Source organism: Aythya ferina, assembly GCF_964211825.1.
Source record: "Aythya ferina genome assembly, chromosome: 2".
In the NCBI taxonomy this organism is placed as follows: domain Eukaryota; kingdom Metazoa; phylum Chordata; class Aves; order Anseriformes; family Anatidae; genus Aythya; species Aythya ferina.
In genome coordinates this window covers 73,779,587-74,933,019 of record NC_140297.1, presented here as the reverse complement: position 1 = coordinate 74,933,019, position 1,153,433 = coordinate 73,779,587, and the positions used below count along the sequence as shown (strand labels likewise).

General features: G+C 37.8%; 1 protein-coding gene and 6 long non-coding RNA genes across 22 annotated transcripts; 2 read left to right on the top strand and 5 right to left on the bottom strand.

Annotated features, from left to right (window-relative positions):
- Positions 1–122,711: 122,711 nt before the first annotated feature.
- On the top strand, positions 122,712–124,497 carry LOC311432508. Its single transcript, XR_014690098.1, has 3 exons — positions 122,712–122,750; positions 123,735–123,892; positions 124,379–124,497. It is a non-coding gene; the product is annotated as an uncharacterized lncRNA (long non-coding RNA).
- A 37,102-nt stretch (positions 124,498–161,599) lies between these two features.
- LOC311431345 lies at positions 161,600–167,449 on the bottom strand. Its single transcript, XR_014689366.1, has 2 exons — positions 166,635–167,449; positions 161,600–163,430 (listed from the first exon to the last, which is right to left on the bottom strand). It is a non-coding gene; the product is annotated as an uncharacterized lncRNA (long non-coding RNA).
- Positions 167,450–321,179: 153,730 nt separating this feature from the next.
- On the top strand, positions 321,180–946,746 carry CDH18 (cadherin 18). Of its 15 annotated transcripts, none has more exons than XM_084508743.1 (16): positions 321,180–321,291; positions 321,393–321,577; positions 449,671–449,767; positions 576,632–576,717; positions 704,986–705,062; positions 731,425–731,905; positions 781,326–781,620; positions 792,265–792,384; positions 863,463–863,630; positions 874,842–874,999; positions 882,418–882,671; positions 901,281–901,417; positions 918,141–918,262; positions 925,725–925,842; positions 939,477–939,728; positions 941,316–946,746. In XM_084508743.1, the coding sequence occupies exons 6-16, from the start codon at positions 731,678–731,680 to the stop codon at positions 941,816–941,818; spliced, it is 2,355 nt and encodes a 784-aa protein (XP_084364869.1). In that variant the 5' UTR covers positions 321,180–321,291; positions 321,393–321,577; positions 449,671–449,767; positions 576,632–576,717; positions 704,986–705,062; positions 731,425–731,677; the 3' UTR covers positions 941,819–946,746. The 15 variants fall into 15 exon arrangements, with proteins under 15 accessions (XP_084364869.1, XP_084364868.1, XP_084364863.1 ...); XM_084508742.1 differs by having other exon boundaries at positions 874,812–874,999; positions 941,328–946,746; XM_084508737.1 differs by having other exon boundaries at positions 874,812–874,999.
- Positions 810,493–812,191, bottom strand: LOC311431348. Its single transcript, XR_014689369.1, has 2 exons — positions 811,973–812,191; positions 810,493–810,724 (listed from the first exon to the last, which is right to left on the bottom strand). It is a non-coding gene; the product is annotated as an uncharacterized lncRNA (long non-coding RNA).
- A 14,734-nt stretch (positions 946,747–961,480) lies between the features above and the next one.
- Positions 961,481–964,831, bottom strand: LOC311433066. The gene is made up of 3 exons (XR_014690540.1): positions 964,727–964,831; positions 964,455–964,539; positions 961,481–962,621 (listed from the first exon to the last, which is right to left on the bottom strand). It is a non-coding gene; the product is annotated as an uncharacterized lncRNA (long non-coding RNA).
- A 15,600-nt stretch (positions 964,832–980,431) lies between these two features.
- On the bottom strand, positions 980,432–983,400 carry LOC311432780. Of its 2 annotated transcripts, none has more exons than XR_014690325.1 (3): positions 983,084–983,260; positions 981,821–981,864; positions 980,432–980,574 (listed from the first exon to the last, which is right to left on the bottom strand). It is a non-coding gene; the product is annotated as an uncharacterized lncRNA (long non-coding RNA). The 2 variants fall into 2 exon arrangements; XR_014690324.1 differs by lacking the exons at positions 980,432–980,574; positions 983,084–983,260 and adding exons at positions 980,788–980,854; positions 983,343–983,400.
- A 135,557-nt stretch (positions 983,401–1,118,957) lies between these two features.
- LOC311433098 lies at positions 1,118,958–1,137,295 on the bottom strand. Its single transcript, XR_014690564.1, has 4 exons — positions 1,137,196–1,137,295; positions 1,122,660–1,122,704; positions 1,120,553–1,120,620; positions 1,118,958–1,119,923 (listed from the first exon to the last, which is right to left on the bottom strand). It is a non-coding gene; the product is annotated as an uncharacterized lncRNA (long non-coding RNA).
- Between the last annotated feature and the right edge of the window lie 16,138 nt (positions 1,137,296–1,153,433).

The window sequence follows — 1,153,433 nt, the reverse complement described above, 5'->3', positions numbered from 1 at the left end:
GCACGTTCATGATGGATGCAGTGATTTAGATGTGGGACGTAGGGAATTGTGATTGCATGAGTATCCATAAGCATTTGCTTTGTAGTGACCATTTGTCAAGGTCAATACAAGTAGACAGATTCAGTACTTTGGTGACAGAAATAAAGAGCAGAAAATTAACCAAAACAATTCAAATAAGCAGGTCTTAAAAGTATGACACATCCCCTGTAGCATTGTCAGGAGGGAACAAGGGCAGGTTGACTTGCAAGGGAAGCCAAGCCAGGAGCCAAGTGTCACAAAGCAGGCAGGGGCAGCAGCCTCCCTGACCAGGTGCCTGGAAACCAAAGCAGTGAAGTCAGGGCCAGGACCAGGTCTGGTGATGGGAAATAGAGACAGACAAGAGCCCAGCAAGCACACAGTAAGTCCATAGTGATGAGGCAGGAGCAAGGTCAAACCAGAAAGTCAAGTTGGCAGGTTGGGATGCAGATCAGGGTAAGGGAAGTATGAGATGGGACCCAGACACAGCAGCAATGCCCAGTAAGGCAGGGGCCAAGCACAGAAACCCCAAGTGTTACTTGGTGCCCCAAGCAAAGGCAGAGGGAGCTGCTGCTGAGGCTTGGTCCTGCTTTTCATTCATGACAGCAGTTCTCAGCGAGATGGCCTCCAAAAACCAGTTAAATGTTTAGAAGGAAGAGCATGAGCACTCTTCTGAGAAGCACTCCCAGATTTACAGAACTGTATGAAATACAGAACTTTTCAGGTTCAATAGAATATACCTCAATTTAAAAACAATGAAAACGACGACAAGAAATTAGAATATAATAGCATAGAGTAGAGTAGAGTAGAGTAGAGTAGAGTAGAGTAGAGTAGAGTAGAGTAGAGTAGAGTAGAGTAGAGTAGAGTAGTTCAGTTGGAAGGGATCTACAAAGATCAGGGCTAACCAGAAGTTAAAGCATTGAGGGCATTGTCCAAATGCCTCTTGAACACTGACAGGCACAGGGCATCAACCTAGGAAGACAACAACTCTAGGAAGTCTGTTCTAGGATTTGACCACCCTCATGGTGAAGACATTTTTCCTACATCCAGCCTGACCCTCCCCTGGTGCATCTTTGTGCCGATCCCACCCGACAGAGACCAGTGCCTCCCTCTGCGCTTCCCCTCCTAAGGAGGTTGCAGAGAGCCACAGGGTCACCTCTCAGCGTCCTCTTCAACAACCCAAGCGTACTCAGCCTCTCCTCACAGGACATGCCTTTCAGCCCTTTTGCCAGCTGTGTTGCCCTCTTCTAGACACTTTAAAGGACCTTAACATCCTTTTTTTATATTGTGGAGCCCAGAACTGCATGCAATATTCAAGGTGGGGCCACACCAACAATAAATATAGCAGGAGAATCACCTCTTTTGACCAGCTGGCTGTGCTGTGCTTAACACACCTCAAAGTTCAGTTTGCCCCATAGCTGCCAGGGCATGCTGCTGGTTCACATTGAGCTGGATGTCAGCCAACACCCCCAGGGTTCTTTCTGCTGAGCTGCTCCCCAGCCACTCATCTGTACCTGTGTCTGTCAGTACCCCATCCCAAGTGCAGAACCAGCATTTTCCTTTGTTGAACTTCATGCTAATGATGATTGCCCAGTATTCCATTCTGCAAGGCTTCTCTTCTTTCCCAGGAGCCAACAGCACCTCCCAGTTTAGTGTCATCAGCAAACTCACTGAGGATGCACTCAACTCCTTCATCCATATCACTGATAAAAATGTTAAAGAGGACTACCCTAGAATTGAGCCCTGGGGAACACCACTGGTGACCAGCCACCAGCCAGAGGGAGCTCCATTCACGACAACACTTTGAGCTCCACCATTGAGCCAGCTCATCACTCAGCGTAGCATAAACCTATTTATCTCACAGTTGGACAACTTGTCTAAAAGAACGCTGTGAAGGATGGTAACCAAAGCCTTACTAAAATACAGAAAGATTATGTCCACTGCCTTCCCCTCATCCACCAAGCAAGTGACCTTATCACAAAAGGAGATAAAATTACCAAGGCAAGACTTCCCCTTCATAACCCATGTTGACTATACCAGCTAATAGCTTTGTTCTTTAAGTGCCTTTCAGTACCCCCTGGGACAGTCCTCTCCATAACTTTCCAGGGACTGAGGCAAAACTAACAGGTCTGTAGTTTCCTTGGTCTTCTATCATACCCTTCTTTTAGACAGGTTTAATACTGGCTGGTTTTCATTCAGCTAAACCCTCTAAAGCCTATTCCCGGGGGACACTGCTGACTAGCACCATTTCTTGGCATAACATCAGTGCTTGTAATGGAACCCCCATCCTCAATCATTCCTAGTTTACAGCCCTCTCCAGCAGTCTCAAGGGTTATGGGCCAAGAAACATTCATCCCATTGAGACAGTGTATCCCATCAGGCCCCAGCAGACCTCTCATCTCAAAGACTCTTGATGATTATAAAACCCAAAATTCTGGTGGAGGCACCACACCAGTCTTGGAGCCAGGCAATGATGACCTGGGCTTGCCTGTAGCTACACTGTTGGCACCCACTTGAAAGTGGAGGACTAGTACTAATCCAAAAACTGTATTATGCTCAAAAACTTCCTGGTAAGTAACATCCCTGATCTGAGCCCTGGGGACGCAGCAAATTTCTCTGTGAAGAGGGTCATGCCTGCAAGAGGGAGTCTTCATTCCCTTACGGATGGAGTCACCTCTGACTACAACCTGCCACTGTTTCTTCATGGCACTGATCTTGATGTTTGCCACAAGGCCTTCGTAGATGTGACTTTGGAGGAAGAACCTGCACAGATGCCTGTTCTCTTTTTCACAGGTTTTTCCACAAATGGAGCTTTACTGTAGCAATCAACAATTTTTGTGCAATGTACTGCACTTAAAAACATGGAGCAGTAGGGCAGTATCTCCTATTTAACTGTTCTGAATAAGGCAGCAGCATTTGTCTGATGCTGTAAAGCTTTTAGACTTAAATTTGTACACACACAAAATTAACAATGAAAATAAATCAATAAACATTCTTCTCAAAGTAAGACAGTACTTGTAACTGAGACCAGTTACCTATCACAAGAAAGTTTATAATTAATATTTAAAGAAAAACCTCTACTGCAAGAAGTAACTGTTGTCATAGTGAATGTATAACCAACCAACCAACCAACCAACCAAAAAGGTTACAATTTTTGAATCAGATGCTTTAATAGGAACCTTTAAACAAAGGGACTAAAATACATAAAAGGAAGATATGCCCCCAAACGATTCAGAGCCAAAGTATTCAGAATGTCATTAACAACCTACTTCACCATATAAAGCCTTGTAACTTGTTTTTAGGGAAACACTGCAGGTAGGAAAATTTTGCAAACAAAGGAAATTGGTGTTCTTGTGCAAGGAGAAAACACTTAAAACTACATCTCAAAAATTAAAAAAATGAAACCTACAATCCTACTTATTTTTACAAAAACAGTCATGTATGGAAGAGCTGTTTTTGCAGTTCTCCTAGACAGCTGCAGACAGTGGAGAACTGTTCATCAAAATATTGAGACCAAAACTACATGATGTTTCTAGTCTGCTGCCCTGACCATGGCAATGGAGAAAGTATCAGGTACATGCACATCTTCTAAATGTGCAGATAAGCTAAATTTCACCCTTCACTAGGTTTCAGGCAACAGGATAAGTTTTAATTCTATTGGCAAGCTGAGGCAATTTAAAAATACATATATCTTATTCATTTTGACATTTTTGACATTTCAAATTCAGTAACCATGTATTTGAAATAATTTTTTCCTTCATAACATGGAGCTATAAAAATTTACTTCTATTTATCTATGCACTATCAGGAAGACAAAGGTCTATAGCAGAGAGTGAATGATAACAGCAACTTCTTGCTAAGGTGGTACACGGATTTTTAACAGGTATAACTATGAAAATCTAAATCTTAAATAAGAAAATTTTGGTTTTCGAACAATTTTATTTTTTTTTACTGTTTTGAGACAAAAGACAGCAACCATATCTCAACTAGGAATGTAACTAAGTAAAAATCAAACAAACAACAACAACAAAAATCAACCAAACAAAACCAAAACACACAGGATCTGTTTTCTCCCACTGCAGCAGTTTTATTACTACAAAGGAAAGTGCATTTTTCCTTTATAAAGTAAGGATCTAGTATGTGTCCTCTTTGATCTATGTACATTTACATGACAACCTTTGTCTTTTAATCTAAAACTTCCTCACTGAGAGTACTAACCATTTCAAAGTTCTTTATCTTTGGTCATATCTTAGTCTTGCCTTAGTACTGGTGCTCAACTATTTGTGGCAGATATATTGCAGAATCTTTATTAAGCCCATCTGTTCAAATGCCCATTTTCTCTCTCTCTTTATGAGAAGTTGTTCTTTTCATAAAGTCACTGTAGTGATGAAGATGAACAGAAAGGAATTAAGTTTTTATAAATGCATTACTTTTTTCACAATACTGCATTTTCTGGTATCTTTTATATAGAATAAGTACTTTAAAAAATAATTGAGATGTGTACAAATTAGATATGTAATCCAATAATATTTAACAAAAGACTGGAAGAGTACATTATTTATTTGTCTATTTTTTTTTAGTTAATTTCTACTACAATTATCCTATTTCACATCTTAGGAACAATTTAGATATAAGGAGTTATGAAAATGAGCTAGCTTTACTGAACTAAGAATTCCATATGCTCTATCTATACAAATGAACATTTGTGACTTCCTAAGTTTAGATTAATGAGAAAATGCTCCCACTGCTCCCATGTGATCAGGTAGAGTGTTGCAGCTATGACCAAGTTGTGTTTTTTTTGTTTTGTTTTGTTTTGTTTTGTTTTGTTTTGTTTTTTCATTCAGGGTTTTCACGTCAACAAGCAAAGAAAAATAGTGTGGGTCTTACATGAATGAGGTGCAGGAGTGATTAGCACAAATTTTGTGATTCAGGCTATGTAGCCCACCTTTATTCTATGTACAAACAATGACTCAAGTCTGGAAAACAATGTGTGAATACTTAACCTTCTTTATTTATATATATATAAAATGTTCATGGCAAAATTGAATAATTCATTAAAATTCTAAATTCACAGGCTCATCTAAATTCTCATAAACAAGTAAATTGAAAAATACAAAACCTCTAAAGAAAGGGTAATAAAAGTACAAATATCATAGAAAGGTACACAAAAGCTAACAAAAAGATCAATCAGTGAACAGAAAGCAGCATAAGACATGTCACATGTTTGCCCAACTCTAAAAATGTATGGTAGGGAAAAAATACCTGAAAATATCAAAACTCTGAATGGATAATGCAAGCTCTCAGAAATTTGAAAAACAGGGCTGTAGGAAAAAAGTGTTTTAGCTGAGAAGCCTTCCACAGTCTTCCTCTGTGAAGCCTGGAGAATAATGAAAAGCAGTGGTCATGAGAGAACATCAAAACATGATGCTGAAAGAGACTGAGATGGGCACGGTGAGTTAATAAGAGAATATTACCAACAAAGATAGAGAACATTTACATAAAGTCTTGCCAGCAACAGCAAAGGACGGTAGAAAAACACCACATAAATCTGCACATTGAAGACTGCAGATGTTTCATATGTAAGATTTTCTTTTTAATTGAAGGTTTTGATAGCACTTGATGGCATTTACTGTGTGGTTCTGCGGCTAACACAGCAGTGGTTAAAGGTACAGCAAATCCAAGACACTTTGAAAGCTGACCCAAATTACCTAGTGGATTGGAAGAGAAGTCACTTGTGAATGCAGAAATGCAACAGGACGCTGCCCAATCAAGCGTACTATCTTTGCAGTCTTCTGTCCCTTGAAGGAACATAGAATAGCAGTAAAAATGTGTACAGAGAGAAGTTGTTAACAGAAGCACACAGGAAATTTGGGGTGAATGCCCCAAATACTTTGTGAAATTCAAGACAGCAGGCTGCCCTGCCAAGATGGAGGAGTGTCCTGAGAACTGAAAGAGGCATATTTTCCCACAGGAAAAAAAACTATTTCCTTGCATTAAAGAAAAAAATTAATTCAAGAAATACCTTTAAGGAAATCTAAGATTGCTGAAAACCAGAAATGTGTCTGAGCAGTATGAGACGTGCAAAAAAATTCTCAGTACTCTGAATTTAAGGACTGCTGTAACGGTGCAAACAACTGCTGTTTTGTGGAAGTGCTTGATTTTTATCTGTTTTGCATTAAATGAATAATCAAGTAAATAAAGGTAGTTTATAAAGGTAGTAGATTTCATATTTTATACTTTTATTTATAAAGATAGTAGAAACAATATATAATAATAGTAAGTAGTATTCAGTGTTATAGTCTAAAATGGTGTGACAGACAGACTCTGAAAATTACAATTTTATCTACCCTTTGCAATGACTTCTCAGACGTTCCACAGTATGGGATTTAATCTCAGTCCATTGCTAATATTGAAATTGTTGACTCAAACTTCATATGAAAAAACAAATTCTTCTCCCTTCCTGTTCTTAGAGTCAGCTTTTATAGAAGTGCCTGGAGGCAAACATATTCCCAGCATTCATAATTTTTAAGGTGGGGTGCAGTGCCAAGCAAATGCTGTGTGATCTGGCCTCCACTCAGATCAGACCCTGCTCTGAAGTCTACTAACAGCATTGACGATTAAAAATTGACATTTTCATCAGTTGCCACAAAATCAATTGATTTGTTATCTCTGCAGGTCTAGTTGATAGTGAACTAAACATCCTTCAGTATTTGAGTGATCTCAGTGTGGGATTAGGTAAAGAGCAAGCTGATGCTGAAAAGACATGCCCTAAGAGCACAGTAGGATGACTAGCAGGAGCAAGCTCGTCACGAGGCAGAGGCATGCTTACTGAGGCTGTGGAAGAGCCAAGGTCAGGACAAAAAGAGTGAAATCCAGAGATTAGTTCCTGGGGCTGTTCCTTTCTTTTCAGACTGCAGAAATACTTTATAGGTGTAGCTCTGGGGATTTAAATACAGAAGACTTTTCAATTTCTTTCTTTTTTTTTTTTTTTTCTTCTGCCAGAATCTTTGTGAGCTCCACACTCAAATAAAAACCTTAGCAGTACAGAATGGATTAATAGAGGATTACAAGAAGAAGATTATATTTCCGGATCCTCTCATCTCCTTTTTAAAATGTCTATCCTAATATTACATTGCATGTATCCAACATGATTCCTTTTTGCAAAGCCATATGTTAATAAGGCTGTCAAAAGAAAGGCATTTTTTAAAAGCAGCTGAGATTTGTTCAGAATTCTGAGAGGATTTGTTTAGCTTATAAAGAAGGTTAGCAGGACTATTCACTAAAATTCTAGAATCATTCAAGATTTAAATGTGCCCTTATTTTGTGAACACTGTATTTGGTTTTGTATTTCGCCTTTTAGATACAGTATTATGTGACATTATATTTCTTCCCTTTCCTCCCTCCAATACTTGATGCCCTCTGACACTCCTGTGTAACACAAACTCCAGCACAAAATATCATGGACTCTCACCGCTCCTTTCATCCTGAGAACAATATTTCTCAGAGCTTTTCCAGTCACCAGCATTTGGCGATCTGAAAGATCTGATCCTACTCCTATGAAGTCAGTTGAAAAACTTCAAAAAAGAGTCAAACAGGCTCCCCAGCTCTTTGTACAGCCTTTAATCTGGAATATTTAAAATAAAAACTGAGTGTTCTTCAAAAAGTAAAGTAGCAGAAACTTCTTTAGAATTAAGGCTCCCAGACAACATTACAAAATGAAAAATAATTTTGATGTTTCTCCATGTTTTATCTCATTAGAACAGAAATTGTGGATTACGTCACTTAATTCTGGTTCTCACCTAAGATATGCAACAAGCTACAGAGCAAAGTGGCCAGTGTTGCAGTTTAGCTGGATGAATTCATGTCTTACAAGGAATGAGGATGAGACCACTGGCCATATTTCCCTATGATGAAATGCCTGTCAGAGCGCCAGTATCCAAAAGTGAAAGGCTCCTGCCTCAAAACAATGCCTTCCAGTGTGCAACTCCTTATCTTGCCTGATGAATTATAGAATTTAAAAATCATGCATACTATTTCTCATTCGATCCTCCAGAAACAGTTATATCTAACAACTCAAAAGATCACCAAATGTCAAATTCTAACAGACAACTTAATGAGATCAAATTGCCTTTTCTACTTTTATAAGTACATGTAAATAACATAAGCATGGTAAGACCCTGGCATGGGTTGGACCTAATTTCTCATTCTCATTTCTAGGCAGAAGAGCTGTTAATGTAGGTATGTTCTATGGGAACAGGATCAGCCATTTATAAGGAAAAGAATGAATAACCAGTCACAGAAATGAAGGTTTTATGGTAAGTTCCTGCAGTTCATTTTGTTGATCTGTACTATTTCTATCAGGTGTAGAAAACTGAAAATCAATAATTAAAAATAAAAATAAAACTTGAGAAATACAAGGGCTCACGTATTCCACACCACACAGGTCTCTGTATCATACAACCTGGTTCATCTCTTTTTCAAAAATCATTATTAGGATAAAAGGCATTTCTCTTTGTGATATACATTCAGGGAAAACTGAAAAAAATCTATTGCTTTTCTCAGAAATTGCCTCTTGCAAAGTTCCTTTTGGCTCTTGTACAATTAAAAACCCTAATTCTCTCTGTTTGCACTCAGAGATTCTCAGTCATCGGTCAGATCATCAGTCAGGGATGCTGCTAAAGCTGTTGAATGAGAGAAGAAAACACTTTTTCTCATCCACATACAAAACTGTAGAAAAAAATCTTCAAAGATTATCCCAAAATTAGGGACGAAGATTGGTGATTACAAGAACGCCTTCTAACTGTACGTAACATATTTTCCTGTAACTCCAGCTTGTCGCACCAGTGCAGAGCAGGATTGGAGGAACCGTGACTGGCTCACCTCAGTATTTAATTATTTAAGAGAATAAAATTAGTGGAAATAAGCAAGCCTTTCAAGGGTACATTTGATTCTATTTTTCTGAAATGAAACACATTTTAAAAGCCTCTTAGAAGGAGAAATAGGCTAAAAGAGTAAGTTAGCATAAAGCAACCAGCATTACCTTGTCAATAATTTGACTGCTCAGCTGTTATAGTTAAGATACTGGTAAATTATGCAGATACTGAAACATGCAAGGTCAGCAGTAGTGATATGAGACCTCTACCTTTAGAAAGATTAGAACCCTAGTTATCTGTCACTTCTTTGTGACTCTGTATTACTTTAAGCATAAATGAAATGATATACAAGAGTCACATGCATGATTCAAAATGTAAGACAGCCCCTGCACACAGGTATCTCCATTCATTGCCAGATTCCTCCCTTCCCCTAGCACTGAGAAAGTTGCTTGTTATACAGCTGAACTTTCAATAAATGTGGGTATCTGCATTATCTGAGATCTTAAATCTAGGCAGTAGAGTGAAAAATAGAGTTGTAAATCTTCTCCTCCTACTGGGTCAGCTCTTTCTACCAGCAGGCTTTTAGTTTTTGAGGTTCCTAAGCAGGTGGAACCAAACTCTTTACAATTTGCATAAATGTAAACATTTATTGACCTCCCTGTCACCTGTGTTTGCATAGATTAGACTTGGGCTTGTTTTATTTTAGGCTCTGGAAATTCAAACAGAAGCAGATGTTTCACATCACCTGCAAAAACAAACGGCACTAAATTTTCTCTTTAGAAAACAATCCCTCAGTATGGAGTCCACTCCATCAACTCGGAATAACTGTCCCTCTAAAAGTTAGCACAGTTAGTAAGGAACAGCATGTAAAATTACGAATACTCACATACAATGACATTTTCATGTAGCACTCTTTTTAGTGTGGATTATTCTACTAGATAGATAGAAAAAGACTCATGCATGACAGATGTGAGGAAAGAAATTGCTGGGTTTTAAAGTTAAAATTTCCACATTTTTCATCAAGACTATTGAATGAATCTGAGCTGTGGCTCAAAGGCATGAGTAACATAAAAGCACAGGTTCTAGCTGCAGCAGCTTTATTTATCCTGCAAAGAGCAGGCTTGGAAATAGGTCAAACCATTTTATTTTCTTCTGTTGCACCATTCCTTAGTTCTGAGGCAGGGGAGATTCTTCTAGGAATAAGAGTAATCCTATCTTTTACCTTTCAATCCATGATGTCCATAAGGAGATTTAATAATGGATAACAGTGACTGATCATTATAATGATGGACAGCTGAGTCTGTGAGGAGCTGAACTAAGAGCATCAACTTATTTTGAAGACACTGCTTAAAGAAACTTAACACTTGCACTCTAAAATATACTTCTCTTATTAAGCTCAAAAAGAACAGCAAAATAAAGTAAAAACAGATTAGTGACGACTCACATTCTATAACTGATTACACCAAAAAAGGCTACTGTGACATCATGCTTAATAGAGGCTGACAGTAGAAACAAGTCAACGTGTAAGCCTATAGTGTGGTCAGCACCTGGGTATTTAAAGCAGGGAAATGAAAATGTTTATATACTTTGACTAAACTCATGGCCAAAGTCAGGTGGGCAGGTGTTTCTAGCTTTTAAAAATCTGACTCCATAGAGTTAATTGAGAGCTTTTTACTGCTTCAGCTTCAGGGAGCAGTGGACTCAATAAACTGACTATATAGCTTAATGCATTCATTTTCATGGTAATTATCACTCCTTTCAGTAATGATCTCTTGTCCTCTGGTTACCATTATTGTATCATATTTGAAGTTTATGTGCTTGTGCAGGAATAAACTTAGAAGCTATTTTAATATATTTAACAAACACTCCAGGTAGAGTATTTTAAATAAAAATTAATTGCAGGTATTTTTGAGAACATACTTTTAAAAATCTTAGGATCACTATGTCAGACGTGTATAGTACCTTACTCCACACATACTTGTACCAAAACCAGTGAGACTACACATAAGCAAGAAACTGAGCAAGGCTGGCAGAATTAGGTCCTTGGGTATGCCATAACACACTGCTGAAATAGTAGTTTTACTGAATTAGAAAGACAACTTTCTCCACGTTGTTTGGTCAGCCTTATATTTTACTGAAGGCTGTCTGGATTCTTCCAGCTTCTGTCTTCTTTGCTTTCCAGTGTTTCCCATCTACATTTTCATTGCTTTCTTTTGGTTCTGAATGTTGTAAAAACATTTTGTCTGTATCTTAACAACCTGACTCTTTCAAGATGTCATTTCACACTTCCCCCCCCCCCCCCCCCCCCCTTCCATAAGGCTGATTTCTCCTTTCAAATCTCCCAGTAGATCCCTGTTACCTGTTCTTTATCTCTTGCCTGCAGTATTTTTTCCACTTTTGGCAATAACAATTCTCCATTGCTTTTATTATTTTTTTTTCTTCTTCATGGTAGATCCTCCAATTATTCAGAGACCACTCCTTTCCTTCCATTCTCTATCATTAAGCCACTGCAATCACTGTGAACAATTTCTTTGTCAAATAGTGAGTATTCCCAGAGGAAAGTGCCAGTCCCCAAAGACCAAACTGAGCATAGCCCAAGTAATGGTTAGAATACAGATGTACCACAACTACTCTAAAGCAATGGGAGCAAGGTTTGTACTCTGTAACCAAAGGACTGAAAACAAAATAAATATATATATACCCAAACAAAAGGAAAGACTGTTTATGTATGGTAAATCTATCCACTTTAGTGCAAGATAAGTATCCTGTAGTTAGGTTGATGGCCCATTTTACAGAAATCTCTTCAGTTCACCTGTCTACAATGATGGCAATACTTTCAAAGACCTAATCTTAGACCTCAGCTGGTCTCACCTCTTTGTAGGAACCAAGCAGGCATGACTGTGATGATCCCTTACTCCCATACCTAGTTCAATCCAGGACAGACAACTGTATTTGTTCAGTGACTGGGGGAGGCAGGCAAATTGTTATGGAACTACCTCTTCTTGCTAAAACTTCCCACTGCTCTACAGTTTGCATCTAAACGATTTAACTATTTAATTGGAAATATAAGAAGCATTTTCATGTTTAAAATTATGCACTGAAGAGTGGGATTCATTCTTTCAGCTCAGGCTCTGAGCCTTAGTAAGAAATCTGTAGAAATACATGATGGATTATTTCCATTCCTCCACCCTGCTTAAGAGCTGAATCCTTCTAAGACAAGTGTTGGCTTCAGAAGGTAGCCAAGGAAGCAAAAATCAGAAATCATTCTAAGTTTTAGAAACAGATCACAAAAGACTTGTAGTATGCTCCTTGCTTAAATGAGCTCCTTGTAGACTGTTACAAAACTCTGTTTATCTAAATTATATGGCAGATATTGGAAGCACAGCTTGTCAGATACGTGTAATTATAGATCTACCTTCTCCATCACTACTTATATACCAAAGCCCTTATATAAGCACAGATTAATAGATTATGCAAGAGAAATTAAGAGATGTTTCTAGCTTAGTGATATGCTTAGAGGATCCATGGCAGTGAAGCTGACCAGGTTCATGTGCTGGTTAGGTGCTGGGAGTGAATGTCCCAGTGCATTCCTATGCACTCAGTTTGCCACCTGGTACAAGCAATTCTGCTCAAATCTCACATACTCACTCAAACAAATTGAAAAGAAGGATTTTATCCTACCTTCTTTTCTAATGTGGCTGGCTGAGAGTCAAAATATAATTAGCTCTATTTTTCATTCACTGTGGCACTTAATGAGATCTTTTATGCTGCTGAAGTAGTTAAAGAACAAGCTGAGGAGGGAATAGCGAGTTAAAACGGATCATTCAAAAATACACTTCTGGTCATGATCTTCCCAAAACACTCGTGAGGAGTTTGGATTTTTATATGATATGTCCTATTCAACAGAAGAGCAAGCTAATGATTGGGTACTAAAAATGACATGCTGTTTCTCTTCTCTCACGGCAAAGATACAAATATTTGGGAAAGTAATAAGGGCACATTTGCAGCAGACATATTTATTAGTCTTCTTACTCTCTGGTTTCAGATATTGCTGCTTTACCCAGACAGTTTTATATTTATTGGAGTTTAGATCTTGCAGCAAAAATTGAATGGATAAATAAGTCTGCAGGATGAACAATTTCATGCTTACTTTCCAAAATATTCACTATAGTCTACTCTGGGTTAAGAAATTGTTTGGAAAACAACATTTTACCATTACTTAGGTTGATTGCTTTGTTCTATCCAAAACAAATAGTGGAAGTATTATGAAGGTAACTATTTTAAAGTTCCCCTAAGAAAGAAACACACACACAAAAAAAAAACTTTTTAGAAACACCTCTTCATTGCCATAGAGATGGAGCAGCATCTGTGAAAATTCCATGTATTAGTCTATTAATGTACTGTATTTGTTCAGAAAACACAAAAGCAAACATTCAAGGTAGAGTTACTTCTAAACAACTAATCACATTAATAATCTCCAGATCATATTTGAATAATTTTCCTTATATATGTTGTGCCACTCAAGACCTTATCTTGCCACCTTATATGCCACTGACAATGTACCCGTGTTTTAGCAATTGCTAACAGTAAGGCAAGGGAAGCTGTGAAAACAGAGAGGAAAGTTACCTCTGCACTGAAGGCAAATCATGCATTATAAGGCATGACTGTCCATAGCACAAGCTCTTACTTAATGTGAACAGAAATTAAAAAGCAAACACAAACAAACAACCCTTCTTTCCTCCTTCACTCTTCCCCTTTCCCCTAGAAAAAGAAATCAAAACCACCACAATTTAGTAAAGATTGTTGCCTGTTTCAAAACCATGGTAAGAGGCAAAACCCAAACCCAATACTGTCGGAGCACAAACTCAGAATTCAGTAGAGATTGTCAACTGTACAGTCTTGATTTGGGCTGTGGAAAAGATCCAGTCTCTATATAGGATATTATGAAACAATTGTCCCTTGTTTAATTAGAAACATCTCTTTTCATTTCTTTCCATACTAAGCAGGACCAAATGCTGCTCAACATGGTTTACCGTGAATGGGGAACAAGTACTCAAGTACTTTTGTAGTCTTCTATTTTTCTATTTTTTTTTGTTTGTTTGTTTCTCTTTTTTTTTTTTTTTTTTTTTTCATTTATTGGTATAAAATAACAATGGAGCTATTTCCTTCTTATATCTTGCTGCCCTGCTATGAAACACATACCATGACATCACAAGTGAAGGAGCAGTAAGCAACCCCTTATATACAAGAACTCTGATTGTCCAGGTATGTTAGGGGGACAGGGTGAAACAAAAAGGAAGCTAAAATCTTCTTTACCTCTGATTTCTCCTTTAGCTCAAAGCCATTTGAAGATAAAATACATTTCCTGTCATCCTAAAGACAGCATTCTTTCCAAAGCCCTGTAGTATTTATTTCATATTCTTCTTGACAGAACCCAAATACTATCTGTGGCAGTTCTGACTCCTAATCCCAGTTCTTTTTGTACTAGTGTGGTTAGAGTGACAACAGAAATTTAATGAAAGGATAGGTGAGATGAAGACATATATAGCTCTAAATTATCAAATCAGTGAACTGTAGAGCAAAAGGAAATTTCTAAGAACCAAACAGCCTTGGTTACAGGAGGCTAAAAATCACATCCTCTGAGAATATACATCCTCTGAGAAGTATGTTAAATTCAACTTTTAATATCTCAGTGAGGGAACATGACAGGAAATATCAAACAGAATCAAAACAGACATTTTGGACACCTGCAAGCATCCTGTAAGACAATGTAGCTACAAGAGCAAAAGAATTCATGGCATTTTCCCAAGACTGAATTCCTCTTCATGAATAGCAGGTAATATAAATAGGTATAAACATACCCAACGTTCAAGTAGGTGACAGAAAAGTATTATGAAATTTACAGCATCTATTCAGGCAAGAGAGTAACTGAGAAGTACAATGTGAGCTCAGGCTTTTCTCTTAAAAGGGATGCTTCACTATATCAGAGCCACATGTAGTTAGTGGCACAACCTTTTGGCAGCCCTGATTTTAGCCTGACAGGCTACCACAAACAGAAGAGAATGGAGCTCTTATAAAATCATTTACTCAAAATACTTGCTCTGAATTACAGATGACTTTATTTTACTGAATTTCACAAAAGACTACAAGTAATCTATATCCCTAGTTCAAAGCAGGAGAACAATTCATTTCATAGAAACGTGAATAAGATTTTAAAACAAAATTTCCATTTGGAATAATTACTTTTATATTAAGTCACTTACCTAGATCGTTAGACGCAAACACCAATAGGAATCTAGACTCCTCCACTCAGCATGCGGCTTGCAATGGCCCTGATCCAGTCTGCAAAACACAGTTAAAATAATGTTACTCTACACACTGGCTTAAGTTCAGGTTAGCCCAAACACAACACTCCCTGCTCAGGAGTTGTAGCTGATAAGTTATCTCAGACACCTCTTAGAGGCTTCATTACTCTGAAGAATAATTTATTTAGCCAGTGTCATCCCATTTCTGCATATATACTAGTATCTTCAACAAAGACAGTGTTGATGTTCACTGCTCTGTCTCCCCAAACCTGTAAGTTTAACATGCAAGCAGTCAAGAAAGTCATCCTCAATGCAGGCTTGTCTCTCTCCTCATCTTTGACCTATATTCCAGATAGACAGCATAAGCCCAGGATGCAAAGAAGAAAAATGTGTTTGCTTTTTGAAACATGGAGAGAATCTAGGTCTCTGATGTTATAATCAGGGTAACCTGAGACAGAAAGGACTGAATGAAAATGTTCATTTAAAATAAAAGGTTTCACTGCTAGCACTAAATAATGAAGTGGAACCAAAGCACTGAAGGTTACTGAGTAATTCAGGTACAACTTCCCTTCTCCATTTTAAAGTTTTTCAATTTAAATCATTGAAATACTATGAACTTTTGAGTTAATATTTTTTATTTTGCTAAAATTCATAAGCAATCAGTTTCTTAGTATACCTTTGCTACTTCATCTGCTTTGACTTGCAATGGAGAACATCTGAAAATGTCTGGTAATATTTCAATGCAATTCGATATTGTTTAATACCTCCAAATAATATTATGCATATTTTTAATATTGTATATTAATATTTAAAACAGTATTTTTTATTGTTAATAAAGTAGAATATTTCCTTAAATATTAAGTAAAATTGCAGATACTAAGATTTCAACAGAAATGAAATTATATCACTGTTTGATTTATTAAACGTAAAATTACTTATTAGATTGAGTCAGGTATCAGGGCATATTAAAAAGATCTTTTGGTAGAGAAAACAGTGCTAAAACTTTCTCCTTAACTAATGAAGGGTCATTAATGCTTAATTATAATCATCAGTAGGACACAGCCTGTTCTTCATTGCACAGCCTGTTCTTCATTGCACAATCAGTTATTTTCATTTGTCTAGTCTTCTCAAATACACAACTGCATGTCATGTTCAATCCTTCACTGCACAGTTACACACAATTGGTTATTATAGAACACTCTGAGTTGCAGACTACGTCAAAGTTCAAGGTCAAGATTCCCAGACATCCTGGATACATGAACTGCAATGGCAGAGACTGGTACCTTGACCCCATAAGCATCCTACAGTAAGTAGTACCTGAAGCAATTTCACAGGACAATTGAATTGATGAATCTTGCTCAAATTTAAATTCAGAGATCATAGAGCTTGTCCTTGCCACCTTCTAGCTCTGACTTTAACAACTCTGACTACATTCATTAGCAAGTAGATGAGAAGTTGAATTTGATCTCAGCCTGTAATTCTATCCACCTCCCTTCCTAAATAAGTACATAATAACAACAAAACACAACACTGCAAAGCTCTTAACTCACCGATTAGAACATTTGCATTTCAAAATTGAATTATTAAGCATTAGTTGAGTAAATTCAAAAACCACTTATTTCCAGGGATCTAATGGGAGAATCCACTTTCTCTTGATTTTTGAATTAGGACCCTATCCTATCCTGGGGTTTTCTAATCAATTGTTTAAGAGGGGCTAACAGATACGGGATGAACCCAAAGTCTCGTTTCAAACATTATAAGCTGAAGAGAGTTGAAGCACAACCCATATTTTTACATCATAATTTGTGATCCATTGTCCTCAGCCCCTAACAAAGATTAGGCATTTATTAAAATCTGTGTGTTCAAATAGGCTGAGTTCTGAGTGCATGTGACTATTCATACACACAGAAGTCATCAGATACACCTAGTATATGCAGGAGTGGAGCCTCAATCACTAATCTGAGCTTTACTTGAGACCTGGTAACTGTACAAGTAGACTTCAGTGGCAGGCAGGCCAAGACAGCTTAATGTCAGCTCTCAGAGGGGCAAGCAGTGTAGACTTTGCCACAGGTTAAAGAACAGATAATATGAATATTTTATTGACTACTATCTAATAAAAATCTTGGAATAAGAACAGGGTGAACAGCCTGCTTATAGAGATAACCACTCTCTTCCTATATACTTGTGCAGTGATACCTTCAATACAGTTCCAGTAACAGTTTCAGTAATAAAACGTGAAGAAATAACAAAGATACGAGTGTATCTTCAGTCTATATAGCCAAATTGAAGGTTAGATGACAAAGACTAGAGAAGGATATAACTGCATTAGCACATTATATATGGTATACATAAACAAAACCATTAACAGTGCAACACCTAATAAAGTCTTTGTTTCTTGATACGTCTTTGTTGAGAAACAAAACCGTTAATTTGTAATTACACAAAATATTAAAGACAAACAGTAACAATAACTATGCAAACCTTGAAACTTGCATATCTATAAACAAATATACAAAAAATTATAATTCTTCAAGGTTCAAGTAGGACAAAAAGGCTGTTTTATTTAGGGTTACAGTTTTTTCTTCCTAGTAGAAAATCTTTTCTATATAACCCCCAGTTGAAAGATACAATGCAGAGTGTTGGTATACTAGTTGTACACTATAGGGACAGATCTTAGTTTGTACCTACTGATACAATGAAAAAGCTACAGCTATAATAATTAATTTGAAAATCAATTCCTTATTACAGGCTTTTTACAATTGTTCTGAAGTGTCTTGAAAAGATCTCCTACTCTTTCTGCCAGTGTAAAAATTACTAGTAAACTATTTGTGTATCTTAGCAATGATAACTAATAAATCACTTATTGCAGTATCAATAATATTCTCTACTGTACTGAAGTATGATAGTAGTGCTTATATAGTAAGGTAGAATAACCATGATGTCTGTAGGAAAATTGGTATTTTAGTAATTTTTTAAAAAGACTTTCAAATCATTAAAAAAAAAAAAAAAAAAAAAAAGTTGTTTTGAAGCCAAGTAAGAAATTTGAGAAAGCTATATGGCAGAAGTTGTATATTACCAACTTTTTTTTTTTTTTTAAACTGTATATTATAAATACACATACTGTTTTGTGTATAAGTTTGGTATACCTTCAGAAAAAGCTTCGGTAGTTCCATTTCATAATACTTCAAGTATTTCATAATTATCCATTTTATACAACATACTACAGAACAATATTTCATCTTAACAAGAAGTTCAAAGTTTTGATATGAATTACTTTTTCCCTTGCTTGGTTCCATCCATCTTAAAAGGGATGGACAGAAGCATTTGTATTTACAAACACCAAAAAAAGACCGGAGACATCTTTATTTTTTTTTTTTTTTAAAGACATGTTGAATAATATTCAGCATTTTATCACAACTCCTTCCAAAAACAGGCCAAGAAACACTGTTTCAAGATTTCAACCAAAAAATAGGCCTTACTCTAGCTGATGTCTCAAAGTCCTCCAAGATTTTTGAAGTTGCTTGGTAAAGTCAAGGTGAACCACTCTTTAAGAATACTCTTAAACTTCTACCTAAACCAAACCCAAATGCTGTACCCTACTGAAATTTCCTAATCAACGAGGTTCTAGATTATGTTATTATGCAAATTGTCCAAATGATTTATTTCATATACAATTCAACAAAGATTAAGAAAAAACAAAAACCACCAACAACAAAAAACACCACCACCACCAAAAAAAAACAAACAAACAAACAAAAAAAACACAAACAAACAAAAACAAACACACAAAGTGATTAAATAAAAATAAGAGTGACCTTAGTAAAAATACACACAATGGGAAGACTTCACGGGGCTGTACTAATACTTCTCTTACATCAGAGCTGGAGAATGGAGACTTCTACGGAAGGTTATGTGTGATATATAAAGCACTGTTACTTTTCCACAGAATTCCTATTGACTTCTTAACATTTATCTTCTTATCTGTATCAATCTACAATGGTAACTTTCAGAGATGCTTGGCTATGAATATGCAGGAAACTTATAAATGAATTAGTCACTTTTGTAGTTCTGGTAAACACTTAAGATGTTGTGAAAAATAGGTACAATATTTGACCTAGGAATCCTGAGCAGAGGAATTTCATTTCAAATTGGCAGCCCAAACAGAAACATCAAAATGCAGATTTAGATTTTAGTATGGCAGACAGAAAAACTAGGAAAATAATTAATAAACTTTATAGAAAAATCCAACGATCTAAATAAAAGTGCAATATTTTGAGCCTTTTCAAAGAAAAGAGGAAACTGGAAAGCTGTCAGTCTGCTTGGATAAGTAAGCAGAAAAGACAGTATTTTACGAGTAAGTAAAAAATATCTATAAAGATAGGAATAAAGGATCAATGAGTTACATAAATCAAAGTCAGAAATTCAAATGATCATAAGCATATGTGAACGGTTCTTTGTTAGGAATTTTAGAATTGCAGAAAAATAGCTATCTAAAGATAGGGTAATAGGAATGACTACAGAATGTGTAAAAGTGAGTTTACTTGGATAAAACTGAAGGACAAGATAATGCATTAACTGAGGTATTTATAATTTATATAATTCTGGTAGGAAATTTTCAATTAATCATTCAACCTCAGAATAATGAATAGCAAGCCTAGTACTACTCAGTCAGAAGTATGTTTGGGGAAAGAAAAAAGAAAAGAAAAATGTCTAAGCTACTACAAGCCCAGTAGTTTGACTGATATTCAGAAACAACTAAGAAACAAAATGAGAAAGACAAAATATTCATACATGATAAAAAGTAGCGTAAAATCAACATGGTTTACCAAATGTTAAACCATGTCACTCTTCTCAGACAAATGTAATGCCTCCGTTATAATCACCTAAATTTAAGCAGACCCTCTAATATAAAGTCCTCATGGGAAATTATCATTTAATGCAGAGAAAATCGGGGTTTATACATTAATTGTTAAAATGAATAAAGAATTGACTAGCAGAAAAAAAAAAAAAAATCACACAGAAATAGAAAAAAAAAGTTACATTGAAAGTTACGTTATCAGAAAAGAGATCTGGTCTTGGGACTGTTCCCATTTATTATCTTCACCAGTGCCTTTAGTACACAGAATGAGAAATTTCAGTGGCCGTATCACTTACTGAAGAATATATTCCTGTCCTTCAGGAATAATTAAATGACTTTGTAGATAAAATAACAATAATAATAATAATAGCAAATGTGCAAGCTGTAATTTAATTCACTTGGAGACTAACAACAAGACTGTTTTTATTCTAAGATGGGAGGGGTTGTCTTGGTTGATCCAATGATTACAAGTGATCATTATGATTTGACTGAAAAAAAAAAAAAAAGAAAATCTAGGACACAGAAACTGGTAGGCTTGAAGAGACAGCTAACCTTGTGTATTTATCTATGAAGCACCATAAATGCTTCACAGAGAATTGTTTACAGATGTGTCAAAAATACAGGATTTATATAAACCAGGTTAGTATGGAGACAGGCTTCTAGCCTGATAAGAGGAAAAACTGACAGTGAAAAAATCTTTTTCATGCTAGTAAAATGAAAGCTGGAATGATATATATTTACTCACCATGACATGAGATCAATTCACGTTCTTTAAGAATATAAGCTTTTTTTGTATTCAGTAAGCCCCAGCTTCCAGTGCTCACTATAGCTACAATTAGGATTCAATGAGTTGCACTGAGAATCTTAGTGGATAATGTAGCATACCATGGTTCATACTGGGGTATTAGCAGTTTTCTAACCACATGAGGTAGAAAGTTCTTGAAAAGCTCATTAATGCAGAGGCAAAACATTCTGAGGATTTTTCCAAGTTCATGAACAGCCATGGAATAGTAAGGAAGAATATGAGGCTAGATAATCAATCCTCTGACAGGACATGTTGAGAAAATTAACTGTTGGCATATTTAAGAGAGGGTAGTGAATTCCTGTGCATTGTTTTTGTGTTTAGCAGGTTATAAGCTTCTGGGGTCACTGAATAGCAAGGGCAAATTCTCCAAGTGACAAATGAGTGCACAGACAAGAATCTGTGTAGAGATAAGAGCTGGGAAAGATACCAAGCCCCTACCTCCTCTTTCAGATCAACAGCATCATTGCAAGAAGGGAAGAAAGGTGTGGGTGTATGGAGCCATAAAAAAAAATTTCTTGAGAGCTGACTTTCATCTGGATGATTCATAGGGCAGAGGGAGGTGGGTATGTCTGTCTACAGCTGTTTAGGTATGCACAGAAAAGAAAAATATCCCAGTAAAATTAATGATGTATGGGTGTCTAGAAGACATGGAAGAAGTCTGTAAATCCTGTATCAATGTGATAAGATCACTCATTTAATACAAAAAGAAAAATCTGTATCAAACTCAGGACAGCTGACTGATACCTTCCAAAAACATTATCCATCAAAAGTAACTAATAAAATATAATCCTTATCTACCAGTGTCTTCAGTATTTCCTCTCATGCATTTCCTTTTTTCACATAAAACAAACTTACATATATAATACATTTCATGACAGTGCCAAAGAAATAGGTAAAGAATTCTAAATTCATTACTTGCTACAAGGTTCAGAATCCAATTCACACTAGCACAATACTGTCGACTCTATAATTTTAGGATGAATCCTCAGTCTTCCCAGAAACTCAGACCTTGGAGTCATGAAAAAAAGATATGTTTATGTGACGGATCATTAACTTTTAATCATAAATCTATCAGTTACCACTTGTGCAGGTTGCTTGCTTTATCACCAGCACAGACACACAGTTTCCATCTAGTTTGACCTAAACTAGATGGAAAAAAAACAGATGAGAAAGATAACAAAATAATGAAAATATACTCAGTTAATCCTTAACACAGTTCCAAACTCTCACTCAATAGTTCTAATTGACAACAACAACAACAAAAGAGAGAAAAACATTATTTTTTGGTCATCTTAAAAACAACAGTGATATGCAGTTAACCTTAATTCTGCCCCAGCTGTTTGCCTCCAATCACTACTGAACAGCAAACCAAACTGATATTTGTATGGGAAAAGTGTATTATACAGCCAATTTTCAAACAAATGCATTCTAAAGTATGCACATAATTCACGTCTTCGAAATTCAGATTACAGCCTATATGTCATGAGTTGCTCGCATAGTTAGTTTTACCCCTTCTCCATTCTTTTTGCTCCAAATGTAAAAAACAGCTAAATAATAGTTAATAAAAATGGAAAGTTCATATCCCAACATGTTATTCATATAGTCAACACAAAAGCAGAATAAATATAAACTCAGGATAAATTCTGGGGTGCCTTTTTGACAGTCCAATTTATAGAAAAAAGGGGTAATAACAATAAGTACTACCAGAATTCCCTGTGGATCATGTCTGTTGCTGACAGTCTGCAGGATGAGCAACCCACTTGAGGAAAAAGATGATCATCAGAACCATTACTAGGTCTGGTGACCATTCCTTTCAGAAAGGATAGCTGTAAGTGACACCCAAAATAATAAAACCATTTTTGCTGTGCACCTGAAGGATACCTGTCTACATGAATTCCTCCCTTTCACAACATACTGTGCAACTTAATTACAATGGGCTTTCACAAAAGCACAGTCCTTAAACCAGCTAGCCTTTAGAAACTGGCTAGCATCACCTCTCAGGTAGCATTGTGCTCTGAAACCATGTATGTGCATCACAAACCCATCATTTCACCAGCCAGTACTTCAGAGGAAGTGCAATTCAGCATCTCTCTGCACCTAATAATAGTTTATGATTTATGCTTTATGGCCTACACCTTCTCCCATAATCAGAGATGACAAAATGATGATAACAGACATTTTCAAATGCTTCCCTACCTAGAAATCCTCCTTTCTGTCTTAACACTTCCTCTTTCTTCCTTAGCCATTTTTAAATCAGAGTATGTCAAAGTGCAGGTCTTATTCTCCTTTAGGATCCACACATAATATTATCTCAAATTCCCATTTGAACTGAGGACCACAAAAAGGAGGAAAGTTCAAGAGGAACCATACCATGAAATCATTTCTTGCTTGTATTTTTTTAATCTCTTAGCCTCTTACTTTCACTTACCTGTAATTTTTTGAATCATGACATAATTCATATTAAGAAAAGAAACAAAGCCGTGGCCAAAGCTTGTCAACAGAATGACTGAAAACTGGCTAAGTTACTAGTGCCCTATGTTATTCTAATTATACAATAGAGTATGTGATGTCAATAAATATCAAGCTGTTTGCCCAATTTAAACTGACGTTTTGTGATTTGCTTTCTCAATTACCATTAGAAATAACTAAGATTAAATTTCACAAGGTATTATTACTTGAAGAGAACAATGTCCGTGTTTCCTGACTTTAATATCCCAAGTCACTTAAAGGTCACAGTGACTGGAATCAGTTTGCCAGCCTATCTGCTCATTTTTCTCCCCTGAGTACAATGTTGAATGTATAGCCACTGATATTTTGGAGAAGTCTATTGAGATGCTGATGGGAGCAGCCCTAAAGGTGACCCAGCTATAATGGGAAAAATTACTGACAGCAAATGTCTGCTAAAACACTGACAGAATAAAATGCCTGCCAGCCTGAGAACTAACTGCCAGCCTGGGAACCTGGCCTGTGAGCCAGAAGCATCCTTGACAAGGCACAGCTGACCTCTTTGAAGTGCTGCTGAGTGCCTAAGAAGTAGAAACATCGTGAAGATAACATCCAGGAAGGCTAAAATAAGTAATTTTTGCAGCAACTTTTTTCTCTGAAAGGGTGAAAATGGTCTGGAAAAATGAACAAACAAACAAACAAACAAACAAAAACAACAACAAAAAAGAGAAAGTGGGAAATAGCGGATGCTATTGGCTGCTTTAGCTGAAAGAGAAGAAAATAGTTTGGAAAAGTAAAATTTTGTCTGAGAGAACAGCAAAAATCATCATTGGTTGTCTCACGCAGAAAACAAAAACTAGCAGCATCTACTGCCTGCTCCAAGAGGTGCCATCCTACAGCCTCTTACATCTCTGTGATATAAAAATGATTCATTTCCCATCCAAAATGGAGTTTCTCTCTGAGAGCTTCCCGAGCTGCACAAACATCATCTTTTCCTACAGGATTTCCTAAATTGAACTTTTGCTGGGGACACCTGGCTGCCTCTGAACTCCATGTCAAGGATCATCTTTGAAATGCGATATCATTTGTTATGTATTTGGTTCCACTGCTAGGCTCACTTCTGGAGGTTGGCCTCTTCTGAGGTTGTTTTTCTTTACTGACCCATTTCTGAGGTCAGATTGAACCCTCATTTCTCTGAACGGTTTGGCAGTGCTTCATACACTTTACATTTAGAAAATATGTAATCACAGGCGTACATGTATATAGTCATCATTCATATTTGCTACTTTACTAGTGATTTTTTTAGCCTGTAGTATTAATAACATACATGTACCCTATACTATTGATTGGTGCAACAATTTATATATATTTATGTACACATACATGTTTTATTAATGACAGATGTACTTGCTCGTGCTGATTTGTAGTAATTTGTAATGAAGTAGATTTTGAAATGTAGAAATGAAGAATTTAGGAAATAAAGCCTCCATGTCCCTGTGTATTATGGAATACTGTGAACTGCTGCCATCTCCACACCCCCTTAGGCTGGGTAATCCTTTGGATTGTGACAAGTGCCTTTTTTTTTTTTTTTTTTTTATTGATGCTGAAAGGCAATGTTAGCTTCTTACTCCTCAACATTTCTAGAATTCTTGTTATTTGTTCAGTTGCTTGTTAATTTATTAGATGCTTATGAGAATTTACAACACCATTCTATCACTCGTGGTTCTTTGATGTAGCAAGCATTGGTTTTACATTGTTTGTAACATTCACCCAAAACCAAAGGGATGCTTTTTTGTGGTTTAGTTAATTATTAATATTTAAAAAAAAAAAAAAAAAAAAAAACATAACCATTTTGAATCATTTGCTACAATGTTGTGGTTAGTATCAATTCGTGAAAAATCCTGAAGTTGTCTTCTAACTACTTTTGCAGAAAACCACAAATTCTTACTTTTCTGTTCTTTATTTAGTGTGAGTTTCTGGTATTTGTTCCGATATAATTCTATGTTTCCCAAATCTCCTCTAAATTCATGCTCTAACATCCTCTAAAATCACATAACTTGTCAACTGGGTAAACCGTAAAAAGTCTTCTAAAATAAAGCTTTCCTCATGTTATAGCAATAAAAGAATAGTGCATTTCTTGCTGTAACTAACTGTCTGCCTTTCTGGAAATGAATCAAAAATTAGCTTTGCCATTTATGTGACTGTAGTTCAGGATTTTACTAGGCAATGGCACTCAATCCTAAAATCTATTCTCATATGTTAGTTTTCTGTACACATGCATATAAAGATGCTCCCCTCCACAAGGTCAGATTGCCCATTTAATTTCAGAGGCCAACCTCCCCTCACATTACAGAATAGCAATGTGCTTTGTTAAATATTACCCTGGTTGATGGTTCAGTACAGCATTTCCATAGCATAAGCCTCTATGTAGCACACAAAGGTCCATCAGACTGTTACGACATTCAGGCACATCTCTAGATCAATGATCAGAGTAAAACCTCAACTGGAAAGACAGGCTGCTCAAATTTCTGTGACACAATCCAGCCACAAAAATATTAGTGAGCCTTCAGCATACAATTTCAGTTCTTCCCCTTTGGGAGTGTATCTGTGACCAGGAGAAACCAAATGAATAAATATTCTTCCAGTCTTCATTTGCGCCCTGTCAGACTTGACAGCTGGGAAGAATTTTGAAGATAATTGTGTTTGTGTGTGGGTTGGGTGTTGTTTGTTTGTTTTTTATTTTTGTTATGAAATATATGAATATGCTGTTTTACCAAAATTGTGCCTTTGCATGTTTCCTTTACCTGAGGCAGTATGAATTAGAAAGCTGCTTTTAAAAAATCATGAGAGAAAAGCATTTTTTATTTTCCATCAAGAGTCTCTTGCACACAGTCAAATCTTTCACCTACAAGATTAGTATTTTCTTTTAAGGGAAGTAGACTTGCATCATCTTGGGAATCAAATCTAGTAACACTTTCTTCTCAGTTCACAAATCATAGGGACGTAAAATAACACCAAAAGTTTAAACAAAAATAATAATGAGAAACAAAACATGATATAAATCATTCACAGCCTAAATGATACAAAGAATAAATTTTCTAACAGCATTGGTAGGAAATCACACTTCTCATTTCAAGGGATATACTTTCACTTAAAAAAATAATCAGTATAACATCACTATACTGGCACTATATATTTTGAAATACCGTAAGATAATACATGTATAAAATGTATCCTAAAATTAAATAGATTAATTTGAAATATTTTTAGTTTACCAGTATTAAAAATTAAACACTGAAAATTACATTTTATATTTGTCACCTACAGATATGCAATTTTTTATTATTATTATTTGTAAAGTATGTCAAGGGAGCACAAATATGAAATTTAAAACATATTGTGTCACAGTTCCTCTAGTTGAGGAATAATCTTGTGGCATTCAGATGGCATAATCTGGTTCTTACTGTGTGTGAAAAGTAAATGGAAAGAAAAAAAAAGATAAAAGAAGGGCTCTTGGTGTGAAAGAAAGGAATAGGTGTAACAAAATAATTCTAAGATGCTTCCTTTCACCATTGAAAACAACCTTTGTGGAACTTTCCAGCAAAAGTAGAGGTCAACAAAGAAAGCTCTGGAAGACATCAAAACATCACAATTCCTGAGTCTTCTCTGCCATGTATGAACTTGATTTAAAGTAATTAAGACAATGCAAATAACTAAAACAAAACAAATGACCAAAAAAAAAAAAAAAAAAAAAAAAAAGCTCAAAGCAAGCATTGTGCTTGCCTGTTTGCTTTTAAAGTTAACTAAGAAAATCCAGCATTATTTTTCTGGATGGAAGAGGGTTTCACATGAGGTTAACTCTTAGAAACACACACGCACATGCACAGCAAGGATAATTCAAAGCAGATAACTTCGTTACACCTCTAATGTCCCCAAAGAACACAGTAACACAACTATCGTGTAACTTCCTAAACTCTTTTCATGTTCAGCAGAGAACTAAAAGGCTTTAATTGGCTGTAAACTGAAGAACACTCAAAATCTACTCTGGATTATTTGTAACTATTTACTTGAGGTAGATTATGCAATCCTGAAGGCTAGTTGAAGTTAGTATAAATCATTTGAAAAGCATGAACTGCTAAATGAGACATGCCTATGTATTCTTAAGAAATGAAATCCACAGAATGCGTAGCTCTAATAACACCAATGTCATGTATAAACTGTAGTCAGCACAAAACAAACTGAAAGATAAAGAAGAAGGGGAGTACACTGTATCCTGCACTCCTCTGACCTGTTTGAGCAACTCAGTACTTAGATAATACTCATGAGTAATTTTGGAAGAACACAAACTGGAAGGATAACTAAGTTAATAAAACATTTCAACTATATGGACAATTGGAAGCTATTTGATGTATCTAATAACAGTTTATCTTGCAGGATAGATGAAAGCAATTTTTTCTCACTCAGATTTTGAATAACATCAATGAAGACAGAGAAGATGCTTTCAGCACTGATGTAATTTCACAGTAAATCTGAAACATGGACACTGCCTACAGTTGTATCCTGAGACTGGTCAGGTTCTCATTATTTCAAAATATCCTGAATTTACTGTCCGAAAATGTCTGAGGCGAAACTTACTTGCTCTGAGAAGATTCAAGGCTCATGGTTTTTGCATTCTCTGAAGTAAGGCATAAAGAATTATAAACACACACACAAGCTAAGCAATCACCACAGGGAATTTAGGTCTAATCTTGCTCCCTCTGTGTTGTTCCACCTCTGCTTTCCCCCCATATCATCTACAGGGAAGTTTGAAATGGATTAGGAATAGAGTATAGAAATCTTCTCAAAATGAATAAAAACCACATATATATTATATAATTTCTGCTAGGTTATCTATGCACCTTAAATTTTTAGTGGAAAGTAGAAAGAATGTAAGGAAAGTTACAAACAGTAATGAATGCATTTAAGCACATACATGTTTAAAAGGAAAAAGTTGGCAGGAATCACTGTAAAACAGAAGTGTTGTCTGAAGTATCTCTTGCTAATATAAATATACAAAAGTGCTTCTGATATCTCAGTAATGCACAGGAAACATTTCTGATTTTGTTTCATCCATGTTTTGTCTAATCAGGTTTTTACATTTTTCACATTACTCAGAAAATCATCTACAGGAACCCTTCTGAAGGTGATATGGGGAAGAGTTATGAGTTTAAGTGAAACATTCTTGAAAAAAATGTACTGATTCTTATGGGAAAATATATCCTGATTTGTGTGTGTGTGTGCTTATGATAAGAATTAGAGTAATTCTTTTAGTTCTGTTAACTTGGTTTAGGCACTGAGCTGGTAAACACACTAAATAGAATATATTTCATGAAAGAGACTAACTTCAGTCAAATAACAGTAATAGCTAAGAGATTTCTCAAGTGGAGAATGGAAAGCAATACAAAATCAAACATACTATGATCCTAAAGCAAAGCAAAAAAAACCTGGAATTTACATTCACAGGAATATTTTACAACAGATCTTGGAGAGCAGTTTAGGTATTTACAAATGTCAGTATATGTTAGACAGTTACACGCCTATACACATCAGAGCTGACATTCCTAAAAGAGTTATTGATGAACCAAGCAAAAATAAACAGAATATATGGTTTTAGGAAAGCATGCTATCCCAAGAATTTACATCACTGAAAGTTTCAAACCTTCTGCCCTGCCTGAAGCATAGTCATAACTGCAACAGTTTAAAGCAGCCAAACATCCCACACATAAGCCCCACATTTGAGATGTTAATCACATTCAGCAAATATTGTCAGTGAAAATTGCAGATGACAGCATGTTACAAAGCACCTCTTTCCTTTGATGAAACACATTTTTGGTCATCATTGTCACAAATCACAGCATTTCTAAACAAGATGGGGGGAAAAAAAAAAAAAAAAAAAAAAAGAAAGAAATCAAGAGAGTGGTATTTTGAGGAAAAAGAATTTCAATTCCAATAAGAGGCCAGATTCATTCAAGCTGTAGATCACTTAGCAGCTAATATGCTTTTTCTCCCTCTATTGACTACAAGAGTTGCCCAGGACACAAAGGCCATTATCCAAGTTAAAGTGATGAATATGGCATCTGATATGAGAATGATTTGTGACCATGAAATTTTATCCAGAATCAAACTAGTTCAGCTTTTATTACAACTCACAAATGCTGTAGGTCAAATCAGAAATACTGGAAACAAAGACTAGCAATGTTTTATTAGGTATTGTCATGGTTCCGCTCGAGTGGGCAGCCGAGCTCCACCACAGCCGCTCTCTCACTCCCCCTCCTCAAAGAGGAATGGGGAGAAAATATGTGAAAAGGGCTCAAGGATTGAGATAAGGACGAGAAAATCACGCAATAATTATTGTAATGGGCAAAACAGACTCGGCATAAGGAGATAGTAAGATTTATTGCCTACAACTAACAAGCGAGAGAAAACAAAGGAAAAAAAAACAAAAGCACCTTCCCCCCCATCCACCCTCTCCCACCTCCTCCCCCCGAGTGGCGCAGGGGAACGGGGGAATGGGGGTTATGGTCAGTCTACAGCACTTCTTCTCTGCCGCTCCTTCTCGGTCACTCTCGTCCCCTGTGCTGTGGGGTCCCACCCACGGGATGCAGTCCCTGATGAACTGATCCAGCGTGGGCTTCCCACAGGCAGCAGCTCTTCCAGAACTGCTCCAGATATGGGTCCGTACCACGGGGTCCATCCCTCAGGAGAAAACTGCTCCAACCTGGCTCCCCTACGGGCAGCAGCTCCTGCCGGGTCACCTGCTCCTGTGTGGTCTCCTCTCCACGGGCTACAGGTCTGGCCCGGAATCTGCTCCGGCAGGGGTCTTCCACAGGCGGCAGCCTCCGTTGGTGCAGGGCCACCTGCTCCACCGTGGTCTCCTCCACGGGCTGCAGCGTGGAACCCTGCTCCACCGTGGTACTCCATGGGCTGCAGGAGGACATCCTGCTTCACCATGGTCCTCACCACAGGCCGCAGGGGACTTCTGCTCCGGCGCCTGGAGCACCTCTCCCCCTCCCTCTACACTGACCTTGGCACCTGCAAGGCTGTTTTCTCACTCCCTTGACTCTCCCGGCTGCTGTGTGGCGCAGCGTTTTTTTCCCTGTCTTAAATATGCTCTCACAGAGGCGCAAAACAACATCGCTTATTGGCTCAGCTCTGGAAAACAATGGGGCCCTTCCCAAACATGGGGCAGCTTCTAGATCTTTCTCACAGAAACCACCCCTATGGCTCCCTGCTACCAAAACCTTGCCACATAAACCCACTACAGGTATGGCATGGGATTATTCTTCAAGTGAAAGCCAAGTAACGATGGTCTCAGCAAGCACAAAAATACTTGGCAGAGATTACAGTGTTTTTTTTCTAATTAGTTTAACATTTCTTAGTCATTTGTGCTCTTAATGCATCTCAGGCCGTAAACAACTCAGCAGTAGTAGAGAATGTTAAGCAACTGCTAATTATACTGAATTATGGTACACATCTTTGAGATGCTTTCCCCCAACATTTCTAAGCCCCAAATTTGCATTAACAACTGTGTTACAAAATTCCTGACATGGATGCTGTCAAACATTGTCTTCATTAAAAACTCAGAAATACAGATCTAGCTTCAGTACTTCAAACGGATTATTAGGAGCCCTCAATGACTGGAGACCTTTGGATTCATGTTCAACTGAATGTAAAATATATTATGAAAACTATCTTGACCTCCTTATGGGTAAATCTCAGCTTTCCCACCAACTGCATGTTTCTTTTTTATTATTATTTTTTTTTTTTTCCAAGATTACGGTTGACTTTTATACCATCATTTTCTTGTTAAAGAATGACTTATTGTGGTCTTCAGAAACAATTCAAGAAGCAGAGAAATTTAGTCCAAGTGGGAATCCCAAAGCAGAATAGAAATATTTTATATTTTCAGAATAGAAATTTTGCTGTTCCAAGAGACTTCTGAAGAACAACTAGTAAGAGAGGACTTAGTTATGTAGGTGAAGAAAATATCTAGTTTAATTTGAGAAGTCCCGGAACATCTCACCTTACCTACTCTTGCTGTTCCCCCAGGGGTTCTGCCTTCAGGATTTCTTACATGCCAGTACCATGTAAGTGTCTGAGATATTTAGAGAGAGACTAATTGAAATAATGTTTCAAATCAAATCCTCTGTGGGTCATAATATTAACACATTATCTATAACTTAGAGAGGAAGATATATATGTATATATTAATGGAATTTGAATCTGAAATAGGCATATCTGTAACTAAGTTCTTCAGACAAGATTTCCAATAATTTGTCACTGTTTCAAACTGAAAACATGGATATGCATTGATAAGAAAAGATAAGAGGTGCACACGCACACGCGTATATATTAATGATTTCCCCTTCTCAGAATTTACAGAACTTGCTCAATGAGAAAATTCTTTCATCAATGAGAAAATCAAAATAAAAAACCTTCATAGAAAATATGGGTTCAGAAAGGAGTTGCTCAGACAAACAGAGAAGTAGAGCTACTGCACAGGACTTGTGACTGTTTCAATAGTAAGCTTTTCTATGCCTGGACACTAAGTCTCTGAGTATAACATTTTACAAAGTGTTTTCTTTACCTGCCAAAACTTTGGGGCCATCTTTTGGTGGGTCAGTGGGGAACAGCAGAGAGATGGTATTACCCTTCCTTGGCTGAATTATCCATTATGAACTCTGAAACAGGAGGCACCATATACTATTTGATTTATAGATATATATATATATACACATATAATATATGGTATATATATAATATATATATACATGTATATATACACACACACATATATTTTCTATATACACATACACACTTTTTAAAATTATGGTTCTTCCTCTTACTGTGGATTTTTTCAAGTTGTTCTGTAGCCTGGCATTTAAAATTATATAACTGTGTATGAGGTAGCTAACAGTTGTCATGTTTTAGATATGCATCAGCTAATAGATTTTTAATCACACCGTCATTCTAACTCCACTGAGTTGAATATTCAGTGTTTTCAACAGTAAACTACCCTCTTAGTTACTTTTGCATTGCAAAGTGGAACACAGATTAAGCTCTATGCTAAAACCAATTCAAGCTGGTTAAGTCTACATGGTACAATGAACTGGCAAAATTATTGCCTCTGATTCCTAAAGCAACATAAAATACATTTGCATGGCAGCAGTCTTGAGCTAATTATACCTGCCACTCATAGTTAATTAACTAAGGTACAACATAATGCTGCTGTTAACTTCCAATTAGAGATGCAGTTCATGTCAAGAGACCACAGGTCTTTCTATTGCACTGTATGGTAACGCATGGATGTGTTCCAATACAGCAGCAGAAGCCCACAGTAATATAACAATAAAGAGCTGCTCTTTAAATATATATGAAGAGTATATACCATATATGAAGAGTATTTTGCACTACCCTGAGAAATACTCAAGTGAAATAAAACTAATTCTTTATTAAACTCAGATCTATCACAAATTGACTCCTTACAAACTGAATGAAAATTAAAGTGACTTTTCCAAATCCTTATACTTAAACATGTTGGAACTGAGGGAAAAACGTACGTGGAAAAACAATGATTTTCAGAAGCTAAAATGTTTTAATGACCAGGCCCTTATTAAATTTTTAGAAACACCTATTTTTTATTGAAACAACTCTCGCTCCACTAAGAGATTTCAATTCAAAACAAATATATTTCATGTTTAACCAATTTTAATGTTTTGTTTTTCTGTCTGTTCCCTTTAAGTAAACTGCACACTGCCGTAAGAAAATAAAGACAACTTTTTGAATATTAATTATAGTTCCCTTAAAGTCTCCTAGGTCATTAAAATATGATTAGCCAAAGGCTTTTCTTAGTTAGAATGAATAATACACACCAAATATAGAGAAAATATAGAGAACCATTTAAAAGTCTATAATGATTACCTTACTGAAATTCAGTTAATGAGAAAAATCCATCTCTGTTGGTTCTGTGACATGAGTGAACAGTTCAATTCCCAAAGAAGTACAGCATGACAAACACAATTCACAGCACCTGGACTATCAAGTTAGCCACCACATACTGCAGGGTCTGCAGGCTGGTAAGAAGCACATGGGTATTCCTGCTCAGTACGTTACCTAAAGTCTCCTCTTTCTAACTCGTTTTTATTAGATTACTTTAAATTAGTTTTGTGCCTTGGTTTATTAAAAAATGAATCTTGTTTCCATAGCAATAAATTTGTTTTACCAACTTGTAATAAATGGACATATTAAAACATTTGCAAAAATGGATTTCCATTTCAGCTCGGACGTAAGCAAGCATTAGGTATATCTGTCCACAAAGAAATGGTATATGCAAATTTACATCACATATTTAGTATTGCCAAACTCTCCTTTTGGGTGTTAGCAATAGTTCCAGTTAGAAATAAATGTAACCACAATGACCAGTTTGTAGTTTTAAGGGATTTATTTTTGTTATTCTTCCATCCCTAAATGCTCTGAAACTATCTCACTTTAATGGAAGTCAGACTGCAGCAACCTCTCAAACAGCGTAATTTATGTGATGACATATAACCAATTCATTAAATTCTAGTGCTGTCTTTTTATACAATGATAAAACCCACACCCTCACACCTCACAGGCAAAAAGGGGGAAAGGAGAGGAGGGGATGGGAGAGGAAGGGAGTGGAGAAGGGAGGTTCTTCTCTCTCAAGAAAATAAAGGACAAATAAGGAGCTACAGCCCAAGCTCAAACATAGAATCAAAGCATGTAAAGAGATGCAAGCAGTGTAGGCTAAACCAGCAGAAATACTGCCTCATCCCTGCCTGAGCATGCAGGGATGGGGTTAGAAGAGCCAAAGCCCACATGCAGCTGAACTGGACTAGAGACATGAAGGAAAGGCTTCTGTAGGTACATATCAGCAGCAAATGGAAAATTAGAGAAAATACAGAGCCACTGCTGAATCAAGTGGGGGACCATGTCACAAACAACATGTAAAAGCTGAAGGTCTCTTCTTCACTTCAGCCTGTACCAGTAAGATCAGCCTTCAGGAATCCTGGGCTAATGAGACCTGCAGGACATTCTGGAACCAGGAAGAACTACACTCAGGGAATAGGATCTGGCTAGAGAACAGTTAAACAAACTGGACGTATATGGGGACATACCAATTGTATGCACCCACGAGCACCCAGAGAGCTGACTGATGTCACTGCAAGGCCACTCAGTTGTCATGAAAAGGTCATAACAATTAGGGAAGATTCCTGAAAATTAGGAGAAAGCACTACAAGGATGTCAGTGACATCTCCAGGAAGGGCAAAAAAGTGAATCCAGGGAACCACAGACCAGTCAGCCTCACCTGCATCCCTGTAAATGTGATGGAGCACGTAGCATGGAAATGGCTTCCAGTATTACAGACAGGAAAGTGATTGTGAGTAGCCAGCATGGATTTATGAAGGGAGAATCACTTTTAACCAAACCAGTAATCTTCTGTGATAAGAGAATGGGATCAGTGGAACCAGGGACAGCAGTAATGGTTTTTATCTTGAGTTTAGCAAAGCTTTCAGCTGTCTCTCATTACACCTTCACAGATCAACTGATAAAGTAAAAATCAGACAAATGTATGGTAAATGAGGACTGAAAACTGGTTGACCTGCTGGACTCAGATGGTTGTGAACAAGGGCACACAGTCCAGCTGGAAGCCAGTCACTAGTGGTGCATGCTAGGCATTATGTCCCCTACAGTTTAACCTCTTTGTAATACACTGATCATCATTACAGATGACCAGATACAAAACTGGGAGGAGTAGTTAATGCACCAGGCAGTTTTGCTACAATTCAGAAGGACATCAACAAGCAGGATAAATGGGCTGACAGGAATGTTGTGAAGTTCAACAAAGAAAAGTGCAAAGTCCTGGAAAGGGAATAACCTGCACATGAGGAGGAACAACCCCACACACCACTGCAGGCTAGGACTGACGGGCCAGAAAGCTGCTTTGCAAAAAAGGTCCTGAGGGTCCTGGTGGACAGACAGCTGAATATGAGCCAGCAATATCCCCCCCAGCAAAGACAGCATCCTTTGTTGCATCAGCAGGAGTGCTGTCAGCAGGTTGGAGGAGATGATCTTTCCGCCTCTGCTCAGTCCAGGGGAGATTTGTCTCTGGTGCTGGGTCCAGATCTCATCTCCTCAGTACAAAAGAGACAAGGACATGTTAGAGTGGGTGCAGCAAAGGGACAATGAAGATTTATGATCATACGAGAAGAGGCAGAGATAACTTGGACTGTGTCTCAAGAGAAATTTAGCAAAGTGCATAAGTACCTAATGGAAGGAATAAAGTTGATAGAGCCAGACTGTTCTCCATGGTGCCCACTAGGAGAAGAGGTAAATGGGTACAAAGTGAAAAACAGGAAATTCCACTTAGGTGTGTTTTGATTCCAGGATAAAATAATAATAATAATAATAATAACAACAACAACAACAACAATAACAACAACAACAATAATAATAATAAACGAAAGAACAAGACACCTTTTTCTTCATCTTATTTTTGCTACCACTGTAAGGTGGTCAAGGCACAGGAAGGCAGGTGTGAATATCCCCAAAGATATTCAAACTCTGACAGCAGCCTAAAGTAACTGTGTTGGACTAGATGATCTCTAGATGTTCCTTCCAATCTCAGTGATTGATAGAATTCATCTAATCATTTTGTAAGCATAGAGAGACAACTCTTTCACTGCAAGCCAATAGATGCTTAATTCTTTTTTTTTTCTCTATCCCAAAGTGGCACAATTCTGTCACAATATTTGGATTTTATCATAAAGAAGGTATTACAATAGGCACTCATTTGAATATCTATTATTAAGGAGTTCTATCATATCTCTTTTCTCTGGAAAATCAGACAATACCTTATGTTAGATAAAAATGGAAAAAAAAATAAACATTTTAATGGATGTAGCAGAATAATAGATGATTGTGTATAAAGCAGATATTATCAGGCAGACTAAATTATAACTCACCTCACACTTCTGCCATAGCTATTTTGAACATCTACCGAGTTCAATAAAGATCATACCCAGTTGCTAATCACTGTGTCACCACTTCGTGTTGAATCCTCCTGAATGCACACGCACACACACAAACACTGCAATGTGATTCAAGTTTCAACTAATTATAGCTTGGAACAGTTTGAGAAACAGCAACTACATACAGGTAATTGCATCTTCAACAGAGAAGCATTATAAGTTACTAGATGCCTGCAAAGGACAGGTGGTTAGTACAGGTGTCCAGGACTAAAGAAAGCAACATTCAAACAAAACAGGCAGATCAACAGAGAAACAGACGTGTAACACACATTCACGAAATGTATATATTCACAAAATGTATATATTCACTAACTCTTCAGGCTAAAAACGTGAGGACTTATATGAGGACCTATAGGCAGAATAACTCACAAAATGAGTAGCTACAATTCACGAAAGTACACCTTCTTTGTAACAATACTTGAACTCATTCTAACTACAAGGAACACATAATTAAGGTCAGTGATGTAACTTACCCTTGTCAATTCTAAAACAGAAGACTGGTAAATGATTGAAATAAACAAACACTGAAGTTCTGGTGTTGTTATGATGCACAGAAAGGCTGAGAGCAAAATCTTTTTTTCTTCATGCTTTGTAGTACTTGAGGAAGTTAGGAGAAAACAACATGGAAAGAAAAACCTGGCCAAAATCACAAACGAAACCCGAGGAAATGTATTTCCAAACTGATACATCATGACAGGAAATACATCTACAAAACACCACAGGATATTGAAAATATGCATTTTTTTTTTCCCCCAAAACTGCGAATTGGCCAGCTTGTTTTTCTTCATTATAAACAGTAATTATGAGTCAGACTCTGCTGCTCTCGTTTCAATTCTTGTTTATGCTGAGTAGCATTTGTTGCAAAAACTAGGCCTCACAAGTAGCCTCTCTATGAAAAAAAATATTCTCAAACTAAGGATGCCAAATAGTAATCAAGAATATTTTGATCCTTTTCTAAAGAAGCTCAATGCCCTGCATCTTACTTATCTTATTTTGAGCATCTACTCAAATACGTCTGCCCAGAACAAAAAGAAACTTCAGTTCCTTCAAACTGCTTAACAATATGACACATCTCTCAGGAGCTTACAGAGCACAGAAACAGAAAAGGATGTAATACTTTTTATTGATCAAATGTGATTTTGTGTATGTGTGTGTGTTTTGACCATGTTCAGATACCAGCTTTATCTTTTTCAGTAGCTGTCTAAAACACCAAGAACAAGAACAGATGGCAATGTACTTACAATAGAGTCTTGACATGATAGTAAGACAAAAACAATTAGCAAGTGAACTTTGCTTTGCTAGCTGGGTTCTAGAAGTATTTGTGCTGATGACTCCTAGTGACATAAAAACCTTGGTTAACATAAAAATTAGTCACCTGCACTGGCTTCACTTTATGGAAGGGACTGTAAGTTGCTTTGATGTCAGTCATACAATCAAATTTGATCCAACTTCTATGTAAGATTTCATAAAATCAGGTAGCAAATAGCAGAAAACAGATGTTCCACTCTGAATTCCTAACACAAGGGCACTGTGTGTCAAACCACGGGACCAAAGGATAGAGAACTGGTGGGAAGAAATTCTGCACTTACTGAAGTTGATGTACTTTGCCACTGATTTCCCTGGGGTCAGGATTTCATTCTCAAACAGGGAACTGCAAAATGGAATGGCACAGTGATTTACAGACAGTGCTAGAAGTGGTACGTGTTCTTCCACCAAGAGTATGAAAAGAATACTCAGGACTAACAGAGAAATCTGAAATATAAACAATGGCAGATAATGAACAAATTGGAAAAGAGGCTAGTGCTTGTGATTTTTAGACATGTAATCAGAGCCCTATCGCAAAAGGCTTAAGACAGCAGCAGAGAACAAATACAGATGATACGTTATTAGCATTACTTTGAATTTAGTTTATTTTCTGTAAATGCTGTGTTGGAGTTTAAGCCATTAAGGAAGAACAGGAAAAAAAAATCAGTATTTTTCTGGCAAATTTATAAAATGAGTTTATTTAAAGAAATGCATGACACTGATAGCAACCTCTAACAATGTCTATGGAAACAGCAGTTAGGACAATAGTAAGTTCACATAAAAATATATCTTATGTAGGTTTTTTGTGTGTTTATAAAAACACATACATACTACTTGCATTATATAAATTAACTAGTATACAAAAGCTTACAAAATACACATTTAAAATAGATATAAAGAAAAAAAACAATATAGAAACTGGTAAAACAACAACAACAACACATAAGGCTGTTCTTTCAACACTGTGCTACTTAACAAGGAAGGGCTCTTTCAACAGAAATAGAGGGAGATGAAGAGCCATCCAATACATAGAATCTCCTCAAATGAAAATTGGCTATGTCCACATAAACAGGACTACACCTAAGTGATAGCATAGACAAAGAAAAAAAAAAAAAAAAAAAAAAGTGTAAACAGACTCTGACAGATTAGATGTAAGCCAAAAACACACACAAAAAAATGTTTCATATGAAACACAGCTCAAAATCACTGACAAAACTGAAGAGCCTGAGCTATGTACTAGAAACAGTGAGTTATTACTGGTAATGACAGTGGTGCTTGCAGCAGACAATCAGTGTAAGATCTGACTGCCAGTGCACCTGCAAATGTTAAGTACTGCTTTCTGTGAGACTGCTAAAATGTCTTCCTTAAATAATCTTTACACGTCCTCACAGCACGTCCTTTTCACTTAGTTTACCATCTTTGCTGCATTCTAAATTTGTTATTGCTTCCTGTATGTGCTTCCAGCTACTTATATCCGCCTTTTCATGAAAGTAGACGCAAAAAATACAGTGAATTTTTTCTAACAACAAAATCTAAACAGAAAATTACTTCTTATCAGCTTGCTTTTGTGATAACAAACCAAACTACCCCATGAGCTGGTTGGAAGCCAATGGTCCCAGAACCAGGGACTTGATTTACAAGATGGAACCCTGAGTTTTGAAAGTGACAACTCAGTTACTGGGCTGCTCCCCGAGATCTCACTACCTAGACTGGAAGGAAAGTCTCAGCTAGTTTTCTGGATGTTTGACTGCAGAGAAGGTGAAGGGACAGGAGAAGGTGAAGAGACAGGAGATGCTTCCCCGATTTCCCAAATTAGCTAGTTAGTGGGCTGAGAAGTGCTTTGTTAGTTGGAGAATATTACACCTGTCAATAAATATCAAACTGTTTAACACATGAAATATATTAAACTTGTCAACAAATCTGGTTAGTCTGACATTGTGATTACACAAGATGCAGTCTGATACAAACAAAAATTCTGGCTAATTCTGAGAGCAGCTGTGTGACTTCTCTGTTTACAGCTCTACTGCAGCATGCCAGGTTAATCCAGACCTCCATTTCTGTAACTGTAATTTTGCAAGAAAACTCCTGGGCAGACAGGTATTTATGTGCCCGATTTGCGGGCTCCTGCAATGCACATATAAGCCCTTCTATCTACAGGGGTTTCAGCAAGATTTATGTAGGTAGCAACCAAACAGATTTAGCAGTCTGTCTGAACACATTACACAGTATAATCAATGCCCAACGTATATTTAGGCACCATATTGGTCCTACAGATAAGCAGTAAAAAATGTCTATTTCAGAAAGTTTGATCCTGAATGTCAACATTTAAAGCAGCAATACCATAGAATGATTGCACGTGTATAATTTTGTATTATTAAAAAAAATACTTATCTATGCCTATTATTATAAAACATTTATACAACCCATCAACTTTGCATGATCTTTGAAAGACTATAAAAGGAATAAGTCCCTTCCTGGAAGATTTTCTAGTCTAAGTTAGGCAAAGAAGAGTTAGAATATGCTTAAAACAGACAAAAGAGAGGAATTTAGAAAACATTAATCAAAAGTGTGACTGTATTAGGGACAAAAAAATATTTTTGTTTTTCATTGCACAGAGCAATTTAAGGTAGGATATGAGAGATGAGATGGAAAACCATGAATGGAACCAAAAATGAAGAAGCAGTTGATAAACAAAAACAGGATTCTCAGAGAACATTATTTTGAAAGGGAATACCACAAATACCTACAGTAGAAGATATTCTGAAGAAACAAATACAGACAGACCAACAGAAAAGGCAACACAGCCTGAAAAAGTTCAAACAGAGATTAAAAGGAGTTAAAGCCCTCAAAACTTATGATGCCTTTTCTCCTGCTACAGGAAGCTGTAGTTGAAAAGCTGATATTTTTCATAGATATTACTGTAAATTTGCTCTTCTGAAAATAAATAAATAAATAAATAAAAATTAAAAAACAACCCTACAGCATCATGTACTATCATACCAGTGATAGTACAGAAACAATTCCTTGCCTCAAAAAGAGGTCTCTTTTTTTGTGCCAGTGAGGCAAGTGGGATGGTGACAGGCCCAGGCAGCAAAGGGCAAAATAGGATAAGGAGAGCATTCCTATTTTCTCAGGCAAGGCTGAAGCGAAATGCTTCAACATATGTCCTTTCTGATATAATGATTTCACCTACCACCCTAAGAGCCTTACCATGGCAAACATTTTTACAATAACCACCTGAGCCTGTCAAGCCATCAAGCCTGTCATTTTGATGTTTATTTTAATCCAGTTCTAATATTTATCAGAGCCACTGGTGTTTGAGATTGTGGTAGGGTCAAAGGCTACCCCTATAGAGACAAAGCACCCCAACTGATCAGTTGTGCCTCTTAGCCATCTCAGTTCCTATGCCTAACGTATTTTGTATGTCGTCAGCAAGGAACCATTCCCATATCAATGCTTTTGTGAGCACTGAGAATTAGGAAGATGGGCAAAGAGAAGAGAACTATGGCCTACAAATGCTAAAACATCATTCTGGATGCAGCTTAGGGCACCAGTGACAGGAGCAAAAGACAAAAACTATTAAAAGTATTGTGTCTAATGCACTGACCAAGAAAGGAAATGATTGAAATTACTGTGTTTTTTTTTTTTGTTTGTTTGTTTTGTTTTGTTTTTTGTTTGTTTGTTTATTTTTCCTTTTTTTTCTTTTTTTTTTTTTTTCTGGTACATTGCAAAAGCACTTGGTAAGTTGGTTCATGTTCACTTGCATGGAAAAAGCATAACTGATTGAGTTAAGAAACCAAGTAAATAAATAAATAAACAAATAAAAATAAATCTTCATCAGTTCTCATTGCAGAAGATGGGCTGCATTTTCAAAAAAGATAATCGGTATTTTTAGTAGTAATGGGCCTTGATTTTTCCTAAATTCCCAGAATATATCGTTCCCAAATTTGGGCTTCAAGCAAATCTGCCTTGTATGCAGTCTCATAAATTACAGTGTTTCATGTTTACTAAACTTTATTCATACAAATATACACAAAACTAGGAAGAGTTTTAAACACAGAAGAGACCTAAACTTCAAAATTTGCCATTGACTTAGCACAGAGTTCGCATATCAAGTTCATCCACCATAAATGAATGACTTCTAGATGGATTTTTTTGACAGTGGACTTATCCCCATACCTTGTTAAAATGAAATAAACCCTGTAACACAGACCTTCTGAAACATGCCGCTTGTTTCACTGGACTGCGCACACACAGGCTGATAAATCAGGACACAGGACAACTGCATTTGCACTTAATTGCCCTGCAGAAAAATAGAGAATTAGAGTAACTATTCCTCGGTCGCCGACTGGATTAAGCCCATGAAGGAGTGGTTTATTTATTATATTTTAAGGTATGTATATTAGATCTTGACATGCAGCTAAAAGGTCAGGTTTTAATTTTACAAATTAAAATAATTAATATGTAAACCATCTACTTCTAACAATGCAAGACAAAACATAGATTACTGTAAAACATATTTTTCTCCTACCAATGACTCATAAATCACAGTGCATTTGTTCCTCTCTCTGAATATATATTTATTAGCACCACATGTAGGTGGAACATTATGCCAAGGCTACAGTTGCAGAGAAGCATACTAAGATGTACAATGACTTCCTAGAAGTGAACATACTTTCAGTATATTTTTAGCAATGTTACATATTCTTAATCACATAGAAGAAATATTACATAGGTAGTCCAGATCTCTGTGCTGCGAAGTCCCATAACTAGGTAGAAAGTAGGAGAGAGGGAAGGTAGAATATTAATAAAGAATTCAATACAGTAGTTTAGACATGACATCATTTCAATTGGTTACATTAATAGTATAAGAGATATTTTTGCAATGGGGGTTTGAATGTACTTTAAAGAAGTTGTTTGTAATAAAAAGAATAAGCAAGTGGCAGATATGCATAAAATGGGGGGGAGGGAGGCAACTTAATTAACATATAATGGACAACTCTCTGAGTCCAAAACACTGTAGTCATGTAACAAAGTCCTATAATATTAACCACGGGAATTATAGCTCCTAATACCGAAAAGGACTTTTAAATTTAAGCTTTCTGCAAAGGATCAAACAATCTCATCCCAAAGTGTTTGCATTTACCACCTAACCTCTATCTACTACTTCCGTGAGAGCTTTCAAACACTGGATTTACCCCTTTTATCCATCTGTAAGTTTTTATGTACTCAGATAAGTTTTGCTCAGTTCTAAATCGAGCTTTTCACTTATCTAAGCTGCATTTGGTCAGAGATTTGGAAGAGGAAAAAAAAAAAAAAAAGAACTTTTCATTTTTGAACAGTAATGCCTTACCAGCAAGCTAACTAGTTGTAGCAGTCATTACCATAAGAATCAATTATTCAGTAAATTTATTTCAAAGTATGCATATTGTCTAAAAAGACAAATGAAAAATAATCCTGAATATTTATATCGTACTAGAGGAGACATCTCTGGTGGATCTTCACCTGGAATATGTATTCCACAGTACTTATCAGTACTTCCTGCTGTAAAATCTGCATGCCTCAAAGTTCTAGAAACATGTATCTTAAACACCCTAGTCACACAGAGAAAAATCTGCTTCTTACATCCAACAATGCCATCTATATACTCCTTCATGCTGTCTACAACCAATGGGGTTTCAAAATGTCTCTCAGAGTCTTGCTGAATGCCAGAAAGCCCTGAGCTGCCAGCAGCTCAGAACAACTACTGATGCCTCTGGCCCCAAGCTGGCCCCTGCAGCACAAGACGGGGCGGGCAGCAGGAGCACGGCTTACGATCTTTCAGGCAGTACCTGCGGAAATTCAACACATCTCTGAAGTGGGGAATACCTTGCTTTTACTCAGTTACCTCAATCATCTATAGCTTAAAATGAGTAATATGGAATGTAACACATATTCAATTACAAGATTTCCATCAGGTAACACTACTAAGTGTTTATAAAGGATACAGGTGAAGAAATGAAAGCAGAACTATACTTAAACCACTTTTACTAGGAGTTACCTCAAAAAATTTTCTGTTCCTCATACAGTTATGTTTCCCCACACTTCTCACCTTTTTTCTGGGAAAGCAGTAACATGTTTCAAGTTTTGTGCTACCTTTAACTACTACAAATCCTGCCAGAAAGCTCATCCACTGAAAAATTCATCTTCCAGAGCACTCCCATTAGATGACACCATTGGTAATGCTCCTCTCATCCAACTGCCTTTGGGTGAAGAATGAGTTCCTGTGGTAGATTTTTTCTTTGAGAGGATCACAGATTTCATCTTTCATTCTGAAGTTTTTCTCAGCCTCATACTTACTAAAGAGTCTGGCTAATCCTAAAATTAAAACTAAGAGATTATTTCCCTTCCTTTGGAAAGGCTGGTGCCTGAGGACTGAAATGCAAGGGAAGAAGGAGGCTCAGGGGCGACCTTATTGCTCTTTACAGATACCTTAAAGGAGGCTATAGCGAGGTGGGGGTTTGTCTATTCTCCCACATGCCTGGTGACAGGACGAGGGGGAATGGGCTTAAGTTGAGCCAGGGGAGTTTTAGGTTGGATGTTAGGAAGAACTTCTTTACCAAAAGGGTTGTTAGACATTGGAACAGGCTGCCCAGGGAAGTGGTGGAGTCACCATCCCTGGAAGTCTTTAAAAGACGTTTAGATGTAGAGCTTAGGGATATGGTTTAGTGGAGAACTGTTAGTGTTAGATCAGAGGTTGGACTTGATGATCTTGAGGTCTCTTCCAACCTAGAAATTCTGTGATTCTGTGGAATTCCACCACATCTCATCTCCAAGAACTCTGGGGTGAGGGATACTGAGAAATGGAGGAGCCTATTTATGACAATCAGGTAAGCAAAGGGGAAGGAAATTGAAAGAACCAATAAGCAAGTCTAAAGCACAGTGGTTTTTATTGTGTTGCAATGTGTTTGAAAGGCATTTCTATTAGAGAGATGAAGAGTTTTGTGTTGAAGGTAATATGAAGTTCAGGTACCTGTCTGGGATAAATGGTCACACTGATCTTTGTCAATAGTTTCCAGTGTTGCAGTAAAAAGGGTAGATAAAAGAACAAGACATTTTGGAAACAGAGAAGCTCTGTCTTTAGCATAAGAATTTATTGAAAAGTAGGAGATGGAGTAGTAGTTATGCATGATGAGACCCCATGGATATTTTTTAGTGCTATGTTTTCTCCTCTAAAGCATAAGATAAAACTTACTGGCTGCACTGGGTCTGGCTGGGATGGCAGCTGGGGTGGACAAAAGGGTGGGAGGCAACATAGCCAGCACAGCTGACCACAGCTGAGCAAAGGGCAAATTCGTTCCATAAAACACCATCTTCAGCGTAATTGTTGACTGGGGTCAACTCACCACACTAGCGAAAATGCTGAAGTTGGCTAGAACAGCTAGCACAGAGAAGAAAGAGATGAGGTGAAAAAATAGGGACAAAAACAGTAGGAAGCACAGCTAGCAGGAGAGATAAAGGCACAGGGAGTGAGGGGAAAAGGTGTGTGAAGCATGGACAGAGGGATGAAAGGCAGGGCAATGAGTAGCACAGAACAGAGGGGCTGGCAGTGTGAAAGGCAGCAAAATCAGTACCAGGTGAGATCAATACACCAACTCAGCTTAAATGCAGCCTTACCACCCACCAAGACTTCAAAAATCTTGAACAATGAGTGCCAATTATTACAGGAGAGAAAAAGCAACTAGTTGACCTGACCATTGCTTCCTCTGAAGAAAACAGTAAATTATTATTGGTATAGTTATGCTTTAAAAAAATAAGTACCTGTATTGTGTTTACTTAGAGTTCTCATGTTTCCATTTAATATAAATGTGTTATTAGACATTTGATTTCAATTTCATAGCTGTTTGATATTCTTCAATGCATAATGCATTTTTCACTACAATTACATCTTGATCTTCTATATTAAAAAAAAATAAAAAATGACTCAAACACCTAAAAAGATAATTGTGTAGTTCTTTAATGGTGAACACCTGACACTAATTACTAATTTAGTTATATATATATATATATAAAATTTCATGCATGTGCCTCATCTCCAATCTCTTCCTTTTTGGTATACCACAAAAGCAACCTTTCTATAAAACTTACCTTTCTATTAATATTACAACCTATTAATTAACCTGTCATGTTCTTAGGTTGCAGTTATCAGTTACTTAATACAAGTGTATCTCACATCATGACTTTAATTAAATGTGGTGTTATTTTACACCAATGTCATTTCCTCCTAATATAAGTTTACTTAAAAGTGATAAAGTCAAGGAATTTCACAGTACACTGAAGGAATCATTTCCATCCATAGATTAAGGAAAAGCAGTGCTTTACAGCAAAGCAGCTAAAATTGGAAAACAAAACGTAAAGACATCTGGCAATTTCTTTGCAGATTTGTTGCATAACACCCAGACTTCGAAGGTTTGGTCTAGTAACACTCAAATAGCTCATGCAATATATCTATTTATGTAGGTGACTACAGAAAGTCATGCTATCTAAAATAACTGTCACACCAAACGTAAGGAAACAAGTATTCTCTTATTATCCAAGGTTAAAAAGTACCCTAATAGAAAAGACCAAATTACCAAGCAGAAAGAATGGCATAATTTTGTGGCCTGGAGTAACACGCAAGTCAGAATTTCACAACATCCATAGGAGCTAACAAGGATCTTTCTACCTAAACTCCTCAAAACAAATAAAGTTCTGTGCATATTAGTTGACCACAAAATAATTCAGCTCAAGATCTGTTCACAACAACGGCAAAAGAGGGGCAATGTTAGTAGAACACCATTTCTATATAATAGGTCTCAGCAGCCTGGTACCCAAGGCAATTTCCTGCTTTGTTTCTATCATTGGTCAGTTCCAGAAACTGATACAGCTATGCAAAAGGCAAAAAAATCCTTGGATATATCTAGCAAAGCTTTTCTATCAGCAGACCTATGTCCACCAGAGGCATATGACTGCTAGATGGAAAATTCCATTTGGAATGCTACACATACTTTTGTCACAGGTTAAGCTTTCTAGAATTTATGCTGATGGAGGTGCAGATGAGAGCAAGTAGACCAATATAAAAGTAAAGGAACTGGTCTCAATTAACCACACCAAAGGCCAAGGAGAGAATAAGAACCATTCCCTGCAAATTAATCTGGATGCAAATACCAGGGAGAAAGAGATAACTCAACTAAACAAAGAGGCTGGCAGAATAAGCTCTGAATAAATCAAGTTGGTGACTTGAAGAAAGCTCCCAGTCATTGATGATGTGAGGATCTGAAACGGCTTCTCAGTAGGTGCGCTGGGACACAGGCCAACTGCTGACAAACCTGGTCATTTATTCAATCACAGGACACAGCTCCTTGTGAAGTGTGTCTGCAGACTCAACAAGTCGGGCCTGCTGTGGTCTCCTGGTCATACAAGAAGGGTTACATCTTTCCTCTGATATCATCTAGCTTTTTCTTGTTTCATCATGACAAAAATAAATATATATATAACATGTATACATTTTTAATATATTTATTTATACATATATAAAGATAATTGCTATGTATGTCTCTCACTAACCTTTCCACAATGCTTTAGTTTCCACTACCATCATACAGCCATTTCTGAGATCTAACATTACAAGTCTCTCACTGCCTTGGCACTGCAGCGGTTCCCACACCACTCGATTAGAACTCCTGCTATTTGCTGTGCAGAACAACACCCCTCACTACTTACTCCATCACAGAAACTAACAGGAAGCTATAGGGAATCCAGCAGCAGGGTGTGGCTGATCAAGAGGAACTTCCAAAGAGCATCAAATATCTTAATAAATAGCAGCATCTACCATCTCCCATTTTGGAGACCCCCACAGGGAAAGTGCCCAGGAAAGGCTGGGGTGTTCTTCCCTACCACAGCTATTTTAGCTGTATGGATTTACCTTTTGCAATAATTGACTGGAAAAAAAAAAAAAAAAGACCACCTCTGTAGAGCCTCAGGTAAAACCCATATACCCATTCTCCTTCTATCCTGCAGCAGCTACTTCAGCTGGGCTATCAGTACAATACAGTAATGCAGACAGTTAACTCAGGAGACTTCAAGAAAGAACACAACTTTTCATTGATGCTACAAATCCCAGACAAAGTAATATCCTAAACTACCTACTCGCAGTGCTTTAGTCCATACTTCTGAGTACAACTTGAAAAATGGTTCTGTTTATTTTATCTTATCACATTAGCCTGGTATTACTTTTTGCTCATAACCATTCAGACATGTTTGGCATTTAACATATGCTATTTTGGAAAAGATTCTAATCTGTTAAATAAGTTTTAGACTTATCTGACAAGGCATTTTTCTTGCATATTGCTATCTGCAGATGGTGTGATGAAAGATTAAAAAAAAAAAAGGCAGCATCTCTCCCTTCCCTACAAGCAGCTCCCACTCCACAAATCTTAGCAGTTACAAGGTAGCATGTCAGATCTTGCATAACGGCTTTTGGACTCTAAATTGCAAATTTTCTGTTAAATCTCCGAGGTAATTTTATCTTAAAGTTGTAAGTATACAGAGGTATACAGAACTGAAATTTATATTACAGTTCCAATTAGTTATTTAGGAGAGGGATGCTCTTCTTTAAAATGGAAGAGGAGAAAAAAAAAAAGAAAAAAGCCTCGGGATATTGTGACCGTCTTAGGCAGCAGGCAGCCCCAACACATATAGCAATTAGGGTTGTCAAAATCCCCTATCAGAAGCCCCTGCTGCTCTAGCAACAGCAAGTGCCAGCAGGCAGCTGTGTTCCCAGAGACTGTGAACATAAACCCAGGAGAAGACAACTAGGTAGTTCATTGTGGATGATGAAGGAAGCCAGACAGATGTACTCCCTAATAAACTACTACTGTGAACTGAAAGCTGCAAGGAGCTTAAGCTTTTATGTTTTTATTTGAATAATGGCCACTGTAAGTTCTCATTTCACGAAAGGAAATGAACTTCCTTGCCTGGAGCCACCATAGTCTGAATCAATCACCCCATCAGGCATGTGGCATAGTCCACTTTATATTATCACCCTTTCAAAAAAAAAAAAAAAAAAAAAAAAAAAAAAAAGTATCCTGTCAGGAGCTCAGGAGAACTCAGCAGTAGAGCAGATGGACTTGCTATAGTTAGCTAAAGACTTGCTGAGGTGTGAACAAAATTGGTCAGGTTCTTTGGAAATTGGGACATTAACAGCACACCTGAGTTCTGCCTATTTATCCAGCATCTTACTTAACTGTACCAAAGCACAACTGGCTTAGGCAGCATTTTTGCTTAGGCATCTGCTGTTTCCAGAAACTGCTTGTACTCTTAACTCAGAGTAAATACAAGATAGTGGATTTTATTTATTTTTTAATTGAATGAAGATTCTCTGCGTTCAACAAGAAACAAGAACACACATGTTATTCAGCCCTACATGGAGGTGCACTGAGACAATCTAGCCTCACTCAGTGCAGAGCTTGAAGCAAGTTTTAAGCATGGGTCACAGTAGCTGCAAAAACAGTTATTTTCACTTCTTTTTTTTTTTTTTTTTTTTTTTTTTCATTAGTAGGCCCTTGAGGCCTTGGCATTCTTCATTCTTGTCAATTTCTCATGGAAATTCTTTGTCAATTTTTGATTAACTATCAGAAATAAAATGTCAAATTCACTGCTTTGGTACAGTCCTTTCTTTACTGAGCTTCATAGTTAAGCATGGTAGATTATTCATTTTTCTGTTTCTCAAGTTAATGTCATTGGCACTCATTACTTCACAGCAATAATTATGTGAAACACCACACGATTCCAAAAAGCTGATGGAAAATAGGGTGGTATTCTAGGAAAACAGACAACACTATTTAACACATGGTAAATGATGCATGCAATGCATTGATAAGGAAAACAATTTTCAAATATTCATTTCCAGACTTCAAAAAAACTATGTTTGTGATTCAATTATACTCATAAATTCTTAAAGTTACCTGGGGGCCGGGGAGGGGAAGTCTTCATTGATTTGTGCTGTGAAAATACCATGCCTGAAGAAGATCTGCTAACAATGGGAGAAGTTGTACTGCAAGTATACCTGTATATTGCAAGGGCATGCTCTTGAAATTAGATATTAAGCTGCATTTGAGGCTTATCCTCCTAATAGCTGTAAGACACTTCTAGTATCCAGAAGTCCTCTGCTAGGAACAGATCTGTTTTAATTTGCTGCATCAGCACCTAGGTGATTCAGGCCTGGATGTCATTTTCCCCTTTCTTTCTGAAGGGGCAGGAAATGCAAATCAAAAGAGAAAAATCAATCCACTAACAAAAGTAACACCCCTCCTAAGAAAGTATCCCTACATTTATGCTCAGGTCAGAATATTTACCCCTTGATATTAGTGGATGATGAAACTGCTAACCAGGCCTTAGAATTTGTTTGAAGGCTCTGTGGTGTCTCCTAAGAGATGCAGCAATAAAGGACAAAGAGGACTCAAGCCCCAGTAGATACAAGCTTGCAGCATGAAACAATCAACAAATTTTATAAGTTTCAGGCAAGATAAAAGAATTGTTAGAGCCTGATCTGACTCAAAGTTTATCACAGCTGTGGTTTATGAACAATGAGTAACAGGTGACCCCACCAGCTTTGCATGTGCTTCCATTTGGTACCCAAAAGGGTCATTGTAATGCAATTTGCAGGTAAAGGCTGTCACTGTTCAACTACAGACAGAAATTCTCCTGGTTGAGACAACAGTCTTAGCACATAAGCTTGTCATGTTCTAGGCATCTGGTGGAAGAGAAGGAAACAAGCCTGAAGTTTCCAGTTTTTTCTGCCTGCTGTATTCTCTATCCCATGTACACTGATAATAAAATATACTGCTTCTCCCAGCTATTCCTCAGGCTCCTTTAATTCTGCTTTCTGCAACCACTATTAAACAGAATTAAAACAGACGCAGTATAGTGAACTCTCAAAACAGGCATCATGTGTCCCTACCTCATAATTATCAACCTTCTTGATACAGTAGCATCTCACATAATGTCTTATACAGATATCAGTTAAGTCTTTTTGCCATTTGAACAGTACAATTTTCAACATACTAAGTGTGACTGAAATTACTAGCTTTTTGGGAGGAACATAGGGGGGGATAGTTTTATTTTGCTTTAAATCTATCATGCTTAATTGATACTGTTCTATTAATTTTTGGAATTTGGGGTTATTCCCCTCTTCCCCCCCGAAATTGGGATCAACTGTTGCTAAACTGTTTATTCATCAAGAAGGCAAAGCAAATTTCAGTTTATCTCCAATGAATTATGCTAATGAATGCTAGTGACTGATACGTTACACATCTTTAAATAGATATGTAAGAAAGAGTAGAAGAACAGTACTTGACAGCACAGAGTCTACAGAATGCATCAGACCTAAGGTATGGCATAGATACAGGAAACAGCAATGAAACACACTGCAAGCTACACGACTGGAGGGAGGGTGTAAAGACTGTGGACAAACAAAGCAACTTTCTTATCTATAGTAAAGACTAAGCATTCCTTTAAGGATGAGAAAGGAATTTACAGTCACTCCAAGATGCCAACCCTGTTGTTCAACTAGCAAACGCAAATCAGAAATTCTAAGCCATCAGAAAAGACCAGGTATATACAATGATGTAGGAGCCTTGACAAAGCCTCCTGTACTCAAGTTGAAAGGAAATGAACGCTTTTTCTTCTGGAAACTGCAGGAAATTAACCGGTCATTCCACCTTGCTTGCACTATTAATGGAACTTAGATAAAAGATTAGAAGATCAAAATCTTAACTAAAGTGAATTTAAACTTCTGAAGAATCTTTTCAGATATTCAAAAGCAAGTTCTATGCTTCCCCTTTGATTTCAGAAGGTATTTTTTCAGATTGATGCCACAAAATGAAGTTTGGAGGTACACCTCTCCAGAATTTAGTGAGAAAGAACATTATTTTCTGTTTATAAGCTGAAAGTCATTCCTTTAAAAGAAAAAGAAAATTTACTTAAAGTGAGTCTGGCATTTCAATCGAGAGTAAATGTATTAGCTCTTAGGAAAAAAAACAATCAACATCATGCTCCACTGCAGTATCTAAACATGACAAAGGATAATAATACTGTAGGTCCTAGGATCATACTGTAGAACCACTACAATCACAGTTTTCAAGTACAACACATTCCCCCACCTGGAAGCATCCATCAAAACAGCTTTAATTATCTAAAAGTCATCATCCAGTAAAGAAACTCTAGGAATGTTCTTGTACTATGCCTGGAACAGTCACATCAATACCTGCAATATTTAGAAAAGAATGTGAAGAGGGGGTAGGTTCAGCCAAACAGAAAGCAGCAGTGCCGTATAATGAAATTGAGTATTATTTGCTCTGCAGGTTCCCTTGCTTGTTTTTTAGGCAGATGTACTTGTTGACAAACAAATAACAAATATGCAGACTAAACCCTGAATGTTGATTAACTGCCTTTCCCTCTTTGCAAGTTTATATAAGCAACAGATGCCATCATCTTTTACAAACACCACATGGTTTGTATCAGATGGTTTTACCACAACTTAGATTCCAGTATGTATTAATATAAATGGAGGTATCAAGTGAACTGTTTACCATGGAATTCTTTTTGGAAGTTAGCAGAAGCATGAGCAATATAACAAAGTTTGTTATCAGAAATAAACTCTAAGCAGAAATTAACAAAAGGGCAGTTTTGTGAGTTAATTATCCAATAGTGTACAGGAATACATATGTTACTATATTCTGTATATATATTAACACATGATGTCTATGGCAATAAATAATCTATTAATAATAAACTATTTTATGAACTTATGTTTTTTCTTTTTGCTACCTTGTTGAGACCAAGTGGATCATGGTATCATTGCCCTTTAACTGATGCACAGATCATGCCATGCATTCCTAATGGTATTGTTTTTCACATCACTACCCCAGAGGTCTCAACTGGTATCAGTGCAGTGATATTTGCACTACAAATGAGTCACCCCTCCAATCTCCTTTCATCACTAGCTTAGAAACGCAATTTACTTTGTTTACTTTATACCTAGGCATCAGTATGGACAAAGTAGGATACGGCTCTTATTTTTTTAAAATACTATAAACTGCAGACATACATATACAAGAGATGAATCTCTTTTACCTGTGCAAGTTTTTACATAATCTTTTCTGATCTTGGAGGAAACCATGAACGACATTCCAAAGTCAACCATCAAAAGAACAATAAAGCTAAGAAATTGAAAGCAGTTAAAAAGAAACTATGATTTTCAACATCAAGCATAGACCAAAATTTTGAGTTCACTTCAAAATTGTGTTAATTCAAATGTATTTACCTGAATACTCTTAAAATTAATTTGGTTGAAAAATACATGAATATAGCATCCAACTGTGAAAACACTGGACCTGTCTCTGAAATATATGTTTTGAGCATCTATCTTGTGCAGCTATTCAGTACAAGCCTTTAGACTGCCAAAAATCCAAGATGCCACATACGCTGTTTTGAATCTTTTGTTGTTGTTGTTGTTGTTTGTTTGTTTTTGTTTGTTTTTTGTTTGTTTGTTTGTTTTTTCTGGTCAAGAATGCTTCTACAATAAAAACTAAAAAAATAAACATTTTTTCATAATTTTAAAGGGATTAAAATGTAATTTGTCTCAATGACTGTAATTCTGATACCCTGCAGGGCATTTTGCCATCAGTAGCTTAAATTTAGATAGTTTCTAGTTTTTAATACACGTATGACAAAGTTACTGAAGAAATTAGGATGATCACTGTTTATATTTTACTAAAAAGGCTACATTTATTAACTTAAAGACTGTGTATACCTTTGAAAACCATTATCCTGTCTGGGCGACTCTCTACTACACTTTTTTTCTCTTCCAGAAAAAAAAAAGAAAAAAACACAAAACACAAACAGATAATTCAGAGATGGTTAAAATGAGATGTATTTTCCTACATTTCTTCTCAGTAGTTTTTAAAAAATAGGCACCAGGGAATTAAATCAATCTCAGTCTCTTAAATCAGTATAAGTGAATTATATTGATTTAGCTTAATTTACTAACAAGCTAAATTAAGGCACTCTAATTCAGGAGAATCAGGGTTGTACCAATTTAACAAAGTCAATTTAGAAACAGATTTAGTGAAAAATCAATGCAATTTGCATATATGTAGAAAAAAGTATGTTGGGAAGTATATGCTAAATAGCATTAGGAAATGGTGTCAAATATTTTGTTTCCAGCACTGACAGCAGGGCTCATTCCAGGAATTTAGAAGTTCACATAGGAAGTTACGTTCAATAATTAGTATGAAGTTTTCTTTTTCCATATTTTTACAGTCAGTAAAATGCAAGTGTGTGGGGGATCATTTGGTACATTGTGAAAAGAAATAAGTACTACTGGCTGTGAAATACAGATTATGAACGTATCACATTTAGCATCAGCAAATATAGAAAAGATCAATTCCCATCCACGTAACAAAGCACCAAAATGACAAATCAGAAGCATTAAAAGCAATAGAAATTGGGTTTTGAAGATACATATATTTTAACTTACTCAGAAGAAACATCGATTTTTTTTTCTTATTCCAGTAAAATTAAACAATAACCACATGCAGTTCCTGTTACAGAAATGAACTTTTTCCCCACAATACTAAAAAGTAAGAAAGAGTTTCTGCTAAATAAAATAAAATAAAAAGAAACCATTTTAAAGAGTTTTTGATGACATTAAGGAAAAAGATAACACTATCTTAAGAGCATCTTTTAATAGAAGCAGAGGAGCCTGTGAACTGAAACCAAAAGGGTTGTAAGAGCCTGAATAGTTGAGGAAGAGAAAATAGTGTATCTATGGTACTGTATGTCCTACTTGTCAACTGCAAGCACTGGTGAACATTTACCTGAAGTACCATTAAAAACTTAAGTATGTTTGAGCACATACTCAACACCCTAATGCTTGCTAAAAAGTCTGTCACCAAATTTTTATCTATGAAGATACTCATCTTAGCATCTAAAGTAAAGTGTTTAAAATCACTTAATGGTTGCTTGACATATCTTTCCATTGTTTTCCATAGAATATACCTGCAGAGTGAGATGCCTATTTCTAAGGGCAGCATGATCTGCCCTGATTTGGCTGAGGAGAAAATTTAAATGTGTTTTTCCACTGTTCTCATTAAGCTTGTCAACAGCACTTCTTCGAATATTTATGCAGAGTAACAACAACCAACCAACCAAGCAAACAAACACCAAGTCTAATTGTTTTAAACTAAAAGAGAGAGGACTTAGATTAGATGCTACGAGGAAATTATTTACTCAGAAGGTGGTGAGGCACAGGCTGCCCAGAGAAGCTGTGGATGCTCCATCCCTGAAGGTGTTCAATGCCAGGCTGGATGGAGCTTCAGGCAACCTGGTCTGATGGGAGGTGTCCCTGCCCATGGCGGGGGGGCTGGATTTTTAATGTCCTTTGCAACCCAAACCATTCTGTGATTCTATAATATGGTGTACTGGGTCTGGCTGGGATGTTAACTTTCCCGGCAGCAGCCCATACAGTGCTGTGCTCTGCACTTGTAGCTAGAACAGCAGTGGTATCACACCAGTGTTGTGTCTACTGCTGAGCAGTGCTGGCACAGCATCAGGACTCCCTCTAACCCTCCTAGGAGGTGGGCAAAACAGTGAGAAGAGAAACATCACCAGGGCAGCTGACCTAAACCAACCAAAGGGATGTTCCATACCAAAAGTTGTCACACTCAGCAAGAAAAAGGTGGAAAAAGGAAGATGGGTGGGCTCTCGTTGTGAAAACATTGGTCCTTCTCCCAAACACTGGCTACGTGGGTTGAGGCTCTGCTTCAAGGATATGGTCAAGCATCGTTTATTTGTGGGAAGTAGAGAGTAATTTCTTTCCTCTGTACTTCCACATAGCCTTTATTTGTTTTGTTTGTTTGTTTTTCTTTTTTTCCTTTTCCCACTCCCTTTTCCCCTTTCTGTTTTTTCCCCTTTAGCTGAATTGTTTAGTTAATAATAATCTTTCCTTATTATATAATAATTATTATTATTTTCCCTTTAATTAAATTATCCTTATCTCAACCCAGGAGCTGTTCTTTACTTTACTTCTTCCCCACCTCTTCTAAGGAGGGGGAGTGAGAGAGTGGTTGTGGTATTTAGCTGCCTAGCATAGTAAAACCACCACATATAGTAAGTCTAGTCTCTCCCCCATATAAAAATCTGAATGTACCTCCTTACAAAGTGAATGAGCTGCTATTTCCCAGCTCAGCTGAACACTAACAAAATACTTAGTAATGTCCATGTGATTCAACTTTAACTAATGCAGAAACACTTTCTTTAATCTCTTTGCTTTGGCAACACAATAAATTGTCCAATCTCGATCAGTGGATAAACATGTTTCAGTAAGCACTTACTAGACTACAATTTGTCCATCCTTTAAAATTTACAAGTTTAAAGGAAAGATCTGATTGTTTTATAGTTCTAGTAGGTTTGTCTATGAAATACTTTTCCAGCTAATTTTTCTAGGAAATGCACTTGACCAATCATCTCCTCACTGAAGAAGATACTGTTTTTTCTAAAAAATTTTTATAAACAATTTAAGCCCTGATCTTCAGTGTCAAACTACATTTATTGATCTACTGTAAAGACTAAGAAAAGAGAGCTAGCACAAGATTGCACAACATTCCAGAACAACTTGGCTGATACTGTATCATAGAAGAACTCACTATGCTTCCATATACTTCCGCAGTAATGCAACATTTCATGTACATGAACAAACTATGGATTTTGATTTTCAAAATATTTCTGTAGTTTCAAAACCTTTAAAAACTTTACTGAAGTATTCAGCAACAAGTATGTATCTGCACATTTCCAGCATCTTCTGTGAAAATTTCCATTGCATGAATCATACTGATCAAGACCAGAGATAGACAAATCAAGAAAAGTGAGAACATGGCTTTTTAAAACCCTACACATTATTAGCATTTCTGGAATCTTTGGAAATGATTAAAGCAAAATTTGGCTGTAAAAATCATTTAACATACCTACACACAAAAATGTGCTTATCAGGATGCTTACCAGCAAATCTTTTAAATTTAATGATGCTGTTCAAATTCTAAGTGTAAATATATATATACACTTATATATATATATATATATATATATATATATATAAGTTATATATATATAATCTCCGTGGCCCCATATTCATGTCCATCCCTGCCATATCCAAAGGACAACACTTTTCATTAGAGTCCCAAGTAGTAGTGGGATTTCTTTGAAATCACTGACTTGCTGAATACTCAGAATATGATTAAGCATTTTGTTGGAGAAGGATATGCAACCAATTGCATTAATCATATTAAACTCACATAAAGACTCTAAAAATACACTATTTTCATGGCATTTCCATGATTAACAGTCTTAAATAGAAAGTAGTAGTAACTCAGACGTGTCTTGCACACTGCCAAAATATTTTAAAAAGTATTCCCCGACAAAAACAGTTTATGAAATGATTTCATTGCTTTTGGGTTATGACAGGGTTGAATGATTTACTTTCTTGGTTTATTTGGGTGGAGAGACAGGAGAACTTTGTTACAAGCAATCCTCTTCTTATGGGAATACATTTTCTTTCTTTGATTTCTGTGTACAGAAGGGAAGCCTTCTACAGACCCTCTTAAAGAAAGCAGAAAGTAGATTAATACAAATTCAGAATGGATTGAATATGGCTGGACACCCAATCCTCCAAATGCTTGTTAGCGAAAATAGTCCAATCACCTTTAAAATATTGAAAGGTAAGGCCTAGAGTACTGCATGCAGTCAACAATTATTTATCAAATATTTCCACATTGTAAGCAGGAGGAGAAATCCCAAAAACAGTTCAGAACGTTATTCCCTGAAGTGTTTCATTCAGTTTTGTAACTTTATTTTGGCTCTTAAGTAATTAAGAGCAATAAAAGTAAAACCAAATAAAACACACACACACCACCAGAACAAACAAAAGCCCACAAACAAAAGCCACCACAAATATTAGTAATGGTTTGTGTGGGTAAAAGACATTTGCCATTAATTTTTCCACTCTAAGATTTACCTCATTTACTCCACAATAAGCAACTGAAACTTTCAGAGAAAAAGCTATTATTTATTATTATTTATTATTATTTATTATTATTTATTATTATTTATTATTATTTATTATTATTTATTATTATTTATTATTATTTATTATTATTTATTATTATTTATTATTATTTATTATTATTTATTATAGCTTTCTGTGACAAGGTACTGCTGTTATCATGAAATGAATTTTCATTATAGCAGTACACACTGTATTTACTAGTATTATTACTCCATATATTACAGAAAAGAAACCACATAGGGTCAGATTTTAAAAACATTTAAACGCTTAACGATGCAATGAAGAGTTTGAGAAGAGCCTCCAAGTTTAGCCTACCATTGACTTCAACAACAACCAACCTCTGCGGTATTTTTGAAAAACTTAAGGAGTATTTAGCGGAATCATTACAGGTTTGCTGATCCTTTAAAATCTCTCCTTCATTAATTTTTATTTTCCTTTCCCTAACAAGACTTAGCATTGTTGGAAATTTCGAAAGTTAACAGACTAAGTCAGAAATGTATACATCGCTTCCTTACTTCAAGCGCTTGAATTTAACTATTCATATGGACATTTCCCAATGCCCGTATCTCTCCTATTCCATGTCTTGCATGTTTCCCTTTGGTGGGTGGGTGGATAATTTGGAACATGAGTTCATTTATCTTTTATTATATCTCTCTCTCTCTCTTCAGTGAACCCGTAGCTTTAAAATTCCCTATTCTAAAAAAGGAAGTCAGCCATTTTAGAAGCACAAAAAGAACATTCAGTAGAAAATACCTCTTCACCTAATAGATTTGCTACAGTAATTTCATCTGTGCCTCGCACTGCCACCTGTGATTCTTCTCTAAAGCATTATTTCTTTTCTCTATATGCTAACCGAACAAATGGGCATCAGTATTATACACATGTATCAGCAAGATTCAAAACACTTCAAAAAAAAAATGAGATTTGTATATTGGTACTCTTCTGTTCATGGTTTCCTGGTTGCTGAAAAGACAGCTAGCTAGTATCATCTATCAGAGAACAAAGGTAATGCTGCCATTATTCACTCTGATTTCGCAAAACAAAACAAACAACAACCTACAACAATATCCTAAAACAAATGAACAAACAAAAAACACACACAAAAAGTACTAAACCAATAACAATAACAGAAGTTTAAATCTCAAGTGTATTATCCAACTCACCCACTTTTAAATCTTTGCAATTCATTTTATGTATCAGAAATCAGTAGATGAAAGGACATCAAATAAAGTTCAAATGCCTTTTTTTTTTAATGCTTTCTTCCACCTAAAGTGAAGCTCAGCATGAACTGTTTAAAAGTCTTTGAAAAGACTATCTTTTTTCCCCTGTTTTCTCTCTTTCTCTCTTTTAATGGAAAGGACATTTCTCCTTAAGAAGTGATCATGCTTTGTGAGAAGTACTTTGTACATAATGTGTTTTGTTCAGCTCCAGCAGTGTGGAGAGCACTGTAACAGGTACATTGGCAGCATCTTCCAGGTCACCCTGACTCTCTGCTATAATGTCTACATCTAGAAATGGTATGCACATCCACTATGTATACCAGAATCCAAAAACATCCATGAAAATTTGGCAACCATTTATACAAAATGTTAATTATGTGCACAATTACTTGATTTCTTTGCACACATACAGGGCTTTGCATGTGTAAACATATTTTTTTTCCGTAACACTAATTTTATCACTGTCTGAAACAATGTTGCTTCCCTTATCATGTTCTCTCCATTCAGCAAGCAGCAGACAGAGCATGCAGCTGAAGACACAGGTGGCAAATAAAGGAAAACAGTTGTCATAAAAACAGTATATACACTTTTCCATACAGCATTTATTCTACATTTTATTTTGAAACAAGATGCAAGAGAACAGCTTAGGAGACTGCTAAAATTCTTTACAGACTTATTTCCCTCCCCATCTACAAAAACTCTGCAATGAAAAATATTTTTGTGGTTGGAATCAAAATCAAAATCAAAACATTGTGTTAGGCTATCTCGGTACTTCCTTTGTGACCTTAAAAATGGTTGCAGAAAGTATGCCTTTATTTACAAAAACAGTAACTACATCTGTTAACCCTTCCAGGACAATACTTTGCAACATTATCTAAATAGAACCTCACATTGTCTTGTTTTCTCGCAGTCTACAAATAGATACCTTAAACCTAGAGAAGATACAATTTTCCTTCATGTTAGCAGGTCACCAACTAAGATCCACTGCTTCCTAGAGTGTGATTTAGGAAAACATCAGATTTCACTTTCTTAGAACACTTGACTTTGACCAATCTGGTCTAGTTGAAGGTGTCCCTCCCTGCCCATGGCAGGGGGGTTGGAACTCAGTAGTCTCTAAGGTCTCTTCAAACCCAAACCATTCTAGGATTCTGTGATTCTACCCTTCCCTCTTATTCATAAACCACTCATACTACAAATGTAACCTTATTATTATTAATGGGAGGAAGCGCATCAAGACTACAAATGAAACCATAGTGACAGGAGTGACTGGTCCCACTCTATACAGTCTTTAGGAGACGCAAGGCCAAGAAAACCTTGTTTCTATAACAGATTATGCCAGTAGGCAGTCTGTAAATACAGAGGAGCTTTTTGTGTGTGTTTGTTTTTGTTGTGGTTGTTTGGGGAGGGCGTGTGTGTGTTGAAGAGTTTTGTTTGTTTGTTTTTAGCACCTTCTGCCTTGAATCACAGCACCATACAGAAAACATAAAAAATAGCCAAATCTGTTATTTAGAAAGCAATTATATAACACTACTTGCCTTACAAAGCATCTAAAGGCTGGATATATGTCCTTACCTTAAATGTTAAGTATCAAACTCAAACAAGAGATTATCACCCTTTGTATGACAGAGGAAACCTTCTAAAAGAAGTTTGACAATATACTAGAGCAAGATCATAGTCAAAAGAATAAACAAATGATTGAAGAACATGCTTTACAGTATTTCAGAAATCTAATCTGTGTCATATGTAAGAAAGATTAAAAGAATAGTTTGTTTACAAGTAGGAAACACCTCCAAGGGAAAAGAAGTGTGATAGCAGAGTTAGTACAGAAGAGTTATGTGAAGACCTAACAATTAGAAATTGAAGCTAGGCAAGCCCATTTAATCAAAAATGCAAAGCAGAGAGTTTTGAAGATCAGTGGTACTTGAACATCAGCTAATAATTTTTCTTGCACAGAGAACCTCAGATCGTTTTTAGTGATGATTATATTTCTGAGGCTTCTCTCAAGTGCAAGAAGAACAGACCACGTTAAAAGTACATCTATTACTGTGATCTGTAGCTACACTGTTCTCTTGCTTTATAGTTCATAGTAATGACACTTAGAGAACCCTCTCACTGCACATTTGGGAAGAACACAACTGTTAGACATCATAATGCATTTAGTTAATAACAGGTTACGTAGCACTATATAAACAACACAGCTTAGTCAATTACAGGACATCCACTCTAGCCAGAAATGTTATTTCTGTAGAAAGTAAAAATGACTGGAATTCTCATGCTCCACAGTAGCGTATTTCTCAGTATGGCTAAAATAAAAAATTAAAATAAATAAATAATAAAATGTTGATTAGAAAAATGAGCCACAAAGTTGAATTGAAAAGTTAATAGAATATGTCAGTGCATATGTAAGTATATACACATATATATAGATATACAGATGCACCTACAGTCATGTGTATGATGATATGCAAAATTAAACTCTGTTTCTTTCACTTGTGTCTACATCAGCATATATAAGCTCACAATGAACCAGGCCATGAGACCCAGAGAAAGGATGGTATCCAAAAGCAGCTGTACAAAGGAGGATGAATATTCCCTCCTACTCAGAAGTGTCCTGTGATGGTGGGAGAAATACAAATTCCACACACTGAACTAAGTGTTTCTGAGATGTTATTTTCTGTTATTAATTAACATATTAATATTAATTATCTTTTTCTGTTATTAATTATTAGAATTACCAACTCCACTAACAGAATACCATAAACCAAGCTTAACATAACAAAAGCAAACAATTTATTTGGCTCAAAATTAACATTTTACCTCTATAGGTCAGGATACAAAAAGGATAAAACAAAAGCCTTGTTGGCAGCCATAACCACATTTTAACTAACTCTAAATAGTCCCCTCCTACTCACTGAAATTGCCCAGATACCACATCTTAGTGTCCTCCCACTGAAATGGACTTTCCTTTGGTAGCAGTAACACAAAGAAAAAATGCCTCTTACTCCTCTAATCACAATTAGTGATAGCCTGCCATATGGAAGATACTACTACCCTTCTCTCTGTTGCACAGAGGATATAGAGTGACTCTGATTCTGAAGTAAAACTACACATTTGTACCAGGTTTTCCTGACAAGGTTGTGCCCCTGAGGGCCTGCAGTGTGCTGCATGTGGCGATGCTGGGGTTGCCCGGTGCTGGCCCCAATGACCCCACCACAGGGCATGGATGGGCCCAGCAGCCATGGGTGGGTACCTTAGGAACAGTATCTTAGGGGTAACTTAAATTAAGTAACCCTAAATTAAGGATTCTTCAGCACTTGTGGCTTGTTTGCTTTTAAATTGTGATTCTGGTTAACAGAATGGATGTAAGCACTTTACCGTTTTACCAACCAAGAGTGAGATTAAGCTAAATCCTGGTTGCATTCGGGGTCTTCTACAGAGCCCCTGCAGTAGGGTTACCTTCCCAAACTGAAGGAAAGGACAATTTAGATGCACATCTCAGCTTCCCTGTCCAATGCAGCTAGTAGTTTCTGCTCATAGGCCACACGTGGAGTGACACTGGAGACCCGTAACCGACCACGAGGCCCCAGAGGCTGTGAACCTGGAGGAGCCAGGCATACTACTATACTCCGACTGGCACAGCCTGAAAGGAACTCAGTTAAAACATAGACATGTTTGTTACTGAGCTGGAATTACTGAAAAGGAATTGTAAAAACAGACTCTAGAGAAAGTATTGGAAAGCACTGTATTATTACAATCTTTTGTTATATACCAGTGGGTCCAAAATTTAAGCAACTGACAGATTTGGGAGCTCCATGTAAGCAGATAATGCAAACCTAAGTCTTACCCACTTGCTGTCACAGATTGCTAGTGAAGGGGAAGAACGTGAGCTGCCAGGAAAGGTAGTGCTTCTGAAGGCAAGCTCAGCTGCTTCTACTAAAGGCAGGCTCAGCTCAGCTCCAGCTGGCACCACCAAACTATGGTGGTATGGATTCCATAATCCATGGTAATAAATACAGATTTCTATTTCACAATTATTTTATGTGTGTATTTTAAAATAGAAAGATGCAAACCCTGGATGGGATTCCAGAGGAACAAGATTGACTGAATTTCCACCAAATGTGTAGCTACCTGTGTACAGTCTCCCTTTATAATGTCTTTAATCACTTCCCAGGCTATTTAAATGAAGCATTTAAGAGACTAAATTAAAACATTCTCTTCTCAGATAACGCTTCTCAGATAACATCACATATTATTAGAACAGTAACCCACAGAAGAACTTATCACCTACTCCTCGAAATGTCATTGTTAAGAAAAAGAAATTTAATCCATTTCTAATTATTTTATTTGGATCAGTTGAATTTAGGGAGTATATTCTTTCTTTGTCTTGTTTATGAAGCTATATGCCATGGTGTTTCTTCACACTAACATTTTAAATAGAAACAGTAATTATATCTGCTCTTCTTCAGATAATCTAGATCAAACAGAGAATGCCTGTTACTAATTTAGTCCCTGCATCTGGTGGTAGTAGCGGGATTAACAGTGATTTCAAACTTCACACATAGCTTGTTTCAGGAAAACATTGCAAACGTGCACATTAGCGATTTGCTTCTCTATTTTTAATTTTATTTTTTGCAGTACTGTCACTATCTGAGTCCCACTGGCATCACTAGGACTTCACTGGGAGTACTGGGACAGTAGAATTGTAGGCATATCCATTTTTGCGCAATGGAAGCAGTAACACATGGGCAAAACTGTGTATAACTGTGTAAAGTGGCTCGGGGGCTGGTGCCAGCACAGAAATCTTGGGTTTTTCGACCATGCACTTTACTCAGCACCTGGCGTGATGGCCACAGACGGGTCCCTATCTTTTAGGGGAAAAAGGATCCTGGGCCATGAGCTGGCGGGGCTCATTGAGAGGGCTTTAAACTAGGTAAGAAGGGGATGGGGCTGAAGCTAGGATTGTTGGGGCTGTGCCAGGCGGAACAATGGCAAGGCCGGGGGATAAGGTAATGGCCCAGCTGAAGTGCATCTACACCAATGCACGCAGCATGGGTAACAAACAGGAGGAGCTGGAAGCCATCGTGCAGCAGGCAGGCTACGACTTGGTTGTCATCACAGAGACGTGGTGGGACCACTCTCATGACTGGAGTGCTGCAATGCCTGGCTATAAGCTCTTTAGAAGGGACAGGCAGCACAGAAGGGGTGGTGGGGTGGCTCTCTATATTAGAGAGTCTTTCGATGTTGTAGAACTTGAGGCTGGGAATAACAATGTTGAGTCCCTGTGGGTTAGGATCGGCAGGGACAACAAGGCTAGTGTCCTGGTCGGGGTCTGCTATAGACCGCCGAACCAGGATGAGGAGACGGATGAGGAGCTCTACAGGCAGCTGACAGAAGTTGCGAAATCTTCAGCGCTTGTACTCGTGGGGGACTTCAACTTCCCTGACATATCCTGGAAGCACAACACAGCCCAGAGAAAGCAGTCTAGGAGGTTTCTGGAGAGCGTGGAAGATAGCTTCCTGACGCAGCTGGTTAGTGAACCTACCAGGGGTGGCGCCCCGCTAGACCTTCTCTTCACAAACAGAGAAGGACTGGTGGAGGATGTGATTGTCGGGAACTGTCTTGGGCAGTGATCATGAAATGGTGGAGTTCTCTATTCTTGGCGAGGCCAGGAAGGGGACCAGCAAAACAACTGTATTGGACTTCCAGAGGGCTGACTTTGAGCTGCTCAGGACACTGGTTGGTAGAGTCCCTTGGGAGGCGGTTCTGAAGGGCAGAGGAGTCCAGGAAGGCTGGGCGCTCTTCAAGAGGGAAATCTTAATGGCGCAGGAGCGGTCTGTCCCCACGTGCCCAAAGACGAGCTGGCGGGGAAGACCGGCCTGGCTCAACAGAGAATTGTGGCTTGATCTTAGGATAAAAAAGAGGGTTTATAATCTTTGGAAAAGTGGGCAGGACACTAGGGAGGACTATAAGGAAGTTGTGAAGCTGTGCAGGGACAAAATTAGGAAGGCCAAAGCTCAAGTGGAGCTCAATCTGGCTACTGCCATTAAAGATAACAAAAAACGTTTTTATAAATACATCAACACAAAAAGGAGGACTAAGGAGAATCTCCGTCCTTTACTGGATGCGGGGGGAAACTTAGTTACAAGAGATGAGGAAACGGCGGAGGTGCTTAATGCCTTCTTTGCCTCAGTCTTTAGCGGCAATACCGGTTGTTCTCTGGATACCCAGTACCCTGAGCTGGTGGAAGGGGATGGGGAGCAGAATGTGGCCCTCACTATCCATGAAGAACTGGTTGGTGACCTGCTACGGCACTTGGATGTGCACAAGTTGATGGGGCCGGATGGGATCCACCCGAGGGTACTGAGAGAACTGGCAGAGGAGCTGGCCAAGCCACTATCCATCATTTATCAGCAGTCCTGGCTATCGGGGGAGGTCCCAGTTGACTGGCGGCTAGCAAATGTGACGCCCATCTACAAGAAGGGCCGGAGGGCAGACCCGGGAAACTACAGGCCTGTCAGTTTGACCTCGGTACCAGGGAAGCTCATGGAGCAGATCCTCTTGAGAGTCATCACGCAGCGCTTGCAGGGCAAGCAGGTTATCAGGCCGAGTCAGCATGGGTTTATGAAAGGCAGATCCTGCTTGACGAACCTGATCTCCTTCTATGACAAAGTGACGCACTTGGTGGATGAGGGAAAGGCTGTGGATGTGGTCTACCTTGACTTCAGCAAGGCTTTTGACACCATCTCCCACAGCATTCTCCTCAAGAAACTGGCTGCTCTTGACTTGGACTGGCGCACGCTTCGTTGGGTTAGAAACTGGCTGGATAGCCGGGCCCAAAGAGTCGTGGTAAATGGAGTCAAGTCCAGTTGGAGGCCAGTCACTAGTGGCGTTCCCCAGGGCTCGGCGCTGGGGCCAGTCCACTTTAATATCTTTATCGATGATCTGGATGAGGGCATTGAGTGCACTCTCAGTAAGTTTGCAGATGACACCAAGTTAGGTGCATGTGTCGATCTGCTTGAGGGCAGGAAGGCTGTGCAGGAGGATCTGGATAGGCTGCACCGATGGGCTGAGGTCAACTGCATGAAGCTTAAGAAGGCCAAGTGCCGGGTCCTCCACCTGGGGTGCAATAACCCCAAGCAGAGCTACAGGCTGGGAGATGAGTGGTTGGAGAGCTGCCAGGCGGAGAAGGACCTGGGAGTGATGGTTGATAGTCGGCTGAATATGAGCCAGCAGTGTGCTCAGGTGGCCAAGAAGGCCAACGGCATCCTGGCTTGTATCAGAAACAGTGTGACCAGCAGGGCTAGGGAGGTGATCGTCCCCCTGTACTCGGCTCTAGTGAGGCTGCACCTCGAGTACTGTGTTCAGTTTTGGGCCCCTCACTACAAGAAGGACATGGAGGTGCTTGAGCGGGTGCAGAGAAGGGCGACGAAGCTGGTGAGGGGTCTGGAGAACAAGTCCTACGAGGAGCGGCTGAGGGAGCTGGGCTTGTTCAGCCTGGAGAAAAGGAGGCTCAGGGGTGACCTTATTGCACTCTATAGGTACCTTAAAGGAGGCTATAGCGAGGTGGGGGTTGGTCTATTCTCCCACATGCCTGGTGACAGGACGAGGGGGAATGGGCTTAAGTTGAGCCAGGGGAGTTTTAGGTTGGATGTTAGGAAGAACTTCTTTACCAAAAGGGTTGTTAGACATTGGAACAGGCTGCCCAGGGAAGTGGTGGAGTCACCATCCCTGGAGGTCTTTAAAAGGCGTTTAGATGTAGAGCTTAGGGGTATGGTTTAGTGGGGACTCTTAGCGTTAGGTCAGAGGTTGGACTCAATGATCTTGAGGTCTCTTCCAACCTAGAAATTCTGTGATTCTTTAACTCAACAGGACACTACTGAGGAGACAGCTGTGTTGCCATTGTGTAGTATACAACCCCAAAAATTCTTCTAGCAGGCTTTGAAGCATTACATATCTCAAATTAGGAGAACTAAATCATCTCAATAAACATCTCTTATATTTTTAAAGTATGAAATTCATCACCATAAGATAAAAGTTTCACACACTCACTTAGAATAAAAATATCTAATTTGCATAGACATGCAGAGTTACAGTTGGTTAAGAACAGGTCTCAGGCCTGAGAAAAGGATAAAACAAAGACAGTAGTTGATGTCTGGGAATAGCAGATTAAAGGATGAACAGATGAGACCCAAGTGTTAAACACAGTAATTAAAAAAAAAAAAAATCAAAAAATAATCCAGAAAACCCAGTAACAGAATAATCAACAGGGAACAAAACAGTTTCTGAAGTGAAATATTCTGTCCATAAATCATGACAGCTCCCCCTGAAGCTGATTTACAACACAAACATGACAAAGAAAAAAAAAAAAAAAAAAGGAAATCTGGAAAGCAAAACCATACAACAAAATAAACTGCAGGTTTAGTAGAAACACAAGAGACTTCCGACAGCCTTTTAAATAACTCTGAGGAGAGCTTCAGTCTTCTGAAATTGAATACTTATGAGTGAAATAAAAACAGCCAACCCTGAAATTTTAGCAAATAGTTTTGAAAAAAAAAATCAGCTTCTAAATCTAGTACAATTTCTTTCCTGCTTCATTTTATGTCAGAAGATTGCTTTTTAACTAAAAAATGAATTAACACTTAGCTATGCTTTGGAGACGATTTAAGTCAATAAATGGGATAAAGATTCCATATATATCCATATAATAAAGGACTAAGTCAGTCAAGAGTAAATTTCACTCTAAATATATTGGTTATATTGAATTCTACTTTTAGTCATTTCACAAAGATATTTCATACGTGCTATGCCTTAAGAAGAAGAAACAAAATAAGAGATCCTAAATTTTAATAGAAAATGTTTAAGCATTTGATTAGTTGCTGAGGGAAAAAGAGATATGCTCAGTGAGATTTTAAGACGTTCCTGATAGGAAAAATAATATTAATTGACTTTTCACAGAACTACAATTTTTCAGTACAACTTCCTGATGCATCTAAAGTGTGCTTCTACAGTAATTAATTTTTCAATCTTAAAACATATGCCATGGTCCTCATTAGAGCATTTGAGAGGCACAAAATCTCCACTATGCTGAGAATAACTACATCTAGTGCTGGTAAGTCTTCTGGGATTTCAAGCAGCCAGCTTCTGTCTTATTTCCTTTAAAAGAGAACTACTTCACAGAACAAGTGAATGCAAAGAATCTATTTTTATGCGTCTGAAGGATATATTCCATTTACATGTACACTACCAAATAGCTTTTACCTTCACTAATTTCTCACATCTTAGTTCCATTATCAGACATACTGCATATGTATTAGTACACTCTCAGACTCTGAGAGAACTAATTCTGGGGGTGGGGTTGTGGTTGTTTTTTGTTTTATTTTGTTTTAACATGTCCTCCCCTCACCCAAGACAAAATCAAGGTGAGGTACAGAGCATAATTCAATTCAGAGACCCAACCACCAGCAGGATAACACTAAGATAAGTGTTCCTCCAACATGTACACAGCTCTACACTTCTGCTCCAGCAGGTTTTGCACACCCGAACTATCTATATAAGGTGTCATGTGCCATATTATGCCATACAAACAGGAAAGGTGCAGTAGAGCATCTGACTTCATGTACTTTGAACTGAAGAAACACTCCCAGAAATCTTTTCTGGCCAGAAAAATGTCATGGAGTCCTAGAGAGACATAGGTAAACACAGCAAGTTGCTCTGGAGGGTGGCTTTGACAGGAAGGGGCCAGGTTACTACGCAGTACGATTATGGTAACTTCAGCAGTGCCTCTGGGAAAGAAACACATACACTGAAGCATCTCAAAAAGAATAGAACAGAGCTACAGTCCACTCGACAAACAGCTCCACAGCCACAGATGACTGAAGTAGTAGGATCCTGGCTGGGAGGTAGCACCGTACTTCTCCAAGGGCCACAGACACTGGAAGACTGGGGACCACTGACACTCAGCCATTTTGTCCAAAAGTCTGTGGGGGACTTCCCATACCAGTGTGATGGAGAAAAAAAGAGAGGCAAGGGGTTTTCAAAGAGAGAGTGGTTAACAAAAAAAAAAACCTTCCAACCAACCAAGAAATCTAAAACACCACACCGAAAATCTGGTGCAATGTAACAAAATGAAGAAAAGCTTGGTTCTTAAGCAGCTAAAATAATATATAAATATAATAAATAAATATGATATATACAATATAAATATAATAATTATATCAATAAATTGAAAATAAAACCCAACAGGATAATTTGCCCTAACAATCTTCTGTTGAAAAGAAAAAAAAAAGTTTATATGGAATGCAAAGACCAATAAACAAGATTGATCATTTGTAACGGTTTTTAATCACAAAACCTTTCTCATAAAGTAAGCTAGAAATTTCATCTGAAGGTCTACCTAGCTCTTTTGCTATTAAAATTTTATATTCTTCTCTTAATAAGCATACTAGTAGACATAATGCGAGATAAAACAATATCCAAGTCACTATTACTCATTCCACATATCACTTAACACTTTTATGTATTTCAAAAAGCCAAATCATATTACATCTGAAATAAGAACAAGCGTAGGAGGAATAAGTCAAATTATTTATCAAGCAGAGAAGTAGATTTACAGTATTGATGTGGAATAAAGGACCTGAAAGGGCTACCTTCTTCCTGAACCTTGAAATGACTAACATTATTTTGCCTTCTTTATGACCTCAGAAACAGATCTTTTTAATGCTGCACTTAAAAGTGCTACTTTTCTTAGTATAAATTCAGTTAAAACTGAATTGCCTACTACTATACACCAGACAAAAATTAATTAAGAACTGAATTTCCTGGAAGAATGATTTGGCACAGTCTGTACCCATATTTCCCTTGGGCTCGTAACATCAAAAATACAGTACTTTTCTGTGGTTTCAAGGATGAGCTCTGTTCAGCTTGAGGGTAGCCTCTACTTTACACTTTTCTTTTACACAAGAAGAGAAAGATTTATCCCATTACTGTTCCATCATGCTCTCCACTGAAAAAACAAAGAGAGAGTAGATTATCCCTCAGTATCATTTTCCTCTTTGAAACTGAAAAAGAACACAATAAAAAGGAGATATATTAATCAAAGAAAGGGGGGAAATGGTATTTATGGAGAAGAAAACAACTAAGCGTAAAACTAACACAGCCATACCAAGCTAGATATTTGTGGTGGTTTTACCCAGCTGGGCAGCTGAGCTTCACCACAACCACCCTCTCACTCCCCCTCCTCGAAGGGAAAGGGGAGGAAATACAATGGAAAGGGCTCAAGGGTTGCGATAAGAACAGGGAGACCACTCACCAATTATCATCAGGGGCAACACAAACTCAGCACAGGGAGATAAATGTAATTTTTTACTTATTACTAACAAGCTAGAGCAGCGAGCAAATAAAAACAAATTAAGACACCTTCTCCCCATCCACCCTCTTATATATCCTCCCCCAGAGTGGTGCAGGGGAATGAGGAATGGGGGCTGTGGTCAGTCCCTAATACTTCGTCTCCGCCGCTACTTCTCAGTCACTCTCTGCCCCTGCTCCACATGGGGTCCCTCCTACAGGGAGGGACCTTCCCGAACTGAGCCTGCAGGGGCTGCCTACAGGCAGCAGCTCTTCAAGAACTGCTCCCACACGGCTCTGTCCCATGGGGTCCATCCCCCAGGAGCAAACTGCTCCAGCACGGGCCCCCCACGGCTGGGCGGCAGCTCCCCCCAGACCCCCTGCTCCTGCAGGGGCTCCTCTCCACAGGCTGCAGCTCTGGCCCAGGGCCTGCTCCTGCGGGGGGGTCTCCATGGGCCGCAGCCTCCTCCAGGCCACATCCACCTGCTCCACCGGGGGCTCCTCCATGGGCTGCAGCACGGACATCTGCTCCATGTGGGACCCATGGCCTGCAGGGGAACTGCTGCTCCGTGCCTGGAGCACCTCCTGCCCTGACCTTGGGGTCTTCAAGGCTGGTTATCTCCCATTTTCTGGATCCTCATTCCCAGCTTTATTTGTTTGTTTGTTTGTTTGTTTATTTATTTATTTTCCTCCTTCCTTAAATCTACTCTCCAGAGGCCCAGCCAGTGTCACTGGCTCAGCTCTGGCCAGCAGCAGGTCCCTTTTGGAAACATCTGGAGCTGGCTCTGATCTGACAAGGGTCAGCTGCTGGGTTCTGTTTACAGAGACCACCCTTGCAGCCCCCCTGCTACCAAACCCTTGCTATGTAAGCCCAGTACAACATTAAAAAAGCAACTGAAAGATCAAAAGACATTAACATGACATACACATTTTTTACAGCGCACTCTCACAGTCTGACAACCCAGCTCTAGTGACAGCAAGAATATTTTTTTCCCTCTGCTAGTGTAGATATGAAGTGTTAAGTAATAGCAATAATCAGTAGGAGTAGAAAAGTTGGTTTCACGTATTTTGGAGTGACCTAGGGAAACTGTATTGAAAAACCTTAAGACCAGACAGGGCAAACCCATGTGGACATCAAATGCCATGTTTCTTTCTCTCAATCCCAGCCAAACTAGTTTTTTTTTTTTTTTTTTTTTTTTTTTAATATGACCACAAGTATCTGTTAATCATTGTTTATTTGGTTCCAATATTTTTAACCCAAAACGTTGCATTCATGTGTGAAAGGAATAAAAGTAATTTCCCACAAGTGAGATAGTGCCTTTTTTTTTTTTTTTTTTTTGTATGAAATTAAATATTTCCATCTGGAAATGAGAGCAAGGCACTCAGTGCAAGTAGCAGTTTGCAAGTATTATACTCTATAACCAAATCTTTTCAGCTACTTTCAGTTCCAATGATGCAAAAAAGGCTTAAGTAGGGCAAAGGATTCATACAGGTACTTACACGGAAGAATGCCAAGACAGACATGATAAACCACAAATGTATTTTCTTCCTTTACAGAGCAAGTTTTTATGCTGGATATAGAACGGTAACCGCATATCTCTTCAGGAAATTACTGCTCATAGCTTCTTTTGAAAATGCTGAAAGAGTAGCTCAGATTTCTTCCTACTGATATTCCTGGGCATCATGAACTCCAAGTGGCACAGTACTGGATCATTAGTAGTTTGAAATAATTTTCAAAGTATGTATTTATAAAAGCAGATATCATTGTACCCTGACTGATTACTTGACAGACCTATCTAGGACTTCTGAGGAACAAACAACTGTACCATGACATGTGTGAAATGTCCCCAGTCATTCTATTTCTAGTAATAATAAATGAGTTTTTCTGGCTTTGTATCTGGCGATTGCAAGTTTTTCCTGCACAAGAGCGTTTCAGAAACCTATTTATCTATGCCCCCTAGAGAAAACAAGCTAGTCACAAAGGCTGGCTTAAGATATTACATAATGGCATTAACTACAGACTACTTAATAGCTACAAAACCTACAAGAAAATTTACTGACTTGCCAGTTGCCTTTATTTAAAAATAGGAGATTTTTGTCCCTTCTGAAATCTCTTAGTTGTTCAGCAATTTGAGACACAGAACCCCTACAAGCACTGGGTGGCTTTGTTCTGTTTCTCTAAGACCATGTGGCTTTCTGAATTAATGGTGAAGAAACATCACCAGAAGCAATTTAAAAAAAAAAAAAAAAAAAAAAAAAAAAAAAACATGGTTTTGCCTTTTAATTACATATAAACATATACCCAAGATTCACGGAGAGAAATCTCATTAAGAGGTTTCTGCATAAGTACCAATTAGGGCCCCACTGCATGGATTTTATAAAAAATAAGCTTCTGAGAGGTTTTGTCTATTGGAGCCTGAAACAGTCATGTTAGCATCACTCTAGATTTGGTTCTCAGAAATACATATTTTTGACCCTCTCTTTACACACCAGTGTTATGTGGAAGTCAGTATCAAATTAAAAATGACAAATCCTGTTTCCTACTTAGGCAAAGATCATATATATAGGTATTTCAAACATTAACAAGTTCCACAGACTGACCCTTAAATACTGATGTGTTTTTGTTTTTATATCCCAAAATACAGGTCTATTCTTCTCTACATTTACAGACCAACTATATTAACGGCCTTGGCATTCTAAAAGTTTATCATCATTCTCAGCTAATTCTACAAAAAATACAGGTTGGTGAACTCAGAAATGATGAGATTAAAAACAAAAACACAGTATCTTAAAAAAGATTCAGCCACAACTGCGGGAGAGAAATTTCACGGGTTGGGACTTACCTAAATTTGAGAATGAGTATGAAAAAAAAAAAAAAAAAAAAGAAAAAGAAAATTAATGTAAAGAAAAAATCTTACATTATTATATAATGTGGGAGATGGTGTCAAAAGCTTCACTGAAATCAAGATAAACAATGACCACTGCTGTCACTCTCCTCTTTTCCAAGCTAAGGAGACCCAGCTCCCTCAGCCTTTCCTCATAAGGGAGATGCTCCGAGTGGACCTTAATCTTTCTCATGGCTCTGCACTCCCAAGCAGTTCCGTGTCCTTCTTGAACTGAGCGGCCCAACATAGGATCACAGAATCACAGAATTTCTAGGTTGGAAGAGACCTCAAGATCATTGAGTCCAACCTCTGACCTAACGCTAAGAGTCCCCACTAAACCATACCCCTAAGCTCTACATCTAAACGCCTTTTAAAGACCTCCAGGGATGGTGACTCCACCACTTCCCTGGGCAGCCTGTTCCAATGTCTAACAACCCTTTTGGTAAAGAAGTTCTTCCTAACATCCAACCTAAAACTCCCCTGGCTCAACTTAAGCCCATTCCCCCTCGTCCTGTCACCAGGCATGTGGGAGAATAGACCAACCCCCACCTCGCTATAGCCTCCTTTAAGGTACCTATAGAGTGCAATAAGGTCACCCCTGAGCCTCCTTTTCTCCAGGCTGAACAAGCCCAGCTCCCTCAGCCGCTCCTCGTAGGACTTGTTCTCCAGACCCCTCACCAGCTTCGTCGCCCTTCTCTGCACCCGCTCAAGCACCTCCATGTCCTTCTTGTAGTGAGGGGCCCAAAACTGAACACAGTACTCGAGGTGCAGCCTCACTAGAGCCGAGTACAGGGGGACGATCACCTCCCTAGCCCTGCTGGTCACACTGTTTCTGATACAAGCCAGGATGCCGTTGGCCTTCTTGGCCACCTGAGCACACTGCTGGCTCATATTCAGCCGACTATCAACCATCACTCCCAGGTCCTTCTCCGCCTGGCAGCTCTCCAACCACTCATCTCCCAGCCTGTAGCTCTGCTTGGGGTTATTGCACCCCAGGTGGAGGACCCGGCACTTGGCCTTCTTAAGCTTCATGCAGTTGACCTCAGCCCATCGGTGCAGCCTATCCAGATCCTCCTGCACAGCCTTCCTGCCCTCAAGCAGATCGACACATGCACCTAACTTGGTGTCATCTGCAAACTTACTGAGAGTGCACTCAATGCCCTCATCCAGATCATCGATAAAGATATTAAAGTGGACTGGCCCCAGCGCCGAGCCCTGGGGAACGCCACTAGTGACTGGCCTCCAACTGGACTTGACTCCATTTACCACGACTCTTTGGGCCCGGCTATCCAGCCAGTTTCTAACCCAACGAAGCGTGCGCCAGTCCAAGTCAAGAGCAGCCAGTTTCTTGAGGAGAATGCTGTGGGAGATGGTGTCAAAAGCCTTGCTGAAGTCAAGGTAGACCACATCCACAGCCTTTCCCTCATCCACCAAGTGCGTCACTTTGTCATAGAAGGAGATCAGGTTCGTCAAGCAGGATCTGCCTTTCATAAACCCATGCTGACTCGGCCTGATAACCTGCTTGCCCTGCAAGCGCTGCGTGATGACTCTCAAGAGGATCTGCTCCATGAGCTTCCCTGGTACCGAGGTCAAACTGACAGGCCTGTAGTTTCCCGGGTCTGCCCTCCGGCCCTTCTTGTAGATGGGCGTCACATTTGCTAGCCGCCAGTCAACTGGGACCTCCCCCGATAGCCAGGACTGCTGATAAATGATGGATAGTGGCTTGGCCAGCTCCTCTGCCAGTTCTCTCAGTACCCTCGGGTGGATCCCATCCGGCCCCATCAACTTGTGCACATCCAAGTGCCGTAGCAGGTCACCAACCAGTTCTTCATGGATAGTGAGGGCCACATTCTGCTCCCCATCCCCTTCCACCAGCTCAGGGTACTGGGTATCCAGAGAACAACCGGTATTGCCGCTAAAGACTGAGGCAAAGAAGGCATTAAGCACCTCCGCCGTTTCCTCATCTCTTGTAACTAAGTTTCCCCCCGCATCCAGTAAAGGACGGAGATTCTCCTTAGTCCTCCTTTTTGTGTTGATGTATTTATAAAAACGTTTTTTGTTATCTTTAATGGCAGTAGCCAGATTGAGCTCCACTTGAGCTTTGGCCTTCCTAATTTTGTCCCTGCACAGCCTCGCACTGTCCCTGCACAGCCTTGCAAAATTAGGATGCAATATTCTAGATGCGGTCTCACCAGGGCAGAGTAGAGGGGGAGGAGAACTTCTCTCGACCTACTAAGCACACCCCTCTTCATAAACCCCACGATGCCATTGGCCTTCTTGGCCACAAGGGCACAGTCCTGGTTCATGGACATCTGGCTGTTCGCCATGACCCCCAGGTCTCTTTCCCCTTCAATGCTCTCCAGCAGGGAAATGCCCGGCTTATACTGGTGTCTGGGGTTGTTCTTGCCCAGATGCTGGACTCTACACTTGCCCTCGTTTTATTTCGTTAAGTTTCTCCCCACTCAATTCTCCAACCTGTCAAGGTCCCACTGGATGGCAGCACAGCCTTCAGGCATGTCAGCCACTCCTCCCAGTTTAGTGTCATCAGCAAACTTGCTGATGGTGCACTCCATTCCCTCATCCAAGTCATCCATGAGTATATTGAACAACACTGGACCCAGTACCAACCCTTGAGAGACTCCACTAGATACAGGACTCCAGCTCGACTCCATCCCATTAACCACAACCCTCTGGCTTCTTCCCTTCAGCCAGCTGACAGTTTACCTCACCACCCGTGAGGTTTGTCGTCTACAAATTTACTGAGGTTGCACTCAATCCCCTCATCAGTATTTCTGATGAAGAGATTAAATAAAACTGGCCCCAATACTGATCCCTGGGAAACACTACTTGTGACTTAAACCAGACTTAAATCCATTCACAACAACCCTTTGGATCCAGCAATGTATCCAGTTTTTCACCCAGTGAACTATGTGCCAGTCCAAGCCACAAACAGTTTCTCCAGAAGAAGGCTGTGGGAAATAGTGTCAAATAGTGCTAAAGTCCAAGTAAACAACATCCACAGCCCTTTCCTTATCCACTAAGTGGTTCATCTTGTAATAGAAGGAAATCAGTTTAGTCAGGCAGGACATGCCTTTTATAAACCCAGGCTGACTAGGTCTGATCACCTGTTTGTCCTGTACGTGCTGTGTGATAGCACTTGTGGTGATCTGCTCCATAACATTCCCTGGCACCAAGGTCAGATTGACAGGCCTGTAGTTCCCCAAATCCTTCTTCCTGCTTTTACTGCAGATGGGCTTCACATTTGCTAAATTCCAGTCAGCCGGGACCTCACCAGTTAGCCAGGTCTGCTGAAAACTATTCTAAGTGGCTTGGCAAGCACTTCTGCCAGCTTCTTCATCACCCTCTAGTGGATCCCACCCAGCCCCATATATTTGTGGGTGTTCAAGTCTTATAGTAGGTTGCTAATTAATTTCCCCTTGGACTGTAAGGCCTTAATTCTGCTGTGTTCCAGCTCAGCGGGCTGGATAACCTGGAAAGTATTGGTCTTCCTGATGAAGACTGAGGCTAAGAAGGCACTAAGTACCTCAGCCTTTTCCTCATCTCGTCACCATTTTCCCTCACATCCAGTAAAGGATGGTAATTTTCCTTAGTCCTTCTTTTCTCATTTATGTACTTACAAGAACATTTTTACTCTTTTATTGTAGTAGCCCAGTTAAGCTCCATTTGGTCTTTTGCACTTCTAATTTCCTCCCTGGATAACCTCACAACATCTTTATAGTCTTCCTGAGTTGCCAGTCCCTCTGCTCAGACAGGCTGGTCTTCTTCCTTGTTGGTTTGTCTTTTCGCACATAGCGACAGTCAGTTCCTATACCTTCGAGATTTCATTCCTGAACGAGGTCCATCCTTCCTAGATTCCTTTGCCCTTTAAAACTGCCTCCCTAGGGACTCTTGTCAAGCAGGTCCCTATATTGGCCAACATCAGCCCTATGAAAATCCAAACTAGCAGTTCCACTGACCATCTTCCTTGCTTCCCCAAGAATGGAGAACTCTATCATGTCGTGATTGTTCTGCTCAAGATGGTCTCCAACCAAATGTCACCCACAAGACCCTCCTTCTTAACAAACAACAGGTCAAGTGGCACACCTTCCCTAGCCACAGTTCCTTCACCGCCTGCATCAGGAAGTTATCTTCCACACATCCCAGCAATCTCCTAGTTTGCTGCTTCTCTGTTATACTGCATTGCCAGCAGATGTCTGGGAAGTTCAAGTCTCCCATGAGAACAAGCACTAGCAATCATGCTTCTTCTAGACGTTTATGGAATACGTAGTCTGCTTTTTCATCCTGGTTGGGTGGACCGTAACATACTCCTACCACAATATCTCCTTTTGGCTTTCTCCTCGACTTACCCAGAGACACTTGACCCTTTCAACATCATAACTAAGTCAGAACACCACCACACAGGCCAGAATTTCCGTAATGTAGAAGGCTACCTCACCTCTTCTTTTAGCCTGTCTCCTGCTATGATGGGTCCTTCCTCTTCAGTCTGCAGAGCAGTTCTGCAAGGGCTCCTCAAGCTCTGGGGGACGTTCTTTCCTCTTACTGGTCCTTGACATTGCAAGCTTCCATTCTTCTGCATTATTGGTCTCCTTCTCTTCTGCATGTGCTGGTCGGGAAATTTTTGGCTGTCTGAAGTAACTAGTAGTAGAGTGTTTTCATTATATAGCTGTAACAACCATCATAAAATGTAGTCTTTCTGCTTCTGTAAATATATGTAAATTACGTAAACTTTCATGTAAGCTTTTAACATTTTGGTTGCATTACTTCCTAACCGGATAGTTTATTATATGTAATAATGCACATAATTAATGTAATATACATGCAATGTATAATGCAGTTTTTAATTTAACACTTTGTGAATTCTGCAGACCAACGGAAAACTTAAAATTAAAGATTGACATGCTCTGTTTCCTTACCAGGCTACATTTTCTTCTACTATCTCTGTTCGTTTTCATTCATCTCAATCTCAGCATGTCAAGTTCTCAGACGGAACAGGGCAACTGGCAAGACCAATTGTTCTCTTTTTCACTTGAACACAGAAAGTAAATGAATACTTGTTTTTCTTTCAGCCTTGCTTTGGTCCAAAAATCAAAAATATGAAATTTTATACACCTGTTACTGACTAGTGACTCCAAAGACATTCAACATAGATCATTCTGAGAACAGGTATTTCTATAGTACCTTGCTTTAAATTGTATTTTTCTTAAATACAATTTTGATTATTGAAAACTTATTTCTGTTTAAGTCACTTCATTTTAGTGTTGTTTTGATTTATACTGTTTATATTGTACCCAACATGCAGAAGAAGGAATGAAACTGTAAGTACTGCATATAGTACAGTCATAAGTTAGTAGAAAAAAATCAACATTTTTATTTTAGACTTTAATCACATTGTCTTCAAATAGCAAGCTGAATGCTTAACTAGCTGGAAATTTGGTTGTAATATTATGAGGAATTTTCACATTGTAAATTTATTTAAAATATCTTCAGGACATAATCTTTACAATTGAGTATTCTAGCTGAACATCACTGCTGTTTAAAAAGATGAGAGTCATACCCACATTGCAAGCCTCCATGCCCAACTGTGTAAGGGCTTGGCAATGTGAGCCTCTTCAGTTCAATATCAGAAGCAAGTTCGTGTTTCAAGTATAGAAGCCTCTAAGCAATCTCTCTGTTAACAAATTTGCCAATTTCAAATTGGATCGTAAGTAATCTGTAGATTTCTGAGAATGCTTCATGTCTACATTACTAACTGCAAAAGTTATCTGTATTATTATTTTGAACAGCATTTTGCAAGGATCATAGCAGTTTGTTTGTCCTTTTTTTTTTTTTTTTTTTTTTTTTTTTTTAATGGCAAGGAGTTAGAACTAGAAGTTGTCGCCTGAGGCATTAAAAAGCAATGCACTGCCAAAATTTCCATGACCTCACCAGCTTTTGTTTTCAGTGGTATTTTCTCACAGGATAATAAGTAGCAGCCCTTATCTGGTATTTCCTTTCATGATAGCAAATCTCATTTTCCCTTTATTATCAGGAAGCCTTTCAGACAACTTTTACCAATGTCATTTTTCCATTCCATGTATTATTTCTTTATTTCTTCTCACATTTCTTCAGACAGATAACTGCTTTTTCTAAAACAAAAACAAAAAAACTGTCTGATATAGGCTACAATTAAACAGGAAATTTCTTATTGGCTATAACATCCTAAAAGTGAAAACATTTAATTATATGACTACCAACTTCATTCTTCATTATTAGAAAAGAGCCCTTATATCTTATCCTTCTTAGCCAGCATATCCCCAGTGACTTACTAAGATTTACATCATTCTCTTCAGTTAGTAAGTATCATCTCATTAATTGTATTCATGCTGACGGCACAACTTGGAGGAATGGCTGACAGACCAGAGGATCATGCTGCTACCCAGAGGGACCTGGAGAGGCTGGAAAAAAGGGTTGGCAAGAACCTTGTGAAGTTCAACAGGAAGCACAAAGTTCTGCATCTGGGGAAGAACAACCCCTTGCACCAGTACATGCTGGGTCTACAAATGTTTTTCACCCAACCTTTATTTTTACATATTAGTAACTTCCATAATACACTTATTTGACCCCAGGCACATTGGCTTTTGGCTATTTTGGATGTTTTTCAGCCTAGCCCAGAACCTGCCTTCAAATAGAAAAGAGCTGAGATGAATCCTGCTACAGAGCCAGCACTGTCCTGACAACCTTTTCCAAAGGCAAAACATTTTCTCACAGTTGACTCAGCTGCACAGGAACAAATCCCAGAGCACTGCAGCACAAAGCAGCTTTGCTCCCCCAGGCATACAATAATATTGGCTCAGGCATAGTAACACACAAAAGGCCTTGCTATGGGAATACTTCTACTTAGGTTAGGTTAACTGAACATTCTGATCCCAGCATTAATTAGCTCAGAGAAGTTCGCAATAGAAATATTCCTTATGTAAATGTTCACACCATCAATGCCTTCCTACGCACTTTTTACATTGCCTCTCTGGGACTAACAGGATTGAATGGCTGATGGTCACAAAGCTAATTCTGACTGCTGAGAATGAAATATTACAGAACACAAATATATGAATAGAATTGCATTAGGGAATAGAGTTTGAGTGGAAAATAATGATCAAATAGTAGCTTTTAACCTTTGGCTATCAAGGAGGATAGAATACGTGAGCACAGCTACACAAAAACTCACATCAAGGAATGGAGGGGCCAGGAAGCACCTGCTCAGTGCGCTCGTAACAGTCCAGTACATATAAGTTGTCTTTCTGTCATATGACAAAAATATCCTAATGCAGCTGCATCTAGTAAAATATCTGACACATATAACCTTTTGGGGTTGAAATCCTGTTTTTTTTCTTTAAGCCATGTACAATGATTTACAGTGTCAAACAAAAAAAAAAAAACTGAATTCACCAGTTGTCTTGTATCAAAGGTTGTCTCTCCCTTTTATATCAAACTAGAAAACAAAACTGGCTTAGAAGTACAACCCATTGGACATGATAGAGACACTGTTAATCTTCATCAGGAATCCTACGTCGCTCAGTAGGTCGTCTTCTTCATCAACCAAATGGAGAGGCATGGCTCCTGGCACTTAACCCACAGAACTTTGTGTCTTACACGTCAGTCAGCTGTGAGCACAGTCTCCTCTTGTCATTTCTGAACAGGCCCAAACCTGTATGGGCTCACTGCTCAAGAGGGAATGTGTTCAGGCATGAGGCTTGGACCTTTCACATAGAAGACTGTGTGCTAAACAAGAAAGATCTCCACTAAATCTCACTCTGAAGAAAAGCATTCCTTGTGGAAAATGATCTTGCTTATGCTTGTCAAATATATATAGTTTGCATTATATAAACAGCAATCTGTCTGTGGCGCCAATTTTTTGTTATTGGTAGCTTACACTTTGCTTTACCTTATCTTACAATTCTTCCTTTGGATAAAAACATGCAGTTCTCCACCTTCCATTTCAAACTAGCATGATGCTGTGATTTCCATCCATATTTTGCTTTTAGTTCCCTTGTCAAAAAATATCTTTCAAGCACATCATATTCAGTATGTTTTCTGCTTGCTTATTCATCTACTATGTACTCTGTCCCTGCAGGCATCGCAGTACTGGAGGTACTAAAGTGGTATGCTTTGCAATTACAGAGTGAGATTTGCAACATCTTTTCTAGGTTTCTGTTTCTATGAAACTCACGCTGACACTCCAGGACTCCTCAGTCTCATGCTTCAGTTTTCCTTACTATTACATTTCCCTCCCTACCGTTTCCTTAAATGAATCTGGTTCAATACTAATATATAACACAGTTCTGTGCCAGCATCTCCCTATTTTTATATCGACGATTTCAACTAAGTCACGTAACAGTGGATTTTATTTTGAAAAGATAGGAACAGAAGACAGTGGTTCAGTCTTGTTAAAAAACACGAACATTTTCTGTTTGAAGATATTGCCTTAATTCCTCCCATTCATTTGTGCTTGCAATTAATTTCTTCAAATGAGCACTTTTTCTCGTTACTTTGTTTACTTCCTTTTTGGAAGATATTATTCCATGTAACACAGCATAACTATTAGAATGCACATATTTAAAATAATGCTGATTTTGCTCAGATTGGCATCCTTTGGCAAACTAGATACTAATTTTAGTTGACTGTATTCACATGAATATCTGCTATGGAATTCCTGATAACAATTATTCTCAACAACATACATCATACTTATAAAAAGTTTAGTGATTTGTTAGTGTAAACGTAATTTGAGGCAGCAAGTACAACTACCTACTGTACATCTGTTTTTGTGTTGTTTTTTTTTCTTCCCCCCGTACTAATCCTCTACAGAGTACAAAGGAAGAGCCACAAGGCAACTGGGACTTTATCAGATACAAATAATGCATTTCTTTTCATTTGTTCTATGCACAACTACACCGAACTTTTGACTTTGAATGGGACTAACTCACTGCAAATCTACAATAATCTGTCAGCATATATAATGTTAGTTTGCCTATTAAGGGTGTTTTGAGAAAGGGAACAAAATTGCAGGCAAGATTCCACTGCAACCTGAGAAGTGTATTTTGATTTCACACATTAAGACTCAAAAACAATGAAAGAGATTACTTGGTCAAAGCTATAAAAGCACTTCAGGATGACTCGGCAGATGGCATTACTCCCACGGAAAATAAACTGTATCACCATTAGGGAGTCAGGAAACTCCAAGTTCCTGGTGTGAATGTTCTTGGTGGTGTGACCCTTCCCATCCTGTAAACACCCAACAATGTGTCCAAGGAAAGGTTTGCTGACTTCAGTTGTCTCACTGGTCCAAACAGCACTGCAAATAAGTTATTTGGAAGCACTATCAAGTTCAGTAGAAGGCTCACATTTCCAGTATTCTGTAACCATGACAGAACTACCATTTTGTCTAATGCAAATGTGTTAACCATGAAGCAACAAACACATTGAACAAGAAATACAAGCTTTTTATATGCATTTAAGCCTTATGTCACAGTGCTCTTACCATTTAAGATGTATACTCTATTGCATTTACAGGTCCATCTAAAAGCAAGAGTAATACTAAAGGGTAATATGAAAGTAATGCCATCGGATATGTACATCATTCTGACCAAAACTGAGAAGTCTATTTTTTCCTCATACAGATCAACATCCAAAGTTTACAGTCTGTAAAAGCAGTTAGTACTTTAAAGATGTCATATCAAAGGTTTGGTTACTATAAGATATATTTGAAGTTTGCAGGTTTTGAAGAATAAAAAATATTAAAATAATAAAAATGAAAATAGAAATGTAAACAAAGTAAACATAAAAACACTAATCCAAAACACAAATAATGGCTTAGATTCCATCTGTGCTAACTGAATACTTCAAGTTAGTTATTGTATCTCTTTTGTACTCCTCTATTATAGCACCAATACTGAAAGAAAAATAACAACAGTTGTTTATTTCAAAGGCCTGGACACGCTGCTTAAAAAAATTAGTCTCACTCACCTAGAACAGCATTGCCTTCAATTAGTGCATATATTCAACAGTTAGTCATCTTAAGAGTTACTAGCAGCACTTCACTAGTTAATAAAGAAATACGGCTAACCCTGTTTTGAAGGAGAGATTTTACTTCCATAGCACCCAGATGAAGAAACAGATTGTTTTTCAATGAACAAATTTAAACTAGTTAGGAATGAGAACACTCACCAGATTTAGGAAAACCACTGGCATGATTTCACACCCTACCACCAAGTCTTTGTAAAAGATGATGTGGTTATTCTGAGCCTACTGAAAGATAGAGTACCATGCCGTCACTGAAGAATGAGACCACTGTACTGAAAACATACATCATTCTAATATAATGGAGATATAAATTGAATAAAAACCCTGATAAGCCTTAAATTAATGTAAAGTAATAAATTAATGTAACGTATCACTATATAGTAACATAAAATCCTTTGGCAAAGTTCTGTATCACTGAAGTTAATGGAAGCTTTGTCACTCAATTCAAGTGGCCCAGGATTTTACTCAGTCAAAATTAAAGCCAAAATAAAAAGTCTTACTCCAGGAACAATGATTGCAATGAGTAGTCTTGTAACTTACTTTCTATCAGAGCACCAGTGATGTCATTCTTCAAATTTCCAATTTTCAATGACTTGATTTCACTTTCAATGACTTTGAGAGATTTTCTTAAAAATACTTTAGGGATTCAGAGATTTTTCTTTTAAATGGCCTCTGATATTTTCTCATGAAGAAAAACATAAACACGCATCACTGTTTTTTCCCTGCCTTCAACTCTCAACTGTGTGGATCTAGCTGGGAGATGTACTTAGGAAGGTGTGCAAGTGATGCAGGGATAACAAGTATGTTGAACAGTGATTCATTACAGAATTCCACTATACCTTTTGAGTAATCAGTTGAAGGAACAGAAGTGACAGAGAAAGTGCAGGTACAGTCTTAATTGTCCTACTTATCTGAGGATAGATATTGTTCAGATTTACAGTACAAATAAACACAAGAGGAAAATGTAGCTAGCCCTAAAGAGGCAGTACCCGGGAACCTGACTTATTTTCCTTGTTTTATCAGTAGTATACAAATTTCACAGCTAAAGCTTTCAAAGCCTCCAGTCTCACACTCAAGTCTACAGGAAACTGAATGCTGGTAGACAGTAAGTTCATCTGACCACTTTTCCACAAAAGCTGTATTTGTACATATTTCCTGATCACTTTGCAGTAAGTAATAAGCAAATAGTGGGATTTGTCTTCTACACTTCAACCAACCAACCAACCTAAATGTGACATACATGTACAGTGGGAGAGGATGTACTAACTCTACTAATTACTGTGTGGAATTTCAAAAAAATTTACATTTTATTGCCATATGAATTACTGCGATAGAAATCAACCCCGTTTCTTATGCACGTCACAAAAGGCAACTTCAGACTAACATACACATATAGATTATTTCTCTAGCATGTTATATACTGTAGCTGTATGTACTAAGCCTTCTGTATGTATATACTAAGCTGTATGTACTAAGAGATTCTGGCACTTTAACTGATTAGCGATTCAATTTGCTGTCGCTATGGCCATTAGCAGCCAACACACTCAGGGCACTGCCAGGCTGTTCCAGCCCTAGTGCTGTGAGGCTGCCCCAAGATGGCTCAGGGTCAGAGGAGAGCAAAAGCACTTCAGCTCAGCCCCTCAGCACAGCTCCCTGCAGAGCTGCACTGATGTCTGCCTGCCTGCCTGCACCCAATTATGTGGCTCTTAATTCTCTGTTGACCATAGCAAAGGGTCTCAAAAAAAAGAGTGTGGGGAGAATGTTTTGATAAACCTGTAGATACTGTTAGGCATTGTACTGGGTCTGGCTGGAATGTTAACTTTCCCGGCAGCAGCCCATTCAGTGCCGTACTCTGTACTTGTAGCTGGAACAGCAGTGTTATCACACCAGTGTTGTGTCTACTGCTGAGCAGCAGTGGCACAGCATCGGGCCTTTCTCTAACCCTCCTAGGGGGTGGGCAAAAAGTGAGGAGAGAAACATCACTAGGGCAGCTGACCTAAACCAATCAAAGGGATATTCCATACCATGTGGTGTCACACTCAGCAATAAAAGGTGGAAACAGGAAGAAGAGGGGAGGGGTGGGCTCTCGTTGAGAAGACGTCGGTCCTCCTCTCGAACACCGGCTGCGTGCGTTGAGGCCTTGCTTCAAGGACGTGGTCAATCATCGCTCATTTGTGGGAAGTAGAGAGTAATTTCTTTCCTCTGCACTTCCATATAGCTTTCATTTATTTTGTTTGTTTGTTTTCCTCCCTTTTTCCCCTTTCCCTTTTATTTCCCCTTAGCTAAATTGTTTAGTTCATGGTAGTCTTTATTTAATTATTATAATTATTTCCCTTTAATTAAATTATCCTTATCTCAACCCGTGAGTTGTTCTTTGCTTTACTTCTCCCCCTCCTTATCTAAAGGAGGGGGAGTGAGAGAGCGGTTGTGGGGTTTAGCTGCCCAGCACGGTAAAACCACCACAGGCATTCACGTCCCAGGGCTACAAATACAGCAGATATGAAAGGAAGCAAATGGGAAGGGGCTGTTTTCACCTGTTGCCTTATCAATCAATTTTTAGCTCATTCTTTCTTTGTACAGCTTTTTTGCCCTTCAAATGCAACAACAACAAAAAAATATATTAATAAAAAAAATCCCTGGCTATGCACTTAAGAGAACAAGAGCACACTACTAGGATGATTTTCTTTAGAGAAATATTTCTTTTGCTTGATGCAGTACAGTAGGGAGACAGCAATTTGTTTACAAGATGAAATGCATATAATGCCATGCAATTTCTGCTCTCTAGACTTTATGGACAAGTTCAACAATAAAAATTTAGAAATAAAACTCAAACTCAAATAATGGCAATAATGGCAGTTGCCATAGTTTTGTCTCTATCAGAATGAACTTGTGTGAGCTTTGGCTCTATACAATTTTGTAGTGCAACATCTACAAACACAATACTTTGAGAGTGTGTACCTACATATATATATACACATAAAATATGTCTATATTTACACAGTATGTATATGGTGTGCATTCATGCACACATACACAATCTTTTTATTTATACTCAACACACATATGTATACACACATATGCAACACTATTGATTATTATGCATACTTAAGTAGTGATCAACAGCAGTAACAAGTTCTGTGTAGAATAAATTAAACATGACCTGAGAACAAAAATGAAACATAAAAGTTGGGATTGCAATGAGCTTTGAAAATACAGGCACATAGACCTGAGGCTGAGAACAACCCACCACTGACTGGTGATTAACGAAGATCTCAGTGGTACTGCGATTCAACTGTGCATTGCAATTGCTATGCTTTGCTAAGTCTAAGTTACATTTGTGTTATGTTTTCAGTATAATTTGTATCACTCTGCTAAACCAAAAATTCACATGTAATCCTTAAGATTTCCTAATGTAAGTAACACAAGGTAAGGAGCTGCCATTGGCTCAATTTACTGAAAGGAGCAGACTGGTACTAAACAAGTATCACTGTGTCCTGAGAGACGTAGCACTGGTCATAATCAGCTGAAAAGAAAAAAGATTTCTTAAACACTGTGGCCTGTGCCAAGGATTACTTACTGAATAAATAGAAGGCAAAGAAGAAACACCACCAGAGAAAACTCATTGACTGTACTGTGAATAAGTTCATTTAAGTATGATTTAGTAAAACACCCGTCAGCTCCCATCCTACTACATGCCCATGGTGAAAGACTTAGTGGGAGGGGGGAACAGGGATTTCATCATCTTGAATTGCTTGTCCAGAGCCTTAAATCTCAAGGTAGCCAATTTCCTGGATTTTCAAACTCCTAAACACTTGTTCTTGCTCCTCCTCTCATGTGTATATAAACTGCCAATGTTTTCAGCAAGAACTCTGTATGAACAGACTTGTACAGAAGAACTGCTTTCAGCATCTGTAAAGCTCACATCCCAGAAGTAATGTCATTTGGATGTAGACAGCTAGTTTTCAAACTCCCTCTTGACTTTTACTTCTATATAGTTTGTACAAACATGTTTAAAAAACGGGTGATTTTTCTTATTGCAGTCTTCCACCTGACCCCATTTTTTTCTTTTAATTTGCTTGGAATGAAACAAAGCTTTTAACAGAGCCTCTTTCATAAAGAATACCTGAACTTAATTTGGAATAGAACTATGCATCAAATTTTAATACAGAACATGAAAGAATTTAAATTAAAAGATAAATATTTAAAATATCAGGTTTTGAGGAAATATAGATGATTGAATGAAGACAGAAGTCACAGAACTGCCTGAACAACAGAAGCTCAGATTCCTGCAGACTTTAATTTTAGGAAGGAGCCTAATAAGCTAATACAGAAATGTGTGATATCTATAGAAACATCCCCAGTGTGTTCTTCAAGCATTGATAAAGCACTCTAATAGACAGGCAAGAAATACTGAAGTCCTTAAATGTGGTGTGTTTTTTTTTTGTTTGTTTGTTTGCACTTATTTCCACCTTGTTTTCAAAAGACAGCAGGAGCAATTTGAGAAAAATGAATAATAAAAAGTATAAAAACCACAGCCTTTGTGACTAGATTTACTCCAACTTGTACTTCACCCCTTCTTTATCTCATTTTATTATCAGTACTTTATGAAAATTCTCTAGTTGGATTTCCAGCCTTCTTTCTTAAAACTGCTCATTAAAATGTCTTCTTCTGTCTGGTTCTTCACAGCCACGTTTCCTTTGACTCCAACCCTATCAGCTACCTCTGAAGTGAGACCCCATACATTCTCTCCTGCTCACAGCTTGCTTAGTTTCTCCTGCAAAGTGTAACCTCAGTTGTTGATGAGTGGGTTACTTACCTCCCATCTCTGCTTTCTAAACAGTCTCCTATCCAAATGAACAAATTCCTAAGGCTCGCAACATCATGGATAAATATTAGCATTAGACAATCAAAACTAGGAAACGTCTTACCAGACAGGGATGAACATGCTTGCTCAAATACAGCTCTAAAACTCAAAGCGTGTAAAAAATTCAGCATATGAGTTTTCAGGTCTCATCTGGTCATAAAACATTAATTTAATAAAACAAATTTTAAGTTAAAAACAGCAAGGTAGCAATGAATAGTTGTTGGACTTAGCATTGTCACCACTAGGCACTTTGGCTGTTTGTTTGTACTATTTTAATGTGCAATGCAAAGATTTATACCACACTGTATGCCACAACAAGTTGCGGCCAGCATATCCTTCAAAAATTATTCCCAGTTGCACCTTGTTCCAATTGACACAAAGAAAAATTGAGCTAGAAATCAGTAATACATTTATCTTCCAGATTATCTAGAACAAAAATGTAGCACTGAAATCAGCTAAACAGATTTCAAATTCAAATATACTCTGTGATTTTGTAGGTCTTAGTGCAATAGCTTTTGCTCCAAAATATGTAATTGATACTGAGGATTTAGGATATGACTTTTTTTTTTTTTTTTTTTTGGGCAGGGGGGAGGGGATGGGGGGTAAAGGGTGGGGGAGTGGTGTCTTTCAAGTGAAGTCACTGTGGCCCTGCCAGGCTTTTCAGATCTTTACCATTAAGGCTCTGTTTAAAAGTCACACAGCAGTAGCATGAATAGAGTAATTACCACAGCTACACATCCCCTGCAAATAACCATTACAAAACAGGATTCCTTTTTCCCTTCCAAGAAGTCACTGTCTATCATCTCCCTTTGCTACAGACAATTCTGAAAATCATGCTGGGTACAGTTCTGCCATTTCCCCATTCAAGCACACCAATCTATATTTCAAATTTATTCCTCTGTAGAAACACAGTTATACTTGGGGGTATCTCCAAACTACCTAGTAAGCTGCAACTTAATTTTCATATTTCTGCAGCTGTGATAACAGGATAAACATCTAGCACAAGTGAGAAAACTACCTTCTAAAACATAGTATCTTGTCCACTGTTTTTCAGTTTGCTATACAGCTTTATGTATTGATAGAAAAATGAATGTTTTTAAACTAAAAGAGGATAGATTTAGATTAGATATAGTGAAAATTTCTTCGCTCTGAGGGTGGTGAGTGCTGGAGAAGGCTGCCCAGAGAAGCTGTGGATACCACATACCTGGAGGCATTCAGGCTGCAGGCTGGATGGGGCTTTGGGCAACCTGGTCTGGTAGGAGGTGTCCCTGCCCATGGCAGGGGGTTGCAATTAGACGGTCTTTAAAGTCCCTGTAAATCCAAACCATTCTGTGATGTGATTCTATGATATAGTTGTGTGTTTGTTTTTTGTTTTTTGTTTTTTTTTGGCTGTTGCAAGAACAAGGACGGAATACCAGAAAGTCAGACAAAAATTTCAGGATGACAACAAGCATCCATTTCTAAATTTTGTTTTTGAAGTCTCCCTTATTCAAATGAAAGTAAACAAATAAACACAAACACCCACACAGATAGGACTTATTTTGAGAGTTATTTTGTTAATAATTTACTGCTTTCTAATTTAGAGAGACTATTTCCAGAAACCAATTTTAAGTGATCAAGCTACTACAGCATATTTTCTATACAAAACAAAGCACACTAATTTGTCTATAAACAAGTATTCATTAGCAGAAATTATTACTATGAACTACAGCCCTGAATTGGACAATCTATAAGCAAGTACATGATTAGTTATCACACTTCGCTGACTTTTGAAACTATGGTGTTTCGCTTGCAATCATTTAACAGACTGTCTGAAGTGGGGATACTGTCATACAAATAAACTACCATTATAACAGCTGCAACAATAACACATTTTTAAAAGAAGGAATTCTTTGGTGTCTTACTGAAAACATTAAATCTTTTTTTTTCTTTCCCCTTTTTTTTTTTTTTTTTTTTGGGGGGGGGGGAAGAGAGAGGGGGAGGAACAGTCTATGAGTAACTATGTCATGCCTTGGAATTTATCTGTAAAATCTTCTTTCAAGAAGGATAAACTCTCCCTGCTGAAGATAGCCATATCAGTCTTTACTGGAGTTGATATTAATTTACTAGACATTTCTAATGGATTCAATATGGATTTCTAAGGACTCAATAAGCTGCAGACTTAAAAATAAATAAATAAATAAATAAACACCACAGGAGAAGTATACACCTCAGTGATCATGTAATATGGACACCTCACCAGCAACCTACTGGTCATTATTCTGCATATTTTAGGAATTAAATCAGAATTACCTCATGGGTGTTGACAAGTAACTTAGTCAATAGTAGCTTTCAAGAGAAAATAGCAGTTAATGGCAAACTGCAACATTTGCACATAGAAAAGAATCTCAAGTAAAAGTTCATGTCTGCCTTTATCAATCAGTACATACAATTTCTGGGATCTGTGTTTAGAAGATGGCTAAAAAGAAATATAAACCCACACCACACTGGATTGGTAAACAAACAAACAAAAAAACAAACAAACAAAAAAAAAAACCATGCAAATAACAAGAATTACCAATGACTTGAAATAGCTAGTCTTCGGTAAGACAGCAGATAAAAAGTCTGTTTTGCTTTAGTGAAAGCTTCATCCCAGTCCAAATCCACACCGGAACACTTAACAAGGGACCATGTAATGTGACAGATGAAGACATAATGAGACAGAACTGTTGAAAGCTGGGGGAAAGACCATTATATAACCTTTTCTTTCTGTCTTTAAAGGTTGTAATTAATCCTTGGAGCTACTTACCTGGAGTTCTGTGGATTCTCTGACACCACAAGGCTAAATAAAAATGAGAGCATCATTAAGAAATACTTGTTCAACGTGCATGTTGTCATAGATCAGACAATCCAGTGAATCCCCTGTGCTCTACCAGTTAGCAGACTCCTCGGACAATTTCTAAATTTTACAAGGAAAGTCATTTAAATGGACTCACAATTTTTTATTTGCAAGTTTCTCAGTGCTTTATGAAAATGGTATAGGATCATACAATTCCTATAAATTCACACACCTAAAGAGATGCTGTATGTAATTATTTTTAAAATATATTTAATAACCCAGTTTAAAATTAATCTTTCTTCCCAAGAAGGACAATGAAATCCTGGACAGTTTATTGTCCAGAATCTGAGATTTTTTTTTCTGTTTTTTTTTTTTTTTTTTTTTTTTTTTTTTTTTTGCCCCCTTCCCTCTCTCTTGAGAGACCAATTCAAAGATTATTCAGTTAAGACAACCAGCTTCTCTTACACCTTGTTCTTTAACATACTGCTACAAAGTTATGGAAAAAACACCTGAAGGATAATGTGGTCATTGTTCACAGTCAACATAGGTTCACAATGGGAGGATCCTGCTTAACAAACTAAATTCATTTTATGATAAGGTTGCCCATCTAATTGAGCAAGGGAAGCCAGCTGATGAATTTCAAGTCAGCTTTGAATTTCAGCAAAAACTTTCAATAGCAACAGGGGAGAGTCAGGCTGGGTGTTAGGAAAAAGTTCTTCAACAGGAACGTGGTTGGGCACTGGGACAGGCTCCCCAGGGCAGTGGTCAGGGCACCAAGTTTGACAGAATTCAAGAAGCATTTGGACAACACTCTCAGGCATTTAGTCTGATTTTGGAGTGGTCCTGTGTGGAGCCAGGAGTTGGACTCCATGACCCTTGTGGGTTCCTTGCAACTCAGGATATTCTAAGATTCTATGAAAGTCAATTTGTTTGTTTGTTTTTCTCCTGTCTGGATGACCAAATATTGTTTATTAACATTTATTATAAGGATCTCTTGCTCCACCCTCTACTCCCCCAAAAGGAAAGGTGTTCAAAGCAGCTAAACTCTAGTACTCATGTCAAAGCTTTTCTGACCCCTTAAAATTGAAAATATTAGTACAATATCAGAATCTCTAAAAATTAGTTCATTTATGCAATGACTTGTTTTATTTGTTACTAAATATTCTTAAGATCTGCTTAAATATAATTTAGGAGTTTCACTTTTTAGTAAATTCAAGGTTGTACAGAGAAGTTCAGTAACTCAAACACTGTGATCTTTGAGAGAACCAGATCTAATTGCATGAATCAAATTATTTTATCTATATTTTGGAAATCGGTATCTCTTGAAAAACAATCACCGCATGCTCCTTCCAGTTGCTCAGCCACAGGACATAAAATCATTTTTGAATCTTCATGCGCACACACACTAGAAATATGGGGCTATTCTCATGGAAGACAGCATTCCCAGAGCAGGAGGTTATTTTCCTGTAAACAAATTTCTCTGCTATTGACTACTTGTGGTACTGGTTGGTGACCAAAGGCATTTTTGTCACACCATAAAAGGCACTCTTGTCACCCATCCACAGCAGTAGATCACCTTATTAACCTGCTTAAAGAACTCTCTGTAATGACTCAGTAAGCACAGTGGTAGTGTGGACTTTTTTTGTTTGTTGTTTTAAACCATAATTGGCATCTTTATAACATGCGTTAGTTCTAGGGGGTGATTTCCCTTCCCCCCCAACCTGAAAGGGCATTATTGGGGAGTGGCAGGTGAAGTGGATGCTCCACCACCCCACCAGGATTTCAGGCCTGATCTGCCATGATCACATTCTCATGCCATGGGGACTAGTCCTCAGCTCCCAGCACAGCAAACTTGTGCTAATTTAAGAGTTCTCAGCAAGGCTAATCAGCAGATAACAGGCTCCCACACAAGTTTTACTGCTTCTGCTACACTAAGTAAACATGAGAAGCACTGAAGTATTAAACCGCAGTAACCTACATCTCTCTTCAGGGGTCCAAGCTATTTGCAAATTTGAAAAAAAAAAAAAAAAAAAAAAAAAAAAAAAAAAAAAAAGTGGATCATTATGAGCACAGAATTTCTTTAATGGGAGAAGAAACTGCAGGACACAAACTTTCTTCTGTGCTGAACCTACTCCAGTCATACAGCTCAGCAACACTACTTAAACCTCTGTTTTCTTTTGCTTTCTGAGACATTTTTGTATTCTTTTTAATCCTGAATACAACCAAGGCAAAATTATTATTATATGAGCTGGATGCCGTATTGCACTGACACAGAGCCAAGTATTCCGTTCACCAGAATTCCTTTGTCCATAACCACAGGGTATCTTATTCTCACACCTTAAGGCAGTATTTTTATTAACAGCTTTCTAAAGTTAGCACCTGAAGACAGATAAACAAGAAGATAATTCACAAAACTAAATAGGGCTGGAAAGGAAACTAAAGAGATTCTTGTATCTTTGTTCTTATGAGTGTCTGAAACACCAGGATACAAGGATGTCTTTAGTATCCTTTCCTTAGCATGTTCCCAGGTCTACTGAGCTTTCTGCCATTTCTGTAAAACTATACATGATGTTTCTAGAAAATATCTGCAATGTATTTACATTGCTACCTGAGGGGTCGAAGAGGCTAAACATTTGTTCAAAGACAAACCAAAAGTTTCAACAATTGCTTTTGGGGAAAAAAATAATCAATGCAGTCCATGTAACTGCAACATGAAAATTATTTTCCTACCTAGTGATGGAAGGTTATGGTTTCAAAGAATATAAAAGTCCTTGAGAAAAAATCCCTCTCCCTAAACTGCCAACAGCAGCAGGTTGGAAGGCTGTTACTCTGCTTTAGAACCCTACACAAGACAATTCTTTTCCTTGTATTTAATCACATAAATACTACTTTTCACAGCAGTTTCTTTAGACCACCTAAGACTCTAAACACACGTACACCGACATGCATACAGACACACATGTATATTATTGGAAGGTATCACAAAATTACAATACTATATGCAGCCATTGGTCCCAGCCAACATGGGTTCATGAGGGGTAGGTCCTGTTTGACAAAATTGATTTCCTTTTATGATAAGATCACCCATCTAGTCAATCAAGGGAAACCAGCTGATGTGATCTTTTTGGACTTCAGTAAAGTTTTTGACACAGGTTCCCGTAGGATCCTACTGGACAAAATGTCCAGCATACAACTTAACATAAACATCATACGATGGGCAAGCAATTGGCTGATGGGCAGGGCTCAAAAGGTTGTGGTAAATGGGGCCACATCTGGCTGGTGGTCACCAGTGGGGTCCCCCAGAGCTCCATTTTAGGGCCAATCCTCTTCAATACTTGTATAAATGATTTGGATGTAGGACTAGAAGGTGTTTTGAGCAGATTTGCTGATGATACTATACTTGGAGGAGCTGTTGACTCTGTTGACGATGGAAAGGCTTTACAGAGAGGTCTGGACAGATTGGAGAGCTGGGCGATCACCAACCACATGAAGTTTAACAAGAGCAAGTGCCGGGTCCTGCACCTGGGACGGGGCAACCCTGGCTATACGTACAGACTGGGCGATGAGATGCTGGAGAGCAGCCCCGCAGAGAGGGATCTGGGGGTTGTGGTTGACAGCAAGTTGAATATGAGCCAGCAGTGTGCCCTGGCAGCCAGGAGGGCAAACTGTATCCTGGGGTGCATCAAGCACGGCATTGCTAGTCGGTCAAGGGAGGTGATTGTGCCGCTCTGCTCTGCGCTGGTCCGGCCTCAGTTCAAGTACTGTGTGCAGTTCTGGGCACCACAGTACAAAAAGGATCTTACTCGGTTGGAGAGTGTCCAGAGGAAGGCTACAAAGGTGGTGAAGGGCCTAGAGGGGAACACATATGAGGAGCGGCTGAAGTCACTGGGCCTGTTCAGCCTGGAGAAGAGGAGATTGAGGGGAGAACTCATCGCAGTCTACAGCTTCCTCATGAGGGGGAGTGGAGGGGCAGGCGCCTACCTATTCTCCTTAATCACCAGTGATAGGACCCGCAGGAACAGTGTCAAGCTGCGGCAGGGGAGGTTTAGCCTGGACATCAGGGAGAGGTTCTTCACCGAGAGGGTTGTTGCACCCTGGAACAGGCTCCCCAGGGACATAGTCAAAACACCAAGCCTGTTGGAGTTTAAGAAGCATTTGGGCTGTACTCTTAGTCATGTGGTCTGAATTTTTGGGTAGACCTGTGTGGTGCCAGGAGTTGGACTCAATGATCCTTGTGGGACCCTTCCAACTCAGGATATTCTATGATTCTATTTCCCATGGCTGTGCTATGCAGAACTGTAACCTTTACCAGCACATTGCTTTTAAAAATACTTTCCTGTAAGCCTCACCTCAAAGGGTCATACTCCCAACTACAGCTGGAACAAAGTATCACAAATGATTTGATGAACTACTTTTAATTTATGACCCCACACTATTAAAAAATAGTATGGGGTCCTCAAACCTGGTTTAACAGTCCTACAATACAAAGAAGCATTGCTATGGAAAACTGAATTTCCGGAAGCAGAAGATACACAACCTCCCAACACATCGTCACTTAATTTGGGCTTAGTTTGAGTCACTGTTTACAGTCCTTCCTGAAGGTCTCTATCAATGAATGTAAACCATTCATCTCCCAGTCTTGGAGCATGAATAAGCAGTCATGAGAAAGACAATTTTAAATTTAATCAGTCCATGACAAAACCCGAAGTCTGAAAATCAACTCTGAATAGTATTTACACGCAGGAATATCAATCAAGCCATCCCTACAATGTAAATTAAAACAATGACCACCTAGCTGATCTGTCAGCACAGTATCCCTGGCAACAGACAAACCCTGGTATTTCAGGAATTATTGATTTTTCTCTGTTTGTAACACAACATTATTTGGTAGAACTTTGGGGGTGTCAGAAGCTGATGCTTCATTCCCTAAAGCAATGCAGGTAGTGCTCATTGTCTTCTGATATCAGAAGTAATAAACTTCTCACTAGGGAAATGTAGTAAGTTACTGCTTCACCCTGAGAAGTAAGGGAGTTTTAAAATCACTGCTGTTGTCACCCACCCTCTGTACCAGAAGAAAAACAAAAAACAGACAAACAACCAAAACCAACCAAAAATAAATAAAAAATATAAAAATAAATAATAATAATAATAAATAAAAAAAAAAAAAAAAACACCAGAAACCACACTAACCAAATGCTAGTGGCAAACCTGCGAAATAGAAAAAAAAAAAAAAGTATTTTATGAGAGATACAGACTTAATAAACTTTCCTGAGGTTTAAGACTTTTCCTTAGTTTAAGACTTTATAAGACTTTATAATTAATTACAAAGCCCAGAAAAATAAGTATGTGCCAATGAAGTTAGAGGTGCCACAAGTACTAAAAGGGTTAGACTGTTACACTGTTACAGAAGAGCTAGATAACCGAGAACTTGTGCAGTGTAAATCACAATTGTTATGTTCTTACAGGCTAACTCCAAACACCTTCTATACTATAATCTTAGAATACATTGGGTGTGCTATTTTAAGCAAAGATTATGAAGTCACGATGCCAAGAAACCACTAAGTACAAAAATTGTACGTGGTCCCAAACACATAACCCATTATTCAGGAATGATAAACTCGTGGCAAAAAAATATTCTGAGAAGAGCAAGTAAGATGTTCAGGGACAGAGAAGGGTTTATTCATATGTTGAAAGCTAAATAATACTCTTGATTAATTTAGCAAATATCCTGTGCACAATAGCTTATATACAGAAAAGCACGAAGGAAAGAGAACTGTACACATTTATAAAAAGACATGCAAACTTGCCACTGAGATTTTTAATCAGAAATTTCAAGGAAAACTGATTTTCATCAGCAACCACTTGGTGATTCTGAGTTATTCTGCAAATAGAATTGAAAGGAAAAAGAAATTAATTTTGAAATGCAGCTTGTTGTTGTATATGCTTTCAGGTGCTGATCTAGCACCCTGTATTTAATCAAATAAAACAGCTAAAAAAAAGCCTAGTGGCCCTGCATTTAAAAGTTTTATCCCAAGCCACATTCCTACTAGGGTGCCTTTTCATAAGAGCTACAAATAAAATCCATTTTCCCTACTTTAGAGTGGAGTGCAAAAAGCTATTCCCACTAAGGTAATTTTAATTAGTCCACAGCTTACTTCAGTATTTCATCTCCCACTAACATGAAAAGTCATGAGTAGCGTCTCTAACTGTTTGACACCTAATTAAACAGGGAAAAGTTTGTTAGAACCTACGATCTATCATAATTTATTAGAAAATGAATAGAAGCAGCTCCAGAGCTGTGGCCAAATCCATCATTGGTTTATTGGACCAAAGAAAGCCTAGATTAAGTGCCTTTTTCATTGGAACTAAACACACATATTTCAGTTAAGAAAGAAACAGGAGACAAATAGAAAAGGATAAACTGAAAAACATGCCAAATACTTAGAAAATGCAACATGTAATGACCAAAAGCTAACAAAAATAAGCAAGTTACAACACATTCCTAATCTCACCTTTATAAATTCTGATCTGTTCTTTGTTTGTTTCTTTACTTTAAAACAATATACAGCCTTGCACAAATTCAGACATGAAAGTACTCAATTAAGTATCTATTTCTCTTTTTCCTGTCTAAGTCCTTCCCCATCACAACTGGTAAGTTTTAATTCCTCACCTTAGTATGCCTTACTTGTGCCCTGCCTTGTACTCCTTGGACTTCCTTCTGTGGAGCCCACTTACACTTATTGAACAACAGAGTTTGTCTCCATACTCATACTCAGAAATCCCCTACAAAGTGTTTCAGAGCACTGTAGCATTTAATTTAAAGGGAGGAGGGTAAAAAGAACAGAAAGAAACTTGTCATCAAGTGCTCAATTTCTAGCCTGGTTGATGCATCCTTGTGGCACACACGACAGAAGAATAACATCTGATATTTTATGGTTTCCCTTTGCTCACCCAGAAAGCCACGAGGACCAAACTGTTTTTTCCTCTTTGTGTGTCCCTTACTGAGCAGAACACCAACACGTTGTCACACATTGACACAACTCCCTGCTGTGGCCTTGGATTCTCTTCCTTACAAAAACCTACCACAACTGTTTCCCCGCTGGAGCTGTCTGTAATATTCAATGTGCGTTCACGTGTGTTCCAAATATAAAAGCAAGCATGGCTTTTATCTGGAAGTAAAGATTATCTGAAGTACTTCAAGTCCTTGTACTGCATTATGAGATAAGGTGGCCCTGTTTCTCCTGTTCAGCAGAGGGAAGCCAAGCCCCACCATCATCTTTGCTTTGATACTTTAAAAGAAAATCTTACTCTGTTAGTAACCAGATAGCTGCTGTATAATGCCCAGGATGGAAAGCACCAAAACAGAAAAAACACAGCATAAAAAAAAATAAACCTAAAGACACATTTATTAACTTTAAACGGAAGAATTAATAGTTGCAAACAACTGGATTTCCTTTGAAAACCATCTATCCTACTTCTATGGTTCCCTATTAACCTCCCAATCCCAGAGTTGCTACGACCAGTACTTGCCCTTCAGCTATGATACCTGCTGTAGTTATGAATCTATCAGTGGAGCTTTTATTTAGACCATGGCAAGGTTTCAGAAGCACACTTCTGCCTGCTGTTCTTTTTATACCACCGTGTTGACTGATCATTGCCCAGACTGCATGGGAAGGTCTTGAGCTCATACACATATATTCAGATGAGCTTCCAAGAGGCTTTGCCAGAACTACGTCTCCTTACAATTTATTGTCTTGTTACTGTGGAGTTAACTCAAGCAAAGCTGAAATGAAAAGTTTTACAGATGACTGGTAAAATACCACTGCAAGGACTTTCACAGATCCTTCATGCATTTACTAAGAGGTAAACAAATAGACTGAAAGTAGCAAAGTCAATTTTCATGGCATGACTAGGTTCAGAAAAGATGTAAATTTCTGAACTATTTCAGCAAAAGAATATACGAACATCAAATTTGGATCACCACAATGATATGAAGAATTCTGCTTGCCAACTGAAATATTATGAAGTTCTGTGAAATGTAAAGTTTCAGTATTTGTATTACTTCTTGCACCCCTCATGAAGTGCTAGGAGTAACGTTAGATGTATAAGGGTAACATATCTACTTACTATTCTTTCAAAGATCACTAAATATTATCATAAGGAGCAATAATTTATGAGCCAACCCATTATAAGTTCAGGGAAAAATAATCGGATGCAATGGAACTACCTTTTCATTTAGTTCTTTACTCATTGATAAAAACAGAATATTATATGAAATTCCAGTTTCCTTCATATCATTTATTTTTATTTTAAGAATAAAATCCTTTTTCCTTTTAAGCTGCTTTCTGCACTTAAGTGGAAGCCTTGCCTGTGTCAGTGACTGCAGCAGCAAAACTAGGTAACAAGAAAGACGCAGATTTTTTTTTTAATTCTGCTTTTAAAAGAATAAAGATTTATCATCCTTTGAGGAAGAAAATAATCTAATGTTATCATATTTTGGCATTTAGGTCTTAATTTGGTAAATCTTAATCTTCAAAATCACTATTGGCTCATTAAAGAGATTCCACAATTCTGAATGCTCTTTGCTCTGTTCCTGCATTTCCCTCCATGAAACACCCATTGCCCTTGACACAGAGGCTTTCTGAGCCTATGCATCCATTCAATACTATTGCATGTATGTCTAATACAATGTGTGCAGATTTAAGCAGTTCTCATGTGTACTGCAATTTACTGAATTTTTCTGTTTGGAGGGAGTAGTAACTTTTCAACAGGCAAGTTGTAGTTTCTAAGTAGTGAAAACATATGTACCTAATGCATTAACAGCAAAGAGTTTTAAAACTGTTAAAAGAAATCTGAAATAATGAAACTGATAATCACACAACAATTTTTACTACATTGGTGATTATTCTCTAAGGTATTTACAATACTTTGTTACAAAAGTGAATCATCTCAGATCCTGCATCAGTGTTTTGTATTCACTGTTAAAACCTGCAGACTGTGAATATCACTGATAATTTGACTATGTTTTGACCCTGCTGATTAAAACAATTATAACTGAATTCACTAGGTTCTATTTGCTGACGTATCCCCTCTGCACCCAAAGGGAATGCTGGTAGCACTACAGACATAATGCTTTAACCCTTATTCAAGCACATGATGGGAAAAACATGAATTATGATTATTAATACACAGTTGATTACGTATATGCAGTAAGAGCTGAATCCACAATGTTTTTCTCAAGTATTCCATCCATACAATGCAGATAAGAATAAGAATAACATGAAGAGATTCAATCGAACTTGAATTTCTTGGGCTCTTTAAAATGAGAGTAAAGTAGGATGTTAAAAAAAATAAAAATAAAAAAGTAAGGAACCACCACAAATTCTGTAAAGAGAGGAAGAGTGATATCCTGCCTATTAATTAAGAGAAGGATCATCATTAAGGAAAAAATGATAGATTTCCCAAATTGTTTAAAACAGCAATTCTAACTGCCCCAGACAAAGATGGGATAATAAAAGGTAATCAGTAAGAGGCAATTGATCTATAAATTAACTGAATTCATATTTTAGGATTCATTTCCTTCACTTACGCTGCCACAGTTGAATTTGGTGTTCTTAAGTAATTTAATTAGACAGTAGTAACTACAAGTTCAATCATTGCTAATTACTTTATTTGCTAGCAATAAAACAAAATGTTAGTTCTAACATGCATCTCAATCTAGTGTTTATAACTTAGCATTTTATCTGTCCTTTCCACTGGATCCATAGCTCTGCCCTACCTTTCCCCATGCTTACATTAACAGAAGCCAAAGAGACAGTACAGGCTGTAAGGATCTTGTACTGACACACTGCTCCTGGCTATGTTGGCTGAAGAAAATAAGAATGGAAGAAGAAATAATACCTTCCTCTTCTTTTGAGATTGAAACTAATCTTTAAGCATGACTGCAATGTGTATAAACACCAGCCACCAGGCCTCCTTGAGTGCATCGTACAGCAACAGAAGCTGCTGAAAGGAAAAGCTGTGAATTTCATTGCTCCCCTTCTTCCACAGCACTGCAGTCAGAGGGATCCAGAGGAGGGCAACAGTCTCTCAAATACTCTCCCTTTGGAGAGTAACACTTCTTGCTGAGATCCAAGGAGAGAGATACAAACAAGCCTGTCATTGCCTTGCTCAGCTGGGAACACCTCAGAAGCACAGGCAAGATGGCTCACTGAGATCAAGTGAAGTCTGTCTTCCCAGGTGCCTGCTGCATCCAATTCCCACCTCCCTGCTTCAACTTCTCTGCTTATTAGACATACCATTTGGAATGCCACTCTTTGGATAAAGCTTTTCACCTTTTTTTGTCCTCATCCTTTTCCTGTGTGCCAAGGCAATGCAAAATCTCTTCATCACTGGGTGGTAGCTTGAATGCCATCTCCTCTGTAACAGCACTGTTCCTAACAGCCACCTGCATGGGAGTCACACGTTTGTTTTAAAGGAAAAGTACAATAAATGAACAAGATAGACCAGATGATACTTTCAAACTTTCCATTTTGTTTTTCTTGCTTTAAACAACAGAAGTGACAAAATCTTGTAGCTGCTGTTTGAACATAAATGAGATCTGTGAGACATATTGCCCTCTATGATAGCTGTTTTTTTTTGTTTGTTTGTTTGTTTGTTTTCTCCAATCTGTGCTGCAAACACAGCTTTCTTTTCTGTGGCATGATTTAAGGCCTTGAAAATGACTGATTGGAGCACTTGTCATACAAGGAGAGGCCAAGAGAACCGGGACTGCTGAGCATCAGAAAGAAAATTCAAGGGGGATCTCAAGATGATGAAGAGAGAGCCTGACCCTTCCCAGTGGCACACACTGAGAAGACAAACCAACTGAAATACATAAAACCCTACTTACATGTTTTAAGGAGAAAAAGTGAAACAGAACAAGAAACCCCAAACCTTTTGCTGTCACAGTGTTTGAATACTAGTACAGGTTGCCCAGAGAAGTTGTGGAGTCTCTGTCCTTGGAGACATTAAAAATCCAACTAGACACAGTTGTGAAAAATCTGCTCTAGCTGACCCTGCTTTGAGCAGGGGCAGGACTTATATTAGGTCATCTCCCACAGTCCCTGCCAACCTCAGTAAGTTATTATGTTTGCAAAAAGAGTTTCAAAATGCTTTTGGAGTAGCTACTTTTTAAATGAAAAGCAAACTAAATAAGTTTAGTTACAGAAAAACTGTGTAATATTTTACCTATGTTATTCAGTCAAAAATAAAGTACGTAGGGCTATACAGAACATATTTCATAATAGCATAAATTACTACTTCAATCATCATCACACCACAGTTGGGAGAAAAAAGCAGCTGGCAAGAAGTGACTTTTCTGTGTGAATTATTAAATTGTACATCTAGCACTGCCTATGTAAAAGTACAGAAACACTATCACAATGAAGAAAATAAGTTTGCTTTCTTTTGATAATCTGGAAAAGTATTTGAAAAGGTCTAGGCAGTTCAACAGGAAAAGTAAGGCACAATGAAATTACATTTCTACTTTTGTTTGTACATGGAAAAAGTAAAAATGTCACTTTGGCTAAGTTAAAAATGGTCTCTCATATTGCAAAAATGTTATCAAACCAGCAGAATAAAAAAAAGGTCAAGTTCATGACTGGATGCTTCACTGCATCTGTTTCCACATGGACTTGCCATTTTATTGAAAATACCAAGCACATAGATCAAGGTTCCAAAGAAGTGAATTACTAGACCTGATAAGAAAAACCTATCTTAAAAAGTTTGAGAGTTGTCGCAACACAGGTTAATTGTTTCATTACTGAACAAAAAGGGCAAAAAAAAAAAAAAAAAAAGTAACATTTTCTTCTCACAAAGCATTATTGACACACTGATCAAAACAGTGAACTGAAAGCCACATATGGATGCAGAGAAATTCTTAGAAAAACAGTAATAAAGTAGAGCAGCATCAAATATAACAGTTGTTTGTATATATCCACCCTTTGGGTTGGGAAGTTTAATTAGTGTATTCAGATCTCATTACATTTTTGCTTCTTTGGCTTTTTTTCTGGCAGCATGGCCTGAAGTCAGTGCAAATTAAGTACTCTGAGAGCCCTGTGAGATTGGTCTCATAATTATTTCTTACCTTAATGTCATCTAGTTCAGCTTAAAACAGCCAAAACATGTGCAAGGGAAGAACATGTTTTAAACAGTCTCATTTGAATGCATTAGAAGTTGTTTATGGGCATGCCTAAAGTGTCAGGCATCTGGCTCAGAAGTTACAGATAACAGATTTGCTACAAGTTTCATCAGAAATACAATTTGAGATAAGGCAGAAAAACAATAATGCTGCTTTGTTTAGGGCTGAGGTGTACACTATGACTCAAACTATGCAAATGTTTAAAAATAAAAAAAAATTAAGAGTTGCTCTTTACTTCTTCATTGCTATTACTGATTTCTTTGGGGAGGGCAGGTTTGTTTGTTTGTTTGTTTTTTGTTCAGAACTGCAACAAGCAATGATATAGCACAAACTTTGGTAATTAGATAAATGCATAGAACAATAAAGGGAAATTGAAATTATATATTTTTGTTTCCTAGACTCAACAGAACTCACAAGTGGTGCTTTGTGTGTACCTTGCCTGCTTGGTATATGAATGAAGCCACAATACTCCCACTAATTTTAGTTGTGTATGTTCTGCTACAGTTACTGTAAATCTAAATACACTTTCAAATTATTTATTTCCTTTGAAAAGTAGGTATCTAATAAAACAATGTTTGGTATACTATCAAGATGAAACAGGAATAGAAGACATGAACTTTTACTGTACTCGGTAAAAAAAAGTCTCAAAAGACTATTACAACTCCAAGTTATTCTAAATGAGAATGGCATGGAATTTTTCTCTTGGGAACAAAGTCTAAAACAGCAAAGGTCTGGTTTATCCCTTCAGACATCAAGCATTAGAAAACAGCAGAATACAAGAGTGAAGTTCAATTCATGTGCTAAGACATCTCTAAAACAGACACAACTAAGTCAGATACACTGCTAGGAAAAGGGGGAGAAAAGCTGTGTATTAGATGTTGATATTTAGCCACCAGATGTTGATATTTAGTTGGATTTAGTGCATCATTGCTGAAAATGTTTTTTACTGCTTTTTCAGGGTACTACGGATAGTTATACTACGTTATTATACGTGGGCTCAGAATTGTGTTTGTGGTTTAGAGAAAGGCATCTAAAGATTAATGGCAAGACTTCTCAAACCAAGAGTTTGTCCCAGCAACTGAAGGAGCATACCCTGATTCGCTAGGTCTTAAGTTGATGATATGAACAAAAACATGGCAGCTGTAATTGTTGTATATGAAGAATGCATTTGTTAATACCAACTAATCTGGGTTTGTCATAGTGAGTACAAAAACACTGAATCAAGACTAAAACTGTTTCTCCAAGAACAGAATACACCTTAGTTTACAGAAAACTGGTAAACAGAGTTACAGAGTGATGCATCTCATGTCTGCAATGGTCACAGAGACAGGCACCTTGATGACACAAGCCTGCACTGTTTAATCATTTAAGGTAAGATAAAAGATGGGAAGGCATAATATTGAGACAGTGGAAGTCCCACTAAATTTCTCGTGAATATAAGACTTCAGGATTAGCCTTCAGGATCAACTCCTACACTTTATAAGTAGATCTGAAGAAAAGCATGTTCAAACCACAATAAAGGAATCAGGAGACCAATCGATTAGGTAGCAATGGTATTTTACCTGTTCAGACCAAGCAGTTTCACCACATTTTACATGGATTGAAGTGTCAATGACAATATATTTTGTCATCTTTGCATCTTCTCCATCTGAGACTTGCCACCACAGGGGAAGGACATACTACTACATGAGTCGGCACGGCAACTGGATACCTATTGTTTTTGTCCCATGAGATTTTATCAGTATTGTACAAAGAGTCAACAAATCACACAGACGGACTGACGCTACTGAGTTGGAAAGCTGCCAACCTGTAAAGTTGCCTACAAGCAATTAACAGAATTTAAGTTATTTAATTAAATCTATAAAAATTGAAAGAAAAAAATACACCTTTGCAGCATAAGGCTGTAAGCAAACTTGGGCCATGCAATCCAAAAGCTTATTCTGGAGAATTAACAACATACAATGTCAGAGCACTAACTGGAATTTCTCTTCTGCATGCACTCAGGCACATACACACACAACACCACAAACTGAAGATAAGTGCTTCCCTGGGACCTGCTCTCACTGGCTTGTAGTGGAAGAAAAATAAGGTAAATTGCTAGAGCAGTTTTGGAGATACAAATATTCTTGTCCGCTGCTAGCAAATTTCCACGGCATTCAAGAATGCAGAAATATTGCCTCCTTCTTGCAGGAAACATACACAAGTGAAGGAGGAGTAAAAGAGTAATTCATTGCTATTTCTTTTCCTAAAGAAACAATGAACAGAAACTCAAAAGTCTTATTCACCAAGTAAGCCAAAAGAATAGTAACACATTTTTTATGGTGTAAAATAAATAACTCAACATGCACTTTCTCCCAACTTTACTAGTTTGTCCAAAACTGATACATTTCTGTCATTGCTGAGATTTGGGCACATACACAAAGCACTCAGACTTCATTTCTACCTCAGTCAACATTAATCTCTGTACTCTGCATAAATCAGTGAGATTTTTACTAGCATCACAACTTCTCAGGTTGCTATAACGCAAAGGTCTGGTAGAAATAAGACAACTTTTCAAATGGAAGAAGTTGCGTGACAACACAGGAACACGTGGGCAGGTAGCTCAAGACTGACGCAAATTAAAACACAGTTCCTAAAGTCTATTATTACTGACAGCAGTGATAATAATTCTTCTGTTTCGGATATCAATCTAGGGTAAATGCTCTAACATTTCCACAAACATCAAAAATTGAAGTGGTATAATTGGTCCTGAAGTCAAAGAATCACATGGTTGGACCTTACCACAATTTATAACCTGAAACTGAGATCACCAATACAACATACAAGTCTCAACTGAAAAGAACATCAGTGGAATTTTTCTTGTTTCATACCTAAAACTCTGACCTCATCTTTGAGATTCACATTTTTCTGTAAGCTTCATGCTATGCAGAACAAATTCTATGTCTTCAGACTGATTACTAAATGCTATCTTCCTCATGGAAGGAAATAAACTACTTGGCTAATTACAAAAGTATTAAAGAAAGAAAAAAATCCCAAATGAAAAAGTCAGAATAAACTATAATTCTTCATTTACACTGCTGTGATGGAATTGCCTCTGTCCCAGGCTGAAGGCCAAGCTTACCATTTGGTAATGGGTTTCTCCCATTTGGAGAAGCCTCCCACCTGGCTATGAGGAAAGGCAGATATGAAATGAACATAGTTATGTTGGAGCACAGATGTCAATGCAATTCCTGTGGCTGTACACCTCACACATGGACAGTTCAGATCCCCTGCATTTGACCCAGTACAGCCATCCATCCCACCTGCCTCTTTGAACCATTCCACATGGCATAAGACAGGACAGTACAGGTTTTTATACGGACTAGGCCCTTCACAGTTTGTTACAAGATGAGGTGGGGTTTCTAAGCGGGTGGGACTCCATCTGTGTTTATGTTGCCCTACACAAGGAAAGGAAAGAACATGAGGTCTACGTGTTGTTCTTGCCCCAAAGGCACAAAGTTCCAGGGGAAAAAAGTCAGGCCTCACTGCCACTTCTGACAAGTGACCAGCCCTGGGAAGAGGGCAGATGTTTTTTGTCCAAAATGCACAGCCTTATGACAGAATAGCAAAAATTTTTGTGGATTACTAATCCATAATAACCATACCAACTGTTTATTTATTTTGTATTCATTTTATTTCTTTTTTAAAGACTGACTACAATAGCATGTACGTGACTGAGACCAAAGTCAGGTTCTCAGCAGAATCAAACAGAAAAGAAACAGCAATGTTTTATTTATAAAGTATCAATATATAAATTACTATTAATTATTTATCCATCTGAATTGTCTGAATTTTAACAAATATCTTAGTAATAATTACCAGTTTTCTATATTTATAGACAAACAGCATTTCATAAATATTTAATTTTACTATCTAATTAGCATGTGTATCCCTACTTTATATATAATACATGCATATGTAATTATCACTAGACTATTTTTTCGGTCAAAAATATTCAGAGAAATACTTTTTTGCTGATTAAAATGCAAATAACTAAATCCATTTACATTTCATGCCTGACATGCTTCTAACATCAGAGTAGAAGTATAGAAAACATAGGTTAATTCCAGTGTTAACTGAAGAATCAGCTTTAATGTAATTTTTTTGTAAACAAAAAAATATTTTTTGTTTACATTTCTAGATCACAGGGGTAAGAGACAATTAACCCAGTAAGAGGTTAGTTTACTAGTTTCAATATTCCAGATAAAAATGTGGAGTTGCGGCATGGTAAACTACATAGCAGTTCAGTTGTCTCAAACAGTGCTGCAAAGCTCAGCTACTCACCCCTTCTGCAGTCTACTCCACACTTCCTTAACTACTGGCAACTTTCAGAGGCTTTTCCTCAGTCTTAAGGTTCTTGGTTCTGCAATTTGACAGGTCATGGTAATTTCATACAGCTGTAACATAAAGACTGCCATTTAATTACACTTCTCTATCGAATTCATGCTATTAAATAATGTAATTTCCATTACTGAACATAGAAGCCTATTTAAAAGGACCACTCCCCATGGACTGTTAGCATTTAAAAACAGCCCAGACATCCCGATTTCATTTTACCATGCTTTATATCAAATACCTACCTACAGAACTCAATGTCAGTGCACATAAACCTCTTTGAGCTAGATCAGACTCCTTTTGGACAATAACATACTTCCCCATGAACTGCACTGTTCATATAGTTTTCAGGCACAGAGCCCACCCTGGGAAAGGGGTAAAGTCTGTATGGTTTAACATTCATATATTTCTTTCTTTATTGCTCAAGACAGTGAGTCAAAACCATTCAAAGAATGCACATTAACTGCTCTGAGCACCCTAAGTGTCCAAGCTGGAGAGCTGGATTCCCTCCCTCCATGAGTTCCCATGGAGGGAAGCAAGGTCAGATCTGCTACAGGGCTATTCAGACCCTGAAGTCAGAAAACTGCCTGCCTCTGCATTGACAGCACAGGAAGCTTAGCTCCCTGCTTTAGTTCCCTGAACTGAATGCAGAGTAATAATACTCCTCTTTTGCAGCTCAGAGGTAAAATTGTTCAAGTCCCACCAGTACTTAATGCACAGATATATCGTCTGTGAATGTGTGAAAATTGAGCTGTATTCATGCTCTTTGAAGAAAGCTAATATACATAATCATAAATAATAGTATAATTAATATTTATTATAAATAGTTCTTTTAATTCATGAAAATGCATATTATTCTCCTACTGATCAAAAAAAATATATGTATATGTGCACATGTATTCTTTTCCCACTCAGTATTTCAGCACCTACCCCCGAAGCATTGCTGGGCCACCTCTCATGATACACTGTTAGACACAGCACACAGAACCCAAGAGTACATTGGACAGTTTTCAAAGCATTCAGTCCTCTGAGAAAAGGAGGGCAGGAGTAAAAGGGGAAGAAAAAAAAAAAAAAAAGCATTTGTGCAGTGACATAGTCAAGAATTCCACCTGTGCTGAAACTTAATGGAAACACACAAGACAGAAGCATTTAAACATCATCCAGTTACATGTCTGCAAAAACTAGATGCTCCCAAAGAAGAACAAAGGAACAAGATGGAAAGGAGGCCTTGGAGCGTACTTGGGTTATACCTGGAAAACCTGGAAAAGTCCTGCAGCTTTGGAAAAGCTTGGCCATTTTCAGGTAGTACTCCCTTCCCACTCACTCCCTGTGAGAGAGATCAAGATTTTCTCAAGGGCTGACTCTGCCCTCAGGGAACAACCTCCCAGCTGGCACTGATCACATTCACACACAAATACTTCTCTGCACCTAAAAAAATAAAAGTTCCCAGAGAGACTACCGAAGAACAAACCCACATCTGGTCCTTACCCTAAATCTGCAAACACATGGCTTGCATTCCCAAACCATAGCATGCAATCTGACAAAGCTCAGAATGTTCTTCTGAATTTCAATTAAAATAGTATATTTCCTTGAAGTAGTTCTAAAAAAATTGTTTGTTAAGAAGAAATACAGACTACTTCAGTGGAGTTTGTAAGAGTGATCTATCTATACAACAAATTAGTTGGATCAGTGCAGAGAGGTGTGACATTTCACTGATGAAATATGAAAATACAATAGCCACACAAAGGCTTAGGTATTATTATGCTTTTAAGTATCTGTAGTATTGCTTATTTGCACATTTGCAGATATATGTTAGTATAACCAACGTGTTCTTTGACAAACATTATATGAGACTACAGTGCAACATCATTTAGAAATTAAATCATTAATTTCAGTCTTAACAAAACAATGTTTCACTTAGAAAATTACAGCAGATTTCTCCCCACACCTTTTTTTTTTTTCTTTGTTGAATTTAGCAAATATATTTAAGCTTCAATGACAACCGGAAAAATCTATAACAACACAGATGAAAAGAAGAATAAACTACATTTTGAACCAGGAATATTTCTACATTTGGAAACAGCAAAGAACAACTGTTCCTCCCAGGAATAAAGGATAAAACATGGCTGTTTTTCTTACGAAGAAGTTTGAAATGACGCCTGTTACAAGACAAGAAAATAAGTGCAACTTAAAATATCCACTAATTATTACATTCCTCTTGTCAATCTGTAGCCTCAAATCAAATATTGTTCTTCTAGAAAACAACCACTTTGCAGTGAAAATAAAATATGTGCAATAAATGTTTGAGCTTATAGCACTGGATTATAGGTTACTGTGTTTCCCGGTGAGCTAAAAAAATAATGGGAAGAGTTGTTTTTTCTATTTTACAGTACAATAACTGAGATTGAGCAATAACTTATTAAACATCTAAAATTAAGCTTCCACAATGAATAGCTTTCACCAGCACAAACACCAACCTAGTTGCTTAATTGCTGCCCCAATTAGTTATATATTATTACATTTGTTTATAATGTATAAATAATATTCTACTGAGCTTCCTTTTTTTCCATCTTACTTGAAAATAAACCCTAATTTTTACTTATTCAGCCTGTGGCTGAAACAAGAACATACAGGAAAGAGATGTTGAAACTAATTCCTCAAGGTGACAAATATTCAGACAAATGGTTTAGGATCCACATTGCTTGTATGTTTTTATTTTATGGAAATGCACACATTTAGCCTGAAGAACAGTAAACACAGGCCTCATCAGTTCACTTTTCCCTGCCTCTGAGACTTTAGCTTAACGTTTGAACTATACTTAATACAAATGAACAAAAGCTTAACACAAAGCACATTTTTTGAACTAAAATTAATATTCTCAACTTGTTGTAAAGGAAACTTCCCTCCATCATGATATCAACTATCTTTAATCTTTTCAGTGTGTCAGGTCCTTAGAGGGCCAACAGCAGTACCAAGGAGATAAAAAAAGCCACCTGTATTTCCGCCCAGAAGTAAAATGATCATGTATTATATCCCAGGTGTTCCACAGAGATGTTGCTGTAGCAGATACGATCTCAGAAGATATGAAGGAGGGTATGGCCTTCACAGTATACTTAAGTTCCCTTCTACTCCAGGAGAGACTTGCTTCATGGAATTGACTATTAGTAGAAAGATTAAGATGAATCTATGACTTGCTTTCAGTCAGTCCCATACTTACAAAAACTTTCATGGCTATTCTTTTTCATCTCTTTCAACAGCTTCTTCTCTTGCAACTTGCCAACCACACAGTCTTTAGATGATGATGGAGATGTATGAGATACTATGGGAAACTTGACTTGATGCACTGAAAAAGAGTCCCTAAGAGACCTCCTGGCGCTGTATGTGTCATAAAAATCCAATCATTACCAGCGACCTCCAAGAGCACTTTCATGACTCCTATACTATGTTGAAGTTTCCAACATATCTATTCACACTTGACTTTCTCTTATTGGATACTGTTTTTTGTTTTGTTTTGTTTTTTGCTACTTATAAACACTTACTTTTGGAAAGTATCTTAAGTGTTTGAGATGCAGACCTGATGAATGACAAATGCATAATAATACCCTAGAAAAGCTCACTAAAAACAGCTGAAGTTTCTAGTATCAGCACTCTCAGTATGTGCTCAACCACAGAAAATTAAGCCACTGTAATGTAGATTATGAGATTATCTCGTTTAAAGTTGCACGGCAAGAACAACTTCCAAACCTAACAGTATTTTAAGCCATGTTTCTTTACAGAAATATGTAATAGGAAGCTTAAAGAAAATTCAGACAATGCAGCATTATTAACATTGAACAGCTGATACAAAATGATTTCTAAAAAACAAGGAACCATATCATTTGCTGTAGAGATCTAGCAAGATTCTTTAGTCTCACACACCTAGACCTAATGGAAATAATTTTTAAAACAATCCAAAAATCTTAATAGCATTGAAATGCAAATGACAGCTGTTTTTCATGTAAAAGCAGCTGGAAGCAAACATCTCTTGTTTTTCAGCTCTCCAGTGTGCAGTCATTGTACAGGTATGATGTTCAATTTCTTCTTTTCTCAGTTCCTTATTAGTCATGGAAATTTTCTGTCCTGCTCCCCTTCCCATGCTAACACCTCATTATTTATTACACTTTTTTTGTCATCCTGAATGAATACTATCAAGTAAATACTTGTATTCTTACCCTTTTTGCCGCCAAAAGAGTTTTCAGTGTGGACTACAGACCAGATGTCATGCTTTAGTTTACAGCCGATGTCACAAACACAATGAGAAACCTGCCAATTTATAACTTTACTGGAATTAAAATAATAAAAAAAAAAAAAAAAAATCAAATCACATGAAGAACTGTATCTTCCTGATTTTTTTTTCTTTGATAAAGGAAGAAGCAAAATTATTCCTTGCTCCTAACATCATAGTACTATCACATTACATGGAGAAACAAAACATTTCAAGAAGGCCACTTCCATTTTGGAAAAGCTTGTTTTGGGTATCATATTTGAGCTTCAAAAAGGAACCATGGCTTACGATGACTGTCATATTACATTATTGGTTCCACAACCTTCTCTAATTTTCGTAGCTTGTTTTATATTGCCATACAGTAAGAAAATATTTGTAATGATAAACTGTCCTTGCATAAAGTGGCTTTTAAACTTCATTTTTATTAGCGATAAAAAATGCTGATTTATTGCTTCCAGTATTCTGCGGGTGAAGCAGTTCATGAAAGAACCCCTAATGTCACTTCCCAGTGTTTTAATTTAATCAGCTCTGAAATGGGGATACTAAATTATGCTGTCTCAGGTTTGAAGAGTACGTATGTCCAGTGAAGCTTGAAAAATCTTAACAATGTGTTTGTTATTACTTTTTATAAAACTTATACCTAACTTATATTGCTAAATATGAATCCAGAAGAATAAGGCTGTTTTACTGTGCAAAAGTTGCAACTATAAAAACTGAACAGCTATAATTAGGGCAAATGCAATCTGAATATTAAACAATTTTCCTTATTTGAAAAAGGACCAGAAGTGTTTGGGTCCCCTTTGTGGTACCCAGTTTCCTAAGGACTGTGATCTTGCTATATCTATCTAGACACAGTATCCTGCTTTGGTCTGTTTTCTAGGTTTTTCAACATTCCCAGAACAATTACCTGGCAGAAAGATTAGAAATGTCAGATGTTGGTGGAATGCTTGCAAACCAATGCATGTCTAACGCTGAAAACCTACTGACATTAACAGACTTTGTCTTATAACTGCTTGGCCATCAGCCCCAGAGTAGTCACTAGTGAATATTTACTAAGTCAGCTACCTTGCTAATACTATTGTTTATAGTTATAAGCAATAAATAAATAGAAGATTTTTACTACAGAAATGAAGTCTGGGCAAATTCTGTAGTGTATTAGTAAAAATATGTAGAGCCTCATACTACTTTTAATTCATAGATGTTTGGAGGCATACAAGCCATAGTCCAACAGCAGCACCATCGACTTGGGGTATCATTTTACTTTTCCCCTCATCTTATTTTTGGATAGTATCTATATTCCCATCCCAAGCTGTCCCAGATGGGTCTCTCCTATTCATCCCTTTTAAACCTTTTTTTCCACCAGGCTATTTTTTTTCCTGAAAGTTTCCGATGTAGTAATGTTATTCAAAACAAAGACAACACTGTTAGAAAAAGTCTTTTGCATACTCTGGGATTACCTCATCAGCCCACTGGACTGATGATACACTCTGACATGATTTAGGTCCTTGCCTCAGATCAGGATTTACTAGCTAAACAGAAAGTTCATCTAGATGAACATTACAAACATTGAAACAGTATACAGTTTTTCTAACTTTAGATAACAGACTTCACAGATTTTATTATCTTTTTTCCTCTTAGACTTTGACAAGGCACAGATGTTTCAGTCACATAGCCATAACTATGCAAGAGACTTATAGGCCCTGACCTCCTGGAGCAGATCTTTTAACTTCCTTCTTAATCACTACTGGCTTCTTAGGTACAGAGGTATTTCCAAATTCTTCTAAGAAGACAAGGAAAACTGAGACCACTTTCCCCTCCAAGTGTCCAATACAAGACTAATTATGGCTCAGCAAAATAAATAAATAAATGGAACTGCAGCCAAAAAGACATGTCGTTTTGCACCATTCTTTATAAATAGGCAGAGCCCCTTGGAAATTTCATATACAAAGGCAAATCTATACATGCACTCTCTGGTGGTCCTTCTTGTCTACTGTTTTTCACTACCTTGGGAACATGCTATGAACTACAGGAGGACCACTTATCTAAAATTCCCAGTACTCGGACATAACTTGCCCTGAATAGGCTGCACTGTTATCTGGGACTCAGTTCCTGAATTTTGAGCTTATGTTTTGCAGATTTTTAGAATATGGAATGAGATGACACACTTTGAATTTTATTAATAAACTATGTTTGCTAAGTAGCTTAATAAGCATATGCAGAGTATAGTTGCATTCCCATCAGGAAATGTAAAACACTATTTAAAACAGTGAAATTACCATAATTGAAAGAACACAGATGCTCTTTAATAATCTAGTAGATTGCACCCTCAATGGAAATGCTCATTAATTCTATTTTAAGACAGTGTGATTCACCTATATGTCTGATAATTATCATTGAAAGCTAGGTAAGCAGAAAGGTTACAGATTCAGGTTTGATGACTCCATCACAGAATATCCACCATCTTCCATTCAGCAGCAGTAAGCTTATTCACATACTTACCCAAATTATATCATTTATAAACAACAAAAGAAGTCAGTGAGAAAATTAAACTCCTCTTTCACACACAAAAAAAAAAAAATAGAAAAGACGATCAGTTTCAGAAGTTGATCTGACTCTAAAAACTTGCACGAATTAGCACAATAAAACATCTACAATCCAGAGCAGAAGGCTGTGGACCCCATTCACCTTATCTCCAAAACCTGAAAGTGACCTACATCAGTAACACCTGCCTGTGCAAACGTTACTAAACTGCTGCAAGCTTGAGAGTAGTGCAATAGCTAGCAGCTTTTATGGATAGAACACGCAGTGGGATCATTACCAAGATCCATGATATTTGTACAAGTTTACTACATTGCTTTTCAGTATTCAAGATCCTGAAGAGATCTTAATGCAACATGGTATAAGCCCCTATTCCAACATTATTTAAACAATTAATAAAATGCTGAAAGAGGCATCGTTTGTGTTCCTTTTACCTTCCATGGGACTTGCTTGAACATTTTGGTAACATGGGTGCTACTCTTCAGTTGTTGGTTTATAACATATGGTAAAAGCTCAACAGTTAAATAAGTCACTGAGAGGTAGCTCAAACCTTTCTCACTGAAATGAGCAAACATTTTTTAATACAGAATGTACTAAACCTGGATTTCCTCCTTCCTGAAAGAAAAAATTTAAGCTGGAACACAATATGTAAATACATATGAAAAAAATTAAACAAAAAACAAGCATTCAACAACACATGCTATTTTTTGTAGTCTGTTAATGCAAGTTAATTGCAAGCACAGAAGAAACAGAATTTTCCTAAATTTGTTTTCATAAATTATTTTTTTACATGCAGATACAAAAGAATCTGTGCTTTAATGGGTTAAGAATTTACTTTCTGCCACTAGATAACATGTTTTGACAAAATACCCAAGATAAAAGTGATATCCACTTACCAAGGACAGTCTAACTCACTCACCTACACCTTCCCAGCCTCCTAATGAAACCAAGGTAATGCAGAGATTATTCAGGAACGAAGAGCTTGTCTCACTGAGCTCTCACTGTTCCTTATGCTTCCCTGCAGATCATACTGGCCTATAGCAACATACCAGAGGAAACAAGCACACGCTGAATGGGAAATAACCTTTCCACACAGCTAAGTCCGATATAGAACTGGGGATACAACCATGGAAATATTTGATATAAGCTCACTGATATTTTACAGTTGGTAAGCATTCCCTTTAGTTTTCACATAAAAGGTACTTTTCATCAGGTACTTCATTGTATCATATGGTTAACTCTAAGCTTAGGAGATGTAAGTTATACAAATTCAATGGAAGTGAAAAGGCAAAGAAATACCGCAGTTTCATCACACTAACCTTCTTTTAGATAAAGTAAAATTCCATAAGAAATCTAACATTAACATTTGCTAACATAACTCTTAGTAATATAAAGATATTTGCTGAGAACCACTGAAGAGCAGAACTGTATGAAAACATTAAAAAAAATGTTTTCAGAGAAAACCTGCTTCAGAGAAGGGGGGATGCCACAAAACCAACATACTCAGAATCCTCCTGTAGAGCAATGAAGCCTAGAGATACCACTCTTTCTGTAGCAGGAGGAAGGAGGGGAAAAAGAAAATAAAATCCACAAGAATCCATAAATAAGTTTAGGAGTTTTTTGTTTTTTTTCTTGAGGCCTACAGAGAAAATGTACCTTTTCGATCATCTAGACAACAATGTGAGAGGGCACAAGGACAGATCAGTTCTTTCGTTTCTACTATGAACTCCATATCACGTTTCTATGATCTAGAAAGGATCAGACTATTTTAATTAAAATAAGTTGTTTTCTGAATGCAATATTTTTGTATTATGACTATAAAACATTGTAGTTAATATCCTAAATACCCTAAAATAAACACATTCTTGAAAAACAGGTAGTCCAAAAAGAGATTTTATTTTAAAAATAAACAAACACGAACTTTTTTTTTTTTTTTTTTTTTTCTAAATTGAAGATAGGATTCAGATCTTGCAGTTTTCTGCCTAAACTACTGTGTGGTCTCTAGTTCTAACAAAATCATCATAAACAGTAACTACTCTTTCAGCTCCAGTCCTGCCTTGGTAAAATAAATTGAAAATTCACAAGCTAGTATCAGGAAGATGGAATAATTTTTGTTCTGCTTTTTACACATATTTGGGTATACTTGTTTAATTTTGAATTTCCTGGTTTATTACCTATTTTAACATTTTATATGGATGACTAAATTGCAGGGTAGCCACAAATGTGAAGCTGCTGTTTGGAACTCGGAAAAGAAATACATATCCAAGAAGATGCTCTCTAAAACATACTTCTTATGAAAAGGAATTTTGCAATAATATCATGACCTTGCAGAGTCATTCAAATAATACTTTTATTTTTTAATTGACAGAAGTATGAACTTCACAGGAAACAGTAAAAGACTCAGCAGAAACAGACCCACAGGCTTAGTATCTCAGAGAGATACTTAACTGCGGCATCACTGAGTTAAGATTCTTAATAATGTCTGTAAATCAAAATGAGATGTCGACAACCCTAGTTACAAGTTTTCCTTCATAAATGCATTACCCTCCTCTTCCAGCAACTTTCATCAACACCCAGCAAGACTTTACCTTTTCAAATCTCTTGCCTCCACTTGGCCAAGTTTTATTTAGTTGTTATTGCTGGAGTGCTGCATCAAGACAACCATTACTGCGCCTCAGCATATCAGGTCATGTTTAGATAGGAACACTACTTTTCCCAATTTGAGCTTAAAATGTGAATTTAGTCCATTTTTATATGTATGTCAAAATAACCTCATGTGTAGGAGGGTAACTAAGGTTACTAATATGGAGGTGCTGCTATAACCGCAACTCGTGGCATAGCTGTATACCAAAAAATGGAAAAAAACAGTTGAAATCAATCCCTTAAGCTCAAGTACTGCAGTAGGAAAAGGTACCTGCAATGTTGTTCAATGTGAGTCTAAGAAGTGTGAAAGCATGAGAGGAGAGCACCAGCTCAGTGCAACACAGAACACTGGCACTACTAGTAGAACTTTAGAAAGACATTTAAAAGGCTAAATTAAAAAAAAAAAAAAAAAAAAAAAAGATCGCTGTCTATAACCTCACCTGACCATCAATCCCTTTATACCATAAAAAGTTTTCATCATTTTTCATAAAATTCTCTTACACCACACACAATAACTCAATTGCACACAAAATGCATTTTGAGAGTAAATGTTTGTTAAATTGAACATCAAGGAAATAGTTTAGTGTATCTGTCCATGTATTTGCTGGTATTACACTTCTGTTAAGACCACTACAAATAGCTCCATTTCAAACCCGTGTTTTGGGTTGTTCTTGACACATAACAGTTTCAGGCTGTTTGTTTCAAGAAAGTAGTTAATATACCTCTTCTCTTCAGCCATGGAATGACTAAATCACAAAACAATTGAGCAATCAAGATATTTATTAAAATAGAAAGATCACTTCTTTCAGAAACTAAGACCTTATAAAATTCATGGGTTTTTAAGGGAAAAAAAACTCTACGCCACCAGATTTCTAGCACCCCAGGGTATATACCGTAACACAGTGCAGTCCTCTCAAATAAATGGTAGCTAATAGAATAAATGTGTTTAAAACGAGATTACTCATTTAACAATTTTCTACTATGTGTTCATTTTTCACATAGTAATTATTCACAACTATAAAAAGGAGAATTACAGAAAAGTGGTTTTAAATTGCACTGCATGAAACAAAATGCTAATTCACTGCTATAAACAAACCTAAGAACTTTAAATAAATTAGCTTTTTTTTTTTTCCGTTCTGTAAAGTAACACTACTGCTACTTCTGATCCTACTCCATGCACAGAAGACTGGAAAGACAAAGTTGAAAACCCACTCCATAAAGAAGTGAACTCATGAACTTTGGAAAGATTGACAAGAAAAGATAACCTAAAATATGCAGTACAACCAAGTATGGCTGCTTAAGCTGCAAGTACTGATAAATTCAAATAGAAATAACAAGACATGGTGAGTGCTATTTTACGCAAATTAAGTGATTTAACTATGTTGAGAACTAAGGTTGGGTAAAATCTTACATAAAGTAAAAGCAGCAATTTGAAAACAGTCTTGCTATCAATAAACTTCAGACGTAGCAACATGCAAAACCCATCCAATCAGTTGGCTTTTGACAGCGCTATCTTAGTATTATGAGTTCCATAAACTTAGTCACGTTACTACATGTTCATGAGTCACTTTATTACCCGACTACCGAAACCATCAGTTCTTACTGCAATCTTTTTTTTTCTTTGCTGTTGTCTCTCTTTCTAGGAATTTTAAGAGGAATCTCAGAAAAGGAATGCAAAAAGGGGAAGGAAGTAAATAACAAAAAAATAAAAATAAAAAAAAAAATCTATGTCAAATGTAGTATTTAAACTTGCATTTGATTTTAGCCCAATGCTTAGACCTGGATTTCCAGTATTTCCCCCAAAAACAAGTTAGGCACAGGCTATATGGCTATCACAGTTTTACATGGTAAGTGGATACAATCAAGCTATATCACATAATCACAGAATTTCTAGGTTGGAAGAGACCTCAAGATCATCGAGTCCAACCTCTGGCCTAACACTAACAGTCCTCCACTAAACCATATCCCTAAGCTCTACATCTAAACGTCTTTTAAAGACCTCCAGGGATGGTGACTCCACCACTTCCCTGGGCAGCCTGTTCCAGTGCCTCACAACCCTTTCAGTGAAGAAGTTCCTCCTAACATCTAACCTAAAACTCCCCTGGCTCAACTTAAGCCCATTCCCCCTCGTCCTGTCACCAGGCACGTGGGAGAACAGGCCAACCCCCACCTCGCTACTGAGGGTGCACTCAATGCCCTTGTCCAGATCATCGATGAAGATATTAAAGAGGACCGGCCCCAGCACCAAGCCCTGGGGAACGCCACTAGTGACTGGCCTCCAACTGGATTTGACTCCATTCACCATGACTCTTTGGGCCCAGCTTCCAGCCAGTTTCTAACCCAACGAAGCGTGCGCCAGTCCAAGTCAAGAGCAGCCAGTTTCTTGAGGAGAATGCTGTGGGAGACGGTGTCAAAAGCCTTGCTGAAGTCAAGGTAGACCACATCCACAGCCTTTCCCTCATCCACCAAGTGCATCACTTTGTCATAGAAGGAGATCAGGTTCGTCAAGCAGGATCTGCCTTTCATAAACCCATGCTGACTCGGCCTGATAACCTGCTTGCCCTGTAGGTGCCGCGTGATAACTCTCAAGATAATCTGCTCCATGAGCTCCCCGGTACTGAGGTCAAACTGACAGGCCCATAGTTCCCCAGGTCTGCCCTCCGGCCCTTCTTGTAGGTGGGCGTCACGTTTGCTAGCCGCCAGTCAACTGGGACCTCCCCCAATAGCCAGGACTGCTGATAAATGATGGATAGTGGCTTGGCCAGCTCCTCTGCCAGTTCTCTCAGTACCCTCGGGTGGATCCCATTGACTTGCGCACATCCAAGTGCCATAGCAGGTCACCAACCATTTCCTCGTGGATAGTGAGGGCCAAATTCTGCTCCCCATTCCCTTCCACCAGCTCAGGGTACTGAGTATCCAGAGAACATCCGGTATTGCCGCTAAAGATTGAGGCAAAGAAGGCATTAAGCACCTCCGCCTTTTCCTCATCTCTTGTAACTAAGTTTCCCCCCGCATCCCGTAAAGGATGGAGATTCTCCTTAGTCCTCTGTTTTGCGTTGATATATTTGTGAAAAGATTTTTTGTTATCTTTAACAGCAGTAGCCACACTGAGCTCCAGATGAGCTTTGGCCTTTCTAATTTGGTCCCTGCACAGCCTCGCAACATCCTTATAGCCCTCCTCAGTGGCCCGCCCTTTTTTCCAAAGATTATAAACCCTCTTTTTTATCCTAAGATCAAGCCACAATTCTCTGTTGAGCCAGGCCGGTCTTCTTCCACGCCAGCTCGTCTTTGGGGACATGGGGACAGACCGCTCCTGCGCCATTAAGATTTCCCTCTTGAAGAGCGCCCAGCCTTCCTGGACTCCTCTGCCCTTCAGAACCGCCTCCCAAGGGACTCTACCAACCAGTGTCCTGAGCAGCTCAAAGTCAGCCCTCTGGAAGTCCAATACAGTTGTTTTGCTGGTCCCCTTCCTGGCCTCGCCAAGAATAGAGAACTCCACCATTTCGTGGTCACTGCCCAAGACAGCTCCCAACCACCACATCCTCCACCAGTCCTTCTCTGTTTGTGAAGAGAAGGTCTAGCGGGGCACCACTCCTGGTAGGCTCACTAACCAGCTGCGTCAGGAAGCTATCTTCCACGCTCTCCAGAAACCTCCTAGACTGCTTTCTCTGGGCTGTGTTGTGCTTCCAGGATATGTCAGGGAAGTTGAAGTCACCCACGAGAACAAGCACCAATTATTTTGCAACTTCTGTCAGCTGCCTGTAGAACTCCTCATCCGTCTCCTCATCCTGGTTCAGCAGTCTGTAACAGACCCCCACCAGGACGCTAGCTTTGTTGGCCTTCCCGCCGATCCTAACCCACAGGGACTCAACCTTGTTATTCCCAGCCTCAAGTTCTACAACATCGAAAGACTCTCTAATATAGAGAGCCACACCACCACCCCTTCTGTGCTGCCTGTCCCTTCTGAAGAGCTTATAGCCAGGCATTGCAGCACTCCAGTCATGAGAGTGGTCCCACCACGTCTCTGTGACGGCAACCAAGTCGTAGCGGGCCTGCTGCACGATGGCTTCCAGCTCCTCCTGTTTGTTACCCATGCTGTGTACATTAGTGTAGATGCACTTAAGCTTGGCCATCACCTTATACCCCGGCCTTGCCATTGTTCCCCCTGGCACAGCCCCAACAAGCCTTGTTTCAGCCCCATCCCCCATCTCACCTAGTTTAAAGCCCTCTCAATGAGCCCCGCCAGCTCACGGCCCAGGATCCTTTTTCCCCTAAAAGATCGGGATCCGTCTGTGGCCATCAGGCTGGGTGTCGAGTAAAGCACCCCACAGTCAAAAAAAACAAGATTTCTGTGCTGGCATCAGCCCCTGAGCCATGTGTTTATCAGGTGGGCTTTTCGTGTCCTGTCAGTACCCCTCCCTGCCACCGTAGGGATGGACAAAAATGCCACCTGTACTCCTGCTCCCTCCACTAATCGCCCCAGGCCCCTAAAGTCCTGTTTGATAGCCTTGAGGCTTCTCTCTTCAATGTCATCACTGCCCGCCTGGACTATCAAAAGAGGATAATAGTCAGAGGGGCGAACCAGGTTGGGAAGCTTCCTGGCAATGTCCCTGACCCTAGCCCCAGGGAGGCAGCAGACTTCCCTACGGGTAGGGTCAGGCCGACAAATAGGGCCCTCTGTTCCCCTAAGAATCGAGTCACCAACAACAATAACCCTTCTTTCTGTCTTCATGGAGGCAGTCCTGAGGCGTGGAGTCGACTTCCTCACCCTAGGCAGCCTCCTGGGTAGACTTTCTACCTCTTCCTCACCCACCAAGCTCCAGGGCCTCAAACCTGTTGCGTAAGGGCACCTGGGAAAGTGAGGCCAGTAGGGGGGCATCACCTGCGATGTCGAGCAGGGACCTGTCTCCATTCCTCCTCAACTCCCAGGTCCCCTCCCTCTGCCCGACGGTGACAGGGCAGGGGGTCCACCCCCATTTGGGGTGTCTCACCCCGGTACCTCTCCTTGAGGCCCTGCAGGGAGTTGCTCCACCAGTCTATCTCCCGCTCACACTCGCTGATATCCCTCAACCTCTCCACCTCCCCCTTGAGCTCTGCCACCATGCGGACCAGGTCATCCACCTGCTCACACCTCACACACGCAGTTTCTCTGCCTCCCGACAATGGCAGCAACAGGCTCAGGCACTCCCTGCATCCGGTGACCTGGACTGCTGCATTTTTTAACGGGTAGTCGGTCTGGGTGTGTACCATCTTCCTGGAGAGCGCACCATTCCTGGTGGAGACCATTGCAGCCTAGCTAACGGGAGGCTGTCGTTACAGGTGGTGTTCATATGGGCGGGGGGAGAGCGCTCTGCCCTGCCTGCTCACCCTGCCACGCCACGCCCTTCTGACACACCACGCCCTGTTTGCCCGCCCTGGTCACAACGCTCCCTAGGGGCAGCTTTTGAACGGCTGGGGAGGGGCGCTGCTGGCTCCACCTACGCCTCGTCAGCCTCCCTCACGAGGGCTGCCGGGTCCTGGCGGCTCCCTCAAGCAGACTCGATGCTGGAAAATTTAGCCTTGCCTGGCCTGATCCCCCGCTCCGCTGCAGAATGCGTCTGCCCCGGAGCCAATCGCCTCAGCAAGTTAATTTATAATGTTAATTTATAATTTTGTTTTGGATCAGATTTCTAGTAACACATACTGTAAAGTAGTCACAAAAATGTAAGAATTGTTAATGTATATGGTTTGTCTTTAAAAACAGACTCTCAGACAATACAAATGACAATTAATTAATCTACTGATAATTAGTTTTTCAAAGACTCTCCCCATCCTTCTGAATGCAGATCAAAGGAGATGTCAGTGCAAGGAGATGTGTTGCAGACTACCAATTAGGTTAAGAAAGCATGAAGTCTGTAAACAACTAAAGAAGGTCTCTGGATCATAGACTGTTGCCTTTAGGAGGGTTTTTTTCCTGCAATATACCATAATGGCAACAGAGTTAAATCCAGGCAATTCAGCAGTTTCCTGGGGACATGGTAGGGATAACTCCTTGATGTAAGTACTGGATTAGGCAACTGTAGGTGATACACAGGCAAATCCACTCATCGCTAAGGAGGAGGATCTGGCTGTGGAGATGTTAATCAATAGCAGCTTTGGCTGCACTGATCATGAAACAGAAGAGTTCAGGATCCCAAGTGAGGGGAAGACAAGTAGCAGACTGCAGACCCTGGGTTTCCTATGAAAGAAGGATTCAGCTTATTCAAGGAACTAGAGTAGTCCAGTCAAAAGCAGCTCTGAAAGGCAAAGAAACTTGTAAAAGCTAACAAGTCTTTTAGAATAATATCATTTTAGCTCAAAAATGGTCCAGGCCAATAGTCAGGAAAAGGAACAGATTACCAGATCAGTTTAACTAAACAGGGAGCTCGCGACTGAGTTTCAGTGTAAAAAGGCGGTACAATGGAACAAGCTACAAAGGAGTATTGTCCAGATGCTTAGGGACAATGTAAGGAAAGCCACAGCTCACATAAAGTTGACACTTGCAAGGGCTATCATAATCAACAAAAAGAGCTTCTAACACTGTATTAATAGAAAAAAGCTGACAAGAGAAAATGGTCCTAATTGTTCAACAGGGCAGAAGTTTGTGTCTGTTGTTGCTCTAGCCAAAGCTGAGATATCCGATGTCTTTCTTGCATCCTCACCAACAAGATCTCCCAGTCCTTTGTGCATACTGAAGGAGAGGAACAGTCAGCGGTGGGTTATGTGTGAGAACCAAACCCAGAGAAGTCCTTGCATCCAAGAGTGCTGAGAGACCTGGCCAATTTCACAGAGGACATTATCACCTTGGAAAAATAGCAAAGATCAGGGTAAGTTAGCAGTGACTGAAAAATGTAAATGTCACACACATCGTTAAAAAACATTAAGAAGTCAAGTCAAGGAACTACAAGCCAGACAGCCTCACTTTGGGAAAATGATGGAACAAGTTCTCCATGAATACAGTTCTGGGCACATGAAGGAGAAGAAGGAATGGACAGCATGGAATTACCAAAGATAAATCATGCCTGAGCAGCCCAACAGCCATGCTGAAATGGCAAAATTAGGGGATGAAAAGAGTAGTAAATGTTATTTACATCAACTTCAGTAAGACTTCCAATGCTGTCTCACAATATTCTTGTATCCACATAATGATAATCATATTCTGGGTGGGCAGGTATAAAATCTGACATACTCTATAGGGATACTGGTACCACATGGAATAGTGCAGCACCACAGAAGGCTGTGATGGAAACTTTCCTGTTTAATATCTCTGTCAGTGACACTGATAGGCTACACTCTCGTTGGTTTGCTGATAGCACCAAACAGGGGGAAGCAACCAACACTCAGAGGGATCTACAAAGGCTGAAGGAATGGAGCAGCAGGGAACTCCTGAAATCCAGCAAGGACAAACACTAAGTGCTGCCCCTGATGGGAGAAATTATCCTCTACTTGGCAATCCCAAGAGCACACCTACTAACACCATTCACTTTTGGAGTGCCCAATACAGAAAGGATGTCATTTAACTGAGGCAAGCTCACTGGAAAACCCCTAGGGTGCTCAAGGGCTGAACGCTTAACTGTGAGGAGAGGCTGAGGCTTGTCCAGCCGGGAGAAGAGAGAGCTTCAGGGCGACAGGCCTGCCCATACCTGCAAGAGGTGGAGGCAGGTGCCTGGTGGAAAGACAAGACAAGACTGATAAGGTGTGGATGCAAGAGACAATGATCACCCTGAGGACATTACAACAATGGAGTAGGCTGCCCTGAGAGGCTGCCTTGGGGGTTTCCAAAACTTGACCAGATAAAGCCCTGAGCAATCTCATCTGACCCTGTAAGCTGACCAGCTTTGCACGGAAAGTTGGACTAGAGACCTATGCCTGTGGTCCCCTCCAGTCATACTCTTTAATTTTATAAATTTGTACATAGAAACCATAAAGAAATCAATCTGACAAAGATACTCTATAAAAACCTTACAATGTAACAGAATTTTACAACTCCATAGCTGTGAAGAGAAATGAAATCTGAGGATTCAGAGCTCTAAAGGAATAATTTTAATAGCAATTTCTAAAGTACAATGTGAGAAAACAAATAATTACATTTATATTTAAAGTTGTGGAACACATTGTTAAAAGTTCAGTAGATGTAATAAATAGCTTGTTAACACTTAATATGAGATGAGACACAACTGCTGTAAAGATGTGTTTTTTGAATCAGAGATACTTATGAGATACCTATGCAGTAACTTCCTTGAACAGATGGCAACTTTTATAACACCCAAACTAAAAATCAAAGACTGTAAGACCTGACCTTGATAAATCATTCCTTCCTCCTCCCTGAAGATATTGTACAACACATGCACTATTGTGACTGTTGAGAAATCTACTAGTATGGTAAATGCCACTATGATCTTCTCGTGCCTTCAAGGAAAGTTGTATTTATCTGTTCAAAAGCCTATTTCCATAAAAAATATATTTTTTTTTTTTGTAAAAAGATTTCCTAGAGTGATTGTGATAAAACCCATTGCAATTGGCCAGAATTCCTTACACATTAATAGCAGCAAAATATTCCAGGACAAAAGAATATGAAAAAAAATGAAAAAGGAACAAGATAACATATCAGAAAATAAATGATTAAATCTTGCCATAAGACATTATCACTAGATATAAATATAGCCACTATAATAAAATGGGAAAAAAAAATCTATAGTTGAAAGACAATTAATAAGGTGCAGTCATTGTGTGTACATATATAGAGCTTATCTGTAGCCTATACAACACCCAGAGCCACACTCTAGCTTTCTGTTGTGCAAGACATTGCTCTGTAATTTTGCCAAGGGCACGAAAGGAGTGATGGAAAAAAACATTAGCCCATGTGTCAAAAAGCCTGTGTTTCTGGATCCAACAGGCCAAGTTTCAGTGTCAGTTCCTTTTATAGATAGATAGATAGATACACATTTTTTTTCATACTAACTTCGTACATACTTTGTATGAGCATCTTAGGAATGCCAACTGTCTTTTTTTTTTTTTTTTTTTTAAATAGAATTCAAGCTATCCATATTCCTCATTTCTGTGCTCTGTTCTGTTCACAACAAGTAAACAGTGTGCATTTATCTGGAGCAGAGACAGCAGCAGAACTGCATATGCCCAGGTATAGAGGAAGTGAAGCAGCAGGGAAATGTGCATATGTAAGTGATATGCAAATGAAATGACAGGCTCTCAGCTGATTAAGTGCAGACTATGAGATTATGATAGCTCTGTAAAACTGCCACTTTGGTACTCACTAGCAGCCAGAAAAAGCAAACGAAGCATTCAGAATTATTAGGAAAGGCACAGCGAATGAAACAAGTATCTTTACATTGCTGTGCAAGTTAACTGAAGTACGAAGTAATGAAAGTGGAAAAGAGCCAGAGTATGTTGGTAAGAACATTCAGTGGCATAGGACACATCCTGTATGAACAAGAGCCTAAGTTTGGGGAGGAAGAGGAAAGTAAGTTAAACTATAAAATACAATCTGATGCAGAGAGATGGTAAATGAGGAGAAATTGCACACCACCTCTTCCAGTATGGGAACTAGTGTAAGACAGATTCATAACAAAGGTGCCTCCTTTGTTCAAGGGGTCTTATGTTCAAGGTTGATCAAACAATGCAGCTGTCAGACAATGCAACAGTGCCGCAAGATGCTCTGAATGCTAGGAGATTACATTGTCTTCAGGAAAAACAAAAATTACATGGAAGCAAAATACACTGTAAACAGATTTGCTTAAAAAAATAAAATCTTGTGAGTGAAAACTAGTTCAAAATAGAGAATAATTCAAAAGAAAGCCATAATATTCCATCTTTATTATTAGATATTTGCTTTACAAGCTCTGATCCAAACAGGTTAGTAGGCTAGATGCACCTTTGACCCACAAACTCTTCTCTTATATTAATACCATTTTCTGAACCTCAACTAACCCATCACCTCTGTGCTCTTACATTTTAGTTGATCAAAATCAATCTCGACTATTCAGAGATCACATTACATGTGTCATGTGAAAATTTCCTCTGTACTATTACATTAATGAAACAAAATCCTTAACACACCCACAGCTCAGAAATTACTATTTTACCAGGTAAAACATGCATAAGGTTGCCTTTGCATTCTTTTTTAACCTTTAGTTTTCTCTTGTGCAAAGACAATGAAATCTTACTGTATTATTGAAGGTGCATATATATACTAAAGGATAGTTCCTCACCTCAAAAAATTTGCCATCTAAAAAAGTCATATAACAGATTTCAGCATTTGTAAAAAAGAACCTCTACCTGCACAGAGATAGAAAGCCAACTGGTAACAAATCATAGAGTGGATAACAATGCAGATAAAACCAAACTGAACCTAGTTGTACATGCAGCTGTTAGCCAGAAATGTACCAGTATGCACAACTAACCTCTTGTGAACAATTGACTCATGGGTACAGTAACTACTTAGTTTTGTTTTCAAAGGAGGAGTGGAAGTTAAGGAGAAACTTCTACTAAATTGGAGCTAATCAGTGCCATTGTAACATTAATTATTATTATTATTTTTAATCTCCCTGAGTAATCCACAAGGTTTTCTTCTCTGTTCAGCAGTACTCTAGCTCAATCTGATGCTAGGTCTCATATGCTGGGCATTTTATATAAATTTTTATATACGTTTATTCCTCTCATGAAGATCACAGCAGGGACTCATTTAAATATGAAGCAAATAAATTTCCTTACTCTAACACTTTCCTGAGCCCATTTGATCCACACTAAAGATAGTCAAAACCTAAATCACCAGTTCTTTTCTACGTGGGGTACACATACCACATAATTAACAACTGAATTATAATGGATTAATATACATTATGTTTCTCCCTATCCACGTCTCCTCCACAAAGGATGAAGATTACAGTTTGATGATGCAGACAAAGTCAAGACTTTTCCACCTGAATATGAGAGGTGACCTGAAAATAATAAATTTAGAGACTGACCATGAGTATTTTGTTCATACGGTTTTGTTTAGCATTTGCTTCATGCAGAGTGCTCCAACAGGCATTGTGGGCCTGAGACAAATGAGCTGTGAAATACAATACGCATACTGTTTCAGAGATCTCTTTGTGACTGCGGTAAAGAAGAATACTCTTGTCCTTGGAAAACAAATTTACAGGTACATGGTTAATTTGACCTGAGTTATTGATCTGCCAGGTACGTGAAATCTCACCTTAAACAAAGTCCATTACCCATGCACACAGTGGAAGGAAAAGTTTACAACTAAGAATGTAAACTAAATTGCACCGACCATGGTTGACTGAGTTCAAACTGAAGATCCATTCAGGCATTCTAGTTAAAGGAATATCAACTTTTGCATGAGCATGGGTAATCACAGTACCAACAGAAAAGAAAGCAAAGATATCTGTTAAAAACATTTTTAAACTGATTATGAATAAGGTTCGACCTGCAAACGTTTTTATGTTGTTTTCCCACAGAAAAAAATGTAGTATTTGCCAAAAGCAAAGAACTCAAAAAGCATTAGGTTCCTAGCACTGTATGTAAACAGGAAGCCTGTTAGAGAATATTAGAGAACAAAAAAAAAAAAAAAAAAAAAAAAAGAAAAAAAGTAAATGCTTATGATCAGATTTTAGCTGAACTCACATAACAGTTCCCATGCAGATATCAAATACACGTACAGGAAAGAGTTAGCAGATTTCCTCAAATATATGTTTAATACAATACCGTGCCTTATCAGGCATTAAGGGATCTAATCACACATTATCTTTAAAGGATAGTGGGCTTAGTAACCCCAACCACTAATCACAGAGTTTCTTATAGATGGAGCTAATTTATTTTCAGGTTCTAAAGTTTTTGTAACAAAGTCATAAAATCCTGGTAACTCACGGTTCTGTCACCACAGTCTTAGCGTGGGGGTTGTGGAGAATATCTTTAACTTTGAATTAAAAGAAGGATAAACAATGAAATATTTCTTTCCTGATCTTTCATCAACTTCAGTGTTGAAGACAAAAAAGATGTAAAGATACTGCAGGGTCAGTATGGACTTTCCAAGAAGCACATCGCTACGGTTCCCTTTTTCATTGCTACACTGTACAATGGGGTGCTATGAAGAACAACCTGAGCTATGTTGAAATGACCTTACTCCAGTACCAGAAGTAATGCAGCTGTGTTTGTGTGGGTATCTGCACAGAGTAATTAACCATGTTTCTCGGTGGCACAGACTTATGCAGTTGGTAGCCGCATCTGAACATTTATGAATGCCTGCAAGCAACACTGACTTCAGTAGTTCACTGACCCCACTAACCACTACACAGTACTTTCCAACTGTTTGGGAGGAGAGGACGCTTAAATAGATGTCCAAGGACTTTGGCAGTTTCATGAGATGTAGGAATTATCTTATTTCATTAATCCACTGGTTTGAACTTATTTTCAAAGACACATGGAATGATTTGGAAACAGGTGAAAAAAAAAAAAAAAACACAATAAACTCACCCCCCCAGAAACATGAAGACGTTAACATACCAGCAGAATTCCTTTTCAAACCTCAAGTAAACAATGTGCTTGCACTTCACAGCATTGGAGTTTACAGACCCTCGAGAAGTAATTCCAACCATACCACCTGGAACTTATGAATGTCTATATATGTGTGTGTATGTGTGTACATGTATATACCTGTCTCTTACTCCAGCTGAGGTCTTACCCTTCAGTTAGCTTCAACAAGCAGTACCAAGTTTTATTCATGTTCTATGGGAATGTTTTTTGATTTATCAAGTTTGAACTGGTCACATCTAAGTTGCATTATACCTGTCCTGAACAGGTGGTGTAAGAAGAAAGGCACTGTAAGGTTTGTTTTCTTTATTTGTGTAGGCGTGTTCCAGTCATTTCTTGGTCCAGTGACACAGTGTTTACTATTTTCTTGCCATTACATTCTTTTTCTAATATCTGCACTCTAAAATAAAGTCTTCTCTAACAGCATCTGCATTGATAAGAAATGCCATGGAATTATCATACACAGTTGATAGGTTACTGACTGTAAATCCACCATGTAACCTGTGATGCGGGTGACCAAAACAGAAAACATTTTTTTCTAAATATAAAAAAAAGCTTAATAACATGCAGACCTTTACAGAAACTGAGACCAGATACAAATGCAAACCTCTTCTATAGTGAATGCTCAGTTTCAAGTGGAAAGGAATAACTATGAATTTTTTATTAAAATTTCAAGAACAACAGAAAGCAAAATTAACACTGAAAAACGTTTTTAGTCTGCCTCCAGAAACATCTGGTAATATCTGAGGAATTAAACCCTATATAAGCAAAAGAGCAGAGAAGAAATATGCATGTCTAATCTTAATCGCAGTATAGAGCAGTGGACCTTGAGAGGACATGCAGTTCATTCACTTTCTCAAGTGATGATCAGACAAAAAATACAAGAAAAATCACTCAGTTTCTCAAAACTATCGATAGACTTGCATGAACAAGTATGTTTTCTGAAAAATTGATCTATCGAGGTTAGCAGTGCTGAGAGAACAAACAGGTAATGAAAGAAAAATACACAGAAGATTTCTGTAAACAGTATTTTCCTATGTATCTGGAACTAGTATCTTATTTCTGGCAGTGTCTAACTAGATACCAAGTATTGCTGAAAAAGCATGTCAGAAGAGGGATGAGAAAGCTATTTTTTTCTTTGCACTTTGCACTCTGCAAGTAGGAATATTTTATTTCATACATCATTTACGAATTGCCGTGGGGATTCCAGAAGCTAATTTTGCTTCACAGAATTGATGAATGAGGAAAATAATACTGCTGTTTTTCCTGTGTGCTGTTTTTGAAAGCTGTGCACCTGGGACTTTGGCACACTGGATATTGCAAATGATTCATTGTCACAGTGCTACAGTGAAAATGCTGTAGTTTCTTCTAAACCTCAGGGAACTTGTTCATCAAAATGTGTAAATGATTTGCATTTTACTGTTCTTTTACTGGCCACCGTTAGCAACAGCCAAAAAAAAATAAACACTACAAAAATAACCCATTAAATCTAGTAAAGCTTCTAAATGAGTATGTTCAAGCAGTAAAAACTAAGAGAGGAGACAATCCAGACTGAACAGAAATAGGAAACAGGACTGCACAAGGGTGTGATGTGTGACTGCTCCTGCATCTGGCACAGAGTGCTGGTTTGCACATCACTGTACATGCTGCTGATGGGAAAGGAGACTGCTCCAGACACATTAGCCAATTTCAGTTTTTAACAATTTTAACAGAACTACACTAGATCCAAGTTCAGGAGGAAGATAAAAGAGCATCTGATCTGTTACAACCTCAATACTTGGAACCCAATCCAGTTACATTTTCTTTGAACTGTATCTATCATCTTTATCACACTGAATGAAACCAACTTTCATAAAATAGTCAACTACAAAGCAATCCTTTACAATTCCAGAGTAAAAAGGATTGTAATTCTAAACCAAATATTGTTACACAGAGGTTTCTATGTACTAAAGATAATGAGAATATTCTACAAATTAAAGAAGACGTTATTTTACATAGAAGGGTATGTAGTGTTTATCCTGTCACTGTATAGCCACAAAAACAAATTCTACAGACAATAATCTGCAGTAATTAATGAAAATAAACAAATACAAACTAAGTGTCTGATAGACATCAGTTCCTTCAATAGTAAGTTATTAAACTTAGGTTTAATAACTTTAATAACTCAGGTTATTAAAGTCATAGAGAGAGCATGCAGCTGCAATCATATTACCAAGTTATTACCTATACTGTTTCCAGTTCAGGGTAAACTGGTAAGTGTTGCTTAACCAAACGAGGCAGCTACCGATGTTATGAGACAGATGCTCTTGAGGTTGTTATTTTTTACTCACATCAAGATGAAAAAGTCGCTACCCTATTACACATCCTTTTGGGAATGTGGTTTCAGGGTCTCCAATTCCTGACACAATTAAGCGGATTAGCTAACATCAAGAAACGATTCCCATGAATAGGGCAACCAGGCTGGTGCTAGGATTTCTGCTTGCCCCATTTCCTCAACAGAACAAAGCCAGATAACTTGAGGTTTATCATCACAAAAGCGTCACACCTCAGAAACGCTGTGCTGGTGTCACTCAGGACTTACTTCAGAGGTAAAACAGATGGAAAGAAGACAACAGTGATCTCCTTTATGAGCAACCAGGGCTGAGCCTTCACTGAATAACCAGTCTCACTGCACAACAGAGAGACAGAACAGACAGTTCCCAGATAAAATCCCAAGTTTGACTGGGAAATTATTTGGGAATTAAAAAAAAAAAAAAAAAACACCTTCACATTTGCTGGTTAAAGTGTCTTCCTACTTCTTTAACACATCTGAAATTGAAGTCTGTTTCACTACATTTTGTGCCCTTTACCTGCACTTCTGAATCAGCAGACATAACTCAGTCTGACTACTAATGAGAGTAAAACGGCTGCAGAGCATTGCAAAGCCCATGCACTGAAATCCAAAGTATAATCTTGACAATGAACTAAGTGTGAATACAGGTATTAAAACCCACCAAAATGCACAAATTGTTAACCCTTTAAGAGGTGAACAAAGCCTTCCAAAAAAAAAAAAACAAACAAACAAACAAAAAAAAAAAAAAACAAAAAAAAACTAACACTGGAGTTCATGTGACCTTGACAGTACATCAAAGATAATGCCGAAAGGAAATGTGACATTACGCCTCCTAACTTCTGTAATTTTTATTTCAAATTTGGGAAATATCTTGGTATAAAACGTAGAAAATACATTCAAAACTACTACACTCTAAGAACAAATCCATCAAGAGATACAGCTGCATTAGCAGTAACATCTCCATCCTGTGTATCCACAAAACTAACAAAAAACTAAGAGTGAAAGAGTGACACATCAGGTCCCACATATCCATGCTGCACAAACACTTAAACAAGTATGTTGGAAAAAATGAAATAAATATCTCCCAGGCCTTGAATTTCAGAAAGCAAAAAGGCCTCTTCATTCCATCTTGATTTATCCAAGGCTACCTCAAGGTGCTACAATGTGAAACTGATGGGAAAACACATCTCTTCATTTAAATATTACACAAGACTTCTGTTAATTTATAGGGCAACAGAAAACCAAACAGAACCCACAAAAAATGAAGAAGGGCAGTGTTCTCATTAATTTAGCTTCCCCTCTCATTATTCATTTCTCAAAAAATAAATAAGTAAATAAAAAACAGACTTTTGCTTATTGAAAGATTTTTGGTATGTGATGTGACTGAAAACTAAGACTCACTTTTAACAACAGGTAAACATGACACAAACAAATCCCTCAAAAAAATCCTAAGTTTGCAGCTCCAGAAACAACTAGTCTCCAGGGTCTGGAAAAAGGGAAATATCACTCCTGTTTTTAAAAACAGCAGAAAGGAGGACACAGGGAACTACAGACTGGTGAACTTCACCTCCCAGGTGAGCCTGAGAAAATCAAGGAACAGATCCTCCTAGAAGCAATTTCAAGGCACATGCAGGACAAGGAGGTGATCCAAGGCAGCCAGCGTGGCTTCTCCAAGAGCAAATCGTGCCTGACCAATCTGGTGGCCTTCTATGATGAAGTAACTGCATTAGCTGACAGGGCAAGGCTGATGTTATCTATGTGGATTTCTGTAAAGCCCATGATCCCACATGACAACCTGATCCCCAAATTGGAGTGAGATAGATTTGATGGGTGGACCATTCAGTGGATAAGGAATTGGCTTGAAGGCTGCACCCAGAGAGTGGTGGTCAATGGCTCTATATCCAGGTGGAGGCCAGTGACAAACAGCGTCCCTCAGGAGTCTGTCCTGGAACCAGTGCTGTTTAGTATCTTTGTCACTGATAAAGACAGTGGGATCAAGTTCACCCTCAGCAAGTTTGCAGATGTCACCAAGCTGAGTGGTGCTACTGATACAATAGAAGGAAGGGATGTCATCCAGAAGGACCTGGACAAGCTTGAGAAGTGAACCCACATACCTAATATTAGGTTCCTAATAGGAACCTAATAACCTAATGAGGTTCAACAAGTCCAAGTCCAAGGTGCTGGACCTGGGCCAGGGCAATCCCAGACATGAGGACAGACTGGGAAAAGAACTTACTGAGAGCAGCCCTGCAGAGAAGGACTTGGGGGTACTGGTGGACAAAAAGCTTGACACAAGCCAGCAGTACACACTCATAGCCCAGAAGGCCAACTATGTCCAGAGCTGCATCACCAGAGGTAAGGCCAGCAGGTCAAGGGAGGTGACTGTCCCCCTCTGCTCTGCCCTTTTGAGGCCCCACTTGGAGTGCTGGAATACTGCGTCCAGCACAAGAAGGATGTGGACCTGTTAGATGAAGTCCAGAGGAGGACCGTGAAGTTGATCAGAGGGCTGGAGCACACCTTTCATACAAAGATAGCCTGAGAGAACTGGGGCTGTTCAGCCTGGAGAAGAGAAGGCTCTGGAGAGCCCTCACTGCAGCTTTTCAGTACTCAGAGGACTTATAAAAAGATGGAGAGCAACTTTTTACATGGACAGATAGTGATCAGACAAGGGGGAGCTGTTCAAAATTAAAAAGGGGGAGATTTAAATTAGATGTTAGGAGGAAATTCTTCACTCAGAGGGTGGTGAGGCACTGGAGCAGGTTGCTGTGGATGCCCCATCCGTGGAGGTGTTCAAGGCCAGGCTAGATGGGGCCTTGGGCAACCTGGGCTGGTGGGAGGTGTCCCTGCCCATAGTGGGGGGTTGGACTAGGTGAACTTTATGATCCCTTCCAACCCAAACCGTTCTATGATTCTATGACACGTGTAAGGATAGAAGCAACAAATGTTACAGACTAGTTACCAGACCAATTTCCAATGCTAAGCAACTGAGAAAAAATGATATTCAGCTTCATGAGCCACCTTAACCAGGCAGCAAACATGCTTTCACTTTGAAGCATGACAGAACCAAAAAATAAAGCATGATCTACTCACACACCCATTCACAATGCTATTCCACAAGCTTAACAACAGCAGCAACAGCTCACACCCCTAACTAGGGAAGCATATATATATGTATATGTGTGTGTGTATACATAAACACCTTAATGCTCAGTAGACATGGTTAGTACCTGAAACATTAACATAAATGTTGCTGCAAATTGCAAATCAAAATAGTAAAAATGCTACAGATTCCCACCACACGATTAACAGAGAAACTATGAGCACAACCAAACATGTAAAATTAAGTCAAATGCAGATTGACTAACCTTAAAATAGGCAAGGATAAAAACAGGCAGCAAATACTGGCTAGCACTCCGTGCACATTCCTCTAGCACTGCCTTGTGCCAATTTTTAAAGTTTAGTAAATGTTCATGTCTTAATGTCCCATTAAGAATACAGAATACACTGAGTTGGAAGGAACCCATAAGGACCACAGAGTCCAACTCCTGGCTCCACATGGGACCACCCAAAAACCAAACCCTGTATCTGAGAGCATTATTCAGATGCTTTTTGAACTCTGTCAGGCTCAGTGCTTTGACCACTGCACTGGGGAGCCTGTTAACCACAAGGGAGGTCAGGCACTGGAAGAGCCTTTTCCTAACAGCCAGCCTGACCCTCCCCTGACACAACTCCATGTCAGTATTATTACAATATAGCAGTAAAAACAACAAACAAGCAAAAGATTTTTAATATTTTTCATTTGCATATTCTGGTATCATTTACTTGTGGCAGGCAAGAAAGGTAAAGTACATAGAAATCTTTATTTTAAAAAATAAATTCTAATAACCTGAAAGATTACAGCAATTTCCACATTACAAAAAAAGCACAGAACAATATTAATGGTCCTGGTTTAGTGATGGGACTCCATCAGTCAGATTGACTGTTAGACTTTGTGATATTGAAGGGCTCTTCCAACACAGATGATTCTATGATTTTAAAATGCATATTAAAATTGACCACCTCCAAACTAACCTCATACATTTTACATCTCATAATCATATTTCATAGCAGATATATATATATATATGCATGCACATCCTTTAATTTTGCATTCTAGGAAGAATAGTTATTACTAAGTTACATCTTATTTGGCACTGGTATTACTTTTATACTTTGGAAATAAGTAATCTTGACTGATCAAGAAATTACCGCTGGCACACACAACTCTGAACATGGCTTTAGTTAAGTAATATTTGACAGTTTTAAGCCATAGCTATGTGTTTAAAGAACAAAGCATGAGTCATCAGTCAGAGTGGCAATGGCTACTTCTGCCATTCCATCATCTTAACATTAATAAGCTTGTCTTTTAGAGTCTTAAAACTCTCTACACATTTTACTTTACCTTAAATACAGTTTTCAGTTTTACAAGGATTTTTTTTGATCAGATTAAATCATTATTCAACTCAAAGAACATACAGAGGGGCTGATGAAGGGGAAAGCAAACTAACTTTGTAGATTACCATCAGCAGAGCTGGTTATACAGAACAGTATTTTGAAAAAGTTATTTGATTTAAACATACAAATGATTAATATCTTGCAAGTAGCAACACTGCTCTGAATCACCAGTGTTTCATAATGACTTTACAATCCATTGTGTAATCTATAGGAGTGGTCAGTGGTTTCTTGTTATGTTTTTTTTTTTAATTAAAAAGTATTGTTACGGCTTATATCATATGTTAATCAACAACCACAATTTTTCACGTCAAAGGTTCTGTAGTTACTACTGCTGCATTTTGGAATGAATTGAGGACAAAAAGCATCTGGATTGAACAAACTAGCTAACCTTCTCTGTCAGCTCCATGTTTCCCAGCCCTCTTCTTTGACTTGGTTCCATTTTGGCTTTATTTCCACCCCCATCCCACCTTGTAAATTGTGAACACTTCAACCCTTACAAGTAAGGTCACTTTGATTTCTTGCAATGTGAAAGAAACTGACAAAAAGCCAAGAAAAGGTTTCCAATCTCATTGTATTTGACAACAATTACCAAGAAAGACCTTAATACACAGAACAAAATGCATGCCTCAGGTGCATGCTTCTTACTAGTAATATGTAATATTACTAGTCAGGTAACTGAAATAAGTAATAATAATGGGCTTTGTGCTATACTTAGATCTAGTTTACTAGAACTGTTAAAAATTGTTAATGAAAACAGAACTGCACGGGCTTTTTTGTACGGACATTTTCTTCAAAGATAAAGCTTGTAGAAACAAGAAAATATGCGCTTTTGTATGGCTACCTCAGAAGAAAGTTCCAATAGTTTTTAAAAAGTTTAATAATAAGTAATAACAACAGTAAGTAAAAAATATCTAAAATCCAACAAATTGTAAAGGGTTGTTTCTCAACATCAGCTTCAAATTCCTTAAACAACAAAAAAAAATCAGAAACATTTGAAACCATAATTCAATTCTCACATCAGTCTGAACAGTGAGTTACAAACACAAATGCTTACCCTGTTTTAAAATCAAACAAATCTGAATGCTAGCAATCCAAAACCACTTTAGAAAATGTGTTTAGCAATTGCTTTGCTCTTGGCTAAAATCTTTGCTTATTTTTAATAGTCAGAGTCCTGTGGCTACTAGTTCCACAGGAAGACAAACCAGATATGAAGAACTACTTCCTTTTGTTTACTGTTAATGTGACTCCTACTGGTGTACGTTGATAGCCCAAGTTCTTATTTTGGAAAAGACAGGGCATAATCATGCCTCTGCTTCTCCCATTAAATCCATATGAAGTTTCAACAAGCCCCAGTTATATTCTTTCTGCAACTTCTCAAGACTGAAAAGTCCTAGCCTACCTATTTCTTAGATGGAAGCTTTTTCCCTATCTTTGATCACCATTACTGTGCTTCCCCATATTCCAACTTTGTACATGTATCATCCTTTTTTTTCTAATGCTAGAGAACTGTACACATTCTTTAGATAAAACATGGAATCATACAGAAGCTTAATGATTTTCTCTGCTCTGATCTCTACTGTCTTCCTAATAATTCCTAACTGTTCTTCCATGACAGCCAGCTGTTAGAGAGTTTACATTTTTGAGAAATATTCCTTCCTAACTCTGAGAACTTGGACTCCTTCCAAGTCCAGTGACTGGGAATCTGTACTTAAAAGGGCAAGTTAGGTTTGTCTGCTCCCTTTGTCATCAGCATTAATTTACATTTATCTATATTGAATTTAATCTCATTATCTAGTTACTGAGTCTTACAAGGTTCTTCTACAATTCTTCACAATTTGCCCATGTCTTACAACCAAAGTTTGATTTTGGACAGTCATGGAAGTCTCAAAGCATAAGTTGCAACACACTTTACATAATTTATAGGATGCAATGTTATTCCCACAGCCCGTCAGTGTCAAAAACATCCAGGCAACCTGTATAATCCATAAGCACCCAGAAGAATGCTTTATAGTGAGAGCAAAGTGGAGAGAGTAACAAAAGGCTCCAATGTATTTGCATCCAGGAAGGACATGAGGAACTCAATAATTAACATAGTAATTTTCAGTACCCTACATGATGCTTAAGATGGGATCAGATCTCACCTCACTATACTGTTATTTGTAACAGATGTTATTTTAACATACTTAACATATTTTGTAACTACTGACAATAAATTGGTTGTTAGGTGCCTAGCGACATCATTAATCACTCTATTTGTGCTTGGGATTCTCATGGGAAGCTGAAACAGCTATTCACTGTCATGCTGTGGATTCTTTTGCTCATCTTGTTTTCATGCAGGTTGCCATTTTGAAACTGTGCACAGACACAGTGATTTTGGATTGAATCTTCAGGGACACTGAATATAAACTTATCATGGTTTTATTGTTATAGGGAGGCCCAGTAACTGGAGATTTCAAATCTGTTGCATCTCTGCTCAAGGATATAGAGTTTCTGTGCCTTCATTAACAACAGACACTCAATTTTTTTTTTTTTTTTTTGCTGATTTTTTCATTCACTTTTGCTAATTTTTTCATGCTTTTAAGTTGACATATATGAAAGTGAGTTTTCAGTTTCAAAAACCCTAGTTCCTCATTCCAGTTAAGTCTGTCTCCTCCATATAGGCTCATTATTACAGAAGTATCCCCAGCCTCTGATTAACCTAAACTCTTGCTTACATCTGCTTTTACAGCCAGGCACTAAAATTATGTCTTTCATCCAGTTTCCAAAGCAATACAGAGCTTTACATAAGAGTTTGAGAGAATGCTCCACTGCCTTCCTAAAGGCTCAAATTTTGCCTCTAGAATAAAATGACCAGATTGAAGACAAAGAGAAAGCAGTGGATACCAACTACCTTGAATGTAACAAGGCTTTCCACACTCTCCCACAACATTATGTTCTGGATGGATAGACTGGTAGATGGGGGGAAAAAAAAAAAAAAAAAGAAAGAAAAAAGGTGGATGACTGGGATCATAGGATCAGGCTTAGGGAGTTGTTCACAGGGGCACTGCCAGGACACTGAGGGGAGGGACTGTCCCCCTCTAGTGATGAGGCTACACCTGGATAATGTGTTCAGTTTTGAGCTAGCCAACACAGTAAGGATGTCGCTAAATGGGCAGGTTCAGCAGAAGGTCCCCATGCTAGTAGGGGGCAGCACCACTTGCGCTGTGAGTGCAGGCTAAGGGAATGGGGCCTTTTCAAGCCTGGAGAAAACGTGAGTACAAGGAGACCTAAAGGCAGCCTGCTCACACATACAAGGGGATTCTTAAGAACACAGAGCTGGGCTATTTATGGAGGTGCACACTGAGACAGTGAGATGCAGCAAACATTAAAAAAAATAAATAATGAGATTCAGACTGGGTACATGGAAAAGCATTTCCATCTTGAGACTGACTGTTCAAGCAGTGGAACAGAATGCCTAAGGAGTCTACACTCACCATCCCTGAAGATTTTCAAGTCTTCTTAAGGATAAAGCCCTGAGCAACCTTGTTTCAGCACACAAGTGATCTTTGCTTGAGCAGTGGGCAACACCAGAGACTTCCAAACTTAATTAGACTACAATCCTCTTCTGTCCTTCACCATATGGCCTGTTACAGAAGGGAAATCTTCTTGCTTGTCATTAGAATTTATAAGTACGATTACGGTAACTGTTACAGAACGCACTCACATACCTTGTACAACAGAAAAGCATTTGACCAAAATAAAACATAATTCATTGTAATCAGTCAAGCCTAGAAACCTGCTCTCTTAATGAATGCCCTAAAGGAGAAAAAAATGAATTAAAATGAAGAACCTTACTTGGCAATTTATGTACGTGTTCCCACACTTGCTTTCCTTGTATCTTTTTCTTCATCATTTAATTATTTCAATTGCCTGTACTTTTCCGTGCTTGTAGACTTTCCTCTGTGTTATCTATTGTTTCCAGTTTCTTGCTGAAGTCCATTCTAAGTCTATTGCTTACTAAAAAAAAAAAAAAAAGTATAATTTGAATCCTTCCTTAAAGCTGAGAAAAAAAAAAAAATCAAGAAAGTAATTAGAAAAAGAAACTTCTAGCATAACAGTCAATATATGAGATTTCAAGTAATACTGCGCAGCACAATCATGCTTCTTTTTATTATAAACCATGCTCCTCATGTAGTTTGATTTTCTTTTTATGGCAAGATCCTCAGATTTATCTATCATGTAATTATCTTGATTCTGATATATAATTATATTGATAGAACTTGAATCATAGCAATCTTCTACTTCAGAAAATCTCCCCATGATCGCAGCATCTCTGGACCGAATAGGAGAAAGTTCTTTCCATGCAAGGAGTAAACATCTAGTTTTCTAATGTGGTGAGAGTACAGATCACATATCAGAACACCACAATCTATTCTCATGAGATAACAATTCTTCTAGTCATTTCAGTAGATTCCTACCAGCCACAGTCACATTTAAAACTGTAAATAAACATTATGAGAACAAATACATTTTCAAGGATTTTGCAAAGTGGAATGCAACAGAATGCTTTACTAAAGCCCTCTATTCTGCCGGGTAGTTTTACATAGCATATTGTGAAAATGCCTTAGTTGTTACTCTATTTTTGTGAGAAAGCACGCGGCTGTACTTACACATCAGTTCTGGGTTGTCTACTTGTTTCCATACCACCAACTATTTTATACATAATTGAATTCTACTGGTTATCTATGTTCTAATAAAAAAATATTTGCAATAAATTATCTACAAGGTTTTCACCTAAGTCTTTTCAGTAAGTAGACCCCCAAGGCTAGTAAAGCAGACTTTTTGGAATTATTTTACATATTTCTGTATTTGTTTTTTAAGAAATAAGTAACAATTCACACAGTTAAGTACAGATATTTTACAGTTCGCTACATTAACAATACATCATGAACACTTTTAGCTGCTACAGAGAAGCAATGCATAGCTACTGTACTAGCTCCCCATGTAATTTTTAAGCTGATGTAAAGCATGTAATTCAGCAGCACTTACTATTTTACCTTAAGCCTACCCAGTAGAACAGAGATTATTTATCATTTTTTATATGATATGAAGTATTTCCTACAGTTTTAGAACCAGAACTTGGTACTTTCTAACCCTTAGATGAACTGGTTTATACATTTCAGAAAAATTATATATATATATATATATTTTTTTTTTTTTTTTTTTTTTTTTACAAGGAACATAAAGGACTAAAAGACTAAATTAGATTATATACCTAGCTATAATAACAGATGATAATAGTCAACTACAAGAACACAAACTAGTTCTTTTACCAAAACTTGGTGCCACAAAAGGGAAGAAAAAGTAAGAATTTCTCACCTTACACACTGAAACCATGTACTCCCCAACAAGAACCACCTGGCTACCATTGCCAGCCCTCTCATACTGAATGGGTATTTTGAATCTTCTGGGCTTGGCTCCTGAAGTACCCATACATCAGTGGCCAGCTGCAAACAATTTTGCTGCAACCATTCTCACAAGTATGCTTAATAAAGATATCCTGAAGGTCCACCTTAATTCCTATCATTATTTTTTCTACAGTCTGTAGCACCGTTGGAAGGTTAAGCAATTACAGAAAATCTAGATCACAACTGGCAGCAAATCCCAAATTCCTGCAAATTGCCATTCCCTTACTTTTAAGTTTTCTGAGGGCACAATGGAGAAAAATGAGCACATCTCAGGTTACTTACAGCTGTTCTTTGGTTTAGAGCCAGATTTTCTGGTGATGTTTCTTTTAAGGAAAAACATTTTCCAGCTATGAAGGGTGCAGTCCCACCACATTCCAAAGAGCTGAGCAGGGCCAGGTCAAAGGCAGGATTAGGGAACTCAGGGTCAGCTGTGTGTTGGCCATTTGAGGCTATGGTGACAAGGCCACAAGGAATGAGGTGGGTCTTGGGCAACCAAGGTGGGCAAGGGAAAAATCAAAGCCAGAAACATTCTGGCCATTCAAACCTATGGCAGAGATCTTTAGGATAAGTTTACAAAGTGTACTTCTGGCAACAGTTGCAGAACAAGTGTTTGCAGCTGGCTACTGGTGTATTAGTACTTTAGGATTCAAGCCCGAAAGATTCAAAATACACACTCCCATCGAGAAGGAAGCCAAGGGTCTGGCCACTGCAGGGGGCATCCACGAGGCCCCCAGCCTCTCTGGGGCTGTGTTTGGTCACTGCTGCCCAAAGCCTCTGAAGGATGGGGTCAGAGAGGGGGGTACAGGTAAGCACCTCTCGGTGCACTCAGGGCCTGGCAGTCAGTTTCCAGTTAGATGCTTAAATAAGGTGAGCTATAGTAACCAGCTGACCAATTGTCTCTTGAAAAAGGCTTCAGCATGGAGGAGACATCTCTTGCCCATAAGCTGCACCCTAGACCTGAACATGGGGCCTGATCTCATCTAAAACCTTATGCTTTCTGCTGCCTTTTGTATCACCCCAAATTCTACTTGATCTGCCTTGAATGAAACACTTTTGGTAAAGTGTTCCACTTTGAAAAGCTGAGAGAGCTCTTCCTGCAGATTCTAGCTGAAATAGAATGGCTCTGCAATCTGCAATAAAACATTTTTCCCCTACTCAGTAAAGACATGCATTTGGAGAGAACATTTTTTTTTTTTATAAGGTTTGGCAAATATGTTATTAGCTAAATGTACAGTTTCATAACCATATGAAAAGCTAACTGAATCGTATTTGATTCCTTTTTAAATGAAAAACTGAAAACATTTCTGATGTGATATTTTGAATTTTTTTCTTTTCTCCCAAAGAAGTTTCAATTTGTATTCTGAAATTGTTTTAGTTCAGTATCACAAAACTTTTTAAAAGTGAAGAATAAAATATAGATTTGGAGCAAGTTCAGTGTGTTATTTCAAGTCAAAATTGACCCTTTTTATCCAAGATTTGCTCATGCATTATTAAAAGCTTTCATTTCTCATAAAGCAAATTTGGTTCTTTCCCTTCAGTTATATCCAAATTCATCTTTTAAAGGAATATTACTGCATGTCTTTACCTATGTACACTGTATAACAGTCTAAAGAAAATCCCAATTTCAAGAAATACATGTCACATGCAAGTCAAAACCTCTTGCTATTCTTTCACATCCTCAACACCCAAGCCATAAAACCATCAGTGTTTCAGCTACAATAGCTACATCTCAGAAAAATTACAGTTTACCAGCAAGGCACATTGGATTTATTTAAACAGGAACTGAAATGATTAATGTTTAAGGCAAACGTTCATAAATTATTATGATAAATTATTATAAAGATGGTAAATAGTGATCATTATGTAAGCAAATGATTGTGGGAATATGATCCACTGTGAGGTGTATACCTCCTTTGGAAACTGAGTTGTTCTTATGAAACGAGTACACTACATGCCTTTTTTTTCTTATACCTTCCTAGCAGATCAGAAATCCAAATCCAATTCTAACTTCAGGAAGTTTTGTTCTGCAATAACCTCTCTCTGCATAAATAAATATTATAGTATCAGTGGCAAACTTGCACAAAGTCTTCATGAATAAATGTATTTCACAGTAGTTCACACTTGAAATGCAACTTAGCTTTGTTAATTAAATGGTGCAAAAAAATGCAACGTTCCAATGCTGTATTACACAAACTCAGTAACTATGTTTTTACCTGGATTTTTTTTTTTTTTTTTTAAGCATTAATAGGATAAAAAGAAGAAATCTAATATATGTCTAGCTTAGTGATGGAGTTTCTTCTGAAATAACTTTGATAAAAAACTTGCAACGTTTGTGGATTTTTTATTTTTATTTTTTTGCAATGCCTTCTAACTCCCAAAGTAATTTTCTTGTGCAGACATTATGGAACTCTAGATTAATCTTATTGGTTTTAGGCTTCAGTGATTGAAGTAGCACTTTCTGCCTAGTTACTTAACAGCTCAACTTCTTATATGAATTCATTTATATCTCTGCACCTGAGTAAGGATTTCTAACTTGAAATATGTTTTTGTGCATCACTACAAAGCCAGAGACAGCTCAATGGAAGAGATTACCACTTCCAAACCGTCATATATAAACTACAGTAATCTTCAAAATAATTCCAGGTCTATCTCCTGTTTCAAAGATAAGGAGGTAAGAAACAAGGAGATAAACAGATTTGGTCAAGATCCCCCCCCCAAAATAAATAAATAAATAAATAAATAAATAAATAAATAAATAAATAAATAAATAAAATCATTATGTTAGAGTACAGAATGATTTCTGTCTTCTTGTACCTGTATCTCACATCCCGACCTTAGAACCAAAGTTCCCATTGCTGTTGCAAGTAGGGCTGTTGGATTTCGCGTGCAAAGTCTTTGCTGGACTCACACAGGTTGGAAACAAGCACTTTTTAGAAACAAGTACTCATTTACAAAACAAAGTAGGCGAGCCAACAGTAGAAGAAAGAAAAAGCAAACGGGATTATTTTCCTGCTGACCCACAGCTCCTTACAGCCAACAGCTACCTCCTCTGCCAAGCCAGCTTTTACGGAAGAGAGAATCCTATGGTCGGTCATGCACAAGCAAAAACACCACTCAGGTGTCCAGAAACTGTTGAACACTCAAGTCTAAAACAGCCTTGGAAATCTTGACAATTGTGCACATGCACCAAGCAGAGAACAGGCGGCAGTGAGTCACACCAGGCTACCTGCGGATGGCCACGCGGACGCCCCTCTCATGGGCCGGCCGCACACAGGGCTCTCACTGCCCCGCAGGGCACTGCCATGGAGGGCAAGCAGACAGGTGCTTCCCTCAGAGCCACCGCTCCAGAACCAGCCCAGGTGCCTCACCACAACCCCACGGGCCCAGCTCCACAGACACTGAGGCCCCATGCAGCAGCAGGGGGCAAGGCCTGGATCAGGGCTGGCTGCTCTACCCCCTCGGCCTCTCCCATGCACCAGCCTGGCCACCACTGGGAAGGATCCCTAGAAAATGCTTCCCCCCCCCCCCCCCCCCCCCAGTTTAACTATAGATAGCACTGAGGTAGGGGAGGCTTCACCTCCTTTTCCTGCTCTGCCTGAAGGCTCCTGCCTTGCCAGGGTGTCAGCAGTCTCCTCAGGGGCTTGTGTGGGTTCAGGACACTCCATGCTGCCAGGAGTAATTAGCACAGAGGAGAGCTTGGTTTTCAAGACTGTCTACAGCCTGGCTTTCCATGACTGATACTGAGTCTTACTTCTTCTAAAGGCAGTACTGGATAACAAGCTTTCCCCACACAAACATCAAAAACTGGATACTTAAAAGTGAGGAAGAAAAAATAAGTAAAAGTAGCAAATATAATTACATATGCTCATCTCTGTATCAGTAATAGCTATTAAACCTTATAGACTGTTAACTTACTGAAATAAAGTATTGGAAACCAACAAAACAAGATTAACATCAAGATTCCTAGATGCCTTTTTTTTCATCATGTTATTGAAAAACATGCACATCCCAGCTGTATTTGTATTTTCATGATTTATAAGTTGTTGTTTGTTTTGTTTTGTGGTTTTTGTTTTTTTTTTTTTAATCAAGCTTTCTCTAGCATGCTGCTTTATGCCCAGCACTGCAATATATGAATAAGTAAATAAGGGTGCACTCAAAAAACAATTTGAGCATAATGACTATGCAAAATTAGGATGACAAGCAGAAACTCCTCTTATATTAAAACAAAACCTGTGGACTCTGTTCCACTAAGGACTCGCATTGTACCATATATATATATATATACACACACACAAAGGCATCAGCAAGGAAACAGAAGAGGTTCCTACTCGATTCCTGCAGGATACCTCATTACCACTAACAAGCAAAACTTTGATGACACTTATAATAACTTAGCCTAATAGGATAAATGTTAATGACTACCAACCATCTGAAAACACAATATAATTCTATAGTTGCTAAGTGTATACCATTTTAAAATACTTTAAACACAGATGATCTATATGACTTTCAGATTAAGTGGATAAAAAAATTCACTGAAAATATTCACAAGGCTTCATGTTCTACATAAAGTTTTAAGGTTTTCTGTTTAGATAATTTTCCCCAGAAGATGGAAATAGACAGGGATTAAACTGTAATCCCCATTTTAAGCATTACTTTTGAATGTAACATACAGTAATACAATAAATAACTAGCAACTAGTGCATGAAGGGATGCTTCTGAAGAATCAAACTGAGATTTAGAAGAGGGGAAGAAAAAGCATTCATTTCCCTGATCTGATGGAAGGAAATCAGAAAGTAAGTTGAGTAAAAATTTTGGGCAGATCCTAAAGGTTACTATGCTGTTACAGAAAACATTCTGAAGTTAATCAACAGGGACTTGTAATGTTCCAGAACAATTTTTCCATAAATAACTACAGAAATGCAGTATTCAGACAAAAGAATGGCAGCAAAGAAGTGGCTATAAATGCATGGAACGATTTCTAGGTGCTGCTAAGGAATAAGGTCACAGAGCGAAGGGTGAACTCATCAGATTTAAAAAACAAAGAAACGAAAAACACAACACACAACTGTAAATGAGGAAATGGAAAGCTGTTCTGCAACCCTGCATTGAAAAGTAAGAGTCGAAATACTACATACTGAACCCACTTAAAGGCTCAATTTCTTCCCCCTCCCCCACAACACCTTTTTTTTTTTTTTTTTTTTTTTTTTTTTTAAAGAGGTGAGGAATAGCTTGGTTCTCACAGAGAGAACAGTCTGCAACAAATGTATTCTGCTTGCTTTGCATAGTCAACCCAACAAACTCAATTTTTCTGTTAAAAAGTGTTTCTTACTAAGGAAGAAGAGCCACTGTTGCATCCCAGCACTTAGATAATTATCACTAAAATTCATGTGAAATATTTTGCTGCTGTCACAAATAAACATATTGTTAAAAAAAGTATCTGTTAGGGAGTTAAGAGAAAAAAAAAAGGTCAGTACACCTTCATACTTCCAAACACTTACTGGATTGACACTCAGTTACAGTACATGATGCCAGTAGTTAGTTCTTATTCACTATCAATCGTTGTCTTTACATATACAAAGCAACCAGCCAAAGCAACCCATTCCAAATTGATCTCAGAGCCAGAAAGCATAACACTTTTTGATCCCAGTGATATGCTATTCTCAAGTTATCAGTATCAGGACATTTGGCTGTGTATCATTTGAATTATCAACAGCTGAGGATATCTGCTGGGCTGTTAGAAAGCCAGGAGGTAGATTTGGATCATAAATGCCACTCTAAAGAGTAGCTATTCACTTGCTACTCTTTAGAGTGGCATTTATGATCCAAATCTACTTCTTGGTAGATTAAATAAGGGGAGGTTAATGCCAGAGTAACAGACAATAGGAAGAGCTATGATAGAAGAAATGAAGAAGAAACGTGGGATAGACATACCCCACACATCTGACTTTCTGAACACTTACTAACATGACCGACAAGCCATCACAATATGGAGACTTCATGCTATGCACTCTTTTGACTATGCTTCCGAGCCAACTATGGATGAATGAAAAACTACCTTGTGGTTAAAGAAGATTCCATGAAAGATGTGCTTTCCCTACATTGCTCAGGTCTTTTCTTCCAGCACAGATGGATTTATGCATGGATTTCTGTGGAGCATGCATTTGATGCTTTACCTAGATCAAGTTTGAAGAGTCACCTTCCTGCACTAAGGGGTCATGAAACTACATTCTGCTGTATAAACCAGGAAACAGGAGAGTCTTCTGCTACTATGAGATGGCTAGCATATAAAGACAAGATGAGAGTGATCAGGTCCTAGCTGCTGTAAGCTTCAGTAACATTCCTGGGAGTTCTTCTTGTTCAGTGTGCTAGACTTGATTTTTGAACATTCATTATGAGGTCAGATGTAGTCATGTAATGCTGATTCAAGAAAAAAAAATAAATCATTTTTTGGGGAAAAAAAAAGTATCAGCCAGTTGTCAGGATAAGGATATAGCTTCAACTTCCAACATTTAGGAATCATAAGTCAGTCTCTGACAGCGAGGAAAAGGTTGGCTTCCAATGCTTCTTAAATTGGGCCAATCCACATTCTTGCTAAATTGCTATCTTTGGATTTTTTTTTTCCTTCATGTTTCGTATCTTCTTAGGCTTTTCTCTTTCATCTTTGAGGTGCCAGCTATTACTTTCTCAACAATTTCACTGCTGTTTATTTTCTACCTTTTATTGCCTTACACTGTTTTAGCTCACGTCCCTTTTCCCTTCTCATGCCTTAGGAACATAATAAAACTGAGTCAAGACCGCACAGCTGTGCCCAAAATGAGACCTGAAGTGGCAGGCTGAAGGTTACAGCATGCTACCACTGGAACTAGCAATGTCAGTAAACATTTACTCATTAAATACATTCAGTTCCATGTGAAGACCAAAGGCCAGGACCATGAATAGATAATGATCCCAGCCTATTGCGAATCTAAGGCAGTTTCACTGCAAAGAACTTATAAAGAGCTAGAAACAAGCTTCATATCGAAAAAAATGGGAATCAGGAGGGTGGTTTTTGTTTGTTTGTTTGTTTGTTTTGTTTGTTTGTTTGTGTTTGTTTGTTTTTGTGATTTTTTTTTTCTTTTTTTTTCCTTTAACAAGAGGATTTATGCCCACAAAGTCATTATCCTGAGACTGATTTTTTCTATGTACGTTTTCAGGTTTATCAAATCTAAAATGATTTTTTTTAGTAATTGGAAGGTAGCTAACTAAAAAGAATTAAGACAGCATATGCAAAAAAGGTACACATCTGATGTAAAGCCAAGATTTTAGTTCATGTTAACTGCCTGAGCAAATAATAAAAGTACAGATCTAATTACAGAACATTAAAGTCCTACTACTATAGAAGAAGCTTCAATAATACAGTTACAACTGTCAGACAGTTCCCAGTAGCTACCCCTTTTCCAGCACTGTGGCCACCCATTTGCTCTTCTGCTAGGCCCTAAGGTTAACATCTTCACTCCTGGGCTGTGAGGAGAGCAGGAAATCACTCGTGTATGTTCCTAGACCTTTACTGGGTGTTTGATGTTTTTTATGATATTGATGGCTTCCTCCTCCTCACTCTAGGATCTATTTGTGGTCATTTCTACATGGTTCCTTGCAATGTTCATTTTGTTTTCTTCACTTTCTGCTAAAGCATGTAATATACATGCTTTATACATGCTTTTTATACATGCGCATCTGCCTATCAGATGCACAATGTGTGTGTTAAATACTTGCTCTTCTTACCCCCATAACTAGTTCGCTCCAGCTTCCCCATGTGACTTTGATCTTTTCTGAACTTGTTACAGCCCTGGATTCTCCAATGTAAGGGTGCAATGGATCCCTTTTCTTACCCCACATCTGCAGGATTCCACAGCATTCCCCCAGCTTTCAGGCCTCTGCTGTCATATCAAACTGATATTCCTCTACATCACTACATTGTGAATATTTAATTTCACACAGATAAACTCCTCACTGATCTATATAAACACTATGGCTATAACATGCATAGCTAAGCAAAAAAAAATAAAATAAATAATGTACAGATAGACACCTAGTCACTGGAAAAAAAATAACTTGTTTGTTTTTGCTGTGAGGGCATGTTGTTAGCTCATGGACAGTTTGGTATACAGAAGAATCACAAGGTCCTTCTTTGCACAATTGTTTTTCAGTCAGTCCCCAGCAGGTAGTGGTGGCTGGTTTTTTTTGGTTGGTTGGTTGGTTTGGTTTTTGTCCCCAGATGCAAGACTTGGCTGCTCTCTTCATTGAATTTTCTGAGACTACTGTTGGCTACTTTCTCCAGCCTTTGTCATCCTGCCCATTCAGCAGCAAGCCTGTGTTTTCTGTAGTCTTTTTGATGGACTTGCAGAAGACTTTTTTCTTCCCCCCTTTGCATCCCTTGATAGATGCAACTGCATTCAGGCTTTACCTTTCCTAAGATGATGGCAGCATGGTGGAGGTGAAGTGACAGTGATCTCCTTGAATGCAAAGTTTACAGATGAAGCTCCTTCTTCTGTTCCCTACAGAACTGGTAGGGAGAAAATTCTAGGGAAACTGGTTTTCCAGTCTGACCCAGTAGGACCATCCCCATGTTTTCAGTATGTTACAGTGGATGTTGTGTATGAACTCCAGGAGGCACAGTGCCTCAGAGATGCTTTTAATAATTCTGTGGATGTTTCTCTGTGAGGTGTTTCTAGAAGCCCCTCTTTACAGCGAGTTGTTTTTAAAAGATGCAGTTTAGCCCAAAGTAGTGCTTGGATGGGAAGAACAAGAGACAGAAAAAACATCTCTGAATTGAGGAGCTACATTAGCTATCTGTTGCGCAAAATGATCAGAAAGACAGACTTTGCCCAAACTGGGAGGATAGATCAAACTGACAGAAAAAAAAAAAGTATGATAGCAATAATTGTTATAAGTCTCCAGGGCTCAATAAGGAAACGGGTCAGAGATTTGGGACTGACTTATGAAGAAAGAAGATAAAACATTTATCATAAATTTCATTTAGCTTGACAGTTGGGAACAAAATAAGAGATGTGGAAATGTTAAGAGACAGAACATAATTTATTGTCTTCACTGACCAGGAGAGTATGCAAAACAAAGAATTCAGTCTTCGCTGGTTTTAATAGGGACATACAGGGATATTGTTATATAATATATCGAAGTTGATGGCATAATATACCTAAGTTTATGTATCTTCGCTCTTTAAGAAAAATTGAACCTTTAGTTACTTGATATGCTAGCTGAAATTACATTCAGGCCTTTAGAAAGAAAAAAATGATTTACAGGACCAGAAATATTGTCCCCATGAAAACAAGTTTCTTATAAGACCATACAGTCATTTAGATTGGAATAGGCCCTTAGGATCAAGTCCAACCATAAATGATGCCCTACATCAAAATCTGGAAAAAAAATACATAATGCACATACAGAAACTGATAATTATAGAAGAGGGCTAACACAGGAGTTATAAAATCTGCTTCACAGGCAAAAAGGTTTCAATTTCATTCATTACATCATTACTAAAGCAACTGCATTTCTGAATAAAATGCCTGTATATACTACACCAACAACCTATTTCTTTCAAAAACTTAGTTAAAAAACCCATATGGGTGAAAAAAAAAAAAAAAAAAAAAAAAAAGAAGGAGGCATGCAACTCATATAACCCTTCTGAAAATCACTGTCAGTCAGCAAAAGTAGTGACTTCTCCCAATTAGTTCCCATGCTCCTACTCAAAAAAGGACTCTTTAAATAGGGCTTTTCAAGTCTGCAGCTACAGTCCTTGGGAGGGCAGCCTCCTTTGGGACCAACATCTCTATGTATTTTAAAGCCTTTAATTTTAACTTCTACTCATACTAACTGATACTGAACGTACTGAGGTACTGAAAAACTACTGAGCATAGTGCACAAAGTCAGATATGAAACGCTGATGAAGGAACAAAGAAAGAAGGCATACATTAGATCTCTTGGGTTGAAAAGAGACAGGACACAAAGAGTTGAAGAATTAGGAGAAAGTGAAATTCATATGACATGGCAGTTGAAGAGATAATCTACAACCAAGGCAAAACACAAAAGCAGACAATAGTAAGGAAGCATGTAGATTCAATAAATTAAATATGAGGTGAAAAAAGTAAGCACTGGGAAAAATAAACACTGAGAACATACACTATCAACTGTTTAAGAAAAGATTGCTGGGGAAATAGAAATGGAAATACAGACATAATGGAGATCCAGTAGATATTGATTTTGGAAGCAGCTTCTTCAGATGAAAACTAATATCTCAAGGTGTTACAAAATTGAGTTCAATAAACTTATAAAATAGGAAAAAAAAGAACAGGTGGTGAGGTCAAAGTGGGGTAAAAACTGAAATTTAGGAGAATAATGCAGAGAGCTAGCTCTCTGCAATGTGCAAAAAGATGAATGTTAACATGATTGATGTTCAGCAGGAAGATCCTAGAAACAAAAAGTCCTAACTAAGCTGCTGTGCAGAGATATTACATGGACCAGTGACAACACTGCTGTTGTTACACAGGTGAAGGCTGTTGGAGTGAGTCTTCCCTGGTGTTGGGTTCCACCTCAATGTAACTGTATGATTCTTTATTGTAAGTAAATGGATGCAATCAGACCACCTACTGAGGGAGAATGGTGAAGACAGACAAGGGGCAATTGAAAATTGGGGAAAAAATATTTCTAAAATGCAAAATAGACACAAACTATATGTATTTCTGACAATGTGGTCATCTCTGGTATTTCCCACCAACATTCACTGATAAATAAAGTTGTTGAAAGTTTTTCCACACTATGAAACCTATGAAACGCTCACTAAAAAAATAAATAAATAAATTATTAATGCATTCTACTGTGATAGAAATGGCTACATGGATTTTGTAAAAGAAAAAAAATATTTTATTGGCAGTGACTGCAGTTTTGGTTCTACAAGAAATTAAGTAATTTTTTTTTCTAGTTCATACAGAAGAGGCAATATAAGACAATGTAATAAGACTGACTGTCTTTTACGGTTTAATGTACAATTTATGGTATGAATGTTAGCATGATTACTCAGCCAAACATTCTAATCTCTTGCAAAATCTGTTTGCAGAAGCTAATGTCCTACTTAAAAGCTATTCTCTGTAATGTGATTTCTATTAATGGATAATAATTATTTAATAAGAACATTCCTCTTTAGGGAAGAAATATTAATCATATCAGATAGGTGAAATGCAAGCAATTAACCGTACACTTCAGTGATCTTATAAGTCCTATCTACCAAATACTCTAGGGTGATATGTGATACACTTCCAGGGATGGGGCATCCACAGCTACTTTGGGCAACCTGAGCCAGTGCCTCACCACCCTCTGAATGAAGAATTTCTTCCTTACATCTAATCCAGATCAGTTTAATCCAGATTAAACTCTTTCAGTTTAAAAACATTCCCCCTTGTCCTGTCATTATCTGCCCATGTAAAAAGTCACTCTCCATCTTTTTTTAAGGACTTGCCATAATCCCACAAACCCAGTTCCTAAAGACCTGAAGCCATTGACATCAGGAACACAGATATAGTGGAGGGGTGAGAACAGTACCAGTAAAAGAGGCATACACTAGAAATTATGTAATTCGCAATGGAAACAATGACCTAAAAGATAAGCTCAAAAACTCCAGAAATTCCAAAAGTGACCTGAAACTACATTTCACTATTTCCTACCTAGATAAAAAAATGCACTGCATTAGAAGGCAAACAAACCCACATCTCTTCCCTTTAATGCTCCTGTATTTCTTAATTAAATCTTTAATGCTATCTGTGGCCTTCTTGTTTTTAAGTTTTAATATTGGAAAATCTCTTTGCTTAGCAGTCTTCAACATTGTAAATTTTACTGAAATGCCATCATTCCTGAAGTCCTATTCACACTTAAGTAAACAAAATAAAATCTACTTACATTTCTTGGCATGTTAATTTATTACCCTAAACAATAATGTACACTGGTTAACATTTTAAAATGTCAAGGAGACTTTATTTAATTGCACTAGTATCTTTGAAGATAGGAATATACAGTTTTGACGTTCAGAATGGTCATATTAACATTTAAAATGTATCCGCATATATAGAGCTATGTAAAATATTTGTTGTTAAATTCAAAAGATTTTGAATCTATTCATGTATGACTAGATAACAATATGCAAAGGAAAGAAGAAAAATGTAGAACTGCAGATTCAGCTAACTGCTGATTACTAGAAGTAAAGGGATTTCAATCTGAATCAGAGTGGAATTCTACAAAAGCATTTATCCCATGTCATATATTTGCACCCAAACTGAAAACCAAACCAAGAAACAAAATCAACATCACTACAGTGAATTGCTACATTACTATACCTATTTAAGAACAAAATAAAACAAAAGAAATCATTTCACCATTAAGTAATGAAATTGAAATTAACTGAAAATGATAAGCATTCTAAGACTTGTCTTAACTCACTTCAGAATGTAGTATGTGAGAATACACTGAGTACATATGCAAGTATATGCATACCTGAACAAAAATGTAATTCATTGTGACAAATGCAGCCCACCACTTCTATATATACCATGTAAGCTTCATCTTTTTTTTTTATTATTTTTTTAGCTTGTAGAATGGTAGCCTCAAAATGCTTTAAGATTTATACTAGGATTGTACACACTGAGAGAAAGTCCTTACCTTAAAGATATCATTATGTAAGTAAAGCCAGCAAAATAAAGCAGAAGAGTAGAGGTGTGAAATGATTTGCCCACTCACAAATCTCCAAGTTAGAAATAAGTGGCAAATTTGTGCCGCAGTAAGTTTCTCTTCATGTACTGTGACATATGCCCATACACCCAGCAAAAAATCCATTCTGGGGCTTACCTGTTCTAATACCTGTTATTATAAAAATAAGTTTTCCTCAAAAATGCAACATTGCTTATCTTGTTTGTATTTATGGTTTCTGAAGGTTCTCTTTCCACCACGGCACCTTTATTCCCTGTATCAGACTGAAAGCCAATGCAGATCAGTGACTGGGTCTATACCTACAACCACCTACACTGTCTGTAAGATGCAGTTAAAGTCAGGAGGATTCTTCACTTCATGCCATTCTGTTTAATTTCTTATAATCATAGAATGGTTTGGGTTGGAAGGGACCTTAAAATCATTTAATTCCAACACTCCTACACTGACATGGACAGGGACACCCTTCCACTACACCAGGTTGCTCAAAGCCCCATCCTGGCCTTGAGGTATCAAGTGGTATGATCTTCAAGGCTCTGGTAAAATGTATAAAACAAGTGTTTCATCTCTTCACATAACATAACAGCAAGCCCAGACTGGCCAGTCCAAAGAAGACACCTATTCCATGTTTGCAGTACTGTATATGTACATACATTCTGGAGTATTTCAAGAAGCAGGGTTTCTGTTCACATCAGGGCATAATGCAGGGAACAAAGGAAACAGCTTTGCTAGACTGATTAGCATGTTGAAATCCAGGAGCCCTTAACCAGACTTGAGTATCACACTAAAAAGGAGTTAAACTGCTTTTACCATCAAAGTCCTGAATCCAGCTCCAAGCAAGCTATTTTTGAAACAGCTCTCTACTGGGCAATGTAACCATATGCTTTATTTGCTGAATTAAATCAATGTTTGTTTACACTAGGTAAAATCCATACCTTTTGAACAGTTAGGTTATGATACTAAAAGGCAAATTAAACAGGAATGCAACTGTCTAGACTAATGTGACCAGAGCACTCCCTAGTATGATTCTGGCCCATATCAACCAGCATTCTGCAAAACAGCTCCTGGATACCTCTTTGGAGTGAGACTGTTCCAGAAAAGGCAGCCAAGATAGTTTCTATGCAGTCTCTCTGTTTTGAATGTTAAAAGAGCACAACTAATGTAACTTTGGAGTATTCTGTCTTGCTCGGCTTGTGGACCTAGAAACATTCGTGGCTTGCAATTCTTCAGTAGCATATGCCTTCTGTCTTTGTACCACCCCATGTTTGGAAGATAACAAAGGCTCATCAGAAGATATAGAGTCCGTAATAAGTGAACAGAATTCCAGTATTTGGTAAAAATACCTGTAGCAACTTTAATTTTGCTTCAAGTGTTGGTCCCCCAGAAGGCGTTTGATACCTGTAAACTCAAATCAAAATGCGTTGAAAGCACCAACATTTGTTAATTTGACAGCCTCACTGAAGGAGTGTTGAGACTGGATGGCTGCCTACCCACATTATTTTTCTTAAATTTGCATGATTCTTTTATCACTTGTTAGTTTATAAACAGAATTCATCTTGCTTAGTTCTGGTGTGTACATAAGTCAGTTTTTGATTTTTCTTTTAGTCTTTAACCACCCATACTACCTATTAGCAGTAGCATCTTCATTTGAATTTCCAGAAATACCTGTTACATAGGAAAACTTCTGTGCTCACAGTATGTTTAAAAGTATCTACCTAAGAATTCAGATTTTAAAAGTGTTATATTAGGTAGGCTGTTATGCAAGTATACCATACTGTCTTTCAAGAAGTACGTTCCCATTTCTTATCCTCTATTTGATTTCATCTACAAGCTAAATACTGCTTAAGTAGTAAGACAGGACTTCAGTATTATTTTGTATTTGCATTATCAATATGGACAACTAGTCCTTGCTATTTCTAATACAAACCAATAATAGAATTAGTAATTTCCTGTTGGGCTTTTCTTATATATGCAACTATATATGCTTATTGTTGCATATAGTCAGTCACTTAAAGAGTTTAAGATTCAAAACACACCCATGAAGGAAGGGGTTACTGCTCCCACTTCAGATGGGGACTTTCTGCCGTTAACTGAAAATGTTATTTGAATGCTCTAAGGACCAAACTCCAAATTCAAGAGGTACGTATTTTTTTCAGAAGTATTGGTCTCATAGCTCTCATTCTCAGTGGAAGCTGTGACTACGCCATACCTTTGCTCTTTAGGTCCCATGTAGCCTACATCAGGAACATTTTCATTATATGAATATTATCATTATATTGATTAGATATTAAACTAATTCTGTTTTTCCAATTCAGGTGAGCATTGCTGGTCTTCAGCAAACACCAAAGTAGCCTTTATTTACTTATGAAAAGCTACTCATAAAGGAAGCCATTAGGTCTAGCAAGAAGTAGTCCTTCTGCTAGTTTCAGTAGCTACAGAATACACTGTACATGCAATACAACTTCTACTGGAAGAATGATTCTTGTAAGGTGCTATTTGCCTTCAAACAAATACAGAAGGCATGGAACAGAGCACTGAGCTACATTTAGAATACTCAGATTTTTCATCACATCTTCTCTTCCATAAACAGATTTTTAAAACCCTGGGAATTCATTAAAAAAGAACACTGTTGATACTAGGATCTTTAAAAAAAGGGAGCAGCAATATTTCTAGAACAGTCAGTGTTTCCTCAGATTAGACAAACATCCTATAAAATGATCATGCCACAACTTATTTTAAGCTTTTCAATTAAAGTTCTCCCTCAAATTATTCCCATGTTTAACCACTTAGGCATTATGAATACTGCATTTCTTGAGATTTATAATCTAATTTGTCTCGTGAGGGTTCTGATCATAATTCAAGCAACAGCAGCATATACAGAACATGAAAAGGCAAGCTTAATTTACAAGAAATCCTGAGTAGATGCTAATTCTTCATTTTCTAAATAGTGTACATTAATGATTCAAACAACTGAATGATATAACATAATGTAACATGTTACATTATTATACTTCTTAAAGTCTATAGTTTCATTCTACATGTTTGTATGATTTACTAGCCTTTCTAATAGAATCCTGTTCTGTGAATTCTCATCACATCTTTAAAAGCAGTTTTTATCACCACCATTTCAACAGAAATCTAGCATCTCTGAATTTCGTTATTTATTCGTACCCATGGAATCACTAATATATTAAATGACACTATTTGATAGCAACATTTTTTAGCCCCCAACTGAACAAATTTCCAAATAATCTGGTGATTTAAAACTTTCTTTGTTGAATTCAGAATCTTTTAGCCTGCCTGTAAGCCAGAGGTAATTTATTCTTCAAAAAGCGTGGTAGTGGCTAACTTAGTTACTGTTCTTAGTGTATAACACAAAAACAGAGAACATAATGTCAATAAAAATTATAATCGAACCCATATAGTTATCACTCATTGTACTAAAGAGTTATTGCAGAAGCCAAATGACAAATCCATCTCTTCGAATTATGAAAATCTACTATCATTCTTTCATGCAATTCATGTGATTGCAAGAGAGATGATATTACAAACAATGCAGTAAGTATTAATCTAGCTCCTGGGCTGTAATATTTCTGTGTACGTAATCCTAACCTATATATGTGAAGCCTTTACTCTATTTCTTTACTTTGGCCTATTGGACTTATGCTAGTAACCTTTTTTTTTTTCCATCATCTTTTATATTTCTCCAGTCTTGCTATACTTCTTTTTTTCAGTGCAAGGTTCCAAAAGTAATTTTCCAGAGTTTATCTTGTTCAAATCATGCTGACATTAAAATCAGTGATCTAAACACTTTACCTCACAACTGACATCAGTACAGTTTTTTCCTTATTTCCCTTAATACTCCTTGTATCACTGAAACTAAACTTTTACATTCTCAGCATCTTCAAATATTCCCTATTTTTCTTTTCATAGCTATTAGAAAATTTTATTACATTCTAATTATTCTTTATTATTATTATTATTATTATTATTATTATTATTATTATTATTATTAAAGATAGGTAACTGAATTCATGGTTTTAGGTTTGGTTTTGTGCATTTCTTTTTTTTTAAGATTAGTTTTATTCCCCATTTATGTCAGGCCACTTTATCTTGCTGTATTTCTCCTGATTGGCTTGTGAAAGACTTTTCCTTTAACTCCCCTATGCCTCTGAGTTGTCATTCTGCTCTTCCATTTTCCCTCCAACATCTGTGAATGTCACATTGGAGACTTACTCTCATCTGTCTGCTATTTTTCCATGTTTTGCTTAAAGCTGTAAAGCAACTTAAGAACTAAAAAACTAAGGAGACTTTTTTTTTTTTTTTTTTTTTTGAAGGGACTGTGACACTATCCTATACTTAACCTTTAAAATCTGCTGATGTAAGAGAAAACCAGATCCTACATAGAGCTCATTACAGAATCCCTGCAGAAGGCCCTAGTCTTCTCGTGATTTCTAGGTTGCATGACCAGTTTTATGGTGGTAAGTCAGCTCTGATAATATACCTCTTTCTGAAACAATCTTCTTGCATTGCCATATTATGTGAGCTCAGAGCTTCTTGTGCCTGCATTATTCAGGTGTTTATCAAGTTCAGATGTTTTGTAATTACCATTAACTTCCTTTGTCCTACTTCAGACTATCTATCCATTCAAGATAATTTATTTCCTTCTTTTGATCATAAAGGCACTGTTCCACTAAAAAAAAAAAAAAAAAAAGTATCAAGCAGGGAACAGCAAGGGCAGACTGCTCTGTAAGGGACAGGGAGCCAGGAGCCAAGCACAAGGCAGGCAGAGGCCTCATGGCAAGAAGTACAGTCCTGCAGTACCAGATCAGGATGATCACAGCAGGACCAGTGAAAGTAATGAAGCTGGGGGAAATGCACAGATCAGCAGACAAGTCCAGTGATGAGTCAAGTAAAGCAAGGAAGTCATATCTGCAAGCCAAGGTCTGTATCAATACAGTGCATGGCCTAGCACGACAGTGGGTAGATCAGGTGAAGACCAAGGGAAAGAACCACACCTTATACACCAGCTGCCAAGAGAGGAGGGGAAAGCTTTTACCGGAGCTTCTAGTGCAGCTTTCTGAAGGGCTCTCTCCTCAAGGCTACCACCTGCACTACCCTCTGCATGGGCCCAGGCAGCATAACCCAAGGAATGCGCTGAAAGGTATGACTATTTTGTGAACAAACTTTTAGAATACACAGAAAACATTAATTATTTAGGAAGCTATTACAAGGTAGGAATCCAAAACAAAGTGAGTATTTGTCATGAGAAAAGATGTGAAAATTGAAGCATTGGATCTTGGAAGTATTGGCCTTGTGGAAACAGGAACACTTCTATTCCTTCATCCCCACCAACCACCTGAGAACATGTCAAATTTTATTTTTCTAGCCATCTGGGCTTGAAGTGGTTTAAATGGAGTTGTGTTCCTCTTTCTGTCCTCCTTCCACGGTATGTGTAAAAAAATCGTATCTACAGAAACCTCCCTCCTACCTTCTGGACATAACATTAGCAAGAACTACAAAAACCATCTGCCATCTTTTTTATCTCTCAGTTTTTAAGGAGATGAATCTTCACTCTGTTCATGTAATCTTTCCATTATAGCCTTCCAGTAACTGATTATACAAAATTTGTACTGTTCAAGGTAGAAAGTATTTTTAGTTAGAATATCTACATTTTCTGCAGGAAACTGATTTGGGATATTATTGATCTTCAAGTTCCTGAAAAAGGAAGGACTTGAAGAAGTAACTACCTCAAATTCCTTCCTCTGTCAAAAATTGCATTTCCATGTAACTTTACAATATTATGATATCATCAAGTGAAGGCAGCAGAGAATTTGTTCACAGAAACAAAGTTACTTGAAATCCGTATGATTTATGCAGAAGTGGGTTTAAGCTTTCCCTTCACCAAAAACAAGACAATTTTGTCTTTAGCATAATCCATTGAAAATTACTGTAACAATTCTCTGAATCTGGAACTTCGGCTATTTAAAAAGTGTAGAAGTTGTTATAAGTTGCCCCCTTAATTAATTTTCAGAGAGCATTGCATTAATAATAGAAAGGAATTTATTGAGTAAGCAACAGCAAGCAAAACAGCGCTGGGCGGCCGGGGAGTCTCGGCTCCACCAACGGCGCACCTCTCACCCCCGCCAGGGTCCCTTTTTATATCTTGGTAATTCTGGGATTACGCAGCACATCCTGGTATATTCTGCGACTGCGCGCACTGTTGCTAGGGGGTCGTCTCTGTCCCTCTGGTGGTTGTGAAGATGAAGGCCGTAGTCTTCCTCCGCGTTGTGGTTCAACTTCTTTTTTTTTATTTGGTCATGTTGGCCCAGCGTGAGACAGGAATGCAGGATGTTGATACACTAGTTTAGCAACTTATCAGGAGATGGTTACATGAACTTTGCAGCAGTGTCTTTGAACAAAAGAGGCAACTGAGATGCAGAAGGAGAGAAGGGGAGGGGGTTCTCTTTTTTGTTACATTAAGCAAAAGAATTTTCATAGTGTCTAGCCAAGTATTATACATCTTACTTCAGCAGGGAGCTTTTGCAACTCCTGCTCCTCAAACGGAACTCCTTGTTTTATAATACAAAAGACAATGAACAAACATTTATTGTGTATTACAATCCCTCCTTTTTCTTTTAGTTACTCATTTTGTTCATTGAAGCTCTGCAATGCCTGGCTATTAAGAACTAATGTTTCCTCGATTCCTTCGTTGGTACTTATTGGCTCGTATTTGGCATGTATGAGCATTAGATGTGCCGCTTCTAAACATCCCTTTACAATCGCAATCAATTTATTAAAAATACATGGTCCAAAAGTTAGTGCTATTATTAATAACAACAAAGGTCCTGCTATTGTTGATAATAAAGTAGTAAGCCAAGGTGAATAATTAAACCAAGATTCGTACCAGCTCTGTTGGGCTTCATTCTCCTGTTTCCTTTTTTCCAACCCTTCCCTGGGTCTTGCCATTGTATCTCTTACCACTCCAGTGTGATCAGCATACACAGCATTCCTCTTTCAGGGCTGCAAACAGCCCATCCTGTTGAAAAATACCAAATCTAATCCCCTACGATTTTGTAACACTACCTCTGAAGTGACCTGATAGATTTTCCAGGGCCGAGATGGATTGTTCAGTTTGGGTCAGGTCCTCGTCCACAGCAATGCGTAAGGAAGTAAATTCTTGATTTTGTTTAACCAATGAGGCTACCCTGGTCCCCACTCTAGCTCCTCCCAGGATTATTAGGGTGGCCAAAGTTAGAGCCGTGAATGGTTCCCGTCTTTCCAGATGATAACTTGCCACTGTGTGCTGGGTATACATACAATCCTCAGGGTGGTATAGAATCCTTGGTATAATTATCACCTGTATACAAAAATCACGAGACGCATTAAAGAGTTTTAGTGATAGACAAAGAGTTACGCCCACTCATGAACAAACCCACCTAGCGTTGTTGGCTGGGATTAGCCACTCGGTTGATTGTTTTCCATTCTCCATGGTATTACATAGATGACACTTCCCACTAGGAACCGTGCCCACACACCTACCACCTCCAGTGACTTGTGTTAGTGTTACCCTTATGTCTTTTCCCCAACTGCAATGTAGAGGGCTGTTCTCGTTTGTGCGGGTGGGCTCCCCAGGATCCCCAATAGCATCATAATATGAAGGCCTTATACTAAAGCATAATCAACAGTGTTTTGTTACATTTGGGCTTGTTTTGTTTAATAATTGGTAGCTGGCATTCATGACCCCCCCCCATATGTTATTCTCAACTATGTTATCATTCTCAGCTTTACCTGAGCTTGTAGGGCTGCCGAGGGTTGGCACTGTAGTATTTTCCACAGGCTGGATTCCCTGGACATTTTCTGACAATACCTCATTTGTTCCTACTGCCTGGGGCCTATCAGCATCCTCCTTTTTATTAGTATGAGTCCTCCCCTATCTGTTCTGTGTTCGTAAAATCTGACATTTTCCTAGTACCCAGCTAGTATCGTCCAAGTTTGTTATATTTATATATAGAACCTTGCAAATTTCTTTATTTCCATGGAAGGTTCCTGTATACCCTATACCATGCCCTTGCCACCTGTAACGGGGATCCACTTGTCAGTTACAACCTTGCGGCCCATATCCCACTTGTTAGAATTTATTCCGACCAGCCCCGAGTGTCCAGTCCGTAGCAATGGTTTCACACCCCCAGTATGCACAATAATATGCGTTTGGATAATTACAGTACCCCTTTCCTGGGTTAGAACTTGGGCAGAAATAAAATCCTGATAGGTTAAAGCATGGCTGCACTGACACCAGGTCACATAATGTGATGCGGAAACTGGGAGCACCCGCTGTCGTTGTTTGCTGGATGATGAATTGATCCTCCCATCTGATTAAGCTCCATTTAAAAGGCTGGTGGGGATGCGCAGACCCATAGCTGACCAAAACGATGATACTGACTCCCATGTATCGTAGGAGGTGGTCGGAGCCCATCTAAATTGTCGGCCCCTCAGTCCCCCACCGTTTTCACTTCTCTGCCTCGCTTGTCAGTTCGGTTGTAGCGAACTACAAGGTATCGGTTCTTCTTGGCAGCAGCAGTGTTCTTCAGGGGAACCTACTAGGGAGCCTTCGAAACAGGGCCTCCTCCCCTTCCCACGATACACAGATAATACACAATACTTATCGAGTCCGTCTTAGCGTCAGCTTCAAGTCATCAGGGCCTGGAGCTGCCTCCCATTTACGTTCCCGGATTGGTCCTTTCACTCGGCCGGCATGCGTCCATCCTTTCTCCGCAGTTCGAATAGCCGTTTCTGTGGTAAGCAAAACAACATAGGGGCCTTCCCCATCGTGGTGTTAAAGAAGTCTCTTTCCAAGTCTTAATTAGAATTGAGGGTGATCAAGTGGCAATTCCGAGTCATAGGGCATACCATATAGCATTTCAAAAGGAGAAATTCCTATACCAGTTCTGGGCTGTGTCCATATGTTTAACAGTGCAAGAGGTAAGCATTTTACCCAAGAAGCCTTAGTTTCCAGCACAAGTTTTGTTAGTTGTTTCTTAATTTCACCATTCATTTGCTCTACCTTTCCAGAAGAGGAGGGGTGCCAGGGGCTGTGAAAATCCCACTCAATCTCTAAGGCCTGCTTTAATCCTTGCAGTAAAGCTTTACACCCATTCAGTCACGTGGTCGATTAGGACAAACAAGTAACTCAGTAAAATCTACCTGTATACTTTGGAAAGGTCAAAGCCCTGGCTCCCGTCCCCCTCTAGATAGGTTACAGAAGACCTTTTTATTTACCCTTTGACATATAGTACATCCTCTGCATGTGTGCTTCCCTAAAGTATATATTCCTACACAGACATGCTTTCTTAGAACAACATCACACATTGCTTGCACCTCCCAATGATTCTTCTGATGTAAAACAGTTATTTGCCTCATTATCACTTTATTCAGCATTTCTCTCCCATCAGGGAGTATCGATTTTCCTTAAAATGATCCACATATTTATAACATTAATACCTCCTTGGGAGGTTGTAATTGCTCCAAAATCTTTTTTAGAATTTATCCAAATAGATAGGTGTCCCTGTAAACCCCTAAAGTAAAATTGTCCACCTATATTGTTGCTTCCGCCCCCATTTCAGGGTCTTTCCAGTCAGAGGTGAATATACGTTTGCTCTCAGGGCCTGAGAGCACTCCATTAATAACACTGTTATTCCAGTCTAACAATTTACTAGTTGAATGCCCAATTTAATCATCAAATCCCTTCCCAACAAGTTAGTTTCCGCCTTGGATACATACAATAATTGCCCAGTGATCATTTTATCCCCTGGTCTCAGCTTGGTATCCCCCAAAAGTGGCACTGTTATCCCAGTCCCTTCTACCCCCATCACATTTAGGGTTTCATTAGTTAATTTAATCCCTGATACTTTACAAGTCAGTAATGACTTAGCTGCTCCAGTGTATTGGGTTTGATGGCAAGGTTTGAGGGTGTGTGAGGGGTGTGGGGGTGGGAAACTGCAGTGGCAGCCCCCGTGAAAAACAAAACAAAACAAAAACAGAAACCTCCCCGTGGTAGATAAGGGACAATTTCATCTGGCCCTAAGGGGCCCACTGCTGCCCAGAGCCAAGCCATAGCAACATAGTCCGTGCCCCTGTGAGAGCACATCCACGAAAACAAACAAACAAACAAACAAATAAACAAAAACCTGCTGCTCAACAGCAGCTGGGAGAGCGAGAAACCCCCCCGAAGACACCAAAGTCAGTGCAGAAGGAGGGGGAGGAGGCGCTCCAGGCGCTGGAGCCGAAGCCCCCCTGCGGCCGCTGGAGAGGCCCCTGGTGGAGCAGGCTGTTCCCCCCTCCCTGATGCTTGGGAAACTGAACAGACACCACAACAAATATGCAAATATACCAAAACTTCTAGACTGTTACTTAGATAATACCTACATCACCTTTCCCTGCTCATTCAACTTCGAATACCTTTAACACTTTCCACAAACCTTTTAACACTTCCTTTATCTTTCTCTAGCCTTTACTTTTCTATTGCCGACATCAAAGGCTCAGTCAGGGGCCAACTTAATTCCATACCTTTTCCCTCCAAGATGCTGAAACAACATCAATATACAACATTTCATCCTGTTTTCCTTCTCTCCACAAAAACATTGACTGTAATATGGTGTTATAATTAGTAGTTCCATTTAGGGGCCACTCCGCTCCATCCTCTAGTTTATAAAGTGGCCACCACTGATTACAATATTTGATAAGAGTTCTTTTACTTTCTGTACCCTCTCACCCCACTATATCCCTCCAATGTGTTAGTATACATCCTAGGAGGCTTTTCCTCGGGATTTCTTTGCTTTGAACTTTTCCTATTGTAATCTACAGTGGTTAATATTCCACCGTTTTCCTAGAAGCTCTTTACTAGTCAATCCCAATCCCTCCAAAATCCGCAATATACAGATACACAAGTAAAAACAGACCACTGTAAATTAACTGCCTGTAGACAATTACACTGGGGACATTTAAACCTGATGAGCCGATAATATGCCTGGGCAAATTTTGTTCCCTTAGACATACACCTCAATGGCAGTTCTTATATTTACATATTAACATATTAACATATGTATAAAAGAACACTTTAACAAAAATGCCCGGGCTTTTATATATACAATATACAATGTACAGTTATTATTCCAGTTAGAATTATTCCTCAGCAGCTGCAAACATTATGCCAGTTGCCATTAAAGATCACTTACCCTCCTCCTGTCTCTTTCTTAAAATCTCAGACGTCCCCGGAGTTAATGGGGACTGCCACATATTCCTAGTCACTGGTCCCTGAGTGCTAGAATCAGAGTTGCTATCAGAGTCTCCCCGGGGTTGCAGATTAGGAAGCCTGGGAGTTGGAGGGGCTGCAGGTGGGGATGGTGGAATATAGGGAGGCAGTGGGGCTGGAATCTCTAATTCTCGGTTTATCTTGTGCCTCCCATCCCCTCCTTTTTCTTTTAGAGGATATAAATTGGCTCGAGTTTCCGAGCTGATCCACAAATGTGCATATTCACTTTCTTCCAAACTAAAAGGTTCTTTTGAGTTTACATAAATATTTAGGGCCTGGCAAACCCAATCTTCAAAGGACCCAAATACAGGCCAGTAAAGGTGGTCTCCTCAAATCTGTTTACCACCCCAAACTTCAACACAATAATGTATCATTTTTACTTTATTCCTTCCCCGCCTAAAAGGGGAATCCTCCCAATTTTTAATCATTAATCCCGGGGTAACCTAACATCAGACGTTACCCCGCCCATGGGACCAGAAGGCTTACTCTTCTTCTGTCCCATCTTCTGGAGCGCCTTCACACACACACACAAATCGCTTCCCCCTTTTCGTGGCCCAGTCTCTCGCGGGATGTGGGAACTGCACTACCGAGGGGTCCGCACTCGCTTCGTCCGCAATTGGACGTCTCACAGCGACACGCTCCAGGATACCCAACCCCAACCGAACGGATCACCGGCCTATACTTACTCACTCCTGAGTCTTCGTTCGGTCTTCGTGCACAAAGATTACTAGGGGTTGCCGGCTTTATTTGCTTGCTGCCGAATTTAGGGTTCGTCGGTGAAGGATTTGAATGAAAGCAGTCCTAGCGAAGGCCGCTGAAATCAGCGGGGCACCCCCTCCGAAGGTCTTTCAATCAGATTGCCTTCATCCGAGTCACGGCACCAAATTTGTTATAAGTTGCCCCCTTAATTAATTTTCAGAGAGCATTGCATTAATAATAGAAAGGAATTTATTGAGTAAGCAACAGCAAGCAAAACAGCGCTGGGCGGCCGGGGAGTCTCGGCTCCACCAACGGCGCACCTCTCACCCCCGCCAGGGTCCCTTTTTATATCTTGGTAATTCTGGGATTACGCAGCACATCCTGGTATATTCTGCGACTGCGCGCACTGTTGCTAGGGGGTCGTCTCTGTCCCTCTGGTGGTCGTGAAGATGAAGGCCGTAGTCTTCCTCCGCTTTGTGGTTCAACTTCTTTTTTTTTATTTGGTCATGTTGGCCCAGCGTGAGACAGGAATGCAGGATGTTGATACACTAGTTTAGCAACTTATCAGGAGATGGTTACATGAACTTTGCAGCAGTGTCTTTGAACAAAAGAGGCAACTGAGATGCAGAAGGAGAGAAGGGGAGGGGGTTCTCTTTTTTGTTACATTAAGCAAAAGAATTTTCATAGTGTCTAGCCAAGTATTATACATCTTACTTCAGCAGGGAGCTTTTGCAACTCCTGCTCCTCAAACGGAACTCCTTGTTTTATAATACAAAAGACAATGAACAAACATTTATTGTGTATTACAGAAGTGAGATTCATATGGTGAATAAACCTGTCATTTAATACAAAAACAACAGTTCATGCTATACTGGATACAATCACTCTTGTTTATATGGAAGTGAACAACTATTATTTTTATGATCTGATTCCATTTTCTGGCACAATTCACATTTCCATATATCCCCTTTTCCTCACCTAGAAATCAAGTGATTTCCAATTGCTTTTCAGAAAGTTTCTATTCCAACACAATCCGTCTCGGAGTTATTTTAAACATCTTCTTGCTTTTCTTTGTCCAGACAAATTAAGAAAATTTTCAAACACCCCCTGCTCCTCAGTTCTGTCCACAAAGTGATTAGATAGCTGTGTAAGCAAGACTTTTTCTAATTTAAAACTCCATTTAAATTCTGCCTGCTCTTCTCTAGACAAATGCACATGTATTAACACCATGGCAAAAGAAAACATCATGGATCATCTCCATCCATCACTATCAAAGGCATTTATTGTGCATTTCCTCTTATATGCATACTGTGTTTGGATATCTCCCCCAACACTGCTAGCAAAAAAAAAAAAGTCTGGTCAAAAACTTTGTGTGAAGTTAATTGATTACTTTTTTGACTTCTCTATAACACTCATAGCCAGTTCTACATACCCATGCACCTTTTTTTGTTTTGTTTCAGTACCACTCTTTTCCTTTGAATAGCTTTTTCACTCTGGTATTGCACTCCCCTTACCTTTCACCACCAATATAACAGAAGTTTCCTTATAGCCAATGTTACCAGTATGACGTTAAGACATTTTCAGTCTCATTCTGCTGAAAGAAGCCAGAATGCTGGCAACAAGATCACTAGCTTTATCTGGTGGAATTTTTATACATAAATATAGATATATACACCTATGTCCTATGAACGCATTTAGAGTGACAGATTCAATCACAATGAAATGATACTCCATACAGAACTTCTGCAGTGTCTTCTTCAATGTGTTAATACTTCCTTGTATATCCTGAAGTCTTTTATACAAACTAAAACTGCATTCTCATTCTTTCCACGGCAGCATCACATCAGTGACCTAGATTTAGGTGGTATACAAGAGTCCTAATTTTTCTTCATTAATAAGCACCTCACAGTCTCAGTCCATAGTCAATACTCTTGTTATTCCTCTGTAGGTACTATAGTACCTACAAACCTAGGTGTGTTATGGAACTTGCAGTAGCAGAGTTCTTCAGGCCATCCAGTTTTTACTAGCTGTTATTACTAGGCTCTGTTTTGGCAGAACTTCTAGCCTTTGTCTGCAGGTATCTTCAGCCCATTTCTTCTTTTCTTTCTGTCAAGATTGACTAAAGATATACTTCCCAAAGAGTTATTTGTTTAATGATAACTATTAGGAATCTTACCCCCTGTAGCTTCCTCCTGGGTACAACCCCTTGGCTCATAGGGCCAATTTTTCCAAACTGAGATAGACACAAAACTGCCTAAGTGCTGATTTTTTTGCTTTAAGTCATCACTTCCCATTTGACACTACTCCAGACGATTTATGGATGAATAGACTACATCTGCTAAACTTGGCATGGTCAAAAACAAAAGAAACAAGTAGAGAAGGGAGATCTGGTATCATTTCTCTGGGATATTTGCTCAGTACCCATTTATTTCCTTTTTTTTTTTTTAAGATTTAGAGTTGAGCTTTAATGTTCAAGCTAACCTAGTAAGACCAAAACCGTGAAGAAATGTGCTCTGAAACACATTCATGTCGTGACCTACTTCAATGCGAACCTAGCTTTGATCCTATGTTTAATACTGGCTTAAAAAAATAACCTTAGAGTATTAATCTTCTCCCTTTCCAATTAAAAAATCCATTTTACTTGGTTTAACCTTTTAAAATAGCCCACTGAATGAGTTTGGTTACCCTTTGCCAGCTTCTTCATTTTAATGTCTTGTTACTGTTGTGTAATTGACCTAAGCATGCAAAGTCATTTCACTGACTGAACTTCTAAGATAACATAATACAATTTCTTTCCTATGCTATTATCAGTAGTAATACAGGCCAACAAAACACGTATGATTTATTTACTTACTTCAGTAGGCACAGCAGAATACCGAAGATACAGACTAACTTTCCATGTATGATGTTGCAGCTTAGTCCAGCAAGGAAGTACATACACATACACTTAATCATTGTCAATGCTGTTTTTCCAAGGATGTAAAACTATTCTATTAATTCAACTTGGTGAAAACTTCTGTTGATTCTTCAAGTTCACTATTTCCATCAGTAGGAATTCTACAATCATAAACAAATACAGGAGTTACCCATACAAAAATCTTGTTGTATGTTTGAGATGCGGGCAAACAGTGTGATCTAAATAGAAAGAGTCTGAGTATCAGTAAACTCTTCATTTACCTTAGTGAGAGGTTAAATATAGCACTACATGCTAAGTACTTCAGTTTTCTCTGGAAAAAAAGTCTCCATCACTCACCTCCTCGCATTTGCATAGAACTGTTATCACTGTGAACAGCACACAGATGAAACAGTCTGCAGTCTCCTTCTCACCTCAACTCATTCCCTTCTATAATCCTGGTTAAAGCATAAGGTAGCTCATAGTCTACTATCCTTGAAGCTCAGCACAAACTAAATTTTTGGAGCACCATTTTATAGGCCTGATAAAGGACAGGCAATTACTGTTAATTACTGAGGTTTTTTCCCTCCAGATTAAGTTACTGTAGCTCTAGCTCCTCTAAACCCGCACTTGTGCCACTTCCTTTGCCTTTTATCCTATAGACCAGATACCTAGTTGAGCAGGAGAATCCATAAACAGCAGTCTTAAACACTAAAACTGACTCAAGCTCAGTGCAGTTGTACTTCCTGCAGTTGACAAAAAAAAAGCAACAAGCTTTTCATGAAGCACAAAATAGACTATAGAACTAATTTCCCAGAAAGGTTTTTTTTTCCTTCCTTCTGTTCTACCCATTTCACTTGTTCTTGGTGGTGCCAACACAAGTGGCTTTATATTTTGAAGTAGTTTCATTCTTTGAATCCTTTACAGAACATTCATGTATGCTCTTCTGTAGCCTGTACATGCTTGTACTTTTTTTTTTTTTTGTAGGTGTGACAGCTTGCACCAGGTTCAAAAATCTTTCTCTGAATCAAAGTATGAAATAGAATGAATAGAACCACATCCAGTACCAAGCTTTGCAAAACCCAAACCAATATGGCTAATTATAATACTCTCTAGATTATTCCTCTCTAGTCATCTTTTGACCAGTCTCGTCCCAGAATTAATACATACACTTTTGGTCTTTTAGGTTAGGCTGAATGACACTTTAACAAGTCTTTAGTAAAATCTGGACTACATTGCTGTCTGAGATTAATTTTAGAAAACTTTTCAAAAAACCCATCAGATACTTTGACGATACCCATTCTTAATAAACCCTTGATAGCAATTGATTCTCATTCTCAATTCATTTTCTAACAGTTGGTGTTTATATCCCTTACTAAGCACCTCATATTGAAGTTTCCAGCCCATAATTGAAATGAACAAAATCCTTACTTTAACATTTTTTTCATCTTTTTTCTAAAGATACATCTCCTCATTCATTAAAAAACAAACAAACAACTAATTGGTGTATGGTAAATGGTATTTTTTTTTTTATTAAGAAAGCCATATACTCAAAATGTCAAACATTTATTAGAGCTCAAAATGATATTTTTCAGTAGCCCTTTTCAATGTGGGAGGACAAGGTGGGACCCATGGGTGACCCCATCTCAGCCAACACCCTCACAAGTCAGATACACAAAAGCACAATATGGGAACATCGCAGGCACAACGAGGTACGGGAAATAAGCTGCACTGACAGTTCCAGACAAAGAAATGAATAAGTCCCAGAATCTCTCCCAGAAGTCCAGACAGGGACAGTACCAGTAAGGCTACAACATGGGTCTGTCCAGGAGATGGGGCTGGAAACAGAAGTTGAGACAGACACCTCCAGTACAGAGCAGTTAAGGTCTCCTGGTGCACCCAGGGCCCTGACATTTAACTAAGCCTTTTCAAGTTTGCGTTTTCCTTCATAGTGTAGCCTAAACATTTTCACTATTCAGAGTCTATGTTTGTATTGGATTTGCATTAAGAAAAAATTTAATTAAATCTTGGACTTCTGAGGTAAGTTTTAAGAATACAAGCATAGAAAGAAATGAAAAAAGTATACAACTATATGAAGTATATGATTTTTGATCTCATTCACCAATCGTTTCATGCATAGTTAGCTTCTGCATCACTTCTAAAGCATTCCCTGATATAAATAATCCCAGCCAACAAACTTTAAAAGTTAGCATTTTAAAAGTATCTACAAGAGGTATTTATCACCTAATTTCACTATAATTTTACTTATAGGTGTCGTGGTTCCGCTCGAGTGGGCAGCCGAGCTCCACCACAGCCGCTCTCTCACTCCCCCTCCTCAAAGAGGAATGGGGAGAAAATATGTGAAAAGGGCTCAAGGATTGAGATAAGGACGAGAAAATCACGCAATAATTATTGTAACGGGCAAAACAGACTCGGCATAAGGAGATAGTAAGATTTATTGCCTACAACTAACAAGCGAGAGAAGTGAGAAAACAAAGGAAAAAAAAACCAAAAGCACCTTCCCCCCCATCCACCCTCTTCCACCTCCTCCCCCCGAGCGGCGCAGGGGAACGGGGAATGGGGGTTATGGTCAGTCTACAGCACTTCTTCTCTGCCGCTCCTTCTCGGTCACTCTCGTCCCCTGTGCTGTGGGGTCCCACCCACGGGATGCAGTCCTTGATGAACTGATCCGGCGTGGGCTTCCCACAGGCAGCAGCTCTTCCAGAACTGCTCCAGATATGGGTCCGTACCACGGGGTCCATCCCTCAGGAGAAAACTGCTCCAACCTGGCTCCCCTACGGGCAGCAGCTCCTGCCAGATCACCTGCTCCTGCGTGGGCTCCTCTCCACGGGCTACAGGTCCGGCCCGGAATCTGCTCCGGCAGGGGTCTTCCACAGGCGGCAGCCTCCATCAGTGCAGGGCCACCTGCTCCACCGTGGTCTCCTCCACGGGCTGCAGCGTGGAACCCTGCTCCACCGTGGTACTCCATGGGCTGCAGGGGGACATCCTGCTTCACCATGGTCCTCACCACAGGCCGCAGGGGACTTCTGCTCCGGCGCCTGGAGCACCTCTCCCCCTCCTTCTACACTGACCTTGGTGCAAGGCTGTTCTCCCACTCCCTTGACTCTCCCGGCTGCTGTGTGGCGCAGCGTTTTTTCCCTGTCTTAAATATGCTCTCACAGAGGCGCAAAACAACATCGCTTATTGGCTCGGATCTGGAAAACAATGGGGCCCTTCCCAAACATGGGGCAGCTTCTAGATCTTTCTCACAGAAACCACCCCTATGGCTCCATGCTACCAAAACCTTGCCACGTAAACCCACTACAATAGGTCTGTTCATCTATAACTTTTATCCAGTATTTATCTGAATAATAACTTGAATTGAAGCAGTGTAAACATGTATTTTGATTACCAACCCTCCAAATTATTCTAGATATCAAGTGACAGGGATCAGACCACCAAGCAGGTATTTGTGTCTCCACAGCTTCCCTGCCATGTATAGTCATAATTTCTAGATATGTGTTGAAATGGATAATGCACCTTATCAATGCTTTTTCCAAAGAGATCATCTAATATTTGGAAGTATATAGCCTTTGCCTACTGCACTGTCTAAACAAAGACCAAATTTTTCAAGACCATTTCCTTCCCTCAGCTGCACAATTTAATGTAAATACTAGAGAAACTAGACAGACTTTTCTATTCTTGTGTACACAAAGGCATACTTTGTCTCTATTTTGGAAATTGGAAGTTTGAAAGCATAATACTTCAAAAGTGAGGCAAAGACTGATTTAGAGACAGTAATAATTGTACTGCTTTCAATTAGCATTGCATTCCTTAAAGCATCATGGAACTGACCCCATCTGTCATGCATTCAGGAAAGGAAGAATAAGACAACACAGCTGACAGCCACACCACCACCACCCTTCTGTGACTGACTAGTACTCAGTCTCTTGCTACCTAATACTTCCTCCCAACCTCCTCTTCTGTGGTGGTTCCACTTGAGTGGACAGCCAAGATCCACCACAACTGCAGGGGGACATCCTGCTTCACCATGGTCCTCACCACAGGCCACAGGGGACTTCTGCTCCAGCGCCTGGAGCACCTCTCCCCTTCCTTCTTCACTGACCTTGGCACCTGCAAGGCTGTTCCTCACTCCTCTCACTCTCCCAGCTGCTGTGTATCACAGCTTTTTTTTTCCCCTGTCTTAAATATGCTCTCACAGAGGCACAGAATATTGCTTATTGGCTCAGCTCTGGTCAGCAGTGGGGCCCTTACCAAACATGGAGCAGCTTCTAGATCCTTCTCACAGAAGCCACCCCTGTGGCCCCGTGCTACCAAAACCTTGCCACGTAAACCCACTACATCTTCCAAGAAGACCTTGCTTCCCTTGCCTCACTAACTTAAATAACCACTTTTTGCTCTTGTTTTTCAGACCAGTGGCTCAAATATGCAGTCTTGTGTAGGTATCAGTTCAACAACGAGAATTGTTGAACTGGTGAACATGCTCACCAAGCAGAAAGGAAGATGGAAGGACAAAGGAAATAAAGGAAAACATGGTATTACATAGTAACTGATGAATCACTGTGAGTCAGTTATAACTCAATTATTTCAAATATTCAGTACAAACAGGTCAAGTTCTGCCATTTTTAATGTAGCTTTGTTATTGTCTTCCTTAGGAAAATGCCATTTGTAACATGAGAACAGCTTATAAAATAACATGCTTCTCCATGACCATTAGTAACAAGTTTGATCCAAACTACAAAGAAATATTTTCTTCCACACCTAATACACACTCTCAACTCTCCACCTGCTCGTTAACTTATTAACATAAATACACAGTTAACAGAAACGAGTACTTAAAATTAGTGATCAGATCAGCATGGCAAGGCCTTGTGATTTAAACAGAAATGAACCTTTAAAAAAGATTTACCTTTAAAAAGATTTGCTAAGGAAGCTGTAGATAGAGGGGAAAAAAAAGAAGGAAAAAACAGGATACGTATGCAAAGGATGCAAGAAAATTTTAAAGTACAAAGCTTCAAAACACAGTTAAGTCTTCAGGTTCTCTCAAATATATGTTCTCTCCTGTGTTCTTTATGGCTGTCTTGCTCAGGAATGATACACCAGTGAGAGCATTTGACCTGGTAGTGACAACAAGCATTCAGAAGTAGAAGGCCTTCATTAGTCACAAGCATGCTCCTAATTTAGGACTGCTTGCAATCAAGTGATTCTTCTGGAACACATGGTAACACTCTGACTTCCTTACCTACCACCTGGTAAGCAAGCATACAGAGAAGTCTAGCAGACAGATGCAGATACATGTAAAAACCCAGTGCCTGCATGAGGCTTAAGTATCATGTGTGGAGTCCATAGCCAAACATAAAAGCCAAATATAACAAAAGCAGAACTGTTGTAAACTACCCCACTGACAATGTAGTATTATTAGAAATAAAACTTAGTTTAATCTCTGATGTTTGAAAATTTAGAACAATAGTCATTTAGCACTGCCTAGAAAAGTTATTTAATATGTTTACACCATCATCCAGTTCAAACGAGCCTACAAACATGGAGATCTGACTTAACAGGAAAATGAAATGCAGACAGAGCTTATTTTTTGTGGCTAAACGCAATTTTACATACACAGAAATACTCAAATGCTAGCAAAGAAGTACCTGTGAAGTGTAAGATCATACATGTACAGGAAAGGAAGAAGACTTTATTTCAAAGCAAAACCAGGTTCCTTCACTCATATTCATAGACTCGTACATACCAGCAACCCCACCACCATGTTTCCAAGCAGTCTGGCTCCAAGATTGATGCACACAAGCACTCTGACCAGTACTGAAGCACCAAGGCATGTATCCAGTGGTAGAGTCGGGCTTGACAATGACACTAAGGACAAGTGACAAGAGCTATTCTGGCCTCCTGAAGTCTACTAGGTTCTTCCCAGGTTGGTGATTATGTCCTGCCTTCACATGTGCCTTTGTTAACCCTTAGGACCTGACAGTGATTAATAATCTTTTACCTTTCCACCCTCTCTCATCTGTGTATCTTCAGGATTTTGACAGTCCATCTCTTCATCTGGGTGTCTATAACCTCCAATCCTAGTTTTTATTTTTCAGCCACTATCTAATTTCTTGTTTTAATCTGACTGAAGCCTTTTATTTCAGGCTGTACCTTGCTTTCCTGATCTGGGTAATCCTGGAAAGAAGCTACAAGGAGGTATGCTGCTATTCTGATGAACTGACATTAAAATCCAAATGTTGTCAAACCTTCTGCATTCTAGTAATTCTGCTATTTCTGAACTACTTGCAACTTTTAAATATATATTTGTTTGTTTTCTAATGGCTTTAAATCAGTTTTAAGTACAAAAAGCTCATATAACTATTACAGACAGTTCTAGACACTGAATAAAAGATTAAATTCAAGACAATGATGTAGATTCTTAATAGGATCATAAAAATATACAATCAAAAAAGGTCAGCCAGATTATATAGACTGATGTAAGTTAAATGAAACTGTGCTATTATTCAAGCTAGAAATTGAATTACTTTATTACACAGAATTTATGAAAATAAGTGACTGAATTGACATTTAAAAAAAAAAAAAACAAAAACAGGTAAACTAAGCATGGTTTGCATAAATTCCAAACCCTTATTTGATGCATCCCACTATATTTGCAACATTGAATATCATAAAAAAAACTTCTCAAAACAGAAACATGAATTTCATTTCCATGGGCTACTGGGCTAATGATATTACTGATAAACTACATCAGGGCTGTCCCTTGCATCTTCCAAAGAACTGGGGGAAATGCGTACAAACATTTTCTATGGGTTTGATGAGGCCAGCACAAGGATCTGTTCAGCTACTGTGTTGTTAAATGACCTGGGGAAGCAAGACATCAAATTTTGGTCAGGGCAGATCCATGTACTTGGCACCTACAGTCTTAAATACTCTATCACTCATTCTACAGCATTAGCTCTGTAAAACACAGAAGCTGCAAGTACAAGTATGCTGTGCATATTCGCTTTGAATGATTCATCAGAACACCAATAAAAAAATATTACAATGTATTGAACTGTTAGATTTCATTGCCATTTGTTAACAGCATGAACACTTATCTCCAAAAGGCTAAGGGGTTCCACTGCTCAAATGGCTTCTGCTACTACACAAATCAGGAAGTTACCAGTCTCTTGCTGTAACATCTGCTATTGTGTGTATTTCAAGATTCTTGACCCCTCCCCTAAAGACTGCAGGTTGAATGATGAAACACCTACAATTTAGGTAGGCAGCACATCACAGAAAACACTGAAGCAAAATAATGAACAGCGCCATTAAATACTGTATTGCTGGAATGCAGGTTGGCTGGGACTCATTTTGTATTCTGTATTGAACTGCACAAGTATAACTATTACTGTGTACAAATTGCTATGAATAACCCTTCTGTGCCAAGCACAGTCTATTAGCACTGCCTGTAACAGTGTTTATTATAAGCAATTTCTTTGAAAATACAGATTTCAAAGCATCTAATAGACTCTTGTTATGCTTTGACTGTATTACTGTTCATACCCTTCCTCAGTAACTAACTGCATAGGTTATTTCCTTCATTTTCCTTCTTTTGTAATTTCATTCAAAGCATATTTACAAAGGATACAAGAAAAGCAGCACAGCTTAGTTCTTGAACTTTCCTAAATATTTACGAGAACTTGAGAGCCAGAGGAAAAAATTAAGTTTTGCAACTACAAAAAAAATGGACAAAATAAGATTTCTGCCCAGAAGTATAAACAACAACAACAAAAAAATCTATTTGTATTTTGATAGTTAAGAGAAGCTTTTTAATCTGTTATTTACAGCCACTGAGAAGATGAGAGAATTTTATCTATATTTCCATTTTTCACATCTTTTCTCCTCCTCCCCCAGCCTCCAGATAAAAGATGACTGGTAGCTCACACCACCAAAAAAAAAAGCAAAAAAAAGCAGCAAAAAACAGGTGTTCTTCAAACCCAGTAACAATAAGAACACAAACATGCTGCAGCTTCACAAATAATCAAACTGTTACCTACTAAATATTGCCATTAAAGATTGAATATGTTCTTAGTCTGTCTGGTGTTTTATTTTACTTTTTCCTCGGAGTTGGTATTTATTTTGACAGTTCCCCCACCTGGCTTTTTTCCTGATTTCCTCACAGGTTTGTATTCTAGAAAGGTAACAAAAAAAGTTTTCATTGGTGTTCTGTAGATTTGAAGTAACACATCAAAAGCACTGTGTTACAAAGCACTGTTCTTGCCATTGTTCCTGCTTTTTACCACGTGAATGTTATGGATGAGGAGTATCATGAAACAAATCATCCACACCTAACTTCAAAAAAGGTGCATTTGGTATTTTCAGAGCTTTTGTAGAAACAGTTAGCGACTTGCAACTGTCACAAAAAGCTTTTGAAGAAGCCTGTAACACCCTTTTCATCTGTGTTTACTCAGACCGGGTGAGTCGCCCAGTGAGGAAGGCAGGCTAGAGCAGAAGACACAGGGATAGACCTCTTTTTAAAACTGCCATCTGCTTGACTCAAGCATGAGAAAACTGTCCTTCATACTTCGTCAGTTTTCAAGTTGTACACTTGAGCTGCAAGTAAGATGACTGCATTTTGTGACCAGAGTTCTTGCCTTAATGGGCTTTAATCATGTACAAGAGACATTAACTTAACAGCACGTCTCACCATCTGCGACTGTTTTCAAAGGACTTTCATGATGGAGCACTTCAGAACTTAATTCAAAAAAAAAATAAAATCAGCAGCTTTAAAAAAAGCTTCTTAATAAGTATCTTGCATGTTTTAAATATGTGCAAGAAACTATACTGAAAGTTGCTTATTCTATTAATACTAAGTCAAATTTCAACATGTATAAGAAAAATTACAATGTAAAAAATTGACAATCAGAATTTAAGTCTCCAGTTTAAATGCTGTAATTATAGGTCACACTAGCATTTATTTTCTGTTAGATATTCCTAGACTGACTCCAAGTTCAAAAGAACCTACATACTACAGACACTGAACTACAAGGTTTTGTAGAAAAGCTACAAAGTCTGTGCTAGCTCAGGATTCTACCAAGCTCATACAGAGAGTTTTAACAAAACCTTGACCTTATTTCATAGAATGACTTGGGTTGGAAGGGACCTTAAAGATCACCCAGTTCCAACCCCCCGCCATAGGCAGGGACACCTACTAGATCAGGTTGCCCAGGGCCTCATCCAACCCACCCTTGAACTCCCTCAGCAATGGGACATCCACAGCTTCTCCAGGCAAAACCTAAGATTTCATTTAAGTTGTGGATCATGTTGCCTTCCATTCTACAAATTTTCTCTCTTCATCCCCACCTTCCAATAACTAAGGTAACAGTCAGTTGGGTATTAAAAGAGATAAGTTTCCCTACAGTTTTGTTTTACCACACAATTGCAGTAGATCTTATTCTAACAGAGCTGTTTTGTCATGAACTCACTTAAACCCAGAAGATGGAGACAACTTTTTTTTTCAGGTTTATTACAGATTGTAGAACACTGAGGAAGTCACTCATAGCTGAGTAAGCTCAGCAGTTTAGGATCACAACATACAAGAGAGTCTACAAAAGAAATAATTCAGAAAACAAAACCTCTAGATACCTGTTTTTTAATACATGGTTCAGCCCATAGATAGCCTAAGAAATAATATAGTGTATCTCAATGCGAAGATACATTCTTCTCCAAAATTGCCAGAGATTCAAGGAAAAAAATAATCCCAATGTGGACAGCTTGAATCTATAAGCACAAAAACACAAATTGGGAAAGAATACAACAAACTATTTGCCCCTTCAACACTGTGCAAAACAGAGTGTAGTCACTGAAGTTAATTTTCCAAAGCTGATCAGAAAATGGCACTGTATGAATGAAAATCCTCACTACACCAATCATAAAAGGAGTTTCTATCAAAGTAACTTGAACAGATGTACAGAAGTATGACACCTGCAACCTTACAAGTTTTCATAGTCCCCATTCTTGTTCCTCCAGTTGTCATTTTCAATGCCAAATCATAACAAGGAATATGTAAGATCTTAGTACTCATGAATGAAGTCTGCTTTCTAGTAGCTGAATAAACTCACTTTACAACTGTCACTAAGTCAACACATTTCTGTCTGCTGAAGAAAATCCTCCTGTGAATATGTTTTTGTCAAAGTACACACTCCTCATAGAATACACAGTAAACATTTTAGATACATGACAGCAATAAATTAAGAAACTCAGTTACATTTCATATTAGTTTAATTTCAACCACCTTACAGTGTTACTAGATGTAGAAAAGTAGTTATTTTGTACCAATAGCATAGCATCACCTCCTGTAAAAAAAACACTGCTGAAACCTCACCTGGAAAATACAGGAAGTTCAAGTGCATTAAATCTGTTTTTATTTTGAAGCACACATTTTTAGCTCCTCTATCACATAAACATCTGCTTTAGTATGCATGTGTATGTAACATGGATATATACACATGTGCACACAGATAAAGACACACTCCATACAGCAATACAGGTAACTTGTAAAATGGACCAGACCCTGTCTGATCTGCATCTACTGGCCTCAGAAACATTTCAGTAACCACCTAATTTTTCCAGTGTTCTGACTTGTAATTTTAATGCTGCTACCTTGTAACTCATGTTACATTTTAAAATATACTGTTTTGCATTCATTTGTGCAAACTACTACCTGAAATCTGCTGTTTGCCAGCGGCAGCCAAGGCAACATCATAAACTGAAACTAATCCCACACAGTTTAGAGAAAGCACAGCTCTTTCATCTAAAGTGGTATGGTTCTCATGGTAACAGAAATCAATACTGTTAGTCATGTCCCATTGCTACGTATCAAGTTAGGCCTTTGAGGTATATAATGAAACACACTCACACTGAAAATTAATATCCTGCGAGGTATCATCTTAATGGAATGAATAACTAAATTCACAAACTTAATAAGAAAGCCCTATTCCTATTCACCTCATCCTGCTTCTCTCCTAAATCTCAAAACTTTTTTTTTTTTTTTGCAATTTCAAGACTATCCTGAAAATGGAGCAACTACAAAAAAGGAGCTTTAAAAATCTCTGATCAGTCTTCTTCGCACATCTTGCTATATGTAATAGGGAAAAGTTATCTGCTTTTCAGATGGAATACTTCAGAAACTCTACTCTTCAAAATACTTTAAGAACAAAATACATCAGTAAGATAACATCCAGAAAAGGGACTGAGACTAAAATCCAGTAGTATGTAAGACAATGATTCAGCTCTCCTTTTGAAACCTAAGCTAGGTAGTACAGAACAAACTATTGCTGAGAAGCTACTTCACCAGGATTTAACCTTTTAAAAGTATAATTTAGTTTGCGTATTGCACACCTTGCCTTTACTCAACTCTTTGACCCTGCCTGCATGCCTCAATCCATTTTTACTTGGGTCATCTATTTCATATAGTTTTTGATTCCTCTTATCTCTTGCTTTTATCCCAACACAGCAAAGAATCACTTTTTATATTGGATTCTTTATTCAAACACACTTCCCTGTTTGCTCCAGGTCTTTCACTTACTCCCTGTATTCACCTTGTCTTAGAACTCCGCTATTTGAAGTCCCATTTGAAATTTCATCCTTCTGTTCTTAACACTCATTTTCCACAGCATATAGGTCACCTCAGCATATCAGAATTTAAGGTGAAGTCAATCACTTTGCATCTGCGAACAGAAAAGGCATGGAAAAGCAAAAGCAAAACAACCCATCAACTGTATTAATGTTGGATACAGAAAAGCTTACTGCAAATCCAGTGTACACTCAAACTTCTGTATCAGTCACATCCTACGTAATCCATTTCCTTTCCCTGTATTTCCATGTGACCAGGCCACCTTATAATTATTATAAACTTCTAAAAATAGTTTTCTTCAGAAGGTTTACTTTCTGCTCAGACTGCTCAGAGCTCCAAAGCAACTCTCAGCATGAGGTTACTTTGCAAATAGAGAACAAGGTAGATTTATGAACAAAGAAAACCCTTTCTGCTCACAGATAGCTTGAGGTACATAGCAGAAAGGCTCATGAGAGGTTTGGCTCTATGTGAACGCTTCAAGGGCCTGACATTTTTTAAGGGGCTTTCAAGAAGCACACCAAAATGATAAAGCTTACTAGCAATTTGGCATGTATGTTGTTTCTATAATATAATGGTGAAAGCTGTTAGTATGCTGAAAGCTGTTACAGTATGATGCTGAAAGCAAAGCAGTCTCAATTAGTGGTGGAAGGCTGCAGTAGGCAGAAAGAATGAGATCTGGTATAGTCCTACCTATGAAAAAAACTCCTAGACCAACTGAATCACCTTATGTTTGGGGGAAGAATGAGTGTGCAGAGAACAGACCCTGCTACTAGACTCCAGAAAGAATCCCAGGAGAAAAAAAACTCATACTCCATGATCACCAAAATAAAGCATGATCCCAATACAAAATGAAGATACATTAGAAGAGTCAAAGAAAGACAAAGGGAGAAAAACAAGGGGAGAAAACACTTTCCAGGTCTTTATAACCACCCATTTTGCAGGCAGAAGACTAGTCTTTTCAGTAGGCACAACAAACATTACTTCTGTTTTAAAAATGTTCATGATATATTATTGCTATGGCTGAGGTGTTGAGCTCCAGGAAGTGTTGATTGCTATGTGGACCAGTACTAAAAAATACTTTGTGTTCACAGAAAGTACAGTTTATGGCTTTGAAATTTAAAAACAGTTAATGTATTAATCAGTAAATCAAGAAAACTCCAAGTAGCACCTTGTAGCCTACATTCCCACACCCTGCTAGCACAGGATTGGGCAAAGAGGCAACTTCTATGCATGACAGAACCCCCCACTTGTATAGTTAGGCAATCAGAAATGTAAGGCATATCACAGAGACCACCTGTTTTGAAATGCAGATGTAGCCCTTATGACAGGAGGAGCCCCATGTTATCATTTGTTTGACAGTTCCCACATCTGACAGATCTCTCCTGTCTTTTCCTGGAAGAACTCCTTTAAAATAGCAGATTGACACTGCAACTGTATAAACCCCTGGATAAATGTTTAAGAGTTCTAACAACTTATGTATAAAAATTTGTTCTGTGCTCTGTAACATGCATTTTATTTATTTTTTTAAAGCATGAAATGCAATAGTGTTGTGGTTTAACCCTCTCTCAGACGATGGGATGAGGGAGTCAATCAGAAAAAAAAATGAAGCCTGGGGACTGAGGTAAAGGCAGTTTATTAGGACGAGAAAGAAAGAAAAACAGTAATAATGATAATTGTACTACTTCTACGAATGTGTATGAAACAAGTGATGCACAATTGCAATTGCTCACCACCCACTGACCAATGCCCTGCCAATCCCCAAGCATCCAGCCCCCTCCTCTCCGGCCAGCCACCCCTATATATTGTTCAGCATAATGTCAGATGGTATGGAATACCCCTTTGGCTAGTTTGGGTCAGCTGTCCTGGGTCTGTCCTCTCCCAGCTCCTGCTGCACCCCCAGCCTGCCTGCTGGCAGGACAGAGTGAGAAGCTGAAACATCCTTGGCTTGGTGTAAGCACTGCTCTGCAACAATTAAAACATCAGGGTGTTATCAGCACTCTTCTCATCCTAATCCAAAACATAGCACCCTACCAGCTACTAGAAGGAAAATTAACTCTGTCCTAACTGAAACCAGGACAGCAATCAACCTATTGTATCTCAGGTGACCAAAAGCCCAACTTTGCATTTCAGAGGAATTTTCAAAGTATTTTTTGCTGGTACCATTTTTCATAAATATCCTTCACATTTTAATATTTCCTGTAACTTCCTAGTCAGTTAAAAATACTTGTTTTGCATTTTTCATTATTATAGACATGCAATATCCAAAGACCCAATTGCTGTGAAGCACTGGTAACTAAATCCATCCCTGGCTTCCCCCTCAACACAACAGTTCTGGTTCCAGGGCATCCAAATTAATCTGCTATGGATTTGATGATTAGAAAATGGGGTTCAGTGAGCATTCAAAGCTCACTAAGAGGTTATCACAACAAAAACACTAACAACCAGGAAAAGCAGACTTCCCCCTGCCCAGTCTTTACACATTTCCTTCTTGAAAGAAGGAAACTTGGGAAAAAAAGCAGTCTGCAAAGTGCTAATAATAGCCCTCCTTTTAGAAATAAAGGATACAATGCTATTCATTCAGGATGTTTTGAAAGACTTTGGTTCAATGCCTCGCTTTCTATAATGGACAGCCTATTCAGCACTATCACTTAATTCCAATGTCTCTTCAAATCTTTCTTCCTCAAAACAAGCTGGTTTCTAGGTCACAATCATCCTGTAAACCAGTAGGAGATTGCAATGTTCCACCTGAAGTGCAGTTTTCTCTTCCAAAAAAAAAAGTACACTCCTCATCTCCTATTTTGTAGGCCAAAACTCACTTTTCTTACATGTCCATTATGGAATAATTATATGAGCAGCTTAAAGGATAAGCCTGAGACTTCTAAAGTTTGCTAGTTTATACTAAGTCCTATCAAATTTTGGAAAAGTTTGTAGGTACATGTTTGGCTACAGAACCCACACACCACAGAAAACATGCTGTTCCCAGGAAATGGAGATGAAAACATGTACAGATTGAAGTTCCAGGTTAGTGCAGAACACCTGAGAAACAACAGGTACAGGAGATGCAAGTGTTAAACTTGTTCTAGAATGTCTCTTGCATCTATTTCTTTTTGTAAGCACACTTATAAACAACAGTTTCTCTATACAACTAGGTATGTCTTCAGCCACCCTAAGGTGAAAACAAACCAGAGCTTTTTTTTTTTTTCAGCCTAAGATATAAACAGCTTTAAGATGTCATAGGTAGAAAACAAAACCAGCGTCAATTAAGTCACACTTAACAGGCGCTTGTAGAAGTGGCAAGTTTTCAGACTACAGTGTATTTCAAAGGAAGACAGTACAAGCAATAACTTTAGACCACTCAAACATTTAGCCTACACTAAAGGAACATAGGCAATTCCTCTAGTTCCTCCTGTTTTCAACTTTAAGTTAAATTCAGCATGGAATAAAAGATCAAAGATGACAGCCCAGAAGTCATGTTCCTATTCAGTCTGTTTTCTGCTGCAGAAAACACTCATGCTGTATTTTACAGATATAAACATGCTACGACTCAAAACTAGATTTTATTTATTTATTTTTATTTTTTAAGTGTTTAAAGGGATTTAGCTCAAGTAGTAAATATCTAGTTACCCTTTTAACCCTCAAAAGATTCAACTCCAGACTGCCTTGGCTCTCTTAAACTCCATCCATGCATGCTAACCGTGCCTCTACTACTGGACACTCAAATCCCTGCTTCCGCCTTTTTAGAATAAAGTTCTATCAGGAGTTCCTCATTTACACATGCAAACCTCCAGCTTTCTCCAGCTTTAGTCTGTTTTCCTGCACACAGGCACAGAATATTCTTGGGTCTGAAGCAGATTATCCTTGAAAATCCACCATTTTTCTTCGACCACTCCTCTCCAGGCTTGTATTCCATGGCATTCTTCCAAGCAAATTCCTTAACCCAAAGTCTGCTCTGTTGCAAGCCAGGGTTGCAATCCTGCTATTTGCCTTGTTTCCTTCTCTCAGAATCCTGATATCTACCACCATCAATCAGGGCAGGCAGCCAAGGCTACTCCTCTCAACATTCCTGACCAGTTCTTCAAGATTTTCAAGTTTTAGGTCCATCAGAGCATCCTCCCCTGTGTCAGCTAGTCCCCTTAGTAGATCAAGACCTCCAAACACAAGGTGTCTTTCAATTGTTGGAAAGAGATCTTATATAGCACTACCCAATTCCTAACTTCACAATTCACTCTGAACTGCAGTTCTGACCTGTCAGCTCTCTCCTGGCTCAGCACGTCTCCCCAGACAATGCTCCATGCATTCCACTGGCTCACACAAACCACAAAGGCACTTCACTCACTAAAAAGCTATGCACACACACGACACATCTGTATTATTCTGAAAAAACAATAATAAATTCACTAATTTCAATAGGTAAACAAAGTTCATTGCACATCCTATGAAGTGGTATTTTTGTATTCAACATGCTTTCATCATGGATAGATATTTCATGATATTTCAAGATATTTCATCTTCATTCCTGAAGTGAAATATCCAAGCCTTTCAACTGAATGTTTGTAACAACTACTCAATATAATCAGCAAGCCAAAATCCCACTATTCTAGCTAACACTGAATACCATTTATTTCAAAAATAGATCCACTGATTGCTATAGTGCTGTACGAATGACTCAATATTGAGAACTTTTATATCTAAAACAAGTAGAAAGTTACCTTCCTGTACCCCAGGAACACTAGTCAAAGCGAGTTTTACTGCTTTGCCAGTTTTGACAAGTAGATTCAAACAGATTTACAAGGTAACACATAAAATAAGAGAACTGTAAAGTTACTTCAGTATCCCTAATTACAATGCAGAACTGGAAAATGTAAGGACTACAGACACTATTTTTCAGATCTCAACTATCTATCAGCTGGAAGAAGCCTTGTTATAGCTAAAGTCAACTGGATAATTACAAGTACCTGCAACATCACACAGTAATATCTCATGCATATTTCATATGAAAATCTACTTAATTATACTATTATTCCTAGTAAACCTATATGAGAAAATAAGATTTAAATTTTCAGTGAGGACTGACTGATCAAAAGAATTAAAATGTTGAAAATGATTTAGTATGTGGGAACTTTGTGAGGTCCAATGAGGAGACTATAGACTGAAAAGCAGTTTGTCATGCAATTCTCAGATGAAATAGGAAAAGACTGTTCAATTAATTGTACTGTCTTAACAGTCAAACACATCTTCCCATTGTACCTGCTCATAACAGCATCACCATGAGCTTCCAAGTTTAGCTATTGCTTTAGGTAGCGCAATGGACATCCTGAGAGATGGTACATTCTGCATGGCTACTTTGAGTAGATTGTTATAAAATTTGCAGCTGTCAGAGCTTTATCAGTCCAAGTCTACCAAGCATTTAAAGTCTCGTTGCTGACTACTCCTTTACCATAAATTTGGGAGTCAGGCAGAGCACAGCAGCAGAAACTTAAAATCAAAGTGGTTGAACAGAAAAAGTGAAAATGCTACAGTGCAGTGTAAGGCATACAGCAAAATAAACTATGGCTGCCTCAAAGAGTGAAGGCCCTCAGCTAGGGCCAGTAACCAAATCACAGTTCTACAAAAATAAATAAATAAATAAATAAATAAATAAATAAATAAATAAATAAATATTGTGAAGGCAATGCTCTTATTTCGCAGTATCTGAAAACTGAAGGGCTTCACTCAGTCTTCAAGTTGTTCTCTAACGACTCAAAATGCTACACTTGAAGTCATCTTTCAAGGGTACATCAATCACAGCTTTTTTTTATTTTTTAATATTGTGGAAACTGCATCAGAACTGATAACAATTTCTTCACACCCTGTCATCAATTTCTGAGAATCTTGTGGTCAAACCTGTGAATTTGGCCCAGGCTCTGATTTGCATGTTTTGTTGCCCATGAGGGATGTTTTCTGTTGATGATCAGGCTAGTAAGAATTATCATGAAAGAGGTTTAATTCTGAACACCTTAATTTACATCTGAAATATTTAGTTTACATTGATCAGGTGATACTTGTTAATCCTACAAAATGCAGTAATTTAGCATGTACTTAACTTGTTTAGTCTTAAAGGGCTCAAGTCTTTCTTTGCTTTCCTTTTCCAGGAAAGGCTGGAGACATGGAAGTGTTAGAGGCCATCTCCACTCTTGTTTGAAGTCACTTAAATAATACATTTGTTTGGAGCAATAATATTAAAAATTAAAGTGCTAGCTTTGAAGAGGTCACAAAACTCACAGAAAAAGTTCAGCTACCCTTTTTGAAAATTAAGATAAATATCTGAAATGGCTATCTCCTTTCCTTTTTGTTCGTTCAAATCTGGTTTGAAGAAGCTCTGTTTAATAATCTCAGTTTAAGTGTGCACCATGCTACGATCACTGCTGTCAGTTTATGCACACTATAGCAACAACTCTGCTTCACTCTAGTGCAGTATTCATGACATGACTGCATCAGCTGCTAAGACAGTGAGAATGAATGGCGTCTAAGCAGGATTTAGTTCTTCTACACCAGTAAACTGAAGAAAGGAAGAACTGTTCCTTGCTTTAGAAAATTGACATGGCACACAGGCTGGGCTAACATTCTCTTTATTGGTCTACATATCAAAAGTATATTCCTCCTTCTGAGTTTTTGCTTCTAGAGAAAAGGGAGAACACCCCTCTATTAATAAACTCATCCTTTGTGCCACTGTTTTGGTGCTATTTCTTATGACAGTCAGTCATAACTCTGAAGAGGTTTGGTTTTCTTTTGGTTCAACTGCAATTGTTAGTTAAAAGACATTTCTTTAAATCATCCCAGAGGCTCAATAAACACTCACACCTAATTCAGTCCAGCCTGTTTGGTTTACCTTAAGTCAATTAGGAATCATTTTCAGCTGAATCAAAAAGACTCAATTGAATGGATTCAAAAGCTACTTGTACTACTCAAGGTCTAAGTTTAAACCTAAAATTTTAAATATATATAAATCATGACTTTAAAGATAGCAATCACTAAGACCACAGTTTTAGACTTTTAACAATCTCACATAATGGACTTAGCGCTCAAAATCCAAGAGAGAAATACAGAATATTTACATTACTCCTAAGAACGGCTACAAGAATACAACTGCTTATAGATGCCTATTTCAAAATCATCATGTGTGACTATGGATTCACCCCCTGAAATAGCTGAAAATAACTAAACTCTGGATAGAACTGAAACAGTCTTTTCTCTCCTCCTTCATCCTTACATTATTTTCATTGTAATTATCTGAATTTCAACTAAAACTACAATGTAAGTGTACAAACAAGGGAACTTACAAGGTGAATTACAGAATATACCAATTAACAATGGCATTTGAAATTACTTATTTTTTCTCCTGAAATAGTATGCACCATTGATAGCTAATGCACAAGTCTTCAGATTATTTCTATCTTCTCTTCCCAAAGAAGATTAAAGATATAGATATGTCCAGAAGTCTGTTAACAGCCTAAGACTTTTCTCCCTTTTTCTCCATGGTTCGTACTGTAACCAGAAGCATTAACTACAACCAAAAAAATGAAAATGCTGTGAAAACAGACCCTGTAACATAGCACAGAATAAAAGAAGTAACTGCTTAATATGAAGCATCTCTTCAGGCAGTTTGTTGAGAAAAGCACCAGAATATTTGTTAGCCTCAGTAAATTTCATTTATGACCCTAAAATAAGCATTCAGATTAAAACACACTTTACTTAAACAAGACAGTGCCAGTTACTCAGTGTAATCTATTATGCTGATATTCCCATTAGTTGCAGTCTGCTTTTGTATCTTTTGGTACAACTGTCAATTTTAACATACTTGGAAACATGTAATATGGAAACAATGAATAGAACTGTTAGAAATGCACTCAAGCCATGGCTCAGGGGACAGACTTCATAAGTCTTAAAGCGTGAACTTTATTACCTTAAAGTGTATTAGTAGGCATACTTTCAAAAACTCCATAAAAAAAAAAAAAAAAAGTAGTGTTAGAATACCAAACTCAAACTTCTAGCCAGTGTAAACATCAGCAGCCTTTATACCACAGTAACTATCTGTTCTTTCCAACTGTATCTACAAGCTACAGCAAGAGAGACAAAAGAACTTGTTTTTTGAAACATCAACAGTGGAAAGTCATCTCTTGACCTTTCCTACTGATTTAGTGTGATGCAAACAGATCTTCCAGCTTTTTCATCCTCACATACTTCTCCTGTTGTCTAGGTGTTCATTTATTTATGAAACCTCTAAACTTTGTGCAGCACAACACAGCAGACCAAGAGAGTCACTGTCATAGTATCAAGGAATATTAACAGCTATTAGTACTATTTTCTTCTGTACTCACATACTCTTTAGAGAATTTAACTCCCAACTTCCATCTGTCTGAAATACTGCAATTACATCTCAACATTTTTCAAGCAGCTCTAAGAACACAGTATTTAAGTTTTCAAAATAAACCATCCATTTTGCATCTCTAGAGTACTGATCTAGCAAGTCAGTTCAAAATATATATATACACACAATTCAAATGCTATGGTAAAGGAACTAAAAATGGTTTAGATAAAAATCTTCATTCTTGGAAAACACGCATATTCATTAGTCTAGAACACATTCAAGTCAAAATATATTGTTTCTCAGGGGTTTTCTATAAAGATTTTAATTATAGGATGACAATAATTTTAAGTGACAGTAGAAATTTGACAGAGGACTTGATTATCGCTGCCATTTTTGATCCATCTCTCAGAAGGAGCAAATCCCCATGAGCCTTCTTAAAGAATCATTTTCTCTAGTTGCAAAGAAGTATTTGAACATCAATAATACAGCTCAAGTCTGTCACTCCAGCTGAGAACAAAGCTTTTCAAGCTTCAGAACTGCCACAGGGACACACTTCTTTTGAGGAGCAAATCCGAAGTGGCGCACAGGATTTTATGGCTCCTGTGGAACAGTGGTGATTGCTAGGTCTATTTTTCCCCCTCTTCTCCCATCAGGGATGCTGCACTTTATAAAAGTTTACTTTTTGTTAAAGTCTCATTGGAAACAGAAAATTATGGCCATGCGTCTCCTCCTACCTGCCCCCTCCCTATTTTCCCCCAATTTCCAGCTAACCTACACAGGGTTTTGTGTGCCCACATTTGAAGAGGTTTTTACTGTAACTCAAAAAAGCAGAGCTAGTGTGTCTGATGCCTGGAGGGACACATTTTTTTTTTTCTTAAGACAAACAAGTTTGTCTGTTTAAGGGACCAGTATTGTATAAAGAGTTAGAATAACAAATGCAGAAAAGTAAACATGAAGGCTGCACTTTCACTCTGAAAGAAAGCCTAGAAAAAGCCAAATACCGAGTTTAGAAATTATCTGTTCTTTCGCCAGACAGCAAAACACAACAAGCAATAAAAGCAACATAGCAACACTGGGCAAAGTTAGCCTCTTACTCAGTTCAGTTGGCTTGAGCCAAGTTACATCAGGTAAGGTTATCTGCCTACCTGGGAATTGCTAAGGACAATTCACCTTGATTTTTTTCTTTAAGTACTAGTTAGGATATAAAGTCAGACAGGTCTTGTTGCATACAAGATACATAATACATTAATACTTAACCTGCTCAGAAAGCATTACTGTAAGTCAGACGTTTTGTCAATTTCAAGTCCCAGATGTTCACCAGCAGGTGGTTTGTTTTTTTTTTTTTTAAAACGAATAAAAAGTTAGGAAAATACTACACAGTAAAGACACTTCCCAGGTTGATTATTTAGATCTAACACTGCTCTGCTTGCCCCTCACAGGCCCTAGTTCTCAACCTTGACAGACATTTCCAATTCAGCCTAAGCCTCCTGGTTTACGTTAGCCAGAACTCCTCTGTTCAATTGCTTCTCTTTATTTCATGAGGATATACACTCTTCTACCCTCAACTGAAAGCAGTTGACAAAGCATTATTTTGCCATTGAAGAATTTCTAGAGCAAGAAATAATTTCAGCTGCAATTGATCAGTCAGAATCAGTGCAAATTTTTATATACATATAAATATAACAGGAAATGTGAATGGATCTTGTTTTACCGTTATTACATACATTTCTCCACTGAGATTTGACATTACTAAAAGTTATGTAAGAAGTCCTTTTGCCAGTTCCTCCTACACATTCTCTCAGGCACACTGTGGGAAGACATTACTTCTCCATCTAAATAAAAGCTACATAGTTGCATTCTTCACTGCTCAAGCACCCAACAGCCAAAAGTGAAATAAAATAGTTTTAGATATGTTTCATCTGATTTGAGCCTATTAAAATTTTCTTGAAACAAACACTTAATTATTCTTTCTGAAGCCTATAATTCCTCAACCTTAATATCCTAATTCAACGTATGTTCTCCAACACTGTAGTGGCAGTTCTTTGCTCTATTTCTCTCCTTCACTTGTGGAACACACACACCCACCCCACAGAGGAACTCACTGAAAGTGACATAAGCACACTTAATGTTCACTAAGTGTCACAATTCTCTCAGCTTTGATTTCTTACAAGGACTAGGCCCCTGGGCATAGATCAATTACATTTCGTATTCTCAGCACGCTATAATCAATTTTCATCATCTTTCTTCCCACTAACTTTACACTCCTCTTGCCACTAGACTCTTTTCCTCTTTGCAAGTTGGTATTGGCCTCGCAAGGTTTCACTACAGGCTGTTTAGACCTTACAGTTTTTCTCCTTTCTTGTCTACAGGAGTAGCTCCAGTAAGAGAATAGTACTCCACACTAGCCACTTTTTGGATGCACTCATTTGCACACTTCAGCACTACTGTAAGTAAAAAGTACTAAAAGTACCATGAGTTTTATCTCATGGAGTTTAGAAGAAGCTCACCTTAACAAGGAAGCTTCTTACGGGTAGTCTCTGGTCAAAGACAAAAAAAGCAAAAAAGGCAACATTTAGGCTTTCCATTTTGAAATAGCATAACAGAATATCCATGCAATTTCTGTTGTGCAATCAGAGGAAGATACACCCCACACTCTAGTACTGCAGCTGGAAGGAAGCGGGGGGAAGGGAGAATGGTGTTTTAATTTGTTTTCCCACTATCCAACTACTTCAACTGGCAATAAATGAAATCAGCTTTCCCTAAAGGCACTTGCTTTGTCTGTGACAGTAATGTGATCTCCCTGTGTTTATCTCAACCTAAATTTTTCCATCTTACTTTCTGTTCTGTACTGTTGAAAAGGGCGAGGAAAAAAGCAGCAGCCCATGGCCAGCCCACCACATCTAACACCAAAGTCATTTCATCTCTAGCTTAAGATTTTCATATGTGCAATCTCTCTCACCAAGGTTTACTTCCACTAGCCTTTCAGAACAGGATCTCTCATGAAGACTAACACAACCAGACACCTTTCATGTCTACATTACAAGACAAAGTTCAAGTTGTGGAAACACAGCTACTTTCTTATTCAGCTTGTTGATTTTAATTCAGACGTATGCACAGCCCCTATATTCAGCTACTTGTGTTTTCTGTAGCTGCAGACCTCTCTTTCATGGAAGAGATAATTTCCCATCTTATCCTGCAACTTGTGACTACAACCAACTGTGGTTTGATTGCACTTGGCATGCTGGAATAAAGCTGCTTTCTGCTTAAAGTTTACTCACAGAAAAACCTGTACCTAATCTGTCCTTACACTTTACAATTACAAATCCTCCTTGTTGCATGCATAAAATGACTCTTCAGCTATTCTGTGCTCTCACATTTGTTTCTTGACAAATTCTGTGGGCAGCTACTCTTTTTCTGATCCAAGTTCATGAGCCCTCTTAATCTGAACATTTAATATGAACTTTGATACTTCTTACGTCCTTGGAGTTATTAGTCATTGAAGTATGGAGCTAATTGAGTGGATCCTCTCTAGCACACGTGACAGGAAGGACTGCAATTGGAGAAACTGAATACATTGTTTCTGGTGATGCTTCAGTTACTTTACTCTTCCTAATGATTGTGAACAGTCATTATGTATATTCTAATGTGGTTTCTACAGTTCAAAAAACCACTGTAATTCACTGTTTAAGAAACTCACCTTTCACACAACATATCCTCCTGTTACTAAGGTATTCAGAAGTACCTTAAGCCACTAGTATTAGTTTGCAGAAGAATGACATCTGTAAGAACGCATTTCACAACACTGACATCAGAGACTTATAATACCACACACATACAAATTCAGCTGAATTAGAAAGAAACATTCATGCTGTTTAGAAATTACTCAGAAGCACGTGTTTTTTAGAAGCCATTCTCCAATACATGCTTTCTTCCTGTCTCATATTTTTGCAATGAGTTTCTGTGATAAAGCTTGCAGCTGGTAGCAATTACACACTATAGAACTACTTCCCAACAGAAACTGTGGCTTTAAATGCAATATAAGTGAAAATAAGTGCAGTATTAAAAACACTAAATTATTGTAACATACAAGGACTCTTTGTCATTAAGCTTATCCTTCTTTGCAATTAACTGCCTTTTCTCAGTTAGGATGCAAGCAACAGACTTGCTATGCTTTCAACCAAAGGGCATTATGATGAAAATTAGCCTAACAACACCTCTTGTATATTCCTCCCGAAGTTATTTCTACCAAACATCAAAACTTCATTGCTCAAAATAGAAATATCAATGAGAAATGCTTGACGAGGCTGTTGGAAATCAAAGCTTGAAACACAGGAATCAGAGTTGGAAAAGGTCAGTTGCCCTGTCTATTTTAAAACGTCTCAAACAACAGATCCCTTTGAGGAAAACATTTCAGACATATCATTCTTCTTTTTTTCCTGATATCAGCTGAGTTGAATCTCAATTTATAATCCTAAAACTATACAACTTAGTTTGAGACAACAAGGTAATGCCCATACATGTGTAACATCCTTCTAAGAAGGATGTTATGAGTATTTCTTAATCCACCATCACCCCAGAATGATTAATTATAACCACATCTGTGTTCTGTCAAAATCTAGTAATAAGGTACATGTATTTAACCCATTTAAAACCTAAGTAAACTTACCAGAGACTGATCAAGACAAAGTCCTCATGCAAGTTTAAGACATTTCCCACTGAGGGATGTTGTCCCAATAGCAAATGAAATCTTTTCCAACACAGAAGCTGACTCCTAGTTTAACAAAGATGCACCTGCACATGTAAGAAAATTTAAGAATAACCAGGCTGCCTCTTGAAATATGGCAGAAAAGAATAAGTGTCCAAAGGAAATGTTCTAAACTTCTGACAGACTTCACAGGGAGAAGGTAGTATGAACTAACAGGTAGTATGAACTAATACATTTCATTGAGTAAGAACAATTTGAGTCAGTCATGGAAGTCACAGGTGCCAATGGATGGTAAATTCTAAGGATTGTGACCGAAAGTGTCTCATACAAATACTTTTTTTCAGAAAACCTATGAGGCTCCCAAGCAAGCTGCCTGCAAGAAATGCAAACTAAGGCTTAAGGTACACATACAAACTGAACTTAATTTATTTTAAGTAACTGTTCAAGAAAAGTAGAGACAGTTCTCATTTCCACAGTATTACAGTCACCAAGGGACTGCACTCCAAAAGACATTAAAATGAGTGATCTGCTACAGTTAAGTGAGATCCAAAGACTGGTTTTCTGTACAATGTCATTTTGACAATAAATAGCAGATGGTAAATCCATGCTAATGTATCACTTTACAGATGCTGTAGATTACCCCCAGTAGGCAGCTAAGTACCACACAGTTGCTCACTCAATCCCCTGTAGAGGTACGAGGGAGAAAACATGAAAGGTAACAGTGAAAAAACTTGTTGGTTGAGATAAAGTTTAATAGGTAAAGCAAATCTGTATACACAAGCAAAGCAGGGAATTTATTCATTACTTTCCATCAGTAGCAGACATTTAACCACTTCTAGGAAAGTGGTTAAGCTCATAATGCTTAACTACTCTGGAAGATGCGTGCCATCACTCCAAACACTATTGCCCATCCCCACCTTTCCCCCCAGCTTCTATTGCTGGGTACGATTTCATAGGGACGGTGTAGCCCTTCAGTTAATTCAGGTCAGCTGTCCTGGCTGTGTCCATTTCCCAGCTTATGTACCCCCAGCACCCTGGTTGGCAAACAGCTTGAGAAACAGAAAAATATCCTTACTCTGTAAGCACTGCTCAGCAACAACAGCAGCGTGCCACTGTATCATGGTCCCTTCAGGAGCTGGCTCTGATCTGATATGCAGCAGCTGCTGTGCCCTGCTCAGAGGCTATCCCTGCAGCCCACCAGTACCAAACCCTTGCCATGTAAACCCAGTACACATTTATATACTGTTTCTACTATTTCCGGCTTTATAGGACATGTCCAAACAACAACATCATGTACATCGATTGATATCACTTCTAGTTAGGCTATAAAGGATCTGAAGAGGAAGAACTATCTTTGATTATTAGATATTGCAGCTGTGCAAACATTACCACACAGTTCCTTCACAGGCACTGCATCCAAACAATTCCCCAGCTGAAACAAAACTAAGCATTTAAACTAAAATGGTCAAAAAAAAAAAAGATAAAAACACAACAATTCTATTTGAAAGCTTAGTTTTTTTTCAGAACAACTCAACATTATCTTCAGATTCACATTTCCGCAAGCATTTCAAAAGTCTCCCTTTTAGGAGGTAAAGGCAATATTTAAGTAAGTTTTCCTCCTAACTTGATCTCACTGAGAAATAATCTGGAGCTTATGCACTACTGATTGTATTAAAAGTGTTACCATTTTCACCATGTTAGAAGCTACTGTGCTCTCCCATTTCCTGAATCAAGAGACTGAGTTGTCAGTGTTCCTTCACTTTTCTCCTCATACCTGCTCAAGCTGTTAGATACCATACCAAATGAGAGCATGGCTTGATGCTATATGGCCATTTGTAAAAAGATGATCTAAAAGGAATTTAAATAGGAGACTGAGACATTAAATTACTAACAAAAATAGGTCAAAGATTAATTTTAATAATGCCAACATTAAGACATCACAAGATTGTTCAACCAGAAACACACATATGCAACTGAGCTGTAGAGAACTTCATTTTTTTTCTCATCAAGACAAATTTGAAATGAAGAAAACTTAAGGTTTACATTCACTCTGATAAGACCGACCATTTAAACTTCACCTTCCCATGTTTTAAGGGCATCTAAAGGCCTACAACAAACTGAAGGACAGGATCTCTGATAATTCATTGCCCTACTGAACTAAAGAGGATATACCAGCTTATATACCAGAGGATATGTCAGCTGAAGATGTAACATTTTAGCATTATATTTTGCAGGATTACATCAAAGTTTTGTTTCATCAGATAAGAGCACTTTAGGGAGCAAGTTCGACGTCTTGCTAAGACATATGGTGATGAAAACAGGAGGTATTAGCAAGGAGATGGACCCACCACAAAACAGCTTCCAAGCACTTTAGGACATGGAGAAGCCCATAGCTAGTTCCTCCTGTGTTTCAAACAGAAATACAGAACATCTGACTAAGGAATCTGGATTCCATACAGGGTCCTGAAGAATTCAGCCAGGATAAGAACAAGTGCTGCCAGGCCAAACTCTTCTTCTTTTTGTCTTGGGATTCTAAAAGTACAGACTGAACACTTAAGATCTGTACATGAATAGAGTGATGTAAACAACATGTTTAAAACAATACTCTTAACTGTTCTGTTAATTCAAAGGGAAATAATTATAAGATTAGTGACATGGTTTAATAGTGGACTTGGCAGCACTAGGGTGGACTAGATTACTTTAGAGAATTATTTGGGTTGGAAAATACCTATGATGCTATATGATAACTTGAATGACAGCATATCTTACATAATACATGCTATAGAAGGCATAAAATACAACTCAGATGATACAGTGGTTTACTGGATGAGACCACTGGAAACAGATTTTCTTCTTAGTTTGAAGCACTCATGGATTTCTGCAAGTCATCTCTTCAAGATTCAGGGTATCCTGTGAAATAGGCTTCATTATATTGACTCCTGACATTAAAAAAAAACACCTCTTAAGTATGTCAGATGTTGGAAATCTCCATGTTGCCTTCCAAAGCCTTAGATGCTTTTTGCTTCCATGATTTTGGCCATATTCTTAATATTCTGGTTACTGAAAGTGAGGTCAGGAAGTCTGCAGAAAGGAGCTGCACAGTATAATTAAGCTTACTGTATATAAAGAAATGCTCTCTGATTTCCTATGCATGTGTCTCCTTATTTCACTCATGGTCCCTAATTCTTGTATTCAAACAGACAATGGGGTTGATTGTGTTTTTAACAGGGTATATACAAGGAAACATTGTCTCTAAGTGTAGAGCAGATGTTCAATGGAAAAATGGACTCTTCTGAATCACAATGCAAGCAGATTTCAGGAAGCACAGGCAAGTTTGCTACCACTGAAGCTTGTCTCACAGTTTGCAGCTGGGCTCTGTTGTGCATCAGGGACCAGAACTCCAGCTGTAGTAATAATAAACATGTTATTAATGCATTAGACTCCAAAGTGAGCCTTATCTTCTAGCACAGGTAGGCTTTAGACAGAAGTAACTACCTAAGCCAAGACCACAAACAGTGGTCCAGAGATACAATTTCATTGTGGAATATGAACACTATATTAATTTGACAAAACTCCCTAACAAATCAAGGATAGATTTAGACCCAAATGTACCACAGAATCTACCCTGCCACTCCTACTCCACATTTCTTTAGGAGATCCTCAATGCTTCAAACTACAGTGAAGTTAGGAAAAGCCTTTAAAAATAGAGACAAGGGCACAGGTCACTGCCACCAGCTGTTCTTCTTAGAAGGAAAACCAACACAGCAATAGTAACTTCTAAGATATATACCAAACACAGCTCTTGCATCAGGACTCATGGTATTGCAGGGTTAACTTACATCTTGGCTAGCAAGGTCAACTCCAAACACACAAGGTTCTACAAGCCTAGAAAAAGGACATACTACAGATCAGCAATCCCAGAAACAGCCCTAGCGAGAAGCTTATCAGTTCCTCAGAGACGAATACAATCAACAATGCCAAAATGAGAAAAACAGTGCAAAGGAAATGGAGGTAGAGAGGGTAGGCTCTGCATATTTGAAGGTACCCCAGGCAATGAAGTAATCCAGAGATGAAGTACACAATACAATGCAGATTAGTGAATGGTACCTTCAGTTAAAGGCAACAGAATTTCCTAAGTGCGATGACTATTTTTGTACTTCTGTAGTGGGTTTACAGGCAAGGTTTTAGCAGTAGGAAACCATAAGTGTGGCTTCTGAGAGAAGAACCCAGAAGCTGCCCCGTTTAAGATATGGGAGCTACTGCCGCCCAAAGCCGGGCCAATAGGTGATGTTGTTTTTACCTCTGTGAGAACAGATTTAAGAAAGGAGAAAAAAAAATAACAACAACAAAAAAAAAAAAGCTGCTTCACAGGGAGAAAGAGAGGAGAAGCAGCACTGCAGCCCCCCAGGTGAGTGCAGCAGGAGGGCAGGAGGTGCACCAAGCAGGCAGCAGCAGTTCCCCTGCGGGCTGTGCAGGGAGAGGCCCCCGGTGGAGCAGGCTGTCCCCCTGCAGCCCATGGGTCCCACACGGAGCAGATCTCCATGCTGCAGCCCCCCCGTGGGTGGAGGAGCCCCCGGTGGAGCAGGTGGATGTGGCCTGGAGGAGGCTGCGGCCCATGGAGAGCCCCCGCAGGAGCAGGCCCCGGGCCGGAGCTGCAGCCCGTGGAGAGGAGCCCCTGCAGGAGCAGGGGGTCTGGGGGGAGCTGCTGCCCAGCCGTGGGGGGCCCATGCTGGAGCAGTTTGCTCCTGGGGGATGGATGGATGGACCCCGTGGGACGGAGCCGTGTGGGAGCAGTGCTTGAGGAGCTGCTGCCTGTGGGCAGCCCTGTGTGGGATCAGCTGGGGAAGGACGGCATCCCGTGGGAGGGACCCCACGGGGAGCAGGGGCAGGGAGGGACTGAGAAGGAGCGGCGGGGACAAAGCTTCAGGGACTGACCGCAGCCTCCATTCCACCATTTATTTTGGCAATAAGTCTTACTATCTCCCTACTCAGTCTATTTTGCCTATCACAATAATTGTTGAGTGAATTCCAAATATAAGTTTAACCCTCAAACTTCACAAAAGAATGAAAGTGATCAAGAATCTTAAAGAGTAATGAAGCATTACATCTAGAAATTACATTAACGCTATATAACTTAAAAAGCATTTACTGTATAATCCATAGAAGACACATTTTAATTGTTTCTCATTAGGTCTTTTCAACTGCTCAGCTCCCCATACTTAGAAGTGTTTCTGACTTGTGTGCATGTAGTCTTCACAGAGAAAAAAATTTATCTTGTTCAGTAAAATTCTTAAGTTTCCTAATCTGATTTTCCATGCTTCAAAGCTTTATCAGAGAAGAATGAAAACCGCACTTCCTTAAAATTGTACCTTTTGACTTGAGTACAAAACCTCCTCCATATGGAGCCTAAGCATTAAAATTTCACTTCCACCATCCTTCACCTACATACATTTAATATTATATTTTCCTTATTAGATGTTAAAATTGATACCAGGCTGTATCAAATTAATCTTGGGTAGTAATACAGTCATTCTTAATTAAATAAAAATTTGGTCTTGAAGTTCCAATATACATGTATAACTACTACATCAGAATCATGCAGTCACAGGTAAAAGCTATCCAACATGAAGACAACCCTTTCCTCCTCCTGCCCTACTGCACCCGACATACTTGTCATTTGACAGCTTATACTCATATCACAGGGCTTTCCACCCACAACTTGTTACAGTCTTTCCTTTCATATGCCTTCAAAGGAATATATTCAATGGTCTGCAATGCCAAAGAACTTCAAACTGGGCTCCACCCGGAAAATGAGCTTTGTCTGGCTCAGAACTGGACTAAAGCAAATCCAGAAGTTTGTATCACATTTCTCTTACTGTCATTTCAACAATTTGCACAGCATTGAATGAAGCTGCAGTGCTACAGTTAGACTGGATTTCTGTGCAGTTTTTAGGGACATGTCATTATCTATTTATTTCAGCAGTACAATAAGCCTTAATAAGTTCCTTCCTTTAAAAATAGATCAAGTATTACTCGAATTTTCAATCATACCAATTTTCAAGAAATCGTCTTATAGAACAACCTGGCTGTTTTCATCCCAAGCTGTCTTTTAAATGAATGATGAGATGTCATTAATAGCAAGAATAGATATCTGATTAAAATTGAATTGCTACAATTTACACAAGACTATAAATGAAATACAGAAGTTATAACCTATCAATAATAAAGAGAGCAGGAAGTCCTGGATGCGTGCTGTCTGGCTTTTAAAAGCCACAGAAAAGTTTGCAGTGCTTTCAAGCAGAAAGCCAGTATTTCCCATCCACAGTGAAAAGATATACCCCCAGACTTTAAGATTTCAAGTTTCCACTTCTAATACCACAAATGGTCTAAAATGATCATACAACCTGAGAGATTATATCCCTGTTAAACACAATAACCCCAGGTAACATGCAAGACAAGAGGAGTTGGTCTAATGTTCTCATGTCAATGGTGCAGATGTCTGTATTGCAGACAGCTGCCCAGACTGCCTGACAGGCGATGGAGAGAAACAAGCACATACGTTCTGTGAACAAGACTCATCAAACAAGTGTTCCTTCCCCACACCCCGATAAACCACCCTAGATTTTTCTGTAAATGCATATCCAACAAAAGGAATCTAGACACTTGAAATGCAAGTGTCTATGTTACAAGTAATTGAAGTTTAGCCATCTACCTGGATAGGAAGCACTGCAATGCCAACCTTCTAATAAATCTCATGTCCACAAGAAAACTTAATATTTGAAATAAGCTTGATTGAGGAGAACAGGATGCCAGAAATATTGTTTCCCTCTCTTGCTGGCAAAGAACTGCAACAGACTGACATTACAATCACTTATGGTTGTAAATACTGGTCAAGTTATCCTTTATTATTCCTGAACTTCCAGAAGTATAGAGCTCTGGTGTGGGGAAAACATACCTCACCCATTCTCTGGCACTAAGAGCATACTTCTAGTGCAATTGATGCATTCAGTCTAGTAGCCTAGCCTTTAATACAGGAAACCATTGCTAACTACTAAGCTATCCAACCTTCTGACTTGCAGAGTTAACACTGTACCACCTCAGTTAGAAGTGATTATACATTTAAAGTACATAGCTAATCCTGTTTCAAACACTTCAAACTTTTTTGATAGTCTTGTTACCATGTCACAGACCTCTCATTCTCAGCATCATTTTTTTTTCCACCCAGAGGGAGTTCTGGAGATCAACACTGAAGGAACCCCTGTGCCAGAAGCCAAGCCCCAACACTTTGGTTCCCACTGTATAAACCTTTTACTCAGCTCTGCCATCAGAGTTCAGGTACTAATAAAGAAGGCATCTAGTGTGAGGTCAAGAGGCTGGGGGCATTTCTAGACTTGCAGGAGAGCGTTGTTCTTCACACCTTCTAGCAGCAGCATTGCCCAGGCTCCTTTTGCAGGGCAGGCTGTACACAAGGAAGTCGGCTGCTGTGCTTTCTGAAGACTAAGAATGTAGTAACACAATTAGACTGCTGGAACTATTTCACAGAGCAATCAGATAGAACAAGGTCATAAATCCATCTAGTTCCATTTTGATAGAGGCCATCATACTACGGTTGAAAACTAGTTTCTTCACACAAATAACTGCCTACCCTGCTCCAGAATGACATCCAGCTATATATAAATATGGAATTTAAAGATCAGGTATGACACTGCCATCTATACTCTTGCCTCCATGTCTTCTTTTGTCTAAAAGATAAATGGTTTAAAACCATCCATTGAAATCAAGCCTTACATTGTTATCCTTCTGGCCTGTGCAGAATGTATAAATGCTATTAATACATCTTTCCTCAAGTTAAAAACAAAACAAAACAAAATTTTTCAGTTATTTACATACTATGCCAAGGCTAAATCTGTTTTCATGCATTTGTGTATGAAGACCTTTGAAATTAATCAGACTGTTTCTTACTATTGTGTGGCAAACTGAGTAACAGACAGTTTCATTCACATGGTAAATATGGGACTGGTGAAGTACCACAGAATCTAAAATAAAGGAGTTGTTTTCAGGAGGAAAGTATTTGAAGTCCATGGGGTTTATTTCCTTTAATTGCCTTTTTTTTTTTTTTTTTTTTTTGATATGTATTGATGCTATAATAAATCCTGTTTCTTTACAGAATTATTTTTATGGAGCTGTGTGTATTCCTTACGTTTCTCAACTGCACTGGAACATTAACCAAAGTATGTCAGAATGCAGCAGAAAAATCCCAGTAAAGTGATATGAATTATTTCTTGTAATTTACAATTTGTATGCAGTCAATACAGAAAATTAATACTTATTTATCAGATTTGATTAGATGCCTCATATCAGTAATTAAAGCAAAGTGTTTTGGATTTTAAATTTGTACTCTTGTTAATTTTAAGAACCATCCATCAAGAAGGATATAACCTGGCCTGCGAATTTTGAATATTCTCCAGGGTCTCAATAGAGATAGGGAATTTTTGCCTGGGATTATTTATCAGATGACTTCTCCCATCCACCTGCTTTATGGTGCACGGGCATTCATGCTTAATTCAAAATGCAAAACCATAGGCATATAGTGATGTGGCTCATATTTTACAGGACCTGTTCCTCTACTGGAATACTCCCAAGCAGCCTGGCAGGATACCCTTGGCATCTCATATCACATCAAACATCCATTATCAGGCGACAGATTTGCTGCAGGCTCTTAATCCTTGCAGTTCACAGAACAACTTTATCCTGTCCAGAAGCTGATTCTTAAGAACCACAGAACACACACCTGGGATAAGCAGTTGGCAATACCAAGGCAAGCCTCATTCTACAACTGGGACAGCCCTTGGCCAGACTGGAAGCTTAAATGGAACGCTTTGTGAAAAAGTAACTGCATATATTTTACTCCTTGTTTAAAACAGTATTAACTTTGGACTGGTATTTTTTTGCAAGGGGCTTTACTTTTGAAAGCATTTGTATAAACAGTGACATTAGAAATGTTACATAAAGTAACTCATCCAGCTTGATGCAGGAGTTTTAAATATCTCATAATAGCCATTAACTTTGATTTTTAATTGTGCAGAAAGCTTCTGTTGTGCAGAGATAATTATACAGTTATTTTGACAAGTACTGATATGATAGAAAGCCAACTCACAGATCTGTAACCAGATTTTTGCAGTGCTCTGATGTAAATCACATCATTGTGGAACTCCTTGCAGGATTAGCAGCTTTATTTTCTTATGCTTAGCTCATCATATCTATACAATGGCAAACTGATTCTGTAAGCACAACAGTAACTGACTACACTAACTTGGGAAGGGAACGCAATGCAGCCACTTTAGCACAATAAAAAAACACAACAAAACAAAACAAAAAAAACCCTAATGATCAGGAATATTCACCTATGTCAGCATATTTGTATTTTTCATGGAATTTAACATCTACACTGCTACACTGTACTATGCAAACATACCAACACACCAAATGCTACTTCAAAGAGCTTTACATCATACTATAATCATTAGATAACAAGCCCATATTATCTAACTACCACTGACTAACACATCCTGGTTAACTAGAAACATTGACTGATACACCTGACAGACACACAGGGAACATTTCCTTAGAAATTAAAAATGCTTCAAATGAGTTTTAAGAGCAGGGCAAGTGTTCCACCATGCCTTATTTAAGCAGGAAAGACATAAATGATTATCATGACAATGAGAACCGAGTGGCCCTATCAGGTCAAAAAAGACAACTAACCACACAATGTGTTTACTGAACCAGTAGCATGTGGTAACATATTTTTACGCACGCGTGCAGAGTGCAAAAATACAGATTGACGCAGAAGAAGTTGTTATCAGCAATGCAAGACTCATGATCATAAAGGCTTGCCATCTGAAGTGATCTTAAAAATCATTTCAGAATTCCTGCTAAAGGGTTTGTTACCTCTGCGAAATTCATCTCAACAAGTTCTAGAGTAGAACAAAGCATGGTTTTGGTCCCCATGCCAAGCCAATCAGATGTCACCTTTAATATGAGCACCACGCATTCACATGGAAATACCATTCAGAGCTCTGCCTGTGAGCATATTGACAATAAACCTGAGCCTGGTATCACCTATAAACTTGGTAAAGGCACCTTCTGTCACCAGGTTGGCCAAAACATGCAACAGAACAGGCCTCTGGATAAAACCCCGAGGAACACCACTTGCTACTGACCTCCAGGTAGTAGTGCAGCAAGCTATTCATGCCCTCCTTCTGGCTCAACAACCCAGGCACCAGCCTACCAAGCCATTAGCCCACTCATCCACACCATAACATCCTACCCCGAGTACAGCAATGCTCTGGTCAGCAAGGCCAAAAGCTTTCTTAGTCATGTCAGACAGCAGGCACTGCTCTCCCTGCACCCCCAAACACAGCAGCAAGCGATAGGCTTGTCGCAGCAGACAGGTTAGTCAAGCTTGATTTACTCCTGGGATACCTATGCTGGTCATTTCCCATTGCTACCTCATGCCCCACTTGCTCCTCGCACTCCTTGGTGCTGCCAGGAACAAGGTGAGGGTGTCCAGCCTCAGCTCTACAGATCTTAACACTCACCTCTTAAGAGGGGCGCAACATCTGCCTTTCTCCCATCATCAAAAACCTCTGACAGCCTCTGACACCTTCACATAGGCTGTCCTGTCAGGCAGCCTTGGCCCATGTGGGGCATCACCACAGAGCACTGCCGGCGGGCTGGAGCAGCCTCAGTGCCAACACCACAGTGACTGGGTGGCACTGCCACTGAGCGCTCCTTTTATAGCACAGCCGCCAATCAGGGCGCCGCTAACAATGGAAGACCCGTCAGCCAGGTGGGAGCTAACAGTGACTGCGCCTTGCGGAAGCTTCTGGAAGGGTGCAGCAGAGACCAGGCAATTAGTAACGTCAGTGGCCGAGGCTGCAAGTTGGTTGGTGTTACTGGGCCAAGCTGCCTACCCTGAGGCACCTGCGCGGACGGGGGCCGAATAAGCGGAAAATAAAATAAAATAATCATACTCAATCACTTTAAAGTCTGCTCAAATAAACTAAATGTACATACACAAAACCAACTCCCCCTCCCCTCCCCCAAGCTGGAAAAATAAATAAATGAAAAAATAAAACATGAATGGCCAAACAATGGGGGGGTGAAAAAAATGTGAAGAAAGCCTTAAAAACAAATAATTAACACACACACACACACACACACACACACCCCCCGCAGCACCCCCAAGCCTGATCTCAACCCAGCCCAGGAGAGCTCATTACCTGCGGCTGGCAGAGCTCAGCCAGGCCGGGCCCAGGCTCAGCTTGGCCCCAGATCCCCGACTTCTGAAGAGATCCTGAGCACACCCAGCGTAGCTGCTGGTTTTGAACTTAGCCCTGCGGCGATCTGGCACTCACTTAATGAGTTTTAGTTGACTCCAGTTAGAGTAGCCTCTTCAGATAATAACAGTACTGATCTAATTGGGTTAAAGTGCTCATTGACATAGTGTCATTTAGCTTGTGTTTGTCTTTACTTCTCATGGTTTGGTGCCTTTCCTGTAATTTTAATGGTTTCTATGGTGATAAGAAGATTTTGGTAGAAATTAGTCACATTTTCTGAGTGCATGGGTTGGTACTTAATGCAACTAATTTTTTATTTTCTCTGTAATTTTCCTTAAGCTGACTTGAAGCAACATTATTACTAACTGTTCTTCAAACAGATTTTTTAAAAGGCAAAAATCATGGTATTTAATGATCTGCTGTGAACAAGCTAAGCATGTGCCACATTTTTTCAACAGACCAGATTAAACAATAGTCCATTTTTTACATTCACACTTGAACCTGCACTGACTTTAGTCTCATATTTTCAATTTAGGCAATTATTCAAGGTTGAAAATTCTTGCTGCATTTTACCATGAAATTTATCTGGATCAAAGTCTGCAGTAGTCTGTGAAGACATATGTACTCTTTCAATTTCCTCTCAGTTAAAAATATTCAAGACAAATTCTCACATTGAAATAATTTGTAATGAAATACTGCCTTCTGTCTAGACAGCATTGCAGAGTAATTGCCAATCACAGCAAAATTGTACCATTTTATAGTTGTCTATAATATTAAGACAACTGCATAATTGAAAAGCTAATTCTAACATAATTTGAATCGTTTATCTGAGCTACAGCAGGGAAAAACTTGGTAGTTGCAGTAAGCAGAGAATATGATGGATTTTTAACTTCTGTTTTGCTTTCTCAAAGTTGGACCTTTCTCTGAGGTCCATGAGAAAAAAAAAATAAAAAATGAAATAAAGCAACCCAAATTGTCTGGCTTATTTTGACACAGAGACAATTGTTAAAATACAAAAACTTTTCCTTTGGTGCAGATATTCATTTGCATTGTAAGTAACATTTTTATTTCAATTTTTCTATTTTTGTCATTTCGTTTTTAAGATTAGGTGTTATATGGAACTGGTTGGTTGTAATATTTTTATACATGAACCTGTGGTAACTTGCAGAGACCTTAAAAACCTTTTTTTTTTTTTTTTTAAATCACATTTCTGTCTATACTTATGAATGCTCAAAAATTCAACAATGTTTTTTTTTCCTCCTCCAAAGTAGAACTGGTCGCCATGAGTTGGAATTTGACTTAGTCACTCATTTCAGATATTTAACCAGGATAGGTTAAATTTAATCACTCATTTGCAGAAAGTTAAGCAGGATAGGACTAATATCAAGCAAACTGATAAATTCAGTTTTGAAATTATGATTCAGTCTAACACTAAAAAATACAGAAATACAGAAAGTTGGCGCCTGTTGACATGACATAGTTATCTTTGTTTGGTAATAGGTTCTTACAAAAGTTGCTGTTAATGCTGTTTTCTTACTGCTGCTATTACAGAGTCAGTATCTACTGCAACAGAATCTGTTTGGCTTCTTGATAGCAGTTTACTGGTCACCCAAATCAGCAGTCTCTAGAGCCACACAGCCCTTCATCATTGTCTAAGTAGCACAGAGAAAAATCATTTATTTCATTTTACTGGGAATCTAGCTGACATCGTCAGTTGCTGAGATTGAATACAGCCACCAGCAGCACTCTTTTACATGTGCAGGATGGGGTGACGTGCTTACACGTGCCATTAACTGAAAACAAAACTTCAGCCTTCCAGATAACCTCCCTTCCTTTTCTGAGTTTATCCCTCCAATTTCCATTTCCAAAACAATTGCCAGCCTTTCTTTGGCTCTGTACTTGGACTGAGTTATAATCCAATGGAGTTTTCAAGCACCTTTAGCTATTTCCTGTTTGACCTACTTTGTCCAGAAGAGTTTGGGAAGATACCCTGCATTCACAGAAATGTCTTCTGTCCACTAATGCCAAGATATCTAACAGTTGAGCTCTGACCTTCTTAATTGTTCATCCAAATCTGTCTATTTGGCAAAGGTCTATTACAGCAGATCCACAGTAAATCCTAATCTCATTTTGTTTGAAAGAACTTTATGGAAGCTGTCACAGGGAAATATAATAATAAATGATGCTTATGTGCCTTTCGCAACTGAAATATAATCCATTTTACAGAATAACTTTGTATCTGTAAATATCTTAAAATGAAGTGTCCTTTTTACCTTGTGTTTCCTCTGCAGTCTAGGAGACTCTTAGTCTCTTTAAAGCTGTAAACTCAGGGCAAGGTATGTTTCTGAGTATGATTAGGTACAAAATGAAACTGAATATTCCTAATTAGTTCAGGCCTTCAGTCATTGCCTTAAGTAATTATGCACGCATACCCACAGAAATGAAGAATCAATACTTTATTGGCATGAATTAGGATGGACACAAACTTCAGCCATTTCAGTATAAAGTGTTACCTACCCCCAAAAATATTTTATTCAAAATTTTAATCCAATTTCCTTCTTACAATATAAATGTACTAAAGCACATCGCTTTCAGTTTGTTAACATTACAGTGTCTTTGAAAGTAATTCTTACTCAGCTAACACCATCTGTTTACACCCAAATATTTTTCTTCCATTCAGCCAAGTTGAAAGTATCAGTAAAAACAGTCTGTGTAGGGAAAAGAAATGTGCTGATATACATACATATTAACACAAGAGCCATTTTTAATACTGCTTTACTGTGAAGCCAAAAACTGAGCTGTTGCTTTTGAAATGCACTAGAGTACAAATTGAAAAAATCCTGTAAACATCTGGAACTCGGATCAAAGCCACAGGCAGAACTTCCATTTACTTCCATATATAAACATCAAGGCTCTGACATTATTCACTTAAAAATAAATGTTTGAGATAGTGAAGAATAATTACCACATTATGCATATACATGTACATTTTCTCTCTATAGTAGCAACACTGTATTTCAGAGCTCACTTTCTGCAGATTGGAAAAGAGGAGCTGGTTGGGTCCTTTCTTCTCCCATTTACCCCAATGCAGTCCTATCTTCATGGAGGGAAACAAACAAATGAACAAACTAACAAAGCTTTTTCTTTTGCACAACTTTGTATTCTCTTCTATTTAAAAAATAACATATGAAGTCAACCCCATTTATGGTTCAGCTTCTGCCACTCACCACAGCTATCCACTGTTTTGACTGGTCATGATTCTCATGAAGAGAAAAACAACAACCAAAAGGATGTCTCCAAGAAGAAACAAACTAAGTATACTGGCATTTCAATCTTACATTTTTTCTTTGGCAGGGGGAGAATTTATAAAAGCTTCTTTAAAACTATTTACACCAGGGGCCTTAATATATCACTGAGGGAAAGACCAAAGGCTCCCTCTGGAACTATATAGACTCCACTAAAATCTTTTCACAAAGCTTTGTTGTCTGTATTGATTTCTGGTCTCAGTTGCATTCAGTCCGGAAGACAAATAACCTAAGTAATCAGCAGCTCTTCAGATCAGTTGCCCTTTTACAACGTCTCTTTCCCAGCTGAAACTCTAAAATTCTATCACCTGCAGCTCACACAGAGCAACCTATGCAGGGGTGGCTAATGGGAACAAACAGAAGTTTACACTCTCCTTGACAAAAAAAAAAAAAACGTGCATTGAGACTAGGCAATTGTTAGACAAATAGTTCAGGAGTTATGTGCTAGTTACTCTTGGAGTGTTCTTAAACATCTTTCTCTTACTCATGTACTGCTGAGTTGGCCACAATAAGAGAAGGTAAAGTGAAATAAATTTTCCACTGTTGGAAAACTAATCATCAGTTCAAGTATTGACCAGTTACATTCATTGAAATCAGTGTCCTTATATTTTTCCTCCTGTAAATTGACTTTCCTATGAGTTTTAGGTTCAGTGCTTTCTTCTGAACTCAGTGGGGTTACATCCATTCAATTTAAGGAACACTGGATTGTTTTGCTCATATGTGTACTAAATTTGTATTTCAGTGTTGAAAATGCTGACACTGAGGAAAGAGAGAACTTTCAGTTCTAAAACATCATTTGAATATGCCATCACTAGTTAAAAAAAAAAAAAAAAAAAAAAAAAAAAAAAAAAAAAAAGATTCTCCAGTGTTTAATGTGGTTTTCTAGTGTCTGTGAAACAGAAGGGTGTTTTCAGTGATACTGCTTTTTCAGAAAGTGATACCATGTTAGTGAGTCAGAGTAACTAGCTACTTAGGCTAATACCTTAATTCAGGTGTAAATTATCATGATATTTCCATATAATATGGTCTGAAAAATTGTAAAGATTTCTATTTTCATATAAAAATACCTTGCATTCTCTCTCCAATTCTCTTTACTAATAGAAAAAAATGGTAGTTCTATGTATCTAAGGATGGCATGAATCAACACTAAAAGTTTTGGAGGAAAACAAAACAGATACTAAGCACTTTGGGAAGAATTTATCTCCTAAGGAAAACAACACAAACACATATATACATATATGCATGTCTATACATCTACATATATAAATGCACATCACAACTGTAGACCTAACAGGAACATGGAAAATAATAACGTTTGTGATGCTCATTTTCTAGTTTTCATACTCTTGCCTAGAATAAGCAGGTGGAATTGTTTCTATTGGGAGATTAAGATGCTCATAGTAAAGCCTATGAAAAGATATATGGCAGTTTCCCAGTTTCCAGCTGATAACCAGATGACTGTTTTTTCAGATGCATACAATGAGCTTCAAGAGACAAAGGCAGAAAATAAAAAAATAAGCTGCAGAGTGACATGACATAGAAAATGTGACTGTTCTCAACAATGCATTGATATTTATTGACTGTCTCACCAAATGTGCAGCAACAATTTATCAAATGGTTTGGAGACCAGAATGACTTCTATGCAGTGATTTGGTTTAAAATCTAATTTTCTTCTCAGAAAGGTTATTTTTGAAGTGTCACTCTGAATTCTCATATCACTGCTTGAAGATATTTTAAAACAGATTTCTGTGTTGCCAGAAACTAAAGAGGCAATATAGCCAAAAATGAAACATGACATCTGCCATTTATAAACAGAGACATTAAGATAGAGATCTTTGCCCATATCATGATTAAAACCCAAAACAAGGAAATAAACTAACCTAGCTTTGGCCTATGGCATTATTTTAATAAGTATTCTATTTAAAGCATGCTTTTTAGAAGAATCTATACATGTGTGTGGTTTTTGTTTTCTAATTTCAAATCTCTTCAGTCAGCTTATGTTTATGAATGACTTAAAATACATTAAGAGAAAAACTGCATAACTAGAATTTGTGGAAATATCTCTGAAGTTACTAGCAAGAAAAAAATGTCTGTTCATTAAAAACTTTTCCCAGGGAAGTACAGAGGACTTGGACAGATATTTTACTAAAAAACTTACACATTTTCTTTGCATTACTAGTGGTCTAGTAAATTTATTTTTCAAAGACAATACCATTGTTTAAAGGCACCCTGTAATGAAATACTTCATTGTCACAAGGATTCATTTTTAGTCAGAAATGTAATTTCTGACTAATGAATTAATGACTAATAACTACTTTCTGGTTAATGAATATATGAAATGTTCACAGTATGTCCAACTGAGAAACGGGAGTTTCTGCAACCTATTAATTTCAGAGTAGAAGTCATATGTTTGAGGTCTTGGATCCTTCCCCCTGTAAATCAAAAAGAACAGAGTTGTCCCATGGGACATACAAATCTGCTGAGAAAGAAATTTTTAGACTGGGAAAGACATTTTTAGAGCTACAGAGTCTATGTCCTGCGTATCTCCTTGTTCTCTTAGACCTAGTAAGCTCATACGTTGTACATCTCTATGAACTGTTAAACAATTCAGTGTATTCAGTCTTCTTGAACAGCATAATGAGGAGCAAATTAATCTTTTTCTACTTGAAGAATAATTGGTGATTTAACTCTTCTGAGTAATCCAACTGGCCAATGAGTACAAGGCTACACAAGGGAAAACTCTTTCTTGCCCTATAAAGTGATCATCTTGTGATTTGAAGCATGAACTTTCATTAGCCCTTATTTAATCTGCACAACTGTGATGTTAGACACATTTCAAGTCTACGATCCTCTTGAACTCAACAATCTCTTGAAGAATGAATTAGTCATTCATAGACTGATTTTTACACTACAGGAGGTAAATATCTTTTTTTTTTTTCCTTATTTACCCTGAAACTACTGCCCGTTCATTTAAGCATCATTTGTTCTTTTATGCTGCAGTAGAACATAAAAGATGTACCAAAAATAATCAATATAAATATAGTAATTCTGCCCATCTAAGTTATCTCAGCTTGATTTTTTATTTTTATGCTACTGAGTGATCCTAAATTCTGTCCAACTTTAGACAAAAAATTACTTCCATTTTCCTGCTCTGAGCCACGTCACATTTTCCAACTAATCCTTCTTAAAAGTACTAATTAGGTACATTACTGAATAGCTAAGTATCTTCTGTATTTTGACGATTACTGTGCACTACACATACTTATTAAATTATTCACTATGGCTCCTGTGTTTTTTTCTTCAAAGCTTCCCATGCATATAAAACACAGAATATGTGAAAAGTTTAGAACACAGTTGTAAAGATACACTGGCTTCACACTGACACAACTGGAACTTCGTCTGCCACTACAGAATATATATTGCTGTTTCTACATCCACCTTAATGTTTTAATAATACAAATAAAAATCAAAATAGAGTTAATGTGCTTATAGAGATCTCTTCTACTTTTCAATCTAATAATCATGCAAGTACAAACATAATGTCAGCCATTTATGTTCCTAAAAACACCAGGTAAAGGCACTATTACACAGGCATCTACTATGGTTGATTGCACATTATTGTCTACATTAAATCAGCATTAAAACCTATGTGTCTTTCAAACTATTAGCTTGAAGTACCTAATCTAAGCTAGGAATCAAGACCTCCTAAACATATTATGAAAATGAAGAGCAGTGTGCCCCTGAATCACTCTTCCAAAGAGACCACTTCACTGACGATAGAGACAGCAGAGGTTCCGATATTAGTTTCCTAGCATAAACTATGCCAATAAAATCATTAAAATAATTGTCAAAGAATTACACTGGGAACCAGGAAAATTCTTAGAACTCCCAGGTTGCCTTTCGACCCTGGATAAGTCTGTTCTCTATGCCAAAGTAGTATAAATGAATATATATTAAAAGGCAAAAATGTCTGTCAGTTAAAAGTCCTTTTTTAAAGGATTTAGAGAAGTATTTGCAGTAACAAAAATTTAACCAGATATGCAAAACAACTTCACTAAAGCATTTAACACTAAGCTAGTTCTGTTTCCACTGACAATAGGAGTAAGCTTATGCCATAACTGAATGCTCCTCCAACAACAACCAACAACAACAAAAAACAGGCCTACAAGTAACAATCATCCTCTTTTTCAGGAGCTGAAGAGTATTAAAAAGGAAGAGATTTTCTTTAGCACAGTACATTATACAGGGATGGAATCTCAGCAGACCTTGAAGTAAAAAGGTCTGTATTTCTTTACAGCAGCTGATGACCTAAAGCTTTCTTTTCAATGTTTATCCACATCAGTAGTACTTCTTCCTTACTCCAGAATCTTACCAAGGATAAAGAAAAAAATCTGAGTCTTATAGGAGCAGATCTCCAAAGTATGAGATAATTTACAGCTTTTTGTTCATTTATTCCAAACCATCCTCCTGAAATATTCCAGTCATCATATTATTTACACACTAAATAAGTCACGAAGCATACTTGTAATTAAGAATTTGTCTTAAATCCTCTATGCTTTGCCCAAAATTCAACGGCAAGATGGAAATATGCAAATATTATGGAAGTCTGTGAGGATAAAGTAATCTTGGTAAGATTTACTTCATATTGGTGTGATCCTTCTAAATTACTGAAGCTATCACTGAAAGCAACTGACAACCGAAAAGAGATATACGTATAAAAGAACCAGGCATTTAGCCTTTTCTGTCTTAAGATTAGTGTCAGAATGGGAAAAATTACAATAGCTATCACATTTATTAATAATCATCATTTCATAGCATCCAAGACAGAATGGCATTGTTTTCTTTTGCATAGAGAGAAAACACAGTATTTACATGGGATAGTTTTTGAAAGGCTATTTCTTCCCCTCAGATGAGATAACCCTTAATGTATGAAAGAAGGAGATAGAAGCTCCCTCTTAAGTGCAAACGCTGAGCCTGAATCTCTTGCAGAATCAGAAGATGAAGACTTCAAGAGGAGACAAGTGCTTAGCATCTGTTTACATATAAGTATGTGCTTGCAGCTCTGGGGAGTCGTAAGCCAGGCTTCTTCACTGCAGAAAAGCCGGACCATCCTCAGCATGCTGGAAAAGGCCTTCCTGAAGGCAGAAATTAATGGACAAAAGTGAACCAAACACACACCAAACAGAATGCATACCAAAAGTTATCTGGGCCTCTGTACTTTACAGGCCCTCAGAGCTAAAATGCATCATGGCTCCATCCAGCCAGGTGGAAGGAGAAACAAAACTCCCACGGATCTCAGAGCTTCATTTCCTATGAGATTCTTCATTTTTGGCAAACACATTTCAAACAACAGTTCACTAATAACTGATGAGGCTAAGGCCTATAATAGAACACGTGTATGTTACTTAATTCAGATCAGCACAAAATCACCTTTGAGGATGTGGACTGAAGCACTCCCTGCACCCAAACTCTGTAAGAAATCAATAACAGAGCAGGCAGTTTAACCTAGCTTTGATTGCAGCACCTTACAAACAAGACCATATCCTTTTTGTTCAGCAAGCAAAATTATGCACCTTAATTTATAAGCTGCAATTCAGCTTTTGTGAGTGAAATATCATCAGCAAGAGTAAAGAGTAAAGTGGCAGATGAGGGCAATTTTTTATGTAAAAGTATTTTAATATAAGTGTTTTTAAGCAACCAGCATTTTTTGACTCATTGTTTCTTTTGTTTCTTTTTTCCTCTCCATTCCCTTTCCCTTTAATTAAACCTTTCTCATCTCAAACCTCGAGTTCTCTGTGTTGTATTTTCTCCCCCCTCCTCTTTCAGGAAGGAGAGGGGGAGTGAGAGAGCGGTTGTGGTGGAGCTCGGCTGCCCACCTGAGTAAAACAGTCCTTTTTGGTGCCCAATGTGGGGCTCGAGGGTTGAGATAACAATAGCTTTGGTTGAAGCATTTACAACTAACATACAGGTAGTCATAATGTTCAGTTTTCTGGCAATATTTTTCTGTGTGGCTATGTTGTATGTAGTCCTTTCTCTGTTCTCTTTTTTTCCTTTACATCCGATCAGAGAAAGTGTTGAAGTCTGTGCTTGTTTTTTTTTGTTTGTTTGTTTGGTTTTGTTTTGTTTTGTTTTGTTTTGTTTTTCTTTATCATGTTGTGCTGTAACATACTGGCCTTCAGTTTTTTTGGTATTCAGGCCCAGCATTGTTACCTTTTGTTACTTTGTTACCATAACTTTTTGTTACATTGTTACCATTGTTACCATTGTTAACTGGTCTCATGGAGATTATCTTTTTGAAAATATTAAGAATTACAGCACCTTCTTTTTTGCCCCTAGCAGTCAATCAGTGATTAATATCAGGGGTGGTGCCTTCTACTTTTCTCCCTGTGGACTAAGTACAGCAGCCTTTCAGTATCTTGGATACCCTTGGTCAGATATTATCCTCCTATTACTAGGTCTAGTGTTTTTCTTCTTCCCCAAGGTAAAGCAATTTATTAAGAATATTATCCAAGGACCTGTCCCCAGACAAAGTAGTTGTGGGTGGCAAGGTGGCAAGGGGGATTTGGGCAGGTACCTATCACGGTTTTCTCCTCCAATGGTTCTTGATTCCACCCCTGAACTAGTACAAAATCCAAGAAAACTGGTAGAATGTTTGAAAGATATATGCCCTGTCCCTGGCAATACTAGAGAACTCCACCAGCTTGCTGCACTCTGCTGGGGTCTGGCTTACGCCTATCAAATGTCAATTAACATTGCCCAGCACCCTCAAGGGGATAGGGAAGTTCCTGACTTTGATGATGAGATAGCACACACTGTGACCACCCCAGAGGACCGACCATCTGTGTTATCAGTCGCCCCTATAGTAAAGACAAAACAGTGGAAACGGAGATCAGGTCGTTTAGTAAGGGAAGAAGCTCCTCCTAAGGAGAAGGGAGAAGAGGAAAAGGCAGGCAGCTCTAAAGCAGCATTATCACGGCAATATAAGGGAGAAGAGATCGAAATCATAAATGAATCAGAAACTACTCGATCTCTATCCTTGAGTGAGTTGCAAGAAATATGAAAGGCTTTCAGTCGTCATCCAGGTGAGCACATCCTTACCTGGCTGCTTCGATGCTGGGATAGTGGGGCCAATACCCAACAGCTAGAAGGCAATGAAGCCAAAGATCTGGGATCCCTCTCTAGAGAAAGGCTCATTGATAGAGTGATTGGAAGAGAAGCACAAGTTCTCAGCCTCTGGAGGCGACTCCTAGCAGCTGTGAAAGAAAGGTATCCCCATAAAGAATATATTGTATAACAAGTAAGCAAATGGACCACTATGGATAAGGGCCTCCAGCAGCTGCGGGAATTAGCTGTGCTGGAGATTCTTTATAGTGATTTAAACAATGTCCAGACACCTAAAGACCCTGATGAAGTCCAGTGCACAGCATCCAATTGGTGTAAGTTTCTACAGGCTGCACCCTCATCACATGCCAGCACATTGGCAGCAATGGATTGGGAGGAGGGGATGGGGCCAGCTGTGGACAACATGTCCAATCACCTTCATAAATATGAAGAAAATCTCTCTGCCCCAGTACAGGACTGCATTTCAGCTGTGGAGAGACTATCCCAACGGTTAGATGAACACATAGCTTCCTCCTCACCTAGATGGAAGAATCTTTCGGCCATCAAGCGCCAGCAGTCTCCGGCTCAAACAAGGGAGAATCCGGGACGCACACTGCGAGGTACCTTGTGGTTTTATTTACGTGATCACGGGGAAGATAAGAGGAAGTGGGACGGTGAACCGACCTCGGCCCTAGCTGCTCGGGTAAGTGAGCTATGGAAAGATATAGCAGCAACAAAGAGGGCACCTAGGAGGATTGCTGCCCCAGTTTCTGTTGGGCAGTCCCCCAGAGGCAGTAGAAGGGATAGTATTACTCCTGACCCTGACAAAGAGACTTCTGCTTCACACTTGGAAGAATTAATTGATAGATGCTCCAACCAGGACTAGAGGGGCCCTGCCTCTGGCCAGGTAGAGGAGAGGGACAACCATATTTACTGGACTGTGTGGATTCAATGGCCTGTGTACTGGGTCTGGCTGGAATGTTAACTTTCCCGGCAGCAGCCCATACAGTGCCATACTCTGTATTGTAGCTGGAACAGCAGTGTTATCACACCAGTGTTGTGTCTACTGCTGAGCAGCAGTGGCACAGCATTGGGCCTTTCTCTAACCCTCCTAGGGGGTGGGCAAAAAGTGAGGAGAGAAACATCACTAGGGCAGCTGACCTAAACCAATCAAAGGGATATTCCATACCATGTGATATCACACTCAGCAATAAAAGGTGGAAACAGGAAGAAGAGGGGAGGGGTGGGCTCTTGTGAAAACGTCGGTTCTCCTCCCGAACACCGGCTGCGTGTGTTGAGGCCTTGCTTCAAGGACGTGGTCAATCATCGCTCATTTGTGGGAAGCAGAGAGTAATTTCTTTCCTCTGCACTTCCATATAGCCTTCATTTATTTTGTTTGTTTGTTTTCCTCCCTTCTTTTTATTTTTCCTTTTCCCCTCCCTTTTCCCCTTTCCCTTTTTATTTCCCCTTAGTTAAATTGTTTACTTCATGGTAGTCTTTATTTAATTATTATTTTCCTTTAATTAAATTATCCTTTTCTCAACCCGTGAGTTGTTCTTTGCTTTACTTCTCCCCCTCCTCATCTAAAGGAGGGGGAGTGAGAGAGCGGTTGTGGGGTTTAGCTGCCCAGTACGGTAAAACCACCACAGCCTGGCACACCGGAACTGCAGAAATATAAAGCTTTAGTGGACACAGGCGCACAGTGTACCCTAATGCCATCGGGCCACCAAGGGGCAGAACCCATCTCTATCTCTGGAGTGACGGAGTGATCTCAAGAGCTAACTGTATTGGAAGCTGAAGTGAGTCTAACTGGGAATGAGTGGCAAAAGCACCCCATCATGACTGGCCCAGTGGCTCCGTGCATCCTTGGCATAGACTACCTCAAGAGAGGGTACTTCAAGAATCCAAAAGGGTACAGGTGGGCTTTTGGCATAGCTGCCTTGAGCACAGAGAAGATTAAGCATCTGTCTACCCTGCCTGGTCTCTCACAAGACCCTTCTACTGTAGGATTGCTGAGGATTGAAGAACAGCAAGTGCCAATTGCGACTACAACTGTGCACCGGCGGCAATATCGCACCAACCGAGCACTCCCTGAGTGCTGCAGTGCCAGACATGCTAGAACTCCAGTACAAACTAGAGTCAAAGGCAGCCAAGTGGTATACTAGAATCGATACTGCTAATGCATTTTTCTCTACCCCTCTGACAGCAGCATGCAGGCCACAGTTTGTTTTCACTTAGAGGGGCATTCAGTATACTTGGAGTCAATTGCCCCAGGGGTGGAAACACAGCCCTACCATTTGCCATGGATTGATCCAGATGACACTGGAACAGGGGAACACTCCTGAACACCTGCAGTACATCGATGATATCATCGTATGGGGTAACACAGCAGAAGAAGTTTTTGAGAAAGGGAAGAAAATAATTCAAATTCTCCTGAAAGCTGGCTTTGCCATTAAACAGAATAAGGTCAAGGGACCTGCACAGGAAATCCAGTTCTTGGGGGTAAAATGGCAGGATGGACGTCACCACATTCCGACGGATGTGATCAACAAAATAACAGCAATGTCTCCACCAACTAGCAAAAAAGAAACACAAGCAGGTTACCCCTGCCGTGGGAAAAGGCAAACCCACTTGTGGGATTGTCTTTGCCCAAGGACCAGGGTATACCTGGTGGGTAATGCAGATGAGGATATCAAGTGTGTGCCTCAAAGATATTTGACCTTGAGATAAAACTAATCTGTAATCTAAGTTATAAGTTGTAGTAAGATGCTGCAGGATCAACAACAGGTCAACTATGCAAGGAACCGCACAAGTGCAACAGTGATGTGAGCTAATCTGGTGCTGGCGTCAAGAAAACCAACTTCGCCTGCCCTGAGTGACAACTTTGACGGATGAAGCTGAAACCATCAACAGTTTTTATGAACATTTTGGGAAAAGACCTATGGAATAAAGGGAAGTACGGACATATAAATGCTTCAAAGCACAGAAAAAAATGGTGATAGAACATCTATGTATTAAACTGTACCTGATTGTGACACAAATGTTACGGAATAAGGGGTGGAAGTTGTGTTGGGTCTGTCTGATCTGGAGTCACCTTTTCCCTGCAGCAGCCCACACAGTGCTGTGCTCTGTACTCGTAGCTGGAACAGCACTGATATCACTCCAGTGTTGTGTCTATTGCTGCGTAGTGCTGGCAGAGCATCAGGACTCCTTCCAAGCCCCCAAGAGCCAGCAGGCTGGGGGTGGGCAAATGATGAGGAGGGGATATCGCCAGGGCAGCTGACCTAAACCAATCAAAGGGATGTTCCATAACACCTGATGTCACACTCAGCAATAAAAAGGGGGGCTTTCATGGGGGAGGTGGCTGTTCCTCCTGAAAAACCGCTACGCATTTTGAGGCCCTGCTTCCCAGGACGTGGCAGAACATCACTTGTTGATGGGAAGTAGAGAATATTTATTTTTTTCCCTCTCTCTGTTCTTCCACGCGTAGTCATTGTTTCTTTTATTTCTTTTTTCCTCCCCATTCCCTTTCCCTTTAATTAAACCTTTCTCATCTCAAACCTTGAGTTCTCTGTGTTGTATTTTCTCCCCCTAAGTGATAAAAACAATAATAGAATTTTCATATTCTCATACTCTGCTTATTCTAGTAGCCTGCACTTGGCCAGGTCCCAGTGCTAAGGGCTGGCATTGATCACTCACTACTAACTTGTTTTTCCAAGACTATCCAGATCAGAACCCATTTCTGTTATTTTGTATCTGTGGTTTGTGGCAATGACTGAAGCCACAGAAAAGTACAGACCACCCTATAAAGCCCAAATAAATGTCTGATGGACCAGCTTAGTTCTCTAACATAGGTTAACAGAACATACAGGTGAGCCAAGTCAGCTTCACTGCACCATAAAAGCTAAGATGCTCTACCAAGCAAAGTCACCCAAAAAGGCTGAACCTTTGAACTTCCAACTTCTCTGAAAGAAAACAGCAAATGATCTGAAAAAGTGGAAAAACAAAAACAACCCCCTTGTGATGTATCCTTACAGTATGCAAAGTTAGCATGAATTTCCATTTGCTCTTCAGCAGTACTCCCAAACCCCTCAAAGACAGAAGAGCACATGATTCTCTACAGGAACATAGCCAGGTTGCTACAAAGCCACGATGCCCCAGCTGCAGTGAGCAAAGAGCCTGAGGGGACATGCTGTAAGCAGTTTATGTCTTATGTGAGCAGTTTCAGTTTTATTTTATTTCCCTTTCTGATTGCCTCCTCCAGTGTAAGGGTGAGGCAATGCACTGAGACTGTATTATATTTCATGTCAGTTGTAAAATGCTGTACAGTATTAATTTAGAAAAAGTTGCAGAACTATACTGACAGTAATGACAATACTCTCAGAAAAAAATAAAAAATAGAAAATAAAAGTAACTACTGTGTTCTTCCACTGTGATCACATTACCTATTTTTATTGTCCAACTTGAATAAAAGTTTATTTTAGCCCACTCCTTAGTAACTACTTTTTCTGTTACTACTTCCTTGAAGGTTCCAGATAATATACCGCTGGGACTTAAAAAACACCTAGTATTATTACACTTTTTTTTTTTTTTCTCAATTATATGAGATAACTGCTTTCCCAGAACTCCAAACATGATTTCTGCAGCTAAGAACAGTATCACACTGTTTCTTTTATAATTTGGAGCCATAGGGTTGTTTAATAGTAGTCTTCATTGTCTGAAGTATATAAATGATATATGATTTCTGTATACTGCAGCTCAACCATCAGCATCTATTTTTAAAATCTGTGTGGTGTGTCTTATTGTTGTAATCATTTCTTCTCCAGCTATATTTAGTCTGCAGTTTAAGTCAACATAGATGTCTCATCTCTAGCACACCTAGAAAACCACCCCATTGATTTACGCATTGTCTTAGACTTAGTTCAAAATAAAAGCAAGTTTGAACTCAAAATTTATTTCTCCAGATGTTCAAAATTACCAGTAAACCAAAGTTAATCAAAAACTAAAATCTCTTCAAAGTAATGGCTGCATTTGGAAGCTGACACATGATTTTCAAGCTTCTGAAACAATACTTTAATAGACACAGGATTACGTCCTGCTGCAGTATGCGAAAATTACTGACTTTGTTTTTAAGTGCGCTCCTATGCTAATAAAAATTAATAGCTCAAAGACGAATTATTCAGAAATTATTCAACCTATCACAGCATAAACTTGTTACAAAGCATCACATTCAAGAATGATAAAAAATCTTTCTACTTTAATTGGAACTTGAATCACCTTGACCTTTCCTAGCATAGAGCGGAGTGTCCCTCTGAACCAACAGCAGCATGTGCATCCTCATTCCGTTTTAATCAGAGCTCAATTTGGTTTTCTGTGTCTTGGCAATCAGTGCACTGCAGAGCAAGGAAACTGCAGAAATAAATGAGATGTTGCCTTGTTCCAGCTGATTAAAACATGATTCAAGGTGACTTATAGGTGACACTACAAGTTGTCAGAACAGCAGTGTACTTTATGAAGGAAAAAAAATGTGTGAGGGATGTTTATTTCCCCTATCTAAGATAAGTGACAGAGTTGAAATGAGAGCACTGGTGTGTCCATGAAAATATATCAGTGTTTAAAGAATCCTATTATTAGACACAGTGGAAACTACATCTTGGATAAGCCTTCCATACTGTGGGTAATTATCACAAGCCAGAATGCTAATTGCTTTTCGATCTGCTCAGTGCCTCCAATGAGTCCTGTTGAGGGCTACTGGGGCTGTACCAGACACTAACACTTAATGAAAGAAAGTTTATCAGAGTACATCATCAGCTATTACTATGAGCAGAACAGGAACAACACACTATAAAATGAAATGGAAAAAAATACAAAAGATGAAGAATGAAACAAAAACCGTTTTAATTACACTTTCTTTTCAGATGCTAAGTAACTGTGTCTTCATCACACAAGCAACTGAATTCAAAAATGGTAAAAATTTGCATATTATTGCTTACTTACCTGAAATGATTCAATGTTCAAATATTTCTGACATATTCTATTTACAGGGAAAAAAAAGTCCAGAAATCTATCCATCAGCTAAGATTTTCACAGAATGACAGTACTGAAGGGGTTGGAAGGGACCTCGAAAGATCATCAGGTCCAACTCCCCCGCCAAAGCAGGATCCTTAGAGCAGGCTGCCCAGGTAGGCATCCAGACAGGCCTTAAATATCTCCAGAGAAGGACACTTCACAACCTCCCTGAGCAGCCTGTTCCAGTGCTCCATCATCCTCATCGTGAAGAAGTTCTTCCTCATGTTGGTGCGGAACTTCCTGTGTCCACATAGATGTGGACATTAACCCTTGTCCTGTCCCTGCAAACCACTGAAAAGAGGTTGGCCAAGTCCCTCTGTCTCCCACATCTCAGGTGTTTGTACACATTGATGAGATCCCCTCTCAGTCTTCTTTTCTCCAGGCTGAACAGACCCAGGTCTCTCAGCCTTTCTTCATAGGGAAGATGCTTCAGGCCCCGTATCATCTTTGTGGTCCTCCACTGGACTCTTTCCAGGAGATCCTTGTCTTTCTTGTACCGGGGAGCCCAGAACGGGACACAGTACTCCAGGTGAGGCCTGACCAGGGCAGAGTAGAGGGGGAGGATCACCTCCCTTGACCTGCTGGCCACGCTCCTTTTAATGCATACCAGGATCCCATTAGCCCTCTCGGCCACAAGGGCACAGTGCTGGCTCATGGTCAATCTGTCATCCACCAGGACCCCCAGGTCCTTCTCCTCAGAGCTCCTCTCCAGCAGGTCATCCCCCAGCCTGTACTGATACATCCAGTTGTTCCTTCTCAGGTGCAGGACTCTACACTTGCTCTTATTAAACCTCATTTGGTTTCTTCCTGCCTATCTCCAGCTGGTCCAGGTCTTGCTGAATGGCAGCACAGCCTTCTGGCATGTCAGCCACTCCTCCCAGCTTTGTGTCATCGGCGTACTTGCTGAGGGCAGACACGATTCCCTCATCAAGGTCATCGATGAAATGTTGAACAAGACCAGACCCAACACCAACCCCTGGGAAACACCGCTAGTCACAGGCCTCCAGCCAGACTCTGCTCCGCTGATCACTACCCTCTGAGCTCGGCCAGTCAGCCAGCTCTCAACCCACCTTGCTGTCCAGGTAGATGACATCCACTGCTCTCCCCCTATCTACCCAGCTCGTGATGCCATCAGAGAAGGCAACGAGGTTGGTCAAGCACAACTTCCCCTTCGTGAATCCATGCTGACTACTCCTCATAACATTCTTCTCTCCCAATTGCTTGGAGATGGCATCCAGAACAAACTGCTCCAATACCTATCCAGGGACAGAGGTGAGACTGACTGGCCTGCAGTTTCCCAGATCCTCCTTCCTGCCCTTCTTGAAGACTGGAGTGACATTGGCTATCCTCCAGTCTTCAGGCACCTCTCCTGTTCTCCAGGACTTTTCAAAGATGATAGAGAGCGGTTTGGTGATCACATCTGCCAGCTCCCTTACCACATGAGGATGCATCCCATTGGGCCTACTCAGATGCTCCCAAACCACTCTCACGTCCACCAGTGGGGAGCCCTCCATTTCCCAGACCCTTTGTCCTATTGCCAGGAGCGAGGAGTCCTGGGGAAGTGTCACAGAATCACAGAATCACAGAATTTCTACGTTGGAAGAGACCTCAAGATCATCAAGTCCAACCTCTGACCTAACACTAACAGTCCTCCACTAAACTATATCCCTAAGCTCTACATCTAAATGTCTCTTAAAGACCTCCAGGGATGGTGACTCCACCACTTCCCTGGGCAGCCTGTTCCAATGTCTAACAACCCTTTCGGTAAAGAAGTTCTTCCTAAGATCCAACCTAAAACTCCCCTGGTGCAACTTAAGCCCATTCCTCCTCGTCCTGTCACCAGGCACGTGGGAGAACAGACCAATCCCCACCTCTCTACAGCCTCCTTTAAATTAACAGAATCACAGAATCACAGAATTTTCTAGGTTGGAAGAGACCTCAAGGTCATCGAGTCCAACCTCCAACCTAACGCTAACAGCCCTCCACTAAACCATATCCCTAAGCTCTACATCTAAACGTCTTTTGAAGACTTCCAGGGATGGTGACTCCACCACTTCCCTGGGCAGCCTGTTCCAGTGCCTCACAACCCTTTCAGTGAAGAAGTTCTTCCTAACATCTAACCTAAAACTCCCCTGGCTCAACTTAAACCCATTCCCCCTCGTCCTGTCACCAGGCACGTGGGAGAACAGGCCAACCCCCACCTCGCTACAGCCTCCCTTGAGGTACCTAAAAAGAGCGATAAGGTCACCCCTGAGCCTCCTCTTCTCCAGGCTGAACAAGCCCAGCTCCCTCAGCCGCTCCTCATAGGACTTGTTCTCCAGGCCCCTCACCAGCTTGTCGCCCTTCTCTGGACTTGCTTGAGCACCTCTTGTAGTAAGGGGCCCAAAACTGAACACAGTACTCAAGGTGCGGCCTCACCAGAGCTGAGTACAGGGGGACGATCACCTCCCTAGCCCTGCTGGCCACACTGTTTCTTATGCAAGCCAGAATGCCGTTGGCCTTCTTGGCCACCTGAGCACACTACTGGCTCATATTCAGCCAACTATCAACCAATACTCCCAGGTCCTTCTTTGCCTGGCAGCTCTCCAACCATTCCTCTCCCAGCCTGTAGCTCTGCTTGGGGTTATTGCACCCCAGGTGCAGGACCCGGCACTTGGCCTTGTTGAACTTCATGCAGTTGACCTCAGCCCATCGGTGCAGCCTATCCAGATCCTCCTGCAGAGCCTTCCTACCCTCGAGCAGATCGACACATGCACCTAACTTGGTGTCATCTGCAAACTTACTGAGGTGTCCTTGAAGCAAAGACTGAAGCAAAGAAAGCATTCAGTATCTCTGCCTTCTCAGTGTCTCCCGTGACCAGGACACCCCCCTCATTCAGCAAGGGACCCACATAATGCCTAGTCTTCCTCTTGCTGTGTACATACTTGAAAAAACCCTTCTTATTATCCTTTATCTCTTTTGCAAGCCTCATCTCTAGGTCAGCTTTAGCCTTCCTTGTCACATCCCTGCAGGCCCTGACAACACATCTATACTCCTCCCAAGAGGACAGGCCCTTTTTCCACATTTCATAGACCTTCCTCTTCCTTTTGATCTTATCAATGAGCTCCTTGCTCATCCATGCAGGTTTCCTGCCCCCTTCCCTGATTTCCTATTCCTCGGGATGCACTGATCCTGAGCATGGAAGAAGTGCTGCTTAAATGTAGCCCAGCTCTCACAAGCACCCTTGCCTTCTAGCAACCTATCCCATGAGATATCCCCAAGCAGGTCCCAGAAGAGGTTGAAGTTGGCTCTCCAAAAGTTCATGGTTGCAATCCTGCTTTTAGCCTTACTTCCTTTGCCTAGTTCCATCTGGAACTCCACCATCTCATGGTCGCTGCATCCCAAGCTGCCCCCAACCTTCACATTCCTAACAAGCCCATCCCTGTTGGTAAGGACAAGGTCCAGAAGCAACCCCTGCCTCATCGGCTTCTCCACCACCTGCATCAGAAAATTATCTTCAACTCATTCTAGGAACCGTTTGGACTGCGCGTGCCTGGCCAAGTTGCTTACCCAACAGATGTCTGGGTAATTGAAGTCCCCCATGAGAACCAGTGCCCGGGATCATGAGGCTACTACCAGCTGCTTGTAGAAGGCCTTATCAACTTCCTCCTCCTGATCTGGTGATCTGCAGTATACCCCCACAACGGTGTCCCCCATACCAGCCCACCCCTTAATTCTCACCTACAAGCTCTCCACTTGTCCTTCACCCTCCCCCAGGTGGAACTGGGTACACTCTAATTGCTCCTTCACATAAAGGGCAACCCCACCCCCTCACCTCCCCAGCCTGTCTTTCCTAAAGAGGACATAGCCCTCCATGAGAGCATTCCAGTCATGTGAGCTGTCCCACTACGTCTCTGTGATTGCAATGAGATTGTGGCCCTGCGAACAAACACAGATCTCGAGCTCATGCTGTTTATTTCCCATGCTCTGCACATTGGTATACAGGCACAATAGGGAAGCAGCAGACACAGCTACCCCTGGAGGGATGCAAGAAGAAGATTCTGGATGGATATCGGGATCATTACCTTCTCTGAGGAGCATACGGACAATTCTGTGGGACAACTCAGAGGTTTTTCCCTACTATCTTCAACAGTTACAGCAGTGACAACTTCACCCAGCCCTTCTCTGTCACTTTTAGCTCCCCTCCCTTCCCCCATCAAACCTAGTTTAAAGCCCTGGTAATTAGCCCAGAGAGCTTGCTCCCCAACACACTTGTGCCCCACTTGCTGAGTTGTAGTCAGTCAGCAGACCACATACCCGGCATCTCAAAGAGCTCCCCAAGATCAAAATACCCAAATCCTTGGTCCAGACACCACCCCCTCAACCAGTTGTTCACCTGTCCCATTCTCCTTTTTTTGGGTACCGGTCACCCAGAGGGAGGACAGAGGAGAACAGAACCTGCACCCCTGATCCCTTCAACAACCTCCCCCAGGGATGCAAAGTCCTTTTTAATATTCCTCATTTTTGTAGTTGCAGCTTCCCAGGATACAACCTGAATGACAACAAGAGGATAGTAATCCTCCAGTTTAATGAGCTGTGGCAGAGCCTTCCTAACATCTCTGACACATGCCCCAGGAAGACAGCACACCTCTCTGGGTAGGTTATCTGGGTGACAAATGGTAGCCTCAGTGCTCCTCAGCAAGGAATCTCTGATCACTAAGACTCTCCATTCTTTTTTTTTTTTTTTTTTGGCACTGGTTGTGATTCAGTGCTCCGCTTGGCCCTGATCCATATGCTCAGTACTTCCCGCAATCTTGACATGCTTTGCAGGTTTGCTTCCCAGGTTCAGACTACTGTCCAGACCCTCAACTTCATCCTTTTCCCACCTGAGAAGGGAGTCGCCTACAATGATTACCCTTCTGTCTTCCTTGGTGGAGGCAGTCTTGAGGCATGGAGTTGACTTCCTCACCCTAGGCATTCTCATGGGTACACATTCTACCTCAGGCTCACTCACCAGTCTCTCAAACCTGTTGTGTAAGGGCACCTGGGAAGGTGGGGCCGGTAGCAGGGGTCATTGCCAATGGAGACAGGCAGGGACCTGTCTCCATTCCTCCTCAACTCCCAGGTCCCCTCCCTCTGCCTGACTGTGACAGGGCAGGGGGTCCACCCCCATTTGGGGCATCTCAGCCCAGTACCTCGCCTTCAGGCTTGGCAGGGAGTTGCTCCACCAGTCTGTCTCCTGCTCACACTCCCTGATGACCGTCAACCTTTCCACCTCCTCCTTGAGTTCTGCCACCAGGCGGATCAAGTCATCCACCTGCTCACATGTCACACACACGGTGTCTCTGCCGCCCTCTGAGGGCACCAACAGGCTTAGGCACTCCTTGCACCCAGAGACCTGAACTGCCCCATTTTTGAGCAGGCAGTCAGTTTGGGTCACCACAGACTTTCTAGAAAGAGCTTTCTGCCTAGTGCAGACCATGGCGGTTTAGCTAAAGGCAGACAGCTGATAGATGAACTGTTCTGATCAGGGATGGACGCTCTGCCCCACCTGAGCGTGCCCTGCCTGCACTAACTGCCATGTGAACTGCTGCACCCCACCCTGTTTGCCTGTCCTGGTCGCTTTTGCTCCCCAGGGGCAGCTTTTGAACGTCAGGGTAGAGGGGGCGCTGCTGGTTCTTCCATCCATGCCTCATCAGCCTCCTTTTTTTTTCACTTTCTTGTGGAAAACAAATAAATAAATAAATACAGAGAAATTATTTTCCAGAACGACTCGTCTTCCATAGCCTGCCTGAGACTTCAGAAGATATGTGGAATAGAAGATAGGTATTTTTTATGCAGAATGACTAGTCCACTAAAAATGATCTTTCCAAAGAACAGTGGGGACATTCCCAGATTTTTCCATTATAAAATATTTGCTTACTTATAGTTAGATCTTTTCTTTATAAGAACATCAGTCATGAACTCAAGTAACAATGTAGACAATTTTCATAGAAAGCATTGCATTCTGAGTATTGTTAAAACATGGTAAGATATTATGACTGTTTTCAAGACAAAACAACAAGTGACTCAAGTTGTACTGAGTCTGCAGAAGAGGAAGAAACACAACTCAAGGGTCAGTGCAAATTCAGATTAAAATACAGAAGCTTTCTCCCCCATAAAAATATTAAAATAAAATAAAATAAAATAAAATAAAATAAAATAAAATAAAATAAAATAAAATAAAATAAAATAAAATAAAATAAGCTGCAGGGAAGCAGTTTGCAGTGCTGCAGGAAGGCAGCAGCAACAAAATTATAGCGGCACCATAAGCTATGTATTGCACTGATGCATACTTTGTTTTGCCTATTTTTCTGATCTTTGATTTAAGTGAAAAATAAGTAACTGTAGTGATCAAGGAAACAGAGAAAAATGTTTTCAACTGGTTCTCCAAAAGTGTATCAGTTCTCTATGCCGGCAGTTTTGAGTGTGAAGGTCGAAAGAGCAACAACAGAGAACACAAGTAAGACCAGTAAGTTAAGGACCTCAACAGTAGTAAAAAAAAAGAGTAAAATAGTAGTAAAAAAAAAGTAAAAGTTGAAATAGCTTTGAAAATGAAAACAAACCTGAGTAAAACAAGTGAAGAGATTGTATCACAAAACTTGAACAGATATTAGTATTTGTGCATGGGTGTTTTCTTTCACCTTTAAAAGAAAGCACCTTGCCATTCTTCAGCTGCCATTTCAAACAGTAAGACACCATATCCAAAACAATGATTTTAAACCTATTTCTCATGAAGTCTTTAAGTCCTTGTGTTTCACTAGATCTGATGAAGAAAACAAACCTATTGTCAGTAGGCTTCTTTGATCTTAAAAAAGACTGGACTTCAAATGAAAAGCTTTTACGGTTCTAAAACCAGAAAAACAGACAGGTAAATCACAAATCTCACAAATCCTAATAAATATATTATACGTATTTATCTATCTATATATGCAAATAAACATTAAGAAAATAAAGCAGAAAATAAACATTAAGATCTTCATGTCATTGGAATTTTCTGTTTCTTCTTGTAGAGAGACTATAGATACTGACATTATACATCCTAACCTCTACTTCTCATAGAATAAGCACAAACTTTATTTCTAATGAATATTTTTAACACCTGAATCGTTACATTAACCTTACATTGTTCCATCTCCAGGGCAATCTCATCCTTCCTCAGAAAAGGTGACCTACTTCTGAGATGCGGTCTAACAATTCGGTTGTACAGTGAAAATACTTCTTTTCTTTTCCTTTTTCTTTTCCTTAAAATAGTCTATTTGCTTTAAAAATCTCCTGCCCTCGTTCTCTCTTTTGATCCAAGTAAACTTCTGACAGCTTGTCTTAATATCAAATATTATGGCAAATAAGATAAATATGCCTCAGCAGCGACAATAACATTATTCTTTGAATTCTTGGTACAATCAGTCAACACAAATGTTTCATTTCATACATCATTTACCACTTCTATAGGAATTGCAGAAGATTCTATGAATGAATTCCAAAATGAAAATTTCATAGTAGCAGGGAATGCAGGATACATGTGTAATATTACCTTTCACCAGTTCTTTCTACTTCTCATCATTGTGATCCATAGAATACCTCCCCTTAGGGATTATACCTTGGAATGAAAGCTACAGAAATCCCACATAAAGGAAAAAGAAAACATTCAGCGAGAAAAGATGCATCCTCTCCTTGGTACAAACACTGAAATAAAGGTATGACTTCAGCCAAAACTTAGTGCCCTTAAAGCACTGTTATCTACCTATGTTCAGTCATATTCTTCCCCCATTTTGCTCTTTTAAGAAATAGAAGTTAACAGCACTATGGCTGAAAGGCTATAGAGAGACCTTTAAAGACACGTGCCACATTGCAACACGAAACCGTAAAACTTAGAAAATCTCTTACAAGGAATTCATCTCAATCTGATCTGAGCTAGTTTCAATGGCACAATATCTAGTTGTGCTGACCACATCACCCAGGCAGAAGGATGATGAATCTGCTTAAAATGGAAACAACAAGTCAGAAGATAAGGACAATTTTCTCTACCCATCCTCTGTTCCTCCCATATTTTCCACCAAAATATTAAACAGAAGTGATAGTTTTGGATATCAGAAAAAATAAAAATTCTTCTGAAGTCTGAATGCTTTTTTTTTTTTTTCAGTCCCTCATACGTATTTTTCTTGGCGATATTTGGAGATTAGTATGTAAGAATTAAGCAGATCAATATGGCGAATTCATATTTAGATAGATAGATAGATAGATTAATACTGTGACCACACTAGTCTTTCAGTGGGTTTGATAGCAACTCTGGCTTGTATAGTTGACTAATGTCCAAACTAGAGTCATTCCAAAAGTATTTTGAAAGCCTCTGCACATAAGGAAGTATGTGCATGTTGGTTTTTTTCATTCATTTCTGAGCTGCATGATAGCCAGTTCAATCAATTTAATCAAAGGTGGAAGCCAGATAGATAGCGAAATATATGCTTATTTCATGCAGGCACATTCTTCCTGTCTGTTATCTCATTGCATTAGTTTTCCTAACCATGTTGTATCATGATGGTTTTTGGAAGTGGTTTGGATGCTGTACCATATTGTCAGCCTGTCAATGCTGCAATGCGCTTACTACAAAGTTAAATTTACAGTAATAACCTGTTGCTGATGTGAGCAGTGAGCTATAAGGCTCTCTAGGGCAGGTAGTTTATCATCTCTGCTCTCACACTGGTATGCCTGGGTCATACTCTTCTCCACTGAAAACTCCCCTGGAGGCAAGGAGTGTGTATGGTTTAAAGTCACCACCAAGTCAAAAACCACCATAAAAGTAGTCCACTCCACTTCTGCCCTGTAGAAGAAGGTGATTCAGAACCTATTAAAGAGAGTCTTACTCTTACCCCATGCCACCCCAGTGACTTCTATCCAAATTCTCTAAGGCGTTACTAGAAAAACTGAGCAGAATTCACACATATTTTACTGCAAAATCTCCAAGAATACAACAAAAGTTTTTTTTAATATTATTTATTTATTTACTTTTATTTTATGTCCCTTTGCTCAAGGAAGCCAGGGCTTTGAAGAACCACCGAGGTTAACTGTGACCAGATCCAGCAGGTTCAAGCTACACAATGTAGTCCACAGTAGTATGTTAGAGTAGCTCAGAGTATTTCAGAAGAAACCCTCTTCTGCAGGAACTCATAACTCAAGCCAGCACCCCGCACTTTATATCTCTAAACAACATTATGGAATTCTCTATCCATGAAGGCATAACCTATGAAATTACCATATAAACATTTATTCAGTGTTTTTTAAACCATATGAAGTGTAACAAATTAACGGCTGATTTGAACAGGCATAAGCAATTACCAAGGTTAAAAGATAAGGAAAGTGAAGAGAAAAATAAACTAACAGAACTTTGAACTTTATATGTCATGAAATTGTTGCTGCTTTCAGAAACGGTAGCATTTTCAAATAGAAGATTGTATCTCTTTTTTATCTCCTTTTACACTTTTTTTTTTAATTTTCTCCAGTGTCCAGGTTTACAAAGGTCAGGTGCCAGTATGATCTAGAATAAGACCATTTGTTACTGACTTTGAAAGGTTACTGAGGGGGGAACGTTAGGCATAAGAAGCCTCCGGGAATGCATCTGACTCCTTTGTTTCCTAATAGATCTGATAACTCAGTGAAAGACAAAACTGTTGAATTCTTTCCAGACAACATATCAGGATATCAAATGAGTCAAATTACAAACACATTTTTGCCCAATTTCATGACTAACTTTCTTCATACTCTAATGCTTATTAGGGATGCTGTGCACAGTACCTGGATATCATACATAAACAACAATTCAACCTTCACAAGCCCTCCTTAATAAAATAGAAAGGATATTACAGTAGAGAAGCAACTGAAATTGACATTCATCACAGTACTGCTGCAATTTTCTACCCTTCTATCATCAGGCCACAGTGATAATCAGGGTTAACATGAGGAAGAGAAAATATTATCCAGGTGTCTGAAATAGCAGAGTCTAGTCGTATTCAAAGGGCTTTGAATATTAAAACAAAAATCCTCACTGGGGTTCCAGTGGGAAACCAAAGCAGAGTACAAAGAGTTTTGGCTGCGTGTTCACAGTAACCTGACTTGCTAAACAATGGGGCTGCTGTGCTTTGTACCCAGCAGAGTTTCTCAGGGAATGTATATCATTGGAAAGGTACGAACTAAAGAAATCAAGCTTAGTATGTTTGGACTTCAGGAGTCTAATATTGTGCAGTGCTAATCAGGATTGGGACAAAATTTTGAGATGAATAATTTATTTGCCCAAAGTGCAAGTGAAAGTCATCTGAACTCTTTCTGAATAGTTTACTCACACAAAAAATAAATATATCTGCCAATTTACACATTTTCCTTGGGTCAAATAAGACATTTTCTGGGAATTGGAAAAAAAAAAAGTTTTGTTTTGTTTTATTTTTTTCCTCTAAATTTCAACCACCAAACCAATCAACCATTCACACAAGAAAAATCAATATCTGGCTGTTTGCCATAAAACACATATACTTCAACCCTAATAACAGATATCCAAAACACCACGGTGTAGTCCTGACTAGTAGCTGATAACTATCATTTGAAAAACAGAAGGGACTTGATGTAGAGATGTTGTGTTCAATTTCTTCTTGAAACAGAATATTGTCCCAAGTGAAGTAGACTGCTGCTTTTGCAAACTCATGCGGAGAAATCAGGTGTAATTCTGAAACTCATACTTCTTAAAGTTTTAAGAATGCTTTTTCTACACCACATTTTTTCTACTACCATAAGGAAAAATATTTTTAGCAAAATTTTAAAATAGAGAAACATTTAATTATAATTATTGAAATTGATATACCAACGAAAAGAAGTGTTACTTTTCAATTTCAAGGAGCAATTTGGACAGAAAAGAAAAGAAAAGAAAAGAAAAGAAAAGAAAAGAAAAGAAAAGAAAAGAAAAGAAAAGAAAAGAAAAGAAAAGAAAAGAAAAGAAAAGAAAAGAAAAGAAAAGAAAAAAGAAAAGAAAAGAAAAGAAAAGAAAAGAAAAGAAAAGAAAAGAAAAGAAAAGAAAAGAAAAGAAAAGAAAAGAAAAGAAAAGAAAAGAAAAGAAAAGAAAAGAAAAGAAAAGAAAAGAAAAGAAAAGAAAAGAAAAAAGTAAAAAAAAAAAAGTAAGGATACTTCAAGATTCTAGAGACTTGTTAAGTTCTTGATTTACATATTATTTCACATGTTACATACATTTTCATAACTAACTTAAGTGTCTACATACTTACTACATAAGTGTCTATTTCAGCCATCTGGGAGTCTACAGTGGCAAATTCACAAGGTTATGTCAAATTCCTCTTATCCCTGGAACATTTTTTCTTGCATTATGCCTGTCAGACATGCTACATTCTCAGAGAATGAATTCCTCAGACTTTTCATCCCTAATCATTAAAAGTAAACTCTCTCTGATTGTTTAAAATTGAGACAATACACGATTTTGATAAAGGCTGGAGGTTTTTTTTTTATTATTATATAAAAACAGATATATCCCAAAACAGGTAGTAAGAAAGCAGAGAATCAAATCTCTAGTTTCTCTGACTCTTCCAAACATTTCTTCAGTGGCTGTGCTGATTCTGCTAAGAAATGCATAGACTGTGAGTCTGTCAGCAAGCCAGGTCACTTGGTGAGATTAAACACAACCTACAGTAGACTAATCGCTTCCAAGGCAGGCTTGAATCAGCTAGTCAGGCATTTTGTTAAAATGACTAATCACACAGACAGGCTGTAGCAAGGATCTTAAATGTAGTGCACAAAGAATTATTACAAGTTCTTTTAAATATAACAGATAAAAAAGAATTTTTAACTTGCTTTTTACAGTAAGATAAAAACAGAGTATCTTGTTTTTAGTAATGTGTATGGTGTATAGGTCATTAACAGGTTTCCAGATGACACAATGGCTACATTTTAGCATCTTAGATAGCGTACGGAAAGGTTTTTTTGGGGTGCTGGTTTGGACTCCAGGTCTTGCTTGGACCTCTGACACCTGATGCAGAGACAGAACAAAATATAGCAGTGCTATACAGTCAGATCACTATGCCTCAGCACAGTGTGCTTTAAGTTGTATTGTACAGAATTCCAGAACATGCTGCAAGAAAAAAAGTCTAGACCAGGGTACAACCAAGCTGGAAGCAAACCGGAATGTTAAAGAAAATTCCAATTATAGAAAACAAGCAAATGCTTTCCATTCAAAGGACCTGTGAGTCTGTGTTCCAGAAACAAAGAACTGTAAAAACAGATTTATATATATATATGTGTGTGTAGGTATATATATATGTTGATTTGCTGGAATTACAGGCAGAAAAGAAGGAGTAACAACTAAGTCCATCTAGACTTGAAGGAAAACAGGTCAAAAGCACAAGCTCACCAACTACATCTTCATGGAGATACAAAAAGTTTCTTGCAACAATTCAGTGACTTGACAGAAGCTCGTCACAGCCAAAAGATGCAGTGGTCACGTATATATTTTTTGAGACTACTTAACATCATCTTAGTTCTAACACAGTTATTACTACTAGCAAAATATTAGTTGTTCTAGTTTTGCCCACCAATAATCAGCAGAGGGCAGTGGCAATGCTGTTTAGCACACTGAAGGGAAGGATTTTTACCTGATGCCCACACATTTGCTTCATGCAGTTGGCAACACTGATCTAGATATTATTTACTGATAAACTAGTTTTCTTTGTAATAAATTTCAATTGAATGAATTCCATGGTGGTGCAAACAGATGTACTGAATCTGTACATATATCTGTAATTTTTACTTTTCAAGGGATCTGAAAGTCAGTATGTGGTCATCACATGTGCTTGAACTGTATGTTATGGAGACAAAAGAAGGACTGAATAAAAGGGAAAACCTTTGTCAGGCTTACTCTGCTTCCTTTGGAAAGTGGTTATGCAGACCTTTAAATGCAGGTTCCTCTTTTAATTTCTCAAGTAATTCAAAAGTCTCCTGGAAAGAGTCCAGCGGAGGACCACAAAGATGATACGGGCCCTGGAGCATCTTCCCTATGAAGAAAGGCTGAGAGACCTGGGTCTGTTCAGCCTGGAGAAAAGAAGACTGAGAGGGGATCTCATCAATGTGTACAAATACCTGAGATGTGGGAGACAGAGGGACTTGGCCAACCTCTTTTCAGTGGTTTGCAGGGACAGGACAACTTCCTGTGCTCCACAAAAGGGAGCACAGAAAGTTCCACACCAACATGAGGAAGAACTTCACGATGAGGATGATGGAGCACTGGAACAGGCTGCTCAGGGAGGTTGTGAAGTGTCCTTCTCTGGAGATATTTAAGGCCCGTCTGGATGCCTACCTGGGCAGCCTGCTCTAAGGATCCTGCTTTGGCAGGGGAGTTGGACCTGATGATCTTTCGAGGTCCCTTCCAACCCCTTCAGTGCTGTGATCCTGTGATTCTGTGAAAGTTGCCATGATCTGAAACAAACATTACCTAGTATTTACCTTCTGGCAGCTTAAAAAGAACAGCTTAATGTAATGCAGCTATGTGAAAACCAGGCTACAGAATGAATTTTTTGTTTGTTTGCAAATCTACTGATGTTTGTTTTATTCCCATGAAACTGGCGTGAACAACTGTTTGCTGGTGTGTTATGAAGTAAATGAAATCTGCATAATTCAGTGACAGTAATTTCCTAAATAGATCCAAGGACATTTAGGCATAGTTTGTGAAATTAATGACTTCCACTGACATTTAAAGAGAGGACATCAGTACTCCTTCATTTGATGACACTTCATTTAAAGTTGTAGGGATTGGATTCCTTCTAAAGCTCTTGAGCCATAATTGATAGAGGTAGGAAAAAACCTATAGTTGTTCTCATATCGTACCATCTATATTTGTAAGATATAAGAAAAGCATCCTATTGAAAAATTGCTAGTTTATTTAAAATGTATTTGATACATTTGTTTCTAGAGTAAAATCCATGAATTGATACTATCTAGATATATAAACAGACATAGTAGACACAAGAATAAGTTATTTCATCCAACTTTTTTCAGTAACTATTCGTGCTACATAAAATTAGAAAGACTAACAATTTGCTAGCCAACATAACTTAAAACAGAATATCGAATTTGTTCTTAACCTTATCTACTTTCTTCTTGAATAAAGTCAAAATCCGAAATGTTCAGCTCTTATTTAGAAATTCACTATAAATAAGACTTTGATTCACATCTAGATATCAAAATGTGACTCACTAATTTCATAAAAATATAGTTGCACACCTGCTCTAAGCCATTTTAAATGTCCTAATTTAATTTTTTAAGGCAAACCTAGCAAATAATAAATGATTTAGCTTATGCATAGCTCTAAAAACAATACATCAGTACAACATTTTTAGATCTTTCCAGCTATGCTGCATTGATAATAATAAAAATTTTAAAATGCCAGTAATTTGAGTATGAGAGAAGATAAAAACTTCTGTTTTGAAAAGAGTTACAAATAATGCAGAAAGGAAAAAAAAACAACTATATAGATGGCCAACTCTAATATGAACATCTGACCACACTGACAAATTCATGATGTTCCCCAAGTGCTGAATATTTCTTAACACATTACATTAAGCTGAAGTACTAAATTAGAACTAATAAAAAGTAGGGTTCATAAGTCCACATTAAGTAAGGGGTACAGTAGGTGGGGAGGATACACTGAAATATGGTAAAAAAGAGTTCTACGGAGTCTAACTAATTCATGTGCACTCTTTTTAATGTTACAATAAGGCCATTGTCAAACGTTATATATTTTTAATCTTCAACAAGGTCAGCAGTTTGCCTTCTACTTATTGTGACTATTCCTTTATAGTGCTTAACAATTTGTACCCAAAGAATTCAGCATTGGTGTAGAGTTTTTATTATAGGACTTATGAATACATTACACCTCTCACTGCCGTAATTAATCTTTTAATTGCCTGATACTACTTCAGCAGAAAAAGTTAGTTAATTAATGCAGACACACATGTCTTTGCCTACTAATGGATTTCCTTTTGAAATTGCATGGAAATAGTTTTAGTGATTACTGTTTAGGATTTACAATGCCTACAATCAAACACTGATATCTTTGTTTTGATAATTTTTATATTTTTTTTTCCACTCTTAAAAGAAGTTAGTTTCTGCTTCTGATTTCTTTCCTAGCTCCCCATGGCAAACATACATTCACCATGGACATTTCTGATTGCCTGAACCATTAAAATCAAGGAGTGCTGTGCTCATTTCTTGTGACCTGTGACACAGACAAGTTAGTTTCTCAGGACTGCTCTGTATCTTGACTAAGAAAAATTATCTCAGTCTTCACTAAATGCCTACTGGCTGCATGGATTCAAAAATAAGTCTGGAAGTAACACCATTGGAAAAAAAAATAACAGCAGCAGAACATATGGCAAAAGGGTAAGGTCTCCACTGAAATGCACAGCTAGGTTTTGTAGTAACAAGAAGTCTGAAAAAAAAAAAAAATCAGATTTGAAATCAGTTACTATTAGTGTAAACATCTACACAAAGTGCTTGAAAGCAAAGAGAAAATACTTATAAACCCAAATTCCCAATCCCAGGTGCCAAAAGAAAAAAAAAAAGTGTTTCAATCCAAACATGAGGCATCCCATCAACTTTGTTGTATTTTTTAAATTTACATATCAATTATGGGATGAAAATATGAATTTTCAATTATCACTTTGAAATGTGCATATGGATTTTATTTAAGGTCAAACTGGCAAAGGAATTCACACTGAATAAAATAGCTAATAGTGTTTTCAAAATTGAAGCAATGTAGAAAAAGAGGAGGTAAAAATAGTTCACTAAAAAATCCACTGTGCTGCCTGAAAACTCTTCTTATCACTGGAAGTAAAGAAAACAAGGATACCCAGCAATGCAAGGTTTCAGTATGGGAAGAATAAAGAGATGAGTTTGCTAACCGCTTCTTCAAAATGTTGAATAAAAGTAATAAAAGTTAAAATAAAGTTTGAATAAAAGAAATGGAAGGAATTCATATTCTAAGTTATAAATACCATCTGTTAGGAATAGCATGGATCTATTTTTACCTACTGGACAGTTACGTGGAAAATAACAGATTTTTAGAAAATAGAAATTCTTGACCTTCAATTACATAATTTCACCAACTCTTACAGTGCTCCCTTTTTACTAAAAAGCTGTTAATAATGAAAACTAAAAAAAATAAAAAAATAAAATTAAAAAAAAAAAAATAAAAAGAGAGAGAGAAAAAAAAGAGCTTTTAGGTCAACACAGCCAGGTGGGTTACAGTCAAAATGTAAGCAAGTCAGAATTGGAGTGGCTCTTAGGAAAAGACCTTTCTAGTAGCTGAGTTCAAACTAAAGAATCTCTTCTAATTGCTATAAATGATGATAAAATACTGGATGTGAGATAGAGTACCAAAAGAGGACAGCACGAGAATCTAGATGCACTATTAATTTTCTCCCATTTTTGTTTATAACCCTCATTTATTTATTTATTAAAGTCACATCTCAGTTAAAGCTTTCCTGGAGCATGTGGACAGGGACTTGAAATTCAGGAGGTGACATGGCATAAAGGAGCATTCCATCTGTTGATATGTCCTGAAGAGGTTCAACAGAATACCATCAATAGAAAACAAAACAAAACAAAACAAAACATTGGAAGAACCTGCACATAAAATCATTAGCAGAATAAAAAAATAAAAAAAAAAAAAAAAAAAAAAAAAACATGACCTTGGATAATTCAAACTTACCTTCCTTAAAAAAAAAAAAAAAAAAGTAATATCTTAATTTTTGTCCAGTTTTAGCCGGCATGTCAATATCAGAAGACTTTCAGAAATGAATACTGGTCAAATTACAGACAGATAGCCTTTTTACCCCCCAAAAGCATAAAAGACAGTTAGGTGTTCTATTTTAAAGGAAAAAAAAAAAAATTTCATTGACTTTATAAATTGATCTCAGTTAAATTCTGTTGAAGACAACAACATTAACTTTTGAAAAGAAAGAGAAAAAGAAAAAGAAAAAGAAAAAAGAAAAAGAAAAAGAAAAAGAAAAAGAAAAAGAAAAAGAAAAAGAAAAAGAAAAAGAAAAAGAAAAAGAAAAAGAAAAAGAAAAAGAAAAAGAAAAAGAAAAAGAAAAAGAAAAAGAAAAAAAAGAAAAAGAAAAAAAGAAAAAGAAAAAGAAGAAAAGGGAGATGGCAGTACCACAACCATCAGGATAATTTTGTTTTTAATTTCTCTTAGTATTTCATTCATGAAGGAATTCTGTAATCTCAAGGAGTTAAAAGTAATTGGGGAAAAGTTTTCTCAGGTGATTTTGATTTTCAGGCAGAGTTTCAAACAATCTAATTGGAATACTGAAATAACCTCATTTCACATTGTAAGGATTGTGTATCATTCACTCAGAAAGGGAGTTATTTTATTCAGCATGAACTATGTGAATGATATTTTAAAGCGATAACCTCAGAATCAGGAATACAACACATAGGAAAATGTCAGAACTCTGAGAGAAAAAAAGGCACAGGACTTGGGTTACATGGGCTGTGAGAGGAAGATACATGGATACTCACACAGACAATCATTTGTCTACCAGCAAGTTGTTAAGGTGTCCAGTGGCTGAAATAGACAAGCTTAGGAAATTAAGTAGGAACAAATGAAGATGCAAAGATGCACTTTGTATCTTCTGTTATGCTTCAAAGTGACAGATTAAGCATCTTCTTTTAAAGTTCCTATTTGCAATGCACAATTTTCAACTTGAGCAGAACTGAGTGAAACTCAGAACTGCTGAACTGGAGAAAGGTGTGACTATGGCAAATATTTTTACTTTCCTGTTTCACCTCCCAACAGCAGTGTGGAAGAACAGGTTTCAAAGGGCTCCTTTGGAAGAGATGGCAGCTCAAAGGCCTGCAGTTCATGAGAGGAAGACTGGCGGCCTGAGCCCTCTTGAAATATGTACACTACATGTACACAAACATGTACACTACATGTTATATATGTATGTATATAAGTATGTATATAACTATATATTGTACACTACATGTACATAACCTTGCAGTCTCTGGAACCACATCAAATAAAGTGGATGCTCTGAGAACTCCTTTTCACCATGGCCTGTATGTAGGAACTATTACAGGACTCCTGTCCTTTGAAACTCAGGTCTAACAATTTAATTCAAACACATGGAAACAAACTGAATTCTAACACCTATCACTTTTCAGACTACCTGTGCTGAAATTTAAATAGTAATCTTGGAAAGAATAAGTAATAAAAAGAAAATACCTTTGGTAGATGTGATCTGAATAGTGATGCATGTTCTTTGTTGTCTTACTGAATTTCAAACACTAAAACACTGTGATCATCTCTGGCCTCAGGCTTGGATCCTAAAGCTTAAGTAGCCACAGAACTTTATGAACTTTTACAGTCTCATCAGAATAGGCCTATTTATGAAGTAAAAGTTATTTGCATGCTAAGGTCTTTCAAAGTCTATGCCTTTATTATGTGGATTCAGGCTCAGAGTTTTCAGTGACCAACCATGTCAGTAGTGCACTCAAAGAATATCAGAAAATTTTTGCTTATCATGCTGTGTTACAAGATAAAATAGTTTCTGCTCTCTCCTCCATGTCCTTTATTGTGTGTTTTGAATATATAAGCAACCTGATGCACCAAATCAGCATGACAGTGGTTTGTGAGAATTGATAGAGTATGCTTAAACCAACATTCAGCATGTAGGGATTTTTTATTATTATTATTGTAACATTGCTTTCCTACTGTTAAAGTTTGAAAATGTCACAGAATCACAGAATCATCTAGGCTGGAAAAGACCTCCAAGATCACTGAGTCCAACCTCTGACCTAACACTAACCAGTCCTCCACTAAACCATATCACTAAGCTCTACATCTAAACATCTTTTAAAGACATCCAGGGATGGTGACTCAACCACTTTCCTGGGCAGCCTATTCCAATACCTAAAAATCCTTTCAGTAAAGAAGCTTTACTGAGCTATTTACTTTACTGAGCTATTTACTTTACTATTAATTTAATATTAATTTAATATTAATTTAATTTACTATTTAATATTAATTTAATTTAATATTAATTTAATATTAATAGCTTTACTGAGCTATTTATTTTACTATTCACTCAGCTATTACTTGTGTCCATAAGTAATCCTCACATCAAATATGCTGAGAAATATTCTCAAACACTTGCTAAATTTCACTGCAAGTTGTATATGCACTTCAACAATACATGTGGTAAATTAGTTGCAATAAATAAATAAATAAATAAATAAAATAAAAAACTCCCTTTGTCCAAAATGATTGGGGTTAATTTTGGATTCTCTTTGTTCAGAGAACATTTAAATCTAACACAACACTATGCAAATGCTGTATCAAATTCTGGTCCTGAGAGAGAAGGAGTTTTGCATGGGTCCATCAATGGCTGATGAAAACAACTCCATTCCAATAAGTGATCCTTCATTTCCCATTATTCTCCTTTTTTATTTTTTTTTTCTTCCCCCCAAAACATGGTGTGGTTCCAGCACACCACCATGATTTCTAGACACAAAAACCACATGCTGCGTCTCGCTGGCCTTTGAAAGCCAGAGCCAGCCGAGCAACTTCTGTTCTTCTATTAGAGGTCAGTAAAATGACACACAAGCCTAAAAAAAAATAATAAATAAATAAAATAAAATAATTAAAAAAAATTAACATTTAACTAGTTTACCTCACATGTATTTTCTTGCTACATAATGAGTAGAATATCTCCAGAGGCTGTTTATTATATTTAGGGCATCTGCAATGAATTTTATTGTCTTCCAGTAAAAGCAATACCTTTATTTTCATAGCAAAAGGAAAAACAAATTACTTAAAGACAGGTCAGCCTTTCAGTAAAGCTGAAATACTTTTTTTGTCCCAGACATCAAGTACTCACTGAAGGTCATTTGAAGTACTTGTTGTTCAAGGCAATATTTATTCTGACCGCTGTCAGGAATGTATTACTGAATTACCCCTCCATAAACTATTAAAACCAGAAATTTGCTCAGTTGAAAACAAACCTCAAGGTATTTCTCCACAAATGGAGCAAGGGATAAGATACCAAGTGACACAGCTACATGACCAACATTCTGACATTACTTGGCAAGCTTGCCACAGCAATCTGGTTACAAAAGCTGAAGCTCCAGATGTGCAACCCACAGTTTGGACCGAGACCAACTGCTCTCCTCTGAACCAGGCAGAGTAAACAAGAGTGAAATGTGAGAGTAAAATCCATTTCATCTACTTCATCATGCACTTTGATCCAGCGCATGCTATTATGCCTCCCTCTCGTGGCTGGTTGAAGCAGCTCTAGTGACCTACTATTGACTGCAGGGAGATGACCTGTAGGTAAAATGGTAGAAAGCTATGCTTTTTATTTTGAAAACTTCCTTTTTGATGCTTCCCTTTGTTTTTCTTCAAGAGTGACACATCAACTTCTGTTTGGTTCAGAAAGGAAAAACTCAGAAAGTACATGAAATTCCCAGTTTGGTTCACATTACTCCTTCAGAGACTCAGAGACCAAACGCTTTTGAATCTTCTGAATGTTATGAATGTTGAAAGTTTAGCAAGGAAAAAAAAATACTACGCGACTTTCCTGAAAAATTACAGCTAACCAGGCCTGAAATAACCACAGTTCAATATTCTCTCTGCAATACATACGGTCAGTTCCAAGATTGAGAGACTTGACAAAGCCTTACATGAATAAAGCTGAGCAATAAATAAAGCAATAGGCTCAGCAAAGCTGACAGTACCATGAGATATATAGGTAGATAGTTGCTGATAGTTTTAGGAAGAAAATAATTCACTGCAGAAAGAGAAGAAACATGAAATGAACAGTTTTGAGAGAACTGTATAATAACCATAGCTGAGGAGAGGATATAGCAGATAGAGAGCAGATTTGTAGATACACTTAACTACACTTGGGTGCTTGTATTTTATTTGGAATGCCTCAAGTCTCACTGAAATGACTTGGCTTTAGGAATATAATTACAATATATCCAGTAATTAGCAGATGGTTATTAGAGAAATATAAGTGCATGTGTATATGTCTTTCTAAAAGTCTGCTCAGGAAGGAGCATGAAGTTTGGGAAGGATATTGAATAACATTACTATTAAAAAATATGTTATTTTAGTAGTTTGTATAACAGTAAGCCTTTTTTAATGAAGTGCTACAGCCTCTGGCTATCTACAGTACACGCAGAACATAAATTAGTTTAAGCCATGAAACAAAAAGCAATATCCTTTTTTGAGCATAAACACTGTGTAACTGGAAGAAATTGTGGTACAACCAAACAACGGAAAATTTCTCATATAGCAAAGACTTGGTTGGCAAGTGCAATTTAGCAGATATGTGGCCAGAAAGCACCTTATTTGTCTGTATGAGAAACTGACAGCTACTTGGCTGGGATGAGGAAAAAATTATCACATTAGATCTCTGGAAACTACTGTTGTGTGTAAGCAGAGTCTTCCTGTGCATCTACCTAAAAGCCTAAAATGGAAAAATAAATAAATAAATAAATAAAAATAAATTAGTATGATCTTTGAGAAATTCCCTGATGACTGAGAAATTGTATTTACAGAAAAGAGGCACAAAAATGACACACACACAAAAAAAAAAAAAAAACAAACAAACAAACAAAAAAAAAAACAGTAATCACCTTCATGTAACATGGTATTCCTAATGTCATTCTGAAAACAAAGAGAACGATTTCAGGTGTATAGGGTTTTCAGATGTAAAGCAGGTAACCTCATTGTTATGCAAAGCTTCTGAAATTGTGATATGAAGAGGCACTACCAAGAGAACACAACTTGCTGCAAAATACTAAAGACATGTCAAACTAGGATCGCACTAAGGAAGAGAAAAAAAAAATGCCACCACCAAAACCAACTTTGTTCAGTCCACATATGACAAAAAAAAAAAATCAGCCTTGGATTTCTATGCAGATTTCTGAGGAGAAAAAGAAATTGCATGGAAATCATCAGGACCAACAGCAAAATACTAAATTCAAGCAGAAATCATAATTTGCATAATTATAGGATAAGAAACAATACCCTAGCCTGCAACTGTTCAGGAAAAAGAAGCTGTGAATGATAGCAAGGCATATTATCAGCTGAAGTCAACTTTGCTGTAGAGTTCTAAACAATACAGATATACACTTGGAAAATAAACAGGACTATAGCTCATTAAATACTCATGTATAAAACTGTGTAAGATTATAAAAACAGTTCTGAACAGTAAACTTAGAGTAAGATCATTCTATTGATGGTTCTCAAACAGGTTTTTGTTTCACAGAACTGTAACTAAAGAAAAGACTGAATGAGGTGATATGGCTGAAGACACTAGTGTATGTACAACAGATTTGTGATCATAATATTCAAAAGAGTGAAAGGCTGCTGAAGAGAGGAGAGGGAAAAAAAAACAGATACGAAGTACACTAAGAAGATAAAGACTTGATAAGCTTTTTAGCAGAATACTTTTAGTAGTTGACAATATGTTGTTAAATGTTATTTTCACAGCATGTGACAACACAACAATGCAGAATAGTCTTAAAAAAATGCATTTAGCTAGCCCACAGAATGTCATAGCCCATCTGAATCATTTATCTGTAATTATGCTGAAAAAAGCTATACCTGTAATGTATAGTATACCCAAAATCATTTAGCTGCTAAGTTGTTAGGATTCTTGCTCACTTACCTAACTTTTCAATAGGTCAGAGTATCTGCTCATCTTCTGCAAGATCTTAAGGCACTAAAAAATGTATGGAATTAAGATGTCAAAATTAAGTACTGTTCCTTTCCCATTGTTGTTATTTAGATAGCACTTCTAAGGAAAATTATATAGCAGAAAGCAGCATAAAAGAGAATCAACTCCCTGAAGCCAACACGTTTCCCTGGATCTATGACTTTTAGAATTAATCCTTCAAAAAATAAAAGATATGACAGAATACATCAGAAACTGTAGGGAAAAGATTTCTCATTAACTATATCAATAGTAACATAATTAAATCTGTTTAATTGATGGGTGTGGACATAATGTGTAATTGTAAATGAAAGAAGAAAAAAGTAGGTATTAGAAAAAAAAATAAAAAAAAATTAAAAAATGAATACAACCAAAGGATTGTGGAAGGAGAAACCTTTAACATCACATTTATCCCAGTAAAGAACTCTGGATACTGATGGCTCACTCTAACCCCATCACCAGACTGCAGCCACTGACCTTAATGTCCACAGGAACAGTGGACATGGAAGCAGAACACCATAGAAAGGGTGTTCTGTTTTAATGGTATACGATTTGAATGATAAATGTTTGCATCACTGAAACTAGAGTAACAGTAATTCTTTTATTAAACCTTTAAAACACTATGCTAACACTAAATTCTTGGCTATATTGTAGGTAGGGTGTGTCACTTTGGCCTACAGACTGCAAAAATTGTAGTGCTGTAAACTGAATGAGCATTCAAGCAACCTAGCCTCTAAATTGGATCACAGAGTGGTAACAGCAGTATTAAGCCCTTGCCAACACTGTTTCTGGATCATATTTAGACTTGGTAAGCAGGATTTATATCTTTGTTTTCTACTCCATCTTTAGCCTCCATACATGAAAACAACTGTTTAAATGGGTTGCATCCTAATCATGCCCAGTCCTTCATATAGTCTATTTAAAAGATAATATTTATTTATTTTATCACCTTCTTTTGTTCAAACATCCAGGATAATCTTGTGAAGGAGCATAACTCAGTGGTTCTCAAATAATCATATTGTCTATCTGTATTTGTAGCCACAGAAAACCCATGATAGCTGGCAATTGACTAAAAAATAATTTGTGGTTTTCAGAAAAAAAGCCATAGCAAAAACTAATGCTTATTTAAGTTCCTGAGGTTTTAATCAAGTATGGTTAAAAACACCTGAGTTTTCAATGTTAAATAATTAGATTACTCTCATACAGATTGAGGTACTCTTCTAATCTATACTAGCGTAGAGAGCTCAGCTCATGCTTGCATGAGTATCTGTACATAGTTATTCTTGTAATGATAGGGAATTAGAGGACTGTGCTAATGTTTGTCACAAGGTTCATATCATTATATGTAGTGTTCTTCCTGATAAATATTTGGCACTTCAGACTGTACAACTTGTAGCTATATTGCTTAAGTAGAGTAGAGCCCTACAGGTAGACTGACAAAGCAGTTTAATTTCAACTGAATATTGTTCCCATTTAAGCCACATTTTAATTCACGAGGAATTTTCCCTCTCTAGTACCTATAATAATTAATTCTGAGAGAAATACAACAAGGAGATTGTTAAAAATAAATAAATAAAATAAATTGATGAAAACATGACAATACTTCAACAGATCTATTCTTCAGAAATATTTGGACACAATGCCTTCAGAGCTAGATTGAAGGCTGAAATTAGATTTTTAAAGTCTCTGCCTGTCTATGATGGCATCCAGTAACTGAGAAGTAACAACATTTCATTTAGTATATTCTGTCATACCTCACAGTCTTGGTAGGTGAGATTCTGAGGCAAGGCATTGGAAGCCTGAAGTACAGAAGTCATGATTTCAAATGAGATACAACAGTGCTTGTACTCGTGGGGGACTTCAACTTCCCTGACATATCCTGGAAGCACAACACAGCCCTGAGAAAGCAGACTAGGAGGTTTCTGGAGAACATGGAAGATAGCTTCCTGATGCAGCTGGTTAAGTGAACCTACCAGGGGTGGTGCCCCACTAGACCTTCTCTTCACAAACAGAGAAGGACTGGTGGAGGATGTGATTGTCGGGAGCTGTCTTGGGCAGAGTGACCACGAAATGGTGGAGTTCACTATGCTTGGCGAGGCCAGGAAGGGGAACAGTAAAACCGCTGTATTGGACTTTCGGAGGGCTGACTTTGAGCTGCTCAGGACACTAGATGGTAGAGTCCCTTGGGAGGCGGTTCTGAAGGGCAGAGGAGTCCAGGAAGGCTGGACGCTCTTCAAGAGGGAAATCTTAATGGCGCAGGAAAGGTCTGTCCCCAAGTGCCCAAAGACGAGCTGGCGGGGAAGAACACCAGCCTGGCTCAACGGAGAATTGTGGCTTGATCTTAAGAGAAAAAAGAGGGTTTATAATCTTTGGAAAAGTGGGCAGGCCACTAGGGAGGACTATAAGGATGTAGCGAGGCTGTGCAGGGACAAAATTAGGAAGGCCAAAGCTCATCTGGAGCTCAATCTGGCTACTGCCGTTAAAGATAACAAAAAAAGTTTCTGTAAATACATCAACACAAAAAGGAGGACTAAGGAGAATCTCCATCCTTTACTGGATGCGGGGGGAAACTTAGTTACAAGAGATGAGGAAAAGGCGGAGGTGCTCAATGCCTTCTTTGCCTCAGTCTTTAGCGGCAATACCGGTTGTTCTCTGGATACCCAGTACCCTGAGCTGCTGGAAGGGGATGGGGAGCAGGATGTGGCCCTCACTATCCATGAAGAACTGGTTGGTGACCTGCTACGGCACTTAGATCTGCACAAGTCGATGGGGCCGGATGGGATCCACCCTAGGGTACTGAGAGAACTGGCGGAGGAGCTGGCCAAGCCACTATCCATCATTTATCAGCAGTCCTGGCTATCAGGGGAGGTCCCAGTTGACTGGCAGCTAGCAAATGTGATGCCCATCTACAAGAAGGGCCGGAGGGCAGACCCGGGAAACTACAGGCCTGTCAGTTTGACCTCAGTACCAGGGAAGCTCATGGAGCAGATTCTCCTGAGAGTCATCATGCAGCACTTGCAGGGCAAGCAGGCGATCAGGCCCAGTCAGCATGGGTTTATGAAAGGCAGATCCTGCTTGACGAATCTGATCTCCTTCTATGACAAAGTGACGCGCTGGGTGGACGAGAGAAAGGCTGTGGATGTGGTCTACCTTGACTTCAGCAAGGCTTTTGACACCATCTCCCACAGCATTCTCCTCAAGAAACTGGCTGCTCTTGACTTGGACTGGCGCACGCTTCGTTGGGTTAGAAACTGGCTGGATAGCCGGGCCCAAAGAGTCGTGGTGAATGGAGTCAAGTCCAGTTGGAGGCCAGTCACTAGAGGCTTCCCGCAGGGCTCGGTGCTGGGGCGGGTCCTCTTTAATATCTTCATCGATGATCTGGATGAGGGCATTGAGTGCAACCTCAGTAAGTTCGCAGATGACACCAAGTTAGCTGCGTGTGTTGATCTGCTCGAGGGTAGGAAGGCTCTGCAGGAGGATCTGGACAAACTGGACCAATGGGCTGAGGTCAACTGCATGAAGTTTAACAAGGCCAAGTGCCGGGTCCTGCACCTGGGGCGCAATAACCCCAAGCAGAGCTACAGGCTGGGACATGAATGGTTGGAGAGCTGCCAGGCGGAGAAGGACCTGGGAGTGATGGTGGATAGTCGGCTGAATATGAGCCAGTAGTGTGCTCAGGTGGCCAAGAAGGCCAACGGCATCCTGGCTTGTATCAGAAACAGTGTGGCCAGCAGGGCTAGGGAGGTGATCGTCCCCCTGTACTCAGCTCTGGTGAGGCCGCACCTCGAGTACTGTGTTCAGTTTTGGGCCCCTCGCTACAAGAAGGACATGGAGGTGCTTGAGCGGGTCCAGAGAAGGGCGACGAAGCTGGTGAGGGGCCTGGATAACAAGTCCTACGAGGAGCAGCTGAGGGAGCTGGGCTTGTTCAGCCTAGAGAAAAGAAGGCTCAGGGGCGACCTTATCGCTCTCTACAGATACCTTAAAGGAGGCTGTAGCGAGGTGGGGGTTGGCCTGTTCTCCCACGTGCCTTGTGACAGGACGAAGGGGAGTGGGTTTAAGTTGCGCCAGGGGAGTTTTAGGTTGGATGTTAGGAAGAACTTCTTTACCAAAAGGGTTGTTAGACATTGGAACAGGCTGCCCAGGGAAGTGGTGGAGTCACCATCCCTGGAAGTCTTCAAAAGACGTTTAGATGTAGAGCTTAGGGATATGGTTTAGTGGGGATTGTTAGCGTTAGGTCAGAGGTTGGACTCGATGATCTTGAGGTCTCTTCCAACCTAGAAATTCTGTGATTCTGTGATTCTATGTAACTGTACAAATAGCAACTGTATTGAAACTCTGTTTTGAATATCTACCTGAACAATTTGTCCTTATGCAGCTTTCAAAACTAAAAAATGTAAAAACTTTATGAAAGGTGTCTGAATCTTTCTTCAGGAAAAAATGCAGACTCATAAACTGAACATTCTATTCCCTCTCTCTCTCACACACACAAAACAAAACAAAAACAAAACAAAACAAACAAACAAACAAACAAAAAAACATACCAAAAAGTCTTACATCACTTAAAGTACTCCTTCTTATTCAAACATGAAAAACTTGATAGTAGAACATCTCTCAACTGTTACAATAAAGAAGTTAATCAGAACTTAATAAGTTGTCATTAGCAAAGAGATAGAAAAATACTGTAAATATTTGTTTAGCAAATCACTGCACTTGACATGATGAAACAATCTAGAGATTACAGCAGAGATAATTGCGTAAAAGCTGGTATATATTTAATGTTTTGTCTACTCTCCACTTTACCTCCCAAGCAAGTGACTGCTCCTTTAATTCCTAGTGTTGTTATGAAAATCAACCTAGAAAACCTAGAGACAAAATTCTTAAGATCTCTCATTTACGAATTTGTTCATTGAAATGTTGTATCTGTGCTTTGGTTCCTATAGAAATTACAAATGCTTGTGACAGCAAAACACAGTATTTCCTGGTAACCATATTTGATATAATGCAAATTAGAAATAGAGTACATTATGTGATCAAAAGAGTATTTATATTTGTAGCAAATTATTTAATTTATATAGCTGTCTTTATCCATGTAGCTGATACTAAATTGTTTCCTTTCATCATCATGCTTGGATTATAAGGCTGTAAGAAAGACCTATCTATCAGCACAATTTCCTTATGGAGAAATTAAAATAATTTTATGCAAAACCAAAACTTCTTATACCATAAGAACTGAAGAATAAATTTAGTTATTGCAAAATTATAAGGATGCAGCAGAAATGATAAGATGCAGCAGAAATAAAATACAAAACATTACATTTAATATCAAACAATGAAGTGGAGATTTGTAATTGATCTGCCCGGATCTTCTCCTCAAAGCCAACACACCACAAAATCATGGGAGGGTTCAGGGAACGAGGCTCAGCTCTTACAAGAAATTGGACGAAGACCCACTTTAAAATGTCTTCAAACTTATCAGCAAGACAGAAAACATAAATGGGTTTGGAAATGACCCTGCTGTAACCTCATGAGGTACATCCTATCTGTCAGCCCTGCAGACCACTGGATTTCCAGAATAACCTCCCTTCTTTCCTTAGTTTCCATAGCCAGGCCCCTGCTTTTCAGAGCAATCTCTCTCTCCCCCCACCCCCCAGCTGGTTACATTGAGGGCTCTTGATCACATCTGAGATTTTAAATACATGTTTATATATCCATGTAGATATAGATATAAGTTCTACGCTCAATATACTAATAAATTAGGTATAGTGTATCTTGGCTGAGTTGTTAACAGTTGTGTATCCACATTAACCTCAAACTCAGTTTTCAGCTATACTAATCATGAAGACTTGGCTGCACTGAGATGTACTGCACACAGCTGAAAGGCTGTAGAAATTTGGAACTTAGACTTCATGTTCCTATTATTCATTCAAGTCTTTATTGTTTCTCTTTTGAAAAAAAAAAAAATAAATCATGCCTTTTGGACTGCTCTTAATTAGCAGTAAATCATAATTTGAAGGCCATATCCACAATATTATTTGGTATTGATTGATATCTGTGGCAGGTGAATGCTAATTGAATTACAAGAGCTTGATTGCCTCTCACAATAAATAAACATATAATATTTGAAAAATAGCTAGGTGTATGGGTTTCTACTTTCAGGAGCTCAACCAAAGCATCGTACCAAAGACCCATGAGGCAGAGCACCTCTCAAAGTCTTATCTCTAGCTGTGGGAGGATTCCCTTGGTTCAAACACTGAGAAAAACAGCCACAAGGCAGTCTACTAAAGAGCATCGTAAAATCTGGTTAGAGGCAGAGATGGTGAGCTCCTATGATGGCTGGGGGTGAAATAAGGGTACTGAAGGACTTCAGAGCATTTACACAGCATATTGGTAAATAAGGGAAGTGTTGCAGAACAAGTTTCCAGGATTTGCTGTTATGTCACAGGCAGCAGAGTATCTCTGGATTAGAGAAATCTACAAGTTGACTTAGAGCTGCCTTAACTATTTGTCTTCATCTTCAAGTATGTCTTTCTACATTAAAGCAACAGCAAGTCATTTATCAATCATGCAGAGCAGTATCAGATAAAAAACAGCCCTTGTATTTTCTAGAAAGCCTTCTTCTGGCATTCACTAACATGGCTGAACTAAGCTGCTGTTGTCAGTGGGTGAAAAAAAAAAAAGAAAAAAATATATTTTTATTTTATTGCATGAAAATCAGGTTTCTTAGAATGTTTTATAATTAAATTCAATACATTTGAGTTTGTGACAATCGAAATAAGCAAAAAAAAAAAAAAAGTTAAAAAAACTTAAACAGTGATGTTCAAGAGCAATAGATACTGTTTGCCAACAGTTTCTCTTGCAAAATAGGTCACTATTTGATTAGGAACTGGTTGAATACATTGGTTTTATTTAAAGTGTTGTTACTGTCTGTCTCAGGGCTCCTCCATTTTCCTAAAAATATATATATATATAAACTTTTTCTCATAATAGCATTCCCCCCAAAAAATATGCCCTCCCCCTGATCCTCTCCCCCTTTCCCCCCAGTCTGCGTTGTGCTCTCAGAACTAACTCAGAAAAGAAAACCTGGAATGGAAGCACAATATTAGAGACAGATGACTCATGGCAAAATAAGCAAACTTCATGTCTTCTTGGACTCCCCTGGAGTCAGTTTTATCACACTCTCACATGTGGTACCCAGCTGGAGTGGGTCTCTTCTCTGATCTGCATAACTGACTCTAAGGGATTATTTGTGATTATTTGTGCCCCTTGTTACTCTGCCTCTGGCATACATCAGCCATTTTTAAGGTAGCCATCTTTGGTAATCATTTCTAGTGCTCATTATTTCTAATCCTTAATATAATAAAGACCTTTTTTTTTTTTTTCCCATGAAATTAAACATAATATATAAAATACAAAAAAGGTATTATGTTACAATGTATGCTATGCGCTTAGCTGAAAAGAATGTCATGAGGGTTTTTCTCAACTCTTACTTCTTACAAGTTGGCAGCATATGTTACTATTTATCTAAAAAAACAAACAAACAAACAAACAAAAAAACCCTGGCTATTATAGATTATAATATTAAAATTCAAAAGGAATGGAGAACAGAAAAAGCAAGCTTCAAGGAACATGAAACTCAGAAAGTGCTACAGAATGTAGTCACCGTAAAAAGACTTTACCACAGAATAATTTCATTGTTATAAATATATTTGAAACAAATAACTGAAAAAATGACAGCATTAGGATTCTAGACTTAGTCTAGTACTTTTAAAATGAAAGTTATTATACTTAAAACTACAAATTAAAAATTCACCTTTACCAATATCATGATTTTCTCCTCTGGTAAAGATACAGGGAAAGAAAAGCCAGCCACCTTAGCTGTCAGGTTCTTAGACTAAATCATTCAGTCCCTTCCTTACTACTTCTCTTTCAAGGTACATGTATTTGGCCCAGCCATTTCCCAACTTTGTTTCTGACTTACTGTTGCAAATAGTGTGGAGGTAGTGTCTGGGTTCATCTGTGCTGCTTTTCTCTTTCTACAGCTCCTGGCAGCTGTCAATACTGTCATTAAACTTAATGTTTAATCATCTGTTTACTACTTTTACATGATTTTACATTCACTGTTTTCACCCAGCAAGGTGACAAACATGGCATAAGTGCAGATGAAGTACAAACTGCTGATAGAGACAGCTCCCTTCCTGAATGCCCTAACATAGGGTTAAACATTACTCAATTGCTACTGAAGTGTTGGGAATTGGCACAAAGGGCATGGACATGAGTCCGCGGAACAGTTGTTCGATCTGAGTTTGTTTTAAGCAACCAGGAGTAGGCCTCAGCAAATCCCATGGCTTGCTGTAGCTGAGCAAACCAAGCTACCAGGGCAACTATGAGAAGTTCCCATGACAGTGTTCCCACATCGCCCAATTGAGGAATTCAGAAAAATATTGTTACCAGTAGCTGGCTTCAAGGACAAGATCTATGTGACTGCTAATCACAAGGGGGTTATTTTCTTGCAGGTGGGGTTGTTTTCTTGTAGTTGTTTGTCTGAGTGCTTTTGACCAATAATCTTGTGTGAAACACTATCCGCCCCTGTTAAGTTCACTATAAAAGTTAGGCTATCCGGACAATAAAGTTGAACTATGCTTTATCACTCATATTGAGTTGGCTGCATTTGTTCCTTCAGCCGCGAAGTGACACTGAAGTGGCCAGAGGCAAAAATAAAGACTAAGATTTATTTAGCCTGTATTTAAATTGTTCCAATAGAGAATGAACAGAAGCCATATAATCGATTTATTTATTTATTTTGTAACAATAACAAGTTCCAGACCCTTAAAGAGCCAAAGCAACTACTATGACAATTTAACAGCCTATTTCACCTAAGAAAGTTTTCATCTGGTAATACTTTAAGTATCTTTAAATTGCATTAGAATATATTGTTTTCAACAAAAACAATGATATTTTAAAGAAGATAAGTATGTCAACCTATTAATGCCCCCTTTCAGTTTTGAATCAGGATATATGGCTGTGTGCTTAGCGTGGACTAGAACTTCCAATATTTGGTGTGAAAAATAAAAATTTAAAAAATTAAAAATAATTAAAAAAAGATGAATAGGACCACACAGAGGCTATCTGTATTTTAAAAAAAGATCTTTACAACTGGAACAGTGGGCTTCCTCCAGAAAAAACACTGCCTTTTAGCAATGTTTAATCCTAGGAATCTGTTAGGGGGTAAGTAGGTGAGATATTATGCTTGGGATATACTGTGAAAGCAGGTTAATGATCTAATGATTTCTCCCAAGTTTAAGAAATGCTTCTTTTGTTTTATTAAAATTAAAACAATATTATTAAAATGAATGTCATTAAAATATGAACATATATCATTAGAATTGTTCTAACTAGAAATGTTCCCCTCTCATTACCTGTTCTTTCTTCTGTGTTATATTGAGTATGAAGTCTGCAAATTTCTGTATCCTCCTCATATTTCAGCCATATGCCAGTGTATACAGTAATTGACCCTCTCTTAGCACAAGGGCTCAGGAAATAATCATTTCCATTGAACAGGAAAGGGCTATTGCACATACAGGACTGAAGCAGGACAGAGAACAAACCGACCTTGGGAGCACAGCAGGAGCACCATTCCTCAGGAACTCATTTATTTCTAGTATGAAGTTTTGGCTCAGATTCTGGTGTGTTGACCCCATAACTCCGCTTTCAGGCCTTCCACAAGACATTGGTATCAGAGGGAAAAAAAAGTAAAAAAAAAAAAAAGCAAATGAACATACAAACACCTGTCATGGAAGACAGGTTCTTTTTTTTTTTTTTTTTTTTTTTTTTTGTTAAGATATTTATGCTAATCGTGGCATCTTGAAAATATTCCTGTTTTGCAAATTCTAACTTATTTTATCAGAAAAGAAAAATTTTAAGGATGTTTGATTGCTGTTATTAAGCTTACAGGGCTGCAAATGTCACAGATGCACTTTCCAGACCCAAAGCGTCTATTTCTCAAGTCATCAGCCAATGAAAACACTTTCAAGAATATGAAAGAACAGTCAGGTGATAGGCTTGAGTATATTCAGCAACTGTACTTCCAGTATTAATTTCTATATAAAACCTAGAATCCTGATTCAGCCCACACATCACATTTCAGTGACTCCTGCTGAGATGACTAACTACTGTGTGCCTAATGATAATTTAAACAGAGGAACATTACGTGGATCAGCATAACTTTGTACAGAGAAACAAGAAATACAAGACAATCAAGTGATCACAATTCTCATTTCTGAGAAGATGGGGGAAAATCTCAAAGGTGGTTGCCAACCACACTGGAAAAAAAAAAGCAATTTAGCAGATAAGATACTAGGAGTGAAATGAAACAAAATGAATGAATGGAAAAGGAATGAATGAAATGAAAGCCAAGGGTTTCCCAGATGAACTATTAAAAATATGTCCATTACTTTTATATATTTATAAAAGATACTTGACTAATAAGGTTACCCAAAAGTAATTCAAGGAAAAAGTCACAGGTTTCAGGAAGACAGCATTTCCAATTCACTCTTTTTTCTATTTTTTACTTTTTTTTTTTTTTTTTACTATTTTGATTTTTTTTTTACTATTTTCTCAAAGATTCTGCAGATGGTAATAAGCTCTTAGGTGCTATATGACTAGCCATGTAAAAGAAATACAATATGGCTAAGAAAGCAGAGTTAAAAGGGGCACGTTACAAAGAGACTGTTAAATTCAACTGTCAACATTAAGGTGCTTAGCACTAGATACAAGTCTCTAGCAAATTAAAATTGAATGAAGGACTCTGAATTCATCCTATGTTTCCCTTTCCTTCCACCTTCATCCTCAAAAGAATTTAATTCACACACTTCGTTGGATAAAAGAAATACAGAAGAACCTCTACAAAGCTTTATTGACTCAGAAAGTCTATGAAAGGGAAAGACACCTCCAAAAGTGACTTTCAGGACTTTTTTTAAAGCAAAGAGATAATATGTACTGGAGAAACAGTAAAATAAATAAATAAATAAATAAATAAATAAATAAAGTGAGCAATAACAAAATAACCTTCTTTTCATTTCTCCTTCCCTAGTCCTACAACATCTGTTAGATTTTCACTTCACAATTTCTTCCACTTTTTTCCTCTATTTATATATATATGTATATATATATATATTTCTGCTTAGCTTTCCTGTCTTTTACTGTTAAATTGGTGTGTCAAATCTGTGAAATCTCAGTGATTTCAGATTACAGGAAAGTAGGTCATATCTCTCTGATTCTCACAGGGAAATTATTTGCAATTTTCCTAGTTCTATGGAAGAAATGTCCATATATTCTAGATCAGCTGATAAAATGTTTGCTAAAATGTACTTGAAATTTTATTTAGATGAGTAAATTCAAATTAGAAAACCTTTTTTCTAACAGAGAATAAATTAAGAAATTTTCTGAATCTGTGTCATTAGTGAGTTACAAAATAAAAGTGTTAAAACTTTTCATTTTTAGTATCCATTTCTTTCATATTAAGGTGTTAAGAATTATTGATGTCTCACTAATGGAGTTTTAGCAGTAGTCACAACTACCTTGAAAGTACTCCTGTTGTGCAAATTCTAATTTACCGTATCAGAAAAAATAAAATAAATAAAATAAAAATAAATAAAATAAAATAAAATAAAATAAAATAAAATAAAATAAAATAAAATAAAATAAAATAAAATAAAATAAAATAAAATAAATCTCGAGGATATTTAACGGTAGTTATTAAGCTTACTGGGCAGCTAAATGTCATGAATGGTTTAATTTCAGCTGCTAGCACATCTATCTGAATTTGCACCTCTGAAGTGCAGTTCCACTTGCTTGACATTTGAACTGCTTTGTCAGTCAATGGAAAACAAATTCACACTTACTAAATAATAATAAAAAAAGTCAACTCATGCTATTATGTGTCTCTAAAGGGCAAAGCATAGAACTGTTACAATAATAGAATTGTATTTCATTTATCATACTTAACCACAGCTCAAACCATCAACCATCTGACTAGACTGCATATAAAGTATTATAGTCCTCTTACTATATATATAATATGTATACAATCTATCTATATTATAATAGATAATATATATCTATATATCTATAGATATATAATATATCTATATTATAATAGATATTATATAGATATATAATAAAAATCTAATATAATTGAATATATTAGAATACAACATATTAAAATTAGATAGTTATTGCTATCAGGAAATACTACATTACTACATTACTTTCTAAGAAAAAATAAATGTGACAGTCTGTCTCTTGATGTACGTGATAGGTAAATATTGGCAGTTTTGTTTCATTAAATTTGTAGATATTCAAAGATTTTGCTAGTTATATTACCCTATCCTGTAAAAGGTTATATTACCCTACCATGACTTCTCTGTTAGATGCAGCTCTTGTTTTTATTTATTCTCCTTTCTCCCACCTGAACAGATTTTCAGACTGTTAAATTGTATTGATCATCCTCATCTTTCAAAAAGAGTATTATAACAGCCTCTGATCTCTTAGGAAAATAGTTTGATTCTTGTATTTTCAGAGGCTTGACTATTGTACCTTGATGGTAAGACAAAATATATGAGGAAACTGTGACTACAAAGTTTTAAAGTCCCTGGTTAAACTTTTTTTTTTTTTTTTTTTTAAATTCATTTGCCAGGATTCCATGTTTCTTGGGTTGACCTAATCCCACAGGTTTTTTTAATATTTTATTGTGACTACTATTTTCAACTATAGCTTTAGAAAGTTATTTTTTTCCTCTTTAAACAACATCAGCATTAGGACCCTTTGTAAAGACACAACATGTACAAAAAATAAAAAATAAAATTAATGTTGTTGCTGTCCAGTTTCTTATGTCTGCTACATGTTAAAATAAAGACATTCCTCTGAAGTTATTTGTTTAGACAAATAGAAAAGAGATCAAATTCTGATCCAAAATACTATTGCAAAATTAATAAAGCAAAACAAAAGAAACTAAAGAACAATAACAACAACAACAACAACAAAAGAGATGATATATTTCTATGAAGTCTTGGCAAATAGAAACCTGAAAAAGTGGAGATGGTTATCATCCACTTAATATCAGTTAAATATATTAAATGATCACTTTTAAAATATGTAACAAATAACAAGAGATCAAACCATGTGGCAAATATTAAGCATTAGCATTTAACATACAGTTTAAAGCTACTTGAAGATTAAGGCAATGAAAATAAGAAGATGTCTGGAACAAAGTAAGAACCCAAAATATCTCTCTATTTTGTTTGAAATCTTGAAACTCGATGGTAGCTGGTCTTCACACCAGCTACAGAGAAGAGACAGAGAAGCAATTTTATCTATTGTGTAACTTTTTAGATCATACCCATGGAAAATGGAGAAGTGATTTAGCTATAAATGGTTTCAATGACCAGGAAAATGGATTCCTATGCAATTGTATGGTTGCTTGAGACATCAGTTCTTTTCTTGTATAATAAATTAATATTCTTATTTTCAGAGGTAGATTGCTTTGCAGAACCATTTTTTTATTATTATTATTATTTTTTTACAAATACTTATCTTCTGAAAGGATTTTGAAATGGGTGGGGGGAGCATGACTTGACATGGTAATGTCTTCGCTCCCAGATAAACCAGATTCTTCCCTATATACTATCTAGTATGAGTTCTGCCCAGTTGCACTCCAAGAAGGTTTTTAACGTTGCTTACTTGGACTTTTCATGTTTGCATTAAACAAGTCACATTAATAAAGAAAACTGTAATAAGTTGAAAAGTTGGACTAATCTGCATATTTATGGCTCAAGTTGTTACTTTTTTTTTTTTTTTTTTCTCCCATATACTCTTCAGAAGAGTACATACAAGGCAGACTAGGAAGAAATACTTTCTTTGTGTTTTCCTTCCAAAACACTGTTCGCTCTTCTGGGATTTTTTTTTTTCTTTAAAATTTCTCTCTGATCAGGTGCCCTCTACATCAACAGTATGTTCTAACATGTCCTCTAGAGGACCATGTCTAGCATCCTTTGCCAATTTCATGAAACACATCTATGCTTTGTGCTTGTCTGACATTGGTTTAGAATAAATGATTTACTTTAATTCAGTATTTAAAACATAAAATAAAATAAAATAAAATAAAATAAAATAAAATAAAATAAAATAAAATAAAATAAAATAAAATAATTAAATAATAAAATAAAATAAAATAAAATAAAATAAAATAAAATAATAAAATAAAATAAAATAAAATAATAAAATAAAATAAAATAAAATAAAATAAAATTAAATTAAATTAAATTAAATTAAATTAAATTAAATTAAATTAAATTAAAAAGTAAGCAAATGTAAAAACAAAACAACTAACTGATGAAGACAGAAAGCACTTTTTCCCCTTGTTCCCACTAGCTCATATAAAAATAAATAAATAAATAAATAAAACTTAGAAAACACAAAACAAAGTAAGAGTAAAGATATTCCACAGAGAAAGGAAGCATCTGTTATGTGCAGAAAGGAATTCCCTCTGAGTTACCAGAGCATGCCATTACTTCCCACAAGATTTGGATGCCCTAATCACTTGCTTCCTCCCTGCAGCTACAAGACAATAAAAAAATCTATGCCTTGCAAAGATCTTATGAAAATGCAGAATCAAAAATTAAACAAACAAATAAGGAGAAACATCATTTCCCAATGTAGATAAGAGAGGTGTTTTTTTGTGTTTGTTTTTCTTCCATTAATATATGGTTAGAATGTTATGTAATACTGGATAATATCCATATACAAACATACATACGTGCAAACACAATTATTCTTCCCATAAGCACAAAGCTCAAGTGCATTACTAGCTCCAACAGCAGCAATAAACATTCTGCTGCTGAAGAAACATTTGAAGATCCCTTTTTTTGTTGTTTTAAAAAGTTACTGCTTCTAAAATATCCCTTCAAGTTTCCTCTATTGAAGCTTCACTCTGTCTAAAATGTTTATAGCCACTAAGGAATATACTGATATCTCAGAATGTGAAGGAAACAGAGGAGGTTCCTCGACTTTCTGATACTCTTGGGTTTTATGCTACAATAAAGTAATTTCAGTGCAGAATTGTGGATCACAGATATGATTCTACTTCTAGATCTAATATCACCAGGTAATAAAAGCATGTACTATATAGCTTCTCTCAGAGATTCTTAACTAAAAGGTATCAAAACTCCTCATACAGCAAAATGATCCCTGGAATTTAGTTTATTGTTTTCATATGCCTACATTTGTTCCAACAAATTTGTTCCAAAAAGCTAGTAATATTGATGATAATTTCAGTTGTTTTCAAAGACCAGTCTAGTTCACTGAAATGATCAAGGTTGCCCTAATGGAGGCTTTTACATGAATATGAAAATTTTAATACAACCCATAAATTTAAAAGTAAGGTTATTGAGGATAACAGCTCTGACAAAAGCACCTTGCTGTGGTCTCACTAGGTAATTATTAGCACCAACCTGACTTTAAATTCCTCCTGAGGTTTAGTACTAGTATTAGAAGTTGTGGTATTAACCAAAATAGATCCAACTACCTCATGTTCCTAAAGGATAAGGAAGTCTGGTAAAGGAAGTAAAGTTCCTAAAGGATAAGGAAGTACCAGTAAAATAATAATAAATTGCTCTATAAATGAATGTATTGAGTTTTATGCTTTTTTTTTTTTTTTTTTTTATTACTCAAAGTGATGATCTGGAACAGGACCTTGTCATATGTCTCTTCCTTCCATGTCTCTTCTTATTTTCTGCATTCATGGATTGGTAAATTAGATGGTGAAGATGAACTTCCTCTGCATGCAGGTACGTACTGACCTTTTCCACTCCTTCCCCTTTACTCCTGCCTGCCCTATGCCTTACTGTTCAACAACTAAATAAGTATTATTTTTCTCTGTTTACAATTACTTCTTGATACATTAAGATATATTGCTCTTAGTGTAGCCAGGATGAGTACTTCATTAGGAAGAGGTAATACTCTGCAGTACAGTAAAATTTCACTGTTCAGAAAAGTACTTTATGATTGAGGAAAATAAAGGAAGGGAGAGTGTCTGGCCAAATCTAAAGGTGTCTGTTTGTTCTACAGCAACTGTCAATATGCAGTGAAAGGGGGACCACGTTAGAACACATGATGTCTTCACAGGTTACTCTAGGAAAAAGCCTTTAGGCTGCATGTACAAGAGCATACTAAAAAGCTGGAGAGAAGTCATTAAAGAACTGCTGGCTTTTGTGCCTGATTACTTTAGTTCTGAGTTTTTGTACTGGGAAGTAGCATAGTTTTCTTAATAAATAACACATATAATGCAGATCTTTGTAGTTTTTTACATATTCGTACTGCGGAATGACCGTTACAATTTTTCTCAGGAGTCACAAAAGGTTGATTGCTAAACTGAGAAGCAATAACCTATTGATCTCAAAAGAGGGAAAGAATTCACAGACTGTCAAGAAACACATCAAAAGGAAGCTAAATCCATAAGCTAATTAAATAAGTCTCTACAGATGAGCTGAGATGAACTAAAGTATGTTTCAGAAGACTCTGTGTAGTGCACTCATTACTTGGATGTATTTGTTACCTGAATAAATATAACATTCTTCAGACTTCACTCTTCAGTTCCATTTATCTTCTCTCTGACTAATGAAAGTGCAGCCAACAAACCGAGTTAATTATCCTTGCTCTGTACTAACATTGTGAGTATCCTTGGGAAAGAATATGAGATTTTCATTCAGTGCCTGAGTACCACAAAAATGGCATTGTTAGAACAAATGTTTCCTGATGGCTGTCAGAAATACCTTGAGAAATCAAAGCTTTAATCCTGCTCATTGCTTTTCATTATGAGGCACTACATTTCACCTCTGGACCAAAAGATGATCCATAGCCTTTTAAATATCCATTAATTCAAATCTACCTGGCTTAGTATTGTAGTGGGTTTACGTGGCAAGGTTTTGGTAGCAGGGAGCCATAGGGGTGGTTTCTGTGAGAAAGATCTAGAAGCTGCCCCATGTTTGGGAAGGGCCCCATTGTTTTCCAGATCCGAGCCAATAAGCGATGTTGTTTTGCGCCTCTGTGAGAGCATATTTAAGACAGGGAAAAAACGCTGCGACACACAGCAGCCGGGAGAGTCAAGGGAGTGGGAGAACAGCCTTGCACCAAGGTCAGTGTAGAAGGAGGGGGAGAGGTGCTCCAGGCGCCGGAGCAGAAGTCCCCTGCGGCCTGTGGTGAGGACCATGGTGAAGCAGGATGTCCCCCTGCAGCCCATGGAGTACCACGGTGGAGCAGGGTTCCACGCTGCAGCCCGTGGAGGAGACCACGGTGGAGCAGGTGGCCCTGCACCGACGGAGGCTGCCGCCTGTGGAAGACCCCTGCCGGAGCAGATTCCGGGCCGGACCTGTAGCCCGTGGAGAGGAGACCACGCAGGAGCAGGTGATCTGGCAGGAGCTGCTGCCCGTAGGGGAGCCAGGTTGGAGCAGTTTTCTCCTGAGGGATGGACCCCGTGGTACGGACCCATATCTGGAGCAGTTCTGGAAGAGCTGCTGCCTGTGGGAAGCCCACGCCGGATCAGTTCATCAAGGACTGCATCCCGTGGGTGGGACCCCACAGCACAGGGGACGAGAGTGACCGAGAAGGAGCGGCAGAGAAGAAGTGCTGTAGACTGACCATAACCCCCATTCCCCGTTCCCCTGCGCCGCTCGGGGGGAGGAGGTGGAAAAGGGTGGATGGGGGGAAGGTGCTTTTGTTTTTTTTTCCTTTGTTTTCTCACTTCTCTCGCTTGTTAGTTGTAGACAATAAATCTTACTATCTCCTTATGCCGAGTCTGTTTTGCCCGTTACAATAATTATTGCGTGATTTTCTCGTCCTTATCTCAATCCTTGAGCCCTTTTCACATATTTTCTCCCCATTCCTCTTTGAGGAGGGGGAGTGAGAGAGCGGCTGTGGTGGAGCTCGGCTGCCCACTCGAGCGGAACCACGACAGTCTTTTTTGGCGCCCAACGTGGGGCTCGAGGAATTTGAGATAAGGATGATAGTTAGTAGAAGTAACGGGCAAAAATATGTGCAGGATGATTGTTAGGAATGTACAAGTTGTGAAGAATTTAAGAAAGCAGTAACTGTGAGATGTTAGTGTGGTGAAGGGACGAGGGGTGGTGTGTGTGTAAAATGTCCACCTTGTCGGTGCTGTGATGATGTTATGTTTATTTTGGTGTGGTGAATTCTTTTTCTTTTTGATGTAAGTGAAGTTTGTGAAGGTTGTTGTGATAATTGTAAAGTGATGGTATGTTGTGAGTAGTCTTAAATATGCTTTTAACAGAGGCGAGGGGTGGAATGTAGTGGGTTTACGTGGCAAGGTTTTGGTAGCAGGGAGCCATAGGGGTGGTTTCTGTGAGAAAGATCTAGAAGCTGCCCCATGTTTGGGAAGGGCCCCATTGTTTTCCAGATCCGAGCCAATAAGCGATGTTGTTTTGCGCCTCTGTGAGAGCATATTTAAGACAGGGAAAAAACGCTGCGACACACAGCAGCCGGGAGAGTCAAGGGAGTGGGAGAACAGCCTTGCACCAAGGTCAGTGTAGAAGGAGGGGGAGAGGTGCTCCAGGCGCCGGAGCAGAAGTCCCCTGCGGCCTGTGGTGAGGACCATGGTGAAGCAGGATGTCCCCCTGCAGCCCATGGAGTACCACGGTGGAGCAGGGTTCCACGCTGCAGCCCGTGGAGGAGACCACGGTGGAGCAGGTGGCCCTGCACCGACGGAGGCTGCCGCCTGTGGAAGACCCCTGCCGGAGCAGATTCCGGGCCGGACCTGTAGCCCGTGGAGAGGAGACCACGCAGGAGCAGGTGATCTGGCAGGAGCTGCTGCCCGTAGGGGAGCCAGGTTGGAGCAGTTTTCTCCTGAGGGATGGACCCCGTGGTACGGACCCATATCTGGAGCAGTTCTGGAAGAGCTGCTGCCTGTGGGAAGCCCACGCCGGATCAGTTCATCAAGGACTGCATCCCGTGGGTGGGACCCCACAGCACAGGGGACGAGAGTGACCGAGAAGGAGCGGCAGAGAAGAAGTGCTGTAGACTGACCATAACCCCCATTCCCCGTTCCCCTGCGCCGCTCGGGGGGAGGAGGTGGAAAAGGGTGGATGGGGGGAAGGTGCTTTTGTTTTTTTTTCCTTTGTTTTCTCACTTCTCTCGCTTGTTAGTTGTAGACAATAAATCTTACTATCTCCTTATGCCGAGTCTGTTTTGCCCGTTACAATAATTATTGCGTGATTTTCTCGTCCTTATCTCAATCCTTGAGCCCTTTTCACATATTTTCTCCCCATTCCTCTTTGAGGAGGGGGAGTGAGAGAGCGGCTGTGGTGGAGCTCGGCTGCCCACTCGAGCGGAACCACGACATGAAGGTTTCCTGTCTAATCATTTATTCTTTTAGTAGAAGCTTTCTCTCTTGGAGAATTTTGGAACATAAGGTTGCCTTTGGGTCATATTTGGGAGGCTTTTGTCTGCTAGCCAATAATAATAAAATAAATAAACAAACAAACAAATAAATAAATAACAATTGCATTTTTCTTCAACAAAGGCTAATATTCATAAGTCCTTAGAAGAGTCCAAAAGCTAGACCTTCAAAGAAAATACAAAGCATTATTGGAGTGGTGATAATGTTACAAAACTCTTCAGACTTAATGCTCTAATTCTTCAAGAAGAAAGAGTTATTGTGTTTTTCAGCACAGTTTATATATATATAGTCAGAGAATAGGCACTGCAGAAGAAGAAGAAAACTATTTCTCATCACTCATTGACTGTATCCTTAAGATGACATATCCTTATCCCCATCTCTGAAAACTCAAACAGCACTTCAGTCATTCAGCGAAAAAATCCAAATTTCCATTCTTCATTTCCATTCTTCCTTTCCATGGCATAAATTTGTAAGCCTGAAATGTATTAGGAATACAAATACTCTCTGTTATATTGAATAAAGCTTCAGCACACAGTAGTGAATGTAAATAGAAGACATGCAATGATTAAAAATGCAGCATGTATTGAGAGATAAACGATAGTAATAAAATATTTCTACACATTCCAAACTTGCTTTCAATATAGACATGTATCCTGTTTGCATAACCTGGAAAAAGATCAAATAACTTAAGAAAAAAAACTTTGAAACAGAAAGTATAAAAATGTTCATAAGTGTGTATACAGATACAACTCTATTTGATGCTACCAGATTTTTAAAACTGAGAGCAGTAGGATGGAGAAGTAATCCAATATCAAACAGGGACTGAAAGCAAATTCAGGTGTTGCAATGACTGCAACCCATAGGGATTCCAGCAGAACCTCAAGAGATTTAGATAAGCATCTACTGGTGAGGAGCAACAGCAGAACTGCAGAAACTGTAGCCATGGTGTGCAGAAATTAGATAGAATCTCTTCTACAAAGAAGCCATCTTTGACATTATTCTGCATGAAATATAACTCTTTATGCCATAGATACTGTAGGTTAGATCCATCTTCATCTTAAATAAATGGAAAAGGAAAAGTTTTTTGTTTTGTTTTGTTTGTTTTGTTTTGTTTTGTTTTGGGGGGGGGGAGGGGAGATGCATTTGTTGACAATTTAGCCAACAGGCACTTTGAAAGATTTGTCACTGATTGCTTTGTACATGCTGCAGTAGAAAACAAAGACCTGGTAACATTTTTCCTTTCAACCCACTTGCTGCAGTTTTGTCCCTAGTTCTGCTAACATACTGATGTGCAGTTTTGTGTGTAAACTTTATTAAGCACCAATACAGCTTTTAAAAGGTCAAATACTCAACTGCTATATACCTACATGAATGGTGTTATCCAAATTTACTCCAGCTGTGGTTCTGGATGATAGTAAGTACAGTATTATTTCACTATTTTTCACTACTTTATAGTATTTAAAAGTCTCTGTTGTGTTTCCAAACTCAGAATGGGTCACACATCTGTATACAGGAAACTGGAGAGGCAGAAGACATCCATGTATCTATATCCATGACTCACTGATAACACAGAAAAGCCATGCCAGGAGACTGATTTCATTCATCAAATTATCAGACATGAACTTAAAAAGCATATAGTAACATATTTTAGTCAAGTAAATAAAGAAAGCATCCATACTGCACATGAAAATACTCACTAGTTGAATGAAATGAAGGAATTTTCCTCACTGCAAGACCATGAAAACAATTATAATTTGTACATACAATACAGGAAATACAGGAGTATTTTTTCAGTACATCTTACAATTACATAATCAAACAACAGTGAAGAATAAAATTCAAAGTTTATGTTTAATGTATTGGCAAGTTCAGAATGTTTAGTATGTCACATCAAAGACTGGTAAAGGGAAATTAAAAAATAATAATAAAATAACCACAAATAGTTAAAATGTATTGCCTTGAATTAAGTCAAATTACTGGAAAATGACTCTACAATGGTGTCAAAATGTCAGATTGTAAACTGTAGTGACTACAAATTTAATCCTTTCAATCCTTCACAACAACTACAAAATTCTTCCTATCAATAAAACTAGAGAAAATTTCTACTACTGTAGCACAGGAAGGACAGAAAAAGAAACTAATACAATTTTGTTGAAATTCATGAGAAATTCTTCTGTATTGACTTTGATAAGGCCATGCTTAAGAACAATATTCTGTGAGACCCAAAGGGAAACAAAATCTATAATACTGCTGTGGTAAAGTATATGGCCAATGTTTCCCCTTTGAATATGCTGCAAAGATTATCCTTCCTCTGTGTTATGAATTTGAAAATTAACTTTTATGTCAGTGTTACTAAATCAGTTTAGATTTGTAACAAGCATAGAACGTCCAAAAACTCAATTAGTTCACTTACTATTAATTGACATATATCAAAGGGAATGGTTTTCCAGGGACAGAAACCTTTCTTCATTGATTTTACAGAAAATCCAAATGATTAAATTTGCAAAATGTCTTGCAATAAGTTCTGCTGTACTGTCAAGTTCTGCAGAGTTCTACTGTGTCCACAATCCAAAATAATTTCATATAGAGGTCTTTTTTCAACATAAAACATTTACTACGGCAAACGTCTGCTGTTTAAGCATGGGACCATCATTAAGAACAATAAGTACCATCAGCAAAGAGCAGCAACCTGTTTAAAACAAGCAAAAAACCAAACAAAAAACAACAACAACAAAAACCACTATTCACAGAAAGTTGAAAATATGTTTGGTTTTTGTATTTAAGAAAGTAAAAAATGGGAAATTACTGTACTAATTTGCAGTTCAACAATTCTTTATTGTCATGCTTATCCTCTGAAGGAACTAGCAGTTTTCATTAAGCATAAGCAATTTAATGTTATGCAACAACACAATAGCTTCTACAAAAGAACAACAATATTAGCATGATATAATAAAGCACTGTGTGTGATTAAAAAAATAAAAATAAAAAAGTTGAATGCACTTAAACATTTTTGGTACCATAATTAGCCCATAAAAAGATACCTTGTATTTTTTAATTTCAGCCTTCCTATACTATAAATACAAACTGATGGAAGCAATGCAACAAAGTTGTTAGAGGTAGATATCACTACATAATCAGAAAAAAAGTAGACTTTCCAGTGCTGTTTCAGGAGTATGCCCTCCCACCCCTCCAGCAATGAAGGGCTCCTCAGCATCCTGTAAATTTTAAGCTTTTTAGAGTCCTTTAGTTCTTGCAAAATAATTTGGATAGGTAACAATTTTTTTCTGTCTTCTAACACGGTAAGTGTAAACTTTTATTACATATCTTGACACTAATTCGTGATTTCATACAAACACGTACTTGTTATTTATCTTCTAGTCACTGTTTAAATCACTCTGAACATCAAGAGATACAAACTGTCCTTAGATAAAAGTCTTTAACAATACAATCATAGCTGAAATACAAGTGATGTTCTGAATTAGGTTCTGGGTAAAGAAGCAGAGATGTCACATTTCACTTCAAGAATTTTGACAATTAAAAAGTCAATTTGCCTATGTATGTTTATGTGAGTTATTTTTAATTCCCAATACTCCATAAGGTTGGTGCATTTGTTTGCATTTACTCAAAACATATATATAAATCTATGGTTCTGTATATAACTATTATAATTCATTCACTGATAGCTTAATATAATTAATTCATATATAGCAATGAATACACTGATGTCAATTAATTCATTGACTAGTAGCTGATATAATTTCCCAGGTTCAAATTGTTATAAACGGCTCAGTCTTCAAAATAGCATTAAATAAAAAAAAATAGGATTTATTAAATGAATAGAGGTAAGCAAACAGTGCTGGGTGCACCGGGAGTCTCCGCTCCACCAGGACACACACCAGTTACATCAAGTAGCTCAAGAAATTTGATTTCATTTTTATGCTCCTAGACTAATACATATTCATTACTACTTCTAAAAAAAATGGGTTATTTTTACAAAAATGGGATCCAGTCCCTCCTACTGGAGCATGCGCATCAGTCTCCGGTGGTCCCTCGGGGGGTCTCTAGGGGTCTTTCATGCTGAAGGCTCGTAGTCTTCCTCTCCACGTTTTTTTCTTGTCCTTCCCCTTTGTACTCCTTGACAGCATGTCAAGCTTACACAGCGCCCCCTGCAAATTTTGTCTCCTGGCCGTCCCTTCAGCTTCTTTATTTTTTTTTTTCTCCTTAATCTCCTGGCCACCTGGCCAGATATCAGGGGCTTGCATGGCGTCCCATTCAGAAGCCATAACAGTCACTAGTTGTTAGCAGTTGTTCTGAAACCCCCAGACAACAAAGACTTCAAAGAAAAAAACATACAAACACAAATAGCTCTCTTATTGGCACTTCACGAGTAGTTAAAACATTCCTCACAGGCCATTCACAGGGACACTCCAGTCACATCTATAGCAGTGCTAAATCAACCACAAAGAAGGCAAAAAGGCTGTAACTGTTAGGAATAAGAGTTCGGAATAACAAAAGCAAATAGGCTTGTGGATTTGAGGAATATTTCTGAAGATTTGATAATTTGACTATAATGAGGGGGAGACTGGGACACTGGGAGTAAAGGGAAGAAACCAAAGACAAGGTACAAGAACTATATACATTAACTATTCTGTTTTTCTTAGACTTGTGGTTATACAAGGGTTTGTAAAACAGAAGGTCACATTCATCATACCATGCGGCCCTAGCACTGTTCCATACTGACACGAATCAGATGAACATATATAACAAAATGCACTATTACATATCTGGGGATGTTTTGAGAATATTGTTGCATCCCTTCAGAATAGAAAAAAAATAAAAACCAAAAAAAAAATTCTTACTACATAGAAGTAACATGTATTTATTTTGAAACAAAATCTTCAAAAGAATGCAGTTACTCATTGTCAGTTATTAAAAACTGCGACGTGTGTTTTTTTATTTTGATGCCATGAATATGATCCAAGAATGAAATTACTTTGAAATGTTTATAATACCATTTATTCTACTTTATCATTTTAGCAATGACTACACTTTTCAATATGAAGTGCATTGTTTATTCTGTGTAAATCTTAGGGTCTCAAGTCAGCAGTCCTCTAAGAACTCAGGCACCAATTCAAGAGCAACAACAGAAACCCTCATTTGGGAATATGTAGGGATAGACAAAGCTTGCTTAAACTATGAATAATGAGTAACAATTAAAAAAAAAAAAAAAAAAAAAAAAAGCTTAAAAAAAAAATTCCTTAATAAGAAAGAGATTAGATTATTTTTTACAGATAACATTTAGGCAAATATGTATAGAATCATAGAATATCCTGAGTTGGAAGAGACCCATAAGGATCATTGAGTCCAACTCCTGGCACCACATAGGTCTACACAAAATTTTAGACCATGTGACTAAGTACACAGTCCAAACATTTCTTAAAATGAGATTTTTAATTCCAGTAAGTCAGAAAGAATTTCAATATTTCACATTAGTTTATTTCACAGGGCTGAACTGTAACTCTAGGAAATGCTTAGCCCATAGATGTGATGTCCGGAGGACAGCTCAGGCGACCTAGGATTACATTATGATTCTGAATCTCTAACTGAGAGCCAGAAAAAAAAAAAAAATGTACTGTCCTTTAAAGCCTAGTAGAAATTAGAAAAGTATTTTATCAACTGTTTTACTCATGCACTCCATTCATCTGCAGTATTTTCAATGCCTGGGGAATTTGCTCTTGCAATTTGAAAATTCTACTAACTATAGTAAAAATGGTAAGCCTCCTTGCACTGATTGTATACATTAATATAGTTTTCAGTAGTATTAATTGGTTTACAGGTTTTGTAGGGCTAACTGCTTTGCAGGGTTTCCCACCTGATTTGTACTTCACGTGGAAGCACACACAGGTTTTCAGCTTCTATGTTCGATATTATACAATTTGAATGAAAATGTGAAAGGTGCAGTTGGTGCCAGGAAGAACAGCCAAGTAGTTCCAATTCAGGTAAATTACTCAAGAGGAAACAGCCCTGTGGTGATGTTGCTTTTAATCCTTTATGGAGCTCCCAAAGGTGACAGATGCCTCCAGGCCTCCAAATTAGAAAACCTAGATCTGCTGCTAGGAAAAGCACAATCTGTGGTTTTTTTTTGCATTCTGGTTTTAAGAAAAGATAATGCATATGAACCACAGTTACTCAGGTGCAAAGTTGTAGGCTGTTCATTAAAAGACTAAATCATGGGCTGCAGCTACTACTATGTTGTTTAAAGCTTCTCTGCTCTGCAATTATTCTTCAAGCTTGCTGTTCTATTTTTCTTGTCATTCTGCATACTGAATTAAGTGGACCAGGTAACTCTCTGCATTTGATTTCATTGAATTTGAACTATGCTTAATGTGACTCATATATATATCTTACATGTTTTTGCCTCATGGGAAATATAGAGCACACAGGAATTTATTTATATATATGCAGAAAAGGCAGAACCGAACATTTCTAATTTTCAGTTGTTAGTTAAAATAAATATTCTTTCTGGAAGCAATTTGCTACAAATGTCTTTGAAATACCCAGCATTTTAAAAGCTATTTGATTTCTAGTACAGCTTCTTCCACCAAGGGAAGCGCGAGGTCTTAGTGGTATAGTAAATTATTTGCCAGTTGAGAGGAAGCCAGATGTTCGGAAAGCTTCTTTGCTGTTGAAGTTTTCAGGGATATTTTAGTTATGTACCAGAATTAGCAATTAGTATTCAGTAAGCTGCTCTTCAAACACCAGTAGTACAAGCATATTTGCTCTGGAAATTATTCATATACAAGAGAGAAAGGTGGAAAGAACATAAACTAATCTCCAGCACTGTGGAAAAGAAACTTACTTACTTAGACTTTAATTAGCACTTAGCAGCCATTTAATGAATGTGGCCTCAAAACCTAATCCATCACCTGTTTAAAAGGTATGTACTAACAAAGAGGTTTGGGAACAAGTTACAGAACAGCACCAGGGACCTGCAGAGCCATGAGTTCCAGGTCTGAGAGTCTGTCAGGTCTGTTTACCTTGGAAATCAAGTTCTGTGACAACAACCATGGTCCAATTTACTGCAAGTCAGCTGGGGGCTGCTCTAATGCTTTGGGTTCTGGGAACTGACTGCCAGGTTTATCACAGATAAGCTCACAATACTTCAATTAGCTGCCAGTTGATGTTCATATACTGGAATAATTTCAAAGATTACCTCTTAATTGTTTAATATATTTCAGTAATTTGTAATTAACCTTCACAAATCAAATCTAGCTCACGGCTTGGAGCAGTTCAGAGAAATACTAAGTATTGAAGTCCCGCTGATACTTTTAAAAGTAACTGAAATTACAGTGTAAAATTATTCATCACAGGAAAAAAAGCTGGATAATGCAGAGGAAAATCATGCTTTTCCAGTCTAGAATCATTGGAAAAATCTTTCCTGCTGTAAAACTGCTAATAGCATAACCAGCAAGAAGCACTTTCTAACACTGCTAAGGAGAATAATAGCTAACCATGAAGAAATGAACTGGGACTTAAGGCACACTTGCCTAGACAGAGTATAGGAAAACAGTACAAATAATGAAATATGGAAGATAAGGATGAAGGATGAAAAAAAAAAAAAAAAAAAAAAAAAGCAGGAGAGAAGCCTGGAAGAATGAGGAAAAACAAACAAACAAACAAACAAAAAAAACAGCAAAACAATCAAGAAAGATGTCCATCATCATACATGTACTGGGGTGGTCGTATAAAAACACGGTTAACAGAACTGGATCAAAACAATGGATCAGGGGCTCATTTATATCGTGTTCAAATATGCTTCAAGATGATTCTAAAAGAAAATGCTAAGGGAGTTTGATATAATGTACAGTTAAGAAATGGAATAAAGTAAACACTGGCAAAATATGAAAATTATAAAAAAATAATTACGTTAGTCAAGATTAAGAACAATATGAAACCTGGTTTCATGAACAACATGAAACCTAATTTCTGAATCCTAGCAATGGATCAATACAGACATCTAATTCTTATTTTGTAACATTGAACTGGAAAGTGCAGTAGAATAAATAGTGTCAACTACTCATACATCAGAGAGGCCTGTGCATTTGTCAGCTGGTGTTTTTAATAATGCAATAGGAAAAATATGACAGGGAATCAGTGTGTATAGCACAAAAATACCCAGTTAAACATGAACTTGCTCAAAGGAGACTTTCATAGCAACGAAAGTTATAAAGATAGTTGAAAAGAAAATTGAATGTTATGCAGGTCCATCTTATGTCCTGACACAAACACTGTACCTCTAAAGTTTTTAAGAACAGAAAAATAAAGAACAAAACAGTCCATTGGAAGTCAGGGGAGCATTAACATGATAGGCGCTAGGAAAACATTTAGAATGTGTGGCTAAATAAATTGCAGAAGCAACGAGAAGCAAGACTGAGACAGATAAAATAGTGAGTAGTAGACAGAATGACATTTGATACTTAACTCAATTAAAACTGACATAACAAAGTATTTATATTAAATAACAAATAATTAAAATTGAAATCTCATCAGTACTTCAGTTATCTCAACCAGAAGTTTTAGTAGGCAGCTTACATGTTTAAAATTTATATCAATGGTCGTGACATGAATAGGCAAATACAGGAAAAATCTATATCAAATGCTTATTGCATTGCATGAGGGTATTAATCAATTGCTAAATGATTAGGCATTAAGAAGTAACTACAGAAATACACATGGCAATGGGTGGCAGAAAACCTGTATTACTATGCCTGCAGCAGCATATGGGAAAATGTAACAGGAAGAGATTAAAAAGCTCAGGGCTGCAAAATACCCCATACCTTAAAGACGCAAAAAGAAGATGTGAAAATTGAATATTAGTTTTCTAAAGCATAGTCTGATGATTTATCTACAAATCTACGGATCTTTGAAATAGATCACATGGCAAACATGGTTTTCTTGTGTGCTCAGCTTATTTCTTCACCAACGCTTTTTCTAGTTTTGTTTTAAGAGGTAGTTTTAAGTGGAAGCAATTTTTATTTTTAGTGACTATAGTCTCAAAATGGAAATACATAAAGGTGGAGAAAACAAGTAAAGAAGTAAAGAAGAACCCACATTGGAATTTCATATTTGGAAAAATCTGACAATGTTACCAGTTGATTATAACATAAGCAATGAGATATTTATCCTAAAAGCTACCTAGGCACCAGCATAATATATCAATTTTTATTATTATTATTATTATTATTTTCTCTCTCTTACCTTGAAACTAGTTACTAAAATGAAACTTGTTACTAAAATGAGAGCCTGTGCTATAACAGAAACTGGACTGGCAGAGGGAGGAAGTGTTTTACTATTCATGTAAGAGATCTGGGCCATTCACAAGGATGAAGATATGTTATAGGATATGTTAGGTTAAGATATGTTCTTTCTCAGGAAAGAATTTTTTGAAGACTATTCTGAGGATAATGCAAGGGAAGTCTTGAGTCTTTGTGCCAAAGAAAATGAATGGTTCAGTTCTATTTTTCTGTACTACCATGTTAAACTACTACTTCTATCAGTCTTTCTTGACAGTTTTCTTCTCTTTATTAACAATTACAGTATAACGTTCATAAGGTGCTGCTCTACTTTTAGCCTGCAAAACACTCCTCACACATTTAAGTAGAGTAATACTTTTTCACTGAGATTACAATGACTCTGCAACCCCAGGAACTTTGCAGTATCAAGGTCATTAAAAATGTATTTGTTCAATCATGTTTGCAGTATAAAATGCCTACAGGTATTTACTTAGATTAATTTCAAGTGCATTCATCTTTCTAGAACAAGATGCCACCTCTGTCTACAGCCCTGAGAAATATAAAGATGTGGCTACAATACATGTACAGTATGTATGTACACTAGTATTTCCAGTATTGATATATTTTTAACTTAGCAAAAATAGCACACTGAGAAAAAGTACATATTGCTTTTTAATGAATTTTCATAGGCTTGATGATAAAACAAGAAGATACAAGGTCAAACTTTCTAGTTTTGCTACATTACAATACTGGCATTCTTATAAAAATATGCTAATATTGGCAATGTTTTGAATATACAGACAGCTTTGCATTTAACCTGAATGTTTTCACTTCTAAGATGGCTATGACATTATTACTGTATATATCATTTTAACATAACATCCTCTTAAAGAAAAAGAAAAACAAAAAAACCCTGCTCTTAGCAGGAAAGACAGGAATAAAACATTGACACCCAAAATGTAGGTTTGGCTTGTGACAGTGTGAGAACCAGATGACTCAAATATGTTATTTAGAAAGAAAGCCTTAGAGGAAAAAATTGTTCAGGAAACATTTCACAGAATCACAGAATCACAGAATTTCTAGGTTGGAAGAGACCTCAAGATCATCGAGTCCAACCTCTGACCTAACGCTAGCAGTCCCCACTAAACCATATCCCTAAGCTCTACATCTAAACGTCTTTTGAAGACTTCCAGGGATGGTGACTCCACCACTTCCCTGGGCAGCCTGTTCCAATGCCTCACAACCCTTTCAGTAAAGAAGTTCTTCCTAACATCTAACCTAAAACTCCCCTGGCTCAACTTAAGCCCATTCCCCCTCGTCCTGTCACCAGGCACGTGGGAGAACAGGCCAACCCCCACCTCACTACAGCCTCCCTTGAGGTACCTATAGAGAGCGATAAGGTTGCCCCTGAGCCTCCTTTTCTCCAGGCTGAACAAGCCCAGCTCCCTCAGCTGCTCCTCGTAGGACTTGTTCTCCAGGCCCCTCACCAGCTTTGTCACCCTTCTCTGGACCCGCTCAAGCACCTCGATGTCCTTCTTGTAGCGAGGGGCCCAAAACTGAACACAGTACTCGAGGTGCGGCCTCACCAGAGCTGAGTACAGGGGGACGATCACCTCCCTAGCCCTGCTGGTCACACTGTTCCTGATACAAGCCAGGATGCCGTTGGCCTTCTTGGCCAACTGAGCACACTGCTGGCTCATATTCAGCTGACTATCCACCATCACTCCCAGGTCCTTCTCTGCCTGGCAGCTCTCCAATCATTCCTCTCCCAGCCTGTAGCTCTGCTTGGGGTTATTGCGCCCCAGCTGCAGGACCCGGCACTTGGCCTTGTTGAACTTCATGCAGTTGACCTCAGCCCATCGGTCCAGCCTATCCAGATCCTCCTGCAGAGCTTTCCTACCCTCAAGCAGATTGACACACACACCTAACTTGGTGTCATCTGCAAACTTACTGAGGGTGCACTCAATGCCCTCGTCCAGATCATCGATGAAGATATTAAAGAGGGCCGGCCCCAGCACCGAGCCCTGCGGGAAGCCACTAGTGACTGGCCTCCAACTGGACTTGACTCCATTCACCACAACTCTTTGGGCCCGGCTATCCAGCCAGTTTCTAACCCAACGAAGCGTGCGCCAGTCCAAGCCAAGAGCAGCCAGTTTCTTGAGGAGAATGCTGTGGGAGATGGTGTCAAAAGCCTTGCTGAAGTCAAGGTAGACCACATCCACAGCCTTTCCCTAATCCACCCAGCGCGTCACTTTGTCATAGAAGGAGATCAGGTTCGTCAAGCAGGATCTGCCTTTCATAAACCCATGCTGACTGGGCCTGATCGCCTGCTTGCCCTGCAAGTGCTGCGTGATGACTCTCAGGAGAATCTGCTCCATGAGCTTCCCTGGTACTGAGGTCAAACTGACAGGCCTGTAGTTTCCCGGGTCTGCCCTCCGGCCCTTCTTGTAGATGGGCATCACATTTGCTAGCTGCCAGTCAACTGGGACCCCCCCCGATAGCCAGGACTGCTGATAAATGATGGACAGTGGCTTGGTCAGCTCCTCTGCCAGTTCTCTCAGTACCCTAGGGTGGATCCCATCCGGCCCCATCGACTTGTGCAGATCTAAGTGCCGTAGCAGGTCACCAACCAGTTCTTCATGGATAGTGAGGGCCACATCCTGCTCCCCATCCCCTTCCACCAGCTCAGGGTACTGAGTATCCAGAGAACAACCGGTATTGCCGCTAAAGACTGAGGCAAAGAAGGCATTGAGCACCTCCGCCTTTTCCTCATCTCTTGTAACTAAGTTTCCCCCCGCATCCAGTAAAGGATGGAGATTCTCCTTAGTCCTCCTTTTTGTGTTGATGTATTTATAGAAACGTTTTTTGTTATCTTTAACGGCAGTAGCCAGATTGAGCTCCAGATGAGCTTTGGCCTTCCTAATTTTGTCCCTGCACAGCCTCGCTACATCCTTAAAGTCCTCCCTAGTGACCTGCCCACATTTGTTCAAAATGTTCACTGATTTCAGTATTTGCTTAATAACAAGGAAAAATCTAATATAGCAAGCTGGCTTTAACCATCTTGAGTATACCTTAAAGGGGCTGACAGAGGTAAGAGTGTAAAGTATTCAGTGAAGCCCTGAATACTACTAGTGTCTTGTGGCCCCTGAACTTTGATTCACTGACTAGGATCCCTGCTAAAATCTCCTCTTCAAGACTGCTTCTGCATCTCCAGATAAGAAATTTAGGACAGTCAGACTATCAACAAAACAGAACTGGAAATATCACTAATCTTTTCCTTCCACATCCATCCAAATGCATACTTTGAAGTTTAAATTTGAAGTATATAATAGTGCAGACATCAGACTAATCCTTAAGTCTGCCATTTGTCCCTCTCTATGTCACACTGAGGATGTGCTTACAGCTAGGGTGGCGGTTTTGCTACCTGTTTTTGCTGCCAGCTTTGCTACCTCAAGCTGCTGTACTCCATATCAGGTGGTGCTAATGTCCACAGCGTTCTGATGAGCTCATCCATCTGAAAACTACTGTGTACACATGCTGTGCACAGTCCAGAGAGTTTGACCTACATACTCTCCCTTTCAGAGGCTTCATCTAACTCTTATGATATCTAAAAATAGGCTTTTATACTCTGTTTGGGCAGAATCTCTCTACAGTTTATTTTTTAGATATTTTGGATTCTTTCAGCCACACAGCTCAATGGAGCTGAACAACATACTGAAGAACTTATTTGAAAATAATACTTTGAATATTACTGGTACTTGGCTTAAGCACTTCAAAAGATTAGCTGTGTAGCCAGAGGAGTTTATATTTAGTCAAAATCAGAATTTTTTTTTTTCTTTGAAAGTACACCTTCATTGTCTGCATGCCTTTTAAAGTCTGAAAACCTACTCTTCTCCCTCTTCTCTAAATTCACGTCAATGGTGCCAGAATGGTGTGAGACCGAAGATTTCCCTGCAATTGTTGAAGTGATATGTCATGTCTCAGGAAACCACAAGAAGCAATTCCACACATTGCAGGATGGAAATAAAAGCAAAAAGTCTTTCTGTTAGTCTGATATTTATGGCAGTGAGGTTGGCAATACAAATTTCCTTATCTTTAAAGAGGAAGAAGAAGAAGAAAGAATATTTTACAGAGGACATGCTTCCTGATGTGCTTGTGCAGAAAACCACAAGTCAAGGTGGCACCACAAGTACCATCACATCAGTACAAATACTGTATTATCAGAGGCCAGTGAACAATCAGCAAATGTTAGAACTGGTTTCTAGGTTCAAGATCAAGAACAGACAGATTTTCTTACATAATCATAGCCTGGACATAATTTGAAGAGTAAACATTGTGAAATAGTTAAATAATTCCCCAAGTTGTTTTTCATAATTTTCAACATTATTCCAGCTTTTATAAGTTCTGTTGCAGGAATAAGCTTGATAACATCCTGCTGACTTGAGCAGAATGAGTGTTTTTCATAGTTGTAAAACAGTAGCTTTAGCCATAGGTGAATCCTCACCTTCATACCAAACAGCCTGTAAAGAGGTTATTTTTCAACTTTCATTTCATTCATTATTTTGTACACGTTGGTCACAGAATATGTTTTTCTATTTCTTTTTGCCTCCCTAATGACTTATAATTCCAAAGTATTTTTCTACCAAAAAAAAAAAAACAAAAAAAAAAAAAAAAAAAGTTCTCCCTATTTCAAATTTCTAGGATACTGGATTAGAACTGCTGCATAAGCAGGTAACAACTCATGTGAAATGTGCTGTCCACCAGCTCTGCTCTGCAAGCTGATCCTGAGATTTAGAAATAAGAAAGAAAAAGTCATAAAGCTCTGATTAGCACTTTAATCTCTTTCAGGACCACAACCCAGCTAAAAATGCATCACTGAATTGAATGCTCACTGCAATCTCATGGTGCATATTTGTTTTTATTTATTAGCTTGGTGGTGGAGTCTTGAAAAACAAAAAGCAAGCCCTACCTAAGAGCTTCAGAGTGATGGCTGCTAAGGAGAGAAGTGCTTTCTTCTTACCTGGCTGAAAAAATAGGGGAATATGTGAAAGGGAGAAGTGGGCAGGTCTTAAACATATTCATTATGCACTGAACATCCCTATTTATTTATTACAAACTCATGTTTAATATGTAGGTCTGCCACAAAGTACAGGAAGATATCTAGTTCAGACAACATGTAAAAGTCTGAGAAAATAACTATATCTAAGCAAACCTGAGGTGAAAAGCACTCAAATCTGATGCCTCAGTATGAAAAGGAAGCTAAAATCATAGACTGAAAGAGAACAGGCAAGTCCTTGTCCTGCTTTTTGGCTTGGATGGAAGTAATTTTCTTCCTAGCAGCTGGGATGGTGATGTCTTTTGGGTTTAGGCTGAGAATAAGGCTGATAACACACTGATGTTTTAGTTGTTGCAAAGCACGGCTCACACAGAGCCGAGGCCTTTTCAGCTCCTCGTGCTGCCCTGCCAAGAGGAGGCTGGAGGAGCTGGGAGGGGACACAGCCAGGACAGCTGGCCCAGAATGGCCAACAGATACCTCACACTGTGTGGCATCATGCTGAACAATAAAAGCTGGGGGAGTTGGCTGGGGGGCTACCATGACTGGCTGAGCATCAGTTGGTAGGTGGTGAGCAACTACATTGTACATAATTTGTTTTGTGTATATTATTATTATTATTATTATTATTATTATTATTATTATTATTATTATTATCCTTCCCTTTCTGTCCTATTGAACTGTCTTTATTTCAACCCAGGTGTTTTACTTTTTTTTCCCAATTCTCTCCCCCATGACACTGTTGCTGGAGAGGGAGTGAGCAAACAGATGTGTGGTGCTGAGCTGCTGGCTGGGTTAAAACAGAACAGTCCTTTTGGCACCCAACATGGGATGTGAAGGGTTGAGATAGCAATAGATCTGACCAGAACATGTTAAACCAAATTTGCTATAATCATTATATTAATTTAATAATTGTTGGTCACAGTGTTGACCTTTTTGCTCTTGGAGTTGTGCTTGTTCTCAGTGTTGTGTTGTGTATCACCTTACTCACTGTCTGTGCTCTCTGTTGTGCTGTTTGTCACCTCTGGGGTCTGGATTACAATTATAGGTTTTCTGTACTGTGTAACATTGGTTTATGATGTAAGTAATATATGATATTACTAGTCATAAGACTAATCTGATATTTGTACTCAGCATTGCCGCCATCTCCATATGTCAGGAACCATCTCTCAGAAACTATTAATAATTACACTCTTTACCTTTTCTCCTCAGAGAGCCAATCTATGAGGGATACAAGGGAGGGACACTTTCCCCTGCTTCTTCACCTTCTCTTTCTCCTTTACCCCTCCCCCCCCTTTTCTCCTCCAGGCAAGTTGCAATAGCTTGTGAGAACTTTGAATATTCTTGGTGTTCTCAAACCAGCATGTTCCTATTGCTGTGTCTCCTAAATGTGTTTCAGGTTTTGTTTAAGGCTAAACAACTATTCAAGAATACCACCCAGAGGCCTGCACCAAGGCAGGATAGCTATGAGTGTTTGGGAGGATATGGGCGGGCACCTAGGACAGTGGACACCTCCCGTGTGTTGGAACTTCACCACTGAACAAGTGCAGAATCCTGAAAAACTAGTGAAATACTTCGAAAAAGTATGCTGTCACCCTGACAAATCCAGAGAGACAGGAATCACTGCAATGTGCTGGGGCCTGGCCCATACCTGCTGAGCCCTGTTCAATGCTATTCAGTACCCTCAAGGGGAAGAGAAGGTCTCTGGATCTGATGACAAGCACTGCAGTCACTCCAACACCTGTGACAGGCCCTGCGACTGAGCCATGGAACCCACTTGCGCCAGTATCAGTCACCCCTACACAAGGCACAAGCCCTCACTCTCTGAAGGTAATTCCTGTCAGGCATGAAGTAAAGGTATACCTTCAAAAAAGAACAGTCATTCAAAATAAATAAATAAATAAATAAAAATGGCAGGGGACTGTGTTTTCTGTCTTCAGTGTTGCTAAGAAGCAAAACTCCCTCACAAGAGCACCTGGTGACTGGGGGAGACCAGGCACATCAGCTAGTGGCATAGGAGGGGCAGCTCTTGTGGCAGCATGGCAAGGTTTTGTGTCTGGGTGGGATCCAGGACAGAGCAGGGGAGCTATCACAAACAGTGAGATTCCACCACAGGAGTTGGATGGTGCAAGCTGCCATAGCAGGTGCCGCAATGAAAACACCAAGTGAGTACCGAAATAGTTTTTAATGAGATTTAAATACTTTTTGCTGTTGTATGTTGGAGAATGACTAACTGTATATTGGTCTGTTCATCTCCCTTGTTATTTTTTTCTTTAATACTTTCACTAAAGTTGTTTTGTTGAGCTGTTTGATTCAGTATGTGTGAGATAGGAGTACAGTACCTAGTTACAATTTGCAGATTTGTGAATGAGAGGCTTAGCCAGTATTTATTACTGACCAGTAAAAAATGAAGATGGCAACTGCTGCTGCCAAGTTAGCCTTGAAAAAAAAAGGTTCACAAACTTGTATATTTTTCATGTAGCCAATTTGTGAGGATTATTTTTTGAAGATATTGCATAGCTGAATTTGTTATGCCTCAGCTTCCTAAAATGGCAGCATCCCCTGGAGCAGTACAGAAGCATTTGGAATATGTTTCCCTAAAGAACAAAGACCTGGTAAATGGGTTTTCTCCATGCTTTGCTCAGAAGATTGTAGGTGTACCAGATCTGCTCTCTATGATACAGGCTGTGAGCACCACTGTCGTTTGATAGCCCAGTGCCAAAATGAGATCATTTTTCCTGGCCTGCTGAAAACACTCTCTGCCTGCAAAGATCAGGAAACTGTCTTCATGATGTATGAGTCGAATTAGTAATGTGTTAAGCAGTATCACTGTATGTAACCATGTATAATGTAGTTTCTGTGACCAGTATGCCCTGCCTTATTTGTTAGAGAGCTATGAACAACCCTGACCAGCATCGCTCCCTCCAACATAAAGCCTACAGGCAGCACAAATATGTCACGGGGCCTCTCTGAAATTTGCCCACAATCATTGACTTTTCACAGCAAGTGGCACCTAATATTCATCTGCATTTTTTTGATTTTGCCTAGGCACAGAGAAAGAATGCATCTACAGCAATTTTAACTGTTTTTGTCAACAGATTTTCTCCCCTGGCTATATATCTCTTTTCGGCTTATAATCCAGGGAGGAGCAAGTTCTTTCAAATAATCATCTTTCATGTCAGCAGCAAGAAAGGGAGAAAGCTGCTGCACATGTGCAACAAATAGGTACAGTTTCAATTAGCTTTGATCAAAAGCTCTGATATGTACTTTTTTGAGATCCTAAGTGTAAAGTTTCCATCTGCTTAATAACAATTTGGTGTAAATGGCAGGCATAGAATGCGAAGCCACCATCCACTAAGTATCATCATCATCTCAGTTATTCACTGTACAATAAATTCCTATTTAACTCTATCAAAGTTGCAATCAGCATTTCTTTGTGTTCAGTGTTAGACAAGTCTGTGTCTGAATGCAGACAGTTGAAAGTTAAAGAAGGGTTTCCAAGAGAATAATTCTTTGGCTTCATCATGATTTCTTCAACAGTCTGCCAACAAATGTTACATCAGATTTGTTATTTACTTACAGCCAAGTTTAATTTAAGTTGGCATCTGAAGTATTTTGCCCTGCCCTGCCCTGTCCTGCCCTTCTTTGTCCTGCCCTGCCCTTCATTGTCCTGCCCTAGCCTCCTCATCACCTATAACTCCAAAGAATGGAATTTTAACAGAATTACAGTATTATGTGTGAGGGTTGGAACTCGCAACTGAGGCCATGGCATTAGAGAAGTACAATATAATAGTATGTTCCATAAATCACCCCCAAAGACTATTAAAACCAACCTTGTTTATAATATTGTAATATTCACTGGTATTGTAACAAATGTTTTTCTCCTGAATGAGTTTTTTAATTTATAAAAAGGAAAGGCTCTCAAAAATTCCAAACATACAGATGTCTCCAATCTCTTATGCCTTTTCCTCCTTATCTTATTTATTTTATTAGATAAACAACTCATGCTTCTAAGAACAGCACTAATACCTCATTTGGAATAGTACAGCATATCAATAAAGAATAACTAAAAGATTGAATCAAGTAATTCAGAATACAGTTTAGTCACTGAGCGTCATCTCTGTCTTCTTGGAATATGGCTGCCAATGAATTCTGATTTTCTTGAATTTGTTTTTCAAAAACACCAAATATTTTGTATAATTATTTGACAGGTGCTTGTTAATGAGCAGTTTGTTTTGACTGCTTAATATCCGAAATTCAGTCTATTGTGACTGAACGTTTGAAATCTGATTTAGAAAGATACTTGTATTTAAAAAGGCTGATTAATCCAAGGTATGTGCTTACATTCTAGTTAGAAAAAATGCACGCATGTTTAATAGAGTGAAGGTTTTTCACTCAACATGTAGGAATATTTCCATGTGATTTCTTCTTTTAAAAAATACTTGAACTGATAAATATTTCTCCTGAAGCAATGTTAGGCAGCATTTCCTGGGGAATTTGCCATATGACAGAAAAGTAGCTCCTAATAGGTTTGCTGAACTATGGGGACAGAAGTACCAAAATAGCCACTGGCTTTCAAAACAGGGACCATGCATGATGGGCAATGGGTTATCAGAGACAACACAGTATATCTCAAGTATATCTCAACAGAAACTGGCAACATGAATACACAATATTGCAAAATTTTTTTCTAACAAATTTAAAAATACATTATAGATTCCCAGTGACCTGACACAGACAAATAGCTGTACAGGCATCCTTTGTATTCTTGCTATAGGCTGTTATATCCTGTGTTTATGTTTGAGGATGATTGGCATAACAACTAATGCACAATGAGGTATATATAAATTTGACAGCTATTCTACATGTCAGTACAATATCACCACTTTTCATTCACACACCACACTTGCATGTTGCTCTTCATGGATTTTTATGTCATATGTCTATACAAAACAAAGTCTGCCGTTATATGGAAAGAGAAATATGAAATATTAACTGATACAGTGAATCATTGAAATAGCTTAAACTTACATATTGCTATCAGCGATAGTGGAGCTTTAACAGTGTACACCATTTGAATATGTGGCTCACACAGCTATGGACAGTGTACGTTGACACTTTACTATTATGACTGATATTGTGAATTGGGCAGTAAATACAAGAAAATGCATAGGAAAAAACATACCACACAGACATAGACAGAGGGAAGTAGTAAAAGAACAGCAATAGGAGCAAGCACTGTATCAGCATTTATCAATAAGATCTACACTGGAGGCTTATTTCTTGAAATGGTTGTATGATGAATCACTTTCTTGAAAATGGTTACTTACATGGCCTCAAATCTTCAATACCATGCCACAGCTTATTGGTAGCATAACAACTGCACCCACAACATCATACAAAGCTTTCTCAATTCACAATGTTCTGCTGCGCAGTGAAGCTTAAACATCACAGACAGAAAGTGTGAGAAGAAGTGAATAATTTATGTAGTGTGGCAAGCAGATGTCCTAGACAAAAAAGGTTCCAAATATTAGCATTACAGAATCTTTCCAAGGACCTTGTCTTTATTATCCACCAAATAAATCTACTGAAAGCCAACCATTGCTGTAGACTAATACCATTTTAGTCATAAATAAAAGGCATATTTTCTTCTACATTCCCTTTACTAATCTCCAGGTAATCATCTCACTGGTTTGATTAACTGCTTAGGGACTGCAGTGTCCTTGCTGTGTCATAGCGTTAGCAGTGCTGTGCTGTCCTCTGTCTCGTTCTGAGACCCCCTCCCATGCTTATATTAGTGGAATATTTTGATAGCCTGTATTTTTGAACGATGAAATCTGTTCTTACTTTTTCCTATCTGTTCATAATTTTTAAAATTAATAGGGCAGACATTTCAAACACCTTTTATCCAATATTCCAAAAACATGGCTAGTGACAAGTGTAAAACCAGAGTGTAATTATTACAAAAAATAAATAAATAAAAATTAAAACACCAAGCAGCAACTATTCACAAGTCATGTGTCTGGAGACTGTTTGCTGAATAATTATCTTGTCTAATAACTTTAAGCAAATACTTAAAGGTTGCTTTGGGTTATCCATAAACATGACCTAGTCAGACTAATCCTTATGTGTTATAATCTGAATGTAAGAACTAGCTAAGAAGTAATGCAAGCACAGGCAAATTCTTCACTGGCCTAAAAATGTTTAATTGTGGATATCAGATGTAGGGGTTAAAGGTGTATTCACAAAGTCCAACAGTAAGAGGCTGGCTTTACCTGTGGATTACCACAACATTATGTGTTAAACCGGCATCAATTTTTCATTAGGCAGCTCCACTGCAGCTCCTTCTGTCTCAAAAGCTTTCCTTGACAAGAAAGTTCTTACAGAATGTATTTTCAAGCTAGTACGTAGCTTTGCAGTCTTTGGGGCTTTCATTAACTTTTATAACAGACACATTGATTCTACTATATATGCCCATGACTAGTGCCCTTCAAAAATACAGTAGATCTCTGTGTAAATTTAATTTGACATGGAAATGTCCTAACAGAAGTAAACATCTCATATCATTGGTGGATATGTACTGCAAAACTACTTTGCCATAAACGTTATGTATAAAAAACAAAACAACAACAAACAAACAAACAAACAAACAAAAACTTATTAAAAGGCTAATTTCACTAAATGGCACTGATTCATTTGGAAAAAAAAAGATTAAAAACAAACAAACAAACAAACTGAATACCCTAGTAAAGGTGATTTATTGAATAAATTACTGAATTCTGAGTCAGGATCTGATATTCTCTTCCCAGTTCTACTAGAGACATGACCTTAGGGGAGGCAGTTATCTGAAGGACAGTTAGGTCCCTCACCAGATTAGATGCCTTGAAAAAAATACAATAAAGATTCATCTGTTTCTTTATGCTGGAAAGATTTTTAGAAGTCTTATTTTTATTTTTATTTTTTTTTGTATCTTGGGTCCTTTTCACTATCTAGCAATGTAAATATTTCCTGACTTTCTGGACATTGTGAAGATTATTTCATAAGTACTACAAAATATTGCAGTACAATGAAATGAAAGCAGTATAAATACCTAACAGGATTAGAGACTGGTACAACCTCATTAATGAATCATGGTCAAGTTATTTCTGCACTTAAACCAGTGATGCCTTGGTTGCTAGCCTGTTACTGTCACTGCTTTAAGTAATAAAATAATAGCATATGTCTTAAAAATCAATGCTGGGTTACAAGAAAAAAAAATATTAGTGCCTTGAAATAGTGTAGTACAATCCTATTATATACATGATTGGTTTTGACAGTTCTGTGGGTTCAGGAGAAAAGCTTGAAACTGTCTTCCTCTGCTAAATGTCTTTGGTGTTAGGCACTATATGCAGTGAGTGAGCAAGACTGAATTATGTGTCATATATTTTTTTCTCCTTAAAATTCCAGCAGAGAAAGTTGACTTACATATCTGGTGAGTAGCTGCCTTTACAAAGCATCTTAAAATTTTCTTTATGAAGCTTGAGAAAGCCCACTAATTCACTGGAAATCAACAGTGGGCTTTGAGAAGTCCTGAATGAAATAGGAAAGAGAAGTCTCTGTAGTAGCAGACATCAACTTTTTGTTGTTGTTCAAGTAATTTGAATGCTTAAACAACCAAGGGGACATCTCCAAGCAAAATGCAAGATAAAAACAGAAGATAATGTACTATGTAGAGCCAGCCTTAGGCTTTATTCCTTGTATCTGTAATAAGCCATATTGGTATAACCTTGAACTCTGGTGAAATTCAAATGTGGATCTGAGCAGCGCAGTTCAAGCTTATGTCTGATTTCAAATATGGAGCACATTCCTTTGTGCATACACTTTCAACCAGCTTTGTTGCCATGTCTGTTTTTCTGTGCATTTTTTTTTTGAACATGAACAAAACCCCATTATCTGTTTTTACCCATAGCTGTTGTAACACTTTCTCAAGAATGCAGAATTTTACAAAAATGAATTGCCTGAATAAGCCAAGAAAACAGAAAGCAGTGAACTGTTGGAAGCACAGAACTTCCAACAGAAGGCAATTCTCATGCTAAAGTTGAAATGTATTTTGGTAATGCCAAAAAGGAATAGCATATATAAATATTTGAGATTTTTTTGTATTAAATTAAAACATGCTACAGTTTAACCATATACACATTACCATAAACACATTAACCATATGTTTTTTAAAAAATACTAGGAGTGTTTTGCTTTTATCATAAGCTGACTGAGGATGAAGACAGAAAGACCAAAAAAAAAAATCAGATCAGGGATATATTGCCTCATTACAGAGGAATAAATAATACCTAATTTCTAACAAACATGAAATACCTTTTCATCAGGAAAAAAAAAAAAAATCTATTCTAAAGATTCATACAATTTTCAGGTATGCCAGTAAGTATACATTTGCCTTCTGAAATGTTGCAAGGTCCTCCAGACAAAAGACGTAAGGTGAAAACTGAGTAGGAAACAAAGATTGTGAGAAAGTGTTGAGAAATTCTGTAAATGACAGTTCTGTTTATAAAAACTAGATTGCAGTATGTGAGTGTACACTCATCATTAATAGAAACGGAAACATCTAGTAAAGGAAAACCGATCTGAGCTATGTATAGTTAGTTACAGGCACTAAAATGACTTTTTAAAGTAACATAATATGTTAAGCATCTTACAGACTACAAAATGAACAGTATGCCAAAAACAGTGAGAAAGTCAATTAGAGAGCACTAGATGTTGGCAGCTGAACACAAATACAGACAAGATTTATGTATATGCAGACCTTATTCTGGAATGTTATATCAGATTTTAGGTCAGAGGTTGGACTCGATGATCTTGAGGTCTCTTCCAACCTAGAAATTCTGTGATTCTGTGATTCTGTGAGATGTCAGTAGGCCAAAAATGACAAAGCACAGGCCTAAATTTGCCAAGGGCAGAACATTTCATTTTAAGGAGTAAGACTGTAGAGTATGGCATTCCAACCCTGAAGATCTGTAAGGATTAATCTTAAGCAATCCTTTTGCACAAGTTTTCCTTCAGTGAGGCTATTAGCAGAATACTGGAACTAAACTGCAGATTCCATTTACTTTATAGTGAAGCATAAAGCTTTGATGAACAGACATTTATTTTTACAGCTCATCTGTAATGTACTGGGCATTTTAAGTAAGCACCGAAAAGTGAACAGGAAAAAAAACCTCCAGGCTGGAATTAAACCTTGGATGGGTTTAATAGGGTTACGGATGTCATAATTAATGATGAAAAAGAAAAGAATTGGAGTGAATTTCAGAATCTGTACCATCCACTAAATGTAATTTAATTGTAACATAATACAGGTATAATATATGTATTCATTTGGTCTTTTGTCGTGGTTTAACCCGGCTGGCAGCTAAACACCACGCAGCCGTTCGCTCACCCTCCCCCCTCCCTCTCTGGGACGGGGGAGAGAAATGGAAAGTGAAGCCCGTGAGTTGAGATAAAGACAGTTTAATAAGACAGGAAAATAATAATAATAATAATAATAATACAATGATGATAATAGTACTACTAATAATAATATGTACAAACAAGTGATGCACAATGCAATTGCTCACCACCCGCTGACCGATGCCCAGCTTAACCCCGAGCAGTCCGGCCCCCTCCCCCCGGCTAGCCACCCCTATATATTGTTTAGCATGACGTCAGATGGTATGGAATACCCCTTTGGCTAGTTCGGGTCACCTGTCCTGGGTCTGTCCCCTCCCAGCTCTTACTGCACCCCCAGCCTGCCTGTTGGCAGGACAGAGCAAAAGTCTGAGGTGTCCTTGGCTTGGTATAAGCACTGCTCTGCAACAATTAAAGCATCGGGGTGTTATCAGCACTCTTCTCATCCTAAGCCAAAACACAGCATTCCACCAGCTACTAGGAAGAAAATTAATTCTGTTCTAACTGAAACCAGGACATCTATCCACCCCTTATTCCATACCATTTATGTCATGCTCAGGTTACACTCTTTTCCATACATTCTAATTAGTCACCTATAGTAGTCATGGTAGTGGTAACATACAGTATTATATAGCAATTAACATGGTACAATTCAGTTCATGGGCTATTCTCACCCAGTATTAAATCTCCTTGAGGTACACACCGGACCTCTCCGTTCTTTTGCATCACCCACCAAGTGTATCCAGGTCCCTGAGCGAAAACAATTCCACGAATGGGTTTGCCTTTTCCTGAGGCAGGAGTAGCCCAGACTGTTTTACCCAGCATATTTTTTACATGCACTACAGGAACTTTATCCCCATCTACAGTACGTAACAGGTTTGATTGGGCAGGTCCAGCTCGGTTGGCAGATCCCCTAGTATTGACTAGCCAGGTGGCCTTTGCCAAATGCGTATCCCAGTTTTTGAATGTCCCAGCGCCCATTGCTTTCAATGTAGTCTTTAACAGTCCATTGTATCGTTCAACTTTCCCGGAGGCTGGTGCATGATAGGGGATGTGATACACCCACTCAATACCATGTTCTTTGGCCCAAGTGTCTATAAGGTTGTTTCGGAAATGAGTTCCATTGTCTGACTCTATTCTTTCTGGGGTACCATGTCACCATAGGACTTGCTTTTCAAGGCCCAGGATAGTGTTCCGGGCGGTGGCATGAGGCACAGGGTATGTTTCCAGCCATCCGGTGGTTGCTTCCACCATTGTAAGTACGTGGTGCTTGCCATTGCGAGTTTGAGGGAGTGTGATGTAATCAATCTGCCAGGCCTCTCCATATTTATATTTCAGCCATCGTCCTCCATACCAAAGAGGCTTTGACCGTTTGGCTTGCTTGATTGCAGCACATGTTTCACAGTCATGAATAACCTGTGCTATAGCGTCCATGGTCAGGTCCACCCCTCGATCACGAGCCCATCTGTATGTTGCATCTCTACCTTGATGGCCTGAGGTGTCATGGGCCCATCGGGCTATAAATAATTCACCTTTATGCTGCCAATCCAGATCCACCTGAGCTACTTCAATCTTAGCAGCCTGATCCACCTGCTGGTTGTTCTGATGTTCTTCAGTAGCCTGATTCTTGGGCACATGAGCATCTACGTGACGTACTTTCACAGCCAGGTTCTCTACCCGAGCAGCAATATCTTGCCACAATGCAGCAGCCCAGATGGGTTTGCCCCTACGCTGCCAGTTGTTTTGCTTCCATTGCTGTAACCATCCCCACAGGGCATTTGCTACCATCCATGAATCGGTGTAGAGATAGAGAACTGGCCATTTTTCTCGTTCAGCAATGTCTAAAGCCAGCTGAATGGCCTTCACTTCTGCAAACTGACTCGATTCACCTTCTCCCTCAGCAGCTTCTGCAACTCGTCGTGTAGGACTCCATACAGCAGCCTTCCATCTTCGATGCTTCCCCACTATACGACAGGACCCATCAGTGAACAGGGCATATTTCTTTTCATTCTCTGGTAACTGGTTGTACAGTGGGGCTTCTTCAGCACGACCCACCTCCTCCTCTGATGATATCCCAAAGTATTTACCTTCTGGCCAGTCCATAATCACTTCCAATATTCCTGGGCGACTGGGGTTTCCTATTCGAGCCCGCTGAGTAATTAGTGCAATCCACTTGCTCCATGTAGCATCAGTTGCATGATGCGTAGAAGAGACCCTTCCCTTGAACATCCAGCCTAGTACCGGCAATCGGGGTGCTAGGAGGAGCTGCGCTTCAGTACCGACCACCTCTGAAGCAGATCGAACTCCTTCATATGCTGCCAGTATCTCCTTTTCAGTTGGAGTATAGCGGGCCTCAGACCCTCTGTATCCCCGGCTCCAAAACCCCAGGGGCCGACCTCGAGTTTCCCCAGGTTCTTTCTGCCAGAGGCTCCAGGTGGGGCCGTTCTCCCCAGCTGCAGTGTAGAGCACATTCTTTACATCTGGTCCTGTTCGAACTGGCCCAAGGGCTACTGCATGGACTATTTCCTGCTTAATTTGTTCAAAGGCTTGTCGTTGTTCAGGGCCCCATTCAAATTCATTCTTCTTACGGGTTACTTGGTAGAGCGGGTTTACAATCAGACTGTAATTTGGGATGTGCATTCTCCAAAACCCCACAACACCTAGGAAAGTCTGTGTTTCTTTTTTGTTAGTTGGTGGAGACATAGCTGTTATTTTGTTGATCACATCCATTGGGATTTGACGACGTCCATCTTGCCATTTTATTCCTAAAAACTGGATCTCTCGTGCAGGTCCTTTGACTTTATTTTGTTTTATGGCAAAACCGGCTTTCAGAAGGATTTGGACTATTTTCTTCCCTTTCTCGAAAACTTCCTCTGCTGTGTCACCCCACACAATAATGTCATCGATGTACTGCAGGTGTTCAGGAGCTTCCCCCTGCTCCAGTGCAGACTGGATCAGCCCATGGCAAATGGTAGGGCTGTGTTTCCACCCCTGGGGCAGTCGATTCCAAGTATATTGGACTCCCCTCCAAGTGAAAGCAAACTGTGGCCTGCACTCTGCTGCTAGAGGGATGGAGAAAAATGCATTAGCGATATCAATTGTGGCGTACCACTTGGCTGCCTTCGATTCAAGTTCGTACTGAAGTTCCAGCATGTCCGGCACTGCAGCACTCAGTGGTGGCGTCACTTCGTTCAGGCCACGATAGTCCACTGTTAGTCTCCACTCGCCATTAGACTTTCGCACTGGCCATATGGGACTATTGAAAGGTGAATGAGTCTTGCTGATCACTCCTTGGCTCTCCAATTGACGAATTAGCTTATGGATGGGAATCAGGGAGTCCCGGTTAGTGCGATATTGCCGCCGGTGCACAGTTGTGGTAGCGATTGGCACTTGCTGTTCTTCAACCCTCAGCAACCCCACAACAGAGGGGTCCTCTGAGAGACCAGGCAAGGTAGATAATTGTTTAATGCCCTCTGTCTCTAAGGCAGCTATACCAAAAGCCCACCGGAACCCTTTTGGGTCCTTGCAATATCCTCTTCTGAGATAGTCTATGCCAAGGATACATGGAGCATCCAGGCCACTCACAATACGGTGCTTTTCCCACTCATTCCCAGTCAGACTCACTTCAGCCTCCAATACAGTCAACTGCTGAGATCCCCCTGTCACTCCACAAATACAGATGGGCTCTGGTCCTTTATAGCTCGATGGCATTATAGTGCATTGTGCACCGGTGTCTACTAAAGCCTTATACTTCTGTGCGTCTGATGTGCCAGGCCATCGAATCCACACAGTCCAATAAACTCGATTATCCCTTTCCTCCCCCTGGCTGGAGGCAGGGCCTCCCTAATCCTGGTCGGAATCTTCTTCGTTTCTGTGTTTGAAGGACTGTCTGCTGGAAGTTGGAGCAGCAAACTTTTCAGAGAATCCCTTCTTCCTGATTGTTTTCTTTTGCAACTCACGTACCCATGCCTCTAGGGTCACGGTAGATTTTCCATCCCATTTTCTCATGTCCTCTCCATGGTCTCGTAAGTAAAACCACAGGGTAGCACGGGGTGAGTACCCACCATATCGTCTTCCTTGTGTGGATGAACGACTACCCCTGATAGCTGAGACACTGCTCTGTACAGGTACGGAGGAGAATAATCTCTCTTCAAGTTGGTGAACCTTTTCAGAAAGTTTCTCCACAGTGTTCTCTTTTGGTCGGTGGACACTGGTTGGTTCAGGTGGGGATGAAGATAGATTCTCTTTAAGTTGGTGGAACTCTTCAGAAAGTTTCTCCACAGCTGAGACGCAGGCCTGTAAGGAAGAGGAGAGACTTTCTTCGTACTGCCGGAGTTGTTTAGCCACTTCATCCACTGTGGGTTCCTCATCCTCTTTCCAGGCCATTATTGCCAGTGAGCTGGCATATGATGATGGTGCACTCCGTACAAACTTCCGCCACATGGGTCGCGTACACCTGACTTCATCTGGATCTTTGGATGTTTGTCTGAGGTCTGGATCCTCATAAATCACTTCCCGTACGGCTAATTCCCTCAGATACTGGATTCCCTTCTCCATAGTGGTCCACTTGCCTGGTAGACATAAAAGTTCTTCCTTGAAGGGATACCTTTCCCTCACAGCTGAGAGGAGACGCCTCCAGAGGCTGTGAGATTGTGCTCCATCTGCAATTGCTTTGTCAATGCCTGCATCTCTAGCAAGGGATCCCAGTCGCTTGGCTTCCCTGCCATCTAATTCCACACAATTGGCTCCAGTGTCCCAGCATCGGAGCAGCCAGGTGACAAGCTGCTCACCTATACAGCGACCAAAATCTTTTCGCACATCTCGTAACTCACGCTCGTTTAGGCTTCGGGTAGTTACTGTTGATTTTTCGGCATCCTCATCTTCCTCCTCCTGAACCCTTGATGGCCCAGCGTCGTCGTCGTCTCCGTCGTCTCTATACCTAGATTTGGCAGAAGATTCTCTGCGTTCTAAACGACCTGAATCTCTATACCATTTTTTCACCTTCTCTACAGGGGCAGCTTGCACTGCTACTGCTCGTTTCTCTGACCTTGTTACAGGGTCTGCCACAGAGGTTGGAATACCCTCCGCAGGGTCAACTTGCACTGCTACAGCTTGTTTCTCTGACCTTGTTATAGGGTCTGCCACAGAGGTTGGAATACCCTCTGCAGGGTCAACTTGCACTGCTACAGCTCATTTCTCTGACCCAGCTACAGGAGCTGGAGCGGCTGCAGGAGCTGAAGCAGCTGCAGGAACCGGAGCTGGAGCAGCTGCAGGAGCTGGAACTGGTGCGGCTGCAGGAACTGGAGCTGGAGCAGCTGCAGGAACCGGAGCTGGAGCAGCTGCAGGAGCTGGAACTGGTGCGGCTGCAGGAACTGGAGCTGGAGCAGCTGCAGGAACCGGAGCTGGAGCGGCTGCAGGAGCTGGAACTGGTGCGGCTGCAGGAGCTTGAACTGGAGCAGCTGCAGGAACCGGAGCTGGAGCGGCTGCAGGAGCTGGAACTGGAGCAGCTGCAGGAGCTGGAACTGGAGCGGCTGCAGGAACTGGAGCTGGAGCGGCTGCAGGAACTGGGACTGGGGCGGCTTCAGGAGCTGGGACTGGGGCGGCTTCAGGAGCTGGGACTGGGGCGGCTTCAGGAGCTGGGACTGGAGCGTCTGCAGAAGCTGGGAGTGGAGCGGCTGCAGAGTCCACCATAGGGGTCACAGTGGCCGTTGGATCTGTCACAGGACTTGGAGTGGTCGCAGGGTCTGTCACTAAGTTGATAGCAGTATCCATGGCAGCTCGATAGGCATGAGCCAGGCCCCAGCATGTTACAATGATTTGTGTTACTTTGGAACTTCCCGAATCGCGACACCTTTTATTCAAGCATTCTGCCAGTTTTTGAGGATTTTGCACTTGTTCAGGGGTGAATTTCCAAAACACTGGGGGTGCCCGCTGCTCTAGATGCCTGCCCATATCCTCCCATACTCCCTGCCACCCACAACTATACTGCCTCCGGGCAGATCTCCGGATGAGCTTCCTAAGTAGTTGTTTAACTTTAAGCAGAACCTGAAGCGCATTCAGGAGGCAGAACAACAGGACTATGCTGGTCTGAGTATCCCAAGGATATTCAATATCTTGGAGAGCTATTGTAATAAACTCGGAGGATAAGAGGGTGGTGAAGGAGGAAGGGAGAGTGATCAAGGAGGGTACAGGGGTGGTGAAGGAGAAAGGGAGAGTGATCAAGTAAGAAAAATTATCTTCCCCTTTCCCCTCCACAGATTGACTCCCTAATGAAAAAAGGCAACAGATATAATTGCTAATAGTTTCCAAAATACAGTTTCCAAAGTATAGAATCGAAGATGTTACTGAGTACAAATACCAGGTTAGAGTCATGGCCAGATATTTCATCATCTCATAAGCCACTGATACAACACACAGTACCATAATGGTCTGAAACCAGGGCCCGGAGAGGATAAACAACATGACAGAGAGCACATATGTAAAATAACGTGCTATAATACTCAATTTGGAAAACAGGCGCAGCACAGTTGAGATTAAAGCAATCAGCATTATGACAAGTGACTATTAAGCAGGTCTAATACTTATACCAATTTTAGTTTAACACACTCTGGTCAGATCTGCCGTTATCTCAACCTTTCGAGCCCCACGTTGGGCGCCAAAAAGACTGTCGTGGTTTAACCCGGCTGGCAGCTAAACATCACGCAGCCGTTCGCTCACCCTCCCCCCTCCCTCTCTGGGACGGGGGAGAGAAATGGAAAGTGAAGCCCGTGAGTTGAGATAAAGACAGTTTAATAAGACAGGAAAATAATAATAATAATAATAATAATACAATGATGATAATAGTACTACTACTAATAATATGTACAAACAAGTGATGCACAATGCAATTGCTCACCACCCGCTGACCGATGCCCAGCCTAACCCCGAGCAGTCCGGCCCCCTCCCCCCGGCTAGCCACCCCTATATATTTTTTAGCATGACGTCAGATGGTATGGAATACCCCTTTGGCTAGTTCGGGTCACCTGTCCTGGGTCTGTCCCCTCCCAGCTCTTACTGCACCCCCAGCCTGCCTGTTGGCAGGACAGAGCAAAAGTCTGAGGTGTCCTTGGCTTGGTATAAGCACTGCTCTGCAACAATTAAAACATCGGGGTGTTATCAGCACTCTTCTCATCCTAAGCCAAAACACAGCATTCCACCAGCTACTAGGAAGAAAATTAATTCTGTTCTAACTGAAATCAGGACATCTTTGCTGACCAATCCATTTAAGAAATTCTGGTTCACAGGCTTTTGTTTTTTCTTTGTATCAGGCTAAAAATATCATTTAGCAATTTAATGAAAAAAGTTGTGCCAAATCAATATGAAATGCACGCAGACACGTTTCCTCTCTTCATTGCAGAGAGAACTTTATTGATGACTTTTTGTTTAGTGGAAAGAAGTGTGTTATTCTAGGAACCTTATTTATTACAAAGAAAATAAATACAAATTGAAAAAAAAAAAAAAAAAAAGGAAAAAAAAAAAAGGTACTATTTTAGATTATTTTGAACAACCTTGAAAATCAAAAAGGGGCAACATGTGTCAGTAGTTACAGATAAAAAATTCTCTTCTTCATGCCTAGTTATGACCTTAGTGTACTACCAATATACTGAAACAAAAGTCTTAGATGAAAAATGCATTAAAAAAGCCATAGATAAGAAATTAAATACTGTGGCATTTCAGGAAAATGGGATTTGATTCCAAGAGAAGCATATTGTTTAAAAAAATCTATTTGTTTATGTCTGTGCTGACTTCAGCAGAACTTAATGTGAAAGGGAAATTAGCATTCTGAGTAGAAAGGAGATAAGCAGGAGGTGGATGAAAATGAAAGAAATTATCCAGATCAGGAAATGAATTAGAAAATAAGCTGTTAATGATTTCCTATCTGGTACAAAACCAGTAGTGATAGTGTCACCTGCAAGAATAATGTATGAGGACAACCAGATCTAGCAAAAATGTGTTCCAGATATTTCTATTTCAAATTGGGCTTGTGAGACATATTCTGTCTTTGATGTGTATGTGTAACTCCCATTAGTTCTAACAGAAAACACACATCCGCAGTCAGGAAGAATGTGACCATGAGCGTATGAAGCATCTTGAATTTCAAAAGATACCAAGCAGGAAACACACACCAACTGTAAATCATGAGTGGCTTCAACACTTGATCATGACTGAAAATAAGATTATTAAATATCATGATTATGTATTTAAAAAAAACTATAACATTCTTCATTTCTTACTGAAGCAATCCTACTTGGGAAAATAACTCAAGAGAATGCAGTACAGCTAAGGAACAGATGAAACCTTGAGTAATACCCAGAATATTATACTAGGATAAAGCAGTGGCATTTGACAATGTACTTCTACAGCATATGAATAAAACCCTGCCCCATTGAACAGTGTAGAGAGATGTACCACAGTTTTTAATGGAGAGAGTCTTTCACTCAGTGATATGAAGAATGAAAGATGACTGAGTGCTCTTGAACAGAGCAAGGCTTCCTTGGTGCTGTGAAGATGTAGGGCTATATTCAGCTGTCAGCAATTGAAAAGTAAACTAGCAGTAGAGACAGAGATGGTAAGAAAACAGTTCTTGTCTTGCCAATATTTATTGTACATCAATTGGCTTTTACCCAAGAGAAACTCAGTAGCAGGCAGAAAGAAAGAGACCTGTAGAGATTAGAAGGAAGTAAATTTAATGAGGTGTGCAACTAAAGAAATGGCATCATAGGTCATGAATGAAAACTTGCCTTCCAATATAATAAGCATAGAAAGAAAAGTGTAAGGGGGCTGAAAGCAGGACACATCCTCCAAAAGAAACTGAAAAAGTATGATAATCTGTGAGAAGGTATGATCAACATTTATTAAATCCTTTAGCATTTTTTTCCCATGGAAATCCCCATACTTTATAGTCATATATATGGTCAAAGTACTTATTGTGCACAGTTATTTTTCTGAAAACTAGTTTTTATTAATCAGTCTGGGGACTACAATGATATTCTACTGATTATTAAAATTCACAAAATGTTTCTCAAATTACCAGAAACTGAGATAAAACTCAGGTTAAATTTAGGTTGTCATTCAAACAAATGCTCAGTGTTGAGCAGAAAAGGTTCACATTGAGAATGATGTTAACAGCACTGAAACACATTGAGAATGATGTTAACAGCACTGAAAGATTTTGCTCTGAGCTGGAAACCAGGTAGAGGTAGATGATCTGGCTAGATTTGCATTACTACAGAAGACAGGAAACCCAACATTTTTGAGAAAGTCATGATGATTCAAGTTTTGAGCCCAAAGAAACACCCTTGTTTGATCTGGCCTGATCCCACCTCTAAACAGACTGAGCTGTGTCATGTGAATTTTATTTATTCCAGAATACATTAAAAGAATTATTTGAATTAGACATCCTTTTGTTTTGATCCATATTTTGTAAGAAACCCCTTGTCAGTTCCTCACAATAAATATAAACAACTACTTTTTTCTCCTCTTTTTCCTCTCGAGCCATGTCTTTCTCAGTAACATCATGTTCGACGTGTATATTATCACCAATATTTCAGCCTTGTTCCTCAAGAAGACAGAAGGACTTTTCAGGAATTCTACCTATACAACTAAATGCCTTTGTTCCTATTCCTGAAAGACTTTAATGATTAAGTGATCTGAAAGATTATATTCATGCTATGCAGTTTCCAAACACCCGCAACTTTTTTCAGATTTAAATGAAAAATTATGCTTAATTTAAAAAATATTTCACAGTAAAAACAAAAACAAAACAATAACCTCCCCTCTTCCCAATATACTAGTATGTGCAAAATAATGTGCAAATTAGTATTTTAAAATGCATACTGATGTGCAAATTAACTGCTGGCTTGAAGGCATCTGATTTAAAATATACACTGTGTTTTTAATGCTTCACATACTTAATATATTTGTCTGATGTGTATCTTATACTAAGTTGAAATCCAGATAACTAGAAAGGTAAGTACTGATCAGCTTTATAAATTATATTGATATGATTTTAGTAATGATCAAGAAGAGAAAATAATAGTGAAGTACTGGTGATATATATATATAAAATATATAATTTTCTACTTTGATATACTGCTCTTCTAGAACAACCTGATAAGTAATGAACTAAATCTGCATGGATTCCACAGGTTACCAAAATATAATAATAAAAATAAAAAATAATATTGAATAAAAAAAAAAAAAAAGAGAGATCTTCTAAGTGGTATCTTCTTTTAAATGTCTTTCTACCATTCTGTCAGAAATTTCTGTCATATAGTAGATCAAAGGAGCACACCCAACCTCCTGCCAGAGCTCAACAGTTTTGCCAGAACATAGTGATTCCAAAGCCGTTCTATCATTCCAGTGCCTGGGAGTCCAGACAAAAGAAGGTATGAAAAAACCCTCAGCAGATAGTGCTAATGTCTTGATGCACAAATATTATAAAAGCAGTTGTAAATATTACAATAGCAGTTGTAAACAAAGTCACTGCTTTTGGTTTGAGGGAAGAGAGTTTTCAGAACTTTGAATGGCTTCTGATCACATTTTGTCTCAGCAAGATTATTCTTACTAATTACTAGGATTATTTATAGTAATTATTCTTTTCACTACCATCCATTAGGTGAGAATTTAGCTAAATAGCTACTTATACTTCCAACTCCAATTTTCTCAACTTGCTTGCAAAGACCTGTGATTCTGCTAGATATTCCTCTTCTGAACAGATGCAAGGCGAAGGTTATATCTGCCACATCAAACTTGCTGTCACCTCTGGAGCACTCAGCAGTTTAGGTTTTTCATGTATTTATTTTTCAGACTCTAATATTGCTGCACTCCATGTCTCTCTGTGTCTGCAGTGCAGCCACTGTACCCTGGGGTTCAGCCAGCTTTATATTGCTGAACCTCTGCCTGTTTCCTTTCCTAGGGTATTATGAATGCTTAAAACTTGTCTTGCCTCCAGTTTCTAATTCATATTCCTTTTCTGAAACTCTCAAGCAAAGAATGTGAGCAACTATTTCAGTATCTGTTTGGGAAAATAGTCTACTTCTTCTGGTTTCAGCTCCACTGTATTTATCAATCAATGTATTTGTCAATCAATTCCGGTGCCAGTATTGTCCCACCAAAGAGACATACTGTGAAAAGTCTGATGCAAATCAACTGAAACAAGACAAGGAAACAGTATTTTAGAGTATATTCAGAAATAATGTAACATATTCACAAGGTTTTGAAAATTTCTTTAGTTTACTGAAAATGATGCATGCATACAAACAACTAAAAGCACATTTTCAAATAATGACAACTGCTGTTAGCTTGCTTTGGATGTTCCCCTATTTTGCTAAGCTCCTGAAGTAACCATTCAGTTCTGTGGGAGAGTATTAAGTATAATAATCAAATATAATGTTAAGTAAGTGGACAAATGTGACTGTGTGTTACTCTCAAATTCCTGATTGACAGTGTAGATTGCTTTTCTATGTACACCTAAGACCGTTTTTCCCTTTCTTTCTCATTTCATTCCTGAGTTGAGGTTACTGAGAATGAAGGAAGCATCTCCACACTCAGATGTATCAGACATGAAAATTTATGAACACAAAACAGATTTCATTTGCTAAGGCAAATGAAAGACATGAAATGATAGAGCAATGTGATGTTTTTATCTTTGTAACAAGGGCTTCTACAAACTTTATTGATTGGTTGAAGAATCAAGAGCAAATTTAAAAAGTTCAAAGGGTCATCCCCAGGAATGTACAAAGCCTTAAATACTCAGTGGAGAAACTCACATTGATAATGAAATCTACCAGGTGAAAGGAAAAGAAAATGATACTTTGTGCTACATGAGTCCTTCATATTTCATATTTGGAATTAGCAGAGGTGAAAAAATAATTGCAGAGATAGAAAGCTAAATAGATTTAATAAAAAGAACTTTCAGAATGGAGAAATTTAACTTAGATAATTTTGGTAAAGAAATGTTTGTTTGGGAAACGAGTGTATGTGTTTTCTCAAGGTCATTGTGCTCTTGTGTTTCCTGATGTAATGGCTAATGGAATTAGCCCATGACTTCCACCATTCGACAACCTGAAGAGGTTCTATCAGAAGTGTAACTGGGACTTTTCTGGTGTCTAATCTGGTGTCCAAGAAAAGCTGGACAAAGAAACCTCATTATAGTAGTCCAAGAAATGTTCCAGAGAAGATAAATAAAAAGACATTCCATTTGCTGACTTAGATTCAGCATTCTGAACCTATGCATCTCACAGTTTTCAGGCAGCTGTTACTGCTGATTCTTTATGTGTTCCTGAGGGAGAAGTTGAATTTAGTCCAGAATCACCAGACATACAGAATGAGAGTTTACATCAATGTCTTAAATAAGTCTATCCAGAAATTCTTATAAACAATAACTTTGTTCTGAGAATCTGTTATTTTTCCTTTTTTTGTCTTGGAAGAGTGAAGGGGAATTTCTGCATTGTTCTTGATACAAGCTTCTTTCACAGATCAAGTGTCCTTCCCTTTTCCGGCCAGAATAACCCACTGTCTTTAGTGTTTTTCATTCTCTCAGAGAAGCCTGTAGGAAAACTTTCACACTAGCATTATTTTTTTCTTAAGAACACACAAACAAAAACACAAAACAAACAAACAAAATAACAACAACAACAAAAATACTTTTTTCTTAAAAAAAAATATCTTCTCAAATTCTGGATCCTAAAGATATTGTTACCTTAGAGGATATTTACAAGTTCTATCTCACCTGGTCCTTTAACACTTTAACTCTAGTGAGGAACACCAGCAGCACTCTACCTTCTTCCTCTGTTATTGTAAGAGAGAATCATTTATAACCTCAAGGTCTTTTCATTAGAGAGACTCTCCTCTATATGCTCTGCCTGCAGAAGATGGTGCAAAAGTTACTTGACAAAAAGAAGAGAACAATGCTTATCTGATACCCTTTTTAAAGAAACTTTTAAGAAAACGTACTAAGTCTAACTAACCTAACCACACTATTCAAAGTGAGGACCTGAATGGTTTGCAAAACTATTCTTATTTTGGTAAGGGCTTTGATGTTCTTTCTTTCCACATACCACTCATGTAGATGCCTATTTTTCAATAGTTCTTATCAGTATTTTCAGTGTTACACGCATCATGTCTTCTTCAGAAACCTTATGGATTCCTCCCAATACTTTTGGGACATTTGTCACTGAAACATATTTAAATGCATTCACCTTTCTTTTATAAGAATACAATGCTGCAGTGTGAGTTTGTGCATTGATATTGTCTAATCTCTGCTTCAGTTTTCTCTGAAAAAACAGCATAATGTTATCGTCTTATACATAAGGCACTGGGTAAACATTTCACATGGCTCAATTCTAAAGCTGCTATTCTACCCCAATTTTAAGACGAACTTTCTATAGACAGAACCACATTTCCTGAGAATGTAGGAGATACTAAAAAAAAAAAAATCTGCAATACACAACCACAAACATAGTTCTGATATTCTTGCAAATACATTGTTATTCCTGTGCTTCCTATTCTGAACATCTTGTGGTTCTCTAATATCACGTTTGATGCAGAGTCTAACCAGTCAAATGATTCTGAATTGCTACTACTGATATACTGTACGTGATTCTCATCATCTCAATCGCAAGCAAGTCTTCACTTCCTTTCATTATTCTGGAATGCACTTCTTTCTCTTTCTCACTCAGCCTCCTACCACAGTAAAGAACTCGTATCTTCCTAATGTCTGAAAGTTGTTATGGAATAACAGTATTTTTCTTATCTGTATTTCTAACATGTTTCAATATTTTCAATAACCTTTGAAAGACAGAGTTCAAAAGAGAAAATCTTATGCTTTTTGAAAGAGATGAAGAAATAACATGTTTTCTCTTCTTTTCTATTAAATTTAGACACTTTAAAATTCTGTGGCTTCCTTTGATTTCATAAATCATATTTTCTTAACTGTAGAATGAAGAATATGAATCCTTTCTTATGAAGTCTTTTTCATGAACTGCTGATCTGAATAAAAAGTTCGTGCCTCAAAAAGTTCTTTTAAAGAGCATGAATTTATCCAGATTAAATACCACAGATGCAAAACTACATTCAAAATCTTATTTTAGAATGTGCCTCCCAGTAAATCCCTGAAGTTACTCCCAGAATAGAACTACTGTACAAGCATCGCACTTTTTCTACGCCATTACGACAAGAAAAAAAAAAGATGTCCCTATAGTGTAGATTCTTCTCACCAGTGTAATATTAATCTAAAGCAAAAATAATTTATAGGGAATAGAAATCTCAGAACAAGACACTGGGAAGATGGGAACTTGGAGTCCTCTGAAGTATTATACAAAACATAACAGTGTATTAGTCAAAGTACATGCCATTTCATCTTAAGAAGTGAGCATTTTTCTGAGGTACATTAAACAATTTAGTGTCTAAGATGTGTGTAAAATTCAAACTGCAGTGGCAGTGCATGGAGAGAAACTGGGCGAAAGCCTGCTGCTTATGTTATACAAGATACTCTACAGTAAGTATAACATGACAGTAAGGCAGAAGAATATATAAGGAAATAATATTAAAACCAACCAACAAACAAACAAAAAAACAACATCCCATTTTGAATTTTGTAGTATTTGTGTGCTTTATATCATTAGGGATATCATGTGTCTAAATCACCAAAGGAAAGAAATAATTATTTCAGTGAAGGACAAGGAAGAGCATCTTTGATTAACCTACACTGAACAGAGAAAAAAACAATCAAGAGACACTAGCATAAAAGTGATTGTATGAATCTGGACCATGAAAGCCAGTGCAACAATTTCAATGGTTCTGAGATGCTATTTTTTTCCAAATCCATAAAGATTTAATACCATGAATTGTGATTAGTACAAGTGTATCTCCTACTTTGGTACTCGTGATAAACATCGACAGACTCCTTTCCCTGCTGAGCTTCCTTAAAGCAGTTAAGACAGTGAAAATGCTTTGAGAAATTATCTTGAAAGAAGCAGCTCTTTTTCTATTTTTCTATTTTTACACCATCATATCATACCTCAGTGATATGATGGTGTAAAAATGAATGTTACATAGACAAAAACATAATTGAAAATGATGTTTTTTTGTTTGTCTTTGTCATGAAAATAAACCAAACAGAAAATAATAGGTGCATAATGCTGCTGATGGTAGTTTAAAGAAAGACCTTTGCTTGGGGAGTGTAACAGAAAGCTCTTCCTTGTACTCCAATGTTAATTTCCTCTTTTTCTGTATGGGTGTGTATGAAAATCCTGTAATCACATTTCTGAGAAGGAAATTTCATCTGGATTCTTTCAAGTTTGTAACAGTATATAATGTAATATATGTATATAGTATATTATTCAACCCTTGCCTAGGCAGGATCTCAAGAAAATATACATTTTCACAGAGATCAAGAAGTTCCCATTTTACTTCTGTAATTCTCAAGATTCTGGAGGGAATTCTGAAAATTAGAAAAAAGGCACATCATCCCCGGTACTCACACTGTAAGAAACTGCAAGTAGAATTCCTTTACCTAAAGCACATCCACAATAAAACACACACCAATTATTTTTTTTTAAATACAAAAAGAGGAAAAATTATTAAGTCTTTTTCCCAAAAATATAATAGATATACTCCACAACAAATTAACTTCAAAATAAAATGAGAGAGGAACAATTTATCCTCATTATCACATATTTTGCTTCATTATTTGGGGTTTCTCACTGGATGTCAGAACCTTTGGCTTCACATTGTAAAATAATACCTTGTGCATCTACAGACCTAGCAAACATTTCAGTAAATAGCTACAATATTGATAAAAGTTAATTTATATATTACAACAATGGGTATGAAATGCTCACTAATCCTACTCAGTTGATTTTACTTTGCTTCTACCTGCACTGAAATTGAAGACCGTAGAGCCCAATAAAAGTCAGAATTTCATTTCTCTTTTTTGCAATACTTTTGTTTTCCAATGAAAACATAGGCATTCTATTTTCCAATTAAAGGAAATACAGAAGGATTTAAAATAAGTATGTTAAAAATAAAGACATAAACTTTCATCTCAAATTTCTATGTATGTGGAAGGAGCCTAAAAGCTGGAGAGTCAGAAGTCCTGGAAGTTTCAAACGGATTCCCTCCTGTGACGGACTTGAGTCATCAAAGCTAGGCTTGTCTGTAATATCTAAATGCCATTTTTCTATAATGACAATATAGAACAGAATTTCTATTATGACAGAAATGTGGCAAATCAGGCATTCAATTTTTGTAATCAGTTTTGTTAATTAAAAGCTCAACAAAATCAGTATGATTGTGCAAAACATCACAGTTTCAACAAAGGAACTGATCTCTGATAAATACATGTATCTACCAGTGAAAAGTGAATGTTCATTTTCATTGTTTAGTTTTGGTGTCCCTGTATGCAATGATGGTAATACTGCAGCTTGTACAACCTATAAAAATATCACAAATGAGTACAGTAAAAGTCAATAATTATTAATAGTTTCTATAAAGTTAGCATAAACCTATTTTATTTTACAATGAGAAGACACAAGGCAAGGCAGATACAACTATTTGTAAAATATGATAAATGACTTATCACACCCAAATGGTTACTATAATCCCAATGAGTAGGGTTGAATCTTTGCCAACATTAGCTGTGCCACAGTATAGGTTAATAGCTTCTACTGTAATAATTGTTTTAATGTGTGTCATATTACTATACACCAGATAACAATACATGGTACAATATCATGTATTTATGATGTATAGTATCATGTATTTATGATGATCATTTATCATAATGATCATACATAATGTACATAATGTATCATAATTATTATATATAACATACATAGCAATCATACATAATATACATAATGATTTTTATGATAATAATCATACATGTTTCATGCATTTATGATGGTATATATATGATGTATAGTACATCATATAAAAGGTACTAAGTATTTTTCAATCCTACACCAGTATGTGAATTGCAACAGGACTGTCAGGAAAAGAAAAAAAAATAAATTAAAAAATCTGTATTTCTGTGCAGTTCTTGCATGAATATAACTTCATCCCCCAGAAGCCAATGCATAAGCCAGTGACTGCTCTAACAAGAACAGGTGTAGATGTAAGACTCTGGATGACCAAACTACCGACCATAGTCTCTGTAAGTCACTCAGCTGGACTTCTGAAGAAGGTACTTTGTCTTCTGCTCTTATTCTAATGAACTATTGTTTTCGTCGTGACAATTTAATGTAAGTTGACACACTTTGGAAACCTGCCACTTTTACTATGGTATGATGGATTCCGTCAACCATTAGGTACATACTGTTGTGTAACAAAAACCTGTCTTCCCAGTAATCAAATACCTGTGTAACACCAGCAGTCTGACTGTTAATTTTGGAGATTATTTAGCATTGACAGACTTGTAAGTCACTAGTGTAAGAAGGTATTGAAGAATACAGCCCCCAACCACAGCCAGACAACTTTGTAAACTTAAGGTAAAGGCTGAGCTATTTATATGCCTTAATTGTCTTTCTTCATACATACTATTTCATTTTCAGCACCGAAAGTTTATGTAAAATCTTTCCAATTCTGTTCTAGGATTTTCAGTTCAACAGTCAAAAGCCACTGACATCTGCAGATGCGTGGGTATTACTAGCATCATGCAAAATGAGATGGGCTGATCTGAATAAAAATGCATTCTGGTATAAACTAAATGACTTTTAATGTGAAAGAGTAGATTGACTTACAGGCACAACATGTTACTGAAGGTTGATATTTTTATTTTATAGTGCTTTTCTCACTACTCTGGGAATTAATTACAGCAGCTACATATAGTTATACATATTTCTGGAAAACTATTACTTCAGTTATGTGCATACTGTGCATACAAATGTCATCATTCTGCATGAATGACACAAGTGCCAACTTTATTTACTATGTGAAAGATTGCCAATTACAGTAAGTCCACCCAAGAGTGCATGAGCACATAATCAGTACATTCTTACATCTTTGTAGAAAATAATGTAGAGACAAAGTTTGCTGAAGTGTTTTATGTAAGGGAATAGTTCCTGTCTCTCAGGCATATGGCGCAGAATGCCTTACCACATGGCTTATGGCTAGCTCCCTCTATAGCATACTGGCTGCATGGCCACTGTATGATATTGAGATCAGTATCTCTAAGATATAACCGTCATCTTTTTTGACCCATTCCCTTGTGAGTCAGCCCAAACTTTCAAAAACAAGGGAAGAAAGAGTCCATCAAAGCCCATAAGGCTAGCATTTTCATGGTAAGACATTGAGGTTCTGTATTATATAACATGGAGAGTTTTTGAGATAAATAACCTAAGGAACTCCAAGAAAGAATTAGAGAAGCATATAGTGCATAAAAAGGCAAAGTAGAGCATCTGGAGCAGTTCAGTAGGGAATCCTTCCCAGAACTTCACCCAGACTTCATGTCTGAAGGAGTTGGTTTCTCTGCCATGGAGATGGGTAGTAAGTGTAGAGCGTAGCAATAAGGAGATGAGAATTCTTTCACAGTGCAGAAACACTGATTATTCCAGCTCCACAATGTATCTGCATTAAAGCTGGACTAGCCAATGCAAATTATCACTACTTTAGCTAAAATCAAAACTGAATTCTTTTTGAACTTTTTTTTTTTTTTTTTTTTTTTTTTTTTTTTTAGCAATTTATATTTTACTGTAAGACTGTCAAGAAAAATGCCCCTTTTGATACAAAAAGATACCCTCAGGAAGGTCACACAGGATACATTTAACCCTGCTTCTGTGTATCAGTTTGAAATCAATGTAGAGGGCTGGTAGAAAAGCAAGAGATTTGTTGTTTGCTTTTTTACAGTGAGAGAAGAAAAAGGGGAAACATTAAGTACCCATTGGCAGTAAGAAAAAAAGACTACCCTAAGAGACTGAGAGTATATCAGACAAAGACTGTCCCTTTCCCTCCCTAATGAACCAGGATATCAGTCAGAGGGGTTTAATAGCCCATTTTATAGGATCCTGCAAACTCAAAATATAGCAGAAGCAGATGCTTTTGCAATAGAATCCCAAGCTCTCTTTTCCTCCCTGAAGCATGCTAAGCCCGTTTTACTCTCAGGATACTAACTGGCTTTTTATCTCCAACCTTCAGGCAAAACAGTAAATTCAGGTTTTCACAGTATCCTCCTCAATGAATTCAGAGACTATACTGCCTCTTACACGGGGATCAGCTGCCTCACCATGTTAAACACTGCATTTCAGCACTGTCAAATGCCCCTTTCTTAGCAATAGCATTACCATCAGAAAAGATGCAGGGGGGGGTGGGGGTGGGGGGGTGGGCGGGGAGGAGGAGTAAATACAAAACACAATTGGCAGGCCATGGTTTCACCTGAGCAATATCTGTAGTACATCTTAGTTTGGCAGTATTTTTATTTTTGTACTTAACCCCCCCTTTGCAAGAACCAAAGTTATTTTGACTCATGTATAGATAGGTTGCAACATGAGATTTTCCAAAACAGAATAACAAGTAACGTTCCTATCTTTCACTCACAGATGTGATATGTGGACACCCTGAAATGGCTTCTTGTATTGTGACTGAAAGCCACCTAAGAAAAACTGATGCAAGACCTAAGAAAAAACTCTACAGAGTCCCACTGATCTTAGGGATGGTCCACACCAAAAAAAAATAAATTGATTCAGTTAAGAGTTACTGATTAGTACATCAAAACATCTCACACAACCTTGAAGGATAGGAAAAATTATGGAGTAGGTGTGCTGTACTGCTTCTGCTATAATGAAAACATACACCAATATATGCCAATTTCTCTTTACTCTCTGGCTGTATTCAGGTCACTTCTCCCTCATCTGTTATGTAAATATTTTTTCTACTTCTGGAGTTGTGAGATTTTGAATTCAGCTGGAGATGTCTGTTCTGTGGTTCTGTCTCCATAATTACTATACAAGAAAGGAACAGCTCAAGGATGACTATCAGACATACCTGTGGGACACTAGAGGTGAATGAAACTGTTTTTCAGTAGTTGCTAGGGAAGACTTACATAAAATTTTGCTCTTTTAATTACTGTAAAGGAAAAAATATATATATATTAAAAAGAAAGAAAAAAAGCTGTCCCCAAGATTTCAGCATGGTCCATAATATTCAGTGTATGGTGACTCCTGGGAAATGACAAAGTCCCATGGATATGTGAACTTGCTTCCTCTTCTTTCACTACAAATTTCCCCCTGCTACAGAGAGCATGAAAACACTTCTGGTTCTAGTGTGTGCAATTTCCATGTTGCAGACACAATGTTCTTGTGCAATGAGGCAAACCTGAAACACAGTACACATCACATACCCAACCCTGTTATCTACCCAGGCAAAACTTTGATTAGTTTAAGTGGAAGTATTACTCAAATGAAACCAGAGGACCATTATTTAAGATTATTTGTGAAAGTTTTCTCATTATATATTACAGTTTAAAACTGCAACAATTTCTGTCACATAATAAATGGTTTAACATGTCACATACATGACTTGTAAAATACAAAAGCAAGGACAGTACAGTAATTCTATGAATAAAAGGCAACATTTTATTGGTAGGTATTTATCATTCAGTTATTGTTTTTGTTTTGTTTTGTTTTGTTTAAATGATATTTCTTTAAAGCAAATCTTAATTTTACATCAGTTACATATGTAGCACTGTCATTTAGCACTGGAGAAGATTTGCAGAGTTTTTTTCTTTCCTTGAACTGCTTTCTTCCCCTTCCCCTCAAATTGGTATCTGGAGCCTTGAGTCCATCCCACTGGCCAAGGCACAGCGGATGCTCTGAATGTGATTGTGATCTTGGAAGATAAATGCAATAAGATACAAATCACAGATCTGTCATCCTCACAAGGGTTTGGAATTTCTTCCATATCATCTGAGATGGCTGCTGTTAGGGTTATGGAAATGCTCTGTAGAAAATCAGTTGAGGTATGCAGCTACAGCTCTACAGGCAGCAAAGAGGGAGTGACACAAAAAGCAGAACAAGCTTGGACTTCAGGACAGCAGACCTTTTGGGATTTTTAGGCACCTGCATGGAAGAACATCATGGGATACAGTCCTGGGGAAAAGAGTGATCCAGAAGGGCTGGCAGATTTTCAAAGAACCCCTCCAAGCTCAGAAACTGGTCCATCCCTATGAGAAAAAAACAAACAAACAAACAAACAAACAAAAAAAAAAAAAAAACCATGGGCCTGCTGCTCTGCTGCTGAATGGAACAGGGAACCTAGGATGTGGAGAAGGTGAAGGCACTCACTGCTTTCTGTGCCCTGGTCTTTACCAATAGTATCCTCCTGCAGGAATCCCAGGCCCCTGAGACCTGGAGCAAAGTCTGGAGCAAGGAAAACTTACACTTGGTAGAAGTAGGTCAGTTTAGGGAAGTCAAAAACAGCTCAAACACATGCAGGACCATGGGACCTGATGGGATGCACTCACAAGTGCTGAAGGAATTGATTGATATCCCTGCAAAGCCACAGTTGGTTATCTTCAAATGGTTACAAAAACGGGGGGAAGTTTGTGAGGGCTGGAAGAAAGCAAATGTCACTTCTGCCTTTAAGAATGGCAGACAGGAGGACACAGGGTACCACAGGCTAGTCAGCCTTGCCTCAGTTCCTGTGAAGATGATGGAGGTTATAGTTCTGGAAACACCTGAAGATCAAGAAGGTGACTGGGAGTAGTCACCATAGATTTATGAGAAGGAGATCATGCTTAACTAGTATGATAGCTTGCTGTGAGATGACCTGCTTTAATGGATGAGGGTAGAGCACTGTATATTGTTGACCTGAACATTAGGACAGACTTTGAAACTGTCTCCTAGAACGTCTTTGTAGACAAACAAACCAAGTACAAACTAGGTAAGTGGACAGTGAAGTGGACTGAAGCTTGGTGGAACTGCTGTGCTTAAAGGATTGTGGTCAGCAGTGTTAAGTGGCTGGAAGCCAATCACTACCTCAGGAGCTGATGCAGGGACAATGCAGTTCAACATCTTCATTAATGATCTGGATGAGGGGTCAGAGTGCAATTTCATCAAGTTTGCAGATGATACAAACATGACGGGAGTTGTTCATACACCAGATGGTTGTGCTGCCATTTAGAGGGACCATTTGCACTCACTGGGGGGCAGTAGCCTTGAAGTAAAAGGAAAGCAGCCTTGAAGAAAAGGACTTCAGGGTCCTCAAAGACAACAAATTGAACGTGATCCAGTTCTACGTCCTCATAGCATAGAAGACCAACAACTGCATGAGAAAGAGCATTCTCAACAGATCAAGGGATGTGATCCTTTCTCTCTGCTCCATAACTGGAGGTCATAACTGGAGTGTTGGGTCCACTTCTGGGCTTTACAGTACAAAAAAGTCATAGATATACTGGAGTACATTCAGCAAAGGACTATAAAATATAATTAAGGATCTGCAGCACCTGCCACATGACAAGAAGCTGAGAGAAATGAAACTGTTCAGCCTGAGGCTGAATCACAGGGAAGAGGGAAGGAAAGAAGTAAGGAGCAGGGGGTCAGACTTTTTCAGTAGAATTTCTGTGACAGGACAAGAGACAAAGGGGACAAATTAACATACAAGAAATTTCACCTAAACATAAGAAAAATATTTTTTACTGTAAGGATGATTCAATAGTGGAATAGATTTCCTAGAGAGACTGTGGAGTCTCCATCCTTGGAAATAGTCCAAACCCAACTGGGCATGGCTCTGAACAACCTGCTGTAGTTGGCCCTGCTATGAACAGAAGGCTGGACTGAACAGTCACCATAAGTCTCTTTCAGCCTCAACCATTTTGGCAATCTCTGATTCTATGACTATAGTCAAATGGGACCACCATTCCTGAGACAGCCGGAGGGGAACATAGACAAGAATTAAAATTTGCATGAATGCAGGTGCTGAGTTTGCCATGATGCAAGATCCTGGCATTGGCACAAGATCTGAATCTGCACCTAATCACTAACACCTATAGTAGCAGTGTGAAACTTCAGCAAATTAGCTTTAGTCCTAAGACCTGCTGATTCCTTGATATTTTTTGAAGTCTTCAGTCTCCTTTATGTGGGGCAAACTTTGGAATGTGGTTTTGACACTCCCCTTTCCTTACGACAAAACAGCAAATAAACTTCTGCCCCCTCCAGCCTTTGTTGTTGTAACCCAAAGTGTCTCTGACAGCTTGCATCAGGTCTAAGACCTCTTCTACTTCATCTGTCAATTCTGTTCTTCAATCTGGAGGAAGCCTTGAAAAATTTGTTATGACAGATCATGAGTAACCTGGTGAAATTCAGTTTCAGCCTTTGTGGTGCTCCTGCAGAATGTTTCACCAAAGTCAGCTTAATCCATGTTAAACCTGTCTGCTTTGTGCACCCCAGCTGGCTCTTGTATGACAAATCTATCCCATTGCTGACAAGTCATTCCTCTGTTTTATGCTAGGAGGCGATAATGTGGGTGAGCAGAGAGCTGAGGTTGCTGGTGGTCCTTGCTGGTGTACACTGATGATGTGGTCTTCGTTACCCAGGACCTGGAAGATCTGGTACATGTGGAGGCTTGTTAAGACTCAGTAGTCTTCTCTATCCAAGTCAAGTGCATCTAGATCTTCGGCAATCTAGTTGGGAAAGAGCACTGTTTGTATCTTTTCTACCACTCTCCACCATTCAGTGGGGCCACTCTCAATAGTCCCTGCCACTGAACTCTTTCTAGAAGCTGACTGAGATAAAGTGGACGTCAGAAAATCTTTGTACTAAATTTAGGAATTTAGGAGCTGATAAAACTGTTGCAGTGATTTTTTTTTTTTTTTTTTCTCCTCACTTTACTGAAACCAACAACATCAAAAAACAAACAAACAAACAAACAAAATCTCTACTGTAATACCTTCAAGGTGATCTTATGGTGAACTTATCTGGGAGAACAGAAGAAATCTTTCATTAATCTCTTTGAAGAAAATAAACTCCAAAAGACATTTTGGACCTTTTGAAATTGTAAAGCTGACTGGAAGAAGAAATCAAACTGTAAATAAATTTTAGCAAATGTATATTTTTGCTACTGTCACCAGCTCTGGGGAAATATAGATGAGACCTGTATTGTCAGGGACAGAAGTACATTTTCCTCTTTTTCAAGGCTATCTTTCTCTACTTAAGGTCAGCTTTCTGTTAAGAACTATTTTGAAGAACTGGAAAAAAACTCAATGGAGGCTCACTCCTCCATTGCTTAGGAGCTGCCTTTAAGCTCAAGGTCTTGTACTTGGCTCTCACCTGATCTACCTGTCAAACAGCCTTAAGAAAGGGGCTGGTATGCAAAGGAAGGTGAGCCAGGGGCAGGCCACTGACCTTACTGACAAAGGTGGAATGCCACAGTGCCCAAGCAAGGAGAATGTTTTTTTGACAGCATCCAGGGTCAGCTATCACCTGGTAAGTCTGCAGTGATAAGACAGGGCCAAGATCGAACTGGGAAGTCAAGCCTACAAGTCAGGTCCTGACACATATCATAAGAATTTCCATTAAGATAAATGCTTCTTCAGAGGAGGACAGAACTCTCCTAGAAAATGTATCACAACCTGCTGGAGGTGGAGACATAACCAGCCAGATCGCATTCATTTGGACAAACCCCAGTTCACAAAGACATCACATGAAAGTGACTTATTTTCTCTGTCTCCAAAGAAAAAACAGAAAGGCTTCTATATTAAGCATTGCACTTACTTTTCTGCCTTATCCCTACTACTATTCTGAGCTAGTCATTACTCTTCTACCTTCCACTGCAGAAGAGATATTTCTGTTTCTGATTACTTCAGATATATATATATATGTATATATATATTTCTAGGCAGCTTACAAATACTACTAAAATTCCATCACTTTTCCTGATGGACAAGTGTCAGTCTTCTGCTACATGTTCCTGATTATGTAAAAATAGATTTTTTTGACAATAGGCATACATGACAATTAATTAAAAAATGTAGTCTATTTGGCAGGAATCTGTGAACGTTATTTTCAGTGCTATTAAATATATTTTACATACAGTGATGGAATTCACAAGATGTGTGGTTCAGAAATATTTGCAATGTTTTATTTATGTTTCTCAGTATTAAATAAATTTTAAATAAGTAGTTACTTCTATATTGAAATATACTATAACCTCATGTATTTGGCAAGTAAAGTCTATTCCATTTGGTGGGTGGTTCTATTTAAAACAAGTTTTGGTTTGTTTTTAATTAAACTTCCAAGGAAAATATCAGCTAACAGCTTAAATCAGAATGATAATATTGAAAATGAGCCCAAGAAATGAAAGTCAGTGAATACTTGCATTGATGAATAGTTGTCAGTTTCTCCTGTGACATTTGGCTACAGCCTTCTCTGCTGTACAACACACATCACTTCCTGCAGTAGGAGATGCACTGTGCCACTACGTGTGTTACTTCCACTTCTTTATAAAGGTGGCCTTCACATACGTTAAACCCTATTTGCAATAGTTATGTAAATCTACCACTTCTCAGCGATTCAGGTTAATGTCTACCTGGGCTTTCTATGTGCAAGCTAGAGAAATAAAATATATTTTAAAGTACTACATTGGTTTACAAATTGTATTTAGTTTTTGTTTGTGTTTTTTTTTTTTTTTTTCTTCTCATGCATGCACCAGGAAAACCATATATCATATTCACATTGATGACAATGCATAGCTCCTTTCTGAATAATAGCTATGTTTTATCAGCTGCTCTGACTTTTGTGACTGGAGCATTCCAGCATTTTCTATTGTCAGTATAAAAATATTTGAACATTGTGAAACCATATATTGAACAGCAGGATGCTCACAGGCTACAGCTAATTCTTGCTGATGGGCCTGTTAGCCAGAATTTGAAATGCCATCAAAAAACTCATAGGAGATCTGTTTTTAAATACGTATGGGCCAAATTCTGCTGTCCTAATTCAATCACAAATTATAATATGTATTTCACAGAAGCATAGGAAGAGATATTTGTGCTATAACTTTAATTACTTTTTGCTCCTCCTTGTACAGTAAGCACATTTTCAGGTAAAAAATATATTTACATTTTAAGTTCTTGTGTTGTAACTAAGCACGATATTGTGCATAGTGTCTAGACTTCTGAAGGTTACTGCAGTACCACTAGTAATAACAACATCAAAAAAGAAAATTAGAGCAACACTTGTCTTTTCATACATTTTCTTCTGAAATGTATCCTTTACACACACCCCAGAAAAAAAACAATGACAGCAATTTAAACAATAGAACAATCTGTAAACTGGCAGTGACATAATCTACAAATAGACTGTTATTGAAACTTTTTCTTTTTTTTTTTTTTCTTTTTTTTTTGTGGAAAGGATGGAAAAGAATAAAATACACTACTCACAACAAACTCATAATTCTTACTGAGCACAAAATAATGCAATTTAAATCACAACACATAAGCCTTCTTGGACAACGTAATCCCATCATGACAAGCAAGGGTTAAGAGTCTGCAGGTGAACAGCACCAACCCCATGACATGACATACGACACAGCCTACTAGTAACTACTACTGCAGGAAAACTAACTGTTTTCCCTGCAAAATGTTTTTACCACTTTGGAACTCCTAAGCCTTGCAAGGCAGTGGTGCCTAGTATCACCCTACCAGTGGACTCTCCATCTTTTGATCCTTAACGAGAACAGATTTTTCACTTGATCAGAAGTAGAGTTTTCTGAGGCAGCTGCCTTCCATTTTGTCTCAGAAAACAATCTTTCGGTATGCACTTCTCACACTTTGGAGCTGCAGTAACACAGTGACAGTACAATTCATTTACCTTTATTTTGCATGACTTCAGTATCAAGAACGATGAAACTGCAGAAGTATGAGCTGTGAGAAAATAAAAATCTATGAACTGCAGCCCTGTTATACAGCATTGTCATTGCTAATAACAGGTCTCAGACTTTTCATCAAATTTGCAGAACTGAGGTTTGTCAGGGTTGCCCTGTCTGAACCTGTGATTTGTTTTAGCTTGTTTAACTACAGAAGCAATTTTTCTTTTTACCAGGTGGCTATGGCTAAATTGTTTTGCTTATCTTTGTATCATGCAACTTTAGTTTTATAAAGACAATAGCAACAAATAGTCTGTTTAGAATTAGATATTTATGAGCATATCATAAAGATGTAGGATAAAGAAATGCAAGGCTGCTGTGACAGCAGAGCCTTGAGAAGTAAAGACCTACAAGGCTGCAGAGTAAAGGCATGGGATGACAAGGGCTGGAGCAAAGATTGGCATGGAGGAAAGAGTATTTCCTTTCTGCCTGTAACAAGATTCTGAGCTTAAAAACAAAAACAAAACAAAGGAGCTACAATGCTGGGATGTGCAGTCGGGGGCTGAAGGTCATACTGTTATCTATATCTATAAACATAGCTATTTCAGCTCTGTCCATATGTTACTGAAGTCACTTTCAAATTTTGCTGCTGCCAGGCTTTCAAGGAACATAAACTACTTTCAGAAAGAATTGGCTGCCTATGCAAATATTTACGTTGTGAAGCTAGAGTCCCTACAGCGACTGGGAATTTTCATGAAGATCCCATTCTGTTTGAATACAGTCATTACTTTTACTGAAAACAACCAGAGAAGTTTAACTCTTTTGTACCAGGATTCATGAATGGATTCAATAATTGCCTGTATTTTTACGTGTCCAAAAGAGTTTTGGCGTAGGCCAACTCCTCTGAACAAGGCTTAGACAAAACTTATAAATTATCATGGACAAAGACATTTCCAAGAGGTAGCCTGGATGTGGCCATGGTATTTTGGGGAGCAGAATGATTTAGCTATATGGACATCAGCTTTTCTACTCAGCTGGCCTTGAGGCTAGTACAGCCTATTTCATTTGCTAGCAGCTTTTCTGTGTTCTAAAGCCTGTGAAAAAGACCAGTTGCTGATCTATTAAATGTGCTATGGGAAGACATAAATTTAAAGGAGATCTAATAAATTCCAGAAGAAACAGGTTTTCTAAATTTGGAATGGACAATCCTAATCTTTTCATGAAGCAGGAAATAAACATAGTCCTAGAAATATGCCTGTGATTACTGTATTGTACTGTAAATGCATTAATAACTTAAAATTTATTCTGTAACCTTATCTGACCACACCAACAGAGTATCATATCCTTCCTTTTCTAGAGTAATTGTGACCTAGGAATATCTTATCATGGTACAGTAAATATTAACAGTGAAGATGATAAATAATTTCAATTATATTAGTGTGCATTTTTATAGCATGTTCATACTGAAGTTCACTAAAGCATTCAGATAGAAAATAAGGTATATTATGTTTTATGGACACACATTGTATTCTATCAGGTTCATATACACAACTTTGATGACTGAACTCAAAGCCTTTAATAAATAGATATTTACCTTCTCTTATTCTCTAGAATGTTTACAGAAAATGAAACAACAACAAAATAAAAACAAAAACAAAAAACACTACTGTTCTATAGGTTGAAATAGAAAAGTAGCTATTTATTGCTCTCTTATTTGTAGCTTATAGACAGTATATCGACTTCTTTCCTAAGCATGCCTTTCAGGATCTACATGGAGATTTCTTATAGGATAGGAAGAATGAAATAAAACTGATGAAATCTACATTCGGTATCCTTGTATTTATATAGAAGCAGTAAAAAAAAAAAAAAAAAAAAAAAAAAAAAAAGGCCTTTTTCTGTATTTCAGTTCAAATATGAATAATATTTTAAGTTTCTGTGTTGAAGATCTGTGTATGCACTACTCATTTTTAAGCCTGTGAATAGCCTGAACATTTTAGGAATGTGTTAAGACTTGACAGGACTTGAAACTTGATTAATATCTATATTGCTAAAATACCACCCAGCAACAGTACAAAACAAACAAACAAACAAACAAAAAACAAACACCATATTTAGGTTCGATATAGAAACATTTAATTCATTCTTTCCAGAGAAAGATGTGTGAAATGTACATCCCTGACTTTTATTTTCATTTTTGTCATGAGGGAATCCATCAAAGGCACTTCTATGAATAGGCAACATCTGCTATTTTCATCATTAGATGCTCACAAGATTTAGTCTTACAGAGCTGCATATTCTGACTTTCCTTTGATTACTCACTTACAGAAGAACTATAACTAGATTATTGTTAGAATCATGAGGAAGGAAACAAATGTATATTCACTTTCTTAATCCAATCTGAAACAGTGAAAAAGATTTTCTCATGGAGAAGCACTCAATACATTCTAAACACAACACTCACAAGCAGAAGTGCTCTGTGATATCACTGCACCTTGTTTCCTTGTTTTTCCCCAAACTGAGCAAAATAAAACTTAAAAAAAAAAAGGTATTCTTACATTTCATAAGCAGAATCTAAAACTGTTCTTTAAATTTGAAATGTTCTTTTTTTTTTTTTTTCTTCCAAACAAGTTGTTAAAGTACTGAGTCTTTACATTTGAGAGAAATACCTCTTCCCTTAAAAATACATTTTTTTTTAAAGAAGGTTCTGTTATATCTTCCTATTCAGCTGTTAAGAGTCTGATTGGACTTTAAATATTAAAATAATCCCATATATTATATACTTATATGTACTGAGTATATGCAGCATGTGTTCATTCCAAAACTTTTCTCATGTTGTAAGCATGTGAAATACAAGAAAACCTTCTTAACTTTCTATTGTTCATGGTCCAAGCTTTTGGACAGGAAAGACCAAGTCGTTGATTAGCAGTTTTCTAATAAAAACTATGGACAGAATGATAAGAAAGGAAGATGACTCTTCTGTATACAGTAGATACAATGGTTTAAATGTCTGACTGAGATTCTAATTCACAGCCACAAGCACACATACAGTATATGCAAGTAGATGCTTGGTTCCATCCTGGAACAGATCAGGTGGTTCCAAGCTTTCTTATTGGAATATATACATTATGCCCTATATTCTAAACCACATTGATATTGCTTAGGTCAATGTTTCAAGCCTGAATACCCATCTCAGTATTTAATATTGTAATATTAAACATCAATTTGTCTTGATAGGAACTGTTTATATTATCCACTAAGTAGATATGTGCAGTCCCAAAGCATCTTGCTGTGATACATTGCATCTATTTATTCTTAAGATAGTATTGTATTACACTGCAGACATATTGGACACAGAGGTATTTTCACCGTATATTCAATATGTGTTCATGCATGTCAGCATCTGTATTTCCAAAGGAAATCTAAAATTTCAGAAAGCATTACCTGAAGAACAGTGTGTACATAAAAGGTCAGTTCTTGAAATTTACACACTCATCCTGACTTTTAAAAAATGTGACCCTGACAGTTTTGCTAAAAAGCCAGAAAGCAGAAATAAAAATCTAAAGTATCAAAATGCAAAACATCTGATTTCGTAATAGCATTTCACATGTATATACTATCTGGTTTGCACCCTCAAATGAGCTAGATTATATAGGATGCAGAACAAAGTTACGTCTTTGCACTTCACTGCTCTGGCCCAATGCAGAACACAATCCATTCTAAGTGCCCTTCTTCCAATATATAGGATTATATAGGCCTTATACTGCTACACTGATAGATCTTCACTTGTACAATTGTGCAACTGCAATTCTATCCATGTTCATTTTTATTTATGCATTTTTATCTTCTGTATCCATGAACAGAAATAATTTATTTTCACTTAGCTGATGCAGACCACTCAAAGCACTCATGATGTCTGTTACGCATGCTTTGTAGCCTGCAATTAAAGAGGTATTCCATCTGCAACTGAGGAATCAAAGGTTGTTAGCCGATACTGTGATATTTCAGATTATGAATGGATGAGGTAAACTTGCTGTGGATACTGTGACTTCAACAGTTGTTTCCCAATTGTATTTTTATGCACTTTGAAGGCCTAAACGTCCTGTTATTTTCTGCTTTTTTTATGACCTTATGCATACTCTTGTGTAAACACTGAGACTAAACAAAATGTTTTCCTGATAGCTCTACTTCTGACTAGGCTTAGAGGTATTCCATATTGTTTATGAACATCATGTATTTCTTTCCCATGTTGCAAACAATATGAAAAAAAATGTCTTTTTTTTTTTTTTTTCTTCCTGCTGTCTTTCTCTTTCAGTCTTGGACTAGAATTTTCAAGAGACTAATAACATAAAATCAATCACTTCATAGCACTAGCTATGGTAGCTAGCTTGTGTTTGTCCAGGAAGACCATGTTGCCACATAGTTACATAGACTATAAACCATATGATAGGGCTCTGTAAATACATTTAATGAGGGATTTTAAGATAAAGGGCCTGGAAAGGAACAACCTTTTTGTCCACTCTCCAGAATTACACAGGAAATCCTCCAAGCCAACCAGAAATCCCTACTAGCTAGGTTGTCATAAAATAATAATAATAATTTAGTTTAATTATCAATAAATCTACTTGCTTATGTACTTCTGTCATATTTGTACATCAGATTAGAGTGATTACACTTCAGTAAGAGGTTTCAGCTATGCCAACACACTAGGGAAACAATAATAGCCATGGAGTAAGCAGTTTGACTGCAAGTTCCAGTTCTCAGGACAGGATCCCAGGCACAAGGTCTTAATGTGATGGGTATGCTGAGACATCCTCAGACTGATGGAGAGTACAGGCACTGAAGAAACAGAAAACTGATGCTTCCTTTTTGGTTCTGGATTCTTTGGCAGCAATTTAATGAATTTCTGCAAGAATCATACATGAGGGCACCACCAAGAATGGGACACTACATTCTCTAGAGAACCAGTGAATACCACTGTATTCACCACATTCTTTAGTTACAGCTATTGGCAACTGTAATATTTTTTTTTTAAAGTGATTGAGCAGCAATTCACTAGCATTAATATGCTGTGATGTAGAAGCACCCAAGATTGAGGAAACCTGCCCACTGGAGTCAGGACTATGGTAGGTACTGTTCACAATTTGCTTCAGCATGGAAGTTAGTTCATAATTTTGAGCTGTAGTGAGAATGACCAAGACGATCAGGCTGAAAATATGTTCTTACAATTTACTCCCCCTAAACCAAAAAAGAAACCAAACAACCATCACTACCACCAGCAAAAGCCAGGCTGTCTCAATAACAATACTCTCCTTGCACAACGTCCGTCGTGAAGTTTTGTTTTTAGCTACTCTAGGACAGTCTTTATCACTTGCATACATGGGGAACACAGTGCAGTACAAGATATGGCATGCTGTTAAATTACAGCAGTTATTTGCTGCTAACTTTGTGTTTGAGTTAGTTCTGATCACTGTTTTAGGAGAAAATGTTCTCCCATGTAAATCTGATGCTGAGTAAATATTGTGCCTCTGATTCCTTGAATATTTTAATCTAAACTGTTGCAATACAAGTTTAAAAAAATACAATACAAGTTTGAAAAAATCATACAAGACGAAACATAACAATATAGGAAAAAAGGCAGTCCAAGAGAGAGGCAGTATAAGAAGTCTGTGAAGCACGTTTCTTCTGCTTCTTGGTTTATCCTCAATTTCCACACTTGCTATAAAGAAGGTCTAAGTTGCAAAACTTGCCTCTTGATTTTTTAGAACCTGAAGTCTGAGTCTTGTTTGCTGTGCAAATTCATTTCTAGTTTGGGGGGACACAACCTCTTTCTTTCTTTGTCTTTTTCTTTCTTTCTCTCTTTCTCTCTTTCTCTCTTTCTCTCTTTCTCTCTTTCTCTCTTTCTCTCTTTCTCTCTTTCTCTCTTCTTTCTCTTTTTCTCTCTCCCTTTCTTCCTTTCTTTCTTCCTTTCTCTCCAAATTGCATAGAAATGATAAAAATTTAAAAGTGTTCAGAATGCTACTGCAGCATGATGTGCATGTTTATATCACTGTCATTCGTAAAAAAAAGAGAGAGAAAGAGCTTTGAACCTGAGCCCTCCTAATCAATTTTTCTTTCAGGGAGATAAAATAATGAAAAATACTTAGTTAAACTGCTGGCCAAACTCCTATTGTTTGTACCATTCCTGGAAAAGACCCTGGGAAGCAGCAGTGGAATCTGTGCTATTGATTGGCTGGTTAAATAGAGGCCTATTAGATTCAGACAGGCTAGATTGATTATACAGCAGCAGAAGGAGCTCGGATTCAGAGCTGAGTGAACGTCAGGGTGAGAGAGAGAGAGGAGAGAGCGTGCACAAGAGAGAGAGACTGTATGTACTATAGCATCAGTATGTGACTGCTGGTGCCTGATAACACTGATACCTAGCTCCTTCAGTGGACAACTCACTGAGCTACCTTTTTGCATTTGCAGGAGGATTCCAGCTCTAAGCCAGTACAACTGATAACACACTGGATCTTGGAATAGTTCATTTTACTTATAATTGCATCTCTTAATGCTCTGCATGTCTGAAGAAGAGGCTTATTACGGAAGACAAAAATTCATCCTGTCCCCTTAGCTCACATAGTACTGATGATATACAGAGTTTGCTCTTCCAGGTAAGGAAATTATCCTTTGCTTTTCTGAACAGCAAAAAGAAGGAATTGTTCTTTTTGTATTTTGCATGTTAAATACAGGCTTTAGCATTTGTGTGTAGAATGCACTTAGATTTCTATAATTCACAGATGGAATATATCAAATACTATGTATACTCAAAGAGAATTAAGAGCAAGACATCATTTGTGCATTTAATTGATTATACTTAACCCTTTGAGCAAATGGGAATGAAGCAGCCAGCAAAGACGGTTTCTAACTACTTGTGTGATGTTTTAATCTAACCTGTCCCACACATGCTAAGCAGTCTGGAGTTGTAATAGCACACAAGCTCCCTCATATTATTAATTCCTTATTGTTCCTGTTGTTAAACCAGGCAGGGAGAACATTTAACTAGAGGATTTTTCAATGCATGTCAGTAGTTTGAAACAGAATGTCTTTTGACTGCAAGCTTACCTCTGCTGCACAAACATGATCTTCCTTAAATAATACGGCATTAGACTGCCATCTTTTTATAGATACTGTAGCTATTGCTAACATTCTGCCTGAAAAGCAAAGATCAAGGCTTATGACCTGAAATATGTATCCTAGGATGTTCATATATGCTGTGCTGCATGTTCAAAGCAGACATCCCATGGGCTCAGTGCTTGTTTTCATGTGACATTGACACTGCTGTCTGCTAACAGCCAATGCTCTACATAAACTTTCTAAACATCTTTTCCTCTGTCTGTGATGGAAATGCTTTTGCTGCCTCTGTGGAAGCTGTTAGGTTAAAACAAAAATAATCCAGCTTTTGGCTACACAGCAAACCAGGAAGTTGATTAACTTGGGGTTGACAGGCTATGGGAGCATAAAATTAAGAAGCCAGCACCATGACTTCATTAATAACACATTCCTTCCAACTGGTGATAATCTGTACCACCTTCCCCATCAGTTTGCACCCTCTGCTCCTTGATCCAAACAGCAGGGAATTTTTGGTGTAGCAGTTACTGTGATAACTCCATCTGAGTGAAGTAGAGTCATCAGTCTATTAACCCAATGTTTAAACAGACTGTCACACAGCCAAATACAACTTTCCAATGGGTTGTCCAAATAAGGAACTGTCTATAGAATGTTATTGTTGCTAGACTAAACACCTAAATGTAATCCATTTTATCTGATGGCAAACATATCACAAACACAGGAAAATCACTTTCTTTTCTTCCTCTACCTTTATTTTATACTTTAATACTTTATACTTTTTTTAATTTATACTTTTCTATAAATTTCTATAGAGCACCATACTCAAATACTTAAAGATATCACAAAATCCCAGATGTGAAGTGAAATTCCTACAGTTACCAAAATCATTATTTGTAATTTGCAAAAAGCATGACAAATGCTGGGAACCACAGGCATATATAGAATTTTTGAGGCTAACAATAATTTTAAATTGCCTAAGTGACCACATGAACAAAGAATACAAGGCTTCAGAGCCAGCTTCAGTATCTGTGATGAATAAATATTAGCAAAAGCAAAAAGTAAACTGATTAACCAAAACCAAAGGCTTACTTAAAATAAAGAATCTGTACTGTATTATTTCTTTATATTTTCTCTGTGAATAATGTCTACATTGTTTTTTATATACAAGATGCAATTTCAATGTTTCCTTTGAAATTCTTTCAAGTTAGCAAGAAACTCTTTTGGAGGAAAATTTTGCCTCCTTAGCAAAACTGGTATTTTACTCCTTAAGCAGGGCCCTCAAAATTAGTGAAAGTACTATCAAGAGGTGAGGACTGCATATGTTGAATAGAAGTGTCATAATCTGTCCACAAATAATGGTGAGAACCTCCCTTTATGTTTTAATTAACTGACCGAAAGTTTTAACAGGAAGACAGAGACTTTGATATCAAAAGAGTTAGATCTACCAAATATGGACAGAATTTTGTAAGGAGATAAGTTAATTGGATGCCAAATTCACCTTGCCTCCTTGCAAAATTTAAGGCCTGTTTCAAAATATTTCATATGCATTTTAACTTGCAAAGATAATCCTTTACACACATTTAAAAGCTTTCCTATAGCCCTTATTCATCACTCTTAAAAAGCTGTTTACTAGACTTGTGCTCTTTAAATATACCTTAAGAACCCACAAAATTTTGCAATTGAAATAACAGAATTAGCATGATTTTATTTCCAAAGGTGGTGATACAATTGTCTCCAGATTAGTATGTCTGTATTCACTACATTCTAACATGAAATTCATATTAAAAGGTATTTATTTTGTAAAGAGATAATTCCATTTGAATTTTTCTTTTAATGACAAAGCAAATCAGAAGCCCAAACTAGTTAAGCTTACGCTCATGAAATATATTATTGGTTTCCACATTAAAGATTTATTGTGTAAGCATCTTCTGTCAGTTGTCAGTTTCAGGTAAAAATAACTGAAAAAAAAATAAAATTGAAAAGATTAAGAGATTATATACTACTAATTGTGCATTTTCCTTTGAGTCCAGAATTTTCTTAATCCAGATCTTTTGCAACACTTCAAACTGATTAATTTGTATCAAGAAAACTAATTTGGTCTTTCTGAAACTCATTTTTCTCTGCTTTCCAGCTTGAACTCGCAGAAAGTGAAATTTCTTTTTATTTTCCTAGATAACTTGAAGCCATTAGGGGGCTCTTTCCTCCTATGGTATCACACAGTAAGCAGCTTTAAACAGATACAGCTGGTTACTAGTCTCATTACCAAAAAAAAACCTGCTTGAATGAATTTATTCTGGGTGTAGATCATTTTAATGTTATAGAGCAACTAGAAATCTTTACTGATTTTTTATATGCAGATAATTAAAAGAGGATAATTCTTCCACTGCCAATTAGATGGTTATGTTTTGAAGTTACCTTGTCTCTTGCATAGGAGAAGCAGGGAGTATCTTCAGCAAGAATACAGTACTTTGAGGGGATCTCTGGGGTTAATAAGTCAAAATAACAGTCTGATCAGACTGAATATGAAGCACCACTAGCTCCAAAGAGTTTACATTTACTTAGTCAAGTAACTGCAAACAACAGTGCAGCTATCACTGAAAAATATTGCCCTGCTGCGTACTGATTTATTGTACTGACAGGAACCTTAAGTATGCAGAACAGACATACTCGTCACTTACATAGCTTTATTTCAGAAGAGCAGAATGTATGACTGGGAGTTTTGGATGACTGTTAGTTGCATGAAGTGCGACAGAATGATTATGCAAACATACGTGCCTGGGAATAGCTGCACTGAAGTTACTGTGGACCAGATTCTAGTAGCCCTTCTGCCCGTTATTTCTTTAGGATTTTCTCTAATTTCACGTGCCACTGTTTTACGTCAAGAGATTAAAGTAGTGTACCTAGAATTTGTTGAAAAATTAGCCCTTTATTATTAGCCCTGTATTATTTGTTGTTGGAGACAAATAACTAATGAATGGTCAAATGCAGATTAAATAAAAATTAGTAGATCTGTTGCAAAACAACAAGTTGGCTGCAAATACTGCCCTATCTCAGTTCAACTCCTGCAGAGAGCTGCAAATAATTTGACAATATTGGACTTCAAATTCTGTCATCCCATATAGGTGATTTTCCTTACCCTTTGAAACACTTGCCCCAGTGCAGTATCAGAGCTACAGTTCTGAGAGCTGAATAATCCCAAGGATTTCAAAAAATACTTTCATAAATCTGATTACCAAAAAAGTCTTTGTATTTGGCTCACAAGAAAACATATTTCTATTTAAAAATAGTAAGCAATACATATAAATTATTTTCTAAACTTTATAGCTGTTGCAATAAAATCCATTTAAAACTCACTATTAATCTATCTTCTGTTGAAATTTAGACTTAAGATGACATTGCATGTTCAAGGAATGATAAAATGACAACATGAGGGGAGGCCAGAAGACATATAGGTGTCAAAATACATGTGAAATACTTGATCACCTGTTCTAGTAGTTTTGAAGAATTTTCTTATTTGTGCCAACCCTGAAGGAGAAAATCTCATGTTGTTGAATGACTCCCCATCCCAACCAGTTTGTTACACTGTCTCAACCTGCCTCCCGTAAAAATCATCCAAATCACCCACAACAAACCAGAACACCAAACCCAAAAAAGTTATTTCTTCGATCTGCTACAGGTATCAATAGTCTCAGTGTATACATACACGTATACCAACGAAGAACTTTATTCTGTTAAACAGCACTTAGAAATTCCAACCAGGATCTAAAGATGTAGTGCTTACTGCTGCAGAGACAGGGAAACATTCCAGTTCAAAGTTCATGTGGTATAATTAAAATTGTCAATAACTGGAACACATTAAGTATTATTCTGAGAAATATAACTGACAGTTCAGACTCATGGCAGATATCTCCAGTAACTACCATACCAGCACGTGGCAGATACAGTACCACACAAGTTAGCTTACCATCACTGGAAAAGAGTTTCTCCATTGCTAAAGCAGGGGTGTAACTAACAGTGACTAGCTTGCATTTAAAGTAATTAACAGTATGTACACGATCAGTCTCCAAAGCTGAACGGGTACAATTTATCCTCACTTTATTTACCCAAATCAGATTAAATGAATTTGGCTGAAGATGAGCAGAGGTCTGTGGCAGAACCAAGTAACAGAGAATGACTTCTTGGTTGGAGCTGGATGCCCTAGCCAGAAGACCATTGTCTTCTCTATACAGTGAAGATTAACCTAATCGCATGTTCTGCTTTCTTGAAATCAGTGAAATTTTGTTAAAAAAATACTGAACTCATACAAGATGCTTGCCACAGAACTTCCATGGAGTTTCACTCCAGAGGTGACTCTAATTTACTGGTTGGTTAATTTATCCTTTATATGCACACACAGTATACAAAGCACTTTGAAATACTTTTGAATGAAAATTGTTGTATGCATGTAAAGTATTATAATGGTAAACAGAAATCACTCAAATTTCATCTAATGAAACCTGCAACAGTTTGGGATGCTCTATTAAGCATGAATAAATCATTTTTCTCTAATGAATATTTAAAGATTGATTAAAAAATCTATTCTTCAGTCATTTATTCAAATAAAAAACAAGATTTTTTTTCTTGTTTCAAGCTTTCTTCAAATATACATGGGGAATCATTCATATTTCTCAATGTTAGAAATAGGCAAGAATTTTATAAAAACAATGTATGTATTATCAAAACATTCAAATGACAAATAACAACTGTACAGGCTAAAACATAAATTGTGGAATAAAAAGCAAGAGTTCTTGCTTTTAATAGTTTTACTGGGAAAAAATAACATAACACAGAAAATGGGTGTCGTTCCCAACTCCTATCTAACCATGAAACTTGCATTGAAAGGGCATGCTGCAACTTCCTCCTATTTGCATACAACTCCTGAGTGTATATACACATAATATCTGTATCCCTACCTATATTTAACCATGTTTGTTATTGTCTGTATTCTATATAGATATACTTGTACAACCTTTATATTGAATTTGAAATTTTTAACAATACCGCCATATAGAACCCATGTTTTCTGTGTTCTTTAGAAGAAAATCATCAAATCATAGAATATCCTGAGCTGGAAGGGACCCATAAGGATCATTGAGTCCAATGCCTGGCACCACACAGGTCTACCCATGAATTTTAGAACATGTGCACAGTCCAAATGCTTCTTAGATTCAGACAGGCTTGGTGCAGTGACTACGTCCCTGGGGAGCCTGTTACAGTGTGCGACCACCCTATTGGTGAACAACTTCTTCCTGATGTCTGTCAAAAGGATGATTTGAAGCCATTTGAGGGTAAAAGTTATGAGAAAGCTGCCACCAAGACAGGCATATCAGCAGATCATGAGATTGCAGGATCCTACAAAAAAGTATTATTTTCCCTTGACAGATAAAGAATTTGCATAATGACATCTGCTTTAGTGAGACAGTGGAAAGGCTTTGCTGTGCATCATGGAACAAAGTACCATTAAAGCATGCAGTAGAGTTTGGAGACAAGCTCTTAAAATTTGGGGGTTTACTTGAATTTCAGAGTATTTAGAACTGAGGCAGAAGTGTTGCCGTCTTGCAAAACATTGATTATGTTTGTCTCTGAAACAAAGCATGGGCAAGTATTTCACTGAAAGAGAAACACAGGTCCATGCAGTACATGGAATCTGTCTATGACAGAAAGGAAAAAGAAATACAATATCTTGCATTTGGTAGTTTCATAAATCATTTTTTCATTGGGGTACATAGACTTTTCTGAATTCCAAGATCTTCTGAAAATATATTGCAGTGCTTTGTTCTCCATGCTTTTTAGGAGCCATCAGTAGTTCTTAGTTCTAAGTAACACAACAGTACTGATAGTTATGTAGGGACATTTCTGAAACCAGTGTTGTAATTTTTAACTGGAAATAAAAACAAACTCTTTGGCTTGTACACAAACATAGAAAAACATGTAACTGAAGTGAAAATGAAATGAATGAATGAATGGACTTTTTTTTTTTTTTTTTTTTGGCATCAGGCACAATTCCTGTATCTTGTGCATTTTCTTGAGTTTAAGTAACATTATCATATCTTATTTTGTCTTTTCACTTATAACATACAATACTTTCTCAATACTGAGATCAAAAGTAAACATTTTGCAGAGAAACCTTCTCTTTTAAGACAGCAAATTTGAAACAGCTTCAGGTAAGCTTGTAGGCACCCAGTCTTGGACGTTTGCCTATTATCAGTATGCACTGTTGTATATCAAGAACTTCCTTGACGATTTTCAAAAAACATCTTGTAGTGAAGTATAGAATTTAATTAGTAAAATTGCTGCTATGAGATTAGTGTGTACTCTCTATTACCTTATGCCAGTAAAACAAGTATCAGTGCCCAACGTTGTTGTTGTTATGATGCTACTTATCACTAGCAAAGCTGGAGCAAAGCCTGAAAGCTCTACTGTGCCCATTAAAAAAGGAAAACCACTCTTGGATTGCACTGCCAGAAGCCTTTCCAGGCAGGTTGTGCTGTGCAGACAGTACTTTGGGGGACAGAGAGAATACTCTTGGGGATGGGCATGTTTCTTTTCCATCATACATTCTTTGACTGTCACAACATACCTAAGACAGTTTGGACAACTGCTTAGTAGCTAATCCAACTTGACTAACTTACAGATCCATGGGACCAGGCAGATGGCATCAGAGATGAAGTGGTGGAAGGATACAATTAGTAGCTTACTGCGAGATATTTTACATACCACTGGGGAAATTGTCCAAACCAAAGTTCTATTTTATTCTAAGATGATGTAGTAAAGAATCTTCACTTTTCGGGGAAGCAACTGGACAATTATTCCCCCACCCTATTTTATTTTTTTTCCAACATAAGGTGCAACCTTCTTCTGAAATCTAGCTCATCTTTTCTTTTCTGTATCTTTTACTTCTGACAATCAAATAGAGAAGAGTTGCACACTTCTTTTCTGCTTATAATGTTTCGTAGCCTTAGCAGGGTTAAAAGTATTGTAAGTTTGGATACACTTAGGTATGCAGTCTTATCCTGCCAGGAAATATCCTGCGTATCAAAAAAGCGTGTAAGCTTGGGACAGGCTGGGGGCCTTCAGAAACTTCTAACAAGATCTCTGTGCATGTGTTGACTTTGTTGGGCATTTGTTGCACAAACGTTCAGCCCAAGTGCAGCAAATGCAACACAAGAAAAATATTTATTAAGCCCTTAGTTTGATGGTTATATAATTCTCCAAGGTATTTAGATTTCTATCAATTCACTTTGTTTATTAAAATACGAGTATATATGAAATGGATGAACATCTTCAAGGAAACATCCACCAATTTTCATAAGCAAGTGTTTCTGGCAAAACACTGGAGAATCCCAGCTGCAAGAATTGCTGTCAGCTTGTGTGTTTTCATCATATGGTATGAAAAGACATGTTTTATTAAGAAAATAAGGTCTGCCAATCCATTATATAGTAATATGTAATCCTTCCTTTATCTTTTTCCCTTTTAATAAAAATTGTGGAAGGCTTGTTTTGAGTTTTTTATATTGTTGTCTTTTGAATTCTTATTTTTTAAGATGTCATAAGCCACTACAGTGGTAAATACTCTATATATCAATTAGGTAAATATTTCATGTAGACAGAAAATGCTCTGATCTGTTTATCTTCCTGATTCTTGTGCCTTTTGTAATAACAGTTTATTTTTAAGTATAAATTTGTTCAATTGCAGCATCCTTCCATAAATCCTGAATTTAGGTATTAAATTATACTTACATCACTCTTCTGAAGGCTTTCATTGTAGATGGTGCTTTCATCTTTCCGGATCTAGAGGCAGTTCTGTGCCTTCTCAATATAAAAATGCACCAGCTAAAAAAATTCACAATTAACACAAGATGCCTTACTCTCAGTAAGAATATATATATGGAAAGACAACACATCTTACTTTAAAACAGAAATTTCAGGGGAAAAAAAAAAAAAAAAAGAAAGAAAAAAAAAAGCTTTGTTCAAAACTACAACTAGTGGCTCAACTAGAAGACTTTAGAATATTCTACTTTAAAAAAAATAGCTTATTTTTATATTTCTTTCAGGAAATAACTTGTGTGTGTGTGTTAGTGTACTAATGTAAAAGAGATGTAAGAGTCTAGCAATCTAGCAGGACTTTGTTTCGCTCATCAGTCAGCTCTTACCTTGGGGACAGTGGAGCAGATCCCTGCCATCACTTTGTAAAGCTATCTTAAATATTAGTTTTTCATCCTGTCTTAATATGGACATGTAGTCATGCCATGTTATGGACGTTTGAGAGAATAGCAGTGTACAAAACAAGAACATACATAACAAATGGTCTTGTTTTGGTAGTATTATCTTGATAACAAATAAGCTGCACAATTGTTGATCTGTATGATGTTCTCCTTGATCTCTGTTCTGCTACGGTTGCATGTGTATGCACAAATAAATCTACTGTTGACTTTTATTTTGAGATCTTAATCAGCCAAAAATGTTACACCCATAACTGTTACTTTTATTTGAGATAAAATGCAGTATGTCCTGGAAATTTCACCCTCTTCCCTCCTCCCATTATGAACACTCACACAGCTTATGTCACTGGTTCTAATCCACAGCCTACTTCTTTTGAAATCAGATCCTAAACTTCATTTACCTCCAATGTTCCCATTTTACTCTGGTAAGAACTAGGATAATTTCATCTGAGCCAGAAAAGCTGTTCTGGCATAAAGCAGCATATAAATTTTAAGAGAAATTTGTCCACTTGGACCAATAAATAAATAAATAAATAAAATAAAGAAATAAAGAAAAAAGTGAGGATTCAGAGATTTCTTGAATGTAGTCCAGAGTGAGATTGATGTGCAAGTATTAGTATGCCTCCTAGTCACTGACACAGAGGGAGATGCAAATTCTCTGTAAACAAGCAGTATCCAGCTAGACAGTTGAAGCATTATCACATTGCCTCCAAATGTGTGCTTATAAATGTCCCAATATTTCTCATGGGCTAGTACAGATTTAAATGATTCTTTTCCACGTTCATATATAAATATATATATATACATGTATATATATATATATATATATTTTTTTTTTTTTTCCCACACACACCATTTTCCATAGTAATAGAGCACCCTAGATGAGCAAAGAAATGCAGTAACTCGAGTACATAATAGGAGGTCCAGACACAAGTATTTTATCGCAAAGCATTTTAAATTGCTGGGTTTCCCATATACAAAAGAATGCCCTAACCACCACTTTACTGCCTAATTTAGGCAAGTTACTGCTTTTCTTCTGTGTAAAAAAAATAAGTATCCTTGCTTACTTCAATTTTTATCCAATATGAAAAATAAACATTAATAGACTTTTCTGTAAAGGGCAAGGCATTCATTCTTTTTCCTGGCAGCTTGAGTATTGTGGCTGTACATGCAAAGCAACATGAAATAAGATCCATATATTAGTACCGTGAACTCCAAATAGGTGAAAGACTGAGAAGAATCTCAAAAGCACGTGAGTTTCCTTAGAAAACAGCATTTATTAAATTCATGTGTCAGGGCCCTGAAGGCACCAAATAGCCTTTGATGGCCTTGATCAGCTCACCTTGGACCTTCTCTCTCACCCTTTACCCATATATTCAGGAGTGGTGTTTCAGGTCAACCCTGAGCCTTGAGCCCCTGGCCTGAGCTGTCACAGGAGTGATTGTCAACAGTTAACATACAGCCATGCCTGTGACTGCTCAAAGAACATGCTGACCTAGTCTGAGACCTTCAAGTAGAGTTCTTAGCTTGACCTCACACCTGCCTTGTCACTGTGGGCTTGCCCAGCAGTTACAGGACCTGATCTTGGTCTGTGGATTGACTTTGAACTTGCGTCATAATCTCAGCCTTAGCTGATGATCTGGACTCTTGACTGAACCTGGCCACAGTCTCGAGGTCCATCTTGCTTCGTTTGTCTAGGCCCTTGCTCATGGCTCCAGCCCTGCCTGAAAACGTCACCATGCTCAGCTCCCCGTCCTTCAGGGAACAGGCAGCCCACACTGTTCCCTGTCATGAGGATTCTTGCTTAGACTCTCATAAAGTTTTTAGAGTACATTTGAATTATGGCTTCAAGCTATTTTATTGAGAGTGGTGCAGGCTGTCTTCCATGTAATGACTTTTTATAAGAAACTGTGGAATTAAGTAAAATATCAAGTATTTGAGAGATTCATGGCAATACTGCAAGAACTGACAATCACCACCGTGCAAAAATTGCAATGAGAAAGAGAAAGCTCCAAAATCCAGACATGCCTGATGATAGCTTCATGATTAAATGCAATTTTAGAGGCATTGATCTAATTAAAACAAAGAAACAAAATATGAGTTTTAAAAATGCCAAATGCTTTATTTGCTTATGTTATTTCTATCACTTGTTGATCTGAGTATATTTCTGTCCAAACTGAAAATAGTTTTAGCCGATTCATTATTTCTTCAACAGGAATAAATACATCAAGATTTCCCAAATGAGGTTACAGATTTCTAGTGTGTTTCATACATCTCTCCTCTTTCTCCCCTTCTGTTCTTACAAAGAGATATTTCTAGGGGCATTATGCTTCTGGAGAATGACTGTGAACCTCTTTCTTGTTGATATAATTCATAAAACTTAGAAAGTTGATGATCACAGTTCAAAACATTCTTTACAGTAGCTTAAAATTTTCATGATGTGAAATGGCTTTTAATGTACATATGTCATCCAGGATCCTGGATTTATTTCATACAAGTTCAGATTAAAGCAACCTTCTAATATTGCCCACAAATCACATTTGACATAGCCGAATATAACTTCCATGGAAATTACAGCTACAATTTGCTTATGTGTAAATACATACAAATAAATGTATCTAGATACCTACGACTACACAACCAGTGTCCATATAAGCACAATTGAGAAGCTTCTGTTTAAAAACTGCAAAGTCCCTATGGTCAAGGACTTTCAAAAATAAAATGTATTCACCAAAGAAATCAAAATGGAAACAAACTGTGCACAGTGAAGAAACAGCATGCTTGTTCAGCAGTAATATTTCGCTATGAATGTCCCCCTTACCTGCATTTAGCATGTGTTGATTGCTCAGTTCACTGAAGCGCAGGATGCTGAGCAGAGCCATGGGTCAATAAAGTAATTTATAATGATCAACCTTCTGGGCAGACTGTGTCATGAACCAGTCTTTACTGTTCTCTTCTAGCAGAGAAAATCTGTTCTCCTCCTGATTAATATTTGCTAAAAAAAAAAAAAAAAAAAAAAAAGCACAGAAAATTTACTAAATTCTCTAACAAACTTTCAAACCTTTACACTTACTTTTACACTTAACAGAGAAATTGGATGATGTGTCCAAAACTTGTATGTTGCTCTTGAATCCAGTATAATATCAACAAGTATTCATTTTTAATCCACATGAATCTGACAGGTATATTCATCAATATGTGACATATTTAATGACATCAGAAGTTAATTTTAGGGTGACTTCAAGTCAGGGAAAATGATTTCCCTTAGATGTGGCAAAACCCGACATGCAAACTGGTGATTATGATTACACAAGCAGTAAAATCATCTGTGATGCAACATCAGGCCTGGTGCCATGTCACACCTGCAGCAGGCCCACACGGACAAAGCAGCACACTGCTGCGCAGAAGCCCCACTGGTTGTGGATGCCCTTGACTTTTGCCTTCCAGGCAGCTGCTTGAGGAAGGTGGTAAGGCCTCCTGCCCTCCCGGAACCTTCTGGAACTTTCAAGAGAAGGAGCAGGGGCCTGTACCTGTGCCCTGCTGGGGGGCTGCAGCATAATGGCAGGTGTTAGAGCCTCGGAGGGCCGGGTCCGCCATGCTGGGGCGGCTGCAGGGCTCATTGGGGACACAGGAGAAGCACTGGGGACCTGAACTGCAAGGAGCTGGGGTAAGTCCTGTGGTGTGTAGAGCTGTAATTGGCACTAGGGCTGCATTATATTGTGGATGTTTCTGAGTGAAGATAAGGAAGTAAAAGATGTATTCGTCTCTGACTAGGATTGCATTCAGTTTTCTTTTCCTCCTCTTACCTTCTTACACTCCTAAGTATTACCTGTAGGAGTACTGCCATGGGGGTTGACAAGCCCTGTGGATGATACCATCAGACTGGTGATGATGAAGCCATGAGAAATGTAAGCAAGTTAGAAGGAACAAAGAAGGGTGATTCAGGAGACACCTTGCTGTCTCAAACTGCTTGTTCTCCAGCTTTAAAACATGGATGTTGCTGGGTGTTTGCTTTTGCCAGGCAAAGTTTTTAACCAATTAATAGCTAGTGGGAAAGTACTGCCTGGTATAAGATGGTTTAAGAAGGGAGCCTGTCCTCAATAAAGGGAGTAGTTAAAGTTATTGATCCTAAAAGAAACCCTGGCATCCGTGTGGTCATGTCACAACAATTACTGAATGCCTATTTCTGCCGTGGCTGTTGAACTTGTTTAATCAGAGCCTGGTGATTCAAACTTTGGGTGCTTTATCTCTGTTCAGGGTACAAATCCAAGTGAAGCAACATAGAGAGACATGCAAGTGATGCACAATGCAGGGATTTGTATGTGGGAATTAATTCTGTAAGGCTTCGAAGAGCTATGGTGAGGGACTGTACTGCCAGGTTTTAGGAACAGCTTCCCAGTCAGGCATAGAGGCATTTTGTGAAGCGGTATCTCAGGGGCATGGTCATGCCCGAAGTATGGTATGTGTAATATTCCTTGAGGTTTGTAAGCTGTCTGCTCTAAGTGGTGAGGTCCATAGGGGAAAGACATAGATTGCTGTATACAGAAGAAATAGCAAATTCGTATACTTTGTTGTTAAGGCTGCAGGCAAATGACTAAGCAGGTGAGTACCCCTTGGCCTGAGGTTAAAAAGAACAGAACATGAGAAACTACTGGACAGGACATAAATAAAGTCTCAGTGAGACAAAACAGTGTGACCATACTACAGCCATAAAGCCTGGATTTTGTTTTTGGTATAAAATTGAGTATAGGTATGGTGTTGTGTGCATTTTCTTGGCCTAGCAGGGGCATGTGTGAGATGGACAGATTAAGCACCCTGGTGTCAACATTTTGGTGCCTGTTCCAGGCCCAATAGCATTGTCATCCTCCTAATCATTTTCCAGGAGTGGCAATTTGTGTAAAATGTGTGCTTTTCTTTTTGTGCTTATTCAGGCACTAGGGTTTAAGATTTACATATCACTTGGGCTGTTTCACCTTGATATGTGGCTCATTTTCTTGCCATTGCATTCAGTTAACATGCATCTGTGGTTTAGGAATCAAACTAGCAGATGGAGGGAGTCTCTGGCCTTTTGCCTTAATCTTGCCATCCCAATGACAGTGGCCAGAGTAGCCCTTGAACAAGCTGTTGTTACTCATTCCTGCCAGACCTGTTACAAGTCCCATGATACTCCATTAGCTGTCTGTGACCTCCTTGTTGCAAAAGTCTTTGTTTTCTTTGACTTTTTTATTTTATTATTTAATGCAAGCTGTCAATCTGTTGAAAGAAAAAAAAAAAAAAAGAGGAGAAAAATGATAGCCAGGTTATGACAGTAGTCTCTCAATGGTGTAGGTTCCATTTCAGAGGTTAATTTTGCCCCCTCTCTCAAATGCAGTATACATCATACTGATCTCAAAGTAAGTGTTTTCTTCAAGTCACAAGTTTACCAGCAAAGGTACTTCTGAAATAATGGACTCATAACTGATTCCATTTGGACTGCTGTTGTGAAAGTATTGTTTGCATAAATGTATCCTGGGAGTGAAAACAACCTTCTTTCTGTCCTCCCTCCCTCGGTGTAGTGCCCCAAACTCAAACTTAATTCATGAGTTAACTTCAAGGGTTTGTTGAAATGTGTTTGCTTAATTTTACTGAGGGAAATCAGCTTAGTTCTAGTGCTTTTTTATGTGTGTGATGAGTGGAAAAAAAACCTATATGAGACATAAAGAATAGCACAGAATTCGGTGCTATGAATGAAAGCTTATCAATTGTTAAACTGGAAAAAAAGATTAGCTGGGGGTGGTTCTCAGTGGAGTTTGGGATTACGATGAATATTTTGTCAGGAAAAATAAAATCCTGATGTTCTGTAAAAAAAAAGTTTACCTTTTCTTGAAGGCTTGAAGACTTTTGATAAAGTCACTTCAAACATTAAAATGCATCATTATTCTCCTCACTCCTCTTTACTGAGTCACCCACAAAGGCATAGAAGATTTAACCACTGTTAGCTTGCAAAGTATTCCTTCTGGTGTTCTCTATGATTTTCAGAAAGTCTGTAGAAGATGATCTGTGAAAAATGTGTATTTGATTTTTTTGATGGGACTGTAAGAGAGGAGACAGGTGATTTCTGGAGGTCTTTTGGTGGATATTAAAATGGCTCTACAGTTTAGAAAATGAAACTATATTTCTTGGGCCATTGGTGAAAATAAAAAGCTCAATCTGTTCACACAGGCTGCTGTTGACAAATGCAGTTTGTGAGTGTTTCTCTCAAGTACACTTCAAGATGTATAACTTTTTGGGATTGTTTCTGCAGACAGAATTAGTAGAAAGAAGCATCATTTATGTGAAAACAAAGAAGATAAATTACTTATTTTGTTCTGAGGTCAAAATAATTATTGAAGTTTCAGAGCTTTTTTCATCTCTTATCCTGGGTCAAATGAAAAGTCTGCAATCTGAAGACCCTTTTTCAGTTCAACTGTTATAAAGGGTCTATAACATTAAAAAAAAAATGTGACTTTTACATAGTTATTTGAGAAGGAAGAGTTGGGATTCTACTGTATTGTGGTGTTCTTTGCATGTTTTCGAAATACCCAAATGGGTCAGGTATTTTTCCACTAACAGATGCTATTATATATATCCATTCACTGAATCCAAATTGTGCATAGCCTAGGAGGTTTCTGGAAGGCAACTGATAAATGACCTTATTCTTAAGAGCATTTCGATTCCCTGTTGAATTTTAATATAATAGCCAGGCACTCAAATTATAATTTTCAAAATCACCTTGCAAATTATTACCAAAGGCTGAGGAAATACCCAGAGCTCTGTGCCATCTGTTCTTTTAAAATTACCAGTGGAACATGGTCAGTGTGGGACTGTATTACTTATTTTATACAGCTACCTGGTGTTTTAATGTTCTTCTGCCCATAATAAATAACATCTTGCCCATATTTTTGACTTCTGATAAAATGCTTTCTTTCCTGTTCTGGCTGTGGTATATTTTGGTGACATTGCACACTAGTTGTTGCTCTCCTGTCAGGAATACATCTGGCAATTGACAAGAGAGAATCCTGCATTGTATTCATAGAAAAATCTGTGGGGAAGATGAGTAAAGGCTTTCTTTGCAAATCAGTAGGAAAAATGAATGAGTATAAGAAAGAGCAGTGCATTTACGGTTATTTATAAGTAATTTTCTCAGCATTTCTAGTTCTATGACTTTTAAGTGCTCTCAAAATAAAGTGTTTCATCTCTATGTGTGTAGAATATTCTCTTCTACTACACATCCACTAGATAACAACCTACAATTTCCTATAGCTAATAGAGTTACTCTGATATAGTAAACTCAAACTTGGTGCAGACCATGTATTTAAATTCTAATCTAATCTGTATGAAAGTATGCTATAATCCATGAGGTATGCTATTTGGATTAGGTGAACTCAATTCACCTAATCACTCAATTTTAATTAAAATTGCTACTGTGAACTTTTATCATTTGCTACTTTACAAATCAGAGAGGGTTGTAAATTTTTCAAATTGACATTGATTCTTAGGGAGGAAAGAGAAATCACAAACTGTTGGGGTGGTAGTATCAGTCTTAGCAATAGAGCCACATTATTCCTTGGACAGAAATCTTGTTTGAGTTATGTATGGAATACAAAGATGGAAACACAGATTGATACTGAAACTATAACATTAATTACTATTAATTATAATTAAGCTACTTCCTAAGGGAAGTGATGGGTTATTCATCACTTGACAATTTTAAAGACTGAATATCTTTCAAGGGTTATATTACAGTTTAAGTTAATATTGGGATTTTTCATGTGGAACAGCATAAAGTCCTCTGACTTGCTATGGAAGAGCATCAGTGCAGATAATAATTATCTCCTCCATCTTCCTCTCACCTAACGTACTTTTCAATAAAATGTTCATTTCTTTGTAGATCTGATTCTTTTATACTTGGGTGGAGATTCCAGACTGATAAGTAGTTCTGGCTATTTGTTAAACATTGATTTTTTAAAATTTATTTATTGTTTTTATTTTTAATCGTGTCTGTTTTCCTAGTGAGGAGAATGTAAGTGTCTATACTGTATGTTGAACAATTCAAAATTTGGGGGGAAAAGGAGGTGAAGATCAGTGCCCTAGTTAATAAGTTCAGTAGAACCCTAAAACACTTTTCTAGAATGTACAAGGTCATGCACATCTTTGTATGCACACTTGCCGAGGCGATCAGCTCCGGGGCAGACACGTTCTGCAGTGGAGCGGGGGATCGATCCAGGCAGGGCTAAATTTTCCGGCATCGAGCCTACTTGAGGGAGCTGCCACCACCCGGCAGCCCTCCTGAGGGAGGCTGACGAGGCGTAGGCGGAGCCAGCAGCGCCCCCTCCCCAGCCGTTCAAAAGCCGCCCCTAGGGAGCGCGGCGACCAGGGTGGGCGAGCAGGGCGGGCAAACAGGGCGTGGCGCAGCAGGGCGAGCAGGCAGGGCAGAGTGCTCTCCCCCACCCATACGAACACCTCCTTAACGACAGCCTCCCATTAGCTAGGCTGCAATGGTCTCCACCAGGCACGGTGCGCTCTCCAGGAAGATGGTACACACCCAGACCAACTACCTGTTCAAAAATGCAGCAGTTCAGGTCACCAGATGCGGTGAGTAGCTGAGCCTGTTGCTGCCATTGGCGGGAGGCAGAGACACCGTGTGTGTGGGGTGTGAGCAGGTGGATGACCTGGTCCACATGGTGGCAGAGCTCAAGGAGGAGGTGGAGAGGTTGAGGGATGTCAGGGAGTGCAAGTGGGAGATAGACTGGTGGAGCAACTCCCTGCAGGGCCTCAAGGAGAGGTACCGGGGTGAGACACCCCGAATGGGGGTGGACCCCCTGCCCTGCTGCCATCGGGCAGAGGGAGGGGACCTGGGAGTTGAGGAGGAATGGAGACAGGTCCCTGCTCGACATCGCAGACGATGCCCTCCCCTTCCAGCCCCACCTTCCCAGGTGCCCTTACACAACAGGTTTGAGGCCCTGGAGCTTGGTGGGTGAGGAAGAGGTAGCAAGTGTACCCAGGAGGATGCCTAGGGCAAGGAAGTCGACTCCACGCCTCAGGACTGCCTCCACCAAGAAAGTCAGAAGGGTTATTGTTGTGGGCGACTCTCTTCTCAGGGGAACAGAGGGCCCTATTTGTCAGCCTGACCCTACCCGTAGGGAAGTCTGCTGCTTCCCTGGGGCCAGGGTCAGGGATGTTGCCAGGAAGCTTCCCAACCTGGTTCGCCCCTCTGACTATTATCCTCTTTTGACAGTGATGACATTGAAGAGAGAAGCCTCAAGGCTATCAAACAGGACTTTAGGTGGCTGGGGCGATTAGTGGAGGGAGCGGGAGTACAGGTGGTGTTTTCTTCCATCCCTACGGTGGCAGGGAGGGGTTCAGAGAGGACACGGAAAGCCCACCTGATAAACACATGGCTCAGAGGCTGGTGCCAGCACAGAAATCTTGTTTTTTTTTGACCATGGGGCGCTTTACTCAGCACCTGGCCTGATGGCCGCAGACAGCTCCCTATCTCTAAGGGGAAAACGGATCCTGGGCCTGGAGCTGGCAGGCCTCATTGAGAGGGCTTTAAACTAGGTAAGATGGGGGATGGGGCTGAAACAAGGCTTGTTGGATCTGAGCCAGGGGGAACAATGGCAAGTCCGAAGGATAAGGCAATGGCCCAGCTGAAGTGCATCTACACCAATGCACACAACATGGGTAACAAACAGGAGGAGCTGGAAGCCATCGTGCGGCAGGAAGGCTACGACTTGGTTGCCATCACAGAGACGTGGTGGGACCAGTCTCATGACTGGAGTGCTGCAATGCCTGGCTATAAGCTCTTCAGAAGGGACAGGCAGCACAGAAGGGGTGGTGGTGTGGCTCTCTATATTAGAGAATCTTTCGATGGTATGGAACTTGAGGCAGGGAATGACAAGGTTGAGTCCCTGTGGATTAGGATCGGCGGGAAGGCCAACAAGGCTAGCGTCCTGGTCTTGGTCTGCTATAGACCGCCGAACCAGGATGAGGAGACGGATGAGGAGCTCTACAGGCAGCTGACAGAAGTTGCGAAATCATTGGCGCTCGTTCTCGTGGGCGACTTCAACATCCCTGACATATCCTGGAAGCACAACACAGCCCAGAGAAAGCAGTCTAGGAGGTTTCTGGAGAGCATGCAAGATAGCTTCCTGATGCAGCTGGTTAGTGAGCCTACCAGGGGTGGTGCCCCGCTAGACCTTCTCTTCACAAACAGAGGACTGGTGGAGGATGTGGTGGTTGGGAGCTGTCTTGGGCAGAGTGACCACAAAATGGTGGAGTTCTCTATTCTTGGCGAGGCCAGGAAGGGGACCAGTAAAACTGCTGTATTGGACGTCCAGAGGGCTGACTTTGAGCTGCTCAGGACACTGGTTGGTAGAGTCCCTTGGGAGGCGGTTCTGAAGGGCAGAGGAGTCCAGGAAGGCTGGGCGCTCTTCAAGAGGGAAATCTTAATGGCGCAGGAGCAGTCTGTCCCCATATCCCCAAAGACAAGCTGGCGTGGAAGAAGACCATCCTGGCTCAACAGAGAGTTGCAGCTTGAGCTTAGGAGAAAAAAGAGGGTTTATAATCTTTGGAAAAAAGGGCGGGCCACTGAGGAGGACTATAAGGATGTTGTGAGGCTGTGCAGGGACAAAATTAGAAAGGCCAAAGCTCATCTGGAGCTCAATCTGGCTACTGCCGTTAAAGACAACAAAAAATCTTTTTACAAATACATCAACACAAAACGGAGGACTAAGGAGAATCTCCATCCTTTACTGGATGCGGGGGGAAACTTAGTTACTAGAGATGAGGAAAAGGCGGAGGTGCTCAATGCCTTCTTTGCCTCAGTCTTTAGCGGCAATACCGGTTGTTCTCTGGATACCCAGTACCCTGAGCTGGTGAAAGGGGATGGGGAGCAGGATGTGGCCCTCACTATCCACGAAGAAATGTTTGGCGACCTGCTATGGCACTTGGATGTGCACAAGTTGATGGGGCTGGATAGGATCCACCCTAGGGTACTGAGAGAACTGGCGGAGAAGCTGGCCAAGCCACTATCCATCATTTATCAGCAGTCCTGGCTATCGGGGGAAATCCCAGTTGACTGGCGGCTAGCAAATGTGATGCCCATCTACAAGAAGGGCCGGAGGGCAGACCTGGGAAACTACAGGCCTGTCAGTTTGACCTCAGTACCAGGGAAGCTCATGGAGCAGATCCTCTTGAGAGTCATCACGCGGCACTTGCAGGGCAAGCAGGCGATCAGGCCCAGTCAGCGTGGGTTTATGAAAGGCAGGTCCTGCTTGACGAACCTGATCTCCTTCTATGACAAAGTGACGCACTGGGTGGATGAGGGAAAGGCTGTGGATGTGGTCTACCTTGACTTCAGCAAGGCTTTTGACACCGTCTCCCACAGCATTCTCCTCAAGAAACTGGCTGCTCTTGACTTGGACTGGCGCACGCTTCGTTGGGTTAGAAACTGGCTGGATAGCCAGGCCCAAAGAGTCATGGTGAATGGAGTCAAGTCCAGTTGGAGGCCAGTCACTAGTGGCGTCCCGCAGGGCTCGGTGCTGGGGCTGGTCCTCTTTAATATCTTCATCGATGATCTGGACGAGGGCATTGAGTGCACCCTCAGTAAGTTCGCAGATGACACCAAGTTAGGTGCGTGTGTCGATCTGCTTGAGGGTAGGAAAGCTCTGCAGGAGGATCTGGATAGGCTGCACCGATGGGCTGAGGTCAACGGCATGAAGCTTAAGAAGGCCAAGTGCCGGGTCCTGCACCTGGGACGCAATAACCCCAAGCAGAGCTACAGGCTGGGAGATGAGTGGTTGGAAAGCTGCCAGGCAGAGAAGGACCTGGGAGTGATGGTTGATAGTCGGCTGAATATGAGCCAGCAGTGTGCTCAGGTGGCCAAGAAGGCCAACAGCATCCTGGCTTGCATAAGAAACAGTGTGGCCAGCAGGGCTAGGGAGGTGATCGTCCCCCTGTACTCAGCTCTGGTGAGGTCGCACCTCGAGTACTGTGTTCAGTTTTGGGCCCCTCGCTACAAGAAGGACATGGAGGTGCTTGAGCGGGTACAGAGAAGGGCGACGAAGCTGGTGAGGGGCCTGGAGAACAAGTCCTACGAGGAGCGGCTGAGGGAGCTGGGCTTGTTCAGCCTGGAGAAGAGGAGGCTCAGGGGCGACCTTATTGCTCTCTACAGGTACTTTAAAGGAGGCTGTAGTGAGGTGGGGGTTGGTCTGTTCTCCCACGTGCCTGGTGACAGGATGAGGGGGAATGGGCTAAAGTTTTAGGTTGGATGTTAGGAAAACTTCTTTACCGAAAGGGTTGTTAGACATTGGAACGGGCTGCCCAGGGAAGTGGTGGAGTCACCATCCCTGGAAGTCTTCAAAAGACGTTTAGATGTAGAGCTTAGGGATATGGTTTAGTGGGGGACTGTTAGTGTTAGGTCAGAGGTTGGACTCGATGATCTTGAGGTCTTTTCCAACCTAGAAATTCTGTGATTCTGTAAGGCAGGAGGAGCACAATTGTTACTCCGTTGGTGCCTTAGAGTTATATTTTCTTAGAAGGTAGGCAATGCAGTTTACTTACAGTATCTCATACCATGATCTTTCAGGAAGATAGACTACAATTAAAGACCTATACAAAGCTAACATATACCTCCCCAAAAATACTCTTTTACTTGTCATTGCCTTACAATAATTATTTAGTGTGGTCTGCAATATTGTCTTCTGGCTGTTGAAGGACTTCTTCTAGAAAATATAGTTTTTATAGTTATTTCTGTACTGTTTAGTATTAGCAGACATCATGTGTTTGCCAGGAAAAAATACATTTTGACCTGATTTCTTTCAGATCTGAAGTTCTTAAAATCTATAAAACTTATAAGAATTCATGGTAAAATTATTTTTCGTGTTCATAACACATGGATCATTGTACTTGCTGTTTATAAGAGACTTCAGTAAGAAAAATATGTTTTTTTCTATTGCTCGGCTGTATGTGAACGCTAGCTGAAATTTGTGGTAGGCTTAAAGGTGCTCATTGGGAGGTAAGCAGGAAAATGTAGTTATGTGGAGGGAACAGAGTGTGATGCCTTTTATTCAGGCATTTATTATTATTAAGGAAGATAAACACTGGTATGCCAGGTGTGTTCTGGGCTTAGTGAGTTTGCAGTGTAGTCCTGCAACACTTGGCCCTTCCAGGTGCAGAGGTACTACCGTACAAGGCAACACATGGGAAGAGCACTTTGGAGGTACATCGGCTTGTTCGTGTTAATTTGATGTTTCGTGTTTCATACTTAGCTTTTGCTGTGGAAACTTGCACAATCAGGAGTAATTAAGAAGAAGCTAAAGAGCCACACAGTGAAACACAAGCTTAAAAGTTAGTTGTGACTGTCTAGCTGGGTATCTGCATATTTTAGGAATATAACAAGTATGCTACAGCAACTGTTACAAGGAGCAAGGTTTCTTTTCTGATGATGCTTCCAGAGCTCTTGAAAGTGACTCAGCAATATTGCGTAAGTATAATGGTCTCTGCTTTTAGGATCCTTTGACTCATTCTACAAGTTTTGTTTGTTTTCTTACATTTCAAAGATATTTTACTTCTATTCTACAGCAAATAGTATCTGCAATGTCAAGAGCAATTCCAGGATTTACAAGTCTGGGGTTAGATATTCCCAAATCAGCTTGCTTTTTGTAGGGACAAATCTTGACATACTGAAATTTTGGAAACAGAAAGTTATTAAAGAGGAGGTAGCTCCAGGTGACAAAAGGAAATTGGAAAACATGACAAGAAAAAGTAGATTGTTATTCCTGCCGAGGAGTATCAGTGAGTTGTCTCCCCCATCCTTTCTTCCCTTTTTTTGTTGTTGTTGTTGCTTTTGTTTTTAATCTTGGACTTTCTTATTTAAGATTTTTTTTTTTTTTTTTTTTTTTTTTTTTTGTCTAGGAAGAGCTTGATAAATGCTTCCTGTGCATGTAGAAAAAATGTCTCTTGTGATATCACAGGGATAGTGTGGTCAGGAGATGAGAATTAATGAGAGGAAGTGCAGACTTAGACCTTTGTCTTGCAACCTACTTTTTTCTGCTTTCGCTTGCAGACCTTGTATTTCCTCTTATTTTGCATCTTAAGGGAAACAGAAGGTAAAAATGTGTCTTCCTGCTATTGAGTAAAATTACCTGCTTATATTTTAGTAGTGATTTTGCTGACACTAATTCTTCTGCTGCAAAATTGGCATGATGCGGTGCTGTTTCTCAAGGTAAGCATGGTGAACCTTCTTGGTAGTGACTGAAGGGTAAAAAGTGGCTGTTGTGAATCAAATGCAGCATTACTAGAGAGTATAAAGTTAGTAGTACTCTAGATGTGACCAATTCTGTGGAAATTTCTTGCCTGGTCACACTTCTGCCTTAACTATGGTAGAAACGTGATTAATTACAAGGTGCTGTTTTAGTATCTCTCACCCACTATATTATTTAGAGCTAGTCATACTTTACATAGATCTGACAGAAATAGGGTGCAGAGAGCAAAGGATGGGAGACCCTCAGATGGGTTATTTCAGCTGACATCAAGTAGCACTCTTGAGCTTGTAATCACATTGTTTTTGCTGTCATGTGGGTCTGGCCATTTCATTTTGTCCTCTGATACCACAAGAAGTAATGCAGTAGGTGCTCAGCCTAGAAGGGTTAAGGAAAGACCAATGAATGGACCATGTTTCTGAACACCATGTAGCAAAGTAATAATAAAAATAGACTGTGAAGGACAGCTCTAGCACTCTAACAGAGATCAAACATAATTTCTCCCAATCTTAAATAAAACTACTGGTAATCACAGGAATCTTATGGTACACGTAAAAAGTAAAAATGCTTAAAAAAAACAGGGCTGAGTAAAATACTCTCCCTAACTCCTACCAATTATCAAAGCAGAGTAGTAAATGTTGGTGGTAATGAAGAGATGTTAAATCTTCTTTCTTTTTTTTTTTTTTTTTTTAATGAAAAGATGAAAAAAAGATGAAAAAATGTAGGAATTAACATAATGGATTAATTTGAGGAAACTTACAAGTCATCTGACTTCTAAATAGTTAAGGAGAAATTAGATGTAGACATAGTAGGTTTTATAAGGTTGCCATTTCTTTTTAGACCTGACCTAAATATTGCAAAAAAATGAATAATTAATAAAAAAATGAATAGTAACATGTCATAACTAAGGCATGCCTTTGGATACTTAGTGGGGTAAAACTTTGTTGATATATAATGGCTTAAATTCCATAACAAGTGTAGATCCAAGAAGTGTTTTATATTTTCTTCTTCTGTCTGAAATCTTCCCCGTGAAAGGTCAACCAGCTAAACCTTTTTTGTTGTTTGTTTTTTTAATTTTGTCAAAAGAAGTGATGGGTCCCTGAAGCCAGGAGTTAGAAAAACTCTTCTAGTGAATGTAACAAACAAACAAACAAAAACATTTTACCTTTGGCTGCTATTTTAAGGGCTCTGCATATTAAGAAAATAGTCCTACCAATGTGATCCATTAAAAACTGTGCTGTTACTGCGGGAACGTTACAATGGAAGTGCCTGTTAAGGTAAGTGAAATTTTGGAGAATGAAACGCTTATGATGTTCTGAGAGGAAAAAACTGTTAATTGGGATTTGAACAGCTTGTTTTTCACTTAAACAAGAGTGTTACTGATTCTTAGGCCTGAGGTTCATCAGTTTGCCTGGACTGTGGGCACACCTGTGAAGACATGCTTCTAGACAAATACAGTATTCAAAATTCTTCTTCTGTCTTATGAAATAAGTTTTACTAGTTGTTTTGCAGTATGCATTGGTTAAAAAAAAAAAACTCCAAATCTTTTCTAAAACTATACACAGCTGCGAATTACATCTGAAGCCTGTGATTGTCATATTTGTGGGTGCAATGTGTTTAATTGTCACCTTCAATCTTTCAAACAAAAACATTTATTTTTCCTCCCCCATATCCTCTTTTTTACTTTCCATGCCACACTGTATAAAATAAAACCTTTAAGTATTCAAAAGAAAATGCCTTCTTAAAACTGGCAGTATTAGTATATTACCAAATCTGTTTTCATTAATGCAAAGTTAAATTTTCCTAAACTTTAGGATGACTTTTTAATTTAAATTGTGTGTTCTTGGCCTTGCATAAGTTGCAGAAAGGAGAGTTATTAACAGGGTTGATGAATTGCATTTTTTTATATATTAGAAAATAACATGTAGCTTTTTTTTTTTTTTCCACAAAAAGGGGTAGCAAGAGTAATGACAGTTTAGACTTCCCTGTACAAACAATTCATCCCTGTCAATAAGAATGTGGTGTACTCCATCTTTCTTCTTCCTTTTCTTCTGCTCCTTGTTGTCAAAATATCTAGGAAGGTATAGTCAATGTTTGTTGAGTAGGACATCTGTTATGACCTGGACATTCATCATCAGTCTTACTTCAGAAGTACTATTTGGTTTTTGGCTTGTCTAATCTGGTTGTGAACCAGTAACCTTGAGCTGAGGCCTTGTGAAATGTCTGGGTTCTTGAGACAATCAGTCTTTAGACCAAGCCATCTCCTTAACTTTTCTTTCCAGCTCACCAGCAAGGTGTAATGCTGATTTGAACTTAATTTGTACAGTAAAAAAAATGAAGTCTATTTTTGTCAGCACTCCAACCCTTGAAAGAACAACAACAGCAACAACAAAAAGAATGTGATGCAGTGATTAATGATTGTGATTAACTCCCTGTAGATTGTGGCTTCATGCCCCAGTGATTCTGCTGTCCCTATTCTGGATAAGATGCTACATTAAGCACATATGCCTTTATCCATGTAGCTTGATAGAAACCTGAAGGTTAAGCTTTAGGTTTCTATTTTTCATTAGTGCACTTCTAATGCTGAACCTATAACCTGTGGTTTATTTTTCTGGATTACCCAAGATGGTAATGTATAAGAGCTGAATTAGCATTATTTAAAAATACTAATTCAAAATGAAAGGACGAAATTAGATGATAGTAAAAAAGAAATAACCTTGCAATTAAATGCTCCAGACTACATTTGTGGGTACTATCTTGTTGTTTCAGAGTAATTTTAATGTAGTGTTTGTTTAGCATCAGTTGCACAAAGAAATCCTGCGATTGAATGATTTAATACCAGTTGAAACCGGTAAGATGTTTGCCTTACTTTAGTACCAAAAATACAGTAACTTAATTTCACTACCTTTATAAATTACACATTTGCTACATGCTCCATCAGATGCATAGGATGTCCTTGATACTGTGTCACCGACTGTGGATATTGCTGAGGTGATTCAGACTTCTTCCTATTACTTTATGAGGAAGCAGCTGATACAGAAATGCCTTACTTTCTGTAACCAAAATAACTAAGGTTGGGCAACTCCACAGAAAGATGATTTATATCTTACTGTTTAACAGTAACAGGACTGTATCACAGTACAAGTTCTATTTTGAGAACTTAGGTGATATGTAAATTGCCATTAATTATGTGTGGGAAGGACCCACTGTGGAGCAGCGGAAAGTGTGAGGAGGCAGGTACAGCATGCTGACTGCAATTCTCCTTCCCCATTATGCCCAGCTGAAAAAGAGGTTACAGAAAAGGACCTGGAGGTTCTGGTGGACACCAAGTTGAATGTGAGCTAGAGATGTGTCCTTGCAGCAAAGCAGGCTGACAGAAAATTGGGATGCACCAGGAGTAGTGTTGCTAGCAGGTCAAGGGAGATGATCTTTCCCCTCAGCACTGGTGAGGCTACACTTGGAGCACTGGGTCCAGTTCTGGGCTCCCTAGTATGAGAGAGACATGGACATACTAGGGGGGGTCCAGCCAAAGACCACAAAGTTGATGGAGGGACTGGGGCTTCTCTTCTATGAGGAGACGCTGAGAGAGCTAGAGCTCTTCATCTGGGAAAGGGGAAGGTTCAGGGATAATCTAATCAACGTGTATAAATACCTGAGGGGAGGCTGTAAAGAGGATAGAGCCAGGCTTTTTAAAAGTAGTACTCAAAAGAAGAAGAGGTGATGGGCACAAACTGGAACAGAAGAGGTTTCTTCTGAACATCAGGAAGCACTTCTTCACTGTGAGTGAACAAACACTGGCACTGGTTGCCCAGAGAGGCGGTGGATTCTCCTTCCTTGGAAATATTCAGAAGACACCTGGGCATGTTCCTGGGCAACTGGCTCTAGGTGTCCCTGCCTGAGCAGGAGGGTTGGACAGGATGGTTGGCCAGAGGGCCCTTCCAGCCTCCACCATTCTGGAGATCCTCCTGCACTACCTGTAAGGGACAAGGTAGAGGAGTCAGAAATGAAGAAATTAAGTTGAGCCTTGGAAAAATGGGTGTTGGTAGAGGAAAAGTGTTTTAGCTTTTGTCTTTGTTTCTCACCATCCTGTTCTATTTTTATTTGTCAATAGACTAAACTAATTTTCCCTATGTTGCATTTGTTTTGACCATGATGGTAAATGGTCTTCTATGAGTCTGAGTTGCAAAAGTTTCGAGTGTCAAAGTTCGAGACTTTTACAAATTTTGATTTTTTTTTTCCAGTTCCGTATATATTAACTTTCCTGGTTGCTTTCTTTATATGGCTTTCTGTTAAAAGTTGCTATGTTTAATAAAGCTTATTTTTAATATTCTTTGAGAGCCATTATGACCAACCAAGTTAACCTCATCTTTACTGTAAGAAATGCACGTTTGTTTGCTGTAGAGTTGTTCTACAAATTTTTCTCATTCTTTGTTTGTTTTCCAAAACAAACACACTTTTGTATACTAATTTAAGTTACTGACACCATGAAAATGTGCAGAAAATATATCCTTGCCAGTCTTGCAATGTTACTGCAATTATTATGTTATTTTTCTTGCATCAGCACCTATTGTTTTCTATAGCTTTTATTGCAAAAACAAGAAAAAAAAACCATCCCTACAGGTAAATTTAGATCCCTAGATTTAAGATTTAAGAAACAAACAATTTACAGTTCCATAGCAAAGGAATTTTCTATTTCATCTGGTTCTCCACAAAAATTTTGGTTTACAATGAAGCATTTTTCCTGGAAAAGTAAATTGTTCTCTGAATGCTCTCTAAATGCACAGCGGAAAGATGGTTTCATATGCTGTTAATTGGGTTATCAAACTCTGCCAGGATATGGTACATTCGCTTTATATTCAACATACTTTAACCGGCATTTGTCAGAAGATAAAGGTGTTTGGTTTTTGGTTATAGCCATCTCTCTGAAACTAAAGGCAGCAACCCATTTGAAATGATAGTGCTCTTGATATAGTATTGATTTTTTTTTTTCATTTTTAACAATTGTATTTGCCAGCTGTAGAGTTACTATGATAATCCTGACTTTTATTTTGTTTAATATGCTCACAGAATTTTATAAGACCTTTTATAATATATATTGTAACGGTGAATCCAGTTTTAATTCTCTAGTGGAAATTTGTTATTGAAAAATGTCCTGTCATAGCTCCATAGCTTTAGTTAATCAGCATTATTGTATATAAGATGCTCCAGAGGAACATAAATAGATTTTTGTAAGAAAGTGAAATCTTTTTTTTTTTTTTTTTTTTAACTGTATTGACCTATATCATTGATTTGTCTTTCTCTTTAGTATAATTTAAACCCTTTTTTCCTTTTCTTTCTGTCCCTTCCCCCTGCCTAGAATGGTCTGCCAGCCAGTGTTGGTATGTTGTACCATGAGGTAAGCTAAGATATAAGGAAAATAAAAGTATTGTGTAAACAAATGTTCTGTATAAGAATAAATGTGGAACAGATGAATTTAGCAGTCCAGAAGACCAGGAGAGTTCAGAATCTCTCCTACAAGATCTTGAAAATACATGTTGAGAACTTTTGGCTCCCCTTTTATTTGCGTGGCAGCTGGGAAGACCATTCACTCTTACATGGCCTGTACCTTTTTGTCTTTTGTTATACATCTGTTAGATTTTACGAACTCATTTCTAATGCTGGTGTTGTGAAAAACAGATCCAAGAGTACTGTTAAACTTTGAAATATATAATGGCAGTAGTCTATTTCTAAATTCCCTTTCTTCTCACTGTAGCCAATGAGCTACGTGGGTTTTAGGGAGCCCACCAAACTGCCGCAGATATAACAAGATGTTCCAAAGTGACACTCCAAAAGTCAGTATTCAGGCCCAAGTTTAACTGCATGAAGAAGCAGTCTCATTGCAGAACTTGCAGGCACTTGCAGGCACTCTCAGTGAAAATTAGACCACTTAGTTGCCTAATACAGGAGACTGTAAATATATATCTATCCAAGTGAATTTGGTTAAGTAGTGCCACTTATGAGGAAAATCACCTAATCACCTAATTTGCTGTATGAGATTGACCTTTTTAAAGATAATTTGTTAACATAAATTTGACAGAGTTTTACAGTGCTAAGTGATTAGACAATCAATAAAACTTGTGCCACATACCATAATTAATGTGTGTTTCACATTGCTGTGAGGATGAGAATATAGTACAAGCTGTGCTGAACTCGTCTTGGTTCTGCTTAATACACTGGTAGGTCATAGTGTCATATGAAGTGCTCCTGGAGTTCGTTTGTACTATTTGAGTTAAAGAATTATGGAGCAACTTAGAGTAAATGTTCTGCCCTGGAAATAGAAAATAATAAAATTGAGTTGAATGATTTTGTAAGAGAATTGCTCAGATAAGGTACAGCTTGTAAACTTGGTCAGTAGTTCAGAGTAGTCTTACCATCTGTAGTACATGAAGAGATTGATCAGATAATAGACACTAGGCTATTGAAAAGATGGGCAGGTTCTTTGTGATTGATGCTGATGAAGGATGAAATGTTAGCGAGAATAAACAGTCTATAGTCTTTCTATTAGTGCAGCTGTCCACTCTTAAAACATTCCTTTACATCTTCCATACTGTAAAAAAAAGAAAAAAAAAAAAACAAAACTTGGAAAAAAAGTGAATTTTAGGCAATATGGTGTTCTTGATATCTGCAGGATGTGACATTAACAGAATAATTTTAGTTCTACCCAATGTTTGAGTTACCAGTTAATAGATGTTCTTGACCTGTAGGTAGGGTGCTATTTGCTCAGTGTTTGACTCTTATTTAATTTTAGCATTTTCATGTGACTGTTGTTTTGTTTTACCTAAGTAAAACAAACAAACAACAACAACAAAAAAAAACAGTTGCATTGTAATATATTCCTTACAATTCACCTAAAGATGCCTTGTGAAAAGGTAGTTTAGACATAGGAGTGTCTGGAAAAACAAGTTGTTTTAAAGTGGGTCTGAAAAAGTAAGCTCAAATTAGGTTGTTCTTTTACTTGATAGTACTTTTATGTAAGGAAAATATACATATATGAACATTTTGTTATTGGTAGATTTGTACATTTTGTCAGGTGAACACACTCAAATCAAAGAGACTTAGGAAAAACATCTGAAGATAATCATGTAATGACAAATAAGCTGAAACATTCACAAATGTAATGAGTAGACCTTTCAGGAAGTAATAATAAGCCTTCTTTATGGATTACAGTGCCTTTCCCTTACTATCTTTTCCTCTCAAACTCAAAATTAACATCTTGGGTGAGAGCTCAGACACTTCTGGGCAGTTACTTGATGGATGAACCTTAGTGTTCATGTCCTGTGAAGGAGATGGTTATAGAGGATCTTACCCCTGAGCCAGAGGATCTTACCCCTGAGACAGAAGTCTGAGATCTCAATAGGCAGCTTAGATTTTATGCTAAAAATGTTGGAAGGAAAGTCCTTTCTCCAGCTTAATAAGATTGGTATGAAGAAGTGGATATATTCAGGGTTTTTAACATTTCTGGAGATCCTCTTCTTTGAAAGGAGAGGTATATACAGTGCTTTGTTTGACACCTCAGTTTAGTTAAACAGTGATATTCTTGAGTGTCATCCTGAGGTGAACTCCCAACATTTCCTCCTGCTTCTTGAAACAGACAGCTGTTCTCTCTGAAGGAGCACAAGTCTGGTCTAACATGCCTCCATCAAAACGCTGAGAAGTAGGAGGTGCCACCCACTCTCCATCAGTTTATTTCTCTTGGCACTGGGCAGGAAGGAACTGAATAAAAATGATACAAAGTATTGCCAAGCTGATAAAGATAGATGTCAGATGATGTGGTCAGATGATGCAATTAATAACTCCTGATATGTCAGTGTGAATTGGTCTTACTTAACCTTTGGAGTTTAGCCTAACTCGAATCTTAACAAAGGTCACCATCACAGCAATTCCTCAAAAATAATGTAGTGTGTGCTTCTTTGTGTTAGTAGTTGTATGATCTAGGACTGCTTCTTGTGCTGCTCTATCAGTAGAATTTCACATCCTTCTTTAATTCCACTGAGTGTGGTGACTAGCACAGATCCGTATCATTGTTTCATTCTCCTCTTTGTTTTCCTTCTTTTTCTTTCGTTTTCCTCCTTGTAGGAGGAAAAACTGCAGTCAGTGCAGTTAATGGCTTTAAGGAATTCTACCAAAAGTCTTGGATATTCCCAGTCTATGGTCACTTCTGTTACTTGGAAGGATAAAAAAAAAAAAGACTGCAGGAATTTTATGGACAGACAGATAAGCTGGTATTAGTCAACAATCAGTATTAAGTGTACATGAAAATTTGAAAGGCTTTGGAGAAAAAACATTTGCTGTGAGACATGTGAACACAGTTCTTAGATAAAAGTTCAGTGTTAAAGCTTTTGCAAGGGCAATTTTAGTATCATTCTGCCACAGGCTCTTTTGCATACATGATTTGTCTGCAGCTAGTTGCTTTCCTGCGGTGTTTTATGGTGCAATAATTTGTATGTTAACAGAAATCCTGTGGTATTGTCCTCTTGAATATATGTGGATTTAAAAGTTACGTAAAACAAAATAAAATCCCCTTTTATTCTTTTCATTAGCACAGGTGACAAGTATGTGTTTTTTCAGTAACTTTGTACTGATCTGCTCTGAAAAAGTCTGTAGTTTGGTTGAACGTAACTTTTAAAAAAGTGAGCCAAGATACTAATGTTCGCACTGGTGAAAGCTGCTGAGGTTCTTCGTGCTTGGTCAGGCTTTGCTAAGAATAATCAGGAAACAACACTTTCAGATCTGGGACTCATTTTTATCTTGAAACATTGGGATTGTATTTAGCTATTGATTTTGGTTTAACTAACTTTATCTTTGGATTTAGCTTTATGAAGATATGATGTAGTTTAAATTGAAATGGATATGGAACAACCTGGTTTACTTTCTTCGAGTTTCATCTGAAGTGTAATGCTACCAGAACACAGCACAGACCAAAGTGTCTCACAGTATTATGTTGTGGTATTACTGTCATTATCAACTGCAGAACAGGGTTATCAAAAAGCCTGGCTTTGTTCAAAATGGATTGGCTTTTCTGTGGCAGAAAGCAAACTGGTCCCATTCTATAAAGATAGACATTTCTTCTCTGTATGTGATGGCTGCATTTAGAAGAGAAGTTTCAAAATGACTAGGCACTGATTTGGAGGTTCAAATTACAGATAGACTTCAGGAACCTTCCTCCTTCAGTAGTTCCCAGAATGTACAATGAGGTAAGATTTTTCATAATTGAAAAAAAACACTGAATGTGTCTTAGAGAGTAGAGCCCATTTTGAAATGTACTGTCCTTGTCGTAGTTGCTGGATCAAGATAGTAAACTGAAATAGCTGATTCCAAAACTTGCTTGTCAAAATCTATCCAAATAACTGATTTGTTGTCCTGGTGAACTGCCAAATCATTAAAATACAATTAAGTTCTGAGCATATGGAAGGAGGAATTGAATTGTGTGCCCAGATCCTTTGCTGAAATGCTTAGACTACCTTTGTGTTTAGAATTAACCACGGACTTGAAATTATTCACAGAACAGGGGATTCTTTGTGGCTTTTCACTAATAATTATTTCTAAAAAGCATAGGTACTTCAACTTGCTAAACCACCTGGCAGCCAGCTAGATTAATAGCTTCTTGGCAGCAGATTACAACCACTGGTATGTAGTGGCTACCAGATGAGCATTAATTTAATTTTATATTAAGCATGCAAAGCAAGTAGAGAAAATATAATCATTTATTATTATAGTAGTTCTAAGTTATAACCAGCTGCATGATTTATGCTTCAATTAAACTATGCAGCTTGTACAAAGTCGTCTTCCTGTATTAATCATGCAACTGGCTCATTATTTATGACTAAAAAAGCAGAGAGGCCAGGGTTTCTAGTGATGACTGGGAAAGGTTTCATATTTGGAACACCCTACATATTAAGTATGGCAGGGAAGATGAAGTGTTTTGTATGGAGAAAAAAAAAAAAAGATACTGTAGAATATTCCAGGATTGTATTACAATGCTCTCAGTCTGCTGTTACTCTGGAAAATAAAATTAAATGCTGCTATCATTTACACTACTCTAAGCTCCTAGCTAGAAATCAATGGCTATCAATTAAGGTGATATTTGGTTCACAACTGCTTTTTTGTTTGTTTTGTTTTGTTTTTGTTTTTTTGTTCTTTCTTTGTTTTTCTTTTTCAGATTTGTTTGTGATTGGTAACTCTCTAGGAAAGATGTAGTGAATATCAGTTGACACGACAGCAAAGGGAGGTGGTCATTAAGCCAGGGCTTTACTTTCTAAGTTCCATTTTCATCTCTTAGGCATACTTCACTCTGAGGTGTTCTTGATCAACAGGAATGTATCAAGATGGAAAACGTTTCTTCCATCTTAAAAACTTTGTGGATTTTGAGATATTTTGCAAATAACCAGAATGATTCAACTCGTCATGTTTCCAGGGAGGAAACATAAAAGTGTGAGATGACTGAGACTGCAGGCTTACAATTACCTATTGGGATCAGATAGCCTTTCCTCTTCTAATTTTAACTAGAGACATAAAGCACTGCTTCTGTCAGCTATGTGAATATACTGGCTATGTGATGAGTGGCTGCTGTGTTATACCTCCTGCTTTTTTTTTTTTAATTTCATTAGTCATAGTGAAAATTTCACTCAAACCAGTATATTGTGCCAAAAAACTCCACCACCAGCAAAACCAAAGAAAATAAAATAAAGCCTCACATCAGATTATTTTATTTACTACCATGCTGGAAGAAGTAAATCCATCCATCCTACCAATCCCTTTTTCATAAAATATATGTCTGCAAGGTAGCATAACCTTATTTCACCATCCTTCCCCTCGTTCTTTCCACTTATTTTTCTAACTCCCTCACCCCCTTTCATTCCACAAACTCATCTTTGTCTGGAGTGAAGTGTCTGAAACCCAATCCTGTAATTTCTGAGATAGAGAGAATAATCTGCGCAGGTGACTACAAAGAATGCACTTCATTCATGATCAAGGGGCAGGTATTAGTGTGGGTGAAAATTGGTTGACTTAGTCCATGTGAATGGAAATGTAAATTCATACTAAAGTATGTTTTTTCAGGTTGTTTCTCTGGTAGCTATTGTACCAAAAGATGCTCAGCCAAAAGTAAGGAAGTAGACAGCCATCCTTGATTTTGACATCTGATAATTATTGCAGTAGGCTTCTATTCTTTTGGCATTCTTCTATGCCAATGTTTTTGAAGCACATTTTGCTCCATTCCAAAGATTTTCTGATAGATTTTGCAACTGTTTCTTCCATGGCTTTAGTTGAGTGGTTTGTCAAAGTAAATTGGTGTCTTGTCTGTGGTAGGTATTTGCCTGAGAATTGTGATCATTGCATACTCTGATCACATGCAGCTTAAATGCAATAAGCGTTTCAGTGAGGTCAAAAGGAATATGGTATCAAAGCCCATTTCTTCTGTGATGTACATTCTTATTCACATTTTTTCTATGAAATGTTTTGTGCTCATTCTATTACTTGAGCTCTCTAATGATTTCCCAGCTGACTGGTTTTCTGTTTCCTCCTTGATTACACACAGACTGTACAACTTGTTCTTCAGCTTCATGAAAATACACTCTTTGTGGCTCACTGAATTATTTCTGTTCTGAGTTAATTCATAAAATCATTGGTTTAGATTTGTTTCTGTTTTCTCATGATCAGCTCTATCATACAGTATTTCCTCCCATACTCCCAAATGTTAGTATTGGTTTGGTTTTTTTTTGTTTTTTTTTTTTTTTTCTTATTTTTCTAATGGACTCACTACCACCCTGAATATAAAATTAACTTCATATTTTTTTGACACATTCTGCTTTACACTTTTATCTCCAGATGATCTGCCATTTTTGAATTTACTTTTATGGCCCTCCTAGTCTGTTAACTGCCAGAAATCAGTGAACGTTTCTGAACAATGAGTTCACTTTGAAAGGAAGGAAAGAAAACAAAAACCACATGATCTAATAATGTCATCTTATTAAGTCTTTGAGCTATGCTGTGTGCATTCACGCTCCTTTGTCATTGTGAGGTTTCCTACACAGCATGGCCATGTTCTACTCTTGGCCTGATAGCTAAATGACTAAATTGACGGCATGCCCCACTTTTATTTATATTTTTTTTGTTAAATGATTCACAGCAACCTATGCCCCCCATTTTCTATTTGGGCAGATTGAAAATGCGCAGATTGAAAATGCACACATTGAAAACACACTGCCTTATATATGTAAAAAGCAGGTAGATCCAAATATCTTACAGCTGTTATACACTTGCTAGTGAATGTTCAGTTTGTGTTTGCCCAAACTGCAACATCCTAGTTGGGAATAGGAATATTGTTAGTAACAGTGGTGAAATCCTTGGTAAAGTGGAGGTGAATTACATACACTGCCTTCCTCTCATCCTTCCTGTGCAGAAATATGCTTTATTTACTAATTTTTACCTGGAACGGGGAAAGTGCATTGAAGTATCCTTAGAGGATAAAGCTGTTAAATTGTGGTCTGAATCAACACAAAACAACAGCAACAACCGACCAAACAAAACAAAACAAAAAATCAAACAAAAAAAAACACACAAGCAAAGCTGACTTTGTGTTTGGTTTTCCAAGTTTTGAAAATGTTGTTTATTTTGAATTTTTCTTTCTTGTTCATTGTTGTTAATGTTTCTAATGTATTTCATTAAACAATCATTATTCAACTAATGAAGTTAGTTAAGTGTGTTTGGAGTTGCTAATGACTTTTTCCAGGCACTTACTTTCTGATGCTGAAGTCTATCAAAATGATCAAAGAGCTAGAGGAAATAGCACGCTGGTGCTTTTTGATGCACTTTCTTTGCAAAATATGTAGTTTCTGTTAGCCTGTGATCAAAGACTACACAGTGACTAACATAGTTATGTGGTTACTCCATGAGGGGAAAAATACAGTAAAAGTGATTATAAATATTGGTTTCCATGGCAGCTCTGGGCTACTGAGATTTGGGGTACTTGGACAGAGTGGAATTTTCCTGAGTATGTCCTGAATTGCAAAGGGGTCTGCTTGGGAATGGAGGCCTGTATAGGAAGAGCGTATAGCTTTTTTTTTAAGCAGAGAACTGCAGGAACATAAGTGTCTATTAGAAGCATGGCAAATAAATTATGTAATTACATACTACATATGATTGTTTTTCCATTTCAAATGGAAAAGCAAAAGGGATGAAACGTGAAAGTAATAAATTTAGAGAATGCTTTTTGAAGCATTAAGAGAACCTTTTTGTCTACTGCAGGGCTGGAAGCTTTTGGTTTAACATTACAACATGACATAATCTTTTCTCAAGGTTAATGGCTACAATAAGACTATCCACAAATACATCAACTCAACCTCACTCTATACATCTGGAATACTGTGTTGTTGTTTTTTGTTCCCTAATCCAAGTAAGTTAACTAAGGATATATAGAATAAACAAAAAACACAGGCTCCCTTGTGCCATCCCCCAATTTTCCTGTGAAAGAAATATCTTTTTAAAATTGTATAAGCATTATATGCACATGCTGAGCATTAGATAAATTGGAATCAGATTTGTAAAATAATTACAAAGGTCAATGAAACAAATAGAATCATTCTAATCCAAAATATTAAGCTAACATGAAAACATATTTTCTGCATATCAAAGCACCATTTCTCATACAGAAAATATAAATTTAATGGAATTTCAGAAAATTATGAAGATAACACGAAGAGCATAAAAAACTCCCTTGAGATGATGTCAGAAGTCCTATTTCAGGTGTCAGGAAGAAGATCAACTAGTGTGTGTCAAAGCAGAGCATAAAATCTTTCTTTCATTTCTGATTTGATATTTTTTTAATGGTTTATTTGCTAGTATAAAAACAGGGAACTATGCATAGAAGCTTGTTTGAAGAATGTGAATATTTAAAACTGAAAGTTCTAAAAAATGTTTTTGCTTAAGGCTGTGAGACTTCATATCAAACTTGTTTCCTTGTCCATACTGATGTGTGCATGCTAAGAACTGAGAGAGATTGCTAACCCAGTGGGTCGGCTTGGGCTCTGAATGAACTTGGTCATGTTTCTAGTGTCCTTGTTTGACTTATTTGGTGCCTAGAGTAAGAAAAGTGTGATCCTCACATCGAGGTGCTTGAGCAAGTCCAGAGAAGGGCAATGAAGCTGGTGAGGGGTCTGGAGAACAAGTCTTATGAAGAGCAGCTGAGGGAGCTGGGATTGTTCAGCTGGGAGAAGAGGAAGCTCAGGGGCAACCTTATTGCACTCTACAAGTCCCTTAAAGGAGGCTGTAGCGAGGTGGGGGTTGGTCTGTTCTCCCACGTGCCTGGTGACAGGATGAGGGGGAATGGGCTAAAGTTGCACCAGGGGAGGTTTTGGTTGGATATTAGGAAGAACTTCTTTACTGAAAGGATTATTGGAATAGGCTGACTAGGGAAGTGGTGGAGTCACCATCCCTGGAGGTCTTTAAAAGACATTTAGATGTAGAGCTTAGGGGTATGGTTTAGTGGGGACTGTTAGTGTTAGGTCAGAGGTTGGACTCAATGATCTTGAGGTCTTTTCCAACCTAGATGATTCTGTGATTGAATATGGAACTTGATAGTTTTGCTTTATGTTGTAGTAGTTGCTAAATAATAATAATTAAAAGAAAAAGATGTAATCCATGGAAGGTAATCCATGACTTCATCGTTAAGTTTCAAAGCTTGCTATGTGCTAAGAGGCCCATAGTAATACATAGCAATATAAGAGGCCTACAGAAGCTATAAAGGGAAGAAGCTTCTGGTGTGGGGTTGGGAAACGCTTGGATATTTCTGTGTCTTGCTTCCTCTTCAAGAGATTCCTCAACCAAATGTCAAAGACAAACAATTTGACCAGGCAAAAAAGGAAAGGTGCCTTTCCCTGTGAAATGAAAATAATTAGAAATATGCCTTTGTAAAATATAAACATCTATTTAAATGGCATGCATTTAACTAAAATCTGTAAAGTTTACATGAATGAGTGAGAATTGGGCCTGCAGCATGCACTGCAGGTAAAGCTTTTGCATTGAGTATAACCAAAGCAGTGAATTATAACTTTCAGGAAGCTGGAAAAAAAAACTCTTGAGATCTAGTATGAATTACTCAAATATGTTCCAGTAAGATTCATCTCTCTAATCTGCTAGTTTTGAGGTTCTCATTATACTATGCGAAGAAAGGCCCTGCTCAGACCAAAGGGACAAGCTGGGCTTATGCAGTCAGCTAACGTAACCTGCATCATGGGACTGGGAACCGAGGGTGATGCTTGGCAGCCTTACCTCTTCCAGGAGAAGGGAAGGTGGGATGGAAGGGGAGAGAGGGACTGTTTTCCTCACATAATAGTTGACACTGCTTCTTAGGATATTAAAAACTCATTAAACCAAGAAACACTGTGTTGTCTACCTCTTTATGCCTTCTTGTAGGAGAGGGAGAGAGTCACAAGTATGCAAAATGACAAAAATAAGACACAGAGTGAGAGGAGGCTACTTTTAATCTTGTAAACCCTCTTTTGATGTGGCAGGTGGTCTAAAACTAAACAAAAACATAATGATTATACATGGAAAATATTTTAGTAAACTGTTTTGTTTAGAAGGAGATACTATTCTTAAAACATATTTACAGCTGCTTCAAAACAACACGTTTGAAATGTCTATTGTGGTAATGCTAAATCAGAAATATTTCAGGTAGTAGCCATTCTAGGTGGATGCCAGAAGCAGAGCAAGTGAGAGGATGGTGCTTGCTATGTGTTGTGGCACTTACCCAGCAGAATATTGTTCACCTTTGTTTTTCGTAGTGTAGTTTTAGTTTTGGTTTTCCCTAAAAATACCTAATCGTCAGGTGATTTTTGCAATTCTCCGTGTGATGTTTCTAGAAGCAGGAAATAAATTATTAAAAGATTAGAAGTTTAATTGTTGAAATAGTTTCATGTTTTATCACTGTTGAGCCTTGAAAATAAAGGTAAATTGTTTAGTAAGTATGAGTCGTAGTAGTGCTAAGTTATCATTATTTTTATACTCTATACTGCGTGGAGTACTAAAATTTGGCTTTTATTTTTATTTTTTTTTGGTAACAGCGCACTAAGGGAATTTTATCTGAAATTCATCAGGATTATTCTCACTTAATGAAGGTGCCTGTAGGTTGTCCAGATCAGCTTTTTTGTCCTCTTATTTTATTAGAATTGTTTATCTGCTTATTCACTAAAGTAACTTTTTTATTGGAAGTAGAAGAAAGTTTGCAGACCTTCTGTACACATTTTACTTTTTAAGTGGATAAATGGCCTGGTGAAACTGGCCGCATTATAAAGGCGAAATTCATTGTGTCAGCTGATACTACGAAAAATTCGTGAATTAGAGAGAGTCCAGTTTTTCCAAGTTTTCCCTGGAAATAGGATTAAGCTGGTTTGTTTTCAACATTAGACTATATTTGGAAAAAAAAAAGTCCTATCAGCTTGTACTAAAGTACTCAAGTACTAAAGCTTGACATTGATTGCTGCCACTAAAAATGAAGGATCGTTTAACCTTTTCCCAAAATTACACTAGAAATTTCAAACTGTGCTTTTTAGCTCTCAACTACACAACTAATTTTTACAAATAACACATCTTTTAAATCTCAGTAATATGGCAGTTCAGTAATGTTGCTAGAACAGCTTTTGATTTACAGATGGATTATGTGAGGACCATTCAATAATATGGTAAACTTTATCTTTCAGGCGATTGAGATGAAACAGGCTCACTCTACTAGTGTTTGGGCTCACTAGTGTCAATTTATATCATAAAACAGCAGAAGATTCTTCTGATGCTTTTTATAGTTGCTTCCAGCATCACAACTAATTGCTTTCAGTGAAAAAGTTTAATAGAAAATATTTATTATCTGGAAGACAGTTACAAATTACAGTTAAAAAATTGTTTTCAACTTCAGGAGAAAGCTGTGTTGAGTGGAGCTGTTTTGTTTTGGTTTTATGGGTTGATTCTGTTTTAGCTGACAAAATCATGAATTTTTTTAACATTTTTTCTTTAAAGTCTGTTTTTTTTCAAATGCAGAACAACAGGCTAAGTTCTTCAAGCAGCATAGTAGTTACATTTTGATTTCTGATTCTTTCTGTATTAAAGAAAACCACTTTTTGTATGTTTTTCTTTGGTACTGTGTTTTGTTGGGTTTTGCTCTTGCAAATGCCTTGTTTCTCTGAAAAAAAAACCATATTTTTTGAAAAATTCATAAAATTATTATTTATCCTCAAATCCTTTGATGGTAAATGATAAGAAGAAAAAATGTTCTGTACTATAAAGTGGTGGTATTCTGAAAGCATTTTACCATTAAGATTGCATTTTACCATCTTAATAGTTTTGTTGTAAGGTTGCATTTTACCATCTTAATAGTTTTGTTGTAGGTGTTGAATCCAAGAATAATTGCAGCTGTTAACAAGTGCAGGGATAGATACTGTTGTGTTCTAGCTGTTAAATTGCTCATAGCAATCTCCCCACAGCTCATACCATTGTATCAGTTTGCAAGATGGGCTAAAAAACAAACAAAAAAGATCAAATCCCTATTTATTCATTAAACCTTACTTAATTCATATGCTTAACTGCCTTTAATTCATTTGCTTGAGTCATGGTAGAGAGTGGATTAAAGGTCACTAATAGTAGTAGCCATATGGTGAAAGATCATAAATATTCAGAATGCCAGTGTGTGCCGCAGGTTTCTTACAGATTTAAAATTTTAAATAATACATTTTTCTAAAGAAGACTAGTGGTCTGTTAGTCCAGAGAAAATACTAGAGGGAAGAACTAACAAAAAATATATTCAGTGTCTTGGGGCCAAGTTAAATCGAATTTGGATGGGGGATGCAAAATTTACATATTTATTTGGCAGAATGCAGTGCTGCTTCTTGTGCTTTGTCATGTCTCTTCTGCCTTGAGTGTTTATAAATTTAGTGCCATGGTCTGGAGGAGGCACATGTGTGGACTGTAGTGCCCCTACGCACTTGTCGTGCCTAGAGGAAGGGGTGTGCTGGTGCCATACCAGTGGTATACCCAGGCTTCAGGTATGTTAGGGAGAAGCAGGGAATTTAGCCAAGAGTTATTGCATTTAGAGTTATTCCAAACCCTGCTTAAGGTGAACAAATGGTTAGGTAGGGGATGGATGCTAAAAGGAAAATGATGTATGTTTGTGTGATCTTTTGGTAATCTGTATTTTAGGACTAGGTCCACTAGACCCATTAAAATTAATACAGCAGATTGTCCAGCCCTGTAAGATATTAGAGTACATGAGACTCCTGATGATGAGCTCACTGATAACTGAGAAGCAGGCACTATTTTTAATTAATCACATCTTTACAAAATTGATTTCCATGTCCCCTTGGTTGTTTTTTTTTTTTTTTTGGTTGTTTTTCCAACAAAAAAGCAATTATTTCAGAGGTAAGTGTCATTTTACAGTATAGTATAGAATCAGCAACATATTCCCCTTAAGACTATAATTTTAGAAGAGAGAGTCTGAAAAGTGGAGAACTTAAAAAGTGAATAATGTGATTCACTGTGATGTTGGTGTGTGTGTGTATACCTCTCGTAAGAGTTAATATTTGGCTACCCGTGGACTGAGTTGCTTAAGATAAACCTAATGATAGAGCCAATTAGATCCAGAATTTATTTATTTTTTGGCTACTTTACAATTGGGGAGGGTGTTAAAATATTTAGATTAAAAAATACATTGGACATTTCAAGTTACTGTATGTGACTATTAAGTATGAAATACAAATTGACATTTCTTTGTTGTTTTTCTCTTTACAACAACACAAAAACACCCTTTTGAATTGCAACATTGCTCTTAATCTCAGAATAATTCTGCTCATTTAGTACAGAATATTTGATTATGATTGCTTATAAGGAAAAAAACATTTGTGTTGATAATGTTCTAACCATAATTTATACTAAATTTAATTATTGCTAACACTATGCAAATAATGTCTGTTTATGACGTTGCACTGGTTTTGGCAACATTCTGTTTTTGGTATGCACAGATTTACCTTCATTTGAAACATCAGTTTAAATTTACATAAAAGCAGTTCTTACATGAATTTCATGTTTTTATTTATTTTCAGCTGTTAAGTGATAATGAATTTGCATGATTCTGGTGTAAAGTTTATAGCTGGGATTATATTTTTGCATAAGTGTCAAATATTTATCTTAAAAAACATTGGAGTTTGATGTTAAATCTAAAAAGGGCACAAGCTGCTGGCATGTATTCAAACAATTCTGTATTGATCTATTGGCTCAAAAAAGACTGAGAGATTTCCAAACGTGGAAGGTGTAGCTGTTTTACTTCCTAATGCCTCTCAAGTGTTGTTGGTATCCAGATACAATGAAACCCAAACTATGGCTATTTACCAGAAATTGGGCCAGTTGCCCATTGTTCTCAACATTGATGGGAGAAGGCATTAAGGTGATTTGCAACAGCTTACCATACAAAGGCAGTTAGATTTCTAGAATATAGCACCCCTCCTAGGTGTGCTTAATGTTTACTTTCTTGCTATTTTTAACAGTACCTAGAGCATTCACTCCTTGCAAAGTTTATCTTTCTTTTCCCTGTAGTTCCCAACATGTTCTGCTTTCAGGCACTCCATAAACTGGATGCTGGAGATGATGATAATATTACTACTAAAGGGAGATAAGGCCCAGCATGGAGAAGACTGTTTTAAGTAAATAACCCAATGCAACAGAAGTTATTGTTCAGATCAGGACTTTGATACTGCTCTGAGGCTGGAGATGGGACAGAGAGCTTACTCTGAGCATAGGTTAGTGTAGAGCTAGAGTTGCAGCAGGATTATTTATTATATATATATATTTTACCTCCCTTAAATCTGCTCTCCCAGAGGCCCAACCAGCATCGCTCAGTGGCTCACAGAAGCCACCCCTGCAGCCACCCTGCTACCAAACCCTTGCCATGAAAGCCTATTACAAAACCTTCTTAATGCATGAACTGAAGTGTAAAGAGTAAACCCAGAAAAGAAACATCAGTGATAACAGTGGAAGGATGTGAACAGTTGGGAGCAGGAAAAATGTTATTTCATAAATAAAACGTGGATAGTGTATCATATATTCTGTTGTAAGTGTTGTTTTGCAGGCAGTAACCCCTATGAAGTGATGCTGGGGTAACTGCTATCCTAAGGAGGAGGTTTGAGTATGATATGAATTCTGTAAATGAGGTGAAACTACTCCATGCAGGAGAGTAGGTTCTCATTTATTATTCCCTTAAAGAATTGAATTTTTCATCAATAATTCAGTTTTACAAATCATTATTATGCTGTAAATTATTAAGTTACTTAAATTATTCTTTGTATGTAATATGCAATTTTGAAGGTATAATAGAATTTTTTATTTTTCACCACATGACAGAAGCCGTTCAGCTCTTGTTATCCATTCATTTGGAAAGACTATGGCTCTTAATTTTTTATTTTGTTTTATATAACTGATTCAAGTTTTGACCGAGGGGTTATTTTGCTATTTGGGACTTGGATAAATGAATAGCAGAAGACTTTTATAAGAAACAATTTCTTGTATATTTGAGGGGAAAATTATAGGCCATTAAATATGCATATGTCTTTAAAAACATTGATAAAGAATAAAATTCTCTTGTGCTGCATTTAATCAGAAAAGAATGAAAGAGCAACAACCCCAAGCTCACCAAACAACAACACAACCCCACACCCTGGAAAGAGCTAAGTCCTGTGCACTGGTAAATCACAGGTTGTATTGTTAATCCAGTGGAGATGGACAGTATACATATATAGTTGGCATTTTCAGGAGAACCTTTTTCACTGAAACTTATCAGCTAACATCTCAAGGATAGTTTGACAGTTAGAGTATTGTCTAGTATTATCTCTACTCATATTACTCCAGCTGATTTAAGGCTTAACAGTACAACTGTCGTGTACCTAAGGTGTTTTCATACACTAGCCAATGCCATCTAGCAGAATCATAGAACCACAGAGTGGTTTGGATTGGAAGGGACCTTAAAGACCATCTCGATCCAACCCCCTGCAGGGACACCTCCCAACAGTCCAGGTTACCCAAAGCCCCATCCAACCTGGTCTTGAACACCTCCAGGGATGGGGCATCCACAGCTTCTCTGGGCATATACAGTAACTCTGCACTTAAATAATAATAATAGTTTCATGCACAATTGTTCTGCTTACAGATGCTTTTCTATTTCTTTAAAAATATTTTAAATATTTTATATAAATTTTATACAAATATTTTATATAAAATATTTTAATATTTTATATTTCTTTAAAAAGTGGTCATACTCACAATTTCAAATAATACAAAAGTAACATTCTTCTAAGGCAAAGAACAGCTGCTGTAATCATTGTGAGTTATCAATAACTAATTTATTGAATTAATTCATCTTTTGTTTTTATTCTATTCTTTCACATCTTTTTCTTCCATTTCCCCTATGGTATTTGCTTTAAAAACTATAATAACAATATTAACTTGGACAAAGCAAAGTAGTAAGAACCTTGACTTCACCTAATTGCCATTGCCAATGCATCATTCAGTTTCCAGGCAGCTTCTCATTACAGAATCACAGAATCATTACAGTTGTTTTCACTGTAAACTGCAGCTAGTATTAATAGATGAGAAGTAAATATAGTCCATATCTTGATGAAAGTGTCCATTATTTTATTTTCTTGTACAGAGGAAAAAAAAAGTGTCAAAACCATATTTCTCCCTGCCAGTTCTTGGTAATTTGGATTCAGTATGAATGATTTCCTAGGACTTGAATAGTTACAAACTGAGCAATTAGCTTACTGTATGAACTGGGGCAAAGCCCCAGTCCTAGGATGCCCTTTTTGTGATTCAGATCCTGTTTTTATTTTGTCTGGTACAGAGAGCAAACTGGTGGGAATAGTCCAGCAGAATTGTTCTCCCTTTTCCTACATTTTAGTCTTTGTAAGAAGGAAAGATTGTTATGGCTATGTTGCATGAAGTAGAGATAGGCAGCAAACCTGAACTTTGTTCTTGTTTTGTAGGTGTTCCTCTGAGTGATTTTTCCCTCTCTCTGAACACTGTCTTTTTCCCCCTCAGTTACTTCCCTGTCGGGGAAATGAAAAACTGCTGTAAATTTTTGTTCACTAGTGATCTCCTGCTAGTGAAAAATAGTACTTATTACATGTGCTGTCTTCAAGTAATATTCAGTATATAATTTTTATGTACTTCTAGTTAAGATTTCTCACCGAATTAAAGAAATGCCGAGGATAATGTACTTATATTTGGTGTTCATTGTGCTCTGTAACATCTCCTTATTCTTGAGGTTCTTACAATTATTCTGGAAAGGTATCTGACTGCAGCCTAAGAATGAAGCATGAGAGTGGAAAGTTTTATGTAACTTCAGTTTAATAAACGTGATACTGGGAAAGAAAATAATTCCTGTGTGGTGTCAGGGAAAGAGGTATTATCTGTTGTTGAAAAGATAGAAAATTTGTGAGAGACATTAGTCAGACTGTAGTATAACTCCTGAAATGATGTTAGTCTTTGGGAGTCTCTAAAGTAATTCTTCAGTTGAACTTGTCTTTTAGTAAAGAGTACTGTTTGAATGCCTTGCATGTCAGTTAAGGCACAGTTATGTATGAAGGTCTATGTAGGAAGATAAGAGTGAAAAACATATACACAGATGCTTAAAGCAGTATGTGTAGTGGAAGCCTATTTCTCTCAAATATTACTCAGAACCCTCTGTTCTTCTCACACTTGACTGTTCTCCTTATCAGAACTTGGAATAAAGAACAGAAGTGTTTGACTCGCACAGCTTTTTAATCATGCAAGCTGTATAATCCCCAAGTTCTTCCCAGCTGCTATGCACACTTCCATACTTTTTAATGTTATAAAATGGTTTTAGATTAATATTTCAAACCACAAAAAGTTTAATTATGTAAATAGCAGAAGGTAAATTTCTTAGGTGTTTGTTATTGGACATATATACACATTTTTAGTATTAATTGAAATCCACAGTTGTGGTTGCTTACTGATGTGGCCAAATCACAATAGGTGTGCACAAATACCAATAAGTTAAGTGGCTCCAACTGCTTCCAGTCTGTGTGGGATTTGAACCTTATTTCTTTCTGTCCTTCCCTGTTTTGTCGTTAGGTGGAACACACTAGCACTAACAGCCTTGGTGCACTTCTAGGGCTCTTTAAAGTAGATATTCATAGTGACATGCCAAATGGAAAAAACAAACAAACAAACAAAAAAGCCCTACTGTTCTATACAATTTGATGTGCATTCTAAATTTGCTCATAATAAACAGGTTTTCTCCACTTCATCAGGTGCTTCCTAAGCCATTAAAACCAGAGTATGAAAAAAGTGTGATTGCTTGCATATATAGACGTGTGCATTAAGAATGTGTGCATTTTAATGAGCAGGAAGGATAAAAGCCCAAGTCTACTATAAAAGAATTTTAACATTAAGCTGTTCTAATAATGCAACAGGAAAAGGCACTCTGTAAAACTCAATAGAATAAAAACAAAAGTAGGGTATGACAGGACACCAGAGGTCAAGTGCAATATTGTACAGTGAAACAAATTCGGGGGTGACTTATTTTAATGTTGTGAGGAACAAAATATAATGTTTTCTAAAGGGTTTGGAAGCTGTTGGCAGCCAAAGATTCAGCACAAAAGTTTCACTACTGCTGTCAAGTTTGAATTCCCTGGGCAGAAAACAAGGTTTAGATGCAATGATTCATCATTGACTTTTTTTCCCTAAATATTTTCAAGGAAAGAATCCACCTAACTAGGAAGAAATGGATTATGTAAATCAATTCTAAAGCTGGAAGATTCAGCTGAAGGGCAAAAGGTCTATAAAGGATTGGTTTTACTTGTATGCACTGTAGAAGCAAAGTTGAACATTTATGTGCATAGATACATCGTTAATCGCTGAAATGATGTTTTTAAAACTATAGAAGTGACCCGTATTAAACCAAACCTTTATGCAATAATGGCATAAAACTGTGAAGCTTGTGTGCCAACACATGTTTATTACCATAAATCTTTTATCTCTGAAATACACAATTCTGTTTTGTTTATTTTTTCATATAAAAATAACTACTAGAAAGTTATAAAAAAAAAAAAAAGACATTTTTTAGCTGTGTTATAGCTGGAGGCAACTCCAGATAAGACTTGAGGTTTGTATAGGGCCTGTCCAACAGATTGAAACCCTGAAATGAAGGACAAATAGGGGATATCTTAAAATTCAGAAGCTTTCCTGTTGACAAAACCATTTTTCAGAAGAAAACTATGTGATTGTATCTGACTTCCTTAAGAAATACTATGCTGTGCAGATTTTGTGTATTCAGGAATAAAATGTATTTTACTTGGATCTTGCATTAACCTGAGTGAGAATGAGCTGGACTGTGCTGACCAGCAGCCTCAGAGAGACATCCATTCTTCTGAGGAGGTTGCACAGTTTGACAAATCAGTGCTCTCAGTAGTTACGTGAAGGTGACTGCAGTCTTTTTTTATGAATTAGTTTTGGAAGTGTTTATAGATAAGTCATGTGCTTTCATTTTTCAGTTGTTCTATTACATTATTGAAGTAGCTGTTTAGATAAAACACCAGGCCACCACCATTCATGTTGCAAAAGAACCATTTTGGCAGTTCAGAATGCTATAATAGAACTCTAATTTCTAGTAAATCATATCTGCAATGCTTGGCAGACTTAGGATGGAGGCAGTCTTTTCTTCTTTCTTCCTCTTGTATTGTCTCTGACCAGGATTTCACAACTAAGATAAAGAATTTCAAGAGAATAAGAATTCATCTTGGCTGTTGCAAATGAGTGACTCTGAAGCAGTAGAATCCTAGTCTTCAGACACCGTGATGTGACATTGAGCCAGTCAGTATGTTGTTAAATGTTTATTAGTTTAATGGGTACTGAGGTTGTTTTTGGTTTTTTCCTAATCAACAATAAAGTTTATTTTCCTTTCTTTATTATTACTATTTCTTCTGGATATCTGTGGTGTAATTACATTCAAATTGTTATTTTTCTTAAAGAAAAAAGAAAAAGAAAAGAAAAAGGAAAATAGCTTGAAATATGAATTTATGCGTCAAAAATAAAACAAAACAAACAAAGAAAAACCCAGTTCTTTTTTTCCACTTACCTTTTTCACAGAATCACAGAATCACAGAATTTCTAGGTTGGAAGAGACCTCAAGATCATCGAGTCCAACCTCTGACCTAACGCTAGCAGTCCCCACTAAACCATATCCCTAAGCTCTACATCTAAACGTCTTTTGAAGACTTCCAGGGATGGTGACTCCACCACTTCCCTGGGCAGCCTGTTCCAATGCCTCACAACCCTTTCAGTGAAGAAGTTCTTCCTAACATCTAACCTAAAACTCCCCTGGCTCAACTTAAGCCCATTCCCCCTCGTCCTGTCACCAGGCATGTGGGAGAACAGGCCAACCCCCACCTCGTTACAGCCTCCCTTGAGGTACTTGTAGAGAGCGATAAGGTCGCCCCTGAGCCTCCTTTTCTCCAGGCTGAACAAGCCCAGCTCCCTCAGCCGCTCCTCGTAGGACTTGTTCTCCAGGCCCCTAACCAGCTTCGTCGCCCTTCTCTGTACCCGCTCAAGCACCTCCATGTCCTTCTTGTAGTGAGGGGCCCAAAACTGAACACAGTACTCGAGGTGCGGCCTCACCAGAGCTGAGTACAGGGGGACGATCACCTCCCTAGCCCTGCTGGTCACGCTGTTCCTGATACAAGCCAGGATGACATTGGCCTTCTTGGCCACCTGAGCACACTGCTGGCTCATATTCAGCCGACTATCCACCATCACTCCCAGGTCCTTCTCTGCCTGGCAGCTCTCCAACCATTCCTCTCCCAGCCTGTAGCTCTGCTTGGGGTTATTGCGCCCCAGGTGCAGGACCCGGCACTTGGCCTTGTTAAACTTCATGCAGTTGACCTCAGCCCATCGGTGCAGCCTATCCAGATCCTCCTGCAGAGCTTTCCTACCCTCAAGCAGATCGACACATGCGCATAGCTTGGTGTCATCTGCAAACTTACTGAGGGTGCACTCGATGCCCTCGTCCAGATCATCAATGAAGATATTAAAGAGGACCGGCCCCAGCACCGAGCCCTGGGGGACTCCACTAGTGACTGGCCTCCAACTGGACTTGGCTCCATTCACCACGACTCTTTGGGCCCGGCTATCCAGCCAGTTTCTAACCCAACGAAGCGTGCGCCAGTCTAAGCCATGAGCAGCCAGTTTCTTGAGGAGAATGCTGTGGGAGACGGTGTCAAAAGCCTTGCTGAAGTCAAGGTAGACCACATCCACAGCCTTTCCCTCATCCACCCAGCGCGTCACTTTGTCATAGAAGGAGATCAGGTCCGTCAGGCAGGACCTGCCTTTCATAAACCCATGCTGACTGGGCCTGATCGCCTGCTTGCCCTGCAAGTGCTGCGTGATGACTCTCAAGAGGATCTGCTCCATGAGCTTCCCTGGCACTGAGGTCAAACTGACAGGCCTATAGTTCCCTGGGTCTACTCTCCAGCCCTTCTTGTAGATGGGCGTCACGTTTGCTAGCCGCCAGTCAACTGGGACCTTCCTTGATAGCCAGGACTGCCGATAAATGATGGTAAGCGGCTTGGCCAGCTCCTCCGCCAGTTCTCTCGGTACCCTTGGGTGGATCCCATCTGGTCCCATCAACTTGTGCACATCTAAGTGCCGTAGCAGGTCACCAACCAGTTCTTCATGGATAGTGAGGGCCACATCCTGCTCCCCATCCCCTTCCACCAGCTCAGGGTACTGAGTATCCAGAGAACAACCGGTATTGCCGCTAAAGACTGAGGCAAAGAAGGTATTGAGCACCTCCGCCTTTTCCTCATCTCTAGTAACTAAGTTTCCCCCCGCATCCAGTAAAGGATGGAGATTCTCCTTAGTCCTCCGTTTTGTGTTGATGTATTTATAGAAACGTTTTTTGTTATCTTTAACGGCAGTAGCCAGATTGAGCTCCAGATGAGCTTTGGCCTTCCTAATTTTGTCCCTGCACAGCCTCGCTACATCCTTAAAGTCCTCCCTAGTGGCCTGCCCACTTTTCCAAAGCTTATAAACCCTCTTTTTTCTCCTAAGATCAAGCCACAATTCTCTGTTGAGCCAGGCTGGTGTTCTTCCCCGCCAGCTCGTCTTTGGGCACTTGGGGACAGACCGTTCCTGCGCCATTAAGATTTCCCTCTTGAAGAGCGCCCAGCCTTCCTGGACCCCTCTGCCCTTCAGAACTGTTTCCCAAGGGACTCCACCAACCAGTGTCCTGAGCAGCTCAAAGTCAGCCCTCTGGAAGTCCAATACAGTCATTTTGCTGGTCCCCTTCCTGGCCTCGCCAAGAATAGAGAACTCCACCATTTTGTGGTCACTCTGCCCAAGACAGCTCCCAACCACCACATCCTCCACCAGTCCTTCTCTGTTTGTGAAGAGAAGGTCTAGCGGGGCACCACCCCTGGTAGGTTCACTAACCAGCTGCGTCAGGAAGCTATCTTCCACGCTCTCCAGAAACCTCCTAGACTGCTTTCTCAGGGCTGTGTTGTGCTTCCAGGATATGTCAGGGAAATTGAAGTCCCCCACGAGTACAAGAGCTGACGATTTTGCAACTTCTGTCAGCTGCCTGTAGAGTTCCTCATCCGTCTCCTCATCCTGGTTCGGCGGTCTATAGCAGACCAAGACCAGGACACTAGCCTTGTTGTCTCTGCCGATCCTAACCCAAAGGGACTCGACCTTGTCGTTCCCAGTCTCGAGTTCTACAACCTCGAAAGACTCTCTAATATAGAGAGCCACCCCACCACCCCTTCTGTGCTGCCTGTCCCTTCTGAAGAGCTTATAGCCAGGCATTGCAGCACTCCAGTCATGAGACTGGTCCCACCACGTCTCCGTGATGGCAACCAAGTCGTAGCCTGCCTGCCGCACGATGGCTTCCAGCTCCTCCTGTTTGTTACCCATGCTGCGTGCATTGGTGTAGATGCACTTCAGCTGGGCCATTGCCTTATCCTTCGGCCTTGCCATCGTTCCCCCTGGCACAGCCCCAACAATCCTAGCTTCAGCCCCATCCCCTTTCCTACCTAGTTTAAAGCCCTCTCAATAAGCCCTGCCAGCTCCTGGCCCAGGATCCTTTTTCCCCTAAAAGATAGGGACCCGTCTGCGGCCATCAGGCCAGGTGCTGAGTAAAGTGCCCCATGATCAAAAAACCCAAGATTTCTGCGTTGGCACCAGCCCCGGAGCCACGTGTTTAACAGGTGGGCTTTCCGTGTCCTCTCTGAACCTCTCCCTGCCACCGTAGGGATGGATGAAAACACCACCTGCACTCCCGCTCCATCCACTAACCGACCCAGTCCCCTAAAGTCTCTTTTGATAGCCTTCAGGCTTCTCTCTTCGATGTTGTCACTGCCCGCCTGGACTATCAAAAGAGGATGATAGTCAGAGGGGCGTACCACGTTGGGAAGCTTCCTGGCAATGTCCCTGACCCTGGCCCCAGGGAGGCAGCAGACTTCCCTACGGGTAGGGTCAGGCCGACAAATAGGGCCCTCTATTCCCCTAAGAATCGAGTCTCCAACAACAATAACCCTCCTGTCTTTCCTGGTGGAGTCAGTCCTGAGGCGTGGAGTCGACCTCCTCGCCCTAGGCATCCTCCTGGGAACACTTGCTACCTCTTCCTCACGCACCGCTCTGCATTGGATCTGCATTTATCCATCTATGAATTGGAAAAAATTCTAAACTGATACGTTAAGAATGTGAGAAACCACCTGAAGTGTAGTTGGCTTTGATAATAGAATGTAGTTTGATCAGCTCCCAGAACTGGTGGTCAGAACGTTTTGGGTTGTCTTCCATCAGTCAGCTGCTCTGTGAGCTGAGAACCTCAGATGGAAGATACTGTATGACTGTCATGTACTAATTTATTTTGGGTACGTTCAGAGATGCTTGCTTTTGAACAGGGGAATGTTTCTGTAGCCCAAATCAATTCCAGAGGATCTTTATTAAGATAAAGAATGAACTACATTATGATATACACCACTGTTTTACTTCAATAAGCCTGTCCCTTTTGTATTGTTTGATTGTGAATGGTTCCCAAAAGGATCAACCACTTTTCCCCATGTTATTATAAAAAATGATGCAGTTTATCAATATGTCATTGTCTGTTACAAAAGGCTGATAAATCATATGAACTAGCATCCTTTTTTAAAAAGGGAAAAAAATGTACTTAGAGCTCTGCAGAGCTAGTAAAAATGAGCATCAGAAGTCCTGTATTTGTGTAGGGCTACAAAGGTAAGGCTACAAATTAGATAGCTACAAAAGCGTAGGGTCATTGTTTATTAAATTCAGTAGATTTACATTTCTTAATTTTATATTTGGTATGTATTAAATGTTTTATGTGACTTTCAGGGTAAAAGCAACTCTGCAGAGTATGCAAAAGCAGTGATATTGTCAGTCTGGTAAAGAGGAGAAGACTGCTTAATCCTGCAGAAGTACCTCAGCCTATATCAGCAATCACAGATGATGCATGGGAATGGTGATGCAGAATGAGCCATCATTCTCATTTCATTCCCTTTCTTCTGTGAGTTAGGTAGTTGTACTGCCAGTCTCATTATTGTTCATAAACTCTGGAAGATGAAAAAAAGGACACAGAATAATGGGACGGCATTCAAGAGGCCGTTGGTTAAAAAGGCGTATTGGTTAAAAAGGGAAAAACTAAAATTAAAATGGAAACTGCAAATTATTTTGTGCAGTTCAAGGGGCATTCAGTTGTACGTAATTGTACCAAGCAGAATTTTAAATGCTTTTTTCCTATCCCTATTATATAGTGCTAATGTAATGCTAGTTCATCATTTTATCCAGGAATACAGGTTCATATAACTTTTGCTTAATTAGCTTTAGGAGACTCACAGCAGATTTCAGGCTTTACAGCAATTTTTTTTATTTTTTTTTTTTCACATCAGATGATGCTTGAAATGTCTTGAAAATTTCACGCTTAGGATTTCCTTCTAAATACAAGGATGGCTAACATCCTTGACATCCTTGCTGCTTTAACAGTGCTGGATCAGGGGCAGGGACCAAAGAGCAAACTCATGCTAAATATTTTGCTGAGATCAGCTGAGAGCTTTAGTAGGTAATGAGGTGCTTGAGGATTGGGTCAAGACTTGTACTTAGCTTGCTTTTCTGGACTAATGTAATAAATAACTTTTTCTTCCTTCTTTATGAAGCACTCCTTTTACAGCACATCTGGGTGTGCCTAAAATGACAAGAAAGTCTTGAGTGAAACTAAAATATTGTGTTGCAGCATTGAAAGCCCTTTAGCAACCATGTTGATTTGCTTCCAGCATGTTGATTGCTTTACTGCCCTCTGAGACAAAGTGATGGCAGGAGCTGGCCCTGGGCTGGATGAGAATGACTTCCAGATTTTGGGCTTCCACCAGTGCTGGATGTGTTCATTCATTACTGATTTTAGAAGTCGTATCTCTAGTGATTTTGAAGTCCGTGTAGACCTGAAATGAAGTGCAAAAGGCTGCTTGAGGACAGTTAGAACTTAAGATACACTCCAAATAGGCAATGTGGTCTGTTGACAAGAAGCTTTTTACATTCTTGAAGCATTGTGTTGTGAGTTATTTTGGCTTTTATCACAGCTAAATAATTAAAACAAGAAAATCCAAATTCTTGTTAAACTGTTTCAGAGAGCTTTTTTGTAGTAACTGAATATTGTACAAGGAGAGCTGTCGGTAGTGATAAAAGATGAGTAGGATGCTCCAGTGGCATAGCTGGAAATAAGTAGGGTGGGGGGAAAGGAGGAACAGTTGGAAAGGAGATGGAAAGAATGAGAGGAGACAGCAACAGGAGGGGGGGGAGGATAAATTGTAACAAGAACTGAACTACCTTTCTTGCCACCATATAAAAAATTTAATACCTTAGAATTGAGGAGTATTTTCAAAGAGCAACAGGATCCTTATGCTGGGTTGTTAGCTCTGAACTCTTGCCAGTGTGTTTTTATATACAATGTCTGTCTTTGTGTTATGCAGAGCTTTCTATTTTCCTTTAACAACAATACACTAATAGGGGATTTTATATTACTGTTTGTGTAAACATAGATATTTGGAAAAACAGTTTTTAATACGGGTAATTCACCCTTCTTGAACAGCTGCTGTTTCATGTTCAAGAACAACCTGCCATGTACGCTTTATTGTGGAAACGCCACTTTCATTTTGCTTCTTTTAATGGCTTAAATGTTCAGATGAAAGGATTTATAGAAGTTTCCTAATGGAGAATCACGACTAATCCAGCTCTCATGGCACTGCTGTAAATAACATTTAAAAGGAAGAAATGGACTGGTTTTGCCTTCACCTAATTATGAGTTCCTTGCAAACTGTACTTTGCAAGGGCAAAAGCTGGCACTGTGTGGGTGGTGATCCCCTTGAAGTTGTGAGTAGGGCTCCATGAGTAGCTTGCCCTGAGGCGTAGTGACAGGAACTCATGCCCGTGTCTTGAAAGTCTCCTGGTTCTTTTAAAATAATGGCTGCAGCTAAAACCTTTGGAAGTTGTAAAGTGCAGTTAAGAATCTGTCTTTATACATACATTTGTTTACTAATGCTTTTGCAGTAGACTGAATCCTAACCATCAAAGTTCAAGTCACATGTAAAAACCATTTTTCCTAGCACATAGTCATTAACTCTGACCCTGAAATGCAAAATTGCAAGCAACCACCAAGCATAAACTAAGCTTATTCACTAGTTCTACTTGTGAATGCTTCTGTCAGCTTAATGTGCTCTGTTTTTACAGGAGCTTTAATACACAGAACAAGGCTAAGAAGGAAATCTGCAAATTACTGAAGCAGACCTGTGATACTGAGAGTACCTGAATGTCAGAAAAATAGTAATCTTATAAAAGAAGATATAATCTTATAGAAAGAAGATAAAACCTCATGCATTCACAATTGGCCAAATAAATATTTATTTAAGCATGTTTGGAAATGTTTATATGAAAAATGAATAATTGGTGTTATCAGTAGGCCCATCTTTACAGTTGTGACTTCAAAAATACTTTTTTGTGTACTTAATTGAATGCCCACAATGTAATGATTGTTTTAAATATTAATGTTTTTAATGATGCTTACAGACTTCGTAGTGAGAAAAAAAAAAGAACATAATTATTGAATTTAAATACTTGTAGTAAATACAGGTTGTCTTGCAACTTCTGGTATCATTAAGCAGAGACTGATTTTCCAGTCACACACAAGTGCACTGGTGTTGTGCTTAGATATTATTTAGGTAAAAAGACAAAAGATGGACAACTGAGAAATCTTTCTTGCGCTGACTTATGTGAGGTACAGGACAGTATCTGAATTGAAAAGCTTTTTATTATAATATATGGAAGTCCATATATTTTTGGAAGATGAACTGCCAAATGTCTGAGATGGCTGTTTGAAAATTTCTTTGGTCCATCTAGATCAGACCATGAATTTAGCTGTGTTTTATGCAAAGAAACAATGCTGTAACACTACATAACATGTTTGGGAAGCAGGTACTGAAATGGTATAATTCAATTCTGGTATTAAATTTCCAGTAAGTTTGTAAGATTGCAAATACGAGTATAGATATCTAATTCTAAATGAAGGGCTGCATTTAAACAGTGTTGATTTAATGATGCTAAATTAAATTTTAAGTACAGTGGTGATTTCTGATTACATATATTTTCTCTGAATGAAATGGTTGTAGTGCATGCTTTATAGTGTCAGAGGAAAAGCAGCTGAGCATCTCTATTAGTGTGGCTGCCATAAATACAGACCTGCAACATTTGGTGTGTTTAGAACCATTCCAATGGGATGATATGTTTAGAACCATCCCAATGGATGCTATTATCATTTCTTTCCTAAAGTTTTGGTCAAAATGGTTCCTATATGAAATTGCAAGACAGGCCTTCTCTTTGATTTTATTGAGTTGGTATGCAACAGGATAGGACTAGGGTCATAAAAACATCAAGTGTTCAAGTTTATTCTTAAGCATCTGTAGTTTAAAATATTCTGACAACAGCTATATAAGAATGAATGAATACCATATTGCTTTACAGAACAACACACCTTTTGATGCTGAGAAATGTTGAATTCTGTCACTTCTTGTTTTTTCTTGGTGCTAGTATTCAGATTTTCTTTGGTCAGGAAAAGGACTTGAAGCTCTCTCTGCATCACTCCATTCTCACCTGCAGCTCAGCCCATTGCTATGCAGCATACAATACAGCATGGAAGGAATTTTCTGACAGAAATGTAGTTTGTTGAGAATACCCAAATCTAGTCTCTTACACAGTCTGCAGTTTTCAGTTATAGACCCCACTATATATTTTTGAAGCTTTTTACTCCCAATGACTTTGAAGCCTTAATTTAAAAAAAAAAAAAAAAAAAAAAAAAGCTTGTTGCAGTTTCAAGGCAGATCTTAAGCTATATTATTAAAACATATCATACTATATACTATATTATACTATATACTAGTGTAAGGTTATAATACATTGTTTTTGCTTGAAAGTCATCTGTAATGCCTTTGGTATTTATGGTCTTTAGTGATCATTCTTCCTATGAATAATGGAATTTTTGCTGTTATCCAAATTAACCTACCTGATTGTTTTGTGCGATTATTCCATCATTGTACATATATAATAGAAAAAAAATTGCCTACTTATCACATATAATTCAGTAAATAGGCTTACCTTAAAATATGTTTTATTTAAAGGATTTAAGTTGTTAAAGTCTTTCAGACAATGTTTTACTTTACAGCAATTTTTAGTAAAGAATGTGAGACACATAAGTGTGTAGTTACCAAATGGTATTTGTGTGTAAATCTTGTTATGCTTAACTCAATAACTACTGTTGCATGAAGAAAAAGATCAGAGATGGATTATTTTATTTTATTTTTTGTCAAACTTATTCTTGAGTAATACAGATTGACACTAGCCACAATCTGAAAAAGATCTTCCACTTGTGGTGGCAGATGATATAAGAGCTGACGTAGGAAGATGAAGGTATTGACTCCTTCTATAGGGTATGATATACCATTGATTCCATTCACCAATGTTCAGTGTAATCTGTTTAAATATCTATCTAGGGCATGTTAATGCTGATTAATGTACCTTATATGTAGGTCATCTTTAAGTCTCATTTGAAAATTGATTACTTAATTTTGTTCTGCTGGATAAATAAATGTAGTTCAAGCGCGAGGTAGTTTTGCTGTGCTGTTGAGACCTTATGGCACGATATGGCATATGTTGTCAATGATGAGGAGACAGTTATTTGAAGGAAGAAATCTTTTGTCTAGATTACAAGAGATACTAAACAATCTCTGCTTTACTTGTAAGAGGAAAACTTGGGGAGAATTTGTGCACTGCTCCTATGAAGCAGTAGTAGTTTTGTGCAGAGTTCCATGTAACCAGACTTAACTCTTTGCTGTCACAGTCATCACAGCTTATAGCTCACATCTAGATTTCTATGTTGTGCTGTCCTTCTGTGAGGTGAAGGCCTTCTAGGATTTGGTGTGGAGACTGTTAGAATTTCTCTGTTTTTCTGGATGGAAGAGTGTAGGTGAAGAAGGCAGAAGTGGTATAAGGGTGTTGCAGCTCACAAGTTGTGAAGCTGAAGGGTGTGCATAGGTTCCAGAGGCAGAAGAGAGATCCGAGACTGACCTGCCGTGGGCTAGCTTTGTGCCCTGGGTTCTGATGGGTCGTGTCGGGCTCTGCTGAGTGGCCAGGTGAGTCTGAATAGAGAATCTGGGATATAGGTAGGGTCTATAAGTGTAGTTCCGATCAACTCTTTCTGTGTCAACATACCTGCCAAGTAAGTATGATAACTAAAGTCCAAGTCAGCCAGGATAAGTAAAATCACTCTTTAGTCCATTCTGCTTGACTTTTTCCACAGTGACCCATGTTCGTAGTGGGGTTGTTGCTGTACAACATTTGTGCTGCAGAGCTAGCACTCTTACAGAAACATGCTTTTCTTTTGAGATAAGCTGGGGGTAACATAAACAGCTGTTCAGTTTTCCTACTTCCGTCTGTCTTTCACAGAAGAATGTTCTGAGAAGGCACATTTGATGTTACCTGGAGGAATGATTTGAGGGAGCAGACAACAGTTGTTCTCCGTTATGTGGTGATGGTGGTGATGATGATGTCTGCTCTGGAAAATGTGCTGTGAGGATGAGGATTTCAGAAAGGAAAAAAGCCTTCAAACTCTTGATATACCTACCGTCCTATGCAAAATTTATAAATATATATCCTACTGTTCCTCAAATTTTGATATAACTGTGCTGTTTCTCATGTAGCCTGAAACACATTCATAACAGTTCTTATTTATATTATTCTTGTCTTTAAGTTCAGACACCATAGAACAAGCTTCTGAGCCAGTGAATACCTGATTAGGTAAGCTGTCTCTAATTCTTGGTACCTTATATACATTTGAAGAGCAGTTGGATGTTTTCACTTGCACATAGATGCCCTTTTTTGTCTTCTGCATTACTATTTGGTTATTAAAAATAACGGCCAAATTAATTAGTGATTCAGAATGTTCTCTAATTTCAACTTGCTTCTGTTTTCATCTTGCACATGCAAACGTAGAAAAAGTCAATGTGTAGTTTGGATTGAAATAGGTTATTTACAATTGAAATCTCACAATAAAAATTATGATCCATTAAATCAGATGTCAGATTTGCACCACTGAATGTTTTACATAAAATGCCAAAGAGTGTTCAGGAAGTTTTGACTCTTTAAACTTGGAATAAGCACGGACATCTACTTGTTTAGTGGACAGACAGTACTTAATGCATGTAATTAATGTATGCCAGTACTTAATGTATGTATCATCATAACTTTTTTCTCCTTTTTTTTTCTTATTTAAAGTTGTCAATACCTCTTTCCTGTGCAGTGTTTTTTTGTGTTTGTTTGTTTGTTTGTTTTTTGTTTGTTTGTTTGTTTTTATAGTAAGTTTATTTACTATAATTATTTACTGTAATTAACCAAAACATCTATATTTACAGTCATAGAACAGCATCGTCTTTTAGCATTTACCTTACAGAAATTATCCCATGAGCAGAATCAGAATCACAGAATTTTCTAGGTTGGAAGAGACCTCAAGGTCATCGAGTCCAACCTCCAACCTAACGCTAACAGCCCTCCACTAAACCATATCCCTAAGCTCTACATCTAAACGTCTTTTGAAGACTTCCAAGGATGGTGACTCCACCACTTCCCTGGGCAGCCTGTTCCAGTGCCTCACAACCCTTTCAATGGGTGACAAGCAGTGACAATGAAGCCACTGTTACTGGTTGCTCTCTAGAGCATGACTGGGAAAATACTATTTTGGAATGGTATCAGATTACAACTGTAATTGGTAAAAGTATAAACAAACAAACAAACAAACAAAACAAAAAAAAACCACTTTCAGGTTCCAGCACATTTCTTAATGTGTAAGTACTGTAGTAGACTAAAAACATTACCATTCATCTAAGCGAGGATGCTGCAGAGAGTTAGAAGGCTAATACCTGCTGTTTCGTTTTTGAATTTGCTACTTCTAACTATAAATTTTCCTTGTTTTCCTATATTCAGTCTCATGATGCTAGGAATGGAGTATTTTTTAACACGATTTTTGTTGTCTTCTACACTGGAGGAAAAAAAAAAAAAGTGGGGCTTTTCTGTGCTGAAAAAACACCTTTTCCTAACACTTGAGTGACAAATGACAAATGGCCAGAGTGCTTTGGAGCAGGGGAGTTTGTTAAGAAGAGGATGGCAAAGAGAAATGGGGCTGTTCATCAGGAAGACCCTTCTGTGACAGGAGAATCTTTATACATAACCTTTTGCTGATTGCAAATAGGTTTTCAGAGTCTTGCATCTGGTGAGTCATTATCTGATGGAAAAGCAAAGTTTCAATGACATTTCAAATTGTGTTTGATTTATCTTGACCAGCCCTTGTTGATTGTGAAGAATAACAGCAAGTCCAGTATTTGGTCTTAAGGAGGCTGTGCCATACCAGCCATCTCCTCAGGACATGGGAGACTTTTTTCCCACTATTTTTTTTTAATTTCTGCAGTAATTTCACGTTTGCGTTTTCAGAAGCTGGATGGGGAAAGCCTAACTCTTTGTATAACTCTTGATTTCCTGGTGGTTTATAGGTGGTTATCTTTGTATTATTCCATGATTTTCAGCTAGTGTTGAGCAAATGAACAGTAATAATACTAGAAAAGCAAAAGCTTCTTTTAAGTGAGTACAGTTCAGAATTATCTCTCACAGAGAGCCATTGGCATTTGTGAAGAATGTATTTATGGGAAAATATGGGAACGGATAGGGAAATATTGGCACAGGACTTAGACCATTTCTGCCATCTCTAGAGGTATGGGATGAAAGTAGAAAGTGCAGCCAAGGAGCACTCCACTGAATCAGTACTGGAAAGGCTTTGTAGCTGTACCACATGCCTGCTACTATAATAAGACTTCATTTAAACCAATTTACTAAAATGATCAGTAAAGGTTTTAGGCAACGTAGCTCCTGCGCAACCTGTTCTAGGTGGCTATGCTCGAGCAGTGGGTTTGGACCAGGTGGACTCCAGAGGTCCCTTCCAACCACATCCATTCTGGGATTCTGTGATTAATTAAGAAATTCTAATTTCTGTTTTAGATTGATGCAAATCTCACCACAGTTGAAAAGCTGTGATCGAATCCTTTTCAGCCAAATACCATGTATTTCAGTAGGGTGTCTCATTATTCGACTTCATTTTTTTCCATGTACTGGGAATTATTTTTCTCTAAGTATGGCCTTGTCTGAGCACGTTGACATAGCACTTTCTGAGCACGTTGACGTAGCACTTTCCTGTAGAGAGAAGGATCAAAACATTTGCCCTTAAGAAATTCCTTTAGGAAAGTAGGTAAAATACAAAGCACTTTTATAAAGTGACAAAAAAAAATGGGGATGGATGGCGGAAGGACCTTCACATTGACTTTTTGATTGGGAAATGTGACCAGGAAGTAGAAACTATTGGTTCAATTCATGTTCTGTACTCTATCTAGTTTACTTCTCGCTTATCATTTCCCATCTCCCAGCTGAATATAATCATCATTGGGCAGTAGATTTATCAGGAAGAAACACTTAAAACTGTTTTGGTGATGTGCAGTCGGGCGAAAAAATAGTGATTGAAAAACAAGAACAAGAAACAAAAAAACAGCATGAATGGTGGAAAGGATTCCTCACTATAACAAATTTCATATTCAAGTTAAAGCTCTTCCTTCAGATGTGAGGGAGAGTATGTGCCTCTGCTTAAAGGGTGAATTTTTGAATCCAGAATTTTTACCATCTGAGTAATCATGTGAACCTCTGTATAACAGCTTCTGGCTATATTTTAAAACATTCTTTTTTTTTTTTTTTTTTTTTTTAGAGTAGCAGAATTATTCCAAATGGAGGATTTAGCAGTATGTTTTGAGACCAAAAATGGGTGCTATTTTAGAATGCACATCTTTTTTGCTGTGTACTTTAATAGAAAGCTGAAGGTGGAAGGCATCGTATGTATTTAACTATTTATTTTTAAATCTGTTGGACTGCCATTCTGAGAAATATTTCTCTTCATGCCCCATGAAGGGAAACAAAGTTAGATAATTTATTTCATTTTCTTTATTTTGCTGTTACGCTGTAACACTGAGAAAAAAATCAGACAATGGTTTTTCAGTGAATCGGTTTGAGCAGACAATATCTAGGGATTTTGTCCAAAGCTCTGAGGCATGTCATAAAACACTTCTAATACATAATGGCTTCTAACTTTGGACATTACTACAATTCAAGAGGAGGCAAACACAGAAAGTATTCAGGAGCCCACAGGGATTGTATAATATACAATTGTACAATTTGTAATGTTGATGAGCCTATATGGCCTGAAGTTCTGCACACAATTATATGTTTTTGTGGCTTAAAGTCCAGCTAGGATTAGAGGAACACGCTGAAAAAGAGTTAGTAAATAAGCAGTATGCATGTATAGGATGTGCATGGAAATGCTAAGTTTGTTACAGTGGTGAAAGAGAGGAAGACTTAAAATAGCTGCAGTGCTTTTAGTATCCAAGCTTGTATTCATGCCACTTTTTTCAGTTTACTCATTCGAGCAATTAAAGCCCTGTACCATCTATAGTAACTTCTTCACACGTACATATAATTTAGTGGAAAATTCCAAGGGAATTTTTAACCTTTAATAGCAAAGCTGGATTTTGCAGTTATGTAAGAATATAAATAGCAATGGACAGCATATTAGACATGCTTCTAGAGAAGGGCATCTTTGTTTCATTTAAAAGCATTAGTGCAATTAGATGTGACCTGAACTTTTCTGTAACAAATCATGCAAAATCCGAGATGGCTTATGAATGCATAGCAGGAAAGTGCATGCAGGCTGTGCAGTCTGTAGCTCTTCTCTTTACTGTGGCATGGTTGTGCTTGCTGCTCAAACATCCAGCTGCTTAAAAGCACAATAGTTCATGGCCCCACAGAATACAGGAGAGCCTGGTTCTGCCTAGGCTTCCTGGGTCACTTATGGGAAGCCTATGTTTTGGTTTTTTGTTTGGTTGTTTGGTGGGTTTTGTGTGTGTGTGTGTGTGATACCATTTTTAATAGCTTATCACAATGTTTTCTGTGCTCCAGCATGTTTTCTAAGCATACAAGAATAACACAGCACAGGCAATCTCAAACATTGGGATTCATAAATCCTCATATAGTGAACGGCTGAGAATCATTCTCCCCTCCCTATGGTAAAAGACAGCAGGTGTGATGTGTGTTTTTTCTGGGTAGAGCTTTGGTGACATTTTCAATTCATAGGACTCTATTTCTAGTGTTGATATTGGTGCAGCAGATGCTTTAAAACTGAACAGAATTTTTGCATTGTCAATTTCTTTATTTTTGTGACCTTGCAAATGCGACACAGTCGCAGAGTTCTTCAGAAATGAGCACACTGCGTTGTGCACTGTAGGTGATGCTTCAGCACTGCAGTGGAATTGGAAATCAGAGCGGAGCGTGATGTGGGGCTGTCCTCCAGTTTCCGTGGCAACCGGGGTGCCAAACTGTTTGCACGGAGAAGGCGGTGGGGTGGCGGCACTTCCACAAACGCCAGCGTATATTAAGACTGTTAGGATGGCAATTTGTGGAAAGGAGCGGGTCTACTGCATTGCAATTTATGCCCAATTTAAAGTTCCAGTCTCTTTCAGTGGCAGCTGCTTTCAACTCCCTTTCCCTCTGGTGGAAATGGAGATAATTGGCAGTGGTTAACAATGTGTCCTGACAGCAACAGCTCTGAGTGCAACCATTACTCTATGAGAATGCACGAGGCATGCAGGGAAGGCAAAGACACTCAGCTGTTCTGCTGAGGCTGCGGTGCCTTTCTGGTTTCCTGGTTTGTGTTTGGTTTATGTTTGGGTTTTGCTATTTTTTTTTTTTTTTTTTTTTTTTTTTTTTTTTGGTGAAACAATAAAGGTGTTTCACAAATTACTTTGGAGCCATCAGGAAAATCCACAGTTAAAGTCTCTGCAGATAGCCAGCATACCCAGCACTTGTTCTCTGTAGGAGTTTCAATTCAATGAGCTTCAGAAACAGTGTAAGACTTTCTCATGTGATCAAAAGTTTGGCAGAACTTGTGTTTAGTTATTAGTAGAGCATGAAGTTTCTTTTTTTGAGAGTTGTCCTTGTATTCTTTGTTGAGGGATTTTTGCTTCATAATCAATAGTGTTTTCGAAATCCCATTCAGTCTGTCATAGAATTTTACATTGCTAAATATAAATAAATAGAGAGCTTTAGGGAAGGACTCCCTACTGTGATACCAGTCAGGTCACAACCTCCGTTCATATCAACTTTGCATCTGTGCCCAGTGATCAGTGTTATCACTGGCTTAACGGAAGCAGGTACCATGCTTGGTTTACATTATCTGGTCTGAAAGATGACTCGGTGCTATGCCACTGAGTTTAGAAATGCAACTGTGTTTTCTGGACCATGATATCTCAGTAGTTTTGCGTACAAGTTCTTTAGAGTAGGGTTGGCTGGCTTCTTTCATGCTAGCTGAAAAAGTGGACAGAGCAAAACAAATAAATCTTCCTGAAAGTGTCTGAGAAGACAGCCCTGAAAGGTCTAGAAGGGATGCTGGACTTGGGGTTCCTTCTTTGTGATTACCTGACTCAGTGGTCACTCAAACTTTCTCTTGCTACAATGGGGCAAGTCAAGAGCCCCTTTTGGCTCTGTGTACCATTCTTCTGTATCTAAAATTCCATTCTTCAGCCGGTAATACCAATAACTTTAAAACCATATAGATAAAAAAAGTTAACAAGGTGATTTTTTTTTTTCTGTTCATTACAATGTTTCTTTTTAATTTTGCTAAGCGATTTATAATAAGAGGTATCCAGTCAGATAATATGAAACGTCTGTATTTGGATATTTAGAGAGAAAAAAAGCAAGATGTTATCTTGGCTTTGGAGTAATCAGGCTTGAATCTGGCCCCTAATGTCTGTCATATTACACTGACTCTAGAGTAACCTTATTTTGGTTAAGGATTATACTGTTCTTGAGTGACTTCATTAATATTTGTTCATCCTTTTAAATTCCTGTCTTGTAAATAGTCATTACAGACTGCTGAAGTGCTGAATATGAAAAGTCAGCAAATGAAGCAAGTAGGTGGCAGTAGGCCAAAGCTGATTTTCAGAAGGCTGATTTATTCTGGAAATGTACTAGAATAAAAGTACTTAGAGTGGATTTCTTATGGGATTAATAACATTTCCCATAATAAAAATATCTCTGTTTTTATGTATTTTGAACCAGTCCCGCACTTCTGATAACTGTTGTGTGTACATATATGCTTGTCCCCTTCACTGGTTCCTTGTATTTCAGTATCAGTACATTAATCGGTTAGAGTTGTTGTCTTAGCTACATTTCAGGCAACATTTTTCTGATAGACTACTTGTCTGTATTTTTGGTAGTCTTTGAGTATCATGCATTAAAACTATTAAATAAAATGCATTTGTATGAATTGTTTTAAAACGGGAAAAAAACTCACAGGTTTAAACCAGATCTCTGTACTCCAAATGTCTTAATTCTGCATGTACACAGTCATGTGGAAACCTTCTACTTTACCTACTTTTCCAGATTCCTACAAACTAGATGCGCAAATTTTTAATGTAGGTCAAGATTCTACCCCAGTACATCATGTAAATATCATTATATGCTTCTTCTCACTGAAGTATTTCATTCTGGCAGTTCCAATGCTGAGTCAACAAAGATAAAGCATTCAAATTTTATAATTCATCATAATATCATTATCTATTAAAATATTCAGTTTTCTTATAATCTTTTTCTAGATAGAAGCGAAGAATTGACTTTGAAGTATGAATACATCAAGTAAAAAATGTTATCATAAACCACCCTCTAGAACAAAGGTGTCCTTATGATAAAATTCAAAATGAGATTCTCTGTAGTTGGCACCTAGTAGGCATTTTCAGGCAAGAGGATAATCCTAAAATGGAACAGGCACTGACGTTTTTGTTGTACTGTTTTTGCTGATGTTGATTTTCAGCATCAGTGTAAGAAGAATTTGGTTGGACGGAGCACGTAGGATTATTTGGCCTAAACTGTCATTCCTGTGCCATTCACAGTTATATTTTTAAAATCACTTTTCAGTAAAACTGTCTCAAAGAGGAAAAAGAAATGAACTCATGGTGTCAAAATGCAAAAGAATCGTTTTAGCTTGTTCTAGGACTGTAACAGTAGCATAATATCCAGGGTTTGTTATTCTGGAAGGTGTATTTGTGTTTTGTCTTTAAGTCCATTGATGGAAATAAAATAAGATGGTAAGTTGTTGGTGGTAAGGAGCTGTACTTGCACTCTTACAACTGTGTATTCTGCAAGGTCTAGGTTGAATTCAAACCTTTAGCTGTCAGGACAATGCCTACCACATCTTCCCTTCTCCTTTTATTGAACAATTTGCTCTATTTTGTACTAACTGTCCTCTCAGGAATAGCTGTTCCTTCTGCTTTTAATTTGGACAAGCTAGGAGACTTTTCTGTCTGCTTTCTTATGCCATACAACTCCATTTATATGTGCCCAGTGTTTATATATAGCACAATAATCAGAATTGGTAGGTTGTTGTTGCTAGCTTTTGAATGCCAGTTATAGCAGTTCACATGGCAGTCAGAGGAAAGTATGTGAAAATCAAGGCTTATGGTTGTACTCCATCTTTTGCTGCCCAAAAAAACACATTGCCTGTGTTTGCAGTAAGAAATAATCACAAAGAAATAGAATCTGGTTTTGTTTGTTTGGTTGGTTGGTTAATAAGTGTTTTTAATAAAGATTTTATTTTTATTTTTATTTTTCTGTTGGAATTTTAGGAGTTCATGACTAGATTTTCTACTACAGAGCAAGCTAGGCCATTGTGAAACACAGCTGGTTCCTCATTCATTATATCTCCTCGTACTCTAATGCTATTTTTTTTGGAGTTAAACACTTCTGTGCTACTTAAGAGGTTACAGCTTATGCATTCAGAAGAAGCATTAAGAATAACTGGTATTTTGGAAACTGTGTAAAAAGAGAGCTTATATTTCAGAACTGTATCATCACTCGTATTCAGCCTGTGTAGCACTGGAAGTGCTCCATTAATACTTTGGATGACCTGCTCATGTGGTAAGAATGAGACTTGGCTTTCATTTCACTTTATTTTTATGTGGGGAGTCTATTACATAATAAACATTTTGGCTCTTCCAAATGATCTTAAATTACTTGTGTTTATCATATGAACCTGTAAATACCAAGTAATCATTTTATGAATAGGTTAATGTCTGGTAAGCAGGAATTTAGTATGAATTTTGCCAGTGGATATGGAGACCTCAGAGACCTATTAGCATTTTCAGAGATAACAATGCAACTAGTAGCTTTGGTAGTGATTTAGGGGGATTGTTTTCTAATCAGAATTTTTCACCTGGAGAGACTTCAGTGCACCTTCACTTTTTTCTAGATATGTTGAAAAGTTCAGAAATAGCGCATTTGTCTCAGGGTGTACGTGTATCTGTATGCATGCTCATGAGAGAGATTGCATGTTCATGCTAATCCATCTAATACAGTATTTATTATGGCATCTGGCTACAGAGCTTGTTGCTTAGCTGAAAATTAACCATTTTTATTGATTTAGAAATTCTTGCATTATGGCCAAGCATACCTTTTGGTAAAGAAATACCACATTATGTATTTATTATGCTTGTATGGTGTGGAATAAATAGTTTTCTGTTTGTCAAAGCTTATTGAAAACTCCCCAGATTCTGGATTTGTTAGATTTCTTTTGCCAAACTTTCACTTTTCAACAATGTAATATTTTTCCAGTATAAACTTTTCATAAGTTTAGTTCTCTGTCAATTGATTTTTTTTGGTGAGCTAAATAATATGGACATTTTTAAAATGTGCAAGAAAGGAGAGATTCTAGCAAAGCTGTCCTTGATTTGGCAAACTGTGGGCAGGAAGCTCTTGGTCTGTCAGGCAGCCCAGGAGCCCATCCCATCGATTCCCCAGGAGGGGTGTCATGCTGGGACAGTGAGCCCATTGACCCTTCTCCTCTGGCAGCCCTGGGCCTGTGTTCTGCTCTGACACTGGGTTACTGGCATTCCTCTGCCAGGCTCTGTTCTGCTTTGCTTCTGTGTGTTTGTGGAAATCAGCCTTTAATCACTACCCTACAGAGCCTTCTGCAGCAAATGCAATAGACATGTTCAATCTGCAGCCATGTAACTGCTTGCAGAGTAGATGTGGAGAGACTGGTATACACTGTAAACCTTGTATCTCCTTCTGACATTTATTACATATGGATATAGTGCATGTAAGTGTAAAATGATGGCTTTTTGGTCTAGAAATGTGCATATGCATACTTGAAACCAAAATATTTCAGGCTTTGGGTTTTAGACGGTTTCGTTGGGAAGCAGCATCAGTTTGATGACAAATGTACTAAACTAAAGTTAGTTTCATTATTTGTTTCCTGCAAGTATCCCAGATGTGCATTTGTGATAAGCTGTTTGCCATCAAGTCTTCTAATGTGAAGCTCACTTTAGATGTACTTGCATCATTGTTTAGATTTGAGCCACTTTCTAAAATATTAGAGTGTAGGGAGTGGCAAATACACTTAAGAAGAAACAACAAAACAATAAAAATGGCCTTTTCATCATAGAATCATACAACCACAGAACAGTTTGTGTTGGAAAGGAAGAACCTTAAAGACCATCTTGTTCCAACCCCCCTGCCATGGGCAGGGACACCTGTTCCAGTGTCTCACCAACCTCTGAGTGAAGAATTTCTTCCTAATACTTAAACTAAATCTCCCTGCTTTTAGTTTAAAACCATTATTCCTTGCCCTATTACAATACTGCCTGACAAAGAGTCCCTTTCTTGCTCTCCTGTAGGCCCCTGACTGGACGGCTACAATGAGTTCTTCCCAGAGTCTTTTCTTCTTCTGGCTGAACAGCCACAGCTCTCTCAGCCTTTCTTCATAGGAGAGGTGCTCCAGCCTTCTGATCAGCCTTGTGCCCCTTTTCTGGACTGGCTCCAAGAGGTTGCTGTTCTTCTTGCGCTGGGGGCCCCAGAGCTGAACGCAGAGCTCCAGGTGGGGTCTCATGAGAGCAGAGTAGAGGGGGGAGAATCACCTCCCTCACCCTGCTGGCCATGCTTCTCTTGATGCAGCCCAGGATACGGTTGGCTTTCTGGTCTGCAGGCACACATTGCCAGGTCACGTTGAGCTTCTCTTCAACTACTACCCTGAGGTCCTTCTCTTCAGGGCTGCTCTCAATCCATTCTCTGCCCAGCCTGTATGTGTGCTTGGGATTGCCCCGGACCAGGTGCAGGACCTTGCACCTGGCCTTGTTGAACCTCATCAGGTTCCCATGGGCCCACCTCTCAATCTTGTCCAGGTCCCTCTGGATGGCATCCCTTCCCTCCAGTGTGTTGACCACACCACACAGCTTGGTGTCCTCAGCACACTTGCTGAGGGTGCACTCTATCCCACTGTCCATGTCACCAACAAAGATGTTATACAGCGCTGGTCCCAATACTGACCCCTGAGGACACTGGCCTCCACTTGGACATTGAGCCCTTTGACTTCAACTGTTTGAGTGTGACCATCCAGCCAATTTCTTAACCACTGAGTGGTCCACCCATCAAATGCACGTCTCTCCAATTTAGAGACAAGGATATCGTGGGGGACAGTGTCAAATGCTTTGCACAAATCCAGGTAGATGATGTCAGTTACTCTTCCCCATCCACCAGAACTCTAAGTCCATTGTAGAAGGCCAGCAAACTTTAAGATTTAAAAGCATTAATGTTTGACCTTTTAAAATAAGTGTAAAGAACCAAGTGCAATGGCAGCTGCAGCCATTAGACACAAATCAAGCGCTACAGTCCAGCACGTTATTTTAACAAATCTGAATCTATCATCTATTTATTAAATGTTGTGTAAAAGTGCTACTAAACTGAAGACAGTATTATATGTAATTGCATGAATGCTAATATGTATTTTATCTTATATCAAGTACCCAAATTTGCTTGTCTTGGTAGATTGAAAACTCCTATTGATTCTGTGATAAAATAACTACAAGCGTTGAATAACAATGGCAATCATGTACCAAGCATTTTACTCAGTCTTTTATAAATCACAGACTAATAATCCAGTTTACTTTCCAGTAATTACCTATGGACTTTTAAATTATTCCCTAGCTTTTGATGTTCATTAGTCACTGGACATGAAAATGGCAAGAAAAGCAATAGTACATAATTTGGAGCATTTTTTAATGTTTATGGATTTCTTAATATGATTAGAAAAAAAAAAATGGTACTGTTTTGGATCAATGTGGGCACACATTAAGAACCATAATAACTGCTTTCTCAAGGACAGTGATTTAACACTTGGAAGGGATACTGAGCCTACTTATTTCTTACACCTTCATTAGTGGACAATGAAAACATCAGGTTAAAAAAAAATCTTAATTGGGTGTTTTTTATTAAGCTCCTTTTTGCACAGTTAATTATCATTTTAATACAGTTAGCTACTAATATTAAATAATACTGCTTTAAGGTTTCACCCATCCCTGAAATTCTGTTACAGTCATGGTACTGGTAGAGAAAATATCAACCAGAAGAAATATTTAAAATTGCTTTGATAGTGCTTTCTCCCTTACAATTTCATAAATAAATGTTAGTTCTCCCTTCCAAAGTAAACACATTACAATGTCCTTGGCTTGATATATCAATCTGCAAAAATGTATTAAAATGCAAATTCAAGTATTTCAGCTATTGAGCTGTTTCATTCCATTCTTCAAAATAATCTTATTAACAAGGTATTAAAAACTAATAATTGTGTATCTAAGTATACTCCACTCAGATTGAGCTTATTATATTTTCAAATTAAGAATGCTTAAAACCTAGTTTATTTAATGCAGAACCTATGTAAAATTAATGGAAAAACTACAAGTAAATTGTTAGTTTAAATTTGTTTTTCAATAGGAAAGGTCTTTTTATTTTCCACCAGAGTAATGTGTACACTTTAAAAATATGTGTACTGTCCTGTAAATTAACTCTTAAAGAAAATACCTTAGAAGAGGGTATAGTGTTATGATGTTTATGTTGCATTCTGCATTAGAAGAAAAGCTGAAATGCAATAGACACTGTGAGTTCTAGAGCAATCCTTCAGAATTAAATCTTTTATATTTCAATTCTCACCAACTTGATGTGGCATTTTCCATGATGATACCAAACAAACAAAAAATGAGAAGATCCTAAGATAGAAAGTAGTAGCTCTCACAAAATCATTAGTTTGGTCAAGTCTGGAAAACACTAGGGGGAAGGATGATCTGGGAAAGTGAAGAGGGTGGTGATTGTCTGTGGTGTTGACAAATGGAGTGCAGTTTGCTTCAGAAAAGATAATTTTGGGTGATTATATATATTTCTGAATTGTAAGTTAAATTTAATTGTAATCATTATGTAAAATATCTATACATCAAAATGGACAGTTTAATGAAAGAGCAGAAAACCATTAGGATGCATACAGAATAGTTTTGAAAGAAGCTGTGAAAATAAATGAACGTTATGGAACTGATGACCAGACTGCATCTTGAATTCCATGTTTATGTTAAAATCACAGAATTGATTTTTTAAGAGTTGTACATTATGAGATATGGAAAAGAACATATATGTATATGTGAAATATGTAAAAGAACAGGACCAGGTGATGGAACTGAGACTGTTTACTCTGGAGAAGTGGAGGCTGAGGGGAGACCTTATTGCTCTCTACCACTACCTGAAAGGAGGCTGCAGCAAGAAGGGTGCTCATCACTTTCCTCACATGACAAGTAGTAGGATGCAAGGCAATGGCCTCAAGTTGCACCAGGGGAGTTTTAGGTTTGGATATAATGAAGAATTTCTACACAGAAAGGGTGGTTAAACATTGGAGGATGGTGGATATGGTGCTTAGGGACGTGGGTTTAGTGGTAGGTGAGGTTCATGTTTGGCTCTGAATATCTTGAAGGTCTTTTCCAATGTAGATGATTCTGTGAATACCACAGAGCACATAAAAATACTGTTTAGTTTGGGAAAGAAAAGCAAAATATTCTTCCAGCTTTGAATAATTCTTCATGGAGTTCTTTGGTATTAATCTTATTGAGCTAAAGGTTAGGAATGAAATATGTGAAGACATTGAACATCTGCATGTGTACTCTACATGCTGGCCACATTGGTTTGATTTCATCTGATCTTGGAAATTAAGCAGTTTGGATCTGTCTAGCAAAGTAATGGGAGACCATCTGGAAATCCCAGGAAACTGGCAAATAAGCCAAGGTATGGTAATACAGAATAGAATACAGAAAGCAAAAGCGATGAAAGGCTCCATCTGGCTCTTCTGTCACTGCTGAGCTGACAGAAAAGTAGGAGGGAGCACATTGCTCAATATAAAAGAGTGCTTGGCTTGACAAGGTGCCCAGTGAGCAGAAACCTATGGTATTAACTGAGGACCCCACAAAGATTGGGACTTTCCCAAGTGGTTAAAACTGGGTGCAATAGTACTTCTATGCCATTATCCAGCTTTACACTGGGAGGTAAAAAATGGGGGAAAAAGGAAGAAACGTTGGCAAAATCCTTTCCTGGGATATCCAGTGCCAGTGTGATTAACCATAAAGCTCTCTTTAAGTTAGCCCCTGGAGCTGTGATCTGTAAGGAAAAAGAGTAAATATTTTGCATTATGATCTTGGACTGTGTATGTACTATAGTATGCTTTGCAGGTATAAACCCCAGAATAATGCTGTGATCTGTTTAAATGGCAATTAAGTAATAAAGAATTGAATATAAAATAGCATTCGGATCTCCATAATACATCTAAAGAAAGCTGTGAAATTTGACGTTAGATGAAAATCCAGAAATAAGATTCAGCCAGAGGGAAGTTAGCCATCTCTTTTTAACTTAACTTGATCTATTTTGACTATGTGATCAATTTATGCACTTCACATGTAAACCAAGATGAATAAAAGACCTTTAGTACTGCTATAAATATATATAAATTATATTTTATATATATTTATATTTTATATATATATATTTTACATATATAAAATATAAATTCAGGTGATTGAGCTAGTCTCTTGCCTCCCTGAGCTCTTGTTCTACTGCATTCTCCCTCGCTTTCTCTCATTCAAATGTTACTCCAATTTCTTTTTAAGGAGTAAATCATCTTTTTATTTTATTTATTTTTTTCATAGGATACAAAAAAAAAAAGATTAAGTTCTTGATGCATTATCACAAACTTCTAACTGTATTCTAAGTTTAATGACAAACCCTTCAAACATTTGAACATGAATTTGTTGTCAGTGACCAGCTTTTAATGCTTAGATAGCACTCATTTTAGGATTTTGTTTTCAGAAAAGTCAGTATACCTCCCCTTTAAAAAAAAAAAAAAAATCAACTTTGCCTGTTTCTGCTAGAACAGTTGTTTGCATTGTAAAGTAAGTGTGTTCTATGGGAAGCTTTTAAGCAAAACCACTGTAATTTAGTTTGCTTAATGTCAGACACGAGTCCAAATTATAACAGTAGTGCTCTAAATGTCAAAAGAAATTAATTTTGCAAATGTCAGACTGACGTGAATGAAAGCTCTGTTCATCCTCAACTAAGGACACTCTCCTAATTCGTAATAAATATTAGTGTCTTATACTATTACAGTTTAGAAGAGATAAAGTGCTCTTGCAGTCTTTATTATGGACTTAGTTTCAAAGTTCAGGTATATCCTTTAGAAGCCTCTGCACTATAATGACAGAAGTTTAGAATCACAGAACGGTCTAGCTTGGAAGAGACCTCAAGCTCAGGTAGTCTACTCAAAGGGGGCCAACAGCAAAGTTTGGTCCGGTTGCTCAGGGCCATCTAAATCAAAGCTTCACAGTTGCCAGTGATGGAGATTCCCCAGACTTCCTGGGCAAGCTGTTTCAGTACATAGTAAACATGCAACAACAACAAAGGAGGAACACCTATGAGAAGAGTTTGGCTAAGTCATGTTCTTAAACCACCTTTAGGAAGAGGAAGACTGTAGTTAGATCCCTAAATTGCCTTCTATTCTTGAGGCAAAACAGAGTTCCCTCAGCCTCTCCTTTTGTGCCATGTGCTCCAGCTCTCTCAGCATCTTAGCCCTCTATGAAATTTTATCCAGTTCAATCTCTCTCTTGCACTGGAGGACTCAAAACTGAAGATAATACTCCACATGTGCTCTCGTCTGTTTCTGATAGAGAGGTATCACTGTCCTTGCCAGCTGACTGTGCTTTTGTTAATTCAGCCCAGCAAGTGGGTAGTCTTCACTGATGCAAGGTTCACTGGTAACCCATGTTGAATTCATGGTCCGCTGGAACTCCAAATTGTTTTCTGCAGGGGTGCTAGTTGTCCTTTTGCCTACACTACTTCATGTTTTATTTGTCTTTTTTTTTTTTTTTTTTTTTTTTTCCGGTTTGTTTTTGTTCAGGGTACAGAATTCTGTCTTTCTTTATTTTAATTGGCACAAGGCCTTTGTCTGCCATGTCTGCCAGCTTGCTGAGGTCCCTATAAACCCTGAAATATACTGACTGCTTCCCCATGTCTGTAGCAAACTTGTTAAGAGTGCACTCTGTCCGATTGCCTAGGTTTTAATAAAGATGTTACAGAATTTTGGTTTGGTATCAGCATCTGAGGAATGCCACTAGGAACTGGCTGCCGGTTGAAATTCCAGCCACTGTTCACTATTCTTTGAGCTAAGCAGTCTAGACAGTTTTCTGTCCAAACTTGTATATGGTCCATTTTCCCCAAATTGAATAGGAATTAATGTTGAAGACATTCTTAGACTTAAGTTACACTTAAGTGCTCTCCCTTTGCTCACAGTGATTTCAAAAAGAAGGCAGTCGGGTCAGTCAAGTAAGACTTGCTGGGATAAATTTGTGTGGCTGTGTTCCCAGTCACCTTCAAATTCAAGTGCTTGTAAATGGCTTCCCATAATGTTCAAAGGCACCGAGAGTTCCCTGGATTCACCTTCACTCTTTTTTTTTTTTTTTACTTCTGACAATGGGCTGATGCGTGCCTTTTTTTCCAGTAACCCAAGGATCCCCCTGATTGTTATTGAAGCTGGTAGAGAATGGCCTCCCATTGACAGCAGCAAGCTCCCTCAGCACCGGTGGATGCATCGCATCTGGCCTCATGGATTTTACAGACTGGTTCCTAAATTGCTCTTCCCGTAATGCCAAAGCATTTCTTCCCCTGTAGCTCAGCCTCCTGGTGTGGGAATCTGGGAGAACTTGGGAAAACTCTGGCATTGATAACTGAGGCAAAGCCATTGAATACATAAGCCTTTTCCATGCTGTCTGTTACTGGTCTCTTTCAGTAGCAGGGCCACAGTTTTTGGAATCTTCTTTTCATACACATTAGTATGATACTTATATAAAAAAGCACACTTAAGTATGAAGTCTTACTCTATGTTACAGGGAAAGTGTGAGATTTGGCAGTTAATGACATGAGTCCTGTAACTGAAGTGAAAACTCTGTGAAGTTCCCTGATGAATTTAGGACAGAGAGCTACTGCCATGTGACTCGGTGGGCCAAGTGTAAAAAATTGTCATGGCTGCTGTTTTAAATATTTGGCTTGTCTGTCAAAAATTTTATGTCTGAAATATTTTGAGATAGTGAAGAAATATAAGACAACCAAGAAAATGGGGAGCAGGATGTGGCCCTCACTATCCATGAAGAACTGGTTGGTGACCTGCTACGGCACTTAGATGTGCACAAGTCGATGGGGCCGGATGGGATCCACCCAAGGGTACTGAGGGAACTGGCAGAGGAGCTGGCCAAGCCACTTTCCATCATTTATCAACAGTCCTGGCTATCGGGGGAGGTCCCAATCGACTGGCGGCTAGCAAACGTGATTCCCATCTACAAGAAGGGCCGGAGGGCAGGCCCAGGAAAATACAGGCCTGTCAGTTTGACCTCAGTGCCAGGAAAGCTCATGGAGCTGATCCTCCTGAGAGTCATCATGCAGCACTTGCAGGGGAAGCAGGGGATCAGGCCCAGTCAGCATGGCTTTATGAAAGGCAGGTCATGCCTGACGGACCTGATCTCCTTCTATGACAGAGTGACGCGCTGGGTGGATGAGGGAAAGGCTGTGGATGTGGTCTACCTTGACTTCAGCAAGGCTTTTGACACCGTCTCCCACAGCATTCTCCTCAAGAAACTGGCTGCTCTTGGCTTGGACTGGCGCACGCTTCGTTGGGTTAGAAACTGGCTGGATAGCCGGGCCCAAAGAGTCGTGGTGAATGGAGCCAAGTCCAGTTGGAGGCCAGTCACTAGTGGCGTCCCCCAGGGCTCGGTGCTGGGGCCAGTCCTCTTTAATATCTTGATCGATGATCTGGACGAGGGCATTGAGTGCACCCTCAGTAAGTTCGCAGATGACACCAAGTTAGGTGCGTGTGTCGATCTGCTCGAGGGTAGGAAAGCTCTGCAGGAGGATCTGGATAGGCTGCACCGATGGGCTGAGGTCAACGGCATGAAGCTTAAGAAGGCCAAGTGCCGGGTCCTGCACCTGGGGCGCAATAACCCCAAGCAGAGCTACAGGCTGGGAGAGGAATGGTTGGAAAGCTGCCAGGCGGAGAAGGACCTGGGAGTGATGGTGGATAGTCGGCTGAATATGAGCCAGCAGTGTGCTCAGGTGGCCAAGAAGGCCAACGGCATCCTGGCTTGTATCAGGAACAGCGTGACCAGCAGGGCTAGGGAGGTGATCGTCCCCCTGTACTCAGCTCTGGTGAGGCCGCACCTCGAGTACTGTGTTCAGTTTTGGGCCCCTCGCTACAAGAAGGACATGGAGGTGCTTGAGCGGGTGCAGAGAAGGGCGACAAAGCTGGTGAGGGGCCTGGAGAACAAGTCCTACGAGGAGCGGCTGAGGGAGCTGGGCTTGTTCAGCCTGGAGAAGAGGAGGCTCAGGGGTGACCTTATCGCTCTTTTTAGGTACCTCAAGGGAGGCTGTAGCGAGGTGGGGGTTGGCCTGTTCTCCCACGTGCCTGGTGACAGGACGAGGGGGAATGGGCTTAAGTTGAGCCAGGGGAGTTTTAGGTTAGATGTTAGGAAGAACTTCTTCACTGAAAGGGTTGTGAGGCATTGGAACAGGCTGCCCAGGGAAGTGGTGGAGTCACCATCCCTGGAAGTCTTCAAAAGACGTTTAGATGTAGAGCTTAGGGATATGGTTTAGTGGAGGGCTGTTAGCGTTAGGTTGGAGGTTGGACTCGATGACCTTGAGGTCTCTTCCAACCTAGAAAATTCTGTGATTCTGTGATTCTGTGATAGGCATTCTGTGGCAGTGGAAGAAAATAAAATAATGATTGTTGCTGCTCCCCCTATTACAGCTGAGTTTTGGAAGCATACAAAACAAATGAATGCTACATGACTAGGGAGGGGATATTTGAGCTACTTGTAAATACTTCTCACAAGTGCAATAGACCTTGCACACATTGGCACTGTCTGCATGAATTTGCCCTTGGCTTATTGTCCAGTGAAAGATACTTAGAAAAAGTGACCTGTGAATACAGATAATAGTTATAGCATTTGGAAACTTCAGTAAAATTATCAGGAATGTATTTCTTTGACCTATATACTTACTAAATCTCCATCAAAACAACAGCAACATCTTCACAGCTTTAGGTATGCTGTCAGTCTTTTAGATATTTTTGATCTTGTTATGTCTTTTCTCTGTGTTTACTTATTATTAGTAGTAGTAGTAGTCTTATTTAATAATATTCTTCTTGAATGGCTTGCCAATCTTAAAGTAGTCAGATAACAAGTGACACTTAGTTTTCAGAAAAGTTTGTTGAAAAAGGTCATGTGATAGTTTTCTAGAAAGCATGGGAACTGTAGGTGCTGTATTCCCAGATGGTGTGGCTATATCCACACTCTGAGACTGAGGATTGCTTTCCAGTTGCTGAGTTGGTGAGCAAGTTGGTAGAAGAGCTGACCAGCACCACCAACCTTCCTCCCCTGCTTCTCATCACCTTTCCTGGGAAAAATTCTGAATGTGAAAACTAGAGGGGCATCATGGAAAAGCAGGGATCAAAACTGGGTCTTTAGGATGTGGTCTTTAGCACTTGGGGGCACTTAATTGTTATGTAGCTGGTCAATGCAGTGTCTTCTTTGCTACGTCATATTTCATGAACAGTTTTCACTGGCATTGAAGGTAATAAAATACAAAGGCTCAATAAATGAAAATAAGCCTTCTTTGGGAATCACCATGTCTGTGTTTCATGCCTATCTGAAAACTAGAGATGAAGCCACAAAGTGTAAGGCTCTTTCATTTTTTATTAAAATTGGTTTGTTTGTAATTTTGGCTGAAATTATATTGTAAACCTTTATATGCTTAGTTGGCTGCAATTATTTCCCAGCCATGGTGATGAATAAATGTTCAGTAGGATTTAACAGGATAACAACAGCTGAAAAGAACAAGAATAGGACCCTGTTTGTTCTTTAAAAGTTACAAAATCTGTAATGATAGATATACTGATCTGGTAAACAAAATCCAATACATCTTTATTTCTGGTTCAGCTAAGTGCCAAGTATTTAAAAACATGGGTAGGCTTTTGACCTGGCAAAATTAAGGGTCCTTGCAGTGTATGTTTTTATTAAGACAGAAAAAGATAAATGTTAAAGTTTTCAGAACAAAGGTGATGAGGAAAGAAAGCTGTTTTACTATCATCTACATGAAGAGAAACTTTCACATATGTTAAGTTCAGAGCTGCAATTTTAGTGGGATCCAGATGTCCACTGACTAGACATTTGAGCTGGAATAGTCAGCGTAGTTGTAAATTATACACATCAAAATGGAAATTACTAGCATCAATTACTAGCATTCCTTCTTCAATCAAGGACAGTTCTAAGCTCTTAGCCTTTGAAACTAATGATTTGAGGTGAAAATCAATTCAGCAATGTTTTGTCTTTGAAGTAGTTATGGTACCTAAGGAAACAAAATAAAATTATCACCTGTACTTTATTTATTTATTTATTAAATCAGCCTACTTTGACATAAAATATTTCATGCCACAACATTCTGTAATATCCTGCAACATTAACCTAACAGAGTAAAATATTACTGTAAGAATAAAAGTAGATAGATTTCCCAGAATTAAACAAGAATGAATCTCAAAATAAGGACACTCCTACAGCAGATATTAATAATCAACAATACCTGACACCTATAATTCATTGTCATGGATAATCTTTTCATAAGAGCCCATACCATTTTCCTGGTCTCTTTCAAGTCAAATGTGTCCTAAAGACAGAAGGAATATTTCAATAGTGAAAGAAAACCAGTCAACTTTTATCCCAAGAGTGGCACTTTCGCTTTTCAGGAAGTACTTGTTACTCATCCTGATGCCTTGTTTTATCTAATGATTGTCATCACAAAGAGCTATTCATTATCATGTTTGTTAGGCAGATCAGATCAGCTCTTTATTTTGTAATGACTGTACTTTCCTTAACATAGTTTGCTCTTCATGTGCTTAAACGTACTATGTTGGAAAAAAAATAAATTGTTCCCATTCTGTCTACTTCATTTTTCTCTCCATGTTTGGTTATCTGTAAAATTATGAAATGCCTTTGATTGTGCAGACTGTGCTTTGTTGATAAGACATGACTTGGGAGGAATTTTCCAACACAGAATCAGGAAAAGCATGTTTGATCAAAAGAAAACTCGGAATACAATGTAGCATTGTCAAAACCTTTTTTGCACTCATCTGGAATAAATAATAATAGATTATTTGTATCAAGTTAATTGTTTACTTCAGGGTTGAAACCCATGGATCTGTACTTTGATTACATTCCAGGTATTTAAATAGTGTTCAGCAAAATCAATAAAGGGCAGAGTTGTGTTTTCAGGATTCTTCCTTTCATTGATTCCGGAATTTGAAACATTCAGCTTTACAAGTCTGACTTCATTTTTAATTGATTATACCGTGTGATTTCTTTAAGCCACATCTTTTGATGTAGGGGTTTGAGGCAGAGAAAAGTATTGGACTTCCTTAACACATTAAGTTTGGAAAAGTACTTGTTTGGCTATAATCATCTTCCCTGAAAACAGTTTAGCCTTTTGTGAACACCTCAGCAGTTACCAGTTGGCTCCCAGGAGCGATTGATAGAAGCCTCTAGTTGAGTGAGCAAGAAGTTCTGTCAGATAAGAGTTGAAAAAGAGTCTTGTTGAGCAGGTGGGGACTATTCAGTATGCTTATTTAAAGGCAGTGCGAAATCTAAAAGGACTTCACCTTACTCATCTGTTTGATTTTGTGCCCCCCTGCCTCCCGCTTCTGACTTTCTAGTGCATGCTTTTTAAGATGTCTGTGAACAGGGAAAAAAGTATTTCACAACATTTATTTTTTTAATTATTATTATTATTCTGATATAGACATAGTAGGAGAACTCTTTTGAAAATTAGCCATAATTTCTGGAGGACTCACATTTCATGGAGTGTTCAGCAGAATGAATAGCTGTCACATCTAAGTAATAATAGAGGAAAAATTGTACCTCCCAAAACAGAGCACTTTTCTCTGCTCAAATCTCATCCAACTGGTAAAGAATTCCAAGCTGTTATGTTTTAACCTAATTTTATCTTGATGTATTTCAAACTTGATACATCTCTCAACTTCAGACACTGCATACCATCTTGTTGTTTAGTCCTGGGCATTTTCAGCTTACCACTGAAAGTTTTTAAATCCTTATTGGGTTTATCATTTCAAAATTTCAGACTCTTGTGTCTGTCACCTGACTTTGCCTTAATTTTAACTGAAATAATTTATTCCTATCACTTAATTCTACCACTTTCAACCAAAACTTATATGAGTAAGCACAAACTACTTAAAATACTATTCCTTACACTTCTGAACTAATGTGTTTATTTCCCAATTTATCCTGTATCATATTACTAAATGACAATAGAAAATATTTCTCCTTGACCTACCAGTAATGCTTTTGTTCCTGTATCTTTAACAATGGCAGGAGAGCAGTTTAAAAATGTACTGTAGTTATTTATAATGGTTCCAACCAAGAAGGAAATTACTCAGATGAGCAGCAGGGCCAAAGTGAAAATTGTCAGTGTAGTTTTAGAACCACGTGCTTTTCCTTTTGCAACTTATTGTATTGGAACTTCGGTATACTGAGCACAGAGCAAGCATATCACTTACAATGCTCGTACCACTTCTGATAAGGTGTACATTTCATAGATCAATACCATGCATATGCTACTTGACTGGTGTTACTTTCAGGAATGTTTGGTAACCCATCCAATCCCACTGCTTCAGCAGTCTTAAAATATTATAGGAGTAACTTGGTAATGAAACACTAAAAGTGTAAAATGTGTATGTTATTCATACCTTTTCAATAGTATGTACATCAGTAGTTCTAACTAAAAAATATGGAAAATCCTTGAAACTTTACTGGTGATAGCCTAAAAAATTGAGTATGACATGCAGTATGACATAGCCTTTCCTGAGTTAAAAATAAATATAACTATGCAATCCTAACTCTAGGATATGGTAGCACTGTGAAGCAAATTTTTGGAGTTCTAATAGCTCTTTGCATCCTTTTGATCTTTTCAGGAGCTAAGGAATCTGTTTTATTCGTATGGTAATGCATGTTTAAATGAACTTATTGGCTTTTTTTTTTTTTTTTTAATTGCTGTGATAAAAGAAAATAAAAGCAGAAAATATTAGATTACATCCTACAGATAGTGTATAGGACCAGAAAGGAAGCACTGGGGGGTCTTTTTGTATTTTTATTTTGAACACATTAGTTCTATCTGTTTTATAAATACAGAATTACTGGCACATCTATTTAAAAATATTTGCAGTACTTTGAAACACAGATTGCAGATGGCTGGATTTGTGAGTTCTGAGTATTTGGGGCAAAAATTACAGTACATATTATTATGGAAGAGAATTTCAAAACACTAAGATTTGCAGAAGAAAACTGAGTGAAATGCAGTGCATAGAATGCAATGTATGTCCCTTAATGCCAGATAGCGATATGGAGGGACAAAAAGCACACAATATTACATAAAGACAGTGGCACTTGGGGAGTACAGCAGAATGCTTTAGATACAATAGACTCTTAATAGCAAGAGGATTTTACCCATGGTTTTGTATGTTGTAAATATTTGGGATTTATTCCAAACATCCTCAGATCTCCAGACATATTTCTTAGTGTTCAGATTGATCAACTGGAACATTTCTGTTTGCACATTTGTGTAATCCTATTATTTTTCAACAGTCAAATACGAAATAAATAGCCATCAAGAAGGTAACCTTCTTAGTGGTAACAGGGGGCTGATGAGAGAGAGAATTATAAAAAACCCCATTGATTTCCCCAGTGAGAATATGCCATTTTTATCCTTTCCAGCTAAGTGTGAAACAGCAAGAGATGCCATGTCTGCACATTGAGCTGGGCTCTCTTAGAAGAGCCGTAGGGATAGCAGGGCTGATCCCATTAGTGAGCAGAGCCTGCTGCTTCCCGGGCTCTCTTGAGCATGGTGTGCCACCTGGCAGGTGCCCTGCTTGCATGTCCCTGTGTGGCACAGCATACGACTCTTCCTTTTGCCAAGCCTAGGTGTGCACTACTGAAACTTCTTCTCTTGGACATTTGCCACACTGCTTTGTTTTAGAGGTTTTCATGCTCTGCTGTGTGATCTTAAAGTTATGGTGGGTTACAAAGAGGCTGTGAGGGACTGAGGTCTTCATCAGAAAGCAAGTTTAAACTGAACCTCTGTTAAAGTTAAATAAAGAAGGCTTATTTGCAAGACCTGATGGGAACTACCCCAACTTAAGTAATTCAGTTCTACTTCTCAAACACATTCTACCAGATGTCTTTTTATGTTTTATTGATTATGTATTGCCAGAAGCTGCTCACTTGATAAGATGAAAGATTGAATGATGATAAGACGAACTTACAAATTGCCAGCTGTGTGCAGCCAATTTGTGCCATTTTTTCTCAGGCTTATAACACAAAACTTTTATTTAAACTTTTCTGAACTGCCTGGTTAGCTTTCCTTTTTAATACTACAAACTGTTAAGCAATTTTCATCAACTGTCTTTCTCCTGTTGTGCACCTTCATTTCAACTTCATGCAGAGGTGGCAGCCTTGAGTTAGGAAAGACCTTAACAGAGTTAAGTTTGCGTCAAGAAAAACAGGACATCTACCACTGACTTGTGATGGAGTCATATCTGGCATCCATATTTCGAGGGAGCGGGATATAGTGTATCTTTGCTTTTGGCACTGATGTGGTAACAGAAGGGATTTGAGAGTTGTGGTCTTACCTCAAGGAGTAGTGGAGGAGAGCTAAGAAGAATACAGGCTATATGGTGTTTATTCCACACCAGCCTAAAGCAGTACTTCTCAACCTCTTGTAGCTGAAGGGACTCAAAACCTTTTAGAAAAAAAAAAAAAAAAAAAAGTGCTTTTTAAAGTCTTTATCACCATATTGCATTTAATAATAAATTAAAATTATTTGGTATATGCTGTCAGATTTTCATAACAATCTCTTGTGTGACTTATTATTCACGTTTTCCATGTGCATCCATGTAGTAAAACAAGTAATCTGCACCTTAAATGTATATTTGTGTTGCGTTTTCTCCCTTTTTGGTTACCCATTCTGTAATGGTTGTCCACTGTGGGAAGCAATGGGCAAAACACGGGTTGGACATTGCCAGAGAGTGTAACAGTTGGGAATTTCTGTTGTAATGTTGTGAAGGGATGAGGGGTGGAGTGTGTGTATATTGTCCACCTTTGTCACTGTTGTGTTAATGTTCTATGTTCTAATGGCTATGATGTAAGTGGAGTTTGTGAAGGTTGTGTCTGTATTTTATTGCTATCCCATTCTGTGGGATATCAATATTTGACACCCACTCTGTGTGGGAGTGTTTCTGTGTGTAGTTGTTTCCCTGCAGGATGCACAATGTTTTGCAGAGTTGACCTTTCACCAGTCAGCAGAAGCCTCTGAAGCACAGGTTGCAGATTGTTGGTCTAGCATGTATAAATTCTGTCAAGCAGTCTTCTTGGTGGAAGCCCCCTATATGCAGTCACAGATTAACACAATATATGCCAGTAATTTGATCCTTTAAAGCCAGCTATTTACCTCTTTTACTAAGAAAATGTAGTATTTTAAACCTGCATGTATCTACAAATCATCTGATCCCAACCTTCTGAACAAGGTCTTGCTCTGTAGTTAGACTATATGTAAAAAACTATTGTTATCAATATGTAAAGAAATTTTGTTATTTTAAGAGGGTTTTATTCTGTGTTATGAAACTGTTTTAAAAAATAGGAAACTACTCAGCAAAACCCATCATTTCGGAGTCAGCAGTTGTATTCAACAACTTTTTATTGTTGACTGACTCTGAAAAGCAGAGAACGACACTATGTGACAACAGGTTTTTCCTTGGTTTTGTGAGCTGTAGTTCCACAGAGAAGAGCTCAGACACTGCAGCTTCTAGAGTTATATTAGGGGGAAATACAACCACAAGTTGAATTCTCAATAATTGCTACTGGAAGAGTTATGCATGATATGCAATTATTCTAATATATATTTAAAGTTATTGAAGTAGAAGCTCATCTGAGAATATACACCCACACTTTGCCTTTTCCTTTGTAGTGGAATTTCTTGGTTTTGTCCAAAAGTAGTGTGCAAGTGATGAACCAAAGGAGGCTGATCAGTAAGGTTTGTGCAGAAATTGGAGAGGGAAATCTATAGGAATGGTTCTCTCTGATAGTTTAAATGGCCTGTCTAGAAGAGGCCAGCTAGGCCATCCACAGTGGGGGTGATGTCTCGGTCAACTCAAAGCAGAGTAAGCATGGTGAGAGAAATGCTACAGAACTATATACAACCTGGGTTGTTATTAACTGCCAGACTGTGGTATAAGTCAGCACAGGGCAGAAGAACAGAGATTATCTGGAGTTCGTTTTGGGCTGCTGGGCTCTGTACAAGAACAGCTACAACCACTTAATCACTATTTTCAGCAAATGTTTAGTATTTTTATTTCTCTACAGAAGTAAATGAAGTATGTTGTTGTGATTTAACACTGGTAGACTACTAAGCACCTCGCAGCTACTCACTTATTCCTTCCCCTCACACCTGCACCCAGTGAGACAGAAGGGAAAAGGAAGAATAAAAGCGAAAAAATTGGTGGGTCAAGAATTAAAAAAATAAAAATAAATAGTGAGTGAAAGAGAAGTGGAAAGAGATAGAAAGAAAACAAAACAAGTGATGCAAAGGCAATCATTCCACACCTCCCGTGGGTAGGGCCCAGACAGTTCCTGAGCAAAAGATGGGAAAGCTCCCTATGTGAGCCCTGCTCTCCAACATTATACAATATAGGACATCTCTTTGGCCACTTCAGCTCATCTGCCCAGCTGTGTCCCCTTCTAACCTCTTCCAAGCTGTTCACAGTGGTGGCCTAGATGCTGAACAAGCACTGGTCAACCATAGTTAAAACATTGGTGTGTTATCAGCGTTTTTTTGGTCACAAGTCTAAAACACAGCACTGTATGAGTTGCTACAAAGCAAATTAGCATCAGCCCAGCCAGACCCACTGTATATGCGTATATTTGATGCAATGCAAATGAATGTTTTTAAGTCCTAAGCCCAAAGTATTGGAGCACTACCAAAGAATCGTCATTAGCTACAGGAAGGTGCATTATCAGGTACCTCATAAATCATATTTTATAAGAGTTCTCTTGGCATCCCCGTAAGTGTTGCCATAAGCAAGCACATTTAAAAACACAACTTAGTCTCCTACAGCTTCAGGACATGTGACTGAAGAAATATAATAAATTGTGTTATCTCAACTGTCTTTGTTTTATTGACAATTTCAGTGTGTAGCCAGATTTTCCCCTTGAGTATCTCCAGTGGGTATACTTACAGGAATTATGCTGCTTTGTCTCTTCACAGAAAACTTTTCTTACTTTGCCTTTTGTGGTCAAGCCCTCTACATTTCATTATAGCCCTGCAGTTTATACAGAAAAAGGAAGCTGCTTCTCTGCTGAAGAGATCTGTATCCCATTTCATCATTCACCTTGTAAGCCAGGAGAGACAGGACATGTACCTAAACAAATATTATATATTATAGTCCTGATTTTCCTGAATAGACCAAGAGCTATTGCTGTGAAATGTGTTTTTGTTTTGTTTTGTTTTTAAACCTATATCATATCAGACAATGAATTTTATACTTTATGACAGTGGGCTCTTGTTCTTGTTCCAAGTGATGAAAGGAAAATTAAAGTTTGATTCTTTTAGTGTTTAGAGATTCCAGATAAATCATTCTTTATTGTGCCAGCTATGTAATATGTGAATTTCTTTGTCACCTGTTCCATATCTCAGTACAAGTACAGGGGAAAAACAAGTGTTTTTGTCATGGTGAGAAAGCATTGTTGTATTATTCTTTCTGCTTTTTTTTTTTTTAATGAACTCTAAAGAGGCAATGATGCCACCATAGAAAAAATGCCTGTGTAGGCATACAGATGTTGCGAGTTGTGTGATAGATTTTGTGTAGGGGAATGCTGGACACAGGGTGATAATGAAATGGACAAAAATTGAGGTTACTTTGTTTTTTATTAATTCATAGTTGATATGCTTTTCAATAACTTTCACTGCGGTGATATTATCATGTTTACAAACAAAACCACACAAACCAAACAAACATTCTCCATTCATCTGTACAGGACAAAAAGTCCTTTGGCTTACTCTTTTGTTTTATTTTTAATATTACCTTGGACATTATTTTAGTATGGCTGTTGTGAAGATAAATTCTGTGATCTTTAAAACTAATGAAACTTTACTTTTTATTTGCTATTATTATTATTATTGTACAGATTGGTTCAATTTCATCTCTATTTCTCCCATCCTATGCTGCAATAACTCAAATTTAACCCATGTGTCTTGTGATGTTCTTACTGGGCAAAAGATACAAAACTCATGCCTTTTTGGAGCCAAGCATGTACTTCAATAGTCTGAGTTCTAGCTGTAGTCTAATTCCTCAGCCAGATACTACTAAGGCAACAAAACAATTATGTTTTTCCTACCTTTCCTTGGTAAGGACATTTATTTGTAACTCTCTCCAATATATGGCTACTAGTTGTTTTTGTTTGTTTGTTTTTTTCTTTCTTTCTTTCTTTTTTTTTTTTTTTCTTTTCAAACAAATCATGGGATCTTAATTATCTGTACACCTTTAATGTTGATCAATAATCACCTAGAGGATCAGAAGTTATTGAATAATTTAACATTGATAACACAATCCTATATATTTCCTTTACTTGGGAATCTAGGCTAACAGCAAGAGAACACACTGCCTTCTTACACCATTGTGCAAAAATATTAATGATCAGATCTATTTTTTTTTCTCTTTATACCAGTCCTGACACAATAATTTATCATATCCAGAAAGTTTAGTCCAGCAATGGACTGCACCTTTTGTTTGCATGCTTATGCCTGAAGCAAAAGGACTATATTATATCCCCCAATTGAAACATAATAGATTCTCACATGTTTGTACTTTACTAATATATATGCAATTATTTTTATTTTATTTTATTTTATTTTATTTTATTTTATTTTATTTTATTTTATTTTATTTTATTTTATTTTATTTTATTAAAGAAATCTGATAATACACTTAATTTTATAGTGGTATTCATAGTGCAAGTGTGACTTCTTGAAGCTTACTAACTCAGTCATTAAAGCTAGACTTCTACTGGTATGTGGATACCTGGAATGTAAGGATGTGGAGTTTGACAGGGTGTATTAGTTGATGGCTTTTCAACTTAGGAAGCAACAACAAGAGACAAAATAAGTAATAAATTGCATACCTAGATACCTCTCTGGTCGTTGATCAATGGAAGGAACCACTTGAAGTGCAACCAGAATTTTGTAGTTAGGGGGGAATGAGATTATTACTGGGCCTCATGGGAAAGAAAGAACTTCTTATAGGACATTTTGAATGGGCTTTTGGGATTGTGTAAAAACTTCAAGGCATGTCCTGAGGGGATTGTGTAAAAGCACAAAGCTTACTAAGGGATATTTAGGAGGAAGGCTACGTGCACGGAAGGGTAGAAATCAAGGTGGGTTGGAGAGGAGCAAGCATACAAGAATGGAAATGAGATAAAAAGTGCAGGTTGCATGTAAGTGTTGCAGATGAAATTACATAACTACTTCATAAGAGAAAAGCAGCAATATCTTTATTTATATGAGGTAGTGATCTATCAAAGCTTAATTATAAATAAGACAGTAACTGAACAAGATTTGAGATAGCAAGGTACAGTTGATCATTTCCTGCACAGAGGACAAGGTAAGTCAGATGCATCAGGGAGACCCCCCTGTTGAGTGACAAGGTTCAGAGCAGACCCCATTTGCTTTCTCAACTCCAAGAACCAAAGAGGTAAGGAGCCTGCTTGCGTCTGAAATCCACTCCTAGTCCCAGACTTGGTCAGCAATTTAAGTCTAAGGATTATATGTGCATAGTCAATCAAAGATATAATGTGAGTGAAGCTTACAGAATTTAGCAGGCTATTAATCACTTACTGAGGATCTGTTGCAGCAAGGAATCTCTTGCCAATGAGTAAGGGATCTCTGCAACAGATCTGTGTCATTTTGGCAATGTGATTCACTAATAAAACTGAAGCTGGACTATCTGGCAAGTAGGAGGGGGGCAACACCTTCAAACACCCAAGATCTAAACTGGTTACTGTGTAAGGAGTGCAGGATGCAGGCAGGGATATTTGATGAACTTGAAATCCGTGATAGTACATAAGGGATCTATGAATATCAATGTGCTTGTGAAGTGAAAGTGTGTGTACTGCTAAACAGGCCTCAGTGCAAGCATTCGCAGTCGTCTTACACTTAAACATCTTTGGAATAGCCATTTAGTTACTTAAATTTTTGAATACAAATAATTTTGTTGGAGAATTTGCTTGCAAATATTTTATTTGAAAGTGTTTGTTGGGTTTTCTAAAAAACTAAAAGATGTGTATGTAGTTGATCAAAACTGCTGGTAAAATGTTATCCACTTCAAATGGCAGAGAAAAAGCATGAATAATTTGTTTTGTATTTCTAAATACAAAACATGAATATTTTTTATTATTTTTAAATACATACAAATTCTGAACATGAGCACAATATTTTTTGTTCTGTCTTACAGGCCTAGATTTAGCTCTTCTGGTTCTTTACAGGATAATTAACAAGGAAATTCCTTGAGAAGTTTCTCTGCAAATTATCTGGGTGTTTTCTAGGCAATATAATAGGCAGAAAATCCCTGTGAACACTAATGTTGAAAATACACACCACAGGCCTGTCAGGAACACTTTTTTATTAGGTGTTCACATTTGCTTATTGTTTTTGTTTTGTGTTTTAACCCAAATTTCACATTATGTATATGCACTACATTGTTGAGATTCATCATTAACTCCAACAACTCTAATATGATGTTAATTGTCAAAAGTCAATTCTTAACAACTTGGTTTACACAGTGAAAGCTTGGGGGCAAGGGCCAGCACTCCTAAGGCCTGACTGCAACAGCATGATGTCCTGACATGTTGCTGAGAAAGGAGCAGCATTGGTCCAAACCCCAGAGAGTTTTCTGCTTGAGAAATGGTAATGAGAAGACTTAGACTGAGAGGAAATAGGATACTGTGTACCTAGGGGGAAAAAGTGAGTTTGTGTGATAAGAACAGTAATGGGAATTTTGCTGACAAGATGGATCTTCTGTTTCAAAGGTTTTTTTCTACTGCTGCTATTATTAAAGAGCCTGACACTGCTATCACATTTGGCTTCACCGTCCCATTCTGAGTAATCAGTAATTTGATGGCAACACCTGACTTCTTTCTTTTGTTTTTATGCCACATTATATTGTTGGTATGAGTGAATTTTTTACAGGTCACACCTGAAAATTGCCTACTCTTCTCATGTGATAGCTTGTTGCAGATGCCTCCTAAAATAGGAAGGAACTGGCCCATGCTTGAAGCTATTACACGTAGAGTTTTCTTGCAAAAGTGGTTGGGAAGGAATTAAAAAGGGCCTCTTTTCCCCTCCTGTATACCACCATCTGATCCCATTTGTACACAGTCATATGATGCAGTAAATAATAGAGCTGCTGTTTGTGCTTGATCCCGTGTATCATGCTGGATATGTGCTATGTCTATAATGGACTTTGTGAATAAATACAGTGCTAGGTTGATGCTGTCTTGAATATTATGCTGAATTAATTTGCTATTTTGGTGCTGTTTAAATATGGGTAGGGGAATATAAATCAGCAATGAAATAGACTTTGAGATAATAGCTGTTGATTTTATATCACATCTTCAGAAGATATTTGTGCTTGCTGGGGGAAGAAAGTATTATTAGTGCTTGGAATTCGTTGTTACCATTAAGATGGTACTCCAAGGTCAGTCTGATAGTTATCTGTTTTTTTTTTTTTCCCTTATTCCTTAACTTCTCTGGAGACCTAGCAGCAATCTGTGCTGTGAGCTAGAAGGTCACAGCTTGTTAATTATTGTGATTACAATGTGATTGTTAATTATTGTGATTACAGACTTCTGCTGACTCAGTGCAAGAAATCCAAGATAAAGATATGAATTCAGCATGATTCAAAAGTTGAACTTTAATTGAATTAGTACTAGACTGACCTTGTCCAGATAACTTATAGGCAACACTAATTTATGAGCAACATGTGAAGGGGATTCTCAAAGTTAGCATTTTTTTTGAATAGGAAGAAAATGTTATATATGAATGAAAGGAAATTTTTAGGCTTAGATACAACCATTATTGGCAAGATATGAATCATAGAGTTAAGCATTAAGCAGTTATTTTTGTAAAGAAGCTTCTGTTCATTTTGACTGATTTTTATTTCTTTGTTGTTGTTGTTACTTAATGAAGAGGAAGAAATGAAAATAATTAGAATTTTATTTTTCCAAACCACATTTTAAAACCAGCAGTACTACTTTCTAGTGCAAATCCTGACTCTGACCATTAAAAAAGATCTGCAAAAAGTCAGAAAATAAAAATGGAGCTTTTAATTCTAGAACTCAGCTTGTTCGTGTGGGCTATTTAGGAATAACAGAAAGCACATTATAAAGTTATGTAAAATTTTGCAGTGTAGTCCATTTTTAACTTTTTTTAAGCATCATTCATGCTAACAGCTCACAAACAACTCTTGGTAATGGTTCATCAGTTAAAAGGTTGGAAATTTCAAAAAGGCAGCACATCTGTCTGTGGTATATCCATAAGACAAAAAACATGTACAGTGTTGCTGGAATTGAAGCCAAATGGCATTTTTACCTTGAACATAGAAAGTCTGCAGAAAATTTTCATGGATCATCTCTTCCTTTGATAAAAGAAAAGAATCTTTCATAGGAAATAAATCCTTTAAGATCTAGTGCTGTTGGATTGTAGTAAATGCAAGCTTTATATCACTACAATGCATTAGAGAGGAGTGAAAAACATAGATGGAGAGCTAACTACCAGTCTCACAGCATATTTTAAACCTAAAGTCTAGGAACACCTGTGATTTTGAGAAAAAATGAAGATGATTTCTCTTTGGCAATTAATATTAATGTATGCTGCCTCAGTATACCAATATAACAGTATTTTTAACTGGTATTATTTTATGGGCAGGACAGGAGAGAATCTTCACACCAAAGACAAAAAATTGTTATTCTTCTCCCCTTCTATTCAAGTATATATCGGGTCTTGAATTTAGTACTTGACAGGAACCACAGAAATCCAAGTAGGCTCTGAAAAGCGGGCTGTATTTCTACTTTTGCAGTTAAAAGCTAGTGGATGATTCTACTGTTAGCTGTACCTGGAGAATTCTCTTCTTCCCTCTGTATTCCCTCTTTTTTTTTTTTTTTTTAAAACTGTTTTCTTTTACTATATTTTCATATTTAACACTGCATTTCATGTTGAAGATAGATTGTGGCTGTTCTCATCAACTCCAAAAGTAAATTGCCTACTGTTAGTGTTTTGCCAGATTTTATACACCGTTTTAATACGGACCTGGACTTTTTTAGGCAAGCAAGCATATTCTTGTTTGGGAGAGGGAAGGGCAAGTGTACAAGAAGCAAAATGTTTTTACCTGTAGCTTCAAATACATTCTATACTCCTTATCTAGGATTTGAAGAATTGACAAGAAATAGGACTCTGGAGATGCACACAAGACCTATACTCAGAGAAGACCGCAGTATGCCAGGGAAAGGCTATGCATATTCCCAGTGTTAAAAATTCACATAATTCAGTATAGGGTTTTGTCTTCCTTTTCTGAGGAATGGCTTTTAAAAATCTGTAATATGTGTATCTAGATGTATGCCTACGCATTGTATGATGCTGAGAGAAAAGCAGAAAACTGTTTTGAAGTTCACATTAAAAATCCCTGTTAGACTTAAAATAAATGTAATAGAAGTCTGTTGAGGGAGCAATTGAGCAAAACAGAAGCACTATTGCTTCTCCTTTCATGAGGTTGTTGATGATCTTACAGAATGTCAAAGTGTCATGACATAAAAACTCTTAGGAAGCCTTCAGGTGAGACAGGGGAGCTGATCTAAAGGCATTCAGTCCCTATGCCTTCATAGTTTAATAGAAAAAATATTTTCTCAGTACATATTTATTTTGCTCCATTTCTTGATAGTGAGTGTAAGAAAATACTAATTCTTTGTCTGCATGTGCTCCATTACATGTAAAATGGATGTGCTTGGTGGCTTCTTTTAAGCTGTCAATAATATTGATTATTTTTAGGTCGATGGAACCTTTCAGTGAAACTGAAAGGAGAAGACAAAACAAACAAACAAAAACCTTTGTTTTGCTTTCCACAAAAAGGGAAAACAGGCTATTTTCTCCTCAGATTTTTTAATCAGGAAATGATATGTAGTACAAAACCAATAAAATAGTGCTGTGAATCAAAGGCCATTGAGATCAGTAGGAATCTCTGCTGACCTCAGCTGGTTTTTAGTGTTACTGGGCTAATAAATATTTGTAAAAGCAGCCTTTAGGAAGAGTAGTGTTAACTTCTCTGTTTATTAAACTTCTGTTAAAAGCTCTAATTTAGTTTGGAGTTATTTAGGGAGGTTTCACAATAAGGATGGTTGTTTTCTGAACTAACATACATAGCTGTAGCTTATAAATGTGTTCTATTGCAATAAACCGATTGCTTTGAGCAGCAATATCAAGACAACATAAGCATTAAAAGAAAGGCAAAATTATCAGAAAGGAATCTGTGTGACATAAAAAGCCATATACTACCTTTATTCTTCATCTTATTACTCATGTGAAAAAACAGCATTGGTCCCATTTTGAGAGAACAAAGAGTGCTAGCTAATTCCATCTTTCCCAATCTGTGTGAGCCCTTTTTTCCATTGGACTGAGGGTGTGAGGCAGCTTTTTCTCATGAGTGCTGGAAGAAGATTGAATCATTGTTGTGCTATAGTATTAAGTTGAGAGTGTGGGGCCTGAAATTGAGAAGCTGTAGTAGAAAGACAGGGCCAAAAAAAAAAAAAAAAAAAAAAAGACAACACACTGAAAAAATAAACAAACAGGAGGCATTTTTCCCCAGCCTTTTTCATGTTTCTGAGTACCTGAAGATGATTTCAGATGAAACAAAGCTTCATTAACCTTAGAAACCACAGGATGAATTAGTTAAATGTTTTTGGTCAGCATCAAAATTTATTGATATACAATTTTTATATTAAGTAGTTCCAAAAAAATGAAGCTGAGGTGAAAGATTTACATGTTTATGAGGAGACCAAGAATGTTTAAGAAAAATGTTACAGAATCAGGATTTTACAGAGCAGGTGTAATAAGGGCTCTTTAGCACACGATACTTTAACAGTGGCTTTCATTAGAACTGTTTGAATTCCTGCTACAAATGTATTTGTCCTTCAGGTGTGGAGTTGAGTATCAAAACAGCTAAGCTGTAGATGTTTCTATTTTTTAAACTGTTATAAACCTGTGGGGTAGTACACTTCAGGGTGGCATAACACAAGTGTGCAGTGTGATAACGTGGTGCTAAAACCATGGCAGCAGATAGCTGGCTGATCCCAGCCTCATAGTGAGCACTGATCCTCATCTTGAGAACCTCTTGTACCAAGACGTCCTGCTAGAAGCACCCTCAAGTAAGGTACCTGAGTGTGAATATCGGAGCCTGTTGGCTTGTGAACAGAACATTGCACCCCCTTCTCAGCGGTGCTTGAGATGTTTCCTTCCTCTTGATTATGTGACAGCCTCTGGTTATGTGGGGCTGTGTCTTGCACAAATATATTGGTACTGCAGAGTGCTTTGTTTCAGTCTAGCTTTTCTTTCTTTGATGTCAGTGAGAAATTGTTACTAACTTTAGACAGAATAAACCTTTCACCTTTAGCTCTCCTGAGCAAAAGCATCATAGCTGAAACCTAGGCTACTGCATACTGTGTGTAACTAACTGTGCTATTCAACTAGTAGCTCTGGATTATTTTAAATTTGGTTTCTCAGCGTGGTGTTGGATTGCTGCCAAGCATAATTTGTCAGAGTGACACCCTTGGCACAATGGGTAGTTCTAGGGAAAATACGTGCATATTGGCTGAAGAGAGTGCAATTACCTGCAAGTCATTTTACACAAAAGATAAAAGGAAAGCATCTTTGACGTGCTTGATGGAGGTTAGCAACCTTTCAAATCTAATCAAGTTTTGTAGATAGTTTCATTCTTGACACAATTTGCTTCTAATCTGAGAGAAAACAGATGTTTAAAGGCAGGTAATATGATTAAATTGGCTGCAGGTAAAATGCACATCCTATTGTTCCACATTTGGAGGCTTACACTGCCTATGTCCAGTAAAAGTCTATATCTGTTTTTAACCTCTGCCAGATGCAATACATTCACTAAAGATTTGGAGTTCCTCAAGGGGATTGGGCTGAGTTAAGACCTTTTCAGTTTGGAGAGAAGAGTATAATCAGATTAATAGTGGATACAGTTCAGTGATACTTTAGGCTAGTCTTTAAATATTTATCCATTTGGAGATGTGTCTATTTAATATGACAATATACAGAGGAAGGATGGCCTACTAATTAGTTTGTTATCTGGCTTTTTGAACTATTCGGTTCTCTGTTCTGCCTGCATGCAGTCTGTAGGAATTTGTACAAACACCATTTCCAGACTATAAAATGTTGTTAATAGTACTGCAGCATTTTGGATCACTTTTTCAGGGATATATTTGTACTCTGAGATCTCACGTACTGAAGCAGATGAGATCATGTAAATGGCTAAAAGACCAGATTGTCCTCATCAAAGGTCAGAAATGATCTAGAGAATAAATGGATTTTATCCCAATCCACCTCTACTCTGTGCCTTGATATAGGGAAGGGAGATATCCCTTCAGCTTTTTTTGTGGAACATAGTGTTCCTCAGCACTTTATTTAAATCTGTGTCTACAGCTGGAAAATGTACCAAAGCTATTCTTTTCTTCTTTCCCTGCATCCTTTTCTCCCTGCCCAGAGAAGCTGTGGATGCCCCATCCCTGGAGGTGTTCAAGACCAGGTAGGATGAGGCCCTGGGCAATCTGATCTAGTGGAAGGTGTCCCTGCCTATGGCAGGGGGGTTGAAACTGGGTGATCTTTAAGACCCCTTCTAGCCCAACCATGCTGTGACTATATGATTTCTTCCCACCTCCTTGCCTTGCTTGTTCCCATCAGCAAGTCAGCTTCCTTTCCATGATATAACCTAGTCTGAAGATTAATTTTATTTTTCCACTTTTGCATGATAAAAAAAAAAAGAAAAAAAAAAAAGAAAAAAAAGGTTTGAAGTAGACAAGTTGCAGTTTGTATTTGGAACTGTGTTAGGATATTATTAAAATTAAAAGGTAATTCAAATGTAATAGAAATGTAAAGAGAAGGATAGTACCTGAAACTATGAGTACAAATAATGACATTATCAACTTAGTGTTCCAGAGATTAATTTAGACTCTATTCCCTAAACCACAGTCAATGAATAATTCCTGCTCAAATAGGTAGGAGTTGTTAATTCTTGTGGCAGACAGTTCAGTCCCTGGGTGGAGTTAAACACAACATCTCTTGTTCCGTAGAACTACTTAATGATGTTAATAGCAGCCACAGGGAGCAAAGCTGTTCCAAACGTGAGCTTTCATAGCAGGAATAGTGTGTGTTCTGGACTACATGCATGCAATGAGTGTGGTTGAAATCAGCCATGAGGTGGGATACATGTATGTAGTTCGTTGAAGAATTTAAACCTAGATATATAAATATATACATATGTATGCATATATTATATATGTATTTCTTTTTCTATTTTCCTTAATAAGGGTAGGGAGTAGGTGTTTTGGGGAGTCAAGATTACAGATTATGTTTCTTTGAACACCTTTTATTCTTAAAGCTGTTATCAATGGAATCAAACTGTTATTCATAACACAGCTAGTCACAAAACAGTCATTCAAAATGTTTACTCACACTTTAACTAATGGGGCAACAGTGGGGGGAACAATGCCAACTGCAACTTCTGAAGCAAAGAGTTGGATGTGGGCAGGCTAGGTTGCACCTAGAAGCTACCAGTGGCTTCTGGGTAGGTTCTCATGAAATCCCTAAAAACAGTCCATTTCATCAAATGTGTGTATAACCCTGTAGTCTTTATATATATACAATAAGCCACCACCCTCTTGAACATCTTTGCAGTCTGAGCTACACAATCTGCTGTTAGTATGGAGTATGTTGTAGCCCTCTGTGGTTTCAGCAGGTTCTTGTTGTCTTCAAGTTATCAGTAAGTGCAGAATTCATCACCCTTTGACAAACTTCCATACAGTAACTTACCAGAATGTATTTCTCTTCTCTTTAGTCTGTTGTTTCCTAGAAGTTTTTCCATCCAAATGTATGGGAACCCATTCACATGAAAACTCACACCAAAGATGCTTTTTGGTATTACCAATCTGTGCATCTTTGTCAAAGTTCACTTTACGGTATTGTCAATTTACATGATCACTAGCATTTTATTAGCTCTAAAATCATTACATTTTACTTGTAAGCATAAGCGTCTTCGCTACATTATGACTGTGATTATCATGATTAATGAAGTAATACATACAAATGCAATTTAAAATGCCACAAGGTGGTATAAGAGATGCAGAATAAAATTTCCCTTAGGGTTACCTTCCTTAAAAATGTATCCCAAGTGTGTCCTCATGAAACATTAATAGTGGTGAGATGTTTCTGTCTCTTCACGTAATTGTTCTATTAGCCAATATGTTTTTTTCCTATACTAACATATATATATAGATTATATATATATATATAGATTATATATAAAATAGACCTCTAGTTCTTTTACACAAGCATATCTTCATTTATTGTTAGATATCATGATATCACTGTCATCTCATCTAATTTAGCCCAGGTGCATGTAGTGCTGTTCCTGGTTATTACTGGCAAAGGAAAAATATGATGATGATTATCAAAGGATTCACCTGCAGCTCTCAGTGTTACATGTTAATGACTTGTGTCTTAAAAGTTTCAACTAAGCAATGCTGCTTGCAAAGGTGCTATATTTTTTAAACAAACATTCCCAGATTTTTTTCTAAGATACCAAAATCAACACTATTTGTTGTTGTTTTCTTTTTGTAACAGAAAGTACACCATCCTAGATTTTAGATAACATTGCAAAACTGCATTTAAACATAAAATGGCATTTTACAAGAATTATTTTACTAAATTCAATGACTGTAGCTGCTTTGTATGTTATAGAATGACCTGGAAATAACATTTTATTTCAGAATAAACAGATCTGTGCAGTATCAAAACAAGCCCATATTCATCTCCTCTGTCTTAAAGCCAGCAATGGCTAATCGTTTTGGTCACTGTTGCCAAACTTACTTAAGGAGCACTGTAATGTAGTGCTTTTCGTGCCAGCCCAAATCCGTGTCACTGCCAAAGTTAGTATTAGTGTGCAGGGATCATCATCAATGCTTTATTCATTTATGAGCTCTTTAATCCAGGAGCTTGAATAGCCTTTCTTCATTATAGTAATGTATCTATTTGTACATTAATTACTTTCAGGAGATGCCTGTGTCTTACCTTTGCCTGCATAAAGATCTTGGTGCATTTAGTAGATCTAGTAGATCAGCATATATTATATACATTTCCTTAATTTGTTCAAGCATGTCTTCTTAGAAATTGAGATTTTTTTAATTTTTTTTTTCCAGAGTGCACAATTACTCCTTTGTTAGTAAGAGCATTTACAGCAGCATGTTGTACAGCATAAACAAGTTTCAAATCTGATTATGAAAAAAAGTTTAGCTAACGTTATCACTGGCCATGTTGTCTTTTAATTTTTCATGAGCAGTGCCCTGAGGTAAAGTATCTGATGCTATGAATTTGGTCAGTAATTACTGAAGCTGGGATTAATGCATGGATAGGACAGTCACACCATCACCTGCCGATCATAGCAAAGTGGAGTAAAAAAAAGTTCTGCAATACAAGAGCAATCAAAAGGATTATGTTTGATTATTTTTCTTGACAAAGGAAAGGCATGCAAGATGAGAATTAAATAATCTTATAATTTTATGCTCAGGCATTTAGATTTTATTTTTTTTTTCAGCATTTTGGAGAACTAAGACCCAGTGATCTAAGAAGGAAGTGTACACATAGTTCTTCATTTGATTCAGCACAAATCCATTGTGTTTACGTTTTCTACCTTGTAGTAAAATAAAGGTTTGCATATGTAGCACCTTCTACATATGTAGAAGAATTATAATTTTCTCAGTGTTTTTTGCTTTGTGTTTTGGATAAAGATCTCTTAGAAAGAGATCTCTTTGGATAAAGATCTCTTATCATAACTGCAGTGATGATAACACAGCTGAGCATAGTCAGTAATCCCCCTCTTAATACTGAGTTTAGTTTAGGAAAATCGGTGGAATCTGTCTCAGCCACTGTTTCTCCAGACAACAGCCCCAATTCCCTCAGCTGCTCCTCATACATCTTGTTTTCTGGTCCTTTAACCATTGCTCTTCTTTGCACACACTTGAGATATATTAAAAAAAAAAAAAAAAAAAAAAAGCACCTTCTTGTAGCAAGGGGCCCAAAACTGAACACAGTACTTGAGGTGCGGCCTCACCACAGCCAAGTACAGGGGCACAGTCCCTTCCCTGGTCCTGCTGGCCACACTATTCCTGATACAAGCCATGATTCCGTTGGTCTTCTTGGCTACCTGGCTACATGAGCACACTGCTGGCTCACATTCAGCCAGCTGTTGACCAGCAACCCCAGCTCCTTTTCTGCAGGCAGCTTTCCAGCCACTCTTCCCCCCAGCCTGTAGGACTGTATAGGGTGGTTGTGCCGCAAGTGCAGGACCCAGCACCAGCCTTGTTGAAAGCCATGAGAGTGGCCTCGGCTCATCCATCCAGCCTATCCAGATCTATCTGCACAGCCATCCTACCCTCAGGCAGATCAACGATCCTGCCCAACTTGGTATTATCTGCAAATGAATACTGAATAACCTTTCCTTGCCCTGAATGGTATGCTATGTGTATTTAAATGCTCTTTAAAAAATGGCAGAGAAAAATGATTCAGACTTTTCTTATGAATGAATTTCTCATTTTTAAATTGGAGTAGTCACACTGGGATTGTGATTCTCAGAGTTACTGTCATTCATTCAAAGAACAGACTTCCCATGTGGCTGTTATATCCAGACCAAAAAAAAAAAAAATCCTCAGTAAAAACTCAGTACTCAGAAATAAGTATTAGTAAAGGAATCCTTTGCAGAGAGAAGACAATAACAAAAATCATGTCTGTAGCCAAGTTGCAAGCAGATAAAAAGAAAAAAATATTTCATAAAATGAATTAATTCATAAATGAATTCATTTTCACTCTCCTATGTTAGCATGAGCTTAATTATACTTTACTCAATAGGAGTAATAACTTGGTCTATTTTAAGAACTAAATCCTTACAAAGTTTCAGCTGAGGGTAAGCCAGTTGCTCTTCATGTTTGTCTTGTTCACTAAATTGAAACTAAAGCAAACTGAAGTAAAAATTTCCATTTCCAGGTTTTATTGAAAGGAAATAGAACAAAGAGTTATGTTTGTACACTACTTGTAGAACTGGAAATTAAGGTATTTTGCTTTTACTTTTTATTTAATTTTAGGATTTAGTATCTCAGTAAACTGTAGAAGCTGTAATTCATTCCCTCTCCTGAATGGACTCCCCTGTTTAGATGCTGTAACTGATTGTTTTGTCTTGCAGCTTTAGAACCAAGATGAGGGATTGGAATCACACATCTGCACCAAACCACCACCTGCCAGTAGTTAAGCCAACATTCAGTCATTATATGTACTACATATACATTTTTGTATTTACACACACATCTATGCTCTTTCCTTATGGCATATATAGTTATAACACTAAGCAAGAGATGAGTCCATATGAAATCTTTTAATCTGTCAATGAAATGACTTGTCGGTAACTCTTGGTGTTAATTCATATGTCTTCAAGGGCATAAGAAAGTTTGTTTGATTCTTTGCTAGTAACAAGGTGTAGTTGTAATGACCATTGTATGGCAAGTAAGCTGTGATGCAACTGTTAGTGCTATTGACTTTCGTCTGCCACTTTTTTTAACCTGAGTGAATCACAGAAATATTAAACTTTGCTGGAAATAGGGCTTTGAATTAGAAATCTGATTTCCTCTGTTTTCCCCATAGCTCTCAGAATGATGTCACAATAAACTATTTTTAAGAAAACTTCACTGAAATTATTAACTGAACTCGAGTTTCCATATTCAGAACAACAGGTTTTTCCTTTTGTGGGAATATGGAACTATTGGAAATGCACAACTGGTCAGTGTGAAAATAAAGTGCACAGTCTTTTAATTCTTACAGAGGTCTAATTCCTTTCATGTAACCAAAGACTTGTGACACAGTTGATTTCTAACTCTGAATTAAAGGCAAGTTGTGCTAAGGTTTTTTCTTTGATGGCTAAAGGGCTGCACAGCATGTTCCACCTCGTTTTGTACTTCAGTGGTATTCTGTTCTCAGAGATTTAAAAACAGGATGGCTAGGAAGTGCAATTGTGGAAAAAAGTCATTGAATGGACACCAATATTAATTTTACAATGCACCTGGATGTTGGCTTCAGGCATTGGTTTAACTTACCATCATTCTGACAGTCAGAACAAAGGTAGAAGTTGTTGATACATGATAAAAGGACAGAACTGCTGCTGGGCTGGTCTGCTATTATTTGTGATTTAGTGAAAAAGTGATTAGTACATTTAAACCACACCTACTGCATTTATTACACCCAGAGGCTGTGAATATATAACATTCTTTAACAGGTAGTTTGCTAGATGTTACAATCAAGATTGCAAGAACAACATTTAAAAGGTATTGATGGAATTTAGGGTGAATTTTTTAGGGTATAATAGGTGAGAAATCATTGTCCTGGAAGGTATGTATGTTGAACAATAGAATATTAAATTACCTTATGAGAATAGGGTATTTTTAGTTTTCCCTTTTGTCTTAAGAAATGCTGTGTGTTGCACAGCATAAGAAGGATAAAAGAGAAAAACGTAACAAGCGAGTATTTTCTGCACCTTTTTGCTAAAGGCTTTTATTCTCTTCAGTCTATCATTTGTTAATTTTTTTTTCGTCTTATCCTCACTTACTGGATTGTATACACAGTATGTATATTCTTGCGGGTGTTTCTGAAGCCAGGCTGATGTTTGTTTCTGTAGGGTCATATGTTAGGGATAAAAAATAAAATAAAATAAAATAAAATAAAATAAAATAAAATAAAATAAAATAAAATAAAATAAAATAAAATAAAATAAAATAAAATAAAATAAAATAAAATAAAATAAAAAACACCTTCAGAATATTTAAAATCACACTGATACACGTTGAAAGCGTAAATTTTACTATTCCTTTTCCAGGCAGAAAACAGATGCATGTATACACTGTTCTTCACTTCTCTGTTCCCATCATTAACTCAAGAAGTCAGCATGGATGTTGAAGCTTTGTAATGCACCATACATGCACTATATGTAGTGCACATTATTTGAACAGTCTAGATCCTCTGGAGAACACGAGTATTTATATAAGGATGTTCATGGAGAGTGGCTTTACGCTCTGTATAAATTAATTTATACAATAATATAAATTAAAATAGAGATTTCTCACAACCACAGTATGTTTCATATTTCTGGTTTGCAATTTCAAAATAAAAACAGAAACTTCTGGATCTGAATGCTAAGACATTTATCAAGGAAAAAAAAAAATAAAACAAACCAAAACAAAACAAAAAACCAAGCATGTAGTATCTATGATGTAACTACCTATAAAACTGGTATAGGAACAAATTTTCATTCACAATTGTTCTTATTTTGCAGTCTTGTTGCACATCTGTTCGAAACTAAATATCCTGTCCACTTCCTGATTAAATCAAAACATTGCATTTACTTCAGTTGGAGCTGAATCAGAACTGCAGTTAGTTTACTAGTAGCACTTAATATACTTTAATTTGAAAGAATCTGAATCTATTAATATAGATATGCAGACATGTACATAAAACTATTAGTACTAATTTTAGTTTAAATGTACTGTCGTACCTCAGGGGCACAGAATAAATCTGCTAAAGAATCAAGAATTATTTTATTCAGGAGCTAAATCTTACATTAATGTTTAATGAGAAATTTAACCTTGTTCTCCTGTGTTACAGAACAGCTCTTAAGAGAACTTGCAGCGGAGCAGGAAAACTTGATATTTCTCATTCATTTGAAGTGCTAGGGAGAAGTTCAGTACATGGATTACAATAATAATTGATATGTCTCCATTAAAAATAAACCACTTTATTTATTCTTAAAGTGACTTATTCTTGTTCATAAAGCATGAATGAAAATTCATTTTCATCTTAAAAAGGAGAGAGGTGTTTTTTCTGATGTACATAAGAAACACACTTCAAAACACAAGCTCTGAAATTCATTGCTACTAGCAAAACATACATTTAATACATATCCACACATTTATGGAACACTGCTTTTAGGTGACTATATTAGAAGTCATGTTGGCACTGACTAGCTTGAAAACTACATTTTCTCTTACACACAAATCATGTTCTCAGAGATATCAGAACAGTCCTCTGATTGTAGCTAATTGGAAATCTTGAGTGTATCTACTCAGTTGTACTGGTAGTATGGCAACATTTCCCTTTACTCTGGAATTGTGAATGTGGAGATGGCATTTTATTCTTATATAGGGAAAAATTAAAAATTGATCTTTGTGCATTAGAGAGCAATGAAAAGTGAAGATATTGAGGGGACATCTGCAGTCCTTCTGTCTATGGAATGTGCTTCTACACTGAAATACTGGCTTGGTTGAATGATGCTGAATTTGCTGCATATCTGTTCACTATATATTTTCACATTATCACATTGTATGTGACACTGAAAGCAGAACTGGAAATGCTAGCCTTAGGTCAAGTTATTTAATAAGTGTTGAGGTTCATAATCTATACAAGAACCGTGGTTGAAGAAAGTTCATCTGCATATTCTGATTGCTGATGAAGGCAACGAGAACCTCAACATGCTCATGCTATCTTTGATGTCAAAGGAGTAAAAGTAAAAAAGAAATACTTCACTATATTATATAATTATTTAAATTGGGATTCATGTATGCAACGTTATTCATTTACATTTGAAGTTTAAAATTAATATTTTTATTAATAAAAAAAAATAAAGTTGCCTAATCTGAATAAACTTAATTGAACAGAATACTTTACACACGACACTGTGCTAATTTAACAAAAAATGTGTAGGCTAATCTAGCTCTACTAAAATCCTCTGTGTAAAATCCTAGCTTTACTGAAAATATGCCATATAATTGTGTCAGGTGTCATGCTCTTATTCCCCTTTTTATCACCAAGCATTGCATTTCAAGCATTTGTTACTTTTGGAACCATGAAATGAAATTTTCTGATTCTGATGTATTTAAGATGAAGCTGGAGAAGAGACTTAGGGCTTTTAGGTTACGTATGGGCACTCACAAGAAAAGCAACTTTTGTGATTTAACCATGAAGCATACAATTTAAATTTATTATGGCTTCATCTCAGTGGGTTATCTTCCATCCAGCAGAGCTTGGAAATAGAAGCTACATTTGTACCCCAGCACTTCAGTGCAAACCTGGAGCCTTTCTTAACCTGCTAATGGAGAAAGATGTAAGTATGAAACAGGCATATGACATGGCAATACCAGCACTGAGTCAATGACAGCATTTAAGAGAAGGTGTAGCTAGGGTTTATTAATGTTTGTAACTGTTCTGGAAAGATCTACCAAAACATACCTAACTGAACTTAAAATGACATGCCTTAAATGTAGAAAGGTTAGTTACACATCAGTATACACATCACTTTCTGACAAGTGCATGCATTTTTTGTTCTTTAGAGAAATATGAAAAACCTGTACTCAAATATTTGAAAAGTAAACACAAGTTTTTCCACTGTTAAGAATGCCTATGAGTTCCCAAACCAATATGTGCATCAGTGTATTTGTATTTGCCTGTCATACTTTGGAATAATTCCAAGTATTTTTATAATATTATAAATTTATAATAAATTATATTTTTATAAGATTTATAAAGCAAACAGTGCCCCCCCCCCCAAGGCAACATACAGTGTTTGCAGTCTTGAGTACTAGCTTGGATATGAGCTATGAGCTAGATGGACAACTTGGATATTATTGGATATTATTGTAACAATTGGATATGAATGTTAGGGTATTTTTCTGTAACTAAGAAAGGTTAACGGTTTTATACAATGAACAGTAACCAGTTTTTAGGCTTTATTGTGTATATATATATATATATATTGTCTGCAGTTCAAGAAAGCATTTCTATTCAGGTAGTTTATCATGTGCTTAAGTGCCTTCATAACTGACACTAGTGTGCCCTGTTTGTACAAACATGTTTTATATAATGGTTACAAATTTTGTGTGAATTTTAATTCATCTGTAAGAATGCTGTAAGTTCTGTTGGCTGTGTATCTGTTGGAGGCTTTGTCTTTGGTTCCATATCTAAATTTCAAATCAGAAACTTCTTGTTTGTCAGAATGATCTCCTCAATATGTTGAAACTCAGGCTGTGCCTCAGCTGTGTGTTAAAATATTCAGAAAGTCCCTGAGTGTGCAATAATTCTGGCATCTCTGAGTCTCTCTTGTTTCTAGAAATCAAGTAGGAAAAATGCATTTCAGTCTTCCAGTTCACTCACTGTTTAGGAATAAGTGAAATCATTCAAAAAAAATTCAAAGCAATTTTGCTGTGAAGAATAACATTCTTAAATGAATGTCATCACTGACTGTCAACTTGTTTTGCTGTAGGCATCAATCTTCAGGATAGAGCATTGCAGTGAAAAGGAGAAAGGGAGAACAGAATGTGTTCCTTTTGTTTTCACTGGCAGGTTATTCGAAATAGAAATAGCAGCATTTGTTCAAGGCTGGTGAAGGGAAGCTAAATAGCTGGGCTAAGAAGACCTGAACTGTCAGGTACACAGTATTTAAATGCTGGAAATCTGGGCTGTAGTTTCAGTGTTAGAATGCATGAGTCACAGCATGTCTCATTTTACAGAACAGCTGAGTATCAGAGGAGATCTGGAATGCAACCACAGAACTGAAGTGATCAATAATGGCAATTAACAACAGGTGCTTTATGGCAGGTTGAAATGTTGCTTCATTTTCACGAAGTGAAATGAAATTGATCTTCTTCTGCCTTTTACTTCACCTTGCCTAGTTTTGACTTTCTTGTAAATGGTTCACAGTAAGAGAGAATTGTCTCTAAGCTAACTATTCCTCCCAATAATTTTATTTGTCCTATCATTTATTTTAGTGCTTCAACTGCTTTTATGGATTTTTTCTTCCTTTCTAGTCTCTTTGGTCCTCCTTATTCATCCATAGAGATATGATGCTTCTTTTCTGTTCCCACACGCAATCCCATGGTTCAAATGTTTTGTGTTTACTGCTCAAACTTCATAATTAATGAAATTATATGAAATCTCTACAAGAATGATCACATCAGGATTTTCCACCTACTTCAGACCAAAAGATAACGAAAGGGAAAAGATAGTGAGTGGCACCAATTCATGCTATCAAGAAGCCAAGAGCAGCTAAGGAAGTGGTCTTTCCAACAGCCATGGTGCTTGCCATGCAGGTCTCCTTGGCAATGAGGTGGAACTGGAAATTGCCTTTGCAGGAAAAAGGATGAAGTCTGCAAAAAGGAGAAAGGAGGCTGTTGTTGATACCACATTTTTTTAATTGCTTGTTATGCTGTAAAGGTGTTTTTATTGTTGTTGTTGTTGTTGTTGTTTGTTTGTTTGTTTTACAGAATAATCTTCTAGCATGCCTCTAGTAATGTGGGTCTAATGGGGAGGCTGGAGCCAGGCAAGCTGCTGCTGGTTTTCACTGCAGAAGTTAAGAATTTTAACTGATAGTATTGCCTTCCTTTTGCAAACAGTATTGAGTGGAGTCTTGAATATTGCTCTGAAATTTGTTGCATTTGGTGTCAGAATAGCTGTCCACCAGATAGAGCTGCAATTTGCTTCAGAAATAGTTTCTCGTTATCTTCGTTGTGAATTTCACGCCATGTCAGTGGCAGCTGAAAGAGTCACAGATTACCAAGGTGAATTGCTGATATCCTCTGTAGACTCTGGTTTTGTTGATGGGAAATATTTTCACATTTGGGAGCACCAGGGATCACTGTGAAAGATAGTCTCTTTTAAAAGACCTGCCCACCACATTATCTGCAATTGCGGGCGTATTTTCAGTTTTCCCTGCTTCTGCAGCGTGAAGACATCTCTCCTCATTGTGTAAGAAGTTCCAAAATTAGCTGGGCTTTGTGTGCATAAGAAAGAATAGGCTTTTTCTGGTGTAGCTATATTTTTCTTAGAGCTCTTAAGTAAAAAAAAAAAAAAAAAAAAAAAAAAGCTTGTGCATATATATATACAAATTATGTGTGTCTGTGTGTACATGTATATACATACACACAAGCATGGAAGGAGGAAAGGTGCGTTGTTTATCAAGGCAATGTGATTTTTAAATCAGATTTACAAGACTTTAAAATACCGTTTAATATATTTTAGCAGCATATTTAAATTTTAGTCTAGTCTTTGTACAGAGGCATTAACTGTACATTGAATAATCTAAAACCCAAATACAGTAGTGTGGAAGTTTGGAGGAAATAGGTTTATCCCATTTCTAGGTACATTTTCTGTATTTCCTACCTGTTTGCCCACTTACCCACACCTGGTTGCTGCTTACATTTTCAGGAGGTAGGGGTTGGGATGTGGCCTTTTTTTTGACAAGAGAAAATTGAAGATGAAAAATAAATATGCAACAACTTTAGCTTAGCTATGTCAGTTACAACCCTAATGAAAAACAGATGGAGAGGAAAATATATTTTTGAGAAGTTAATGAATTGTGCAAGTCTACATCTTTGCTGTTATTTTTGTTGAAAGCGTATGTGGTGGTCTAGACTGGGATAGAGTTAATTTTCTTTATAGGAGCTCATATGATGTGGTTTGGATTTTTGATGAAAATAGTGTTGATAACACACTGTTGTTTTGTCTTTTTGGTTGTTGCAGAGCAGAGCTCACACAGAGCCAAGGTCTTTTCAGCTCCTCATTCTGCCTTGCCAGTGAGGAGGCTGAGGGTGCACCAGGAGCTGGGAGGGGACACAGCCAGGACAGCTGGCCCAGGCTGGCCAGAGGGATGTCCCACACCTTGTGGTGTCATGTTCAGCAATAACAGCTGGGGGAAAGAAGGATGAAGGGGGGACATTGGAAGCAATGGCATTTGTCTTCCCAATAAAACACTACACGTGATGAGCCCTGCTGTCCTGTACATGGCTGAGCACCTGCATGCCGGTTGGAAGTAGCAAATGGATTCCTGGTTTTGCTTTTGTGTGTGACTTTTGCTTTACTGAGTGAACTGTCCTTATCTGATACCATGAGTTCTAACACTTATACCTTTCCGATTCTCTTCCCCTTCCCACTTAAGGAGGGTGAGCTAGTAGCTGTGTGGTGCTGAGCTGCCATCCCAGTTAAACCACAGCAGTGTGTTTATATAAGACTAAGTCACCAGTGTAAAGATAGACCTTTGTAAGTAAGCAAGCATGAGAAAAGTAGTAAATTAAACAGTGAAACTATGTTGATTTGAATTGGCAAGTAGTGCTGTGTTCTTTCATGACATATTTACAACTTGTTTGTTTCTGATGACTCATCAATAGACTATAAAGTCAAGAAGACTGCAGAGACAATACATTTGTGAAAGCCCTTTAGTAAGTGATCAAAATGTTTTACTTGATGTTGATATTATGTTGTTGGTTGATGTTCCTTAAAACTCTATTGGTATTAGGATATTATCAAACTTCAGTGGCATCTGAGAAACTTTCATAAGAATTGGGGCCTCAGTGCTCATGCTTCGAGCTTTAAAATTTTCTTGGTAATTTAATACCAATAAAAAGCAGTCTCTGTTATGCACCTCTTCAAATTCTAATTATCATCTAACATCTAATTTTTCTCTAGATACATTTTTCTCTGTTTCACTAAATTCATGCAGTTTTATGCATTTTTTCTTATGTTGAAAATATAATTAAGACCTTATAATTAGTTTTTATAATCACTAATTATCTCTTTTTATTTGTGACCAGGGTTCACATTTCTCCTTTTTATACTAATGACTCACCTAAGCTTTAAGAGTTATATTTATATATTTAAGTCAGGTTTAGTAGTATTAAATCTGGAAATGGATCTGACATTTCAATTCATGATTCATTCTGTGCCTTTCCAGGGGAAACTTTCAATAATCCTGCTCATTATGAGCAGAAATTTTCAATTTTATCTTCAAGACTACACTGTCATTCTAATGCCATTACCCCACTCACTTGAATCCAGTGATGATGCTATGAAACGTCCCTATTCTCCAGCCTTTCTTGGTGGTTTCTTTCTTTCGTCTGTCTTGAGCCAGTGTCTAAGCATTCACAAGACCATTCATTAAACTAAATTAGGGATTGACTGATGGGAGGTTTTTTTTCTCATTGAAAGAAATATTAGATAAAAGGTTGCTAGATGAATTTTAGACCAATTTCTACCTAAAATCTGACCATTTTGTTTATCATATTAATCACGCATGCTTACATCACCTGAAATGAGGGATCATGATAAGGGTAGAAAGTTCAGACTGAGATAGGAGGAAGGAAGGGCAGTTATGATGTATAAAACTGGGTAAAATCCACTGAAAGAAATTAATTTCAGGATATTGCACATCTTTAAGCAGTACCTTTCATATCATAGAGACAGTCACAGAAATGTGTTATTTGACATATTTCTGTATTAAGATGCGGTAAAGCAGAGGAAAAATACCATGCAATTTGTTAAACTAATTAGTGGCATATACTAATAGTACATATTCCTTAAATTTATTAAGATTATCATGTCCAATTAAAAGTTTAAGAAGAATGCTGTCATTCTGAAGAGATTTGAATCTGAATGCTGGTGTTGGTATTAAGTAGCTTACTGTGTGGTGTGATGACTGCAATATAGAAGAGGAGAAAATGCATCAGCTCCACATCTGCTACAGAGTAAGGAATTGCATTGTGTGGACACAGACCCTTCAGTATCTAGTTTAGAAACAGGCCCTTCATGCAGACATAAGCTTTGTTTGATGTCACATAAGTCTGACAGTTACAGAGATCACAGCAGTAAATACAGAGGTTCACCTCAGCAGTTTTTGAAAAAGTCAGTATATATTTTCAGTTGATCTGTATGAAGCTTCACAAGCAAGAAAGAGTGAGAAAGGTTGTTCCGAGGGAAAGGAGTCAAAAGGATAATGGATGGTGGATGAGTGTTTCACACATTGGAAATAAGTTAGTCATTATAAAAATAGGTTTTGTAGCTGTTGCAATATTTCCTCCATGGAAGAACAAGAGTTATTTTGTAACACACTTCTTTACATTCAGTTCTGGAAAAGAAAACTGATAAAAGTTACTATAGATGCCCACACTGGGTTTTGTTGCTTTAATACAATGTTTGAGCAAGTGAAATTGATAACACTGGGAGTAGATGGCTTACCAGGGAGCATCCTGGCATTTTGGAATATTTCTTATGCAACTTTAGTTCAGTTGTCCTTCTCCAGCCTGGACCAAGCAACTAGCAGTGACTGTCAGGATTATCATGTGACCTTTGTAGGGAATAAACTGAAAGCATGATTGGACTGACTCTACTTAACATCTTTGTCAGTGACATAGTGGGATTGAGTACACCGTCAGCAAGTTTGCTGAGGACACCAAGCTGAGTGGTGCGGTTGATTCACTGGAGGGAAGCGATGCCATACCAGAGGAACTGGACAGGCCTGAGAGGTGGACCTGTGAGAACCTCATGAGGTTCAACAAGACAAATTGTAAGGTCCTGCACTGGTCTGGGGTAATCCCAAGCACAAATACAGGCTGGACAGAGAGATGGCAATGTGTGCTCGCATTATGGCTAGAAAGCCAGACATATCCTGGGATGCATCAAGAGAAGCATGGCCAGCAGGGTGAGGGTGGTGATTCCCCCCCTCTCCTCTGCTCACATGAGACCCCACCTAGAGTCCTGCATTCAGCTCTGGGGTCCCCAACACAAGAAGGACATGGACCTGTTGGAACCAGTCCAGAGGAGGACCACAAGGCTGATCAGAGGACTGAAGCACCTCTCCTGTGAAGACAGACTGAGGGAGTTGGGGTTGTTCATCCTGGAGAAGAGAAGGCTCTAGGGAGACCTTATAGTGGCCTTTCAGTGTTTAAAGGGGGCTTATAGCAAAAATGGAGAACAGCTTTTTAGATGGGCAGATAGTGACAGAATAAGGGGGAAGGTTTTAAACTAAAAGAGGGGAGATTTAGATTAAAGGTTAGAAGGAAATTCTTCACTCAGAGGAGGTGAGGCCCTGGCACAGGTTGCCCAGAGAAGCCTGACTTCCTGGAGGTGTTCAAGGCCAGGCTGGATGGGGCTCTGGGCAACCTGGTTTGATGGGAGGTGTCTCTGCCCAAGGCAGGGGGTTGGAATGAGATGGTCTTTAAGGTCCCTTCCAAACCTTTCTGTTATTCTATGAGGAGTGTTTCCAGTTGTGGTACAATGTGTAGGAAACAAAGCCTGCATTAAAAAAAAAAAAAAAAAAGTGTGTGCATGTGTACATTTCCCTCCACATTCAAAACGGGTTGAGATTCTCTTTCATCCTCCTTTTCTTGTTTTTGTATTTATAAAACCATTTTTTATCATCTTTAACAGCAATAGCCAGATTAAGCTCAATCTGGGCTTTGGCTCTTCTAATGTTGTCCCTACACAGCCTCACAGCACCTTTGTAGTCCTCCTGAGTGGCCTGCCCCTTCTTCCAAAGGTCATAAAGCTTCTCTTGCTTCCTGAGCTCTAGCCAGTGCTATCTGTTCAGCTAGGTCATTCTTCTTCTGTGCCAGCTCATCTTCCAGCATGTGGGGACAGGCTGCTTCTGTACCTTTAGGATTTCTTGAAGAGTGAGGAGAGGCTGAGGGAGCTGGTGTTGTTTAGACTAGAGAAAAGGAGGATGAGGGGGAGACCTTTACTGTGCTGTACAACGGCATTAAAGGAGGTTATAGCAAGGTGGGAACTGGGCTCTTCTCAAAAGTACCAACTGTAAAGACGAAGGGAAATGGCCTCAAATTGCACCAGGGGAGGTTTAGGTTGTAAATTAGGAGAAATCTCTTTACTGAAAGGGTTGTGTGGCATTGGAACAGGCTACCCAAGAAATGGTTGGGTCACCATCCTTGGAGGTCTTCAAGAAATGTGTAGATGTAGAACTTGTAGCATAGTTTAGTGGTGGACTTTAGTACTAGGTTAAAGGTTGGACTAGATGATCTTAGAGGTCTCTTCAAACCAGAATGAACACATAACTCCTATATGTGTATAGATCAACAAATTGCTTTTGTTCTCTATTTTCTTTGGGGGTGGGGTGGAGTGGGACTAGCAAGACATACTAAATATGTCATATAAACTTGCTACTGAGGTGCTGGCACTGAGCTGTATTTTGGAGTTCTTGCTGATGCAGAGAGGAGAATAAGTAGTGCAATTTCACGGGGACTGGTAACATGTCCTGGGCTGTGGTGATCAGCAGTTTACAGGCCTAGGAATCAATAGGCTTCACTGTGGATTCCCAGTAGAAAGGCCAGCAAAATTGTCCATCCTCAGGGCTAGAATAGAAAGCAAAAAGCAAAGTAGTCCTAAAGAAACACTGTGTAGTGACATGGATTTTGGTGCCAGCCAGCAGCCTCCCTAGGCTTTCAGATCAAACCCGCCACAAAGATAAGACCAGGTGGAGGTCTCCAGGGACCTTCAGCAGGCTGATGGTGCTGCTGCCTCAGCATTCTTGAAGCAGCTGCAGATCTATATAAGGAAAGAGCAACCCATAGATGCACAAGCTTACAGTGCAAGTATCACCTTCCAGATGGCTTTTCAGTTGTTGAGAACGATGTGTTACCATTTTTATCTATGAAGAAGGTGTTACACTTTTTTTTTAATGAAATACCATTAAAAATCATATAGTTTCTTTCATCAGTGAAAGTCAGGACAGCATTGTACTGTAGGAGAACTTTCTTGTGTCATATTTTCTAATAAAATTGATATCTATATTTTAATCTTAGTTCTTTTGCTTATAGTATCCTCTATATGAATGGACATCTCTGCTTGCTACACAGAGGGATTGTTTTCCATGCGCATAGCCACTTGCAGTGTGAATTGTGCATTTACAAAGATGAAGAATGGTCACTGAAATCTTATCAGCAAGGAGAAAGGGGAATGGAGGTATTATGAAGGAAGTGGGCAGGTTGAAATAAAATTGAAAACAGTTAGAAAGAGACTTGTCTTGAAACTCCTGAAGGTAATTGGCATAGAAGGGAACGAGGAAAAGAAATCTCATATCATTCTAGGTTTAGTTTAATTCAAATTCTGTATTATTGAAATGATCATCTGTATTATTGAATGATCAGCTGTATTACTCAGCTGACTGTTTCTGACTCTACCTAATTAGCTTCTTTATTGAAAGTATACATTGCTTTGTTATATACTTTTATGAAGATACAAAACAAAACAAAAAACAAAACCGCCACCAACAACAAAAAACCTGACAAGCCTAACAGAAAAGTAGTTCCTTTGTTTTCTTTTAAACCTGAGTCTTCAAAGGGAGAAAAGGACTGGGTGCTTGGCTCCACTTAACCGGCACAGCTACCAGCCTGTTTTATTTGGTGAAAATCAAGGTAGCTGTGTCTTCCCCCAGAACAGAAGGGAGGAGGCAAGCTGAAAAAACAGTAAGTGTGTTTCACTCTGTTATGTCTCACATAGCTTTAGTGTGGGATCACTTAAGTCAATAATATTTAAACTTGTCATTTTAGTTTATTGAGTCTTGACTAATTATCAATACCTCTTTTGATTTAGCTAATCAGGTTTGCAAATTGTAACTTGAATAGTTATGGATTGGAATTTAAAAATGAATATTTATTCATTTTCTTCTTAGAGGAGTATACATGTCTGAATGTGTATAATATAGACAATAGGACTGTAGTCCTTCAGCTATGTCACTGCTGAAAGTGGTTTTGCAAACACTATTTTATCTAAAGAGTGTTACATTACCTAAAATTACAGGACCTTTTTGCCTTAATACGTTATGGAATCCAAATAAAAGGATAATACACTTTCTCATTAAAAAAGTATTTTATACAGGATAGTAACAATGTGGAAAAGCATTGATTCTTAGCATAGAAAAAAATCGTACTATATAGTGCAATCCCTGCAGCTACAGTGTTCTCTTTTGGCATGATCTTGGGACTGAAATCATCATTAAGAATTTCATTAAACTTAAAGAAAACAGACTTTATTAAGGAACTGAATTTCAAACCATACTGACTACGCAAAGCCTTTTTTTTGTTTCTTTTTCCCCATAGGAGCCATTACAATATTAGCTCATCCAAATCTTGTTTATATATATGCATATATATTTATAATAATTTGTTTTATCTCTTTTTAATGAATTGATTAAAATTATATTATGGTACAACCAAAAAAAGCTTGTAAGTATAAAGATTAAACCCAAAGGTTGCTGTACCATAAAAAGAATTGAAAATTAAACCATATAACTGTGACATAAGGAAACAAACATGAAGTTGTTTTGAAAATAAAATTCATTTTCTTAACAGTCAGCAAAGATATACGTTGCTTGTTTTAAAGTATTAAAAAGAAAAAAGATTTATAATTGTTCGGTCAAAAATTGCTTTGCATGTTTTATGTTAAAATGTAGAGGGGAACCAGTTGCTGCACTTTCAAATCACTCTCTCTCTCTATATATATATTTATTTAATATTTTTTTTCATGGCAAAATGAAAATCCTTTTCCATTATTATGAACTTCCTAGACTTTAATAGCAGTTTAGGTTAATTTAGTTTGCTACCTATATGGATCAATTATTTAAGAAGTTTATTCATGAATGACTGAAGTCACCTGACTACTCAGTTGAATCAATTTTTGGTGGCCTGCTGTCATCAACATTGGTGCCAACTTTATGTGAACAAAGGGTGTTTGGTCAGACTTCCATTACTTCAGTTTTCCCCTCACAAAAGTAATGCAGTGTTGTTTCTTCGCATCAAGAAGTAGTTATAAAAAACTCAGAAAGTACAATATTTGAAATCATTAGTAAATGTGTTTTGTGGGTACTTGTATCTTTTGACCATTGTGAGTCATTGATGGCTGTTGTTTCTTTCAGCTGTCCATTTCAGTGACTGCTCCTCTCTTGTTTCCAATGAACAGAAGTGGTTTTTTTTAGCAAGTTCCACCCTAAGTGTCCTGCAGCCTGTGTTAATCTTTATTTATTTATTTATTTATTTATTTATTTATTTATTTATATTTTTATTATTATATTCTCAGGTAAGAAAACAATCTGTGGATGCTGTGGTTTACTGCAGTAAATGATCTTAACAATTAAAATTAAGGTGTCTTTTCACTCTTTCAGTCATACTGGAAATGTTTTTTAGTAAATGTTAAAGATGGAAGGTAGAAAAATCAGAAAGTTAGCTGAAACACTGCCAGAAAACAGGCATTTCTAGTATCTCAAAGTACGTCTATAATACTTACCTAAACAGAGTCTGGGCTAAATCACTGGCATACAGCTTTCATACTGTTTAATAACTTGCATATTCCTAACATGCTTTTGCTAAGAAAGTGCCTGAGGATGACCAAGGGGTTATATGGGCCAGTGACCATTCCCAGTAGGCAGTTTGAACAAGGCATCTCTATCTTTGTGGGAGAAGGGGAAAGTTTTGCTTTATGGACAGGGACAAAACTGTTTCATGGACATTCATCCATTTTGTATATTAAGGAAAATGTAGTCTCAGATCCTCCTGAAGACCATGGAAGTAATTTGCTGTCAGTGTATTGCTATCATCCTTTTGTCAACAATGAATGAATGCAGCTTATGTCAGGGGACAAATGAGGTGTTTTGTTTCTTTGTTTTATAATTGTGATAGAGGAGAACTGCTTGTACTTACCCTTGCTGATGGTAAAAGACCAGCCTGGCCAGGGATTGCTGGTCTGTTTGAGTTCTGGGGTCAGCTTCCTTGGCTGTACTGGCTAGCACGCAGGCAGCATGGCACAGCTTGTGTCCTGTGAGGACAGGGTGCTGCTTGAGCTAGCCTGCCTACTGAGAATGTCCACTCTCATCAAACTGCACGCAGTCAGTGTTGAGGGTCTGAATAGGCATGAAATAAATGCATGATGGAGAGGGTGTCAGCATCTGCTGCCGACAGTTGTGCAGCATTGCCCAGCCCTGGGCACTGTCTCTCTGTAGTTCGTGCGTACAGATGTAACCAGATAGGGCATTTCAAAAGGAGACTTTTTTGATATCTAGATCAACTCCATCACCATTCTTTTGGCATGAAACAGTGTTCATGACACAGAGAAGGAGGGGAAGTGTAGACATGTGGATGGAGGGAGATGAAGAGAGAACCAATTCCCTGGCTCTGTGCATTAAGTCTCACATATAGGAGTCAATGCTAACACTTGTCTTTATAAACCAGCTGCATTAGGAGGTCTTTTTCTCTCATATGTTACTATTTAGCCAGCCTGTCGAACGTTTATTTAGCAATTAATTTAGCAATTTAAATTAAAAAAAAATAAATGTTTATTTAATGAAAAACATTCTTGGAGAACTATGTTTTTGCTTTTAGATAAATGCATCGGTGCTATTTACACCAATCCTCATGACATGTGCAGCTATTTCTTCCTGTTTGTTTAATCTCAGATCCTTAAAATTATTTTCTTTTGCCATCAATAGCTTTTCATAGGGATTTTTTTTCTTTCTAAGACTCATATTAGGAAGGAAAAAAAAGGAAAATAATAATTAATTGTTCACAAACTGCACTGCCCTTTTTTTGTTTGTTTGTTCTTGAGTAAGGAGGCCAGATCTGCATTTTTTTCTAAATTTGTAATTTCTAAAAACTGTAAGTTTTATATGAGTGTGTATGTGAAAATAGATTCAGTCTATGCAAATACATATAAAGAAAATATGTTTTGTAGTGTGTGTCATGTACATTTGTTGGCTACTGAAAGTTGCCTTAGTAGAGAAAATAATAAATGTTCGTTTTATGTGTTGCAGTTTTAGTGAGTATGATCAAAACAAGTAAACAATACCCATGGTGTTAGATTTTAAAGAAGGCACTTCTGTGCTTGCTCAGGGAATGTCTTTGCTGATAAGCACCGATACTGCTTTCTGATATAATATGAAACATAAAAAGAATTAATGTTGATAGACAAATATTCATCATTTTCAACATTTGCCTCATTTGTCCTTGAGCACATGTTGCAGGTGCTTATTGCTGTTCCTTTCTAGGTGAGATGAATATTGATTTTTGATGTAAAATTAAGGACAATTTTCTGCAGATTGCAGCTAAATAATCTGGTAATGAGAATTAATCAGGAGTTTGCTTTACTGTTATCCATAACTGGCAGTTTCAGCAGCGATATTTCACTACCATACTGAGATAAAAACACTGACCAAATGTTTGCTTATCCCAAGCAGCTTAATCCTGCAACAACTAAAATATATCTATTAAACATAAGTGATGTTGTGTTTATCATGCTCTAGCATCCCGTTTGAAGTTTTGAAGTTCATTCTGTATTTTAAGCACATTACAAAAGAAGCGAAAATTGTTGTTGAAAAATCTCCCAAAGAAAATACCCATCACATTAACTATCTAGGTGTCCATGCAGCCTCCAGCATTGTGGATCAGGTGTCATAGTTTTGGAGATGTTTCATTGCTGGATAAAGAACAGTATTAGAGTTCTGTTAGATAGATAATGTAACATATGCCTCGTGGGCATATATGGCAAAAATAGAAGTAGGATTTATAGAGTGGTTGTAAAACATTTTTTTTGTTTGTTCTCATGCAAAAAAGTCACGTTACAGGTAAAAACTATGTAAGGAACTTGAAAAGCTGTGGTAGACATCAGTTCAATACCTCTTTCAAGGTGATGTAGTTCTCCAGGTATATGATATTCCAGCCCTTTGACAATAACTCTAAATATGTCATTTGCACTTTTCATTAAAATAGTCCTGAATTTGAGCCAAGGTTAATGAAAAATACAAATCCCAATGGAAGTCTTTACAGTTCTCTAGCAGTAATTTTTTTCTAACCTTAATTTTCACCACTACCCCATTATTCTCTTCTTTTACAACTTTCTTACTGTTAAAATTTAGGTATTCTCCTATATGTGTAACAATTTCTCATGCCACATTGTATCACATGAATCATTGAAATCTTTCTGTATTTTTTGATGCACTTCAGAAAATGCTGTTTCTGGGCAATAGCTAATATTAACCTACTAGAAACATTACAAATACCTCCATTGATTTTTAGTGTAATCATGAAAGCCTACAGTCAAGTCTAAATGCATCCTAGTAAGCTAATTAGTGCTGGGGCCTGTTCGTGGGCCCCACTTCTTCTGGCAGGCAATGGAGTGGGTGGCTGCAGCTGGGTGGGATGCACTGCCTCCTGCACACGGGGGTCGGGGGGAGAGCAGCCACCAAGCTAATGCAGATCTTTGCCAGGGACGGTTTCAACACCTCAGCTGCCAGTAACATTTCTTCATTTTTTTCACTTTGACTGTTCTGCCTACCTGATCTCTTCTTATTTTTTGGAAGCTCTGATAATCATTGGTTATTCTTTCTTTTCTCGATATATTTATCATTCAAGACAGTTGTATATATGCATATTATGTATAATGCTGTAGTAACATTACTATTTCAATATAGGTTTGGATTTATTTTTTTTTAATTAATTAATTTATTTTTGAGGTGTTTTGTTCCCATTCTTTTTGCCTTTGGTGTATGTGCCTGTCTCCTACAGCAGTTTTTCAAGCCCCTACATTATACTGTCTGGGCTCATGGTGTTAAAAGACTTCAAGTTATTTTTCTTGGCAATACATTTTTCTTAGAAAGGTTTACTTCCAAGCTTTCCCTAACTGTACCAGTTACCTAATTTCTTCTGTGAGATGAGTACTTTCTTCCTTATTGCTGCCAATTAATCCATTTCTGTATCCTTGTCCATTACCTGTTTTCTGTTAGGTTTGTTTACTTGCCTTTCCTTTCTAATCTATTAACACAAGGTAAAACTGGGGTTACAGCATTGATGGATAGGGGAAGAGTAACTGACAACATCTACCTGGAATTATATGAAGCATTTGGCAACATCCCCCATGATATCCTTGTCTCTAAATTGGAGAGATAGGCTGATCATGAGGCTGATCAGAGGACTGGAGCACCTTTCCTCCAAAGACAGGCTGAGGGAGTTGGGGTTGTTCAGCCTGGAGAAGAGAAGTCTCCAAGGAGAGATCTTAGAGCAGCCTTCCACTACCTAAAGAGGGCCTACAGGAAAGCTGGGGAGGGACTCTTGGTCAAGGAGTATATTGAAATGACAATGGGGAATGGCTTTAAACTAAAAGAGAGTAGGTTTAGATTAGATGTTAGGAAGAAATTCTTCACTCAGAGGGTGGTGAGGCAATGGCACACATTGCCCAGAGAAGCCATGGATGCCCCATCCCTGGAAATGTTCAAGGCCAGGCTGGATGGGGCTTTGAGCAACTTGGTCTGGTGGGAGGTGTCTCTGCCCATGGCAGGGGGTTGGAACAAGATGGTCTTTAAGGTCTCCTCCAAGCCAAACCATTATGTGGTTCTATGATTCTATTCATATCATTTCACTGTCTGACAATATTTTATCCTTATTTCTTGATTTAATGTTCTTACTAGTCATACTGGTCTCAATCTCAGGTGGAATCTGTGTCTGGAAAAATACTCTTTTGGTGATTTTTTCCGCTCATTGACAAATTTTAGATTTTTAGATATTCTTCCATAGATGATGCTTGAATTCTTTGCTTATTACATTGAGTATTTTTATTTTTTTTTTTCCTATAGAGTACTAGAATTTCACAAAAGATCCAAAAGATCATCTTTCATTTATTTGAGCTACTGTTTTAGGTCAGTGTGTTGATCATTGATGTCTCAGGGTGTTGCTAGGAAATGTGGTGGACTTTTGTCTGCCAGTTTAAGAATCCACTTTCTTATGGCTCAGGAACTGATTGTGTCATTTGTTTTAACTGAATATATATACATAGTTACATATGCAAATGTGTCAGGTAAAGGGAGTTTGCTGCATGAGGAGTGTTTAGAAGACTGGCAGTTCAAGTCAGTTTTCAAGTTTAAAACTTATATTGAATTCATTCAGTGATGACAGTCTTTGTGCCAATGGTTAATTCTTGCATGTTATTAATCATTAATATTGCACACACTAAATAATTGATCTTTAACAGGCATAATGTAAATTAGCTATGAGTATAGAATGCCACAGAGCTGATGCTGCATAATTAGCCCTACAGTGGTAGATGATGTTAGTCAAGGTGAAATGGCCTGAGAGCTCTTGGAGAAGTCAGAATTTATGTCAACTTCTCATCAATCTTCTTATTCTTTTCTTTTTATGCCTGGTGTTGTATTGCTACTTTCCCCGATGTCCAAAAGACTTTGCCTACTCCTTATGCTACTTATCCTGGTTTTGATTTTGCCAGTTATTATTTGTAAGTATTTGGAAGGATGTCTTTCCTGTTTGAACTCTTATGTGCTTACCTCTTTCTTTGTTCTCTGTCTTGCAAATTCTGTCACTTGGCTGGCTCACATGCAACTACACTTAACTTTTATTTCCCTTGTGGTTTACATTACTCAATTATACAAAATGTTTGTACATTTTGTGACTGTGCTATCACAGTGTTAAAAAATCTAAATATATCATTGGTGGTTGTACCATTTTACTATGCTTATTGCAGTTTAAAGCACTCATTTTAATTTTTCCCTTCTTAATTTATTTATTTATAGTTTGTAGGAGTCACAGACCTCTGTTTTTTTGTTTGTTTGTTTTTGGTTTTGCTTTTAATTTATGTACATGGTCCTAGTTATTTACATGCACTTCTGCTGTCTGGATTTATTCTGTAGATTGTTCCACTGCTACTTTTTAAACAAGACTTGCTTTTCCTGGAGCTGCTATGAGTCTGAGAATGTCCCCCTTCTGAATGTGTGTACGTGATCCTGTGGGCTGATTTTTAGTGTTACGGACATCATCCATATTATTCTGCATTAGATTCTTTCTCCATCTTTTGGGGATGTTTCTTTATCTCTCTTCTTCTTGTCAGCTCCCCATGTGAAATAGTTACTGTAATCATTTAGACTTTCAGCTACAAAAGGGTTACTATTCCATTTGAAAAATTAATCATTAAAAAATACTCAGTTACAACTTTTAGTTGAAGAAGCTCAAGAATACAGTAGAATCTGACATTTGTAGGACAACTAAACATTTTTGGCTTGTACTATGCATGGCTTCTTGATTACATATATTTCATGATGATATATAATATAGTGTCAGATATAAAACCATAAAACAGTTAATATTTATACCATGCAGGGGACACTTAAAACCTCTTAGAGCAAGTGCAAATTCTAGATTTTTTAAAGTTCACTTCATCGAATAGTGTATGAGTGGTACCACATAAAGTTTGGCATTTTTGTTTATATAATGCCAAAATCAGAGTCAGGCAGTTTTATTTGTATGATATAATGAAATCCTTTTGGATGTGACAACTGCTTTATATGAGGACTTTTTCTAAAAATGTCATTGAATTGAACTCAAATACCACGATGTCAGTTATATCTCTTATACTACTGCTTTTATTTAAAAATGCATAAAAGCAGTACTTTGGATATCATGTGCCAAGCCCACTGTAATGCAATCATTTCTTATTCTTCTTCATGAATCAGACAACTGTTTAGAATACTCTTCTGTTACATAAGACATGATAATAGAAACTTAACAGTATTTCATGTATATTTGAACAGTGGACATTATACTGTGATAAAGTAGGTCATTTACAGAGAGCTCTCACCCACAAAGAGCTTGAATTATATCAAGATTTTATTTTGTGTGTGTGTGTGTTTGCTTAACTATGCATAGTGTTCATCAGCCTGTGCACAAACGGTAAGTGGATCATTTAAGCATCTAACAGCCCTGTCCCTATTAAAACCTGGAATACAATTTTTTACCATTGGGTCATTAAACAGTTTTGAGACTTACACTAAATCAAACAGTGGAGAAGACACAGAGTACAGTCACTCAGACTCCAAGTGATAAAAAAGAATTTAGTATCAAACTATGGGCTTGAGAGTGGGTGTTCACCAGTTGCTGAACACTGAAAGATTGAGCAAAGATGTGTGTCTTCTCCAAAAAAATATATATATGTAGATTTTCACAAGTTTTGAGAAGAGTGAACAGCTGTTGGATCATTGCTTAAAATGTTTGAGAGAATGAGTAGGGATGAATTTTCTGAGTTGTGATCAGACAAACCCTACACTGTCAGCTAGCTCTGCAAGATGTTGTTCATGACCTTGGTTGGGATAGAAAATTAACATGGTTTCAGGAAGAAATTACATTTGAAGTTCTATGAGGGACTTCAGACAGCATGAAGTAGAGGTCTCTGGTGGAGTCACTGTCCATGAGGGTGTTTAAGGAAAGGTTGAACGTGGTGCTTAGGGACATGGTTTAGTGGGTGACATTGGTAGTAGGGTGATGGTTGGACCAGATGATCTTGGTGTTTTTTTTTTCCAATCTTTTTGTTTCTATGATTCCTAAAGTTGTTGGATAAAGAAGTCATATCCAGAGTGCTCAGGGTTTTCTTTGGAAATGAATTGTGTTTTAAAATATTACTGAATTTTAAAGAAGTACTGTAGTGCATTTACCAGGTGTTTTCTTAGACACTGGCAACAATGAATCACACTGAAAAGCAACAGGGAGTTTTAGAGGAAGGCTACTGATCTGTCTTTGCCGATACATTATTCAGAATGTTTACGTGAAACAGTGAAGGACTGAATCTTATCTAAAGAACGACTCTTAATAAGATATTTGCCCAGCTGACACAATGTGCTTGATCACCAGTGTTGTTTGAGAGTAAAGAAGAAGATTGTATAAATACTTCAATGTTTAGCAAGAAATTTTCTTTCAGTGCAAGGGAGTACCGAAAGGTACAAGGCCTCAACACAGGAAAAAAAAAGAAAATAGCTGTATCAATAAGTTAGGCCCTGTTTAATTCTTGTTCCAAAAATGAAAAATCAAAACATACAACTTTTTTGTTGTTCTTCTTCTTCTTTTTCCCAATTTATATGTGAAATTACCACAGGTTTATAAAAGAACATTCTGAGGAATTTGAGTCCCCAGCCATATTTTGAAGAAGTTGATGAAAGATAATTTTTAATGAACTCTCTCAGGGATTTGAATTTGTACCTGGAGCAGAGTAATTTGTATTAATAAAATATTCTGTTCTTGGGATTGATGCTTACTCTGTTTCACATATGTTCAGCCTATGTTTGGCATTGTACATGCACACTTGTGAAGTGCAGCAGAATTTGTGTTTTTGTAAGAAAGTGAAAGCTAGCAGTGACAACGAAAGCTGAAACATAGTTTCTACCAGACCTATTCTGACTTTCAGCAAGGATGTTACAATTTCTGGAAGAGATCTGATGAAGAAATTCAATTGTCATTTGCGTATTCAGTAAAGCAACTAAATTCTGTTACTAATTTTTCTGTGCCAGAAAAGGTACTGTGGACTTTGTCCCCTTTTTGCTTTGCACAGATGCTTAGGGACATGGTATGGTTTAGTGGGTGACATTAGTAGTAGGGTGGTGATAGGACCAGATGATCTTGGAGGTCTTTTCTGACCTGAATGATCCCTTCCCCTCCCCTTGTTATAGGAAAAAAAAAAATAAAATAGTAGTGACATTAAAATTGTTATATACACACTTCATAGTTTCCACCCTTTTCCCCAGTGTTTTGCTCATCTTTCCATTGCTCTTTTGGGTCATCACATCAGGAGTTTCATTCTCTTTCTCAATCTTCACTGATTTACAGGTATTTTACATCTTTAGTTACTATATCTGGTCACTTTTATTGCATGTTAGATACTATGTCTTAGTTTTCTTTGTTATCTGTAAACCCAGTTTTGTCCAGCTCTGTTTTTCTTTAGCTGAACACTGGGTAATTGTATATAGCCATGGGATCCCCACAGCTGACTCCATGCCCTGTCTCCTATAATCCCATTTTACCATTCACACCCCATCTAGTATCTCCAGTATTCAAAACCTTTTATACATGTATTGTACCAAACCTGTATTTCTATACATTGCAATGTTATGTTAGTTAGAAATATCTCATTCTGCATAGAATAGCTGCTTGTTACTGCTATCTCTATGAAGTTATGGCAGTATTACACAAAGATAAGCAAAAATAAAACAAATCAGCACAACTAAACCTTATAAAACAAAGCTATCGGCAGGTCAAGACAAGTTCAGACTGACAAACCACTCTCCTGAGACCTTACAGATTGAGTAAAGAGCTTGTAGTGTGTTATTGGTAATAGTAGTACTACATTGCAGGGCTACGTCGTGAGACATGAAAAGGTAAGTGAAGGCCACAAACTGATATATGTAATTGCTATTTGCTACTGAAAACAGCACCATTTGCTTTTGACCTTTGCTTCTTAGCAGTTTTGCTATACTTTGCCTTGGATTCCTTGTTGGGTGTGGTCGTGTATTGGGTTTACATGGCAAGGTTTTGGTAGCAGGGGAGCTGCAGGGGTGGCCTCTGTGAGCAGATCCCAAGCAGATCCCATGTCAGATCAGAGCCAGCTTCAGCCAGTCTAAAAGCGACCTGCTGCTGGCCAAAGCCAAGCCAGGGAGTGACACTGGGTGGGCCTCTGGGAGAGCAGATTTAAGGAAGGGGAGGAAAAAAACAAAACAAACAAAAAAAAACCCTGCAGCTGGGAGACAGGAGTGAGATCTATCCCTGCATCCTCCAAGGTCAATGCAGAAGGAGGGCATGAGGTGCTCCAGGCATGGAGCAGAAGTTCCTCTGAAGCCCATGGAGAGGCCCCTGGTGGAGCAGGCGGTCCCCCTGCAGCCCATGGGTCCCACATGGAGCAGATCTCCATGCTGCAGCCCGTGGAGGAGCCCTGGAGCCCTCAGTGGAGCAGGGGCAGAGAGTGCCAGTGAAGGAATGGAGACAAAGCGTTAGGGACTGACCACAGTCCCCATTCCCCTTTCCCCTGCACTGCTCAGGGGGAGGATGTAGGATAGGGTGGATGGAGGGAAGTGTTTTTTTTGTTTGTTTGTTTGTTTGTTTGTTTGTTTTAGTTTGTGTGTTTGTCACTGCTCTAGCTTGTTAGCCATAGGTAATAAATTGTATTAATCTCCCTATGCTGAGTCTGTTTTGCCTGTGATGATAATTGCTGAGTGATCTCCCTGACCTTACCTCACCCCCTGAGCCCTTTTCATTGTACTTTTTCTCCCCCTTTTGCTTTGAGGAGGGGAAATTAGAGATCAGTTGTGGTGGAGCTCAGCTGCCCAGCTGGGTAAAACCACCACAGGTTGTGAGACATACAACTGAAGGATTTCTTTCTCTTGGAAGGCTGATAGGTTTTTTGCAGAAAAAAAAATATATATATAGACAGTGTCCTGTACTATTAGTCTCAGTTAACCTTCTGAATAATATTAAACCATCATGGAACGTGAGTTCTCTGTAATTAAGATGTCTTCTCCCAAGTTAGGTATCCCCTGTAAGATGAAGAACTCCAGAAACAGAAATATGTTGTATAACTTTAAAGCAAATGAGGATAAAGTACTGACAAAGTCTTTGATGGTCCTATCAAGCCATTTTGTGTATTTTCTTGAACTCTGATTATTAAAGTTAATCATATTATGTGCCATAGTCTCTAAGGGACAAATGCAGCTCACCCTAAATTTGGAGGGCTGAGCATATTATTAATTTGAGTGATTAAGGGAGAATCAACCTGGAAAAGCAGGTTTGATGTGCTGGTGGCTCATGTTTTCTTATGAAGTTCTTTCATTCAAGAATTTCACTACCATTTCTGAATCCACTCTATGCTGTCTGGTAGTACTCCATATTCCAACCTCTGAAGAGGACAGATTATCTTCTAATGATTTTATTTTACTATTCTTAACATGCTCAGGCCTGATCTTAACTGATGTATGCTACTGAAAGGTTTTCATATTTTAGCTGCCTGTACATAAATCTAGACTGAAGTCATTACAGTTTAGCTGAGTGGGATTTAGCAGCCTAATGTCATTTTAGTTGGCCTGTGATATTTGCTCAGTTCCAGAAGACTGTTCAGAAGGTCTACCATAGGATCCTGTTTTATATCTGGGTATTGTCCCATTTGGATATCATTAGATTCTTATATTTACCTAATCTTACCCATAAACTTCCTGGCTTTGAATATCAATTTAGAAGAAGGTGGTGGCTGACCGTCGATGTCCATTTGCTCTTTTAAACAAAACTCTAATTTCTCATGTGCTGACAGCTTTTCTTTATGATGTCACTTATCAGAATTTATCATCCATGTCGGACTTATTTTTTATGCTGTTGAACTGAACACTTGCAAGCCCAGAAGGAAGTTGAGCTTCTCACAAATCACAACCAGCCTAATACCAGATGGTTACAAATCACACCCAGCAGAAAAGTTGGATCTTGGATTGCCAAGAAATAGTATATAGAACTACAAAAACATCATGGGCAAATATGGGATCTTAAGAAAATAGGCCAACAGAAATAAAGAAAAAAGACAATGCCTTAATGTTGCATTTTTTGTGTCACTAAATTTGACTTCAGTGGCTGAGAGGAAACACGGGCTGAAACCAGAAGTAGAAAAAGTGACAGAATAATTAATAATGAACAGCAATTGAGGATTAGTATGGAAATACCAACAACAGACTTGAACATATCTCAGCATATCACCAGAACCTTAATGTTAGGAAGAAACACCTCAGGATCATTACACAAAGAACAATGCTGTCATTCTTACTTGAAGTATAACTCATAAATCTATCAATGTCATTTTTGTAGCCAAAGAACAATTATTCCAATGAGATGATTGAAACTAATCTATCATCTTTCTCTGTGACTGCAGGAAAACTGTTAAAAGCTAAGGCAGTGAAAGTGACCCAGAATAAGTTAGCAAATGTTTCTACATGTACCTGGGTGCCCAGAGAATCTGTGGATGCCCCATCCCTGGAGGTGTTCAAGGCCAGGCTGGATGGGGCTTTGGGCAACCTGGTCTGGTGGGAGTTGTCCCTGCCCATGGCAGGAGGTTTGGAACTGGATGGAGTTTAAGGTACCTTCCAACCCAAACCATTCCATCATTGATTCTATGATTCTATGTGAAACGAGAAGTTAGCAATAAAGAAAAATCATAACTCTGAAGAAAAGCATGTGAGAACAGCACAGATAGGACTATGATATTTATAATGCTTTTAAGGACTAAAGTCAACACAAATGATTCTGTTCTGTTGTATGGAAGAGAGTTATGTGTTTGTGTGCAAAACATATGCAAAATATTTTGCCAGATGTTAGCAAAGAATCAGTAGCATAGTTCTGGGACAGTTGACATTTCATCTGTAATGGGCTTACACTGTGCAACATTTGTAGTCCTTTTTTCTTGTTTTAAGTAAAATCTAGCTGTTGCAGTTTGTAGCTCCTCTGGGGTGACTAGAGATCTCAGTTGTTTACCAGTTATATTACAGAGAGGCAAATGGGGAGCAGTAAGAATGGTATAATTGTGGAGATATTTCTTCAACTCCTGCTATTACCTTGACCCAAACAGTTGTTCAAGGACTTCAGGGTATATTTAAAGACTTTTCTGTCATAAAAAGGAAGGTTTCTTGACTTGTGAGATGATGTGATGTTGTGAGGAAAAAGAAAACAACTGGATATAGAACAGAGGACTAGTTTGCTTGTGGTTTTTAAGTTTGTTGGCATGAATGATTCACAAGTAGTTTATAGTGAACAGTAACTTTTAAGAAAGCTAACAAAGCTTCTCTGTAAATGAAGTTAAAACATAACTATATTTTGCTGGCAGAATTCACACTACAGTAAGTGATGCGCTTTCTCACTTTTTTTTTTTTTTTAACCTTCCATATGCAGCATAACCTTCCATAGACCCTTGTGTTGTCATAGATTGAGAGAGACGAAAGCTGATCAAGTAAAAAGATAGGATCAAATAGATACATTTTTTGTTTGATTGTTTGTTTGTTTGTTTTTACGGTGTACCTAAATTTTTTTTGTGCTTTTATATTAAGAATCCGTGTATCTGTCATTAGGTATTCTAATGCATACAGGGTCTTATGGGAACAATGACAAAAATATTTCCTAGTGGTCTGATGTCTGTATTTAACTTTTCAGTGGTTGACTGTTATTCACATTTATTAGTATCATTATCTGCCAGATTTGTTAGGTGGTGATACCTGAAAAGAGTCAAAATATTTAGTGAGGTTATATCAACGTATTGCATATTTGAGAAAGGTTGGTAGTTACTGCATATAAATGAAGAAATAGAGAAGTATTATGTAAAACAGATTTAGATCTTTATATGTACAAGATCAGAAATATATTTGTGTTGTATAATTATTTTTCATGTGTTCTGAATGGATACTTTCCCAATCAATAATTATTTCTTAGCAGTAATACTTATTCTCTATAATGATAAGTAATACTTATTTCTCTACAGCACTAACTCATCACTGTTTTAAAACTAAAATATTTTCAGATTAGCTCATTTTCATAATTTTAGCATGAGACATGAAATCATTAATTACTCCCATACTAGGTACAAGCCATTAAAACACCACTGTTATACATTTTATTATTCCATTATTCTACCAGAATTCTAACTTTGAACAGCTGCCTAAAAATAAAAATCCATACATGAAGTGCTGACTTCATAAATTTGCCAGGATGAATATCTTAATCTCTTCACATCCCATTGCAAAGGACAATCCAATGCTGTTGTCTGTTTATTTAAGTATCGTGCAAAGAAAAACATTATTATCTGAGCATATTCAAAACTGTTGTTCTGTTCCAGTGAAAGCTGCTGAATCATCAGACTTCTGGTATTTTCAGTGCAGAGTGGCAAGACTGTTTGACAGAACACCTTTCTCTCCTTAGCTACTCATCAACTTGTAAGTAGAGTCTCATATTTTCATAATTTTCATCACCTCCAATTAAATGTTTGGGCTGCCTTAGGTGAATAACAATTGATAAAATTGCTTCACCTCTATTTTCCCTTTCTCTTATATAAAAGCATTTTTCTTTAATGTCTGGTGCTCCTTTAAAGCTTGTAACACATTTAAGACAGCATTTACAAGTGCTTTAGGAGCATTTTTTTTAATAGGCCTGTTCAGCACCTATCAGAGTGCTGTTCAGTGACCTGTATTACTCTTGGAGTATAAAACATAAGTAGGAATAAGAATACGATGGATCATCTGTAACAAACACATTGCTACATTAGTCTGATAGAGTTTGTTCAGAATGGTATCTAGCAATCAGTTACTAGAGTTGGTGATTTCCATTAAATGGTACCTGAACAGTTAGGGTCTATTATTATCCACCCCCTTTATTTTCAGATTATTTTTATTTTATTTTACATACTTTGTTCTTCCCACTGTTATTGTATTATTGTATTCTGTACTATGTTACACTATTTGAGAGTACACTTCTGTGTCATTCAGAAGGGTAGTCTAAATGGTTATGTCTGTCCTATCTTCAAACATATGCATGAAGGCAACATACTCAGTCATACACCTACTCATAACCCGAGAAAGTTAACATAAATCACGAGTGTATTTCATTGGAACTACACCTGGATTAACTGCAGTGTGCACTGTGTCAGGTACTTACTACTGAGTTACAGAAGAAGGAAATTTAAATTTGGGGATGATGAAAGCAGTCTTCAAAGTCATTGAATGTCATGAGTTTTTTCAACACTCTTAACTGTTGAATAATTTTGCTTTGCTTCTGTATTTTCTTTTATCATATTAACATAAAAGTGAAAAAAGCTCTTATGGGGAACAAAGCCAGGTTTTTATGTGCTGTCCTAAAAACAAAAAAAAAAAAAAGCAAGAGTATGATTGATGTCAGTGAGACAGAACTAAAGACATTACTGCTTGACTAGTGTTACACTGTGCATGATATCATTGAACAGGTGAAAGTGTAATGTGGAAAGGTGGAATAAAGGCACACATTTATAAAGGACTCATCAGATGACACAAAAATTCATGATCTTTTTAAGGGCTATTACAATGCTGTACATTTTCAAAGCCTTTGAAGAGCTTTAGTTGTGTAGCTCCCTTTCATGTCAGTAGGAGACATACTTTCCTGTGATAAGGTTTGGCTGATTTTATCTCACACATTTTGTTACTGAGCAAATCAGACCTTGGTCACTTTTATTATGGCATGCTATGAATTTTAAAAGCATGTTTAAACAATATTAGATTAAGTAATGAAGCAAATTGTAAGTGCAAGTTTTCATTTTGTCTTAGCAGTTTCATTTTCACTTATGGTCTTAATGTAATACAATCCCCTGAATATTCAAGAACAGTTTTTTCAGTATTTCATTGACATTACCATTTATCATTGTTTCATATTTCCTTCCTTTACTTGGAAGGAAGGAAAAAATGGTTTCAGGACTATTACTAGTTATGAAGGGAACAAGTCCGCTTTTGTGTGTGTTGATGTTAAAATGTTTATTAATGTTATTAGTTTTAGGATTTAATTCTATGGACCTGGTACTGACCAATGAACTGAGAGTGGAATTCACATGCTTAGTAAATATCCATCATCTGTGCTTTTTGGAAAGAAAAAATAAAATCTATCACAAATATTTGCTATTTTAGTGAAAGCATTCTTACCTTTTAACTAAAGGTTTATATAGAGGATTATACTATTGTTTTTTAGTAAAATGTGAGAGAATAAACTGTCAGCTATGCTACAGCAGAACTTCAAGCTCCAGAGTTAAAAGGAAAAACAGCTTTTAGCCATCACTCAGTCATTTGATTTGAAGGCAAACTGGACCATGGAAGAAATGAAGACACGTTTCTATGTTGTTGGTTTCTAATAACAACAGAAGAGTTGTTACAGTGTTAAGGAATGTTATATCATCTTTCTTTGAAGAACCTCTACTGAACAGAAAGGATGAGTTGGCCCATACCCTCCCCTTATGCCCTCCCCTTCCAGCCCCACCTTCCCAGGTGCCCTTATGCAACAGGTTTGAGGCTTGAGAGACCCGTGGGTGAGGATGAGGTAGAAAGTGTACCCAGGAGGATGCCTAGGGCGAGGAAGTCGACTCCACACGTTAGGACTGCCTCCACCAGGACAGAAAGAAGGTTGATTGTTGTGGGCAACTCCCTTCTCAGGGGAACAGAGGGCCCTATTTGTTGGCCTGACCCTACCCGTAGGGAAGTCTGCTGCCTCCCTGGGGCCAGGGTCAGGGACGTTGCCAGGAAGCTTCCCAGCCTGGTTCGCCCCTCTGACTATTATCCTCTTTTGATAGTCCAGGCAGGCAGAGATGACATTGAAGAGAGAAGCCTGAAGGCTATCAAACGGGACTTTAGGGGAATGGGACAGTTAGTGGAGGGAGTGGGAGTACAGGTGGTGTTTTCGTCTATCCCTACGGTGGCAGGGAGGGGTACTGACAGGACACGGAAAGCCCACCTGATAAACACATGGCTCAGAGGCTGGTGCCAGCACAGAAATCTTGTTTTTTTTTGACCATGGGGCGCTTTACTCAGCACCTGGCCTGATGGCTGCAGACAGCTCCCTATCTCTAAGTGGAAAATGGATCCTGGGCCAGGAGCTGGCAGGGCTCATTGAGAGGGCTTTAAACTAGGTAAGAAGGGGGATGGGGCTGAAACAAGGCTTGCTGGAGCTGAGCCAGGGGGAACAATGGCAAGGCCAGGGGATAAGGCAATGGCCCAGCTGAAGTGCATCTACACCAATGCACGCAGCATGGGTAACAAACAGGAGGAGCTGGAAGCCATCGTGCAGCAGGCAGGCTACGACTTGGTTGCCATCACGGAGACGTGGTGGGACCAGTCTCATGACTGGAGTGCTGCAATGCCTGGCTATAAGCTCTTCAGAAGGGACAGGCAGCACAGAAGGGGTGGTGGGGTGGCTCTCTATATTAGAGAGTCTTTCGATGTTGTGGAACTCGAGGCTGGGAATGACAAGGTTGAGTCCCTTTGGGTTAGGATCGGTGGGAAGGCCAACAAGGCTAGCGTCCTGGTCTTGGTCTGCTATAGACCGCCGAACCAGGATGAGGAGACGGATGAGGAATTCTACAGGCAGCTGACAGAAGTTGCAAAATCGTCGGTGCTTGTTCTCGTGGGGGACTTCAACTTCCCTGACATATCCTGGAAACACAACACAGCCCAGAGAAAGCAGTCTAGGAGGTTTCTGGAGAGTGTGGAAGATAGTTCCTGACGCAGCTGGTTAGTGAGCCTACCAGGGGTGGTGCCCCGCTAGACCTTCTCTTCACAAACAGAGAAGGACTGGTGGAGGATGTGGTGGTTGGGAGCTGTCTTGGGCAGAATGACCACAAAATGGTGGAGTTCTCTATTCTTGGCGAGGCCAGGAAGGGGACCAGCAAAATGACTGTATTGGACTTCCAGAGGGCTGACTTTGAGCTGCTCAGGACACTAGTTGGTAGAGTCCCTTGGGAAACAGTTCTGAAGGGCAGAGGAGTCCAGGAAGGCTGGGCGCTCTTCAAGAGGGAAATCTTAATGGCGCAGGAGCGGTCTGTCCCCAAGTGCCCACAGACGAGCCGGCGTGGAAGAAGATTGGCCTGGCTCAACAGAGAGTTGCAGCTTGAGCTTAGGAGAAAAAAGAGGGTTTATAATCTTTGGAAAAAAGGGTGGGCCACTAGGGAGGACTATAAGGATGTTACGAGGCTGTGCAGGGACAAAATTAGAAAGGCCAAAGCTCATCTGGAGCTCAATCTGGCTACTGCTGTTAAAGACAACAAAAAATCTTTTTACAAATACATCAACGCAAAATGGAGGACTAAGGAGAATCTCCATCCTTTACTGGATGCGGGGGGAAACCTTGTTACAAAAGATGAGGAAAAGGCGGAGGTGCTCAATGCCTTCTTTGCCTCAGTCTTTAGCGGCAATACCGGTTGTTCTCTGGATACCCAGTACCCTGAGCTGGCGGAAGGGGATGGGGAGCAGAATGTGGCCCTCACTATCCACGAGGAAATGGTTGGCGACCTGCTATGGCACTTGGATGTGCGCAAGTTGATGGGGCCAGATGGGATCCACCCTAGGGTACTGAGAGAACTGGCGGAGGAGCTGGCCAAGCCGCTTACCATCATTTATCAGCAGTCCTGGCTATCGGGGGAGGTCCCAGTTGACTGGCGGCTAGCAAATGTGATGCCCATCTACAAGAAGGGCCGGAGGGCAGACCCGGGGACCCATAGGCCTGTCAGTTTGACCTCAGTACCAGGGAAGCTCATGGAGCAGATCCTCTTGAGAGTCATCACGCAGCACTTGCAGGGCAAGCAGGCGATCAGGCCCAGTCAGCATGGGTTTATGAAAGGCAGATCCTGCTTGACGAACCTGATCTCCTTCTATGACAAAGTGACGCGCTGGGTGGATGAGGGAAAGGCTGTGGATGTGGTCTACCTTGACTTCAGCAAGGCTTTTGACACCGTTTCCCACAGCATTCTCCTCAAGAAACTGGCTGCTCATGGCTTGGACTGGCGTACACTTCGTTGGGTTAGAAACTGGCTGGATAGCTGGGCCCAAAGAGTCATGGTGAATGGAGTCAAATCCAGCTGGAGGTCGGTCACTAGTGGAGTCCTCCAGGGCTCAGTACTGGGGCCGGTCCTCTTTAATATCTTTATCGATGATCTGGATGAGGGCATTGAGTGCACCCTCAGTAAGTTTGCAGATGACACCAAGTTAGGTGCGTGTGTTGATCTGCTCGAGGGCAGGAAGTCTCTGCAGGAGGATCTGGACACGCTGGACCAATGGGCTGAGGTCAACTGCATGAAGTTCAACAAGGCCAAGTGCCGGGTCCTGCACCTGGGACGCAATAACCCCAAGCAGAGCTACAGGCTGGGAGATGAGTGGTTGGAGAGCTGCCAGGCAGAGAAGGACCTGGGAGTATTGGTTGGTAGTCAGCTGAATATGAGCCAGCAGTGTGCTCAGGTGGCCAAGAAGGCCAACAGCATCCTGGCTTGCATAAGAAACAGTGTGGCCAGCAGGGCTAGGGAGGTGATCGTCCCCCTGTACTCAGCTCTGGTGAGGCCGCACCTCGAGTACTGTGTTCAGTTTTGGGCCCCTCGCTACAAGAAGGACATGGAGGTGCTTGAGCGAGACCAGAGAAGGGCGACGAAGCTGGTGAGGGGCCTGGAGAACAAGTCCTACGAGGAGTGGCTGAGGGAGCTGGGCTTGTTCAGCCTGGAGAAGAGGAGGCTCAGGGGCGACCTTATTGCTCTCTACAGGTACCTTAAAGGAGGCTGTAGCGAGGTGGGGGTTGGTCTATTCTCCCACGTGCCTGGTGACAGGACGAGGGGGAATGGGCTAAAGTTGTGCCAGGGGAGTTTTAGGTTGGATGTTAGGAAGAACTTCTTTACCGAAAGGGTTGTTAGACATTGGAATGGGCTGCCCAGGGAAGTGGTGGAGTCACCATCCCTGGAAGTCTTTAAAAGACGTTTAGATGTAGAGCTTAGGGATATGGTTTAGTGGGGACTGTTAGTGTTAGGTCAGAGGTTGGACTCAATGATCTTGAGGTCTCTTCCAACCTAGGAATTCTGTGATTCTGTGATACAGAACTACGTTCGCTTTATGGTATAGGAATATTTCCCCATGGCAGGGACGAATCAACTTCTGATGCAGGACAGTGTTAAGATTTCCTAAGATGTGAACTAGGGTGTAACTAGGCTGCTCTGCTGCATCCTGAAGAAATCAGAGAATCACTGAATCACAGAATTGTCTAGGTTGGAAGAGACCTCAAGATCATCGAGTCCAACCTATGACCTAACACTAACAAGTCCACTGAACCATATCGCTAAGTTCAACATCTAAACTTCTTTTAAAGACCTCCAGGCATGGTGACTCCACCACTGTCCTGGGCAGCCCATTCCAATGCCTCACAACCCTCTCAGTAAAGATGTTCTTCCTAATATCCAACCTAAAACACCCCTGGCGCAACTTAACAAATGTTAAGTCTAAAACACAAGATGCATTAAAAAATTGCATGTGTGAATTGTGAATAAGGTGGAAGCACTTGTTGTGACATGTGTTTTCAATTAAATTTATGTCACTGGAGCATAATGGAGAGCAAGATTAGAAACTGGCACCTTGTTGTATGTGAAACAAATGTAATGAAGAGGCATGTGTCTAGAAATGAATATGTGTCTTTATGAATGTAAGACCTTCAAAGAAACATGGTGTGCTAAGACTTAATTGACTAAATTATGATTAAAGATAAGGGAATCATAAATATCTATAATCTAAATGTAACAATGATAGAAGACAATTAATTTCTACCAGGACTGGAAACCAGGTAGCTTTAAAGTGATGCAGAGATTTTCTGTTCTGTTACTTTCTGATGATATACTACAAGGCACATTCCAAACCTGCTAAGTTTATTTTACAAAGCATATTCAGGAAATGAGTTTGTAGAGAAAGGTAGCTAGTAAAAATGTATTTCAACTTTGAAGTTTAACACCTAGTTAACCTCTTTTTCAGTCTGTTAAAAAATACCTAATCTCAGCAGAACAGAGTTTCTGGTCAGCTTTTGGAGCACAGCTCTGCTTTTTGAATATTGTGGTTTTTGGGGGAGTGGTAGATAGTATTTATTATGCTTGCCGTCTATGAAGCTTTTCGACTCTCCTAAGAATCATACTGAGAAATAATTAAGTATGGTTTTGGATTTTGTCCCATAACAAGTATAACTTGTACTAACAGTACTAACTTGTACAATTAATAAATCTATAGAAGTAAAAAGACAACAACAAAAGAACAACAACAAAAAAAACTACAGTGAAATTATTTCACCATTTGTTCATGACTAAAAAAAAATAATTTATGAATGCACTTGAATTTACCTGTCCTAAGTTGCACCATTCAAGTGCAGCAGATTAGTTTGACCACTAAACATGAGCCATTTGTTTTAAAGTTTGGCTTGCCTTTTTTTTTTTTTTTTTTTTTTTTTTTTTTCCCCTTCATTCGTTCACTGGTTTTTAATTAAAACAAACAAACAAAAAAAACCTTTATATTTAGGAAGAAACTTTAATGTTTTGAGCTTTCCATCTCGAAATCTAATATGCAAGTTCTTTGAATGGTAAATTACAGTGATAAAATATACTTTCACTGTTGGTAAATCATTCCTTTTTCCTTCAGAATGAATTGTAAGTTTAGAATTAAACAGCTTGATTCAGGGTGTACAATTTTAAGTAGCTGTATAAGGAAAGGAATTTGAGAAGCACTGAGAAGTGGAAAAACTTTTGGTTACAATGTGAAGACAAGCTGTGTGGATGATTAATATTCAGGAAGGCCAATGAAAATTTAATTCAACTAACTCAGGTTAGTTGAATCTCATCTCATTTTCTTTTGCAGTTCCTATATAAACACTATTTTCATCTCTCTGGTAGTTCATATCAGCTAATTCCTGTACAACTACAGTTGCTGACAGTAGGAAAAACATTGTCTTTGCTTTTATAAGTACTCTTTGAAGCCTACAGAGCAGAATTGGCACAGACTGTTAGTAATAATTGAAATTACTTTTCTGAAAGTAACTTATCTCATCCTAACACACCTTACATTTTTGTCTGCTGTAATTTTCTTTCTTATATCCCTTTCTGGAAATAAAAAGAAAGCTATAGTGAATCAGTGTAGAGTGCAGGTCTCATTAAAAGCTGTTTCAACACTGTGCATAGGATGTGTTGGGAAATACACACAGAATGAATATTAATTTGTAATGTGTGCTGGGAGTGCGAGAATGATCCATTTCAGAAGAATTTTGGCTTTGATTATTTAACATATTCCTTCTGTTTTTACTGACCAAAAAAAAAAAAAAAAAAAAAAAAAAAAATCTGTAGAATTGTGTATTCCTACAGGATTGTGAAAAGTCCTCTATATTTTAAAACAATTGTTAGAAATTGATTAGCAGGAATCTGTGCTTACTAGAGGATGATAACTGTTCTTTTCAGTACAACCAGCAGGCACATTTCTGTAGTCTTATTTATTTATTTTGTCTGAAAATAAAATTTAAATGTTTCTGCCAGAATGCATATTAAAGAGAAGATTTTTATTTGTTTATTTATTTATTTTAAATCAATCTCTGGTAAGTGTGTGTGAAATCTGCTTAAAACAAGTCATTCCTTTTTGTTTGCCATGGAAGCTTGTAGTGGATTTCAGTAATCAGAGAAATTGCAGCAACTAGAAAGTTAGAGCAAAAAAATAGGTGGATAGTAGCAATATGTTAATCTATGAGGGTTTTTTGTTTGTTTGTTTTTTAAGTTTCTAAGGAATATCTGTTGCTTCCACTTCCTTCTTAATAAATTGAGAAGCATTTTTTTAAAAAACTCACAGAAAGATGAGCTTCAATTTGTTACTGCTGAGAATAAGTCAGTATATTTTTATTATGTTCTTGCTCACTCTGACCAGGTGAGTTTTTGTGTTTGAGGCAGAATTTAGTGGAATCTCAGACAGAGAGGGGCTGAGATTTTCCCCTCCGGGCACAAGGTGCAGTTGCTGCTCCAGGGCTTGACTCTCTTGAGACATGAGCAGAATTCAGCCTTGAAGGGTGGGACTGAGCCACATTGCTCTCATTCGACTGCTCAAAATGTTGACTTATTATTGAATTATTATTGACTTATTATTGAATAGGGATACCCCATTACCACCACATCTTAAAATGCTTTGGCTTCTATTTTTTATTTTATTTTTATTTTCTTGTGTAACTTGATGTGATGGATATGCTAAGTCAATTGACTTAACTGTGCTTTAATCATGTTTTAGTATTTTTCTACCTTTTTTTTTTTTTTTTTTTTTTTTTGTCACAAGGAATCATTGTAAAATGATGTAATTTTCTAAGCTTTCCATGCCATATAACCAGATAATAAAGATTAAATACACACAGGACAGAGTAAAAGGAGACAAGTGAGTACTTGAAGATTTTGTTCATTATTATGTGCAGACTTTATAATTAACTCGTTATTTAAAAACAATGTAGCATCCCTTGATGGACAGTGCCTATTTAGGATAACTGCTGAAAATAATTTTTAGAGATTGTGCTTCCTGACACGTAACGTGATATACGCTTACTGTGTTCAAATGTCCTGAAAAAGGAAACACTTCATGCTTGGTCACATATGTATATATTAAAAGATATGATGTTTTCATAAAGTGTCACTATCCAGTGTTATAGTACTGTCTGCAAATTTGAAGAAATAATCTTCCTTTGCTCAGTGGACAGTAATTTCAGCATGTGTCAAGTGTACTTTCTGTTTGGATTTTGAGTAGGAAGCACTATGGATCTCACAGTGAGGTTTTTATTATGGGGCACACAACAAATGAACAGCAATACCAGGAGTACTTACTGCGTTGATGTGCTCTTTATTTAGAGATGTGTATACCCTATGCAAAATGTTTTTGAACAGAAGATTTACTAAGAGAGAGACTCAATGAAGCCTGCAAATACAAACCAGGGTGTGAAGGTTTCCTAACCAGAGTCCTCTTGGACAATCCATCGGACATGTAGTTTTCTTCAAAATCCATGTTCTTTTTCTCTGCACAGATTGCCTCTTGAAGACAGCCCACATCTTTAAGTCTGTGACTTTGTGTGTGTGTGTTCTTAGTAGTGTACTTGAAAAGATACACTGTGGTAGTATGTCGACCCTATGCAGTAGGACTTCAGATAGTCATAAATATAAGTATTCATCTCTTTGACAATATTTGTGAGGAATTATTTTAAAAGATTACTATATAAAGTCAGTGGTTCTTTTGGTTTTCCTGTGCAGGCCATGTAAGACAAGTAATCCTCACTTTACATGGAATCCTTATGTGTGCTTCTAATTTTGCTACCAGCCAAAATGTAAACATGGATTTTCAAGAAAGGCCTAAATTTGTACTACCTTAGTCTTATTTGATCATTTATGCCAAAAGCAACCAGAGCAAAACTGTGCTAAATCAGATTATAGCCTTTTGTTTTCCATTTGCATGGTTGTATTTCACTTTGTAAAGCACAGTGTGGAGTGGAGGCATTTAGTAAATACTGATGTACTCCAGCATGTCTGAGACCCTGTATTAGCTCTCAGGAGCAGAAAAGAGATTTATATGAGCTGTCATAGTATTAATATTAGTAACGATTTCTCCCTCAGCACTCTGAGAATTAAGTTGCTTGTCCTTTGAATATAAAGTACAACAAAATAGAACTTTATTGAAAGGCAATATGAAGTTTTAGGTTATGAAAAAAAGTGTGTCAGTGGTTAGAGAGCTGATTTCCTCCAAGCCATTGTAGTGGGATTTTCCTAGACATCGTTATGCCCTTATAATTTAGTCTTCCATCATTGTGCACGTGTTAATTATTGATAGGTAGCTTAACTTATCTTTGTATTCATTCTAGAAAGAGAAGACACCTTTTGTTTTCTCATTTGTTAACTGCAGTTACACTGCTGTGGTTCATTGCCTGGTTTTGGAAGATGTAAAAACAGAAAGAGTGGAAATAGTTCAGGACTCACAGCATCATACCATTACAAAATATAACAATTCCCACTGGTGCAAATATGAATTTTATATGTAAGGAAGAAATGTGTATTTGCAGGGTAAGCCCTGCAAACATTTTTTTTTTTTTTACCATATGCTCACATATACAATATAAATGCAACTTCTCTTTATGTATGTTCAGTGATGAATTCAGGCTGATTCTATTAGTTCATAGAAATCTTAACCAAGAAGTTCACAAGTGTTTTCCAGCTAATTTTGATTTCCTTGGTTTTAGTTTATTCAGATGTTAGGGTTTTTTTGTTGTTGTTGTTGTTTTGTTTCATCTTTTGTTGTGATCCCTTTCTTCTAAAATGTTTGGGGATCTGATGATCTCAGATTGATTACATAGATACGAAAGAATTCAAAGTAACAAATCCATTTATAACACTGATACTCAGATGTCGTCTCTGGAGAATATCCCTAGTCTCTAGAATAAATTTTATTTTACAATGGTATTTTCTGACATAGGATTTTACCTGCAGAATGTACCTTCTTATGTTGATACTTTCTTATTTGTATCTGTTCTCCACCAGAACAGTTATTGCTATTCCTTACTGTGCTCAATCCAACAAAACTTACTGGGAGCAGGAGGGCCATGAGGCTGATCAGAGGGCTGGAGCACCTCTCCTGCAAAGACAGGCTGAGGGAGTTGGAGTTGTGCAGCCTGGAGACGAGAAGGCTCCAGTAAGACCTTAGAGCAGCCTTCCAGTACCTAAAGGGGGCCTACAGGAAAAGTGGGGAGGGACTCTTTGTTAGTGATAGGGCAAGGGGAAATGCCTTTAGAGTAAAAGAGGGTAGATTTAGATTAAACATTAGGAAGAAATTCTTTATTCAGAGGGTGGTGAGGCACTGTTACAGGCTGCCAAGAGAAGCTGTGGCTGCCCCATCCCTGGAAATGTTCAAGGCCAGGCTGGATGGGGTTTTGGGCAACCTGGTCTGGTGGGAGGTGTCCCTGCCCATAGAAGGGAGTTGGAACTAGTTGGTCTATAAGATCCCTTCCAACCAAAACCGTTCTGTGATTCTATGATTTATTTCATGTTTTTCTACCTTTCAGATATTGTTTTCTGAAATATACTTTCTTAGTGTACTAACTGAAGTATTTTTGTCAGTGCTTTGTAAACAGCAAAAAAGGGATTCTTACAAAAGGGGAAAGTCTTAGTGTATTGTTCCTGTTGCTTGGCATGAATATTGTAAGGAAAATTTCCAATCAACTTGTGCATGGGAACAGTGCCCACACAGCAGATGGCTATGGGTATAACCATACAGAAGACTATGTCCATGCATTGAATGTGTTTACTGAGGACAGATTTCCCAGGTTAGAATTTCATGTATCTGCAACTTCTGTGCCAATGAATATGAGAATATGCTACTGTTACTCATCTTCGCAAAAAGTCTAGCTTTTTAACGTTTTTCTTATTTGCATAAAGTCTTCCATCAAAATAAAAAAACTTTTTTTTTGTGTTGACTTTATTGCATATGGGATGAACAAGGATTATTATTCTTATTTTTTTCCAGTTCTTACACGGGACATATAAATAGTAATTAAAAGAGGTAAATGTATTATCAGCTAACAGAAGGTGGGCCATTACATAAATTTAACATAGCTATTTGTGCCTAAATTGACATAGCGAATAAATGAAAGTGAGATTCACTGGTTCCCCAGCTTTTTCTTTAATTTATTCTGATAAAGGACCATTTTATAATCAGGTCCTACAGCGCTTATTTGTATCATTAAGTTACTTGCTCACATGTAAACATTTGTGGAATACCACTATTGATTTGCTTCATATAAGTACATTCTTTTGCTTCTTTCTGGAGAAACTTTCATCATACTCATTTATTTCAAAATGCTGTGTGTCTGTCAATAAAATCAACAACCAGTTCCAGGAGAATCTATTCTAGTCTTTGTTCCTGAATCACTTTTTTCTTATCAGCTACCCATGAATGTATAATTTGAAAGAAACAAAAGTATTAAACCTATTTTGCAGTCCTGGTCAAATGAAATAACAGGTGGTTTAAAAATCATAAAAATAATGGAAACTGACTACAGTGTTTGAGTACAAAGTTTTAAATAATATATATATATGTAGAGATAATGTCCCTATATTTGAAACTACATGCCAAGTAGCACTAGGATGATTAACTGATATTTCTTATCAGATGATTATTGATGTCAGACCTATCCTATATAAATAACATTGTTTAAAATATTATTTTTTACCTTTAATTTCAATGTAATAGAAATAATACTTTAAAATGTTTTTTTGCTTGCAATTCTTCTGTATTTTAGAACTTTTTCAACTTGGGCTGTTGCAATTTTAAAACGTATTTAAAATATCTTTATTACTGTTATTAAAAAGACTACATATCTAAGGATGAAACTCTTTGATAGATTGAATTCTGGAGGGAAAAAAAAATAAAGTTGAAAATATGGTGTTCCTTTATTCCTTAGGGGAGAGGAAGCAGTGTCTGCTATTTTCTTATATATTCAATATTATTGATCTTCACTGTTCTTTATGCTGGTGAGAATGTCAGCATTTGGGAGAATGGAAATCTCATTGCTTCTGCAGTATTTGTTGCAGAACAGCCAAGTAGCAATACTTCGAATCCAGAAAGGCTTGGTTCCCGCCAGCAAGAGATAACTGTATTGTGTAAACAAAGGCAATGTGTAGGAGGTTTTCTTCTAAAACCCCATGCAGCCCACAGACTAGATTTATTTTGGAGTACAGGAACATCTGCAAACATTCAATTGGGCAGAAAGTATATTCCAACTGTTACCGTTTTATTTTCTGTCTGTCTTTTAGAGGGTTAGCAGACGTTGATTGACTTCAGAAAGCAGTTCCATACCTGTTCCATATTCTCTGAGTAAATCTTCTCACTAAATAAGTTAGAGTAACTTAGGAAATGCATGGTTTGCTTTAAGATAGGGTTTTTTCATAGCATTGTTTGACCTTCAGCTCTGAAAACAATTTTATAATTTCAATTTTGCTGGATAGTGCATGGTACCTAGAGAGGTCACAGGGAGGTTGTAGGTTCAAAGCATTCCAATTTGAGACATGATATAGGACCAAGGATTTCAGACATATTTTTCAAATTTCTTTTCCTTTTACTGCTTGTAGTGTATATACATTGTGAACTGATTCCATCCTCTTCTCTGCAGAAGGTGTTTGTTCTAAAGGGGTCTTACAAATGATACTGTGTTCAGTTGCTCATAACAACTTGTTCTTTTTTTTTACATTTTATGGTTCTCATACTAACAGAATCAATAGCAAAGCTCCCCCTTCTTTTTACATTAATCATTAACACTATACAATATGTAATCTGGGCTGCAACAGAATTACTTAGATTCAATTAAATCTTTGTCAGTTTAGCAAGCTATATATATATATTTTCTTGGTTTTCCTAACAGCAGTATCAGTTTGTTTCCTTTGTTAGACAAATTCTAGTCTATTTAGTAAATATCCCTATTTACCAAATATTTAAGATGTTAACAGTATTCAATATTATTTTAATAAAATGAACAATGTTTAGCACAGCTAACCTAAAGTTTACAACCTAAAGTAATTTGAATAACTGAATGTCACTTTGTCTAGAGTAAACCATTTGCAGCAGCACTTGCTTTTCCAAAAGAAGGCAGAGTGAAAACTCCAAATGTTATGTTGATAAATGTCTCGTGTAAACCTATTGCATGTGTGTGGATAAGACATCTAGATACTGACATTCTCTTAACATTATTTATATCTGCAGCAAAAAGCAAATGATAAGTGCACTCAAGTGCACAGAAAGTTAAGTGTTTAAGATGGCAGCTTAAAATGAGATCTATGTACTCAGAGGAGAAATAGCCTTTAGGCAGTTCAAAGCAAGAACTGCAGAGGGCAGAATTGAAAGAATAATTCTTCTTTTCATTGAAAACATGGAGAGTTTTATTAAAGGGATTCAAGTTTCAATCTGCTCATTTTTCACTTTACTTTCTTTGAATTTGTCTGTGATTAGAAATGATCATAGTAAAATATTTGGTTGGGATAATATGCAAATTAGTTCATCTGCCAGTGACCTTGTAGATATTATGAAACCTTCACATGCAAATACCTGACAAAATAATAATAATAATAATAATAACAAATTACAAACAGTGAAAAGACAATTCCAACCAGGCAGAAAATTAGAGTATCTGCCAAAATAGCACACTTAAATTCAATCAAGAAACCTTGAGGAAAAGTAGTAAAATATATAATGTATATATGGTAATATATATGATATATATGGGAAAAGAAGGCATTTCTGTACTATGCAGGCTGAAAAAAATGTCTGTCACATCATTTGCCTGAAGAAAAATAATCTTTTATATTCCTTCAACTTTTTAATAATTTCACTTCAATTATGATGTGGTTTAAAAATTCAGCTTTAGTTAATCTACAATTTCAGCTGCTGTGATGCATTATAGTGCGAAAACAAATATGTCACCCCCTTTTTATCTTCTAATGTATATTTTGTCTGCTGTTCTGACACGTAAGACTTGTATCAGAGCTATCTAAAAAGAAAACCTTCTGGTACAGTTTTCTTTTAAATACTTAAATGTAGTCAATGTAAACATTATCTCATTTAAATGAATTTTCTGTTTACACATGCAAATTTTAACATAATAATTGAACTACCAGTATTTACACTGAAGTGTCAACAGTTCTCCAGGATAATCCTTTCAGAGATACTTTAAAGCCATAATATCAATTTTCTCACGTTTGATTTATTTTCAAAAATGTGTGACTTTCAAATGATGATATCATGGGAAATAACCTGATCTTGCTGCTGCATTATTTTTCCAGGGTTGCGTATGTGAACAAGTGTGTGATATTTCCTTGTGGCTGTTGTAAAGAAAGAGTAAAGTTCTTGTTACTAGCCAGTAAATGGACTGCTCTTCCAATGGGGTGTAAAAATTGCATTCTTGAAGCGGTCCAGAATCCCAGTGTGTGAAACACTCCTCATGTGTGTTTCCTGTAAGTTGGAATTTTTGTTATGGTTGGCACATCACAGACATCCTACATCAGTCTTTTCAACAATGGTAAAATCACATTTCTGTCTGTTTTCAGCCACACTAACAAAAGCTACGAACTTTGTTGAAAAATAAATTGCATTTCCTAAGAGTTCTCTGAATGCTTCCCCACATTTTATATTATAATAGCAAATAGAGAATCATCATCCACACTGCAGGGACCAGGCAGCTCAGCAGCAGAAGGAGGCTATAATTTACTCTAAGGCAAGGAACAAAATTACCTAACAGTTACCAGGCGTATATCTTACAAGCACAGCAAGAATAGGAGAACAAAGTTTGATTGTTTTTATTTTAGTATATTTTCTGTATAAGGCAGAACAAAGTGAGCTGTAAGAATGGATTGCTAAAAATATAAATAATCTTGTACCAGAGCTTAAAAAAATCAGTAAAACTCTGATGTGGATTTAAGCTTTGGACCCCCTGATACAGAGTTGATCAGATGTGAGGTTCTATTTAGTACAACCCCAGAAAGCAAGGCTGGTCAGTGAAAATATCCTTATCCTTTCTAGTACAGGATTTCTGCTTTGTGTTGTGATGGTATTACAAGCCAGCATGCAGTGATTAAGTCTTTTTTTTTTTTTCTGTATAATTTAATTTCAATTTTTATTTTGAATTTTATTTATAAATATACTGACTGCCAAGATATTGGTGGACATGTATATGCAGAAAGTCTTAATATAATTAGCCCAGCATTTTCTGAACTCCTTGTGTTGGGTTTTGCCCTTGAGGAAGTAGCAGTGAGCCCTCTCTCCACAAATGACATTGATAATGAATAATTTGGTTGTAGCTTAAAGCTTAGACAATGTATTGCAGGGATTCTGTGATCTATAAGGTGTACTGCTGAAGACATAAGAAGTATTTACTGATTATGTTTACCGTTACCATTTAGAAATGTTAGACCTCACCTAGGCAAATAGGCAAATACTAACAGGTAGAAAAAAAAAGGGCGGGGGGGGGGGAAGGGCAAGACGAAGATACATAGAGACATTGTACAGCTTTTATAGATCAACAATAAGAAAATATGGGTATTGACTGAAAAAAAAAAAAAAAAGAAGTAAATGAAAATGATTGGTCTCGACTCTAGTATACGGCAATAGAGAAGAAAGAGCAAAGGAAAAGAGAAAAGAAAAGAAAGAGCAAAAAGAAAAGCAAAAGGGAAAGTCAAGCACAGAACAAATTGCTTACACCTATGTGAGAAAAGGTACAAATTTATGTAGCCAAAGCCTTTTTCTTGGAACAAATGTTAGCAGAGCATAGCCAGAAAACAGACATGGATTATATTTGAGAAGCAGGCTGTGGGAGGATACAGACCTTTTATGTTGCTTCAGATTGTGGGAAATGGTAGCTCCACATTAACACTACATGTATGCATTTGTATGTTTGTTTATGATTCTATATATATATATACACAAATATACAAATATGTATATGTGCACTAATGTACACGTGTCTGTATGCATGTGTGGAGAGTTGTCTAGGGATCTAAATCTGCTGCAGATATTCATTTTCATATATATATAAATTATTTTTATTGTGCAGATCTGTTTGCTATGGTTGTATTAAATTCATTTATGTTGTTACTCCCTTCTGTGTCTTTAGTGTGATTGTATTTTTAGACTAATGAAGGAAAGAAAACCTGAGCACTTTAAGGTAAAGTTTAATCAGGTAGTTGAAGAGACTACGCAAAATAATTTGGAAGCAAAGACACAGGCTAGAAGACCAAAGAGCTCTTTCCAGTCATAGGTGTTAAATTCCATCATAAGGCTCAGTTGCTTCCTGCTGTTTGCTTTGTAACATAAAACTGGCAGAAATGTAGGCACAATATTCTTACTCTTCTCTTAAAAAGGTAAACTAACATACATGCATGAAACTGTTGTTAGTTTTAGTCTAAAATCTATAATCTGGGCATAGTAATGCATCTTTTACAAATAAACCATTAATGAAATGAATAACAAAACTAATGTCAACAACTATGATGGAGCTTTGCTGCATCAGAAAGTATCTCCACTAATTTCATTAGAACTTAAAGCCCTTGTATAGTTATCTATATATATGTCCATATCTACTGCACATTGTTAGGAAATGGTGATATTTCTAAAAGCAATCCTTTTGTTCTGCATGGTAAAGAGAATCAGACAGGGAGATTAGTAATATTCACTGAACATGGGATGCTTCAATAAGAAGTTGTATCAACAAAGATTGATTTTGAGACTAGTGGAATATTTAAATTTTTATTCTGCCTCTTGGTCCCCTATTATAAATTGAAATAAAGAAATACTTCAGCTATGCAGGTGTGTGACATACCTTTCAAATATCTTATTTCTTGTACATGGATTTTCTGTTGAGTGTGTTGATACTAGTCACCTTCTCTGAAGCATCCACTGCAAATGTGCCATCTTAAAATAGATATTATAATAAAAATATTCTCCCCCAATAAATAAACCTTTTTCTGTATTGCTATACCACTTCAAAACTTTGTACTCTGATTTGTCTGTGTAAGGTTATAGCCTTATTTACCTTCACTGTCCTACTAGTGGTATGCTTTGGTCTTGTCTTCCTTGTTTTGAGGTGCTTCTCCCTCTGTTTTTGAAGAATTCAGTTGGGACTGACAACTTTTTCATAGAGTTTTAAAAACAACATGTTTTGTTTCTCCCTTGTTGATTTTCACAAACTAGATATGGTCCACCATTAATGCATTCTCATCTGAGTGTATTTACACATAGCGCTTTTGGAAGTAATAAGCACTTTGTTTCATCTAGCATATAAATCAGTAAATACATAAACAGGTACAGATTTATGACTATGGTTTGGAAAACTGTTGTGCTTAATACACAGTTCAGCAAGCTTTATCTGAATGTCACAGAGGACATTGAATATATCTGTAATAACAAGGTCATTTTTTATATAATTAATAGGTTGGAATTTCTTTTGTACCAGAGTTTCAAATAACTTCAATTCTCCTAATCAGGATTATTGGATATGGAGTGGGTGTCCTTGAAACATGCAAATTATCTTATGAAATTCAGTCATGCGGATATTAAGTGTAGGCTGATATCTCCTTCTCAATGTGAATATTTTAGTGGATAACATTTATCTTGGAGACATATTGACTCTTTAGCAAGTAGCACAAATTTCAAAGTGTTTATTCACATTACTGATATTAGTGAAGCCATCTTTGGTAGAGTAAATGGGAAAACTCACTGCTATCATTGAGTTAAATATTTCAGTCTTTAAAACTTCCAGACATCACTATTCACAGGTTTTATCTCACACTTTAACTAGTCACTGTCCTACAGCTTTGCCAGGCATACTTGTGCTACACTTTGTTAATGGCGCTTTGTTTTGCTCTGACTGTAAAAGGCATAGAAGCAGGCAAATACTTTCACAGAATCACAGAATGGTTGAGGCTGGAAGGGACTGCCTCTCTTCTCCAAGACCAGCTCTCTCAGCCTCTCCTTGTGTGAAAGATGCTCCAACCCCCTAATAATCTTGGTAGCCCTTGCTGGACTCACTTCAGGAGTTCCATGTCCCTCTTTTACTGGGGAGCCCAGAACTGGACACAGTACTACAAGTGTGGCCTCACCAGGGCTGTGTAGAAGGGCAGGATCACTTCCCTCAAACTGCAGTGCACCCAGGATACCACTGGCCACAAGAGTGCATTGCTGGCTCATGGTTAACCTGCTGTCTACCAGGATTCCCAGGTCCTTCACAGGGCTATCTTCCAGCAGGTCAGCCCCAACCTGTACTGGTGGTTGGGTTTATTCCACCATAGGGGCCCTTGCCTATGTTTAATTTCATGAGATTCATTTTCTCTCACCTCTCCAGCCTGTCGAGGTCCCTATGAATGGCAGCACAACCCTCTGGAGTATTAGCCACATTAGCAAACTTACTAAAGGTGCATGCTGTTCCATCATCCATGGTAATTGATGAGTAAGATCAACAGGAATGGACCTACTACTGTCCTCTGGGGGACACTGCTAGCTACAGGTCACCAACTAGACTGACCACAGCCACCTGAGCTCTGCCATGCAGCTGTTTCTCAACCTACCTCACTGTCAACTCATCCATCCCACACTTCCTGAGCTTGTTGTGAGGATGTTATGGAAAACAGTGTTGGAAGCCTTGGTGAAGTCAAGGTAGACTACATCCACTGCTCTCCTGCCTCATCTACCCAGCTAGTCATTCCATCACAGAAGGCTTTTAGATTGGTTAAGCAATCCTTTCCTTTCCTTTCCTTTCCTTTCCTTTCCTTTCCTTTCCTTTCCTTTCCTTTCCTTTCCTTTCCTTTCCTTTCCTTTCCTTTCCTTTCCTTTCCTTTCCTTTCCTTTCCTTTCCTTTCCTTTCCTTTCCTTTCCTTTCCTTTCCTTTCCTTTCCTTTCCTTTCCTTTCCTTTCCTTTCCTTTCCTTTCCTTTCCTTTCCTTTCCTTTTCCCTTCCCTTCCCTTCCCTTTTCCCTTCCCTTTTCCCTTCCCTTTTCCCTTCCCTTTTCCCTTCCCTTTTCCCTTCCCTTTTCCCTTCCCTTCCCTTCCTTTTTTTTTAATGGGAGCGATGATCTTAGTATCTCAAGAACCTTCATCTACACATCTTTAAAATAATAATAATAATAATAAAAGTAAAAGGATCAAGATTGCTTTTCTTCTCTAGGATGCATTGCTTGTAGAATTAAAAGAACAAAGTGACTTATACTGTTTCTAACCATAAAGAATGCGTTGTTCTGCTGGATTTGTAGCACTAAAGCATTGAAAGAAATAGCTTTACAAAGGATTCAGATACATTATTATTGGATTTAAGCAAACATAAAGAACAACTGTGGCTGTATAACAAATGATAGAAAGATCTTTCCTGGGACAGAGTTGTTTGTCCTACACAGTTCTGTTCATCACAGAATAGAAGCTTGATGACTGCTTAAACAATTCTTGTGCTTCTGAATTTTGCTTAGTGCTGTTGTTTGTGATCAGTCTTCACCTGTTCATATGACAAGAGAACTGTTGAAAGCCATTTTAGTATGAGCTGTTACAGTCTGAAATATCTGTGCCTAGAGTAGTCTGAGCTTGGTTTGGGAATTCTCTCAGGAAAAAAACAATGCTAGTAGAAGGATTAATTTTGTTTCAGATAAGTTTTTACATTGTTTAAGTTTACATTTTGAGTAGTTAATTAGACTTCCCAATTTTAGAAGATTGACAATAAAGCTGTTTTGAATAGCATGAGCATAGATTATCATCTGCTGTGGTAATCATGCTTGGACCTTCTGGGGAAAATTCCCTGTAATTTGGTAATTTGTAAATTAATTAAACTTCTACTGTCTAATTTGGTTTTGGAACAAGTAAGAAATCCAGTCTAAGCAATATATTGACAAATCATTGTTTTCTTGTTCACAAGAGGTTCTATCTGAACTCAAGGAAAAAGTTTTTTAGTGTGTGGGTGACAGAGCACTGGCACAGGTTGCCCAGAGTGGTTTGTGGAGTCCCCCTCATTGAAGATCTTCAAAAGTCATCTGAATGTGGTGCTGAGCAACCTGCTCCAGGTGACCCTGCTTGAGCAGGGGGCTTGAACAAGATGACCTCCAGAGGTCTTTTCCAACCTCAACCCTTTTGTGATTCTGTGATCTGTGTAAAATAGGGAATGTTTTTAATATTTGAATAATTTTGAATTTTTGAATATTATTTTTGAATAATTTTGATTCAGCGGAAGATATTTGTTATATGTAACATCTCTAAACAAGAAATTTCTTGGTGTAGCTTTTTCATTCCCTATTAGAACTATCTTTCATTATCAAGATCTTTATAACCAAGCTATTTTAACAATAGTTACTTGGTTAGAAAGTTGGAGAAGTAACAAAATGTGTATATGATGGCAGAGTTTGAATTGCCTAACTGCAAAATCTTTCCATAATAAATAGGTGTCAGTATAGGAAAGAGCAAGTAATTTAACCACCTGAAAATCATCAAGATAGAATGCTGGAATAAAAACTGGTAAACAGCAATAGTGTAAACAAACATGAAAACTAAGATTATGCATTACCAAACTTAAAAGAAACAATGTAAATAAAATAAAATTTAAATATATTAGAAGCAGGATTAGACTATGATCAAATCAATTATAGTAGGCCAGATAATCAAATCTTAAGGGCTTGATTACATATGGAGTTTTTACTGATTAAACCTCTCAAATTAACTCCACACACAGTGTTCTTATTCCATAACTGTACCATTTTCTTTTAATCTTAGCTGATTTTGATGGCACTGGACATTCAAGCATTATGATATCTGTATATAAAATGATCCAGTGGTAGTTAACAAACTCTATGGTAAACACAGAAGTAGAGAGAAATCAGAGTTAGCTTTCTATTGATTGTAATCCCAAATAAATTGTTCATGCAGCTAAGCAAAATCTGTAAGTTGGAACAGGTATTAAGTGTTAATACCTTATCTAATTTCCTCAGCATTTGAAGTCAGTCACAACTTTAAGTAGAGGATGTTCTGAATTTCAGTGATGTAGCAGAAATATTCAGGCAAATCTTTTATTAAATATATATTTATAGAGAGAGAGACTTTACTCATGCTTTCTGGAAAGTATGTATATGACAATTACAGCACAGAATCTGTACCACCACTAAAACTGGTGGTACTATATTTAATGTCTTAGGATATAGAGATGCAGAATACTCTTTTGTGTGAATTCCTTTGTTTTGTAGTAATTAAGACAGAGAAAATATATACATACATGTGAGAAAAGAACAAACAAAACAAAACATCCAACAATTACATTTTAATGAACTTGAACCAAATGTCTGTTTTCCCTTGAGCTATGAGGCAAGAACTATTACACCACTTTAATGAACAGAACTGCATTGTATTCACTGATCACTAATTTATGTAACTGCCAAGCTTATTTTTATTCATTTATTTCAAAAGGAAAAAAGCAAAACAAAACAAAACAAACAAACAAACAAAACAACAAAAACAGTTTTTTCAGTGTCTCTTGAAATGAGCATTTTAGCATGTTCATAATACTTCTGACACGTGATCTAAACTTCACTGATTGCAGCTTTCAGATAAAACAACAACAACAACAACCAGTTCTTTTTGGTAAGGGCAAATCCTTAAGTTTTGTTTTTCTTTCCATTTTCTATGCACATTTGTTGCAAAACAAGCAAGGCATTAAGGAACTACTTCCAGACTCACTTAAGTCAATGTCCTTATGTTTCAAATTCTACTTTCAGAGAGACATATTCAAATATGCAAAACCACTACCAATAACAACAAAATCCATGAAGCCCAGTTATAAAGGTGTCTTCAAATGTTTTGTTCTGGTCAATCCAGTTGTACATCTTTCACTTCATAGTCCTAAAGACTTTTGATGAGATGCCCTTAGGAGTTAATGGCCATATGTGTGTTGAAAAGGAACTAAATAAAATTCAGCACCTGACAGTTAAATCTTGTGTACATGATCAAATTATTACTATTTTATTATTATAAGAATACTTAAGTGTGAAATTTAGTTTACGAATGTCGTAGTTTAAGCCGGCCCACAGCTATACACCACACAGCCATTTGCTCACCCTCCCCCCTCCCTCTCTGGGATGGGGGAGAGAAATGGGAAAGTGAAGCCTGTGAGTAGAGATAAAGACAATTTATTAAGACAGAAAAATAATAACAACAACAACAATAATAATAATAATAATAATAGTACTACTACTAATAATGTGTACAAAACAAGTGATACACAATGCTCACCACCTGCTGACTGATGTCCAGCCTAACCCCGAGCAGTCTGGCCCCACTCCCCCGGCTAGCGACCCCTATATAGTGTTCAGCATGACGGCAGATATGATGGTATGGAATACCCCTTTGGCTAGTTTGGGTCACCTGTCCTGGGTCTGTCCCCTCTCAGCTCCTGCTGTACCCCCAGCCTGCCCATTGGCAGGACAGAGCAAGAAGGTGAGACGTCCTTGGCTTGGTGTAAGCACTGCTCTGCAACAATTAAAACATCAGCATGTTATCAGCGCTCTTCTCATCCTAAGCCAAAACATGGCCAAAACTACAAACTACTAGGAAGAAAATTAACTCTGTCCTAACTGAAACCAGGACAACGAAATATGTCAGCATTTTTTTTTTTGTTAGTCTGGTGAAAAGTTCATGGAAAGATAGTCTCCCTGACATTTTTGGTTTGTGGGTTGTTCTTCTTTCCTTTATTTATTTTTTTCTTTCTTTAGCAGGATGGAAAATTGTTTAAAACAGTGGCAGCTACTCAAAATCTGTAAGATTTCAGTGGTGTGCGTCATTGTCTGAGATGCATAGCATGGTTTTCTACCAACCTTTGTCCACTTCCATACAGTTAATATTCATATATTCAAATTTCTGTCTTCATATTTTTAAGTTCTGATGATCCCGTATATTAGTGACGGTCACAGTATAAAAACTGTGGGAGGTTTTTTTCTATATAAATAGATGATTGGATTAGAGTTAAATTATTCTCAGAAGTTTTTACTGAATGTGGAAAATAACATTAAGATCATGTCTGAAGGACTGCTTTGTTTGCAAGCTGATTGGATCATCTTAAGTGCAACACACACTGAGTTTCAGATGAGAACATTGATTTTCCAGAAAAAAAGTCTAGAAGGATATTTCAGGACTTGTGATTTTTAAGTGTTTTCATTAAAAACTCTTGACTGGTTTTGTCCTCTGTAATGATAAAGATTATTTTAACAAATGTGGAAGTAGCATGCAGGGAAAAATGAAATTGAATTACACCACAGTATTAATAAGAAATAAAAGCTTTAATTATTACACCATTTTAATGAACAGTGTATGCAGTGCTAACTTTAGTTTTGAAAACCTCCTACTGGTTATTGTCACTGCATCAGGCAAAATGCAGGATTCTCACAGTGTGATGGACCATTAGTTTGAGAAATGTCAATAATGCAGATAAAGATTGTTTGTAAGTTGGTGAATTAAAATAATTATGAATTAGTAGGACTCCTAGATATTTTCTGCAGCTGCTTAAAACTGGCAGCTTACATTTCATGATTTTTCTTGGAGAGGATATTGCTGGTTAGAAATTCTGGAATTTACATGAGATTTTTTTTTTCCTCTGAGATCGATAGACCTAATGTTGATTCTTCTACCTAAATAAGAAAACTCTTCAGAACTTTTATATCTATAGCTAACTGTAATAAATATAACCTGAAGATTAAGCCTGTATCTGTGAACACATGATAGATAAGTTGCACTGTGCCAGAGTATTTGCAGTTGCCTGTTTTTTGTTTGTTTTTGTTTGTTTGTTTGTTGATCTTGTATTTAATAATTTGGGTTTGAGCATCCTGAGAGATTAATTATATGGTTTTACTTTCTTACTGTTGGGAAAACTAATGACTATGAGTGGGCTTGGAGTATAAAGGTATTGTGTGAGTATTAGCAACTTTGTGATAATTCATTTTTTTTTATTTTTTTGACAAAGAACAATTAATTTGTGTCTTTCCCTTCTAAAATATGTGCATTCTCATTCTTTTCTCCTCACAGAAGTAAAAGAGATCTCTTGCCAGGCTCTGTCACTTTCAATTTTGAAAACAACTTTTATTTGGAACTCCAGTAGTATATTAACAGCCATTGTCTCTAAGTTTTGTTGTGCACTTGATAGAGGCAAGCATTGTAACATTGCTTCTGCTAGCTGATTCCTGTCTGCTGATAACCTGGCGCATTGCATGCTTATCCCAGGACAGCCATCCAGAGAAGGGCATTACCTGGGATTCAGACTTGAATTTCAATATTGATGGGGAGCCTATGTGTTTAGTATCTATGCTGTCCATGGAGAGGCTACAAATCATTTAAGTCTTTTAAGACTGGTCTTCTGCAGTTTTTTAAGACTTTCCAGTTTCTACTATGTCATCATCATATCCTTCCTAGTTCCACTGTTCTAGATGCAAACACATGCAGAGCTCTGTTTCTCCATGTGTGTTGCAGAGGAGTGCTATTTTCATCTGCACTCTCAAACAGTTCTAGTCTCCTTCCAGTTACCTTCAGGATCCAGTTAAAAACTTTCATTTTCTCTTTAAAAAAAATTGTAGATGTTCTTGCAAGTTGTCTTTTAGATTCAGGACAAATTCATCATTAGCTTAAGTAGGTATCTTTTTGCTGACTTCAGCTTAGTATAAGGACAATAATAGTCTGGATATTCTCATCCAAAATACAACATTTTATACAAAAAATAATATACAAAAATAACAGTGCCTCCTTTCATTGTTTATGCTGGCATTGTTTTTTGTTGTTGTTTGTTTTTCACCATCTTCTTTCCTATTTTTACATTCAGTATGGCCACTTATTTGTCTAAAAGTCTTCTCTACATTTGTCTTAATCTCATGTTTACCATGTCTGGATTCCTTATAGAAAGAATGATTTTTATTAATTCATTTAATTAGCTCTGAAGCTCATTCCATTCTAGTAAGAGGTGACCTGTGCTATGCCCTCTTCTTTTACTACATTTCACAGAATCAGAGTGACTGGGGTTGGAGGGGACCTCAGGAGATTGCCTAGTGCAACCCCTTCCTGCTCAAACAGGGTCAGCTAAAGCACATTGCCCAGGACCGAGACTACTTGGGTTTTGCGTATCTCCAATGATGCAGACTCCATGGACTCTCCAGGCAACCTCTTCCAGTGTTTGACCCCCTCACTGGGAAAAAAATAATAAAATAAATGCTTTCTTATGTTTAAATTGAATGTGTTTCAGTGTGTCAGTGTATGCCCATTGCCTCTTGTCTTTTTGTTGGGCATTAGCTAGAAGAGTGTGGCTCCATCTTCTTTACCTCCTCCCCCTATCCATCATGTATTTGCACACACTGATATGATTCCTCTGAACCTTCTCCAGGCTGAACAGTCCCAGCTTGCTCAGCATCTCCGTATATGTTGGGTGCTCCAGTCCCTTCATCATCTTTGTGCTCTTTTATGGGACTCACTCCAGTATACCCAGTTCCTTTCACAACCCATTTTGTAGCTGATGTGGTTCAATATCTTCCAGTTAACTAAATCTAACACAAATAAACAAATGACATGCCAGTGTAATAAAGTTACAGGTACCTGTAAACTCATAAATCTTGTTGCCCTGAACCTAGTTTAGGACTTACACTGTTTCCTTTAGTGTCAGTACTTATTAAACTATTATGATTGCAGGGGTTGCAAGCACAATAGGGTAGAGCATTTTAGATTATTAGTTTATATGCCAAAAATGTGGTTTCAGATTGATAAAAAAAGAATCATGATTTGGGCTGATTTTTTTAAAAAGTACTGAGAAAAAATTCTTGTCAAGTCATATCATTTCATTACTTCACCTTCAGAATTACAAGATGTAGCGTCTAAAATCATATTTTGAGATTAAACTTATTGAAAAATAAAAAATAAAAATCAGTATGAAATAAATATTTTATTTGGCTTGAGTGAAATACATTCAGTTCAAAATTACTGTTTGTGTTCTGTTTGGTTTTGGAGAATAAATTGTTCATGTCAGAATGAAGCTTATTTTCTATTCATATTTTAGTCCCATTTTCCAGCAATCTTAAATATGTTGGCACGTTAGTGATTTTGTTTGTGAGCATTTGATTAGGAAATATGATCTTAATTGAGTGTATATCTTTAAACATTTTTGACTCCTTAAACTGTACAGTTTAAATTGGAAAATATTTGCAATTCTTGCCAGCTTAGCAGATGCTTGTAATTGAACAGATTTTTATGGATCTTAAGTATCCCCAATATGTTCAGTTAGCAAAACATGTACTGGGTGACACTGCAGGTTCCAGGTAACTTCTGGGTTATCTGCACCATGCAGACACCCTGGCGAACAGAAGGGTCCTTGTTAAAGACTGTTATAAGGGACAAAAGAAAGTATCATAGCAAAATATATTTACACTTGCAAAACAATTTGAAGCTGACAAGCTGTGGAAAAATTAACTGTGAAAATAGTATAACAGCATGTATAATTTGAGAATTTCAGAGGGTCCATATTAGTAAATCTCTTTCAGTAGAATGAGAGACTTCAAATCTTCCTTCAAACAAACATGTGTACTGTTCATGCAGTGCTGTCACAGTAGCATAAAATTTAATTGCACTCTTTTGACATTCGTTTCTGAGAAGGGACAAAAGCATCCTCAGTTTCAGGATGGGCTTTTTCTGATTTTTATTTTTAATTCTCTTCATTTGTAAGTTTGTTAGGGACCTGTACTAAAGATATCATTTCTCACAGCCCTATGCCTTTTTTTAGACTGTTACCGTAGTCACAGCATGTTTTAAATTTTCATTTCATTTTGTTTCCTACAAACATCTTTTCATAGATCTTGTAAAATGAACACATAGCAGGTATTTACTCTTTATTCTCATAGGAAATGTATCTCATGAGGAATTGCTTGACATCAGTGTGGATTTGAAACATAAATTTAATGAAGACTGGCTTTCTGATGTTACATTATGGGTCACCACAGTCAGATGCTTTGCAGATGACATGACAGCAAATGTGAGCACAGGAAAAAAACAATAGAAAAGAAAGGAAAAGAACAGAAAAGAAAAGAACAAAAACTTGAAAAATACTAACAGAGAAGCAGATTGAATTCAAGAGAGACATCATACTAGTTAAAGGCTAATTGGCAATGTTAGCTGGTGCTAGCTGTGGCCACCTCCTCCAGCAGCTGGCAACCCAAGCTCCTCCTGCACATTGCTGGAGCCCCAACCATACCAGCACGGGCTTCCTGCCCACCCTTCCTTCCAGCCCTTTCTGGACTCCGGACCTCTGCTCACTGTCTCATCCAGCTTTAAGTTGGACAGGAAATACCCCCCAACCCCACTTACAGTCCGGTGAAGGTACAGCCAACCAGTGTCCCCTCCTGCAGCAGCCAGACCCAGGCACAGGGGCTGTGTGCTTGGCATCAGCTGGCATAGAGCCACCAAGCTCCACCAGCATCCTGCACCATTAAGTTTGCATGCTTACTGCTTGCAAAGCCCTGGTTTGTCTGCAGTTCCATGCTAGCCCATCCATTAGTGTGACTGGCCAGTTTTAGTACTCTGTACTGCCTCTCTTACTGTTTTTTGGTCACATGTATATCTATATATTCTTGTTTATTGCTTTCTTATCATCTCCTTTTATATTGAAACGGTCCTTGATCAGATACCCTTAAGGGAGCAGATGCTTTCTCCTTCCACATATCCTTTCAGACAACTTCGTTAAAAAAAAAAGAAGAAAAAAATGTTTGTAGTATTATTTATTTGCTTTATTCATAATATGTTAATTGAATGCTGTTTTACAAAGCTGACTATTTCATAACAGAGCAGTTCAGAATGTAGTTTTACATTTGATGTAAGACTGACACATCTTTGTATCAGTTTTATTAGGCAAAACTCTAACATAAATGTCATTGCTTCATTTTATCTATTACAGAACAAAGAGTAGTGGCCAAGTAATCTATGGAGAGTGTGGTCAACTGAGCATGCTTTTCATCTAGAAATAATTTATTTTGTAATTTTGTAATTCTTATATTATTCTTCATTATGTTACATCGAACATAAAATGTGGTTATATTACTCCTTACATATTAAGCCTCAAACTAATTAATAGATAAAGCACCTATTAAAACTAAAACAATACTGGTATAATTTAAAAACACTGTATAACTGAAGATTGAAGTCTAAGTTACAAACAGCATAAATTCGCATTAAAGAGAATGGTAAATAACTGAAGACAAAAATACTTAAAGAATGCCAAAAGCTGCATGTTTGCTTATTGTACAGCATATACAGCCATTATAGAGTAATACAAGGGACTGTTGTCAATGCTGCCAAATAAAATATTCAACTAAAATGAAATTGAATTAAGATTAATGCTGAATTAAATTGTAGTAGAAATATGAGAACATTTTTAACTGTGAGAACACAATTGATGTCTGTTGTGTCAAGGTGCTGATTTTCTCTGCCTTAGGTTGGTCTGCATACTATTGCTAATCCTTCTCATCTATGCGCTTAATCATATTTTAAAATACATTTTCGTTTAAGCACCTTTATAACAAGAAAAGATAATAGTTTCACTCTGCTGCTATCTGTTATCACATATTAGGAACATGATATTTTATGTACTAGTGAATTCAGGAAAGCACATGTTGTATATTATCATGTAAGCAAGACTGTGTGTCTGTGCATGTGTACAGTGAGATGGTGTTGATGAAAGCACAAAGGTAATTCACTCAAGGAGAAATCATGAACTCTTCTTCATGATGAATAGACTTTTTATTGACCATGTCTTCCTGTCTTTATCTCTCCTTAAACCTTTCATTCCATTCTCCTGCCCCATCCCCCCATAATGGACACATTAATTGTTAAGACTTGTCATTAGATATGAGAACATTCTGGACATAAATTTATTTTAACTTTCAGTGATGTAGTAATATTTTATAGCTTGAAAATAAAGCACTAGGTTGATTGGAATGTTTTCCCTGCTTCATTCTCACCATATACTATAAAAGCAGTCCTTAAGAAGTGGGCTGTGAGTAGCTCATGTGGTATCTTTCTAACATGATCCATACTTTTTTCTACCCTTTCTTTTCCAGTGGAAGAATTAACAAGGTTAATGATGTTGACATTTTAAGTATCATAGCTGGCATCTGATATAGTGTCCATTAACATAGATGAGTAGTCCAGTTACTTGAAGTCATTCACTCATCTACTCTACAAACAGAGGTGAATTATTGTATGATTAAACTAAGCATAGCCAGGCTTACAGTGTTTCTTTTTAATCCTAACACCTACTGATTTGATGTACATTGGATACCCAAAATGATAGCCAATTATTTCAGATGGCTGCCCATATGTATTTATTTCCCATGAAATGTTTTTTCATGTACAAGCTGACTCATACACTTAACAATTGCTGGTGCAAAATTCACTGTTCTGGTTTCATAAGAGTATTTGTGATGATTGTTTTAATTATTTTCTTTCTGAAGTCCATAGTTCTGTCTCATTTTACCTGAATTGTCTGAAAATACCCATGTGATTGTAATGATACTACTTTTTTAGACTGTTCTCCCCACTTCCATACTTTTCAGCAAAATACTGAAAACCCAACCATAGGAAACAGCATCCACAAATAGCTGAGAAGCCTGTTGGCTTATTCAGATAAGTACATCAGGGGACCTTTTACATTAATAAGCATTTTGTGGCAAATCTGTGGGAACAGATGAGTGAGACACATCCATGTCCCTGGGATGTGCAGCATGAACATAGCTGCTAACAAACCTGCTCATCCTGAAACCTGTGCAGACAGCCAGCAGGCAGAGAGCCACCAAGTTGCTATCTGCTGGGAGCCTGGGTAGGGGCAAAAGGCATGGCTGAAAGGGTCTGGAGGCAGGCATTGGGGTACTGGGGAGAACTGCAAAGGGGAGAGAACTGTGGAAACGTGGAACACAGATCTGTAGAAAAGTAAGCCCCATTAATTCTGCTGCTCATGAATTAACCTCTGTTCTCTACCAAAGTACATTGTGACATAGTATTCAGTGTTGAAATATGCCTTTGCATCTAGAGTCTTAGGTGCCTAATCTGGTTTGAAACTCTTGTAATAAAGTGATACAAGGAGAGAGAAATGCACATTGAAGATAAATGGGATTTGAGTTGATCAAAAAATTATGGAAGTTAGTTTTGTTTGTCCCTCTTGCATGAACTATAACTGCCATGCATGCAAATTTCCTTCTGTTTTTTAAATAACTAAGATTCATAAATGATTTACAATAATATAGCTTGAATTTCTATTCAGGTTTTCAGACCTGGTACATTCATTCAGCAAAAATGTGTTTGCCTATGAAAACTACTAAAATTTTTATCTGTGGAAAAGTTTGTCTGTAAATAACACTTTGTTTTGAATTAATATTTATGCTTAGCTCCAGAATGCAGACTATGAAAATCGGTGTTATTTTACACAAGTATACTACTAATATCTCTGTTTAAACTTTCCATATCTTGTCATTTACTATAATTTAAAAATTATGTGACCATTTATTGCACCATTTTACAGCTTCACAGAGGGATGCTATTTTGTGTATTGCTATATACTCCACTTCCAGTCTACAATTAACTTTGAAGTTCTTAGATTTTAATGAAAGAAGATCATAATAGAACCATGGAAATATTTAATATTTTGTTCCAGGAAATATAAGTTATAGCCATATATATAGTTACATCAGATTGGTCGAAGTCTGAAATTAGATTAAACAGTTTCAACAACATCATGAATACATGTGCATGCAGGCAGACTGAACAGTAAAGCATTTGTTTTGCTACACGAAAGAGGGGGAAAAATTACTGACCTCCATGTGTCTAATAGTTACTGAATACATCCTGTGAAAAATCAGGAGATGCACATCAGTCCATCAGTTATTATTTTAAACCTTGGATGAACAGTAAAATGCATGGGATTATGTTATGCTTCTATATTTCCTGTAGATTACAGTAATACAAGGAATTCTGAGTATACAGGATATTTCACATATTAACAATAAATTGTAAGCATACCAAAATAAAGTGAGAAATAGTGTTTGAGTAAATGATGAAGAGAAGAGACAGGAGAAAGAGATTATTAGCTTTGTAAAGTGATTTATGAATTAGGTGAACTGAAAGTGGAATGCCTTTTTTCCAAAGCTTAGTCTTTGGCATATGCTAAAGATGATCAAAAATGTAAGTTTGTTTACAAATCATCAGACGTTACTTGTTTAGCCTGAAAAAATGATGCTTTCTTGTGATTTAACACCATGAGGTTCCGGCAGTTCAGTGTCCCACATCCAGAACTTCCTATAAGCAAATGCTTAGACAAGTATATGAACGGAACAGGTCTAATATTACTTTTCCTAATATTTTCTCAATCTTTAGCAGTTTTCAGGTGCTGGATGCAGCATCCGTGTATGTTGTAACCATCAGTGGATCTCTCTTCCATCATCTTGTCTATTTTTCCTTCTGAATCTACATCTATGTAAATTTTACATATCTGCAGCATTTTGTAGGCCAACTTCAAGTAGTACCTGCTTTTATTTGTTTGGAACCTCATGTTATACTTGGGAGATGGTGAGTAATCAATCTGTCTATCTTCTCCATGCCATGCATGAGTCACATAGTATGGTGTATCTGTCTCATTTCACTTTTCTCCAGGCTGAACACTCTCTCTGTGTAAATTTGTATAAAACTTTGATAATCTTTGTCATTTTTCTTTGTTATTCTACTACATTTCTTGGAAGAGAGGGGACCAAAACTGCCCACAGTATTAAAAATTTCCATGAACCCAGCATTCATATTGTGACATCACAAAAATGTTGCTTTTTTCTCTAAATCATACTAGTATGTCTTAATATTTGATTAACTTGGGGGATTATTCTTAAACTGAAAACTGGCTATTTCATAAAAAAGTCAATACCAGCTTATGATCTTGGTTCTAAATGGTTAATTGGCACCTTGCAATCCAACATTTTATTTGCAAAACTTTTTTTTTCTTTTTAACTTCATTTATTTTCTGCCTGCATTTTTACATTTATCTGCATTCAGTTTCATTTGATATTTTATTGCTTGTCATGGAGTTTTGTACGATCTGTCTGCACGTCTCTGCAATCAGAGCATGTCATAATTATCTTGAGTAACTGACCCAACATTGTCATCAGACTTTCGTACTTTGGTGTGCATTTTCTTATATGGTTTGTTTATTAATTTATGGAATTTGGTGATATTGTTAATTTTTCAGTACCATAGAATGATGTATGTTGGAAACATTTCCTGCTTTTCTAGAGAGCAAATGATCTCTGAAGTAAAATAAATCCTAAACAGATCTTGCATTCCCAAATTCAGTGCTAAAATGATATACAATTATTGCCAATAAATATATCAAAACAGAAGTGAATAAAAATAAATCCTTCTACAATGAAAAAAAAAAAAAAACCAACCTTTTTTTCACATTTCTCTATGTGAATCAATCTATGCTAGAAAGAATTTAGACACTGTGGTTCCCAATACTTAAAATCTGTTGTTTTGCACAGCTGTAAAAAAAATAAGAAATTAATTTTGTTATTGCAAATGGCTATTCCTAGTACCAGCCAGAGAAGATTACTTAAACATACCATGTTTCATGATTCTGGTTATGCACCATGCTGCAACATGTATTTCCTTTCTCTTAGTCAACCTCTAATTTTATAATATATGATAACATTTTATAATATATGGTACCATTTCTTTATTACATAATTTGTCATCAATTGGCATTTTTTCCTTTACATTCTAATTGTAAAGACGTCTTTGAATAATAAAATAAAAAATTAAAAATCTTTTGACATTATGCCAGTTCTAGGGGAAAATATTTGCCATCTAACAGGCTTCATGGCATTTCCTTTGCTAGCCTTAAAACACATTAAATTACTCGTACATTAATATTAATTATTTGTTAATATGATTGTCAGCAATGTAATTCCTGTGTAACTGCCTGGTTGTCTCATTAATGTGCGGTGGTTATGGAATAGTGGATAAATTTTTTGGTTCTTGATTTCCAGAGAATGGAAAGTATTCTTTGGCCTTGTTATGTGCCATCTGCAGAATGAACCAGTGAGCTTGGTAATAATTGCTATATAGATTGTTTGTGTTTCTATACAATTAATTTTAAAGGATTTGCTTTGATTCTCCATACATATACAGTATGTATACAGAGCATTTCTTTGTGTACTTCCAAGGTGTTACACAAAACAAAACAGATTTTGTGTGTGAAATCATTTGGAATTATATCTGCTGTTCGTTCATTGCAAAGTAAATACTTGTCTTAGCACTGCTGCTCTGGGATTTCTAACAACTTTCAAGAAATAATCAACTCAGTCAACCTGACATTTAAAAAATTCCAGATCCTAGGGTCATCTCACTTGTACGTAAAAGAAAAACTCTGGGTTTCTAGTTGCCTGAATGTATGAACTAATAGTAGTTTAAAAAAAAAAAAAAAAAAAAAAAAAAAATTAAAGAGGCAGGCTTTATTTAAAAACATATGTTTTAAATTGAAGTTTTTCATTATTTCAAGTGCTTGTGGACATCAGTATTGAATGCTGCACTTAAATAGCAGATAATAGGAACAAGTTATTTAAGAAGTTATTTGCTTTATATAAGTTTTTAATAATTTTTTTATATAAGTTTTTATATAAGTTTTATATACATTTTTTTTTCTTCTATAAAATCATGACAGTTTCAAAAAATCGATGTAACTGCTGAGGAACTGCAAATGGATTGTGGGTTGTCTTGCAAACTTCTAACATCAGTTCATATTCTTTCTGAAATTCATGCATTTCTCATTAATTAAGTAGGATTAGTGAATAGCATTAGTCTAAATGTCTCCTTTATTCAATTTCCTGATCTTTCTGTGACAAATTTCTGTATAACACAACATTTAATGTCAGTCAGCTGTTTCAAAAGCTGTTAAAATTATGTTTTCCCACATCTTTCCTTCATGAACAAGTGTAATAGTAATGATGTCCTAAATAAAACAGAAAGTGGAAGACTGTCTACAGATAAAATTGGATACTGTCTACAGATAAATAATGTTCACTTTGTTTCTAAGTCTATTTTCCCTTTAGCCGAGATAACTACAAGCTGCTGCTGAGAGGGGTGTTCTGTGCTCTCAGGTGTATTTTTCCACCTCCTTTCTGACCAGCACTACTTCTACTGTACAGTTAAGAGGCTTTCATTCTTGAGTGCTGATCTTTTATTTCAGCAGTGGCTGTGGAGCAAGGTGGAGAGGAGACTAGTTACATGGCATCCTGCACTTAGCTCAGAGTAATTGTGCTGTTCCCAGGAGCTGTGTTTTCCTAAAACATCAACATGCAAACAGCCAGGTGACAGTAAGTGTCCTAATTCTGGTTAGGGGTGGCCATGGGTTATGCTGTCTGAACCTACTGTAATTTCTGGTCTTCCTGAGAATTGTGGAGACAAAATTGCAAAGTGCACCAATAGCTCCCATATATCTAATACATGGAAAGAAATATGGTGGAGAGGGACTGTGTGCTTGAGATCTTCATTAACATTGTCTGTCTTCCCTAGCAGATAGATTTTCATGAGGCAGTAGCATTTTTCCCAAATCTTTTAAAGTGTATGTTTTTTGTTTTTATTTATTACACTTACATTTTCATATGTTTTTAATCTTCAGAAGCTTTTTATTTATCTCTGATGGCAAAGTGTCCTCCGTGCTGAAGACACCTGAGGCAGTTTTCCTGGTGGAGAGGCAGTGACATCTTTGACATCAGTAGGACAGACTTACATTTTCCTGCTGTTACTAATAGGGCAGAACTCCCAATTCTTTTGTTTCCCAGAAAAAACAAAAAATAAAAATGATTGCAAAACTGCATTCATGTCCCTGTGGTCTTCATTATATTGGCAGTCAGGAAATACCAGGAGCCTCCATCAGGCAATCTAGTTTCCTTTTGTGTTGAAGGAAATATTAGCAGATAATGTTGCAATAAACCTGAAGTTTTACTGTTGTCAGTTTAATAACCTTAAATATGGATCATAGTCTGGTTTCATAAGCATTTTCATTAAAACTTCTACTGCAGTAATATAATCCACTCACTTATTGGCCTGAGAATTATGTAGGTTAGTGGTGGTGGGTCTAAAACTGTGCTTCCATATTAGAGTATCAGCTTCTTAAATTGATACCCCCAAATCATAATGATTTTTCACACATACAAATTCAGGTATACCACATATATAGAGAGAAAGATTGCTCAAAAGTTGATGTTGCATGCATTAATTTTGTTGTTGTTGTTGTTGTTATGTTTTTGTGAATTTTTATGGAATTGATAATAGTAATTTTTTCAGTTTGGGCCTGTTAACTTTTGGAGGGTCAATGGACGCTACTGGCATGAGTCTGGTTCCATATTCTTTCCCATCCTTCCCATACCCTTCCCTCAGGTATTTTTACACATTTTGGAGGCCACTAACAAGTACCCTAAGGGTTAATACTAGATTCAGTCCTGTTTCACATCTTCATTAATCTTAATTAATGATCTTCATTAATCTTCATTAATCTTCATTAATGATCTGGTAAGTGCAGTAGAGTGCACCCCCAGTAAATTCACAGATGACACCAAACTTGGGTGCAGTGGCTGACTCACCAGAGGGCCATGCTGCCCTCCAGGACGTGTTGGGTGGAAAGAACGTAGAGCCAGGCTCTTTTCAGTGGTGCCCTGTGCCAGGACAAGAGGCAATGGGCACAAACTGGAACATGGGAGGTTCCACCTAAATATGAGAAAACACTTCTTTACTTGGAGCACTGGCACTGGTTCCCCACAGAGGTTGTGGAGACTCCCTCCTTGGAGATGGCATTCAAAAGCTATCTGTCCATGGTCTTGGGCAACCTGCTCTAGGTATCCATGCTTGAGCAAGGGGGTTGGACCAGATGGCATCCAGAGGTCCCTTACAACCTCTTATTTTAGAAATACCATGAATCGTCAGTCTGAATCTTTTATAGCTTACAGCAACTGAAGGGTTTTTGTTTGTTTGTTTGTTTTTAAGATGTGCTGATTTGTTGTTATTAGTTTGTGTTTCAAAATAGTATATTCTGTTTAATATAATGCAATGATGAAGAGCTCAAGTCAGCAAACTTGTTAGTGTTTGGAGAGAGTATATAGCTGCTGAAATACCGACTTGAAAGAATGGAAGTAGGCCAGACAACAACATTGAAGAATAGAAGTAAAGTATTAAATGTATAAAGTACTATTTATTTTGAGTTACATTGTAAGTAGCAACTGAAACATAGTACTTTAACTTTTCTTTAGAGCTATTTTGATTCACATGATCAAAAGTGAAAATTGCTGAAGAAATAGATTACCATTTTTCCTCTTTCTTACAGCTATAAAGACTATGGCCTCAGTAGCTATTGTGAAATCCTGGATGCATAAATGTAGAAAGTAGGAAACTTCTCTTAAGTAACACAATAGGAGTGGTGAACAACAAAAATTATAGTTTATGTAAAATCTTTCTTGCACAACTTTCTTATGTATATAAGCTCCATGTACTTAATTGGAAGACATGCAGTTGGAGTGTCGAAGGTAGAAATCAAAGACAAAAATTGAAGTAATGAGTGTGTGTAATTAGTAAGTAGGTTTTTCTCATAGTGTCAGAAAATGTATTTTTATAGAAAATAAAACTAAAATTGAATTATAGTTTGGTCTGATAATACAGAATGTAGCTTTTATTGAGGCTGTAATACATTTGTAATTCCTTTGCCTAGTAAAAAAACATGTAGTTTTTTTTTTTTTGTTGGGTTGGTTTTAACAAAACGGAAGTTGTATCTTTTTTTTTTTTCAGAGTTTAAATTGAACTAATTATTTATGATCACTTGTAATTTAATTTACAAAGTCTTTAGCAATCACTATAACAATGCCAATCAGTTGATGTGCCTGCCTTTAATATGCCTGGCTTCAGGCAGGCACCTGTATGCAAGATTTTATTTTTTAATAATTTTCTTGTTGTTTTAACTGTTATCTTGACAAATAACAAGTCTTAATCACTATGGGTAACCTAAATTTTATTATCTGTCAATACTGCTGTACTCCCTCTTATCTCATGAACTCCTACACTTGAGTATGTATGTTCCTATTTTTTTATTTTATGGGTAGTTTTCTCTAATCCTTTCCATCCTTTAATATGTTTGGCTACATGGAAAATAGTAGACTTTGATGTATTTCATTTAATCTTTGCAAATGATGAGACTATTTAGTGGGCCTTTTATGCTGGTGTTTGTGTTAATACACAGAGTATTAAAGGTAAAAGATAAAATCCAAGGCATCTTTTCAGAGTCAGGTTAGTTACTATCTTTAGTAACTAACTTTAGTTACTATCTTTTATAATAATATATTATAACTGCCTTATTTAGCGTAAAAGAACCACTCCCTTGGTGTACTGTTTGCAGCTGCAAATAGTTTGCTGAAGAATGAAGATTTATTTTGTGTGTCTTATTTTCTATTGTTAAGAAATATTTGTTAGACCTTTTTCTTCCAAATAATGATTCCAGTCAGATCATAGATTACCATGATTGATTGCTGTTATGATCCTTATTATTGTCCACATTGTAATAATAAAACTCTTCATTTGGTCAATCCAATTCATTTCTTTAAGTTCATTTCCAGTACATTAACTATTGGGAAGAAAGAATTATGCTATTTTGCTATTTTATGCTGCATAGAGTACAACAGTCAGCTGTGATTAAGAATCTACTTGGTATCTTTTTTTTTTTTCTTTTTTTTTTGTGGGGTGGGGTTGGCAGGGAGTAGGATAGGGGGTGTGTAGGGAGGTCAGAGATTTTTCCAAAAAGATTACAACAGTGTTCTGGAGTCTGCTCATAAACATTATTCCAAAAACATAAAAGAAAACCCTAAAACAAAATCAATAAAAGATATGAAGAGATGAAGTATGTTGTCATTCCAGGTATAATTCCTTTTGTTTCCGGAAAGCCACCAGTGACTAATTCTGCCCTCTGTCTGTACATTGAGGGAAGCGTTTAACCTCAGAAGCGTCTTAGCTTATTTGTTGCTTGAAATGCTGGTTCCTTCATATCCTTATTATAATTTTAAAAGTCACGCTATGATAAAAGTTCAAAATGAGTTCTATCTTTATCTTCCTTAACATGCTGTGAATAACTGGTCAAAGTTTAGGGCCTGAACAAGCACAAACTGCGAATGGCAGAAACCTAGATTTATTTGTATTTTATTTATTTATTTTTACTTAACCTGATCTGTGAGAGGCACTGATCATCTGTGGAAACAGATAAGTGAGTCGGCTTGGTTAGCTGTGAGCTCATATGTGATGCCTCTCCTCAAACAGGTGTCTCCACCCACAAAGCATAATGTCACCCTCCTTGGAGGGTCTCATAACAGAGACAGGGCAATGATACAAGATTTTAACCTAGAAGCAAACAGTCACCAGCTACAGAGCACTGCCCCTGGTTCCTTTAGTAACCCTCATGCCAGGTACAAGTCACTGTGACAAACCACAGTTGGCATTGTACATGTGGTGAAGAATCTGAAAGGACCATACAGAGGCTATTCATGTGTTTATTGATAGTAATTTATTGGAGGAATCTCTGAAATTGATCTGTGGGCGAAACAAAACATTGCTGGTTATGCTATTATTAAATACTGTTTCATTTCTGATTTCTGATCAGTTAATACTGTTGGAGTTGTGATACAGAGATACACATACACATATAAAAACCTTTCTTCATGTAAGTATCTCAGAAATTTTCTACTGTAATAATGATTTTTTTAAAGATAAAATGGCTCTTGTTTCATTAGTTTTCAATCTTCTGCTATAAGAACAACATGGTGTGAAGACAGCCAGAAATAATGTATTAACTTTCACTTGAAGTTTGTTATCTTTTGCACCACCATAATATTTTAGTGCCTTGAATAGTATAGTAATGTACAATGAAAATATGATGCTGATTTGCATCACCTGAGGAGCTAGGTGTAACTGCATGAATTGTCTTGCAAAAAGCTGAAATAGCTTGTATGACTTCTTAAGAACTAGGCTTTACTTGTTTGCTGAAAGAATTACTCCAAGAATACTCTGCTTTTTTTTTTTTTTTTTTTTTTTTTTAAGCTGGTTTTCTTTGCAATTTATATTGTGCAGTTGAGTATTACATTGACAATTTGCACCTGGCTTGTAGCATCTGCAAAGAAAGGGAATATTGATGTCTGACAGATGTAGTGTTTGAGTAACCAGTTTCACTGGTAAAAAAGTTTGGTTCTGAAGGAAGAAGATAATGGTTATGTGTGCTTAAATCAGCACCAATAAGCATATTCAATAACTGGAATTACTCAAATCAAGATAAGTCAAAAACTAGGATACATGGAACAGACTGCCAGTGCCATCACTCTATATATCTACATAATGAAATGACTGGTTGTCCAGGTTTTGCTTCCATTTTCTATAATTTCTTTTTAAATAACATAACAGAATAATTCAGAAACTGAAATCTTTAAATGTAGAACACATTTCTGGTGGTAATAGTTTCCTGCACAGCAGAGTTAACACTCCAATAACTGAAACTCTGTACAATGCATTACTTTCACCATCAAGCCCAATTGCACTCTTTTTTGTTTCCTCTCTTCTGCCTTTTTTCTTTTTAAAATGTACTTCTTGTCCCTGTGGATTGGGTAGGAGACTGCTGTCAAGAACTTGGTGCTTCTGTAAGACTGAATATGCTCACAAACTTTTCTGTGTTGAGGAAAGGTTTCATTTAGAGAAGATATGCACAAGTGTGTACATGTAGCCCTCCACCTTGTCAATAGAGGGAGGGCGCAAAGAGGTGAGATATTTCTGCTCTTTTTCTTTCATCTGGAAGGCCACTGTATTTAAGTACAGATAAAAGTACTGTTACTATCAGACTGTGAGTTCTGTTGAACTCTGTGAGAGATGTGCTTTTCCAGCTACATTGTTCTCTGGGCCTTGTTCTTTTCAGTGAAGTCTGAGAGATCAGATGATTCTGTGATGCTTTCCAAAAATCTAAAATATGAAGGGAGCAAATATGTATTTCTTTTATGAAGTCTTAAATAATTATTATTCAATACTCAGTTTAATAATTAAGCTGCTATTACTACCATCTCTGAATATGTCTAAATCACTGACTTTAAATGTCCTTTGATTGGAATATTAGCTTGACACTCATTTTATAAATCTTGTTTGAACTACAGATAAGATTTATTTTACAAAGCCTGAACATGACCTCTGCTTGACTCAGAAGTGACTTTCTCCCAATATATACTTCCATCAGAGATGGCCACTAAATAGTGCCACAAGAAACCTGGCTGTTTCCTAAGCTTCCCTCTCCTTAAGGTACATTACATTTTTCAGCCCTTTAGTGATATATGTATATATATATATATACATATATATATATATATTTGGTCCGGAGTGATTATTTATTAGAATTCACCTTTAGACACTAGAATTTATTATCATAGTAGTTGCAGTGGCACCACTTACAGTGGCTGGACAACCATTCCTACAAAACACCCCTTGTTCATAGGTCCAGCAGTCACACTATATCTTCTGAGTAATGCTTCATACTAGTCTGGGACTACAAGGCAGTGCTTTTCAGAATTGTGTTCCAGTCTTCTGAATATTTTCACAGTATAAATTCTCACATTTTTGTACTAAAATATAAATTGTATGCTTCTATCCTGCAGTCCAGGTAGTTCAGAATATCCTGTTGCTGTCACTGGTCTCCACTGTTTGCCAGTTACAGTCATTCATCAACATGGTTGGTTGACCTTGGCTGGCTGCCAGACACTCACCGAGCTGCACTCTCACTGCCCCTCCTCAACAGGAGATGGGGAGGACATAAGGTGGAAAATCTCATGGGTTGAGATAAAGACAGGAATATCACTTACCAGTTACTGTCACGGGCAAAACAGATTTGACTTGGGAAAAAATAATTTAGTTTATTGCCAATTAAAAAAGAGTTGGATGGTGAGAAACAATGACAAATTAACACATTCTCCTCACCCACTCCCTGTTTTCCCAGTCTAAACTTCACTCCTTAACTCTTGAGTCTTCTATCTCCTCTCTGTCCCATAGGCAGCACTGGGGAATGGATTATGAGGGATGGGCCAGTACATAACAGCTCCTCTCTGCCTCACACTTTGCTCGTTTCTTCTCGCACTTTGTCCCTGATCCTGCATAGATGTTTCGCATGGGTTTCATTGTGGATATCTACTCCAGAATGGGGCCCTCCAGGGGCTGCAGTGTGGTTATCTGCTCCACTGTACACCATGGTCTCTCCATGGGTAGCAGTGGAATTTGTGCGTCAGTGCCTGGAGCACCTCCTTCCCCTCCCGCTCTCTCCTTGGTGCTTTCAGGGCTGTTTCTCACATTTTATTTTTTTTTTTCCTTTTCATTCCTTACTGCTGTGCAGTATTTTGGCTTTTCATAAAGATGCTTTTTTAGAGGTGCCACACACCTTCTTCCAAAAAAAAAGGTGTTTCTGAGATCCCATGTTATTTTTCTAGTGAATTCCAGTCTTTCCCTTCAGATTTCTGCTTGATTTTTTTCCTCATCTTGTCTCTAGTCTTGTTTGATTATTTCCCTGTTTTCCAAGTCCAGTGTTTCATCCCACCAGTGTATTCAATTAACATGGATTCTTCTCCTCCACAATATACAGAAAACAGAGGCAAATCATTAATACTACTGAAAAGCAAATCTTCCTGGACTTAGTTTTATTATGAAGCTCCACTAAATAAATCCCAGTGCAGCTTTTGCAAGGGATCTTCAACAGGCTTTAGCTTTTGGGAAGGCTCTGTTAGCTTAGGTTCAGATCTTTACTAACACAGCTAATTGTTTTCCAGCCTGCTGCTGGATCAAGGCTAGATGATTGAGAGTGTGGAGGATTTGGAGCATGTGGATGTTTACAGCCATGATTTATTATGGGCATGGCTCATACTTACTGTGCTTAGTATCATGTTATCCAAAAGGTTTGCATGTGCCAAGTAAGGGTGGAATGCTGGTTTGATCTCCTGACCTTCAGTGAGAAATTATTTTTCAGAGGATTTACACCTTAGTCAAATTTGGGTAAGAAGCTTTAATAGATTTTATGCAAAGGCCATCTCTGAACAACTGGGGTTGAAAGTAAATGAACAGTAACAAGTCACCAAAGGCTCTGGTAAATCTGTAAACTGGGACCTCTGTAAATCTGCGAACAGAAGTCCAGTTCCTTAGTATAACGTATCTGAAGGAGAACAAAATAGATCGCTATTTGAACTGGCACCCTCAGACCAGGAATTTAAAAGCTTGTTCCTTGCCTGTTGAAATTGAAATCACAGTGACATACGTATAGCTCAGGTGATATGGTTTTGGATGCTGCAGGGTTGATTGTATGGAAAAACAGTTCAGAGGAGACTGATATTAGGTTCAAAAATATGAGTTTTTAAAAATGAAATACACTTAAAGTTACATATATCAGCAACATCTACATTGCTGCATCATACTATTAAGAGCAAACATTTACATTTCATTTACATTTACATAGTGACTAAACACAGAACTCCCTTTTTGCTCAAGATAAGAAGGAAGCAATCACTGGACTCTCACCTGCTATGAATGATTTAAGTCAACTTTTTCCTCCATGTGGGAAACAGCAGATGAATATTTACTTTCATCCCTGTAGTAACATGAAAAATTCATTAAAAAATTGTTGCTAAAATTTTTACCAACTAAAGGAAAGTTTATTTTTCAGATTTTTAAATGCTGTAGGCTAACATCACAAAAATAAAGATAAAATATGTGTAGGGGTAGTATGTAATATGCTGTTTTACTTATACAATGCATCAGGGCTTCTGTAATGTAAAACAACACATTTTGGCCAAAACTGTTTCATACTGCTTTATCTGAGTGATTTTACATACTTAAGAGAGAGAATATATCTTGAAGGTTACCCTTACATTTGAATAGGAATAAATTAAATGAAATAAAAATAAAATAAAAATATGAAAAAAAAATAAAAATAAAATCATCAGGAAGTTTATAAGGGAGGAAGAAACATCACTAGGGGCAAGACAACATCATTTTGCCTTGTCATGGTTTTGGTTGGGATAGAGTTAATTTTCTTTGTAGAGGCTCACATGATGCAGTGTTTCGGATTTTTGATGAAAATAGGGGTGATAACACACCAATGTTTTAGTTGTTGCAGAGTAGAGCTCACACAGAGCCAAGGCCTTTTCAGCTCCTTGTGCTGCCGTGCCAGGAGGAGGCTGGGGGTACCCCAGGAGCTGGGAAGGGATACAGCCATGTTCAGCTATAACAGCTGGGGGAAAGAAGAAGAAAAGGTGGGATATTGGGAGTGATGGTGTTTGTCTTCTGAAGAAACTGCTACATGTGATGAGCCCTGCTTTCCTGGAAGTGGCTGAGCACCTGCCTGCAAATGGGAAGTAGCAAATGGATTGCTGATTTTGCTTTGCTTGCTTATGCAAGTTTTGCTTTACCTAGTCAACCGTCCTTATCTCAAACCAAGAGTTCTTGCACTTTTACCTTTCCGATTCTTTCCTCCATCCCACCTGGGGAGAGTAAGCTAGTAGGTGTGTAGCACATAGCTGCTTGCTGGGGCTAAACTACAAAATGCCTCTACTTTAGATTTTGGTAATCTGATGTCATAACTACTGTGTGCAGTTCTGGTCTGCATCTGTGTGGTTGATTTTGATCACTAAAATGATCAAGGGGATCAAATTGCCTTACAAAGTGACTTTTCAGTATGGAGTGATGCTGTTTGGAAAAGGTGAGGTAGAAAGAGGATGTGATCATCATTTGCAAAGTCATGAAAGCTGTGGATAAGGTGAAAGAGAAAGTGTTAGTCACAAAATACCACAATACTACATCAGTGGGGCACTTGAGAAAAGGGGTGATGAGAGTGGGGAACAGGACTTTGGTTTCTGCAGAAGGTTCTAGATGGCTCTAACCCATCATCTGGGGTAGATAAGTTGCTGGACAGTAGTTCTGTGAATGAATACTGGAAGAGGTAGATGGGAGAACTACCCATTGACATGCCTGTAATAACAGGGGTGCATAGTAAAATGCCTGCAAAATATAGCTGTTCTATGGAACGTCTAAGGAAGACAGTGTTAGTGTAGATAGAAGTCTGGTCTGGCCTAGTAGTGCCTTTCTTAATTATTTTTTCTTTATTTACCTAGCTCAATTCAGAGTAGCATCTGAAAAACAGCAGTCTATAAACTTAGATTTATTTTTTTTAATGTATATATCAAACATTATTAGATTGGGTTGTAGATCAGTGTAAGTGGGAATACATAATGGTGTAAGATGGACATACCTCTTTAGCACAGGCTGTGCATTCTTTCTGTGATACGTAGCCTCAAATATTAACCATGCGTATCAGCAGTACCTGCATATCCATTCTGCTTCTTCAGAAAAATGCAGTTCTCCAAAGTGTTGATGGACATGTTGATAGCTAATTGTCTAGATTTCTGTTTTCTTCTATTTTTTCTATTTTTTTTTTTCTTGTGCTTTACTGTAGAGAATTTTCAGTTTTGTATGCTGGCACTATTATTAACACTGGAGTTCTTTGTCTAGAAATTGAGACTGCAGAATTACACCTATTTTATTAAGATTGTCTCAACAAGAGATAGGCACCTTGTATAAATGTTGGCAGTCCAGTTGCTGTGAAAGAGTTACAGACCATTTAAATCACCAAAGCAGAATGGGTACATAATCACCCACGACATGGGCTACAGAGGGCACTGGAGTCAGAATTGTAAAGATGTTTGATTTTGGACAGTGTGCAAGTATTATGTTTTCTTTCTTTTAATATTTTCTGTGTTTTTATGTGATGTTTGATGTTCTCTTCCTGTGTTTTATAAGAATCTGCAATGGATCATTCAGATTTGAATTGATTTCAGTGGAAAATTGTGCTTTGGTTATGGACTTTGAATGATTGCCCCATACTGCCCCAATGTGTTCTTATCCCTTTCTATTCCTGAAGCCTCCAGCAAAGATCTGGAATGTGTATAAATGTCCAAAAATGTCTCAGTGTTAAAAGAGTGGAACAAATGCACCTTAATTTCAGTAGGGTTTATTAATTAATTAATTAATTTCAGTAGGGTTTTTAGTCAGCAGTTTTTCTCATAGAAGCTTAAAGTCTCACTTAGTTAACCTTTTAAAGCTATGTTTTAACCAAGAGGATAAAAAATAGAAACATTTATCCTCAGTGTAAGAAAGGACAACTCTTACGTGCACGCTAAGAATGTCTTTGACAGTTTCATGATTTGTAGGGTTTTCCATCTCAAGTTGACCTCTTAAATTTCTTTAGACAGAAATGCAGAACGTCAAATATGAATTCATTAATCACTTTTTTTATTTTAATAGTATTTTTGGTTCAGTCTTCAGTTTTTGTGAAAATTTGAACATGCAAAAAATGGTACTTTTTATTGTTTTTTTTTTTCATATCTTTTTATGTTACTGCCATATCACTGTATGGGGTGTGGGCACCCATGGGTGCAGGTGTCTGTGTTGTTGCTGCGTGTGGCGATGCCGGGGCTGCCCCATGTTGGCTCCAACGGCCCCACAGCAGGGCACAGCTGGGTCCAGCAGCCCAGATGGCGGCGCCTCGCCTCAGGGACAGCCTGGAGAAGAAAGGAGGGCACAGTGCTGCCCAGCAGCCAGCACAAAGAAAGAAAGAGGGATAAACAGCCCTGCCGGCACCTGGGAGAGAGGAGGAGAAGGGCAGGAGGGTCTCCAGGCGCTGGAGCAAAGATCCCCTGTGGCCCCTGGGCAGGAGGCCATGCTGGAGCAGATGGAAAAAAATACAGACTGTGGAGAGCCTGTGCTGGAGCACATTTTATTTTTTTCTAAAAGTGAGAGCCAATGTCAGAGCAGTGAAAAGTGGCAGAGGAATGGAGCAGTCCAGAGACCAGTATGTACTAACCATATCTCCCATCAGGCTCTTGCACTGCTCACAGGTAGGTAGAAGAGTTGGAAGAGAAGTTGTGCTTGTTTGGTAGACAGGAGAGGAAAGGTGCTGTTCTATTATTTGTCTTTGGTTCTTAGTATATAAATCAAATCTAATCCATGGTAAATTAAATAAATTTTCCCCAAGTGGAGTCTGTTTTGACCATGATGGTAATCAATATGTGATCTCAAGGTCCTGACCTATGGGCCTTCTCATCATATTTTCTCCCCATCTTGCTGAGGAGGGGGCAATGAGTGTGTTGTTGGGAAGGACTTTGGTCCTTCCACAAGGTTAACCCACTACAAATGGAAACAGAGTGCAGCACTAACCCTGAGCTGTACAAATAGAAAAATAGGACAGTCAAGAAACCTAGAATATGGCTTTGGGTGGTACATTGGATTGATTTTTCCCTTGAGACAGGTTAGTGGATTTTGCCATTTTCCTACCTGAAAGAAAGATGAACATTTTTTTAGTTTCTGGAAATGGAGAAAAATCATAGAATCATAGGATCATTAAGGTTGGAAAAGACCTCCAAGATCATTTGGTCCAACCATCAAATGTGATGAGAAGAGGACTGGAGGAGGAAGGAACAGTGTGACCTGTCTTAGCACCTGAAAAAGCATGCCATCTCTTTGCTGGAATGGGAAATATCTCCCATTTCAGTCTGAAAGAGTAAGTACTTTACTGCTAAAATTGGTAATGAAATGTGGATACTTCTTCAGCATATGGCAATGCTAGAATCATCAAGGTGGGTGGGTTGATATAGCATAAATTTTCATGGTTAATTCCACGCAGACCATAAATATTCATGTTCACCATTCATGATTTAATGTTGTATATTCATGGTTATATGAGAATAATGTGTGAATATTCATAATCTCTTGTCTTCTAGCAATGGAATTTGGAAACATTAATGTTTAATTTATATGAGAAACACAGCAAAAACATTATTAAAAATGATATATCAGAACTCCAGAGTTATAGACTTTGTCATGTTGTCTACCCAAAGGAAAACTTAGTATTATTTGCAGTATTTAGCACCAAATTGGTCATTCATGTTTTTTCTTAAAAACATGTTGCTTGTACAGTTTTCTACAATTGAAAAGTGTACTGATGGGAGTACATATATATATATATATATATATATATGTACTCAAATATATATAATAAAACAGCCTTCCCTATTCTTTTTTCTTCTTCACCAACTCTATTAAACATAGAATTCCAAATAGTTTTTATATGACTATCTCCTTTTCCATGCTTCATCAGCAATATTATTTGAGAACAATGACAGATTTTTTTCTACAAGTGTCTGCTGTACTAGAGGATGAAGCTAAGGGCTTGTGGTTTTTTTTGTGTTGCTTTTTTAATTATCTGGATTAGTCTTGTTGTTGGGAACTATCAAAGTAACAGTCAAAATGTCGGTATGTTTAGCTGAGCATAACTAACATAAAATAATGTTAAGGTCTGGGAGAAGCTTAATGCAGTCAAGGGTCTTAACATTTTCTAGTTCATAGTTGGCCTTTATGTTAGGTTGCTAATGTAATGCTTAGGTAGCAAGCCTTACTGAATGTTCAGAATCAAATAAGAATATTAAAGGATTTTTTAAAGGGTATAATTACCAAAATTAATGGAGTGGTAAAGTAAAACAATTTCATTTGGACATCTAATTCAGGAGGAAAAAGTAAATCTTTGTGTAATGTTTTTCTAAGTAAAGTAATTACAGTGTTGTATCACAAATATGCTCCATTCATCATTTTGCATTTTCTGCATGTGTTGCCTCTGTTGAGAATGGTAATTATTTTTGGTGATACAGATACTGCAGTTCAGTTAATTTTCTGAGAAGGTAAACAGGTTACATTGTCTACACAGTAACATTAGACAATTTTAATTAACATGCTTTGTAAATCATTGAAAATTAGAAAAATTAATGCAGAGGACAAAAAGTGCAATTCAGAGGTAGTCAGTTTACATGCAAATTCTGAAAAGTGTTGAAAAAAAAATAATTAAAGCAACATAATTAGCTCTAATGAAAGAGAACACTATATAGCTGAAAGTCTTCATTGGAAGTGTCATATACTTTCTTTACATTAATTATTTTTAATTAATTTACAGGATAAAATGTATGAAACAAAAGCATTGATCATGTTAGCATTAGTCTGCAAATTTTGCTTATGGCTTCCCATTTAGATGCTAATTATGGATTACTTTAGGGTTTTTATAGCTCTTCAAAATACTCTCTGCAGATAGAAGAAGCTAGTTGATAGGGACAAATTTAGACTAAGCAAATCTGCAGTGATGAACTTAGTGTTATACCCATTTTCATCAGGATACCATTGCCTTGGATGTTTCATTTTTCCAGCAATAGAACATGAAAATAATTTCTGCAGTAAGTGTTTGCAGTATGATAGGGAAAAGTCTGAGCTAGTCAGTGCTGCCTTTGTTTCAATTCTTACCAATAGGGTCTTCCCTCTGGCCTTCTAGGTTATTGGTGGTGCTGGCAGCTTAGTCTGGAGGAGTGTAGTAGAGAAATTTCATCCCAGGGACAATTTAAACTAATTGGACTTACCCAAGTCCAAGTCAGGATGCTTTGAAGGTGTTAAAGGAGTTGAGCTATGTCATTGCAGGGCCTCTTGCTTTGAAAAGGTCATGATCTTTGAAGGGTCATGGTAATAATCAGAAGTTCCTGAAGCCTAGAGAAAGGCAAGCATTACACTTCCCTTCAAAAAGACCAAGAAGGAGGTATTCAGCCTTCCCTCAGTACCTGGGAAGGTTCCAAAAGAAACCATCTCAGAAACATTTTCAGGAAGGAACAGCTTGTGGCTGAAAAAGCTAGCAGGCCTTACCCACCCATCTGCCTTCCACAGTGAGCTGGTTGGCTCTTTGTGCAAGGTGAGAGCTGTGTTTTTTTCTTTGACAAGGCTTTCAGGGTGCTCTCCCACAGTATATTTACAACCAAATCATCGAGACATAGACTGACAAAACAGACTATATAGTGGACAGAAAAATCAGCTGCCAGGGTCAAAGGTAATGTTTTTTGTACCATTATTTCTACAATTCTTATCTAAGTACTTATCAGGCTTATCTAAGTCTGATTTATTTATTTTTGTAACCATTTCAAATCAGTAGGTTCTTCTGTGAGTTCACAAATCTTATTAGCTTAAAATTCAGAACTTTCTCCTCTTGCTCCTTTGACCTTCCAGTGATCATCCAGATGTAATTTTCTGAAACAAAATTTAGTCATTATTAGTCATTTAGTCTGTGGATGTAGTCTGTGGACATTAAGGGTTGTAAGAGGAATACTACAAAAATGGTCTAATATTTTTCAGATTTTTTTATTAGTTTACTTTTAAATCAAGGACACATAAATGCAACATATTTTTGCACTTGATGTATGTTCTTGTCTTCCATTATCTGCAGAAGATGTGAAAATGTTTGCATACAGTGTAATTTTAATTTCATCCGTTTGAAAAGAGTTTGTTGACATCAGATAATGAACAGTCACATGTAGCAGCATACCTTCTGAGCTGTGGTTCTCATTCAGCTTTCCAAAAGATCATTGTCCCACTATTTCCAGTCCTATTCGACTCTTAAACTAACTGCACGAAGTCCCAAAGGTATATATTCTTGGGACTTGCATCATAAGCTGTAATATTCATGGCTCCACAAAGGGATGACTCTTCTGCCTTTTGGTAATTAGTCAGTTTGCCCCACTCCCATGCACCTGAAAAGTAGTTTCTGATTATACATTTATCTTTATGCTGTTTGTTTATATATATATATATATATCTTTTTTTTTTTTTTTTTTTTTTTTGGGGGGGGGGGGGGGTGGGAGTAAGAATAGCACCTTACCCATTACAGTTTCCCTTTCAGTTAACCATTTTCTCATTATCTTGTAAAGCTGCTCTTGAATTTATACTCTTATTCTATAGACAGTAGTCTTGCTTGATTAGCCAGTCTAGTTATATGGACTGTCATAAGAGGTGTGCCAGAGCACTACTAGATTGTTGAAATTAAGCTTAAATTTCAGCCTAGTAGAATTGCATAACCAGACCTCTGTATTTACAATATTAAAGATTCTAGTATTCCCACAGAGTCTGTAAATTAGATTTGACCCATAATGTGCCATTGTTAAAAAAAAAAAAAAATACAGAAGTTACATATTTACTTAATATAATTAAAATGTGCTCAGTGTAAAGCACTATGATCTTAAATATATGAAGCCACCTGGAACTCCTTTCAAAATGATGAAGGAACATTGGGTTTTGGAAGATATCAAAGAAAAAAAAATTTTGCTGAGTATGTAGAAAATGTCTCTATGGATAGGATAGAAGTTTGTCTGGAGCTGCAGATTACTGCAATTGGGTACTGGTTGATTGTAATTTCAAGTAAAATGTACTATAACATACAAGAAAAGCATGTTATCAAAAGAGCAACATTTTATTTTTACCTCTTTTTCTATACTTAAGTTAGCAAACTATTTTCAGTAATAAAACAATGACAGGTTATGTTTATTTCCTTACTAGTATGGCTAAACATAACTTTGTCTTTGGGTGCAGTTACTCATTGATGCATTTTAGTTTGGGTCGGGACTTTGCAGTCTTGTAGAGCTTCTCTAAAGCAAGATAAGAATTAGTAGCAAAAACAGCCATAAATATTAATAAGTGCAGAGATACTTCCCCTTTCAGTTGTTCTGAAATGATTTGTAGGAACAGTTTCACAGAACATAAAAGGTTTACATTTGTTTTCAAAGTGTATCTGGCTTTTATCAAATTTATTAATGTGTTTATTTTTTTTTTAAATGAATACATTTAAATAATCATGAAAGAACATTCACATTAAAGCCCACTTGTACTGATGTGGCAGCACATGCGGGCTTAAAGTGGCATCTAAGTGAAAGCAATGATCTGGAGTAAATATAAATCAGACACTAAGCAGCAGTAAATAATAATGAAGTTAGTAACAGAATGGACTTCAGTGCAATTGTCAACAGACGTATTAAAAGTTCAATTTAACAAAGTTGCTAGGTCATTGACACACCATCAGAGAATATAAAAGGATCTCCAACAATGATGTTTTATAGTTTCTGTAACAAACTTAAGACCAGTAGTAAAAGAGCAAAAGTAATGGATATTATGTGCTATATAGAAAGGGCTGCAGACGTCATGACTATACCTGTTAGAACTAAGATCTTGCACTGCAGATTTATTTTAACTTTAGGAGGAAAGAAATGTGGCAATCACACACACTTTTTGGGTTGGGGATTTCCTTGGCCCACATTAACTGCTTAAGTTTGAGTGCAGAAAGCTGGCGGGAATATAGGCAACATAGGCTGATAACATTTATACGAAACAGAATTATACTTCAAATGGTTGAAAGCAAATTGGAGAGCAAACAGTTGAACACAGTGAGAATGACATTTACAAACTATCAACTGCTAAGAAAATGCTGGCAAAGCTGCATTTTAAGGGAGAGACACGGAATGAAGGACATCATAAGGATTATTTGAAATGTGGCTACAGAATTAGTATTTCTGCTCTTGGCACAACTGACTGCCTGTACATGTGCTCACAGTCACAGCATGGTGGTACATAGCAACCCTCTGTGAAATGCTTCTGTAAAATTAATAACGATCAGTTTTTTTCCATGTCTACTGGAAACAGAATGAAAAACAATGAACTCAATTTTCAAGGGAAAACAGTAAGATTTGACAGTAGGGAAAGCTAAGTGTGATAATAAAGAACATTAAACCACATTATCTAGAAATTGGCCGAAATCCTCCTTGCTGGAGACCAAAGTCTATCAAGTAGGCTTACTTGTCCTGCTTTGCCTTACCCAGCAGGGGACATTGGCTGTAAGACTTAGTAAATTATTTTCCAGTCATGTATTTTTGAGATTTAATGAATGCATCTTCCTTCTCACCATTTCAACGACTTTTGTAATGGATTGTAAGTGTTAGGCTTATTTGGGCATTTTCTTTTTAAACAGGATTTAAAATAAAACTTTTTTTTTTTTTTAAACCCTGAATAAACTTATTTTAAAGACACTACTTTGTCTTATAGGCAGTGAAATGCAAAAAGCTTCAACTCCAATCTGCATTCACGTAATCAATCAATTTTTTTAATTGTTATTTCATGATATACTTCTTCTACCAGAGCATATCTATTGTATTGTTACCATGCTTGTCTTTTGCAGATCTGTAAAACTTCAAAATCTAATTTCTGTCCTTAACTTACAAACCTGCCATGAACTAAGGCAACATGAAACCACAGGTAGTACTGTCTTGAGACATATTCTTCTAGAGTGATCCAGGCTATTTAGCTGAGGAAAAAAAAAAAAAAAAAAAAAAGAGAGAGAGAGAGACAGAGACAGAAAATGTTCCTTCATCTTTTTCTACCGTTGGTAATGTTGATTCTAAATCACAAATTAAGTCACTCTGTCTGAAATAGTTAATTAACTCAGAGAGTTTTCAAAATGTCCTTCAGTTCACTCCTGAAGCTGGCAATCTAATCAATGATTTTCTGTTGGTACTAAGCTTCTCAAACCATCCGTGCAGTTTATTTACACAGCTGTATAACTCATCACATAATTTATCAACTATCAGGTGATAAACTGCAGAGCTATGTGATGAACTGTGACAATTGTTCATGGTAGAACATTTCAGCTTCACTCTGACCACAAATATGTCTCCCTAGAATTTACTTTGGCTTCTCAGGCAGTTTTTACATTTATTATTTCTGTTAATATTTTTTTTTTCTTCTTCTGCTGACAAAATTCAATACAACTTTGTAGACATTTTGTTTAACATAGACAGTTTTGTATAATTTATATAAGCTTGAAAGGCATTGTGAGACATAAAACATCTGATGTGTTCATTTAAAAACAGACATTTTAAAATAAGACCAAAAGGAGGTACAACAGTGGCACATAATATATATATACCACTAGCATCCAGTAGGTGTTATTCAGTGATGCAATAAAATTACATTAGTATTATTAATGTGGACAGAATGAACTTATTCTGATACTTTGAAAACGTTTCTGTTTTGCATAAAAAACATCTAGCAACTCATCACACTGATTCATACTATCAAAGAAGTTTGTGCAGTTACCAGGCAAGTAGATTATAGAAATGAACTTAACATAGATAGAGTGGGTTAGCTAAACTCTGTGAAAAAATTGAGTAATGAGATAAACTGTAAAAGATGTCAGTATCTTCCCTTTCTAAACCAGACTACTTCTGTAACAGTGAAATCCATTTTATGGGTTGCTTCCACTGTATCAGTGAAATCCATTTTATGGGTTGCTTGCATTCTTGCTTGTGATAGTTAAAAATAGTTGAAACACATAAAAAAAAAAAAAAATGTGAACTGAACATTGTCACTCTTTAAATCAGCAGATTTTTATAGTTATAGTGGCAGACACTCCTAAATAAAGGTTGCATCAGAAGCTTGCATTAACACCACAAGGTAGCTTTTTAGTCTTAAGTTATTCTTTAAAAAAAATAAAAATAAAAATTCATGTCACATTGTTTTCTTTTTTTATTAAGGTTGTTCTCTAGGACACTAAGCACCGTGTGGCTTGAAAAAGTACTTATATTCCTTAAAAGTTAGCTCTTTTAATTATTTATCTAACTATTTGTTCCTTTTCATAAATATTAATGTTATTCCTGATAGTGACACTTCTTGAAAAATGCTATGGTGCAACCAAGGCTCCTTGATGCTGTGATACCTTTTATGCATATTCTGAAATAGTCAAAAACCTTCCTATGGGATGTGGGTGGGGAGAGATTTTATTTTGCCTTTCCTCTTTTTACTGAATGTTTACAAATTCTCTGTAGTCAGAATATCACAAAATTGTGTTCTCAGAAAGATCTTTGGCATATGAACACATTTATCATTTATTGACTTTTTGTCACTGAAATGTGTGACATGTTCTGAGGCAAATCTAGTTTCATTCTTAGTTTTATGTCTCAGCTCTTAATTTGGGATGGGGTGTTGCTCTTTGGTGAGGTGATTTGCTTTGCATCAGTTTTAAATGGCATCTTTTTTATTATTATTTTATTTTTTTTATTGCATAAATTTGGAACTCTTAACATGCCATTTTTCAGAATTGCTTCCTTTTCTTCCTTTTAAGCTGCTAGGTATAGACACCAATAAAATGTCAAAAACTTCATTCATTTCAGATTACTCAATCTTGTGAAGTGCTAAATATTCACTGCTTTTTAAAAATCAAAAGAGTTGAGGGTATCTTTAGTACATAACTTTGGCTGAGAGTTTATTTTGTGAATTTGAAGCAAATGGCTCTAGTCATTTTTTTTTTCCTTTGTGATATTCTGTTTTTAGTCATATTTCACAGGTTCTTTGTTGCATACTATTAGCCAAAAATACCAGTGTGGATGGTAGATGAAAAACAGGTGGATGGAGTGAAAAAATGCCAGCTCAACTAAATTTAGACAAACTATGAATGGCTGTAAGTCCCAAAATTACATAAGATTTATGAATTTTCTGGGGGAAGGGAGGAAAGGGAGGGAAGGAAAGAAAAGGGCAGGGTGGTTCTGTGTGTGTGTGTGCGTGCATGTTTTGTTGTTGTTGTTATTCAGAAGTTCTCTGTAAAGACTAGTAATGAGAATCACAGAATCACAGAATCACAGAATCACAGAATTTCTAGGTTGGAAGAGACCTCAAGATCATCGAGTCCAACCTCTGACCTAACGCTAACAGTCCCCACTAAACCATATCCCTAAGCTCTACATCTAAACGTATTTTAAAGACCTCCAGGGATGGTGACTCCACCACTTCCCTGGGCAGCCTGTTCCAATGCCTCACAACCCTTTCGGTAAAGAAGTTCTTCCTAACATCCAACCTAAAACTCCCCTGGCTCAACTTTAGCCCATTCGCCCTCATCCTGTCACCAGGCACGTGGGAGAACAGACCAACCCCCACCTCTCTACAGCCTCCTTTAAGGTATCTGTAAAGAGCAATAAGGTCACCCCTGAGCCTCCTTTTCTCCAGGCTGAACAAGCCCAGCTCCCTCAGCCGCTCCTCGTAGGACTTGTTCTCCAGGCCCCTCACCAGCTTCGTCGCCCTTCTCTGCACCCGCTCAAGCACCTCCATGTCCTTCTTGTAGTGAGGGGCCCAAAACTGAACACAGTACTCGAGGTGCAGCCTCACCAGAGCCGAGTACAGGGGGACGATCACCTCCCTAGCCCTGCTGGTCACACTGTTTCTTATGCAAGCCAGGATGCTGTTGGCCTTCTTGGCCACCTGAGCACACTGCTGGCTCATATTCAGCCGACTATCAACCATCACTCCCAGGTCCTTCTCTGCCTGGCAGCTCTCCAACCACTCATCTCCCAGCCTGTAGCTCTGCTTGGGGTTATTGCGCCCCAGGTGGAGGACCCGGCACTTGGCCTTGTTAAACTTCATGCAGTTGACCTCAGCCCATCGGTGCAGCCTATCCAGATCCTCCTGCAGAGCCTTCCTACCCTCAAGCAGATCGACACACGCGCATAGGTTGGTGTCATCTGCAAACTTACTGAGGGTGCACTCAATGCCCTCGTCCAGATCATCGATGAAGTTATTAAAGAGGACCGGCCCCAGCACCGAGCCCTGGGGAACTCCACTTGGTACATCTCTGCTTTCTTCTTTACATTTAATGTTGTATTCTTTTATGATTTCTACTTTTAGTTCATTGCTAGATTTGAGTTATGCCCTTTATTTATGGCAAATGTGAATCTTTCAATATGATTCTGAAATGTTAGGCTTATTACAAACAAAAATCAGCTACACAATGAACCCTAAGTATTTGGTGTTATCTGTCCTCGTATGTATGCACTCACTATTACTGGATATGTAGAGATTGCAGGTGTATAGCCAAAAAAAAAAATCACCGCTAAAACCTACTTTGACTTTAAAACAGAAGACTAGCAGTAATATTCTTTCATTAGTAAACACATTTCCATCCACATCAAGTTATCTTTTTATGAGTATTGAATTATTGAGATTATTTTATCATAAAAAAAAAAAAAAAAAGATCAGAAACTGATTCAGTTTATACTGTGAGACTGGAGATAGTCATCTCGACATACAACATGTTATTTCAATATGAGATTGCAACATACAGAGGAGAGTTGACTGCAACGGGTCACTGGCTTTATAAAAGCTGTAGAATTGATTTATAACTGTCAGAGTTCTAAAACCAATTTCATAGGTTTTTCAAACAGCTTTGAAAAGCCATTGTTATATAGAAGCAGTAATAGACTCTACATTAAGGACAAAGTGACTGGGACTAGTTGTTAAATATGCATTGGGAGTATTAAAGAAGGTTTTCATGACCACATTAAATAAATACTTGAAACATGAGCCTTTGCAGTCCTTACAGCACAAAATTCCAGGCAGGGTGTTTGTGGTAGACATTCAGTTCTATTTTAAAGGTGAGGCAGATACTAGGAAGTTGCCTGAGATATATGTATTGTGTTGATATAGCAAGTCCATGACTGAAAAGAAGTGTCATTAGAATCTGTTTTGTATTTAAATGTCTCTGTCATGAAGGTGATATTTTGCAAACAGTACAGTTAATTGGTTAAGAGAGATGAACTTTGTGTTACTGTAATAGTCTCCATTTCTTCAGTATATGGAATTTCTGTTCACTACAGCTTTTTTTGTTTGTTGTTTTGTGTATATGATCAAGCCTGTAATTATCTGCTAGAAAGGTAATTTATTATGATAAAGAAATAATTACATACTTTCAAGCTTCTTGCACTCAGTGGTGGTGAATATCATATATCATTTTATTTGTCAAGTATTTATTTGTCTTCACATATCAAAATTCATGCTTTTTATGTTATTTTATAATGACTTGTGACTCAAAGTAGTAATAACGTATATGCTTGAAGTGTATACAAGAAATTTATGTTGTTTTAGCCTTCTCATCATTTTACAGTTTGGCACTTAACTGGAAGGGGCTAGCTATACTTCTTTATTATTGATAGAAAACATTTCAATTTTTCTAAATCTTTTGTTGGTTGTGGGTTTTCTTGGCAAAATCAAGTAAATTAGATTTTGGTCTTACTTGAACTGCTTCCCAAAACTGACAGATAGAGATTTAGTGCCTATTTTTCTAGGTGGTTGTTCATTAGTTTTTGTTTGGTGGTTGGTTTTAATTTTTAGTCCTTTTTTGTATTGAAATAAATCTGTCCTGTCAATGTTACTTTCTTTGAGTGGCAGTACTGTGGGCCTGCTGATTCTGGTCCTTGCAGGCAATTTCTTAACTGTTTGAATTCCAAATACTTGTGACTATGGCATGAAAATGAGCAAATGCGTCTTTTGATGTGAAACCACTGCATATGCTGTGAAAGGTAGCAGTTTTGAATATGAAAATGCTGTTTTAAGTGCTTTACAAGTTGTCTTTTGCCAAGTTTATTAGGTTAATGCTTTCTACTGTAGACATTTTGCTTGGCCACTTCACAACTGAAATCAGACATTTTGGCAGTTAAGTTGAAATGTTTAAAATAATGAATAGGAAAGCCAGTAGTGGAGTATTGTTTTTTCTTTATATAATTTTTATTTTTTTGCTAATTTAAAGAACTAACATTATTTTGTGGGCTTCTCTAGTAATGGTGTGATACATATAAAGTATTTTAACATACTTGTTCCTTGTTAATATATTTATTTTTTTTTTCATAGACTAGTGAATTAATTTCTCTTGACTTTGTGCTATGCCAAAAATTATTCAGGCCTTTGCCCCAAATTGAGAAAAAATCCACAAAATTCATGCATATTTTAGAAAGTAATTACTGTTTGACACAAGTTAGTTTATCTTATTTTGTTTTGTTTGAAAAAGCTTTATTTAGCTCTAAGTTTAGTGGAAGGTATTTTAATACTGTCTTTTACACAAAAAAAAAAAAAAAGCACACTTTTTTCTGTTCAGCAAGATCTGTAAAGTATAACAAGGATGAAAAGCAAAATTGAGTGAAGACAACACTTTACTTTGATCTATCAGCTTCTATTTGTTTGCTTTCATCTTCCAATTTAAGTTGTGTTGTTTTTGAACTCGGTGGGTTGACCGTCAACTGGGAAACTTCTAAGGGAATCCAAATGGATACATATTCTGACAAATTATCTATTATCTCTGCAGAATTTTTACTCTTTCTATGTCCTATGTCCCTTGTGGCTGTGCCAAGCTTTGATGCAGTATTGAATTACTGCCTGATAATCACTATTGAATGGTCCCTAAGCAAGCCCAAATGTGCTTTATGTAACACTTACAAAGTTAGCTTGTAGATTGAAACAAATGTATGTCATTAAGCATTTTACTTTTGAGTTGAACATGAATTTGATTCTCATTTACATAACTGCAACAAAGATGAGGAATTTTTTTATTTTTTTTTAAAGCCTTTCAAGATATTTGTGTCCAACTACAACAGACTGGGAAGTAACTTCAGCTCTTTTCTAGTAATTTCTTGTTAGATGTAGCAGATATTCAGTATTGAACTTTATTTTATGCTTAATAGTATAGTGTCTTTGTGTGACTAAGTTAGCAAGGCTTTGAGAACAAAATGCTAGTTGTAAACTGTTCAGAAATACCTGTTCGTAATGTTTAAGATTTTTAAGATGTCCCTAAATATGAATATAAATAATAATAATAAAAAAAAAATCAGGTATAATTGGCAGCAAGAAAATGAAGTATTGATGGGTAGCTTGACATAATTTCTATTTCAGCTTAAATATAGTGAGGATGTACAGAAGGTTGACTTCCTCTCTGACAACCAATTATCTAGAGAAAGGAAATTCCAAAGACTTGTCTACTTCAGCAGTGCACTTGATAAAATGCACTATAGGAAATAATTACTGAAAAAATGGGTAATTGCTTAGTGTTAGAAAGAAGTGGCTAAAGGTGAGGCAAAATTTTAAGCTTAAAGAAGAAATACTTGGCTGGAAAGAAGTTAATAGTGTTGTTCCTTATTTAGGAGTTCATTAATATTTTATTTACTGACCTTGTCTCCAAAACAAGGTATGAACAAATGCTGACACTAAATTTTGAGGCATTTTGGCTAGAAATGTGTCTTGAGATATCATGTGAAAATGGACTTTCAGACTTGAAGCAACTGATGTGTAATGAAATAGAATAAAATATAAGTCCTGCCTTAAAAAAAAAAAAACACTTTTTTTTTTTTTTCTAAAGAAGTTTTATCAGCAGATAAAGGTGAAGAAAGACATTATTTACCTATCTATCCAAGTAATGTGTTAATGGGCCTGTATTTAGGAGAGCTGAAGTTTTAAATATGATAATCAGACAAATAGAAATTCTTTTCAACTGAAACTTCAGTTACTAAGCCCTATAAAAAATGATGGCAAAGGGGAAAACTAATTGCTCTTCTTTCATATCTTGAGTGTAAGAAGAAATGCAGATAAGAAAAAATCCTGAACTGGACAAAAATTAAAAATAATTAAAAAAAAAAAAAAGTTTAAAATTAAGAGTAAGGTTCTAAAGCAACTTTAAATAGGAGAAATAAAGGAAAATAGCTCAATTAGTTTGAAGACTAAGGTTTGTAATCAATAGAGCAGACAAGGATTCATGACCAAATAGGTTTGTTTTCCTTCCATGCTGCTAAATAAATCCTGCTTTTCATGTCCTCTGTCTTAATGAATTAATGTGGCTTTGGCTTTATCCTATTTTATTCCTATAGTCAGTATTTAAGTTTGTTTAATATTTCTTCCAATATAATTAGGAAATTAATCTCTCAGTTAAGTACCAATATAGAAGAAGTGGATATCTGATATTATAGACTTACAAAATTTCAAGTTGCCATTTTGGATGCAGAATGTCATACTGGCTGAAATTTAATGATTGTGTTGTAAAGGTTTTGGAGAGTCAAATTATGTGCAGTTTGCATTGGAATAGATCCACTGAAGCGGGTCTAGGGAATTTTGAGTATAGAGAATTTTAACATTTAAATCCATAGAAACAGTAGGTATGACCCTGTATATAGATTTATGAGTACTGGTACATATATAGAAATAATCCAAACCAAAAAAAAATTCCAAAAGCTAAGTTTTTCAGTGGTTCTTTGACCATCTAAGTATTATAGAGGTGTGTAGGGTTTGGTTTTCAGGAGTTAGCCATGGACTAACTACATGTTCAGATACATTTTCTAAAGATATGAATGGTCACCATGTATTTCAGAAGTTTTCCATCTGCCTCATTTTTTTTTTTCCTTGTCTGAGTCAGTCACCTGCTTTTGAAAACATATTTAATTTCTTTATACATGTTAAGGCACATGCAAACTATTTAAAAATGATGTCTTGAGATGTAATTCTATACGTATCTGAGAAGGTAAGTAGAAATTGAACTTTCTTTCCTTTTGTATCTTAAAAATACATTAAAAATTTGGGAAGTAAAAGTTATTGATTTCAATAGAATGTGTAAGGCTTGTTGCAAGGAAAGTACTGACAAATATTTGGAGAAGAACAAGAAGATGCTAGAGCACTTCATTTTAGATTACTAAATTGAGAGCTTTTGGGATATTTTAAATCTGAGAACATCTTGCTGATCTCTGACACCTTACTGATTTTTCTGAAAAGGGGAACTACCTGTGTCTGATTCAGCTTTCATAATCTGAACCTTTTTCATGAAACACAATGATGTAATTTTGCTTCTCTCTCCAAATAGTGTACATCTTAATGCAATTGCATACATCATCATATTCTTACCTCTAAAAACGTAAAATGTAGCTCATTTGGTTTTAAAGGATTTCACCTTCATAGAATAAGCCTGAAACAGTTTCACAGAGGAACATAAGATTTCCTTTCAAGCTTTATGTGCATGAAGGAAGCTACCTTTACACCAAAACTGTTATCAGATTTTTGTAAATAAAGGGTTCTTTAATTTTCTATTGGCCTCCATAGACTTTCCCAATTTACCTGAATGTGATATCCAGCCTTCCACTTAGGAAAGTACATGGGGATATACTATTATAAATAACAAAGGATCATTCACATGAGAATCAACAAGTACGTATAAATAAATATTACCTGAAATGTGGCTAAACTAATACTTCTTTAATAGAAATTAATTCAAAATAAATTTCACTGAGCACAGAAGCTAGTTCTGTAAGTGATTACTTTTTATCACTGGTGACAACTGAGAAAAAAGATCACAGAATCACAGAATGGTTAAGGATTGGAAAGGACCTTAAAGACCATCTTGTTCCAACCCCCTGACACCTCCCACGAGACCAGGTTGCTCAAAGTCCCATCCAGCCTGGCCTGGAACACCTCCAGTGATGGGGCACCCACAGCTTCTCTAAGCAGCCTGTTCCAGTGCCTTACCACCATCTGCATGAAGAATTTATTCCTAATATCTAATCTAAACCTATCCTCTTTTAGTTTAAAGCCATTCCCCCTTGTCCTGTCGCTACACTCCCTGACAAAGAGGCCCTTCCCAGCTTTCCTGTAGGCCCCCTTTAGGTAGTGGAAGGCCGCTCTAAGATCTCCCCAGAGCCTTCTCTTCTCCAGACTGAACAACCCCAACTCCCTCAGCCTATCTTCATAGAGAGGTACTCCAGCCTTCTGATCAGCGTTGTGTCTCTCCTCTGGACTCGCTCCAACAGGTCCTTCTTGTGCTGGGGGCCCCAGAGGTGAACACAGGGCACCAGGTGGGGTTGCATGAGAGCAGAGCAGAGGTGGAGAATCACTTCCCTCACCCTGCTGGCCATGGTTTGCTTGCTGCAGACCAGGATATGGTTGGCCTTCTGGGCTGCAAGTGCACATTTCCAGCTAATGATGATACCATTCCTACTTCAAATAAGCAGAAGTAATGCAGTAATAATAATGATTTTCTTTGTGTCTTTATTCCTGTCTGTTGAAAGATTTTAGTCAACGGCTGAAAGAAGAATTTTATAAACAAGATGTCCACACTGACTGAGATGCATTATAACCTACCATTACTTTCAGTGGTATTTAGTGCGTATTTTAACATGCAAAGTCTTAAAACAAGAAAAAAAAATAAAAAATCTATTGCTTTAAATGTTAATGTGACTAATATATGGATACTTGCCTAGTAATCTGATCTCATTACCTACTCATCTGTTATGGAACATTAGTTTTGTTAATGTGACAAGTGTCCTACTCTACTATATTTGAAAAGAAATAATTTGCATATTAAGAGGGAACTGTAAAAGAATTGCACCATACACATGCTGTGTACTAATATTATATAAAACTGAATTTGTCTCAGTACCAACATAATGTAATAAGGCTGTCTTTGAGATATTTTTGACATTATAACGAATGTAAATACTTACTTAAAGGGCCAGCTTTTCCTTTTGTATTCATGTTTCTTCCAGCATAAAATAGTCTCTTGCTATAATTTCAGTCCTCCAAGAGTTACATATCTTTTAGCTGTCAGTTCTTGTTGTGAGAAGCAGGGATATTCAGCAAGGAGCTGTTACAATCCCCGCTGACATAGAAGAGTACAAAATCAATAGTAACAAAACCCGGACATAAATGAGATAGAATATAGTAAGGTGAGCATATCTGCTCTGCTGGCCTTTGTAAAGGAAGAAATCATTTGTATTGGCCAAGATTGACAGCAAAAAAGGAGCTATGAGTATCAGACATAATTGGAAAATGATACAGAACTCTCTAAATGCAGTCAATAGGACAGGTGAAGTTGGAAAGAAGGAAAATTGGGAAACTGGAAAGTTCTTTTAATGAGAACATCAGGGTAAGATTTTATATATGAGAAGATGAAAGGATTCAAGTCCTGGATGATTTTTTGTTTTCTTCTATTAGTGAATCAAGTTATCCAGTCTCACTTTTTCATTTCATCCTAACCCTAGAATCTGCTGAGAAAATACTTCTTTCCATGGTACCTGAGATGGTCGTTAAGCCCTTTTCTACTAGATGTCCTTTAATTTTGAAGACAATCCTTACTTAATTCATTTGTTACACAAATAAGGGAAAACTATATTGATTAATTGTTATTGCTAAATTGTTTTCTGCATAAAGTAACTTACTTTTTAACAGAATGTGCAATTCATGAAGTGAAAAAGAGAGAGAAAGAATGTTCTTATTTTGCATTTCTAAACAACAATAAAACAAACAAAAAGAAAAAAAAATCTCACACCCCAATTTTAACATCTGAAATAAAATTGTGGCAGTTACTTCATGTTGTAATCTTTGCCTCCTAATTTTTATTTTTATTTTTTTCTGAGTGCCTCTTTTGCTTTTTCTCCCTTGGAAGGACATGGCATACCAGGAAAATAACTTCTGGAAGATTAATACTTATGTAGCCAACAAATAACTTCCTGTATAAGGACACCAAGCTCAGTGAATAGTGAGTGCATGATTGGAATTTGAAATGTGGATAGTAAGACAGCTCTTACTACAAGACCCTGGAAGTTTCTAGGTGAAGGTCTTATCAGATTTTCTTTGCAAATTCTTCTTTTATGCTCAGCAGCATATCAGTGATGCTATCCTGTATCACTGGTACGTGATCAGAATGTTTTTCAGATACTGAGGAGAATGTAGTAGGAGTGAGTTAAAACCATGCAGTAGAATTAAAAAAGAAATGAGCTCCACAGAGCTTAAGACTGGGACTTGGTGAAAGTTTCAAAGAAGGTGTGAATGAAAGACTCTCTCCAAAATTGGGTAGAGATTGATGCATATCCTAAACTGGTCACATTACTTATAAAATTAAAAAGATAGCTAGTCATGCAAAGAACTAGAAGTAGGAGAGGAAGATAATGTATTTTTTTTTGCCTGTTCTGAAGGACTTTTGAGGACTTCTGAGCTGCCTTTGCTGTTTCCCAAGAATCACTTATTGATGTTTAGATCATCTTGTGTTCCAGAGCTCAAACAGTGCTTACAAAGTAGCACTTTTGTCATCAGAAACCTCAAGCTGAAGTGTATTCAACCATTAAATTACATGAAAAAAATAATTTCAAATGTGTTTTCCAGTATAATAAGGGTAATTAGGATTGATTTTTATGATCAGCCTTTTTATTTGATATTGCACATTTTGCAAAGTTAAGCATGTGTGATAAATACATACAGTATGTTTTATGTTGTCATGTCATATAACAGATGCTAAACACTGTGATCTGAACTAAAGCTGAGTCCAAAATGTATTTAATTGTAGTTGATTGAGTTGCATTCCAAGGTGAAACATTCCTCTGTCTTTTCATTTCCATCTGACTTCTCTTTCTTCCTTCACCTTTTGTCCCATAAAATGTAATAGTAAGAAACTTCATATTTTCTGAAATGAGTGGAAAAAAGACTTTGTACAGATCAGCTGAAAAAGCAGTAACTTCTATATAAGGCTTTTTTCTGTGCTTTATCCAGAAAAAGTCTACTTTGTGGACTCTAAAGACAAGAACAGATAATAAAAATAATTCTGGCATATATTTTAAGATAGTAAATAGTGATAGCTGTAATTATTTCTAAAACATGAAAACATGGAAAACGCTAAGTTATCTTTTTCAGAAGCAATGAAACTGTACTATAGTGAGATTCACAGTCACTGAAACCTATTGTTTGAATAAGATGGCAAAACAACTAGTGTTGTTCTCTGACATTCACTTATGAAGATTCTTCTGGTGATGGTAGATGTGGGGGGAACAGCTTTGTGTGTTACCAACAGCATGTAAGCTCCTCTTTTAGTTACAGAAATTATGACAGATTTGGTTGAGAAAGAATGTATTTTTCTTTCACATCACTGATGCTTCCAACACAAGTTTTAAAATATTAGAGACTGTTTTCTTTTGGAATATAGCTGAAAATTTCAAGAGAGCAGTAAAAGCATAGAGAATATGTGAATACCTGAAAAAAAAAAAAAATTGCAATCAAATTACCAGAGATGTATTTAACTTTGTGAGAAATTATTCCTTTTATTAATAACTCAAGACTTAGAATGAGTACTTGTTTACAGTTAGTTGTTCAGTTTCTGTACTGTACAATACAGAGAAGTACAATAAAGATAACTCATCACTTGATCTCAAATATCATGTAACTAAAGTTTTCAGTCATTTTTCCCCATCTGCCAAAACAGTTTTAGAATTGCAGAAGATAATTCACTTTGTCAGCACTGAATGCAACGAAATGAGGCATGCCCCTACAAAGTCATACTACTTTGCAGTTCAGAAAAAAAAAATAAAATATTTTCCAGATATCAGAAGCTATATTTGTTCATTAGAAGAAATGTTCCCAGAGACAGTTTTGCAATGGAGTATCAGTTATCTTTTTCTTGTCAATTTTTAAATGAAGACTTTTAATATTAGGAAAATTTTACATTAGAAATGATTGACATGTTAAATACTGTGAGAATATGTAGAGACTGTATCCATGTTTTTGAAGTTAATATATTAGAAAACCCACACCAAACAAACAAACAAAGCCCACTACCAACAACAAAATAAAACAAACGTCTCTCATGTTTACACTTTTCAGATTGGGTACTTTTCAATAAATACATCAAATTCCAAGCAAATGGAAGTAAATATTTCTTTAAGCATGTTGTAAAATAGTCTGTGTAAGTCACCATCACAGTTAATAACACCTAATAAATTTCTAAGTAGATGACTTGTTTATATGAGAATATGTACGTGAGTTAAAATAAAAAAGTTTAGCCAGTGTTTGTGTAAAAAGTGACAAATTCATCAGTTCTGTCTGGAGGAGATTTCAGCTGTAGAACTGTGTGTGGCTGTTGGATGCATTAAAGGCTCCTCCTCACCATTACTTTATGAAACCATCCCATGTTATTCATATAGAGAGAAAAACACTACTGGATGTGTTACTAATTTTTTTCCTTATGTCATGTCTCACATCCCATGTTTTATGGAAATTGTGTAAATGAGTAGTAGATTTAGTGTTACTAGATAGTATCTTGTATGAAATGGGTTTTTGCTATGTTGTTTTTTAATAGATTGAAGTTTTAATAAACAGAATTAAAAATTCCTGGTAGAACAGACCTGGCACATCTGAAAGGTGTGAAAATTCTTTACTGTAGTCTTACACAGATGCACAGGATGTTGACAGTTTTCAGTGGGTATTTGTATAACTGTATTTTTTGCTTGGGAACTGACAAGTTGATCATCATGGTAGAAGTCTAAGAGTGTCTAAGTCTAAGAATGAGGCTTTAAAGATGGAAGAAATATTGGAATATTGGAATGTTTTCTGTTTTAAGAATACATCTTATTATCAGTAATTGTTCTTGTTTTGTAGTTTCAGTCAGATATCTAAATTCAAAAAGATCCAGCATTTACTTTGTGACATGATTGTAGATCATCTACAATCAGAGTACCAATCAATAAGGTACTATCATAGTACCTTAAGCACTAGGCACCATCTTGTTTGCTTTTACATGCAATTCCAATAGCAATAACTCAGAATAGGTTATTTTAGAAGGTAGCACAGCAGGCATCCGATCATATTTCATTAAAATCTGTTTTATGTTGTGCAGTGTTTTCATTTTTATAGAAATACGTCTTTTCCACTGGGGAGGGAGAAGGGGGAAAGGAGGAGGAGTGAAATCTCATTCTTCAAAATTGTGCATTTCTGAATGCAGCAACTTCTAAAATTTACATATGCAATTTGATGTTCAAGAAATTGACAGCTATGGACTGAGCTTGTGAAATCTTCTTCTCTTGCTTTCTCTTTTCCTAGGAAAATTGTTTCCATTTATTGGAAAGCTACTGAAACACGAAGATGAAATAGTGTATAAATAAGATGTTAAATATATATTCCCATCTTATTCAGAAGTACATTTATAACCTCTAATACATTTATAAGCTCATACCTTCAACCCAGTAATTCCTTCAAATAATTTTTTTTTTCAAGTACAGGAGCTGTTTGAGGTAAGGGCCTAAGGAGGGAGGAGACAGGAGCTGAATTCCTCTGGTTGAGTTTGTATCCAGAGCTGAGGCTGGAGCAGCAGAAGCAGGCAGCTGAGCATCCTCCCTGTCAGCACAGGCAGCCAGCACAGGCTTGTGTGGCTGTTGGGGCCCAGCGTTCCTGGGCCAAGCTTATCCCTGCCCCTTTGTGACATCAGGCACCCCATCTGTGCCTGCTGTGACAAGGGTTTGTGCATTACTTGGGGGTGGCAGCAGGCGATGCGGAGCCCAGACCTCGGCTGGGCAGTGGAAAAGGTGCCCAGGTATGTGAGCAGGGTTGTGGGGACGTGCCAGCAGGCTGTGGGAGTGTGCTGGGGTCTGGGTGGGGCTGTGCTGCCTTGCTCTGCAGAGCTCTGAGAACTCCCCACTAAAGGGTGAGAGGCCGAGAGCGTGCCCCAGTTCAGTCACGTCGCTGCCTATGCATGCGACTGGAAGAGGAGAGACAAGCAGAGAGAAGCCCCCCAGTTGCCCCCCATCGCTTTGCAGTCCCCCTGCTGCTGCCCTCCCCTCTCAGCCTGTGCTCCCTGTTGTGTGCACACCAAGCTGGTGCACCCTTGTGTCCCCCATCCTGTGCCACCTGTGCAAATGACACCTCATCGGCACCGCCACAGCCAGCTCTGCATCCACTGGGACACAGCTGGGACATTGGCATTGCTGGTGCCTAGGGTTGCTTAGTGCGGCATCAGGGGGACACATCTGTTACTGCCCACCATGGAAGCATGAAAGAATAACTAAATGGATAATAAAAATTGAAAAGCCCAAAGCCACAAGTAATGCTGGGGAGAGGAATCAAGTAGCTGTAGAACTTTTTTTCAGCAAAAGGGTGAATTTGTGTAAAAAATAAGAAATCCCAAAACTCTACTGAAAAAGAAAGAGGCTGAAGTAATGTCAATTTTATATGTTGTTTGCAGGGACTTGTCCCTGAAAAGAAAACTCAAAGCAAACAAAGTAGGTTCCCTAGAGCAAGCCTAGCTGTGCAACCTGCTCTAGGGAATATGCTTTGGCAGGGGGCTTGGACCCGATGATCTCTGGAAGTCCCTTCCAACCCCCTACAATTCTGTAGGAGGAAACTCCTTTCCTTTCAGAGAAGCAGAGGTAGACTTCATTTCTTCAGGAGGTTCTTCTCTGCAGTCAAATATTTAGGTAATGTAAAGGACAGCCTACTGCACCTTCTGTGCAATAAAGTTCTTCAGGTCACAAGAAACATTAAAAAATAACCAATAACTATGCCTAGTTTATTTTAAGCTTCTTTTTAGATATTTAATGTTCCCGAGACATTCCTATGCCTTGAAATTGGAAAAAAGTTGGGATTTAATGACGTTTCGTGGAGCTGCAGATGGATACAGATGAAATAGAATGTGATTATGAAAGCCATGTAGAGTACTGTATTTCTGAAATTAAAACATTTTAAGCTACAATTTATTGAACTTTTCTAGTGTTTTAACTTAACATGAACTAGACATAGCTAACAAAAATGTACTAACATTCGTAAATCTCATTTTATAAGAAGATCAATATTGTGCATTAGCTGTAAAGAAGAACAAACATCAACCATTGCATTTTGTTAGAGTAGTGCCTTTTCCTAACATGCAAATAAGAGTGTAGATTGGGAAGTGTGGAAGAGAGGGCTTCAGCAACAGCAGTTGAAAGACAGTATCCTTGGATATCTGCCTTTGTATGGTAATCTTCAGTGTACCTATAGCCACCAAATCCAGACTACAGATACTGTCTATTTTAAGCTTTTCATACATTTAATACCATTTATGAACTGTACCTCCTTACTTACAGATGCAGAGTTGTACTGAGTACTGCTCAGTTGAATGCTGGTCATTACCATCAGGTTTTGAGCGTCTGAAAGTCTGATTGTATCAAAGTGGAACTGAAAAGGACATGAATAGTGTGATGGATAAAATTTTGCACAGTTCAGTATTTGGGGCATCTCTCTCTCTTTTTGGTCCTGGCATCCAGAATTTAGTTTGGAGTTTAAGTTCTTACTGCTTTGAAAAAAAAAAAAAAAAAAAAAAAAAAAAAAAGAGCATATGCAGTAAGCACAGACCATATACCTTCTTCTGCCCCAATAGCCACATGCCAGATGAGCATCTGACCCATGGGGTACTAAGAGCTCTGGGTCACTGTGTGTTCATATGTTGATTTGCAGGACCTCACGAGACATGTAAGAAGTCATATCACAAGTGTATAGTTGAGAAATACTCCTTTCATGGGGCTACTCAGTCTGCAACTCACCTCATCAACCTGCTGGTAGCTGTAGCACAGCACTGTGGTCACTGGCCTGCACCTTGATATGAGCACTGGGTTTCTAGGCTGCAGTCAGACCATCCAGCACTATCCGGCATGCTGGGCCATGGGTCAGAAGAGATTGTACAGCAATGCACATGCATAAAATGTAGGGGCCATCTGTCAGAAATGGATCCAAAAGGTTTGGATCCTTTATACCAGGAAACAGAATTCTCTTAAATTTCCTGTAGAGTTGTGGAATGGAGAGTTTAATAGAGATCATCAGCTTTTGGATGGAAGTGTTATGTTTCAATACCTATTAATATTTGAGTTGAAAGGTAATAGAGTCTCAATGTTTCCACTTTTACCATTGACTGTGTTTGATATTGCTTTGTGTATGGTTTTGTGTTTTTGTCTAGTCCTTCCCTTTCACTAAGTAGAAGAGTGGTAGACAAATTATATTAAAAGATGGAAGACGGGTAACATCTCAGGGTTTATCCTTGGTATTTAACATGTACCTGACTGTCTCCCGGTGGCACAGTTCAAGCAACAGCACAGTTCCCACTGCCATAAGATTTTTCTTCTCCGAAGTACTAGATAGGCCAGCTATATATTGTCTCTTAATGAACTTCTCTATCCGTTTCTCTCCTTCACCAGCACTGCCCTGCTTCTCTGCAGTTGAGCATGTTTCTGCTTCATCCTTCATTTAGAACGCATGCAGTTTGCTCATGGGAAAGGTGTTTATATCTATGATCATTGGTTAATAAACAGGGAGGCCGCCCTGCTTCTAGCTGTACCTGCATTTCTTTTGTGTAAGGGGATGGTTGGATGCTGAAGTGTCTTGCATGTTTAGCTTTGTGTTCAGGAAATCCACTGAGCCTCTGCTCTAGTTTGAGAGAAAACATGAAGTATTGTTGCATTTCTCTGAGTAAAGTTTTGAAGCAGGCATATTTTTGAATTCTCTGCAAGAACAATTGAATTTGTGTGAGCAAACCTTGTGTGAGTATATAATCAATTTTCATGAGAAAAATGTCCATGTAACATGAGAATCTGTCCTTTGGAAATGCTACCTTTATTGTTTTATGATGCATCTCAGAGAGTGTTCTATTTTTATAAATTAATTTTCCCAGATGTTAGCTGAATAATGTGTGTGCTTCACATAATAGCAATGAAGTATTTTTTCAGAATCTCCTTTGTGTAAGTACATTTTATTAAACAGAACAACAAGAAAGTAAAATATCTATTAATCTATACTTTTCTTCAATAAAAGTAACACCAGGAGAAATTATTTCATTATAATTTCTAAGGATTTTATTGTGATCCTCAAATAATTATAAAGTGAAAAATGGAAGCAAGCATTTAAAAGCATTTTGTGATGATAGCATTTAAATACAGTTATGAATAGATTTTGCTGGTCGTTCTTATTGTGTAAAAACAAAGGAAACAGTATATTCACAGTGAACATGTCAAGCCTGGGTAAAGTGAACGTGAAGCTTCTGATAGACAGCAAGAACCATTTTTTTTTTAATTAGAGTGTTGGAATTGGAGTAATAACCGTATATTGTTCTGACTGATTATTGGCATTTTTACAGCCTCCTGGAAATGTAATAATAATAGGTTTAAAAAGAAAACTTTTCAAGGGATTGAGAGGAAGACCACGAGAATACCACCTTGAAATAAGCATAAATTACTGAAGCATAAATTCATTTGATTTCAGCTTCAGCTAAAACAGAGAGTTAAATCTAGACTTGATATCAAAGTCCTGTGTAGAATTCAGGGTCAATCTTAATTCAGGGACAAAGTTCTAATTTCTTCACCTGTTTCCATGTTCTTTTTTATTTTCTATATACCAAATGAAGGAAATGTAATATAGTCTTAATCTTTATCCTATCGATCCTAAACACGTACCACTCTGAGAGAGTTAATAGAAACCAGTAATAAGCCCATCAACAACTTTTGATGACCAAAAAGTCTTATTTTTTTAGCGATGTCCATTGTTTATGTCAGGTTTAATGAAATATAATGTATTAAGGAGAACCAAGTGCTAGGGAGCAGCAAGAGATGCACTGCTGCACAGGGGAGAAGGAGCTGGGTGCTGGGGGCCATCACCGAAGGGCCAGGCTGGGGGTGGTGACAGGACCTGTCCAGGGTCCCAGCCAGGAGAGGACCAGGATCCATTGGGGGGGGAGCAGCAGGATGAAAGGTTGGAGACAGGGCTGGAGGCAGAGCTGCCCTCAGAGGAGGTCCAAGCTCTTTCTGGGAAATGCAGACTGTGAGCCAGGACTGCAGGAGACAGGACCAGGGCCTCCTGAGGCCTTGCTGGGACAGAGGCTGATTGGCTATGGGGCTGGTGTGGAGGTCTGGACCTGGGCAGGTGCCCCCAGGGCTGTGGGACTAGGCCTGAATTTCTCTGCCACCTCCATTATTGCAGGCAGTGCTGTGTGAAGGGGTGCATCAAGGTGTGTTAAGTACTTTTCTGTCTTGAAAACATACTGGAAATAATATAGGCACACTGACTCATATGACAAAGCACTGAAGTAACAGAACAGCTTACTTAATGTTTCAAATTGTCCTGGTTTCAGTTAGAACAGAATTAATTTTCTTCCTAGTAGCTGGTGGAATGCTGTGTTTTGGCTTAGGATGAGAAGAGTGCTGATAACACCCCGATGTTTTAATTGTTGCAGAGCAGTGCTTATACCAAGCCAAGGACACCTCAGACTTTTGCTCTGTCCTGCCAACAGGCAGGCTGGGGTGCAGTAAGAGCTGGGAGGGGACAGACCCAGGACAGGTGACCCGAACTAGCCAAAGGGGTATTCCATACCATCTGACGTCATGCTAAACAATATATAGGGGTGGCTAGCCGGGGGAGGGGGGCCGGACTGCTCGGGGTTAAGCTGGGCATCGGTCAGCAGGTGGTGAGCAATTGCATTGTGCATCACTTGTTTGTACATATTATTATTAGTAGTACTATTATCATCATTGTATTATTATTATTATTATTATTATTATTTTCCTGTCTTATTAAACTGTCTTTATCTCAACTCACGGGCTTCACTTTCCATTTCTCTCCCCCGTCCCAGAGAGGGAGGGGGGAGGGTGAGCGAACGGCTGCGTGGTGTTTAGCTGCCAGCCGGGTTAAACCACGACAGTCTTTTTGGCGCCCAATGTGGGGCTCGAAAGGTTGAGATAACGGCAGATCTGACCAGAGTGTGTTAAACTAAAATTGGTGTAAGTATTAGACCTGCTTAATAGTCACTTGTCATAATGCTGATTGCTTTAATCTCAACTGTGCTGCGCCTGTTTTCCAAATTGAGTATTATAGCACGTTATTTTACATATGTGCTCTCTGTCATGTTGTTTATCTTCTCCGGGCCCTGGTTTCAGACCATTATGGTACTGTGTGTTGTATCAGTGGCTTATGAGATGATGAAATATCTGGCCATGACTCTAACCTGGTATTTGTACTCAGTAACATCTTCGATTCTATACTTTGGAAACTGTATTTTGGAAACTATTAGCAATTATATCTGTTGCCTTTTTTCATTAGGGAGTCAATCTGTGGAGGGGAAGGGGGAAGATAATTTTTCCTACTTGATCACTCTCCCTTTCTCCTTCACCACCCCTGTACCCTCCTTGATCACTCTCCCTTCCTCCTTCACCACCCTCTTATCCTCCGAGTTTATTACAATAGCTCTCCAAGATATTGAATATCCTTGGGATACTCAGACCAGCATAGTCCTGTTGTTCTGCCTCCTGAATGCACTTCAGGTTCTGCTTAAAGTTAAACAACTACTTAGGAAGCTCATCCGGAGATCTGCCCGGAGGCAGTATAGTTGTGGGTGGCAGGGAGTATGGGAGGATATGGACAGGCATCTAGACCAGTTGGCACCCCCAGTGTTTTGGAAATTCACCCCTGAACAACTGCAAAATCCTCAAAAACTGGCAGAATGCTTGAATAAAAGGTGTCGCAATTCGGGAAGTTCCAAAGTAACACAAATCATTGTAACATGCTGGGGCCTGGCTCATGCCTATCGAGCTGCCATGGATACTGCTATCAACTTAGTGACAGACCCTGTGGCCACTCCAAGTCCCGTGACAGATCCAACGGCCACTGTGACCCCTACGGTGGACTCTGCAGCCGCTCCAGTCCCAGCTCCTGCAGCCACTCCAGTCCCAGTTCCTACAGCCGCTCCAGTCCCAACTCCTGAAGCCGCTCCAGTCCCAGCTCCTGCAGCTGCTCCAGTTCCAGCTCCTGCAGCCGCTCCAGCTCCGGTTCGTGCAGCCGCTCCAGCTCCAGTTCCTGCAGCCGCTCCAGTCCCAGCTCCTGCAGCCGCTCCAGTTCCAGCTCCTGCAGCCGCTCCAGCTCCAGTTCCTGCAGCCGCTCCAGTCCCAGCTCCTGCAGCTGCTCCAGTTCCAGCTCCTGCAGCCGCTCCAGTTCCAGCTCCTGCAGCCGCTCCAGTCCCAGTTCCTGCAGCCGCTCCAGTTCCAGCTCCTGCAGCCGCTCCAGCTCCGGTTCCTGCAGCTGCTCCAGCTCCTGCAGCCGCTCCAGCTCCTGTAGCTGGGTCAGAGAAACGAACTGTAGCAGTGCAAGTTGACCCTGCAGAGGGTATTCCAACCTCTGTGGCAGACCCTATAACAAGGTCAGAGAAACGAGCTGTAGCAGTGCAAGTTGACCCTGCAGAGGGTATTCCAACCTCTGTGGCAGACCGTGTAACAAGGTCAGAGAAACGAGCAGTAGCAGTGCAAGCTGCCCCTGTAGAGAAGGTGAAAAAATGGTATAGAGATTCAAGTCGTTTAGAACGCAGAGAATCTTCTGCCAAATCTAGGTATAGAGACGACGGAGACGACGACGACGCTGGGCCATCAAGGATTCAGGAGGAGGAAGATGAGGATGCCGAAAAATCAACAGTAACTACCCGAAGCCTAAACGAGCGTGAGTTACGAGATGTGCGAAAAGATTTTGGTCGCTGTATAGGTGAGCGGCTTGTCACCTGGCTGCTCCGATGCTGGGACACTGGAGCTAATTGTGTGGAATTAGACGGCAGGGAAGCCAAGCGACTGGGATCCCTTGCTAGAGATGCAGGCATTGACAAAGCAATTGCAGATGGAGCACAATCTCACAGCCTCTGGAGGCGTCTCCTCTCAGCTGTGAGGGAAAGGTATCCCTTCAAGGAAGAACTTTTATGTCTACCAGGCAAGTGGACCACTATGGAGAAGGGAATCCAGTATCTGAGGGAATTAGCCGTACGGGAAGTGATTTATGAGGATCCAGACCTCAGACAAACATCCAAAGATCCAGATGAAGTCAGGTGTACGCGACCCATGTGGCGGAAGTTTGTACGGAGTGCACCATCATCATATGCCAGCTCATTGGCAATAATGGCCTGGAAAGAGGATGAGGAACCCACAGTGGATGAAGTGGCTAAACAACTCCGGCAGTACGAAGAAAGTCTCTCCTCTTCCTTACAGGCCTGCGTCTCAGCTGTGGAGAAACTTTCTGAAGAGTTCCACCAACTTAAAGAGAATCTATCTTCATCCCCACCTGAACCAACCAGTGTCCACCGACCAAAAGAGAACACTGTGGAGAAACTTTCTGAAAAGGTTCACCAACTTGAAGAGAGATTATTCTCCTCCGTACCTGTACAGAGCAGTGTCTCAGCTATCAGGGGTAGTCGTTCATCCACACAAGGAAGACGATATGGTGGGTACTCACCCCGTGTCACCCTGTGGTTTTACTTACGAGACCATGGAGAGGACATGAGAAAATGGGATGGAAAATCTACCGCGACCCTAAAGGCACGGGTACGTGAGTTGCAAAAGAAAACAATCAGGAAAAAGGGATTCTCTGAAAAGTTTGCTGCTCCAACTTCCAGCAGACAGTCCTTCAAACACAGAAACGAAGAAGATTCTGACCAGGATTAGGGGGGTCCTGCCTCCAGCCAGGGGGAGGAAAGGGACAATCGAGTTTATTGGACTGTGTGGATTCGATGGCCTGGCACGTCAGATGCACAGAAGTATAAGGCTTTAGTAGACACCGGTGCACAATGTACTGCAATGCCATCGAGCTATAAAGGACCAGAGCCCATCTGTATTTGTGGAGTGACAGGGGGATCTCAGCAGTTAACTGTATTGGAGGCTGAAGTGAGTCTAACTGGGAATGAGTGGGAAAAGCACTGCATTGTGACTGGCCCGGATGCTCCATGTATCCTTGGCATAGACTATCTCAGAAGAGGATATTGCAAGGACCCAAAAGGGTTCCGGTGGGCTTTTGGTATAGCTGCCTTAGAGACAGAGGGCATTAAACAATTATCTACCTTGCCTGGTCTCTCAGAGGACCCCTCTGTTGTGGGGTTGCTGAGGGTTGAAGAACAGCGAGTGCCAATCGCTACCACAACTGTGCCCCGGCGGCAATATCGCACTAACCAAGACTCCCTGATTTCCATCCATAAGCTAATTCGTCAATTGGAGAGCCAAGGAGTGATCAGCAAGACTCATTCACCTTTCAATAGTCCCATATGGCCAGTGCGAAAGTCTAATGGCGAGTGGAGACTAACAGTGGACTATCGTGGCCTGAACGAAGTGACGCCACCACTGAGTGCTGCAGTGCCGGACATGCTGGAACTTCAGTACGAACTTGAATCGAAGGCAGCCAAGTGGTACGCCACAATTGATATCGCTAATGCATTTTTCTCCATCCCTCTAGCAGCAGAGTGCAGGCCACAATTTGCCTTCATTTGGAGGGGAGTCCAATATACTTGGAATCGGCTGCCCCAGGGGTGGAAACACAGCCCTACCATTTGCCATGGACTGATCCAGTCTGCGCTGGAGCAGGGGGAAGCCCCTGAACACCTGCAGTACATCGATGACATTATTGTGTGGGGTGACACAGCAGAGGAAGTTTTCGAGAAAGGGAAGAAAATAGTCCAAATCCTTCTGAAAGCCGGTTTTGCCATAAAACAAAATAAAGTCAAAGGACCTGCACGAGAGATCCAGTTTTTAGGAATAAAATGGCAAGATGGACGTCGTCAAATCCCAATGGATGTGATCAACAAAATAACAGCTATGTCTCCACCAACTAACAAAAAAGAAACACAGACTTTCTTAGGGGTTGTGGGGTTTTGGAGAATGCACATCCCAAATTACAGTCTGATTGTAAACCCGCTCTACCAAGTAACCCGTAAGAAGAATGAATTTGAATGGGGCCCTGAACAACGACAAGCCTTTGAACAAATTAAGCAGGAAATAGTCCATGCAGTAGCCCTTGGGCCAGTTCGAACAGGACCAGATGTAAAGAATGTGCTCTACACTGCAGCCGGGGAGAACGGCCCCACCTGGAGCCTCTGGCAGAAAGAACCTGGGGAAACTCGAGGTCGGCCCCTGGGGTTTTGGAGCCGGGGATACAGAGGGTCTGAGGCCCGCTATACTCCAACTGAAAAGGAGATACTGGCAGCATATGAAGGAGTTCGATCTGCTTCAGAGGTGGTCGGTACTGAAGCGCAGCTCCTCCTAGCACCCCGATTGCCGGTACTAGGCTGAATGTTCAAGGGAAGGGTCTCTTCTACGCATCATGCAACTGATGCTACATGGAGCAAGTGGATTGCACTAATTACTCAGCGGGCTCGAATAGGAAACCCCAGTCGCCCAGGAATATTGGAAGTGATTATGGACTGGCCAGAAGGTAAATACTTTGGGATATCATCAGAGGAGGAGGTGGGTCGTGCTGAAGCCCCACTGTACAACCAGTTACCAGAGAATGAAAAGAAATATGCCCTGTTCACTGATGGGTCCTGTCGTATTGTGGGGAAGCATTGAAGATGGAAGGCTGCTGTATGGAGTCCTACACGACGAGTTGCAGAAGCTGCTGAGGGAGAAGGTGAATCGAGTCAGTTTGCAGAAGTGAAGGCCATTCAGCTGGCTTTAGACATTGCTGAACGAGAAAAATGGCCAGTTCTCTATCTCTACACCGATTCATGGACGGTAGCAAATGCCCTGTGGGGATGGTTACAGCAATGGAAGCAAAACAACTGGCAGCGTAGGGGCAAACCCATCTGGGCTGCTGCATTGTGGCAAGATATTGCTGCTCGGGTAGAGAACCTGGCTGTGAAAGTACGTCACGTAGATGCTCATGTGCCCAAGAATCAGGCTACTGAGGAACATCAGAACAACCAGCAGGTGGATCAGGCTGCTAAGATTGAAGTAGCTCAGGTGGATCTGGATTGGCAGCATAAAGGTGAATTATTTATAGCCCGATGGGCCCATGACACCTCAGGCCATCAAGGTAGAGATGCAACATACAGATGGGCTCGTGATCGAGGGGTGGACCTGACCATGGACGCTATAGCACAGGTTATTCATGACTGTGAAACATGTGCTGCAATCAAGCAAGCCAAACGGTCAAAGCCTCTGTGGTATGGAGGACGATGGCTGAAATATAAATATGGAGAGGCCTGGCAGATTGATTACATCACACTCCCTCAAACTCACAATGGCAAGCGCCACGTACTTACAATGGTGGAAGCAACCACCGGATGGCTGGAAACATATCCTGTGCCTCATGCCACCGCCCGGAACACTATCCTGGGCCTTGAAAAGCAAGTCCTATGGCGACATGGTACCCCAGAAAGAATAGAGTCAGACAATGGAACTCATTTCCGAAACAACCTTATAGACACTTGGGCCAAAGGACATGGTATTGAGTGGGTGTATCACATCCCCTATCATGCACCAGCCTCCGGGAAAGTTGAACGATACAATGGGCTGTTAAAGACTACATTGAAAGCAATGGGCGCTGGGACATTCAAAAACTGGGATACGCATTTGGCAAAGGCCACCTGGCTAGTCAATACTAGGGGATCTGCCAACCGAGCTGGACCTGCCCAATCAAACCTGTTACGTACTGTAGATGGGGATAAAGTTCCTGTAGTGCATGTAAAAAATATGCTGGGTAAAACAGTCTGGGCTACTCCTGCCTCAGGAAAAGGCAAACCCATTCGTGGAATTGTTTTCGCTCAGGGACCTGGATACACTTGGTGGGTGATGCAAAAGAACGGAGAGGTCCGGTGTGTACCTCAAGGAGATTTAATACTGGGTGAGAATAGCCCATGAACTGAATTGTACCATGTTAATTGCTATATAATACTGTATGTTACCACTACCATGACTACTATAGGTGACTAATTAGAATGTATGGAAAAGAGTGTAACCTGAGCATGACATAAATGGTATGGAATAAGGGGTGGATAGATGTCCTGGTTTCAGTTAGAACAGAATTAATTTTCTTCCTAGTAGCTGGTGGAATGCTGTGTTTTGGCTTAGGATGAGAAGAGTGCTGATAACACCCCGATGTTTTAATTGTTGCAGAGCAGTGCTTATACCAAGCCAAGGACACCTCAGACTTTTGCTCTGTCCTGCCAACAGGCAGGCTGGGGTGCAGTAAGAGCTGGGAGGGGACAGACCCAGGACAGGTGACCCGAACTAGCCAAAGGGGTATTCCATACCATCTGACGTCATGCTAAACAATATATAGGGGTGGCTAGCCGGGGGAGGGGGGCCGGACTGCTCGGGGTTAAGCTGGGCATCGGTCAGCAGGTGGTGAGCAATTGCATTGTGCATCACTTGTTTGTACATATTATTATTAGTAGTACTATTATCATCATTGTATTATTATTATTATTATTATTATTATTTTCCTGTCTTATTAAACTGTCTTTATCTCAACTCACGGGCTTCACTTTCCATTTCTCTCCCCCGTCCCAGAGAGGGAGGGGGGAGGGTGAGCGAACGGCTGCGTGGTGTTTAGCTGCCAGCCGGGTTAAACCACGACAGTCTTTTTGGCGCCCAATGTGGGGCTCGAAAGGTTGAGATAACGGCAGATCTGACCAGAGTGTGTTAAACTAAAATTGGTGTAAGTATTAGACCTGCTTAATAGTCACTTGTCATAATGCTGATTGCTTTAATCTCAACTGTGCTGCGCCTGTTTTCCAAATTGAGTATTATAGCACGTTATTTTACATATGTGCTCTCTGTCATGTTGTTTATCTTCTCCGGGCCCTGGTTTCAGACCATTATGGTACTGTGTGTTGTATCAGTGGCTTATGAGATGATGAAATATCTGGCCATGACTCTAACCTGGTATTTGTACTCAGTAACATCTTCGATTCTATACTTTGGAAACTGTATTTTGGAAACTATTAGCAATTATATCTGTTGCCTTTTTTCATTAGGGAGTCAATCTGTGGAGGGGAAGGGGGAAGATAATTTTTCCTACTTGATCACTCTCCCTTTCTCCTTCACCACCCCTGTACCCTCCTTGATCACTCTCCCTTCCTCCTTCACCACCCTCTTATCCTCCGAGTTTATTACAATAGCTCTCCAAGATATTGAATATCCTTGGGATACTCAGACCAGCATAGTCCTGTTGTTCTGCCTCCTGAATGCACTTCAGGTTCTGCTTAAAGTTAAACAACTACTTAGGAAGCTCATCCGGAGATCTGCCCGGAGGCAGTATAGTTGTGGGTGGCAGGGAGTATGGGAGGATATGGACAGGCATCTAGACCAGTTGGCACCCCCAGTGTTTTGGAAATTCACCCCTGAACAACTGCAAAATCCTCAAAAACTGGCAGAATGCTTGAATAAAAGGTGTCGCAATTCGGGAAGTTCCAAAGTAACACAAATCATTGTAACATGCTGGGGCCTGGCTCATGCCTATCGAGCTGCCATGGATACTGCTATCAACTTAGTGACAGACCCTGTGGCCACTCCAAGTCCCGTGACAGATCCAACGGCCACTGTGACCCCTACGGTGGACTCTGCAGCCGCTCCAGTCCCAGCTCCTGCAGCCACTCCAGTCCCAGTTCCTACAGCCGCTCCAGTCCCAACTCCTGAAGCCGCTCCAGTCCCAGCTCCTGCAGCTGCTCCAGTTCCAGCTCCTGCAGCCGCTCCAGCTCCGGTTCGTGCAGCCGCTCCAGCTCCAGTTCCTGCAGCCGCTCCAGTCCCAGCTCCTGCAGCCGCTCCAGTTCCAGCTCCTGCAGCCGCTCCAGCTCCAGTTCCTGCAGCCGCTCCAGTCCCAGCTCCTGCAGCTGCTCCAGTTCCAGCTCCTGCAGCCGCTCCAGTTCCAGCTCCTGCAGCCGCTCCAGTCCCAGTTCCTGCAGCCGCTCCAGTTCCAGCTCCTGCAGCCGCTCCAGCTCCGGTTCCTGCAGCTGCTCCAGCTCCTGCAGCCGCTCCAGCTCCTGTAGCTGGGTCAGAGAAACGAACTGTAGCAGTGCAAGTTGACCCTGCAGAGGGTATTCCAACCTCTGTGGCAGACCCTATAACAAGGTCAGAGAAACGAGCTGTAGCAGTGCAAGTTGACCCTGCAGAGGGTATTCCAACCTCTGTGGCAGACCGTGTAACAAGGTCAGAGAAACGAGCAGTAGCAGTGCAAGCTGCCCCTGTAGAGAAGGTGAAAAAATGGTATAGAGATTCAAGTCGTTTAGAACGCAGAGAATCTTCTGCCAAATCTAGGTATAGAGACGACGGAGACGACGACGACGCTGGGCCATCAAGGATTCAGGAGGAGGAAGATGAGGATGCCGAAAAATCAACAGTAACTACCCGAAGCCTAAACGAGCGTGAGTTACGAGATGTGCGAAAAGATTTTGGTCGCTGTATAGGTGAGCGGCTTGTCACCTGGCTGCTCCGATGCTGGGACACTGGAGCTAATTGTGTGGAATTAGACGGCAGGGAAGCCAAGCGACTGGGATCCCTTGCTAGAGATGCAGGCATTGACAAAGCAATTGCAGATGGAGCACAATCTCACAGCCTCTGGAGGCGTCTCCTCTCAGCTGTGAGGGAAAGGTATCCCTTCAAGGAAGAACTTTTATGTCTACCAGGCAAGTGGACCACTATGGAGAAGGGAATCCAGTATCTGAGGGAATTAGCCGTACGGGAAGTGATTTATGAGGATCCAGACCTCAGACAAACATCCAAAGATCCAGATGAAGTCAGGTGTACGCGACCCATGTGGCGGAAGTTTGTACGGAGTGCACCATCATCATATGCCAGCTCATTGGCAATAATGGCCTGGAAAGAGGATGAGGAACCCACAGTGGATGAAGTGGCTAAACAACTCCGGCAGTACGAAGAAAGTCTCTCCTCTTCCTTACAGGCCTGCGTCTCAGCTGTGGAGAAACTTTCTGAAGAGTTCCACCAACTTAAAGAGAATCTATCTTCATCCCCACCTGAACCAACCAGTGTCCACCGACCAAAAGAGAACACTGTGGAGAAACTTTCTGAAAAGGTTCACCAACTTGAAGAGAGATTATTCTCCTCCGTACCTGTACAGAGCAGTGTCTCAGCTATCAGGGGTAGTCGTTCATCCACACAAGGAAGACGATATGGTGGGTACTCACCCCGTGTCACCCTGTGGTTTTACTTACGAGACCATGGAGAGGACATGAGAAAATGGGATGGAAAATCTACCGCGACCCTAAAGGCACGGGTACGTGAGTTGCAAAAGAAAACAATCAGGAAAAAGGGATTCTCTGAAAAGTTTGCTGCTCCAACTTCCAGCAGACAGTCCTTCAAACACAGAAACGAAGAAGATTCTGACCAGGATTAGGGGGGTCCTGCCTCCAGCCAGGGGGAGGAAAGGGACAATCGAGTTTATTGGACTGTGTGGATTCGATGGCCTGGCACGTCAGATGCACAGAAGTATAAGGCTTTAGTAGACACCGGTGCACAATGTACTGCAATGCCATCGAGCTATAAAGGACCAGAGCCCATCTGTATTTGTGGAGTGACAGGGGGATCTCAGCAGTTAACTGTATTGGAGGCTGAAGTGAGTCTAACTGGGAATGAGTGGGAAAAGCACTGCATTGTGACTGGCCCGGATGCTCCATGTATCCTTGGCATAGACTATCTCAGAAGAGGATATTGCAAGGACCCAAAAGGGTTCCGGTGGGCTTTTGGTATAGCTGCCTTAGAGACAGAGGGCATTAAACAATTATCTACCTTGCCTGGTCTCTCAGAGGACCCCTCTGTTGTGGGGTTGCTGAGGGTTGAAGAACAGCGAGTGCCAATCGCTACCACAACTGTGCCCCGGCGGCAATATCGCACTAACCAAGACTCCCTGATTTCCATCCATAAGCTAATTCGTCAATTGGAGAGCCAAGGAGTGATCAGCAAGACTCATTCACCTTTCAATAGTCCCATATGGCCAGTGCGAAAGTCTAATGGCGAGTGGAGACTAACAGTGGACTATCGTGGCCTGAACGAAGTGACGCCACCACTGAGTGCTGCAGTGCCGGACATGCTGGAACTTCAGTACGAACTTGAATCGAAGGCAGCCAAGTGGTACGCCACAATTGATATCGCTAATGCATTTTTCTCCATCCCTCTAGCAGCAGAGTGCAGGCCACAATTTGCCTTCATTTGGAGGGGAGTCCAATATACTTGGAATCGGCTGCCCCAGGGGTGGAAACACAGCCCTACCATTTGCCATGGACTGATCCAGTCTGCGCTGGAGCAGGGGGAAGCCCCTGAACACCTGCAGTACATCGATGACATTATTGTGTGGGGTGACACAGCAGAGGAAGTTTTCGAGAAAGGGAAGAAAATAGTCCAAATCCTTCTGAAAGCCGGTTTTGCCATAAAACAAAATAAAGTCAAAGGACCTGCACGAGAGATCCAGTTTTTAGGAATAAAATGGCAAGATGGACGTCGTCAAATCCCAATGGATGTGATCAACAAAATAACAGCTATGTCTCCACCAACTAACAAAAAAGAAACACAGACTTTCTTAGGGGTTGTGGGGTTTTGGAGAATGCACATCCCAAATTACAGTCTGATTGTAAACCCGCTCTACCAAGTAACCCGTAAGAAGAATGAATTTGAATGGGGCCCTGAACAACGACAAGCCTTTGAACAAATTAAGCAGGAAATAGTCCATGCAGTAGCCCTTGGGCCAGTTCGAACAGGACCAGATGTAAAGAATGTGCTCTACACTGCAGCCGGGGAGAACGGCCCCACCTGGAGCCTCTGGCAGAAAGAACCTGGGGAAACTCGAGGTCGGCCCCTGGGGTTTTGGAGCCGGGGATACAGAGGGTCTGAGGCCCGCTATACTCCAACTGAAAAGGAGATACTGGCAGCATATGAAGGAGTTCGATCTGCTTCAGAGGTGGTCGGTACTGAAGCGCAGCTCCTCCTAGCACCCCGATTGCCGGTACTAGGCTGAATGTTCAAGGGAAGGGTCTCTTCTACGCATCATGCAACTGATGCTACATGGAGCAAGTGGATTGCACTAATTACTCAGCGGGCTCGAATAGGAAACCCCAGTCGCCCAGGAATATTGGAAGTGATTATGGACTGGCCAGAAGGTAAATACTTTGGGATATCATCAGAGGAGGAGGTGGGTCGTGCTGAAGCCCCACTGTACAACCAGTTACCAGAGAATGAAAAGAAATATGCCCTGTTCACTGATGGGTCCTGTCGTATTGTGGGGAAGCATTGAAGATGGAAGGCTGCTGTATGGAGTCCTACACGACGAGTTGCAGAAGCTGCTGAGGGAGAAGGTGAATCGAGTCAGTTTGCAGAAGTGAAGGCCATTCAGCTGGCTTTAGACATTGCTGAACGAGAAAAATGGCCAGTTCTCTATCTCTACACCGATTCATGGACGGTAGCAAATGCCCTGTGGGGATGGTTACAGCAATGGAAGCAAAACAACTGGCAGCGTAGGGGCAAACCCATCTGGGCTGCTGCATTGTGGCAAGATATTGCTGCTCGGGTAGAGAACCTGGCTGTGAAAGTACGTCACGTAGATGCTCATGTGCCCAAGAATCAGGCTACTGAGGAACATCAGAACAACCAGCAGGTGGATCAGGCTGCTAAGATTGAAGTAGCTCAGGTGGATCTGGATTGGCAGCATAAAGGTGAATTATTTATAGCCCGATGGGCCCATGACACCTCAGGCCATCAAGGTAGAGATGCAACATACAGATGGGCTCGTGATCGAGGGGTGGACCTGACCATGGACGCTATAGCACAGGTTATTCATGACTGTGAAACATGTGCTGCAATCAAGCAAGCCAAACGGTCAAAGCCTCTGTGGTATGGAGGACGATGGCTGAAATATAAATATGGAGAGGCCTGGCAGATTGATTACATCACACTCCCTCAAACTCACAATGGCAAGCGCCACGTACTTACAATGGTGGAAGCAACCACCGGATGGCTGGAAACATATCCTGTGCCTCATGCCACCGCCCGGAACACTATCCTGGGCCTTGAAAAGCAAGTCCTATGGCGACATGGTACCCCAGAAAGAATAGAGTCAGACAATGGAACTCATTTCCGAAACAACCTTATAGACACTTGGGCCAAAGGACATGGTATTGAGTGGGTGTATCACATCCCCTATCATGCACCAGCCTCCGGGAAAGTTGAACGATACAATGGGCTGTTAAAGACTACATTGAAAGCAATGGGCGCTGGGACATTCAAAAACTGGGATACGCATTTGGCAAAGGCCACCTGGCTAGTCAATACTAGGGGATCTGCCAACCGAGCTGGACCTGCCCAATCAAACCTGTTACGTACTGTAGATGGGGATAAAGTTCCTGTAGTGCATGTAAAAAATATGCTGGGTAAAACAGTCTGGGCTACTCCTGCCTCAGGAAAAGGCAAACCCATTCGTGGAATTGTTTTCGCTCAGGGACCTGGATACACTTGGTGGGTGATGCAAAAGAACGGAGAGGTCCGGTGTGTACCTCAAGGAGATTTAATACTGGGTGAGAATAGCCCATGAACTGAATTGTACCATGTTAATTGCTATATAATACTGTATGTTACCACTACCATGACTACTATAGGTGACTAATTAGAATGTATGGAAAAGAGTGTAACCTGAGCATGACATAAATGGTATGGAATAAGGGGTGGATAGATGTCCTGGTTTCAGTTAGAACAGAATTAATTTTCTTCCTAGTAGCTGGTGGAATGCTGTGTTTTGGCTTAGGATGAGAAGAGTGCTGATAACACCCCGATGTTTTAATTGTTGCAGAGCAGTGCTTATACCAAGCCAAGGACACCTCAGACTTTTGCTCTGTCCTGCCAACAGGCAGGCTGGGGTGCAGTAAGAGCTGGGAGGGGACAGACCCAGGACAGGTGACCCGAACTAGCCAAAGGGGTATTCCATACCATCTGACGTCATGCTAAACAATATATAGGGGTGGCTAGCCGGGGGAGGGGGGCCGGACTGCTCGGGGTTAAGCTGGGCATCGGTCAGCGGGTGGTGAGCAATTGCATTGTGCATCACTTGTTTGTACATATTATTATTAGTAGTACTATTATCATCATTGTATTATTATTATTATTATTATTATTATTATTTTCCTGTCTTATTAAACTGTCTTTATCTCAACTCACGGGCTTCACTTTCCATTTCTCTCCCCCGTCCCAGAGAGGGAGGGGGGAGGGTGAGCGAACGGCTGCGTGGTGTTTAGCTGCCAGCCGGGTTAAACCACGACACATGTGCTGTTTCATGTGTTTGTTTGTTTGTTTTTGTTGTTGTTGTTTCTGATAGAATACATCCATAAGCATTTATAATAGGAAACACATATCAAATTCAGTCAAATACTGATTGTCTTAAACAATAATGCCTTTTGGTATTTTAGGTTATGCCTAACGTTTTTTGTCTCCTTTTCCCCTGTTTTTGATGGAAAAACAGGTTGCAAAATGGAGACTAAAAAAAAAAAGTGTTTTCAGAAATATGAAAAGACAGATGAAAAATTTTGTTTTGTTGGAAAGTTTTTTTAGGTTGCAGATGGAAAGTGTGCACACACACAGCAAGTCAGTAATCAAGACAGGAATCTGGAAGGCAGAGTTTCAAGATTGCTACTGTGAGTCACAAAGAATGATTCAAACCTGGTCTTTTCAGCATTTCATCAATTTCATTGTTCATATTCTTGTTCTTGTATTGTGTGTCCTTTCCATCTAACTGTTTTTTCTGGTTTCTTACTTTTTTATAGCATTTCTAATAATTCTCCTAAGGAAGTCTGAGGGAAAAGATGTAGCATAATACATGTATTCTATTGATTAAGATAATTAATATAGGTAGGGAAATGCTAGTTCAAATTGGCATACTAAAACAGGCAGACAGCTATTTGAAATCAGAGGCTTTTACAGGAGTAATTGCTATCTCAAACCCTATTAGTTTCTGAAGTTGTTTCATTTTTGTACTCATACCAAAAAGTCAGAATTTCAAATATTTTTTCTTTGTTTTTTTTTTTTTTTTTAATTATTATTATTATTTCTTTTTCTCCACTGAAACAGAATTCTTGGGTTTTGAAGTCACTTCAGTAACCAGACAGCAAGAGTCTTAGTCTCAAGACATACTAGTCAGTTCCTGTTGTGTCATAGATTGTTTTATATCACAACATATTGTACTTTAATAAACAAAACAAAACAAAGTAACTGCAGTGGGCCTACTTCAAACTGTCTTCCTGTTCTACCAAAACTGCTAATTCTGCATAGCTATTTTGTTGTGTAATGGAAATATGTCTAAAATTATCATACAAATACTTAGAAAGCTTTCCTCAATATTATTACTGTCTTGTACCCGTCTTTGAAAGCAACTATTGACTTTGTTAGGATACCTGACAAAGGCTGTGAAATCAAAACCAGCTTAGAAGCAACCACTGCTTACCTCTACTGCTGTTTTTGTACTTAACCAAGAACACATTTATAGTGACTGAATTCTTTTATTAATCCCCAGAGAGCCACTATTATAAAGAATATCAAATTAGCTACTTCACTACAATCACTACAAGTTGCATCACAGCAACTTGTCAGCATGGCCATAGTGAATTAAAAGGTAATAAACAGCTGGAGTTGTTAACTATTTCCATTTTTTTTCGTGATGACACTTCAGTAATGAAGACAGCAAATGCTTTCAAGTTGAGCATATCTGTTAAAAGGAGCAATGGGATCTCTTCTTCATCAGATCTCTGGGAAGAGCTATAATCCAGAAGTATTATTTTGCAATTTTTCTTTGTGGAAAAATTTTGAAGTTCCTTTTATGTTATCATGCCTGTCCTACAGGGACGAAGAATGTCTAAGGAACAAATGAGGAACATGAAAATGAGCTTTCAGCATGGAAAGCAGTGGAGAGAAATCGACTTAATTTGGTAGATGCAGTTGTTTGGATTGCTTGGTTCTTCATTGTGAGTTTTTGCTTGTATAGGAAAAGTACTTGGTCTTAACAATGAACCAAGTGAATACATCACCTGCTGGCAAATTGACAATGGGTAGTAGCTCTGCAGGCAGAACACAGCTAAGATAAACTGAAACAAGGCTTTGTACTAAGGTTTGTTTGTTTGTTTGGAATTCTGTGCATGTCTGGTTTTGTTTCAGTTTCTAGGAGGCTTATTTTATATGACACGACTTCTGCCTGAGGAATCAAAGATCATAGAGTAATGAAACTTATAGATCATTTGTGATAGGAAGAAAAATCACTGAGTTCAGAGTCTCAAATTGCCTTGTTTCCTAGGCTGTGGATGGAAAACAATAGACATTTCTAACCTCTTTTTATCAGCAAAATGAAGAGATGAAAATCAGCTTCTGACATCACTGAGGAAAACCAATTTAGTATTTTGGCTTTCCAGTTCCTGTAGGGTGTTTCATCTTGCTATTGCTGGAAAACCCGTCTTTCTGATAAATTAAAAATACATCAGTAGTTGCTTTAAAGCTACTTAATTTAAAACACTTTTTAAATTATTTTAACTTTTGCTTTCTCAAATTTTTAGTCACACTGGGCTTACTAAATTGTCCCCCAGCTAATCAATCATCTTATACCATCATGGTCTGTTACCCTGCCTCACCTAAACTGTTCCTTGTTTTTTTTTTTTTTTTTTTTTTTTTTTTTTTTTTTTTTTTTGTTGTTGTTTTGTTTTGTTTTGTTTTTGTTTTTGTTTTTTGTTTGTTTGTTTGGGTTTTTTAATTAATTAATTAATTAGTTCAAAGTAAATTTAAAGTGCTCTTTTCTTACATTTTCAGACCACCAATGTGTCATCAGAGTTGAGACTGAGGAGGGATCCTTGACCAGTTAAACTTACCGTTGTCAATAAGTGAAACTAGCAGGGCACACAAAAATGCTCTCTGCACTGAGTTGTACAGGTTAGTAGCATGGAGGGCTGTAATAAGGAAAGGCTGTTGCAAGGCAATTGAGATTCATGTGTAATTTGCTCCAGAGCAGCTGCCATTAAAGCATGGGCTCCTGCTGCAGGAAGAGGACAGATCGTTATGATGCTGGGGACAGAGCCATAAGTTTCTCTGAAGGGTATCAGGGGATGGGCTGTCTGTGGTGACAGTGTCGCTCAGAAATGTATACCTGTAAGAAGGTAGCTGCTGATATAAATAGTGATAGAAATTGAAGGCAGTGAAGGCCACCTAAAATGACCACACAAAGCAATAGTATGCTGTAGTAGTATGCAGGATAAAGGTTAAATATGTCAGACAATGGAAGTACTGTGGAACTTACTGCTTCATGAAATTAATTCCATCCTATTTTAAAATGTTGATGTTCTCTTGGGTCAGTATTTACACAGATCAGTACCTATTCAGGCTCTCAAGCATGCATTGGTAGCCTTCCAAAGCAACACAAACCCCTGAATTTCTGAAAAATCTGTGTATATCTGAGATTGAAGATACTCTCACTTTCCATAGTGTATTTAGGTTTAGATTAAAAAGTTCTATATTCTCTGAAAGTTGATGCTAAATCTGTAAAGTATCCATAGTCAAGAGAAGTACATATTTTATTGGATTTGACTTGCTGGCTTTTTTCTAACATCTATGTTTTCTTAACTTTCCCAAGTAACTAAAAGGGAGGGGAGAAGGAGAGAGAGAAGTATGGTAGAAGAGAAAAAAAAAATAAACTTCTTTAACATAAATCTTGTTTTTTATCCATGTCTTGTATAAGGATTAGTGTTCTTCAGGAATCACTGAAACAGTGGCACAGAAGAGTTCATTCTTTCAAGTGAATATTCTGTTCTGTTTTACCTTTTTTTTTTTTTTTTCCCCAACAAGTAAAATTCATGGAGGAGCAGGTTTTTTTTTTTGATTGGTAGGTTTTTGCCATTGCTATTTCCACCTCCCCCAAAAAACAAACAAACAAACAAACAGAAACAAAACAAAACAAAACAAACAAAAAGAAAGAAAAAAAAAAAAAAAACACAAACAGTGCCTTATTTGAAGTCCTAACCTTGATCATTAACAAAGTACTGTATGCACAACTGAACACCCTTCCAGCCAGCTGAATTGTCCCAATGAGATCCCATGAGTTCATACAGCAAAACTTGAAGATGGCTTTGATGGATTAGAATGGAGGAATCAGGTTGGAGCTCTGCATGAAAGCTTTCATCCTGCGTTAAGAGAGACTCAGTTAAAGTATACTCCTCACAGCCCCAGAGCTAAAATATCCTAGGTGATATTCAGAGTTAATGTTTATGTCTCCCCACAGTGCTGAAAGTAAGAGCCTGCCACTTCTAACAACTTTTGGAATGGTTCACGGGTTAGAGCAGATAGGGATGATGCATATGGATGTGCCAGCAGACCCATAAAAAAATGACACTTTGATGGGGTTTGAATTCCATACAGACTTCCAAGTCTTGTGGATGACCTTTATCTAGCAAAAAAAACTCCATCTTAGTTACAACTGTTTAATTTAGTTTGATTGTATTGCCTTCATTAATGATAAAATTCTGGGTCTCTTTCAGTTTGAACCATAGTGTTTTAGTTCTTTGTGTCAGTGACCAACCGATCCCCTGGGATGATTTGTAGAGTAAATGTTTCTGTGATCACAGGTGGGGTATTTGAAAGTAATTTGCTAAAGATGCTTGTAGAGGTACATCTTACGTTCCTTGTATGATTTAGGCTGCACATTGTGGTGTTCGTGAGGAAACAAAACTGTAGATGTTCTGTAAAATTTGTAAGTTAACACACCACTGACAGAGAGTTGGTGTTGATTACCGAAGAGGTGTAATCAACTTTTACCCTTTATAGATTTCTGCTTCCATTCTCTTGCACCTTAAGTGTTGCTGAAATAAAATTCATCTTAGATGACAGTCTTTCTTCAGTAAGATGGTGGACTGATTTTATCTGGGGCAGAGTTAATTTTCTTCACAGAAGCTCATATGGTGCTCTGTTTTGAATTTTTGATGAAAATAGGTAAGATGACACAAATGTTTTAGTTGTTGCAGAGCAGAGCTCACACAGAGCCAAGGCCTTTTCAACTCCTCATGCTGCCCTGACAGGAGGCTGGGGTGCCCCAGGAGTTGGGAGGAGACATAGCCAGGACAGCTGGCCCAGGCTGGCTCGAGGGAAGTCCCTCGCCTTGTGGCTGAACGTCTGCTTTCCAATGGGAAGTAGCGAAATAATTCCTTATTTTCCATTGCTCTCGCACAAAGCTTTTACTTTACTTTGTAACCTGTCTTTATCTCGACCCATGAGTTTCCTCACCGTTACTTTCTGATTCTCCACCTCATCTCATTGGAGAGGAGTAAGCAAGTGGCTTTGTGGTGCTGAGCTGCCTTCTGGGGCTAAACCACAGCAAATGGTTGGGTTTGCCAGTTCTGTCACTGTCACTACCATCACAACACAATGGTTTTCATCTCTACTTGTGGGCTTGCGGCAGTATTCTGTGCATGTTGCATATTGTTTGGCATCAGTAATCAAGCTTTAGTATTTCCATATTGAAATTTGAGACCTCTATGCGTGTACATAGCTTTTCATATTATTGGGCTGAGAGTTTTTATAACTGTTAATTAAACTTTTGTCCTTAAAAAAAAAAAAAAATGACAGTAATTTAGACATTTTTATTTTTCTTCTATCTATTCTATCAGGAACATGACACGGTAATTGCAGTGTAGCTGAAGCAAAAGTTACATCAATTAAATACCAATGTGAAAATGATTCATCTGAGCAAACAATATGTTCATGGTGCTAGTACATAGTTCTTTGTGTCTCAGGCTCTTAGTAACATTAAGTACAAAAGATCAGTTTGCAGTTGAAATCCTGATTGTCAAATCTAATTTGATTTTAATAGATGACAGATCTGACGATTTAGTCTGGCAAATGCAAATAATGTTGGTACTTCCTGTCTAAAATGGGACATTTTAACAGCATCACTGAATATCTATTCTAAAGTATATAGATTATTCCAGCAGCAATATTAGCTGTTCTGTGTTTCTTCCAAAATCTGTGGATTTTCTTCTGGAAAATGGCTGACTTTAATAATGAGAATGCCTACATATGACAGGGTATCTGAGGTTAACAGTTTTTATGGACTAGTAATCCCGGTTTTATAGATCTGGATTGTGACTTACTTCTCAATGTTCTTGAGAAGTATTAAATGATGTTTTTCAAAAAAAAAAAAAAAAAGGTATATCCCTTGACTGAGTCACAGGCTGATTCTTTGTGAACATGTCCCTCTTTGCAACATCTCTGGTAGAGTAGGATGCAGGATGCAGCTGGTTTCCCTCTTTCCTGTAGGATGAGATGTTGGCAGCTTGGATAATAAGTGATCTGTCCTTCATAAGGCTCTGTTGTTCTGAATAATCTATACAAAAGTGCAAGTGTCTCCCCTTTCCTTTGTTTAAGCATGGTTGATGACTGATTAATGACAAGAATGAAAAGGTGGAAGCGGTCTCCTGAAATCATACTGTCTATCCTTCAGAAGTTAAAAAAGATTTACCTGTCGTGTTATTAGTCTTAAAACTGTAAAATAAGGGGAAGATCATGACTGAGAAGCAAAACTTCTCATAAGGAATTTCAGCTTAATGGGTGAATTGATTTTCTGTTTATCTTCCCGTGGAAAAATTCCATTCAAACCACTGCCTATGTTTAACGAAACCAAAGCAATAAAATTGAATTACCTGTGAGACTGAACTTAAATTTGATTGGTATAATTAGTTACTTTGATTAATAAGGTCATTTATTCTATCACAGAGGGTGGGAATATATGATTTGAGTGTTGGCAGTTATGTCCACAGAGTTTCATGGGTCTGAAGGAGGATGGCTGTTCTGAAACTTGTTGCCAGTCAGTTTTTTGCCTAAGAGAAAAGGAGTTTTTTGGTTCTCTTTCTTTCTTTCTTTCTTTCTTTCTTTCTTTCTTTCTTTCTTTCTTTCTTTCTTTCTTTCTTTCTTTCTTTCAGACAGCACAGCTTTTCACTTGCAAATATGGGATTATTTTTGTCCAGCCAAAGATTTTTTTTTTCTTGTATTCATCAGTGTATGACCTCTCCCACTTTTACTTCAGAAAAGGGGCTAGGACAGAGAAGGAAGTCCCTGAAAATGATTGAAAAACTGGATATTGAAAATCGGAGAAGATATTCTTAAATAATAAGTATTGGTTTAATCTTAGATAAAACCAATTTTTGTAATTAGTTTTAACTTTGCACTGAGGAAAAACACATTTTTGATTTAAGCCTTCAAAAGCTGTTGTTTTTTTTTTTTTCTTCATTTAAAAATATGATTTATTTACATGTAGACCTGTGAATGCATATACAAATATGCATCTAAGGTCTGTTTAAGGTTAAACTACAGTTTCAGCATATCTAGCTTGTGTAATGGGAACTATAGTTGTGCAAATATGACTTATATTAACCTGGGTTTTATATACACTTAAGTGTCCCTACACTGGACTCCCATTTGTGGGGTTAAAATGTAGCAGAGCTGCCTCTATTCCTTTGGTGTGGAAATACCCTTCGAAACTCAAATTAAAATGTATTAGTGCAATGCCAGGTTTTATCACTATGAATTGGGCACATAGAAGAAAGGTTCTGTAGAATAACATCTATAAGAAAGTAAGAGGACATAAACACAGCGGAAGGATTACAGCACAAAACAGGCCAACCACTCTCAAAGAAATGTTATGCATAGGTAATGAATGTATCTCTAGCAGTGATAAGTAGGTAATAGTTATAGAAAAGAGTACGAAAAGGGGGTTATTCCTCATACATCCTCCTAACTTCTGAACTCCACATATTTTGGGGTTTTTAAGAAAAGAAAAATAAATAAATAAATAAATAAAAGGACTGTCATGTTAATAGTCAGTGCCAGCTTTGCTTTGATGAGTTTGAACCCATGCCTACTTTCGGCTGCCAAAACATCTTGTGGCACTGAAAATTATATTAGTGGTATCAGGATTATTTTTTGTTTGCTAGAGTGGCTTCATTGTTTCAGTTATTTCAATTGATGCTTCATAAAACTGGGATAAAACCAGTATGAAACCAACCTGCTCTTGTGAGATTGTCAAACTCATTTTACAGATTCCAGGGTTCGATGTGTATGGTTTAGCATATTGCACAGTTATTTAGGTGATCTAATTTTAGTATCATTAATAGAAGAGGCATAAATAAACAATTTTATGAAGTTAATAAATATTTTAAGAGGTGAAATGATATGTTTATAACAGATGTAGTAGTTAGGACTCCAGCTTCTCATAAAATGCAGTTTTTAGTTCTTGACGTAAATGTGTGTTGTATGAGTACCTTATCAAATTTGTATACACTTCCCTTTTTGCTTTGAGATAAATATTTCGAAGGAATGAACATTCAATAAGATAAAACAAGGAAGAAATATCTGTATAGTTTTGCAGAACTCCCACGCAACATATTTGGAAAGGTGTTACTGAATGAAAATAAATCTGCTGGAAGGGTCTTGCGTCTTAAAGTGAGCATTGACAGAGAGAGAAGCGAGTAACCCAGATAAAAGCGAATGGATGTTTTCTTTCATTCTATGTTTTTATTTAAGAGAAAAAGCAAGATTACTTCTTTTTTTTCTTTTTTTTTTTTTCTTTTTTCCATTAACTCATAAGTAAAAATCTGTATCATAGCATTTCCTCAGGTGTGAATAGTTGTGTTTTTCTCTTCTATGCTCTATACTCACTGTCATAGGGAGTAAATAAATCCAGAGCATGTATACCCAAGCGTAAGTGTCTGGCTCATGTATCTGAGATTAAATTCTCTCTATTGATGATGTGGTTAATTTTATTTTATAGTGATTTTCACTGGGTAGCAGAGTACCCTACTTACTGAAATTCCTGCTGCCAGTGTTACCAACAGAAGAGCAGTTTAGCCTGTGCTATGTGGCTATGTGGACTCTGCATAAGTAAACATTTTCATAAGAGGTCAACATGAGTGTATGTGTGTGTAACAATACTCTCCCATGAATTTCAAGCAAAGCATACGAAAACAACTTAACTTTGCTACTTACTTTTCTATTAAAATGCGTGGGTTTTCTCCCAAACATCATTCTTGAGCACTAAATCACAACAGACAAATAAAAATATGTGAGTTCTGAGAGCTTTTTGTAAAGTGCCAAGACACACACAATGAAAGCATAAAAATTTGTTTAGTCATCGAAGGGAAGAGCAATCAAATATGTTTGGGACTTCTGGCTTGTGCCTAAATTAATCTACCCTTCTCTGGGTCTTGAAACCCTTATGTTCCTGGTACGTTATCTTCATAATTTTTATTACAGTTAGATTATGATTCTAGTTGAAAGATTGCAACAAAAGCAGAAAAGCATTGGAATAATTCCTGATTGTATTGCTCAGAGGACAGATATTGTATATAAATCAGAACTCTTGTTGAACATGAGTCTGCATGTAGGAAAGAGTAGCTTATTGCAAACACAGCAGCACAACTGAGCTGTACTTCACCTTCCATTTTATTGAAACACCTTACATGTACCACTGAATGGCCAGAATGCCCATTCAGCAGACACTATTTTCATCAGTTAAGTTTGTTTTTTTTTTTTTCCCCTTTCATGTGCTTTTTATATATTACTTTTTTATTCCTGCAGTTACACTTTAGCATGAAAGAGGTGCTGGTTGAATATTGTTGTGGTTCCGCTCGAGTGGGCAGCCGAGATCCACCACAGCCGCTCTCTCACTCCCCCTCCTCAAAGAGGAATGGGGGGAGAAAATATGTGAAAAGGGCTCAAAGGCTGAGATAAGGACGAGAAAATCACTCAATAATTATTGTAACGGGCAAAACAGACTCAGCATAAGGAGGTAGTAAGATTTATTGCTCATTACTAACAAGCTAGAAAAGTGAGAAACAAAGGAAAGAAACCAAAAGCACCTTCCCCCCCATCCACCCTCTTCCACCTCCTCCCCCTGAGCGGCGCAGGGGAATGGGGGAACGGGGGTTATGGTCAGTCTATAGTACTTCTTCTTTGCCGCTCCTTCTCGGTCACTCATCCCCTGTGCTGTGGGGTCCCTCCCACAGGATACAGTCCTTGATGAACTGATCCGGCGTGGGCTTCCCACAGGCAGCAGCTCTTCCAGAACTGCTCCAGATATGGGTCCATACCACAGGGTCCATCCCTCAGAAGAAAACTGCTCCAACCTGCCCCCCCCACGGGCAGCAGCTCCTGCCAAGTCACCTGCTCCTGCGTGGTCTCCTCTCCACGGGCTACAGGTACGGCCCGGAATCTGCTCCGGCAGGGGTCTTCCACAGGCAGCAGCCTCCATCAGTGCAGGTCCACCTGCTCCACCGTGGTCTCCTCCACAGGCTGCAGCGTGGAACCCTGCTCCACCGTGGTACTCCATGGGCTGCAGGGGGACATCCTGCTTCACCATGGTCCTCACCACAGGCCACAGGGGACTTCTGCTCCAGCGCCTGGAGCACCTCTCCCCCTCCTTCTACACTGACCTTGGCACCTGCAAGGCCGTTCCTCACTCCTTTCACTCTCCCAGCTGCTGTGTGGCGCAGCGTTTTTTTCCCTGTCTTAAATATGCTCTCACAGAGGGACAAAACAACATCGCTTATTGGCTCAGATCTGGAAAACAATGGGGCCCTTCACAAACATGGCAGCTTCTACATCTTTCTCACAGAAACCACCCCTATGGCCCCCTGCTACCAAAACTTTGCCACGTAAACCCACTACAAATATTCTTCAATAAAAGTAATAATTATAAAAGTAAATTATCCTAAAGTCAAGCCACTAAAAAGAAGAACCTTCATCTGAACTAACTTACATCAAAAAGGCTATTCACTGGAGCAGAGAAAATGTGATAAGCAGCATTGTTTCCATTAAAGAAAAAAAATGAAGATGACTATTTCAGTGGAACCATAAATGAAGAATAATGAGAATATTGTTAGTCATAAAAACATCCTATTACTTATGACATTTCAGGTAGGATAAGGTAGATTAAAGATGAACTTGCAAACCTGCAAGCTTTCCTTTCTAATTACCTCCATATTCTTGAGAGTTCTGAACATGGAATTAAAACTAAACTAAACTTGTGGCATACCACAGTTAAAAACAATCACAAAGTGTTTTGATTTGTTTTGTTTTCTGATTTATACTGAAGATAACTTCTCTAAATTAAAAGTTTGTATTTTATTTTCTAAAAGCTATGGTTGTTTGTGAAAATAATGGCAAATGATGACCTGTTCTTGTTGCAATGTGTAAAATCCAAAGAATTACTGAGAATGTCTTCCTTTTTAATTGTAATAAATATTAACATATTAAGAAGGCAAGATAGCCATCTGGTCCAATCAATAATATAATCTCCTTTTCTATAATATATACTTGAAAAGTAGAAATTAAAAGATAATTTGTCTGGTTTGGGGCATGCTTAATTTAGGTCTGCACATTGCCAACACAAGCTAAAAAAGGCAGAGGAGAAATGTAAACTTTAGAACCCAACTTTTTAAAGCTATGAAAGGAATAGCTGAGGAAGAAAGAAACACCTCTATGAAGGAAAGAAATCAAATGCCATCTAACGGGAAAAATATATTTATATTTGGACAATGGAAAACAAAGTTGCAGGCCAAACTGCTTTTAGATCTCCAGCCTACATGTACATATAATAAAATTAGCTGCCCAGTTCAACATAACTGAAAGAGCCTTAACTTCTCAGAGGCAGTGATACTTTAGTTGCAGACATGTTTGCAACTTAAATTTCCTTTAGATGCAAGTTTACTGAAGTTTCTATAACAGGCCAATCTAAAAGAAAAAAAAAAAAAAAAAAACATTTTGATTATAAATCAGCAATTTAGAAGGTGCTTGGATTATGGAATAATGGAGTTTAATTAAGTTGAATGTATAAGCAAAGTGCTAGTTGTTTTTCACTCCCATCATCCCTCCCCCGCTTTTATTTAATTCATCGTTCACCAGTAATTTCATTCTATAATTAACATCTGATTTTCTGCTTTAAAGAAAGTTTCTATCATATGATTTCAAGGGACTGCAGTGTTGGTGTGCTATAAATAACAGATCACACCTACTTTATTATGCACCTGTTTCAATGGTGCTTCACTCTATTTGAAGAAGATAAATTGTAATAAGGCCTTGCAAATGTAAAGCCTTAGCATGATGACTTTACATGGCTTAAATATTTTTGCTGTTTAACTGTAAATGCAGTTTCAGAGGAATGTAGATGAACACCTGCTAAACATCTGGGTTTCTGTGATTCTCTCCATGGTGATGGGAGAGTAAGGCTGAATGTTCTGTATCATCACTAAGGCCAACAATTGCCATTGTTGAAGGATTGGCTAGTGAAATGACACATCCTTTGGCTGTTGCTTCTGAGATCTCAGAGCTGTATGGTCCTATAATTTGAACAGCCCAGTTCTCACATGGAAACTCTTCATTATGTAGCACAGAATTCACAATTTGTGTCTTAGTAAAGTGAAGTGATTTCTAAACATTAATCATTTCTTCCAGCTGTGAAATTTTATGAACTTTTTTCCCTTGACACTGAAATATGCCTGGAAGACTGGAAGAATCTTCATGAGTGTTTTCATAATTTCATTTGAGCGGTATGTTTTGTTTTGTTTTGTTTTGTTTTGTTTGTTTATTTGTTTTTGTGGCTGTTATATATTACCAAGGCTTTGTGTGTGTGTGTGTGTGTGTGTGTGTGTGTTTGTTTTGTTTTTGTTGTTTTGTTTGTAATTAGTGTGAGGAGATAGGATTCTTCCCCAGTGAAAAATGTAGTTTTGTTAAAATGGTGTTTCAGATTCTAATGGTGAAGAGGGAAAGGGAACTCCTGGACCACAATCTTGCTTTTCTGAAAGTTGCTTGACCCTTTGGACATGCAGCAACTCCAGCTGACCACAGCTGTCCTCAACAGTGTTCCAGTCACCTCACTGGCAATCTCTTGCAGGCAGAGGTTCCTTGCTGCATGTCTGATAATTTCTGAACTCAACAATGTTTGGATGCCTTTACCAGTTTTCAAGATACTGCCATTCAGCTTAGCAGTATTCCTCCCATGTGTAAGTCATGAGTTCCTGCCAGTTTTCAAACCAAATCCCAACCTCCCAGTTTAAGCACATATTTGTTCCCTAAGCAGTTGGAAAATCTTTGGAACAAATATGTAAAAGAGGGACTGTATAATAAGACAGTTAGTAATGATCAAAATTTAAAAAGTATTTAAATTAATTTGCTTATTTCAAGAAACCACAAATCAAATATGTCCTCAGTTTACCAGAAGAAAAGGGTCTTTATTAGAAGAACATTGATATAGGCAAGTAACATAAGACAAAAGGACAAATTATCAAATACAGATACAGATAAAGCATTTCAGTATTGTCATGTTATTACATAGTTTAATTATTCTTATTATCTCTGAAAGAAGACAATGGAGTGCAAAGTGAAAATGATAAGTGTAAAATCATTACTAATTTGTTGCATCCACGTTACAAATTGTCTTGCTTGAATTCCCATCAATTGGTTTCAGTCAAAATCTTGTTGAGCTATAGCAGAAAGCAGATAGCTTATATGCAAAGCCAAAAATCTAATTTTTAGTCTAATTTTAGTCTAATCAGCAAATTACTATTAATTCAGTTACAATGCTATCAATTGTAATCATTTTAGAATCATAGAATCATTTAGGTTGGAAAAGACCTCTAAGATCATGTGGTCCAACTTTTAACCTAGCACTGCCAAGTCCACCACTAAATCAGGTCACTAAGCACCAAGTGTTTTTGGAAGGCCTCTAAACCACTTCCATGTGTAGCCTGTCCCAATGCCTCACAACCGTTTCAGTGAATAATTTTTTCTTAAAGCTCCCCTGCTTAATTTAAGGCCATTTCTTCATCATGTCAATTAGTGCTTGGGAGAAGAAACTCATCCCCACCTCACTATAGGTTAGTATATACCCATCTATATAGATAGGTATATCACAATATAGGTGAGTATATACCTACTGTGCTCTATACCTACCATTAAGGTATATATAGAGCACAATAAGGTTTCCCTCTGAGCCACTTTTTCTCCACCAAAGTGAGGTTCATGGCCTGTAGATTTTCTGGACTGTTCTTTATCATACACTGATTTGTCTCTTAACTACTGGGGCTAAGAGAGGGAAAACTACATTTAACTGTCTTTCTTGTCTTTTACTTTGCATAATTCTTTTCCATCCCAATCTGTATCATCTAATGAATTTCTAGAGAGCAATCATTTTCCTCTTCGTAATTATTTTGTTCAACTCCTTTAGTTTTCTTGCATGAAAGAGTCCCTGCAATTCCATTAATATATTACTAGCTTTTCTCTGCTCTTATTTTAGTTGAAAAGCAGCTTTATTGAGCAGAATGACCAAAGCTGTACAAAATATCCTAGATGAGAGATCACCAATGTTCTGTATGATGTTATTGATTTTTTTACTTCTTTGCTGGGATACTTCCTCCTTTCTTTAATATAGAATCTCTAATGAAAGCTGTGAATAAGTTGAAAACTGATAGTGAACACAGCAGAAGGAAGAGTGCTCTGAGGACACATCCAGTTACAGTAACCTGTAGTTCTTGTGTATACAGAACAAATGACACATTCATATTTCTGTCCCAAATGTGTCTCAAAACACTTCTAGAAGTTTACTAGTTTTCTGGCCAATTTATATCAGAATAACAAAGTGAAGAATGACCTTCATTGGGGTATCTGATTTCTCCATAATGAGTTTGTCTCTCAGCTTTTGTGTAGCCCTCTCATTTCTGTAGAATTTCAGATTATGTATCAGAATAAATAATGTGATTGCTAAATGAAGTCTCTACTAGTATATAATGGCTTGATGCCATCAGTACCAACACAGATATAAAAGTGGATCTTAAAAGATTGATGGCAGATCACAAGAGAGAGTTTGTAGTGTATCAAAGTAACTTATATTGGCTTTAGACAAGATTAGTCATTTCAACAAAATGTTGAACATATTCTTTATTTTCCATAGTCACTACACTACGCTACTTTATACGCACAATTACTTAGTGCTGTCTTAGACAATATTTGAAATTCCTGTTGTCTGCATATGAGAGGAAGTGGAAAGCTTTTAGTTATTTTCTTTAGTTTTGCTGCTCGCTCAGAAATTCCCCGGCTTTTCCAGCTGACTGTATGTAGACAGTAAAATGTTATAAGTGGCTAAGGAGAGCGTTACAAGACAATGGATGTTTTACATGTTTGATCAATAACAATCTTTGAAGTCTTGACCCTGTCTCTGTTAGGTATCTTGTGTCTCTAACTAAAATATGGAGCTTTCCTTCTCTGTCAGTAGTGGCATTTCCTTTGCAAAAATAAATCAAGAACTTTTGAAATTCCTATGATTCTGTTTTATGAACACAGTCAGAAACATTTAAATACACTATTTCTTACTTGTTAATACTTGGTTGTTCTTTGTATTAAGCAGATAAAATGTAGGCAGAGGAAATATTTAACACTAGTTACTGTAGTTGCACAACACTGTTGATTTGAAAGAGTTACATTATCACTTCTTTCAGAAAATAAATCTGCTGGAATAAGAAAATATCTTTTTGAAGAGAAATTGCTACCAAGAAAGGGAGAAGATCACATAGGAGATGTTCAAAAAGTCTACATGTGATGAAGCTAGAAGTAATGAAGTTTAGAAGTTATATATAAAGAAATTATTTGGAATTTCTCCTAATCAAGTGATAGGAATGGTAATCCTGTTCTGGTTCACAAGTTACTTACCTTTAACAAAGATTGAAATTTTCTGTTTCTTATGCTTAGAAAAACAGCTTCAGCTGTGGTAAGCTGTTTAAGGGGAATTACTTCAAAAGTGGAAGAAAGCAAGTCACATTCATCTTGTCAATAGAAAGAAAATTTCTTTCATAGCCATGTTACCTTAAAATATCTGAATGTGTAAGAAAGATTTTTATTCATACATTTATCAAGGATTTAGTTTAGGTTGAGAAGTGTTTTTTTTTGTTTGTTTGTTTGTTTTTTGTTTTTTGTTTTTTATGTCTAAATTCAGATTGATTTTAGTGGTAGTTTAGCCCTCATGTGAATTAATCTGTTAATGAAACCCTTCTGATGGGTTACAGCAGCAGCTGTTGCAACACCCCTCCCCCTTGTCCTACACAGGGAGGTTTCTGGTTTGAGGTTGCCCTGTGGTGGCCTCAAACATTCTGGGAGAATTCTACATTAGCTCTAAGCTTGCTGTGTGTGGTTTTGGATGTGTATTATAAGCAGTTGTTTGCATCTATGATGAACAGGTAAAAATATGCTGTTTTTTAGATTAACCTCTTTTGTAGATGTAGATTGTTGGTATCTTTGGATGTACGTAAGAAATGCTAATGTGCAAAAAGACAGTTTTGTGAATGAAACATTTGTTAAAGTAACCAGTTTTAATAACTGGAAAAAAATACATTAAAGAGGTTAAAAACTGAGACCAAGTAACAATTTTAAGGACATGTTATTTCTTTCAACCTTGACATTTTTTATTAGAAGAATAAAAAACTTCTTAGGTGTGTGGAAAACACACTAAATAAAGCTGCAAACAGAAAACTGCAACGGCTATTTTAATAAGTGGTGGTACCAGTTCTGGAAATTGTTTTGAGGTTGCATTTTAAATCAATCTTAATGTCTAAGAATTTCAGTAAACTATATATATAGTTTTTTTTTTTTTTCTTAAAAAAAAAACTATGTCTTTCTAAAAGGATAAATAAATTATTCAAAACTGAAATTAGAAGCTAACTTCATTGTTCAATAGATATAAAATATAGCCAGTATTTGTTACGTGAGGCTGTATGAAGAGTTTTTACATATATGAATCTTGTGTTCTTGTATTGTATCTAACGGGCTTTGGCACAGTAATGTTCATCTCAATGTGGAAACCACTTGTGTTTCTATTTAAGCAGGTAAAAAGCTGGGATCTATGTGAAGCCTGGTTGTAACTGGAAATGAAAAGTAGACTTATTTTCCAAATGTAGGCTTTAGCGTTTTTTTTCTTTTTGTCTCAAAATCGTGAATAAAATGATGAAGTGTTAATTATCAACAATTTCTCAAGAAGTGTTCTTCAGTGGTTACAAAATTCCAGTGATGCAAACTGTGCAAAGCAGCAGCACTAAACATAATGAAAATTTTTACTATTGTTTGAGTAATGCTCCACATTAGAGTTGTGGGGGGAAGGAAGTCTGCTATGTGGGTGCAGTCTGCTGCTGCCCATGAGAAGCAATGGCACTCCATTAAAAAATTACAAGTTTATTTGATTTTTTTTTAAGTGATATTTTCTAGCAGAGGATATTTCTAAAAAGTTTCTTGCCTGGAAGACTACTTTTTTTTTTCCTTTATTTTTCCCTTTACGTAATGATCCAGGGAAGGTAATCCATCAGTTCTGCTCTGACTCAGCCATACATTTAATCAGATAAGTTATACTCATTCTTGAGAAGATGTTGCGTATCTTTTTTTTTTTATTAATATTATTTTTATTTATTTTTATTTATTTAAAGGTCACGTTGTTACTTGAATTTCAGTCCTTTGTATACCATAGACATTAATGCTTCCTTCGTGAGACCTCAGAATGTAGAACTACTGGGTTTAACACTCTTCTGAATTTTATGTGGCAGTGACTTTATTCAATTAGTTAATTAGTACTTGTATTTTACTCATGTTAATGTCAGCCAAGCATATATGAACACGCACTCCTTGATGAAAACACTATAAGCTTGGGTTTATAGTCACGTGTACTACAAAATAAAGACTCTGCTGACAAAGCTCAACAATTGCTGCAGCTGGTTTGATTACAAGTATGATTCATCTGGAAGACAAAGAAAAATCATGTTCTGTACCACTTCAGCTGCAGCTGTTAATTTGCCAGCTGTGTATCATTTGTAGCTTAATTGAGGGTATAGTCTTCACACCTTGTATACTTCTACTTACCTGCACCACAGATCTGAAATTTAGAGCTATCCTTGAATATGCACAACTGTGTATTGCATCTCAGAAAATGGAATAGTTGGTAAAATGATAAGGTGGTGTAATTAGGTTCATTATCCTTCTCATAATCTATCTCTGGGGGAAAAAGCTCTTCTAATTTTCTGTATTGGTTTCAAGATATAACTGGGGTTATATTTTCTCTTTAAAATTTTTTGTTTGGTTTTGGTTTGTTTCATTTTTAAACTTTAGTCATTCAGTGGTGCTTCTCATTTTACTTTTTTCTTCATTTCTCCCCTGGAAATTATCCATGGGTTTCTCATTAGCAAGTTTGCTTTTCCATGCTTAATGGTATCATATTAAAATAAGATTGCTTGCTAGATACTTCTTGAGTGAAGAGTGTTGTCTAAAGGGTCTACCTTCTATCTAACTGTTGTGGTTTAACCCGGCCGGCAGCTAAACACCACGCAGCCGTTCGCTCACCCTCCCCCCTCCCTCTCTGGGACGGGGGAGAGAAATGGGAAGTGAAGCCCGTGAGGATGCGGCGGTGGCTCACTGGCTCGAGGCGCTCGCATAACCCTGACCTCGCAATGTGAAGAGAAATCTGAGGTCACGGGTTCGAGACGCAGCATGGGGGTGCAACGTCCCTCCTTTACAGTATGTAACAGGTTTGATTGGGCAGGTCCAGCTCGGTTGGCAGATCCCCTAGTATTGACTAGCCAGGTGGCCTTTGCCAAATGCGTATCCCAGTTTTTGAATGTCCCAGCGCCCATTGCTTTCAATGTAGTCTTTAACAGCCCATTGTATCGTTCAACTTTCCCGGAGGCTGGTGCATGATAGGGGATGTGATACACCCACTCAATACCATGTCCTTTGGCCCAAGTGTCTATAAGGTTGTTTCGGAAATGAGTTCCATTGTCTGACTCTATTCTTTCTGGGGTACCATGTCGCCATAGGACTTGCTTTTCAAGGCCCAGGATAGTGTTCCGGGCGGTGGCATGAGGCACAGGATATGTTTCCAGCCATCCGGTGGTTGCTTCCACCATTGTAAGTACGTGGCGCTTGCCATTGTGAGTTTGAGGGAGTGTGATGTAATCAATCTGCCAGGCCTCTCCATATTTATATTTCAGCCATCGTCCTCCATACCACAGAGGCTTTGACCGTTTGGCTTGCTTGATTGCAGCACATGTTTCACAGTCATGAATAACCTGTGCTATAGCGTCCATGGTCAGGTCCACCCCTCGATCACGAGCCCATCTGTATGTTGCATCTCTACCTTGATGGCCTGAGGTGTCATGGGCCCATCGGGCTATAAATAATTCACCTTTATGCTGCCAATCCAGGTCCACCTGAGCTACTTCAATCTTAGCAGCCTGATCCACCTGCTGGTTGTTTTGATGTTCTTCAGTAGCCTGATTCTTGGGCACATGAGCATCTACGTGACGTACTTTCACAGCCAGGTTCTCTACCCGAGCAGCAATATCTTGCCACAATGCAGCAGCCCAGATGGGTTTGCCCCTACGCTGCCAGTTGTTTTGCTTCCATTGCTGTAACCATCCCCACAGGGCATTTGCTACCGTCCATGAATCGGTGTAGAGATAGAGAACTGGCCATTTTTCTCGTTCAGCAATGTCTAAAGCCAGCTGAATGGCTTTCACTTCTGCAAACTGACTCGATTCACCTTCTCCCTCAGCAGCTTCTGCAACTCGTCGTGTAGGACTCCATACAGCAGCCTTCCATCTCCGATGCTTCCCCACAATACAACAGGACCCATCAGTGAACAGGGCATATTTCTTTTCATTCTCTGGTAACTGGTTGTACAGTGGGGCTTCAGCACGACCCACCTCCTCCTCTGATGATATCCCAAAGTATTTGCCTTCTGGCCAGTCCATAATCACTTCCAATATTCCTGGGCGACTGGGGTTTCCTATTCGAGCCCACTGAGTAATCAGTGCAACCCACTTGCTCCATGTAGCATCAGTTGCATGATGCGTAGAAGAGACCCTTCCCTTGAACATCCAGCCTAGTACTGGCAATCGGGGTGCTAGGAGGAGCTGCGCTTCAGTACCGACCACCTCCGAAGCAGATCGAACTCCTTCATATGCTGCCAATATCTCCTTTTCAGTTGGAGTATAGCGGGCCTCAGATCCTCTGTATCCCCGGCTCCAAAACCCCAGGGGCCGACCTCGAGTTTCCCCAGGTTCTTTCTGCCAGAGGCTCCAGGTGGGGCCGTTCTCCCCGGCTGCAATGTAGAGCACATTCTTTACATCTGGTTCTGTTTGAACTGGCCCAAGGGCTACTGCATGGACTATTTCCTGCTTGGTTTGTTCAAAGGCTTGTCGTTGTTCAGGGCCCCATTCAAATTCATTCTTCTTACGGGTTACTTGGTAGAGCGGGTTTACAATCAGACTGTAATTTGGGATGTGCATTCTCCAAAACCCCACAACCCCTAAGAAAGTCTGTGTTTCTTTTTTGTTAGTTGGTGGAGACATAGCTGTTATTTTGTTGATCACATCCATTGGGATTTGACGACGTCCATCTTGCCATTTTATTCCTAAAAACTGGATCTCTCGTGCAGGTCCTTTGACTTTATTTTGTTTTATGGCAAAACCGGCTTTCAGAAGGATTTGGACTATTTTCTTCCCTTTCTCGAAAACTTCCTCTGCTGTGTCACCCCACACAATAATGTCATCGATGTACTGCAGGTGTTCAGGGGCTTCCCCCTGCTCCAGCGCAGACTGGATCAGTCCATGGCAAATGGTAGGGCTGTGTTTCCACCCCTGGGGCAGCCAATTCCAAGTATATTGGACTCCCCTCCAAATGAAGGCAAATTGTGGCCTGCACTCTGCTGCTAGAGGGATGGAGAAAAATGCATTAGCGATATCAATTGTGGCGTACCACTTGGCTGCCTTCGATTCAAGTTCGTACTGAAGTTCCAGCATGTCCGGCACTGCAGCACTCAGTGGTGGCGTCACTTCGTTCAGGCCACGATAGTCCACTGTTAGTCTCCACTCGCCATTAGACTTTCGCACTGGCCATATGGGACTATTGAAAGGTGAATGAGTCTTGCTGATCACTCCTTGGCTCTCCAATTGACGAATTAGCTTATGGATGGAAATCAGGGAGTCTCGGTTAGTGCGATATTGCCGCCGGGGCACAGTTGTGGTAGCGATTGGCACTCGCTGTTCTTCAACCCTCAGCAACCCCACAACAGAGGGGTCCTCTGAGAGACCAGGCAAGGTAGATAATTGTTTAATGCCCTCTGTCTCTAAGGCAGCTATACCAAAAGCCCACCGGAACCCTTTTGGGTCCTTGCAATATCCTCTTCTGAGATAGTCTATGCCAAGGATACATGGAGCATCCGGGCCAGTCACAATGCAGTGCTTTTCCCACTCATTCCCAGTTAGACTCACTTCAGCCTCCAATACAGTTAACTGCTGAGATCCCCCTGTCACTCCACAAATACAGATGGGCTCTGGTCCTTTATAGCTCGATGGCATTGCAGTACATTGTGCACCGGTGTCTACTAAAGCCTTATACTTCTGTGCATCTGACGTGCCAGGCCATCGAATCCACACAGTCCAATAAACTCGATTGTCCCTTTCCTCCCCCTGGCTGGAGGCAGGACCCCCCTAATCCTGGTCAGAATCTTCTTCGTTTCTGTGTTTGAAGGACTGTCTGCTGGAAGTTGGAGCAGCAAACTTTTCAGAGAATCCCTTTTTCCTGATTGTTTTCTTTTGCAACTCACGTACCCGTGCCTTTAGGGTCGCGGTAGATTTTCCATCCCATTTTCTCATGTCCTCTCCATGGTCTCGTAAGTAAAACCACAGGGTGGCACGGGGTGAGTACCCACCATATCGTCTTCCTTGTGTGGATGAACGACTACCCCTGATAGCTGAGACACTGCTCTGTACAGGTACGGAGGAGAATAATCTCTCTTCAAGTTGGTGAACCTTTTCAGAAAGTTTCTCCACAGTGTTCTCTTTTGGTCGGTGGACACTGGTTGGTTCAGGTGGGGATGAAGATAGATTCTCTTTAAGTTGGTGGAACTCTTCAGAAAGTTTCTCCACAGCTGAGACGCAGGCCTGTAAGGAAGAGGAGAGACTTTCTTCGTACTGCCGGAGTTGTTTAGCCACTTCATCCACTGTGGGTTCCTCATCCTCTTTCCAGGCCATTATTGCCAATGAGCTGGCATATGATGATGGTGCACTCCGTACAAACTTCCGCCACATGGGTCGCGTACACCTGACTTCATCTGGATCTTTGGATGTTTGTCTGAGGTCTGGATCCTCATAAATCACTTCCCGTACGGCTAATTCCCTCAGATACTGGATTCCCTTCTCCATAGTGGTCCACTTGCCTGGTAGACATAAAAGTTCTTCCTTGAAGGGATACCTTTCCCTCACAGCTGAGAGGAGACGCCTCCAGAGGCCGTTAGATTGTGCTCCATCTGCAATTGCTTTGTCAATGCCAGCGTCTCGAGCAAGGGATCCCAGCCGCCTGGCTTCCCTGCCATCTAATTCCACACAATTGGCTCCAGAGTCCCAGCACCAGAGCAGCCAGGTGACAAGCCGCTCACCTATACAGCGACCAAAATCTTTTCGCACGTCTCGTAGCTCGCGCTCGTTTAGGCTTCGGGTAGTTACTGTTGATTTTTCAGCATCCTCATCTTCCTCCTCCTGAATCCTTGATGGCCCAGCGTCGTCGTCGTCTCCGTCATCTCTATACCTAGATTTGGCAGAAGACTCCCTGCGTTCTAAATGACCTGAATCTCTATACCATTTTTTCACCTTCTCTACAGGGGCAGCTTGCACTGCTACAGCTCGTTTCTCTGACCTTGTTACAGGGTCTGCCACAGAGGTTGGAATACCCTCTGCAGGGTCAACTTGCACTGCTACAGCTCGTTTCTCTGACCCAGCCACAGGAGCTGGAGCGGCTGCAGGAGCTGGAGCAGCTGCAGGAACCGGAGCTGGAGCGGCTGCAGGAGCTGGAACTGGAGCGGCTGCAGAGTCCACTGTAGGGGTCACAGTGGCCGTTGGATCTGTCACAGGGCTTGGAGTGGCCGCAGGGTCTGTCACTAAGTTGATAGCAGTATCAATGGCAGCTCGATAGGCATGAGCCAGGCCCCAGCACGTTACAATGATCTGTGTTACTTTGGAACTGCCAGAATCATGACACCTTTTATTCAAGCATTCTGCCAGTTTTTGAGGATTTTGCACTTGTTCAGGGGTGAATTTCCAAAACACTGGGGGTGCCAGCTGCTCTAGATGCCTGCCCATATCCTCCCATACTCCCTGCCACCCACAACTATACTGCCTCCGGGCAGATCTCCGGATGAGCTTCCTAAGTAGTTGTTTAACTTTAAGCAGAACCTGAAGTGCATTCAGGAGGCAGAACGACAGGACTATGCTGGTCTGAGTATCCCAAGGATATTCAATATCTTGGAGAGCTATTGTAATAAACTCGGAGGATAAGAGGGTGGTGAAGGAGGAAGGGAGAGTGATCCAGGAGGATACAGGGGTAGTGAAGGAGAAAGGGAGAGTAATCAAGTAAGAAATAATATCTTCCCCTTTCCCCTCCACAGATTGACTCCCTATTGGAAAAAAACAATAGGTATAATTGCTAATAGTTTCCAAGATACAGTTTCCAAAGTACAGAGTCGACGATGTTACTGAGTACAAATACCAGGTTAGAGTCATGACCAGATATCTCATCGTCTCATAAGCCATTGCTACAACACTCAGTACCATAATGATCTGAAACCAGGGCCCGGAGAGGATAAACAACATGACAGAGAGCAAATACGGAAAATAATGTACTATAATACTCAATTTGGAAAACAGGCGCAGCACAGTTGAGATTAAAGCAATCAGCATTATGACAAGTGACTATTAAGCAGGTCTAATACTTACACCAATTTTAGTTTAACACACTCTGGTCAGATCTGCTGTTATCTCAACCTTTCGAGCCCCACGTTGGGCGCCAAAAAGACTGTCGTGGTTTAACCCGGCCGGCAGCTAAACACCACACAGCCGTTCACTCACCCTCCCCCTCCCTCTCTGGGACGGGGGAGAGAAATGGAAAGTGAAGCCCGTGAGTTGAGATAAAGACAGTTTAATAAGACAGGAAAATAATAATAACAATAATAATAATAATAATAATACAATGGTGATAATAGGAAAGTAATAATAATATGTACAAACAAGTGATGTACAATGCAATTGCTCCCCACCCACTGACCGATGCCCAGCCTAACCCCGAGCAGTCCAGCCACCTCCCCCCGGCTAGCCACCCCTATATATTGTTTAGCATGACGTCAGATGGTATGGAATACCCCTTTGGCTAGTTCGGGTCACCTGTCCTGGGTCTGTCCCCTCCCAGCTCTTACTGCACCCCCAGCCTGCCTGTTGGCAGGACAGAGCAAAAGGCTGAGATGTCCTTGGCTTGGTATAAGCACTGCTCTGCAACAATTAAAACATCGGGGTGTTATCAGCACTCTTCTCATCTGAAGCCAAAACACAGCATTCCACCAGCTACTAGGAAGAGAATTAATTCTGTTCTAACTGAAACCAGGACACTAACTTATCTGTTGTGCATTTATTATGAACTGCCATAAACCTTCGAACTTTAGCACAGATTTCAGTGCTCTTTTAATGCTTATTTTTAAGCTTGTAAGATAACTGCATAGGAGATATCCCTTTCGACAAAGAAGGGAGTTCATTGCTATTGACTAACTGAGAAGCAGCTAAAGATTGTGAAGTCTTGTGTAGCAGCGAAGTATTGTGAGGGATGCTGTAATACGGACATTAAGCATATTGACATTGGTGTGTTTAGAACAGGAAGAGAAAGCTTGCTTAACTGAAGTAATCAAGCAGATCAAGATCTTTTTGACAAGCTGTACTTATTTATGATGACATTGGAATGGTACCTAGGCTGTCCTGTTTGTTTTCAGTGGATTGACTAATCAGCCCAGAGAGAGGAAACAGCTTTCAGTATTGTTTAGAAGAGCTGTGAACTTGAAGAAGAAAATAAGCTAGTGTTTCACATTTGCTGTAATGACAAGAAGTTGTAAAGTGCTTAGAGAGCAGATTTTTATTTTTTTCAGAAGATAGCAGGAACAGGAAAATGCAGAGCTGACTTCATTTTTTCCCAGTGTAGGACTTCTGCCTTAGAGAAATGACATCTAGTAAATATCACCAGTTTCTGAAATAAGTGGGCTGTTTGGTGGTTACAAAGTGCAGTGTTCATTGCTTCTTACTCATAACATTACATCTTTGGGGAAATAGATGTGTATATTGATAACTTTGTGCCACTTTTAAAATGACAGTTCATTGAGATGTTCTTTGCACACATTCTACAAGTGAATTTGAAAACTGCTTTTAGAAACATTTGCGTTAATTTCAAAAGTTTAAATTATTTTTTTAATTGAAATATTTTTTTTTTTTGAGGAAACTTTCTAACAAGTCTTGAAAACATATTTAATTTTTAGGGGATTTATACATGTTCCATTCCCACATGATTTTCATTCATTAAGAATTTTCTTGCTATGCTTCTTTTTTAATTCAGTCATAGCTTTTGCTCAGTCAACTCTTTAGTTTCACTGGTTATTTGAAGTGAGATTCTCATGTTAATGGTCTCTCAGATTTTAACTATTGTAGTATTGCAATAATAGGGTAATACAATAGTATCAATAATGCAGTTGTTAATAAGTAAAAATATAGTAGTACTAATACAATAGTATTACAGTACTATTTTGTTTGTTTCTAATAAGAAACTTAAGCTTGCAGCTCCAATTTTACGTTTGATCCATCGTTCTCTACACTGCTGGAGAAGAAAATCAATAAAAGGTGATATTTTCTTCCTTGAAGATTGTAGACCAAGTATAACTGCAGTTTCTTAAGACTGTGCGCATGATGTTGGTTTAAATAAACACTATTACTTTGAAAATAGTCAAGTGAAAGAACAATTCAATCTTTCCTTTTCAGTTTCTAATGAATATGTTTCTTACTTTGTGCATTGGAGTATATAATGAGAGAGCCATTCCACAACACTCATCTTCCATTATTTAAGAGATTTAATTTTTCTGCAGATGTTTACAAAGGAATTAAATTCAGCTGGAGGTGGAGAAAAACAAGTTTAAACTGATGACTTAAGAAACGACAGGAATAATCATGATGAGTTCTGAACTAGAAAAATAGATTTAAAAAAAAAAAAAAGACATTCTCAGTTGAACTTGTTCTTTCCATTATATTTAATATTGTATTGGTTTCTTATGTTATTGTTATATATGGAGTGGTAATTCGTGTCGAGAAAATGGTTGATATTAATAAAGAAGGGGGAGATTTGAGAGTGTGGCCATGGGGGTTGGAAAGCCCCGTGGTTGAGATAACATTAGACTCTTAACGACGAGGCCATCAGGAATATAAAGGAGTTTAGAGGGAACAAAGAAGGGTGATTCAGGAGACTCCATGCAGTCTCCGGTTTCTTGTTCTCCAGCCGTTAAGGCATGGATGTTTCTGGGTGAGGGAAAAAAAAAAAAAAAAAAAAAGGAAGGCAACACGATGTGATGAAGTTATGATCAATAAAGAAGCAGGAAAAAGGAGTGAAGAGGAACAGGCTGGCAGAATGGAGACCAGGACGGGAACAGGCACATTGATCGCCTCATGAAGACAGGTTCGGCCAGACTCAGCAAACTGCTCAGAGAAGCTTATACAGAAAGTCGCTGGAAAGAGGCGCACTGGAGCTGGAGAGAAGCTCGAGCTGAGAGAAGCGGACCCGTGCACACAACTGCCTCTCGCTGGTAAGCAGCTGCACATTATGCGGAGTCATAGGTCCTTAGGAAAAAAAGACTGTCCTGGTAGCCTTACAGTTTATTCTCCTTATTAACAATCGGACAGTTTTTGAGCCTGAAATAGGGGACCAAACAAGGTGTGGGACTCTGCAACTGAAAACGACAAGGTTGCAGTGGGATTGCTCGGCACCTGGCGAGCAATCTCTGGTGCCTTAAAGAGCCGTGTGGGGCCACAGTCAGAAACGTCTGGTTTGCCAGATAGTGAGGGAGCTGCGGGCTCCTTTACTGATCCGACTGCTGCACCATCGCCATGGGCCCCTCTGCTGCTACAGCCATCGAAGGCTTTTGCTGTTACACCCCCTGCTGACCTGGACGTGCCTTTTGACCCAGGCCCTATTGGCCTTGAAAAGGAGATGGATATGCTTTTCTTCGATCCGGGAAGAACGGATACATAAGGCCTGAAGACCGAGTTGCTTGACAACTTAAAGCGAGACATATTGTTCAAAAGGAATGGAAAATGGAGACTTGTTTGTAATCAAGAAAAAAGGAATGGAAAACGGAGACTTAAGTCATGGAACTTAAGGGATTGTTTGTTACCTTTCCTGATTGTACGTATATATAGGCATACTTGGGTTTAGTATGTAAAGCAATATTCTGTATATTTGGAATGTTTGATGTTCGTGTGTGCATGTTGGTCGAGTGTAGACTCCCCCCACTCCCAGTGCTGTTTACTTGCCTTTTATACCTTTTAGAAATATTTGTTTTATAAATATTGCAAAATTCAGATTGAGATGAGACCTCATTTATAACATTATGCTTGTGCAATTTCATAAAAATAATATTAATGATGAAAATCTGAGGGGATAAAGCTTGCATTTTCAAGTTAATATTAATGTTCTGGGAAAAAAAAAAAAAAAAAAAAACATATAGCCCCTCTGTAGGCAAAAAAAAAAAAAAAAAAAAAAAAAAACTGTTGTCACTGCCTTTATTTATTTATTTATTTATTTTTGAGGAAAAGAGTAAAGTGGTCCTACATACCACTAGCATATTCAATTGAAACATCCAAAACTTAAGGCAGTGGCTTTTTTTGTTTTGTTTTTGGGCAAAAGATGTAAGGCATGTTCACATGCAGGAATATTTATTACGTAGGTCCAAGTTGATGACGTATCAAGTCTAATGCCAAAGTGTAGAAAATCAAGGGAAAGAGAAACTCTTCCTCAGTTATGACCATATGGTCATAGGAATGCAGTCAGTCCTTAAATTTGCATTCTGTTTTCAAGTGTGCTAAAATGGTATTGACACCTCATATTGCTTCTTTAAGCAAAAAGTCCTACACATATGGCAAGCCTAGTGCTAACAACAAATTTGTAGCTAGTTCTCACGCACAGTGCTGTGCTGAGTATAGTCAATCAAGACAGTCTTGGAGAAGTGGAACAGAATCTGCATAGCTATTATAGCCCATCAGTATGTATTGTCTTACAATTTAATCTGAGAACGAGAACTTTTTTTATGTAAAGGTATGTTTAAAAACAAACAAACAAACAAACAGAAAAAAAAAAAAAAGAATTTGTACTTTCATTTCATGCTTAGGTTGTTTTTGGCCTGTTCTGCTTTTTGTATATGGTTTAATGAAGCTGCCTCGCCATGTCTGCCAGTCCCTCCTTCTCAATTGGTTTACAATTTTCTACCAAAGTTATAAGTAAGGAAGTCTAAAGGGGCATTGTGTTTGTACGTTGTGTGACAACATGGTTAACAGCTTGAATGGGATTGCTGCATTAGTGTTCCCTTGAGGGGGAGGACAGACAGGACAGAACTTGAGCATCCCACCTGCTGTTTGCAGCAGCTAATCAGCAGGTCATCCTGTTTGCTCTAACTATCCTTGCAGTGCACAAATAGCTGCAGGCGCAGCATGTGTGATCTTTTGTTTAGCAGGGGCGTGATGGGGTGTTAGGGAGCTGATGTCATTGTGATAAAAACAGGAACAAACACGAATCTGAAGAAAGAATAACTTTTTTCTCTGTTCGTGGAACGACTTGTTCATACTGTGTTTTTAGTGATGACTGGTAATGTACAGGTATCAAAGCATACTGTGTTTTCATCAGGCACATCAAGTATTTTTTTGAAGAAATCAGACCTATAGAATTGGTTTGCCAATTCTGTAGCAAGGTTTGCAGGTCAGGCCAGGTTTGTATGGCCATCTAAAAATAGCTGACTGTTGAACTATTTATTCTGAAAGACCTTCTAAATAAGCATATAAGGCTCTTAAAACCATTCAGAATACATCTTATTCTAAGTTTACTCCAAATAACAGAAAAAATAGAGCACAATGCTAGAGAGACACAGATGGGATGCGGGGGGGGGAAAGCAGCACTTGTGAAAACCTCTAGGAATTTGTGATATTTAGAGGCAGGGTGTGTGATATTGGTGGAGAAAGGAAGCCAAACCACATGTAGACAACATGACTGACTTCAGCTGGAATAAAGCATGTGCAAGAGAATGCCTCTTAGCTACTCAGTTCTGGAAATTTCTAATCTATTGTACCCGGACTGCAGCTGTAATGTTGTTCTGAAGCTCCTGGAGGCAGAGCTCCATATCAAAATCTAGAACTCAAACTTTAAAAGGCCTTCAGGATCTTGCATGACTGAATACTTACCCAAGAGTTATTTTTGATGGCAAGGCTGGTCATAGGTTTATGGTTGTTGGAAAGAAATAGGCAATATGTCTGCTGTGTTACAGATATCTAGATCAGGATAAGATGAACTGCACTGAGAAAATGTTTCCCTCAACTGACTGTAAAGAGTCTAGATGACTAGCTGATGAAGACATTTTCAAAGTTGAAATGATGGGCAGATAAATCATCCCCCCAACAGTCTGTTAAGATGCTTTATGGAGACTGAAAGTGTCTGTGTAAACATAACCCTTCTCAGGTTCTTTTTTCAAAATCCTTTGAATGTGTTAATGCTAATAATGTTATGAGCAAATTGAGGTACTTAAAATGATTATATTTAAAAAGTGCTTTACTAAGATAAACAGTGCAAAATGTAGGTGTTACAATGACAAGGGAACAAGTTATTAGAAGAATCTGACAATTGCAGTTTAAGTTACTTGTCTTTCAGATCTGTATAGAACTTTTGTGTTGCTTCAGTGCCAATGGAAATATTCAGATAAATCAGCTGCTTCCATCTTTGTTGTGCCGAGTATGTGAAGGACAGTGTGAATCCCCAGACAGGACATACCATAATGTAGTCTAAGATACCTAAATCATTAGTGAAACTTTAACAAATCTATTTTCATCTTCTTTTTAACAGCTGCAAAATACTTTAGTACTTTATATACGTGTGTGTGTATATGTATATATATGTATTTACATCTATAAAACACTGGAAACTTTACTTTTTGTTCCATTTCAGATTCTTAGGTGGAGAGAGTTCTAGTTTGACTGTGTTATATATTCTTCACTCTCGTTTCAGTTTTTAACAGAAAAAGCATCTCATCTTCCCTCAGATGAAAATTACTTCATGTTGCTGTATTCTATACCATTAATTTCTCACTTTGTTATTAAAAATGAAGGAGTAAAACAGTAGCAACAACTTTGCTTATTCTTTCTCTACGCTTCAATAGAAAATGAAGAGGTACTCAAGTAAGAAAGTTGTGCTCAAAACTTAGCCTAATTTCTGTTCTTATTGGCTAGTGTTATACCAGGACCACAGGAGGAGAAAGACGGGAGCTATCATAAGCAGCAGCATCTTATGACAACTCACACTGCTAATTGAAAGGGAAAACCAAGTGTTATTTCTCTGCAGTCATTACCCTTGCAGAATTATTTGGAATTACTGTGAGTGGAAGCTGTGTGCTTTTATTTTGGGAAATATAAGACCAACTTCCAGTGAGCACAAATTTTTTTATGGAGAATTTTAGATATCAGCAGTGGCAGATCAATTTGGATCTAGTAGCAGAATGTGTAAGTTACTTAACTTAAATATCAACTTAAATACCTATTTTCAAAAAGTGATTGTTTAAAATACAGTTAATTTTTGTGAATACCTCCATGAAGACTACATGTACAGCTTTTCTATAAATTTTGATAAGTTGTAACAAGAAGTGAAATGATGTTTAAGTCTGTTCTATACTATACATCCCAACAGAGAAAATGAGACTTTTTTTTTTTTCAGGCAAAAAAACTGTTGTCACTGCCTTTATTTATTTATTTATTCTTGAGGAAAAGAGTAAAGTGATCCTACATACCACTAGCATATTCAATTGAAACATCCAAAACTTAAGGCGGTGGCTTTTTTTTGTTTTGTTTTTGGGCAAAAGATGTAAGGCATGTTCACATGCAGGAATATTTATTACGTAGGTCCAAGTTGATGACGTATCAAGTCTAATGCCAAAGTGTAGAAAATCAAGGGAAAGAGAAACTCTTCCCCAGAAGCCTGCTGAGAATCAGCAGTAGAGTCCTAAATGAGAGTCCAGAGTCTGGGACCGGCACTGTGTATTGTAGGAGGTGGTGATGGTGGTGATGACTTTTGTTGCCATGCTTTTTCCTGAATATCTTTCTCATTTTACATAAGATTTTTAGTAAAACTGGCTGCTAAAACCGTGTTACCTGCCTAAATTAGTTTTTTTTTTCTCTCATGCTGAGAGCACAAGAGTTTCATTCAGGATTACTGCAGTGCTGTCTATGTACGTGTGGGGAGTTCATGGTACAGAATCCGCATGGATGTGTTCACATGAACAACAGCTTGTGTGGATTACTTATGTTCACACGGGTAACGAGAAAGAAAATCTTAAAATGGGAAGAATACTGTTTTTAGAAGGCAGTCACTAGCTGTGCTCTGTGCCCTTCTTGTAGGTGCTTTTTGTCCTTCACAAAATGGATTTAGTAGTCTGATTGAGGTGCTAATTCATTACTTTACTGCAATATTGTGTATTCCTCAGGAGCTTTCACATAATCGGCCCATAACAGAACAATCTAGGTAACTGCAAGTGTTGCAATTAAAGTACTTAATGAATACTGAAAGCTTGATGTTTTACTTCTTCATCAAGTTGTGCAGTTCTTGCACTTCAAAATGAGTGTAAAATGTCACAATAATTGAGAAATATAAGTAACTGTCAAGGTACAGAACAAGTTCTTGATGTTTTGAAGTTCTTTGAATGCTGGTGCAGCACTTCCAAAAATTCTTTAAGCAACAACTGACTAGCAGTTCTTAAACTAATGATTTGGGAGTCCCCTGCTAGCACACTAATGATCCAGGCAGCAGCATTAAATCAGCTGCTTTAGTTTAAGTACTTCTTGAATGTACATAAAGCCTTGCTTTATTGGGAATTGAACTAACTACCCGCAGTCTGAAAAGCAATAAGTTGGGCATTTAAACAAAGGTGAATTACTAATAAGGGCAAAAGTTGGCTTCCTCTGCATGTTGTCTGAAAGCTTTCAGCTGTGTGGATGGAAGGGTGTTACTGCAGATTTCCTTCTTTTATTTTTTTATTTTCAGATTACCACCTTAAATTTCAGGAGGATCTTATGATTCCTCAGATCTTTTTCCTAATGCTACCTTAGAAATTAGTGACACAAAAGTGCCCTAAGAAAGGCCTTTGCAGTAAGAGGAAGAGACAACACTTCTACAACATTTCATACCTTTCTTATATTTCCCCTAATCTGTTAAGCAGCTGTGCTGATTTTCTAGTGAGTTTAAAATAAAATGACAACAGTACTACCAATGTAGAATATTCTGCCTGCTTCCATTTCTGAGAAGTTACTTGAGCATTTTTATAGCTTATTGCTGTCTGTCTGTCCCAGTGACCAGGATGAGGTTAGGCAAAAATGCCAGGAGGCCTATATTAAGTTCAAACATATGTAGCACTTTAACTACATAAGGAGGAAATAAGACCTTGTGTGTCCATATTAAATATAGATTCTAGTACTGTCTCAAAAAAAGTGTAGAGGAATGTATTATTAAAACAGCACTTATGAGCAAGCTATCCTGGAGACACAGTCTTTACAGTAATCTTATAGTGACATTTAACATGTCAGTTCAGGCATTCTGAGATGTTCTTGAAAGCAGGTTAAGATTTTCCTTTACCTTGAACTGCGTTTCTGCTGCTGCTTTTATGCAGGCCCCAGCAATTATCTGACCAAGTCATGAACCAGTTGAGGATATTTACAAAGCTATAAAAGGCAAGCAAATAAAATGTGTTCACACCTGATAGGTAATAAAACTGAAGCAACATCTGCCTAAACTGCTTGGATTGTACAATGATAAGAATTTGCTAAATCACTTGTTCTCTAACATCAAAATTGTACTTCAACTAATGAAGTAGTATTTTCATTTGTGTTTTTTTTTTTTTTTTACTTTTTTTTTTTTTTAATTCAAACACTATTGTTGCAGCTGAAACTCAACTGTCTAATGAAAACTAAGCATTTCTCTAATGTTTCTCCTAATGCAAGCATTATTATATCATCATCTTTTCCTTCTTGCTCCTAGCCCAGACTAGCTGGGATCTTTGCTCTCCTTCAGCAACACAGATTGCTACAGTCAGCACCATAAACACAAATCCTTTGGTTGTTTCAAATCCTTTCCTCATCCTGAAGTCACAGATTACTTTCAACAGAGTCAATTTTGGGGAAGCAGAAAATTGTTCTGTAACCTCCCTGAACAGCCTGAGACCCAATTACAGTCTATGAAGAAAAGACTGTATACTGGTGTGCCATTTAGAACGTGCTGTGAGAACTTCTGTGAGCCTGAAAGTATTCTTCTAAGTGGTGGCTTATAAATATTACGTTTCCTTTATCTTGGGATGTCTCTTTTATGTGAAGATCAAACTTCAAGCAGGCTGAAGGAAAGTGAAGCCTTTACTTCTATATATCCAAAGGGAGCTCTCAACAATCACTTCTGATTGTTTTACAGGAAAATAAGCTCATACCATTTTTTGTTTTCACTATCATTCTCTAAAGAAAACTTAAAATGCTTTTGGTTTCTGTTTTATCCTGTTTCTGTTTAATACAATCCTGTGATTCTGTATTCCTCTTTCTTGAGTATTTGCTCTTTAGTAAGTCTAGTTTTCTCATGGTGCTAGATGTTTGGTTTTGTCCTTCTGGTAATATAAATTAAAATGGCACTTCAGTCACAGATCTGAGACTCTGAATTGAGAGTAAGCACTGTTAGACTTGCCTGGAATTTTAACAACAAGGTATTTTTGTGCCAGGAAATGCATGTTTGTTTAAAGCAAGCTAAATTGAATTTGAAAAATTAGTTATCGGAAGACGTAGGACATTCTGATAGTATATAATGTCTATTCTTCTTTTGAATTACTAAATGCATTATGTAATACATGTGTATAGTAGATGTGTCCGTGTATATATCTATAACATATACAACATGTAAATTGACATGAAGCGTTCTGATATACTTCACATTTATTCAGAACTTTGACTAATAATTTTGATTATCACCTCCTTCCTCCATTTTTTTTAATCTGGAATCCCACTTTAGACTTGTTAATTGAAAGTAAATAATAGGAATATAATTCTACTTAAAATATTAAATATATTTTCTCCATCTCTTTATATGATGAACTCTTGTGTGTGTGTGTGTGAAGTGAGATCACTTACTGAGTTGTATAATATGAATGAATTACATTGACAATGAATTAAAAACAAAATCACTAGAAGCCATTTAGGGTTTTGTGCATTGAAAGGTTAATTAGTAACACATAGCTATGATCTCTCAGCCAGAGATTTAGCTACCTAATTTATTATGGCTTCCTCATAAATTAGATGTAATGCTGCTTTAGTAAGTGAAGGGTCACTTTTCCCAGTGGAATTATAATGTGATCTCTAAACGTTTTGTGCCAATGTATATACATGAGTAACTACTAGTGCGAATGACATTGTGACTGTTCTAGTAAAGTCTGTAGTTGTTACAGATACCTGAAGCCTATTGTCTGTGCTCAAGGTATGCTTCCAGTCTTCACTCCAGATAGATGCTTGTATAGACCGTTAAAAAAATTGTTTTGATAATGTGGATGTAAGCAGTTGTGGAATTTCTTTTAAGTAAAGCATTTAAATGAGAATAGGATTTAGCATACTTCACTCTGTTCTTGAAATCATGAACAATTTAAATAATGCATAAAGTTCAGATATCTGTAAAACTAGTGATAACCTAGCATTTTATTGTTTGCAAATGAGATCTCAGCAGCGAATTAAAACTATTAAGCACTTCAGTAAAGATTTCTAAGGCTTCTGTCATGCTTTGCCTACTTTTCTAAGAATAAACATGACCATTATCCTGTTTTATCACTATTAAGAATTTATTTTTTGTTGTCCTCCTTGTCTTGCTGTGTATGGCGAAAAAGGAGTATTTACATTCTCGGTGATTTGGAGACTCATGGACTTAGATATGGATCTTGTGTACTTTTGCATGTATCTTGCTACTTCTAACTCAGTGTAGTCAGTATAGAGCGGTGAAAAGAATTGAAGAATCATGGGAGGTTGGAAGGAACCTTAAAGACATCTGATTCCAACCCCCTGCCGTGGGTAGGAACACCTCTTGTCAGACCAAGTTGCTTATGGCCCCATCTAATCTGGCCTTGGACACCTCCAGGGATGGGGCATCTGCATCTTCTCTGGGTAACCGCCTTCACCACCCTCTGAGTAAAGAATGTCTTTCTTATATCTAATCTAAATCTACACTCCTCTTAAAGACTGCATCAGGGGAAAAATCAATACAGTTTCTTTCTCCACAAATAGAAATGGTACTAGAGACAGAACTGGTGCCAAAATTTAGTTAAAATGGAGGCTTGGATTTGTTCTTCGGTCATTGATTAACTGCATTACTCTTTATTCAGGGAAGATAGTCTGGTGGTACACTGATTCCTGATAATGTAGGTCTTATTTTAATCCAGTATAAGGAAAAGAATCAGAAGAATCAGAAATTTGAAGAAAACAAGGCTACCTGTTTGGCAACAGTATAAGGATCATAACAGACCTAATTCAAGAAGAAAAGAACATCCCAGGAAAAAAAAAAGAATCAGCTGTTTTTAAACTCAGCTTTATGAAAAAGTGATATTTTGAGTATATGTGGCTGTACAGTATTTTTTTTGTTTGTTTGTTTAATAACTTATTACTGTTCAAAATGTTTTTTACTCTATTGGTCCCCTTTATTTCCAGATGTCTCTTCTCTTTGATTTCTGTATACCTGGTCTTCAAGAACCTCCTACAGTGATTTGAAGAACATGTACACTTCAGTGACATAGTGGTGCTTGTAATCACCAACCTTTTGGCTGTAACCTGATGTATTTAAAGCTTAATCAGTGTAGTTAATTTCAGTATTTTCTGAGTATCTTTATGAATGTTCCTAGTGCTTCCAGAAGCAAAAGTATTAAAATAAACTTGGGAATACCTATTCAGAAGTGGGTTCAAATAGTGCATTGGTGACATAGGAGCACTTCTTTGGTTTTGATTTACTTTTATTTCATGTTTTTCCTCAAACTGAAGAGAGGCTATTCAACATTCAAGGGTTTGGTAATAGGTATAGGCCAAAACTTGAACACTGCATCAGTTTTCAATGTAGAAACAGGAATAATGGCATTTTTTTTAAATAGAGGTCTATGCCCATGATCTTCGTAATGCCTTATGAAGATCAAATGATATGCAAGTGGGATTTGTCCAATGTAGTAAATGTCCTTAATTAATCAATCTAAAGTAAGTTTAAAAAAAAAAAAGTCACAGGTCATTTAACTTGCAGGACTCTTCCTCGGGAATGACAGGTACCAAGTCACGCTACAACTTATAGTCACCCATGCTCTGGAACTAGCACTGTAAGAAATGTGTCCCTAAGTTTAACTGTGTCATTAGTTTGCTATCGTTAAGTAAATTAATGAAACCAGAGTTCTTCAGCAAGCAATATTAATATACTCTTTCTTCTAGAAACAAAGGGTAGGAATCAATTACAACATTCTGGAGCTTTGGAAATTGAAGGATTTTGAGTGGCATCATATTCCTTAATGTCGAGTTCAGGTCTGCTTAACAATGAACAACTTATAATGGAAAAATGAAGAAAAAATGATGCTGGTAGCCTAAAGCAACATGAATCTCATTTTTTCTTGAAATATTTTAATATTAATTTTGCACTGTGACATGAACCCAAACACATCCATTTTTCTGTGAGTTGATTAATATTCATGCTTGTTATCTACTTCATATAAAAACGCAGAAAAAACATGGCAGGTAAGAAAAAGCGCATATATTTGGCAGATTTGCACAGCTATGTTTATATTCTTCATACTTCTTCAGCTTAAAATCTTCCACAGATTTGTGAGTTTAGACAGGATATAGTTTGGGAGATAATCCCATAAATTCATTTAGGCTCAGTAAGTGTGCCTAAGAACTCTGCCTTTCCTTGCCTTGGTTAGCACATGGTTTTGATTTATTTTTTTTTAATTTTATTATTATTATTTGAAACAGTTGTTTAAATGGGTTTTCATTCACTTTTATTCTTGTCTTGTTTTTAATCAAACCAGATTTTTTACTTTTAAGATGCATTTTTTGATTGTTTAGAGAATTAAATAATGCTAAAGACAATTATATAACAGTCTCTACATTGTTGCTGGAGCTTTTTCTTTATTCTTTGCAAGTGGTTGAAAATCAAGAATTTAGGAGCAGAATTATTTAGTTTATAGTCTCCAGAAAGTGAACTTTTTCAATTATATTTTGCACTGAGACTAAGTAATAGATTACACGTAAACCAAATGTAAGCTGAAAACTTTAGTCATCATCACTGTTGGCTGGAATACTAAGAGAAAAATCCTTGTTTTAGAGCTCTATCTTCTCTTTTCCCTACTATTACAACAGCAAGAAGCTTTCATTCAGTTACTCTGAGACAAACATAAATGTGTGCTAGTAGCCCACATTCTTGTATTTTTAAACAAATTGAGCTTTAGTGAAGAAGTGGGTGACATGAGTAAATCCTTAAAATGCCAAGATAATGAAAGTATTAGTAAAATGTGCTCCCCGTCTGATGGACTTTATTCTGTGTCTTTTTTATTTTCTAAATGTATAAGTTTAATCAATGTACCTTTGTTTGTAGTAATGTTTTTTACCTTAGGAGCTATCAGTTGGCATTAACAAAACACAGTGGAAATTTTGTAAGGAATATACTGTCATTTTCTTTTTTTTTTTTTTTTTTTTCCTGAAACCCTCTGCAAATATGATTTCTGAGAATTCAGTCTCCACCTTAGAGATAAGATTTGAACTCATGTTTCCATACTTCATAACACAACATTGCTGACCCAGTTCTACGCTTCATGAATAACTTTTTTTTTTTTCTTTGGTACAGGATTTGTGGCAGGAATTTTCCTTAAAGAAGCTAGGTCTCTAGATAGCACTAAAATTCAGGTTATGTGAATAACAGAGTACAAACTGATCAGTGGTTCTTTACAACCACTGTAGTAGAGTATATTCCTGTAGTGCAATAGTGCACTACAGGAAAAAACAACTGAGGAAAAAAAACTGTCAGTTTGCAAGACCAAAATCTTCCTAGTAGGAAGTATGGACCTTTAAGTATCTACACCAAATCTGTTATTCCCCCCCCCCCCCTAATCTGATATCATAAAAATAAAGTAAATTGTTACATGTTTGACAAATATGGATACATGTGGTACTGAAATTGTGATTCTTAAGGTACAGTAAAAGAAGAAAACATCCGAATTGTCTGACTGATAGAATCAGATGTCTTCTCAAGTCTCTGAAAGCACCATAAAATCAATAAATCTGATTAAATGCTCCACTTAATCTATCAATACAAAGGTGTAGTAACTTGTGTGAGAGGGCTACAGATGACTTAAATGTTGTTTCATGGAACAAGGCTTCTACTTAATGTATCTCAAAAAGAAAAATATTAATATGAAAGAAAGGAACTCGTGTGGACAGTTTCCAGCTAAATGTTGATTAAAACACCTGTCATTCAAGTAAGAGTTTTCCTTGTTTTTCAGTTATATTTTCAAAGTACCATGAAAATTTTATGGCACCCAGATTGAAACAGCTATTGGATGAAGAGAAGCTTCTGCTTTGGCCTTTTAAGTCTCAAAAATTGCCATGCAAAGAACCAATCTGACAAATAGTACAAGACTCTGTTATATCATCAGTTAAACTAACACAAAACCCTTAAGTAAAAGCCACTTTGACTTTTTTTTTTCTGTGTTGTTATAAATAAAGTTTTTACCTTAATGGTAGCAGTGCAGTTACTTTAATTCACTAAACTTGAAATACGCAGCCTCCTAGCTCAGCCATATGTGATCATATAATCATGCCACTTCTTGCATGTTATGCTGGATGCTTTTTTTTAAAAACAAACTTTGTGGGCTTTTGTGTATTCAAACTAGTGTGTGAGAGATTGTGTGCATTTGCGTTTGTTTGTATTTTTCTAGGGTGAAAAAAAAAAATGAGGTCTTTAGAACTGGGTATTGTTAGAAATGAGGGTGACTTCTTTCTAACTTGCTACATTGCTGGCTGGTGGGTATGGAAATAAGCTCCAATTAAATCTTCAGTTGTTTTTCTTTTCTGTTTTAGATTTGTCTACTTTTTTTACTTTGATTTGAATACCAACATCATTTTTTATTTCTACATTGTATAAAGGTTCCATAAGACATAATCATCTTCCAGAACTGGGTTCATTTATTTTTATCCTTTAAAATAATTTGATTGCATTGGTACATATGTTTAAAGCAATTTAAGATAGTAATTTCTTAGCAGAGGTTACGAATTGCTTTGTAAAGTGAAACAGAGAAGTTCAATACCACAGAAACTAAAAATGAAAAGGGCAATTGGTTTCTACATGTCTGTTATTTTCCTTTAAGACAAGTTAATAAATAGGTCACTTCTTAATAAAAGGAACTTCTTAATTTTTTAAGAGGTCAGATAAACCATGTTTTCTATTTCCAACTAATATATTGAAAAAATGATGCTCACAAGTAATAAGCATTTTTTTGTAGAAAACCTTATGATGTTCTAACAATAATAACGTTAACTATAGCGAGTTGTCCCTAAATTCTCTTTACAGCCTGGACTGCTACACTGCTTATACACTCCATGTCCACTTCTAAAAATGTCTAATGCACCTTGGGGCTATGCCTTTTGAATTTTTAGGTAATTTATTAGAGAAAAACATGAGTCTTTTTTTTCTTAATTCTCCTAGGGAAATCACACATGATTATACACAGGGTGGAAGGAATGACAATTCAATAGCCACTCTTCACACACTTCACATATCGTTATAATATTGTTCTTTCAGTAGAATCTAAATGAGTAGACTTTTTTTAGACTCTTGAAAGTTTGTGGTAAATTATGTTGACACATTTTATTTTAGGAATTTGTGAAATCAGAGTTGTATACACATCTGTTGAAAATCTGCTAAGGATTGCCTGATAGGAAGTTTATTTTTATGTAGTGCCCTATTTATGAGCTTCCTTGTGAATTGGATTTTAAGAGAATGTCTCCCTGCACAGATGACATTCAGTTTTCTAATTCTCTTTTAATAAGGCAATCCTTTTCTGAGATTTACTTGCTTAAGATAATGAGGTAGGATTACAAAGGAATTAACAGAAATGCTATTACCTTTTTCTTCTTTGGATGTATCCTTATGCTTTCAGTTTGAAAACAAGCTGAGATTAGATTTATTTTTCCTAGGCTACACAACAAATTCAAGACCAGAAGACAAAAAGGCAGTGGATGTAGTAATTCTCTGGAAAAATTAAGACACCGATGTCTTTGAGGTATGTTTGTTTTAGAAATGCTTTTAATTGCTTGTTCATCTTGCTTCTGTGTATAAGAGTACTGGTAAGTAATTTGAACATTAGTGATTTCCTCGCATCTCCAGATGTAGCTTGATCTGAAAGGAAACTCCAAAATACACTATTTTTGGATAACTATGGAGAAATATTTAGTTGCAAATTTTTCTTTTATCAGATACTATCTTTCTATCTAGGAAATGAGATAGAACCTGCGGGTTGTTTGGATTGCGATTGACTATATTCTTTCTGATTTCACAGTTAGCAGCTTTTTCCCTGTGCCGTAGTTACTGTGAAAAATCTCCAAATAAGTGTTGTGGAAAAAACTATATGCTCTTTCCATTTTGTATGCAATATGGATTGAGGTGATCTAAGTAGGTACAAGAAACGCTTCTGTCAGCTAAATGCAATGAAAAGTGTGATATAGAAATAAATTACAAATAACTCAATAGGGGAGACAATGAAATCAGCAGTATGTAGACTGAGTAATAGAGGATATACTAAGAAAATTCATCATTGTCTTTCTGCAAGTTCAAAGCCATCTGATTTAATTCATCAATTACAAGAATTCTTAGGAGTCAGTAAGTTGGATTCCACATTTGTAAATGTACCACCAAAGCCTGGGGAGTACTAAATAAATGGATCTGATGCTAATTTCATTTTAGGTCTACTTATCTTACCTTGTTCAGGAGCTTTAACCGAAATAAAGACAAGAGAAATAACATTCTTCATACAGCCAAAAATGCTGTTGCTCAGAAAGAATTATTTTGATTACATTCAGGAAATATTTATATCTAGATTAACTTTTCTGGAATCCTTTTCAATTGTAGTTTTTGCTTTGCTTCAATACATTTAGTTTCAAAGGACAACTTTTTCTCTTAAAGGAGACATTTTTCCACAACTGTAACATTGAGCTGTTTTTGATTCCTTCAATATCACATGAACGTTGTTTCTTTTTACTGAAGGTGTATTTCTCTATCATAGACTGTGTCTTGTCCACGTTTCTGTCAGATCTGTACAGTTTTAATTTTTCACTTGACTGAAGGACCACATGGCTACATCACTAACCAAAACTTCCATCTCATGGACTACTAAATGATACAAGCCTCTACTATGATGCATATGTTTTGGCTAAAAATAGTTTTTCTGCTTAAAAAAAATAAATAAAAAACTTAGTTTCCTCTTCCCTCAATGGCCTTATTTCAGCCTCCTTTAAAAACTACCTACCTGTCTGAGGCAGTTGATCGCTAGGCTCCTTTTTTTTTTTGCTTTGCTTTTTAGGTGCTCCTTAACAGGTTTGTAGTCTTTGGAGACTATGAGTTCTCTAAGCTATCTCAGTATAGTATTATTTACAACAAATATATTCACAGCTTTTTTTTTTTTTCCTCCAGACACTTATAACCACAAGTACCCCTCTTTTTATGCAAATCGTATTTCATTAGAGAAGCAGTATTTGAAGTTCTGTAATAAATGACCAAAGAGAAATCAACAAATGTATTTTCATATGTGTAACATTCTCTAATATTCTAATATTCTCTTATTTGGAAGCACAACTAAATTTTATATCAGAAAAAAAGTGTTTTAAATCAGTTTTGAACTTCAGATGAGTCTCTACATATATGCCAGTGACATTTCAGAACAATGCTTTTTGATAAATGAAAAATCTGTGTTGTCTTTTTGTGACACCCATTGAGATATATACTTGTTTCTCAGGGCACAATTTGTCTCACAGATTGTTTGATTTGTAGTTTAAGTACAGAAGCTCATAGTATCAGTGTTAAATATTGTCCTGGTTTCAGTTAGCACAGAATTAATTTTCTTCCTAGTAGCTGGTGGAATGCTCTGTTTTGGCTTAGAATGAGAAGAGTGCTGATAACACCCCGATGCTTTAATTGTTGCAGAGCAGTGCTTATACTAAGCCAAGGACATCTCAGCCTTTGCTCTGTCCTGCCAACGGGCAGGCTGGGGGGGTGCAGTAAGAGCTGGGAGGGGACAGACCCAGGACAGGTGACCCGAACTAGCCAAAGGGGTATTCCATACCATCTGACGTCATGCTAAACAATATATAGGGGTGGCTAGCCGGGGGGAGGGGGCCGGACTGCTCGGGGTTAAGCTGGGCATCGGTCAGCGGGTGGTGAGCAATTGCATTGTGCATCACTTGTTTGTACATATTATTAGTAGTAGTACTATTATCATCATTGTATTATTATTATTATTATTATTATTATTATTATTTTCCTGTCTTATTAAACTGTCTTCATCTCAACTCACGAGCTTCACTTTCCATTTCTCTCCCCCGTCCCAGAGAGGGAGGGGGGAGGGTGAGCGAACGGCTGCGTGGTGTTTAGCTGCCAGCCGGGTTAAACCACGACAAATATATGTAGCTTTCAGAAGCATGGTAAGGCAATATTTTTATATTAAATCATTTAAATACTTTAAATCAAAAGAACCCTGTTCTACTTGCTCCGCTGAAGTGAGACAGTAAGTACAATATTTAAGTGTTTGATCTATATACATTTGAAGGTGATATATTTCTGTCTAGCTTTGTTCCTCAACATCCCCTTACAGTTTGGGCTATTAGTTTTTAAGCCTTTATACAAATCTTAATTTTCAGTTGTGGACAGAGAATTAATTGTAAGGCACCAGGCAAATGATATATAATCTGAGGGAGAACAAAACCAAAACACATCTGCCCTTTCTCATTCAATATGCTGGAGTACTCAATCATGTTCAGTTAAACGTTTCTGTCATTTTGTAGAGTTATGCGATGGCCAGGTTACCTTGTGATTTCAAATGGACTTCAAGTGGTTTATTTAATCTGCAGTTCAATGTTCTAGACCCTTGAAAGTACCGTGTTACGGTCAGGTTACCCAAGTGAATTTGAATTTCTTGATAATGGTAATTTCCATGGTGAAGATAGTCCTTTTGTCCTCGGAGAGGACTATGACTTTCCCATGTAAGAGCCTTTGTGTTATATAGTAATTGTGGTAAGAGAGACTGTACTTCTGTAGCTATTTATTTATTTATGTATTTATTTTTTCTGTGGGTATGCATGTACTTCATCAGAGTCTTCAAATTAGACGTTTAAAAAAAGATGTTCATAGTTATTCGAAGTTCTCATTTAATAGAGATTGCATAGGCCTTCTTTAGCAAACAGCACAAAGAACTAAAGTAGTTCATACTGATGCTCTTAGAACAGCCTTCTGTAATCATTTGATACACCTTATTGAAATGAATTGAAACTTTCAAATGCGGTTAAGAATTTCTTACACTTAATCAACTTGAGGTATGTTACTGTTGCCTTACAAAGGCTCTGTACTGGCTGTTGACTGAAACTTTTTTTGTGTAGCTAATAAGTTTATTCCATGTGTAATACTCTAAATCATGTTTTCCTGTCCAAGAGTGTCCCAGACACTCAGAAACGGGTGTCTGTTTCAGAGAACATAATATGAAAACTGGATTTCAGAGAGTCTCTGAATGCTTAGGCTCCTGTTTGTGAGATGATTTTTGACAATTGATGTTACTGACAATTACTGCTACATTTTTCTGCTTTATCAATTATAAGTAATTGATAAAGTTAGTAATTTATTAGTTGATAAAATTAGTAATTTACTAATAATTGATAAAGCAGAAAAATGACTGTTACAGTAATTTCTAAGAATTGAAATAATACTTGAAAAAAACTATTTTCAAAATTTACATTTGTGGCTTAAAAAACAAGTGTAAACAGATGAACCGTTAGCTATGAAAGGATTTGACTACACTAGAGCTAATGATGTAAAAGGCAGAAGCAGATGATGAGAAATTATCAACCTGTATGACTTAGAAAACAAAAATGATTTGGGGATCACTTCAGGCTGATTATGTTGATCAGGAAACTTTATCTTAATTGCATAACAACTAGAATACAGAACTCGTATTGTAAAACAGTAGATATTCAAGCACATAATGCAAATATGTTAGGAGGATTTTGAGATAAACTTATAAACATAAGATCAAAACATCAGTCATTGTTGTGCCCCATTTTGGCTAGAAGCTGATTTAGTTGAAATCTGACATTTTTTTATGCAACCAGTGTTGTTTTGTTTTGTTTTGTTTTTTAAAGCACACAAGAATTTTGTATGCATCTTCCTGTTTTTTTTGTTTTTTGTTTTTTGTTTTTTTTTCCACATAAGCTGTATGATCACTTCAAGGGCAATAAGAAAAACTTCTGACTGCTCATCAGATTTTTCTGTATGAATTTGGTGGCTCATCTTTCCTAGTCTGAGGCTGCAGCAGTACACTGACAGAGTTGCATGTGAAATGTAGCAGTTGGAGGATCCAGAAGTTTTAAAAGCACTGAGTTTATTACTTCAGGAGACTGCAGTGACAGATCCCACTGATGGAAGTGACTGAGCTGCCAGCCTTGCAATGCAGAGGCTGGGAGGCATCTCCTCGTGCAGGGGCAGCAGGGATGCCCCACACTGGGGCCAAGGCAGCTCTAGGATATGAGGGAAGGTCCCACAGAGGAGCCCCATGTGCAGGGGCTCCATGGCCCAGCATGGGGCCTCTGATGCTCAGCGTTGTGGCGCAGGCCATGGTGTGTGTTCAGCTGCAGAAGCCATCCTGTTTTGAGCAGCAGCTGAGGGAAACGTGGTTTTGCTTCTTGCGTGCAAAACATGCATTCGATGCAATCCAATCAGCGGGGGTCAGTCACCTCTTACTCTGGAGTTTGATTACAATTGGCTAACTCTAGGGCCTGCTAACCTGCTGTTTGTATTTGCATGGCATTTGATTTTCTTTATATGAATATTCAAAATCTAACAGATCCAGAAGGACACTGCAATTCAGATGTTTGTTGCCAGTTTTCCCTGGGTCTGTATCACTCAATGTTGTCAGTTTTTTAACCTCTCCAGTGGAATTCCAGGAAGAGAACAATTTATTTTTTCCTGTTGGAACACATGGGGATGCAGCTTAACATATTTCACTAACACAGCACTTGAAAAAGAGGACTTAACAAATGCACAAGTGCCAGCTTTCACACAATATTTTATTACTTGTGTTCTGCTAATCCTGTTAGTTTGCTATCAATATGAATTATTTTTCCAAGCAAGTGTTGGATTATCTTTGATCTTTTATTCCTGCTTCTTCCTGGTTTTTATTTTCACACAATATTTATGAAACAGATAAATAGTGCAGTGTAACTCATTCAAAATATTCATGAAGAAAGAATACCTTTTCAGAAGGAGAGAGAATGGTTATTTTTCTCACAGTGAAATGAGATTATTTTAAAAAGACAGTTCAAAGGATTCAAGTTCAAATGGAATAGTGTTTAAATTAACCTGCAAGGCTGTCTGAATGGAAATAGGGAATTTTATTTCTTCCAAATACTCTAAATTTACAGCGCCTGGGTCTGGCCCACACTCAGTGGAATTTTTCTGCTTACTTTTAATGGATCTATTTTCAAATGCTGAAGAAGATCAGTGCCAGCTCTTCAGACAACATTCTACCCATCTATAGATAGCACACAATTAACTTGAGGGGAAAAGGGGAAAACCAGGAAGGAAACACATGCAATACACAGACCACATCTCTATTTTCTGTATTCTGTGTCAATTTTAATGGGCCTGTAATTAGGTCACAGGATTGATTGATATCAGCACTTAGCTTCTTAGGTGACATCACCCTTTCCTTCATTCCTTAACAGGGATTAAGTTGTTCACACAGAAGATTTTACTTCCTGGACAGAGGAAAAATAACTAATTTTACCAGTTCTAGACTTGACACTGGCTGAATTATTTACCAATACAGCAATGAAATGGAGACAACAGGAAGGAGCAGCACAGGGTGCATGGAGAAAGAACAGATATCCTTGTAACCCACGTGTGTGAAAGAGTTTGGTTTAAAGAAGCAATGACAGTGTGAGAAACACTCCGTAGCCAATAACTTAGGCTCAGGCAAGGATCTCAGTGAAGTAGTAATTTATTCACGATTGCAATGGCGGGCGCCCCACAAGCAGGAGAGAGTGCATCTACTAGTTCCAAAACACAGTTTATATACCTTTTGATGGCAGGACCCTCCCCTGTTTCCCCACTGAGTGGGTAATCCAGGTTCACAATCTATCTGATGCTTCACAAACAATGCATAGCCTTCAGTTGCCGGCCTGTTAAATTTCAAATTTCTTTTGACATTTTTACTGCTTGAAGTGGTAATGTTTCTTCACTTATCTGACTTGACTTGACACCGTGATTTTCACCTAATTGTCCTAAGGAGTCTGGTTGTCTGCATTTTACAAGGTCGCCTGCTAAACTTTCTTATCACTGTAAGCATATCTCAGTACCACATTCCCTCCTTCTAAACAATGTAACTCTGCAAAAACAACATTTCTATTCCCACACAGTACAAGGCTGAGATGGGAACAGCTGTAAGTGTAATGATGGTGCATTTCAAATTCTCAGGCAGAAAAATTAATGTGGAATACGTGGGGGTGGGACAACTAAAAACTCCAGATGAAGTAAGGAGACTATTATAATGCCTGGCCAAATGCACAGAGATCTTGGCATGTGAGGAAAGCAGTGAGAGCCCAAAGATCATACCTTTCAAAGAGATTATCAGATGGGAAGGGAAGATGAGAAGAGTGCCTTATACATATTTCTATACGTAGAAAGCCCATAAATGCAGCCAAGGACACAGTTTAGAATGGTGTTCATTCATTCAGAAACAGCTGTCATGTTTCAGACTGAACAGCAAGGTTATTTCCGAGGAAAGCTGTACAACCCAACAATAACCTTTGACTCAGCTTTATAAAATGTATTACAAGTGAGTTGCTGTAGTGTGCAATTGAATCACCTTGTTGCTGTTATTACTTTTTATTGCTTTGTTCTCAGGGAGCCCTCCCCCCTTTTTTTAAGGCTACTTTTCACACCTTATTTTACTTTTTGGAGATATTATTTGCACAACACTGATTTTAATTTAAAAGATGTAATACTTGAAAGAAAAAGAAACCAAAAAAAAGAAAAAAAAAAAAAAAAAAAAAAGGAAGACCTTTTCCAGAAAGCTAAGACACTGTGATACATAGACCTCATCCTCAAAACATGGCTTTCAGGATGTTAGGATTATTTGTGGCTAAAAGGAAAATAAACTGCTCAGCTTCTCATGCCTAGCAGGTTTAGGTATATTTGTGGTTGAGAGGCTAATGGCACCTTTAAGCTGATTTTTGCTAAAGAGTGGGTTGGAAGGGCTGGCTGGGTCAGACATAGCTGTAAGAATGACATGAGTAGGCTGCAGCAGCACAATGAATGCCTGTCTGTGAGAACAGAAAAAAAAAAAAAAAAAAAAAAAAGAAAAGAAAAAAAGTTGTGTGGTGGATAACACTGGTGTAAGAGTCTAGCCTCAGAGACATCTGTTAAAATGTAGAGTTACAGCTTAATTCACATATGTGACATAAGAAGTTTGTCATCTCTTTGCTGTTCGTTAATGCAGAGAGGAAGAATCCTCATGCAATAAGTAGCAGTTTACTATTGCATATATGTTTTTAAATGCATTAAGAAGGTGGAAATAACATTTTGATACTGTTTCATACCGGTTTTCATCTAGTGTATCTATTTGACATTTATTTCTGAGCTGCAATGAACTAAATGCATGGACATGATTGTGTTTTAATGATTGTGTTGGTTTTCAAATTATTTCTGTGGAGAGGTTAGTGTCAGGTTTGTTGTAGGAGGTAGTAGGGATGTCCTATAAAATCCTGCTACTGTGCTCCTCTGAACAAAGTGAAAATCAAACACACAGGTTTGATTTAGAAGCATTAAGAATAGGCTTAATCAAAGCCTGCAAACTCTAATCTGAAGTGATACAGAAGCTGTAATGAACAAAATGAATGGCTTCTTGGCACCTGATCTGACAGGGGAAGAAGCAGAAACACAGTGTGTTGCAAGGATTTTATGTGGCTGCATCCATTTGATTGTTAAGGCTGGAGTTGTCAGGTTTTTTTTTTCTTTCCCTATGTCTCTATTTTTGTACTCATCTTTAAAGCAAGACTCAAATCTGTATTAATGAGTAGCTCAATAATAGATCTGAATGTATCGAATCTTGTGAGTTAAAGTTTTCCTCAAGTAGAGGGAGAGACAGCAGAAATTAATTCAAGTAAAACATGTTAGCTAAAATAGCTTCTTCTAAAACTGTAGGGATTTCTGAGCAATATGTTTGTCTAGAAATTGTTGGTATTAGCAGAAAAAAAAGTGGATATTAACAACCCTTGACAAATCATCTTACTAGTCAGTAGCCAGAAGTTTTACCCTAATTGCTTCCAGAGTTCAAATTGGGAACGGAATTGAGTTGGGAGTGAGAAGGCTGCTGCCCAGAATTTCCAGTCACACAGCACTTTGAATGGGTGAAACTGAGATCAGCTTTAAGTTTCATATAGTTTAATGAAACAAATATAAAGATTTAGACATTTTTATTTTAGGCTGTCTGTTTAAATAATACGTCATCTTCACAAGAAGGGCTAGATAGGGGTTACTGTTAGTTCTGTTCCTGTGTCTTTCAGGAGTATACAGGATTTTTTTTTTTTAGAAAAAGATAAATCTTAATGTTTTTCCTCACATGTTTAAATTGTGGTTAAATTGTGGACAGGGAGATGTCTCACTCTTTCTTCTCACCTTTCTTCACACTTGAAGCATGTGTGGGCTAATGGGAGAATCACTTTAACAACAGCCTATAAATATCTGCTCGTCTGCTCAGGCATGTTTTTTTCTTCTCTACAAAAACTTTTCTTTCGTGTTTCTTCTTTTTCTACAAAACTTTTTTATTCTGGAGACCTTGTGGTACTGTTTCAGAAATAAATGTGGCAGTCAGTTGCTTTTAGGCTTGCTGCAGGCTCAGACAGGTGTTTCTTGTGTACATTTGTCACTTTAACTGCCTTCTACAGCAATGATTCCCAACCTTTCTTAAAGGAAACTATTCCCTTTCTGAACTCCAGTCTCCTCAGTTTCTCGTGAGAACTCATTCATACCCCACCCCCACCTACTGCTTCTGACATTTCTTCATCATACCTTTGTTGCTCACTTTGGAGAACTGCACTGATGTTGGCCAGAGTACAAGTGCCAGCACAGTGTTTTAGCACCATAGTGGTTCTTAGCTTTTCTTAATGTGCTGTGACTGACAGCACGCTTTGCCCTGGTGGAACTGTTTCTTCGTACTGAGTTTGGATTCTTTTTTTCTTGTAAGGGTAGATGCCCTTGTAAGGAGTTATCATACAATCCCACGAACTGCTCTCCCGTTACGGTCCTATACTATCTATGTCTGATTTTTTCATTTGTTGTTGAAAAAATATATATATATTGAAGTTGAAAAAAATGCATTCCAAAATATTCACTTATCTTTTAATACATTTTTAAAATTGAATTAAACCAATGATCTATGCATAAACAATTTAACATTTCTGTGAAGATAGTTGCGGTGAGGAGCTTTTTGTCACTCATGTTATACTTTGATTTCAGAGTATGCAGGGGATTTTGGTTCATGTTTTAGTTCCTAAAACTCCTCCTGGGGCCTTAGCTGAAATACTCAGTGTTCAGCCCTTCTCTGTTCTGTGTGGCACCAGTAAAATAGTTGTTGCTATTTGCAAACTAGAAGCCAGTAGCCCAATTGCATAAATTTTTATTCCTCTCTTTAGTCCTTCTGAATTCAACTGCACCTCATGTTTCAAGAGAAGCAAGCAGATACATAAAAGTAATTGTTTTCAAAGGCAGGCTCATACATCATCCAAATTTGAAAAAATAAAAATTGCATTATGCGTGAAGGGTTTAATACTCTGTTCTGCCGTTGAAAGGCATATGTAATCCCTATTTAAAATATTAATTTGTGCCAAAATAAATATTTATGCCAATATTTAAAATATTGGCAGCTGATAAGGTCTTGTAGCGTAAATCTGAATTGCTAAGTTTCATAATAAACAGTTATTCTTGGGATCATTTGTAGTGCGATACAGATTTTTTCTTACTTTGGATTTCTAGACCTAAAATAAAACTTATATAAAATACATTTTACCCATATGCATCATGAGTCACAATCCCTGGAGGTTTTTAAAAGACGTTTAGAGTTAGAGCTTAGTGATGGTTTAGTGGAGGACTTGTTAGTGTTAGGTCAGAGGGTGGACCAGGTGATCTTGGAGGTCTCTTCCAACCTAGATGATTCTGTGATCCAAGATGATTTATACATCTTACAATTATGGCTGTTACAGAGGTGAGGGTTGAGGCACCACGTTTTGGGGGATACTGTCTAGCTTTATTTTCAAAGGCAGTAAGGGAGTGGGTTTATACAGATAAAGCAAAATGCATAGATAATACATTGCTTTAAGAACTGATGAATGGGATTTACTGGAGAAACAGAAGGTCAGTGATGCAGATGAGGGTAGAATGTAAACACCTCTGAGCTAGCAACAAGTCAAGGCTTGCATTTTTGCTGTGGAAACATACCTTCACTGCTTCTGTAACCCAACTAGCTTATGTTTCTCACCAATAATTGACAGCTGCCTGAACATTACAACTGAAGTGTTTTATGGGAAGAAAAAAATCTATCCTTCTCAAAAATCCTTCTATAATGTATTTACTACTGTTTTCAAGTAACACTGAAATTATGTTTTTAAAAAGTGATTATGTATTACAAGTTTCTAAGAAGTGATTTATAATCATTGTTTATGGTTGAGAAAGAGGGTAATTTACATACCCATTTTTGTTGTTGCTGTATTTTTCCTTAAGTTACGAATTAAGGAGCTTGTTTTGTTTTCCAGGCAAAACAGTCTTTCTCAGTACCCACTTTCCCCACCCTACAAATTGTAAAAGGCTGGTATTCAGAAGGAAACGTGTTGTGATATGTTTGGTTATATTAATCTAGGTGTTTATGGAATGTCATTTATACAGAAAACTTCCAAAATTCCAAGTTACAAAAACAACTGATTTATTACACTGGAAAATTTTTGTTAGTGTTAGTATTTGTGTGGTTTAGTGAGTTTTTCTTTGTAAACATGTTGATGTTGTAACATAACAGTTACTGTGGTGTTACAGTCAACTGGATATGTTTTTGTTTTTTTTTGGTAAAATGCCATGACCCCATCTTTTTTCATTGTTTCATTTGGCTTATTCTGAGATAGTTTAGGTTGCTGAAACTTTGCTGTTTTGTTACAATATTTATTTTAAAAGCATAAAAAGAAAATATATCTATACTAAGGCATACCCCTAAAAGTTAAACCAGCTTAGTGAAATCACTTCTTAAATATTCTGTATTACCCTGTTATTAGAGAACCTTTTTGATCGATGTCTGATTAAGATCCAGGCTTCCATTTTCATGGTCTATTTTGAAAAAAGTTAATGTTATCCTTCAACATGGTCTTCCTTGGGTGATCTGAAAATTCCGCAACACAATACCTTTTAATTGTCTACATCTGTAAAATTTTGGTATGTTACATGATCAATGGTATATAGCTTCTCAGAGAAGAACAAATAATAATTTGGTCACAGTTCCATAGTCTTGCAAATCCTATCACTATTTCATTGTGTTTCTTTTAATAGTGACTTTAGCAGTTTTAGCCAAAGAAGGTTGAAGCTTTGAACAGTTGTTATTCATCTATGACATCTATGGTTTCCAAGCAGTGTTAAGGTTAAATGAATGTTCATTTACACTCTATTTCATTTAATAAGTTCTCTCATAATTAGATGCAGATCGATGTAATTTAGTAGTAGAAAGAGAAATTCATTAAGATTCCTGATTAGGAAAAAGCATTAACAGAATTGCAAAGGTTATAGAAATTCAGCTCCCACTTAAGGTAAATTAAGCACAAATCACATTCCTGTAACATGAAGAAAATTGCTTAAACTGTAGTTGGTAAGAAATTTCATAATTTCTTTTCATTATTTGTGTACAGAAAAAGTAAAGATACAACTATTAAATCAGTATAATTGATAAAAAAAAAAAAAGCATATTTAATTCCTTCATTACTTTATTTTTGAATAAAAAATATATATTATATATGGGAATTATATATATTATATATATAATAAAATTATTTTTATTTTTTAAATCAAATTAAGGATAAGGGTGTATGTTATTGTAAATACTGCTGAAACTGTCATGCACTTTAGGGTATTTTTTTTTTTTTTTCAAGTGGGAATTCCTAAAGTAAACCAAATTAAGATCTTTGCTCAATATCTTTGGAAAAAACAGGTATCCTTTGATTGTTTCTTGTGCCCGATTTGGTATTTCACCTGAATTAACACTTTCAGAAAGTTATAAAAAGGAAAGAGGTAGCATGTTTTACCTTTAATTTTAGTGGAGCTAAAAGTTTACCATCAATTTTATTGATAAATAGATAACATAATGATCTGATAAAGAAATATAGAGGCTCTGTTTATTGTCTGATAGTTAAAGAGGCTCATGTTTGGTTTTGTCTTGATCCTGTAACTTTAAAAATATACTTAGATAAGCTGCATGGAAATAATGTGATTTTTTTCTATTTTTTTTCCCATCCCTTGAAAATACTTTCTTAAAATTTTCATAGCATTTCTCATGATTGAGTTCAATCATTTTGACAAAAAATTCATTCCTAAAAGTATCTCAAGCTTCCCCTGTAGGGTGAATAAGAATGTTGAAAATCTGTATTCCACTTGAACAGTTTGGTATTGTCATTCTAAAACTAAGCTTTTTTTTTTTTTTTAAAAAAAAAAAAAAATAATAATAATAAAAAAAAATATATATATATTGTCCTTACATCTCAATTACTCTAACCCTTAGGTTAACTATTTTCTTGGTCATTTTTACAGTAGTTCAGTTTTTCTTTAATGCAAAGTTATTGTCAAGTGTGTGGTACTAATGGGTGCAGATTTAGAGCTCCTCTGAATTGTCAGAAATGACTTGTAGTGCAATACCATTCCTTTGCTGATACCCATACTCTTTTCCCTTTGGCTCCTATGATGCAGACTTATTTTAATTTCAGTGGAGCAGGGAGTAGAGGGCAGTGGAGGTTGGACTAGGTGGACATCTGGAGGTCCTTTACAGTCTAAATGGTTCTGTGATTTGGTGGAGGTCAATATTTGCACACTAGCACTGTTAGGACATGCAGGGTCTCAGTTATATGATGCTACAAACCCTTCTATGAACCTACTGTGATCTAGGCTGCATCTGCCTCTGAATATAACAGCATGAAAAATGTTGTGTAACTTGCTGGTCACTACCACTTTTTCCAAGGTATCTTGCATTAGAACAGCTTGCAGTTCCTCATCAAAAAAATGCTAGAGTTCAGGTTTTTTTTTTTTTTTGTTTTTTGTTTTGTTTGTTTGTTTGTTTTTTTGTTTTTTTCTGCACTTGGTTTAAACACAAAACAACTGCCAGATAATGAAAAATGTTCCAAATCGAGGACAGGAGATTTTCCTCCCATTCATTCCAAACTTCTCTCTGTTGTTTGGATTGTATGGCATCTTCCAATTTAGGTATGTGAATCTCATTAGCATGCTCTTTATGCTCTTTTTCAGATCAGTAATGAGGAATTTAATTAAAGCACAACCTAGCACTCACTCCAGCAGCATTTACCAGACACATCCTTTTGACTTAGCACATCAGTTTCTCACTGATCCATGGTTTTAATACTAGCCAGTTTTCAAAGCAGTGGTGAGCAGAGGTGTGATAGCACTTTATCGGGAAGAATTCATTGAATCTTAAAAAAAAAAAGGGGGGGGGGGGTCAGTGTAAGAAAAATAGCAGAATTAGATTTTGTTTCTCTTTGAGCAAAAGCCTTGTTAATAAACTACCAAAAGATACTGTCTTGTAACTCAAGTTTGAAACACTGACATTTTATTTCTTGCATTAAGGAGCTAAGAAAGATTAAAATCAAATCTTAAGTGACAAGCCTTTGTCATATTTTTCTAAGAATTATGCTTCAACTGACAACTTCTCACTCTGAAGAATATTGTGGTAAACGTGCTGAGGGAATTCATGTCGGAGAAGTGATAAAACAGTCTTTCACTGATTTGATCAGCTCTTCTAGTAATGAAGTTAAGATAGCTACAGTTTGCATATTCCTTCAGGAATTCCACTATGCAAGGAATTCCCCTTCTATATTTTGTCCACATCTGCTAGTGTTCAGATGTCATTACTGGCTACAATAAATTAAAGGACCTGTGATGAGGATAAGGAAGAGAGAGAGTCTAATGGAAAGAGTAGAGTAGGGTCAGCAAGAACAGATTGCCCAGGGCTATGTCTAGGCAGGTGCTGTGACCCATACCAATGTTCACTCACCCCTACAGAAAAACACTTTTTTTTTTTTTTTTTTTTTCCTTACCTTTAAGTGTGACTTCTGGTTACTTCAATTTGTACCCATTATTTGTTGTCCTGGCATTGAGCACTGCTGAGAAGAGCCTGGCTAGATCTTCTTCACAGTAGAGCCATTTGAGTCCAAGAAGTAATACATACTAAATCCTTAAAATTAATCCTTTCTTTCAAAAAATCTTGTAAGATGGGTTGGTATACTACTGTTGATTTTGAAGTGTATGATTAAAAATCATTACACTTTGAAATACCAAAGGGATGACTTCTTCTTTCCACTAAGCACCCCCAAAATCTACATGTTCTGAGAATGGTTGTGAATGACAGTTCTAAAAATCAGACTGATCTTACTCAAATTGGGCAGTGAGAGTAGAAATGCTCCAGTTTTAGTTCAAGTTCATTCAAGACATAAAGTAGATTTTCTGTTAATGAGATTTGTGACTCCTCCTTCATTCTAGGCCCAAACAAGTATGTCCCTGTCTTCATTATAATGAAAAGATACTTAGTGTAATATGTTCTTCAGTGACATAACGCACCAGCGTTGGTTGGAGCACAAGATACTTCAGGTCAACAGCAATAGTGGTCTAGGGCTTATTGTGCTTATGGCTCCAATTTATTCCACCAAAGCCATTTAAGATATGTAGTAATTTAGAGTTGTATTTAATGTTTTTGTTTCAGATATTCTGCAAACAATCATTCTAATTATCATTGTTTCTAATATGTTCTTTTTCCTTTTCCTAAGAATTAATTTGGTCTTAAATATTTCACCATATATGTGTTTAATACTGTGTGATATTAGCATCACATGATAGTGAATGATAGATGATTGGAAATACTGGCTCAGTTATGTTTGGCTGCAGTGCATAAGCTCCACTGAATCTCAAGAAAATCTCCTTAAAATGCCAGTTCAAATGTGCCATAATATTTACTGATGATTGTGTTAGCAAATAAGCCTCATTTTCTCTATCTGTTATATACAGATTCTTCAATCATTTTGAAAGGTATATATGTAGAAAAGTAAATAATAGGAATAGGAGGCCTTTGCAATTTGTCATATACTCAGTGCCATGCTTTTCAACAATATGTAGTGGACTTGTTGAGGACATCTTTCTTTAGGAGAGCTGAAAAGGCCAGGTCACTTTTCTGCACAAGCAGAACACTTCAAGTACTACCAGACATTACCCTCTCACAGTCCAATAATCACAATGACTGATGACTCTTGAAGCAAGTCATTTGTGGTTATTTGTTTGTTCACTGGACTTTCACACACTTTATCTTGATTGATGTGTAATATAGTGAGGTCATATATTATTATATTTTTTATTACAAAAGGGAATATACTAAAGTTAAGACAAAAACTTTATCACTTTTATTGTAGTAAAATATAATATGAAAGAATGGTAAATTTTAGTACTGAACTTCCATTCTAACTATGTTCTATCTGTTAACAATAGACTACAACTCTTTCCATCTAAGGCATGATCTAACTGTTATACCAAGGAATATTAGGAACTGTTGCTGATCTTGAACTTTTTTTTTTTCTTTTAATTCTGGTTGATTGATTTAAATTTAAAGGAGTTAATCTGCTGATTTTGTGTGGTATCTCAGATGGTGATACATCTTAAGGATAGATAATAGTTGATGTAAATTGGCATGGCAGAATCATCAGTATTGTTTCATTTAAGGATTTCTTGCCAGATTGTCTTTCTTTCTTGGTGTTCTGAACTCTGTAAGAGCAAAAACAAAACCACTGGAGAAAGGTATATGAGAAACTGGATTCTATTCCCATTGTAATTTTAGGAATCTTCTTAATGGATACTGTATCTAACATTTCAGCAATTAATCAGCAATGCATTCTTAGGCACACACATTATTAAAAGTGTGTGATTTGTAAGAATATGAAATAAACAGAATGTTTCACATGCTTCAAAATAACCTTAGGACTTGGTTTATAAATAATATTGGTAGATAATATAATTAGTAATGTTATTAGAAAATAATTAACCAAATCTGAAAGTTAAAATGGAATCTTTTTAATCAGTTATTCCAGGATATATTCCAGTTCTCTTTCTATTGCCAGGTGGGGTTACAGTCAATATTTTTCTCTTCTGGATCTAATGGGTTTCAGTGTTACTGTACCTTTTCATCTGAGATGTGTGGCTCATTGACAGTCTGCACTGAAATCTGTTTTCAGAATGTCTGTGGTGCTATTTTGTTAACCCAGCACTTACATGCTGTGGCTAAAAGAAGATTACATATCCATTACATGGAAAAAAATATTTTACCATTCCCTCCTACTAACCTCCTGCCCCAAACTCTCTTTTTATAAAATTGTTTTTACTGAAGATTAGACCTAGAAAACATGTGAAAGAATAGCTGCATGCCTTAGCAATGAGCACAGTGTATGTGTGTAAGTAGTGAATTGGCTGGAGGCATAGAATTTCTCTTGATCATTCAAATACTTAAATTGTATTGAAAAGTCATTCTACCAACAATTTGCCACTTAAATTAAGGTAAAGAATATATTCTGTTAGTTGGTGTAGCCTCATTTACATCTCTGCTATCACATCTTTCCAGCTTCTGTCAGCTCTTCTCATAAGATGTATGCGATAACACAAAGAACTATAGTAGCTAAAATACAGAGGAGTCAAATGCCATGCCCTCATTTTAAATGGGTGCAGTTTGTCCTATGTTAATTTGGTAAGATACAAATTATTTTCAGATTGCCTAAGTTTTCAGGATGTAAATACTTTGCTATATTTTGGAAGATGTAAAACAAAATAAAGAAACAGAATTGTCAAAAAAGCAGATTTAAAAAAAAATAATAAAATAAATGACATCATGGTGAAAACTGATTTTTATGTAACTATTTGAACGATGTGAATGATTTACATAAGTATTACTAGCAAAAGATCATGGAAAATGTAAGAATACAAAAATTTCTTTTACAGCAAAGTTAAGTTATACTGCCAGCAGGCTTTGCTACATGACAGACAAACAGGAAAGGAAATTATTTAATAAAAAAGATGCAACCAGCTCTTGAGGCCTTGTGCATCTATTTTAATACTTCGGATTTATTTCAGGAGGATGGCTGATACTATTTGGTTAATAATAGTGTAGCAAATTAAATAGCAAGTATTCCAGGTTCAGGATTACTAGGTTTGAATGTGACCTGCCCTTGGAGTCTGTCCACTTGTACATGACTATTATAAAAATAATAAATAATAAAATATAAAAAGCAGGTAACTAGCAAATGGTGCATTTTTTCATTGTTCTTTAATTTTGAGTAAATAAAAGATAGCAAGGTCAAAAACCTCTACCAAAGAATGGGTTGGCAAGTATTAGAATGTCATGTTTTTAGTACCTTGTTGCATGTGCATACTTTTTTAAGCTTAAAATATTTTTGTTAGTGTGATGGTGTCTTATTTTGCAGCCAATACAGAAAACATTACACATTAGATTCATAACATGGAACTCTCTTGTTAGCTGAACTGAAATCTCAATACAGTCAGTACATGCTAGCAGAGTAGTGCCTATTTTCTGTCTAATTTATGATTGATGTTTGTCAAGTCAATCATTGAAGATATCAAATAATTGAATTACTCTTGTTTCTGTACCTTCCAAACAGTAACATTCAAAGTAAATCCTTTGCAATGTATTTAAAACTTTTAAATGCATTTAAAATGCAATTTCATATCAAACTCTTTTACGTAAGAAGAGCATTTGATAACATTGGGAGACTATAAATCAAAATGTTTGTAATGATTTTTTTTTTCCTATTGCATGTTAAAAATGTGTATGATTTACCACGTGCATTTCTGGATTCTACCTTCCCTCATTGTTAGCAAGTAGGCATGCAGATTGTGATATTGCTCACAATATTTCACAATAACAGTATTTGTTAATCCTTAGAGTCAAATAGCAAATTAGGATCATAGTTGGAGTGATTTGACTCATGACTTAACTTGCCTAAAATGGTCCTTAGTTATCAAAAAGTGCAGGCAACTTGACTTCTGTAAGTATTTCTTGTGTGTGCAAGGTTGAGTGAGTTGATATATAGTGTATTTATGTCTCTATCTTTTTTTTTCCTATCTATCTGCATAGCTCCTTACTTTGTAATGTCAAATGATACATCCCTGAGATACAGATTTTATAAGTATTCTTATCTTAGAGTTGCCTTTCTATTAATTTCAGCACAGCAAGTTAAAAGAGTGTCATGAAGTACTCTGGAGATGATGTCTGTGATAGAGTTTTTATTTCCTAATGTAAACATCATTCAGTTCGTAATTGCCTTTCTGGTACATATCAAATCTTGACATTCAGTCTTGCCGTTTGTCTCATGTTTTATTCCCAAGAAATCTTCCTCTCAGCTGCTACTCTTTCCTTTCTTCCTTTAAGTATGAGGCTGTATAATTGATTGTGTTCATATGTGATTTCAGGAAATATCTATTTATGTTTTAAAAGCTTTGTAATATTTGTGTCACCTTAGGAAACGGCTGGGGCATACTGAAATTTTTAAAAATTATAGAAATAGAGATTACTTCAGAAATGGTCAAGGAATATTATTTTCTTTCTTTTTTTTTATTATTATTATTGGTACTGAGTTTGTTGTACTATAAGCAGCAGCGTCCTTCAGTCTTCTTTTCAAAGCAAATCTAGAGATAATCATCAGGAATTAATTTTATGAATGCAGAAAGCTTTGAATTAGCTGATTAAACAACCATTTTGATCGTGTCTATCAAATTATAGGCAGTATGTATCGTCACAGTTTTTAAATTACAAAAATAAGAGTAAGAGCTGCTCTACAGTTGTTAATTACTCTGTATCCTTACTCATGTGTGTTAAGCAGAGTATACTTGTTTTGGTTTGGGGTTGATTTAGTTTTATTTTAGCATTCAAATTAATGCAACTGTGCACTGTTTATTAAATGTGTTACTCTTTCTTATATGGTAATAGAATGCAATAGTATCTATTATTTCTGGTCGCCTAGAAAAATAATTGCTTTTGGTATCCATAAGCTATAAAGAAAACTTTGCAAGCTAACTATGTTGTTCATTTTAATGATGGCCATCAATATTCATAGAGGTATTTGATGAGAACAAAGGTGCACAGGGACATTGGACAGACGTAGATTAAGCCTATATAAATTATATTTTAAAAACTTATTTAAAACTTGGTTGCAACCATTGTACAGAGGGACTGCGGTATAAGATGATATGAGTAAAACATGTTTGTGGAAAACTACATCTAACTTTCTGTAGCTTTTTGTTTGAAAATTGGCTTTCATTTTGCTTCTTGTAATAGAAGATATTAAATTATTTTAACAGAGCTTTGTGAATGACTTGAGTTACTGTTTTGCTCAGTAAAATTCAAACATTATGTACAACACTTTGTATCATTCTTAGGAAAGATCAAAAACAAACACACACACACAAAAAAATCCAATGAATATCCCTGGTAAAAAATATTCTTATTCTGACAAGAAAGTCCGTAATACACAAGATGGCACTGTTTCATTTGTGAAAAATCTTATTTTCACAGATAACAGTGAAAATTGTTATTTGAGAGTACAGTAGATTTTATATTTTTGTATGATTGAAAATCAGATATGTACATAGTTGAGTATTTTTCTTTATTATGAACAAACTGAAGTATAATTATATATAGAGGCAAGACTACATAACTGAAGGAAATTGTCTAAACTCACTATTGGCAAAATTGAATGGATTGGGAATTGAAAGCTAGTTCTCAGCTAAATTTCTATTTGAATTACTCTCTTGCTTTTAAGGATTCAGGATTTGGGAATTTAGCTTTTGTATGGTAGTCTTAACCTGAATCGTTTCAGAGCTACTCTGACAAGTAATAATCATACTGTCCAGTTTTTTGTGTTTTTAAGGTTAACTTGTTAAGAGCAAAAGTTGTTACGTGGTGAAATGGATAGGAATTTCTTAGTATAGGAAACTTCAATTTTTGATTGTCTTAAAGTTTAGAACAGGTTTTAACTTGTAATTGCAAAAAAAAAAATAAAAAATAAAAATCACAGAATCACAGAATTTCTAGGTTGGAAGAGACCTCAAGATCATCAAGTCCAACCTCTGACCTAAATCATAAATTACACAGCATGTTTTCTAAATGTTTTTTTTTTGTTTTGTTTTGTTTTGTTTTGTTTTGTTTTTTTTTTTTTTTGTTTTTTGTTTTTTGTTTTTTGTTTTTTGTTTTTTGTTTTTTTGTGTTGTAAACATTTCAGACCTTAGGTAATATTCATGTGCTCAGCTACATTTATAAATGTGATAAACTATGATTTAGGAAGCTAACTTGAAACATTTTTTAATACTTTACCGATATCTGGTCTGTTAAGTAAACTGATAGTGCTTACATATTATATCTGTTTTTCTCAAATATGGGTTAGAAAATCTGTAGGCCATGGACCAGATTAAATGCGGTCAGTGCAATGGCATTTCAGCATTTTCAGCCTCAGCTGTCTGAATTTGTGTGTATGTATTGATAATTTGGTTCTTGGTGATCTGTTTTTCTTAGGTGTTTAGACAGAGAAAGATGTGTAACTTTCACATCATTGTATCAAAATTCCAAACTTCAAAATTTTATTAAAAAACAGTATAAGAAAGCATAGTATGAGAAAGGACCATAGAAAGACTTGTAGTTTGTTGTTGTTGTTGTTGTTGTTATTATCTGTTGTTTATTATTAACTTCTCACTTCTAGTTTAAGGATGAAGTTTTTGTTCTTAAGAAAACATCAGGATTCAGTTCCTATAATTTTAGATAAATTTTGTCAAGGTGTGTATCAGCTCATTTCTCACAGATATGAGTTCCATTTAAAGGCCTGCAGAAGTCAATAAATAAAGGCACCATTTTTACTTGCTTGTAGATTTTATAAGGTTTCAATATGTTCATTCTGAAATTTCACCTATTAATCATCAACAAAATATGGTGGGAATGTGTTTGAAGCAGATCTGTCTTTTAACAGCTATGACTTTTTTTGTTTTGCATCATTGAACAGTTATAACATGATTTCCTCTCAGGGAAGAAGAAAGTGGAAGATGTGCTCTGGAAGCACACTTCTCTGTATTTTTCAGCTGCTGTATGGTATTTCAGTTGCAGGACCAGGTTAGAAGTAAATCACCTGAAAGGTGTGTCTTGTAGTTGCAGGGACCACAGTGTTTATAGTTTCACTCTGTGGACTGCTTATATTTCCTTTTCTAACATAGATGGTCTCTGTATTCTCTGGAAGAAGAACTAGACCTTAATTAAGAATCTTACATGCAGTCTGCAAATGAAGTTGCATAACTATTGGAAACTGTTTATTTCATTCTTATAACATTTTTTTTTATTATTATTAGTTGGGGTATTCACACTTTCTCTACCATAGTCATGCTATTGCTACATTACTATTGAAATGGTTCTTCTGATTTACAGACTTCAAAATGCTTTATAATCACAAAATATGTGTAATTTGAGGTAGTTTTAATTCTGTTTCCTGGGTACGGGAGTTTGAGTATGAAAAGACATTGTACTCTGAAGAACGTAACAGCAATTGGGTTTAGTGAAAGGACCACTTGTCGTAACATTATTTTTGTAGACCTTGACCAAGTACTGATCATAAGGAACGTTCTATAAGTGCATTGCAATAAAATGTTAGGATGGAGATTTTCTGAAGTTCAGTTACATATTTTGCCATTTAATATGAATATCTAGAAGGCTTATATTCTTCATGTTAACCTTTTTTCAGTGATGAAATTTATTTTGTATTACTGCTAGATAACAAAGCAGCTAAGTTCCTCAACTGTGGATGCATATGGCTGTGCTACAGTAGAGGTTGACCCTCTTCAATGTGATCATTCACTGGAGATTTTTTACCACGAGCAACAACAAATAACAAATATCTCTGCCTAGTCTTCAGAATAAAATGGCAGATAAATTTTTAGTCATTTCTATATAGACATGTTGTCTGGATCCTCATTTCAAATAAAAAGATTATAGGCTTTTTGCATTTTATTTTGTTTGTAAACAGTGGTTGTATTTTGCTGGCTTTATGCCAGGATTATGCTTTCATGTTTAAAATAGCAGTTCTAGTGTATACTGTAATAATCATTCATTTGGTAGAAAGTAATAATCCTTAAAATTTTCTATTTTCTTTGTGTTTTCTATTTTGTGTTTCTACTGATACTACCTTGAATTTAATATCTTTTGGGAATTCAATAAAAAATAAAAATAAATAAAAATTTCAAGTGTGTGGACTTTTTTGTGGGCTTTTTTTTGTTTGTTTGTTTGTTTTTCCCTTAACCTTTTACTTTCTCAATAACTGCTTTGGACACTAAAATAAGCATTCTAATTTTGCTATGATGTTGCATCCAGTTGAGATTGGACATATATTAAAGAAACAAATCTCCAAAATGTTTGTTTCCAGTTTCATTATTTTTGAGGAATAGAAAAGTACTGTGTAGAAAAGATGAGTACTGTGTTCAGTTTTGGGCCCCTCGTTACAAGAAGGGCATGGAGGTGCTCGAGCAAGCCTAGAGAAGGGCAACCAAGCTGGTGAGGGGTCTGGAGAACAAGTCTTACAAGGAACAGCTGAGGGAGCTGGGCTTGTTCAGCCTGGAGAAAAGGAGGCTCAGGGGCGACCTTATCTCGCTCTCTACAGGTACCTTAAAGGAGGCTGTAGTGAGGTGGGGGTTGCTCTGTTCTCCCACATGCCTGGTGACAGGACGAGGGGGAATGGGCTAAAGTTGTGCCAGGGGAGGTTTAGGTTGGATCTTAGGAAGAACTTCTTTACCGAAAGGGTTGTTAGACATTGGAACAGGCTGCCCAGGGAAGTGGTGGAGTCACCATCCCTGGAAGTCTTTAAAAGACGTTTAGATGTAGAGCTTAGTGATATAGTTTAGTGAAGGACTTGTTAGTGTTAGGTCAGAGGTTGGACTCGATGATCTTGAGGTCTCTTCCAACCTAGAAATTCTGTGATTCTGTGAAAAGGTGCTTAACAGATGTTTATATTGAAAAACCTTGAGTGTTTTTCCTCAACTTTATCAAGAGTTTGCATTAAAAAATAATGGAATTTACATTTACTTTTGATCTGGCTTTAAAGGGCATTGTCAAGTAGCAGTAGGGAATCCTTCAATGAATGAGTGAAGCTTTCGGAAAGATACCAGTAGTAAAGCCAGTGTATTTACACTTACCATATTTCAGAACTCAAATGAATAGAAGCATAATGAAGAAACTGAAGCACTAACTGCCTCAACACATTCAGTTAAGCTTGGAGTGTGTTTTAAGTGCTGTTGTCTATGGGTGGATCTTCCTGATTTAAGCTTTTGTTTTTAAAAATAATTTTTCCCTTAATCATTGGATTGCTTTAATTTAATTTCAGTTACCCAGTAGGTACTATGTCTGAATTCAGAAACAGTCTCATCTAGAAATCCATGAGTAAATACCAAACAGCAGAAACGTTATTTCCAATAGGGTTGCCACATTTTGTTTAGCTGGCTCTGGCACTTCAAGGAAGAGTCAGATCTACTTCTCGTTTGCTTCTGCTGAAGATGCACGGTGCAGTGCACACTGCTTTTATGCATGCTCATCATTAACTGGTTACTGAGATAAAGATGTATTTGCCTGGTATAGTATGAAAGTAGGGTGGAAGTATTAGTTCCTGATTCAATTAGCAAGACAAATTTTACATTTCTTTTGCTAATTTAGTTCTGTGGAATAGAGCATTTTCTAAACCCAATTCTAAATGCTGTGTTTTCTCAATTTCTTTTCATAACTATGGTTGTTTTTTGTTGATCTTAGCTGGGGGGTTAGACTTCATGAGGTTCTTTCCAACCTGCATTTTTAGGATGATCTGCATCTACTGGTTGGGTGAAAATTGTGTCTTGCCTTCCAGACTGTTATATATCTGAAAGTAGTTTATTCCGTAATTTTTCCATCAATGGGTTGTTGAGGATATTGCTTACTGTAATGACCACCATGATTTTCTCTCACAGTTACTTACCTTGGCATTGGAATCATAGAATATCCTGAGTTCAAAGGGACCCAGAAGGATTGAGTCCAACTCCTGGCTCCACTCAGAAATTAAGAACATGAGACTAAGAGCACAGTTCAAATGCTTCTTAGACTCTGACAGGCCTGGTGCCATGACTGTGTCCCTGGGGAGTCTGTTCTAGTATGTGACAACCCTCTCTGTGAAGAACCTTTTCCTGATATCCAGCCTGAACCTCCCCCATTGCAGCTTGACACCATTCCCTTGGGTCCTATCACTGGTCACTAAAGAGAGCAGATTGGCACCTGCTCCTCCAGTCCCCTTCCTGAGGATGCTGTAGACCACAATGAGGTCTCCCCTCAGCCTCCTCTTTTCCAGGCTGAATAGGCCAAGTGACATCAGCCACTCCTCATATGTCTTCCCCTCTAGGCCCTTCACCATCTTAGTAGCCCTAGAATGTCAGATGTTTCCTACTCACTATTCACTGCTGCAGTACAGTGTCATTTTGGTATGTTTAAAGATATATAGGCTGTAAATTGAAAAAATCCCATTGTCTTGTGATGCTGTCAGTAAGCCTACTTTGTATCAAATTCAGGCCAACTTTGCAGAAAAAATCAGGCTTTCCTTGTCACTTTTGCTTTAAAAGCAATCAAAGAAATTTCTCAATTCTTAAGACAAAAGGGAAGTATGGATTTAAAGGAAGAAGAAATTGGAGGTGGAAGGAAAGGGTGACTAACAGGACTTCTTTCCACTTTGTTCTGCTTCCTTCCAGTCATACTGACACTTCTTGCACTGAGAATCATAAAATCATTTAGGTTGGAAAAAACCTCTAAGATCACCAGTTCCATCTGTTAACCTAGCATTAAACCTTCCAGCATTAAAGCACCACATCTACACATCTTTTGAATAGTTTCAGGAATGGTGATTCAACCATTTCCCTGAGCAGCTTGTTCTGATGCCCTTTTCAATGAAGAAATATCCTAATATCCAACCTAAACATCCCCTGATGCATCTTGAGGCCTATCACTTGTTGCTTATGAGAAGAGATTGACCCTCCCCCCCAACCTCCCTACAACCTCCTTTGAGGAGGTGTAGTGAGGGCTAAATAATTCCAGTTCCCTCAACTGCTCCTTTAAGATTTGTTCTTAAGGCACTTTTGGACAGGCTCTAGTGCCTTGATGTCTTTGTAGTGACGGGCCCACAACTAAGCACAGTCCTCAATGTATGGCCTCACCAGAGCTGAGTATGGCAGACAGTCACTTCTCTAGTCCTGCAGGCCACGTTATTTCGGATACAAGCTAGGCTGACATTGGCCTTTGTGGCCACCTGGGCATGCTGCTGGCTGAGGTTCAGCCAGCTGTTTACCAGTACCCCCAGCTCCTTTTCCTAGGGATAGTGTGGGTCTCTTGCTGAACAAGGGGGGTGTCCTGGTAACAGGAGATGCTGAGAAGGTGGAGATACTGAATGCTTTCTTTGCTTCAGTCTTTGCTTCAAGGACTCCCCCATGGGACTCCTCGACCCTGGTAAGAGGGCAAAGGGTCTGGGAAATGGAGGGCTCCCCCCTGTTTGACAAGGGAGTGGTTTGGGAGCATCTGAGTGGGCTCAACACACACAAATCCATGGGTCCCAATGGGATGCAACCACATGTGCTAAGGGAGCTGGCAGAGATGAAAGCCGAACCACTCTCTATCATCTTTGAAAGGTCCTGGAGAACAAGAGAGGTGCCTGAAGACTGGAGGATAGCCAATGTTACTCCAGTCTTCAAGAAGGGCAGGAAGGAGGATCAGGGAAACTACAGGCCAGTCAGTCTCACCTCTCTGTCCTTGGAAAGGTGTTGGAACAGCTTGTTCTGGATGCCATCTCCAAGCAATTGGAAGAGAAGAATGTTATGAGGAGTAGTCAGCATGGATTCACCAAGGGGAAGTTGTGCTCGACCAACCTTGTTGCCTTCTATGATGGCATCACCAGCTGAGTAGATGGGGGGAGAGCGGTGGATGTCATCTACCTTGGCTTTAGCAAGGCTTTTGATACTGTCTCCCATGACATCCTGCTAGCAAACCTGAGAAAGTGTGGGATAGAGGAGTGGACAGTAAGGTGGGTGGAGAACTGGCTGACTGGCTGAGCTCAGAGGATGGTGATCGGCAGAGCAGAGTCTGGCTGGAGGCCTGTGACTAGCGGTGTTCCCCAGGGGTCAGTGCTGGGTCCGGTCTTGTTCAACATCTTCATTGACAACCTTGATGAGGGTGAGGGAATAGTGTCTGTCCTCAGCAAGTACGCCGATGACACAAAGCTGGGAGGAGTAGCTGACATGCTAGAAGGCTGTGCTGCCATTCAGCGAGACCTGGACCGGCTGGAGAGATGGGCAGGAAGAAACCAAATGAGGTTTAATAAGAGGAAGTGTAGAGTCCTGCACCTGGGAAGGAACAACCCGAAGTATCAGTACAGGCTGGGGGACGACCTGCTGGAGAGGAGCTCTGAGGAGAAGGACCTGGGGGTCCTGGTGGATGACAGGTTGACCATGAGCCAGCACTCTGCCCTTGTGGCCAAGAGGGCCAATGGCATCCTGGCGTGCATTAAAAGGAGCGTGGCCAGCGGGTCAAGGGAGGTGATCCTCCCCCTCTACTCTGCCCTGGTCAGGCCTCACCTGGAGTACTGTGTCCAGTTCTGGGCTCCCCGGTACAAAAAAGACAGGGATCTGGAAAGAGACCAGTGGAGGGCCACAAAGATGATACGGGGCATGGGAGCATCTTCCCTATGAAGAAAGTCTGAGAGACCTGGGTCTGTTCAGCCTGGAGAAAAGAAGACTGAGATGGGATCTCATCAATGTGTATAAATACCTGAGGTGTGGGAGACAGAGGGATTTGGCCAACCTCTTTTCAGTGGTTTGTGGGGACAGGAAAAGTGGTAATGGCCACAAGATGGAGCACAGGAAGTTCTACACCAACATGAGAAAGAATTTCTTCACAGTGAGCACTAGAACAGGCTGCCCAGGGAGGTTATGGAGTCTCCTCTGGAGACATTCAAGGCCCGTCTGGATGCCTACTTGGGCAGCCTGCTCTAAGGAACCTGCTTTGGCAGGGGGGTTGGATCTTTCAAGGTCCATTACAACCCCTACAATTCTGTGATTCTGTGAAAAGAACTGCCCCTCATATTGTGCCCTGGGGGACACCATTTGTGACCAGTCACAAACTGGATTTAACTCCATTCACCACAATAATTTGGGCCTGGCCCTCCGGACAGTTTTTTACCCAGTTAAGTGCGCACCCAAGTCATAAGCAGTCAGTTAAGAGAATGCTATGAGAATGTATGCCAAGGGCTTTTCTGAAGTGTGGGTAGACAACATCCACAGCCTTAACTTCTTTCCTACAACAGGACACAGCCAGTACCAAAGTAGAAGAGAGGATTAGAAGGGACTCATTCTTCCTTCCTTAAATGTCGGAGACTTAACACTCCTGCCATTTCAGATCTACATGGTTTGGTTCCTATGATGGGAACTGTGGCATGTAGATTGGTTCATTATTGTGGCCTGGGATTTTAAGCAACAAGAAAATGTTGCATGACCTGAGAAAGTATATTGTCTCAATTCAGGCGCTTTCTACCATCTCTGTGTTTCTCAGTTCTAACTGAGATTCAAACAATCTTTACTCTTATTGAATTGAAGGGAAATAAAGCTATATGAGTTTTTAAAAATGGTAATAGATATCAGTGCAATTGTTACAGCTTAGTAGGATGATGTCCTTCCCCAGTCCTGTAGAACACTCTTCATACCTAGAAAGGCAATAAAGGACAACTAAGTATCTGGTTTCTGGACATGCCCTTCACCGTTGCCACAAAATATGACTAAAAATGACTGTTTTTAAAAGCCTATTAAATCTTATTTTTTTTTTTTGCAGTCCCTGGCATTCTAGATAAGCCTGTTTGTAAAGAAAGTCCTAAGGTATTCACACCATCTGTGACAACATCAGTAGACTGTAAAACAACTTTTCCTGGAATCTTATATTAATTCCTTCGTCAGTGAGTAGAAATGGGGATGCTTCAGTTCTTTTCTCCCCAAAAATGTAAGCAATTGCAGTATATAAGTAAATCCTCTGTATGGTGTTCCCTTTGTTTTGTTAACCCTTGATCTTTCCTGTGGATACAGAATTTTTACTTTCACCATGAGGTGTTGTCCATAGACAGTACTGCAGATTGATCACTTTGGGTCTGATTGCACTGAGAAGTCATTTTGGGAAGTTGAAACAAGTGTCTTCAAAAAATTGATCCCAACACTGTCTTCCATGAAGGTGCATGAAGAACCACAGTGGGTCTTGGGGGTATTTGTAGAAAGCACAGTGACCTCTGACTTGAACTCTCATGTCTGTATTCTCCCTTCTCCTTCAGTTTCTGGTAAATTTTATGAAATTGGTGTTTTTGATTGAATTAAATTTATTTTGTTCTGGAATAAACGTTTATACTGACTGTATGGCCTTTATTAGCTTTGGCTTTAAGATGATATTAAAAATCTGTAATATGTGAAAGTGTCATGAGTTGCCAAGTTCGACAAATCTTAAAACATTTTATTTCACTAAAGCTTCAGCATAATAAAAGTTGTTTAGATGCTAGAATATAAATGTTCTTAAACTATTAACATACATTTACAAAGATATTTTAAGTAATATTTTTGATAACTTCTTTGCAATTTGCATGCAAAACTTAATGCACGTTTGCAAAAGGTCACCAATAGCTTACAGTATCATTTAGTATTGGACTTATGTGAAAATTACTAAAAATCTCTTGCAGTTTCAAAAGCCTTAAATATGATGTTTTACTGTCATATACTTCAGCAATGTTTTATGAAAAGTGAGGATGAAAAGCACATTTTAACAAATCAAAGATTGCAAAAATATTGTATACTTCCTTTCTCCTAAGATGCTTAAACATATAGAAAAGCCACGTTGATACTGTGAAACATAATATGAATTTTATTAGCAACAGTCAAGTATCTTGCAAGTTAGCGTCCAAACAGATTATACCAGTAGCTTGGCGAACTCCATATTGCCCTAGTGGTCTCTGGGGCTGTTCCCTGAGGGCAGGTGAGCTGGGGGTAGCCCCAAGGCAGGGCCCTCACCACTGGGACACCTGAGCTGGGTGAGGAGAGCAGGGTTGGTGGCAGGTCCCACTGACAGTCCAGTAGAGAAGTGTCTGGGTGCCTGGAGGGTCCTGGTAAGTAGCGTCTGCCCCACTTGCAGTGGAAAATTGTGGTCCTCTGATGCAGATGGTAATTTCACAGAGCAATCCCCATGGCAAGTGGATGATAAATATAAATCAATTACATGGATCATGTTGGCATCTTCAGCTGTAGATTTCCATGTATAATTTAATAACAAGATATGAACTGATTCAGCTTTGTGAATCACAAGAAGTGAAGGCATAGGTTACCACTGGCTTCACTGTTTTGTGTTTAGATATGCAGGATACTGCTTTCTGGCATTGTTCATATAATCTCCTGGGAGAAGGATTACCATGGCAGGAGATCCTATTTCAGCAGAGATTTATTACCAGTCATCTTTTAAAAATCAGATTCCTGAGTGGACAGGAGAGTTAGAAGAAAATGGGTGGTAAAATATACTACACTCCTTTCAGATGGTGTTGGATTCAGGCTTTTAACATTATGTAGGATACTTATTTATTTTTAAAAAAGATGGCTGGAGTGATCATGTTCCCTAGGATCACATTCTAATCCTGTTACATCAATACAGGTTTAAAGACATGCTATTGACCAAAGTTTTTCTAATTCCAGTTATATTGGTATAAGTTCCTTTGGTACTCAAAATTACTGCATTGATGGAAATTGAATAACTTGCCTGTAGAGCTCAGCAAGAACAGGTTTTGGCCACTGAATCAGAAATCAGTGCTCTTGCATTTATTGAGAAATTTCCCAGAACATTATAAAACTTTTGAAAATATTTGGTTTTATACCAGTTAACTCTGTCAGATTGTTAACACGTTTTGTTAGTGATTTAAAAGGAACCAGAAGTCTGAAACCATCTGAGGCAGTTTTGTGGGTAATTTGTTGATAAAAAAACCTTACTTTATTTCAGTGTTTGACATTGAATCTTTTCAAACATTTTTGAACATAATTATTAAACATGGTGGTGAAAATGAACTTATAGTTTCTGGCATTTCTTTGACTATGTGAGATTATAATTTAGTATCTTGTTGTTCATTTTTTGAATTTTGTGGGAAAACAGTGCAACTGAATCAGCTGATATGCTGTATAGGCAGTCATGTGTCTGAATTTGCTAATAACTTTTTTCGCTGCTATTACTTTATTTTGGCCCAGCAGACTAAAGGATATGGAAAAAAGATATGAAAGTTTCCATTTCTACTATGCAGTTATTGATGTTGCTCTTGTCTTGGGAAATAAAGTAATGGAGTTGCATTTTTCTATGTGGATTCACCTTATTACATAAAAGAATATCACCTGCTTCAGTTGTATTTTCTAGGCTTTGTCTTTCAGCTTCACTGTTTCACAACATGCTTTCTTGAGCACCGCAATTCTCAGCAACATAGTGACAGGGTAGAGGAAAATATCTACATAAAGAAGGTTCATCTGTTCATCTATTATTTGTGGTGATGACTTCCATCTCATGAGTGCTATTTATGACAGTTTGATTGTCAGAGTTTCTATGGTTTCATAGAAATTTACATGATGCAATTCATGCAAGAGGTGCACTCTCTAAAATGGTGACAAGGATTAGCCACAGAAATAATTCTTAACCTCTGGCAGAGTACTTGAGGTATACAGATTTGGAGACAGTCTCTTTAAAAACCAGTGAGGAAGGAGGAATGAGGAAAACACAACTTTTGGTGGGCATATTCAATGCCCAGAGACTCCAGAAAACAAAGAAATTACGGTCTTGGAATTCCTGTTTGTGTAACCTGTAGGTTGTTCTGTCTGAGCTAAGCTCATATTGCTGGGCTGAGTGCTCCTAATAGTTGTAAAATTCTATTAAAGATTTCATTATTGTCAAAGGACTCAATTATAGCAAGAAAACATAATTTAGCATGCTACTGTTGCGCTGAATAGAAATTGGGTTTTAGGATTTTCACTTCTGTAATATACTGTAAATTGAAAAACATGCAGACAATTAATGTGTGATACACTTTAAGAAAAAAAAATAAGCCTGTTTTTACGTGCTAGATATGTTGGGCAGTAGGGCTTGTAAGAAAAATATATTAATCAAATGAGTAATAACTCTTTCTTTCTCCTTTATGTGAGAATAAAATATGGTTTTGTTTGTTTGTTTGTTTGTTTTTTGATGTGAGTTCTGCAGTGCAGACCTGTGTTACACCTTTGGCTTTCAATCATTATGTTCAGCTCCTGTCATCTTTGAGAATCCCATAGATATGCTAAGTAGGGAAAAATGTATTAAGAGCTCTTATAAGCAGATTTCAGAGTCCTTTTTTTTTTTTTTTTTTTTTTTAATGTTTAATCTTTTCATATTCTGGTTACCTTTGGCAAATAACTGGCCTTTAAAAAAAGTGAGAAATCATTCATTCTAAGCAAGAACAATAATAACCATGCATTAGAAAAATAGTGTTAACATTTCTGAGTATTTCTAGAAGACTGAGAAAAGTATCCTCAGAAAAGAAGGCTTGACATTTCTCCTGTATTTGTAGATGGAAAGAATTTGGGAGAATGTTTTTGAATGAGCATGTGAAAGTGAGCATTAGGTCTGTTTATTGATGTGCTCTTAGGACAAAATTTAGAACAAGATAATAGTTCATTTTTATAAACTAGGATTGCATAATGATTCAAATGTGAGATTTAGCAGATCAGTTGTTTCAAAGGCAGCTTCAATTTAGTAATTGATAGAAATGTGTCATTTAAAACTTACCCTCTGGTAGCATATGCTGCTCCCAGAAAGCACGTGCAACCCACTTACTTACTGAATCGCACAGTCATGCTAGCCTCTCAAATTTGAGGGGAAAAAAAAATAAAAAAAGCCAGCTGTAGTTTTATTTTTGATGTTAAAAAGAATATATCTATAAATTAGCCATCTTTGTTTTCTGTTACTTTCTTCACACCTCAAATAATTCGAGCATTCTGTCAGAATTGGCAATGTTAAAGAGTAATTCAGTCCCGTAACAAGTGCTGTAAGGCAGGATGAGGAAGTGGGATTGCTGTGTTGGACATGTGGTGCCCCTTGGTGCCTAGAGCTTTCTCTCCTGATGATGGGCATGTGACCAGCAGGAAGTGCCAAAATGCTCTTCTGATGGTGTCAGTAGGAGAAGGTGTTCAGGAGGCAGGAGGAGAAGGCAGGTGAACCTGGCCACTTGCTGTGGTCCAGTGCCTTCCTAGCATCACCAGTTGGACTAGGACTAGAGACTATCACCAACATCACTAGGACTGTTGGGCTGACCTGCCAGTTCTGTTGGACAGGTTCTTTTTGGAGACTGCTGATACTGCTTGCCACCACAACCTACCATGGCAATAAATTTCAGCCATTTAGCATCTTCTGTATGAAGAAGTATGTTCTTTTGTCTGGTCTAAACTATCTCCTACTAGTTTGCTGGGCAACACCTCCTTCTGCTTTGTCAGAATTTGAGGAATAACAGTTGTGCATACAGCTTATCCACTGGCTTCATGTGTAGCTTACTGTTCTCCTTCCTTCACACTCATTCTTGCATTACTTTCCCCATTGCTGCCACTGGCATTTCTCTGGCACCACAAGGGAATGGTTTAAAAAGCTACGCTGAAAAGAAATTAAGCCCTATCACCTCCCCAAATGGTTCTTTTTATTTTTTATTTTTTATTTTTTTTCTGGATTGTTTCTGCAAACTAGGTCACCATAGTTCAGATAATGTCTGTTATACAAGAAAAGAGAGAAAAATTGTAGAGCAAGAAGTGCCCGACAGCAGCAGAAAGAGCCAAAAGATAAGAGTTTCCTTGCCAGGAAAAATCCTGTGACTGTGGACCCCCAGGAAAAGACTTTTCTAAATCTTGAGCATCTACATTAAGCTGTCAAATGGCAGCTTAGAGTAATAATCAGTGTATTTGATCTAGAATACAAAATTATTGCTTTGTATTTCATTTCCGTCTTTTCTCACATTGGGGCCGGCATTTATTTTTCTGAGCTGAAAGTGGATAGACTGTGGGGATGCCTTAGAGCTCTAAGCAATTGAAATGGCTCAACTCTTATTTGAAGTTCAGATTTCACTAGGCACAGTTTCACCATTCTGATATCTCTGAACAGTGTTCCATAGGCTTAATATGTGGAAATTCAAAAGAGAATTTCACATCTAGTGCTTAATTTTGCAGTTGTGGCATTGCATCCACAATTTGGGATGCTGCTGTTTATTGAATCAACATCTATTAAAATTCATGCCAGTATTATTGCTTTACTTGATATAGGAAACTGTTGATGTGTCTCAAAGGGTATATGCTGCCTTTTTTTTTTTTTAACTATCCAGTTTTTATACATCAAAAATGTTTTCATTTGGTTAAAAAAAATACACTAGGGGAGGGAAATGCAAAGGAAAATTAATTTGTAATATCTTCACAAGCCACTATGGAATTCATATGACGTGGAAGATATTGCTATACGCTCTAAAAATAGATGTTTTTCAAATGATAGATGTTTTTTAACATATATAATTGTATTTTATTGTTTCTCATTATTCTATTCTTTTTTTTTTTTTTTTTTTTTTTAATATAAACAGTGACCAATGATCAAATTCACATGAATTTATTCAAATGAGATTAAATCGGCTAAATTGGTCCATTGAATGGAGATTCAGTTAGTCCAATTTTATCATTTAACATGCCAACATCTGGTTATTTATTTAATATGATTTTTCAGGCTGTCAGTGTACATATACTGGTAATCCTACATGGTGCTTAGGGGATAATTTTGGGAGACGATATTAATTATTTTTGCTAATTATTCTTTTGCTTCGAGTTGCTGATGGCCAATTTGCTGGAGTTTCTACTATTTGACAGTGGCTCATTATTATTAATATTATTTTATCCATTGTATAAATCATGCAGTAAATGGCTGTTCCTTGTTTGGAGAACTTTTTGAGGAAATATCTTAGGCTAATACCTGGGTTTTCAAATTTAATTTCCTACAGATGTCTGCCATGATTAATACTAAATTTTGTTCTCTATATCATTATGGTTAATAATGTATAGGTTTGCAACATATGTATGAAACAGCAGCATGACTTTTGAGATGTGAAATAATACTGGCAGACTGCTTTTAAAGGCCCTGTGTTTGGTACAGGGTTCTGTTAAAATCTCAAAACTTTCCAAATAAAGGTTGCCACATGCAACCACATTTCTTCCTACTTCTGTAGGTACCTTCCGACCCTGGAGTATATGTTCTGTGATTTCTTCCCTTATTTTTAATCAATGTCTTTGGTACAGGAAATATCCACAAGAAGACTACTGATAGTCAATATTTTAAATAAACAGAAAGATAATGGGAAGAATCAGGCAGTCTGCATAGGGAATTGGATAATTAGGACTAATTAGGTCCATCCTACATACAAGAATGTTCCTTCTGGCAAAGGCAAGATCTCATTTCAGGCATTTTCTTAAACGTATTGTGGGGCCACTAACACACATGACTTGCACAGCTGAAGTGGGGTTGTTTCTTCTTTCCAACTGCTTATTTGCACTAACAGATACTAAACATAGGTAGATTTTTCCAGGTAAAGAATTAAAGTAGACCCAGCTGTGCTATGTAAGTGGAGAGTGAAGTCTGTGTCCTATGGATGGACAGGGAGCTAGTAATGACAAAATCTTTCTATTAAAGAGTGGCCCAAAATATTTATAAATTCAAAAAGTCTTACTCAAAGGCAACTGCAATCATGGTTCTCTTTTCTCATTATTTTCAGCAGCACTGCACTAGATCTGTCACCTAATGAAAGCAAGCCATTGGAAGCATCAGTAGAGCATGCCTTTTATAAATTGGCAATGCAGGCCTGTACATCTAAAGGGGAGATGACAGGCATGTGCACAGCACTTGGTAATAGATGGGCTGGTTTTGCCCATTTCCCCCCCATCTGTAATTATCACAGAATGAGTAAATGTAATTGAATAGGGTTTTAACACATGGAATTGTTTGATAGGGCTGGTGCCAGGTCATAACACTGGGGACAATATTACTGATGTAGTATTCAGGATACGTAAGGACAGCTACTAATAGTGAAATGAAACAAGTGAGGTCTGTGCTGAATGGAGAGCAAAGTCATCAGGTGTGATTGGCAGAATTAAACTGTCAGGCAGACTTCATTCTCAGTTTGATATTCCCATTCATTTTGGGAGTAGACCACTAATATCTAAAGTCTATTGTTAATCAGCATTCCTTTTTCAAACTGGAAAATATCTGTTAAGCTTTATTTTATTTCAGGAAGAAGTTCTTAGTAGTGATGACTAACACCATTTGAATTTTCATAATACTGATATCATAAAAGTCTCATAGTTCCACTAAGTGCCAAAAGACTGTTAAAGTAACTTGGAAAATACCATGAAAAATGGCTTTCTTCTTGATAGGCTGATAGATTTTAGAAGCCTAGACTACACTTATGGGGAAGAAGAGGAAGAATAAAATAATGGTGGGATAGCATGAATGAACAGGAGTGAGATGGTAGAATAGCATGAATGAGCAGGAGAGAGATACGAAGACATGACTACTGCTGCAGTCAGTAGTCAAACACAAAGAGAGTAAGAGAATCAGTAGCTTCCTTTGAAAGCTACGGTATCTGGGTACAAATTTAATGAAGTTTAGCAGCCTCCAGCTGTAAAAGTAATAGTACTTTTGGATACCTCATCCCTTTACAACTGAGGTTTTATATAAATGCTTTAACAGTGTTTGCCTGCATCCAGAGCATAAATGTGGAATAGTGGTAAAAAGTTGTATGCTTAGCAACCTAAAATCACTTGTCAGAAAAAAATAAAACAGAGAAGCATGCTGTTGGTTGTTGTTGAGATTGGGCCCTGTGAAAACTTTTTATATTTTGGAGGAGAAAGAGAAATTTGTTTGATTTTGTATACATGAATCTTTACAGATATATAAGTGTATTTATATGTATAATACATACATTTCTTTGGTCTTGTGTTGTTTATTCTAGCCACTATCAAGAAAAAAAAATTGCTTTAATTTGATCTGCAGGAGTCAGAGGTTACGATGATGGGATCCCTTCAGAGGGATTGAAGAAGTAAATAGCTACAGTTTGACTAAATGAAAAATCACTTCATAAAAAATAAAAAAATGAATGTAATAACGACACACATGCACATGTTAGCCAACTGAATAAAACCCAGGGAAACTGTTTTACAGTTTCTATATAATTGACAAGACGTGATACAATTAAGATGCTTTCATCTTCAGACGTGAAGGTGTTTTGTTTGTTTGTTTTGGTTTTGTTACTGTTGTTTCTTTGTTTTTGTCAGAATGCCCTTTTAAAGATCTGTATATTTCACTATTTAACAAGAAGAAATCCTACCACCCTACTTTCCTACCAGCCTTGTAAGAAAGAAAAACTCCTTCCCAGAAAAATGCCGTATAATGTTATGGTGTTGATGAGGGGGTGAAGGGTGGAGAAGTGATATATGTAGTGGCAACAGAAGGTAGTTTTATCTTATTTTGGTGTAATAAGAACATTGTCATTATTCTGCTTGACTGGCATGTTTTTAATGCTGCCTTGGGCTGTCAGTGGGTAAATGTGAACTTTTCTTTATTTTTGACCTTAAAATACACTGTCAAATAATGTATAAATTCCAGTGCCTTTGCATCTCTTCAGGGAAAAAAAAATAGAGAATCTTTCAGCTCCTCTTAATCATTAGTGCTTGTAATACTTTTTTTGAATATGAAAACAATGTGGTAAGAAATTTCTAATTTTGCTCTTATCATATTAGGAAGAGCAAAATGTTAAAGGTAACTTTTTTGCAAGGGGAACAGAATATGTGGTTCTTCTGATTGGTAAAGGAAGTTAACTTGGCCTCTGTCATAAGGCCTGCTCACATCCAGCACTCACTTCATGACCTGCTAAGGCTGGGGGCTTGCCTGGGAGGGATTCCTAGAGCTGCAGAAGAGTGTGCAGTTGTTGCAAGTGTCAGTACTCTACACAGATTTTGACTGAGTCTGCAGGGCTGACTGTCCCCTTAATAAGCATTGTTAGGACTCTTGAAAGGGAAAGAAAGAAACAGAACCCGAAGGCAGCTTCCTCAGCTCTTGGTCCTCCTTTTTCTGCTCAGGGTTTGTTCATTTTCTTTAAAAATTGCTGAGAAAAACTTTGAGCTCTGTAGTCATTTAGTTTTACACCCAATATCAAGCTTGTATTTGAGCCTTCATTTCTGCATACATTTCTAGTAATATAGCATAGTCTTAAAATGTGAATGGGATTCCATTGTTCCATATTCCAATGTTCCAAATGGAACATTGTTCCATTGTTCCAATACCATTGAAGGAATGGTATTTGGATGTATACATATCTTTTAAAGCTAGACCTTGTATTAAAAGTTAAGTTCAGACCATGTGCCTGTTATCATCTGTATTAAATGTCAAAACTCTATTGCTATCTTTGAGACATTTGAAAACAGATCAGTGATGTGAGCTAATATTTTTGCTTTCTAACAGATAAGGTGGCAAAGGGCAACAAGTAGAAAGATTGGGATTTCAGCAAGGAGAGGTTATGCCAGCCCTCCTGCGTGGCCCCTGAAGGGAGACCAGGAAATGCATTTAATCAGTGTGTTTCCCTTCTTTTCTCTAGCCAGCTGCTGACCCCAGCATGCCAGCTCTGCAGGGAGCCCTCTCTGGGAGAGCAGGCCTTTTCACAGGGGCAAGCATCAGCAAGGGTCTACCTATGTGACAGCAAGACCAAAGTGTTATATATGGAGTGGTAATTCGTGTCGAGAAAATGGTTGATATTAATAAAGAAGGGGGAGATTGGGGAATGTGGCCATGGGGGTTGGAAAACCCTGTGACTAGGATAACATTAGACTCTTAAGGACGAGGCTATCAGGAATATAAAAGAGTTTAGAGGGAACAAAGAAGGGTGATTCAGGAGACTCCATGCAGTCTCCGGTTTCTTGTTCTCCAGGTGGTTCTCTTGTTCTCCAGCCGTTAAGGCATGGAAGTTTCTGGGTGTTTGCTGTTGTTGTTACATTCAAAGTTGTTTGACCAATGAAAAGTTGTTTGGAAAAGAACTGCTGTGGGGAGAAGGATATAAGAGGGGAAACTGCCCTCAAGATAAAAAAGAAAAAGGCAACACGATGAACTTACCATCAATAAAGAAGCAGGACAAAGAAATGAAGAGGAACAGGCTGGCAGAATGGAGACCAGGACGGGAACAGGCACTTTGATTGCCTCATGAAGATAGGTTCGGCCAAACTCAGCAAACTGCTCAGAGAAGCTTATACAGAAGAAAGTCGCTGGAAATAGGCGGCACTGGAGCTGGAGAGAAGCTCCAGCTGAGAGAAGCAAACCTGTGCACACAACTGCCCCTCGCTGGTAAGCAGCTGAGCATTATGCGGAATCATAGGTCCTTAGGAACAAAGACTGTCCTGGTAACCTTACAGCTTATTCTCCTCATTAACAATCGGACAGTTTTTGAGCCTGAAATAGGGGACCAAACTGAGGTCAAGGTGTGGGACTCTGCAACTGAAAACGACAAGGTTGCAGTGGGATTGCTCGGCACCTGGCGAGCAATCTCTGATGCCTTAAAGAGCCGTGTGGGACCACAGTCAGAAACGTCTGGTTTGCCAGATAGTGAGGGAGCTGCGGGCTCCTTTACTGATCCGACTGCTGCACCATCGCCATGGGCCCCTCTGCTGCTACAGCCATCGAAGGCTTTTGCTGTTACGCCCCCTGTTGACCTGGACGTGCCTTTTGACCCAGGCCTCTTGGCCTTCATAGGGAGATGGGTATGTTTTTCTTCAATCTGGGAAGAACGGGATACATAAGGCCTGAAGCAAGAAAAGGAATGGAAAATGGAGACTGTTAAGTTATGGAACTTAAAGGATTGTTTGTTACCTATCCTGATTGTACATATGTATAGGCATACTCGGGTTTAGTATGTAAAGCAATGTTCTGTATATTTAGAATGTTTGATGTTCGTGTGTGCGTGTTGGTGGAGTGTAGACTCCCCGCACACCCAGCGCTGTTTAATTGCCTTTTATACCTTTTATATCTTTTATACCTTTTAGAAATATTTGTTTTATAAATATTACAAAATTCAGATTAATTTGAGACCTCATTTTTAACAAAAGTAATCTCAGAGAAGTTAAAACCAGTAATAAGCATTTTTCTTAATTTTCTTCCTAGTAGTGAGATTACTATTTGCCTCCTGTAAGAGCTGTTTGCATCAAAACAATTTGTGGCTCTGCGCATTGCTGTCTTTACATTTATTTGAACATTTATTGCTGTCAGTGTCGGTAGGGTTCAGTGTAAAACCTGTTGTTTGCAAGAGTTGTTCCACTGGAGATAGTTACTTTGACTCGTCAGACTGAGGACTATCTTTTGCTTTTGAGCATTGGATGAAGTAAAAGTGAGGGACTGAGTCTGAACTTCAGTCTTCAGCAAGTAGCCGCTTGCTGAAGTCAGTAGTCAGCGTGGCAGTCAAAACAAGACACCCACAAAATATTTTGGGAGTTCTTTTGTAAAATACTTAGGAGGTAGGCCGTACAAAACCAGGATTTGGCATCCTGAGAATAAAAACCTCTTCAGTTTCCCATATAAAAGAGCAGGTGAATGATGGCTGTAAAAATGATCCTATGAAAAGTGTTGAACAGGAAGAGGGAAGAAAGAACTAAAATTAACCTCTGTCATCTCTCCAAAATAATGATGGCAAACTGAACCTGTTTAAATTCTGACAGATTGTAGTGCTCAGAAAGACCATTTAATAAATTATGGATTTAATTCATTTAACATTGACAGTGACCTGGTCAAGCAGTAAGAAAAAGATCGTTGCTTCTAGTTTGATTCAGATAATTTGCATCTTAAAATGTATTTGATGTGCACATTAAAAAAGGATTCTTCTCCAGTTTTTAGCATAGTTAAGTTTTAGGTGTTCCCAAAGATAGCAGAAACAGGCAGTGCAGTGAAGATTCTGTTCAGGCAGAGGCATCACAACTTCCACCGGCTGTTTCTACCCTCCAAGCCTTATCTCCTGACAGTGGTACTTCCCAGGGTTAGTTGTGTCTAAGTGACAGGAGATTAAGGACGAGAAAAATCAAATCCTAGTGTCTATCCTTTTTAAACATATGTATGGCTTTATAGTGATATAGTGCAGTCTTCCTTCCATTCTCTTGTTACTTTGTGTTGGTTCAGACTAAGATTCTTAACAAGTTCTACTAATTTCTTTGAACTCTTTCTGAAATCACATTATTCAGGCATAATTTAAGGTTTTCAGTACCTTTGAGAAAGAAATTGTGGGAAGGGAAGCAGAGTTTTGAATTGTATATGCTAAACTTGTTTAAGTCTGTTATCCTCTTGGGATAGAATGGGACAGTTTTCTGGTGTTGATCCCAGGAGTTTTTGGGAGCAAACCCTCATAAAAACTTTATTTTTAAACTCCTCAAGTTTGAGGTTTTGTATGCAGATGTACACTTACTGGGCAAGATAATTTGGGAAGGAGCTATGGGCATTTTACATCCAACTCCTATCCCTGACCTGAACATTAGCAGCCCATTTATTGCCTGCACCGTTCTGTGCCCTCCCCTAAATCCTCAATCCCAGCTGCCATATGCAACCTGTCTCCTCAGTTGTATCATAACTGTGTGAAAGTGTAGGGCTTACATCTTTGTCATGCAAAGAGGAGAATTTTTTGCTCAACACTTTACAACATAACTGAGTGGCATAGATCAGTGTGCATTGATATTTCATTTACTGAGTGTGCATGTAGCAACTTTGATAGGCATCCTTGTATTTTTGTACAATAAATTCATAAGGATTAAAAAACTCTTCCTAATTTAGTGACATGAAATAACCTGCATGGTTATTGATCATGTTTAATGTTTGATTCTTTTTTTTTTTTTTTTTTTTTTTCCCTCAGCTAAAAATCAAAAGTTATCAGTCAGAGTAGAAGAAGCTTAAGGTTAAATTGATTCTGGATAATACCTGATGAACACTAAAGCCCTGGCTTTCCTTCAGGAGGGAAAAAAACATTTGCCTCCAGAATTCTGTAAAGAAGGAACCTGACACCCCTGAAACACAAAATCTGGTAAACTCTCATTATAGATACATAGGCCATTTACCCAAGATAGCGGAAAGTTAATACCAGGAACTGGTTACATTTTAAAGAAAAGTGTTTGTTTGTTTGTTTTTATCTAAGCCAATATTTCTGCAGCTGTTTAATGCCTTTTAGTGGATGTGTTTGTCTGTCTTTAGAGGCTCTGAGCATTTTCTGCAGAAAAATAGCTCATTAGCAGCTAGTGAGTTAGCTGAGGGATTGACAGAATGGACTTCTTTAGGTTTTCTTTTTGACCTTTGGGCACTCACTTCACCTTCCTGTGTTCCTCTTCTCTTCTCATTTCTTTCAAACAGGAAAAGCATCACAGGTTGGAGGAGTGTTGTTCAAATGCAGGTACACAGTAGACTGTAAAAGTGAGACCACATGGAACTAGGGATCCTGTAAATACCTAGGCAGATATGTCAGAGGGTATTTGGCATTTCTGAAAACTGAGATACTTGTGTAAATGTTTAATTGTGGTTAATCAGTTTTGGCCATGATAACCCAGGAATGGAATTTCAATTCCACTGAAGTTTGAGTCAGAAATTACATAAACTTAAAAACAATTCCAGTTGTAATTCTTTGGCACACTCTCTCTTTCCCAATCTCTCTCATTGTTCGCTTTGTTGAATCTTCAGGTTGTTGAAAAGCTTTAGGAGGCAGATCTGTTCTTCATGGCTTTCTCCAGAATGTAAGGTTAGACTAGTCAGACATGAGCACAGACATGTTTATGTGCTCACGACATGATGTCTGAGTCTGATCCTTGTTTCAAGATGCCCACTCTGGGGCTGAGTGCAGCTCCTTTCACTGACCCTTTGCATCCCAGAAGGAGAGGCTGTTAGTAATTGTGAACTCTGTCTTTGGGTGGAAGGGACTTAGAGGCCTGCCAGCTGGCTTTTCCAATTATCTGAAGTTTTCTTGTGAACCTCTAGACCTCTGGATAATTGGGGTTGTATCCTGTATTGTTTTCTCTAATTTTGAACTAGTTCTGTCTAGCTGAGCTTCAGCACTTTGATAATCTTTGGCCTTTTTTTTTTTTTTTTTCTTTTCTTTCCCCTTATGTTACTACTAGTGCAATGTTTATTCACATTTTAGGCAGACTTTACAGTTTCTGTGCTTATAAGTACTATGACCATTAGCATTGCTCTTTGACCAAATTAATGCATAAAAGATGGTCATTATTCATTTTGGATTTATTTCTCAACTAATATTTACTTTGGCTACACTGTGCTTTCAATTGTTTCAAAGGTATTATCTGCTGAGCTGTTAGAAATTAGAAAAATCTTACCTTGTGTGAGGGAAGTGGAAATAGCAATTGTAACATGCCATCAAAATCCTTCTTAAACACAACCCTTGTTTTGGCATGTTAGTAACAAATGGATAAAAAATGAAGATCCTGTGCTCCATTGTTTAGTAGCGTTTTGACATAAAACACAATCCAAATCAATCCAGAGTACTATAATTAAAAACGTCACACACAGTCTTTTTCTGAACAATTGTGTGTTTACTGCTGTTGTAGTAGCTGGAATTTTTGCTTTGAGATGACACATTATACTTTTTCCTCACCCACTTCCTGCGTTTCCAAGATAGCAGAAGGGAGAATGTACAGGAATTTGGGAGAGGAAGAGAAGGAGTAAAATTGTTAGAAATGTTAGGAATCTTGGAGCATACAGATTCACAATTGGGATATGACAAAAGCCCACTAGTGTTATAACACAACTGCAAGTTGTGCAGTATTATGATATTTGGACCCTCATCCTTTAGCAATGTAATTCTCTTCGGCACATTTGAGAAAAAGGAGAAAGTGACAGCAGACTTCAGGATGTCTCTTCCTGCCTGGGTTAGAAGAGTTTAGTCAAAGCATTGTTCAGGGGTTATGGAAATTTCATCACATCTTTTCTCTCTTCCATCTAAATGGGAACATTTGAATCCTAATGTCACTGCTTGTAAGAAGCTAGACACTGCAGTGTTAGCCAGCCTGTGTGCTGTCTAGGGAACCAGGGCTCCTAATAACTTCGCACTTGTCTACAAACATAAAAGCCAGCTACCATCTGGTACTTAGCAATATATATTACAACCACACTGTACCTGTGCTGAGAGGCAATTAGTCTGCCCTCTGTTACTTTTTTCACATTAATGGTAATAAAAAAAATCAGCCGCTAGATTGGTACAATGAAACTAGAAGGTTTGAAGGGCCCTAAAAAGTCAACTTTTGTTGCTGGGTTTTGCTGTTTGAAAAAAAAAAAAAAAAAAAAAAAAAAAAAAGATGCACAAAGTTATGAAAGGTAAAAGACATTCTTTTCTCTCACTAGCACAGGGCACAGTCTTTTGACCTTTTGACTTTAGTAAATTTCATTTCATGTTCTAAACATCTCTTATACCTCTTCTTAGACCTTTTGCATTAATTTTATGAAGCCTTGGAGGAAAGAGTCTTGAAAATGAATCCCAGATAGAAACATAAGTACTGTTTACTAATACGACTGCTCTGGGGTCTAAACTTTTGAAAGTATTTACAACAGCTTTGCATCTTAACGAACAATTTGCTTCTGTGATTGGCACGTTAGCAAAGAAGTCTAGAAGAAAATTTTAATTTTCTGTTTTACATTGATCATACCATTGATACGTTTATGGTTGATGCACACAAGTTGCTGTCTCAGGACTCAACATTCAATTATATTGCAATGTTTGTGTAAAAAAAAAAAAATCAAAAATATTTTCTGTGGAACAAAGGTTTAGAGACAGTTTTGGTTTTAACTTTCAGATATCACAGGTTTTCAGTTCCTCTTGCTGAATAGCTACAGTCTCACCCTTTCAGCTGATCCCAATGTGCAGAATCCCCCAAAAGAAAATACATGCATTGTTTCTTGTAGACTGTCTGAAATAGGTTACTTACACCTATTTCAAAGCAGTCTGCTTTTTGTATCCAGGAAGACTGAATTGTTTTTTGCTGGAAAAGATGACAACTGTTTGCATTCAGGATATTTTTCTTTCTTTTAATAGTACAGGTGACCATCTCTTTATTTAAGTGATGTTCATTTTGGCTTCTTACTTCTCTTCTTGAACATTTTTCAGTAACTTTATGAGCAAATGGAAGAAAGACTCTACAAAGTGAATCCCTGGTCTAACCATGTTTTATCTGAATGTAGCATTTATACATATGGAAAGTTCAATTTTGTAATTTCTACATTCAAGTGATAAATTTTGAAAACAGGTGTGCCATTCATAAAATTTATTATAACTATTTGATAATTGCCTTTTTTCCTTATCTACTTAGAATAAGCATAAAACTAGGCTTACAACTTCATATGATGGTTCTTTTAAAAAATGATGCTATGTATTTTTGAAACACAGAAATCTGTTGCACTAGAGTGTGTTTTATAGCAGCTGTCTTTGAACAGGAGTAGAGGAATTGACTCTTGCTTAAAAATGTTTATTTACTGTACTGATGGCTGATCTTGTTCCCTGCCTTAATGTCAAGATTGAATTTTGCCTTACTACAGTGACATGAGACACACTAAGTGAAGCTCAGAGTTTACTCTGATTCTGTAATTGTTCTGTAGAGAAAATAGTCATTTGAAGATTTTTTCCCTTCTTTATGTTTTTAGACAGAAACATATTTGAAAAGAAGCACAGGCTTCCTGTTTCTCATGTGACTTCTTATTTAACACCAGTTAACATTAAAGATACCTGGAAGAGAAGCCTCAGAGAAACTTGAGATGACATATTCTTCAGGAATATTTCAAATGTTGTTGAACCAATGCTGTTAATTTTTTGAACAAAGATGAATACTAGGAAGTAAAAGATGAAAGAGTATACTTAGTACTGTCAAAAAGAAGGCAAAAGAATTATCCAAGATGAAAAAAAAATAAGTCTTCTGAAATGCAAGTTTAAAAGTTCAGTTATTCTAGCCTGATCTTTAGGTATACATATATAGAGACCTATAGACAAGACAAATGAATTTCTTTCTTTCTTTACTTCATGTCAGAAGTATAATGATATATTTTGATTGAAAAGTAGTCAAAAATTACCATTTTACTAACATCTACATTCCAGCTGTAAGGATAATTAATAGAGCTTAATTAATGAACAAAGGAAAAGTAAAGCATAAGATGGGGGGTTGTGGTTTCTTTTGGTTTTGGTTTTGTTCTTTTCTGGTAAGACATTTCAGATTGAATGGTTTGAATGGTTGGGTTGGGTAGTGCTGTTTATCCTTCTAGCCTTAGAACTTGTTAACATCTGAGTTACCCTAATCATTCTTCAAAAGCCTGGGGGAAAACAGGATCACTCTACTCAGCGTCCACATGCTTGTCATAATACTTTCAGTTTTCATTAGATAAGAACACAATCATTGCACTTTGAGGCTCCAGGGCTTTTGCCAGTTATTTGCTGGGTTCATGGAGGACTAGTTTCCTAAGCATAACCACTGAAACATTTTTTATTATTTTATTTTATTTTGTTTTGTTTTGTTTTGTTTTGTTTTCTGAGCGTGTACATGTTGTCCCCAAGCCTTTTTCTGATTTATCTTTTTCTGAATATGGGAGTTGGAATTGGGTTTGTCCTGTACTCTGAAGTGGTATGGAGGATTCTCTATTTACATATCTGACTAATGTATATTTCTGAAACAGCCAGGATCACACTAATAAGCAGCTTTACAGTTGGAAAGTGAAGATAATTTTATTTCATCTCATCTTGTGTTAGGGGCCTTGAGAGAGTGATAAATAGTTGTGTTCTTCAGCTCAGGATATGGATCGCACTTATGGGTTGCCCAAGCATATCTAATCAATTGCCTCCACAATGAACTTCTCAAGCTCCTGGTAGAGCCCAGGGCTCTGCTGTGTTGTACAGGTCAGCCTCGCATACTTCATCTTGCATTCACTGCCCTGCAATTTACAGCAGATCATACATGTATTAGGTGATCTAAAGGGTCCTGCTGGCTTGTGACAATGCAGAGCTACAGAGCAGCCATAACATGCTCAGAGTAGACGTTTCAGTGTGCATTTTATTGTCTGGTTGCACTAGTTACCATTGCTTTATTGTTTCCTATTGTGCTTTTCTGTTTACTAGCCGAAGTGTGTGGGTTTCAGCTTTTCCACCTGTATTCATTATAGCAGCATCACTAAAACATGGTTGACTTCTCTAGTACTAAAAAATCTGTGTTCTTTTTTTCTTTTCTATGTTTTTTCTACTGTGAGGGCTTTTTGCTTGTTAAAGTGTTCTAACAGTCTGTTAGAAAACAGAATAGCTTTCCTAAAGAAACAGTGCTGTATTTCAGGTTTTCTTGCAGATGATGTGAAATTTGCATCGTGGGAGGAGGTAGATTTTACATGAAATGATTTTGTTCATGGCCTGGGTGAAAAGGAATGCTTGCTATTGGAGATTTTGCAAATAAGCAACCCCTTTTTAACCTTCAATGTCTTGATTGGGTTTATTCTTTGTACACTGTTCTTGTTCTGATACAGTACAATAGGCATAGAATTCCATTTAAAATACATAAAATTAGTGAAATTGCATACAGAAAGTATGAAAAAAATATCACGTCTCCTCAATCTGGATTATATTCAAAGAGTAAAAGGTAACTGACAATTTCACTGACAGCTAGGTAAATGGAAGTCAGCGGTCCTGAGGAGAGAGACTGGAAATAATCAGCATATTGAAACAAAACTGCAGCTGCTTATGAGAGCATCTCTATTTCTCAGAACCTTTTATTGGATTTCTTAATATCATGTCAGTAAGGCAGAGGGGAGAGTATGAAGAATAAGCTCATAATGTTCAAGTTCAAGCTTATGCTTTTTTATTTACCCAGGCTTTAAAGAAATGCCTTGACAATTGTAACTACACGGTGCTTTAATTGTCTGTGCCCTCCTTGTCCCAGTGCAGTAAATACTGCACTAATTAATAGTGCATGCAAGTAACATTGACAGACGCACACTGCAAAATAACTTCTGTAGTGACATTTCACCTGGCATATGGGAACTGATACAACTGCATCATCTAATTGATCACTGCATCATTTAGTAGTTTCATCTAGTTTCTATTACATATATGTAGCTGTGAGTGAAGGTTGATTTTGTCAAAGCAACTTCATGTAGATCCCTTTTCCTTTACTGCTTATTTCTGCTCTTTCATCTTAGCAAAACAAAACAAAACACCTTGTTAAGAAAAGAATTTAAAGAAATACTTAAATCCTCTGTATTTCAAGCCATGAGCAGAATTATTATACTCAGGAGAGAAAGGGAGATAAGTGCTCCATACCATTTGATTTGCGTGTGTTGTTTGAAGAACAGGGTAAGCCACAATGTCGCAGGTTGTGCTCCTCAGTTATTCCATTTAAATAAGAGTATTTTGCTACATGCCAAAATTTGTATCTTTTTTTTTTCTATGTCTGTGTAAAATGTACAACAGATAGCCAAACCTGAGTGTTCAGTTGCAAAGGAAACAGTAAAATGTTTGGTTGGATTGGGGTCTTTGTTTTTCTTTCTTTCTTTCTTTCTTTTTTTTAAAAAAAAAAAAAAAGAAAAAAAAAAAAAAAAAAGAGAATGTTTCATATGGGACTCTACTATTCCATTTACATCTCTTTAAATCATCCTAAACAAATTCTCCTCCTTTCTTCTAAAATAAATATATATAATTCCTGACTCATCCGTCAATTATTTCCCTTAAAACAATTTATTTGATGTTTGAATTCATTGCAATTTTTCTGTAATCTTCCAATAGTGAAACAGTGGGAACATTTTCCAGAGACCAGTAAGCCCTAAACCAATTTCACATTTATATTTGCATTAGCTTGCACTTATGCCAGAAAGAGCAGTCTTTCTTGTTGTTTAGTCATTCATTATCTTGCAAGCGTGGACCTGATGTACTACTTTGTGTAGAAATGCACAAGTAAATTTAGGTTTACGTTAGAGAAGATGAGTCTGAAGAAATACATCTTGCATTTGAAGTGCAATGTAATGAAAGTAGTAGTTCGCTTTATGGTCCCCCATCAATTCTCAAGAAAGCTCTGAACAGAACACAGAGAATCTGCTCCACTCCAGCAATAGAAAGGGATGTTGTATTTGAGAATAAAGTTGTCAAGTCACAGTCTTCCCCCTTTCAGTACATGCATCTTTAGAGTTTTGGTACTCAGCAGTAATTGTTTGAAGCAAGAATTACAAAGGAAAAAGGGACAGAACCCTTTTCTGTTAATCTATCCATTCCTTTGGAAGAGCTTAAATGTGAACCTCAAAACATAGATGTTATTCTGAGACAGCTCCCATAGCACAAAGAGGTCTTTTCTTGATCTCCGAGGAATAAAATAATGTTGTATCAGTCTTACTCAGGTAGGAAAAAAAAATGGGTAAAACAAACAAACAAAAAACAACAACACCAGTAATACAAATAAGTTGTAAGAAATTGCTGTATGAATTTACAAACACAAGAGCAAATATCAGTCAATACAAAAGGAATTGCTACAGTCAAAACAGTATGGGAAATGCAAATTTCCAAATATTTACTGAGAACAAAAGAAAAAAAAATGGAAACTGGAAAGAATGAAAAATAAAGATACGGAAAAAAATATCATATTTAAATGACACTGAAAATAGACAAGGAGGGAGATATATGAATACAAATAGTATCTGAAAACTCTGACACAAACTTTATTTAACATTGGTTAAAAGCATCAAATTTGAAAGATACAGGTGAAATTTTAATTTTAAGGGTGCATGAAGTACACTACTGTACTCCAAGAGCTAGTGGAGGACAAAAGGACTTAATGAAGTTTCAATGGTTCTATCAAAAAGAAGCTATTATAAAAAAGGCTAGGGAACTGAAAGAGATAATTTTTCAGGGGAATAATATACCAATATACCACAGGATCTCTATTTCAACCCTAGGAATGAGATAGGAATGAAAAAAAAAGTAAACAACAACAACAACAAATCCTGAGAGATAGAAAGATCTGCTACTTGTGTGATTTCCCCAACAAGCACTTTTTTTTTTGTATATTATGGACAATCTCACAATATGGGGGACTTAAAAGACAGAGAAATTGCAGAGGGAAAAATCTAAAAATATCTTCCATAGTTATATGAAAGAAAATCACAGAAGGTAGTAAGGAGCTCAAACCAGCACTTAGAGCTTAAATTTTAGAATGGTTAATAATAATAATAATAATTATTATTATTATTATATGGTATAAGATCCTTTGATAGAGAAACAGAGTTGTTCCCTTTAATTCTTTCAATGAAACACTTGTGCAAGAATATCTAAATATCTTCTTCTGGTCCCCATAGTGTCTTTTTCCTGATTTGGCAGTCATATATTTATATGTGTACATACATACAACCTTGTAGAGCTACACTGGTTGATAATTGTTTACTCATAGAACGTGCAGAACACTGTAATACGTTTCACATGCAGAAAATATTCATTCATTGCAGGAGTATTTCATATCCAAATAGTATGCTGAAAGCATCAGTGTTGTTTTGTCTTTCTATAATCTGCTAGCATGCTGAATTGCCATCTTAGTGATCCAACTGCTAGTTGTAATGTCAACATGTAAATAGTACATAGAAACAATAGTGAAATTTGTTAACAGTAGCAGAATTTAATTCCCAATTCTCCTTCCACTTATCTCTGCATTGTAAAGAGGTCCCACTAATGAGTTCTTTGTGTAATTAATCATGTTGACACAGTTCAAAGCACATGACTAAAATCTTGGTTGTGAAGTAGAGAGTTGGTGAACTCTTTGTGAGCTTACTGGAGTTTCAGTGAAGTTAATGGAGAATTAAATATACTGTGGGGTTCTTCTGTGAATACCTTATTTGACCTGATCTTGAGTTTGTTAAGCATCTAACAAATTATTTTACCATACTCCAGTCTTCACTACTAAATGATTTTTCAGATTGCTGCTGTAAAAGGTACTGATTATTCCCTTAACATTGTTGGAAATATACATATGCCAACAAAAATGTTATTTCTGTCACAGCTAAGTCCTACTAAATATGAAAATGGTATTTTCATCAATTAAGAAATAGTGGCATGTTTCTGATAGTTCAAGTAGATGGTGACATTTACACAATCTAAACTATAAATGTCCTAAAAATGTACAATTGCAAGCAGGTCAGCAGTGACATTTTAAAGATCCTGCAAGCAGAGTGGGATCCAGTTTTGTCCACTGGAAGCTGCTCACTTTACAGTAATTAGGCCCTGCACACAAATCTTTGTAGAATCCATGGACTCACCTGGTTTGGAGAAGATGAGGCTGAGAGGTGACCCTGTGATTCTTTGCAACTCCCCAGGGAGGGAAGAACAGAGGGAGGTGCTGGTCTCTGCTCCTGGTCACTGATGGCAGGATGGGTGGGATCAGCACAAAGCTGCCAGGGGAGTGTCAAGCTGGATGTAGGAAAAATACATGTATCTTTACCACGAAGGTGGTGAAGGTGGTACACCGGCACAAGCTTCCTGGTGAGATGGTTGATACACTGTGCCTGTCAATGTTCAAGAGGTATTTGGACAATGCCCTCAATAACACACTTTAACTTTTGGTAAAAAAGTTTAGATGTAGAGCTTAATGATATGGTTTAGTGGAGGACTTGTGGGACTTGTTAGTGTGAGGTCAGAAGTTGGACTAGGTGATCTTGGAGGTCTCTTCCAACCTAGATGATTCTGTGATTCTGTGATTAGCCCTGAAGAGGTCGGGCAGTTGAATTTTTGATGATCTTTGTAGGTCCCTTCCACCTAAACATTTCTATCCTATCCTAATAACGACAAAAGCTAAAATTGCCTAAAGCAGCGCCAGTCTTTTAAAAGTATTTGCCTCCTTTCTTCTGCATAACCATGTTGAAGTCAGTGAGAACGTCAAGAAATTGGTTTTATTGCCAAAACAAAATGTAAAACCTTGGAAAGTGATAAAAGTAATGATCATGTGCTCCATTAAATAATTTGAATATCAATCTTGATTTGATATTAAGCAGTGGGGTACGTAAACTCTGAGAGACTGAAGAATTACAGCAAAATGGTAGCAAGGAAATAAGGAAGCAGTGGTAATGTAGCTATAGACACCACAGAAATAGTAGTTCTATCATTAGAGTTTTTACAGGGTTTTTTGCCTTCTTCCTTAATCACAGGAAAGGAGAAAATTGATTTTAGAGAGTTTATCTGCAGTTTGTCTCTATAAGAAGGAACAGAAGTGTGTATGTTGATGTTCTTGCATCTTTTAGCTGCCAGCTATGAAGAAAGAGGGAGGGTGTCATAGATTTTGAGGATGATGAGTTTGACACTGACTAAACATTTCATTTCACAACTTCTACATTGGCAGTTATATTCAATTTATCAGGCAAACTGGGAATGTAATCTCAGTAATCATTCCAATATGTTTTTGTTCTTTCAAACTTTGTCAATTAAGAGCATTTTAATCATGCTGTCTCTAGAGCCTCTCACTCAAAACATTAGTTCAACATGATACTCTTAATAGAAAATGTTCTGCCTGAAAAGACAGGCTAGTGTTTAAAACGCACTGAAACCTACAATGTGTTATAGAGGCATTTTAGTGTAAGACAAAAATTACTTTCAAAGGTCTTGGGTTTACCTAAGAGCCACATGAGATGTCATTTGGATGTACTCAAAAACCGGTGGTATCTCTGAAAGGCATTCATGAGATTTCAGTCTCTAAAAACAATCATTGCCACAGCTTCTGCTTGCTTATTGATATTTCCCCAGCACCTTACATGTCAATGAATGATTTTTAAACAAATTCCTGTGAATGCTTACCACCCCCAGCAGCAGTTTAAAGCACAAATCTGTTAATTCTGAAGCTTGCCTCAGCCAGCCTCACAGAGGGCTTTTGCCTCCTACTACATTGTGCATGCTGCTTGACCCTCTGAAATTCTGGGGACTGTGCATTTCTCTGTCCCATTGGGCTGCTGGGCTCACTGAGTAAATCTAAGCCAGCAAGGATTTCTTCACATTTTTTGCATATGTTATCAGATGAGTCATGGAGCCAACACTACCCACAGAAAGAAAAGGTTTGGCCAGAAAAAAACACAAAGACCAAAACACAGCCCTGCACCCCAAGATGCTAAGTTTCGTATATCAGGTGATGATGTGGAAAGTTTGATCCCCTGTCACAGGTTATAGAAACCGTTAACATTGTCCTGAAGCTTCCTTTGCTTGTGCACACACCCTGGGCTAGCCTTGGTGTCTGGCATACTGGCTGCGGCTGAAGTAGGTTGCTCCACCAGGCTCCCACTAGTTCTGCCTGCTGCCACCAGCCTTGACAGTGGTGGTGGCCCTGCATAGCAAGGCTCTGCACCTTGCGTCTCCTCCGGCTTCCTGCCCCATGACTGGGAGGGGTGTGGGCTGCCTTGGGGGGCAGCTCCTCTTTGGCAGCATTTCTGCCCTCCTTCTTTTTCCCAGCAGCATGAGGATTTTATAGAACCCTTCTGCTGTTTCCAGAGAAGTCTGAGTCACACCCTGGTTTTTGAAAATTTCCATTCTGTAATGGGCTCTTTGGGCTTACATTTCTGTAAAAGTAGCAGCAGCTTGTTAATAACTGTAACACTAGTTGAAGAGCGGTTTGACTTTCAACTGTGGTGATACTTATGAAACTTCTAAAATGGCTAGGGTTGGTCTAAAAAACATGCACAACAGTACAAGATATGAAGTTAGAAAATATGTTGTTAGTTAAATGGCATATTGAAGGACATAGGTCTTGGCCATGGAAGTAAAACCCTAGATTTAATTATGTCTGTGGTGGAATTTAATAATTCCTGTTTATTAAAACAGATACTGCATTGAGACAGAACAGAACAATGCTGGAGATCAATTTTTTGCCTATTCATTTGGGTCATGATGATTTAGTGATTCCATTAAATGCCAATGATGCACATATTTTTAGAGGTGGTACAATGCAGCATGCAAGTAAGGTCAAAATCAAATGAATATTAAATGAAAATAGTACTAACTAGTATTAACTTGAATCATATGAACATGAAACAGTCTACATATTGTAAGTGTTAAAATAATTGTTTTCAAGCAGTGTAATGTTAGATGCATAAATATATGTATATTATACACTGAGTTTTCATTTACAGCAATTAAATACTACTATTACTGAATCATTTGGAAGAACAAAACAGGACCATAAATCTATAACCTTTATAATATAAAGGAATGGAAGGAAATAATAAGCTTTTAGCATTGAAAAATTTACTGTAGATAATTCTATTTTAAAATCTGTTTAAAGATCAACTGTTTAAATCCTCAGCATTTTAAATATTTTAATGGGTTTAGATCATGTTTTTCTGCTATACAAAAACACAATGTTTTAAAAACGGTACTTTTCTTACCAAGTAGATCCGTTCTCTGCTGTATCTGGCCCTCTTATTAATAAGTGCAACTTTCTGCTATTTTGTCTTTTCTCATTACTAATCCTGTAAAGCCAAGAATTTGACTTTATTGTCTTCAGGAGAGCCAACTGAAAATAGATCTTCTTACCATAAAAGAAATAGGAGACTGACTGGTTCCTTGTGCAACTCTTGAGGATGCATTTGCCTAATTTGAAGATTATTATATTATTGTCTATACAGGAAAAGTAAAAGAAAGCATTAGTCTGTTTTTGAGACATCTAGTTTAGTTTCAAAGATTCAAAGAAAAATTTAGATCAAAAGCCCTCACCAGGTCTTTTCAAAAGACTGTGGTACCTCTCTGCGCAGCCTGTCCCAGTGCTTAACCTTGCTCACTGTGAAAAGCTGCCTCCTTATACCCAGTGGGAATTTTGCGCTCTTGCCACTTGTGACCACTGTCACCTGTCCTGTTTCTGTGTCTCTGAGGAGAACCTGTCTGTGTCTTCCCTTCTGCTCCTGCAATTAGCTCCCTGCTGCACCTTCTTCTCTCTTCTCCAGGCAAAACAGACCCCGTGTCCAAAGCTTCTCTGCATACATTAGACCCATCAGCACCCAAACCTTCTCAATGGCCATCCCCCAGCTTGTGTCCCTGAGTGTCTCTTGTCCCTCCGCTGCACTAACCACTGTGATGCTATCTCTTAAGTCACATTCTGTTCCCATTGTTGATGTAAAAAGTATCTGGACCAGTATCAACCCTTGAGGAACATGGTTCCTGGAGACTTACATTCCAGATAGACTTCCACTACCTTGTGGTCTAGCCAATCCATAACTCTATAGTTTGACTACAAGGATACTGTGGGAGACTGTGCTGAAAGCCTTACTAAATTCAAGGAAAGAGGTCATCATGACTCTGCTTGTCTACATCCACTCATTTTATCATAGAAGACAAGTTGATCAGGAAGGATTTGCCCTTGGCATATCCATACTTACTACTCCATCAGCTTTTTTTTTTTTTTTTTTTTTTTTTCTGTCTGTGAGCCTGGAAATTGTTCCTAGGAGGATTTGCTATATAAATTTTGTAGGATTTGAGGTAAGGCTGACCACATTATATCGCTCTGTGGCTCTTCCTTCTTACTTTTTTTTGGAAGATTGATGTAGTTTGCCATTTTTCAGTAGTTGGGGAATTCCTGTGACTATATAATAGATAACAGCTCCCCAGTGACAGCAGCCATCCTACTCAGCACTGCTGGATGCAACCTGTCCCATTTTGTATTTCGTAGGTTTAGCTATATAACCCTAATAAGCATGAAAGAATGAGAGATGGGAAGGATGGGACATTTTGTCAGCAAATGAAGATTCCCAAATACAGGAGCAAATAATAATTGGAATAAACTACCAAAATAATTGGCTGATTATTAATTTCTTGAATTCCTTAAAGCAAAATTACTTCCTTCCTGGACTATATGCATTGATCAGACCTCACTAGTCAGGCTTAGTACCACACAAAGTGAGTCAAGTCTTTTGTCTTGTCTCTAGATTGCATATAAGATTTTTATTTATTTATTTATTTATTTATTTATGATGGGGTTGGTGAGACTGTAACAGGTCACCCAGAGAAGCTTAGGATGCCTCATGCCTGGAAGTGTTCAAAGTCAGGTTGGCCAAGGATTTGATCAACCTGATCTGGTGAAAGATGCCCCTGTCTAAAGCAGGGAGGTGGAACTAGGTGATCTTTAGAGGGTTCCTTTCCAACCCAAACCATTCTATGATGCTGTTACATATTGTTTCATTCTTGGATAGGATCTGTGTACTTGCCATAGTGATAGTTTCCTCAGAGGGAGCCACTCTTCAGTAGTTTCGATTTAATGGTAGAAAGAATGGAAAGAGTAAATCGGTAACGGCAGTTTATCTAATGTTATATAGAAAGAGAACTGGCAGATTCCACTTTTCAAAAAACTCCTTTCATTTTGGAAGATACGAGATCAAAAGCAAAGTACTTCAGCAAGCCTTTTTATAGGAAATAAGGCTTTACCCAATGTGTCTTTCCTAAACCTTTAGTGAACAGATGGGTAGCGATTGATTATGTTTACAATTGGGGCACTAAAGAAAATGTTGTCATTTTTTCCCCTGCTAGCCATTTTTCTATTTAATTCTTTGACAGTACAGAGGAAATCAAACTAAACGTTCTGTTTTAATTAAAATGAAAGTAAATTTATTAGTCAGAGAAATTCTGTGTTCTGTTTATGCTTGAGGAAAAAAACAAAAAACAAAAACAAACATATGTTTCTGCTTCATTGTTTGTCACCATTTAGCATGAGTTTATTTCTTGTTGCTTATTTGGCCTATAGAAAAAAAACATACTAGTGATATTTATCATTTTTATTAATTCTAAAGAATTCTAGTGAGCAATAGTAAGTAAATGGCACAGGAAAAGCACATCCTGAGCAGCATTCTAGGAGGATCTTGTTGTTTATGTTTTTTTTTTTAAACTAAATAAATGGCAGTCAGTGACATTTCCTAAAAGGAAGCCTATAGTTGGCTGGCAGAACTGGAGTGCTTCTTCAAGTGAAAACAAGGAGAATAATAATCAGTCTGTTTCTTGAACGTTGTTTCTATTTCTTCAGTTGTCTCATTGTCTGGAAGACAAGGTGGGGGGGTGGGGATGGGGGGCTCCTTCTTTGGTGATGTCACAGATTTATCACCACAGGAATGTGAGAACACTCAGTAAAATCTTATGATTTCCCTCTTGGTCTAAGTGCACTGAAGGGGGACACATTAACACCCCATCTAGAATCTCAGAACAGGAAGTATGTTTGAATATTCTGTGCCTACAGAGTTAGGAGAATCCTCATCAGCTACAATGTGGTAACACTATGCCTGAAGAATATGCTTCAACCTAGTCTTCTCATTTGACACTTCTAAATGAGAATGCTGCCAATCTCAGTTTTAGACTTTGGAAGCATCTAAGAAGTGTCTATTTTGTTCCTCTTCCTCTCCAGTTTCTTCCTCTTTCAGAAATCTTGGATTTATCTATTTTCCTGCTCTAATTGGAAACTAGGTTAATCTAGTTAATGGAAGCACTGGGATTAGATACTAATTGACTATACAACTCTGTACTAGATACAGTTGTCCCACAAGCTGTGGGTAATTTGGTAACTAAGAGCTCTGCTAAATAGTTCAGTAATTTTCAAAGTTCAACTTTGGTCCTGTATTGCTGCTCAATATAATTACAAAACAGAATTACTACAAATATAGTGCAAATTTGTTCCCTTGAGGCAAAGAAAGCCAAAAGCATTCTGGGTTGTGTTAGGTAGAGCATCACCAGCAGGTCAAGGGAGTTCATCCATTACTTCAGCTCTGGTGTGAGTTATCTGGAGTGCTGAGTCCAGTTCTGGGCTCCCCAGCCACACATGGCTGTCCAGTGAGTCACAGCCACACAGCAAGTCCAGCCACACACCAAGTCCAGTGAAAGGCCATGAAGGTGATCGAGGGATCAGAACATCTATCACATCTGGCCAAGCAGAGAAATGGCACTGTTTGGCCACGAGAGGAGAAGACTCTTGGGGGGCGGGGAGGGAGGGTTGCCAATACATATAAATACCTGATTAAGGGGGGTAAAGAAAAGGAAGACATAGTCTTAGTGGTGCCCACTATCAAGACATGAAGCAATAAGCACCAGTTGATATGTTTATGCATAATTAAAAATTTGCCAGAGTGAGGGTAATCAAATACTGGAACAGGTTATTAGAGAGATTGTGGAGTCTCCATCCTTGGAGACATTCAGAGTTGGGCTGGACATGACTGTAAGCTACCTGTGCTAGTTGACCCTGCTGTGAGCAGGGGGTGGACGGACTGAATGATCTCCAGAGGTTCCTTCTGATCTCAGTGATTCTGTGAAAAGTGTTTATATTTTAGAGTTGTTGATCCAGTACATTTTTGTAAGAAACAGTGATATGTTGAGCAAAACAACATCAGGGTTGCATCCTCATATTGGCAAAAAGTGGTGAAAGGGAAGGGAAGGGAAGGGAAGGGAAGGGAAGGGAAGGGAAGGGAAGGGAAGGGAAGGGAAGGGAAGGGAAGGGAAGGGAAGGGAAGGGAAGGGAAGGGAAGGGAAGGGAAGGGAAGGGAAGGGAAGGGAAGGGAAGGGAAGGGAAGGGAAGGGAAGGGAAGGGAAGGGAAGGGAAGGGAAGGGAAGGGAAGGGAAGGGAAGGGAAGGGAAGGGAAGGGAAGGGAAGGGAAGGGAAGGAAAGGAAAGGAAAGGAAAGGAAAGGAAAGGAAAGGAAAGGAAAGGAAAGGAAAGGAAAGGAAAGGAAAGGAAAGGTGTTAGGTCATGCAGAAATAGTACAGGAAAGACATGGGAGACTCTGATGTCCCAATGAAGATTCCACATTAAAAATTACTGTCTTTTTCATTATCCCAGCTTCAGTGTGTTTCAGCATTATGGTTTTAGTGGAAATGATGTTCTTACTTCAATAGTAATCTCGTCATCTTCTTGTAACATTTTAGAATTCTCATTTTAGATCTGCTGTTAGCCTACTGAATGTGGACTCTAAGAGAAGCAATTTCTTTATCTTGGTAAAGATAAGAAGTACATAATATGTCCCAGAAATAATGTCCTTCAGAATAATATTATGGAAATCTGTCTTTAGGCTGTCCCAGGAGCTTTTGCTGGTAAGTGTTTACCTACCTTTAAATAAAAATTTATTAAAGCTCCTGTTACAGTGGGGAAGAATGGTGCATCTCATTACTACTTGTAAGAGCCATCAAATCCAACCCAATATAATATTCATAATTTGAAATCAGACATGCTTGTAATCAGCTGATACATTATATAAAAACAGAATATCTAAGTAACTGTTTGCAACAATCCAGAAGGAGCCTTGACCCTTGAGGATTTAATATTGGTTGGTGAATGAAAAATGATTATTTTTGCCTGCATTAGTTTCAAAAACACAAGGGTATTTTTCTTACCAGGTTCAAATTTAATAGAACACTGCCTGTTGCATATAAACCTTATACAGTTACCAGGGATCACCCCCTTTTACAGTAGTCACTGCATTATATACTGTTACAGGGTTATACCATCTTCCTAGGAAACATCCCAATTAAGCAAGTTTCTTGGTTGAATGGTATCTATTATATATACATTAGTGTGAAATTCCACAGGACGGGCAGAAAGATCTACTGATGTCTGAGTCAATCACTTCATTGCCTTTAGCTGAGTCTTCTTTCTTCTATTTCCCATGGTGTTATGAGGCAGGGACTCAGGGGCTGAAACACCGCCCTGTTCCTGGTGCCCTTTATGGATGGATTATCTGTGCTTTCCTGCATTTGGAGAGGGACTGATTCACTCGGAGTTTTATGGTAATGGGTAGCAAAATGCCAGGTATTATGTTGTGTTCTGTCAGTATGTTTTACCTGTCATTTCATGCAATACTAAAGGCAAATGACTGTATTATCATGAGTTTTCTGCAACTGGCAACTGTTATTGGCATCATATATCTATGAACAGCTGTTGTTGTTTTATTAGAAAATACTCCAGTGATGCTTAGTGTAGAAGGAGCCAAAGCAGTATCAGCAGCATTGCTATTCCCTCTGCGATTAGTACTGCGTAGCATTTACTAATCTGTATTAAAAAATAAAATAAAATAATTTTTCTTAATCAACAATTTTAATATTTCATAGGAAACGTGTCGTTTAAAGAATATTCAGAGACCATATGAAAATTGAATTGTTTCAGTCCTGTTCCCTCTGAACATTTATGCACATTACCAAATTAAAACATTAAACTGTAATATACAATAGGCATGATCCAAGATCCCTACAGGAACATGAAGGCAGCTCAGTTTTGTGTTCATCCACTAAGCAAGGTTAAACATTTCAGTTCCACCATTTTATATCAGAAGATGTTTGGTATAAAAATGAAAAAAATGACTGCTGTAATCTATTAAGACTTTATATTCTGATAGAAATCTAGAAAAGCAGCAATAATTTGAATGTATTTGATTTCAAACTTAGTTTTGCATTTTTTATATTTTATTACTCTTTTTATATTTTATTACTCTTTTAGGTAGAAATAAACTATATGGTGATATGGTGCGTCAAGAGTTGTTGTGATGCATCATCAAAGGATAAATATTATTTTTTATATCCTCCTCGACATCTCTTAATTTTATTCTCTTTAGGGCCAATTGTTAATTGCAGTCATTGAAATATTTTCAGATGATAGTTTCTAGAGACCTGTTATAGTAGATCACATACAAACTTTCAAGAAAATGTATCTCTTCATGTAGTAGTACTTGTAAGAATATTTATTAGTAGCTCTGTTTAGATAAAAAAGAGTTTATGAAATAAGAGAAAAAACGATGAGAGGAAGTGTCATTGTTCTCAGATGTATTGCTGTGACTGGTTCTTATGCACTGCAGCTGAGAACAAAAATAATGATTTAATTTAGTCAAAAAGAAAACAACCAATTACACCACCAGTGTTAACTGTTATTTGTTTTCAGGTGTTGTGTTATTCCTCTGCATGTGTTGTGAAATGATGGCATGCACTGGAAGAATTTTATTTTTTTAACACTTTCACTCTAGGAAAAAGGGAAGCAGTAACTGCATTTTTAAGACTGGAAAGTTGCTGCTGGGAATGGTGGTAACAGGGATATTCCCAACGTTTTAGAACAAGAATGTGAAAAAACCTGGTACAGTTGTTGTCAGTGTGTGAAGGGAGGTTCTTGGCAGCAACTGGGCTAATTTTCCTCGACTGCAACCATTAGAGTACCTGCGCCTATGAAAAAGGAAGAGTTGGACTGGACTTAGCAACATTGTCACAATATGATCTGGACCGTTCCTAATTTATCCAGGGTACAGGAAATTTGTAATCTAAAATTGACCTGAATTTTCTCAGTACCTGATATATTAAGGAACCACTTTGTCTTTTTATAAGTGGTTGAATGTTAGCTGAATTATCAGTTTCTAGCAGTTACCTGCAAGATGATCAATACTTGTTTAGCATATTAAGCCACCAACAAAGAGAGACTGGTTTTGCAGGCATATCCTATAAATGATTAACTGGAGCGTGTTATCTGACAAAGAATTTCAACATCAGCAGAAGCTCACTTTTTTTTTTTTTTGAACCTGTAGAAGTTTTGCTAGCATACAGTACAGATGTGTGTTCTACTTCATCACTAGTTCACCTGCATTTCAGTATTGCTCCTAAAACTGTAAGTCCACACCCTCAAAGGTATAAATCCCGCCTTTTTTTTTTTTTTTTTTTTCCTTTTTCTTTTTCCTACATAATCTTTGTCACAAGCTCTCTAGCAAAGCAACTTTCTGAAGGCAATCTGCGAAGTTCTTTGTTTTGATACACTGATGGAACTGTGCAAGTCCCCGGGGCTCCTGAGGTGAACCTACTTGCACGGTGTTGCTTCGTGTGTTACAGCCAGATTTCCCTGGAATTCCTTTGTCATTACTGCTGCAGTCCCAGACAATAATTTCATTTTATAGCTCTTTTCATAAGGCTTTTTTATTTTCCCATGACAAATGTAGAGTCTTTTACAATTCAAACCGATAAAAGGATTGGCCTAGCATCAGTATAACCAAATCTCAATGTTTAGTCTTAAAACGTTAGCTTAAAAGAAATGTCAGAGTTCACTGAGGCTTTTTTTTTTTTTTCAACTTGTCAGCTTCTTCCTTGAAATGGCATAAAATTTTTGAGTTGTTAAGAATATCTTTGACTATTTTATACCAATTTAGTCTGCAATACTGCTCATAATCTATGCTAACGTTCTCCACTCCTGCCTGAGAGGAGTCTTTGAAATATTTAAATATGAATATGTGTGTACATGTATATTTATTGTATACACACACACACACGTATGAGAAGAAAGAACTGTATATTCTCACCTTTTAAAGGCTTTTCTGGAGCATCAAGACTTCCCTCTGCTTGTCATACCACTCATTGCAGAGGCAAATGAGCGATGACTTATGCTCTGAATATCTGGTGAATATTAATAATTCTGCCTTATTCACTGAAAATTGCTGAAAAAAAAGACCTAAAATAAAATGTTTTCCTTTTAGCTCTGTCCATGGATTCTATGTAAGCTGCACTTCATCCAGGGGTTGGTAGGCTGCAAGACTCATTTAGTCTCACTCACTTTGAGCAGTGAGGAGGTGGCTTGGCATAAATTGTTTGTTAAGTTAAACTGTACCGACCTTCACAGTCTGAAGGGGAGGAGTTGTCTGTTTTTCTCTTTTCCCCCTCAATATTAGTAAACTAACTACCACCTGGACAAGCAGATTTGAAAGTGAGGTAAAACAGTAAAATCATCTGGATAAAAGCAGCCCATTGCTGGGTCAGGAGATCTGGCTGGGAGCTGTGTGGAGCCCACCAGGAGTTCGGTGAGAGCATTGTGGAGACTCCACATGGAAGCCTCGATTCCTGCGCGCTGTAGTTGCAGGCCAGGGGACATGAACATAGCAAATGGAAGCAGTTGCTACTCTGTTCCTACTAGGAGCTTACCTCCCCGCTATTTCTTTCAGCCCCTTGCCCTGATCGCAAAACCATTTGTAACATAACGGGTATTTTGGAGCAGCCCAGAGCGTTTCTGTTCAAGAAGTTCTCAGAATCTAGCCCTGGATTTTATCCCATCTTTGGCTTAGGCCACCTCAGTGCCCGGCGTTGCTTTTCCCATCCATGCGATCTGGTGTAGCAGCTTCCCTTCCCGTTACTGTACGTGCCGGAATGGCTCTCCTCGCCTCTCCCTTCTCACTCCAGCTGGATTGCATACATTGTGCGCGGCTCCTTTTCGCTTGGACGCGGCCGCTGCCGGTGGCCTTCCTCCTCTTCCAGCCGGCTGCTCCCTGCCGGGCAGGGGTCTGGGGACGAGCCTGCTGCGTGCCCATCGCCCCCGGGACGCGGCCGGCACCTGGTTACCCGTTGGGGGCAGGATGCTGGTCACGGGTGGGCATCCTCCAGCCGGCCTCCATCGGGGGCAGGACACCTGGAAGCGCGCCGAGCCGAGCGGCATCAGGCGGCCGGCAGCTGTCCCGGCCCCAAGGCGCTGCCCGCAGCCGCCGGGCAGAGGCGGGCGCGCTCCGTGCCCGCGCTGCGCGGCCCCGGTGAGCGGCGGGAGCGGGGAGCGGGGGCGGCGCCGGGGGGCGGCTCCGGGGGACCCGGGGCCGGGGCCGGGCGCTCTCCGAGGACGGCACCGCCGACACAAATCGCTGCTGGCTGCCGGCGCCGGGCGGGCCGGGCGAGGCTCCGGAGCCGAGCCGAGCCCAAAGTTGCCGGCGGTGCGCTCGCCGCGCTGCTGCGGTGCCGGGGAGCCGCGCTGCTGCGGGGGGACCCGCGACATCCAGGTACGGGGAGGTCTGCACTCCGTCCGTCTGCCCGTCCGTCTGTGCGCGGTGGCTGCGGTCGTGCCGTGGAACCTGGGGGCTGGCGTGCGGCTGCGGCTGCACGGTGACCGCGGGCGGACAGGTTTGGGAGCCCGGCTCCTGCGCGTGTTCCCGGCCGTGCAAATCCCACGGCAGGTGGAACTGCGGGTGAGGAACTTTAAGCCTGATGTACCAGGAGCAATTTCAGGTGTGCTTTTTTCTTCGTTTTTTCCCCCCTTATCTCTAATGTTATGTGATAACTGAGGGCTGAAATTGAAAAAAAAAAAAAAAAATAGGGACTTGGAGATTTAGCTGCTTTTCACAGGTTCAGCAGTGACCCAACTTTACTTTGTGTAAAAGGCACTGTAAATAATGCACAGCCAGAAACGAATCCTCTCTCCATTGCCTCCTAGTCCACCTCCATGGTATCCTTATTAATGACCAAAACGCACTATGTGCCTACGGTTCACACCCATTTTCCCCAATTGCACTGCCAGTTGTCTGGAACTGAGTGTTTTTGCAAGCAAGGAGCTCCCCAGTGTGCCTTCACATAGTCCTGTACCTTTCTCTGTATGTGTCTGTGTGTGTGTGTGCGTGTGTGCATGTAAGACACTGTTTTGCCTACATGAGTGACAAGATACAAAGAGGACAGGGTACAGAAGCCAGTGACATGTAGCAAATGTATACCCCTGCATGTATTTCTGCATGTATTTCTCCTGAGTTCATCTTCGTAAAGCAGTATGAGCATTTCTTACATTATAATATAGTTTATCATTCAAATTAGGTCTTGAGAGAAATCCAATTTCATGAGCATCGACGCCCCATTAGTTTTTCATGATCAGAAGAAATATGATGGAGAACACAAGTAAAATTATGACTTCAGTTAGCACAGGTGATAAAATCAGATTTTATTTTTCATTCCAAGACACTAACCATAGATCCTGCATTTCCAGAGCTTTACTTCTGTGCTGCAGTCAATCATACACAGTTGTGAGAAAACACTGAAGCCTTCCTTTTGCAATAATTGTCCTCCTCCTGGATGACAGTAAATGTTTATCTTCAGGGGAAATATTAATTTAAAGTTTGGCATATGTTTGGTATTTTGCTCAGCTTTAAAGGTAAGTTGATTTATGGAAATAACCCATAGGCTTCCCTAACTACTCTACTGCCTTTGACAGATTTCATTTGATTTCATTTCAGACCCTTCAAAGGAAGACACTGTACTTTATAGCTACCTAATGCAAATTAAGGTGTGGCTCTTTTCTTATATGTGGACCTTGGGAAGCAACATAAAACTTTGCTTTTGTAACTAGTTAAAACTACCAGTCATCCTACATCCTACTTAAGGGCTCCTATAGATAACTCTGTTCCATTTCTATGTAAAATCAAACAAGCAGAAAAAAAAAAAAAAAAGCCACCAACCCACTCTCTCTTATGTGCTCTCTCTAAAAAATAAGCAGAAGCAATAGCGTGTCAGACAGCAGTCTTTCCTTTAAACAGGATCAGATCCAGTACATAAGTATGGCTTAGGGGGCACTGTGTCGCTCACCGAACCCCTTACAGATGAGGTCCAAAATTAAATTGTGCCCACTTGTAGGTACTGAGGCTCCCATAAAGCTTCGTCAGTATAGCAGTGCTGACCCTGCTAGTATGACAAAATGTCAGCTGAAGTTTCTATACTTCAGCCAGTTTAATTCCCCAGGCAGTTTAATTCTTTACTTCCTAGATTAATAAATGTAGTCATATAGCAGTTTTGTCCTGCAATGCAGAGACTCTAATACAACCACTTTGTTGGTGCATGCTGTGCTAGCTTGTAGTAACTAGTTCTGGTGAATATAAGCAATGTTATAAAACATTTGGGATAAATGTCATCAACATCCAAAATATGTGTGCATGAGTGTCTGGATGCTGAATAGAGCATCCAGACATGGATGCTCTATGCCATTGATCATGGACTGATGTTCCTTTGGTGCATAACATGTACTGAATACGCTTCAGGAAACAATCTTTATTTGAAAACAATTTTTTTTTTTTTTTTATCTTTTCCCTCTGAACTCTGCTTCACTTTATTCACTGTCTTGGAAAGGACTTGGAATTCACCAGCACATCTAGATATAAACACATTTAAGATGTAAGTAATTGAGTTGTTAGTTCTATAGATGGTTGTGTGGAAGACTTCAAATGACATCTCAGTCTAATAAATTCAATTTGAAAGGTATCAAAGATTCTGTTCCATGGCAGGAAGCTCCTGTTCTGGTGAACAGCTACACTTCTGTTAATGCAAGTAGTGCTGAAAATTATGGATGCTATCAGATTGAATCAAACCAGCTAAATACTAGTGAGTCATCTTTTCCATGCAGATGAACACGAGCTCCTGCTCAGACAGTTTACTGCTAGTTAGCTCTGGCAGAACTGCCCTACCAGGGGTCTAAGCTACATCAGCCATCATGACCCATTGTGGCACAGTTTGTTTGTATGCAGTGTAAAATAAAGGCAGCAGCTGACATGACGGAAAGGGGAGGAAATGTAGAGGGGGGAAAAATCAATGTAAATAGATTCTATTCATCTTCTTCCAGAAGAATAAGGTGTATATGTGAAGGTCATAAACATAAACAATATGAAAAACCCAAAATTGTCTACAAAGGTTTATGTAATTCAGCATGTGAGTTTTACTAGTATTTGTTCTGAGATTATAAGGAAAAATACCTTTTCCTTGGTCAACAGTGTGCTAGTTTAAAGAGAGTATACTCCAGTGATGAATCAGGATGTGCTGCTAATTTCATGATTTACTTGATAGGCCCCATCTTAGACAAGTCCCTGAAGCACACTGTAAGGTATAAAAGGAACACTGGCACAATAACTACAAGTTGAATATTGTGCGGTATTGTTTCAAAGAAATATTGCAGAGCCTAATGCTGAAGTGCTAGTGTGTCCATTACTTTGTAAGATAGTTTCCATTATAAACACAGTTTTGCCCTCCATTTCCAGCAAATGAAGTTACATAGGATTTGAAAATTCAATCCAAATGTTGAAGTACAATTTTTAAGAAGTTCCTTCAAGTGGGAGCCAAAAAGTCATGTCTCCCTTGAGGGAGAAGGAAGGCTAGCAGAACAATATTTTTATTTTATTTTATTTTATTTTATTTTATTTTATTTTATTTTATTTTATTTTATTTTATTTTATTTTATTTTATTTTATTTTATTTTATTTTTCTCCAAGAACAGGAGACAAACTACAGATGTTGAGATGATTTAAACAATGTGCCACTGTTTTATTATTATTATTATTATTATTTTGGCTCTATAAGTAATAGATAAGCAATTTAATGATGTTTTCACATCTGCAGTTCTTGTATACTGAAAATATATTTATCTGTTGCCTGAGGTTTCTAAAAATGGCTATTTCACATTATTGAGATTTACCATTTATATATATATTATTTTTTCATCTGGAATTACTTCAGACCTGGGCAGAGTTAAGACTGGGTTTATCATCATATAAAAGACAGTGTGTTATCTTAAAATTAAAAGCTTGGCTACTCACTCTTTTTTTAACCTGCTTGCTTATTTGAAATAAATATTCTTGCAAGGTAGAATACTTAGGTCACAGACATATTTTCCATCCCAACTCCACCCTGCCTAGGTTTCAATATAATTTGGTCAGTGCTTACATGGTCAATTTTTATAGGATGTTTGTGCAGTCTCATGTAAAAATACCCAGACTAGCTCAGGTTCTGGATGTGTTTCGAGTATGGGACTGTAGTGCTCGGTGAGATTTTTTGGTCTGTGTTGAGATAATCTCCTTTTAAAACCCACTGTCATTGGTGTAGAGCCTGTAAACTTGTGAGACGATTAGAAGAAGTGAGAGTCAAGATAGTGTTTCATGATGGTAGTTTAAGTAATAAGGGACTAGTTGGCCAGTTTTGTTTGAAAAATCCAATTCTGGGAAGTTTGTAATATGGAACAGAGTATTGTTTGGCACTCATAAAAATTGGCATATACATACACAGTCACATACAACAAAGTTATCTGAATGTGAAGTACTGCACAGTCAGTAAGACCAGATCCTTAAGGTGCTTTCCAGGAGTCATGTTGCCTTGATGTAGTGAATGGGAGAAGTGAGACTGACAGAAGGGCACTCAGTTCCCTAGCAAGCCTGCCAGCAGTGAGACTTGGGTCTGGCACGTCCCCATCCTGTTCCCCCTTTGCTGAGGGGCTGTGGACTGGACATTACAAATTGTCCACCCTCAGGTTCTTTATGGTCTGTGGTGGGGTCTTCTGCTTCTGGATGTTTGTACTTTCTGTGGAGAAGCCTGCCTCTCCCTGCTGATACAGGTGGCTTGAGCTCAAGTAGGTACCTAGATGTAGATGGTGTAAATACTGCCCAGCATGTCTTCTCCTCTTCTGGTATTCCAGTTGAAAACAACCAACTCCTGTTTTGTTGACTCTCTTTTTTGGTATTTCATGGTGCATTATGCATTGTTCTGTTTCATAATTAGTATTCATTGAGACCTTACAGACACAGTTACAGGTTCATGTATGGATGTGCACACAAACACATACTTTTTGGGAGGATACAAAGGAATGGAAATATTTTTTCTTTTTCTTTTCTTTTTTTTTTTTTTTTTCTTGAAAACGAGAAGAAGAAGAAAAAAATCCTTGATACTGTTAAAAACACATAAAAGTTACTGATCACATCAGCTATTCATTGACCCATCTACTTATTTTCACAGATGGTACTGTACATTTCCGTAATTACATTCAATGATTTATTTTGAATAATATTCTCTGATTAGATCATTTAACCTAGTGACTAATATATTGTTCTATAAAAGTTAATTATACATTTGGATTTGAATTGTTTAATTCACATCTTACTGTTGGATGGGAGAGCTGTGAATGAAAATCTTTTGGTCCAAGAAACTATCAAGTGCCTTTTGCTATCAATAATTATACCTTGCCCAGATGAAATATTGTTGTTCTGTCTTTTCTTTGTAAGCACAGTTTCTAGGGCAGTTGTTGAATGAGGCTTAAGTTGACATTTGGAATTGGGGTAGTGGGTTTCTCAGGCTTGTATTTCTGGCTAGGATTTGGTAAAGCTTTGTCATGTTGTTCTGTTAGTGGTACTCAGTGATAGATATCTTAAAAAAAAAAAAAACAAAAAACCAAAAAAAGTGATATAAGAGACCATCTCCATAGTAGTCTGGCATGCATTTGATATATTCAAAACCATTTCTGAGACCCTTTCTGAGAGAATCCTATAATATTTGTAAATTTCAAGTGTTCCTTTATCAGAAAACCTTCCTACAATTAGCAACAACTTTAATAGTGACAGGACAGGAAAATCATTACTATTAATGCTGAGGGTGTTGGAGTACGTATGCATGTGTTTGTGTATATTTGAAAGAGAAAAGGCTAAAAGGGAAGTAGTTCCTTTAGTTTGCTCACTGGTGAAAAACATTTCATTTGACTGTAAGGAGGTATTTTTAACGCTGATATATAGTATTAGCACCAGGGAACTGCTGACTCGTCTAAGTGTAAAATCTTGGCTTTCAGGAGAGGTGAAATAAAACTAGGGCATATGAGCAGCATCGTAGCATGGCAGCTATTAACTGCCTATGGGAACTGCCAATATTTAAAAATAAAAAGGAAACTAATTTACATGTGGATTACAGTCCTCAATCACTATTTCTTTTATGTTTCACATTTTGTTCTTTCTAATAAATAATAAGCCTTCTTACTGGAGTCATAAAAAAGCTAAACATCATTTATTATATGCAATTTTCACACACTTTGCTGATGAAGAAGATTTGTTACATATTTGCCATTCATTTAAGCACAGTTTCTTGCATTCATATTAGGGAATTTGAGCTTAGAGTTACTATCTTGCCTATTCAGCCTAGAGAGATCTTAAATATTTTTGTAATTGCATGGCAGAAGGTGTAAAATAGCCAGTTCATTTAACATTGTATCTTCTGCATTGACATCAGTTGTCTTGTTCTTTTTTTTTTTTTTTTTCTCCTCTGTTTTAAATTGTCATCCACATAAATTAAACTGTGAGCCACCTTCTAGCTTTTAGAAAACTGCTAAAGAAATACAGGGTTTGTTCTTATACTCATTTGTTTTCAATGAACACTTTGAAACCCAATGTAGCTTTTCATTAGAAATGTTTCTAAGTGGTTTTGGGAAGCAGGAAGACAATCCACAAGCAAATATATATTTTCAAGTGGTGCTCAACATTTCTAGCCTGTCGAGGTTCTTTCAGTGTCACGTGAAGTCCATAAAGTATTCACAGGATTATAGTTGATTCATACTAGATGCAGTGTTTGCTACACAAACTGGATTTATTTGTTATCCTGCATATTCTCAAACCAGCTATCATACAGGTAAGGTTCACAGCGCACCCCAGAGCTGCTCCAGGAGGCGGTGCGTGTGGTAGGAGGTTGGCCTTCCCTGGACTAAGGGTGTGGGTTGTGTATAGGGAGCAGATCTCACGACTGCCAGGGTGCTGTGGGTTTTGGCTGGGAGAGAAATGTTCTGGGTTGGGAGGGAACAATCCTGTTTTATGAATATAGGCCTGGAGGCCTCCCCTTTTCTGAAATCAAGCTCAAATGACTGCAGTGTTCTAATACCAACCATGCTTATGCTTGGAGTGACGAACACAATGTGGGAGACCTGTTGGCCTTTTGAGGATGGGTCAGTAGATTGATGTGTGTTATGGAAGAAGTAGGCCCCCAAGAGCATGGAAGACATAAAGGAGAATTTATGTAAGATGACTCAGCCAACAAGTTGCTGAATTTTGTATATTTTTTTCTGTGTTTATTTTCTGCCAGATTAGAGAACTGAATCATTTTATATGGCAGTTTGGCAAATTCCATATCTAATGCAGTGAAAATGGGGGGAGCAGCAAGCTGGATGTGGGGAAAGACAGACAGGGCCTCTTTATTTAGGTAACTTTTCTTTGACCATGTGGCAGATGAATGGAAAAGCTGACTGGAGGGATGTTCATTTTTACATGCCTTTGAAAAGTAGCCTTCTAGACAGAAGCTTATTCAGGAGGTTTGTAAATACCTCTCAAGCAATCCCAGCAGGAAGAGCTTTGTTGCCTTCATAAGCCTTGCATTGTGACTTGAAGACTAATGAGCCTGAGCTGTTTCAGACTATATAAAGTTGGGTGAAGACTGATTTCCAAAATCTATTAATGCCTGCTGTGCTACTGAAGTAGGTTTGGTTTGTGTTGCTACATTACTGTAGTGTATTTGGTTGGATATACTATGTCACGTGAAGAGCCTCTCTGTTTCCTAGTTCTGGACTGAGACTGAAGGGGCTCCTATTTATGTTTAAACAAAAAAGGTATCATGTTCTTGAAATGCAATGAGTTTACTCCACAGGACCATTCTGTGATAATTACTACTCATTACATTATAATGAACACTTGTTCTATTCATTGTGGAGTTTATTATATTTTAATGAGTGTTGTGACTCCCCTGCAGAGCAAAACTCAAGATTGTCCCTGTTCACGTGGCTCATTTTAATGGATGTGTTACACACTCTAGGATGTGTGAGAACATACTTACTTGCAATATATAGCTGTAAATTCGTTTTTTATAAACAGGATAGTATTTTTCTCAACTCAGTAAAAGCCTTCAAACATGGATGTTTCTAGTGCTTTGTATTTGTATTGCAAGACAGGTGAAAGAGGAGTGCATTTATTAAACTACCCTTGTATTAAAGAACATCTTGCAACTATTTTGTCTAGGACTTTAATTTATTCATTAAAATTAAAGCTCGTAAATTAATGTGATTTGGTACGTGACTCCCTCCAAATCTTAAGCTTCAACAATCAGGTTTATGTCTTTTGAAAAATATTAATAAACATTTAAGACTATTTATGATATCTATAAAGTAAATAGAGGAACTTTTAAATAAAACTGGCTTTTGTCTATGGAGGATCCTGGACATTGTGGCATCACCTTGTTCAGGAAAAACAGAACTAGCAACTGAATGCCATAAAGTTTGATTTGTAGATGTTTTTAGGTGGACAGCCTGGAGAATCTTTGTTGATTGCTGGTGATCTTGATGTGACACCAAAGCCTTTAATAGTGAGGTTCCTGGAATGTCCACATAGAGCATTAGCCCTAAAAGTAAACACTTCGCTCTTCTTCTGTATGGTCTCCTGATGTTGCCACTCAAGCAGCTTCAAAACAAGGCTAACTGTTCTTGAAAAATATTTTATCAACATTCAAACTTAAAATATGAACTGATTTTTCCTGTGTGGCAAAGTGTTGTTTATCCTTTATGAAACCCAAAGGCCATCTTCACTTTCTTATTTTAAAAACTGCAGTATTAGTAAATTGAAACTGATAGTTAATCAAACTGTATTTTTACTTTCTATAACCCTTCTTCTACTATGTCAATTTTATTTGAATATTTTACCATCGACAGATAATTGCAAACACGATTTTATTGGATTTATGAGTACTCAGCAGTTATTTATTGGCTAATAGAAGCAGTGTGTAGGTAAGGCTTACCTGCTCCTAGGCAGAGCATTGCAATGGGGGATGCAATGGGGATGTGGAGTCCTGCTGAGACCCTGCACACCCGACAGTTACCACTCAGGTGGGGAAACCTTGGCCTTCATTGCTGCCTATGATGGGGGCAATCATTGGTCTTGCTGAGTTTTTGTCTTCAAGCTCTCCATGGTTTTGTCTCACGTTTTTATACTTTTCAATGATTATTAACTACTGTGCACTCTACATTTTCTCTTCTGTCTCTGTTTTAGCTGTAGGTGCATTAGAGGTCCAAGTCCTTTGTTCCATTTTGGTGAAACCCGTAATATACCAGGTGTTAGAGAACATTATATTTGGAACTAAGATAGCCTTTGATTAGTTGCAGAAACAAATTTTAAATGGATAGTTTAAATCCAGTTTTACTCCATCCTTGTTATAACCATGCTGAACGTATTTTGTCTGCAGAAAAACTTAGTTTATGGACTCCATATAATAATTGTCCTTCTAAGCTCCTCTCTCCCATATATCTCATGCCAATGAAAAGAAGTTTTGTATACCTGATATACCATTTGGCTGAGTAATTTTAGCAATTGCTTAAAAAAAAGCAGTCAGGAATGGATAAAAGATATGAAATAAAGAATTCAATAAAGAAGTTAAAGTGTGTCATTTAAGAAAGAGATTGAAGCCTTTCTTTTGGGTATGACATGAGAAAAGAATGTGGTTAAGCCTGATTTTTTTCCCGCTCTTGAAGTATTATTGCAGGTTATTGAAGAAAAGGTGTCAATTAGTCAGCTCCTTTATGCCTCCTTGTCTTTTTCTTTTTATAAGAATGTATAGTTAGTTTTATAGTTGGCCACATAATGAAATTGATTTCTTTTCTCCCCCCCGGTTTGAGTTAGAAAGGAGTGGAAGTTAATGCAGAACTAAATTTGACTTTAGAGGTTATGTGGTCTTATGTTGGCCTTTTGTACACATTTTATCAATCAGAATATGCTGTAAGCAGCTTTATTTTATATACTGTAAGCTATTTATGCAGTGGGTATCTTACCCCTGAAGAGGATTACAGGCTTAGACCCAATAATCAGTGTTTATAAATCATTCTAGGATGTTATGAGCAATACACTAGATGTTGCAAATTGTAGCTATCGTACATTGAGCTTTGGCTTACCAGGGCAAAACACATTTGCATACTAAAGTGAATCACACCCTGAGCAGTACTCTGTTTAGGCCAAGGGCCTCAGTTTTCTATTGGCACTCTGCCAATAAAGCAGGAAGAATTTTTGCAATGGAAATGAGGTTTGTTGATATTAACCTTCTCATCACTAAAGGCATGGAGCTATGCCAGTGGAGGTTCAGGCTGGGTGTTAGGTAAATGTTCTTGCCTGAGAAGGTGGCTGGGCATGCGAAAAGGCTCCACAGCGAAGTAGTGACAGCACCATACCATTAGGTGGTGCTGGGTGGAGCCAGGAGTTGGACTCAATGATCCTTCTGGGTCCCTTCCAACTTGGGATATTCTGATTTTCTATTTTCTACCACACTGACCTTTTTTATGACTTTTCCATAGCTACCATTATTATCCTACTCCAGTGAGCAGGGGTCTTTGCAGCAGGGCTGACACCAGAGCTTCCTCAAGAATTCTGTTTCAGATGTGTAAATCTCATTTGCGGATGTTGGATACCACCGTTGTCTGATCTGCAACAGCCATAATATTTCCATAAATGGAATTATCTTTACAGATTTAGGAAACCAGCCCTTCATCCAATTACTTGCCTCTGTCTTTTCATGATAAGGAGGTGGCTTCTTGCAATGAGGACTCAATGAAACTTGCATTTCAAGTTTTTTGCATAAATTGAGGGAAAGAGCCCTACTAGCCAGACTAATTTTTCAACACTTGAAGGATACTAACTGGAAAATACTGATCTTTTTTACAGTATGGTTCAGTTGTTACCTTTTACTTATTTTTATTTTTATTTTTTATTTTTATTTTTTTATTTCTTTTTCATCTTACCTTAAAGTGACTTTCATACCTGTTATGTGTTCTCATGCAGGTATTACCTTTGTGTCCATCTCTGTTCCTTCATGCATAAACACAGTCTTTCATTTTTATTAGCTTACTCTGTGAGGTGTAAATAACTATAACAAATACACCATTCCTGTGTGAGACATCTCAAAAATATTGTTATTGAGTAGATTCCCAAAGGCCCTGTCAGACTGGCATCTTAACATTTATTCAGCCTGATCCTCTACAGTTTGCACTTTTTCAGTTCAAAAGACCACATAATTCTCTACTGCCTGAAGGCATGAGAAATTCGTTTTTCTCACAAGCAAAATGAATAGGTATTTTCAGCTACCTCCATTTTGTTTAAAGTTTGTCTTTGAAAGCCTAGCGTGATGAATTTATGATTTCCTTTCAGGCACATACCTATTTGTTTCCATTACTTATATTTTAAGGTTATACTTCTCATTCCTTGTTGCTCAAGTGCAGTAGAGGATTATCGAACTCTTCTTTGTCAGGTAGCTCTGACAGGCTGCAGTACTGTTTTTCCTTTTGAAGACCTTTTTTTACTTCATCTGGCTTGTGGTATCTTTGATGTTGCCTAATTGATATCTCAGAAATGAAGGTTAAAAAAAAATAAAAAATAAAAAAATAACTGAATGAAGAGGTAAGCTACATGACTAAGGTCATACATAATTTTATTCTGCTTTCAATCTTTCTTTTATTCTTATGCCTTATTGCCAGGTATCCCTCTAATGCTATTGCTTTATTTACCTCTATCACGCATTCCTGGATTAGTGTCTGTCAGTTATCTTTCCCACACCTTGAGAAGGAGTTCTCAAATTTGCATTTGGCTTCATACTCCCTCAGAAACTTGTTCAAGATTTCTAGTTGTCCTAATTTTTAATTACTCACATCTTTTGAACAGTTGCTTTTCATCCTGATGCATCTACTTGTCTCATCTGTTTTAGGTTTAAGTTTCTTAGGACAGGACTGTCTGTCTTTAAACTCCATCTGAATACTACTCACCCATACACATCTCAATCCAAGTCCTGCACCTGCTTTGGCATGACCCTAGATGCTGGCAGTCCCGTGCAAAAGGACATGGAGATCTGGAGGGCACTGAATTACAGACGAGGCAGCAGAGCTGCCCTGGCAGCACTGATAGCTCCCTTCCTGCTGGCCTGGCACAGCTGTCAGGACAGGACAAGGTATATCCCTCTTCTGTTTCAGCACCTGAAACCGGCCCATTTTTCAGTTCCTCAAAACAAGAGGAGGATCATGAAACTTCCTTTCAACCTAAATTTTGTCTCTGTTATTTTTTTCTTTTTCTTTTTTTTTCCTTCTGGTCAGCAATCCTATTTACAGTAAGTTTTTATTTTGTCATTTGCTATTTTCAAAAAAACCGATGTGATGAGTTCTGTGGAGTTATGTAGTAATTTCATAGGTATAAAATCTAAGTCTAGATCTTTAGCAATATGCTTCATTAGTGGTCTTGGCATGGGAAGGCACAGAATCTAATATTCTTTTTTCTTTTTTGAAAGCTCAACATGTACAATAAAGCTATTTTCAAAGGAAAATTTCTGTAATAGGAACAGTGAAATACAATATGAAGTTCTATTCATATTAAAAAGTACCCACAAATTTTATTCTGAAATAGCAATAATGAGGTATGAAGAAAAAATAGGAAAAGAACAATCTCAAAAAATATGTGAGTTACTTGGACAATGAGGTGGGCAAAATGATTGAAGGTTTTTTACACCCTTCAATTTTTTGTCACTTCACAAAACAAGAAGTACTTGGTGTGACAATATAATATGGGTTGTGCTCATTTCTAGTCATCTTGAATGTGAATGTCCTACCCAAACTTTAGTAACTGTTGAGACCAAATTAGAATGAGACAGTCAAGCAGGCTCCCTTTGCTGTTATTGCAGGGGAAGAGAAACTGTCAGAACAGAAAACTGTCCTCCTGAAGTTCCTAAAACAGGTTAAATGCCAATAGGTCTTGGAGGATACTTTTTTTTTTTTTTTTTTTTTTTTTTTCCTGCACTGACTATGAAGTCAAGTCCTCTTTTTCCAGAGATACATATTTCTGTAGAGAGTTAGGAGCATTTGTGGGGAGGTGAGAACATTATTCAACAGAAATTTCAAGAATTTGAGTCATCAGAAGGATAAGTAATGCTCACTTATCCTCATGCCAAAAGCACAATTGATTTATATCATTTGAAGTCCTTAAAGCCAAAGGAGATGATGAACCTATGAGGGTGAAACAAAATGTTTGTGTGTTTTGGGGTAAGATACAGAAAAAGGAGTCTGTTCAAGACCAAAGATCTGTTTGGCAGTAGCAGTATCTGAAGGAAGGAACGAGAAGCCCCAGGCAGTGAAATAATTCAGATGAACAAAACAGAACATTCTAGAAAGTAACAATGAGAAAACACTTATTTATGTGCTTAACAAAATATCTTAATTAAAGATAACCCTCTTAATTAGTAGAAGAGAATTTAAAGTCTTCCTTCTGATTTCCCTGAGTTTAAAAGAAATCACGCTGTGTGCCAGGACACTTGAGGACATTAACTTACAGCATGGCCTAGAAGTAAATATTATTCTGTAGTAGTTTTCTCAATGAGTTGGGGCCTAGCTGGCATTAAGCAAAAGGAAGTGCCAGCTACCCTGAAGGACTGAGTCTGCTGCTTCACTTCTGGGTATGTTTAGTGTTTTCCTAATATCTGATGCAGCTGCATTTGATAATCCTAAGTAAATGCTACATGCATAGTGCAATGTGCAACCTTGGGAGAAATCTCAAACAACCTTAATATTATATTCTCATAGCATGTGCTAAGTGGTGTGGAAAATAGGTCTCTTGCAGATGTACACAGAAAATAATGTGGACATTACGTTAACAAAGACACCATCTTTTTCATTACTTGTGATCCTTTTTGGGAAGGATAATACCATATATTTTTTTGCTTTCAGTTTTGCAGGAGTGTGTTTTTAAAACCACAGTACTTTTTAATTATTGTACTAAGTTGAATTTTTGAGTTTTAATGTTTTAAATTTTCTTTATCGGGAATATGAGACGTATTCTTAGCTGGGAAAGGCTTGGTATCAGTTTAGTGAGATTAATTTCTTTTATGATTTGCATGGACCTACTGTTTTTCATCTTCTCTCAAAGTGTTGAATATATCCCATGGAACCTGATGGAGTCATAACTAAGTTCAACTGCTAGCTCAGACCAACTGCTTGAAAATAGTCAAATGTTCCTTTTACTTAAAAGCACCGAGAATACTGTATCATTTGCTATTTCAGTGTCTTCTAGACCCCCTTCACCCCTCATTTTATTTTATTTTATTGGGAGTGTAACAGATTTTTCTTCTGGCATACGAATCAAATTAGAAGGTGTTCTGTCCAGACAGAAATTATGGAAGTAAATACTTCACGCTTTTTCTTTCTTTTCCATGAAAACAATGGGTCATATATTTGCATTTATTGCTGATTACTGACAGTGGAGAAGGAAAAAATAGCATGTCTCTGGTTTTTATTAGTGACTACCTGTGTTTTTTATAATTTGAAAGATTAAATATGCAGAATTAGCATTGCAGTGATGTTGTTTGGTAAATGCCTTTGATATTCCCTTCTGAAATTTATGATCTCCTATGTAGAACCAGGCCTGCAAACACCTCCTAATCCAGTTACTGAAAAGGAACTTTATTAAGGAATTACCTCCTGTGGTATCTCTGTAAAATCCTCTTTTTTATCCTCTTTTTTTTTTAATTATTATTATTATTTTTTATTTGTAGGTGTTGTGAAATGAGCAGAACATGAATTTTATTTGAAATAAGCAGAGAGGAGAGGGACAATCTGCTGGGTAGAGCAATGGTGTAGAATTCAGAAAACAAGGTGAATTCAGTGTTTCGTTACTCATTGCAGCAGAACAATTTTTGCTTCTTTTGTAGATATTTATTTGCTTTATTTGTATTTATCTGCTTCTTGTGGTGATATTTACTTGAATTGACTAGTTGGTCTTGGTTAGGTACTCATCCAAAGGGGCTAAGCCACTACCTGATTTTCACCACTGGGTTTGTGGTGAACAAACAGACTCTTAGACACAGGTTTTACCATGTGTCTATCTCAGAAGCACTGGAGTAGGCAGTTGTAGCTGTAAGATGGCCAAAGAAGATGGGGGAGAATTGGAAAGCCCCAAGGTAATATTGTCTGGACCGTCTCCTTAAGGAACCCTCTCTTCTCTTGGTTGTGTAGTAAATTCTAAATACTACTGGGTTCAGTAAGAGCTTTGTTTCAGCTACTTCCTTGTATGAATCTGGCCACTCACAGAATATATCTTGCCTTGTAAGGATATGGTTTCATTTAGTGCCCACACCTGTCTTGTGAGAATTCTCCTGGTTTAGTATTTTTAATGTCTTGAGTATTCCATAAATGTCAGGTAATGTAGAAAACTACTAAGTTTTGTTCTTAAATTCTGAGAAACAAAATTTTGTCTTGAAGACATAGTCAATCTCTAATAAAGATCACTGTTGTGTTTGTGGTATTATGCCACTTCTTCCTCTCATCTTGCAAAACTTTAAGGCTGTGACCAGAGGTGCCATCGAGATTGCAGTTGAGCATGTTGAAAAGCTTACAGCCCCAAGCCTACCTCAGCTGCTCTTCACCACATCTTGCAATAAGTTACAATGTCCTCCTGTCTGACAGTAGAATTGCACCTGTCGCCTCTCCTTAACCTGATTTAATATCATTTTTTAATATTAATAACCTGCATTTAAAAACCAAGTTCCATGTGACACTGGACATTTTGGCTGGCACCAGGAATAGGTATGCATGCAGTAAGGTAATGGATCCGAGGAGGCAGCAACATGCAGACAAAGATGATGTTAATGAGCAACTGGGACAGACCATGAATCAGACTTTTTCACTTAACTCACTGTCAGCCAAAAAGATACCTAGTAAGAACTGTGTAGTGTTACAAGTGTGAAAAGATGTCTGGAAAACTATCAAGATATGCCATTGATTTGATGATATTTTTATTTTTATTTTTTTCTAGACTTTATTTTTTCTTCCCTCTTTTCTTGTTGTGACTGGCCTGAAATGCAAGTTTTCCAAATCATAATAATAGATTTTATCTTTTTGAGCGAGCTGGCAGGGATGTCTCAGTGTGAGATTAGTTTTTATTTTAAATGCTCAATTTTAACTTAAAGAATGGGTGGAACGAACACTGCTCATTAAGCAGTACCCACTGAAATTAACTCTGAAGATAATGAGCCAGAAATTTTGCTGATTAGTGCCTGATGCAGCATCAGTGAAGGCAAAACTATTGTACAGAGTGTAACCCAGAAATAAGTTGTGAACATGAACAGAAATCTTTCTCCTGGCAATTTTTGGAATTCTTTCAAGTATTTCCCGGTACCCGAAGGCCCATGTTGTTACTGTCAAAAGTCATGATTAGGTCTGCAGGTAGTACAGTGTTTGAAATGTCCATTGTGTCTAAGGATTTATTTATTTTTCTTCTCAAAAATCTTTCAGCCAAACGTTACAGTGGATGTTTTGAGGCATTGTTTCCAATACTATTGTAGTGGCAATATGGCTAAATGTTCTTTGGCATACCTCTCTGAAATGCAAACTTACTTTGGAAGTCGAGAGTGTAAATCTAGGTGGACGTATGTTTGCATGCGTCTCTGGGGTTATCTGTACTCATATAAGTACTTTCTGGTAAACTCCCAGAAAAACAACCATGTGAAAAGACACAGACACTGCACTGTTCATATCTCACTAGATTCCTATTTTTTAAAATTTTTAATAAGAGCCCTTTTATTTACATTCTTCATATATCTAATTATTTGCTATAGATCCGAAGAGGAGTAAAAAGCTCTTATACATGGTTCCTGTGTTCTAATAGGCCTGGAGTCAACTCATTAAACAATGTAATCAACGTGGTTTTGTAGCTTGATGTAGCAGTCAAGTTATTTAAGGAAAAACAAGGGTTACGACCTACATATTGGACTGTTTAGAGAGACTGTTCTGGTTTCTTTCATTTTTTGAGTAGATACTAGTAATTACTTGGAACTGATAAAATCATAGGAGAATTCTTTAGTGGATCAGACCCATTTCTCACCTTAGTTAGCTCCAGCACTTCTTGCTTTTACTTAGTTTACAGTTTTTCAAAACACAAAACGCAGCAAGTTTAATATACACATCGCATTAGGTTTCCTAACAGGGAAATCTTTATAAAGAAAATCTCGAAGTGGTTATTGAGTGTGTTTGTCTAGTGTTAGAGCCTTACTGAAGATTCCAAAGCGAGGAAGATTTAGGCTCTGATCTCTTTCACAGATACTTAATTTCCTATACTGTGATTAATTCCATTCCAGTGAAGGGACAGCTGGGTCTGTAAAGCTGGGCATCCAAATGAACATGCAGAGAATCAGAAAGGGGTAATCTGCTGGCACGTAGGTGGCAAAGGCTGAAAGAAAATCTAAGACTCGATGGTGTTGCTTCTTTCCTTACAATATATGTGACATATTTGACATGAAATGGGAAGGTTCAGTTGTTAAATCTAATGAAAGTATCCACAAAGCATGACCGAGATAAAAGGCACACAGAGTGTAAGGTCATATTTTCTTCTCAAATGGATGGTTTTTGAGGTATAGGTGGTTTAGCAACTAAAACTCTTTGAAAAATAATGTGAAAATGTTTGATTATTTTTTCGCCTGGGACATCTTTTTGTCATTATATCTTTAGAAGGCTTTTCCCACTTTCTATTATCTCAGGTCCTGAAGTGGCTGATAGCTATTGTAGGCTAACCTTGTCTGACAAAGTAACATCTAAAGAGAGGAAACAATGCTTAAAGTAATGACAAATAGTGAAAAATTTCAAGATGTCAGAAATGTCTTCTGGATAGGTCAAAAGCTATTTTCAAGAGTGCATTAAGGAAAAGAAATTAGGTCTGTTGGGTCTAACTCCAAAGTGGAATTTGGCTGTGAAAACTAGCAGTGCTCCACCATGACAGAGTTTTCTCTGGAGAGTGCAACCTAGCATATAGCAAGAGCTATATTTAATTAATTAATTTATTTTTTTAATTAAAAAAGCATAAACAAAACAAAAGTCCTTGATTTGCTGAGTATGTTGCCCCGGCTTGGGTTTGAAGCAATTCGAGGTTACCACAATTTCTAGCATGCTTTCTAGAGCTTTCAAAGGTAATGGACTTCATGTAGGTTGGTTTAAGAACTTAAATACAAATATTAGCAGTGGAAAAAAAAATGCTTTCCAGTGACCACTAAGAGGATGTAAAGGCATGTGGCAAAACATGCCTGAATATTTGGAACTGAGAGAGAGGTTTTTTACATTTCTGTAGAAGCTTCCAGTGCTTAAACAAATACCAAATTCCTCGGACATCATTGCTTGGTCAAAGTGTTCATAAAGGAGGAATGTAGCTCATTTTACTAGCACTTGAACTAGGACTTAGTTTGTACTTGGTACGTTTCAATATTCTAGGGATGCAGTATATTTTAAAGAAAAAAAAATTATTTATTGATTAATGCTAGCACTGGAAGAAGATCAAATTCCCTAAATTCTTGAAATCTGATACTCTATAAAGAATAAAAAAAAAAAAGAGAAATATCTCAAAATCTTAAACTAATAACCTAGGGAATATTTACCAATTATGTCATTATATACGCTATCTGTAACAGCAACTAGGGATTCAAAGGAAGTAAAGGAAAATGAACTGTTCTCAGTGTGGATGCTCACTGCTGCAAAGAAGCAATTTTATGCAGACATAAAATTCTTTTTGTAGTACATTGTACTCAGTAATTATCTTAGGAACTGTCTACAATATTTATCTGGTTATGTTTTAAGTTGTTTTAGTCATAACTGAAAAAATAACCAATTTCATAAGGAATAAAGCTTTGGCATGACATTTTAGTATTTTACTTAGAATTTTTGAGTAGGTCTTAGGACCTGCTATGCAAATCTTTTCCAAAGAAAAGATCAGTGCACAACTTATTTCTTGGTAACTGTATGAAACACTTCTTGTGTTATAAGCATTTTTTTAAGCACAACCTCTTGGTGGTTTCAGAAGAAATGAGTGGGATTCCTACTGTATATTAATAAGTGATATTAAATATTTAAGTATTACAAGGATAATATTCCATTTACAAATCTCCTTTAAAGAGGAGATGTAATCTCCACTGTAAAGTGGTTAGTCAAAGAGCAGTGACAAATGTAGACCATGGTGACAAATGTAGAAAGAATCTGGGTCTGGGAGATTCAGCCCAGATGTGTGATTAGTTTTTCAGAGGCCATTAAGCTGTATTTTCAAGTAATTAGCACCTAGCACTAACTTTAAGACTTACATAAGTTCTCATTAAGGAACTAAATAAGGGATATTTTCATTTTAAATGGGTTAGATATTTCTAAACAAGAAATTTGAACTAATACTGTAGAATGCAACATCTTGATTTGCAAGTTTAGAGCTGTATTTTTATTTCCTAGTTCCATGGTCACATTGAGGAGAAAAATCTTCATTGCAAAACACAGTTAAATCAGCAGGTATTTACACTGGTTAACCATGTGTTGCTTCTGGTTTGCATGACTGGCTTTACTCAAAATGTTTTCTGATACAAACATGGATGTAGGTCTAATGACTTTCTTTCACTGACACATTGCCACTCTGAAGTGTTGCCTGTTTTGAGTACTTCAGCTTGTTGAAATTTGAGCTGGAAGTACAGGGAAAGTCCATAGCTTTATCCACCTTCATAAAGGAAAAAAAAAAAAAAAATCAAATCTAGAGCCAGTTTATTAACATTATTTTTAAAAGGAGCTCTTAGTATACTGAAAGTCCACTGTGACATAAGTTGTATATTGTTTTCTGATATCATTAAAGGAATTTTGGTGAGTCCTGATAGTCTTCACTTTGTAACTAACTGATAACAAAAGTAAGAGATTGTTACTGCAGTGTTATAGCTTTATGATCCTATGTAGAGCAGATTCTTACTTGTTTGTGCTTTTATTTTCTAAGTATTTAAATATTCCATTAAAAGATCATAGCTTAAGGTTTATTAAGGTTTATTTATGAGTGATGTCAGCTATGAATGTTCCTATTGGTCATTTTAATTTTAAGAAAGGAAGGAAACAGCTGATGTGTACAAAGCTGAGTGTATTTCAGTTGAGCCTGAGTGACAGGCAGCAGGCACCTAGCTGAGAACTCAGCTGTTGGTTTCATTCTGCTGTGATGCGATCTAGTAGCATACATGTATGTTGACACTTCTATAATTTTATGCACTGTTTGTTCATTGTATAGTTTTACTCCATCAGGTAAACAAACCTAAATATGGAAAGAAATGCAGTAAACACATATGTAATGAAGTTATTCAGAAGTTCAACATATACTACTGTAAATCGCTGTGGTTTATGATATTTCCTATCTCTCTGCTTGAATGTATGTCAGAAATAAAGCTCTTCTGGATTACAGCAAACTGGTTCATACTGTACAGCCATAGAAACACATTTCAAGTTGCACTTTGCCCTCATTTTTGAAGAGTGAGAAACATTTTATATCCCAAGATGATTTAGTAGTTGAAGTTTGGAAAGGATCCAGTTTGTTGCCTTTTAACCAGTTACCTGGTTTGCTAGTATATTTTTACCTAACCCATAAAACATGTACTGGTTGATATCTTCTCAGGAGTGTGATGATGCATTCATATGTTTAAAACTTGTTGCAAAGAATAATTTTTCGGTTTTACTTCACGTGTACTTGAGCTTCTAGGTGTTTTTACATTTTTACTTTGCCCTGTATTAAAAAGGTATCTCCTACATTTTAAAGTAAGATCTGATTTTTGTCCTTTGGGGCCACCTTGTGCAAAATTATAGTCATGTATCCAACATTCAAACTCATCTCTGTTAACCACTGTATGTTTATGTGAATTTTGCTTCTGATGCTCATTTTTGGTGTTCCTTAATTTGTATTTTTTTAATACAGTTTTTATTCTTCTAATTGCCTGATCATCTTACATATTGTTAGCAAGGTATTCTACTAATTATGATTTACCCTGTAAAGCATGTAGCTTTTCTCAGCCCCATTGATCGCTAGTGCTGAAGAACAGTCTAGTCTGTGTATATTTTCCACATATATAAAGCATGTCTTTTTCTGGCAAATACCATATGGAAAGGTGTTGGCATTACATGTCATCCTTCATCTGTTCTTACCACAAAATGGTGTCTGAGACGCAGTGTTTCTGTAGATATATGAGGACAGAAAATAAGTACATAACATGCTGTGATAACTCAGAAAATGTCCATTTGTGCAAGAATGCCTGTAAGTGGTAACCCAAGCAAGTTGTCTTTTTTACTTTTTTTTTTTTTTTCTCTCCCCTGAGAGGGGAAGGGAAAGCAAGTCAGCTTTGAAGTGGCTTTATAATAAAACTGTAAGAACATAAAACTATTATTGTAGATTCACATGCTTAAAAATGATAGTCACTGAAATGTATGGAATTTTCTTGTCCATCCTGACTAGTAAAACTAATTGAAAATGAGTATGTCCATGATCAGAAAAGTCAGAAATGTGTAGATTTTATGCAGTTCAACAGTCTAGAATTTGCATGGAACCTTAAAGCAACTTCTGAACCTTTTGGCTGTTTTTGCTTGGTACAGTAATAAGAGGTAGTGTTAAATTATGTCAACAACTGCATGGAATTTCATATGTGGAAATGTTGATTTATAGGCTTATTTATGCTAAAAAGAATGTTTAGTCACAAAAAATGTTAGATATATCCAGCTACAATTCTGGCCATCTTCACTGCTTGCCCACTTTATTTGACATACTGTCTTTGTTATATCACTTACCCTTGCTGACTGAACTGTAAATCAGACTTTATATTCACCTGATAAAAGTGCAATCTATGTCTTCTAGAGAGGTAGGGGAAGAGCTACAAGGGTGAGTTTGAAATGTAAGAGCTGGTAGAACATACATGAGAATTCATAAGTCAGGCTATCAAAACATATGGGTTCTGTGAGGCTGTAAGTTGTATTTTTCCTTAGCAATGTTTCTCTTCTGAAGAGTCAGGCTGATTAGAATGATTATTCTTTTCCTTTTTGGCTGGGGTAGTGTTCATCTGTTCAAGTGCTCCATAATGTTTAACAGGCTAATTGTACTAAAGGCATGAGCTAATTAATTAAGTATTGTGCAGATGTACACTTCTAAAACCTTATCTGTGAGGCTTGAAAGACTTCTGACATGTACCAACAAAGCTCAGAGAAATCTTACCTGGATTCTGATTAAACTGAAGAAACTTCATTTTTCCTCTTTATCTTACTGTATTGCATGTTCATAAACATTGACTCATTATTACGTGGAACCATGTAGAGGTGTATTAGGGATAGAAGAAATTTCAAATACAGTGTGAAAAATTGCATTCATACACTCTTGCATCTGTACTCTTACAGACAGTCAACTGATCTAGAAAAAAATGAGCTTTTTGTTGTCTTGTGCTTTATGGTCTTTATTATTCCTTCATATATTATTGGCATTATGATACCACCTACAGGCCATAGTAAGAGTAATGCATGAGGCTGCATATTGCACTGTTAGAATTTTTTGTTGAAGTTTTTGTTGGAATTGCTTTGTGGCATGGTTCATTATAGTCTAACGTTACTGCATTTGCTATTTAATTACTTGTGTGTTGCTGTGTGTGTGGCTGCCTAGAAATAGAATCATCGTAGAATCGTAGAGTGGTTTGTGTTGAAGAAACCTCTAAAGTTCGGCACTGCTGCGGTTCAAACTGACAGAGATGCTTTTCCTAATGTAAGCCAGGATGCTACTGGCTATCTAAAGAGAATCCAAATAAAGTCTTCCAAGGACTCTGTCAGTACCTTTGAGCTGTGTTTTCATGTTGCAATAATGGGAATGTTACAGTGATGGGAGTATGATGTTCCTGCCTTTTCCAGTAGGCCGACTTGGCAAGTTACAAGGTTAGAAATGTCTGCACTTATATGTTACCATGTTTTCAAAATCAGGAGAAATCAATACTTAGGAATTTAAATTCATTCAGTTGGTTAAGTTTTTCATGCTGTGGAGTCCATCACTCAGTAAATATTCTTTTATGGAGTTAATAAAAAGATATTTTTATAAAGTTTGTGAAAGACACAGCTCATAATGAATTCATAAAAAACTGCTAGCTGAACTTTGCAGTCTGAGTAAGTTTTACAGCACACCCTCTTAGTATTAAAATTACCGAATGGCTTATGGTGTCACTATTCATAAACAGTAGTGTTAATAAGACTTTTGAAAACTTGAAATTCTGTAAAACGAATTATGTCTTACATGGGATTTCTTGATGCTTTCATTTTTCTGTGTGCTACATTGACTCGCTTATTAGCTTTTCTTTTATAATGAAGATAAAATGCAATAAAAAAAAAAAAAAAAAAAAAAAAACGGGTCTTGTGGATGCTTTCATTTTGTTTTGATATTATTGACATAATTCCAGCACATAGTTCTAAAAATTTAAAATTCTAATTCTCTTGAGTTTGAAATTAAAATTTGAGTGAGACCAAATCACTGCCAAGGTGGTGTGAACAGCAAATAATTGCTGATAGAATCAGGACAAACAGAAAATAAAACACGTTTGTCAGTAATTTAAGGATTACATTTTTATCATGGTGGTAGAAGAGAGTTTTACACTAGAGAACAAAGTAATATTTATGGAGAAATTGTGAATGTGAGGTATGGCATGAGAGAAAGTTTGGAGATTTATTTATCAACTAGATAGCGAAGGCTGGCTTTAGACAGGTACTAAGATGGAAGTTGAATGAAATGCTTCTCAATGGAAGAGAAAGAGTAGAGAGGAGTGAAATTTTAAGTGAAAAGAAAGGAAGAGGGAGAATTCAGCTTTCTTTCTGTGGTCTAGAAAGGGTTGGGAGCATGAGGAAAATTGTCCTCTTAGAAAGATGGTAACTTTAGGGAAGAGATTGAAGATCTTTGTAAAACTCAAAGAAATAGCTGAGATGATGGTGCAAAGTTAATTGTTTCGGTTTTTAAGCAGTCAATGTAAAATGTTTCCTTGTTTTAGTGCCTCTGGTCATGGATTGCACATGTAACAATTGAGGGACAAGCTTGAAAGGTCAGTGAATTATGAAAAAATACTGAGTTTGTATTGAATGATATGCTTAGGGCTATGCTACTGTATAGTACTGCATTACTGCTGGGGATGAGAAAGTGGAGTACATTGTAATGAAAATGCTTAATTTACACCTTTTCAAAGTCACTTTTCTCCATTCTCTCCATCCAGTACTCTTGGGAAAAGAGCTTTGTGTTTTGTCCTGTGAGTCACCAAGTCTGGTTTCTGAAGTGATTTTTCAGAAAATCTTTCACATTAAATATCCTTTGTTGTTGTTTGTTTGTTTGTTTGTTTGTTTTCTTTTTTTTTTCTTTTCTTTTTTTTTTTTTTTCTTCCCCACACAGACTGGAGGTTTTTTTCTCATCTGAAAAGCTCATGATCAGGACAAATACAGTTGTATGAAAAAATATGAAGGAAGATTCTCTAGCAGATGAGGTTTGCAGATTATGTCAGTTTTCAGAGGTGGAAAATGAAAAAGTAAACTAGAAATCATTTAGACTGTGAGAGGTATCCTCTTTATTCAGTGAACTCTGCATTAGTGGCTATTTCTGTGGTTTTTTTTTTTGTTTGTTTGTTTGTTTTTGTTTTTTTGATATGTCCCTGTCATACTGATAGAGTTTATTAAAAAGAACAGTATCTCACTGAGAGCAGACAAACTATGACTGAACTGGCATTTGCAAAAGAAAGGCTTAATCTCCTTTCCAAGTACTAATTAAACCTAGAATTCCTGACAAGTTTTGCTAACTAAACTCCTACAGAATCTGGGGATCCAACAAACCTTTAGTTTGTTTTATTTTAAAGGCTAGGCATATCAAAACACCTTTTATAAAATTAATTTATTTGAAGATACTGCTTTCCTTTTTCCATATTACTTAAAAAATGAGATAAGCAGTGAATAGTGACTAAAGCAGTTTGGGAAAAGGCTGTATTGTGGTTATGAACCTGAGCTGTTAGTCTATGATTGATGAACCTATATAGAATTAGTTGCTTTTCTTTTTTTCTTTTTTTTTTTTTTTACTCTATGAATGCTAATTTATGTTAGATATTCTGTTTCACATCATTATCTACATTTGAATTACAAGGAGTAAGTTACATTCTTCAAATCCTGTAGTTCTTCACAAATTTTAAATTATTCCATTCTATTGATGTTTATATATATATATATAATGGGTGTTGTCAATAATATGATGCCATGTACGTATAATTTGTTTCTATACATTACCGCCAAGAAACAGGGAAATGGCAATCCCCTTACACTGTGATTTTATACTTGTCCTGGCAATTAAAGAACAACAAAGTTTGTTATTTTTATAGATACGCTAATATTATACATGCACATTATATATCTATATCTATATCTGTCTATCTATATACAGAGAGATAGATATGTTAGTGTTGAATTTTATGTGATTCCCCTCTATTAAAGGAGACACCGGAGACACTATTAAAGGAGACAATCAATCAAATAGTCTGGAATGGAGAAACTTCTAACATCTCAGGCATAATTCTCACTTGAAGTAGCATGTACTGTTTGCTCACATATCTGTATAAAATTTGTGGGGTACACATTGTCCAGTAAAGAAAGTAATTTAGATAATAACAGCTGTTTAACTCTTTTCACAGTAGCTGAAATACAATTTCATATAGCATTTCTTCTACCAGTGGAACTTGCAAGATTGTACAACTTTGTGGCAAGGACTTGAATATATGTTTTCTGGATGTCCCAGTTCCAAATGCTGTTTATTAGAAACAGTTTGTACATACTAAAGATCATGATCAGGTGTTAATTACTGGGTAGGTAACAGACTGTTTTAAGTACTAGTCATTCTCGATCTTCATTGAATTTGGCCTCGATTAGGATACTCTAATCACTTTGCACATATAACCATCAGGTAGTATTTACTGTAGACAGGAGGGGTGTTCTATTAGTAAAGGGAATGAATCCAACAAACCTGACCTCAATTCTGATTCAGCCAATGTGATTACTTACAGTATACATCATTTTGCCATAAAAACCTTGTGTCAGTGTTTGGGTGATATCTGAGCTGAGATAAATTATAATGGCCTTTATTTTCATCTTCTTTAAGGAGAGGACAACACACCTGAACTAGCTTTTGTGTTATCAGTGGTTTTGTTTCTTGTAACTTTTGTATTTTACTTGTTAATAATTATTTCCATATGCCAATATAAAGTTATTTTAATTGCATTGCAGGTTGTATCTCTTGCATCTTCCTAGTGTCATTGTATGTATATTTCTAGTCTCATTCTAGAAAGAGTTGATGCATCTTAAGGTTGAATTTGGACACACCGTCATTTAGAATAAACAGATATAAAATGCTTGACATATTCTTCACAGTGGAAGTTCTTAGTATTGAATGATTTAATGTTTTTGTTCAGAAATCTAACTCTGTGTGCATGTATGAATAGATATTGTGTCTGTAAGTTCCAAAATAGCAAAAGGCTTCTCACTTGTAAATGCTTCCTTTACAGATTGTGACCAGGAGGATACTTTTACCATTTTTTTTAGATATAATATTCTAAAGTTTAGTTATGTGTTTAATATTCATACATGATGTATAACATATTCTGAGTTCTGTCCTGCTAAGATAAATTTTAAATTTTAGACAGTAAAGATGATCTGGGATGTCTATTTAAATATCTCTGACATTAGTACACTGCTGCAGAATGTAAAGGAAAAGGAACTCAATCTAATAATAGATACTGTCTGTGTATGTATGTGTATGTGTTATCCTGCACTCCTCCACTGCTAACAACTTCTTAAACCATTGGCCAGTTCTTGCCAATTTCCACAGATGGTTAGAAGTCTCAGAGATGTAAAGTTTTCTATAAATTTTACAAAAATAAGTACTGTTTCTAGGGGGAAAGACTGCTGTGTGATAACACCTTCTACTAACTATCCCACAATCAGGAAACTACTTGAGTTATTTTCACTTTGTTTTTATGATAAAGCTGTATATTTCTGAGCTTACAGTGTTATGACGTGAGTTTCTTTCTGGGGCTGTTGAGAAAGAAGGTGCTAATTGTATCACAAGTAATATCAGAGACAGTCTTCAAAGTTAAATTGGTTAGCAAAGGATATGACTTTTAACTGATGCATTTTTGTCATATTTAGTGTAAATATGATTGGGTAAAATTTACTAGGTGATTAATTTTTTGCAAGCCTTCTAATACACCAGTGGAAAAAATTGTGCTAGGAAATTATTTTCTGACTCATTTCTGGACTATATGCTATTTAATGCTGTAACAGTGTGCATCAACAAAATAGTGAAGCTATTGCTGAATTCTTAGTACATCTGAAAGCAGATTTTGTTATTTGCTTTTTGGTCTTTTTTGAAACTTTTGGGAGATGAATATGATTATTTTGTTGTTCTGTTACAGTATGCACGCATATGAGAAATAGCTGATATGTAGCAACTTTTAAAATGTAATTTGCAAAGCAGAATTAGAGAGAATATATTATCAAGAAACCTAAGTAAAATCCTGTTCTGCAGGAAATACTGATAATTGGGAAATAATTCCTTATTCGTATGTAGAACCTCACAATGTAAGCAAGATATTTTCTTGATATTATGATTAAGATATTATGTAGAACCTCTCACAATGTAAGAGTACATTCTTTAACTGCAGAAAGAATCTCAGCATATAACGGGAGTAGAAGTGCTGTAATCTTTGACTGACAGGTGAAGGGAGTGATAGTTGGGAATGTGGATGTAGGAGAAAGAAACTGTCAGAAAGATAAGAATTTGTGGACACTCAAAATAAGAATGTTATGTTAGGAAAATCATGTTCTCCTAACATGCATTTCATCATTTGGAATGCCAGTTTGCTCTCAAACCATTACATTCTTTTTGGAGGTGTTACTGAAACAATTTTAGTTTTTTTTTTCTTAGCTGAAAACAAAAGTTGATGTTTCTACAGCTGTTGTTCAATACAGTTAGGTATGAATGTTCCATCTTCACACAGCCAAGAGTCACTTCACGATGTCCCGATAACAAGCATACATAACAAACACAGAGCTCTCACCAGAATGCACTAATGAAAAGACATTATCTCATAGTCTCTTACCGAAGACCAAATGAGTGCGACCTAGAGCTTAAAGGTAGTTTGGTTTAAGTATTAGTTTGTTCAGTGTGGGAGTGATTGTGTTTGTGTAGAAGGTAGAGGACTGTTCATGAACTGACTACCAAGTAAAGAAAGACTCAGTTCTCAGAATCAAGCTCTGACAACAAACTCATTCTGGATACAGGATGAAAAATAAACTAGCGTGATAGATTTTGTGTGTGTGTACAGGGAATGGATTTATATATTTAAGGTCTGAACACAAGTATTGTTTTATTATTATTATTATTATTATTTATTTTTATTTTTTTTTTAGGACATCGGTTTTGGATTTTTTCAATGAATAAATACTGGCAAGACTATAATCTGAATTTGTTCTTACAGATGGGAATATCAGTTTTTGAAAAACTTTGAAATTTTCAAATGATAATTTCAAGCAATCTCTTGCTACTTTTTTTTTGAAAACAGCATTTTAAGGTCTAAGATCAAAAGAACAAACAGACAAACAAAAAAACAACCACTTTCCAGAACTCACATCATGCCATTTCATTTATGTGAGCTACACAACATTAATGCTGTTTTCTTTTTGTCTTCCTCGCTAGTGGCTGAGTTTAGAAGTTTGCTGCTTAGCTCTTAACTCTATGGTGAATATTTAAGTTTTTCACTGAATAACCCATTGGTGGGGATTCTAATGCAACTACTTTGAATAAGGCAATATTTGGAGTAAGGACAGAGTGATGCATGTTCTGCGTTTAAGTATGTATAAATTTCTTCATTTTGGATTTCACTGTACTTGACAACAGTTACTTTCTTTGTTCATAAGTGGTCTATTTTTTCAAGGGAACAGAAACCCTTTGAATAAAAAAAGAAATGTCCTTGTGACTGTATATTTTATTTCTGCATTTTGGAAGTTGTTTTTCTTTAGAATGTTAATGGAGTGCCTCTAGCTAGACCTCTGCAAAATGATATCACATCAGTTTCCGTTTTAATGGAAAAGCAACAGTGGTCTGCTTTCTTTTCTAACCCTGAACTGTATGTGTTAGTTTACTTAAAACAACAGAAATGAGGAGGAAAAAAAAAAAAAGTCCCTGTAAATCATCTGGTAAAACATTTTAGCATTAGAAAATATTGCTTCAACAGCTATAGTTGGATAACCCTTTCTAACCAAACATGTCAACCTTGGTTATTCAGGAGGTCTAAATAAATAAATATTTTTTAAAAAGATTATTTTTACAGTCAAATGAATATAAGGTTATTTTGACTGTTCAGCTTCACTATGTTATCAACGTAAAGCAGCAAATGAATGAAGGGATAATGAACTGTGTATTTTATCAAGGAGTAATAGTGTTGATTCCAATGCCTTGTATAGCCGATGAACAGATTTTTCTTCACTCCCTCAGGAGTGCAGTTTATATAAATGAATAAGCTTCTTTGCAGGCACCCTACTATATGTATTGATTGTAAGTATTTGAGTATTATGGTGTTTCTTAATGTTCAAAATGACAATGAATTATGTAGCTCAACAGTAAAATATTTTTTTTGCCAGACTTCTGAGAGCAAAGCTATTGCTTTATAAATAGATGGATGTATCTTGAGCAAACAGACAAAAAGTAGTGTACTTTGTGAGATTTAATTTGACCTACTGTGTTCCATATACTGTCTAACACTTATACAAACTAAAAATCACAAACTTTATTTTGAAAAAATAAACTCTCAGATTATAAAATGGGTTTCAACTGTATTGAAATGTCAAAGGCCTTTTTTTTCAGCCTGCATTTTGGAAATGTTATTTGCCATCATTTAAAGAATACATATTTCTTTATATTCTCTTTAAATGAAATATATGAAGATAGCTATGTATGTTCTTTGCTCCCCTACTATTTGTTAGCTTCAATTTATGATTTATGAAAGTAGTTTCTAGCTGTAATGGAAAGTTAATGCCACATGAAAATATCTTGCTTCCTACTTGTGTGAAATATACTCTTCTCAAAAGTATTTAGTAAAATATGTATCTAAAAAACCAACCAACCAAACAAACAAAACCACATAACTAAGGTCTTGAGAAATGCGTCATGTAGATGACAAACTACATAACACATTTCTGACGTATTTTAGAAAAGGCACTATATGGTTTTAGAGATGTATTTACTTAGGAAACCACTGGTTTAATTTCTGTTAAATTCATTTGGCCTTCTCCATGATTGTTTTCCAAATTTTGCGCAGGTAGAACAGAGGTATCAGCTGGTATGCTGATCATGGAATCGTGTCTCTTCTGATCTCTGACAACATTTTGTGACTTGGATAGCACTGAGAACATCTAGTAGTGTAAAAACAGTATTTTATACTGACTTCTGTATCTGACAGGGGAAGTATGTTTCTCTACTGGTATGTCAAGGACATATGTGTTATGATGAAGTCTTAAAATACCTTGAGAGTATGTCATATAATATAAAATGTATGTATTTCTAAGCCTCTGTTCTTCCATCACTGTTACATTTGTACTGGACTGAAAATGTCCACACTGGGCACAGACTGTGTAACTGTTAATTCCCGTTCTTGTAACCACAGAAACAAATATGAAATGAGCTTATTAGTAAGACATTCTTCAAATGCTCTTTTGTCTCCTAGTAAAGGAAATGATGCATTGTTACAGGGTGCTAGGCTACTGTGTATACTGTAATGAACATTTATAATCAAGGTTAATGTCATCAGGGACCACTTACAATTGTGTTAACTCAAGTTCATACTGTTCACAATATGTTTATTATTTGCAACTCAAAAAGATTTTTTATAAGACAGAAGGATTGATGATAGCACTTGAAATGTTTTTATTATTCTAAAAACAGAAATAGGAAAATGATTGCTTTAATATATTTCTGAAGAGATCTTTAAAAATCTAAAATAAACTGGTAAACACAAAAAGCAGTTAACAGGTTTGATATGGTGCTACTTGTTTCATAGCTACATCTGTTTGCAGTGAGAAATGTAATTGATCTCTTAAGATAAGGATATGACCAGCACCTCCAGTATGGGAACTAGAATAATTTCCTCTATATTTTGAATGAATATGCACTTGTAGACCAGACATTATATTGATATAGATTGTCATGAAAAAGAACATTTTTTTCCTGTTGGATTTCAGAGAGGATGAAATTTAATTCAAAATCTGGTAATAGCCATATGTACTGGGTCTGGCTGGAATGTTAACTTTCCCGGCAGCAGCCCATTCAGTGCCGTACTCTGTACTTGTAGCTGGAACAGCAGTGTTATCACACCAGTGTTGTGTCTACTGCTGAGCAGCAGTGGCACAGCATTGGGCCTTTCTCTAACCCTCTTAGGGGGTGGGCAAAAAGTGAGGAGAGAAACATCACTAGGGCAGCTGACCTAAACCAATCAAAGGGATATTCCATACCATGTGGTGTCACACTCAGCAATAAAAGGTGGAAACAGGAAGAAGAGGGGAGGGGTGGGCTCTCGTTGAGAAGACGTCGGTCCTCCTCTCGAACACCGGCTGCGTGCGTTGAGGCCTTGCTTCAAGGACGTGGTCAATCATCGCTCATTTGTGGGAAGTAGAGAGTAATTTCTTTCCTCTGCACTTCCATATAGCTTTCATTTATTTTGTTTGTTTGTTTTCCTCCCTTTTTCCCCTTTCCCCTTTATTTTCCCCTTAGTTAAATTGTTTAGTTCATGGTAGTCTTTATTTAATTATTATAATTATTTCCCTTTAATTAAATTATCCTTATCTCAACCCGTGAGTTGTTCTTTGCTTTACTTCTCCCCCTCCTTATCTAAAGGAGGGGGGAGTGAGAGAGCGGTTGTGGGGTTTAGCTGCCCAGCACGGTAAAACCACCACAGTCCTTTTTGGCGCCCAACGTGGGGCTCGAAGGGTTGAGATAACAATAGAATTGATTAAACGCATACAACTAACACACTTGCTTGCTAGTAACCATGTTCCTTGCCCTGTTAATAATAATTGCTTTGTTCATATGTCATGCAATTCGTGTCATATTCTCCTTTCTCCTATATATCCGATCCGACCAAGTGCTACAATCTGTGTTCACTTTTTTTAATTCGTTGTGCTGCCAAGCACTGACCTTGGTTTTACTCTGGAATTCAGGCTCTGCGCTGTTATCATTTGGGTCCCATGGAAACTATCTTTCAGAGAATATTCAGAACTACACTGCCTTCCTTTTCTCATCTGGACACCAGTTTATTAATAATATCAGGAATGGTACCTTTCCCTTCTTTCACAGTGGGCTAATTACAACAGTTTGGGAGTATTTTGAAGATCCATCTGTAACCCATGTATTGCTATTTCTAATTCTGAATAACAGGTTTCATTTTCTCTCTAAGATTAGTCGATTGTTTAGAAAACTTATTTGGGAATCTGTCCCGAAACAGTCTCGTGGTGAGTGGCACGGTGTGTGGGATGATGTTAGCAGATACCTGTCACGAGTGTCTCCTCCAATAGTTTTGAACTTCACCCCTGAGCAAGTGCTAAATCCTAAAAACTTGGTAGAATGTTTGAGAGTTGTATGTCCTGATCCTGATAATGCCGGAGAACAACAGCTTGCAGCATTGTGCTGGGTCCTGGTTTATTCCTATCAAACACTGTTTAATATCATCCAGCAACTTGAAGAGAGGGAGGAAGTCTCTGAATCTGATGACCAAGTAACACATGCTGTGGCTGACCCAGAGGACCAACCAACTATGGTATCAGTCGCCCCCATAGTCAAGTCAAAACAATGGAAACGGAGGTCAGCTCGTTTAGTAAGGGAAGAAGGCTCTCCTAAGAAGGAGGGAGAAGGGGAATTGGCAGGTACCTCTAAAGCAGAGCCGTCACAAAAACAGCAGGAAGACGAGACGGAAATAATAAAGGAATCAGAAATCACTCGATCCTTATCCCTGAGTGAGATGCGAGAAATACGAAAGGATTATGGTCGACGCCCAGGTGAACACATCCTCACTTGGCTGCTCCGATGCTGGGATGCTGGGGCCAGTAGCCTACAATTAGAAGGCAATGAAGCCAAGCAGCTGGGATCCCTCTCTAGAGAAAGGGTAATCGACAAAGTAATTGGGAGAGGAGCACAGGCCCTCAGCCTCTGGAGACGACTCCTGGCAGCTATCAAAGAAAGATATCCCCATAAGGAAGATATTGTATATCACATAGGCAAGTGGACCACTGTGGATAAAGGTCTCCAACATCTGCGGGAATTAGCTGTGCGGGAGATGATTTATAGTGATTTGGACAATGCCCAGACACCTCAAGACCCCGATGAAGTCCAGTGCACAACATCCATGTGGCGTAAATTTGTGCGGAGTGCACCAGCAGCACATGCCAGTACCCTGGCAGCAATTCACTGGGATGAGGGGATGGGACCAACAATGTATGATGTCTCCTGCCAACTTCAAAAATATGAAGACAATCTCTCTGCTCCGCTACAGTCCTGTGTCTCAGCTGTGGAGAAATTGTCTAAAGGACTTGACAAGCTTGTGGAGAAAGTATATTCCCCCTCATCTAGACAGAGTGATACTTCAGCCACTAAGAATCAGCATTCGCCTGCTCCAGAGAGAGAGTACCCAAGACGTACACCACGTGGCACCTTGTGGTTTTATCTGCGTGACCATGGGGAAGATATGAGGAAATGGGATGGTGTACCTACTTCAACCCTAGCTGCTCGGGTACGTGAACTGAAAGGAAATACAGCAGCAAGAAGAGGGGCTCCTAAGAGAAATGCTGCTCCAGTTTCTATTGGGCAGTACCCCAGAGGCAGTAGAAGAGCTGATGTTATTCTTGACCACGATGAAGGGACCTCTACCTCTCATTTGCCAGAATTTGTGCATTTGCAAGAATTAAGTGGCAGACGCTCCAGCCAGGACTAGAGGGGCCCTGCCTCTGGCCAGGTAGAGGAGAGGGATAACCGGATTTATTGGACTGTGTGGATCCGATGGCCTGGAACATCAGAACCACAGGAATACAAAGCTTTAGTGGACACTGGCGCACAATGTACCATAATGCCATCAGGCTACCAAGGGACAGAACTCACCTGTATCTCTGGAGTGACAGGGGGATCCCAACAACTATCTGTACTGGAAGCTGAAGTGAGTCTAACTGGGAATGAGTGGCAAAAGCATCCCATTGTGACTGGCCCAGAGGCTCCGTGCATCCTTGGCATAGACTATCTCAAGAGAGGGTACTTCAAGGATCCAAAAGGATACCGGTGGGCTTTTGGCATAGCTGCTTTGAGCACAGAGAAGATTAGGCAGCTGTCTACCCTGCCTGGCCTTTCAGAAGACCCTTCTGTTGTAGTATTGCTGAAGGTTGAAGAACAACAGGTACCAATTGCTACCACAACGGTGCACCGACGGCAATATCGCACCAACCGAGACTCCCTGATTCCCATCCATGAGTTGGTTCACCGACTGGAGAGTCAGGGAGTAATCAGCAAGACTCGCTCACCCTTTAATAGTCCTATATGGCCAGTACGAAAGTCTAATGGCGAGTGGAGGCTAACAGTGGACTATCGAGGCCTGAATGAAGTCACGCCACCACTGAGTGCTGCAGTGCCAGACATGCTAGAACTTCAGTACGAACTAGAGTCAAAGGCAGCCAAGTGGTATGCCACAATTGATATTGCTAATGCATTTTTCTCCATCCCTTTAGCAGCAGCATGCAGGCCGCAGTTTGCTTTCACTTGGAGGGGCATCCAATACACCTGGAATCGGCTGCCCCAGGGGTGGAAACACAGCCCTACCATTTGCCATGGACTGATCCAGTCTGCACTGGAGCAAGGGGGAGCTCCTGAGCATCTTCAGTACATTGACGACATCCTCGTGTGGGGCAACACAGCAGAAGAAGTTTTTGAGAAAGGGAAAAAAATAATCCAAATTCTCCTGAAAGCTGGTTTTGCCATTAAAAAGAGCAAGGTCAAGGGGCCTACACAGGAAATCCAGTTCTTGGGGGTAAAATGGCAGGATGGACGTCGCCATATTCCAATGGATGTGATCAATAAAATAACAGCAATGTCTCCGCCAACTAGCAAAAAGGAAACGCAAGCTTTCCTAGGCCTCGTGGGATTCTGGAGAATGCATGTGCCAGGCTATAGTCAGCTTGTGAGTCCTCTATATCGAGTGACTCGAAAGAGAAACTATTTTGAGTGGGGCCCTGAGCAACAACAGGCATTTGAACAAATCAAACAAGAAATAGCTCATGCAGTAGCCCTTGGGCCTGTCCGTACTGGACCAGCTGTGCAAAATATACTGTACACTGCAGCTGGGGAGCATGGGCTCACCTGGAGCCTTTGGCAGAAAACCCCAGAAGAAACTCGAGGTCGACCTCTGGGCTTCTGGAGTCGGGGCTATCGAGGATCAGAAGCCAATTACACCCCAACTGAAAAGGAAATACTCACAGCATATGAGGGTGTTCGAGCTGCTTCAGAAGTTGTGGGTACAGAGACACAGCTCCTCTTGGCACCGCGGCTACCTGTGTTACATTGGATGTTCAAAGAGAAAATTCCCACTACACACCATGCAACTGATGCTACATGGAGTAAGTGGATAGCGTTAATTACACAGCGGGCTCGAATGGGAAAACCCAATCGCCCAGGAATCCTGGAAGAGATTATGGACTGGCCGGAAGGCAGAGATTTCGGAGTGCCAACAGAAGAGGTAACCCGTGCTGAAGAGGCACCACCATACAATGAGTTGCCAGAAGACAGAAAGCAGTATGCGTTGTTTACTGACGGATCCTGCCGTGTGATAGGGAGCCATCGGAAATGGAAAGCTGCTGTGTGGAATCCCATACGACGAGTTGTGGAAGCCATGGAAGGGGAAGGTGAGTCGAGTCAGTATGCAGAAGTAAAAGCCATACAACTAGCCCTAGATATCGCCGAAAGAGAAAATTGGCCAGTATTGTATCTTTATACTGACTCATGGATGGTGGCAAATGCTCTGTGGGGGTGGCTGCAGCAATGGAAAGAGAGCAACTGGCAGCGCAGAGGTAAGCCTATCTGGGCTGCTACCCTGTGGCAAGATATCGCTGCCCGGGTAGAAAACCTGGATGTTAAAGTACGTCATGTAGATGCCCACATGCCCAAGAGTCGCACTACTGAAGAACATCAGAACAACAAAGAAGTGGATCGAGCTTCGAAAATTGAAGTGGCTCAGGTGGACCTAGACTGGGAACGTAAGGGTGAGCTGTTTGTAGCTCGATGGGCCCATGAAACATCAGGACATCTGGGGAGAGATGCCACTTACAGATGGGCTCGTGATCGAGGGGTGGACTTGACCATTGAGGCCATCACGCAGGTTACCCATGAGTGTGAGACCTGTGCTGCAATCAAGAAAGCCATGAAGGTAAAATCTCCCTGGAACAGGGGGAGATGGTTAGGGTTTCAATATGGTGAGGCCTGGCAAATTGACTATATCGGACCACTCCCAAAAACTCGCCAAGGCAAACGGTACATACTCACCATGGTAGAAGCAACTACTGGGTGGCTGGAAACATACCCTGTAAACCATGCCACGGCCCGAAACACTATCTTGGGCCTGGAAAGACAAGTATTGTGGCATCATGGTACACCAGAGAGAATTGAGTCTGACAATGGGAGTCATTTCCGAAACAATCTTGTTACCTCCTGGGCAAAGAGGCATGGTATTGAGTGGGTGTACCACATCCCTTACCACCCACAAGCCTCTGGGAAGGTTGAGAGGTACAATGGACTGCTAAAGACTATGTTACGAGCATTAGGTGCTGGGACGTGGAAACAATGGGACACAAATCTACCAGAAGCCACTTGGCTAGTTAACAATAGGGGGTCTGACAGCCGTGCTGGTCCTGCCGAAACAAAACCCCTACACACTGTGAAAGGAGCTAAGGTTCCCGTAGTGCATATAGGAAGGTGGATGGGGAAGGCAGTGTGGGTTGCTCCTGCCTCGGGAAAAGGCAAACCCACTCGTGGGATTGTCTTCGCCCAAGGACCAGGGTATACCTGGTGGGTCATGCAAAAGAATGGGGATATCAAGTGTGTGCCTCAAGGAGATTTGACATTGAGAGAAAAACTAATCTATAATCTAAGTTATATGTTGTAGGAAGATGCTGTAGGATCAACGACAGGTCAACTTTGCAAGGAGCCGGGCAGTGCAACAAGGACTTGAGCTAAGCTGGTGCTGGTGTCCAGACATCCAACTCCGCCTGCCTTGAGTGGCCACTTTGGCAGATGAAGACCTAATCATCAACAGTTCTTATGAACATTTTCCAAGAAAGACCTATGGAATGAAAAGATACACCTGCCTATCCTGTCCTGTTAAATCCTTGTCCTGTTAAAGTACAAGGGATAATGATGAGAATGCTTGTATGCTAAAGTATGGGGATCTGAGTGTGACACAAATGTTATGGAATAAGGGGTGGAGGTTGTACTGGGTCTGGCTGGAATGTTAACTTTCCTGGCAGCAGCCCATTCAGTGCCGTACTCTGTACTTGTAGCTGGAACAGCAGTGTTATCACACCAGTGTTGTGTCTACTGCTGAGCAGCAGTGGCACAGCATTGGGCCTTTCTCTAACCCTCTTAGGGGGTGGGCAAAAAGTGAGGAGAGAAACATCACTAGGGCAGCTGACCTAAACCAATCAAAGGGATATTCCATACCATGTGGTGTCACACTCAGCAATAAAAGGTGGAAACAGGAAGAAGAGGGGAGGGGTGGGCTCTCGTTGAGAAGACGTCGGTCCTCCTCTCGAACACCGGCTGCGTGCGTTGAGGCCTTGCTTCAAGGACGTGGTCAATCATCGCTCATTTGTGGGAAGTAGAGAGTAATTTCTTTCCTCTGCACTTCCATATAGCTTTCATTTATTTTGTTTGCTTGTTTTCCTCCCTTTTTCCCCTTTCCCTTTTATTTTCCCCTTAGTTAAATTGTTTAGTTCATGGTAGTCTTTATTTAATTATTATAATTATTTCCCTTTAATTAAATTATCCTTATCTCAACCCGTGAGTTGTTCTTTGCTTTACTTCTCCCCCTCCTTATCTAAAGGAGGGGGGAGTGAGAGAGCGGTTGTGGGGTTTAGCTGCCCAGCACGGTAAAACCACCACACCATATTAAATCTGTCTGTGAAGGTTCTGTTTGAAGTTTTAGTTCTGTGAGTAGTGTCATCAAAGTCAACAGGACTATTTTCTGGAATAAGCCATATTTACATCAGTAAGGGTTCGAGCCTTGAACAGGGGAATTTGGAATGACTGCATAAATGTTCAATGAACTAAAATACACATTTATGAAGAAGGGTAAATATCTACTTCTCACGTGATTCTAAAAAGTACATTAAAATGATAGATTAACAAAAATATTCAAATTTATGCAAACAAGGTATTTTATTAGTGTTATATCAGAATATAAATGGTGAAGATTTTCAGCTTTTTCTGGAATAAATAGTTGGATAAAGATACTTCGGTTCATAACTTTTTACAATTGCCTATTGTTAATGCTACTCATTATGCAGTAGGAGCTTATTGCACTGTGTAAGCTGGACTAGCCTCTGCAGTTGGGATCATCTCCTACATAGGAAATAATGAGTTTTCTATAGAAAGTGTTGGGCAAAATTTATTAATTTTCTACTGAATTTACCTTAGTAACATGGTTTTCCAGGGGTCTGTTTGTTCAGCAAATCTCTGTATTGCTCCACATTTTTCTTTTCTAAAGAAGTAGCAACATGTTCAAATCCATTTTTAAGCCTTTTATTATGACTTTCATATACAAATACCAAGCTGATAGCTGTGCAACTCTGTTGCTGCCCATGTAGTTATAGATTTTTGCTGGTTGTGGTTCTGGTTCCCGAAGAGTTGATTTAAATTAAATAGCCTTGACAAATATGATACAAGTATTTGGAGAATATAAGATAAACAGAGTTCTTGGTAGTAGGTACATTACAACTGAAATCTTAAATCTGTCTCAGTAGAATCTTCTTGATTTATTAAGCTCACACTAGAGCACGCTGCTCTGCTCCAAAAAGAGCACCTGCCCTTGTTTTGCTATATGGAGCAAGTAATTTATTCCAGCTCAGTTAATAATTCAGCTTATTTTCTTTGCTGTTCTCTGTACATTTACTTGCTGATACAGTGAGTGGAGAAGGACCCATGTAGTTATTCACTCTGTAGTGTTTCAAGCCTGCTTGACAAGGGGAAGGATGCTCTAAGAAGTTGAGGCCCTATGAATTTCATATTCAGATCCAAAAGGTACTCTGATGTGAAGATGGAGACCACACAAATAACCAAGATAAAAATTTACTCTGCAATAAAAAGGAATCAGTAACCAAATCATTCAGTCTTGTCTTACACACCTGCTCCTAGGGAAGCAACAACACTGCGGGGATGGACACCTGAGTTGTCCTGTGTAGGGCTGGTACCTGCTCAACCACAGAAAGTTTGTCTAAATCCCAGCTTGAAGTTCAATTCAAGGATTATGCTGTATTTCTGCAGTTCACATCGCCTCAGGTTTCTCCACAAGAAGGGAAATCCCATCCTTATGGGGCTAAAATTGTGCCCAAGGATGAAACACATGATCATGAATGTTATATTATTACTCTGCTGGTGTGTTTAACATATGCATTTAAGGCATTTGCAAAGAATTTGCATGTAACATATTTGGCATGGTTTCAGTGTCCTCATACTCTTACTCAGTTAAAAAAGAACATGAATTTATGTAAATCGCATTGTAGGTTTGCTTTCTTAAGACCGCAGGAAAAAAAAGTTTTGATGCCTCCGCTTTTCATGTATGTGTTTTTTGGGGGTGAGGTTTTTGTGTGTGTCTCCCACATATTTCAAAGAGATATCTGTCTCTCATTAGTCATAATATTCTTTCATTGGAAGCTGTATGTGGAATACCTTTATGAGCTTATAGTGTTGAACTGAGGGCTTCCCAAGGTTCTACGTGCTGTTATTTTGGCAACTGTCCAACTGTCTCATGTACCGTGCACATTTGCAGTAGACTATGAGATGCTATAGGAAAGGAATTACATTCAAGTTCTTCCCCATCTCACAAAAGTCATTTATGTGTCTGTTACCATTATAGCTCTTATAAGACTATTCTGTGTGCTTCAGAAAACAAAGTGAGTTATGCTGTTGTTGGTCTGTTTTTTCTTCTCCATCATGAAGCTCTCAATTTTCTCTCCTTGCCATTATTAAAGAATCCATAGATACACTTGATCCAGATTGACTATCAGTTGTTGGTTCCTTTACAGGAAGTCAGAAAAGGATGTTTTACTTACACTCTGTGTTAAAGGCAGAATGGTGAGAGCTATTTGGAAGTTTCGATGGCCAAGAAGAAAGGGAAAAATAGGAACTTCTGAATTAGCAAGGGAACATAATATGAGGATGTATGTGGTTATTAGGATGGTTTGATATTTATATCTGGGACATGAAAATAATTAATATTCTAACAAGTGTATTTAAGAATAGACCTGGATATGCCATCTGCACTGTCTAAGATAAGTAGATGAGACACACTGAAACAGGAAAATGGAAAAGCTCTCAGTTACTTGTCAGTTACTTGCTGTAACTATCTGAAAGAAAAATAGCTCTCAACATGCTTGTGATAACCAATTTTCCTACTGAAGTAGAACAAAGAGGACAAACAGAAAGGACTATGGAATGAACCTTCCACTTCATTTCCATGGAAACCAATAAAAACAACTGTTTGACTTGCAGCATATAATCTTCAAGATAGACAATTGCAGCCTGTGTGGTTTAATTTGAATGGAAGGTCAAATTCAGTATTTTCAGTTTAGGAGAACAATAATGAGAGAAATTTTGGTATTCTAAATACTAATTATAAACACTTCTTCACATACAATGCATAAGTACAAAAATGTTCAAAATATTATATTTGTGTTCCAACACAAATACTTTTTGTTTGTTTGTTTCTTGAACACTTGTATTGGCGTTGTAGAAACAAAATAATTCCCACTTGTATGATGAATTATTTTTCTTGATTCTGAAGGTGTGAAAAAAGATCATTCAAGTGCGAGTTTATGGTATAGGCTCTGGTTTACATGAAACACGGCACCAAATGTCACAAAACAAGGAGAATGAAATATAAAGAGTGTTGTTGTAGATACTTCTTAAAATTATCAGATTCTCTGCCTATGTAACACTTTTAACAAGTTTTGAAAATACTTCTGAAAGACAGACTAGCCAGGTTAACGCTAAGGCAAAAGCAGAAATTGATGGATGTGTCTTGTAGTGGCAGTGGAAACTGGGAAGGTTTTGGGAAGGTGGTTATTTTTATACAGACTTTTTTCGCACCTTAAATAGGAAGGTGCACTCATAAATATGAAAGGATAGCTTTTCGCTATTGCCTTTAACCAACATTCTCACAGACTTTTTACCAGGACTTTACCGTTTAGTACTATAAATAAACTCTTAGTGGTACAACACATTTTTGACCATAGCTGATTTGATTATCAAACCAGGTTGTATAGTACTATACCATAGGAAGTGCAAGGTTTGTTTGTGAACATGTTTCTTTTCAGATCAGGATGGAGTGAGTAAAGAGTGCCATATACAATTATTATTTTAGAAAATTTGACTACATCACAGTAGTAAAATGAATCTGCCTTCTCAACGAATGCATTATAGTCTATTCTATTTTGGAGAGTTTTTTTTTTCTTTCTTTTTTTCTGCAATTAACTTAGTACCTTGAACAAACAACTTGTTCTTTTCTACATCATATGCAGAAAATAATTCATTGTAACACTGAAATGCCTTATCTTCAGAGCAGAATATTATAATCCTATTCTATAACATTGCAAGAGTTAATGCATTCAGTTAGGCCAAGCTGGAGCTATACCTCTTGCCAGATCACACATTTCATCATGCCAGCCAAGAAGATAATTCAGTAGGATGATTTTTGCATACTAAGGTTCAGTCTAAGAACATTTTCACTCCCTTAAGTATTCAATTCATGCCTTGTCACTAATTATGAAGATTGAAAACAGATACCTTAAGCTCCTGGCATTTATCCAGTTCAGCCATTCATTTTGGAGCACTGAGCAGTGTGGGTTCTGGTAGGGTGCTCCGATTATTATTGAAATCCCAAGCTATAGCAGAGGTACTTAACGTTAATGTTAGTCACATGTAGAAAAAGCAATGTTTTCATATTACCTGCCTGAAAACTACAGGTGCATCAAATCTTTATGGACAATTTTCTCTTTTAGCAGAACAGTAATATGTTTAATAGTATTGTCGAACATAAAATTTTTGAAATATAAAAATATTTGAACATGATTTCTTTAATTTTATGTACCCCATATGTACATACATAAATACATAAACTGTCCTTTTTTTTTTTTTTTTTTTTTTTTTTAACTTCCTGACTTTCTGTAGTCAAAAGTTTGGAAAAGATGGTTTTACAATAAAATAAAAATTTGTAGAAAATGCAGATATAAATCATCAGAAACACTTTTTCATATTTTGATTTTTAGAATATAAGTAATAAAATACATTTTCAAATATTTTGAAAAAAAAAAAAAATAACATTGTTTTTAAATATAGGTGTAGTCAAAGGCAAGTTACTGTGGAATTTAGGCATTCTGTGACAAAATTCCTAAGTGATTCAGTTGTAGCAATAGATATATTTATGTGAGTGGTTATGTGAATTGAAAACAGAGTTTTTTGACCTGGGACTAGTTCTCCAGAGCAGTTTTACTTGGAAGATGGTGGGACTCTTATCCTTGGCAAAAGGCATAGGGCCATGCCCATGAATTTACTTTCTTGGCAATGATTCTTCCTGGTTATTTGAGCTGTTTGTCCTCAACATCCTGAATTATAAAATGGGATAAAACATAAATAGTACAATAGTTTTAAAGTCACAAGTTTATTTAAATAAATAAATAAATAATCAGATTGATGGAATTCCATGTGAATGCTTAATAATTACAGAATATCAATGTTAAGCTCACAAAATTCAGACGGGGTAGTTACAAAAATTGAAACAGTTAATTATGTAGTAAGGTACTCATGTTCTCCATTTTGTATTTGAAATGCAGTAGAGGTGCTTTGGGCTTTTTTTTAAGCATCTTCTAACACCTTATAATTAAAATTGAATCAGAAATACTGGAAGGCAAATAAGATTGAGGGAGAAGGTGTTAAACAATAACCCCTCCTCCAAGCTGTTGTTAAATTGTTTGTGTGTGTGCAAAAGTTGTATATGTATTCTGGAGAGTTATGTTTGAGTTACATTTTTTGCAATTCAGGTGACCAAAACAGTAAATATTAGGGACTACAATTTGCCAATAACAAGACAGATGAATCCAGATGTCATCTTACACGAAGAACTGAAATTTTGTCTGCTCGACTCAGTTTTATGCAGGTACTATGAGTTTGTTAGTTAGCTCGATTGAATGTCTTTAAAATCAGTGTAATAAGGCAGTTGCAGGACTTATTTTTGAGGAGACACAATGAGGAAGGAGGCTTTCTTAGTAGACAGCGAACATTTCAACGTAACAGCTATTGAGTGTTATTTATAGAATGGCTTTCTTTAGTCTATTATCAAGAATAATTTACAAATTTACTGGGAACAACGGGCAGTCAGCTTTGATTCCTGGCATCACAGGTGCAGCTACCTTTAGCCTACAACCTCAAGGGGCATGACAATTTTTATAGATAAGGAGCTTTACCCCCTGTTTTTCCTCCCTCTGATCCCTACACCCACCTAGGCTTCTTGGATGAGGGGGTGACTGGCAGTGAATGGGGGGGGTGGATTTTGCCTGTGCTAAAGCTCAGAACTTTTCGTTGCTCTAACCAGGGACTGTGTAGGACTTCAATGGCTATCTGCTGTTACCATGTGTTTTCTTAGTTTCACAGAATTTTCTTAGACTGTACACAAAACTGAGTCCTATGGAACTCTGCCCTTTTTCTCTGAAGAATCAAAGACTTTATGAACTAAGTTACAGACTTGTCATATCATGTATATTTTCTGCTTCTTATTTTAAAAAGCTGTGAGCTATTTATTTATAAATTATAGGGAAGAGAAACAAATAAACTTGCACAAATGTAAACCTAATGTTATTGAAGTCAATCACCCGAATCAAACTGATTGCAGTGGGACAAACTTTTTCAACCGATTTCCTTCAACAACTCATAAAACTCAAGTTAAATCTTTTTTTTTTTTTTCTTTTTTATAGCATAGTCATGTTTATTATAATATTCACAGTAACATCTTGAGTGCCTTGGAATTCTCAGGGTAGAAAAATAAAAAAGGGCTGCTTCCTAAATCACGCTAATTGTAATGCTTAAGCAGACAAATATGCTTAAAAGTAATCTGCCACAAACAATGTTTTCCCTTGTATGGCAGCCATCAAAACTCTAGCTGTTTCCTTGGTGTCTCTGTGACTGCTCTTCCTCTTAAGTAAAGAGGTGCTTCTCTCTTTTGGCAGGGCCATCACAGGAATTATACCTACCCCAATTTGACTTAATTGATTGTTCAGAGTTTGCAGTTCCACACTTGCATCCAAGACCCTGCGGAAATAATGATGTATTGAGGCATGAAGAGTCTTATTGATTTTGTGTAGGAGCCTGCATCTTACAGTCAGATCCTTATTTATTACTGTTTTCTTCTTTCTTCCCATATTTATGTGACTGTATGCAAATACTATTGTGTGCATTTGTATACGACGACAGCCAAAGAATTAGTAATGAGAAATCTTTTTCATGTATGATTGGCTTATTTTATTTTTGATCAGGTATTTAAAGAAGCATGCAAAACAAACAAAAACCTTCAGCAAAGAAAGTCATCAGAGATGTTCTTATAGGAGCATCAGATACTGACTGATCCTGAGCTTGAATTTGTTTACTTCTTTTACATTTCACACGTGAAAGGTTTATTTGAATGGTTTGAGTAAGGAAGATCTGTTGTGCTGGACTTTGATTTATACTAGCATAAAAGAGCTCCTAAGGTTTTAATTATCTTAAAATATTGTCATACTTACCCCACCCCCCAAAAAAAAAAAAAAAAAAAAAAAAAAAAAAAAGTAATCCTGTAAACAATAGAGTGTTTAAAAAAAGTTTTTACATTTTCAAACTGATACAAAAACAGCTGAAATTATTTTGTATTAATGGAGAAGGAAGAGAGTACACGATGTTTAGGAAAGTAATTCCCTGCCATACAAACCGTTTCCTGTGCCTCTGCCTGTGTTTGTACTTATGCTGCCTTTATACTTATGGCTAACATCCCCTGATAAGAAGGGTTAGCTAGAGTTGTTGAAGGCTCTGCATTGCTCATTCAGTTTCCTGAAAGGGGTAATGAAGAAACAGTATTAGTGGCCTGAGATGGATCCTAGTGAAAACACTTCTGATTCAGGATCCTAATTTTAAGACCCAAACCCTGGCAGAAGCAAGGAGGACCCTTCTCTGTCCTGCATCTTCTGATGTGAAAACTGCAGCAGGGCATCTGCAGAGGTAGATGTCACTTGCTGCAGATCAAATGCAATTCTGCAGTCCCAAATGAGCCTCTTTAGACTTTATCAGAATGAAATTGAAAAAAATGTATTTTATAATACAATTTATTTATGGAATCTAACTGGTTTTCTCATCCACTAAGGATGCTGTCCAGCCCAGACATAAAGTGCCCTTGTACAGTCTGTACAAGTTCTAACTGCATGGGTGAAGTAGGAGAGAACCACTAAGGATAATATTTTAAGGTGTAGAAAAGCATAGTATGTGCAGGAATGTAAATATAATCTGAAAATAAAAAGTGATGAAAATTAATGTAGAATATATTTATCATGTGTATGTTTAGACAGAAACTCAACCATATTCATATATTAAAAACTGGCTTATTGGAAAAGTAAGCTCTTTCCTTCTCATGTGACATTTTCCCCATTCTTTGTGTTCTGCAATTGTGTATTTGTACAATAAGGAGACAGGTACAGTTGTTTGTAGAGAGATTCTACTTTTATTTTGTCCTAATATTCAAATTAAGTCTCTGTTCTATTTAGCCAAACCTGAAGGACTTTTTCAGCCTATTCAAGTAATGAACACTAAGTCAAGCAAATAGTTTTTTTTTTTTTTTAATTATTATTTTTAATTTATATTTTTGTTGTAACTTTGGTGAAATACTATTTCACACACAAGATGATACCTTGTTTTGTCCAAATAAGTGCTCGCTCCCAATCACTTTTTCATCAGTTGCATCACTTCTAAATGTATTTCCATATTAACCTTATTTCACAGCAGCTATCAACAAAATTAAAGGCATAGATACTGAATGCATATAAGAAAAACTGTAGAGTGGAGATGGAATATCTGATGGAGGATGTTTTTCTTTTGAGCAAAGTTTTGTGAGCTAGGTTTGGTAGGTGGATAAAATTTGTTTGCATTGTTATATTCTTGGGTATGGTCTTGCTTCGCTGTTATGTAGACTAGATAACAAAGAGAATTTTGATGATAAAATAATATTTATTTCTGGGCCAGGAGGACAGTTTTGGGGAGGATAAAAGAAAAGCTAAAGCCAAAAAACAAAAACATACAAACAAAAAAACAGCAACAACAAAAAACTAACTCTTGAAATAATTCTCCAATTTTACAAAGATGCATCTTGTTTGTTGAATTAGAACAGCAGCAGATTTAGAACTTTAGATCTTCTTAAAGAAGTCTTAAACACTGCTGTTCCTAAACTTCCTGTGATGAGCCCTAGGAAGATTAATTTTTTTGTACTAATAGGTCTCCACTACTAGATGCTCCAAATCTTTCCACTGGGATGCAAATTTACCTAACTAGGTAAAACATGGCTAGTGTTACTCATCTTCATTTACTGTTGAGTGTTTCAGTAAGTACATAAAAGACTTAAAAATAAAGTTAGTATTTTTACATTCTATTTTGATATGTCCATTAATATTTTATAAATATATTTAAATAAAGTAAACCATATTTAGAAATGCATAAATAAATGTGTAGTAACTTGGTGACTGGGAAGTTGTATTATTATATAGGTACAATACAATATTCATTTTTTATTTCTATAATAGTGAATCCGAAGAAGCAAAGAAACAGAGGTTTAAGTCTACATAATTTAAATACTTTTCATACTTGTTAGACTTTACATCTTGTTTTTGGGAAGCTTCCTTATTACGTGAATAATAAACATGTTTTATCAAAGAATATATATGTTAGATAATTTTATATCTTACTGTGAGTTTATTCTTGCATATTGATTTCTACTGCTCATTTATAAATGAGCAGAATGTTCTTTGGACTCCCTTAAGTCTATGGAGATACTGAGGTATTTGGGTTGTGGCTATGTCTTTAAAAATTCAAGAAAAAAAAAAAGCCATTGATGATCATGGAAAGACAGTTCTCTTTTAGTCTCTGTTACAATTCCAGCTTTATTGGAGCCAACTTGTAGGCACTCTTCTCTCCCAAGTTCACACTTGGAACACTGAAACAATCTGGCTTCCTTAGCTATGAACTTCACCCATCTCACCCTTTAAAAATGCCCTTGAAGGTACTACAGATTCCCTGAGAGGATCTCTATACAGTTCACCTGATGTGTATTTGAAATTCAGAGTAGACTTCTTTGTTGTCAACATGTATTTTGGGCATAGTCAAAACTGTGGCCACGTTCACTGTGTAAAGTCCACTTGCAGAGTAATGGTTTGTATGGTAGTAAATTGCAGATCCATATATCCATATGCAGGCTGGGATCTCGGTTGTCCGAGGCAGAATACAAACAAATAGCAAAGACGGAGACTAAATGTTCCATCCTGAACAGATGAATGAACAGCAAATTAAGTGTGGAGCAATTGTGAGAACAAAAGGGAGCAATATGTTTATACACTTCGTATAAGCTTTTTTTTCTCTATGACAGCCTGTTTCCATGCTGTCACTCAGTACCTTTTAGGATTATTTTAAAAGACTTTTTTTTTTTTCTTTTTTTAAATTGTCTGGCCTGTAGGCCTGTCAGCTCCTCCTGAAAGTATGCATGAGAATGGCATTCCATCAATGCCTTTTTCTTCTTTCATACAGGCTTTCTTAAGCTGCAGTTTCTGGAACCAAGCAATTTATTTTAGAATTACGGCTTTAATTTAAAAAGAAAATCAGTAGGATTCTGTTTCCTTTGGCATGTGTGAAGGATTTAAAACATTATCTCACTGTGCCCTCTAGGCTCAGAAAGCAAATTAAAAGAAGTCATTATTAAAAAAAAATATTTTGGAAACTGACCTCTTGTACTTTAGTGTTCAGAGCTTTCAATACTAAACTTCTATAAGAATTATTAAAATTTGAGTTGCCAAAACAAAAGTTATTCTTGATAAGTCATACCTCTGTGATGAAATATACCAGCAATTTTTAGTTGATGTGTAAAATGAAGCAAAAGTGGAGTTAGGAAGAACTTCTATTCCCTTCTATGTGCACTTCTCACAGGAGAATGCATATCTAGACATGAAGTGTATGAGACAATATGAAGATAAACTAGTGCATTTATTTATTACTGCTGCATTGCTCTTTTACTTCCTTTCTTGTAATGTACTAATACACAACAGTCTTCCTAATTGTATATAAAAGTTAAAAAATATTTTCTTTAAAAAAAAAAACAACAAACTGACCTAGTCTTTTCTATAGCAGGTCTTCTGCATGCCGCTCATAAATAGCAAGTGAATAAATGAAAAGAAAATGGAATAGTTGTGAAAAAGACAGTTCATTCAGAAAATAAGCCAATTTATGTGAAATGAATGATTCTTCAAAACACAGATCTTTTAGTTATACACAAGTGACACATTTATGTTTGCTTCTGTATGTAACTCATTACATCTGTGAATACAATGCCTAAGTGGCAGAGAGTAACCATGAAGGAGCAGCGGAGACAAAGTGTTAGGGACTGACCACAGCCTCCATTCCCCATTCCCCTGCGCTGCTTGGGGGAAGGACGCAGAAGAATGTGGATTGGGGAGAAGGTATTTTTAGTCTGTTTTTAGTTTCTCACTACTTTAGTCTGCTGGTGATAGGCAATAAATTAGATTAATCTCCCTCTGCTGAGTCTGTTTTACCTGTGATGCTAATAGCTGTGATCTCCCTGTCCTTATCTCAACCCTTGAGCCCTTTTCATCATCTCCCTCTTTTCCTTGGAGGAGGGGGAGTGAGAGAGTGGTTGTGGTGGAACTCAGCTGCCCAACTGAGTAAATCCACCACATCTTTGAAAGGCTGTGGTGATCAGGGAAGATGCTTGATGACTGGAGAAAGGCAGAAGTCACACCTGTCTTCAAGGAGGATGCAGGGAAGTTGGGGCTGGTGAGCCTAACTTCTGTTCCTGAGAAAGTTACAAAGTAAATCCTTTTAGAAGCCATTTCTAATCACATGAAGCATAAGATAATGACTGGAAGCAATCGGCATTGATTTAATGAGGGCAAACCATGGCTCACTAACTGCCCTTTATGATGGCTGGCTCTGAAGGTAGTGAAAATGGATGCTGTTTAACTTGATCTTAGCAAGACTTTCAACAGTGTCTCCTATTATTCCTATAGCCAGATTTGTGAGATATGAACTAAAAAGGTTGACTGAACCACGAGGATCAAAGGGTCGTGATCAGTGGTACAAAGTCTAGTTGGGCTCCAGTGACTACTGATGTCCCTCAGAGACTGCAGCTAGAGGAAGTACTGTGTTAATGTCTATATTAATGACCTGGAAAACAGGGTGAACTGCACTCTCAGGAAGATCACAGAGGAACATTTACAGACAGGACAAATTAGCTGAGAGAAGCTCAGCAAAGCCACATGCTAAGTCTTGTCATCTGGGATGGAATAATGTACCATGCAGCAGTACAGGCTTGGTGCCAGCAGGACAGAAAGCATATTTGCAGAAAAGGTCATGGTCGTCCTGGTAAAGCAAGCCATACAAAAAAAACCAACCATATTCTGCATTGTGTTGCAGGAAAGTAGCCAGCAGGTTGAGTGGAATAAATTTTTCCTTCTAGTAAGCACTTGTGAGATTGCATCTGGAATATTGTGTCCAGTTTGATCACCCCAAGACAGGAAAGATGCTGACATACTGGAGGGATTCCAAGGAGGAGCTATGGAGATCGGAAGTATTGGAAGTACATGGTGTATAAGGGAAGGTTAAGAGATTTTTTTTTTTTCTTTTTATACGCTAAGAAGATAAGGCCATTTTGGAGTTCTTACTGGTGTCCTGCTGTCTTAAGCTACTTAACGAGAGAATATGGAGAAGAATATGGAGAGGTCCTATCCTTCATAACTAATTCTACAGCTCTATAACCAGTACTTAAGATAAGTTAAATGATAAAAAGTGGCATTAATATAAAACAAATAGAGTATTTTTATCTTAAAATCTCCTTTATTTATTGAATGTAGAGCTTTTGTTGTATTTCTGAGCAACTAGATAGGAATTCTGAAATGCAGGATTACCAGTATATTTCTGACAGAAATGAGGAAAAGCATATAGGAAAACTCCTGTTAGGAGCTCCTGAGTTTTCTTTTCTGGCTTCTAGAAACGGGCTGTATTCAAAGTATTATGGATAAGCATTGCATGTGTTTCTGTTTTCAGTTTATCTGGATTGAGCACCACTGTCAAAAAAATGGGGATTTATTCATTTTAACAATTGCTAAAATATCAGTAGAGCTTTTTGTATGACAACTATTTTTACATAAGAACATGTTACATTGTTCAGTGGAAGCCATGTTCTGCATTTTTATTAAAAGAATTCATGCCTTTATTGGAAGCAGAGCCAGGACCTTAATATAGCTTTGTCATTTTACTATACTGTTTTTCAAATAAAAACAAAAACATATGCTTGGTTAACCTCATAGTGAGCCTGCATTAAGCATTCATAGTCATTAATATTTGTAGCAGTAGGCATATTCTGCTCCTAGTAGAAATTTATGAATATCTGAAGACATAAATAAATATACTTGTAATGGTAGTTAAGACTGATCTGGGTTTTAAAGGAGGATGTTTGTTTATTATTTTACTTTTTAAATCCATTGAGCTCTCTCATCTGGGCAAAATACTCCAATGCTGTTCATTTGCCAAGAATTCTGAGCGCCAATGATATAACAAACACAAAACAAAGGTTTATATGAAGAATAAAATGCTTTCCATAAGATTTGTGCATGTATCTGTTCAACTGCAGCAATTATACTGCACTGAGTCTCCAGCCCTTCACATAACTATGCAAATTAAACTGTTTTTTTTTTTTTTCCTAGTGCACCTGAAGTACATGAGCAATGATGTCTACTAACATTGTATCAGTAAGGGAGTATAAACTGCATTTATGCCAACTAAGAAAAATACTTATTTATAGAACTTCACTGATAATTCTTCATACTAAAGTGGTGGAGACATAAATTTTTATATGCTGTTAACTGCAACATCAACAACATCCCGATAAACCATATGGGGCTTTACTATCAAGACTGTTAAAATTATAGTCAGGGGTATGTTGATAGATGTGTTGTTGCTTTCTACTTAGAGATGGACTGAAGGAGGTGACCCATCTGTGGGATTCATTGTAAGACTTCGGCACAAGACAGAGGATCAGACTGTAGCTATAATTTTACTTCCCATTAGCTGTCAGTTGGAAGTCTGATGGGAAGATGTCCTATTCACAGATTTCTTTATAAAAAGGACCTAAAATTACATATTTGAGCACGTTCAGCTGACAGCCTGTGCTTTGCTCCACATGAAAATAATGACATGTTGGAGGGGAAACAAATACTTTGCGGACTGTGAAACTTAGTTACAATATGAGTGAAGGGAATTTTTCTTATAATATTCTCTCTGTGGGGTGAGTATAGTTTAAACATAGATGAACAAGAAATATTTTTATAATTATACATATCAAGGAACTAGTCTAAAATTAAACAGCACATAATAATTATTTTTTACACCTTAATTCTTCAGAATTCTGCAATGTTCAGTTGCAGTAGTTTGCTTAAAGCATTTGAAAGTGAATGACTTCCAGACATGGCAGTCAGGGTGTGGTGTACCTGAGAATGCTCTAATAACTTCTTATTTCACAAATCACAAAGTGATTGATTGACTCAGCTGTTTTGCAGTTATCATCTAGGGGGGAGTTAGTCGATGGGAGGATTTTGAGCTTGGCAGGTGATTTTCTTATCATGCTAAGTCCATTACATTCTGTGTGAACTGGCAGCCTCTCAGACTTTTTCAAGAAGAATATGAAGTTCTTTTGCTGAGCAGTTTTAGTCACAGATGCAAAAATCCTGCTGTACAAATTCAGGGCAGTTATCTTTGAGTTACACTGAGAGATGGGTTCAGCTGGCTCTGACATGGATGTAATCTGGGGGAATGGAAAGTTTTTCTGGATCAGAGAGAATTACATTTTCAGTAGAAATGACAAAGAATCTGCTCCATGTGAGAAATGTAGATTAAAGTTTGTTTATTACATTGAGCTATAAAAAGACTTAGACTTGACATAGAAATATATGATGGTTTTCAGTGATCTTTACAAAGAGACTCACACGGACTACGAAGACAAGGTGGATCAAGCTTTGTGTGTTTCATTTTGCTCAGTCCTGGGAGTAGTACTATTTGTAGAGTTTAAAGGCTCTGAAAAAGTGTATCAATTCCTGACTATAACCTACAAATTAACAAACCAATTGTGGATTGCCGCATAATTAAGAAGGTTTTTACAATGATTGCGTTTGATGTAGATTTTACATGCTTTCTAAATCTTCTTTTTTAATAACTATTAGGGGTACCTGTGTAATTATGTCTTCTAAACACTACAAATCTACATTGGAAAAATTAACCTGTTTCCCATATTTTTTTAATTTAATTGTATTTTTTATTTCATTTTTTTCCCTATGTATTTTCTATATTTTATTTCTATATTTTTTTCCAACACATCTCCTTACTAGCTATTCAGGCCTTTGTTTAACATTTAGTCTTACTTTCGTGACCAATTATTATCTGAGGAGTAATTTAAGACCATTATTCGTGAAACCTCTTAAGCAAAGGCAGTGTGCTCATGTGCTCTTTTTGAAGGCTGCCTTAGAACATGTATTGAAAGGGAGGATAAGCTTTCATCAGAAGTTATTAGAGCATTCTCAGGTACACCACACCCTCATCCATGGATGCTGATTCGAACCGAAATGTTATTGTGTCCCTGTATGTTCTGCATGTTCTAAAGAACTAAAAAGCTGAAAAGAAAACACATTGTCATGATTCCTTCTCCTAACTTGTATGCTGTTTAAATAGGAACAGGATGTGGCATGTCCAGCACAAGGGAGACAATGAGCATATGTGGAGACAGTGAGCATATGTGGAATCTCCTTTGTGCTATTAAATAGCAGTTCACTAAATCTAAAATGAGAGCTGATAAATTTTCAGATCTGTGGGAGTAGAATATTAATAGTCATTGAAGAATGCAATGTCAAGGTACTGAACCAGCTTGCCTTGATGATCCTTATTTGTCATCTAAAGGACTTCAGAGCCACATGGAAAACAGTAAACAATGAATGGAAACTACAGTTTTACAGAAAACATGCTCCACGGTATACAATAACAAGAAAAAAAATGCAGCACTTAGAGAACTTTACCTCTTTAATGACAAATCAGTGATATTTGACAGTTAACTATACTAGCAGAGGTTCTTTTCTAGTAAAGCAGCCACAAACATGTTTAGCCTTAGCCCAAGAAACATTATTCAGTGATTGTCTAAGTAATGCTTGTTAACAATCTTAAACTATTTCAGAGTTTGTCCCCTATTTTTTCATTCCTGAATTTATATGAATAGTCCTTTCTTTATGCAATACAAATTTTGTGTATGAAATTTGAATGCAAGGATTTTGAGATTTTAGGTGTACAATTTGTACATTTACACAAATCAGTTCTTTGAAAACTACAGATACTTGAAGAAACTTTTTAAAAAAGATTTCCTCTTCCTGTATATGCGAAAGTGATAATATTTCATTTTCGTGTATCAGATCAACCTTTTCCTACAAAATAGTTTGCTCAATAGAACATTTGTGCATTTCAGATTAGAGGCATTTTAAAAAAAATGCTTTGACTGTGTCTGTTAATCAGTCTTTGCTCACCTTTTTCTGAATTCTGTGAAGTAACGAGGATCTCGTTTTTAGGAAAGTAGAAATTAAAGTTATATAAAAAATAAATCTATCCAGCTTATTCAAATCTCTATTTCCATTTTAAAAAGTTGTCTTATGAATTCCTTATTCAGTCCATGTTTTGTTTGTTTTTATATTTACAAAATATTTGTAAATGTCTCTTGGATTAGTATTAGAAATGAGTAACTGTAAGTGTATTTTGGTGTGAATCTTTAATTTTTTTGACTTTTACTTGAAAATAGTATATGTTATTCTGTTGCTAATATTTTGTATATTTATTATATAGATTAGATTTTACCCATTTAATATCAACATTTCTCTCATGTTATAGTTATTGTGTATGTAGCTCTCTGAGGGAGGCAGGAGCTGTTACAGGTGGGAACAAAGCCCACAAATGTCTGTTTCTGAGGTAGGAAGGAAACAGATATTTTCCAAATGCCAGGATATTGTCTCCAATATCTACTCATTTTTTATTTAGAGACTTTATCCAAATGACACTCAAAATGATATATCCTAAAAAAAAAAAAAAAGAGAGAGAGAAAAAGATGTTACAGTTTGTAGTGAGAGAGCAAAGTTCTTTTAAGAGAAGGCAGTGAATGTTTATGGTAAATGTTTATGCATTTTTTGAGTGGGTCTTGATATTTCACTGAGAACTGTTGTGTGCTTAACATCTGAAAGTCAACACAGGGGTTTAGTTATCAAAATACAGTCTTGAGAAGCTACATTTTTACATAAATTAATAGAACCTTAGTAAACTGTTCTCAAGAGGATTAGGTTCCTTCAATAAGCGGCCATCCATGAATCCATGAAAATTGGTTTATTCATTGTCTACCTACTGTTACTGACCTTTCTGAGTGAAATGAAAGGGAATCAAAAATTCATTGATTACTATTTCAATGAGCATTATCTATACAGCTGAAAACTAAACAAAATCTGAAAAATGAAATTGTCCAGAAGTTAAAGTTCATGAAATATCTTGCCACCTTCCATCACTTCCAAAGATGAAGACATGTGCCTGACTTTGTGTTCACACCTGGAAGGCCATAGAATATAGTTTTTCCAACTCAATTTCTCTCTCTGTTTAAAATTAACCAAAACAAAATTGGAGCTAGTTTTCCACATAGGGAGCGATTTGGGAAAAAAACAAACAAACAAAAAAACAGCCAGTATATAACAGATATATTTTGAAAGAAGCTCCATTTATGAACAGAATAGTTTCCCTGCATCTAAATTATTTTCATGTCCTGCATCCTTGACTTTTTTTTTCTTCAATCTTTCAGTTTAATAGTCTTGGATATTTCTTGGTATGCAGGATAATCTCAAGTTTTTCTGAAGTACTGGAAAGTCCAAACTGCCTGATTGTGGTGGCTGTTCCATTAAAAGAAAATTATCTTTAATGCCTCAGCAAATATCCCTGTAAAATGAATAAACTGATTTCAGAATGAGAGCTATTTAAAAAAAAATATGCTTACCTTTGTTCAGTGGTAATTCTGTCTGCAGTAGAGACCTGTGCCTTTGCAAACATTGTTTGGCAATGTAGCATTTGGCTCCTCTGGTGTATTTGTGAATACAAAAATATTCTGGGAAGTTATCAACTAATAGCATATCAAGCCTCTTCAATGTAAGAGGAGAAAATAGAAGGGAAATAATACATGTTTCTGTTAAAATTACTTCAAACATTTTCAGTGGATCTTCAGAAATTTTTAGAGACTTATTTTAATTTTCATTTTAACATTTTATAGCATATCTTTTTTCTTTTCCTGTTGTTGATTACCCCTCACTTGTGGATGTTTTAATAAAAACGCTGATCAGAATAGTGGTAAATTCAAGCTATAACATTACATGTATATGCAGGTCCCTCATAACCTTACGTGACTGTTAGACTCTCACATTGTTTGTAGATCTGCCCCACTTGTGCCATTCTTTAGGCTTATTCAGACTCTGCATATGCCTGAGAAAATGAGTGGAGGAGGAGAATGGAAGGGATTTAATTATACTTCCTGTGTACATCCCCTGATCAGAACTAATCCACTGAAGCAACACTGGAGAAAGAGAAAGATTGTTTTGGATGGTGATTTTGAGCTAGCATGTCTCTGTGATACTGTTAGCAGAGTGATTGCTTGTTCAGAAAAGTGTCTGAAGGCACAGTACATCCCTAAACCTTGTTGGCAGTAGACATTTTCTGAATATGTACTAAAGAACTCTTGCTGAGATAATGATTCTTTTTTGTTCAGTAGTGTTTCAAAATTATTGATGAAAGATGTTTTGTAAGGAATATAAAAGGGAAAATGGTTTGATCCACTTTATAATCTGTAAATGATATAATGGAACAAACTAGTTTTGTTTGGAAGTAGTAAATATAGGAATCAGCATCAGAAAAATCACGGACACTTATAGGCAAGGCAAAAATGATAGAATAGGTCTTTACTATTTACTAACTCATTACATTATTGTATTACAAGCAATCATATTCTGGGACAATATTTATATTTTTAAGAGTTTTAGTGCTATGTGCACTTTCACCCTTCACTTGCAAAAGTAGGGCAGGTTAGATAGCCTAGAGTCATAAGATAGAGTCTTATCTGTTGGGATCATTTCAGGATATCACCTAGTTCGGCTATCTCTGTACAACACTGAGGTCTACATGTTCTGTTTCAAGTGAAGATCTATGTTTTCACTTTGAGTTTCCAATTTAGATGTGTTCAGAACCAAACAAAATATTTGCATATATGGGAAATGAAACTTCAAAGATTTAAAAAGGTTCTAAGGGATGTTTGTACTTACTGCGTGGATCTGATGATAGCAAACTTGTTTTGCAAGTATACTGAATAACTCCTGGAGAAATATGCTAGACCTTTTAAAAAAAAAGGTATACCCAAAAAAGGAATTTGCAAGCAGCCATGAATTACATACACTAGAAAACCCACAGTTTGTGGTTTGTGCTCAGTCCAAATAGTGTGGAGTACTATTGTTTCATTCAATTACATACTATAAATCATCCAAACATCAAACCTCACTATTAAGTAGGAAAATACTCACTGCTATACTTCTATAACCCTAGAGGGTTAATTGTACACCTCAAAGTATTTGGACCTCTCCAGGGATCCCTCACAGTCACCAGCAGACACCAGAAGATACTCCTGCTTCCACTGGCCCTGTAATATCCACTGCAGCCCCAGATAGGCAGGAGGAGTGCTGAGTCTTGGTTAGGCTACTCTGGGGTGCAGTTTGTAGAGTTTAGATGCACTTAGGTAAGGGATATTTTGTTATCAAATTGTTTATAAGCTACATAGATGACAGGAAAGAAGTTGCAGTTAACCTTGCCTTGTGTCAACTATCTGTTCCTTCCTCATCAAGCTGACTTAATGTCCATGCTGTCAAGGTGGCAGTCAGGGTTTTACTCTTTCTGTCTGCTTGCCTTAAACCTCCAATTACACTTTATCAGTAAAGCTTGGAAGCTTTTGCCAGAGAAGTTAGGAACTACCCATGGTGGCATTTCATATTTCATTTTAGGATAGCTTTCATTAGATATACACATCCTATAGCAATGTGCACTTTAAAATTGTCTTTGATACAAAAATATCTGTAGGATAACTGAATGATAGATTACAACATTTGATTGATAGCAGACATATACCAGGCTGTGGTGACCTATTTATATTTTTTTCCTCTCAGAGCATAACAGGAAAATACAGTAGCAGGAACACAGGAAAACAAACAAACAAACAAACAAACAAAAACACAACAGTAGCAAGTGTTGATGATAATATGTTACCCTGTACAAAATTACTTGTTTGTGTACTGCATAATATTAGGATGATTGATTCTGAAGAATTTACACAGACACTTTAGCATTTTGGGTGGATTACTGACTAAGTGTACTATTAAGTATCGAATCGTTTAACCTATCCCTTTGTTGGCATAAGATTTTCTTTAGACTCTAATTTCTAATAATCTGAAGAAGTAATTTAGTTCAACCATGTAGACTGTTTTCCACAAAGGGTCTATGTGCATCATCATACCTGAGTAGAAGATTTTTTCCATGAAGATAGGCTGCACATTTAATGTACAGTTTCTGTATTGCGAGAGTGCATGCATTTAATCACAAGATGAGCACTGATTCTTGATGGATAAGGCTACGGTGATGGTGTTGGGGTTACATTAATTGTTACGTAAATTAGCATTAATTGCCAAGGGGGGGTTATGGTCACTCGAAAACTTTCAAGATATGACAGAAACCCAAAGAACAGATGGAACAGAGATCATCTGCCTGTCTTCAAATTCATGCAAGATAGCAGTAAACTATACTTGGTTCAGAGTTAGTTGGGATGGAGTTAGTTGCAACGCCTATCTGTCTGCACCTGCCTCAGTGAGTTAGGCCCCATGCACTTACTTCCTTGAAGGATGTGTCATCACTGTGGAACACCACCAGTAATGTGTTGCTAACACAAAATGACAAAATGCTATTGATGTCAGATGCCAAAAACAAGAAGATGACACCGAGCTGTTAATAAAGCAGCGTGCTTTTGTGATGCAGTCTAGCTCTTAGGATCAAATGGATGAATAAATATTAGTACCATTTGAAAATCTTTGCCCAAACATGTGTTTTTAAGAAATCTAACCTATTGTATTAAAATCCGTTGCAGGGAATTGGTTAATAACCTCATCACTTCAGCAACACACACTTAAGTTCAGATTCATTTTAAATTTACCTTTTTCTAGTTTCTAGAAAGAATCAGCAATAGCACAATTATGAGTTTTTTTTAAGGCTATCATATTTCATGTCTGGCAGTAGAAAGTGTTCTGCTTAAGTCATCACCTAATTCATCTGTGTTGTTTTTTTGTTTGTTTGTTTATTTTTTCCCATTTATTAGCATGCCTTGTAGTTCAAATACATAAGAAGATGCTATCTCTACAATCCAGCAAGATTTCCTATACATTTTAATCTCTATTATTTTCTTTTGTATCACATTTACCTGACTTCATATACAGCATTGTAGACAAAGTTTTTCCTGACCATGGACTTTATATCCACAGAGTTGGGAGTCTGATTATAACATGTGTCATACATGTGTCATAGTGGGAAGTGTCATGTGTCATAGTGGGAAGTCCCAGAGAATTTCAGGATTTCTGCACTTCTGTATGTGGACTGCAAACCTTGGGCCTGGATATTATCAGATACTTTCCCTGGATCTGGCTTTGAGAGTTTAGAAATTTTCTCTGTCTTTGAGAGTTTAGAAATACTGTTGTCAGGCTGTAGCTAGTTCACATTATTGAGCTAATTTTGTTTGGTCTGTTTTCATGCTGACTAAACACTGCTGAAAAGAGAGTTAAGTGGCTTATCAGCTAATTTATTTTCCCTACTTCTTGAACTTTCTAGATTATATGTTGTGGCATAAGTATTTAGCTAACGTTGATTACATCTAAACCTCAGTTATGTGTATTTTTTAAAAACACTGTTACACATTTTCTTCGTAAACAGATTCCCTGAAATGGTTTATATTTATTCTTTTATACATTAAATGTTCTTTCTTCCCAGTCAGTGTGGGGAGAAATGTTGTAGCACTAAAAGCCCAATTTCCTTCTGCTTTTGTACGTGAAATCCGTTTGCTTAGTAGGATTCCATCTAAGTATAGAAACAAGAACAGCGTGCTAGGGAATGCATGCACCTAACAGAGACCTGAAAGCTTCCATCCTTGAACTTTGATAATGGCAAATGATCTTAATGATCTTACTTTGCTGTATCTCATGCAAGAATTAGAAAAAAAATGAAAATAAAAAAAAGACCTTGCTCACTTTATGCTTAATTGATAATGGCTGTCCTATTATTTTAAATTGGTATCTCTATGTTATATTTGCTTGAAGACATAGAAGGCAGTGCTGAACTTTGCTGCTTTACTTAATCTGCTGTGAGCTTTTCTGTTGACACAGTTGGAATATGAATTGAAACATAACTCCTTGCTTGGATCAGAAATGTGCTGCAGTTTACAAAAACTAGCTCCATGTGTTCTGCTCTGTACACAGAGCTTTGGTCTGTCCCTTTGTAAGCCCACTGCAATTACTGGAGCTACCCAAGGGGTGACACCACATGCAGCTCAAGTAAAGGCTTTGATTCCACGCTCTCCGTTCTGTCTGATGTTTGGTCAAATGGTGTACTATATTAGATTTTTGTTTTAATTTCCAGTAAAAAGAAATAACAAAAATCAGTTTGTTTCTAGTAACACTAACTACCATGCAATAACAGAGGTGACTTTAAATGTATTTTAAATTACCATTTCAGAACCAGCATTTTCATCACTTCAATTTGATTTCCATAACTTGTTTTTTAAAGGTTCCCTCTCACCATTCACAGTCAGGACTGATGAATATATAAGTAGTCTTTCCTTAGCAAGTAAAGGAAACACTTCTGTTAATCAAAGTATATTCTTTTTGTTTGTTTGTTTGGTTTAAATTATTATTATTATTTTTACTATGCCTACATTTTGTAATTTTTTCAGATTTCCAGAGTATTCTCTAGGGTCATTCTGTCAACAGGGATGATTATTATGTGCACTATAATTGGGTGTGTGATGTTGTACTGTAATTTTCCACAGAAAAAAAAAGAAAAAAGGAAAGTATCAATAGCAATGTAAAGCAGATGGTTAGTTCATACTATGTTATTCATTAAGGATTATCTAAATTTGTGGCATTTATGAAGGACATTTGCAGGAATCCAGAGCATTCAGCAGTTTCCGAGGGATACTATACATTGATGGTTTGAAGCAAAGTAATTGACTTCTGAAATCACTTAACAGGCTGTTTATTTCTGGCTGAGAATACATTTTACATTGGTAGAGCTAAGCCATCTCTGTCTACTCTTAATTATAATAATATCAATAAAACTCTTACAGAATGAAGAAAGGATGCAGGATGAGGAAGGTAAACTTGAGAACTGATAGGAATAAGCCATGGTATTATTAGTATTATAGTATTAGTGTTATATACTAAAGGATTAATAGAATAAATAGACATACATTTGGTGTTACTGTAGTGTCTACTAGAAATTGTGGAGCATGTTTTCATCTCAGAGAGAATAGGTAAATCCCAGACCTCAACATAGAAAACATGCAGGAATTACCCTAATGTTCATAAAGTTATGAACTTGTATCTCTTGCTGTAACTGTGAGTAGTTGAAGGTTCCTGCATTTGATTTACATGGGTGTAGTTTCAGTAACTCTGATAGAATGTGTCATGGTTTATTTTACTAGAGCTTAAGAAAATAAATGCATTCTTTCTGTTTTTTGACATTTTTTACCAATGCTAGATCAGTTAAAAATGAATTTCCAAATGCACCTCATTGTACATTGTACTGAACTGCTGAAGGGAGAGCAGGTTACTGATTTTAAAGACATTTAAAAACTATTCATTCATGCCCCTTTAATGCAAAAGATGCACAACAGTATTTGGAATGTAGAAGGCAGCAGACATCTAGGTAAATGAGGTCCAGCCACTACAGATTGTTAAGAGCCCAGTGCTGATTTTGGTAGACTCTTTAGCCTCCTGTCCTGATTTCAGTTAGGACAGAGTTAATTTTCCTCCTAGTAGCTGGTAGGGTGCTATGTTTTGAATTAGGATGAGAAGAGTGCTGATAACATGCTGATGTTTTAATTGTTGCAGAGCAGTGCTTACGCCAAGCGAAGGACGTTTCAGCTTCTCACTCTGTCCTGCCAAAGGGCAGGCTGAGGGTGCAGCAGGAGCTGGGAGGGGACAGACCCAGGACAGCTGACCCAAACTGGCCAAAGGGGTATTCCATACCATCTGACGTCATGCTGAACACTATATAGGGGTGGCTAGCTGGAGTAGGGGGGCTGGCAGCTTGGGGATAGGCTGGGCATCGGTCAGCAGGTGGTGAGCAGTTGCATTGTGCATCACTTGTTTCGTACATTTATTTATTATTTATTATTTTCCTGTCTTAATAAACTGTCTTTATCTCAACCCACAGGCTTCACTTTCCCATTTCTCTCCCCCATCCCAGAGAGGGAGGGGGGAAGGTGAGTGAACAGCTGTGTGGTGTTTAGCTGCCGGTCAGGTTAAACCACAACACCCCCTCTTTTCATAATTTAGTGACAGGAAAAAAAAAGAAGAAAATACCAAAATGCTTAGGAGAGCCTTTTCAAATTGTCACATGACGTGCTAATATTCAGCCAGTATATCCTGGGTTCCTAAATCCATTGAGCTGGCCTTACTTCTTAGTGCTCCAGAAGCTACTTGTCTCCTTGATTTCTTAATAACTTTTTTTTTTTCTTTTTTTTTTTTTTTCCTGACTGCTTTCTAAGCAAACTGTTTCCTCAGTTTAAGCAGTCACTCCCACAGTGATCTGAACTGTCCCCAACGATACTTGCAGCCAAACATTTTCCTGTAAGAAGATTTTGTTCAATAAAATACCAAACACTGTTGAATATGTGTGAGTAATACCACTGCTTTAGTTGCTGTAACTGTATTGCTTCCAGTTATAGGTTTGAGGAAATTTAGAAACCTTCACTACAAAATTTACATAGCAATACATCAGCTGTGGTTCTTCTAGATTCTCCGTGGGATGCTCATAATAAACTAGGTCTTTATAACATCAATCCCACCTATAATTCAAGAAGAAATAAAATGAGAACATTGTTAATAAACTGTTTTTTAATGTTTTTATAACACTGATTTCTATATATGACTATGGCTTTTGGTGATTATACTGCAATACAGAAAGGACAAAAATAATTTTTCATGCACTGAAAGTTATTTGAAATCATTATTTCAATAAATATTTTCAGATATATTCATTTCCCTTTATTTTGCATCTTTAGATGAAAAATCACTGGCACAATTATTTTTGCAAGATGCAAAGGAAAAGTAAACTAAATTTAACGTCTTTTAAAAAGATGTTTCAATTATTAGCAGCATAATTTATAACTCACTCCAGCCCTTTTATGTCACCTTGCATATTTCCATACTTTTCACATAAGAAAATGTAAATGCATACTGTGTTCAAGAGTTTACATGAAATCATCTGGAGGGGAAAGTGAGGAAAGGAAGAATTTGATGCATCTGCTTGATGTTTCTGTGGAAGAGAGGACTCCCTACAGCATCTTACACTTGCTGGTGCCATGCTCTTATTGTGCCTCTTCAGCTTTTCTGTTGGTGGTTGCAATCTCCTTCCCTTTATCTCTCCATGAGCTCTAAAAAAGAGGGTAGAAGAGTGTTCTGTCTACTCCCTGACCTTTCTTTCTGGCTGTCTTCTGTGAGGTTTGTAGCAGTAATATTTTATTTCTAATGTGTTGGCCTCAGAACCAGAGGAGCTGAGCCATCACACTGGTGTCCTGGCTTGTGCTCCCTCCCCACTCTCCTGATTCCTTCTGTTTTCTTCCTACAGGAGATGTGTGCACCCAGAAATGCTTAGCTCATCAGGTGTGCTGGCAGGTATCATTCTGCAGATTAGAAAGATGAAACTAAATTGAAATATGTGAGGAAGCGAGATTAAACACTTGATCCAGTATTTTTTCTTCATAAAGGGAACATGTTTGTATTATGGGATCTTTAGTGCTAACTGGAGATTTCCTGCAGCACAAGACTATAAGTAATATGAATTTCAAAATATTACAGCTTAAGAAATAGTTTAAATCAGATTTTCTTGATAAAATTTCAATATTAGTGTTGGTAAGTTTAAAAATAGTGCTAAGATTTATTATTACTATTATTTTTTTTTTCCTGTGAAAATAAAGAAAAGACCTTTGGGAAAGAAGTTGGTGTCTAAGATTGGGGTACTGGAAGAAAAGATTCCTCATTCTCCTACAGATGTCTTACGTTACTTGTGCAAGTTGTTTGATGTCATGGGGAACTAGGGATTGGTGGCCACGTGGAATCCACAAGAGGAGGACTGCTTCACCCACTAGTATGGGTTTCAATGTCTGTGTTGGCTGGGAGCAGTCCCTGGGCAGCAGGGGCAGGGGGATTGTTGGGGGGTGGATTATGATACCCTCTCACTTGTGGAACAACATTCATCCCAATGATGGTCAATGCTTCGTCTCAGGCTCCTCCTGCCACTTTGTGCCTGCCTTTACAGCCCGGGGGTTGGCAAGGGCCTCTGACCCCTATACCTGCTGTTGACTGATGGTCTCCTGACCTGAAGGTGCTGCAGGGCTGTAAATTCATTAGCAGTTCATCTGTGCTTCTCCCATCGGGAGAAGCAGAGTGGGTAGATGTGTTTGAGACCTCATTTCACCCGACCTGTATTTTCAAGTACGTTTTATCCTGTGACACTTAGTACACCTTGTTTTTCTACTTGTGGGACAGAGATAACAGCTATTTTCATTCAGAGAACATTAATCTTCAAAACTATTTTTAATGCATTTCCACCCATGCAGTGCAGGGGCTGTCTCCTAGCCACGTGTAAGGAGTGGGCATATGCAACATGGCAAGGGTCTTCGTGTAGTCTCTCCCATTGCCACTTACTGCAGTGGGTAGGCAGGAACATAGGAAATAATGGTGGGCACTTAAAATCAAGTGCTTACTGACCACTTTTTCAAAGCAGATGGTTCTTATTTCACTTTTCAGTCATGAAGAGCTTTACATCCTTCAAGAAAAAGAACTGAGTTTAACACGGTGACATCCCTAACATACAAGGTCTGAAATGACTGTTTAAACTTAATTTTTCTAAGATGTTATCTCATGTCTTGTAAACGAGGCTTGCTGTAAATTTTAGATGCTTGTTTGTGCTACTTTTATAGGAATAATTCTAACACATTTGATTTGTGCTAGAATTGTAATTATTAATAACTCTGTTGAATGGCTGGTGTTAGCACTGCATTGCTTACTGATACTGATACCTTTGGGGAAAGTTAAGTAATGAGCTGCTATCCTGTACTTTGGAAAACTGAAGTTTCTTATGCATGCCTTTTTTTAACTGTATTTTCTTCAGTGGAAATTTCCAGATTCTATACTAAAAATAAAAAAATAAAAAAAAAAATCAAAAGAATACTCAAAGAAGTTTAATTTCATACTGAGCATGAAACATATTTAGACTTGCAAATGAAAAAAAGGAGAGCAATACTAATATGGACTTAGGCACAAACTTTAGCCAATCCTTTACTACAGCAGACCAGTGGAGAACACATTAGAAAAAAATTAAATCACTGTTGAAATATTCATGGTTCACCCTGAATATTAATATATTTTTAGTAAAATACCATCTCCCACAGTTTCTTGAAATCTGACGTAGTTTTTGTTTGTTTGTTTTTGTCTGGCAGCAGCTAAAGAGGCAGTAGGTTTGATTTGGCAAGTTGTTTGGAAAAGGAGTGGAGAAGTGCCCTGTAACCACTGAACAGTAAGTGCCTGTTTTACCTGCTATTTTAGCTGCAGAAGTAAGTAGGATACGCAGATAGATTGGTATGAAACTTTTATAATACTGAGAAGCATATAAAATGATGCTGTTGTTTCATTCTCTGCTACTTGTACACACATAAGTCTAATTATTTTGAAACTGAAATATTTTAAAAAAGGCTAAGAGATCTTTATTTAGGGATCAGGTCATAAACATGCAGTCATAAACAGTAGTGAGGTGCACAGAGTAAATTATTGAAAACTAAAATTGAGGATTACACTAAGTGGCATTCTGTTAAATTGATTTGGATACTAAGTGGTTTTAAATATTCAATATAAAAAGTTGCTAAAATTAGAGGAAGCAGTTTGGATGTGTACATACAACTCTGCCCTTGGAAACTAGGAACTAATTGAATAAATATATGCCTGTCAGCTGCACTTGCATGCTACTAAAATGCCACTCTGTTTTGTACTCTAAATGACTTTATTTACAGCTTTATTTGCAGCATGTTTTTCTGTTAATTTAAATGCTTTTTTTTTTTTTTTTTTTTTTTTCTCATCATGCCAGATTAAAATTCCTTTTTCAAAATGCAGGTGTTAACTGCTTTGTGTTTTTCTCCAAGAGAAAATATCACTGCAGAAGAAAGCAATATATAATAACAAATCTTACAGGGTAGATTTAGAAATGGGATGTGAGCAATTAAACTGGAACACTAATATGAGAGTAGCTTTGACTCAGAAAGGTTTAGAAATATTTGCAATGGTATTAAGCACTTAAGCTGTTTTTGAGCACAATCATAAGAAAAATCTTTAAACTCTGCAACAAGAAATATGTATTTTTAAAACCCTCACTACACCAGTAAATTAATGAATTGGTGAAAGAGTGAATTTTTGCTTTTTTTTAGAATTGGTAGTATGAAAGCAGCTGAGACAGAAGTTCGTAATATTAGGTTGTAGGAGTTACATTAGCTTAGGAATTATGGACATTGCTTTAATATGTTTTAATGCCCAATTGTTAATAAGTAAGCACAAGTAAGGCAAATACAGTAAGATCTCCTTGACTGTGGGACAAGATGTTCTCTGCAGCTTTTTGAACACAATCTTGGGACATTTAGAGGATCAAACAGGAGGCTTGGGAAGTGTTGCATTTTAGTGTAGTGTGTCTTTATTTTTTTTCTTTTTTTGGGGGGGAGGGGTGGGAGGGTAGGAGGTTGTAACCAGGATGCAGATTGGAATGAGATAAGCCAATCTGTTTGCTCATTGCTAACAGATGCACACCTCCCAGCTGTCTTCCTCTCTCCTTTGAGACACCATGTCTAATGCTTATTCATACCCTCGGATAGCCAGTTCAGCACAGTAACCAGAGAAAGACTAACTCAGCCAAAAAGCTGAAGGTTTTTTTTTTTGTTCCTTAAATGGGCTAGATTGAAACAAGATGTCAGGGAATGAGAAGAAAACCAGAGGAAGTGGACTGCATATTTCAATAACTGGACTGTTGGAGGAAATCATTTATCTTGTCTACCCACAACCTTCCTCCATCTCTCCAACTTAGAATCAATACCTGTGTCTCTGAGGTACTGCACATCTCCTGCCTGCCACCTCCTTGGGCTTTGGGTGGAAGTTAACTTGAACTGCTGAATAATGAATACTGCAGTAATAGAAAGCAAAGAAGGAACAGAGGAAGAGCGGGAAATGATACATCACACAAATTGCAAGGGTTATAGGCTGATAATGGACCATGAGATTTTTGGAATAAATATTACATATTTTATGAATGACTGTAATAATGTTGGCCATCTTCTGTGGCTGGTAGTTGTACTGCTTGAGAAATTACCTGAAAACAAGTTGCCATGTGGATATAGTTGCATTAAAGTATTAGAAATCTATGCAATCTGGTGTGTGGTAGATAGAAGCCGTTGAACTGTAAGAACAATAGAAGTGAAAATGAAGCTTTTAATACAATATTGGAAAGAAAGATAAAGAAGATACAACTTCTAAACCCTTTGGCTGAATTTTAGGGGCAGTAAGATAGCCAATGACCTTATAGTAAGAAATAGAGATTCTGATTTTAGGTTACCAGTAAAAATCCCATCTAGTCCAGCAGGACCATAAGAGTTGCTGCCTAATAATTTTTCTACATATTTGACAGGAATTATTATCTTGTTAAAGATTTTAACAGAAGAAATGGGAGGGAGTCCTTGTGTTATGGGTCTCTAGGATATTTTCTCATGTATTTTCAGAAAAAAAAAATTCAGAACAGAACCACAACACATCTGAGTGAGCTTGTGTCAAGGATAAAGCAAGATTAACTTGACATTGGCTGTTCAGGGCATTGTCTATGAGAAGGTTCATGGTTTCTGGGAGTGTTAAATCACTGAGAAAAAAAAAAAAGAGAGAGAAGATGAATGCTCATTCTGATCGTTTGTATATTTGTGCAAAGTGGGACTATATTGACACCACTAGTACGAGTTGTCAGTGCTTATTTAAGAAATACTGATAAATGAACTGTTGTGATTGTGTGTAGTTGGTGGTTGACGTTAGTCTGGTATGAACATTTTTGACACACAAGATTTTGTATTTGTGTGTAGAAATAGATAGAGGTACAACTGCCTCATAAAATGTTTGCTTTCCATCATTTATTTTGGTGCATATCAAAGGATCGATGCCTTCTGGGTTGTGTCTTAATGCTACTGTATGTAATCAGCTCCTCAGGAGTGCCATTTCCTATCTCCCTGGTGAAAATGCAGTAAAAAATAAATAAAAAAGTGTAGTCTGTGGTGCATGTTACTTTCATTATACTATTTTTAAAGCAACAATAGTAGATGAGATGGAGCTGCATATGTCTACAACTTTCCTATTCTAAATTATTGAATCTGACCATGCCTATGAAGTGTGTTTTTTTTTTTTTTTTTTTTTTTTAATATATCTTTGTTATCAGTAGAATATATATATCCAGTAGCAAGTGGCTTTTAGAAACACAGAAATGTAGATATTTCCCTTTGTTTAGAAGAATTACTTGTTTATAATAAGAGTATATAACCCAATTATATAAAAAAATGTATGATTCTGAATAATTACAGTCCAAAAAAAATTAGTGAAGGGTAAGGGATGAAAAGAGAAAAACAAACAAAAAATATATATATTTTTTCTGTACAGCCCTTTTTTTTGGGGGGGGGGGAGGGGAGCAAGATATACATGTTGACAGAAGTGGATTAGTTTTCCCTCACATGTGTATGCCAAAAAATGCAAAAGGCACACCAAAAACAAATAGGATGTATGCTATAAGAAAGTATGTCTGGACAGTATTGTGGACTTAACATTACTGAGATGGATCAGTGCTTTACATCTGCATTTTTATCTAATACCTAAAGTAAATGAATTTCTGCTTTTAGTAGAATATGCAGATTGCATATTTGAGTGGTTTACTATCCATACATATCTTTAGTTCCTGTTATATGTAGTATATGTCCATCCTTTAATAACCAAGAAATTTAAAATAGGAAATTTACCTAGCAAATGCCCTTGTTCATGCATTAAAACTCTTGTATCCTCACAGCAGGCCAGATTTCTCAGGCATTTGTTCAATACATGTACCTGCAAAAAAAAAAAACAGAATCAAACTCTGTCATTTAATAATACATTGGTATGTTCTTGACCTTTTTGTCAGAGGAAGATGTCACTGATTGGCAACATTAATGGTATAGTGCAGATATATTTAAATGAGGTTTGAGAAAATGAGCTTACATGCATATCAGCATAGTTCTGAGCACAGTACGGGCATCCATTTCTGGTTTCTTGGATATGTTGTGCAGCCCAAACTGAGTGCTTTGCTGTCAGAGCTGGAGAGCTGCTGTTTACAAGAAGTAACTGCTCTTGTATGTATTCTCCATTTACAGACTGAAGAACTCCTGAAAATATAAGCATCGAGGAAGCAGCTAAGTTAGAAACATCTTGAGTTCCTATTCACATTTTTCCTTTTTTCTCTTCTTTACACCCTATTCAACTCTTTATTGCAAGTTTTTATAGTAAATAGAAATTTAGATTTTTGAAAGATAAGATCTCAAAGATAACCAAGCAACATACCTTTTATTAGGTGAAAGCTTGGATTCTGTACTGACAAACACAATTAACTTATGAAAACAGTTGTAGGAGTTAACTACAGTTAAATGAATAATTCTCATTTAAATCCTTTTCAAAGGTGCTATCCAAAAGCAATGTTTAAAGTGTAATCTAATTCTGAGCTCTGATTTCTTGCAGAATTTTCATATTTATTGTCATTAGCTATGCACTAAGCACCGAATGTTTAATTCTTTACTGCATACTTACATTGGTATGTGTATATGTATATGTATCTTTTCATGTGTCTGTTTACCTTTCACTGCATCAGAAATCTTTGTTATTGCAATAATCACATAAGAGCCCTTCACCATCCTGCAAAGGGCACACACAAGTGTTAAACACAAGTTAGTGTTGCTTAAATCTAGCATAAGTGTCTCTTACAGAGTCTGCTGAGCCTCAAGAAATGTATAATTTCAGAAATCTCTGCACATCACAATCCAGATTTTAAAAAGGAAACTAATATTCATATTTTAAAATTACAGTAAAATGCATGATGATGTTTAGGGAAAAAGAAAAAAAAAAAAAAGGTTTTGTTCTAACACTTTGAGAGAGTACCCAAAAATATTTCACTGTTGTTTCTCCAGGCTAAGGTGAAGTGTGGGATGGAGCATCGTTGCTATACTAGCTCCTATTCCATCAGTCATTGCTTGGGTGTTATAGATGCTCATGGCAAGCCTATGTTCTTCAGTCTCATGTTTGATCAGTTACTTCAGCCTGTTGTACAAATGATATCTCTATCAAGACAAAATAGGCCTGAAGCTGCCTTAAAACTCTTCCATCTGCATCAGACAAAGATCACGAACTTTTATTATGTTTTTAAGCTCTAATCATGGTGAGTTATTTTCTTTATAGTATAAACATAAAGCACTTGATTGACTGGCTAGAGATAATACAATCAATACTTTTTTTTTTTTTGTTTGTTTGTTTGACTGTTTTCATAGTAGATATTCCAGGCCTCATTAACATTTTTGTAAGCTGTTATCCTTCTAAAGTTTTTTTTTTTTTCATTGTTGTATTCCTCATTAAATAATGTTATTTTTCTAATTCTGTTGAATGAGTCCTTTCATAAGTGGGATATAGTTTATTACAACTTGTTCTCCTCCACCCACAGAGAGTTTACATGTTGCATTTAGGGACCTCAGTTTACCCCTTTTCACCACTTGCTTGAACAGGGTACTCTGGAAATAGCGTAGTTGTAAGCAATGTTACTATAAGGCTCAAAATGAGACTGAGATTTTTTTGGGACACTGATCTTTCCTGTAAAATGCACTGCTTCTTGAAATGAGAAGGTAATGTTTCTGGGTGTTCAGCCCTGACTGTGGTGCTCTTTTAATGATGCCAGATGATTATTAAATCAGGGGATCGTGCTAAACTCTTATCCTGCTCACTTACAGAAACAAAGCTGAGCTCCAGAAAGTATGTAAGTTATAGGTTGAGTATGTAAGTTATGTACAGAAAGCATGTAAGTTGTGGTTTGCACTGAGTGCAAAGAATCCAATATAAAACTTTTTCTGCTTTAAACTTAAAACTGTTAAGCATACTGTGAGTGATTTCTGGAAGACCTTCAACTCATACTAGAAAACCTAGAGTTACATGCGATGTCTCTTATTTGTGACCAATATGAAAGTGAGCTTAGAGTGTTTCACTTGCTGTTAGACTATTATTCATGTATTAATGGAAGAAAAACATGTTTTGAAACTGAATGTTACGTTCTTAAATTTTCCTGGTGCTTTTCAATATGTAATGTTATTTGTCTATGGTGGCTGTTCTCCAGGTCCCCCACTGAAATGCCAGTGACCTGATCTTTAAAAAGTTCAGTTTTAAGCTGAGTTCTAAGCAAACAATTAATCCCATTAATGTCAATGAGCTTTTCATTAACAGGCTTAAAGTTAAGTAGGTCTTTTTTTGTTTGCACAATCAGAACCTAAGACGTGATTCTGCTGATTAACCTTGTTTCTCCTCCCCATTCTGTTCCTGAGGATTTGTTGGTGTTATGACTTTGACATTAAATCTCAATTTACCTACCTGCTCATCTGTTCCTGGAAAGTTGGTTGGACAAGAATGGAAGCTAAAATTTTCAAAAGAACATAGTGAAGTTACATACAGAAAGCCTATGGCAATTCAGTAGGATTAATATATTTGGAGATTTAAAGCTTATTGGAAATGAGTATGTGAAAATTGTCTGCTGTATAAAACCTGAATTTATCTTAAGACTAATAGGGTTTTTATAATGTATTTAACTTCAGTTAAATCATGTACAGTACTTCAGTCATTTCTATATATCTTTTCAAAATTCATGCTGAGATATTTTTCTTTTAATTCTTCTATTTAGATTTCACCTGAAATTTAGTACAGCGTTTCTCTCTGAATTTTCAATACAACAAGTCAGAAAACTTAAGAAAATGTTTTCTTGGGATATTCTGGAAATTTTCAGTATCTGCCATGACTACACTATATTGACTGAACTACTATACAGAAGTTGTTTCTTATAAAGTACAAACGACTGGATTTTCTTATTGCTCCATGATAGAAAATTTAGTTATCTGGGCTTGGGGAATCATCCAACATAAGAAAAATAAGGCAGTCAGCAAAAATCCGTTCTGCTAGTCAACCTTCACCCTAGGGTGAAAAGTTCAAGTATTTGATGCTTATGTTAACTTCTACTACAAAGTGGCAGTAAAAATACTTACTGCTACAAATGTAACTCTAAATTATTTCAAAGAAAAAAAAAATCTGACTTGTGGGTTTGTATTTGCTCAGCTGGTGAGACAGCCTTCTGGAAAACATTTGGTGTTTTTCTGATTATTAGAGATTATTTTCTTGCCAAGATAACAAAAGTAGGTAACAAAGATATTTCTGTATTTGAAACAGTAATTGTACATAGAAAGTTCCAAATTACACTTATTTATTTATTTATTTATTTATTTATTATTTTAGGCAGACATTTATGTACTCAGCATATGCACTTTTATCTGTATCCCCTTCTTTCATCCATCAGGGCAATGCTGCCTTTGCAATTTATGTGATTGTTTTGTATATTGATTCTGACTTTTGAATACTTTGCAAAATGAGTTGCTGAGTTATATTGTTTGTATTTAACAGATAATTATTTTACTATAGATATCTATGAGAAAGCTGTGACATGCCAATTGTAGAATTCAGTATTTATAAGTAAGTCTGAAATGGAACTGAATACATTTAATGATGGAGGTGATTGTCCTGGTTTCAGTTAGAACAGAATTAATTTTCTTCCTAGTAGCTGGTGGAATGCTGTGTTTTGGCTTAGGATGAGAAGAGTGCTGATAACACCCCGATGTTTTAATTGTTGCAGAGCAGTGCTTATACCAAGCCAAGGACACCTCAGACTTTTGCTCTGTCCTGCCAACAGGCAGGCTGGGGGTGCAGTAAGAGCTGGGAGGGGACAGACCCAGGACAGGTGACCCGAACTAGCCAAAGGGGTATTCCATACCATCTGACGTCATGCTAAAAAATATATAGGGGTGGCTAGCCGGGGGGAGGGGGCCGGACTGCTCGGGGTTAAGCTGGGTATCGATCAGCGGGTGGTGAGCAATTGCATTGTGCATCACTTGTTTGTACATATTATTAGTAGTAGTACTATTATCATCATTGTATTATTATTATTATTATTATTATTATTATTTTCCTGTCTTATTAAACTGTCTTTATCTCAACTCACGGGCTTCACTTTCCATTTCTCTCCCCCGTCCCAGAGAGGGAGGGGGGAGGGTGAGCGAACGGCTGCGTGGTGTTTAGCTGCCAGCCGGGTTAAACCACGACAGTCTTTTTGGCGCCCAACGTGGGGCTCGAAAGGTTGAGATAATGGCAGATCTGACCAGAGTGTGTTAAACTAAAATTGGTATAAGTATTAGACCTGCTTAATAGTCACTTGTCATAATGCTGATTGCTTTAATCTCAACTGTGCTGCACCTGTTTTCCAAATTGAGTATTATAGCACGTTATTTTCCGTATGTGCTCTCTGTCATGTTGTTTATCCTCTCCGGGCCCTGGTTTCAGACCATTATGGTACTGTGTGTTGTATCAGTGGCTTATGAGATGATGAAATATCTGGCCATGACTCTAACCTGGTATTTGTACTCAGTAACATCTTCGATTCTATACTTTGGAAACTGTATTTTGGAAACTATTAGCAATTATATCTGTTGCCTTTTTTCATTAGGGAGTCAATCTGTGGAGGGGAAGGGGGAAGATAATTTTTCCTACTTGATCACTCTCCCTTTCTCCTTCACCACCCGTGTACCCTCCTTGATCACTCTCCCTTCCTCCTTCACCACCCTCTTATCCTCCGAGTTTATTACAATAGCTCTCCAAGATATTGAATATCCTTGGGATACTCAGACCAGCATAGTCCTGTTGTTCTGCCTCCTGAATGCGCTTCAGGTTCTGCTTAAAGTTAAACAACTACTTAGGAAGCTCATCCAGAGATCTGCCCGGAGGCAGTATAGTTGTGGGTGGCAGGGAGTATGGGAGGATATGGGCAGGCATCTAGACCAGTTGGCACCCCCAGTGTTTTGGAAATTCACCCCTGAACAACTGCAAAATCCTCAAAAACTGGCAGAATGCTTGAATAAAAGGTGTCGCGATTCGGGAAGTTCCAAAGTAACACAAATCACTGTAACATGCTGGGGCCTGGCTCATGCCTATCGAGCTGCCATGGATACTGCTATCAACTTAGTGACAGACCCTGCAGCCGCTCCAGTCCCAGCTCCTGCAGCCACTCCAGTCCCAGCTCCTGAAGCCGCCCCAGTCCCAGCTCCTGAAGCCGCCCCAGTCCCAGTTCCTGCAGCCGCTCCAGCTCCAGTTCCTGCAGCCGCTCCAGCTCCAGTTCCTGCAGCTGCTCCAGTCCCAGCTCCTGCAGCTGCTCCAGTTCCAGCTCCTGCAGCCGCTCCAGTTCCAGCTCCTGCAGCCGCTCCAGTCCCAGTTCCTGCAGCCGCTCCAGTTCCAGCTCCTGCAGCCGCTCCAGCTCCGGTTCCTGCAGCTGCTCCAGCTCCTGCAGCCGCTCCAGCTCCTGTAGCTGGGTCAGAGAAACGAGCTGTAGCAGTGCAAGTTGACCCTGCAGAGGGTATTCCAACCTCTGTGGCAGACCCTATAACAAGGTCAGAGAAACGAGCTGTAGCAGTGCAAGTTGACCCTGCGGAGGGTATTCCAACCTCTGTGGCAGACCGTGTAACAAGGTCAGAGAAACGAGCAGTAGCAGTGCAAGCTGCCCCTGTAGAGAAGGTGAAAAAATGGTATAGAGATTCAGGTCGTTTAGAACGCAGAGAATCTTCTGCCAAATCTAGGTATAGAGACGACGGAGACGACGACGACGCTGGGCCATCAAGGATTCAGGAGGAGGAAGATGAGGATGCCAAAAAATCAACAGTAACTACCCGAAGCCTAAACGAGCGTGAGTTACGAGATGTGCGAAAAGATTTTGGTCGCTGTATAGGTGAGCAGCTTGTCACCTGGCTGCTCCGATGCTGGGACACTGGAGCTAATTGTGTGGAATTAGACGGCAGGGAAGCCAAGCGACTGGGATCCCTTGCTAGAGATGCAGGCATTGACAAAGCAATTGCAGATGGAGCACAATCTCACAGCCTCTGGAGGCGTCTCCTCTCAGCTGTGAGGGAAAGGTATCCCTTCAAGGAAGAACTTTTATGTCTACCAGGCAAGTGGACCACTATGGAGAAGGGAATCCAGTATCTGAGGGAATTAGCCGTACGGGAAGTGATTTATGAGGATCCAGACCTCAGACAAACATCCAAAGATCCAGATGAAGTCAGGTGTACGCGACCCATGTGGCGGAAGTTTGTACGGAGTGCACCATCATCATATGCCAGCTCATTGGCAATAATGGCCTGGAAAGAGGATGAGGAACCCACAGTGGATGAAGTGGCTAAACAACTCCGGCAGTACGAAGAAAGTCTCTCCTCTTCCTTACAGGCCTGCGTCTCAGCTGTGGAGAAACTTTCTGAAGAGTTCCACCAACTTAAAGAGAATCTATCTTCATCCCCACCTGAACCAACCAGTGTCCACCGACCAAAAGAGAACACTGTGGAGAAACTTTCTGAAAAGGTTCACCAACTTGAAGAGAGATTATTCTCCTCCGTACCTGTACAGAGCAGTGTCTCAGCTATCAGGGGTAGTCGTTCATCCACACAAGGAAGACGATATGGTGGGTACTCACCCCGTGCCACCCTGTGGTTTTACTTACGAGACCATGGAGAGGACATGAGAAAATGGGATGGAAAATCTACCGCGACCCTAGAGGCACGGGTACGTGAGTTGCAAAAGAAAACAATCAGGAAGAAGGGATTCTCTGAAAAGTTTGCTGCTCCAACTTCCAGCAGACAGTCCTTCAAACACAGAAACGAAGAAGATTCCGACCAGGATTAGGGAGGCCCTGCCTCCAGCCAGGGGGAGGAAAGGGATAATCGAGTTTATTGGACTGTGGATTCGATGGCCTGGCACATCAGACACACAGAAGTATAAGGCTTTAGTAGACACCGGTGCACAATGCACTATAATGCCATCGAGCTATAAAGGACCAGAGCCCATCTATATTTGTGGAGTGACAGGGGGATCTCAGCAGTTGACTGTATTGGAGGCTGAAGTGAGTCTGACTGGGAATGAGTGGGAAAAGCACCGTATTGTGACTGGCCCGGATGCTCCATGTATCCTTGGCATAGACTATCTCAGAAGAGGATATTGCAAGGACCCAAAAGGGTTCCGGTGGGTTTTTGGTATAGCTGCCTTAGAGACAGAGGGCATTAAACAATTATCTACCTTGCCTGGTCTCTCAGAGGACCCCTCTGTTGTGGGGTTGCTGAGGGTCGAAGAACAGCAAGTGCCAATCGCTACCACAACTGTGCACCGGTGGCAATATCGCACTAACCGGGACTCCCTGATTCCCATCCATAAGCTAATTCGTCAATTGGAGAGCCAAGGAGTGATCAGCAAGACTCATTCACCTTTCAATAGTCCCATATGGCCAGTGCGAAAGTCTAATGGCGAGTGGAGACTAACAGTGGACTATCGTGGCCTGAACGAAGTGACGCCACCACTGAGTGCTGCAGTGCCAGACATGCTGGAACTTCAGTACGAACTTGAATCGAAGGCAGCCAAGTGGTACGCCACAATTGATATCACTAATGCATTTTTCTCCATCCCTCTAGCAGCAGAGTGCAGGCCACAGTTTGCTTTCACTTGGAGGGGAGTCCAATATACTTGGAATCGACTGCCCCAGGGGTGGAAACACAGCCCTACCATTTGCCATGGGCTGATCCAGTCTGCACTGGAGCAGGGGGAAGCTCCTGAACACCTGCAGTACATCGATGACATTATTGTGTGGGGTGACACAGCAGAGGAAGTTTTCGAGAAAGGGAAGAAAATAGTCCAAATCCTTCTGAAAGCCGGTTTTGCCATAAAACAAAATAAAGTCAAAGGACCTGCACGAGAGATCCAGTTTTTAGGAATAAAATGGCAAGATGGACGTCGTCAAATCCCAATGGATGTGATCAACAAAATAACAGCTATGTCTCCACCAACTAACAAAAAAGAAACACAGACTTTCCTAGGTGTTGTGGGGTTTTGGAGAATGCACATCCCAAATTAACAGTCTGATTGTAAACCCGCTCTACCAAGTAACCCGTAAGAAGAATGAATTTGAATGGGGCCCTGAACAACGACAAGCCTTTGAACAAATTAAGCAGGAAATAGTCCATGCAGTAGCCCTTGGGCCAGTTCGAACAGGACCAGATGTAAAGAATGTGCTCTACACTGCAGCCGGGGAGAACGGCCCCACCTGGAGCCTCTGGCAGAAAGAACCTGGGGAAACTCGAGGTCGGCCCCTGGGGTTTTGGAGCCGGGGATACAGAGGGTCTGAGGCCCGCTATACTCCAACTGAAAAGGAGATACTGGCAGCATATGAAGGAGTTCGATCTGCTTCAGAGGTGGTCGGTACTGAAGCGCAGCTCCTCCTAGCACCCCGATTGCCGGTACTAGGCTGGATGTTCAAGGGAAGGGTCTCTTCTACGCATCATGCAACTGATGCTACATGGAGCAAGTGGATTGCACTAATTACTCAGCGGGCTCGAATAGGAAACCCCAGTCGCCCAGGAATATTGGAAGTGATTATGGACTGGCCAGAAGGTAAATACTTTGGGATATCATCAGAGGAGGACGTGGGTCGTGCTGAAGAAGCCCCACTGTACAACCAGTTACCAGAAAATGAAAAGAAATATGCCCTGTTCACTGATGGGTCCTGTCGTATTGTGGGGAAGCATCGAAGATGGAAGGCTGCTGTATGGAGTCCTACACGACGAGTTGCAGAAGCTGCTGAGGGAGAAGGTGAATCGAGTCAGTTTGCAGAAGTGAAGGCCATTCAGCTGGCTTTAGACATTGCTGAACGAGAAAAATGGCCAGTTCTCTATCTCTACACCGATTCATGGATGGTAGCAAATGCCCTGTGGGGATGGTTACAGCAATGGAAGCAAAACAACTGGCAGCGTAGGGGCAAACCCATCTGGGCTGCTGCATTGTGGCAAGATATTGCTGCTCGGGTAGAGAACCTGGCTGTGAAAGTACGTCACGTAGATGCTCATGTGCCCAAGAATCGGGCTACTGAAGAACATCAGAACAACCAGCAGGTGGATCAGGCTGCTAAGATTGAAGTAGCTCAGGTGGATCTGGATTGGCAGCATAAAGGTGAATTATTTATAGCCCGATGGGCCCATGACACCTCAGGCCATCAAGGTAGAGATGCAACATACAGATGGGCTCGTGATCGAGGGGTGGACCTGACCATGGACGCTATAGCACAGGTTATTCATGACTGTGAAACATGTGCTGCAATCAAGCAAGCCAAACGGTCAAAGCCTCTTTGGTATGGAGGACGATGGCTGAAATATAAATATGGAGAGGCCTGGCAGATTGATTACATCACACTCCCTCAAACTCGCAATGGCAAGCGCCACGTACTTACAATGGTGGAAGCAACCACCGGATGGCTGGAAACATACCCTGTGCCTCATGCCACCGCCCGGAACACTATCCTGGGCCTTGAAAAGCAAGTCCTGTGGCGACATGGTACCCCAGAAAGAATAGAGTCAGACAATGGAACTCATTTCCGAAACAACCTTATAGACACTTGGGCCAAAGAACATGGTATTGAGTGGGTGTATCACATCCCCTATCATGCACCAGCCTCCGGGAAAGTTGAACGATACAATGGGCTGTTAAAGACTACATTGAAAGCAATGGGCGCTGGGACATTCAAAAACTGGGATACGCATTTGGCAAAGGCCACCTGGCTAGTCAATACTAGGGGATCTGCCAACCGAGCTGGACCTGCCCAATCAAACCTGTTACGTACTGTAGATGGGGATAAAGTTCCTGTAGTGCATGTAAGAAATATGCTGGGTAAAACAGTCTGGGCTACTCCTGCCTCAGGAAAAGGCAAACCCATTCGTGGAATTGTTTTCGCTCAGGGACCTGGATACACTTGGTGGGTGATGCAAAAGAACGGAGAGGTCCGGTGTGTACCTCAAGGAGATTTAATACTGGGTGAGAATAGCCCATGAACTGAACTGTACCATGTTAATTGCTATATAATACTGTATGTTACCACTACCATGACTACTATAGGTGACTAATTAGAATGTATGGAAAAGAGTGTAACCTGAGCATGACATAAATGGCATGGAATAAGGGGTGGATAGATGTCCTGGTTTCAGTTAGAACAGAATTAATTTTCTTCCTAGTAGCTGGTGGAATGCTGTGTTTTGGCTTAGGATGAGAAGAGTGCTGATAACACCCCGATGTTTTAATTGTTGCAGAGCAGTGCTTATACCAAGCCAAGGACACCTCAGACTTTTGCTCTGTCCTGCCAACAGGCAGGCTGGGGGTGCAGTAAGAGCTGGGAGGGGACAGACCCAGGACAGGTGACCCGAACTAGCCAAAGGGGTATTCCATACCATCTGACGTCATGCTAAACAATATATAGGGGTGGCTAGCCAGGGGGAGGGGGCCGGACTGCTCAGGGTTAAGCTGGGCATCGGTCAGCGGGTGGTGAGCAATTTTATTGTGCATCACTTGTTTGTACATATTATTAGTAGTAGTACTATTATCATCATTGTATTATTATTATTATTATTATTATTTTCCTGTCTTATTAAACTGTCTTTATCTCAACTCACGGGCTTCACTTTCCATTTCTCTCCCCCGTCCCAGAGAGGGAGGGGGGAGGGTGAGCGAACGGCTGCGTGGTGTTTAGCTGCCAGCCGGGTTAAACCACGACAGTGATAAATCGAGAAACATGATGGTTTAATACTGGCTGAGCTGGAAGAGTGAGAAAAGAAGACGGGAAGATAAGAATAATAACAATAAAAGAAATGCACATTATGTACTTTTTAAGACAGTAGGGAAAGCTGTGCTCATAATGAAAGGATCAGTTCTACCAGAGAAGAATCTAGTTATATGGTGTAAAAAGAAAACATTTTTAGGAAGATGGGAAGAAATCAACATACTTGCAGTAATGCTTTGTGGCTGAAAGTGATTATAGGATGGTTTGTAGAAGTAATGTCACAGGAGAAATCAGTGACTAAAAGACATCTCAGTTACAGTATGATGTGAAAAGACATGTTTTTAAATACAGACTCTAAATTTAGACTTGACATACATGGATATCCCCCTAGCTTTTCTTTCTCTTTACTTTATTACTATATCTGCACAAGAAAAATCCCGGAGTTGCCAATGACTGCTTAACAGAGCTTTCTTTTGAAATTACTTCTTTTCTACAGTGTTGTTTTTCTGTCTGATAGAATCATAGAATCACAGAATTATATTATATTATATTCCTGATCTGGAAGGGACCAACAAGGATCATCAAGTCCAACTCCTGGTTCCACTCAGAAACACCAAAAAATGAAACCCTATGTCTGAGAGCATTGTTCAAACACTTCTTGAACTTCAGTAGGTTTGGTGGCATGGCCACTGCTCTGGGGAATCTGTTCCAGTGCCCCACCACTCTCTTGATGAAGAGCCTTTCCCTAAGAGTCAGCCTGAATCTCCCCTGTTCCAGCTGCTCGGGTCCTGTCTCTGTCTCCAGAGAGCAGAGCTCAGCGCCTGCCCCTCCGCTGCCCTCATGAGGGAGCTGCAGGCCGCCATGAGACCTACCCTCAGCTTGCTCTGCTCTGGGCTGAACAAACCAAGGGACCTTGGCTGCTCCTCATACATCTTCCCCTCTAGACCCTTCACCATCTCTGTAGCCTTTCTTTGGATGCTCTGTAATAGTGTCAGGTCCTTTTTATACTGTCTCACCTGAAACTGCGCAAAGTGCTCGAGGTGAGGCCACATCAGAGCAGAGTGGGACAATCCCTTCCCTCAAATGGCTAGTAGTGCTGTGCTGATGCACCCCAGGGCACGACTTGCCATTTTGGCTGCCAGGGCACACTACTGGCTCATGTTCAACTTGTTGTCAGCCAGAACCCCCAGATCCCTTTCTGCAGGGCTGCTCTTTGCTCTCTTGTCCCTCAATGCTTTACTTCTGAGGAGGATTTTCTTTTATTTGTTCTTTTTTGACTTCCATAATTCTTCATTATTATTATAATTTATTTGAATTGCACTCAAGTTCAGTATTTCTGATAGTGTTTCCTAGATAGTCTCAATTTTAGAAAGCAGAATGAAGATGGTTACCTAGGCAGTGTGGGCCTTGCAAGGTGTTACTCTCCAAAAGGGCCCCATACTCTTCTTGAATGGTGTATAGAGTTCAGCTGCCTTCCTCTCTGTGGGATACAGCCATCCCTTGTGGCTCTGTCTGTAACTTCTTATATTGTTATCATTTCATGTGTCCAGCTAGTTTTGCCACATCCAGTGGTCTCTGGTCTTCTGTTCAGCTAGCTTAACCCCAGGCCAGTACACGTTCCTCTTTTCCACAAGCTTTCCTGCAGCTAAGCAGTCATGTCCAACCCAGAAGCTGACCCTGCTCTGAGCCACAGGTTAGATCAGGTGAAGCCCAAAGGTTCTTCCTGACTTCAGTTTTGTTTGATTATACATGTGATGTCGGGATATTGTCAGATTGGTAAAGACTTCATGGCACTTTCAATGAAGCCAGTAGCAATTTGCTCTGGTTTTGTGTGGCACTCAAAAATTCAAACTTTAAATAGAATTCAGGTTACTATTTCTTCTTTGCAGGGAACAAGAACGATGATCTTGGCATTTTTGATTGTTTTGCCAGTAACTGGGCCATGTAGATGGTGTTATCTGTCAAAAGTTGGGCAACCTCTTAATGCTGGTTTCTCCAAATCTTTATTATTTATACAAAATAGCAAGATATACTGAAAATTGAAATATATTCTGTCAGCCACTCATAAATTCTTCCTTTCATGTATTGCTGTAATTAAGGGGTTCTTTATACATTTACTGTAGGCTTCTGTGCCTTATAATGTTTATAACTTAAAATACACTAATATAGGTAAAAAATCAAAAATACACAGGATACTCTCTTGTGTAACCAAAGAATGCAGCTGATGCTGAGTGCTACTGAATTTAAAGTGAAAGTTTGTCTCTGTTAACTTAATGGGAATTTTGCAGTTTGCCTAGGGGGAATCGGAGTTTTGTCATTTGAGTCCAGCATAAGAAAAATGGGCTAAGTTGGTCATAACTGTGATGAACAGTTGGAAATACAAGTTCAGCATAATTACTAACCAAGGAAAAAATCTGCAAGTAGCATGCATTAAATGAAGAGCATATTGGGAATTTTCAGTCAGGAAGTTACTTAATTGCAACGTTTCATTTTGTGAAAGCAAAATTGCTTATAGAAGGTTGCATACAACTGTTTATATGAAGGCTCAAATTTAGTTACTTATGCCATTTAAATGTTTTTATAAGAAAATGACCTTTGCTTTGAAAGTTAGTTGATTGTAAATATACAAACAATATTCAATTTAAACAAACTATTTTGTGTCTGTTAAATAGAAGCGGCTCATTTGCCTTGACTCAGTTTTATTTTCCTTCATTATTTGAATAATGTTGCTAAATTTAAACAATGGAACAAAAGTTCTGTTTTTCTTCCTGTCTTGTTATTTACCAAAAATATGTAGATTATTTCAGAAACAGTGGTGGCAATTTATGTTTTGATTTAAAAGGGAAAAATCAGCCAGTAAAAATATATTTTAGTTATTTTCTCTATTAAAATATGCAGTAAGATTTATTTAGAAGGATAGGTCATTTAATATTTTTCTCTAAGACACTGAGGTATGGGTTTAAGTAACCAGTAACATATTTATTATAATCTAAGAAACATAAATACATTGCATTTGAAATACTCTAAAATTTTGATAACAAAATTGTAATGAATAATTTACATGATTTTAAGAATTTCAAGCACAGAATGCCGAACTAGTAGCAAAGGACGGGAGGTAAATGTCTTCAATTCTTTCTTCAGCTTTTGCTGTCTACATTGGACCACCTTTCCTTTTTTTTTTTTTTTTTTTTTTTTTTTTGTTTGTTTGTTTGTTTTTTGTTTGCTTATTTTGCCATTCATTTGGGATATTATACTTCCCAGAGAAGCTCCTGCTATTCATTTTTGAGAAATAATTTGTTAGTACAAATTATGTACTGTGGACTATGCACAAGAAGTCAGTTGCAAGTTTTTCCTGTGGGTAATTGCTCATCAGAGTCTCATGTATGTGCTTTCCTCCCTGACTGGTTGACCTGACCTTTATAAATGGGAGGAATGACTCAATAAATCAATGACATCTTTATTTTCTTATCAAGTTCTTTGGGAAGGGAAACAGAAAATAAGAAAAGGCTCTTCTGCTTTTGGAACATAAAAGTATCTTTGTGCTGTCTTACATACCTGTACTGTCCTTGGCTAGAAATATGGAATCTAGATATAAATGTAGGTGGAATTGTCTCTGGTTGAGGCAAAGAGAAAGGCGTGAGTCAGATACATGATTCATCTTTCTTTGTTTAACAGTTGTTCCTTTCACAGGAGGTAATGGCTAGCATGACTTTGTCTGCAATTATAGCTTATAGAAACAGTGGCTGGATTTTATCTGACTAATTGTGTTGTTACTGTGTTGCGGTTTTCCAGTTGCTCTCTGTATATAGTTGGAAACAAAATTTCTACGGTCGTTGATTGTGGCAGAGCACTGTTATCTTGAAGTTTCTGAGCGCCTGTTTATTATATATAAAAGTGTTGTATGACAACTGAGGACAGGCTTTGAATCTCTTAATCATGTTTTAATGTCAAATTTCTACTAACTATTCATCATAGTTAATAATTGCCTGTCTATATGCAATACTGTTTGCAAGCTAAGTTCTGTTCCTGTTTTGTTTGCAAAGTTTGCATATATTCCTTTGTTCAGGAAAGATTATACATGTATGTTTCTCACCATCCCTGGAAGTCTTCAAAAGACGTTTAGATGTAGAGCTTAGGAAAATGGTTTAGTGGGGACTGTTAGCGTTAGGTCAGAGGTTGGACTCGATGATCTTGAGGTCTCTTCCAACCTAGAAAATTCTGTGAAATCTGTGAAATCTACCCATTTTTACTCTTTCATAAAAAGCATTTGCTCAACAGGGTAACAAATCCATTGGTTTGTGCTGTATAATGTTTTCCTGTACCCAGTCATATAAAATGCCTTTTAATAACCCTTTTCAGTGTATTTTCAAAAATGAATGAATCTTTTAAATCATTCTACAGCTACCACTCACTGTAGCTATTAATTGTTAAAGGCAGCATAGAGATCAGCTCATCTTGTGCATCATCTAATCAAAATGTCAATTGGACACACTTTAAAAAATCCTGTTATGATAATAAAACTTGAATCCCATGCTGGTTCTAATGGATTTCTTGCGCTGTTATGGATTGTTGGGTGGTTTATAAGTAAAAATTAATTTTGATTGTGGCAGAGCAAAAATGAAAGGACTATACACTAAACCCTTTTGTGTTCATTTGTGTAGTGTTTCTTGTTCTTGTTTTCTTGTTAAAAGAGAGACAGTTCCTCTTCAAAAAGCGTTTTTGTGTGTATGTATCACATTGGGCCTTATGGAACATAAAATCCTTTTTTGGGGCCATGTGGAAGCCATTTCCTTTGCCATGTAATGGGACTGGATTAGTTGCCCAGTTATGATATGCTATAGTTTTACTCTTTATAATCAGTGCCTCAGTTAATGCTATCCATTCAGGAATTAACTGAAGCTTGTATTTGGTGTATTTCTCACAGTATGAGAGGAGAGTACTTTGATCACAAGTATGTATTGCTGTCTGTAAAACTGGAACTAAAGCTGCTATTTTAATGCCTTGGTATAAGACAGTCTTGAATTATTATTATTATTATTATAAAGTGTCATCCCAATTATTATTCAGGAATTTCTAATGCCATAAGCAACATTAAAACCTTTTTAATAGCTCTTTTGACTGTACATCTCCTAAGACTGTTTCTGCTTTCCATGTTCTCGATTCATCCTCGTGCTGTTATTAGGTAGCACAAGTGGGGTTTTGTCCTCTGGGGAAGCCCATCTATGTATAACATGATTAATGCAGTTTAACAGAGGTGTTAGCAGGAAGTAGCTCTGCATGGAGTTGCTTGTGCTAGCTCAGCATTTTTGTTCTGTTTTAATTATTGTTAGGCTGTTAGGCTTTACTTCCAACTTTTTGCATAACAAAATCAGAATTCTAGTTCACATGCTTCTTTCTGTAAGGAATGTGTGGTGATTTCTATGAATAACCACAAAAGCTTTTATTCATACCACGCCTATTCTGCTTTATGACCCAGATAGATAAAATTATGCCACCTGTTCTAGCCAGTGAGGTAACTTTATTAAGGCCTGTTAAGCTAACAGGGAGTATGGACTCTGAACTAATTTAAAACTGGGAGTGAAAGCCAAGGAAAAATGAAGACAATATTTAATTTAAAACTCAGTTTGAAACAGTGATGGCTAATGGTTAGGGCTGCAGCCAGAATTTTAAATCAATGTTTTGAATTTCTTTATTCCATCTTCACAAAACAGTCAGGACTTTAAAGGAAAGCTGGAAATGTCAGTGTGTTAACGCTGGATGAGAAGTTTTCTCTGGCCTGTATCATTTTCCTTTTCAGTCTCAATATGTAGTTAGTATGATAAAGTACATTTACAAAGGAAAAGATCAGACCAATCAGTTGTGCTAGAAATAAAGATGAGTCCATACTTGTACTGTGTATGTCCTAGGTATGAACTGTCTAAAATCAAACATATGATGGAAACAAAACCACAACCTGTTTCAGTTAGACCTCTGAAATCTAAATTATTTCAAATCTAAGATCGTATTTATTGAATATTAATAGTATATTGGTTCCCTTGATTTAGAAACTACTAAAATATTACAGAGTCAATAAATCAAGAAATTCTAATAAGAAGAATCTAGTAATAAGACTAATGAAGTAGGTAGTAAAAGGAGGTAAAAGGAATATTGGGGACTATATTGGGGAATACCTACCTTGAATGGAGGAAGAACTGGAGAGAGAAATATAGATATTCTTAGATTTAAAAAGTTGCCTGGATTATGAGAATTTAGAAGAAATCTGTGATATAAACTGGAAATTTAATTGAGGCTTCTGACATTGTCTCTGGGGGTGTCTGAGCAAGCAGGAAGAACGGAGTCTCATACATAGGAATTGTTTCATGGATGTCTGTCAGTCAGAATGCTGTTAAAAAATTCATCACACATCACCATCTGGGATACTTTGACGAATTTAAAATATTTTAATGCTAACTCTGAAACAAAATAATACTACCGGTAACTTTAAAAAATCAAGAGTAAGAGTAATTTATTAATTCCTGGTATTAAGCAATTAATCAATTAATCCCAGGATACAGCTGTTGTTTTGTTATTGTTTTGTTTTACAGCTTTTAATATGACTGTTCCTTTTCTTTTGAGGGGTAGGAGGTAAGGAGGGAGAAAAAACAAAAAAGGAGGGCATTTCTTTTCCTTTCCTTAGCTTTTATTTGGGCACTGTCAGCAAGAGTGTTGTACTCATCTAAATAATTAATTTTGCATAATGTGTTTCTCTGGTTTTAAATTGAACCTAAGAATCTCACAATTTATTACTCACACCACATAACAACCTGCAATCATTAAGCTTATGCAGTTGTCCTTATATTGCTATATTATTTTATATTGTTACATTGCTTTATATTGCCTTTTTATTTTCTGAACCAAATGTCTCATCAATTGACTTGGTTTCTGAGGTGCGCAGGAGAATGTGGAAGTTAAAAAGCTTTTCTGGTACAAAAAGTAAAAAAGCATAGGGAAATAAGTACTGAGTTTTGTCTCTTGACAGTCTTGGCATACCAATTCACTGATCCATATATTTGGTGTTGAATTTTATTTTGTGATTTGTATTTTCAGTTAATGTTTTCCTTAACTGACTTTCTGTTAAACTGTATAAACTGTATTTCTTACATTCCACAGGAATCATACTGCTTGTTTTCTTTTTTTTATATACAGTTTCAGGTCTGAGAGGAAAATCATCTCTGATAACTTCACATAGAAGCTTTCACAGCTGCAGCTGTTTCCACTTGAACTTTCCAATTTGCTTCTTTATCTTGATTTATTTTTCTAAGTGAAATTTTCAATAGCTTTGTTTTATCTTACTCTTACATTTCTTCTGTTACTTATCTTTTTATAATGTCTGATTGCTTGTCTTTCTTGGATCCTTTTTTTATTTTCTCACTTTTTTTTTTTTTTCCACACCTTTAGCCCCACAACAGGATTTCTGTTTCCTTACGTGAAAGAAAAAATATCTGTATTCCATGGTAGCTTTATTTTGTGCCTATTTCTATTTATTTTGCAAAAGGGATTTTATGTAAAATAATTTATTAAATGAAATAAAGTCAGTTATAGCTTAGCAGGTTTTGGCTTAGCACTTCTCAGTCATAGCTTAATCAAAACAATTCCTGTGTTTTGATTGTTAGAAGTGGTCTTTACCAAAAGACTGTGTAAGAGTGAAAAAGGTACAAGAAATTGCACCTTTGACACTGCACACCCATGAGCTGTTGCTGTTGGCTTAAAGAGATGAGGTTCTTCCCTGGTTCTTCATGAAACTGATACAACTTCAGGCTGATAAAGATTAGCTTTCAGAACCAATATATCTTTGCACATAAATTTAACAATTATTTGGGAATTCAATATCTCATGCAGTTATCTCACAGATAAAAAAGAACGTCTGTATGCTATCACAATGAAAAAGTAGTTCAGCTTTCCATTTCTAAAAGAAGTGACAATGTAGAGCTACAATGTCTAAACATTTGTAGTTATTGAAATTGCTATTAAACTACTTTAAGAACATTTTTTTTCCAGGTTTTATGCTCATATACATAACTGCAACATAAATACAACAAAGGGTCAAGATAACAATGTGTAATACAGTTTTTAAATGCTCTCCAAAACAGTTTGGACACTAGTTCTGTCATACTAGCATGTGCAGAAGGCATTGTTCCTTAGAAAACACTGATGATTATATATAGTCTCTGTATCACATAGCCTGAGAAAGACTTTGTGCTTCATCTTCTCATGCAAAGTCCCAGAGCTTGGGAAAAGAGAGCGGAGATCAACTATAGATGGGCTACACGAGCCATTTCCCTTCATCTACCTACAAATTTCTTGCTTTTTTTTTTTTCTTTTTTTTTTCTTCTCTCCTGACAGTTGCCAGAGTTCCACGGAGATATTGTATGTATTCTGTTGACCATCAACCTCTGCTTCATAAGGATAAAACAAAAAACAATATCCTAATTTTTCATTCTGATACTAGCCCATTATTCTGTCTTTGGCCTCCAGGTCAATACAGTGTTATTTCTGCAGTGCTGAAGAATGTAACATTGGCAATAGACTAAGCACAGAAGTGCAGAAAGGAGGAAATATTTTCATGTCTGATTATTTATCCCTAAGTAATGATATTGAAATTGGTCAGATTTTGATAACATTGGAATTTTCTGATTTGGTGGAAGTCTAGAGGGCGGAGTATAGAACTGGAATTCAGAAAGCAAATGAGAAATGTAATTTATTGCAAGTTCTATAACTAATTGTAGCTCCATCACAATTGGACTGAAAAGGGTTCCTGAGAGATTTAAAATAAAAGGTGTGCAGCTGCGTCGAATGTGCATCTGCAAAAATGAATCATTCATATGAATTCAAATATGTGGTCAATTTGGTTATGGGAGATGAGAGACACTGAGATTCAGGACAAGTCTCCGCTGTTAACGATGCCTCTCTTGTGGTGGTGCATTTTGCATTGCTGTGCTTATACTGGTTTCCTGGGAGTTCATTATAGAGGCTTGCTGCCACGCTAAGCAGTAACTACTCTGCTGTAATGATTTCCAGCATTACTGGTAGGACTTTCCCGCCTCATCTTATTTAATTATTTATTTTAATTTTAACTTACTCTGACAGTCTCTTGAGATACACAACTCATTTTCATGAGGGCTCCCAGGAGACAGCAATAACACAAGTCTACTCTGCAGCTGCCTGCATCATTATAACAAAACCCATAAAGCAGGACACTTCATTTGAAGCTGCAGGTGAGAGCACTGAGCAGTCAACATCTCAGTATATTAGCGTAAGGCAACAATTAAAGGCATTTCAGAAAGTTCAGTCCTACTTCAGTTGCTCACAGTTCAGGTTTGTCTGTTCTTTGCTTTCCCATCTCTTTGTTTACCATTGTAGGTCTTTCCATCTGTACTCACTCCCTGTAGACTTTTGTTGTCTTCATGGAAGAGATTTTTCTTCTATTATTTTTTTATGGGGGCCAGGATTTAAAAAAAATGAATGTTTCCAGTAGACCTTTTGAAAACGTGTGCTGAGTAAGTAAGAATGAGGACCTTTATACTGAGCATTAATTTGGATTTGGTTTTAAAATAGATTATAAGAGCAAAAACACTTCAAAGTTCTTCACTAAATATCCTTCCTTTTTTAATTGTCAAGCTCATCATGTGGAAACTATTCTCCAGACTTCACAGTATTGTTGAACCCTGGATTTCTAAGCATGATTATAACAGGAAATAGACTCCATTGTCATCTCTCTATCTCTGTCTTAAATTTATTTAGAAAATAAGCATAATAAAGAAAAATAAAATATGTTGGATTGTGTAACAGGTAATCTCTGAAATGAATTAAATTACATAGCGGTTGTGGCACAATGTAAATTCAATTTCTTCTACTTTATATTAATCCTAAGAAGAGCAGACACTTTTGAGATGAGGAAGCCCTTTGTATTTCTGTTATTTGTTGTAATTAATATATGAGCCAGGCTGTGTAAATAACATGGTTTACAGAATCCATCATGGTATTTTTGAATTTGCTCTGTGGATGACTTCTGAGAGAGGTGAGAAATGAAGTTCTGTATAGTAAATCTTGATTTGTGGATATCTAATGCTTTTGTTTATATTTACTCTTTTATAAGATATGAGTTTTCCAACACCACCATCCCCACAATTTTTATAAAGGAAAGTTCAGTAGTAATGATTTCAAATAAATTTTAAATGTGCCATTCTTAGGAATCTCAATTCACCTTATATACAATTTTTTAACTTATTATGCACTACTTATAGTCTTATGAACTGCTCCTAGACAATTCCCAGGATGGAAACGTAGGGAAGAAAAATAATACTTGAATGGATAAAATTGCAGCCTTACCATTTTGTAAGGTACTGCTTATTTTTAATGCACCTCTGAAATATAACAATGACTTATCTATTTAAGTAACTTATCTGTAAATATAGGAATTTTTAGGAGGCAATTGTATGCCTCAAGGCAAAACTGTTTCTAGCGGTTTCAAAATGGTTTCTAGCAAGAATAAGGAAAGAACGCAGAAGAGCAAGGAAACCAAGGAAGAAGATATGGTTAGAAACAAATATGGCTCAGAATGTCTGGTTTCTCTCCCTGGTATGACTTCATAGAACATTTAGCTCTAAAAAATTCCTATTGCTTCACATTTGTACTTAAAGAAGGTAATAATGCATTGGGTTATATGAATCTGTTCAGAGATTGGATGTGAGACTTCTAAGAGATCAGTGGTTTTGTAGAGTTTGAGGGGAGATTGCTTTGATATAGAAATAGAAAGCAGGGTAAAACGTAATGCTAAAAAAAAAAATAAATCCATTCTTCAGTGGAAAATACCATACAGAGTTTCTTTTTAAATTTCTCCCTGGACACAGGAGACTGGTGGTATTCCTTTACTTCAGCATAACACACTGTCCTAAACCGGATAACAGCAGTAGAAAGTATGTCCTTAATGGGTATTTCTGATGTACAACACACTCTTGAAATACTCTTCTGTTATTCTGATGAGAAACTTTCATGATTCTTCGTGTTTCTGTTCATGAATTTACTGTGTTTCTGTTCACTAATTTGTAATGGCTTTATGGTACCTAAACAAAATCAATGTTAGAAGGCAATTCTATTTTTTTTTATATTTATTTGTATGTTTAGAGTCTCCTAATTGACCGATACTTGATATATTTATATATGTGATCAAAGCATTTGTTCAGGATAACTATTTCTCTGAGGTTAAAAAAATACTTTGTGCTACGTCAACTTCCATGTACATTTTCATATGTTACTGTTGTAGCATAAAAAGGTCATATTTTCCTTTTGAAGTTGAGAAAATATTGTCACTGGGAACGTAGATGTTTTTATAAATCTAAAAATCAGTATCTGAATTTTCTGTCTATATAGAATAACTTTGAGAAATTCTAGTATGATATTCGTTGGAGTTTAAGTAAAGAACAGGGGGGTGAAAATGCACATTTTGTCCCTGCTAGTATGCTCTCATACTGACTCAGAATCCTCAGAGCCCATTTTGGACACTTTTGAAAGACATCATAGCCTTGGTATTTTTCACCATGCTGGATCTCTGTGCAGTATAAGTAAGATCAAGAACTCATCTAAAATGAACTAGCAATTGATATATGTCTAATGACACTGTGGCAGTGATTTCATTTTATTGCCAAACCAGATCAATGATTTGCAGTTAAGAGCCAATAGAACCATCATGGATCATCCAATTTTTACTATTTTAATAAAAACAATCAGAAAACGTTTTTACAGAAAGGGATGAAAAGAAATTTTAGTTACAATGGGAGTCTTTGAGAGACTGGCTAGTACAGCTGTGAATATATTCTAAGGTCAAAAAGCTGAAAATTGCTGGTTTTAGTGATGAGTAAGTGGCTTTCTTTTCTTTCCCTATTAGATAGAAAATGGTCGGCTGTGGAGCTCTATTGTGAAGACCTCAGAAGAAATACCAATTTTTCCAGTCAGCTTTTCATAATGTAAATATAGTTTGAGCTTACCCCAATGGGCAGCTAAATCATGAACAAGCAGAAAAACCCATTTTGGACTGTATTTCTGAACGAGGCTTCACCTTCCATCTCGGGAACTTATTAAAGGATTACAGCTGAAAAAGACAAGAGAAAGAAAACTTTGACCAGGAACCTTATCCTACAATGAGAATTACAAGTACATCTTGTATCTGCCCAGTCCTGTTTTGTCTCTGTTTTGTGCAGAGGTGTTATGGAGCTGCTCACCATGGCTCCATCAAGGTGACTAGAAATCAAACCAAACACATAGAAGGTGAAACGGAAGTGCATCATCGTCCCAAGCGTGGATGGGTATGGAATCAGTTCTTTGTTTTAGAAGAACACATGGGACCAGATCCTCAGTATGTAGGAAAGGTAAGGTTATTGCCTTTTTGTTTTTATTTTTCCATTCCCTGAAATGCTGAAATGTGGCACAGATAGAGGAAAACCAAGTATCTCCTTATACGTCACCTTCTTTTTAAGGTTAACATCACTCAGATAGCTTTATATATGCACAGTGAGCTTGCCTGTTCCCTATGTATACATTCTCTGTTTACTATAAGCAGAAATATTAATAAAAGGAAACAGGATGAAGTTGTTGAAGTATGATAACAGCATTTCTTCTGAGTTCAACTGAACATGGAGTGAACGCAGCTGGTGCTCATATCAGATTCTGTAGAAACTCAAATACATAATGCTTAAGTATGTAAGCCCGAAAGGCTTTTCCAGGCTATTTTAGAGTAAGATTCAGTTCTACTTCAGGAAATATAATAAATACAGTCTACGTTCAACAATGTATTCATTCCACATAAAGGGCAGGGTGGAAAAGTGCTCTTCCAAAAGGAGATCTCTCTGTGCCTTTCCTATAATGAGAGGCAGGAGGTATATACTACTTGTTACAATTCATCAGGAGTCTGTAGGACCAACAAACCCTGCATTTATATGTTGAATTACATAGTGAGTAAGCGAGTGTCAGGTGTAAGATTCATCCTGATGCAGTTGTAGGCTGGCCAACTGAATTCTAGTTTATCATGTGTAATGTTATCTACATAATTTGTGTTTTAAATTTGCATTAAAGTAACAGAAAGTGTACGTATAGGTTTACTGCAAGTCATACAACAGATGAAGCTTTTCTCCCTCTGCATGCTGTCTTTCAGCATAAAATTTCTTATTATCATCAATGAAATTGGATAAAGAGGTTGAATAAGAGGGGTGAAGAAATATGATTAATAGGGATAAGGCATGGAAAAGGAATTTATTCATTTTGCCTTCAGTTTGCATGCAAGATGGGAATCTTGAAAATCATTTTTTAGAATATGCAAAATATCCAAGGAAACTAGTAGCTCCTGAAATCACAGATGCCTGGTAGCAAGGACTTTCAAATATGAACAATATCATTTGAACTAAAAATAGCAACTGGAGGATTTTTGTTTAAGATACTGTTAACATAAAGAAAAACAAACAAACAAACAAAAAAACACACAACTGTTTTGTTAGGCCAATCTTAGTAAAATACCAAGTACTTGGCGTGCTGAAAATTGATAGGATTTGTATAGAAAATTTAGGCTGGGGAGGGACCTTTATAAATAGAGATAATGGTTTGCACTGATAGACGAGCTTTTAAAAGAGGTGAGGTGATGAGGGCATATTACTCTAGACTTATATTAGACTGATTAATATTTTCATGTATTTTCATGTATGATTTTGGAATAAAATAAATATTCTATAAACCTGTTACTGATACAGAGCTATGTAGGAGAATCAAAACGTTATCTGGAAAGAGATAGATGCCATGAAGACTGTTAAATGGAGATACAGAGTAAACCTTGGGACCACGGTGTGATAAGGCTCATACGGAATAATATCATGAATCTTTGTTATGCACTATTGATTTGTCAGGTGTAACTGACAGAGGAAGAGTATAATTGATCTGGTCATCAGATCAATTATAGGCTTTGCTGTCATACCTTAAAAAAGGCAAATATGATTCTAAGCAGCTTTCAAAGTAAATCATGCTTATCTTTATGAAAGCAGTTGCAATCATGATTGCATTTAAGACTAGAGACCTGGATACAGTGTGCAAAAGGATGGCCTCTTCAAATTTATGTTCCCATGAGAATGTTACATATTTTCTTTCATCCTCAGACCTCTATATTAATGCTACATTTATGGAGATCAATGAATAGGTTTTCTTTTGATCCTTTGTGGTCAGAATGTGACTACGTGCTTTGTCAGAGGATACTTCTTCCTCTGTACTTACCAATATTCCCCCCTGTTTCCTGTAAAAATTCCCTGTGAGGTTCATCATTTTCTACTCTGAGCACTTCGCAACACTTGTAAGTTCATCTTTCCAGAAGCTTTGTAGGATTTAGAAGAGGACTCTGTTTTACATTTGGTAAATGATGTTGTGATGGTTCTGATTTAAAGCACAGTTCTATCATTTTGCTCATGCATTTATTTTTAATTCAGAAAAAAGGAGTGACTGGGTGAGACTGACATAATATTAACAATTAACAAAATTTCAGTAGTCGTCATTGTGCATGAGTTGCTTTTCATTTTGAAAAATCGGTGTTTTATTGATGTTACATTTAATTATACACACCTCACAAGGCCTCATTTGACCTGACTAATTTGTCAAGAGGTTTTCATGCAAATCCCCTCAGATTATGAAAGAAGGGGATGTGAGCATTGCCCTTTAATTCCAGGCTTCTGTTCAGCAGCAGCACCCTATCAATTCTGTCAATTATTAATTTTGTAGGCTACTCTGCTGCACTGGTGAGAGTTTTGCCATTTGATATCTGTCTTTTCACATTTTTCACACCCAATTTGGGAGTAACATCACAGAAAGCAGAGTCATTATGTACAATGCTGTTATAATGATTACAGTCATTGTCATGGAAATGCACACCGAGGACAAGAATAGGATAGGCCTGCAATGAAAATGGTAAGGTTTCTCATTCTTATCATGAAATGACTGTCAGGAGGATGGATTAATTTACTTCCATCATCTGTTACAGAGCAAGAGTTAGGACAACAAGTCATCATTATATTTTAATATCAAACATATCTCTGTTCTTCAGTCATTAACTTCTTCTGTTAAAAAATTCCATTTGGAGACTGGAAATCTGTGTAAAATTAATCTGTATTAGTAATTTGTAGGAACATGGCAAAGCACAGATCTTGGAAAAATGAGGTTGTGGTAAAAATAAGAAACAACCCTTTTGTAGTTAGAGTATTTTCTGGGGTACTGGGATTATTTAACTTGTTCTCTGTTGTTGAACTTGGAGTCAGTCTTCAGTGTTTCATGGTATGTTTCCCTGAAAAAAGAACTCCAGAAACAGGTTGGTATTGAAAAGAGTATTTTTATAGAACTTAAGACCGTAGTGACTTCTTTTTCAAAAATTATGAATTATCTGAGGAGGTGTTCTTGAAAACTTCCTGAATATCATTGTAGTGTGTAACTGTATTCAGACAAATACTCATCTGTGTGTGTGTGTGTGCGCACTGGAGAAACTGATGAAAGTTGATTAAGCAGGGTGAAACACCCTGGTCTCAAGCAAGCAGTTGAATCCTCAGAACTGAGTTTTCAGCCACAAGAGAAAATGTGTCTTTTGCATCTCCTAGAGGAAAACTATGCTAATGAAAACATAACTAAGTACTGAAAGAGGTAGGGCTAGTAAGTGCACCATGAGGTGATGTGCAGTCAGGTACTGCCCTTCTGTTCTCTGCAGCAGCTCAGGGAAATGAAGACTCTCCTGAGGAAACCTAGAATAGTTTGTACTGTAGTGCTGCAAGCTTCAACATTTCTCATTTGCCATGGCTGGTACAGGTTACATTTCCCTTCCATTTTCCTGCATGTTTCCAGGTTAGACAATACATATGTCAGGATTTGGAAAGCAAAAAGCAAAAAAAAACAAAAATAAAAATAAAAAATAAAAAAATTTAGGAGACAGGAGACATTCTTTTTCATTTTTAGTCTCGTTGTCTCCAGAATTGTAAGTCTAGTCCCTGTGATATTTCTTAAAAGTGAATTGCACTGGAAGCAGGTCATAACTACACATTCACTATGTTTTTTACTTTGGGGAGAGGAGTAAATGTGCAGTGGAAGAAGGAAGATCAATATTGGTTTGAGTCTGAGTGAGTCATGCTATTAGAGGGAATAGCAAAGGAATATAATGAACAAGATTGACTCGTGATTTCTCCATGGACCCTCTGGATCTCTGCAATATCAAATATATACCTCTTAATCCACTTCAAATGTCCCCTGTAGGGCAAGTAAGAATGGCTTTTCAGGTATTCAGTTGTGTATAGTTTTTCAATAATTGTTCTTCCCAGATTTGGTGGGCAGATGTAGTGACTTGTTACTCAGTTCTTAGATTTCTACCAGTAATACAAAAACACTTTCAGATTTGTGTTGATAGGGGATTTAAGGAATTAAGAAACAGCTGAAAATGAGCGTGAATATAGGAAAGGGAAGAGGAATATAACAGCTGTTAATAAGTCATGAAATCAATGTACTAAATGTTAGATAAGGAAAGAAATCTCGGGTACTGCATTTTCAAGTTAATGGCTTGTTAATTTGTTATTTTACTCTTGAAAACAGAAATACAGCATAACAAACTTGTAATTCAAAATTCCTTTTCAACATAATATGATGATGTGTCATTGCAAGAAATTACTTCTAAAACAGGAGATTGAATCTAATCTTCTCTGATCATATCAAGACAATTTCACATCTCAATTTTAATGACAGGAAGAGAAAAATATATACTTCAGAATAACTGCTAAAGATGAAACAAAAGTTGAACTTTATAATTAAAATGCCTTTACATAGTGTTAGAGGTTTACATAAAATAAAACATATGAGATGTTTCAGCACTTTAAACATTAGCAAACCATTCCAAAATTATTCTAATAAAAGTGTTTTTCTTTTAAGTTTAAGAAAATGAAAAGTAAATAGTAGATGGTATAGTCTAAAGATTTTTCACTTGTTTTGTTAGCCATCTTCATGCCTTTGTAAAATGAGAGGGATAAGCAGCATCTAGAATAACGTGCATCTCATTTTCTACTGTTTAAGTTGCTAGTTCCACTAATAAACGTAACAATGCAGATTTTTCTATTTTTGTTGTTGTTGTTTTTATGGACTTGGTAGCTTCTTAAAATTTTTACACTAGAATTTACCTATGTAATAAAGCAAGTATAATGAAAAGGAGTGGAGTTTAGGCTCAGCAAACTTTGAAATCACATATTTCATGTGTTTTGTATGAAAGAGATTTTATTCGTGCTATTTTTTTATTTTTCTAGGGGTCTTAGAAATGGGGAAGATCAGCATTGAATTAATATAGTTAATATCTGAGCAAAATTTTAATTTTTTAAAATTAAATTTAAGGCTAAGAGATGTCTCTGTCTTCTTCCAAAAGACCTCGCAACTCATCTGTGAAAGACTGAGATTATACATATCTGCACTGGAAAAGTAGAGTTATGTATTTTTGATAGTATTTTTAATTGACATATATATAATATATACCTACATATATATAGAGAGGGAGAGAGACCTACATATATATAGATATATATATATATATATATTCCCTGTTACAGTTTCTCCATTGTGTGTAGGTCACTAACCTCAGATTTAACAATACTTTGCATCCATTTTTATCTTTATGGCTTTCTGCTCTCTGATTAATCAGGTCCTTGTTCTTGTTGCAGTTACTATTGCTAAATAACATCTTGATTTGGTGCCATTTAAGTTGATGGGAAGCTGATACTAGTTATATAGGACAATGTCAATTTCTTTCTTCTCATCTCTGTCTCCCACTTGCTCAGGGAGCAGGCTTAACAAGAAACAGAGGATATGTCCCCTCTCCATTTTACTGCTATCATCTAATCTGAGGTCAGTATTACACAACATTATATGGTCCTATATCATGTTAGCCACCTCATTTTCTATTTTTTGTAAAAAGCTTATTCAAGCTTTGCTACCCCAAAGCTTTTTAAACAAAAATGGACATGTGCACTTTCTTGAATTCTGATGACAGGTGGCACCCTGTATTGCTTACATGCTGACAGTAACCCTACCTTTATTTACCAAGTATTATTTACTTTGTTTTTGAGAGGACATTACTCAAATTCTACCTGTCATAGAATGCTGTGGACATTTACTTTCGTTTTGTTAGTTTTACATTGGAATCTCCAAACATTCAAGGGTTATCTGGGGGAAAATCAGACTCAAGAGAAGAGAGTGCTTTCATCAGCCTGATCAATATGACTTTCTTCCAGGGAGTTCAGCCATATCCGTGGTTTCCTGAAGCATAGTGCTTGCATTGCAGTCCTGTGACAGAAAATGGCTATACACAGCCTGACAAGGGCATTTTGACTTGACAGACACACACACACACACACACACACAAAAAAAAAAAAAAAAAAAAAAGGCATGAACACACTGAAGTTCATTCTCAGACCAAAGACATGAGATAAAGTGTTTACTTTGTTTAACTTCATTTAAGTTGATGTGGAATTGCACCTAGAAGAAACTTGGTCTTTTATGTCAAAACAGGAACACCGGATCTAGTATGTCAAAGTTTTGACATACATATATGTCTTCATGCACACATAAAGGTCCAAAGGACCTTTACATATACATAAAGGTCCTCATGGACCACTCTTTAGATGACTAAATCCTGCATTAGTGTTTTTTTTTTTTTTTTTTTTTTTTTTTTAAAGTACTGTTTTTGAACAGTATTTCTATTTGCCTAAAACAGATGGCTAGAGTTATTTGATATGTAGAGTCAATCCACTTTTCTTCATAACTGTAGAGACTAAAGATTGCTGCAGTCTAAGAAAAGTTAGTTCGTAGTACAAATTCAATATCTAATGTTTTTTATGCTTTGTTTTCTATACAATTAGATTCTTTTGCCAAATTTCTGATGAGCTTTTGAATTCAATAAAATGGTGATAGTTTTTGAGTTGTAGATTGACACAATGGTATGTCAGTAGATTGACACAATGGTATGTCAGTAGAAGTTTTTTGATGAACTGAAATTCCATTCTGAAAGTGGAAATGTAGTTAGCTCAATCCATGTAGAGGTGTGACATTAACTTCCTTCTGAAAATTCTAAATGAATTAGCATTCACATTACTCCCAAGCAAGTCTTTTTGGATCTTTTTTGGATCTTTGTGGATCTTTGTGGATCTTTTTCTTCATTATTTATTTATATATATATATATTTACTTCATTAAAAGAATAGGTTTTCTGGGAAGCAAAAGTGAAAACTCAGGAAATAATTGAAGGTGTTTCATTCCAGGACAACTCTTCTTGGAGTATGAGTTAAGAGTGCGCTAGGGTTCTCATCACTTTCTAAAGGGGCAGATGCATTATTAGAGAATTGCCCAAGTTAGAGAGGAAAAGAGCAAGGGTAGAACAGGATATCGAGTTAGTGGTAAAAACCATTCAATAGTTTTTAGCTTATCAAGATTTATATTTGTTATTTTGTGTGATAGTTTAAATTATTTAACTTGTGAGTTGAAAATAAGTTGTTATGTTTTCTTGGATAAATTAAAGAATTTAGCAGTAGTTTTTTGCAGGGAAAACCAGACTTGTTCCTGGTTAAGCAGTTTAAATTTTTGGTTCATTTAATGGTATAGCTTTTAAAACTAGGGTAGAAGCTGGACATTACCGGGGTTGCCTGTTGTTTTTTAGGGTGGGTATTTCTATATATGTTAGAAAATTTCTTTTTCTACATTTTTGTAACTAAGACCTTTTTTTTTACTAAAAGGTCAGTGAAGACAATAAGAAAACCAATGTCACAGGCAAAATTAAAATCATCTAGTTTAGTGGTAGTGAGGAGTATGATGTTTAGATTTTAAATGTCTATAGTTTTATGTTAATTAAATCACTGGAAAGGATTGAGAGAATCTGAAAGGTTGGAATGGTCATTTTACACAGACCTGAAAAATCAGTATCTCCAGTAATACTGGTTTGTGATACAAAGTCTCAACTATGCTAATTTCTTTATTGACATTCTATAACAGTCGAAGCAGTTCCAGAGATTGCCATGTGCTTTCTTTAAATTTATGACAAAATAAATTTCTTTAAATTTATGACACTTGAAGTGTCATAAAACTAAGAAATACCTGCAATCTGGACAATCTTAATATTGTTGAACACACGAACTTTGTGCATGTCAAAAAATCATAGAAGTATGTAGGTTATGAATTGTATGAGTTTAATTTCACCTTTTAAAACAATTAGTCCATTGCAGCTGCTGTATATACGAGTGATTTTTGACAAATACCTTTTAGTTTTAAAATGAGGTAATAATGTCGTATGCAGTCAAAGGAAGATGAGTTCCTTCAGGGGCTGGAAGATGAAGTGACTGAGTTTGCATCTGAAGTGAATACTAGAGAGGTGTTTAAAGTTGTGCTTCTGTACAAAATTTAGGATAATTTTCACTATGGACTATGTAAAATGTACTAGTACTTGTTTGTATTAAAAAATAAATGTAAAATGTCTGAAAGCTGAAAGGACCATGAACGCACAAAATCGTAGTAGGTATGTAGTGTGGTCGCTTAGTGAATTTAAGAACTTAAGTGAAAGCTTTCCCTGCTATCATTTGGTTTCATTTGTACATTTTCCAGTGTTTATTTATGTGCTGAGTTCCCCTTGCTCAGACCATTTACAGCAAGGGTAGATGCTAAAGATAAATATTTTTTTCTCCTTTAGCTATTTTATTTTTTCACATTTGTTTTGGGTAATTATGATCCCTGTGACCACTAACCTTCTGTCATATTTCACTGGTATCACCCAGTACTGCAAAAGCCTTGGGCGGTCTATTCCAATACCTAACAACCTTTTCAGTTTTTAGTTGTTAGTTCAGTTCTTCCTAATATCCAACCTAAACTTCTGCTGGCGCAACTTTAGCCCATTCCCCCTTGTCCTGTCACCAGGCATGTGGGAGAACAGACCAACCCCCACATCTTTACAGCCTCCTTTAAGGTACCTGTAGAGTGCGATAAGGTCACCCCTGAGCTTCCTCTTCTCCAGACTGAACAATCCCAGCTCCCTCAGCTGCTCCTCATAAGTATTATACCAGAAGTAAGCATTATACCAAAATTATGTAAAATCTCAAATACATAGTTTCAATATTAAAAGAAAAAAAAAAGTGTTGCATCCATGAGATATGGCAATGAGGAAATAAAGACAATTTCACATTATTTTATATTCATCTTGATTTTGGTAACTTCATTTTTAAGGGTATTTACCAGCTAATCTTAAATCAATAGGCGATGAAGCTGATGGTATACTGGTAAACTCAAATATGAAAAAACAACTCAGTTACTTCTCAAGTACCTTCTCAACCTTATTTTAGAGAGGTATTTATTCACGTTCAGTTTCTTTAACTTTTCTCACAGATGCCTTGTCTTGTTGAAGATGCTGCTGCATGACTTTCCTAATTTATCAGCTTATTCAAGATGTATTCATAAAATGAAATGTTAGCTGGACTTTTACTTTGGTCAGTGCCAGAAATGCTTCTGTGTAATGATTGGAACTCTAGATTAAATAATCCTATTTATTTTGCGTAAAACTACAAATAATAAAAAAAAATGTAGGAAGGCAATCATAGTTAGTGAAAGAAATAGAAAGAACATCATGAAAGTTTTGTATTTTTTCACTTTTTATTTAGAAGTAAGAAGTCATTCAGAAGCCATACAGAATGTTATTTATCAGGAAGATATCCTACTTTTTCCCACACTTAAGATGGCTGTAAAAGAATAGGGATTTCAGGTCCACCGATTTATTGGTAGTTCCTCTCAAAATGGCTGGGTTTTTTAAAAAAAAAAAAAAAGTGTGTCTGAGCCTTTAGTGTTCTTGAACTCATAGTGGAGATTAAAAAGGTTTATTTGTGTCATGTATTGCATATGACTGAAGGCAATGGTTGATTTCGAATGTTCTCCATTCACAACAGTTACTTCTTCAATTTATGAGATACTTTGCCCACATCTTCTTTCAGCTGATGTATCAAAATTATGTAAAATGCTTAATTTTTTTTTTTTTTTGGTCTAGACCACATACATATTTTTTGAAGAAAATGCAAATTTGTCAGACAATAAGAAGTAAAGGAGGATATCTAAGGTTTGAGCTTCCCTTTTGTTTCTAATCATATAACATTCACAGTCTGTGAAACTGAAATCACAGTCATGAATTTCCAAATGAAATATCTCTGTAAACATTTCTTTTTTAAAATACATAGGGTATTTCATAATTGTAGTGGAAATTGCCAGTCTGTAAACATTAAAGTACTTTTCCTTTTTTTTTTTTTGTTTTTTTTTTCCTTCCAAAGATTAGCTCTTGGTGGTTCTTGACAAGCAATTACTTTAGTAGTTCTTCCCACAATCTTATCATCTGCAACTTTTTATTTTTATTTTTTAATAACAGTAAAAAGAACAATAACATCTTTGTCTGGAAAGAAAGTGATGAGGTAATATTCAGATTTTGTTCAACTACTTAGAGCCAGAAACCTGAGCAGAGATAAATTGGAGCTAGAACAGTATGCCTTTAAAGTTGTCTTTGCATTCCTATGATCTTGGGTCCATTTGCTGAAGAGTCGATTCCCTCCAGAATGTCGATAAGATTTTTTAAAAGTCAGCTGTTCAAGATGGCAAATAGAATGGATACAAAAATGTCTCTCTGGTGAAAAGTATTTTTAATGGACTTGGGGAGTAAATTGACCAGATGAGCTTGTTGTAAGACTGCCACTTGAGTAGAAATGTGCTGCCCAAAATGGTGTACATTTGTATCAAATCTTTCTTTTTCCTCTTACATCAGTTCGAAATTTTCCATTAGGTTACAAACAAACAGAAGTCCCAGTCATCTGAATTTACACTTGTGATTTACTTGTTTTTATGTGTAATTAATATGTGCCATGGGGTATTGGTATGCCCTTGTCTGTAATGTTTTCATATATGTGTAAGCCTGAACTGTTGTCAAAGTGTATTTGTTTGGTTGGTTTTATTATCATTCAGTGAATTCGCATACATAATACTTAAGGTATCACTATAAATAATGCAGCTTTTCAATGTCCCATATAGGAAACATACTACTGAAGTTCTACTGAAGATACTTTTTTCATATTAGTCCAAAGACCTACTTGAGCCATTCTTGTGATAATGTGTTGGTAATCAGCCAACACTATCCACAAACAAGACTCTTGTTTTACTCCAGTTATTAAATGAGAAAGCCCATTTAATACATAATTTCTGTATATGCTTAAAAAACAAATAGAAATGCTTAGAGTTAAGCATCAACAAGTAGTGTTTTGGTCTACTTATGTCCTTTTTTTTTTTTTTTCTTTAATGTGTTTATATTGCTACTTTTATCATTTAATATTGAAAGACATCGCTTTTTATCAATGACAACTAATGTAATCATAAAATTCAGTAGTTTTCTAAAGGGGTATAATTTTAGACCTGGTAAAATGTCACAGAAGCACACCCTTGTTGAAAGCTTTGAGGCAAATCACAGCAACCTAACCATGTCAGCAAATGAAAAATCATCTCTATGGACAATTCAGATGTGATGTTAAAACTCCAAGAACATTCTTACTATGCTGCTGACAAGAATATCAAAGTTCTAATTATGTGTTTTGGCTTCTAGTGGCAGGAGAAATGCAGCAGTAATGGAGGACTTCACTTCTTTCCTGGAAAACAAGATAAATTTTACATTGAGGCTTAACTCCAGTATCAGAAGGCTTTAGCCATAAGAAAGACTGCCTCATAAATGAGCTAGTTGTGAAATCTCCATAAGAGATTTCTAGGCTAGACTAAGTCTTATGTAATGCTTAAAAAAAATGCACAGCACCTGCCAGAAAGACGTAAAGGGCTAAAGGAAGTTGGAATAAAGAAATGGCACGGTAGGGAAGGCAAATACAGGCAGTCTTTTAAAAAGTGCGGTTGTTTCCAAAGGAGAGAAACATAAAGGATTAAAAAAAACTTCATTAATTGTAAATCACAGAACTCAAAGAAAGTCTGAGGAAAAGCTTGCAGTTAAAACAAAACAAAACAAACAAAACCCACATTTGTCTTTAGAAATATCAGGATAAGAAAGCTTGCCAGAGACTGTGGTGCCAAAAGACAGCTGGGGTATAAAAGGTGTAAAGAGAGCAAAGTCAGGCTGTTGCAAATACAAAATAAAATAAAAAAAAGCTAAGAGACTTCATAAAAAATCTCTTAACCATGGGGAAGCTTGGGGAGTACAACACAGTCAGTTTATGAAGAATGTATCAAAGGAAGAGTATCAAACTGAGGCACCAGTGCAAAAGGCTATGGAGCAAATCAACAAATGAACAGTAATTAATCATGTGTGCCTGATGAAACTAAGAAGAAATACCAAAAACAATAATCTTAGTATATAAATTAACATCTAAAGCTATTTCAATATCTGAGAAAAACAAGCAAACAAAACCAAACAAAACAAAACAAAAAACTTGTGGGGAAAACCACATAATGTGGGGAAAAACATATAAATATGCCATTTAACATTAAAAACTCTTTTGGAAAAAAAAAAAAAAGGAGTGATTAGTCAGGTGAAAAATTTCAATAATTATACAAAGCTACTGAGAAGAGAAAATTGGAAAATTGGAAAAACCAGTTGTAGAGAACTGCAGCAGAAGGATCTTCTAAGTCTGAATGAAATTCAATACAGATAAATTTAGAATAGGACACGGGAGCAGCAACAATTTAACTGAGTTGACAGTAACTACTAAATAACAACATTGTAATATTATATTAGTTCTAAGAAAAATCTCCATCAGGTCAATGCTTAGAAACAGTCCAATGAGCAAAATTAATATCAGGAATTACTAGGAAGGGAAAAAAATAGCATCAGCAAATATCTTTATAAATGCACTGTATACCTGCAGCTCAAACACAAAGTATACTTCTCATTTTTCTTCTTCTTTCCCCCAGTCTTACAAAAACACACATTTTTGAGTACTACAAGACTGATCAAATATATAGAACACTTTCTATATGAGGAGTACTATGAAAACTTTTGAACTGTCAAACTGTCACCTATTAAGGCAACTCCAGATTTTCACATTTTCGGTTAACAACTTCATTCATATTCTGGGATTAATACAGCTCTTCTCTTTCTGAATACAGGATGATATTTTATTTTTATTTTATTTTATCGGAAGAGATTGTTTCACTTTTTTTGGAAACAGGTGAATAAAGGAGAGCTCTTCTGACTGAAAAGAAATGAAATAAAGTGGGTTTGATAGTGGCCTAGACAGTTATTAGCAGTGTGAGGAATGTGAATCAGGAATGCTTTTTTGCTATCCTTTGTTTCCCTCTTACAAGCAGTAGAGTCATCAAAAAAAAAAAAAAAAGAAAAAAAAAAAAGAAAAAAAAAAAGGCACATGACAGACCACAAATAAAGAAAACAGTGATGCAGTTCTTTATGTGTGAAATTGGTAAAACTGCTTAGTATAGGATTCTTTGATGCTTAATGCTTAATCTTATGAATGAAATAGTGAAATTGTATTAATGTTCCTAATTAGTCTCTCAATAATGAATTGAGCTAAAAGCAGGTAAAAAGCACATAGAGATTAAGTGGAAGCCACAATTTGACAGAAAATCCATTAATTCAAAAAGTCAGAGCTGCATGTCCATAAATATAGCTAGCTGAGCTTTAGATCAAATAAACATTGACAAAAATCACTTATGCCCATCACAAGCATTTGTTGTCTTATTAAATATTATTTCAAGCTTGATTGTGTCATAGGCTATTACTGAAGAACTTGGCATTTCCAGTCCATCCTCCCTTCTTAGATAACTGTTCCTCTACATGTCTGTAATAGCATGAGCAAATCCTGTTTTCCATTTTATATGGAGGATGTAGTTTCTCAATTTTTCCTCTTTATTGTCTGAAATCATTGAGACATGTTTCTTTACGAGCACAAGGAATCTGTTCATTATAGATAGTTTTCATACTTAAAGGAAACTGACAATTTACAGTGACTCAGTCTGTTTTTATTTAAAACAGTAATCATAAGGATTACATAAAATCGATGTGTGAATTCCAGGTAAAAACTGAAACATACATATGTAGTAGTATCAACTATTTACAGCATTAACTATGGTTTGTGTTAAAACAAAAAAAACAAAAAAAAGTATATCTATTTTTCATCTTGCAAGTGACTAGGGGATACTCAGTGGCTCCAATTTATTGCACTGCTCAGGAATTTAAATCATGGAGGTTTTGAAAAGCCATCATCCTCAAAATCTAAGACTTGCTTCATAGCTGGCAGCCGGAAGGTTCAAGAACATCAACAAACACACTTCTCTTCTTTCTTACAAATTTGCAGATTAACTCTAAAATCAGTCTATTCCTTTCCTTTGCTTGTTTGTTTGTTTTCAATTTATTCCTTTTTAGTTTTAACTTCATAAGGTAGATATTTGGTACTTTTGGAAATTTGTATCCCACTGAGAAGCCTCTGTGTAGGAACCCCAATTCCTACATCGAGACACAGAATTCCCTTCCTCCTCCATACCTTAATTAAAAGATGTGAAAATTCTGTAACTGATCTCATTTGTAGCCACTTTCTTACTAATCTCGCTATAAACCTTCACCTTGGGTAATGCTGTCTTTCAGCTGGCAGGTATCATTTTTGCCATGGTGTGTGTATACATAGCGGAGAGCAACAGTTTTCATTAGAGGGAGCCTTCTGTATCCCTCGAAGTACAGTGTCTTCTCTGACTTCACCATGGATGTTGATACTACAGTGGTTCATAGTAGCAGAAAGAATTAATATCTCCTAACTAGGCAGCACATATGGATATACCTGACTTCAAGTCAGAAAGTTAGAGCAATGTTCCTGGTTCTTTCCTGAAGAGATATATTAGTTAGTAATAATACACAATACACAACAACTGTTCTATGGCTACTTTTTCATTGATTTACTTGGGTATAGCTAGGAAGAGACCTGATCTTACAATGCATTATATACAGTGTCCCAGAAAGTGGGACCTATGAGTTCCTGGGGTAATATAAATAGTAATACTTATTTCTGAAGCTTCTATTTCAGCAGAACTTAAGTAGTCCACAAGGCTTATACTGACCACTCACACAGTAAACAGTCATTCAGCAGATGTCTCAGAAGTGTTCTAGTCTGTATGATATTAGCATTAATTTGTTTTTATTTTATTTTGTATGGGAGTATGATTATTATTTTTTATATATATTATATATATATATATATATTATTTTATTTTTTTCTGACAGCCTTTTGTAGCAGATAATAATGAAAAAATCCCTAGGTGGAAGTGTGATATAGAAGTGTCAAAACGCACAGCTACCCTAGAGAGAATGTACAAGTTTTCTGTCTCAGTTGACACTTTTGTAACTTAAGGTTTCTTCAGAATTGCTAGAACTATTTCTGATCTCTAAAATCAATATTCTTTCAGGGAAAAAAAAAAACAAAACAAAACATAAAATAAAATTTAAAACTCAGTGCTATCCAGTAATTGTTCTCATCAATATAATGCCATAAGTATATCTGTAGGTGCAATAATGGTTTATTAAACTGAAAACATGTTAAATGACAATACCTTTCCTCCAAGAAAAGATTACCTGCAATGTTTAAGTCTCTGGAAAACCAAGTAAATGCAGAAAAGGAATCTTCTCAGTGTGTCAGTTTACAGAAGGGAGAGCATCAGTGTTCCAATTTGTCAGCCATTGTGTTTTTCCTTGTAGTCTTTATATGAAATGCTCCTCCTTTCTCATGGTGTTCCCTTCTGCTGGGTTGTTTCCAGTCAGTGAGTTGTTACTGTTTTTTTCCAATACTTGCATCTCTGCCCCATCAGCAGTGACAATGAAGAAGCGGAGACAAACTGTTTAAGGGTGTTGAGATTTTCTAGAAATTCTTTCTCCTCTTAATTATTATTCATCTGGATTCCCTTCACTTGTTGAAATTACTATAGGATTGCTGTTCCTAATTTCCAGAAATTCATGACTATATTTTTTATTTATAATCTGGATTGTGTTGTGGTGCCTGAGATTCTGAAAGATCATCTTGCTCTAGGACCTTTGGTAGTTAAAAATAATCTAATCTTCATATTCCATGTGACGGTTGGCATATATGACAAGATTTATTTATGTGTGCACAGAATAGTGTATGCATGTGAAGATTTATTTATGTGTGCACGGAATAGTGTATGCAAGGTGAACAAAAGCTGTTCGATGCACCTTTCTTCAAACTTTGCATGCTCTGAAAGAGTATAGTAAATAAGAGAGAGAGTTAACAGGAAGATCTGGTACGTTTCAAAACTACATATAACACAAGCATATTACAGCTACACGAACTGCTTATATGAAGCAAAATTGAAAAAAAAAAACTGAATGATTTAAGTTTTTATTGCCTATGGTACAGGATCCTAAGACTCTTGAGATATATAGTTAATTGACTTTCATGCTTCTGAAACTTAGTTTTATGAAGAGTGCAACTGAAGCATGGGGAAGTAAACTGAGCTTTCAAGTTGATGAAGCCTATTCTTCCTACCCCACGATTTATTAAGGGAAAAAAAAAAAAAAGCTTACTCCTTAATTTTGATTTAGAGGAATTACATCTTTCCAGAATGCTTGGTCTGTGTAAAACACAACCCCCATGCATACATGTGCCTTGGCAGTCAGTGTTCCTGGCTCTTGGCACCACAACACACAAATGCTTTTTAAGTCAGACAGAAACACTTGTTACCAGTATCTACTTGAAAAGGGCTGAAGGCATAATCCATGACCACAATACAAAGGAATTAACAAGCAGTGTTAACACCAAACACCAAAATGTGCATCACTCCACTGAAGCCCATAATTAACAGGTAGTCATGCTGTGTAAGAGGGCTCTGTCCCTCCCATTTCCTTTTCTTCTTCTATGTGCAGATATTGTGCAGAAATAAATATGTATCTCTACTGTCTTGCTTCAGCAGAACATAAACATTGAAGTGTTGGAGATCTGCAGCCAACGAGATAGTAGGAATAGTGTATCCTATGGTAATTAATAACATCTAATAGCTTATTAACATATTAATGAATTTTATGTGGTTACACTAAGTTTCTGAACAACTTCAGCAAACCATGCTAACAAGATGATAATCTAATTTCACAGACTGGCTTCTCAGCTAATGTAAATGGCCAATCATTAGATTTGTTTTCTAAATTATGTTTGGAGATCTTGCCACATCTGTAGAGAATCAAGAAGAATTGTATACAACACAATTGTATCTTGAGATCTGTGTCCTAAAGGCTATTTATTTGATGCACCTTCTGAAGAATTTCTAACAGAAACTGGTAATAAGCTTTGTTTATGAACCTCTTCCTGTGGGTAGGGAGATCACGAATCAGCTTTGTCTAGTAATACATTTTAGGAAGCATGTGTGGTTATGAGATGACACATGAAGAATTTGCTTTCTTGTCTGTTAGTCATTGAAAAAATGTCATGTGTGGAGCAGAAAGTGCAAGTGTTGAGAATGTACCCAAATGTCTACTATTCATCTGGCATTTGTATGAATTACAGAGGAACCAGAGTTCAGGCATAACATTATAGTGAACTTGTTTCGTCATCCCTCAGGGTATTTCATTATTTGTTGAAAGTCGTGTTGAAAGATTATTTGGGTCAGCTTTTTCAGTTCTATTCCTCTTGCAATATACTGACATATATAGGTATATGGGTAAATATTCTGTGCTTTTACATTAGTTATATGAGATGCGTCTGCATTATGAAACTGAAATGAGAATAAAATGGAAGATTTGTATTCGATGGTGTCCTGGTTTCAGTTAGAACAGAATTAATTTTCTTCCTAGTAGCTGGTGGAATGCTGTGTTTTGGCTTAGGATGAGAAGAGTGCTGATAACACCCCGATGTTTTAATTGTTGCAGAGCAGTGCTTATACCAAGCCAAGGACACCTCAGACTTTTGCTCTGTCCTGCCAACAGGCAGGCTGGGGTGCAGTAAGAGCTGGGAGGGGACAGACCCAGGACAGGTGACCCGAACTAGCCAAAGGGGTATTCCATACCATCTGACGTCATGCTAAACAATATATAGGGGTGGCTAGCCGGGGGGGGGGGGGGCGGACTGCTCGGGGTTAAGCTGGGCATCGGTCAGCGGGTGGTGAGCAATTGCATTGTGCATCACTTGTTTGTACATATTATTAGTAGTAGTACTATTATCATCATTGTATTATTATTATTATTATTATTATTATTTTCCTGTCTTATTAAACTGTCTTTATCTCAACTCACGAGCTTCACTTTCCATTTCTCTCCCCCGTCCCAGAGAGGGAGGGGGGAGGGTGAGCGAACGGCTGCATGGTGTTTAGCTGCCAGCCGGGTTAAACCACGACAGTCTTTTTGGCGCCCAACGTGGGGCTCGAAAGGTTGAGATAACGGCAGATCTGACCAGAGTGTGTTAAACTAAAATTGGTATAAGTATTAGACCTGCTTAATAGTCACTTGTCATAATGCTGATTGCTTTAATCTCAACTGTGCTGCGCCTGTTTTCCAAATTGAGTATTATAGCACGTTATTTTCCGTATGTGCTCTCTGTCATGTTGTTTATCCTCTCTGGGCCCTGGTTTCAGACCATTATGGTACTGTGTGTTGTATCAGTGGCTTATGAGATGATGAAATATCTGGCCATGACTCTAACCTGGTATTTGTACTCAGTAACATCTTCGATTCTATACTTTGGAAACTGTATTTTGGAAACTATTAGCAATTGTATCTGTTGCCTTTTTTCATTAGGGAGTCAATCTGTGGAGGGGAAAGGGGAAGATAATTTTTCTTACTTGATCACTCTCCCTTTCTCCTTCACCACCCCTGTACCCTCCTTGATCACTCTCCCTTCCTCCTTCACCACCCTCTTATCCTCCGAGTTTATTACAATAGCTCTCCAAGATATTGAATATCCTTGGGATACTCAGACCAGCATAGTCCTGTTGTTCTGCCTCCTGAATGCACTTCAGGTTCTGCTTAAAGTTAAACAACTACTTAGGAAGCTCATCCGGAGATCTGCCCGGAGGCAGTATAGTTGTGGGTGGCAGGGAGTATGGGAGGATATGGGCAGGCATCTAGACCAGTTGGCACCCCCAGTGTTTTGGAAATTCACCCCTGAACAAGTGCAAAATCCTCAAAAACTGGCAGAATGCTTGAATAAAAGGTGTCGCGATTCGGGAAGTTCCAAAGTAACACAAATCACTGTAACATGCTGGGGCCTGGCTCATGCCTATCGAGCTGCCATGGATACTGCTATCAACTTAGTGACAGACCCTGCGGCCACTCCAAGTCCCGTGACAGATCCAACGGCCACTGTGACCCCTACGGTGGACTCTGCAGCCGCTCCAGTCCCAGCTTCTGCAGATGCTCCAGTCCCAGCTCCTGCAGCCGCTCCAGTCCCAGCTCCTGCAGCCGCTCCAGTCCCAACTCCTGAAGCCGCTCCAGTCCCAGCTCCTGCAGCCGCTCCAGTCCCAGCTCCTGCAGCCGCCCCTGTCCCAGCTCCTGAAGCCGCCCCAGTCCCAGCTCCTGAAGCCGCCCCAGTCCCAGTTCCTGCAGCCGCTCCAGCTCCAGTTCCTGCAGCCGCTCCAGCTCTGGTTCCTGCAGCTGCTCCAGTCCCAGCCCCTGCAGCTGCTCCAGCTCCAGTTCCTGCAGCCGCTCCAGCTCCGGTTCCTGCAGCCGCTCCAGCTCCGGTTCCTGCAGCCGCTCCAGCTCCAGTTCCTGCAGCTGCTCCAGTTCCAGCTCCTGCAGCCGCTCCAGCTCCGGTTCCTGCAGCTGCTTCAGCTCCTGCAGCCGCTCCAGCTCCTGTAGCTGGGTCAGAGAAACGAGCTGTAGCAGTGCAAGTTGACCCTGCGGAGGGTATTCCAACCTCTGTGGCAGACCCTGTAACAAGGTCAGAGAAACGAGCAGTAGCAGTGCAAGCTGCCCCTGTAGAGAAGGTGAAAAAATGGTATAGAGATTCAGGTCGTTTAGAACGCAGAGAGTCTTCTGCCAAATCTAGGTATAGAGACGACGGAGACGACGACGACGCTGGGCCATCAAGGGTTCAGGAGGAGGAAGATGAGGATGCCGAAAAATCAACAGTAACTACCCGAAGCCTAAACGAGCGTGAGTTACGAGATGTGCGAAAAGATTTTGGTCGCTGTATAGGTGAGCAGCTTGTCACCTGGCTGCTCCGATGCTGGGACACTGGAGCCAATTGTGTGGAATTAGATGGCAGGGAAGCCAAGCGACTGGGATCCCTTGCTAGAGATGCAGGCATTGACAAAGCAATTGCAGATGGAGCACAATCTCACAGCCTCTGGAGGCGTCTCCTCTCAGCTGTGAGGGAAAGGTATCCCTTCAAGGAAGAACTTTTATGTCTACCAGGCAAGTGGACCACTATGGAGAAGGGAATCCAGTATCTGAGGGAATTAGCCATACGGGAAGTGATTTATGAGGATCCAGACCTCAGACAAACATCCAAAGATCCAGATGAAGTCAGGTGTACGCGACCCATGTGGCGGAAGTTTGTACGGAGTGCACCATCATCATATGCCAGCTCATTGGCAATAATGGCCTGGAAAGAGGATGAGGAACCCACAGTGGATGAAGTGGCTAAACAACTCCGGCAGTACGAAGAAAGTCTCTCCTCTTCCTTACAGGCCTGCGTCTCAGCTGTGGAGAAACTTTCTGAAGAGTTCCACCAACTTAAAGAGAATCTATCTTCATCCCCACCTGAACCAACCAGTGTCCACCGACCAAAAGAGAACACTGTGGAGAAACTTTCTGAAAAGGTTCACCAACTTGAAGAGAGATTATTCTCCTCCGTACCTGTACAGAGCAGTGTCTCAGCTATCAGGGGTAGTCGTTCATCCACACAAGGAAGACGATATGGTGGGTACTCACCCCGTGCTACCCTGTGGTTTTACTTACGAGACCATGGAGAGGACATGAGAAAATGGGATGGAAAATCTACCGCGACCCTAGAGGCACGGGTACGTGAGTTGCAAAAGAAAACAATCAGGAAGAAGGGATTCTCTGAAAAGTTTGCTGCTCCAACTTCCAGCAGACAGTCCTTCAAACACAGAAACGAAGAAGATTCTGACCAGGATTAGGGAGGCCCTGCCTCCAGCCAGGGGGAGGAAAGGGATAATCGAGTTTATTGGACTGTGTGGATTCGATGGCCTGGCACATCAGACGCACAGAAGTATAAGGCTTTAGTAGACACCGGTGCACAATGCACTATAATGCCATCGAGCTATAAAGGACCAGAGCCCATCTATATTTGTGGAGTGACAGGGGGATCTCAGCAGTTGACTGTATTGGAGGCTGAAGTGAGTCTGACTGGGAATGAGTGGGAAAAGCACCGTATTGTGACTGGCCCGGATGCTCCATGTATCCTTGGCATAGACTATCTCAGAAGAGGATATTGCAAGGACCCAAAAGGGTTCCGGTGGGCTTTTGGTATAGCTGCCTTAGAGACAGAGGGCATTAAACAATTATCTACCTTGCCTGGTCTCTCAGAGGACCCCTCTGTTGTGGGGTTGCTGAGGGTCGAAGAACAGCAAGTGCCAATCGCTACCACAACTGTGCACCGGCGGCAATATCGCACTAACCGAGACTCCCTGATTCCCATCCATAAGCTAATTCGTCAATTGGAGAGCCAAGGAGTGATCAGCAAGACTCATTCACCTTTCAATAGTCCCATATGGCCAGTGCGAAAGTCTAATGGCGAGTGGAGACTAACAGTGGACTATCGTGGCCTGAACGAAGTGACGCCACCACTGAGTGCTGCAGTGCCGGACATGCTGGAACTTCAGTACGAACTTGAATCGAAGGCAGCCAAGTGGTACGCCACAATTGATATCGCTAATGCATTTTTCTCCATCCCTCTAGCAGCAGAGTGCAGGCCACAGTTTGCTTTCACTTGGAGGGGAGTCCAATATACTTGGAATCGACTGCCCCAGGGGTGGAAACACAGCCCTACCATTTGCCATGGGCTGATCCAGTCTGCACTGGAGCAGGGGGAAGCTCCTGAACACCTGCAGTACATCGATGACATTATTGTGTGGGGTGACACAGCAGAGGAAGTTTTCGAGAAAGGGAAGAAAATAGTCCAAATCCTTCTGAAAGCCGGTTTTGCCATAAAACAAAATAAAGTCAAAGGACCTGCACGAGAGATCCAGTTTTTAGGAATAAAATGGCAAGATGGACGTCGTCAAATCCCAATGGATGTGATCAACAAAATAACAGCTATGTCTCCACCAACTAACAAAAAAGAAACACAGACTTTCCTAGGTGTTGTGGGGTTTTGGAGAATGCACATCCCAAATTACAGTCTGATTGTAAACCCGCTCTACCAAGTAACCCGTAAGAAGAATGAGTTTGAATGGGGCCCTGAACAACGACAAGCCTTTGAACAAATTAAGCAGGAAATAGTCCATGCAGTAGCCCTTGGGCCAGTTCGAACAGGACCAGATGTAAAGAATGTGCTCTACACTGCAGCCGGGGAGAACGGCCCCACCTGGAGCCTCTGGCAGAAAGAACCTGGGGAAACTCGAGGTCGGCCCCTGGGGTTTTGGAGCCGGGGATACAGAGGGTCTGAGGCCCGCTATACTCCAACTGAAAAGGAGATACTGGCAGCATATGAAGGAGTTCGATCTGCTTCAGAGGTGGTCGGTACTGAAGCGCAGCTCCTCCTAGCACCCCGATTGCCGGTACTAGGCTGGATGTTCAAGGGAAGGGTCTCTTCTACGCATCATGCAACTGATGCTACATGGAGCAAGTGGATTGCACTAATTACTCAGCGGGCTCGAATAGGAAACCCCAGTCGCCCAGGAATATTGGAAGTGATTATGGACTGGCCAGAAGGTAAATACTTTGGGATATCATCAGAGGAGGACGTGGGTCGTGCTGAAGAAGCCCCACTGTACAACCAGTTACCAGAAAATGAAAAGAAATATGCCCTGTTCACTGATGGGTCCTGTCGTATTGTGGGGAAGCATCGAAGATGGAAGGCTGCTGTATGGAGTCCTACACGACGAGTTGCAGAAGCTGCTGAGGGAGAAGGTGAATCGAGTCAGTTTGCAGAAGTGAAGGCCATTCAGCTGGCTTTAGACATTGCTGAACGAGAAAAATGGCCAGTTCTCTATCTCTACACCGATTCATGGATGGTAGCAAATGCCCTGTGGGGATGGTTACAGCAATGGAAGCAAAACAACTGGCAGCGCAGGGGCAAACCCATCTGGGCTGCTGCATTGTGGCAAGATATTGCTGCTCGGGTAGAGAACCTGGCTGTGAAAGTACGTCACGTAGATGCTCATGTGCCCAAGAATAGGGCTACTGAAGAACATCAGAACAACCAGCAGGTGGATCAGGCTGCTAAGATTGAAGTAGCCCAGGTGGATCTGGATTGGCAGCATAAAGGTGAATTATTTATAGCCCGATGGGCCCATGACACCTCAGGCCATCAAGGTAGAGATGCAACATACAGATGGGCTCGTGATCGAGGGGTGGACCTGACCATGGACGCTATAGCACAGGTTATTCATGACTGTGAAACATGTGCTGCAATCAAGCAAGCCAAACAGTCAAAGCCTCTTTGGTATGGAGGACGATGGCTGAAATATAAATATGGAGAGGCCTGGCAGATTGATTACATCACACTCCCTCAAACTCGCAATGGCAAGCGCCACGTACTTACAATGGTGGAAGCAACCACCGGATGGCTGGAAACATACCCTGTGCCTCATGCCACCGCCCGGAACACTATCCTGGGCCTTGAAAAGCAAGTCCTATGGCGACATGGTACCCCAGAAAGAATAGAGTCAGACAATGGAACTCATTTCCGAAACAACCTTATAGACACTTGGGCCAAAGAACATGGTATTGAGTGGGTGTATCACATCCCCTATCATGCACCAGCCTCCGGGAAAGTTGAACGATACAATGGACTGTTAAAGACTACATTGAAAGCAATGGGCGCTGGGACATTCAAAAACTGGGATACGCATTTGGCAAAGGCCACCTGGCTAGTCAATACTAGGGGATCTGCCAACCGAGCTGGACCTGCCCAATCAAACCTGTTACGTACTGTAGATGGGGATAAAGTTCCTGTAGTGCATGTAAGAAATATGCTGGGTAAAACAGTCTGGGCTACTCCTGCCTCAGGAAAAGGCAAACCCATTCGTGGAATTGTTTTCGCTCAGGGACCTGGATACACTTGGTGGGTGATGCAAAAGAACGGAGAGGTCCGGTGTGTACCTCAAGGAGATTTAATACTGGGTGAGAATAGCCCATGAACTGAATTGTACCATCTTAATTGCTATATAATACTGTATGTTACCACTACCATGACTACTATAGGTGACTAATTAGAATGTATGGAAAAGAGTGTAACCTGAGCATGACATAAATGGCATGGAATAAGGGGTGGATAGATGTCCTGGTTTCAGTTAGAACAGAATTAATTTTCTTCCTAGTAGCTGGTGGAATGCTGTGTTTTGGCTTAGGATGAGAAGAGTGCTGATAACACCCCGATGTTTTAATTGTTGCAGAGCAGTGCTTATACCAAGCCAAGGACACCTCAGACTTTTGCTCTGTCCTGCCAACAGGCAGGCTGGGGGTACAGTAAGAGCTGGGAGGGGACAGACCCAGGACAGGTGACCCGAACTAGCCAAAGGGGTATTCCATACCATCTGACGTCATGCTAAACAATATATAGGGGTGGCTAGCCGGGGGGGGGGGGGGCGGACTGCTCGGGGTTAAGCTGGGCATCGGTCAGCGGGTGGTGAGCAATTGCATTGTGCATCACTTGTTTGTACATATTATTAGTAGTAGTACTATTATCATCATTGTATTATTATTATTATTATTATTTTCCTGTCTTATTAAACTGTCTTTATCTCAACTCACGAGCTTCACTTTCCATTTCTCTCCCCCGTCCCAGAGAGGGAGGGGGGAGGGTGAGCGAACGGCTGCGTGGTGTTTAGCTGCCAGCCGGGTTAAACCACGACAGATGGCTATGCAGAACACCTTTTGTAATTCCTTTGAAGTTCCTTCCTGTATCTGCAGATCACTAAGATTTTTCTAGATGATTTTTCTTATTGCCTTTCAATTTAAATCAAAATAGTTGCACATCTGAAATTTTAGATGCTTTGAAAAATGAAACGAATTGCATAAGCTTGGGCTTCATCATAATCAGTGTATCTACTTTCAGGGAATTTTGCAGACCCTGACTAACCTCAGAAAGGTTTCTAAGCATTGCAGTGATTTTTTATGGATTTTATTACTATTCAGCTGACAAGCAGAAGCTAAATTTATACTTGTCTTTTATTTGAAAGATTTTTATTATGTGGAAGTGACAAGACCTGGATAAAATAATGTAAAAAGAATCTGCATCGTCTATCCACTTGGAGTTTCGGAGTGTAAAGGGACAGTTCTTCTCCAAAGCATGATGCCTATCAAAGGACACATTGAGAAGCCATGTGGCTGAATTATTCATGTGTGACAAGTACAAGAAATACAATTTGAATAATTAATAGACTGATTAATTAATTAATCATGTTTGTTGCTTAATTGAGTTTTGAGTGTTTTGATTTATGGCCTCTAATAGTGAATTTAGTTTGCTGACAAGGAGGGAAACTGAGCCAGAGACATCTGTTTGTACATATGTAAGAACCTGCAGATGAGAGAGAAGAAATAATTTTTAGTTCAACTGAAAATCAAACTGTATGATTGGAAAATAAAACGTGTATAATAGAAGAGCATTTCTTTTCCTGTTTGATCTAATTAGTGTATATACATCAGGAAGACCAATGTCATAACTTCTGTGTACTTTACTCTTCCATTTTATTTTCTGTTTGGTTAGAGGTGTCATGAATATTTTTATAGACCAGATACTCACATGATTTTTTTTTTTTACATTAGACCTGAATAGTTTTCTATAGAACTACTTTTTGTGAAAATATCTTTACATTAGGGCTACTCCCTTATGTTTTGTGCGTGCGTGTTTTCCTTTCACAAATGCTAATCAAGTTAAAGTTAAACTGTCAGTCTTTTTTAAAAAGGAGGTCAGTAGGGCCATTGGATGAGGAATTGGATAGTAATCTGAAGGCAGGGTGGAAGGTGTGGAGAGACATCATCCAGAGCTGAGTAGTGGAACAGCAGAGAGCACCGTAGGTGTACAGGGTACTCCCTTCTCTTGCAGCAGTGATTTTTGTGCTTGCTCCAGGTTATGGTCAGGTCTCAGTCTCCTGTGATAAATAGTGCAAGCAGTCTGTCATAGCTCAGGACAGCAAGCATGAACAAGGATGGAGTAGTGGTGAGTCAAATTAGCCAAAACATGGAGAAAGGACAAGGTGCAAGCATGTGCAAGGGATCTTGGTGAGATGGAGTTGACAGCTAGAACTGGAAGCATGAAGACTGTGAGAGTAGGGTAAAGTGAGGAAAGATTGAACCACTCTGCAAGGGAGGATCTACAAGCATTTGGGGAGGTCTCGCCTCTGTTGACATAGTAGACGAGAGAGAAGGGGGAACACGTAACAAATACGTACATACCCTTGTAAGTTCAAAACATGTTATTTTCTTTCAGTGTTCCTCTATTTTCAATCTCACTTCAATTAGAACCTCTGTTGTTATTTTCAAAAGTGAATAAATTATTTTTGATGAGCTTGTGTGGCGCGTAGAATTTGTGCATAATACAGCAGAATATTGCCGTGTTATGTTTATATATTAGTAAGAAAGAAGTATATTTAACACATGATAAATGCTTTGAATACTAACAAAGCATTACTGGTATGATCGCACATTATTTTTGTATGTAAGTATATTATTTTGTGGTTTAATAAATATAAATAGTTGCTTTAAGAAACATAAGAAAATGGATAAACCCATTAAATTGAAAAACCTTGTGCGTCTTAAGAAATTTGAGCAAGAACAACTTTTCTTACAAGATGCTTGTGGTTTTTGCAGATTTTGTTTGGCTCAAGAAAAATATATTGTGGTAGAATTTCAGTGCTCCTGACCGTAAAATAAATTAAATGTTGTTGACATACAATGAAATAATGATTCATTGAAAAATAATAGAAACCTTTTTCCAACACTTAAAAAATGCTTAGCTTGAATGTTAGAGTCTGATTTATTCATGAAATTGAACTAGTTTACCTGTCCTTAATCAAAGGAAGATCACAGATTAGGAGAAGATGATTTATACATGAAATAGCTAGAATGTTTTTTCAAAAGACCACAGTTTCATAGGTCAGGAAGAAACCTTAAGAGATCATCCATTCCATACCTATTACCCATGATGGAACCAACTATTACTAAACCGTCCCTGAGCGATTTTCATCTACTCTGTCTCCTTTAATCTGAACTCTTTTGCATCATCTCATTTATTTTCTCTCTCTCTCTCTTTCTATGTTAGTAACTAGGTAGTATTATTGAGTGTGACAATGTAACTATAGCAAAGTGTACAGTATATCTGGCTAGCACTTCCTTTAACGATCAAGTCAGATAAAGTTTTGAAATAAAACCTCTTTTCTCTTCTTTTGCATTAGGCAGGGGAGCACAGCTATGAAAATATTTTGCTCCTCTACCATGAATCATATTTTTTTTATTGTCTAAAAAAGTGAAAAAGTAAAAGGAGCACTTCAGGTTGGTAGGAGGTGGAAGGTGTAGTATAACATACCTTTACAGATTATTGCAATAAAAGGTTGATTTATTTATTTATTTATTTTTAACAGTGAAACAGGTGAAGTTTTCCAGTTCTGACTATTGGCAGATGGGTAATATTAACAAAAATGTCAGTATAATTATTTATTGGAGGTGGCTGTACAGAGTAGAGGTGAGAACACTTTTGTGACCAGACTACTTTGGCAAAAATCTTCTGTTGGTTACTGGATATATATGAGAACTGAAAACAAAGCTAGCTGATTTTTTCTTTTCTTTTTTTTTTTTTTTGGCCGGAGGGACACAGAGATATTCATTTACCATAAGTCATGCTTGGTGCTGATCAGGTGTAGGTATGGAAAATCCATATTTTGCTAGAAAGAAATGCATTCTTTTGTTGTCAAGCAGTGTTTTGTTTCTATTGCACAGGCTTTTTCACAAGGTCATCTTTTAAGACGAAATGAAACTTGACAAATAATTATTTTAAATGAGAAGAAAAATACTGAATTCACAAAAGATAGCACGAGGTGTATGTAAACAGTAAAATATCATGAGGAGAGTTAGTCATAGCATTACTACTGTAAAACATATTCATAACAGTAAGACAGATAGAATTAGTCTGCAACTACATGTGCTAATCACAGTGTACTTTGGGCTATGAAACTGTCTTCTGCATTTTTATTATAAATTGAAATCTGCTTTCATATGGCTTCACTTGTCCTTGAGCATTTTTGAAAATGTTGTGAACAAGTATTCCTTTCAAAGGCTAATTTCCTGAATAACAACATGATACTGAAAGTACCACTTCCAGGGAGAAAATAAATAGTATGCAAACTCCTATTTACGGAATGTCTGTGTCCTTGGTGACTTTCTGCAAAGCTGTTATCACAGCCGTATCACATAGAATCACAGAATCACAGAATTTTCTAGGTTGGAAGAGACCTCAAGGTCATCGAGTCCAACCTCCAACCTAACGCTAACAGCCCTCCACTAAACCATATCCCTAAGCTCTACATCTAAACGTCTTTTGAAGACTTCCAAAGATGGTGACTCCACCACTTCCCTGGGCAGCCTGTTCCAGTGCCTCACAACCCTTTCAGTGAAGAAGTTCTTCCTAACATCTAGCCTAAAACTCCCCTGGCTCAACTTAAACCCATTCCCCCTCGTCCTGTCACCAGGCACGTGGGAGAACAGGCCAACCCCCACCTCGCTACAGCCTCCCTTGAGGTACCTAAAAAGAGCGATAAGGTCGCCCCTGAGCCTCCTCTTCTCCAGGCTGAACAAGCCCAGCTCCCTCAGCCGCTCCTCGTAGGACTTGTTCTCCAGGCCCCTCACCAGCTTCGTCGCCCTTTTCTGCACCCGCTCAAGCACCTCGATGTCCTTCTTGTAGCGAGGGGCCCAAAACTGAACACAGTACTCGAGGTGCGGCCTCACCAGAGCTGAGTACAGGGGGACGATCACCTCCCTAGCCCTGCTGGTCACGCTGTTCCTAATACAAGCCAGGATGCCGTTGGCCTTCTTGGCCACCTGAGCACACTGCTGGCTCATATTCAGCCGACTGTCCACCATCACTCCCAGGTCCTTCTCTGCCTGGCAGCTTTCCAACCATTCCTCTCCCAGCCTGTAGCTCTGCTTGGGGTTATTGCGCCCCAGGTGCAGGACCCGGCACTTGGCCTTGTTGAACTTCATGCAGTTGACCTCAGCCCATCGGTCCAGCCTATCCAGATCCTCCTGCAGAGCTTTCCTACCCTCAAGCAGATAATGCTTTAAGCTGACTGCCAGAAGCTTTAGCCTTTATATTGGAAATATATGGAGAATTGTGAACATTGCCTTAATTCTCTGTTCAAATTGTGAACATTGCCTTAATTCTCTGTTCAAAAGATGAGGTAAAACGGGAGCTTAGTTTTCTAATATTTGTGTTTATAAGCTGTCTTTCTCAACTTGATCAAGATTACATGTAAATAAGTGTGCATCTGCCTTCAAAGAATTAAATATGGATATTGTGACAGGACAGGTTGTTTAAACTAGAAATGCCTTTGTTTCCTGTCTATGGAGCCTGTGGATGTTTTTAGTAAAGGCTGAAACAAATATAACCAAGGCAGAGACCTCCTTAAGTTTGATTTAATTTAATGAGACTTCCATGCTGGCAAACTTAATTTAAAAAACAAACAAACAAACAAACAAAAAAAAACTGTGAAAAATTTCAAGGCACTGTGGTGGTTTTACTCAGGTGGGCAGCCGAGCTCCACCACAACCGCTCTCTCACTCCCCCTCTCCTCAAAGAGGAAGGGGGAGAAAATACAACACAGAGAACTCGAGGTTTGAGATAAGAAAGGTTTAATTAAAGGGAAAGGGAATGGGAGGAAAAAAAAACAGAGACAAAAGAAGCAATCAGTCCGCGCGGAAGCACAAAGAGAGGAAAAATTATTCTCTACTTCCCATCAGCGAGCGGTGTTCGGCCACGTCCTGGGAAGCAGGGCCCCAAACGCGTAGTGGTTGTTCAGGAGGAACAGCCCCCTCCCCCACGAGAGCCCCCCCTTTTATTGCTGAGTGTGACATCAGGTGTTATGGAATATCCCTTTGGTTGGTTTAGGTCAGCTGCCCCAGCAATGTCCCCTCCCCATCACTTGCCCACCCCCAGTCTGCTGGCTCTTGGGGGCTTGGAAGGAGTCCTGATGCTGTGCCAGCACTATGCAGCAATAGACACAACACTGGAGTGATATCAGTGCTGTTCCAGCTACGAGTGCAGAGTACAGCACTGTGGGGGCTGCTGCAGGGAAAAGGTGACTCCAGCTCAGACAGACCCAACACAGGCACTTAATCATACAGGATTGATAAGTGCATATATTGTTATATATATATGAATATCTATATTACTGCAAACATGCACTTCATTCATGATATACCTTTCTATAACCCTCCATTCACTGCACAGTTCTGCACACTGTCATGCTTCCAGAATTCACCATCTCATTCAGCAAAAATTTAAAACAGAGGATTATGTTTAAATCTTTACATGTCCTTTGCATCACAGTATATCAGCGCATTCAGTGTGATTGCAGTTGGAGGTGGGCTTCTTTTAGGAATGGTTTGTGGAGCGTAGAAACAGATGGTTGTTACAGGCTAGGATGTGTAGGAGAGTACATGGTAAAGAAGGGAAAAACAATGGACAAGAGGCATGATGGCAATATTTGAAACACCTACGGATATAAGACAGTCTGAAGGATTTGAGGGGAGAGGTTGATCAGATGAGGAGTGCTATACTGCGCTGAGGAGTGGGACTTTTGTCTCCTTGGAGTAAAGTGTCAATGCAACCTGCTGTTTCTGGGGAAAGAAAAAAAAAAAAAGGTAGTTCCACTGAGAAGACTCTCTTTGATCTCCTGCACCATCAGTGCAGCTCAGAGCACTGCTTGGCTGACAGGTCACTGCTCCTGCCCTGACCTCATTTACGCAGGCAGCTGAGCAAGCAATTGGTAAGGTAACAGGGATCTCACGTTTTGAGAACCACCTTATCCTGCTATTCATGACCTAGTGTGAATTAACACTACAGAGACTTTTGCTTAGTGCCTAAGTAGTATTTCAGCTGTGTGATGTCTGCAGACCTTGCTGACAGTTGAATGATTACCACTCGTGAGCTGATAGACCTTCATCCTTAGAATGGCACACATTATCTCCTTTTGTTCCTTTTTCATTCAGTTTGAATTTAGTCCTCGGTCTGAAGAGAGAGCAACTGTCTCTTTATAATATCTGTATCTAGATGGCTTGCCATTACCTTAACAGTATCCGAGTGGTGGTATTTTGACATGGAAAGATGTTACCAACATAAACATATATCAACATAATCAGTTCACATAAATGCCAAATAATTCAGAGACAGTAAAATTATCATATTATTGAAAATATAATCAGAGAATTAGAAGAACTAAGTGATCTTTTCAAGGGCATCTAACAGCAGATATATGAGATCATTTACCTTTTTATCTTTTTTTGTCTTTACAATCCTAGAAATCTGAGGTCTTCTGAAATCACAATTTTCTCCCTATGTAATGTTATCTAGTATTTACATCTTGCCATGCATTACTTATAAAGTATGCTTTATAAGTATTACAAATCAAAGCAAACGTCTTGAAATTAATATTCATTATTGAAATAGTATCAGTTTTCATTAGTTTTACCTATGAGTGTTAATGGCATCTAAGTCCACTGGCATCAATGGGAGTTGCTTCATGTTCTGCATTTCATAAGTCAAAAGAGGAGTGTCAAAGAAAGTGATAAGTAGTGATTATGAAACCACTGCACAGAATTAAATACTTCTCCCTTATGCAAAACATAAGGACCTGTGGAATTCAGACTATAGGATACTTGTAAGGATAAGTACTTAGCATGAATAATAATAATTAAAAATAGAAATTGATGATAAAATAAAAATAAACACAGCTAAAATACACTCATTTCCCTTTTCTAACTTTATGCATCTTTAGGAAAATCAGGCATCAAATCAGTTAGAAAATTTAGTTCTGAAACATATTTTGTAGAAAAAGTGACAAGAAATATCTGCAATAGTTTTAATTTTAATTATTAGTGAGTGAGATAAAATGTCAGTCTAAAACAAAACTTCCATTCCTAGTGTTACCAGAATCTGATGGACCAGTGCCTGTTTTGTAGGTTGTAGTTTTTTTTTCCCCTGAAGTTGGGCCAACTCATAAATGTAACATTCCAATGACAAGTCATGTATCTCACTGACATTTACAGAGAAACATTTGAGATGATCTTTTTAATTTCTTCCATTTTCCAAGTATATGCTGTAATGCTGAATGCTTATTTTGTCAGTTGCTTCTCATGCTCACAAAGGAAATTCTACACAGTCTACATTTTTGCATGAACAAAAATTGTATATATATTAACAGAAAGGAGGGTGAGGGCCATTTCAATTTTCCAGTAGTTTTTTTTGACCACTCTTATTAAAAAAATGAAATTTACTTTTCCATACTTTGTTTCAGCCTTTGCTATTTGTAATGGTACAAAATAGTTAAGGTTGGAAGGAAGATAATTCCAGTTGATTGAATAAAGTTTAAAATTATCACTTGAGAGGAAAAAAAAATTGTTCAGCTCTTAGCAAAATCAAATTTGCATTCCTGCTTCCTAATCAGCAGTCTGCTTATTGTCATGAGCTTGGTATTAGGCCTCTACTGTATTGGTGAATGTGACAACCTAATGAATTACTCCTTATAGGGAATAAATCTGATTTTAGTAATACGAGTAACATTTACTCAAGTTAGGATGACTAAGTGAAAGCTTGTACTCGGTAGGTGTTTGAAGTACCAACCTTTTTTTTTTTTTTTTCCAAAAAGAAATTAATATTTTTAAACTTCCAGAAACATCTTTGTAGTATTAGTTAAACTAGGTTAGAAAAAAGACAGAGGAAGATCAGAATCAGATCCACAATTTTTCTGCTAGGCCATATGGATACTTACTTCTGGGCTCCTATAATGGAAAAGAGAAAATGTGTTAATGAAGTAGCTGTAGGTCAAAAAGAGACTGAAGGTACTGTGTTTTGACACCTCCTTGTACTTCTAGCAATAATATCTAGAAATAGATATTATTAATGGTCATTTTAATTATCTTCTGAAATGGACTATTTTTATATATATTAATTCCCCTATCATTTTACGCATATTGTTTTGAAGTATTATTTGTGTCTACCAGTTTCATAGCAGCCAGTATCACTACAGATTGTAATCCTATTCTGGCTGAGAAGTTCTTGAGAAGGGAGAATGTGTCAGAGAGTCTCTGAGAAGAAGTATCACTGAAGTGTTCATGATAAATGGCATCTGTATAGACATGTCAGCATAGATATAACAAACACCAAGGAGAGGAAGATATTGCCTCAAAGGTTGAGTAGTCTGTTTGTGGCATTTCATGTACTTGGAATATTGGTTCTGGAGAAAGGTCAGATTTTAACAGACAATTAGTAAGCGATAGCAGTGAACAGAACAGCACGTCTTGGATCTCTTACACATACGGGATCTTTTACGTGTACAAAAAGAACTCTGGTGTTCCTTCCTGAAATTAGATATCATGGATATAGGACAGTGCATCATGAGAAACACAAATTTCCTGTCAAGTTTGACATGCAGAATATATTATTTGTTTTTGTAAAATGTTGAGGCTATGACTCAATTTCTTGAAATAGTTGCTGTTAAATGCTCTCAAAGGGTAACTGTGGAAGAAAGCAATTCTTAGCTCACTGTCTCTACTGCTAAAGTCAAGATACTTCCGTGATCAGGATACATCTGTCTTGCAGACAAAAAAAAAAGAAAAAGAAAAAAAAAGTTCAAATATCAAATATGCGTGACTTTACATTGGACAGCAAAGAACAGATATTCGCAATAAGAAGTGTAGAACTTTGAGGAGAGGTTTTTATTTAACTGTTAAAGGCCCATATATTCACATAAAAAAATCTTCAGCACACCTTTTGAATGCATGGGGGAGCTTTAATATAAGATAGTTACTAAGAAATATTAGAACTTCAAATGTTGGATATACATATTTGGATATACATAGTTGGATATACATCACAATTTCATCTATGGATATCTGAATTGTGTATGTAGATTATTATTGCATGTCCTTATATACACAAAAAGACCACAGCTGATTTTAGAAACAGCCATATCATGTATTCAACACAGGAATGATTAAGCACATTTGGAATCTAGATACGGGTTTCTGGAAATTTGGAATGCTTTTTCTTTCTGGTTGTTATTGCAAAAGTCTATCATCATTTCTTTTCCTCATTATTAGAATCTGCATTGTCAGTCACAATGAAGTATGGCTGTTGTCTGTGACAGGAAGAAAATGCTCTGTGCTGTACTGAAAAGAGCATGCAGGGCTTGTAATGACATTGTCAGGTGTAAAAAGTAGCCAATGTTTACAGGTTACAAACTGCAAATGCTCTTAGGCCATAATGCCAGTAAGTCATAAATTATGATATCAAGTTGGCTTGTAAACATTTTCAGAACTTGTGTTTTACTTGTCCAGAAGTTGTATTGGACCAAGTCTAAATAATGAGTTTTTTATTCTGTGTTACAATGAATGTCTTACAGTGGTGGCAGTACAGATGTTTATGGGACGAAGGAGGTCGTGATGACTCTAGGAAGAGCACAGAACCAGTAACACATTACCCTGTGGAAACAAAAACCTGACCTCATTAAAAAACCTTGAACTCAGAAACTTTACTTCCCCTTGGTAATGTTTGTATGAAGTATGTAAATACGCAGAAAATGTTCTTGGAATCCCCCAATTTACATCAGTTTGAGATCTAGAAAGCTTTTTCCACACTTCATAGAAATCATGGGTAAGGGCAGTTTTTTATATTCCTGTTCACTGGGATTGGTATGTTCTCAGTTTTCTGCTTGTACATGTAAAAGCATAGTCATCACTGCAGCAGTTGTGATGGCTTCATCACTTTCATTGCATTCATTACATGACTTTCATCTATGGAAAGGGCTAGTGTTAAACTTCTGTAGTCAACACTGATATTCCTCTGAGTTATCCAACAAAGATGTCAAAAGTAGTTTAGTTGGCATTCTCTATTATCAACAGATTTTGTGTCACTAGTGACCTTTTAAGGAAATTTGTGGTAACATTTCCTTATCATTATGATACAGGGCTTCCAGCAAAAAGCAAGAGTATTGCATTATAGGAAGAAGAAAAGTGATGGGAAAAAAAAAAATGCTGAGATAGGAAAAAAATGTATTGTCTTCTATGAGAAATGTAAAGGAGCAATCACTTGTGAAACTTGCGATGGATATGCTATAGAAAATATTTTCTTTTTTTACAAACCTGGATTTCATCAAATTAGAATACAAGCTTACCGAAAAGAGAGAAAATGGAATTTCAGATTCAGAACCAAAATATATCTTTAAGTATTAAATACTGCAGAAGCAGTGAATCAGTACTTCAATAATTTAATATTCTGATGGCATAGTCATACCACATTTTAAAATTTAAAAAGTATATAATGAAGAACCCTTAGCAAATAAAATGAGAAAATAAAACAGTAGTAAATGAATGCTTTTGTTTTACCTGGAAAAATGCTTTGACATGAGTTCATAAGAAGCTCACAAAAATATGGTGATGAAATCCTTTGAAAGAATGATTTCTGCAGTTCTTGATAATAAGTATCACAGAATCACAGAATCACAGAATTTTCTAGGTTGGAAGAGACCTCAAGGTCATCGAGTCCAACCTCCAACCTAACACTAACAGCCCTCCACTAAACCATATCCCTAAGCTCTACAAGTAGTAGTCCTTTCATTTTTTTTGAGAATGAAACAGCTTTTTTTCACCTGAAATAGAAGCCATTGGACAGTAGCTAACCCATTTTCTTTCCGCAGTCTTACAAATGTCTCAGCAAATTAGCTTCAAAGACATCAAAACCAAAATTGTGTGAAAGATATTTGGAAGGATGGGATAAAAGGAAGCTGGTAAATTAATTATCTCTCCTTGAACTTTTCCACATAATATTCTTTACCTAATCAAACTCTGTAATTGAGCAAATAATCGAGCTGCTGACACAATTTTTTCTCTAGTTAAAGTTCACATAACACACAAATATTACATCAGAAAATCACACATTTATTTTTATCTTCACAGTATTATTTAGGAACAGCAAGGGATTAACAAGAAATTTAGAATATCACATGGGGACACTGCAGTTGTTTTTCCTGTGTTCAAAAGTGAATATGCTGTCTTAAGATCATTCATAGAGTGAGGTGTTTGCTGTACCACTGTCATATAAAGAAGCAAACAAACAAATCAATCATACTTGCCATAAGAGTTTTAGTGTGCTTAACACTCAGAGCTTCCTGCTGCAGTAAGCTATTTCCATCTATCCCATTAATGTCAGGAGGAGCTATATAGAGGAAGATGGCACGTAATATGAAATTAATTAATCAGTGTTTGTGATAATTAATAGTTCTTTCTCATCTCAAAAAAAATCTGAAATAATTTTTAGGTTGGCATTCCTGTTCACTAAGGGCATATATTTATTTTCTTTTTGGAAGACCCTTTTACAATAGATATGTTTCCTTTTTTACTTCTGTACTGCAGGTGGAAAGAAAAAGCAGTTTGTTTCTCTCTATTTGCATATAAAAATAAAAAAAAATCTACTGCAATGACAGAAGCCTAAGAAAGCACCAGAAATGAAGGTCAATAGTATCTGTAGAAAGTCTGCAGAAACAGTGTGTGGAAACAGAAACTGCATTTTTATGTTATAGTTTCAAATGTGCAATATTTTTCAATAAAGAGTAGATTTTCGTTGCCTCAGTGAAGTTCTAAATCCTAAACTCTAGCATCTTGTGGTGTTTTCAAAGAAAATGTGCATTTAAATTTTTTTTCTAACCTTGACCTTTTCAATGTCCTAAGCAAACACTCTGGCCTATGAAAACGGGCTTAATTCTCCAGATAATGCCAGTTATGATTTTTGGCACCTGCTCTAAGACTATGCTTTGCACTGTTCATGTTTAATTAATTGTTGACTGTGTAATAATACCTCCTTGGAACAACAAGCTGAAACAAAACATTCTTATCCCAATAGTGATGTAATATAACCAGGACTTCTTTTGGTGACAGTGAATCAAGGCCTTTGTATTCATTCAAATCTAGTCAAATGGCCTTCTACATGGATCTAGGAATCTAAGTTATTACCACAATTATTTATTGATTGCGAAATGAGTTCTTGATGACAGGGACCAAGGAGATACTGAAAAGTGAAGTTATTTTATAAATTTGTCTAGAGTGCATTAAATTGTTTTCTGCACTGCTTTGTGACATATGACATCCAAGGGAACAGAGTCTCTGTATTGCCAGAACAGAATGCTATGAAGTAATATAGCATTGATCCAGGAATTAATTACTTGTTCATACCCACTGAAGTGTGACTTTTAGCTACTATACAAAGAAACCCAGCAGAAATCTGGCCTAGATCTTGAGAATTACTTGGTTGAATGCAACAGTAAAGGATTCATTTAAAGTCTGACTTTCATCTCTCATAGCTTAATTGACATTTCTTTTGTATTGATGGGGCTTTTTTGGAAAAGAAAAGTTTCTAAATGTCTTGAAATTCTGTAGTCCTCCAGGACTATTTTTTATAGCTTTATGAATGCATCCCTCCTGCTTTCTCTGAGAATTAGAGTTCAGAATTGCCAATGGTATCACTACTGGATAAACAGGAGTTTTTTTGGGACTTTTTGTATCTAACAGAACCACAAAATATCCTGAGTTGGAAGGGACCCACAAGTAACAATGAGCCCAACTCCTGTCTCCACACAGGTCTACCCAAAAATTCATACCATATGACTAAGAACACAGTCCAAACGCTTCTTAAACTCTGACAGGCTTGGTGCAGTGACTACTTCCCTGGGGAGCCTGCTCCAGTGCACAACCACCCTCTCAGTGAAGAGCCTCTTCCTGATATCCAGGCTGAACCTCCCCTGTTGGAGCTTGACACCTTTCCCTCAGGTCCTATTGCTGGTCACTAAAGAGAATAGATCAACACCTGCCCTTCCACTCCCCTTCGTGAGGAAGCTGTAGGTCATGATGAGGTCTCCCCTCAGCCTCCTCTTTTCCAAGCTGAACAGGCCAAGTGACCTCAGCCACTCCTCATATGTCTTCCCCTCTAGGCCCTTCACCATCTTTGTAGCCCATCTCTGACATTCTCCAGTAGCTTCACATCCTTCTTGTACTGTAGTGCTCAGAACTGCACACAGTACTCAAGGTGAGGCCACACCAGCGCAGAGTAGAGTGGGACAATCACCTCCCTTGACCGATTAGCAATGCCGTGCTTAATGTACCCCAGGATACAGTTGGCCCTCCTGGCTGCCAGGGCACACTGCTGGCTCATATTCAACTTGCTGTCAACCACAACCCCCAGATCCCTCTCTGTGGGGCTGCTCTTGAGTCAACAACCATGGAGGTCTTTAAAAGACGTTTAGATGTAGAGCTTAGTGATATGATTTAGTGGAAGACTTGTTAGTGTTAGGTCAGAGGTTAGACTAGATGATCTTGGAGGTCTCTTCCAACCTAGATGGTTCTGTGATGGTTCTGTGATTCTGTGTCTCATCGCCCATCTCGAATTATTTGTTTATTACTTTTTATTATTTCTGGGTAAATTTGGTAGTTCAAGTGTGAGAACCTTAGCTTATTCATAATTATTATTATTATTAATTATTATTAATAAGACTTCAAGATCTAAAAATTAAAAGCCCTACAGCTAAGGGGCTATTGTCTAGTCAGAAGTAAAGGCAATATATTGTGGCAGAGACAACCACTTATCTTACACTAGTATCTAGTGGCCATTGTGCCTGTGTGCTGCTGCCAACACATGTCCTATGAGATAAATGCAGTACATCTCCACTTTGAAGCAATTCTCCTGGCCTTAGAGCAGTATTGGGGAATAAAGAGTCTTGTTTTGATTTCTGTTTAGAAATAATATTTTTCTTTGGATAGGACCCAAAAAGACCACCTCAATTTCAGACATAATTTAGAGTAGTAGTTCAATAAGCTGTTGTCATTTAGCCCTGGGACCTGCAAGCAAGTATATTTGCATAATTATAACATTCTTTTAGAAGACTTTGGTTAGCATGTTCTGCAAACAGGATGCTCATCTAGCTCTTTAAAATCTATGAAACAAATATGCTGTGTAAAGTCTACTTTCTTGAAAAAAGAAAGTAGAAAAATAAAAAAATAATTTATATGTCTATCATATCATTCACCCAAGTTAAAGACATCTGAAATAAAAGCTTACTGCTGTGATGAGAGTTCAGGTGAAAACTTCAGCATAATTGAATTATTTTTTATATACACTGATTTAGACACACAGTACATGAAAGTACAATTTCAGATTCTATTTTTCCTAAGATATATAGTGTATACAGAACATCATATACAAAACAACAGTTCTATACATAAATGCTTATTGTGTTGTCTATTTTTCTTGTCATTCACTTGAGTTCTCCTTTGGCACAGAGAGAAAATAGAAGCTAATGACCACTTGTGTCAGCTACGGTACACCCGCTGTTATTTCAGATGTGAGTGCTTATGCACCTGCATACTTCTGCCATTACTCAGCTCTTACCTCCCCACTCCCCCCAAAATAAGCAGTAGCAAAGGAACAGACTTCAGATAAGCACATCTTGCAAAAACAGATGTTTGTATGCTGTAGTGTTGTACTGTGAAGTTAATACTCTTTCAGTTGCATTTTTCCTGGATGATTGCAATCCAATTATTTTTTTCTATCTCAGAAAACCCATTCAGCAGATGGGGGCAATTGCAATTCTCTATTTTCTTCCTCTGTTTGACAGGGGTGTGGAATAGCTTCTTCTCAATTCGTGGACACTGCTATGGATAATACAGTTATCTCCTGGGCTAATGATTCCCTCTGAGAATTCCATCAAAAGGTGTGACATTGCCCAGAGCAGTATATTTCATTAAAACATGTTTTATAGCTCAGACCAGAGGAAGCAAGTCTGTGGCAAATCTGAGGATGCTTTTACCACAGAGGCTCAATGAAAATTTTAATAGCATCAGCAAAACTCTGGTTTTGCAGTATACACCAATCAGAATAATTTTATATGCAGATTTTACTACTGCTATGTTATTGTATCATTCCTTTTAAATTACATGTTGTGTCTAAATAAACATCAAAGGAAGTCAACATGATTGCTCTTCTTATTAGAAGATTAAAGTGTTTAGTATTCAGTGTTTTAGTGTTGTAACATCAATTCCTTATACACCTCTGCATTTTAATATTTTTAGTGAAGCATTAAGTAGTTTTGCATAACAGAAGTAAAGTAACATGCATACATTTTTTCAATGTATTATCCTGTCCTTTGTTAAAAGCTCATAACTTGTGTTTTTTATGAATAATTTTGTCATTCCTCTGGGTTGGGCAAGCATTGGCAGACTTCCCTCTGGTAGTGTTGTGCCAGGACCCTCTTGTTATCTGTTTAAACTGATTGGCAATGACAACAGATTTGAGAAGAGGAAGTTCCAGTGCTCTCCTTGAAAGAATATGCTGTTCACAAAAGAGAAAACAGTAATTCATTCAAAATCCATAATAGTTTGAACAGGAAAACCAGACAAACAAACAAAACTATCAAACATTTAATGGATTAAATTAACTGATTTATGAAGTACAATGTATTTTAGTGGTGCTGTCCTTGTTTTGTTGCAAATGCTGTAACTGCTTTGCAATATTCTGATTTTGATGTTTTATTTCTGGTCATCTGATGTTAGTTCCAGTACACTTCCTAGTCTCCATTACAGATTTGTATTTCACAGCATTTGTTTCTGCTCAGTAAAGACAGAAACATGCAAGTATGTAGAACTTAATTACTACAGATGCATTTCAGTGTTGCAAAACCAATTTGACTTAAGTAATATTAGCCTGTTTACATCAATATTTAAACCCTTAGGAATTGAACAGCAGTGCTGCTCATTGTACTTTACTTGCCACTTTATTCCAAATGGATGTTAAAAAAATAGAAATTAGCCTCAATATTATACTATCAATCTTGGTGTTTTGAAATGTTTTCTTTTTCTCATGTAATTATTAATTTATTCAAAGTAGGGACAGTGTTATCATATTTAAATGTTATTTTTTGCTAAATTGAATATATACCTGGCTTGTGGAATAAAGTATATTTGAGACATATAACAATCCACAAATATATATTTTTAATGATGGTGAAAACTGCATATATTTAAACAGATGACTAAATTGGTCTTTGTTTATTCAGTTGAAGTTCTGTTATGATAAACTATCCTGTATATTTGTAAGGAAAGGGGACACATTTTGTATCCAAAAACAAAGGCAGGGGGAGATTGATCCCCCAAGCCAACTTGTCCTTTGAAAAAAGAAAAACAGGAAGGGAGTGGGGGGAAAGTTCTTGTTTGGCAGTAAATAAGAGGCAAAGGATTCTGATCAAAGTTAAATGTATGTAAGGAAACGTCAAAAAGTGAGCAGATTCTGGCCAAGAGATCTGTTCGATGGTGGCAAACAGGAATTAAGAAGATACATGCCTACTGATGATACAAAATCTTGATATTTATTTCTATGGAAATAAAGCCAATGTATTTCCATTATTCTAAAGTGTCACAGAATAGCTAAATTCATCTCCTGCCTTTTTCTTTGATTCAAAATAGAGACTGTCTCTAAGCTGTTTTCAGGCAGCTGAATTATTTTCCCTCCAATGCATCCACACTAATTGTGCAGGTACTTTGATGTCCATCATAGCTTTTTAAGTCTTTGCTTCCCTGGTAAAATGAAGCCATAAATGCTTAGACAGAATGGTAGGGGATTCTACAACAGTTCTTAACACAAGGGAATGAGGAAGGAAAAAAAAATCTGCATCCCTCTAGATATTGACTCTTTGAAAGGACTGCACTCCCTTACTAAAGAAGAGCCCTGTAAAGAAAAGATGTTATTAGCAAAATTAACTGCCAGGGTAGCCATTCCTTTTCTTATTATTCTACATAATTTTTTCCATATTTTTATAAAGCTGAGTTAGTGTAAAGGAGAATGTTAGGGAGAAGGCCAATTGTTTATTTTGCCTGCTTCCAATTAAAATTTTACAGTAAGTTTGAGAAGTACAGAACGAACATAGGATATTTAATTAAATGAACTTCCTGATTCAAAAGCAATACTCATGAAACACAGACAAGTGACATAGAGTGTGTTTGCATCCTGGTGCAAAAGAGAGAACTGGCAACTTGAGGAGAAGGAATGGCACTTATCATCTTCTCCCTCTGTCCTCCGTTCAGATACTTGTAATCCACAGCCAAGCTGTAATATGTCCCAGCTATGTAACCTTCTTCTGAGTGATGCCTGCTGCTTTGTGTGTTTTGTTGGGGTGGAGTGTACTAACACTAAGTCTAGTAGTTTGTTAAATCATACATATCTTTTGGATTTTAGCCACTGAATAATTGCTTTGTACTCTTAAGTTGTATGTACTAACCTTTCAGAGTCTCTTTGCAAAAGGCCTAAGGTGCCTGAAGTTAACTCAGAGTGGGAAGGTTACAGACTATTTGAGCAAAGAAACACAAATTTGAAAACTATTTTGGATAGCCAAGAATTGGAGAGGAAGTGATAGAAAATGGCTAAGAAGCAATAAATAAATAAATAAATAAATAAATAAATAAATAAATAAAAGAGAGAGAGAGAAATGAGAGCATAGGAAAAATGCAAATTGTTATGCAACAACTCAGGACTGTTCAGTTAGAAAGCTTGCAAATAGACTGTTACAAGAAGAATTTAAGTGTGGATGGTAGAGGGATAAAGGCTGGGTTATATGCAACCTGAATAGTGAGACTGGCTGATTTGGGAAATAGCATGGGTCTGGGTTTAGGAGAGGTGGTTGGAAACTGAGCAGGGAAGAGGAGACACAGGAACCTGTAACTGGTGGAGCATGCTTTCCTCTGGAGTATAAAATTAAACTCAGCATTTCCAAGTTTCCTCATTACATTCCTGTTTGCAAACATCTAGGCATCTCTGGCAAAGCGACTCAGTCTTTTTGTTAAGGTACCATATGATCAGTCAGTGGCATTAGCAGAACTCCGGTTTTGAGTTTGGAATTATGTGCATATTATTTTTGTTGTTTATTATTTGCCAGCAATAAGTTTTAAGTAAAATTCTTTGCAGTTACATCAAAATGATCTGTCTATATATTCGTAGCCATTTCTACCCTCATTAAATTAATTAGATTAGTACAACACTTCTTGATTTTTCAAATCAGATTTAAATTTAGCATGTGTTTGGCAATCTCTTCATTTTTATTTTTTATTTTTTAAACAGAACAGCACAAATTTTATGTTCATATCCAAGATTTTTTTGGTAGTCCAGTAAAATTTGGCAAAATTCATTATTAGTCCACTTAAAGTGCCACCCACAGAAGACACCAAGAATTCTAATTGTTCAATTAAAGCAAAAAGAAGGAAGCTGTTTTATCATTAAAAAATAGGCTCTTCTACTTTACTGCCCCTCCCAGCCAAGTTTCATTCTCATTCTGGTCATACTTTGTTTCTGGTTGCCACTTGTTTCCTCAGTGCAGGGCAGCTTGATGATGGCTGGGAGTTGTTAGCATACCACATCCCATGAGAAGAAGGAAAGTTTCTCCCATGCTTCTCAGTTTTTGAATTAGTTTGGGGTTATTTTTCATGGCACTCATCTTTGTGTTTCTTTCCCATTGGTCCATACTTCTATATTGTCCACTAGTTTGTTTTTATTTGTGTTCATTTGACTTCTGACAAATACTTAAGACTACATCTGAAACTTTAATTTAATATAATTAATTTAATTAAAAAAAAAAAAAGAACAATTTTAGCTGAAAAGTTTGTTATACCTCTTCAAATGATGTCTTTGAAAAATGTAGCCTTTCTGCAGTTTGTGCAGGCATAGTAAAAGAAAGTTAAGAATTTAATTGGACTGATGGAAGAAAAATATTTAAGTCTTAGGAAAACAAGGACACCTTGCTTGCTCTTCTACTAAATCAGTCACACACTGCTGATATAGGCTAGTTAAAGATTGAGGAACCATCATAAATCATCCTGAAGACAACCTGTTATTAAATATGTCAAGAAGTGAAGCTCAATGGGTTGATAAAGGTGACATTCCAGTTATGCTCTTCAGCTAGTATTTTCAGTTTCTTCTTTTCCTAAATAGGTAAAATTTCAGAGAAATAAATACAGGAATAAAGCACCCCCAACAGGGGATGAAAATTAATTACTTTCTGACTACTTCTGGTTGTGGGCAGAGTATTTAGTGTAGATGTTGTCATTAAGAGTTTAACATAATAAACAGTAATAAGTAATGTTTTCAGAAGCCAGTACTCTGTTTAGGATATAAATTATATTTCCACAAGGACTTCTGGAGCCAGCACAGACTGGAAGTTTTGGGATTAGAGATGATGCTCTCAGAGCAGCAGAGAGGGGCAGCTTCCCAGGGCCAGGAGCTTGGGGTGTCCCCAAGTGGGCCAGGCAGGGCCCGTCCCAGCACCCCACCAGGAGCAGGGCACCATGGGCACTTGGCATCTCTATGGGGCTAGGCTGGGCCAAGGTTGGGCTGATCCATGGGCAGGGGCCATGGTCAGGCCAGGCAGGGCTGTGGGGAGCTGGAGCCAGGCCCTACTGTGGCCTCAGTGGGGCAGGGGCTGGTGGCCCTGGGATCACCATGGAGCCTGGGCCTGGGCAGGGACAGGAGGGGCTGGCAGTGGGTCCAAGCTGTATTAGACTGTACTGGTTAACTGGACAAATTGCTGGTCTGCAAGATCCTTTCAAAGTAAGGTTTGGGTTGTGAGGTGAGATTGCTTTGGGAAGCAACTTGAAACAACTTCAGAAGGAAAAAAAAAATACATTTTTTTTCAGTAGCAGCATCTTAGTATTATATATTGACCTGTGATACTAAGTCACAGGTCAATAAATAATCTTAGTATCACAGGTCAATATATAATCATCATAGAGCTGTGTTGTAATTGTTTGGCATCTTTTTCTTGTATTTCTTTCCAATGATATTCATTATTCCTCTCAACATTATGAGTTATCATGTTTCGGTTTGAAATGTGTTTGTATTTCTTTCTAAATTATGAGACTCCTGCGATGTTGCAGCTTTCTGGCTCTGACTGTCACAGCAGGGGAAAACCACCATCAGATTTTGTGTTTAGCTATGCTATTTATTTGCATTACTATGGCACATTAGTGTCTCATCCTGTGTACGTGCTCCTGCTGTAGTCATTGGCAGAGGTGGTGGCATCTCACTGAAATTAAATGCCCACATACTTTCTAGGGAATCTGTGTTAAGATGACTTCCCCAAGATCACTCAAGTTCACTGATGAACATGGTACAGGGCTGGTGATAGGTTGGCTCAAGTCTGCATTGCTTAGTGGCATCCCCCTCTCTGTCAAATGTGTCTGAAAGGGGTCTAATGAAGTCCTGAATAAAAAGAGTCCATAGGAGTTTGCTCCCTTGCTGTCTTTCATAAAACAGCGTAGACATACATGTAGCTGTAGAAGTGCAGCCTCCCAAACCATGTATTTGTACCCTAGTCAGTGAATCACATTTACTGCAACTAGAAATGCTTTTGTGGAATAAACCACCTTTTGTGGAGATGATTTCAGGTACAGAGGGAAAAGAAAGAAGTGCTCCAGGTACAGGAAATGAATCTCTCATTAATCTGGTAGGCATTGTTTTAACCGGGGACTCCCAGAGGCTTTCTTCAGCACAACGCATGTTGCAAATAAGTGTTTGAGAGAAGCCTTGATATTTTTCTACCTGGGCCAATTTGTACTGAGACAGAAGTATTAAAGAAGACAGTTATATAGTCTTTACAGAAAAAAAAACTGAAATATAAAGCAACTGACAAATGAAAGGCCCTTTTGTTATGCAGTAGAAATACTGTGTAGAGTCCTCCTATGTGAATTTTAAATTTAGCATTAGAAATTAAAAGGCATAAATCAAAGTGTTGTATTTCAAATAATATACAAAATAACCAGGAAATAGGGGAGGAGACAATTCTTTTAAGTCTCTCTTGTTTTCAGTTGTAGCCTTACAACTGCAATGTGAAAGACCTCATTGCAAGCTTTTATTAATATCCATATAATTTTCTTCTAATTACATTCCTGCCTTTATTTTTCAAATGACGTTTGTTGGGTAACATGATATTTAGCAGGAATAGTATATATAATTTGGCCACACAATCAGCTGAACATCTTTTGTGTTTCTTACCTTTGTTAGACATAAAAGTCCTTGGACTCAAAATTTAGCTGCATTTTCTTCACAGATTACAAGTGAAATACTTGTTTTTGCACAACAAGAAACACCTGATATTGTTAATTTTTCAAATCTTCCATGCATTTCATGCTACCACAGTGAATATGTGTTTCTGCTGCATGGTATTCTGCTGAATGGTACATCTTCTTTGGATATAAAAATACTCCAGATTTTTGAAGAAAGCTTGATTAAATTCTGCAACAGCTCCTTAGCCCATCAATTTCTTAGTTATTTATGTAACCATTTTCTTAATTGATTCATAAAACATTCTGATTACCTGAAAAAATAGAATAACAACGGATTTGGATTTAAATGCCAGGATATCTACTATTCCTGTTTTTAGGAATAAATCTCTTCAGAGAACATTTTGGTTTTCTAGGAATTTTGAATCCCTGGCATTTTACCATACATTATTTCTTTGTCAACAGAATACAGTAGCACTCTGAAGTTAATAAGAGATGTAACCAGAAATTTGCCCATCACTACTCAGAAGGAAACGTGTAAGGTTACTGCTGTCTTCTAAAGACAAAGCCAAAGAAACAGACCCTTCCTGTGCTTCTTTCTTGTTTTTTTTTTTTTTTTTTTTTAATCATTATTATTATTATTATTATTATTATTATTATTTTTAAGAAATAAAAGATAAGTCAACAGTGGTGTTTTATGTTGGTTATTCAGTCAGATCCTCTTGTAGCTCAGCTCAATATAATGTGCATCAGCAAGTTAGGCTGAGGTTTATATCAGCTGATTATCTTAATTTTATTACACTTACCCCTCAGACTCACCCTGCTGAACCCCCTATAGGACTAGATATAAACTGTGTCGCCATATTTCTTGAGGGTAGGAAAGCTCTGCAGGAGGATCTGGATAGGCTGCACCGATGGGCTGAGGTCAACTGCATGAAGTTTAACAAGGCCAAGTGCCGGGTCCTGCACCTGGGGCGCAATAACCCCAAGCAGAGCTACAGGCTGGGAGAGGAATGGTTGGAAAGCTGCCAGGCAGAGAAGGACCTGGGAGTGATGGTTGATAGTCGGCTGAATATGAGCCAGCAGTGTGCTCAGGTGGCCAAGAAGGCCAACGGCATCCTGGCTTGTATCAGGAACAGTGTGACCAGCAGGGCTAGGGAGGTGATCGTCCCCCTGTACTTAGCTCTGGTGAGGCCGCACCTCGAGTACTGTGTTCAGTTTTGGGCCCCTCGCTACAAGAAGGACATCGAGGTGCTTGAGCGGGTGCAGAAAAGGGCGACGAAGCTGGTGAGGGGCCTGGAGAACAAGTCCTACGAGGAGCGGCTGAGGGAGCTGGGCTTGTTCAGCCTGGAGAAGAGGAGGCTCAGGGGCGACCTTATCGCTCTTTTTAGGTACCTCAAGGGAGGCTGTAGCGAGGTGGGGGTTGGCCTGTTCTCCCACGTGCCTGGTGACAGGACGAGGGGGAATGGGCTTAAGTTGAGCCAGGGGAGTTTTAGGTTAGATGTTAGGAAGAACTTCTTCACTGAAAGGGTTGTGAGGCACTGGAACAGGCTGCCCAGGGAAGTGGTGGAGTCACCATCCCTGGAAGTCTTCAAAAGACGCTTAGATGTAAAGCTTAGGGATATGGTTTAGTGGAGGGCTGTTAGCGTTAGGTTGGAGGTTGGACTCGATGACCTTGAGGTCTCTTCCAACCTAGAGAAAATTCTGTGTGATTTCCATAGATTTAATACAGACAGGATGAAAAATGTCATCAAAGTCGTGTATGCTTATTCCCTTTAAAAAAAAAAAAAAAGAAGTTCATTTTAAATTCAAGACAAAGACCTGATAAGAAAGATGCAAGGAAAGAATGGGAAAATAGCAGCACCTCTGTATTTTATGGTTTAAGTCGGAAAGGAAAAGGAAAAGGAAAAGGAAAAGGAAAAGGAAAAGGAAAAGGAAAAGGAAAAGGAAAAGGAAAAGGAAAAGGAAAAGGAAAAGGAAAAGGAAAAGGAAAAGGAAAAGGAAAGAAAAGAGACAGTTTAAACCTCCAGAAGTCTTATTTTTTCTCTACCCAACACTAAACGGAAAGGAATCTGAAAGCTGACACCTTGTGTTCCATTGCTTAAAAATAATAATTGACAATCTGGGCTTTAGTCCAATTCAGTACAGAAACTTAGTAATGCCAATAATTGCAGATATTTGGAGATAGTCAGGACAAGCGGATAAGAATAAGATTGAATTAAAAAGTTTCCCTTCTTACTTCCATCACTGTATAACTAGCTGCACACTATCACTTTGTTCTTATTGTGTACCTCAATAAGTGCAGTTCTCAAAGCAGTTTTAAATACAAGCACAAAGCTTCACATTCTAGCAAAAAAAAAAAAATCATCCTTCCCTCTCAGAGAACATGTATTCATTTTAAATCTAAGTGGGTAGTTTATTAGAGTCAAGTTAGAGCACTGAGATGGATGGCTATTTTGTATAGTCTGTTAATACACTAGGGTACGTAAGGACTTTTCCTTTTTTTTTTCTTTCTTTTTTTTTTTTTTCCCAAGAAATTTTAAGCTTTGTTCTATTCACAACATTTCTACTCAAATGTTACATATATTTTGTAGCACAAAGTATATATTAGGAACAATGAAAATGGCAGAAATATTAATCAAAGTTCATTATTTCATTATAAATAATTTAAATTGTAAGGAAATTAGGAGACTTTGTAATTAAAAAAAAAAAAAGAAAGAGAAAAAAAAAAAAGAGAGAGAGAGAGAGGGGGTAGAGAAGAAATGGCTGCGTTTTGTAGAGAGGTGGAAGAAATCCTGTACAGACAGTCTGTGCCCCATTAGACAGTTTCTGTTTGTAGTAAGTGATGCTGTCCTTGGGGCCATAGAAGATAACATAGGTGACTGGACTGAGTGACAATCATTGGAGCAAACTTAATCCTCAGAGTGACTGCTTTAGGCTTAGTGCTCAAGGCCAAGTATCTAGCAATGAGTGCTGTAAGATATCAACTTGAAGAACTAAAAACAAACCAAAAAAAAACCAAACCAAAAAACATTCAATTTGCCAAAATATGTTTGATTCAAGGAAGTTTTATAGAATGGATATAGGAATTTGAAATAAAAAATGAGTTATGCTGGGGCAGACATGACCCTGAGCAAAATGATTGTCTTGACATTAATAGTGCATGAGAAATTACAGCAAGAGTTGAGAAGGTTACAAACTAGGCAGATTAATGTTAACAGTAATATTATAATTTTTGTATTTTTTGTGCAATAACCTTCTATGTAACGTGATAAGTCATTTTATATGATTTTATGTGTATATATTCTACAGCTGCACTCCAATTCCGACAAAGGTGATGGATCAGTCAAATACATTCTTACTGGAGAAGGAGCGGGAACTATATTTATTATTGATGACACAACAGGAGATATTCATTCAACCAAAAGCCTAGATCGAGAGCAGAAGACACACTATGTGCTTCATGCCCAAGCTATTGATAGACGGACAAACAAGCCACTCGAGCCTGAATCTGAATTTATTATCAAAGTACAGGATATCAACGACAATGCACCAAAATTTACAGATGGACCATACATTGTTACTGTGCCAGAGATGTCTGAAATGGGTAAGGAAAATTGTTCTATTCAGCAATATTTTAACAAGAGAAAATGCCACATGATGTTTCACAAAGCTATACCACTTTGTTGTATTATTGACTGTATGTAAAAGAATATTACATTTAAGAACAGATGATAAGAAGACATGAAATGCAACCTTGTGTGTTACTAGGGAACTTTCATATGAAGAAAACAGTACACACATACGTGTTTACTGTAGAGGAGAGTCACTCTTATTCTCATGTGGTTTAAGAGATGTTCCACAGAACTCCTAGACAACCTGTAATTTTCATTCTAGAATCAAGATATATATCCTCATTCAACTACACTCTTATGTCTACAAAATTAACCAAATACAAAGGAACAGTAGCTTTCTACATTATTCTAGATAATGATCTCATGTTTCTTTACATCTGTTAAGATGCTACAAAGTGAACAGAAATGCAAAATAAGTACTGATCTTTGTTTTTTCCCAGTTAGAAGTGTAGTTCAGATATTCTTTGAGGAGCTGTATTATACCACCAGTTTTCTTTATTTCTTGCTTCTCTGCTGTTGAAATTAGTTTATAACTTTGCTATCAATATCAAACATAACTTCACTTAAATCAAAAAGAAAAAGAATTCACCACACCAAAATAAACATAACATCATCACAGCACCGACAAGGTGGACATTTTACACACACACCACCCCTCGTCCCTTCACCACACTAACATATCACAGTTACTGCTTTCTTAAATTCTTCACAACTTGTACATTCCTAACAATCATCCTGCATGTATTTTTGCCCGTTACTTCTACCAACTATCATCCTTATCTCAAATTCCTCCAGCCCCACGTTGGGCGCCAAAAAAAGACTGTCGTGGTTCCGCTCAAGTGGGCAGCCGAGCTCCACCACAGGCGCTCTCTCACTCCCCCTCCTCAAAGAGGAATGGGGAGAAAATATGTGAAAAGGGCTCAAGGATTGAGATAAGGACGAGAAAATCATGCAATAATTATTGTAACGGGCAAAACAGACTCAGCATAAGGAGATAGTAAGATTTATTGCCTATTACTAACAAGCGAGAGAAGTGAGAAAACAAAGGAAAAAAAAAAAACAAAAAACAAAAGCACCTTCCCCCCATCCACCCTCTTCCACCTCCTCCCCCCGAGCGGCGCAGGGGAACGGGGGAATGGGGGTTATGGTCAGTCTGCAGCACTTCTTCTCTGCCGCTCCTTCTCAGTCACTCTCGTCCCCTGTGCTGTGGGGTCCCACCCACGGGATGCAGTCCTTGATGAACTGATCCGGCGTGGGCTTCCCACAGGCAGCAGCTCTTTCAGAACTGCTCCAGATATGGGTCCGTACCACGGGGTCCATCCCTCAGGAGAAAACTGCTCCAACCTGGCTCCCCTACGGGCAGCAGCTCCTGTCGGGTGACCTGCTCCTGCGTGGGCTCCTCTCCATGGGCTACAGGTCCGGCCCGGAATCTGCTCCGGCAGGGGTCTTCCACAGGCGGCAGCCTCTGTCGGTGCAGGGCCACCTGCTCCACCATGGTCTCCTCCACGGGCTGCAGCATGGAACCCTGCTCCACCGTGGTACTCCATGGGCTGCAGGGGGACATCCTGCTTCACCATGGTCCTCACCACAGGCCGCAGGGGACTTCTGCTCCGGCGCCTGGAGCACCTCTCCCCCTCCCTCTACACTGACCTTGGCACCTGCAAGGCTGTTTTCTCACTCCCTTGACTCTCCCGGCTGCTGTCTGGCGCAGCGTTTTTTTCCCCTGTCTTAAATATGCTCTCACAGAGGCGCAAACAACATCGCTTATTGGCTCAGATCTGGAAAACAATGGGGCCCTTCCCAAACATAGGGCAGCTTCTAGATCTTTCTCACAGAAACCACCCCTATGGCTCCCTGCTACCAAAACCTTGCCACGTAAACCCACTACAAACATATATAACTAATTCAGGATAGACAGGTGCAAACATGACTTTTGTTCTAGATACTTCTAAAGAAAGCTTAAATGTTATGCCTGGGCTTTGTGAAAAAAATAAATGCAGTCTACTGAAAAAAGACAGTATACTGCATTTATTAATGAATGGACAGTACAGATAGTTACCTCATGAACATCCCCCCCCACCCAGTGTCTACATTTTCCTTATAAGAAACTAGCTCTAAGTCCAAAATGTGTCTAAATGTCGCAACTGAATATACATGTATATATATAACATATGATTTGCTCTTCTTTCCTTGCTGTTTGTTGAATAAGCATGTAAGAGGCTATAAACTTCTGCAGAGTAAAATTATAAAGTCAAAAGAGAAAAAGATCAAAATACATGTAGTTACTCAACTCTTATAACAATATTGGTCATATATTTGAAAATGAATGACTATTGTCAACTGAATCTTAATGTTTCGCAATCATTTGATCTCTGAATGGCAATGATGGCTCATATGAGTAGATCTGAATATAAGAGAAGTGTTTTGTTCCAGACTTGAGATTCATATGCAATATTTTGTTAATTTTGTTTTGGTTGAGAGAGTACCTTGTGTAACTTTCCAAGTGCGTATAAGTGAAATTAATTTAAATTGGGAATTTGCATTTGATTGATCTTCTCTGGTACCACCTGACATACTTATGCTGAGCTCAGACATACGTGGCTATGTAATGAGGGGATTTTCATCTGTGTATGAAAGCAGCCCAGTTTCACAGTATGCAAAGAGCTAATTAGTGTGGAGAAACTAAACAGGTCAAAATCACAACATATGTTACACGTATGCGTAGTAAAACTAGTAAATTCCTCATCTACAGTTCTTTTCTTGCATATACAAGTGAACTTTGACATATGAAATATTTGCAAATGTGTAATAAACATTCCAGTCCTGGAAAGACCAAAAGATATTACATTTTATTCCTAAACCATGGAGTTCAGAGTTGTGACAGTTTGGAAATAGACTGGGTTTTATATTAGTGGATTCTTTGTTGACCTAAGTGGCATTAAATTTTGGACAGAGATAAAATAAATTAGAGAAAATATTCTTTTCTATATAACGTGTAAAATCAGTGTGTATTGAATGGACTCAAGTTCACTAAATATCATGTACTAAAAGTATGTTAAAAATTTCCCTTCTCTTTCTTCCTGATTTTATTACTGCTTCTTTATTCTTTCTGTCACTGCCACTTCCCTGAAATGTGGGAGCAATTCTTTGATTTTCTTCATAAAATGCCCTCTATATATGATGTTCCAAAAAATCTCTCTGCATCATAATTTTCTTAGTCTAATACTTCATTCTTCATAGTTACTTGTAGCACCTTTCTCCCTGTCCAGTCGTCTCCTCTCTTCCTGAGTTCTCCCACAGTGTGCGCTGTTTCAGATGTCCCTTTCCAGCCAGGAATAATTCTAAGCTTTTTCTTCCTACAGTCCCTCTTCCAAGAAGAATTCATGAAAGGAGAAACAGCTTTATTTGATCTCCTTTTATTTCCTTCCCTTTTCTTCTTTCATAGTAGCTCCCATAGTTCCCATAGTAGCTTTCAACTTCCCTTTTATGAATTTTCTTCTTTCAGCAGTCTGTTTCGTTCTGTTTTCCCCTTTCTTAAGTTTCCTTAGTCTTTAAAGAAGACCATTTTAATTAATTATTTCCTTCACTGTTTGTGGAAGACTTTTATTTCCTGAATAGGAGGAAAGAAAGTGGAAAGAAAATCAATGTTATCCTCAAAGTCAAGAGTAGCTAATACATTTTATTTGTTCATTAAATTTATAGAAGTTACCTTTTTCTGTCTGCTCCAAACTGGGAATTGCCACCTTGTCTTTGCTTGTAATTGTTATTTCCCCCTCCTCCCTCATTAATGTGTTTACTAATCTCTTCCAAGTCTTTATCAGAAGAATGATATTTGTTAACAATCTTCTTTGGTCAGTATCTAGCTAATAAATATTTTCAGGTTATTGACTAAATATGTTTTCATTCTCTTAAATTACTTGTGTCAGCTACTTGGTCAGTGTGCTCCGAAACCATAGCTTCCTCTCTAATTCTGACTTCCTTGATCTCACCTTTTGCTTCCCAGAGCAATAAACATGTAGGTCTCCATTTGTAGCTACACAGTGATGCTGGTGCACATTGCAGGATATGTTTTTAATGTAGAATTTCCTATTTTAACAATCTGAATGTAGTATTGCAAATACCATTTCCAAGAGAAATCTATGAAAGGACAGAAGGGCAGTATTTGTGTGGATAATGTCATAACACCAGAGTTATTTCCGCACTATTACCTTCACAGGAAGTGGGATAGAGCTGCTAGTAAGAATACCGAGGATGTGTAGGAAGACTCTTCTGTTGTGTTTGATAATTTGCTGAGGCACAAAACTTTGCTTTTAGAGTTGCAGTTCATTTCAGTAGTACCTAAATTAGCTCTTATCGCATTTGTGTCTTGTCACACCACAGAGCGTCATGATGTAGAATTCATTTCCTTTATCAACTGTCTCCAATAACAGCATAACATAGTCTTCCCCTTTCTTAAGTTTCCTTCGTCCTTGTCTATTAAGAAAACCATTTTCATTAATTATTTCCTTCCTATTTCCTGGATAGGAGGACAGTGGAAAGGAGATCAATGCTATCCTCAAAGTCAAGAGCAGCAAATATTTTTTTTTTCTACTTGTTCATTCTATTTATAGAAGTTCTCTCTCTCTCTGTCTTCTCAAAAGGTAGCATTCTTATACAGTCATATTTCTGTAGTAGTCTGAATAAGACTACTACTGAATAAGAATTTCATTCTTATAGTCATATTTCTGTAGTAGTCTGAGTATTGGTATTACCCTTTTCCAAACAAAAATTGTAATAGTTAGTCAGGGATGGCATTTTGGGTGATAAATCAGAGTGGATTAAGATAAACCAATTAAGTTTTAATGACAAGGTAGAGTATTAATGTATAGTAATATGTGTTTTATAAATGAAATATTTTACTGGTTATACCTGAGGTAAATCATTAAGCTATCCATTCCAGAAAGCTTTCTTGTGGTATGAATAAGACCAAGCTTTCATATCCTGCTGTACAGGCATTCTGCTGTAGGCATACATTATATTTTAATTTCAAATTTGTAATCATTCTTTTCTATTTACTGATTTTTGGTGTTTGTTGCATACTGAAAGCATGTTTTTACCTGCAGTCTCAGAAAGACTAATTCTATTTGGGCTTCAATAGGATATATTATTTCTGTGAAATAATTATTTATGTAAAAACGTAGATTCCTATGCCATTTTCAGTTGTTCTGTAATTAGCATGGGTTTTAACATTTACCTGTGTGAGTATACACTGTATGTATAGACTGTATGTATAGACTTACTTACCTATGTGAGTCTATACATAACCCAACTTCTTGTTATTTTATGAATTCCTTGGGAATAGTCACTGCTTTTAAAAAAAATCCTTCCAATTTTTAAAAGGTCTTTTAAAGAAAAAAGTTACGTTCAGTGTTACATTCTGTGTAACAGCATTTTTCCCAAGTGGCAAGTGGTATTTTTTATCTCTGTTATACTGCTTAGTTTCAGCATCAGGTTCACATCTGTCCTCAAGAATTTAGCTGGTATTTTTCCCACAAGTTGTACATTTCTCTATTATTTTCTTGGTCTAATTCTAATAACTGTAGCGCCTTTAAGGTTTTTCATTTTGAAGTCACTGACAAGAAAGTACAGTCAAGTTTTGTTAAACTGTTTCCGAATATTAGATCACAGGGTTCACAGTTGCACAGAATGATCATAATTAAGCTCTATGTCCTATGCTGAAAGAGCTGAAAAAAAGCTACCTTAATTGAACCTCTTTCTTAAAGGCTGGCTGAAGATCCAATGTTTATATCTGTAATGATTTCTTCTGCCGTTTTAAAATGTAATTGAGAGCTATGACTGTGCTCTGTTAAGGTTTATGAAAGAGTCATGATTACCTAAATGTAAAAGGAAATAGAAGGATTTCAACCTGTAAAAGCCTTTCATATCTGCTCATTTCTATATAGCTTAAAAATGGATGAAATATTGCATATTAACTTTTGTAGTGTTGGTCATGCATTAGAAGTGTATTTCCAATGCAACCTGCTTAGAAGACTAATAGAACCACTGGACTTTTCTGAACTTCTTTCCATAATTCCAAGTAACGTAAAGTAGCCATAATTTCAGATGATTTGGAAGACATTATTCATGGTGTTCATAAATATCATTTGTATGAGAAGTGCATATTTATCTTTCTGTGTTTTTTGATATTTTATTCTAAGAAAGATAGCTGACAAAATATTTTGTACAGTGAGGTCGTGACACTGGACTCCAAGTGTTCATTTTCTGGTGAAATCTCTATTTTCTAATGTAGAACGAAGCTAAAACATGTTATGTTTACTTGTTTCTGCTTTAAGACTAGTTTAGGAATTAGTTTAGTTAGGCAGGAATCCCTGGGTTCATTAAACTTCACCTTATTTTCACTTCTTTTACTTTTTCAATATTGATCCATTTGAGATTTTAACAGTAGAGCAAACTGCAGAAAGTCATGCATACAGATTTGCATTCTCAACAGACATGTTTTATTGAACTGCCTCATTAAACATTAAAAATTTGTCTTCCGAGAGACAGATTGAAGTATTTCCCTTCAGCTTTTCTTTGATATGTAACTTTAAATATTTTTATTGTAAACATATTAAAAAAATAAAAACAAAAGAAGAGATTTTGAAATAAAACTACAGTTTGATTTCCCAGATGGAATGATCCCTATTCTTGATAACAGACAAATGGCAAAACTTACGGAATGGTTTTCAGAGCATACAGACATATTTTACAGCATAAAGCATTAGCTAAGAAAACAGAATTCCCAATATGTAATCTCTAAACTGTAGAGGGAAATCATGTGGAATGGTAGTGGTACTCTGAATAAGCAGAGTCTCCACTTTGGGGAAAAAAAGTCTTTTATATTGCCTAAGTGGAGTGTCAAAATGCTTTCATAGCAAAATTTTGAGTTTTCCTTGACAGGCACTTTCACAGTAGGTTAGTGAAGAAAGTGTGGAAGGTATGCCTCTGGGTCCAATGTTCAGATCTATTCTGAGGTCTCCAGGGAAATTAGATGCTTTTTTTTTTTTTTTTTTTGTATTACATTATTTTCTTCTGAATGTTTAACATTAAAAATAGCATAGTAGCTGCACTGTATACTTTTCCATCCAAAATCTTCATTACATAGAGCTCAACAGCAAAAATCCGTACTGTATCTGACTAGGGCTACTAATCGTGACTACATTTGGAGTCACGATTTTTATGTCATTTTGATGAACAGAGTGATGCTAACTTTGAAGGAGTTTTCATTTGAAAGGAAAAGGTACACTTAATACTTTTTTTTTTTTTTTTTTTTTTTTTAAGCAAGGCATTCTAACCCCCAGTTTCCACAAGCTAGGTTTTCTCTGTGCTTAGCAAATCAGACAACAGTTAGGCAAAAGGCCAGTATGGGTATATCCTACAAGATGCTGAGCATATTTGCATAATGGAGTGCTTTGTAAAGGTTTGGGGCCCCCAGCACAAGAAGGATGTGGACCTATTAGAATGGGTCCAGAGGAGGGCTACAAAAATGATCAGGGGGCTGGAGCACCTCACCTGTGAAGAAAGGCAGAGAGAGTTGGGGTTGTTCAGCCTGGAGAAGGCTCTGGGGAAACCTCATTGTGGCCTTTCAGTACCTAAAGGGGACTTATAAAAAAGATGGAGAAGGACTCTTTACTCGGCTAGCCAGGAGAAGGGGAAATGGTCTTAAACTAAAAGAGGATAGTTTTAAAGTAGACATTAGAAGGAAATTCTTAACTGTAAGGGTAGTGAAGAACAGAAACATGTTGTCCAGAGAAGTTGTGGACTCTTCATCTCTGGAGGTGTTCAAGGCTAGGCTGGATGGGGCCTTGGCCAACCTGATCTAGTGGGTGGCATCTCTGCCTATGGCAGAGGGGTTAGATTTAGATGATCTTTGAGGTCCCTTCCAACCCAAACCATTCTATGATTCTATGATTCTGTAATAATACAGTGAACTGCTTGCAGAATACAGTGAAAATGTTAAATGCCTGATTTGCTCCATTGCACTGAATGTGAGGGCTTGAGAGGTGGTGTTAGTGGTGGGGGTGAGTTAAAACTTGTGCATCTAATGTGTTCTTTCAGAAGAAAAGGGAACACTTTTCACTATTCAGTACCAAATTAGTATTAGAAGGTGTTTCCTAGGAGAGACGTACAAAATGTATTAAAAACGCACTGTGGAGGATTTTAAGATATAATGGCATTCCATTTGTGTTAAAATGACCTGTCAGTTGCTTATATGAGATAGCTCCTTTCTTTAGCCCTGTTTCTTTGTCCTACACCAATGAGCAAGTACTCAGATTCAATCCCCTATTTTTATTTATTTTTTTTTAAATAAGGAGAGGAGAGAATAATGTCTCTGAAGAATGATAGTTCTGTGAAATCTTACTATTTCATGTATTTTTTTTCTGTGAAATAGAACCTGTTCTAACATTGCTAAGCCTACCTTGAATTTCTAGAATTCTGGGAAAAAGAACAAATGGGAACACAACCTGTAGGAAGAGTAGGCAGCTGCAGTGACTGTTGTTTCTGGAAGCAGGAAAATGTCTCTACAAAAAGGTATAAAAGTTGTCAGGTGCTCTAGTAACAAAGACTGATAGGTGACTATACCTGTACCTATCGGATAGGTATTTTTGGTGTTTTTGATTAAAAAGAATAAAATAAATCAGTAATGTGTTAATTTTTAAAGATTTTACAAGATTCCAACATAAAGTAACAAGCCATAAATAATACTAAAGCAACAAATTAATGTGGACAGAAATTCACCACTTAATACAACAACTGAGCTGCAGAAATACATCCTAACAGTATTTAAATAAGCTGTAAAATTGGGTGAAAAGAACTGATTTTCTGTTATTTGAAGTGACCTGTTGTTGCTTGCAAGAACTCCTGTGCTAAGTTGAGATAGCAAATCTCAAGTGTCCAAGTTAGAATGGCACAAATGAATGAATACTTTCTGAAAGAGTGAAAAATCTGTATCTGCAAAGATTTATGTGGTTGCTTTGCTATACTCAAAGTGAGACCTTATGATTTTAAGTATTTCTTTTCCCAGTGTGCCCTGGGAATTAACATAAAAATTATATTACATTATATAAACAGATAGTTCTGTGCAATGGAAACTGACCTGTGAAGTTAAACAGCTGGAACTGTTTAACTTGGATCCAATATCTCTACTGTAAGCATTTGGAAAGTGTTCTGGGAAGTCTTTTGGGATACTAGTGTTAGGAAGACTAGCTCTGGTCTGGTCTCTGAAACCAAATGCCTCTGCAGTCAGAGTAAATCAGATGGTCTGCTAGATCACATCTGGTTTAATTTCATCCAAAGGAATCTAGTTGTGATGCTCCAAAACTGTTCCATGAGGCAAATCAAAGTACAACGAGTGGCGAAGATCAAAAAATTCAAGTCCAAAGCATACTTCTACTCAGAACTGAAATGCAAAATTGAACACCCCTCAGTGGCTAATTTAGCTGAGAAGCCACTTTCAGAATAACAGGGGAGCAACCTGTGCTGTTATTTATTTCTCTTTTAACATCGGGCCAAAGGAGTCAGTTGAAAGCAGTATCTGTAGAAGAATAATCACAGGGGATGTATACTGAACCTTTATTAACTTTCCAATCTTTCATTTTCTGGTTTCTTATGTGCAATGTTAGAATAACAGAATCATAGAGTGGTTTGGGTTCAAAGGAACTTCAAAAACCATTTCATTCCACCACCACCACCCACTCTGCCCCCATCATGGGACACATCCCACTAGATCAGATTGCTCAAAGCCCCATCCAACCTGGTCTTGAACACTTCCAGGGATGGGGCATCCAGAGCTTCTCTGGGCAACCTGTTCCAGTGCCTCACCACTCTCTGAGTAAAGAATGTTGGGCCATAAAGATTCATCATCAAATGTCTTGAAAAGTGTAGCAAATTTAAAATCACTTATATTCATTCTATCTCTGCAATACTTCTGCATTATATGTTCTACAATGTATAACTGATAAATTGATAGGTTATCCCACTTAGTGGTCTGTTAGAAATTGTGATTTTATTTTTTTAATAGTATTTGTTAGCAGCATACAAGTACCTGTTTCTTGAACTCCTTATCTTATCTTTTTTTTTTTTTTCTTTAGATCTTTGATACCTTCTGATTTTTTGTTAACTTTTGCATCTTTTATTAATTTGTGGCATTTTTGGAAATTATTTTAAATATGAACTTCAACAGTAATTTGTAGTGTGAATGATAATCCTGAAATCTATAAATATGAGTTGTTCAGAAGTCTAAGTAATATCCATATTTGGGGTCTGTATGCACAAATATGTATGCTGTATAGTTACTATATATGTTTACATATATGTAAGTAAGTTAGTTTTACATATAGAGAGAGAAAGATTATTTTTTTTAGATGAGTATGGATCCTTAAAAATATGATAGGATCCTTAAAAATATGATAGGATAATAATACAGAGATCATTGATCTCTCAGTTTTAGAACATGAGGACTACAGAAATTTCAGAAATACATCTAAGAATATTCTATAAAAAATGAATCACCTAAATAGAATCTGCCATAAAATTGTATATATTATCAATTAACTTCTATTTTCCTGTATATACAGGTACATCTGTTCTACAGGTGACAGCCACAGATGCAGATGACCCTACATATGGAAACAGTGCCAGAGTAGTATACAGTATTCTTCAGGGACAGCCATATTTTTCTGTTGACCCTAAAACAGGTGGGTATTTTATATTCCTATCAGTATTATTTGGTTAATATGTTGCAGTTAATTGAGTCTGGTAGGTGGAATCCAATATACAAAATAGGCAGGTGAGTGGATTTTTTTTTTTTTTAATTCCTGTTATGTCCTTCTTTTGGCTTTCACATTATGAAATTTCAGAGTTGCGGTTTTACTGAGAACTAAAAGGAGCCAACGGTGTACTAGATTAATTCTGCATCATGCCATGATGTGAGCCATTCAGCCAAAGTGGAATAGCACTTTTTCATATTTTCAAACCTCTGTTTAGGAAGTGACTCAAGTGTGCCTAATACATAACAATTTTAAATGCTTTGTTTTGCCTGAGGGATAGGCTTAGGAGGATTATTGAATGTGTGCTTCAACATAATAAATTAATATAATTCTCATATTTATAAAACTTTTGTTTTTTCATTTTGCTGAAATCATATTCTCTGATTCAAGAAGTAGAATGAGCTAAAATATTTATGCTTAAACTCTATGCATCACCCTCTCCTGTCTTCCAAGAAGTGTAACTTATGTAGAAGGAATCAAAATTGGTTTCTTTAAAGAGAGAAGAAACCTCCTTTGGACTGGTAGTTAATATTTTTGGATTTTATGAAGACTGTTATCTTATTTATTAATATGATGGATTTATTTTTTTTAATATGTATTTATAGTCCTAATATTGAGGAAATAAAACTTAACAAGTTTTTTTTTTTTCTTCATTTGAACTTTTAAACTGTTTTCTCTTTCCATATAAAACCTTTAATGCTGAGTTGAAAGAATCACATTCTTTATACTCATGTATCTATTGTGGTTCCTACACTGACCGTATGGAAGAAAATTATTTTTAAATTGTGCCGAATTCAGTGTAGTATAATAGTTTTCACTGTAATGTTTTTTTACAGTTAAGTGTCATTACTTGTGTTTGTTAATCTGTGTGGATTTTGGAGGCATGCACTTGCTTCAGTAGAAGAGAAATGCATTTTTACCACCTGAGCTGGCTTTGAGACTACACCTCCTTTGAATAGGAGGCTGGACTAGATGACCCCTAGATGTCTTTCTCAACCTAAATTATTCTATGAATTTTTGAACACATTAGGAAGGCCTAAGAGTGCAAAGCCTGACAAAGTAGTGTTGAAGGACTGTATAAACTGCTTGGAGGCAAACCTGTTGTAGTCCTGATCATGCCGTTTACTGGGAGTGACCACTGACACACACCTTACCTGGCTATGTGTGGATACAGTCTGGGAGACTGCTAGCTGACACAGGTTAACAGCATTCTGGAGTACATGTTGACAATTAAGAGGGAGAGTAAATCAGTGGTACAGTGCTCAAGCACTCTCTGCCTTTGTTTTATTTAGAAATACAACCCTGGGCTACATTTCTAATTTATGTTTTGTCACTCTGAGGCAATGGCCTATTTTTTTATTTGGTATGGTGTGGAACTTGTAGTCTGGAGCTGTTATTTAGTCGGTGAAGAACCATGATGGGTGTTTTCAGTACCAGGTCTATATCACAAAAGAAAGTAATATTGTTATATCTGCATCTATTTGTGTCTGTTATAAAGAAAGCAGATGGAAGTATATTTTCACTCTCAAAGCCTTAGGCCTTGACAGGGATTTAATAACATCTATGAACTTAAATTGTTTTAAATATGTGTACAGAATACGAAAATATTGTTGATTCTTTATTAGTATGCTTATATGGGGAAGGAATGAGGTAAGTAGACAGTGAAACAGTGAAATAAAAATGGAGTAAGCTTTTTGTTTTAAGTTGTCTTTTCATAATTCCAGAATAGCATTTAATTTAATTTGGTGTGAAGAAATGGGAAGTAGAATATTGGAAATTATTGAAAAATCTTGAATAATAGAGTGTTTCACTATGAAATGTGAAAGGCTGCACATACAGACTGGGCGATGAGACGCTGGAGAGCAGCCTAGAAGAGAGGGATCTGGGGGTCGTGGTAGACAGCAAGTTGAATATGAGCCAGCGGTGTGCCCTGGAAGCCAGGAGGGCCAATCGTGTCCTGGGGTGCATCAAGCACAGCATCGCTAGTAGGTCAAGGGAGGTGATTGTCCCGCTCTACTCTGCGCTGGTGCGGCCTCACCTCGAGTACTGTGTGCAGTTCTGGGCACCACAGTATAAAAAGGACATGAAACTGTTGGAGAGTGTCCAGAGGAGGGCTACGAAGATGGCGAAAGGCCTGGAGGGGAAGACGTACGAAGAACGGCTGAGGGCACTGGGCCTGTTCAGCCTGGAGAAGAGGAGGCTGAGGGGAGACCTCATCACAGTCTACAACTTCCTCGTAAGGGGGTGTTGAGAGGCAGGAGACCTTTTCTCCATTAACACCAGTGACAGGACCCCGGGAACGGGGTTAAGCTGAGGCAGGGGAAATTTAGGCTTGACATCAGGAGGGGATTCCTCACAGAGAGGGTGGTTGCACACTGGAACAGGCTCCCCAGGGAAGTGGTCACTGCACCGAGCCTGTCTGAATTTAAGAAGAGATTGGACTGTGCACTTAGTCACATGGTCTGAACTTTTGGGTAGACCTGTGCGGTGTCAAGAGTTGGACTTGATGATCCTTAAGGGTCCCTTCTAACTCAGGATATTCTATGATTCTATGAAATTTTGTGTTGAATTTCTGGGTTTAAAACACTAATTTTCGAAATGCATCACTTCTGAATCTGCAAGCATTTCTGTGACCTATTTTTCAACAGTTTGAATTGTTCAATTTCATCTTAATTATTTTTTCTCCAAAAATTTTTTGAATTTACAGTGGCATTCACAAGCTTCCCTTACAAGAAAGAAGTAGAAGGGCCGTAGCAAGGAAAAAGTGAGAAGGGGAAAGGTTTCAACATTTGTGATTGAATGTAACTTTTGAGAAGTCTAAGGATCTCTTGTAGCTGTTGGTAAAGCTTCTTGGAGCTATCAGATACAGACATTAAGCTGTTCATGGCTGTAGTGTAAATGCTAATCTTAAGTTTTCTGCCTCTAATTTAGTGCTTCTTCAGATTGGTTCTGAACAACTTACTATTCAGAGACTTTAGAATTATAGATTTTTATTAGCTTGGTTTAAAATGGCTTAAATAGGGTGGATATTTGAGAATTCATGCATCTAAAATATAATACTTGGCCACCTCAAGATTAATAACTTTAGAGCTGTGTTGTTGGCAAAAGAACATTGTTGTTGGCTTATCTGATAAAAGGCTTGTTTTAGCTCACACAAAGGAGCGCAGAGATGCAGCACACAGGGAGCAACCCCCAGGTAATTCCCCATCTGGGTAATCAATACTGGGCTGAGCCTTAGCCCTATAGTCCAGGGGTGAAACCCATCATGAGGAGTCAGCAACAGGAGAGGCTGAGGGACCTACTACCTACAGGGTGTGGGACATGTTATAGGATGCAGGGAAGAGCATCATGGTATTGCACTAGAATGTTCTGGAATGTTTAGAGGAAGGACCACTGGAAGAGAAATGGAGGGGCTGAGACAGATGAGGGAGGAAAAAGCAAGGGAAAATAATGGCGTAAGGGGACAAAGGGGACCGGTCGTGTGTAAACAGGCTCCTGCTCAGTACTGTTGTTTGTTTGTATCCTGTGCTTGATCAGTGCAGTCTGTCCTGTATGTTATTATGCTGTCTTTCTAACCATTTTCCTGGGTGAAGAGACTTTCTGTCTCTGTGCATGTGTGTGTGGAGGTTTAAATGCCAGCAACAGGAGCTGGACAGATGGGTCAGAGGGGCCCATGTGTCTGCGGTGCCAGCAAGTGGAGAGTGCAGAGCATGTGCATATTACATAGGTGTGTATGTCAGTGTGTTGTCACTGCTGAGCATCAAGCTAGACTGATCAGCAAGTAGGATAAGTAGCTTGGGTTCTGGATATTCACATGGCCCAAAGTCTGGGCCAGATGCCTGAGAAACCAGAGGGTTCAAGAGTTGGTTGTTGGAGGAGCCAAGAGGTCCAGACCAGCTACCAGAGTGACTGTAAGGTCTCCATGTTGACTGAGAGGCCTCTTTGCCTGGGGATCGAGGTACCACTTACTAGGTTAATGGGGTGTCTGAGGCTGGATATGTGTGGGTACCGGTTGAGCACGTTTGTGTTCCGCTTAAATAGGTCTTCATCCTGAGCAGGCAGGGAAGGAAACAGGATGAGGTTGTCCATCCCACTTGTGTTTTGGTGTTAAGTATTTCTGTCTGTGTGCCACCTGCTGTGTGTATGTTTAGCGTGTGTGTGTGTGCCTGTTGGGAGGACACACTGCCCCACTGCTGCTTCTTAATCATAGATTAAAATCAAGGAGTAGCAGAAGCCTTACCTCCATCAGGCTATCAGTTTTGGCAACTCCTAAGAATCATTAGGTTTTCAGGTGATCGGCTCTAGGGCTTGTAGTTTTATTCATTTTGTTTGTAGGCATTGGTGTGGTGGGAGAGAAACATGTTTAGCCTTCAATTGAATAATTATGGCTAATTATGAAGTGTGAGAAGAGTGTCAACCTCCCTCTGCTTTCTGTCTTCACAATAATATGAATAATGGCTTCAAACATGCCTATAAGAAATGACCCATTCACTACTTCTCTAGTATGGTACTTGGTGGAGAGCACATGACAGGTAATATAGTCAGTGGGTGGACAGATGCCTCCAAATACAGAGATATTCCTCATGAGCACAAAATGAGCAAACCTTGAAAATCTTGACTTTCATTTTCAACTGTAACTGTTCTTCTTATTCATTTTTAACCTTCTTGGCAGAGTTCATGTGGGACTGGAATATCTGGTGGCATTATAATCTGTAGAGTGTTAATTTAAAGCATGCAAGTGTACACACATTTGTTTTGGGAAACAAGAAAAAAACTGTTGATAATCTATAACGTTATTCATAGGTATGATACTGATAAATACAAATACTTAGAACACAACATTGTTAATTGATGAAATATGCTAAAATGAATACAGAGGTAATAACTCTGGATTTAGTGGATTAACATCTGCCTCATTTCTTCATTTAAAGATAATATTTTATATTGGAGGAATTCCTTAGACTTTGCAGTACAATAAGAAAGAGTGCTCTTTGTATGCTTTAGTAGAATAGTCTATTGTGGTATTCCTTTTAAGAATCTACTGTGCTAACTAGAGTAATCTTAAGGCACTTCATGACTCAATGTCTCTGCTGTACAGAGGAAACTATTAGGTAGTAAAATTGTTTCAGAAATCAAATTGTGCAGCTTACTTGAAGAAGCATCCCTATTTCTGACATAAAAAGGAAAGAATAATAAATTGTACTCCTTTTAGTTGAAATATCTGCCTTGGTGACATCTGTTTAAAATAAACATGTTTATTGGGGTTAATGATGCCATGCTGATATGCAAGTTGGTACATATTAGAGTGCTAACTGAAACTGGAGAGTCCTGTGTTTAGCAATCTCTTTGCTTCATGCTGAGAATCTCCAATATTATTTTAATGGCCTTATGGCCATTAGTATCATACATAAACTGAATGCCTATGATGTAAAGGAGTATTTCGTGATGTTTCCCTAACTCCCAAAACTCCTAAGATAGCAGTTAATGCCCAAGTTCCTACAGTGGTCTGAAAGTAAACTTAACCTCTTCTATCACAGTTTTTACACATAGGCTCTTAAAATGTTGTTGCTCAGTAACTAAATTTATAAAAAAAATAGTAAGGGCAATTGCATTAATCATAAAATTTTGCTCGTACACATTCTGTTTGTTAGGCAAGTAGATTAGCTATAGAGAAAATTCAAAATCTCACTTGAACTTGCATTGCAAGCCATTTTTTTTATAGCTGCTAGTAAAGACTCCAACTTAATTAAATGCGATTGGTTCCTGCTTAGTATCAAGATGAGGTCACAGTGGAGAATCACGCTGAAATTTGAATTCCTTTTATTAGCTCTGTATCTTGCTAAATGTGTATAATTAACTTTAAAATGAATTTATTTTTGTGCATGTATACCATACTTTTTATCTTGAAGTTGTAAGAACTGCATTTCATGCTCAAGTGTTCATGTGTTTATTTTCCTCCAAGGAATTTCTGAAATGATATCTCTAGTATATATCCTTACCAAAGCGTACCATTTGTTGTCAAGAAAATCACAGGAATTCAGGATCAAAATAGGAGTCTTACTTCTTTCTTCTAATTCTGTCAGGTACTGTGCAATACGCTTCTTAATTCCCAAAGAGACAGAAATAAATGCTTCATCTAAAAATATTGTCATGAACACTTACTTGAGGGTGTCAACTGGCAGCTAACAGCAGAGAGTAATATAAATATTGTAATGTCGTTTGGATTTGGATTTTAAGTACTAACAAGAGATCTGCCCCAAGGAGATTTTATGGTCTGCCTGCTGGAGCAAGGGTTTGAGGAGCAGAGGGAGATTGACCACTCTTCAGCTCATAACAGCAGTACCAATGTTCTGCCTCTGCACTTTCTTTATGGGTTACCACTATCTACCACCACTATCTCTTCCAACATCAATCATATAGTTAAAATGGAAGGAAAAGAGCCCTAAAAGCAAGGGCGAAAAGATTACCGGATGTTGTAACCTTGTTTTCCCTCTCCTAGGAGTCTCACTGTGTATTGGAGATTTATTTCAGAAATCAGGAAGAAACTCATCCTTGGTTGTTCTGCTGTTGTTTCTGTGCTTGTGACTTTTGTCATTCACTGTTCCAAACAACTAGTATGTGCATTTGTTCTCAACCACCAGTTATACTTCCCTCCCTCCCCTCCACCCCCCGCAAACAAAAAGAAAAGTTAAAAAATGAGGAATCAACACATGCTTCCACAACTCTGTAACTTCTAATTGTCAGTGTGGCAACTGTGTTCCTTTTGTTGGTAGACACTCTTTAAAAAAAAAAAATAAATAAAATTATAGACTTTTATTTGTAAATACACAGATATATCTTTATACTTTCAACAAAATATAATGCCTGATGAAGTGCTGTGTTTGTTCAACCAGGTTTAAAGTCTTGATGTGAAACCAGTGAGATATACACAATCATATAGTCTAGAGTCTGTTGCTTTATCCTTCACAGTCTTTCTTATAGATGCAAAAAATTGCTATCTGCTCTCCATTACCAGGTTTTGCTTTTACATGTATATTCTATGGGCCGTTGTAAAAGGTTCCCTGATGTTTATGTTTATTAAGCTTGCTTTTCCATATTTCTAGACTTTCACATCTTTTTAGATATACTGAGGAGAATAGCCTGCTGGTTTTTTTTTTTGTTTGTTTGTTTGTTTCTTTCTTTCTTTCCCTGAAGGTCTAAACTACTATGCTGTATCTATTACAAAAGATAATGATATTGGTGTGAGAAAAGAGTTTCATTGTAAGTATCTATTACATGTCTTTTTTTTTTTTTCCTTTTTTTTTTTTTTTCCTGAAAATGATTAATTGTATGAACAGGTATTTCTCTCCATGTCTTCAAACTTTTCAGAAGAGATAATATGCACCATTACTCCTTTGTTTTCAGACAAGGAAAGCTAATATCCCATCCAAACAAAGTGTGGAAATTGCATGTGTGATAGACTGTGTTCAACTTGAGGGAACAGGAATGAGTAAGATTTCACCCTAAAACCACATACATTAGTGTAATTTTTAGCTCAACTGGGATGAGAGTCAGGAGACTGACTCAGAAGATTAATGCACTACACTATCTTTAAAGACTGTGCCCAAGGACCAGTCCACGTGCTAGCAATACATTACAGATCACTGTAATGCTGTGGAACTAAGCAACGACTTTACTGCCTTTAATTGTGTTATTAGGTGTCCTTCTTCTAGACAGTGGCATCCTAGTGGTATCTCTAATTCTACAAGAAAGAATTACTGGGACATTGAGTCTTCTTCCCCCTCCTTCTTCTCCCCCTTATTTTTTTTGGCTGAAGGACTGAAATGAAGATTTAGAACAAAGCATTGAGATGCCTTATTCTCTGCTCATGATCCACACTCCCTTTCCCAATTCAATTTTCCCTTCCACAAGTTATTGTGGGTATTGGTATTATTGGGGATGATAATTTCAGAAATTAAGTTAAAGGGTGGCAATGAGATTCTGCAGTGGCAATGAAAACGGGAGGGAGCAATATTGAAGTACTATTCCAGAAGCTGCTGGTTTGGTAATGCTAAAATATCTGTGGTTGGAGACAAAGTGGTTACATATTTATTAAATGGCTGAACTTCTCTCCTCTCTCTCTCTCTCTCTCTCTCCCTTTTTTTTTTTTTTTTTTTTTAAATATTATATTGTGTTAATAATGCTATTGCTTTTATAAGTTCATGAATAAGTTCACATTTTTATGTTTTTTATTTTGAGAAATTACATTTTATTCAACCTGGAGGCAATGAAAGACCAATGGTGCTACACTTGTGAAAAGGAAACAAGGCATTTGGAATTGATGGAGGATACTGTTCCTTTAGAAGTTGCATATAAATGCTGATTTTTAAAATGCACACAAGTCATAAAATCATAGAATCATAAAATGGCTTGGGTTGGAAGGGACCTCAAAGATCATCTAAATCCAACCCCTCTGCCATGGGCAGGGATGCCACTCACTAGATCAGGTTGGAAAAGGCCCCATCAAGCCTGGTCTTGAACACCTGCAGGGACGGGGCATCCACAACCTCTCTGTTCAATTGCTTCACCACCTTCAGAGTGAAGAATTTCCTCCTAATCTCTAATCTAAATCTATCCGCTTTTAGTTTAAGACCATTCCCCCTTGTCCTGATATAATCTGGTTAAGCAAATAGTTATTCTCCATCTTTTTTGTAAGTCCTCTTGGTACTGAAAGGCTGCAAAGAGGTCACACTGGAGCCTTCTCTTCTGTAGGCTGAACATCCCCAGTTCTCTCAGCCTGTCTTCACAGTAGAGGTGCTCCAGCCCCTTGATCATCTTCTTGGCCCTCCTCTGGACACGTTCTAACAAGGACTGAGCAGAAGGGGACAGTCACTTCCCTTGACCTGGTGGCTACTCCTCTTTTTATGCAGCCCAGGACGCAGTTGGCTTTCTGGGCTGCAAGAGCATAGTGCTGGTTCATGTCGAGCTTTTTGTCCACCAGAACCCTGAAGTCCTTTTCTGCAGGGCTACTCTCAGTAAGTTCTTCTCCCAGTACGTTCTTCTCCCAGACTCGTGTCTGGGATTGTCCTGGCTCAGGTGCAGCACCTTGGACTTGGACTTGTTGAACCTCATTAGGTTCATTTGGGCCCAATTCTCAAGCATGTCCAGGTCCCTTTGGATGGCATCCCTTCTGTTGTATCAACTGCACCACACAGCTTGGTGGTCCCATCCCACTGTCTATGTCATTGATAAAGATATTAAACAATACCAATCCTAGGACAGACCCCTGCGGTATACCACTCGTCACTACCCTCCACTTGGACATAGAGCCAATGATCACCACTCTCTGGGTGTGACCTTCAACTCCTTATCCACTGAATGGTCCATCCATCAAATCCATCTCTTTCCAGTTTGGGGACCAGGATGTCACCTGGGACTGTATCAAAGACCTTGCAGAAGTCTGGGTTGATGACATCGGTCAGTCTTCCTTTGTCAACTGATGTAGTCACTCTGTCGTAGAATGCCACCAGGTTGATGAGGCAGGATTTGTCCTTGGTAAAGCTGTTCTGGCTGTCTTGGATCACCTCATTGTCTTGCATATTCCTTGACATTGCTTCTAGGAGGATCTGTTCCATGATCTTGCCAGGCACAGAGGTGAGGGTCACCCGTCTGTAGTTCCTTGGGTCCTCCATTCTACTCTTTAAAAATGGGAGTGACTTAAAACCACAGCTACTCTCAGAATATAATTTATGCATAGTCATAGATCGGTAAGTATGTATCTGTTTTCCCATCAATCTTTGTATTTCAGAGCAATGCATGGATTTTCAGTTACAATCTGAATAAAAGTAGCTGATAACATCTTGTCTTGCAATAGACTATACAGAACAGCAAATCTAGTGTAGAGATGATGCTTTTCCAAAGCTTATGTATAAAGACAATGCTTTTCAATAAATATTTTCCAGCAAATATAATTGAACTGCAGTAGAGATACTTCCTCCAAAAGGTGAACGGAAGCTTTATCAGCTCCATATCAATTGTCCCTCTACTTAAAAAAAAAAAAAAATTGGAAGATTGGAGCAATTTTGCCCCAGTTTAAAATATGATAAAAAAATATGATAATAACAAATGTGACTTTTGAGAGACATCTATAATTCAGTTCTTATCTGAGTAGGAGGAGAAAGAGAAACCACCTCCACAGACCATCAACAAAAGTGTGATCTGTCTAGGAAATTTGACTTTATCAGCTGTATGTTAGTATTTGTCCTGTCAGTATTTAGTTGGCATCGTTCACAAAGTTGGTGTCTATATTAAGAGGGAACATAAAGCCTGACAATAGGATTTCCTGGTTTCCCTTATGTGGTGCCCATATTTTCTCATCTTGTCCCAGAGTACATTTCCAGCCCCTGCCATGCTCCATCCCTTGCCATCTTTGCCAAGCCCATCAGCAGCAACAGAAGCAGCCCAGTAAGCTTAAGAGTACAGGTAGACTCTGAACATAATAACCAGCAATTTTTCCTCATGTTTTGTAATTGTCACTATAATTTGCCATCATATTTGTAAATTTAAAGTTAGGATAGGCTGTAACTACATTTCCTGAGACTCTGTATCTTTGCTTCCAGAACAGGATACTCTTCAGTACTGTTTTCTTTTTATATATCTTTACTTACGGATATTTTCTTTCACTTAATCACTAAATGATAATAGAAGGTTTGTTTTTGTGTTTGTTTGTTTGTTTTTTCCCCTAAGGGTAAGATTGATCACCATTTGTCCATCGCTGTATCTGGAACTGGACTTTTTACATGACAAAGGCACAATTATGTTACCAAATCAAAGCTTTTATCTTCATTTGCTCTTTCCAAATTTCCATATAAACTTGCCATTCTGTTTGTCATGGTCTGGAGTGCACTAACACCCCCTAGAAGACCCAGGGCCACCAGCCCCTGCCCCACTGAGGCTGCATCAGGGCTGGGCTCCAGCTCCCCACAGCCCTGCCCTGCCCAGACATGGCTTCTGTCTAGCTGGGCCCACCCACAGGCTCACAGCGAAGCCTGGCCTCGGCCGGCTGGGGACCCCAGTCCCGTGCTCCTGGCGTGCTGCCTGCGGGCCCTGCCTGGCCCACCCAGGGACATCCCACGCTCCTCATGCCTGGCGTCAGGGAGCCGCCAGCCACTTAAGTTTCTATGATGTTTTTGCAAGTATCGCTGTCAACAAAGGTCTATTTTCCTTCACATTTTGTAACGTGTGAACATCCCTCAGGCAAACAAAGGGGTTCAAATTCCCAGCCAGTACATAACTTATGTGGAAATTTAAACAATAGGTAGAGATTCTGCCATTGAAAGTCGTACAGGATTACAAGAGGAGTACATCATTAATTTTACCTCAGAAACATTCAATTTATGTCCTCAAGGAAGCCTTTTGTTTCTTCCTATACAGTTTTATCTTGTTTTTCTCTTAGTACACATTTCAGGATTAAAGGATGATATTATGAATAATATTTGTTGTTATGATTATGTATTAAAATATTCTGAAAATGCTTTTCCTCTTCCTTTTTCCTTAACTGGTCCATAAGACTATTGGTATTTTGGTTACATAGTATTGTGAGATAAAGCTTATGATATTTACAAGGAAGAAGTCAATTCCATCTGTAATATTAAGGAAGCTCTAAGAGTTGAAGCCTTCCTGGAACTCAGTAAACTGCTGCAGTCCCAGAAGATCTAGCCATCAGGAGAACAGTCCTAAGGGAAGAGGGTAGATTAAATTACGTTTTGCTCTCTCACAAACTCTTCTTTCAAGAAATAAATTTTAGATCAATAGATTGCATCTAAAAGTATTTGGGCAGAACATGCAGCAGTTCCATATATATATAGCCATGATATGAGTTAGGCTTCACTTGAATGGAAGATGAAAATAAAATGAGGGACTTATCAAAGTCGTTTCTTCTTGAAGGATATCTCTTTATGATGAGATTTTCTGCAGGTTCTTGCGTTCAATATGAAATAGCAAGGACTGGTAACATAATGCACGTCCTTTCCCTTAAATACATTTCTCAAGTCTTGTCCTTAATCCATTTTTAATCAGTTCTGACAAAAAGTTAATATGGCAGTGAAATGGGTTGTTCACTTGAGCCATAATATTCTGTAAAAGTAACTGGATCACTGAAAGAGCATACGGTATGTTTATTTCACTGATCTTTTATGTTTGTTTCAATGCAGTATTGTTCTGTTCTGTACAGAGGAAGCCTTTTTGCAAGTGGATGCCTTTATAGTGGATGCTAAATATCTAGCTTACTTTGTAGTTTGGAAAAAGAAGACAACTTTAAGACAAGCATAAGAAACTCAGACTTTTTTATTTTATTTTTTATTTTTGTCTAAGCCTCTGTTTTGTTAAATAGATTGAATTGGATCAGATGTAATACCATCTCCAAGGGATTCTCACTGGTGTAGACAATGTGTGTCAGCAGTTGCATCTCAAATTTGTGTAGTGCAGTATGTTCTGCAAGAGTTTCAGAATGCTCTGGCAAACCAACAGTTGCAAGGTATACTGAAGTAGTAAAAGTAATATCGTGCATTAAGGTGTATCAGCAAATTATTTTATGTAATCACTGCCATGGTGACTTATTAGTTATATATATTTATAATATTAAAATATCACCTCTAAACTATCACATAAGATAAAATGAGGCAAAAAAATGATGGGAAAAATATTCTTTTTCTAAACTACCGAAGAGTGGTATGCTACAAAAATATATTTAGTAATAATCTTATTTAACAAAGTTATGCTTTAAATTACATAAAGCATTCATTTTTTAATTGGCATGTAGATGTGTTTATCTTATTTTTATATGCCGTCTCCTTGTTCAACTGACATCACAGTAAGTCAGAAAAATACGAGCAAGTGCAATATAAGTGTGTAATAATGCAAAGTATGTGTTTAATAAGTTAGATTTGGCATTGTTTTTAAAATGCTTTTTCATGACATAACATCAATATTCATCATTCTTGTAAAATTCTTTCTGTCCACTGCTCTTCACATTTTTTTTTCCTTTCAAATATTATTTCCATGATAAAGGTCTTCCAAGCAGATTTTTTTAAAACCTGTACTGCTGAAACAGTGACTGTACAAAAAGTCAACAGCTGATAATTTTTAAAAAAGTTTGAAATATACATTTTTGGAGTTGCTTGTCTTTCAGAGAAAGGCCTAAGTAAAGTTAAATCTTAAATAATTGAGAACTGAAACATAAATTATTAGGCTGTGACTTTCAGGTGTAGGTTTAAAGAGACGGGTGATAAATATTTACTGTCTGTGTGTTTATCTCAGTATGTGTTGTTCTTTATAGGTATAGAATCACAGAATTTCTAGCTTGGAAGAGACCTCAAGATCATTGAGTCCAACCTCTGACCTAACGCTAACAGTCCCCACTAAACCATATCCCTAAGCTCTACATCTAAACATCTTTTGAAGACTTCCAGGGATGGTGACTCCACCACTTCCCTGGGCAGCCTGTTCCAATGCCTCACAACCCTTTCAGTGAAGAAGTTCTTCCTAACATCTAACCTAAAACTCCCCTGGCTCAACTTAAGCCCATTTCCCCTCGTCCTGTCACCAGGCACGTGGGAGAACAAACCAACCCCCACCTCACTACAGCCTCCCTTGAGGTACCTATAGAGAGCGATAAGGTCGCCCCTGAGCCTCCTCTTCTCCAGGCTGAAGAAGCCCAGCTCCCTCAGCCGCTCCTCGTAGGACTTGTTCTCCAGACCCCTCACCAGCTTCGTCGCCCTTCTCTGGACTCGCTCAAGCACCTCGATGTCCTTCTTGTAGCGAGGGGCCCAAAACTGAACACAGTACTCGAGGTGCGGCCTCACCAGAGCTGAGTACAGGGGGATGATCACCTCCCTAGCCCTGCTGGTCACACTGTTCCTGATACAAGCCAGGATGCTGTTGGCCTTCTTGGCCACCTGAGCACACTGCTGGCTCATATTCAGCTGACTATCCACCATCACTCCCAGATCCTTCTTTGCCTGGCAGCTCTCCAACCATTCCTCTCCCAGCCTGTAGCTCTGCTTGGGGTTATTGCGCCCCAGGTGCAGGACCCGGCACTTGGCCTTGTTGAACTTCATGCAGTTGACCTCAGCCCACCGGTGCAGCCTATCCAGATCCTCCTGCAGAGCTTTCCTACCCTCAAGCAGATCGACACACGCACCTAACTTGGTGTCATCTGCAAACTTCCTGAGGGTGCACTCAATGCCCTCATCCAGATCATCGATGAAGATATTAAAGAGGACTGGCCCCAGCACCAAGCCCTGGGGGACGCCACTAGTGACTGGCCTCCAACTGGACTTGGCTCCATTCACCATGACTCTTTGGGCCCAGCTATCCAGCCAGTTTCTAACCCAACGAAGCGTGCGCCAGTCTAAGCCAAGAGCAGCCAGTTTCTTGAGGAGAATGCTGTGGGAGACGGTGTCAAAAGCCTTGCTGAAGTCAAGGTAGACCACATCCACAGCCTTTCCCTCATCCACCAAGTGCGTCACTTTGTCATAGAAGGAGATCAGGTTCGTCAAGCAGGACCTGCCTTTCATAAACCCATGCTGACTGGGCCTGATCGCCTGCTTGCCCTGCAAGTGCTGTGTGATGACTCTCAGGAGGATCTGCTCCATGAGCTTCCCTGGCACTGAGGTCAAACTGACAGGCCTGTAGTTTCCCGGGTCTGCCCTCCGGCCCTTCTTGGAGATGGGCGTCACATTTGCTAGCCGCCAGTCAACTGGGACCTCCCCCGATCGCCAGGACTGCTGATAAATGATGGAAAGCGGCTTGGCCAGCTCCTCTGCCAGTTCTCTCAGTACCCTTGGGTGGATCCCATCCGGTCCCATCAACTTGTGCACATCTAAGTGCCGTAGCAGGTCACCAACCAGTTCTTCATGGATAGTGAGGGCCACATCCTGCTCCCCATCCCCTTCCACCAGCTCAGGGTACTGGGTATCCAGAGAACAACTGGTATTGCCGCTAAAGACTGAGGCAAAGAAGGCATTGAGCACCTCCGCCTTTTCCTCATCTCTTGTAACTAAGTTTCCCCCCGCATCCAGTAAAGGATGGAGATTCTCCTTAGTCCTCCGTTTTGTGTTGATGTATTTATAGAAATGTTTTTTGTTATCTTTAACGGCAGTAGCCAGATTGAGCTCCAGATGAGCTTTGGCCTTCCGAATTTTGTCCCTGCACAGCCTCGCTACATCCTTATAGTCCTCCCTAGTGGCCTGCCCAGTTTTCCAAAGATTATAAACCCTCTTTTTTCTCCTAAGATCAAGCCACAATTCCCTGTTGAGCCAGGCTGGTCTTCTTCCCCGCCAGCTCGTCTTTGGGCACGTGGGGACACACAGTTCCTGCGCCATTAAGATTTCCCTCTTGAAGAGCGCCCAGCCTTCCTGGACCCCTCTGCCCTTCAGAACTGCCTCCAAAGGGACTCTACCAACCAGTGTCCTGAGCAGCTCAAAGTCAGCCCTCCGAAAGTCCAATACAGCGGTTTTACTGGTCCCCTTCCTGGCCTCGCCAAGAATAGTGAACTCCACCATTTCGTGGTCACTCTGCCCAAGACAGCTCCCAACCACCACATCCTCCACCAGTCCTCTGTTTGTGAAGAGAAGGTCTAGCGGGGCACCACCCCGGTAGGTTCACTAACCAGCTGCGTCAGGAAGCTATCTTCCACGCTCTCCAGAAACCTCCTAGACTGCTTTCTCAGGGCTGTGTTGTGCTTCCAGGATATGTCAGGGAAGTTGAAGTCCCCCACGAGTACAAGAGCTGACGATTTTGCAACTTGTGTCAGCTGCCTGTAGAACTCCTCATCCGTCTCCTCATCCTGGTTCAGCGGTCTATAGCAGACCCCGACCAAGACACTAGCCTTGTTGTCCCTGCTGATCCTAACCCAAAGGGACTCGACCTTGTCATTCCCAGCCTCGAGTTCTACAACCTCGAAAGACTCTCTAATATAGAGAGCCACACCACCACCCCTTCTGTGCTGCCTGTCCCTTCTGAAGAGCTTATAGCCAGGCATTGCAGCACTCCAGTCATGAGACTGGTCCCACCACGTCTCCGTGATGGCAACCAAGTCGTAGCCTGCCTGCTGCACGATGGCTTCCAGCTCCTCCTGTTTGTTACCCATGCTGCGTGCATTGGTGTAGGTGCACTTCAGCTGGGCCACTGCCTTATCCTCCAGCCTTGCCATCGTTCCCCCTGGCACAGCCCCAACAATCCTAGCCTCAGCCCCATCCCCCTTCCTACCTAGTTTAAAGCCCTCTCAATGAGCCCTGCCAGCTCCTGGCCCAGGATCCTTTTTCCCCTAAAAGATAGGGACCCGTCTGCGGCCATCAGGCCAGGTGCTGAGTAAAGTGCCCCATGATCAAAAAACCCAAGATTTCTGCGTTGGCACCAGCCCCGGAGCCACGTGTTTAACAGGTGGGCTTTCCGTGTCCTCTCTGTACCCCTCCCTGCCACCGTAGGGATAGACGAAAACACCACCTGTACTCCCACTCCCTCCACTAACTGACCCAGCCCCCTAAAGTCTCGTTTGATAGCCTTGAGGCTTCTCTCTTCAATGTTCTCAGTGCCCGCCTGGACTATCAAAAGAGGGTAATAGTCAGAGGGGCGTACCAGGTTGGGAAGCTTCCTGGCAACGTCCCTGACCCTGGCCCCAGGGAGGCAGCAGACTTCCCTACGGGTAGGGTCAGGCCGACAAATAGGGCACTCTGTTCCCCTAAGAATAGTCTCCAACAACAATAACCCTCCTGTCTTTCTTGATGGAGGCAGTCCTGAGGCGTGGAGTCGAACTTCTTGCCCTAGGCATCCTCCTGGGAACACTTGCTACCTCTTCCTCATCTACTGGTCTGTCGAGCTCCAGGGCCTCAAACCTGTTGCGTAAGGGCACCTGGGAAGGTGGGACCGGAAGGGGAGAGGATCGCCTGCGATGTCGAGCAGGGACCTGTCTCCATTCCTCCTCAGCTCCCAGATCCCCTCCCTCTGCCCGACGGGGACAGGGCAGGGGGTCCGCCCCCATTTGAGGAGTCTCACCTTGGTACCTCCCCTTGAGGTACCAAGGTTGAGGGAGTTACTCCTACAGACTATCTCTCGCTCACACTCCCTGATGGCCCTCAACCTCTCCACCTCCTCCTTGAGCTCCGCCACCATGCGGACCAGGTCATCCACCTGCTCGCACCTCACACACGCAGTTTCTCTGCCTCCCGCCGATGGCAGCAACAGGCTCAGACACTCCTTCCATCCGGTGACCTGAACTGCGGCATTTTTTAACGGGTAGTCGGTCTGGGTGTGTACCGACTTCCTGGAGAGCGCGCCGTGCCAGGTGGAGACCATTATCACCTAGCTACGGCTGTTGTTAAGGAGGTGTTGTTTGTGTGTAGGGGGAGCGCTCTGCCCTTCCTGCGCTAACTGCCGCGCCACTCCCTTCTGACGCGCCACGCCCTGTTTGCCCGCCCTGGTCGCCGCGCTCCTGGTCGCCCACACTCCCTAGGGGCAGCTTTTGAACGGCTGGGGAGGGGGCGCTGCTGGCTCTGCCTACGCCTCGTCAGCCTCCCTCACGAGGGCTGCCAGGTCCTGGCGGCTCCCTCAAGTAGGCTCAATGCCGGAAAAATTAGCCCTGCCTGGCCAGATCCCCCGCTCTGCTGCAGAACGCGTCTGCCCCGGAGCCGATCGCCTTGGCAAATGGCCAATAAGGGGCAATTAATTTCTTGTTTCTCATATGAGCAACATCCAGGGATAGAAATTTTTTTTTACTGACCATCAGATACCCATTATCACATATCTCCTGTTGAAATAAACAGTAAATTAATGGAATAGGGTATTGACTGTATTTATCTTGATCAATTAACCATGCAAGAGATGAAGGACTCACAGATACCTCTCCTTTGAATGTGGTTCCTTTCTGTGGTTCCTTTGCTTTGCACGAATTTTGTCCTCCTTTTAACAGAAAGTTGCTGGGAAAAGTTTTGGAGTGCTCTAACCTCCCCAGGGTTCCTTGTGGGTTTTCCACCGCATCTGTGAAGTGTTGTGTTAGGCTGTGTTGTCAAAATCCAATAATTTATTTTATTTATTTATTTTTTTATTCCTGATTCATTTTGGATTAATAATACAACTAACAGCGGTTGCCAGATGACAGCTACAATGTTGCTGTGTTTTTAATATTTTCTTCTTTTAACTTTGAAGATCCTTTCTTTCTGACAGGAGTCCTCAGGGTGAATTTCAAGGCCTTGAAATTAAAAATGATTCATGTAGCTGTTGACACACAGTCCTAGGCAGAAGCAAAATAACAAATCAAAAACACACGTCTTTTACATTTTCTCTCAAGTCACACATTTTACTTAAAAGAGCTTTGTGAAAAGTTAATTTTTACTATGGCTATACTATGCAGCAAGAGTGTTAGAATATATAGGTAAACAAAGAGCAATGCTTGTGAACTCATGATAAATGTTAGGATTTTTTAATCAACCTCACCTTTTCATTGCACTACTTATTTTTATCTGTAGATAAGAATCTATCAGTGCTTGTTGTATGACAGATAGTTCCTCCCTGTACGACATATGAATTGTCACATACATTGGCCTAAACACAGAGAAGAAAATATTGTTTTCTTACAAATTTTGTATCTCAGAAAACAAGCAGCTGTTTTTTTTCAGTGTGTCCTGGTTTCAGTTAGAACAGAATTAATTTTCTTCCTAGTAGCTGGTGGAATGCTGTGTTTTGGCTTAGGATGAGAAGAGTGCTGATAACACCCCGATGTTTTAATTGTTGCAGAGCAGTGCTTATACCAAGCCAAGGACACCTCAGACTTTTGCTCTGTCCTGCCAACAGGCAGGCTGGGGGTACAGTAAGAGCTGGGAGGGGACAGACCCAGGACAGGTGACCCGACTGTCGTGGTTTAACCCGGCTGGCAGCTAAACACCACGCAGCCGTTCGCTCACCCTCCCCCCTCCCTCTCTGGGACGGGGGAGAGAAATGGAAAGTGAAGCTCGTGAGTTGAGATAAAGACAGTTTAATAAGACAGGAAAATAATAATAATAATAATAATAATAATAATAATAATAATAATAATAATACAATGATGATAATAGTACTACTACTAATAATATGTACAAACAAGTGATGCACAATGCAATTGCTCACCACCCGCTGACCGATGCCCAGCTTAACCCCGAGCAGTCTGGCCCCCCCCCCCCCGGCTAGCCACCCCTATATATTGTTTAGCATGACGTCAGATGGTATGGAATACCCCTTTGGCTAGTTCGGGTCACCTGTCCTGGGTCTGTCCCCTCCCAGCTCTTACTGTACCCCCAGCCTGCCTGTTGGCAGGACAGAGCAAAAGTCTGAGGTGTCCTTGGCTTGGTATAAGCACTGCTCTGCAACAATTAAAACATCGGGGTGTTATCAGCACTCTTCTCATCCTAAGCCAAAACACAGCATTCCACCAGCTACTAGGAAGAAAATTAATTCTGTTCTAACTGAAACCAGGACACAGTGCTCACAGCAGCTTTCATGGTACCTCTGAAGGCCAGCCCCCGTTGCTGGGTGTGCTGCAAAGCTGCCCGTATCTGAAGAGCATGTTGGAGCACCTGCCTCTGCAGCACCATGGCTAACTCAGTTCACCTTGTACCTAAGGCCTTCCTTCTCCAGGACTTGTTCAACATGGGCTAACACCGCACTGTCCCCTGCCCACATACGTGCTTCCAATCCTCCTGAGCAAGCAGCGGCAGAAGGCAGCTGGGCCAGCTCAGGCATGGCTGGGATTGCTGAAGAGAGCAAATGACAGCCTTTGAATGAGTATTGTCTGCAGCTGTGACTGCTGCACGTGTGCTCTGCTTGCAGTTTCTGCCTGCTATGTAACAGAATAGAAAAAGGCTTTCATTTTGTCTAGCTGAGGTGGAGACAGACAGATATGTTAACATTTCCTTGTGCTAGCCATTTTCTTGAAACATGGGTACTGAAACACCTGTATGTCAAACAGATGGGAAGCTAGTCTGAGGATCCCCAGTCCTCCTTCTCATGGCAGAAGGGGTCTGCTATCTGGGAGTAATCATCATGGTGCCTCTGTGACATCGTGGTGTCATCTAGTGTCATGGCAAGTGCTTCTGACCTTCCACTCCAAATCGGTTTCGTTTTGATTTAGTTTTACAAGCAGAGCAATATGAAAAATAAAACCATATTACTGTTCTGAAAGGATGGCTTAGTAAACCATGGTAGACCACAGTATGGTACAGAAGATAATACAAAAAATATTCAGTGAAATTTGTATTAAGCTTCTGAAATCTAACCTTTCAGTAGTGAATTTTAAATTAAGACAAAAGCACAGGAGCGAACTGTACTTTTAATGCCTTTATGTGAGGGTTAGTTTTTTTTTTTATTATTTTCCCTATGTTAAAACAACAGGAAAAAAAATCAAATCCATTTAAAGTAGAAAGGAATTTTTAAAAAATCCATATTTTTCCAAGATCTTTCACAATATCACATCATTGCCTATCTAAAAGATTGTTATAGAGTGTATTTTATTGTTATTTTATTTTTGACTGAAAATAACTGATTAGTCCTTTGAATAGCCATCATGAGAAATGGTGATAAATTACCTTTTTTAGTGGTGGTGTTCTGAATCAGAATGAGATTGTCAGTAATGTGTTTGGTGCTTTCAAAGTTTCAGTTAGGTAACAATGAAATAATGCACCCCTGATTCAACATCAAGCCTCTGATTTTTGAGAATCACTTTTCAGATTGATATTAACAATATTTTTTCTGTAGACTAGTGTAAGTAAGTCTGGGATGGTGGAAGAGTGAGGAGGAAGAATTTTCCTGTCCAATAGCCTGCTCCCCTAAGCAAACGCACAATACCCCCCTATATTTGAAGAAATTGCATTTATATTTAATAACCAGTTTCAATTTAAATTTTTCAAGCAAACTCGTATCTTGTATTTTGAATACTTTTTTTTTTTTTTTTACTACTTGTTTTAGACAATCCATTTCTGGATATATTGGTAGTTTATGTTCCATGATTTGGGAACTGCTTATGAAGTAGTATGTAATAATTTTGGGAAATTAAAAAAATCCAAAGTTATTATTCATAAATAATAATTTGGAAATGTGTTTCTATACCGAGAACACAACATGAGAAGTAATTTGTTAAAAGTTAGAAATTACAGCTGGGATGTAGTAGGTTAGACTGCTGATAACTTTCTGAATTAATCATGTAAATCACAGATTATACCAAGTTTTAGCCTTCATAAGTTAACTACTAGCCATCATAGGTTTTTAAAATACATTCTTAGCAGAGCGGGTAGCAGATACCTATAGTTAAGGTTCACTAGCAGTTTCCATTGTAAGTTTCTGATTTCAGAAGTGCATAGACTTTTCTAGATTTTATTGTTTAACCTGCAATGGCCTATTATTTATCTGTTGTTATGTCTAGTGATTATGTTAGTTTCAGCAAAAACATTTTTTTAAGAATGTGATCAGAAAAGGACTTTTCTTCCTTACTATTATTTTTCTCATTTTGTAACCATTTCTGGTTTGAAGTGAGAACATGGCAATTGGGAGGAAGATATTTCTGAAGCTAAAAAGATAGATTTTGTTTTCATGGGAAAATTGCATGAAGGTTCGACACAGCTCTGAGCCTCTGAAGTACCATTTGCACATGACCAATAGCACTTTTAAAAGATTGTCACTAGATTTCCTGAGTAGGCTCCAGCCATGTTAAACCTGGCTAAATGTAAGTGCTAAACCAGTGCACTAAAAGGCTTTATAATAGTCCAGTAATTATTGTCACTTACTTGACCAGGAAGAAGGAAATGGTGAGTCCCAGCTTTATTTTTTTTACAGATATTTATGTAGCATTACTATTGAGCATATCTACGAAAGGTCATTGGAGGCCATTATGGATGACGCAACTCAGAAACAACTGTAGGTCAGCTCAGAAAATCTTGGAAATAAAACAATTAACAAGCTCTCTCCAAAATGAACTTGTTCAAAGCATAAGGTGCTCAAAAGATCTCTTCTGCCACTATCAAAGAGAAAAACAGGAAGGAGATAGTGAGATAGTTCAGCCTGTTTCTTTTTTCCTTTTTTTTTCCTTAATAACATCAAAATCTAAACTGTTATTGAACTAGTGTCTTCTTAATAATAGAACAGATAGATCAAAAGCAGATGCTGTTGAAAAACTATGTTTCTATGTGATACTTTATAAGTCTATGAACTTCATCTACAATTCTGTATTGTGCTCTTCATTGGTATATGATGAATTTAAGAATCACATTACACTCTGCTTTCCCTGTCTCCATGTTCCTGGGAGGGTGATGCGCAATTGTCATTACGTACCAGCAAAACAAGCTAAGTAATACTGATGCCAAAATAGCAGAATAACAAAATAGCAAAATTTTGTTGAAAATATTTCTACTATGTAAAAGAAAGGTTTGTTAAACTTTGTCTGCAGTTAAATGAAACTAACAGTTACCTGTGTGTATCTGAACTGGAGCTGCACGTAGGCATTCATAAAAATTATTCTTTTTTTTTTTTTTTTTTCAAGGTCCAAAAGAATGCTATATTTACAAAGGCTCAATGGATGCTCTTGTATAGAGATTTAAGGTCCTTTGTACTAGGATCTTAAAACTTTATAATAAAGGTTTTGATTTATAAAAATAAATTTACATTATATATGGAGAATAAGGATTTGAACTATTGTTATACTGTATTATGTTGGAGTCCAGTTTTAATTTACATTGCTGTTTATATCATCAGTCGTGTCATGCAACAAAATATAATGCATTTGTAATGTCCACTCTGAAATAACCTATTCTCTGAAATGAGATGATGTGTTTACAGTTACGTTCATCATGATAGAATAAATAAACAAATATATTGAACAATAGACCTGATTGTAATACACAATCATAGGTCATGATTTCCATAATCCAGACCTATTTGCACTGTTAGATATATGTTTACTCATTTTTGTTATTGTTGGTGTATGTGAGTTTCTCCAACTTCATAATGAAGCCTTGATCTTCTAAACAGTTATACATGTATACTGTTTAGCTTTAATACCACCCTGAGCCTATGTTTTCTAATATCCTGATGTATATGAACTGAATTAAGATAATGTAACTTGGATTATTTTAACTCTTGCAGTCTGAAGTCTAATACGGTGGACTCAAGTAATCTATGCATATGCCCAGCCCTGATGTCCTTCCAGGAAAAGGAGAAAAATATTTTCTTGCTGTGTATTAGACTTGGAATTTTCTGTCTTCTTCATTACAAGTAGCAGATAAAACATTTTACATATGTTTATGAACCTAAGAAGTGATGAAGTACAGAAGCATGCGAAAGCTATTTCAAAAGGATGGAACATCTGGTATCACATGTAACAGGATGACCATACTGAAAAATAAAAAGAGATCTGAGCAAATAGGAAGGTGGAAAAAAACAAGTAATGTACTTTTTGAGAAAGTTAGGAAGCGATTATCTTGAGAATTTCAAGAACAACAATTATTTTGAATGTGATGTTGAAGAAGACTAAAAATTATCTGGGGGATGGATATGAACTGTGTATATTTCAGGTGCCTGCCTTAAAAAAGGGGGGGATTTTAAGAAACCAGGTAATAAATTACTGCATTAGCCTAGACAAGATGAAATGCAATGATGAATGAAGATCTTAGCTGAGGTAGAATTGAAATTATACTAGCTATAATTGTCTGCGAGGCTGGAGACAAATTCCCTTAGGTCTATGTATAAGCAATATGTTTCTTTGAAATGTGTATTCTTTTTCATTTCTTTTATTATTTTTATCATGTTATTATTTTATTTTATTTTATTTTATTTTATTTTATTTTATTTTATTTTATTTTATTTTATTTTATTTTATTTTATTTTATTTTATTTTATTTTTTAACATCTGCCCTTATGAAAATCTTGCCTGTCAGATGTGGTAAAAAGGAAAAAGGTCACTGAAACCAAAATTGTTGTCTCTGTTTCTGTGTTTTCTCACTTAGGATCATAATGTACACTGTGGGTAATATCAAATGTTCTGGAAGTGTATGTTCCGACCTGACTCTTATCCTCTAATAACTTGAAGTACATTTAATACATAGCCATAATCCAGGCCCTCCTTTATCATATCTGCTCTATGAGTAGATACTGTTATGCTGGTTTGTTAAATGGGTTTGTCGACTTTTCACTTCCAGTTCCACTTTGAAAAGCTCAGGCTATTTTTTATCCATCATTTTAAAGCAGTCTCTCACCTTATGCGTTGTTGTGGACAATTCTGGTACCTTTCTGTTGAGCAAGTTAAATTAATTCTCCCTTTTCTGTTATTAATAACGACAATTTTATACATCCAAAATTGATCTAAGTTGGACATGACATTCATTTTTGTATGTCTCTTTGTTGATGAATGCTTACGTAGTTTTTCATCTCAAAAGTTCATGAAATGTTTCAATATGGTCGGATGATAAAGTAGATTACATAAATGACATCTTAACCAGGTAGAGATTTCATCTGACATTTAAAAAACACACTGATTATTGATTTTGATTGGAAAATGTGTTTGCACATCATCATTCTCATTTACTATCAACTTCTTGTTTTTCTTTTTCTTTTTTATTTTTTTAATGTGTCAAGTGGAAAATGATATTATTGTCCTTGTGTAAAAAATACCTGACTTGGTTTTCTCTTTATGTGGGCAAATAGGAAAAAAAAAAGCCACTGCTAATAAAGCCAGTGGAATCATTCTAATATATCACGGAATCACAGAATCAGCTGTATCACAGAGAGAATCTGATTATTCTGATTTTACAATACTTGCTTCATGATGCTTATATTCTAATAAATCCTTGCATCATCTATCATCTTTATTGTTCATGTTTTATGTTAATAGCAGGTCATTTGAGCTTGAGACTTTGCCTTTTTCTTAATGAAACTAGTGGATGTTTGGTAGTCTTACAAATCCAGTGAGGCCAACGAAAAACAATTAACAATGTATGTTTTGAGTAATATGGATATACGTGTGCCTTTAGCTTACTATTTCATTAATTCTTATCTCACCAAAGTTTGAACTTTTGCCAAATTATCTGTACATAATAGAGAACATATTTGGTATTGATATCTGGTAACATGATGAGAATCTTCCCTTCTGCTGTGGATCACTGAGATCCTCAGTGATTTTGCTTGTTCTCATTGCATGCTGATGAAGAAATATCATTATTTTGGGATGTGTATACAGGGGGAGTCATACTGACAGTAAGTAGTATACCAGTACAAATTGGAGCAGAACCAGACCTTTTCTCTCAGCTGTGAACTCACATCACATTTGAAATCCCATGCAAGTATCAAATACATAGTTTGGTGGCTACAGGTGTGTTCCGCAGAACTGCACTCTCTCCTACGGTAGGCAAGTCGAACAACAGAATACCATATCCCTCCCTCCCTCCCTCCCTCCCTCCTTCTCTCTCCCCCCACCCCCCACCCCTTTCTTTTGTGTAGCAGATTCAGATGTTTGTGTATAGAGATGAATCTGGGTACAGGAGGTGTACTCTGCTATTCCAGACAATATTACTGCAGTATTACAGGAAATCTGGGTTATCTCTTGGAAAACCCAGAGATCTTCTGAAAATGGCAAGCACTCTCCTGTATGATCATAATCTGCAAACTGAACGTCAGATTTTGTTCAGATTTTGTTTTCCTATAAAGGGTAAATGGGTAACATGCGTTTGTATGTACAAGCATTTGTATATTAAAGAGGAATTTATCTTCAGATATTCTGTAGAAAAAAAAAAAAAAGGAAAAACATTACTTATGTAGACTTTTCTGCAATTTAGTACTTGACTTTGTTGGGAATTTTCATTTGAAGGGAAAGTAGAGTTGAGTATAAAATGTCATCGCTTGTATTTGGGAAGAGACTTGTGGTTTTGGTTTCACGTTTTTTTCTTCTTCTTTTCCAAAAATGTTAGTGTTTAATGATGTGTAGTCAAACTGCCTCACTCTTAAAGTAGTATCCTTCTGTATCTTTTTACGGATGCCATCTGGCCATCATACCCTAGTGGTTCAGAAAAAAAGTTCAGGTTCCTGTAGATGTGTTAACATACTGTGCTTCCTAGATGAATGGATTCATGCACGGTTTTTCTTGACTAATTTTTTTCGACCTTTTTTCTTTCCTTGTTGGTGGGAAATGTACTTATGTGGCTCTAAATGAAGTTTGCACTTTATTATTAAATAGATAATAAAATGTATATTTTGAAATATATTTTGAAATACCAGCAATATATACAGAGAGAGAGAGAGTAAAACTATGATAGAAAGATTTCTTTTAAGAAATAATGGTTTTTTTTGGTTTTTTTTGTTTTTTTTTTTTTTTTCTGTTTTGTTTTGTTTTGTTTTTTGGCATAACATACTTGAGCTTTCCATTCTCTTAAGGTCAGTTTTGGCTGCCAGCCTCACTGTTGTAAAAATAACATTAATTTCAAGGTAAATAAGTTCCGTAGTAGTACACAGTTTAAGTTCTTCTTTTTGTTGAATTCAGTGGAAACTTGAATAATTTGAAATTGAATTATTGTAATTTAAATATTAAATGATGCAAAAAGTAAAGTAAAAAAGAAGCCGACAATGTTTGTGTGCTGTTATACTTGTCAGCCTAACTACCTTGTCAGTAGCTATTGGAATATTATTCACTCTGTGTTTGATTTAGCTACATTTTTGCTTAATGTTAAAAAATATCACTTGCAATTAATTCTAAAGGAGAAAAACTAAACATTTTTTAAACTTGAATAGATTGTACTTGGCTCTTCAAAATTATACCAGCTGACAGCGTAGCCATCATCAAACCCACAAGTCATTGTAACTTACCTAGAAAAATATTTTCAGTGTTGATAATTTTAAGTTCCGAGAATAACTTGCTATTTTGTTGGCCAGCTTAGGTAGAAGTGGAAAAAAAAAAAAGTCAAACTGATTTGATTTTTTTTTTTAATACGTGTCTTTCATTAAAAAACAAAACAAAACAAACAAAAAAAAACACATTTATTTTTGTCAATCATTTCTTTAGAGCCAATGAAAAACAACCATGTAATTTTGGTACATTCCATAATAAAGAAGTAGAAAAATTGAAGTCAAGGTTTACAAAGCTGCCAGTGGGAAGTTGCTATTTCATCATCCATTTTAAGTAGGAGATGGAGTTTGATATTTTCCATTGGTTGGGATGTTTAAGCCTATACTTCCTATATGAAGAATGCTGGGTAGAGTATTATTGCTTAACTTTTGTTTAAAAAAATTGATTTGAGTAAGCAAGAACAAATGATAATTTTTACCATAAATGAAGGAAAATTTTCTGCAGTGTAATATTTTGGTTTAGATATTTTAAAATACTTTATATCACCAGAAAGAAAACTTTGATATTAATTTATCTAAAAATTGTATTTACTGAAGTTTATTTGATGTCTAAAATTGATTGACAAGGATCAATGTAGAGGAATGGTATTATTATTTTGAGGCTTCTCAATTTATATATATATGATTATTTTTGCTTAAATTATGGGTTTTTCTTTTGCACCAGGTATTGGACAAACCTGAGAAAATGTTTCTGCCTACAGATATCCCAGTCTGTCCTTTTGACACTGTTTTATTTTGCTTAAACCCTCATTGAAACAGGAATTAAATGTAATCTACTTTTTTTTTCTTGGTGTTTTGACTTTATGCATTGACGTTTTTTTCTACTCTCACACTTATGGAGTAGCCCACACAGACTAGAAGAGTTTTAGCAGGAAAGAAATGCTGTAATCAGTGATAAAAAGATAACCACGAGAGGTGGAAACCCCAGCTCTGGTTCCTTTTCTGTCTGGTTCAAAGCATTTGTTTTAGCCAGGGCACTTTACTTCTGGGGTAACTGTTGTCATTGGGCATTACTGTTAATCTACCTCTGGTTTGCTATCTGCTGCCATCCCAGTGCTAATAAATTTATTTAATAAATCTGTAAATAATTTTTTTATTTCAGAAAACATGTGTTTGTTTTTTCCCCTTGTGAATAAGCAGTCTGTGGAAAAAGAGATCTGCAGCACTTATACTGTCCCATCAATCACATATGCTGTTATAGTTGCCTTCTGTCTTTTCCAGTCTCTATTTGGGATGAAAATTTGAGTTATTAAGAGTTTCATACAGTCATATCTCTCATACTGTACCGAGTGAGGCTTGCTGTGACCAGAGAGAATGCTTCAAAATCTCTCAGGGTTTGTGACTTATACGGAGTGCATACAAACATATTTAATGTATATATAAATGAACAGATAGTAATCATATTTCATGACAGTATATATTGTAGAATTTTGTGTGTTCATTTTAGGCTATTTCTACATGTCTCCTGCATTTCTTAAAGGGAATTGCAGGCACATGTATTTGTTCAAACACATGGTAAGCACTGTTGCTTATTATTGTGCAAGCTTTGGTGTATTTCCATGCTTGAAACTGAGAAATTATGATATATATTTTTAATATATTAATCTTTTCTATTTTCAAATCGTATGGCTGTTTTGAAAGTGTATGGTCAATTATTAGCATTTTTTTTCAAGATTGTTTTTTACTTTTATATTGCTTGCTTTCATACTTCTATACCTTCCTGATCAGTGAGTTTGTACCAGTGTTGTGGAGTGTAACATGACAAGAAAAAAAAAAAAGAAGGTGAGACACAGAATAGTTTGGTGGGAAACCTCTACTCATTCTGGAACTTTTTTTGACGTTTTTATAGTGGGTATGCAACATAGCATTTTATATTCAGAGAGAGTAGCCAATCATCTAGTATGAATTAATAATATTTATACTTAAAATGAACAGTTTGATGGAAGTGTTTTAAATTATTGAAAAAAAAAAACAACACAAACATTTTAAGACAAGTGGAAAAGTATTAATAATTATTTTGACATTTATTGCAATAATTACAGAGAAAAATCAAAAACTTTTTTTTTTTTTTACATGTTTTATATATATGTATATCATACATATATTAAAAAGGGGTGTGACCCCCACCTGCGTGCAGGCCTGCCCCAGCACAAGGAGAACGTAGAGCTCTTGGAATGAGTCCAGAGGAGTGCCACTAAGATGATCAGAGGGCTGGAGTACCTCCTCTATGAACAAAGGTTGAGGAAACTGGGCTTGTTTAGCTTGGAGAAGAGAAGGCTTCGGGGAGACCTCATTGCGGCCTTTCAGTACTTGAAGGGAGCATATAAACAGGAGGGGGAACTCCTGTTTACATGTGTTGATAGTGATAGGACAAGGGGGAACGGTTTTAAACTAAGACAGGGGAGATTTAGGTTGGAAATTAGGAGAAAGTTTTTCACTCAGAGGGTGGTGAGGCACTGGAATGGGTTGTCCTGGGAAGTTGTGGATGCCCCATCACTGGAGGTATTCAAGGCCAGGCTTGTTGCAGCTCAAGGCATTCTGCTCTAGTGGTTGGCAACCCTGCCCAGGGCAGGAGGGTTGAAACTAGATCATCTTTAAGGTCCTTTTCAACCCAGGGCATTCTATGCTTCTATTATATATATTGTGTAATATATATATATTGCCATGTTATGGAATTGTGAATTTGCCTTCCTTCTGGAAAAATTCTTCTCTTTATTCGGGAGCTACATTTGCAGTGTATCCTTAATGGAAGTACCAGGTTTTCCAATGGATAACACTCATCATTTTGAGTACTGTTTCTTGAAAATATATCCTGACATAAAGTTACTCCCTCAGCTAGACCATACAAAACAAAAACATGCATTTGGGGAAGTTGGGACAGGAAATCTACTAGAGGATGAAAGAGTGGATCGTGGACAGTTAAAAGAAGGAATCAGGGAAGCAGACTATAAAGAAGAATAATGCAGAGGAGAGACCACTCAAAGGTTATTTTCCTTCACATTACATTCATAATGCTTTTATCATATACCACTGCAAAACTGAAGTTTGATTGCTCATTTGATTTAAATAGAGTACTCAAAGGCAAGGTACAAGAATACAGTAAGTCACTCACAGCTTTGTGAAATCAAGTATTTCTGAGTTTGTGAAAAGATTAAACTCACTTGTTAGATGAGTGTGTAGTTTGATGAAAGAGTGTAGAATGATGCATTTACAATGATTATATACCTGCAGCATGGAGGCATTTTTTGACATATTTATTGGTGCTTGCAATACTTTTTCTTCATGTATTCAAATATTCTGTAATTGTGTGTTATGGGTGTGTTATACAATAAGCCGTGTTACCAAATAAATAAATAAATAAATAAATAAATAAATAAATAAATAATAAGCAAAAGCAAAAGGAAGAGGAAAAACAAAACCAAAAAAATGCAAATACATCCAAGAGAATAGGTTGGTTGCTTTCCTTAGGAAGAGAAAATTATTGTTAATGTCCAGATGCTCAGCTGATATGAATCAGGATAGTTGTGCTGATGTCTGAATAATCAACTGGCTCCTAATCTGATAAGGCTTCCTGTGAGAACCGTTGAGGTGAAAGAAAATAAGGAGACTTGCTGTTCTGGAGTAAACAGCTGTTCTGTAACATTTTTAAGGAGTATTGACAGTGTTTTAAAAGCATAATAAAGTCTGCTATCTTCTATCCTGATGATCCTACAGCACTTGAAATCGTCATAAACTAATGTTTATTCTTTGTAATACAGTCATAAACTGACAGATTCAATTTGCAGTATTTCTTAACTTCTGTCATTAGCCCATTTTCTGCACTGCAGAATGAGAGGAATCCTGAGATTTTGCTGCATGAAAAGATGGAGTGCTGCTTCAAGTTATGCTTCTGGTTTTTCCTAGAATCAAAGTGAAATGCCTTTAGGAAGACAAAATTTTGAAAATCTGGTCCCTAAAAATAGGATTTTAATGCAATAATTAATGTAAACAGATAAAAATGGATAGAAAGAGGGAATACGATGTGTTTATTTTTCTCCCATTTCATATCCTGTCATATCCTTACTTTCACCTCTAGCCAAATTAATTTCTTTCTAAAATGGTTGCTGTCTTTCAAGTTGATTATTTGCAGAATAAAGACTTAAATACAAGTATACAAATTAAGCTAATCCATTTAACAGAATCTATACTTTCCTGTGTTTAAGTCCTGTATAATAGCTGTGCTTATTGTAATTTTGTGCTGTGCGATTATCCTCAACTACTCCTGCACCAGCTGCTTCTGCTTCTGGAAAGCAATTTTGCTGGCGTATCATTTCATCAGCTGTAGCTGCCCAAGGGAAATTGTTAGATCAAGTCAGTTCTACAGATACTGTCTTCTGTTTCTAGAAATCTGTCCTTTGTTTTCCCACATGTGACATACAGATCTTCAGTTCTTGTCTTTGTGTGTGTGTGTGCTTCTTAATCTTGTAAAGTCTTAGTATTATTTATAATACTGGAAAAAATTGTAATATTTTGGATTCCTGAGTGAATGCAACTCAGAATCTCTGCAACTATTGCCTTTAGTGTAAGTTGACATCTTCTCTTGGAACTGAACTTTTAGACATGAGACTGCATTTTATTAGAAATACTTTTATTTTATTTGAAAGAAGAAATGACTAATTCAATCTTATGTATATTCTGACAAACATGGACAATTATGATAAACTTAATGAAATAATTCTTCAACATTTTATTAAAATTCCCCAATATTTTATTAAAAGTACATTCAGAAAGCAAATTTATGTAGTAATCTAGTTAGTAAGAACAAGAACTGCAAATTAAATATTGATAATGCAAAACATTCACATAAAATGGAAGATTCACATATACAGGGTCATGTTTGCAAATGGTTGAAAAATAGTACAGAAAGCAAGGAAAACTGTGGTCTATGCAAAAGATGGGATAGCAAAATGGATCTTTACTGGATACACTAGCAAAAACTGTAGTCTTAACATCCTGAGAATGTTTTTTGCTAATGCTTTTCATAACATTCAAGAATATCCTGTGATGATATTTTGTGTAGGCTTAAGAATAAAGAATAATGAGGAACTAGCATATCAGCAGAAGCTGATATGGACACTAAACAATAGATACAGTAGTAATTTCTAAAACATGCATCTAAGCAAACTCCCTGCCTGCTGATGAGTTAATACTGTTTTGTTCTGTTTTGTTTTGTTTTGTTTTAATTAAGTTTTGGAAGACCAGAATACAGACACTGTGCCAGCATTTTAAAGACCTGTCATTCTGACATTGATTCTGCTCAAAATAATAGAGCTGTTATAAGGAATCAATTAAGAATCAGCAATGCAATTACAAGTTGGCATGGGTTTATAGACAAATATGTTGCCTTAAATCAATTTGATACACCTTTGATAAGATTACCATCGAGTGATAAAGATAGTAATGTTAATTTTATAAATTAACCTAGTCTAAAATTTGTTTTCTGACTTCTGTAATATATTTCATGTTGATTTAAAGTATGGAAATTGTAAAATACACATGACTTTTAATGAACAGTATTGAACAAATAAGAGTTAAGAAATCAGAATATAGCAAAAGCCTGATGGGTCAAAGTAGTGGTCCATATAGGCCAGTATTCTGCTTCTGACAATGTCAGCGGGGAAATGCTGTTTAGGGAGAGCATATTTGCCAGGACACTCTCTGAAGTCTGCTTCTCTAATACTTTCCCAGCATCTGCAGCTGTTTCATTGGGATGGCACCTTTCCTATATGTTAATGAATCTGTTGTCCATGAGTTTAATCCTTTTCTGAACCTGCTGATATTAGCCTGTTGTAAAAAGTTCCAGAAGTTTACTACCTGCTTTTTAAAGAAATACTTTCTATCTACTTTATATCAGCCTCTCTTATAAGTTTAATCAGTTGTCCTCAATTCTAGTATTGTTGGGTTTGATGAATTATAGTCCTGTGTTTATCTTATCTTTCATTTTATTACCCAGAAGAGCTTCCTGTCACATACTTACTCTGAGATTTCCCTTCACGCTCTTTTCTCTTGGAGAGAAATACTGAACAAGTGTACAAATAAAGCTATGAAATTAGCAACATGTAGCATTCTGACTTTTCATGCAGCAAAATCCACTGCTTTGCTGAGTCTGTAGACCTTGATCGTATCTTCCTGCAGTTCTTAGTCAATAGACCAAAGAATGCCCACCTTCCTATACCCTCTTCATAAGGCAACTGCACCAAACCTTCAATTCACTTGTTCTCTGTACCTCATGTAAATCTAGTTGGACTCTAAGATGTGTTCTTACAGTCTAAAACCAGAATGGCTCTCAGTACTTAAGATGTGGGTGCACTACATTTTAAAGAGTGGCAGAATGTCATCTTCCATCCTTTTTTTAATATCTTTTCCAGTGTGTCTAACATTTTCTTGAATTTTGTAGTTTCTGTTATGCCAGTGATCTTGAACTGATGACGATGACTACCAACTCTGTTTTCTTTAGTCTTAACTTCAAGTATGGTTTACATATTTTTTTCCTAATGCATTACCTTACATTTCTACACACAAAAACTCATCTTTCACATTTCTGGACTGTTTTGTGAGCTTATTTTAGAGTTTCTTACTCTTGATGGTGTTGTAGGTGGTTTGAGTTGCCTTTCTGATATTTACTTGTGCTTTGCCATTTATTTCCCTCTTGGCCTTTTCAGAGGCACAGTAAATGATAGCTCTTTCTCCCCTGTGACTTGCATCAGACTGAACAGGGCACTTTTCTCTCTCTGTCAGCTTTCTTCCCACTCCTAGCTTAAATGCTTTTCAGTGACCTTTTTAGTTTTCAGTGCCAATCGCCTGGCTCCATTATGATTAAAGTGTAGCCTGACGGTTCTGTCCAGGCTTCTCTTGTCCCAAAAGCGTCCTTGGTTCCTGTTCTGCCAAAATTCCTTCTTTCTATACCATGCCCTTGTCCACCTAGTGAGACTGTAAATTTCTGCCAGCATCTCAGGCTTTATATATGAGCCTGGCAGTTTTCCATGGAGTTTCTGGACCCCAGTCCCCTGCCCCTGAAGACAAACCCCAGAATATTGCTCCTGCACTTTTCTACATCACTGATAGCAACATGAACTATGCCAGCCAACCCTTCCTCTACACCTCCCAGCTCTCTGGATACCTTAGGAGACCTATTACTTTTATACTTAGCAGACAAATGAATCAGTGTCCTCTCAGATGTCATCAACTTCATTATTTGTGTGTCTAATAATTAAATCTTTCAACTGCCATTACCTGTCTGATTCTTTTTATCTTTGAAGTTCCCCTGAGCTGTAGGAGTATTCTTAAAGCAGCCTGCAAAAGAACAAAACAAATTCAGCTTCAGGGTGGCTCTCAAGCAATAGGTTAGATCCCTTTTTCTCAGGCAGATGTCCTCATTGGCTGAGACTGCTGTACTCTTTTATGAAAGGAATGCTGGTCCACTGCTGCTGTGGAAGAGAAATTGTTCTACAGTATTCCTGTAGATCTCAGCTATCAACCCTTCAGATCTCCTTAGATGTTGGAGTGAGCTAGAATATCACTGTCCTACATACACTTATACAGACCCGTCCATCTCCTGGCTAGGTAATTGTTTAATAATTACACATTCTGTATAATAAAAAAAGATAATTCACATTCTGTTGCTTCAATGGTAAAAGAGGTTTTGTCAAGCAATCATGATTATGGTGATCTCTTTATTTGATCTGCTTCCCATCTCTGTGATCTCTAATCTCTTTGAAATGTTAAGAGCATCCTAGAAGTATTTAGTTCTCTCAGTTAGTTAGAAACAAAGTCTAGGCAACCAGATCAAGGTTAGCTATTGAAGATATTTAAAGTTAAATCAGATGAGTACACAAATGCACTGTTAATATGGAAAGGTGGATTTTCTTTGACTTTAGCATGTACTGGACCACGCTGTATTTGGGTAGTAGGTGTATTTTTACTTGAATAAAAAATTAATAATATTTATCACTTCAAAATTTCTTGATGAAATTCAAGCCCTGTTTGTAAAGAAAGTCTTGATTTTTTAATTTTCCTTATTCTGGTGGAGGTAGCTCAATCCTGTTCTTTTTCTATAGTAATCTCTCAATTAGTTTTGTTAAAAAAAAAAAAAAGGTATTATTTCCTTATAGTTTTCTTTTTGTAGGTTCCCAAGGAACGAATGAGTAATATTGATCTCCAGCCTGCTGCTGTTAGTAAACTGTATTTATAATTGAAGCTAATAGATTTTTTTTTAAATGTTTTTTTCTAGAAACTGAAGAGTTCAAGTTTCCTCGGTTTTGTGAATTTTAACATGGCTTAGATGATAACCAAACTAAATGATCTATTCAAACTAAATGATTTAGCCATGAAAGCTTCTTACCTTTTCAACATTTGCTTGTTTTACTTATGAGAGTGTCATCTTGGGAAAAACTTTAGGAAATGCCCATTAGCAATGCCAAGGGCAAAAGTTTAAGAGCTTAAAATCTATTCTTTTTCATGCCCAGATGAATTCATCAGTGGAACATCCAACTCCTTCAACATATAAGTCTTTTAACATAGCTCACAATTTTACTCTGAATTACTTTTTTTTTCCCCACTGTTCTGGACAGTTTTTGTTTTCTGAATTTTTGTTACTTATACAAGTGAATCTGTTTAAATCAACCCTTCTGTGTCTATACTGGTCTGTTTCAATTCCTTTTGAGGTTTGTTGAGGGACAGGGGTACTTCTTTGATTTCTCATCTCATTGGGAAGTCTGCAGAATCCTAGAAGTATCTAATTCTCTTCATGTGTTAGAGGGATATTTCATTGGTTAGAAGGCATTGTAACTTCTGTAAGTGAATGAAAACATAAAAATTATGTGTTACTATATCTATATAAAGATCTTTCAAGACATTACATTTTGATAATAGAATTCTAAGAACAGAAAATTATTGTTTAAAACAAAATCTTATCATCAACGCTGATTATGATATAGAGCTTTAATTGCATTCACATAGTAGAAATTTAGAGTATAATAGCAATTAAAAGTTAGCTAAAACACTTGAAAGAGACATACAGGAATCTTTTACAAGAATGTCGTAAGATACATGAAGCAAGCTTTCCACTTCACTTGACTTGGTATATCCTCAGCTGGAGTATTATGTCAGGTTTTTGGTACTCAACAAATAATAGAGAGTTTGAAAGGATCCAGAAAAGGTAACAAGAGTGATAAGAACTTTGGGAAAAAATGGTCTGAAGATATGTATATATATATATATAAAGATATGTATATATAGATAGATATATATATAGATATATATATATCTATATATAGAAGATATGTATATATATTATATATATATATATAAAGCCCTTGTTTGATCCTTGTTTGATCAGAAGGAAAAAAGTGACTAGGAAAGCAAGTGGTAAGATTCTTCAAATGTCCAAAAAAGACTGGAAATATATTTTCTGTGGTTGTCGCTGATAGATAGAAACATTAATTAATTTGGATTGCCAGGGTTCATATAATACCATCATTTATTTACATTTTCAAAAGGACTTTAAAAAAAAAAAAAAAAGACACACAAAAAAACAACCAACCAACCAACCAAACAAACATTCCTGAGAACCAAACAGTTGCATATTAGAATATAGAGAGTCCAGGAGAATTTGAAACCACTTGCCATGAGAGCTTCTAAAATCAGGTTAAATAACACCTGGTAAGAATGCTTGATGTGAGGTCCTTGAGTTTTTATGTGTGGACATGGGGCCCTACAGGCGTGTGGTGCTGTGTGGTGGTGGTGAGGGGCACACTGGGCTGTGAGTCTGCAACTGGGAAGACCAAACACTAGTGGGGCTGCTTCCAGCATAGAAGGCCAATCCCCCTCTGCTGTTTGTCTAAACTCACAGTGATGCTGGTGTGGATCTGCAGATTGAGGCAGACAGGCCTGGAGAATAATGGAATAGTTAAAAGAGACTTATACTAAAACCGTGTGAAAGACAAGAGCCACAATGGGAAAACTTCAGAGAGCGTATTTATCTATGTATTGTGCTGAAAGGGGCAGGGGCATGCTCTTTACGGCAATATTTTCAACTGGCATTTGAATAGACTTGTTTAAATTTATCTCCTAGTATGACATTAATGGCAACATGGATAGAAAGGCAAGACTAAGAGCAAAGTTCATGAACAAATTACAGGATAATTATAGGATTTAAAAATTATAAGATAAATCACTGAGAATATAATAACATCTACATTAGTGGATTAAATTATTTCTACAAGTACATTATTTTTTGTATGCAGTTTGCATAAGCCTCGTTGATAAAGTTTTTGTTTTGTTTTGTTTTTAAGAATGAAACGCTACAGGAAATGGCTAGGAGAGAAATGAAGAATGGGCTACTCATAAGTGTGGTACACCACATGGTGTACCATAGCCTCTCCAGGCTTATCTGAGCTGTCATAAGGAATGGCTGGGTAGTTCACTGAGAATAAGAAAGTGTTTCGACCATTCACAGTAAGAGTGATGTTGTGCAGTGGTTTTTTTGAAGCGTTGCAAAAGCCCAGGTTTGTTACTACACGGACTCTGAAGCCAGTCAGCCTACAGTGTTACTCACCCTACTGTGTTGATGTAGCAGTCAAGGCAGGGTAGAAGGAGAATGCTAAGGTTGTTTCTGTCTCTAGAGACTTCATTTTTACTTCAGTTATACGGTACAGATATATAAATATTTGATTAGAGGGCTTCTAAAAAAACCTATTTATTCTATTAGTGAGAGTTTTTAAAATAGTTTATACATCTATGTTTCTTTCACCTTACTCAAACCCTTTCTGTGTGTTTACTATAATAAAATAATGATCACTGTATAAAATAAATTTCTGTTATCAGCATGGTGAAAGAATGAAAATCCATCAAGACTTCTTTCCCCACAAGACTGCCATTTTTCTGAATATCCATTAGACATTTATTAGCAAAGAGGACAGGGCCAGTAAGATGTAACGTTCTTTTCAGCTAGTATTAAAAAAAAAAAAAAAAAAAAAAAAAAAAAAAAAAAGGAGAACCAAGTATTTTTATATCTGAGTTGTTGCTCCTTTACATAGAAGGAAAGCATTTATACTCAGATTTATAGCCTGATTTTTCAAGTGGACTTCTCTGTGTGTAAAGAATTCATTCCTGGCTGTGAATGTGTCATGCAGTCAGTTCTTAAAAAGATTGAGCCTCAACTAAACTGGAGAGTGTTTTTGTTAAGATAAAATTTCTTACTGTGTCAGTTCATATCTTATCCTAGTTTAGGAAATTAAAGAAAAATAAACAAAACAGAGGGACATTAGTTCTCTGTAAACAAGATCAGTGCAGTACTGCACTTGTCTGCCCAAAAAACGGCTTGACATAAATGTGACTTGCATGGTAATTTGTACTAAGAATAGAGTTACTGACAACTGTTTATGTGGGTGGCATCCACTTCATAGTTAAGCAATCAATCACATAGACTTTTCACATCCCTTTCTTTTACATACCTACAGATGTTCACAAAGAAAGCACAAAAGAGTTAAGAATTTTAATCTGATTTTAATTTTTGCTTGAAATTCATGGTTGCCAGTTCACACTTCTATGCTTAGGTAAAGATTTATGGAGGGTACTTCTTAAAAGCACCTAGGAAAAAAAAAAGTATCTTGCAACTTGTGTATATATACGTATATAAAGAATAGATACAGGAGCTTTAAATCTTTAAATAGAATGGAATGTCATTAGAAGATTTGCATGCAAGAATGTTTGGTACTAAAGTGAATGAACAGAGCTTGTGTATAAATCAAAATGCATTATTTGTTTTATTGCTTCTTGCAGAATAATGAATATCATTTTTGACTGAATATAAAAAAATCAGCAAAAAAGTCATAGCACTATTTCCCTCCCTGTTCCACTGCAATAAAACTCTTTATATAAATATTCACTACTGCAGAGAAATCAAATGTATCCTTAGAGGCTGGTACTATATGTCATTCAGAAGCATCCTTTTCTAGCAGACACTTGAAGTTGTATGCAATCTCTTTTAGTTAGGTGGATGGTCACAGTTGTATGGGGCCCCTGAGATAAAAGGAAGGACAATGAAGGAGGAATGAAAGGCTCCATTGCCTATTTTGAAGTGAGCCAAAAATAAAACATTTACAGTTCCTTTGGATACTTTTTTTTTTTTTCTGTGACTTTTTTTTTTAAGGCTATCTAATATTACCAGAATTTTTAATTAGAGGGCTTTCAAAATATTCTGTTACGGGAACAGTAATGTACCATCTGTGCAGAGGGAAACATCACCAAATGCACAAATGACATTCAAAACAAATATTATGTAAAAGGTCCTAAAATCCACTGTCTTTTCTGTGCTTTTATATCTGCTAAACTTGTACATATATGTAACTGTTTGGGCGCTATGTATTTTTGAGCCATGTCAGGTTATTTAACCATGAAATGCCTTGTTTGTTCAAAGTTTAGGTAATGTAGATGATATAGCTGTCCTTTGAAGAACAGCTAGCCAAAAGTGGATTGATTTATTTCCTTACAGAAAAATTAAATCATATTGTGCTTTGAATTTAAACGCGGAAAACATGAGCAGTTCATACATTAAAGCTGCTCACAAGTAAGTACCTAGTGGCCCATAAGTGGATCATAGCCTTGCCCTGATTAAGAAATATTGAAGTGGTGTTTCATTCTGTTTATTGAAGATAGGGTAAATGTTGAGGAATCACCTATAAAACCTGTAGATAACAATCTTAGAAGTGTAATAAAATAGGTTGACTTTCAGGAAAACAATTTCTGTCAAGAAGGAAGAGCATAGGCCCTGTTAGGAAGAAAGAAAGGCAAAGAAGTCTCTGCTTGGTTTTCTTGTTTCCCCTTCCTCACAACATGGTACTGGTCTCCATGGTGTAAAAGATTGCTGTTATAGATCTGTTATCACATAAGGAAAGTTTATGTAAAGAGGCTTTACAACATTTTATATGCATTGGCAAAACTGCATGTGGTTCATGCAGCTTTCAGCCAAGGATCTTCTACTGAAAAATGCCAGCTTTAAACTCCAGATGTTCTTTCAGCCTTGTGAATATTATCTTAGATAACTCAGCTATCTGAAATGGTGATTGAAAGCAAGGTATTCTTTATGACTGTCAGTACCTACATTGTGAAGATTTACAGATGAAAATTAACTGCTTTACTTCCATTCATAAACCGGTGAAAAACAAAATTTCTGACAAAATTGCAAGGTAAATGGAAGTATCCTTATGTTCAGAGAAAAGTTGTGTCTAAGCCTACAGTGACAGACCAGTAACACAGCAGGAAAAATGCAGCTATAATGCAAATCCTCTCCCACTCCCTTTGAGAAATACTTTTTTTTTCCAAACCGACAGGAGAACGGGGGAAGGGTTTGTTAGAATTTGGTCTGGACTGTGAAACTTGGGTACGCTGTCAGGTGAATTTTGGCACAATGCTGTGAAAAAGGAATCAGACATCTTTTTGACAATAAGATGATGACTCACATTTGGAAAACTGAAACAGAGAAAACAGACATACTGAATATAGTAATGAAATAGCTGTGCAGATTTGTTTACTTGAGAAAACACTATGTGGGTTGATTATTATCATTTTTTTTAAATCCATTTAGAGGCAAGGTCAATTCCACTGTTTAAATTATAGGAGGTACTAATGCATCTAGAGAAAGTTACTTTACATAGAAATTACATCTCAGTTAAATATTCCTTTGTAAGTTCCTCAGACAGAATTTCAATTACATCTTGGTTCATCCTAGCAAACCATTCAGAACCTTTTTGAAAGGTTTGCAGAAGAAAAGTGACCTGTTTCCTTACACCCTGAGGAAGTAGTGAAAGGGTCAATTTGCCTACATCCTAATCCTAAATGGAAGAAGAAATTGCTTTTTGGAATATCTAGTGTAATTTGTTGCAGGCTGCCTGTTAGATAGCACTTTCTGAAGATGATAGAAGACATTAATTGATTTTGTAGTTCAGTGACACAAGGATAAGTGATGCTCTCAATCACGCAGCTTGGCTTTGAGACTTGTTTTCATTTTTCTTCTTTTTGATTTGAAAGGTTTATATCAAATATGTAGGAGGCACTTGATGGGAGAAACATACCATGCAGTGCATAATTAGTATGATGAATGTATCAGCCAGTGTCTGCCTTTGGTTAACTTACTGGATTTTAGATTAAATGCGTTAGTGCCTGAGGAGGAAAAGCAGACTGTAGATGAGGGAAAGAAAAGTAAATCAAAATGTGCTTCATTATAAAGGGTTATTTGGAAAATAGCACTTAAGTACTTTTAAATGAAAAAAAGTACTAATGTTTGTTGCGTTGAGTAGTGTTGGTGTAACCATTCTTTATCAGCTATTAACTGGTATTGCCTATTAACTGTTTTCCACATGATAAATGTAATAACTCATAGCAGATTCAATATCTCTTTAGGATGGAATATATTCTCAAAGTGAATATCAACATTTTCTAGCCCCAGAATTCAGTCTCAGCAACTTGTCATCTAGTGGAGAATGAATACACTTGCTGCATCAAGCCCTTCTTCCTTCTCTCCTTTTCTCTCACAGTAATGCACAGTTTGACACTGTACTGTGGGTAGTGCTGTGACCTGATCCAGTGGTGGCTGGCTTCCAGCTAGTTTAAAAGAACATCTTTCCACATTCTGTACTTAAGTTGATCAGGAAAGTCTTGTTCTGTATGTGTAATGCACTTCATGGCTAGTTCTGCAATGAGCTTATGCAGTCATTGAATTTTCATTTTGTTTCCTTCATTCCATGCTTATATAGTTGTAGGTTTATGCATTTCCTGGTAGAATCACTGAGAAGGGTATTGCACAAGCTTTGGTTTTAACTGTGTCTTTGACCGCTGACTTTAAAGTGTTAAGACAGTAATAGGATATAGCTGCAGAGCCAAGAAGTGGTTATATATTGATGTTTCTCCAACATCGTCTGTCCCAATGCAACTTCTATTTTATCACATCTTCAGTAAGAAAATACTTCTTATTTGCAACTTACCCCTACTGCTTTACCAAAATGTTTAAAAACTAAGCAGAACTGGCAATCAGAACACTTCCAGTATCAGGGAAAACTTACTAACAAATACTGTGGTGGGTAAGAAAAAATATTATAACTGCATAACGGGAAGGGTAAGTAGAAGTGGAGGTTGTAGGAGGAAGAATTTCATAAATCTATGCAAATGTGGCAGCACAGATAAAATCACTCGTTTTGAAGTGGATTTAGCTGTGATCTGCAAAGAGCAAGTTTATATAAGCATAGTCACATTTCAGTACAAGGCTGAAGAAGGAAGTCTGACAGATAGCTAGGGGCTATGCTATCAAGGCTTTTAACAAAAAATAACTTTAACAATATAAAGTTAATCTACCACCTTCTAGGCAGCCAGCCTGAAATACAGACAAGATGATTGAATGGCTTTTCAAGCCATTCTGTACTAGCTGTAAAAACTACTGTAAAACTGCCAACAATCACCTCTGGCAGGAAACTGCAATACTCAAGCATTTATTTACACACATGCATGTTTTTCTCACAGAGTCATCAAGTTATAAAAATAAGAATTTTTGTGACTAAGAAAATCCCCTTCATGCTTTTGAATATGTACAGTTTTCCATGACAGTCAAACATGATTCTGTTAGAAAATGTATTCTTATTGGATAAGCCTAGGTGGCTGATATTAGAATACTTTATACAGCTCAGACATTTTAATTAAAAAAAAAAAAAAGTCTTTGAAAGACCTTTTTTATATGTATTTATAAGTGAGAATTTAACTCAAAATAAAATAACTTTATTAGTAAACTTCAATATTAGTGATCTTCATATATATATGTATATATTTAATGAAGATTCTTGAAGTACTTTTTCTTTCATCCTAACTTTGGGTGGGGAAATATTTTGCTAGTTCAATTTTTTCCAAAGAAAAACATTTTCAAAATATACTTGATATATGTCAGACTCTTAGTCAGACTCTTATTTTTACCATGTCCCTTCAGTGTCCGTGAAAGAAGAATAGCAGTAACTAAAATACTGATAAGAAGTAACTAACTGTAAATAATATTATGTTTTATCAGTATGTCTGTTTTCACATCTTTCAATGCTAGTAGCTAGCTAATAATATAATGCACACATGTGTCCATAGTTGAGAATAAATTTGAAGGTTTTGAGAAAAAGGGAGATTGAATCTCCACCATGTCTACAAGCAAACTATGTAGTTTTCATTCTGAACAGAATATAATGGAATTGGATAGAACAGAGTTCTATTCCATTTGTATTTTTCAATTATGGTTTAAAGAACAGGAATTAATTTCTCATTTCCTAAGGGAGAACTATGTTTATAGTTGTGAAAAGCTACTGAGAAATATAGCATGTTTCACATAGATAGCTGTTCAAATGCAAAATAAGTATGAGGTCATATCTGAAACTAGCAACAATTTTTAAGTAAAATTTGGAATTAGGTGGCACAGAAGAATTACATATTTTAGCCAAAAAAGTGAGGCTTGCAACTGACAGTTACCAACAGAAACATATGACTTAAAAATCATAATATTTAAGTCATATATTTTGTTAGTTGTTTCCCATCAGATTGCAAATACATTATAGTTATTTAATTCACAGTTCATAAACATTTCTTTCAAAGATGAGCATAAAACTTTAATGGGGTATTTAAAGAAACATGAAGTTGAGGCTGCCTCTTCCTTTTAATTTATTGCCAGATAACGTATTGCAGCAGACACTGTGTAAAGTATAAGACTACACATTTCAGAATTTCCTGCTGTTGTTAGATTTCTTTTTTGTTTTTCTTTTTTCCTTTAAGCTGTACGCAATTGCCTGGGTCACTATTTTTGAAATATTTTACGGGTAGATTGTTAGAGAAATTCTTGGACTTGTACAATGCTAATTCAGTAGACAATGTCCCTGCCCATCTGACTTAATTTCTTACTTTTTTTCCTTCTTGGCTCAGGTAGAGATTTTGAATACTTTTTTTTTTTCTTTTCTTTTTTTTTTTTTTTTATTTTTCTCCAAATCTATTCATTAGTCATTTACTCTTTCTTGATTTTGTGTAATATCCTACATAAAATCAGAAAAGATTAAATGCCTAATGAACTATACTTGAGCCCACAAATTAAAAACTACATTGTAGCAGGATTTTTTTCTGATCAAAATGAGCATCTTCACTGCTTATTTTGGTTTCCAACTATTTGTGCAATATTTTACAAGTTCTCAACCCAGTCGATGTAAAACTGTAATAAATATTTGCAGCTGACGTGCTTTCACTTCTAAGATGGGCAGTATCAGCTTTCCAGTTCACAGCACAAACTCTTGTGGAGAAGCAGGCATTTTGTCCTGTATGTTGAAACAAATTGCGATTCACTTGAATCTTGAAGCAGATGATCTTTTCTTTGGAAACTACAGAATACTTCCAAACTAGGCAGAACTCATCTGTTGGATATGGAGGACTGTCCTGAAATTGTAACCAGGTTATGTGTTTCAAGATTGTCTGTGATCGAAATGTGAAACAGAAAGAATAGTAAAAATAGTGTGATGGATATGAGACAAGTTTAGGAACCTTAGCAGTCAGCTGGCATCCAGCTCTGGTCTTTTATAGAATTGTTTACTTGTGCTTCTTGCACGGTTTAGTGAAATGGAAAAAAAGAAAAAAAAGTACTATCAGACAAGAGTGTTGTGATTACAATAATTCAAAACATTTTAATTTTTAACATTTACAGACCAAAAGGGTTGTTTTGGAAGTCTCAAGCTAAAATTATTGCCTACTACTGTCAGCATACTGACTACTTGCTGTAATATCTATTGCAAAATAACAATTGCAATGGTATTGCATATAAATTATGAAGCTGTAGAGAAATTTGAGGAAAACATGGATTTTAGATAGCTGAAAGTTATCCCACTGAAAGTTAAGAGGAGTTAAGTTTTGGAGAATTTCTTGCTAATTGCCATTTTGGACATTACCAAGTTGAGCTCTTCTGCTTCCTGTTTTGTAAGTGTACACGTCAAGACATTTAATATCCTTTACATGTTTTGAATCACTGCATAGATGAATAGACATAATGGCTTAAAGCCACAACTGCACATAAAATAGGTGATTGTCATTTCTAGTTAAGAGTTCCTTATTCATGTAAACATAGTCATCTTGTCTACACCAGAGAAACCATATCATTGAGCTTTAAAAATGTTGTGACTCCTCCTTCCATTCTCTCCAGAATTCTTTGTGAAAGTCAGTGTATTTACCCAGAATTTGCTTTCATTTTTTTGGCTCTGCAAATACTCTGTTATTGTGGGGTAATAATATGCCAGCTGCACAGGAGAAATATATACCAAATGCAAACATTGCATCCGAGGAGAGGATTGTAAGTGGTGGCTGAAAACCCATTATCCTTGCAGTGTTTTGCCATTTGACAGGTTTGCACCTGCATGTACTTGTTTGAATCATCTGTGTTCTATTATCAACATCTCAGTCTTTAAGGTGGGGAATACACCTAATAGTCTGGAAAATGATTTCAATGTTGCTCAACAGCTGTATGTTAGAATGGAGTGTGTGGTACAACTAAATTAACAAAATTGATAAATTAATTAATAAAGTACATTAAGTGTGTGGTACAACTAAATTAACACCACTGTGAAAAGTATGAAGTGTAGTTGTAGCTGGCACGGTGTTAAATTATAACAAAACAACAACAACAACAACAAAATAACCTTTATATTCATTTAAAACATTTAAACTGAAAGAAAAGAGGCTAGTACCATCCTTTGGTAGTATGTTTGTATACAACTTTTTTATTAAGGTACTTGTCTTAAACTTGGGTTGTGATTATAAATGAATTAAATAAACCCCTGCCAAAACAAAACAAAACAAAACAAAACAAAACATAATATCAGTAATGTATGGTGTAGCCCATCTGTTTCTTCCTAAATTTCTGTTTTCAGGAAAGTAGGATAAAAAGCAATGAATATGTGCTATAACCAGAAAGCCTAAACACAAGGGAAAATTATAATAGGGTTATTAAAGGACAGGAATAGATTGCTTGCTTAAGAAATGCCAACTTTCTTAATGGTTATCTTTAAAATATGGTAGACAAACATGTCACGAGTGTTTCAAAAACAGTTTATCCTTCCATAGTGCAGGAAGAAATAAGTCTTTCTGCCTCTTTGTGAGTCTTTTACTTCGTACTTGGGCAGATCCACATACGGCAGTAAGACTTGATGTTTGAAAGTGATATTCTTGTAGTTTTTGTCCACTTAGATATAAGAGATTAATGCAACCTGGTAAGCATGTATTTGGGGGATAATAGAGATTATATTTGTTGCAGCCACAGTGGTTTTCATGCTAGAATGCTTGCTCTTTGGGTCATAGGACAGGTAAAACTAATTTATTTATTTATTTATTTTTGGCCAGAATACATGTTCTATTTCTTTAAAAACTGGGAAAGTCAAACTTGCATTTTGCTTTGTTTTGTTTTCAATCTGTTACATGGCAAACAAAAAATAACCCAGAGCTGCTGAGGCAACTGAATGAGTGTTCAGTTGAGATGCAGGATTAGCTAAGCCTGGAATTGACATGCTCGCTCCTGGGCTCCCATTGGATGAATGGATCGATGAGAAAAATAGGTAAAGAAAGAAACATAGGAACACTAGGAGGAAGTAAACACAGAGCTAACTCAGAGGAGGAAAGGGCCTCATGTTTGCTGACATTTCTGAGAAACATATGTTAATATTTTAGACATGTATGAGTGCAAACTGTAGTTGCTCTGAGCATGGTCAATAAATTCATTGCTTTCAGGATGCACCAAACAATGGAGCATGTAAAAACTTAGTTTACAGTGGATGGTCTCTTTACTCCCTGGAACTGTTAATCATGCTGTTTAGGTACTTATCATCTGTGTAGTACATCTGTAATAAATCCAAAGCAGAATGTGTGGGACACGTGTTCCTGTTGGAAGCATCAGCTGCTTAGATTTGCTGTGTATCTGGAAATCACACATAATTATTAAAAACTCTCTGAATAAAATTTCAGACTAGTATTCAGAACACACCTGGATAAAGACAGGATGGATATCCAAATGGTGGTAAATTTGTTCCGTTCATGACCCTTCTTTCCACAATTCAATAAGAGGAAGGAGAGATTTGGTCATACACACATAGACACATGAGCACACAAGAAAGGAGTATGGTGTATCCTTCTTCTCAGATGAGTCCTTCTTTTTGGGTGAGTAATTGATAACATCATATGCTATACCCAGTGGTCCTTTTAACATTTAAAAAGAATTCATAGCTGTTGGCAAGGTACTGTGTTTAAATAAATTAAATGAGGGTTCCTATGTGAAGGAAAACCTATAACAAAGTGTTTCAGAATATTTCAGTAGGTTTAATGAGATTTGCTGTGTTCTTCAATATGCTATTCACAGATGACCCTTTATTACTTAGAATTGCTCAAAATAAAGCTGAAGGACATTGAAAGTTGGTGGAAATTCTTCAACATTTGCATAAGCACTTCCAGCACACCAGACAGCATCATCAGAAGAGTGTGAGGAGGATCCTCTCCTCCCTTTCCCACCTCCCTTTCTCTTCCCCTCCTCTCCTTGGGGAACTCTACCTCTTTGCACCTAGAATTCACCATGGTGGGCACCCATCACAGCGGCCCGGCCGAGGTGGCAACCCAAATAGAGGAGATACTGCCTCTCTGGGCTCATGTGGGCACTCAGGTGGATCCCCTGAGGGGTGAAGTGGCAGTCCAGACTGGAGACTGCAGGGAGCTCTGGAGGCCCACCTGGCTCCTGAGGGAAGAGAGGGCTGTCATGGGTGCAGGTGTTCCCTGATCAAGAAACTCGAGCAAGTGGCTGGGCTGCAGCAAGAAATAGGCAGCCTGAGAGGCTCCTGGGAGTCTCTGAGGGTGACAGATAGAAGGTGTCAACCTGCCACTGCTGATGCCCAGCAGCCCCCTCCTAAGTCCCTGCAAAGGGCAGTAGCTGACCCAGCTGATTATACACAGGACTGAGGGCTTGACCAACTGCAAGAGTAAAGGGGCTGGACCCTCATCTCAGCTTGAAGCACAAAGAGACATTTTCCTCTGACACCCACAGTGCCATCAACCCCTGTGGTGTCCCCGGGTAATAGATTCAAGGATCTCAGGCAGGAAAAGGAAGAGGTTGAGGGTCTGGACAGTAGTCAGAACCCAGGAAGCAACCCAGAGAAGCACGTCAAGACTGAGGGAAGTACCAAGCACAGGGAGTGGGGCCGGATGGGACACTGCATCAAAACCAGTGCCACAAAAAAAGGGCAGAGAGTCTTAGTGATCGGAGACTCCTTGCTGAGGGGCACTGAGGCTCCCATTTGTTGCCCGGATAACCTATCCAGAGAGGTGTGCAGTCTTCCTGGGGCACGTGTCAGAGACGTTAGGAAGGCTCTGCCACAGATCATTAAGCCGGAGGACTACTATCCTCTTGTCATTCAGGTTGGATCCTGGGAAGCTGCAATGAGAAAAATGAAGAATATTAAAAAGGACTTTGCATCCCTGGGGAGGTTGTTGAATGGATTGGGGGTGCAGGTAGTGTTCTCTTCTGTCCTCCTTCTGGGTGACCAGGACCCAGAAAGAAGGAGGAAAACAGGACAGGTGAACAACTGGTTGAGGCGGTGTTTTATGGACCAAGGATTTGGGTATTTTGATCTTGGGGAGCCCTTTGAAATGCCGGGTATGTGGGCTGCTGACTGACTACAACTCAGCAAGTGGGTCACAAGTGTGTTGGGGAGCAAGCTCTCTGGGCTAATTACCAGGGCTTTAAACTAGGTTTGATGGGGGAAGGGAGGGGAGCTAAAAGTGACAGAGAAGGGCTGGGTGAAGTTGTCACTGCTGCAACTGTTGAAGACAGTAGGGAAAAACCTGAGTTGTCCCATAGAATTGTCTGTATGCTCCTCAGAGAAGGTAATGATCCCGATATCCATCCAGAATCTTCTTCTCCAGGGGTAGCTGTGTCTGCTGCGTCCCTATTGTGCCTATATACCAATGCGCAGAGCATGGGAAATAAACAGCATGAGCTCGAGATCTGTGTTTGTTCGCAGGGCCACAATCTCATTGCAATAGCAGAGACGTAGTGAGACAGCTCGCATGACTGGAACACTCTCATGGAGGGCTATGTCCTCTTTAGGAAAGACAGGCTGGGGAAGTGAGGGGGTGGGGTTGCCCTTTATGTGAGGGAGCAGTTATAGTGTACCCAGCTTCAGCTGAAGGAGGGTGAAGGACAAGTGGAGAGCTTGTAGGTGAGAATTAAGGGGTGGGCTGGTATGGGGGACACCATTGTGGGGATATACTGCAGATCACCAGATCAAAAGGAGGAAGTCGATGAGGCCTTCTACAAGCAGCTGGTAGTAGCCTCACGATCCCGGGCACTGGTTCTCATGGGGGACTTCAATTTTCCGGACATCTGTTGGGTGAGCAACTCGGCCAGGCACGCGCAGTCCAAACAGTTCCTAGAATGAGTTGAAGATAATTTTCTGATGCAGGTGGTGGAGGAGCCAATGAAGCGGGGGTTGCTTCTGGACCTTGTCCTTACCAACAGGGATGGGCTTGTTAGGAATGTGAAGGTTGGGGGTGGCTTGGGATGCAGCAACCATGAGATGGTGGAGTTCAAGATGGAAGGAACTTGGTGGAAGAAGTAAGGCTAAAAGCAGGATTGCAACCTGTACTGGGTCTGGCTGGAATGTTAACTTTTCCGGCAGCAGCCCATACAGTGCCGTACTCTGTACTTGTAGTTGGAACAGCAGTGTTATCACACCAGTGTTGTGTCTACTCCTAAGGGGTGGGCAAAAAGTGAGGAGAGAAACATCACTAGGGCAGCTGACCTAAACCAATCAAAGGGATATTCCATACCATGTGGTGTCACACTCAGCAATAAAAGGTGGAAACAGGAAGAAGAGGGGAGGGGTGGGCTCTCGTTGGGAAACGTCGGTCCTCCTTTCGAACACCGGCTGCGTGCGTTGAGGTCTTGCTTCAAGGATGTGGTCAATCATCGCTCATTTGTGGGAAGTAGAGAGTAATTTCTTTCCTCTGCACTTCCATATAGCCTTCATTTATTTTGTTTGTTTGTTTTCCTCCCTTCTTTTTATTTTTCCTTTTCCCCTCCCTTTTCCCCTTTCCCTTTTTATTTCCCCTTAGTTAAATTGTTTAGTTCATAGTAGTCTTTATTTAATTATTATAATTATTTCCCTTTAATTAAATTATCCTTATCTCAACCCGTGAGTTGTTCTTTGCTTTACTTCTCCCCCTCCTCATCTAAAGGAGGGGGACTGAGAGAGCGGTTGTGGGGTTTAGCTGCCCAGCACGGTAAAACCACCACACAACCATGGACTTTTGGAGAGCCAACTTCAACCTCTTCTGGGACCTGCTTGTGGATATCTCACGGGCTAGGTTGCTAGAAGACAAGGGTGCATGTGAGAACTGGGCGACATTTAAATAGCATTTCTTCCAAGCTCAGGATTGGTGTATCCCTAAGAGTAGGAAACTGGGGAAGAGGGGCAAGAAACCTGCATGGATGAGCAAGGAGCTCATCGATAAGATCAAAAGGAAGAGGAAGGTCTATGAAATGTGGAAAAGGGCCTGTCCTCTTGGGAGGAGTATAGATGTGTTGTCAGGGCCTGCAGGGATGCGACAAGGAAGGCTAAAGCTGACCTAGAGATGAGGCTTGCAGAAGAGATAAATGATAATAAAAAGGGTTTTTTTAAGTATGTAAACAGCAAGAGGAAGACTAGGGATAATGTGGGTCCCTTGCTGAACAAGGGGAGTGTCCTAGTAACAGGAGACGCCAAGAAGGCGTAGATACTGAATGGTTTCTTTGCTTCAGTCTTTGCTTCAAGGACTCCCCCCCCCGCCCCCAGGAGTCTGCACCCCTGGCAATAGGACAAAGGGTCTGGGAAATGGGGGGCTCCCCCCTGGTTGACAAGGGAGTGGTTTGGGAGCATCTGAGTGGGCTCAACACACACAGATCCATGAGTCCTGATGGGATGCATCCATGTGTGGTAAGCGAGTTGGCAGAGGTGAAAGCTGAACCGCTCCCTATCATCTTTGAAAGGTCCTGGAGAACGGGTGAGGTGCCTGAAGACTGGAGGATAGCCAATGTCACTCAGGTCTTCAAGAAGGACAGGAAGGAGGATCAGGGAAACTACAGGCCAGTCTCACCTCTGTCCTTGGAAAGGTGTTGGAACAGTTTGTTCTGGATGCTATCTCCAAGCAACTGGAAGAGAAGAATGTTATGAGGAGTAGTCAGCATGGATTCACCAAGGGGAAGTTGTGCTTGACCAACCTTGTTGCCTTCTCTGATGGCATCACCAGCTGGGTAGATAGGGGGAGAGCAGTGGATGTCATCTACCTTGACTTTAGCAAGGCTTTCAATACTGTCTCCCATGACATCCTACTAGCAAAGCTGATAAAGTGTGGGATAGAGGAGTGGACAGTAAAGTGGGTGGAGAACTGGCTGACTGGCAGAGTTCAGAGGGCGGTGATTGGCATTGCAGAGTCTGGCTGGAGACTTGTGACTAGCGGTGTTTCCCAGGGGTCGGTGCTGGGTCTGGTCTTGTTCAACATCTTCATCGACGACCTTGATGAGGGAATAGTGTCTGCCTTCAGTAAGTACGCCGATGACACAAAGCTGGGAGGAGTGGCTGACACACCAAAAGGCTGTGCTGCCATTCAGCAAGACCTGGACCGGCTGGAGAGATGGGCAGGAAGAAACCAAATGAGGTTTAATCAGAGCAAGTGTAGAGTCCTGCACCTGGGAACGAACAACCCGAAGTATCAGTACAGGCTGGGGGACAACCTGCTGGAGAGGAGCTCTGAGGAGAAGGACCTGGGGGTCCTGGTGGATGACAGATTGACCATGAGCCAGTAGTGTGCCCTCATGGCCAAGAGGGCCAATGGGATCCTGGTGTGCATTAAAAGGAGTGTGGCCAGCAGGTCAAGGGACGTGATCCTCCCCCTCTACTCTGCCCTTGTCAGTCCTCACCTGGAGTACTGTGTCCCGTTTTGGGCTCCTCAGTACAAGAAAGGCAGGGATCTCCTAGAAAGAGCCCAGCGGAGGGCCACAAAGATGATACAGGGCATGGAGCATCTTCCCTATGAAAAAATGCTGAGAGACCTGGGTCTGCTCAGCCTGGAGAAAAGAAGACTGAGAGGGGATCTCATCACTGTGTGTAAATACCTGAGGTGTGGGAGACAGAGGGACTTGGCCAACCTCTTTTCAGTGGTTTGTGGGGACAGGACAAGGGGTATTGGCCACAAGATTGAGCACAGGAAATTCCACATCAACATGCAAAAAGAACTTCTTCACAGTGAGGGTGACAGAGGACTGGAACAGGCTTCTCAGGCAGTTTGTGGAGTCCCCTTCTCTGGATATATTCAAGGCCCGTCTGTACGCCTACCTGGGCAGCCTGCTCTAAGGAACCTGCTTTGGCAGGGGGGTTGGACACCATGATCTTTCGAGGTCCCTTCCAACCCCTTCAATTTTGTGATTCTGTGATTTGGTTGGTACTGCCTATTACAACACGCATATGATATAATAATGTATTGTTTTGCACCATGAAAAATGACCAGACTTCCTCCACAGAAAGTGTAGCCTTAATAATGAGGCACAAGTCAAAAAAAAAATAAATAAACTGTAGCGTAGCTTGCAGACTTAAGATTATAATTGCAGGCGGGCTAGTTAAAAAAAGAAAAAAAAAAAAAAACGCAACTATTTCTGAAAAAAAAAAAAATATATGGAAGTCACTGACACACACTAAATATACAATCCTGTGAGGTCTTGTGCAGTCCCTTTCCACTGGAAGACTCGTCAAGCAGGGCTCAGCTGGCCTTCAGTTTTCAGATGTGCAGTGTTTGCATTTTTACAATTTAATGCATGCACTGCTATAGCAAGACTTGTCAGACATGACTACCACAGTCATCAGTGTTTTTCCTAACCATTTCAAGCAATTATTTCTGAGGACATTTAAAATAAAGTTTCATAAAATGTGGGTTAGAATCCTTTTTAAGTGATTTAGATTATTCATTAGATTTCACGCTGAGGGGTTCCTTCTGATGTCCAGCTGCTGTGGGTCATGCTTGTCTTCCAAGTGGACACACTTATAAATTATAAGATTGGCATGCTTTTGCATCAGAAATTTTGTTTAATGTCAGAGACTGCAGGGGTCCTGGAGAGAAGTCTTTAGAGGTAGATAATCTTCACATTATTTTGTTCCACAGTGGCAGATATCAAGACAGTTAGAACACAGCTGTCAGGAGATTCAGTCGGGCTCTGAAACACTTCTGAAAGCAAAATGGAATGTTTGGGCAACTGGTTACAGGGTTTTTTGTTTCTTTGTTTGTTTATTTTTTGATACCGATAGCCAGAGAATAATTAGGAAATTTTCTTCTACTTCAGATTTAAGTCCTCTGTAGTACAACATGGAGAACCAATACTCCAGGTTGTGAATCACGGTTCATAGAAGGACTAGAATAAAGCTCTAGAATTCAGCCTTTAAAATATTATATGCAGAGAGGTAAAAAGTTAAATTCTTTTTGGAGTTTTAAACCAGGTTCATTTCTCCACATATTTTCTTACTGTTTGCTGCTCCTTTTGTCCCTTTAAATATTACATTCAATAAACAGATCTTTAATTACCAATATGCAATTTTTGTGCCATTTCAGAATATGGATTTAATTAATAAAGCCCAGGTGCTGGCAAGTCAGTCTTTTTATATGCCTTTATAATCACAATAGAAAAATGAATATTCCATTTTGACAGATTTATCAAAATTCATAGTGTAGTAGTTTTTCTGTGGGGCTATCATACGTGGACATGTCTTCCATTCTTTGCTAGGAATAGTTTTTAAGGATGTCTCCAGGAACTGAGAGGACTGTAAATTAGGTTCCTTCTGTGTTAGGTATGTAAAGCTCAAATAAACTGTGAAAACTTATAAAATGCGTGAAGCTAGAACCACAGATTTTGCAAGGGAAGACATGTTTCTGTCAAGTCTAGAGCATAGCACCTTTTCTGAAATCCAAATGTAATTGTATTCTGTGTATGAACTGCAGCAGTCATGCACTGAGTCTCTTTGGACTATGTTACTGTGGGTACTGATAATAGCTTTGCCAATATTATTTATGTAGTCATAAATGATAAAATTAATAAAAGTTGCTGCTGATTGGTAACATCATCCAGGATGTGGCATAATAAATAATGGAAGCCCCATTTCTTCCATTTCCTACTGTAGGGTTTGTCAAGGCTAATAACTTTTCCCTGCTTCAAACAGTAAGACAGAATGTTTCAACTCATCCCTTGTATTCTTCTGAAAAACAGTCTTTTAGATACTAGGAACTAATGGCAAAGTCAATATTTTGAAATTTCATTTCCCAGTACTAGGTATGATTTCTCAAGGATAAGCAGGCATGCATACTTTGAGGCCATGCTTTCAAATGACTGCTTTCAGGCATTATAGTTGAAAATTACTGTTTTCATCTACAGTGCCTTGCTATCATGTAAAGGAAACTGTTTTGCAATTTTTTTTTATTATTTTTATTTTTCAGAGTAGTGAGACAAAAAATAAGAGATCTAACGCTTGGAGACAGCTTTTAAAAACTTGTTCATGAAAAATATATTAATTCATTGAAAGCACAGTGATATAGCTGTATCCTTTGCAAACTATATATGTATATCCCATTAAATTATCTTAAGATTCTGAGAATATATGCACCATTGTCTATTTGATAAATGACACCTTCTAAAAAGAATAATAAAAGTATGTTCTCCAGCCTTCTTGTAAATGGTTTCTGCAACAGAGTACATAAAATATCTAAGTGATACTGTATTACTGTAATGGATCACCATGCAAAAGTTTTATGCATGTCAAAATATGTTTTTGAGGTTTACTGTTCAGACTTTAACATTCACAATATTTTTTTCTTACTAAGTTTTGGAAAGTATTAAAAAGTATTTAGTAGGATACTATATCCTCTGAGGTCATGATGACAATTGTCCTATGTGCAGGAAATTGTTCTTTAGTAAAAATGAGTTTTACAAGTGTGCCATAAGTCCTAATCAAAATTAAGAAGATATTGTGGATGTAAATGGTCAGCCTCTACAAGTGCTAAAGCTATGCACCATGCATATGCACTATGCACAATATATATGCATATGCACTATGCACCATTACCATTTTCTAGAAATTTATATGTTGGAGCTTAAGTTTTCTAACATAACCAGCAGAGCTTCTCTTTTTTTTTTTTTTTTTTTTTTTTTTTTTTTTTTTTGATATTTATTCAAATATGAAATGCTTAAAGTACACATGCTCCCTTTTAATTTTCACTTCCCTGAGAATTACATCTAGATTTAGCTAATAACTATACAACATCCAGGAAAAACATTATACTTTGCAGGTATTTCCCATCTTATAGCTATTTAATTTCCAATGTTCAGGTTACTTTATAATATCTGAATGTTAGGGAGTCAAAATTTTCTTCAAGTTACCTTCCCACTGTTGTTTTATTTACAACTTTTCTCAAAAGATGCAGTTCTAAATTTCCTAACAAGACTTTCATCAACAGAAATTACTTGTAAAAAATTTTTGTACAAATTATTTGTACTCTTTTTTTTTTTTTTTGTACAAAATTCTTGTAAAGTCTCTTTCTATAACTATTGCCTGTTTTGTATTGGACCACTACTTTGTGTCCATAGCAGATATTGGAGTTCACTTACATGCTCGGTTTTCTCCAATATGGCAAGATGGTAAAAGACTCAGAATAGTCTAAAATAGACATGAAAGAAAATGTAGGATTGGGAGTAAAAGTAAAGAAATATGAATTGATTTAACTGTTCCTAAAGAAGAAGCTAATGGCTCAAATAGGCATGCAGTTCTGCATTTCCTATTCTTAACATTTACCTTAACACATGGATAAATGTGTTTATCCACATTTATCATCATTTATCATCAGTCCTGGCTATCGGGGGAGGTCCCAGTTGACTGGCAGCTAGCAAACATGATGCCCATCTACAAGAAGGGCCGGAGGGCAGACCCGGGAAACTACAGGGCTGTCAGTTTGACCTCAGTGCCAGGGAAGATCATGGAGCAGATTCTCTTTAAGAGTCATCACGCGGCACTTGCAGGGCAAGCAGGCGATCAGGCCCAGTCAGCATGGGTTTATGAAAGGCAGGTCCTGCTTGACGAACCTGATCTCCTTCTATGACAAAGTGACACGCTTGGTGGATGAGGGAAAGGCTGTGGATGTGGTCTACCTTGACTTCAGCAAGGCTTTTGACACCGTCTCCCACAGCATTCTCCTCAAGAAACTGGCTGCTCTTGGCTTGGACTGGCGCACGCTTCGTTGGGTTAGAAACTGGCTGGATAGCCGGGCCCAAAGAGTCGTAGTGAATGGAGTCAAGTCCAGTTGGAGGCCAGTCACTAGTGGCGTTCCCCAGGGCTCGGTGCTGGGGCCGGTCCTCTTTAATATCTTCATCGATGATCTGGATGAGGGCATTGAGTGCACCCTCAGGAAGTTTGCAGATGACACCAAGTTAGGTACGTGTGTCAATCTGCTTGAGGGTTGGAAGGCTCTGCAGGAGGATCTGGATAGGCTGCACCGATGGGCTGAGGTCAACTGCATGAAGTTTAACAAGGCCAAGTGCCGGGTCCTGCACCTGGGGCGCAATAACCCCAAGCAGAGCTACAGGCTGGGAGATGAGTGGTTGGAAAGCTGCCAGGCAGAGAAGGACCTGGGAGTGATGGTTGATGGTTGGCTGAATATGAGCCAGCAGTGTGCTCAGGTGGCCAAGAAGGCCAACTGCATCCTGGCTTGCATAAGAAGCAGTGTGACCAGCAGGGCTAGGGAGGTGATCGTCCCCCTGTACTCAGCTCTGGTGAGGCTGTGCCTCGAGTACTGTGTTCAGTTTTGGGCCCCTCGCTACAAGAAGGACATGGAGGTGCTTGAGCGGGTCCAGAGAAGGGCAAGGAAGCTGGTGAGGGGCCTGGAGAACAAGTCCTACGAGGAGTGGCTGAGGGAGCTGGGCTTGTTCAGCCTGGAGAAAACAAGGCTCAGATACCTTAAAGGAGGCTGCAGAGAGGTGGGGGTTGGTCTGTTCTCCCACGTGCCTGGTGACAGGACGAGGGGGAATGGGCTTAAGTTGCGCCAGGGGAGTTTTAGGTTGGATGCTAGGAAGAACTTCTTTACCGAAAGGGTTGTTAGACATTGGAACTGGCTGCCCAGGGAAGTGGTGGAGTCACCATCCCTGGAGGTCTTTTAAAAGACGTTTAGATGTAGAGCTTAGGGATATGGTTTAGTGGAGACTGTTAGTGTTAGGTCAGAGGTTGGACTCGATGATCTTGAGGTCTCTTCCAACCTAGAAATTCTGTGATTCTGTAATTCTGTGATTATCTTTCTTCTTCAGGTGTGATTTTAGAAATATTATGGTATCAAAAATGTCATTATTGGCTAGATTTTCAGAAGCTATAGCAGCAACCATGCTCATAAAGGCAGTCAGTCTTCCCTGATGTGAGTGCCCCTTGCCATAAAACACCTGCGGAGTGAAAACTCAACTGGAGTACTATATTGACAACTTAGTCCTAATCATGGTAAGAAGCTTTTTGCCTATAAATAAAAGATAAGATTATTTACTTTTGTAAATCAACATAGCTTCATTATCTTTATTTGAAGTATGTGGATTTATACTGGATCAAGATTGACAGTGTGAGCTCCTGATCACCTTCACTATATATATACTTTAAGAAGATCTTAAGAAGAGTGAACTAGAATAACATTCTGCAGTTCCAAAGGTGGCAAGCCATAATTGCTACATTTGTTGCACAACGAAAGCTCCTGTCCACTCAGATTAGGATTCAGTATGGCCTGATCCCATGGCTTTTTATAGGTTCTAGTCTGTTACATGAGATGAAATGCCCATTAAAAAAAATAAAAAATATACATATATATGTATAATATGAGCTACTGTGATATATATTATATCATGTAGGTACATGTATATTGCTTTAGGTACACTGTTTTATATTACCTCAGGTCATTCTAGAGAGGTAGAAAACTGAGCTACACATGGAAAGAAGTAGTTGCTATTCTAGATGGAGCTTAGAGGAAAGACTTCCTCTGCAAGATACACAAAAAAACAAACAAACAAACAAACAAAAAAACAGAACAGGAAAATAGTGTGTTTCCGTGTTTTGTTTCATTAAAGAAAAATGGTGAAAGACATATGGAGTACAAACAGGTATAGTTCCCTGAATCTTTGTCTTATTTTATCATGTTAATTAGAAATAAAGGACTTTTAAGTAGTTCATGATGTAGTGTTCAAACACTACTTGGTCAAGAATAATAATTTAGCCTTTGGATGTGTACTTAAATAAAATGAAGAAATGCTTTTTTAATAGACAGCCTACTTCCATATGAACTTCTAAAAGCATTTTTATCCCTCCTAAATGTTGGCAGAAGAATGAATCATGTTCTTTTGTATTATTATTATTATTATTATTTTTATTTGTTATTAATATTTGAAAGGTACATTAATAGTCTAACATAAGGTTAACCAGTTAAGGAACACAGCCATTGAAAGTGACTTTTATTGAAAGTTTATTTTCTAATGATCTTTTCACAGCTTCTTTTCAATATGTTTCAAAGAACTTTCCCATCACTACTTAGAACATAAATTTGGTAAAAAAACATTGACTTTGTACTAAATGGTAAGGCAACTCAGTCCTATTATCTTGTGTCTATGTCATCCTGCAGTGGGTTCTTTGATAAGAAATAGAGAAAATAGATATGATTTTAGGAAATTCTATATCCTTTGAAAAGGACAGACAGGAAGTATTAAAGTCCACTCTTGATTCATTCCAGGCCTACATGAGGCAAATATTTGCACAGGATATGATTCTAGAGAAGGGAAAATGTGGCAAAAACTATACCATTGCTGTTGATCTGTTTTCTTGCCCTGTGTAGATCACGAATTATCTAGACAAGTAGACTCATTGAAAGTGTAATTCTTAGGAGAATCTTATTTTTAAAAGGCAGGTGGAATTTTACAAGTATTTTTATTTCATTTTTTGACATCTTCCCGAATGATTCTATCTGTAAAAAAAAATAAATAAAATAAATAAAAAATATGTATTTTGAGCCTTCATCTTTGGTCAAGATGAAATGTTGTAGGAGGTTTTAACAGCTGATGTTGATTCAGTGCAGGTTTGAAATATTATAGTGTTACGTTGCCAGTGCATAACTGAACAGTATAAAAGTTCGAGGCACTTAAAAGGTACAAATTACAAAGGTACATAATCTTTAATTGGATTTGTGTATTTTAAGTTATCTACACTGGGCTTTAAAAGGCATATTTATGCATTTGTTGTGGAACTATACAAATTTATGTTCATAAGAAAGGGATCATAGTTCAGTGCAGTTAAGGAAGCTAGTTGCTGAATCAAATTTTAAGTAGATAAATTTCATTATTGTCTCAAATAATTGAAATCTGGAGGTGCAAAATAAAGGCTATTCATGTGTTTTCCTGTGATTGTAGATGAGAATGGTAGGTAGGAAGAGAAAAAGCAAAGATGATCATTAGATTTTAACTTTTTTTCAGCACCCAGTTTAGGAGTTTGTATTATATGGTATATAAAGTTGTGGTACTTGTGACAGGGTTCATAAGGTTGCATATCTTTCCTCACAATATATTTGGGATCTGTCACAAAGTCCTGGCTTTCCCAAGGCTGATGACTAGATATATATGACATTATTCCTAATAATGTCATATATAATATATATTATATATTATATATATATATATATATATATAAAATATATTCCTAATAAGTCTGTGTCCAGTGAGTTTTTAAGGGAAAACTCTTGTGTTTTCAAATTTGTGCTTTGTGTAAATTCGTAATAATTTCAAATGCAGACAAGCTTCAGTTTCAACATCAAAAGGTTTTCAGTACTAATATTCAGACAGAGGGTGATCACCTTGCAGAATAATATATTCATAATATATTCAGTCAAATCAAAAATGAAATAATTTTCTAAAACTGTGTGCTCTCAGGCAGCGAAGTAATTTTATGTTTTGTGTGACCTTATTGTGATGCTCTTTAGTTTATGGTACCGCGAGGGTGTCTCTTCTCAACAAACTAGTAGTTAATTTATTGATAGCAATGCATGTATAGCAACGGAATAATACAGACTTCAGTTCTCAGCCAACTTTAAGATTTATTGTACCTCTAGGTGGAGATTTATCTTTTCTTTTACTAGGTCAATATCTAACTCTCAAGTCAATACATCCTGACTGAATCTCAATAGAAGTCAATGTTATATATGGAGTGGTAATTCGTGTCGAGAAAATGGTTGATATTAATAAAGAAGGGGGAGATTTGGGAACGTGGCCATGGGGGTTGGAAAGCCCTGTGGTTGAGATAACATTAGACTCGTAAGGACGAGGCCATCAGGAATATAAAAGAGTTTAGAGGGAACAAAGAAGGGTGATTCAAGAGACTCCATGCAGTCTCTGGACTCCTGTTCTCCAGATGGTTTCTTGTTCTCCAGCCTTAAGGCATGTATGTTTCTGAGTGTTTGCTGTTGTTGTTACATTCAAAGTTGTTTGACCAATGAAAAGTTGTTTTGAAAAGAACTGCTGTGGGGAGAAGGCTATAAGAGGGGAGCCTGCCCTCAAGATAAAAAAGGCAACACGATGAAGTTACATCAATAAAGAAGCAGGACAAAGGAGTGAAGAGGAACAGGCTGGCAGAATGGAGACCAGGACGGGAACAGGCACATTGATCGCCTCATGAAGATAGGTTCGTCCAAACTCAGCAAACCGCTCAGAGAAGCTCGTACAGAAAGTCGCTGGAAACAGGCGCACTGGAGCTGGAGAGAAGCTCGAGCTGAGAGAAGCAGAGCAGGGCACACAACTGCCCCTCACTAGTAAGCAGTTGCGCATTATGGGGAATCATACGTCATTAGGAACAAAGACTGTCCTGGTAGCCTTACAGTTTATTCTCCTTATTAACAATTGGAGAGTTTATGATCCTGAAATATGGGACCAAACTGAGGTCAAGGTGTGGGACTCTGCAACTAGAAATGACAAGATTGCAGTGGGATTGCTCGGCACCTGGCGAGCAATCTCTGAGGCCTCAAAGAGCCATGTGGAGCCACAGTCAGAAACGTGTGGCTTGCCAGATGGTGAGGGAGCTGCGGGCTCCTTTACTGATCTACAGCCATCAGCTACAGGCCTTTGCTGTTACGCCCCCTGTTGACCTGAACGTGCCTTTTGACCCAGGCCTATTGGCCTTGAAAAGGAGATGGATATGCTTTTCTTCGATCCGGGAAGAACGGGATACATAAGGCCTGAAGACTGAGTTGCTTGACAACTTAAAGCGAGACATATTGTTCAAAAGGAATGGAAAATGGAGACTATTAAGTCATGGAACTGAAAGGATTGTTTTTCACCTTTTCTGATCGTGAATATGTATAAGCATACTCGATTTTAGTAAGTTATGGAACTTAAAGGATTGTTTGTTACCTTTCCTGATTGTACATATGTATATGCATACTCGGGTATAGTATGTAAAGCGATGTTCTGTATATTTAGAATGTTTGATGTTCGTGTGTGCGTGTTGGTGGAGCGTAGACTCCCCACACACGCAGCGCTGTTTACTTGCCTTTTATACCTTTTAGAAATACTTGTTTCATAAATATTACAAAATTCAGATTGAGTTGAGACCTCATTTATAACATCAATAACAACCTATTATGTCGCCTTATGGACAAAGGTTTTGTGCATGTTTGGTCTAAAAAATAAAATAACATTTGTGAACATGCATACTTGAATATTATAGGATATCTTTAAATTTTATCTGTATGAAACCACAATCTTTTTTAATGTACATCAGAAGGTTATGAAAACTGTGATATGACTAATTTTCACATTTTTAGCATTTGAAAGTATTTGTTTTGGTCTATCGTGGTTCTTTAGTTAGTGTTCTGTTTACCCGTATTGCATTTCTTACATATTTTCTGTGTGGAGTTTGAACTATTTTTTTTTTCATTTTTCCAACAGACTGGAACTTTGTTACGAGTACTAAATGTTTAGTAAATTTATAGTTGGTTTTTTTTTTTTTTTTTTTTTTTTTTTCCAGAAAATAATACAGTTATCTTTGTTTCTATTTTTTTTTTTTTTTTTTTTCAGTTGGTAAGCAGATCAATTAATCTTATTTGTAGGGTACTTGTTGTCACTCGTGTGTGTGTGTGTGTGTGTGTGTGTGTGTATATATGTATGTGTGTAGTTACATTCAGATGTATTAAAGTGAAGAATGTGTGCTGATTGTGTTTTGCCAATGGTTGAATTTGATGATTTTGTTTTGAATAGTCATTAGCTTGCATGGCCACAGTCATAACACTTGAAGTGTGAATGCTTTCATTGTTATTCAAGTACCTAGCCTTATACATGGTAAAAGTTTTTTTCATTTTTGTATTGACACTAGTCAATACAAAATAGTCTTATTTTATTTCATTTTCACTTGAAATTTATGAATAAGCATACTTAAATGCTGAGTAAGTTTGAATTCTAAGTGCTTTTTAACAATTATCTATTATTATGCTGTACTGTTGTAAGGTCCTTAACGTGTTACACATGGGTCAGTGACGCATTGAGGTTAAGTGGCTTGCTCATGGGTCGTAAGTACATTACCCTTTTGTCTCCATTAGAGACAAAAGGGTGCAACTATGTAAACACTTGGTTTGTTGGCTAAGCAAGCTTTCTCACTAACAGACAAACTGAATTACATGTCGTCTAGATACTGTCTGTCAATTTTAATTAAATTAGCCAGCATATGAAATTTTGTTCAAGTGTGGAATCTTTCCAAGACTGTGTGCTACATTTAATTTTAATTAGATGGACATTATTTTGACCCTATTTTAAAGCTTTTTTGTCATGCCTATAATCACCGTCTCCTTGTCCCTCTTATCAAAATGACCTACTTTGAAAAGAAACCACAATGCAACTATGTTAATTATCTCAAATTATTTAGATATATTCTCATATGACTATTAAAGACAAAAATTAAATTTAATTTGCACAGGATTCTAATTTAAAATAATAGATGAGAAATGTGAAGTCAACTCTGTATCCATCTTTATTTTCCTTTCCATTATGAAAAAAGTAATAGGGAGATGTGGATTATGAGTGAAATATTACCAACATTAATCTTGAGCTTTCAGTTATTTTGTCATTTTCATTCAAACTATATATTAAAATGTAGGTATATAGGTAGGCAGCTGACATTACAATAAGCAGTGTTTGATACTGGTAGTCCATATTACTTCTATTTTAAGAGAGGGGTATTTCCAAGCTGGTGAATATAAGCATATAAGTCAATGTAAGTCAGTCTTCAGATAGTTTTAAGCTCTTTCTTGTCAAATGGGATTTCCTTTGAGAAGATTCCTGTACTTAATTCCCATCTGCCATGTTCAGGGGTTACTGAATTCATCCCCTTTTTGCTTGTTTTGTTCATCTCATGTATCATAAGGTTGTTCCTTTTTCACCAAGGATTAAATGCAACCCTAAGAACTTTGTATTGTGAAGAAATCATCATTAATGAGTATTTTTCTCCTTTCCAATGTTCTTTGCCCTTGCCTTATCTTCACGTGCACATCAATTACTTGGTCCCTCTGCTTGCCTTCCTCACAAGTAATCTATAATGGAGAATTATTCACTAGCTAAGCAGCATTACAGTAATCTGTTAGTTTTATATATCTGTATCTATGTATTTCTCATAGTTACCTTGAGCAAAATACTTCAATAATTATATCATACAGCCAGCATTCAGCTTTCTGCAAGCATCATTTTTTTTTTCCTAATTAAGGTACAGTTTCTTTATTGGTTTTAAATAAATTTTTATCTGAATTGTCATTAATTTTCAGCACAGTAGGAACATCATACTTCTGTAAGCTTATCTCACATTTCTTTACCCAAGGCACATGCCTACTGTTTAACAGGAACACGTCAAAATTTGTCTGCTCTCTTATTTAAGTTGGAGAATCTGACCATTCAGCCCTGTTTTCTCCTAACTACTTGTATCTTCAGAGCTATAGAAATGCCACTAATTCAGATTCACGTCCAAGGAAATAACACTAGTCAGTGCAAAACCACCAAAGTAGCTTGTGTTTTAAATGGAATGATTTAATCATACATACCTAGGCAGAGAACCTTTTGCTTATAGACACATAAATACTTTTATTCATGTCAATGTCTGTCATTGAGGCTTTCTTCAACTCCTCCATTCCTCATCTTTTAAAGTTTTTTGTGGACGATAATGCAATCTTCAATAATGGAGAAGCAATTTTAGGAGAGGTTCAACACACTCAGGGGATTTGCTTAAAAGAACATTTAGTGGTTTTGCTGCCTGAAAATTCAAAGTAATTGTGCAATATTTTTTTGAAAGAACTAGCTTGGACATAAGAGTGGATAAATGAATAACAAAAATGGATGAATTGGCCCTTTATTAGCCCTTTTGTGAACTCTTTTGCAAATCTGCACATCAAAAAGTGGGCAGAATTTTCACAATTTACCTGTAAATATCACCTTGGAGTATTGAGTCATCTAGAAAGAAGATTAGACTAATGGAGAACCATAATGATTGTCCAGTCCTCAAACTAGGAGGTATACATAGAATCACAGAATGATAGAACCAGAATGGTTTGGGTTGGAAGAGACCTTTAAAGACCTTAGTTCCAAAGTTTAGTTTCTCACTGAATAATGAAGTAGGTAAGAAAATTCAGCAACTACAAATTATGTAGTGGATAACATTCATAAAGAAAACTGAAGGCAATGGAAACTAAGAATCTTTGAATGACAGGATGCCAGGTTAAATGGGTTTAGGACACTTAGGACACTTTTTTTTTTTTTTTTTTTTCAAGTAGAAGGGGTGTAAAAAAAAAAGGAAAATGGCAATGATAGGATCATAACTGGATGAAGATAACAAAATTATTAAGAATGATACAGAATAAAAAGTTAGATCCATGCTGTATTTGGAAAGAAACAGAATTATTTGCTTTTCACACCATACAATCTTCACAGTAGCTGTGAAGAATGCTGTGTCACATCTGCTTGGGGAAAAATATCTAGCTAATGAAATTCTGGTCTCACCAATGTTAATTTTAACTAAATCCTGATTTACTAGAAAAATTCCAGAACATTTGCAGAATGTAAATGTGTGTCAATTTTCTGAAAGGACAACCAAAAAGAAGACATTAGGCTGGAAAATTTAGGCAAAATAAAGTAAATTAGTTGAGAAAAAATTAGCTGGTGAAAATAGAAAAAGCAATAACACTTTTTAGTATGTGTTTCTGTAAAATACATTATGTTAAAGAAACCCAATTACTTTGTTTCATGACAACTTACACTGAAAAAATATAACTGCCATGCCACATGGCATTCTAGTTAAATATATAGCATTAACTAGTAGAAACAAGGCACATATTAAAAGTACATGAACTGGCTACCTGGGAGGTAGCAAGAAGTTGTCAGCAATGCAGAATCATCATGAAAGAAAGACAGTATGCTGCATGTCATACTGGACCCAACTTAATTTCATGAATCTGTATTTTACTGTATCATTGTGGCAGAAGCACCTCATTTTGCTCCTTCTTCACTGTTTCTATTAAAATATATTTCCATTCTGTCTGTACTATAATATGCACCTGTCCTACTCATCACAGTTATTTATTCTCTGCTACTTTCAAACACAGAAAAAAGTATTTGTACACCATACTTTAAGTTACCACCATACAGTATGACAGCTACCACTCGAGTTATGCATATAAAGTCAAGTTTACTTTCCAGCCTACACAAGGGTCCTCTGAATGTAAAGGTCTGTGTCTATACAGCTCAATAGAACAAATGAAAAACACCCATACCTTCATAGCCATATAGAGTCACACCAGACATAAGTTTATTGGAAGAGTTTGTGTGTAGAAGAAATAGAAATATCAGCACAACAGGCTGTGGTATGATTATTTATGTGGTTACTGAGATTTGCACCAAAATACCAGTTTTGTTTAAATGCTATATTAGCTGATGATTTTAATACAGATTTCTGGGCCAGGATGAAAAGTTGATGTTTACAGGTATGACTACAATTGGAGTGGAATAAACTAGCAATCCACTACCACTAAATCCAGGTAATGTCTCTTCTAAAGCATAGTGATTTGGAAGTAGTCACACTTTGAAGTCAGTGGGACAAGTACACCACTTCAGTGGAAAAACATCTTTGATAACAGTGTCCTGATTCAGCTAGCTTACAAGAGGCTGAGAGAAATTTGCTTTAGAATCATGTGAACAATTCTAACTGAAACAGAACTGACAAACCTGGAAGACATGTACTAACTACTAAGACATGCTCTAACTACTAGTGAGAGAAAGAATGAAAGCTTCTTGCCCAAATAGGGTGGCCAGTTGCTATGGCATTTCTGTGGTAGGTACTCCAGATACTCCTTTGATTTGCAGCAATTGCATGTGGCAGATCAGTGTTTCTTGTCTGCTTGCTGTCATGCAGCATAGCAGCTGATTCTTCATTTGATTCATTTGATTATGCTTTGTGTTATGAAAACAGTGGAAGGTGCTATGATTACATTTGGCATCCATGCAATTGCCAGATAAATCGGTGTATTTTCAATTTGATCAGTGAAGCTTTCTTGAAATTCCTTAATTCAGGACTCTTTGGCAGAAGATTTTTTCATTTTGTAAATTCAGGCTGTTACTCATCAGAATTTTTGAGAAGTCTTTAATCGGTAATAGTAAATTATATTTTTTCCCCTGTGGGTATTCATTATATTACAATCTGGTTAATACTTTTTTTTTTTTTTTTTTTTTTTTTTTTAATATCAAATAAACACTATTCTAATGAACTTATTAAAACTTATTAAAAAAAAAAGTACCATTTTCTTTCTAGAAACTTACTTATTTTTCTGCAATTTCTCTTTTATTACAGCAGTAATATTTCAATACTGTATTCATGTTTTTTATTTCGGTGCTAATTCTCCTAAAGAAAGGGTGTAGTGTCTTTTGGTACTGTAATTATGACCATAGAAGAAAACAGACTACTAACTGTAATTTCTATAGTGCTTTGACTTTTAGTAATGAAGGTAGTTCTCTAGTGATGCCTCTGGAAAAGAACAAAATGTATAATGTTACCTATATAAAGTAGATCTGACCAAAGGGGTAGATTAAATACAACTATGTCATAGAAGCATTCAGAATATGGAGTATGACCAAAATTACTATATAGCCTTTTTATATATATATATATATATATATAGTTTGGACTAAATCATAAATCCAAGGTAAAGTCTATTGGAATTTCTAGATTTGAAGTTGATTCTGAAATTTTAAGAACAACAAAATGCATCTGCTGACTCATACTTGCTCAGTATTGGCCCTAAAAGGCAAAAACTCTCAAAAAACACAACTTCATTCTCTTAAAAGAGATGTATCTAATTCTCTGAAGGTAGGATAATATTAGATTTTTAAAACTACTTTAGTATAGATACATGTATTATATTCAGAATATTAATTTGAAGTAAAATAAGCTAACTACATATCCAAAAGCAAAACGAGTATAAAAATAGGGCTTTTGTTCACAAAGTAAAAATAATATTCCTTAGATTACCATCTGCAATAGTTCTCTTTCCTCAGTAATTATTAAAAGTCACACGTTTAATCAGTCATTAAATAGATATTTAAAATTATATTTGAACCATTTAGTGGTTTTGTTTATGACAAGACGGGCATATAAGAAACTAGAATATGGAAGATCCAGTAAGACCTGCTGACCCTTTAGAAAATCCCTACTGACCAGGCTTGTGATCCAACAGCAGAATGGAAATTTTCCATACAAAAAGTTAACAAAGTTAACTGGCCTATGACAGATTAGTTCGTTATTTGATGGTGAAACTAACTCCCACCCCCACTGTGATTTTTACAGTCAAGTCTTCTGTGCAGCTCTTCTTACATGTAAGTAAAATGGTTCTCCACAGAACAGATTCAAATAAATAAATAAATAAATAAATAAAAATAATTGTCAGATGCATTAGAGAGAAAAAAAAAAAAAAAAAAGGAATTAACTACAGTTAAGTATCAAGAATGTATTTGAAGAGCCTGGGTGGACACAAATGTAAAATTTGTCAAAATAAACATTTTTTTCAGTGTTTTTCTGAATCTAAAGATGTTGGGTGAAAGGATAGAAGAGAATCTATCCAGAGTAGTAGACATGGGCATTTTTTAAGAGCTTGTCCCCACAACATACTTTTTGCTCAATTTTGTCTGATGTTTTTGGGATGAATGCATGACCATCATGAGGAAATTTGCTGATGCCAACAAATTACAGGACTAATTATAAGACTTTCTACAACAGCTCTGGTTTTATTAATCTAGAAATATTGGAGGAGAAAGTCCTGAGCAAGCCAATCATAGATGAATCACCAATGTGTTGTAATCTGGGAAAGCAAGGAAGGGAGAAGAGAGAAGGGGGAAGGGGGAAAAAGGAAAGGGGAAGAAGGAAGAGGGAAGGGGGAGGGGGAGGGGGGAAGGGGGAAGGGGAAGTTGGGGGAGCGTAGGGGGAGGAGAGGAAAAGGGGAAGGGGGAAGAGGGAAGGAGGAAGGGGAAAGTTTAAAACTTTAAGTGACTAGTATAATTATGAGGATACTATGGAAGACAGATGTTCCAGTATGCGAACTATGGTATGTTTCAAATTGAAATTGAAGTGTTGTTTTTCAAAATCCCATACTTCCTCCATACACATAACTATACATAAATATTAAAAGTTACAATACTTTTGGTTTCTGTTTCAACTCTGATTTCTATTGTATCAGATAATGAAGAAGTGCCAACAAGAAAGATAATTTCAGTGTGAAAAGTTGAAGCAATTTGTTTGGAAAATGTCAGGAAAAAATTCAGAGCATTTTAACTTTTAAAACTTTCTATCATGTTTTTTGTTTTTTTGTTTTTTTTTTTTTTCCCAGCAAAATGAAATTTCAGTACAGTAAGAGCAGATTTTTTTTGAAGCATATTAACGAAAATTCATGCTTCAGTTATAACAATTCAATTTATCCTTGCCTTTCTATGTGTATGTGTAAGTTATGGTGAATTTTGGTATATTACAGTGACGTTTGTGAAAAAGAAATGCTGTTTCTAACTGGATGAAAGAAAAACACATTGATGAAGTAAAACGTATTGGTATACTACTTTTAGCTAGCTTGTCCAGAATCCAAGCTTCTGATAAATACATGTATGTACTTATGGTGCATCGATACTTTAAAAATACTATTCTTTGTGGATTGTTCTACTTATTTATACGTGATTTATTTTCAGAATAGGAGGGAAATGATGGTATAAACTACATGAAAATTTCAATTTCACATGTAACAATGATTAACTGTTAGGGTGACAGAGCACTGGAACAGGTTGCCCAGAGAGGCTGTGGAGTTTCCTTCTCTGGAGCTATTCAAAACCCTCCTGGATGCCATCCTGCACAAAGTGCTCTAGGTGGTCCTCCTCGGCAGGGGGGTTGGATAAGGTGATCTTCAGAGGTCCCTTCCAACCTCGGCCATTCTGGGATTCCATGTAATTGGTTTTATGGAATAAATACTAATAAAATAAATTTATATACAATAAGGTAACATTCTGGAAATCACTTCTGAGATCATCTGAGACTGTAGGAATCACAGACCATGGAAATAATGCTGTTCTGCTGATTGCCTATAAGAGCAAGTTAAATCTCTTTGTTTTAATAGCTGTTATATGTTTAAAATGTACCCCAAAACAGTATTTGATAATACTATGGTATATTTTCTTACTTGTTATAACATCCACTCAATTTAAGAGTCCAAAAACAAGTTACACTACAAATGTAGATTTTTGAAAATTTAATGTTGATGAAATTATTTCACATATTTGTTTATCACCTCTCTGGCAACATTTTTAATAATGCAGACTAGGATGCTGTTGTTTTTGTTTGTTGCAAGGGCACATGTCCTCAAGGACAACCAGCTTGTCCATGAGGACCCCCCAGATCCTTTTCTTGAAATCTGCCTTAAGGCTGGTCTGTCCACAACATGTACTGATGCTTAGGCTTATTCTTTCCCCAGTGCAAGACTTGACATTTCCCTTTACTGAGCTCTGTGAGTGTTCTGTCAGACTGTGATTAAAGAAATTAGTAGGAGTCCATTTACAGGCATCATCATGAGTGAAAAATGCACCATAATTGAAACTGAGCCCAGAGGGTTGACTGTTGCTCCCTTATTGTCATCTTTGCTTGTGCATGTATCATTGACTGAATGTTAAGAAAATAGAATTTTAGGGTTACTCAGTTTTAGTTTTCTCTGTCTACAATAGTAAAACCAATAAAGACTTATCTTTTACTTTACATACAAGTATTACATAAGTTACATTTATGAAGACAAGTGTGTGTGATTAATATGTGTCGAATGAGAAGGTATAGTTTTGGAATAGTTTTAAAAGGTAAGTGGTTTTATTTAGAAATGAACTTTTGTTAAAATGAAGGAATCTGTTGCTTCTTTAGTGGGGTATCAATTCTCATTAATAGTTCTATTAAGTAGATATTTAAACAATGATAATACATGAGAAAACACTGCATTTGAGCAATGTGCCTTACATTTATGAATGTTACATAAGTTAGATTAGTTATTAATATGCTATTATAGTTGTATAATATAGATTTTTTTTTCCTTATTCTGAAGCAAGTTGACTCATCTGGCATTGTTATATTTAAAATAAAATAATAATAATATAAAAAAAAAACAAACAATGGATCACTGTCAAGCATCTCCATATAGCGTTATGTAATTTTATTTATTATTTATTATTTGTTCACACACAGAAGGCAACCAATTGACTTTTAACCTTGAATATCAAATAAAGCCTGCTTATTTGGATTATAGAAAAGCTCTGTTTCTAGAAAATCTCCAATTCCCCCCCCTTTTTCCTGAAACAAATGGTTATGTCCAGCATTTTCCTTCACTAGAACAAGCTAATCCTGATTTTTCTTTGGTTTATTTTCTTTCCATCACAGGAGTCATCAGGACTGCCTTGCACAACATGGACAGGGAAGCCAGAGAGCATTATTCCGTTGTCATTCAAGCCAAAGATATGGCTGGGCAGGTTGGAGGGCTGTCAGGGTCAACAACTGTAAATATCACACTCACTGATGTCAACGACAATCCACCCAGGTTTCCTCAGAGTATGTACAATTTCAGCATATAATTGTTTTGAGAATCGCATTGATTTTCAGTGAAGTAATAAGCTGTTAATGAAATCAAATTAATATTCAAAATCACGGAGAGAATGCATCTCAGGAAATGTTTGAATTCACCAATATTTTTCAGTTTTATCATGTTTTCAGATGAAACACTGTTATGGCATAGGGGAAGTACTACAATCATTGAATATTTCATTACACTGAGTAATGGTGAGATGGGTGACAAAGGAAGACCGTTGTCATGTGGGGTTTATTCTCCAGTCCCTTTAGAATGTGTATATTGCAGTAACTGCACAATTTTGATCCCACAAGAGAATTATTTTGTTCTATGGTACAAAATAACAAAAGGTAACACATTCAGAGTTTAAATCTGTCATACATTTGGCTGCTTCCATACACATCTATCAATTCTTTTTCTTCTGTTTTTTTTTTTCCTCTATACCCTTGAAAACTTTTAAGATCATTTTTTACATTACAGATGATCTAAACCTAAACTGTTCACTGTTTTTGAGCTGCAGTGAAGTCTGCTTTTACCCTAGTTAAATGAATCATCAATGTTGATGTCAAACTGAATGTTCTCACATGCATATATGAAAAAGTACATGCTAGAGTACTCTTGTTAGAATATCGTAATGGGACCACTAATAGGAAGTTCATTTTTATCTAACTTACTGCGTGCACATTGATCTGACACAACAGCTGGAGCCCTATAGGAATTCTGAAATCAGTCAACAATTTAAGTCTTCTGGAATGAAATTGCATAGCTAAACTACTCTCTGCAGATTGGCTCAAGGCCACTAAGAATATTGTAATCTGGACTCAGACATTGCAGGAGCCCTTGTAGAACATAAAGGGCTACTAGCTATATGTATGTCTACTGGGAAATACATTAAGCCGTTTGAATGAGAAGATTTATAAACAATAGTAGAGATCACGAAGCTCCAGAGAAAAACAAAACTTCCTGGCAGCATGCATTATGTAAAATCTGGTCAAGCAGTAAGAAGGCTCATTAAAAGTACTGTAGGAATGAATATTTTTTTCTGTGCCTCACGCACAGAAAAGCCTTTTAAACCAAATTTTTAAATAATGTGTATTTGGTTTTGTGTTCCACAGAATAATCATTACATTCCTCACTCTATTTAATACTTCATAACTATTGAAAAGACAAAAGGTAAGGAATATCTTTGAACAAATACAACATCTAAAGCAGTTAAAGTACAAAAAATGTCCTAGGTTTCCTGCATACTCAGGGACAAATGGATCCTTATGTACCAGGTATCAAGAGCTGGTCCTTTTATTCTGTGTGAAAGGTTTTGGCAGGCTGACTAACTCACAGTTAGAAATGCACATTAGCACATATATTTCTTATTTGTATTAATATTTTCTCAGAAATGGAAGAAATATAAAATGTTCAGATTATTTTCTTCACATTTAAAGAGATTCTAAAAATTGCATAACATAACTTTGAAAACTATAAAACATCATTTCTCTTCTAATGAGAACTCTTTTTTTTGACAAAGCAAGGTTAAAAAAAAAAAGTTTTTTAACGTTATCATTTTTAACAAATTAATCCTGGAACATGTATTGCAGGGTACAAACATTTAATTTATCTTTCCTTATGTAAGACTACTATACCACAACTATGACTGTAACATTACTTTTTTACTTCTCTTCAGGAAGTGTAATTGAAGCCCTTTGCAAAATTACAGTAGCTATTATGTTAATGATACTGAATCAAAACACAGAGGATCAAAATCAGCCCATCCTACCATTGTGACTTATTGCAATAATACATGAGTATTTCAGCAATAAAAATAATGTCATTGCTTATTTTTCTTCTCCTTTCTTTGTATGCCATGCTTTTCAGTTAAATTTCTCTTCAATTTCCTTATTAGATGGGATGCTAAATGGGACTTACTGAGGTTTGTCACAGTCAGAATTGTGGCTTCAAGGGAAGTACTAACCAAAACTGCATATATCAAGTGTATAAGCCCTGAGACAGGCTGAGCCTCAGCTAAACTGCAGACTCTCTTTTGGTTAGTTTCCTTTTCTCTGTTACCATACTTGTGGGTTATGAACCTGACTCTTAACTGTATGAATACTTTATTTAAGAACAATCTGGGAAGCACATCTGATTGGTGCTTATTTTATTTGTTTTATTTAGAAATATGGTTTACCGCATATATTTAAAAGATCATATGTTTCTGGCTGCGGTAGATAAGTGTTCTTTGGAGATGCATATGGACTGAGGTATGCCAGGTTTGATCCCTGTAAAAAAAACACTTCAAAGAAGTAATTAGAACATAAAAATAGAGATTATAAATCTATCTGCTCATGTGAATTGATATTTTTTCTGTACTGACTCTAAATACATCCAACTTTCTTTTAAATAAATTACCAAAATAAGAGCTACATGTTCCAAAACACCAAAAAGACTCTGAAGAAGGTGAAGAAGAACATGAAACATTTCTGTATAAATGTATCAGTATGATGGTTGCAGTTCCTAAATAGAGGTGAATACATGGTAACAATAATCACTGAAATAAGATGCATAGCTGAAAAATTCTACTTGCAAAACACAGCAGTATGTCTCAGGAGTAGGCATAGTGAGTTCAGTAGGATCATAACCTGAAATCTCAAATACATTTTGCCTATCAACTACTTATTGCATCTTGTACAATACTGTGGTGTGTTTTTTTGTTTGTTTGTTTGTTTGTTTGTTTGTTTGTTTTGTCTGTTTTTGTTTTTGTTTTTGTTTTTGTTTTTCATCACTGCAGATTTCCCTTCTTTAGAGAGTCTAGTTAGAAATGAACTAGCCACATAATGTAAGCTGCCAAACAGTGCTCTGCAAGGGAAGATCTTTGCTTTTCAATAATCAGCATCTCTCATATCTTGTTGGTTTTACCACTGATGCATCCACTTGGCTGATAATTGAAGGCCCAAAGTTTATAGTCATAAATGTATTGCAGTAATCTGATAGAAAATGTTCCATCTACTGATGACACAGTGTTATCAGGCTTGAGTTACATAAGAATTTTCTGTATGCTTTTCTTCAATTAATTCTCTATGATCTTGTTTGAGATAAGTAGATTCTGCAAGTTTTGCTTTGTTTAGGACAAATAGATTCTGATTGCATCAAGATCAGCACACTAGACAGATGCTTCCACTGACATGTTTTGTACATCAAGGCTAATGATTGCAGTCTTCACAGTGTGTAGGAGATCCAGAGTTGCTGTGTTTAGAGTGGAGTTTTACAAGTAAAATGATACCCCATTTATTGATTTTGTTGTTTGGTACATCTACCTCATTTTTTTAGGATAAAGCAGAATTTAAATACAATTCATGGCTTAAAACATTTTTATGAAGCTTGATTGTTGAAACTTGATTGTTTCATGGCAGTGCATTGACATAACATGAAATTACATACATAAATAATTTGTTTGACCTCACTTTTTTAACATGTCATTTTATGAAAAGTACACAACCATGTTTAAGTAGGAATGTTATATGAAAGTACTCCAGTTACCTATGAAAAAGCAAGTGCTAGTAAAGTCTACACAGCATCTAATATCCAACTTTGTTCATATAACTCCATTGGCTAGTTAAATACAAATGTATTTACTGCTCAAATTCATTTCAGATTTATACTCCACTGTTATTTTCCATACCCTCCATTGTAGTCCCATGTAGTACCTGTGGTCCCGATACTTAACAATAGGCTGGCAGCTGGTTGACCACTTGGATGCTGCCAGATGAGATGACTGAAACTGAATTTTCTCTGATTTTCTCTTAGCAGTCTTTCTCCTCCAACCAGTAATTGTTAACAGTCCTATAGGGTCAGAATGTCATTGAGGCCTCAGTCCTTTTGTCAGGTCTGCATGAAATTGGACAGGGGTTACAAGTTAGTGAAGACTATTAAATTAAAGTGATCATAGAATCATAGAATATCCAGAATTGGAAGGGACCCACGAGGATCATCGAGTCCAGCTCCTGGCTACACACAGGAGCACACAACAATCAAACTGTCTGAGAGCATTGTACAAATGCTTCTTGAACTCCGTCAGGCTCAATTCTGTGGTCACTGCAATGGTGAGCTTGTTCCAGTGCCTGACCACCCTTTGGTGAAGAGCCTTTTCATAACATCCAGCCTGAACCTCCCTTGACACATGTCCATGCCATTCCCTTGGGTCCTTCCACAACACCCTTATATTTCTGTTCTTGAAAAGGTGTATTCCACCTGCATGTGCTAAATACAGCATTCTCTTTCTTCAGGACTGATGTTACTAATATATAAATTTTATTTTATCCTCATTTTTTCTCATTCCTGTGTTCCAGAGATGCGGTTTTTGAGTGTTGAGTGTCTGTTTCCAGGTGGTTCACAATCTAGGATATGTTTTTCTAAAGTTATAGTTTACATGTTTCTACAAGTTACATTCAAGAAGGTTTGAAGTCTTGAAATTACCAAATTTTTTTTTATATACATATGTTCCAAGTTCTCTAAAGAAATTCAGCTAATAATCATCATATCATATTATTATTATTATTGTTATTATTGTTATTATTGTTATTTTTATTATTATTTTTCAGCTGCAAGGTTTAGGTAGGACTATTCTTCTTTAAGAAGAATAAGAAGCAATTAAACAGAGTCAGGTTCAGAAACAGTTCTTTTTGTAAATAGACTCATGTAGAACAAGCCTGTTGTACATAATCAATTGACTAAAGGGCCATTATTAATGTCTCATTAAAAGATGAAATGAGTAGCAATCATTACATTACAGGGAAAATAATGTATTTTTAGGTGATAGGAAAATACAGCATAATACCTATATTATTTTCTTTTATGTTATATGCTATATTATTTTCTTTTACATGGCATCTTTTTAGTTCTGTTGTGTAAAATGAGTCATCATAATGAGATTTAAATAGACTGTTGTTAGAAAATATAAGGATTATTCACAGATAATTCCTTTTTGCTGTGTTAATATTAACATGTTAATATTAACATCATTAACATCTCTGTTAATATTGACAGTTTTCCTGCAAAGCTGAATTCTTGTCCAACATGCTAATCTCAGATAACATTAGACATAAAGATTAATCCATAACATTTTAGTATATTATTAAGACATCTTAAATAACAGGTTAACATTGATATTAAAAAAAAAAAAAAAAAAAAAAAAAAGACCTACAAATAATTACTTGTAACCTTGAAATTCTAGCTTTTAGTGCTGATGAGATGTAAACAATGTTTCAAGGAGGCTTTTGAAATTATGATGATACCTCCATAAATCAGATTTTTTTTTCTTTTCATAAAGAAAAAGGGTAGCAAGGTTTTCTTTTGTTAAAAATGTTCTTAGGATTGGGTTCCAGGTTGCTGCAAAAGCCTGGCAATGCAGTTGGAAGTGTACATTTGTATTAAAATTTGATATATTTGCGTAATAGACACATGGTGTAATTGTGGTGCTAATGAATATACTACTTCTCCCATATTCTAAAAGCTGGAGTTTCACACAATTTTTGTGTGCTCAGGTTCCAAAGTAATGAGCAGTGAGGGACAGTGTGAGTATGGCTGGAGTTAGTATCCTTACGTTTGCTGTTGCAGAGTCATCACGTTTGTCTCCAAGCCCCATGACCTTAATTGTTCTTTGTTTAGAAATAGCTCTGTAATATCAGCAACTGAATGTGCAGCAGATAGATAAGAACTAGGAAGCTTCCATTTCCAGAATATTAATTTATTTCTGACTGGCAGCTGGTAGACCATTTAAAGAGGAAAAACGCTTGTATTTTTCAACAGGCTTGTATTACCTGTTGCAGGTGTGTGACTTCAGTGTATTGGACCAAAAGATGACAGCTTTTAGTCTTAAACATAAGAGAAGTATGGTACTTTTTGATTTCCCAGAAGTGTTCAAGTCTCCAGCCTAACAAGATTGCTGATGCGAGGGCAACAGGCTGTTTAAGAGGCATCTAGCACCAAAAATGTCCTGGGACCAGTTTAAAGGGACAAACCTCAGTGATGAGCGATTTTCTAAAACTTCTCTTATGTTTTGTCTTTCTAACTTAGTAGAACTAAATATCAATCTATGATGTCCTTTAAGAGATGGATATTTGAGATGAATACAGTATTTAGTAAATTTATTTATTTAATCATTTATTTAATTAATTATTTGATTAACTTAACATTACTTAATGTTCATTAAGTACCTAAGAGAGTTAAGAGCTAAGAAATAAAGTATATGCATCAGATTACTTGCTTTCATAGACTGGACAAATATTGTGTAAAGTGATTTTCATCATTGCTTTCTTTTGTTTATTTGTGAGAAGATTAATATGTTCACGTATTTTCACAACATTTGAAGTTAAAGCTAAAAAATTGTTTCATTTATCATTGAAATCTGATGTTGAGTTGTAAAATGGCATTTGATCGCAGAATGAGTGTCATGATATTCTTTCTTGAGCAGGATATGTGTGATTCCTATAATCAGATTTTTACTGTAAATTTTAAAGGAAATAAGCATAATACTTTTCATGAGTATGTCAGAATGGGATTTAAAAACTCACCTTCAACAAGAATTCATGATAATAAGATTTAATCACACTTTTTGTTTTTTTTTAATGGAAATCAAATATAAAGAGAAGCTGGGAGGGGTAAAATATGTTTACATCAAAATCTGGCTAACTATTTGTGGCAAATATGTGTTCTGTGTAGTGAGCTTTAATGCCAACTATGTGTATCAACTTCACTTCTAAGGGTAGGATATGGAATCTGGCTGTATTTTTTATTTCACTTTATTGGGTATTGTCTAGAGGATTTTTATGTACAAGGTAGATTATTCATTATATGTGTCATACACCAAATTCAAACAAAATAATTTTGAAATATTCTGACTTTTTTTTTATCCCATAAGGTTTCCGAGTGAGGCAGTAATGGTTTGAAGGGTTGGGGGGGTTGTTGTTTACTGGGTAGAGAAATTAGAGTAGGACCATGCCATTTTAAGGGATATTCTTCATGCCTTTCTTTTCATGCCCTTTGCATGGTAAACCTCAACGGGAGTAGAATCCAGGCTCTGCTAATGACGGGAAAAACAAACAAACAAACAAATAAAAAAACCTCCACCACCACCGACAGAGCAACAAACCTAACAAGTACATCAGATATTTACTTATTTCTCTATTAATTCAGTATTATGCTAGTCCTCCTTTCCTTTGTAAGGTAATTCTTTCTGTTCCAGAGAGCATTATAATCTAGAAAAGTAATTCAAATTTATCAACAAAACGTATTAAGAAATACAGGGAATAACATGCTTGTTGAATTGCTTTATATACTGACATATTTCATTTTTTGGAGAGATTCAGACAGATAAATTGCTTTTCTGAGAGTAAAGCAGCACTATATGTTGCCTGTAGGCTAACTGAAATGGAAAGTAAATCATTCTACAAATCAATAAGTTGTTTCCGTACTGTAATAATAGATAAGCCATATAGTTTATTGAAAGAAAGATGAAGATCACTTACATGAATTTAAACAATGTTTCTGTTAGCATAGATTAAAGCCTTGTGAAGTGGTATTACTAGCCTGTACAGTACATTAACTGTAAAAGAGTATTAATTTACTCATTTCATGAGCCAAGTGAATGCATCCAAGTGAATGCTTATATAGAAACTGAGAATCGAATCAACCTCTACAGAATCTTGATCCATAAGTTACTGAACAGCCCCTCTAAGACAATGTAGAGCATCTCCAAGACTTTTAAAGTCCTGCTTTACAACAGCTGCTGGGAGACTGTGATTCTGGGAGTGTGGGAACAGTCTGTTCAACTCTGACAGATTTTATGAAACAGTTTTGGTACAGAGTGGTACGTGATCCTTAGCACTTATAAATCCCCAACAGGTTTTAGGGGATGAGACAGGCTCATAGCCTGTGATAAAGAATCATGAATTCATAGTATACCTATCCCACAATCCTTTTATTTTTAATGCCCTTTTAAATAGTTTGTTAATGCCCAAAGAAACATTAATTTGAGCCTTTAGTTGGTTCCTCTACTTTCCAGAAATAAAGTTTACAACTATTTAGTGTTTAGCAAACACAATTCCAATCTCTACATCTAGTGTAAGAAAATATCTATAATATATTTTATCTAACCTTCATGTTGCTGAATTTTATCTTCTTCTTTGTTTAAATTCTCATTTAAAGACATTTCTGACCTCATGATCTAGCCATTTTAGTTTTCAACAGTTTTCTTTGAATTGCATCCATTATAATTATTATTTATTTATTTATTAAAACATGTCAGTTCTTCAAATACTGACAGGTAAGTGATGAATGATTCTAAATATTTATTGTGCTTGAATGTTTAGCATTTCAGAGTGTTTGAAGTTGATATCAGTAATATGATTTTCTGAAACAGATGGCTAACACTTGGGGTGTGATTATGAAGCAAAGTGTAGTGTCATGACGGTATATTTAAGCTAGCTTGACAATTTGGAAGTCTCTAATTAGTTCACCCTATCATATGGGTTATAACACTTCCCATTCCTGAAGGGGCTTGGTTATGTAACATATTCCTTATGACCTCTGCATAACATAATCATTATGGCCTCACTCTTTTCCTTTTTAGAATGCATTAGTCAGAGCTAAAATGTCAAAAGACCACATTTCACATTCATTTTAACAATAAGTAAATTCCAGAATTAATCTCATCCCATCATTATAACTTTATGTATGAAACAAAGCAACCATCAGTGTGAAAGTGTCAGTTGATATCATTTGTAAACATGAAGCATTGCAGCAGAATTCAAGGAAGTGCATTTATTTCCAAATTAGTGAAGATGGCTTTTAGATATATACCAAAGATCTAACTATGCATTTTAATTGAATCAACTACTAAGCAACTTTCTTATTACATCAGACTTGGCATTTTCTTTCTTATATGGTAGATTTTATTTTTTATCTTGTTCTGTTGGATATTTCTTGTTTCCTTTGAGATTTCCTACCTGCTGCACGGTAACTTGTTTTTTCTTTTCAAAGTAAACCTCTCTCTCACAGAATCACAGAATCATCTAGGTTGGAGACCTCCAAGATCACTGAGTCCAACCTCTGGCCTAACACTAATACTAACAAGTCCTCCAGTAAACCATATCGCTAAGCTCTACATCTAAACGTCTTTTAAAGACCTCCAGGGATGGTGACTCCAACACTTCCCTGGGCAGCCTATTCCAATGCCTAACAACCCTTTCAGTAAAGAAGTTCTTTCTAATATCCAACCTAAAGCTCCCCTGGGCACGACTTTAGCCCATTCCCCCTCGTCCTGTCACCAGGCACGTGGGAGAATAGACCAACCCCCACCTCGCTACAGCCTCCTTTAAGATCTCCTCTTAGCCTCCTCTTTTCCAGACTGAACAGCTCCCTCAGGCACTCCTTGTAAGACTTGCTCTCCAGACCCCTCACCAGCTTCATTGCCCTTCTCTGGACTCACTCAAGCACCTCGATGCCTTTCTTGTAGAGAGGGGCCCAAAACTGAACACAGTACTCAAGTTGCGGCCTCACCAGAGCCAAGTACAGGGGGACTTTTTTTCTTTTTGGACAAATAATGTTTAGTGCATTCATGTATCCTTCTCACACTACTGTTTGTGTATTTGTATTATAGACTAGTTTTACAAAAACAATGGAAGACCTTAAATAGATTTAGGAACCACTGAACAAGGAATTAACAAATTATTAGTAAAATTGTCGATTCTCTATCAGGTGTCTGAAGTTAGTTTTATTTTATAGATACTATGCATTCCCTCTGCAATTGCAACTTATGTAGATTCATAGGTTTCTTCAATTCACTTGCCAAATAATGTGCTTTGTTTGTTTGTTTGTTTCTGCCATAACATGTGTTCAGTCTCAGAATTCCTCTTAAATCTTGCCTTTCTCTTTCTGTATGCTTATCAAGGGTGCGTCTGCTATCGTGCCAGGTTGTTTAAACCCAGCAACCTGTAACAACATGTTATCTTTTATATGGAACATATTCTGATCCACCCTCCTGCACTTCAGTGTTTCACTATTGCATTCACTATCACAGAATGCTTTAAGAAGAGAGAAAAAACTGTAGTTTCAGAAGATATATAGCAATTGATGTTTCTCTTTGTTTCTGTGTTGGAGTTTGGCCTGTGATATAAACTGTGATGTTATGCAGATTCTTAGGAGAGTCTTGAATGAGGGATGTTTGGTGTTCTTTTGGTACGTGTACACCATGTATGGTGCTGGTAGGTTTCTACACCAACATTACTGGAGAAAATGTCTTTGAGCTCTCTTACTGGCCTAGTTTCAGACAGAGTTAAATAATCAAGTTTGTTTGCTACTCTTTTCTCTTTGTAGCATCTTCCTATCCCCCAGGACATGTTGTACCTTTTAGGAGATTTTATCAAAAAGGAAACTGATAGTTAAGAAAATTATTAAAAATAAATAAATCATTTTATGTTGATTAATCTAACAGGTTATAAAAACACTGAAAGGAGTTCACACCTTTTATGGTCACAGTTCTGTAGTTCATTTATGTAGTTCATAGTGTAAAGGACACTATGTTAATTGTCCTTTACAATAGATACCAAGGAAAATATGTGTGTAAAGGGGGTGTTCTGCAACAACACCACCACAAACAACAAAAGCAATAATGGCAAAATAATAAGGATTAATTACTTTTTCAACTGACCAAATTTCAGAAAAACAAATAAGGAATATAACATACAGAGATTTTCCAGTTCAAAAGTGTTTGTTTGTCTACTCCTTTGATGGTAAGTTGCTGAAGATAAATATATTTTGCTTATAGAGAAGGTAAACTTTCTTAAATACTGGTGTGAAGTAAATTCCAGAGTTAATTTCTGTGTTATATGATGAGCAGCAAAAAAAAAAGGGCTGTGAAAACCTAAGTCCTGCATTAGGTAATCTGGATTTTGAATGAAGGCATCCAATGGAAGATGCAGTTTCCTTTTGGATTCTCTTGGGAGTATAAATATGTTCATAGGTTTGATTATTTGTCAGCTTTCCATATGAAGTAATGTCCCATTTTCATAGATATGTATTAGCACATAAAGGTTCTGTACTTTAGTTTGGCTAGAAAATGTCCAAGCTGTTTTTTTTTGTTTGTTTGTTTGTTTGTTTTTTGTCCCCTTCCCCCTCAGAACATTATCAACTTTATGTTCCTGAATCAGCTCAAGTTGGATCAGCAGTTGGCAAAATTAAGGCAAATGATGCAGACACTGGCTCAAATGCAGACATGAAGTACACAATTATAAATGGTGATGGTGCTGGAGTGTTCTCCATATCCACTGACAAAGAAACACGGGAAGGAATTCTTTCTCTGAAGAAGGTAAGCAATAGACATTGAAAGTTCCCAATGTAGATCATTAAAAATGTTATGATGAATGCTGTAATATTTGTCTTACTGTGTAAACCTACTGAAGTTTCTCCACACACTGGTTCCTGAGATAGAACCATAGAGTCATTTAGGTTGGAAAAGACCCTTCAGATCATCAGGTCCAACCATCACCTAACATTACAAGTCCACCACTAAACGACATCCCTAAGCACTGCATCCACTCGTCTCTTAAATACCTCCAGGGATAGCGATTCCACCGCCTCCCTGGACAGCCTGTTCCAATGCCTAACTGCTCTCTCTGAGAAGAAATTCTTTCCATATCCAATCTAAAACCTCCCTGGAACAACTTGAGGACGTTTCCTCACATCCTATTAAAACTTTGCAGAGAAGGCAGAGAGAAAACCAAAAAAAGACAGAAACATATCTTTTGTGCTTTTTTCAATGGTCACATCTAATATTTATTATAAACTAAACCTTACTGAATTGTTTATTAAAAGGTTTTCTTTTCTTTTTCTGATATTTTACTCACTCAATTTCTTTGAAAGAACTGAAATTTGGCTGAAAGTTATACTGTTGTTCCTGAATGAACAACAGAAAATATAGAAAGTAGAAAATTTACCTGTGGGAATGAATGTGTAGTTAGGTTTTCATAGACTTTTATTCCTTGAATTTCTTGCTAGCTGTCATCTACAGGTCTTTGGGTCAAATATCATGCACTGTATAATACGAACACTAACATACTTATAAAGACTCAAAACTTAACTTGGTTGAGCCATTACACAGTTACTACAGTTACCATTTATATGAATTCCCTACGTTTATACCAGTCTATTTAAGCTACTAATTATAAAGTGTTGCCATTTAAGTTCATTCTTAACTGAATTCCATACACAAATCTAATTCTACAGACAATTTTGTCTGTCTATTAATTCTTCTGAAATGAGTTCATAGCAAATGTTTCTTGAAAAAAATCTGTCAACTTATGCTAATATTCTACGGATAGATTAAAATTCACTTTTATAATAACCCAGGGAGTTGGGTTAGTATATTTAAGCAATTTTTTTTTTTCAAAACCTTTCCAACAAAAGGAGAAATCCTTTATTAATTTGCTTTTACATGAACTAACAAACATCAATTAGTAATTTCCACATGGCTTTATTGTTACTGACTTTTTAGGCATCAGTCTTGCTTTAAGAAATGACTTGTGCTTTAAAAAATGATGTAAGTGAATTTGCATTCATGTTTAGTTAACATGTATCCTGCACCTGACTGAAACTAGGAGGAATGAAAACCAGAATTGCTGAAAGAGGGAATGTGAGACAAGAGAATGCAAACAAAAACATAATAAAGAATGTGTTGGTTTTTGTTTTTTTTTGTGTGTGTTTGTGTGTGTGTGTGTGTGTTTTTTTCCACCTGAATAAATATGTATGTATGGAAAGCTTTATTTAAAATTTTAAAACAGATTTTGTTTTAAAAAAGGAAATGTGATTTTCATAATTTATAATGATTTAAAAAGTCATTCCTATCTTCCCAGTATCATTAAAAACTTTAATTCTATGTATTTCATAAAGGTGGGTTAATATCCCCCTTTTCCAACCATGTAAAAATAAACTCTGTCTTTTCTCTGCCAGTGAAGTTACTTCCTGGTGGCTTTGATGGAGGTGATGCCATAATCTCTTATTGTTTCCTCAAAATGAGCATTATTCTCTGTTTAAAAGTTCACCATGACTACTGTTCATTAAATACAATGTACACTTATATTAAGAACATGAAGAGGAAAGGAAGAATTGTCAACAAAACAAGGAAGTCCATACATCAAATGTATAAAATCACATTTATTAGTGTTCTTGGCAGACAAAATGGTTTGAGATAAATTTTCACTGTGTTTGAAATATGACAGAATGGTTTGTTCTCTTTCTATTACTTCTTTGGAAGAATGCATGGTAGGCACATCAGAAAAGTCAGAAGTAGCTGTTATTGTGTCTGAATATCTGAAGTCTTTCTGAAGACTGTCAGAAACCTTTTTAAAGCTTCTCTTTTTGAGGTTCTTATACAAAAATCAAACTTCTTAGTGCATCCATGCTAGGCTGATTAACATACTTTCAAAGTCTACAAATTGAAGGTACATTTCTATTTTCAATGTAAGCTGATCACAAACTTCCTATAATTTCCGTCTTTCTTTCTTTCTTTCTGCCCTTTGAAGCCACCCTTTCATTCGTAAAGATCCTTCTACACAGGGTAGATTACAAACTATCATGCAGGATTTCCTCTTTGCCTAATTCAGTTCCTTGTTTGATTGGGAGACTAGAGGAAAAGTGAACAAAATACCACAGTGAAAGCCATAACTTCCCTGGATTCTTCAGAGAATGACTGGTCAGCATGTTGCCCCATGTTGTGACTTCAGGGAAGAACTTTAGTGATGTCAAGATGTGATGTCTAGAACTTTACTGATGTCAAGTCTTCAAATATATTTCAATTCCTAGGAAAAATTGACTGAAAAATCTGTGTCTCTTCCATTTTGTATAATGAGGCTGCAAATGTTCGGGTAACAGCTATTCACTTCTCATGAAATTCTCCTATTCCTCATTGGAGTCTGATATTATAAACGGAAATTGCAGTACAATGAATAGCAGTTCTTTCCAGTTAGTCCTATAGTCTAGTTTACTTAAGCTACATTTAGTATTTTCAGTTATGCATGAAAATCAGAGTAACTGTTGGATACATACAGAAGATATGCAGGTAATAGTCATGGAAAGATATTGTTCTTTGGGAAAATAAGGAACATGAACAATTCTGTCTAGGCCTATCTGAAATCTAAATGTTCTGTTTTCTTTCCAAGAAAGAGTTTATGATCTTCAGCTTTGTTACAATTTTAAGTAAATACATAAATTATTATTTAGATTTCTCTATAAGAGTGGTGCCTCTGTATAGTTCAGAGTGGTGCTATAAGAGTATAGCTATACCTATAAGAGGTAGGTGACTGAAACTCAATGCTGCTGTGAGGTAAATGGAGGAGGTTTTACATGTGTGAATGTCTTTACAAGTCATATTTGAGTATTTAATTCTTCTGAAAAGAGCAAGGGTTCAGAACGGACATAGCCACATCTTTCACTTTGGTTATCTGGAGATAAATCAGTCCTTTCGTGAGGAGTGCTTCACAAAAGTCCTTTTTCTGATGGGGTGGTTGAAATAATTCCTTTGTAAATTCAAATTATTTTGCATTATCATTTTTATGTTAAAACGCTTACCAAATTACACTAGCTTAGGTATTTTAAAATGAGTTTATAATTAATAGATCAAAAAAGAAAACAAACAAACAAAAAAACCCAACAACAACAACAAAACTGCTACTGCTAAAGAGCTCACGTTTCCTGAAATAATAGATGAGTCTGTGAGCAAGTTTCTTAGCATAGCATTAAACAGGTTGTAAATGGGGGCCCAAATTGTTCTTCAAATATAAAATAAATGTCAGTTTTAATACATAAACAGTGTTTTAAGCAGAAGCCCAGAAAAATACGGTTCTGTAGATACAAGTTGCAACCAGATTTCAAATCTTGAATATTTTATCAGATATAAAATGAAAGAGAGTATAACAACAGGACTTATGAGTTGTTCTATGTGGAATATCAGATCTGACTTGCTTTGCTTGAAAATTTCTTCACTTATCCTCAGGAGAGAAGCAAAATAAAAAATAACACTAACTGTGATCCCCAGTAATAATAATCTGTAGCACAGTATGTGCAGCTTCTCAAAAAGTATCTGAAAATAATGTTGTTGGTTTTTTACCTCTGGGTATCACTGTACAGGAGAGTAAGCTCTTTTTCTTCTATGTCCCAGTATCTGCTTCTTTAGTTTGGAGAGGTTATGGGAAGAAAAAGAAAAAAAAAAAAAAAAAAAAAATGGCCTTAGGCTCTTTGGCTCTTTGAAATATCCTTTTATTTATTTATTTATTTATTTTCTTTTTTTTTCTTTTTCTTTTTTTTTTTTTTCTGGTTATCTGAATGGATTATTCTTTCATTTTTAGACAAACATATATTTATATATTGGTCACATCCAGTTGAGTAACTACACAACTGAAAACAACACTTCAGAGTCTGTGTTATGCTTCATGTGTTTTCTAAGAAATTAATCTTCCTAAACAATCAATCCAATTGTCATCAGTATAAATTTAAGTTCATTTTCCAAAAAGTTATCGTATTTAAAATTTCCCATCCTATTTTAAACTTGTTTAATCTTAGAATATGTATGCTGCAGATCAGTGTAAATTGTTATTAAGCATTTGCCCTGTTCATAGCAGAAATACTACATAAATAAACGAATGACATCTTAACTTACAGAATTACATAGAATATATAATTGTATAGAATATATAGAACTGTATTTATTAAGCATATTTTTGTGTGAATTGATTTAATAGGAGTAGTATTTTTAACTTGGATTTTCACAGTAATAAATTTATCGGGTAATGGTAAATTTCCATGCCTTTAATATTTTTATGTATATATTCAAGAAAGGAAGACAGAGAAAGAGGAAAAAAAAAGTCTCAGGCTAGTAGTGTTAAGAGAATTAATTAGTTTTCCTTCACTGCACAAAGGAGGATTTAAAGAAATATATAGCATAGGTAAATCCTGACCAACTGTATTGTTTATACATCATCAGTCAAATTTACTGTACATTTTATCTACAAAGTATGCACTGACATTAACAAATCACACATTTAGTACTTCATATTTCTTGCCTTAAGTACTACTTTTCCACTCTTGGAGTGATAGCAAATATGAGATTAGCCTTGGTTGAAGGCTTGAACACTTGTCTTGAGTTTTGTTTAGTCAGGCAGTTAGGTCCACACAGAACAATGTTAATTTTAATGAAGTTCTGTCATACCAGAATCTCTGCCTGTGGTGAATCATGATCTTGTGTGGCATTTGAAATTTGAAGATTCTTTTAGTGTTATGGCTATGTTCTGAGACTGTTGGAAACTTACTGGTAGTATATAGCTGTAAAAAATACTTGCTTTGCTAGCATAGTAATAAATATTACTATGTATCCTTTACATCCTTTATATCCTTTCTGGCTGAAGCCAGAAATTTGTAACCCAGAAATTTTTATTGAGGTGTTTATTATTATGTATGAGTACTTTTCCTCAAAATAGTGCATTTAAAGTGTAGCAATGTGAAAATTTGAAATCTATTCTATCACTTCCTGGAATGGCATATTTTTTGTGAAACTGATGAAAGATCAGTCAGCTGGTTTTGTATCCTCTCAAGTCTAATTGCTTCCCAGAAATTTTCTGAACTTTATGTAAGTGCAGTCAGACATGGTAAAACAAACAAACAAACAAACAAAAAAAAACAGGGATTCTTCTTGCTACTTCTGTACAGACAACTGTGGTCCAAATTTATGAACTTGGCTTTATTTTATGAAAAACCTACGCTGTCAGGCTTTTGTTCTGTTGGCCTTGTCTTAATCACTGCAATCAGACCCTACCATCAGTATAGTACAATTCTGGACTGAGGGACTGGCTCTACATGTAAAGTGTACATCCTGAGATTAGAGAAGCATTCTGAAGGCAGATAGTTCTTCATTTATACATTTATCATTCCGTAGGAGAAAAAAAATATCTGGTCTTTCAGTCTCTCAGGCTATATGTGTTTGACAACACATTGTATAATACAGCCTTTGTCATTGATTATTAGTTTTCAAATCAGTTTTAAGGTATTTAATTTATCTAATAGAACTGGTATTTTTTATAGCCATTTCCTCAAGAAGTGCTAATACAGTATATGGGAAAAGTAACTTCCCACGAAAAAGTCTCATTACACTGTCTATGAAAGGTGTAATTTTTTTTTAATGACAAAGAAGAAAGCAACCCAAAATAGTTGTGGTCCTGTAAATGTGGCCTACAGAAAAAATAATAAAAATAAAAAAATAAAAAAAAAAATTGATTACTTATGTATCTGCTGATGCAACCTTTGAAGTTAAATATCCTTTCAGCCACTTCTACTACATAACTATCTGACATTGAAAGAGTTGAGAGTTGGGTGTTTTGTCTTTTTGTCATATCTTGAATAAGACAGTATAATAGCATCCTAGCATAGAGTTAAAATAACACATCAAGACAGTAAATTAGCACACAATTGGACTTCTTTCCCATTCTGTTCTGTGAGCTCAGGATGGTTCTAACTATAGTAAGAGCTTGCAGAACTTACTGTTTCACACAAAGAGTTAAGGCTACTGACCAGTTTATGCTCCTGATTTTCATTGTAATTTCGATGTCAGAATCAGAAGGGTCATAGTAACAAATTCATGGCCATAAAACTTAAATTTAAGAGGATGTAACTATGAATTTAGTTTTCATGGACTGCAAGGCAATCATTTTTTTGCTTAGGGAGCCTGAATCATTACAGAGAAGGAAGACAGGTAGAAAACAAGGGAGATAAAATTTTCACATGTGTAAATAGAGAGATAGAAATGGAACTTCTAAGAAAGGAAGTGTCCACGCTGTGTGATACAAGAGCGAGACCATCTTCTACGTAGTAGAGAGGATAGGATTGCTAGGAGGAATCTATTTCTTTTAATAACAGGATAAGGCTAATGTGGCAATGATACTTCTGGTGGATGGCACAGCTGGGATTTTGCTTGCTATTGGGTTTTATTTGGACATTCAGAGAAGAATGTCATCCATAGAAGGCATATCCTGAGCTACAGACTTTCTTCCCATTTGTGACTGTATAACCCACATGCAGTGAGGCAGTACATAGTAAGACAGGCTGAAGAGTTGTCTCCCTTGTTGTGGCTGGTAAAAAGTTTAGAAGAAAATGGTCTAGACTATAGGCATACATCATGCATATGACTCTTTTTAGAAAAACACCCATTTAGGCTATCCTTACATGTTTAAATTTCTGTCTTGTTTGATAAATGAGTGTATTCATGCAGGGAGTTGCCTTTTTCAGTTGGGGATTTAAGAGAATAGATGCTCAAAAAATTTTATCATCCTTGTCACTGTCTATTAAATGTGTTAATTCAAGGTATTAATTTAATTTGGGACATGCTAGTCTACAACTTTTTAAATATTTAGCGATGACCAATAAAATTTGAAGGATGATAAAATTTAGAGATTACATTATCACAGGAGAAGAATCTGTCTTTCAGTTTCACCCCTGAGTTCTTCCAAAAGTGGCACCTTGCCTACAGTTCTTTTGGAGAAAAAAAAAAAAGAAAAAAAAATCATCTTACTCTTTCTACTTAAAATGTATGCCAGTGACTACCAGAATATCACAGTAACCTGAAGAAATGTAGTTTGCTACCAAATTAAAATGAAAAGATATAGTTAGCTACCAGGCTAAACTGAAACATGGAATGGTAATGACAAATGATAAATAATGATAAATCTTTTTTTCTGCCAACAGCCACTCAACTATGAAAAAAAGAAATCCTATACACTTAATATAGAAGGAGCAAATACTCACCTTGATTTCCGCTTTTCACACTTGGGACCATTCAAAGACGTAACAATGCTGAAGATCATAGTTGGAGATGTAGATGAACCTCCACTCTTCACTATGCCTTCGTATGTCATGGACGTTTATGAAAATGCGAAGATCGGGACTGCAGTTGGCACAGTAACTGCACAAGATCCTGACACTGCCAGCAGTTTAGTGAGGTATAGTAAGTGCAAGTTATACTGGATTTAATTGAATTCCACCAGCTGAATGTTCACTGAGATCTAGGATGTATGAAATGTGTTTTTGGCCACTTGCTGAGGTGATCGGCTCCTGGTCAGGCGCGTTCTGCAGCGGAGCGGGGGATTGGGCCAGGCAAGGCTAAATTTTCCAGCATCAAACCTACTTGAGGGAGCCGCCAGGACCCGGCAGCCCTCGTGAGGGAGGCTGACGAGGCGTAGGCGGAGCCAACAGCACCCCCTGCCCAGCCGTTCAAAAGCTGCCCCTAGGGAGCGCGGTGACCAGGGCGGGCAAACAGGGCGTGGCGCATCAGAAGGGAATGGCGCGGCAGTTCGCGCAGGCAGGGCGAGCAGGCAGGGCAGAGCGCTCTCCCCCACCCATACGAACACCTCCTTAACGACAGCCTCCCGTTAGCTAGGCTGCAATGGTCTCCACCAGGCACGGTGCGCTCTCCAGGAAGACGGTACACACCCAGACTAACTGCCTGTTCAAAAATGCAGCAGTTCAGGTCACTGGATGCGGGGAGTGCCTGAGCCTATTACTGCCATCGGTGGGAGGCAGGGACACCGTGTGTGTGAGGTGTGAGCAGGTGGATGACCTGGTCCGCATGGTGGCGGAGCTCAAGGGGGAGGTGGAGAAGTTGAGGGATATCAGGGAGTACGAGCGGGAGATAGACTGGTGGAGTAAGTCCCTGCAGGACCTCAAGGAGAGGTACCGGGGTGAGACACCCCAAATGGGGGTGGACCCCCTGCCCTGCTGCCATCAGGCAGAGGGAGGGGACCTGGGAGTTGAGGAGGAGTGGAGACAGGTCCCTGCTCGACATCGCAGGTGATGCCCTCCCCTTCCAGCCTCATTTTCCCAGGTGCCCTAACACAACAGGTTTGAGGCCCTGGAGCTTGAGAGACCAGTAGCTGAGGAAGAGGTAGCAAGTGTTCCCAGGAGGATGCCTAGGGTGAGGAAGTCGACTCCACGCCTCAGGACTGCCTTCATGAAGACAGAAAGAAGGGTGATCGTTGTGGGCGACTCCCTTCTCAGGGGAACAGAGTGCCCTATTTTTCGGCCTGACCCTACCCGTAGGGAAGTCTTCTGCCTCCCTGGGGCCAGGGTCAGGGACGTTGCCAGGAAGCTTCCAAACCTGGTTTGCCCCTCTGACTATTATCCTCTTTTGATAGTCCAGGCGGGCAGTGATGACATTGAAGAGAGAAGCCTCAAAGCTATCAAACGGGACTTTAGGGGGCTGGGGCGATTAGTGGAGGGAGCGGGAGTACAGGTGGTGCTTTCATCTATCCCTACGGTGGCAGGGAGGGGTACTGACAGGACACGAAAAGCCCACCTGATAAACACGTGGCTCCGGGGCTGGTGCCAGCCAGAAATCTTGTTTTTTTTGACCATGGGGCACTTTACTCGGCACCCAGCCTGATGGCCACAGACGGGTCCCTGTCTCTAAGGGGAAAACGGATCCTGGGCCAGGAGCTGGCGGGGCTCATTGAGAGGGCTTTAAAATAGGTAAGATGGGGGATGGGGCTGAAACAAGGCTTGTTGGGGCTGTGCCAGGGGGAACAATGGCAAGGCCAGGGGATAAGGCAATGGCCCAGCTGAAGTGCATCTACACCAATGTACACAGCATGGGTAACAAACAGGAGGAGCTGAAAGCCATCGTGCAGCAGGCAGGCTACGACTTGGTTGCCATCACGGAGACATGGTAGGACCAGTCTCATGACTGGAGTGCTGCAATGCCTGGCTATAAGCTCTTCAGAAGGGACAGGCAGCACAGAAGGGGTGGTGGTGTGGCTCTCTATATTAGAGAATCTTTTGATGTTGTGGAACTCGAGACTGGGAATGACAAGGTTGAGTCCCTTTGGGTTAGGATCGGCGGGAAGGCCAACAAGGCTAGCGTCCTGGTCTTGGTCTGTTATAGACCGCCGAACCAGGATGAGGAGACGGATGAGGAGTTCTACAGGCAGCTGACAGAAGTTGCGAAATCATCGGTGCTTGTTCTCATGGGGGACTTCAACATCCCTGACATATCCTAGAAGCACAACACAGCCCAGAGAAAGCAGTCTAGGAGGTTTCTGGAGAGCGTGGAAGATAGCTTCCTGACAGGCAGGTCCTGCTTGACGAACCTGATCTCCTTCTATGACAAGGTGATGTGCTGGGTGGATGAGGGAAAGGCTGTGGATGTGGTCTACCTTGACTTCAGTAAGGCTTTTGACACCATCTCCCACAGCATTCTCCTCAAGAAACTGGCTGCTCATGGCTTGGACTGGCGCACGCTTCGTTGGGTTAGAAACTGGCTGGATAGCCGGGCCCAAAGAGTCGTGGTGAATGGAGTCAAGTCCAGTTGGAGGCCAGTCACTAGTGGCGTTCCCCAGGGCTTGGTGCTGGGGCCAGTCCTCTTTAATATCTTCATCGATGATCTGGACGAGGGCATTGAGTGCACCCTCAGTAAGTTTGCAGATGACACCAAGCTATGCGCGTGTCCATCTGCTTGAGGGTAGGAAAGCTCTGCAGGAGGATCTGGATAGGCTGCACCGATGGGCTGAGGTCAACTGCATGAAGTTCAACAAGGCCAAGTGCCGGGTCCTGCACCTGGGGCACAATAACCCCAAGCAGAGCTACAGGCTGGGAGAGGAATGGTTGGAGAGCTGCCAGGCAAAGAAGGATGTGATGGTGGATAGTCGGCTGAATATGAGCCAGCAGTGTGCTCAGGTGGCCAAGGGGGCCAACAGCATCCTGGCTTGTATCAGGAACAGTGTGACCAGCAGGGCTAGGGAGGTGATCGTCCCCCTGTACTCAGCTCTGGTGAGGCCGCACCTCGAGTACTGTGTTCAGTTTTGGGCCCCTCGCTACAAGAAGGGCATCGAGGTGCTTGAGCGAGTCCAGAGAAGGGCGAGGAAGCTGGTGAGGGGTCTGGAGAACAAGTCCTACGAGGAGCGGCTGAGGGAGCTGGGCTTGCTCAGCCTGGAGAAGAGGACGCTCAGGGTGACCTTGTTGCTCTCTACAGGTATCTTAAAGGAGGCTGTAGCGATGTGGGGGTTGGCCTGTTCTCCCACGTGCCTGGTGACAGGACGAGGGGGAATGGGCTTAAGTTGCGCCAGGGGAGTTTTAGGTTGGATGTTAGGAAGAACTTCTTTACCGAAAGGGTTGTTAGACATTGGAACAGGCTGCCCAGGGAAGTGTTGGAGTCACCATCCCTGGAGGTCTTTAAAAGACGTTTAGATGTAGAGCTTAGGGATATGGTTTAATGGGGACTGCTAGTGTTAGTTCAGAGGTTGGACTCGATGATCTTGAGGTCTCTTCCAAGCTAGAAATTCTGTGATTCTGTGATTCTGTGAAATGATGTCTTTTAGTACATTCAAGAGAAAAAGAGGTTGGAATAGTGCTGTAATCAGCGTGTCGGGATTAGATTTAATAATATAATCTCAACCTTTCATTGTTTTGCACTGAAATTGTCATTTAGCCATCATTCTCAGCAAAGGTCTGTGTGTATTTCATCCTTTAGCAGCACCTCTCCAAACAACCCACTGAACGAGGACGGTATATGTTATCACATCTTGTGAAATGATGCACTTCAGTGGCCTGCTGCTAGTCAGCATTGTACTACTAGTTGTAAATCAGTTCTGAATCATAATGCTGTTTTCCCCCTGTCCTTCATGCACTATCCTGCTGGCCCTTTGCACACTTCCATCTCTTCAGATATGTCAGGTGCTTGTGCAAGAAAGGAACTGTTTTAGGTACTCCTTTCCTCACAGTGATGCAATATAATTATTGAAAAATTTTAATTGTGTAGGAAGTCATTTTCTAATATGTTTCATTTTTAGTAGGGTAATTAATGAAAAGAATAATGCACCACACTGATGTTGCTAAGGGTATGTCATGCTAACTCCAATTGCAAGGTCTAGGGCAAATAGAAGTGCTGAGAAGCAAGCTTTTAAAGCATCAGGTGCATCATTTGGAAACAAAACAAAACTGTAACATATTAGGAAGGAAGGATTTTGATATCCTTTTAATGAAATTTATTATTAAGAAAATAATCTCATTAAGGGGGAAAAAAAGAATGAAGAATTCTGTGTCGCTGCTTGGCTGAAATAGTTCATATAACAGCAGAACTGGCTTGGAAATAGGTCATGGTATGAACTAGAGAACTGAAATTAAACTGGTAATACCCCCCACAGCAAGCTTGAAAATGTATGCCAAAAATATGCATATGGATGTTAATCTAACTTCTTCTAAATTTAAGAGCATTTGGATTTAACCTTGACTGCCTTGGAACTAAGATGGGAATTCATTAGCAGTTTAGAAGAAGGTTTTCAGTTACATGTTTTCAGCTGTAATAGGATCCAGTGACATTTTTTACTGGCTTTATTTGCAGGATAAGTAATTTTCTAAACTGACATTCAGTGTGAGAATTTTGTAGAACAATACACAAATATTAGTTTTGAAGGTGATACTGGATTTGAAATGTTTCAGGACAAAAATCTTTATGAATACATGTATGATGCTGTTCCTTTTTGTGACAAAATGGTATAGCCTTTGTGGAAATCATATGAGGGTATATTTTGAAAACAGTATTTCAGAAGCTAATTGGGCATTTTTAGTCTCCCAACTGAGCTGAAATCTGCTGGGTATGTGTGATAGTCTTGGTAGGGTGAAACAGCTTTTGCAGAACAATGAAAGCATCAGTTTTTTATGGTTCTCTTGTGCTAATAGCCTAAGATTCAAAATGCTTAGTGTCAGACAATCAATATATACAATTTCTTAGTGGCAAGTTCTTGGCTTTGAAAAATTGATACTTTATTATTTATGTCCAAATTGTAACACAAATTAGAAAATGTCACTAAAAATAGCTGCCAAGTTCCTGTAGTTTTAATAATGCAATTCTGAAACAACAGCTAACACTGTCAGACAGATTAGCAGTTGTGGTAATTTGGAAGTAGAAAGAACAAGTGCAGATTTGACTAGTTCCCCCATAATTCAGCACATCTTTGGCCCTTATGAATTTTGTCAGTACAATGTAAGACAATAATGGTGACAGAAAAGCTGCAGCAGTTTGTACAATGCCTGGGAAGGACAGAAATAGATTTTCTGGGTGTAACAGGCAATAATTTGGATGTAGGGGGACTGGAAAGAAAAATATTTCCAAACATTTTGCTTTTCTTCTTGGCCCTTTTTTTTTTTTTCTTTTTTCCAAACAATGACCAATGCTTGGGGCCATTATACTGTATATACATATATACATTATATAGTATATACATCATATACTATATTATATGGATAATATACATTATCCATATTAGTCAAATAAATGAGGTGAAAAATTGCCCTTACCTTTGTCTGTCCTATTTTTTCCTCATTAGCATTTATTTTTGTACCTTTCCTTCCATCTCTCTCTGTTCCATTGGGGAAAAAAAAAAAGCTAGCAAAATATACTGAATCCTGGGTTTCTGAAAGGAATCAGCCTTCAGTTACATGTCAGGGGGGTTCTGCAAGGCCGTAGCAGCTCATGACATATCCATGACATATTACTGTATGTCACCAACCCTGGACCAAGCTGTCTGGCTGGTCTGAGTTGGTGCTCAGCTGGAGGCAGGGTGAAGGAGCAGCTCGGAGGAGGTGTTTTCTATCAGAAGAGTGCCTGCAGTGTACTTATGTCTTTCTGTGCTGGTTTGCAAGAGTCTCCTTCACTTTTAAGCCAAAGCCCTGATGAATTTGAAAGGTCATGTCTTTCCTTTATTTCTGCTTAATTCCAAACTCATTATGAAAAAACAAAGTGATTATAGAAATGAAAATAGGAAGATTTAATATGAGAAAGCACAAATCACATAATCTCCACAGAAGATGACTATAGATAGGACTTGTATAGCTGAAATGCATGGAGTGTTTTCTCAACTGAGTGGCTTGGATGCATTTTCAAATGCTGTGAATCTACAGGACAGCTAGGGAGCAACAATTTGCTTCACAGTTTTTCCTAATCCACTTCTGCATCCTTTCCACTTTATAAGGATGCTCATTGCTATGTGTGAGACCGATAAAGCATTAGACACACACAATTGCAACCATATCACTTCTTTATTGTCCAGCTGCTAGAAGAGATATGGTGCTGTGATTTATTCACTGTCCAACGAACTAACACTTTATTTTGGTGGACAGAATGATTCTTATAACTAGAATAATGTTGAGAGGAGTAGTTACAGTAATTAACAACGTTGAAGGGAAATCTTTTTAAAAACTAACTATTGAAGCTAAGCCCAAAAAATAAATAACAACCTGTCTCATTATCAGTTATGAAGAGACTGAAGACTTTTTTCTCCTTGTTTCCACACTGCGATTTCATCCCAGTAATTTTGGCTTGCTCCTGAACTGAGCAGTCTTCAGAGGGCACTGACTTGGTGCCAATACTTGTACTGTTGTTTAACTTTTTCAACCCCAGCAGAAGAGCCTCTGTAATAACAAATGTAGCTATTATTGGTTTCTTTTATTCAGACATAATTATCTGGTTGTCTGTTTAACAGACAACCAAGGATTTTTATTTTTATTTTTTGACAGACAACAAAAGGATTTTTCTTTTTAAGTGGATTTTTTTTTCTTCATAAATAGAAATGCATTTTTAGGGAAACTTTTTAAAATGCTATGTCTTGAAATATAAGATTATTATTCTATTGAAATATGAAAAGTAAACTTAATCATAGACAATATAAAAAAGGCAATATAAAACCTCCATAATGCATTAATTTTAAATATTTTTGAGTAGTTTGGAAAACAGTCATTTACTTATAAATTTGTCTTCTAAATCAGTTGAAAACATCATAAATTGTACTTCTTCCACAGGGAACACTCACTCATTGAAACATTTGTGAGAGTATAAACCCTTTTCATTGCATTTTGTCAAAGTACTATACTTCCATGCAGAAATATTTTGGATTTTGAAAAAAATCAGGGGTATATCTTACATAATATCTGACCAGCAAGTATGTGTTGAATGTTTCCAATCCATTTTAAAAGAATAGATAAAGACTAAACTCAATAATTATCATTTTATTTTATATATCATTAATTTTAAATCTCTCCATACTTAGATATGATCTTTTTTTCTTCCTTTAACCATACACAGAAGACTTTTGTGGACACTAGGCGTGGAAAGAGATTTTAATTGGCAGGATGCATATGTGTATTGGGAACAGCCCTAGGCTGCTAATATGGCCTCAGGGCTGCAGTTGTGCCTGTTGAAACCCTGCCATCTTCCTATAGGTGATATTTAGGTGGTGAAAGTCTAGCCACAACAAATGCTCACAATGTTCCTTGGAGCTTTCTGACTGCATCTGCTCTATTTTCAGTGGAAAGTTTTTCAGAAAAAATAACATTGCTGATATTTCCCAAGAGCCCTCCAAGTTAATGGGTCAAAAAAGACCAAAAGCATAGTTTGAAGACCCTGAAACTTCATATTAAATTCATATTAGTTTGATTAGTATCAGGCTGATACTGTCTCATGAGCAACTGAAAGTCCTTCTTAACATTGCATCCTGGTAAGTGTAGTTTGTGAGAAGTAAGTCATACTATTGTGGAAGCACTGTATTAATATATTGCTGTATTAATTATATCTTGCTGTATTAATATATTGAAATTCAAATCATTTTCATGTTAGACCCTAGCCACTCTGTAGCCTACCTTGCTATAATGAATTCTATTAGCTGGAACAGAAATTGATTAGCTATAGGAAAATGAAGTAGTCCTAGTGACTTCCTGAAAAATTAACTTATTTCTTGTATGCACTCTTGACACTGTTGCATAAAAAAGCAGTAAAACACAGAGGAAGAAAAACAAAACAAAACAAACAAACAAACAAACAAAAACATAAAAGTGTACATGGTTTTCTTTTACTGGAAACAAGTTTTTTTACTTCCAGGAAAAGCAGAACAAGCCAACCAACAATGAAACAACAAAAACAAAGTAGGAAACAAAAATAACCCATGTAAAGTCAGAAAAGCTCCCTCCCTCCCTCCCTCCTTCCCTCCTTCCCTCCATCAGACCAGTCATTTTGTGATAAGGTAGGGAAGAACAGAAGTACAGCCTCATCCCTGATTCTGGCTTCTCACTTTTCCTGTGACATTGCCTCATAATGGATGATGAATCATAGTGGCTACAATACATGTACTAAAGAGTATAAAATTTTGCTTTTCAGCTTCTTGATATCTAGAAGCTATAATGAATTCAAAGTTGCTTTACCCTAGTTTGATTTAATTTGACAGCCTTTTCTTCCCTTCTTTCAGATAGAATATTGAGAAATTAATGAATGACAGGTACATAGGATTATAACAATGTGATGTAGGAAATTGTTCTTCAAATCCTGCAGCAAGCAAAGGAATTTATTTTAATTTTCGCTGCACTGATAGTAGAAGACAGACATAAGTTCAATACTATTTGTCACCAGACATTTAGAAAGTCTGTTCATTTTCAGGAAATGTTATTTTGCAAGTAATCACCAATGTCAATGAAAGAACATACCAACAGAGTTTAATGTATTCCACTTATTATTTCTTAAAACTGTAAAGAAATAAAGCAGAGGATTTTGTTTATATACTAATTTTTGATGCAAAGTTTGTATTTACAGGAGGCAGAATAAAACCTAAAATTCTGATTCACCCATTCACACAAATTTTAATTATACAGATTCAGCCTATGAAGTGGAGGGAGGTGCTCTCTCAGCTGTGTGAGAGGGGGCTGGGGAGATTTAAAGTGAAAATTGCATTTTAAAATTTATTTTCCTCCTGTCATCTGAGATCAGTATTGGTTTCTATGCCAATCCCCCTCTACTGTCACTAGGAAGAGGCAATATGAATCATGTCCTGCTGGATAATACAAAAAGCACCTTCGCCTGGTTGCATTCACGTGTCTTACTTGTCATTTAGATGTTCTATAAATTAAATAAGGTCAGTTTCTTTTTATAAATCCTGTGCACAGGATGCTTTGTTAGTTGTACTTAGGGCAGCCTGCTGAGATCAGTGTCACTGTATAAAGAGACCATCCCTCCCTCGCATGCCTGAAGAAACATTTGCCTCGGATCCTGCCATCCCTGCACTTGTGGAGGCAAAGGCGGACATCTGTCCTCCTCTCTGCTCAGGCCCCCAAAGCGTCATGCTGCCATAACCCTGTGATCAACACCTACAAAGACACGCTAATATCTTCCCAGGGTATGTGAATGCCTCACAGCTAGCAGAGGGGAGATATACCCTCCTCCGTCTCACTTCCTTCTTCATTTGTTTGTTTTCTGTATTCCTTCAGTATTATTCTTCCACAAGGTCGTCTGTAATTCAAAATAGGAAAAGAATATCCTATTTTGAACAGCTGGAGTTAGAGCAGATATTTTCTCCAATTTCTTCTCTGATTCTGTCTGTCTTCACGGAGAGCAACCATTTTAAAACATTTCCATTCAGCATTGAGGTGGGAGATCTGTTGCCGACTTTTTCCCTGATTTCCCTCAAATTATTTTTGATTCTTGTCAAGCTATGTGTCCCAGACCTCCTACTTTCTCATTCAGTGGTGCTGTTGCCAAAAACAAATTCTCAAAACAAATTTGCCTAACAAAAAAGTCCATCTCTCTGTGAAGGAACTGGTAAGTTGTTCTGACAGCTTTTCTCACTAGGAAGCAACCAGTTCAGGATGGTGGTCAAAATCTCCCAGCAGTCAGAGCCACCTCCATCCCTTGCTTAAATCTGTGAGAAAAAAACTGAGAGAACATCCTTATACAGCGACTCTCAGAGCCTGATTTTTCATTCCAGGACATTTATGTTTCTATAACTTCCACTGGCTTCAGAATGCCTACAGTATTTCATAACATTCTTTTATGAAATAAAAGTATTAGTGTTAGTAGTTGGTCTTCATGTCTGAACAATCTCTGTGATGCAGTCTTTTGGTAGGGCCATTCACTTCCAATAAGTAGATATAAATCTATTGATCTTGTTTATATTCATTTTTGTCTTTAGCATGACCTAATAATAATAATAATAATAATAATAATAACAATAATAATAATAATAAGCCTGTAGAATACCATTATTTAGCTGGTAAACCTTTGGGAACAAAAAATAATTCTAATATAACATCAACTGCACTTTATTTCTTAGCAGCATTGGAATGTGAATGTTAATCTCTCTGAATAAAAATCAACTCTGATATAGCAGTTCTGCCATCAACACATGTACTAAAAATGCAGTTAGACAGTTGTAATCCTCTGAAGAGATTTGTAAAGTCAGGAAAAAAAAGAAAAACCTTTATCTTGCTTTGACTTCTGAATTATGCCTCTGCGGGTGTGGGATGTTCTTAGCCTACATTTGCTGGCAGAGTTAGCTAGGAAAGATGATCAGTGGTTTTAGCACATGTAGACATTGTCAGCTAGAAAAATATGGGCATAGAGAAATATCTCATTTTTTTCAAATGAACAGCATTCCCAGTTTCCAGTGTCCAAGGTGAGCAGTGTGCCAGCAGTGTTCAGGGGATGGGAATGAGAGCAGGAGCAGGAAGCCAACTTCTGTATGAAATGCAAACCAGAAGTGGCTTTGCCTGGAAGCAGCAGTTTGCAGCTTGCAACTCCCCCGCGCCGCCTGGGATCTGCTACCTCACTTTCCTGGGATGAGGAAGGAAGGCTCTGCCACATCTACTGAGCACAGATTTTGGTATGAGAGGTGAGCTGTGAGTCCCGTACAGGAGATGACAAGGTACAGCTGATGGATGTCAGCTGGCAGCCAGTGCCAGGGCTAACTCAGTCGGAGCAGCTTATTGAGTTCCTGCAAGCACGCTGAGAGGGACAGTATTCTCTTCAAAGTTAAGCTATGCCCATATATAATTGAAAAAAAAAAAAAAAAAAAAAAAAAGGGAAAAGGTGAAGAAGTGGTAAACAGAGGTAAACCTTCTCCGAGCTCTTTTCAAATATATTTCATTTTCACAACTGGAAAGCACAGTTGAAGCACAGTTCTCAGTAGCAGTATTCTGTGGAGCTCTGGAACATCTAATGTCTTCTTAATCTATTAGACACACTGCAGGGAGAAAATTGGTCACCTGCTGTTTTGGCAGACAACTACTGACTTGCACTTCATGATTGCTTTTCTCTCCTGGAGAAGTTTGTTTGAACTGCGGGGAAGTAGACTGTCCCTGGAAGGGAGACAGTGTGGTGCGAGACAGTCATGGCAACAGAATGTCTCCCCACCGCCTCATTTGGCTTCAAGGAGCATGAGCAGTGCTGCTGTCTGGAGGGAGACAGAAGACGAAAGGAAGGCATCAGAATCATGGAGCGTTTCTTATGGCTCTCCAGCTGGCCAAACACAGAGAGTTGCAGCTGATCAGTTCCCTCACTTTTCTTCCTGGTATACCCTTCTCACTCTGTAGTTGTTGCTTACATGTTCTTTTTTTTGATGTATTTCTGGGGAAAAAAATCTTCATCCTTTGAGTCTGACTATCTTTTTCTGAGGAAAGATACTTTGCTAAAATTTTTAACTAAATGGAACTTCTTATAATGGTATTTGATTTCTAATAGATGGCCTTTAGATGTGACTGATTGGTTTGGCAGAGTATTGTTTTTCCATGAACTTTTGTAGTAGGTTCTTTGTAATCAGCTTCTCTTAGAGAACTGGCTAATTATATATGTTACACACACACACACACACACATATATACATAACCAGTTCATATACATATATAAGTTGATACAGCAGCCCAAAAAAGTACCAAGAACTGTGAATTCAGATGGCTAAAATGTCGTTCTTGAATTTCTTTAGGATTAACAGTTTTGTAGACAGGGTGGAAATTTGTAAAGGAGTTCTTTTTTTTGCAGTTGTTGAATGTAATAATTAATATAGCATAATGGCAGGCTATGTTATAGACTAGTTTAATGACAAAATCAACAAAACAAAAAAGAAGTCAAAAGCTCAAAACACTGTTTACAATCTCAAATTCAAGGCTTACTTTTAAACATAACAAATGGAGAGAGAGAGATTGGAATTGTGACAAACTGACTATAGCACTTGTTTATCTTACTTGTATGTTAATCAGCACCATACTGATTTTAATAGTATTTCAAGACTGAATAATTCAGGGAGCGAGATTCTGAAAATGTTTATGAGTTTTAACTCAGAAGCCATTCTAAAAGGTTTAGAGATCATAATTGTTATTAAACTCCTTTAGCGTCTTTTAAACCCTTATCCATGTTCAAGCACTCTCTGTGTTATTAGCAACTGACTACATGTACGTCAATAATGCAAACTGTTTTATATGTTGAGAGTGCCTAAGGCCCGTCTTGCATATAAATTTCTCTTTGTTTCCTAATTGGTGCAAATACTTCTAGTTTTCAATAAAAATGGTGGTAATATCTGTCACCACTGAACCACTGCTTCTCTAAAAGCCAGGAAGAGTAAAGTCACAGGAGCTAGGGGAGTTGGTCAGAAGTAGGAACAAGGACATGCATGGAAGCCAGTAATGCTCTTCCATTGAGTGACTCCAACTAATAAAAAGGTGGTACATGTTGCATTTCCTTCCCAGTGCTAGCAGGAATGAGTTTTGATATTTAATTTCCTTCAGACTCTCTTTAAGTAGTGTGACTAATAGGTTTTCTATATTTGTAATCCTTTTTAATGTAATTTCTTTAAGATTGTTTTCTGTAGCTGGTTTGGAAGTAAACAGTTTATGGAGAGTTGTTTACCTAAGCATGTCTTGTTACTAAGTCTCATTATTTACATCTGCCATGCAACTCAGATGTGCTAAGTTAATAGTTAAAAGTATGCTATTTCATACAGCATTGTCACGAGTAAATGTCTGTAAATAAATATCTGCAGTGAATATTATAAATTCATATTTTAAATGAATGCATTCTAAATGGGTAAGAAGAAACTGTCAGTTGAATTAAGGTGAAAATTTACTTCTGAAATAACTATTTGAAATTTTAAATTTGCACTACAGCTCTTACCAATCTAAAAAAAAAAAGATACTGAAAGAGGTGGTAGGAAAGGTAGGAGAGGAAAGGTGTGACTGGCTTTGTCGCCACTCTTATTTAACTGAAGATAATTTTTTAACTAGATCAAATAAATTCAGAATTTTTTAACTAGATCAAATAAATTCAGAAACCAAAGTAAAGCATCATTGGCTTGGGACTATGGTGTATTTATGGATATATCTGGTGTCAATTCTCATCCTTTTTATGGTTTAACCTGGAAAGCAGCAAAGTACCACATAGCCATTCACTTACTCTCCCCACGCAGCAGAATAAAGGAAAATATCAGGGGACCAAAAAAAGAAAAAAAATATATAAATAAATAAAATAAAACTTGTGGGTTAAGATAAAGACAGCATAATAGGAAAGAAAAGGGGAAAAAATACACGAAGCAAGTGATGCACAATGCAATTGCTCACCAACCACTGACCAATGCCCAGTCAGTCTCTAAATAGTAGCCAACCACCCCCCACCCCACCCCCAATTTTACAGTTCAGTGTGATGCTGTAGGGTATGAGACACTCCTTTGGCCAACCTGGGCCAGCTGTCCTGGCTGTGTCCCCTCCCAGCTCCTGGGGCACCCCCATCCTCCTCCTGGCAGGGCAGCATGAAGAGCAGAAAAGGTCTTGGCTCCTTCCACTGCTCTGCAACAACTAAAACATCAGTGTGTTATCAGCGTTATTCTCATCCTAAGTCCAAAACGCAGCACCATACTAGACATTAGGAAGAAAATTAAATCTATTCCAACCAAATCCAGGACATCATTTAGATAAATTAGTAGCTAATATTTATAAAGCCTAAAATGCTAAGTGCTTCATAAATGCAATGAAACTTCTTCTAAATGTCCCCTTACGTGTGACAAGAATGAGTAGCTCTACCAAGGGAGTGTCTTGAACAACATATTTTTAGGGCATTTGGCAGCAGTGCTTTAGACTAACATTCTCAGTTCTTTTGCTCTTCATGAAAGTCTTCTGTAACTTGTTTCACTCAGACATTCGTGAAGGTTGGGACCCCAGCAATGCAAATGTTTGCTTTAGATATGATGCAAAAAGCAATTTTAAGGAAGAATCTGTAATAATGGGGAGAATTAAATACCATAATGATGGGAAAGCGTAAGACAGGGACACCGTTGTATTTATACATGAACAAGAAAAATTCTATTGAGTTCTGGATGGTTCATTATGCTGTAATGATATATAAAATTTTGGACATGAAGAGGAAGTGCTACTGTGGATAAATTAGAAATTATTTTTTTTTCTAATATCACTGTAAATGAAAGCGTTAGTACAGTGAATCACCTCAGGATTACTTTATTTCCATGAATGATATAGAAAATACAATTGAAATTATTTATCCAACACTGAGTCCTTTAAACAGAGAACTTTCATCTTCTATAGAATACATTTAAATACGTGATTTAGAAAAAAAAAATGTTAATATTTCAAAGCTAAGACAATCTTTTATTATATGTCTATGAAAATGAAGTATTAGGTAGTCACAATTCATAACAGAGTCAAGCTTCATTTTTTCTACACAAGCTTCATACTTTGGAAACATAATTGTCTTTTTGGGTCTCTTTACTCATGGAGGGAAAGGTAGTAATTTGTTATGATTATGAATCACACATGCACAAAAGAAGCTGTGTATTCCTATGGCTTTATTGGCTTTATTTTTTATTTTTTATTTTTTTTCTCATTTAAGCCCAATTTTAAATTACGTCTATTTTTAAACTTCTGTCTGCAAATACTAAATAGCCCTATTTTTTTATGGTTCTATGGTTAGCACAATACTGGCTGAGTAGTCGCTGTGGCTGGTGGTAGTAAGTAAACAATGTCCACAGTAATAAATGTTTGAAGGAACAAGACTCATGTATTATAAATTGTTTTGAAATAGCACTACATACTCCATAAGAATAGGTTAGTGAAGCTTTTTTTTATTTTTTTATTTTTAGCAAATAGTTCTTGTCATTATCAGGAGACCTCTAGAGTCAAGAAGAACAAGGCTGTGGAAGGAGAGAAGGAATTACATTTTATCACTGCATGCCTGATAGTGAGCTGTACCAGTAAAGGGTCCTGTTAAGGTCTCCAAGAAAATGATCTGAGAGACAATTATGCTTCCTATCCTTCTTCTGTCAGCATTCCAGCTCATCACATAAAAGACGTTTGTGTATATGGGTGCTGTCCATCTTGCCCAACACAACCAGTTGTTCATTATTTCTGCCTTAATTGCAGTACAGTCAATATGTTCTGTGCTCCATTTTACAGGTTTCTTACATTGCCAAGCATAAGGTATAAGGCATGGAGGGATTTCTCCAGATCTTCTGTACAAACTTCAAATCATCAAACTCTGCTCTGTGCCAAGCATGGCAGCTTTGTGGAGTTAGAGGTGGATTCCATTCTTGCTCCAAAGTTCCTTTGTAGTTAAAGGTAGGGCTGTCTGTGTGCACAGGATACATGACTTCACTGGTATTGGACCAATCCTTCAAAACATTTCCATGACAAGTAACTGTGTGGAGAACCTGAAAATCCTGCTTGGAGTTGATCAGATCTGCACAGTTCTTCATGACAGACTAAGACCAGCAGAAGCACTGCAAAAATCAGTTGTTCTGAAATTGAAAAGCAAATTCTGAATCTCAAAAAAGGTGTGGGTAGCTTGGACCAATACTGCCACATAAAATAATGCCAACAGGATAGTTGTGAGGGCCTTTTGATTTGGTTTGCGGTGGGTCCACAGAGGATTCACTCACTGAAGCGACCAGCTCTGGCACCTACCAGTTTGATGCCAGTGTCAGCAACAGATGCCCAAGGCCTTGAGAAGGGTCACAGGTCAGTGGTAACCTGAAGAGCAGCGCAGAGGAATTCCAGCCACTCTAGCCAGTGAGTCAGCATCACTGGGAGCCCAACTTAAATGTCTCTATGCCCTTCCTTAAAAGTGGTTACCCTTTCTCTTACATATTCAAGATCTTGTCAGTCTGCTTTCAATATGGAGATATTTTGAGTCTTTTATCTTTCTGAAAAATTCATTTGCCATCTTGCCCATCCAAAGTGTCATTACTGAGCACTTGTGGTGTATTTTGGGATGAGGTAATCTCAGGTACTGGTTGGTAATGAATCTGAATGTTCTGAATGTCAGAACATATTGCTCCTGATGGTAGCTCAGATAAGAGACAGTGAATTAAATTCTTGTTCCGGAGGAAAATAAAGGTCTGTCATTCCTCAGACCACTCCCACAGTCATTATGGGAACTGTTTCACTCTTCTGGATGTTGAGAGGATCAAAAGAGGCAAGAAAGAAAGATTTTCTAGCCTGTTTTTGACTGCTCTGATTTCCAGTACTTGATCTACATTTTTTTAATTCTTGAAAATACAAGAAGCATGAAAAGAAAATCTTGAGTGCCACAACCCAAACTAGCATATTGTAAGGTAGATGTAAAATGCTTCTTTCTGCTCAAAGAGGGGAGTTCACATTCTCTCTAGTAAAGAAAATCTAACCTAAGTCATCATATCCTAGATGTTTTTTCCACTGAGTGTCCAATGCTTGGAATGGATAAGGTGATTCACTTAAATTGATGCCTCCTCTAGTGCTTTATTTCCTTGGCACAAGACGTACCTTATTGTATTGTATCGTTCAACTAAATGTTTACTTGCTTGTTTGTTTTTCTTTTCCACAAATAGTCTAAATAAGTACATTATGAGAGAAATAAAACGAAAGTAATTTTTGTTATTTTTTTATTTTTTTTAGTTTGGCAGCCTTTATGCACACCACTCTATTTATTAGCTCGTAATTACACTATTGGTGATGTAGAAATAAGTGTAATTGGATGGGACAAATAAATAATTTTCACCTTTATATAGCTTCCATATATTAAAATCTTCACAGAATGAAAGCAGGGTTGGCACATTTTCAAGAAAAACAATTATGGTATATAAAAAGCTCTGTCTTCTTCCTTATTTTTTTCCTCAAGCCTAAAGCTAGTAGAGAAGGTTTGATAGGAGTCTGTAACTGATTCATTTGTTAAAAGCTATTGTAAATGATTCAGGCTTTGAGAAAAAAATGTCTTGTCAAAGTGCTCAGAAGCCAAGAGAGTTAAGTTGCTGCTTAGTTCTGCTTCTAGGCTAATGACAACAGCAGCTTTGGGAATCACCTGTTTCTGTTTCTAGTCTCTGTAAGGTGAATGTTCAAAGTGGCTTATGTCATTATGTCGTCAACTTCATGTGAAAGAGACATGCTTCAAAACAGGTACTGGGACTGAGCACACTGCTTAAGCAGAACAATAATATTTGTCTATTTTCTTTTCTGCCTTTCCATTTTATGTGTTTTAGTCAGAGTAAATGTATATAGTATCTTACTTTTGACAGAAATGTGTACTGCTGTCTAAAATATCACCTGTTAGCAATTTATATCTTTCTGACTTGAAGTGGAAATCTTGTTATGTATCAAAACATCAAATAACATTATGAAAGAAATGAAAAGCAGTATTACTTTGGTTGCCTCCATAACACAGATTTTTTCTTTTTTTTTTTTTTTTTTTTTTTTTTCTTTTTTTTTTTTTTTTCCCCCTAAAATTTCTGTGATTTTTACAAGATCAAAAGTAATATTTCAGGCTGGTGGCCAATCACTAATGGAGTTCCCCAGGTGTCCACTTTAGGGGCAGTTCTCTTTGATGTTTTCAAATATGACTTGGATGTAGGACTTGAAGGTGTTTTGAATAAGTTTGTAGATGATACTAAATTAGGAGGAGCTGTTGACTCCCTTGAGGGCAGAGAAGCCTTGCAAAGAGATCTTGACAAACTGGAGGGATGGGCAATCACCAGCCACATGAAGTTCAACAAGAACAAGTACCAGATTCTGCACCCAGGAAGGGGCAATTCTGGCTATACATACAGACTGTGGGATGAGAGGTTGGAGAGCAGCCCCACAAGAAAGGGATCTGTGGGTTCTGGTTGACAACAAGTTGAAAGAGAGCCAACAGAGTGCCCTGGCAGCCAAAAGGGCAACCCATGTCCTAGGGTGCATCAGGAACAGCACTGCAAGCTGGTCTAGGGAAGGGATTGTTCTGCTCTGCTCTGCTCTGGTACAGCCTCACCTCAAGCACTGTGTGCAGTTTTGGGTGCCACAATATAAGAAGATGGTGAAGGGTCTAGAGGGGAAGATGTCTGAGAGGTGGCTGAGATCACTTGGTTTGTTCAGCCCAGAGCAGAGCAGATTGAGGGGAGGCCTCATGGCATCCTGTAGCCTCCCCACAAGGGGCAGGCACTGAGCTTTGCTCTCTAGGGATAGTGACAGGACCTGAGCGAATGGCATGGAGCTGCCACAGGGGAGGTTCAGGCTGGGTGTTAGGGAAAGGTTCTTCACCTAGTTGGTGGCCAGGCACTAGAACAGGCTTCCCAGGGAAGTGATTGTGGCACCAAGCCTGATGGAATTCAAGAAGCATTTGGGCAATGCTCTCAGACATAGCATTTGTTTTTTTGGGTGGTGCTGTGTGTAGGAATTGGAACTGTGGGTCCTTTCCAACTCAGGATATTCTATGATTTTATGATTCTTATGCAGCTTTCAGTGACTTTGGATGATACTTGTTACAATGTGTATGTATTTACTATTTTATTTCTTCTTAGATATTTCATTGATCATAACACAGAAGAAGATAGGTATTTCACCATTGATGCTAATACTGGGACCATTAAGACTGCCAAGATCTTTGACAGAGAGGAAACACCTTGGTACAACATCACAGTGGCTGCTTCTGAGATAGGTAAAGAACGTATGTGGTACATAGTATTAAAAAAAAAAAAAAAAAAAAAAAGCCTATGTGATTCCACCTATGTAAATTTATCATGTTTTTCTTTATGTGGTAGAAGGATGCCTTTTTACCCAGGAACAGTTCCAGGCAGTCAGTGGCCTAAAATGAACAGTTTGTCCTATTTGTTTATCATACTTTTATATATCCTAGAAGACAACACTGTATAGCATTGTTTGAGAAATTCATCCTTTCTTATCTACGATTAATTGTTGGTAAATATGCCAATATTAATTCATTTATATCGATCAGGTGTCTAGCAGTTGCTGATTGACAAGTTGAATGTCTGGCTTTTTACTATGCAAATTTTCAAGTAAAGATACAATAAATACTTGCCTATGCATTCGAAAGGCCTCAAAGTCTGATGAATTTCCATTGCCTCAGACAACCCCTTTAACAGTCAAAAAATGTCTATGTAGTCCCAGACAGACATTTTTATATGAGGTAGGGACAATTTTTAAGAAATGAAGAATTCTGGAAACTTTTTTATTACAGAGTCCTTACTTAGACACAGTCAAAGTTTTAGAGGTTAAAAAAAAATGAAAATCAACTAACTAAATGGAAAAAAAAAGAATCCCATGTTGGATCAATAAATTCAGTCTTGCTGAGTACTCTCAGTGATGCCATCATTCAGTGGAAAGGGATTTTGATCAAAATTTGTAACTTTTATTTTATTTTATTTTATTTTATTTTATTTTATTTTATTTTATTTTATTTTATTTTATTTTATTCCAGCATTGTCAGATGACACTTTACAGGTTTTACTTATAACAAGTGCCAGTGACATAAGTGAGATCCCTTTGCTTTCATCTGTTTCATTTCCAGGTTAAAACATAATCTATTTTTTGCCATTACATTGCTAGCACATACTACAGAATTAATAGCATGTACGTGTTTTATAAGGACAACAAATTGTTTTTGATTATTGCACTTGCTGTTGCAACTGAGTTTACATTTTGAAATAAGTAAATTTCTATAGTAAATAGTGAAATCTAGAGTTTTATGGTTAGCCATTTGCAAAAGGTAACCACTGCACTTCAGTGTGCTTGACAGTGTGTTTGTATATCTGTTATTTCAGTGCAGCATGAAATTAAATATAATTTAGGCCTAATCATAAGCAGGTGCATAATAAGTGGTAGTTTTAATTAAGATTTAAAAGCCACATTGGGACATACTAAAAAAAGGCACAGTCACTAGGCTTTTTTGGAAAACATCCAAGTATGATTGTTTTGCAGAAATAAATCTCAATAGCATTAAACTGAAATGTAGCTTTCTGCATTAGTTATTTCATATAGTCAAGTGATTGGTAGTTCACATACCGTGCTGAGAAAGGTTATATTTATATGTAAAAGAAAATTGTATGAATAATGAGGATGAAATACTTCTTTTTTTTTTTTTTTTTTTTTTTTTTTTCTTTCCTAAGGCAGACTGCTTAGAATTCCCCATTCAAGGTGTTACTTGTTACACAAATACACAGGTCTTGCTTTTTCCCCTGTGTTGCATTTGTTACTGTTACAGTTGGCGTTGGGAAGATAAGTAAATATATGACATCAACTTGAATAACAATTCATTTATGAAAAATGGAAGAGAGAACAGTGAGGAAGAGATAGACAGCAGACAGGTGACAAGCAGCCTAAAAGCAGACAGCTTTTCTTTGTGTCTACTTCTTTGCCCATTTTCTTACATACACTAAATTGAAAATTATAACACTGCTATAGTCTTCCAAATCCATTATAGAAACAATAATTGTATCTACATTTTGTGCATACAGAATGAAGGCCAGAACTCTTAAGTACTATCTATTGCATAGCTACAGCCTTTTATGGCTTTCATTTTCAAGTCCATGCACAAGGCATGGCAGAACTAAGACTGAAGCTGAAAAATAGGTGGAGCACTATGACCAAAATGTGTTTTAGGTGTGAGAGTGGTATTCTTCAAATTCACCTGGTGTTGAAGAAGGCATTTGTAGCTTTTGCCCAGAGAAGTTTTGGATGCCCCATCCCTGGAGGTATTCAAGACTAGGCTGGACAAGGCCCTGAGCAACCTGATCCAGTGGGGGGCATCCCTGTCCATGGAACTGGGTGATTTTTATGGTCCCTTCCAACCCAAGCCATTCTATGATTCTGACACGATTTGCTTAACCAGGACCACCACAGAATCTGCAAAGCCCAGAATGTACTGTTTCAAAAATAAGAGGTGTTCTGTGGAAAAAAAGTTATCGTTAGGCATAGGAATAGGTTGTCCAGGGAAGTGGTTGAGTCACCATCCCTGGAAGTCTTTAAAAGACGTTTAGATGTAGAGCTTAGTGATATGGTTTACTGGAGGACTTGTTAGTGTTGGGTCAGAAGTTGGACTAGATGATCTTGGAGGTCTCCTCCAACCTAATGATTCTGTGATTCTGTTATAATTAGTTTCTTGAAGTGTTTTCCTCTTTACTTAGCACCACACATTAGTGACAGAATTCTGTTTCTACTGATCATACTTCTAGTTATCCTGCTTCTTTTATACAAAGAAAATTTAGAAGCAACATCATATTTCTAGATTCAAATTTATGATATCTACATGATTCACCCATATTGTTTCTGAACTCTTCCTAAAAAGTTTACTTTCACAATTAGTTTCAGTGTGTCATGTACACGCAGCATTGATCGAATGTCCCCTGTGAAATCAGTGGAAGCTGCACCACTTTCCTCTGTGGAAATAATGTTGACGTAATGATCAGTGATTTTTCTGTTTGCATAGACAGGGCCCAAAGCACAGCAGTGTTCACTGCTGGGAGAATGGGACAATCCTTTTTCTCTTTGACATGCACTGTTCTTCAACAGCAGCATACAGTGAATGGAAGCAGTGGGATTTTGCTGTCCAGAGCATGCCATTGAAGCTGTTCCTTCTGTTGTTTCAGTACTAGCACTTCCTGAAAACTCCTTGTGGCATTAGGGAATAAGAAAGATATTAAAATAATACTGTGTTTTATATTGAAGGAACTACAGACTGTTTGGGGTGTGGGGAAGGATTGAAAGTTGTTGGTAATAGGATTTAAGAATACAGTTTCACTTAGAATTATTCACATTTCATTAGCTTGTTAGAATTCTCTGAAAGAGTTTATAAAGCAGTTTTTGAAAAAGGGAGGGGATACGATTTACTGGGCTCTGTTAAAGGCTTTTGATCAACTCTTTGCCAAGAGTAATGGAAATAAGAAAACACAGAGCAAGGATGAGATATTTTGAGGAATGATGTGCAATCCATCAATTAGAAGTCTTTGTAATTGTATTCTATGTAAAATGAGCAACAAGTTATTAAGTGAGATTCACAAGTAATGCCTCTACTAAAATTTAAGGAAGACTTTGAGAAGCTCACATAAGAAAAAGGCATTGAATTATGGGATAGATAAATGAACAGTGAGGTAGATTGAAAACTGTCTGAAATGGCAGGCACAAAGGGTACTGATCAGGAGCCAATACTGGATGCAGTACTGTTTAATCTCTTCATTAATGACCTAGTTTATGGGACAGAGTGCACTCTCAGCAAGTGTATAAATGACACAAAACTGGGGTAATGGCTGATACTCCGTAGAGTTGTGCTTCCCTCCAGAAAGATCTCAACAGACTAGAGAAATGAGTGAACTGGAACTTTATAAAAGTTCAATAAAAGGAGTCCAGAACCTCAAGAAGAGTAACCCTATGCACCAGTGGACAGCTAACTGGCTGGGTAGCAGCTTTTCAGACAAGGACATGGGGGTCCTGGTGGACAACAACTTGAACATAAGTCAGCAGTGTGCTCCTGAGTCATCCAACAACATCCTACAGTGCATGAGGAGGAGCTGGCAAGTCAAGGGAGGTGATCCTTCCCTCTACACAGCACTGTTAAGACCAAATCTGGAGTGCTGGGTCCAGGTCTGGGCTCAGCTGTACAAAAGAGAAGTGGATCAAGTCCTGGAAAGTGCTGGATCAAGTCCAGTGAAAGGGCGTGAAATCATTAAGGGACAGGAGTATCTGTCATACTGTTTATATGTCTTTCATATTTGCTTCTCTATGCACATGCCTTATACTAACTTCAGAAAAAAAAGATACCTAAGTGTTGAATTAGAGCAACATCTCAATGGCAAAACATGCTATGCCCTGTGATTTTTTATTGAAAGGATCCCAGAAAAATACAGGTATTAGAAAATCTACATAAAGAAATAATATTCAGAAATATTTTCATAGAGTAAACCCTGTTCAGAACTGAAATATGTGAAAAAGCAGGACAGCTTACAAAAATAAGAGTTTTCAACAGTACCTTGCAAGAATTATGATAAAAGGATTAAAGTCAATTCTCATTTTAATATAAACCATTTTTTGTTTGTTTGTTTGTTTTATTTGTTTGTTTTGTTTTCCTCAGTTTTGGTAGAAACAGAAACAGTAACCTAGAAAGGTTATATAGAGGAAAACGGGAAGCACAGGGAGAAATAATTTGTAGCAGAAACATATTAAAAAATGAAATCTTGAATGAATATTGAAAGCGCTATAATTGCATAAAATAAATAGATTATTAGACTGAGGTGCAGTTAGGTATTTTCTTCAGGTGCAGAGAGATATTTTCACCTCATATTGCCATCAGTGAACACCAAGATAAGCAAAGAGTTTGGCAGTCCTTTTTTGATGTTTAATGGTACACTACAGCAAAAAAAAGAGGTTTCTCAATTTTTGTTAGGATATTAAAATTTGTGTTACTGATAGCACTATGTAAGACAGTCATATGGAGAATGAGAACTGAAGATGGAATGAAGGTGTAAAATAAGCAGAATAAACCTGTTAATGCTATTTAAAGGTACACTGATTTATTTTACAAGAAGTGAACAAGATATTATGAGAAGCAAAATCAAAATCCAAAAACACACAATTCAATTTTTTTCTGTTTTGAAATACATGAAAACAACATATGCATTGCCTGAAGGAAATATGCAGTAATATCTTCCTACCATATATCATTGAAAGAATTAGAAAAGGGCAAGAACTGACGACATTTTATTTTCTCACTTCAAACTTTTCCCCATAATCAAGACTGTCTTTAGTACTTTGTGTCAAAAAAAAAAAAAAAAAAGTAATTGAAAATAAATTGAACCCTTTTCAAGTTCTAACAGAAGGTAATATAGTAACAAAGTGCTGTTAGAGTGTCGTAATCTCCTAAACCCTCTGTATATGGTGGACAGCAGGATGATTTAATGCTAGTGAGTTTGTTGCTGGCTTTGTGTCTTAGTGTTTCCTTGAAGTGACTTTTTCCCTACGCTGAAAACAGAATTTTTTAGAGTGATTTCTAGTCTGTATTTTTTTCTTCAAAACTAATTTATTTATTTATTTTGATGCAACAGAGTACACATAAATAATGAAAATAGCTTAATTGATTTGACATCAGCAGAGAAAAATTTTGTCTTATGTATTGTTTTGATACATTTCTGATTTAGATATAGATACATTACAAAAGCAGACATTATAGTGTTCCCTTAAGGCCACCACCCTTCTCTCCCACCTCAAGAAAAAAAATAAAATCACACTCATTCTTCATTTTTTTACTTCACTTGCATTCAGCCTCCTAGCTCAGTTACAGAAAGAGTTTTGGTATTGATAAGAATTACTTTATGTTTTCCAAGAAACAGAGTCTGCCGCAAAAGTATTTCCTACTTTTAAAATTGAAGTTGATTTTTTAAAAGGCAAAGTCTGTGTTCTATGACTACTTTTTTCATGAAGTAGTGACAAATAGGATAGCTATTATCTTTTTAATGACAAGATCTAAACACAATATTGGTACCCTATCCACACTTCCAATGATGCAGTTTATTTCCAGCCTTGATAAATAGCCTACTAATGGACCATGAAATCATAATAATTTCATTTGTAGCAAAATCTCCTATAGCATTCCTAAACAATAAGTAAAACCAACACAAAACTCCTTATAAAAACAGTTGTCTAAAGGCAGCTAGTTCTCCATCCTGATCAAGAAGTGATGCTTCTAGTTCTGTGCTTACTTCCCTGTTTATCTCAGTTTAGTCATTTCCTTCAAGGCATGACAAATTTTCTTCTCTGTTTCTTTGGGGAAAGGTATCATGAGGATATTCTTATGTTTTCGTCTGTAAGTATGTTTCATAGGATATGGCTCTTCCTGAACTCCCTTGGTGTTCCAGTTGAGTCTACATTTAACAAAGTTTATTCACCATCTCCCTTGGGCTCTGATACTTGCAATGATGATGGTAGCTATCAGGATGGGTCCCCAAAGAAGAGGCCATCTTTGGGATCACATGACATTTTTCCCTTCAGGCTTTGTGAATCAGTACCAGAATTTCCAAATGGATCCTTTCACAGAGCCAGTGCAGTTTGTGGTGCCCTGATCTACTCAGGAGGTGAGCACCAGTATTGTCTGTGAGATGCAGAATTTTGCTTGCATTAAGGATGAGGGAGACACCAACATGAGAGTGCTAAATGTTTTGTCTGATGCAGAGCTATTACTACTAATAATCCTCTTCTTGTTGCTGCTTCTACTGCTATCACTACTATGATGATCCAAGTGATGAGTGCCTTTAGGTTTGTGTTCATCAATGAAAAGTCAACAAAAAATAAAATATTGCCTATCTAATTTCAGTTAACAGTATTTAAAAGTACCCATGACCTTAAAAGAGCAGAATAGAATGTTACTCTTATGACTAGGTTCTGAGTAATTTTCTCATTACCAGAAAATGTACCTTGTTGTAAGGTATACCCTAAACTAAACCAAATATTTTCTGAATATTACTCTCACTTACATACAAAGCATTCTTTTATCATTTCACTTCCATTTCTCTAGTATATTTTATCCTTCCTACATCTGTATTCTAATACATCAAAACTAATCTGTAAAAGGTAATTAAGATGTATACCTTCTACTTCTCTTGAAAAAACACCAGAAAAGATCACAGAATCACAGAACTGTAGGGGTTAGAAGGGACCTCGAAAGATCATCGGGTCAAACCCCCCTGCCAAAGCAGGTTCCTCAGAGCAGGCTGCCCAGGTAGGCGTACAGACAGGCCTTAAATATTTCTAGAGAAGGAGACTCCACAACCTCCATGGGCAGCCTGTTCCAATGCTCCGTCACCCTCACCGTGAAGAAGTTCTTTTGCATGTCAGTGCGGAACTTCCTGTGCTGTAACTTGCAGCCATTGCCCCTTGTCCTATCCCCACAAACCACTGAAAAGAGGTTGGCTACATCCTTCTGTCCCGCATCCCTCAGATATTTATATACATTGAGGAGATCCCCTCTCAGTCTTCTTTTCTCCAGGCTGAGCAGACCCAGGTCTCTCAGCCTTTCTTCACAGGGAAGATGCTCCATGCCCCATATCATCTTTGCGGCCCTCCACTGGACTCCTTCCAGGAGATCCCTGTCTTTCTTGTACCGGGGAGCCCAGAACGGGACACAGTACTCCAGGTGAGGATCAAGGGCAGAGTAGAGGGGGAGGATCACGTCCCTTGACCTGCTGGCCACGCTCCTTTTAATGCACACCAGGATCCCATTAGCCCTCTTGGCCACAAGGGCACAGTGCTGGCTCATGGTCGACCTGTCGTCCACCAGGACCCCCAGGTCCTTCTCCTCAGAGCTCCTCTCCAGCAGGTCATCCCCCAGCCTGTACTGATACTTCGGGTTGTTCGTTCCCAGGTGCTGGACTCTACACTTGCTCTGATTAAACCTCATTTGGTTTCTTCCTGCCTATCTCTCCAGCCGGTCCAGGTCTTGCTGAATGGCAGCACAGCCTTCTGGCGTGTCAGCCACTCCTCCCAGCTTTGTGTCATTGGCGTACTTGCTGAGGGCAGACACGATTCCCTCATCAAGGTCGTCGATGAAGATGTTGAACAAGACCGGACCCAACACCAACCGCTGGGGAACACCGCTAGTCACAGGCCTCCAGCCAGACTCTGCTCCGCTGATCACTACCCTCTGAGCTTGGCCAGTCACCCAGCTCTCAACCCACCTTGCTGTACCACGTACCATGTACCATCTACCACCAGGTAGATGACATCCACTGCTCTCCCCCTATCTACCCAGCTGGTGATGCCATCAGAGAAGGCAACGAGGTTGGTCAAGCACAACTTCCCCTTGGTGAATCCATGCTGACTACTCCTCATAACATTCTTCTCTCCCAATTGCTTGGAGATGGCATCCAGAACAAGCTGCTCCAATACCTTTCCAGCGACAGAGGTGAAACTGACTGGCCTGCAGTTTCCCTGATCCTCCTTCCTGCCCTTCTTGAAGACCGGAGTGACATTGGCTATCTTCCAGTCTTCAGGCACCTCACCCATTCTCCAGGACCTTTCAAAGATGATAGAGAGCGGTTTGGTGATCACATCTGCCAGCTCCCTTACCACATGCGGATGCATCCCATCAGGCCCACTCAGACGCTCCCAAACCACTCTCATGTCCACCAGGGGGGAGCCCTCCATTTCCCAGACCCTTTGTCCTATTGCCAGGAGCGAGGAGTCCCGGGGAAGTGTCCTTGAAGCAAAGACTGAAGCAAAGAAAGCATTCAGTATCCCTGCCTTCTCAGCGTCTCCCTTGACCAGGACACCCCCCTCATTCAGCAACAGACCCACATAATGCCTAGTCTTCCTCTTGCTGTTTACATACTTGAAAAAAACCTTATTATCCTTTATCTCTTTTACAAGCCTCATCTCTAGGTCAGCTTTAGCCTTCCTTGTCACATCCCTGCAGGCCCTGACAACACATCTATACTCCTCCCAAGAGGACAGGCCCTTTTCCACATTTCATAGACCTTCCTCTTCCTTTTGATCTTATCGATGAGCTCCTTGCTCATCCATGCAGGTTTCCTGCCCCCCTTCCGTGATTTCCTATTCCTCGGGATGCACCGATCCTGAGCATGGAAGTAGTGCTGCTTAAATGTAGCCCAGCTCTCACAAGCACCCTTGCCTTCTAGCAACCTATCCCATGAGATACTCCCAAGCAGGTCCCAGAAGAGGTCGAAGTTGGCTCTTCGAATGTCCATGGTTGCAATCCTGCTTTTAGCCTTACTTCCTTTGCCTAGTTCCATCTGGAACTCCACCATCTCATGGTCGCTGCATCCCAAGCTGCCCCCAACCTACACATCCCAAACAAGGCCATCCCTGTTGGTAAGAACAAGGTCCAGGAGCACCCCCCGCCTCGTTGACTCCTCCACCACCTGCATCAGAAAATGGTCTTCAATGCATTGTAGGAACCATTTGGACTGTGCGTGCCTAGCCGAGTTGCTTACCTAGCAGATGTCTGGGTAATTGAAGTCCCCCATGAGAACCAGTGCTTGTGATCGTGAGGCTACTACCAGCTGCTTGTAGAAGGCCTCATCGACTTCCTCCTCTTGATCTGGTGATCTGCAGTATACCCCCACAATGGTGTCCCCCATACCAGCCCACCCCTTAATTCTTACCCACAAGCTCTCCACTTGTCCTTCACCGTCCCCCAGCTGAAGCTGGGTACACTCTAATTGCTCCCTCACATAAAGGGCAACCCCACCCCCTCACTTCCCCAGCCTTTCCTAAAGAGGACATAGCCCTCCATGAGAGTGTTCCAGTCATGCGAGCTGTCTCACTACGTCTCTGCGATTGCAATGAGATTGTGGCCCTGCGAACAAACACAGATCTCGAGCTCATGCTGTTTATTTCCCATGCTCTGCGCATTGGTATATAGGCACAATAGGGACGCAGCAGACACAGCTACCCCTGGAGGGATGCAAGAAGAAGATACTGGCCGGGGGATTGGGAATGCTACCTTCTCTGAGGAGCCCTGAGACAATCCTATGGGAGAGCTCAGATGTTTTTCCCTGTCTTCAGCAGTGACAGTAGTGACGACTTCCCCCAGCCCTTCTCAGTCACCTTTAGCTCCCCTCCCTTCCCCCATCAAACCTAGTTTAAAGCCCTGGTAATCAGCTCAGAGAGCTTGCTCCCCAACACACTTGTGACCCACTTGCTCAGTTGGTGTCTGTCCGTAGCCCACATACCCGGCCTCTCAAAGGACGGCCCAAGATTAAAATACCCAAATCCCTGATCCAGACACCACCCCCTCAGACAGTCATTTACCTGTCCTGTTCTGCTCCTTTTATCTGCATCCCAGTCACCCAGAAGGAGGACAGAGGAGAACACTACCTGCACCCCCAATCCATTCAACAACCTCCCCAGGGATGCAAAGTCCTTTCTAATATTCTTCATTTTTCTAATAGCAGCTTCCCGGGATCCAACCTGAATGACGAGAGGATAGTAGTCCTCTGGTTTAATGAGTCATGGCAGAGCCTTCCTAACGTCTCTGACACGTGCCCCAGGAAGACGGCACACTTCTCTGGCTAGGTTATTTGGGTGGCAGATAGGAGCCTCAGTGCCCCTCACCAAGGAGTCTCCAGTCACCAGGACTCTCTGCTCTTTTTTTTTTTTTTGTGGCACAGCTTACATTGTGGTGCTCCATCTGGCCCTGATCCTTATGTTTTGCACTTCCCCCAATCTTGACTCTCTTCTCGGGGTTGCTTCCTGGGTTCTGACTACTGTCCAGACCCTCAGCCTCTTCCACAACCTCCCTGAGAGCCTCAAATCTATTTCCCAGGGACAGCGTGGGGGTAGGTGGCACCATGGGTGTCGGGGGCAGATGTCTCTTTCTGTTCCAACCTAAGACAAGGGTCCAGCCCCTTGTCTCTTGTGGACAGTCTAGCCCTCTGTTCCGCATGTGTTCAACGGGGGCAGCCTCTACCCCTTGTCGGGACATAGGAGAGGGCTGCCAAGCAACAGCAGGGGCAGGGAGACCCCTCCTATCTGTCACCCTCAGAGACTCCCTCAGGCTGCTGATTTCTCACTGCAGCCCAGCCACCTGCTTGAGGAGTCCCTGAAGCAGGGCACACCTGCACCTGTGACAGCGCTCTCCTCCCTCATGGCCCAGATCGGCCTCCAGATTCTGGAGTTCCCCGCAGTCATCTGTCTGGACTACCACCTCCGCCCTCAGGGGATCCACCTGGGTGCCCACGTGATCCCAGAGGGGCAGCATCTCCTCCATTTGGGTTGCTACCTTGGACTGACCGCTGCGACGGGTGCCCACCATGGCAAGGTCTAGGTTCTCCTCCCTGCCCCACTTGAACTGTCTGCACTACCTGCCAAGCCAGTCCTGTTAGCACGTTCAGTTTGCAGCGCTTCTGGGTCGCGGCACTCTCTAGGGACTACTTTTATAACGCCAGGGGTGGGTGGGCTGTTGCACCCCTGGCTCCACCCTCAGCTCCTCAGCGCCCACAGCGGCACAAGCACAGCACCTGCCTGCTTGGGGGGTGTGTGGGGGGGGGCAGGGCTGCTGCTCTGTTTGGGGTTGGCTTCGTTCATCTCCCTGCCAGGAGCCTTCACTGCAGCCGATCCCTGCGTGGTTCCCGGTCGAATGACAAGAATGACGAGATTCCCAAATATTGAATTGATTCCCAAATATTGAATTGATTTGAATGATCAAATGATGAGATGGATGGCTGAACTTCCCAAATATTGATTTGCCTCAAAAGGTCTTGAAAAGCTGTAAAGAGGAGAAAAAAAAATATTGCAGTGATTAAGATCAATATTTAATATTAATAATGGCAAAGCATAGCCATTTATTATGACCCTAAACTAGGTGAATATTTTTGTGCTAGATCATGAAATTTGTAAAATTATTCATTTTCAATCCTTCACCCTGTTAAAATAGTTCAGGTTTACTCTGGGTTATATTATTCACTCAGCTTTTATAGCAAGTGTTACACTGTAGCAATGTAACAACTAAAACACACACACAAAATATAGCAGACTGTTGACATCAGGACTGTTATTCTGAATGTCTCCCAGGTTCAATTTGTTTTCATAAAGACCATGGAAATTTTGTTAATATGAAATGGAAGTCTGGAACAGCAGAAGATGTATTAAAAAGAAGCTTTCTTCTTAAACGGAGGTTTTAATGTTTGCCTACATAAATTAATTGAGGAGATGCATCCGGCTTCCAGACTGGCTGCTGATAAGGACTTCTGCAAGTTCAGAGACAACCTGCTGGTTGAGGGGCTGATACTCAATAAAACTAATTTGCTTTACAGATATTTCACAGAATCACAGAATCATCTAGGTTGGAAGAGACCTCCAAGATCATCTAGTCCAACCTCTGGCCTAACACTAACAAGTCCTCCACTAAACCATATCACTAAGTTCTACATCTAAACGTCTTTTAAAGACCTGCAAGGATGGTGATACCACTTCCCTGGGCAGCCTATTCCAATGCCTAAACGACCCTTTCAGTAAAGAAGTTCTTCCTAACATCCAACCTAAAGCTCCCCTAGGCACAACTTTAGCCCATTCCCCCTCACTCTGTCACCAGGCATGTGGGAGAATAGACCGACCCCTACTTCACTACAGCCTCCTTCAAGGTACCTATAGGGTGCAAGGTACCTATAGGGTGCAATAAGGTTGCCCCTGAGCTTCCTCCTCTCCAGGCTGAACAACCCCAACTCTCTCAGCCACTCCTCATAAGACTTGTTCTCCAGACCCCTCACCAGCTTTGCTGCCATTCTCTAGACTCACTCAAGCTCTTCGATGTCCTTCTTGTAGCGAGGGGCCCAAAACTGAACATAGTACTCGAGGTGCGGCCTCACTAGAGCTGAGTACAGGGGGACAATCACTTCCCTAGACCTGCTTGTGATGCTGTTGGTCTTCTTGGCCACCTGATCACACTGCTGGCTCATATACAGCCAACTATCAACCAATACTCCAAAGTCCTTCTCTGCCAGGCAGCTTTCTAACCACCCATCTCTCAGACTGTAGCTTTGCTTGGGGTTGTTGTGCCCCATGTGCAGGACCCAGCACTTGACCTTGTTGAACTTCATGCAGTTGACCTCAGCCCATGGGTCCAGCCTATCCAGATCCTCCTGCAGAGCCTTCCTATCCTTGAGCAGATCGACACACATCCTTAACTTGGTGTCATCTGCAAACTTACTGAGGGTACACCCAATCCTCTCATCCAGATCATTGATAAAGATGTTAAAGAGAACTGGCCCTGGTGCTGAGCCCTGGGGGACTCCACTAGTGACCAGCCTCCAACTGGATTTAACTCCATTCACCATGACTCTTTGGGCCCAGCTACCTAGCCAGTTTCTAACCCAATGAAGTGTACACGAGATTTAGTATTCTGGCAAAATAAATACTTATTCTGGGAAAAATCTCAAGTGTAAGACAGCAAGAACAATGTTTCTGCTTCATTTACTTCTTAAAACAGTGAGCATTCACTTCAAAATTCTACTCTTGAGGCATAATGATAATAGGATACAGAATGGATCTGGCTGATTTGTAATGCACAGGTCTGAAATACATGTCAGCACTGATTATCTCAAAACTGGAAATCTGCCAAACTATTGAAATACATGTTTGTAATTAAATTTTTCTAATTAACAAAAATGCACTACTGAAAGGACCAGTTATCAGAGTATTTTGGGGCATGCAGGTAAGTTGCACACCTACAATAGACTGGTGTTTGTATTTATTTTACAATAAAACAAAACAAAACACAACCTGAAAAAATATACTTGTAAGGTCCCTCTTAATTTATTCTCATTCTCTTCTCCCTTTATAAACTGTGCTATCATCTTGCATAGACATTGATGTAGTATACATAATCTGACAAACCTCAGGACAGTTTTGGTAAGTGGCATTAATACTTCCCTTATTAGCATTTTACAGTGAGTGGGCAGTCTGTATGGAAGTTTGCCTGTAAAGGTCAAAGATCCCATAAGGTAACTGCTTCCAGAAATATACTAATAATTCCCTGCATTCTTTTGAATTGGTAAGATAAATATGAATTCCTTGTACTGCAAAACAGCTGCAGAAAAAATATAGGTAAACTCTCTGAATCTCCATGAAGTCTCTGGGAAAATAATGCAAATTTAACAGACTGGATTAAGACTGCACTGTGTAGCAGTGACAAGCATACAAGAGGGTTCTGTTCAGGATGGGGAAAGGGGTGTGACATACTGTACTAAAGGAAAGGAAATTGTCTGTCTTTTACCACATAGTGTAATAAAACATTTGACCTTCCTTCAGTTCCAAACATTCCAGAACAACAGAAAGTTCACTGTCTCTGGTACCTTTTGCCCTGCGCTCTTCCTGCTTTCTTGCCCTGTTCCTCCTATTATTATGCGCAATTACAGCTTTGAGGATGGGCCTGCTTTGAGTGGGGAGTCTGGACCAGTGACCTCCAGAGGTCCATTTCAACTAAGATTTTTCAGTGATGCTATGAATACCTAGTAGTCACAAATTATTTTGCCATCGGGCAAAAGCTTCTTCTGGCTTTTTCTGGTGTGAAAATTGGTGTTGCCTTCACTGGAGTTTATGAAGCGACTCCCAAATGGGTTTATTCCTTAATCCTTTACTATGATCTCTGCCTTTTCTCTCCTTACTCTGCTTCTGTGTGCTGTCCTTTTCTTTGTGTCCTTCCCATACTTTCTAGTTCACACACTGACCAGACTATGTGCTAGAGCCTCCCAGTCTCAAGAACAAGACTCCTTTGAGTTATAGATTACCTCTAGATCATCTATTGCAAGATATCATGTCCTATAATTGTAATTAGAGGGTTTTTGTAATTGGATTATCTGATAGCATTGATGGAGCAAGCTATCTAAATGATATTGTAAGCTATATTTGAGTCAACAATAAAATCTCTTCAATCTTTATTGCTTTGTGCTGTTCTGCACAATCTTATGACGTACCTTAAGAGAAGGACCAAACATTTTTATCTTAATACTCACAGTGCAAAGTCTGCTTGAGAGAAGGTTGCTGTTCTTCCTTCAGTAGTATGAGTAAAGGTAGATGGATGGTTCCTTTCAACCAACTGTTTAGTGAACAGCCAAATATGATTATTCCATACTGTCACTTCTTGTATTCACAAAATTTTAACATTCCTCAAAGATTTCCACTAGAAGCGTTTTCTCAATAGAGATCAAAGACCACAGTCTTGCATGAACACGATGGAGATAATCTACTTTAGTATTATGTTATAAAGATATTCATAGTTTTCATGTAAAAATGAAAATACCAACATTCAAGGAAAAATGAACATTCACAGCAAGAAAGTAGAATTTGCAAATCCATAACTGTCTTCTGAATGTATTCTTATAAGTTCTAATGCTGACATTAATTGGGAATTACAGGGACATTCCTATATTATCTAAGCTAAGTCTTCCTTTTCTGTTTACTATTTTGACCTCACCTCTATTCCCATTTTCTAAGTGCATAATTTCCAAAAGTAAATGAAAATCATCAGATGAACAGAGACATATTAATCAAAAAGAGAATATAAAAAAATATAAAAAGGGCCTGTAAACCCCAATATTTTTGACTAGTATCCCAGGTGAAAACAGAGAAGAATAAATTCCTCATTTTGTCAAAATAAACTTCAGTGTTCTTAACTATTTTTCAGTGGGAGGCTACATTAGTGGTGGCTTTGAATCCAAATATGTCTAAACTAATGAATGTTTTTCAGAATTCTCAACAGAAGCCCTCAAAGGCATGACAAATCTAAGGCATTTTGCAAATGATCCTTTTTTGACAGAAACGCACTGTGGATTAATGCAGATAGAAATAACCAGGGTGGATGGAGTTTCGACCATTACACAGGGACAAGCAGTTTTAAAATGTCAATCCATACGACCCTCTTCTTCTATCTTGTTGTATGTGAAAGATTGACTTTGCTGTCTTACAGTGATAGTTTAATTTAATTGGTGAAAGTAGAATTAAATTTATTATCTAAAAGACTGATCCTTCCTTACACAGACTTTGGAATATATATTTTAGCTAATTATAAAATGTTCTCATATATAATTCTTTTAAATAAATGCAAATGTCTTGGTACTACTTCACTAGTAGTAAGAACAAGCAAATGATGGATTAAGAAGACTTGTATTTTTCCCCATTTTAACATAGAAATTATATTTTCTGTTTTAACATAGTATATTTTTCAGTAAGTATGTCTATGTATTACACTTTCAGAGTGTGGGCTCTTTTTGAAGGTGAGCTCTAATACCAATTCAGATCATATATTATTTAACACCATTATTTAAACATTATTTTCTAATTAGTGTGTCACTGACCCTGGATTTCACAGATAATGCAAGACTCATTGACTATGTTGAGTAACAGCATTATAATTTGTGAGAAAGCTTAAATCAAGCTTGGGAAAGTTTTATATATACCAGTGCATTTATGTTTCCATAATATTTTGGTATTTTATTTCCTAACCTCACTGATAGAAAAATAAAAGGTTAGAATTTGCTCAATACTGTAATGACATTTTAATGTTAATTATAAACAAATTAATCATCTCGTCGCATAGCGTGTGACAGTGTGCAATAACACAAACAGCTTTCTCCCACTTCAATTTCAGAGTTGCTTGAATTTTCACTGATATGACACAACAGTAACATTATGATATAAAGCAAATTTTTACATAACAGTAACTGATACTGCTATTTCCACTCATTGTTTTATTATTTTTCAAAACAGTTAATGAAGCTCAGCAAAAAGCATCTTTTATTATCTTACTTCAGCTGTATTTAGTTCTCATCTGGTTATTGTGTTAAGAAATCATGTTTAAATTGAGGATGTCACTGAATATTGAATATTTCAGAAAGCTTAATACCCCTTTATGTATTTTGCAGACAATCCTGGGCTAGTGAGCCATGTTCCTGTTGGTGTTAGAATCCTGGATGTCAATGACAACCCTCCAGAGCTCGCCAGAGAGTATGACATAGTTGTCTGTGAGAATGCAAAGCCTGGTCAGGTAACTCTGGCAGTTTTCTTTCTCCCAGTGAGAAAGAAGTATTACTTTATTTGTTTAATGTCACATGTTAGAAGTTTAAATTAGGAACACGATCTAATTCTTCCTGTTTTTATTTTCATAACTCACATTTGACTCAACTTTTTTCTATGTATTAGATGGAAGGGAGAAGGTTGGAAATTTATTCAAGGTATTTTTCTTGTAGCTGAAAAAAAATACAACTATCTTCAGTAAAGACAGGCAAAACCTTAATCATGGCAAATAACTGACAGAATTTGATAAGCCACTATCCTGTACAAAATGGATGAAGCAAATTTAACATCTTGAAGTGCCACGTGGGAGCAAGGTTTCAAATGTAATTCAATGAAATGGCTGATTAATGTAGCTGCTATCCGCTCTCTTTGCATGCTGATTGCTCATAAGAGTTAAGATGGAAAGTCACAGTAAGGATGAACCTGTCTGTGCAGCATCATTATGGAAAACATGCTGAACATTTTTTTTTTCCAAAGTGTGAGCAGAGGGAAGTTCAGAACTAAGACTAAAAAGCAGTCACATTCCAGCTGCTGCTTCTGTGGCTGATGCATTTCATTGCAGTCCAAAGTTGTGACTTTACCAATTTTTTACCAGAATTACCATTTTTGCAGAGGCTGAGGTTTTATCCAGCACTCTTTTTTTTTTTTTTTCCCTCAAATCTTCCCATGCTATTTTCAATCGCTGTTTATTAGTTCTTGTGCTGAAGGAGAGAAAGAGCAGTTGGTCACTATTTATCATCTCTCTGCCATTCATAAATCTCTAGTATATTTCCTCTTAGACATCTCTTGTCCAGGTTGAAGAGTCCTCTGTAACTTGGACAGGCAGTGATAAAGCCATTCTAGACTTATGATCATACATTCTGTCCTCCTTTAAGCTTTCTCCATTTCCTCTCTATTCACCTTGAGAGAGGAATCAAGATTCAAGACGCAGGAATTCAGTAGCTTGTAGCTTTTACTGTGGTTTATGCTTCAAAGTATATGATGATAGAATCACAGAATCATAGAATATCCTGAGATGGAAGGGACCCTTAAGGATCATCAAGTCCAACTCTTGACACCGCACAGGTCTACCCAAAAGTTCAGACCATGTGACTAAGTGCACAGTCCAATCTCTTCTTAAATTCAGACAGGCTTGGTGCAGTGACCACTTCCCTGGGGAGCCTGTTCCAGTGTGCAACCACCCTCTCTGTGAAGAACCCCCTCCTGACGTCCAGCCTAAATTTCCCCTGCCTCAGCTTAACCCCGTTCCCGCGGGTCCTGTCACTGGTGTTAATGGAGAAAAGGTCTCCTGCCTCTCGACACCCCCTTACGAGGAAGTTGTAGACTGTGATGAGGTCTCCCCTCAGCCTCCTCTTCTCCAGGCTGAACAGGCCCAGTGACCTCAGCCGTTCCTCGTACGTCTTCCCCTCCAGGCCTTTCACCATCTTCGTAGCCCTCCTCTGGACACTTTCCAACAGTTTCATGTCCTTTTTATACTGTGGTACCCAGAACTGCACACAGTATTCGAGGTGAGGCCGCACCAGCGCAGAGTAGAGCGGGACAATCACCTCCCTTGACCTACTAGCAATGCTGTGCTTGATGCACCCCAGGACACGGTTGGCCCTCCTGGCTGCCAGGGCACACTGCTGGCTCATATTCAACTTGCTGTCTACCACGACCCCCAGATCCCTCTCTTCTAGGCTGCTCTCCAGCGTCTCATCGCCCAGTCTGTACATGCAGCCAGGGTTTCCCCGTCCCAGGTGCAGGACCCGGCACTTGCTCTTATTGAACTTCATGCGGTTGGTGATCGCCCAGCTCTCCAACCTGTCCAGATCCCTCTGTAAGGCCTTTACGCCCTCATTTGAGTCCACAACTCCTCCAAGTTTGGTGTCATCAGCAAACTTGCTCAAAATACCTTCTATTCCTACATCCAGATCATTTATAAAAATATTGAAAAGTACCGGCCCTAAAATGGAGCCTTGAGGGACCCCACTGGTGACCGCCCGCCAGCCTGACACAGCCCCATTTACCATAACCCTTTGGGCCCTGCCCGTTAGCCAATTGCTCACCCATCATATGATGTTTTTATTTAGCTGTATGGTGGACATTTTGTCCAGTAGGATCCTATGGGAAACCATGTCAAAAGCCTTGCTGAAGTCCAAAAAAATCACATCAGCTGGTTTCCCTTGGTCCACCATACGGGTGATCTTATCATAAAAGGAAATCAGGTTAGTTAGGCAGGACCTACCCTTCACAAACCCATGCGGGCTGGGACCAATGACTGCTTTGTCCCCCAGGTGCGCCTCAATAAGTCCGAGAACCATCTTCTCCATGATTTTACCAGGCACTGACGTGAGACTGACAGGCCTGTAATTGCTAGGGTCTTCTTTCTGACCCTTCTTGAAAATTGGCACAACATTTGCCAGCTTCCAGTCTACTGGGACCTCTCCAAATTCCCAGGATCGTTGAAAAATAATTGAAAGAGGTTCTGCGATGACATCCGCCAGCTCTTTCAGCACCCGGGGATGAATCCCATCCGGACCCATGGACTTGTAGGGATCCAGGTGGAGTAGCAAATCCCGCACACGTTCAGGGTCAGTTGGGAGTTTGTCATCCCCACCGTCCATGATGATCTCTGCTCTGTTCTCTGTTCCTTTGTCCTCTTTGTCATCCCCACCGTCCCATGATGATCTCTGCTCTGTTCTCTGTTCCTTTCCCGGTAACTTCTAACAGCTTCTAACATACTTTTAAACCACTAGCAAGCACAGACTGCAAAACACTGCTTGTCTTAATGCCAATAGAAGTAATGGTCAGCTCAGGAACATCATCATGTTTGTGAAGTTAAGTCTTTATGTCTGTGTGTAATGAATTTCACCTGCCTTTGTATTGCCTAGCTACTTGGTATTGGAAGGTCTTTAGTGTCAGCCCTTCTCTTTTCTACCTTGAACTACCTTTCTACTTTCTACCTTTCTACTCAATATCATAAGTAGATTTGGTGGCCTAATTATTGGTACTCTTTATATAAGACATTTATATATATATATACTTAATACACTGATGAACAAGTTGCCCAGCATAAATCTCTGTGGAACATGTCTGTTACCTCCTTTCCTTGTTTTCCAATTTACATGAGACCCCTATTTCTTGCCTTTTTAGTAATTTTTGTGCAAGGATATTCCCTCCTATCTCATGACTGCACGGTTTTCTTCAGTGTTGCTATTGAGACACTTCTCTGAAAGCCTTTGAAAATCTAAGGTCAGCTGAATCACTATTATTAAACTAAAAATAACTTGAAAACCTCAAGTAAAGCCAAATAGGGAACAAGTAGAACTTGTCAAAGACTAATTAAATATATATATTATACAAATATATGTATATATTAAGCATTAATTGCAATTCGTTTATAGATATATGGATATTTAAAAGTATATATAATTTAAGAACAATGCATGTGTTTAATATGTTAAAGCATGCAGCAAAGCCAGCTCAGAATTGCCCTGTTTGCCAGGGGTAGTGGTAGTATTGAGGAGCTAATGTTTCTTATAAACAAAGATTTAGCTTTGCATATGGAAAGATATGAGACAGATGTTTAAAAGATAAATTAAGTTTTACTAAATAGCATTTGCTGAAAACTTGGACTAGCACTATGTTTCCCTCTGGTAATGCTGTTCCAAGTGTGAATGACTCCTGACCTCTGTAGCACTGCAGACTGACAGCCAAGACTAATGCTACCGTGAAGGACTCCACAGACAGTAGTTTAATATGAAAGGTTAGATAAGTGTGCTGTTGTATTTTTAAGCTGCATTAGATACATGACACACACTGATTTTATATGCATTGCATAAAAAGGCTTCAGAAAAGACTGTGATACCCTTGTGCTGTACAGAAGAAAAAAAGAAAAAAAAGAAAAAAAAGAAGAAAAAAGTCTCTTGCTCAGATTTTATTGTGTAGTTACATAAAAATGACTGTGTTCAACAAATATTAAAGAGGAACAAATAGACAAGGATTGTAGAATAAGACAACTTGTCTTTTGCTAAAAAGTGTGTCCTGCTGAATACTTTTTAATCACTAAAAGGACAGCGTTTACTCTGAATTATCCATCATCTTGTTAAAATTATTTGTACAATATATCACTAAAGAACAAATTCTGTCAGGTACTGCCAGGCATGTATGAGTCCTTTTCAGTTTCCTCAGGAAATAGAAAGAGATTAGCAGCCTAGCCCAAAAAGGGGCATTTATCCCAGCACATGTATTGAGTTCATTATGTGCAAAATAAACTAACTGATAGACTGATAGTTCATCATTGGCAGAATTTTTGTGTTTGCTTGTTTATTTTCAGAAGAGGCATCAACAGTGGAAAATCAGAGACAGAAGCTTTGTCTTCTGATTCTTTTTCCCTCCACAGCTCCATTTATTTACTCAAGAAAAAAAAAAAATAAGAAAATGTACTTAAATGAACCTTCATAAGGCATCTCAAACAGAAAATCAGAAAATGTTTGTGAGAAGATCATTTCCACGCTGAAGTAATGTAGCTTTTCTCTCTTAGCCGTCACCTTGTTGAGAAGATAATTCTGTATCTTCAACAGTTACCAGATGAAGCCTAGTAGATATTACATATAAAAGTAGATAAAGCAGCTCTGATTTGATCTTGGATGATATCCAGTGTTGGAGAATTCTGAATACTAGAAATATACTGATTTTCTGAATGATTGTGAAATGTAGCCAATGGAAAAAGATGGAATTTTGCAATCTTACATGAAGTACCATTACAAATAATTTTTTCCTTTGCTTCAAATGTGATTCATTTTATTACTTTTAAGAAAATGGGAACAGATAATGGCTTAAAAAAGGTTTAAGTGCTTTGTTCTGAAAAGTGAAGGAGTGAAATGTTGACTGTTTTCTGAGTGTTTCCAAGTTCAATGTTTATCCTGGCAGAGTATGAGACAGTTATAAAGTCTCACTAGTCATACTGATTAAAAAGGTAAAATTATTTCCGGGTGTTTTTCAGAAGAATAATAGAAAAAGTTGTGATAGTATTGAAATGTATTTTCCCTGACGCTATCCACCACTGTAAAGTATACACACACGCAGACACACACAAAGCACTTTTTCAGAATCAGGGTGTATAAATATTGTATTGCCAACAAGCACTGCCTTACCCTGGATGCTGTTATTTCTAATAGCCAAAGGAAATCAAAGTTAGCTGCTGAGGTATGCCTCTGCTGTAAAGCCGCTGTGTGTATATTTACTTGTTCATTGATTCTGTTCAGAAAAGGATCTAAGCAGAATTGGGCACCAGCTCTATGTCCTTTTCAATTAGTTCTCCTTCATTCTTGAAATTCTTTCTTTTCTGTTTAACTCCCGCCTTTAAAAAGATAGCATAAATCTTCTTAAGTAAGGTTTATGGCAGCTGAGTTTCTGCATCTACATTTTTATTTTAATCAGCTATGGTAAGGTGCATGTTAATGTCTGTTAAAAGGCCAATTATTTGTCCTATTAATTAGAAAAGGGCTAGGAGTACCTTTGGTTTGGATGTCAAACTTGCACAGTTTTGTTCTTTACCTCTAAATGAATGTCTTCAAAAAAGAAAAAAAAAAAAAAAAAAAAACAAGAACCTGTTCTGAAAGAGTGTGAACCTTTTCCTTTTAAGAATAGTTCTGACAACACTATTCTGACCTGTACATACATACATTATACATACAAAGTCTATTTTCCACATGGAAAAGTATGATTTCTCTACCATCTGATGCTGTAGTTCTTGCATACATTTGTGTAACTGGGAGATAGTCAGATTTTCACATGTAAGATCAGGAATGTGGACACAATATTTTGTTGAGTTTTAAAATGCATCTTAGTCACAAATAAATTGAATATTAGTCTTGTGGCAGTTGTGGCATTTTTTTGCTGCAAAATGACGTGTTCCTGAAGACAGATTCTGGAAAATATCATGGAACATTTTATGTAAGAGAGGGCAGCAGGACAACGTTTATCTACTAGGCTGTCAAATGCATGGCATCTCTTGAAAATATGCTTACATCAACTGTTGTTTTTGTCTTGCTTTGCTCATACCATTTCAATACTAGTAACTAAATATATGTATCTAAGAAAATGTTATATGTCTATTTTTACATGGTAGTTGTTTCAATTACATATACACCACGTTTTTCATGTTTTTCAAAATTTAATACAGAACAACTAGCTTTTACCAAACTTTTCCCCAGTATTGCCAAACCTGTGGCAAACTTCATGATTATAGGCATTTCAGATTGATCTTATGCTACACTTTGAAAAAAAAAAAAAAAAGTGAGAAACTTTTAAAATATTCTTAGCAGTATCAGCAATATTATTAATTGTCTAAGACATGCATAATTTATAGAATATTCTGTCTTGTATACAACAGAATAACCATTGTAGTCCATTGGCTTTAAAATGTGTTTGTTTTACTTCTCATGTGTGAATGGAGCTGGAGAACTGCGAACTGTCTTTTAGTTTTAAAATAGAACAACCTGCTGAAGCCCACACTGTTTATGCTTCAGATTCAGTCCAGACAGACTGCAGCTGAACACGGAACAAAAAAAATGTCATGAAAAGAGCCCCTTTTACATTTCCCTCAGGATATCTATCAGCTCTGTGCAGCACTCTGTGTGGGCTTCACTGGATATATCACAAGAACAACTTTTATTAAATTCTATTTTATGACTTCAGCTTCCAGGCCCAGCATGAAAATGAAAGCAGAGGTAGAAATATTGCTTGGTCACACATTCCAAAAGCTTAGCTCAGTTTTAGTGGAAAGTAAATTTTAAAAATCATCAGGGCTTTTGAAAGTAAAGGTTTTACCTTTCGAAAATGCTTCTCCTGTACATGGGTGCTACATCTAATTCTGTTCCTTTTGGGCAACACAAACTATACCCAAGAGTGGCTGCTGTTCTTCCTCTTCTGTTATGTGGCAATGTAAAACTGTTTCTTAACAGGAATTTTAAACAGCGAGCTGGTATTATATGCCTGCCATTTTGGTTTAAAAAAATGTTTTTCCTAACTATGATTGAAGCACATCAAATTGTTAGGATGTCAAGCAGTGTGGTTCATTGCATAGACCATCCCAGTTCAGGCTGAATTTTCATTCTATAAAAATAAATGTTTAGGCAAAAACGTAATTCTGAAGGTCACCAGGAAGCAGTGCTGCTGATGAAAATCTCTAACATGATTTGTACCTGTACTGTATTTGAGTGTCAGAAAGTATAGATGCTTTTGATGCTTTTATCTAGCTCTGAAGTGCAGTTCCTAAAATATTTGCTAAAGAAATCAAGCTAATGGCCCAGACATTTCATCTGTTGAATTTAGTAGCAGTCAGGTAGAAAATTAAAATAAGCAAAGTTTGAACATACTGCTGAGGTCAGATAATATATGGGGTCAAGTTCAAATTTCAGCATATTCACTGTCAATTTTTATTTCAGGTAATTCAGACTATTACTGCAACTGACAAAGATAACTCTGCAAATGGGGCAAGATTCCATTTTTCTCTTGATGAAGGGCCTTCTTTGAATCCCAACTTTACTCTAAGGGACAATGAAGGTAAATCAAACACATACTTCTAAGAAGTGGGTCTCTGTTTCTTTCTGGGGTGTCTCAGTGAACAGAACAATTTCTACGCATTTCTTGACAGAAAGGGAAAATTAATCTGTCTTCACTGAACTGGTAGATAGCACGGTGTATACAACATATTGTGAACTATGAATAATCATATTCTATTTCCTCTTTATATTCCATTTTATTTTAACATTTATAGTTCATACATTCAGGAATGTTTTTAGAAATTGGATTAATGAAATAGGTGTTGGCATTTTGGTCTGTTGCTAGGTGAATAGTACAGAGTGGGCACTTTCAAAGTTATTGCCTTCCTGATAGGAGAAACTAGAAATTTAAAGGGCATTAAAAAGTTGAATATGTGTTTGCATTTATGGATGTGATATCAAGAGTAAGGCTTTCAGGGCTTCCTGAGTGATCTCTTCATGCCCTTCCTAACAAAGTGCGCATAAAAAGCACAAATAGAAAAATATAGCAGATGTGTCCCCTGGGAAAAGAGCCTTCAGAGTCACTCAGCCACATTTCTTGTATCAAAGAACCATCCAGCCTTTCCAACAACAACAACAAAATCAACAAGAAAACCCCACCAACAGCTTTATCACCAACAGCTGCAGGCAATGTGTGGAGCATCCTAATTTCGTTTTGGCAGTGTGCAGTGGGGGAAGAAAGTGGACGAAAGGTGGTCTTTAAGACAAAGACTTATTGTCATTATGTCTTTCTTTCACCTAATGAGATACAAAAAAAAAAAAAAAAAAAAAAAAACAACTAAGCATGAATTTCCTTTAACATCTTGCATTAAACTACTACACAAACAGAAACTCAGAAACTCCAGAAATGTTTTCCAATTTGCCCATGTACTTAATTCAAAGACGTTTTAGCTTAAATCATAACATGAAATTTAACAGTAAGTACCCAGAAAACTTAAAAACTAAAACACTGGCCTAATTTTATTCAGCATATGACCTTTTGATTCTGTTGCATAGACACTGCTATTTAGGAGGATCTTTTTTGTGATGCAAGCTATTTGTACAATACAAGTGAAACACAAAGTACATTCACAATATCTGGTTATGTCCCACTTACAACTTTCGTATTTATCATCTATCCCTATTCAGAAATTGAATTTCTGTTAATATGTATTCTAGGAAATGGCTGAGAGATGGTGGGCAAAAGAGGTATTTCTTATGTCTGTGACAAGTTCACACTTTTGAAAAATTTTGTTGTTGAGTATCATCTGTTAAAATGGATCAGAATGTTCCTAAGGCATGCTAGCTGCTATTTGTATTTCTGGATTTAATAATCCAATAATGGCTGAGATTCTGGTAGGATTTTTAGTTATGTTTTGTTATGGTGTTTAGCTTACATAGAAATAGAAAAAAAAATCAATAATTGCCTTAAGAGAATTTTCACTAGTGTTTTGCAAAATGCTAAAAAACAAAAGCTCAATGTCAGATTGAAAGTGGTAGTCAGTGATAGCTGTATCAGTCACTGCAAAGCTATATTCCTCCTGCAGTTGTCTTTGGATCAAGTAACCCTCTCCTTTTATTTCTTCAGGACAAAGGATTTATTTCACAAAAATCTCAGTGGACATTTTCTTTCCTTGCTTTCATAACGCTGAACAGCAGAATTCTGCCCTGACTTTGAGCCCCAGTGCTCTATTTCATGAATGTTCCAATACTGTATTATCAATAGAGCTGCAAGATCAAAAAACTCTACAATAGTGAATTGGATCCTTAAATTTTAACACATATCCATGCACTTTCACTGAAATCTAGAAGTGTTATGCAAGCATAAGGTTTCATAATTTGTCCCTACATATCTGCATATACTATAGCAATATTCAGTCCCAACATGTTTATGATTCAGGTCAAATGTTCCATGTCTTCAGTAGAGGAAATAGCTGTCAGTCCATACAATTGATTGTATGACCACTTAAGCTTATATCTCTTGAGCCTGAGCTTGTGCCTTTACTCAGTAAAATACAACGTTAAAGCTACAACCCTTGAGTACGCACCCTCAAAATACAGAGCTTAAAACCGTTAGGGGAGAATACAGGACTATAACAAATATGCAGTGTAGCTGGACCTAAGAATTGGTTGGATTACCTTCTGGATATTGTTGTACTTTATGATTTTCATTTTAAAGGAAAAAAAAAAAAGGAAAAGACAAATTATAACACTAAATATCTTATGTTACAGTACCTTCTTTGATGCTGGGTGAAATTTTTTATGTACTGACAAAGTAGTATTCAGAGAGAGTAAAAGTTTAAGAGTATGAACAAGAGGACAGTGTCCTGGTTTCAGTTAGGAAAGAGTTAATTTTCTTCCTAGTAGCTGGTAGAATGTTATGTTTTGGCTTAGGATAAGAAGAGTGCTGATATCAGGCTGATGTTTTAACTGTGGCAGAGCAGTGCTTACACCAAGGCAAGGACGTTTCAGCTTCTTGCTCTGTTCAGCCAATGGGCAGTCTGGGAGGGGAGGAAGAGCTGGGAGGGGGACAGACCCAGGACAGCTGACCCAAACTAGCCAAAGGGGTATTCCATACCATCTGACGTCATGCTGAATGGGTGGCTAGCCGGGGGAGGGGGGCTGGACTGCTCGGGGTTAGTCTGGGCATCAGTTAGCGGGTGGTGAGCAATTGCATTGTTCATCACTTGTTTTGTACATATTATTATTATTATTATTATTATTATTATTATTATTATTATTATTATTATTATCCTGTCTTAACAAACTGTCTTTATCTCAACGCACAGGCTTCACTTCCCCATTTCTCTCCCCCATCCCATAGAGGGAGGGGGGAAGGTGAGCGAATGGCTGTGTGGTGTTTAGCTGCCAACTGGGTTAAACCACGACAGACAGACAACAAAATGATTCAGTATCCATACACATGTAAACAAGACAAAACAAGAGCAGTAATAAAATTTCTTTGCTATACAAAGAAAATGCATTAGGTTGTAATCATTTCCTGGAGTTTGTAATTTTAGAAAACAAACCCAGCGAATATGACTTTTTGTCTGTTTGTGAATTGTACTTATGATAGCTTTTTAATGAAAATGGGTCTGTTTAAAATTTATTAGGTCCAGGAAAGTGTTGTAATTTGTTTAAAAATCTTAACAGCTAAATACTTATTCAATTTTGAGGTATTTTAATTACAGTTTGGTTACTACAAGACTAGTATCCAAGATACTAGTATACAAGATACTACTAGACTTCTTTGTGTTTTCGAGGATGTTCTCACAGATAACTTTGAGATCCTTTTCATTTGTGTGTAAGGCCTTAAATAAACAGTTTTTGCCTAATCAGTAAAATCTGCTACTGGATGTCCCATTTAAGATTTGCCTGGGCACTATGAGACTAAAAGTAACTTCTGATGAAGAATTGGTAGAAAGATGAAAGAGCCCCTTCAGAGCTGGTTCATAGCTTCATGGAGTGCTTTGGATTGCAAGGGATCTTAACAATCACCCGGTTCCAACCCCCCTGCCATGGGCAGGGACACCTCCCACTAGACCAGGTTGCTCAAGGCCCCATGCAACCTGGCCTTGAACACCTCCAGGGATGGGGCATCCACAGCTTGCCTTGGTAACCTGTTCCAGTGCCTCACCGCTCTCTGAGTGAAGAATTTCCTCCTAAAATCTAATCTAAATCTACCCTCTTTTAGTTTAAAGGCATTCCCCCTTGTCCTATCATTCCACTCCCTAATAAAGAGTCCCTCCCCAGCTTTCCTGTAGGCCCTCTTTAGGTACTGGAAGACTGCTATAAGGTCTCCCCAGAGCTTTCTCTTCTCCAGGCTGAACAACCCCAACTCCCTCAGCCTGTCTTCATAGGAGAGGAGCTCTAGCCACTTAGTCATCTTTGTGGCCCTCATATGACTTGTTCCAATTGGTCCAGGTCCATGGGGGCCCCAGAGCTGAACAAAGGGCTCCAGGTGGGGTCTCACAAGAGCAGAGTGGAGGGGAAGAATCACCTCCCTTAAGCTTCTGGCCACTCTTCTTTTGATGCAGCCCAGGATACAGCTAGCTTTCTGGGCTGCAAACTCACATTGCCAGCTCATGTCAAAGTTCTCATCAACCACCGCCCTGAGGTCCTTCTCCTCAGGCTGCTCTCAATCCATTCTCTAACCATCCTGTATTTGTGCTTAGGATTGTCCCAGGTCAAGTGCAGGACCCTACACTTGGCCTCGTTGAACTTCTTGCGATTCTCACAGGGCACCTTTCATACTTGTCAGGGACCCTCTGGAAGGCATTCTTCTGAAGCACTGAATTTTAAAATTACACTTTTTTTGTCCTTGAAAATTTGTATTTTTTTTCCAGATGGTCAAAGTATATTTGATATATTTTTCAAAATTCATTAGTTTGATGGAAAAATGCATGTGAGCATATTTAACTGTTATTATAACCCTATCCGTTAATATATAGACACATGCATATGCATAGTTTCTTTTACTGTCTGGATTTATAATACATATTATTCCTCTTTGTCTATTTTGTTACCTAGTTGAGACCGCTTGCAGAAGTTACACCACACTTTTCAGGGATCTGGAAGAAGAATGAAAGCCCAGAGAACAGATCACTTAGGTTCAAGAGAACATTTATGAATTTTATGCACAATATGGCAATGTTTTGCTGGTTTTTCTTTTTTTTTTTTTTTTTTTTTCCCAAGATATATAGTCTGTAATAGATGCTTCAATGGGTCTTGTAAATTTCTTGGACAGTAAGTATTTGTGCAGTGATTGTACAAATTCACCCAACACTGCCAATAAGATTTGTACATTCTTGTATCTTTGGAAATTGCAACTGCTGACTTCTGAAAGTAGACAAAATTTACCTTACTTTCAGGGAAAAGCATCTCACTAGAGAATGCTTAGGATTTGTTCTTCTTTTCTTTCATTTCACAAAAATATTTACAGTTTTATTTTTCCCTTCTGCTTCTCAAAGATTTGTTTTTTTGAAAATTGCCCATTGATGGGGAATGTTTGGGAGCTGAAAAAAGGCAGGCTGATTTTCTAACACCGTCCTTTTGGAGATTCCTTTTTGTTAATGTTGTGGTCACAAGATATTGTAAAATCTTCATATGTGGAGGCCTGCTTTTGTTTAAAATCTAGATCATGCTGAGCCCAACAACGTCTGTATAAAATGAAATTTCTGATGTGTTCATCTACTTATGCCTATGGTTCAAATTAGCATTTTTCCCATGTTGGAGTTCAAAACTGAGTCCAAAAAACATTACCTGGCATGACTGTTATTTATGAAGAGGGCAACCTCCAGAGAGCAGTTCATCCCATGCCAGCATGAATTCCCCTGCAGAATTTTCTGTTCCTCTCTCTTCCGTGATATGTACAAAATTCTTATCTCAACCATATCACACAAGAAGTCTGTGGCAGGGCAGTGAACTGACTTTAGGGCTTTTAAGTTGCAAATAAGCATGCTAGTTACCTTATCTTCACTCCATGTCTTAGTTTCTCCAGAGCATCTGAAGTGGCATTAAAGAATGCCATGTTGAACCCCACCCTTTTCAACCTGATTTACATGGGAAATATCTGTGTAGTTCCTGCCTTTGTTCACATCAAAGATGTGGCATACTCTCTCTGGTTCTTCAGTATTGCAACTTCCTACTGCCTTTCAATTAAATATACTCCTGTAAAGAAGAGAAATTGTAACTGTAGGACAGTTATGCGGAAGAGGAATGATGTCTGAGAAAGTGCAAAATTAGCATTACACATGGTATCAGTAAACACAAACCATAGAACATGTGTCACTACAAACAGGTTGAATGCCAGCCTGAACAGGAATTATCACAGAAACGATATATGAAAGTAAAAATGGAATTCTTCCTCAGACCTGTGAACATCTTTGATCCTTTTATGATTAATTAAGTTGGATCTAAGATTGACCAGATAGGTAGTTTAGTGCATAGTGTACACGTTCAGTGCTGCTATTTCTTGGTGTTTCACAAACCAACTCAAAAGCAAATAACTATGTTTCAGGCCCCAAATGTCTGCTAAGTTGCTTTCACTGAATGAGAAAGGAAGCCCATTGGCAGTAGCTTTAAACCAACGCAAAAGAAAAAAAAAATATCACAGAATCACAGAATCACAGAATTTTCTAGGTTGGAAGAGACCTCAAGGTCATCGAGTCCAACCTCCAACCTAACGCTAACAGCCCTCCACTAAACCATATCCCTAAGCTCTACATCTAAACGTCTTTTGAAGACTTCCAAGGATGGTGACTCCACCACTTCCCTGGGCAGCCTGTTCCAGTGCCTCACAACCCTTTCAGTGAAGAAGTTCTTCCTAACATCTAGCCTAAAACTCCCCTGGCTCAACTTAAACCCATTCCCCCTCGTCCTGTCACCAGGCACGTGGGAGAACAGGCCAACCCCCACCTCGCTACAGCCTCCCTTGAGGTACCTAAAAAGAGCGATAAGGTCGCCCCTGAGCCTCCTCTTCTCCAGGCTGAACAAGCCCAGCTCCCTCAGCCGCTCCTCGTAGGACTTGTTCTCCAGGCCCCTCACCAGCTTCGTCGCCCTTCTCTGCACCCGCTCAAGCACCTCGATGTCCTTCTTGTAGCGAGGGGCCCAAAACTGAACACAGTACTCGAGGTGCGGCCTCACCAGAGCTGAGTACAGGGGGACGATCACCTCCCTAGCCCTGCTGGTCACGCTGTTCCTAATACAAGCCAGGATGCCGTTGGCCTTCTTGGCCACCTGAGCACACTGCTGGCTCATATTCAGCCGACTGTCCACCATCACTCCCAGGTCCTTCTCTGCCTGGCAGCTTTCCAACCATTCCTCTCCCAGCCTGTAGCTCTGCTTGGGGTTATTGCGCCCCAGGTGCAGGACCCGGCACTTGGCCTTGTTAAACTTCATGCAGTTGACCTCAGCCCATCGGTGCAGCCTATCCAGATCCTCCTGCAGAGCTTTCCTACCCTCAAGCAGATCGACACACGCACCTAACTTGGTGTCATCTGCGAACTTACTGAGGGTGCACTCGATGCCCTCGTCCAGATCATCGATCAAGATATTAAAGAGGACCGGCCCCAGCACCGAGCCCTGGGGGACGCCACTAGTGACTGGCCTCCAACTGGACTTGGCTCCATTCACCACGACTCTTTGGGCCCGGCTATCCAGCCAGTTTCTAACCCAACGAAGCGTGCGCCAGTCCAAGCCAAGAGCAGCCAGTTTCTTCAGGAGAATGCTGTGGGAGACGGTGTCAAAAGCCTTGCTGAAGTCAAGGTAGACCACATCCACAGCCTTTCCCTCATCCACCCAGCGCGTCACTCTGTCATAGAAGGAGATCAGGTTCGTCAGGCATGACCTGCCTTTCATAAACCCATGCTGACTGGGCCTGATCGCCTGCTTCCCCTTCAAGTGCTGCATGATGACTCTCAGGAGGATCTGCTCCATGAGCTTTCCTGGCACTGAGGTCAAACTGACAGGCCTGTAGTTTCCTGGGTCTGCCCTCCGGCCCTTCTTGTAGATGGGCGTCACGTTTGCTAGCCGCCAGTCGATTGGGACCTCCCCCGATAGCCAGGACTGTTGATAAATGATGGACAGTGGCTTGGCCAGCTCCTCTGCCAGTTCCCTCAGTACCCTTGGGTGGATCCCATCCGGCCCCATCGACTTGTGCACATCTAAGTGCCGTAGTAGCATATATTTCCAAGAGTCAACAGTAAAGAAATTAAACAGAAATGCCTACCAGTACAGTACTGCATAAACAATTGACTGATCTCACTTTAGAAATTCTACTCATTCTAATATATTTTCTTTTGTTTTTAATTAATTATGATGTCTCAGAAAATTTATAAAAGTTGAACTGTTGATATAAGCAGAGCTGAAAATTAAAGCATGCCTTAAGCTATAAAAAGGTTTTTACTCATTCTTTCCCGTATCTCTTGTGCCTGCCTGTAATTTATAATGTGTCAAAGGAATTCTCAAATTGTGAATAATAAATAAATTAGTATTCTCCGAAGTAGTCACCTTCCTTGGTGTTATCATTGTATCTCAGCTTCTTTGATTTTACTATGCTTTCCTGTCTCTTCTGAGTTCAGAAGCTCAATGTGAAAAGGCAGAGGTGATAGGAAGAGGAATGTGATAACAGCCTGGCATGCAGCACACAGTCTGGCTTAACAAACTGCCACATCTTCAGAGTGTGAAGAGCTGCATTACAGCCATGCAGAATTTCCCATCTGTAACCTCAAGCCCACTTGAGAGGATGTTCTTATGTTCTAACTTGCTGTGTGTGCAAAGCACAGCCCAAATATGAGAAGGTTTAATGGTCATGAACTGGAGCAACGTGCATCACAGGGAAGCAGATGAATCTTTCTTTCCCTATGTTGTCATTAATTTTCCCTTAGCAACCAATCCTTTCATCTCCAGCAAGCCTAGGTTCATACCATACTTCTCAGGGGTGAAGTTCACAGTCTAAATCTGTAGAGAAAAAAGATTTTCCTTCCAGGCTTGGAAGAATTAGATCTGCAGTTCGCAGCATCCTAGTGCTACTGCTGCTATCCTATACACTTGTGTTCCTTGAGTGTCTCCTGTATCTATTTTCAGGTATCAGAGGACTTTCTTAGGCCATGATCCCCTCTCCTCTCTTTCAAACTAGCTTTCTTGTTGTAACATAGTATTTTTATTTTTTATTTTATTTTTTTATTTATTTCCCTTGGTAAACTCTTTCCTAGGTCATCAGCATCTGTCTTCATACTTGGCTGCCTTTAGCTTTTACAGTTTGTGGGATTTTTTTGTTTCATGCCAAAACCCTTCTTGTAAAAGCTGCTCCTGCTTGTAAAAACTTCCTTCTCAGTGGGTCCTCCAGTAGTTTTTGATACAGAATGTAAACAATTTAATTAAAAGATGGAAACAGGATACAGTTGGTACTGCAGTTTGTCAATTTCTGTTTAAAAATTTAAATCATTATAAACAAAGCTTTTTTTTTTATTTTAAACCTTTTTTTTTTTTTTTTTTTTTTTTTTTAAATTATTTTAAACTTAAACTTCTCCTGCTCACGAATCCTCAATATTATTTTGTTATATTAGGTCAATTATGTTTTTCTTTTCAGCCTGCATTTTCATCATTGCTTCTTTACCTGTGTGATGATACTGGATCCCTCACTGGATTCCTCACTGGATCCCTCACTCTTTTGCATATTTATGCCAGAAGGAGGAAAAGAGGAGGTCACGCTTTCCTGCTCAGATTTTAATACTCGGGTCTTCTTTGGATATAAGCACAGGAAGATTTGCATGTACAAAATTTTGTAGGATTTCATAGAATCACAGTCATTTAGGTTGGAAAAGACCTCCAAGATCATCTGGTCCCACATTCATTTTCGTACTTATGCAGACAAGGTAGATGAACAGAAGTGCCCCAGACACTTCTGTTCACTAATGGACAGGCACTAATGGAAATAATGTAGAGTCTGAAGTAGAAATGAAGGACTGTTATTATTGGTAGTAACACTTGCTGTCACCTTATGGAGTTAGCAGAATAAGATCTGAGAATTTTTTCTTCTGAGATGAAAGACATGACAGATGTTAATATTAATGCTTAGCTCATGGATACAGTGTCAATTATTACCAATAGGGAATTGCATTTCAAGCTGAGTCCTTGAACATATCCGTAGGTTTTTGAGGTGTTATTTCTGGATAACTTTGTTGTGTGATTGTCATCTTCTCGTTTGTTGTAACTTGAATTACAATTCCCTTAGAACTGTCACTTCTTTGAAATTGCTTTCTCTTCTTGCTGATAAGTGTGTCCTTATTATCCCACCTGTCCCATGTGGGAGTGTTGCACCTCACTAATGACTTCAGTGGGATTTCTAGGTGACCACTCAGACTTTAGCTTATTGTGGCAGTATTGGTGCTGAGGGGGAAAACAAAGAACAACCCCAAACGAAAACCAGGACTGGTCCCATTCTCTTGCAAAGAAACTTAATAACACAGGCTGTCTGTGAACGTTATATAGCAGTTGGCCTTGTACCTCCTCTGGACCCCGAGCGGTAACCAATGGATCTTAGACTTTATTACTATGTTTTTTTCTTGTCTGAGTTCATGAAATATTATGAAAGCTGTAATTGCAGCCCGACAGAGTAGTGGTATTACCATAGCATGAAAGGAAGTTATGTGGTACAGAGTGTAGCACAAGGCTGTTTAGGGATGTTTAAGGACCTGCAGGCTGTTGGAATAACACTGAAGCACTGTGTAAAGTGGGAGGAGTAAACTTGTGCATACTTGTCCACACTGCTTGCTGGTAGGGTCACTGGTATGTGCTGTTACCTCAGGCTGTGGCTGGGTTTTATGTGAGAGTCCTAGCTGGCCCAGACCAACAGCATACCAGGGAGAGTGCTAAAATTTAGCAGTTTGAGTGATTACTGTTCCTGGGATCACACTCACTCCCCATCCTTGTTTTGTTTAACAGCCTGCGAGTTCAGGAGATGAAAAGAGAAACTGTAGATAGAAGCTCTGCTAATAAGCTGTTACAAGGTGCATTTCAAGAGAGGGAAGGAATTATAAATTGGATGCTGAACAATCAGAAAGTCACCAGAGTTTTTAATGTGTATGGGGGAGATGATGAAGAGTTTCTTTCTGAATATAGAAAAACAGAAGCAGCAGTCATCGCCTAGTGTGTATAATGAGAACATTAATTTATTTTTATGCAAAATATGTATTAATTTTAAATTCTGTTCTAGTCACAAATATACGTGTTTATTTCTGCTCTTGGTCTTTTTCTGGAGCTCAACCTGCTTGAGCAGCTGACAGACAGACCAACTAAAGGTCATTTTGTATTCTGTGGTGGTTTCCCTGTTTGAACCCTTGAAGATTTTTGTCAATGTCCTCCAGCAGTATTGGGGAAGTTGGGACTGACAGTCTAACATTAAAAAATAGAGTGAATGGGAAAATAGGAAAGATATAAAAAAGCAAGAGTTTATTTATTTATTTATTTATTAATGCAATATTAAGTAGCAGAAAGATAAAACAGTGTCTTACTTTGCCCCCTTAACTTTACCAATATATGTGCCAAAAAATTAAAAGCCATGCAGACAACCTACCTGTTTGCAGTCTGTGGTCTGTAAGGTTATGAGTTTGTTTTAGGAGTATTTAAAATACATCTACTGAGATTGTTCAGGTACTGCATTTAATTAGATCATATGTGTATCAAAGAACAAGCTGTTTCAATTTTGTTAAGTTAGACTTAGGACTTTTCCATATATTTTAGAATTAGATCAGCAAAGCCTAGTAAGACTAAAATGGGTAACCACAGTCTGTAATCATGGCCTTAAGGCTACTCTGCTTTAGGGAAGAATTTTCTTTACAAAATAAATGCAATCTGAATTTGTGTTATCAGGCTTAATTTCTTCAGTCATTTGACTCCATTATAAAACAATTTCCTTCCTAGTTTAGGTGCTGAATAATCTGGAAATAATTTATTTCTTAACAATAATATGATGAGAAATTTAAGCATTAGTGGATATACCATGGTATGTTTTATGAGGTTATAAAGACCCAGATTAAGCAAGAGAAGAGAAGAGTTAAAATTTAATAGAATGTTTATAAGAAAAGATAAATATTTCTACATATCATATGGTTTAGGTATACAGGAATCATTTCCACAACCCTATGTCAAATGAAAACCCTGACTTAATAGATATCTTTTCATCAACTCTGTGTTGGAGTTCTTCTACGGACTATTGAAAACACTTTTACTTTAGAATACGTGTGTACCAAAAGTATTTTATCTGTAGAAATAACATTTTCGTAATGTGATTATCTTGCTCTGTGTCAGATGTTTCAGATGACAAAATTATCTTTTTGTGCCACTGTGCCTTTAAAAGGGTTTTGTAAATAGAATGAATATAAATGACATTATATATGGCTGGTGTCATGCCTCTAAAGAGGAGGTTGGCATGAATCTCAGAATTTAGTCCTCAAAAGTGACATGACAAAGTTGAAGAGGACTTGAAGGCCTACTGAAAATAAATAAATTAATAGAAATCAGATTTTGCACCCACTGCAAAGGAGAAGAACAGAACTTAATGAATTAGGAACAAACTCAGACTGGAGATTTCCAAGAAGATAAGCAGGGAGGATGGAGAAGAAAGCTAATCAACTTCAATGCAGCAGGACCTCATGCCCAGTTTTTGGCTCAGTGGCACGGTTCCTTTGTGACCTTAGGCAATTCCTACCTCAGATATTTTTCTCATGCGAAACTGCTTACCAAATATATTATGATATTATTCTGGGGGGCTACACTATCTGTTTTGATCAGTACACCCCTATTGGGTAATACACAAAAGCGAAATGTAGAGACAATTGAATAAAATTAATGGTTTAAAATTTGAGACAGAATTTGACAGAAGTTGTGGCATGAAGGATAGTCACCTGGTGAATAGTACTGTAGCTACAGTAGTAAGAAAAAAAATATATATATATATACATATATATAGGAATAGGAAGGAAAATCCAGCAGACACATTTTTGCACTATCACCTTTGTGTTGTTTTTTAACAAATTCCAAATCCACAAACCCACCACTGGGGATCTGTGACTGTTAGTCATGTGCAAGCATCATGAGAGGAGAGCTCTTCTCTTCCAACCTCTCATCTTCTTGGTCCTGATTTCTTTCAGCAACTCCTCTTGTCTTCAATTTCTCGTGGTCTCCAGTTTTGCTTGGTGTATCTGTGGGCTTTTATTCAAGGGCCTGTACTTTTAAAGTGGCAGCAACAAACTGAAATGGAATTTTAAACATATGAAATTATGATGTAAATATATTATCATAGCATTTCTTCCTCTACACTCCCTTTATGCCCCTAAATTTCTTGGACTTGAAGGGACATGCGTGGCAGTTTGCCATCCAAATTAGTGCCCATAAATACTCTTGCAGTGTGTGTGTAGTAGCATTAGTATTCTCATTGACTGTAATATATGTCAGATGGATCTGTAGGTAACATAATGGTGACAAAATGTTGCATCACTTTCTGTCACCTTTCCTTACCTACCTTAGACCTTTACTGGTTTAGAACAACTAGTATCTGCTCTCTTTCTTTCCCTTCCCCATTCCTTCTCCCTCTCCCTCCCCCTCTCCCTCATCTTTCCTTCCGTAACTACATCTTCATCTTGACCTCCCTACAGCATGAGTCCTTTCAAATATTTTCTGAAAGCTCGGGTGATCTATAAAATTGATCACAAACAGCAAAATGTGAAAGTTTTAATTTAACTTTTATTAAAGACATTTTAACATTAATTTGAGAATCAAAATGACTTTTTGTTGATGAATTCCACAACAGATATTCTTAGATTTCCAGGTATTCACATTTACAGGTGTCCATACACAGCATAACATAGGATTAAAACACTTGGAAACTGGGCCCAAAATGTTTGCCAAAGTTCACTTAGACTCTCAGACATGAGCATAAATAATCTTATTTATGCAATTCTAGTTACTTTGCCCTGTCTCCTCTTAACCTTCCATTGGCCAGAAATGCTTCCCAATAACTTTAAATCTAGATCATGCATTTTCACAGATTAGGATTGTGCCCAATAGTTGTACTGGATAGGAAACAAACAATTAATAACATATTTCTTTTTTGCTTCATTAAGATGATATTCTGTTTTTCTTTTGATACCGTAGATAACACAGCCAGTATACTGACAAGAAGAAGGAAGTACAGTCGAACTACTCAAGATATCTATTACCTCCTGGTTTTGATTTCTGATGGTGGAGTGCCCCCTCTCAGTAGCAGCAGTACTCTCACAATTAGGGTTTGTGCTTGTGAGAGAGATGGACGAGTGAGAACTTGCCATGCTGAAGCTTTTCTCTCCTCTGCTGGGTTGAGCACAGGAGCTTTAATTGCAATCCTGCTCTGTGTTGTCATTCTTCTTGGTAAGTCATTTTCAATATTAAGTACTGCCATCCTTCCACTGGTTGTCTGAATGAGACAGGGCAGAAATTTTTAATGTGATATGTTTTTGATCCTGAAGCTGCTTAGTAGTAGAAGGTAATTAGAAACATATAGCTGTGATTAGAGGGGAAAGGTTTAGCTAAAATGCATAGGAAAAAATGCCTTTAAAGTACATTATTGAATACCTGGAATCCACTAGAAATAGTTTTTCAGAGGTTATCAAGTAATTAGCACTGCAGATAATTTTTTCTGTAATTTGGAAAGATTTCAAAAAGCCACTGACTCTAATTCCATGTCTCGAACAGTGTGAAAAATTATAGAAGAGAGATGAGGAAAGCTTTTTGAAATGCATTACACTGTAGGAAGCACCATTAGCACCATACAAAAGCCATTTCTTAATTACCTTTGTGGGATAAGCTGATAGCAATGCACAGCATAATCCACAGAGGCAAGGGACATATGAGACAATGTGATGACTCCATTAGATAAATGACCTTGCAAGTGCATTTTCTTTCCACTTTTTTTTTCTTTCTTCCTCCCTCCCTCCCTCCCCCCCCCAGCCAATTTGAATGTTACCCATTAGTTAATGTTCTTTTATTTATTTATTTATTTACCTATTTATTTATTGTGGCAGAGGGACAACTTGCTAGGTATATATTCCTGTACTATTCATGTGCCTTTCTACATTCTAATAGAGATGGAAAGAAATAATGTGAGTTGCACTGTGACTCACATAGGAGATTTTGAGGATTTTTTTCTGAATGCTCTACGTTTTCTATAGACAACTTTCATCACAGCTTACTTCAGAGCTTCTTTATCAAAAAAGTGTTTTAAAATGTATATTAACACAATTAGTTTTAAATCTTGTATTTTATCATAAAAGATTGAACATTCATAAGAGAAAAAATAAAGCTTATACATTTTAATTAGATAACTATGTTGGATATTGGTCTTCATGAAGCTCTGAAAGCCCTTAACAATGCTTCTGAAAAATGTCAGCCTTAGTTACTCATTTCTCATTTACTGAAGGGTGTTATCCCCTTTTGTGTTCTTTATGAAATCCCTAATAATCTAACCAGTGGAATTCATTATTGGCTCAAAAAACACTAGCAATTCCCACAGAGCAAATACACACTAGAAGAATGCTCTTTACTGGCCCTTTGGAAGACCAAGCTGTATTGGAAGTTTGTAATTTTACAATAACACTATTAACTTTCCCCTTGGTTGTCTGTTGTCTACCTGTTACGCTTTGGCAGGTTGCTATGTCAAAAAACAGCTGTATAGATTTCATGGGTCATTTCCAGGCATGCAGTAATCTATCTTCATGTAACAAACACATTATACCTCAAAGGTAGTGCTCAGTTAGGACTATAAGTAGGCTCTTTTCCAAATTGAACATGTGCCTGATGTAATGATACTCCAGTTCAAGGCCAGCATAATAATATCAGAATGCAAATATTAGCCTGAAAGGATTACAACTCTGTATTCATGACTTAGTATGTGCTATTTCTGTAGCATATATCTACTTACTTTGAATGTAAACCTTAAACCTAATCTAATATCTGCAGTTTTCTCTTTAGCAATTGTGGTCCTTTTCATCACCCTAAGACGTAGCAAGAAGGAGCCCTTGATCATTTCAGAAGAAGATGTCCGAGAAAATGTTGTGACATATGATGATGAGGGCGGTGGGGAAGAAGACACAGAAGCGTTTGACATCACAGCACTGCGTAATCCATCAGCTGCTGAGGAACTAAAATATCGGAGGGATGTTCGTCCTGAAGTGAAGCCTGCGCCCAGGCACCATCCCTCTTCAAGCCTTGACAGTGTAGATGTTCAGGAGTTCATTAAACAAAGACTGGCAGAGGCTGATTTGGACCCCAGTGTGCCCCCGTACGACTCCCTGCAGACATATGCCTATGAGGGTCATAGATCCGAAGCTGGATCTATCAGCTCTCTGGATTCAGTCACAACACACTCTGACCAGGATTATAATTACCTTGGTGACTGGGGGCCTGAGTTCAAGAAGCTAGCTGAACTCTATGGGGAAATAGAATCAGAAAGAACAACTTAGTTGTAATTCCCAGAACAACTGGAGATAGAACGACAGCAACAGTAACAACAAATGAATACAGTACTTGGAACTGAGCAAGTTGTACACAGTTACTGTAGAACAAGTGCCCTTTTCATATTTGAAACTGGGTTCTCCAATTGGAAGAAAGTCAAATTTGAAAAATACAGAAAAAAGAAGCTATTGTCCCTTGTGTATATTTTTTAATTGCTCAATAAAGTCTGTGGTACCATACAGTACCTAAAGTAAAGCCAAGCAATGACACTTTCATTGCAATACGCTTAACATCTCCAAGCTATAGTAAGTTATGGTCATGCCTTTATAGGAAGATAGCTGATGGAAGAGTGAATTTCTTGCAGGTGGTTTTGATGTTGCATTTCTAGCTGTGCTCTAGCCCTTGTGATCCCAGTGTGAGGTAGCCAGTGGGGTTTACTATCAGTGTGAGAAGTCCTAAGAGTCAGTTTCCTTTAACAGAAGGGATAAGCCACACCTGTCCTCTTAAATAAATGGTCCTTTGACATCTTATTGAATTAGCAGGTTGCACTGAGAAGATTTAATTTCATTATGTCCTTCATAATCTTTTCATCCCTAACCAGCTAACAGAGGGAGGGCATCATAAGCTGTCATCATGAACATGGCTCTACCCCATAACCCCAGAGCTGCTCTGTTACAGTGTGCTAGAGGAACTGTTTCCAGTGTGTGTGCTTTTTCTTTTTGTCTTTTCATGGGAATACCATCTAAATGGCATGGATCCAAAGTACACTTTATGCAGCAAAGCAGATGAAGCATAGGTTATTTCAGTAAAAACAATGGCAGCACCATTAGAGTATGCAGTTGTTTGGGTCACCGTGCTTCACTTATATCAATAGATGAAGCTTTTGAAGTCTGAATCCAGGAGCAACAACAATCCATTTATGACACAGAGTTCTTAATCATAATGTGTCTATTTCTGTGTGTAATGCATCTAAAAGCACAATAGAGCTTCTGGTAAGACACTGGAATAGAGAAAATTGAAAAAGCGAGATTAAGACGATGATGCTTTTTTCTTTTTAGTTCAGTTTATGGATATTTCATTTCTCTTGCAGTATTTTCTTGCAGCATTTTCTATTTAAGCAGAGCAAGCTTTTTTATTATTATTATTATTTTTCTCTCCTTGTTTCAAGCATCATGGGAACAGAAGCATTTAAAGTCAGTGGAGGGTGAAAAAAATAAAATGTGTCATTTGGGGGGTTCATATGGATTAAATAAATTGATGTCTCATGTTAATCTTGTTTTGAGAATTGTAGAACTTGCTCCTTAGGCTGCTTAACACCTAGTTCAGCAGATTTATATTTCCTTTTGGTTTGTTTGAAACTTCAGTCTTCTGTTTATCTGTCCTGTGATAATACAATGAGAGGACCAGGAGCCCATATCCTATGAAGGATTATGACTGATAAGATTCACCGTCTACTACAGCCTTTTGCTTTTAAGATGATTGTAGCTTTACCTATGGAAATGGACTTTTATAATATGTATTTAATAGAGAAACTGTTCAGGGCAGAAGCTGTGTACTATTTTTCTACTCTCTGGGCTGGTGTGGAGAGTGACATATATCTGAACACTGCACAAGATTCCTCCCTATGCATTTCAGGTACCACTTATCCTTCAGCTTGGAAGAGGAGGGATTACTTAGAATCATAGAATCATTTAGGTTGGAAAAGATCATCAAGTCCAACCATCCACCTACACTACCAAGTTTACCACTAACCCACGTCCCTTACTGCCACAGCCACATGTCTCTTAAATACCTCCAGGGATGGTGATCCCAACCCTTCCCTGGGCAGCCTACTCTGATGCCTAACCACTCGTTCTGAGAAGCATTTCTTCTTGACACCTAATCTAAACCTCCCCCGATGCAATTTGAGACTGACATGTGCTGTCACCTGAGCAAAGGGACTGACACCCTCCTTGCTGCAACTTCCTTTCAGGTAGTTGTAGAGAGCAATGAGATCACCCCTCAGCTTCCTTTTCTCAAGACTAAACAAATTCAGTTCCCTCAGCCTTGTTTTCTAGTACCTTCACCCACCTCATTAATCTTCACTGAATGCATTCAATCTTCTTGCTCCTCCTAGCAGGGTCTGTATTGCTGACCTACAGTGGGCCACACAGGTGAACACTTCCCTTCTTTACTGTATGGATGGGTAGGTCATAGATATGACTGAGATTTTTGATCAGTCCTACTTTAATAATTTTCATTCCTTTTAATAAACTCCCTCCCAAGATATTGTTGATTTATTTTGGTTTACGCAGCCTTCTGGAAAAATAAGCAAGTAGCTTTGAAATAAATTTTTCAAGCTCTAAAAAATACTGTTTGCTCTTACTTCCAGAATTGTTTTTTAACTATACTGTTTTAATTGCAATTTGAAAATTATACTGTTTCTGTCAACATCCAAACCCACAAACCAGTTTAGAAGGGGGGGAAGCCCCAAACCCTAAAATGTTCTGCTGATGATTTGAAAGTAGTTCCCTAATCTGTGTTCAGATTATTGTTGTTGTTTTTTAATTTTTACCAAATACAGAATCTTCTAAAAAATACTGGAGAGATTCTCATTTTAGAGTACAATTAAACAGATGTTTTAATGCAGTGAGATTTATAATTGGGCTGAGAATGATTAATGCATTTTATTTTTTTGAGGGTAGAGTTGGGATATGTTTCAGTTTTGTCCCAAATGAAGGAACTAGTAGTTCAAGATTTTGTGGAGATATATTTCCTTTTGATTTAAATGACACTTGCTTTATGCTAACATCTTAGTTTTTATACTGTATGAGTGGAGTGCTAAGAAGAAAAGTCTTTGAATGTTAGTAGTACCATGAGCCATGATAACTTGTACCACATATGCACAAAAGCTGCATTCATTGTTATATTATAGTTTTGAGAGACAAGAGTTACTTATCTTTATGTCTGTTCCCTCTGGTCTTACACCAAAGCAAGGAAAATTAACTGTGTTTTGTACTTTACATGGTATGCCAGTCATTGTTTTCTTTTTATTTGCATCCTAGAACATTTGGGCTTAAAAGCCAACAGGAGCTAAGTGCAGCGACATCAAAAAACAATCAACTCCTAAAGCTCATGATCTGATTAAGTTAATGAGAGAAGGAGGTCATATCTCAGAGAAATAAAAATCCCCTTTTCACCATTTCTGGTGCTCTCTTGCTACTATACAGCATGTGCATTTTACCCACAGCCCCAGGAATTCAGAACCATTTAAAATTCTGCAGGGTTATTGAGACTCTGCGGTGTGTCCTGTTTGGTATGTCCCATCCATGGTGATCGCCAAATGTCCTTTTCTGTCATGATACGTCTGCATGCTTGCTATGCTTACTGTTTTTTACTCCAATGCACATTGCAGTGCTGTGTTGTTTGCATGACAAATAGCAGAATATTAAATCTTCAGGGCCACAGAAGAAGGTCTCATGATGCAGAAAGAACAGATTTGCAGATTTCTTTACCTGATCCCACAGAATTTTCCTTTGGTACTTGGTGTCCTAGGAACAAAATTAAACTCGAAAATTTCTTTGTTCATATTGATTAAAATGGAAGAATACTAACACTGAGTGTCATGGAAAGTACAGTCATTTTGTAGCACTGCTGATTTAAACAACGTATAAATTCAGTGGAAGTATTGTGGGAAAATCTTTCCTAGACAATGATTAAGTCTGGTTGTTGCTTAAGTCTGGACTTTGCTTAAAACTTTAATGGACCTTTTATATAGTCATATTCTCAGATGTGTTCCAATTACCCTGAATAGTAATTCTGTTGCCATTGAACAACTAAATGCTGAAAACTGCCAGTTTTACTTAAGCTGGAAGATACAGAGTAAAGTTAGACTGCTCATGGAAAGGGATGTTTAAGACATTTCGGATTTAGAATTTTATTTCTGCAACAGCTATTCAAATAATTGTGTGTTTACACCCAATTAATTAGTCACTTTACTTCAAACAAACCCTCTTTCTTGTAATGGTGGGAGCACTCATTATGCTGTAATCTTGATGTGTCATCTGAGAAAATGGTATCTATAAGTATGAAATGTAAAATATATGTTGTCAACCTAAACCAGTAAAAAATGTAATTTAATACACTTTAAAGAAGAGTTGGAATTCAACTGGTTTTGGATTAATGCATCGTAAACAATTTGTTTATGAGTGTTGCTATGTTTCATACACATAGAACACTGTAAAAGTTGAAAGTCATTTCACTCTTATGCACTTTATTTTTTGCATTTCTTTGTAGAAAATCAAAATAATTGTAAACATTTTTCTTTTCAAATTCTAATTGATGCAGTTGTTTTAGTTGCAAATACTGCAAGAAAATGTCTATGTGAAAATATTCTCACTGGTATTTAAAAGGAATTGCAAAATTTCTATGCTCTAATCCTTTGTCAAATCATCCTTTAGAAAAAAAAAAAAAATATATATATATATATACACACACATATCCATATATTGGACCAGTCTGAATTTAACCAAACTTACAGACTCACACAAAGGAAATGTTCTATATACAGAGGAGAATATGCAATTATGCTGCCTAGGGTAACTTTGTGGATTATAAAGTGCTAAGACCTTGTACTTGCAGTATATATAAATGGCACAGTGCATTCTAAGGAACATTAGGAGTGTGTTGCAAGTATTGGGCCATCCTTATTTTTCCAAAGTCTCCAAAAATATATATATTTTTTAACTAAAGAGTAATGTAAAGTATACCTCCTTATGCAAGTGTTACTGATAGAAATTGTTACATTTTCTTTTAATAAACAAAAGGGACGAAAACTTTTATTCGTATTTTTCAAATAAAATATGCTCTTTGCTATGGTGATGGGTTATTGTATTCCTCATCACAACTAGAACGGGTTATTTTTTCTTCACTCCTGTATCTTACACTCACCAAAGAATTAAAGGTATCAAAAGACACTCTGTCTTTAAAAATGAGCTGTGATATAGCAGTATTAATGAGGTCAATGTCAGAAATGGTATGGTAACTTTAAATAGACTTTAATGCCTGGTATAGTCACTCAGTTATGTCACTACTTCAAAGATTGTCTTACATGATTATTGCTACAGATGGGTAGGGAGAGAGAGAGAGAGAGACAGAGATACTTTACCACAGACAGCAGTATAACTGCTAAATGGTTCATTACTTTTACTTCTGGCAACTATTGCACTCCAGCCATCACTGTCCTGAAACTGAAATACAGCATTAGAGGATGAATACATTATCCACATGACTGAGTTAGAGAATTGCACATCTATGAAACCAGATTGGTGGTAACAGCCAGTTTTATTATTCTAAGTTGACACAGAATAGAAGAGGAAAAAAAAAAAGGGAAAGAAAGAAAAAAACAAACAACAACAACAACAACAACAAAAACAGGCAAAGACATTCCCAATTATTAATCTTGGGCACCTGAAATAACAGTGTACAGGAATCATTCATTCTTTCTCAAATGAATTAAACAGGCTTTACCAATGAATTACGTCTTAGAAAACAGTGATACGATGACTTACAGGGAACTTGTTACATGTAACACCTTCTTTCCTAGACTGACAGAACTCAAAAATAAAGCTAAGGTTGACAGGGAATGGAAATACAGTTTTGTTAGACTCATATGCACTCTGTGTTACTGCCCACAGGCCAGTTTAGGTCATGTATCACACCATTCTATGCAATCCTCACATGTGCCTCAGCAAAGCCCCAGAGAAACAGCATGGTGAGAGATCGTTCAACTGCAAGATAAATATTGTTAGCCTGAAGCGGAAGGCAAGTTTTTGTCCTCATTTGAGATGTTTAAACATTCTACAGAATATTTATAAAGATTTTAGATTGTCTTTCATATCTAAGATTCAGTGGAGACTCTTTCTCTTTCTGTCTCTGTCTCAGCAGAGCTTATTATCTTATAGTATTGTTAAATTCCTGGTTGCTTGAAATCCATTCTACTTTTATTCTCAGCAAAATATATTACTTATATTTTAGGTACAGAGACTCTTCTAAAACTAGAAAGCTTTTCTTGTGAGTTTTGTATACTGCTTCTGTGGGCTTCGTGTCTCCCTGAGGCACTTCAGTGCTTTGTAAATCCTAACAAATCCATCATCACACCTCAACCTTTAATTAATTAACAGGAAAGTCCTAACGATCCAACAAACTCTTTCTACATTAGCTGCCTCTAAAATTGAATTTTTCATTCTGGAATTACATGCAATATAACATATTATAGGTGATGGGAAGTACATGTCTGCAAAAACATCCTCATCCACAGGAAAAAAGGTCATTGGGATTAGGACACCTATGGACCATGGAGCACACAGAGCTTGAAAGGTGTTAGTCAAGTCTGAACAAAATCAGGATCCACAGGCCTTTCATTGTGTATCTTCTCTTTATGGGTGATGAGTGATATAGTCCAAATAGCAGGTGAGCTCAATGGGAAGCTGAATAAAGGTGAATGTAAATAGGCAATTCAAATACCTGAATTTCCACCTTGCTTCCTTAAGTCCTAAATAGGAATAGATCTGTTATATGCATTTGCCAGGCTTTTAGTTTGAAGGCAATTTTGAGGCATGGTGCAGTTCTACACACATCTATACCTTCCTCACTAATGATTTTGAAACAAATCAGATTTCTCTTGACTTTATTATGAAGGTTGTACATTACTTACTTAAAATCTAAATTAATATCCATGTTCCATGTCTAAAAATAATTCTTTCCTTTATCTTCTGGAACTGGTTTGAAAACAAAGATTCTGTCGGTAAAATTCAGCCCTGGTTGAAGTCTTAAGCACAACATATCTAACAAAAAATTTCCCAGTATGATTTCTGTGGGACAAAAATCAAATCACAGAATCACAGAACCGTAGGGGTTGGAAGGGACCTTGAAAGATCATCGGGTCCAACTCCCCCGCCAAAGCAGGTTCCTCAGAGCAGGCTGCCCAGGTAGGCGTCCAGACAGGCCTTAAATATCTCCAGAGAAGGAGACTTCACAACTTCCCTAGGCAGCCTGTTCCAGTGCTCTGTCACCCTCACCATGAAGTTCTTTCACATGTCAGTGCGGAACTTCCTGTGCTCTAACTTGCAGCCATTGCCCCTTGTCCTATCCCCATAAACCACTGAGAAGAGGTCAGCTACATCCCCTCAGATATTTATATACATTGAGGAGATCCCCTCTCAGTCTTCTTTTCTCCAGGCTGAGCAGACCCAGGTCTCTCAGCCTTTCTTCATAGGGAAGAATAGTATTGTACAAAAAATAAAATTCACTCTTACTAAACAAACTATTTATTTGTTTGTTTAGGCCTGCTGATTTAAAACTATGCTTGAAATGTAAAGTTATATGGAAATATAAACATCCAGTTTATGCCATGAAGACCAAATTTGTATCTCTCAAAAAGAAGTAAAAATCAGCTCAGGATTTACACTATTTGTAACATCCTTGAATTTACATTTTTTGATCAGATTGTTTGATCATTTATGTTTGCCCTAGATAAATTTTCAGTGGGGAAATGGTAACATGGCATTCAGAGATTATTTTTTTTTTTTAATCTGTAGCTACTATACTTATAAAAAAAACCAAAAAGCTAAAATTGAGAGTCTTTGTGAAGTGAATTGGATTATTGGCTCTGAAAAGCAAGTCGCTTACATATGATGTTGGTACAAATAAAAATGATTATGTTTTTGCTCTTTCTGACTACTTCTAATCCTAAAGCATCAAATCAGTTTATTGTGATGACATTTCTTCTACCATATGTCTCTTAAACTGTTTCGTACCTTACATATAAAGAGACGTCTCCTTGAATGAGGTATCTGTTAGTTATGTTTTATCCCAAGAAGGAGACTTCTACTGAAATAGTTTTGTACAGAGAACATTTTTTAAGGTAGGATGCTAAAGAGTGCTTTATTTGTTAAGTGAGTTCTATAACTGCAAGTATAGCACCCAGTTTTCTGAGAAAATGACGGAAACATAAGGCAAAGCAAGCATAACAAGGATATAAACCTCTCAGATCTTGTACTTGGAACACAAATTCACTCTAAGCAAATCTGAAACCACTGCCCCATAAACATATTCTATCCTATATAGTGTTATTTAAAAATGAGAACAAAACAAAACTCAAACAAAAAACTCATTTGAGGTCTTGTTCCTATTTTCCAAATGAGCATTTTATGCATCTTTACACTTCTTTCAAAAATATTTTACTTTTTCAGTAACAGACTAAAAAGTTTTTGACAAATTTTGTCCTTCCAATTTCTTCAGAACATTAAGAAGGTATTTCTGTTGAATTTAATGAAAAATCTATCATTAGGACTTTTTTTTTTAAAGCAAGTCAAAGATAGAACCTTAAATAAAACTCTTCAAGGACTAAACAATAACTCACTAGTCAAAGTACTTTATCAGAGATGTGGGAGATTGGTTTCAGAGCAGGAGGTTAAATGTGCACCTCCCAGCTTCCTTTCATAACACCTTGTACTTTATAAATTGCCAGAAAATTTTTACTGATTACTTAATCAATATTTTTGATAAAACAGATTTTATATTTTCTTGCAAGCTCTGTGGGGCTGAATGATTCTGAAAATATGATTTATGCAATGTTTATTTATTTATTTATTTGTTTATTTTTCTTTTCTACCTGAATTGGCCTTTTTTGTGCTACATGCTTAAATCACTGTAGTACTATAACTTATCTTAAGAATATCAGGGGAATCTAGGAATAATACCTTATCTCTCTGAAAAATTGAAACACTTGCCAAACTGCTGCCAAACATATCAATTTTCATCTTTTTCTGAAACATTTTAATTGGACTTTATCAAAGCTGAATTCTTTGCCTTTTTCCCGTGCATAATAATATAGCTTCAAATCAGCTTCTATGATAACTTTAAAAATGCTTAATAAGGTCTTATTAAGCATTTACATTGGCTAAGATCCTATTGTCCTAGATGCTGTACAATCACATAGAAAATGGCATTATTTGGCTAAAGAATTTCTGGTTTATAAGGCAGTATTTCTGAGTCCAATGTTATAACAATGAATCCAATGTGACTTGTAAGGAAGGGAAGGGGTTTATGTGTGAAGAGCAATGGAAGGGTGGTAGAGTAGATAGATAGCAAATATCTGGAACAGATGCAATTATTGGTAAAATTATTAGAGATAAGCCATACAATCCATAAAATACCTATTGATGCATGGCATATTTTTTTCAGTAATGTATTATGATTATTATTGTAAAATTTTATGATTTAATATTTCACAGTTTTATATCCATTCCTATAATAGGTAATAAAACCAGAAGTTTCCCATTGGAGAAAATTTCTGCCATACATTATATGTAACAAAACCTCTACTGACTCTTTTCCAACTCTTTCATTTCTAACCAAATTTCAGAATATTCAATATAATTTCATTGCTCAGACTTAATTTATCTTGTGTGAAAAGAATATAGACTAAATGCAAAATAATGAATGAAATAATTTTATATAAAATTAATATATATCATAAACATATATACAAATACACATATGTATCTACAAATGCACATATACATATATACAAATATAGCATATAATATAAAATTAATAAGTATAATATACAATAGTATATTAATTAATAAGTATAATATACGATATAAACAATATAATAAATGAAATAATTTTCATGTGGTACATACAAAGATGCTGTTTGTCAATTGAAAAGTAGGTGACTTTGGAAGTTTAGGTTGGCAGTTTAGACTTGAACTCAAGCAGCCCCTTGCCAAGTTATATTTTAGAAGGCAGAAACACCTTGTGAGGAAAAAAGAAAAAAAAAAGAGAGAGAGAGAGAGAGAGAGAGATCAGAGAGAAACATCTGAGTTTAAATGTGTGGAAGAGATACTTGGTGTCTTGTGAAGTTTTACATTATTCTGACAGCCAAGAAGATGCCGCTATGATTTGTTGCTGTGGAAAATAAAACTTTTGCCCTCTGAAAGTGAAAAGCTTTTCCTTGTTTGCAAGGTGTTTTATGTCAGACGTTATCACAACTTGAAACGCTTCATCCTGAATGTGAGAGGCTGAGATGGTCAATCTGTCTCTTTGCATCTTGTGCTGTTTGCTGTAGATTGTGTGGTCTATCCTGTACAGTGCTTGGTATTGCTGAGGAGCATCACATTCTTGACAGATTTTGTAATAAAAATATGATAGTAAATTTATCTAAAAAGATCAGTATGAAATGTTAGGCATATCAATTCAAGATCACTAGTTGATATTTGAACTGGAAATAAGAAATGCAAACATGATTGGCACCAAATGACCACTTCTTTATACTTGTTTGTAATCTCACTTAAGTGTTAAAGAAAATCTTTGGCAGTGCCAAAGGAGAGGGAGTCATTCAGACTGCTCACCATATTCCTGTCTTCTCCTAATTACATTCTGCTACTTATTTGACCTTGAGGATCTGGGAAGTATCCCTGTAAAAAGACATATTCAATTTTTAAATAATACCACTGTGGCTGTATTCAGCACTGAGTTCCTTCTCCAGCTTCCATCCCTGCTATATTACTGGTGATGTTTCTAGATTGAAGTGGGTCACCAAATGCCTTTGTAGCTGTCACAGTCTGAGTCAATCTTTCTACAGAATTCACTGAAATAAACTTATCCTGTCTGGGTACAGAATGTAACTCTGTTTTTTTGTTTGTTTGTTTTTTATTTTTTGTTGTTGTTTTTTGTTTGTTTGTTTGTTTCTGCCTTGCTTTATGTAAAATACAGCTTGAATTCTCACCTCTCATGCTTACAAGAATTTCAACCACATAAGGGATAAAGAACAAATGGTAGAAATATTTTTTAAGCGAAGGACTACTCAGTGGTCTCTATATTACTGGTAATAGTAATTATTATAAATTATTATAAATGCATTTTAGGAAAATACTGAATCTGTGGATGATCAAAACCTTAATGTCTTTGTGCTGAATAAACAACAGCTGAGATACGTTACCCCATAGAGCTTAACATTTACACGTGGTTGAGGGAAGCTGTCAACCTGCTGATGTGACAGAAATGATAGGAATAGAAATAAAGGTTAATTGAGGATATTTTATAACTGAAGTCCTATAGACAGTCTAAGGGAAATGTAAGGCTTAATTACTTCCGAAGGAAGGAGGATTGGTAACTTGATATTTCTAGGTGATTTAATCTTTTTAGATATTCAAAACAGAAAATTTACAGGTGAGAAAAAGTCCTTGATTCAGTTTTTGAAACATGATAATGGATAACAATACACACAGGAAAGAGGAATAACTAGATGTGAATGAATAATAATGGACATGAAAATGTAGTTCACTCAGTGATAAATAAGCACTTTATATGCATAAGAATTTAGTATCAAAGTCAAATATTTTACTAGTGGAAAGAGTAACAGTAGAAGAAAACTTGAGCTTAGTATAGTAAAAGTGAAACTTTGCACCGTGAAAGAGAAATGCTGATGGATCCACAAGCAAATCTTCTTTTCCTGTCTCTGCCATTGGTTCCTTATCCATCCTTGAGCAAATACCCTAATATCTGCCTGTTAGCAAGTAAGTTACTTGTCCTTCTTCCAATGTGCAATTAAACTATTCAAATGTTTTCCTGAAATCCATTTTCTCCATATATCAGTATACACTAAACAGAAGATTTAAAATTGAATTGAAAGGTTAAATTGAAAGGTTAGTTTTTACTAATAATCTGGAACCTTGAAACTAGAAACTCAACTTTAATTTCCAGTTATAAAAATCCATTTTTTCCCAAGTGCTTTGAGAACCTGGGGTGAAGGGTGCTGATGAAATTCAAAAACCATCCAGTTCTATTCTTAAAGTAAGAAAAAAGTGTATAGAAAATGTCACAAACAGTAAAATCAAGTAGACACATTATACATAGGATATACGAGGTAAAAGTAAATTCAGCTTATGTTGAAAGTTTATCTACTAGAAATTCTTGCAGGTGTCAACAAGCCTTTGGATAAAGATAATCTGATGGATTTAGTATACTTGGTTTTCCAATAAGTTTTTGAGAAGAGCCTTCACTGAATGTCTTACAGAATGACATGATCTTAAAAGCTGATTAGAAGAACAGGAAAAAAAGTACAGGGATAATTTGTGAGATTTTTCAGTGTAACAAGTATATATTAGGCACTGTGATAGTATAAGAATTGTCTGATAGAGTCAAAGATAATCTAGAAAAGTAAAGTGAAGACCTGCAAAGCAAACAATAAACATGCTAGAATTATGGATGAAACTGCAACTGATGGAAGATAATGAAAGAGGGCAGAACCAATACTAAATGCACATCTATCATGAGCTCAGAATAAATTATTATTACTCAGGTAGGATACTTTAAGTTACTAGATACCCGTTCTGCAAAGTAGTCATCAAAAACAACATAAATAGGTCTGGTGTTAGGAATTATTAGGCAATCAGTAGAGAACCAAATAGAAAGTGTCATGCTACTTTGGAAACCCAGAGCGATCCTGCATTTCAATTACTTGGTAAAACAATCCAGTCCATTGGAAAACTAGAGAAAGCACTGTCCTGCAGTGTGGTAGTTTTACTCAGGTGGGTGGCTGAGTTTCACCACAACCGGTCTCTCATTCCCCCTCCTCAAAGAGGAATGGGGAGAAAATACGATGAAAAGGGCTTAAGGGTTGAGATAAGGACGAGGAGATTTTAAATGATGGGCAAAACAGACTCAGCATAGGGAGATATTAACATTTATTGCTTATTTCTAACAAGCTAGAGAAGTGAGAAACAAAGAAGAGAAACCAAAAGCACCTTCCATCCTCCCTCTTCCACCTCCTCTCCCCCAAGTGGTGCAGGGGAATGGGGGAATGGGGGTTATGGTCAGTCTATAGCACTTCCTCTCTGCCGTTCCTTCTCAGTCACTCTCATCCCCTATGCTGTGGGGTCCCTCCCATGGGATGCAGCAGTCCTCGGTGAAGTGATCCAGAATGGGCTGCCCACAGGCAGCAGCTCTTCAAAAACTGCTCCAGATATGGGTCCGTACCACGGGGTCCATCCTTCAGGAGAAAACTGCTCCAACCTGGTTCCCCCACGGGTAGCAGGTGCTGCCAGATTACCTGCTCCTGCGTGGTCTCCTCTCCACGGGCTACAGGTCTGGTCTGGAATCTGCTCCGGCAGGGGTCTTCCACAGGTGGCAGTCTCCGTCAGTGCAGGTCCACCTGCTCCACCGTGGTCTCCTCCACAGGCTGCAGTGTGGAACCCTGCTCCACCATGGTACTCCATGGGCTGCAGGGGGACAACCATTTTTTGCCGAGGCGATCGGCTCCGGGGCAGACGCGTTCTGCAGCGGAGCGGGGGATCGGGCCAGGCAGGGCTAATTTTGTCCGGCATCGAGCCTACTTGAGGGAGCCGCCAGGACCCGGCAGCCCTCGTGAGGGAGGCTGACGAGGCGAAGGCGGAGCCAGCAGCGCCCCCTCCCCAGCCCTTCAAAAGCAGCCCCTAGGGAGCGCGAGCGACCAGGAGCGCGGCGAACAGGGCGGGCAAACAGGGCGTGGCGCGTCAGAGGGAGTGGCGCGGCAGTTAGCGCAGGCAGGGCGCGCAGGAAGGGCAGAGCGCTCCCCCTACACACAAACAACACCTCGTTAACAACAGCCGTAACTAGGCGATAATGGTCGCCACCAGGCACGGCGCGCTCTCCAGAAAGTCGGTACACACGCAGACCGACTACCCGTTAAAAAATGCCGCAGTTCAGGTCACCGGATGCAAGGAGTGTCTGAGCCTGTTGCTGCCATCGGCGGGAGGCAGAGAAACTGCGTGCGTGAGGTGCGAGCAGGTGGATGACCTGGTCCGCATGGTGGCGGAGCTCAAGGAGGAGGTGGAGAGGTTGAGGGCCATCAGGGAGTGTGAGCGGGAGATAGACTTCTGGAGTAACTCCCTGCAGGGCCTCAAGGGGAGGTGCCGAGGTGAGACTCCTCAAATGGGGGCGGACCCCCTGCCCTGTCCCTGTCGGGCAGAGGGAGGGGATCTGGGAGCTGAGGAGGAATGGAAACAGGTCCCTGCTCGACATCGCAGGCGATGCTCTCCCCTTCCGGCCCCACCTTCCCAGGTGCCCTTACGCAACAGGTTTGAGGCCCTAGAGATTGAGAGGCCGGTGTGTGAGGAAGAGGTAGCAAATGTTCCTAGGAGGATGCCCGGAGCGAGGAGGTCGATTCCGCGCCTCAGGACTGCCTCCACCAAAAAAGACAGGAGGGTTATTGTTGTTGGTGACTCGATTCTTAGGGGAACAGAGGGCCCTATTTGTCGGCCGGACCCTACCCGTAGGGAAGTCTGCTGTCTCCCTGGGGCCAGGGTCAGGGACGTTGCCAGGAAGCTTCCTAACCTGGTACGCCCCTCTGACTATTACCCCCTTTTGATAGTCCAGGCGGGCAGTGATAACATCGAAGAGAGAAGCCTCAAGGCTATCAAAAGGGACTTTAGGGGGCTGGGTCGGTTAGTGGATGGAGCGGGAGTGCAGGTGGTGTTTTCGTCCATCCCTATGGTGGCAGGGAGGAGTTCAGAGAGGACACGGAAAGCCCACCTGTTAAACACGTGGCTCCGGGGCTGGTGCCAACGCAGAAATCTTGGGTTTTTTGATCATGGGGCACTTTACTCAGCACCTGGCCTGATGGCCGCAGACGGGTCCCTATCTTTTAGGGGAAAAAGGATCCTGGGCCAGGAACTGGCAGGGCTCATTGAGAGGGCTTTAAACTAGGTAGGAAGGGGGATGGGGCTGAGGCTAGGATTGTTGGGGCTGTGCCAGGGGGAACAATGGCAAGGCCGGAGGATAAGGCAATGGCCCAGCTGAAGTGCATCTACACCAATGCACGCAGCATGGGTAACAAACAGGAGGAGCTGGAAGCCATCGTGCGGCAGGCAGGCTACGACTTGGTTGCCATCACGGAGACGTGGTGGGACCAGTCTCATGACTGGAGTGCTGCAATGCCTGGCTATAAGCTCTATAGAAGGGACAGGCGGCATAGAAGGGGTGGTGGTGTGGCTCTCTATATTAGAGAGTCTTTCGAGGTTGTAGAACTCGAGGTTGGGAATGACAAGCTCGAGTCCCTTTGGGTTAGGATCGGCAGGGACAACAAGGCTAGTGTCCTGGTCGGGGTCTGCTATAGACCGCCGAACCAGGATGAGGAGACGGATGAGGAATTCTACAGGCAGCTGACAGAGGTTGCAAAATCATCAGCTCTTGTACTCGTGGGGGACTTCAACTTCCCTGACATATCCTGGAAGCACAACACAGCCCAGAGAAAGCAGTCTAGGAGGTTTCTGGAGAGCGTGGAAGATAGCTTCCTGACGCAGCTGGTTAGTGAGCCTACCAGGGGTGGTGCCCCGCTAGACCTTCTCTTCACAAACAGAGAAGGACTGGTGGAGGACGTGATCGTCGGGAGATGTCTCGGGCAGAGTGACCACGCAATGGTGGAGTTCACTATTCTTGGCGAGGCCAGGAAGGGGACCAGTAAAACCGCTGTATTGGACTTTCGGAGGGCTGACTTTGAGCTGCTCAGGACACTGGTTGGTGGAGTCCCTTGGGAGGTGGTTCTGAAGGGCAGAGGGGTCCAGGAAGGCTGGGCGCTCTTCAAGAGGGAAGTCTTAATGGCGCAGGAACGGTCTGTTCCCACGTGCCCAAAGACGAGCTGGCGGGGAAGAAGACCGGCCTGGCTCAACAGAGAATTGTGGCTTGATCTTAGGAGGAAAAAGAGGGTTTATAAGCTTTGGAAAAGTGGGCAGGCCACTAAGGAGGACTTTAAAGAAGTAGCGAGGCTGTGCAGGGACAAAATTAGGAAGGCCAAAGCTCATCTGGAGCTCAATCTGACTACTGCCGTTAAAGATAACAAAAAACGTTTCTATAAATACATCAACACAAAAAGGAGGACTAAGGAGAATCTCCATCCTTTACTGGATGCGGGGGGAAACTTAGTTACAAGAGATGAGGAAAAGGCGGAGGTGCTCAATGCCTTCTTTGCCTCAGTCTTTAGCGGCAATACCGGATGTTCTCTGGATACCCAGTACCCTGAGCTGGTGGAAGGGGATGGGTAGCAGGATGTGGCCCTGATTATCCATGAAGAACTGGTTGGTGACCTACTACGGCACTTAGATGTGCACAAGTCGATGGTGCCAGATGGGATCCACCCAAGGGTACTGAGGGAACTGGCAGAGGAGCTGGCCAAGCCACTGTCCATCATTTATCAACAGTCCTGGCTATCGGGGGAGGTCCCAATCGACTGGCGGCTAGCAAACGTGACGCCCATCTACAAGAAGGGCCGGAGGGCAGACCCAGGAAACTACAGGCCTGTCAGTTTGACCTCAGTGCCAGGAAAGCTCATGGAGCAGATCCTCCTGAGAGTCGTCATGCAGCACTTGAAGGGGAAGCAGGCGATCAGGCCCAGTCAGCATGGCTTTATGAAAGGCAGGTCATGCCTGACGAACCTGATCTCCTTCTATGACAGAGTGACGCGCTGGGTGGATGAGGGAAAGGCTGTGGATGTGGTCTACCTTGACTTCAGCAAGGCTTTTGACACCATCTCCCACAGCATTCTCCTGAAGAAACTGGCTGCTCTTGGCTTGGACTGGCGCACGCTTCGTTGGGTTAGAAACTGGCTGGATAGCCGGGCCCAAAGAGTCGTGGTGAATGGAGCCAAGTCCAGTTGGAGGCCAGTCACTAGTGGCGTCCCCCAGGGCTCGGTGCTGGGGCCGGTCCTCTTTAATATCTTCATCGATGATCTGGACGAGGGCATCGAGTGCACCCTCAGTAAGTTCGCAGATGACACCAAGTTAGGTGCGTGTGTCGATCTGCTTGAGGGTAGGAAAGCTCTGCAGGAGGATCTGGATAGGCTGGACCGATGGGCTGAGGTCAACTGCATGAAGTTTAACAAGGCCAAGTGCCGGGTCCTGCACCTGGGGCGCAATAACCCCAAGCAGAGCTACAGGCTGGGAGAGGAATGGTTGGAAAGCTGCCAGGCAGAGAAGGACCTGGGAGTGATGGTGGACAGTCGGCTGAATATGAGCCAGCAGTGTGCTCAGGTGGCCAAGAAGGCCAACGGCATCCTGGCTTGTATTAGGAACAGCGTGACCAGCAGGGCTAGGGAGGTGATCGTCCCCCTGTACTCAGCTCTGGTGAGGCTGCACCTCGAGTACTGTGTTCAGTTTTGGGCCCCTCGCTACAAGAAGGACATCGAGGTGCTTGAGCGGGTGCAGAGAAGGGCGACGAAGCTGGTGAGGGGCCTGGAGAACAAGTCCTACGAGGAGCGGCTGAGGGAGCTGGGCTTGTTCAGCCTGGAGAAGAGGAGGCTCAGGGGCGACCTTATCGCTCTTTTTAGGTACCTCAAGGGAGGCTGTAGCGAGGTGGGGGTTGGTCTGTTCTCCCACGTGCCTGGTGACAGGACGAGGGGGAATGGGTTTAAGTTGAGCCAGGGGAGTTTTAGGCTAGATGTTAGGAAGAACTTCTTCACTGAAAGGGTTGTGAGGCACTGGAACAGGCTGCCCAGGGAAGTGGTGGAGTCACCATCCTTGGAAGTCTTCAAAAGACGTTTAGATGTAGAGCTTAGGGATATGGTTTAGTGGAGGGCTGTTAGCGTTAGGTTGGAGGTTGGACTCGATGACCTTGAGGTCTCTTCCAACCTAGAAAATTCTGTGATTCTGTGATTCTGTGATCCTGCTTCACCATGGTCCTCACCACAGGCCGCAGGGGACTTCTGCTCCGGCGCCTGGAGCACCTCTCCCCCTCCTTCTTCACTGACCTTGGCACCTGCAAGGCTGTTCCTCACTCCTCTCACTCTCCCAGCTGCTGTGTGGCGCAGTGCTTTTTTTTCCCGTCTTAAATATGCTCTCACAGAGGCGCAAACAACATAACTTATTGGCTTGGCTCTGGTCAGCAATGGGGCCCTTACCTAACATGGGGCAGCTTCTAGATTCTTCTCACAGAAGCCACCCATATAGCCCCCTGCTACCAAAACCTTTCCATGTAAACCCACTACATGCAGAAAATAAACAGAAAATTATTTTTATTATTTTTCAACATAGGGCTTAATTAGGGCCCATAAAAGGATTAATTAACAGATTTAAAGTAAACAAAAGTAGGTACTTTTTTTCACATGACAGAAAATTCAACTGTAGAACTCACATTATGTATACATGTACTGGGTCTGGCTGGAATGTTAACTTTCCCGGCAGCAGCCCATACAGTGCCGTACTCTGCACTTGTAGCTGGAACAGCAGTGTTATCACACCAGTGTTGTGTCTACTGCTGAGCAGCAGTGGCACAGCATTGGGCCTTTCTCTAACCCTCCTAGGGGGTGGGCAAAAAGTGAGGAGAGAAACATCACTAGGGCAGCTGACCTAAACCAATCAAAGGGATATTCCATACCATGTGGTGTCACACTCAGCAATAAAAGGTGGAAACAGGAAGAAGAGGGGAGGGGTGGGCTCTCGTTGGGAAAACGTCGGTCCTCCTCTCGAACACCGGCTGCGTGCGTTGAGGCCTTGCTTCAAGGACGTGGTCAATCATCGCTCATTTGTGGGAAGTAGAGAGTAATTTCTTTCCTCTGCACTTCCATATAGCCTTCATTGATTTTGTTTGTTTGTTTTCCTCCCTTCTTTTTATTTTTCCCTTTTTCCCTCCCTTTTCCCCTTTCCCTTTTTATTTCCCCTTAGTTAAATTGTTTAGTTCATGGTAGTCTTTATTTAATTATTATTTCCCTTTAATTAAATTATCCTTATCTCAACCCGTGAGTTGTTCTTTGCTTTACTTCTCCCCCTCCTCATCTAAAGGAGGGGGAGTGAGAGAGCGGTTGTGGGGTTTAGCTGCCCAGCACGGTAAAACCACCACAATACAGAGATGAAGAGATCTTTTTTTTCCATGTCAGATGTGGCTTTGGAAATCACATAGCTGCAGTTTGTTATTGGATACAGCATGACTGGTCTATACCGTTCTCCTGGAGTTGTTTTTAAAAACAGCTTCAACACAAAGACATTTTGCTAAGTGGCAATAGAAGAAAAAAAAAAAAAAAAAAAGAAAAAAAAGGAAAAAGCTTCTGTCAAAGAGAAGAAATACTAAATACGTGATCAAATGATTGTTTGGAGAAAACTTGGTCGAGTGTTTCACGCCCAGTAGCCTGGAATATGAAGAAACTGACAAATCATTTTCTGCTCTGTAATACTTCCCGCTCCATCCCCTTCTGTGCCTTTGAAATTTGCCTGTCACCCAGTTACAGATGTAGCTCCCAAACCTTCTTCAGCTGACTTGTTCATCTGCAGATAATGCCGGTCAGGAAAATTGACCCAAAAGTCCATTTGAAGTCCAATGAATTATGAGACTGAACTCAAAGAATTGCTGACCTCTACACATCCTATACTATCCACAGGCATATATTATTCCATTCAAAATGCTCTGAAGTGAATCATTACTTAACTAAATTACTGAGAACTGAGAATTACAGAGAAATCACATAAAAGATTCAGAGAATCTGTTTTAAAGAAATAAAAATGTGAACCATTATATTTCTCAATTATTAAACACATCAGCTCTAATGTGTTTAATATAACTTTCATATTATGCTAGAGACTGTAGCTGACAAAATACCTTGTAAGAAATTAAGTTTGCTATGTGCTTTATTCATTATCAGTATAGCTCAAAGAAAACTTTGACATTAAAGACTACAATTATTTATGTTAATATTAAAAATCACAAAGCAACCTCAACTGTTTAAATCAAGTTATTGTTGGAAGTGGTAATAGAGAACAATGTGCTGAACTATCACATCTGCTGCTGCACATACAACAATTTGAAAGAAAGGAAATTAATATTTTACACATAACTTAGAAATTTTCCATTATCCACATAATAAGCAAATAAATTATTCATATTATGCATAAGGAAGGGCATATGTAACTGAAACACATTTACCTGTAAATTAATGAGTGGTTTTATTAGAGTTACTCCTCTTGTTTGCAGTACCTAAACCTTTAAAAGGAACTACAGTTAAATATATTACCTGATAATGTTTTATACAGTCTATATAAAATAAAAAGACTGGTTTTGATATAGAAACTGCAAATGTTGCTTACTGAGAAAAATGTCATACATTTAATTTAACAGAACTTGGTATAATCGCATTGATTATAGTATTATGTAAGTATGGGACTCAGATTATAAATGTCTCGATTAAGGTCGTTGTGTGTATATATGTGCAAATATCGTATATATAAAGTAAATATATTTGTATTTTATAATCTGTACTTAGAGCATTTTATTGTATTTCTATCAATGTCATTTGCAAATGTGACAGCTACCACCAACAGTTAACAACTTTTATTTACTTATGCTGAACTGACAGCAACATACTGGTCGCAATAGTTATAATCTAGTCAGGTATGGGCATTTAAGATGCTTCTACACAAAGAGATAGAGAAAATCTTGCTCATAGAAACCATTAACTTTGCCTGTTTTATTTAGAATATTCTAGGAACACCAGAAAAATAAAATCCTTATATTGAAATTTCTACGCATAATTTTATTCAGATCCACACCTTGCAGAGCCCCTCTTGATGCAGTTTCATATTAAACATTTTAATTATATGGTAAAATTAACAACTTAGCTTGAATAAAGAGGTTAATCTACTGAGAGACAGAATTATAAAACGAGAAGCAGAAAGTCATATCAGAGCAACAGATTCTGCACACTTGTGACAAAACTGGATGGCTTTTATCCTTGTACAGAAATGCTTCAATTCGTCACCTTTACTATTGTGTTTGTTTGATAGAACCAAGGGTTTTTGATCCATCCTGCAGGGAAAAAAAAAAAAAAAAAAAAAAAAAAAAAGCTTTCTGCTTGATGATATATCATCTGGTACACAGAATGTATTGAGGTGGGGAAATCTATTGAGAGAAGAATGAAAGAACATCTGGAATCTATACATACTGACTGGGATATTCATTCTCAGTCAGTTAGGGTGGCATCGGAGGTAGATTATTTCTGTATGTTGTATTTATACTTAGGTGTCTGTGTTTGCTTTTCACCCTTGTTGCATGAACCATATGACTGAAGGCACCACTTCATTTTGGGACAGCTTCCCTGCTTTGCTATTGGATTTGAAATGGGCTCAGTTTGTCTCTCAGTTCAAAGATGCTACCCTGATTGTCTTCCTGTGGGAAAACTGGTTTGTTTTCCAAGATATTGGGAGCATAATAGTATTGAAATGACAGTGGGTGGTAGAGGCTTTTTTTTTTTTTTCTTTCTGTTTCATAAAGCCTGGGGCAGCAGTTTTGATCCATATTTTAGCTATGACTAATGCTTCCACATTACCTAAGAGCCTTATAGAGCATTATGGATTTTTATATATAGGAAAAATATGACTGATGCATGAGATTCAAATGTCTCTCATTCAAAAATTTCCTCATCTCTAACCACTTCATATAGAACAAAATGCAAGTAACTGCCTATAAATCAAGACAGTGATCTTAGAAGAGAGAATGATGGGTTTTATCCCTGTCCTGCTGAAACACAGTGCCAGGCTGACCTGCATCAGGATATTGCTGCCCCTGAAGCCTATATATTATGTGTGACTGGGCATGATGAGTTCTATCTTGCATATACTGCTGGATAGACTTCCCAGCAGGGCTTTCTAAATGATTTTTTGCTGTATGTCACACATCTGACTGCAGTGTGTTCACACTGTCTCTGAACATGCAATAATAAGAAAGGCTTTTTTGTATGGTAACTACAGAGGAGTCCCCCACTACAGCATGTCATGGCTGTTAACTGCTTATCATGTTTCATGGCAGCAACACGGGCATGAGGGAGTCAGGAACTCTGCTGGCAGCAGCTTCCAACTTATCATTAATCTTGGGAGCTGGAGTATTTGTTTAAATTGTCTGCCACTTAGACCTCTGTCTAGCAGGAGACTTGATTTTATTTGACCTAAACACTGAGGGGACAAAGTCCATTGTTCCTCATGCAGCTCCACTGGCTAGTTTTATTATTTAAATTTTATTTGTAAGTAAATTTAAACTTACTGCATTTTATTTGAGTTGACTTTAAGGCGTGGCAGAAATACATATAAACTGGAAATATATTTATGAACCAGTTTAGTTTTATGCTCTTCAGTAAGTGGGAAAGAAATCATTAACATTTCAAATGCTTTCAAAAATCTCATGATTACTTTTTGATACAAAGTCTGGACAGATAATTAGATACTGATTTATATCACATGTGCTCTTGTGCATTTAACTTGTCAACCATGCACTGGGGCCACCAGCCCCTACCCCACTGAGGCCACAGCAGGGCCAGGCTCCAGCTCCCCACAGCACCACCCTACCAACCCATGTCCCCTTCCCCAGCCGGGCCCAGCCACAGACCTATGGCCTGGCCTGACCTCAGCCTAGCCACATCCCCATGGAGGTGCCTGGTGCCTGGGGCTGGGGCTGCCCTGGTGCCCCTGGTGCTCTGCTCCTGGTGGGCTGCAGAGACGGGGCCTGCCTGGCCCACCCAGGGACACCCCATGCTTCTGGTGGCCAGCTCCCAGGCCTGTGCTGCGCCATGACAAAGAGTATGAAAGTGATCGGAGAGGCTGTCTAAGAGGATGATGGGGTTTTCTGCACAGGCAGTTAAGCAAATACCTGTGAGAGATAGCTAGGGGTAAGCTGCTATGGTGGTTGACCTCGTCTGGCTGCCAGAGACACACCAGGCCGCTCCACATTCCTTCTGAAAGAAGAAATGAAGAAAAGAAAAGATCTCATGGGTTGAGATAGAGGGGACAGCACTTACCAGTTACTGTCATGCAAAACATTCAACTTTAGGAAAATTAACTTACTGACAATTGAAATAGGTTTGGGTAGTGAGAAACAATGACAAATACTAAATTGCCTTCCTGCTACTTGACCAGCCTTACCCCTCCATCTCCAACGTACGCACATCCGAGCAAGTGACACAGGGGCTGGGGACTGGGGCTGTGGTCAGTCCCTGAGAGTCGCCCCTTCCTCCTCACACCTTACCCTGTTCCAGTGTGGGGCCTGTCCAGGGGCTGAGGGAGGGAAATTCCTGCTCCAGCGCCGCCTCCTGCCCAGAGGCCAGTGCCTGGAGCCCCTCCTGCTCTCCTCCTCCTCTCCCCCAATACATAGCTGTGATTCTTCCATGGTTTTGATAAATCTCACTGATTTTTCTTTTACACTGGATCCTGCATGATTTCCAAAAGGCTTTCGTATTGTTTTATTTTATTATTTTATTTTTATTTTATTTCTAATCTCAACCCTCAACTACTGTCATAATCAAACCACCATGAAAACCAATGGGAGTGTTACTGTCTTCTGGACAGGGCTTTGAATAAACTGAGCCTACAACCCGTATTCTCTAAACATGATATCATGTTTATAGAATAAACCTCATGTTTTGTGGTTTATGCTCTCTCTTATGGTGCAACATTTACCTAATTATTTTTATTTTGCTTCTTTGGATAGAGCTTGAGGGCAGCTGATGTGTATATTATATTGCTCAGCTAATATAACCATTGTTTTTCTGTCTGGTAACAAAATCTAGGTACTGAACCAAGGGTTGCAGAGTTGAAAAATGTTTTGCGTTCTTTCCATGCCACTAGATTTTGCCACTTCTATAATTTTCAAACTGAATCTGAAGAAACACAAACAGAAGTGCAATTGATTTTTTAGTGAAATTGAAGATAGAAGATCCTCTAAAAAAAATAACATGATAAGAGATACTACAGCAACAAAAATGACAAAAAATACCACACACACCAAAACTGCGTACCTCTATAATGAAAAAGTAGTGAAAAAAGGCCCCGTAATGTTTGTCCAGTAGTGTAGTTTCCAGCTTGTCATACACCCTGCAGTCAGAACTGAACAAACCTAGTGTGCGTCTTATTTAGCCTATTTCGGACCACATGATTTGGTTGTAGAGCAGTGAGAGAAAAGGAGCAATCTGAAATTCCAGTGACCAGTTTCTGTCAAAATGAGTAGTTCGTAGAAAACACCGTGTAAAATAAAATATTGACAGCGAAGATATTAAAAACAACTATGGAGGAAAAAATGCTGAGTACTACATAGAGTATAGTCAGTGCACGGTACTTGATTTACTTCCTGAGTAAGTTATTACTGGATATCATTATGCTTATATTTGCCATAAGACAATGCACTTTTTATTTCAGGCATTGCAAAAGATACAAGTGTCTTGTGCCTTCAAATCTAACTGCTTAAAATGCACTGTAAAACTCAGTTTTGAGCAGAGGGTGAGACAACTAGAAATGGTTTTTAGAAATAGCTAGAAATTCTTTCTTGACTTTATTGTAAACACTTTTTCCTGTGCCTCTCATTTTCCATAGCAGTGATCAAGCCTCTCAAAAAAACTCTTGTAACACTTTTTAGATAGTTTCAGTCATTTTTGCTTCACTTGATGAAGATTACTATTCCCATGTGTTGTGTTAGCTAAGTAGTCATGCAGCACATTTGAAGCTTGAATTAAAAGTCCATTTTTTCCCTCTGAACAAGATTCATAAATAAAAAATATCATCTTTGAATAAAATCCTGGTATTGCACTGAAGGGAAAAGGCTTTATATGTTAACACTGTCGAGACTCAACGATGCATAGTAAAATGGCTCCACAAGCTATGAAATTCAGATTTCAAATAAATTCTCTGACTTGAATTTAAAAAATGTAGTATACTTAGTTTAGTAAAGATTCTGCTCAGTATCTGTTCCGTTTTAGCATGAAGATGTGCTGAAAAGTGATGAAAGCAAATGTAGGCTTGTTCTCTGTACCTTAAATTGTCACTCGTAGAGGTGTCCCACAACAGGAGACCACTTTCAGAACATTGTATCTGAGAGACACAGCAATGTAATATCACCTGGATGTATTCATTTCTCAAGCATGCACTTCTCCTGTCCCTAACTCTAAAGAGGGTCTTATCTTATTTCATCCTTGTTCACTTAGCTTACCGTCAGTGGTAAAGAGATGAAAACTAAAATCAGGGATTGTCATGTCATTGGAATGAGCTCTTGAACACCATCAGATCACGTCTATTCTTGCAGCTGTCACCGCAATAAAATTGTTCGGATTATGGGTGGTCTGTCCACGTTGGTAGTGGTCGTTCAGTTAGCTCCCTTGAAAAAACACTGGCAACTGTACACATTCATTTTGCATCAGTTTGACATTTTAATGAAGGTACTTGTACTCTGTTCTTTCTCATTTTTTATGTATGAACAGCCTCTGTGAAAATAGGTTTCTAACTCAGTTCAATAGCAAGACTTTAGGACAACTAAGTGTACACAGTTAGAAAAAATAAAATAATTTACTTCTTAAGCATTCAAGTACCATACCTATATAATACTCACAAGTTGACTGCAGTAAGGGTACACCTACTGTTTGAATGACAATAAATTTATTTGGAGCTGATACTTTGACACTGTAATTAGTTTTGTGTGTGACTTTAACTGCACTTTGCTATTTTGTCCATCTCTGTTCAAAAAGACTTCAGAAAATAAAATGGGCTTAAAGGTAAAAGTAGATTAGAATGTATTGCCTTGATTATGCATCTAGTTGTGTTCTAAAAAAAATGAATTAACCTGTTTCAGAAATTCAAAACTTACTTGATTCCTTAGACAATTTTTCTAACAAAAGTTATATCTCAGATTCTGGAAAGCAGCCATTTTTGTAAATCTACTGATGTAAAGAGTAAAGATAGGTCAATTTTTGCTGAAAAATAATTAAATATACTGATTTGCAGAGCTCTTTTTTTTTTTTTTTTTTTTTTTTTTAATTAACTGTCCTTCTATATCCATCTTTGGTTTTACGAACTAGTTGTACATAAGTGAGACAGACAGTCCACATGAAAAGTTACAGCTGTTTCAATCATGCTTCTGTGCTGAAACTTAATTTCCTTGCTTTTTCACTAATGTATTAGCTAAAGACACAAGCAGTGTTTTGTTATGCCATCAAAGTTGAAACCGCATGTTTCTGTGCACTTGCTGGCCTCTTATGCCTTTGAAAGTAGGTGAAAGCTTTAAAATCCTTTAGTTTGCTTGATTAGACAGTGACCGTTTGCCTGGCATTGATTTCAGGATTTAGAGTTTATTAGCAGGTCATCTTTTTTTTGTTTGTTTGTTTCTTTATTTTGCTATGTGTTGTTGGCAATTACCCAACTTCCTCACTTACTGAATACTAAAAACAATCAGAATTAATGCTGATGTCCCTTAAAAGGATTCAGTGTTTCTTTTTCCTTTGAATTCCCATTTACATATTAATACTTCAATACTTCAATTTACACATTAATACTTCAATACTTCAATTTTCATACTTATGTGCTAGTACTTGACTTATTATTTTTTTTAAATACAGGAATGCCTGTGAAAAGGAATGTTGAATGAGCCTGGATTTCAGTTAAAGGACAATCCATATTAAAGGCTCTTAAGGAAAAAATAAGAGAAAAAAAAAAAAAAAAAGGCAAACAAACAAACAAAACAGACAAGCTATTTAATGTAGTGAAGGTGCATACGGTGATTTGCAGTGTGTCATCACTCCCTCCTGAAGGCAGAACTAGAATGGCAGGTTATCTGTATGGTGCTCACCAGGAAAAAACATTCAATGAACAAAGCACAGGGGAAAAAGAGGACTTAGGGTCTGCAGATTGCTGGGCATCGTATGACTGTGTATAAACGGTTGATTGATGACATTAAAAGCACAGTGCTATGCTGAGCATAGGAAAACAATGTAAACCAAATAAAATGAATACTGTCCAACACAGCTTGCAAAATCTCCCAAACAGATGTAGTTTGTATGCTTTTTAAGTTTACCTGCTATTCCATCATTATTGAGCTTGAAAATAAAGAATAATACAAGACTGTGGACCAACTCTGGATGAAAAGTGCTTGACAGATTTCTTCCATTTTGATTGTGATCTGATCCTTGTCATCAAACACAGTCTCAATGACTAATTCTGCCTACATTTCACTGAAGTTTCATCCAGACTATATTCCTCCAATTTGCCTTGGAATTCCACATAAAATAGTATACAAGGTTTTACTCGTCATGGTTTAACCCGGCCGGCAGCTAAACACCATGCAGCCGTTCGCTCAGCCTCCCCCCTCCCTCTCTGGGACGGGGGAGAGAGATGGAAAGTGAAGCCCGTGAGTTGAGATAAAGACAGTTTAATAAGACAAAATAATAATAATAATAATAATAATAATAATAATAATAATAATAATAATAATAATACAATGATGATAATAGTACTACTACTAATAATGTGTACAAACAAGTGATGCACAATGCAATTGCTCACCACCCGCTGACCGATGCCCAGCCTAACCCCGAGCAGTCCGGCCCCCTCCCCCGGCTAGCCACCCCTATATATTGTTTAGCATGACGTCAGATGGTATGGAATACCCCTTTGGCTAGTTTGGGTCACCTGTCCTGGGTCTGCCCCTCCCAGCTCTTACTGCACCCCCAGCCTGCCTGTTGGCAGGACAAAGCAAGAAGCTAAGATGTCCTTGGCTTGGTATAAGCACTGCTCTGCAACAATTAAAACATCGGGGTGTTATCAGCACTCTTCTCATCCTAAGCCAAAACATAGCATTCTACCAGCTACTCGGAAGAAAATTAACTCTGTTCTAACTGAAACCAGGACACTCGTGTTTACATATGTGACTCCCATTCTTTGTTCATTAGAGGGAATGAATTGCTGAAATTGGAAATTTGATTAGACAAAGAAATATCCTCAGAAAATCAATGTTGGCTGATACTCAACATTTTCTTATTTTCACTATATCTACAAATAGTTTGTAAGATTATTTGCTTTAAATTTCTTCTGAGGGTTGGAGCTCAGCTGAATGTTACACATTTTTGAGTTTTTCTTTCAAACACATGCAAAATATTTCTAGATTTCTGCCATATATCCTCTATTATCTTTCAAAATAGTAACTAATGGGTAGAAGAACAGTTAGACATGGAAGAGTTTTGTCCTCACAGTAGTCAGTGAATTTTCTACTGGATTTTCTGGTGAATGAGGGAAATTAAGATGTTACTTTGCTTTCTCATGCTATACTTCAGAATTTATTCCTAGCAGAGCTCTACCCACTTTTTCTGTCATCTGTATTCATCCGCTTTCGACACAGCAAAATTGGTCCCTCATTAAAACTCCCATCTTTCTTCCAAAATGGGGATTTTGAATCTGTGTTTTTGATATAATTTCTTTAAAACCTTTTTTTCTTTTTTTTTCTGTTTTTTTTTTTTTTTTTTTTTTTTTTTCTGAAACTTTTTCACTCTAGACTAGACTCTTATTTCTTTGCCTATGCTACCTGAGAAACAGAGGTTTGTTGAAATAAGAATGCAGTCATGTAATTCATGCAACTGATCCAAGGCTGAACCATTTAAATAACAATTTTGAGAATGTGTCAAGATATACAGATTTGGTTTTTGTATTAGAACTTTTATTATATTTCTGTATCAGATTATTATTTTTTTTCTTTTCTTTTTCTTCCCAGTATGTGGCACGTTAATGCATGTTTGCTTGTGCCTAAAGTGTTAAGTGAACCAATTTACTACCTTTACTTCTTGTTACTCTACATTGTAGACGGTCCTTGTCCAGGACACCATTACTTCCTCTATTCTCACATTGTTCCATACTTTGTAATCTTGTACCACTAAGCCAAGTTTGCAGTTTTTCCTTCTCTGTTGCAAAGGTGATGAGCAAAGCTCTGCAAGACATAGTTCATCATGGCCCAAAAGCTCAGGAAGTTTAGATTCCCTACAGGTTTCCAGACACCTTCCCTTCCTGCTAGATTTTTGTCTTCTCTGATACTCATTGTTCACTTGTAATTTTTTCTTTTCTGTCTCTCCACACCTTTCCTTTTTTTTTTTTTTTTTTTTTTTTCCCCCATATTCTGCCCATATTTGCTCCTTTTCCTGTCATTTTGCCTAAATAAAGTTCCCTTGAGAACTGTTCCCTACAGAATAGCAAGTGTAACATTTTAAATCTACTTGGTGCAAGGAATATGTTGCAAAACCCTTCCCTACCCCCCCGCCCCCAAATAATACTAGTCAATCTATACTAGAACCAGAAGCATAATAACTGTAGTAGTACACAGTTAATTAGTTCTTTTGAGAAACCAAACTTGTGTTTCCACCATCTGTTGTAGTATGCAGATGTAACTGTCCACTTTGATCTAGATCAGAAATATATCCATTTCAGTTGCACAGGGAAAATACACGTATGTCTTTACAGAATAACCGACATTGTTTCTGCCTCCAGAATTCTGGTTTCATTCATGCCATTCACATGCCTAGAAAGAAATTACTTTTATGTGTGAAGGAGTGAAATAGTACTCCTACTTAAGAATATGCACGCCATCAAATCTGATGCATATTTATACACCTAATAGCATTTTCTACATTGTGTCCTTGGCAAAAGTATATTTCTTGAGCCCTAATCTTAGCTCTAGTCACATCTTGATCTGCCTAGAGTTCCCTTTAAAATATCATTCCATGGGGAATGATAGGATCTCATCTCTTACCTAATTAGTGTAGTTATTGTGTAGTTTGTTTTCACATGCAATTACTCTCTTTATCATGCCTATAATTTGAATGTTATCTATACAAATAGAGATTTAGTGGCTGGCCTTAAGTGTCTGCATTTGAAATGCTGGATGACAAAAACAAACAAAAAAGCCAACACCAGTCTATTTAACCATTTAATTTCTACAATACTTTCATTTCTACTTGTCTTTCTATTCTGCAGCATATACATATGCAGGAGATAACCTTCAAAAATTTCAGCTGCATTTATCTTTAATTAACCATATACAATATTCACTACATTGGTCTTGTATCAAGTATGAGATCTATTTCATAATTATCTAGTTGCATAAAGCAGAAGGCAAAAACACACAAACATTCAAGTAAACCAGCTGCCACAGGGTGAGAGTATGGTCTATATCCACTATGTTTGACTTACTTTTGATGAATAAATTAGCAACTGTTTTTACCTTTATTTATTTATTTATTGTTTGGCTGGTTTATAAGTTTCTGTGTTTACAGAAAAAAACAAAGTCAATTGTTATGAGAATTTATGTAGTATTTACATGATGTTTAGTGTATTTGTTTTTAATTTTGGCATTATCAATTAAAAAAATTAGCAGTTACATTTTTTTTCTACATTGTAATTATAATTTTCTTTCATATCACAGAGATATCAAGATAGATTGTATTTTCTTCCACTGATTTACGTTGCTTGTTTGAAATCAGAAATTGTTTATCATGTATTGGGACATATGTAATAAACTCAGTAACTGTTTTGACACACACTTTAAATTATAAAATCTGTAATTTAAAAAAAATACTTCTTCATTTTGCCATGTAAGTATGTGTTAAATGACCTGAGACAGGGAAGAGAATTAAATGCTTTATGAAGAAAGATTACATTTGTTTATAATTCCTCTGGTGAAAGAGCGTTCATTATTCCTCACCCAACCTACTCCTATCTTTTCATCCTGAACTATAATTACATCTCAACTGACTTTCTTGAACTTTGTTATGTGGTTTATTCATTCAGTGGAAAAAGAATTAAGCTAGAGTACCCACCCAGGTGGGTTCAGTTTGACTATACAGCCCATCACTGTTTCCTCTGCCTCCCATTTGTTTTAATAATACAGTCAGCAGTGTTAATAAGCCTAATCAGGTCATACCAGTTAATGGAGTGTCCTTGTCAAAGACCACATTTTCTCTTTAGAGGCAGAAGGGACACATTTCAATGTTATGTCATTTCTGGACATAATCTGTTTATTTACTTATTTATTTATTTTCCTTCATCTCTCCCCTCTTTGAGACATCACTGTTTTTAGTTAATACCCTCTCTTTCCCTTTCTCTGAGTCAGTGAGCCAGTAATAAACTATGACATGTCATTTTATGTTATGTTGTGCCATTTGTATGCTGGTATCTTGAGCATGGCCTTATAACCCACTGTACAGCTACAGATCTGCTCTTTTTGGTACAGATTACTGCAATGAGAGGCAGAGTATGACTTTTTTTTTTTTTTCCCCTTAGATTTCACCTGTTAGGTTGAAATTAAATGAATACATATGTAAGCTTATAGTATATGTATTAATGTTGAGTTTACAATATTACATTATAGTACATTTAGAGCATGCTAAAAGGAAATGCTGATTTTAATGGAATTTAAAAATTTTAGAAGGAGACATTTAAATGTGAAAAGATATCAGCAGGGCACTGAATTAGTAGAAAAGGGCTTCATCATTGAATTTTATTAAGATGAGGATTGAAATGCAAGGTATTTTGGAAGGTACATCATCAGAAGAGTACGATACATGTTCCAGCATTGCTCACTCTGATTTTATTTCAGTAATGACTCTACTATCTGTCGTTTTTCTTCCATATTTTTACAACACTCTGAGCCAGTCTCTGCCCTTATTTCCATTACCCAGAAAAGACAACTTTATATCTGCGGTACCAGTTTCCTTTATAAAAAATAGTGAGGAAGTTCAGAACTGTTGATCTCTACACAGTCAATACTTCCACAGAGACTGAATACAGGAGACAAAATTTAGGCAGACATTAGTGAAAATTTTAACCATGACTGATCCCAAGACAAATTATAGAAGATTATTCAAACTTCAAAATCAATTACAATTGAAAGCTGTTTTTTTTTTTTTTTTTTTTTTTTTTTTCCCCAAGGTAAGTTCAAGATAGTTAGCAAACTAGCTGCTAAAGTAAGTCAAATATTTAATTTTATAATTATTAATTCTGTAATTCAATGAGTTCTAAAATCAAGAACTATTTCTGAAGCCTTTGCTTATTGTCAGGTTTATTCCTGGAGTATGAGTGTTTTTTTAATCTGTTTCTGTACTTTGTTGTTAAAAAAAGAATGAAGTATGTAAAAAAAGAATGTAGTATGCTACTACAGGGTGCCTTCCCATATGAGTTTAAGCATCTGTATAAATTCTTTTTGCAATCAGAAATCTATCAAAAGTACTAGTGCTATACTTGTATCTCAGTTTAAGGGAAGTGGTATAACTTCAGAAAATTATGAACTTCTTGACTGAACATCAGCAGACACTTGAGCAATCTAGTTCCAGCATCACTGTGTTGTTCGCACCCAAAAGAACAAAAACAAACAAACAAACAAACAAAAATATTTAGAAACAATTGCCAAAACAGATGGCACAGAGCTCTTCCATAAAAGCATTCATACTTCTGATAAAGCAGATTATTATCAGAGGACTGAATTATGCATGCAGGTAGGCAATTCACCTTGAATACTGAAAAACAACAACAACAAAGTCATGTTATGTGATAGATTCAAAAATTACATTTTTGTGCAGTTAATCATGGATGAATGTATAATGACATTTTTTTTTAAAGTGATTTAGATGTTTTACATAAATTTATTTTTTATATTTAGTAAACTGTAATGCATGGGTAACCACGTGTCCCATAAGATTAATATGTGTTGACTTTGTCTCTTGAAGTATTTTACTTAGCAGTGCCTAGTTAATTTGAATATTATAGAATTGGACTGCAACCAGAGTAGTTCTTGTGAGTAACATCATTTTTGTACCTCATTGATGCTTTTTTTTTTTTTTTTTTTTTTTTTTTTAGAAAAAAAAAATTTTCATTAACAATGTCTTTTTTTCTGCTGGTGACGATAGCTGTTTTTTCATTTGGTATTACAGAAAAAATATCAGAAAGCATGCAATTCTTTACAGCTTTAGTGACGTATTAAAGCAAAACCGTCTGACAGCTAGACTCTGGATTGAGGCTCTATAAATCCTGGTAATCCTATTAATTTCTATATAATCATCTAAAGATGAGCTAAATAATATGCAAGCAGTATTTTGCACAATGTCATGCAAAACAAGCATAAACTAATCAAATGAAAGCCCCAGCAGGAGAGCAAAGCCCCAGCAAAATCCTGCTAACCCTTCCTTGAATTTTACCAGTTTCAGCAACCATGGGAGCATTAGGTAGAAGTAAAGATCCACATCCTGATGGTGGCCTACAGAACTGGGGTAAGGATATGCAGTCTAATTCTATGAACGGGGCAGGCAGACAGTAAATAATATACATATAGAAAATGATTATTTTCCCATCTAGCTCTAAGATTTCCCCCCCCACCACCACCTTTGGATTGAAATCATTCCCCTTTCAGGAAACTATAGTCATCATGCAGGTCATAATCATCAGGTACTCCTGCTCAGCTCAAAACCTGCCATTAAAAATATCATGACGACAAATGGGAACGGGGTTTTTGCAGATGAATGGATAGTACCAAATTAATTAAGTAGAAATCATGATCAACACTGGCATGAATATTACGTGTGTGAAAGCATGATTTGACTGAAGACACTAAGAGAATGATCATCTTTATCACATAGGCTTTTCGCACTAGAAGTAGTAATTTCAAATGTAGAAGAAGAGTGGAAGGGGAACACGTACAGTTAGATAGCTGTCTTTCATTTTCCTCATGGTTGAACAGTTCATTCATTCAGCCTCTTAGGTGGCTGGCTAATATTGAAGGGTTCATTGCATAATGAACATTTCCTATACACTATGGAGAATAAGAAAAACCTATCAATCTCTACTTATTTTCCATCAACAGCTTGTGGCTTCTATATGTTTTGAGTGTGATTCTCCTTCCCGCCCTTCTGATCTGTGATCAGAAACTGGAGTTGAATCTCACAAGAGAGAAACTGGCTTCAAAAGATGAAAATCATTTCATAGTAATTTAAGAATACTATTTAAAAACACTTGCTTATAACATTGGTTGAAGTGTGTGATATCTACCTGATGCAAATTCTTCTTCAACGGACTAAAGCATGGATAATATAAATCCTGTGAAATTTCCAGAATAGAAAATAATCCTGATGACGGAAGCACATAATTTTTTTGAAACTTAGTGGAAAATATGGTATCAGTGAAATGAAACAGAATATCTAATTAAAAAATTTTCTATAGCAATGCTCTTGACTGACTGCTACATGGTAATATGAAACATCTCCATCCAAATTCATGAAAATGCTCAGGAGGAGCATTCCTGGAGTGCTGAACAAAGTTGTGGATAACGGATGGAGATATATTCTTACATATTTCAGCCATCTCTCATACATCTTCCCCTCTGGACCCCTCACCATCTTTGAACACAAAGATTGTGTTTTGTACTCAATGCAACTCAATTCTGAAATTTTAAAATTATGACTCTACCTGTTCTCTTTTCTTCCCTAGCACTACACCGTTCATGAAATGCACTAACTTAACAACTTTGCTGTATATCAATGATCTTAATAAAGTATAAACAAGCCCACTGACTTACATACATCCACTAGAAATTATAGTTCAAATCTATGAGACCATGCCCCTGTTAGTATTATTAACTGATGTGTGACCTGAACCTGTGGGATACAAGAACAGAGGTAGTTGGTTTCTAAACTGCTGGTATTGCCAATGCAATTCCACCCTTAGGAGCTCATTTTAATGTAAAAATAACTGAAAAGGCTTCTAAAGGATAATCATCCAAGCTCAGGTGGTAGCCGATTCATTATATTTTTATACTCTTTTTTTTTTTTTTTTTCCCCCTTTCAGTGTAAATAGTGTTTGATTTTAGCTTCTGACCCATGAAGGACTGAAGTAAGCTCATCCAGTTATAAATTATCTGCCTCCACTGAAATTGCTCAAAGATCTGTCCTGGAGGTTCATCAGTCATCTTGTATTCCACTGAACTCTTTTCCAAAAAACTCAGCATTGTGTCACATGAACTGGTGTTAGCAACCTGGTTTGGGTTATAAAAGCCTTACCAATGCTCAAACCAGTTAGGTAGCAGATTAAGATTTTTGGGAATCTATTTTTTCTTCATTTTGTCTTCTATCCTTTCACTTCTTTTCAAGCTAAAGATACTGCCTTCAATATATATATAAACACATACAAAATGTATATAAATTGTGCACATTCCATAAATCTTCAAAATTTCTGGGAATAAATTAAAACTGTGTGTATTCATAATGGCTGCTTCCTATCTCAGAGGCAGAAAGGTAGAGAAAAGACACATCTAGAAAACTCAATTTTAAATTATTTCAGAGCTGCAACATAGATATAATACATTTATATCTATATACAGCTATAGTATAGATAAACCCAAGGCATAGACACATTTTCCATTAAGCCTCTTCAGTATTGTTTTGTCTTGGAAATACATCTAATTTTGTGAGATCGTCAGGTACTATACTATGTTAAAGTTTAAGAATGCTTTCTGAATGTGTATGGGCAACAGAGATGAGAAAATAGCCTTATTGCTTCGACTGTCATTATTAATTTTCCTGACACTGTTTGCTTATGGTTAATTATGCATGCACTAGTTAGGATGTTAGGAATGTCAGAGCAGGTTTGCTGAAATGGTAAATAAAGTTGCAACAAACTCAAGGGAATGAAAACACTGAATTAGTAAAAGGTTGTTACTTATAATAGATGGGACTTCTAAACTGATATTGATTCAGAAAAGGTTCACTTGACAAGAAATATCACTGTGTTGCAAACCAATATTAATCACCAGATGGTGGTGGCCTTTTAAAAAATTTGTTTGTTTGATAGTATTATTGCTGGAGTACAAATCAGGATAAGATATATCACACCCAAGTGAAATACTTGCAGAAGCTTTCCAGAGCACTAATATTTACTCCCTAAGGTTACTTTCCACCAAAGACAATGCATAACTCCTGGTTTCCTTACATATTTTCAATGAGTTGTTCTTAAATTTGAGGGCAGAATGCCAAGTATTACTAATGTAACAGTAATACTCTCCTAAGTGAATTTAAAGTACCCTCCTCTCCCATTTGTATTTATACACACTCTCATGGGAAAGGGCCAAATACATTCAAGGAAAATTGAGAATTTTAAGTTGGTTTAAGCTGCTACTGTTACTCCATTCTGGGAATTTCTAGCAGTATTGACATGGAAAGTAGACCCCAGACATTGCACTTCCCCTTTGTCATGAACACACTGAGCAACCTTTTTTCTTCCATTTGGGTTCTTCCAGCAGGGTCTTAGTATAGCCCAAGATTTTAAATTGTGTGTTTGTCCTGGTTTCAGTTAGAACAGAATTAATTTTCTTCCTAGTAGCTGGTGGAATGCTGTGTTTTGGCTTCGGATGAGAAGAGTGCTGATAACACCCCGATGTTTTAATTGTTGCAGAGCAGTGCTTATACCAAGCCAAGGACATCTCAGCCTTTTGCTCTGTCCTGCCAACAGGCAGGCTGGGGGTGCAGTAAGAGCTGGGAGGGGACAGACCCAGGACAGGTGACCCAAACTAGCCAAAGGGGTATTCCATACCATCTGACGTCATGCTAAACAATATATAGGGGTGGCTAGCCGGAGGGAGGGGGCCGGACTGCTCAGTTAGGCTGGGCATCGGTCAGCGGGTGGTGAGCAATTGCATTGTGCATCACTTGTTTGTATATATTATTATTATTATTTTCCTATTATCACCATTGTATTATTATTATTATTATTATTGTTATTATTACTTTTGTTATTATTATTTTCCTGTCTTATTAAACTGTCTTTATCTCAACTCACGGGCTTCACTTTCCATTTCTCTCCCCCGTCCCAGAGAGGGAGGGGGAGCGTGAGCGAACAGCTGCATGGTGTTTAGCTGCCGGCCGGGTTAAACCACAACAGTGTTGTACTAGCTATGAAGCAATCATGTGGCTACAGTCTACTAGCAAAAATAAACGGAGGTTGTTGTTAAATTGCAGGCCTTGCTCACTGCTATTAATCTTTGGAGTTGTTCAAACTTGTTTTACTAAATTGCAATTATTTATATAATTATATATATATAATTTTACTAATGCTTAATTGTTTGGTTTAATGTTCACCACTAACAGTAGTACTACACTGTACCATATATATCAAAGATCCATCAAACAATGATAAGAAAACCATTCTAAAAGTATAGAACAGCAGACTAACAGAAAAGAAGCATACTTATTAATGTCAGCATTTAAAGCCACAAGCAAATGCAAAAAATGAAAAGGACCTGGAGAAGGTAACACCATGAATACTGAGTTAACAGATCACCACAGCTAACATTCCCCTGCACTTGCCTAAGTGACACAGGCAGGGACCAGGAAACAATGTGTGCCCACGACAGTGAGAAAGAAGCTCAGATACGGAACCGCATGTTTTTTTGGTGATACTACTGCCCTTTTTGTTTCAGTTGAGCAGTTCCAATTATTGTTATGTTATGTGGGCATCATTTTAACTAATATAAACCTACATTGGTATCACCCATAGTAATATCTCTAGTATCACTTTAAAATTCATGGCTCTGTATTCAAGATATGTTTCCTTTTTACTTAAAACAAATTTCTGAACATATTGCCAGGGTGCATAGTGGCTTACTCTTTCCTAGTGTTTTAAAGATCCAGAACAACTCAAAGGGCTAGGATGAGAAGTAGGTGTGATAGTTGCCTGGTAGAATTGACTATAGGATAGGTCAAGTTGCCTGGTAGAATTGACTATAGCACCCTGAACTGTCTGAACTTTCAGAAATCTGACAATGAATATCCCTGGATTTTTGTCTGTACAGGTTAATAATATGCAACAGTCTCATTCTAGTCTTCTCTGTTCCTATCTTGCTAACAGAAAGATCCAAAGTCTGATGTTCCACAGAAGATATTTACCTGAATGATATTTTTCATATGAAGAAACATACAGTATACGAGAATTTTTCTCCTCAGGTTTTCTGTACAAAAGTTATATTAGGGTTATAGTGTACTTGCAGCAATGTTTTTCATTTTTGTTTTGATTTAAAAAACATAAGAACTAATGCAAAAACCTCAGAACATAAGGTATTTAGAAAGTGCAGGAGAATTCATGCTCATTACTTTCATTCTTTCTTCTCTTTCTGTGGCTTATTTTTTCTTTCTGTGCTATATTTCTTTGCTTAAAAAATAATAATAATAAAAAAATTATTAGGACACCACTGAACAAATAAAGCTCTTGTCTCCCATGCTTTCTTTATTTTCATCATTAAAAATTGTTCCAACTTTAGTGTCTTACGTTATGTTTGTAGGCCTTTACTTTTTGTACATTATCTAACTGAATACATGCATGCACATATGTACATGCAGAATATTATATACCAAGGTTCTCTCTACATTGATGTTATATGTCAGCTCCTAAGAACCCCACCTTCTGCAGTGTGGACCTCTTTGTAAATTCCATTGTTTTTCAAGCTGGAATAACTCAATGGTTTCTTTATAATTAGTGTCATAACTTTCCAGAGATATTCCAAAGAAGACAGATTTGGAAATGGAATAGGTAAGTTATGTTATAAAAATTCAAAATGCACATTTTTACAAGATAAATAAGCAAAATTATCTACAGAAAAGATGTGCAATAAATATAGAATGTTGGAAGATCCATACCTGCAATTCAGGTATCTGTTTAAATATTTTTTATTGCATCTGCTCAGTAATACCTGATTTTGTATGCAAAGAATAACATTTACTTCCAGACAGAGGACATCCCAACATATATTAACTCATAACCCATAGTCCATAATAAACAAAATGAATGGGTAGATTTGCTAATGATGAACAGTGGTGCAGCTCAAGATTTAGCCTCACCCAGTTGTCACAGCTTTATCAGACTGGAAACTACTGAGACCCAGTTGAAGAGAAGAACTTCAGCTGTCTGAGTTTAAATGCTGGAAGTTACTTAGTCACCTAGAACAACAACATTCCAGTCAAATGTTTCAGCTTTTACTAAGCTCTCATACAAAAGATTGGACTCAAACTGAGCTCTAAACAAAACCATCATGCTGGCTGGCAGTGGAGTTTTATGCTGCCTTTCCTCCTGACCTTGCTTTCTGCTTGACTACAGCCTTCTGTTGAGGAGTACAGTCCTCCTTTGGAGAAATGTTGGAGGTGACAGCGATGACATTCCCATTGCTATTTGTATGTACGTGGTGGGTACCTCTCCTGACCTTGCAACTCCTGGTTCTAACTGAGAAGATAAAGCGATAAAAGGAACTCATGTGCTTGATTCCAGTCATAGTTATATGGATGGGTGCAAAGACATAATTAACATGAAAATCTTATTGTGAAATACTTAACAGATGGAACTGCATCAGATGACCAGCTTTACATTAATGCAGTGATAGGAAAATATCAAATAGGATCAAATAAGAAAAAATGTGCGTAAGGGAAACCTTGTGGTGAAGAAGCTTCAGAAGGATAAATACCAGCATATAAACCTTTAAAAAGGTATCTCTAGATCTACTGCTAGAATACCTGTGTTTCTGTGTCACAGAATTCAGTTGTGCTTTTCACTATGCAATTCACTTACATCTCAGAAACTTGATGTGTTACGTAGATTCTTGAGAATATTTCTAAGGATAAAAATTCAATTTTAATTTGCTTCTTTGTTTTCTGAGAGTATTTTCTGATGCAGACTGAAAGTCCTTTATTTCTTAGGCTTTGTAACAGGCTTAATAATTATTTTTTGTGTTTTTGTTTGTTTGTTTCCTGACTTCAAGTAAATTATTTGCTGTGAGCAAATTATTTATGTGTTATTCCTTTTTAACTTTTACCTTTCTTTATAAAATTAAAATTTACAAGATTATTAAATATACATAATAATAGTAATTGGTATTTATCAATCACCTCTTGTGAAGGTGAAGAATTTTGTGAAACAAAGGAAGCATTATAATATTTTATTCTATTATGGATGAAAAATTATGATTCCAATTTAAGACACTACTAAGCTCAACAGTTACAGACTCTGTGTCTTTTGGTCTGCATGTGCATTTCACCTTCAAAAGCAGTAGTAAGGTATTACACATGAACATTTCAGATAGCTCATGGTGACCACTTTTGCCCTTGGATAAATTCACATAAGTTGCATCTACAAGTTTCTAACAGCAATCTTTTGGGATCCTGCAATTTATAGAAAAGCTTACGTGTGTCATACCTGTGTATCCAATTGTTTTGCACAAAGCGGGAAAATCTGATCTACTGAACAGAAAAAAAAAAAAGTGTTCATCTTGTAACACCATTACAATTATGAAATGATGATAAGGGGTAATAGGTGACTATATTATTTTTTCTTAATTTCAATGAGTAAATAGCATTCATGCTTATCCTAATTAGCAGACACAACAAAAAATGATGATATAAAAAACTATTTTAACACATGGCAGATATGAATTACAGAAAGTGACAGTAATTACCAATGAAACTACATATTCTTTCTGTGTAATGAATACACAGAACTTTTATCAAATAATTACATTTAAATTAAATTCAGTATTCTTTTAGTATATTTTAAAATATTTATAGAGACATAATGTCAGAAAGTTTAAATAAATAAATATCAGCTATGCACTTCCACAAGTGTTTATAGGAAAAACATTTTAATATGTTTAAGGTAGTTTATACAAAACCGTGCAACTGACACGAAATTCTGAGTCTCACTTTCAAATGCCTAAATAGCTGAGGGCTAGATTACAAAGTGTATTTAGACACCTAAATGTGCATATGGAGCCTAGCTGGAACTGCAAACATCAGCTTGTGACACATTTACTAACTTATCACTTGGACTATTCTCCATTAGTTATGCATAAGAGAGTCACTTGAGCACAGTGACATATTTCTGAAGAAATATTTCATGTTCCTTTACAAATTAAAAAAAAAAACAAATAACAGAAATCAAAATCTATATGAACTTGCTGATTTGCCATTAGCCTTGTTCTGAACTCCTGCTGGTAAATGTGTAAAACGGATGCTCATGTGAAATTCTATATTCTGTATTCTACAAAAAGTGAAGCACAACACAGTCTTGTTTCCTTGAACACTGCAATCTTTATATTCTCGGAATGGATTTTCTATGGAATATTACCACTATACACAAGCTTCATCCAAATTCTCCATAGCCTGACCTGATGTTATCTAGAAAAACTAGATGAAAACTGTCCCCAGAAGTTTTGCTTGACTGACATAATGGAGCTCTTCAAGGAGAGAGATAACCACCTGCAGTAGATGAAATTTAGACTGACTGATCTAGCAGGAGGTTCCAGGAAGTTATAAAACTTAATTTTAAAGATAGCTATATTAAAGACACACACAAAGAAACCCAACTATCCTTCCCATACAACAGCCAAGGCTATACTTTTGCCTATTATGCAACATTTCACTTAACAGACTCCTGAAGCTGAGTGGACGAAATGTGACAGACCTTTTGTGCTGCTTCATGTACTGCCAGAGGCATTCAGGCACTGCAGTGATTACCACATGATAAGACTACATGTAGAAGTAATTGACCTGATCCACAATTGTGCAGTTTTCTTCACCTGTTGTTGATAACAGCAAAACACATTTTATAATCTGTGAGCAGAGATGGAGTAGCACTTTCTTCCATTATCTCCTCAAAACATGTACAAGAGAAGCAATTAGGCTGAGAAGACCCCTAATTTATGAAAGAGTTGTTTACATACTGGCTTGGAAAGGCCATACTCTGGAGAGTGATCTTCAGTATGTGTGAACAGACTTGTAGAGATCATGGGAATAAAATACATTCACCTGTGAAGCATGAAATGTGAACACTAGAAGCAAAACTTTACAGGAGCCAGAGAATTAAAATTCATTACTCCTTCTCCCCACCCCCCACCATTTTTTTTCTCTCTTCTTTCTCCTATCCCCAACAGCCCTGAACAGTACACTCAGTACTCTTTGATTAGTACTAAAGGCAACAGGGAAAACAAGCAAGCAAAAAACTTTTAACAGTTTAAAAAGTAAACAGCAACAAAAACTGTATATAAACAAAGAAGTGGGAAATGAGGATGCACTTGGAATGATATGATACCATACAATCAATTATTCAGTAGAATCAGATCAGCCTGCAAGTGTAGATAGAAAGCTACGAGGGCAAAAACAAGAGAAGGAGACTGTTTAAAACAAAACAAAACAAACAAACAAGAAAAAACAACCAACTAAACAAACAAAAAAAACCAGCGCTGAGCCTGAAGAGCCTGAATAATGATTTGCCTTGGTTCATGTAAATACTTATACAGACCTCCTTGTTTTCTGGATCAGGCCACAGTAAGAGTGTAATACATCAAGGAAGAAGGCAATGTTTCTCCGTCACTTCTTAAAACACTTCTTCAATAATTAAATAGCCATGGCCTGAAGCTCATCAGGCATTTAGAGCATTAGAAGCAGCTTCAGTAATGATTGGTTAAATGTCTGTGGGTGAGTGGAGACCTCACAGAAACAGATTAAGTGCATTTAGAATTGATTCTTTAGATATTACAAACAGAAATGTGAGGTTTGTTACTGGAGATTTTGTGCTAAATTGAACATGGAGGTAATGTTACTGAGTCTTTGTATACAGGTGGACCTAACAACATTATTTATCCATCAGGTCATAGCACTTGGTTTGTACTTTGCTGTAAAAACCTCCCACATACAACATCCCCCCTTAAACCTGGAAAGTCACTAATCAAAAATCAGAAAATACAGCTTTAACATTGAAATATGGAATTAAGAATGCAGATCACCTCTTCATGCATTGCTTTAGATCATGGTGGACTTTCATACCACCTAGCACCCAACTTTGAGATTGGAGGCTAGTGTGCATATATATCTGAAAAGGTATAAATATTCCTCCAGGGAATAAATTCAGATAGGGGACAAAGTTGTGTATCCCAAATCATTCGCTAGATAGTTCTCTTTCTCTCATTTACACATAGATCCTAGACAGACAAGTCATTAGGCGTGTTAGGTGCGTGGGTTGTTAAGCTTCCTTGTTTCCTTATTGTGTGCAGGAGGGTAAACTACTGTCAAAAACAAACATAAGATCAAAACACAAAGAAAAAGGAAACAGGTTCACTGCACCAGTTAATAAAGACTGAAAAAACCCAGACAATAATTTGATAGATCTTGATATCACCAGCATTTGTAATGGAAGTATAAAAATTTTATATAGCATCATTCTAACCTTATCTCTGATGAATTGGTATTGCATTCAGGTACTCTTAAACAAGACGTCTTGAAGATAGCTGACCCTCAAACCAACCCCTATGAACCCAGATGTATATTGTTTAAGTTTCCTGAACTCTCTGATTCCATGCACCAAATTCTTCTTGAATCAAAAGCATTTATAATACTCTGTTCTGTCTAGTAGTGTTGTTTTTCTTCCATTCACCTAGGCAGCTTTAGGTGGCTGAGTAATTACAGCCCAGATTCTGATTGCTACTCTGCAGGAATCATAGTCAGGCAAAAAAGGAGCAAAACCAGCCTGTGAGTAGCAGCCAAATAAAATTGCAAACTGTAGACTTACAGAACTGTGTATATGACTGCCATGGGATATATGATACCTCAAATGAGAAAGCAGCAAAAAGAGAGAAAAGAGAGGGAAGTAAAAGGCTTTGCCACATCGCTTGGAGGCATATAAGTGAAGATATGTTTCCTCTCTGATCTGAAAAGCTCTAGAGTGATTTTATTTAATGGAGCTGGATCAGTGGGAAATCTCCATTACAATGCAGGAGTTGAATTATGGTGGGAAAGGTAGGTTAAAGCAAAAAATATTTATTTAAGCTACCCTATTATCACCATTAAACTTTTTCTACAATCAGAATTCACTTTTTTTTTTTTTTTTTTCCATTTTTTTCTCCATCATTTTCTAGGCTGACCTATATAGTTAGAAGGAAAGGCTAACTAGATCATAAGAGATGAAACAGTTATCTTCAATGTAAGCAAACTTAAAAAACAGATTAATTAAATATTCCTCCCCTCCCTTCCCCTCCCCTCTCCTCTCCTCTCCTTTTAAGCATTCATTATTCTTTATAATTATTATTTTTTTTTCATCAGGGTACATTATGTTATCCCATCATCATTTTGATACATCATCCTATGTATCAAAAATTCTAAGATTGCTTACTCTGCACAGAAAATGCCATATAGCTCTGTTATAAAAGGAGCTTTCTTTCTCCAAGAAAGGTGAATTCTTATATATTTATAAGATATTCAAAGATGGTAAAGGTTCAGACTACAGAGAAAAATCTTCAGTTTAACGTGAGTGTGGCTTTTTGCTTTTCTGGGATCTCACTTTATTGATCTTTCAGAATGTTCCTGTCAATTTGTACAGTCTATGGGGTACAGGTGGCTCATCAGCAGAGCATTACTGTGTGGCTCACAGAGGATGCCAGTCAGCTCTATGATAAGAGCTCTAATACTTGGGATGGTGGAATGTAAAGTGTCCATAAGACATTCATTTAAATCTTGGAAAGCAAAAGTACTAAGAGGATACTGAAAGGGAAATTCAAATTTTAACTGCTCAGCAATGGTAATGTGTGACTAAGGAATGATGTGGTATGGAGGGCAAGAAGACCTGACTACAGAAAGGGTGAAACTGGCTGGAATTGGGAAAACCAGGGACAGAAGGACTTCTTGTAAGGGAGTGAAGTTTTCTTTCACAATGATACAAGAAACAGCCACAGCTTTGTTTTGTAGCAACGGTGGAATAGGAGTGTTCAAGGGCACTTGGTGTTAGCACATGAAGCCAAGGCCAGGCTAGGGTGTTCCAGGCTGATGCTCACAGGACTGGTGCTGGGGTAAATAAATGTAATGAATTGGATGATATGTATCTTTGCAGACTCCTTGTAGAATGGCTTGCAGCAGTAAGACTCTGTCCAATGCAGTGTTCATTACAACTTTCTATATTTAAGTACAAAACATGTTTTTTAATATCTCTCAAGGGGGGCAATAAAAATTCCCTAACAATATGACTTTTCCATACTATTTTTGCAATTGATGCTAAAATATTCACTAATGTTTTCTTGAGCTGCTGCATCTTATTCTTGTCAGCTGTAGCAAATACAGTTTGCCACAGGGGAAAAACAAAATCCTTTCTATAGTAAATGAGTGTATAGACAACCCACTCATTCATTTCTCTGTGCTGGGTCTAAATCTTAATTTCCTATCTTGTCTAGCATAGTCAGCTTACTATTTTATACTTCCCTCTGCAAATCCAAAGCCCCAGGTAGGTTATCTGCACAATGGCTCTGCTGTAAAGAGTAGTTATGAGTACATGATATTTTCTGTCATTATATATATAAGGCCATAAGTGTGCATAAGGCAGGGAATTAAAAAAAAAAAAAAAAAAAGGAAAAAAAGCTTAATTAAGGTGGGTTCTCATCCTAGATCTTTGATTGTTGGTCATGCAAATTTAAATTAACTTGCTGGGACCATGTCTTTATCTCAAAAATCACTTCTCCACCTGTAATTCCTGTTTTAGCTTTGTTTAACTACATGATCGTGCTTATAAAATATTTCTAAAAATGATCTCAAGGGGAAATGTTAGATAACTCAATTCCTCTTTTAAAATGAAACTATGCAATCAAGAATGATCCTTCTGCCACAAATAATTCTGATGAATACTCGTTGGTACTCTTAATTTTGTGTCTTTATTTTATGTCATCATTATTCTCTTGAATTCAAAATAGATACAACAGTGGTAAAATAGATAAAACAAACAAACAAACCTTCTTAGATATGGTGTAAGAAAAGAAGGAATATAGCTGCAATATGTTTTTGTATGTATTACAGTATCTTCTGATGTTTTTGTATGTATCACAGTATCTTCTGATACTGGGACATACACACACACACACAAAAAAAAAAAAAAACACACAAAAAAACAAACAAAAAACCCACCATATAGTTTTGGTAGGTGATTTGTGGAGTGAGGAGTGAAAAAGTAAGGATGTTTGTTCTAACTGTAGCTGGCTCACAGAGTACCCAGCAGCCACTGCTCTAGCTGGAACACATGACAGCTGCCTGTCTTCACTAGCCATTTTTGAGGGATGATTGTTGAAACCTGAATTCAGACATAACATAACAATCACTGAAAATCACAATTTTCCTCTTCCGTTTAATGCTTTCAAACCTTATGTCAGTGCAGTTAAGGACTGCATGTACGTATACCAAACCTGCTGTTCTTTTTATGTGTAATAACCTAAAAGAACAACAATAAACTCTGCATAGTTATTGAAACCAAGACATCAACGATGTCTTTGCATGGCTAATAAATACATCTGAACTGTGAAATCACTTAGAGGGGCAATTGCTATTAATTCATGTGCTTATGTTGCTAGTACTATCCCTGCAATGTTAAAAAGGAAGGAAGGAAGGAGGGAAGGAAGGAGGGAAGGAAGGAGGGAAGGAAGGAAGGAAGGAAGGAAGGAAGGAAGGAAGGAAGGAAGGAAGGAAGGAAGGAAGGAAGGAAGGAAGGAAGGGAGGGAGGGAGGGAGGGAGGGAGGGAGGGAGGGAGGGAGGGAAGTGCTATCCTCTTGTTACCTTTTTGTGCTCTTGTAACTCATTGACCATTGAATCCATTGGACCACTTCAAGATACAGCTTTGTCACAGAATCACAGATTCATCTAGGCTGGAAGAGACCTCCAAGATCACTGAGTCCAACTTCTAACCTAACACTAACAAGTCCTCCACTAAACCATATCACTAAGCTCTGAATCTAAACATCTTTTAAAGACCTATAGGGGATGGTGACTGAAAAAAGAGTGGGCTGTATCCTGCCATTGCTAAGGCCAGAAGTCTAATGATATTGTGAGAGAAATGTTGAAGAGGAAAATAGGAAAAGAGTTGTTGTTGGCTCTCTTTCCGCTCCTCCCCCCTCCCCCACAGGAGAGACTACAAATGCATATTATTTTTATTTTTATTTTATTTTATTTTATTTTATTTTATTTTATTATTTTATTTTATTTTATTTTATCTCTATTAATTTTACCAGTTAGGTCAATCACTTATGTTGACACAGAAAGCGTTTAACACAAAATACAGAAAAACTATCATGAAATTCTAAATAATAGCAGAAAATCTTTTAATAGTATGTCTTAAAAATTGAAAAATAACTTGATACATGGGAATAATATATATATATATATTTGTCAATTTTCATTGGGAAAATATGTAGCAGTATATGAAACATACAAAAGAAGAACTTTGTAGTGTTCCACTATGTATAAATATATACATGTACAGGTCTAGATTTTTTTTTTTTTTCAGACTTTTGAAGTTTGTACTCATTGCAAAAAATTAGCATTTTTCATGCTAATGTGGAATAAACACAGTCAGTAGATAAAAGAAAGACTTCTCTGAATAATATGACGCTTTAATACTTTGTAACAACATAAAACCTTTGCATAAAACACTTCAAATTAATTGGTAAAACTGCAATATGCAGTTGAAACACTTTCTGGAAAGCTTTGGTAAATACTGGTAATACAATAATATCAACTGTACAACATACCAAATGGTAGATGTAGTTTCTCTCCTATGATGTAAATCAAACAAAAGCAGTCTCATTGAAACCCCTGACAGTGCTTGAAAGATTCAGTGAGAACAAAATAACTATGGCTGTGCTGATCCTCTGTCTCTAGAGAATGGATTAGTTGTTCTTAATTTAACATATGGGAAGAAAACACTTAGAGTAAATAAGGTACCAGTTTTGGCACCACAGTTGTAAGCCTGCCTATTCTTTTGTCATGAACTCGTAGTTCTTTAGTCTGAAGGTACTTTCTTCCAACTGCCTCTATAATCCCTCATAAACTGGAATCTCAGGCCAAACAGTTTTCTTTACTCCAGCTGAGGAAACAGGAATTCAGATATGTTCCTAATGATCCTGTTGTTTTCTGTCTTTCCTGCCGTTTCGATATTTTGACTCATAATCTCTAACTTGTCACAGAAGTTTCCAACTACTTGATATTTTATTCTTGGAGGTGTAAGTGGATCTACTTCTAACTCCACTGAGTTAAGTTCTAACTAGGCATCTCCTCTGCTGTCTTCATGTCTAAATGTATGTATTTTCTTATAACTTGAGTTTTAAAGAGGGACTTGGATGCAGTGATTTAATATAGTAAGAAGGAATAAGGGAATGCCCTAGTGGTGTACACTGTATAGCAAAGAATACATGTACACAAGAAGGCAAGAGAGAAAAAAACTTTCAAACATTTTGAACTTAAAATACTAATAGAAGGACATTATTTTGTGACATAATAGAAAGTAAAGATCTTTAAGATAATGTAAATCACAGCTAAGCAAAATAGCATTTTTAGCTGACTGTTTTGAATTACTGCCTGTATATTAGGCTAAGTACAGGATGTACATAAAAATTCTGAAAGGCAAATTCATTAACACTGCATCTTGAAGGACTAGTTGAATTCTTTCACCTGAAACTCTTTAAAAGTCTCTGGCTTGGTCTACTCTGATAGGTGAGATACAACCAAACCTTTGACAGATTTTCAAAAGCCAAACTGAAAACTGAAATAGCATTGAAACTCTTTTCCAGGGGTTTTAAAGTGACATGCTGTTTACTGTAATGGATGCTGGAGAATGGATCTTCTCTAATCCATTCATGTAAGTCGTGGTAACCTCTTGAAAAATAGCAACTGTAGATGCTTCATCCAAAACAAATTATTGCTATGATTCTGATAGAAATATGGTGATTCTCCCTCAAAATTAAATAAGAACTTACAAATGAAAATATTTTAGTTTGACTAATGGCTCCAATTTATGAAATTTGTTTTGGAATCAGAAGAGATTAATTATTAGATAACATTTTCTGATTTATGTTCATGAAGACTTCATATAATAGCTTTAAACAACACAATATAATAATTTACTACATATATTTTTGCATTTATATTACTATTATTTTATATTACTATTATTTCGTAGTATTTTATATGTCACTAATAATGTGTACTTTACCTATTATATATTTATTGTATATTATGTAAATATTTTGTATAATTATTGATAATATACTTCCAATCATTCACGTGCTGTAAAATCATAGTCATAGTATTCATACATACATACTAGCAAGGCTTACTGCTTAGTAGGAAAAAAACACCAACCATGTTGTCCTGGTTTCAGTTGGGACAGAGTTAAGTTTCTTCCTAGTAGCTGGTAGGGTATTATATTTTGGTTTAGGATGAGAAGAGTGCTGATAACATGTTGATGTTTTAATTGTTTCAGAGCAGTGCTTACAGCAAGCCAAGGACTTTTCAGCTTCTTGCTCTGTCCTGCCAATGGGCAGGCTGGGGGTGCAGCAAGAGCTGGGAGAAGACAGACCCAGGACAGGTGACCCAAACTAGCCAAAGGGGTATTCCATACCATCTGACGTCATGCTGAACAATATATAGGAGGGGCTAGCTGGGGTGGGGGAGCCAGACTGCTCGGGGTTAGGCTCAGCGAGTGGTGAGCAATTGCACTGTGCATCACTTGTTTCGCACACATTATTAGTAGTAGTACTATTATCATCATTATTGTTATTATTATTATAGTTACTATCATTTTTCTGTCTTAATAATTTTTTTTTATCTCTACTCACAGGCTTCACTTTCCCGTTGATCGAAAGATCACCGGGTCCAACTCCCCTGCCAAAGCAGGTTCCTTAGAGCAGGCTACTCAGGTAGGTGTCCAGACAGGCCTTGAATATCTCCAGAGAAGTAGACTCCACAACCTCCCTGGGCAGCCTGTTCAAGTGCTCTGTCACCCACACCGTGAAGAAGTTCTTTCTCATGTTTGTGCAGAACTTCCTGTGCTCTATCTCGTGGCCATTACCCCTTGTCCTATCCCCACAAACAACTGAAAAGAGGTTGGCCAGGTCCCTCTGTCTCCCACACCTCAGGTACTGAGGAGACCTCCTCTCAGTCTCATATACACTGAGGAGACCTCCTCTCAGTCTTCTTTTCTCCAGGCTGAACAGACCCAGGTCTCTCAGCCTTTCTTCGTAGGGAAGATACTCCAGGCCCCATATTGTCTTTGTGGCCCTCCGCTGGACTCTTTCTAGGAGATCCCTGTCTTTTTTGTACTGGGGAGCCCAGAACTGGACACAGTACTGCAGGTGAGGCCTGACCAGGGCAGAGTAGAGGGGGAGGATCATCACCCTTGACCTGCTGGCCACGCTCCCTTCTAACGTATGCCAGGATCCCATTGGCCCTCTTGGCCACGAGGGCACACTGCTGGCTCATGGTCAAAATTTTGATTGCTTACCTCCACTTTTGATTGCCCTCCACTTTCTAACGCTGCCTACTCAATTGTGTCACTCTTCTTTTTGCTTTGCAGCTTACTCAGGAGAAGGATATTAAAAAATATGTCCAAATACTATATTGTGAAAATGCTTGAACAAATTCAGTGTGTTTCAAAAGCCACATAGGGTGATATTAAATCTGAGGCAATCTTGCTGAGGGGCAAGGTATGGTAGCATGAGTACCTTATCACATTCAAAATCTGTGTAAGTTTGTGTCCCATCATTTTGAACGTGAACAGAAAGAGTTCAAGTTGCCTGCAGTATACCTCATTGATATATTTTTACTGTAGCACCCTGAAAGATGTAGTCTTTGTTGATAACATTACATTTATCAACAATTCCATTCCATTCATACATTGGCAGTTTATCTTGCTTTATTTTTTTTTTTTTATCTTTGTTTTGTCTAAGCTGAAGAAGCCTCCAGCAACTTTTGTCCTTTGTGATAGTTGATATTTCTCACCATGTCATACTATCTCTCTGTATACAGCATTTTACAGCTTTATTTTTTGGGGGGTTTTACAGATAATGTTGACCTGCTGATATCCTGTATGTCCCTTAAACGTTGGCTTTGTCAGAGGTTGCAGCAGCAGAATTTGCTGAAGACTTCCTGGGTGTCTGGGATTTTAGCCTTTCTTTTGAACAGCTGAATATAATCCTGAAACAGTTTTAAACTGAAATAAATGAAAACCATGCTTTAATCTGCTCGTAAAAAGATCAGATCTGAAAAATCTTTCCCATATTTAGTTGATTTGTTTAGATGCTTTGATAGCCCAACTGAACAGGAATTCTATACCCTAAATCTATTGGGTAATTTTTGCTATAATAGTAGGCTAGTTTTAAGAGAAAACCATTTTGGTAGAGCAAGAACAAATGATAGTGCTCCTATATCTCATGTGCAGCTATACAGATGTAGTCTCCAAAATTTATATGCTCTTATTCAGAGTGGAGTTCTGGCAAACCTTCAATTAAACTAACAACTGGCAAATATTCCGGCAAATGTAAGTTTGGCAGTACAGGTTTCTTCTCCTTCAGGCTCACAAAACAATTTATCTCAGGAGTGCCATCTCTGTTCCAAATCCACATTCAGAGCAGGCCCAGCTTTAAAGTTGAGCAACCATTTAACATCCATTTAACAATTTCTCAGTAAACAAAGGATACATCCCTTAATGCGTGTTCTTATGAAATGTTTCTATTAATTGAACTGATACCATAAGATATAATTCTGTATGCTATAAACAGATGCCATACAAAAAACGAAACAAGACAAATGACTGTAACTTATTCTGACCCTTGAGGATATCTTGCTCACTACTATACCTTTCTATTGAAACAATGCTCATACAACTCAAAAAGGAGTTAAAATGCAATTGTGACTTTTACCATTTCTTTCTGTTGATCACAACTATTTCATTTTCATTTTATTTAGGTGTTGTCTTTCATTTTCTTTTCAACTCTTTGTGGAAGGCCAATCTTCTTCTTCCAAGAAAAGTTCTTGTCACATTCTTGGTGTAGACCATGGTCTACTGTACCAATAATAAATGTAATAAAAGTAAATTCCGTACCAATAATAAATGAAGACAACAGTGAAAAAATAGGTCCCTACACAGCTTTCTGGAGCTGCAGCTCAGCAGCATGTTATGATGTGGCAGAGGAAGAAACAACCATGAATCCCTTCTAAATAATGACAAGTTCAGACTAAATTCATCTAGAAAATCAAAGTGCTACAGATGAAGTGCATGTCAATTCTCTGCTGATTCATTGTAATTCTACATTCATTCATTGTGTACATTCATTACATTCATTGTAATTCTACATTTTAAAAGTTCAGAAAGTGGTAACCAAATTAATAAAATATGTAAAAATGTCTCTATGATGAAAGCCTACGCTGACAAGGATTTTTCTGTGTAAAAGGTGAATATGTAGTATTTGTCAGATACTCATAAAAATCAACAATATAATAGAAAAGATCAGTCAGAAACTGCTTTATTATCACTCCAAAAGTCAAGGTCATTAAAAGACATTACCAGGCAGTGGGACTTTAGTAACTCTTCCATGCTAAGGAAGTGTCCTGTCTAAATAAAGTTTGAAAATGTACTTTTTAATTTAATTTAATTTAATTTAATTTAATTTAATTTAATTTTATTTATTTTATTTTATTTTATTTTATTTTTTGTAAATGTACTACAAGGAGGAGAGATCAAGCAGTGAGTATTACACATAAAAATACATGTGTGATTTAAAGCTCTAGAAGAGCCTAAAATAGAAGTCAGGAAGGTAAAGCAGGAGAAAGCTCTTTTCTTAATGAATTGTAATTGTCCATTTTCAGTGAGAGAAAATTGGGCTAGCTGCAACTTTTGGTCTGATCATGCAGAGCTTTTCCTCTGCCACATTCCCACTTCACAGGTGAGACCAAATGCTTTCTCTTGCATCATGCATACTCAGTAAGCACAAAGTCAAAAAACTTTCTGAGAATGGGAAAAGATACGTGTTCTTTCCTCTCTATACTTTAGCACTTTCATTCTACATTTACAATATCACTGACAACAAAAGGTGGCAGTTAAACCAGCAGAGAAGTTTTTCAGATGCAACTAAGAAGCTATTTTCAGAAATCAGAAAGCTTCAGTAACATAGCCATAAAGCATCTGGAATGAAACTGATGGAATTTAAATATTCAGCAAAAGTTCTTAGGTAACTGACTGTAACAAAGAGATATGTTTACTCAACAACTTACAAGTCTTAACTGAAATAAAAATAACTTAAGATCTTGTTAAATTTGGCTTTATATGCTTTCTTGAGAAAATACAGTTTAGAATAGACATAATATATCAAAAATCAAGTAATTCTTAATTGGGATTTCAGATGTTTCCAGAAAGTGATGTGTAACTTTCATGATACTTTAGAAGTAAACAATTAAAAATAAACTCCAGCAGTCTAAAAAACAATCAGCTTTGCTATTATCAATACAAGTAATGGTACCGATTAGATCAATAGCTGTGAAACACTGAGTCAGCCTTGTTAGGAGATAATGTGAGAAGGGAAACAGAAGTTGTAGGAAAATCCACCTAAACTTTGCCCTCACTTTATCTATCTCTCCCTCTTCCCACATAAAAATTTTTCTCCCCAATAGGAGTTGGCAATTTGACTTTTTCCTTATGAGTGCAGCTATTCCATTTCAGGATACATCTATATTCCTAAAGTTCACACCATTCTCTGTTATGAGACAAAAGTAGTTAAAGGATGTTGGGAAATGGTATCTGCATTTTAAAGGTAAATGTGCTATATATCCTCACTCTTAGCTGGCTGGCTGGAATGGGAAGCAGAACTTTTATGTACAAGCTGAAGACTATAGCTAAAAATTGATCAAATAGCTTAGTGTCTTCTTATTCTGACTCTGAAAGAGGTACCAGTGGGATTTTCGTATTCGCCAATTTAATGCTTTGCTACAATAAATTAATATATATACTTTTTTTTTTTTTTTTTTTTTTTTTTTTTTTTTCATGTGGAGTATTTTTTAGAAAACATTAAGTTCTATTTCTTCAGAAAAGCTGGCTACATATTCTCCACTATGGAAAAGCTGAGAAGCTTTTGCAAAGGAAATGAGAGGAGGATATGAAATTCTCTTATGTCTTGTGTTACAAAAGAAACCATTTAAACAACTGAGGGTAATTGCAGACATTCATCTTACCAAGTCTTACCATGTTTTAAGATGGAAATGCTGGAAATGTTTGAAACATTATTAAAAAATGCAAAGCACAAGAACAGCATATAAAGAAAAAAGCCCAAAGAAACCAGGATCTAAATGGATTGTCCCTCATGCAGAAAACTCTTGAGTAATGATAACATTCAAAGCAAGTTTGTCACAAAACTACTAGAATTTCCTGCTCTAAACTAGAAACTTTATATATTTATTTAATAATTTAAGACCAGAAGCTCTCAGAACAATCCACGCTGCCTAGTCATTTCACAGAATGGTTGATGCAACATATGTGATTGCAGCTTGCTTTTCTTAGTGAAGATGAAAAGTTGGAAATACAGGATTGAGTTTGATTCATTTATGTCAAATAATACCTCACATAAATTCTTCTGGTGAAATGAAAGAGACTTACTGTGTAAGAAAATGTTCTACATAAGGGTATCACAGTCTGTGTTTTGCATAAGATAATTGGATAGTTCAGGCAAAATCTGGCATACTAACAATGAGGAACAGACTAAACAGATAGCAAAAACTAGCAGTAAACACTTGAAGAATTTAGAAGTGCTTTTTTATCCATTTTTCTGTCTCTTTGTTTTACGGATGAAGTGCTGTTAAGTGTACATACACTGCAAAAATTCTAGTTAAATTTGTAATTAGGTTGGAGTGACTTTAACAAAAGTGCCTATGTATTCTATTGCATTAATTCAGCTGAAAACAACTATTTTGCAATATAATAGCACATATAGGAATGAGCTTCAGCAGGATCAATACAATTGGTTTCCCTTCTGAACTTCACAATAAGGAAGTCAGATCTTAGTTATATCTGACACTTAGTATTAATTTAGCTTATTGAGTTACTGAAATATAACTAAATCATTTTAACAGTGCAAAAATCTTTGACTCAGAGATTTGAAGGATGTGTTATTCCTTTCTTCAGCTTCAGGAAAGCTTTGGATAAGCACTCAAAATATGCAAGATAAAGGGTATATATATATATATATATATATATATATACCGATGGGCTGAGATCAACTGCATGAAGTTCAACAAGGCCAAGTGCCGGGTCCTGCACCTGGGGCGCAATAACCCCAAGCAGAGCTACAGGCTGGGAGAGGAATGGTTGGAGAGCTGCCAGGCAGAGAAGGACCTGGGAGTGATGGTGGATAGTCAGCTGAATATGAGCCAGCAGTGTGCTCAGGTGGCCAAGAAGGCCAACGGCATCCTGGCTTGTATCAGGAACAGTGTGACCACCATGGCTAGGGAGGTGATCGTCCCCCTGTCAGCTCTGGTGAGGCCGCACCTCGAGTACTGTGTTCAGTTTTGGGCCCCTCGCTACAAGAAGGACATGGAGGTGCTTGAGCGGGTGCAGAGAAGGGCGACGAAGCTGGTGAGGGGTCTGGAGAACAAGTCCTACGAGGAGTGGCTGAGGGAGCTGGGCTTGTTCAGCCTGGAGAAGAGGAGGCTCAGGGGCGACCTTATCGCTCTCTATAGGTACCTCAAAGGAGGCTGTAGTGAGGTGGGGGTTGGCCTGTTCTCCCACGTGCCTGGTGACAGGACGAGGGGGAATGGGCTTAAGTTGCGCCAGGGGAGTTTTAGGTTAGATGTTACGAAGAACTTCTTTACCGAAAGGGTTGTTAGACATTGGAACAGGCTGCCCAGGGAAGTGGTGGAGTCACCATCCCTGGAAGTCTTTAAAAGACGTTTAGATGTAGAGGTTAGGGATATGGTTTAGTGGGGACTGCTAGCGTTAGGTCAGAGGTTGGACTCGATGATCTTGAGGTCTCTTCCAACCTAGAAATTCTGTGATTCGGTGATAATATTATACATTATATCATATATCATATATCATATATCATATATCATATATCATATATCATATATCATATATCATATATCATATATCATATATATGTTTTTAAATGAATTTACTGGAAAGGAGAAGCTCTGAAAATTATTCTGGAAAGGCATTATTTGCGCACCCCATTAGGTACTTTGTCACTGCTAGATAGTGAAAGCCAGAATCTCATTCTGTTCAAACAGGATGAAAAACCCTTAACCATTTAAGCTGAATGAAAATATTAAAAACAGAAAAAAAAAAATAGGAAAACCAAAAGGAAATGGATAGTGTAAGAAATGCTACAGTTTTTTGTTTGTTTTTTCTTTTTGACTAAAGAACATGATAACAAATGTTGTTCAAACAAAGAGGGATTTTTTGATCAACTTTTTCCTTATTTTGACAAACTTTACTACAGATTCAGTGATCTAACATTGAAAAATTATATTAGACAGAGAATAAACTTCACTGATGCAGATGAATATCAAAACAAAGATGCTTTGGAAGGTTCTTCAGAACAAAGATGATTTATTCTCTTCTGAGAAAGCAATTTATACTTGTATGCATGCTCAAAGTCATGTGTGTATCCTGCTCTAGGGTAACCTGTTCACGTCACACAGGTGGTTTCAGCAGTTTCAAGCAAAGCTGTGGTCTGCCTTGTGAATTTATTAAACCCCACAGCCTACACTGCTGGGCACAGAATAGCGAGGAGCAAGCTTCAGATGGTTAATAGCTTTTGTACCAAGAACAGGCAAAACAAGAAGTACTTATTCTGGCTTCCTATAGAAGCAAGACTAATGGGACCATACTCCTTGCACTTGATATGTCTTTATGCATCTTTCCCTCCCTCACAATGACTTTAATACCAGCTGTTGGAGAACTGAAATGATAACTTTTACCCAAATTTGACAAACAAATTAACCAGGTTAGAAATACCTTCACCCAAATGGATGTCTGGATTCAAGAAGCGACCCTATCAGATCTAAGGTCTCCACACTTTGGGAATAATGCTTCCCCCCCACAGCCACCCAAGAGTAATGCCGTGGTGTAAAGTCATGTTGTGATGGACAACAGAGACTCTATAGAGGAGAAATGCTCTCAGTGCAGGAGAACACTTTGAGCTGTAAATCTAAAGGAAGTCAGGCTTCATTAGTTCTTCTTTGGTAGAGCTGCTGGTTTGTATAACCACCAGTGAACACACCAGCAAAAACAGTCCAACAGGCTGACCAAAGGAAACAGTCAAGCCTGATAATCACACAGAATCACACACAGAATTTCTAGGTTGGAAGAGACCTCAAGATCATCGAGTCCAACCTCTGACCTAACACTAACAGTCCTCCACTAAACCATATCCCTTAGGTCTACATCTAAACGTCTTTTACAGACCTCCAGGGATGGTGACTCCACTACTTCCCTGGGCGGCCCGTTCCAATGCCTAACAAAATAGTCTGGAACACATAATAGTCTTGAACACATTGCTTCACCCCTGGAGCAAGAGAAAAAAAGCCAAGATGTTGAAATCTGACATGACATGCCAGTTTCTTCAAAGTTACAATAGCTTTGCAACTCTTTCTGAAGAAACCATATATGATGAGGAAGCTGTATAGTCTCCTTTAATGAGCATCAGGCACTGAATTCTCAATGTCCGTTTAAAGCCTGATTAAAATAAAATGGGGGCATGAGGGTAGAGTAAGGAATTGTCTTTTTGTCCCTCAGTTTGTGATTTACAAGAATTGTTAACCCTTTCTGAGTAATTGAGCATCAACATTAGGCCAGATCCTACTTAGGAGTAATTTGGCCAAATACTACCACCAGGAAAAAACAACAACAACAACAACAACAACAACAACCAACCAAACAAACAAAAAAAAAACAACCACTAACTTGCTATGCATGCCTGGAAGACTGAATCCAAAGCCTGGTAAGCATAGGAAAATGTACTGATACATGCTACATGGATTTTTTTCTTAAAATTTTATTATAATTTCTAATGAGAGGAGCTTCTAAAAGCAAATTTATTGACTAACACTGGGGAAGTACACAGCTAACAGCAACTGTGGCCTCCAGATTAGGAAGGTCTGCTTTTTGCAACATAAATTTTTTTGATTATCTGTTTCTCCCTGTTTTTTGAATGAAGAAAGTTTTATTCTACAGAAAGAAAATGAAAGTGCTAGTGTTCCATAGCACTACTGGATGTTTCTCAAGAATTAAAAGGAGAGCCTTAGCAGTGAAGCTTTTTCACATTTCATCTTGCGCATGTTACCTCAGTAAGTACTCCTTTTTTAGTCCTGAATTTATACTTTCATTTCTTCCCCAAACCGGTTTTGGAAATCAGAAACTTCCAAATAGTCATACACCTCCAGCTGCACCTGGATACTATCCAAGTAGCCAAATAACCCTTTGGTTATGGGGTGATACCATATCACCTTTGTTATGAGGGTGCATGTGCTGGCTTGAACAGAAGCTGTCAACTTCTGTCAGTGCAGCTCACAATAGTACCAAAGCAACCTAAATTTAGGGATCCTGCCTACACGTAAGTGGCTATCAAGAAGTCTTTTAAATTTTTGGACCAATTAGACTGAACCCTTAAACTGAGACTAACACTAGCCATAAAAGATAACTCCAGAAGGCTCAGTTGTTTAGCTGCACTTTATTTGCACAGGGAGAGAAAGTCATCAGAGATAAACCCTCAAAATTGGTGATAACTATAGTAATGTGCTAGAAAAAGACCTTCCATGGTTCAGAAAGAACATTTATTTTAGCTTTTATTGTTTCTGTTTTATTCTGTTTAACTGGGCCTGGCCTAGCTGGAACAAATACAAAAACTGTTAGATGAAAGAACAACTGGAAGCAAACTTTGTGAGTATGAAAATGTGGAAACCTGGAAAGGAAAAGTTGGTCTTAGATGAAAATCATAAAGAGAGACAAACAAGGATGTATTCAGGATACTCAGTCTTTCAAAGGCATGACCAAAGTCTGATTAGGCTGTTAATTTTACTGGTAGGCCAGGTGTTGTAATGCTGATTTCATTACCTCCTGTGTGCCATTAAAACTCTGAGAATCACTCAGCTCCACCCAAGCATGTACATTTCTTCATAAAAGTTTCTCTTAGGTGTCCCAAATTTCAAATCTCCAAGAGATTAAAAAAGAGCTTTTATTATAAGGTTATTTATTATTTTATAAGGTTATGCAGACAAAAATAATAATAAAAAAAAAAGTAACAGAGATTATTTATTCCAGTCCATAGTAGTAATGATAAAAGATGCTGAAAAGACTGATATCATTTTGTATAATTCTACTAAAGCTGTATCATTTCAAGCATCACTTTTCTGATCCCTGGTAAAGGACCCTTTCATGATTTCATGCACTCTGACATGAGTCCAAGGGCCTCAGTACTATACTTTGTATTCTGCAGATACAAGATAAAGATCACTGGAAAAGATTGAGGCTTGACTTCCAGCATAACTGCTGAGTTGTAAAATCATTTCTACCTACTGTATTTTCCGTTTTCCCCAAATATTTGACAAAGTGTCAAGAATTTACAAAAAAAAGAAACAAAAAAATTCTTCCATTCTTTAAAATAATGAACATATTTTCAAACTTACTAGATTTTTTTAAGTTTACAGAATGCATGATATTTTTTTTTTCTTCTTTAAATATGGACTTCTTACGTCAGCTATAGGTGATGGTTATAAAACAGTGTTATTCATTTCTTTTTCTCTAGCACAGGAATCCAGACAGAGGTCTAGTTCCAAGCAGCATCAGACCGGTCACTCAGTGATGAAAAGGCACCTGGCTTGTATTCCTTTGAAAAAGGTAGAAATAGTCAACATTTCTGTTACAAAACAACAATTTAAAAAATTACACTTTATTTTTCTTAAATAAAATTAGATTTGTTCCAATGAAATTTTTTGTGTTTCATGTGCAAAATGAAATTGATGAAGGTCAGAGACACATGAAATATCTGTTAGACATAAAGATATTCAGTTCAATTGTGGAGAATAGTCAGACTTGTTAGTGTCACTGATAAGCACCGGCCTTGGCAAAGGAGAGTTGAGCAGCTTGCTTCTGCTTATCTTTTATACAACCTTTGGGGATGGAGGTCTGCAAGCTTGGTATGATAGGTTGCTGAATAAGGGAGTCTTGTGTTGATGGGATTGCCCTATTTTGGCAGCAGAACAGAATCTTGACCATGCCAGTACCTGGAGTGAAATCTTTTGCTTAATTATTTGCACAATTAATATTAAAATTAACACCCCAAATATGATATTGAGCTTAGTGAAACTCCTGCTAAACATATATAACAATAGCACATGACTCCACTCAAATTATGCCAAATGTCACCCCAAGGGAGAGAACAGATAAGGTTAAGATAAAAGGAAAACAGGTTAGTGTTAGGAGTCAGTGTTAGGGAATCACAGAATATCCAGGTTGGAAGGGACCCACAAGGATCACAGAAACACAGAATTTCTAGGTTGGAAGAGACCTCAAAATCATCAAGTCCAACCTCTGACCTACCACTAACAGTCCCCACTAAACCATATCGCTAAGCTTTACATATAAATGTCTTTTAAAGACCTCCAGGGATGGTGACTCCACCACTTCCCTGGGCAGCCCATTCCAATGCCTAACAACCCTTTCGGTAAAGAAGTTCTTCGTAACATCTAACCTAAAACTCCCCTGGCGCAACTTTAGCCCATTCCCCCTCATCCTGTCACCAGGCATGTGGAGAACAGACCAACCCCCACCTCACTACAGCCTCCTTTAAGGGACCTGTAGAGAGCAACAAGGTCACCCCTGAGCCTCCTCTTCTCCAGGCTGAACAAGCCCAGCTCCCTCAGCCACTCCTCGTAGGACTTGTTCTCCAGACCCCTCACCAGCTTCGTCGCCCTTCTCTGGACTCGCTCGAGCACCTCAATATCCTTCTTGTAGCGAGGGGCCCAAAACTGAACACAGTCCTAGAGGTGCGGCCTTCCTGCCACACGATGGCTTCCAGCTCCTCCTGTTTGTTACCCATGCTGCATGCATTGGTGTAGATGCACTTCAGCTGGGCCATTGCCTTATCCCCCCAGCCTTGCCATTGTTCCCCCTAGCACAGCTCCAACAATCCTTGTTTCAGCCCCATCCCCCATCTCACCTAGTTTAAAGCCCTCTCAATGAACCCCGCCAGTTCCTGGCCCAGGATCCGTTTTCCCCTAAAAGATAGGGACCCGTCTGCGGCCATCAGGCCAGGTGCCGAGTAAAGCGCCCCGTGGTCAAAAAAAAACAAGATTTCTGTGCTGGCACCAGCCTCTGAGCTATGTGTTTATCAGGTGGGCTTTTCGTGTTCTGTCAGTACCCCTCCCTGCCACCGTAGGGATAGATGAAAACACCACCTGTACTCCCGCTCCCTCCACTAATCACCCCAGCCCCCTAAAGTCCCGTTTGATAGCCTTGAGGCTTCTCTCTTCAATGTCATCACTGCCCGCCTGGACTATCAAAAGAGGATAATAGTCAGAGGGGCGAACCAGGTTGGGAAGCTTCCTGGCAACGTCCCTGACCCTGGCCCCAGGGAGGCAGCAGACTTCCCTACGGGTAGGGTCAGGCTGACAAATAGGGCCCTCTGTTCCCCTGAGAAGGGAGTCGCCCACAACAATCACCCTTCTTTCTGTCCTGGTGGAGGCAGTTCTGAGGCGTGGAGTCGACTTCCTCGCCCTAGGCATCCTCCTAGGTAGACTTTCCATCTCTTCCTCACCCACCAGTCTCTCAAGCTCCAGGGCCTCAAACCTGTTGCATAAGGGCACCTGGGAAAGTGAGGCTGGAAGGGGCGGGCATCACCTGCGATGTCGAGCAGGGACCTGTCTCCATTCCTCCTCAACTCCCAGGTCCCCTCCCTCTGCCCGACGGCAGCAGGGCAGGGGATCCACCCCCATTTGGGGTGTCTCACCTCGATACCTCTCCTTGAGGCCCTGCAGGGAGTTACTCCACCAGTCTATCTCCCACTCGCACTCGCTGATATCCCTCAACCTCTCCACCTCCCCCTTGAGCTCCGCCACCATGCGGACCAGGTCATCCACCTGCTTGCACCTCACACACGCAGTTTCTCTGCCTCCCGCCGATGGCAGCAACAGGCTCAGGTACTACCCGCATCCAGTGACCTGAACTGCTGCATTTTTTAACGGGTAGTCGGTCTGGGTGTGTACCATCTTCCTGGAGAGTGCACCATTCCTGGTGGAGACCATTGCAGCCTAGCTAACGGGAGGCTGTCGTTAAGGAGGTGTTCGTATGGGTGGGGGAGAGCGCTCTGCCCTGCCTGCTCGCCCTGCCTGCGCGAACTGCTGCGCCACTCCCTTCTGACGCGCCACGCCCTGTTTGCCCGCCCTGGTCGCCACACTCCCTAGGGGCAGCTTTTGAACGGCTGGGGAGGGGGCGCTGCTGGCTCCGCCTGCACCTTGTCAGCCTCCCTCACGAGGGCTGCTGGGTCCTGGTGGCTCCCTCAAGTAGGCTCGATGCCGGAAAAATTAGCCCTGCCTGGCCCGATCCCCAGCTCCGCTGCAGAACACGTCTGCCCTGGAGCCGATCACCTCGGCAAATGGCGATCATTGAGTCCAACTCCAGGGTCCCCAAAGGACCACCCACCAAAAACAAAACAAAACAACAACAACAACAAAACAACAACAGCAAAAAACAAACAAACAAACAAACAAAAAAAACACACACCAAAAACAAAAACACAAAAAAGAAAGAACCAAACCAAACCAAAACAAAACAAACAGGTCATGTGTCTGAGAACATTGTCTGAATGCTTCTTGAACTCCAGCAGGCTCGGTGCCACTTCCCTGGGAAGCTTGTTCCAATGCCCGACCACCCCCTTGGTGAAGAACGTTTTCCTGACATCCAGCCTGAGCTAGTGTTAGGAAAAACTACTAGAGTGAGGAAAAAAGAAGCGTTGCAGGGAGAAAGAAGGAATTGGAGACCTAGAAGAGGCAGTCGATGAGCTATGCTCCTTTCTCCTCCACCAAGACAGGGACACCATCTTGATAAGCTTTGTGCCTTTACCCCTTTGGTGAGGGATAATATTTTGTTGCCACTATTACCATATACATTACCATACATTAGTACTACTGCAATTAAGTGGATTTATCAACAGCAATTCTGAATCTGTTATATCTGTCACACTACAAACACATTTAACTTTGTGAAACTGTCTTAGTGAAAGTCTTTAGCATGGCAACTGTTTGACTGATAAGTCCCCTTTAATGTGATATTGATACAGTTGCTGAAGACCCACATTCTGCCACCGAATGTCTCAGATGAAAGAAATTGCTTTCATAATTTAGTTTTTATAGTAGAAAAGATTGAGAATGACCTAATTCTGATTGACCACTAGAAAACAAACTTACCTGAAATGTGGGAGTACTTCAGGGTATGATATTCTTTCAGGATCTTTCACATTTTGCCTCGAAATCCTTGTCATAGGGACATTGTCTTTCTCCCTCTGAAAAAGTAAGTAAGTAAGTAAGTAAATAAACACAAAAGCTTAATTTAGTAGATGTCCAGTTTAGTAAAGGGCCTACACCTGCTGCTTAAGCCTGCAGATGAGAAAGTTTGAGGGTACTTCCTGAGCTCAACACAGTGTCTGGGGCATGTTTTCCCAGCAATGCTGCAGTAAGTTACTACAGACCTTGTGAATGGGGCACCTGTAGAAAAGGTGCTGAGCTCTGTTTTAAAAAAGGTGCAGGAATGGCTCGCCTGTCAGTTAGGACCTCACTGAAGTCCTGTGAAATCAGTGAGAAGACCCCAGTGACTGTAGCATAAACTAGAAGTTGACTGTGGGATGCCAGAGTAAATTCAGTCTACTTGTGAGAGCTCAGTCATCCTTGACTTGTCTACTGAAATCATTTGCTGTTACATGGAGTCTTAAACAGCAATTAAAATATTTATGGAAACAAATATGTTCTCATGCAGGTCTTAAAAAAAGTTTGAAGTACTCTAAAATAGTCTATTAAATTCTTCAGCTTTCCAGTTACAGCAAGATATTAATTCTTGAAATACAGCTTCTTCTTTTTAATCTCTGTGCACTTGTATTTCAAGAGCCTAAGCTATGGGAAACATTATTGAGGAATCTATTGTTTTTAGTAGTGTACAGAGTGAAAAGAACAAAGCCAAGGGCATAGTTTACATTCTGCATTTAAACAACATTTGATTAGGTGATAACAATATTAATTACTTGCTGACAGTTGAACAGACTAGGTAATCAAAAATGTATTTGCTGCAGTGAGATTTGTATTGTCATGAGAATATAGATGTCAGACACAGCACTTTGAAGAGGTAATCAGGACAAACTAGGGCTCCTATCCATCTAGGTGCTACAGCAATGCTGCTAGCTGGTAGACTGATTTCATTAACACCCCATCACTGAATGTCTGGCATTGACTGTGCCAAAGTAGTCTCCATGCACCCTCTTACCAGAGGAAGCAGCAATCCTAGCATTATTGTATATACATTAATAAAATATTTGCACAGAAAATGGTGAAATAATTGAGATGAATTCCTATACAATTAAAAATATAATATTATTATATTGAAATTATTGTTGAAAAACATCTGTAGAAATTGAGCTTTGATATTATTATTTGCTCTTTTCTTTTAAGCATATGAGCTATTACTTGTGGCATTGATGTTGTTTGAAAATAAAGGAAAATCTTACAATGAAGCAAATCCAACACTGAAGTAAAATTACAGATGAGCATCACAAATACTTTTTATGAAATCCATGACAAATAGTAGTTCAAATTTTTATAAATGAACTGCAAATACAATGTAATACTTGGAAGGAAGCTCCATCTCATTCACTTACACTTATGCATTTGTATTTCATGGAATTCTTCTATTCTTTTGTGTTAAAAAACACAGTCCCATTTCTGATGAAGTGGTAGATGTTTATTCATTTAGAAGCACAATCTGAAAATCAGATAGTAGACATTTATTAGCAATGTGTACAGTTAATTTCAGTTACTACTTTCTGAATTTTCATTCAACGTAAACTAGTGTCATTACAGCAATTCCATCCAGGAAATAAACAGTGTTCTGAAAGTTAGCTCCAAAGTACATTTTGTAGCATAGTATTATTGATCACCTCTCCAAGTAGAGGGGTGAGGTCAAGTGAACCCAGATAATTAGTGCTTGACTCAGCCTCTTCTGAGAATAGTCCCAGAAACTAGACTTCTACTTATGATTTTCAGTTTCTGCCAGAAAAGTAACACTGAGGGTTATATATTCTCATTCAAGAGGATGAAAAGGAGCTCTGAATTTTAGAAGATTTAATGGAGGAAAAGTCTAATCTGTTAGGACACTGATAGCACAAACTTTTTTTATGTGATGCTTTTATGTTATACTTTTGCTCAGTGTGTTATTTGATTTAAGTTTTTGTTTCATTTAGTCTTGCCAGCAGCAACTGTTCATTTGTTTTATTTTTGTGCCCAGTTATTAGAATCATTACATTAATGCCAGGGTCTTGTCACAATTTCAATTACAACAGCTGCTGCATACAAGCAATTAAACATCTATGCAGCAGCTTCCTCATTGCTGATTGCTGTTTTCCATTCAGTTGCTGCAATTAGACTAATAATTTACACATGTACAGTGCCTTGCATGCACAAGATCTTGAACAATTAACTGTTCATGACCTCTTCCAAGGCAGGTAAAATGCCAATTTATTTATCTTCCCATGTGGAACAGCTGGCAGAGCCTGCCTGTAGCCTGGTTTGCCTGCAGAAACAGAAAGGACAGAAGGCAAGTAGCCAAGAGCAGTAGCACCAATCTGCTTTAAATTGAAAATAGAGGGGCAAAGAAAGCCCCTATGAAGTAGGTCTTTGCTAAGCAAGAGTGCAAAAAAAGTAGTTGAAAGCAAGATGAAAGAACTTTACTAGCATAGCAGGATACTCTGGGATCCTGAGGACTTTCAGCTTGTTATAAAGTTGAACCATTCTAACTACCGCAATACACATAAGTGATATAGCCTTCCCTTACCCTACATGGATACAGTGATAAAGAAAACTTTATACTGGTGCTTTTATACTGGTGCTCTGTACAGAAGCAGAGGAAGAGATCTTTCTGTAAATCTTGGTTACATAGTGTCACTGTATTCACATTTTTTTTTTTTGTCTGTATTTTATTTTATTTTATTTTATTTTATTTTATTTTATTTTATTTTATTTTATTTTTAGTGTCACTGTTTGGCTAAAAAGAAATCATGGATCAGAGTGAAATAGATGTTCTTAAACTATTAAGCTTCTTAGCCAAAGGTTGTTTAAGATGAAGTGAAGCATTTTCTCCTACCACAAACATCAAATCAGTCTAAATGCTTTGGAGTACAATCTCCCATTCTCTGTCTCTGTTTTGTACCATCAGTTACTGCAGCACAGGATGAACAGGTGCTTTACACGACCATACTGTTAACTGTGTGGATTTTCAACAGTGTTGCTCTGGTTGAGGACTTCAGAAAGTACACCAGAAGAGTCTCAGGACTCTTGTCTCCAGATTCAGTTCCATTGAACATGGGCCTTGGCAGTAATACTGACTAAAGAAATTCTCACCACTTCTCACTCCTGTTTCTGCATTGAAGTTTGCCTTCTCTTTATCCTCTCTTGGAAAAGGCTAAAGAGATGACTAGGAAACATTATGGATGCATATCACAGCTGTATGAAACCTCCCCAACACTTCATTCTTTGGGGTTCATTCTTTAACCAAGGTCAATTCAGTGGTCTGAATTACAGATGAACCTTTCAAACTGTTGTTTTGGTAAATGACGGGAAGTCGTTTTCACATTAAGGGTAGAAATAAGCAGAGGAAGCAAGAGTCACTCTTAAACTGGATGTGCTGCCAAACCTAAATCCTCATTGAACTAAGCCTTCAAGTACAGTGATACAGACGTAATTGAGATGATAAGCAGAGTTACCATTCTGATGTCTTGGGGTCTGTGCTACCTGCCTTGTAATATACATAAATGACTGTACAAGGCGAGAAATAACAGAGTAAAATATTTCATTTCAAATCATCATTTAGACCAGTTCAGACCTTATTTACAAACATATTACCTGCATATAATGTATACTTTCATTATTCCATTACATTTCATTATATGTTATACTGTAACTCATATTTTACATAGCATTAAATTTTGTCATCATGATGGCCAATAACTTGGAAGATCTTTATCCTTAACAATCAGAAAAAAAAATCTCTTGTAATGTCATTCAATTAAAGATCTTCTCTATTTAACTATCTGTTAATATTGTTTGACTATAAATCAGAAAAAAATGAGTGTTGGAGAAGCTTGTCTTTATTTTCAGAAGTGAATTATCTGAACACTGTAGCATACTTCTTGCTGATTATTTTTAAAAATGTGTAGTCTATATAATTTTCAAATGGTTTTGCTCTGAGTTTTAAGTGGTTGTAGTGGGCTAGGTTTTGGTAGCAGGGGACCATAGAGGTGGTTTCTGTGAGAAGGATCGAGAAGCTGCCCCATGTTTGGTAAGGGCCCCACTGTTTTCCAGAGCTGTGCCAATAAGCGATGTTGTTTTGCGCCTCTGTGAGAGCATATTTAAGACAGGGAAAAAAAAACACGCTGCGCCACACAGCAGCTGGGAGAGTGAGAGGAGTGAGGAACAGCCTTGCAGGTGGCAAGGTCAGTGAAGAAGGAGGGAGAGAGGTGCTCCAGGCGCTGGAGCAGAAGTCCCCTGCGGCCTGTGGTGAGGACCATGGTGTCCCCTGTCCCCTGCAGCCCATGGAGTACCACGGTGAAGCAGGGTTCCACGCTGCAGCCCGTGGAGGAGACCACAGTGGAGCAGGTGGCCCTGCACCAATGGAGACTGCCGCCTGTGGAAGACCCCTGCCCGAGCAGATTCTGGGCCGGACCTGTAGCCTGTGGAGGGGAGACCACACAGGAGCAGGTCACCTGGCAGGACCTGCTGCCTATGGGGGAACCAGGTTGGAGCAGTTTTCTCCTGAGGGATGGACCCCGTGGTACAGACCCATATCTAGAGCAGTTCTGGAAGAGCTGCTGCCTGTGGGAAGCCCACACTGGATCAGTTCATCAAGGACTGCATCCCGTGGGAGGGACCCACAGCACATGGGATGAGAGTGACTGTGGAGTAGCAGAGAAGAAGCACTATAGACTGACCATAATCCCCATTCCCCCGTTCCCCTGCACCTCTCAGGGGGGAGGAGATGGAAGAGGGTAGATGGGAGGGAAGGTGCTTTTGGTTTCTTTCCTTTGTTTCTTGCTTCTCTAGCTTGTTATAAGTAACAAGCAATAAATTTTACTGTCTCCCTATGCCGAGTCTGTTTTGCCCATTACAATAATAACTGTGTGATCTCCTTGTCCTTATCTCAACCTTTGAGCCCTTTTCATAGTATTTTCTCCCTGTTCCTCTTTGAGGAGGGGGAGTGAGAGAGCGGCTGTGGTGGTGCTCGGCTGCCCACTCGAGTGGAACCACCACAGTGGTACATACAGAGATAACATCTGAAATTCAAGATACGCTGAATATTAATGACATGTAAGATCACCAGTTTTTTTTTTGTTTTTTTTTTTTTTTTTGTATATATATATATATATATATATGTATATAATTTTTCCATATGCTAGAAGTGGCCGAAGACTCTTGATTCCCTGCAAAAGCAAGTTCCATGAAAACTAACTTTATATATATATATTAATTTCCTCAGAAACAAATAATTCTTGGCTACTCTCTGTTAAAGGTTACTAACAGGGAACTTAGAGGTCTGGGCTAGTGAATGAGGCATGGAAATTAAAAGTAGAGAGTAGGGTTTCACAGCCACTTGTGCCTTCAATTTCACCTCTGACATCTGTCAGCCACCTTTCACCTGCCTCTTTCAGGTACTTTCTCTATTTGTGTTTATAGGAAGCTGATTCCACAGCTATTATCATAGATGAAGTACAGGGGATGGAAATGCAGGTCTTCAGAGCCCATATCATGAACTGCAATAGTATGAAATAAAGCTCCTTTTAGGGCTTTATCTGAATTATACTCCCTGCAGATCAAATATTGAGGGGGACCTATAACAACACGGACAGGGGATGGAATCTTTAGATACTGAAAATAAAAAATAGCAGTTAAAATACTGAAATACTAGTAGTCAAATATCATCTATGAGATTCTACATATGTGTTTCTTCATGTGTCACATTACATTTTCCTCATAGTGTGTAGAATAAAATAAAAATTAGCATGATCATTCAAGTGTGATTCTACACTGGAGAGAGTACTAAAAAAAGGAACACAAAGAACTGGTTCTATATTTTCAATTCACTTTGTCAGCATACATTTTCAGTCCTTTACTACATGAACTTTCAAATATTGAACATAATTGAAACTAAAATAGTGTAGAAGGTTATTTGTTTTTTGTTTTGTTTTTAATCCTGGAAGCAGCTTCTGCATTTTATATCCTGAAGGGTAAATGATCTTAAAAGAGTTATACAAAAATAGCTTCCTATATATTGTTTCCCTGTCTGACCATGCTGTTTGTGATTGTAGTGAAGGGCTGGCAAAAAATACCATAAGCAAGATTTCTACCATTCATTTTCCTTAGTTTGAACTGGAGAGTTTTGGTGGTGACCTACAAGTTCCTTCACAAGAAATTGTCCAGGCTACAACTGTACAAAAGTTCAGCAGCAGACTATATAAAACATTATTTCCTTCCCTTTGATGTAAATAACTTTTACACTTGAGCTGAATAAAATGCCACAGTATTGAAGTCACCTGTTTCGAATTACTGTCAGAGACCTAACTTGTTTTGATAATGAGTTGTGAATAATGAATTTGGTACTTGACTTCTCTGGCAGACAGAGAGACTAGTCCAGCATAAAAAAATTAAGCATTGTGGTGTGCTTGCCTGATAACAAGATTAGAATTTATATCCAGTCCTTCTTTTGAGGAATAATTTAATCAATTTAATAATTTAAATTTTGAGGATAATTTAATTTTATCATCATTAAAACTTGTTGAAATTTATAGCTCTGAAAGTGTGTCAGAATTTTGAAGAAATTGTTCATACATAGTTTCAGAAATTGAATGCACCAAAAAGACTCTGCATCTCTAGAGCTAATGATTTATTAAAACGAACTAGAATGACTTTATTTTTTGAAACAGAGACACTTAGATAAATTGGTGGGAAGACTATGTACAGAATGAGCTAGGAATAAATTTTCAGCCTACTCACTGCTTCTTGAGAGGAAGGTCATTTTTGTTAGTCTTAAACTCAGTTCAGCAACTTCCAGTATTTTTATGTGTTTCAGCAAACGCCACACACTTTTTCTAGGTCTCCATCACTTTTTTACTTCCATTAGTTCTGATATTCTTCTATTTGTTCAACTGCTTTCAGGAATCTTTCTTATGCTCTTACTCTTTGTTATGTCCATTCTCAGTCACTGCAGGTTCCACTGTATGTTAGGAAGCTTACCCACTTCAGCAGGCCAAGGTGTGCTCTGCAGGAACATTTTCTCCTCTATTCTCTAAAAGCTTTCCACAGGAATGATATTATGGCCAGCTACACTCTTTTAACAGAAAAGATTAACTGTGAGCAAAAGGCTCATCTATCACAGAAAGCAACATCTGCAATTGGCTTTTGAGGGGAAATTCTGTGTGCTATTTACAAAATCTTACTTGTCCTGTGTGTTTAACATTGTGACGATTCACTTTCTTGTGGCAAACTGAGGTTTTGAAGAGTAGGAGGAAAACATTTTATTGTCTGATTTAAAACCATACTGCAATCTGATTGCAGTAATTTAGAATCTGAATATATGATTTCTATGGCAGCAGCATGTGAAAGGTTCAATATAAGAACAGTAAAATCATGTTTAACATAGAAGATGCTTGTGCTGCTTAGTAGGTAAAGTTTCCAGGTAAAGAAAGTTCAGAAAATAAAAGAAAGCAACAGGAAACAACATATAAGGCTTCTCCACTTTGTGCAAAGTTGATGGTAAGGAGCTTCATCACATCATGTGATGGTTCATTACTTGCTAAATGAGTCATAACTGTGACCACTTGACCAGGCAGCTCACACTGCTCTCAAATTCACAGCAAGGTTTTCTCTTGATGAGCCTCATGGACAGTTACTTTATCCTCCCTACCCTAACACTGTTTCTATGCATTGCTGGATTTTTCTCACTGAACATTCCGTGATAAAAAATGGGAGCCAGCTGGAAGCAATAGCAGTTCTGGCACCAGAGGTCAAGCACCAAGATTCTTTTTTCCAAATATTCTGTTGCTCCTCTCATTTTGGTCATGTTGCTCTATTTATAACTATTTCCAGCCAGAAAGGACAGAATGCTTTCCTTTGCTACAATGTTAATAACTGAAAATGTGCAGTGCTTAGTAGAGATATATGCAAAAAAAAAAAAAAAAAAAAAAAAAAAAAAACACAAAATCTCAATGACAGTCTTTCTATGCTGGACCTTCACCATCCTGGGCAGTATTTGCAGCACCGTAGCTATTAGTACTGGCATATATCCCATTTGCGGTTGTGATGACAGGAGGATAATGCATGCTGAATTGTTTGGAAAGAACTCTTCTGGTATGCAGCAGCATTTCTAGATATGGTGATATCTAGAATGCAATTACTGATTTTTTATTTTATTTTTTACTGTAATTGCACACAGGAAAAAAAAAACTACACCAGTGCTTATGAAACAGTCTTTCAGGGTATTTCAGACTGTTATAAGATTGATCATGTGAGCTATTCACATTTGTCCTTGCCACTTCTCTAGCACTTGACTATATGTACTCTGCTAAGAGAGTATAGGATATTTAAAATGAAAACATTTGCTGTAGAGTGATTGCACATCCCTCTGCAGGATACTAGGGTTGCCATGGTCCATTGATAATGGATCAATGCAGAAAAAAGACAGAATCTTAAACATGCTTTAGTGTTTCATTCAGTAAATGTCTTTTTTTTTTTTTTTTTTTAAATTTTTATTTCTCCTAATTGTTATTTTATTGTGCCTAGGTTGGCATTTGTTTTTAATATCTTTAAAGAAATCTTCTCTGATACTGTTCTCAGGGATTTATGCAAGACTGAAAGTCTTTGGTAAACATACTTCAACTCTATCAGTGTATGTTCATTGGGTATCAATAACAAGTTAATTATACCACTGTGAATTTCCTAATGCAGACAGGACTTGAATTCAGCACAGAGGTATTACTGATAGGCTAACTAAATAATGTTTGAGAATATGACAATCTTGCTTGTAAGGCTACCTCATATGAGGAAATTTCCCCTGATGATTTACATATTGATGCACCAGTACAGTGAAGCGGAGTTTTAAAAGAAACCCTGTAGTCCACTATGTCATCTGAATATATTTTCTACCCCTTCACATTGGTTGCTTCAAATATTAGTAATGAAAACTAATCCAAACCTATAAAAGTTGTTTTGTGAAAGAATTAATCAACATTTCAATGAAAGGCAATCAATATTCTGTTGTCTCATATCATATCCTTATCTGTTGCTACATTGCAAATATTATGTTATTACAAGTAGAGATGGTCTCATCAGCTAAGATGATATTAAATATTTTGGGACAGAGGTAGAAAGGCAATCCCTGAAGTATCTAATTAGGAACGGCCTTGGCATTTATTTGGAAATAAAACTTTAAGAAAGAGATGATCTCCCTTCTGCTTTCTTCCTTCAAAATCCCTATTTCCTTCTTGCTCATTTTACTGGTCCCCAGGCCCTTCTGAAAACATCTGTTACTCCAGTCTTGATAGCTGCAGTGATTCTAATGTGGAATAATAAGTATGCTTCATTATGAGTGTATGGTAAGGGTAGGCATTTGCCAGTACTAAGCTGCAGATGTAGCTTTAACTTTACAATTTCCCACCGAACTAAGAATGCATGTTGAAAAACAGTGGATGAATCTTCTCATGAATAACAATTAAATTAAGAGGGACAAAGGATACCGGAGCTGGCAAAGCTGAAAGTCTTCTGTGATTTTCTTGAATCAAGCAATGATTTCACTTAATCAGAAAATGTATCTGATAATTGCAACTAGTTTGCATAGATGGTAGATAGTATCTAGTAGACAATAACAAGGAATGTATGCTCTCTACAGAGAAAAAAATTGGAACATGTAAAGCCAAATTATCATAGAATCAAAGAGTTGTTTGTATGTCAAGGATAAAAATAGCTATGTTACTGTGTGGTGGAAAAATAAGTAATTTCAGGACTCTAAATCTTAAAAGGTGTAATTCAGTCATGAACTTTACATTGCTCATCCTCTTCTTTCAAAAACTGTGATTTCATAGCCTTAAAAGGAGAAATAATACAATTAAACCCAAGTTCTTTCTCCTCAAAGATTTCCATTAGAAGAAGTTGACAGAGGTGATATTGGTTCATCCAAAGGTCAGTAATAATTTCCCATAGATTTTTATTCATAACCATTACTGCTTTTGTTTTTCACAGTTTTATCATACTGAGGCGCTATGATTTTGTCAGTGATTTCTTCTTCTAGCAAGAATGTGATCCCTGAATCATCACATACCTCAAGATTCTTTCATTTGATTTACACTGGGCATGTGTGGGAATGCATATCTAGACTTATGACAATATCCTTGCTTGATTTCTTTATCAACGGAAGACAGTTCTTAGTTTCTTATTTACTATTTAGATAGCCTCTATGTTTCTACTTTGTTGATTCTTAGCTTCATTTTATGCTTCAAATTTTCAAACTTTAAACCCCAAGAAGCAGTATAAGGAGCAGGGTTAGTTAAGGCTGGTTTTATGTGGATTCTTTCCCAATCCTTATGCTAGCCATTTTCCAAATTTTCTGAATTATTATTACTTCGTTTTCAACCTTGCCTACTAGCACCTTAGCTTTTCTCCTGCTATAAGACATTTTTTTTTTTTTTCTTTTTTTTTTTTTTTTCCCTCTGAGTAAGCTTTTATCTTCTGTGTCACTGGCAACACTGCTGAGTTGAAACTGATCTGTTTTCATGAAGTAGAGATAATCACTACTCTGTTTTTAGGCCTGGTTTCATGGAACTTACTAGCTCTAAGACCTCTAGTTCTGTGTTAAATGTGGTAGAAATTAATATAACATAATCTTCTTTTTATCACTGAAATAAAATAGGTTCTTTTTATCATGAGGACATTGAGAACAATAACTATAAGAATTTTTTTCAGTTCCAGTGCTAAAGAAAAATCAGATTGGTAAGTATAGAAAATAAAAAGATCATCATGAGTAAAATTTTATTGAAAGACTAAGAACCCATTCTACCAGTAAAAAGTGAGATGAAGAAAAGGCACTGAGGATCTCAGCCTTTTTCATGTATCAGTATGTTCTGTTCCTGTACTCTGAGGAAGCCAGCTCTCCTGGGGCCTTTTGAGCTCCATGAACTCAATTAGATCCCTGCAAATAGATCCCCGAGCAAGCCCAATTCTCCTGAAGCCCAAAACTGTGACTTTACTATTTGTCTAGCTCAGTTCTCTCAGATCCTAAGCTCTACTATTGCATGGTTACTGCTTTAAAGGATGCCAATGATCTCTGCAGCATTCATCCATTCTTCTTCATTTATTGATAGTCTGACAAGGCACTTCCCCTAGTTGATCCAGAAATCATCGTTAATTAATCATCATCAGTTGTCCTTGACAGTCTCCAGAAACCTCCTGTATTTCTTGCCCTGTGTCAATTGCTCTTCCAGTAGATATTGAGTTGTTAAATCATAGGATTTATTGTGTAGAACAGTTAGGAATGTAAATATTTTTACTGAATTTTGACACATATTTTCCCTTGAAGAACACTCTTTTGGAAAAATATGTGGTGGAAAATTAATTGCAGTAAGGGAAAATCACTCCAAGCAACAATGTATGTAACCCTAGCTAGGCATGTACTATTTATCTTGAAAGATGATATACTGAAAGTCAATTGAGTCTGTGAATAGTACAGTAAAAATAAAGGACAAGTAAGAAGATTTTGCATTACAATGGTTTGGTTCACTAGTAGAGTCTGTCAGAGGAATTTTCGCATGTTTATGATCATGAATTAGACACTTACATCTCATTGGATGGCTACATATACCATTATTTTGCAGCATCTTTAAAAGATATATGCTGATTTTGTTAGCCAAGTACCAAACTGAAGGTGCCAAGTCTTTGATTTTTTTCTTGATAGTATAATATGCTTGCTTAAATCAAAGTTCACACTGATAAAACGGGTTCCCAAAACAGGAAATTGAAGCTGTACTTAAAAACATATTTTAAAATATATTATGAAAAAATAATAAAAATATTAAAAAATAAAAATATTATATATATTATAAAATACATCATAAAAATTAACTGGCCGTGTCACACCACTCCAACAAAGGTAATGTTAAAATTACTGGTCTGACCATTTTCATGGATGAATTTGTTTTATATTAGATTGTTCTTCAAATGAAACAAATACACAAAATAAGTATTTTCGCTGTAAAGCTGAATATGTTGATTGACATACAGTTCTGGTAACTATATTTATCTAGCCTGGATACAAGTAGTCATATGGAAATCCATGCTACTGCTGAGCTCTAAGATATATATGTAGCTGGGATTGTGTGGCTAGGCTATATCCTGTAATACTTTGCCTTGCAATAAGTTGAGCTACTTTATATTGTATCCTTTCCAAAACAAGTGTGAGAAAAATTCTGTCCTTCTAACATTGTGAAAGGTTGTGGGAAATTGCTGCAGGACTTCACAGTGATTTACCTGTTTTCCCACTACAAAATTAGTAAGTGATCAACATATATGAGTGGTTTAACTCCACTCTGAGAGCCCACACTGGAGTTATCAGATCTATACAGGAATCTGCCCCACCCTGAAGGCATGAAGCATTAGCACATTTCTCTTTGGTAAAGGTGGCAAACCGTACCTTTGAGTTAGAACAATTTCCTGTATGCTTTCTGACACTGGAGCTGGAATTTCACTAATGACATGATATAAAATTTAGAAGATAACAATGCCAGTTCTACTCCAGAAAGGACAAATAGTTTGTCTTTCAGGACTTATAAACACTACTGTTGTAGCTCAAGATCAAGTCTAAGTAGGGTCTTACAATTCCAGTTAAAATACCTGTTTATAGTGATAATACCTGTTTATAGTGATTCCAGCACAGAGAAGTTGTATTAAAATTAAATTTTCAAATTAAAGCAAGATTTTTTTTTTATGTTTCCTAACAAGTTGTAATGCATCTTTGCTGCCTAACTGCAGTTGTATTGTAACAGATTCCTTTTCCCAGATCTGCCCCTGTAAGAGACAGTTGAGCATTTGCAACATCTGTTGTTTGATGAAAATAGGCTAATTGCTAGATTCTCTTGGTATTCTTAGTTGAGTTACTACATAAAAATTTAGAAAACAAAAAGAAGATAAAAGAAATTCATGAGACAGGTATATGATCACTAAGGAAAACTCCTCCTAGACCTTTAATAAATGACAGAAGTGTGTAAATATTTCTGAAACACACAGGAAATTCAGTGTATGGATAGCTTGGCTCCTCTTAGAAACTAAGCTTATTAGTTCTAGGGTAAATTCTGAGAGAGACAAAGACTGGTGTTTTGTCTTAGCAAAAATATATATACTAATAAAGAAAATTAAAGTTACATCAGAAAGAAAAAAAAAATATAATGATCCATACTTTGGCCAGATAAAAAAGTTTACCAGTGAATAAAAGAATGACTTGTGTAGTTTTGCTGTATTGACAAGGAGAATATAAACAGACAGAAACAAAACCAATTGAATAAAAACATTTCCAGGGCAATGAACATCATTAATGTTCTCTTACGCTTTTTCTCTCACTCTCTTTTTCTCTCTCCAAGGAAGTAAAGTATCTGTATGGATAATTGTTTATCTTGGGAAATTTCTTTCTACAGAAGGAAGAAAAAATTATGAGAAATAAACAATTTCTATAGGACTGCTTAGGATTTTGAAACAGAGAAGCCCTAGCAGTGTAAGAACTGTAGGTGCAAATTATGTACAGGAACACTGATGCAACTACATATTCATTATCTTGTCTAAGATGCCTACCATAGGGGAAATTATTTATTTAAAGTCTTATTAAATTTGTTGACATTTTGAGGTTTAAAAAAATTTAGCAAATATCTGCTGACAGAATTGCTTCTCATTGGCTTTGAATATAGCGTGCCTGAGCACGAAAGTTTTGGTGGAAACTTTATTTGGAGAATGCTCAAGACACATAAACTGGTTTCCACAAAACATCCCACTTAGGGAAGGAATGAGATACACACCAAGCACCAGCATTTAGCTGTCTTGCAGCTCTGATAGTTAAGGAACCATCTGTGAAGCTGATAGAGATGGTACCGGTTACTACTTCTGCCAATTGAACACAAAAAAGCTGGGACACATCCTGAAAGAAGAAAGTGTAGAGAAGAAGTGATTAGCATTGGCATTGAAATACAATCAAACAATCAGATCTGTCAGTCTCAGTAAAAGTCCTACCCTCACTTCCTGCAAACAGGAAGATCTTAGAAAGGATGTGGGTTGCTTTTTCAACCCACTTTTGAGAAGCTTTTTTAGTAAGTGAGGTGTTTTACTCACAGTTTTTATTGCACACCCTGTTGCAGAAATACTTTGATTAGAAGTTAACTTTAATAATAGAAATTTACCTCCTCTATCAGAGAAAGTGAGCTCACAGTAAAAAGATAGAGTTCAGAGTGCTGTTACCTGTGACTGTTATAGAATAGAGTTTCTCTATAATTTGTGACTGCAAAGTTGAAGGATCTCATGGCTGGCACAGAAAAAAAAAATCTAAATGACTAATCCACAATGTAAAAGTGCTACTGTTCTTAAAACTTAATGGTCAAGCAGTATCCTAGGACAATGGGTTGTAAGAGACACTAAGGTTTTTGCTCTTTGCAAGAAGGGCAACTTCTAGAACTAGAAAAAAGATGTTTCTTTGTGTGCATTCTGTACCTAAATCAATCAGTTTCATGGCATTTGCCAGCTTAACTGTCAGTAATGCAGAAACAGCTACTCTTAGAAATCCAAGCTGTTCAAAATAAAGCAAGTCTCATCACATTAGAGACAATAGAGGCTGAATCTATTTTCTTCTTCAGGGAGAAGAAAATCTAGCTGTTATCTCTGTTGCTATCCTAGATGCTCATCAAATAGTGACCTCATTTGTCTTTTGTGTAGATACTTTGAGCACAAGTTATTTCTCATCAAATTTATTCAGTAGCCCTTGGAGAAATACTTCACTTCTATAGAGCCTCTTGCTATCAAAATAGTAGTCCTCATTGTCCTGTTCAGACAATTATTTTAAACATTTAAACGTAGATGAATAGCAGATTTGATGGTTTCTGGATTCTGCATCACCACAGGCTTTCCAAAGGCAATTTTAGGAGCTGAGTGCATCAAAAAGAATTAAAATGCAATGCATGTTGTAATTGTTGTTTCCAGGTTGGTAAGAATTACACAGACACAGAATTACACAGAATTTTCTAGGTTGGAAGAGACCTCAAGGTCATCGAGTCCAACCTCCAACCTAACGCTAACAGCCCTCCACTAAACCATATCCCTAAGCTCTACATCTAAGCGTCTTTTGAAGACTTCCAGGGATGGTGACTCCACCACTTCCCTGGGCAGCCTGTTCCAATGCCTCACAACCCTTTCTGTAAAGAAGTTCTTCGTAACATCTAACCTAAAACTCCCCTGGCTCAACTTAAGCCCATTCCCCCTCGTCCTGTCACCAGGCACGTGGGAGAACAGGCCAACCCCCACCTCTCTACAGCCTCCTTTAAGGTATCTGTAAAGAGCAATAAGGTCACCCCTGAGCCTCCTCTTCTCCAGGCTGAACAATCCCAGCTCCCTCAGCCGCTCCTCGTAGGACTTGTTCTCCAGGCCCCTCACCAGCTTCGTCGCCCTTCTCTGCACCCGCTCAAGCACCTCCATGTCCTTCTTGTAGCGAGGGGCCCAAAACTGAACACAGTACTCGAGGTGCGGCCTCACCAGAGCTGAGTACAGGGGGACGATCACCTCCCTAGCCCTGCTGGTCACGCTGTTCCTAATACAAGCCAGGATCCCGTTGGCCTTCTTGGCCACCTGAGCACACTGCTGGCTCATATTCAGCCGACTGTCAGAACTCTCAGAAGTGTTTGAATTCAGACTTAAGATTTCTGCTTATGGAAAATCATCCTGTTTTCTCTCTTAATGTGACCACTGTGGTCATCATTACTTTTCTATTTCCTCCAGACTGAAAAGCAATCCTTGTTTTCAACCCTCTCAGGAATGATCTGGAAGATAACACAGTTTTGTCTGACAACTTAGACATCAGATCACCTTAATTATAGAATAATAGAACCATAGAACCATAGAATTACAGAATCATAGATTGGCTTGGGTTGGAATGAACCATAATGATCAGCTAGTTCCACCCCACCTGTCATTGGCAGGGATGTGATCCACTAGATCAGGTTGCCCTTCATCCAGCCTGGCCTTGAGCATTTCCACAATCTCTCTGAGCAAATGGTTCCAGTGCATCACCATCCTGAGTGAAGAATTTCCTTCTAATATCTAATATATCTAATCTAAATCTAAATTGAAAAGGTCACTCTCCATCTTTTTATAAGCCCCTACTAAGTATTGAAAAGCTGTAATAAAGTCACTCTGAAGCCTCCCTTTCTTCAGGCCAAACATTCCCAATTCTCTCAGCCTTTCTTCATAAGAGAGGTGCTCCAGCCCTCTGATCATCTTTATGGACTTCCTCTGGACCTATTTTAATAGGTCCACATCTGTCTTGTGCTGGGGACCCCAGATCTGCATGCAGCACTCCAAGTAGGCCCTCACGAGGGCAGAGCATAGGGAGACAATCATCTCCCTCATCCTGCTGGCCACTCCTCTCTTGATGAAGTTGTGCCTTCTGAGCTGCAAGCACACACTGCTGGCTCATGTCGACCTTTTTGTCCACCAGAAACCTGAAGTCCTTCTCAGCATGGCTCCTCTCAATAAAATATTCTCCTAGTCTGTCCTCTTATCTGGGATTGACCTGACCCATGTGCAGCACCTTGGACTTGGACTTGTTGAACCTCATGAAGCTCATGAGGGCCTGCTTTTCTAGCTTTTCCAGGTCCCTTTGGATGACATCCCTTCTTTTTGGTGTATCAGCTGTACCACTGTGGTGGTTTTACTCGAGTGGGCAGCTGAGCTCCACCACAACCGGTCTCTCACTCCCCCTCCTCACAGAGGAATGGGGAGAAAATATGATGAAAAGGGCTCAAGGGTTGAGATAAGGACGAGGAGATCACACAGTAATTATCGTGACAGGCAAAACAGACTCAGTGTAGGGAGATAGTAAGATTTATTACCTATTGCTAGCAAGCTAGAGAAGCAAGAAACAAAGGAAAGAAACCAAAAGTACCTTCCCCCCCATCCTCCGTCTTCCACCTCCTCCCCCCGAGAGGTGCAGGGGAATGGGGGAATGGGGGTTATAGTCAGTCTATAGCACTTCTTCTCTGCCACTCCTTCTCGGTCACTCTTGTCCCCTGTGCTGTGGGGTCCCTCCCACAGGATGCAGTCCTTGATGAACTGATCCAGCGTGGGCTTCCCACAGGCAGCAGCTCTTCCAGAACTGCTCTAGATATGGGTCCGTACCACAGGGTCCATCCCTCAGGAGCAAATACTAGGTCCAGTAACACTTCTCTGTTTAGTTTGTCTAATACCTGGACCAGGAAGTTATCCCTGATGCATTCCAGAAGCTTCCTGGATTGCTTATAGCCTGCTGTGTAAAACAAAATGTTCTCAGTAACTTAGGAAATACTATCTTAAAGAAAAGTTGTGTTAAATAATATTGAGTTATTTAATTTTGTCTTATGATCAATCTCTTAATATCTACATACTAATTCTGTGGAAGGTCATTAAAATCAAAAATCAGAAGACTGAATTTCAGCTCTGTATAGATATTTGCTCTCCAAGCTCACTACATTTGTAAGTCATTAAAATTATAAAAAGATAATTTGGCTTACATACTGAAGGAAGCAGCAATATTCTTTATATTTTCTTCCATAACTTATATCATATATACTTCAATGCACCAATGTTTACACTGATAGTTATCTATTACCTATAGTGAGGTTTAACAAAGTGAAAAAGTAAACCAGAATACTATATATTTTAAGTGCGTGGCCTATAGTATCTTCCTCTGATCAGGTTGGATAGAGAAAAGAACACAAATGCATGTGTTTCCTTCATACTTGGAAGACTGAAAAGTTTGGATGCTGATATAAATTACCTTTGAAACTAAATGATACTATATCATTAGCATAATCATTGCCATGCAGGTATTTGAATACCAGCTTTCTAAAAGGTAACATCTGCTTTTCGTGTCAATTTTCATTTTGGAACAATTACATTTTTTTGTATATTTGACAGCAACTTGGTTACTGGCCTTGAGGTGACAAAGCTACACATATGTTCTGAATCAGAAGAAAAAAGGTCTTTTCCTTTTTATCTCTTCAGTGACATTCATTAGTGCATGCAGCTTTTTATGTCCTTTGTAAGAAGTTAATGGATTGCTGCAAAGGAAATCCTTTACTTTGTTAAAATCCACATCTCAGCACTATTTGTAAGGGAAAGACTCAACACAGTACTTTAACACAGACTTTAAATGAAGGTCGGTGCTAGATGATAGATACAAAGCAGAGAACAAAAAGATGAAGATAAACTATACAAAAGAGCAAAATTTGTTAGGAAGTTAAGCCACTGAACAGCAGGAAAAAAATACAAGAATTATTTTTAACTTAAAAAAAAAAAAAAAAAAGAAAATGAAGGATGTGGAAGAATGTGGTTCCAGTGAGTTCTGAGTTCTAAGGCAAAGGTTTATTTCATCAGTCTATTAGTAATTATGTGTTCTTATAAATCTAGATAATATGATGTATCCATTCCAATAAAAAAAGAACAGCAGAAAAGTAGAAACCTGGTGTGGATTTCTATTCCCACTTGAAAGACATACCAGAGACAAAGGATCATTCTCCTTTCTCATGCCTAAAATCCCTGCAAGGGAATTATTAAAAATAAGAATGTCAGAGAAAAAAAAAAAAAAAAGTATTTAGCATTTTCCAAAGTTTAATTTTACTGGAAACCTATCATAATTGTGCCTGTTACTGCTGCTGTTATTCCTGGACTGTTTTTGTTGACCTGGATTTTCTTGGAGATTTTTAATTCTTTAATTTCCTTAATTTAGAAGCTACCAGACCTGACAAATGACTGATTGTGTTACTCTTGTCAATATGGGCACTGTGTTTATGCATATGGAAAAGAACATCTTCTTAGATGGTGTTATAAATGAAGTCTCAACTCAATCTGAATTTAGTAATATTTATACTTATAAAAGGTATAAAAGCTATAAAAGGTATAAAAGGTATAAAAGGCATAAACGGTATAAAAAGCATAAAAGGTATAAACAGCACTGGGTGTGCAGGGAGTTTATGCTCCACCAACAGGCACACACAAACATCAAACATTCTAAATATACAGAACATTGCTTTTACATACTAAACCCGAGTATGCCTATACAATCAGAAAAGGTAACAAACAATCCTTTAAGTTCCATGACTTAACAGTCTCCATTTTCCATTCCTTTTCTTGATTACAAACAAGTCTCCATTTTCCATTCCTTTTGAACATTATGTCTCGCTTTAAGTTGTCAAGCAACTCGGTCTTCAGGCCTTATGTACTCTGTTCTTCCCGGATTGAAGAAAAGCATATCCATCTCCTTTTCAAGGCCAATAGGGCCTGGGTCAAAAGGCACATCCATGTCACCAGGGGGCGTAACAGCAAAAGCCTTAGATGGCTGTAGTGGCAGAGGGGCCAATGGCGTAGCAGTCGGATCAGTAAAGGAGCCCGCAGCTCCCTCACTGTCCGGCAAACCACATGTGTCTGACTGTGGCCCCGCATGGCTCTTTAAGGCCTCAGAGACTGCTCACCAGGTGCTGAGCAATCCCTCCTCGTTGTTTTTAGTTGCAGAGTCCCACACCTTGACCTCAACTTGGTCCCATGTTTCAGGATCATAAACTGTCTGATTGTAAATAAGGAGAATAAGCTATAAGTTTACCAGGACAGTTTTTGTTCCTAAGGATGTATGATTCCCCATAATGCACAGCTGCTTACCAGTGAGGGGCAGCTGTGTGCACTGGTCTGCTTCTCTCAGCTTGAGCTTCTTCCCAGCTCTGGTGCGCCCATTTCCAGCGACTTTCTGTACAAGCTTCTCTGAGCAGTTTGCTGAATTTGGCTGAACCTATCTTCATGAGGCGATCAATGTGCCTGTTCCCATCCTGGTCTCCATTCTGCTAGCCTGTTCCTTTTCATTCCTTCTTTCTGCTTCTTTATTGATGACATAACTTCATCACAACGTGTTGCCTTTTTTTTTTTATTATTATTATTTTTATTTTATTTATTTTATTTTATTTTTTATTTATTTTTTTAAAATAAAGATATAAGAGGTATAAGAGGGTATCTTATACCCTTCTCCCCATAGCAGTTCTTTTCAAAACAACTTTTCATTGGTCAAACAACTTTGAATATAACAGCAACAGCAAACACCCAGAAACTTCCACACCTTAACAGCTGGAGAACAAGCAACCAGAGACTGCATGGAGTCTCCTGAATCACCCTTCTTTGTTCCTTCTAAACTCTGTTACATTCCTGATGGCCTCATCCTTAAGAGTCTGATGTTACCATCAACCACGGGGCTTTCCGACCCCCATGGCCACACTCCCAAATCTCCCCTTCTTTATTAATATCAACCATTTTCTTGACACAAATTACCACTCCATAGATAACAATGGGATTTAGCCTCAACCTAGAAGTACAACTTCTACATTTAACAATGATATTACAGCACTAAAAAAAAATTAAAAATAAATAAAAATAAAAGGCATATAGTCAGTTTCCTTGTTCTCACAACTTCACTTATATAGTATATGTGGTTATATTTCTTCACATTTATTCATAAAGTTCATAAACATTTTGTGGGAATATGAATGTTGTTTCTGCAGAGTTACATTGTTTAGAAGGAAGGAATATGGTACTGAGATATGCTTACAATGATAAGAAAGCTTAAGCAGACGATCTTGTAAAATGCAGACAACCAGACTCCTTAGGACAATTAGGTGAAAATCACGGTGTTAAGTCAAGTCAGATAAGTGAAGAAACCTTACCACTTCAAACAGTAAAAATGGCAAAAGGAAATTGAAATTTAACAGGCTGGCTACTGAAGGCCATGCATTGTTTGTGAAGCATCAGATAGATTGTGAACCTGGATTACCCATTCAGTGGGGAAACAGGGGAGGGTCCTGTCATCAAAAAGTATATAAACTGTGTTTTGGAACTAGTAGACGCGATCTCTCCTGCTTGTGGGGTGCCCGCCATTGCAATTGCGAGTAAATTACTCGCCTGAGCCTACGTTATTGGCTACGGAGTGTTTCTCACAATTTGTACTTACCCAGAATGGCTATTTCATTAATGATCCTCCCTAACACACATCTGTATCGATGTACATGGTATTTCTTCTTTTAAGAAGAAGGAATAAAGGTCTTGCTTTGATAACTTTCTGTAACCAACAAGATAGGTGGGAGAAATCTATTTGTTCAATAGTTCACCAAGTCTATGTGTTACTTGTTCAGTGTCACCAATTGTACAGAAATAGAAGAAGGAACCAGACTCATTTTTGTATTTCTAAGAAGCTTTGAAATATGGATTATACTACAATGTATAATAAAAACACAGGAGGATCCAGCAGCTGGTAGTAAACAAAAAAGGTACAGAAGAAAAAAATATAGAAAGAAACACAGTCATAATAAAATAATTATAAAATAATCTGCATGGAGATAACTACATAATTACAAGAATTTTAAAATTAGCAAGGCTCCAACTAATCAGACATATCGTCAGAACTGCGGCTTTACCATGTTAACCTTGTTATCTAATATTTGCACTGCTTGAGATGAAAATGAGAAAATATATGCTCGTTCACTAGCACAAGTCTGACAGTATGAAATATCAATGAAATATCAAAAGTGGACACTCGAAAGAAAACTTCAAGGGAGAAAATTGGACTGTACAGTATGCTGCTTAGTAATCAGAATGAGCCACTTGGCTAAAATTTAAAAAATAAAATAAAATTAAAATTAAACAATTCCTATTTTCTAGCAAAGATAATAAATTTTCTTGTTTCCCAGAGGGATAGGAAGTCAATTCTCCCTATTAGAGATTGAAATGCAAGCCCAATGAACCTCTGGAACTTAAAGAAAAAAAGTCTTTTTCCTTCTTTTTAATATATTTTGTCACATCTCTTTCGTACAGTTCATGTTATTTAAATCTACCATACAGAGTATATAGAATAGTGGTTATGTTTTATTAAGAAAAGAAATCATGGCAGAAAAGTACTGTTTGCACATAATAATCAGCTGATTTTATGGTTAGTTTTACATAGTTAACTTGCACAAGTGAATGCAAATTTGTTGAAGTTTGTCTCCATTTTCACCTCTTTAGCACACAAACCAACACTGACTGCTAATATTTAAGACATTATTTAAGACATTATAGGCTACCACTACAGAATGCAAAATAAAGACCATTTACACACTCAGTTTTTCTTCTACTGCTTGGACTTTCACATCATTAAATTTCAGAAAATTCTGCATCATTTCAGTCTGGAGGTACAATTGTGTTGTAACCATACACTTTTGAAAAAAATAATGTTTTTGTTTTCTGAATTTTTGTACTGTTGTATTTTAAATCATAGCTTTTTCTCCTCAATAGTACTAATGAAACTTGCATACTAATCACAGACTATAAAGCACAAAGTCCATGGAACTGGAATATTCCATAACTTGCTAAAGTATATCTGTAATCAGGGATCAAATGATAAATCAGACCCTAGTGAACTTCTAAGCATTTAGAGTTCCACAGATAAGTAACTAGTGCATTATTCAATTATCCCTGTCATAGAGGTCTTTAAAACTAAGCTGACCAGTTCACAATGGGTTCATTGCTAAAAGTGGAACATCCAAGAGCAGTCCATACTTTATCTAACCAGTTTCTGCATGCTTAGAATAAAATGGTTTCAGATTTTAAATTTGTGTATCACATAACAGAACCTGGCTTTACTGAAATTGTCCTGGATTGAGGAAAATATTTTAAAGGACAAATACGAACTTTGTCTTCCCACTGAATGCTCTTGAGTCTCCAGCATGCTCCAGAGTCTTTCATGCCATAGACTTTCACCACATTTTCCCTCTTGCCGCAAAGTCTGCCTGCTACTTAGCCCAACTCTGTAGCTGTCACACTTGGTGCTAGATACAGGACACCATGTGACTCACATTGTAACATTTTTGCTCCAGCAAAACGGTAGAAAAAGGAGATAGAAATTCAAAAAAGCTTTCAATAGTCAGCTAAGAGACCTCTTTGCTCTAAGGCTTATCAGACCCCATAGGTCGGACCTGACATTACTGGGATGCAAAGAGTTGACCTACCTAAATGGAAAGCAGAACAGAGTGCATCTCCATCACTTTGTAAAATTGCAGGCTCTGACATATGTCAAAGGCTTCATCTCATTGACATATAATGTTGTTTGTTCAGATGAACAAACAAAAATACATTCACACGGTCTGATGAATGTTTTGGAGACAGAGAATACTAGTTGGATTCTGGATTTTCTGCTTGTTTTTATGTATGCTGATTGTGCTTGTATATTTTCCTGTCCAAAAAAATGTTAGGGTTTGTTGAGATGTTCCCTCTGCTTGGTAACGGTAAAAAAATGAGTAGAAGGAAGTCATGCAGAGCAAAAGCTGTGTGCAGTGTGTGCTGAAGCATAAAATTGCATCAGGCATATGCATATGTGCAAAATTGACCATCTAGATATACCTGGATGCAGTTGTCCCAGGCTGTGATGTGGCTGGCTGCTAGGAAGACTTGGGTCTACTGACAAATCTGCTAGTGGCTTATAATGTTGTTAACAATTTACAAACCATTTTAGAAATGGGAAGTGCAGATGAAGTCTGCAGGTTCCTTCATGTCTTTGTGGTGTCAAGGCAGTAGCTGGTCCACATTGCAGGTTTCCCTAATGATAGAAGACAAAGACAGGATTCCCACTAAGAGGCAAAGCACTCTGCCCTGGCAAGCATCTGCTGACAGCAGGAGATGAGAGTCCTGCCTATGCACTTACTTTTTTTTTTTTTTTTTTTTTTGTTAAGGAAAAGATCCACTGTCAAAATGTGACAAGATTCTGCCATCCTGTGGACGTGGGAGCAGGATGACACCAAGACTGCAGCATAAACAGATTTTGTGAAGATGGTAAACTGGAGAGTATCTCAACAGGTGGTATCCACAAGGTTTTTCCCCGGCATTTCAACAAGGTTCTCAGATTGCTTCTCAGGGGCTTGAACATAGATTGTATCTGGGCAGAGGACTTGGCAAATACACTCCAGAAAAGTCTGTCAAAATATAACATAGATGCAGACCCAAGCTTCAGCCTTTTATTTAATTTCTCTTGGTATCTTCTTTTATTTTCAGCTGAGAGTCATGAAGACATTCAGAACAGGCAAAGGAAGGACAGAAATGCAGCAATAATGCTTCACTGCCACCCATGTGAACAGTTGTGCTCCTTTAAATCTGCATATCCTGACACTGACTTGCTGAATCAGATTCCTGGTTTGATCTCAAAGCTATCTCATTGTGATGGACATGCCTGGAGATCTGGACTCTTGGACGAACCTGGATGCTACCACCCTTCTCTACTCACCCTGTTCAGCTACTACAGGTCTACCCCTGTCATGCTGGGTTTGTTTTGAAGCTCAGCTGCCGGTTCCCCTTCCCTTGCTAAGCAGCCTGCATTTGCTGAGGAAAAAAGCTCTCAAAGAAGACAGAAGAACTACAAAGATATTAGGCAGAAGCAGGAGTTAAAAAAGAAATTTATATATATAATATATATATAAATATAGATATATAATTTTTCTTCATGAAGAGTTTCCTGTAAAACACTGCAGATACATGGTCACATTCACCACCAAACCAAACCAAACCAAACCAAACCAAACCAAACCAAACCAAACCAAACCAAACCAAACCAAACCAAACCAAACCAAACCAAACAAGTTAACTGTCACGTTATTTTATCCTTACCTTAAAAATAAGGAGATTAGGGATAGAGATGACAAGTATGGTCAAGTTTACCTCTGTTCCAAAGCACCTATTCCTTAAGATGTACATGATGTATACACACATACACAAATATATATATGCTTGGTTTTCAATTATTAAGTATTTATAATGAGGTACTATATAGTGCATCATTAAAAGTATTTATAATGATTCTTCTGACTGCTTTTTGTCTCTCTCCATGTGTTCTACTGGTTGGAATAACGTTACATAACATAACAAGTTTTTGATGTAACCATTGTTCAGCTGAAGACCATTCTGTGGGGAACTGGCCCTATATCAATCATATTCGTATTGAAATCATAAGTTTCCTATGATGTCTATACAGTGGACAGACCTTGTGTGAAATGTAAGCAGAAGAGAGTAACTCTGCAGGCAAATATTACTGAAAAAACATTAATTCAGTCTTGAGACTTCAGGAAGTCTCTGCCTACTCCTGCAATTAGTTTCATCAACAATCCATTTACCTATGCTTGGATCAATACTACTCTCTGAGGACAATGTACTTAATTATCTAACTCAGTTAATGCCAGTCTTACTTTGTCAGCAGATTTCTCATTGGCATGGGGAATGCATGTAGCAGTAGTCCATGTTTGTGTTATTTCAATTATATATGATACATTCCAGTGATATTACCAGAATAAAAGTCTTAAAAAAGGCAATTTTGTCAAAAGTGTCACTGAAAGTGGACTCATACTGTTAGACAAATATCATGCATCTTTTTCTATAACCATCAATGCACCATTCATACATTGTCAACATCAGCAATACTGTTACCAGTAAACTATGCCATATATCTCTAAAAGTGTCAAAAAATAAACTTCTATTGAATGCTAAAAATAGGGAAACCATGGCAACTATTCCAGGTTCTCTCATAAATTAAGTTAATTTTTACATAAATAAAGTAGAAATTCAATTAACATCAAAATCACATCACCTTTATGTGAATAATAACTATTAAAGTGATTATTTTAATTACTCAAATCTGAAGTATCTGTGTAAATGAATAATTAATAACAAAGCATACTTGTTTAAATATTAAATACTGCAATTCCATTTGAACAGAATGCCAACTTAGCTTCTTCACCAATAATGTCATGATCCGAACTGAAAAGAAAATAAATAGAAATGTAATTGTATGTTCAGTATCAGTTTTAGCATTCTTAAATTTCTTTTATTTAATTTACAAGTTTTTTCCTAGATTGAGAAGGAATGTCATTTTGGTCCAAAATGACATACCCTAAATTTCATTGATTCAGCTGCAAGAATTTCTGCTACTAAACAGCTTTTCTTTGGAGATATCATCTCCATAACTTCTAGTGTTTTTTTTTTGTTTTGTTTGTTTGTTTTTTTTTGTGTGTGTGTGTGTGCGTGTGTGCGTGTTTTGTTTTGTTTTGTTTTGTTTTGCTCAATGCAACCCAGGAGATGTGCAGCAAAGTCTTGCAAGCTCAGGCACTTGAACCACTACATAATTTTGTCTTGATTGTGGTAGGGAATCCTCGTGTTTCATCTGATGTTCCTAATCTTTCTAAACGTCCTGAAACCCAACAAATGAATAATCCTTCTAATTAAAGTGTGATTAAAATAGGACTTCTAATCTATGGAGTCTTCATTTCAGCTGTAGAAACTGTTTAAGCTTACTTGCTTTAGGTTTTATGGTAGCTACAAAAAGTATGATTATCATGGAACACTGTTAATTTTATTCTCTGTTCCTTTATTGTGTACCTCTATGGTACAACTACTGTTATTTTTTTGCCAATGCTTAAAGCAATATCAAACAATTTAATGTAAATATGTGAGTATAGTGTATAGGACAGTATAAATTGAACAGTTTTCTATATATTTACTATTGCTTTCGAGTTTATATTGAGTTGTCTGTTCCCACACAAATAAATATGACAAAAAAATTAAACCTCTGAGTAAAAGCAGTCAGTTCTGTCATCAACAAAGAGAGAAATAAGATAGGTTCAGTTGTGTTGCACTATCTTGATCCTGAGCTGCAGCTAAATTGATACAATGATTATGAGAGAAAATTAAATTCAGATACACCCCAGTTAATCAGGATGCACATCACTATGAAAGCCATTTAATTAAGAGATCTTTCAGGGAACTTATTTAAACTTAATAATACTGAAAATCAATACTGACAGCTTAACGGTGGTATGTTACTGTTTGGTAGGTTGTCTAGGGGGATAATACTGAAGTTTTTGTGTTTTGTGCATCTGATGTTTGTTCTCACCTGCTTACTGATTTATTAACTTTGAAACCTTCCTTTGGAAGCTCATATGTTTAGGGCTTATATTCCAGCATCTGAGTCTACAGCCTGTAAACCAGCTGTTATTAACAAGCGTGACCAGATCCAAACAAAAGTGTTAAAAAGTGGAAGAAAAAAACAAAACACACATAGGTTAAAGCAACACTTATATGGCATTTTCTACACATTATTAATATGCAAACTTTAAATATGGTTTGATTAATATGCAAACTTAAAAAAAAATGGTTTAAAATACGTTTAAAGTGATTAGTAAGTTTTCCATTTGTCAGCATGGGTAATAGAATTTGTCAGGGCATTGGTAACTGCACACATTAGTGACATGAATTACTGATCACATAAATGTTTTTGGCATGGAGCGGGCTTTAGTTTCATGCCAGATGCTAAATGTGTTTCAATACAGTTTCATCTCATAGGTGCCTGTCTTGCTATCAAGAGGCAAAGAACAGGCACTGTCTCTGCTCAAGTTCATATCCTTGCCTCCTCTGTTTGCATGCTTATGTTCTGAGGCTGCCCAGAAGATCAGACTTGCAACTATCCAAGCTTTGAGATTGTCAGCAGAGCCTCGGGTGCAACCTATATGTGCCTTCCAGATCATGCAGGACCCTGTATGCAGAAGCACGTCCAAAGGGTTTGTCTACTCTAAAAATGCCCTCCTGTATTCTGACCAGCAGTACACATACTGTGCATATGTAACTCTGCAGATAGATCACTGTTACCAGGTAGGAGACCCCAGATGCTATTAATCAACATGTAAACCACTCGCTGTTGAAGGGTGACATAGTCTCTGTCTTATTCAGAAAATTTTAGAGAATGAAAATGCTTCAAAGTGGATGTTCTTTTGAATTATGCTTTAATGCAAAAACTGACATGAATGTGAAATGGTTTTAAGGTACTTATTAAAACTGGTTAATAGACTGTCAACTTGCACAGCCACACCGACTACTAAAAAGGGCAAAGCAGTGGTTAATAAAGCTTTTTGTTATATAGTTTTATTTGTTGACTGAATTCTTGGTTGTTAGGTTATTAAATATGATACTGTCACATTTCAATGTATGGTTATTTTTCCATAATGAATATTAAATGTGTATTTAATAATTTATTATTATAATCACTGTTTTTTATCAGTTCAGAAGTATCAAGTCACACTTTTGTCTGTCATTTCTTTAAGTGCTGTAGATAGCTGCCAAAAAGGAAAAGAAAAGAATCAAGTAGCTAAAAAATTAATATATGTATGCAATATAAAGTTCTCAATCTCATTTCAGTAAATGATCCTCCTTATTTGCCTCATTGTTGGACTTAGTTTTTAAGATCCTACTATATTTATAGTTTCTCAATAAAAGGAAGACATAAGAGGAAGAAAAAGTAAGAAAACTAATGAACTTTAAAAATGCCAGAGGCTGGAAGATAACCCAGTGTTCATACTGCTAGGTAATTAACATGTCAACTACAGTCTTTCTGATGTGGAGTTTGAAGTACTCTTAAAAGGTTAGAAGTATATATTTGCCTTCAGTACTCACTATAATGATTTGATTTTGTCATTAATACAAATGCTCTTATAGAAAATGACATTGGAAACAGACATTTCTGGAAGTCATGTATCTACTTTTGTGACTATTTGCATAGTGAATATGTTTTCTTTGTTGTTTTGTTTGTTTGTTTTAACTGTAAGTGGAATGATTTGTCTCACAGATATTCTTAAAGGATGGGACATGGGTTCTTAAAAATAAAAGGCAAGTCATTATTTCTCAGTTTATCCATCTGTAAATTATGGATAAAGATGTTTATCTCCTTATTAAAATACTTATGGATCTACCAAAGAAAAGGTCCATATATATGTATAAGAATATGCATACTATGTTAGTATTTCTTGTCCAGCGGAGGATGATGCAACAGTTATTTGCTCAAATGCTGTAAAACTCCTTGTTCTCACAGACAAAAATAATAATAATAAGTATTTATTAAAAACGACAATTTGGGAATTTCTTATTTTCATTTCCATTTTAAACTAGACTATTTCTAGCTGACAGTTCTTTTTATTTTCTCAGTTGCTAATGGAATGGTGTTTTCTGAAAGTCTTTTTAATGGGGCTAATTTTAAAGTGATTATATTTATGTTAATTATGGTCAGTAAAATATATGTAGAAAATATTAAGTATTTTTTGAAAGTTAATTTATTTTCCAAAGTGTGATGATGGTATTTCTCCAAAAAAATTCAATGTCTTCCATTCATCAGGAAATATCAGACTTCTTTAGTTTGTTGGACTCAGGACTGCACTGAGACTCAGATTCTGGAATTGCTTAAACATGTGCTTAATAATTGGTACATATAATATAATACATATATACTGAAATAAAAGTCTTCTCTTGACATGTGAAAAACACAGAGCCATGTGACTACAAGGTCACATAGAGACAGAGCATATGGGACCGACCATACCATCACATCAAATACACTGGAACTGTTTCAACAGGAAATACTCTTTCTGTAGGGGTAAAAAAAAAAAAAAGGCAGATAAAACACAATCGTTTTCTTCTGGAAGGCTTTTGCACTTAGCACATGTGTGAATGACATACACAGGAGTAAATTATGGAGAACAGAACAATTTAAATTTTCTTCTGGTCTGTAAAGAACTATTAGAAGAAAACTACCTTATGTTCAAGTTTTATACATTCTGTAGAACTCACAAACAACACTACATTATTTCAAAGTGTTCTGACATCTTATTCTTTATCTATCTAGAACAATTTCATATCTGCAAACTTACACAATATGTATGATAGATAGCAAAATTTGTTTGGATTTTGTCTTGAGACAGAATGGTTATTCATGACACCAATTCATCAAGAAATGGAGTAGTTAAATCTGAACACAATCACATGCTAAGCATGAATTACTAGCAATTTTATTAATACTATTAAATTATTAGTCTACATTCAGTCCTTTTAAGGATCAAACTGGGATGCTGGGCATATTGTCAACATTTAACAGCAATAAATATCTAACTATTAAAGTTTATTTGTCTAAAGTTTGCTGATGTTATGTAAGCAGAGTAAAATACACATTTTTAAATAGTTCATATATCTTCAAAACTGTCAGTGCTATTGCTGTTTTCTCTCATACAAGTGACAAATGTATATCTAACTTTCTGCCTTTTTAAGGCTGGTTGCCTTACTTGATTAATCAAATGTTTTTAATGTTTTCAGAGATTACTGTGCACTGACAAAGATATTGATTAAGCAATAAAATAAAGCAATAAAATAGAACTGACACCCTTTAATTTATAGTGTACTTAGTGGGAATGAAAATATATAGCATAAATATAAATTGGATAGGAGGTTTAGGTGGTCTAGAATGTATCAGAAGACATCTAGAGTAACAATAGATAGCATGCTAAGTATACATTTACTCAGATAATACCGTGTTGAGAAAAAATCTTCTACTCAGTCCTATATACCTATATATACCTGAAGAAAATTTTGAATGCATGAAATAAACCACAGTTCCTTGTAGGTGCAAGTGTGAGTAATATAAGATGGTTTTAGAAAATTTTGGTTCAAGAATTCTAATGCAGAGATGAACGATGTCCTCAAAAATGACATGAAAGTGAGGTTAGATATGAGATCTGCATTTACTAACAGAAGAACAAGCATAAAAATCCAGCAACAACAAAAGAGGACTTTGATACATGTCCTGAATATGTAGAGAGGTTGCAACTTGATGAGGTGATGGAAATGATGATGTCAGTCCTTGTAGGAATCTCAGTCCTGGTGTTGCATCAAGCTGTGCTTCAGGAAAGTTGCTGCCACCTGATTTGCTGGGGGTTACAATAGGAACAAGGCTGATGGCTCCATTTATTTTCCACCACTTTTCTTCCTCAGGATAAGTGTAGTTTTCTGGTTGCTGCAACAGCAGGAGACTCCTTTCTTTCTTTCTTTCTTTCTTTCTTTCTTCCTTTCTTTCTTTCTTTCTTTCTTTCTTTCTTTCTTTCTTTCTTTCTTTCTTTCTTTCTTTCTTTCTTTCTTTCTTTCTTTCTCTCTCTCTCTCTCTCTCTCTCTCTCTCTCTCTCTCTCTCTTCTCTTTCTCTCTTTCTCTCTTTCTCTCTTTCTCTCTTTCTCTCTTTCTTTCTCTCTTTCTCTCTTTCTCTCTTTCTCTTTCTCTCTTTCTCTCTTTCTCTCTCTCTTTCTCTCTCTCTTTCTCTCTCTCTCTCTTTCTCCCTCCCTCCCTCCCTCCCTCCCTCCCTCCCTCCCTCCCTCCCTCCCTCCCTCCCTCCCTCCCTCCCTCCCTCCCTCCCTCCCTTCCTTCCTTCCTTCCTTCCTTCCTTCCTTCCTTCCTTCCTTCCTTCCTTCCTTCCCTTCCTTCCCTTCCTTCCCTTCCTTTCATGAAAGCATGACACCAAACTTCCTGAATTGGAAATATGGACCAATATTTCTATTGGAAATACGGAACTTCCGTTTCATACTCAAAAAGACAAGGGATATCTGTCAAAGCATGTCTTACCAGGTATAGAAAGATAGAAAGAAACAAGAAGATGCTTGAGACGCTAAGTGTGTCAAAGACTGTAAGAGCTAACAAAGATTATTTCCTGGGCCATATTTCCACCCCATTTTCTCACCTTCAAAAATAAGGATTTAACCTCTTTCTTATTAAATAATATTACTTAAGACTTAATGAATTTACAGCTCAGTGTCTCCCTCTTGTACAAGCATCCTGTATGTAGTTCTGGAATTAATTCATTTGAGCTTTGGAGAAGGAAATAGCTTGCTTCCTGCAGTGGTGAATTTTCCTCTTGTGAATCCTCTCCTCATTCTACCTCTTACATATTTTATATTATCATGTTTATGGCTGTATTCATAATCCTACAGAGAGAACATCTCATTAAGTGTTCTATGCAAATTAAGGATTAGGTGCTAGTTCAATCCAGTAAGTTTATAGGCTTAAATAAAGCCTAAACCATCTGGGAACTAATGTTATGTTCTGCATTCTGAATTTCTATAACCAATCATATTTGAAAGGTCTGTGAACTTAATGCTATGTGTCTTGACTAAATGATTGAGGAGAAAATCTGGAATACTTTCAGGGTGTGCTTGGTGTGTAGTATCTAGCTTTAGGTGTAAGGAAGTGAAAGCTTTCATGTTGTGTAAACTGACAATACCAAGTAGTTTAGCCAGCCATTGGATCATACAGCAAATTATACAATTTTTAATAATGGTCAGTGGAGAAAAAAAAGTATCATCTTTAATCTTATAACTACCTCACATACCAGTATTAAACATACTGTGCTTCAAATTATTCATATACTATGAATTTATTGAGATCACTGAAAAATTTTTTTTTAGCATGAAGGTTTCAGCTGGGACAGAGTTCATTTTCTTCATAGTGGGTATCAAGTGCTGTGTTTTGGATTCAGGATGAGAATAATACTGATAACACACCTATGTTTCAGTTGTTACAAGTTGTTGCAGAGCAGTGCTCACACTGAAAAGCCAAAGCCTTTTTAGCTCCTTGTGCTACCTTGCCAGCAAGAAGCCTGGGGATGCACAAGGAGCTGGGTGGGGACAGCCAGGACTGTTCAAACTGGCCAAAGGGATGTCCCATACCATGTGGCATAAAGCTCAGCAATAAAAACTGGGAGGACTGAGTGGGAGGGTTGGCTGGGGGGAACCACTGGGCATCTGTCAACAGGTGGTGAGCAACTGCATTGTGTAACACTTTTATATATATATCATATATATATGATATATATATAATTATATATATGTATAAATTCCTAAGTTTAAATTCATGTAGTGAATTCATGTAGCTATATCCCCTGTGAGTGCCTTCTAAGAAGTTGAATTTGCCTTTTAACCTTCAAATCTTTCATAGATTAGATAGTATGAACTCATCTACAATATGAGTCAGCTTCTCCAGCTTGAAACTGGTCTCTTTTGTTTCTACCTAAAATATCTACTTGCAACTTTCTAGATCTATAGATATATAAAATATGAATACATATGACAGAGATTAAATGAAATAAAATAATCCTAAATCAATAGTTTAAGCACTTGAATTGGCACCTGAATATTGAATTAAGGAATTAAGATTGCTCCTACAGCTATACAAATATATAGATATTTTCTCTCTCCTTTTTTTTTTTTTTTTTTTTTTTTTTTTTTTTTTTTTGAAAATGAGGGCAAATATTTTAGTTACTGTACAGAATCAAATTGGGGGTGGAGGTGAGGGCAAATATGAATCTGTAATGAAAGGGCAGGCGTTTTTAGAAGTTGAGCTGGTGCAATAAAAGAGAGACAGCTTATTGCAAGATAACTTTGTTGAAGCACCTTGCCCTTGGGAAAGTATATTCTTTTCCTAGCAAAGCAAAGGATTCCTTTGCAATGGTGAGCAATATACTTAAAATAGTTTTTTTAATCATAGGTGGATAAAGAAAAGGTTCTTCATTTTTAATACCTAGCTTGAATTTCTCAAAAATGCTTAGAACTGAGTGGGGTTTTGCTCTGAACATGTAAAGTGCTATCAAAAAAATAGTATTTTGGGAGATCATATGCAAAGTGCCTCAGACAGATCTCCAGGAACAAGTAGATGCTTTTATCTTAAATTTATCTGTCCCCCTCTGTAACAATGAGACAATAAATACCATTCTTTAATCCCACAGGGATGTTGTGAAAATTCTTAGTAAATGTGAAGTACTTAAATACTATGCAATAATGAGCACACACACAAAAGAAAAAAAACAAAAACAAAAACAAAAAAAAACCACAGAAATGAATGAATAACTCTGAGTTCATAGAAAGATTGAAGAGTGTGTAGTAAATATAGTATGGAAACACATACTGCACAAGGCTGAAAGAAAATATTGAACAACTGTTTGCTAACTAAGCATCATCCTGCCAGTGCATTGAATTACTCTCTAATACTGCACTTGTTCTTCTTGAGTCCCCAAAGCTGTCATTCGCAATACAGGAGAGATGGATTTGTTCTCTCAGATCAGCATCCTGGAAACACTGTGAAACAGCTTGCAATGACATTAAATTAAATACATACATACATACATAAATCCCAGGCTCTGAGTAAGAGTTGGCCCAATACTGAGAGCAAAATTTAGGTTTCTAGTTTCAGGAGTCCTCCTTGTGTTTACTGAGGCTGTGACTTTTATCTTGAAGAGATACAGACTTTAAAACAAAACAAAACAAAACAAACAAACAAAAGAAAAAAAAAGAAAAAAAAAGAAAAAAAAAAAAAAGAAAGAAAAATTAGTAACCTGGTTCAATCAGTGTCATTTGTTCTGATTTACCTTATTGTTCTCTGGAAAGAATTAAACTTCTTGACTAAAAGTTTGATAAAGAAATAAACCTCAATTATACATGTAGCCCTCCCCCCAAAACAAACAAACAAACAAACAAACAAAAAACAATAAAAAAATTACCAGTCTTTTGACAGTTTGTGTCAGACTTTCTGACACATCGTAGCTAGGAGCAACAAATCTTCAGGTAGAAGATCCACCCTGAGGAATCAAAGTCCTTAGAAGTCCCTGCTGAACATTCCAGTGTGCCTGTGACATTTCCATCACATGAACCTTTATGCACATGCTAGTATTTTGTATGACAAAATGCCTCTTACTTGGCCCAAAGTGTGAGTGAAATGCATGAAGTTCCTCTATCTTTTTAGGACCACATACAGCACATAAGATAAAATAAATGCAAATGATTGCTCTGGGATGTTCAGCACAACTTATATATATATATATATATATATATGTATATATATATATATATATGTATAATGTGTGTGTGTGTGTAACTCAAGCTTAATTAAGAAAATAAACCTTTAATTAATGAGAAGCAAATTATGAGGATTTATTCTATATTATAATGAATACATATTCATCTATGGAAAATGTGAATTTCTAAGAAAACAATGAGATGAAGGCAACGATCCTGCAAGATTTACTTCTCTGCTGCTGCTGAATCTCTATCTGACATAAATCAGATGTCAGATTTCTTTTGCCTCTTAGGAATGCCGCAGTTAATGGATGTGTGAATGTTCAGAAAGAGGCTATCTTACAAAGGTGAAAGGAAAAGCTACAGCCCACAAAACGTCTTCTCTTGAGTTTTCTATACTAATTTAATAGCCCAGATAATCAAGGGTGATATAGATCAGGAATGACTAAATCAAAGTTTTCCTGACTTGGAGAAGAATTTATGGTTTAAAGTTCGAGTTGTGTAATTGAGTATGGTTTTGAATCTTATAAGTCAGATGATAGTCTTCTTATGGAAGACTCTAAGGAAAACACATTATTGAAACAAACCACTGATTTCTATGAGCTAATTAAAAGAGATAAATACTAGGCAATTGGAACTGACATGCTTTTTACCTCCAGGTTTAAAAAAAGAACTGAACAAATAGCAAAAGAATTGTAACAATACAGAGCACTGTTGTTGAACTAATCTCACATTAAAAACCTGTCAGGAACATGATAACTGGCCCAGATTTGCATAAAGTATTTTAACACAGAGGTACATTTTGCACATTTTATTTTAACTAGGGGTCTCAATTTTTTGCTGTTCTTTTAAACTTTACTTTTAAAAGCACTTTTTTTTTTTTTTTCCCCACTTCTAAGCCTTATGGATTTTTTGTTCCCCCAGGAGTCTTCTTTGGTGTAGCACTCCAAAAGAAAAGCAAACAAAAAAAGTGTTCTTTTCATGTTGCCTGCTGCATGAATATTTGCATGATACCATGTTTTAGGTTATGTGACAAAGCCCATCCACACACACAGAAAGGAACTCAAAGAGACAATGGCAGCATGTCACATCCCAAATGATCTCCATCCTGGATGCTCCCAGGTCGACCCCAGGGGCCATCAGCCCATTAGCATCCCATCTCCACAAACCCAGAGAAGCACAGGACCCACTGGGGCTCATAGGAACACCCATTGCAGACCTCCTGAGGAACAATCCCCCTGCCTGGGCACAGGTGACTGAGTGAGGGCGTGATCCCCAGCCAAGGCCAAGCAGGAGTGGCTGGTGGGCAGATAGAAGCCTTGGGGGTATGGGGTGAGCAGGGGGCAGCTCTGGGTGTGAGAGCAGAGGGGGCAGTGTGGGACTGGGGGATTCCTGGCCAACTTTGTGTGTCTAAGCCTGATCAGCAGCTGTGGCAGAGCTGCAACCTCAGGGGCTTGGATGTCCACGGCCTGGCAATCAAAGACTGGGGCAACTACTGGGAAGCCTGAGTGCCTCAGCCCAGCTGCTGGAGGGATCCACCTTGAACATGTGCCTACAGATCTTCTCACCAGTGGACTTCCATCCTGTCCAGGCAGAGAGGGGAGCAGGACAAGCCCATAGGTGTTGCCTGTGTTCATACGAGTGCTCTGAGTGTGTCTGTGATCTGTGTGGCTTGGTATGTATATATGCATAGATATATGCATATATATGTATATATGCATATATGTGTATGTGTTATATATGCATATGTTCATATATGTATTATATATGGGTACTTTGTGTGTGTGTGTGCGCCTGCTGGGAATAAATCTTCAACATTACTACTAGTTGGATCTGGAGCAGTCTCACCTTCCCAGTCCTGTTGAATCTAGCATGACCTTTCTTCTTATAACACAACTGTTCTTTCTTCCTCTTTGGTCTAATGTAGTTTGAAAGTTAGCCACTTGTGATGTCTGATGATTTTTCTAGCATTTTCTTCCATTTTTCTTTTCTGTTTCTTTTCTATTTCTTTATTGTATCATAAATAGTGCTGTAAGCATAGCAAGTGTAGGAATTAGGTGGTAAAAATGCACAACAGGTTTCTCTTGCTTTATATACCTCCTGCCTATTATTTTTTCTTTATCATCAACTGAAGCAACTGTCTGATCTGTATTTATTTAAATAGTGCATTGCACTAGGCCTTTATTTGTATTTGTGCTTTAGGGGTTTTGCCAGGGTAAAAATTATGAAACCCTTCACTAACCCATCTGTTCAAGGTTCATTTTCTCAAATGAAATTATCACTCTCTTTCTGTTACAGTGTTCTTCACTGGAATGGTGGTGACTTTTGGTCACAGGTTTTGACTGGAGATTGTTTATCTGTTCTTACATAACGTACACAATTTCTGTTCAGTAATAATATAATATTTGAACTGCTCCTAATTTTGCAATGAAAACAGTAAATGCTTCAGAAACAGTGTTATCATTAATCTCTTTACAATACAAAGCTTCTGCAACACCATGACACACTTCAGATTCAGCTTTTCAAAGCAATCACATATGTGCTTAAAAGGACTCAAAAATCTCATCGGAAAGTTTTAGTTCTGACATTGGCATACCTGAGGACATGGACAGACTGGGGGGTGGGTTTTTGTTGATGACAATGTAAGACTTCTTGCAGGAGGAAGAGTAGGAAACAGAAAGAAAGACAATGATTACAGAAAGCAGAGTAGAAATAATATTTAAAATACCTTCTTTCAGATACTGAGGAACACATACATGCATGTCGTGGTTTAACCCGACCGGCAGCTAAACACCACGCAGCCGTTCGCTCACCCTCCCCCCTCCCTCTCTGGGACGGGGGAGAGAAATGGAAAGTGAAGCCCGTGAGTTGAGATAAAGACAGTTTAATAAGACAGGAAAAAAAAAAAATAACAAAATAATAATAACAATAATAATAATGATGATACAATGGTGATAATACGAAAGTAATAATAGTATGTACAAACAAGTGATGCACAATGCAATTGCTCACCACCCGCTGACCGATGCCCAGCCTAACCCCGAGCAGTCCGGCCCCCTCCCCCCGGCTAGCCACCCCTATATATTGTTTAGCATGACGTCAGATGGTATGGAATACCCCTTTGGCTAGTTTGGGTCACCTGTCCTGGGTCTGTCCCCTCCCAGCTCTTACTGCACCCCCCAGCCTGCCCGTTGGCAGGACAGAGCAAAGGCTGAGATGTCCTTGGCTTAGTACAAGCACTGCTCTGCAACAATTAAAGCATCGGGGTGTTATCAGCACTCTTCTCATTCTAAGCCAAAACACAGCATTCCACCAGCTACTAGGAAGAAAATTAATTCTGTGCTAACTGAAACCAGGACAATGCAGATAAAGGGATATATTATCTCTACCCTTTGGCTTTCATAAGGTCAACTACTGGCCAGAAAAGATGCATGCTTTATTCCAGCATGTTGTTTATCTAAATGGCACCAATCAGCCAATACTGCTATTGATAACTGGCAGTTAGAGATCAGTGTCATGCAGGGCAAATCCTTCTGGGGATGCTTTTCTGTTAGAATGGGGCAAATCCTCTACAGCACGTATGGAAACACACTGTATGCAAACACACTGTATGCAAACACATTGTATGGAAACACATTGTATTATAATTCTCTACACATTCTTTATATTTGTATGTGTCTGTAGATGTATTGGTTAAAATGCTACATTTAGAAAAGTGCGTATTTTTACACAGCCTAAGTTGTCATCCTGATCTACTTGGTATTTGATTAACTTAGTTGTCAACAAGCAACAGAAGTACTGCAATTCTTGTGCAAGTAATCCACCAGTTTTGTTTAATGAACAGTGCTTTTCAAAACAATTTAAATCACAGTAGCTCATGATGATGAACAAGCTACAAATTATTCCACATGCCCCAAACTGAAATGATTAGCACTGAAAATCTAGACAATTAAATTTTCTCCTGTGTGGGTAAATTGAGTGTTTTTGTTGTTGTTTTTTCTTTTGGGACAACAAAAAATGTGAAACCGATGTCAAGGGTAGAAGAAAATATATATTCTCAACAGACTTCAATACCTGAACTATCAAAATAAATTAGAAAATGTTTATGTTTATTCTGAATGGCCTATAAGAACTATGGACTTTTAGAAATTTGTAATCTTTTGCTGATGGATGGGTTACAAGATGGTTCATTGGTCTCATGTAGGTCTCATGTCTCATGAGTGAGACAGACTTGCCAACCATTTTCATTTGGTTCAGGAGAAGAAAACAGTAATACTACTGTAAGACTAACAAAAAGATCCAAGTGCAGAAGTGGCAGCAGATAGCTGATCAGCGGGCATCTAGCAGAGGAAGGGTTGAGAAAACAAGTATGTGTTCTTTCAGTTGGCTGAATAAAGGGACAAAAAAAACACCAATCAAACCAACCAGCCAAACAAAAAAGATGGGTTCTAGGATTGTTGTGCAGACACCTGCAGACAGATTATTATTATTATTATTATTATTATTATTATTATTAAATATCCTTGTAATTTACTGGTATTTTTGCATTGGGTAATACTCACATGGGCAATCAGATATCTCAAACAGAATGGCTGATTGCTATCTGGGTGGTGATGGAAGTCTCCCTTACAAGGGTGCTGACAATGGGATTTTCATCTTGAGCCAGTGAGATACCCTGAAATGCTTTTCTGTTGAACATCCTGTTGGTCTGTGGTCCTACATGAGCACTGCTGCACATGCATGGACCACTGATACTGATTATCCTAAACGACTTATAGAACACTTCCTAGCTGTCTTAACTATGTACAAAAGATTGTACCTCATGATTAATTTTGCATCTGCATGGACAGTTTTACCTGATTATTTATGCTATGTACAGTTTGGCTGGTTCTGCAGCAGAAATGCCAGAGGGAGTCCCTGGAATGCCCAGGCCCCACCCAGGAGTTTAATCAACACACTGAAGCACGAGAATTGATATAAGCACAGGAGAAGCTGCATGGAGGAACCCTTAGGACAGTCCAAATTTCCATTCCAGAAGGCCCCTGCACAAATTAACCAAATATGTACATATGAGGGTAGGTACCAGATCTAAAGATCACCTTGTCTCAGGTCAGTCCATTGTTTCAAATAATTTATTCAGAGACTGATTGGACTGTTTCTGGCCATCCAGGGAAAGTGCATTGAAGTACACTGGGTGTACATTAAGTACAGCCCTGATCCCCAGCTACATCACAATTATAACTATAGGACATTTTTTAACCTTAGATCTTTTAATTTAAACTCATAGCTTGGCACGTGAGCGAGACTAAAAAGCAGGGAAGGTTACAAAAATGTGCATTAAGTCTAGGGCTGGTATGTGGTCAGGTGGTGCCAAGGAATGAGGGAAATCTTTATTCTGTGGTCACAGCTACAAAAGAAATAGTGTGTGGAATTTTCCTTTTTCCTCAAACCATTTTCCATACATTTTCTAGTCTGAGGCAAGTTCTGACCTCAGCGGAGTTGGTTCAACATTTAGGAACAGTGTTTGATGTTTTGTCTGAACTGAAGGATCCGTCAAGACTCCTGTGAAGAAAGAACATAACCTTGCCAGAAGCTCAAACATTAATGTCCAGACAGATTTGTGTGTTTTGTGTCGGTGGTTGACAAACCTTTGATGTTACAGTTAAAAAAGTAAGCAGAGATCATATCCTTTAGAAATATTTCACTCTGTCAGCACAAATACATGTACATTATAGTTAATATTGCAGCTTTCCAGGAGCCTGGCCAGCAACATGGAAAGCTAATACATACATGACTACAGGAGTATGTTTAATTTCTGAATCAATATATTATATTTTCTATCAAAGAATGTGGTCTATATGACAACACATGATGACACTGCTGCCACATTTAGTTTTGATTTTCATCATAATAACATTCAGTCCTTCATCCTGTCTCAGAAAACAAACAAACAAAAGTTAGAAAATTCAGCAGCAAGCACTGTAATGGTTAAAGTCATATTTCAACAGGAGGAAAAATATTTTGTATTTATGGGATTTTGTGTTGTTTTAGTGTTTTATTTTTTGTTCTATTTTTTTGTTAGTTTAAACTCATGAAGCAACATACACCAGGACAAGACAGGTTAGAAAGTGGCATTTCAGAAAAGAACCTGGATATCCTAGTAGAGAAAAACTTGAATTTGAGCCAGCAATGTGCCTCTGCAGCAAAGAAAGTCAACATCAACCTGGGCTGCATTAGCAAAGGTATGGCCATCAGGTAGAGGGAGGTGATCCTTCCCTCATGCTCAGCTTTGATGAGACCTCATCTGGAGTACAGGGTACAGTTTTGGGCTCCCCAGTCATTGATGTCACTGAAAGTCATTGATGTCCTCAAGTGAGCCCAGTTAGGATGTTCAGAGACTGGAGCACATGATGTGCAAATAAAGGCTTAGAGAATTAGGTTCGTTCAGCCTTTAAAAAGAAAAGACTAACTCAACACTTTTATACCAGTGCTACTTCTGTAATGAGTTTCCAACAAAATCAGTTAAAGCTGATAGCATTACTTTAGCATTAACAATAGTAGTGATTAAACTGTGTTATAAGCATGTTAACAGGTAGAAAGATACATTCATATACCACAATCTTCAACTATTTTAGAAAAACAAATATTCCAGAAAAAAAAAATCTCACTTTTGTTTGAAAGGTGACATGATCTGTACTCTGAGACATTTCAGCCAGCATACAAGGATGGCAACTAACCAGTGGATCTCACCCAAAATTGTCAGCATCCATTTTCAGGGTTTTGCATTGAGCACTTCAAGAAGAACTATATGAAGACACAATCTCAGACTACAATACCTTTTCCAGCAAATTACAAGCAGTCCCTTTGACAGGTTCATTATAAGCCTTCTTGTACTTTGGATTTATTAAAGTTTTTACTCATACTGTGAAAATTATATGAAAAAAAGGAAGAAAATGTAAGACTGGGAGAATTCTATTACTTATCTAACAAATGAATGGCTCAATTTTTAGAAATAGATCTTGATTTGGGTGTTCTGACCTCCAGTAAAAGAGCTTCTGCTTATTTTTTACAAAAATTAGCAACAATAATTTTATTTATTTATTTATTTATTTATTTTGGTAAAGAGATAAAAGACAAAAATGCATCATGATTTCTGTGTAATAAAAGGTGATATGGAAAAAAAAAAAAAAAAAAAAAAAAAGGATTTGAAGTAATGGGGCAAATATCCAGGTATTGCAAAGACCTAGGGAAAGTGATGTCTTCATCTCTTCCAGTGATCTATTACTACTTTGTGGCTTGTGGCATTGAGCATGTGTAGGATTCTTTTGGGAGTATGCTCATATGATATTCAAAACAGTCCAAGTTCAACCTGGGAAAACAAGTTAGTGTGCACTGCTAATGATAAACTACATTTTATAGTTCATAACATATAGGTTATCTGGATGCACAGACTAAAATTTATGGAGATATTGTGTTGGAATTTCTAACAGGGGAAATCTGTAGCTCTATCATTTCCTTTCTCCTTCCTTAATCAATAAATGAGCACCAGCAAATTTCAGTAAGGTTTTAGAAAACGTCCCTTCTCTCTTACTGTCACATATAACATTTATTTTATAAAGCTCATTTGTTCTGAAGAAACAACAGCAGAATAGGGCAAAGCATGTATGTCAATACCTTCATCTAACCTGACAGTATCTTTGTTTTCAGTAAGTGTGTCTAATTCTATCAGATATATGTGAATGTTCAAAAATACCAAGGATTAATTGAAAAAATGAGGATTACTTATTTTACTTCAACTACTTTCTCCATTTATTATATTACTGAGTTGTTTTATTTTTTAATGTGCACATATACATTCATATACATGTATGTATACATAAATGCATCTGTGGTTGGTGGGGGAGTCTTAATGACTAGCCCATGGTTTGTTTTGTTTGCCTTTCTATTTTTTACTCAATTTTATGCACTTAATCTCAATGATACTATTGGAAGGCAACATTTGTAATATAGCTGGAAGAAGGAGTTTCAATTACATGTTCATAAATGAGTCCTAAAAGAAATAAATACTGTTATAAATGCACAGATTGACATCTGGAATGAAATATACTTGTGCAGGGAGTGTTTGTTATTGATCAAGAGAAAAAAAAAAAAAAGATTCAATCTATTAATACAAGTTTTTCACAGTAATGATTCAGAATAAAGATATTACATGTCAAAATGCAATTTAAAGAACCTAAGACAAGAACTTAGTACCTGAACAAATTAGATGTTTTTATTACTGTTGTTTTGTACTATTAGCATATTAGCACTTACATGCTAATTGCTTGATTTTTTCCTCCACTTTTATTTACACAAATAGGTAAAAAGCTCATTTTCTCTATGAAGGCAACAACTGAAATTTAAATTCTGAAAAATACGGTAGCTGTATACTGCTGTATCCTTTGTTTAAATAATTAATCTTAACAGATTTCTTTCTGATAGTTATTTGATATGCAATAATTTTAAAAATGCTTGTCAGGAATTTAAGAATGAGGATCTAGTACTAGGGACTATAGTAGAGGAAAAAGTCACATTCTGTATCAGAAAGACTCTGATACAGGCAACTGATGGCTTAGGAGTAATATGTATTGTTAAAAGAATCATACAAATAACCACAGAAATTTAAATATAATAAACACTCAAGACATATGGGTAGGATATTGAACATATACTTCTGAAATCAGTGTAACATACACTGATACTGCAGAACTTTGGAGGCATGACATGAGCTGAATTTTAAGGCAAAATCTGAACAAAAACAATGTTGTTGCTTTGTAGTATTTGTTGTGCGTTCCTATATATTAGCAGCAAAAGTGAGGAAAATTTGAAGCTGATAACACTTTACTCATCAATAGTAAGATCATGGATAAAGTGGAAGGGAAGTTTTCAGAAGTTATTGTGCATTAGTATTTCAATAAAATATCACCTATGGAATGGCCACAGGAATTTCTTGTGTAACTATAAGGCTGCAATATTTGAGAGATTTGAGGTTTCATTTCAGATTTCAGTGCAAGGTGAAAAATGTGTGCCCATTTCTCACAAGACTTAAATGCTAACTGCATTTGCATGATCTCTAGAAATAAAGAATTATTTTTAGAAAGTGGCATCCTTTTTGTTCTTACCTGAAGAACAAAACTTACATGGATAGTAGAATTCAATGTTAATTTTCTAATTTTTATTATCTTAAAAATGCATATTTTCTTCATAATTATTTTTTAGCATGTTGATAAGGTGCTTCAACCTAGCTAGGTGCTTTTGTGCACTGAGCATTGCTGAGATCATCCAGTAGACCTGGTGCACCCTCTCTTGCTGATCATAAAAAGCATAAAATGTGGTGAATTGTTATGGTAATATTTTCTAACGAGACTGAAATATTATAATCTCCAGCAGGATACTAAACCAATACATATTGTAGTGGATACTAACACAATACATATTTTATTATTTGTTTGTTTGTTTATTTGTTTATTTGTTTTTGTTTTGTTTTTCCCCTAAAGTAGATAAGTTAAGATTTTCAAGAATATGATTCTTGAAGATGTGTGATGCAACTCAATCTGTATTTATCACCTCCCTACAAGGAAGCATAGGAAATAAACAGAAGGAAAATTACACACCTGATTCTCCAAATGTTTTGATGGTAAGCCTTAGATCTTCTGCATGTTCCCAGCTCTCCTATGACGGCAGGTGATGCTTGAATATACAACCCAGTAAAATAAAAAGAAGACAAATCTTTCTTTGTAGTAATTTCTGTACTTTTATCAGAGAATCAGACTATTTGCAAAATTCAAGCTTATTGGCTAGCTGTCAGATGGTCTTAAATCTACTATTTAAATGTTATAGAAATAAATATATAATAAATATATATCTTGGTCCTCTGGACAAATTTTCCTAAAAAATCTGGTAAATCATTAACTGACCTGTGCCTACTGAAAATTCTTACTGGGTGTTTTGTATTTTCCATTCAAATATATTCTTTTTAACATACATTTTATTTTCTATAATATTCTTTTTTATTTCTATAGACAATGAAAATAAAATTTTATTAACTATATTTGTAAGGAAGCACTAAATCACATTGTGCTCATGTGTTGGATTTCAGTGTGTGACTGTAGTCATTTAACTTAATGCAGTTTTGTATGTATTTATTCAGCATGTAGGTGCTTTTAAAAAAATCAAGATAAGTCATGCCCAGCTATAACCTACAGCCACTGCAGCATCTGCTTTCAGAAAGAAGAAAGCAAAACCATAGCTAAATCAAATGAATATAGCTTGCCATAGAATCATGCACGCCATAAGCCTAAGTAACTACTAAATGCAAGCAGTCAACTCCTCTTGCCACCTTGCCACCAAGAAAAGCAACAAGTAAAACAACAACAACAACAACAACAAAACATTGCTGGAGTTCAAACTTCTGAATGATGATAGATCTGAATGAAGTTGCATTAGCAGATAACAATTATACTTTCAGGAGCTGTTGAAAATCAAAGTCTACACAGCTGATACTTTCTTAAGGGATTCAGAACCCAAGCTGGGTGTAAACACTGAGAAAACAGGTATTCACAAAAGCCATAGCCTGTTGCAGAAATGTGCCATATCCCATTATTCATGATGCCAGAAGGCCTGGGGCCTGTGCCCTGCACTACCCCACACTACCCCATCCTGACCAGGCACCATGGAAGGACTAGGCTGCGGCTGCCAGCATGCCCTGCGTGTGAGTGGCTGGGAGAGGCCAGGGGCAGGGGGTAGACCCACATCCCACCCCTGGCCCTTGGTTGGCCAGAGGCAGTATTCCCAAAGGTTTTACAGACCTGGTACTAACCTGTGCCCACCTCCAGCCACCCCACCAAATTGAAAAAATCACAGACTCATTTTCAGGGTACTTGCTTAAGATATAGGTAGATCTGGAGTTAAATCCCCATTGTTCATGAATTGTAAGGGAGGGCTCACAGTTACTGACCAGGGCTCCCTGGGTCCCTGCAACTGCCTGCTGGAAAAAATACATAACTTTCTTTGCATGGCACAAAGAAGAGAGGTGTAGTGGGTTTACGTGGCAAGGTTTTGGTAGCAGGGGGCCATAGGGGTGGTTTCCGTGAGAAGGATCTAGAATCTGCCCCATGTTTGGTAAGGGCCCCACTGCTGACCAGAGCCAAGCCAATAAGCGATATTGTTTTGCGCCTCTGTGAGAGCATATTTAAGACAGGGAAAAAAACGCTGCACCACAAAGCAGCTGGGAGAGTGAGAGGAGTGAGGAACAGCCTTGCAGGCGCCAAGGTCAGTGAAGAAGGAGGGAGAGAGGTGCTCCAGGCGCCGGAGCAGAAGTCCCCTGCGGCCTGTGGTGAGGACCATGGTGAAGCAGGATGTCCCCCTGCAGCCCATGGAGTACCACGGTGGAGCAGGGTTCCACGCTGCAGCCCGTGGAGGAGACCACAGTGGAGCAGGTGGACCTGCACCAATGGAGACTGCCGCCTGTGGAAGACCCCTGCCCGAGCAGATTCCAGGCTGGACCTGTAGCCCGTGGAGAGGAGACCATGCAGGAGCAGGTGACCTGACAGGAGCTGCTGCCCGTGGGGGAGACAGGTTGGAGCAGTTTTCTCCTGAGGGATGGACCCCGTGGTACGGACCCATATCTGGAGCAGTTCTGGAAGAGCTGCTGCCTGTGGGAAGCCCATGCCGGATCAGTTCATCAAGGAGTGTATCCTGTGGGAGGGACCCCACAGCACAGGGGACGAGAGTGACTGAGAAGGAGTGGCAGAGAAGAAGCGCTATAGACTGACCATAACCCCCATTCTCCCGTTCCCCTGCGCCGCTCGGGGGGAGGAGGTGGAAGAGGGTGGATTGGGGGAAGGTGCTTTTGGTTTCTTTCCTTTGTTTCTCACTTCTCTAGCTTGTTAGTAATAAGCGATAAATCTTACCATCTCCCTATGCCGAGTCTGTTTTGCCCGTTACAATAATTACTGTGTGATCTTCTTGTCCTTACCTCAACCTTTGAGCCCTTTTCATCATATTTTCTCCCCATTCCTCTTTGAGGAAGGGGGAGTTAGAGAACGGCTGTGGTCGCGCTTCGCTGCCCACTCAAGTAGAACCATGACAAGAGCGGAGAACATGTAGTAAGAAAAGAAGCTGTGTTGATTAAACAGTTAAAAAGGTGTCAAGAAGTAATCCAAGAGTCCAGAAAGAAATCGTGGGTGTTGGTGATCCCATCTAAACAGAAAGACTGGACTGCTGCATGAGCTGTAGAGGAGGAGACTGGACAGGCAGTTGGCCTCACTGAAGATCGAGTTGTCATCTCTGAGAGGGCTCCTGAGTGCCTGGCACAGCTGGCGAGGCTGCTGCATCCTGTCCTCATCTCTGAACAACTCCATCAGCTGCCTTTTGCTGTCTGCACAGGCCTACATCCCCTCCTGGTCCTGCTGAGGCTGATGAAGATCTTGAGCAGGGTTCGTGCTCACAGCACAAGTTCACACGCGTGAATTACCTCTTTAATACACTGACTACAGCTGCAGTCAACAGGAAAAGAAGGCAACTGAGAGAGCAAGGTAACCATAAAATTTGAATAAGGGTCCAGGAAAGCTAAGCGAGCCACAGTTGTAATTTTCAACTGTTCTGTCAATCTGGAAGGGGCCTTATATTTTTCTTAACCTATTTTGTAAGACCGGGCTTTGCAACTCTGAAACAAGACAATTGCTATCACAGACTATTTACTGTTAAATTAATTGTCTTGCATTAAGGACTCTGAAGTCATTTACTGTGGCTGGCTGCAATGCCCTCTGTTAATCAGACATATTTCCACATGAATTTGTGGAAACCTTGCATTTGTTAAACTTTACACATTGCTTTTCTAATGGTCCATGCTCTTATTTATTTTTAGGTTATTAGTTTTTAAAGCAAATGCTATGAATAAGTATATAAATCGATGAGGTAAATTTCCAAAGTCAGACATGGCAGTATGTTCGTAGCTTTTCAAGTCCTGTCTGCTTGGTGCTATTGAGGTTAGAATCTTTATTACATGGAAGGTGTGTACGTACAGGAGCCTATGTATCATATATTAAACAGAAAAGAATGGAATAATGTAGAAAGCACACGTTTAAAGTTCAGATTTAAACTTATGTAAAAATATTTAAACTTGCCCATGGGCAAGATCTTCATGTTATATCTTGAAAAAAATAAAGATCTAAGTACTGTGTATCTCTTAACATTTGCTGCAGAAATGGAACATTCCTCAGAACCGTCATGCTCCTTACTTCTTATTAAATATACATATCAAGGAATATGTTTTAATTCTTTTATCTGGGAGTTTCAGAAAGCTGTCCTATGTTATCTGGCAATATTCTTCACTTTCAAGTTCTGGGAAGAACAGTCATTCAGTAGCTTTTGACATAAAACACCATGCAGCCTGTGTTGTCAAACTGAGCTTTGTGGAGAAATTATTTTCTGAAACTAACAGGTTAAGTGTTGTAGATGGTTCTAATGATGCTCACTGCTGTGAAAAGGTACATAGATAAATAAAGAAAGATAATAACATTCTAAACTTAGCATTTCCATTACAACTGACTGCCAAAAGAACCCCATGATCTCAAAAGAACCCCATGATCTAGCCCAATTGTGCCTTGCTTTCTGCATAATGTTTCTTCATTTTTATTTTTGGGTTTCTCCTATAAGGAGTTCTGCCATTCAAAACTGACTAGAGCCAGTGGATGAAATTCAAAGTTCACTTTAAAATTAATATAATATTGATGAATCCTAGGCTATGAAAAGTTAACATAAAGTATTATCAGAATGGATGAGTAGTGTAATATTTGACACACAAAAATTACCCCCACACACACTGTCTTTCATATCTTTCAAAATAAATCTTTTTTTTTTTTTTTTCCCCTTCAAGCTACCTCTTCTACTTCATGTAGGCTTTATGCTTTAGTTATTTCAGACTGTATCTTACTATAGAGGCCATTCTATCATAAAAAATGATTTGCAAATAAACTATTTCTAACACTGTTTAACATTTGCCATTGCAACTGAATTAAGTGATTTTCAGACAGACCCTTCTTTTGAAAAATGGTAATGACCTGACACATTTCACAGCATCCTCCAAGGAAGATTACTTATGTGAGGGAGATTTGGACTACTCCTTTTTGCATTATCTTTTAACATTTCTGTAATTATTCTTTTCATTAATATTATTTATTTTTTATGTCAGCAATATCTTTTGCAGTGGTGCAAACTCTTCGAAGTGTGACTTCCATGTTCTGTACTGCACCCAAAAGAGAAGTACAAAAACTTTGATTCATGCTGAATCGATGTTAGTAAAAGAGGTTTGAGAACCAGATGTGAGCTATCAGTTCTTTAAAGGGAAGGTAGTGGTGCTCTCATGCTTCTTACAAACCTTGGAATGTAAACAGTAAAAATTTCTAAACATGACACTAACGTAGGAAAATGCAAACCTAGAATATTGTATGTCAGCTTGTATTTCAGAAACAGAATAGACATCCAGATAAACAATGTGTGTACAGTTTACCTTCATATATGTATGCATATATTGTACCTTTAATCTTTTCCCCTAAATCTTAGGGGTGGTTTGAAGTAGAAAAACTGGAAGAATATATACTAGGAAAATAATCTTGAATTGTAACACAGAACAAACACCAGAAATGTATTACATCACTCTTTTATTCTTTCAACATTTTTTGACAATTTTTCACAATTATTAGTATGTTAGCAATATGTAAAAAGATGACAACGATGTTTTCTTGATTAAAAAACAGATTCATTTTTCCAAAGTGAGATCAAGTGGATAAGAAGCTGACACATTGTTATTGTTGGAAGCTGCTGTTGCTTGGAGAAGGGAGAAACTCCCATGTCTTTCACTTTGAGATTATTAACCCAAAGACATTTCTTTAAAGAAATGTGAAAAACATTTCACCTGTTCACACAATGTGAGTTAAAAATAATGAAAAACAATATAGTATGTTATGTCTTCATTTTGAATGTTGGATGATAATTAATCTTCTATTTATATGTTTAGGATTACTTAATAAAAAAAATGTGTCTGGCAAGTTCATGATGGTAAGAACTAGTGTTGACTGATTATATATGGCACAGTGATGAATTAAGATAACTTTTTAAACAGTACAATAACTCCTTTAATAGACAATCCCTGCTGCCTTTTTATCATGAAAGGACATGGCTAGATAAGAAAGACCATTATGTTTTAATAGTTAAGATGGACATACTGGTCCTATTAAAATTAATCTTCACTGTTGTTGTAAAGTTGTATTTTTAATACAACTTTAGAGAATTTTAGAGAAAAATTCCAGATTAAAATGTGAGGTGATACCTTTAAGATTGGATCTCTCTTTTCTTAATGAAACCTACTTCTAATATAGCAGTGTACATTCACTTCAGATTCTTTGAAGATAAAAATAATCAAATACAGGACAAGATAGGTTTTATAATTATAGAATTTGATGCCCAGTAGTATAAAATGCCGATTTGGAGTTTCTTTTGCATCTCAGATTACTGATATTATTGGAAATGGCTGTTGTAGATTAAGAAGTTATAGAAGAGCAGATACTGATTTAATTTAATAATTACAGAAAAGACCTTGTAATGGATCAGAATACAAAACATTAAAATTATGTTAAAAACATCAATTTTCTTCAAATAAAATTTTCAAATAATTTTCCTCTCAGCAGAAATGTGAATGCTGACACTTAAAAAACAAAACAAACAAACAAAACAAAACAAAACAAATGAGGTTGCTCTATCCAGTTTTACAAAGCAAATATTAATGAATGTGTTTGTTACTTGAGGTCCATTGTAATGCAAACTGCTTAAGAAAATGTGTGATTGCTGTGTACTTTTTGCAGCTAGTATGCAAACAAAAAATGAGAAGTTTCTTTTCTGTAGAGGGTACTCTCAGGAGAAAAAAAAATAAATCAGTACTATAAATTAGTTGACATTACCTGTGAACTAGTAAAAAGAACATTGAAGATAAAATAATTATTTGTATCTGTATCATCATCCTGGTATGTCAGAGTATATTTTATGTAGTAGGAAGTAACAAATTTATTTTTTTTTAAATGAACACATTTGATTTTTATAATTCTCATCCTTTTCTAGCTGTTGAATAGTAACATAGGAAAAGAAAGGAGATGGTAAAGGCAAATGAAATCCTGTTAAAATGCAAATGATATGAATTTCTAGGTAATAAAGCATGCATTACACTTGTAACACCAATGACCACAGTAGTATGTGACATATATTATGTACCTATCTCTCCTCTTTGTGCTCACTTAGATGAAAGTCTTGAGATAATTATAGAGGCTTTGTATTATTTTTGCCACAAAATGATTAAGAGCTTTAAAACCCCATTTTCTTAACTGCATTCGTTGTTTTCTTTCTCTCCTTCTCTATAAGATATATATGAAATGAATATTTTATAAATATAAGTAAATATATATAACAGAAAAAAATCTTTTTTTTTAAATATATATAAAGATTTCAATACTGCAAGTAACATTCTAAGAAGTTTGTTTTGTATCAAATAAATAAAGAGAAAGTTGAATCAAGGATTCAAACTCATTTTGCAATGTTAGCAATCTTCGATTTAATCTCTCTTTTCTACATAATTTCAGCAGAAGTGTTTAACAAAACAAACGAACAGAAACAACAAGAAAAGAACAACAATAATAATGATAATAATAATAATAAAAAAAAAACACATAAAACTTAAAAAAGATAAAAAGTGTGGGAGGACTTTTTCTGTTTTGTTTTGTTATCCTAGCAACACCTCTGAAACAAAACTCATTAATACAGCTGCATATTTTCAGTTTCACATTTTAAAAATAAGATTCTTCAGGTGAAGCAAGGAAATGATGAGCAAATAATAAAACTTGCAAGAAAACCTGTTAATGGCTATGCAAACAGAAAATAATTGTCACCTTGGGCATCACTATATCCTATTGCAAAAGTCCAGGAAAGTCTGCATACAGGTTAGGTCTTTGAAACGAGATAGCAATCCAGCACCTACTGTGAGCAACTGGCCTTTCCTAGATGGGGGGGGGGGGGGGGGGGGGGGTATGACCAGAGTTCCTCAGAAATTTGTCTCAGCTACTTATAAACATGAAAAGTTTCCATCCCCTAATGGGCTATATTATTATGTGCTGTGACGATGTGCTGAGCTGCTGGGGAGACTGAAGGAGATTTTGAAAGTTATTTTGTAGAAACTAGAAAAAAAAAATGAGTTAGGACAAAAATGTGGTTGAGAAATTCAGACAGAAACCCTGAGGAGTGGAGCAGGGAGTCTCACAGAGTTGCTTGCTCCATCTGTCAGGTTGCTCCTACCTGAAACTTAAATATAAAATTTGATGGCAACTTCTATATTTACTTCTGTTGATTTGCTTCTGGAAGTAGGACAGTCAAAAACCATTTAGAAAAGGAGTGTTTAGGGTAGGTGTTTATGGTGTTAACAGTGAGAGGAAAATATTAATTAAAAAATACTAATCAAGACTAAACCCAGTAAGAGGTGTTAAATCTTCTGGCTACAGTTATCACAGCTATTTCCATTAATCTTTACACTAGAAGTACTGAAGTCTTAAATGTGAAGGGTGAAATATGGAACTTCAAGGAGAACCAGGGGAAAAAAAAGACATTTACTTCCTAACATTTCAGGTCAACAGTTCACTAGACTACACAGCACAAAGAGGAACTGACTGAATTTCTGCAAAATATTCTCAAGTTATGGGTGGGGGGGGTTGGGGGAGTGGGCGGGAGATCAACACTGGTAAAATATTTCCTTTTGTTTACATTGTGAGTTCTTTGTGCTTTTCCTTCTCAAATGTTTGCCCTGCCCTGCCTCGCCTCACCCTGCCTTGCCCGTCCCCGCCTTGTGGACAATCACTTCCCTAGTCCTGCTGGCCATGCTATTTCTGATGCAGGCCAGGATGCCGTTGGTCTTGGCCACCCAGACACATTGCTGTTTCACTCAAGTCTGTTGACCAGCAGCCTCGGGTCCTTTTCTGCCAGGCTTTCCAGCCAATGGGATGTCCAGATGTCCAGATCCATAATGTCTCTTCTGTTTTAGCTGATAAAGTACTATGATCACTTTTTTTTTTTTTTTTTTTTTTTTTTTTTCCCTTTCAGGATTCATAACAGAAAAGCTGTTCACAGATGTAAATGCAAAAGGTTCTGTCTAGCTTTCTTCTGTGACATTAAAACTTAAGAAAACCTGGTGCTTTGTGTGAACAGTCAAGACTACAAAATCATTGTTCTGAGATTCTTCCTTTTCTCTTGAAAATAGGATAAAGAATAAAATAAATTTCTGAAAGTGTTGTGGTGACTTGATCATGTTATTTTGGTAGGATACTGAGTGAACCAAGGCAAAAACTAAAGTTGTTGAGAAAATTCTTAATTGACACCTGATGTTTTCCATAATCTGAAATATTTTGTTTTGTTTTACCTTTTTTTGTTTGTTTGTTTGTTTTGTTTTTGTTTTTCCTACTTTTGTGTGAATGATCTATATATTCTGTTGTGTGAATTATCTATCAAGTACATTTTGGTATGAAGGTGGGTAGTACATATCGATGTGAAATACGAGATTGAAAACAATTCATATATTTCCATATCAAATGCATTTATTCCATTGTAAGCAGAGATAAAACGGAGCGTTGACATTTGGATTTGATTAATGTTTAGTCATCTGATTTTAACTTACAACCTTAATTGAAAGCATAAAAAAAAAAAAAAAAGAAAAAAGATTTACATTGAGAAATTTGAATTCAACCTCAAGCTAAAATTTTGAGCATTTGGATGTAGTATCCTGCATTTGTGCTTTTTTTAGTTTTGAATGATATAATACTTTAATAATGATTGTGTCAGTAAATCTGATAAGCAGATGCCATCACATCTTAGACACTTTGAAATGAAAAGGTAAGAAAAAAATGACATATCTATAATCTTGATTTGACTGCATTTTTTTGTAATTTACCCAGTTTTAACTCATTGCAGTTCACTGATGATTGCTGGTAAAGAATTACAGTAGAAGGTCCCAGCTATGGTTATATTTGAAATAGAGATGTAGTATTTACTGGAGCTATGAATATGGATGGTGCTGAAGCTGGATTTTCTATTTGAAATTAGAAATTAATTATAATACTCTGACTAATCATACAATGACATCTATTTCTGTATGTAAACATCAATGGAACATCAGAATTTCTGCAAAACTGCAGGCTCTTTCTGACTAAGTGAAAGCACAGGAAACCTTAAAACTGGAAGCCATTCTGGAAGTGATTGAAAGGATCTTGTGTGGCAGAAGGGATTTAAACTGCTACCAGAAGTGGGATATCATGCTTTGTGGGTATATTGAATAAAGATTGCTCTGTTATTTCTGGGAAGTCAATTAGAAAGACCTTTCCTTCTACAGGGAGTTAGGGAGTCCTCAGTATTTGTAGTGGATTTATGTAGCAAGGTTTAGGTAGCAGGGGGCATAGGGGTGGTTTCTGTGAGAAAGATCTAGAATCTGCCCCATGTTTGGTAAGGGCCCATTGTTTTCCAGAGCTGAGCCAATAAGCGATGTTGTTTTGCGCCTCTGTGAGAGCATATTTAAGACAGGGAAAAAAACGCTGCGCCACACAGCAGCTGGGAGAGTGAGAGGAGTGAGGAACAGCCTTGCAGGCGCCAAGGTCAGTGAAGAAGGAGGGAGAGAGGTGCTCCAGGCGCCGGAGCAGAAGTCCCCTGCGGCCTGTGGTGAGGACCATGGTGAAGCAGGATGTCCCCCTGCAGCCCATGGAGTACCACGGTGGAGCAGGGTTCCACGCTGCAGCCCGTGGAGGAGACCACGGTGGAGCAGGTGGACCTGCACCAATGGAGACTGCCGCCTGTGGAAGACCCCTGCCCGAGCAGATTCCAGGCTGGACCTGTAGCCCGTGGAGAGGAGACCATGCAGGAGCAGGTGACCTGACAGGAGCTGCTGCCCGTGGGGGAGACAGGTTGGAGCAGTTTTCTCCTGAGGGATGGACCCCGTGGTACGGACCCATATCTGGAGCAGTTCTGGAAGAGCTGCTGCCTGTGGGAAGCCCACGCCGGATCAGTTCATCAAGGAGTGTATCCTGTGGGAGGGACCCCACAGCACAGGGGACGAGAGTGACTGAGAAGGAGTGGCAGAGAAGAAGCGCTATAGACTGACCATAACCCCCATTCTCCCGTTCCCCTGCGCCGCTCGGGGGGAGGAGGTGGAAGAGGGTGGATTGGGGGGAAGGTGCTTTTGGTTTCTTTCCTTTGTTTCTCACTTCTCTAGCTTGTTAGTAATAAGCAATAAATCTTACTATCTCCCTATGCCGAGTCTGTTTTGCCCATTACAATAATTACTGAGTGATCTTCTTGTCCTTACCTCAACCTTTGAGCCCTTTTCATCATATTTTCTCCCCATTCCTCTTTGAGGAGGGGGAGTGAGAGAGCGGCTGTGGTGGCGCTCGGCTGCCCACTCGAGCGGAACCATGACAGTATTCACTTCTGCTTTAAGGGAAGGCTTCTAAGTATTGATTACAAAGGCCTTTTGTGAAAATGTGAACAGATCCAGAATGCATAGCTAAATGTGATGTCAATGGTTTCAAGGCAGTTGACCTGATGATTGCTCCTTAGTTGTTTTTGACTCATCCAGACCTGAAATAATAATATCCTTTTCCTGTATACTCAAAATTGCCAGGCGGCTCTCCAGTAAGTACTGTTTCAGGCTTATCCTCAGCACCTGATATAAGTTTTTTTTTTTTTTTTCTGTAGAGGAATACTGTAGAGGTTTGACTTTGTGACTTAGTCTTACTCTAGTGGCTGTGATCTCCCACTTTCTGTTTCTGATTGGTTCTGAATGATCTCCATTTCCTACATATCAAAAGGTGTTTTTTCTTCTTTCAGACACTTGTCTTCCTATGAAGAAACATCTCTGTGATTTTTCTCAAGACTGTTAACCATTTTTGGTGAGACATGGGGTAGAGATTACATTTATTCCTCTTTTTATGAAGTTTTTCCTCCCAGCCATGAAAATCCAATAGCTATCACTAATCTGTCATAACTTTTAATTCTCTTTAGCCACAAATTGGGGACACCTGTTGCATGCAAAACAGATGCAACACAGCAGAGGTTTGCTTGAACTGGAGTGTCATGGCTCTGAGGGCACTGCCAGCCTTGCTTGTCCCTGTCCCCTCTGGGTTCCCCAACCCTGCCTAGCTCCAGGTGCCAAGGTAGCCCTGGGGCTGCCAGGTCCTGCGCCAGTGAGGCTGCAGAAGGGCTGGGCCTGGCGTCGGTCCCAGGGAGATGCCCAGTGCCCTGAGCCTAGTGGATTGCTGGGATGGGACCTGCCTGCTGGGCCCTGCCTGGCCCACCTGGGTTTGCTCCATGCTTCCAGTGTACAGACAGTAAGCAAAAAAAGAAAGGATGTTCTTGAGAGGCTTAGCTGATTAGGTTTATTTGGAAATACATAGAATGAAATGCTGTACCTCAAAGACAAAGCATTTTTTTTTTTTTAATGTACAGAGATAAAAAAAAGTCATATACTCTGTAATGTGATGAACTCTTAGACTGAAAATTTCTAAATTTCATATAGTGAACAATGAGAATATTTTAGCATAGAATGGCTTAGAAAGTATTCGTAAAGTTAGCCTGACTGAGTTCAAACCACGTGCTTTGAGATGTTTTGTGAATCAAGTGGCAGAAATGCTTCTTCTAATGTTAAAAGAACATTAATTTAATGATTCATCAGCAGAATAAGGTGTCAAAAGTTTACTAGGTGCATGTGTGACCATGAGTCAATACATAAATCAGAGACCACAGCAGGTTTAAAACGGTACTTTTTTTCTGATGATGCGATTGCTCTTTCTTTTGTTTCATGTTCATTCCAAGTCAAAGAAGTGGTGAATATAAGACACCGCTAGGGTTTTGCTTTCCTGGTTTGCTTGTTTTTAGGAATAGAATATTATGGTACTATTTTTTTTTTCATTTTCTTTTTTCTTTTCTTTTCTTTTCTTTTCTTTTCTTTTCTTTTCTTTTCTTTTCTTTTCTTTTCTTTTCTTTTCTTTTCTTTTCTTTTCTTTTCTTTTCTTTTCTTTTCTTTTCTTTTCTTTTCTTTTCTTTTCTTTTCTCCTCTTTTCTTTTCTTTTCCTTTCTTTTCTCCTCTTTTCTCCTCTTTTCTCCTCTTTTCTCCTCTTTTCTCCTCTTTTCTCCTCTTTTCTTTTCTTTTCTCCTCTTTTCTTTTCTCCTCTTTTCTTTTCTTTTCTCCTCTTTTCTTTTCTCCTCTTTTCTCCTCTTTTCTCCTCTTTTCTCCTCTTTTCTTTTCTCCTCTTTTCTTTTCTCCTCTTTTCTTTTCTTTTCTTTTCTTTTCTCCTCTTTTCTTTTCTTTTCTCCTCTTTTCTTTTCTTTTCTCGTCTTTTCTTTTCTTTTCTTTTCTTTTCTCCTCTTTTCTTTTCTCCTCTTTTCTTTTCTCCTCTTTTCTTTTCTCCTCTTTTCTTTTCTCCTCTTTTCTTTTCTCCTCTTTTCTCCTCTTTTCTCCTCTTTTCTTTTCTTTTCTCCTCTTTTCTTTTCTTTTCTTTTCTTTTCTTTTCTTTTCTTTTCTTTTCTTTTCTTTTCTTTTCTTTTCTTTTCTTTTCTTTTCTTTTCTTTTCTTTTCTTTTCTTTTCTTTTCTTTTCTTTTCTTTTCTTTTCTTTTCTTTTCTTTTCTCCTCTTTTCTTTTCTTTTCTTTTCTTTTCTTTTCTTTTCTTTTCTTTTCTTTTCTTTTCTTTTCTTTTCTTTTCTTTTCTTTTCTTTTCTTTTCTTTTCTTTTCTTTTTTTCTTTTTTCTTTTCTTATTTTTTTCCTGTGGAACAACAACAACAACAACAACAAAGTAACTATTTTAGCTGTTTAAGAGGGAATAATGCAGTAAATAAATAAGTTATACTATTAAATAAAAACAACTGTTATTTTAGTCTAAAAAGTTTGTTAACAAGTAGCTTTTTTGATTTTCCTTCTGCTCTTCTCCTTGCTTTTCTACAGTTGTCATTGTGCGTTACATAAACGCTTCATGAAAATTCTCTTACCAGTCAACACATTAATGCACTCCTTATAGACCTGTTCATACTATGTGGTGTAGATGAACACAACCTTTTTAGAATAGTTAAACAATCAGGTGATTATTGTTTAGATTCAGCAAAAAGTTCACTCAGTTTTCTGGTAAATAGCCACATGTTTATTGGTTTCTGGTCCTGTGAAGTCAATCTATGTTGGAAACAGCAGGTGCATTTTGTTTTGTTAGTGTTTAACGCCATAGGTATAAGAGTATATTGGACTTGACAACTAGAAGAAGAATGAGAACATTCACAATTTGGACACCATTGATTAACTGATCCATCTCCAGCAGCCGTGAAGTAAGAGCTGTGATAAGTCTGTCAATGCTGAACAATTTCACAAGGAAGAAACAAATTATTCCATATTGCAAGGCTATTCAAATGCTAATTTATCCAATAATGAGTCTGACAGTGATGCTGGTACCCAAGAAGGTTTGTTGTTCTTTATTTCCTCAAGGCTAGAATAGCATTTCAGATTTGCACTTAAAATACTTCTTTTGAAAAAATTCTGTACAGATGATTTTATATAATAACTGTCATAGATGACTCTAAATCAAACAGGTAAACATTACAGCTTTACAGAATTCAAACCTATTTCACTTGCTTATATGGTTGCTTGTACAAGGAAAACAACAGATGGGTCTAGTGACTTGTCCATCAATTATGATAAAAATAATTAGTTCCATGATTTCTAATGCATATATAGTAGTTGACAGATAAGGGGAGAGGCAGTCCAGCTAATGAGGTCCAGAACTGAAAAAGTTTTGAATTGTTAAAATTATTTTCAGTGGAAAAGAAAGATCTAGAAGTAAACTGGAAGTTTCTACTTAGTATTTATACAATATAGGTGTCAAGATAGACTATTTGTGGTTTAAGTCACTCAGTCATCAGATGAATGTAATTGCTTGTTATTTTTATGTGGTGAGAAAGATATATTAAGGTACTGAGTGGGTATTCACAATCTCAGTTCTGCTCTGCTTTTGCCATAAACTTACCAAATTATTTTTATACCCATTTATGGTATAGTTTACAAAGCACTGTCTACCTATCTCGGGTGTTTTGAGAGGATAAATGCATGAGTGTCTGAGTCATCAGGTTGTTCTGTTGGTAAGACAGAGAGTAACTATGAAGATAAAATGAATATGCTTTTGCTTCTTGTACACAGAGTTCGCCTCTATTTCCTCCTGAATTAATCTGTTCTTAGTCTTATCTTTGCTTCTCTACATTGATCTATGGCTTTCCTCTTCCTCTGCACAATCTCCTTTTAGGACTCCACAATACCAACAAATTAGTTAAAATAGTCCTGCCTTTATTCTTATTGAATAATTTGTATAATGCTGGTAAGTCTAATGTATCAGGCCCTCCATCACGTTAAATGATTACAAATGCATAGTGTGCATGCAACCAAGCAAGAAGAGCAAACTGTTTTAGTGAGACATAAGTGTATTTTGAGAGCAAACTATGAAAGTAAATGTTTTTATACTTTTCTTTTCTGATAATATTTTGCATAAGTCTAGTATGAGAAAACAGAAGGGACAATAGTATTGTCTTTAATGAAACTTTTTGTTCTTAGAGGTGTTAGGAATGTTTTAACAGTTTGTGTCCATAAAGAACAGTCCTGTCTGCCTCTGGGCCCTGCACTGGCAATTTAATTCTTGAACCACAGATGCAGTGTGTCCCAGTCTCCCCCTCATTCTAGTCAATTTATCAAGTCTTCAGAAAATACTCCTCAAATTTATGAACCTGTTTGCTTTTGTTATTCCGGACCTCTGTTTCTAACAGTTACCGCCTTTTTTCTGTCTTCTTTGAGATTAACTTAACACTGCTATAGGTGTGACTGTCCCTGTGAATGGCTGGTGAAGAATGTTTTAATTACTCGTGAAGTATCAATAAGAAAGCTATTTGTGTTTGTATGAAGTCTTTGATGTCTGGGGGTTTCAGAACAACTGATAACAACTAGTGACTGTTATGGGATACTGTGCAGGCCTCTGATATCTGGCCAGGTGGCCAAGAGATTAAGAAGAAGAAAAAAAGAAGCTGAAGGATGGCTGGGAGACAAGACCTGCAGGGAATGTTCTATAAACTTGATACGGTGCCAAGGGAGTACAAAGGGGAAGGACGAGAAAAAAACTTGGAGAGGAAGACTACGAGACCTTCAGCATGAAAGACCCCTAGAGACCCCCAGAGGAGACTGATGCGCATGCTCCAGTAGGAGGGACTGGACCCCGGAAGCTAATTATAATAACCTGTTTTTTTTTTTTTTGAAGTAGTAATGAATATGTATTAGTCTAGGAGCATAAAAATCAGCTGCTTGATGTAACTGGTGTGCGTCCTGGTGGAGCGGAGACTCCTGGTGCACCCAGTGCTGTTTGCTTACCTCTATTCTTTTAATAAATCCTATTTTTTTATTTAATCCTATTTTGAAGAATGAGCTATTTCTAACAGAGGCATGGGACAAATTTCTTGATTTAAGGGGACTGGTTTTGGATTGACTGTGGTTACTGTTCTTTGTGTCAGCTGTAAGAAACTAATAGAGCCTGATGACCTACTCCAAACACAAGTGCAGGTCATCATCTAAAAGTGAATCTAAAGGAAGAAGAAAACTTCTGTTGGCCAACATTTGTGTAGCCACTCCAAGAAATGGAAAGAGAGAGCACCTTGGAAAGTATCAGTTAGATGTCTAAATCATCAGTAGAGTGACTGAGAAAAGAAAAACTAGACATGAAATACCTTGCAAATGCAAATTGAAAGGAGGTTGGAGCTGTTAGCAAAGATAAAGTTTCATCTTTCTAGGTTCCAGCTCTGTTCAGGAAAATAGGATTTTAGATATCATTTTTTTTTTTTTTTAAAAAAAGGATTATATCAGAGATGCCAGTTTCCTTCATCTCCTGCAGAAAAACAAACTGTAGGGTCCTGGATTTTATGTAATGACTTGTTTTAGGAAACATTCATAGATGTCTTTAATATGGACTGTGTTATTTCACCAGCATTAACTTCAAATATTTGCTTTCAATTTTTTCATGCTGTCCTTGTACATGTCTTTTGGGTGATTAAGATGGTAATTGCTTCAAATAAAGTTTGAAATAACTCCAGCACGATATCCTTGTCTCTAAATTGGAGAGACACAAGTTTGATAGACAACTCCATGGGTGAAGAATTGGCTGGATGTTGCGGCAACAACTCAGTGTCCAAGTGGAGATCAGTAATGAGTAGTGTCATCAAAGATGATAAACATCACCAGAGGTCAATATTAGGACTGGTGATATTTATCGTCTTTGCTAATGTGGAATTGAATGAACCCTCAACATGATATCCTGGAGGGAAGGGATGCTATCCAGAGGGACCTGGACAAGCTTGAGAGGTGAGCCTGTGTGAACCTAATGAGGTTCAACAATTGAATTGATTGCCAGGGCAATCCCAAACACAAATACAGGCTGGTTGGAGAATGGATTGAGAGCAGCCCTGAGGAGAAGGACCTCAGGGTGGTGGTTGATGAGAAGCTTGACATGAGCTTGCAACGTGAACTTGCAGACCAGAAAGCCAAAGGCATCCTGGGATGCATCAAAAGAAGCATGGCCACCAGATCGAGGGAGGTGATTCTCTTCTTCTACTCTGTTCTCATGAGACCCCACCTGAAGTCCTGTGTTCAGCTCTGGGGCCCCATTGGACCTGGACCAATTGGAACAAATCATAGGAGGGCCACAAAGATGATCAAGTGTCTGGAGAACGTCTCCTGTGAAGACAGGGTGAGAGAGTTTGGGTTGTTCATCCTGGAGAAGAGAAAGCTCCAGGGAGACCTTATAGCGGCCTTCCAGTACCTAAAAGGGACCTACAGAAAAGCAGCAGAGGGTCTCTCTATCAGGGAATGTCGTGACAGGACAATGAGTAGTGGTTTTAAACTAAAAGAGGGTCGATTTAGGCCAGATATAAGGAAGACATTATTTACTGGTTGCCCAGAGAAGCTGTGGATGTCCCATCCTTGGAGGTGCTCAAGGCCAGGTTGGATGGGCTTTGAGCAACCTGGTCTAGTGGGAGGTGTCCCTGCTCATTGCAGGGTGGTTGGAATTAGATGATCTTTAAGGTCCCTTCCAACTCAAACCGTTCTATAATTCCATGATTCTAGTTCCATTTCTAATTAGTACTCTATTTTAATTATTTTTAATATTTAATTTTCTATTTTAATTAATAAAACAGAGTAATACCCACTTATATGCTTTGCTCTGGTAACTCTACCCTGTAATACATTCAATTCTGTAGGATTATAAATATTCTTCTAAATCTGGGCATCATTATACCTGTTTTTCAGAAGGGGTCACACATTTTAGGAAAACCAGAAATATTTATTGACAATTTAGTTCCTATGCAAAAAGAATTGAGATGAACAATTAATTCTATACTAATTTGTCTTAGCCAGGAAAATAGTTCCTTCCTTGTTGGTAGATATTCAGTTTCTCCAGAGTCCAGATACACTTCTGTTAGAGAAATGAGCTGATGCCAACTTGGAGTTTTGCAAAACAGATGAGAAAATTAAAGTAACATTGTCAGAAACTTAAAGATATGCTCCCTAATGAAATTACAACAGATTAATCTACATCAATTGCTATATCACAGTTATACATTCTTCCATTTCTGTTACAAATTTACAGAACGTATCTGATTTCCAAATATGCATGCTGCATAACCATTTACAGATGATGAAATGAATAGAGTATATCCTTCAGACAGAAATTTTATGTGGGCATTTACCCTGGGAGCTCTTAACATAAAACATAACCTAAATATTAATAAGGACAAAAGTTCAGAACCCAGAACAGGTGCTAAGGCATGCACCTTGCAGGTAAAGCTGGTAGTAGCTGTTAAGTTAAATCTTCTTAAACATCTCTGAAATGTTAACTCTTGTTACATTCAACTGTTCAGAAAGATGTCAAGCATTGAGTTCCAAGTTTCTATGACTACTGTCAAGTTTTCTTGAAGACAACAAGCAAATGATATTGGAATACTGCTAAACATTACTGAAAAAGAAAAAAAAAATGCTGGATTTTATAATATTAACAGTGTACAAATATTGGAAATGAATAGCAATAGCAGTCAAGGGACCTGAGGGAACAGCATGAAGTTGCATCAGGGAAGGTTCAGGTTGAGTATTAGGAAAAAGTGCCACTGAGGGGGTGGTCAGGCACTGGAACAGGCTCCCCAGGGCAGTGGTCTTGGCATCGAGCCTGCAGGAGTTCAAGAGGTATTTGGAGAATGCTCTCAGACATAGGGTTTGTTTTTGGTGTGGTCCTGTGTGGAGTCAGGAGGTGGACCTGATGATCCATGTGGGTCCCTTCCAACTCAGCATATTCTAAGGTTCTATGATTTGATGATACAGAAGTTCTCTGAATCAATGTCAGGGTGCTACTGGGGCTGGCTGTTCCCTGCAGACTGGGAGCCAGGAGCCACAAGGGATCTAGAGGCTAAGCAGAGTAGGGACCTTACCAACCAGGGCCCATCCCAAAGCCTCATTTAATCTGCCCCATTTAATCTGCCAGAGCACTGGTGATTTCAAACTGGTAATATTTGCATAATTTTGAAATACCTCTGCAACAGACTGACAGTCAATCTCTATGCAGGTCTTTATTATAGTTAAAAACTGGACCTGTGTACTCTGAGGAGGATTTTCTAGTCATGGGAATAACGATCTTCTTTGGGACCAATATATGCTGAGTTTTTCAGTTTAATGTATGTTAGTCACTGGTAAAACATCTGGTAAAACTTTTTTTTTTTTTTTCTCTTCCCTTGTATACTGGTAGGAAAATAATAAAATCATTCTCTATTGACAGATGTATTCTCTCATAAACATTGATTTATTTATGAGATGATTATTACAACTGGGAGCACCATAAATTTATCCTATCTATGTCTACAGAGGGTATGTTTTCAGAACAAACTCTCTCTTTTTCAGGTTCTATGGAATGTGGGAGAGCAGAATGGTGAAGTTGGAAAGTAGAATAGAAGAGAAAACAAAATTTGGATTGTATGCCTAGTTTTTATTTCAACATTATGAAATGTATATCTTGGACATTTTCCTGAATCCATTAGCAAGACAAAAACTTATAAATCCACTTATTAAAGGCAGACAGGAAAATCTAGTTGTGATCTCCCTAATTCACTCAGCTCAATACACAGAACACATACTCCTTTTCAGTTCTTATTTCTCTGTTCCACTTGAAACCATGTGCAAAAAATGCACTGTTATTGCACACTGCAAGAAAAACAGCAAGACCTTTTAATGTTCATAACTACTCTAGAAATACCTACACAGCAAAACAACATGGACTTCTGAAAATATACTAAATGATTGCAGTCAACAATTCATCTTAAAGGCACTAGTAAAACTGGTGGTCAGTTTTGCAGGTGGATAAGCAGACAAAGATTTAAAAAAAAAAAAAAGTTGAAGTAACTCTTTTTGAAAGCTCTGTTACAGAAGCAGTGAGGAATAAAAATCAGTGTGTTGAAACAGTTACCACTCATGTATGTCCAATGTCCTGCTTTGTGCCATTTATTATGGAAAACCTTGCAATAGTACCTGAATGAACAGTTTTGTCTTGCTGCACTAACACCAACACATCCTTGCTTGAATCTTACAATGTACTAGAAAACTGTGATGATTAAGTAGCTGCTTCATGAGCCATGCAGCCTTCCTTTTATGAATGGCCAGGAGAGGTGGGAGGCAGGTGGCCTGGGTAAGTCCATCAATACAATTTTAAGATGGCACTGAAGGTGAAGCTATTGAAGGTGAAGAATCTGCTATTTCAGCTGTGGTGCTCAGACAGCCATTCCTTCACATAAAGGTGGGCATAGCAGTGTGGGTAGTTGGATATTCAAGCCACGTTTGTGAAGGTGAGAGGGAAGAAGTAAATGGAGGTTCTTTGTAAACCGTAACCATTTTTATATGACACCAAGAGTGGCAATTAATCCATTATCTTCTCAGAATCATTGTGTGAGGTACCTCTCTATAGTCAGAATGCTGAGAACCTATAGCCAGTTAATGCTGTCTGCTTATTTTGGGCATTTTTATTTTATTTTATTTTATTTTATTTTATTTTATTTTATTTTATTTTATTTTATTTTATTTTATTTATTTTTATTTTGAAATAGTTTGAATGTTCTGGTGCACAAGGACATATCTTCATCTTCAGAATTCTTCCAGATTTTCCCTTTCAAAATCTAGTCTCATTCTTAATCTCTCCTTCTTGTCTTCCACTCATACTTTGTCCTTTATCTGGTAACAGTCTGTAGAACTGTCACTTGTAAGTATGCAACATGGTACTTTCAGTACAGTTTCGTTGGGCTTGTGATAGTAGCTGACTGTAACCAGTAATAACAATAATAATAGTAATAGAAAAAATCAACTGAGATGTTTAAAGATTAGAGGACTACAAGATTGAGCATCCCTTCCTAATAATCCCACACTTACTATGGATATTGTTCTTTTGCAGAATTTTTTTTTCATTAGAACTAAAATATTTTCAATAAAATTTCAGCAAAAAAAAAAAAAAAAAGAATATTATAATTTGGAAATTCTCTGATTTCTCAAGGGAATTTTCAAGCAGATATTTTGCCTTTTTATTCTTTGGAATTAGGTCCTTGTTCAAATCACACTGTAGCAGCAATCCCTTCCTTTGATATGAGGAACAATTTATTATGGGAGTCACCACATACAGTATTTCATGTACCCTGAAAAAATAAATTGCAACCATAAGGTATCCTGGGAGCATTTTCAAATGGGAAGAGTTGACTTTGCACTGGGAAAGCTAAACTCTCATCAGAACATGTGAAAAGCTTTTTTAGTTGAAAACTCAGACTTTCATTAATAGTCCTGTTATATATATGTATATGTATATATAGTCTATTTTATTCTTTATTACTTCATTACTTTTCATGTTATCAGTGCTAAAACACATTCCTTTTTATAAAGTCCTAGTATTTGATGTTTGTCTGACAGTGCCCTGTCTTCATCTTCTTTTCCATTTTGTGTGTGTGTTTTCTTCACTGGCTTATTTCAGTTTGCTCTTCACAAAAGATGTATTTAAAAGGAAGGATATAGGAGAAAGGTGGATGGAAGGGAAGAAGAAATAGGAAATGTTACTCCTTCTTCCTTTCAGATTATTTTGACATTGCTGTCAAACTTTCACAGTGGCTCTCAGAGACCTCTAATGAATTGCTTTCGGTAACCACAGATAGAATATATATAATGTTTCTTTCTCACCATCCTCATTCACTTAACATGTAGCAATTAAGTATATTATTCTCAACTTCCCCTGAGTACAACAAACATGTAGGATGTCTGTTCCAGTCAGTGCTTTTTTTTTTTTTTTCAAACATCATACATCAGTAAAAGGTTCATAAATAACACATTTCTAACAAATGTGTTTCTTTCTCCATTTGCAGCCCTGCAATGAGACAGTTTTAGACATGATTCAGATTAATTATTACTTTCTACTCTGAAAATATAGTTTTACAGCTATTTTGTATTATTAATATGAATCAAAGTAACTGGAGTAATGTCTTAGTAAACTGGCTATTATTTGGGTATTATATGGGTGTTATTGTGTGTACAGAGCATATAAAGGACCTGTAGTTTGAACTTTTGCTACTTTAATGTATTGCTGTTGATGTTTTGAAATATGGAGATAATTTATTGCAGGTTATGTAAAAAACAAAGCAACTTTTTTCATGTGTGCCTGTCTTTAAGGTCAAGCAACAAAACTTTACTCTCAAAAGACAACCTTTGAGAAGATTTGTGAAGATTTCCATGGCAACAAAAAGGAGCCAGAGAGAGAGGAAATTCTTAATTCACATATGTGTTTTTAGCTGAGAGTGTTCCTGAGATGCTTTTATTTGATTTGTTCACGGAACAAACAATTATTAAAAACAAACAAACAAACAAACCCACACGTTTTTGGATGAAACCATTCTATTACATTTCTACATGTATTCCTATGAATGAATGGTTCTTAATCTATCAACAGACTTTACCAAAACCAACAAGATTACTTGTATGGGTTATGAAAAATAAAGTTTTCCAAGGCAACTTCAATGAACAATTTATTTCTTAATGGTGAGTGCTTAGCCTTATGTATTTATTTATTTGGTTGTTGTTACTGACTACTTTATCTGTTCTATTCCATTATTCTATTTAAATTGGAAGATTTTACATGAATGCATAGTAGCTAGCACAGGGAAAGAGACCTGGATACTTTTACTGAAAGGTGAATGCCTTTAAGTTTTTGCATGCAAGAAGTAAATTGTTCACAAGCTCATCTTTTTTGTTTAAATGATATAGAAAAATCATCTCTTCTTTTGTTTAAAAGAGTTACGCTTTGTGCATAGTTATTTTGTTTAATGCACTTTCATTAAGAATTACTTTTTTTTTTTTTTTTTCCACAGTGTGTTGTCTTATATCAAAAAAACAAGGACCTTATGTAAAACTTATTTTAGGCATTAGCTTGATGAGTGTAAGGGGGATGATTTCAGAAGACTAAGGAAGAGACAGGGGTGTATTGACTGATTCAACGTGCTGCTTAGCAACTACTGAATTTGAGCTGACTTTTGGAACTTGCTCAAAATAAGACTCTTCAGCATTCTTGAACCATGGCCAGACCCGTTGGAAGCTTCTGCTTATCAGGCTAGAGCATCCACCAAGTGAGTATATATCTTGTTAACTACAGCCAGCCAGAGCTATATCATGCATTATAGTCAATAGTGCACATGTGCTACCTGCCCCCCATCCAGAAAAAACCTTTGAAACCATTACACACTGCTGCCTCCCTCCCCACCCCCCAAAAAAACCTCAACCATAGACAGATGCTCTGCCATGCCTGACAATCCCCTGCTGCCTCCGTGCAAGGTCCCTTGCCCTAGGAACTGCAAGGATAATCAATATTGTCATACTTGCTCTTAAGCTGTGTTTGAGTCTTCTTGAAAGTGGATCTGCAAACTCAGTTCCTGTTTCACCAGACTATGAGGATCTATCAATCACCACAACTATCAAACTTTTAAGATCTCATATATGTGGTATACAGGGTCAAAAGTTTTCAGTTTTAGATTGTCATTGTCTAACAAAGTACTGTCACAACCCTTGATGCCATAAACAAGAGTTCTGTTTGTGTGGGCATATCATCAATCATCCTAGCAGATAAACAACAAATGCAAAATATTAAAATGCTTGGCTAAAACATTTCATTTGGAAGGTTTCTTTACAGAAAAATCCTCCTCCCTCCCTCCCTCCCTCCCTCCCTCCCTCCCTCCCTCCCTCCCTCCCTTCCTTCCTTCCTTCCTTCCTTCCTTCCTTCCTTCCTTCCTTTTTTACTATGGCTAGAATTGTCAGCATATCTATGATTTTTGTACTATAAATAATTTTTAAAATGATTTGTTTTAAATTAATATCAACTGAGAAAGAGCTATCATGATAAATGCAGAAAAACTGTGTTCCGGAAACCTTCACATAGAACTTTCAGTTCTTTTTGTTTGAGCTGGTTTCAAATTCTTCAGGATGTGTGACTCTCTCCAATCACCATGTATGTACATGTTCCTTCTTAGTATATAATTTAAATTCTCTTCCGTTAGGAAGGATAAATGAATCCATTAATGACAGTTTAAGACTGATGATTCTGTAAGCTAGTGATTAAGCATATATTTGTATTTCACTTAATTAATTTTACTTCTTTTGTTAGTACTTTCCACTTAATAACATGAATTGATATTAAAAATTTGACTGTGTCTCTTAGACACAACTTTATGTCATGTCTTTGGACCCATATAAAAAACTTGATCAAATGCAGTAACAAGCTCTGCTTATTGAATGACACTTCCTTTATAGATATCAAAAGATGTGTGTGGCTTCGACTTCTCAGCATACATTGTAGACCCCATAATTTTGTTTGTTTGTTTCTGTCAGAACAGCTCTAAGCTTGTAAACTATTGATCAACTAATTCAAGGTTATTTGCTTTTAAAGAACTGTTGTATTTCAAGGTATAGTACTGTTACACAAACTTCATTTACTTGAAGTGCAAAATTTCCTGTTATGCAAATAATCGGAAGCTGAGACACTAGGAACAGTTGTTCAAGAGGCAGAAAAAGAAAAGGGAATACCCATTATCTCCTTGAAGTTCTGTTTGCTGGTCTTGCCAGTTCTTCATGATAAGAGTATGTCTGATATGCCTACATGTATATTTAATTCCAAAATGTAATGAACTAAGTCAAGACCATTTTCATAGCTCCTCATAGGCAAAATTATGGAGATGATTATTCTGTGAGCTATTCAAAAACACATAAAAGACAATACAGTAAAAAAGACAAGATAAAACACACAAAAGAAAATATGGCCAACATGGATTCAGGAGGGGAAGGTCCTGTTTAACGAACTTGATTTCCTTTTATGACAAGGTTACCCATCTGTTTGAAGGGAAGCCAGTTGAAGTAATATTTTTGGATTTCAGCAAAGCTGTCGATACTGTTTCTCACAGTACCCTTCTGAACAAAATGTCCAGCATACAGCTAGATAAATACATAATGTGATAGGTGAACAATTGGTTTATGGATTGCACTCAAAGTGTTATAGTAAATGGTGTTATATCAGGCTGGTGGCCAGTCACTAATGGGGTTTCCCAGGGCTCCGTTTTAGGGCCAGTTCTCTTTAATGTTTTCAATTGAGTGTCATCCACAAACTTACTTAGTAAATTTTCAAGTCCTGCGTCCAAATTGTTTATGAAAATATTAAAGTTCAGAAAGCATTTGGACAATGCTCTCAGACATATGGTCTGATTTTTGGGAGGTCCTGCATGGAGCCAGGAGTAGGAGTAGATGATCCTTGTGGGTCCCTTCCAAGTCAGCATGTTCTATGATCTCATGATTCTAAATAACCTTTCCAGCGCAGAAAGATATTTAAAGCTTTACAGAAGTATACATGTGAAGAGAGTTCAAAATACATAACAGAGAACTCATAGTCTCTGTAAATATGTAAAACATTATTTCCTTTTAACTATTAATTGAAAATATTGACAAAATTATGGGATTCAACCATTGATTTTCTTCTCTCTCAAGAAAGGAGGAAAAGTGAATGAAAGTCGTTATGTCTTTCACACCCCTATGGTAGCTGGACGTGTAAAAAAATAGAGGCTTGAAAATTGAAGTTCAGTTATAGAAAATGGATGTGCAGTTCAAACATTTTTTTTTTTCCTGAAAAATGTAGTGTAAACAATTCTAATTGCTTAGCAATTGCATTAAAAATATATAAGTATTGTATTTTTAAAGATTTTATGTACCTTCTAGTCCTATGTGTAATTTTCTAACAGAAATTACAACATATAAAATTAGTAAGTATATAAATGTACAAGTCTGCCACTGAAGATAAATGTTTATACTGCTATTGGAAATAGGTTTTCATGTTGATATTGTTTGTATTTCTTAAAACCTGAAACTGTTTTCTTTTTACACATCCAATATGTTACACTACATTTAAACAAGAAATGAATCCTTCTTGTCTTTATTTATGTATGTATGTATTTATTTATTTATTTATTCTGAATTTAACTTACTGTTGAATTTTTCTCTGTCTGTGTCAACATAAGTAATTGCTCAAGGCAAGGAGAAAAAAGCGACAGAATTACATAGCTTTATTAACATACCTAAAAACTGGATTTTAAAAATGAAAAGTGGCACTTACAACAAAAACATCTTAAATAATGATTTAGAAATAGAGATATGAAATAATGCTTGAACAGTACATTAATTTTTCACATTTCTCTTTCTGTATATTTGAAGTTTTTCTTCTTGCTGATGCTAAAACTGGGATTTGACTATGAATGATTATTTTAATAACATGACATTACTGATACCATTTTTTTTATTTTTTTTGGGAGGGGGAATCTTCTCTTCTGATAGTGAGGTGTTGTGGTGTCTTTGCCCATGCTGTCTGTCCAGAATATGGCCAACCAGTCATTTGGATAATAATCTTTGATAGAGGTTATAAGACTGAGGAAAGGAACTGGTTTTAAAATTTTCAGTGTGCTTATTGTCAGTCCATCCACTAAAATGGATTGCAATTTTTCTACTGCCTGAATTGAGAACACAGATAAACCAATAACTGTGTATCCAACAATATCCTCTGCCACAGTTTGTCATGTGCCTCCTTAGAGTGATATTTTTCAGGACATTCCTTTTAAGACAATGCACAAACAATAAGAAAAGATAAATCATTGTATCTGAGTGGATCTCTCTCTTGAGTACTCATCCTACTAGTAAGAGGGGTACTCTCAGTACACTAGTATCAGAGATTTGTGGAGTTTTTAGGATATTTATTTATTTATTTATTTATTTTATCCCGTAAGTTCAACCTTTCCTGTTCCCATCACGGTAGATAAAAATCACAAAGAAAAAGTACTCCAAGAGTTCGACAGAGCAAGGGGGCAGGGAGGGGGGTTTGGGATGAGAGGAGGCTGGAGGAGAGGGGAGAAAAAGAGACCATCTTCACTCTGAATCACTTGTTCAGAAGAACAAGTAAAACAGAGCTGCCTAAGTTTGTACTCTAAACCACCGACAAGAAAGCCTGAACAAACAAATCTTAATTATGGTGTATGCACATGCAACTGCATAAAAAAAAAAAAAAAAGTGAAATAAATATTTAAATGAATCCAAATAATTTTGTTATGATTAAAGGAAATCACAAGGCTGTTGAAATGCCATTTAACAAAAAGTGTGTACTTACAGCAGAGAGAGAGAGAAATGCAAAGATGTACTTGTATATATATATATTTTTTTTCCAGAACTAGGATGCAGTAAATTATTAAATTATTTTCCCAATGTTTTGCATTGGTTTTCTTAATTCCTGATTCCCCATGGAGACAGATATTTATATTATAGAGAGATATTTATATTATATTTTATAGAGAGATCCCATGCAGAAAGAACAATTTATTCTTAATCACACAATTAATTAGGAAGAAAGAATTATTAAATGCTTGATCCTGCTGCCTATATTCTTAATAAGTGGTGTCTGAGACCAGAAAGTTTTTTACTTCAACTGATAGGACTGTTTCTAGAGGAAACCAGCAAGTAGAACTTTGGTGGTATCTGATGACAGATATTAATATCAGAATTCATAAAGATTTGACCCATTTAGGTATTCAGCCAATGAACACTGGTCTAAATAGATTGCATACTCCTCCCAAACTTTGGTTTCTGTACATTGATGGTATTCTGTACTTTGGTTACAGTGACCCAAAATGCAGGCCATCATTTCCACGCTGAATCATTTTCATGCAACAAACTGTTTCTGACAGTGAGAGGCTGAGGGACGGAAACCCACCAAAGTCATCTCAGTTTTCCTCTCTCTAATATAATGCTATGTACATGCTGAGTCAAGGACATGCTTTTTTTCATCTCTTAATTCAGTGAAGATAAACTGTACTGTTAAGGAAGAAAAAAACAACAGCTAAAATGCTGAACTTTACTATAAGTAAAACAAATTACTTCCCTGGATGCTGTAAACACAGAACAGGTATCTTAGGCTAGAGCATGTCTAGAGAAGGCACTAGCTGTTTCTTCTTGAAAGCTTTCATCATCCACTGTGATATAGTATAAACTCACTTTAGGATAGAATAAAGCTTGTGGTTTGATATTGTATAAACTTACTTTAGGATAGAATAAAACTTGTGGAATGATATTGTATAAACTCACTTTAGGATAGAATAGAACTTGTGATTAAAAGTTAGCAAGGACAAAGTAAACAACATCTTGTTATCTGTAGACCTTCTGTTACGTTTAAGCATTTTGTTATTTGAAAACATCCCGTTATCCGTTAACACTCAGTCAGGCTGAGACTTGAGATAACTTTAGTCAACTGTCTGTTATGTCTTGTTAACTGAGACATCCTGTTATCTGCCAACCCTCAGTTAAACCGAAAGACAACTCAGCATTTTTACAGCTTGGAAAACAACTGATTAAGAAAGTGCATTACGAGAAAGACCTACGGCCTTCCTCCCAAAGACCACTGTCCACATCCTGGAGACCCTGGGCCACAGTTCTTGGAAGGCTTTGCGCAAGCGCAAGGACTGATAAGCTAATTAGCATACGAAGCGAGGGTAGGCGGGGTTAGGTAGTGAATATGTATAGGTGCTAATTGAATATTCATTGTTTTGCTGTATAAATACGAGATAGTTTGTCACTTCGAACATGTACGATAGGCGGAAGGATCCCCCGTGCATCCAGTGCTGCAATAAAGAATATATCACTTAAGGAAATTTCAACTTTGATCTTTAAATCAACTGTAATGTCATTTCTTGGTCATAAACGTGCCTTTCTAACAAAGATGTTTCAGGAAATGGTAGTCTCTGAGAAGGAGATAGTCAATTACAACATGTAAACATATGGGTCGATCACTAATTTGTTACAGGTACATGATATTAAGAACAGAGAATGAAGTAAATAACTTTCAGATTTATTTTTTGTTGTTGTTTGTTTTCCTTTCACCAGTAATGGAAAATTATAAATAAAGAAGGTCAGTCAAGCACTATGCTCTTCAAAAACACAGTTGGGCAACTGAAGACAGCTTTTCTAGGAAATTATAATAAATATATAATAATTATAAAGATTATTCATATAAATATATCTGCTACAAACTTTTGAAAGATTTCTTTAACATTATAAGGCTCACTAGATTTGGTATCACTAGGTATAAGAGCAGAACCAAGACTTTTCAGATAGGAGGACACCAATAGGACTGCTGAACAAAAATTTAGTCCGATTAATCTGAATAACCACAAGAAGCGGTTATGTTTACCTTTTTTATTTTTATTTTATTTATTTATTTATTTATTTTTAACAAAATAATTTCAAAGATGTTAAGTAGGCATCAGGAAATGAATTAATAAATACTAGTTAGTATTGTTTCCCTGTGATGTAACTTGCCTAACTGTAGGCTATTTGTTAAATACTAATAAAATGCTATAGGTATTAAATGCTATAGGATATAAGTATTAATTAAATGAACTAAAAACTCACCAGAAGTTTAAGGCTCTAATAAGAACTGAATTATTATTTATTGCATTAATTGCCTGTAGGCAGGCAAATTAATTGCAGGTCATCAGAATTTATTTCATGTTACTATTTAGCTACCTTTAACAAGTTAGCATCACTGAATATAAAATATATAATGATATTCCCATCTACCTCATTTAGCAAATTGTTACTCTCCATTCCATTGCTGTCAAGAACATACTAGCATCCTTTAGAAATAATTCAAACAATTCAAATACATATCTGACATATCAAATACAGTGTGTGCATTTGAACATTTCTGTAGCAAAGATGTACAAAATTCCATAATGAAGATGCAAAGCTAATTTTTTCAGATATTTTTGTCTCAATTTAAATCACAACCACTGAGCCCTGTGGTGTGATCACATGTCAAGGTAGAGTAGAGGGAACAGCTGAAACAGTGGATCACTGGGCAAACCTTGGTAATTATTGGGGGTACCCAGAGCAGTGCTATAGCCAGGACTGGGAGAAGTAAATATCCTAGTTACACCTGTGAACCATACTTTGGGTTAAATCATTTAAAGACCATAACCTCAATTCCCTTCAGGTGAAACTAAACAGAAAGATAGATGTGTTCCGGGCAATTGCCTAATACCCTCCCATTGCTATAGGGCTATAGGTGTAGGCTGATATGAAGTAGGTTTGCGTCATCTGAAGCATATGAACTGTCAATGTCAAGTCCTCAGTGCCACCTTTTCAGGTCAGAAACACAAGATTATTGCTTTGTATTGCTTGATAATACAACTGCAAGTAAGGGTTCACTTAATGCATATGCCCTCATCAAGAGGGGAAAGATGTCAGGTTTCCATGTATTTATGATTAACTAACAATGAATTCTTTTTGACTCATATCTAGTTTAGAATAAAAAAATGCCTGAAAATGACAGCTGTTATTTGAGAAGAGAAAAAATCTTTCAGTTTTTCAGTTCAGGTTTGTTCAAGTAATCTGTCTAGCTTTTGATATTAAAATATACCTTAATCACCTTAGTCAGCACTGCAATACAGAAAAGATCTGCTTTTGGCCAAAGCAAATTGTTCTTATTTACAGACGGTAGAACTGTTTTGGAGAAGGTGCTGCACAATTAGGCAGTTTAAATTTAAAATAATGTTTTGGGTTCATCTGTCAGTCCAGGAAGAAAAATTCAATTTATTTATTTATTTATTTATTTAAGTTCCATCTGATTTCCTGATTCAATGTAGGACCTTTTAATAGAAGAGTGTGGAGTGTCTTGGGTTTATGTGAGGAGAAAATGTTCTCCATGAATACATAAAACAGAAACAAACAACTCACCATGCCAGTTAGTTTCAAATATTAGGGCTCTCAATTTGACTAGGCTGTGGTTTCAGCAGCTTTTATGACTCAGTCAGCCTGTCACTTCTAAAGAGCTGCTGCAGCAGTTGAGGAAGTCTGTTGTTTTCCTGTGATCCTGATGAGTCACACTGTGACACCCTGTGAACCCAATATGCAAAATTCTGTAGTCCTAGAACCTAAGAGTCCATACAAATCCTTTGTCAATTTTGATTTACATGAACTTGAAAACTCAGAGTTCTGCTTTGAATCTGGAATGTAATCATACGCTTACAGGCAAAACAAATGTCTATACAACAGCATTTCTTTTTATTTCATGTGTAAGCCTTGCAAAGCTGTGAACTGTGAATACTTTTGATGTTAATATAAAAAGAGGATCACATTTGATTCTGGGTTCTTTTAAAAGGTCAGTGAGCCATGACAAATTCTGGAGTTGTAACTGAGATTTTCAACAACACATGTTGAGGTTTTGTACTAAAGTTTGTTTTGAACTGGCTTGAAGCTAAGAGAAAGGGTTACTCAGGTTTTACTGCTTTAACAGAATTGTTGAAAGTGGTGTTACTTTATTCTGAGAAAGAATTGTGAGTCATGTTAAGGCATCTTATGGGTGTTGATTTTGAAACAAGATTCTGAAGCTGATGTTACTGCTAACCTTAACAATGATACCAGATAGGAGACTATGATGATATATTTAATATTTTACCATAAAGGAAAGGGAAAGAAATTAAAAAGGAATCTCTTATGTCTAGGTGAGCTGTTGCCAATCACCAGGAAAAAGAAAGGTTTGTATCTGTGAGTGTGTATAAAGCAGTGCTGTGAAACAGAAGACTTAAACTAGTTGGCCATCTTTAGCTTATTCTACAATATGAAAGTCTCAGTAGTCTAACTGTAGCATAAATCATCATTGAAATATCTGACATAAATTATTATATATGCTAAATGTTGGTGGGCTTGGATTGCTAGAAGGGCTCTTGTATGAACCAGAACATGGGGTAAATCATCTGTAAATCATACACAGATTAAACTCTGCCTTCTACTCTACTGCTACTGAGAGCAATTCAGCTGAACCCTCTTGTAGGACAGATTCTAAGAGTCAGACGTGACAGCTGAAAAATGTTGCAGGTAGCTACTCCTAATGAGCAGACTAGTATTGACCGTATGAATACTTGTGCTTGTGAACCTAGCTGAACAGATGGGTTTTAACAATTTGAGGGCTCTCACTGGGTCAGTCTGGTGGATGAGAGCTCTTGCTACTTTCAGCCGGGAGGTGGCAACAGGGATCACTGTTTTACAGCGAAACCTTGTATACGTCAACCCCAGGGGAGGAATACTCCTGACTTTGAATTTATTTTTGCAGAACTACAGTAGCCCACATGCTTATTAAGCCAAGGTAAAGTTTCAAGCTAGGAATGGACGTGGTGAAACCATGCGTACTTCGAAACACACTTTAAAGCAGCTATAAAAGGTCTTTTGGGAAAGATTAGAAATGTCGGGAATAATTAGGCTTTAGAAGGGAATACAATTAAATCTGATGGTATAACTGAAGCTCATATAGATATATCTGATTTAATGTTAAGCTAAATGAATCAAGGAATTATAAAAGTAATTTATGGCACTAAGGGATTCCATGTTAAATATAAAATCTGTCCGATGTTCTGAATTATTAACAGGATCTAAGATAATTATGTTAGATGTACCTGAGGTAAATCACTTTTTTTTTTTTTTTTTTTTCTCCCCTTTTCTTAATGCTGACATAGTAAAAATAAATAAATAAATAAATAAATAAAAAATAATCTGTTGTTTAATTCAATTTGTTGTAATTTACAGTCTTTAAATGATCTTTCGTTCGTTCGTTTGTTCTTTCTTTCTTTCTTTCTTTAGAAAAATAATTCTTCTATTTCTTTTAAAATGTCAATCTTCACACCACATTTTCTTCAGTTTAGTCAAAGACTAATAGTAATGTACAATGTCATTACCTTGCCTACAGTGAAATATGCAATTATTCAGATCCTGGACATAGTCAGAATACATGAAAAATGAAAAAAGCAGGGAGCAGGATAATATAGATGACATGACATTACTAAAATGTCATTTTGAGTCAAAAGTCATGCTCAGAACAGAATTAGTTTTCATTGTGATATTCAAGATGAATATTTTCTCTTTATCATGGAGTTACTGCTTTTAAATATACAGCGCTAATCAAATTAAATGTCGTGCAAGGTCAGGAATTATTTTATCTGTGTAAATTATAAAGTGAATAATTATTATAGTCTATATTTCTGTACCCATCTATTTGCAGGGTAACGATGTTTGCCTTAGTTTTTAGCATGTAAAAGAGAGCATTTTAAAACCAAGATTATAGAAGTGATGCAGTAGCACTTTTGCTCACCTAGGCTATCTAAGTACCATTAGCCATTTGGATGTTTTGGTCACCAAATGCACTAATTCCTGGAAATAACATTGCTTTCAGTCTGGATTAATGACCTCTGTTTCCCTGTTTTCCTCTTGTCCTCACCTTCTGTGAAAGCACATAAGTAGACATGCAAGGAAAGCAAAACCATGACTTGAGTTTATGTTCCCTTACCTTTTCCTCTCTGTATTCTCCTTTTTGCACTGAAACAAACGACAAAAAAGTGGACCTATAAGTAAAGAAGATAATGATTTGACATTTATTTTTTAAGTCATAAGTTATTTCTTCAGTATATCACATCTGATTGAGCTTCTTGGATGATTGTAATTAATATAGTTTTTAATGCTCTTTCAAAGTAGTGGAAATCTGGCTTCATGATCTTATTGGCATGGATATAGGAGCTGAATTATTCTCTCTGATTTAGAGGCAAGCAGGCAAGATGACTTCCACAAGAATGCCTGGGAATGCCTTCATCCCAGACTTGAAATAATTCAGATATAATAATTGTCTAGGCATATGCTGACAACAGCTGTAGGACTACTGAGGACATTCTAAAGGTTTGGTTGAAACTTGAAGACTTTGAGAGCCAATGAACATCTAGTTTAATTTCTTTTGTGATAGATGGCAATTGTCTTTTTAAAATGTGTGTATATAAAACCATATAAATGTATTGCTGAAACACAACAATACTGCTTTTGGTAAAAGTTTTTCAAATAACTCTCTACATTAACAAAATTCTATGAAACGCCACTGTGTTGTTCAAGATTTGTGTTAACCTCACTGTTTACAGCTTTTTATATTTACAAATGTGTTGAAAACAGAAACATTTATACCAATTAGCTTTGGTGTTCCATAGAAATAAATGATACAGCACTGGATTTATGCCATCTGATGTGTTGAGTTGGATTTACTGCTGGTTCAGTCTAGCAAGTTGCTCTTTTATCGAAACTTTTTTTTTTACACGTTGCTACCACTTAATTATTAGAAGCAATTTATATATTAATCTTAGTAATTCAGTAGAAAAAAAATGTATTATTTATTCATTTCCTTTAATTTATGTTGTCTTAGCAGATCAACAACTGTGTTACTTCTTAACGAGGGTTACTCTGTTACCTCAAGAAGACAGATCCAGATAAAGAAAGACACATCAGTTGCCATTGTTTCCTCTCATCCACTTTCTAATTCCTGAAAACTCCCTATGCCTAGCCCCTAAAAGACCAGGTTATTTATACTTTTATTTAAGATTTAAAAAAATAAAATAAAATAAAATAAATTGTTTATGTTTAAAACTGTCATCATCCTGCATTGGGGTGTTTGTGTTATATGTTTCTGTTCCTTGTGATGTTCTCCGCATAGTATTTCTCGGTGCACAATTTTAATACGACACTTAGCCTTATAGGGGTACATCTACAGCTTGTGCCAGATAATATAAAAAATCATTACTGAGTTTCTTTTACTTCTCACAATCTTTCCTCTCTCAGCAGAAAGTCCTCTCAAAGAAAAACAATTTTCAAAAAATTGTAGTTCTGAGCTGTCATCCTCTCACCTTCACAGATATGTAATACTAGACAGAGAGAAAATATTTTGAAGCATTTGTTATTCCACAGTAACATTTATTGTGTATTTCATTTTTTGCCAAAGTATTCCATTTGGTAAAATTCAAACCTTTTTGAAGACAAGGATATTTTTTTAATAAGTTTCTACATTCTTTATGCTGTGCATTGCACTATAGCCTGGCCAAAATAAGGCTAGCAGCCCTCAGGACCAACATTAAAAAAAGCTCACAGATGAAGTTTTGTGTTTTTATATTGCAGTTTTTACTTATTATTTATTTACTTGTTTATTTTTACCAGTCTAAAAGTAACTGAAAAATGTGAAGGACATGTATGTTTATATAAGAGGTCTTTTAGTCTTCAGAGTTCTAAAATGATCGGTTCTCAAGAGAGGAGTCATAAGTTTTATTTATTTGTTTATTTATTTATTTTTCTGAGTTAAAAAAGAGAGTTCCTAATTGGTATGTGATTTTTCTGTTGTAAAGGTACCCACATTTTTACTGCAGAAATAAACAAACAAATATATATATTTTGACTCAAAGTAAAATGATAAAAGAGGTCAAATTAGTATTGAGAAATTCAAAGGAAAAGTGTGTCTGAATCAACATCGAATCTACCTGCTATAAACCTCTATCATGTTTCCAGTATTAGTTACGAACTTCTGAAATGCAACACTGTCATATCAAAAACAGTTTCCAGAATTGTTTGTTTTGTGAACATTTTTAATTGGTGGTTAGAAATAATGATAATAAAAAGCTCTTCCGAGGTCATTAGTAATTGTACTTTTGTATAACACTGCTTAAACCAATAAAATCGTAAGAGATTAAAGAAATTGTGAGACAGGTGACAGTTCTTTTCTGTTGAACTTTGACTTCAACACATGCAGGACTTGGTCTGAGATGTCGACGTCACACTAAAAATGCTGTCATGATTGATGCTTCTTGGCTTCTCTGTAGAAAATAAACATTTGAGTCTTCATGAAAGATAAACACTTATCAGTACCTTGTTCCCAGAGTACTGATGCCTCCGTTATAAAGGAACAGTAGTCTGACAGAGAACCAACCAGCTACAGATTAGCACAGCACATTGTAACAAACAAACATAAAAATAAGATAAAATTAGTGCATATGTAAACGCTTGGACTATCTTAGGTCAGTTGTAACACTAATGGAACTTATGGACTATGGAGTTGTAACACTAATGGAACTTATGGAAATTCTGCTCAATGTATCAGAACTGACCTGTGTTCAGTTGTCTCTGCTGAAGATTATGAAAATATATCCAAGTGTTATTGTTTGTCTGCAGGAGTGCTGAAAATTAGAATCAGATTCAGAGACTGGAGCAAATCTTCTAAGTGATAGATTACATTTTTTTTTTCCCCCCACATTCATTTTGTCTCTGGAAGTAAAATCAATGTTATTTTAAACAAAAAACAAGATATGAGCTATTGCAATTTGACTTGATGTTTTGGGGTTTGAAAGGAGTAAACCATTTTTGATTTCTGAGGCCCAGGTGTTTGCTGATGTACTAATACTATGCGATGTACTAATACTATGAGTGGCTGGGGCAGTTATTACCTGAGTGTACTGTTAGGGCAATATAGCATATATGTTGGTCTAAGAGTAATTAACAGTGAAACTCTTAAATGTCACTAGGTTGTCAGAATCCTAGACTAAAATTTCTCCATAGCTCAACAGACTATTTTAAATCTTTTTAGTACAAATCTTACTTGTATTATCAGAAATAACTGCAGAGCCAGATGCTGTTAAAGCTAACAAAGGAATACTACTTGATTGGCACTGTCTAGCAAAGCAGTTTTAGTGCTGAATGACAGTACACAGCCTTTAAAGTCATGTTTCCCAGCTGTCATGGGGGTATTCCAGGACACATTTTGTGGATACATTGAATTATATATTTGAATTACACATTAAGCAAGGATGACTGAAATTCTCTCATCACAGATAGCTTTTCAGTTATTATCTCCTTGGAGACTTGATGAGGTTGAAGGATGAAGGGAGAAGGGATGAAGTTCTAAGGTGGGTGCTCTGAATCTTCCTCAGAAACATCTATTTCCGCTGATAACTTTTAAAAGGCAGGTCATAAACTTCATATTTGAGTCATATTCTAAAGGTGACAGCATAATCAATACCTCTTCTCCACCCAAATTATATATGCCTTAGCCTTTGCCTTCTCTCTCAGACAAGTGTTTACCATTTTCTTCCTCTCTGTGACTAGTATAGGAGAAAGGGGTGTTATCTGTTCAGAATGTGAACTCTATCCATGGTAGAGTGTTTAGCTCACAACACTGATTTTGCATAGTGAAAATTAAGTGAAATTGATTAGATTTTTAGAGCACATAGAGTCACTAGTGTTGTATCTTAAAGTAGATAGATTTTTAATTAATTGACAGGTATATATTTGACTTACTATAGGTCAGCAGTGGGCAATTTGTTTCTCTTTTTCAAGGTTCAAAAACAGATGGATTTTCAGAAGTGTTGCATGCTTTCTGCTCCTACAGAAACTTTAAGTCATTTTCATAATATCATGCTGGCATAGAAGCATATGCTCTCACAGAGTGGATTTTGTTATTCAGAAATAACTTCCTTTGCCAAAGAGAGAATAATTTGGAAGAGGGAAATGAAACTGTTATTGCTTTGTGGCTTATTGCATGGTATCTCTTCATAGCTCAATAGCAGTTCATAAAGAAAAGAGTGAAGAATTTTAGAGAGATCATTTGTTTTTCTGGCTTTCCCAAGCTTTATAATTTATATATATATATATATTATTTATTTTTTTTTTCTAGGCTAAATCATAAAAATGGAGTGAAATATACCTCACAGGAGTATTATTTACTTAGTCTGCCCACAACCGGAATGACTTTCCCTCGCTCCCAACATTGCCACTCCAACTTGTTCTCAGAAACTGTCATTGATGGAAATTCAGGAACCTTCCAGAATACTGCTTCAAGAGAGCTATGCACTTCACAATTGTTTCTCTCTGAATTGAAAAGAAAGGTATGCCTTTGATCAGTTTAAATAATAGTGTCAAAATCCAGGCTGCAAGTTGGCACAAGAGACCCATGTCATCCCATGTGGGCCTTAGGTGTATAGCTAACAGAAAGAGCTGAGTTGCTGCCAAGTTCTCCAAGATCAAGTGTCTCTCCCACCACACTCTCTCAACTCTGGTACTTGGGCATATGTCTGGGAGTTTGTCTGACCCTAACTGATGGGGGCAGCCACTCTCAAGAATACAATTCTTCCCATATTTAGATGCTATAATCAGCACCTCTGTTGCACTTTGTTTCCTACCTGCAAGATGTCGAGATAAGCATGTCAAAATAGCTGCGTATAAGACTGCAAAACACCCAGATGCTATGGGGGTAGGTACCTTGTCCACATGGTGTTGGAGAAAACACCAACTAGGGGAAGCCTTAGAGCAACATTTAAAAAGAGTAGAAGATACAATAGAAGACACTGCCTCCACAGCATCTCTCCAGCCTCCACTCTTAGAACAAATTCTGAGATGCAAACAGATTTGTCTCATTTGTTGCCTTTAGGGAGAGTATTATAATTATTCTTTACATATTGATTAATTCATTCTTTTCCACTTTCCTTTTTCTCTACCCACCTAGCTTCTGGGCTTTCCAAATACATTCTGCTTGGTATTCTTGTTTCCCTTCCTTTAAAAGCTATTATCCCAGCTTTTATTTTGGTATCAATTTCATTTTATCTTCACTGGAAATAAACACAGTGGGAAGTAAATTCACTGAGACAATCACTGTCCTTTCTGCTTGTGTAAAAAAGCCTAGCAATTATTATGCTTTATGTAACTTAGTAAGCTTGATTTACTGGAAGTGAAAGTGAAGGGTTGTGTGATTATTAAGGAAGCAATGGCAATCTTTCTTTCCCCACTATTACTGCATACAATGATGAAAGTAAAATGATGCAGTTACACAGCTCCTCTTTCTCTCTTTCCCTCCCCTTCTTGCTCCCACCAACAATGGAGCTGATATTACAGATAAAATTATGATTTTTTATTATCCCTATTTTTGTCAATAGCACTACCCTGAGACATGAAACATAATATACGTTAGAAAAAATCAAAGGAACCCTCAATGTTTTTTTTGTTTGTTTGTTTGTTTTTGGAAATAAGACAGAACTTACAGACAAATAAGACAAACCTCAATAAGACAGAACTTCTCTCCTCCAGATACTTTCACAGAAGAAAAAAAAACAACGTCACATTTGGGTAAGGAAATGTGGGTGACCAACACAAAAAATTTCCTTAAGCTACCCACTAAAAATCATCAAGCTTACATCAGAAGAGCAAAACAAAATCTGAATATTGTATATACTAATTTGGAGTGTAATTAACAACACTAATCTATGCTTAGATTTAAGAGATCATGAAAATTCTTGTTCTTTAAAGCTCATCCAATATTCTTTTTCTCTGAAATAAAATTTCTTAACACTAATGTTGGTGTCATAAAAAATAGTTGAACTTCTGTAACCTGAAACCAGTATTTTGAAACCTTCATGCAAAGCCTTTCCAAGTCATGACAAATCTTCAGGTGCTAGAGAAAGCCTGAGAATTTCACGGGCTTATAAATTCCCTAATGAGAATAATATAATACACTAGTCTTTAATATACTAGATTCTGCATTAATTTGTATGGCTTTCTTAATGTTGAATATAATGTACACCTATATTTAAATGCATTAAATACCATCAGTGTTAAAAATAAATTGAAAGCATGTATTATTGCTTGAAATAAACCACTTCAGTAATAACCCCCTGTTGCTTTAACACGTCAAATGATCGCACTTTGTTTCTATTTCTAACTTATTTTTCATAGTTCCTCCTTGAATGTACTTAAAAAAGAGACATCCATGATATATTTTTGGAGATGGGTGTCACAATGTAATATAAGTTAGAATCACACTGCATTATATGGCCACTCATTGTAAAAGACAGAAAACTGTAGCTCCTTTAACACCTGCTGTCATCTTCCAGTCCATATAATTTCAGAAGTAATCAGTAAGCCTCAGGGACAAGAACTGATGCATATTTTGTTGCCTTAATTTTGAAATAGTAAATAGAAGGGGGAAAAAAAATCTTGTGGAACCTTCAGAGTCCTCCACAACTTAACTAAACTTAGTAGAGCTATATAAAGTGATTAAATATATTTATTCACCTTGGTCTCCAAGAAGACTGGAATGAATATCCACCAGGCTGTATTAATACTTCTTTTGATTGCTGTTCTTTGATATCTTTTCAGCCTTGAGGGACTCAGCAGATGCAGTGCAACAAATGTCTCTCCTCCTACTCTATCTATGTTGCTCATCAGAAAAGGAGGTTATGTTTCTATTTCTAGAAACATATTTGCAATATGTTCCTTTTCTTCAGACAGGACACTGCTAAGCTGCTGGTTAGTGAGCCTACCAGGGGAGATGACCTGTTAGACCTTCTGTTCACAAACAGAGAAGGACTTGTTGGAGATATGGTGGCCAGAGTGAACACGAAATGGTAGAGGTCTCTATTCTTGGCGAGGCCAGGAAGGGGACCAGTAAAACTGCTGTCTTGCACTTCTGGAGGGCAGACATTGAGCTTTTCAGGACACTGGTTGGCAGAGTCAATTGGGAGGCAGTTCTGAAGGGCAGAGGAATCCAGGAAGGCTGGGCACTTCTCAGGAAGGAAATCTTAATCTTAATGTCTCAGGAGTGGTCTGTCCCCACATGCCCAAAGACAAGCCGGCATGGAAGAAGACCAGCCTAGCTGAACAGAGAGTTGTGGCTAGAGGTTAGGAAAAAAAAAAAAAAAAAAAAGAGGGTTTATGATGTTTGGAAAAGAGGGTGGGGCACTCAGAAGAATTATAAGGATGTTGTAAGGATGTGCAGGGACAACATTAGAAAGGCCAAAGATCGTCTGGAGCTCAATCTGGCTACTACTGTTAAAGATAACAGAAAATGTTTTTTTAAATACATTAACATGAAAAGAAGGACAAGGAGAGTCTCCATCCTTTCCTGGATGAGGGGGAAAACTTAGTGATGAGAGATGAGGAAAAAAGGCTGAGGTGCTTAATGCCTTCTTTGCCTCAGTCTTTAGCAGCAAGACCAGTTGTTCTCCAGATACCCTGTACCCTGAACTGGTGGAAGGGGATGGGGAGCAGGATGTGGCCCTCACAATCCATGAGGAAATGGTTGGTGACCTGCTACAACACTTAGATGTATGCAAGTTGATGGGGCCTGAAGGGATCCACCCAAGGGTGCTGAGAGAACTGGCGGAAGAACTGGCCAAGCCACTTTCCATCATTTATCAACAGTCCTGGCTATCAGGGGAAGTCCCAGTCAACTGGCAGCTAGCAAACATGACACCCGTCTACAAGAAGGGCCAGAGGGTAGACCCAGAAGACTATAAGCCTGTTAGTTTGACCTCAGTGCTAGGGAAGCTCATGGAGCAGATTATCTTGAGAGTCATCACACGGCACTTGCAGGGCAAGCAGGGAATCAGGCCCAGTCAGCATGGGTTTATGAAAGACAGGTCCTCCTTGACAAACCCGATCTCCTTCTATGACAAAGTGATGTGCTTGGTGGATGAGGGAAAGGCTGTGGATGTGGCCTACCTTGATTTCAGTAAGGTTTTGATACTGTTCTCCACAGCATTCTCCTCAAGAAACTGGCTGCTCATGGCTTGGACTGGCATATGCTTTGTTGGGTTAAAAACTGGCTGGGTAGCTGGGCCCAAGGAGTTCTGGTGAATGGAGTCAAATCCAGTTGGAGGCTGGTCACTAGTGGCGTCCCCCAGGGCTCAACATTAGGGCCAGTTCTCTTTAATATCTTTATTGATTATATGAATGAGGGGATCAAGTGCACCCTCAGTAAGTTTGCAGATGACACCAAGTTAGATGTGTGTGTCGATCTGCTCGAGGGTAGGAAGGCTCTGCAGGAGGATCTGGATAGGCTGGACTGATGGGCTGAGGTCAACTGCATGAAGTTCAACAAGGCCAAGTGCCGGGTCCTGCACATGGGGCACAACAACCCTAAGCAGTGCTACAGGCTGAGAGATGAGTGGTTAGAAAGCTGGCTGGCAGAGAAGGACCTGGGAGTATTGTTTGATAGTCAGCTGAATATGAGCCAGCAGTGTGCTTAGGTGGCCAAGAAGGCCAACAGCATCCTGGCTTGTATCAGAAACAGTGTGGCCAGCAGGGCTAGAGAAGTGATTGTACCCCTGTACTCGGCTCTGGTGACGCCGCACCTTGAGTACTGTGTTCAGTTTTGGGCCCCTCGCTACAAGAAGGACATCGAGGTGATCGAGTGAGTCCAGAGAAGGGCAATGAAGCTAGTCAGGGGTCTGGAGAACAAGTCTTACGAAGAGCAGCTGAGGGATCTGGGATTGTTCAGCCTGGAGAAGAGGACGCTCAGGGTGACCTTATTGCACTCTATAGGTACCTTAAAGGAGGCTGTAGCGAGGTGGGGATTGGTCTGTTCTCCCACGTGCCTGGTGACAGGATGAGGGGGAATGGGCTAAAGTTGCACTAGGGGAGGTTTAGGTTGGATGCTAGGAAGAACTTCTTTACTGAAATGGTTGTGAGGCATTGGAACGGGCTGCCCAGGGAAGTGGTGGAGTCACCATCCCTGGAGGTCTTTAAAAGATGTTTAGATGTAGAGCTTAGGGATATGGTTTAGTGGAGGACTTGTTAGTATTAGGTCAGAGGTTGGACTAGGTGATCTTGGACGTCTCTTCCAACCTAGATGATTCTGTAAGAATCTGAGCAGACAAGAAAATATCACCCTTTTGCTACCTATCTGTCTGTAACATTATTGAAGGTGATAGATGACATGTGGTCTTCATGAAATGTTCTTAGAAAACCTGAAAAAATATATCATATAATCTTTTCAGGCAATGCAGTTTAAGATTATGATAGAGCCTGCCTGTGTCATTTTAACTTGTGCTCCATTCATGGGTATGATTATGCCTCTTTACCTTATGGCATTAATGAATGCAATATTTCTTTCATCTTTCTTATTCATTGTGCTGTCCTAAGCGTTTGCTTACCATCAACAAAATACAACACAATTAACTTCTTCTTTAGCAATTTTAATATACTCTATCTCAAGTAGTAAAGTACATCACAAACATTATTAGTGATGAATTTAACAGAATGGCTGGTGGGATTATCCCCATTCTGCAGAGAAGTATGTGAGCCATAAGGTGAAGAACACCATAAGTGTTACTTAATTTAGGTGCTTTACCTCAACTTCAAAACCTTGGCTTCATTTTTCAGAAATCTCTGTTTTTCCTATGTTGTTCCAATTTCAAGTACATTTGTTTGCACTTCAGTATTGAGTGCCCCTGTGAAACTCCCCTTGCATATTACATCTTGGGCATGTTTTTCTTATTTTAAAAGAGTTAGTAACAGTTATACAATCTGATTGGTTAATCTGTCTAGTCTTATTTTGACATGAATAGTACTGAATTATTTTAGAGACTATGATATCCCTTTCATATCCTGACAGTTACAGAATATCCTGATATTAAGAAATTTCTATTAAATCCCAGTTTTCTGGGATTCACACTGTAGATTTTTTTGAAAAACAAATACATCATAATTTTCATTATTTCTAGTAGCTCTATGAGTATTTTCCATAGGTTTCTGATTCTCAGTGATGATCTCTGCTAAGAGTATTACTTTTAAAATTTATTCTGATAGTGACTTCTGTGAAATTACTATAAATTAAATTGAAAAGTATTTCCTCTTTCAAAATTTTGCTCTAATTGAATAAAAATCATATGATATTTTGATGTAGATTTTTTTTTTTTTTCAGTAACACAACTACATCAATGTTACACATAGATGTGCTTATTTAATTCATAAATAAATTTCAAAAAAAAAAATTTTTTTTTTGGAGATATGTCACTTCTGAAGAAAAACAGAACTGCAATGCAATAAGTAACTGGAATGAACCTGCATGCAGGATCCATTAATATTTCTATTATCACCTGTGTATTTTTCTATACAATTAGTAGAAATATGTGTCTGACTTAAACATCTCCACAACTGCTTTGGAGACAGCTAGCATATTTGCTTCAATTGAGCTGATATTATTTATGTTGGAACATAGTGTCAAAATTGCTTTTCAAATTATTCACATTATAAGTCATCTAAAAAACATACAATCTTTTTGGTGTTCATTTTGGGCAATTCCTACAGCATTTAGCTAATTTTATATTTCATGACTGAATCTATGCCAAATTGCTTATTAGACTACAACCATTAAGATTTATTGTGCAAATTTATCAGTTTTGATGCTGTTAGATCCCATTATTCACTTTTGTTCAAGGATGTGTGCAAATCCCTATATCTTTTGTTTATCTAAGACAATAAGTTTTTGTTGTTGAGATTTATCTATTTTTTATTCTTTTTGTTAATTTTTTTTTAGTGTTTTATAAATCAAATTTCACTGTCAGTAATTGTTGTATCTTTTGGTACCCATGTAGTTATTTCCAAAAGCTTTCAATTTATTTTTTCGATTCTCCTGAGTATACCTTGAATTTCACTTATTTGACTCAAATACCAGCAAGAAAAAATAATTTGGGATACAGACTAAGGTTTTTGTTTAATCTTTATGGAGCCCTATTAACTTAATTTTATTGATGTATAGGCTGATGTTGATGTATAGGATGATGTTCAGAAAGTGCTGAGATTTCAAGTGTAAATTCTAATTATCACAAGCCAGTATGCAAAAGAACTGTGCAGTCCAGAGTACAAACCAGTCTGGTGTGAATATAATTTCTTATTTATTGGATAACTTGGGATGCTTCTATCTGAAAGTTTGCTAGTACTAGTTGGGATAGTCTTGGGACTATACTTGGGTGAGATTTTCACAAGGACTCCATATTGTCATAATTTTCCTTGTACTCCACCAGTTTCACTGACTTCATTGGGAGCAGACTAGGGTTACAAAGAAGCTGGGGACAATCTTTGCCTCTCCTCCTCTCTTTCTTTCTTTCCTTATTTTCTCATTTCCTTCTTCTCTTCATCCTTTGCTTATTTAATTTCTATTTTTCCATTATATAAATGTATTTTTCACCTTCATAATAAAATGCTGTTCCTCAGCATCTAGCATTTAGCAACATCACAGGAGTTCATAAATAAATAAATAAATAAAATAAAATCCTGCTATAGTTAAAAAATTGCTAACATCACAACATCAAAATGTAAAATAATTTTATATTTATGCGTTTGAGTGAGCATTTCAGACTAAAGCCAGAAATCATTGCTTTTGTCAGTATACATGGCAGAGATAAGTATGTGCTCTTTTAATTTAGAACAAGCAAGTATCTTCAAATAGCAGTGCAGTATTTGAGTGCAGAGAGACAACTGAAGACAAATATAAGCAGAGGATCCCAAATTGAGCAATGCTTTCATAAGTCATAAAAGCAATTTTAAAATCAATTTGGCATTTGATCAAATTGCACTTTAGGTTTTGTAAGATGGAATTGAAATGCTGAGTCTACGTGGTGAGTTAAAATCCTGATAACAACAACTCTGCAGTTTGAATCCTATACTTTTTTTTTTTTTTTTTTTTTCCTTCAGAAAAAGACAAAAACAAGTCATTATGGCTCTGACTTACAGGCTGTACACCACAGTGCTTTTTGTGATGATTACCTTTCTGAACTTCTCTGTTGGAATTTTTCCAGTATTTTTATATGAAATGACTGGTTATGGCTTCAATCATTTTGATGTGGTTGTACAGCCTGCCATTAAAATGAGCCTTTTATATATATATAATATATATATATATTATATATATATAATATGTATATATAATATATATATATATATTATATATAATATATATAATATATGTATATTGCCTTAGTAGCTTTCCTGGAAAGGGAAGTGAGACCTTGAATCTGAGCTGTAGGTGCTGTTCTATTTTTTGGCAGTTTAGATTTCCCACACCCTGTCCTTGTTTCAGTGGCACATATATACCAAGTTATATCAAAAAATCATTCCTTGGATTCCCCATACATTATAGAAGAGGATTTGTCAGCATTGGTTTCAAACTGTTACCGCATTAAGATCCACTGGAGTATAGCACTGGAACATTAAAGTTTAAAGTTTGCCTGTACAGTTTCTATGTACACAGGGTAAAAGGCTACCTTGGTCCCAGCATAGCATTTAACACCATGCCGTTCTGTCCGGCAGAAGAGGACCTGTTTAGGAGAAACAATGTAGTAATGATGTTGAGCAAAACAGAATCAGAGCAGAGAAGAATAACATTGTTCTGTCAGGAGTCAGTAATCAGTCTGTCAGCTCTTTAGAGTCACTTCCCAGCAACTCAGAGACTATAGTTTGTGTAATTTAGAGGCTAGAGTCCTATTACACGTTTCTGCAAACTTTTACTCTTGAATCAAGAATACTAGCTCAGGTTCAGTCTCTTACCTACATATATTCATTCTGGACTCTGGGTTATAGAACCATACCTTAAAGAGGGACCATGGGAGAATTTCAGTAGATCATTGTATTATATCCAATGTATTATATAATTATATATGATCATTACTATAATATTATTATAATACTATATTATATATTATTATATAATTATTATATTATTACATAATATATATTATATATAATATTATAATATTATTATCTTATACATACATTGTATTATATCCATATATGTATTATATGTATTATATATAAGAAGAAGATCCTCCTTCATGCCCCCATCCAGAATGGGGACTTCTCAGTGAAATTTGAATAATTTTCCTTTGTAGTTGCACAAGTTTGCTCAGCCCCAGAGACAATGAAGATTTATTTTCACTAAAAATGTGTTGAATTGCACCTCTGATTATTTGGTTCCTATTATATATATATATATGAACATTTCAAAACTATGAAGTAGGAATCTGGTGAGCGAAAATATTTTTGAAAGTTACTGCATAACAATATTTTTCCTTCTACTCCATCAATAATGTATTACTCTAACGTTGTTGAGAAAAAGAATATTTTTTTCATCCATATGTTCAGTACTAACAAAACTCCGTTCTGGATCTAAACTTTATTATTTTTTTATATATTTGGCATAGAGGAAAAAGAAATGATACATATACATATTAAATAAACATTCTCAATGAATAAATTAAGATATTTATATTAAATATTCATCTCAATGACACTGTTAAAATGATTATAATAATGGAATTCTGTTTCTAAATCAAGATATTCAAAAACTAAGATAATCCAAATACCCTTAGCTCTACCTTTATTAGTATAATTATTATTTACTGCAATGGTATGTGAATGACTTCACATACCATGAAAATAACATTTTCAGTATACTTGCAAGATAATAATTCATTACATTATTGTTTGATGACTGCAACAGTACAATTGTATAGCAATATTAAATCAATAGGCATGTTTCCAGCTGGCAAATGTGCAAAATGTCCCTACTCATCTGACTTGCTTGTTTTATTCAGAGACTTTTAAAACAGTGTCTGCATGTGTGTTTCATTCCATATTGAATCCTATAGCAAATACCTTCCAGTTCCTAAGACTCTTTCTTAACTTATAAAAACAATATGCCAAGGAGTGTTTTATGAACATGACACCAGGTAGCACATCCAATTTTGTGTTCAGATGTTTAAAATTCTTCTTTTATTTATTTATTTGTGTTTGTTTATTTATTTACTAAGGTAGTTGGACCTAAACTTGCTCTTTGAGAACATTCTGCTCTTGGCACACATACTATAACATGAGCAATGTCTGTTTCTACTAATGTTTTATTTGCTATGTATATATTGTCTGAGATACCAATAAAGATCTAAAACAATAAATCTTCATTCCACAGATTTCATTAACATATGTCATATTGAAAAACAAAACAAAACAAAAAAACTACTAACTTTTCTGAATTTTAGATGGCAAAAAAAGCTGTTGATTAACCCCATGACCTAGAACTGAACTTGGAATAAAGGAGAAAATGCTGCAGAAAGGATGGATTCAAATTAGTACATGTGGCTTTCAATCAAAAACATATTGCGATTGACCTGATGAACACAATCTCTTTTCAACTGCTGGACCCATAGAAGATGAAGGTGGGGTATGCACATCCTTGTGGGGTGCATAAATTGCAACATTGTTCTCTCTAGCAGAAGACGAAAGCAATGACTTGATCTCTCACTGCAGTAACTGCAGCTCTACTCCCTGACTAATGTTTGCAATCTCAGGGTTCTATTTATATTTTGAATGATGTCTTTCCCTGCCAAATTTGGTTGAATCTGGCCAATAAATGAAACAAAGAGTAGGCAGCAGAAATGAGTCTGACAGATAGATGGATAAGCCATGTGAATGCACAAGAAATTCATTTATTCAGAAAAACAAAGTAAAAGAAAGTCTGCAGATACTCGTTTAAGGGACATATTTACCAAAGGTTTTAGTAGGAGAACCAGCATTATTTCATGTTAAGGCAGCACCTGTGTCTGCAGAACAAACCCCATGACAAGGGACATTAAATTTCTTTCTATGAGATGTTATTTTGAGCTAGTGCCACCCAGGGAATACAGGAAAGAAACAGTTACAGATAAATGAAAACATGCCCTGTCCTGGAACAAATGACAGGATGTGAGAAGAGCACAAAGGCTGCATAAGAGGGCTCTCACCTGAATTTACACTGGATTATTAATGCCTGTTTAGGAACAGTAGAAGGTTAAAGTTCTAAAGCTTAAATTTTTGGAGGGAGAAATCACTAGCACTTCCTAACTTCACATGAACTGTGTAATAGGAAAATCAGAAACTATGTAAACAATTCTGTTTGCTTGTTATTTTTTATAGAATGACAAGTTCTTATTGAAAAAAGTCCAGATAGAACCTAATTTTTTTTCCGAGCTTTGCCAACTATGTGTGTATGCAACATATATAACAATTTTGATAGCCTGATACCTTCAAAGTTGTGTACAGGTATTAAATCACAATATTTATGTGAGACTAGAAAATATTGTTTTGTCATCCTGTTGTGGTGCTTTTACTCAGGTGGGCAGCCAAGCTCCACCACAACCACTCTATCACTCCCCCTCTCATAAAAGAGGAAGGGGGAGAAAATACAACACAGAGCTCAAGGTTTGAGATGAGAATGGTTTAATTAAAGGGAAAGGGAATGGGGAGAAAAAGAAACAAAATAAACAATAAGTCCATGTGGAAGCACAGAGAGAAGAAAAAAAAAATTGTTCTCTACTTCCCATCAATGAGCAATGTGACTGGATTCCCTGTGTGGGTCCCTTGACCTTATTCTGTTTAATAGCAAAGCCAGCTTTCAGGAGAATTTGAATTATTTTCTTCCCTTTCTCAAAAACTTCTTCTGCTGTGTTACCCCATACGATGGTATCATCGATGTACTGCAGGTGTTCAGGAGCATTCCTCTGTTCCAGCGTCATCTGGATCAGTCCATGGCAAATAGTATGGCTGTGTTTCCACCCCTGGGGCAGTCGATTCCAAGTATACTGAATGCCCCTCTAAGTGAAAACAAACTGTGGCCTGCATGCTGCTGCCAGAGGGATGGAGAAAAATGCATTAGAGATACTGATTGTAGCATACCACTTTGCTGCCTTTGACTCTAGTTCATACTGGAGTTCTAGAATGGCTGACAATGCAGGACTCAGAGGTGGCGTGACTTCATTCAGGCCCCAATAGTCCACCGTTAGCCTTCAATCGCCATTAGACTTTCACACTGGCCATATGGGACTATTAAAAGGTGAATGAGTCTTGCTGATTACTCCTTGGCTCTCCAGATGATGAACTAACTCATAGATAGGGATCAGGGAGTCTTGGTTGGTGTGATATTGCCATCGGTGCACAGTTGTAGTCGCAATTGCCGCTTGCTGTTCTTCAATCCTCAGTAGTCCTAAGGCAGAAGGGTCTTCTGAGAGACCAGGCAGGGTAGACAGCTGCTTAATCTTCTCTGTGCTCAAGGCAGCTATGCCAAAAGCCCACCGGTACCCTTTTGGATTCTTGAAGTACCCTCTTTTGAGGTAGTCTATGCCAAGGATGCACGGAGCCTCTGGGCCAGTCACGATGGGGTGCTTTTGCCACTCATTCCCAGTTAGACTCACTTCAGCTTCCAATACACTTAGCTCTTGGGATCCCCCCATCACTCCAGAGATAGAGATGAGTTCTGCCCCTTGGTGGCCTGACGGCATTAGGGTACACTGTGTGCCTGTGTCCACTAAAGCTTTATATTTCTGCAGTTCCAGTGTGCCAGGCCATCGAATCCACACAGTCCAGTAAATACGGTTGTCCCTCTCCTCTACCTGGCCAGAGGCAGTGCCCCACTAGTCCTGCTTGGAGCATCTATCAATTAATTCTTCCAAGTGTGAAGCAGAGGTCTCTTTGTCAGGGTCAGGAGTAATACTAGCCCTTCTACTGCCTCTGGGGGACTGCCCAACAGAAACCAGGGCAGCAATCCTCCTAGGAGCTTCTTTTCTTGCTGCTGTATCTTTCTGCAGCTCACATACCTGAGCAGCTAGGGCTGAGGTCGGTTCACTGTCCCACTTCCTCACATCTTCCCCATGGTCATGTAAATAAAACCACAAGGTACCTCACGGTGTGCATCCCAGATTCTCCCTTGCTTGAGCCAGAGAATGCTGGCACTTAATGGCTGAAAAAATCTTCCGTCTAAGTGAGGAGGAAGTTATGTGTTCTTCTAACAGTTGGGATAGTCTCTCCACAGCTGAAATGCAGGCCCGTACTGGGGCAGAGAGATTTTCTTCATATTTATGAAGCTGGTTGGACATGTTATCCACAGTTGGCCCCATCCTCTCCTCCCAATCCATTGCTGCCAATGTGCTAGCATGTGATGAGGGTGCAGCTCATAAAAACTTACACCACTTGGATGCTGTGCATTGGACTTCATCAGGGTCTTTAGGTGTCTGGGCATTTTTCAAATCACTATAAATCATCTCCAGCACATTAAAGGGAAATTTAATTCCTGCAGGCGTTGGAGGCCTTTATCCATAGTGGACCACTTGCCTGTTTGATATACAATATCTTCCTTGTGGGGATACCTTTCTTTCACAGCTGCTAGGAGTCGCCTCCAGAGGCTGAGAACTTGTGCCTCTCTCCCAGTTACTCTATCAATGAGCCTTTCTCTAGAGAGGGATCCCAGCTGCTTGGCTTCATTGCCTTCTAGTTGTTAGCTGTTGGCCCCAGTATCGAAGCAGCCAGGTGAGGATGTGCTCACCTGGATGATGACTGAAATCCTTTTGTATTTCTTGCAACTCACTCAAAGATAGAGATCGAATAGTTTCTGATTCATTTATGATTTCAATCTCTTCTCCCTGATATTGCCGTGATAACGCTGCTTTAGAGCTGCCTGCCTTTTCCTCTTCTCCCTCCTCCTTAGGAAGAGCTTCTTCCCTTACTAAACAAGCTGACTTCCATTTCCACTGTTTTGTCTTGACTATAGGGATGACTGATACCACAGATGTTTGGTCCTCTGGGGTGGTCACAGTGTGTGCTATCTCATCATCGAATTCAGGAACTTCCCTATCCCCTTGAGGGTGCTGGGCAGTGTTAATTGACATTTGATAGGCATAAGCCAGACCCCAGCAGAGTACAGCAAGCTGGTGGAGTTCTCTGGTATTGCCAGTGTCATAACATACATCTTTCAAGCATTCTACCAGTTTTCTTAGATTTATTCTACCAGTTTTCTTGGATTTCGCACTTGTTCAGGGGTGAAGAACCATCATAGGAGAAAACTGTGACAGGTATATGTCCTGCCCATATCCCCCCCACTCACCTTGCCACCCACAATTACTTTGTCTTGGGAGAGGTCCTTGGATGATATTCTTAATAAATTGTTTGACCTTAGGGAAGAAGACAAACACTAGAACTAGTAATAGGAGGATAACATCTGATGAAGAGTATCCAAAATACTCAAAGGCTGCTGCAATTGGCCCACAAGGAGAGAAGAAGACACCAACCCCAATATTATTCACAGATTGACTGCTAGGAGAGAAAAAGAAGGTGGTGTAATTCTAAATATTTCCAAAAAGATAATCTCCAGGAGACCAGAATGGTAACAATGCAGGGCCAGAGTACCAGAAAAAAAATTAAGGCCAGAATGTTACAGCACAATATGATAAAGAAACCAAACACAGACTTCAACACATTCTCCGATCGCATGTAGAGGAAAAAAGAGGACATAGAATGGACTACATACAACATAGTCACAAAGAAAAATATTAACAGAAAACCAAACATTGTGACTAGCAGTATGTTAGTTGTAAATACTTTAATCAATTCTACTGTTACCTCAACCCTCAAGCCCCACGCTGGGTGCCAAAAAGGACTGTGGTGGTTTTACTCAGGTGGGCAGACGAGCTCCACCACAAACACTCTATCACTACCCCTCTCCTCAAAGAGGAGGGGGAAGAAAATACAACACAGAGCTTGAGGTTTGAGATGAGAATGGTTTAATTAAAGGGAAAGGGGAGAAAAAGAAACAAAATACACAATAAGTCCACACGGAAGCACAGAGAGAAGGAAAAAAAAATATTCTCTACTTTCCATCAATGAGCAATGTTCAGCCATGTCCTGGGAAGCAGGGCCTCAAAACGCATAGCAGTTGTTCATGAGGAACAGCCCTCTCCCCCATGAAAGCCCCCCCTTTTTATTGCTGAGTGTGACATCAGGTGTTATGGATCATCCCTTTGATTGGTTTAGGTCAGCTGCCCTGGTGATGTCCCCTCCCCATCACTTGCCCACCCCCAGCCTGCTGGCTCTTGGGGGCTTGGAAGGAGTCCTGATGCTGTGCCAGCACTTTGCAGTAATAGACACAACACTGGAGTGATATCAGTGCTGTTCCAGCTATGAGTGCAGAGCACAGCACTGTGTGGGCTGCTGCAGGAAAAGGTGACTCCAGCCCAGACAGACCCAACACAACTGTCAATGAGGTGAAGTATATTAGACAGGTATACCAAATGCCAGCATGGTCATGTATTTGCTGGTACTTAAATTTGCAACAAACGAGTTGCAAAAGGAGAGAGAAGTACCTTTCTGCTCAAAGAGATTGGGTGATAAGGACAAAAATCCCTATTTAAAAGCCTAGCTTCAACCAGGCTAAAAACTTTACATGGTATGGCTTGTCCAGGGACACAGAAAAGGTGTGAGCAGTACAGATGTAGTTAGTAATCTTGCATTGCATAGTCACAAAGTGATGGTGAAGACTGCTGAATATCTCACTCCTGATGACACGCCATTATTGTAGTTAAATCGTGACACCTTTAGAATACACAGTAGAGAATTATATACCCAAATGAAGCTGAAGGAAGACAGAAAGAAACTGTATAAATTGGCCTTCAGCCAGGACAATAGTGTTCACCTCTATACTGTCAGAGTAGCTATACCATTCCTTAGATAAGACAATAATTCTTTCTTTGATAGCCATCTGGCATGGGTACTACTTTATTAGCATTACCACTAGGTAATGCTCCTATCTGCTGAATTTCTACCTGAGTGTTCCCTAGAGGGCTCTAATCTGAGCACTGAGTCAGCCTGATGCCAGGTATCTTTTGAGATCTGAACTCACAGCTTGAGGTGACACAGGACAAGCTTAATAGTCATGATTAGAATGTTCTTTCCATTTTAAGTGCTTAATTTGTTCTGCTTATAACTTTCCAAACCATTAGGTACCAAAAGGACTTTTTTTTTTTTTTTTTTTTTTTTTCTTTTCCAGACTTGTGCTCAGTACAGAGGTGAAATACCTAAAAAGTTTGATAAAAAGCTATTTGGTTGTTACTGAGGTGTCTGAATACAAGGTCAAAGGGGAATGAGGAAGCATTTCCTATGACAAAGGTTATGTATTACAGATATTTTCTTTGTTTCTGGAAATTATCAGTTTAATTTTTTATGTTGACACAACTCAAGCTGTCACAAAGCTGCCAGCTCTCTATCAGGTAATAATTACCACATTCACACTTTGTTTTTTCATGAGAAGCACTTTTTTTGTTGTTGTTGTCTCCTATTCCCTTCGTGTTTATTTATAGAACTCAGTGGAAAGAACAGAGAATATCTACTTTTGCTAGAGAAGATTAAAAATGGGCTTAGACACTACAAAAGTGTTCTGAAAAAAAAAAAAAAAAAAAAAAAGTTGGGAGGTGATTTGAGTCCTTCAGTTAGAGAAATGGTAGAACCTGTTTTACATTACAGTCTGGTATTTTCTTGCATTCTGTCAGCAGGAGAGCATGAACACAACACATTCTAGAGTCTCAAAATGGATTTACAAAAACTCCAGGATTTTCTTTAAACTCTTTTAAAATCAAAGTGAACGTGTAAAATCTTATTTTTACTTCAGGATTTCTGAAGCTCTAGCTATTCACCCCAAAATGGATGCAGCAAGCCAAACCCAGGTTTGAAAAAAATTAGATGTTTCCCAGGCTGCTTGAAGAAAAGATACCTCTTATATGTCACTTCTCCATCTGACACCTTATGGCATATAATTCATTATATACCCTACATTCCTCCCTGCCCTTGTTTTCCTGCATCATTCTGCCATATGGCTCTCATGTTCCTTTCAGAAGTTATTTTCTATCCATCTCCATGCACTGTAAACTGACAATTGTTTTACCTGAGGGCATGGTGATGGCCTAAGAAGGCACAGCACCTTTGTTATTAGCAACTGCACTGGGTTTGTGGATATTTGAAATGACATTTATCCAGGTAGCTCCAATCCCATCAATATTAATGAAATATGAAAATGATTTTGAATACAGGAAAATTCTCATAGACCTAGCCATTAATCACATATCCATGTAGGAGGAAACTAAGAGTCATTAAACATGTAATATAAAATCATTATAATTGTCAACACTGCAGGTACATTCCTGGATCTTAAGATATAAAGTTATTTAAAAGCTACTGTAGCTTTTGTTCATTGTAAGACAAAAGCACTCCCATCAGGTTTTCTAGCTATTTCTTGCACTGACATCACAAGGCTACAGACTTTAGAACCCAGTTAAAGTGTGTTGGTGTCTGTATCACTTGAAAGCCAACAGTTAGGTACAGAAAAATATATATAATCACAGCATCCTGCTTCTTCAGAGGTACTTTGAAAGGTACAGGCTGCATTTGAAAGTACTTTGGGAAGGAGAAGCTGATAATTTTGTTGAAAATAAAAGAAGATGTAGAAGATGGGGAAGCTCTTTGTCATATTACCATGCTAGAGAGCAGCAGGCAGGAGGAAAAGAAAAGGTGAGAAGAGTCAAAGGTAACTTTTTCTACTAACTATAAACTATGGCTCCTCTGTGGGAAAAGGGTGCAGAAGCAAACTGGAGGCCTGGAAGAATGTGAATTTCCATCCTTGATCATGTGTACACACCATTTCTCCATGACTTCTTGATATGCAACAGAGGGAGAAAACATCACAGAAGATACTAAAGAGTTGTTGCAGAGGGAACTCTCGGCAACTCCTGGGAGAAAAAAGTGGGGGCACATTATCCAAGGAAAAAAAAAGGCTGCTAAATGTCTTGGGTATATGGGTAGTCTGCATGGGAGGAACCCTTTTTAATCATGCTTCGCTTGAAGCACAAATGAAATATGGGATATCCTCACTTCATGCATGTGGGAAAATTTTTATCTGAAACTTATCAAGACTTATGTATAAGACAGCTTTTTCCAGAGTTAAAAATTAGAAAACCTATCTCACAAATCCACTGTCTGTAAAATCAGAAAATGTTTTCATGGTCTAACGACTTTTCATGTTGTGAGATTTCAAAGCTACTTGTGTAGGAATACTATGACTTGATTTCTTATCCTTCTGCATCGAGAAAAAGGAAAATATATTCCCCATGGGTTGTAATCAAATTAAGAAGCAGACTAAATGAAACTTTATTTATTTATTTATTTATTTTATGAACTACACAATTTATTAACCCTTCCAATGTTACAGTCAGTCCTGAGATACATTCTCAACCATGACCAGTGTACAGTCTGACAAGTATTAAATCATTGTTTTATTTTATGTGGAAGGATGCTCTATTTGTGGCCTGAAGACTGAATACTTCTAGAGGATTTCAGCTAGATGATGATTATTCTTGATGTTTATTAACTCGTGATCCTCCAGATGTGGTGGAAAGCTGGTCACACTATTCTGATATATCACAATCCGTTCCTCCTGAAGTCCTGTGATTCCTGCTCTGCATGTGACAGGAAATATTGTTCTTATGCTAATTAGTGCTGCTAACTACTGTATGGTGAGACTGCATATGTCATTTAAGACCCTTGCCTTGCTTTGCCTTTTTCTTTGAGTTTATTTCTTTTCAACTTTATTTCCCTTCCTTTCAATTATTACTTATCATATCCTGTCCCTGGACATACATAAAGGTTCAATTTTGTTTTACTAGACAATGAAGTAAAAAGGAGTCTGTAGTTACAAAGTCATCAGTGAATAGATAAAGCAGGTCTATGTTTTTGAAGAGAATTATGATGTCCTCTGTCCATGGGATCTGCACGATTAGTTGTCTAAAATTAGATGGTCCTGATCTTATACAGGGGACTAGTGGAGTAACTCCTACTGGTTATGGTGGTGCAAGGATTAAGTAGAAAATGAAACTTATTTATAATTCTAATTCTTATATTAGATGCTATTTCCACATGCATATATTTCCACATGCACTGTTTGGTGGAAGAAGAACTGAAGAAACAAGTCCACATCTTAGAGTCTGGAAGATGTTCATGACAAATGATCATAGCCAATTTCTTTGGGCTGATTTTGAAAAGTTGTTCACTGTTAAATGACCTGTTACTGAAATTTAGGGAGAAGAGCTAAGATTTTCTGGCACTAGGTAACGTTTAGGAAATAGTTAACTTTCTTTCTCAAACTCCTGGTGTTTGGATAATGCAATAACTAATTTCTGTGTTAATAAAAATCTTTTTGGCTTGGAATGGTGGTACCTAATATATAACAGATTTATTGTGCTCATTGAAGGTGACAGGACACGGTTACACACTAGAAAGGTGTTAAAATATAATAGTATTGAAAGTGGGGAGAAAAAAAAAAAAAACACAGACTTTTGAATAGTGTCAAACTTCTTTAGAAACAGCTTGTCCTTCATCAAAGTCTCTGTTTCCCTTTGCCACTTTTTGATGTATCATTTCTTGCTGTTAATTGCCAGTGAAAAGCATGCTGCCAGTGTTGGAAAATGTGCACTCTTTTTGAGTTTTAATTGCTTCTTACATATACTATCATATATACAGTACATAGTTTTTATAGTTTTTTTTTTTTTTTTTTTTAAATATACATTATTAATTTATTTTTCATCTTCTGCAGTAGGTTTGCTGCACTGGTGAGTATGTTACCACTTCTTGATTTTGCTGGTGGGAAGTCTTAGGAGACTGTTTATAGTTCTTGTGATCCAATATTCCTTGCAAAAATTTGGCTGTTTACCTGATGAATTGCATACATTCCTGGTCACTTCCTGTCATAGAAGAGTGATAGAGTTCACTTGCAAGAGAGAAGCAACACTATGTTTATCGATATAAAATTGTGATTCAACAAAGTTTAATAGTAAACAAAATAGTGGTTTAACAAGATTCAATGACAAGGTATACTTGGTTATTTACTGCATAGAGCATGGGGTCCAACATGCTTGTCCAGGAGACTCTTCTGTTCAGCCTTTGTACTATAAATAGTATATTGATAATTTATACACTTACAAATCCATTGTAAGGAAAGTGTTTCTATTCATTATGTATTAATTGTATGTTTTGGTGGTTGAGGTTGCTTTTCTTTTATCAAGTACCAAACTTTTATATACAATATTATTCTCAGCAATAGACATTGATTTGAGAGTTAGTAGAATCACAACTGGGTGAAGCATGAGACTAAAATTTCCTATTGCTATTAATGACCAGCCAAGAAAAGTTCCCCACCAATGATGTCCTCCATGTTTTTTCACTCTTTCCATAACATGGTTTATCTCTTCTGTATCACAATGAACGGTGATAAGACTTCCATATTCTTTTGTAAATTATGTGATAGCCTACATTTTAGAGACAGTGGACATTACTGTCATCGGATTCTGGAAATTACTTTTCTAGAAATGTTGAACAACAGTCTTGCTGTGAAGCAATTTTTTTTTTTTTTTTGATCACTGAAAAGCTGCCAAACTGGATGATAGCTAGTTTTTCTATTTTCACTTGGCAATTATGCTCACTTTGTGAAAATGTTATAGAAAATTCTGGGCAATGAAAAATAAAACCCAGTAGGTTTCATCTTATTAAATTTTTTATTTATATATATATTTTTTTTTTCAGGAGATTAGCTAGAAAAAGGGTAAGCTCTAACCGAGTTTGTTCTAAGATCAGAGTGTTCATGAAGTAACTTATGTAGCAATTAACTGCATTAATTAATGGCTGAATTACAAGAAGTGGCAGAATACTGATAACATCCATCTACTATTCATCTGTAAAACACCTATTCTGTAGAGCATACTTAGCCTGACGGGCTAAGTAAACTGAAATGATTTAATTTGGAGTGCATTGCAAAAATCTGTGTTTAGATATATATTTTCTTTTTGGATAAGATAAAAGCAGACAAATTGCAGTAGATTCTTCATTACATTGAAACACAAGATTAGGATGAATAATTATTTTCTTGTTGCAGGATATTTTCTCTCTTAGTCACGGTGCCTGTTTTCAGTAAATGGATTTAAGACCAACTGTTTAACGACTTTCCCTTCCCTGCTCTGCCCTGCCCTGCCCTGCCTCTCCCACACAAGCCCTGCAGTGGAAACCAAACCTGTTCTATTCTACTAGATTAGAAACATCCAAATGCACAAATGTATCATCTTACACAAATGTAATCATCAATGCACAAATGTATCATCTTACACAAATGTAAGATGGGTTTGCAAACTGAATGTGAGGTTCCTATATGCCACATTAATAGACGCCAAATTAATAGTTGCCTTTATGAAGTCATCAAACAAATATATAGAAATAAGTGATATGCACCAATATTTAATAGACACAAAGCTATGGTTTGTTTTAATTTAAAGCTAATTTAATTTAAAGCTAATTAAATGACTTGCATTCAGTGTTGTTAGGATGATGTAATTCTGGAAGAAAAAATATATTAATAATTCAGTATTTTCTTCTGTTATATACTTACTAATTTGTTTTCTATATTTGTGTATTTGTTAAAAGCTTCTAGAAACTAGAATCATTACTAAAAACTTTCAGAGCTTAAATCTCTTTTACAACAAATGTTTTCCCTAAAAAACAAACAAACAAACAAACAAACAACAACAACAACAACAAAAACAACAACTAAATCCGTGCAACTTTCTTTGATGCATTTAAGCCACCTGTAATAGATTCTTTTTATGCAGCTGGAGCATGACAAATCAGTTTCCAGGATTTCAATTTAGCTTTAGGATTTAATTTAGGACTTCAATTTAATCTTAGGATTACAATCAGAGTAGAAACTAGGCAAGATCAAGAGATCTAACACTCAGCCAATCATTCAGTGAGAAATCTCACACTGACATCAATGGCACATATCAATGTCAATTATCATTTCATATTTATATAATTTATCATAACAGTAATAGTACATTATACTAATAGAAGTACTGGGCTCAGATCCTGAAAACTGTTATGTGGCACAGATTTCTGATGCCTGGAGAGAGTCCACTGATCAAGTGACAGCTAAAAATAATCAGTATTAACATAAAAAGTCTTTGAGAGAGAGGCTGTGTATATGGAGACTGTATACAGAGTCTCCATGACTTCAACAAGAGGAGTTAGACAATGTGGAAGCATCTGGATAATATGATTGAAAGAGGTACCTAAGAAGCAACTTAGAATCTTATATACCATGTGTGTTATATTTAAAAACAAAAAAATATATATTTTTTTTCAAGAGTCCATAAAGGGACTGTTTTTAACACATACACTCCATGTAAAGTATGAAAGAGGATTTTCAACTTTGTATAGTAGAAACATTAGTCTAGTCAGTCCATTTTTTTTAATTAATATACATTTTCTACATACTTACATACAATAAAGCAATTACAATGCAATACTTCTCCTAGTATTTGCCACAGACATACAAACACCCAGCATAACAATGAGAATGGTAACTCACCCAAATTCCTAAGAAGGGAGGATGGTGTTCTCAGACTGTGTTTCAGTGTCCAGATGATTATAATGAGGATTAACAAACTAATCATTTTTTCAAAGCTATACTTCATTTTTATGACTGAGCCCTGTTCATAAAAATAACTAACCCAAATTACTTCCCAAACATCACATCTAATGAAGCTTTGTTCCCTACAAACATAAGTACATAAGTACTCTCACTACACTATGTCATTTTTATTAGACTGCTCTTTACAACCCCCTCTCTGTATGAAATGTACTTTTCTGTGGCCTCTAAACATGTCACAACAGACACGGGCCCATTCCCCATGTCCAGCTACCATACCATAGCTGTTTCTCCACTCTTTATCCTTCTTTGCACTTCTAGACACATAAGTGCCAGTCTTTGGAATCGCTGGTGTAAAACTACATTCCAACTGCCTGGCCTGGCAAATATACTTTTGTTGCCTAGGTACTGGCTGACAAATGAATGAAGATTGCAGATGAACTCACACTTTAGCTGTTCCTACAAAACAACATTATTTCTTTCTTTTGCAGTGGTGTCAATTTTCATTTGAGTTGTAGAGTAATAATCTCTCAAAGACTTCTACCTCTTTATTATCTGCTACTGTAATAGGATATTGAGTTCAATACATATTAGGATAAATCTGGCAGACAAACACACATTCTGTATGAAAATTCAAGTTGAAAATTTGTGTAAACAGCCAACTGAATAAGTCTAATGATTAGCTTTTTTAGGTTTCTTGAATCTCAGATCCTCCATTTAAAGGTTGATAAACTGACTAATCACTTACTCAAATACAAACAAAACTCCATTTTGTAATTGTTTATTCCTTTGAGTTACAATGAACAACTTGTGTTTTCCATGTCAAAATCAAAGTAATTCTATTTTGTCTTTAAAGATGAACAAAGACCATCTTAGACATAGCTATCTAATCACAACCTTTCATTCACTTCAATGTCTTTTATTTGATTTCAGTAACATGTTATTGATTGTCTTTAACCTCTTTGCACGTGAAATCTGCTCTACTGTGGAAGGCCAGTATATCATTTATGTTCCATTTTTAGTACAGTGCCTAGGTCTGTGTGACTTTCTGTACTAGGAATGTATTTTTCTTTTTCTTTAAGGGACTGCTGTAGCAAAATCTATTGGAATTTAGAAAAACTGTGGTATATATTGTTTGTACATCACTGGTGCATATTAATATTGCTGTTATAGTGAGATTTTTTTTCTGAAATTGTTATAAATATACGTTCAAATCTTTAATGCTTGATAATTATACTTCTAATTTCTTCCCTCTTTTTAAATTGTTGGATGAAACAGATTTATAGTATTACCTAACAGAGTCAGATTTGAGCTATTTTGAATGCAGGGACACATGATGGCAAAAGAAACCTTAGTTGCTGCTTCTTCCCATTTGTTCAAAGTTGATTGTTTCTGCTGTCCTGAAATGGGGGTGAGTGAATGGTGGTGGGAAAGAAACTGCTCCTGACATGGTTAGCTCAAGAACGTGTACAGCTGTAGGGGTCAAAATAGCATTTTGATCTACACCTAGATGGCTACAAAATAACAGCAGATTAAGGAACATCCAATTTAATATATTCACATCCCTGATATCCTGAGAAGCTACCTTCTATTTTTTTATAGCTTTCAAGTAATTACCACATGTTGCTCCATAAACAAAAATATATGCAGAGGAACAAGGAGACTGGTGATCTCTGCAGAGTCTAATTTTGAAATGATTTAGATCTTTCTTAGAACTTAATATATGTCAACAAGTAAAAGCTGGATTCCTTGTTAGTTGGTTATTTAGTCAAAATCAATTCTGTTAAATATGCACAATATGATACCAGTTGCCACAGAATGGCTCATATCTATACTATTAAATTCTCCTTTTAACAGAGTGGCTGCAAACGTGTTCTCTTTTACTATTGATTTCTAGCTTGTGCTAATACCTCAAGCACACTTGAACATTTAACTGCAAGGGTACAAGAAAATCTATCACAATAATGCCTTTTGATAATATAGAAAAAAATAAAAATAAAGTTTTTCATTACTTGAGACAAATCCCTATTACTGCTTAAGTTATTAGTATAGATGCAGTGCATTAGCCAGGCCAGTTAATTAATTAATTATTTATTAATGCAATTAGCATTCAAAAATCTGAGCCAGTCAGATTTTTGAAGAGCAGACATCTCTAAACAATCGTACATAACTCTCCAAAAAGAACAGATTTCCCACCATATCCTCTCCTGCAGCTTGTGCAGCTCTCTGATTTCATGCTTTTTTAATTTATTTTTTCTATCTGAAGAGAGCTATGGCCAACCATCCTGTACACAGCATTCCAACCACAGTCACAGAGCAGTGTTTGACTGCTTTGGCTGGGTCACATGAAACAGACTTTTGGAGTTAATTCTCTATTATATGACAGTTAACATCTCCTTTGCTACATTTTCCATGGTCTAAACCTAGTTGCTGCCTTAGAACAGTGATAAAATGTAAACTTCTCTTGTTATTATTTTTAGCAAAACACTTCACCATGAAGCTAGAAGTTTCCTCCATTCCTTTAAGGATCTGTGGGGAGGATACAAGTCATATTATTTTCTGCACATTTGAATCTAGTATGAAATAAGCAGCGAATACTGAATAATACATATTGAGAAAAAACAAACAAACAAACGTTTTGAATATAAATGCATTAAAAATATGTTTTGCATCCCACTTGTAAACATGTTTACTAGTAGTCCTGATCCTTTGAACACTTGCAGGTTATGAGGAATCTGATCCTACTGCACACAGCATATTGATTTAATTCTCTTCTGTTTAAGCAAAAAAACAAACCAGCCTATGGATATACAACAGATTTTATCTGTTTTATTCAGGAGCCCCTCAGACACCTGTCATGGGAATATTCCCCACAGGAAACCCGACAAGAGAAAAGCCCACATGAATTAGTCAATCAGCTCCAGTGATTCACATCTATATCAGCTCTCAACACAACTGACTTTTTTTTTTCAAAGAGTGATATTGCACGCAAATTAGTTCATAGCTTTGCTTATTTTGTGCTTCCAAGACTATAGCAATATACACAGTGTTACCACTTCTGGTACAGAACTTCAGAGTTTCACTTAATGGTCTTTTATTCTTCAGTTATTCCCCAGTGTTGAAACTCCTTTGAGCTTTCTCATTCCTTCATAGCTCTTATAAATGCCTTTATTTTTTCATGTGAGATGACTTTTCATCTCATAAGGGAGTAACATCATAATGTTACTCATTATGATTATGTTCACATCATAAGGGAGTAACAATAAAGCACACAGTATAAGTGAACCTAGCTAGAAAAGTAAGAAAAGCCTTTTCACAAACCATAAAGAAAATATTTTGATCCTTTTATCCCTTCATGGAGAGTTTTAATATCATCAAAAAGAAGGGACCAAGACCAACTTCTCAAATAGGGAGTTGTGAGTTCATAGATCGTTATGGATTTATACATTTTAGATGTCATTGATGTAATTGTTGCTCTGATCCACTATTTTCAGTAAAGTTTTTACCAGACAACACCAGGAGTGGGGTTTGGAGCAAAGGTTGTAAACTACCTGTGATGTCAAACTGTCTTGATGAAGAATTTTCAGCCCACTTTCTTGAAGAAATGGGATGTATGCATTCAGAGTCTCTCCATCTGTATATACCTGTAAGTATCTCCCAATAAGCTTAGAACCTGTTGATCATTTCAATTAAATTTGGCTAAGAGAAGTTGCCAATGGCATCATATTACTATTAAACCAGTTAAAATTGGTAACTGAATATAGAAACACTAGTGAGGGAAAAGCAGTTGCAATTGCTAGGACCTGAGGGAATGGCATGAAGCTGTGACAGGGAAAGTTCAAGTTGGGTTTCAGGAAAAGATTCTTCACTGAGAGGGTAGCTGAGGACTGGAACAGGTTTCCCGGGGATGTTTTTGGGGTGTCCTCTGTGGAGTTGGGAGCTGAATTTGATGCATTGCTTTTTATTTATATTTATTTATTTTTTTCTCTTCCTTTCCATTGAATGTAAGAAGAAATGAGGAAATGAGAGGGAGCTTTGTGCAAGAGAGATGATAAAGAGTTTTAGGCACATCATAGGGATTGGGGACACTAGGAGAAATGAATGATTAGGGAATATATAACAATATTTCATTAAAAGAAAAAAAAAAAGAATTTAATGATCTCTGTTTTTCATGCAACTTCCCTTTAGTAACCATATCATAAAAATAGTATCTGCAAATGAGAATATAGCAATGACAAGAGAGAGGTGTTAATGCAAAGTCCATAGTTCAAATGCCTTTGAATGTAGAAAAATTGAGAAAAATTTCAAGCAGCTCACATTGTAGGCCCTGCTGGCAGGAAGTGTGGGTGTCAAAGACTTGGTTGAGGCAGACTGACAAGGGGGTCCATCACTGAAACATAACATCTTGAGAGCGGTATCTGTGATAAATAGTTTGCATTTCCTGATATCCACTGAGTTCCAAACTCAGAAAAAAAAAAGGAGCTGTTTTCTCACCCAGGGACAAAATGCTGCAATTAAGATGTTTAGATTCCTTTTCTTTTGACAGGCAGCATCTTCAGGCTGCCAGTGCATTCAGTCTTCAATCTGAGAATGAAAAAACACAGCCTGACACAGCAACCTTGAAAGATTGTTTACCCTGTACTGGAGTTTTTACTTGGGTGCAATCCAGACTAAAAGTTTTCATTTGTTTACTTTATTTATTTATTTATTTATTTTTGAGTGTTTCTAATGTTTGAAGAACTATTTCTTCCTTAATTTGCTGTAAGAGAACATAAAGCCTGGAGGGAAAAAGATAAGCTTATGAAATGTGCTTTTTTTTTTTTTTTTTTTCTTTCTTTTTTTTTTTTTTTTTTTTTTTTTTTTTTTTTTTCAGAACATTGTTTTAATCACAGAATCACAGAATTTCTAGGTTGGAAGAGACCTCAAGATCATCGAGTCCAACCTCTGACCTAACACTTACAGTGCCCACTAAACTATATCCCTAAGCTCTACATCTAAACGTCTTTTAAAGACTTCCAGGGATGGTGACTCCACCACTTCCCTGGGCAGCCAGTTCCAATGTCTAACAACCCTTTCGGTAAAGAAGTTCTTCCTAAGATCCAACCTAAAACTCCCCTGGCACAACTTAAGCCCATTCCCCCTCATCCTGTCACGAGGCACATGGGAGAACAGGCCAACCCCCACCTCTCTACAGCCTCCTTTAAGGTATCTGTATAGAGCAATAAGGTCACCCCTGAACCTCCTTTTCTCCAGGCTGAACAAGCCCAGCTCCCTCAGCCGCTCCTCATAGGACTGGCTGAGGGAGAACTCATGAGAACTATTGAAATTGAATCCAAACCATGCTTAGACCTTAATTCACCCTGAAGCCAAAACCTAATCTGCTACTTGTTGCCATTCATTTCACATAGCTGTAGTCAAAGAACTTAAATGGCTGGCTAAACTGGCTAACACCTTTGCTTTGAAGTAGTAGTAAGGCAGCAAATAATAATTGTGAATATGCTACCACTGCATATATGAGAGCTAGCATGGATGGATAAAGGGACAGGCAGAGAAATAAATTAGCTATTATCAAAATAACTAGTGAACAGGGGAATCTATGAAAAAATATATATTAGTAGAGATTTTATATTGTTGGGCATATGTCAGTGTAATAACCATACTTATTTATTTTTAAGCGTAAATAGAATAAAAAAAATGCTGTATTTATGTAGCAGATTCTCTCTGTGCAAGTAGGCATGTAAGTAAAACATAAACATGCATCAGCATATATATAATAAATACAGGCAGAATTTCCTTCCAGTCATCTGCATTGCAGATATCCTATCTACATTGAAGAACTGTGTGCAATATTCTTTAGTCATTTTAAGTAAAGAGCAGTCTGACAAATTTTGCATTAGAGTTCCACAATTTATATGATGAGAGTATTTCTCCAAGATGTATATAGTGACAGTTGACAGTTGTTTGCTGTGTAGGCATCCTGTTTTTTTTTTTTTTATTATTATTATTTTTTATTTTTCATTATTATTTATTTATTTATTTATTTTTATACAGCTTTCCTGTTTTCTCTATTTATTTATTCATTTGTTTATTCATTCCTTAATTATAACATTTATAATGTGGGCATTTGTAAACGGAAAATTTCAGGATTTGGTCATTAAAATAAACATCACTGAAGAATTTCTGCTCCTTTTAAATAAAAGAAAGAGATCTGCCTTGTACCTCAGTGATGATTTACGCTATATCTGAAGGAGTTTGCAGGATCATGACCTTAATGCCCTGTAGCACTGACCCACTGACCTTTCCCCTGTAGCACTTTTCAGAGCTAAAAGAATATATATATATTTTTGAATGTCAATAATAGAGCATTATAATTTCTTATATTATTGAGGATTAATAACATTGATCTATATAGCAGTATTTCAAGTATATAAAGGAATAAGTACACATTAACATGTTCATGAACAAACAAGGATATCTTAATGTCAATTGATTTCTGGGAAAGTTAATAGATTAGTTAAATGGGAAGTAGTTAAGTGGGATATTGGCAGTACCCTTGTGAATAGCTAAAGTTAACGATGCCTCTGACTTTGTACCAATAACAACAAATCTTACTGGAAGCAGAAGATTTGACACTTAATATTTTGACTTCATGAATCGACAGGCAAATAATACTTTTTCCTTCAAAGCAATACTACAATAAAATCCAGTGTAATGCAAGATGAAGGTCTCAATTTTCGGAGAGCTTCAGGATATTGGTCTGAATCCTTATTGTTTTAAAGTAACTTTGGAGTTTCTACAAAGTTACAGCTTTTAGTACAGAATGAATGCAGGAGTACATATGCTACTCATCTCATACAAACCTTCTTTTTATTTGTTTTGATGTTTTTAAGTTCTTAAAAGACAATATATTCCGTGAGTGTATGATAAGAATAACTGTTTTGGCATGGATGTCAAGCTTATTGTTTACATGTGTCAATAATGTATTGCAATTACATCAATCATTGCCCTGCCTGAAAATTGAAAACAGATATATATATATGTTTCGCAGTATGCTAGTTGTTTTCATTGTTTGTTTGTTTGTTTGTTTGTTTGTTTTTCAAATGTGAATCTCTTGAATGTGTACTCTATCTTTTACTTGCATTTTGATTTAATGTTAAGACATGAAACTGTCAATTTCTGTTGCCCATACTTTAAAAGTTGTTTGCTACAAGGAGTTGCTCAACATGAATTTATTTGTGTGGAAACTAGCATTAAAGATTGACATTGCTACTCCTCACATGATGTTTTAAAATCCCATTTAATATGCTGTTCTTAATATACACTTTTCATGAGAAAAAAATAAAATTACAAGTTTAATATGGGATGTAGTGAAGATAAAATTCTTGTGTTCATGACAAGGGAAGATTGTTCCGGGTAGAAGAAACAATTACAGAAATATGGATATACAGTAAACAATAATTGAGAAAATCCAATGTTTCATATGGTTTATAGTTTAATGTTTAGTGGCTATTTTGCCTCAATCTTCACCGATAAGACTTCTAGCCACATGGCCCAGGCCCCAGAAGACAAAGACAGGGACTGGAAGAATTATGACTTGCTCAGTGGAGGAGAAGATCAGGTTTGAGAACATCTAAGGAACCTGAACGTGCACAAGTCTGTGGGACCTGATGAGATACATATGTGGGTCCTGAAGGAACTGGCAGATGAAGTTGCTAAACCACTGTCCATTATACTTCAGAAGCTGTGGCAGTCAGGTGAAGTTCCCATTGACAGGAAGAGGGGAAACATAACCCCAATTTAAAAAAAAAGAAAGAAAAAAGAAGTGGTGTTCTTCAGAGATCAGTATTCGGACCAGCACTGTTTAAAATCTTTGTTGGTGATACAGACAGTAAAATTGAGTGCACCCTCAGCATGTTTGCTGATGACACCAAGCTGTGTGATGTGGTCAACACACTGGAGGGAAGGAATGCCATCCAGAGGGACCTGGACAAGTATGAGAAGTGGGCCTGTGTGAACCTAAAGAGGTTCAACAGGGCCAAGTACAAGGTCCTGCATGTGGGCTGCGGCAGTCTGAAACACAAATACAGTCTGTGGAAAATGGATTGAGAACAACCCTGAGGAGAAGGACCTCAGGGTGGTGGTTGATAAGCTAGAAATGTGTGCTTGCAGCTCATAAAGGCAACCGTATCCTGGGCTGCATCAAAATAAGCATGGTTGAGGAAAGTGATTCTCCCCTTCTTCTTTGCTGTCATAAGAAAACACCTGGAGCGCTGTTTTCAGCTCTGGGGCCCCCAGCACAAGAAAGACATGGAAGTATTACAGCAAGTTCAGAGGAGGGTTACAAAGATGATCAAGGGGCTGGAGCACCTCTCCTATGAAGATAGGCTGAGGGATTTTAGGTTGTTCATCCTGGAGAAGAGATGGCTCTGGGGAGACCTTATAGCAGTCTTCCAGTACCTAAAGGGTACCTATTGGAAAGTTGGGGAGAGTCTCTTTGTAAGGAAATAGGACATGGGGTAATGGCTTTAAGCTAAAAGAACATAGGTTTAGATAAGATATGAGGAAGAAATTCTTCAGAGAGTGGTGAGGCACTGACATAGGTTGTCCAGAGAAGCTGTGGATGCCCCATCCCTGGAGGTGTTCAAGGCCAGGTTGGATGGGGCCTTGAGCAACCCGGTCTAGTGGGAGGTGTCCCTGCCAATGGACAAAGGGGGGTTAGATTTAGATGATCTTTAAGGTCCCTTCCAACTCAAACCATTCTGTAATTCTATGATACTATATCTTAAAAAGAAAATACTCCTTCCTTCCTGTCTAGGAGAATAGTATAGGATAAAATCAGAAAGAGGTAGCCTGCTCTTAAAAGCACATATAAATAACACAAAGTTATATATATAAATATATATATATGTACACACACACACATTATTATTATTATTATTTTTTACTTTTAAGGGATTTGCCTTAAAATCTCTTCTCTCCATGTAGGCTAAAGGAGAGCATACTAAAGATGAATGCTTATCTTGCTCCCTTGAATTGGTTAAAAGTGTGTAAAGACCGCGTGAGAGAAGTTGGAGCCAACTTTGTTAAATCTATAAATTTTGTTTTGTTCTGTTCTGTTTTGTTTTGTTTTACCAACAAGTTTCAACATCTTAGCTACTGCCTCCATTTCATCCCTGAATTTGCATCTACCATTATTTACTTCCTTTTTGCTCTTTGAATATAGTGTAAGATTTAGATAGCAAGAATGAAAAATAAGAGCTGAACTTTCTGAGAAACAGTATTTTATCATAATTACCACATGATCTTCTGATTAAGTTATAAAGCACCTTTCCTTCAGGACCCACATATAAATGGGAAGTGTGTATACATGTATATATATATTTCAAAGAATTTTAAAGAATTTTCATTTTTCATATTAAGAAACAAGGGTATAAAAATCAGGAATCAATATCAGAATGTTAGAACTAGCAGTGTAATGACAAATTTTATTTCAGGACAGGATATGGAAAAATATCAGTAGCTTAGATTCTTCATCTGGTGAAGTCTTGTTGATGATTAAGTGAACTACAAAACCTTATGGGTTTTTAAGAACACCGGTAATTCCAATTTATTCTTCAATAGAAACAATTACAATGATGTTTGAATAAGTGTAGATGGTTCAAGTCATCAAGAATCATCAGTTAAAGAATTGTCAAAAAACATCAAGATCAACAAGAATCATCAGTTAAAAATTATAACTAGCTAATGTCTATTCAGGGCCTGTTTGTATTATCTACTTCCTTTTCATTCAGCTTCATTTCATTGGTTCATTTGCCATATAAATCAGAAAGAATTCTTCCTTCACTGTCTTTTATTTTACAGTTCTCTTCAAGGTTGTTTTGTACTTCAGCCTTTTTCCAAATATAAAGTTACTGTCCTTAGCTAGTTGTGAGTGTTCTCTGAAGACTGTATAGCACCTGAGGCAGCAAGACAGAATTCATCTGACAAGGGAAATATTCAGTAGATGATGTAGGTTAATGTTCTAAATGTTCTAAACATTTAGGAGGAACAACAACAACAAAGGGCAGCAGTTCCCACTCTTGTGCATCTGTACAAGTCACATTCAGCTGCAGTAGCAGCTACCTCATGCTTCTGAGCTGCAGGCAAAGTATTTTTTTCTCCTTCATCTTGCATTTGTACTGTCTTGTAACTAAACTAGTTAGACTTGATTGGCAACCACCTTACTGGGTAAAAACTTACACTTAATTTAGATTTGTTGCAGTCCGGGCTAGGCATAGATTGTCCCAGAGCTTTTTTTCTTCTGAAAAAGGCAGACAAAGTCAAAATTGTAGCTTCAAAATATTTTTATAAAAATATCCGTGGACCTGTTTGATATTAAGAAGGAAGTGCTGGATGCTGGCTTGTGGCAGTGTTCAAGGAGATTCACTCTGAATGACCATGGAAAACTCAATCCCAATTAGAAAAGGATTGAACTACATTACCACTATTTCTTCAGTAATGAAATCATTAGTGATAGCTGCTTTTGCTCTCCTTCAGCTTCCAGCTCAGCAGCAGCAGGAACAGCACAGCATGAGAATGGGGATAAATAAATAAATAAATAAACACTTTGTTTTGTCTTCAACAAAAGAAAACAGCAAGTAAACAATACCAAAACTAAGCAAATAAATGAAGTATAAAGCCCGCTGAGTAAGGCAAAATGATAAATAAAATACACAAGAAAAACAAAAACAAATCAAAAGCTTTTAAGAAACTCAGTTATCATGGGAGCATTTTTTTTAGAGTACAGCACAGCAGAAAAATAAGTTTCAGACATATGTCTGGAACTAGTTGATGAACAGGGCCTTTCTTCAGGAGCCACAGACACACAAGTCTTGTAGAGATCTTCTACTCATTTCCTTTGGTGTTTACATGCATTTTTTTACCACAATAAAAGCTGGTCATGAATATTTAATACAAAATAAAGCTACAGGTAAAACAAGAGAAGCTCACATAAGGACTGCCAATAAACTCAGCTAAGGTTAGTCTGCTGACTGAAGCACTTAATGTGAGATGAGGGCAAAGCTGAGCTGGATGCTGACTTGATGACCTTGGCTAGTTCTCCCCCAACAAATACAACTCTGGACAGTCTGTAAGACAGAGAAAACCATATATACCTATCAATTCTATAAATACCTGTTACTGTTGATTATCTTCCTTGTGCTGGAGGAGTTGATGAGAAGTCACAGAGCTTTGAGTTACAGCTAGGAAAGCAGAAACAGAGGAAGGAACCTGAGGAGTATATCAGCACTGTTACCTTTATAAGTACACATGTATGGATGCTTGTATTTCCCAGACCTCAGGAGATCATGTTAGCTACCATTCTCCTTTTTAATAAATAGTGCTTCTTGACTTTACTTTGGCAAAAACACCTAAACATACAATTAAAATTTTATAAAGTCTTTGATTTTCTTCTTTTTTGAAATTTACAAACTCCAGCTAGGACTCCTTGTAGACATATTTTAGAAGTTCACAATGAGCATTGCACTCAGACATATCTCATTGCATTCAGACATACCTCATGAATATGGTTATACAACAGGTAAACTGCAGAGATATTGATGTTGCTTTGCCTATGGAAAAGCAGCAAGGTGAAGCTACATAGACCTGAGAAACACTGATATGATACTGAATGGCTTTCTCTCTCATCACAGTCAGTATGCATGATTCTCCAAAATGCACAATTCTCAAAAACATGTTCTACAATTATTAATGTGCATGTTATCAAGAAAATATTTTCATCTTCACAAAATAAACAGGTGTATTTGTAAGAATAATTGTAACTTCTGACACCAGTACAAATATATGCCTGTCTCCTTCGATGTTTCTATTGCCCTATGCTTCCAGTGGGACAAAGATCTAAGAAATCTTCTAAAGATTTTGCAGCTTGGTTCTTAATATTACTAATTTTAATGTTTTCTTTTTCATCAGCAGTAAAATTACAGAGAAAATATCTCTTAATGCAGATAATTTTACAGTTCAAAATGCTAATCCATTACCAGTTTCACTCATTTTGTTCAGAGGAACATTCTCAGTTACTTTATACAACCAGACAAAGGACAAATGGTGGTTGGATAATGACTACAAAATCAGCGGTTCTTGTATTTAAGTGAAATGTGTTTAATGTAAATACACATCAAAAGTAAAGAGGTCTTTACAATCTTCCATATATATTTTACTGAATTAAATGATTCTTAGATGATATGCAAGCAACTACCTGGAGACTTCTTTCTGACATTAATATTAACATGACATTCTTCAGAAAAAACAAAACAAACAAGCAAACAAACAAAAACAAACAACCAAACAACAACAACAACAAAACATACACATAGGTAGTAGCTCTTGCAAAATGTTAAGTTTTAACAAATTTTATCAAATCCTATTGGAACTGTCATCATTACTTGTGATGGATCTAGTTATGATTTCTAAATGCAGGACAATCAATAGAGCTTTTATCTTCTGTCTCAACTCTTGTCCTAAAGCAAAACACTGGGATGTATGAGACAAAATCAGTTTACTGAAGCCATCTTGAAATGGACACATCCTTTTGGAGAGAGACCATATGGTCTAGTCACCAAATTTCTTGTAACATTGAATTGCTTGAGAGTTTTTAAAGCACCTATATGTGAAATTTTACTGCCATCTGTTATAAAACATTCTTCAAAAGTCACAAGGGATATTTGAGAAAATACATCTTTCTAAAGTGTCCTTTTCAGCATAGCCAAAGGACTGTGAACAGCTTCTTTAGGATGAGGAGTTTTCTTCTCTGTAACTTTTATTCTGAAGGGTATAGAAGAGACACAATATGCTGACAAAGACTGAATGTTATTCCAAGATTTCATTATATGTATATCAGTCAGTTATTTAAAAATTATTTCCTATTTCACTCAAACACTGGAGTTTTGGAGAGAGTATAAGAAATACTGTAAGATGAGTAGGGCAAGAAGTTTGTAACTGTGAGAAAGAATGTAAAAAACATATTGAGGCTGAATTTTGTAAACAAGGAAATATTTTTGCTTTCCACAGAAAGAAACTGAATTAAAGCCATAAAGCCTATTTTATTGTTGTTGTTGTTGTAGAATTAGGAGGAAATCACAAGAAATTCAACAGCAAAGTGCTAAAGCTACTGATTGTTTTCAGTTATTAAGATCTAGATTCATGCATTTCTGCACTAAACTACTGCACTTTAAACATAGTGCAGTAAAACTGCAGTAAGTTTAAAGAAAGTTTAGACATTTACCTTAATGCCAGCCAAGGTGATTCAGTCACCGCCTGGGACAATTATCTGTAAAAAAAAATCATGAAGCTTTAAAGCCCAGAAGAGCTGAAAATGAAAGATTTGCTGTGATTAACTCTATTTTTTTTAAGAAAGCTGTCATTCCCCAAATGAATATTTTTCAGTCTTGTCACTGTGTGAATAATACTTGTGCAGACTGAGAACCTTAATTATTTTTTGTGTAATCCTATAGCCTTTTTGTGACACAACATTGTGCTGAACTCAGTTTCTGAGTGAACTTCACTGCTGTCCTTAACATCTCCCAAAATTTTTTTCAAGGCTGAGAATGTTCATCAACAAGTTAACATGATTTTCTCTTTCTCATATGAGGCCCTGGATTTCAAAACCTATATATATTACATAAATATCTCAACAAATTTGACTTAAGCACAAACCATATCTTCCTCTGTAGAGCCAGGACAACCTCTGTTGAAGATATAATTCAAAGTATGTGGAAAGAAAAGTACGTCAGGAACAACTGGATCCATGATCAATGACTTAAATGGAGATGGGTTTCCTATTGATGTGCAGCTCATTGTTTATGGAATTCAGTGTCTTAGAACTGATGTGCATCAAATAATCTTTCCCTGTTCTTTCCTCTATAAATTCAGTTTCTTCTGTTCCTGTTTCAGAATGTATTATCTACTAGATAACAAAGAGTGTATCTATCCTGTTACCTGTCCATCAAGTGACATTACAAAAGACGAGTATTTTCTTTATTTGCAAATCAATTTTCAGGGAATTTTTAGAAATTTAGTAATCTTTGAGTTCTCTATTTCCAACAACTATGTCTGAAATTGACCAAATGGAAGCCTAAAAGAGAGAGCAAGGGAATAATACACACTCTCATGCACATGCATGTAAGTGGAGGTATCTTCTTCCCAGTTTGAAAATCTTTGATTTCATTGCTAAAATAATAATAATAAAAAAAGACTGTATTCCTGTCTGCCTTATCAGTATCTTACATATGGAGAACCTCTAGATTCTAAAACATAAAATGTTTTATCTTCATCTATATTTTCCTTGTCAGACGTTACCTTCTAAAAATTTCTTATGTTAAATAATTTAGAAACTTTTTTTTATAATCTCAGTTTTGACAAAGCAAAGTTTCTAACATGCTACAGAAACCCACTTGTAAAATTGTCTTTGCCTAGCATTTCAATATCTTTTAAAATTTTCTTTAAATTTTAAAAGTGTCCTAACATGAAATGGTTTAATGCAGATTTAAAATCTTCATATATCAACACTCATATTATTGTTTCTCCTCTGTTTGAATGTGACAGATTGCATAGGTAGTTTGATATTGGCCTTGCTTGTCATTTCCAACTGGCAACAGGCCAATCTTGTTCAGTAATTTAAACTTCCGTAAAGATACAAAGGATGGTGGTGCCCATATAACCTTTTTTAAGCTCAATATTAGAATTTAATTTAAGCTTAATTTATTCAATAAATAAATGAATAAACTGAATAAATCTATGCCTTGCTGATTAAAGAGTGACATGCTAGGCTTTAGCTAACTACCACCAATACATAAGTACTGCAATCTATCAAGTCTCTTACACTTCTTACATTACATACCTGTAATATAATCACTGTATGTCTGGCACAAGTATCCTTTGTTTAGATCTTGTAAATATGATTTTGAAAAGAGGTATCGTGAAGTGCTACTTGCAGATCCAGTAAGTTTCATTTGAGATCCATGCATCATATTCTCTATGCAGTCCTAATGACATTACCACTGTTCAACATTTAGCTAAATACAGTATATATGCTTGCTTTTGTGTTATGAGTTTACAATCAAATACCTCTAAACTTTTGCATTACAGGTCTTCTTCTCTCCTTTTGTTTAGGTTTGTTTGTGCACATGGAAAAATCACAGAATCACAGAATTTCTAGGTTGGAAGAGACCTCAAGATCATCGAGTCCAACCTCTGACCTAACACTTACAGTGCCCACTAAACCATATCCCTAAGCTCTACATCTAAACGTCTTTTAAAGACTTCCAGGGATGGTGACTCCACCACTTCCCTGGGCAGTCTGTTCCAATGTCTAACAACCCTTTCGGTAAAGAAGTTCTTCCTAAGATCCAACCTAAAACTCCCCTGGCGCAACTTAAGCCCATTCCCCCTCATCCTGTCACGAGGCACGTGGGAGAACAGGCCAACCCCCACCTCTCTACAGCCTCCTTTAAGGTATCTGTATAGAGCAATAAGGTCACCCCTGAACCTCCTTTTCTCCAGGCTGAACAAGCCCAGCTCCCTCAGCCGCTCCTTGTAGGACTTGTTCTCCAGACCCCTCACCAGCTTCGTCACCTTTCTCTGGACCCGCTCAAGCACCTCGATGTCCTTCTTGTAGCTAGGGGCCCAAAACTGAACACAGTACTCGAGGTGCGGCCTCACCAGAGCTGAGTACAGGGGGACAATCACCTCCCTAGCCCTGCTGGTCACACTGTTTCTTATGCGAGCCAGGATGCTGTTGGCCTTCTTGGCCACCTGAGCACACTGCTGGCTCATATTCAGCTGACTATCAACCATCACTCCCAGGTCCTTCTCTGCCTGGCAGCTCTCCAACCACTCATCTCCCAGTCAGTAGCTCTGCTTGGGGTTATTGCGCCCCAGGTGCAGGACCCAGCATTTGACCTTGTTGAACTTCATGCAGTTGACCTCAGCCCATGGGTCCATCCTGTCCAGATCCTCCTGCAGAGCCTTCCTGCCCTCGAGCAGATCGACACACACACCTAACTTGGTGTCATCTGCAAACTTACTGAGAGTGCACTCAATGCCCTCATCCAGATCATCGATGAAGATATTAAAGAGGACCGGCCCCAGCACCGAGCCCTAGGGAATGCCACTAGTGACTGGCCTCCAACTGGACTTGACTCCATTCACCACAACTCCTTGGGCCCAGCTATCCAGCCAGTTTCTAACCCAACAAAGTGTGCGCCAGTCCAAGCCAAGAGCAGCCAGTTTCTTGAGGAGAATGCTGTGGGAGACGGTGTCAAAAGCCTTGCTGAAGTCAAGGTAGACCACCTTACAGTAGTCTGTAAAGCTTTTTTCTACATTTCTTCCTCACAGACTGAACAGCATTCTAAGGAGACTGCATTGCTAACAAAATCTGTAAAAGCTACTCATTAACAAGGCACCTGTAAAACTGGTGGTAAAGAGGATGATATATATTTTTCCCTTGACACTATCACTTCTCAAATAGATAAAAGCAAGAAAGTGCACCTTTAATTGCACCTTTAATTGGTGCTGTGAATTACCATGTAAAATAAGAAATATCACCTCTACATGAAGGTTCAGTTTTTAAAAAATAATTTTATATATATATATATATATATATATTTTAATAAGAGTTATCTACAGATACAACAAAAACAGTATCCCAAAGCCCACTGTTATATAAATCCTTCAGTGTTCAACAAAGCTTTCTGCACTTTAGGAAAATTGGTGAGTGCAATAAAACGTTCTCTATCAATCTGTGTCATAGCACATTGCTTGTTGCCTTGACTATAGTATATAAGCCAGCCAGAAGGCTTTTTTTCTTTTTCTTTTTTTTTTTTTTTCTGCCTTAGAAAGATAACGGCAGTGATCCAGACTGTATTGCAACCGTCAGAAGTTCAAATAACTTAGTAGATGTCACCTACCATGTTTTGGGAGGAGAAAGCGAATCCTTTTTAACCTTCTATGCTTTCCATGGCAATTTGCAAGATTTTAAAACTATCCAGAGACATATGTACATGACAATTTTTCATTGGCTATTGTACATGTATATTCCTGCTATCACAGATGTGATCCACATGCATAATTTTACTTGTGATAATATAGTTGTACCTGCAATCATTACAGTTATGTTTGTAGTTTAGATTTATTTATTTATTTTTCTAACGTTCCTATGTGTTGTCAAATACAAAACTGTACTTCCAGATGTTTAAATAGTCCTAGAAGATAGCAAGCTTATTCATGCAATGACTTAGACTAACATTAATTTTCACTTGGGATTCAGTGGATTCACTGCATTAGGATGGGAGGAATAAGGCAAGTCATAATAATGCAGCTGGTATTTCAAGATTTGTGATAAATACCTTTTTTGATGAAAGTAAAGGAAAAGCAAAATTATTTACATATAAGTTTCACACAACCCCCCTGTAAAATAGTTGCTACACTGATTGTTATCACAAACACTGTTCACGTTGTCACTTGATAGAATTTGATTTAGTAGGCTATGTCACACAGCAGGAACATTACTGATGTGAGCTCTGACTGGGTGCATCCATAAAAAGCTCAAGGAAGTTTAAAAAAGGCAAATTATTGCTTATAAAAGAATCACATGAATTAAATGGAAAATATATACTTTCTATATCTACAGAAGTTGTTTTGATTACAGTTGAGAAAATTAAATTATGATCTATTAAAGCTATTTTTTGGAGTTCATACTTTAGTATGAAAAAGAATAACTTTAAAATCAGAAAGCTTTAAAATAAGTATTTCTAATTACAATATCTTATATCACACATCATCTTGATTAAGTAAAGTAGGAGAGGAAAAGGCTAACAGAATATACATCCCCAGAAAGTAGTTAAGAGGTTTTGCATTCTAGGTAGTGTTTACCAAAGCATTTTTGGAAATCTGCCTGCAGTATGTGATTGTGACATAATGTGATATTTAATCATAAGACAACTTTAGAGATAGGTACACTGTACCTCTGGAGTTTCATAGATGGGTGACCTCCTCATTGCCATTCAGAATATCTGTTGCACATGGAAAACAGAACTCAGAAATCATACAGCATCAGACCCCAAGCTCCCTAGAAATCTAAAGATGGATGACTTCTTCAGACTGATGTAGATCAATAATGTTTTTGAACCATATGAGTGACTTCACTGGTAACCTATGGACATACACAAAGATAATAATTTCATCAAGGTCAGCTGACTACTTGTGAATTTGCTGAACTGGGTGGAGTCCTAAAAAGTTGTATCCCAGCAATATATTGACAAAGTATGGCAGATAATGTTTCTTGTAACAGCTTTTTATTTATTTATTATTTTTCATTGTTTCTAAGGAAATCCGTTCTGTTTACTCTTCTGCTTACTTGTCATCTAGTGCCTGACAAGGCACTTAGAACACTACATAAACACTACAGAGGCTTAGTTAAATACAGTTCTTCCCTTTGCTCTGAGTGATAGAAATCCCAAACAGATTGATTATAGTTTTCAATTAACTTGAAAGCCATTCTGTCGACAGCAGTCTGAGAGGCCTCTTTGCTCCTCAGGCAAGAAAGTATGAACAAAGCATAACAACATTTTTCCCACCAGTTGCTGATGAATTGCATGTCTTAGAGCTTTAACAGACACAGAAAAACCTTTTGCAAAAGCCAAGGCCCATTCTTCATTTACAGGCTATGCTGACACAGTTTGGAATGAGAAATAAAACTAGGAATGCAGTAACATTAAATCTATACTTACAGCCTGTCACGAGGCCAACTATGTTGTATATATAAACATCTATCTGTATTTATATATGCACGCTTTATGAAGCTGCATGCAGTGGAAATATTAATGTACATGGATGTTTTATTTTAAAATATGAAAATTTTAATGTATTGTTTTCAGTTATGAATCTTTAACTAAAGATAATTTAAGCAGAATCAAATCATGAGAATGAATATGAATTCATCTCAGTAAACATGTTTCTAGAAGCATGGAACGAGTCAGACAGGGCTTTGAGAAACCTGGTCTAGTGGGAGGTGTCCCTGCCCATGACAGGGGTGTGGGAGCTAGATGATCCTTAAGGTCCCTTCCAACCCAAATCATTCCATCATATTATAACTTAACATGTTCGGGAAACCAGGTAGGGTTCTTGTGCATGGCTCACTTTTTACTGGTTAGTACTTGTACTAGTGGACTTTTCAAGACTGAATCTAGTTTTTCTCAGGCAAATATGAGCACATTTAAAGCTTAAATTTTAAATTGAATTTTATATTAACATATTTTACAAGGAAATCTCTCAATCAGCTCATTTGAACTTTTTTCTTGTCACTATACATTCCAGTTATCTTCTATGTCATCTTGTCAGACTGCAAGTACTTTTCCCACTGTACCCTTCAAAATGTCTGATAGCAATTAAAAAAAAAAGCTGTTAAAATGGATTTTTTTTTTAAGTTTCTGTAATTAACACATTTTAAATCACTAGTGGGAAGTTAAGTAGGCTTTGTTTGCATCGCGCTCTATAACCTATGCAGAGAGAGGAACAAGAATGAAAGTGGTTCTCATCTATAAAATGCTTTTAATTCTTGACACTTAGCTTGCTTTAAACTTACTTCTTAACATCATTATCTTTGAATATTTATTGGTCACTTCTATTTTGGTTCAGTGGGATTAAAGTATATTTTATAAGACAATAAATATTAGAAAACATTATGTTACTTTCAAATTTTTGCTGTAAATGGAGACTGACTTATGTACAGAGGAGACCTGTTGCTTGCTTAGCAAAGGCAGAAACACTGTTCCTGGCTGTGCTGACTTTCCTAGGCTGTTTTCCTTCCTAAAAGAACAGGCTGCTTGTTAGGACAATAAAACGTTCTTGGGTGCCCTTGTGATATGATAACGCAGATGTCAACATAGTAGTTCACTAAGGGCTTTTGATCTCAGTTTCAGGCAATCCCTGTGAGTGCTTTCTAAGCAGTGTGTTTCTCTACATGCCCACTTTCTGCAACACAGTGCTGTCCATATTAGTGAAAAAGGCAAAACATCCACATTGAGAAAACACAAATCACAATCTGGAATAATGGATTGAACTAGCACTCATTTTATACTACATTAATATGCTGAACTGTCAGCTGTGGCAGCTGAGGATTAGCCATTCCACCCTTTCTGCAGCCTGCAGTGTGACTGTGTGGTTGAGAGCTGGGGCTGACTGTCTTTTAGCTAGCGATTGGCATAAATAATGCATGATTATGAACCACAACACTTAAATTCAGGATACTTTGGTTTGGTTCAGTTGAATTAATTGTGGCTTATTCTGATCAGCTCACTTAAAACAAAACAAAACAAAACAAAACAAACAAAACAAAACAAAACAAACAAACAAACAAAAAGTTTAATTGAGCTCCAATTTCAACCTCTGTCCTAAAATAACTTTATTGGGTCATTAAAGTCCAAGAAGCTCAACTAGCTCTCCAAATAACTGGAAAAAAAAATTCTCTTTATGAAAGTATGAACTAGCTTTCTGCAATAATAACAGTAATTACAACAGGAAGAAAATAATCAAGAAAATGTCTTCCTGAAAGCCAACCCCCACAGCTGCTGGCTATCTTTTTCTCTTCAGTGTGACTTCACTAGAAATGAAATGTCTTCAGAGCATTGGAAAGCTTCCCTGCTTTAATCATCCTCTGTGAACGGAGAAGGTTACCTTCTCCAAGGTTAGGGATGCAACTTATTGGAAGCAACATCAATTCCAGCAAAGCAAAATTCATGTAACTCTTCTGTGGAACTATTCACTCCATACAGCAACCTTACTTAAAAGTCAGGCTGCTTCTTAAGGACACGATGTAAATAAAAATTTATCAGAAGTAACAGACCAGGGTCTTCTGGTTTATAAAGACTTACAGCACTTGATAAAATATCTGATTTTTACTGGCAGGAGCTTAATGACTTCTGTCTGCAAAGTGACATGTCTCTGTCATTATTCAGAATATCCATATCTGTAAAGAAATGGAGAATCACAGATTCTTTAGGAGTCAGTTAAAAACCACTCAACAATTCATGACATGGTACAGATTGCATAAATGACTCATTGCTGCTGGCTTACAATTTGAGGAGACACGGTAATTATTTGATATTCAAATACATAACTGGAAAAGCTGTAGACAAAACATGTATCATCACTGTTGTTTGTTTTCAAAAACAAGCAGAAATTCTTTTCCCCCATGAATGTGCAGAGAAAGAAAAGATGTCATATTCCTGTGAGCATTACACAAACAGTAGTCCTTGTGTACCTGCATATTCAGAGAAGTTTACTAAAATTCACAGGTGCCGGAATAATACGGAAGAAAATATTCTTCTACCATCTTGAAACCACATCATGAATTCAGAAATAAATTAGTTTGGAAGATATTACAAATAATGCATTACTACTGAACATTCAGGTGAGATACAGCCATGGTGGAAGTGTTTGAAAGAAGATAAGTGGCAAAGTTGGGCTGCCTCAGTTGGGTTCCTCTGTTTTTCTGTAAGATGTATTGATAAATAAAATATCAAGATTGTGTATATATAGATTTGTTCAATAATTCTTTGTAAACAAGAAGATACTGAACAGAAAATTTATTGCGTAGTATACCAACATGTACCTGGGAGATGTGGAAAATAACTTGATTTTGAAGACAACCAAAAGAGTTACAGAAACTGATAACACATTTTCATCTAGAACTAGCAGATTTGCTTCAGATGATGCATTTTATTATCCATCCTGGACACTTCAGGGAGCTAGGAAAGTATGATTTTGCTGAAAAATGTATAGGGAAACAAAAAAATACATTTCCATAAAAGACAAAAATGAAAAAAAGAATGTCCTGCTCTGTGGAATAACGTATCTGTATTTTACTGTCATGCCTCTTTGCTTCCCAGATGTTATCAGAAATTAGCTACCCTTAAAAATAGAAAGTAGAATCAATATTTTCATTAACAGTAAGGCAGAGATAATTTCTTGTAAATAGGTTTGCATTTGAATTGTTCTTTCTAATGTCACTTTTTTTTTTTTTTTTTTTTTCTAAATTCCATAAGGAAACAAGAACACAAGAAGTACACCACATTGTGTTTATTTTTACACTGCTTGCAAGGGTTTGGTACTTGTTTCACTAAGACAATTGCAGCATATGGAACTGAATTCTAGCACTGCAAGCAGGACTTGGGAAAGGTGAGAAAAAAATACATGGGATAGACACAACCCTTCTGCATGCATTCAGAGTCCAGGCAATCACCAGCCCTTGATCTCTTACAGGTCTCATTTTCATTCTCTTAATATGCAGAGATCTTTGAAAACAGACTAACTGCTGCATCACATGCACCATATACTGAATTAATGAAAAAATAACAAAATTATTTGGCTTCTGAAAGATTATTTATTTACTTTTTATTCTTATATCCCCAGGCCTATAACCCCATCTGAACAACAGTGTTACCCACAGCCTCTGCAAAGCAGATTTCAGCTCGGGATGCACTCAAAAACCAACCAACCAAACAAATAAACAGGGATTACTCAGGCAGCAGGCAGAGATTGTAAACATTTTACAAGACTGGACTTTCAATTTTCATGAACAAAGGACAAGGAATGACTGCAGCAAAGCTTACAACATTGCACTTCTATGAAACTGGTACATTAAATAATCTTAAAGAAAACCAAGCAGAAGGAATATTTATACTGTCAACAGGGAGCAAGAGAAAGCCTTTAAATTGTGATCTCACTGTAATTTAATATTCAGTTTTGCTAAACCTTCAGTTTCCATTATCTTTGTCTCTGCATCACTATGCTCAGCATAAGTTTATATGTCATGTTTAATTAGTAACCTTGACTCAGTCATACCCAAGGCTTCTGTCTACATAAAAAACTCTAAAATGGCTGATTTTAAATGTGACATTTATGTAATGGAAAACGGTGGAGCTTCTTTATAGTCTAGAAAGCTTTATCAAATTAAAGAATTAAGATTCATTAAAGAAATAGATATGAAGAAGACAAAGATTGTGTCTTTAGACAAACTTTAAAAGGGAAATCTAATCATCTTTGAACTTCAGAACATCTGATTCTGTTCACAAGCTTAGAAGTACCAATGCTGTTTTTAACTTCTGATGTTTCTGTCTGCTTTTTATTTTATTTTTGGCCATTTAAATGATTTGCATAATTACAATTATTCTGAAACAGCCTAATGTAGTGATTTAATGGTTATAAAATGTCATGAAGTTGGAATAATGACAGATTAGAAAAGTCAAATCTAGTATATTCTTCAAAGGCTGAATACACCTCATTATTTCTCAGTGTCTTTGCTCTTTGTTATGGTGAATCAAATAAGGTTATTCACACAGCAATCAAACCTCTTGACAACCAATTTCTGTACGTTTTTTCAGCAAATTGAAAGAACTTTTATTTACTTCAGAAAAAACAAATATTGGACTCAATTTCAGTTTTAATGGGGTTGACTAAAACAAATATAAAATAATTCAGGAAGTTACTGAATTAAGTACTTGACAAAATTAAATAAGATTAATAATCTGCTTTAGTTTTACATTTAGCATGTCTACTGGGACTACATTTCACATAAATTTATTGGACATTTATTGTATATAAAGTAAGATATACATGTAAAACAAAGTCATGAATAACATACAACAAATACAAGTTCTCTTTTCAATCATTAAATGTAGCTGCTTATAGCTGCAGTAAATGCAAAGGTATTTGAGTGAAAAAACAGTGAGATCTCAAGTTTGTTTGAAATATAAATTATTATTCATTTGCATAGATAATAATTATAGATTTGTGTTTACATTTTAATAAATATAGATCCCACTAGGGTAATAAATAGTAACAGGTTTATTCATAAAATGCAACTAAATTATGCTTATTATTATTATTAGTTTTTTCTTCTTGGATCTACAGATTATAAAGCTAAAAGACATATATTTTAAACAGCCATTCTCAATTTATGGCCATTTACTCCACAATATACATTTTATGTATTTTAATCAATTTCATAAACACTTTACAGATTATTTCTTGAAGAAAACTTGCTAAAATAATGCATATCAGTTAACATAATTCACACTGAACAGTTTAAAATTCTCATTTTTACAGCCTTTTTTATATGTGTATATGATGACATATACTGTGATCATTTAACTGTAGTTAAAATAACTTAAATAAAATGTACAAGGCAATAACAATGATGAATTTTAGCAAGGATTTTATTTTATTTTATTTTTTTATTATTATTTTTTTCCTATAAAACAGCATGTTTCAGGTTCTTAATATCTGCTAATGGCAATACCAAATTTCCAAGAGCCTTCATCTACTTTACCATTCATCTACAAAATGTCTAGAGTTAAAATTCTCTACCTGACTCTAATAACAAACACACTTGAACTGACTTGGCAGAATTGACATAAAATATAAATGGGTGTCCAAGCACTCACATTAAAAAAAAAAAAAAAAAAAAAAAAAAAAAAAAAAAAAAAAAAAGCATAAATCCAGTATCTTGGTATTCTGTTTCACCCTTTACATTGCCCTCAGAGTGCAATGGACCTTCTGGATCACTTGATCAATCCTTGGGCATTTTCATAAACATCTGTAATATATCTGTAATATATCTGTAAGCACACACACATGTATATGCACGTGTACATATATGCTGAGTAAAGATCACTCAGAAAGGGGTAAAGGACAGTAACTTCTGAGTATTTGTGATTGGGTCTCACACAGGCATGTCTGGTAGCTACTTCTCAAACAGTGTCTTCCTAAATTCTCCATTTCAGTTTTCCCAACTATGGCTATAAGTTATGGTATAGGGTTTTCTGTCCTTCATGGAGTTTTTAGATCAAGAGGAACTGTGGAGATTTCCCTGTGTCATTCTTTATCATCTGTGTCACAAAGATCATTGATCCTGTTAGGAGACAACATACCTGAATATAAATAAGGACTCCAGGAGGGCTGGGTTAAGGCACCAGTGCTTTGGAAACTATTCAGAATACCTTCTCCTATGCCTTTTTTCTAGTCTTCTCTTAATCTTTAGTGACTGACCAATAAATCTCTACAATGGAAGAAGGCTTGGCAGAGATAGGCAATGGTGATGTGCCCATGAAGCTCAGGGAATAATGCTGGATGTGACTTGACCACAGCAGTTAAAAGAAGATGAATTTATCTTAATATAAAGGGGGCCTCAAGGGTGGCCTTTGTTTTAGATAAATAACTGTCATTGGATGGATCAAGTTGTGGTATAAATGCTTCTCCCAGAGTTCATTAAAAGAGTATTAATATATCCCTGAGTTGGACAAACCAGCATGGAGGGGAGTGACTATGTGGCTCAGCCCAACATAAAACAATTAGCTAAACAATTTCAAGGAGAGCAACATGCTTCAGCTGGTTTCAACCTGCATATTCCTTCTAGATGAATGGGGATGCCCAGTGTCTTGATGGTAAATATATAAAGAAAGATCATGGGAATTACTTTGTGATCATTTAACTGCTATATTGTGCTTGTATAGTAGTTTCAGTACATTGCTGTATTGTTTTTCTAAATCAATATCCCATGTAATGTCAACCATCTCCTAATAAATATATTTTATATTAAAAATATTACCCTCCACACATGGAATGTCTAAAAGAACCTGGTCAGAGAGCATTGGTTTCTGATTAGACATTTTCACTCATGAACTCAGTTCAAAAAATAGAGTTAAAGAATAATTTCAAATTGCTGTATATGCAGAGAATTCATACCTTAGATTATATTGGGGATTCTTAATACTGAGCTGTTTGTTCAAATTTATGGCGAATGTCTAACTTTGACTTGTGAATTTTGAACCAAATCTTTCTCTCAGTTACAGGGTGTTGTGTGAAGCTAGAAAAATTAAAAATTCTTAAGCTCTCTGGAATTCCCCCCTGCTCCCAGTCCCAGATTTCTTTTCTTTTTATTTGAAATAATATAGTCAAATAGTATTTTTCAGCTTTTCAACATAAATACCACCTGTCAATTTAAAGGGAACACTACGCATATATAAAGAATGCCCATTTTGGAGATTTCTAAAGATAGTACTTCAATCACCAATAATTCTTCTGTGTTGTCTGTAAGTCTAAGGAAGTGTACTTGTGAACTCTGAGAGCTTTTCTGAATGTTGACGTCATGTTACCTAGAACACTGTGTTATCTTACTTGATAGAATGCCTAACAAAGAAATATAATAAGAAAGAAAAAAAATATTCTGTTAACAAATGTGAAGGAGAGACAGATCTCTCTGCACCAAAGTCAGGATGATGTCTGCATACTGCTTTAGGGTCATGCATGTCTCATTACACTAGATTCAGAGAGTGGTATCTGACACACGATGAACATTGTTCCATGAGTAGTGCAGTTAAGCAGATATGATTACTTGTCATTTAAAATCTCTACAACTGTAAGGAGTATTTTCAAAATATGACATCTAGGTATAAGTATATTAACCTACTAGATCTGTTATAGAAATCTAAGCACATAAAAGTAAATTAAAGGTATAATTTTCCACAATATTTTTCATAAATGGTATCAGGTAAATACATAATAACATGGTATGACTTGTGAAATATTACTTGAAGATCAGAATTAACTTCAGGATTGAAAAACCACACAGGGATTTATTGTAACAGCCAATTTTCCATTAATAATGTTTTGTATTTTCAGAGCAATGGTGAAAAGAATTTTACTTCCCCAGGAAGAGAGTTAATGAGAAGAGTTTCCTGTGCTGAAGCAATTTCCAAGACTTTCCAAGACTTTGAGGACTTAATAAGTATGATTTTGAAGCATTTGACATTTTATTTTACAAACAGTTATGTCCAGTGCTTTAAGTGTTTATTTTATGCCAGAAACTAGAAATCAAAGGTAAACGAATACCTCAGCTTTTGTAGTTGATTAGTGCCAGCTGTTCAGTTCCTTGTTGATCAAACTGAGAAAACTGCACCACCTTTTCAGCTGATGGAAATCTGGAGAACTCTCGTTACTTCAGTGATGAAACACTAATCTACACCTCTTTAAGAGATAGCTACAATTTATCATCCCTCTTTACGCTTCATGGTTCAAGAGTCTAGTGAACTAAGTGAAAGCAGAACTGATGAAAGTCTTCCACTGAACACAAAATAGAGGTTTAAATATTCACAAAGGAGATCTCATGGAGTGATCACTGGTGGTGATCAAACGTTATTTAGTCTTGGGCTGCCTTAGGAAACATTTCCAAATATAGCTCTTGCAACTGGTAAGCTTTAAATTCATTTCTGAACAGTATCTATAAATGTTTAACAAATTCCCAGAAAACTTTTTTTTTCATGTAAATGTTTGAATTTTAATGATAGCCCATAAAATCATATCAGAGAATCATAAAATGGTTTGGGTTGGATCTTAAAGCTCATCTAATTCCAATACCCCTGCCATGGGCAGGGACACCTCCCAGCAGACCAGGTTGCTCAAAACCCCACCCAGCCCGGCTTTAAACACTCCCAAAGAATTGTATTGGGAAATGCCCAAAGCCCTTTAAGTGGCAAGGACTTGTTAGCAGGGGCCTGCAGGGGTGATATCTGTGTCAGATCACAGTCAGCTCCAGCTGGCTCCAAAAGGGAGCCAAGCCAGGGAGCAACGCTGGTTGGGTCTCTATGAGAGCAGAGCTAAGAGAAAAAGCTGCTGGGCAACATCAGGCAGGAGAGCAAGGAGTGATAAACAAACCTGCAGACCTCAAGGTTTGTGCAAAAGGAGGGACATCTTGCACTACATACCCATCTTGGAGCAGTTCTTGAAGAGCTGCTGCCTTTTTGGTAGCCCCTGCAGGATCAGTTCGGGAAGAATGGCATCCCATGGGAGGGACCCCACCTGGAGCAGGGGCAGGGAGGGACCATGAAGGAGTGGCAGAGACTCAAGGACTGACCGCAGCCCCCATTCACTGTTCCCCTGCACCACCTGGGGGAAGAATGTAGAAGAGAGTAGAAGGGGGTAAGTTGCCTTTAGTTTGTTCAGGTGCCTTTAGTTTGTTTTGAGTTTCTTGCTGCTCTAATTTGATAGTAATAAGTAATAAATTACATTTATCTCCCTATGCTGAGTCTGTTTTGCCCATGATGCTAATTGTTGAGTGAAGTCCCTGTCTTTATCTCAACCCTTGAGCCCTTTTCATCATATTTTCTCCACCTTTCGCTTTGAGGAGGGGGAGTGAGAGAACAGTTGTGGTGGAGCACAGCTGCCCAGCTAAGTAAAACCACCACACTCTGGACTTCCTCTAATAGGTCCACGTTCTTCTTACATTGGGAGACTCAGAGCTGAATGTGGTACTCCAGGTGTAGTTTAATGAGAGCAGAGGGGAAGAATAACATAAGATCAAATATAGCAGGATCAAGACAGAGCCCTCCTGCTCACTAAACACTTGAGAAAATATAGACTCACTATATTGACATCACCTGTGAACTATATATTGTTCTGTGCTGTGTGTCTCAAAATAAGTTTGCTATTTTTACAAATACCTTGTATTAGAAATTCTACATTTTTTTTTTTTTGTTTGTTTGTTTTCTTCTTACAGACAAGTTGAAAAGGAATTAGAGAGTGATTTAAAAGACACCTCTGTATTAGCTGAAATCCTGTAACCAAACATACTAATGTCTTATACAAATATAGTGAATAACTCCTATCTTGGCTCACTGTATTGTAAGAGACAAATAAGTTCTTTGTAAGTTCTTTGGAAAGAGAAACCTCTTTCACTTTTTTTTTTTTTTTTTTTTTTTTTTTTTTTTTTTTTTAATGCAGTGAGATTATCTTTAGAAAGACAGGATCTCTAAAGAATGACTAAAGAATGAATAGCCTTTTGAATGCTTCCTCGAGTCCTGACAACTTTCAGTCCTGACATCTTTTCTACTTGTTCTTTAAAAGACTTGTCAGTTTCCTGGCTCTTGACAGGTATATGTTCATACACTCATCAGCGAGTCTTTGGCATCCCATTTTTCCCTGCCCCTGTCAATAATCACTCCCAAGCTTGGCAGATGCTCCTGATTTCTCCTTTGCTTGCTTTAAAATAGCTGTTCTCATTTCTGTGTCTGGACCATGTTGCATTTTGTTTAGCATTCTTCATAGCACAGGAATCCTTTCCCCTCACGTTATTCCTTGCTAATGTCACTCCTCTGCTGTGTTGCTCTAATGAGCTATTTAGTTTCCTGACATGTGATGACTGTCACTATCAATGTTTTCAATGCTTACTAGTATGCTGATTCCTGAAGACACACATGCTCATAACTCAGATTTTACTCTGAGTGGATGGCTGGTTGCAGAAACAGATACCTATTTGTATCTTCAACTGTCCTGTAAACTTACATGTACACAGGTAGTTGTTTGTTTTAAAAAATTAGTAATAGACAGAATATTCTATAAACTCTTAATTACAATGGTCTTTGAAACACAGATCCAGAGTCTAAATAATTTGCCAAATTTTGGCACCTTTCAAGGCACATAAAAATGGCTTTTATTAGGGAAACCTGTTGTTTTAGAACTTTTTAATTCTTTTAGGCAGTTTGTTTTAAAATTGAAATTACAGGATATTAAATATTACATTTATTAACTGTAATGGGAACTGATATGATGTTCACAAAAAATAGATTCGGGAGTCACAAAACACAGTCATGAATGTGAGTGTTTTTAACCTTGAGAAAGTCATTGGATATGGTTGTCTACAATCACAATCACAGACTGTGCTGTGTCTTCCACTAAGGTTTATTTTACAGATAATTTAGAAACCTATGCATTTTCCATAATGTATAATTAGGACCTAGAAGTACTATTTCCTTACCATCAAGTCTGAGAGCTCTCACTCTCTCTTTCTCTCTCTCTCTTTTTTTTTTTTTTTTTTTTGTAAAATATTGGTATGTATATAAAAAAAAATAAATAACAGCGAAACTAAGAGATGTGCTTCACTCTATAGTAAAAGTTGCTTCAGGACCTTTCTCGTTCCTTGATTGTGAGAAATAAAATTGACTGTATATCTTATAATATATTCTGTCTAATCATCTTCAGTGTTGGCTCAGTAGGTCAGAATCCCCCAAATGGAGGCTGTTATTACAGGAAATCAGAAGCAACTAACTGGTGTAGCAGTTCTTTCACCAAAAAGGTCACAGAAAAGGGCTGTAAACAGTAAAACTTGGGGAAAAAAAAAAACACAAATAAATCAATAGATATTGGATATTGCTCAGTTAGTCCATGTTGCTGATTTTCTCCGTCTAATAAAATGCTGTTCGTTAAATTAAATGATTTGTGTTTGTGAGAGGGGAAAATGAATTCACTGAGCACCAGAAGATTTAGATCAAATTTTTCAGATTCCTGTGTAGTGTATGAGAGCAGCATACAGTTATGAACCCTAAATTTCAATACTGGCCTTTCTGTCCGGAAGAGGAATTTAACAGCTTGCTAAATTACTGATGGTTGTACTTCCCCATGACTTTTAATATTTACGTTTTGAGCTGATCTTGTAATAGTTGTGCGTACAAATAGTTCTGTGTACAAATAAATTATATTGTATTTATTACATGAATAATAAGAATTCACCTATATGAACTTGAAGGGAAAATCTGTGAAAATCTGCGAAGTGTTGATATCTATTATTTAGATATACTCACTTGACATGACCTGTTTTTCAAAAGTACTGAAGACCCATTATTTCCATTTGAGTCAGATAGTTCTGCTCAGTAACAGACTCTCATATCAACCTCCAGTTCAAGAGGTAAAGGTAGAACATCTCTGAAAAAATCCATCTGTTGCTGAAAAACAGAGAACTGAGCTGTTTGGTTTATTTTGTGAAAACACTTGAATATTAAACTGCCTTGCTTGCTTATATAACTGTGCAAGGTACTGAAATTTCCATTTATTACACAGGCTTTTCTGGAACAGGAAGCATTCAAATCCTGAATTTTATAACATTGTTCTTTAACATGTTACCTAAATTTTCTCTAAAGATCAAGAGATTATGGTATACATGTACAATTGGATTTACTCTGCTTAGAAAAACAAATAATAATGTCAAAACAAAACTGACAGAATTAATTTTTTGCAAAATGAAAGGATCTTCTTGTACTGCATTTTCCCCTCCATAGTAGAAGACAAATTCTACTTTGCATCAATGGAATATTCTTCCATTTTTCCCCATCAACTGTAACTTTAACAGCATACTGTCCACGTAACTTTCTTTGGAAAAAGGCATAAGTAGTATGTACTTTTGCTACCAATGTAATGACCCCATTCAGCAAAACACATACTTTAGATCAACTAATGAATGAGTTCTGTTGAGTCAAATAGAACATAAAAGATCTAATAAAGACAGTACTTGAGTATGCAGGAATATTTAAATAAATTTATATTCGGTGTAATTCTACAGTCTTTGTAGTTTTCAGTGTCCAAGAAAAAATTGTCAGCTCAGAGTCTATTGAAGACAGTAAAGTTTCATGTAGTTTTTATAACATGTCCTTCTCTCTCAATGGAAAGATAGTCTCAGTAAAAAGAGAATGGTAATATCTTGAAGGATTTCAGAAGTGATCCTAATGACATCCTTAGACTAATTGAAGACAATGAATGTTGTAGCAACTATATTATGAAAGGCAAAAATATGAAAAATATGTAGAATATCTAAAAATGCATTGACAGTTTGATTGAAGAGACTTGGCCAAATTGCTCAGGAAAATTGCAGAGAATACTGTGTCATTACCTGATAATAAATCGACTGGAAATACCAAAGGAAATGCAAGCCAAGCCTGCAATATTACTCTAGTCAGTGCCCACATTTCTTCTTTTATTGATTTTTAGATATGATCATCTGTTTCATCTTGGGCATGACTGTTAGCATGGGACTAAACCTGTTATCTCCGATAACCTTTTGCTGAGGAAACAATGAACTGAAAAAATTCTCAGTCACCTTTAATCTACTCATCAGTTACTACACAGGAAGGCATTAAGCCACAACAAGAGGTAGTTCAGAAACCACTTCAGCTGAGAGAAAAGCTTGTTTTTAAAGGTGAATTCCAAAACATTCTGTTTCTGATATGCCACATTTATTATTTTTTTCTGAGTAATTTAGGTAATCTAAATTGCAATAGTACATCAATATAATAGTAAGAAAAAGTTTTGATTTTTTTTTTTTTTTAAAGTAGTGAAGCTAACTATTTAGCTGAGCACCTCAAATACATGAGTTTAAATGTTTTAAATCCTACACACATCAAATTTCATAGAAGACTTGGTTTCACTCTTCTGTAGTAACATGGGAGGGGGTTTTAAGCTATCTGTGTTTTTCTTGCTTATTGCTGTCATTATTATGACATTACTTCTATTGATCATATTGATTCTGTTCAGATAAACTGCATGTTTCACCTTCATCAGCCTTATTTTTACCAAGGTTCAGGGAGCAGGAAATCCATCCTGAAAACTGGGGAACTGTAACCATTCTCTTCACAACAGTCTCCTTCCTACATGTATACTGTGCTGCTTTATCAGAAGTTCAGGGAAGCAGAATCTGAACTGGTGTCTGTAAAGAAAAGATTGGGTTTAGATGAGTTTAAAGTGAAACAGCACTTCCATTTTGCTCCATGTAGATTTTTCTCTTTGTTTTTGAGTGTCTTCAGAATCTCAAATGAGGGATTTCACTTCCTAAAATGTCCCTTCCTAGAAGTTTTATTCCATTCTGTAGGCTGCCAGCCTACAGATCATATACTGAAATGTTATTTAGCCATTTACTGCAAGCAAAATAGAACAGATAATTGAAGAAAAACATAAACTGTGTCCTGGAGAAGGACCCAGAAAAAAATAAGTCTTTGGGAGAAGATTAAAGACAAGGGATAGACACTCAAGGGTTACAGCACTTATTGCAGCAGCCTGATTCCAATACTTCACTGTAGCATTCATTTCCTGGTTTTGCCATGCTGAGGATTTGGATAACAAAATACAGTACAGCCTTAGGTTTCTGGCACATGCTCGTTAAAGTAGACACTCTCAAAACTCACAAAATGCAAGTAGAGCAAGAGCCACAAGCTTGCTCCCCCTGGTCTCTCCTGTTCATTGGCTCTGGAAGAATACTGCTCTTTAGGTATGAAAGTATGGTTAGGAATTTTGGCACATTTACAAGCAGTGTATCAGCTTTATTTAGTTTTCAAAGTAATTGTAGCCTTAAACTTTGATTATGTGAATGCAGCAGAGAGTAGAAGTGTGGCTGGTGTCACCATTAAAAATCCTTTCTTTCTCTGTCTTCTGTCTCTGGTGTTGAAATGCAACTTGTTTGCAACCATGCATATATGAATTAAATTTTGGGTAAAACTGGTTTACACTGGCTGTCAATAAAATGTGATTGTTTTCTTTTTCTAATTATCTATAGGTTCATAAAATGCTTTTTCTTCAGAGGACTTCTCATTTGCAACCATAAACACACACAAAAAACCTGCTGCATTCTATTTCTTAAAAAAATATAACCCCTTCAATACAGAATTCTGCCCTTTGTTTTCCTTAAACAGTAATAAAACCTCTGGCAATATATACCGTGATTATTTTTCCTTAGTATTAGCATTATTATTTTACTACCTAAAATTGCTGAAATTAATTTTTGATCAAGCTTTGCATTTTCTTCTAAAACCGAAAAAGTATTTTACATACCTGAATATAACACAATCAGATGAAAATTTTGTAGCATACTGCCATTTCCACTGCTCTAAAAGGATTTCTCAGCAAAATGAACATACAAAATGTACTCTCCAAAAACAAACAAACAAAAAATTATTTGCATGCAATTTAAAAGTGATAAAAAAGATGATATTAAAAAGTGATAAGTGTATTTTCAGAAAAATTTCAGTGGAAACATGTTTTTCTAATTAGGGGAAGTACAATAACTTTTTGTACTTCCTCAGGTAAATTAGATTTGCTAAATCTAAAAATGTCTAATTAAAAAGGACTTTGTTCACTGAAACATAGATATAAATATTTTATTTAGACATTCACCTGTTAAAATTTATCTCCTACAGGAGACTCCTGAGAATAAACACCTAGAAAACACAAAAAGGCAAACAGGGTGTAGGAAATTAAAAAAAATAATAATAAAAAAATCCAAAGCTATTCTTAGGTGGGCTTGCAAATAAGAAATGTTACGGTAATAAATATATTCAGGTAAATGAAAAGTAAACACGCAAATACTTAGATATTCTTGAACATAGATAAGGGTAGAATAAGTTTAACCATAGCTTGTGTGTATGAAATGTTCAATATAGCCATAAAACTTAATTTTTAAAATCCCAGGAAAAGTTACACTGATAGGAATTGACTAAATCTTATCCTTCCCTTATGCTTTGCATTTCTTCTATAGGAATAATTTACTAGCAAGCAAGATATATAACAATCTAATTCTCAGGAATACACAAAACTAATCAAAATACTAAAACAAAAATTCAGCTGTCAAAGTAAAGCAAATAATTTTGTAATAGAAGCACAATTCAGAATCATATGATGCTTATGTACCAGCTTCTTTCTCACAAGTACTCTTGCTTTGTGAGTTTCCTCAAAAAAGGACAGTGCATCATGAGCTCTTACAGTTGCAAAGAAAGCCATTGGAAAAGAGTATGCAGCAATCTGCAACACACATGAACAGCAGTATAAGTAATTTGCTTCAAGAAAGCAGTAGATTAATTCAGCTACTTAATGAGGGCAATTTAAATGCCCAGATAGTCTATTACCACTGCTTTACATTGAAGGATTATTACATGAGACAAACATAGCATATATATATATACATTCTGGTGTTCTGTTCCAAAGAGAAATGAAGCCCTGTGGTCTTGCTTTAGCTTTAGTCAACCACGAGCAGTAAGCCCAGGAGAGACACACAAGGCTGTGACTCAAATGTTACAGCTTTGCACAGTGAACAGCTTCTGATTTTCACCACCCTATTACAGACCACCTGCATTTTGGGCAGAATTGAGTGAACTTCTCACCTTACTATCTTAATCTTCAGGATAGAAGGAGGGGTTTTAAACATTGCCTAGTTATTCTAAAATGTTTTATTAATTAGAAAATACAATAATACAATAAAGAAGATATAAATTCAGTATTTGCTAACTTGCAGACTTCTTGTGACGAACAGAAGGAACTCCCATTATTTTATCACCAAAATACAGACCTTTCCGCCATTAAGTGGCCTACTTAGATCTATGTAAGCAGCAAGCCTTTAAACATAAAAAACTTAGTAAATCATATGAGATAAGAAAAAAAGCACCAACCAGTGAATAGATCAATGTGACAGGAGCTTCCATAAAAATTGTCTAGTAGAAATTTGTAATACATTTCAAGGAAAAATCCCTTAACATCCCTTCTACAGAAAAAGCAATCTTCCCCTGTAATAACCAGCACATATCAAATATGTTATTTCTAAACGTGATCAATGACTTTCTGTTAAGCATTTTCTTGATGTCTTCATGCTTCATCCATGGCAGCAGGTTGACCTTCATTAACTGAAAAATGCCCACTCAGTTGCTCTCTCATGCTCCTTACTCAACAGGAAGGTGTGTGTGGGTGTGTGTGTGTGTGTGTTTGTGAAAATAACATGGCAAATCTCATGGCTTGAGATAAAGAGAGGGAGATCACTTAGTAACTACCATCATGGAAAAAGACTCAACCTGGGGGAAAAAAATCATTAAAAAATATTGCCAATTACAAATAGAAATGGTGAGAAGCAAGCAAGCAAGCAAGCAAACAAACAAACAACAAAAAAACACACCCTACCCCTTCACCATTCCCTTCTTCCCAGGCTCAACATCATTCTAGACTCTGCTAACTCCTGTTCCCACCCTGAGCAGCACAGGAGATGGGGGATGAGGGTTGGGGTCAGTCCACAACAGCTCCATTCAGTTGCTCCTTCTTCACCCTTTTCCTCTACTTCATTGTGGGTCCTTCCCACAAGCTGCAGTCCTTCAGCAAGTCACCCACCTGCTTTGGTGTGGGGTCCTACCTGGGATGCAGTTTTGCTCTTTGCACAGGGCAGCATTTTGCCCTCTCTTACCCAGGCTGTCTTGTTACAACATTTCTTATCTTATAGTTTATCATCTTGTAAAGGTCTCTAAATCAGTCTCAAAACATTGATAGAGCTACTGCAAGCAAAATAAAAACAGAAACAACAACAACAACAACCACAAAACAAAACAAACAACCACAAAACAAAAGAACAACCACAAATAAAAGTCTTCCTTCCCAACTTAAAACATGAAAAATATATACTAATAAAAATAAATTTTTAAAGATTGTTCTAGTCCAATCAGAAATGAAAATCTTTACTGAACCTTTTAGCAGATAAACTTTGATTATTTTTTTTAATATATATATATTTTTTTTCACGAATGGCATGTGGTTTATTGTATTTTATATAGGCTGAAAAACAATGGGCAATACTGTTTAATCAAGTCAAGCACAAACTACTCCCTTAATGAAAAACATGTTAAATTACAGTGCCACCACTAACTTCTGTTAATCAGAAGGGTCCCCAAACAATCTGATGCAAGAAGATGATAATGTGATAGGATAACTTGAAATGTGATGGCCTATGGTTATCACATGTGATCAGACAAGAAAAACAGAGGTAAATTTTCTTTTCATTTTTTGGCATTTTGCTTGATTAAAATGACTGACATTTTCTTTCCTTATCACTTTCAAGATGAACAGCCTCTGCAAATTGAAATGATCAGCAAGCGTAAATCACGTAAGAGGAAAATGTTGTGAACTTTTCAGTGTCCAGTGTTGTATCTGTGTAACTACTGAGTCTGCAACTAATGCCAATGAGAGCTTTACTGCAAAAAGCAAAAGCATCGTGGATGACATGCAGTAAATATTTAAGGTAGACTCCCTGAGAATTACTTATTTTTTGAAGGAAGATTGGACAGTTTATACATCTGCTGGTATATTTTTATGGAAAGGATGAAGTAGAGTTAAACGGAAAGGGGAATTGAACTCTCCCTCCACTTAATTAGATGCCCAAACTCTTGCTTTCAGATGGGCAAAAACTCACTTGGTAGATAGTTACTGCACCCTTGGGAATAGACTGTGTTCTTGTGATAATCTATACCAGCAGTTGCAGAATTAGTGCTTGGTTACTCCAACTGGTGTTGCAGTAGTCAGGTACAGAAATGCACAACTCTCAGAGCTTCTTATTTATACTCATGGTATAAGGTAAATCTCCAGTCCTCTTCTAGACTATGTAATTAATGTCAGAATTAAAACATTGTAAGAACTAGAAACAGGATTTTAATCATTGACCAGACTACCATTTCAGTGCTAGAATAAAATTAAAACTGGAGGTAATTCTTACTCATACTTACTAAAAGACAAAATGTTTGTAATGGTTCCCAAAATTACTTGTGGTACTTGTCTTAGACTGGAACAGCACCCGATATGTTCACACACCATAGACCATATCTCCACCCTCATTTTTAACTCCAGCTCCCAGGCTTGGGAAACTGTAATTACCACTGTAATTCATTCACAGAGCTGGCCTCTGTCCAGAAGCAAGTATTTTCCTGGTATTAGCAAGAGCTATTGGCTTTGAAAAATTATTCAGTAGCAATGTAGCAATATTGCAGAAGGGCCCTTTCAACTCATTTTTGTCCCTAAGTCCTAATGACAAAGCCAGCCCGAAAACCAGAGTTTTGACTTAAAGACCCTACCTTTTGTAGTTCACATGCAGGCTGTCTCTGAGACCCAGATGGGGTTACAGTTTGCCAGTGATACCATGGCTTGCTTTCTTCCAGAAAAAACAAAAAAAAACAAAAAAAAACAAAAAAAAAACCTTGGTCCAGATCTGTAGACTGTAAAAATATTTGATGAGCTCCCCTAGACGTGTTGTTCATCTGCTCATGTTTGAAGCAGCATTTTGCCATGATTCCATCAGATCCAGCAACATTGAGCTAACAACATCTGTTAAAGAACATCTCAGCATACCTGGACCTTATTCTGTGCTACTCTTTCTTTGTGCCTTTTTTTTTTTTTTTTTTGGAAAGCTTCTTAGTCTGTGAGGAATGTTATAAAATGGATGGAGAACAGGAAGGCAGGGAAAGCACAGATGACAAGATACTAAGGAGGGGTCTCACACATGTCACTGGTGTGTCTGCTCTGGAATTTTAATCTGCTAGGTGAGTTGGACCATGTGGTGTGAGATTGAATTTAGAAAAGCAGATCACCAGAGGCTGCACACTAAAGTGAGTGTGAACATTCCTATACTTACTTATTCTACAACCAATAAAAGCATCTTCATCTGTATTTCACCTATCAAATTCATCACTTTACACCAAGAAGCAATTGAAACTATATGGGAGATTTTAAGATGTATTTTACCTACTAACTATGTTTATATATTACATTTCCTTTATTATGATTATGCTCTGTTATGATTATGAGGCAGTAGAAGCAAATGAACACAAGAAAAATAAACTCATTTTATGCACACACACTTAGCAATGAACAGGGACAATGAAACATACAGAGAATGTCATTTTGAATAAACAGCTGTTTTCAAATATAATGGTCTCTAAAGGAACAAATAAGTTACCAACAGTTCTTTATGGAAGTAAATATTAATTTTTGATGCCTTTAGCCATTAGCCCTTCCTCAATATACAAAGCTTACATAAGCCTTTTGCAATAGGCTTTATTGGATCAATAGCATAAACATGGACGCATTTAAGCATACACACAGGTGTGGAAAGAAATCACTTCAAGTTAGAGTTGCCATGACAGAAAGCTAAAGATTCATCTAATCCTTAACGAATATAATGGAAAACATTTGCTTGCTAGCTTTGTAGTTTATGGCATATACTAGCTTTTGTTCTGTTAAAAAGAATTCTTCTTTGTGCTGTCCTGGTAGCTGCACAGATAGTCAGGTGGAACTATATGGAGGAGGTAGAACTTTGCACAGAATGATCTGTGCAAACTGGAAAGTCTCCAAAAGGCTGCTGGCCAGCATGGGAAGCTGTAAGAAAGTCATATTAATGCCAGAAACAGAGGGAGGATTACTCTCCCTCACTGGGTCACTTTTGTTCTGATGTCTTTTATAGTGTGAAAGAGGTTCAACCAACAATTAAAGCATAGAGAATACACACAGTAGGTAGATAAGAGTATCATGTTACTATGCTAGGCATTAATATAGTTGTTCTGAATATCTCCCCAGTACATCTCACACTAAGCTCCTCTGACTCTCAAGTGATCCTACTTGCCCCCAAATCACCAGCACTTTAAATCCTTTTTCTGTTCTCAGATTTTCCCTTATTTGTCTTAGATTTTCCCTTACTAAAAATTCATTCGCGCTCCTAACTCTATTAAGTCTTTCCTTTTCAGGTACCTTCTCTCATTTTGCCTCATCAGATCCTTGCTACTAACACCTCCCCCCCAACCCCCCACCCCGCCCCAGCTCTATCTACACACTTCATTGCTCCAACTGGTTATAATATTCCCTTAAACCTCTTTGTGACTACTGGTGCTGACTTCTGTGAGGACAGGAATGAAGGACACAGGCAGAAAAGGATCAGACAACTCATAGTGTCATGCTCCTGCCGTTTCCTTCTGCAGCTGGAGCTGTACAGCTTCCCAAGGAGACCATAGTCAGACCCTGAAAAATAACCCGTGTTGAAATATGGGAAGTTTCTGAGCATGTGTAGCATGTTTAAGACAGATGTGATGAGGGCTTTATTTGCTGTATGCACAGCTGTCATGTACATTGCTGCTCTTGAAGAATGAAAATTCAGTCAATATGATTAGATGCTGTCATCTGATGGAAAAGTATATCTGTGATATACTTCATGAAAACAATTGGTAGCAATTCTGTTGCCCAAGCACTGATATCTAGTGCCATTTTTTTTGCCACTCAAAGCTATCTAAGAAATCCCCTGGGGCGCTGAAAGATCCAGCAAGGAGATCCATGTTCTTGTGGAGCACAGGTTGTTTGTTGGAAGCCATAAAATACCCATGCATATCTTCATGGGCACTATATTTGGGTAACTGAGATATGAACTATTGTCTGCACAGTTGTAAAACAAGTTCTATAGTCATTGAGAATAAATTGTACTTCTTTTTTTTTTTTCTTTTTTTGTTTTTTCTTCTTTTCTTGCAATTTTATCCATCTAGTGGTTTACCTATTATAATAAATATTATCCCAAATCTTTGAGTTGCTCATTTTTGAATCAGTGTTTTCTGTGCAATTTTGGTTTCCAAAGAATTTTTCTCCTACATTAATAAATTCCTTATAAAAAACATATCTATTTAATTCTTTGCAAAACCATGATAGAATTATTATTATTATTATTTTTTTTAAAAGCAAACAGGTTTCTGATAGGGTAAAAAAAAATATTTTACAGATACACCAGTTACAATCTAAAATGAAAGTGTAGTGCAATGAAATCTGACCTGAATAAATATATGAGAAATAAAATATGATCTAAAAGGAAGAAAACAACCCAACAAGACCTAACAGAAGCAGGCAGCTTCATCATTAATATAAGTTGTCTGCAGTGACCCTATTATTGACTGGACAAGGAAAGGTGTTTTGACTGGATAAAGTCATACTAGATCTATAAATAGAAAAAAAATAGGGTCTTAAAACTTTGGTTCCATGTATGCTCCTATAGTGCTAGTTCAAACAACCCCTTCCCTGTGTCAGCACAACTACATAGATGATGGAATGTTTCAGGAAATTCATACAGTTGAAATAGAAGTGGAAGACATAAGATCATAAGAGGAATTAGTAGATACAGGTGGGGATTCCGTAGTAGACCTGGGCAGCTTTGTCATTAAATATCAAACTAGGGAAAAAAAAAGACTTAGAAGAAAATATTTGCTTGTTCTTGGCATATATGAATGTATTTTTGCTTTTCTTAATGGAGGAATAGGGGAAAAAATAATAATAAAAAAAACAACACAGTTTTTCCTTTAATGTGCTGGAGGTTACAATGAGTCTGGTTTGTTAAATATCTATGAAATTTTACACTGTTGTTTTAGCTATTTGAAAAGTTCTTTTGTCCATATCGATGCTTTTATGGAAAAGGAAAATAAATTTAGATATGTTGATGACTGATCAGTGAGATAAGCCCAAATATATTGTGAGGTATAGGTAAATAAGCAAGTTTTGGTTACAAAAAGCATATTTAAAGAGAGGTTCTTTACTAGCCTGCTTTTCATTTTCTCCCCTTTGATAAAACAAACAAACAAACAAAAACAACATTCAATATCTCCCATGCTCACTGGATCTTTTCATACTCTTCTTTCATTGTATCTCTGCATCTTAGTCATCTTCTTCATTTCCCTCACAGTTCACCTCCTACACACTAACCCTTCTGTGCAAGAGTTATTTCTTCTGATCTAAAAAATGTTGACAAGATTATGAAAGAGGAAAGTTTGCTTATGAGGAAAATTTGGGATAAAAGAAAAATAAAACACAACAAACAACAAACAAACACAACCATCAAACTTACATTAGCTCATGACAGAGCTTTCAGTTTTTATAATTTCTATATGACTATTTATTACCTGAGACACCTGATAAACAGAAGGCAAAGGTGCAAATGTAGACAGAAGAAAGCTACTCACTATCTGGTAAGAGCACTCAACTCTTTAAAAAAAAGAGTCTCTTCAGTTAGAAAAACAGTATTTCAAAGAGAAAAATGTTTCTAAACTACTAAGGTGTCTTTGAGTGAAGGTAAATCTACTTGGGAAAAATAATATGCACTGCATGATGGTGCCTACAAATTCTGTCTTATGGTAGGTATTACATCGACTCAAGGCAAACAGAAATTTTACAAATATCAGAGGAAAAAATGCTGATGTATTCAACTTTAGAAAATGAAATAAAATTACAAAACATGCTGACTTCTCTTTGAAAAGAACCTGATATATTTATTGCCAAATATGTCTGCCATCAAAATGCAGCTGTGTTTTATTCTTCCTGTACTATGGTATGTAAGATACCTTACGGATTGCAGTTTCAAAGCTAAATGGCAGCATTTACACCAAAGCTTTGCCTGGAAAACAGACTAAATTAGACAAGGTTGAGACCTGCACTTCGTCAGTGAGAGTAAGTGTGACTACACATCCCTAATTCCATTCATTAACTCATTTCTGATTTTATTCATTAAACAATAATCTGTTTGCTGTCCAAATTGCCATTTGTGTCATATACTTATTTTTCTTTAATTCTCTAAAAACTTAGTAGGTTAGAGAAGAGGTGCATCTAGCCAACTTTGTTTATGACACTTTTCAAGAATAAGGACCCCATGGAAGAAAGAGAAACAGGGCAAGCATCTAGTGATATTTCCCCAGTATGCTTTGCTTGTCACCAGTGATATGTGGCTGAGACTACCTGCATCCTATGTGACATCTTGGTGTCTTAATAATCCTTTCTCCTCCCACTGCCTGTTTTTTGTTTGTTTGTTTGGTGGGTTGGTTTGGTCTTGGCTGTCTTGTTTGAATTTTTTTGTTTGAGTCACTTTCTGAACCTTCATGCAATTTTAGCATATATAACATCCTTTCGCCCAGCTGTGGCTATTTATTAGATGAAAGAAACCTCTTTTGTTACAAGCCTTCTCATCTACTCTCTTTTATATATATATATATATATATATATATATATATATATATATATATTTCCTTTGTAATGATCATAAACACATACTTTAAAATGCTGTACTTTCAGGACTTCATGGTGTTAGTAAAAGATCACAATGTGCTAAGTTTCTACTTGATTGAAACTTTCTGATTGTTCTTTATCTGATTCCACACAATTGCCACCAGATAAAGTGCAGACACTTGGACATCATGGTGTGATTCTGTGCAGCACCTATCTGGGACACAGCAGATCATCTGCAAACAGGCATGCACAGAGAATTTAAATCTATATCAAAGTATTTTACCCACTCTGAGAACTACCACTACACAGCAAGAATTATATCAGTCTTTAGGCAAAATAATATTCTTTATTCCAGTTCCCTCCAGCCAGAAAAACTTTTTCACCATGAATGGGCCTGACTTTTCCTTTCCCTACTAATACTCCAGCCAAACAAAATGAAATGCATGGATGTCTGTGTAACACTATTTTACAAGTATAAAATGAAATATTATTTTTATTAGTATATATATATATATATATGACTATATTTTCACAGATGGCTATTTTCTGGATTGCCTTTAATATTCTGTTATTGAAAGATTGCAAAGACTTGGGATTTCAGAGAAGTCTAACTTAAACTGAATTTGTCACTACCTCTAAATACAAACTGGATGTATGTATAAGGCCTTTAGGATTCTGTGGAGAGACAAATCACAATAATCTTTTCTCTGATGTATCTAAAGAAATGCATCCAAAAAATATATCTGTTGAACTTAGGAACTCAAGTTAGAATATAACCCAAAATCTAGAAGGTGCAGAAGAAGATAAATGGGATACAGAGAAATTTTCAAGGTTGTATTGAAAGTTTGTTTTTGTATTTATCAAACAAGTGACCATGGAAAAGAATGTTTACATTATGTTACATGGAACAATTTATTTAAGTATGGAGTTCCCAGGAGATGAATACTAGGAGTACCTGAGGACAGAAAGTCCTGGAAATAGGTTGGTTCAGCCAAGAAAAGCATGGATGGATATTGCCAGCAAGCTAAAAGTATCACAGTTTGTATCTATTGCAAATGTATTTGCTAGAGACAGTCAACACTTGCAACCTCAGTATTAGTTAGGTGGCTTTCTCTTATTTCTTTATTTTGGTCATGCCAATGATGATTTTTTTTTAAGAAAAAAAAACAAAAAAAAAGTTTTTTTTTTTTTTTTTTTTTTTTTTTTTTTTTTTTAATGCTACGGACAAGGGGGAAAAAAAAAAACAAAAAACAACAACCTGCTTTTATTTTTAGAATTTTACTCCTGCCTGTCAAAGTAATATCAGCAATAGGCTGGATATGTCTGCTGGCAAGTCAGTGACTATGAATTGACAGTAAAAACATCT

Bases quoted from the DNA above. Each gene is read 5' to 3' on its own strand.
- CDH18 (XM_084508750.1), top strand. From the start codon at position 731,678: ATGAGAATTACAAGTACATCTTGTATCTGCCCAGTCCTGTTTTGTCTC. The intron at 792,385-863,462 runs GTGGGTATTTTA...TTTCCATCACAG, and splicing joins TTCTGTTGACCCTAAAACAG to GAGTCATCAGGACTGCCTTG. The intron at 925,843-939,476 runs GTAAATCAAACA...TTGATACCGTAG, and splicing joins TACTCTAAGGGACAATGAAG to ATAACACAGCCAGTATACTG.